Consider the following 1153433-nt stretch of genomic DNA (forward strand, 5'->3'; position numbering starts at 1 on the left):
GCTAATTTTTCTGTCCATGAGGAACTCGGCACACCACATTTAGGAGACAAAATTGCTGTAAATCCTCTGCTCTGCTGGTTGAACTGTTGGATGAATGACTCAATTCCATTAACCCATAATATCCTTCTTGAGGCCCTCACCTGGGAAGGGCAACTCAAGATACCCTGGCTGAAATATATTAGAAACTGCTTTAAAGATCTGGGCAGGTTGGACCTTTACTCAACACCTCAGCTTATATCCAAGAAAGACGCTAATTATGTAAACGATACTTTTTTATTAAATCGACAACTGGATAGGGAAGAAATCGAGTTGAAGAAGGGCAGTGTAGTGAGTCATATTTTAACCAAGACTTGTATACGCTCTGAACCATATCTATCCTGGCATTTATCAAGACATGAGCGTTTCCTGTTGAGCAGATTCCGTTTTGGTTTATATCACCTATTGTTAGCTGTGCCGAGCGGAGCCCACAGAGGTCAAGTGTTGCCACCTTGCGGCTGCGACAATAAGTCTCCGCAAGACCTGGCTCACTTTTTATTCATGTGCACTTTTTACTCGAGACCACGGAATATATTTTTAAAACCTCTGCTTAAAAAACTGAATTTTGTGCAAATCAAGCCAGCTCTACTATACCTTCAAATGCTGCACTATGATAGCACTTTTTTTATTTGTAACTTTTTTAAAAAAGCCCTGAAATTTAGACAAAGTATGGAAGGCTGACCCCCAGCTGAACTGTTTTTATCTTAATAATTAAGTCTCTAATAAGTATACTTACATTGGATCGTGTTATCATTTAATCTATTTGTGATTACCTGTTTATATCTTTCTCGCTGCACTTTTCTGATAATGAACTGTATATATATGTATTTTTACTCGCTTTCATGACTGCATTTTAGACAGTCGAATAAAGAATTTTGAAATTGAATTGACATTAAATCTAAAACAGTAAGTGTTAAGATATATACAGACATTAAAACATATAAGATCAATGTACAGATATAAGGACCAGCCATTAAACATACTAAAAATATCAGTATCATAGTTTGTGATTTTAACAATATGTCATAAATCCCCAAATAGAAAATGTCTCCTCTTATGCCAGACAATCCCCAGATATTTAGCTAGAGCAAAGACTATATGCCCAGATAAGTCGGTCTTAAGGACCCTATATGCTTGCAAACAGTGGGAGAACCCCAGGTTTTTACATACTGGGACAATCCATTTCCTCCGCACCTGCGCATAAGCATTGCAAAAAAACAGTATGTGCAAATCGGTTTCCTGTTCAGATTTACACCCTGGGCAATAAGACGGGGAAGGTTCGGCCCATTTGCTAGTGTAGGCCCGTAGTGGTAAGGAGACATACCGCCATTGGAGATACAGTTTCCTAATGGATGTTGGGGATATGACATCTAAAACTGTTTCAAACCTATAGCTGTCCTTAGTTATTAAAAATGATGACGTTAGGGTGCCTAGGCCTCTTCCTTGTAAATGAATAGCAAGTTTACTTTCCTGATACAGGGTAATGAGCTGCCTCCGTGTGACCCTAGGACATGATAGGAGTGGGTCAGACCATAGGGTGGGTAGCCCCAATTTCCCTAGTTCTATCTTAACATAATTTAGCCAAGGAATTTTCCCAACATTTGGGAGGGTAAGAATTTCCTGCAGTTCTAGCCTGTAATTAGCTAGCTCTGGTACAGACCAAATCCGGCGCCAGAATATTAGGGGTCGTAGGCCCATATCTTCATCAAGGGGTCTCAGGGCCAGATCGAGTCTAATGGTCAACAAGGGAGTGCTAGGGGGAACTGATTTGTTCTCAATTACTACTAGGTCGCGGTTGCACATGTAGCCCCAGAGTTCGCTTCCGTACATAACCGCTCCCCTAGCCTGTGCTCTGTAGATCTCTAAAGGGGGACCCACCGGCTTAGAAGAAGCTTTATTTTTAGAAACCAATTTAATGATTCCGCCTGCTATTTGAGCCAGCTTTAATTGTGATTTCTCCCGTTGGTGCGCCCACGACATCTTTTCATTTAGGGTGATTCCTAAGTAGTCGAAGGTTCGAACCCTCTCTAGCCTGTTAACTCCAATGTACAGATTAGGGCGAGTTCTAGGTGGAGGGTTGAAGACCATATATTTTGTCTTCAATGCATTGATCTCGAGGCCATGATCTTTACTGAATGCCTCGAAACCATTGAGGACTTGCTAAATCCCCATTGGGGACTTGGAGAGCAGCAGGGTGTCATCTGCGAACATAATCGCGGGCACCCTGCTGCCTCCAAGTTTGGGGGCGTCGCTGTTCTCGACCCCATTCAGGTGCGCAATTACTCCGTTGACATAAAGGCAGAACAGGGTCGGTGCAAGCACACAGCCCTACCTAACCCCCCTGTCAACGGGGAATTTATTGGACAATGTTCCCTCTCTGCCGCATCTGACCTGGGCGTAGTTATCAGTATGTAATCTGATAATCATATTTAAGAGATGTTGCAGCACCCCCAGACCAGAGAGCACGGACCAAAGTTTCCTACGAGGTACCAGATCGAAAGCCGCTCGTAGGTCAACGAATACAGTATAGAGGCTGCCACCCTCCAACTGTACCGTTTTCCAAAATATGATGGCCAGACGAAAGACTTGATCTATAATGGACACTTTATTCCTGAAGCCCGCTTGATATGGGCTCAGGACTGAATGGTCTAGCATCCATTCTGATAGGTGGTCCAGGATCAACCTGGCGAAGATCTTTTGGGGGACGTCTATTAAACTGATAGGCCTATAGTTGGCTGGGAGCAGAGAAGAACCCTTCTTGAAGATGGGGACAATCTCTGCCCTCAGCCAGGTAATAGGCACCGGCATTCCCCCTAGAATTGCATTAAATAGGACCTGTAGGTATGGAGCCCAGATCATGGGTTCGTTTTTAAATAAGTCACCGGGGAGTTTGTCCAACCCTGAGGCTTTTTCTGGGGCAAGTCTAGCAATAGCTGCCCCTACTTCTGCCAAAGTAAATTTATCCATATCCAGAAATGGTGTGGGGGTCAAGCCTGCCATCTGATCTTCTTGGACCCCGGAGAGGTCTACATTGGCCTGGGTGTACAGGGATCTAAAATGATCCTCCCACACACTGGGTGCGATATTGGCCTTTACTGCCGGAGTGGGATCGGCCGAGCCATTTTTGACAATCTGCCAGAATTTCCTGGCGTCTCGGAGCTTGAGAGCAACCGTCATATCTGCCCAGTTGTCATTATCCCATTCAGTCTTGGCATTAGAAATAAGATGTTTATACTCCTTCCTCTTGGTTCTAATCAAAGAGGTATTGTCCTGTTGCTTCATAGCCGCTAGTAGGTCGGCTTTAGCCTTTCTACAGGTGGCATTGTACCATGGGGCACGCGTCCCCCTGCCTTTCCCTTTGCTTCGCCTCTGCTCGGGGTTCAGCACATCAGCTAAGTTACTACACAACTCTAGGTGAAGTACACCGAGTTCTCTATAGGTCTCCTCAGACAAGATGGAATGGTGTATGAGATTATCAACTTCTTGCAGGACTAAGGCAGTCTTTGCATACAGCCTCTGGATGTACTTGGGGTTTCCTACAATTTTGGGCCAGCGAACTCTCCGCCGGTTAGTGGATAGGATCATTCTCGAGTCCGTATGATCATCACCACCCTGCATATGGAAAGTGACGCCCGGGACCGAAATTTTTAAAATCAGCGCATTGTGATCGCTGTCAACTCGAGGAATTACATTAAAATCTACAATTCTAGCCCATTTGGACATTTCCACAAGTATGTAATCCAATCGAGAATTATGCCCCGGTTTATTAAATGTCAGTTTGGGTGGGATATCTCCACTTACCCGGCCATTACAGGCCCTTAAAGAATTTGCTAAAGTCAGGCAAGTAATTTGCGTCGCTAATGGTGACCAGGACTTCACTGGTGGGCCAGCCAGTTTCGGAATTCCCCATTGTTCATCTTCCTCATTGGTCGCGCCTTCTAGGAATAGTGGGAGAGGCTCAAATTGGCAATTGAAGTCTCCGCCAACCACATACAGGGTACCTTGGGGGAAAGTGCTCAAAAACAGCGCTAGTTCCTCAATAGTACTAGAAGCTTTTGCTATGCCCACTGGTCTTGAGTAGACATTTATCAGTGCCAATTTTACGGCATTAGACCATTCCAAGAGTACGCATTGAATATCTAAAGAATTGGTTGCTAGAGCCCTTGCTTTACAGCCCAGATGGGAGGCCACCCAAATGAGTACTCCACCAGACGGGCGTCCCTTCCCCTTCCAATTTGCCCAGATTGAAAATGTATCAAACCCTGCGCGCCGGTGGTCCTCTCTTGCCCATGTCTCCTGAAAGAGGCAAACGTCCTGTAAATCTATAAATGCCCCCAAATCAGGGGAGTCAAGTTTGTTAACCAGACCCGCCAAGTTCCAGGAAACAATAGAGATGGAGCCCCTATCATAGAGATCTACATTAGAGCAGTTAATTAGCCCATTTGCTGCTGGATCCACCAGCATAGGCTGCAGATGGTTCCGGTTACACGGGATAGGACTTCTCTTGTCGGTATGGGGGGGGTGTTTCTTACTTGACCCGGATGCTACTGGCTCACAAGGCCCATTCATTCCCATCCCCTTGGGGCTTCAAGGTCCATCTTCCCACCCTCTGATAGGTTGCTAGAATTTGGCTGTCAATCAACCATCTCTAGGCAACTGAATCTGTTAGCAGTCGGGAGGCCACCCCAATTATCCCTATATGCTTGTTTTCACTAGAAAGTGCATATCCGTTTTTACAACTGGATTTTTATTCTTGCCCAAAATCAAGAAGATTCTTACCTGATTATTTTGCAAAGTCACGACGTAATTTCATTTCCTTCTAGGGCATGTCATCCTCCTCAACAGGAGAATCAGACTCTGGCCAACCAGTGGAAATCAAAATAGACAGGGACGTAATCAACAACAACAGCAATAACATTTTATAGGAAGAGCCAACAGTGGTCCAGAGGACACACGTGATTTGTCAATGAACCATGGGAAATGAGGACGAGACGCCAAAAATGATAAAACTTAGACGCCTCCCAATTTTTTATTTGTCTAGCAAACAACTATCTGAAATGGAAAACAAAGTCCTGAAGAAAAGATTTTGTCGTTTGTCCCAACTAGAACCACTGATTTTGTCAATGAAAACTGAAACAATGGAATTCTGTCGTAATGGAATTCTGTCATAAACTTAAACTCAGGACGAAAAACATCGACCAGGTCGCCCAATAGTTTTGGCATTTGATTTGTTCCTTGAACCGATCGCGAAATATGTTGATTTCTTCCTTAAGCCTTTCTTGGAACAAGTCCCATCGTATTTAAGAGACACCATGCATTTTTAAATGCAATTCAGGACATTGAGTTTACCGCAACAACACATAGATTGGTTACATTTAATGTTGTGTCTCTGTATACGGAAATTCCTTAAGAAGATGAATTAGAGGCAATAGGATCTTTCCTTGACTTAAGATCCAAACCAGAACAAATGGTGACTGATTTCATTATCGAGTTGGCTAAAATCTGTATGAAGCGGAATTATTTTAAGTTTGGTGAAGACTTTTATTACCAAGTCAAAGGAACCACGATGGGCTGTCCATTCACTCCAGAATTTGCTGTACTATACATGGCCAAATATGAAGATAGGTTTGTCTTCAATAAAAACCCATTTCATCACAAAATATCAGGGTGGGTAAGATATATCAACGACATTTTCGTTATATAGACTGGGTCAGAGGAAACACTTATGCAATTTTACAGGTGGCTCAACAGTTGGACACCAGATATTAAATTCAGTGTCCACCATAATGAGAATCACATCACATTCTTGGATGTAGAGGTATACGCATCAGAAGGACGTCTTAAAACAACACTTTACACAAAGTCAACGGAGAGAAATAAGGCCCTACACTACAACAGCCATCACCCTCGTAGTTTAAGAGATAATCTCCTGTAGGGCCAGTTTATAAGGATCCGTAGAAATTGCACAGGGAAGGACGAGTTTCACCTCCACGCCAACAATTTGATCTCCAAACTTAAAGATCGTGGCTACCAAAATGACTCTCAAAAAGATCAATGAAAAGAGCTTGGTGGACACCACAGGAAGAATTACTAACCAAAAAACCAAAATCACAATTGGAGCAATTGGTTTGTGTATCACGTTCTGCACAAATCAATTAAAAAAAATCCTCAACAAGAATTGCCATTTGATTTCCAACTGGGATAATTCTTTTGAGAAACCATTGTTTGCTTTCAGAAAGGAGAAAAGCCTGGGAAATCAACTAGTCTGTGCTTTCCTTCCGAAACCATCATCCAAGACGTACATGCACCAGTACTTTAATTTACCTCCAATTCAAGGACATCATAGATGTGGAACATGTGTCTGTTGCAGTTAGACATTGAAGGCAATTCGTTCTCCCATGAGTCGCAGAACTAGAAACAAAATACATTTACAAATTGCAAATCAAAAAAGGTTGTGTACGGAATAATCTGCCCATGTAACAAACTCTACATTGGGAAAACCAACCAAGTGATACGCCAGCACATTTCTCAACACAAATCGCGGATTTGGAAACGTATAATTACAGCAACTTTGGTGACATATTGGTTGGAAAATAATCACACAAAAACTGATTTGAAATGGACAGTGATTTCGTCCATTGAACCGAACGTCAGAGGAGGGCACTTGGACTTCTAATTGAGCCAGCATGAGGAGTTCCTTATTGTCAAATTTAACTCTGTAAATAATGACCTCAATAAACTGACAGAGGCACAGAACTGCTCGACATGATTCATATACCTGACCTCAAATATGGAGTCTATTATGCTTTACCATATTCGAGTTGGAAATATCCCCTGTGAGTAGACCAGTACAGACTCACTATAAAAACATTGACGACCGGATTGATCCCTAGTGATTCACCAACTATCTACTTTCCTTCTCCTAGTGCGTTTTGAATAGCTGGCTTTGGCTCACACATCACTCGAGTAACTATAGGAATCCCTCAGACAGGATGCAAGTTTTAAAAGTTTTACAAGGATTGCTTAGAGCACTTTCAATATGAAATGGCTTGAAACACCGTTCTTTGATGGACCTCAATTTATTCTGTACTCCTAGTGACTTCATTTTCACCCAAACCAGGTACAATATTTTATGTCCCAAACTCAGTCACATAGTACAAGTATTTCCTGTGGGTATACACTTAGGAAGACAAAGGCTACATTAAAATAATTATTGTTCCATTTGTTTGGAACGGTCTCATTCGTACTGACACATGGTAATTAAGTGTAAATTTTGAATAAATATGTGTTCATATAAGTGAGATGTAGTCCATAATATTAAAACAGTGGCGCCTTGTCCCAATCGATCACAACAAATGGAATGAATGTCAACAGGCTGCCAAAACTTGTCCCGATTTCAGTAGATGGCACAAGAAATTACTAGACCAAAGAGCTAGAAGGAATCCAGAACATAAATAAAGCTGTGCCTTGTTCGAAAAGTAAAATAAAACGTAAACCGAAAATAGCTTAAAATAAGCCGCCGATGAACCGGCCTTTACTGGCGACCTGGACTTCCTCTGAGAAATAGCACTGCATGCAAATACAGTGGATAGAAGTACGTGGCTCCTTCTTACCTCATAGCTGCCGTTTGCCTTTCTTTCGCGCTATATCGGTGTGACGTGAGAATACAACATGCTTTTAATTGCGGGCTTAAAGTGAACAGAGTTTTTCTTCTGATTCCTAAATTACTCCGCTTGAATTTGCAAGTATCTTTCCCAGATACTGGGCAACACAGTATATCCAATTTTGAAAAGGCATGTCTACGAACGAAGTGTTACAATGTAGCTACGTTCTCTTGTAAACGCAAGCCCGGACGCACAAGTTCAATCAAAAGCGTCAGTTTTAATTACTCATAAATCTGCTTCCTTCGATCGGCTGACCGTTTGTCATATCGCGCTCGAGACCGAGCCAGACACATTCTCTTTGTGACACTAGTTTCTTCTAAAAAAAAAAAAAGGCATGTTGATCACCATAAGAGGTAAATTGGTTTTTACTTGCAGAAAACTCATGTTTTAAGGCTTGTCCAACAGAGTGCTGCTGCCTATTACTTCCTGAAATCTTTTCTGGTGCTGTTTTAGACATAAAAGTCTCCTTTTGGAGACACTTAATCTTAAAAATAAGCTAGGTGCTCAAAATAGGAGAACACATGAAAGTTTTGATCTGATACTCTGGTCTTCTGGCTTACTCAACAGGGAGAAAGTGGAAAATCAGAACAAGAAAAGGAGAACCTGAGGTCGCATGTTCCATTATACAAGTAAGCATTCATTCAGCAAACACATTTTTTATTTGTCCTTTTGTTTTGACTTAGTTTGACTTGACGTGGTAGTCTAAACAGTTTGTTTTGGACATTGTTTTATAATGGTGCCCTCAGTGGCAAGTGCCACCGGATGGTGAGCAAGTTGATAGAAACAAGGAGATTGAAGCCTGGTTTAAAGAGATAGAGCTCAATGAATTGGGATGAATGGGGTCCAAGTGGACAAAGTGTGAATTTTCGGCTCTCTGTTTGTTCTGTGACCTGTGGAGAACCCGGCAAGTAATTTAAGTGGGTTCGAAACACGTCAACTGTTTTATTGTTGACCAAATAGGTGCTCTTGTGGATGTAATGCAACTCATGCTCACCAAAGACCGGGGCTTTGTAATTGATATATACACCAAGTGAGCAGAGTAGGATCACCATTTGGCCCTGGCCTCTGAAACAAACAGAAAAAAGATCAATATAGATAATTGTCAGAGACAATGTGATCTTATGAAACTGTGGATAAAAAAGTATCCAGAACCAGAGCGAAAAAAGTGTTCTTTATGTTTGTAATGTAATGTGATTTGTTTGTATATTGACAATATTTTATGTTATTTAATGATTTATGTTGTTGTGTTCTCAGTGTATGTTTAATATATTTAAAAGTCAATGTCAGAAAATTCAAAAAAATATCTTTTTCTAAAATACTATTTAAAAAGAATAATAGTTAATTAAAAGAGATCAAAATAAAATGTTTTTTCAGATCAAATTGATTAGGTCTTTTGGTCTTGGAACGAAAGGATGAATGAATGAGTATCAGTATTGGCATTCTTCTTGGTGGGTCTTGTTTATTGGCCCAGCCTTACTGATCAAGGCCAAACCCTTTTGTGATTTGCATATTTTGTGGCATACTCTTTATGGCCTTCAATAATTACTCCCTAGTGAGAACTGTGCCAGCAGCAGCCCCGCTCCATCCTGGAGATATCTGCCTGGGCCTTTGGTCTCTTGTAAAGAGTAGACAGATGATTATGCAATTGATTTCTTCCTGCATAATAAACAAGTATCCCTGGTGGCCTTCCATGACCATAATTGTGAATGGGGGCCTCTAATGCCACATACCCAGGCCAATAGCTTACTTGGTTTATCGCCTTCCAGTTGTAGCCCCTGCCTGTAGTCTCTCTGAGTGAACTAGTCAAGTGTGTCTCATATTTCCCCTTTGCTGTGTTGTACAGTCTGCACTTCCCCCTCGGAGGATGGGTTGTCATTAGTGGCCCTTTGTGGGCAAGCTTATTTCTGTTCTTTACCCATAAGGTCGGTTTTCAGTTGGCATTTACACTGTATTCAAAATTAATAAATCAAATATAATAGTCCATTTAAGTTCCTTTCTTCTTTCTTCTTCAATTTTGTAATCTTCAATATTCAAATGCAAGTAAAGTTCAGAAGGTTACAAGTTACAAAACTTGTAACCTCCTGAACTTTACCTGCATTTGAATATTGAAGATTATAACATTGAAGAATAAAGAGGAAAGAAACTTATATGTACTACTATGTTTGATTTATTAATTTTGAATACAGACGCCCCTTCCATTTGTTTTACTGGCATTAACGGTGGTCCATAGGAAGTGGAGCGCCGCATATTAAAGAAATATCTAATTGGACTACCATTAATAGCTCACTGGTGCATACTGAGTTTCTCTCATAGTTGACGATTTGTTTATGGCATTTTACACTGTATGTCTTTGTGAGACACTCCCTACCCAGGGCATCCTTATGCGGGTCACATTCCAGTATCGTCGTGGAGGCTGATCCCTAATTCTTAGCAAAATAACCAGTTAGCACTGTGCTAATGTCAGACTGGAAAGCAGTGTCTTTCTCGGTTTCTGCTTGAAGCTGCCAAGTAGGGATAGCTGGTGAGGTGCGAGTCCAAGTGTTCGTAAGGAGTACAGGAGATTGATCAGATAGGATTCTGCCCAGATCTTTAACCAACTGTAAACAGTCCCCCACCTCTCACAAAACCAATATCCTATCCTGCCTGCCTGCTCTACATATGATGAACTACCAAATAATAAGTGAACTCAACCTCGTAGGGGTTTCCTGTCAAGGTGACCATCCAGGATACAATTGAAATCACCCGCCCAGACCAGAGGGATGCTTGTATTTGGGGTCAAGAGATCTCAGACCCTAATTAGTATGGTTAGGGGCATGCACATTTAACAGGAACAAATTATTTTTTCCACTAACGAGCCCAAAAAATCAGGACATACCACCCCTCCACATCAACCTGGGTCTCCCTGTGCTGAAACTGTTGTGAATGTATCTAGGACCCTAATTAAATATTCCCGGTTCATGCCCTTATAACGGCATAAGAATCATGTCCATATTTAGTCATAGCCCATGCAGTTCAAATATGGCAAGGCTACTCCCATAGACTCCTAGAAAGTACAAAGCGTTCTTTAAACAAACCAAGCCTCCAGCAGCCCGAATATTCCCTCTGCTTTTGTTTTGATTTGTACAAGAACTCCTGGAGTCCAGAAAGAACTGTTAGTTCTTAGTGACGTCTTATGTTCAACCTTACGTCAAACGCGGCACCTTTCAGGTATAAAAATACCAACGTTGCCTTAAGCAAACACATGGTGGTTTGGAGCAGAGAGGATATCTACTTGCCCGACACCCAGCTGATGCGAGTGCTGAAGGAATCCGACCCTCCCATTGACGCACTGAGAGAGATGCTGTCTTTTCTCCTGCCGAGAAATCCAGCTCCGGTGTTTCCAGTCACCCTTGCGGGTTGCTGGGAGATCAAGTCCTGAGAGAGAGATACAAGATCTCCTTCATTCTATAAACCAAGGTACGAAGCTGACTAAAACCTTAAGAGAATTCTTGATTCAGATTCTTGGCAAAAAACCAACTTAACTTAAACTGCAACTTACTTACTGCTTCCCACGTATTAGGCTTAGGTTAGGTACACCGGGGTAGGCGTATCTTAGAAGCACCAGTTGAGTACGTTAGTCAATGTTTTTATGTATGGATATATTTTATCCGTTTTAAAGTATCATATGGCTAAGAAACCATATCAATGCTTTTACAGTATTATTTCATAATACTCCTTTTTGCTGTACGCACTTTACTTCATAATAAGTATTGCAATTGTGGCAATTCACTTCTCTTGCATGAGAAAGAAGACTGCTCAATAAATAACAACTTTTATTGAAAACGCCCGTCTCTATTTCTCTGCACTCCTGGTGAAATTAAGCCTGCACGATTGACTGAGTGAAATAGCTGTCTATTGTTTTCACTCGACTCTGGAGCTAATCCCTTCTAATCAGGAAAGTTAACTCCTTCCTGTTTACTCAAGGAAGTTTCTAGTGACCTCTGAGCTAGCTGGCAAACCTAATTAAGTCTAACATAGTCAGTAGAGACCTAGATGACCTCAGTCCTACGTCTAAACTGCTGTTTATGTTATTCCAATGCGCAGAGCCTATCGGGAAAATAGGAACTACACTACATGGCGCCCACGTGGGGCAAGGCGATAATCTAACGCAAGACTCTAGAGTAACTCAGTTGTGCTTTTCACACAGACCCCTTTCTCCTGTAAATACTCCAAAAGACGTCTGGAGTTGGCAAAAGGTTAATATCCGCCAGAAATTAGTAGGAAGAGATTCCTATGTATTAGTTTTTGGTTTATTCAACGTTGAAGGATACAGTGTTCCAAAATATTGTGCACCTAATCTTTGTTTCCCTTGAAACTTGCTCTGCAAACAAAACTTTCTGTCATTAAAATGGGAGAAAGTGAAGACGAAAGAGAGAGAGCTAGAATAGCAGCTCAACTCCTAGTGGATGACACAAGTCTCCGAGAAGAAGACCCGAATGCTATAATCCTTCCGGTAAATGTAAGAAGAACTATAACTCTTAAACTTATAGAAAATGGACTATCACCAAGAGGTGGCACAGTCATATTTGTGGTAGAGGCCCATGAATATCGGCAGACAGAGGTATTCTATTCATGGATACATTTTCCAGCAGCACACGCTGTGGCACAAGATTTCCACTATTACAAAATAAAGGAACCTCTGGATGAATACGTTCCTTTCGAGGACGTTGAAATTCCACTAACATACCAAGAGCACCTGCTCTGGTTTAATGGCGCCCGAAAACATCAAAATCACATCACCAGGCTCAGTCCACTAGGTAGACCAGGAGCCACGTGGCCGGTTCTAGCCAGCTACACACCGCATCCTGACATTGAAAAGATGTCAAGTGAAGAACTTTTAGTTAAACTAAAAGAATTAACAAAGGCATACAGAGAATTAGTTCAATTGGCAATGGACGACATAACATACCTCCAGAAATTGAAAGAAACAGATATAGCAGAACAACCTTTTGAACTTGCCAGAATCATAGAAAAATCCTATGAAGAACTAGGTAGAGATAGTTTGGGTGGGAAACCACTGGAACCCCAACTAACTGAAAATCCTGAAAAAATATTTATTAAAAATAATCTCAATACTTCAAAAAAGAGTTGGGAGGGTAATAAACAATCCATTCCCAGAGAAAAACAGTTTCAGTCCAGAGGAAGGTCTCCTCAACGGAGAGATTGATCTCCAGAACAAAGAGGCAAGTCTCCCCAGAGGGAGCCCTCTGAGAAAAGATACAATCTTAGAGATAGGGATAAATTAAGAAAACCTGACAGATATCAAGATATTGATACACGTCCCTCTCGATCTTTTCAGACTTCTTCACAGAAATCGGAAAGAAGAGGACGGTCAGAACACAAAGAAGAGCACGTCAAATCCAAAGACAAGGAACCTGCTCATCAAAATAAAAAATGTCAATTTCCAAAGAAGAAGGTAGCTAGTATTAAAATAAAACATGCCGAGGATTCTGAGGACACAACTGAAAAACAGAGAGTGGGCCAAGACAATGCTAGACAGCGCAGCAGAAGTAACCATAGCTCGCAAGATCCTGATGAATCTTCTGGAGACAGTGGACACGAATGAATACATTCAAGTGGAAACTGCAGACACCAGAGTTAGCAAACCCCATAAATTATATGAAATAACATTACGTATAGAGGGGGACAAGACTAGGAAAGTAAGGGGTCTCTTTTGGGATAACCTTTCGAAAGGCTATGACATCCTGTTAGCTGAGAAAGACTGGCCACCAGAGTTTGTCAGGGAGTGCCCACATGGTGAAGAAATGATTATGCCTGCCTTCTCAAATCACATTCCAATTCATAAAAAATACACATTTGCTAGAAAATGGGCAGTGGCCCAAGCCCCTGCATTATATAAAAATCATGTAGGATGGGATGAGGATTCTCCTCACCATAAAATTCAGTTAAAAAATCAACCTACTGCACAAAGGCAGTATCCTGTTAGGCAAGAAGCTAAAAAACAAGTCAGGGAGATCTTAGATCAACTTGAATATCAGGGAGTGATTGAAACATGCACCTCACAAATGAACAATCCTTTGTTTCCTGTCTCCAAGCCAGACGATTCATATCGTCTGGTTTTGGACTACAGACACCTAAACTCCTGCTGCAAAACATTTGCAGTGCAAAACTCATACAGTGCAGCACTAATGAATAACATCGGGCACAAAAATTATAAAACAACATTAGATATCTCAAATGGCTTCTTTTGTCAAAACATTGCACCTGAAAGCAGGTATTTGACTGCTTTCTCAACAATGGGAGCGCACACACAATTCTGTCGACTCCCACAGGGATTCAAGAATAGCCCTGGATTATTCTCAGCAAGGGTAACAGAGTTACTACAAATGTATGATGATGAGACATTATCATATGTTGATGACATCTATCTTACAGACGACGACCTGGAGACACACTTGAAAAGAGTGAACACCATAATACTTGGGTTCGAAGCTGAAGGGTATAAATTCAACTTTAAGAAGTCACGAATTACACCTCTAACTGTTCTGTTTTCAGGATATAAATTATCAAGTGAAGGCAAAAGCCTAGCAGACAATTTCTTAGAGAAATGTGCAGTACTCCAAGCTTCAAAAATGCTGAAGAACTTACAATCAATTCTAGGTTTCCTGAATTTCGGAGGAACATACATTCTAAATTATGCAGAGAGGGTTAAACCTCTCTATGAATTAATAAAACCTGATTTCAAACCAATTAATTGGACTTAGAAACACACATAGATTTTAAGATCATTACAAACAGACATGTTAACTAAAACAAAACTGCAAACACGCGCAAATGAACGCAACCTTGTAATCCGAGTGATCCCAGGAAGATGCGGATTCACATACCTGACCTATAATGAGGGAGAAACGGTACCAATAGCTTATAAATCACACTTGAACACACAAGCTGAAATTAAATTCAGTTCTACTGAAAAAATTCTAACTGCGGTACAAACTGCTGTAGCAAAAGAAAGAGCCCTAGTCCAAGGGAGAAACATATCTGTTTTGACAGCAGAATCATCCCTTGAGGCAGTAACAAGACCACGCATTCCAAATGCTGTGGCATTAGATCCAAAATGGATACAATGGGAAAAGTCTCTTGCTGCAGAAGACGTGAAACACACTTTTGATCCAAAAATGAAGATCTAGAATACAAACATGAATGTCCTCTGCCGACCGAAATCCTGCCTCTCGAACGATACAGCTACGTAATCTACACAGACAGATTTGCACAACACTACGTTGTGGATATAAAATCTTACAATGCAGCGTGCGTGATTGTTAAAGGTCGCTGGCGCTTAGGTAAATTCAGACCGTTAATCACCAAAACTGAATCACTCAGAAACTGTACAGCTCAGCGAGCTGAAATAAGATCTTTAAAGACGGCGCTTGAAAATGGCGATCGCGAATTCCCCACACTAATAGTGTGCGATTTGCATTTCTGCGTCCGGTCTTACAATAATGACATGCAGACTTGGGTCAAAAACGGTTACAAAGATGAGACAGGTGCCACAATAAAGCATAAAAAGCTCTGGGAACAAGTAGTTCTTTTACAGAAAGAACTACAAAAGACTCATGTGATGCATACACTGAGTCATCAACGTGATGGCGTTCACGTTGCAGGGAATTCATTGGCTAATAGAGCCACAGCGGCAGCAGTTCAACTGGCTTCCGTAACCACAAAAAAGCGTTCTAAAAACCATGTAGATGGAGAAACCATGCTGGCAGTAAAAGCCTCATTAAAAGGCGACTATGCAGCATTACCTCTCAATTATCCACTCAGTAATACACACATAATTGATGCAAACTCCGTTCCTTTTGCTCAAATCCCTGGAGTGGGGGACAAAGTAATTCCAAACACAAACCGGAGGGCTTACTTGATTCAAGAAGCACACATGGGAAAGGGTCTGAGGCACCAAGAGATCGTGAAATCTCTAAAAGAATTGCAATCAGAATACTGGTGGCTGGGGATGAGCCTGCAAATTTACAACTTTGCAATGGATTGTCAAGACTGCAACAGAGATCACAGTTGTGAAACGGACCAGCCTACTGCCAGGACACCTTTATTAGAAAGCATCAGGCTATCTATATGCAGAAATCCAGACGGAGAAATGCGTTCCCATAATTATTAAGACTAGATTCACTTAAAAATGTAGGCCCCAGCGCTCGGCTGACCCCAGAACTGTTATAAAAGATTTGCGAGTCTTTATCGGCACATACGCAATTGGCATGCTACATTCTGATCAGGGTCCTGCGTTTAGCTCTCGAGCTTACAAAGAGGCCATGACTAGCATGGGCATTGCATTGCGGTACTCTTCTTCCTTCCATCCTGACTGAAATGCGGTAGTGGAAAGAAAAAAACGTGACATAAAGCAATCTATAACGGCGAGGGTATTAGGTTCGGGTGATGGGTGGGTCAAACATCTAACAAGTGTCCAATGTAGTCTTAACAATCTGCCAAGAAATTCTCTAAAAGGTATCACTCCTTATGAACTATTGTTCGGCACTAGAATTAAAATCCAGGACTTAGATTGTCAGACTTCAGTGGTAAAAGAAAAAGCCTTTGATATCAAAGATCATTTGGCTGTTTTACAGGACTTAAATGAAACAAGAAGAAGTCTTAGTAACATAAAGTTAAAGCCAACAGCCACTGAAGAGAAACCACCTGTCCCAGCAAGACCTGTCTGGATTCCAAAAGTTTGGGGATATAGTCAGAGAAAAGATTGCGGTGAAGAAGGAATTTGGGCCTTCTTACAGAAAAGCAGTACCTGTCTTAGCTGTCAGCGGAACAAGATCAGTAGTACTACTGCCACTTGCTGGTAAAAAGGTATCCATCGACCTGGTAAAACCACAATCATGTGGCCAATAATAAGTAGTAGGCCCAGTGAACTCCCAAGAAATATCAGAAGACCAAATCTTGCTACAATCCAAGAGGTTCAAACTGAGAGACTAATCACATTTGCTAAACCTGCAGTGAATAAAAAAAGACTATGCAACAAAGCCATGGAACTTATGCCTCTTGAAACCCAAATTGCAACAGTTCATCAAGAAATGCCTGTCTACAACAATGTAGCCTCAGACTATGCTAATGAAACAAAGAAAAATGCAAAGACTAATGAGAATCTGGAAGCAATATCAACAATTCACAGAACTGCATCTGGCTACTTCATCAATTTTGATGACTTTTCTGATGATCCAAGTGAGCATGAAGAAATGCCAGCAACAAAAACTTTCAAAGAAAAAATGACTAACCTCTTTCATCAACTAAAAGAAACGTATCTGATTTCACCATGGATTGAATTTTGGATTGTGTTAGGTGTACTTTTCATCCTACTTTGGCTCATCATGGTTTTATGTTTGGGTAGATGTATTGATGGAAAATATGGTACAATGGACACAGCAAGTCAGAACATCAACTTGGTCCTAAAGCCTCACAGATCTTCACACATCGAAAAAAGAGAACTGTCATCAGTAAACATCACAGCCAATCCTATACCCGTGGGGTAGTGTGGGACAAAACGGATTATGAAATCTATGGCCCGATTGAGCTCTTGAAATATCCACATCAATTCCAGGTTTCCTTAAGTGACTTTGTGACACCAAGTACTTTCTCTGATGAATGGGACTTTGAAAATATTAAAAATATGATGTCAGATTTAGTAATGTCAGCAAAATTTACAGAGCATGATTATGTACAGGGTTAATCCAACTATGAAGAAATGTACTGTTTTAACCACAATGGTCATCACTATTTGCATAAATCTGCTCAACCTCGAAATGTTTTAACTTATAATCAATGGGAACATTGTCCAACACCGCCAAAAGGCAGCTCGAAAACATTTTATGAGAAATTCACATACTTCTCAGGGTTTAACAACAGTGATCCAGAAACGTTTTATTTTAAAATGTTAAATAAGACAGGAATGAAAACATGTTGACAAATACTAAATTGATTTATTCTACAAAGTTTTATGATAAAATGTCTACATTTGGTTTTGAATTTTGGAAAAACAACATTGAAACAAAAACCATCTGGGGTTCAAAAGACTGGCAGGTACAAGGTCTAGAAGCATTATTTAGAGCCTGTATGATCCCAGAATATATAATATTCCTGAATGACACCATTCAACAGACAACCTGTCTTGGTTTAGCCAAGATAAAAGACTTAAACAAACCGTCTATTCCAAAGCCCATACCTGATAGTAATAGCACTACAGATGTGGAGATAGACGTATCCCATATTTTACACCAAAACAGAACAAATCCTGATTGGAAAAAATGGTTGATCTGGCCCACAGACACAATTAACTGTCAATATAGATTCCTGAACAAAACACAGGGGTTCAAACAAAACAGGCCAGACCCAAGATATTCCCAGAGACAACATCCAGGGATAGTTACAACATATAGTGTAGGAAAACTCTGCCTTGAGTGGCTACAGAAATCCACACTGCCAGAAATTAAGCAACACTTAACTTTACTTAAAGAAGGTGCTGACTTGCGAGATTTCATATTGGGACCTCGCAAACAGCATCAAAAACATTTCATATACGCCGGTATATACGCAGCTTACAATGAAGCTTGGAAAGTAATGCAAATTGAAACTGCTGAAAAGATACGAGAAATTGATCGTATAAATTTGGAAAAATCCCTTTCTGTAGTGGACAATGGGTTAACGACTCTGTCCTCCAGAATTTATTCACTGGACAGTATTGTATTATCTGCTATTGATATAATAGAGCAGGACTTGCTAATGTTACAACATGGTTAGTCCCAATTACGTTCTATTGTACAGCTAGGCTGGACGTTGCAAAACCTGCGTTCAGGCTACTTGCCATGGCGTCTAATCAACACGTCATTATTTTCTATCTTAAACCTTACTGATAAACAAATCAGTTTGGCACAAAAAGAAGCAGAATATATGATTCTGAGCATTGAAAAACTTGAGAGATTACCATTGACAATGTCAGAGAGACCTGTTATTGAATGGAAAATACATGGAACAATTACAATCCCAATAACAACTTTCCAGTTTAAATATTGCCAAAAGTATATACCAGCAGGCCTGTATGAAAGGTTGGGTAAAGAATACATCAAATCAACCTGGAAATTACCTTATACACATAAATGTTATAGTGAAGGGAAAAAAGATGTATTCCTTAGTGGTAACAATTGTAAAAAATCACTAAGCGGTACACTTCTGTGTCAAGGTATTAACTTGCATGGAGCCTGCGAAGGATCATCAAATAACCTTTCATGTCACCTGCACGGCACTCCTGCAACACAGATTGAGCCTTCTTTCAGACAGCTTTCCAACGGCAGCTATGTTCTAATAAGTGACCACAGCTGTTGTGGCATGGTGCCAGGAAAAGCCTATCTCGTAACAGTTACTTCCAGGGTCATTTGCTGTATGCCAGTATTGTATCCAAACGGCAATACAGACATGAAGTCTGCAATATGGCCTTCTTTGAATATCTCTTCTATTCAAATTGATACTTTAAGCAGAATGAAGTCTATTCTTTTACAGACAACTGTGCCTTTAACCTCGTCCAAAGAGACGTATGATCTGCAAGTTGCAAGGACAGCGGCAGAGATACATTCCCTATTATCAACAAATTGCCCCGTGCATTTCGTAGAAATGTTAGGTCAAATTTTAAACATGTCTGATACCAGTGGCATCGCACATGTATTTAGGACAATTTTTTCGGGACTGTTAGCACCCTTTGAAACAGTTCTAGGCATTTTCCCGAATTTTGTGCATTCTGTCTTCGGCGGCCTGCCTCTTCTTTTGGGACTCATAGCAGGAATTTTATTTTTGATCCTTCTGCTCCGATATGGCAAGCCAAGCCACAGACAAAACTCCAGCTACAATGGAAGAAACGATCCTAGCAATACGCTACCGAGACCGAATCACTAGAGTCCTTGGATTGGTCCGGCTAAGAGATCTGAGTGCAACCTGGTTTCTTTCATTCAGACCAATCTGGCAAGATTGCATCTTACCTGTGCTTCGATGTCTGCTATGCGGAGAAGAATGCGTGTTGGACGTCTGTCTTACACTACCATCAGCAGTACCTATGGATATCGATACTTTGCTTGGTTCTTTAACGGCTCATGCAACGTGTTGTCCCCAGCGGCTACCTTTTCTGATGACGGCATTCGTTGAGACTTCACCATCACGATTAGGTGGCGGTGAAGTACGAGATGAAAGCAGCACCACACAAGAACAACCTTCTGTGAGCATTGCTGATCCAGACATCGTTGATAGCAATGATTCTCACATTTGCACAATTTCAGCTTTTTCGAACTTGGTCGAACTGTCACCTACTGTTGTAGATCAATTTTTCGCTAGCCTGTCTGATATGATGTTCTCTCCTAACAAGGAGAATAATTTTTAAAACAACGAGCACACAGCGTTCCCTGAACTCTGAATTCGGCCTTCAGTTTTTGATAAACAACACTACTGAAATCAATTGGAACTATTTTTCCCCTGAAAACGAAATTATTTTTTCCATTTCCAAAATATTTACCTTTTTTTTGGCACATTGTACTCTGCTTAAAGTAGAACTATTCTTAGAGAACAGAACTTCTATTTTTAGAGGCTCTAGAGACAATATTTTACCTCAGCCTCTAGCACATGTACAGTATTGTATAAATATGTGATGAAATGGTCTCGACCTTCTTTTCTGTATCAAGAGCCATTTCATCAATGTAATTTTCGCAATTCATTCAGCAAATATTTATGTATGCATTATCTGAATGATACCACTACTTGAAAGACGTAGAGTATAATACTCATTTTCGTGTATACACCATACACCATTTCTAATGCAATTTATGTATTTTGGGGTGGGTTGGAAAACACATGCATCGTTATATGTTTAGTATTGCTTAGTATTTAGTAATGATGGACATTAATACGTGGAGTGGGTGTTGTGAATGTATCTAGGACCCTAATTAAATATTCCCGATTCATGCCCTTATGTGGTTATAACAAAACATATCCTTATAAAGGCATAAGAATCATGTCCATATTTAGTCATAGCCCATGCAGTCCAAATACGGCAAGGCTACTCCCATAGACTCCAAGGAAGTACAACGCATTCTTTAAACAAACCAAGCCTCCAGCAGCCCGGGAATTCCCCCTGCTTTTGTTTTGATTTGCACAAGAACTCCTGGAGTCCAGAAAGAACTGTTAGTTCTTAGTGACGTTTTATGTCCAACCTTACGTCAAACACGGCACCTTTCATGTATAAATATACCAACGTTGCCTTAAGAAAACACATGGTGGTTTGGAGCAGAGCGGCTATCTACTTGCCCAACGCCCAGCTGATGCGAGTGCTGAAGGAAGCCGACCCTCCCATTGATGCACTGAGAGAGACGCTGTCTTTTCTCCTGCCGCGAAATCAAGCTCCAGTGTTTCCAGTCACCCTTGCGGGTTGCTGGGAGATCGAGTCCTGAGAGAGAGATACAAGACCTCCTTCATTCTATAAACCAAGGTACGGAGCTCACTAAAACCTTAAGAGAATTCTTGATTCAGATTCTTGGCAAAAAACCAACTTAACTTAAACTGCAACTTACTCACTCCTTCCCACGTATTAGGCTTAGGTTAGGTACACCGGGGTAGGCGTATCTTAGAAGCACCAGTTGAGTACGTTAGTCAATGTTTTTATTAAGCATGGGCGGATTTTGCGGATCCACGATTCGCGGATTAAGCGGATCCACGGATCGTGGATCCGCAAAATCCGCGGATTTAGCGGATTTGCGGATTTGGGGGCGGGGCTTCATCGAGTGTGTGGGCGGGGCCAAACGGACGGGGCTTCCACGCGAGCGCACATGCCTCTTGTGTGTCTAAAAGGTCAGAGACCGATCAGAGCAGCATCACAGCGGATTATCGATGGTATATTTGGGAAGAAGGCACATCTGCCCAGCCTCCCAACGCTCACGATTTTTTTTGGGCTGATGAATGAGTCACTGCATTTGCGCTTCAACTAGTTCCAGCGACCAAGTGTGTGTTACTATGCAATCGCGCCGAAGTGCGCAGGGGTCCCTTGAGTGAAATGTCCATCATAGTGGGTAAATGGCGGGAAGACGGTGCACACCTCGAGTGTGTGGGCGGGGCCAAACGGACGGGGCGTCCATGCGAGCATGCCTCTTGTGTGTATAAAAGGGCAGAGACCGATCAGAGCAGCAGATTAATTTTTGGGCTGATGAATGAGTCACTGAATTTAAGCTTCAACTAGGGCACATGCTTTATTGATATCTGCAAGTGTTTCCTGTTGAGGTTTATTTTTTTGTGCCAGGACCGTCGTGCCCGAATGAACCCTGCCCTTCATATTTATTCAAGAAGAGTAAAGACACCACCGTTGAAATAATTTACGATGGCGCCGGCAAGCTGCCAGCGCCATCCTGCAATAGTTACTTAATTAGCTTCAACAGGAAGCTCCAACTGTTAAAATAAAGCAGGCGCTCGAGCCCCTGCTGTATCTTATCTATTAGAGCTTCCTGTTGAAGCTAATTAAGTAACTATTGCAGGATGGCGCTGGCAGCTTGCCGGCGCCATCGTTAATTAGGCTCGCTTGAACTTTTGACCGCAAAATCCGCTCCGATCGCGGATTGCGGATTTTCGGTAAATCCGCGAGAGTTCGCGGATCGCGGATTCACCGAAAATCCGCAAAATCCGCGATCGGAGCGGATTTTGCGCTCATGCTTAGTTTTTATGTATGTATATATTTTATCCGTTTAAAGTATCATATGGCTAAGAAACCATATCAATGCTTTTACAGTATTATTTCATAATACTTCTTTTACTGTACGCACTTTACTTCATGATAAGTATTGCAATTGTGGCAATTAATTTCTCTTGCATGAGAAAGAAGACTGCTCAATAAATAACAACTTTTATTGAAAACGCCCGTCTCTCTGTTTCTCTGCACTCCTGGTGAAATTAAGCATGCACGATTGACTGAGTGAAATAGTTGTCTATTGTTTTCACACGACTCTGGAGATATACTCATTATTCTGAGGGAGCAAAGTTGTCATGTTTATGCGGTTGTCAGAAGCTAATCCCTTCTTGTCTAATCAGGAAAGTTAACTCCTTCCTGTTTACTCGAGAAAGTTTCTAGTGACCTCTGAGCTAGCTGGCAAACCTAATTAAGTCTAACATAGTCAGTAGAGACCTAGATGACCTCAGTCCTACGTCTAAATTGCTGTTTATGTTATTCCAATGCGCAAAGCCTATTGGGAAAATTGGAACTACAGTACAAAACGACACTCCCTGAGCTATCCATGTAGACACAATACTGGCGTATGTTGAGTAAGTAGAGGAGTACAACTGGCCCTCCATTTTTCCTTTTGGTTTGGCAGCTTCTTCTTCAACCAGATGGGTCTCCTGCAAAATTGCTATACTCACCCCATTTAGCCTTAAATAAGAACGCACTCTGTAATGCTTGGTGTAATCATACAGGCCTGTGGTGTTTCAGGAGTTGACCTTAAATGTTCCTGTCATGCGTGAGAGTGTTCCTGTCACCATCAGCACATCCCACCAGGGGCGATGGGTACTAGAGCCCCTCTTATGTCGGCACCATACTACATAATCCAAAAAAACACAATCCCAACCAAACCCAATTCCCTCCCCCGGGTAAACACCTAGGATGTTCAAACCATGATATTTCCCACACACATAGTAGTCAAACTCTTCCCCACTTCCTGCTCCCTTAATATCGGATTTGTAACCCCAACTGTGCGAACGAATAAAATTGGTAATGCAGGAATGAGGAATTAAGCACTGTGGCAGGGGCGACCTGGCACCCCCAACCCTCAGAGCTCTCCAGTGGGGTCACACATATGTAGGATGTGTGATCCACCCAGCAGTCCTTATAGTGTTACAATGATGGAGGCAAATGCTGTCAGTGATCGTGGATCTCATCTCTACAACTCCAGTGCTCACCCACAACAGGTCCTAGTAGATTCCTTGCCCCCAATAAACCAGGATATGCACAGAAGCAGTGGCTAGTATCCCCTCACAAACAGCAAAGACCACCCCCATTCCAGGGGACCCCCACTTTAGACTGTCATTTGTCAGTGGCTTGTGACAATGTCTGTAATAAGGCTGCTCCTGAGGCCGCCAAGGTTTTCCAATCAAAGTCTCCAGCTACATCTAGTGTGCCATCCATTTGCATTTCTATGCGCTGCATTTCCAAATCGTTGGTCATTCCCCATTTCTGCTGTTCAGCTGACACACTGGGTCTGCTCCTGGGGCTCATCCCACTGGGGGGGATCCACCTGAGACCAGTCAGACCCGGCGCCTCCCTCCAGTCCAGTCAGTCCCAGGTCTCCTCAAGGGAGCTAAAGAAGTATCAGTGGCCCCCCTCCATTACCTTAAATTTGGCCAGATACCGGAGCATTGTTGAACTTGCCCTTTGTGCAGGGTCATCCCAGAATTTTTTGCATTTTCTGACCTGTTGTTGGTGGATTTATGACTCTGGGCACTTTATCACTGCTGTTCAGTGCTAAGTGCATGTGCTCTCTATGCTAAACTTGGTAAGATTAGTCTACACCTGTTTGGCATATTTAATTTACCTGTCAGACCCTTGTACTATGGTATCTCATATACCCACAGCCAGTAAATTAAATGCTACTGGTGGGCTTACAGCGCTGCTTGCGCCACCCACCAAAGTAGCCTTTCAAACCTGTCTCAGGCCTGCGCGCCCAGTTTACTGCTGCTGTGACGTGACACATAAAATGGTGCCACGTCTGCGACTCCTCTTTTACTACATATCTGTCTCCCCTAAGGTAGGCCCTAGCTAGCCCTATGGTCAGGGTGCTGTATAGGTAAAAGGTGGGACTTGTGCCTTAACTGTGTGGCATGTCCTGGTAGTGACAATCAGCCTATTTGGTTTCTCACTACTGTGAGACTGCCCTCTGGTTAAACCTGGCACCATTAGCGTGGGTCTCCCCTGCAGTTTTGCCTTTACCTCCTGTGATTTTGCTGTCTGTTGGACTCCGTTTTGCTGGTCTAGATGCTTTGGTCTCTTTGCCACTGCGGTTCAGTGCAAAAGTGCAAGTGCTCCTTTTGTAAATTGTTGTTAGGGATTAGTGATTCCATGATTTGCATATTTGATTTACTTGCCAGACCCTAGTAAAGTGCACTGTGTGTGCCCAGTGCCTGTAAATCAAATGCTGCTAGTGGGCTGCAGCACTGGTTTTGCCACCCACAGAAGCAGCCTGTAAAATGTAACTCTGGCCTTCAACTGCAGAGCCTGTGTGCAGTCTGGGACTGCCATGTTGACTTGGCAAGTGCACACATTTGCCAGTCCCTACATCTTCCCTTTTCTACATATTAGTCACCCCTAAAGTAGGCCCAAGGTACCCCTGTGGGCAGGGTGCATTGTATGTGAAAGGTGGAACACACCCTAATGTGTGTGGCATGTCCTTGTAGTGAAATAGTGCCAATTTTATTTTTCAGTATTGCAAGGCTACCTGTTCTCATAGGACAAAATGGGAAGTTTGTTTATAACATCTTATAAACATAACGGGCCCTGGGAACAAGGTAGAAAAATAAGGTTTAGCATGCATGAACTCAGAATGTTAAAATGCTTCTTTTAGTGAGGGTGATTTTTACATTCTGTGTTTGAAAATACCACTTTTAGAAAGCAGGTATTTACTTGCCTACCCATCCAATGTGCCTCTGCTAGGTTTGTGTATTGCATATCTGGCTTTTGGATGACAGGAGCTGGAGAGGGGCAGCGGCTCCAGAAGTCTGATGATTTTTTTTTTTTTTTTTTGCAGAGTTTTATATAGCGCGAACTAGACCCGAACTGAATCAGGTATCAGAGCGCTTTACATAGCACCAGTTACGTTACATGAGGACACGCATTCTTTTAGGCACGGGGAGATTAAGTGATTTGCCCAGAATCACAGGAGGTTTTTGGCGTCGTTACTGAGACTCGAACCCAGATCCCCAGGTCCGAGGTCAAGGGCCCTAGCCGTTAGGCCAACCCCTCTCCCAGTTTAGGGCTGGGCTGAATAGAACTGGACTGCATTTAGAGTAGGGAGAGGAGATTTCCTTTCACCTGAATGGGCCTGGTTTGCCTTCAACAATGCTGTCTCCACCTTCTGTCAGGAAGCTGCACCAGTGAGGACAGAACTGGTTTTGGCTGGATGCAAATACTCTCTACCTTCAGAGAACAAAGGATGTTTGTGTATAAAAAGAGGGGCACAGACCTTAGACTTTTAGATCACTTCTGGGAATCAAGAAAAACCTTTGCCATGGAGAAGAGTCTGAGAAGCTGAGGAGGGATACTGCCCCTGTGCTGTTTGCTGCCTGGGGTTGGCCTGCAGTGGGTACTTGTTCCCAGGGAAATGAGAAAAAGATTTTGCTGTTTGCTTTGCCATCTTGAGGAAGATCTCCCAGGACTTGAAACTGAGCTTGCCTCCTGTTACGAAGTCTCAGGGACACAAAGACTTCATCACCAGCTCCACTGAACTTCCTTGCTGGGGGGTTCTAATCTGCAAGAGGTGCCTTCTGTTGTTTTTGACCTCTAGAGAACTGTTTTCCGTTGGGAGCTGGGAAATCGATGCAAAATCGAAGAAGCGTGACGCATCCGTATCTATTTCCGACTCATCGCCGAAGAAACCGTTGCAGCGCCTGCCGCAGCACAAAGAAATTGCTGCACCAAGTGCCACATCTTCTGAAGTCCGAGATCACCGCACCGAGCGTGACGCAAGCCCTGCTGTGCGGCTGTAAGTATCCATGCATCGTCCCGGATTGTTGCATCGAATTGAGGTGCCAAGTCTATTGCATCGTTAGGGGACGCAGTAAGAAACAGACACATCAACTCCTCATGCAGTAAGAAATTGACGCATCATCTCCTCTCTGGTAAGGAACAGACACCTCAACTCCCCCAGAGCAAGGAACCGACACATCATCTTCCCTCAGTGTAAGGAACTGACTGTCACGATTCGCTCCCTGTGCTTTCGTGCCCACCACCAGGGGGCCGAATTGTGGGGCGTTCCAGTGTTCTAATATGCCTCCAGACACTCACCTGTATGCATATCCTGACTTCCAGGCATTTGGACACTTATTGGGAATTGACATCTATGTCCAATCCATGCCGGGTTTTGTGAAAGCCAGCCTGCTTATACATCAAGCCAGCCTATTCATGCCTGAAACTCCATTACCCAGAATACCCTGCTCACTGCTTTGTCTCCACCCCTGCAGGCCAAGGATGGGTGGAGGAATTCAGCTCACCTGTGGCTGGCTGCTGCTAGCCTGCTCACACCAGCTGCATGTGATTACTGTGAGCTCTTTTAAGCCCCAGCTCCCTTCAGGCAAAGGTTGGCCATTGTAGCTGTTTACCGGTGAGACCAATCCTTGTTTCCAGAGTTCCCTGAGCTTTAATTATGCCTTGTTCCTGACCTGCTGCTGTTGTCCCTGTTATTGAACTAGCACTGCCTGCAGTGCTACCCTGACCCCATAGCATTAGTATTCCTTGTTCCTAAACTGCAGCAGTTTCCCTTCTCCTGAATTAGCACTGCTTGCAGTGCTACTTTGTTTCCTGAGTTCCTGAGCTATAGCTATTCCCTGTACCTGAATTAGCACTGCCTGCAGTGCTACCTTGTTTTCTGAGTTCCTGAGTTATAGTTATTCTTTGTTCCTGGGCTTGGCTATTTCTTGTTCCTGATTTGCACTGCTTACAGTGCTCTCTTGACTCCTTGTTTCCTGAGCTGTAACTATGTCCTGTTTCCTTGCACCAGTATTGCCTGCAGTGTTACCTTGACTCCTGAGCTCTAGTAATTTCCATGTTCCTGAACTAGCACTGTCTGCAGTGCTACCTTGACTCTTGAAGCTTTGGTAGTTCCCTGTTCCTGAACCAGCACTGTCTGCAGTGCTGCCTTGACTCCTGAGCCTTAGCTCACTTCTTGTTCCTGCCCCAGCACTGCCTTCTATGCTACTTCGTTTTCTTGATTCCTTAACCTGCACTCTTCTAGTATACCCTTGTAGCCTCCCCTTTTGTATATCCATTTCCAGTCCCTGCCTTGCTTCCAATTTCCTTGGTTCCAGTTCTAGTTTGCTGTCTTTCTATTCTGCTGTCTTACTTCTGTTACCTTGTATGTTTGTTACCTGCTTTCTGCCAAGTGTGCCCTCTCATTTCCTTCCTTTCCTGTTAAGCACTCCTCCTTGCTAGCTCCTTGTCTATTGTGCTTGTGTTTAGTTCTACTCCTTTGCTGTTACTTCCTTGCGTGTTCCTGTTTGATCGCCAGGATCCGTGGGCTCAGCTGACTACCTAGGTGGTGTTTCTTGTTTACTGTGAGTTTTGTCTTTGAGTTACATTTATAACATCACTATAGGTATAAGCTCCACAGACCCTGCCTTTGCATGCATATCCTACATGTGGGTATTTGCAGTCAGTATCTGTAACAGCAATTGTGGGTAAGAAACTTACTGAGCTTCAGTCTTACCATATGGAGCTCCTGAGTGCTTTACCCCACACCCCCCTTTATTGTTAATGTTGTATTATATATATGTCTTGCACGTCCGTCCTGGGTGTAGTTAGTCTGAATGCTAAATTGCCTTGTGAGTGCCCTTCCTTTCTGAGTCTTACCCTTCTTGTTCACTTGTACAGGCTTCCCCTTTGGATCCAATTTTCTCCTCTGACTCCCTGTATGATCCTGGGCAGCACTGTACTCCTCCTTTCTGTGTACGTCTTCTATCCAGTTCTCAGTCCTTGTCCAAGTCCCTGACTGTGTTCCCCACATAGTCCCGGACAGTCCCTGACACCGACACATTACCTTCCCTGTGGCCCGTTTTGTTTGTTTGCGTGACGGATCAAAGGTACTTGGTGCGAAAAGTGTTGCATTTGCAATTTGCTTTGAAATGAACTATTTCTACCATCTGAAAGTCACATTCCCCATTTGTGATTCGCTAATTGTGATTCGCAAATTGAGAATGTCTTCCCATTCATTCCAATGGGCCTCTAGGAGGTATTCCTTAATTGCGACTCTCAATTTGTGAGTCGCAATTAAGGAATATTTAGAAATCGCAAATTCTTCATGCATAGGCTTTTGCGATTTCTTAATTGCGATTCCTTTAAAATCGCAATTAAGAAATCGCAAAAGCCAACAATGATGCATGTGCCTGTTTGTGCACTATAAATATTGGGGCTGTGACCCCATATCTTTTGAGCTGGCTTGGGACTAAAACAGAAGAGGACAGCATGGACTGCTGTGTGCCAGGAGGAACCGCCACCTGGAACCACCAACTGCCGGCGGCTGGGTAGCTGAAAGGACTGCCCTCTGCCAAGGGGCCCTGAACGCTGACTGCCCTGTGCATCTTTTCTCTGCCGCCTGTGCTGGGGAAAATTGTAGCACTGGTGAGCACTCTTTAATCCTGCTGCCCAAAGAGTGGGCCTAGGAAGGGCTGATTTAAAGAGGAGCACTTTTTTGCCCTGCAGCGTGGGCAGCGTCACCCTCTCCTCTGTGGTTTGAGCCCAAGGTGTGGGCTCACACTGCCCTGAAGCTTGTGGAGCACTTTGTTGGTTTGTGCTCAAGAGCGCTGTGCCCTACATTCTGTTTTTTTAATCAAAGACTACCTGTGGAGTGGTTTTCATTCATCAGAAGGAAGCCGGTGCCAGGGAAGAAACTGTCTCTGTGTCTGATGCTGAGTGCGGCCCCCTGCGAGTTGCCATAGCAAGGAGGGAGCCACCAGAAAAGCTGCAGCAACCGGAAGCCAGGCAGACGCCTATCCTGGTTATAGGCGGGTCTCCCACGAGGGAAATGAGAGCCCTGTGTGTAGCCTTTTGCATGTTGAGGAAGTGGTGAGGAAATCCCTGATCGTCCACCATTATGCCCCAGTCAAATGGGGATGTTTTATGATTAACGCATTTTGATGACAAGTGCCTACTGGCACAAGGAACTTGTGCAATCTGTAAAGTCATGACAAGTGCCTGGTGGCACAGTGTATATATGTGATTGCATTTTAAAGTGTTTTTATGGATAATACAAAGGCTATTTTTATATACCTTTGTGTGGAGTTTCTTTTGTGGTGTGCCTAGTGTGTGAGTGTGTTGCGCAAACGCTTTACACAGTGAATCTTGGATAAGCCCGACTGATCTGCCAAGCTTCCAGGTGGGATTGTGGTGGTGAGCCTCAGCAAGACCTACCAGTGCTAGGGGCTCTCCCTTCTCTGCACAGAGTGCTCAGACCAATAATAAGTAGTTGGCACAGAAGCTGGAATAGAAAAGATAGAGTTTATTAAACCTCATGAGATGGAACTACATTCACACAGCATCCTTCGGTAATGTATGAAGTAGCTCACTGAATGGAAGGAGCTTAGTCCTTTTATACCCACACAGGGGCTCAAATGAAGGCGGTACAAGTACAGAATGCTGGTTTTAAATACATACAGGGTCTTACACAGAGTTTGCTCGCAACAAGTGGGAGGGGCTGACAGTTACAAGTTGGTGACAGCTGTAAGCTCAACTGAGCATGTGCGAAGCAGAAGAGGCTAGATATATCTTGTCTCTAGGCAGATTTCAAGAGCAGTTGACAGGAAGGTAGGACAGGGCACATGGCGAGCACATGGCAAACAAAATGGCTGACAGAAATGCAAAATGGATTCCACGAAACGGACAAGATAGTCTCTAAATACAAGATGTCTTCTGCTAATGCTTAACCTAATCGCTGCTAAATTACAACAGAAGACCCTTTCAGCATTAGCTGAAGACATTTATTTATCTGGGGTAATCTAGATATGCATCCTGTACAATGATGTTCATCCTCTCAGTAATTTAATTATTTAACATTTGTTGTGCTTTTATGTTTGCAATATTTCTTTTGGCAGGTGTACAAGCAGTGATGTACATGGAGCAAAGCATAGGACCACATTGTATACAAGTACAGCATGTAAATAGTATCACCAGTAGTATACATAGAATAGTCAGTAGCTTCCAGCCCCAAGTAGCAAAGAGTGTCCATATCCAGTTTGAAAATGTCCATGTACCAGTCTCTGTGTGAATTTCTGCAGCAATCTTATGCTGTTTTGAGATTGCATCATATACTGATGGTGAGTGATCCGGAATGAAAACACAACAACTACTACCGACGATGCGACATGCACCACCTCGATCAGCCAAAATCACGTCTAATACCATCCTATTTTGGGGTGCTACAATCCTTGCAATTTGCAGTTCCTCTGTAATGTTCCCAAGTGCCATAGCTGTTTGATTGGTGACTGCTTCCACAACACGAGTTAATCGCCTTATCTTTCTGCTATTCAATGCAGCACCCACAAAGAAGAACAAACCCACATTGAAATTGACATATTGTTGCAAAGTGGTATCTGTCTGGTCAACTTCATCTGCACTTATTGTTCGTTTATATCTATTCTTGGAAATGTCATTATAAAACTTTAAATTCAGGTGATATGATGGATGGGCCAAGAACACAGGTGGTAACAAAAATGATATGTAACATACCCCGGACCACCCAACAGGTAATTGATAGTATTATGCGAAGACCTAAAAACTACTGTTGTTAGCTCCTTCAATAATCAATGTCAAAATACATTCACTCCGTCCTACTGGAATTCTCCCAATACTACTTATACACAGTTCTGCTTTAGCTCTGGTCACAGAAATTACAAAAGGTCTATTGTCTTTAATGATCCTCATATTTGTGAAGACATATGGTGTTGAAATATTGTCCGGTTGGTACTCTTCCCATTCCCATTTAGTCCCTTAAGCTTGAGAATAACCATCTTTATCTTGATAGCATACTTTATTCAGACGAAAGATAATTCCTCCTACTGAGGGCTTTCCGAAAGCAACCAAAAGAGCATACCAAGCTTGACATGAACGATTATGGGAAAACGGTAGAGGAATAAAAGGTGTTCCTCCTTTCTTTTGGTGTGCAGGTATCATTCCACACACCCAACAGTTGGTAGAATTCGTGGCATTGTGTGTATGATGCAACATCTGGATGAATGTGTTATTTAAGTAGGACTGTTGATGCTTCTGCTCGTGATAGGGAAGTGTAAAATAATGATGGTCCACTGAAGCTGGAGTAGTGGCAACAAGAAGCTGTCGAGCAGGAGCCACTTTCTCAACAAACCAGGTGATTATCGCCATAACCACCAGAGCAACAACAAACCCTACAGCACAAATGATTCTTTTGTTATTCATTTAAGCAACAGCGATAAAATTGATCTTTCTAAAACTCGTTGAAAACAATCGTTGGAGCTCTTATCCCTTGGGCAGTCGCTGATTACTTCACCACGGGCCAAGACGGGTGTCACCACACTAACGCAGGGCTGATTCCCGCCCCCTTGCCACATCGGCTCTCCGTTTCACTAACCCAGGGCGGTAGCTCAACCAGTCTTTTTCAACACTGCAGATTCTTTCCTCGGTCTCAAGTGGTATCACGATGCTCCAGGAATTGTGTGGTCCGGGAAGACTTCCGCAGATTCGTCAGGTGAGATAGCTTGACCTTTCTCTGTCTCCAGAATCTCTCGATGGTCGGTCAGCACAGCAGGTGCCACCAAGGCAGGCGACACACTCTTACATGTGTGCTATGGACCCAGTTCTTCTTGTTTGTCACTCAAACTCCTGTCCTTGTTGCAAGGAGCACTTGCTCCGGACCTCGCCACCTCGGTTCCAGGCTGTTCGATCTGTTGAAGACCTTGACCATCACATAGTCACCAGGATGGAGTTCGTGGACCTAACCTGTAGATCTGTCAGGACGCGCTTCTGTTGATGAATAGAGATCAAACTGTCGGTTAACTGTGCTAAATAATCATTCATCAGAAAACAATGAACATCATGTATGGGGACGTGGCTTAGGAACTCCCCAAATATTTATCGGTCTCCCAAAGACCAACTCGTACGGGGTGAGACCAGATCGTGAATGTGGCACCTATCTTATGGACAACAATGCCAACTTCAATTTCAAAGTAGCATTGTATCTTTCCACTAATCCTGCTGATTGCGGGTGGAAGACTGTATGGAACTTCTGTTTGATCCCTAATCCTTTCAGCACATGCTCAACAACTTGTCCAATAAAATGAGGTCCGTTGTCACTCCACAAAAATTTACAAACACCATATCTAGGGAAAAACTCCTTCAGAAGCACCTTTGCTGTAGTGAGAGTAGTATTATCCTTTGTAGGGTATGCCTCTATCCATTTGCTGAATGCACATACCACCACTAAGACATATTTAAGATTATTGCAGGGTTCAAGTTGGATGTAATCCATCTGCAAAACATCAAAAGGTGCGGTTGGTGTAGCAAACCCTCCTGTAGGAGTCCGTGTCCCTTTTCCAGGAATATACTGCCAACAGATCAAACAGGACTGTACCACTCTTTTAGCTGTGCTGGCAATTTAAGGATGCTCCCAAACTTGCGTAAGCAATTTAGTTATTGCTAGAGCTCCAACATGTGCCAGCCCATGTGCCATTTGAACCATAGGTTGTAAATAGGCTGCAGGCAATTTCCATTTATTCATTTCTTTGTTACGCCAACAGCCCCCATAGTCTAACATTCCTTCTTTAAACCATTGCTCAAGCCCTTCCACAGAGGCAGATCTCTGTATATCCAATACTTCCTGTCTAGCGTCATGCCAACGCTCAGCTTGAGACTTCACTAAGTACATGGATATAGTGCTTCTTTGCATCGCAGTCTCACGTGCTACGCGATCTGCAAAGGCATTGCCTTGTCCTATTTTGTCAATGATTTTCTTGTATGCGCTACACTTTATAATAGCAACTTTCTTCGGATATGTAAGTGCAGTCAAGAGATTATGTAGTAATTCTCCGTGCATTATCTGCATCCCATGGGATGTAAGAAAGCCTCTTTCCTTCCAAAGTAGGCAAAAATCATGAACCACTCCAAAAATATAGCGGCTATCCGTGTAAATGTTCACACAAAAGTCAGTGCTAAGTTCACACGCTTGTGTCAAAGCTATTAGTTCAGCTGCTTGAGCCGACTTCTGAGGAATGCGAGCTGTTTCCACTACTGTCTCAAGCGTGGTGATTGCATAAGCAGCTGAAGTCGTGCCATCTGGTAACTTCAAACAGGACCCATCAACCCACAGTTCCCCATCCACATCTGGAAGGGGCATATCTTGCAAATCCATGCAACCCTTTGTCTGTTCCTCAGTAAGGAATATACAATCGTGAGGTTCCTTTGACTGGGACTGAGTCACAGGATATGGCAGCAAAGTGGATGGGTTCAATTCGTATCCTGTCAGGTGAGCACTAGTTAAGTGTTGTGTCTTGGTCTGATTCAAAAGGGCATCTACTGCATGGGGTACTAGCACCAACAGTTTGTGTGACAAAACTATCCCTTCACTCTGATGTATGGACACAGCTGTTGCTGCAACCGAACGGAAGCATCCAGGCTACGCACGAGCAACAGGATCAAGAACTGCAGAAAAATATGCACAGGGACGCTGCTTATCAACATGTGTCTGGACTAAAACTGACAATGCACACTCATCTTTCTCGTGTACATAGAGTGTAACACCCTTCATGTAATCTGGTGTGCCTAACACTGGTGCAGAACAAAGAGCTTGTCTCAAATGATGAAAAGCATTTTGGTATTCATCTGTCCATGGAAGGGGGATTGAAGTGTTTTTAGTCAGAAGCGCTAGCAGGTGTTTAACAATGTGTGAAAAGCCCAATATACATTGCCTACAAAACGAAGTCAGACCAATGAATGCACGGACATCTTTCTGTGTGGAAGGTACTGGGGTGTCTAAAATTGTTTGAATGCGATCTGGTGTCAGTGCACAGCCCTCCTTAGACAGAAAGTGACCTAAGTAGGTTACCTTCGGTCTACAATATTGCAATTTCTTTCATGACACTTTATGATGGTGTGTAGCAAGAAAAGAAAGCAAACACAATGTACACTCTTCACATAGTTCAGGCGTATCGGCTGCCAACAAGATGTCATCGACATATTGTATGAGAGCCACTCCTTCAGGCAAAGTAAAGAAATCAAGCTGTCTCTTCAATGCTTGACTGTATATACTAGGACTCTCAGTATAGCCTTGAGGAACTCTACAAAATCTATACGACTGATTATTCAAAGTGAACCCGAACAAACATCGGCTATCAGGATGAATAGGGATCTAAAAGAAAATGATCTTCAAGTCTATAACAGAGAATGTAGTTGCTGTCGGAGGAACCAAAATAAGTAGTGTTGTTATGTCAGAAACCACAGGGTACTGCGGTACTACAATCTTGTTTACTTCTCTCAAGTCAATGATAACTCTGTAAATCTTAGTGTCAGTATCTTTTTACAAAATGGGAAGAATCGGAGTATTGCAAACATTGTACGAAACTTCTTCTACGACTCCTACTTTGATCAAGTCATGTACAATGCGTGTGAGTGCTTCTTATCCTTCTCGAGAAATCTTATATTGAGGCAGTCTTGGCAATGAAGCACCCTCCTTGACACTAATATGCACTGGTGGAATAACCATTTGCCCTACATCGGTGTCTGAAGTAGCCCACAAAGTACTAGGGAATGTGGCTAGTGCAATGTCCTCTTTAACAATACAAGATCTCTCAATCACAGGGTAGTTGTCATTCAGAATAACCTGTACTCCTTCTGTATCGTAGCCCTGAAATATTTAAGCATATCAAGACCCACAATATTGTCTGGTGTGTTTGGAGAAAGCAAAAACGGACATGGAGCAGTAAACTTATCAACATGGAATGCGAGTGGTTGTGACAATGGGCTAAGGAAAGGTGTTCCTGCCAAAAGGTTTACGACATATTTATCGACAAACAGATGCCTACCCGTGTCATCTGTCAATGACTGGCCACTAAAATCGTGGAATGCCTTCAAAGCGTGTAAAGAAATCTGAAACCGATTCATCTGCCTTTTGCTTACACGATGCTTACACGATGCTAATACAGTCCAATCTATCTTTTTAATCGTCTTTAACTAAACTAATATAGCTGCCGGAAGGTCTAAAATTAACTGACACGGTTTCTGTGCAGGTTCTCTGTCTTCATCTAACTGCTCTAAATCTTTCCATAATGCTCCAAATGTCGCACGGTCATCAACTTTACGCACAGTTCTCCATATATCAGGCGGTAATATTAATCCAAAAAACAAATCAATATCAGGCAAAGTCATAGTACAAGAACTAATTGCACCCTCAACTTCCTCATAAAAGGCTGCTGGATTCTTTCGCGGATCAGGCATTGCATTTTTAAGGGCCATAACATCTGCTCTATTCCAAGGAGTGTAAAGCCAATTATAAAAAAATACCCTTTAACATCTACAGAAGTCTTATCATCATTTGTACCCGTTCCCTTAGGAGGAACATATAAAGGTGCGGCTTCCCGCATGGGTTTCACATTAATTACAACATTCTTATCTGTTTCAAGAGTAGAAGTTCGTGCCATGCTGACGTGAGATGTTTGTGCAGCTGCATCTGCTGCCTTTTTCTCCTCTCGCAAACGGGCTGCGTCAAAATGCACTTCAACCAAGAGTCTAATCGTGTCAGGCACCTGGGAGAAGGCAAAAATACCGTCACGTAATTGTTTACAATCAGCTGCTACATCATCAGGCTCCATTTTTACCGAATGTTTCCTAAATCGTTCAATAACCTCTGCGGCAAATGTATCAGTAAAATATATTTGCTCCCTTTCCTGCCAACCTTTTATACTATCTAAAAGTTCAAAAGCAGTGGCAGTACTACGAACGGCTTTACACGCAGCAGATCTAATGTCAGATGCACGCCCAGCAGATAAAATTTAACGAGTTTTTCGAGCTTTTTCCTGGTCTGTAGGAGAGTCCTCATCTGACTCATAAGGAGCAATAGGAAGAGTATACGGAGGTGGACAACGATCTAATAAGAGAGAATCATCTTGGGATTTATTAAGAATTGGATAAAGAGGTCTACGAACAGCGTATTGGCCATTTACCTATAAATGACTCTCCCTATGTTACCACTCTTTAATTTCTTTAATTTCACTATTTTTAATTTCCAATGCTTGCGCATGAATGCTCTTACGTTGTTCTTTTTCAATCAAGGCTTGCTCACGCTTCATTCGCTCACGCACTTCTTTCTCCCACATTCGTACACAGTCAAACATATCTTGCCTAGCCTGTCGCTTAAACATCCGTTGCGCCACATACTGAATGTTTCGCAAATCAAATGACCCATGCATAGGCCAACGCAAGTCAGGATCTTTACAAGTGTATTTATTCCATAACGTGCTGTACATTATGGAAGAAATACCATACTTAACATACATGTTCCCAATTAGGCGTCCCCTCCGGGGGGGGCGATTGTGCTTTGTCAAGTCTCAAATTGGTACCACTACAAAAGCAACACATCCTACAAAGTGGGCTGGAAACAGGCATGTCACAAATAATGCAGAATATGCAGTATTATGATCAAAGTAGCGCTTAACGTACTCTTTGTACATTGCGCCGTTCAAACAAATTCAAATGGAGAAAATTCTCCTCATTACCTGTCTATATGAATTGCAATACATATATAATTATCAAACAAATTCTAATATTGGCCAATCATACAAACAAAAAGCCGCAGTAAGTGTTACTAAACTACCTTACCAATCAAAGGCATCAAAACCAACTGCAAGTGCCGCAGAACCGCTCTTATCAATCAAATGGTGTCCAGGTTCCAACTGCCAAGTTCTCAAATCGACCAAATGGACATTGCACGGCGAATCAACAGAAGAGATCTCAGTCGAGGACCGGCACCACCTGGATTGTCAGATCAGAAAGAAAGTAAAAACGCAGTGGGTGCCAAGACTCGGGTCTCCTCAGGCAGCGATCGCGTCCAAAAGCGAGATTCCAATCCTTTGTCTCAACCAGTCCTTCGGGCATCCGAGTCGCCGATGAGCCCCACGTTGGAAGCGCCAATTTGTGGTGGTGAGCCTCAGCAAGGCCTACCAGTGCTAGGGGTTCTCCCTTCTCTGCACAGAGTCATCAGACCAGTAGAAAGAAGTTGGCACAGAAGCTGGAATAGAAAAGACAGAGTTTATTAAACCTCATGAGATGGAACTACATTCACACAGCACCCTTCGGTAATGTATGAAGTAGCACACTGAATGGAAGGAGCTTGGTCCTTTTATACCCACACAGGGGCTCAAATGAAGGCAGTACAAGTACAGAATGCTGGTTTTAAATACATATATGGTCATACAGAGAGTGTGCTGGCAACAAGTGGGAGAGGCTGACAGTTAGCTAATTCTGGTGGACACATCCTGACAGCTACAAGTTGGGGACAGCTGTAAGCTCAACTGAGCTTGTGCGAAGCAGAAGAGGCTAAATATATCTCGTCTCTAGGCAGATTTCAAGAGCAGTTGACAGGAATGTAAGACAGAGCACATGGCGAGCACATGGCAAACAAAATGGCTGACAGAAATGCAAAATGGATTCCACGAAACGGACAAGATAGTCTCTAAATACATGATGTCTTCTGCTAATGCTTAACCTAATCGCTGCTAAATTACAACTGGGTGAGCAGGGGTTATCTTCAGTGTGTAACTCCCTTGCCCTGACTAGAGTGGTGGTTTCTGCCTGGCTTAGGCGCATGCCCTAGCCAACCAGAAATCCCATTGCTAACAAGCATACTTCAGAGTCTAAGGGGCTGGTTACGATGGTGGGCGGACTGGTTCCACCCACTATCGTAGTGGTGTTTGGGACTGCCCGCCAGACAAGCGGCGGTCCCACCACTGCTATAAGGATGTGCCCGCCATACTGGCGGACGTATCAATGACTTCTAACATCGCAGGCAGTGCTACTAGCTGCAGCACCGTACGCAATGTTAAAACTGCTTGCACTGCATTTCCCTGCACTATGTGGCAGGCACCACTCGGTGCCTGACACTTGGTGCATGGAAATACAGGGGGGTACCATGGGTACCCCCAGTGCAGTGACACCCCCTCAGACAAGGGAGGCCCCCAAACCCAATCTCCACCAGCCTTTCCATGGCGGCATCGCCGCCTCAGAAAGGCCGTTCTAAATCCACATCCTGATTTGGTGGACGGTGCCTGCTAGGCACTGCCCCCATTTCAGGGGCACTGAACCGTCCGCCAGGCAATCAGGCGATTACCTTTGGCTGTGAAGCGGCAGACGGACATTGTGTCCACCGCAGTACCCACCGCCATCCCAATTTGGCTGTGGGTGATAGGCTTGGGGAAACCGCGAGCACCGGCACCGTAACTTTGCTGCTGTCCCTGGACCCATGAGCAAGTCTGCACTTTTTTACCGGCCCCTGGAGGGGTGGAGACGCCATAAGAAGCAGAACTAGGTCCAGCAGCACGGGAAACCGCAAGCACCAGCACCATAACGTTGCTGCTGTCCCTGGACCCCTAAGCACGGCTGCACTGTGTTCCCGGCCCCTGGATGGGCGGAGATGCCATAAGAAGCAGAATGCGGTCCCACAGCGTCGGAGACCGCGAGCACTGGCACCGTAACTTTGCTGCTGTCCTTGGACCCCTAAACACACATGCACTTCCTTCCCTTCCCCTAGAGGGGTGGAGGCGCCATAAGAAGCAGAACACGGTCCCACATCGCAGGACGCGTGCAGGGTGTGCCCGGGCTTGGCCAGGGCAAAGACTGGGCCAAGACGGGCCGATGATAATCCGGAAGAGGCTGGGCTGGACCATATCTCTTGGTGCTTTCCTCTCAGTAAGACAAGTATTTTTGAACGTTAAGTTGCTAAGTTGTGGTGTGTTCTGAAAACATTATACTGATCATATCTTGACTCCCCTTAGGGGAGTGGACTGTGGAACTGTGGAACTAAGTGGACGCTTGATATTCACCACTTTGTATATATATATATATATATATATATATATATATTCACGCTCCAAGGTTGTCCACCTTATGAGTAGCACGCGAGCAGCAGCTTTATTTATGTGTAGGTGAGGACGGGGATCCGCTCGTAGACGCCGCTCCGTAATGGATCTGCCCGACGCGTTTCGAAGCTCCATCTGCTTCTCTTCAGGGGCTTTAACGGAAGCGGTGTGCGCACCCGTTACACTTCTCCAATTTCATATAACTCACCCGCCAATGGGAGGCTCCAATCAAGTCCTGTATGGACTCCACGAGTGGGCCCGTCCTCGATCCCATGTACGGCTGCTACTTCACTGCCGTGACCCCCACGTTAACGGGGTGGTGCATACTCTGCGGCTGGACTGCCGCATATAGATTCACGCTCCAAGGTTGCGGAGCGGCGTCTACGAGCGGATCCCCGTCCTCACCTACACATAAATAAAGCTGCTGCTCGCGTGCTACTCATAAGGTGGACAACCTTGGAGCGTGAATCTATATGCGGCAGTCCAGCCGCAGAGTATGCACCACCCCGTTAACGTGGGGGTCACGGCAGTGAAGTAGCAGCCGTACATGGGATCGAGGACGGGCCCACTCGTGGAGTCCATACAGGACTTGATTGTGTGCTTTCCGCACTACACTTCCCAGAAGTCTCATTGGAGCCTCCCATTGGCGGGTGAGTTATATGAAATTGGAGAAGTGTAACGGGTGCGCACACCGCTTCCGTTAAAGCCCCTGAAGAGAAGCAGATGGAGCTTCGAAACGCGTCGGGCAGATCCATTACGGAGCGGCGTCTACGAGCGGATCCCCGTCCTCACCTACACATAAATAAAGCTGCTGCTCGCGTGCTACTCATAAGGTGGACAACCTTGGAGCGTGAATATATATATATATATATATATATATATATATATATATTTTAGCCTTGTAACGTTTATTGTTTCTAAAATTTCCTTTCTTGATACCAATTTTTGGGTTATTTACCTGGCAACAGTGTACTTATCTGTTTTCTTCTATCTATAATGGGGAAAAGGAAAATACAGGGCGTACCGAAGACAAACCGGGCAGCGGGTCCCCGGCAGACCCTATTAAACTATCTGACTGGGGCAATAGGGGCTATAGAACAACAAATGATCTCTGCCGAGGAAGTCATTAATACCGAGAAAGTATGTACAGAGTCTGTTACTCCCTTAGAGACAAATGAAGCAGGGCCATCGATTTCTGCCCCCCCAAACAAGTCTACCTAGAGAGGAAGCTAAACTAAATGGGTGTATATTAAATGTTTCTGAGCAAATCTCGATTAGTGACCAGGAGAGTGCCTCTCAACCACCAGGCAAGCGACCACGAAACGTAGATTTCCCGCATAATTCAACAATAGATTCTGTCCCAGAGGTGATTAACTTACTGCATAAATCCTCTAATGAAATAGTAAAGAAAGTTAAGCCCCAACCTAAACCCAAACATAGAAATAACAGAAAATCTGTAGTTGATAGTCAAAGCTGTATTGTGACCGAAATTTCATTTTTAAAACTTAAAATGGAGTCATTGGATATTTTTCTTAGAGATACCTTCACAACTATGTCCACTAGATTAAATGTAATTGAGGCTTCATTGTCAAAGCGTTTAGAGCTTTAGCAGACATCTGTACCGAACAAGATTGGAATGAATAACAGTAGTGTTGACACTGTGGGGCATATTCCTACTACACATTCTAGTCGTGGTGAATCGAGAATAAGTAGTCAATCGAGTACGAGGACTGACCAGGGAAAGAAAGATCAGAGTAGAAATTTAGCCCAGTTAGGTGGCCCATCTAATCCCCTTTCGCTAGTTCCTCCATATTTGTCTAATTTCAAATCATACCTTTATCTAAGAAACATAATTCAATCCCGTCATCAGAGGGGTTTGTTTCCGGCCCGCAACCATTAGTAGACCTAGAGGAGAGAAGTAAGGGAGCAAACCCTGTTCGGCAAAATCAGGAAGTCTTCCCTGAAGTGACTATACTGGGCCTTCCTCCAGCGGTCACTCCATATACTGTTGTATTAGCCAATGTCCTGAGATTGTCTCAAGGGGTTGAAGAGACCTGGCACTCGCTTAGAAAGAAAAGCCTCTGCTGGCCGGGAACAAAGATAGGTCAGGCTTAAAGGTTATTCTCCGAGTTTAAGATGGAAAGAAGGATACGTTGGGTTGGGAGAGGGCTAAAGAGGTTAAGTGGTGACTGTGTGATATTATCTTTTACTAATCCTCAGTTTTTGCAATTGATTCTGTCCAGGGTTGGTAACCAGGTTCTTTTAAGAAATGGTATAAACATTCTCCCCCTGGGATATTTTCATCAAACCACATTTGATATCTGCCCTACGGTCCACACAGATTTTCAACCAGTAAAAATACAAACATCAGTACAATGTCCAAGTCCATAATAGGTTTGACATTCTCCTGAATCTAGAAGAGGTGGACTGACTGAATTTAGAACAAATAAGTAAGCAGGCCTGTATACCCGATTTAAGTTGTTAACAAACCTGAGAGTACAACAGAGATCAAGCGGGGCAAAGACTTTAACATACAAATGAGTAAAGATTTTAGGTTATTAGAAGATCCTCTTAGGAGTTGTGTGGGCCACAATAATGAAACCATAGAGGGCGCTAAGGTGGTTGTGGAGGACTGTATCTTAAATGTTATTACATCTGTTACACACATTAGGTCGTCGACCCAGCAAGATCCCCAGTCCACCCCTTCGGTAGCCAAAGCAGGTGTACCAGCAGTAGCTGCTTGGGAAAATAGGAGGAACTGCTGTCAGTTTTTGTTTTGGAATGTTGCAGGGTTGAAAACCAAGGTGATAGATCATACTTGGTGCAACTTTGTGAAAGGGTTTGATGTAGTTAGTGTCCAGGAGACTTGGACCAAGGATTCCATACATATAAATGGTTTTAGAACCTTTCATACCTCAGCTATTCCATCAACCCAAGGCAGAGCAGAGGGGGGACTATGTCTCTTTGTGTCGAACCACCTGAATTTGATAAAAGTTATTTTGATTGGCGCTGATTCATATTATCAGGTTTTGCTGTTAGATATTGACACATTTCTAAGTTTGCTAGTAGTTAATTTCTATATTAATGTATCTCCCGACAGGTTTGAAGAAGTTGTGAGATCTATCAGTACCATTGTACAAAATACCCAATCATCGTTATTTAAAGATGTGTGTACTATTTGGGGCGTGGATTTCAATTGTAATATTTGTAATTATGTAGATAGTGCGTGTTGTGGCATTTCTTGCGACAGAAATCTGCCTTTTCAGCACTTTGTACATAATCAGCATGGGGATATCTTAAACGAAATCATGTTTGAAGCAGATCTAGGATTTGACATTAAGTCCCAAGCCAGTTGGGCGAGGTAAATCGTCAATAATTGATTTCATTTTAGTGTCATGTAAATACCCATCCAAAGTTGTGGATTTCCATACACATAAGATATCAGTGAGCGACCATTTTCCCCTGAGCATATCCGTACGGATGGAAAGGTGCCTGGATCGCACTAGAGATCTAATGATTCAAACTATAGGGAATATTACTTTATCTAGGCAAAACGTGTATGTTTTAAAATGGGATCAATTGAACCCGGATAAGTTCACAGGGAAGGTTATTACAAATTGTAACGAGGCGGTTATGGTCTGCTTAGGTGAAGAATCCTGGCAGAAAGATATTAAAGGTGGGTTTTCAGCTATCGCGTACTTCATTAGGCAGGACTTATTAAGGAAGTTCAATAAAAAGAAAAAATGCACCAAGGCCCACATTAAGCTGAAAAAGGTTTGCATAAAGTGCCTAGAATACTGGATGAGGTTAGGAAAGCTCGAAGTGAGTATAACATGGCATTAAAAATAAGAAAAATGGCACTCAAAAAAGAAGCTTGGCTGGAGTTACACTCAGCATCAAAGATAAGAGACTCCTCTGCCTTCTGGAAGGCAATTAATGCACCCTTTCTGGTGGAGAAGGATAGGGCATCTATTGAGATAGCTTTTAGTGAGGATGAGTGGGTGGAACACTTCACTAAGCTATACAGTACCCTGCCCCTATGTCAGTGGAAGAGAGAGTAACTGAAGAGCCCCCAGGAAATACACCACTTTTTAGCAATGAAATTAAATTAAGGTCTGACCTGAGTTAGGTCAACTTAGGTATTGAGTCAAACTTGGGAGGAATGGCCCCGGCCAGATGGTATTCCGGTTGATCTTTTTAAACCAAATATTCTATTGTGGGTCCCTTTATTAACCCAAGTATTAAATGCCTGCAGGACGACTGGCCTTTTACCATCCTGGTATGAATCAATCCTAGTCCCGATTTTTCAAAAAGGGGACAGGTCAGATCCAGCCTGCTACCGGCCTATATCTGTGCTTGACTCTACAGTGAAAGTTATCGGGAGAGTCTTGTTAACGAGACTGCAAGACTGGGCGGAAGACCATTCGATTGTCAGCGACCTACAGTTTGGCTTCCACAAGGGCCTTGGTACTGTTGATCAAGACTTAAATTTAAATATGCTATTTGGTAAATATACCAAGGCCAAAAGGGGCAGGTTATTTTTTACGTTTGTAGATTTAACTGCAGCGTTTGATTGTGTAATTCACGAAGAATTATGAAGAATTTTAAAATAGATGGGGGTGGACAGCTCTATAATATTGTTCTTAAGGCAATTATATGCAGGGGCAAATGCAAGGATCCAATTTGGGATGGGGGATTGCACTAATCACTTTAAGGTGAAGAGGGGCGTGATGCAAGGGTGTGTCCTGGCATCCTTCCTCTTTACGTTATATTTTAATGATTTAGGAAGAACTTTGGAGGAAGAGTGTCAGGACCTTTCATAAGTTGGCAAACGACCTAAACCTGCATTAATGTATGCTGATGATGCCGTCCTCATGTTTTGCACCCCGGTGGGTATCCAGAGGCTAGTGTGTAGATTTTCTAAATACATGTCTAACCTAGGCTTGAATGTTAATATTTCAAAAACGTTTGTGAAGAAATGCGGGGATAGTAGCAAGAAATGCAGAACAATATTACTAGGTACCAAACAAATTGCATGCTGCAATACTTTCTCCTACCTCGGGATTCTTTTTGATAGAAGGGGGACATGAACCCAGGCAATCAAGGCAAGGGGGATGCTGTTTTTAAAAGCTGTATCTGCCCTTTTGAATTTTAAAAGAAAGTTAGAAAAACGGGCACCAGAGGAATTACTACAGATTTATACGGCAAAGTGTATTTCCATAGCCACCAATAGGACAGGCATCTCAGGCCACAAGGATCTTAACCCACTACAAATAATCGAGAATAGGTTTTTAAGATATCTGTTGATTGACCCTGATAGTACTTCCACTTTTGTTTGTCACAATGAACTAGGTATGACGTATATCACAGACATATGCAAAATCCAACCTATACTCCTGTGGCATAGGATTTGGACATCGGAACAGTTGGAGTTAAACAGGCAGATACTAAGGGATTGTGGTAGTTTGGATGGGGCTGTGCATATCAGATGGTTTGAGTATATTAAAAATGTTGTCTATAATCTAGGTCATCCTGAGTATTTGCTGGATCCATTAAGTCTACGTGAAGTACAGAGGAAAGATTTGAAAGTTAATTGTTTGAACTATCTGGAAGAAAATAGAAGACATTTTGAATTAAAAAAATAACTGTACTAGCCCACCAGCTTACAGTGCCCACCGCTAGAATTCAGCCTTATTTAGGGTCGATAATATATCAGGAGATTATGATAGATTTTTGTTGACACGCTTGAGCCTGGGAAACTTTCATAGACTATCTACTTTCCTAGTCCAGAATGATTGGGCGAGCGCTTTGTGCAACTGCCCATGTGATGACGTTTCTGCTCAATTGACCGTACATGTTTTGCTGTTTGGTAAATTTTTATTCCTTGTATAGACTGAGGTGGATCCTGCCAATCCTAAGTAATAGTGGTTTAAGGCAATGCCACCCACACGTTACTTGTCGCGCCCCATGCGTAGGTTTGTCACGCAATGTGATGTGATGATGTCAGGGGCGGCCGATATAGGGGAATGCGACACCAGCCTCGCACAGTGTTTACATCGTGCAAGGCGGAGTAGCAGCGGAGAAGCAGCGGAGCCTTGTAGAAGAAGGAGGAAGAAATGGAGATGAGAGGGGTGTAAAGGGAGGGCGATTAAGGTACGGTAGTGCACTCCCGACAAAGGCAGAGCACAAGAGAGGTGAGAGGTGAACACATGAGAAAGGTGTGCAGCACAGCCCGGGCTAGAAAGAGGTGGGCGTGGAAAAGAAGGGAGCGGCATTGTAGACGTGCACAGGGGAATCATGAGTAAAGGAACAGTAGTGAGATCCGGGGGCTGGGGGGCTGAGGGCTGGGGGGGGGAGGGACAGTGCAAACAATTGGGCATACCCATGGCACTCATTTTTAATATGAAAGGCAGGGTCATCTACAACCTGTTTCAAGAAATGGAATTGTCTGTAACCGCAGCACGCGCTGCAACCCACCGATCTATAACACAAGACACTTCAGGGCCACAGAGTGCACTTTTGATAATGTAGCGGTACAATTATCACACTGAAATTAGAATTTCACAAAGATCTGGAAAGTTCTTAAGTAGCAGGTGAAAAATGTTGCTTTTTACGTTCTGCGTCTGCTGTAGAACAGAAAGGAAAACCTGTTGCACTACAGTGGGATTTTACGTAATAGATAATATAATAACTGTTCACAAATCCGCTCCGGCGTCCCACCCAGTGGAATGAAGCGCTATCTAAACACAAAAATACAACAAGCATTTTCAATGCAACGGTCTCGGCATTGCAAAAGTTAGAGCTATTAGCATTGTAAATTAACGCGAGTTTAAGGTCTTGACATTGTAAATGACAAGGTCATTTATTTATGTTGTAAAAACAAAAATATAAATAAAAGTCATTATCATTTACAATGCCAATAGCTCAAAGTCGCGTAATGTGTATGGCTAACTACAGTAGCCTCCTGACGAGTGCCCTTTCACTTAATTAACGCTTCCTTACAGGTAATATTTCTTGCTGTGGGGGATTAGATGATGGGAGACATCCCTCAGAAAACGGAACTCTTCAGATTAGGGAAAATTAGCGCACCACCTTGACCTAAAATACTAGCTTCCAAGGGTAATGGCAGAAAGTAGTATAGCAGGAGTGTCCAACATAGGTCCAGGAGGGCAAGATTCACACCGGATTTATAAGATAGCCATGGTTTAAGTAGGTGAGTTTCACTGGGTTACACTATATGTACATTTATTTTACATGGATACCCTGAACTTCTGGCAAAGAGGAGGCCTTTGTGGACCTTCACTGGGCACCAAGGGACTGGTGGAAAGGATTATGGAAAAAGGCAAAGCAGGGGAAACAAAGATCGCCGTCTCTTCACACCTATTACTCTACGATAAGTAGTTGCCCCTTCATAGTACGACATATTTTGTTGGTGCATAATTCCAAGAAAAAGTAGCCTTCGCCAAGCACTTAGTGATAGTCGTATGCAGTAACAACACTATAAATAAAATGTGTTACCATTACCAGTCTTTAAAACTGTCTCCTGACCTTGTAAGGATGAAAGGCAGTTTTGCACATGGCCACATTTCGCACACATACTTAGCAGGCTACATAGATGTCTGCAACATGTGCATTGACCACTAAGCTGTTACCACCTACAACGCTAAGGGCTGGTGTTGCATAAATAGATTCTACTCAATGGCAATACTGTTGTATAAACTTCATTAGGAATGTCTTTACATATACTAAATAACCTGCATTATACAGTGTTATTATGGTTTAAGTGATACGTAAAGTCTGCTTAAATTACCATCGCAACATAAAATATTAAATATATATATATATATATATATATATATATTTGTACAGCCTTCATTTTTTCCCGAATAGATTGTTCTAAGTAGCGCCTCCCAACCGCTTTCTGACCTCTTCGCAGCACGGAGGCCTGTTGGCATGCCAGCCTAGCAGACATGCGCAGTTAGCATTGTCCCTGTTCCAATCAATCCCATGGTCTAGAGTTGTGAGAGAGTGCCGTCGCACCTTCTGAACCTCGAAGTGACAGAAAAATAAAAACAAACGAGCAGCACTCGAACAACTCAGTGAGTATGTTAGTTCTGAAAACAATTGCACATTTATGAATGCGACATTAAATCAATACACACATTTGCACTTGCTGATTTTTATTGTAGTTTTCTGACTAAACATGTTTGGCATATGTTGTCACTAAAGATAGTTAGCAAAATTGCGGCAAATGATAGAGGCAACAATGCCATTAATCACACAGAGTAATGAACCTTTCCTTAGTGCCATATTATGTAAATGACGCCTCTCCACGAGGAGGGGGTCTCGAAGCGTTCTGCACAGGGCACCACAGATGAGCCGAGGTTAACGTTTTGCATTCCACTCTGGGCATGTAATGACATGAAGAACATACTTCAAGCTAGCATGTACCGGCCAGTGATTAGATGTAAAGGAAGTTACAACAGGAACCCCAGTCATGCACTCAAGGAATGTTCCATCTCACAGGACTGACGACAAGCACCCAGGGTGGGATTTAACAAAGAAGTACCTCCCTGCACTTGCAGAGATACATGATACAATGAAACCTTACATCAGATTTGTACAGCACCACAGCAGATCAGAAAATAAACTGTCGCAGAAATAATTCATCAAATGATTAAACTCACAATTTTTGGACTTACTTTTTAAACTATAGTTTAAACGTTTTTTTAAAACCACATAAACTCCATACAATACTAAATTACACATATTTATTGGAAACTCTAAAACCACCAATTATCTAAATACACATCAAGTTTGTACTAGAACTCGCAAGTATACACAGCCAGAGATCGCAAGAAATGAAACGTTCCCACCCGTCGGTGCCAACATGTGGAAAGTTTCTGTGACTTGACAGGAGTCTGGCCTTTAGCTTGCGACAAGGAGATTTGGGCGTGGGATTTGTCAGGCTGAGGCATTCTTGCTTGCTGAGTGCATCCCATGGCATCTACAGTACACACTTAGCAACAGCCACAAACTTTACCACCTCTATAAAACCTTGCCTTTCAGCCTCGCTGCCTGGCCCAGGACGTGCATAACCAAACGGGATCACATTCTTTCGTTCAACACACCACTGTCCCCATAGCTCGAGTCCGGTGCGAGTTGGCTCTTCACAATCTTCTTTCAAGATCAGTATTGCGCAATCTGCGGCATAGATTTCCGATCAGGATTTCAATAGTATACTACAGGCATAACAGATTTCGTCTTTGCTGAGACTACTGTTTATGCAGCCGAAGGCAGGTGGTGTAAGCCACACTGCGCCCATCAGATTTTTAAGGGAGTTGAACAGTGTCAGAGCTGACAGAAGACCTAAAATTGAAAACAGGTAGCTTCAAAGCCATAAATGCAACAGTAACAAGACCTGACCGATGTAAAAAGAATTGTTAGCGTTGACAAAGTCAATAATCTTGCTTGCATTATGAGTCCTGACGAAGATTGTGAAAGAACTTGCGCCAGTGAAAAACAAGAAGCGGAAAAACGGAAGTCAGGCAAGGTCGCCTGTGACGGAGGCGGGGCCGCGTCCGGACGGGAAGAGGAGGCAGGCAGAGTCCATGCGTCTCGCGCCCGGGGCTCCTGTGAGCGGTAGAGAGCCCCGGGTCCGCGCCAGCAGGAGGTTGTGCGCCGCGTGCGGAAAGCAGAGTCCCCCGAGATTGGCCAGGTAAGTTCAAAAGGGCTGGGGGGGCTTGGTGCACTCGTGTGTGTGTGTGTGTGTGTGTGTATGCTCGTGTGTGTATGTATGTGTGCGACGGTGAGGGGCGGCGGGGAGGGGGGGCCTTGGTGCACTTGTGTGTGTGTCTGTGTGTGTGTGTGCGGGGGTGGCTGTATGTATGTATGTGCGTGCGTGCATGGGCGCTTGTGTCTGTGTGTATGCGCATGCGTGTGTGGTGTTTCGTGTGGTGATTCGAGCTTCCCAGGAGACAGCGCCTGGCCACAGCGCGCGTTCGCGTGCGCGTGGCACTTTCAAATCGCCATGCGCGTGGCCAGGATTGTCTCCTGGGAAGCAGACACGGCCACAATAGGGTTCTCGGCGGAGACGCGCTTCCGCGCGTTCAGCCGAGCCCTAAAAATCACCGTGGACGTGGAAAGGACCCGTTGTCTTGTTTTTTTTCATTTTTTTAAGATATAAGAAACCTCTCCTGGTGTGTTTGTTGTTAACTAGCCGGTGGGACTGACTGTATGACTCATTCTGGCGACCAGGTTTACGTGGACACAAGTATACCATTATAGAGGGACGCAGGGGAATCAGAGGTGAGCGTGGGTGCAAGTGCACCAGGACAAAGGAAAACAGGACAATGGGGGGGAAAGGGGCAGTGCAGATGTTGCTAGAGTTGGGCGTGGGCACAAGTGCACAACAATAGAGGGACACGGGAATCATGGGTAAAGAAAAATTGGTGAGATCCGAGGGCTTGGGGGGCTGGGGGTGTTCAGTGCAGCCAGGTGTACGTGGACACAAGTGCACCATTGTAGAGGGACGCAGGGGAATCATGGGTAAAGGAAGTTTAGTGAGATTGGGGCAGGGTAGTACAGGGGGCAGTAAAGATGTGGCATGGGGGAAAGGAGGGGGTGCAGGACATGTGCCTTCTAGTCTTCGGGAGAGACAGGAGGTGGCCCTGGAGAGAGGTCCGCCTGAGTGAGAGCTGTAGTGCACCAGGAATGGAAAGGCACACATTCTAAGAGCAGCTTCCGGGAAGAGGCCCTGCACTGAAGGGTGAGATCTGGGGGCAGAGGTGTAGTAGGAAGGGGAGGGGGTGAAGGACAGGAGGAGAAATACAACAAGAGGAAGAGAGCTGGGTGATTAAAGTGAGAGAAAACCACGAGAGAAAGCATAAGAATGGGGAGAAGTGGTGGCTCTCACTGCAGTGAGGGCAGTGCCCACTGCGAGGTTAATCAGTGAATGAAAGCAGTATTTGTAAAGCGCAAACGAAATTACCAGCAATCCTCTGACTTCACAGCCTGAGAGTGGGGTGGGGGTAGATGGGAGAGGGAAACAGAAGACGCACTGAATTCTCCATGAACCTTTGCTTGACACGCGAGGAGGGGGAGTGAAGACGCCCTCATAATGCCTGTGCGCAGCCCAGCTCTCCTGAAGACTTTTTTATCAGCTTGCTAACTGATGCTACCCAATGGAAAGGAGGGGTGGGGCTTACAGTCCCTTTTAGAAATCTTGTATTTACAAGATCTCTCGGAAGGCGGGGCAGCTTTGTGGGGGTGGGGGTGCTGTGTGTGTGTGTTTGGGGGGGGAAAGGGTTGTGTGTGTGGGGTTGTGGGTGGTTCAGGCTAGCTCGCTGCGCTCGCTCGCGTTACCGTGTCCCTGAAATGTTTTTCACAAAAAGGCGTGTCACCAACATGAAAAGTTTGGAAAGCTTTGCTCTACCTGCTCCGAGAACCCCACAAATTGTAGATTACAGCATCTGGATCTCCCTTTTGTATCTTCCAGACACTCGTCGAAGCTGCTGACCTGTTCCGATAGTACATACAGTGGCAGGTAAGTACTTCACCACCTACGTAAGTGCCTGTATCTTCTCCTCAGTCTTGTTAGAGTGTTCTGATACACCTTGGAGGTCTGCATGCTGCAAATGTACCTCAATGATGATGGCGTTCATTTTGTGCTCCAGAACCTGCTTAGAGCTCACGATCACTGCCAGGATTTGCGAGCTTGAAGTTTCTGGGCCAGTCGATGAGGATGCACTCCTTCCATCCATCTGCGCTATTCCAGTCCTCCAAGTGCCGGTTAAGTGGTCCATGCACAACTGTTGTGAGTAGCGAATGGCCTTCCCGCATACCATACTGGTACTGAAAGGTTCAGCACCTCACAGGAGGAGATTTGCCAGCAAGGCCCCACCTGGGAGTTAGGTCCTCTAGCCCCCTTAGGGCCCCAGGGAGGCAGGCCGAGGGGACCCCCCAGGGCCAGTTTAGTCCACACTATGCTGTCCACTCAGGAAGTGTGGGGGAACCCTAGTCAATGTTCACCTTCCCGGTCGCACCACTGGGTAACCCAAGGGAGCCCCCTCAGCTTACCTGTGCCCCAAGCCCAAGGTTGCAGGGCAGGGTGCAGGAAGTCTTCAGCACTCCCAAGTGAGTGATTCATCAGCTCTGGGGTCCTACTTCAACCCCTCCCTCAGGAGCCCGATAACAAAGTGGAGCAGGGTGGGAAAGGGAGGCCTGCATTGACCCCCCGAGACCCGGCCCTGGCCGGTAGCCTCTGCCACCTCTCATAGATTTGCAGCAACTTGCAGAACCAGGCCCAAATCCAGGCCACTGTAGGCCCATTTGTATCTCTGCAGGCTGGTCCAATTCAGGCCCCACCAAGCACCCCACATCAATAGAGGACCATGAGGGGGACGCAGCTGCTCATGCCGTGCGCCTTTCCTCTACTCACCTCATGCAGGTTCTAGGCCTCCGGTCCATAATGCCAGATCAGCAGCCAAGGGCAGATCAACGAGAGGCTCCCCTCACTTGTAGTCAGGGCAGCCACCTGTTCAGGAAGTCGGGAGACCGGACTGACCTCCAACATGCAGGCCATCCCCTCAGGCTCACGGCGGCCCCCTGAACCAGGCCCACCCCCTGGCTGCCTCAGGGTTCTTTGAATCTCCTCGGGCAGCTCTAACTCAGACCCCATTAAGGTGTTCCACGCTAATAGAGGACCCCTTAGAGGGCCGAGACCGCCTGACCCCTACTCCTTTCACTTACAATCCCTATTCTGCCACCAGGCCCCGCTTCACAGCACCGGATTAGAGGCCCATGCCGACTCCACAAGAGGCTCCCTCCACTTGTACATAGGGTAGCTGTCCGGTCAGTGAAGCAGGAGTTTGTTCCTGCAGCGAACGGGGAGGATTAGGCAGTATTGTGGTGGGATGCTGAGGAACTCCTTGTTAACACATCTTGCCTACCATCCTGCTTGGCCATGCCCAGTAAATATATATTTTAAATAACATTTATTGTCTTTTATTGAGATATCAAAATTAGTAAAATAACTAATTGTGTTGTAGGCATAGCACCTTTCACCCCGTTAGCATCCAACATCTTCCCCAGAATAGTTTCCAATGGAGTAGGTAGAGTCTATTTTCATGATTTAGTATCCAACATCATGCTCAAAAAGGATTAGATTGTTGGGAGAACAGTAATCCTGACCTCTTTAGTGCCTAACATCTTCCCCAAAATAGGTTAAATTTAAGTGGTAAAAGTAAATAATACCCCTTTATCATCCAACGCCTTTCCCAAGATGGTTTAGATTGGAGTGGGAAGGGTTAATCTTACCCCTTTAGTGTTCAACATATTCCCCAAAATTTTGCTTGGAGGTTGAATAGTAAATTTGAAGATTTTTAGTGTTGAACACCTTCCCCAAAATGATTTCCCATTGTTAGTATTGCTAAGTGTTTGCTTTCTTGAAGTAATAACAATAGATGTCAATGTTGCTACATATATTTTATGTAAGTGCTTTACTTAATGTACATTTGTTTTTTTATCCATACTTTTTTTTCAAAGAACACATATATGTTGTTTACATGTTAGTGTTATAATATATTGATATTGTTTTGGGTGCATTATCACATGTACTGTATTTTGTTACACACCTAAAGGACATGTATTTTTAAACATTTATACACAAATATACATCAATATTTTCCATACATATATTTTTTAAACAGTACATTGATTTTTTACATTTTCATAATACATTTAATACTTTAGAAACACGTTTTGTTCAATACAATTGTTGAACATCTTGCCCATTTAACTAATTTTTGAACTCCTTTTAATACATTTTATAAAATGTCTGACTTATACAGGGAAATAGTCTTTTTTTATTTTTATTTAGCTGCCATTTTTGTCTACCTTTGTATGGGTCATGGTCCCCTGTTTTTGATTGATGGACAAGGTAAGAGCTTTTAAAATGTATTAATTTAGTGTTTTGGGGGCAGGAGGGGTATGCATAGGACTATTCTTTTTTTTTAATGGAGTTTTATATAGCGTAAACTTGGCCGGAGAACTTTACTTGAGCACCTGTTGCGTTACATGAGGACATATTCATTTTTATTTATTTTGTCAGGCACTGGGATATTAAGTGATTTGTCCAGAATCACAGGATGTTGCTCGTCCTTGCAAGACTCAAATCCGGGCCACCAGATTTGAGGTTGACAGCCCTAGCCGTTAGGCCAACTCCTCTCCCTTAGTTAGTGTGGGTTATTGTGTTACTCATTCTCGGTAAATTTGTTTGCAGTTTGTGTTTCCTTGGTATGTAGGGTAGTGTGGTGGAACTAGCTACACTTTGTTAGTAGCAGTATGTTATTGGAGATACAGGCCCTGATTATGAGTTTGGCGGTCCGACCGCCCAAGCGCTTTGTCCTCTATGACACCACTGTGCCAGCGATCTACTGCCTGCCATATTACGCGTTGTGCTGTCTGAAACACAACCTGTGGCCCTGGCAGTGTGACCGCAGGAACAGCGGTGATCTGCAATGTTGGCATTGCGTCCACCGGTGGTGTCAGGTCAACGCTCTACCTGCCAAGCGTATTACAACAACACAGTCTTACTTGCTGTCTCCCATCGGGGGTTCATAACTGATGGCTATCCAATGGCGGTTGACCACTATGGTACGCACGAAAAACCCAATAACAAATGTGATCATTGGATGGATTTAAAAACGACACAACTGATGTGCTTTGGCAAGTGGATACACCTGCAAATCACTCTATAAAAAACACCCCATCCCTGACCAGTAACCTCTGCTTCCCAACTGCAGTACAGGAAGACAGACAGCCCTTTTCACAGTTACCCATTTTCAACTTTCCATTTTGTACACTCCACTACCTGTAATGTTTGCTGTGCACCTTTTTACCTCTATCTCTTGTTTGTTTTTTATTCATATACTCACTCCCACTTTTTTGGTAAGTTGAGATTGAAGTGATTACAACTGTCATGAGGCCTTGTTACTGTAACTCTAACCAAGATGGAAGACTCCTTTTACCACTTCTCACTTGTATGCCATGTCACTACTAATGTTCACTTCTCATGCAACTTACCATTTCCCAAATGTTGCTAAAGTGAGACTGACATGACTACAATTACCATGAGGCCTAATGACTGCAAGTCTAACCAAGCTGCTAGAATCCTTTTAACCCTTCTCACTTGTCTGCCATGTTAGAACTGATATATCATGCAGGTTTCCATTTGTCAAGTATTGGTAAGTTGAGATAACAAACTACCACTACTACCGTGAGGCCCTGTGACTAGAACTCTAACCAAGATGCTAGACTCCTTTTGTCCCTTCTCACTTGTCTGCCATGTCACTACTGATCTTCACCTAGTCATGGACTGTGCAATGTTCAGACAATGCTCCAGTCAGATGGGGGGCAGAGCTAGCCGATCCTGCAAATGGCCACTCTGTGAGTGAGCTCCCGCGGTTGAGCAATCCTGCAATTATCCTGTGCATACAGCCGGATATCTGACACAACTTCGACGGAATCCTAAATCGGAAACTAGTGGTGACACGCTGTCCCAGCTTGCGTGAAATTATATCCCCCCCAACAAACAATAAACGGACTTCGACTCTGAGGGGAGAAGCGGCTATTGGTGCGCATGCACGTGGCCTGTGACCCCGTCGCTGAGATCCCGGGCTTCACGGTAATCATGAATGCAGAGACGCCGTGTCTGGTGTTGGGATCCCTGGGCGGACCTGGCTCTTCGACTTGCCCTGCAGTGTCTCCTGTTATCCGCCCTTGACGGAGGAGGTGGTGAGCTCTTACATCTCTCTTCGAATCGGGGGTGTGAGGGCCGCCTGACGAGCGACTCCGGATCAGTGCGGCTAAGGTGCCAGGGCCGTGATGGCGTAGGTTTGAAGCGGAGGCCCCACTGCGGCCCCCCTGTACCCGCGGCAGCCGCCGCACCTGAAGTTGGTTCGGGCCCGCCGTTGTGTGGGGCAGAAAAACTCAAGCCGACTTCTTACTTCCTGGAGGCCTCTTGGGCTGTGTGGCTGACAGTGTGCAATGGCAGACCCCCGCCCCTCAGGTACGACAATTTTTATGCACTGATAAGCGGACCCTTCGGTGACTGTCGTAAAAGGCTTGGAGGAAATGTTGCACGAATGCGAGGACACTGCACAGCTGAAATATTGGCGCTTCTCACTCCTGATCTGGACCTGATCCTGCCCCGGTGGGCCTCGCACAGTCTACGCTGATTGGGCCACCTGTACCAAACGTTCGCACAAGCATTATACCTGCGTGGGACACAGGGGCAGTGAACTGTGATGTGGGGACATTGGGGGAAGGCCCCGCCAGCGCACTGAAACACAGCGAAGGGCCGTCTCTTGTCAAGGAGGGGAGTAGTGTATTTGTTGCACTCCATCTGGCCAGACTACCATTGCCTTTCACTGCTCTTTTACAATTGCGAACTTGGATGCGAAATATCACTGTCTGCGCCACGCCGAGTGGTGAGGACCCCTGACCCATGTGCAGACATGAGCTGCCGCAACAGTCATTTCATCAAGACGCTGCCGTAATGGGGAAGCCTGACAGGAATCAGCCTAAAATCCCTTTTAAACAGGCGTGGAAGGTAGCAGATCATGGCGGAGTAGACCAGGCGACCGCCCAAATTCCGGCATCGGATGTGTGCTTCCCTGCCGTTGTGGACTTTCAATCCATGTTCACAACGATCCAAGCTACCCTGACAAACATAGATGGAAAAATTGACTCCTTGACCTACAGAGTTGATCGTAAGTCTGAAAGAATGGACCGACACACGGAGAGGATCGATATGGCAGAAAGGAGAATTTTGGACATGGAAGACGCGCAGGACCAAACGGAAATGAAACAAGAAAAATTCAACAAGTCACTCACAGTTCTCATGGCAAGATCCAAAAATTTAGAGGTGGGGTCACGCCGCAACAACCTGCACATTCTGGGAATAGCAAAATCGATGAACACAGGCAATATGGAGCACTACATTGAAACTCTACCAGTGACACTCTTTGGCGGCAGAATTTCTCGAAGGTCTTCATCATCAAAAGGGCGCACAGGTCCCTCGCTCCGCCACCACCTTCTGGTATAACACCACGCCCTATCATAGCTAAGCTATTGAACTATAGGGACCGGGACGCAGCCCTCAGGAAAGCCCGAGAATTGGGGAGCCTCACACACAATGGGATGACCATAGCCATTTACCCGGATTTCACCCAACAAGTACAGGAAGCATAGTGGTTTTTCCGGCCCACCTTCACGTCACGGATGGCAGGAAGATATTTGCCAATCCTAAAGACGTGCTCAAATTCATACAACACAAGGCTTCTCAGGCGCCGCACAGACGATCGGCCGGGGGGGAGCAGGAGGACCGAGGGAATACCTCGGATGTTGAATAATACGAGAGGCTACTATCATCTGCACGCTGTTGACACATTCCTCACAGGTCACCCTCATCTCGGGTTGGCATGGACATGGTGGAGTGCATTTCATAACTTCGTGGTTTAATTTTTTCTTTTTACTGAATATGTTTAGGGACAAACTACGTACTTATGGGGCACTTTTTTGCTGATTGTGTGGTCATCTACATCATGGATGGGGCACTGCCTCGTTACTGCAACTGGCAGACTGTATTGCATAAAAATTACTCTTTAAAGCGACCCCCCAGGTGACGGCATCCTTGTGGTTTCCGGCCGGCAGCTCCAGCCACTCTGTGAGACCCACAATTAAATTTTGTTTTCTTGTGGGTTTATTTTGGGGGTGGGATTGACAGACTGTTCGAGGTAATTTGGGATGGCTTAAGCGGTTGAGGTTTGCTGAAGTGGGTGGGGGTGGGAAGTAGGGGAAGCTCTGAGTTGGGGGTACGTTACTGCGATTGTACCGAAAAACCAAGCAATGTTTATGTCTGCAATACTTACTGACAGTTGTGACCGAGCAATGGAACCTACAGATCTAGTCAGTCTATCTTCAGATGAGTGAGAAATATAACTGCCTGACTTGGAATGTCAGGAGTTTAAACACTCCCAAAAAAATCAAGCAAATAGTTGCCTATCTTGACAGGCACGATATTCAAATCGTGCTCCTACAAGAGACGAGCCATAGAACAATATTTTGCCATTAACACAGGAACTGTGGAAAGTACAGCTATCTTATGGGAGACCTTTAAAGTGACCATATGTGGGGAATGCATCAGTACTACAGCTGACATTTTAAAAGACATCCGGGGTCAACTTGAGCAGGTTGAACACAAACTTGCAGAGCTAGAATGCCAATACACTACCACACCTTGCCCCGAAACCCTCACTCGCATTCACGACCTGCTGACTGAATACGACTCACTAGCGGAATCGGAGATAAAATACAGAAATCGCAAACATAAAGCGCGAGCATATGGCAAAGGTGGTCGTCCGGGCCGCAACCTAGCCTTTAAAATCAAAACTCAGGAAGACTACCACTACATAGCTAAGTTTACAGATTCCCAGGGTGTGGAACACTACACCTCTACGGCTATACTAGATCAGTTCCACAGTTTCTACTCGGAATTATATGCTTCCCGGGGCGGCACATCTGACAGAAACTTAGCAAAGTACCTGTCAGATATAGCAAGAGCTTGGTTGTCAGACAACCACCGAAAATACCTAGACCTACTAATAGATGAGACGGATATAAAAGCTGCAATTTGCGCACTGCCTAACCAGACAGCTCTAGGGCCGGATGAACTCACAGCTGAGTTCTATAAGGAATATATTGATTTGGTTGCACCCCCCCTGCTGGAAATGTATGCAGTGGCACACGAGACTGGTTAACTGCCACCGTCCCTTCGCGAAGCGCTAATCATCACTCTGTTGAAGAAACACAAAGCCCAGACACCTGCGAATCTTATCGCCCACTGTCCTTGATAAACTTGGATGCAAATATCTTAGCAAACATTTTAGCCACATGGATGCAACCCCTTATGCCCAACCTGGTCTTCCCAGACCAATCAGGCTTCATATCGGAGCGTTCTACGTCACACAACTTGAGGACTATATTCAATATATTTCATGTTTTAGATCCTGCTCTGCTTGCTGTTGCGGTGATGCTAGACGCAGCAAAGGTGTTTGACTCCATAGAATGGGAATACATGTTTCACATACTACTACGCATGGGGTTTCCATTGTTATTCATGGGCTGCGTTCAGCTTTTATACACAGACACATGCGTATTGGTACGCGTCGGGGGCTTTATGTCCAAACCATTTAAGATACACAGAGGCACACGGCAGGGGTGCCCGCTATCCCCCTTGCTGTTTGCATTGGCACTGGAGCCACTGGCATGCATAATTTGACAGCACCATAGGGAAACAGCACTTAACTTCCTACATAGACCGGTGGGCATATCACTCTACGCCGATGATATGGTCCTGTTCATAAAACATCCAACGCAACACTTAGCAAAAGATTTGAGGGAATACATCTGGTTTCGGACTTTTCTCTGGCTTTCAAATTAACTTGAAGAAGTCAATAATGATACCCCTAACAGTTAATACCTCACCACCCCATAGTGTGGACTACGGACCTGGTGAAATATTTGGGCGTCTGGGTGCACTGAGACCCCGAAGTAGTGATCAGGGAAAACTATGGCGAAGCCTGTGCCGCCCTGGACCAACACATTGATAGATGGAATCATCTGCCACTTTCTCTAGCTGACTGCATTGCTGTTATTAAAATGGCCATTCTACTACGCATTTTATATTTATTTTGTAATATCCCGATCAAGTTAACACTACACTTTTTCAAGGGAATGCGATCCTCACTACTTCGTTTGATATTGGGGGTAAGCAGGCCAGGATAAGCTGGTCCACACTGACACTCGATTACGCTCAAGGAGGTTTCAACGCTCAGGATATTTTTCTATATTATTTATGTGCCCAAGCACAATATGCATTCTATTGGTTCCGACCACATGCATACACACCACATGCTGCAGTAGACGATGGTGACACCCATCTTGTCCCACTACCGGGTGTGCTCACACACACAGAGGTACGCTCAAAACAGAAATAAACTCCATAGACACGACGGTTGCTGCATGGCAAATTATAGGTAACATCACTGACAGACTCCCGTTATATGCACCAGAAATGCCTACCGCACATAATACGGCACTCTCAGTTACACAGGAAGAGGGTTCACTCAGGGCACTGAGGGAAGCGGGCATAGTAACTATGCAAGATATATTTCCGGACTGACACTTTCTCATGGCAGATGACTTGGCTAACATTTCCAACCCCTCCCCACTGTTAAATTTTACTGTACATACATTGAGACAAGCAGCTAAAGCCCACTACATCACATACCCAACTGAACCACCCACATCGAGTGCCTTACAGATGATACTGGTTGCACCTTCACGGCTTAAACTTGTCACAAAACTGTATAAAGAGTTAAGAAAGGACAAGGTTCCTGACACAGACAGAAGCTTGGCTTGCTGGAATCAAAGCCTAGACCCACCATTAACAGCACTTGATTAGGAACACATATACAAACTGACTTGTGCCCTCACACGTAATGGTAACCTGCGCATTATCCATTTCAAATTCATACATCAGACTTACCACACCCCCGTTAAATTCCATAAGTGTGGCCTGAGGGAAACCAGCGCGTGGTGCAGACTTTCTACATCTTGCATGGGGATGTGGTAGAGGGAGAGTTTATTGTGATGTGGTACTAAAACATTCACGAAATGACAGAGATTATGCTTCACTGCACTCCAAAAATTTCTTTACTATGTAATTTGCCGCAATTGAAAGGGGCAATGGGGAAACTTGTGCTCATTGCGCTTCTGCTGGCCAAACGGTGAGTAGCTCTACACTGGGAGAGCAAACTAGCTCCAAAACCTGATCATTGGTTGAAAGACATGGTATATTGTACTGAGAACCTAGCACTGTATGTGAAAGAACTACCCACATCGTCAAGACCCAGAGACATTTGGGAACTTCAGCCAAAATATCTGATAAGACTGACTGTTACCAACTCGGACACTGATTGACACTAATGTTAGCCATATCACTGGATATCTGTTATTGCAACTGTATATACTAATATAGATGGGTGATTAGACATGTTGATATTGGATGTGAGGTAGATCGCAATGTTGTATTATGTTCTGTTGCTATTTTACTACCAAACATGGCAGGTGAATCACGTACGTTACTTGAAATGTCAATAAACAGATTTTTTTAAAAAAAAGCTCCAGTCAGATATACATACTTTGCTTGATTGTGTCCTGGGCTCATTAACGGAAACTTTTGATGGCATGAGTGACACCATAACAATAGTGCACCCCTAATATATTTGAGCTGTTAAGGAAACTCAACTCAAGAGCAGTGGAAGGTGGCCCCTTGACTCTGCACTTCTCACATGATGAACAATGCTAAATATACAACCAACTATTAGACACAACTAGGCATTAGAATAGACAAATACAAATGTTATGACTGCGCTGTGTATGCGGCAGAGATTTAGAAACCTCATGTCTATCCCTAAAGCCAAAATGCCACATATCTGCACATCTAATAAGCTGATGAAATCTACATCTATTGAATGTCTACAATTGTCTATTAAACAACTTCAACTCCACGCAAATAGATGATAATACTAATCCCCCGGGGAATGGCCACCTCGTTGGGGACAATGGGGGAGCCTCAAAGCCCCTGCTGTCCCTCTGGCTCCCGCCTCCGGTCGTAGCTTGCTTTGCTTTTTACACCCAGGGAACTACTGACATGCATCTTCCTGGGTGTAAAAAGCAAAGGGCGCTCCACTTTGAGCAAGCTAGAGCAAAATACTCTTGCTTGCTCAAAGCGGAGCACACTGTTTTCTATGGCATGGCGGGAGTGGTGCTCCCACCATGCCATAGCAAACTGCAATGTCCTGTGATGGGCACCCCGGGACATTGCTGGAGCCAGGCAAGTTCGTGGCGGTCCGCAGGGCCATCTAGGGCTCCTGGAGGGGGGCTGTGCGTTCCTCCTTTATTCAAATTTGCCCTGGGGAGGTGGTGGGCCTTAGGGCTGCGTAGAGGGCCTGGAACCCCCCCACACTTTGGTATTTATTTTATTCTTGGGGGACGTGGCGGTACCCTGGGCAGGGGGTCCATGAGACCCCCTCATATTATTGAAATTAACCCTAGGAGGTGGTGGTCCCCGGGGACAGGTGGGTCCACGAGGCCCCCCATATTGTTTTAATGAGTCCTGGGGAGGAAGTGGCCCCTGGGGCAGGTGGGGTCCATGAGCCTCCCCACGAAATAATTGGGCAATAGCCCCGTTGTGGTGGCAGTCTCAGGGGCTGCCGGCATGCCCAGTGGGCCCAGCCACATTAATATTAAAGAGTGCCATGGGGAGGTGGCAGTCTCCGAGGATTTGAGAAGCCCTATCAATGGGCCCTATGTGCCACCCCACTATGTTTATGACATGCCCCCAGGAACCTACCCACCTGGGGGCTATTTAAATGAAAGCACGGGAGCCTGGACCTACTTTAAAAAAAATGTTGCTGCAAATTCACAAATATTGCAATTGTACTGCAATTTACTGTTTTTTTTAATGCTTTTATGCCGTGGCAGGGTCCCAGGGGAAACGCAAGACCATGACTTGTAGTCAGGGTATTCCTACCTTGCCCCCTTTTCTTTATTTTCACTTTTCTTTTAAGCTGAGTCCCACAATGGCTGCCAACATTTCCTGGTTTAAGTGTTGGCAGTCAATCAGAGCAGCGCATTTTCCTGCATGAACTCGTCTTTGTTCACAATGGCTTCGCGGCCAGAGATATCACTATAATTTTCAGCTTGAATTTCTCTTACAACTACTGAATAGATTTACACCAAAGAGCCAAAATGCACTTCCTTGAACAAACATCTACATCCCTGCCAAATTTGGTGTAAGTCCATTCAGCAGCTCGGGCTGTAGCTGTGGCTAAAGTTTCCTATGGGAATTAACATTACAAACCCACCCGTATTTCACGCCCCAAATTCTCGGTTCCCAGTTGAAACCTTTTTGGGAAAATGTCTAATATATATATATATATATATAAATTGCCCATATTATTGCTTTTAAAATCCACAGCTCTTATTTTGATTAACGTAGAAATCATGATCACGAAATTTATTTATCACTGATTTTATATCGTAATATTTTCTGTGGAAAAACGATACAGATTCATGTAATATTTCTGCTTGTCATTTTACCTCCAGTATTTTGTCTATGTTTATTATCAGCCCGATCAGGTGACGTTGTTTTAATTAATTACTGGCACTTTAAATGAGCGTTCTCTACAACAGAATGTTGTCATGTGAGCAAGGCTCCTCGGAGCCGAAACGTCATGCGGCTGAGTTTACACAAATAAATAATCCTCAGCACTAACTTGGTCCGTGTCCGTGCAGTTTCTATCACGGTTGGAGACGCAGTTTACCGGATATATTGGCTGGTTTGTTCCCGGACCAGCAAACACACACGACCCTCTTTGAACATTGGACAAAGCCTGAACCGGGACGCTATCTTGGATTTGCCTGGATTTACGGTCTCCGGAAGGAGTAAGGTTTTTGACCCCACTAGCCGGAACAACAGTAGCAGGAGAGACTCCGGTCATTGAAACTGCGGTATACGAGCCCACGTGAAAACGCGGTGAACCGGGAGATCAAGGTACCGGCAAACATTTTCTCGTATACCACAGTAACTTAATCACGGCTTAGTGGGTTAAGAGCAAAGTGCACAGGCGCACTGTCTACCATTTATTACATCGGGGCAGATCAGACGCTAGATTGCGAACTTTAAAATTGCAAACATGTCGGCTGACAACGTTCGAGGTCGGGAAGCATTAGCAGCTACAATGTTTTCCGACAGCTCTCCTCTCCCAGTTAGCATTCGAGGGAGAGACTATGATGGCGCTAGTAACGGCAGCAACACGGAGCTTAAAGATCTCTTCAAAACCCTGGAAAAGAAATCCAGGAGCGAACTGTCCAAGTGGTGGGAATCAAAATCGCTGCAGCGATATATTGAAGTAAATAGGAACCCACGTGGTCTACGAGTCTTGACTGCTCCCACTTACGAGGACCCTAACCCAGATTTAATGAGGGAATCGGCGGAGTGTAACCTGGAGACATCGAGTCGACAAGTCCAGATACTCATTAAATATGCTGATATAGATCGCGCAAAATTACTTACTGAAATTGCAACCATTCAGGAACAATTGGAAACTATGGGGGAAGATGAGGAGAGAGCCAAACTAATGAAAGCAATGAATGAACGTTTGAAGAAGGAGGAAGCCAAAATTATAGAGAGAAAGACATACAAATCCCAGCGTGATCGTAGTGATTACGAATTGGGTCAGATCTTCACGTTCTCTAGAAAATATGATGCTATTCGCAGTGCTATGGCCAAACCTCAATCTAAACCCAAGCCCAGCAAACAAAATCAGGGGCAAAATGATTCAAGCAATTCCGCCCTCAGCTCTGATGTAGACACCGAATCAGATTCAGAACGCCGGAAACAAGCACAAGCTGGTGCAATCCCAAAACCATCATTGGGACAAGAGATTAGTTTTTTGTGCAAGGAAAGACTGTCAACCTTGAGGCCCCAGACATGGCAAAATTACGCAAACAGTGGGCAAACTACAGGAGACGCAAAAGGTGCAGGGCGTCCAAAAAGAAATTACCAGAGAAGAAAGAGGGGTTGCCAACCACCAGGAATAAGCGGCACTAAAAATCAAACTATAGTAAATCTGACCTCTGTTATTTTAACATCGAAGGAAGAGGAAATACTTAATCTGGGGTTAACATTTGCACCTGTGTGTAATTTCAATTATCCTACAGTAAGATGCGATCTATATAAAGCAGTAAGAAAACTCAAGCTACGAAAATTATACACACTGAAAGCAAAAGCCAAAGGATCTATACTGTCACAAAGTGGCAATGAGGAGATGTCGAGTAGTGCATCCCAAGAGATGGAGGCTATTACAGAGCTTTGGGAAACTGATGGCGCTGGATATGAGAGTGCTTCACCAGCCACAGATGATATGGGAAAAACAGATACAATGGGGAACAGGATTTCACCAAAAACCCCATTCAGACCCCTTTCAACCTTTACCCCTGTACTACCAAGAGATGCCATCGACATCTTTCATGAGAATGTTGTTACACAATTAAAGGACTTGCAAAGAAAAGTATCCAACACTAATAAGAAACATGATGCCCTATCACAACGATACACAGCCCTTACAACTCGGTTAACCAAAGAAAAAGACATTATAATTCGAGGAAGTGATAAGGGCGGGAACATTGTCTTGATGACTAGAGCTGACTATGATAAAGAGGCATAGTCGCAGCTAAATGACAGGAACTGCTACGAGCGTATTAACACCCAGGTCCTGAATACAATCAAAAAAGAATACCATCAACAACTGGTAAGATGGAAATCCACCAAGTTGATCAGTGAGTCGGAATATAAGTATGTAAAAAAAGACAACCCAGTGACACCCATAATGTATTTTATCCCTAAGGTACATAAAAACTTGACGCATCCTCCTGGCAGACCCATCATATCTGCCAGGAACAGCTTATTGGAACATACGTCTGTTTATATAGACTATTTTCTTCAGGGATATGTACAAAAATTGGAGTCCTATGTACAAGATACTGGGGATTTTTTACAAAAGATCAGACACATTGAGTGGGTGGAAGGGGACTGGCTGATTGCACTGGACATTACAGCCCTTTACACCAGCATTGCACACAGTGATGGGTTATCAGCGGTAAAATACTATTTATCAAGACGTGGACCCTTATTTCAGGAGCATAGTGCTATGTTAATGTGGATGTTGGAATTTTGTCTATGTAACAACATTTTCATGTATAACAAGTTACTGTACCGCCAATTACAAGGGGTGGCAATGGGGGCCAGCTTCTCCACAAGCTTCGCATGTTTACACATGGGAGCTTGGGAGGAGCTTGTTGTCAAAACCACATACCAGCAGGCATATTTGAACAATGTGGCAGGTTGGTATCGATTTATCGATGATTTGCTCATAGTGTGGAGAGGCAGCAAAGAGGATGCTATAAGATTCATCCATGATCTCAATCAAAATGAATTGAATTTAAAATGTACTGCTTCGCTCAGTCAGAAATCAGTAACATTTTTGGATACTGAACTGTATATAGCAAATGGACGATTGGAGACCAGAATACACCGCAAAACCACTGCGGGAAACAGCATTTTACATGCGGCCAGTGCACACCCCGCACACCTTGTTTCTAGTATCCCCTATGGGGAGATGCTGCGCGTGAGAAGGGTATGCAGCAATCCCATTGATCTTGAGAATGCTCAACAGAAAAGTAAAATTCGTTTTCTGGAAAGGGGCTATACAGAACAGACAATTGAGAGGGCCAGGATTAAATCATTGACAAAAACTAGAGAGGATTTGCTAACAAAAAGAGACAATAGGGTTCAGAATACTGTTGAGTCAGTGGAGGGTATTAGACAAATTGAAAAAGAAAAAACCTTCAGAATTATCACTGGCTACAACACAGAGATATTTACAAAATTGTAAATAGAAATTGGCCCATTGTAACTAGTGATCCAATCATTGGAACCAGTTTACCCAAGAGGGTGTCATTAACATACAGTAGGGCATCCTCTCTTAGAGACCAATTAGTTGATACCAATCCTGAGCCTATTGAAAAAACTACGTGCTGGCAAAATAATAAGGGATTCTACAGGTGCAAAACCAGCAAGGCTTGTAATCATGGCGTAAATGTCAAGTCATACACTGATGGGTTAAGTGGCTTATCACATACTATATCTCAGGTTTTACCATGCAAAACTGAGTTTGCAATATATGTAATGCAATGTCCCTGCTCACTTAAATGCGTGGGAAGTACTAAGCTACCGGTGCATAAACGTATCCTTCAACATCTGAGGGCCATTACCAATGGAGATAATACGTATCCGGTAGCTAGGCACTTCCGCGAGTTCCATCAAAGTGTGAACACTTCATTAAAATACTTTGTCATTGACGCGGTCAAAGCCACTAGACGTGGTGGAGACAGAGAAGCCAAATTACGGAGATTGGAAACCCGTTATATTCTCCTTCTAGACACAAAGACCCATGGAGGATTAAATGTCACTGAAGACATGTATACATGCCTCCCGTAACTACAATAATCCAAATATTCTGTATTGTCCCCTGTAATGTATTAATATCATGAGCCTATCTCTCAATATTGTTTCTCGGCTGGGAAACGGTAGTATTAGATGTTTATAGGGGACACAAAACTATATATTGATTTATTACATGCTTTCAATATTTTATGATAATTTGAAGTAGATCTGTTGTAAGGACTGATTGCTGCTGTCTATATGAATTATGTTTCCTAAAAGAAGGGCTAATATCATCTTTAAGACCAAATGGGTCCTTAAACCCGGCCAGTCTTTACATAGATGATTAAAATTCACAGTTTATTGTTTTTTATTAAGAAAGAATATCACTTACAGGACACTTAAGGAGGTAATTTATAATGAAATATGTGTGGAATTTATACATATGGGCTGTTTCAGAACATGTTATTGTGATAAAACTATGAATATGAGGTTTTATCAATAATCAGATAATGAATTGTGTCTGTTTTTAATGTAGAGTTTTAATTCATCTGAAAATGGGGAAATATATAGGCAGTAAACTTGCATTTTTGCACATATTCATTACTATATGCACTTTAAAATGTTCATATCATTAGGACTGTTTATTTGCACTACTGCGTATTTTGCACAAGAAATACAAAAAGATTATTATCTGGGGATAGGAAATGTGCACTATTGCGTAATTTGCACTAAGCCATATATGTAGCAATACTATTTTACTGCACTATTAACCCCAAAAGATGTTAAGACAGGAAGAACGTATGTTTAACAACTTGTAACTGATTGATGTAAATAATGGTATTCAACCTTAATTTTTTCTGCTTTTGAAAATTGCCCATATTATTGCTTTTAAAATCCACAGCTCTTATTTTGATTAACGCAGAAATCATGATCACGAAATTTATATATTACTGATTTTATATCGTAATATTTTCTGTGGAAAAACGATACAGATTCAAGTAATATTTCTGCTTGTCATTTTACCTCCAGTATTTTGTCTATGTTTATTATCAGCCCGGTGACGTTGTTTTAATTAATTACTGGCACTTTAAATGAGCGTTCTCTACATCAGAATGTTGTCATGTGAGCAAGGCTCCTCGGAGCCGAAACGTCATGCGGCTGAGTTTGCACAAACAAATAATCCTCAGCACTAACTTGGTCCGTGTCCGTGCAGTTTCTATCACGGTGGGAGAGTGTGCCACCGGTTGGAGACGCAGTTTACCGGATATATATATATATATATATATATATATATATATATATATATATATATATATATATATATATATATATATATATATATATATATATATATATATATATATATATATATATATATATATATATATATATATATATATATATATATATATATATATATATATATATATATATATATATATATATATATTACCTACTGGCGGTCGCCAGTAGGTATATATAGTTAGGATTTTTTCTCTATGGGATTTTTGAAAATTCTATGTCTAATAACTTTGGCATTTGTGGACGGAATTGGCTGAAATTTTAAGGAAAATGGAACATTTTGTTTCTGAGCAGCCCCTGAAAATTTGGGGGGGTTTCGTCAAGGGGGGGCCGAGAAAAAAGGGGGGTCCCAAAACGTGTTTTTAACATTGAGTTTTCCATAGGGCGGTTGGCCTCACTTTTAGCCCGAACGGCTGAATGGATTTGCACGAAACTTGGCAAAATTGTAGGGACTGGTAGCCCGATGTGCCTTTGCTAGGTCTCAATATATGTGCTCCAGTGGATTTTGAGAAATTAACGTTCAAAAAAAGATATATATCTGTAACAGCGGACCGGGCAGCGCTCCAGTTCGCGTACAATATATGTGCCCCGCGGGGCAAAAACAAAAAAAAATAATAATAATCGAACGGCTGAATGGATTTGCACGAAACTTGGCAAAATTGTAGGGACTGGTAGCCCGATGTGCCTTTGCTAGGTCTCAATATATGTGCTCCAGTGGATTTTGAGAAATTAACGTTCAAAAAAAGATATATATCTGTAACAGCGCTCCGGGCAGCGCTCCGCTTCGCGTACTTTTCGCGTTACGGAGCTTTGCGAAGCTGATTGGTTCTCCGGCGTCTGTAAACCTTCCAAACAGTCCGTAGCGGCCGCCATCTTGTCTCTCGGTAGGATCGAGAGACAAGAGGAGGCCAAAGCGAAGGGGCAAATGACCATAAGGGGGCATAGTAGATCCTCCCTGACCCCCTAGGTTTGATGTGGAGGCTTTAAAAGGGCCCCGCAGGGCAAAAAAAAAAAAAATGTTTTCGTTTTTTTGCGTGGGGAGCGTCCGGTTCGCGAACCGGGAAGCGTTCTGGGGAGTGTACTTTGTTGAAAAGTAGTGAAAAAAGTTAGAGTAAAATAATAATTGTGAGTGATCAGATGTAGGGTAGCTCTGAGAAGAGCTTTTGGGTTTATGGTACATTTAGGTACTTATAAGTAGGTACCAATGCACAGTCTTAAATTCAGAATGAAAATTCTGTTTCCCTCATCTGAGAAGTGAACTCCATCTCCTCTGTAGATATCTTGCATGTAGTAATGCAAGTTATTGTTGTACATGGAGCCCATTCCATGGTCTCTCAAGTTAGGATTTTTTCTCTATGGGATTTTTGAAAATTCTATGTCTAATAACGTTGGCGTTTGTGGACGGAATTGGCTGAAATTTTCAGGAAAATGGAACATTTTGTTTCTGAGCAGCCCCTGAAAATTTGGGGGGGTTTCGTCAAGGGGGGCCGAGAAAAAAGGGGGGTCCCAAAACGTGTTTTTAACATTGAGTTTTCCATAGGGCGGTTGGCCTCACTTTTAGCCCGAACGGTAGAATGGATTTGCACGAAACTTGGCAAAATTGTAGGGACTGGTAGCCCGATGTGCCTTTGCTAGGTCTCAATATATGTGCTCCAGTGGATTTTGAGAAATTAACGTTCAAAAAAAGATATATATCTGTAACAGCGGACCGGGCAGCGCTCCAGTTCGCGTACTTTTCGCGTTACGGAGCTTTGTGAAGCGAAGCTGATTGGTTCTCCGGCGTCTGTAAACATTCCAAACAGTCCGTAGCGGCCACCATCTTGTCTCTCGGTAGGATCGAGAGACAAGAGGAGGCCAAAGCGAAGGGGCAAATGACCATAAGGGGGCATAGTAGATCCTTCCTGACCCCCTAGGTTTGATGTGGAGGTTTTAAAAGGGCCCCGCGGGGCAAAAAAAAATAAATAATATTAATCGAACGGCTGAATGGATTTGCACGAAACTTGGCAAAATTGTAGGGACTGGTAGCCCGATGTGCCTTTGCTAGGTCTCAATATATGTGCTCCAGTGGATTTTGAGAAATTAACGTTCAAAAAAAGATATATATCTGTAACAGCGCTCCGGTTCGCATACTTTTCGCGTTACGGAGCTTTGCGAAGCTGATTGGTTCTCCGGTGTCTGTAAACATTCCAAACAGTCCGTAGCGGCCGCCATCTTGTCTCTCGGTAGGATCGAGAGACAAGAGGAGGCCAAAGCGAAGGGGCAAATGACCATAAGGGGGCATAGTAGATCCTCCCTGACCCCCTAGGTTTGATGTGGAGGCTTTAAAAGGGCCCCGCGGGGCAAAAAAAAAATAATAATATTAATCGAACTGCTGAATGGATTTGCACGAAACTTGGCAAAATTGTAGGGACTGGTAGCCCGATGTGCCTTTGCTAGGTCTCAATATATGTGCTCCAGTGGATTTTGAGAAATTAACGTTCAAAAAAAAAAATATATCTGTAACAGCGCTCCGGTTCGCGTACTTTTCGCGTTACGGAGCTTTGCGAAGCTGATTGGTTCTCCGGCGTCTGTAAACATTCCAAACAGTCCGTAGCGGCCGCCATCTTGTCTCTCGGTAGGATCGAGAGACAAGAGGAGGCCAAAGCGAAGGGGCAAATGACCATAAGGGGGCATAGTAGATCCTCCCTGACCCCCTAGGTTTGATGTGGAGGCTTTAAAAGGGCCCCGCAGGGCAAAACAAAAACAAAAATTTTTAGTTTTTTTGCGTGGGGAGCGTCCGGTTCGCGAACCGGGAAGCGTTCTGGGGAGTGTACTTTGTTGAAAAGTAGTGAAAAAAGTTAGAGTAAAATAATAATTGTGAGTGATCAGATGTAGGGTAGCCCTGAGAAGAGCTTTTGGGTTTATGGTACATTTAGGTACTTATAAGTAGGTACCAATGCACAGTCTTAAATTCAGAATGAAAATTCTGTTGCCCTCATCTGAGAAGTGAACTCCATCTCCTCTGTAGATATCTTGCATGTAGTAACGCAAGTTATTGTTGTACATGGAGCCCATTCCATGGTCTCTCAAGTTAGGATTTTTTCTCTATGGGATTTTTGAAAATTCTATGTCTAATAACTTTGGCGTTTGTGGACGGAATTGGCTGAAATTTTCAGGAAAATGGAACATTTCGTTCCTGACCAACCCCTGAAAATTTGGGAGGGTTTCGTCAAGGGGGGGCCGAGAAAAAAGGGGGGTCCCAAAACGTGTTTTTAACATTGAGTTTTCCATAGGGCGGTTGGCCTCACTTTTAGCCCGAACGGCTGAATGGATTTGCACGAAACTTGGCAAAATTGTAGGGACTGGTAGCCCGATGTGCCTTTGCTAGGTCTCAATATATGTGCTCCAGTGGATTTTGAGAAATTAACATTCAAAAAAAGATATATATCTGTAACAGCGGACCGGGCAGCGCTCCAGTTCGCGTACTTTTCGCGTTACGGAGCTTTGTGAAGCGAAGCTGATTGGTTCTCCGGCGTCTGTAAACATTCCAAACAGTCCGTAGCGGCCGCCATCTTGTCTCTCGGTAGGATCGAGAGACAAGAGGAGGCCAAAGCGAAGGGGCAAATGACCATAAGGGGGCATAGTAGATCCTCCCTGACCCCCTAGGTTTGATGTGGAGGCTTTAAAAGGGCCCCGCGGGGCAAAAAAAAAAAAATAATATTAATCGAACGGCTGAATGGATTTGCACGAAACTTGGCAAAATTGTAGGGACTGGTAGCCCGATGTGCCTTTGCTAGGTCTCAATATATGTGCTCCAGTGGATTTTGAGAAATTAACGTTCAAAAAAAGATATATATCTGTAACAGCGCTCCGGTTCGCGTACTTTTCGCGTTACGGAGCTTTGCGAAGCTGATTGGTTCTCCGGCGTCTGTAAACATTCCAAACAGTCCGTAGCGGCCGCCATCTTGTCTCTCGGTAGGATCGAGAGACAAGAGGAGGCCAAAACGAAGGGGCAAATGACCATAAGGGGGCATAGTAGATCCTCCCTGACCCCCTAGGTTTGATGTGGAGGCTTTAAAAGGGCCCCGCAGGGCAAAAAAAAAAAAAACATTTTTTAGTTTTTTTGCGTGGGGAGCGTCCGGTTCGCGAACCGGGAAGCGTTCTGGGGAGCGTACTTTGTTGAAAATTAGTGAAAAAAGTTAGAGTAAAATAATAATTGTGAGTGATCAGATGTAGGGTAGCTCTGAGAAGAGCTTTTGGGTTTATGGTACATTTAGGTACTTATAAGTAGGTACCAATGCACAGTCTTAAATTCAGAATGAAAATTCTGTTGCCCTCATCTGAGAAGTGAACTCCATCTCCTCTGTAGATATCTTGCATGTAGTAACGCAAGTTATTGTTGTACATGGAGCCCATTCCATGGTCTCTCATGTAAGCTGAAACAGATTTGTTTACATGCTTCCTCGACTTCTCAATTTGTGGACAAAATTGGTTTGACCACCTCCATTTCTGTCTTTGGCATATATTTGAATATACCAAGGCAGTTTGAGGAAAAAGTGCCATCAATTGCTCAAAGGTGTCCTTTAAAACCATTTCCAGACCTACCCCAGTCAAAGTGCCCAAATCATTACCTCCACAGTGCACAATTAACAGGTCAGGTTTTGGCAAATGCATAAAGGTTTTCACCAATGGTATCAATTGGTGACATTTTAATCCTCTGTGGCCAAACCACTTAATTTCCACATCTTGTAAATTGAGGTTAGGTAAATTTCTGTTATAAGCATACCTCTGAGCCCAGTAGATGTAACTATGTCCAACAATCCAGACAGAAAACATGGTGAGAGAAGGTTCTGCTGCAGTCAGATGAAGTGTGGCAATGAAATGGCAGTTGAAAAAATAAGAGTGTAAAATGAAAAAAACTGTGGAGTTTCTGTGTTAATGAAGCAGTAAGAGTGATTGGTGGATTTTGATTGCTGAAAACAGAAAGTTAGGGTGCATGGATGAGTTCTTTGAAAGATGTATTTTGAGTGGTCAAGAAAAAATCATTAAATGAAAGAATGCACTGGATATGCAGGTGCACTGAGAGTTCAGAGTTCAATTGCAACATTGTTGTGTGAACTTGCAAACACCAGAGGTCTTCCAAGAGGTGGTTGCTATGCAAAAAAAGCAGCGAGGGCAGAGGGGGGAAGGGTTTTGATTTGAAAAAAAGTGAGGGAAGAGTTTTGATTGGGTGACATGAGAGATATGTGTGAAGAATTACAGCATTTCTGTGCTTTTGATAGCTGCAGACTCTGGAGTGCATACCTTTTGCTCTGCTGAAGACAAATTGGTGTGTTTCTGAGACTGTTTTGAAACTCAAAGTATTTGCTAAGGTGAGAAAAGATTTCTTTAATTTAGATAGAGAATAGTGTGCTTTAAGGAGAAAATTATGAAGAAAGTTGTGTTTTTCAAATGTTGCTTTGTCTCAAGTGTTTTACAAATAGATTTTGTTTCTTTGAGAAATTGTAATTGGAGAAAATGTGAAGTATTAGTACTGACAGGGTTTTTATGTGCATAGGAGCTGTGGAGTGTTTTCAAATTATGACTTGTAAATCGTTTTTGAGGAAAAGAAATGGTTTTAATATTTATGACAAGGACATAATGGTGTATGCTTCTTTATAAGGCAATTGAGTGTCTCTGATGTTATTTTTCCCATTTTAATGTAAGACCTTTCCCTGTGGAGCAAATTGCTTGTAAATATGCTCCCACCTTTGCATGGCAAATTTAGATTTTGAATGTTTGCGTTACATAGCCATGTTAAAAGTGACCCAAACATGCTGCAAAGGCAATCAAAAAACGCTTTCATGTGTCTTAAGGACATTTTGAGTCATTTCCCCATGTGGAGTGTTTTTAAATTATGACTTGAAAATCGTTTTTGGGGAAAAGGAATGCTTTTAAAATTTATGACAAGGACATAATGGTGTATGCTTCTTTATAAGGCATTTCAGTGTCTCTGATGTTATTTTTCCAATATTAAATTTAAAGACCTTTCCCCGTGGAGCAAATTCCTTGTAAATATGCTCCCACCTGTGCATGGTAAATTTAGATTTTGACTGTTTGAGTTACATAGCCATGTTAAAAGTGACCCAAAAAAGTTGCAAAGGCTTTAAAAAAACACTTTCATGTGTCTTGAGGACATTTTAAGTCATTTCCCCGTGGGCAGTGTTTTCAAATTATGAGTTGAAAATCGTTTTTGAGGTAAAGGAATGTTTTTAAAATTTATGTGCGCCATATGCCCCCAAATTTCTTTTTCAGGGGTGCAGCAGGGTGTTCTTGAGACACCCCTGCACCCTCGGAAAAATTCCTAATTTGCGATGAGCTAATTGCTAATCGCAAATTGCACCTTCATTCCTATGGGCCTCCTGCTCCATGGAAATGAATGGGTAATTTGCAATTAGCAATTTGCTCATCGCAAATTAGGAATGGTAAAGAATCTCTATTTATTCCTTAAAGTTCGCTATTTAGGAAATGCAAAAAACTTTGATGATACATATGGCGGTTCATCTCTAACAAGATAAGAAGCTTAGGGATAGATTTATGATGACTGGAGCATCACCAGGGATGTGCCAGTCATCCTGCGCCGCTGTTCCGCCACCCATGGTGTGCTGCATTTACAATGCGGCGCACCATGGGGCAAAAACAGCACAGATGCGTGACGCATCTGTGCCGTAAAGGTGGCGCATTGCTGGAGTTGTATCGCAAGTGTGATGAAGCTCCAGCAAGGCTCAGGGGTGCCCCTGTCGCAGGGTTTCTGTTCTCACACAGAACTGTGCACAGAGGATTGGAACCTCGGCGAATTAGGGTGCCCCAAAACTCACCTTAGTACCCAAAAACCCCTTACCAAGCTAGCTACAGTGTCACATTGGATATAACAAACTCCCAATGGTTAGACAATCCAGAACATGAACTTACAGTACCTCAGGATACGTGGAACTCATGAACACTCGGTCGTTATATATTCATTACAAACCAGAACATGGAGTTAAGAAGAACACATGTGCATTTGAAATGTTTATTTACTAATGCCGTCTTCTCAGGCGTAGTATCTTAGATAATACAAGTACACATATTATCAGTAGCAAAATTACCAGCATAGTTACTAGTACATAAAAAGCGAATGGTGACAGCATGTTAACATGCTGTAAATGAATAAGAGTTAGCAACACTTATATCTCACCCTCCCTAATACACATATTATATTATTTGCTAAGAAGGTCTCTTTGGGTTGGTTTAGGGTGGGCCCATACCTTAGTGTCCTAGATTTGAAGGAATCACATCAGCATACACCAGCTCTCTCTTCATGTGAACCGCATCAAGTGTTGTGTATGTGTGTTCGGCAAAGCAATATAAAACCCGCCTCATGCCCAGAATTGGCAGAAGCTGCACTTATGTTATGACTATGAAGTTGTGGAGATCAGACCTCATAACAATTCTGTATCGTGTTGTTCTTGAAACTTCAGCACTCCCTGTACAGACATAGTTTAACAAGCAAAGCAGATAGTAGAGCAATAACATATTATTCTGGAGAAGCGTGGCTCAGTGGTGGAGAAGCGTGGCTCAGTGGTTAGAGGCGGCAGACCCGGAAGCTGAGATTGGCCGTGGACCAGGGTTCGATTCCCCGCTTCGGCGGGTCTCGGGCTCAAAAATTCCACGACTTGACAATTCTCGCTCTGGTGCCTACTCGACTCACGGGGTCACACTCTGCGACTCTGGGCAATAGCTTGCTTAATCTCCACTACGGCCCCTCGCGGCGGGATGCCTGGCTTTCACCTTGTGGATACCCTGCCGGGGTATCTCACAGGGGAATACCAGGACGGGTTCCCTAAGCAAGCGCCTTGATGCCTTCGGGTGATACGTGCGCTATATAAGTCGCAATACATTTACATTTACATTCTCATGTAAACCACGATGAACTACTAGGTTGAAAGCTAAAGCAACAACTAAGTGTTGTGTGCAGAAGTTACAAAAAAGGAAAAATGGCGTTTAAACCGGTAATGAGCCCATGCTAACTTAACACGGTGTAAAGATATCCAGGATCTACATGACACCCCCCCATTGATCCGGAAACAAACTGAATAAGATAATAGAAGTGCCATCTCATGAGAGCAGATTGCAACTTTATATGTGCACGGTCCGCAAGGTAAAACATTAAAAACTAGCAAAATTTAATGCTAAAAAAAAATAAAACAGCCAACTACTTTATCGAGGCTTAAGCCAATAGGCAAGCTAAATAATAAAAACTTGACAAATAAGTCAATGAATTGTCAATGAAATGCTAGTACTCAGCATGTCAAACATGAAAAAGGTCTATGACATAACTGTGTATGCAAAATAAGCTGCAACAGCCTCCAATAGGAAGTCACCGTCTTCATCCGAAAACAGTTCAGCCATCCAACTTAAAAGCGGAAAAGAACATACGTGCTCTCCCAGCACCGGATCCTCTATCACCATCAGAGGACAGCTCGGTGGGTTTTCAAGAAAGCTCTGTTCCAAGAAAGACTGTGCTGCCGCCAGTAAATTCCAGGGACCAATTAGTCCATGCATCAATGCCACAGCCATAATCCTTTCGCCAGGACAAACCAACTCGTGAGTAATGATAGGACTCATCAGCTGATTAAAGTCGACGTCAGGAGAAACCGGTCCGCAGAGACACAAATCAATGGCCCAATCGAAATCACAGGTCAGGCAGTGAAATACAGGCTGGACACAGGTGAAGTAGGAGAATCGAAAAGATAATCCATATGCCGTGCTTAATATCGCCAACGGCATTGTGCCATAATATTCAAGCATGCGATTGCGGAACAGCGTCAGCAGCTGCAGGGCGGGACCTTGCACAGGAAGGACATCCATATTTAAAAATGTAAAAAACCACAAGAGCGCCCGCTGCTAATGCAAGTAAAACTGGGAATCCACCAAACAAAGTGGAAAAAATAGAATGAAAGAAAGCAGGGATGACTCCAAAGATTTTCTCAAATGAAGTCACGAGACCACTGCTAACAACTTTAAAAAAATGCGCCAGGCCCTTTGTGGAGGACGCGTTAAAGATAGTCCGAACCATCTCGCTGAAATGCAAAGGCGAATCAGTATTTAAAAGGGCCTGCACCTCTGTACGGGTGTTCGCTATGTGAAGCACGAAAGTTTCACGGGCCAAACTCAAGGCCACCTCTCTCTGAGACAAAAGAGCCCTTATTCTTGCCATGCCGTTGAAATCTGCTCCCAAGGTTGGTATTTGTGGCCAGATTGAAAACTCACTATGTTCATGTGTGGGAGGAAATAGAACATTTCTGCAGCAAATAACCCGTTCACTTACTGTTACGATAAAAGGAATACTTCTAATTAACCCACAACAATCTTCATTATTGAGCATCAAATAACTACCATTTTCCAACAACTTGAACGTGGGGATGATAGCAGGAACTGGCGTGCCTTGCAACACGCAAGCCATATTTGGTCGGTCTTTGTTGCATGAACCGTGTAACTGTATGTGCCTACACATTAGTGAATGATCTGGCATCTCAGTGCATTCCTCTCCATTCAGATAAACTTTTTGATCATCTTTGAAACATCTGTATGTGTATGGAAGCGACCAGACCTCATGAAGAAAACCACTACCTAAAGGTTCATAACGACCTATTGGTACATATTTCATACAATTTGAAAACTTATATAAAGCAAAAGGCAGCGTTATTAAACCGTGGATAAGCCACGTTGCAGCATTGGCCTCTGCCACTGAAAAAGGCAAAGATTCTAACCTTTCAATATGTAACATAGAAAAGGAAGCATCACGCATTGACAGCAAGCGTTGTTTGTCAGTCAAATTGAATGGGGCAAATAAAGAAGAAACGTTCATGTATCCCCAGGGAACTTTACCATTTTTCAGAGTTTGAAGGGTCCAAGCAAATTGCATGATTGATCTTAATTGATTCTGACCATGGTATAACACTGACACTTCATCATGCACAATATCGACAACTGACGACACAATGTCATCTAGTGTGTAAATTCTAGATGAAAGAACGCTAATACTATTGTCAACAACTGCAAGCACTTTTTCAAGATTCGCTTGATCAATAGCCCTAAGGCGTGTAGCAGCCTCAATCTGAGTCAGTTTCCAAATTTCATTGTAAGCTGCATATATCCACCTTTTCGACCTGCCACTAGCCGGGCCTTTAATGAAATCATTCAAATCCACGTCTGCATTCAGTTTAGAAAGGTGACTTTTAACTGCAAGTAAAGTTGAATGCTTCAGCCAATTCTGACACATAGAGTAAGTCGTGACAGTGTGGACCAAGTCAAACCGGGATCAGATCTAACATTTTTAAAACCTTCTGTTAAACCCAAAAATCGATTCTGGCAAGAATCTGAACTACGTTGCCAAAACAGCCAACCTTTTGGATTTATACTGGAAATGTTAAAGGAAGAATTACGGAGTAGGGCCTGTAAATCACTAATGGACAACCGAGTAAAATTACTCCAACCATCATATTCCTCTAACTTCGGGATAGTAGGGGTGTTTAATTTTTTAGAAGTAGCCAATCCAAAGCATGTGGTCTGGGAAATTGTTTCATTCAGAAACAACATATGATTCGGGATGAGACATGCACGGTGCAAAGTCTCAGTGCCTTGTACCTGCTAGGTTTGTGAACCCCAAACTGATGTAGATCCTGGATATCTTTACACCATGTTAAGTTAGCATGGGCTCATTACCGGTTTAAACGCCATTTTTCCTTTCTTGCAACTTCTGCACACGACACTTAGTTCTTGCTTTAGCTTTCAGCCTACCTGCGTCAAGACCTATGCCTGCTTCAAGCAGGCGCAGGGTTTTGACGCAGCTTTGTCCTATCTGATTGTAAATGCGGCACACCATGGGTGGCAGAGCAGCGGTGCACGTTAACTGGTGCATCCCTGGGGATGTGCTAGTTAACATCAATCTGCCCCTTTACATTTAAGTATGTGCAGGGGACACAGAGTCGGTGAGGCTTATCCAAGGTTAAGAAGAGATGAGTCCTGTTCACTGAAAAATTGGACATAGGCTTCACCTCCTCAGCATCGCTGGACATGGCTAAATAATAGCTGCAAAATGTTACTCTTGTTAAACAATTTTACTATTATAATCTCTGAGATTCGTCTCTTACTCTGGAACATCTCATTGTTGTTATCTTTCTTTAAAGATAAAGACAACATCAACATGAGCGACAATCAGCAATCAGTTGATTTCGACCTCATCATTGAACTCGTAATTGAAACATCAGTGGATGTTGATCCCTTGGATGATTTAAATCCTGAGGATGAAGAAGAACGTGATGAGGATGCAGATTTGAATTTAAATTTGAATTTAATTTGAATTTAAAATTATTTTTAAAGCGCACGTTCGCCAGCGGCTTCATGGCGCTACAACTTACAGAAACAGGGTGAACTGGCCAATGTGAAATAGAGCAGTTCAGGCTGTGGGGGAAGCAGATTAATTAATTAAAGGCTTTAGAAAACAAAAGAGTCTTAAGTTGTTTCCTAAATTGGGAGTAATGAGTCATGGTCCTGAGCTCAAGGGGCAGGGAATTCCAGAGGAGTGGAGCAAGGGTCGCAAATTTCGAACCGCCCCATTTCTTCCTACGGAAGCGCGGGACCGTGAGAAGGGCCTGGGTAGAAGAACGGAGGTCTCTGGTGGGTACATAGGAAGTGATCTCAGAAGAGATGAAAACCGGTGCCGTGCCCAGTCTAGCTTGGAAGGTGATAGAGGCCAGTTTGAACTGGACACGTTCATGAACAGGGAGCCAATGTAAAGATTTAAGGAGGGGAGTGACATGGTGAAATTTTGGTAGTTTGAACACCAGGCGGGCCGCCTGGTTCTGGATCTGTTGCAACCGCCTAAGACTGTATGCAGGTATACTGGCATATAGGGCGTTGCCATAGTCCAGGCGGGAGATGACCATCGCCAAGGTGATCAGTTTAAGGGCGTGAAAAGAAAAAAAGCGGGACACCTTGCGTATAGTACGCAGTGAAAGAAAGGAAGAGGAAACGACAGAGCTAACCTGGGAGTGAAGAGTAAGTTGAGAATTGAGCTTGATACCTCAAGTTTTAACAGAGGAAGAGGGGACAGGAGGGGAACCAAGGGAAAGGGGCCAAAACAGAGAAGACCAGGGGCTGGATGAACCACCCGTCAACACCAGCTCGGTCTTATCTGGGTTGAGTTTTAGGTGGTTGTGGTTCATCCAGTCACGGATGTGGGTCATAATAGATTGAAAATTAGAGATAGAAGACAGAGAGGAGGACAGATCAAAAATTAGTTGGAGGTCGTCAGCATAGTTATATACTGCGACCTCCATCTGCTGTAAAGAAAAGATAAGTGGAGCAATGTAAAGGTTGAACAGGAGGGGGGAAAGAGAAGAGCCCTGGGGGACCCCGCACTGAACTTTCCGGAAATCCGCAGTAAAGTCACCCAGGCGAACAGCCTGGGTGCGGTCCCTCAGGAAGGAGGATAACCAGACCAGAGCCGTGCCTCCGATCCCCGCCGCCCTGACACGGGAGAGTAAGATGGTATGGTCGACCGTGTCAAAGGCGGCTGAGAGATCAAGCAGGACCAAGGCCTGGGTCTTGTTGGTATCCATTCCCTCCCTGAGGTTATCAAGGACCGAGAGTACCACGGACTCCGTAGAGTGTGCGGGGCGGAAACCGGCCTGGCGGGGGGCTAAGGCCCCATGCATCTCCACAAAAGTGCTCAAGGTACGAGTAACGTGACGCTCGAGCACCTTTGCCAAGAATGGCAAAAGGGAGATGGGACGGTAGTTGGCCGGGACCGAGGGGTCCGCACCAGGTTTCTTAGGATGGGGACAATGATTGCAGTTTTCAGCGGGGTGGGCACCACACCCTGAGAAAGTGAGCTATTAAGGAGGTGAAGAGGGGGATCAGAACATGAAGAAAAAATATGACGGAGGATGTGGGAGGGACAAGGGTCTAGAGGGGAACCGGATTTGACCAAGGGAATAATCGAAGTGAGACATTCCTTAGTCAACAGAGGAAAAACGTCTAGTTGGCCAGTAGGGGGGGGACACTGAGGGTCCACAAACGTGGGAGAGGGAAGAGGAATGTTGGCCTTGATGATAGAAATTTTCTGGATGAAGAAATTATTTAGGGAGTGACAGAGTTCAGGTGAAGGAGTGGGTTTCAGAGTAGTTCTGTCGGAGAATGCCAGGTTGTTCACAATCGAAAAGATTACTTTCGATTGGTTCTCTGCGGCGAGGATTTTGGAGGAGAAGTAAGCTGTTTTTGCCCCTAAGATGGCCTGCTTGTACTGGGCCAGTATATTAATAAACTCCAGTCTCAATAGGGGGCAATAATTTCTCCTCCAGGCCCGCTCAGCTCTGCGGACAGCTAACTTAGTAGACTTGAGATCCTCATTGAACCACAGGTTGGCATCCTTCTCCCGCTTGGTCGTAACCCGCTTGAGTGGGGCAATCGAGTCGCAACCAGAGATAAGCCACTGGTTGATGGAAGCGGCTTGGGAGAGAGTAGATAACCCCTGTAGTGAAGGGTAGGAGGCAGTAAGTAAATCGGAGAGGTTGCCTGGGTCTACTCGTCCCCAGGACCGGACCCAAACGTTTTTAGGAAGTGAGGGTTTAGCTGGGGAGTATATGGGAAGAGCAAAGGAGATTGAATAATGATCTGACCAAGTACAAGGTGTAATAGAAACAGAGTTTACAGGACAATTCAGGGACCAAATCTGGTCAAGCACATGCCCTTTAGCATGGGTGGGGGAGTGGATGTGGGGTATAAAATTAAAAGATCGGAGGGTTTCTGAGAATTCCTTAGAGGAAGAACACTCTGCAGGGTCTGACGGCCAAAAATTGAAGTCACCCAAGAGCAGGATGGAAGTATTATTAATAGCGATTGTAGCTAATACTTCTAGGAACGTAGGCAGAAACAATAAAGGTGATTGAGGGGGGCGGTAAATAAGTAAGCAGGTAAGAGGAGGGGAGATGGAAGTGGTGCGAATGGCCAGGTACTCGGTCGTAGCAATATCGGGCAGAGGGAGAATTTGAAAAGGCAAGTCTGCTCGGGCAATGAGCGCTACCCCTCCCCCCGCCCTGCCGTTAAGGCGGTCCGAGCGTAGGGCGTAGTATGGGGCTGGTAAGGTGGCCAAAAGAGCGGGGAGGGAATCATCACGAAACCAAGTTTCGGTGAGAAACAGGAAGTCTGGGGCATGAAGGTCCAACAGCACCGATAGCTCATGCGAATGAGCCACGGCGGACCGGGTATTAAGATAACAAGCTTTGAGAGTTTTAATGGGTACAGGATTGGTGTTACCCCTCAGAGGATTAGTGAGAACGTGGTCAGGAGGAGGGGGAACATGAGAGGGGGATAAGCCGAATAAGGAAATACGAGAACGGGTGGCAGTAGGTAAAGACCAAGGGCCTTGAAGGCTTAAAAGGTCTGCTGAGGAGTAGGTGAGCAAATGAGCAGAGTGATGTGCCCCCAGCCCCGGCCGGCCGCGGACGGGTGCAGACGTCAGATTTGTCAGAATTGTATGACATAGGATGGGAAGCTGACGTGCTTGAGCCTATGGAACTATAAACATTTATTTAAAAAATGTATAATAAATAAAAAGTAAAAATGTAAACCGTTTAATTTAAAAATAAAGACACCTTCAAAAACAGGTTATGTGTAGTGTCTTCAATAAAATATTAAAATATGCTCATAAAATTAGATCAGATTCACATATAAAACAGCACAGGTAAAATGAATATAAATTCCATTTCTTTTCTGCTATTTCTGTATTCTAAATTTGCCAAGCACTAAAAAATCTTCTATGTAAAAATGTTAAGTAGTGTGTTAAGTTTTTGATGACTGTTATTGATTTACTGTTGGGTAATAGTGGTTAATAACATTTTTTATTATATTTTACCACAGATTCAACTGCAGATCATTTCAAGATTTCAGCATGCCAACCAAAGAAAGACTGAGAAAGGCTGCAAAACGTCAAAGACAGCAGGTCAATGAAAAAAAGCAGCAGTCCTCTAACAAAAATATTTGTCAAGTCACCAAGAAAGCACCGGGTAAGAGTACAAAAACATTCATAAGAAATATCTGTAGTAAAAAAAATATTACTACAGAAAATGTTTCAGTCCAGAAAAGGAGAAGCAATTCAAACGGAAAGGAAAGGCCAATGAAAAATGTTACTGCTAGAGCAAGAGATAACTCTGTGCATGATAGTAGAAGGAAACAACAGTTTAGGGACATTCGTAAACGAATGTTCCGCAACAGGATAATTGGCAATTTGTTAAAAAATATTAAGAAAGGTCAACAGAAAGTGGTTGTTTATAAGAGAAAAAAAATTGTTGAGAAAGTTATTGATCAGGCATTTGAAATTAAACGTAAGTTATTTATTTTGATAATCAATAGAATTAGGAAGCTAAACAAGGCAATTTATGATTTCAAAAGAAATAGTAGATGGAAGAGAATAGTTAATCGTAGTAATTTTTGTGACATTTTTTCTGGAGAATGGATGCATAGTTCAAGCTCTGAGGCATTTTTTATTGAGGAGAGTTATTTCCAGGATAATGATTTGGTGCATGCAGTTGACACCAGTGGTCGAGCTTATGAAGTGAAAGATGGTTGTCCAGTTGAAAAAGAAAAACTTGTGACAACAGAGATAGAAGAGGTGTTAGGTAATGAGGTTTTAGGAAGACGTCCTAAGGGTCCTGTGTACACCTGGAAGTGTAGTAGTATTTGCAGTGTACGACAGGATTCCATCAATTTGCTTTGTGATTTTATACGGTCATTTAATAAGAAAAGTTTGAAGCAGAAAATGAAGTTGTTGCAAGAATTAGATCCTTGCAGAGTGAGAGAAGTGACAGGTTTGCATGGTCATTCACTGGCTTGTCTTTCCAGGAGAGTATGCCAGAGTGTTTTTCATCATTTCAGGATGCTAGCAGTGCATCATAATAAAGTGAGGAAATTAGTTAGAATGTTGTATTATGCTAAGAGTCAAGCAATTATGCTTAAACAATTATGCGCTGCTCTTTTGCATGGTTCTGAAATAGATGTGAAGAATATATGTGAAGAAATTGAGTTTTGTTACTTTGGAAGTAAAGAGGAGAATGTTGAAATTGACCAAGAAGAAGAGAGTAATGTGGAAGATAGTGTACAGGTTTCCAGTACAAATAATTTCCAGAGGGAAATTGCGACGTTTGAGGTGAAATCAAGTGAGAGGCCAAATTTCACTTGTGTGTGTTGTCGACGCACTTATTATAAGAATCAGACTAAGTTAGTGGATTTATATGCAAAAAGTGAAAGGGAAAATAATAGTGAATGGAAGGATTTTACAACATACTTGATGGTAGAAAATTGTTTTGATTTGGGATTGGATCAACGTGTGTGTACTTATTGTTGTAACAAATTAAATCAAAACCAGATGCCTGCTAGAGCAGTTCATAATAATCTGGAATTGGTTGACATTCCTTCTGAATTGAAGGATTTAAATACTTATGAATCTATTTTGATTCAAAGTATCCATCCCTTTCAGGCTATTGTAAGAATGGAGCCAAAGACAGGGAAATTGCCTCCATCAGATTTACAGAGAGGATTAAAGGGAAGAGTTGTTTATTTACCTCTAGATTTGAAGAAAAACATTAACACAATTGGAGTACAAAAAGTGGAAGAGGAACCTCTGGTTATCTTAGTTAATGGGGTTCCGACAAAGAATAAGAAAATATGGCAAGATTTAGTGGATGTTTGGAAAGTCAAAAAGGCAACATTGTATTTGAAAAAAAATAATAAATACTATAAAAATGTATATGTTGCAGAAGAGGAAGTAAGTGAGGAAGAGGATAGCGATTTGTGTGCTGGTCAAATTGAGAAAGTAGAACCCTTTACTAGTGAAGAAATATATGAACATTATAGCGTTCATCCTTTGCATTCCAAGGAAGTCATGGGGAATGCTATTGAGTTGTTTCAAATGAAACAAGCCAAAGGGAGTCCAATTAGTGTTTGGGAGGAAAGTTTGGAAGCTCGGTGTTTCCCACAGCTTTTTCCAACAGGTCAGGGAGGAAGATATGATGAGCGACCTCATCAAATTCCTGCTTCTGAATACCGGACTTTGCGATTGTATGCAGGAGATGCTAGGTTTCGACAATGCATTCCCTATTTGTTTCATCTTCTGTTTGAAAGTGATCTGTCTGGACTGTCATATGCAGTGAACCACATCTTGAAAAGTGGTATACACATGCAAAACATCTCGGCAAGTGACTTTATGGATAAAGTCAATGTCCAAGACAGTATTTTGGATTCTCACCTGATTAATCTCATGGCGTGTCAGCGTGGTACTAATGAGTACTGGTACCGTCGTCATGGTGATTTAAAATGTATGCTGAGGAACTTAGGAACTCCCACATGGTTCCTCACTCTGAGCTGTGCTGAGTATGGCTGGGAAGACTTACTTGAATTTCTACGAGAGGCAAATGCAAACATCGAAAACATCGAATTCAAGACACCCGGAGAACTGTGCTCTTTGGATCCAGTCAATGTATGCAGGTACTTCAATCATAGATTTGAAGCTATGATGTCTTTCATCATGAATAAGAAGAATCCACCTCTTGGAGAGGTGTTGGATTTCTTCTGGAGAAAGGAGTACCAAGCAAGAGGTGCTCCTCATATACATATGCTGCTGTGGATCAAGGATGCACCTAAATTTGGAACGGATCCAGAAGACTCAGTGATGAGTTTCATACAACAGTATTCTACGTGTGCTGTTCCAAACGCAAAGGAGAAGAAAAGCCTAAGAGAAAAAGTTCTACGTTTCCAAAGCCATCGATGCGGAAAGTACTGTCGTCGTAAATTCCGAAACAAGGACAAGTTCTACACCAAATGTCGTTTCGGCTTTCCACGACCGGTGATTTCTAAAGGAAGAGGAAACAGTTTGATGTCTTCGCTGCGACATAATGTGATGAAGAAATCACCTAAAAACACATACAATTTGAAGAGGAACGAAGAGTCCAAGTACATCAACGACTACAACCCGGTGATTTTGTCCATGTGGAATGCTAACATGGATATACAGTTTGTGGCTGATAACTGTATGGCTGTGGCTCGGTATGTGACATCTTACATCACCAAAAAAGAGAAGACAGAATTGAAGGATATGTGGGAGGACATTTCCCATGAAAAGAGCCTCAGCAAGAAGTTGTACAGTTTCAGTCTGAAGATGTTGTCGCATCGAGAAATCGGAGCTTACGAATGCTCTGACCGGTTGTCTTCAGCAAGTCTCTATTCCAAGTCCAGGAGTATCGTTTGGGCGAGTCTTGGTCTTGCTGCAACGCGTAATCGAGTTCTGAAACCTTTGCGGGAAATTGAGTATTTGGCGGAAAAGGAGCCAAACAGTACCGACATTTTGAAGACCAACATGTTGGATACATATTATCCAAATCGAAGCAAACACCTCGACAATGTTTGTCTGTATGAGGTTCTTCAAAATTACATATTCAAGAGGAACATCAAAGAAGATACTGAGAAAGGAGTGTATGCTGTAATAGGAAGTGAGGGATGTCTGGTCAAGCAAAGAAAATGCCACTTGGTAAACCATCGAAAATTGAGTGGCGAATCTCCTGAAAAAAAGGAGTTTTTCTATTTAGCACTTTTGCAACTTTTCAAGCCTTGGCGTGCAGAAGAGGAACTGCTTGGAGATTTCCTCTGTTACGAAGACTCTTTCAATGCTGCCAAGGAGACTATAGAATGTCCTGCTTTTCCCAAATATGTAGAAATGTTGAATGCGGAAATTGAGCAGGAAGCAACGATTGCAGCCGAGATTGCCAGAGACAGTTCTCAGGACAGTCAGAGTTCTGCTTCATTGAGTCAGGATCCACTAGGAGGACCTGTTATCGAAAATGAAGCTGCCACTGCTATGAATGAAGTGGAAAGAGCCATGGCACATGCTCAGGAGGATGCGGTTAACTTAGAAGAGTTGGAAAGACAACTCAACGTTGAGCAGAGGAAAATATATGACGAAGTTACCATGCAAATTGATCATGGATTAAGTCATGACAAGAAAGAGTGTTCATGTACGTCGTTGAAGCCTGTCCGACTGTACGTGAGTGGAGAAGCGGGAACTGGAAAAAGTTTCCTTATTAAAGCAATTTCATGCTATTTGCAGGAAAGGACAGAGTCATCGCTGTCTTGTGTTGTCACCGCTCCAACTGGACTGGCAGCACATAACATTAAAGGGATTACTTTACATCGTTTACTGATGCTGCCAGTGGAGCATGACAACAAATTACAATATCACAAGCTATCTGGAGATGCTTGTTTTGAAGTTTCAAGAATCTTGAGGAAAATGAAACTTCTTATCATTGACGAAGTAAGCATGGTTTCCAATGTCATGCTTGCGTTTGTGCATTTGAGAATGCAAGAAGTTCTCAAAACAGAGTATGATGTGTTATTTGGTGGCAAACACATTATTGTTTTCGGAGATCTTCTGCAGCTGACACCAGTGAAAGGGCAACCTGTGTTCAAAATGCTCACGCATGAAGATACCAGGAAGTGCCTAGGGAGCATTGGCAACGTCAATATATGGTTAAACTTCAATTATGCTGAACTGCATGAAAATATGCGTCAGGCGAAGGATGAAGTTTACAAGAGTATTCTACAAGATGTTAGAATTGGAAAAGTTACCGAGCATGGGAAAGAAGCTTTACATGCACGATTACTGTCAAATTTATATCCAGAACAAGATGTTGTGCCTGAGAATATTTTTCAGAAAATTACTGAGAAGAAATCTGGAATATGTTTGATGCCAACTCTTGCAGAATGTGCCAAATTCAACAATAAAATGTAGCATTTGGAAAAGCAGGAGATTGTGAAACTAGAAGCTATTGACAGAGTAGAGCATATGGGATCAACAATTATTTTGTCTGAGAATTTGAAATCAAAATTGGATTCATTAGAGAAGACTATATCTAAAACTGCAGGTTTTGAAAAGACTCTGAATGTGTGCTTGAACTGCCGTATAATTTTAAGAAGGAATTTACATGTTGAAAGAGGTCTGGTAAATGGATCAATGGGTAATGTTGTTGATTTTGTGAAATACAGAAATAGAGATGGAATTGAATTTTAAAAAATTAAATTTGATGGCATTGAGGAAGTACAGGTAATTGGTCATTGCTCTGCTAGATTTTTGCTTGTAAAAGACTTATATGTTCGCCGTAAGCAGTTTCCTGTTTGCTTGGCATATGCGGTGACAATCCATAAATCGCAAGGTTTAAGTGTAGACAGTGCATTGGTGAATATTGGCAGTTCTGTGTTCAAGGAGGGTATGGCATATGTGGCATTGTCACGAGTTAGAACTTTATCGGGATTGTACTTGATTGAGTGTGATGTCACAAACATTTGTGCGGATCTAGATTGTGTTAAGGAATACAATAGGTTGAGAAGAGAGTATGCGCCACATTTGCCTCAATATCCTTTGTTTGAGAAACGTGTGGTAGGCCGGAAACGAAGAAATGTGACAAATACTAGGGAGGTTGCAGCAAAAAGACGAAAAGTCGATGAACCTGAAATTATAAGCAGAAACAAAAAGGATTCTGTTGAAGATGTTGTTGGTTTTCAATTTGAAAACAGTTCTGGTGTCAACTGCTATGCTAATGTAGTGGTTAATGTTTTGTTTTCTCTAGAAAATGTAAAAGAAGAGATTGTGGTCAATTCTGATCAAAGATTTTGCAGTTTGTTAAATTCTGTGTTAGAGAAATGTAGCACAGATAGAACAAAAATAGAAAGTGTGTCTGAAATTCGAAATCTGTTAGACAGATGTTCAGGCCAAACACAATTCTCTCAAAATATTCAGCAAGATTGTCAGGAGTTTTTAATGTATATACTTGATGTATTGCATGCTGAAGGTGTAGATGTAGATCACCTGTTTGGGCTTTCTTATCAATGGCAGCATGACTGCGAGAACTGTAGGGTATCAAGTAGTACTAGTGTAGACTCAGAAAGATTTATATATTTAACTTTGCCAGACAGTAAATCAGTCTCTTTTAATAAACTAGTAAAAGCAGCTGATCACAACATGGAGTGTAGCCAATGTAAATCTGAAATGATGTCCACATTATTTATACGAACATATGGCCAGTATGTTATTTTAATGTTCCAACGATGTAGGCCTGATAGAACAAAATTGACAACTTTAATTAAAAATTTTGTGGCTTCACAGTTGTCAATATCAGGAAGGACTTTTGTAACTGCAGCAATTATATATCATGACGGTCCTTCAATAACATCAGGACATTACACAGCTTATTTAAAGTCTAGAAACGGCTGGTCATTCTGCAATGATTCTGTTTTAATTTTCAAAAAAAAAATTGCCGTATGACCTTAAAAACTCTTACCTGGTGTTTTTAAAACCAAAATTTTAGGGAAAGAATCTCGGGATGTGCTCTGAGGAATTTCAAGAAGTTCTAATGGCTCCTACACGATTTGGCCTTGAGGATAAGTGTAGTACAGAGACATAACTTCTTACCATAACACTGGACGTCATGTTGAAATAACTGCACTTTGAATGAATTCAGAAAAACTGTTTCTTTTTATAAGCAAATTCAAGCAGCCAATCAAAACATGGAGTAGAGGGAATGTAAGTCTGCAATGCTGTCTACTGTTTTATATTGCTTTGTGATTAAAAGTGATGTAGAGAATTTAATAATTGTAGTAGTCATAGAGATAGTGTAAGTCTGCTTCATAGTAAGCAGTATCAGTGTCATAAGAAATGTAGAACATGAGTGAGCAAGAAAGGTAAGATATTAGTAATCCAGGATTGTGAAAATGATCTTCAACATTTTAATTCTGAAAGTTGCGGAAATACAACATGACGGGATTGGCTTACAAGAATTCCAAGAGTTATAAATGGCTCTGACACGATTTGGCCTTGTGGAAACGTGTGGTAGAGAGCGAGAAGTCCTTTATTGTATGTAACATGTTTTTGAAAACGATGGAGGTTTTCTTTCAGAAAGTGGCGGGTTGAAAGTAATAACAGCACAACAGAGTGTAAGCTGTTCATAGGACATCCTTCGCCGTCATGGAAAGTAAGTTAACTTTAAGGAGTTCTGAATTCTGATTTGTTATGTTGTATGGGTTTTTTAAACACAATCATTTTGATTGTGTTTTTTTTCCCCCGCTGTTATATGATGAATACCTTCAAGTCACTGTTTTTAGTGAAATTTGATACATTCTGAGAACAGCAAAAATAAACCATTTAACATGTATAATTAATTCTGTTCTGTTTGCATTTATGATGTACATGTAGAACTGTGTAGGAGGCATGGAGAAGGTGAGGCTTCTGTAAGTGTCAAAGTTGTTGCATACAGTGCTCATATTCTACGTAGTCTTTCATATGATAGACTACATTTCCACAATGAGATACCTAAGCAAAGGAAACACAGGTGATATGATTGTGGAAAGAGCAAAAAAAATTGCACGTTTTTCAATTATATTACCTGTGTTTCCTAACATTACACATCACATTGTGTAGATGTTATGTTATGTTATATGGGACTTTTATAGCGCAACGGCTACTCCAAAGGAGTGTCCCGGCGCTTTATGCTCCAGACCTTAAGAGAGACTAGAGAACATAACAGTAAAAACAGAAACCAGAAAGGGAGAGGCACACTAACCAGAGAACAGCCAGGTCTTTAGACCCTTCCTAAAGACAAGCAAGTTAGATGTGGCCCGCAAAGACAGTGGTAGGGAGTTCCATAGCTGGGGGGCAAGGAATCTAAAGGACCGACCGCCCAGTCGGGCCCTCTTTATACGTGGCACCACCGCCAGAGCCAATGACTCCGATCTTAAGGATCGTGCAGGCCAGTAAAAGTCCAGCCTCTTCTGGAGGTATTTTGCACCATTGGCATGCAGGGCTTTATGGGCTAAGGTCATAGCCTTAAACATTATCCTCTTCCGTATAGGAAGCCAATGGAGGGATAGAAGTAGGTTTGAGGCACTAGTACGGCGATGCAGGCCAAAAATCGCTCGTGCTGCAGCGTTCTGCGTCACCTGCATGCGCTGTAACAAATATTCTGGCAGACCCAGATACAGAACATTTGCATAATCCAATCTGGATCCAATAAGTGCCTGAACAGTTATCCTGCGATGTTCCTCGGAAAGTAGGGGAAAGAACTTTCGAAGCATCCTGAGGATCCCGAAACACGTTCCTGTAAGAGTAGCCACCTGGGATTTGAGCGAAAGCTCATTGTCAATTTTAACTCCCAGGTTCTTAGCCCATTTAGATGACTGAGCTGGGGGGAACATGTCAGCGGGCCACCAACCATGCCAATCCGGTTCCGATGGGCATCCGAAGAAAAGTATCTCAGATTTATCCGAGTTGCACTTGAGGCTGTTAAATTGGAACCAATTAAAAACAGCCCCAAGGCACTCACGGATACTTTCCCCATCGAAATCTTGGCTCTTACGGCAGGTGAACAGAAGCTGGGTGTCGTCAGCATAAGAGACGATCCGGGCCCCATAGGATTCCGCCAATGTCGCCAGAGGGGTCATGAGGATGTTAAATAGAGTAGGGCTCAATACTGAGCCCTGAGGAACTCCGACTCCCAATGGCGGCATTTCGGCAGATCCAGACGGGACCCAGATCGTCTGTCGGCGGTTGGCTAGAAAGGAGCGAAACCAATTGAGCACCGTCCCCCCTAGACCGATGTCATGTAGCCTAGTGAGGAGATCCCCATGGGGGACGGTGTCAAACGCCGCCGACAGGTCTAACATGACTAACATCACCCTGCTTCCGGTGTCCAGCACCTCCTTCACAATCTCAGAGACTTCCAGGAGCGCCGTCTCGGTGCTTAGGTTCGATCGAAAGCCCGATTGGGACTCATGGAGCAGCTCGTTCGACTCCAAGAAGTTGGAGAGCACGCTGTGAACGTGTTTCTCTAAGATTTTGGTAAGTGCTGGAAGAAGCGAGATCGGCCTGTAATTGGATGGCACTTCTGGGTCCAGGTTGGGCTTCTTAATGAGAGGAATAACCATAGCCTGTTTCCAAGGAAGAGGCAAAGCTCCCTGACTCAGGGAGAGGTTAAGAATGGGATTGGCTAAGGGGTTGACAACATCTGCCATTCTCGCTAGAAATTTTGCTGGGCACGGATCACGCGGTGAGCCCGATTTAAGGTTCCTCATCAAAGCTAGGGATGCGGATACCGTAAGGGGCGGGAAGTCTAACAGGACTGGGCCCGAAGTCGACAAAGGAACTGTCTCGAACGGCAAAATCTGAGGATCGTCTATTGGTCTAGGAGGAAAGGAGTCCTGGAATTGCCTAATTTTGGTGGTGAAAAAATTAGCAATGGTGTTAGCCCAGGTCTCGGCCGGGGCATCCTGAGCTGAGGGTAAGCGCGGAGTGGTAAATTCTCGAACAATTGCAAAGATCTCCTTGCAGGAGTTTGCTGCTTCCTCAATTCTTTTGGCCAAGTAGCATTTCTTGCCCTGAAGGATTAAATCATGATAGGATTTCATCATGGATTTATAGATCTGTTTAGCCTCAGTATCATAATGGGCTCTCCATGCCCGTTCGGCGACTTTACATTGTCTACGGGAATGGGCCAGTTCCTCCGTAAACCAAGGGGCCGAGATCCGTTGGGTAGCAGATCTAGGTGGCTGTAATGGGGCAAGTTCATTTAATCTAGCTAGGAGCCAGGATTGCAGACTCTCAAGGTCATTATCCAGATCACCCATGTAGGACAGGGGATGATCCACCAGAGCCTGAGCTAGCAGATCTGGTGTCACCCGATGGAACGCCCTGTGGCTGCTGCCCTGTAGCCTTATAGCACTGACCGTTGGTTTCACAGTGGCAGATATTTCGAAATGGACGAGACAATGGTCAGACCATAATACCGGCAAAAGTGTAACAGCCATAATAGGTGAAGTGGAGAAGACCTGGTCAAGCGTATGACCTTTATCATGGGTCGGGCCGAAGAGATAGGGGAACAGGCCCAGAGTAGATGTAATATCCAACAGCTTGATAGCATCTTGGTCTTGAGGATCATCCATGTGGAAATTAAAATCTCCAGCCAATAGACACTGCTCAGATCTTAGAGCAAGGACAGACAAAGCCTGCTGGAGATCATCAAAAAATGATCCCACAGGGCCTGGAGGTCTGTAAACGACAAGACCCTTCACCGCTTGCTGGGGTGATAAGGAGAGGGTGAAGGCGAGAGAGTCAGCCCCTGCGATTGTGTTTGTGTGCGTGACTGTGCACGAGAAAGATTTTTTCACAACTAGGGCGACTCCTCCCCCTCTTCCCTTGTCTCTATCTCGTCGATGGATAATATAATCAGAGGGAATGGCTGCCATTATGTCCGGATGGGAGGACTCGTTGAGCCAAGTCTCAGTGAGCATCAGACAAGTTGGACTGGTCGTAGAAAGGAGATCAAAGATCTCCTGAGTGTGTCTATGCAGCGACCTCGTATTAAGGAGTAGGCAGAGATGTTTAATGCTACAATCCTTGATCGGACAGGTGGAACGGAGGTTGCTGGTAGGATGCCATTTACAAACAGGGCACTTATATTTACCCCTATAACGGCCTGGGAATACTGAGTGACAGGCAGCATCCACGGCTCGCAGGGAGTAGAGCTCCTGCGCGGAGTAGGAAAGCATAATGGCCAGAAGTCCCTGCCACGCCGAACGCCTCTGGGATGCTGACGGGCGCAGACGGGCAGGACTCTGGCGCGACTCCGGCGCAGGTCCGGCGCGTCCGCAGTACGCGTCCGCTGCGCGGAGGGAGAGGGGAGCTTTTTATAGCGCTACTAGAGCGCGAGGGCGGAGAGTCCTACCCCCAAGATGGCAGCCGGAATGAGATCCCAGCCCTCGGCGTCAACACTCAGCCGAGGGCGGTCTAAAATCCCAAGCAGGGGAGAGGGAGCAGGCGAAGCGCTTACAAGCGCTGGGAAGTCTAAGGCAAGGCAGCAGCATGCTTATAACTCAAGCGCGAACATAAGCTGCACAAAAGTAAAATAAAATTGACAAGCATGAAAGTCACAACACACTCGTTTAAAATTGCCAAAGAATAGAAAAGAGACCTCCCGGCATCCGCCTCAGGAGGGAAAGGTAAGGTAAGGTAGCAGTTGTTAATCACATGCACGATGTTACAGTTCCCTTTTATAGCGCTACTAGAGCGCGAGGGCGGAGAGTCCTACCCCCAAGATGGCAGCCGGAATGAGATCCCAGCCCTCGGCGTCAACACTCAGCCGAGGGCGGTCTAAAATCCCAAGCAGGGGAGAGGGAGCAGGCGAAGCGCTTACAAGCGCTGGGAAGTCTAAGGCAAGGCAGCAGCACGCTTATAACTCAAGCGCGAACATAAGCTGCACAAAAGTAAAATAAAATTGACAAGCATGAAAGTCACAACACACTCGTTTAAAATTGCCAAAGAATAGAAAAGAGACCTCCCGGCTTCCGCCTCAGGAGGGAAAGGTAAGGTAAGGTAGCAGTTGTTAGATGAGGTTTAGGCCTGTTCCTGGAGACAGAGGAGGTCTGACATTTGTTCAAGAGTGCAGTGGACATGACACACTTGGTTGGTAGGCCTGCACATGTATTTTCTTCTCTGTATTCTTCAACAAACCTAAATTTCATCTGCAACTCTGAGTAGGACTTACCTGAAACAAATCTGTGAATAGGTTACACCTTATCGGCATCTTGAAACAATGATTTAAAATGTTAGGGTCAGATTTATGATGACCGTGCGCCTCATTTGCTCCGCTGTGGGTCACTTTTGTGTAAAAGATGCACCATGTTGCAAGATAGGTTTCAGTTTATCTCCAGCAAGATACCATCACTTTGAAATGTATATAATTAGCACTGTGTAGGGGACATGCAGAAGCTGAAGCTTTTCTAAGTGTCAAAATTGTTGTATACACTGCTCAACTTCTGTGTACTGTTTGATATGCTAGACTCCATCTGCACTATGAGATACCTAAGCAAAGGCAACACAGGTGATGTGATTGTGAAATGAGGAAAATAAACTCCACATTTTTCAATTACATCACCTGTGTTTCCTACGTTTACGAATGACATTGTGCAGATGAAGTTTAGGTCTGTCCACGGACACAGAAGAGGTCTGGCCTTTGTTCAAGAGTGAAGTGGACATGACTTACTTCATTAGTAGGCCTTCACATGTATTATCTCCTCTGTATTCTTCAACAAGTGTAAATTTGATCTGCAACCCTGAGTAGGCCTCACCTTAAACAAACCTCTGGATAGGCCACACCTTATTGTCATCCTGAATCAATTATTTAACATGTTAGGGACAGATTTATGATAGGTGTATGCCTCTTTTGCGCCACTGTGCGTCACTTTTGTGACGCAGTCGCGGTTGAAAAGATTTGCTATGAGGCGACAAAATTATAAAATTATGCATCTAGGCAGATGTGTCATGCTGTAAAAAAACAATGCCACATGAAACCGATGCAGCAGTCATGCAAAAGATGCACAATGTTGCAAGATAGGACTCACTTCATCTGCATCAAGATACTGTTAGTTTAAAATGTATATTTTTAGGACTGTGTAGGGGCATGGAGAAGCAGAGGCTTCTGTAAGTGTCAAAGTTCTTGAAAAACTATTTGTCCTTCAATCTTTTCCCTTGTCTTTTCTAATTTATTAAAAACATGTTTTAATATTTTTCAAATGTTTGTTCTCTCTTTCACAGATTGAAAGTATAAAAAGAACAAATGACTAACTTAACGACAATTATAAGGTAAATGTTTTGTACTCTTTTCGTTATATTTCTATCACATTTAACTTCTATTAGTTCCACTGCTTCATTTCTTTAAGCATCACTTTCCTGCCTTTGCTACTTCCCTCATTCCTTTCTCTATTACTTAATTACTCTACTCCTTCACTATTTTTCTTAGTCCCTCTCTTCTCATACTTCTTCACTCTTGGTCACTCACTCTGTCTCTATTACTTTCACTGTTTCTGACTGATCTAAAAAATTTTTTAAAAAAAGAACAGTAAGTATAAGGGAAGGAAACAGACAGTTATGTTAAAAGAAAGACAGCTATAGGGAGTAAACTAGGGATACTGTTACCCGCAATCCTCTGCTGATGATGTCACTGACCATGTCATGAATGATGTAATATGTGACATCATCAGCAGTGGATTACGGGTAACAGTATCTCTAGTTTACTCCCCTATAGCTGTCTTTCTTTTAACATAACTGTCTGTTTCCTTCCCTTATACTTACTGTTCTTTTTTTAAAAAAAATTTTTTTGGTTCGCTCCCGGTTCGCGTACCGGCGAGCGAACTGGGAAGCGAACCAAGAGAAATAGAGGTTGGCAGAGTTCCAAATATTCTACCAATTTTTTTATAACGGGGAGGTAGTTCTGAAAAGAACTTTTTTTTTAATTGTTTTTGTTGTTTTATATTTTTTTTATTATTTTTCTGAACATTTTTTTACTTTTTTTGAATTTTTCTCAACGGTTTTATATATTTTTTTGGTTTTTTTTGGGGGGGAAACGAAAACGATTCATTGTAAAGGGCTCAACAGGAGCAACAAAAAAAAAAGAATTTATTGTTTGGGGCGTTTCGGACAAACATGAGCATGATTGTCAATAGCTCTGTTGATCAGAGTGATGCTACTTTCTCTGTAGCAAATGAATCCATCGCAAAGTCCGCAGACTTGTTTTACTTCCCCGAATCTCATTTGTATATTTGGCACCATCTCCCTGCCCTCTGGTCCCGTCACTTCCGGTACAACAGATCTTCTGGCCATAATAGGGGGATTATCTTGTTCGTTACGTAACTGTGCAGCACTGTAGTTGTTAGGATGCCACCTAGTCATATGGCGATGCATTGTGTAGTTTCCGTAACTGTATTTCTTCTCGGTCCCTCTGGACAGTCTATCTTGACATATAAGGCAAGTTACGTATCTTGCATTTACTTTTTTCTGGCCTTTGGGAAATTTAAAAAGTTGCCAAATAAAATTTTCTTTCAGGTGAAACGTCCTGGGCTCCTCAGGCAAAAACTGCCTCTCTTCCTGCTCTTCCTCCTCTTCCTCTTCTTCCTCTTCTTGCTGAATTATAACTTCAGCAGGTGGTCCTCTCTTCCTTGGATGTGGTGGAGGTGGTGGGGAAGCACCAGCTGAAGCTACTAAAGAAGCCATTGCTCACTGGTAACAAAGGGTCTTTCTCTCACAAAGATGAAAGTCAGAGTGAGGAAAGAAGGAGGGGTTTTCATCATTTGGGAAAAACAATAGTTCTCAACCAATGAAAAGTGTTAATTTTAGATTACATGACCTAGTCTTACATCATTAGGAAACCAAAAGTGAAATGAACCAATGAAAAGTGTTATTACCAAGTCACATGACCTGCTGTGTTTACGTTACGCGCTTTGCGCCGCCTCCCGGTTTGCTTCCGGGAACCTGCGCTTCGCGCCTCGCTTCGCGTACCAGTTCGCTTCCGGGTACGCTAACGTAGCACGTCATATGACGTATCACGCGACAACGCGAAACGTCATGCGGACGCGACGCGTCACGATGTTGTTTTCTAACGCGGCAGTTGCGCTAAAGGAACGTTTACCGGTTCGCGGACTATTTCGCGGCATCAAGGTGAGCTAACGGGAAGCTTCCCGATTCGCGAAGCGGGAGTGAAGAAAAAAAATATATAAAAAAAAAAATTATTAATAAACATATAAAATATATTTTTGGATTTAAAGAAGAATACATTTTACAGCTACAGATATTAGCTTTTAAAAAACCAATGAAATTCACTGAAAAAACCATAGGTTATAGACCATATATAGTTAGGAATTAGCATTTACAAAACCTTGAAAATTCACTGAAAAAACCATAGGTTATAGACCATATATAGTTAGGAATTAGCATTTACAAAACCTTATTTTACTCACACAAAACCATTGAAATTCCATATATAGTTAGTTGCACTAACTATATATCGCGCACCCGCAATCCACTGCTGATGATGTCACATATTACATCATTCATGACATGGTCAGTGACATCACTGATGACATCACTGATGACATCTCAAATGACATCACTGATGACATCACTGATGACATCTCAAATGACATCACTGATGACATCACTGATGACATCTCAAATGACATCACTGATAACATCTCAAATGACATCACTGATGACATCACTGATGACATCTCAAATGACATCACTGATGACATCACTGATGACATCTCATTTGACATCAATGGTCACATCACTGATGATATCATTCATGTGACAATACAATGCATCTCCTCACACTTTAATATAACCTCTGTTACACCCAGTGTTAAATACAGAATATAATTTTTTAAACCATTGACATACCAATACTAGTTACTACATACGCCCTCACTGATTCCTATGTCTACACACACATTCACTCATTCACCCATACAATCATTCATACATACAATCACTCATCTTTACAACACTATCATATGCACTCATACACCTATACAGACACTCACACTCTGCCACTCATCCATGGAGTTACTCACACACCTAGTCAGTCCTGTAAAGAATCAATCACACTTCCATTTTCTAATCTATACAGTTAAACATAGAGTACCTTACATTTTCAAACATATACTAACACATACTTACTCTCTTATACAATCATTGATACAAGAACACATTGATCTGCACAGAGTCACACATCTCCCAGCCAGCCACACACACACTCAGTCTCCCATACAAATACTTGGACAATCAATCAATAACCCATATAGTTACTCATATAGCTACTGATCAACACATGCAGCAGTTTACAGAACAACAGACATAATGATGCACAAATTAAGACAGTTTAGTCACTAACCCATGCACTCAGTGAGACACATTTAATCACTCACTCATACAGTCAGTCACGCACCTACTAAATCCTTCATCCAGACACTTCTACATCTACTCATTCTTCAATATGTAAAACATATTTAAACTTTACAGAAACACACAGTCACTGGATGATGTCATCAGTGATGTCATCAGTGATGCCATTTGAGATGTCATCAGTGATGTCATCAGTGATGTCACTGACCATGTCATGAATGATGTAATATGTGACATCATCAGCAGTGGATTGCGGGTGCGCGATATATAGTTAGTGCAACTAACTATATATGGAATTTCAATGGTTTTGTGTGAGTAAAATAAGGTTTTGTAAATGCTAATTCCTAACTATATATGGTCTATAACCTATGGTTTATTCAGTGAATTTTCAAGGTTTTGTAAATGCTAATTCCTAACTATATATGGTCTATAACCTATGGTTTTTTCAGTGAATATATATATATATATATATATATATATATATATATATATATATATATATATATATATATATATATATATATATATATATATTACCTACTGGCGGTCGCCAGTAGGTATATATAGTTAGGATTTTTTCCCTATGGGATTTTTGAAAATTCTATGTCTAATAACTTTGGCGTTTGTGGACGGAATTGGCTGAAATTTTCTGGAAAATGGAACATTTTGTTTCTGAGCAGCCCCTGGAAATTTGGGGGGGGTTCGTCAAGGGGGGGCCGAGAAAAAAGGGGGGTCCCAAAACGTGTTTTTAACATTGAGTTTTCCATAGGGCGGTCTGTCGCACTTTTAGCCCGAACGGCTGAATGGATTTGCACGAAACTTGGCAAAATTGTAGAGACTGGTAGCCCGATGTGCCTTTTGTAGGTCTCAATATATGTGCTCCAGTGGATTTTGAGAAATTAACGTTTAAAAAAAGATATATATCTGTAAGCGCGCTCCAGGCAGCGCTCCGGTCCGCGGACCTTAAGCGTACCGGAACTTCGCGTAGCGAAGCTGATTGGTTATCCGGCGTCTGTAAACATTCCAAACAGTCCGGAGCGGCCGCCATCTTGTCTCTCGGTAGGATTGAGAGACAAAAGGAGGCCAAAACAAAGGTGGAAATAACCATAAGGGGGCATAGTAGATCCTCCCTGACCCCTTAGGTTTAATGTGGAGGCTTTAAAAGGGCCCCGCGGGGCAAAAAAAAAAAAAATGTTTTTTTTGTTTTTTTGCGTGGGTAGCGCCCGGTCCGCGAACCGGGAAGCGTTCTGGGCAGCGTACTGCAATGAAAAATGAATGATAGACTTTTCAAATGCTGTATGTTAATTGATTGTTGGTTTTGTTGATTATTTTTTATTTTTTTTTATTTTTTAAGCATTTTTTATTGTGTTTCATAATTTATTAAACTTTCTAACATTTCATTGTCAGAAATTTCATAATTATCATGGAATATACATTGTAGTCTCTGAGGTTGTAAAATGTCCTCATTTGCAAGGAGGTTATCTACTGCTTGTACACATTGCAGTAGTTCTTGGTCCCAAGTTTCATCCATAAATTCAATCTCATTTGGATCAATGATTTCTGTGTTGGACTCTGGAAGGACAATTTCAAATGAAATTTTTTGTTCGCTTTCCATTTTCCCTGAAATTTGCATAAAAAAAATATATATTAGTAGAGGTAGGGCACTGTTGGGATTAATTTTAGATAGGCAGTTTTTAACAGTGAATTTATCTTTGGGCAGTGTATAGTATCAGAGTGGAAGTAGGAATATAAAAAATTGTATCTAAATTTATAAGTACTACAGAGGGATAGTATATAACTAACAGAAAAAGTTTACCATATTAACTTATAGTGCACAATATACTTCAGTTTTAAAAATAAAAACTTACCTTTAGAAAGAAGTTGAAGGAATTAGTGAAAATCATATTGAAATGTACACCAAGAAGTAGTAGTCAAAATGGCTGTGTTTCCTTCTCTTCCTTTATATATATTTGGGTACATAACCAATCAAATGTCAGGTAAAAAAAGTAGAAAATGAAAGTAACATTTTAATTGGTTGTCAATTCCAACACTTCAGATGTGTTTTGTGAAGTAATTTACCTCACGGTATTTAGAGAGGTCTACAGGCTAAATGGCTAAATGGAATTCCAATCAAATTTGTGAAAATGGTAGGGATTGGTATGTAGTATGAGCTAATCTATATTTGGTGAAATTGTCTCAAGTGGCTTTTGTGTGAACTACTTTCCCACCTTTTTTGATGGTGCGCTTCCCAGGGAGCGACCCGGTACGCGAACCGTTGAGCGCCCCGGTTCGCGGACCTTAAGCGTTCCGGGAGTCCACCATTTTGTGTTTCGGTCGAATTAAGATACAAGATGGAGGGCAAATAATGTTCAGAATGGGTAGAAGGGGGCACGGTAGAGTTATCTTGACCCCCTAGGTTTTCTGAGGGTGGCTGAGGAGGCTTATATGTGCGGAAAAAAAACATTTTTAAAAAAAATTTCGCGAGGTTAGCTCCCGGTTCGCGTACCGGGTAGCGGCCCCGGTAGCGTATTTTGTTGAAAATTTGTGAAAAATGTTAGAGTTAAATAATAATTGTGAGTGATCAGATGTAGGGTAGCTCTGAGAAGAGCTTTTGGGTTTATGGTACATTTAGGTACTTATAAGTAGGTACCAATGCACATTCTTAAATTCAGAGTGAAAGCTCTGTTGCCCTCATCTGAGAAGTGAACTCCATCTCCTCTGTAGATATCTTGCATGTAGTAACGCAAGTTATTGTTGTACAGGGAGCCCATTCCATGGTCTCTCATGTAAGCTGAAACAGATTTGTTTACATGCTTCCTCGACTTCTCAATTTGTGGACAAAATTGGTTTGACCACCTCCATTTCTGTCTTTGGCATATATTTGAATATACCAAGGCAGTCTGAGGAAAAAGTGCCATTAATTGCTCAAAGGTGTCCTTTAAAAGCATTTCCAGACCTACACCAGTCAAAGTGCCCAAGTCATTACCTCCACAGTGCACAATTAACAGGTCAGGTTTGGGCAAATGCATAAAGGTTTTCACCAATGGTATCAATTGGTGACATTTTAATCCTCTGTGGCCAAACCACTTAATTTCCACATCTTGTAAATTGAGGTTAGGTAAATTCCTGCTTTCAACGTACCTTTGAGCCCAGTGAATATAACTATGACCAACAATCCAGACAGAAAACATGGTGAGAGAAGGTTCTCCTGCAGTCAGATGAAGTGTGGCAATGAAATGGCAGTTGAAAAAATGAGAGTTTGAAATGAAAAAAACTGTGGAGTTTCTGTGTTCATGAAGCAGTAACAGTGATTGGTGGATTTTGATTGCTGAAAACAAAAAGTTAGGGTGCACGGATGTGTTCTTTGAAAGATGTATTTTGAGTGGTCAATAAAAAATCATTAAATGAAAGAATGCACTGGATATGCAGGTGCACTGAGAGTTCAGAGTTCAATTGCAACATTGTTGTGTGAACTTGCAAACAACAGAGTTCTTCCAGGAGGTGGTTGCCATGCAGATAAAGCAGAAAGGGCAGAGGGGGGATGGGTTTTCATTTGAAAAAAGTGAGGGAAGACTTTTGATTGGGTGACATGAGAGATATGTGTGAAGAATTACAGCATTTCTGTGCTTTTCATAGCTGCAGACTCTGGAGTGCATACCTTTTGCTCTGCTGCAGACAAATTGGTGTGTTTCTGAGACTGTTTTCAAACTCAAAGTATTTGCTAAGGTGAGAAAATATTTCTTTACTTTAGATAGAGAATAGTGTGCTTTAAGGAGAAAATTATGATTTATGTGGCGCAAATTGCTTGTAAATATGCTCTCACATGTGTATGGAAAATTTTGATTTTGAATGTTTGTGTTACATAGCCATGTTAAAAGTGACCCAACCATGCTGGAAAGGCAATCAAAAAATGCTTTCATGTGTTTTATTGACATTTTAAGTCATTTTCCCATGTGCAGTGTTTAGAAATTATGATTTGAAAATCGTTTTTGGGGAAAAGGAATTGTTTTTAAAATCATGACAAGGAGATAATGGTGTATACTTCTTTATAAGGCTATTGACTGTCCCTGATGTTATTTTTCTCATTTTAGTGTAAGACCTTTCTCTGTGGCGCAAATTGCTTGTAAATATGCTCCCACATGTGCATGGAAAATTTAGAGTTTGAATGTTTGTGTTACATAGCCATGTTAAAAGTGACCCTACCATGCAGGGAAGCCAATCAAAAAACGCATTTATGTGTCTTAAGGACATTTTAAGTCATTTTCCCATGTGCAGTTTTTAAAAATTATGATTTGAAAATCGTTTTTGGGGAAAAGGAATTGTTTTTAAAATCATGACAAGGACATAATGGTGTATGCTTCTTTATAAGGCAATTGACTGTCCCTGATGTTATTTTTCTCATTTTAGTGTAAGACCTTTCTCTGTGGCGCAAATTGCTTGTAAATATGCTTCCACGTGTGCATGGAAAATTTTGATTTTGAATGTTTGTGTTACATAGCCATGTTAAAAGTGACCCAACCATGCTCGAAAGGCAATCAAAAAACGCTTTCATGTGTTTTAATGACATTTTAAGTCATTTTCCCATGTGCAGTGTTTAGAAATTATGATTTGAAAATCGTTTTTGGGGAAAAGGAATTGTTTTTAAAATCATGACAAGGACATAATGGTGTATGCTTCTTTATAAGGCAATTGACTGTCCCTGATGTTATTTTTCTCATTTTAGTGTAAGACCTTTCTCTGTGGCGCAAATTGCTTGTAAATATGCTCCCACATGTGCATGGAAAATTTAGATTTTGAATGTTTGTGTTACATAGCCATGTTAAAAGTGACCCTACCATGCAGGAAAGCCAATCAAAAAACGCTTTTATGTGTCTTAAGGACAATTTAAGTAATTTTCCCATGTGTAGTGTTTTGAAGTTATGATTTGAAAATCGTTGTTGAGGTAAAGGAATGTTGTTAAAATTTATGTGCGCCATATGCCCCCAAATTTCTTTTTCAGGGGTGCAGCAGGGTGTTCTTGAGATACCCCTGCACGCTTGAAAAAAATCCTATTTTGTGATGAGCTAATTGCTAATCACAAATTGCAACCTTCATTCCTATGAGCCTCCTAGCCCATGGAAATGAATGGTTAATTTGCAATTAGCAATTTGCTCATTGCAAATTAGGAATAGTAAAGAATTGCTATTTATTCCTTAAAATTTGGTATTTAGGAAATGCAAAATAGTTTGATGGTACATATGGTGGTTCATCTGTAACAAGATAAGAAGCTTAGGGATACATTTATGATGACTAGCGCAATAAAGTGCACATTACTTACTTCATTGGTAGGCCTTTACATGTATTATCTCCTCTGTATTCTTCATCAAGCGTAACTTTAATCTGCAATCCTGAGTAGGCCTCACCTTAAACAAACCTCTGGATAGGACACACTTTATTGTCATCCTGGATTAATCATTTAAAATGGTAGGGACAGATTTATGATAGGTGTATGCCTCTTTTGTGCCACTGTGCGTCACTTTTATGATGCAGCGGTGGTGCAAAAGATTTGCTATGAGGCGACAACATTACAAATTGATGCATTTAGGCAGATATGTCATGGTGTAAAAAAAAAGTACCACATAAAACCCAAGCAGCAGTGATGCAAAAGATGCACCATGCCGCAAGACAGGCCTCACTTGGGGCCATATGTATGAAGGTAATTAGCATTTGCAAAGATCAAAATTCTACGAATTTCGGCCTTTGTGAATGTTAATTAGACAAATGGTATGTATCAAACAAGTTTGATGCAAAATAAGGAGTAGCAACATTTGCTATTCCTTATTTTGCAATTGCACTGAAGGATTTGCAAATTTTGTGACTACGTGAATGCAATGTATCAAACAAAAACTATGTAAAAAATGACATTAAGGATTTGGAAACTATTGTGGTAAATTGGTGGTAATTTGTGAATTCTTTTCAAAAAGCTTTTTTTCAAAAAAACAAAAGGTGCCATATGACGCCAACACATGCCCTTAGGGCATGTATGTGTGCCATATGCCCCCAAATTTCTTTTTCAGGGGTGCAGCAGGGTGTTCTTGAGACACCCCTGCACCCTTGGAAAAATTCCTAATTTGTGATGAGCAAATTGGTAATCGCAAATTAAACCTTCATTCCTATGAGCCTCCTAGCCCATGGAAATGAATGGGTAACTTGCAATTAGCAATTTGCTCATCGCAAATTAGGAATGGTAAAGAATCGCTATTTATTCCTTAAAATTCGCTATTTAGGAAATGTAAAATATTTTGATGATACATATGGCAGTTCATCTCTAACAAGATAAGAAGCTTAGGGATACATTTATGATGACTGGCGCATCACCAGGGATGTGACAGTCATCCTGCGCCGCTGTTCCGCCACCCATGGTGTGCTGCATTTACAATGCGGCGCAGCATGGGGCAAAAATGGCACAGATGCGTGACGCATATGTGCCGTAAAGGTGGCGCATTGCTGGAGTTGTATTGCAAGTGCGATGCAGCTCCAGCAAGGCTCAGGGGTGCCGCATCTCCACAATGCTGCGTCAAGACCTATGCCAGCTTCAAGCAGGCGCAGGGTTTTGACGCAGCTTTCTCCTATCTGATTGTAAATGCGGCACACCATGGGTGGCAGAGCAGTGGTGCACGTTAACTGGTGCATGCCTGGGGATGTGCCATTTAATATAAATCTGCCCCTTTACATTTAAGTATGTGCAGGGGACACAGAGTCGGTGAGGCTTATCCAAGGTTAAGAAGAGATGAGTCCTGTTCAGTGAATAATTAGACATAGGCTTCACCTGCTCAGCATTGCTGGACATGGCTAAATAATAGCTGCTAAATGTTAATCTTGTTAAACAATTTTACTATTATAATCTCTGAGATTTGTCTCTTACTCTGCAACATCTCATTGTTGTTATCTTTCTTTAAAGATAAAGACAACCTCAACATGAGCGACAATCTGCAATCAGTTGATTTTGACCTCATCATTGAACTTGTAATTGAAACATCAGTGGATGTTGATCCTTTGGATGATTTAAATCCTGAGGATGAAGAAGAGCGTGATGAGGATGCAGATTTGTCCGAACTATATGATATAGGATGGGAAGCTGACCTGCTTGAGCCTTTGGAAATATAAACATTTATTTTTAAATTTTATAATTAATAAAAAGTAAAAAGGTAAACCGTTTAATTTAAAAATAAAGACACCTTCAAAAACAGGTTATGTGTAGTGTCTTCAATAAAATATTAAAATATGTTCATAAAATTAGATCAGATTCACATATAAAATAGCATAGGTAACATAAATATAAATGTCATTTCTTTTCTGGTATTTTTGTATTGTAAGATTGCCAATGACTAAAAAATCTTCAAATTAAAATGTCAAGTAGTGTGTTAAGTTTTTGATCACTGTTACTGATTTACTGTTTGGTAATAATGTTTATTAACATTTTTTATTATATTTTTCCTCAGATTCAACTGCAGATCATTTCAAGATTTCACCATGCCTACAATACAAAGACAGATAAAGGCTGCAAAACGTCAAAGACAGCAGGTGAAAACAAAAACCCAGCAGTCCTCTAACAAAAAGATTTCTCAAGCCACGAAGAAAGCACCGGGTAAGAGCTCTAAATATTTCATAAGAAATATTTGTAATAAAAAAAATATTACTACAGAAAATGTTTCAGTCCATAACACGAGAAGGAAATCAAATGGAAAGAAAAGGACAATGAAAAATGTTACTGCTAGAGCAAGAGATAAATCTGTTCATGATAGTAGAAGGAAACAACAGTTTAGGGACATTCGTAAACGAATGTTCCGCAACAGGATAATTGGCAATTTGTTAAAAAATATTAAGAAAGGTCAACAGAAACTAGTTTTTTATAAGAGAAAAAAAAAAGTTGAGAAAGTTATTGATCAGGCATTTGAAATTAAACGTAAGTTATTTATTTTGATAATCAATAGAATTAGGAAGCTAAACAAGGCAATTTTTGATTTCAAAAGAAATAGTAGATGGAAGAGAATAGTTAATCGTAGTAATTTTTGTGAAGTTTTTTCTGGAGAATGGATGCATAGTTCAAGCTGTGAGGCATTTTTTAATGAGGAGAGTTATTTCCAGGATAATGATTTGGTGCATGCAGTTGACACCAGTGGTCGTGCTTATGAAGTGAAAGATGGTTGTCCAGTTGAAAAAGAAAAACTTGTGACAACAGAGGCAGAAGAGGTGTTAGGTAATGAGGTTTTAGGAAGACGTGCTAAGGGTCCTGTGTACACCTGGAAGTGTAGTAGTATTTGCAGTGTGCGACAGGATTCCATCAATTTGCTTTGTGATTTTGTACGGTCATTTAACAAAAAAAGTTTGAAGCAGAAAATGATGTTGTTGCAAGAATTAGATCCTTGCAGAGTAAGAGAAGTGACAGGTTTGCATGGTCATTCACTGGCTTGTCTTTCCAGGAGAGGATGCCAGAGTGTTTTTCATCATTTCAGGATGCTAGCAGTGCATCATAACAAAGTGAGGAAATTAGTTAGAATGTTGTATTATGCTAAGAGTCCAGCAATTATGCTGAAACAATTATGCGCTGCTCTTTTGCATGGTTCTGAAATAGATGTGAAGAATATGTGTGAAGAAATTGAGTTTTGTTACTTTGGAAGTAAAGAGGAGAATGTTGAAATTGAGCAAGAAGTAGAGGGTCATGTGGAAGATAGTGTACAGGTTTCCAGTACAGATAATTTCCAGAGGGAAATTGCGACGTTTGAGGTGAAATCAAGTGAGAGGCCTAATTTCACTTGTGTGTGTTGTCGACGCACTTATTATAAGAATCAGACTAAGTTAGTGGATTTATATGCAAAAAGTGAAAGGGAAAATAATAGTGAATGGAAGGATTTTGCAACATACTTGATGGTAGAAAATTGTTTTGATTTGGGATTGGATCAACGTGTGTGTACTTATTGTTGTAACAAATTAAAACAAAACCAGATGCCTGCTAGAGCAGTTCATAATAATCTGGAATTGGTTGAGATTCCTTCTGAATTGAAGGACTTAAATACTTATGAATCTATTTTGATTCAAAGTATCCATCCCTTTCAGGCTATTGTAAGAATGGAGCCAAAGACAGGGAAATTGCCTCCATCAGATTTACAGAGAGGATTAAAGGGAAGAGTTGTTTATTTGCCTCTAGATTTCAAGAAAAACATTAACACAATTGGAGTAGAAAAAGTGGAAGAGGAACCTCTGGTTATCTTAGTTAATGGGGTTCCGACAAAGAATAAGAAAATATGGCAAGATTTAGTAGATGTTAGGAAAGTTAAAAAGGCAACATTGTATTTGAAAAAAAATAATAAATACTATAAGAATGTATATGTTGCAGAAGAGGAAGTAAGTGAGGAAGAGGATAGCGATTTGTGTGCTGGTCAAATTGAGAAAGTAGAACCCTCTACTAGTGAAGAAATATATGAACATTATAGTGTTCATCCTTTGCATTCCAAGGAAGTCATGGGGAATGCTATTGAGTTGTTTCAAATGAAACAAGCCAAAGGGAGTCCCATTAGTGTTTGGGAGGAAAGTTTGGAAGCTCGGTGTTTCCCACAGCTTTTTCCAACAGGTCAGGGAGGAAGATATGATGAGCGACCTCATCAAATTCCTGCTTCTGAATACCGGACTTTGCGATTGTATGCAGGAGATGCTAGGTTTCGACAATGCATTCCTTATTTGTTTCATCTCCTGTTTGAAAGCGATCTGTCTGGACTGTCATATGCAGTGAACCACATCTTGAAAAGTGGTATACACATGCAAAACATCTCGGCAAGTGACTTTATGGATAAAGTCAATGTCCAAGATAGTATTTTGGATTCTCACCTGATTAATCTCATGGCGTGTCAGCGTGGTACTAATGAGTACTGGTACCGTCGTCATGGTGATTTAAAATGTATGCTGAGGAACTTAGGTACTCCCACATGGTTCCTCACTCTGAGCTGTGCCGAGTATGGCTGGGAAGACTTACTTGAATTTATACGAGAGGCAAATGCTAACGTAGATAACATCGAATTCAAGACACCCGGAGAACTGTGCTCTTTGGATCCAGTCAATGTATGTAGGTACTTCAATCATAGATTTGAAGCTATGATGTCTTTCATCATGAATAAGAAGAATCCACCTCTTGGAGATGTGTTGGATTTCTTCTGGAGAAAGGAGTACCAAGCAAGAGGTGCTCCTCATATACATATGTTGCTGTGGATCAAGGATGCACCTAAATTTGGAACGGATCCAGAAGACTCAGTGATGAGTTTCATCCAACAGTATTCTACGTGTGCTGTTCCAAACGCAAAGGAGAAGAAAAGCCTAAGAGAAAAAGTTCTGCGTTTCCAAAGCCATCGATGTGGAAAGTACTGCCGTCGTAAATTCCGAAACAAAGACAAGTTCTACACTAAATGTCGTTTCGGCTTTCCACGACCGGTGATTTCTAAAGGAAGAGTAAACAGTTTGATGTCTTCGTTGCGACACAATGTCATGAAGAAATTTACCTAAAAACACTTACAATTTGAAGAGGAACGAAGAGTCCAAGTACATCAACGACTACAACCCGGTGATTTTGTCCATGTGGAATGCTAACATGGATATACAGTTTGTGGCTGATAACTGTATGGCTGTGGCGCGGTATGTGACGTCTTACATCACCAAAAAAGAGAAGACAGAATTGAAGGATATGTGGGAGCAAGAAGTTGTACAGTTTCAGTCTGAAGATGTTGTCGCATCGAGAAATCGGAGCGTACGAATGTTCTGACCGGTTGTCTTCAGCAAGTCTCTATGCCAAGTCCAGGAGTATCGTTTGGGCGAGTCTTGGTCTTGCTGCAACGCGTAATCGAGTTCTCAAACCTGTGCGGGAAATTGAGTATTTGGCGGAAAAGGAGCCAAACAGTACCGACATTTTGAAGACAAACATGTTGGATACATATTATCCAAATCGAAGCAGTCACCTCGAGAATGTTTGTCTGTATGAGGTTCTGCAAAATTACATATTCAAGAGGAACATCAAAGAAGATACTGAGAAAGGAGTGTATGCTGTAATAGGAAGTGAGGGATGTCTGGTCAAGCAAAGAAAATGCCACTTGGTAAACCATCGAAAATTGAGTGGCGAATCTCCTGAAAAAAAGGAGTTTTTCTATTTAGCACTTTTGCAACTTTTCAAGCCTTGGCGTGCAGAAGAGGAACTGCTTGGAGATTTTCTCTGTTACGAAGACTCTTTCAATGTCGCCAAGGAGACCATAGAATGTCCTGCTTTTCCCAAATATGTAGAAATGTTGAATGCGGAAATTGAGCAGGAAGCAACGATTGCAGCCGAGATTGCCAGAGACAGTTCTCAGGACAGTCAGAGTTCTGCTTCATTGAGTCAGGATCCCCTAGGAGGACCTGTTATCGAAAATGAAGCTGCCACTGCTATGAATGAAGTGGAAAGAGCCATGGCACATGCTCAAGAGGATGCGGTTAACTTAGAAGAGTTGGAAAGGCAACTCAACGTTGAGCAGAGGAAAATATATGACGAAGTTACCATGCAAATTGATCATGGATTAAGTCATGATAAGAAAGAGTGCTCATGTACGTCGTTGAAGCCTGTCCGACTGTACGTGAGTGGAGAAGCGGGAACTGGAAAAAGTTTCCTCATTAAAGCAATTTCATGCTATTTGCAGGAAAGGACAGAGTCATCGCTGTCTTGTGTTGTCACTGCTCCAACTGGACTGGCAGCACATAATATTAAAGGGATTACTTTACATCATTTACTGATGCTGCCAGTGGAGCATGACAACAAATTAGAATATCATAAGCTATCTGGAGATGCTTGTTTTGAAGTTTCAAGAATCTTGAGGAAAATGAAACTTCTTATCATTGACGAAGTAAGCATGGTTTCCAATGTCATGCTTGCCTTTGTGCATTTGAGGATGCAAGAAGTTCTCAAAACAGAGTATGATGTGTTATTTGGTGGCAAACACATCATTGTTTTCGGAGATCTTTTGCAGCTGACACCAGTGAAAGGGCAACCTGTGTTCAAAATGCTCACGCATGAAGATACCAGGAAGTGCCTAGGCAGCATTGGCAACGTCAATATATGGTTAAACTTCAATTATGCTGAACTGCATGAAAATATGCGTCAGGCGAAGGATGAAGTTTACAAGACTATTCTACAAGATGTTAGAATTGGAAAAGTGACCGAGCATGGGAAAGAAGCTTTACATGCACGATTACTGTCAAATTTATATCCAGAACAAGATGTTGTGCCTGAGAATATTTTTCAGAAAATTACTGAAAAGAAATCTGGAATATGTTTGATGCCAACTCTTGCAGAATGTGCCAAATTTAACAACAAAATGTTGCATTTAGAAAAGCAAGAGATTGTGAAACTGGAAGCTATTGATAGAGTAGAGCATATGGGATCAACAATTATTTTGTCTGAGAATCTGAAAACAAAATTGGATTCATTAGAGAAGAGTATATCTAAAACTGCAGGTTTTGAAAAGACTCTGAATGTGTGCTTGAACTGCCGTATAATTTTAAGAAGGAATTTACATGTTGAAAGAGGTCTGGTAAATGGATCAATGGGTAATGTTGTTGATTTTGTGAAATACAGAAATAGAGATGGAATTGAATTTTTAAAAATTAAATTTGATGGCATTGAGGAAGTACAGCTAATTGCTCGTTGTTCTGCTAGATTTTTGCTTGTAAAAGACTTATATGTTCGCCGTAAGCAGTTTCCTGTTTGCTTGGCATATGCGGTGACAATCCATAAATCGCAAGGTTTAAGTGTAGACAGTGCATTGGTGAATATTGGCAGTTCTGTGTTCAAGGAGGGTATGGCATATGTGGCATTGTCACGAGTTAGAACTTTATCGGGATTGTACTTGATTGAGTGTGATGTCACAAACATTTGTGCAGATCTAGATTGTGTTAAGGAATACAATAGGTTAAGAAGAGAGTATGCGCCACATTTGCCTCAGTTTCCTTTGTTTGAGAAACGTCTGGTAGGCCGGAAACGAAGAAATGAGAACAATACTGGGGAGGTTATAGCAAAAAGACAAAAAGTGAATGAACCTAAAATTACAAGCAGAAACAAAAATGATTCTGTTGAAGATGTTGTTGGTTTTCAGTTTGAAAACAGTTCTGGTGTCAACTGCTATGCTAATGTAGTAATTAATGTTTTGTTTTCTCTAAAAAATGTAAAAGAAGAGATTGTGGTCAATTCTGATCAAAGATTTTGCAGTTTGTTAAATTCTGTGTTAGAGAAATGTACCACTGATAGAAGAAACATAGAAAGTGTGTCTGAAATTCGAAATCTGTTAGACAGATGTTCAGGCCAAACACAATTCTCTCAAAATATTCAGCAAGATTGTCAGGAGTTTTTAATGTATATGCTTGATGTATTACATGCTGAAGGTGTAGATGTAGATCAGCTGTTTGGGCTTTCTTATCAATGGCAGCATGACTGCGAGAACTGTATGATATCAAGTACTACTAGTGTAGACTCAGAAAGATTTATATATTTAACTTTGCCAGACAGTAAATCAGTCTCCTTTAATAAGCTAGTAAAAGCTGCTAATCACAACATGGAGTGTAGCCAATGTAAATCTGAAATGATGTCCACATTATTTATACGAACATATGGCCAGTACGTCATTTTAATGTTCCAACGATGTAGGCCTGATGGAACAAAATTGACAACTTTAATAAAAAAAATTGTAGCTTCGCAGTTGTCAATATCAGGAAGGACTTTTGTAACTACAGCAATTATATATCATGACGGCCCTTCAATATCATCAGGACATTACACAGCTTATTTAAAGTCTAGAAATGGCTGGTCATTCTGCAATGATTCTGTTTTAATTTTTAAAAAAAAATTGCCGTATGACCTTAAAAACTCTTACCTGGTGTTTTTAAAACCAAAATTTTAGGGAAATAATCTCGGGATGTGCTCTGTGGAATTTCAAGAAGTTCTAATGGCTCCTACACAATTTGGCCTTGAGGATAAGTGTAGTTCAGAGACATAACTTCTAATCATAGGACTGGACATCATGGAGATATATGTGCACTTTGAATGAGTTCAGAAAAACTGTTTCTTTTTATAAGCTAATTGAAGCAGCCAATCAAAACATGGAGTAGAGGGAATGTAAGTCTGCAATGCTGTCTACTGTTTTACATTGCTTTGTGATTAAAAGTGATGTAGAGAATTAAATAATTGTTGTAGTCATAGAGGTAGTGTAAGTCTGCTTCATATTAAGCAGTATCAGTGTCATAGGAAATGTAGAACATGACTGAGCAAGAAGGGGAAGATATTACTATTCCAGGATTGTGAAAATGATCTTCAACATTTTAATTCTGAAAGTTGCGGAAATGCCAAATGATGGGATTGGCTAACAAGAAATCCAAGAGTTAAACATGGCTCTGACAAGATTTGGCCTTGTGGAATCTTGTGGTAGAGAGCAAGAAGTCATTTATTGTATGTAACATGTTTTTAAAAACGATGGAGATTTTCTTTCAGAAAGTGGCGGGCTGAAAGTAATAACAGCACAAAAGAGTGTAAGCTATTCATAGGACATCCTTGGACGTCATGGAAAGTAAGTTAACTTTAAGGAGTTCTGATTTTTGATTTCTGATGTTGTATGGGTTTTTTAAACACAATCATTTTGATTGTGTTTTTTTTTCCCCGCTGTTACATGATGAATACCTTCAAGTCACTGTTTTTAGTGAATTTTGATACATTCTGAGAACAGCAAAAATAAACCATTTAACATGTATAATTAATTCTGTACTGTTTGCATTTATGATGTATATGTAGAACTGTGTAGGAGGCATGGAGAAGGTGAGGCTTCTGTAAGTGTCAAAGTTGTTGCATGCAGTGCTGCACTTCTGCGTATTCTTTCATATGCTAGACTACATCTGCACAATGAGATACCTAAGCAAAGGAAACACAAGTGATGTGATTGTGAAATGAGCAAAATAAATTGCATGTATTTCAATTACATCACCTGTGTTTCCTATCATTACGAATCACATTGTGCAGATCAAGTTTAGGTCTGTCCAGGGAAACATAGGAGGTTTGGACTTTGTTGAAGATTGCAGTGGACATGACTCACTTCATTGGTAGACCTTCACATGTATTATGTCCTCTATTCTCTTCAACAACTCGAAATTTCATCTGCAACCCTGAGTAGGCCTCACCTGAAACAAAACTCTGGATAGTAGACATCTTATTGGCATCCTGAAGCAATTATTTTAAATTTTAGTGTCTTGCGACACTTTTCTGAGACAACAGCAATGCAAAAGATGCACCATGTTTTAAGATAGGCCTCACTTCATCTGCATCAAGATAGTGTTAGTTTAAAATGTATATCTTTAGGACTGTGTAGCTTCTGTAAGTGTCAAAGTTATTGAAAAACTGTTTGTCCTTCAATCTTTGCCCTTGTCTTTTGTAATTTTTTAATACATGTTTTTATATTTTTCAAATGTTTGTTCTCTCTTTCACAGATTGAAAGTATAAAAATAAAAAGTGAGGAATTTAACGACAATTATAAGGTAAGTATTTTGTACTCTTTTCGTTACATTTCTATCACATTGAACTACTATTAGTTCCACTGCTTCATTTCTTTAATCCTCAGTTTCCTGCCTTTGCTACTTCCCTCATTCCTTTCTCTATTACCTACTTACTCAACTCCTTCCACTCTTTTTCTCAGTCCCTCTCTTCTCATAGTTCCTCACTCTTGTTCACTCACTCCGTCTCTATTACTCTTAGTGTCTTTGACTGATCACTGTATCACTATTTGTTCATAATGCTTTCTCTGTGTAGTTGAAGCACACTAAGGGGCATATTATGAATGCAGCCAATAAAATTATTGCTCTTTTTATTGGCAGAAAACTGGTGCAAAAGCGGCTTTAGCGGCAGTTTTCTGCCGCAAAAGCAGCTTTAGCGACACATTTCTGCCGATAAAAGCTGCAAAACTTTTATTGCCTATGTTGATAATATGCCCCTATGTTATTTACATTAGGGCTATATTGTCCAGTATAACAATCAAAATTGCTCTCCAAAGACACCAGGCAAAGCAGACGCTCCCTCAAACAGATCACCAAGCGCAATTTACCCTACTTACAATCTAGCCTGTTCTCTGTCGAGACTTTAGCAATCTTTAGAGCACAAGATAAGATCTTTTCACATGGAAGAGCCAGACGTATTGCAATTCTACTTAAGAAACAAGCATTGGCATAGACAATAGGTCTCGCCTTTGGGACCTTATACGTGTTTAGCCATGCAACAGTTGATGTTGCTGCACCAAGGATATTATGCTGCATAACTAAATACTTAGAAGGTCCCAAAGTCGATACCTATTGGCAATGCCAATGCTTGTTTTTCTTTCACTTCGTTATCTATTTTGTTTTTCACAATTATACCCTCTTCTGTCTGTTCTTTGGTAAATAGATCTATTAAACAGTATCTCTTCTTTACTCCCTATAGCTGTCTTTCTTGAAACATCACTCTCTGTTTACTTTCCTTATACTTACTCTTTTTTTTAAAAAAAAATTTTTTTTTTGGTTAGCTCCCGGTCCGCGTACCAAAAGAAAGAGAGCTTGCCAGAGTGCTAAACATTGTAGCAATTTTTTTGGAAAGGGAAGGTAGTTCTGAAAAGAACTTTTTTTTTATATTTTTGTTGTTTTATATTTTTTTTGTATTTTTTGAACATTTTTTGTTTTTTTTGTATTTTTTGAACGATTTTATATTTTTTTTGGTTTTTTTGGGGGGGGGGAAACAACAAAAAACAGGCGTTGAAAAGGGCTCAACAGGAGCAAAAAAAAATTACTGGGGGCGGTTAGGGCAATCATGGTGTTCATACGCCAGGTTCAGTGCATTGATGCTCATGTTGCCACAAGCTAATAATGCACGACAGCGCATACATAAGTGTATCATGTTCCCAAAATTAGGTTGGATATTTGGCACAGTTTCCCGTGCCTCCTCTGGTGATAAAGAAACCGATGTTGTTGGTCTCGCCACAGGAGTTGGTCGAGGATTGTCCATCATATCCCTTAATTCCGCCCGGCTGTAATTTAGGGGATGTTTCCTCATCATGTGCCTATGCATGGTATGATTACCGTAGCTGTATTTTTTGTCCGTCCCTCTGGACAATTGTTCCTTGCATATGAGGCATGTTGCGTACCTGGCATTGACCTTTTTTTGGCCACGAGGGATGGAAAAAAACTGCCAGATGAAACTGGGTTTCTTTCTTGAAACCCGGGGCAACTCTTCCAGGAATTGTGGTTGTTCTCCCTCCTCATCCATCTCTTCATCTTCCTCCTCAGTGTTGGTAACCACCTGGGGAGGTGGTCCTCTCTTCCCATGAGGAGGTGGAGGTGGTGGTGGGGGTGCACCAGCTGAAGCAATCAGTGAAGCCATTTTCATACAATCAAAATAGGTCTTCCAAGAAGCAAAATAGGTCTTCCTCTCACAATAATGAAAGTCAGAGTGAGGAAAGAAGGAGTGGTTTTCATCATTTGGAAAAAACAATACTTCTTAACCAATGAAAAGTGTTATTTTTAGGTCACATGACCTAGCCTTCCATAATTATGAAACTAAAAGTGAAATGAACCAATGAAAAGTTTTATTAACAAGTCACATGACCTCTCACGCTCATGTTACGCGCTGCGGAACGCTCCCCGGTTAGCTTCCGGGTCGCTCCCCTTCGCGCCCCGGTCCGCGCCCCGGGACACTTCCGGGTGCGCTAACGCGATACGTCACAAGACGCATTTCGCGGCAACGCGATACGTCGCGCTTTCGCGCCGGGGATCGCTTCCGGGGAGTTGCGTTTCGCGCCTCGGTCCGCGCCCCGGGGCACTTCCGGGTGCGCTAACGCAGTACGTCATAAGACGCATTACGCGGCAACGCGATACCGTCACTATGTTGATTTGTTACCGGTTCGCGGACCGGATCGCGGAATCGAATTGAGCTAACGGGAAGCTTCCCGGTTAGCGGACCGGGAGCGAAACAAAAAAAATATAAAAAAAAAAATTATTAATAAACATATAAAATATATTTTGGGATTTAAAGAAGAATACATTTTACAGCTGTAGATATTAGCTTTTAAAAAACCAATGAAATTCACTGAAAAAACCATAGGTTATAGACCATATATAGTTAGGAATTAGCATTTACAAAACCTTGAAAATTCACTGAAAAAACCATAGGTTATACACCATATATAGTTAGGAATTAGCATTTAAAAAACCTTATTTTACTCACACAAAACCATTGAAATTCCATATATAGTTAGTTGTACTAACTATATATCGCGCACCCGCAATCCACTGCTGATGATGTCACATATTACATCATTCATGACATGGTCAGTGACATCACTGATGACATCACTGATGACATCTCAAATGACATCACTGATGACATCACTGATGACATCTCAAATGACATCACTGATGACATCACTGATGACATCTCAAATGACATCACTGATGACATCATGACACACCAATACCAGTTACTACATACGCACTCACTGATTCCTACGTCTACACACACATTCACTCATTCACCCATACAATCACTCATACATACAGTCACTCATTATTACAACACTATCATATGCACTCATACACCTATGCAGACACTCACACACTGCCACTCATCCATGGAGTTACTCACACACCTAGTCAGTCCTGTAAAGAATCAATCACACTTCCATTTCCTCATCTATACAGTTAAACACAGAACACCATACTTCAGTGACATCACTGATGACATCACTGATGACATCTCAAATGACATCACTGATGACATCTCAAATGACATCACTGATGACATCATGACACACCAATACCAGTTACTACATACGCACTCACTGATTCCTACGTCTACACACACATTCACTCATTCACCCATACAATCACTCATACATACAGTCACTCATTATACAACACTATCATATGCACTCATACACCTAGTCAGTCCTGTGAAGAATCAATCACACTTCGATTTCCTCATCTATACAGTTAAACACAGAACACCATATTTTTTCACACATATACTAACACATACTTACTCTCTTTTACAATCACTGATACAAGTACACATTGATATGCACAGAGTCACACACCTCCCAGCCAACCACACACACACTCAGTCTTCCATACATCCACTCATTCTTCAATATGTAAAACATATTCAAACTTTACAAAAACACACAGACACTAGATGATGTCATCAGTGATGTCATCAGTGATGTCATCAGTGATGTTATTTGAGATGTCATCAGTGATGTCATCAGTGATGTCACTGACCATGTCATGAATGATGTAATATGTGACATCATCAGCAGTGGATTGCGGGTGCGCGATATAGTTAGTACAACTAACTATATATGGAATTTCAATGGTTTTGTGTGAGTAAAATAAGGTTTTTTAAATGCTAATTCCTAACTATATATGGTGTATAACCTATGGTTTTTTCAGTGAATATATATATATATATATATATATATATATATATATATATATATATATATATATATATATATATATATATATATATCTATTACCTACTGGCGGTCGCCAGTAGGTATATATAGTTAGGATTTTTTCTCTATGGGTTTTTTGAAAATTCTATGTCTAATAACTTTGGCGTTTGTGGACGGAATTGGCTGAGATTTTCAGGAAAATGGCACATTTTGTTTCTGAGCAGCCCTTGAAAATTTGGGGGGGGTTCGTCCAGTGGGGGCCGAGAAAAAAGGGGGGTCCCAAAACGTGTTTTTAACATTGAGTTTTCCATAGGGCGGTTGGCCTCACTTTTAGCCCGAACGGCTGAATGGATTTGCACGAAACTTGGCAAAATTGTAGGGACTGGTAGCCCGATGTGCCTTTTGTAGGTCTCAATATATGTGCTCCAGTGGATTTTGAGAAATTAACGTTTAAAAAAAGATATATATCTGTAACAGCGGACCGGTTAGCGCTCTGGTTCGCGGACTTTTCGCGCAACGGAGCTTTGTGAAGCGAAGCTGATTGGTTCTCCGGCGTCTGTCAACATTCCAAACAGTCCGTAGCGGCCGCCATCTTGTCTCTCGGTAGGATCGAGAGACAAGAGGAGGTCAAAACAAAGGGGGAAATAACTATAAGGGGGCATAGTAGATCCTCGCTGACCCCCTAGGTTTGATGTGGAGGTTTTAAAAGGGCCCCGCGGGGCAAAAAAAAAAAATAAAAATAATAATTGAACGGCTGAATGGATTTGCACGAAACTTGGCAAAATATTAGGGACTGGTAGCCCGATGTGCCTTTGCTAGGTCTCAATATATGTGCTCCAGTGGATTTTGAGAAATTAACGTTCAAAAAAAGATATATATCTGTAACAGCGCTCCGCTTCGCGTAACGGAGGTTTGCGAAGCTGATTGGTCATTCTGTCACTGGGCTATAGTTGGGCTACATCTGGCTGATATTTGGGCTACATTTGTTTTTTTGTGTGTCTGGCGGCCATCTTTGGGCTACATTGGGCTACATTGGGCTTCATTGGGCTACATTCGGCTAATTAGCAAATAGCTCATCGCAAACTAGGAATGGTAAAGAATCGCTATTTATTCCTTAAAGTTCGCTATTTAGGAAATGCAAATAACTTTGATGATACATATGGCGGTTCATCTCTAACAAGATAAGAAGCATAGGGATAGATTTATGATGACTGGCGCATCACCAGGGATGTGTTAGTCATTCTGTGCCGCTGTTCCGTCACCTATGGTGTGCTGCATTTACAATGCGGCGCATCATGGGGCAAAAACAGCACAGATGCGTGATGTATCTGTGCCGTAAAGGTGGCGCATTGCTGGAGTTGTATCGCAAGTGTGATGAAGCTCCAGCAAGGGTCGGGGGTGCCCCTGTCGCAGGGTTTCTGTTCTCACACAGAACTGTGGACAGAGGATTGGAACCTCGGCAAATTAGGGTGTCCCAAAACTCACGTTAGTAATCAAAAACTATTTAGCAAGCTAGGTACAGTGTCACATTGGATATAACAAACTCTCAATGTTTAGACAATCCAGAATATGAACTTATAGTACCTCAGGATACGTGGAACTCATGAACAGTCGGTCGTTATATATTTCTTAGAAACCAGAACATGGAGTTAAGAAGAACACATGTGTATTTGAAATGTTTATTTACTAATGCCGTCTTCTCAGGCGTAGTACCTTAGATAATAAAAGTACACATATTATCAGTAGCAAAATTACCAGCATAGTTACTAGTACATAAAAAGTGAATGGTGATAGTATGTTAACATGCTGTAAATGAATAAGAGTTAGCAACACTTATAAGCAGCCGCGGGCCGTGGAGGGAGTTACGGTGAGGCAGGGAGGCGGGGAGGGGGAGAAGCAGGGTGGAGAATACAAGTACACATATTATCAGTAGCAAAATTACCAGCATAGTTACTAGTACATAAAAAGCGAATGGTGACAGTATGTTAACATGCTGTAAATGAATAAGAGTTAGCAACACTTATAAGCAGCCGCGGGCCGTGGAGGGAGTTACGGTGGGGCAGGGAGGCGGGGAGGGGGAGGGGCAAGGTAGAGAGGGCTCCACCCTGCTTCTCCCCCTCCCCGCCTCCCTGCCCCATCGTAACTCCCTCCACGGCCCGCGGCTGCTTATATCTCACCCTCCCTAATACACATATTATATTATTTGCTAAGAAGGTCTCTTTGTGTTGGTTTAGGGCGTGTCCATACTTTAGTGTCTTAGATTTGAAGGAATCACATCAGCATACACCAGCTCTCTCTTCATGTGAACCGCATCAACTGTTGTGTATGTGTGTTCGGCAAAGCAATATAAAACCCGCCTCATGCCCAGAATTGGCAGAAGTTGCACTTATGTTATGAGTATGAAGTCGTGGAGATCAGACCTCATAACAATTCTGTATCGTGTTGTTCTTGAAACTTTAGCACTCGCTGTACAGATATAGTTTAACAAGTAAAGCAGATAGTAGACCAATAACATATTATTCTCATGTAAACCACGATGAACTACTAGGTGGAAAGCTAAAGCAACAACTAAGTGTCGTGTGCAGAAGTTGCAAAAAAGGAAAAATGGCGTTTAAACCGGTAATGAGCCCATGCTAACTTAACACGGTGTAAAGATATCCAGGACCTAGATGACACCTCCTCATGATCCGGAAACGAACTGAATAAGATAATAGAAGTGCCATCTCATGAGAGCAGATTGCAAGTTTATATGTGGACGGTCCGCAAGGTAAAGCATTAAAAACTAGGAAAATTCAATGCTAAAGAAAAATAAAACAGCCAAGTACTTTATCGAGTCTTAAGCCAATAGGCAAGGTAAATAATAAAAACTTGACAAATAAGTCAATGAATTGTCAATGAAATGCTAGTACTCAGCATATCAAACATGAAAAAGGTCTATGACATAACTGTGTATGCAAAATAAGCTGCAACAGCCTCCAATAGGAAGTCACCGTCTTCATCCGAAAACAGTTCAGCCATCCAATTTAAAAGCGGAAAAGAACATACGTGCTCTCCCAGCACCGGATCCTCTATCACCATCAGAGGACAGCTCGGTGGGTTTTCAAGAAAGCTGTGTTCCAAGAAAGACTGTGCTGCCGCCAGTAAATTCCAGGGACCAAGTAGTCCATGCATCAATGCCACAGCCATAATCCTTTCGCCAGGACAAATCAACTCGTGAGTAATGATAGGAGTCATCAGCTGATTAAAGTCGACGTCAGGAGAAACCGGTCCGCAGAGACACAAATCAATGGCCCAATCGAAATCACAGGTCAGGCAGTGAAATACAGGCTGGACACAGGTGAAGTAGGAGAACCGAAAAGATAATCCATATGCCGTGCTTAATATCGCCAACGGCATTGTGCCATAATATTCTAGCATGCGATTGCGGAACAGTGTCAGCAGCTGCAGGGTCGGAGGTTGCATAGGAGGGACATCCATATTTAAAAATGTAAAAAAGCACAAGAGCGTCCGCTGGTAATGCAAGTAAAAATGCAATCCACGAACCAGAGTGGAGAAAATGGAATGAAAGGGAGCAGGGATGACTCCAAAGATTTTCTCAAATGAAGTCACGAGACCACTGGTAACAACTTTAAAAAAGTGTGCCAGGGATTTTGTGGAGGATGCGTTAAAGATAGTCGGAAACATGTTGCTGAAATTGAAAGGCAAACCTGTGTACGGGTGTTCGCTATGTGAAGTACGAAAGTTTCACGGGCCGAACTCAAGGCCACCTCTCTCTGAGACAAAAGAGCTCTTATTCTTGTCATGCCGTTGAAACGTGTCCCAAGGTTGGTATTTGTGGCCAGATTGAAAACTCCCTATGTTCATGTGTGGGAGGAAATAGAACATTTCTGCAGCAAATAACCCGTTCACTTACTGTTACGATAAAAGGAATACTTTTAATTAACTCAGAACAATCTTCATTATTGAGCATCAAATAACTACCATTTTCCAACAACTTGAACGTGGGGATGATAGCAGGAACTGGCGTGCCTTGCAACACGCAAGCCATATTTGGTCGGTGTTTGTTGCATGAATCGTGTAACTGTATGTGCCTACACATTAGTGAATGATCTGGCGTCTCAGTGCATTCCTCTCCATTCAGATAAACTTCTTGATCATCTTTGAAACATCTGTATGTGTATGGAAGCGACCAGACCTCATGAACAAAAGCACTACCTAAAGGTTCATAAAGACCTATTGGTATATATTTCATACAATTTGAAAACTTATATAAAGCAAAAGGCAGCGTTATTAAACCGTGGATAAGGCATGTTGCCAAAAAACCCGCAATCCTCTGCTGATGATGTCACTGAGCATGTCATGAATGATGTAATATGTGACATCATCAGTAGTGGATTATGGGTAATAGTATCTCTAGTTTACTCCCCTATAGCTGTCTTTCTTTTAACATAAGTGTGTGTTTCCTTCCCTTATACTTACTGTTTTTGGTTCGCTTCCAGTTCGCGTACCAGCGAGCGAACTAGGAAGCGAACTAAGAGAAATAGAGGTTGGCACAGTTCCAAATATTGTACCAATTTTTTAATAACGGGGAGGTAGTTCTGAAAAGAACTTTTATTTTTATTTTTCTGAACATTTTTTTACTGTTTTTGAATTTTTCGGAACAGTTTTATATTTTTTTGGGTTTTTCTTGGAGGGGGCAATGAAAACGATTCATTGTAAAGGGCTCAACAGGAGCAACAAAACAAAAAAAAGAAGTATTTATTATTTTGGGCGTTTCGGACAAACTTGCATATGATAGTCAATAGCTCTGTTGATCAGAGTGATGCTTCTTTCTCCGTAGGAAATGAATCCATCGCAAAATACGCAGGTGTGTTTTACTTCACCAAATCTCATTTGTATATTTGGCACCATCTCCCTGCCCTCTGGTCCCGTTACTTCCGGTACAACAGATCTTCTGGCCATAATAGGGAGATTATCTAGGTCGTTCCGAAACTGTGCAGCACTGTAGTTGTTAGGATGCCACCTAGTCATATGGCGATGCATTGTGTAGTTTCCGAAACTGTATTTTTTGTCGGTCCCTCTGGACAGTCTATCTTGACATATAAGGCAAGTTACGTATCTTGCATTTACTTTTTTCTGACCTTTGGGAATTTTAAAAAATTGCCAAATGAAGTTTTCTTTCCGGTGAGACGTCTTGGGCTGCTCAGGCAAAAACTGCCTCTCTTCGTGCTCGTCCTCCTGTTCCTCTTCTTCTTCTTCTTGTTGAATTACAACTTGAGCAGGTGGTCCACTCTTCCTTGGATGTGGTGGAGGTGGTGGGGAAGCACCAGCTGAAGCTACTAAAGAAGCCATTGCTCAGTGATCACAAAGGGTCTTTCTCTCACAATGATGAAAGTCAGAGTGAGGAAAGAAGGAGGGATTTTCATCATTTGGGAAAAACAAGAGTTCTCAACCAATCAAAAGTGTTCATTTTAGATTATATGACCTAGTCTTACATCATTAGGAAACCAAAAGTGAAATGAACCAATGAAAAGTGTTATTACCAAGTCACATGACTTGCTGTGTTTACGTTAAGCGCTTTGCAGGGCCTCCCTGTTTGCTTCCAGAAACCTGCGCTTTGGCACTCGCTTCGCGTACCAGTTCGCTAACGTAGCACGTCATATGACGTATCAAGCGACAACGTGGAACGTCATGCGGACGGGAGGCGTCACGATGTTGTTTTCTAACGCGGCACTTGCGGTAAAGAAACGTTTACCGGCTCGCGGTCTATTTCGCGGCATCAAGGTCAGCTAACGGGAAGCTTCCCGATTCGCGAAGCGGGAACGAAGAAAAAAAAATATTTTAAAAAAAAATTATTCATAAACATATAAAATATATTTTTGGATTTAAAGAAGAATACATTTTACAGCTACAGATATTAGCTGTTAAAAAACCAATGAAATTCACAGAAAAAACCATAGGTTATAGGCCATATATAGTTAGGAATTAGCATTTACAAAACCTTGAAAATTCACTGAAAAACCCATAGGTTATAGACCATATATAGTTAGGAAATAGCATTTAGAAAACCTTATTTTACTCACACAAAACCATTGAAATTCCATATATAGTTAGTTGCACTAACTATATATCGCGCACCTGCAATCCACTGCTGATGATGTCACATATTACATCATTCATGACATGGTCAGTGACATCACTGATGACATCACTGATGACATCTCAAATGACATCACTGATGACATCACTGATGACAACATCCAGTGACTGTATGCTTCTGTAAAGTTAAAATATGTCTTACATATTGAAGAATGAGTGGATGTATAAGTGTCTGGATGAAGGATTTAGTAGGTGCATGACTGACTGTATAAGTGAGTGATTAAATGTGTCTCACTGAGTGCATGGGTTAGTGACTAAACTGTTTTAAATTGTGCATCATTGTGTCTGTTGTTTTGTAATCTGATGCATGTGTTGATCATTAGCTATATGACTAACTATATGGGTTATTGATTAGTTGCCCAAGTATTTGTATGGGAGACTGAGTGTGTGTGTGGGTGTCTGGGAGGTGTATGACTCTGTGCATAGATGTGTGAGCAGTTGATTCACTAGATGTATGGGTTCAAAAGTGCATGTGGAAACATCTGTATGGGCGGTTGACTGTGTGCATGAGTGTATTGGTGAGTGAATGGATATCTCAGTGCTACATGTCAAAGTAAGTACATATGTAAAACACAGTACATGTGATAGTTGACATATATAAATAACTGTGCATAAGAGCCAGTGAATGTGTGAGTGGCTGTATGGATTATTGTGAACTTGTATCAGGGATTGTATAACAGAGTAAATATGTGTTATTATATGTTCCAATAAGTAAGGTGTGTATAACTATATAGTTGAGGAAATCGAGGTGTGATTGATTCTTTGCAAGACTGACTAGGTGTGTGAGTAACTCCATGGATGAGTGACAGTCTGTGAGTGTCTGTTTACACTGAGTGTATCTAAGGTTATATTAGAGTCTGAAGAGGTTCATTGTATCATCACATGAATGATGTCATCAGTGATGTGATCAGTAATGTCAAATGAGATGTCATCAGTGATGTCATCAGTGATGTCATTTGAGATGTCATCAGTGATGTCATCAGTGATGTCACTGACCATGTCATGAATGATGTAATATGTGACATCATCAGCAGTGGATTGCAGGTGCGCGATATATAGTTAGTGCAACTAACTATATATGGAATTTCAATGGTTTTGTGTGAGTAAAATAAGGTTTTCTAAATGCTATTTCCTAACTATATATGGTCTATAACCTATGGTTTTTTCAGTGAATTTTCAAGGTTTTGTAAATGCTAATTCCTAACTATATATGGTCTATAACCTATGGTTTTTTCTGTGAATATATATATATATATATATATATATATATATATATATATATAAAAGCTCCTAGGTCCCCCTCTCGTTCCAGAAAGAGAGTTAAAGCACTCCAGGTTTAGGCAAAGTATCTTTATTCAGCACACAGCACAGATGACAGACGAGTTTCGAACTTTTAGTCCTTCTTCAGTGTCACCGACCTAAGGTCTATGACGCTTATTTGTACCGTGTACTACAGAAACAAAAAGCGGACTTGGCGAAAATGTGTGGATGCAAATTTAAACGCAGGGATTGGGTAGTTGTGGCAGCCATATTTACACAGGGGAAAACAAGATTTACTAGCAACGTATGTACAAATAATATACAATAAATCTATCATGATTGTATTCCTATACACAAAGTCTTTAGCTGTAATTCCCTGGTACTCGATTTTATACCTATGTGCCCATATTGCTTATGCCACTGCCAGAGAACATAAGATATTGCCGTGTATCGGCATTGATCTGGCATGTCTACCCCGTGATCGAAGGTCACAATTCTATTCAATGGCATCACGCTGTGTGGAAAACATAGAGACAAAACAAAATCTAGCCGTGGATCGGCATGGCTCCCATAGCATTCAACTTATTCTCAATTGAAAAGTACCCAGCGGAGATAGCAAGGCATAATATTTACAAGATTTACAAGAAATGATCTCAGAATTGCAAAACCACAATATTTTCAACATTACCTCAGGTCAATCAATTAAATTGACTAAGTTATCATATTCCATTTCTAAATACAACTTAAATGTCCTAAGTGCTGGCTCGCAAAAAGAAGAAAATGTCTCTATATATCTACTGAGAATAGAATGGTAGGGGAGAATATAAATTCCATGAGAAATAGGAGAACAAAGGATGGGAGGGAGGGAAAGACGCAAAAGGGGGAGGAAAAAGCATTTGAGAAGGAAAAAGAAACCTCAACCCAATTATGCGTGCATTTCAAAATGAAGATATTATAATTCATTACAATTTCATCATAGTTCTAGGAAGCTACGATGGCTGTCATAATTTATCTTCCGAGGTGTACTGTCATTTCTTCTCCTATATTCAGTCCCTGAGGCTGTTTGGTTTGCAGATCTATTATGAATCTAGATTCAAGTCTGCGGAGACGGAGTACTCTGTCTCCACCTCTGGGATTCTGAGGCACATGATCAATCCCGAAAAAACGGAGCAATTCCCTGTTGCTTCCGTGTTTCTCGGCAAAATGTCGTGCAACAGGGTAGTTTGGATCTTTATTCATAATTGCCCTTTGGTGTTCCAGTATCCGGAGTTTCACGTTGTTCATGGTACTCACAATATACTGGAGACCGCACGGGCAAACTAGACAGTACACCACAAAAGGGGTTGTACATGTGATGAATTTGTTTATACGTCTAGGTTGACTGAGTCCTGGAACCTTATAGGTTAATGTTCTTCTGCTACTTTCACAGGCTTTACATTTTCCACAAGGAAAAAATCCCTGCATTTCTTTGAGAGTTCTTGTGGATTTAGCTGGCAACGGCAATAGATGACTTTGCACTACCGTATCTTTAATTGACTTCGACCTTCTAAAGGTTATGAGTGGTTTGGTTGGAACATCACTCCCTATGATAGGGTCGGTTTGTAAGATGTGCCAGTTCCTCATAAGAATATGTCTCAGTTGAGGAACCTCATCCGAAAAAGTTGTTATCAGGCGGAATTTGGTTCTGGAATCCGTGTCTTCCACAGAGGGGGGCTTTGAGGAAAAAAGATTTTTTCTTGGGATCTTTAAAACTCTCTTGTAGGTGCTGTCAAGGAGAGATTGTGCATAGCCCCTAGCTCGAAATCTAGCAATGCTATCATGTGCAGCTCTGACGAATTCGGACTCCAGAGAACAATTCCGTCTTAATCTAAGTAGCTCCCCATAGGGGATGCTACGGATCAGGCTCGGAGGATGGCCGCTCTCGTAGTGCAAGATACTGTTGCCAGCTGTTGGCTTACGATAGAGACTGGTCTCTAGTTTGCCCTGGTGTACATAGACTCTTAAGTCAAGATAGTGCACTTCATTAATACTGATTTCTGATGTAAATCTCAGGTTTAGAGTGTTGGTATTGAGTGCTTCAACAAATTCCTCAGCTTGTGTGGTGGAGCCCCTCCACACCAAGAAGAGGTCATCGATATATCGACGCCAGACAACAATCTGGTTTGCCCATTTAAGGTTTTCACCTACTAGGGCAACCCGCTCCTCCCACCAGCCGACGAAGAGATTCGCGTAGCTGGGGGCGAAGCAGGTTCCCATCGCTGTACCATTAAGTTGTCTAAACAATTCATTCTGAAACAAAAAAATGTTATTAGTTAGACAAAAGCTTAGACATTCAATCAAAAATTGCCCGTGCAGGGCATATTTAGCTGGTCTCTTGTCGAGAAAGTACTTGACAGCCTCTATACCATGATCATGTAATATACATGTATAGAGACTGGATATGTCTAAAGTAATTAGTAGGTAAGATGGGTCCCATGCAATCTGGTCAATTTGTTGGATGAAGTCTTTGGTGTCTTTCACAAAGGATGGTAAGGAAACAACCAACGTTGAGAGGAATGAGTCTATATAAATGGATACGTTTTCGGTTAGACTCCCCTTGGAGGAGACGATAGGTCGTCCCGGAGGGTTCTTGGAGTCTTTATGAACCTTCGGTAATTGATAGAAGGTTGGCAGTATAGGTTCCGGATTTCGTAGGAACAAAAACTCATCTGTATCCAATATGGATTTATTCCGCCATTTGGTCAGCAAAGTATGGTATGAACGAATGCTTTCTTTATATTGTTCCATGGATGTTCTTTGATAGTCACCAGGTACCTCAAGTTGTCTTAGGGATTCCTTACAATATTGGTTACGAGTTAATAAAACTACATTCCCACCCTTATCTGAGGGTTTTACCACTACTTCCTTGTTGTCTTTAAATGTGGAAAGAATATTCTATTGTTCTTGCGGTAAATTGTTCTTTTTACAAGCTCTATTGGCACTCGACTGTCTATGTAATATGAGATCACGAGTTACAGCATCCGCAAAGGTGTCGATTGCGTCATATGGCATTTGCGGATTGAACTGTGGGGGTGCCTTAAAGTTAGTAATGGGAGATTGTTGTTCAATGTCCATGGCTGCTGAGCTGGTATTAGTGTCATTATTTACATCATGATGTTCAGCTTGCAAATCTTCCAGCACCCGTGTTGTTTGCAGATCTTTGATAGATAATATGTCAGTCGGATACATAGTGGTTTTCTTGCGTGTTTTCTTCAAACCCTCCGTATGAGGTTTAAGTTTGTGGAATTTGTGTAGTTTTATCTTTCTGGTCAGGTTGAACAGGTCAATACGAGTTTGTGTATATTCTAGTCTTTTGTTGGGACAGAAACTCAGCCGTAGTTTTAGAGTTTCTTCTTCAGCTGTTGTTAAGGGATAATCATGCTCGTCCCTTTCAAACTTCTCCTGTTTACGTTGACGTATTTTCATTTCATACCGGACCAGGCGTTTCTTCATCTCATCACGTAGTTGTTTCACAATTGCTTCATCCGTCTCCTTCGCAATTTCCACCTCAAGGGAGGATATCTAGTTAATTGCCTTAGTTCTGTCACTCCATGCGAACTTAACTAAAAGCTCGAGCATGGCTTTGCAGAATGCAGCTGTCAGTTCTGCCCATTGTTCTAGGAGCAGTGGATCGGGGCTTTCATAGGCAGGAACCGTGTATACACGAAGCCCTCTAGGTACACGGTTAACATCCATATAGTTTTGTAAAGAGGTGGCCTCCCACCACTTGCGTATCTCCCTCTCGCTCATTCGCTCCAATTTCAAGAAGAGTTGTTTAAGGGTGCTTGGAGGTGCATCCCTCTTGTCTCTAATGTTAGCCTCCGCGCTTGTGCCTGGTGCGCGTTTTTTGAATACATCTAGAGCCGCTTGGCGGCGTTCCTCCTCATCGCACATGTTGTATGCTGAAAAAACCACAGGGAAGCCTCCCTGGGTTATGGTGCCCAAAAACCTACTCGCCTTGCCGCAGAGATCATGTGATGGACCCTTGCAAATGCAAATAGAGACGGGAGTCAACTAGCGCGGGAATGGCGGCTTACCGGTTCTGCTTGGTCTTCGCCGTGCGCCCGACCGCTTTCTCCAGTCCCTTCCGGTCCGTGATCAATTTCGGCGGTGCTTCCGATCAACAACGTTTACGCTCCGTTCAACCAGATCCTTCGGAGCACTCAAGTGGCGGGTGCTTTCTTCGCGCCGGTTGCACGCGATAAATATAAAAGCTCCTAGGTCCCCCTCTCGTTCCAGAAAGAGAGTTAAAGCACTCCAGGTTTAGGCAAAGTATCTTTATTCAGCACACAGCACAGATGACATATATATATGTATATACATATGTATATATATATATATATATATATATATATATATATATATATATATATATGTGTGTATGTGTGTATATATATCACTGAAAAAACCATAGGTTTCACACCAGTTATAGTTAGGAATTAGCATTTAAAAAACCTATTAAATTCACTGAAAAAACCATAGGTTTCACACCAGTTATAGTTAGCTGGAAATTTTACTGGCATAAAACCATTGAAATTCCCACGTTATAGTTAGTTGGACTCACTATAACTTGCACGTGCAATGCACTACTGATGACGTCACATATTACATCACTCATGACATGGTCAGTGACATCATTCATGACATCACTGATGACACCATCCTTGTGACAGAGTGACAGACCTCCTTTCACTGTAATGTAACCCTTGAAACGCATATTCAAAAATAGAAACTAAAATTTTCAAAAAAATGGAGATACCCATATCAGTTACAACAACCAATTCAGTAATTCCACCATCTATAAACACATCCACTCATTCACAAACAGTTCTATATAGTCACTCATACATATACTCACTCATCATATGTAGTGATACACCTATACATCCTGTTACACACCGACAGTCATCCAAAAGTTACTCACACACATACTCACACATGCAAATAAACTATTGAACATCCATTTATTTGCATATAGAGCTATACACACACTACCACCTTATTTCTAAGGAAATTTACACATATTTATTCTCTTAAACAATCACTTATAGAAACACATACTTATTTAAACAGGAACTCTTACAATCTCTTACTCTCACATGTACTCACTTATATACATCAATATTCACATATACTAGATTAAAACATATGTAGTTACTGATAAAGACACTAGTGAGACAGTCATTCACTCACTAACATACACATATACACACTCATCCACCCATACAGTCCTGCACATATGCTGTCTTCAAAACACATACACACAGAGAGTCAGTCATTAATGCATCTATGTGCTAAGTAATACCCCCACCAAACCATATAGACACTCATACTGATATTAAAACAAACATCTAATAACCCATATACATACACATGTAGCTACTCACCAACCCATGCAGCCACTTATACACAAAGTGAAACACTAATCCTTATATTTAAATATTTAAACATTACTCACTAATATATGTATTGCCTAAGATACACTTAATAAGCCAGTTAACCAATCAATTTTTTTTTTAAAAACATCCATGTAAACACTTATTTAAACATTTATTCTTCCATCAACTTTTACATATACATATATAACACATATTTATTTTTCGGAAAGACACACATTCACTGGATGGTGTCATCAGTGATGTCAAGAGTGATGTCACTGACCATGTCATGAGTGATGTAATATGTGACGTCATCAGCAGTGCATTGCACGCGCAAGTTATAGTGAGTCCAACTAACTATAACGTGGGAATTTCAATGGTTTTATGTCAGTAAAATTTCCAGCTAACTATAACTGGTGTGAAACCTATGGTTTTTTCAGTGAATTTAATAGGTTTTTTAAATGCTAATTCCTAACTATAACTGGTGTGAAACCTATGGTTTTTCCAGTGAATTTCAAAGGTTTTTTAATAGCAAATCTCAAAGGTATGAAAAGTAATATTTTTTATAACGAATTTTATATTGTATAATTATGTAATAGTATTTTTTTTATGTTTATTTTTTTTTTGCTCCGGAGCGCTCGCGGGGCGCGTACCGATGCGCTCACCGGTAAGCGCAGTGCTACGGCACGCCTCGGGGCGCATACCGGTGAGCGTCCCGTTAGCGCTATTCCCGCGAACGAAAACAACATCGTGACGTATCGCGTAGCCGCGTCATATGACGCACTGCGTAAGCACACCCGAGCGCATACGATTGCGCAATGTAAGCGCCGCCGGGCGCGCCCCGGGGCGCGACCACGGGCGCAACCACGGGCGCGCCCCGGGGCTCGTAACGTAAGCGCGTCTGGTCATGTGACCTGAAAATAACACTTTTCATTGGTCCAGGACAGTTTTTTTTTCTTCCAAATGATGAAAGCCCCCACCTTTTTTCCTTATTCTGACTTTGTCCTTTGAGTGAGGAAGACCTGTTTGAAGATCTGTCACTAATCTTTTGTACTTTAAAATGGCTACAGTAGCAGCAGCAGGTGGAGCATCTGCACCACCACCACCAAGAGGACCACCACAACATCACATTGGTGGTCAAGAAGAAGAAGAGGAGGAAGAGGAGGAGGAGGGGAGAAGGACATTCCTGCCAGAAGACAATACCCCATATAGGCCAAAGGAGCACATTGAATGGGAGTTTTTTTCCATCCCAGAGGGCAAGAAGAAAGTGAATGCGCCAAAGGTGACTTGCCGAATCTGTGGCATGGAAATGTCAAGGGGGAACCCTAATAAGATATATTCATTTGGCAATTACACCATGATTCAGCCTATGCAGCGCAAGCATCCCAACAACTATGCTGCTGCAGAGGTGAGAGAACTGGCCAGTAACCCTCCCCAATCTTCACCCAGCACCTCCAAACAAAGCAACCCACTCCATCGGGACCAGAGACAAGGGAGATGATGCCAATCATACAACCACGGTTTGGTAAATTCAGGGTCACATGTATTTTTTGTGGTAAGACCATCAGCTATGGTGAGCAGAGCGTAAAGCTCATCAACCTTGCTGGTGACAACCACAATTGCCCCAAAAAACCCTAATTTTTTCCAGATTTTTTTTGCCCCAGTTGAGCCGTTTACAATTCCCTGTTTTTTGTTTCTCCCCATAAAAATACAAAAAAAATATAAAACTGTTCAGAAAAGCCAAAAAAAGTAAGAAATGTTCAAAAAAACAATTAAAAAAAATGTAAAATAACAAAAAGAATAAAAAAACAGGTATTTTTAGAACTACCTCCAATTTATAAAAAAATGCTATATTTTTTAAAAACTCTGTCATTCTTTTTTCCTTAGGGTACGCGCACCAGGGCGCGCACCAAAAAAAATGAAAAAAAAATAATGAAGGAGTGAGCATGAGGGAATGGGACAGAGAGAGTGATCTTAAGAGAAAGAGAGCTAGAGGGAGCAACACAGAGGGACTTTGTATTACATAGTAAGACAGAGAGAAGGTGTAATAGGGTGTAAGTGAGAAAAGGAAAATGAATAAGGGAGCGAAAGAAGGGAAGAGAGAGGAAGACAACTAAAGCAGAGGTACTGGGAGAATGTGAGTGGGTGTTGAAAGTGAAGGGAAGGACAGTAAAGGATGGGGCATGAGGGGTAGTGACGGAAACTGAGCTCTCAGGGTTAAAAGTTTATTCTACAATGTTGCAAATGAACTCAGCAAGGTTGTTTGACCTCCCAATACTCCAGCTTATCAGGTGCAATCTTTCTTTTAATGACTTTTTCTTAACCAATCAAATTACTTCTTTCACAGAACAGAACCATGCACCCTAACTTTCAGTTTTCAACTATCTGAATCCACCAATCATTGCTTGTGATTCAACAGCACTGAAACTCCACAGTTTTTTTGTGCAAACTCCTACTGTTCCAACTGCCGTTTCATTCCTACATTTCATCTGACTGCACCAGAACCTCCTCTCACCATGTATTCTGTCTGGATTATTGGACATAGCTACATCCACTGGGCTCAAAGGTATGCAGCTATCAGAAATTTTCACAACCTTGATTTACCAAATGTAGACATCAAGTGGATTGGCCAGAGAGGATTGAAATGTCATCAATTGATACCATTGGTGAAAACCTTTAACCATCTGCCACACCCTGACCTCATAATTGTGAACTTTGGTGGAAATGACCTAGGCACTTTGAATGGGGTAGGTCTGGAAATGGTTTTAAAGGACACCTTTGGGCAATTGATGACACTTTTTCCACAGACTGCCTTGGTATATTCCAATATATGCCAAAGACAGAAATGGAAGTGGTCCAAACAATTTTGTCCACAATTTGAGAAAGCACGGAAACAAGAATAAATCTGTTTCTGCTTACATGAGATACTATGGAATGGGTTCAATATACAACAACAACTTGCGTTACAACATGCAAGATATCTACAGAGGAGATGGTGTGCACTTCTCAGATGAGGGGAATAGAATATTCCTTCTGAATTTAAGACTGTGCATTGGAACCTACTTGTAGGTACCTAAATCATCCACAGAACCCAAAAGCTCTTTTCAGGGCTACCCTACCTCTGATCTCTCAAAATGATTACTTTACTCTAACTTTTTTCACTGTTTTTCACCAAAGTACGCTCCCCGGTACGCTCCCCGGTACGCGTACCGGGCGCTTCCCCCGCGAAAAATTAATTATTTTTTTTTTGGCCTATATGGGCCTCCTAAGCCCCCCTCAGAAAACCTAGGGGGTCAGGGAGTGTCTACCGTGCCCCCTTTTACCCATTCCCAACGTTGTTTGTCCTCCATCTTGTGTCTCAATTCTTCCGAAACACAAGATGGAGGACTTCCGTAGCGCTGCCGGTGCGCGTACCGGGCGCTCACCGGTAAGCGCTCCCAAACATTTTTAAAAGGTAATTTACATAAAAACCTCTGTAGAGATGTTCACCATATATAGAATAGGCCATACTACATACCAGTCCCTACCATTTTCCCAAATTTGGTGATATTCCATTCAGCCATTTAGGCTATAGCCCTGTCTAAATATCCTGAGGTAAATTACATGACAATACCACATATGAAAGTGTTAGAAATTACAACCAATTAAAATGTTACTTACATTTTGTACTTTTATGTGCTGACATTTGATTGGTTATGTACATGTTATGTACATGTTATGTTATGTTATGTTATGTTATGTTATGTTCATAACATTTCTATAGCGCACAGCTGCCCCAGCTTCTGGCAAGGTCATCAAACACAACACATCAGAGCAGTGGGCAAGGCACACAAAAAATAATTTTTAAGAGGGGTGAGGGAATAAATGTGTTTTAAGGGCCTTCCTAAAACTCAACAGCACATCAATTTCTCGAATGCGGGAAGGTAAATAATTCCACAGCTTAGCCGCCAGAATTCGAAAAGAGCGACCTCCCGCTCTGCTCAGTCTGAAACGAGGGATAACAGCCAAATTTTGGCCCTGAGATCTCAAAGCACGCGAAGGAACATAAAAATTCAAGAGATTGTCAAGAATCGGCGGGTATGCCATCCTGAGAATTTTATATGACAGACAGAGGGTCTTAAAATAGATCCTCTGTAATACTGGGAGCCAATGGAGCGAGCGGATGGTTCTCTCAGCAGAACAGAACCTCGGAAGCCCCACGAGGGCTCTGGCTGCAGCATTCTGAATACGTTGCATCCGCATAATTTCTGCCTGGTTGGCCCCCAGGAGCAATGAACTGGCATAATCAAGCCGTGATAATATAGATGCTTGAATAACCAGTTGCCTAGTCGAGGCGTCAAAGAACCTCAAGATAGGTCTTAACCCTCGAAGTATGCCGAAACATGTGGCCGCTACTTTCTTCGTGTGGCCACGAAAATTGAGGACAGGGTCGAGCCAAACCCCCAGGTTCTTCACCTCTGTCACTGGAATAGGGGTAGCACCCAGCTCAGGGGCCCACCACTCATCACCCCAAAGGTCCACTCGCTTACCCACAATCATAACCTCCGTTTTTTTGGCATAGAGCTGGAGACAGTTGGTATTCATCCAGCTAGCTACTGCCAGGAGTCCTTCCCGGAATCTGGGAGCATCAAGGCCTGAGTCCCCACTCAGTGTGACCGCCAGCTGTGTGTCGTCAGCATAGGAGGCCATAGTCAGACCCCATCGCCTGACGACATCAGCCAGCGGCCTCACATACATATTGAATAATGTGGGGCTCAATGATGAGCCCTGAGGCACACCCAGATCCAGGGGATGGAGTTTGGACTCAAACGGAGGGATGGCAACCTTAAAGGTTCGGTCAGATAGAAAGGAGCGGAACCAATCGAGTGCCATGCCCTCAACCCCTACCTCTCGCAGACGTTGAAGTAGGATTCTGTGCGAAACCGTGTCAAACGCGGCACTGAGATCGAGAAGTATCAGTGACGCAGTCTGACCGGAATCGAGCACAGTCCGAAGATGTTCCGTCATAGAGAGTAGGGCGGTTTCCGTGCTATGACCTGCACGGAAACCATTCTGGGTAGAATCCAGAATACACTCCCTCGCAAGATGTTCAGTCAATACTGCGTTCACATGGGCTTCCGCAATTTTCGCGGCCCATGGAAGGAGGGAGATGGGGCGATAACTCTCAAGTTTAAGGGGGTCTAGGGTGTCCTTCTTGAGAATCGGTGTCACAACAGCCTGTTTCAATTTTGATGGGACAGTACCCGTAGTGAGAGAGAGATTAATATGATGGCATAGTGGAGGGAGGCAAACAGCAGCAGAATCCCTAAACTGGACCGGCTTCAGAGATCTTCTGGAGAGCCGGATTTGATTTTAAAGACCAGTTTATAGAATACCTCCATCAAAAGACTAGGTAGAGAGGATAAAGCCTCACCTCTAATAGGAACAGAACAAGAGAGCTCATCTCCCTGATTAGTAATAGGAAAGGCACGATAGATTGCCAGGACTTTCTCCCTGAAGAAAGCAGCCAAAATTTCACAGTGGTCCACAGAGCGGACTTCTGCCTCAGTGACTCTTTTAGTCATCAGGTCCTTAAGGACTTTAAAAACTAGCTTGGAGGGATTGGGTCTGTTCCTGAATTCCTGGGCATAATATGCCGCACGAGCTCTGCATACCGCTCGATGATAAGATTTAATTTTAGCGAGATAGGCAGTTTTCTTCCCAGCCTCATAATATTTACGCCATTCCCTTTCAGCCTGTTTACAGATTTTTTTTAACTGAGCCAGGGAACTGTCGTACCATGGGCTGGGTGCTCTAGAGCGACATTTAGTCCAGGCAGCAGGGATCAGAGCATCCAACGCACCGGAGACCCAATCACAAAAGGCGTCATACCCAGCTTCAACACAAGAGTGAGAGCCTAGTGGGTTGACCTCCAGAAGATGATAAAAATCTTCCAGTTTGAGTTTCTTCCAGTCGCGTTTCATTACTACTTTATCTTGGGGTTTAAATGGATGCTCATTAATCACAAAAGAGATTCTCACCAAAAAAATGGTCAGTCCAAGCTATTGGACTAGGTCTAATTACATTGACCCCAATTAGATTAGTAAAAAAAGGGTCAAGAATATGTCCCCCCGAATGAGTGGGGGAGGTGACCAGTTGACTAAGCTGAAGGGCCTCCAAATCGGCCAGAATATTACCAATAGCGGGCATTTGGGTGCAGTCAAAATGGAAATTCAAGTCTCCAAGGATACAGAAGTTTGGGCATCCCAGTGCCAAAGAGCTGACATAATCAGGAAGAGCCAAACGAAAAGCAGCATCACATCCAGGAGGGCGATAGATTAAGAGACCAGATAGGGTGAACTGATGGCTAATAGAGATCTTAAAAGAAGCACATTCACACCCCACAAGGTCCACTACCTTCCATTCACAAGGATAGCAAGATTTTACTACTACAGCGATGCCACCGCCTCGAGAGGGCCGATTATGCGTAAAGATGGAGTAATCAGAAGGGAGAGCAAGATTAATAGCAGCCAGGTTTCTGTCATAAAAAATACATCTGGCCGTTCTTCACTAATGAGCTTGTTAAGTTCTGCACTATGCTTCGGAAGAGATATAATATTCAGATTCCAGACCAGTATATCTTGGGGACCTGTGAATCTTTTAACAGAGGACTGAGCCGAGGTAGGCTCTCTCATGGCATAAATCGGTGCGGGAACATTTAGGGACCATGTCCCACAACCGCAGGTATGTGGGCCACAGAGAGGACTAACCGGTACACAATGGTAGCAAGGGATAGAATGGCAGATGTCGAGCAGATCCGCCCGGGAGTACACATACCTTCGTGGCATTTACAGAAGAAACCCTCAGGCAGAGTGCTGACACGTCTTGCGCCGTCTTAGCGTCTTAGCGCGGACGGGCGCAGACGGGCAGGACTCTGGCACGACTCAGGCGCAGCAAAGGCGCGCCCGCTGCGCGGTACCGCTGCGCTGAGAGAACTGGCTTAAATAGGGCTGTCACGTGTAGTCAGCACAGCTAGACCGCACCAGATGGCGCGCTAAAGCGTCACCACCCCTCCCAAGATGGCGGCCGAATTACAGTGACTAACAGACCCCCAGAACCCCCCCTCTAAAGCAGCGGTGAAGCAACAATTATATGCAGGTAAGAGGGGAAGATGCTCCACAGTAAAACCAGGGAAAAATATAAAAGAAAATAACCAAGATACAAAACGGGTGTTTTAAAAATACGAAGCGCGTCTGCCACACCGCGCTCGCATGCGCAAGTCCGTAGTGCAATTTAAGTAAAATGTACCTTGTACATGAATATATATAAAAAAAGAGAGGGAAACACAGCCATTTTGACTAGTACTTCCTGAAGTACATTTGAAAAGGATTTTCACTAAAAACTTCAACTGCTTTCACAAAGGTAAGTTGTTAATTTGGAAAGGGAAGTATGTTGTGCACTTTAAGTTAATTTGGGAAAACATTTTCTGATAGTTATATACTATCCCTCTGTAATAGTTATAGATTGAGATAGGCTTCTCTGTAATAGTTATGGATTGAGTTAGGCTTCTCTGGTATAATTATGAATTTACTTAGGCTTCATCACATGCACTTTTTAATAGTTCTACTTCCTGCCTGAAACCATACACTGCCGAAAATTTACTTCACTGTTAAAAACTCAGAAATACCTGTCTGAACTTAAACCCAAAAGTACCCTAATTCAACTGATAGTTATTTTTTATGCAATTTACAGAAAGAAAATGGAAGAAAAACAACAATCCAATGTTATTTCTTTCGAAGTAAAGATTGAAAACAATCCAGATGAAAAAAAAGATGTCTTGGATTTCATGGATGACTCTATAGACCAACAATTAATTGACTGTTTGGAACAAATTGAATCATGCAATGATAATTATGAGAAAATTCCAGACAATATAATGTTAGAAGTTTTATTAAATTTTGAAAAAGAATCAGAAGAATAAATGTATATTTATTAATCAAAAATTGTTTGAGACATTATTCATTTTTATATGTAATTCATGAAGTACTACCAAAATGATTATAATATAAAGTGAGACTTATAGTATTCTGTGCAACTTTTTTGTCTTACATAGTAAGTTTACTCATTTTCATCATCATAAGGGAGCAGGATAGACTACACATGATCCCCTAGGCCTTCTCAGGGAGTGCTTAAAGTATCTATTTCTGCTTTCCTAAAAGACTATGATATGGATTCCATAAACCACAATAACTTCTGTAACAACAAAGGAAACGGTGTACATTAAATTTAAGACTCTGCATTGGTACCTACATGTTGGTACTTAAAACACCCAAACAACACAACAACTCTATTCAGAGCTACCCTACCTCTAAGCACTTTAAATTATTATTTTATAATTTCACTGGGTTTTCCCCATGGTACGCTCCACGGTACGCTCCCCGATGCGCGTACCGGGCGCTCCCCCCGCGAAAATCGAAAAAAAAATATTATTTTTTTGCCCCACGGGGCCCTTTTATGGCCCCCACATCAAACCTAGGGGGTCAAGGGGGGTCTACCCTGCCCCCTTTTGGTCATTTCCCCCTTTGTTTTTGCCACCTCTTCTTTCTCGATCCTACAGAGACACAAGATGGCTGCCGCTCCGGACTGTTTGGAATGTTGACAGACACCCGAGAGCAAATATAGCATTTTTTTTATAAATTGGAGGTAGTTCTAAAAAGAACTTTTTTTAAAAAAAATTTTGTTGTTTTATATGTTTTTTATTGTTTTTTTGAACATTTTTTACTTTTTTTGGCTTTTCTGAACAGTTTTATATTTTTTTTGTATTTTTTATGGGGAGAAACAAAAAACAGGGAATTGTAAACGGTTCAACTGGAGCAAAAAAAATCTGGAAACAATTAGGGTTTTTGGGGGCAATTGTGGTTGTCACCAGCAAGGACGATGAGCTTTACGCTCTGCTCACCATAGCTGATGGTCTTACCACAAAAAATACATGTGACCCTGAATTCACCAAACCGTGGTTGTATGATTGGCATCATCTCCCTTGTCTCTGGTCCCAATGGAGTGGGTTGCTTTCTTTTGGAGGTGCTGGGTGAAGATTGGGGAGGGTTACTGGCCAGTTCTCTCACCTCTGCAGCAGCATAGTTGTTGGGATGCTTGCGCTGCATATGCCGAATCATGGTGTAATTGCCAAATGAATATTTCTTATTAGGGTTCCCCCTTGAAAGTTCCATGCCACAGATTCGGCAAGTCACCTTTGGCGCATTCACTTTCTTCTTGCCCTCTGGGATGGAAAAAAACTCCCATACAATGTGCTCCTTTGGCCTTTATGGGGTATTGTCTTCTGGCAGGAATGTCCTTCTCCCCTCCTCCTCCTCTTCCTCCTTTTCTTCTTCTTGACCACCAATGTGATGTTGTGGTGGTCCTATTGGTGGTGGTGGTGGTGGTGCAGATGCTCCAGCTGCTGCTGCTACTGTAGCCATTGTAAAATACAAAAGATTAGTGACAGATATCCAAACAGGTCTTCCTCAGTCAAAGGACAAAGTCAGAATAAGGAAAAAAGGTGGGGGCTTAAATCATTTGGAGAAAAAAAAACTGTCCTGGACCAATGAAAAGTGTTATTTTCAGGTCACATGACCCGGACTTTCATCATTTGGAACCAAAACTGTTCTGCACCAATGAAAAGTGTTATTTTCAGGTCACATGACCCGACGCGCTTACGCTACGCGCCCCGGGGCGCGCCCGTGGTCGCGCCTGTGGTTGCGCCCCGGGGCACGCCCGGCGGCGCTTACGTTGTGCGATCGTATGCGCTCGGGTGCTTCTGGGTGCGCCTAACAAGTGCGTCATATGACGCATCACGCGGCTACGCGATACGTCACGATGTTGTTTTCGTTCGCGGGAATAGCGCTAACGGGACGCTCACCGGCACTGCGCTTACCGGTGAGCGCATCGGTACGCGCCCCGGGAGCGCTCCGGGGCAAAAAAAACCAAAAAAAATACTATTACATAATTATACAATATAAAATTCGTTATAAAAAATATTACTTTTCATACCTATAGAGATTTGCTATTAAAAAACCTTTGAAATTCACTGGAAAAACCATAGGTTTCACACCAGTTATAGTTAGCTGGAAATTTTACTGGCATAAAACCATTGAAATTCCCACGTTATAGTTAGTTGGACTCACTATAACTTGCGCGTGCAATGCACTGCTGATGACGTCACATATCACATCACTCATGACATGGTCAGTGACATCACTCATGACATCACTGATGACACCATCCAGTGAATGTGTGTCTTTCCGAAAAATAAATATGTGTTATATATGTATATGTAAAAGTTGATGGAAGAATAAATGTTTAAATAAGTGTTTACATGGATGTTTTTTAAAATAAAATTGATTGGTTAACTGTCTTATTACGTGTATCTTAGGCAATACATATATTAGTGAGTAATGTTTAAATATTTAAATATAAGGATTAGTGTTTCACTTTGTGTATAAGTCGCTGCATGGGTTGGTGAGTAGCTACATGTGTATGTATATGGGTTATTAGATGTTTGTTTTAATATCAGTATGAGTGTCTATATGGTTTGGTGGGGGTATTACTTAGCACATAGATGCATGAATGACTGACTCTCTGTTTGTATGTGTTTTGAAGACAGCAAATGTGCAGGACTGTATGGGTGGATGAGTGTGTATATGTGTATGTTAGTGAGTGAATGACTGTCTCACTAGTGTATTTATCAGTAACTACATATGTTTTAATCTAGTATATGTGAATATTGATGTATATAAGTGAGTATATGTGAGAGTAAGAGATTGTAAGAGTTCCTGTTTAAATAAGTATGTGTTTCTATAAGTGATTGTTTAAGAGAATAAATATGTGTAAATTTCCTTTGAAATAAGGTGGTAGTGTGTGTATAGCTCTATATGCAAATAAATGGATGTTCAATAGTTTATTTGCATGTGTGAGTATGTGTGTGAGTAACTTTTGGATGACTGTCGGTGTGTAACAGGATGTTTCGGTGTATCACTACATATGATGAGTGAGTATATGTATGAGTGACTATATAGAACTGTTTGTGAATGAGTGGATGTGTATATAGATGGTGGAATTACTGAATTGGTTATTGTAACTGATATGGGTATCTCCATTTTTTTGAAAATTTTAGTTTCTATTTTTGAATATGTGTTTCAAGGGTTACATTACAGTGAAAGGAGGTCTGTCACTCTGTCACAAGGATGGTGTCATCAGTGATGTCATGAGTGATGTCACTGACCATGTCATGAGTGATGTAATATGTGACGTCATCAGCAGTGCATTGCATGCGCAAGTTATAGTGAGTCCAACTAACTATAACGTGGGAATTTCAATGGTTTTATGCCAGTAAAATTTCCAGCTAACTATAACTGGTGTGAAACCTATGGTTTTTCCAGTGAATATATACATATATATATATATACATTCACTGAAAAAAACATTGGTTTCAGGGACGTTATTGTTAGTTGGACATTTCTCTCGTACAAAACCATAGAATCCCCCCCGTTATAGTTTGTTCAGCTAACTATAGCTTGCACCCCCGCAATGCACTACTGATGACGTCATATATTACATAATTCATGACATGGTCAATGATATCACTGATGACATCTCAAATGACATCACTGATGACATCATCCAGTGACTGTGTTTTTCTTTAAAGAGTAAATATGTATTATATATATAGCCAATGTGTATTGAAGAATGAGTGGGTGTATAGGTGTCTGAATGGAGGATTTAGTATGTGTCTTACTGAATGCATGGGTTAGTGACTAAACTGTGTGAATGTCTGTATTAGTCTGTCTGTTATTGCATAAGCTGCTGCATGGGTTGGTCAGTAGCTACATGAGTGTCTATATGGGTTATCGATTGGTTGCATGAGTATTTGTATGTGTGCCTGAGCGTGCGTGTGGGTGGGTGGGAGGTGTGTGGCTCTGTGCATAGATGTTTGAGTGGTTGATTCACTGTGTGAATGGGTTCAAGAGTGTATTAGGAAACAGCTGTATAGGTGGGTGAGTGTGTGTTTGGGTGTGTTGGTGAGTGAATGGATGTCTCGATGTTACATGTCAAAGTAACTACTTATGTAAAAGGCAGTGTATGTGAAAGTTGAAGTATGTAAATGACTATACGTGAGAGTCAATGATTGTGGGATTGGCTGTATGAATGAGTGTGTACTTGTATCAGTGATTGTATAAGAGAATAAGTATGCATTTGTTTCTGTTTGAATAGGTGATGGGGTGTGTGTACAACTATAGGTCAGTAAATGGAAGTATGATTGATTCTTTGCATGACTGACTAGGTGTTTGAGTAACTCTGGATGAGTGGTGGTGTGTGAGTGCTGATGATAGTGTTGTACTGATGAGTGACTGCATGTATGAGTGATTGTATGGGTGAATGTGTGGATGTGTGTATAGACTTAGGAATCAGTGAGTGCGTATGTTTTAACTGGTATTGGTGTGTCAATGGTTTCGAAAATGGTAGTCTGCATTTTACAGTGTGTGTATCAAAGGTTATATTAGTGTGTGAGGAGATGGATCAGATTTTCACGTGGATGATGTCATCAGTGATTTCATTTGAGATGTCATCAGTGATGTCAGCAGTGATGTCACTGACCATGTCATGACTGATGTTATATGTGACGTCATCAGCTGTGCATTGCGGGGGTGCGAGTAATAGTTAGCTGAACTAACTATAACAGGGGAATTTCTATGGTTTTGTATGAGAGAAATGTCCAACTAACTATAATGTGCCTGAAACCTATGGTTTTTTCAGTGAATTTCTAAAGTTTTTAAATGCTAATTTCTAACTATAACGTGCCTGAAACTAAGGTTTTTTCAATGAATTTCAAAGGTTTTTGAAATGCTAATTTTGAATTATAATGTTCATTAAAACTATGGTTTTTCCAGTAATTTAGAATTTTTTTGTGATATTTTGTGACTGCCGGCCTTCTCTACACAGGCCCCCTGCGAACCTAGCGGCACAGCACCACAGATTTATATCTCTACAGACTACTGCCATCGATGTACACTGTGGACACAGGGCTCACAATTCAGATAGAGTCACGATTGCAGATGACGCAGTCCAGTAGGCAACAGACATTGCTACCAGTGCGGCCCGCCCGGAGCACTCATCATCGCAGGCTGCGTTCACGCTGAATGCTTCTGGTGCTACTAATTGTGCAACTCAACACCATGTGGCTGTGGGCCCTTGCTGACCGCTGCCTCCGGCCTACACTGCAGTCAGCAGGGCTCACAATTCAAATTCAGTCTTGATTCATTAATTGCACAGTCCAGTAGGCAACAGACATTGCATCCAGTGCTGCCCAACCGGACAACGTATCATTGTTGGCTGCGCACACACTGAGTGCTTCAGGTGCCACTAACTCTGTGTAGCTCAAGTCAATGTCACATTGCTGTGCGCCCTTGCTGACCGCTGCCTCCGGCCTACACTGTGGTCGTCAGGGCTCACAATTGCAATTGAGTCTTGATTCATTAATTGGAGAGTCCAGTAGGCAACTTACTGTAACGTCCAGTGCGGCCAAGCCGGACAACGCTTCATTGCTGGCTGTGCACACATTGGGTGCTTCAGGTGCCACTAACTGTGCAGCTCAACTCAATGCCACGTGCCTGTGGGCCCTTGCTGACAGCTGTTTCCCGCCTACACTGTGGCCAGCAGGGCTCACAATTCAAATTCAGTCTTCATTCATTAATTTCAGAGTCCAGTAGTCAACTAACTAAAATGTCCCTGAAACCTATATATTTCGACAAATGTATTCCATACATATTTCATCCTGTGTTCCATATGCCTACACTGCGGTCAGTAGGGCTCACAATTCGAATTCAGTCTTGATTTATTAATTGCAGAGTGAATTGTACTCTATGTCCTCGGATTTTGTCAAGAGGAAGTGACAAAAAGCATTCCTTGATGTATGTGCTGACTGCTGCCTTCCATCTACACTGCAGACAGCAGAGCTCACAATTCAGATCGAGTTGCGATTGCAGATGACACGGTCCAGTAGGCAACAGACATTGCTCCCAGTGGAGCCCGCCCGCACCACGCATCATCGTTGGCTGCACACAATCTGAATGCCTCTGATGCCACTAACTCAGTGCAGTACAAGTCACTGCCTTGTGGCCCTATTGAGGCAGAATTCATTAGGCAAAATACTTTGCTCCCAGTGTGGCCCGCCCAAACCACATATCATCGCTGGCTGCACACACGCTGAGCGCCACTGTTGCCACTAACTCAGTGCACCACAAGTCAACACCACATGGTTGTGGGCCCTTGCTGACCACTGCCTCCAGCCTACACTGTGGTCAGCAGGTCTCACACATATCCAATCCAATCCTGTCCTGCAAGGACACGCCATCATCACTGACTGTGCACATGCTGAGCTCTTCAGGTGCCACTAACTCTGTGCATCACAACTCATGGACCCTTTATGATTGACTTTTGTGCTGTAGAAACCGGACGTAACAATGTCACCTCAGGCAGCAGGAATATGCCGAATAGACATTAACAATTTCTTCACATGAGCACGCTCATCTCTGGTGCCCCTACCTCAGTGCACCACGAGTCATGGACCCTTTAAGACACAATCTTTTGTGTGTGATTTAAGATCTGGTGCCCCTACCTTAGTGCACCACAAGTCATGGACCCTTTATGATTAAATCTCTGTGTGTGATCCGATGATCACTGTTGTAATTGTTGCTAGCACCAACCATTCTACATGCTTACACTCACCCTACATGCATCCAGCACGTACGTCACTAGACATGTGACCCTGATAATGAAAAGTGGCTGAGTGCACAGGCTGGTAGCCAGTTCCACTATCTATCTAACTGTGTCCGTGTGTTCATTATGTATGCATGATGGCCCTGGGCCCTACCACATTACATTGTGCACGTAACCATGTGACCTCTGGCAGTGGGGAAGGCCTCGGTTATGTAACTTTGTCTGGGTCATACAATGAGTACATGGGAAAAGACTGGATGATTAGATCACTGTAAGGAGAGTGTATGGTGAATGTATAAGTGCCTGGGGATTGACGGAGTGATTGGATAAGTACATATGTTGGCGGAGCCTAACCCCCGAGCACGAGCTTGGCTTTAAGTGGCTGGCAACCAGTGGCAACCCCAGCGGAGTGTCAGGATTGAGAACCAAGCCTCAGGAGATCCGACGCTACACATGGAGCGTGAGTCGGCACCGCACCTGTTCCTGAGGTATCCGCCTTCTTTGCTACAGGATCCCCACAGCCTTTGCTCTAGTACCCTGGGTTCCCACCCAATACAATCTGGGCACTGCATAGCGGGAATAACGAACGGATACCTGGAAAACTGAGTCCAGGAGCTTGGAATTCTCCTTGTGGTATACTGCATTCTCATTCAGTGGATATCCTTCCAGGTCGTTAATCTCTGGATCAAGGAATTCTGACTGTTGGATCCCTGGAGTCCCTTCCACTGGATCCCCTAAAGCAAGCTGCTGTGTCCGTGGAGCACAAGTAATAAAAGGCCCAGGATCCTATCTGGAAGATATTCCCAGCCCCACTGGTGGATCATTGACATACGGCGGATAGAATCTACGGAATTCTGTAAGGATAAGCGGAGGGGGCAGACCCGGCGTAGGTCAGTCAGGGGCGCAACTAGAGCCAAATTTCAGGGGAGGCTGATAAACATTTCGAGGAGGGGCTAATTCTTCCAGTCATAGGCAAAGTGGAGATGCAGGGGCTCTAGGCAGGGGTGAACACACAACAAAGCCTCATTTAAAGGTAAATGGTCTTTTAAAGACCTGTGAAGTACTCGGGTGCCATGCTGAGAGCTGCGCATCAAGCGTGTTCACACAAGGGGGCCATGCTGAGGGCCACATTAGGACTGCCACTCCAAACTTTTCTAAAAAAAAAAGTCCTAATTATTAATAAAAACATTCAAGAATTGGGCATGCCCCGAGGACCCCATCCCCCGGGGCATGCCCAATTCTTGAATGTTTTTATTAATAATTAGGACCCCTAATGTGGGGAGCTCCAAGGTCCCGTCGGCTCCCCGCCTCCTCGGGGCCTGGCATTGCTTTTAGGCCATAGAAAACAGCAATGTCCCAGGGGTGGGTACCCCAGGAGATTGCATGAGCTGGCCCTGTGGTGGCGGTCCCCAGAGCTATCAAGGGCTCTAGGTGGGGTGGGCTGCGCTGTGCCTCACCCTCTATTTTCAAAGCCCCATGGAGGTAGTGGTCCCGGGGCTTTGGGGGTCACATGATGCCCCCTCTGCATATTTAATTAAAGCCCTGGGGAGGTGGTGGTCTCCAGGGCTGCTAAAGGGCTGTGTGCCCTCCTGAACCTAATTTACATAGCCCTGGGGAGGTGGCAGTCCCCAGGGCAGCAGGGGCCCCACAGGACCCCTCAATATAATTATAGGATGGCCCCCGGGACCTGGCCCACCCTTTGGCTCATTTAAATGAAGTGGGGGAGCCCCGGCTTCATTAAAAAAAAAAAGTCATCCAGATTATCGCACCCAACCCTCATTTGGATGTTTTTAAAAAAAGTTATAATATTTTTTTGGGCCTGAGGTCCTTGTGGGATCCCCTGAGCCGGCATAGGGGGTCAGTGTGTTTCTACCCTGCCCCCTTTTCTTCTCTTTTTAATCTTTTTCTTTTGTTTTCTTGTGACTCAGTTCTACCGAGTCACAAGATGGCTGCCAACACTTCCTGGTTTGGAATGTAGGCAGCCAGACACAGTGAAGCTCCTGGTGGCGAGGGTGCGCGAACCCACCGCTGCCCCAGATATGGAAACCTTTATTTTTTACATTTCTCAGCAACTACTGAACGGATTTATACCATTTTAAATAAAAGTTGCTTTCTGAACCAAGCGCAACCTTTTTGCCAAAATTGGTGTAATTCCGTTCAGCAGTTCAGGCTGCAGCCTTGGCTAAAGTTTCCTATGGGAAATTAATTTTCAGACTTTTCTTTTTTTAATTTCTCAAGAACTACTGAATGGATTTACACCATTTTAAAAAAAAAATTCACTTTCTGAACCAAGCACTAACTTTTTGCCAAATTTGTTTAATTCCGTTTAGTAGTTCCGGCTGTAGCCTGTTATAAAAATTTCCATGGAAATTAACATGAGAAAACACTTTTGGGTACCTCCTTTTTTCCCATCCCCCGCTTGATGAATCACCCCAAAACCTTCAGGATAGGAGCTAACCTGGATAGAACTTCTTTTTAGAAAATTTCACAAACAACGCCAAAGTTATTAGCAAAATAAAAAACGCTTTTCCTATGGAAATTAGGTTCTAACTATAACTACCTACTAGCATTCCTGACTCTCCTGGCCCTTAAGCAGTCAAAGTGGTTGCATAGTTCAAAACTGAACGATCAGCATATCTGTCAACCTTTACTTGTCACCTATTTTAGTGTTTAGGGGCGTGATGTGTTTGCTGGGTCTCCTGCCAGGTTTTATTTTCCCGATTGTGGGGTGGACCATGCCAGGTATCTGCCTCTTTCATATTGTTGTGCCCACTTAGGCTTATAGTGTATATTTTGTAGCACAATTGAGTGTCTCTTTATTGCCATTCTTACCAAAATCCTTGGGATTGTTGTTTGTCCCTGGGGTTTGGTATCTTGCTGCCTTGTCACTGTAAAGGTACCATCCTGTTTTGACCTATTCTCTAAAGCCCACAGGGGATTGAAGTACACAGCACTACCAAGGTGGCAACTTGTGCAGTGCCAGTGCATTTTGGACTACTTAGGTTGCTCCGATACTGAGTTCGGCCTCAATTAGGGGTCAGCGAAAGGTTAAAAAATCTCTGCAAGCACGCAAAAGTTCTGCGAACACGCAGAATTGCTTGTTCCACCCGTTCAAGATGCTTTTTTCCTGTTTGCGATGGCTGTTTAGGTGCTCGGGGAGAAATATCTCACAAACACGCATTTTCAAAGTGCAAAAAATTCCGCCCAGGCCTTTACTCAATCACAGTACTTTTCCCACAACAGAACCTGGGTCTGGGGGTGAAGTGATGGTTTTTCACTGACTGAAATTTGTGTGACATTATGGAATTGCTAACCATTTATTTATTTTTTGCCTACCTGGGCGGGATCACTTTTGTTGCGTGTTTTGCAGCAGAAGCTGCACTATGCATCAGCCAAACGTTGGGTGGCAGGGAGATTCTCAGGCACTGACGAGGGTCATTTGATACTTTTTATGAATTGTTGGCACAGTAAGTGTTGGTGGTTATGGGACAATAAAGTTTTGAGTATTCAATTCAGTGGCAGTTTAGGTTGCAATCTTCCAACTTCCTTTTGCACTGCATTAATTAAATCAGAATTAAAACATGTGTAACAAGATAACACGTTTATGATTTAATGATAGGAACATATTGTTATGTTAAAAATTTTCGAGTACAGTAACTTGAAAAGTCTGTTCACTTTGTCCATTGTGTCAATGTCACATGTGATGCTTTTTTAAACAAGTAAAAAACTGACACAGTCACTCATGTTCAAGGGGTTTCCCCGAAACGCGCAGACTGTTGTCAAGCTAATCTGAATAAATCACCACTTTTGCAACCTTTGATGTCCACGGCTTGCTGGTTTTTCATTGGAATCCAGTGTTGGTTTGCTGTGTAGGTATTCGCCATCTCGCTGTGGAACGCTGTCCTCAGAGGCAGGGGTAAGGCGACTGTGTTGCCTTGCACGCTCATCAGTGGGATATATATATATATATATATATATATATATATATATATATATATATATATATATATATATATATATATATATATATATATATATATATATATATATATGGTATGTTAAGTTCCCAAAGCCGGCAAGCGCAGCGCATACAGCCACACGAACAAGCAGGAACCAGCGAGACCCAGGAAGGTGCAAGTTTTTCTTTTATTTAGATTTTAGCCCAGCACCAGTCCGCCATATATATATATATATATATATATATACTACCTTTATTTATTATAGTTAGGAGCTATTATCCATAGGAAAAGAGTTTTTTTATTTGCTAATATCTTTGGCTCCGTTTGATGAATCTTTGCAACATTTTCTAAACTAATGACCAGCTCTCGACTGGAAAGTTTGGGGTTGATTTGTCAAGCGGGGCCGTAGAACAAGGCCGAGAAAAAAGGGGGTTCCAAACACATTTCCTTCACATTACTTTCCATAGGAAATTTTGGAACAAGCTACAGACCAAACTGCAGAACGGAATTACACCAAATTTGGCAAAAAGGTAGTTCTTGGTTCAGAAACACCCTTTTTTAAAATGGTGTAAACCCGTTCTGTAGTTCCTGAGAAATTCAAAAAATAACAATATCGATATCTGAGCACCGAGGAGAATTCACAAAACCTCCCTGGCACGTGCTTCCCTCTCAAACCAGGAAGTGTTGGCAGCCATCTTGTTACAGCAATGCAGCTGGGTGGGGCTTACTGGAGGTACCTGGTGGGCTAGTTGGCCTCCAGGGACCCTCAGGAGGCAAAGGGACTTAATCACCCGACCCAGAACGCACCAGGGGGCACGTTTGCAGAGTGGTGGAGAAAGGGGGCATGGCCTGTCTCCACCTCTCATCAATCCCACTGTGTGGGGCTTATTGGAGGTAAGAGGTAGGCTAGTTGGCCCCTAGGGATCCCCAGCAGTGATGGGGACTTCAATCTCAATCCACCAGTATGCCAGGGAGCACGTTTGCAGAGTGGTGGGCAAAGGGGGCATGGCCTGCTATAAGAAATTAGCAATCCTGCTGTGTGGGGCTTATTGGAGGTAACAGGCGGGGTAGTTGGCCCCCAAGGATGTCTTTGGGGGCCAACTACCCCTCTTGTTACCTCCAGTAAGTCCCACACAGTGGTATTGCTAACACTTCTTTGGATGCCACGCCCCCTTTCTCCACCACTCTACAAAAGCACCTCCTGGCGGACTACAGGATGGGGGAGGAAGTCCACTTTACTCCTGAGAGACGTTGGGGGCCAAGAAACCCTCCTGGTTCCTTCTGTAAATCCTACAAAGTAGAACTCCTGAGCATTGGTCAGAGGCCCAGCCCCCTTTCTCAACCTCTCTGCAAATGCGACTTCCAGTTAAAGTAGCATTTGCAATGTAATAGGTTTCACATTTTCAAGAGTTGGAGCTATTGGCTTTGTAAATGTAAAAGTTTTTTACTAATGTTTTTTTGGAGTGGAATGGATGTACTTTGTGTGTAGTGGAATTATGTGGTATGTTGTGCAGTGAAATTATGAGGATAGAAAGTATGTGATATTTAATGTATAGGAATTATGTAGAGTGAGATTATGTGCTAAGGAGAGTAATTATGTGGCATGGTAGTCTGTGTTGTGGAGTGGTAACGTCAGGTTTAGTCTACCTCATTTCCATAGAAGCTCAACTATGAACTCAGTGATTCAAAAAAAGAAGGAATCACCGAGGAGCACTTGTGGACCTAGTCAGATGTATAAGCAGGGTCACTGGAATTATGCGACTGTTGGCTGCACCGACTTTCGCATAATTATACATTTTCCGTATTAGCCACATAATCCATCATCTGCTCCCTAATCTGCAGATATGGAAAACAAAATTGTTTCTAGCTCAAACGGCTCAAACCTTACCAAAAATGTAGCGACAAGTGTTACAGCGTGGTGGAAGGCCCTTTGCAAACCTACATGTGGGTGTTAAATTGGCACTAATGGTGTGCAAGCCACTCTTGCTACTTTCTGCAAATCTCTCGTCTCTTTCTTAATTTCTGTTGCTTCTTTCTGCACATGTCTTTCTTTTTCTATACTTCTCTTACCTCTTTATGCACATCTCTACTACTTTCTGTACCTCGCTTGCCTCATTCTACACCTCTATTGCCTCTTTCTGCACCTCACTTGCTTCTTTCTTGCCCCTCTTGCCTCTTTCTGCACCCTTCTTCCTTCTTTCTGCACCTCTCTTAGCTCTTTCTGTACCCCTCTTACCTCTTTCTGTAGCCCTTTTTCCTCTTTCTGTACTTCTTTTGCTTCTTTCTGCATCCTTCTTCCCTCTTTCTGCACCTCTTATGCCTCTTTCTACACTCCTTTTCTCTCTTTTTGCATTCTGCTTGCCTCTTTCTGCACCTCTGTTCCTTCGTACCGTACATCTTTTGTTTCTTTCTGCTCCTCTCTTGCTTCTTTCTGCCTCCCTCTTGCCTCTTTCTCTACCCCTCTTCCCCTTTCTGCATCTCTGTTGCTACTTTCCGCACTTTTCTTGCCTCCTTCTGCACCCCTCTTCCCGCTTTCTGTACCTCTGTTGCTTCTTTCTGCATTTCTCTTGTATCTTTCTGCACTCCTCTTGCCTCTTTCTGTACCTTTGCTCCTTCATTCTGCACTTCTTTTGTTTTTTCTGCAGCTCTCTTGCTTCTTTCTGCTCATCTCTTGCTTCTTTCACCACTCCTCTTCCCCCTTTCTGCATCCCTGTTGCTTCTTGCTGCACTTCTCTTGCCTCTTTCTGAACCCCTCTTTCCTCTTTTTGCACCTCTGTTATTCTTTATGCACTGCTCTTGCTTCTTTCTGCATCCCTCATGTCTCTTTATGCAGCCCTTTACCCTCTCCCTGCACCCTTCTTGCCTCTTTGTGTTCCTCTGTTCCTTCTTTATGCACTTCTCTGGCCCCTTTCTGCACCTCTGTTGGTTCTTTTGTAGTGCTCTTACTTCTTTCTGTACCTCTTTGTTAATGTTCTGTACCCCTAGTGACTCGTTTACACCCCTCTTCCCTCTTTCTGCACCCCTCTAGCCTCTTTATGCACCTTTGTACATTCTTTCTGCACTTCTTTTGTTTCTTTCTGCGCACATCTTGCTTTGTTCTGTACCCTCTTGCATTGCCTCTGAACCCCTCTTTCATTTTCCTGCACCCCATTGCCTCTTTATGCACCCGATGTCCTCTTTCTGCACCTATGTTCCTTATTTCTGCACCTCTTTTGCTTTTTTCTGTACCTCACACTTCTTTATGCACCCCTGATCCTTCTATCTTTGCCTCTTTTACCTGTTTCTGTAACTCTCCTGCCTCTTTCTGAACTCTTCTTGCCTTTTGCTCTACCTCTGTTGCATCCTTCTGCACTTCTCTTGCCTCTTTCTGTACCCCTCTTGCGTCTTTCTGTACTTCTCTTGCTTCTTTCTGTACCTCTGTTGCTTCTTTCTGCAGCCCACTTGCCTCTTTCTGCACCGTTTTTCCCTCTTTGTGCACCTCTCTTGCCTCTTTCGGTACCTCTTGCCTCTTTCTGCAAGGTGCGAGAGACTGACCAGAACAGAATAACAAGGGGCATTGTTTATCGACTTTGTACATTGCGTGCAGACTAAACCCCAGAGAACAGCAGAGAAAGCGAAAAGCAGACAGTTCTCATGTGAAAGGCACAAACAAAGTCTTGCAAAATAATGGCATGTAGTAATGTGCACAAAAGCAGCCTCATGGCAGCGAAGCTAAGGCTAACTTAGCAATGTCGACAATTAACCTACCATTCATATAACAGTGCCATGGGATGTAACAGATGTTGGCTGTGGGTGCTGCTGGGACCGCTGGAGGCATTTGGAAGGAAGTGAGTCCTTGAGCAATTAGGGGTACAATGGGCAGTACAGCAAACAGGAATATGAACCATCAGTCAGCTTGATTGAGTTTTAAGTGTTAGATACCAACATCCTGAACTAGTAATTGCACACTCGCGAGTGGGAACGTGCATGGAGATGCCAGCTTCCATCATTAGCTTCGCTCAAACTATTGCAACACAGGCAGAACCGATGTTGTATTAATTAATCAATACATATTTTTTAGCTGAAAAGAATGCCAAAAAAACCTAAAATTATTTAAACAATAAACTAAATGCTGCTGATCTTTTTGAACTTGAATTGTATTCCTAAATTTGACTTGGTCAAGAGCCTGTTATATTTTTTAAGGAGAACACCAAGGGGACTTTGTGAATCTCCAAAGTTGCTTGTATTTTGTGGTAGAAAAGAATGCCCATTTTTATTGATGGTGGTCAAAGAAATAGTCATAGCTCTCAAATTTTAAATACTTTCTTCTCTGACTGTTTAATTTCCCAGGAAATGCACCTAGCTGTTACCTGATCTACTATAGCAAGCCAAGCTACATGTAATGTTCTCTTTCTAAATGTCAACATACGTCCATGGAGGAACGAATGACAACCAATTACTATTCTACCTGCATCATAGGAAGGTTAAGCCATCAGCACAAGCATTTTGAATTTGAGTATGTATTCCACATTAATTAAAAAAACCCTATGCAAACACTAGCTGGTTGAAATGTACTGCATCCATTAAATACCTGAGGCTGTATTATACAAAGACAATGTGCACCGACATTTTGCACCCCAGGGCACATTAGTATTACAGAAGGGGAAGTAGATGCCAGTGCGGCTCCTTCTGTAATACTGATAGCACTGGTGCATGTGCAGCACTCTCTCTCTCTGTCTCTGTTGAGAGAGAGAGAGAGAGAGAGAGAGAGAGAGAGAGAGAGGGAGAGAGAGGGGGGGCGCATTCTCTCATTTGCATGGGGGCATGTTCTCAAGCAAAGGAAGGAATCTCTTTGCCTCGGCGGCCCCCAAGGGCAGACTTCTAGAGGGGACGGACGAAGTTCCATGGACCCCTCCCAGACATTTGCTTGCAAGTGGTTGCCCGGAGTCCGTGGCTGCCCTCAGGGCAGCAAATTAATTGTAATCCAGGGCACCGTTCATTTTAGTGCCAAGCGCACCTGTTTAGTGATGTGCTGTGGAGCAAACATCAACAGTGCACCTGATATTAAATACGGGCATTGCGTGATTAAGACTGCATCCCACAAATGCATTTCAAGAGACTTGAAATTAAATGAGGAACGGCACCATAAAATACCAGGTCATGCAGAATTTGTGCTGAAAGTACAAAAGTCTGCATGGTATGCCCCTTTTTGAGGGCTTAGCCTGTAATAAGCAATATGCATCGCATCTGTTAAATTTCAAACCATAGGTTATCGGATTTTAATGGTGCAATAAGTTTCGCATCTCCTGCTGGGTCACTTGCAATCAAGGTCTTTCATAATAAAGTCATACAGCATCGGTCTTCCTTCTTTCACTTGAAATATATTGTTCATGAACCAGGAAAATAGCAATTCAGTCTTTTAAAATGTATCTTCATGGTTGATACAATGTAGTTGTTGACTACTACGTATACATTGTTCAGATCTTTAAAAATAGCACCCTTTTCTCTGTTTCCCAAACGTAGTCTGAATTAGAGGTGGTTTATTAAACCTAATATTGTCAAACTTTTGTGCAACAGTCAATCTCTGTTTTTGTAAAGAAAAAAAAGATCAATTTTGATTTATCAGTAGGTTTTCTTCAGAAAACAAATTACCTTGCTACTCACATTAGGGAGGCATAAAGAAGAACACATTTCAGTGTGAATTAGGCACATATCCCTTGAGCACCTTCTTTCTACCAGGAGAGTTTGCAGTTCAAGAATTCCATATTGGTGGAAAGCTGAGAAAAATTCTAAGGCTTTTCATTCAGTGGTGATCTGTAGCCTCGAGAAAAACATATTTCTAGTCAGCTTTGTTTTTCCCTTGTCATCAGAGAATGCTATTTTCTTTACTTAGAACTCTGGCAAAATATTTTTGTATCCAACTTCTGAGATGTAGAGGGAATGTTTTATTAAATCCACTATAAAGACTTACTGCAGTACTAGTGATCTATAAAATCATAAAACAGTCCAAATTTCTATCAACTATTTTGTTAATTTAAAGACTTAACCCATTTTGTTCACAATTATTAGTATAATTAAAGCACAGTGTCAGACTAATAACACTTGTTTAAATATGCTTTGTTATAAAATACTTTTTATCTCCGTAATATTGGCAGTTCTGTTGACAGCTTAATTTTTTATACTTTGCTGAATACTGTAGCACAGCACCAGGGAAGGACCCATTGAATAAGAGCAACAAGCAATGGTACAGCCAAAAGGTATCAGCTTTTAAAGGATAAGTCAATGATTTTTGGGATTCACATCCAAATGCACATGGAAATGTATGTGGATCTAAGGTTGACAATCTTGAAATGTTAATGGAAGCCCATTCTGAAATCCCCAGCGATGACTAAACATGCATCTTGATACACAGCAGCAATGTTTAGGTCAAGCTAAGCAGTGCATGCACTGTCTCTTCGAGACCGGCTGTAATCGGTCTGTGAACTTCTAGTCCATCCCCTTTCTTGCAATTGATTTTCATTTGTGTATGTCAGTGTCCTTTAAAAATCCTTACTTGCCAGTAGTCAGTCCTGCCTCTTTGTCCCTCCTTTCTCTCTTCTGTTCCTCCCACAGAGAAGGGACTTAGTACTGTATCATTCTACTCTGCTTCTTGATCTGTCCTCTGGGAGACTATTATTAGCTTGATTTCCTGCTCTGTTACTGTTTGTGTATGTTCAGTGTCAGCACCCTAGTTGCTTACATTCAAATATAGGATTCTTCCTCCCATCTCCTCTTAATGCCACATTTGTGTTACTGCTGACTGTGTCTCTTGCTCCTTTAGGGGAACCTATGCAATATCTACTGTAACATTTATCATGTATTATTTAAAACTCTTGCATCTTTATAATTCCCTTAAAGAGCTGCTCTTTCTGGCCTAGAATTCCGGGGCGTGGTCTTGCCTCTTCTAATCACCAGTGCCTTCCCTCCTACTGATTTCATTTGTGTAAACTTAGTCAGCTGTAACAAGCTGAAGAGAGAAATTCCCAGTTTAAGTAAATGTTTTTGCTCTGAACTTAGGCCTTACTTTAACTGCTGCTTCGGCAGTGTTTCCCAGAAGAACAATTTAAAGCTGTGTTTTTAGCATTCTTTAAACAGACTGTCTGCCCATTTACTACAAGCAGTGGTACAAAGTGTGAGGCAAATTCCTTGCAGGCTAATTCTGCTCTCTAGCCGGCCCCCCACCCCCTTGTGGAGTTGTTTGATTGCAGCTCTATTTGCTCTCGTTCCTAGGAAAAATAAGAACAGAGGAAACCATTGACCCTACCAAAAAAAATAGTTCCCTTGTAAAAAGGAAACACAATTGCTGCTGTGCCAGAAAACACGTCAGGCTGGTTTACTTATGCTGTGCACTGTAACCTTCATCAAAAATGTTTACATTAAATGTATTATTAAAAGCTCTCCCTTTCTTGTAATTTCCTCAAATATCTGCTTGTTTCATGCAGACGTCACTGCCGGATAAATGTACAAGGAGTTGCCGGCGCTCACGTCCTGTTTAAATTCCTGTTTAAATTCCTGTTCACGTCCAGAAAATAGTAGGCAACCTGGCACAAGGCTCGATGATAATTTCGCAGGCATTCGAAAAAATGTGGGAGTTGACGGCAAGCACACACTCCAAGGTCTCTGATATCCAGAATCTAGTACTCGCCGCACAAAAAAGGAATGACGAGATGGCCCTGTCCCTAAAAAATAGTCCCAATAGACCAGATAGGATAAACCCTTTGTCAAACGAAGAAACTCAGGCCTTACTCTGAACTTTTGAACAACCGGCCCAGGAGAGGGAGGAGAGAATCAGAACAGTACCAATTGATTCCAATAGAACTTCCAGAAAGAATGACAGGAAAGCAAGTCACCTCAACCTACAACATATTCAGTTATCAGCATATGAATCCGAAAAAGGGAACATCCTTAACCCTGATAATCCCTTAAAATGCCTTCTACTCAATTGTCGTTCGGCATCCAAACATGCATCAGACATAGCAGCACTCATCATCAATAACGAAATCGACCTGGCAATCCTTACGGAAACGTGGCTAAAGGAATCATCCTCCCCCGCCATTGATCTCTTAGTACCACCTCATTATAACATTATGAGATTAGATAGGCCAAGGAAAACAGGAGGAGGTATAGCATGTATTCATCGATCAGAGATAGAGGTCAACATGATTCAAGCCAACCCCATAGAATCTTGTGAATACCTCGGTCTGAATATAAGATCTTCAAATAAACAAAAATGCAATTTACATGCATTCTACCATCCACCAGGAGATAACACAAAGTTCTCAGAGCAACTAATAGAGATTATAACTGCCAACTCCAATTCGGATGCCAACAACATATTCCTGGGGGACTTTAATCTACACTGGGACGACGACAATGACAAACTGGTTAATTCGTTAAAAGAGTTCCTCGCCGAAATAAACCTCATACAAGCATGCACCCAACCTACCCACGTGCAAGGAGCGACCTTAGATTGGATCATCTCCAGAAACAAAGAGACATTGATCTGCGCCATAGATCCATGCGACTGGTCTGACCATCACGCCATAACATTTATGATTCCCACAGTGAAAAAAGGGAGAACCGTACAACCCCCCAAGTCCACAAAATTGATCAGAGAAATAAAAGAGGCGAACATTGAGCTATTGGTTGAGAGCTGCGAGAGAGACTTAAAGCCACCTAACAGCATGCAGGATGTAAATGAGCTGACTGAGCACTACATAACCTCAATAGGAAATATCGTCAATGACACCATGCCTCTAAGAATGAAAAAAGTTACCGACAAGCCAAAGAATCCGTGGTTTAGTGGATCACTGAATGAGGACAGGCGCAAACTGAGAACAGCCGAAAGAAAATGGAGACAACACCCTTCCTCACCTGAGCTGAAAGCCCTCAGAAAAATCAGAAACGATTATAGCAAAAAGGTAATCAATTCCAAAAAAGAATTTATAAGAGCAGAACTAGACAATGCCAAAAATAGACCACGAAAACTCTTCGAGATACTAAAACAGCAATCAGATAAACTAGCCAAATCAACCCAAGAAAACTCAAAAACTCCCTTAAGCTGTGAGGAATTCTCTACATTCTTCTGCGAGAAAACAAAATCACTAGAGGTAGAGCTCTCTAACGCTGCGGTTATCCTCCCGACCCAAACTCTGCCGAGGAGCGAGGCCGATGTGACAACAGAGAGTAATAAAACAAAGAATGAAGCAATATGGGACACATTTGAATTATACGACCAGGTCAAGATCGTCAAAACACTGTCAGAAATCAGACCAAACAACTACTATCAAGACCCTTTACCTGCAAAATGTGTAAGAGAAATCAGCCACATTGTGGTTCCAATATGGACCGAAATCATAAACGCTTCACTTACACAAGGGATCCTCCCTGACTGCCTAAAAACAGGACAAGTAGTGCCAATAATCAAAAAACCGACAGCGGACGCATCAGATCCGAATAACTATCGACCAGTAACCAACATCCCTTTACTGGCCAAACTAATTGAGAAATGCGTGCAGAGCCAATTGAAGCAACACATCACCAAGTTCTCCCTACTAGACGAATGCCAATCAGGGTTCAGAGCAGGGCACAGCACAGAAACAGCGATCCTGCATATCGTTGATGACGCGCTTCAAGCCCTAGACCAAAATCAAGCATGCCTATTGATTCTCCTAGACCTGTCATCTGCTTTTGACACGGTAAACCACGAAACACTACTCTCCAGGCTACAGGACAGGATGGGATTGGCCGGTAATGTGCTGAGATGGTTCAATTCGTTCTTAAGCAACAGAACCCAACGATTCCGGGTTAACCAAGCAATTTCAACCCCTTGTCCTAATGCAATTGGGGTCCCGCAAGGCTCAACTCTATCCCCAGATCTATTCAACTTGTATGTCGAACCTCTTACAGACATTCTTCGGAAATGAACGATATCCTACCACATGTATGCTGACGACACGCAAATATACTTAAAGATCGCCTCCCTTGATGACATAGATCTAATGAATAAGACACTAAAGATGGCTATGCAATGGTTAACGACGAACCATCTGAAATTAAATGCCCAGAAAACAGAATTCATGCTAATTGCACCTCCAAGGAGCCACCCGGAAGTAAAGGAATGGGCCAAATTGGTGACTGCGCTTAACTGCACACCAACCCTTGTCAACTCAGCTAAATCATTGGGAATCATATTAGATGAGAACCTCGACATGAAAGCCCACATCAATTCAATGGCAAAAAGTGCCCGCTTCCATCTGAGCTACCTAAGAAAATTAAAACCATTCATCTCAAAGGCAGACTTAAAATTGGCTATACAGTCCCTAGTCATATCCAGGATCGAATATGGTTGCTCTACATTAACTGGTCTACCTAAAACATCTACAGCACCGCTAAAAGCCTGTCTCAATGCTGCGGCAAGACTTATCACTGGATCGAGGAAATTTGATCATATATCTCCTCACCTGAAAGCACTAAACTGGCTACCTTATGAGGCCAGAATTCAAATGAAGACAGCATGTATCACTCACAAAGCGGTGCACGATAACACGCCAGGATACCTAAGCAAGAAAATAAAGCTATCGGGAGGAAACAGACCAACGAGAAGCGCCAAGGAGCTGCTGTTGAGGCCGGCCTTTTTTCGAAAGAAAAAGACATATGATCGAGCATTCACTGGAGCTGCCCCCAGAGTTTGGAACTCACTCCCTCCTTGCATTAGGAAGATCCAAAATATCGCAACATTCAAACGGGAATTGAAAAGCCATATGATGAGTAAATACTTGGCATAGGGAAGCCGACGGATCGCCAGTATGAACTACTACATCAGCTGAAGAGTGGTCCCTCTTCATGAATACTATCTTTATCAAGAAACTGACTCCACTCACTAGCCTCGGCTGTACCCTTATCAATACCACAGTCCGGTGTGAACCAATTGCTGGTCTCTGAGCCAAACTATATAACCTCTACCTCACCTTAGCTACTGATATGGATGGTGTTATAAGCTAAGCCTCTCTCACCTTTATTACTAATTGAACATGTGTTTGGTATATACTTATTTATTTAGGCATCCGTTATAGCCACAACCTCTTCTACCTTATATCTGTTGGTTGTTAGAATGGATATATGACTGTCAATGCGTAACCTACCTCGATGTAATGTGATGTAGTGTGCGGAGATGGTTTAAGCCATTCCTATGCAATAGAACTCAACGAGTCCAAGTTACTAAGCAATCTCAACCCCTTGTCCTCATGCAATCGGGGTCTCGCAAGGCCCACCTTATCTACTGATATGGACCATGTTATGAACTAGGCCTTTCTCACCTTTTACTACTAATTGCACATATGTTTGTAATAGATTTATTTAGGCACCCCTTATAGCCACTGCGCCTTTTACCTTATATCTGTTTGTTTTTAGAATCTGATATTGGACTGTTAATGTGTAACCTACCTCGATGTTAAGCGCTCTGATACCCACGGGTCATGTTCGCGCTATACAAAACTCTATAATAAATAAATAAATAAATAAATAACCACGACTGAATGAGTAATGAGCACACGAGGCTGATCGTACAGGTATTCAGCCTGAATGATTAGCAGCCGGCGGAGGAGAATTGATCGCATCCCAGGGATCCTCTGAGAAGTTTTCCATCGCCACATTAGGGAGCTAACTTCAACACATGGGAACTAATTGTTGCAAACTGATCTGGACAAATATCTCTTCCTCCTTTGATCCCCAGCTGCATCACTGGTCTCCGAGTATTCCAAGACAAACTAATCATGAGACCCTGTCGCTGGGCTCACAGATGCTGAATTTAATTTATTTTTTGACACCCAGAAGAGCAGTGGATTCTGGCAACTTGGATTTCAGATGGGCTGTGACTATTACATGTTCTTATAACATAAGATTTTCATACAAAATTGGCAATTTTTTGCTAAACCGAGTGAAAACAATAACAATGTGATTTTGAAAGATACAAAAATGTTAAGTCTATGTTAAGGGTTTCTGAAGCCAAGAAAATTTGCTTCTTGACACATTGTGACAGTCACATTCATGTCTATGTGTGTTATGTATACTGAGTAACTCATACACATTCCTTACATTATTTGAGGAAATGGTTTATATATATAGTTGAACATTTGTTTACACATGTCACTTCCAGTTCTCTGTTTCTTAGCAAAAGTTGACCATTTTCTGATACCTTGGACACTTCTGCAAGATGACTTCCATGTTTAGGTAGTAGATTACTGTAATAAGCTGAACAATAGTATGTTATGTGCACTCACTATATGTGCAAATTGCAAAAATATTTATTTGATTTTCTCCAATATGTTTATCCTTAGGTAGGTTGTGTGGTGTCAGCATGTTGAGCAGTCACACATACACATGTCCTTATGAAACCTATGATGTTGTTATTTGCCACATGACATTGACGCAGCCTGTGAATTGTTCACTTACTTTAGAATGTAATTTAGCTCCGTACACATGTTGCATTTCCAACTTGTAAAATGGATTGTTGTACAATTTGTTGTCAGCAGTCAGCTAATGTTTTTTCTCCGACAAGTTGTCATGGTACACTTGGAATTGACATATAGGTCTTGCAATATGGGCCATCTTTATGTACGACACAGAGATATTGCTACAAGTAGCTTTTAGCTACATACCAGGACTCAATACTTTGGGTTTTCATATGTATGTGTATGACTCCAACTTGTTGGGGATTCTGCACTTTTATGCCTTGATTTTGTCATCATGTGGCCAGTGAAAGTTGGCATTGGTATCTGGAGTACACTGAGATACCTTGTCCTGATTCTATTTTATTCGGAGTTAATTACTGAAGTATGACATGTTTGACAACACTGTGTTTGAATTTGTGAGTTTAACATTGCTAGATTCATTTGCATAGAAATTGACTAACTTACATCACAACAACAATGATCTATCACATTGGTCACATATGTCAATGTGGCTTGATACCTATGTGTATGTGTGTACATAGATTGTCAGCATGACAGAGACATATGTGTATTTTGTACTGTTGACATTGTTTCTCAATATTGAAATTTGCAAGTGTACGGGACATACACTTACATGCATGCAACACATGGACTTTGCAAATACATCTTCCAGTGTTGGTCCTGAAACTTTGATCAATGTACAACTATACTACCATGTGTGACACACCTGCTCATTTACACTGACGGTATTATCCCACCATTGAAGTTGTGGCACTTTAACTGATGCCAAAACCTGGAATGCCATTGAGGAGACACTCATCTCACACTTATCTCTTTATACTCGTATTGACTTGAACTGGCGTGCCACATTGATTTTGTGGTGATTGGTTGACTAGTGCAGATGATATGGTTCTCTCCATTCACACAGTGTTGAATGGCACTTTACTACACAGATATTCGGCAGCTACTGCCATGGCAGGATTAGTGAGGGAATGCAAGAATGGAAAATCATTGTCTACACTTTGCAGTATGTTGTTAACACTATGTGCACATGACACTAGGTGCCAGATATTTGTCAAAGTGGCACAGTGCAGTGCAGCTAGTCACCTTGGTGCGCTGCACTGCATCACTGGGAATGGGCAGTAGGGCACCACATTTATGTCATATGGCACAGTCCTGTCCTTTCACCCTGAACTGGTACACAATGGGATGTCTAGCACCGACACAGGCACCCTTACAGCATGGTGCAAGTGTGCCTGCAATGCATGCATGATTTTTTTAGTGCAGGAAGGGGCACCTTCCTGCACATCAAGAATCCTTGGAGACATATTGCTCAATCTATGTGTTCCACAGAATGCAGCACACATAGGAAGAGGAAGTGAGTTGGATGACTTGTGTTACGTGTTCTTCTTACACATCAACTCAGGAGGCAAATTATGTTTGGGGTGAACGGAGTTCACAAAGTTTCGCTCTGCTGAATTAGTGGAGTTGTGGAAAAACAACACCAAGTTCCTCAGAGTTCCACGAGGGGGCAGAGTATTGCTTGGTTATCCTTAGAACTCCCTAGAACTCTTATAAAGCTTCCGCTCTATTGAACATTAGCCCTTGGGCTATCTTACGCAATACCTTCACCCCGTGCGGACGTTGATAGGGAATTTCGTATTGCATTCAGGGCTTGTATTTTTGCTTTTGGTATTGGTTATTTGTAAGCATGGGCTGAAAATTCGTTCCGCTCGCGGAATTTGTGGCTTTTCCGCGATTTCGCGATCGGCGAATCTCGCGAAATCGCTGTAAAATCCGCAAATCAGCGGGAATGAATTTTCAGCCAAGCACTTACAGGGTTACAGCAGCAGGTGCAAAAGTTGAAGCTAATTTTTTGTAACCTTTTACAAAAGGGTTACAAAGAAATTAACTTCAACTTGGGCACCTGCTGCTGTAAGCCTGTAAGTGCTTCCTGGCGCCTCGTTTCCTACTTGCAACTATTCTCTGACCCTGCTCTGACCCTTGAAGCAGGGTCAGAGAATAGTTTCAAGTAGGCAATGAGGCGCCTGTCACGAAAATTAAACCTCAACAGGAAGCACTGACAGATATAAAAACAAGCATTTGCAATGCAATAGGTCTCGCATTAGGAAAGTTTGAGCTATTGGTCTTGTAAATGACAATTTTTTAAAATTATGTGTTGGTTTTGAAAATAGCTAAATTAATAGCTTTGTCATTTACAATGCCAATAGTTATAACTTTCGCAAATGTGACACCTATAGCATTTGTAATGCAACATGTTTTGTATTTACGTGACTTAGCTGTATTGATATTACAAATTACAATGGCTTTTAATTTTTTTAAATAATTAATACTTAAATCAAAGTGATTTTAATTTATAATGGCAATAGCTTAAACTTTTGTAAATAACTTTTGTGAAGATTATGTTCAGCGTATTTTATTGTGACGAAAATCCAAGAACAGAAGTGAAATATTAACATCTTTTTGTGACATTTGCAATAAAGTTTGAAACATTGAGAGAACATATTTGAACCAGTTGTTGTTGAATGGTTGCGCAGATTAATGCTGGGGTGGCGCTGAATGGTGCTGTGGTGGTGCTGAGTGGTGCTGTGGTGATGCTGAGTGGTGCTGTGGTAGTGCTGAGTGATACTGGGATGGTGCTGAGTGATGCTGGGGTGGTGCTGAGTGGTGCTGTGGTGGTGCTGAGTGATGCTGTGGTGGTGCTGAGTGATGCTGTGGTGGTGCTGAGTGGTGCTGTGGTGGTGCTGAGTGATAATGTGGTGGTGCTGAGTGATGCTGTGGTGGTGCTGAGTGATGCTGTGGTGGCACTGTGTGGTGATGTGGTGGTGCTGATTGGTGCTGTGGTGGTGCTGAGTGATGCTGTGGTAGTGCTGAGTGATGCTGTGGTGGTGCCGAGTGATAATGTGGTGGTGCTGAATGATAATGATTTGTGAAGATTATGTTCAGCGTATTTTATTGTGACGAAAATCCAAGTACAGAAGTGAAATATTAACATATTTTTGTGACATTTGTAATAAAGTTTGAAACATTGTGAGAACATATTTGAACCAGTTGTTGTTGAATGGTTGCGCAGATTAATGCTGGGGTGGCGCTGAGTGGTGCTGTGGTGGTGCTGAGTGGTGCTGTGGTGATGCTGAGTGGTGCTGTGGTAGTGCTGAGTGATACTGGGATGGTGCTGAGTGATGCTGGGGTGGTGCTGAGTGGTGCTGTGGTGGTGCTGAGTTATGCTGTGGTGGTGCTGAGTGATGCTGTGGTGGTGCTGAGTGGTGCTGTGGTGGTGCTGAGTGATAATGTGGTGGTGCTGAGTGATGCTGTGGTGGTGCTGAGTGATGCTGTGGTGGCGCTGAGTGGTGCTGTGGTGGTGCTGATTGGTGCTGTGGTGGTGCTGAGTGATGCTGAGGTAGTGCTGAGTGATGCTGTGGCGGTGCTGAGTGGTGCTGTGGTGGTGCTGAGTGATAATGTGGTGGCGCTGAGTGATGCTGTGGTGGCGCTGAGTGATGCTGTGGTAGCGCTGAGTGGTGCTGTGGTGGTGTTGAGTGGTGCTGTGGTGGTGCTGAGTGATGCTATTGGGGTGCTGAGTGATGCCGTGGTGGTGCTGAGTAGTGCTGTGGGGGTGCTGAGTGATAATGTGGTGGTGCTGAGTCATGTTGTGGTGGTGCTGAGTGATGCTGTGGTGGCACTGAGTGGTGCTGTGGTGGTGCTGAGTGGTGCTGAGGTGGTGCTAAGTGATGCTGTGGTGGTGCTGAGTGATGCTGTTGTGGTGCTGAGTGGTGCTGTGGTTGTGCTGAGTGATAATGTGGTGGTGCTGAATGATAATGTGGTGGTGCTGAGTGATGCTAGGGTAGCGCTAAGTGATGATGTGGTGATGCAGAGGGCAGAAAGGCACAAAAAGCAGTCTAACAAAGGGCAGAAGGGCAGAAAAACAAGGGAAAAACGAGCCTAACAGAGGGCAGAAGGGCACAAAAAACGAGTCTAACAGGGGGCATAATGAATCCCGCCCTGCGTGTTTGTCCACGAAGATGCCACCTTTTTGTGCAATACCTCTACTCAACTGGAGTACTTTCTACTGTCTAATCAGTAAGTGCTCCCTCGTTGGCTAAATGTATAGGGGCAGATTTACAATAACTGGCGCATCCCCAGGGATGCCCCAGTTATTGTGTGCCGCAGCTCCGCCACCCATGGTGCGCCGCATTTACAATGCGGCGCACCATGTGGCAAAAACGGCACAGATGCGTCACGCAACTGTGCCGTAAAAGCAGCGCATTGCTGGAGCTGCGTCGCGCTTGCGACGCAGCTCCAGCAATGCTCTGGGGGGGCCTATCTCCCCAATGCTGCATCAAGCCTTGCGCCTGCTTCAAGCAGGCGCAGGGTTTTGACGCAGCATTGGCCTAAAAGTGACTGAGTGAAATCTTGTAGATTTCACTCAGCCACTTTAAGGAGGCGTTCCTGGGCAGGAACGCCCTCCCCTGCGCCGAAACGCCTCCTGATGGCACAGGGCTTTACAACGTGACGCATCTCTCAGATGCGTCACGTTGTTAATACCCAGCACCATGGCGCTTCATTTGTGCTGCCGCTGCGTCACAAAAGGTCTCGGTAGAGGGTGGCAGTGGTGAAACGGGGGGTGGCAGTGATGAACCAGAGGATGACAGTGATGAACCAGAGGGTGGCAGGGGTGAACCAGAGGGTGACAGTGCTGAACCAGAGGGTGGCAGTGCTGAACCAGAGGGTGGCAGGGGTGAGCCAGAGGGTGGCAGGGGTGAACCAGAGGGTTGCAGTGGTGAACCGGAGGGTGGCAGTGGTGAACCAGAGAGTGGCAGTGGTGAACCAGAGGGTGGCAGTGCTGAACCAGAGGTGCTGTGATGAACCAGAGGGTGGCAGTCGTGAACCAGAGGGTGGCAGTGGTGAACCAGAGGGTGACAGTGCTGAACCAGAGGGTGGCAGGGGTGAACCAGAGGGTGCTGTGATGAACCAGAGGGTGGCAGTGGTGAACCAGAGGGTGGCAGGGGTGAACCAGAGGGTGGCAGTGGTGAACCAGAGGGTGGCAGTGCTTAACCAGAGGGTGACAGTGGTTAACCAGAGGGTGGCAGTGGTGAACCAGAGGTGCTGTGATGAACCAGATGGTGGCAGTCGTGAACCAGAGGGTGGCAGTGGTGAGCCAGAGGGTGACAGTGCTGAACCAGAGGGTGGCAGGGGTGAACCAGAGAGTGGCAGTGCTGAACCAGAGGGTGGCAGTGGTGAACCAGAGGGTGGCAGGGGTGAACCAGAGGGTGGCAGTGGTGAACCAGAGGGTTGTAGTGATGAACCAGAGGATGGCAGTGATGAACCAAATGGTGCTGTGCCCATACACTACCGCATGGGTAACTTCGACATGCAAGCGGCCCACAAACATGCAAAAAGCCCCGTGAAAACGCAAAAAAACCCGCAAACACGCAAAAAAAACCCGCGAACACGCAAAAAACAAAAATCCGCAAATTCGCACAAATTCGCGGATTTTGCGGATTACGAATTCGATTTCATGCGAATTTGAGGAACGCGAATTCGCAAATTTCGCCCATACTTAGTTATTTGCTGCAAAGCCAGTATTGAAAATGTGCATAGACTAATAGCTTTAATGCTCTGTGAACGTGAGCTGTAGAGTATTATTTTTATTTATGATTTAAATGACGTGCATCTCTCTCATTTCACAGTGATGTTGCTGTGGTGTGGGATAAAAAAGGTTGTTTACTTTAAAGTTGGCGCAGGACACAGGAAAAGTGGATTAGTTTATTGGAGTGGTACTAATTTACCACATGTTTTTAAAATAACAAGAGGGGTAGCATTGACAGATTTCAATACATGGATTGCTTTGGGGACTTTACTAGATAGGTATGACTTGTAGCTGCTTACAAGACTCTCCTGTAAACAAGTCTTACATACCGCTCTGGCTGGCACATTATTCACTCTAGACTGCTATCTTCTTCATTTTGTATAAATCTTTTGCAATTAAGGCGTAAAGGATGGAATTCTGTCAGTTACCAGATGCTTTATTCAAGCATAATGTGAAGATACATGGCTCCACTATCAAGGTAGATGTGGACCACAGTCTGATCAATTTGAGACTGTTGACACAAGTGCTATTATACAGAGTTGTCTTCTTTTTAAAAGTGAGTGTACAGTTTCTGTGGCATATTTTATGTGTTAAAATAAGAACAGCAGTGTTGTGCATAGATGTTCCGCGATGAATGAAGGCTGCTCGATAGAGGACGCAAGTGCCACACACAGCTGGCCTGTCCTCTTAGCCGAGGCCTTATTAAATCTGCCTTGGTTATGTTTCCTGCCCCATTGTTCAGTATGGCGTGCCAGCAAATAATGAAAGCAAAAGACACACAATTGATGGACGGAATGCAGAACAAATCAAAACATTCCCCCCAAGTCAAGAGATCTGGGTTAAATTCATCCTTCTTTTACTCAACATGCCACCCCAGTTTAGTCCTGGCCATATGCAAATCACTCATGATGACCCTGTGCCTCATGGGAACAGTCCAGCCTGAACTGCCAAGCCAGGTCCTCCCTGGATCGGAAACAAGCATACTAGGACCGGTTTCGGGGTTTCACCCCTTTTCAGCCAGGATAGCTTGATTCCAGTGGCGCAGTGAGCCCGGACCCATGTCAAAAGTACAGAGATGAGTTAACCCATTCACTACACACACAAACACAGGGGTCAGCACTGCACTGCTGGTGCGTGAGCAAACACAGTCAACTGCCACTCACTCGCCTCGTCTGGGTGTGCAGTAAGGCAACTCCCAGAGTCCAATTCTTCAAAGAGGCACCCAGAGCTGTTGGAACCTTGCCAGTCCTTCCCTCATCTATGTTCATGAGGGCCTCTATTTCTTTCTGTGCCTTAATTGCAGCTTTAGTATCATGAATTGATATTTTCCATTTAGGGGTGAGAATAGAGGTACAATAGGAGCAACAGAAGGGGAGGCACTGAATAAGGGCACAACAAAGCACCAATATCACAATTATGTAAATCACCTTTTCAAGAATCCAGCCCCAACTACCGAAAAGAGACCAACTCCAATTTTCTCTTTCCGTTGCCTTGACATTCTCGAGGATATTGAGAATGCACTTGGTAATTTTCTTTCCATATTTTTGATCCCGACTACACACTGATCGCCCACTACCGCGCATACACCATCACTCTTAGCTAGAATAAAGTCCACTGCATATCTGGTCTGTTCTTAATATATTTGCATACTCTCCAATTGGGTGGTGATGCCATGCAAGGCTGCAACGGTAGTATTATTCAAAATGTGCAGCTTACATCCAAAATATTCTAGGGCTTTCTCACCCCTGGCCATAGCAGTACCACCAAATGTAAGTATGGAAGAAAGAATATATCCAAAAGTGATCCCATTACTATACCTATTGACCTCTACAAACCCTCACAAAATTCTTTGGTCAAAGTCCTTTTAACCCAATGCACATGAAGCTTTGAGTATTTACAGGGTACACCTAAGGGCAACACCATTCTAAGAGCTACATCGTCTGTACCATTATGCACATTAGTATAGGTACCATTAGACAAAAAGTAAAACCCTGGGTGTGCATAAATCGACCCTTCATAATCTACTGCGGCATATCTGGGATTCATTCCAAAAGTACTCGGGTCTTTATCATTCATCAAAGGCATTGGATTGTTCTACAGCACTATTCTGGAACAGTTGATATACAGGGAAGTGTCAGTACTATTCACAATGGGACAACAAGCAGGATAATAACCAGCCTCCCGGGTAGCTACCAGTTCTCTATAATGCCAACCCACCAATGTGACATTCTGATTCTGCATATAGATATTATCACAAAAAGTTTTACAACCTGGATAACCCATTCCCAATCGCTTTATATAATATAGACAAAGACCTGAATAGCCAAAAGCAAAAGCTCCCTTTACTTCAGTAAATTGCGGTGGACGAGTATATGTATAGTTTACTAGTGACAATGGGTATGCAGTCCATAAACTGGTGACAGATTCAGTGGGGTAACAAGCTGGTCCTTCTCCGAAAAATCTTTTATGTGTATCTAGGAATTCATTAATTGGGACTATTCTTTTATTTCTTTTCAGGGAAATAACTTTACCCATACTGCATAAGGGCACATTGTAATCATTTTCCAAAATCCATGACACCCCACACAATATTATGAGCAGTAGAAGCATCAAAACAACACATGATATTTTCCTCTTTCGGGTCCACACCATGCCACATTGGGCATCAATTACCATTGGCTGCTCTTCATCAGTGAAGGAGCCAAGATGCAAAATATACACAAGTTCCCAGTGTCCGGCAGAGCCTCAATATGTTGGCGCTCTTGAGCACCTGCAGTGGAGCTTGCTCTGTCCTGTGCTCTTTGGATGAATCCCACGTTGAACAAGATGGTATACCTTCACAGTATACTTGTTTTTCCTAACTAATGAACAAACAACTAAGATAAAGTGAGCAAAACGTTCTACCCTAGTTTCAGCTAATTCTGTTGCTACCACAACTCAGTACAATCTATCTTATGCAGTCCTTCCCTAATCTATTTTCTCCTTGGAATTCATATCCCTGAGCTGAGGGCGTAAATTGTACGTGGCAATCCCAGGCACTGTATGATCAGCGAACAAAGGCTCTTGAATAGCTTGTATTTCCAGGGGAACAGCCTCATACAGAGCCTCTTCATTCTCTCCTGACAGAGTCCACTTTAGTTGTGCATCGCTGAAAGGAACAAACCTGGGGACCAGTTGACACTCAACGTCCCCTACTCCATCCTTGACACATTGATTATAGGGCAATGGCAAAGGAATCCAGCGACAGTGCAAATCATGGACCCAGTTCTCACGGCCTGCAACTTTCACAGCAGTGCGCATCACCAATGAAACCTGTTCAGGACCTTTCCAGGGCGGCTCCAAACTTTTCTTCCTCTGAAAATTCTTTATCAAGATGTAGTCTCCAGGCTGAATGTCATGGCTGGCCCTCTCTGGTATAGGAGGTAGGGGCTCCCGCAACTGTTGGTGAATAGAATGCAAACTTTCTGTTAACTGGCCAAGGTAGTCAAGCAACACAGGGTACTCAATATCAGAACACGTATGAGGATGCGGGAAGCCCCAGACATTTGCCGGGCACCCAAACACAACCTTGTAAGGAGGCAATCCTGTCCTAGAATATGCTGTTGTTCTTGTCCACAAAAATGCTAACGGTAAAGCATCTGGCCATTTTAACCCTGTGGTCGCCTGAATTTTTGCCAGTTTCAGTTTGAGAGTACCATTGTACCACTCAACCAAACCCGCTGACTGCGGATTATTTGCAGCATGAAATTCTTGTTTCACATGGAGACCTTCACAAATCAACCTAATCATTCTTGCATTAAAATTACTTCTGCTGTCACTCCAGATGACTCGGGGCAAGCCAAAACAAGAAAATAACTCGTTCAGTACCTTTGCAGTCATAATGGCTGTGTTATCCTAAGAGGGGTAGTCCTCCACACATTTACTGAATGCACATACAACCACCAAAACATACTTAAGATTATTGCATCTTTCCAGCTCAATATAGTCCATTTGAAGGACTTCAAAAGGAAAAGTGGGTGGTGAAAAATTACCAGGTGGTTTCTGGGTACTCTTTCCTGGAATACTTTACTAGTTGCACAGCAATCTTAGCGATATTATCATTCTGCTATACAGGATCTAGCAACTTACAAAATCCATTTGCACTAATATGAGCTGGACCATGCGCCATAGTAACTATGGGGAGAACATATGATTTGTTAACATCCATCTCTGCTTCCCTGATTCATCAATTCAACATCCTTCATCATTCAACTGTGCTTTACTTTCCTGCCATTCTGCTAATTCCTCTATAATGGTTCACTCTGTATCTCCTTTACACTTTCAATGGTTTCTTCAAACATGACAACCTTAGAAACCTACCAAGCAGGACCTGCTACGAACATTCTTTTAATCTTTGTTCAAGCCGTTTCCTTCTCTTTATGATCAGCCAAAAGCATTTCCCCATCCCACATCATCAGTAACCTTCCTGTGGGTGCAACACTTAACTATAGCCATTTTCCTGGGGAGCGTTAGAGTGGACAAAAGCCTCAATATAGGGTGCATGTGTTGAATCTTGGTGCCATGAGAACTAAGGAACCCTCTCTCAGCCCAGAGTGGGCCAAGATTATGTGCCACCTCAAAAGTATATTGGCTGTCAGTATAAATGTTGACAACCAGCCCTTCACTCAATTTGCATGTTCAAATAAGGGCAGCAAGCTCAGCAGCTTGAGCTGACTGGTAGGGGACCCGCAATGTCTCTACCACTGAAACAAGAGCCATTGACTTGTAGTTCCTCTTCAGGGTCAAATATGGGGACATCAGTCAGGTGTACCCGTCATTTTGTCTCTTCTTCCGTCTGGAAGATACAATCATTCTGAGAAGGGAGGGGTAGTAACGTGGCTGGGTTCAAAGTTACACATCTTTTGATCGTAATATGTTTGCAAACAATGTCAATTCATAGCCAATATAACATGCACTGTTGTTGTGCCTTTGTCTTATTCAAAAGTGTGGCCACAGCATAGGGTACCATGACGGTGAGGTCAGTATTGAGTATGAGTCCAGCCGACTGTCTGATTGAGGTGGCCACAACCGCGACAACTCTCAAGCAGCTTGGAAGGGCTTTTGCGACAGGATCAAGCACAGCAGAACAATAAGCACAAGGTCTCTGTTTATCCCCAAATTTCTGTGTTGGAACAGAGAGTGCGCAACCAGCCTTCTCGTCCACATGGAGCACAAACGGCGTGTTGTAATTAGGGGTGCCAAATACGGGAGCCGTCAAAATACAGTTTTTAATTTCTCAAAAGAATGCTGACATTCAAGCTTCCAAGGCAAAGGCTCATGCACTTCTTTAGTTGTTATTGCAAGCAACTGTTTGATTAGTAATGAGTAGTTATGTATCCACTGGCAACAGTAGAAAGTAATATCTATAAAATCTATCACATCTTTTTAAGTTTGTGGAATGGGCATTTTAACAATGGTACTGATGCGCTAAGGGATCAACCTCCTGCCCTCCTTCGACAACAAGTGACCTAAATAGGTGACCTACTGTCAACAATACTAACATTTAGAAAGAGAAACTTTATGTCCGTGATGAGCGAAATGCAATAATGATTTAACTGCATTATCTCTACAACCTTATTTAGTGTCAGAAGCAATAAGTAAGTCATCAACACACTGCACTAATACATTACCTGGGGGAAGTGAGAGGGAATCCAACTGACCTTTTAATGCCTGGCTATAAATACTAGGACTTTCTGTATAGCCCTGAGTAGCTTGTCAGAATCTAAAAATCCTACCAGCTAGTGTGAACCCGAACAAATATCTATTGTCTGGATGAATAGGAATATTAAAGAATGCAATCAATAACAGAAAAGAATTTGGGAGTAGAATGAATCATTGTCAAAAGCGTAGGGATATCAGGAACCACCAGAAACTGGGGAATTACAATTTTAATAATCTTGCGCAGATCAATCATAAAACGATAAACATCCTCCTGATCATCGGAGGAGCCTGAAGGTGTCCTTTTAAGAATCAGAAGAATAGGTCTATTGCAAATATTAACAGATGTTTCTTCAACTACTCCCTTTCGTATCAAATCCTGAAAAATCTGGAGAAGGGCCCGTTCTCCCGCCTAAGTTATTTTATACAGAAGAATGCGAGGCAAAATGACATGATCTTTGCTCAGTATAGAAAATGGCGGTATATGAAACAGCTCTACGTCTTTGTCACCTGTCGCCCATAAAGTGGGTGACAATTAGGCAAATTCAGAGGGATGAAGCGCATCCTGAGACAAACAGTGTGTAGTACCTACATCTGAGTCCACGGCAAGATAAACATCCGTCAAAGAAAAATAAATAGTAGCATGCAATTTCTCCAGCAAATCCAAAGCCATCAAATTCTCGCTACAAGTAGATGTCAACAAGAACAGGGACTGAACAGTAAAAGGGCCAACAGTCAATGCAAGGGGACATGAAATGGGGCTTACAACTGGTAACCTGAAAAACCTACCGAAACATTATTTGGGCCAGACAGAGGGGATCATCATCAGGGATCATATGTCCAGAAACAGAACTCTTTGTTGCACCTGTGTCCACCAAAAATTCCTGAGTTGAGCCTTGCAAATCCACTGTGACATAAGGACCACACTGATCAACAGATATCTGGACTGGACCCTCACCCTGTCCCTGACTGTCCTAGCTATAAGACATCCCTGTCACCTCATCCGTATCATAATCATCATGATAATACTGTTCATCAAGAGGGTCATCAAAATAATTGTTATCAGAACAACCCTGTGGAACCTCAGAGTTCTAAACTCTTTCGGTCCCACGACCTCTTCCACGAGAACCTCGGCATCTAGAAGCTGCAACCTTCTGTAAAAGTACAGGACACTCGCTTTGCCAATGACCTTCCTCCTTACAGTACGGACACTGATTTCACCCTAGAGGTGGTGTTGACGACTGCTTACTAGTTCATGGAAGCTCCCTAGAGGGACCACCTCATCCTGGCTTCCCATACATATCAAAGTTAGGGCTGCCTTCTGGAGGCACCGGCTGAGCTTCTTCCAATCGAGCATCTGCAGAACAACAACAACACAAAGTCCAGATTTTGCTGAAGCCAGGCATTTCGAAAAGAAAAACAAATTTGTTATTTTTACCAGGCAAGGTAGTTTTAAGTACCTTTTAGCCCCTTAAGTGCTCCCGTCGTCCAACGGCCTTCGCGAGCACTTCCTCCGTGGTGTTGCGCATGTCCGTTGGCTGATGTGGCCCCGCCCACTCATTAAAACCGCTGCACTATGCTGTGAATTCGCGCCACCGTTAAGCGGATAACAAAGCACCCCTCAGGCCGAACCAAACTCAAAGCAACGGTACCATCACCACAAAGAACCAAAGCAGATTCACCTGAAATCAGTAGCACAGCACAAACTCATTCCCCACTGCTGACTCACATCAAATCATCAAATCCAAGAGTTTGCCATTCAGGACTCCAGTTGGCATGACCACAGGGCGAGACACCATCCTGCAGGACGGAAGGGGCAGCTGCAAGCAATTGATACTCCTCATGCAGGGATCCCTGAACTGTCATTCCGACCCAACGATGGCCTCAACCTCCCTCCGTCTGAGGAACGGGGATGGGTCAATCACCCGAAGGAGTCCCTGTGCGGGTGCCAACGGAAGGAAGTGACCAATTTAGGGTCACCTGGGCCCTGTGACCACCTCTTCGCCTTTCGTACCAAGTGAAGAGTCGGTCTGTCAGTAGAGAATACAAACCAATAACTGTTTATTTAGATGCACTTAGAGTAGAGCCTAGTCTGCCCAGTCACTGGGAGTGCTGCTGAGGGGACTGACATCAACAAGCATAAAGGTACATAATGTACGTTTCATGACCAAGCAAAGGTACGCCCACAGTGGAATTTTCCAAGCAGATGCAGCTGGACAGTGAAGTACAAAAATAAATTGTTTTGGTTCTCATATCTCACACCATCTAATACAACTCAAGGTTTTTTCACCATGTACCCATCACCAGACAAGTGGGTGAGGGCCTCTATCTAGGGAGAAAGGTATGCACTAATAAAAACAGTCTATTTAGTAGTGCAGCTAAACCCAACACTGCAGACATGTTATGTTATATTGTCTTATGTTATCTATACTTATAAAGCGCACTGTAACCCCAAGGGCATCCGGGCGCTGAGATATATATACACAACCACCAGGAGTGCTGCACTGAAATGCAATGCAATGTAACAGAGGCTTTTTCTCAGAAACAGCAAAAGGATTAGTTTTGATCATGATTCAAAATGGCGCCTGAATAGAAAATGGTGCCGCAAACACAAATTTGTTGCTTACGGGAAACTGGAGCTGGAGTTGTCTCAGGATCACTGGGATCAAGAGAGAAGGTATCAAAATCGATAAAGTAGCCAGATGCAGTGTATCGATCATTGATAGCAGGTTTGTTGAACTGGTAGTTGTCTGTTGTTGAGGCATATATATGTAGACTTTGGTGGTAGACCAAATTGAAATGTTTCTTTCCTTTGCATTTTGAAGTTCTGTTTCCAGTGGAACAAGTTCTACTTCATTGTTCGGAATTCCATTACTTTGTATTGGTGACTCTTCAAATATCTTTCTGTCTGAACTTCATGTGTAGTAGGGAGAGGAGAGCGTCGGTTACCCAGGAGCCCACAAGGCCTACTATTCAGTATCAGTCACATAGTGTGATTTGATCAGATCAATGGCGACAAATCTCTTTTCTTTTTTTCCGGCAAGGGGCAGAAGTACTGTTCTTATTCCTTCGACAGCCAGGAGGGGTACAGGCTTTCTGTATGATGCCCCAAATTCTTTCATGTCGATCTTTTCTTTGACCAAGATCCCCAATTTTTGAGATCCAGACAGGTCTTGCCGTGACTGATTTGACTTCCCCAGTGGTGGTATATTTTACTTTCACATTGCTTAGTAGTGCCCGGGATTCATTCAGATCCTGTAAAATAGCAAAACTTTTATTGATGTCAAATGGTTTTTAATCTACCACCATACTTTCATAATGGAGATCAGGCACCCACATTCTTGTCCCAAATAGGACCCTGTAAGGAGTGACACCTCCTAGGTAACTTCTTGGTATGATATTAAGGGCTCATTGGACCCCGAACCAGTGATTGACCCAACTACCACCAGGCCTAATACTCTTGTTGTTAAAGATTGCTTTAAGTCCCTGTTTTTCCTCTCCATGACCAAATTTCCCTCGTAATGGTACGGAGAGGAGTACTGCAATGCTACACCCAAACCATCCATGGCTTCCTTGTAAGCCCAAGAGCTTAACGTAGGGCCATGGTCAGAATGTAAATGCCAACGGCGTGTGTCCCTTTAAAGACTTGCAAACCTTCTATAACAATTCGAGCGTCAGCCGAGTGCTGAGACCATACCCATAGGAATCTAGAGCATGAATCCATTGGCACCAAGATATACTTGTAAGCCCCATCTGATTGTAGGGGGGCGCAGTGGTCCACACAGACACAAGCGAGTGGTCTGTCTGATATTAGTAAATGTGTCTGCATTGGACACACCATGGTGGAACCCTTCATCTGCTTGTAGATGTCGTAATTTAGGACAACATTTTTTTGTTTGTTTGGTTAACCCTGGCCACCAATAGCGCAGTTTCAATAATGAAACTGTTGCGGTAATCCCTGCGTGTGCAGAACCATGCCCATCTTTGCAGCTAGTATTAAGCCTAATCTGCAATCCATGTTCGGTATTACTTTATCCCCCACTCCTGGAATTTGAGCATTTGGAATATTATTTGCATCTAACTTGTAGAAGTACTTGAGTGGAAAACCTTTCTGTAAGGCTGTGCTGTTTTTGCGTGAAGCAATGACAGCTACCAGTATCTGTCCGTTTATTCTTGTTTTTGAACAAGTGATTGCAGCTACGGCAGCAGTTCGTATTGCTCCCTTCGCGGCTTCATCAGCCAATGAATTCCCTTCAACGTGAACGCCCTCACGTTGATGACTCAGCGTGTGTATCACGTTAGCTCTTAGTAGTTCCTTTTTCAACTCAGCTACCTGTTCCAATAGCATTTTATGCTTAATTGTGCCACCTTTTGATTCTTTAAACCCATTTTGACCCCAGTAGTGAAGATATTTGTTGTATGACTAGACACAATAAAAAGAATCGCACACAATCAGTGTGGGGAATTCTCGGTCCCTATTTATTAGTGCCAGCAGTAAGGCTTTTAGTTCTGCCAGCTGAGCCATGCAGTCTCCTTGGGACTGTGTCTTCGTATTGCTAGGATGGAACTTACCGTCCTGCCTATGACCTTTTATAATTGCACATGCATCGCTGTATCATTGTTTACTTCCTATGGCTGGCTGAGCTGATCCGTCAGTGTAAATAATGTTTTCAGACTGAGCCAGAGACATGATTTCATTTGGGAGAGAATATTCTTGTTCATATTGCAGGAATGCTTGTGTTTTTAGACATGGGTCATATTTGTATTCTACATCAGTTGCAGTGAGAGAATTAGCCCATTGTATCCATCTTGGATGTAAATCTTTAGCATTAGGAACACTTGCCTTTACAGCAGCCTCTAAGGCTGGTACGGGAGTTACACCAATTATTTGTTTCCCCTGAGCCAGTGCTCTTTCTCTTACTACAGCGGTCTGTACTGCTGTCAGGATTCTTTCTGTAAAAGCAAAGCTCATTTCAGCGTTTCTGTACAAGTGTGATTTGACACCCTATAACACAGTTCACCAGGTTGTGGACATTTATGCATGTCTGCAAGTGTTTGAAAGTTATCATGTCAGCTTTTAGGGAATAAAGGATGTCAGTGTCTTCTTGTGTCCAATGCCTAACTGAAAAATCAGGTCTTATTAAATCGTAGAAAGGTTTTACTTTTTCTGTGTAATCCCAAATGTATGTTCTGTCAAAATATAAAAATCCCAATATGGATTGTAGATTTTACAGCAAATTAAGTTTGTAGCCCTCAGAGGTGAACCCCCGAAATGATGTTGCACACTCTAGACAAGTGATCCTTTATGTCATCATCCGTCATCTACATAGGACAATGCCTCTTCATCCAAATTCTGAAGTAACTCTGTTACCCTAATGGAGAACAACCCAGGGTTATTCATATACCCTTGGGGGAGTCAACCAAAGTGATCTAGGACCCTCGCACTGAGAATGTTGTCAAATGTCTGCTTTCAGGCGCAATATTTTGGCAGAAAAACCCATTCGAGATATCTAGTGTTGTTTGGTATTTTTTCCGCACAATGTTATTCATTAATGCGCCCCTGTGTACATTCTGTACTGCAAACATTTTAGTGCGTGTGTTCAGATGTCAGTAGTCTACAACTAGACGGTAAGAATTATCGCATTTGATTACGGGAAACAAAGGATTGTTCATTGAAGAAGAACAGACTTCTATTACACCCTGGTATTCAAGATGATCCAAGATCTCCCTGGCCTGTTTTTTCACTTCTTGTTTTATTGGGTACTGTCTCTGTGGAGCTGGACTATTTTTTACTGGGATTACATGGTGAGGTGACTCAGCATCCCACCCAACATGGCTGTTATAGAATGCTGGAGCAAGGCCTGCCACCCACTTCTGCACTTATTTGTGTTTTAAGTGGTGAGCAGTCAAAATATCATTTTTTTGTATATAACTACACTAATATCGAGTTTTTAATTAATATCGTAGGGACAGAATATCGATGTCAAGAATATCGTTGACCAGAATATCGACCTTAGGGTAAGTAATATGTTTTTTTTATATCGAAGTAAGTAGTATCAAAGTTAGTAATATCAAAGTAAGTAATATCGTTAGCAAAAATATTGTTAATAATATAGATATTTGTATTAGTGGTATGTATTTTAGTATGTATTTTATATAATGTTTAACATTTTTTGTGATGTATTTTTATTATTTTTAAATATATGTATTACATGTTTAGAAATTAGTAATTTTTTTAAGTAAATTTTGCCTTTTAGTATCAGAGCGGGTTGTTGGTTTATAGGCGAATAGGGGGGGAAGTAATTTAATTATAATTAAGTAATTAATATGTGTTTATTTATTGGTATTGATTATTAATGTATTGATAATTAATTATTCATTGGTAATTAATTTGTATTAAATAATGAATGTATCATATTAATTATCATACATTTTTTTGTTGTTATTGTTAATTCATTCATTGTTAATTATTAATTGGTCATTCATTTTTATTAATTGATAATTATATTAATGATGTTAATTTTTATGTGTAGTGGGTTGTGGGTTTATAAGGGAATAGAGTGGGAATTAATGTAATTATAATTAAATAATTGATATTTCTTTTATTTATTGTTATTGATAATACATTTATTGTTAATTAATTATTAATTGGTAATTGAGTTGAATTCATTAGTGAATGTATAATTATATTAATTATAATTAATTTATTATAAGGTTTTATTTATTTTTATTGTCAATTACTTTATTGTTAATTAATTATTAATTGGCAATACATTTTTATTAATTGATTAATTGACAATTACATTATCTGTGTTCTTTTATGTGGTATGTGTAGTGGGTTGTGTTTTTATGGAGGAATAGGGTGGGAAGTCATTTCATGTTATTTAAGTAAATATTAATTTATTGTTATTTGTATTTATTATTATTTTGTAGTTAATTCATTTTTAATATATTACTTATTTTATAGAAATAATTTAATTAATATGTATGTTAATTTAACTCCCACGCTATCCTACATTTTCCACACTGTTGCACTCACTGGAGTGGGAATAGTCATTTTTATCCCTGCGCTATCTAACAATTTTCCTACGGTTGCACTCCCTGGAGTGGGAATAGTAATTTTCACCCCTACGCTATCCAACACTTTCCCTACTGTTGCACTCACTGGAGTGGGAAAAGTAATTTCTACCCCTACGCTATCCAACACTTTCCCCATTGTTGCACTCCATGGAGTGGGAATAGTAATTTTAACCCCTACTCTATCCAATAGTGCCCCTACTGTTGCAGTCATGGAGTGGGAATAGTAATTTTTACCCCTATGGTATCCAACAATTTCCCTACTGTTGCACTCCCTGGAGTGGGAATAGTAATTTTAACCCCTATGCTATCTAACACTTTCCCTGCTGTTGCACTCACTGGAGTGGGAATAGTAATTTCTACCCCTACGCTAGCCAACATTTTCCCTACTGTTGCACTATTTGGAGTTGGAATAGTAATTTTATTACCTCCGCTATTTAATATTTTTTTTTATTATTTTAGTTAATGTAGTATATAATTAATAATAAAAATATTAGAATGATTTTTTAAATGTGTTATATATACTTATTTAATTTTTATTTATATTTGTGTTTTATGTGTTTAGATGTATTTATAATTTTTATGATATTTTAAAAATAATTATAAGTTGTTAAAAAAATTATTTTAAATTATTAGTAAGTATAAGTTATATATTATATGTATATATTTAATTTATTTTTACATTATATACATATATTACATATAATTTTTAAACATTTTAAAATATTTTTAACTATGTTTCGTTTAATAATTTACTTTATTTTACATTATTTTATTAACTGAAATAAAAAACGATATTTTTAACAACTATATTTTTGACATCGATATTTTTTTTGATATTTTTGTACTTGACTTTGATATTCTTGCTTCGATATTTTTTTTGGTCGATATTCTGACCTTCGATATTTTGTCAGTGATTCGCTTTAAGTATATTGGAACAAGTTCGGAAAAAGCTCATAAAATGACAGTTTCTCTCTTTGGGCAATCTGTAACAATTTCAGGAAGCCAATCTTTTTCAGCTAAAAGGATGTCATAGCCAAAAGTCAGGTTCTCCCAAAAGATACCTTTGATTTTTCTGGGTTTGTCCCCTTCCATTTGAAGTGTTATCTCGTGTAACCGATGTGGCACACTTACCCTTGTATCAGGTGTTTCCACAGTGATATGCTCATTCAACTCCGCTTTCACCAGAAATTCTATAAGGTTCTGGCAAGCTATTGTTACTTCTGCAGTGCTGTATAGCATCATCAGAGCCCATTCCCCGTTCAGAAGTTAGGTCCTCATAATTCTGGGCTTGTCACCTCAATGCTGGACCAATCACTTTCTCATTCATTTTCTGATAGCTCTGCCCAGTACATCTAATAAATCTACTCAGCCTGGAAACTTCAGTCAAGGAAGGGAATGGGCCAAGCTACTACAAAATAAACATGTTTTGCTACTCTCCGGAACAGAATATATTTGTATCTAGTAAATCGGTGGAAGAAAACTATCAGACTTTCTGTGATCAACTTAACCACACTCTGGATCAGATTATTCCAGTAAAAAGGTTAAAGAAACTGCAAACAGGCTGAAAGAAAATGGAGGAAGCTCTATGCTGACTCAGACAAAAAAGCTCTGAAAATACAACTTGTCTCATATAAAAAAGCGAATGCTAGGTCAAAAACTGAACACTAGGCTAAAACCATCTTGCAGGCTCCTAATAGCGCAAGAACTCTCTTTAAGATAGTGAAGGACCTATCTAATCTGGTTTGGGTGAAAAAAAAGATTAGGGCGACACAAAAGCTTTTTGACAATCTTGCTGTCTATTTTGATAAGAATATCAACAACATTATTGACTGTCCTAATTCAAACAACAAAACTAACATGGATGCTGAAAATTATCTATTCATAACAACCGCAGTAGAGCAACAGGCAGAGGCAATAAACAGTGACCAACAAGCAGTGTTAGAGTGTTTCCAAATTCCCACTAAGGAAATGTTTATTATACTAGCCCTGAGTGTGTCCTCTGGCTCGCCACTGGATCCTCTTCCACAGAGGATATGGAAAGATTTAAACGTAGAACTATTTCCTTGGTTGTGGCATATATGCTGCCAATCACTGAACAAAGGAATCGTGCCAGAAGTCTGGAAGCACGCAATGCTGACTCCGTTGCTCAAGAAACCCACACTTGATCCTCTTTGCCCATCCAATTTTAGGCCTTTCTCTCTGCAGCCCTATCCTGTAAAAATTCTGGAGCAAGCAGTCAGTTAATCCCTCTTCCACTTTCTAGAAGAAAAATCATCTGCTTGATGAGACTCAATTTGGGTTTCGTCCTTGGCACAGAACAGAAACCGCCCCAGTGACAGTCCTTTATAATTTGAGAATGCGAGCCAATAAAGGCAACCCGGCCATATTTATACTATTAGATATGTCTGCTGCATTCAATAGGGTGAATCACAGTATTTTTAAAAGACTCGAGATTATCGGGGTGAATGGTCTAGCACTGAAATGGCTGCAGTCCTATCTGACGGGCAGGCAACAGGCGGTGACAATACCACCTTTCACATCTCCAAAGACTCCTTTTTGCCACGGGGTGTCACAGGGATTATTAATAAGTCCGAACCTATTTAATATTTATCTGCTCTCACTCATCCCCATTATTAAGTCGTTTGACATTCAATTAGTCAAAAATGCAGATGATACGCAACTGATGTTCTCACTAGAAGGAGACCAGGTAGTCTCTCTAGATAAATTCCAGGAGTGCATGCAAAGCACCCCAAACTGGCTAAAAAATAACTCTCTACAATTTAATGGGAACAAAACGGAAATTGTATATTGTTCTATGAATAAACTTGCTTGCCCCTTCCCTACTGATTTCCGATTCAGCCCCACAGACAAACCATTAACTCCAGCTACAACAGTACGTAATTTGGGGGTTATGCTGGATGATAATCTTCAGCTGGAATCACAAGTTAATAAAACAGTTGGCACTTGTTTCTCCCTGATTAGAGCCCTATGAAGATCTTTCCACTGCTGCCTCTTACCACCAGGTCACAAGTGGCGAGGAGCGTATTTCTGAGTAGATTGGATTATTGCAACTCATTTTACCTAGGTGCACCAAATTCAGTAATATTGAATATGCAACGGATTCAGACAATAGCAGCTAAACTAGCTTTAGACAGGCAGTGCAGATCCTGAACATATCTGGCCCAGAGGGACCTACATTTGCTACCAATTTGTCATAGATTACAAGTTAAATCCCTCTGTATTGTGTTTAGAGCAGTACATGGAATGGGTCCGAAACCCTTTCAGAAAAAATTTACTCGCCATGTTCCCATGAGAAACATCCGTTCATCAACTGCTTATTTGGTGAATATTAAGAGATTTAAAAAAAACTCGGACTTGTGGCAGAGCCTTTGGCGCAGCAGCCTCACGGTTATGGAATGGTCTTCCCTCAAATATTAGACAAACCCAAAACGTGTTTCAGTTTCAGGAAAAGGCTAAAGACTTGGGGCCATATTACGCCGCTTTTATCAGCAAGAAACTGCTGTTAAATCGGCGATAATGGGCTTGATAAAATATCCTTGTGAATTCCCATAGAATCCCAGGTTAACACCAGAACCTGGGCTTCGATGGGAACTCAAAAGAGCATATTATCAAGCCCATAATCGCTGCTTTATCTGCAGTTTCCTGCCGATAAAAGCGGCAATAATATATCGCCCATTCTTGATAATATGGCCCTCGGTTATTCCCGAGGAAGGAGTAAGACTAGTCTCCCAATATGCTCTCTGTGGTAGATCGCCTATAAGTACATTGACAATATGGTAACTCGCAGAGCCAGGATACCTTAGGGGTGACAGTCTGCGCTATAAAAGTTCAGCTATAACACAACTTTAAGACCTGCTACTTTCTTCTTTTAAAATTAAGGTTTTGATTTTGTCTTCTCTTCTTTTTTGGAAGTGCAATCTGAAATGCGTGGCTGTTGGAAATGGCCCTTTTTTATCCCCAAACTGTTTGCTTCTTCCTCCATTGTTTATACTGACCTGTGGTTGATGGCTATAGGACTCTGCGCACTTTACCACTGCTGATCAGTGCTAAAGTGCATATGCTCTCCCTGTAAATTGTTATTGTAATTGGTTATCCATGATTGGCATATTTGCTTTACTAGTAGGTCCCTAGTAATGTGCACTGAGTGTGCCAGGGCTGGTGATTCAAATGCTACTAGTGGGCCTGCAGCACTGATTGTGCCACCCACAGGAGTAGACCTAAAATGGTGTCTCAGGCCTGCCTTTGCAGTGTCTGCGCAGTCTGTGAACTGCCATGTTGTTCTGGCCAGTGTACCCTCTTGCCAAGCCTGACCCTTCCCTTTTCTTACACATTGGACAACCCTATAGTAGGCCCAAGGTACCCACCCCCCACCTGGGCAGGGTGCAGTGTGTGTGAAAGGTAGGGCATGTTCTAGTGTGGATAACATGTCCTGATAGTGAACTACTGTCAATTTTGTTTTTCACTATTGAAAGGCTATCTTGCCAATGGGCTAGAATGGGGAATGCAGTGTATCATGTTTACCTGCATATCTTCCCATAGGAGCAAGATGGAAAATTGGAGTTTGGTATCCCTGAACTCAGAATTTTATAACACATCTTTTAGGGAGGATATTTTTTTTAATTCTGTGTTTGAAAATAGCACTTTTAGAAAGTGGCTATATTCTTTATCGACCATTTTGTGTGCCTCTGCCTGTTTGTGGATTGACTGTCTGATTTGTGAGAGACAGGGGCTGGGGTTGGCTCAAGGAGACTGGATGAGTCAGCACTAGGCTGAACAGACCCATCTGCATGTAGAGTGGTGGGGAGGAGTAGCACGTGGTTCTGAATAGGGCTGTGCCTTCCTTCCACAATGCTGGCTCCACCTCCTGCGGTGTGTCTGATGGCCCTGACCCGCACTCACAAAGGAAGAAGATGTGCCCTGGCAGAATGGACCTAGAACTTGTTTGGACTGGGTCCAGGACCCCTCACACAGGAAGAACAAAGACGTTTGGGGTACAAAAATAGAGCTGAGATCCCTGTAAAATTAGATTAGGAAACGTTGTGCTCAAGAAGGAATCCCTGCCAAAGAAGAACAGTCAGGAAGACTGAGGAAAAGTGCTGCCATTGCTGAGTGTCTGGAAGTTGACCTACAGTTGCTGTTACTACTGAGGAGAAGGACTAAGGGACTCGCTGCTGTGTGCTTTGTCCCCCTTGCTTGAGGAGGAGCTGTGCTGTGTGCTTTGCCCCCTCTGAATCCCACCTAACTCCAAGGGCCTGGGAAGAGCTGGCCTCCTGTTAAAACTCAGGAACACAAACGTTTACCAAAGACCTCTACAATCAAGAGGAACCTCTGCCCAAGAAGATTACCTGAAGAACTAAGGAAAAGTACTGCCCTTGCTGTGTGTTCTGGGGTTGGCCTGCAGTTGCTGATTTTTCTGAGGGTGAGGCTAAATGACTTTGCTGTGTCCCGCCCTCTTTGAAGAAAAAGGACTTTGCTGTGTGCTGTGTCCCAAGAGTCTCCAAGGACCCAAGAAGAGTTGGCCTCCTGTTTATGAAACACAGGGTTATTAAAGTTTCCAGGAGAAAACTATCCTGCTAGCCCTGGGTGAGTGTCCCTGGGCCTGGGCTTTGGCCTTGTGAATCCTTTGTGCTGCTTGCCTGAAGTGTGCTGTAATTATTGTGCCAGCGTGAAGTTCGAACGTCTGGCACCTTGTTCTTGCCAGCCCCCGTCTTGCCTGTGGTATCATGACAAGGTTGTGGTCTCCGCCGCCAACCCGGGAGGCACAAGATCGCTGAATCCATTCTCACTTACGTCATTGTTTTGCCGTGCTGGGATCGGCCCCAGCGGGAGAGGCTGCTAGGCAAGGAAAGAAGCTTTGCTCAAATTCACTGCCACAGGGCCAGAAACCCCCCCTCGCCATCTCTAGGCCGCGCTGGGATTGGCCCAGCAAGAGAGAGAGTTGCCCGGCAACTGGAGACTCAGCGGACGGAGTCGCGCTGGGATTGGCCAAGTGTGCAAAGCTGTGACCGAAACCGGGGGCACTGTCCCACAGAGGAGCTGCACCGCCCGGAGGGACGACAAAGTGACGGCCTCCTTTCCCCGCACACTCAAGGTAACTGGCTCTGGTTTGGGGATCGAAGCCGATGTGGAGAGAGGGAGCAGCAGGAAGAACGAGTTGTGCAGCAGAGGAAAGTTTAACACGAGAACAGTGATTCCCTGAGTAGTTATGTATCGGCAAATAAGGCTCCCTGCCCATTGAGACTCCTAGTCCTCACTTCTGCCTTACATGGTGTGAGTTGAGCAGTGCTACAAGAGACTGTTATAGTAAGATCACAGTTTATACTGATCTGTTTTCGATAATCAAGGAAAAGAAACTCTACAGTAAACATTTGCCTTTTGACAACAGAAACCTACCAGTTTATTTTTTTTAGAAACCTCTCAAGAAAACATTTCTGAAGACAAAGCAACATTATGCATTTTTCTACCGTTTTGATCTGATCTAAGCTATATCAAGATATTGATATTTTTATAACAACCTGTGTGGTGTACATTTGTGGGACTTTACTGTGTTACTGTGAGTGTTGGTGCAAATTCTTTTCACATTGCCCTGGGGATAAGCCTGTCTGCTCACGCCAAGCTACCGAGGGGGTGAGCAGGGGTTATCAACAGTGTGTACCCCCTTAACTGACTAGAAGCAACGGTCCCTATTTGGACAAAGGTACTTACTCTGCCAACTAGAGACCCCCAGTACTAACAGTGGTATGTCTCTGGACTTTGTATGCTCTTCTTGTCTGTGTTCTGACTGTCCTTCCCTCTGAGAGTTTCTTTGTGAACCCTGAAAGGAATGAAAGAAACATGTATCAGTATCCTGATACCTGTCAGGTTTTTTAATGTTATTTTTATTCCTAAGGTTGTCCCTTCTTTTGGAGGGCTCCTGTTAAGGAGACCCAGCCCTGGATTGAGATCTATTCTTTTGCTTTATATTATTATCCCATTTCTTCTTAGAAGAATCGTGTACATGCTTGGTGTTATCCTTTTCAGGGCCACCCATAAGTTGAGGTTTTGTTGCTCTAGTTCCCAAACTATCTCTACCTAATTCAGCATAGGTGTCTTCAATATTTTCGGTAATTCACGTTCTTATCCTGCCTGTAACGCAGGAACCTTTGCTGCATGGCACAAGGGGGCCTGCATTGGTGCTAGGCTGCTGATTGTAGGCCAGTGCAGGCAGAGTACAGGAATGTACCATATGAAACTACTTTTACGTTCTGGCAACTAGTTTATAGCCTATTTACCACTTTATCACCATTCCAGAGGCTCTAAAGTATTATTCTGCAAATCTACTATTTAAAAACATACAAATGTGAAGCTTTTCTTCCCACACTAATGAGATCTGTGACTATACCTGACAGGGAACTTACTTGGAGTCAACCGACTGTGTGTGCACACGTTCGTGTTTTGGATTTTTTGGTAAGTGTCTGATGTTTTTGTGACTATGATCACTTTACATGCATACTACAGGGATTTTCTTCACCTACTCTTTCTCTATTATTAATGGTCATATAACAGTCTCTCTCTACAAGATACAATATTTGACATTACTCTTCTCAGAGTTATTCAGTGACCTTACATGAATGAGGCGATACTCTTTGGTTTTAGTGCAATTACATCACATATAGGTAAATAATGCATTGTAACAAATGTTTCTGTTTGTACCATTGTCAGTAGCTATGAGATGTTCTGAAAATGTACATTAGGGAAATATCTTGGCTGTGATGTATTGTATGTGTCTTTTAACCTTGTAATGGATGTATCTGTTGGTATATTGATCACACAATGTTTATGTTTCTATATATAATTATTTATGTGGTGTGTCTTTCTAAAGATTTGTTTATTATATGTTTCTAACAACCTTGAAGAAGTTCCAGTGCTTTAGGATGAAATGTGTTGGCTGTGTTTGCACTTATAATGACTGACACAAGAAAATAAAGAATGACTTTCATCTAAAAAACAAAAAAATAAAAAAATTATAATAATTTGCGTTCCTGTTGTAAAGGAGTGAAACCCCTCAGGCGTTGGCATATTGCCACTGCTGCTGCATCCCCTTTAACGTTGGCTAATATGATAGCTGATACCTGGGCAACAATTCCTAATAATTTCATCCCTAGGTTCAGAGCAGCTCCTGCTCCATAATCATTCTGTATTTGTCTTAATACATCTGGTATTACTGCTAATGACAGGATACCATAAGTTCTGGTATATATGGCAGCGAAAACTGTACCCCAAGTGGTACAATCCTCCATTTGGGGAGCTATCCCCATTGGCAAGCAGATTGTTAACATTCTGTGTTTTTCTTGAGGGCTTGTGTGTTGAAATACTGCCTCTAGCTGTGTTATTCTTTGAGCTATCCAGAATGGCATGTGCTCACATTTAGTGAGCATTTTACATATAATGGCGTGTAGCATTTGTTGTGTAATTTTAGTTGTAGATCCCTGAATTTGTCCTGTTTGTGTAGCTTTTGCTGGCTGAAGTGTGAGTGTTCTCATCACAAACTGTGTTAGGTTTCTGTAAGGTTTTATTATTTCTTTATGAAGTGGACGTAAGTCTGCCACTGGCATTGAGTCAATGTCTGGAAGCGGTGTGTAATCTGTAAATACCATCTCTTCCAAGCGGCCCTAGTCTTACTTTGTCTTTTGTGTGGGGGAGGATACCTTTAAACCAGTTTATGTGCTTCTGGTAGGTGAACGGAACTTCAATGTCCTCATATAGACAGTATTCATCTGGTGTTTCATCTTCAGTGTATGAATGAACTGTCGTTGAGAGTGCATCTGCTAGTGGGAATCTAACCTATGAATAGAATACCTCTGCTCTATATGATTAGTGTGCCTCAATCACAAATGTGGCTGTCCCACCCCTAGCTGAGACTCCATAGTCTGATAGTTTTAAAGTAAGGGCAGTTCTGACAATTTCTGAAATGTTAATTTATTTTCTCTTCTTCCATAACTGTAGCATGTTGTTTTCGCACATCGGCGTCTTCGTCAGCCATTGTTGACCAAGGTTTTCATGGAAGAGTTTCAAGGAAACCGAGATAAGGTTTTATGCACAATAGGAACAATTTATCCATCAAGCTTGATAAACCTACAGCCAATACATAGGATATGTCTACTCAGCTGTGGCGGATAGCTCCCTACCCACCCCAGATGTCTCTGGAGATATGTGAGTAGGGGTCTCTGAGAAAAGCACAACTGAACTACTCAGATTTGACTGTTAAATAAGTACCAAACCAACGTTGGTGGCACCATGCCATGTAGTTCCTATAAACCTATATCAGGCCTGCACGTTTAGACAGCATACACTGTAGGATTGGTGTTCGGACTGATTCTAGACACCCCCACCGGGTATGTTAGCCTGTATACCAGCTAGCTCACAGTGCAGCTAGAAACCCCTATTACCAAGGAGAGAATAGTTCTTGGCAACAATCAAACATGACAACCCTGATCCCTCAGGATCATGGAAACAGTTCAATACTTTTGGCTCAGTCACTCGTGCTCACTTTGTCTCAGAGAGATACACAGAATAAACAGTTGGGAGATTTTTCAATAAGAATTTATTGAACCAACATCATAGTGTAAAACAGGCGTGCTGAAACAACCATTAGACGGAAACAGATGTAAATGATTAGAAGCACTAGCAGAGTAAAAGGATGGTAGATTGCTATCATCGTGCTAAACCAATGAATACAGGCAAGTATACAAAATACATGACAGTAGTAAATGCGTACTCCTACGATGCAACCCTTACTAGATGTACCAAAGAGCTCCTAGCATGTATGTAGGTGTAAAGCCAAGAATCCCTCGAGGATAAAGTCAACCCCTTACCTGAAGTGAGACCTGTGGAACGCCATCTTTGTGTCGAGATGGACACCCCGCAAGGGATGTCAGACCACTGCAGGCTGGAGTGCTTGACGCAGGAGCCTCACCGTCTTGGGTCAGTGTGTCAGCATGGAAGTGCTTTTCTCCTCTGATTACCTTAGCAAGATATGGTGTTTATATACCCAAAGTGTTAATCTTAGGGGTTCTACCTTGCTGTGTCATGTTGGACTTAGGATGACGGAAGGAATGACCCTTATACATGGCTATTATGCAGGAGATGGTAGTCCTGCTGAATTTCCAAGAATCCTCATGCATTCTGGGCGAGGCTAGTTTTCAGGGAAAACCCCATGTACTTTTAGCAGTACCGTATCTAGGTAAAAGGTCAGTCCCAAGAACTGTTATGTAGTGTAATGGTAGGAGAGAATATAGGTTAAAGGTTAGGTGACTACCTGAGCCTATATTGGGGTACCTATATAAAACATTACAATTCTGTGCCACATGCATTACAATATCCCTTTTGTAAACAGTACTTATTCATGATTCTTATGCTGTCAACCCCGGAAACCCTCACCCTTTTCAGGTTACATAGATGCTGATAAGTATTTGCCAAATACTCAGAGTATGCAAAGTGAATAAAAAGCCAGGGTTGTTACACTCTCACTTCTCAGTAATGGTAGGCACAGTCTGATGCTGGCACAGAAGTCTGAGAGTCGATCAGAGGACAAAGGCTCTGAAACATAGCAGAGGGATCTAAAAGTGGATGAGTGAAAGCAAGTGTGGTCTATGAACAATGGCAGAAAGTGTTTGAGGGACACAGATGGTTGAAGTCAGCACAAATGGTTAATGGCTAAGAAAGGGGGCAAGGGGCTATGGACATCACCATAGGGGAGCTTAGGATCATTGGACATCTCAAATGAGCAGATGAGGCGGTGTAGGAGGCTTCAGATGGATCATCTCAAATGGCTGAAAGAGGGATGCCAAGTAATCAATGCCTCTGATTACCAGCTGTCTTAGCATTGGGAACCAAGGCCAGCAGTGATAGCTTCAGTGCCTGTGAGTGGTCTGAGAACATCTAATGGCTAGGTGAAGAGTGGCAGACTTACATACATGGCAGAAGAGTTAGAAATGGCATCAACGGGGCAATGAGTGTTAAAACCAGTGGAGTAGTCTGTGTGACTACTCAACTGTTGAAATGCCATGTCAGTGTATCTGTGAGGGATATGTCGTAAGTGTATAATGATGAGACTGTGATTGGTGAAAGTGTAAGCGCATGGACCAGTGGGATACATGTTTCATGACTTTGCGAAGAGTAGACACAGCTTCCCTAGACAGTGAAGTGTAATGACTGCATCCCTATGAAGTGTAGTGACTGCATCCTTAAGACAGTGACATGAGTGAGGATGGATAAAAGGCTTACCACATGAATTCTGTGAGACCCTTGTTAGCAAAGAGCTGCTGGTTACTTCTTCCTGAGTGATGATGAAGGGTAGATGTTCGTGATGGGTAGATCAGATGTTTCTCTTGTTAAAGGTGACAGACAGCCTGATTTAGAGTTTTTCTGACAGTGTACTCTGTTGTGAGAACTGAAAGTCAGCAGAAGGTCAGCCCCCTCATTTATTCAGGCAGAAGTTCAGTATGTCAGTGACAGACTACTCCATCTACACAACTGACATAGACCTCTGATGGCATGGTTGGAGTAAGGACTGTCAGAGGTTTGGCCATTTGTCCCCTCACCTGATTACAGTAGGCAGTCAAATGGCACGTTTTCACTGTCTATCACCTGGCTCTAAGGGGTAGTGAAAGCATGTAAATGACCCCCATGCCATGGAATAACACTACCATGGTGAGGGAAATCATGTTTTTTTTAATTGTCAAAAAGAAAATCCTGCTTAGAAAATTTTCTTTTTGAAAATAAAAAATTTAATTGAAAGCGTGCCGAATGTCTCCCTAGTGTTAACTGAATCGTATGCATACTTTCAATGCCAATGGTGTAATAAAGTCTGTCAAAACATTCAGAGATTTTGGACCTATAGACCTATAGGTAGGGGTGGGCAGTGAGGATAACTCATTTTCGTGATGTTTTCTTAGCGCAAAATGCACCCATGCATCCAAAATGGACCCATGGATGCATACTGCAAAAAATAGAGCTAAATGCAACAGAGCGGGAACAGCCACAGTAGCTCACACTTGCTTAGTTTGTTGTTCTGCAGTTGGGGTGGAGATCTCCAACAGAAAAAGATAGGCCTGTCCGATCTTTTTATTTGTAGAGTCTCGGCCACAAGTATGGAATCTCAGCAGTCTTAAAATTATTATAATATAATATAATATACATAAGGCCTTGTATTTGTAAACCAACTACGTTACTATGGTTATACTGATTTATAACCCCAGAACTTGTGGATACATGTGTATTCATCCCTGCTCCTTTGGGTTTTGTAACCTATCCATAAAAGATTAAAATGAGGGGACTATGCATGATAGTCCACTATGTCTGCAGATCTTTGCTGGTCTTGATGCTGTCAATCAGTGTCAGTGCACATCTACCCCAAGTTAATTTTTAAATGTATGATCCTCCTCATTTCGTGTGATGTTTTTCCTTGTCTCGCTGATACTGTGGTGAAGAATCCTTCAGCAGTGATGGAATGTCGTTCCATATGCCTTTTGGCTTGGGCTGAATGCCCTTCCTCTGAAATAATACGTAGGCCCTACTCTGTCTTAGACTGTAAACAATTGTTAACAACACTCAATTAAAGAAAGTTCATTTTAGCAATGCTGCAAAAGTGAGTGGCTGGCTGAGCATCCCCTTGAACTTTCTTTGCAGCGTGACCACAAGTGTCTAGAGTAAGCACAGTAGTTACCTTATTACTAAAACACAGATGACTTTGCACTTGTATTTGGCATGACAACCATTGCTCAAGTCTTGTACTAAAGTACACAATAAAGTGATTGCTAGAATGCTTAAATTAATATATTCTACTGGTAATTATTTATGCATGGTGAAGTCCCAGTCCACTGTTAGTTTTGCATTCCATGCCAAATCAGTTTGGACCCAGCCATATGCAAAAAAGTCTTGGACCTGCTCCAATAGGAACAGTCCAGCCCCAGATTCCAGGCCAGATCCTCTCTTTACTGGAACACAAGCAATTCAAGATTGTTTTTTCCCTGATTGGGGCTTGTCAGTCAAGTGCAACTTGGTTCCAGTGGCACAGTGAGCATGGCACTCACATCCTGGTATACCTATTGCAGTATGGGCATCACATTGAGGTATGCAAAATAAATGATGGATGGAATGATTGAATTAATCTGAGCAACTGGTAATTACTTGGTCCACATTCCAGTCTATGGTTACTTTGCACACCATGCCACTTCAGTTTGTACCCAGCCATATGCAAATTAGTCTTGACAAGTAAGCACAAACTGGTTTCTCAAAAGTAGGGAGAAACCAGTTTGGCTCTGATTATGGACCCTCTCAAGAGGGTCTCACCTGGTACTTCGGGATGGACTTTTTCCTAGACGAACAGGATCAATACTGGTTTGCATAAAGTGGGCCTTGGTCTAAAGTGGCATGTGGGTGAAAATTGATGGACTGGAATTCTGAGTGATTGCCAGTGGCTGAGATTAATTGAAACAGGTATGCCCACTGTGCTTGGCACTCATCTAGCATCTTCTGACGAGTCTCAATTTGGGTGAAACCAGTCTGGATTTGCTTGTAGTCCCTTCTTGAGGAGACCTCATTGGTCGTTTGTGAAGGCTGTTCCCATGACCAGCAGAGTTGGTACCGATTTGTATAAATTATCTAGAGTGGCATTAAGGGTGAGCAAAACCGGACTGGAATGTGGGCAGAGCAAATGGTATTGGCTGTGATTCATTCAAACATTGTATCCACCTTATTGCTGTTGCAGTTGACAACATTAGTGTGACGGCTATGCCCAGAAGTGAATCCTTTGCTCACTGTGCCACAGTACTCATACTACATTCTATACACGAGTCCCAAGTAGGAAAAACATTTTTTAGGTTGGTCTGCTGTCCCATCTGGTGGGGGCCTCAGCTGGTAGGTCTGGACAGACTGTTCCCGTAGCAGCTTCAGTCTGATTTCCAGAAGGCAAGACTTTGTTCAGAGTGGCACTGTGGGGGAAAATGTATGGACCAGTATGCAGCTGCAAACAATTGCCAATAGCTAAGATGAATTCAAGCATTCCATCCATCACGTTGTTGTTGTTGCATTTGAAGGCCCTAAGTGCAACTGGTATGTCCAGACGTGGGTCCCATGCCCAGTGTGCCATAGACCTCAGGCTACACTCTATAGCCGAGTCCCAAAAAAGAACAAACAAACTTGAGTTGCTTGTGTTCCATTCTGGCGGAGACCTTGCATGGCAGATCAGGAAAGATTCTTTCCATGAGGAGCAGGGTCAGTACTAACTTACTTTAAGGCAAGCCTTTTCTAGAGTGGTATGGCGGGTGAAAAACAAAAACAATGGACTGGAATGCTATCCAAGTAGTTGCCAGTAGCTAAGATTAATTTAACATTCCATCCACCACCTTGCTGTTGTTGATTTGATGCCTTAAGTGTGATGGGTATGTCTAGGTGTGGGTCCTGTGCTCAATTTGCCTTAGGACTCAACCTACACCTTACTGATGAGCTCAAGGTAGGTCTGAGGTAGGTTGTGGTCCCCCCTGAAAAGCTTTGGCTGTCAGTTTGGGACAGACTATTGCCATGAAGAGCAGGGTCACTACCTGTTTGCATACGGCAAATCTTTGTTTAGAAAGGCAGGGTGTGTGAAAAATGATGGACTTGAATGCGGCCGAAGTGATTGCGAGTAGCTGATACTCATGTAATCATTTAGAAAACAAGAGAGAGAGCAAGGGATGTTTTTTTCACAGGGTGTGAAAAAAGAGATTACTCCTATTCCCCTGGAAGGAACTTGGTACAACAAAAGAAGGAGTATCCCCTACTGAGATTTCAAAAAATCTCACTTGAGGGCGTACTTTCTGGCAAAAGGGAAAATTCAGCCTTTTGTTTAAAACCCCTCACTCACCCACCTAGTGGTGACATGCTTCATCATCGGGGTCCACCCCGGTGACCTAGCGTCACCAGGATGTGCTTCAACACCTGTACTACAGTGGAGCGGGTTGTGACTGTAGGTGTAAAAAAGTGTTAAAAATTGTCCTGGTTTTAACTCAAAATATACTTTTATTTTAGAGCAACTGAACAATGTTTAAAAATTAAAGGCGAGACCCTGGTAGAAGAGTTACGATCAGGGAGTCTCTATATGTGTTGGTGTGAGTTGGTCGCCATGTTTCTACCAATAGGGCGGATGCCCGGTATTCATCAGGACCAAAATCAGGTGGACGGAAGGTCTGCGCCCCCTAAAAGGCGCACCCTATCCAGTGCCCCTGAGTACCTAGTGGCTAATGGTATACAAGCTCAATCAAAATCGATGAGCTGAAAAAATGTAAAAAAGGGGAGACTTAATATTAGGCTCTAGCGTGCTTCAACGGGCAGGGGGTAGGTTCATCACGCCGTCAGAACATATTTTACAGTTAGCGGGCAGAGAGAAAGGCCATTCACCTACTTCTACCGGCCTCTGCTCGGCTAGTCGTAATCATTCCATCCATTCCCTTGTTGGTGTTAATGTCTCATTGCATCAACTGTGTCCCTCCTGTGTCCCTCCTGAGGATCCCTGCAGCAATGGAACAGCAGCACTGATACCTGCCAGGAAAGACTTACTGTGACAGTCATTAGGGAAGTAGACATAGTGGCAATGACATAACTATGTTAGACACACTGGTGAAAAAAAGAGAGGTAGGATAAACCCATCACTCAGAGTGAGATGAGGGAAAACAACTGCAATGTAATCATGCTGAGTGAAAGAGGAAAAAGTGAGCAGCACATACCTTTGCTAAAATATTTAGTGAGGTCAAATAGGAGAGAGAAGTGAAGTGGATAGTCTTTCAATGAACGAGTCATGGGAAATGATCCAGGGGAATATTGACTGTTGTGGGAGACTCCAAAAGGAAGCAGGTCAGAGGTTGAGGGACGTCATCCATGGCAAGGAAACGGGATGGGACACAGCAACAAGGATTAGGTAATAGTTAGTGTAGTTTAGGGAAAGGATTGTCGAGTGGGATAGGTCATATAGTAAGAGAAAATTAACAGCATGTTCACAGGTATCTTCCCTATGCATCCGTTCCTACTGTCTGACATGCCTAGGCACTCAGCCGTTTAGCTAGGATGGGGGTGGGGGAGGCAGTGGTCTTCCCCAGGCGGCACTAGTTTGGAGGCGGAGGCCACGCAGCACTGGTGGCCCATGGTGGCGGCCTTTATAATTTATTTGGGGACACCCACTGACACTACCGTCAATCACTGACAGTAGTGTCAGTGTCACACTCTCCACCACCACGCTCTATCGTGAGTGGAGTCGAGTCTGGGGCAGTGGTAGTAGTGGGCAATTTGGACAAGTTGATGAGACTACTTGTATGGATTGTAAAAAGACAAATATTCCATTCTTCTGTAAGCTGAAGCTATACTCTGGTGTTTTAGGTGTTCAGGTTTTTTGGTTAATTTACTTAAGACTGGTTTGAGACATAGTTTCTGTCTTTTCTTCCCACATCGTGGTTGGTCCTGAGAAGAATCCCACCAATTTAAGGGATTCGAAACACATAGACCATCGGGTCTGCCAAGTTGCCCTTATTGCCAATTATTTGTCTTGCAATTTTTGTGGCAACATTACACCATACCATTTAATCAATCCAAATTTGCATATGTTTGTGGATAAGGTGTATTTAAAACATTCAAAACAATCAATGGTTTAAATATTATTTGTTGGCAGACCCAGTGTTTTTCCAACTGGTGTATTCAATCCCTTTTTTTGTTTTAGCAGTGTGCAGGATGAATGTTTGAGGTGTGTTTGTGAACGACTGAATCAGTTTGAATGACAGTATAAGTGTGATTTCTATGCATTTTTTCTTGTGTCCACTTACATTGTTTGTATATATTGTCTTAAATGTTTTTGAAATTCTAAAGAATTTGTAAAACTAATTTTGCGAATAAAACAGCTATTAAATAGCACCAAATGCATTGTACAGTAGTCTATGCATTTTTTGTCAGATTGGGATTTTGAATGAGGTATCAGTATTGGCATTTCTCTTTGTTACTTAATCTGAGTAGGCTCAGCTTTATTGATTAGAGCCAAACCCTTTTCTGCTATTGGGCAATTTGCGGCAGCAGAACCAACCCCTAAAGTAAAGACCCTGCCACCACTGTGGAGTGACGAGTCTACACACAAGAGCCTGAGGTAAGAGCAGGGGTGGCTCGTGACATTTGAAAGTGGTGGGGCGTGAACTTTGTGGGAGAGCACCCTGGCGAGCGAGCGAGCTCAAACTTTTAAAGGAGGGTTTGGGGGGCGTATCTTTAATGAAATGCCATCACCTGTGTGTAGGACTGGCATACTTTTAATGAGACAATACCTTTACCTATGTGACAACTAATGCCCTTACCCCTGTGACATATTTTAAAGACACAGTACCTGCAACCACAGCTCTACCAGTGCACCTCAAGGGTTACTTTCAGCAGCCTCTGCCTTATCAGTGCCTATTCATCGCCAGGGTCACTCTATATGTATTTTAAAAGAGTGTTTGTTCACGGCGATGCACAGAAATGCCGTCCAATTTAGCGGGGCGCGGCTTGTAGCAGGATTATCTTGGCTGGAGCTAAATAACGGTGATGGATCAAGCCCTGATCTTTGGACTGGGTAAGAGTGGTCTGCTTAATTCAGACACTCTGTTCATCACCACCCCCTTTTCTGAATCGTTTTTGGCCACTATAGGTGTGGCAGGGTATACTCAGACATGAGTCCCTTGCTCACTGTTCCATCAGGATTCAAGCAAGCCGGGCCGACGAGGCTGAAATGCCAGAAACCGGTCCCCGGTAGCTTGTATCCTTTCTGGTGAAGAATTGGCTTGGTAGTTTGGTCTGCCCTGTTCCCATGATGCACTGGGCCAGGGACAGACTAATTTGCATATAGCCAGGTTCTGAGCTGGGATGGGGCAGTGAGCTAAATAACGGTGATGGATCAAGCCCTGATCTTTGGACTGGGTAAGAGTGGTCTGCTTAATTCAGACACTCTGTTCATCACCACCCCCTTTTCTGAATCCTTTATGTGGAAGGGCAGAGCCAGCAAGAGAAATTTCCCCTGTAGGCCTGTTTGCTGCCTCGCTTTATCATTCTTACCATGGGAAGGTTTGTTCTGGAATCAAATGCTGAGATGGTTTTTACTCAAAACCTAACCTGTTACCTGCCGCAGCAGGCCTATCTGCACCCAGGAAACAATGGAGGCCTTGCAGGAAATCAGGAGAGAACCGCACCCATGGCCCACGTCACTCGGACTCTCAAACCTGGAGCCCGGTTACACCATATACTGATTTTGTAGACTAAAGCTTCGGTCAGCAGAGCTGACCCTCAGTTTACACATGTTTAACATGGTCAGACCTTTACACTTTAGAGCTGTCTTTTTGTTTACACCAATCGTAATGTTGCCGGCATTAGACATCCCTCACTTAACTCACATTACACTTTAGAGCTGTTCTTCCTCAGACGTCACTTGCCTGCTTGGCTTTTAATACTTTTCATTCTGGCACTTTACTATTCAGTATAATGAAAGGTCTCCAGAGACCTAAGATTATCTCAACAAATAAAAAAATAAAGCTACAGATACCCCGTTTCAGGCTCTGCTTCTTCGGGTCACCAAGAGTACTTTCTGCACGAATCACCAAAGAGGAGATTCCTGTGTATGTGAACCCTGCTGAAGTAATGCGTTTATCTGCCAAGCTGCAAATTAAAGAGGCACATACAGACCACGTCCCACTGTAGCTGTCAAAGCGGGGGGAGTTAACGACCCCCCCTGATCTGTTGTTTGTGCTTAAGGCAAACATGAACATCCCACACCTCCTTTGCACTCCCCTTTAAACTTGCAACAAAAAGTCCATGTCCGGCTGCAGACATGATAAATGCCACATGGGCGCTCTTTTTATTTGGAAAGATGGGACATGTGCACTATAATGTTCACTGGATTTGTTAAGGACAAAATAAACAGAACTACTATTGGTTGTGAACCAGGGCGAGAAAAACACAACAGATCTGCGGTGCTCAGCTTGGAGGTATTGCTGCAGGCAGCAGTGCTGGAGAAAGAAGCAGATGTAGAGTGAGGCCTGGAAATAACTGTAGGGGGCAGGAGCTTAGTGAAACCGTTTGCGGCCTTTACACCTATACCTCAAAACCGCGCTGCCAGCGATGGGTTCTCTTTCTCAGGAAACAACCCTGTTCGTGCTTATATCTCCAATATAAACCGAATACACTGCCTTTGAAAATAAATGCAGGCAGTGGCGGCTCGCCAGGGGGGTCGCGCGGGGATGGGGGTGGGAGCTGGGAGAGAGAGGGTTATTAAAATAAATTTTAAAAATCCTACCTGAGGTCCTGAGCAGGTCCACTTTAGGGAAAAGTACATTTATAGCAAACATTCAATTAACACATGCCAACTCTCTCAACTAAAGAAATTAAAGCCATATCAAAGACAGCGACCTTGAATATACTGCTGAAAATATGGTAACACAATTATTATTGATATACATAGCTTTTTATTTGATATAAATAATAGAACCAAGTATTGTTATTTCATTAAATATTTTTTACCAGTTTAGATAGCCACTCGAGAACATATAAGCTAAATCTTAGAAACAAATCACATTAATACAAAAGAAAAAACACAGACATATATTGCAGTAAGTCACACTGGACCGGTCAATATTATATTGTAGTTGGCAAAGCGGTTGGATACCTGAGCAGGTCCACGCCGCCCCGAGTCCGTTGGCGCCTACAGCCCCTCTCAACCAATCCTGGCGCTGCCAGCAGCGCAAGGATCGGATTAGGGCACGGTTATTTTTCGCTCCTGGCCTGCCCATTAGGAGCCCAGGGCTCCTAATGGGCATGCACAAACAAGTCAAAACACATGTGCGCATGAGTGGGCACGGTGCGAAAATTCGCCCTCTGTCGCCACTCATGCGCACTTGTGTTGTGCTGCTGCCTGTTGCCCCCCACTGGTCTGACAATCATGTCAGTCAACATGACGCCAGACCATCCACCCCCTTTAGTCTCTGAAGGGGGTGGGCGGTCCAACGTCATGCTGACTGACATGATTGTCAGTTCTCCCTCGGCGTCTTAGAACTTAAGTAAACTGATTCAGTTTACCTAAGTTCAAAGACGCCGAGGGAGCTGTGGGCGGGGGGATACGTCCACACGCCCCAATGGACGCACCGCATCTGGGTAAGAGCTAAACAGTTTGGTTGTCATGAGGGGAGGAAAGGATCTTTGGTGACCATGGCGTGAGAGCCTCCTCATTTTGGGAGTTGAAGAGACTGTGTCTATCAAGAATAAATGAGCCATTACTCTGTTTAACCGGAGCCCTTAGTTGCTCGCCCCACACCTCATTCAGTGAATCAGTGAGCATCAGTAGCCTGGCAGCTTGTGCCTAAGTAACCCTTAGACACAAGGCAGAAGCTGATTATGAAACATGGAGGGTTTTACCAGATATCAAACGCCAAGGATTGCTGCCTTCCGCGGAGCAGCCCCCTCTCCTGCTGGGGAAGTGCTGCTGGGAAAGCCTGGACTTTAGTGTGGGGGATCCGAACCGCTAATTCAGGTGGAAGTAAGGGGTGGAAAGGAGCATCCATCTAACTATATTTTAAAAGATGAATGAGTTTTTTGTTCCCATATCCTTAAAAACCCAAGAACACGCTCATACGAGGAGCTCTTCTAGGGTGACATCCTTCGTCCAGGTCATTACTTAAAAACCTACAAATTTCTGGTGTCAGGTGTCCTTCTCTAAGTAGTTCAATGGAAGCATAACATCACTACAAATCCCAGACTGCATTAGGGTATTACAGAAAAATCCAGGCCTAGAAGCGGTGCCTGTAGTGGCCAGGAGTGAGCCAAACCATGGCAGGGACATGTTCTCAGCCCCTTAGTATCAGCAATTCAAAGGTTAGGCCCTGATTATGAGCTTTGACCAAAATTTATGCAAGCAAAAGTTACTGACAGGACTGGGATTTTAATCTGTGAGATACATATTGCATCTCTGCTGTTTTCCTGTGACGGTTTTTGGCAGGTCAAACTTGTGGAAATGTATTTGGCGGATAAAGCCTTTGAAAAATAGAAAACATGCTAAATTGGGTGAGTTAAATACTGATTCTGCACGTTATTCCTCCTTTCCAAGTGAAAAGCTTTGAGTTTGTTTTATTTCCCACAACCAGTAAACACCTCACTTGGATGCCAGTGTGTGTCTACTGCCATTCCGTACTAGACACATTATTAGGATTTTACTGTTTTTGCCGACTTCTAACACTGCTGGTTACCATGAAAGTAATGTGAAAACAAAATTGCAGAAACATTCAATGTTTTTTGTTTCTTCTGATTATTCACTGAGTGCGGCGGCGCGGGTCAGTTTGTCCCAGGCCTTAGATAGGATTGAACATGTTCCCATGGCCCCTACAACTGTGTTTAAGAATTGTGATGATAATGTGTTGTCCCTCCCTGTATTTTAGCTTTGTGTCCCCTTGGCAGGCTGTGCACTGTGTGTGTGCTGAGGCTGCTCTGAATGTGAGATGGTCAATTACAAGCTCACTATGGGTCCCAAGAGCACATGCCTTTTCATTCCCAGGGAGTTGGTTGCTGCTACTTAGAAGTAATGACAGGGTGCAAAACCTGGTTGTTGCCTTTGGGCCACCAGAGTGGGCTCTGAAAGCTGGTCTGTGTTGGCAAGGTTATGGAGCTGACTGACCCCTTTGTACCGAGTTTAGTTTTATGGGCACATAGTGAGTCATTGCCTGAGAATAATTAGTTTGCTGTTTTTGAAAGATAAAGTATCACAGGCTTCGACACTGTTAAGTTGGTTTAGGGTCCCCTGAGCACATCACCTTTGTGCACGCCCACACTGCTTCAATGGGGGGACCATGTTTGGTCATTTAATGTCAGCTGTAGATGATGGATCTGATGGAGCAAGGTGGAGAAACAAAATGTTGTGTACCCCTTGTAAAGTCACACTTCCATAACTATAACATGAACTAAAGGAATGATATGTGTAATTCAACTTAGAATAAGAGATTTACCTACACGAATACACGTGGGAACTAATTTTGCTTATGTTGCAATCATAATCTCTTAAATTTTCAAGCAGACGCTTATCGACATCACCAGCTGGATGACAACGAACCGTCTCCAGCTGAACGCCGGTAAAACGGAAGTGTTACTGGTGGGAAAAGAAACAACGACTTGGAGAAACAACTGGTGGCCAGAGACACTTGGCCAACCTCCCGAATGCAAAGACCATGTAAGAAACCTGGGAGTCTGGGTGGACACCGATCTGTCTTTTACCCATCATACCAAAAAGGTGGCAGCTACCTGTTTTGGTATTTTACGCAATCTTAGACCGATTTTAAAAAATTTTGACCACCAAACCCGCCAAATTGTGGTGCAGTCAGCAATCTTGTCAAGACTGGACTACGCCAGCTCTCTCTTGTTAGGGGCAAATGTAGCAAAGAAAGCTAGACTCCAGCGAGTCCAGAACGCCGCAGCTAGAGCGTTAACCTGTCTCCCACGCTATAAGTCAGTGTCCACTGTCCTCACGAAACTCCATTGGCTTCCCGTGGAAAAAAGGATCCACTATAAAACCCTCTGTCTTGCATTTAAAATCCTTAAAACTGCTTCCCCCCATGTTATGTCCTCTTCTCACATCGTACGTCCCCCGACGTGCGCTGCGTTCAGAAGGACAGAACTTGGCAGTAGTGCCCCGCTTCAAACTAGCAAGAATGGGCGGCGGTCATTCAGACACCTCGCCGCAAGACTCTGGAATGGACTCCCTATTCATATTCGAAGAATTGAGGAGCTACTACCCTTCAGGAAAGCTATAAAAACCCATCTCTTCTGTTAATGTACAATTGCTTCATTGTGACAGAACAAACACTCACTACTGGTACATCTTCCTACAGCAAGCGCCGGGACGCCCCTTGGCTGAGGCAGCCGTGCGCGTTAACAAATTCATTTAACATAACATAACATATCATAACATAACATAATTAATTATGTGATTTTGTCGTGTCCTAAACTAATAAGCAGCTTTGAAATAATAAAATGCAGCATAAATGTGCTTTTGTTTACGTATTTGTGGCAGAAACCAAAGGATAATAGTATCATGTATGTGCATGTTTGCATTGTGCTGAGGGGGTTACCAGGTAATTATTCACACTCTCTGATGGATGTCACATGCGGTTTTTCTGAGTCCCCAGATAGATCATGCAATCTATGTGCTCTCCTTTGTACTGCCGGTGTATTCAACTGTGTAGCTTTGGACCGTGTCCTGTATATGCATGTAACTTGCATTATCGAGGAAGCAACTATTAATGGCGAACTACTTGTCTCTCGGACCTCTTTCAAATGCTCCCCATCCTTTTTCCACAGCACCCCCGCTATCTGCCATGGGCGGCAATCTGAGGGATAGCCCAGGCACCAGAAGCTCTAGCTACTCCTCTGTAGGCCCTCATACGATGACGAAGGAATGGAGTGAAACTCACTCTGCAGGTGAAAATGATTAATATTTTTTTTTATTGCTTTTGAATTTGCGTGTATGCATTCCATCTCTTGTAACAACTTGCACACCCTCGTCTACATCATTTTGTGAAAAAAAACATGTAGTTATTGAGGTAAAAGCAAAATTACATCACAATCTAAAACCGAAAAGTATTTGAAAAGAAGATTGTGGGACGGGTTTTATCTTTATTTAACCCATTTTTATAATCTTTCCTACTTCTCTCATTATTTCTCAGCCGCTCTGGAATGCAACGAAGCACTATTCGTTCCCTGAGAGCGTCTTAAGGCTTTGTAGTCGCAAACTTTGCCATAAATGGCTGGTCCCCCTTAAATTCAATTGTATCGTTTTGTACAAGGACGGACGGTGAGTAAGAGAAGCCGGCAAACTCACCAGAATATTCCCTGTTTCTAGCTCCTCTTCATGTATCAGTATTCTTCTCAGCAGCTAAGCCTCCCGTCTGCAGCACCCAGAGTCTGTAATACGCAGCAATCCCAGACGCAAGCTATCTCATACATTTAATAAATTATTTTCGTCACGTAACACAGTGTGTCTAACTTTATGTACTTGACATTTAGCAATTACATGATCCTCCTGATTACATCTTTGGGTAAATCGCTGTGCTCAGAAGCTTTTAGCAGCCCTTTCAGGTGTGTAATAGAAGCGTCTGTACACATTCGGGGTTGTTGAGTGGTTGTAAGTAATGCTTCCCAATACATACATATCTTATCAGGTGCATTCACGGTGCCCCGGACCCAGAATACAGACCTTGTAATCTCATTAGCTCTCCAAAGGGGTTTTGTTATTCATAGCGCATTCTGTTAGTTGCTGTTTGTTCTTTTGGAATGAGTTCAAGAGGAAAGGTGCTAAGATCGAGAGCTGTTTTCCATCAATATTTTGAAGGACTGTAACAGCAATGCTCAAGCCTCCTCCTCTTCTTTTCAATATATTTCACAGCTTTGCAAAATTAAATAGGAAACATTAGCAAAACGGCGCATATCGCCTGCTCGCAGGTGCAGAATGGGGCCATGCCTCCGTTTATCAACAGATCCCACTATTTAGCTCACATAAACAAACTTAAAAGCTCCCTGAGTTATCTTAGGCCATGCAGATAGCATAGCTCAGAAGCATTGCATCGATGCTTCCAATAGGAGCTCCTATTTATTATTGTATAATGTGCACTGCACACATTTATCCATACCTAATTGCAGGGCCGGTCAGGGAACCCAAAGCAGCCCTGGGAAAGTTTGTCAGAATAGCCACCATAGGGTGGATAGCGAGCAAGCACAGCGAGCAAGCCTGACCCCTACAAGTGATGCCGGGGTGTTCTCCCTCGAAGAAAATGTAGGAAATAATGACTAAAAATGAAGCATTAAAGCATAGTAAATGATGTACCAGGATACCACAATCTTTATTGGGGCTCTTCAATTATTCCCTCACTTTAACCTTCCAACAGTGCCTTAAACTCTCCAAACTGGAATGGCATGGGGAGAAAAAAAAGATAGATTTAGGCCCAGATCTCTGTACTGGGGCGAATGTATAACATTGTTCTGTATTCTGTCCATCAAGTGTTCTTTTAGCATTTGTCACCCCGAGTGGGACGGGTATGCCCATATAGGGGTCCAGTGCTCTCCTTGCCACCGGAGCCAAGCTATGCTGGCCGATGTGGGGTGAAACCTCGAAACCGGTCCTAGGACTCTTGTTTTCAGTCCAAGGAGGACCTGTCCTGGCAGTTCGGGCTGGAATGTTCCCATTAGGTGCAGGGTCAAGACTGATTTGCATATGGCTGGGTCCTAACTGGAATGGCATGGGGAGCAAACAAACAATGTATTTAGGCCCAGATCTCTATACTGGGGTGAATGTATGACATTGTTCTGCATTCAGTTCATCAATTGTTCTTTTTGCATTTGTTACCCCAAGTGGCACGGGTATGCCCATATGTGGGTCCCGTGCTCTCCATGCCAATAGAGTCAAGCTATCTTGGCTGATGAGGGGTGAAACCCCAAAACTGGTCCTAGGATGCTTGTTTCCAGTCCAGGGAGGACCTGGCCTGGCAGTTCGGGCTGGACTGTTCCCATTGGGTGCAGGGTCAAGACTGATTTGCATAAGCCTTGGTCCAAACTGGAATGGCATGGGGAGAAGAAAACGATGGATTTAGGCCCAGATTTCTCTACTAGGGTGAATATATGACATTGTTCAGCATTCTGCCCATCAATTGTTCTTGTTGCATTTGTCACCCTGAGTGGGACGGGTATGCCCAGACGTGGGTCCAGTGCTCTCCTTGCCACCGGAGCCAAGCTATTCTGTCTGATGTGGGGTGAAACCCCGAAACCGGTCCTAGGCTTCTTGTTTCCAGTTCAAGGAGGACCTGTCCTGGCAGTTAGGGCTGGACTATTCCCATTGGGTGCAGGGTCAAGACTGATTTGCATATGGTTGAGTCCTAACTGGACTGGCATGGGGAGCAAAAAAACTATGTATTGAGGCCCAGATCTCAATACTGGGGTGAATGGACGCAACTAGTAAGGCATTTGCAGCTCTTAGAATTTTAACTGTAACTGCGGAGCATCTGGTAAAGGGCTTCACGGCTGGTCACGCTCTCCCTGCCAATAATTGCGCTTTTTAATTCACGCTCTTTTCTACAAATAACTGTGTTTTTTAAATGAAATAACCATCACTGCGCAGTACCGACTTTCACTCACCCCTTTTCCCCGGTCCACCGCTGAGCTTCTCTCAGATTGTTGTGGAGGGAACTGGGAATTCTTGGATCACAGGAAGTGACTAATACTTCCAGTGGTGGGACGGAGGTTAGCAGACTAGTGCTTTCCCCCAGACCACCTTAAAAACAGATGCATTTCCTCACGCGTAGCAGACGCGCGCAGCGGGCGCGCCGGTGGCGTGCCAAGGGCACGCCAAAGGCAAGCCCGTCTGCGCCCGTCTGCGCTTGACCCGCGGCTGAGGCCCGAAACGCTGTCTGTGCCATGCCAAAATACACTTACATCAGGGAAGAACTATATTCTTTCAACACACAGGCTAAGGGATGCAACATCATACCGCCCATGAAATTACACGGTAACACCCTCACCTGTGCCACATGCAGACGCGCCATAAACCCGGAAACTAAACCTAAAGGGGAGTATAATCTACCACACAAGACCGAGAACTCGCACAAACTGCTCCAGTGTGGTCTTTTAAACGTCAGATCACTATCAAAGCATGCCCTGCATATGTATGATCTGCTAACAGATCACGCCTTTGACTGCCTCTTCGTCACCGAAACATGGTTGTCAGACTGCTCTAACCCAGACATTGTGCAGGCACTTCCCCAACGATACACCATCGCTAGGCTAGATAGAATCGGGAAAAAGGGAGGAGGGATAGCCATTATCTACAGAGATCATCTAAAATGCTCCACATTGCACTCCACTGAACTAAGAGATGCAGAAAACCTCTGCTTCAAATTCAAATTAGATAACCATACAACTTTCGCCGGAGTACTCGTTTACAGACATCCTGGACCAACCGGTAATTTTCTGGACACCATTGGAGACTTTTTGAGCCCTTTGGTGGTGCGTTACTCCCATTTCACGATCTTGGGAGACTTCAACCTACACTTAGAGGTAGATGAATGCCCTAACGCTAACACTTTTAAGGAAATCACCAACTCCCTAGGCCTGGAAATCCAAAACAAAGGGTCCACACACACAGCAGCACATACCCTTGACGGGATATATACCAATGCCACTAACATAATAACGACCTCTCCAGACACTCTCACCTGGACTGACCACAAACTTATTGCCTTTACATTCATGTATGATAATGGGCATATTGCAGAAAAAGCCACCATCAAGATCCCTACACGTAATTGGAATAATATGCTTGCAAATCCCAACCTTCAGACCCTAGCAAACTCTACTAAACCTACCCTGACAGGCGACCCTGACACCGATAACGACCTCTTCAACAATTGGATGCTCTCCATAGCTAACACTCTAGCCCCTATGAAAAAAGCTAAGACCTTAAGACACAAATCAGCCCCGTGGTTCACCCCCCAACTGAAAGCCATGAAAGCCCAGTGCAGACAACTTGAAAAGCTATGGAGGAAACAATATGAGGTAGAAGATATGAAACGCTTTAGAACAGCCCTCAATATTTATAACCTACTGTAGGATAAACGATCACTCATAAATAAGTTATAAGATGGGTTTATTCGTATATAAAAGGAAGCACCACTAGTAACACATCCTGTGGCGCTGGTCAGCATACATCAACTGTTATAACTGTCAATACATGTAAAACGGCACGATAGCAGATCGTGCCACGGTATGAAGTACTATATTTGAACATAAACATAATGCGCGTGAAAAAGAGAATACGCGCGAGTACACGCGAGAGAAAAAGCACGTGAGGACACAACACACCTTCCTCCCTTATGAAACCAAAAAAAAATTGTAAATGAAAACAAAATTGGAGAACAATTCTTAAATTAATTATCAAATCTATCTTTGACAAAAGCAATAAAATCGGACATCCATTTTGGTTTTCTTGTCGTTCTTTTCTGTAAAACAACATTATTGTTATCAACAGGCTTAATGTTTATATCATTGTTAACATCAAGTTGAATATTTACATTTGGATCAGTATCATTTTCTACATTAGAACGATTGAGCGTTGAACCATTGTCTTCACAAATTGCATTTTCATATGAGTCATCATCCAGATAAGAATAATCTGAATGGTTTTGAGTACAAGTCCTTTTATAAATTGCTTTATCAGCTTTAAGAATAGCAATCCTGTTAAGATTCCAAACTTTGTTATCAGATAATCTTACTGAATTTTTTAAAAGTTCAATGACTTCAAAAGGACCCATAAACAAACTTTCCCCTTTTTTGACCTTCCAAGGTTTTTTAACTTTAACTACCATACCAACTTCAATTTTCGGATCAATTTTAGAACCAAACTTCCCATCAAAGTACTTTTTATTAACGCTGTGAGTGTGAGTAAGATTTTCTTTAACTTTTTCTAAATCTACATTTGAAGAGGTTGACTTAATTAACCATGACGGATTCACTTTAGTTCTGGGAAGTCTTCCTCTCATGATTTCAAAAGGAGAATATCCAGTCATGGAATTCACAGTGGTCCTATACATCCATACTTTCTTAAAAACTTCCACTTCCCACTTCTTGCCCTCATTACCAACTGATTGTATTGCACTCTTTAGAACTCTATTGAACCTTTCTATAACTCCATTTCCACTGGGATTATAAAGAGAAGTCGTGGAATGTACTATACCCAGCCTAGTGAAATAATCTTTAGCCTTGTTGGAATTAAATTGAACTCCATTGTCAGTTATGAGTCTTACTGGTAAACCTTCTTCAGTGAAAACTTTATCTAAAAAGAACAAAACAGACTCAGTATCTATTTTTTCAACAATCTTGATGGTAGGCCATTTCGAAAAAATATCAATAGCTGCAATGATGTACTTTGAATCACAACCAATAGGACCCATAATGTCCATAGCAATAGTTTCCCATGGATTGTCAGGAATAACATGTTCACTCATATTTGGTTTAAGTGTAGTTAAAGACTTGTCAGAATTTGCACAAATAACGCAATTTCTGACTAGACGTTCAATAAATAAATCCATGCCTGGCCACCAAAATAAATTCTTGACCTGCTGTTTAGTCCTGACAATACCGCTATGACCCTCATGACCTTGTAGAACTATGGTTTTTCTCACACCATCTGGTGGAACAATGCGTTCACCTCTTCTAACGATATTATCAACATATGAAAGTTCAGATCTAACTTCCCAAAAACTCTTAAGTTCTGAGTTGATATGCTTTCTATCAGGCCAAACACCAGTAATGGAATCTGCAACATTACTTAAAATCTCATCCTCTTCAAATTTCTTCTGCCACAGAGTTTGGTCAATGGAGATGGAGCCTTCATCATGAACCATGGCAATTTGAAAATCATCCCACTCATTATGCAGATCCTCCTGAATGGGCAAAGGCATTCTAGACAAAAAATCAGCGGAGACATTGTCCTTTCCTGGTACATATTGTATTTCATAAACAAAATCCTGCAATCGCATAGACATTCGTGCAATGCGTGCGGAAGCTCTCAACATTGCTTCAGTAGTAAGCAAACGTACCAAAGGTTTATGATCACTCCTCAATATACACTCCTTACCCCAGACAAACACTCTAAAGTGTTCTAAAGCCCAGACACATGCTAAAGTCTCCCTCTCAATCGTGGAATACTTCTCTTCAGAAGGAGTGAGGGCTCTGGAAGCATGTGCAATAATGATTTCTTTACTATCTTTTGTCCTTTGTGTAAAAACAGCACCTAACCCCTAAGAGCTAGCATCAGTAGTGATAATATTTCGTAAGGAAGGATCAAAACAAGAAAGTGCAGAGGCAGAACATATAGCATCCTTTACATCACTAAATTCTTTTTCACATTCTTCTGACCACACAAAAGTAACTCTGTTCTTAATCAGTTGTCTGATGTTAAATGTTCTGCAAGAAAAATTTGGTACATATTTGGCATAAAATTCTACTAACCCTAAGAATGACCTAACATCATCTTTAGATTGGGGATGTGGTGCAGATTTAATGGCTTCCAAAAGATCAGATTTAGGTTTGATTCCCTCCTCACACAACTCATGGCCTAGATAATTTACTGAATGAACACCAAATTTACACTTTTCATGTTTTATGGTGAGACCATGAAGATTAAGTTCATTCAAAACATTCTCTAATGCAGAAATGTGTTTTTCCTTACTGTCACTGAACACTAATATGTCATCCTGAAAACAGACCGCATCTTTGCAATCTTTTAAAATATCGTGCATCACTCTCTGAAAGATGGCAGCCGCTGATGCCAACCCAAAAGGCATTCTGTTAAATCTAAAGCATCCAAATGGGGTGATAAATGCCGTGAGATCCCTACTCTTTGCCTCAAGTTCTATCTGGTGGTAGGCAGATGATAAATCTATGGTTGAGAAAAACTTTGACCCACCTACAGATGATAATAATTCAGAAATGCGAGGAAGAGGAAATTGATCCACAACAATATTGTTGTTAAGGTGACGAAGATCAATGCAGAGCCTAACTTTGCCATTGGCTCGTCTGGCAACTACAATGGGAGAAACCCATTCTGATGACTCAATTCTTTCTATTATCCCCTCTTTGATTAATATGTCTAACTCATTTTTTACTTCTTCACGAATAGCAAAAGGAATATTACGTGCCTTATGTATTTTAGGACATGCATTTTCTTTCAAACGAATCTCATGTTTAAAACTGGTTAGTTTCCCAATGTTCTTTTGGAAAACATCTGGAAATTTGTCTAACATCAAAGAAGAAATACCATTCTGCTAATCTATTAACATTACAGGATTAGGACTATTAGGATTCAGAATGATATCAAGTTTTACCTGATCAAACCAGCTAAGAACTGAAGGGCCTTTCTTAGAGATATAAAGTTTAGCAATGCATTTTCTATTTTTAAACCTGAAAACAAGTGTCCTAAATCCCAAAATATCTATTCTCCTTCCTGAGTATCCTTCAGGGCTAATATCGCTCTTCTCTAAATGACTACCTAATCTATTTACAAACAATTTTTTCCATACGGATTCACATACAATAGAATATGGTGAACCAGAATCAGCATACATGTTAATTTTGACACCCCCAATAATCATATCACATAGTGGTTTCTTCTTAATCATAGAGTTGTCAATATTCAATATCATTATATTGGACTCTTTAACGTTTAAGACGAATGAACAATTATTTGAATCATTAGAGAAAGCATCGTCTTCACTGTTATCACTTTGTTCAATGCATTTAACTTTTTGGTTAATCTTGCTCCTCTTGCATGCAGAGGTAAAATATCCTATCAGACCACAATTGGAACACTTTTGCTTTAAACCAGGACAATTTTTGTTGTTCGCTAAATGTGATTTGCTATTACATCTATAACATTTCAAAGTACGTTCTTCAGATTTACCTTTTGAGTCAAAGATCTTATTTTTTTGTTGATAATCCTTATTCTTTTTGTCAGATTTCGAATTAATCTTTGAGACAATTTCTTTACTAACAGAAATATCTTTACCCTTAACCTGTTGAGCACTCCTACAAGAAAGTTCTGCTTTTCTTACAATAGCTATTACAAAATCCAAATCCTCATCACCATTTATCCACAATCTTTCCTGTATAGTCTCATTACTTGAATGCATCACCACTTGATCTCTAATTAGATCTTCTTGCAAATTTCCAAATTTACAATCTAAAGCTAAGGTTTTCAAAGCAGAAACAAAATTGTCTATAGATTCTTCACTCAGTTGTTTTCTTTGAAAAAACTTGTATCTTGAAATACCTATACACACTTTGGGAGAACAATATTTATCAAAGTCATACAAGGCTCTATCAAATACATTCATATTACCACCTGCCTGTGACACTGGTAACTGATTGAAAGCTTTCAAACCTTCCGGTCCTAAACTGTGTAGAAAAATACCTTTTTTTTCTGGAGGTTTCATTTTGCCATTTGCGTCTAAAGTTTCAATATAATTTATAAAAAAGGCTTTCCATTCAATCCAGGGCATGCATGGAGAACTACCTGCTGCCCAATAGCTTTGAGGTGGGGAGAGAGTATAGCCTTGTGCACACATAATAGCGAAATGTGTAAGCTATGGTTTAAAAAATAAACACTCTTTGTAATAAGAAAACTTAACTCACTATCAAATATGACAAAATAATAATTAAACGTTATTAAATTAAGTTCAAGTAGATATATGCAATGTGTAAGAATAGTTACAAATCCTTTGACAAGTTCAGTCGACGAAGAAATTAAATCCTGTCAAAAAATTAGAAGCAGTTGAAAACAAACGATGTAGCCAGCAGATGTTCAATTCTTGTTTGTATAACAAATGAAAACTCTTTTGTCGTTTTCACTAGTAAAGATTATTCGTGCTCCAATGAAGTCATTCGTTAGTTTCCACAAACCAATACAAGAGGATAGTGTCTTAAAAAAAAAACGATCCAATCACTTCTCTAGTCTTGAGGAGCAGGCACAGCGATCCAATCAGGGTTCATCACACGCAAGGACTGAGTGAAACGTGCGGAAAAGGAAGCGCTGGTAAATCTCACGCTCTCGCTCAGGATAAAGACCAGAAGCAGGAAAGGACGTATCCGAAGGAATAAACGGTAAGTTTAAAGATTTCCACTCAACTTCGGTAATCTTAATGATTCCTGCTTAATTTCGTGGAATTTGAATAATTGAAATGAAGTCTTCGGTGGTCGTTAAAGAACAAGTATTTTTTTTTTTTTTATAAAACCAGTAAGTGCCTCCTTGAAGACGATGACGATCCGTCCCCCGTCGCCAAATTGTAGGATAAACGATCACTCATAAATAAGTTATAAGATGGGTTTATTCGTATATAAAAGGAAGCACCACTAGTAACACATCCTGTGGCGCTGGTCAGCATACATCAACTGTTATAACTGTCAATACATGTAAAACGGCACGATAGCAGATCGTGCCACGGTATGAAGTACTATATTTGAACATAAACATAATGCGCGTGAAAAAGAGAATACGCGCGAGTACGCGCGAGAGAAAAAGCACGTGAGGACACAACACCTACAAATCAAAACCGAGAAGAAACTGCACTTTACTAATCTCATCAAGGTAGCTGAAGACAACCAGAAAACTATCTTTAAAATAGTTAAATCCTTCACTAACTCGGCCAGCCTAGAATGCAAATCCATCACAGAAACTGTGCGATGACATCGCAGTGTTCTTTGAAAACGAAATCATGGATCTCAAAAAGGACTTCCTCGACTATCCACCCCAACACCCCACACCCTCAGACTTAGGAACTAAAGAGGAACTCAAGGAGTTCAAAGAAATCAGCCTAGAAATATCCAGGAAGGCTATCCTCTCTTGCAAATCGGGCTCCCCTTTTGATCCTTGCCCGCCAAAAATCCTACATTCATTAGTTGACATAGTAAACCCCGTCATTAACCAAATTGTCAACACCACTTTCAAACTTGCAAAAATCCCTGACCTCTGGAAAACGGCCGCTGTCAAACCCCTCCAAAAATAGAAACTCTCGGACCCCACCACTCTCTCCAATCTGAGACCCATCTCCCTCCTCTCCTGCTTGAATAAAATTACAGAGAAAATAGTAAACACTCAACTGAATGGGTTTTTGAAAAGCTCAAACATCCTACACCCCAAACAATATGGTTTCAGGCCGGGACATTCAACAGAATCGATGCTACTCCATAACTTTTGACACCCTCAAGTTCGCACTGGATCGGGGAAGGGAGGCAGTGCTGATTCTGTTGAATTTGTCCGTGGCCTTCAATACTGTCTCCCATCACATTCTGTTGGACAGACTGAAGAACGTGGGTATAAACAGCAAAGCCCTCGCCTGGATAACATCTTTCTTGGAACACAGAAACCAGATTGTCACCTTCGGCAGCTACGAATCTGAGGGTAAACTGCTTTCTTCGGGGGTCACTCAGGGTTCCTCCCTGAGCCCTATGATCTATAGTCACAGGTTGGATAAGTGTACGGAAGGCTGGATGGGCACTTCCTTATTAGGAATAAGCATGGGCTGAAAATTCGTTCCGCTCGCGGAATTTGCGGATTTTCCGCGATTTTGCGATCCGCAAATCTCGCGAAATTGCGGTAAAATCTGCGAATCAGCGGGAACGAATTTTCAGCCAAGCACTTACAGGGTTACAGCAGCAGGTGTAAAAGTTGAAGCTAATTTTTTGTAACCTTTTACAAAAGGGTTACAAAGAAATTAACTTCAACTTGGACACCTGCTGCTGTAAGCCTGTAAGTGCTTCCTGGCGCCTCGTTGCCTACTTGCCACTATTCTCTGACCCTGCTCTGACCCTTGAAGCAGGGTCAGAGAATAGTTACAAGTAGGCAATGAGGCGCCTGTCACGAAAATTAAACCTCAACAGGAAGCACTGGCAGATATAAAAACAAGGATTTGCAATGCAATAGGCCTCGCATTAGGAAAGTTTGAGCTATTGGTCTTGTAAATGACCATTTTTTTTATTTATATGTTGGTTTTGAAAATAGCTAAATTAATAGCTTTGTCATTTACAATGCCAATAATTATAACTTTCGCAAATGTGACACCTATAGCATTGTAATGCAACATGTTTTGTATTTACGTGACTTAGCTGTATTGATATTACAAATTACAATGGCTTTTAATTTTTTTTAATAATTAATACTTAAATTAAAGTGATTTTAATTTATAATGGCAATAGCTTAAACTTTTGTAAATAACTTTTGTGAAGATTATGTTCAGTGTATTTTATTGTGACGAAAATCCAAGAACAGAAGTGAAATATTAACATCTTTTTGTGACATTTGTAATAAAGTTTGAAACATTGAGAGAACATATTTGAACCAGTTGTTGTTGAATGGTTGCGCAGATTGATGCTGGGGTGGCGCTGAGTAGTGCTGTGGTGGTGCTGAGTGGTGCTGTGGTGATGCTGAGTGGTGCTGTGGTGGTGCTGAGTGATACTGGGATGGTGCTGAGTGATGCTGGGGTGGTGCTGAGTTGTGCTGTGGTGGTGCTGAGTGATGCTGTGGTGGTGCTGAGTGATGCTGTGGTGGTGCTGAGTGGTGCTGTGGTGGTGCTGAGTGATAATGTGGTGGTGCTGAGTGATGCTGTGGTGGCGCTGAGTGATGCTGTGGTGGTGCTGAGTGATGCTGTAGTGGCGCTGTGTTGTGCTGTGGTGGTGCTGATTGGTGCTCTGTGGTGGTGCTGAGTGATGCTGTGGTGGTGCTGAGTGGTGCTGTGGTGGTGCTGAGTGATAATGTGGTGGTGCTGAGTGATGCTGTGGTGGCGCTGAGTGATGCTGTGGTGGCGCTGAGTGGTGCTGTGGTGGTGTTGAGTGGTGCTGTGGTGGTGCTGAGTGATGCTGTGGTGGTGCTGAGTGGTGCTGTGGTGGTGCTGAGTGATGCTGTGGTGGTGCTGAGTGATGCTGTGGTGGTGCTGAGTGGTGCTGTGGTGGTGCTGAGTGATAATGTGGTGGAGCTGAGTGTTTCTGTGGTGGTGCTGAGTGATGCTGTGGTGGCACTGAGTGGTGCTGTGGTGGTGCTGAGTGGTGCTGTGGTGGTGCTGAGTGATGCTGTGGTGGTGCTGAGTGGTGCTGTGGTGGTGCTGAGTGATAATGTGGTGGTGCTGAGTGATAATGTGGTGGTGCTGAGTGATGCTGGGGTAGCGCTGAGTGATGATGTGGTGATGCAGAGGGCAGAAAGGCACAAAAAGCAGTCTAACAAAGGGCAAAAGGGCAGAAAAACAAGGGAAAAACGAGTCTAACAGAGGGCAGGAGGGCACAAAAAAACAGTCTAACAGAGGACAGAAGGGCAGACAAACAAGGGAAAAACGAGTCTAACAGAGGGCAGAAGGGCACAAAACAAGGGAAAAACGAGTCTAACAGAGGGCAGAAGGGCACAAAAAACGAGTCTAACAGGGGGCAGAATGAATCCCGCCCTGCGTGTTTGTCCACGAAGATGCCACCTTTTTGTGCAATGCCTCTACTCAACTGGAGTACTTTCCACTGTCTAATCAGTAAGTGCTCCCTCGTTGGCTAAATGTATAGGGGCAGATTTACAATAACTGGCTCATCCCCAGGGATGTGCCAGTTATTGTGCGGTACAAAAGGGGGTGGTGATGGACGGAGCATCTGAACCAATCAAACACTCACACCCATTCAAAAGATCTGGGTTTGATCCATCACCGTTCTTTAGCCCACTCTGCCACCCCAGTTCAGACATGGCTATATGCAAATCAGTCTGACCCTGTGCCTCATGGGAACAGTCCAGCCCGAACTGCCAAGCCATGCCTTCCCTGGACCGGAATCAAGCTTCCGAGGACCGGTTTCTGGCATTACAGCCGTCTTCAGGCTGGCTTTACAATGCGGTGCACCATGTGGCAAAAACGGCACAGATGCGTCACGCATCTGTGCGGTAAAAGCAGCGCATTGCTGGAGCTGCGTCGCGCTTGCGACGCAGCTCCAGCAATGCTTTGGGGGGCCCTATCTCCCCAATGCTGCATCAAGCCTTGCGCCTGCTTCAAGCAGGCGCAGGGTTTTGACGCAGCATTGGCCTAAAAGTGACTAGGTGAAATCTTGTAGATTTCACTAAGCTACTTTTAGGAGGCATTCCTGCGCAGGAACGCCCTCCCCTGTGCCGGAACGCCTCCTGATGGCGCAGGGCTTTACAACGTGACGTATCTCTCAGATGCGTCATGTTGTTAATACCCAGCACCATGGCGCATCTTTTGTGCTGCCGCTGCGTCACAAAAGGTCTCAGTAGAGGGTGGCAGTGGTGAACCAGAGGGTGGCAGTGATGAACCAGAGGGTGACAGTGATGAACCAGAGGGTGGCAGGGGGGAACCAGAGGGTGACAGTGCTGAACCAGAGGGTGGCAGTGCTGAGCCTGAGGGTGGCAGGGGTGAACCAGAGGGTGGCATGGGTGAACCAGAGGGTGGCAGTGGTGGACCAGAGAGTGGCAGTGGTGAACCAGAGGGTGGCAGTGCTAACCAGAGGGTGACAGTGGTTAACCAGAGGGTTGGCAGTGGTGAACCAGAGGTGCTGTGATGAACCCGAGGGTGGCAGTCGTGAACCAGGTGGTGGCAGTGGTGAACCAGAGGGTGACAGTGCTGAACCAGAGGGTGGCAGGGGTGAACCAGAGGGTGGCAGTGGTGAACCAGAGGGTGGCAGTGATGAACCAGAGGGTGGCAGTGGTGAACCAGAGGGTGCTGTGCCCATACACGACCGCATGGGTAACTTCGCCATGCAAGCGGCCGCAAACACACAAAAAGCCCCACGAACACGCGAAACCCCCCGCAAACATGCAAAAAACCCCACGAACACGCAAAAAAAAAATCCTCAAATTTGGACAAATTCGCGGATTTTGCGGATTGCGAATTCGATTTCGAGTGAATTCGCGGAACGCAAATTCGCAAATTTCACCCATACTTAATTAGGAAGTGATGCCCTCACACACCCGTGGGGGTGTCTTGCTTCATCATCGCGCTCTGCTCCTAGTGGGATTGGCGCAGTAATACCCCCGGGCCCCATGAGAGGGCAATTTTGGCAGAGATCTTTTAATAATAAGCTGTGCTGGTGAGAGGGGGTGAGTGGGGAAGGGTGGGTTTTTGTGAATAAAAACTACATGTGGATCCGTCAATGTTATATCTTAATCTCCACAGGAGGATTAAAAATTGTGTGAGTAGATTGTGGATTTCTCGTAATCGAGAAGAACAATCTACTCATGTGTTTGGGATCTGGGTCGACATGTTTCATGCCTCAGCTGTCCAGACGGGATCCCTGGCTTTTCATCAGGATCATATTTGTGTGGTACTCACTGTTACCGCCAAATATTTGTTCACTGGTCACAAAGGTACCTAGTGGTCAGATAATCTAAGGGTGTCTGGATTCCCGACCTGCAAGAAAAGCATAAAATTAATAATAATTGAATAGTGCATGCCGAGATATTTGTCCCCGGGGGCATTTCACCAAGAACTATCAAACAAGCATACAAGCATACACAAAATAATCAAAGTGCAGCTCTGTTGGAACCCATCCACAACCCCACCTGTTTAGCGACGCTCACGTCGTGTTCAAACCAGATCTACTGTCCACATACTTGTCTGATTTTAATAATAAACTTCTAGACTTTCTAATATCTGCTGCTTTAGAATTAACTACTACTCATTGGAAAAATGCTTCATTACTATCAATTTATGTGTGGTGATCATGGATAATTTTAACTACAAGAGGAGCTAATTTGACTCTGTTGGGTATAGACCATAACACACCTATTTTCTGTTATTTTGGAAACCGATTGATGAATATATTGTTTTATATGTATAGATAAGTTATACATTATATAATTGATTATTATTTAAGAATTTTGAGGTTAAAGTAAGTAGCTTTATGAAGATTTTCTGTAAAGACAATTTTGTTTGTTTCTTTTTGTTGAAATTGTATTTTCCAAATGTCACTGTATAGGTATTTCTCATTTCCATACTATTTTGTATTCTTTTATGTACCTCTTTCTGTGCTCTTTTTTGTATAGTCTGATGTTTTATAAAAAGTTAATAAAATATTTTGAATACAAAAAATGTCCTTTGATCTTATGTGGTGAAAATGTTTTTCTCCATTGAGAATCTCGGTGCCTGACACTCTACACTCATTATTATTTTTGGCATTCATTCATGAAAATCCTACAGGGGTTGAAGTCATTATGTCCCACTTACTAGAGAAGTGTCTCCAGTCCTCAAAAGAGAAAATAATAGTTGAATTACTACTTCTGAAGAGGACTGCACAAGGACTATGCTTTTTCTTCCCTATAATTCTGAATCGAGGTGATACTGGGACACTCAAGCGGACTTAAAGGCCCAGGATACCACTGCCCTATAGCAGGGCCATACTCTCCATGCTCACAGGGTGCATAAAAATGAGCTTTCAGTATGTGGTGCAGGCCAAGAGCAGGTCTGTCTTCTGTCATCTCCCTTAGGACCCTGGGTTGGGCTACCACTCTTTGAAGTTCTTGCCAGAATGCTCCTGACTTTTTCAGTTTCTTTTTCTCCTGTCCATAATAGGTATTCCTGCAACAGATGTAGTCTATCTTTAGATTAACGTATTTCAACCACTAATCAAGAATTAAGGCTTCTACTTGTTGTGCTGTATTCAGCCAATATGGGGAAACTGAAACTGGGAACCAATAAATGAACCAAAAAGTGTGACCCTAAAAGGATTTTTTGTATGGACCATGGGGGTTATCAATAAAGAGATCGAGTTAGTGGATCAGTGACTTTCCCTCATGACTTCCCCATTGGATTCCATATCTTCTGCACCACCATCCTTTACTGGCCCTGTCCTTATTGATAGAAACCGGATGGTAGATCCAAATGTAGGTGGATAATGTGACCAAAGTCCGAATGTCGACATCATCCTCAATCATTCCAATCCTTCACCTGTAACTGATTTGTCATCTGCTCCTATGTCCTAGTTCTAGCAAACATGCCAAGGGCCTCTGGTAGCAATATAGAAACTACGGAGCAGCTCTTGAATAAAGTAACACATTTGCTACATATGAACACAAACAATTGGATGTGGGCGTTTGATGAAATCCTGCTTCCTTGCAGTGTGAGATGGGTATGCCCCATAGTTAGGAAGTATGAGAGGAATTACGTTATTGAGAGCTTCTGAAAGACATACCTAGTAGGGATATTGTTACAGGTGTTCTGCTTTGGGTTGGACGTCCCCGAGACTGTTAAAGTGCTTCCCTTGGGTTTTATCTATGACGGCCGAGGGACATAATGTCCTCATCTAAGCCAACAATATACACAGCACACTCCTATAATCTGCCACAGTAGGCTGTGCTGCTGGTAACACTTCATCATTATTCTGCACTTTTGAACAAGCAGAACTTGACTGTCTGGGGTCCTCCCCGGAGGGGAGTTCCGCACCCAACATGTCACACTCAATAACTCAGTAAAGTGATTGCCCTGAGGCGAAACCCACTGTGGAAGTCACCAAGATGTGACCTGAGGTCTCATTTGCCATCTTGGATAAATATATTTACTTTTCACTGGGGGACTAGGGGTACTACAAATACTGAGCTGTAATATTGCAGGGGTAGCCAATAAATTAACCAACAATAGTTTGTTGGGCTGCATTATAGGCTTTATGGGGTGAGACTCCCAAGAAACCTGATTTACAGCTAAGGTTTTTATGGTGGCTATACCTGATTTAGAATTTCTGCAGGGTGAACATGTGCAGGGCTAGCTGCCTCTTTTAGGACACATTTGTGCAGCCCTAAAAATGTGATTCCTACTGACTTAGATATGTTCCAGGTATTTCATCTGACTTGAGAAATTACATAGATTTTGTTCATTATTAACATTTATGATAATAACTTTAGGCCTATTATCAACCCAAATTTTACTCAGCATTTTGATTTTATTGACTATTTTACCAAAGGGCAATCGTTCAAGGAGAGGGAGCTAAAAGTGATACTAGTTAGAAACTTTAATTGGAAGCTAGGAAGTCAACCCACTATATCTGACAAAAGCTTGCTGAAGGTGGGACATGGGTACTTAGTGTTCAGGATCATCATGGAAGTTCTTGGTATTTGTATATTCATAGGTTTGATCTTTGTAACGCTATTGAGTTTTTGGATAATTTGCAATCTAAAACTCTACTATGTTTCTGTAGAATGTCAATCAGGAATTCACTATATATTTGTTTCTAAGCACTTTGCAAAGTGAGCACAATCCTTTAACAATTGCTGTGGCAATTCCTTAAGGGAAACAATTTCCATATGAAGATGGGCCTTGGAGAATTTGACACCAAAGACAATAGCCAGACACTAGTACACAGAGAGGCAGATTTGGCTGGAATCTCCTGAAGACTAAGCATGGCTCAATAGCTGCTATTAGAGCAGATTTCGAACTAAAAAGAATCTAGTGCTGGTTCTTAATTCATGCGCAGAATAAAAATGAAAAGTTTGATGAAATAACATGTTTAGAATGCATATAACTGTAACATGTCCGTTTACTCATGGTAGGCGTCAATAATGGCTAAAGCAATGCTGCTTGAAAAACAGGCTGGAATAGAAAATGAGGAATGTACATAAAAGGTTTGATTCTTGACCACACCATGACATTTTGTATAAATGAACAAGTAAGTTTTATATGTAGTTTCAAGTATTCACACAGAATGTTTATATATATGTGTATATATATATATATATATATATATATACACATATATATATATATTCACTGAAAAAACCATAGGTTATAGACCATATATAGTTAGGAATTAGCATTTATAAAACCTTATTTTACTCACACAAAACCATTGAAATTCGCATATATAGTTAGTTGCACTAACTATATATTTCGCGCACCCGCAATCCACTGCTGATGATGTCACATATTACATCATATGTGCGCGAAATATATAGTTAGTGCAACTAACTATATATGCAAATTTCAATGGTTTTGTGTGAGTAAAATAAGGTTTTATAAATGCTAATTCCTAACTATATATGGTCTATAACCTATGGTTTTTTCAGTGAATTTTCAAGGTTTTGTAAATGCTAATTCTAACTATATATGGTCTATAACCTATGGTTCTTTCAGTGAATTTCAATGGTTTTTAATAGCAAATATTAAAAGCTGTTAAATGTATTCTTCTTTTAAAAGAAAAATATATTTTATATGTATTTAATATAATTTTTTTATGTATATATTTTTTATATATATATATTTTTTTTTTGTTTCGCTACCGGTCCGCGCACCGGGTAGCTTCCCGTTAGCTTATTTTTATGCCGCGACCCGGTCCGCGTACCGGGAAACGTACCGTTTGCACAACTGGCGCGTTCAAGAACAACATTGTGACGCGTCGCGTAAGCGCGACGTATCGCGTTGCCGCGTAATGCGTCTTATGACGCGCCGCGTTTGCGCACTCGGAAGTGCTCCGGTGCGCGAACGAGGCGCGAAGGGCAGCACACCGGAAGCGCTCCGGGCGCGGAGCGGGACGCGTAACGTAAGCGTAACAGGTCATGTGACCTGTAAATAACACTTTTCATTGGTTTAGAACTTTTTTTTCCCAAATGATGAAAACCCCTCCTTCTTTCCTCACTCTGACTTTCATCTTTGTGAGAGGAAGACCTGTTTCTCCTTGTTGAAATAATGGCATCTGTAGTAACTGCAGCTGGTGGATCCCCACCCCCACCACAACCACCTAGGAAGGAAGGACCACCTGCGCAGTTCCTTCCAAACCCAGAGGAAGAGGAAGAAGAAGAGGAAGAGGAAGTAGAGCGGAGGCAGTTCTTGCCTGAAGAGCCCCGGAAATCCCACCACAAAGACAGTTTTATTTGGCAATTTTATTCATACCCTCAAGGCCAAAAAAAGGTCAATGCCCGACATGTGACATGCCTCATTTGTAAAGATGTTTTGTCTAGAGGTACAGATAAAAAGTATAGTTATGGTAACTATACTATGCACCGCCATATGCAGAGGTGGCATCCACTCAATTACAGCGTTGCAGAGATGCGTCACCTCCAAGATAATCCACCAACTCCTGTGGCCAGTACATCGGCACAGGTAACTCTATCGGGACCAGAGGCGAGGGAGACGGTCCCAAATATCCAACAGAATTTTGTGCACATGAAGATAGTGTGCCTTTATTGTGGTGACCTACTTTCATGTGCGAATATGAGTATCAATTTGATTAATAGAGCATTTGAAAACCAGAAGTGCTCAAAACGCCCCAAGAAATAATTATTTTTTTTTGCTCCTGTTGAGCCCTTTCTAATGCCTGTTTTTCGTTGTTCCCCCCCCAAAAAAAAACAAACATAAAATTGTTCAAAAAATACCCAAAAAAAAAATGTTCAGAAAAATAAAAAAATATATAAAACAACAAAAACATAAAAAAAGTTCTTTTCAGAACTACCTCCCATTTTTTAAAAATTACTAACATTTTTAGCACTCTTTACTTCATTTTTCTCATGGGTGCGCTTCCCAGTACGCGCACCGGTGAGCGCCCCGTTAGCGCAACAAAAAAAAACAAAGAAAAAAAAAACAAGAGAAGGAGAGCATAAGAGAAAGAGAAAGAGAGAGTAATGTTAAGAGACAGACAGCAAGAGAGAGCAACACAGATGTACTGTGTAATACATAGTAAAACAGTGTAAAAGATATAACAAAGTGTAAGAGAGAAAATGAAAAAAATATAAGGCTGTGAAACAAAGAAAGAGAGAAGAATAATACTAAAGCAGAGGCACATGAAGAATGTGAGTGGCTGTAGAGAGTAAAAGGAAAGAGAAAAAATGATGTACAAATAAAAGGTAATAACGGAACCAGATTTAAATAACACTGGTAAGGGAGAGAGAGAAAAAAGTAGTGTGCATAACTAAAGAGGGATGAAATAAGATGGATAACATCGAATAAAGTTAAAACATGTGGATTGACAGAGAGAAAAAACTAAAAGAAGAAAAGAAGAAGTAACAGAAAGGGAATAATTGAAGCAGCAAAGAAATGTAAATAATGTAGTGTGCTTGAACTTCAGGGAGAAAGCATAATGAACAAGTAGTGAAAGAGTGAAGAGACAGAGACAATTACAGTAAGATAGACGGACTGAGTGAACGGGAATGAAGAACTGTGAGAACAGAGGTACTGAGAAAAGGAGTGGAAGGAGTGCAGTAAGTAAATCACCCACACAACACAACAGCTACCCTACCTCAAAGCACTCTAAAATATTATTTTACTGTTTCTCTTTGTTTTCCCCTTGTTACGCTCCCCGGTGCGCTACCCATAGTAAAAGTAAAGAGGGGTGATAGAGGGAGAAATATTGAATTAGGATAACACATGGTGAGTGACAACGAGAGAGGACAAAGAGAGTAAAGGGAACAGTATCTGAATGGGCTTGAGTACAACAGCAAAAAAAGATAAGTAATGCAGTGTGTGTGACTTACAGGGAGTTAGTGGGTGTAGGTCAAAGTGTGGGTGTGTAAGGTGTGTCTGTGGGTGTGTGGAGTGTTTTGGTGTGGGTAGAGAAGAGGGTGTGTGAAATATGTGTGAGAAGTGTATGAGTGTGGGGTGAATATGTGTTCGATGTATCTGTGTGTGTATGGAATGTGTGTGGGTTTTTGAGGAGTGTGTGTGGGAGGTTTTTTTGTGTGTATGATGTGTAGGTGTGGTGTGTGTGTGGGGTGTATGTTACAGGTGTGTGTATGTGTTGGGAGGGGGATGAGGTATATGTGTAGGAGTAAGGTACATAATTAAGAAAAAGAGAATGAGTAAATAGGAAAAGGAAGGGAACAGAGGGTAAGTGAAGTAAAGAATAGGGATCAAAAGAAGTTGAATATGAGAGGGTAAATAATGAAAGGGGAGTAAACATGGAGAATAAAAATAAGTGAGAGAAGCAGAGTAAAAACACAGGAGTGAGGTAGATTGAGAAAATGTTAGTGACCTTAAAGCAAAGGGTGATAACAAACTACATTTTTTTAGTCATACTTACCATATAATAAATGTAACTATAATTTTTGTGACTACAGTTGGTATCTGTGAAAGAGAGAAAAAAAATATAAGTTATAATTAGTAAAATATGTATTTTAAATTAAAAGATACAAATGAAGAGCTAAAAACATCATAACACTCTATTTAGAAATAAAGTGAGAGTGAAGAACACAGAAAGGGAAATAAACTAAGGTAGAAGGACAAAAAAAGGGAAAAAGAAATAGGAGAGCAAATTACAATGAGTAAGGCATATAGATTCACTAAGAAAAAGAGAGAGAAGTACAGAGAAATGAACTGAAGGTAAGAAAGATACTAAAACAATGTGAGTTAGCAAAACTAAATCAGGAAACACAAGAAAGTAAAAAGATAATGACTGAGACAGAAAACAGTCTAATTAATGATGCTTTTAGAAGAATGAGGAATAGAAGATAACTGAGAGTAAGTGAAGAACAGTCATAGAGTGAAAGGATGAAGGGAGACAGAATAATATACAACAATTGAAGGAAATGGACTGAGAAAGTTATAAGGTAGACACACTAAGAGAAAAACAGAGTGAGGTGGAGTACAATGAGTGAGAAAAGAAAAAAAGTAAGTGAGCAAAAAAAAGGAAAGAGAGGAGAACACGACTAAAACGGTGCTACTGAGAAAAAATAATTTGGTGATGAAAGTAAAGAGAAGGACATTGAAAGAAAGGAAATGATGGATAGTAACGGAACCAGAGTAAATGAAATGGGATGAAGAACGACGAGAGAGGAGCAGTGAAGTTGTTGTAAAAGAAGTGATAGAAGGTAGATAAACACAAGTGAAAATAACACAAGTAGAGTGAGGCACTGAGCACAGAGAAGTAGTGAACGAAAAATAGAGAGAAGAGGTCAAAAGTAAGAAGCAAACAAAGATAAGCGAGGGAGAGTGGATGTCAGAGAATGGGAATACAATTTAATTTACACAATCCAAAGTATAGAATAATTTCTACAACATGTTACATAGTTTATTTTTGCTGTTCTCAGAATATATTGAATTTCACTTAAAGCAGTGAGTTCAAACTACTCATCATATGACAGCGGGAAAAATCTAAAAGATTGTGTTTTAAAAAAAAACTTACATACTGACAAACGACAAATGTACGCTAATCTTTGATTGACTTACTTTTCCTTGAGGCCAAATAGTATATCATGGAGGTCCTTTTCTCGTTACATAGTATTTTGCTGTTCACTTAGAAATCCATTTCATCGACTTTCTACAAGAAAAGCTCCAAGAACATCTGAAATATTTTCAAAATTTTAATATACTCCTTTTTTTCAGTCATGACTCTTTACTCATTCTTGCACCTTTCCATTTGGCCAAATAGTGTCAGATGTATGAGTATATATGAGTAATCCTCCCGTCTTCATAGGCCAATTACCTTTACCTAAATTTTGGCTGTAAAAACACTAGATATGAATTTATAAAGCCAAAAGGCAAACGTTGTTTGAAAGTCAAATGATTGTCGTTACATTGGGTCCAACCTTTAGAAGTTTTTAAATAGCATGTGTAATGCCCTGATGTTGTAGAAGGACCGTCATGAAAAATAATAGCTACAGTTGCAAAGGTTCTTCCTGATATCGATAACTGAGAAGCCACGAAATTTTTAATAGAAGTTGTCAATTTAGTTCCATCGGGTCTACATCGTTGGAACATTAAAATAACATAGTGACCATAATTTTGTAGAAATAATGTGGACAGCATTGCAGACTTACATTGGGTACCCACCATATTGTGATCCGCTGCTTTAACTAGATTATTGAAAGACACTGATTTGCAGTCTGGTAAAGTTAAATATATAAATCTTTCAGAGTCTATTCTAGTAGTACTTGATGAAGCACAGTTATCACAGTCATCTTGCCAATGATAAGAAAGGCCAAATAGATTTTTTTATATCTACTCCTTCATCTTGTAATACATCAAACATATACATTAAAAATTCCTGACAATCCTGCTGAATATTCTGTGAAAATTGATTTTGACCTGAACATATATCTAGAAGATTTCTAATTTCTGAAACACTTTCTATTTTAGCTCTATCACTACTACATTTCTCTAACACAGAATTCAATAAACAGCACAATGTTTGTTCCCGATTTTCAACAATCTGTCTTTGTAAATTTTGAAGAAAAAAAACAACATTAACTACTACATTAGCATAGCAGTTGACACCAGAACTGTTTTCAAACTGAAATCCAACAACATCTTCAACAGAATCCTTTTTGTTTCTCTTTACAATTACACTTTTATCTACTTTATGCCTTTTTGCTGATACCTCACTGCAATTACTCTCATTTCTTCTTTTTCGGCCTACCACACGTTTTTCAATCAGAGGATATTGAGGCAAATGTGGAGCATACTCTCTTCTTAACCTATTGTATTCTTTTACACAATCTAAATCTGCACAAATCTTTGTTTCATCACACTCAATCAAGTACAATCCTGCTAAAGTTCTGACTCGTGATAATGCCACATATGCCATACCCTCTTTAAACACAGAACTTCCAATGTTCACCAAAGCGCTATCTACACTTAAACCTTGAGACTTATGAATTGTCACCGCATATGCCAAACAAATAGGAAACTGTTTTCGGCGAACATATAAGTCTTTCACGAGCAAAAATCTAGCTGAACAACGACAAATTTGTTCTATTTCATCAATGTCATCAAATTAAATTTTTAACATTTCAATTCCATCTCTATTTTTGTAATTCAGAAAACCAACAACATAACCCAATAGCTTCCAGTTTCACTATCTCTTCATTTTCTAACTGTAAAATTTTGTTGTTGAACATGGAACATTCTTTCAGAGTTGGCAACAAACATATGCCAGGTTTCTTCTCGTTAATTTTCTTAAATATGTTCTCTGGAAGAATGTTTTCATTTGGGTACAAATTTGAAATTAATCGTGCATGTAAAGCTTCTTTCCCTTGCTGACTTACTTTTCCAATCCTTACATCTTGTAGAATATTTTTATAATCTTCATCATTTGCCTGCCGCATATTTTGAAGCAGTTCTGCATATTTAAAGTTTAACCATATATTAACGTTTCCGATGCTCCCTAAGCACTTCCTGGTATCTTCATGTGTGAGCATTTTGAACACAGGTTGTCCTTTCACTGGAGTCAACTGCAGAAGATCTCCAAAAACAATAATATGTTTTCCACCAAATAAGACATCATAGTCTGTTCTAAGAATTTCTTGCATTCTCAAATGCACAAAAGCAAGCATGATATTTGACACCATGCTTACTTCATCAATGATAAGAAGTTTTATTTTCTTCAGGACTCTCGAAACTTCGGAACACGCATCTCCTGATAGCTTGTGATACTCCAATTTGTTATCATGCTCCACTGGCAGCATCAATAAACGATGTAAAGTAATCCCTTTAATGTTATGTGCTGCCAGCCCAGTTGGAGCAGTAACAACACAAGACAGCGGTGATTCAGTCCTTTTCTGCAGATAAGTTGCAATGGCTTTAATCAGAAAACTTTTTCCAGTTCCCGCTTCTCCACTCACGTACAGTTGGAAAGGCTTAAATGATGTACATGAGCACTCTTTTTTCTCATGACTGAATCCGTGTTCAATCTGTTCTGTGACTTCGTCATATATCTGTTTCTGCTCAAGGTTTAGTTGTTTCACCAAATCTTCTAAGTTAACTTCATCATCTTGACCTTGTTCCATAGCTCTTTCCACCTCATCCATGGCAGTAGCAGCTTCATTTTGGATAATTGGTCCTCCTAGTGGATCCTGACTCAATGAAGCAGAACTCTGACTGCCTTGAGAACTGTCCCTCGCAATCTCTGCAGCAATTGTGGCTTCTTGCTCTATTTCTTCATTCAACATTTGCAGATAATTTGGAAAAACAGGACATTCTATGGTATCCTTCGTTGCATTAAAGGAGTCTTCATAACAGAGAAAATCTCCAAGAAGTTCCTCTTCTTCACGCCATGGTTTAAACAGTTGCAAAAGAGCCAAATAATAAAATTCTCTTTTATCTGGATTATCACAACTCAATTTGCGATGATTAATCAAATGACCTTTTTTCGGTTTCACTAGACATCCTTCACATCCAATGACTCCATATATTCCATTATTGATATCTTCTCTGATGTTCCTCTTCTAAATATATCTCTGCAGAACTTCATAGAGACAAGCATTCTCAAGGTGATGACTTCTATTTGGATAGTATGTATCCAACATGTTTGTCTTCAAAATATCTGTACTTTCTGGTTCTTTCTCCGCCAAACACTCTATCTCTTGTACAGATTTCAAAACTCGATTTCGTGTTGCAGCAAGACCTAGACTCGCCCAAATGATGGTTCTAGATTTGGCATAGAGACTTGCTGACGACAATCGATCAGAACATTCATACGCTCCAATTTCTCGATGCGACAACATCTTCAGACTGTAACTGTTTAATTTCTTGCTTAGACTCTTTTCATGTGAAATGTCCTCCCACATTTCCTTTAGTTCTGTCTTTTCTTTTTTTGTGATGTAAGACGTCACATATCGAGCCACAGCAATAGAGTTGTCAGCAACGAATTGAATATCCATGTTAGCATTCCACATGGACAAAATCACTGGGTTGTAGTCGTTGATGTACTTGGACTCTTCGTCTCTTTTTAAATTGTATGTATTTTTTGGTGATTTCCTCGTCACAGTATGTCGCAGAGAAGACAACAAATTATTTACTCTTCCTTTAGAAATCACTGGTCGTGGAAAGCTGAAACGACAATTTGTGTAGAACTTGTCCTTGTTTCTGAATTTTCGACGACAGTACTTTCCACAACGATGGGATTGAAAGCGTAAAACTTGTTGCCTTAAACTGTTTTCTTCCGTAGTTTTCGGAACAGCACATGTTGAATACTCTTCAATGAAACTCATCACTGTCTCATCCGAATCTGTTCCAAATTTGGATGCATCTTTAATCCACAACAACATATGTATGTGAGGAGCACCTCTCGCTTGATACTCCTTTCTCCAAAAGAAATCCAAAACCTCTCCAAGGGGAGGATTTTTTTTGTTGGTAATAAAAGACATCATAGCTTCAAATCTATGATTAAAATATCTGCTTACATTCACTGGATCCAAAGAGCACAGTTCTCCAGGTGTTTTGAATTCTATATTTTGTATATTAGCATTGGCCTCTCGTAGAAATTGAAGTAAGTCCTCCCATGCATACTCGGCACAGCTAAGAGTGAGGAACCATGTAGGAGTTCCTAAGTTTCTTAGCATACATTTCAATTCCCCATGGCGACGGTACCAATACTCATTTGTACCACGCTGACATGCCATGAGATTGATTAGATCAGATTCTAAAATATTATCTTGCAGATTCAATTTCTCCATAAAGTCCCTCGCCGAAACATTTTGTAGATGTGCTCCACTTTTCAGAATATGGTTTACTGCATAAGAAAGCCCAGCAAGTCACTTTCATACAGTAGATGAAACAAATAGGGAATGCATTGACGAAACCTTGCATCTTCAGCATATAATCTTACAGTTCGATATTCAGATGCAGGAATTTGAAGTGGTTGATCGTCATATCGTCCACCTCGACCTGTTGGAAATAGCTGTGGAAAACAACGAGCTTCCAAACTTTCTTCCCATACACTAATGGGACTTCCTTTTGCTGTTTTCAATTGCATTCCCCATTACTTCTTTGGAATGTAAAGGATGAACAGTATAATGTTCATATATTTCTTCACTTCTAGACACATCAACTTTTTCAATTTGGCCGCCTGAACAATCACTGTCTTCATCTGTAGCTGTTTCCTCTGCTGCAACACATACATCTTTGTAGTACTCATTGTTTTTGACTAAATACAACGTTGCCTTTTTGACTTTCCTAACATCCACTAAATCTTGCCAGATTTTTTTACTCTTTGTTGGAACCCCATTAACTAGAATAACTAAAGGTTCCTCTTCTACTTTTTCTATACCAATTGTATCAATATTTTTTTTCAAATCTAGGGGCTAATAAACAACTCTTCCCTTTAATCCTCTCTGCAAATCTGTAGGAGGCAATTTCCCTATCTTAGGCTCCATGCGAACAATTGCCTGAAAAGGATGGACACATTGAATCAAAATAGACTCATATGTATTTAAATCTATCAATTCACGGGGAATGTCTATCAACTCCAGATTATTATGAACAGCTCTAGCAGGCATTCTGTTTTGATTTAATTTGTCATAACAATATTTACAAATACGCTGATCAGAACTCAAATCAAAAGAATTCTCCACCCACAAATAAGTTGCTAAATCTTTCCACTCATAATTATCCATCTTTTCACTTTTTGCATATAAATCAACTAACCTAGTCTGAATCTTATAATGAGTCGTCGACAACACACACAAGTAAAATTCGGCCTTTCACTTGATTTCACCTTAAACCTGGTAATTTCCTTCTCAAACGTTTCTGTATTTAAAATCTGTACATTGTCTTCCACATTACCTTGAATTGCTGTCTCAATTTCTACACTGTCCTCTTGCTCACGAAAATAACAAATCTCAATTTCTTCACAAATCTTCTTCACATCTAATTCTGTTCCATGCAAAAGAGCACTGTTTCATTGTTTAAGCTTAAGTGCTGGACTTTTTGCATAATACAACATTCTCACTAATTTCCTCATTTTGGTATGATGCACTGCTAACATCCTAAAATGATGAAAAACACTCTGACAGACTTTTCTAGAAAGACAAGCCAGTGAATGGCCTTGCAAACCTGTGATTTCTCTCACTCTGCAAGGATCTAAGTCTTGCAACAACTTCATTTTCTGCTTTAGACTTTTCTTACTATATGTACGTAAGAAATTACAAAACAAATCAATTGATTCCTGTCGCACACTACAAATACTACTACACTTCCAAGTGTACACTAGACCCTTAGTACGTCTCCCTAAAACTCCATCAGATAACACCTCTTCTGGTTCTCTAGGCACAAGTTTCCCTTTTTCAATCAGACAACCGTCTTTCACTTCATACGCTCGACCACTGGTGTCAACTGCATGCACTAAATCATTCTCCTGGAAGTAACTCTCCTCATTAAAAAATGGCTCACAACTTGAACTGTGCATCCATTCTCCAGGAAAAACTTTACAAAAATGAGTCCGATTAATTACTCTTTTCCATCTACTGTTTGATTTGAAAACATCAATTGTCTTGTTAAGTGTCCTAATTCTATTGATTATTAAAATAAATAATTTTTTCTTAACTTCAAAAGCCTGATCAACAATCTTCTCTACACTTTTCTTTTTCTTATAAAAAGCAGCTCTCTGTTCACCTTTCCTAATGTTTTTTAACAAATTTAAAACCACCCTATTGCGAAACATTCATCTACGAATGTCTCTAAACTGATTCTGCCTTCTATTCCTATACATATTATTCTCTCCTGCTCCAGTTTTAGGATTCTTTGAAGTTCTCTCCTTCCTTTTCAATTTTACTCTCTCATTTTCTTTTTCTACATGGTGTCCATTATTTTTCCTGGATGTACATATGTTGCGTAAAAAAGACTTAGTTGTCTTACCAGGAGCTTTGTTCCTGTTTTTTGAAGTATCTGTTGTGGAAGAATGCTGTAATTCCGTTGCTGTTTTTGATTTTTCCCGGTTACGTTGTTTCTTTGTCCTTTCCTTTGTGGGCATCTTTGCTTTTTCTTCAAATAACGATTTCAATCTGTGTTAAAGAAAAACAGTAGCACATTATAGACCACTATTACCAAACAACAAAGCAATGACAAAAAGCAAACGATCAATACAGGGTTTCAGATCAGGTGAGAATTGTCCAGTGGTGCACAAACGGTGAGGACTGTATTGAAAAATATAGTGGAAGACAGCTCTGTCCACAACTACAAAGAAGATCAGACCTATGTCTAACTCCACTGCACTCTTATACACAGGCTTCACCACATATGCTTCCCAAGAAAATATTGAGTCATATAGTTATATAAAATTGTATTTTATAAAATTGTGAAGCTCCATGAGAAAGCGTTTGCCTCAGTCTTATTCCTGTTGTGAGGCACGTGCAAGATTTTGCCTCAGTCTTATCCCTGCTGTGAGGCAGATGATTGTAAATAGGATCTGTGCTGTGTTTCCTAAATGTGATGTCAAAAACGATTTTGGAGAAAATGATTGTTTTTTACATTTTTGATTATAATGTGGCGCAGAGGTTTAAAAAGTGACGCATCTACCTACATGCATCAATTTTTAAATATGGAGCAAAAAGGTACTTGTTTGGGTTTTCCTGGGGAGCGTAGTTGGTGAAGCTTGTGTCTAAGAGTGCAGTGGACTAGGCTTCATGAAGCATATACCTGTCTGCATTCTTAGATGCAGGTGTCAATTTGACTCTTTACAGTGATGTTAGCTGTGTTTTAAATCAGTGTAGGAATCATATTGAGTTTGTTTGCATAGAGGAATTGTATTTTGTAAAATTGTGAAGCTCCGTGTGAAAGCGTTTGCCTCAGTCTTATTCCTGTTGTGAGGCAGGTGCAAGATTTTGCCTCAGTCTTATCCCTGTTGTGAGGCAGATGATTGCAAATATGATTTGTGCTGTGTTTCCTGAATTTGATATCAAAAACGATTTTGGGGAAAATAAATGTATTTTACATTTTTGAGTATAATGTGTCACAAAGGTTTAAAAAATGACGCATACATGCGTCACTTTTTAAATATGGGGAAAAAAGGTACATGTTTGGGCTTTCCTGGGGAGCCTAGATGGTGAGGATTGTATCTAAGTGTGCAGTGGACTAGGCTTCATGAAGCATATCCCTGTCTGCATTCTTGGAGACAGGTGTCAATTTGACTCTTTACAATGATGTTACCTGTGTTTTAAATCAGTGTAGGAAGCATATTGAGTTTGTTTACATAGAGGAATTGTATTTTGTAAAATTGTGAAGCTCCATGAGAAAGCGTTTGCCTCAGTCTTATTCCTGTTGTGAGACAAGTGCAAGATTTTGCCTCAAAACACCTGTGTCTAAGAATGCAGCAGAGATAGGCTTCATAAAGCCTAATCCACTGCACTCTTAGACACAAGCCTCAACACCTATGCTCCCCAGGAAAGCCCAAACAAGTACCTTTTTTTGCCCCATATTTAAAAAATGACGCATGTAGGTAGATGTGTCACTTTTCAAACCTCTGTGCCACATTATACTCAAAAATGTAAAAACCATTTATTTTCCCCAAAATCGTTTTTGACATTACATTTAGGAAACACAGCACAGATCCTATTTACAATCATCTGCCTCACAGCAGGGATAAGACTGAGGCAAAATCTTGCACCTGCCTCACAACAGGAATAACAGTGAGGTAAACGCTTTCTCATGGAGCTTCACAATTTTACAAAATACAATTCCTCTATGCAAACAAACTCAATAAGCTTCCTACACTGTTTTAAAACACAGCTAACATCATTGTAAAGAGTCAAATTGACACCTGTGTCTAAGAATGCAGACAGGGATATGCTTCAGGAAGCCTAGTCCACTGCACACTTAGATACAATCCTCACCACCTAGGCTCCCCAGGAAAGCCCAAACATGTACCTTTTTTCCCCATATTTAAAAAGTGACGCATGTATGCGTAATTTTTTAAACCTTTGCGCCACATTATACTCAAAAATGTAAAATCCATTTATTTTACCCACAATCGTTTTTGACATCACATTTAGGAAACACAGCACAGATCATATTTACAACCATCTGCCTCACAGCAGGGATAAGACTGAGGCAAAATCTTGCACATGAAGCTTCACAATTTTACAAAATACAATTCATCTATGCAAACAAACTCAATATGCTTCCTACACTGAGTTAACAGAGCTAACATCATTCTAAAGAGTCAAATGTATTTCTATTGAACATGCACACATTCTTTATTCCTTTTAAAAAATGTAAAAACTATTTTTATGCTTCATGAAGCCTAGTCCACTGCACTTTTAGACACAAGCCTCACTACCTACGCTCCCCTGGAAAGCCCAAACATGTACCTTTTTGCACCATATTTAAAAAGTGAGACATGTAATTAGATGCGTCACGTCTTAAACCTCTGCGCCACAATATACTCAAATATGTAAAAAACATTCATTTCCCCAAAATCGTTTTTGACATCACATTTAGGAAACACAGCACAGATCCTATGTACAACCATCTGCCTCACAGCAGGGATAAGACTAAGGCAAAAGCTTTCATATGAAGCTTCACAATTTTACAAATTACATTCCTCTATGCAAACAAACTCAATATGCTTCCTACACTGAGTTAACACATGTAACATCATTGTAAAGAGTCAAATTCACACGTGTGTCTAACAGTGCAGTCAGGGATAGGCTTCATGAAGTCTAGTCCACTGCACTCTTAGACACAAGCCTCACCACCTACGCTCCCCAGGAAAGCCCAAACATGTACTTTTTTGCACTATATTTAAAAAGAGACACATGTAATTAGATGCGTCACGTTTTAAACCTCTGCGTCACAATATACTCAAATATGTAAAAAAACATTCATTTCCTCAAAATCGATTTTGAAATCACATTTAGGAAACACAGCACAGATCCTATGTACAACCATCTGCCTCACAGCAGGGATAAGACTAAGGCAAAAGCTTTCACATGAAGCTTCACAATTTTACAAAATACAATTCCTCTATGCAAACAAACTCAATATGCTTCCTACACTGAGTTAACACATGTAACATCATTGTAAAGAGTCAAATTCACACCTGTGTCTAACAGTGCAGTCAGGGATAGGCTTCATGAAGCCTAGTCCACTGCACTCTTAGACACAAGCCTCACCACCTACGCTCCCCAAGAAAGCCCAAACATGTACCTTTTTGCACCATATTTAAAAAGAGACACATGTAATTAGATGCGTCACTTTTTAAACCTCTGTGCCACAATATACTCAAATATGTAAAAAACATTCATTTCCCCAAAATCGTTTTTAACATCACATTTAGGAAACACAGCACAGATCCTATGTACAACCATCTGCCTCACAGCAGGGATAAGACTAAGGCAAAAGCTTTCACATGAAGCTTCACAATTTTACAAATTACAATTCCTCTATGCAAACAAACTCAATATGTTTCCTACACTGAGTTAACACAGGTAACATCATTGTAAAGAGTCAAATGTATTTCTATTAAACATGCACACATTCTTTATTCCTTTTAAAAAATTTAAAAACTATTTTTTCCCCAAAATCGTTTTTACATCACATTTACAAAACACAGCACAAGTCCTACATAGAAGCATTGCATGTCACGACTAAAAATTCACAATTTTACAAAATACAATTACTCTATCCAGTAAAAACTTTTTACCAAGCATTATCAAAAAGCATGACACAAAGCAACATGTAAAGACCACAATTTTCTTCCAAATCTTCTCCATATTTATTTATTTATTTATTTATTTATTTATAGAGTTTTGTATACCGCGGACAAGACCCGTGGGTATCAGAGCGCTTAACAAGGAAAGAGATTACATATAGACATTATAAAAGCATTGATAATAACAAATAGATATGAGGTAGAAGGCAATGTACTCTAAAGATGTGATTAGATATATATATTCCTATTGTCTGTGCAATTAGCAGTAGATGCTTAACACGGAAAGAAATTACATATAGACATTATAATAGCATTAATAATAACAAATAGATATGAGGTAGAAGGCAGTGTACTGTAAGGACGTGATTAGATATATATACTCCTATTGTCTGCGCAATTAGCATTAGATGTCGAGCAGGCTTGGCTCGGGTCGGAATAGCAAACCTAGCTCAGTGGGGTAGGGTTATAAGGCATTCCAGTGCATCTCAAGGATAAAATGGATAGATAAATACAGTGAGGTAGCGGTTATAAAGTTTGTCTGTGAGATATAGTTATAGGTGTCTGGCCTCAGCTTGAATATGGCAACAGTCATTTTTCATGACGAGGAACAACCCTCTATTATTGTAAGTGATCGTCCCAGTAATCTTAATTTTCTATGTAGGGTATTTACTCATCAAGTGGCTCTTCAGTTCTCGTTTGAATGTCATTGTATTTTGAATCGTCCTGATGTTTGGAGGGAGTGAGTTCCAGATTCTGGGGGCGGCTCCGGAGAATGCTCGGTTGTAGGTCTTTTTCTTGTGGAAAAAGGCTGGTCGTAGTAGTAACTCTTTTGCGCTTCTGGTTGTTCTGTTACCCCCTGATAGCTTAAGTTTCTTGGCTAGGTATCTAGGCATGTTGTAGTGAACCGCTTTATGTGTAATACAGGCCATCTTCATTTGAATTCTGGCCTCGTAAGGTAGCCAGTTTAGTGCTTTCAGGTGCGGGGATATGTGATCGAATTTTCTCGTTCCCGTAATGAGTCTAGCCGCTGCATTGAGGCAGGCTTTTAGTGGTGCAGTGGATGTTTTCGGTAGGCCCGCTAATGTGGTGCAGCCGTATTCGATCCTCGAGATGACTAGTGATTGGATAGCCAGTTTTAGATCCGACTCTGAGATAAAGGGTTTCACTTTTCTTAAGTAATTCAAGTGGAAGCGGGCGCTCTTGGCCATTGAGTTAATATGATCTTTCATGTCGAGGTTTTCATCTAGTGTAATTCCAAGTGATTTGACTGAGTTAACTAGGGTCGGGGTGCAATTTAGCGCCGTCACCAGTTTAGTCCATTCTTTAACTTCAGATTGGCTCCTTGTCGGTGAAATTAGCAGGAATTCTGTTTTCTGGGCATTTAGTTTCAGATGGTTTATTGTTAACCATCGCAAAGCTCTCTTTAGTGTTCTGTCCATTAGGTCAATGTCCTCAAGGGAGGCGATCTTTATGTATAGTTGCGTGTCGTCTGCATACATATGATAGGATACCTGTGATTTTTGAAGGATCTCCGTGAGAGGTTCTACATACAAGTTGAATAGATCTGGGGATAGCGTTGAGCCTTGTGGAACCCCGATTGCATTGGGGCTCGGGGAGGAGATTGCTTGGTTAACCAGGCATCGCTGCGTCCTGTTCTGTAGGAAAGAATTGAACCATTTCAGCACGTTTCCGGACAGACCCATCCTGTCTTGTAGTCTGGTCATTAGCAATTCGTGCTTTACCGTGTCAAATGCTGATGACAGGTCTAGGAGGATCAGTAAGCATGTTTGATTTCGGTCTAGGGCTTGTAGGGCGTCATCAACGATATGCAGGATCGCAGTTTCAGTGCTGTGCCCTGTTCTGAATCCTGATTGGCAATCGTCAAGTAGCGAAAATTTAGCGATGTGTTGACTTAGTTGGCCCTGCACGCATTTCTCAATGAGTTTGGCCAGTAGAGGGATGTTGGTCACTGGTCGATAGTTGTTCGGGTCTGTTACGTCAGCTGTCGGTTTTTTGAGGATGGGCATTACCTGCCCTGTTTTTAGGCAGTCAGGGAGGGTTCCTTGAGCAAGTGAGGCATTTATTATATCGGTCCAGATCGGAACTAGAGTGTGGCTGATTTCTCTTACACATTTTCCCGGTAGAGGGTCTTGGTAGTGGTTGTTCGGTCTAAGTTCCGCCAGCGTTTTGGCGATTTTTCCCTGGTCGTATAATTCAAATGTGTCTCATTTTGCCTTATTTTTTGTTTGGAGACCCTCTGCTGAGACATTGGCCTCATTTTTAGGTGGAGGAAGGGTCATAAGGTTAGTTGCTGCATTTGTGAGTTCAACTTCTAGCAATTTGGATTTTTCCGTGAAGAATGCAGAGAATTCCTCGCAGCTTATGGGTGTTTTTGTCTTCTCTTGAACCGTTTTGGCTAGTTTATTTGACTGTTGTTTTAAAATCTCGAAGAGCTTTCGTGGTCTGTTTACGGCACTGTCCAATTCAGATCTGATAAATTCTTTTTTGGAGTTGATTATCCTTTTGTTATATTCTTTTCTTGTTTTTCTGAGGGCTTTCAGTTCAGGGGAGGAGGGATGTTGTCTCCATTTCCTTTCGGCCATTCTCAGTTTGCACCTATCCTCATTCAATGACTCATTAAACCAAGGATTTTTTGGTTTCTCTGAGACTTTTTTCAGTTTTTGGGGCATGGTGTCATTGACGATATTACCAATCGAGGTTAAGTAGTGGTCCGTCAGCTCATTGACATTTTGCTTATTGTTGGGTGGCTTCAGGTCTGTCTCACTCCTTTCAACCAGTAGTTCAATATTAGCCTCTTTTGTGTCTCTGATCAGTTTCTTGAGATTGCGTGGTTGCACGGTCCTGCCCTTTTTCATTGTAGGTATCGCGAATGTTATGATGTGATGGTCAGACCAATCACATGGGTCTATAGCGAGGATTGATGCCTCATCCTTTCTTGAAATAATCCAGTCTAAGGTCGCTCCATGTGAGTGAGTGGGTTGGTTGCATGATTGTATAAGTTTTAGCTCACTGAGGAAGTCTTTAAGCGAGTTGACCAGTTTGTCATTGCCGTCATCCCAGTGGAGGTTAAAGTCGCCCAGGAATATGTTATAGGCCTCCGAATTAGAGTTGGTCGTTATGATCTCCATCAGTTGCTCTGTGAACTTTGCGTTCTCTCCTGGTGGGTGGTAGAATGCGTGCAAGTTGCAACTTTGATTATTTGGTGTTCTCACCTTAATACCAAGGTATTCGCAGGATTCTAGGGGGTCAGATTGGAATTGGCAGACCTCGATCTCTGAACGGTGAATGCAAGCTATGCCTCCTCCCACATTCCTTGGTCTATCTAACCTGACGATGTTAAATTGTGGGGGTATTAAGAGATCCATGGTAGGAGATGATGATTCATTGAGCCATGTTTCGGTGAGGATGGCCAGGTCAATTTCCTTATTAATGATGAGGGCAGCTATGTCTGATGCATGTTTAGTTGCCGAATGACAATTAAGTAGTAGGCAATTCAGGGGTTTCTGTGATTTAACGAGTTTTTCACTATCGGATTCGGATGCCGTTAGCTGAATATGTTGTAAATTTTGGTGAATTGCTTTCCTGTCATTCTTTCTGTACATTCTGTTAGAGTCAATAGGTACTGTTTTGATCTTCTCCTCCCTACTGCAGGCAGGTTGTTCATAAGATCTGAGTAAGGCCAGAGCTTCTTCATTTGACAAGGCCTTGGTCCTGATAGGTCTGTTGGGTCTGAGTACCAGATTCTGGATGTGTGAGACCTTGGTGTGCGTACTTATCGCCATCTCCCAGATTTTCCCAATTGTCTGTGAGATTTTCATCGAGTTTTGTGTCAGGTTGCCTACGAGCTTCTGGAGCTCATTGACTTCTTTCTGTGTTCGGGATGATTTCTTATGTGAGATAGACCTGGCAGGATGAGTATTGCAGTTTGCTCTCCGTGAATGGTCTGTTCTCACTGCCACACATCTTTTCTTAGTGTCCTTAGTTTGGTTATGATTTCTGGCTCTATTCGAGATGTCCCCATTAGTACTTATGTTATGGGATGTAAGGGGTCTTTTTGTGGATAGGGATCTATGGGACTCAGGTCTAGCATTCGGTGTAGGCTGGGGGAGGTCGAAATCATTTACCTTGTTCATTTCATTAACTTCAAAGAGGGACTCGCTTGGAGCTGGGGTACACTCTTCAGGCGCGGTGGAGTTGTGCGTTGGCGTCAGCGGTACTTTCCTTGGGGCCTGGTTCTTCACTTTGTTTCCAAGAATGGTGGACAGCGTTATCCTTTCTATCTCATTCTCTGGTATTACCATCTCGTTGTCGGTTAAATCTTCGGTGATAGCAGTTTGGTTGTTATGGCCGTCCGTTAGATTGTTGTCTCTAGTATTGGAGTCGTTATTTTCAAGTGTGATATCTGGTGGTGTCAAGTTATGTTGGTAGTTTGGTCTTTCAATGTATTCCTTCAAGTTTTGGAAAGTTATCTCAAATTTCTCGAGTTCTCTGTTGTTTGCTTGTATCAGCACTATTCCCGTTTTATACATAGTAATGCATAATTCTGTCTTACTTCTTTTGGTTAATGCGGTCGTTATCTTAGTGCCATATGGTATGTTATTTATAGATTTAGTGAACAGCATATTTGAAAGGGCGTTGCGCCATTTGGCTGTTTTGTCTGTGTAGAATATAAGATCATTCATCATGATGCCTTTGACTCTGTCAAAATATGGGTCAGAGAACAGTATGTCCGGGTTTTTTCTCAGAGTATTGTGTTTGAATTTTTTGGCAGCATTTTTGGATAGCGTTGCAGGGTATTCTATGCTCTTTGCATAGGACTCAGTCGATCCTTGGTGTCTTCCATCCATTTTCGCTTCACATTGGGGGTCTGCAGGGGCCAATTGATTGTTATGTACTGAGTAGTTCCCCGCTGGTGTATCCTGGAGGATGTATAAATGAAGTAACTAAGTCCTATGGTTTCGAGGAGGAGGTAATAGTTCCTTAGTGGAATAGTTTGCTCTTAATATTAAACCTTTATATACGTGGAAGATATAGTAAGTGCAAGTGACTTCCAAAATACAGTTTTAATCGGTTCTTTTGGTTAGTTGATCCTTATTAGTTATGCTGCTTTATTCTAATAAGTAATTTGTAAATATTATGGTCGATTAAGAGTAATTAATTAATTAATTGACTATCCCTGAATGTGATAGCTGGTTGTCAGGAGATCAGTAACCAGTGCAAGAAGTCAGCCAAGATTCTCACTGATGATTTCCTGAGATGGGGGAGGGTTTTCTCTCTTTTCTCTTGAAGTTGGTTAGTCCCTTTTTACTTTCCTTGGTCCTTTCTTTCTTTCTACTTTTCTTCTTGAAGTTGGTTGGTCCCTTTTACTTCCCTTGGTCCCTTCTTTCTTTCCACTCCTTAACTTGTTTGGTCATTTACCAGTATCTTTATCAATTGGGAGGATTCTGGGAAGTCTCCTTTCTCTTGCTTCTCTTAGTCCTTTATCAGTTTTCTTTACCGAGTTAGGTGGGTTCTGGGAAGTATCCTTTCCCTTGCCCAGGCGCCAGTCCTATTTCAATTCCAATTATAAAGTTAGTTGGTCCCTTTTCACTGTCTGTTCAGTAGGGTTAGGGAGGTCTTCTTTCCCTGGCTCAGGTCGCCAGTCCTTTCTCACTGTCTGTGCCTCCAGCGTGAGTATAGTGAGTGAAGTAGTCCTATGCGGCCGCCATTTTAAGGACAGGCGAGCCGCTTCTCGTTATTCCACTGTTGCAGTATCTCCCCGTATTTTTTCATATGCCTGTATTCGGCGAGTTGCGGTCTCGGGGAGTTCCCAACTGGTGGGGCCGCGCTGGGGATGCGGACGATCCTACCTTTCTTGTCCGTCTCCGAGGTCTCCCAGCTCCGCCTTCCGAGATGGACAGTCTGTGTTCACAGGCACCGGAGCCTACAGACCGCCGCCGATCATTCCTCAGAGTCCTCTGGCTCGCTTACATCCGTCGGGGTGTCCGTTGTGGGTGCAGCTGGTGGTCCGCATCATGAGGGTCGTCCGAGGAGTCCGTGGAGGGGAGTCAGCCTTGTCCATCGACCAGGTATCTGATTCTCTCCGGCGTCTTGCGTCTTTTATGTTCGTTTCGCTATAAATTGGCACAAATCATCCAGCAATGGTTCCGCTTGGTGTTGGGTCGTGATTAGGGGATGTTCAGGGATTTAATCCAGCTTTGGAGATCCCTAGCCCCGGAGCTCCTCACTAGGGCTCCCTTACAGCGGCCATCTTGCGCCCAGTCCATAGAGTATACAAGTCTCTATGTATATTAAATGAATCATAACTCACCTTTACAAATGCTTTAGGAGATTCACAACAGTGTCAGATACACACACCAATATTTCTTTAGCAGAGCAAAAGGTATGTTCTCCAGGCACTGCAAACCATAAAGGCACAGAAAACCTCTAATTCTACACAGATATCCCTTTTTGTTAACCAATTAAAACTCTTCCCTCTCTATTTTCAAACCAACACCCTTCCCCCCCTCAGCCCTTTCTACCTGTTACCATAGCAACTCCCTCCTCACTGAGCTCCCAGGGTTAAAAGTTTATTCTACAATGTTGCAAATCACCTCTGCAAGGATGTTTGACCTGCAAATACACCAGCTTATCTGGTGTAAGGTTTCTTTAAATAACTTTTTTTTAACCATTCAAATTACTTCTTACACAGAACACAACCATGCACCCTAACTTTCAGTTTTCACCTATCTCATTCTACCAATCATTGCTTGTGATTCAAGAGCACTGAAACTCCACAGGTTTTTTTTTGCAAACTCCTATTATTCCAACTGCCATTTCTTTTCCACACTTCATCTAACTGCACCAGAATCTCCTCTGACTATGTATTCTGTCTGGATTATTGGACATAGCTATATTCACTGGGCTCAAAGGTATGCTAGTACCAGAAATTTACACAACCTTGATTTATCAAACGTGAACATAAAATGGATTGGCCACAGAGGATTAAAATGTCACCAATTGATTCCATTGGTGAAAATCTTTTTGCATTTCCCACACCCTGACCTGTTAATTGTGCACTGTGGAGGAAATGACTTTGGCACTTTGACTGGGGTAGGTCTGGAAATGCTTTTAAAGGACACCTTTGAGCAATTGATGGCACTTTTTCCACAAACTGCCTTGGTATATTCCAATATATGCCAAAGGCAGAAATGGAAGTGGTCCAACCAATTTTGTCCACAATTTGAAAAAGCACGGACACATGTGAATAAATCTGTTTCTGCTTACATGAGAGACTATGGAATGGGTTCAATATACAACAACAACTTGCGTTACAACATGCAAGATATTTACAGAGAATATGGTGTGCACTTCTCAGATGAAGGGAATAGAATATTCCTCCTGAATTTAAGACTGTGCATTGGTACCTACTTGTAGGTACCTAAATCAGCCACAGAACCCAAAAGCCCTTTTCAGGGCTACCCTATCTCTGATCACTCCAAATGATTATCTTTTTCTAACTTTTTTCACTATAGTACGCTCCCCGGTACGCTTCCCAGTGCGCGTACCGGGCGCTCCCCCGCGAAAAATAAAAACTTTTTTTTTCTTGTTTGCCTATTTCGGCCTCCTAAGACCCCCTCAGAAAACCTAGAGGGTCAAGCAGTGCAGTGCCTACGATGCCCCCTTATACCCATTCCCAACGTTGTTTGTCCTCCATTTTCTGTCTGAAATCTACCGAAACACAAAATGGAGGACTCCCGTAGCGCTGCCGGTACGCGTACTGGGGCGCGCACCGGTGAGCGCTCCCAACATTTTTTTAAAGTAAATTTACATAAAAACCTCTGTAGAAAAGTTCACCAAATATAGAATAGGCAATACTACATACCAGTCCCTACCATTTTCCCAAATTTGGTGGAATTCCATTCAGCCATTTGGCCTGTAGCCCTGTCTAAATATCCTGAGGTAAATTACATAACAAAAACACATCTGAAGTGTTAGAATTGACAACCAATTAAAATGTTACTTTCATTTTTTTTTCCTGACATTTGATTGGTTATGTACATGAATATAAATGAAAAATGAGAGGGAAACACGGCCATTTTGACTACAACTACCTGAGGTACATCTTGAAATGATTTTCGCATTTTGTCTTCTTCACCTCTCTGTAAAGTAAGTTGATAATTTCTAAGGGGCACTCTAAGTTATTTTTTTAAAACATTTTCTGATAGTTATTTACTGTCCCTCTGCTATAGTTATAGATAGAGATAGGCTCCTCTGTTATATTTATAGATTGACTTAGGCTTCTCTGCTATAATTATGAATTTACTTACGCTTCTTCACATGCACTTTTTAATATTTCTACTTCCTGCCTGTTACCATACATTGCCCAAAGTTAACTTCACTATTAAAAAATCAAAACTACCTGTCTGAACTTAAACCCAACAGTGCCATATTTCTACTGATTTTTTTTTAATGCAAATTTCAGCACAAAAATGGAAGGAGAACAGAACGTTTCCTTTTAAATTGTCCTAGAGATGAACAATAAGGAAATCATTGAACCCATTGACTTGGAATTCATGGATGAATCACGGGACCATGAACTTCTACAATGCGTAGAATCTGTGGATTTGTTAATTCAATATGAGGACGTTTCTGACAGTCAAATGTTGGAAGTTATGTTCAGTCAAAAAGAAGACATTTCGGACAGTCAAATGTTAGACGTTCTATTAAATTTTGAAAAAGAATCAGAAAAATAAATGTATATTTAATAATCAAAAATTGTTCGAGACATTATTCATTATTATATGTAATTCATAAACTAGTACCAAATTGATTATAATATAAACTCAGACTTATAGTATACTGTGCAACGTATTTCTGTTACATAATATTTTTGCTCATAGTTACTTCCTTTCTCCCACTATATTATCTCCAATGTGTATTTGACATCTCTTTTTCATCTCCTGCCTCCATGTTGTTTCTGCTTCCCTGACAGACTATGGTATAGATTCCATATACCACAATAACTTCTGTAACAACATGCAAATTATCTACAGAGGAGACGGTGTACATTGACTTTAAGACTCAGCATTGGTACCTACATGTTGGTACTTAAAACACCCAAACAACACAACAACTCTATTCAGAGATACCCTACCTCTAAGAACTTTAAATTATTATTTTAGTGTTTCACTTAGTTTTCCCCATGTGTAGACGTGGGGGAGGTGTGTGTGGGGGATGTGAGGGGGTGTCTGTGAGGTGTGTATGTGTGTGTCTGTGTGTCTAGGGGGGATGAGGTGTATAGGTGTGTGGGGTATATGGATGTGGGTGAAGATATGGGTATGTAAGGTGTGTGTGTGGGTGTGACTGTGTGGGGTGTTTGAGTGTAGGTGGGAGTGTGGGTGTGTGAGGTGTGTGCAGGGTGTGTATGGGTGTGGGAGGTATATGTGTAGGATGTGTATGTATGTGTGAGATGTGTAGATGTGTCTGTGAGTTGTCTCTGTGTGTGTGGGGGGGGAGATGTGTGTGTGGGATGAGTCTGTGAGATATTTGTGTGTATGTGCATGTGTGTGTGTGTGTGGTGGAAGGGGGGTGAGGTGTGTGTTTGAGTGTGGGTGTGTGGGATGTGGGTGTGGATATGTAAGGTGTCGATGTGGGGGTGTAGGGTGTTTCAGTGTGGGTGGAAGTGTGCGTGTGTGAACTGTGTGTGGGGAGAAAATATTATTTTAGTATTTCACTTAGTTTTCCCCATGTGTAGACATGGGGGAGGTGTGTGTGGGGGATGTGCGGGGGGCGTCTGTGAGATGTGTATGTGTGTGTGTGTGTGTCTAGGGGGGATGAGGTGTATAGATGTGTGGGGTATATGGATGTGGGTGGGGATATTGGTATGTAAGGTGTGTGTGTGGTTGTGAGTGTGTGGGGTGTTTGAGTGTAGGTGGGAGTGTGGGTGTGTGAGGTGTGTGTGGGGTGTGTGTGGGTGTGGGAGGTATGTGTTTAGGATGTGTATGTATGTATGAGATGTGTGGATGTGTCTGTGAGTTGTCTGTGTGTGTGTGGGGGGGAGATGTGTGTGTGGGATGTGTGGGGTGTGTCTGTGAGATATTTGTGTGTATGTGCATGTGTGTGTGGGTGGTGGAAGGGGAGTGAGGTGTGTGTTTGAGTGTGGGTGTGTGGGATGTGGGTGTGGCTGTGGATGTGTAAGGTGTCGATGTGGGGGTGTGGGGTGTTTGACTGTGGGTGGAAGTGTGCATGTGTGAAGTGTGTGTGGGGAGTGTGTGGGTGGGTGGGTGTGGGGTTGTGTGCATGTGGGTGTGTGTGGGACACACTTGTAGGTACCTAAAACAGCCAGAGAACCCAAAAGCTCTTTTCAGAGCTACCCTACCTGTAATCACTCAAAATGATTATTTTACACTATTATTTTCACTATTTTTCACCTAAGTACGCTCCCTGGTACGCTCCCCGGTGCGCGTACCGGGCGCTCCCCCCGCGAAAATCGGAAAAAAAAATTTACAAAATGTTGTCCCACGGGACCCTTTTATGGCCCCCACATCAAACCTAGGGGGTCAGGGGGGGTGTACCCTGCCCCCTTTTGCTCATTTCCCCCTTTGATTTTTGCCACCTCTTGTATCTCAATCCTACCGGGACACAAGATGGCGGCCGCTGCTGACTGTTTCGAATGTTTACAGACACCCGAGAACCAATCAGCTTGCCGTGCGCAAGTCGCGTGGCGCGCCCGGAGCGCTCCCCGGTACGCGTACCGGGGTGCGCTTACAGATATATAAATTTTTTTAAACATAAATTACTCAAAATCCACTGGAGCACATATCTTGAGACATAGCAAAGGCACATCGGGCTACCAGTCCCTACAATTTTGCCAAGTTTGGTGCAAATCCATTCAGCCCTTCGAGCTAAAACTGCGACAGACCGCCCTATGGAAATTAACATGGGGAAAACACGTTTTGGGACCCCCTTTTATCTCAGCCCCCGCTTGACAAATCCCCCCCAAACTTTCAGGGTAGGTGCGGAGAGCCGCGAGGCAAAGTTGCTGAACATTTCAGCCTGATTGCTCAACCGGCGCCAAAGTTATTCCAAATAGAATGTTGCGATTTCCCTATGGAAATCGATCCTAACTATATATGTAGGTAATATATATATATATATATATATATATATGGTTCTCTACTAATATAACTAATTTTTTCAATGAATGAGGTAAATAATAGTTCAAGCATGTAATTGCCAAGTATAAAATGTGAACTTGACTTTCTAATCTACTTACTTTTTCCCTTCATGATGATCCTGCAGAAATATTTTATTTTTCTTTAATAGATGTTTCGATGTTTACATAGTTTACAGATTAGAAACTGATATTAGATAATTAAATAACATTGTGCATGTGTGAGAAAGCCAGCCTGAAGAAAGCAGACTCCATTTGAAAGCATATTGGTAACATGAGTACAGCAGCATTATCAAATAAGGACTATTGTATTTGTGAGAGAAGATAAGGGGGTATCCAGTTCCGAGGAGAGAATTGAACGCTGGTTGGGTGACTGAAAACGAGATATGGAACATGTTACGATTTTATAAAATATGAAGTTTATAATAGTGCATGTTCTTAGAGTAGGTTAACACTATTAATTCCTCAAGCTCGTACTTGTCTCCGTGTCTTTCCAGGCCCATTTACTCAAAGGAAGCCCTTACTGCATTGAGACCCTACCGAACTTGATTTGATATTTTTGATGTATTTGAGATGATTTAAATGCTGAATCTTTAATCTTATTCTATCTCACACTCTTGATTTAGAACCCTTTATGGGCTTTGACCAACTCCGTTTTCAACCTGATCCATAAATTAGGGATTCATTCCTTTATGGAAAGTGCTTTTTTTATGTTTGAAAGCTTTATTGAAATAAAATTGTCAATACAGTAAGGTGACATCAGCAGAACAAAATGAGAAGGGGGCAGGCATGGGAAAAATAGAACATAGTCAGCTGGTGGCACAATGAAAAATCAAAGCATTTTGCAAGAAATTTTTTGGGGGGGAGGAGAAGGGAAGGGAGGGGATTAGAAACAATGCTAATACAGTTAAGAATAAAATATAAATAAGCATGATAATTGGCGGCAATAAAGTACAGTAAATGCACAAATAACTAGAAGATATGTGGAATAAGAACGTTATCAAAACATGAGTTAAGAAAAGAAACTACATTAGTGAAATCTAAAACATGAAACTACAAGCAGGAGTACAACTGCTCAAGGAGGCTTAAAATTGTCAGAGGAGAGCGGAGTGTATGTCTTTTTGGCGGATTGATCTAAATATAGGGTAAGAGGCAACCAATAGAGTTCAACATTGCGAGAAGGTTTGCAGGTGGAAGCAAAGGCAACATCCAATCTATGAGAGTGACATAGTAGGTTCCACCAGCAAATTATGGAGAGCTTGGTCAAAGACTTCCAATTGGAGGCGATATGTTGGAGTGCAAGGGCTAGCATAAGGTCAAAAAGACCATGTGAATGCGGGGGGAGGTCAAAAGATTCTGAAAGGCTACCCAAAAACACCAAAGAAGTAGAAAAAGAAATAGAGAAATTAAAAATACGGGAAATGCGAGACCATACCTGTGTCCAGAAAAGTCAGACTGAAGGACAGAGAAAAAAAAGATGAAAGAGGTCAGCATTGGGAGCATTACAGGTCCAGCAATTAGCAGTAGAAGAAGAAAGAAAACGAGAAAGAGAAAGGGGAGAAAGGTAGAGTCTGTGATAGAAGAATAATAAGGATTGAGTGAGAGATGCAGTACGGGAAGTCTTCAAGGATTTAGCCCAGAGTTTGTCCGAGAGAGAGGTCGGCCACGAGCAACCGAAGTCTTTTTCCCAAGAGAGTTCTATTTTTGATTTGGGACGAGCAGGATCAGGAGCTGAAAAATATCGATGAATAAGAGAAGCTTTAGGAATAGTAGAGAGAATGGTAAGTAGAGAGGAAGGCGAGGTGGGTAATACATCCGATGTTAGAGAATAGTATCGATCAAGAACTGTTTCCATAAGGATGTAGTATTTCTTTGCGAACGAGAGAGGACATTGAAATTGGGATTGAAAGTGAGGAAAGGAACAAGGAGATGAACCGTCAAAAAGATGGTGAACCCAGATGATACCCTTCGATCTCCACGAAGCCCAAGCAATAGGTCTATTTCGTATTAGAATGAGTGAGTTATACCAAATGGGTGACAATAAAAAGGATTCGCGAGAGACAGAGACTGTGGATACCAAGGACCGCAAAAGAGAAGAAGTGTGTTTGAATAATGGGGGATTAAGACATGGAGCCTTAGCAGTGAAGCGAATTACATCCTGAAAAGAGTAAGGGAACAATAAGTCACGTTCAACAGAGAGCCAAAGGGGAGAAAAAGGGTCTACGTCCTGCGATAACCAGCGAGAAGCTTGACGAAGAGAGAAAGACTTATGATAAAGACGGAAATCTGGAAAATTAACCCCACCATTTGATTTAGATTTACGAAGGGCTGAAAGAGATATACGAGCCTTCTTCTGCTTCCAGAGAAACTTAGACAAAACAAAGTCAATACGACGGAAGTAGAGGGCTGGGATATGGATTGGGAGCATGGAAAGTAAATAAATCAAGATCGGAGCAATCATCATCTTGACCGAGTCAAGACGACCCCACCTGGAAAGGTATAGGGGGTTCCAAGAAGAGAGCAGAGAATCAATTCTAGAGAGGACTGCATTCATGTTAAGTTGGATAGAGGATGAAATAGAGTTAGAGAAGAGAACGCCAAGATATTTTATTTTCTTACTATTCCAAGCAAAGCCAGTGGAAGCAAAGAAATGTGGAAGGCAAAACTTAGTTATAGGAAGAATCTCCGTCTTATCCGAATTTATTTTATATCCTGAAACCAGGGAAAATTTCTCAAATTCATCTAATAAGGAAGGAACAGATGTAACTGGGTCTGAAATGAATAAAAGTATGTCATCCGCATAGGCAGATAGTTTGAGCTGATGAGCACCGTACGGAAAACCAGAAATGGAAGAATTGTTACGAATAGAGGATATGAAGGGTTCAAGTGCTAAAATAAAAAGAAGAGGGGAAAGAGGACAGCCCTGACGTACTCCACGTTTAAGTGTGAAAGGGGAGGTAAGTTGACCGTTGACGAGGACTGATGCTTTGGGCATAGAATATATTAAAGAAATGTAAGAAATACATTTCGGACCAAAGCCATGCCATTTCAATGAAGCTATCAAAAAGGACCAATCAACCCGATCAAAGGCTTTTTCAGCATCAACCGAGATAGCCGCAAGGGGAATAGAAAGAGAGGGGGCTTTATTTAGAACATTGAGGAGGAGTCTGAAGTTGTCTGAGGTAAGGCGGCCCTTAACAAAACCACATTGTTCTTTCCCAATGAGATGTGGCATGAGTGGATCAAGACAAAGAGCCAATAATTTTGCAAAATTTTTATAATCCACAATAACTAAAGATATTGGCCGAAAATTCTTACAGAATTTGGGATCCCGCCCCTCTTTAGGGATGAGGCATATGGTAGCATCTTGAAATGAGCCTTGAGCCAGACCAGCGGAACAAAAAGACTGAAAAAGAAAGAGAAGTTTGGGCAAGAGAAGATCGGAAAAGTGTAAATAAAATTCAACTGGAAATCCGTCAGGCCCTGGAGTCTTACCCTTGGTGAGAGAAGACAGAGCAGTGGATAACTCAGAAAGGGTAAGATCTGAGTCAATGGTCGAGAAATTAAGTTGGGAGGTGTCTGGTTTAGGTAAATTCTCAAAATATGTTTGGAGGAGGTCTGGGGTAGGGGGGTTCTCAGGAGAGTACAAAGACTCATAAAAGGATTGAAACTGCTCCAAAATTTCTTTATCTGTGTGTAAGAGGACATTAGAAGGGGAATAGATAGAGTCTATGAGAGTCCGCTCTTTACGCGATTTTAGATAGTTAGCAAGCAATTTGCCCGATCTGTTACGGCCTCCATAGTACCGTGCACTACTCCGAAGAAGGAAGGAAGAGGCTGAATCCGTAGTAAGTTTGTTAAATGCAATTTTCGCTTGAAGAAGTTCAGGAGACATATGGTTTGGAGAGGAGGTGTAAAATTGGTGTTCTAAGGACTTAATATGTGCAAGTGCAACCTTACGTTTTTGGAGAAACTTTTTCTTTTTTTTTAAACAAAGTCGATAATAAATCCGCGGGCTGTGGCCTTGAAAGAATCCCAAAGAACATGGGGTGGAGTATCAGGAGCAGAGTTAAGTTGGAAGAATTCAGAGGTGAAAGAGCGAAAAGAGGAAGAGAAAAGAGGATCTGTGAGGATAGAAGAGTTAAAGCGCCAGCGAGAGGATTTAGGAAGAGGAGGAAGAAGATCAAAATCAGTGATAATAGGGGCATGATCAGAGATGACAATAGGTTCAATAGAAAAAGATATAAGAGATTGAGATAAAGAGGAAGAAAGAAAGATATAGTCTAAACGAGAGAAAGAAGCATGTGGGGGAGAAAAAAAAGAAAAATCTACAGTGTCCGGGTGGGTAAGCCTCCATGAATCCACAAGATGAACCTGTGTAATAGTATCAAGAAACTGTTTATGGGGTTTGTGAGGGGTGAAACGAACAGAGGATTTACGATCTAAAAAAGGATTGATGATCTGATTACAATCTCCACCTAATAGGAAGGAATCATCTTTATGTTGGATACATTTTGCAGTAATCGAGGGCCAAAAAGAGGAATCAAAGCATGTAGGACCATAAACATTGAACAAGGTAATTGGGATGGCATTAATAAGCAACTTGGCTAGAATCCAACGACCCTCATCATCCTTTTCCTCAAGAATTACCTTACATTTGAGATGCTTGTGGATCAAAATAGCAACACCATTCTTTTTTTGAGATGCTGGAGAAAACAAAACAGTGCCAACCCATAGTCTTTTTAGTTTCAAAGATTCAATATCCGAAAGATGGGTTTCCTGAAGGAGAACAATATCAGGATTGTAAGAGGAGAGTTGGGAAAGTACTCTCTGCCGCTTAATCGAATGGTTAAATCCTTTCACATTCCATGAAACAACTTTGAAGATCAAAACATATTAAACTGTTCAAAATTGAAGAGTGCAAAAACATACTGTACAGGCAATAAGCCAAACATTAAAAAATTAGAAGAGAAGCCAACCATGAAAAGAATAGAAGGAAGAATAGGGGAAAATAGAAGAAGAAAGGGAGAAAGGAGAAGGAATAGGGAAAAGTGAAGGAAAAAGAATAAAGGAAAAGGAAAAGGATCTGCAAAGGGAAGAGAAGAAAGAAAAGAGATAATGCATAGAAGACAGTACAAATCCATAAGGATGACTGCAAGAAACATACCTGAAGGGGAAGATACACAAAGGGAGATGGGGAAGTGGTGATGTGTAACAAGACGGGTAGACTAGGATCAGAAGCACAACCGCACCGAAACCTCACAGAAATACAAAGGATGATACATGGTGAGGGGGATAACCGAGACACATCTGTATAAGGGAAGAAAGAAAACAATTAATTTAGAAACTTATGACATACATTCTATTTACTATAAGACAAGACATAAGTATTACAGGAATCAAATATTGAGAAGGTCAATTGAGAGCATGTTCCAATGACATAGAAGAAACAAAGAAAGAGAGAGAAAAGCCGAGTTGACAACGGAAAGCAGTGACAAAGAGCGAGAAAAAAATAAGAACAAATAGAACAATACATCAATACATACAGAAAATAAAAATAAAAGAAAAACATCTAAAGACCGTTTCGAGAGTAGAACAATAACATTTTCTCAAGAACTATAACAGTAATTATCAGCCACTATTTTTTTCCATAACCAATTTTATTATGAGTTCAAGCAAAGCTCAACACAGCCCTCCACAGTCAGGAGGAGACTGTCAACGACAGATAGAAAGAGACACATCATTAGTATAGCATCGAACCCAGCGTTATATAGTGAATGACAGCGAACAACCCCACCCACCCAACCCCAAAAACACCAACCAGCCCCGCCCGCAGCTACCCACCCCTTATCCCACCCTAACCCAGTGCACGTGATCACAGTCCAGCAACATGAGATAACCTACAAAGGTGGAGCCGGCCAGCAGCCTAGAGTGTGGGATCCACATCCAGCTGTAATGCATCATCAATGTCCACGGGGGGGTCAAGGAGCAGGCCCCGGTAATCCGCTCACCGTTTCCAGATTTTGTAATGTTTGCGGGGACATCCCCGGGCTTCAAAAACAGGCTGCTCTAGTCCCATGAGGAAGTCCAGGCCCGCCCTCCAGGCCCCGATTGGGGGGGCGCGCTCGCTCTTCCAGGCCTGCGCCAGGTCTCTCTTCGCCACCACCAGCCCCAGCAACAGCAAATGGCGTTTGTAAATATTGCCCCCAACGTTCTCCAGAACATGAAGAAGGCCCAGCCTGGGGGTACGGGGCAGGTCCCAACCCAACACCTCTGACAGGCAGTCCCAAACCCCAGCCCAGAATCGAGTCAGTCTCTCACAGGACCATACCGTATGAAACAGGGTGCCCTCTTCAGAACCACACCTCAGGCATTCCGGAGTCGCAATAAGGCCCGCCCGCCATAGGCGGTGTCTAGTATAATAAGCCCGGTGGAGGTATTTGAACTGGATGAAGCGAAGGCGGATGGCTATAGCAGCACCACGGGGAGATTCCAAGGCCTCACGCCAGTCGTCATCATCCAATGGACCAACATCACCCTCCCAAGAGGCCCTCAGCGCCGCGAGTGAAGGGGAACAGTGAGTGACCAGAGAGCGATATATCTGCGAGACCTTCTTGTCACCGAGGTCTCCCATAAACAGTTTAGCCTCGATAGGACTAAAATCAGGGAGCTGTTCCAGGCCCACCAGGCTAGGAGTAAGAGCGTGGCGAAATTGAAGATAGCGGAAAAACTGGGTCTTGGGCATGCTAAATTCGGAGCTAAGATCCCGAAAGGACTTTAGGGTAGTACCCGAGAGGACATGACCTAGGGACGAGATCCCAATCGCATCCCAGCCGTCAAATCCGGACAGAGAAGCCAGCGCCGGCAACAGGCCATTGCGCCACAACGGGGTTTCAGCTGTAAGCCGACCCCACCAGCCCACCCGGTGCAGGGCCCGCCGCCAGACAACGAAGACCACTTGGGTGACTTGCGGAAGCAGTCGCCTTCGCCTAGCCGAGTACAGCAGGGTGTGAAGGGAGGCGCCACCCATCAGTGAATGCTCAAGGGCATAAGCCGGATCACTACGGTCCCCATACCACCACTCGTTAAGCACAAGGAGATGGGAGGCCTGATAGTAAGATAAAATATCCGCGGCCGCCAAGCCGCCGCAGTAGGTAGAGAGGAAGCATGTGCGCAGCGCACCGCCAGCCCACAGAAACCGGCCCAGCACAGAATTAACAGTACGGAACCACTGCGGGGCAACCTGGAAGGGATGATTCTGCAGTTGATATAATAAACGGGGCAAAGCCACCATCTTGAAAATGGCCGACCGGCCGTAGATATTAAGAGGCATGCGCGTCCATGTCTTGACGTGCAGTTGGACCCGATCCCATACCGGCAGGATGTTCCGGTCCCACGCCACTGCAGGCGAGGCAGAGAGGAAGACACCCAGGTACTTCACACCCTCCACAGCCATCTGAAGGGATGCAGCCCAAGGGCAGGCCACTGCGGCACCCCCCAGCACCCACATGGTCGATTTGCGCGGGTTAAGGAAGAGCCCCGATGCCCGACCAAACTCCTGCATCAGTTCCAGGACACGAGGACCCGTACGCTGCAGGTCAGTCATGAAAAACAGCACATCATCCGCATATAGAGCTATGCGGTCTGAGTGATCCGCACCCCAGACGAAGCCACGGTAGAGCTCATCGCGGCGCACCCTGGCGGCCAGCGGCTCCATGGCCAGCGCGAAAAGGTAAGGGGAGAGCGGACACCCCTGACGCGTGCCTCTGGACACTGGAAAACGAGCCGACGCCGTCCCCGAGATACGCACCGAGGCCGTGATCTCAGTGTAGAGCAGCCTGACATAGGAGAGGAAGATCGGGCCGAGGTTCAGCAGCGGCAACAGAGCAAAAAGAAAGGTCCAGCTGACCGAATCAAAAGCACTATCAATATCAGCCAGCAGGAGCGCCGCCGGATCCTCCGAAGACTCAATCGCTTGTATCGCGGCCTGCGCCCGTCGTATATTGTGTCTCATTGCCCTGCGTGGCATAAAACCCGCCTGATCTGGGTGGACAAGGGCTGAAATATGTGGAAGTAAGCGGTTCGCCAGCGCCTTTGCCAGGAGCTTGGCCTCGAAGTTGATGAGGGATATGGGGCGATAAGAGTCATGACGATCAGGGGGCCTACCTGGCTTCAAAAACACCACTATTTCGGCATGACACCAGTCCGGTGGGAGGCGGCCATGCTCTCGCGCCTGTTCCAGGGCCCGCAAGTAGTGCGGCCCGAGCTGCAGATGGAACTTCTTATAAAATTCGCTGGGGAATCCGCTCGGCCCCGGCGCCTTGCCTACATTTAACTGACCCAGTGCGTCACCCAGCTCCTCAGCCGACAGGGGAAGGTCCAGGGCCTCGCGCACCTCATCAGAGACAGCAGATGGGGGAACCGATGCAATATAATCCGCGATAATGGCAGGGGAGAGAGTCTCCCGAGAGGCATACTGGTGCCCATAATAGCGCGCAAAATTCGTTGCAAGAGTTGCCGGATCCGTGATCGCCACTCCTGCACCATCAACAAGGCCCGGCAGTGTAAGAGGCTGTAGGTTCTGTTGGCACAGCCTATGGAGCATGGTGCAAGACTTGTCGCCCCACTGGTAAACCCTACTACGGGTGGCCAACCACGCCTGACGAGCCTCGTCCAACAGGACCGAGGAATAGGACTGTTGCGCCTGCAGGAGTAGCCGCAGTGCCATATCATCAGGTGCCTCGCTGTGCCGAGCCTCGAGCTCCTCCACCCGCTCTGCGGCCGCAGCAATGCCTCCCAGCCGAGTCCGGCGAGCAGACGCACACCAAGCAATATCTATGCCCCGCAGGGTGGGTTTCATAGCCTCCCAGACTGTCACCGCATCTATCCCTCCGGTAAGGTTGTCTTGCCAATAATGGGCGATCGCGCTACGCAGATGTTGGGAATAATCAGGGCGCTGCAGATGCCACGCGGACATTCGCCATCTGAAGGGGGAACGTGCTTTGCACAAGTCAATTTGTACTGCCACAGGGGAATGATCAGAGAGCCCGCGAGGCCGAATCGCTGCCCCCCTCACCCTGTCAAGGAAAGCCCTCGGGACAAACACACAATCCGAACGCGAAAGGGAGCCATGGACAGCCGAGACAAAGGTGTACTCTCGCCGCTCCGCATGCAGATGTCTCCACACATCCACCCAGCCCAGACCATCAACCATAGCCCCCAACCGCGTAGGGGAGGATACAAGTGCCACTCCAGGCCTCCTCTGCCGGTCCAAAGCCACATCCATCACATCATTCCAGTCTCCGCCAATCACAGCCATGGAGCGGGGGAGCTCAGCCCATAAGGCAAACAAACGTTCAGCTAAGGCCCATTGCAAGGGGGGGGGCATACACACATCCAAACACAACCGGCTCCACACCGACCTTCCCCCGTATAAAGACAAAACGTCCCTGGGGGTCGAGCCACTGACGCTCATGTACATATGCCAGCCGTCTATGAATAAGAATGGCCACACCCCTGGAGCCCCTGGTAAATCCGGCATGGAACACTTGATGGAAGCCAAAGCGCTGCAAACTCAGGGCTTTCGTACCTAGCATGTGCGTCTCTTGAAGAAGGAGCACATCTGCCAAGTCCCTCTTAGCCCAGCGAAGCACCGCTCCCCGTTTAATCTTGTCCAATAGTCCCCGTACATTCCAGCTAAGAACACGCATGGAAGCGCCATTGGGCGCCAAGTGAGGAACATCAACCATGATCACAATGCTCCCAGCCCCACACTCCCCGACCCCCGGCCCATGACCCAGACCCCACAGTTGCAAAATACACAGAGACCACGTGCACCCCCAGAACCAGAACCCCAAACCCCACAAACCCCGAAGCCCCAAACCCCACTACCCCTCCAATCCCGACCCAACCCACAAGCAACCAAACACCCCAGTTCCCCCCACCCCCACCCCCATACCTCAAGGAACAATGAAGTATCTGTCGCGGTATACAGTACTTCAGGCCAAAAACACAGCGCCCAAAGCCAGCCATACCAATGGATCCCAACTAGTCCCCCCCCGAACTAATCAGACACACTCCCAGAACCGCCCCCCAGTCCCAACAGGAGGAGGCAGCCCAAAGTACGTGCCCCGAACCCCAACAAACATACAGTAGAGTCATAAGCAAAGCACCACAAGAAAGTTACAGACCATGAAGGCCCCGGCAGTCGCCAAGAAGAGGTCAGCACTGCACCAGCCAATGTATGTCCCACCGACCACAGCTCAGCCTCCGCCAGATATAGTCATATATAGAAGGCAACCAGCAGACAGTCCCCATGAAGGGCGATCAGGAGCCTCTATCAGAGTGATCCGTATCAGGCTGTGTGTCCCCCAAAAGGGGGTCCCGGGACAGGGACCTCCGCCGGGAGCGGGACTTGCGATGACGTTTCCCTTTGCCAGGCGGGTTGCTCCTGTCCTGAGACGAGCCACGCGACGATCCAGAGTGCAGCCCCGGTTGGACGTGAGGTCGGATTCTGACTGTCTCATCGGTCCAGTTGAAGACGGCCTCCGGCGTATCAAAGAAGAGGGTCTTGGAGTTGAAGATCACCCGGAGGCGGGCCGGGTAGAGCAGCGAGTATTGAATTTTCAGGCCACGCAGCTTGGCCTTGGCATCCAGGAAGGAGTGCCTCTGTTGGTGGACCAGTTTGGTATAGTCCGGGAATATCATTATTTTATGATTGTCATACAGCAGGGTGTCCTTTAGCCGCGCTTCTCGGAGAATGACGTCCCTGTCGTGGAAGTTGAGGAGCCTGGCGATGATCGGGCGAGGCCGCTCCCCGGCCGGTGGCTTCTGTGTCAGGGCGCGGTGGGCACGCTCCACTATGAAGCATCGCGACAGGGAGTCCGGTGGTAGCCAGCTCTCCAGCCACCGGGTCAGAAAAGCGTCCATAGGCCCATTCTCGCAGTCCTCCGGAAAGCCAACGAAGCGCAGGTTGTTCCGCCTCGCCCGCCCCTCGGCATCCTCCACACGAAGCGCCAGGCCCCGTTGGGTCTGTTCCATGTCGGCAATCTTCTTCTTAAGGGCACCAACATCTCCCTCCACTGCCGTGACCCTGGTCTCAGTTTCAGTAATGCGGGCGACTGCATTGCGAAGATCTTGACGCAGCAGCATCACATCGGCCCCCACCGCGCCAATTTTCGCATCCAGCATGTCGCGGGACTGTGTAATGGCCGTCATCAACGCCGCGTTGTCTGGTCCAGCAGGATGGCCCCCACCAGCCGCCCCGGCTCCTCCACCATGGCCAGTGAACTTGTCAATGGGTCCTGTCTTAGTGGCGGCCGAGCCCCTCGTCATGGCGGCCGCTCAGACGGCAGAGCAGTGACACGCACCTGTATCAGGGCCGCTTCTCACGATAGTCCACCAACTAGGCCCCGGCCGAGGCGTCCCGAACACACCAGGCCGCTCGAGAGTCCCTCGCCACCAGCCCACAGATCGGGTACACCCCAGGCAATGCCGCCCCGCCAAGGTGTATGAAGTCGTCTTCGCGCCCACCGGCACTCCTGGCACGGCGCAGATATGGGCCACTCTAGTTCAAGCCACAAGTTCTCCAACCGCCGCCCCAGGTACCACAGGAGCAGGATAGGGCAATTATCCGGGCCAGACGCCTGTTTGACCCCTCAGTTCCCGGGGGGCCCCGCTGTGTCCACTCACTAGGGCAATGGATCCGGGCCGGTGACTCCGGGCGGGGACCACCAAACTAGAGGTCCCGGCTTCACCAAGGCCAGGTAGGCCGCTGATCTTCCGACACCCCCTCCAGTCGCAGGCCCCACCGCAAATACGGTGAGGAAAGGCAGGGGATCCCTCTGTAGGTCGTCAGGAGCAGGCAGCCCCGGATCGTGGCCAGCACAGGCTGCGAAAATCAAGGTCCCGGCTGCGCTTGGGCCACCAGGACGCCCCTGCTGCTCCGGTCCCTTCGCCGCGTCCACACCACCTGCAGGTCCAGCCAAGGCCTGGGAGGATAATCACTGGTCAAATGTCCAATGTCTGCAGCGTCCCCCTCCGGCACAGCTCCTCGCAACAGCCCCCACAGCACTAGTCAACAAGAATGGAGGATGCAGCTCTCACCGGCAGCGGAGCGCCGCCGCCAGTCCCAGTGGAGGGTAATGCGTCTGCCAGCGGTGGGGGGCGCCGCGCCCCCGGAAGGTGAAGGGTGCCGTTGACAGCAGCAGCAGAGTGTCTGAATACCAGCGTGGGTGACCTCAGGCGGGGGTCGCCAAACTCGAGGCCCCGGCTCCGGCAAGGCCAGGTAGGCCGCAGCCCCTCCGAGGCCCCCCACTGGCCCAGGCCCCCACCGCCGGCAATATGAGGATGGGCAGGGCACTCCGCTGTGGACCGCCGACAGCAGGCAGCCCCGGAACGCGGCCAGGGAGCGGCAGCGCCGGCTCCGGGTCAGGTCCTCCGGTCAGGGGTGCCAAAGTTGAGGCCCCGGCTCGTTCGGCGGGCACCAGGCCGCCCGCTGCACTCACTCGCCCCACAGCCGCAGATGGTCTCGGCGCGTTGTCTCCGGCACCGGACGATTCCCGGTGTCCTCCGCCACGACCACCTCGGACACGGTACACTTATCGGGGTTCAGGGGCCAGGATAATTCCAGGATAAACGGCGGGCCGGCGGGAGCTCTTAGGCAGCCACGTCCGCCATGATCGCCCGCTAAGCCACGCCCCCATCAGCCACTATTTGAAGGCGAAGAATCCATTCCATCGTTGTTGTGCAGAAGAAGGAAATTACAGAGTTCGCCAGGATCTTGAAAAGACCAAGACTTGTTTTGATGAGTGACTCTGAAGGTACATGGGTGGAACAAGCCATATCATGCCCCTAGAGAGCGCAAAGAGGGTCGAAGAGCCAGGAATTCCTTACGCCTAGAAGCGGTGGCATTAGAAACGCTGCCAAGATAATTGTCGTTTGGCTCTAGCTGCAGAAAGAATGGACAACAGATCTGTGAATTTCAAAAAAAGGCTGATAACACCACGGGGTTTCGTAGAAGTGGACGAACGTGACCCAAGTCTGTGTGCCCTTTGAATGCTGATGGACGTGGAAGGTGGCATGTCCAATAGTTTTGGAAGGAAAGAGGTCAAGAAAGTGACTGGGTCCTCACCCTCAAGAGTTTCCGGCAAACCATAAACACCAAGGTTGTTCCTTCTATTTCGATTTTCCAAATCCTCTGTGTGGCGTTGTAAAGATAGAACAGTCTTTTCTAAAGATTCAATGCGTTGCGTGTTGGAGTGGACCTCAGGAATCTGTTGTTCTATGGAGGAGATGCGAGTATCCATGACCTCCCACTTGTCCTTCAAAAGTTGCATATCCCTGCTCGTTTCTTCAATGAATGGACGCAACGCACGGATCTCTTCTAGAATTAAATCAATGGAAGGCGAAGGAGGAGAATCTGGTGTAGGAGAGTTCTGCTTCAGCCTTTTGCTAGACGACGCAGAAGGTGATGTTTTATTTGATGGCGGGGGACCTGAAGAGGAGCGTTGAGAGGAGGAGGTCGCCATCTTGACAGACCGTGAGGAGGCACCCAAGTTTGAGGAACTCACAGGAGTATTCGCAGAGGGGGTAAACACAAATTTGGGCTTGAGCAGATTCACCATAGAAGAAATCAGGTCAAGAAGAGCACATTTGGCAAAGGTACATATGTAGAACTCCACTCAGTGAAGATTAGAGAGCTCGAGCCACCTGTAACGTAGTGATTCTGGTGACACTGAATGTTCTACCTAGAATGTTCTGTACATAGCCGTTAAAAAGTCACTACAATTCATTGCAATTGAGACTGGTAATTGCTATACCGGTATCACGGTCGTGTGGTCACTTTATTCCTTTGTGGTTTTCTGGAGTAAACTACCGCTCTGACAATACCAGTCTGATGTTTGCTTTATCATGATACGAAACGGCAATATCACAAATTAGTACCAGGAATAGGGTCGTGTCGTTGGCTTCGAAAGCACTACCGTGCTGACAAGTCTATGTCAGAGCCCACAGACGAGTATACAATTACTGTAATTGAAAGTAGGGGCCCTTTGAGGAGAAGAAGTGCCATATCATGAAGTGACAGTACCACAGCTATGTCGCAGAGAAAACTTGCCCATGCTTCAGAAGCACACACCATAGAGAGTACCTTGTGTTAATAATGCATGGCAGAGGCAGTTATCAGAATGAGGCAGGAGGCTCTAGGCAGCATAGGAACATTGCAGGGGACAGCAAATTTGCGAAAAGCAGGAACCGCGGCTCGCAGATCGGCCGCAGTGTTCGTAAAATGGCGGCTGCATAACAACAAGTCGGAAATACGAGCTGAGGTGAAAGCAGGGCACAAACAATCGTGAAATAGCCCCCAAAGCTCACCTCCAAGGTCCGTTGGCGGAATATAGATGAAGGTATGAGGGAAGGGCCGCCAAAAAGCGGAAGGGCAAAAGTCCGTTGAAAAACCGCTAGTGCTGAGGCGAGTCACAAAATGGCGGGTCCCGGCAGCTCGATGTTCGCAACCCAGATAAAGTCTCCGAAAATGTCAGGAAAAAGCCGCAAAGACGCTCCCTCTGCTCACGGCATACTCCGGTTCTGAAATCCGATGCAGGAAAGCCATACGGAGGTGAGTCGGCACGGAGGAGCTCCTCGCCTAGCCGTCCATCTTGCGCGGCACCTAAGCCACGCCCCCCTATGGAAAGTGCTTTGATTCAATATTTTGCTCTTTTTATTGACCATTATTGATTTTATATTTCTGTCATATTTTGACTATTTAGATTAATTTGAATTTAACTCATTCATTCACTCATTAAAACTTTATTCGGTTATTGTAGGAGAAGAATAACCATAAAAGTACAAATATTATTACAAATTCACATAACACAGTAAAATCCAGGATACATCAATTAAAAACTTCATAGTGAGAAGACACATTAAATTTCATACTATAATAGTTTTCCTAAATCTAAAAACAGTTTTTAAAAAGGCGGAGATTGAAGCAACAGTAAAAACGGTGTCCGATTTCTGAATAGCTAGAAAAGCTGGGCGGCATTGTCTTAGTTCCAACCACATTAATAGTGGGACTATCCATCTTTTTCTAGGTATTGTATAAAATGTGCAAAAGAACAAAATATGAATACATGACTGAATTGATTGATCATCACATGGACATTTCGGAAGTGATCTAGTCCAGTCATTTATCTTCGGAAAGCTTAACAGTCTGTGCGCAATATTTAATCTAAAACGGGTAAGCAAAAACCTATCAAAGTCCGTCATAGGAAGTGTGGCATAGGGCTGAATTTTATCAGAGGTCAATATAAGATGATGTGCCACGACAGTTGTTTTTGTCATTTACCTACTTAATCTAAGGTCCTTCAAATGCTCCATACAACAAGTTTTTAGGGCCTTTCTGGGGACCTGACACAACAAAGGAGGATCATTAAAGTAATCTTGGTGGCCTATTGATGACAAAAACATTTTAAAATACTGAAGCCATCTTATTGTGTTTACCTTTTCAGCACTCATAGCTTCCTTTAGAACAGAGCAATTAAAAGTACACTCTTCAGTTGTCCAAACCCTATGCCACAAAAGAACAGGTTGGATTTTGATTATATCTTCTAGATATGATAGGCCAAGTTCGGAGTGACATATAAACGTGACATATAAATGTAGAAGTAGTTGATGGAACCGCTAGGAGGTATCTCAAAATGTGTTTTCTGCCAACTGTAATGTAGTTACATTCGAGCACCCCGAAATTCCTGCTCCATACGTTGCAATAGATACACAGGTTGCCCTGTATATACTTAGTAGTTCTCCGGGCGGCCTCCTGCCCACCTTCCTACGAAATTTTGTCAAAGCCATTAGCGATTTAGCAAATAATTGCTTTCAAATTTTTACATCTTTTCCCCAGGAGCCAGATTGATCAAATAATAGCCCCAGATAGGGGAAATGTCGGAACAATCTCCAAGGGCTTTGAAATAATGTAAATTGGTTTCTTCATTTTACTGGCCCCAGGGCCACAGTGCATGGTGAAGGTTTTTGTGCAATTTATGGTAAGGTCTAGATTTGTCATAAAAGATGAGAAGGACGTGATGACCTTTTGCATAGCTATGGGGGTCCTAGCCATTAACACTGCGTCATCTGCGTATAGGAGTGCAGGTACGGATCTTGTGGCCACCAATGGCAAGTCCCTGTACTCTTTTAACAGAATTTTTTCTAGGTCATTAATATAGAAGGTAAACAGAAAGGGAGCAAGTATGCAACCTTGCCTTACCCTTCTTGCAATGGGAAACGCCGTAATGCACTCTCCGTTTTTACCATATCTAACCTTAGCTCTAGCCCCAGAATAGAGTTGCCTAAGGAAATTGATTATATGCCCGTCTACTCCAAGTGTGTCCATAAACATCCAAAGCTTTGAATGTGTAACACAAACGAACGCCAAAGTCAAATCAATAAAAGTTAAAAACAGCATCCCCCCCTTGCTTTAGTATATTTATCTGTAATAATATGCAGATTTAGACCCTGATCTACAGTACCGAGACCCTTCCTGAATACATACTGAAGATCACTAATTATGGATTCTTCCTCCGCCCAAAGCTGTAATCTATCTAGGATTACCCGTCCAATTATCTTAATAGTGGAGTCTAGTAGGGATATCGGACGATAGCATTTGGGACTTGCTCTATCTCCCTTTTTGAATATAGGGACAATGATAGAATCATACCATGATGTTAACAGTCCTTCCGAACAGCAGGCGTTAAATAGTTGCAGAAGCAACGGTCCCTATAATACTACATTGTTTTTATACAGGTCGACGGGAACACCGTCCGGGTCTGGTGCCTTTCCCCCTCTACTAGTTTTAATGGCTCTACTAACTTCATTTAATGTGAAGCCCATTTCTATTTTTTGGGGAGGGGATAGGGTCTCAGTTACTAATACCATCTCCTCTAAAACAGGGCCTAGTTCGAATAGATCACTGTACTGCTGAGCAAAATGTGCTATCCATTCCTCTTCCGATATTGCAATCTCTATTCTAGCCTTAGTAGTATCACTAAAAAAGGGGGCGTTGACAGCTTTCCAAAAAGCAGTGGTATCCCGGCTCATGGAAGCCTCATGCAGAGAGTTCCATGCTTCCTGTTTTATTACGTCCTTCCTTTCCTTGAGTACCTTCTTATAATTCCTTCTTAATACCCTAATTAATTTCGGGTCCTTATCAGCAGTATTTAGTGCATGTTTAAGATTGGAATAGGCCTTGGTACAGGCCGAATCAAACCAGCCCTCAGCATTTTTACCCTGCCCTTTATTTTCCACCCATAAACATTTTTTGATGAATCCAGCGATGATGGTAACATTTTCTATAATGGCATGGTCAAAAGTGTGCTACTTTAGGCAGGTATTAAAATTAACCTCACATTTGTTAACTAGATTATGTAGGAAATCCTCCGGGATCACGCTCATCCATTTCAAAGCTTATCCATTTAATCTGTTTAGTTCAATACTATGCACGGTGTGCCTAGAAGTGGATTTCCTACTGGGGGCTGAATTCGGTAATATGATATCAACGCTTAACGGAAAATGATCACTCCGGGCAGTATCGAGTACATTGAAATTCTTAACAGCTGCGGAATATCCACAGGATGCTAATATATAATCAATAGTAGAAAAGGCACCTCTACCATTAAAGGTTGGATAAAAAGATTAATTTGAATTTAACTCAATAAAGATGATCTACTAAAAGGTTCAATCTAAAATAGCTCTCATTATTGACCAAAAATAAGAAATAATATTTATTTGAAATAGAGATGAACAGGCACATGCATCAACCTTTAAAAAATTGACAACATTTGCAAATCTCAAAATCAGGCCATTTACGAATGCAAAGTACCCGCCAGCAATGCATGAACAAAAATACTGCGAAAAAAGTTTTCGCTAAAATAAGGAATCGCAAAAAAATCGCAGAATAGGATTGCGATTTTGTATTTGCGTCTCCCAAATAGCGTTTCGCAATTAAAGAATCGCAAATCTATGCATGAAAAAATGCAAATTGCGATTGTCTTGAAAATCGCAAATTAGCAAGTACAAAATAAGAAGGATCACACCCAGTTGGAAATCATAGGTGCAAATTACATACAGCTGAAATCCAGTAGAAACTTACTTGAACACACCCAGAATGCCCCTGAGCATTTCAGAATGGCAGCGCTTTACCTGATGGCGAGGAGGATGAGGCTTCAGGCTGCAGCACACAGAAGGAGGAGAGTACAGGGGCGCATCTTCAGAGTCCGTATTACATTGCTAGGACAAACTGAGGAGGAGATATACGACAAGTATAGGCTCAATGCTGCAATGATCATTAATTTAATAACTGAATTGGATCCCATTTTGCAGCATCAGACATGTAGGACCAATGCAATACCCACACATGTGCAGGTCCTATGTTGCCTGCACCTACTGATGTCTGGCAGTTTTCAGGGGGTCATAGCAGTAGCTGGAGGTGTGTCTCAAAGCGCACTTTCACGTATCTTCAAAGCATTCCTTGATGCCATGCTGACCCGGATCAACTCCCACATCAGCTTCCCCACAAACCCACATGACCTGACCAAGACCAAACAGGAATTTTATCAGATAGCCCGCTTCCCACACGTCTTAGGTTGCATTGATTGCACCCATGTAGCAATATGTCCCCCTGCAGTTAACAAACACATTAATAGGAATAGGAATTGTTATCATTCCCTAAACATACAGGTGGTATGCAATGCAAAAAACATTATAAATGACATAGTGGCTCAATACCCAGGAAGCGCCCATGATTTCTACATATTCCACCAGAGTGGCATAAACACTCGTCTGTCCAGCGGTGAATTTGGTGAGGGGCATCTGCTTGGTAAACATGTGTTATTAATTCTACCCAACACTGCACATATGCCAATAAACTACCGCCACTGACCCTTTGCTTACTTCTATGTAGATGACAGTGCATACGCCTTGAGGAATTACATCATGACGCTGTACCTCAATCCTACAACCCCCAATGAGCAGAGGTAAAATGCTGCACATATCTCCACCAGGAACAAAATACAGCGCACGTTTGGGCTTTGGGCTTTTGAAGAGACTTCAAATGCCTACACAAAACAGGTGGAGCATTAAAATACAAATCAGAACAATGCTGCAGGATAGTGACTGCATGTGCCATATTGCATAACATTACTACAAGGAGAGGCATTCCTATAGAGGTGTCTGACAGCGAGTCAGAGGACGACGACCAACAAGGGCCACCACGATGTGCAGTACATGGGGCAAGCGCAGCAGAATGGTGCAGGAGATGCATGGAAATCACACAAAACTTTTTCTGAGGTGAGTAATGATAAGACAACACACGGCTATTGCTATCCAACTTTGTTTAAATCAAATGATGTATACTTTTGTGTTGATGCACACATATCATATGCCCAGTGGCACAGGAATAGCATTAATGAACAAACATAAAAGTTAATGATACCATGAATCAAAAGTCAGTCACAACAGTTGTCACCGTCAATGGTTACATCACCATGATGCAATGGCTGTGGCCATGCCATTCTATTTCTTCATCCCAGGCATACCCAGAAGTCTTTTGTATGGTGCATCCTCATCCCTCATGTTGGTAACGGAGGGTGTACTGCTGCTTGTGTTGCACCTACTTGCAGTGGTGACAGGCCTAGATAGACTGCTGAGGCTTGAGGCCTCCTCACTTCCCTCTTCCAGGGGGCAAGATTAGACCCAACTGTGGTAGCCTGCATTAGTTCCACTGAAGTCGTCATCTGACCCAGTGCCTTTGCACATCCCCACTCCAATGGGACAGCTCAGTCTGCATTGTCACAGACCTACGTGCCAGCAGTGCAGTTGTGGTGGCAAGCCTATTATTCATTTTGGCATCTTCTCTGTGACACATGTCCCTCCCTCATCCCCCCGATCAGTTCCTGCACGCAATCTGTCAGGGCTGCAATGTTGCCAGACATCTTTCCTATTTGAGCCTGAACTAAGCGCATGTTTTTCGCCTGCAGGCGCTGCACCCGGAGCATCTGGCCCTCGAGACGACCCAGACATCAGTTTGTTGTTCCTCCTGCCGTGTATTTTGTGACCTGGTTCCTCGCCGCGGGATGGGACTGTGCTGCTCAGGGACTGTACTTAGGGAGTTGGCATGGGTGCTACTTGAGCCTGGCTGAACACTGGTGTTGCATGTGCCTCATCCTCTGTTTCCATTGCCACAAGTAGTAGGACTGTTACCCTGCGTGCTGTAGGGGCATGTGATGATTGTTGTGGTACCACAGGTGTGTCCATCTCATCTACAGCGGTGTCTTCCAGTGTCTCCATGCAGTCACTGTCATCTGCCTCTTCACATACTGCATCTGTGATTTTAAACAGTGCAAATCTGCATTAGTTTCTGTCTCCTATGTGATGTCACATTAATCATTATTTTTCTGCTATTAAATAGGTTGCTGTTACACGATATCTGACTTTTTCATTTATATTTGTGTGTTTGCCAAAGTACCTGCCTGACCTTCCTGCATCTCCCATAATGCACTTTGATGTGATTGTAAGATGTGGACTGGATTTGCATTATGGACACTTGTGCTGCACTGAGCCGATGTGATACCTAACATATGTATACCGATGGTCACTTGCATGCATCCTACCTTCAGATGTGTTAGCCGCTCCGGAGGTGTCCAGTTGCGTCACCCCAACAACTACTTCAGGCTGGAGGGTTGACTCCACCATGTCCTCTATGGTTGTGTTCCCGGTCTGTGTCGATGTTCCCCCTCCTGTCTTCCTGGCTTCCTTCAACCTCTCGGCAATGCGTTCTTTAGCACAGATGCGCAGGTCGCACCACTTATTTTAAATCGTCAATGGTGCGGTGTGTAACCCCAACAGCATTAACTTTGCAATGAATCCGGATCCATATTTTCCGTTTCTCCTGCTCAGGAACTTTCAAAGACAATTTCCAAAACAGCTTATCATGGCTGGTTGCCACATCCTCTCCCAGTGTCTCAATGTCCTTTTCTGAGTACTTAATTTTCCTTTTCCTACCTGTTTGTCTGTCTCCTGCTGGTGTTTCATCCATTTTGGACAAGGGACAGGTGTTAATCCAAGTTTTGGTTTCAATCCTATTCAGCTCCTGCAGTCAGCTCCCTCCTTTCCCCATGACTGTGCACTGAATGGTGCATGGGCTGATGACTTCCTGGTTGTGAGGTTGCGACCTCGATATTTGCGATTTTTCTTTAAGCGATTTCGCTATTAGCGATCTAGCTATTTGCCATATCGCTAATAGAAGCTTCGCTTTTTGCGATATCACTAAATACTGCGTTTGCAATTATCTGCGAATCGCTAATAATTCGCAGATTTTTTCATGCATTGCTTATTGTGATTCATTATTTGCGATTCCTTTTTTCTTGCAAATAAGGAATTGCTATTTTTTGGGTTGACGCATGTGCCTGGAAATGTTTTAACCCTCCTATTCTCTAATATAATGTCCAAGATTCATTGTAAGGTAACAAAGTAACGGGGATTAGCCTTGTTGTTGGTTAATTGTGTCGTTCAATTTCAGTTTCCGCTTCGGCAAGTTTGTAGCAAAGGAAAAGTCTACATTATGAGAAGAAGAGTAAATACTTACCCTGAATTAGAGTATTGTCTGAATCCCATAGCCCTAATACCTGAATCTGAAGACTGACAGAGGTGTAGTTTTGAAGGTGGTTGCTGTATTGTGGGTGTGAGTATTAATAGTGGCAAGTGTTGCAGTTGTAATTGTTATTGTTGATATTGTCACATATTGCAAGTTGGATGAATTATTGATGTTTGTGTGTTCATTGTGAAGGAGTTGAAGATGTTATCAGGTTTGACATAGACTAAGATCACGGGACAAATAGAGATATTGATAAGGTGTAGAATACACCTTTTGATTTTTGTCTGCTAGAGATTTGTGGTGTAGGTCATGAGGTACAGTGGACTGCACAATTGGGTTAGGGGTTTAATGAATTGATCTGAATGTATTATTATTAATTGATTTTGGTAGAACCAGCTGTGCAAGTGAAGAAGCTACATCAATTAGGTGATTTCATGCTGGTTGAGATTTAATTTGTATGTGTGGAAATTCTTTTTGTGTGAAAAGTCGAAAGGCATAAAAACCATAATATTCTGATTGTTGATTTTCTCTTTGTTTTCTTCAGAAGATCAGACAAAGTTGTATATTTTTGTTTGCTGAGAGTTGCTTAAAGTTGTAGACGTGTGTGGAGGAGTGAACATTATAAAAACAGGTGAGCTGCTGCAAGGAGTGACTTCATACGTCCTTGTGTGTCATGCTGTGATTGGTTAGTTGGTGTACTGTCGCACTGTGACAACACAGAGTGCTGCGCTGTTATAGGTTACATTTTTGTATACGTCTCACATTGAGTTTGCATAAAGAATCTTCAAGAACTAAAACTTTTGTGGGTTGGAGAAAATAATTCTTACATTTACTGAATAGAATCAAAACACTTTGAAAGTGGAGTTGCATTGTTTAGCATTTGTTGAGTAAATCAAAACACGAAATGTGAAGGTTTTAAGAGTATTGTGAGGGTAGATGTGACAATTTTGCTATGGAAAGGTGCAGAGGCACCTCCCGAAGTTACACCTGGTTATTATATGACAATGAATGTGGGATTACATACATGCTTGTGGCTACGTCAATGGTGCAAGATCTCTGAGAAGGAAGTTCCTTTGAGCTTTCCAAGATATTGTACTTTTGAACTGAGAGTGATTGAAAGATTAAGGAAGAAAATATATGATATGAAGCCACCCCATAGACCTACACAATACAAAGCATTAAATATTTGAGAGAAAACAGTTCACACAAAAGAGAAAGAGAAGTACCAGAGTAGAATTAAAAGAGCAATGCGTAATTATTCAGATGCTCAATGGAATGAACAACGAAAGAGATGAAGAAAAGCTACGGTTGAAGGGACTAAGCTGTATCTAGCCATTACTACTGATAAGGCTGAAAAGCCAAAAAAGAACAGGGCACAGGGAAAAGATGAAGTGGGAGCAGCAAAGAAATAAGATTCTGAGAATGATTCAGAGGATGAAGTATTAGATGCATTGTTAGCTATGCATCAACCACGTGATGTGACCCCTGTTAATAATACTGAGAATACTTCCAACATCTACTGTATTAGTGGATACCACCCCTATTGGCCCAAATTTGGTTCAAATTGAAAGACCAATATAGAGATGATGCAACTTGTTGTCCAACCTGTTATAACAAATATAGTAGTAAAACAAATTGAGAGGGTTCCTTCAATAATGCCTCCAGGTGTTACTCATCAGTTGTAGCTGCACCCACACCATTTACTATGGTTGTAACAGCCCCGCCATTAGAAATTCATACAATGGCTGCTCTGAGAAATGTTGTTTCAAATGCAGTAGTTCTAGGAGCTACTGGAGGCTCACCTGTGACGGTGTTTGTCCTGACATCACAAAATTCACAGATTAATGCTTGGACACGACACTGCCGCAAACAGTTCAGTCCCTAAGAGAGGGGAATAGGATTATCTTCACAACTCCAATGGTGCAGGGTGAGGCAACACTATTTGAGGATGGGATTTTTCCCATTGGGTTTGAAGGAATGGCTGACAGTAACAAGATAGAGAATCAGATTATCGTTACACAACAGACAGAGAAGGAGAGACCATTGAATGTCCCGAGATTGAAAATAGAATTAGAAGAAATAATAAGAGGATGTTTAGAACTTGACCAGGTGAACCAGTACCAAGAAAATGAGTTTATATGTTTGTGTAAACACATTGCAAGACATGCAGCAGTTATTCATAATAAATTGACTAAATTCACAAGAAAAAATGATATCAATATTTAATTTCAGAAAGGTTTCATGGTACAAGTGGATGATGAAGCTATTGGGTATACAACCTTTACAACGCAACTTTTACCACGACCTACCATTACCACGCATTTTTTACAACGCAGGATCCATTACAACGCATACCATTACCACGCATGTATTTACAACGCTGGTACTTTTAAATTAAATTAAATTAAATTAAATTAAATTACATTATATTAATTTTAATTAAATTAAATATAAAAAAATATTATATACTTACCAATACTTACGTTGTAATTGTATGCGTTGTAAAGGTATATGCGTTGTAAATACATGCGTGGTAATGGTATGCGTTGTCATGGATCCTGCGTTGTAAAAAATGCGTGGTAATGGTAGGCGTGGTAAAAGTATGCGTTGTAACGTCATACATCCAGCTATTGAGACAATGCATTGTTCAGGAACACGATTGCACTTCAATGAATTAGTAAAATATGCCCCTAAATGGAATGAATTTGTTAAATTAGAAAACAAGTGGACGAAGAAAATGGAAAGAAAAGGGTACAGTCAGCAGCTGATGAAGCAAATATCAAACCACTGACAGGTCCCCAGTAGCTTCAGCTTTTCAATTGAGAGAAATTCCAGGAGGGGCCTATGTTCATGTGCCTTGGAGTAGGAGAGACATTATGGCATTTATAATACAATTTCCCAAAATTAGGAGACAAGCCTGTACAGTGGTACACACAATTTGACTGATTTGTTAAGATTTCCAAAATACTGTGAATTGATTTTAATACATTCTTTGGCGTTGTTGTGACAAATGATTTGTGGGCTAAGTGTAAAGTTGCTGTACAATGGCCATGTGCAGAGCCAGTGAGAGATCTTCGAATTGATGCACCGTCTTCTGTAGTCATGGAAAAATATCAGGCAGCTGTTACATTTCTGAAGAGAAAGGTTCGGCCAAAGGATATTGACTGAGGAATGGTTAAAAAAACTCACGAGAACCAAAAGAAACTTTACTAGGAGCAATTACAGAAGAAGCAGAGTCAAGCAATTTCAGTAACACAGAAGAAGATCAGCAAAAACCTAGGAAGTCAAAAACTGCAAGAGTTCCTCGTAGGAGGTATTCTGCACCTGAATTGACATATTACATTATTCAAGTTATATATGAGCCAGTGAATTATTTGCTCCCTGTTTGAGCTGTCATGACATCAATTTGTGCAAAAATTTAAGAAGAAAAGGTCATTGAAAAGTTTGAAAAACTCTGTTAATTAAGAAAGTGCAAAAGACTAAGATACATTTTTTGTATTTTAAAGAAGATAACCTAGGCCCAAGACTGCTGAATAAGAGTAGGAATAACATTTAGAAGAAGAATTTAGAAGTTGGTTAATGACGTCTAAACAAAGATAGCTGAAAAAAAATGTAACAACTAATTGCATTAGGAAAGACTGCTTAAAAAGAAACTAATTACAAGAAAAACTTGCTTGGAACAATCTGAACAGACCTTTAAATACTGTTGTTTAGTTTTCTGTGAATGATTTAGTTGCAGACAAACAAATTGTCATTTAAATCGAAATAGATTTAAGGCTATTATGGATATGACATTTTTAGTAACAAAATTAGAGATAATAAAAACGTTAATAGGGTTTTATTTGACACCTGAGGCAAAGAAGTCTGTAACTATGCCTCAGACTACAACCGACAAATTTAGAGTAGATGAGACAAAGTTAAAGGCATCATTTGTGAGTTACTAACAAGAAGAGCATTCTAATAATGTTTATTGAAGATTTGTGCAAGGATATACACAAGCATTAGATGCGAATGACTGTTATGTCTGTGCCCACTTACCTTCATCAGCTGCAGAAGAGGTGACCCATCACCACATGCTTTTACTATATGGAACAGCATGCATTATTTTGCTTTCTCTAGTGTATAGGTGAGCCCATTTTGAATAGTATTACTCAAATTATGATCTAATTCTTTATAGAGTTCCATTAGTTAAAGGCATGAATTTACACCTGTGTGCAAGAGAAATGGACACAATTTAAAGAATGTTTTGAAGAAAGAGGAAGATAAATTTAAGAAGAAAAATGATTTACCTAAAACTGAAATTAGACGGAAGACAAAAATGATAATTGTATGTTTACAAAAGAAGAACACAAAGTAGAACTTTTGAACTAATGAGAGGAACTTTGCAAGTTTTACAAAGAGAAAAGACAGTTATTCCTAGAGTTTATTGGATGCTTATTTCCAACTACCAGCTGTTTGGGAAGGTATTTGGTATTTAACTCTGTTTTTATAGATGTATCATATTTATAGTATAGATGCTTTGACAATGACACAATCCCACAGACAAACATACCACAAGTCGGAGTCATACCTAATGACGAAAAGATTGGAAAGCTTTTAACAATTGTTGACAAGTTGTCAACTAGCACTTCAAGAGTTTTGTTGGTTGGAAATACAGAAATAGTGGATATTAGATCCATGGTTTTGCAGAAATGCCTTTCATTTGACATTTTACTCACTGGCAAAATTGATGCCTGCAAGATGCTGATAGTTCAGCATTACTGTGTATACATACTGGATGAGAGTAAGAGAATTTTAGAAGTCACAAAGAACATATCTGACCTGAATGAGAACCATCAGCGACATCTAGTGTTTTAGAAAATGTAGGAAGAGGAGTTTATCTTATTGGAAATTGGCTTACAACATCTGGGTAAGAGATCATTAGAACAATATTTGTGCCATTATTAACTGTAACATTTTGTTTATTAACTTTATTTGCGATCATCAGGGGCAAGATGACGGATGCGCCCGCATCTGAGTGAGCAGCTGAACCGCACCTTGCTGGTGTCTCGCTTCCCACCACCTGGCGGATAGCTTTTTACTTTGTTTTTCTGCGGAAAAAGATTCCTGCTGCCTGGAATATGTTAGAGTGTTGGTTATGAGCCTGAATGCTCCTGGACCTACAGCGTCACTACCGCCGACTGCTGCTTGCTGGTTGGCGTTCTCCCGCCGGTAATACGGAGCGGCTTGCGGGCAGGTTTATGGGACTGTTTCGTGCAGATCTTTGCCTCCGGGAAGAGGAAGCGGTGCCGGAGCCGCGCAGATTGACCCTGCGTAAGAGCCGGGCTTGGAGGAGGCACAGTTCGGTGATGGCTCCAAAAAATCCGAATCCAAGCTCACAGCCGAAGGTATCGAAGCCAAAGACTCGAGCCACTTCCAATCAATCAGCAATTTGTATAGCGCGCTACTCACCCAGTAAGGTCTCAAGGCGCTGGGGGGGGGGGTCCGTTACTGTTCGAAAAGCCAGGTCTTGAGTTGTTTCCTGAAGGAGAGGTGGTCCTCGGCCAGCCGTAGGTGGATGGGGAGGGAGTTCCATGTCTTGGCCGCCAGGTAGGAGAAGTATCTTCCTCCAGCGGTGGCTCTGCGGATGCGTGGTACAGCGGTGAGGGCGAGGCTGGCCGATCGTAGCTGGCGGGTGGGTGTGTAGAAAGTGAGGCGGCTGTTGAGGTACTTCGGGCCCATGTCGTGGAGAGCCTTGTGTGCGTGGGTGAGGAGTCTGAACGTGATCCTCTTGTTGACGGGGAGCCAGTCCAGGTCTCTCAGGTGGGTCGAGATGTGGCTGTGGCGAGGGATGTCCAGGATGAGTCGTGCGGAGGCGTTCTGTATGCGCTGGAGTCTTTTCTGTAGTTTGGCAGTGGTTCCCGCGTAGAGGGTGTTCCCGTAGTCCAGTCGGCTGGTGACGAGTGCCTGGGTGACTGTCTTCCTGGTTTTGGTGGGGATCCATCGGAAGATCTTACGGAGCATGCGCAGGGTGTTGAAGCATGATGATGATACGGCGTTGACTTGTCTGGTCATCGAGAGGGAGGAGTCCTGGATGAAGCCCAGGTTTCGTGCGTGGTCCGTTGGCTTGGGGGTGGTGCCCAAGGCAGGTGGCCACCAGGAGTCGTCCCAGGCGGAGGGCGATGATCCCAGGATGAGGACTTCCATCTTGTCTGAGTTCAGTTTCAGACGGCTGTTCTTCATCCACTCGACAACATCTTTCATCCCTTCCTGGATGCTGGCTCTGGCGGTGGCGGGGTCGTTGGTGAGGGAGAGGACCAGTTGGGTGTCGTTGGCGTAGGAGATGATGTTGAGGTTGTGTTGGTGTGCGATGGCTGCGAGGGGGCTCATGTAGACGTTGAAGAGGGTGGGGCTGAGTGAGGATCCTTGTGGTACGCCGCAATTGACTTCGGTTGCCTTGGATCTGAACGGGGGGAGGCGGACTCTCTGGGTTATTCCGGCGAGGCACGAGATGATCCACTCCAGAGCCTTCCCTTGGATACCGATATTGCTGAGGCGCTGTACTAGAGTGCGGTGGCAGACAGTGTCGAATGCCGCAGAGAGGTCCAGGAGGATGAGGGCCGCTGTTTCACCGTTGTCGAGCAGGGATCTGATGTCGTTGGTGGCTGCGATGAGGGTGGTCTCGGTGCTGTGGTTGGCTCGGAAGCCGGACTGCGAAGGGTCGTGGGATCTGTTAGTCTCGAGAAGGCGGCGAGCTGTCTGTTGACGGTCTTCTTGATGACTTTGGCAGGAAAGGGGAGGAGCGAGATGGGGGGAAGTTCGTGAGGTCGGTGGGGTCCGCTGTTGGTTTCTTTAGGAGGGCGCTGAGCTCGGCATGTTTTCAGCTCTCCAGGAAGGTGGCTGTGTTGAAGGAGATGTTGATGATGTTCCAGAGTTGGGGTGCGATGATGGAGTAGGCCTTTTTGAAGACATGGTGGGGGCAGGGGTCGGTTGGTGATCCGGAGTGGATGGTGTTCATCGTGCGGGTGGTGTCTTCGGTGCTGACCGGGGCCCAGTTGCAGAGGGTGGTGGTGGGGGGGCGATGGTTCGGCAGTTGGGTGCGTGGTATGTGCGCCGAAGCTGTTGTGTATGTCGGCGATCCTGCGGTGGAAGAAGGTGGCGAGTGAGTCGCAGAGGTCTTGCGAGGGTGTGATGTTGCTGTTTCCGGCGTTGGGGTTGGAGAACTCTCTGACGATGCTGAAGAGTTCCTTGCTGTTGTGGGTGTTGTTGTCCAGTCGTTCTTTGAATGTTGTCCTTTGGTGGTGCGGATCAGCTGGTGGTGTTTGCGGGTGGCGTTCTTGAGTGCAGTCATGTTTTTTGTGGTCTGGTTGTGGCGCCAGGTTTTTTCAAGGGTGCGGCAGTTTTTCTTAGATGTTTTGAGTTCGTCGGTGTGCCAGGAGGCTTTCTTGCTGCCGGGTCTGCAGAGAGGATTCTTCAGTGGAGCGAGGTCGTCGGCGCAGTTGGTGAGCCACTGTGTGAAGGTGCGGGCTTCTTCGTTGGGGTCCGTTGCGCTGGCGGGAGGGTTCAGGCTGAGGGAGGTGGTGAGCTGGTCGGCAGTGATCTACGGCGGCGGCGATGGATGGAGCCGCAGACAATGCAGGCTCACATAGTGCTAACGGGATGCCGATCATTGAGGCTGAACCGGAGATGACTAACACTGGCAACAATGTAACACCAGCGCCTGCAACATTAACAGTGAATTCTGGGACTAGAAGGACTGGAGCCATCCCGAAGATACCGGGTATGTTTAAAAAAATATATATAAATGCAACGAACAATGAACAACGATCTCTTAATGATATGACTCCCCCACAGGGCTCTAATCATAATGGCATCCTGAGCACCGATAAAGGGGCTAAATTAACCGAGAATGTCCGCACAGTACCCCAGTCAGGTGCCGAAGTGGTAATGGCTGAGTCTCATATTGAGCAGGATTTGGGAGAACATACTCCTAGCATTGCTTTTACACACGAAGGTACAATGAATTATCCTAGCTCTGTTTCGAACCTAAACTTGGGTTTTCCTGAACCTATTGGAGATACAGATTCGATTGATTCAGCAGGAAAGTTCTACTCGATGTCTGATTTATCTAATGCTTTAGATTCAGAGAGTCTGGAGGGGGAATGGAGAGACGATATAAGCGTAATTAGCCTAACAAGCTCGGCTCAGCTAGAGGATGGAGAGAATGAAGAAGAGGGGGACAATGATGAGTCACCATCTAGGACAATAGAGTGGGGCGCAGAAGAAAACACAGTTCGTAAAACTGCTAAATCTGTAACGGCCCACGGCAGGCCCTCTCTGTTACAGACGGAAGCAGGTGGAATAAATACTGAAGGCTCCCCAGTCTTAACTCACTCTGCCGAACTTGGAATAGATCTGGGGGATAAGAATCAGGCTCCGGAAATTACATTAAGCACAATTTACCAAGTTATGCTTCAACATCGCGAAGAGACAAAAGCTGAGAACTTGCGCACACAAGGAGCAGTGCGAAGGCTTCAAAATAACGTCCGGCGAGTAGTTAAAACCTGCAATGAAATAGCAACCAGAGTAGGAGAGACAGAAGGAAGGATTTCTGTAATTGAAGATGAAATAAATCAACATAAAACCCAGATTTCTTACTTAGAGACATTAGGCGAAGACATAAATTGGAAGCTGGTTGATTTAGAAAATAGATCCAGGCGCAACAATCTACGTGTTTTGGGCATATCAGAAGGAAGTGAAGGGCCTAATATCAGGCAATATATTGTTGAGCCTTTTACAGAAGCTTTCCCTGAAGTAACCCAGTGGCAGTGGGATACAGAATTACAAAGAGCTCCCTGATTCCCTTTTCAGCAGAAAAATATTAAATGGGCCGCAAATGCAAAACCAAGAGCCATATTGATCTGCTTAAATAACTTTCTTGCTCGTGAAGTACTGTATGATTTGGCTAGGCCTGATAGAGAGCAAAAGGGGAAGGGGGTGGATTTCTTTGTCCGTCCGGACTATTGTCATGCTACGGTCCAACAACGCTTGCAATTTCATCAACTTATACCCCCTTTTCAAGGCCAAAGGAGCACAAGCATTTCTGCTTAACCCTTCAAAGCTGAGGATAATTCATAAAGGGAAAACTTACTTCTTGACTACGGAGAGTGCAGCGAAAGAACTCTTGGCGGCTATTTAATAGAAATGTACTGTAACATATGACTTGAGTAGATATCTTCGAGTAGATATCATTGATTTCATTGTGCAGATTTGTTGCCTGTTTTCATCTTTTCTCTTTCTTGTATGATAATCTGCTTACGGTGATATTCTATGGCGGTGGGAAGCGAACAGCGAGATGCATTATGCTTCTCTTTCCATCAATTGCAGGGACTTTTCAGTTCCTTTGCCCTTTTTGGGTGGGGCTCTCGGTGGGTGCGGGTGGGGAAAGGGGGGGCACTGGTGGCGGGTGGGGGTGGAATGGTGGTGGGGCAAGTAAGGACAGAACAATTTGTTTTAATATAGGTAAATGCTACAATGTGTTAAGTAAATATTTTGTTGCCATGAAGATTCCAGTTGTTAATGGAGAGAAAGCCGCATTTTTTGGTCTATTACTAACCAATCAGTTAAGGATTTCAAAATGGGTAAAATAAGGATATGTTCATGGAACATCTGTGGGCTGAATAATAGAAAGAAAAGAGGGATAGCATCACAAATACTTCAGAATATGAAGGTAGACATATTCTGTTTACAGGAAACGCATGTAACATGGAATGATAGACGATGCCTTAATGACTTAGGTATGAAAATGGTGGCCTGTACGGGCCAAGGTACTACTACAAGGGGAGTAGCAATTCTGATTAAAAGAGGAGGGGGGAGTTGCAAACGCATTAAAACTGATTTATATGGCAGATGGATAATATGTGAAATTTCCATGGCGGGCATTTCTTGGTCTATTTGTTCGATTTATGGTCCTAATTTGAATGATCCCGAAATGATGCATTTTCTTAGTCTAGAGCTTGCAGGGTGGCCAGATCCCCTAATATTAGGTGGAGATTTTAACATTCACCTTGAGCCAAACTTTGATATTAGGACAGATATGATTTACACAGGGAAAAAAAAGAGGATCTATAAAGCGATAAGAGGCCTCGCAAAGGAATTTGGGCTGGTCGATGTTGGATTCACTAAACGTACTGCTGCTCCAGGGTATACTTTTTTTTCTGCCCCTCATCAGAAATGTGTGCGCCTTCAATATTTTTTTGTTACTTCCCGGCTTATTAGAGATATACAGTATGAGATATTTCCAAAGATAATATCTTATCAATCCTATACTGATAGAAATTAATGTAGTCCTGAACGTTTCGTCTAAGGGGACCTCATGGACATTCGAGCGTAAACTGTTGGCAGATCCATCATATATTGAATATATGGGGAAGTGGATAACAGAATTCTTTGAATTTAATCGAGGCTCTGCTCCTACCAAAGTAATTTGGGATGCTTTTAAAGCCGGAATTCGTGGGGAGACTCTCTCCTACTCAATCAATAAGCAAAGAGAATCTCGGGATATACTAGCATCTTATTATACGAAATTACAGGAATGTGAAGCCAAATTAGTAACAGCTATCATGCTCATGCAAGACACTGAACAAATAGAATCAAACCTGGCTATACAAAAATCAATGTAAACAGTAAGATTCTATCAATGTGTAGAGGTGTAAAAAAAAAATTTTGAATTTGGTTCATGTGAAGTAGTGGGCCCTCTCTTAGAGATGGAAAGATGAGAGCGCATGTGCTTGTTAAAATACCCCTCACACACTAAAAAAATCCAATAGTGTCATGCTTCATCATAGGGGTCTTCCTGTCCCTATAACGGGGCGGGGCGTGCTACGACCAGACGGACTACGCGGGAGCACTATAGATGTGACAGGGCTATGTGTAGGTGTAAAGGTGTCGGTGAAGTGTAGGGACCTAACTAGTGAGTGCACAAAAAATTCAAAAAATTAAAAATTCCCTGGCTAGTAGAAAAATAAATTTTATTGAGATCTCTAGCTGGGAACGTTAAAAAGGGGGAAAGTGAGGTAGTGCAATTGCTAACTACCAAGTCGACATGTTTCATAGGCAGTCCCCAACTACCTAATCATCAGGACCATGTAGTGATCCCTACTACAAATAGCTCGGTTCTATAGTCATAAGCCTACTGTCCTATAGATAAAGCAGCAAAAATAGGCTGAATATCTAGGCTTCTGGGCATGAGCTGGCCCGTGTGAAGCAAGGCACTAATATTAAGTGCCAAAAAAGGAGGACCAATGGTCTCTGTAAATAAAGAAAGAAAAGAAAAAGGGGAGAAAAAGCACAAACAAGTTCATGTTTTACTTCTAATTATTGGATCTGTATCATCCAAATAATTACCAATTTAGGCAAGATTCTCGCCTTGTCACAAGTTATTGTCTATGCATTATATGTTGCAAGGTAATCGATAAATACCTCTCATGGCTGGTTATATAAACCAGACAATTCATCACGAATCAACCAATTTGACGCGATTCGCAGTTATCTCCTCACCCATACAATTGTGACTCAACACGTTCATACATCCACTCACACAAATAACGAGATAGACCCTTGTATCATAGTTGTTAAACTCGATATTCTAAGGAGATAGTGATGTTAAACACTCCTACATTATACATACTTTTTTCGTTAATTCTCAATGCCTCATGAGCTTGCAGGCGGAGATGGTTTTGCTCGGTTGACTGAAAGGAAATCAATAAATAGATGTTGCCGCCCTCGTTGTTAAATATAACTCATTCCAAAAAATGGCGACAGAAATCCCTATGACCCATTTATTAAAGACTCGAGGTCTGAGTCTATTACTTACATCACCGGCGTAAGAGTTTGCCTCTTGTCCCTACCTCCGTGCAGCTCCGAGGACTTGCGGTCTCTCGTCTGTGAGGGAGATATAGGTCACCGTTCTCTTGCGTGATGCTGGCCAATTCTGGTGAACGCCCTCGACCAAAAGGCTGGAGCGCTACATTTCAAAGATGGCCGCCATGTTTTGGCACCAAGTGAGGACTGTGATCAGTAGTCTTTTCACGCTTGCTCTTGTTTTTGTAAAGAAACGGGAAGGGCTTGGATGCGTACATTCTGTGGTGTGATGGTTGTGCTAAAAAACCTTATTAATCGTGCTCGGATCAGAGGTCTTTAACACAATGTCTCATTCATGAAAAAAGACAGATATCGTATGAAAGCACACGAGTGTGGTCTGAAGATTGTTTTAAAACATTTGCTCTTGACACTTTTCCATGTTGCTGCCAATCTATAGGTACTGATCATAGTTCACGGAGGGTGTATAGAACCACAATTTCATTCTGATGTACACACCAATCATAACTACCTAGATTCTCTTACTGTTAGCACCGCTACTGTGGGCAGTGTCAAGGGCATCGCTCACCAGAGTGTAGTGTCTATTTCCACTAGATCAATGTATGCGACCCTGATGTTGTCAAAACGGATCACAGATTATCTATAGGGACAGGTGGTGTCGCTGTGCATCAAAACAGTTGTCCCCTGATGTTTGTACTAGGAGTCGCAGCTGTCCTCATTGTACATTGGGCCATGTAGTTACATAGTGCATCATCCAATCGTCTCATGGTGATCGTCTGCTGGGAGTTAGGAGCAGGGGGGAGGGGGGTTGATTACAGTTGTCCCCACGGTATATCATCGTTCAAGCCCCTTTTATGGGATTGAATGCGAAACACCCATCTCTGTTCTTTCTCCAGAAGGAATCTTTCATTACTCAGTTGCTCTATCACAGTGCATGAAATTTCCTCAGGCTTGTGATTCATTTCCAGGAAATGACTGGTGAGTTTGGTACTTGTTTTTTTGCACTTTATCGTACTCTTGTGCTCACCTATCCGGATTTTAACTGGCCTGCTAGTCATTCCTACATATTCCAATCTGCAGGGACATGTGATCAAGTAAACAACGTTAGTGCTATTGCAATTACTAAAATTCCTTTGTTCCCAGATGGTCCCGTTGTTGAAGGTCAAGTTAGTACTTTTTCTTGTCAGACAGCAGACTTTGCAGCTCCCACAAGGATAGTGGCCATGTACAAAGTTTGGATTCTTTTGCCCAGTGTGGCTGTTAGTCTTGGGTCTTGTGTGGACTAGGACATCCCTTATGCTTCGTGCCTTCTTATGAGAGAACATTGGTTTCGGTATTTCCAAACCACCACTGTTCAAAATCTTCCAGTTCCTGTTAATGATCTTAGTCACTTGATTCGAACAGGTATTATAGGTAGTGACACAAATCGGTCTCTTGTCATCATCTTTCGGTATTTTCTCTTCCAAGAGGCTCTCCCGGCAATTGTTCCTGGCTCGTTTGTAGGCCTGATCGATGATCTTGTCAGGGTACATTCTGGCTTCCAACTTCTTTCTCAGATCCTTTGACTGGAGTTTGAAGTTGTTGATCTCAGTGCAGTTTCTGCAGAGGCGCAGGAACTGTCCGTAAGGGAGATTATCCCGCAAATGTCTCGGATGGAAACTATTGTACATGAACAGGCAGTTCTTTGAAGTACTTTTAAAATGGGTGGTGGTCATTAGTCTACCCTCCTTCGGAAAGATATTCAGATCCAAAAAGACCAAGTTGCTGTTGGAGGTGGTGCTGGTGAATTTTAAATAATCGTCTTGTTAATTCAACCAACTTAGGAATTGCTCGGAAGCCCTCTCATCTCCATCCCAGATGATCAGGATATCATCGATGTATCGTTTCCATATCTTGATGTTGTCTCTGAAGGGGTTGTTTGGATGCAATATTTTGGTCACTTCCAAGTGGTGCACATACAGACCAGCTATGCTGGGAGCAAATGTGCTTCCCATGCTACAGCCGTGTTTCTGAAGTTATAGGGTGCCATTGTACTCGAAGAAGTTCTCTCTTAACGCTAGGGAACAGCATTCCATCACCACATTGCGTGGTGTCTGGTACTCCCAAAAGTCTTCGAAAAGGACGTCTTCGACAATTTCCAACGTTGCGTGGTGCGGCAAGCTGGTGTACAAACTCTCTACATCACAGCTGATCAAAAGCTGGCTGCTGGGATCGAAGCGGACGTTTTCTAGTAGATTCAGGACGTCCTTCGTGTCCCGGAGATATGTAGAAGTTTTTTGGACTATAGGTCTCAGGAAGGCGTCTGCAAATCTTGACAGAGGTTCTAATATCGACCCAATGCCAGACACAATGGGTCGTAACGGAGGATTCTGTAAGTTCTTGTGTATCTTCGGGAGTGTGTACAGGTAGGGGGTCCTTGGATTCTTTTGACAAAGGAATTCACCCTCCTTTTTGGTTATCCAGCCGTGTGTTAAGGCCTCCTCTACCATAGTCTTGATCTTGATTGCTATCCTCTCCGTCGGATCTGTGTGGAGAATCTCATAATTTCTATCATCCTGGAGTAGTCTCATACATTCACAGTCATATTGATTGGCATTTTGTATCACAGTCGCACCACCCTTGTCCGCCGGTTTTATCATTATGCCATTGTTGCTGCTCAACTCTCGTAATGCTTGCCTTTCTTCGTTGTTAATGGTCTGAAAGGTGCTTCTTTCTCGTGAATTTATATCTTCCAGTTCCCTCATGACTGATTTCTCAAAAGCAAGCAGTTCGATTGGGAGGGTATTGTTCATAGGTGTAAACGTCGATTTTGGTCTTAGTTTCGTATCACCATGTTCAATGTCATCCTTCTTGTCTTTGAAGAAGACTTGCAACTTCAAACGTCGCATAAACTCCTGGACTTCCTTGCATAGATGAAATTTGTCCATATTCGACGTGGGCACATATCCCAAGCCTTTTTCCAAAATCTTGTTTTGTGCCTCTGTGAGCTCAAAATCAGAGAGGTTCACAACCAGACTCATTTCTGGTTCTTTTTGGCGCCTGTCATGCTCCTTGTGGCTACCCGAGCGGTCTCTTCCTCTGCTGTGTTCCAGTGTACCGAGCTGCCCCTCCGGTTCCTTCCCCTGGTCTGTCCTTGGCGCGCCCCTAAAAAAGGCGCCGATTGGTCAAAATAGCCATAGTCTTGTTGGTGGTATCCCCATACTGGAAATGGGCCCTGTGGGTGTTGGAAGGGGGGTTGTGGACCGTACTGCTGTTGTTGAGGATATATCATATGGGGTTGGAAATTGTTCCATCCTCTTGAACCCCGATAGTTCGGTCTACGGAAGTTTCTCCTCCCACCTTGGGACCTTGGGCTCTTGTTGCGACTGGAATTGGACCCATTAGACCCAGCGTCTGATGAATCATCGTCCGTGGTGTTTTCATTCGTTGATTTGAAGTCATCTTTAATGTAAGGGTACACTCTTTCTTTCGACCATCGACTGTTGTCTTTTTTTAACTTATCATATTTGTTGTTCTTCAGTGTAGTTTCAAACTCATTAAGAGATTTGTTCATTTCATCAAGGAATCTCTTTAGATCTGCTGGGGATTCATAGCTTTTTAGACGAACTTCTATGGTTTGTATCTCTACTTTGAGTTCGCTCGCCAGTCTGCTTGCAGTTTTAATAATGAGCACAATCCAGTCGCGGGTGCATCGCCATGAGATTTTGGACCAGTCAATTTTAAAGGTTTTGTCGTGCAGGAAAATGAAGGGTTCATTGCGAACCACAAGACCTGCGGGGGCAGTGTTAGCCTGGAGATATTCGGTCATCAGTAGGCCATGAATAGCAGTCTTTATTTGGGTTCTTCTAAGTTCTTCTAATTCATCCCAATCATTATTCCTGGTAGAGGGACCTGCAGTGCTCAGGCCTTCAAAGGTACCCAGGGTAGATATGAGGTTGGAGATTTCATCCTCAGTGAAAGCCAGGCCTAAATCCGCCATATTTCGTAGTGGTTATCAGAGAGTAGGGTCTATACGTATATCCGAGGATCAGATGCTGGATGCGGAATCACTGTAGTTATGTGGTGAGAACGACAATGTCGAGTATTTTTCAAGCTTCCACAGCTGTGCGCTGCCAATAACCACAACAAATCAAGAAGGGAAGCGTAGAGGTTGAGATAGAATCACCCTCCTAAACGATCCATGTAAACAGTAAGATTCTATCAATGTGTAGAGGTGTAAAAAAAAAATTTTGAATTTGGCTTATGTGAAGTAGTGGGCCCTCTCTTGGAGATGGAAAGATGAGAGCGCATGTGCTTTTTAAAATACCCCTCACACACTAAAAAAATCCAATAGTGTCATGCTTCATCATAGGGGTCTTCCCGTCCCTATAACGGGGCGGGGCGTGCCACGACCAGACGGACTACGCGGGAGCACTATAGATGTGACAGGGCTATGTGTAGGTGTAAAGGTGTCGGTGAAGTGTAGGGACCTAACTAGTGAGTGCACAAAAAATTCAAAAAATTAAAAATTCCCTGGCTAGTAGAAAAATAAATTTTATTGAGATCTCTAGCTGTGAACGTTAAAAAGGGGGAAAGTGAGGTAGTGCAATTGCTAACTACCAAGTCGACATGTTTCATAGGCAGTCCCCAACTACCTAATCATCAGGACCATGTAGTGATCCCTACTACAAATAGCTCGGTTCTATAGTCATAAGCCTACTGTCCTATAGATAAAGCAGCAAAAATAGGCTGAATATCTAGGCTTCTGGGCATGAGCTGGCCCGTGTGAAGCAAGGCACTAATATTAAGTGCCAAAAAAGGAGGACCAATGGTCTCTGTAAATAAAGAAAGAAAAGAAAAAGGGGAGAAAAAGCACAAACAAGTTCATGTTTTACTTCTAATTATTGGATCTGTATCATCCAAATAATTACCAATTTAGGCAAGATTCTCGCCTTGTCACAAGTTATTGTCTATGCATTATATGTTGCAAGGTAATCGATAAATACCTCTCATGGCTGGTTATATAAACCAGACAATTCATCACGAATCAACCAATTTGACGCGATTCGCAGTTATCTCCTCACCCATACAATTGTGACTCAACACGTTCATACATCCACTCACACAAATAACGAGATAGACCCTTGTATCATAGTTGTTAAACTCGATATTCTAAGGAGATATTCTAAGGAGATAGTGATGTTAAACACTCCTACATTATACATACTTTTTTCGTTAATTCTCAATGCCTATATCGAGTTTAACAACTATGATACAAGGGTCTATCTCGTTATTTGTGTGAGTGGATGTATGAACGTGTTGAGTCACAATTGTATGGGTGAGGAGATAACTGCGAATCGCGTCAAATTGGTTGATTCGTGATGAATTGTCTGGTTTATATAACCAGCCATGAGAGGTATTTATCGATTACCTTGCAACACATAATGCATAGACAATAACTTGTGACAAGGCGAGAATCTTGCCTAAATTGGTAATTATTTGGATGATACAGATCCAATAATTAGAAGTAAAACATGAACTTGTTTGTGCTTTTTCTCCCCTTTTTCTTTTCTTTCTTTATTTACAGAGACCATTGGTCCTCCTTTTTTGGCACTTAATATTAGTGCCTTGCTTCACACGGGCCAGCTCATGCCCAGAAGCCTAGATATTCAGCCTATTTTTGCTGCTTTATCTATAGGACAGTAGGCTTATGACTATAGAACCGAGCTATTTGTAGTTGGGATCACTACATGGTCCTGATGATTAGGTAGTTGGGGACTGCCTATGAAACATGTCGACTTGGTAGTTAGCAATTGCACTACCTCACTTTCCCCCTTTTTAACGTTCCCAGCTAGAGATCTCAATAAAATTTATTTTTCTACTAGCCAGGGAATTTTTAATTTTTTGAATTTTTTGTGCACTCACTAGTTAGGTCCCTACACTTCACCGACACCTTTACACCTACACATAGCCCTGTCACATCTATAGTGCTCCCGCGTAGTCCGTCTGGTCGTAGCACGCCCCGCCCCATTATAGGGACGGGAAGACCCCTATGATGAAGCATGACACTATTGGATTTTTTTAGTGTGTGAGGGGTATTTTAACAAGCACATGCGCTCTCATCTTTCCATCTCTAAGAGAGGGCCCACTACTTCACATAAACCAAATTCAAAAAATTTTTTTTACACCTCTACACATTGATAGAATCTTACTGTTTACATGGATCGTTTAGGAGGATGATTCTATCTCAACCTCTACGCTTCCCTTCTTGATTTGTTGTGGTTATTGGCAGCGCACAGCTGTGGAAGCTTGAAAAATACTCGACATTGTCGTTCTCACCACATAACTACAGTGATTCCGCATCCAGCATCTGATCCTCGGATATACGTATAGACCCTACTCTCTGATAACCACTACGAAATATGGCGGATTTAGGCCTGGCTTTCACTGAGGATGAAATCTCCAACCTCATATCTACCCTGGGTACCTTTGAAGGCCTGAGCACTGCAGGTCCCTCTACCAGGAATAATGATTGGGATGAATTAGAAGAACTTAGAAGAACCCAAATAAAGACTGCTGTTCATGGCCTACTGATGACCGAATATCTCCAGGCTAACACTGCCCCCGCAGGTCTTGTGGTTCGCAATGAACCCTTCATTTTCCTGCACGACAAAACCTTTAAAATTGACTGGTCCAAAATCTCATGGCGATGCACCCGCGACTGGATTGTGCTCATTATTAAAACTGCTAGCAGACTGGCGAGCGAACTCAAAGTAGAGATACAAACCATAGAAGTTCGTCTAAAAAGCTATGAATCCCCAGCATATCTAAAGAGATTCCTTGATGAAATGAACAAATCTCTTAATGAGTTTGAAACTACACTGAAGAACAACAAATATGATAAGTTAAAAAAAGACAACAGTCGATGGTCAAAAGAAAGAGTGTACCCTTACATTAAAGATGACTTCAAATCAACGAATGAAAACACCACGGACGATGATTCATCAGACGCTGGGTCTAATGGGTCCAATTCCAGTCGCAACAAGAGCCCAAGGTCCCAAGGTGGGAGGAGAAACTTCCGTAGACCGAACTATTGGGGTTCAAGAAGATTGAACAATTTCCAACCCCATATGATATATCCTCAACAACAGCAGTACGGTCCACAACCCCCCTTCCAACACCCACAGGGCCCATTTCCAGTATGGGGATACCACCAACAAGACTATGGCTATTTTGACCAATCGGCGCCTTTTTTAGGGGCGCGCCAAGGACAGACCAGGGGAAGGAACCGGAGGGGCAGCTCGGTACACTGGAACACAGCAGAGGAAGAGACCCCTCGGGTAGCCACAAGGAGCATGACAGGCGCCAAAAAGAACCAGAAATGAGTCTGGTTGTGAACCTCTCTGATTTTGAGCTCACAGAGGCACAAAACAAGATTTTGGAAAAAGGCTTGGGATATGTGCCCACGTCGAATATGGACAAATTTCATCTATGCAAGGAAGTCCAGGAGTTTATGCGACGTTTGAAGTTGCAAGTCTTCTTCAAAGACAAGAAGGATGACATTGAACATGGTGATACGAAACTAAGACCAAAATCGACGTTTACACCTATGAACAATACCCTCCCAATCGAACTGCTTGCTTTTGAGAAATCAGTCATGAGGGAACTGGAAGATATAAATTCACGAGAAAGAAGCACCTTTCAGAACATTAACAACGAAGAAAGGCAAGCATTACGAGAGTTGAGCAGCAACAATGGCATAATGATAAAACCGGCGGACAAGGGTGGTGCGACTGTGATACAAAATGCCAATCAATATGACCGTGAATGTATGAGACTACTCCAGGATGATAGAAATTATGAGATTCTCCACACAGATCCGACGGAGAGAATAGTAATCAAGATCAAGACTATGGTAGAGGAGGCCTTAACACACGGCTGGATTACCAAAAAGGAGGGTGAATTCCTTTGTCAAAAGAATCCAAGGACCCCCTACCTGTACACACTCCCGAAGATACACAAGAACTTACAGAATCCTCCGGGACGACCCATTGTGTCTGGCATTGGGTCGATATTAGAACCTCTGTCAAGATTTGCAGACGCCTTCCTGAGACCTATAGTCCCAATAACTTCTACATATCTCCGGGACACGAAGGACGTCCTGAATCTACTAGAAAACGTCCGCTTCGATCCCAGCAGCCAGCTTTTAAACAGCTGTGATGTAGAGAGTTTGTACACCAGCTTGCCGCACCACGCAACGTTGGAAATTGTCGAAGACGTCCTTTTTGAAGACTTTTGGGAGTACCAGACACCACGCAATGTGGTGATGGAATGCTGTTCCCTAGCGTTAAGAGAGAACTTCTTCGAGTACAATGACACCCTATATCTTCAGAAACACGGCTGTAGCATGGGAAGCACATTTGCTCCCAGCATAGCTGGTCGGTATGTGCACCACTTGGAAGTGACCAAAATATTGCATCCAAACAACCCCTTCAGAGACAACATCAAGATATGGAAACGATACATCGATGATATCCTGATCATCTGGGATGGAGATGAGAGGGCTTCCGAGCAATTCCTAAGTTGGTTGAATTAACAAGACGATTATTTAAAATTCACCAGCACCACCTCCAACAGCAACTTGGTCTTTTTGGATCTGAATATCTTTCCGAAGGAGGGTAGACTAATGACCACCACCCATTTTAAAAGTACTTCAAAGAACTGCCTGTTCATGTACAATAGTTTCCATCCGAGACATTTGCGGGATAATCTCCCTTACGGACAGTTCCTGCGCCTCCGCAGAAACTGCACTGAGATCAACAACTTCAAACTCCAGTCAAAGGATCTGAGAAAGAAGTTGGAAGCCAGAATGTACCCTGACAAGATCATCGATCAGGCCTACAAACGAGCCAGGAACAATTGCCGGGAGAGCCTCTTGGAAGAGAAAATACCGAAAGATGATGACAAGAGACCGATTTGTGTCACTACCTATAATACCTGTTCGAATCAAGTGACTAAGATCATTAACAGGAACTGGAAGATTTTGAACAGTGGTGGTTTGGAAATACCGAAACCAATGTTCTCTCATAAGAAGGCACGAAGCATAAGGGATGTCCTAGTCCACACAAGACCCAAGACTAACAGCCACACTGGGCAAAAGAATCCAAACTTTGTACATGGCCACTATCCTTGTGGGAGCTGCAAAGTCTGCTGTCTGACAAGAAAAAGTACTAACTTGACCTTCAACAACGGGACCATCTGGGAACAAAGGAATTTTAGTAATTGCAATAGCACTAACGTTGTTTACTTGATCACATGTCCCTGCAGATTGGAATATGTAGGAATGACTAGCAGGCCAGTTAAAATCCGGATAGGTGAGCACAAGAGTACGATAAAGTGCAAAAAAACAAGTACCAAACTCACCAGTCATTTCCTGGAAATGAATCACAAGCCTGAGGAAATTTCATGGACTGTGATTGAGCAACTGAGTAATGAAAGATTCCTTCTGGAGAAAGAACAGAGATGGGTGTTTCGCATTCAATCCCATAAAAGGGGCTTGAACGATGATATACCGAGGGGACAACTGTAATCAACCCCCCCCTTCCCCCTGCTCCTAACTCCCAGCAGACGATCACCATGAGACGATTGGATGATGCACTATGTAACTACATGGCCCAATGTACAATGAGGACAGCTGCGACTCCTAGTACAAACATCAGGGGACAACTGTTTTGATGCACAGCGACACCACCTGTCCCTATAGATAATCTGTGATCCGTTTTGACAACATCAGGGTCGCATACATTGATCTAGTGGAAATAGACACTACACTCTGGTGAGCAATGCCCTTGACACTGCCCACAGTAGCGGTGCTAACAGTAAGAGAATCTAGGTAGTTATGATTGGTGTGTACATCAGAATGAAATTGTGGTTCTATACACCCTCCGTGAACTATGATCAGTACCTATAGATTGGCAGCAACATGGAAAAGTGTCAAGAGCAAATGTTTTAAAACAATCTTCAGACCACACTCGTGTGCTTTCATATGATATCTGTCTTTTTTCGTGAATGAGACATTGTGTAAAAGACCTCTGATCCGAACACGATTAATAAGGTTTTTTAGCACAACCATCACACCACAGAATGTACGCATCCAAGCCCTTCCCGTTTCTTTACAAAAACAAGAGCAAGCGTGAAAAGACTACTGATCACAGTCCTCACTTGGTGCCAAAACACGGTGGCCATCTTTGAAATGTAGCGCTCCAGCCTTTTGGTCGAGGGCATTCACCAGAATTGGCCAGCATCACGCAAGAGAACGGTGACCTATATCTCCCTCACAGACGAGAGACCGCGAGTCCTCGGAGCTGCACGGAGGTAGGGACAAGAGGCAAACTCTTACGCCGGTGATGTAAGTAATAGACTCAGACCTCGAGTCTTTAATAAATGGGTCATAGGGATTTCTGTCGCCATTTTTTGGAATGAGTTATATTTAACAACGAGGGCGGCAACATCTATTTATTGATTTCCTTTCAGTCAACCGAGCAAAACCATCTCCGCCTGCAAGCTCATGAGGCATTGAGAATTAACGAAAAAAGTATGTATAATGTAGGAGTGTTTAACATCACTATCTCCTTAGAATATCGAGTTTAACAACTATGATACAAGGGTCTATCTCGTTATTTGTGTGAGTGGATGTATGAACGTGTTGAGTCACAATTGTATTGGTGAGGAGATAACTGCGAATCGCGTCAAATTGGTTGATTCGTGATGAATTGTCTGGTTTATATAACCAGCCATGAGAGGTATTTATCGATTACCTTGCAACATATAATGCATAGACAATAACTTGTGACAAGGCGAGAATCTTGCCTAAATTGGTAATTATTTGGATGATACAGATCCAATAATTAGAAGTAAAACATGAACTTGTTTATGCTTTTTCTCCCCTTTTTCTTTTCTTTCTTTATTTACAGAGACCATTGGTCCTCCTTTTTTGGCACTTAATATTAGTGCCTTGCTTCACACGGGCCAGCTCATGCCCAGAAGCCTAGATATTCAGCCTATTTTTGCTGCTTTATCTATAGGACAGTAGGCTTATGACTATAGAACCGAGCTATTTGTAGTAGGGATCACTACATGGTCCTGATGATTAGGTAGTTGGGGACTGCCTATGAAGCGATGAAGCATGACACTATTGGATTTTCCATCTCTAAGAGAGGGCCCACTACTTCACATAAACCAAATTAAAAATCTTTTTTTTACACCTCTACACATTGATAGAATCTTACTGTTTACATGGATCGTTTAGGAGGGTGATTCTATCTCAACCTCTACGCTTCCCTTCTTGATTTGTTGTGTATACAAAAATCAAGGCTGTACGAGCTTTTTGCTAAAAAACTAGCAGAAAAGATAGCAGTTTTCTGCTCACAAGTAAATGAGGTAGGCGAGAGCGCAGGTCGTATTCTAGCCAAAAAGATGAGGCAAAAAGAAGCTTTCAACTGCATTAATAGAATACAGGATGAGAATGGACACATTTTCGAAAAACCGGAAGAAGTGGTAGAGGTTTTTCGTCAATATTACACTAAATTGTATAATGAGGAAGTAACAACTTATTCGTCCGAGGATGTTTTGAATTTCTTTGGAAGCGGGAGCATTTCTAAAATACCCTTAGCATAGGCGGAAGCTTTATATACAGACATTACTTGGGAAGAGGCAGAAACTGCTATTTTGTCTCTTGCAATTGGGAAGGCTATGGGGCCAGATGGCATTCCGCTGGAATTCTTCAGAATATTTCGCCATCTGTTGAAGAAAGAATTGTACTTAATTTTCCAAGAAGCACAGAAAGGTAATGCACGAGTATCTTGGCGCCAAACAATTATTATGGCTTTTCTGAAAAAAGACAAGTCTCCTCTTTTACCAGCCTCTTATAGGCCCATATCCATAATTAATGCGGATAGCAAAATATATTCAAAGATTTTAGCTATCAGACACTCAGGTATAATTTCATCAATTGTTTCATATTTTCAACATGGTTTCATTATCAATCGGGATACTGCGGACCACATACGACGCTTTATTGCCCTAATGGATTGGGCTCAGGCAACTAAGACGTCACTCGGAATTACCCTGTTGGATGCCGAGAAGACATTCGACAGGGTAGCCTGGCCGTATCTGTGCGATCTGCTGAAATTGAAAGGCTTTGGCCCTCAGATGATATCAGCTATAAAAGCTCTCTATGTTTCTCCAACGTCATGCATTAGATTAGCAGGGCAGAAATCTACATCTTTATCAATTTTTCGTGGTACTCGACAGGGATGCCCGTGCTCACCTAAGTTGTTTGCTCTTTATATTGATATTTTTTAAAATAAATTAAATCAAACAGAAGATATTACACCTGTGCAAGTTTCACGTATGAACTATAGAGCCCTCGCTTACGCAGATGATATTGTGGTGGGGGCAACAGATATACAGAGGGCACTGCCAATAATTGAGGACTTAGCAATTCGGTTTGGATCTTTTTCTGGCTATAAGCTGAATATCTCGAAGACGCAAATATTATATATTGTACATAATCCGCCCGCTCAAATAAAAATTGTGTCAGAAACTACATATTTGGGTATCAAAATTACATCTCCTGTTTCTATTATCCCGGAATTAAACTTAAACACTGTTTTAAAAAAAGCAAATTCTTCGCTTGAGCGAATAGATCATCTTCATTTATCTTTATTTGGGAGAGCTATTGTTCTTAAAATGCTGATACTCCCTAAGTTCTTATATATGTTTCGTGCCATCCCTCTTGAATTCCCTCTTAGCTGTTTTCAACAATTGGAAAGGATGTCAGCTAGGTTTTTGTGGGGCTATAAACACCAGTGAAGGGATTATAAAAAAATTATCTTGCCGAAGGATAGGGGAGGGTGGGGTATACCTCACTTTTTGTATTATTATTTGGCATCCGTTATACAGTTTATTAGACCACGGGTAATTGGGGAAAAGGCACGGATACCATTGAGTCACTCACCGTCAATATATGAATTTGCATTAGGAGAAGAGTGTCGTGAATGTTTGATTAAGATTATAGAGCCCAGCTACTTTAAAAAAAACAAATGTAAGACCGTGAAAGCAGCTTATGTAGTCTGGAGAATAATAAAGCGTCAACTAGGCATTTCTAAGATTTCGCTTTTGTACGTCTCTTTTAGCACCTGGTACCCTTCCATTAATTTTTCAAGATTCGGTTATGAATAGGTGGCGTAACTGTGGAATTCATTATGTCGGTGATCTGTGGCAAAACGATCATTTGATTTTCTTTGATGAACTTCAAAATAAATACAATTTACCAGCTAATGATTTTTTTAAGTATCTACAGATTCATAGTTTTTTTAATTCCCTAGGAACACAAATGCAATCTCATTTACGGAGAATCCCCATTATTGACAGCATGTTTAGTAAGAAACCTATTGGATATTATTATAAAGTGATTATTTCGTCGTGTCCAGATGATATAGAAGTAATTCAAAATAAATGGGCTGTAAAGTTGGCTAGGGATATAATCCATATAGAGGAATCAATTGATATAGCGAATAGAATATTGATAACTGGCAGATCCCGGTCTCAACATTATATGGCTTTATATGATCTCTATTACACGCCTTCTAAGATTTCAAAATGGGGGACAACTGTGGGTACCGCGTGTAGTAGATGTGGGGAATTTGCTGCTGACGCACTACATATGTTTTTTCTTTGCCCACAATTAACCAAATTATTCTCATCAATTCAAAAAGTTTTGGCAGTTTTGTTTGGCTCGACAGTAATACTGTCACATGAACTAGTTCTGATAGGGGTAACTTCGGATATGCTTTCAGAAGAGAGGAAATGTTTATTATTAATCTGTATGGCACTCATTCGGGCGTGTATCACGCAAGATTGGATTAGTCCAGACCCCCCATCTTTTGATATATGGAGAGCCCGTCATATAGCCACATACAATACTGAAATTGCCATTCATAGAACTAAGGGCCGGAAAAAAAGAGCTTTAGGTATGAAGATCTGGGAGCCGGTAATGCATTGGATTCTAGGGGAGCTGGATTAAGTATTTGATTTTCTCTGCTGTATTTCCTTTTCTTTATCTGTTGATGTACAAGTGTGATTGCTTTCAAGAAATGATTTTTTCATGCTGACACCCCCTGAGTGGCTGTAAAGTGTATCTCTTCTGAATGTTTTTTTATTTGTTATGTTATGTTCTGTTCTTCTTGCATAAAACTGGGAAAAACTTCAATAAAGATATTTAAAAAAAATGTTTTTTTACTTTATTTGCAATTTCTAAACTCACAAGACTTTGGGGAAAATGAGAGAAAGGGACAGACGAAATGTTAGAAAAGGACTTCTAGTTGGCCAAGGCATACAACTTAGCCACGTAGAACCCACCACTCTAGTCAGCGTAAGCGAGATACACAAAGAAAATAATCACCCTCTGGTGCAACATACTCACACAGTAACACAATGAATACACCACAAAAAGACTCCACACAAGTTCATAAAAATCGATATGTGTATTATAGTCAAAACAAGAACAAAATGATAAAAATCACTTAAGTACTTTTGTAGGTATTTCAAATTCTCACATTAAATGCAGGATTTCCTCCCAGTATCACATTAACTGCCATCTAAGAGGAAAACTGTGCTCAAAGTGGCACTTGTTGAGCGTTCCAAAACAGATCTCTTGGGACCGGGGTAACTCACTAGAGATGAACCACCAGCCAACGTGTGGGTCGGCAACTCGGAACTTGGGGTTCCGTTCCACAGAAAACAATACCTCAAGTGGGCCCGACGTGGCTGTCTCCATTCAATGGGGTTAGTATTGTAAGTCGAATGCCAGGGAAGAGGCTGTGAGGCGGTCATCTTCTCTCCTCGTTGGGCTCCACCGTTTAGGATTGTAATGGAAGGTCGGACTGTCTCTGATTTCCACCACCATGATGGAGGCAGGGCTGATGTCATTACATCACTACACATCACCCAGGCAACATGTTGTCAGGGAATGCAGCTGTCCTCCAACACACAGCCCACAGCGCCACTCTTGTGGAATGCTTTGAACTAGAGCGATGATGGAAACGAGGGGCAATGAGCTCCAGCAAGTTGCCGAATGCCACCCTTGGCCTCTGTGGGCAGATTGCTTCCTCGGTGGCACAAGGAGAGCTGGTTCATTGTAGTTTGAACTGCCGGACTCAGAGTTCCATGGCAGCAACAATGTAGTGGAGTCTTTGATCAAATCAAAATCGGATTTGTAGAATTAATCACTCGTGGGGGTCACCAGACACTAGGTACGGCTGCTAGATGCATCAGTCGAAGAGGCAGATCTTGAACTCCTGGAGAGAGGTGGAACTTATGAGGTGGATGGGAAGGTTGTTCCATGCCCTGGCTGCGAGGTAGGAGAACAGCAGATGCAGGGGTGTCGGTGAGGGAAAGAGAGGCAGAGAGCAGGGGTCTGGAGGGCAGGTGGATTCTCAGGTGGTGGTTGAGGTATGTTGCCCACGGTTGTGAAGGGTCTTGTAGGTGTATGTCAGCATCTTAAATTGCAATCTTTTTGTACTGGGAGCCAGTGGAGTTTTCTCAGGTGGTGTGTGATGTGAGTCCGCCTGGGATGGCTTAGAGTGATTCTCTTCATAATGTCAGATGCCATTTCAGCATAAAGTGAATCATGACTTTTATTTTGTCTGTGTTGAGTCTGAGGCAGTTGTCTTGCATCCAGTTTGTAATGCAAATCATGCAGAGGTTGAAGTTGGCCTTCCCGTTTCGGGGGTCCTTAGATAGCAAGATGGTGACCTGGGTGTTGTCTGAGTAGGAGATGATATTGAGTTTGTGGTTTCTAATGATTCTGGCCATGGGGTCATGTAGGTTTTGGACAAGGTGGGACTGAGTGATGAGCCTTGAGAGACGTCACAGATGGTGTTCTTGGGCTTAGATGAGAAAGGTGGGAGAGTAAGGAGGCGATCCATTTGGGGTGTCGTCTTGCATGACTATCTGATGGAGCCTCTTGATTGGAGTGTGGTGGGACACTATGTCAAAGGCCGCTGAGAGATCTAGAAGAATGAGAGTAGCTGATACTCATTGGTCCAGGAGGCTTCTGATGTCATCCATGGCAGCAATAATGGTTGTTTCGGTGCTGAGGTTGGAGCTGAGTCCGGATACGGATGAGTTCAGGAAATCATTGTTTTCTAGGTAGTCTATGATTTGCTGGTTGATAACTTTCTCAAGGGCTTTGGGAGGGCAGGGGGGAAGAGGGAGATTGGTCAGCAGTTTTTGAGTTTGTTGGGGTCTGCAGAGGGTTTCTTGAGGAGGGTTAAATTCTGGTGTGTTTCCGGTCATCAAGGTAGGTGGCTGAGGTGATGAATGTGTTGAAGATGTCCCTGCGTTTGCTGCTGACGGCACTGTTACTAAGTTGTTAGTGTAAATGTCCCTGTGATTCCAAAACAGGAGGCAAGTCCACAAACCCTTGGAAAACATTTGTAGGCACCGTAAAAAGGTAGTAGGCCAGCGTACCAAAGCTGGTTGTAGTGTGGCTGTCCCTCCTGCAGCACAGCAATCAACAAGCAGCAGGGCAATACAGCAAAGTAGTTAGCAAAGTGGCAGTCCCTCCTGGCAGCACAGCAGTCCTTCTGGCAATACGCAGATGTTAAGCCAGCAGCTTCTGGTTTCAAGTCCCATTCGGTGTCTGATAAAAAGGGGTCAGAGACCCAGTACTTATACCGAAAAGCACCTTTGAGTTTGCTTCAAAACAAAGTCTTTACCAGTAAAGAGGATTTGTCATTAAAAATCCAAAGAGAACAGGAATAGAAGAGGGACAGTTAGCAAGATGGTGTTTAACTAGCCAGCCGCATCTCAAACCGTGCTCCCCAACGATGTGGCCAACCAGCATTTGATTACCTGGCCTGGGCTGCGCTGCATTGCTCTGCTAGTTCTAGTGTTCTGGATTGCTCCATCGCCACAGGGTTGAATAGCCTTACCGTCTATTGCCGTCTGCTGAGACAGAGATCTTGTTCCGCTCTGGCAATGACGGGCCAGGGGGCGAAATAGGCGAATGCATGGACTGCAGGTTTCCCGCCCACCAGCTCCTCTCTTGGTGGTATCACCGCCACAGCAGGGGTGCAGCAGGGAACCTGCCATCAATAGCATCCAAACCCGAGATGGAAAATAAGCAGTCCAAGGTTCTCAATATAGGAAGACGGGACCTTAATGGGGGAAAAAAGGTGACAACAAGGTCAATAAGAAATACTCATAGCACAGCACTTTTGGATGTTGGGTCTTTACAATCTTCCATTGCTACGATATTTGCAGTACCCCCTGTGATAAACCATCGAAATAATACACGGGAGACTGGGTGTGACGATATTGATGGTGCCAAAAGCCCTCTGTGATTAGCAGCAAATAGTGGTGGGGACAACATCCATGATGCAAGCCTGGTGCTGCAACTTCCCTTAATCATCCTCCTGATCCATGGGTCACAGGCTGTAGTGTTGGACACTGCTAAAGACAGCACAAATGTTACATCTATTGATACCCAGATTCAAGACCCCATGCAGGGTGCAATTGGGAGACCATGGGGGGGGGTAAGAACGCTGTGGATCAAACTTAAACTCTCCTAGCAGTTCCAACTCTTTAATTGGTGGCCGACAGCAAGGTGGGGCCCTTTCCCCTGAGGTACTTGGGGAACGATATTTCTCATTAACTGATGGATCGGACTCCTCCAGTCAAAGCAACACCTCATTAAGTAACAAAGACCTTTCAGATACCAATAGTAGTAATTCCATGGAGTCTCTACAGTTAACTCAACTAAAGAAATCTGTTTGAAGAAAAAGGAAGGGGAATACAGAAAGGAACAGTCAGCAGTTGAAATGGGATTATTCGGCTACCCAGCTAATGTTTCTTCATCATAATCACGTTTCAAATGATCCTAATACTCGGAATACTCCAGAAGCAGGAATAACCGGTAAGAAAAATGAACCTTCCTTTACAGCCATTTTTGTATCCATTAAACAAATGCAGCAGGAGACCCAACAAGGTAATCGCCGGTTAAGAGACCCTGCTAAAACAACTACAAGGGGGGGTATCCAGAAAGTAAATAAAGCCTGCACTGAGATTGTTGATTCATTAACAACAGTGAAATCCAGATCTGAGGTTTTCCAGACAAAAGTGGCCTCTTTGAATAAACAGGGTTCAACACAAGGGGCTCTTTTGTCAGATGTAATTACAAAATTGGAGGATCGAAAGAACCAACAGCAGAGGAACAACTTACACGACTTTGAAATTCCAGAGGGAGTGGAGTGGGATAACCCCAGGAACATTATGGTGATTTTGCTAAAAGGAGCATTATCAGACAAGAGTAAATGGGCCTTGGATATGGAAATTCAAAGAGAGCATCGATTCCCACTAATGCAAAAAAAACATCCAATGGTTAAAAGTAAAAGACCAAGAGCAATGGTGGTGTTCTCAAGTAATTTTTTGCTGCAGCAATTGCTCCATGATTAGGCTCGCCCAAACTCTAAGAAATAGCATGACGGAGTGTGATTTTTTTGTCTGACCCGATTTTGCGCATGCAACAGTAGATGGCGCCTCCAACAAATATTTGTCCCTCTTCAGTAACTAGGGGCAGTCGTTTTTTCTTAAAATCCTGCCAGATTGAAAGTTATTGTTAATGGGCAAATGTGCAGCTTCACCTCTGAGATCCTTGCTCAAGAATATCTAAAAGAACTTGGTCATGAAGGATGAAAATTAATAATGATGATTATTGTGATTGGTAGTTGGAGTTTATTCAGGTTGTTTGTTTGCATCACTGGCATGAGGAGCTTGGGTGGTGGGAAAGTGGTTCAAATGTCCATCACTCAGGCACTGCATGGTTGCGTAGTTATAGGGCATTGGGGGTGGTGGGGGTGTCCTGGGGGGGTGGTGTCTACACCTTAGGATTCGTCTTTGATTGAAGGATCACAGAATATAATATTGTCAATTCTACAGCTCTTCTCGCCTTTTTGTAAGCTGATCAATATGTCCCTGTCCACGGCAAGAGTCCCCAGGGCCTTGAAATGGGCCGTGGTGGTCCCCTTATTAAAGAAAACTAGATTGGATACATCTAAACCTGATAGTTTTCGCCCTATCTCTCTCCTGCCATGGGTGTCCAATATTGCCGAGGCTTATATCAACCCCATTCTGACAAGATTCTTAGAAAATATCAATCTGCTTGACCCTTCACAGATCACCATGGTCATAGCAAGGAGACTGCCCTCCTAGCGGTAACCGAACATCTGAGGGATGCTTTAGATGCCGGGCGAACGACAGCGCTGATATTATTAGATCTGAGCACTGCGTTTGACATGGTATCCCATCAGATTCTGTTGCAGCATTTGGAGGAGGCTGGCATTGAGGGCCCGGCCCTAGGCTGGTTCGCCTCTTTTATATCTGAGAGAACCTTCCAGGTGTCAGTCCCCCTTTCAGCTCCCAGGCACACGCGATCAAATAAGGGGTTTCACAGGGCTCAGCATTGAGCCCACCTCTATTCAACCTATACATTCAACCACTAGCAGCAGTACCCATGGGTTGAGGACATACTGTAGTATCTTATGCTGACAGTACCCAGGTGGTGATGGCATTATGTGATGACTCCACGCAGGACGTGCTCAAGTTCAGGAGATATCTAACAGCCATTGCAGAGTGGATGACTGCCAACTGCCTCCAGTTAACCCATTGCATGCGCGCGACGGCCAACGGCCGTCACGAGCACTACTTCAGTAATGCTGAGCACATCCGTTGGTTGGGGTGGCCCCACCCACGCAATAAAACTCCAGTACCGCGGCGGAATTTGCGCCACGGTTAAGGAGTTAAATGTGAGTAAATCAGAGATCCTGCGAGTGGGGAGAGAAACTGAGCTGTGGAGCGAGCAGTAGTAACCTTCGACTCAGAGCTGTTTACCGGCCCCTAAACAGGTGGTCAAAAACTTGGGAGTATGGGTCAACTCTGCGCTTAACTTTCAGGTCCAAACTAAAATGGTAGCTGGGACCTGTTTCGGACTCCTGCGCAGGCTCAAACCACTGTTGGGCTTCTTTGATCCCACAGTCCACCAAGTCATTAGCCGGGGCCTCCATTATATCAAGACTGGACTACACCTGTTCATTTTACCTAGTGGCAAATAAGGCTGAGATCCTACGTTTGCAAAGGGCACAAAATTCAGCTGCCAAGACCCTACTTGTCCTTCCCAGATCCTGTCCCACAACCAACGCCATCCGCAGACTACATTGGCTGCCGATGGCAAAACCCATTGAGTTTAAGTCTCTCTGCATCGCTAAAAAAATCCTGAATCTCTACTCTACTTATATTTTGGCAAATCTTCTCTCACTCTAAATACCCCCCATCAACTACAATGCATGGGCCAGTATTTTGCTGTTGTCCCCGGGGTGAGGAAAGTGCGAGCAGAAGGGTGCTCTTTCTGCGTCCTCGCTGCAAAACTTTGGAACTCTCTTACTGTCTGTATCCGAAGCATCAACAATCATACTTCATTTCATAAAGCCATTACAACTAATTTTTTTCCAACTGTATAGGCCCAGTGTTCCTTCTACCAGTTGCCTCTTTCAATTTCTGCAATAGCCAGTGCTGGGACGCTCCTTAGCTGGGGCAGCTGTGTGCTCTACAACTCATATAACATAACATAACATAACTGCTGAATTATAGATCTTTTCCCAATGAATGTTGCAGTGGCATTGAATTAAATGGACTATGGTGGGTAGGATAGTTGGAAGAGGGAAACTACTAATTGCCACATTAAATATCTGCAGGCTTAATGATTTTAAGAAGAGGCAAAAAGTCTCTGAAGGGCTCCAATTACTGCATGCAGACATCTTTTGTCTGCAAGAAACTCACAAAGAGGATGCCTGAAAGAGTCTGCTGAAGAATTTAAAATATAGATTAATTAGGGGCATCACTCAAGGGACCCGTACACGTGGGGAGGAAATTTTAACCCATCATAATAACCTCTAATTTGATGAAATTCGGGAGGATCCCTTAGGTTGATGGGTTATTGTTGGGTTTAAGTCATCAGACTCTTTTTCTTTTACATTATGCTCTGTGTATGGCACCATTGCTGATGACCGAGAAGTTTTTGATTGGCTATCTAATGAATTGGTACACTGGTCCTACCTACGATTCTCTGTGGAGACCTAAATATTATTCTACATATGGATTGAGATCGGAGCCAGAGATATATAGGGAGGAAAACGAAAGTCTTCAGGAGCTGGAGAATTTTTTTCATGTACTTGGCCTTATAGATGTTTCGTCCAACTTAAAATCTACAGACCATGGGTTTACTGTTCATTCAGCTCCACATAAAAAGCATGTTATATTGGATTTTTTTTTGTATCTTCACCTATAGTTCAGGATAGAACGATTGAGCACAATCCCAGATTTTTATCAGATCATAATCCGCTTGTTTTTTTAGTGCAAGGGTCGGTTGCCTTAAAAAAAAACACACCCTGGACTTTCGAGCGGGCATGATTGTATAATGATGAGTATTAGAAATATATGAAATTATGGATCCCTGAATTTTCTACAAGAACTATTGGAAGTGCTTTATTAGGTACTGTTTGGGACTCTCTGAAAGCCTGTATATGAGGGGAAACTATTCAGGTTTTTTTTTAAATAAGGGTAATGAAGACGAATGTATGTTGATTGATAGTCAGCTGAATGTGGTCCACTCAGAAGAAAAGGTAGTTACAGCGCTCCAAAGGAGTAGCGGGGTAGAGGAGGCTCAGTTGGATGTAACTCTCACTAGGTTGCAATTGAGGACATTTTTGCAAAAAAAGCGGCAGACCAATACGCTGCTCATCGGGAAAAAAAATTATGAGTGCAGTGAGAAAATGGGACATCAATTAGCAGTTAGAACCAAACAGAAACTTACTAGTAATGAAATGGCCACAATTAGAGATCCAGTATTTGGTCTGGTGTCAGACCCCTGTCTGATTCGGGCCGCTTTTTAGCACTTTTAACAAATATTATACTCTGAGGAAGCAGAGGACAAGAACAACTCAATTCAGAACCAGATCCATAGATACATAGAAATTAATATATTGGATGGAATGACTAGTGAAGATCAGGAACTGCTTGATGTTCCATTATTATGAAATTAGATCCTTATGGCTATGTCTAGTTTGCCCGAAGGGAAGGCAGCTGGCACCGATTTAATTCCCACTGAATTTTATAAAGTATTTGCAGATCAAATAAAGGAAGTTATCATTCCTTTGTTTGAACACCTTTCAAAGGTACAACCCCCCCCCCTAAATCATGGCCGTCTACTAAAATTTAATTTTTCCTAAAAAAAAATAATCTGTTCGAGAGCTTGGTTCATACCGTCTGATTACAATGATTAATGGGGACTCAAAGATGTATTAAAAATCTTAGCCACCTTGTTTTCCCCCCTCATTCACAGAATAGTATCCAAATGGCAACATGAAATCATTCCTAGGAGAGGCACGATAGATTGTGATAGGCAGATTATCTCCCTGTTTTCCATATGGCAAGTGTCAGGGGATTCTATGTCTGTGATTATGCTTGATGTCGAAAAAGCATTTGATAGGGTCTCCTGGCACTTCCTTTGGTCTGTGATGCACAAGAAGGGGATAGGTCCCGGTGACATCAGGGAAATCAAAGCACTTTATGTTGAGCCAGCCACTAGCATCTATATTAATGGGAAAATGACTGGTTCAATCAAAATCTCCAGGGGGAAAAGGCAGGGCTGTCCTTGCTTGCCGCTGTTCTACACATTGTATATAGATCCTTTTTGTTTTAGCCTGGATGTCAAATAGGAACATCTCCCCGATGACAGTGCAGGCACATTACAGAAAGGTTTCAGCCTACACTGATGATATTGCTGTGGTTACAGCAGACCCAGAATTGGCTATCAAAATATAGAAGATTAAGCCTGGATATTAGGGACTTTCTTAGGGTATCTCATAACCACAGCAAATACTCAAATTATCATTAATGAATATGTATTCCTGATAATGAATGGTAGAAGCTGCAGTTTATTTAGGGATAATTATAATGGCTAACCTAGATGAGATAATTAATGAGAACTTAACTCCTTTAGTGGAAAACACCAAAAAATCATTGGGTAGGTTAAATAATTTGCATTTGTTTCTGGTGGGCAGATGCAATGTGATTAAGATGAGTTTCTTTCCAAAAATGATGTACTTATTAAGGGCAATTCCACTTATGTTCTCTGATCAATGATTAAAGAAGTTTGATAATATTTATTCAAAATATCTTTGGGCCTACTCCCAATCTGGAAGATTAGTGAACTTTTTGTCTCTCCCCAGAGTGTTTGATTGGTTCAGATGCTCCGTCCATCACCACCCCCTTTTGTACCGCTTTGTTTGCCATAAGTTGGCAGGGTGTGCTCAGATGCGAGTCCCTTGCTCACTTTGCCACTGGATTCAAGCAAGCCAGGCTGAAGACGGCTGAAATGCCAGAAACCGGTCCTCGGAAGCTTGTTTCCGGTCCAGGGAAGGCATGGCTTGGCAGTTCGGGCTGGACTGTTCCCATGAGGCACAGGGTCAGACTGATTTGCATATGGCCATGTCTGAACTGGGATGGCCGAGTGGGCTAAAGAACGGTGATGGATTAAACCCAGATCTGTTGACTGGGTGTGAGTTTTTTATTGGTTCAAATGCTCCTTCCATCACCACCCCCTTTTGTACCACTTTGTTCGCCATAAGTTGGCAGGGTATGCTCAGACGCGAGTCCCTTGCTCACTTTGCCACTGGATTCAAGCAATCCGGGCTGAAGACGGCTGAAATGCCAGAAACCGGTCCTCGGAAGCTTGTTTCCGGTCCAGGGAAGGAATGGCTTGGCAGTTCGGGCTGGACTGTTCCCATGAGGCACATGGTCAGATTGATTTGCATATGGCCTTGTCTGAACTGGGGTGGCAGAGTGGGCTAAAGAACGGTGATGGATTAAACCCAGATCTGTTTACTGGGTGTGAGTGTTTGATTGGTTCAGATGCTCTATCCATCACCACCCCCTTTTGTACCGCTTTCTCCCCAGAGAGAAGGCGGATTAGCTTTACCCAATCTTAAACTATATTATTGGGCTACGTCCTTAGCACATTTTACAGTGCTCCTACAGGAGTGCCCTAGAGACATTAAGAGGAATCCCCCTCACCATACGAGTTAGTAATCAGAGGAGAGGCTTGGGGTTGCTTAGGGCCGCAGCTGGACTTTGGGCATTACAAAATGGTCCGGTTTAAGACCCTCTGGGCTGCCTACAAAGTTTGGGTATATGTGCACCGACTGTTGGGTAATGGTAGACTAAACATCTATACTCCTCCCCAATATAACCAGAACCTTACAGAGATCTTTTGTGATTTATGTATGATCAAGTCCATTATGGCTGGTTTGAATACATTGGGAAGGTATTTTAATCTTACTCATAAAGATTTTTTTAGGTTCCTTCAAATCAGTAATTTTTTGCAGCTAAAGGGGGGCGGACTAGCCGGGTTTCTTAAACACTACCTTGTTGAAAAACTGCTTCATTTAAAACCGCCTCGAATTGGTATGATCTATAATCATCTTAATATTCTTAGGAAAGACGATTTGAAGAAACATTCTTTAAAAGGGCAAATGAAGTTAGCAATCACGAATTTGGCTTTTCAACAAACCTTTTCAATGGTGCAAACTATTTTAATGCCTGCTAGCCTTCTGGTCCAGTTTTATAAGACCTGTTTCTCCATATATTATACTCTATATCGAATTGCGAAATGGGGGGAAGGGAACATTCTGTCCACGTTGGGAATTTTATTGTGTTGATGCGCTACATATGTTTGCTACATGTTGCTCCCTTTTCCCGTCCATTGTCAAAATGGACAACTTTCTTAATGACAAGTTGTCTCGAAATATAAACATAACCGCCCCCCTGTAATCATATTGGAAGTAGAAAATAATAGATTTATGGAGGGGGGAGGAGCCTTGTTAAGCATCTCTAAGGCCATTTTTAGGCTATGTCTCACCTCAGCATGGCTAGATACAAATCCACCATCTTTTCAACACTGGTTAAAACATTTGTTAGCTGTGTATAACTTGGAAAAAGCAATCTATGCAAGAAAATGCCATCGAGCTAGAAAGTAAGAATTTGGAAACACTTAACGCTGTGGGCTACTCAATAAAAAAATTTAATTTGCACATTTCACTTTAAGGGTGGATCCTAATCATGTGGTCAGTGTTCATCGCTGATATATTTAATAGGGATTTAATATGGGAGAAAGGAATACTTGCATGAAAAGAGCTATGTACTAGATGTAAGGGACTATAAAAATGGGAGTTGTAACGACGTCGGTGAATCAATCAAATATATCAATTTCACTTATCACTTTAGGGGGAACATAGACTATGCGAGCTGAGATGTTTACTGCTATATGATTTCCTGATTCTCCAGCAGGTGTTTATGTTTTATATTACTGGTTCTATGATGAAATATAGCAATTTAGTAGTGATTAGATTTAACCAGCATAAACTCTGTCACTGACTCATGTCAACTTGTTGTTGGATTTCTATATGTATTTGTGATGGATCTTTCTTTATGTAGCTTATTGTGTGGTGAAGGGTGGAGGTGGGGGCTGTTTAAATTTGCAAATCTAATACAAATATTCAAAAAGGAATTCAAAGAGATGAAACATAGAGCACCTACTCCTCTGCAATCAGGAATTACATCCTTAAAGATTTTTTTAGGAACTCCCAATTTTAACCGGTGAGAGAAGCAGTCCTCGCAATAGTGAAAAACCATGATATGTAAAGCACACCGGTACATGCCCTACATTTTACTTACATGGCACCCTGCCATTAGGGTCACTTAGGACCTATCTTAGGGGTTACTTATAGGTAATAAAAGGAGGGTTTGAGGATTGGCAATTAGTTTGAAATGATAAGTTGCAGTGGCAGTAAACTGTGCACACATGCCTTGCAATGGCAGGCCTGAGACATGTTTTAAAGGCTATTTATGTGGGTGGCACAGTCAGTACTACAGGCCCACTAGAAGCATTTGAAATATAGGCCCTGGACATATAGTATATCACTTTACAAGGGATGTACTGGTAAATCAAATATACCAATCAGGTATACACCAATGTCCTCATGTCTTAGGGAGAGTCACATGCACTTTAGCTCTGATCATCAGTGGTAAAGTGCTCGGAGTCCTAAGGCCAACAAAAACAGAATCAGTAAAACAGGAGTTAAAAGACAAAAAATCTGGTGAAACACCACCCTAAGGATGCCAGGTTTAACAATAGTTGAAAGAGCTTTGGCATTAAATTATTGTGAAGAATACAGGTAGACATAATATTATGAACGTTTGTAAAATAAAGAGGAAATACTTTGAAGCCTCATTGAAATGAGAAATGTGACAGTTAATAAACCCATCAGATGAGGGCATGGTAGAGTAGATTTAAAGCTACAAAAAAATAACACTGGTTCATAATGAATGCGCAAAATAAAATGCAACGTTTAATGAAATAATGTATTTAAAATGCATAAAACTGTCAAATATTTATTTACCCATGCTGGGCTTCAATAAAGTTTAAAGCAATTCTTATTGACCACGCCATGACCTTTTCCATAAACAAACAAATACGTTGCTTTTGTAGTTCAAGTATTCTCGCAGAATGTTTCCACATATATAATGAACCCTGCTACCTTGACCTAATTTTTTCGATTCATAAGGTAATGAATAGTTCAAGCATTAAATTGCAAGTGTAAAAAATCCAGTCTGAAGAAATTGGACTCCATGTGAAAACATAATTGATAGCTTAATATTGAGAGTTCAACATTATTGTCTAAGACCTATTGTTTTCAAGTGATCCTGTTCCAAAGAGAGCATTGACTGCTGATTAGCTGACAGAAAACGAGATGTGAAAAATGTAGCAGTTTTTTTAAATGTGAAGTCAATAATAGTGCGTGTTCCTAAACATTGTTAACACTATTCCATTTCACACATTCCTATTTATCTTTATGACTTTCCAGGTCAATTTAACCAGACTCAGACCTCATTGCATTTATACTCTACTGAGTTTCTTGAACTACTCTTTATAGGAAGTTCTGGCTTTGATATTTTTGATCTGTTTGAGTTGATTTAAATGCTGAAGCTTTATGCTTATTCACTTGCGCTTTCCTGATTTAGAACCATTTATGGGCTCTGACTAACTCCATTTTCAACGCAGTTCATAGAATAGGAATTCATTCCTTTATGGAATGTGCTTTGATTCAATGTTTTGCTGATTTGATTAACCATTATTGATTTTTTATTTGTCATATATTGACTATTGAGATTAACATAAATTTAACTTGCGATTTTTAAGCATGATTTACTAAAAGATTCTGTTAATAAAACCCTTTAAATCTTTAATAACTTTAATTATTGACTACAAATTTGAAATATTGTTTGTGTTTAATATAGATGAAACGTTTTAACCCTCTTCTTCTGTAATACAACGTCCAAGACTCATCTCAAGGTAAGAAAGCAGGGGGATTAGACCTGTTATTGGTAAACTGTGTCTTTTAATCCCTGTTTTCTCTTTGGCACTTCTTAACCCATATCTTAGAGTTCCAGCAGTCTGTTAATGTCTTTGTAAAGTTTATGAAGCCAACCAGGGTCGTGGTGCATGGGTCTGCTGTGGTTTGCCATAAGATGTAGAAAAGCCTATACCCACTTTCATAAAGCACTTCAAACAGATCCCAGGGACAGGGATTACATTGCTCGATGTAGGAAGGAGTACACGTTAACTTTGATGCTAGGGAAAATTTACTTTAGTGCTATTAAACTGATTGAGGTCAATCTATTTTTGTCACTCACACCATCAATAAATACAAACTATCTAAAGATGGACACAAATCCCTGGATGTCAACATAAGTCCCAATCAGTTGGTTAGCAATTTCACCAAGATTTATAGCCCTGGTGAGCCTGACAAGGATATTTGTGAGCAGCCTCTGCCCAGCTATTCCATGAACATTGAGTTCTCATTGGAAGAGGTGATTGAGGTCATCAATGTTATTCCTACTAATAAAGCTCCAGATGGGGTCCCAATGAACTTATATACATTTGATTTAAACATCCCCCAAACACTAATTATATTAGGATGGTCTGTAAAACCGGTTTACTTGAGTCCTTGGAAAAAGTTATTATCGTACAAGTTTTCAAGAAGGGTGATGCAAAATGATCTGAGCTGCTATCTCTGATATCCTTATTAGACTCTTTGGTCAGGATAGTAGGAATGATTGTTATGGAAAGACTGATTCCCTGGACTTCAAGCTGGTCTAGGAACATTGGAACAATGTCTTAACCTATGTCTTATGATCGGTAAATATCGCATTCAAGGGTCCATCTTTTTGTGCTTCATGGACCCCTCCTGCACATTTAATTGAGTAGTGAGGTCCACCATGTGGGTGACATTAGACACAATGGGGATTGATAAGGGGCTTCTGTGTTTCCTGATGGCCTTTAATTATGACCTCTCTACCAGTCAGGTATGGGGGAAAGTGGGAGTGCACTGACCTGTTTAGCACAGGTAGGGGGGTATGCCAAGGGTGTATGCTTGTCCTAATCCTCTTTCAGCTATATGTCACAGCGCTTGATGGGCATTGACGGCCAAGGACACAAGCAGATATCCCAGTAATAAAAAACAAGGCAATCCTAGCATTTACCTGTTCAGATGATGCTGTTTTTATTTCCAGTATGCTGAATGGGCGTCAAATTTTAATGGAGAGTTACACTGATTTTATGGCACTTCCATAGTTGGAAGGTAACCCTAACAAAACGAACATAATGACCTGTGGCCCAAGTTACCCTAAAACGTGCCCACTGTCCATAGGGGACAAAACCATATGAAGAAAAGGTGAATTTACATATTTGGGGGTCACCTTTGATTCACATTGCACCTGGTCCTCTTGAAAAGCTTGTGAAGACAGCATTTTAAGCATGGTGTTGAGTGCATGATCAGTTTAGCCTCTACTATTGGTAAAAGCCAATTGCCCTCTTTTTAGAAATCTATAGGAAGAAGTGTATTCTGGTTTTAACCTATGGTTTTGGCCTATGGAGCATACCGCACAGCTGTCCCCCTTTTATTTTACAGAAGGAACTAAGGCTTGATTATGTGGAAGGTCAATCTGCTCCCCTTGCTGTTGTAGTGTCAAGCCCTGTTTAATAGAGAACGTATTGAGGATAGTCTGTCTTCTGACTAAGGTAGTCAAATTCCCTGATTAGATTATTTTGAGAAGATTTACACCACCATGGGCAGAGGCCATATATTTCTTTCAAACCTGAGGGCCTCAAAGGTCTTGAATTTTAAAATATTTTATGGGCAGTATACAGTGGGATTCGGAGGTGGTTAAGTTTGTTAAAACACAGAACAAGGAATACACTTTGATCGAAACTGCACCAGGATTAGAAACATAGTTGGATTTTGGATTTTGCTCTTGAAAAGGATCCTTCCAACCAGATTCAGATTAGGGATTATCAGATAGCAGTTATACTTTCCTCTTGGGAATTTTGATCGCTCATCTATTCTTCTCTGCCCGTGTGATGAAAGCTCAACTAGGAGTTTGCTCCACTTTGTATTTTTCTGTACATTTTATTCATGTTGAACTAAGCGCTTTTTAATCCCAGCACTGAGGGTTTCTACACTAATTAAATGTAAACTGGCTTTACTGTTTTTGGAGAGGCTGATCACACTTGCGATTTGTGATTGTGTCAGTTCTTTTTTTTAAAATGTACTACATTTAAGACATTAAGTGTTTTTTTAATCAGAAGGGAAGATCGATGTATTGGTTTTATTGCTATTTACTTATATGTATGATCTATTTTTTATTCTATTACCAGGTGATCATTGTAATGTATTGCTTTTATGATCATTATATATGTTCCAATAGAGCTTATTATAGCGAGTAAATCTTCAAACAAATCCTAAACATATCCACACACTAACAAGTGTGCAGATGTTCTCCAAATTTACAAGGTATTTAGGACTTGATACACTCACTCCAGGCTCTAGCAAGTAGAATTCCTTACTTGTAATATTAGTCTACATGTTCTGAATGCAAACCATAAATTTGCATGTGATCACAAGATATTTGTATACTTAAGTCCAACTTATTTGTGCAAATTATTTTGTGACTTGGACATAATGCAACATTTCTATTTTGCAGCATGTGCTGTGAGGCAGTGGGTGACTCAATCAATCAATCAGAGCATTTATATAGCGCACTACTCACCCGGAGGGTCTCAAGGCGCTGGGGGGGGTCCGCTACTGCTCAAACAGCCAGGTCTTGAGCTGCTTCCTGAAGGCGAGGTGGTCCTGGGTCAGGCGGAGGTGGGTCGGAAGGGAGTTCCAAGTCTTGGCAGCCAGGTGGGAGAAGGACCTTACTCCTGTGGTGGCTCTTCGGATGCGGGGGACGGCGGCGAGGGCGTGGCTGGTCGATCGAAGCTGGCGTTTGGGAGCGTAGAAGTTGAGGCGGCTGTTGAGGTATCCTGGTCCTTGGTTGTGTAGGGCTTTGTGTGCGTGGGTGAGGAGCCGGAAGGTGATTCTCTTGTTGACCGGGAGCCAGTGCAGGTCTCTCAGGTGTCCGGAGATGTGGCTGCGGCGGGGGATGTCCAGGATGAGTCGTGCTGAGGTGTTCTGGATCCGCTGGAGTCTCTTCTGGAGTTTGGCGGTGGTTCCAGCGTAGAGGGAGTTGCCGTAGTCCAGACGGCTGGTGACGAGGGCCTGGGTGACCGTCTTCCTGGTCTCGGTGGGGATCCATCGGAAGATCTTACGTAGCATGCGCAGGATGTTGAAGCATGACGAGGAGACGGCGTTGACTTGTCTGGTCATGGAGAGGGAGGAGTCCAGGATGAAGCCCAGGTTGCGCGCGTGGTCTGTTGGTTTGGGTGCGCTGCCCAGGGCGGGGGGCCACCAGGAGTCGTCCCAGGCGGAGGGTGAGGATCCCAGGATGAGGACTTCCGTCTTGTCTGAGTTCAGTTTCAGGCGGCTGTTCGACATCCATTTGGCTACGGCTGTCATCCCTTCGTGCAGGTTGGCTCTGGCGGTGGCGGGGTCGTTGGTGAGGGAGAGGATCAGCTGGGTGTCGTCGGCGTAGGAGATGATGTTCAGGTTGTGCTGGCGTGCGATGGCTGTGAGGGGGCTCATGTAGACATTGAAGAGTGTTGGGCTGAGCGAGGAGCCTTGAGGAACGCCGCAGATGACTTCGGTGGCTTCCGATCTGAACGGGGGGAGGCGGACTCTCTGTGTCCTTCCGGCGAGGAAGGAGGTGATCCACTCCAGTGCCTTCTCCTGGATTCCGACGTTGCTGAGGCGCTGTACTAGGGTACGGTGGCAGACAGTGTCGAAGGCCGCGGAGAGGTCCAGTAGGATGAGGGCCGCTGTTTCTCCGTTGTCGAGCAGGGCTCGGATGTCATCGGTGGCTGCGATCAGGGAGGTCTCGGTGCTGTGGTTGGCCCGGAAGCCAGACTGCGAGAGGTCGAGGGAACCGTTCGTCTCGAGGAAGGCGGCCAGTTGCTTGTTGACGGTCTTCTCGATGACTTTGGCCGGAAACGGGAGCAGCGAGATGGGGCGGTAGTTCTTGAGGTCGGTTGGGTCTGCTGATGGTTTCTTGAGTAGAGCGTTGAGTTCGGCGTGCTTCCAGCTCTCCGGGAAGGTTGCGATGTCGAAGGAGGTGATGATGATGTCCCGCAGGTGGGGTGCGATGACAGCGTCGGCCTTGTTGAAGAGGTGGTGAGGGCAGGGGTCTGTCGGAGATCCGGAGTGGATGGAGTTCATCGTGCGGATGGTGTCTTCGGTGCTGATCGGGGTCCAGGCGCGGAGGGTGGTGGTGGGGGGCGGTGGTTCGGACGTGGCGTGAGTCGGTTGAGTGCTGAAGCTGTTGTGTATGTCCGCGATCTTGTTGTGGAAGTAGGAGGCGAGGGAGTTGCAGAGGTCTTGCGAAGGGGTGATGTCGTTGTTTCCGGCGTTGGGGTTGGAGAGCTCTTTCACAATGTTGAAGAGTTCCTTGCTGTTGTGTGCGTTGTTGTCCAGTCGTTCCTTGAATGCGGTTTTCTTGGTGGCGTGGATCAGCTGGTGGTGTTTTCGGGTGGCGAGCTTGGTGGCAGTCATGTTGTCCGGTGTTGGGTCTCTGCGCAAGGTTTTCTCGAGTGCTCTGCAGTTCTTCTTGGAGCTCTTGAGTTCGTCGTTAAACCATGGGGCTTTCTTGCTGCCGGGTCTGTTCGGCGGGGTCTTCAGCGGGGCGAGGTCGTCTGCGCAGTCGCTGATCCATTTCGTGAGGTTGGTGGCCGCTTGGCTGGGGTTCGTTGTGCTGGTGGGAGGGTTCTTGCTCAGGGAAGTAGCGAGCTGGTCTGCAGTGATTTTGTTCCAGCTTCTGCAGGGAGCTTGTTGCTGGTGATGGTGGCGCGTGGTCCTTCCGAAGCTGAAGTGTACGCAGCTGTGGTCCGTCCAGTGGAGTCCCGTGGCGTGGCTGAAGGCGATGTCCTTGCTGGAGGAGAAGACCGGGTCGAGCGTGTGTCCGGCGTAGTGGGTGGGGGTGTTGACCAGCTGCTTGAGTCCGAGGTTGGCAAGGTTGTCCAGCAGGGTGGTGGTGTGGCGGTCGTTGTTGTTCTCCAGGTGGAAGTTGAGGTCCCCGAGGAGGATGTAGTCAGCGGAGAGGAGGGCATGCGGGCTGATGAAGTCGGCGATGTCTTCGCTGAATTGAGTGCGTGGTCCCGGGGGTCTGTAGATGAGGGTGCCTCTGAGGGTAGTCTTGGGGTTGACGTGGATCTGGAAGTGCCGGTGTTCGGCGGGTGCGAGGGTGTCGTCGGTGTTGGTCGTGATGCGGATGGTGTTCCTGTGGATGATGGCGATGCCTCCTCCTGTCTGGATGGCGCGGTCTCTCCGGGTGATCTTGTAGCCCTCTGGGATGGCGATGTCGGGCGCTGAGGAGGCGTTCATCCAGGTTTCCGTGAGGAAGGCGACGTCTGGGTCTGTGGTGTCGAGCAGGTTCCAGAGCTCGACGGCGTGTCTGTGCACGGAGCGGGTGTTGAGCAGGATGCACTTCAGGTGGGTGTTGCTGGTGGTCGGCTTGGTGGGTGCTGGTGTGGTGTGGGTCCGGTTGCAGGTGAACTTGCAGGAGTGGCAGCTGAAGGGTCCGTGGGTGCGTCTCGGTGTGGCTCGGTAGCAGCCCGGGGTTCGACCGGTGTTGAGTGCGTTGAGTTCGGTGGCGTCGTAGGTCCGTCGGGTCGGCTTCCGGCGGTGGGGGCCAGGGGTCCTGGCACTGGGCGCGGGCCAGGCGCGGACGGGCGCAGACGGGCTTACCTTTGGCGCACCTTCGGCGCTCAATCGGTGCTCCCGCTGCGCGCGTCCGCTGCGCGGTCGCTCAGGGGGCATCATAAGTAAGGAGCCGGGTGGGCGGGTCCGCTGGGTGGCGGGAGCGGGGCGGCCAATGGGCTGGTGGTGGGCGGGGCCGCAGGGGGGCAGCGGCGGGAACCTCTGGGCATCCGGCGGCGGCGGGTCTGTCCCTGGGTCAAGCGACAAGAGTGGGAGGCAGGGGGAGATCCGGGCGGCCCAGCGGCGGCTGGGTCGTCCAGCAGCAAGCAGTAGGCAGGCAGCGGCAGCGGCAGGCGTGGGAGGCAAGGGGGTGACCCGGCCTAGTTAAAGGCGCAGTGGTCACTCCCTGGCTGACCCCGCAGGACCCCTTAAGTAAAGAGCCGGGTGAGCGGGTCCGCTGGGTGGCGGGAGCGGGGCGGCCAATGGGCTGGTGGTGGGCGGGGCCGCAGGGGGGCAGCGGCAGGAACCTCTGGGCGTCCGGCGGCGGCGGGTCTGTCCCTGGGTCAAGCGTCAAGCGTGGGAGGCAGGGGGAGATCCGGGCGGCAGCGGCAGCTGGGTCGTCCAGCAGCAAGCAGTAGGCAGGCAGCGGCAGCGGCAGGCGTGGGAGGCAAGGGGGTGACCCGGCCTAGTTAAAGGCGCAGTGGTCACTCCCTGGCTGACCCCGCAGGACCCCTTAAGTAAGGAGCCGGGTGAGCGGGTCCGCTGGGTGGCGGGAGCAGGGCGGCCAATGGGCTGGTGGTCGGCAGGGCCGCAGGGGGGCAGCGGCGGGAACCTCTGGGCGTCTGGCGGCGGCGGGTCTGTCCCTGGGTCAAGCGTCAAGCGTGGGAGGCAGGGGGAGATCCGGGCGGCCCAGCGGCGGCTGGGTCGTCCAGCAGCAAGCAGTAGGCAGGCAGCGGCAGGCGCGGGAGGCAAGGGGGTGACCCGGCCTAGTTAAAGGCGCAGTGGTCACTCCCTGGCTGACCCCGCAGGACCCCTTAAGTAAGGAGCCGGGTGGGCGGGTGCGCTGGGTGGCGGGAGCGGGGCGGCCAATGGGCTGGTGGTGGGCGGGGCCGCACGGGGGCAGCGGCGGGAACCTCTGGGCGTCCGGCGGCGGCGGGTCTGTGCCTGGGTCAAGCGTCAAGCGTGGGAGGCAGGGGGAGATCCGGGCGGCCCAGCGGCGGCTGGGTCGTCCAGCAGCAAGCAGTAGGCAGGCAGCGGCAGCGGCAGGCGTGGGAGGCAAGGGGGTGACCCGGTCTAGTTGAAGGTGACTGACAGCATTTCTTTAAAACAGCTCTTTCTACTTAAAGTATAAAGGATAACCATGGAAGTCTCATAAAGGCATAGTGTGCTCCATTGTTTTAAGAAAGTGGGCTATTAATTGCTGTCAATATGAGTCCAACAGAAGTAATCAGACCCTGTCAGACTATAAAATAGTTTTAATAATTTAAACCTGGGCTCAGCCCCCTCATAGCTATGGCACAGGGCAGACAGGCTTAATTTAGGAAAATGTGTAAAATATGTATATGGTAGAGACTTCTAGCTGCATATTCCTTACCTTTGAATTATCCCCAGGCATGAGTGGATCTGTAAATGGTTCTGAGAAGTCCCCTTCCGCGCTGATATGTGGCATCATTCGGCTCACATGGTGTCATCAGCATCATTGGAAGTGACATTTCTAGTGCCTATATTGACACTACCTAAGTGCACTGATCTCACTTTCTTATTTTCCACCCCATCAATGCAGATCTGGATCGAGCACCCCTTAATCACATTTTGACTGAATTTTTAAAATGGTTTGTTGAACAATTTCATCAGTGTACTTTTTCAAACTTTCTCGGATATGTATCCTAAACCACCAACTGGTTTTACACCTTGTTATGCCTGTCATAGGCAAATGTATATAACACAGCCGCACTTGGTGTACCTTTGATGCCTGGAGCAGGGCCACGACTCCAGGGCATGCTCGGAGTGTAAGACTATGGGCGATATTTATCAAGTTTTTTGCATCACCCTTGCACCACACATGGGCCTGAAAGGGAAATGAAAACCCTTAGTGAGATTTATGAAGCCTTGTAAGGCCACTTTGTGTGTCCCTTCATGGCTTTATAATTCTTGAAAAACGCAAAGCAGCACAAATGGTTCCATTAATGGAGCGTGTGTGTTCCCAAGCATCCAACCATGGATGTATGCACATTTCTTGATGTACCATTTGTGGTAGACCAGGGAATGTGTCAAAATAGTATGCTGCCCCAGGTGAGGCGTAATGAAGAGAAATATCCTTAATTCTCCTAGTTTTTTGCTCTTTCTACATGTGGTGGATTCCACAGCACACATAGAAAGAGGACAATGCCTCTAAGGATTGTTTTTGTGCAGGAATGTGTCCCTTCCTGAAAAAACAGTGCTGCCTACAATGCAGACACCCTTGCACAATGACTCTAGGGCACCTGTGTTGCCACTAAGCAGGCAAATGTACCATATAATTGTAAATACAGCACATTCCTGCTCTTTCCCTTTTGCACAGCAAGGTGGCTTGCTGCTTTGCACTGCATGAAAAAATGATAAAGCTTCCCCTATACACACAAAGTCAATTACTGAGTGAGCCATGGAAGCTCCGTACCAGTCCAGGTCCTGGTCACGAGGGAGGTCCTGTGACCGCTCTTGGAGTCAATTGCACTAGACATCATCGCGATCCAGGACTTTTTCAGGGTAGTCACACAAGAAGAAGCCCAAGAAGATGTAGCTATCTTCGACTTCTCAACACTGGTCCACATCATGAGGCAAGGTATAGGAACAATGGCATAAATCTAGGCCTCACCCCCACTTTGTCCCCATGTAGCCTTAGTCTGGGTCTACTCTGCTCTTCCTCGAGTTTCCCGGAGCAAAGACTGGCCAACTATGTGAGTTCTATGTGGCCCTGCACCTAATTTTTGACTGGCCAGACCCCTCTGGAGGATCTTCATTCCCCATGGGTTCAGGAGGGACAATTACTCGAATTTCACCAGCCGGTTCACCCTTCGTATCAGTCACTCCCTCAGGAACCATTAGTGAATACTGATAGGCTCCGGATGGAACTTTGCAGCCTCTTTCAGTGTCTGTTGCAGTGGTACCATTCCCAGCACTGCCGATGCCCATCAGCAGCAACAATCCTATTGTGATTCTTGCCGAACAAGCCTTGTACAATGCTGGCTCAAGCACCTACCAGACCTGGAAAGTCTGAATTGGAGACAAAGACTTATTTTCCTGAAAGGTCCTGTGTGGAACAAAAATGGAGGGTAGCAGATGATCCCTCCAGATATCCTGACCCTCTAGACGAGTACATGGCCAATGATAACTGGTATGAGGTTCTGGCTGATACCTGTGGTCTGAATACCTCACCAGATGCTGGTCTCCTCTCTCTTCCAACAGTGGCTATGGAGGAAGGGGCCTCCTTTGCAATGGGGGTCTGGAGGGAGCCTCAGGTCTTGGACCTGACACTGTCCATGGTGGAAGTCAAAACTAACTTTTTGACAGTGGTGCTTCAACTCAGGGCATACTCCTCAGAACTCCTACTCCCTTTAATGAAGCCCTCACTGATGTCTAGCTTGCGGCCTGGATCACTCCCTGCACAGGCACTCCTGCTCACAGGACCATTGTCCCCTCCTGAGAAAGCAGCCATACTTACACAGAACTCTACCCCTGAGAGTCTGGTGGTCCATGCCTCTACGTCAAAGATTAAGCCTGGCCCATTCACTGCCTCACCACCAAATAGGGATAAAAAGTGGTTGGATACCTTTGGCAAGAGTAAATGTTTTCTTCCACCACCCTTGCACCACAGTCTATTAACACTGTGTGCATATTGGGCCAAAATTCCCATATTGAATGGGATTCAGTTGCACAAGTGCTGCCTATGGTCTCAGAAGAGGCCCGAAGCACACTCTCCCAAGCTATTGCTGATGGTGAAGACACTGCAAAGTTCACTGTTCGCTGTGGATTGGACATCACTGACTTGCTCGGAAGAGCCATTGCTTCAACTTTGGCACTTAGACCTCACACCTGTCTGAATAAAACTGAGTATTCAGTGGATGTCCACGCATCCCTTCCTTGGCAATAAGGCAGATTTAGTGCTTGAGCACTTTAAGACTAGCAGGGCCACTGCTAGGTCATTGGCACTCACCGTGGCCCCACAACTACTGTAACCCGACTTCCGCTCCTTCCGTGGCTACAGTTGGGGCTATCAGCCATATCCTTTAATCCCTGGCCATCATGGCCAACAGGCACCTCAGTCCTTTGGTGTCCATGGGCATGGCTCTCTCAAACCTCATGGGAATGAAGTCCAATTCACTCCCCCATTGGCAGTCACAGCACCAAAGTCCCTTTAAGTTGTCCTCAAAATGCCATCGGAAACTAGTTGACAGCAATATACAGCACCGCTTGCCCCAACAGTGGATGATAACATCCGACAAATGGGTGCTTCAGATTATCCAGTGGGGTAAAGCCCTTCCTTTTCAAAAAACCCGCTCATCTTTCCCACATTCCTCTGATAAGATGATTGTAAACCACCTTTTGGTTTTGCAACAGAAAGTACAGGTTCTTCTTGCCAAAGGACCCATTAAACAGGCACCTCTACAAGAAGTATGTTGTGGTTGCTATTCCCGCTACTTTCTGTAGCCAACATTGATGGAGGCCTCCATCCTATTTGAGGCCTGAGCCCTCTCAACTACTTCCTGAAGAAGGAAGCCTTTAAAATGCTCACACTGGCTCAGGTTCTGCCTGCCGTGGATCTTGAAGACTATATGGTAGCACTGGATGCACACTTCCATATTCATGTGTTGCCAGCCCATAGAATTTACCTGTGATTCGTGGTAGGTCTGGAGCATTTCAAATTCACTTCACACATATCCGACTTTACCAGGCATTCACTGGGGCTTTCTATCAATGGACTAAAGTCACACGTGGCTCATTCTCAGATATTCCTTTCATCGCAGCTATTCTCCTTCTCCTTGGCAAAGGATTCCTCTTGATTTCCCAGAAATGATCTATAAGTCTGGGCCCCACTTTTTATACACACAGAGAGGTGTGGCGCCGCGGCCAGGGCGACTGACGCTGGAATCTGGGGACCACGGTTCGATCCCCGGCTCCGGCGGCAGGTTAGCCCAGCACCATGTGACTCTGGGCAATAGCTCGCTTAATCTTCCGACGGCCCCCAGCGCCTAGAGACCCTTACGGGTGATTGTGCGCTTTACAAATGTGGATTATTATTATTATTATTATTTTGTTCTCTGAAGGCAGAGAGTGTCTGTACCCAGCTAAAACCAGTTCTGTCCTCACTGGTGCAGCTTCCCGGCGGGAGGTGGAGACAGCATTGTTGAAGACAGACCATGCAAAGGCAGCTGAAATTAAATCTCCTCCCCCTACTGCAACTCAGGCCCATTCAGCAAAACCCTGATTCATCATACTTCTGGAGCCACAGCCCTTCTCCACTCCCTGTTATCCAAAAGCCAGATATGCAATACACAAACCTAGCAGAGACACACTGGATGGTTAGGCAAGAAAATACCTACTTTCTAAAAGTGATATTTTCAAACACAGAATGTAAAAATCACCCTCACTAAAAGATACATTTTAACATTCTGAGTTAAGGCATACTAAACTTTATTTTCCTATCTTGTTCCCAGAGTCACTTATCTTTATAAGATGTTATAAACAAACTCCCCATTCGTGCCTATGGAAACAGATAGCCTTGCAATAGTGAAAAATGAAATTGGCAGTATTTCACTATCAGGACATGCCACACACATCAGGCATGTCCTATCTTTCACATACAATGTACCCTGCCCACAGGGGTACCAAGGGCCTACCTTAGGGGTTACTAACATGCAGAAAAGGGAAGGTTTGGGGACTGGCAAGTGTGTAAACTAGCCAAGTCAACATTGTACAGGGCCTGGGCGCACATGGTGCACTGTACTAGGGTCTGACAAGTAAATCAAACAGCCAATCAAGGAATCACTAATTCATAACAGCAATTTACAAAGGTAGCACTTGCACTTTGGCACTGAACAGCAGTGGCAAAGTGCCCAAAGCATCTACAGCAGCAAAAACACAGGAGGCAACTCCAAAAAATGGAAGGGAGACCCACGCCAAAGTGGAAAAGCAAAAAAGTACTTAGCTGCTCGATGTTGCAATCTGAAGAACTCCTCCAAAGAATTCCTCCAGAGATGTTAAAAGAGAAACAAAAACAACAAAGTATTACTTCAACTGATCATGTACTCAATAACACAGCCTACGTCAATATACGAGGGGTGAACCCGCTCCAGCCACTGTCCATTTATTTTGGCATGAAACATGCAGGGAAATCATTTTAGGCAGGCGACAACTACAACAAAGTCATATCAGAGCCATACAGGGCCAAAAACTAGGTCGTGACATCACAAAGAAGTGTCCCGCCCTGGTACAGAACACGCCAATGCTGATGGTGTGTCCAGATGTTTCCGCCTTAGTGATGAGAACTCCCAGGAGGTAGGGCAAATCTCCCCACATTTCAGTTAGAGGGGACACGTGTTAGACTTGTCACCTGGGTGTGGGTTTCCCTTCCATATTTTGCTGTTGCCTCATGTGTTTTTGCTGGTGTTAGATGCTTTGGTCACTGTGCCACTGCTGTCCAGAGCCACAGTGCAAGTGCTCCCTATTGTAAATTGATGTTTGGATTAGTGATTCCATGATTGGCTGATTTGGTTTACCTGTCAGACCCTAGTGCAATTCACTGAGTGTGCCCCGAGCTTGTAAACTAAATACTGCTAGTGGGCTTGCAACACTGGTTGTGCCACCCATAGAAGCAGCCTGTAAACGTGTGTCTCAGGTCTGCCATTGCAGAGCCTGTGTGCAGTCTGGTATTGCGTGTAACAAAAGGGAGAGAGAGGACTAGATAGCTAGTCCGAGTCCCCAAGGGTTTATATGTGATTAATCAAAGAGGACTAGCTTAAGTTGACCAAAGTGTTGCAGTACTCTAATTAGTTCTGTCACGGGCACCTTGTTGGTGTATTCATGAAGCCCTCACCCACCAACCTAGTTGGTGGCATGCTTCATCATCGGGCCCACCCAGTGACACCTAGTATGTCCCGGGTGTGCTACGACGCCTGATTACAGCGGAGCTGGTATATTTCTGAGAGTGCAGTGAGTGAGGTTGAGTGAGTTGTGATTTAAAACGGCTTGGTGGTGGTCCCAGTACCCGAGGGTAAATTAAATTTTAATAACTGGGCCGTCACCAGCGGTTAAAAGTAAGGCTACAGGATGCGTAAGGGTGGCGAGTTACTGCCCCCTGCATCCTTCAGATGGTCGACATGTTTCAGCCAGTGCCTTAGAGTATTCTGGCTTTCCTCAGGACCGTTTTTTAAAAGGTGTGGTGAAATAAAACAGACTTAGTGTTGTGGTACAGACTATGTGATACACTCACTAAGGCGTTTTTCTATATGTGAGAGGGGGATTCCCTTCTCATGCATACCTGTACAAACAAACATTAAGGACAAGGACAAAACATTTATAGAGAGAGTCAGTAGTCAATTGAGACATATGGTCAACAATGCTTTGGTGGCCGGATCTATAGTGCAAGGTGAGAGGACTATAGTCGGCTAGGTGTGATGGTACTGGTGGTGCCATCAGAGTGAAAATACACCACTAATTAGGAGCGTGGTGTGGCTAAAACACGAAAATCACACTGTAAGGAGTTGACTTAGTGTGGCAGGGCGCAAGAAAATTGTTCTTACGCTTTGGGTTATTAGCCAAGGTTTCCTGGAGGGAAGCAGTAAGGGGATGACCCTATGGGAGAAAAAGAGATAGGCTGCAGTGGTTAGGGACCTGTAAGGAAAGAAGCACTTACCCAGTTTGTTGTTTGGAGGCTTGTCAGGTTTGTCATACTCACAGTCTTTCTGGTCAGTGCCTGCCTTGTACCTGTTGTCCCGCCGCCGTCCTCCGGTAGAATGAGCCTGTCGACGTGTGGGCTTTTTATACTATGGTTAACAAGGTAATGATGAGCACCTGTGGGAATAGTCAGGGTGGAAAGACTACCCCTTTGTGTTGTTGCTGCTCATGTTCGTGGTTTGCACACTAGTCTCTCGTGCATGCTCAGTATGATAGCGCGATTGTTATGTTACTGCTCATGCTCATGATTTGCACACTAGTCTCTCGCACATGCTCAGTATGATAGCGTGATTATAATGTTACTGCTCATGCTCATGATTTGCACACTAGTCTTTTGCGCATGCTCAGTATGATAGCGCGATAAAGTAATTAAGGTACATGTAGCAACTATTTAGCAGGTAATATATGCCGCCGTTGGTACGGGGAAAGTGGCAACACCCGTGTTAGGTGTGGCGTTGTCTATCTGCGCAGGCGCGAAGGGATCAGCGTTGGCCACGTATGCACTAATGTTGGGGAAACATGCCTGTGAGACGCGCCGCGTCCCAGAGTGGTTCGGCCAGTTAATCACTGCGTAATGCACATGCGCTGCTGGGCGCTGCGCGCTAAAGTTGACATGGCAATATTAAGGGGGGTTTAAGCATGTGCCCATGATTATGGCAGCCTAGTGGTGCACATAAAGGGTGCGCATGATCTATGTCTATGTACAGAGGGACTATGGCACGGGGGACTCACCACTGTACAAAGGCGAGGTAACTGTGACTAGTGTAGGTCTAGGGTGTGACTGAGTTCCACGGTATGGCGTCGTTGAGGACATTGGTTTGGGTGGATAGGCGATATATCCAGCGTTGTTCCTTACTGAGTAATTTCTTCTCATTATCCACTGCCAGTTCCGGTAGTTGTTCGATGATGGTCCAGGTCAGGTCATTGGGGGTGTGTCCCTGGGTGATGAAATGACTGGTCAATTTGCTAATGTTCTTCTTGCACCTGATTGTGCTCCTGTGTTCTGTGACTCTAGTCCTTATTTTGCGGGCGGTCATACCGATGTATCGGAGGCCGCATCTGCAGGTAAGTAGGTAGATCACGTTACGTGAATTACAGTTTGTGTGGCTGCGTTGAGTCCACACTTTGTCTGGTTCTAGTATCAATGTTTTCGTATGGCTGGTAAGATGGCACACGCTACAGTCATTGCATGGATAATGTCCAGAAATTTTAGGTAGGCCCCACGCATTCAGGATAGTGTTGGGTTCTCTATTGGTCAGGGGTCTGGGGCGGGTGCTCACGAGTTGGTCTTTCAGGTTGTTGCACCTTTTGTAGGCAAACCAATCCCTATACCGGGAATATCCTTACATGGCGTCGATATATTGACGACATCCTTATGATCTGGCAGGGATCAGAAATAACTCTACAACTCTTCCTCACTTGGCTCAATGAAAGAGACCCATACCTGAAATTCACAAGCACCTCAAGTGCAAGCCATTTGGTGTTCCTTGATCTGAACATATGGGCCAAAGATGGCCAATTGATCACTACCACCTATTATAAGCCTACCTCAAGGAACTCACTCCTCCACTACACAAGTTTCCATCCCCGCCCTTTAAGGGAAACCTTACCATTTGGGCAGTTTCTGCGTATATGCAGAAACTGCACTCAAGCAACCGACTACAAAAATCAATCGGCAGACCTGTCTAAGAAACTGGAGGAACGAGGCTACCCCCGGGCCATCATTAACAAAACCAAGAAAAGAGCCAGGAACCAAAATAGGGAGGCCCTTCTGGAAACTGTACCCAAGGACAAGAGTGACCAACTCATCACGTGTGTCACCACATTCAACACAGCCTCCAATGAGGTGGCGAAGCTCATACACAGAAACTGGAAGATCCTAAACTCTGGACAACAACAATGGGAAACCCCTAGGTTTGCCTACAAAAGGTGCAACAACCTGAAGGACCAACTCGTGAGCACCCGCCCCAGACCCCTGACCAATAGAGAACCCAACACTATCCTAAATGCGTGGGGCCTACCTAAAATTTCTGGACATTATCCATGCAATGACTGTAGCGTGTGCCATCTTACCAGCCATACGAAAACATTGATACTAGAACCAGACAAAGTGTGGACTCAACGCAGCCACACAAACTGTAATTCACGTAACGTGATCTACCTACTTACCTGCAGATGCGGCCTCCGATACATCGGTATGACCGCCCGCAAAATAAGGACTAGAGTCGCAGAACACAGGAGCACAATCAGGTGCAAGAAGAACATTAGCAAATTGACCAGTCATTTCATCACCCAGGGACACACCCCCAATGACCTGACCTGGACCATCACCGAACAACTACCGGAACTGGCAGTGGATAATGAGAAGAAATTACTCAGTAAGGAACAACGCTGGATATATCGCCTATCCACCCAAACCAATGGCCTCAACGACGCCATACCGTGGAACTCAGTCACACCCTAGACCTACACTAGTCACAGTTACCTCGCATTTGTACAGTGGTGAGTCCCCCGTGCCATAGTCCCTCTGTACATAGACATAGATCATGCTCCCCCTTTATGTGCACCACTAGGCTGCCATAATCATGGGCACATGCTTAAACCCCCCTTAATATTGCCATGTCAACTTTAGCGCGCAGCGCCCAGCAGCGCATGTGCATTACGCCGTGATTAACTGGCCGAACCACTCTGGGACACGGCGCGTCTGACAGGCATGTTTCCCCAACATTAGCGCATACGTGGCCAACGCTGATCCCTTCGCGCCTGCGCAGATAGACCACGCCACACCTAACACGGGTGTTGCCACTTTTCCCGTACCAACGGCGGCATATATTACCTGCTAAATAGTTGCTACATGTACCTTAATTACTTTATCGCGCTATCATACTGAGCATGCGCAAAAGACTAGTGTGCAAATCATGAGCATGAGCAGTAACATTATAATCACGCTATCATACTGAGCATGTGCGAGAGACTAGTGTGAAAATCATGAGCATGAGCAGTAACATAACAATCGCGCTATCATACTGAGCATGCACGAGAGACTAGTGTGCAAACCACGAACATGAGCAGCAACAACACAAAGGGGTAGTCTTTCCACCCTGATATTCCCACAGGTGCTCATCATTACCTTGTTAACCATAGTATAAAAAGCCCACACGTCAACAGGCTCATTCTACCGGAGGACGACGGCGGGACAACAGGTACAAGGCAGGCACTGACCAGAAAGACTGTGAGTATGACAAACCTGACAAGCCTCCAAACAACAAACTGGGTAAGCGCTTCTTTCCTTACAGGTCCCTAACCCCTGCAGCCTATCTCTTTTTCTCCCATAGGGTCATCCCCTTACCGCTTCCCTCCAGGAAGCCTTGGCTAATAACCCAAAGCGTAAGAACAATTTTCTTGCGCCCTGCCACACTAAGTCAACTCCTTACAGTGTGATTTTCGTGTTTTAGCCACACCACGCTCCTAATTAGTCGCGTATTTTCACTCTGATGGCACCACCAGCACCATCACACCTAGCCGACTATAGTCCTCTCACCTTGCACTATAGATCCGGCCACCAAAGCATTGTTGACCATATGTCTAAATTGACTACTGACTCTCTCTATAAATGTTTTGTCCTTGTCCTTAATGTTTGTTTGTACAGGTATGCATGAGAAGGGAATCCCCCTCTCACATATAGAAAAACGCCTTAGTGAGTGTATCACATAGTCTGTACCACAACACTAAGTCTGTTTTATTTCACCACACCTTTTAAAAAACGGTCCTGAGGAAAGCCAGAATACTCTAAGGCACTGGCTGAAACATGTCGACCATCTGAAGGACGCAGGGGGCAGTAACTCGCCACCCTTATGCGTCCTGTAGCCTTACTTTTAACCGCCGGTGACGGCCCAGTTATTAAAAATTAATTTACCCTCGGGTACTGGGACCACCACCAAGCCGTTTTAAATCACAACTCACTCAACCTCACTCACTGCACACTCAGCAATATACCAGCTCCGCTGTAATCAGGCGTCGTAGCACACCCGGGACATACTAGGTGTCACTGGGTGGGCCCAATAATGAAGCATGCCACCAACTAGGTTGGTGGGTGAGGGCTTCATGAATACACCAACAATGTGCCCGTGACAGAACTAATTAGAGTACTGCAACGCTGCAGTCTGGTATTGCCATGCTGACTGGGCAAGTCCACCCACTTGCCAGTCTCTAAACCTTCCCTTGTCTTTATATCAGACACCACTATGGTAGGCCCAAGGGCAGGGTGCATTGTAAGTGTAAGGTAGGACAAGCCCTGATGTGTGTGGCATGTCCTAATAGAGAATTATAGCCATTTTCGTTTTTCACTATTGCAAGGCTACCTATTCCCCATAGGCGAGAATGGGCAGATTGATTATTACATCTTATAATCCTAACTGACTAAGGGAACTAGGTAGAAATTCGAGTCTAGTATGCCTCAACTCAGAATGATAAAAGACATCTTTTAGTGAAGTTGGTTTTAACATTCTACGTTTGAAAATACCACTTTTAGAAAGTAGGTATTTTCTTGTCTAACTATCCTAGCCTGCCTCTGCTAGGTTGTGTATTACTTGTCTGGAGTTTGAGTGACAGGGGCTGGGGATTCCAGGAGACAGGGTGAGTCAGCCCAGTGCTGAATAGAGAGATCTGCGTCTAGATGGGAGGGAGGAGTTGCACCTGGGACCTGAATAGGACTGTGCCTTCCCTCCACAATGCTGGCTACACCTCCTGTGGTGCATCTGATGTTTCTGCCCTGCACTGTGAATGGAAAGAAGGAGTCATGTGGCCTCTCTGCCTTTAGAGAACAAAGAGAAACTGTGTATGAAAGAGGGGACCCCAACACCAGAATTTTAGATCACTTTGGGACAACAAGAAGAAACCTTTGCTGAGGAGTGGAACCAGAGAGACTGAGGAGAGACTATCCCTAAGCCGAAGCACTGCTTGGGTGATTGGCCTGCAGTGGTTGCCTAACTGCCAAAGAAAGGAGAGAGGAATGTTTTGTGTACTTTCATCAACTTGTGAAGGATCTCTAAGGGCTTGAGAAAAGAGCTTACCTACTGCTGAAGTCTCACCCACCAGCTCCCCAAGAATTCTTTGGAAGTGCCTGCAGTTGTGCTGGACTTTCTGAGGAACTGCGTGTTGCAAGGGGCAGGAAGCCCGACTCATGAGCAAAAAGTGTGATGCCGAACTGCCGCTGGCACTTCACAACATGAAAGTGCCTCGCATCACCGCAGAAGAAGATCAATGTCGCAGCAGACACAGCCGCATCACCGGGAAGCATGTTACAGGGCCTGTAAGAACCTTGGAGTGTTGAGTCATCGCAGGGTCCACAAAGCGCCTAGCATCGCCGGAGAAGAGGATCGACATTGCAGCAGACGCCACCCCATCACGGGGAACCGTGTCACAGGGCCTGTCGCGGCTCGCATCATTGTTGAAGCACCGTGCATCACAGGAGAAGAGGATCGACATCGCAGCAGATGCCACTGCATCACCGGGAAGCATGCCGCAGGGCCTGTTGCGGGCCGCATCGTATCGCACCAAGAAGAAGACAACATCTTTATTTCTTTGCACCAAAACTTCATTGCATCACGGCGTTGCTCGCTGCATACTACGGAAGCGCAGTAAGAAACTGACGCGTCATCTCCCCTCGCCGAGAAGAACAGACGCATCACCGTCCCCTATGCAGCAGTAGGGAACCGACGCATCACGTTCTTGCGTGTAAGGAACCGACGCATCACCTTCCCTGCAACCCTTTTGTTGTATTGTGTTACGCATTTTCAGGTATATTGACTCAAAGTGTCGCATTTTACATCCAAGAGAGAACTAAGCTAATTCTACCATTTTAAGTACAGTATTGTGGAGTTTTGTCGTTTGTGGTCTTATGTTAAGTCTATAAAAAAGATTATTTTTAATATACGACTTGTGTGGTGTCCATCTGTAGTGTTGTCACTTGATTACTGTATGTGTTCACAAATGCTTTACACACTGCCTCTGAGATAAGCCTGTCTGCTTGTGCCAAGCTACCAAGGGGGTGAACAGGGGTTATTTTAGGAGTGTAGCCCTTTACCCAGACTAGACGCAAGGGTCCCTATTTGTCCTAGGTACCTACCTATGCCAACTAGAGCCCCCCAAATCTAACAGTGTTTCTTTGTGTGTCGCTGTCTGCCCCTGTACACATCTCTGCAGCGTGTGTCACTGCATTCTGTGTTTCTGAAGAGCTGAACCTGCCTCTGAGTTATGAGACTAACTGGTGCATAATGAAACCACACAAGTGCCAATCCAAAAACTCGCAAATCCACTATGAAACTTTATTTTGCTTACTGAGAAAAAGTGCACTGCTATAGGGGAGAGTACTCCCACCACCTGGTGTTAACCGGCGTGTGCAATCAGCTCCATCTTGAAATGTCACATTTATTGCCACCACTTTATAATAGCATTAAGGATGGACAATATCTTACAAGGCTTGTGTGTGAATCTTTGTATAAAGAAAGTAAACATGGTGGCCCTTTTGAAACTACTGCAGACTCTATTGTATCATTATTGTTTGCAATATTATTATATTATCCCTGTATGCAGGCAAGACAAAACACATTTTCTAAACATATTTAAAACATGTTGGTAATATTTCCCATCCTAATCAGACTCATAATTTATAAATTTACAAGCCCAGGAAAGAAACACACAATACCTGTAAATGTCAGGTATATAAAAAGACAGTAAAGAGACTAGTCGTGTGTGAGACAACGCCAGTGAACTCTACTACGTGGAAGGTGAAGTTTCTTCCGAACTCCATGCTCCAAGCAGAGTGCAGTGTGGGGAAAACTTTGCAACTTTCACCAGCAGAGCGGAGTTCTCCGCCTACCCCTAGTCCTTACGCAGGGCAGAAATGAAAAATTTGAATATTGAAAGGGGGTGACTTTGGAAAGATTAAGGGGCATGTTATCAAAGAACTATTGCCAAGTTACCAGCACTTCATCGCAGCCAAAGTTGCAATAAATTTATCTTCCCATTCACAAGCTGGTGCTAATAGCCCATATCACCAGTTTACCTGCTATAGCAGCCGGAAAAACATCGCCAGAGATGACTCCGGCAACTATCGCTAATGAGGTGCAGAGTAGGCATTCCCGTGACAAAAGCCGGAACAACATCACTCCGCAACATTCTTAATGACCAGCCAGATTGGTGATAAGATCACAAAACAGGTAATAAGGTGCGTTAGCAGCAGGAAATTAACACCTGCTCTGACCTGGTGTAAAGTCGGACGACAGTCTGCACCAGAAAAGGGAGCCCAGCCAAGAGCCACACCTGAAGGGCAACATATGCTATAGAGCCACTGATCATGCAAGCCGGACACCCACGAGGGCCACATCATCCACTTCCTTCACCCCCAGGATGGCCCCGCTGGGCCCTACCCCGAGCAACCCCCTCCTCCCCCGGACCAAGATATTCATATCAACGTCACAAAATCAGGAACAAAAGCATTCGCCTGATGTCGCACTTTTACAACAATCAACATATATGTGAGTACAGAAAATCTGATTCAATCATTCACCATAGAAAGACCAAACAAAATATCACGTTCAAATTTGTCCCCAAACAACTATTTTGAAGAGTTATGGCGGGGCATCCATGGACAATCTGTGAGTCACAACCTGCAAGACAATATCCAAGATAAGAAGGTGTGTCAGGCACTCATCAAAGTACAGAAAGAGAGAGAAAGAGAGACTGAACAAGGAGCGCAAGGCCAATCGGGCCCTTGGCTCATTCATACATGCTAACTGCTGCGTGAGTTTCGCAAGTGGTGCACCCCAAATTCAAGGTCTGGTAACAAAGTCAGCGTGAGGGCCACATCACATTTAAGAAATGCAAACAGTAGTCAGACTAAAATTAGGTATTAAAGCTCCTTTGTCTTAATACACAAGGTGGAAGGACAACCGAACCTCGGACCTTGGTCCTGATTGCGGCTGGCACACCCTACATGAGATACCATACCAGCCTCCGACAGCACAGGTCCCCACACCTTGTTGCATCCTGGGGAATGCTCACATATCCCACCACAACAGTGGACATGTCTGCCTTTGACTGGACTCAGAAAACATGTGCGTACACACACTTGTGCAAGGTGATGCAGTCCCATGGCGGAGCAGCATAGCGTCGTTTTGGCAATGTTTCCAAATGTTTCCAAATTTCCATTGGGGGGAGTACACACATGGCAATGTAGTATGACATGTAACCTTGTAGGACCCTTTTACCTGCTCACTGTCAGCGGAGCAGACAGTCAGTGCAGTCCGTTGGTACAGCACTATGCAGATCCCATGGGCTGTGAGTCATGTCCCCTGACACCTGGCAATGAGCAGACGTCAAACATCACATCAAGGCAAGGTGGACTAAGCGCATTGCCATCGTAATGATTTGTGTAGATTTTTGCCTCCCCATTTCTTGCACCTCAACATGTTCCCATGCTTTGTGTAAGTGTCTGAAGCATTTCCCTGCATGTTTTTACCCTTGCCTATACTGACACGCATATGCTAATAAAGTTTACGCAACTTCACTAGTGTCCAACTGTGATGAGTGTTGATTAGTATGACAAATCGTGTACCTCAATGAGCATTGTCCATACACAGGGAGGGACAGACTGCATGTACATTGGGGGTGAGTCCCTTTTGACAGCTCCACCTCTGTGAGCCAGACATTGTGGTTGGTATAGTTGCTGGTAGACCCGTGCCCTTACGTGTGTTCCGCAATGTGTGTATGGTGTCCAACTCCTGGCCATGTAGAAAAATATTATACCTCAAAACAGACTGTGTCCACACATATGTGTGTGAGTAGATATGCAAGTGACGTTCTGTTGTCACATGTGATGGAGGACACCACTTCTGGCCTGCTACAGATTTTGTCATTTCTACTCACAGTCCTATTTAATACATGGACGTGTGCCTAAGCTGGGGGGGTTGCGAGATTGTTGTTCAAGTTCAATGAGGCCACAGCTAGTTCACACCTTCACAGTCATCAAATTGGCCATGTGGCTCAGGGTCAAACATTCACATTGATGTCATTTACCAGGGTGTACCTTATGCAATCAATGTTCCTCCATCCATCCATTCTTTCATACTTGAGTGAACATAGACATGACACATCTGTGTGATTTCAAATATTTTATTCAAATTCTGTTGAACATGGCCATGCCAAGTCAACATTAAATGGTAGCCCAGTGGTGGGCCAACCAGAGTCCTTTGGGGAATGAAAAGTTAATTGGAAGAGGGAGAGTGCAGTCTGCAGCCGGATTGCTGTGTAATTGGTAACCAGTGAAGTTATGGCAGTCTATGTCAGTGTTCAGGTGAATGTCGCAGAGTGTTCTGGGTGACAGTGGGAGGTGTTGTCTCAGGGCATGAGGCATAGGGCTGAACCAATCAATCAATCAATCAATCAATCATATCATTTGTAAAGCGCACTACTCACCCGTAAGGGTCTCAAGGCGCTGGGGTGGGGAATGCTGCCACTGCTCGAAAAGCCAGGTCTTGAGGAGTTTTCTGAAGGTCAGCAGGTCTTGCGTCTGCCGTAGGTGGATGGGGAGGGTGTTCTAGGTCTTGGCGGCAAGGTGGGAGAATGATCTGCCGCCAAAGGTCGCTCTTCAGAAGCAGGGGACTGTGGCAAGGGCAAGGTCGGCGGAGCGGAGCTGGCGGGTGGGGGTGTAGAACCTGAGTCGCCTGTTGAGATATGTTGGTCCGGTGTTGTGGAGTGCCTTGTGTGCGTGGGTGAGGAGCTTGAAGGTTATCCTCATGTTGACCGGGAGCCAGTGCAGGTCTCTCAGGTGGGGTGTGATGTGGCTGCGGTGAGGGATGTCGAGGATCAGGCGTGCAGAGGCGTTCTGGATGCGTTGGAGCCATCTCAGGAGTTTGGCAGAGGCTCCTGCGTAGAGGGCATTTCCGTAGTCCAACCTGCTGCTGATGAGGGCCTGGGTGACCGTTCTTCTTGTTTCAGTGAGGATCCACTTGTAGATCCTGCAGAGCATGCAAAGGGTATTGAAGCAGGAAGAGGAGATGGCGTTGACATGTTTAGTCATGGGGAGGGTGGAGTCGAGGATGACCTCTAGGCTGCGTGCGTGGTCAGTGGGTGTTGGGGTGGTTTCCCTTGTGGTCGGCCACCAGGAGTCATCCCAGGCCGAAGGGGTAGATCCGAGGATGAGGACCTCCCTCTTGTCCGAGTTCAGCTTCAGTCGGCTGTTTCTCATCCATTCAGCGACGGCCTTCATTCGTTTGTGAAGGTTGGTTTTAGCGGTGTGGGGTCCTTGGTGAGGGAGAGGATCAGCTGGGTGTCATCAGCATAGGAGATGATGTCGAGGTCGTGCCGACGGGCGCTGTGGGCGAGCGGTGCCATGTAGATGTTAAACAGAGTTGGGTTGAGGGATGATCCCTGGAGTACGCTGCAGATGATCTCGGTGGCTTCGGAGCGGAAGGGGGGAAGGTGGGAGCTATGTGTTCTGCCATAGGGAAGGAGGTGGTCCAGTCCAGGGCCTTCTCTTGGATCCCGGTGTTGTTGAGGTTTGTTCGTAGTGTGTGGTGGCAGACCGTGTCGAAGGCAGCTGACAGGTCCAGGAGGATGAGGGCTGCCGTTTCTCCATTGATGGCGGAAGTCCCTGGCTGTGAATAGACTGAGAGAGCATGCACATGTTGACCGGGAGCCAGTGCAGGTCTCTCAGGTGGGGTGTGATGTGGCTGCGGTGAGGGATGTCGAGGATCAGGCATGCAGAGGCGTTCTGGATGCGTTGGAGCCATCTCAGGAGTTTGGCCGAGGCTCCTGCGTAGAGGGCATTTCCGTAGTCCAACCTGCTGCTGATGAGGGCCTGGGTGACCGTTCTTCTTGTTTCAGTGAGGATCCACTTGTAGATCCTGCGGAGCATGCAAAGGGTATTGAAGCAGGAAGAGGAGATGGCGTTGACATGTTTAGTCATGGGGAGGGTGGAGTCGAGGATGACCTCTAGGCTGCGTGTGTGGTTAGTGGATGTTGGGGTGGTTTCCCTTGTGGTCGGCCAACAGGAGTCGTCCCAGGCCGAAGGGGTAGATCCGAGGATGAGGACCTCCGTCTTGTCCGAGTTCAGCTTCAGTCGGCTGTTTCTCATCCATTCAGCGACGGCCTTCATTCCTTTGTGAAGGTTGGTTTTAGCGGTGTGGGGGTCCTTGGTGAGGGAGAGGATCAGCTGGGTGTCATCAGCATAGGAAATGATGTTGAGGTTGTGCCGACGGGCGCTGTGGGCGAGCGGTGCCATGTAGATGTTAAACAGAGTTGGGTTGAGGGATGATCCCTGGGGTACGCTGCAGATGATCTCGGTGGCTTCGGAGCGGAAGGGGGGAAGGCGCAAAAACGGATCGTCTCCATAAATAAAGACACGCGCAGAAAATCGCTACTCCATGGAATTCAATTAAGAGCATACACAGGCGTTTCAATTATATCTGGAGGTCCGAAGGACCGCGCCCTGTATCATTCACAGTCCATCGTGTGGCAGTACAATCACCACGAGAGTGGGATTTCATCCCTACAAACAACATACAGCTGCCCCGTGATGACCCAAAGAACTACAGTGAAGGCCATCTTCCAGTCCATGTCCTGAGGAGAACCCTTAAACAGAACTTGGGTTTGAAACGCGTTGACCCTGTGCTGGAACAGGATTCATAAAGAGTGTTACAGGATTAGAATCAGGATAAAGTCCCCCTGTTATTAGCCCCTTGAAATTAATAGGTTCCAGTACAGTTAGACAAGCATGCCTATAGTTAAGAGTGGTTGGCCGCCTGTCTGTGTTTTTGTTATTAGGACTGGTGCCCCATGAATTGAATGACCAGAGGCATCTTTTCTTGTTTATCATTTTTGTATATGGTGTTTATATGAATGTTTTTTATTTACATGGTTCATGAAATGTGTTTATGTACTATGGTGTCATTTGTGAATGTCATTTTTTTGAGTATGCTTTACGTCTGGATATTTTGAAATGTTTTGCAAAGATATGGAATAAGTAAAAATTACTAAACAAAAAGGTTACCTGCTTAGGATTATTGACTAGGTGGGGTGATAAGGTATTGAATTAATCTATCTGGCCATCTTGTTGTTTTTTTAAATTTGAGTGGTCTAGGCCAGGTAGTAAATAGACCCAAGCCTTGTTTGGTCCCATTGTTTCTCCATTGTCCAGCAGGGGCTTGATGTCATCGGTGGCGGCAATGAAGGCAGTCTCGGTGCTGTGTTTGCAGTGGAAACCAGACTGGGAAGGGTCCAGGATGTTGTTCTCTTCGAGGTAGCGGGTCAGTTGTTCATTGAGGGTCTTCTCAATGACCTTTGTCGGTAACGGGAGCAGAGAAATGGGCCGGAAGTTCTTGAGGTCCTTGGGGTCTGCCTTGGGTTTTTTGAGTAAGGCATTGATCTCTGCGTGCTTCCAGCTCTCTGGGAAGGTTGTTGTCTTGAAGGAGGTGTTGATGACTTTCCGGAGATGGGGAGCGATGGCTGTGCTGGCTTTGTTGAAGATGTGGTGTGGGCATGGGTCTGAAGGAGATCCGGAGTGGATGGTGTTTATGATCTTGATGTTGTCATCATCGTCAATGTTGGTCTAGGAAAGCAGGCATTTGGTGCAGATGGTGGTCATGGGGCGGAGGTCTCAGTGGGTGTCGGGGAAGTCGTGGCGTTGAAGCTGTCGTGGATGTCAGCGATCTTGCGGTGGAAGAAGGTGGCCAGCGAGTCGCATAGGTCTTGCGAGGGTGGGAAGTCGTTGGTTTTGGAGCTGGGGTTGGAGAGTTCCTTCATGATGTTGAAGAGCTCTTTGCTGTTGTGGGCTTTGTTGTCTAAGCGGTCTTTGAAGGAGGCCCTTTTGACAGATCTGATGAGGTGATGGTGTCTGCGGGTGGCGTTCTTGTGGGCTGCAAGGCTGTCCAGTGTTCATTCACGGAGCCAGATTTTCTCCAGCTTTTGGCAGGTTTGCTTGGGGGCCCGGGGGTCTTCAGTGAACCAGCTGGCTTTCTTGTTGGTGTGACTGTTGGAGGGTTTCTTGATCGGGGCGAGGGTGTTGGCGCAGTCGTTGATCCACTGTCTGAGGTTGCGGTGGTGGTTAACTGGTCTTCGGTGACTTTGCTCCAGCAGCGGCGAGGCATCTGTTGGGTGCGGTGGTGCGTGGTTTCTTGAAGGTGAAGTGGATGCAGCGATGATCGGTCCAGTGGAGTTTGGTGGTGTGGTTGAAGGAGACATGGGGGTTTGCGGAGAAGATGGGGTCAAGCATGTGACCGGCGGAGTGGGTGGGTTTTGTGACGAGTTGTCTGAGTCTGAGGTTGGCTAGGTTGTTAATCAATCAGGGTGGTGGAGTTGGTGTCGTTGTTGTTCTCAAGGTGGAAAATACAGGTCCCCGAGGACGATGTAGTCTGTGGAGGCAAGGGCATGTTTTCTGATGAAGTCGGCGATGGAGTCGCTGAACTGTGGTCAGGGTCCGGGGGTCTGTAGATGAGGGTTCCTCTGAGGGTGGTGTTGGGGTCGGTGTGGATCTGGAAGTGCAGGTGTACGGCGGTGCTGAGGGTGTCATCGGTGTTGGTCGAGACTCTAAGAGTGTTCCTGTGGATGATGGCGATTCCTCCTCCTGCTCTGTTGGTGGGGTCCCTGTGGGTGATCTTGTAGCCTTCTGGGACGGCTATGGCTATGTCAGGGTGCCTTGGAGGGGTTTAGCCAGATCTCCGTCAGGAAGGCGATGTCTGGGGAGGTTGAGTCGAGTAGTTTCCATAGTTCAACGGCGTGTTTGCAGGCTGAGCGGGTGTTGAGAATGATGCATCTGAGGTGGTTGGGTTCTTTCCTGGTCGGCTGCATAGTGGGGCAGATGCTTGTGAAGCTGCAGTTCCGGCAGATGAAAGCTCTGTGGGTGCACTTCGGGGCAGCCAGGAAGCAGGTGTGTGATCGTCCGGTGTTGGGTGCATGGAGGGTTCTGGCATCGTAGCAGTGTCGGGCGTTGTGGCGTTCACGTTGTCCAGGGTCTTCTGGTGCTGGGCGGGGTTCAGGCGCAGACAGACGCAGTTGGGCTTGCCTTAGGCACACCCACGGCGTGCCACCGGCGCGCCCGCTGCGCGGCCTCGATATGAGGGTATGTGTGAGGGTTTAGTAGCTGGGAGGCTGGAGCGGGCGGTGAATGGGTTTGCAGGGGGGTGGGGCTGCTGGGACGCAGCAGCAGGAAAAACGGGTGGGCTGTGGGAGAACAGGGCACAGGAAGGAAAAAAAAGTTTAGACAAGAAAACAAGTACAGGCACAGATGAATAAAATTAAGTCTGGGCAAGAAGGCAAGTACAGGCACAGAGGAATAAAAACAAGTCTGGGCAAGAAAGCAGGTTAGGCACAGTGGAAAAATACAAGATTAGGCTAAAACAATGCAGGCAGAACCGTGCAGCAGCGTGGGGAGCGACCTGCCTGCAAGCAGAGTCAGAGGTCGCAGGGTCAGAGGACCAGGCAGGGACAGGCCATGTGGCGGGGATGGATGCTACTACCTCCATCCTCACACAGTCATTACCATCCACATCTTGCTCCTCTGATACGTCTTTTTTGTCCAGCGTGTCAGGTGTGTGTGGTGGTGTTATGGCTGCATCACAGTATTCCACTGACACATCAGGGAGTGAAGGTGATTGGGCTGCAACACTGTGTGACACTAACACATCAGGGTGCGAAAGTCATAGGACTGCATCACTGTGTGTCGAAGTTCCCGCTGCAGTTATCTGGATGGACTCAGTGGCAGCTATGGCAAGATGAGGAACTGCAAGGCATGGAAGATCCCAACTACATCTCGCTGGTGTTCAGCCGTGGCAGCCATACTTCCAGCCTGCATTGGCTCCATGGTCTCCATTGTCCTGCGCAACTGCGCCAACTCTGTGCTGTCTTCGCTGGTGGCTGTCTGACTAGACAGTTCTTGTATCCGAGTAATGGCCCCAGCGATGTCAGCCAAGGATTGTTATGGAGCATGGTGCGGACAGTGGGTATACGTTGGGGACTGTTAGTGGTCCCTGATGGGACTCAGACACCCACGTATGGCATTGAGTTTGGCTGCGATGAACTCGAAACCTACCCACAGCTGATCAGCCATCTCCTCCTGGCAACCCAACTCACAGCATTGGAATTCCATGTATTGGTCGGGGGTCCTGGGAGACAGCTGTGGTGGTATGTGTTTCCTGCTGTGTGGTCTGTGCAGGGGGTGGGGTCATCTTGAGGCAGCTGGGCTGCCCTGCTCCTGGGGGTAGGGTTCAGGAGCTGTCCATTAGCCGTTGGTGCAGGTTGTCCTCTTCATCATCACTGATGAAATGTGTGGTCTGCTCTGCAGTAGGCTAGTATTGTCCCTCTGCAATGTAAAGGGGAGATGCAGGTTAACAGAGTGTCCCATGTATGTTGATGCTTTGTAGATGTTTACATAGAGACTGCATGACAATGTACATTATGACTGTTTTGGTGGAGCTGGCTATCTGATGGCAGACAGTGGAAATTTCAAGTACATGATGGATGTGTGGTCGTACTCGTACATTATCATCTCATAGTGTCATGCAATGCCAGACATGAGTGGCCAGTTACTACACATAAGAGGAACCTATTGTATCCTCTGTCCTGTGGTGTAGGTGTTTTAATTTGTACCACATTGCCCTCAATGTTGATATGCTGTGATTGCTATGTGTATGTGGTGCATTGTGGAAGAGTCGCCCCTGCAGTTCTGATTTCACTGACCCTTATCCTTTTGAGGCGGTGTGCCTTTGACTTGTGTGGATTTCAGGGTCTGGGATGTTTGCGGCTTGGGTCATTTGTGTTTTTGGTCAGATTTGTGGTCTTGTGCATTGTTTATCTGCTGATGTGTTATTGCTGTCATGGGTTGTTGGTGCATTTGGAGGTGACAGAGTGTGACCTGCTCCTTTACGGATGTGATCCACACTGGGTCACCTCAATGTCGAATCGTGCACCATAATCTCACTATAAGGTCAAAAAAGGAGAATTAATTACCACCCAAGGTACCACTTCTAAACTATGATACTCACAAAAAATTACCGGATGGTTTTAGCAACTATACCCAATCATAAGTTGGCACACAAAAAGAAAGAAAGGGAGAGAAATGCGAAAGATCATGAATAAAAAGACAGTTATTGTCTTAAAGACGAGAACCCTCTCACCCAAAGGTGACATGCTTCATAAATGGTTTCCCCCTTGCACACTGTGACCGCAAGGTACACAGTGTCGGCTACGACTCTCCCTCCGGAAAGGAACATGAGGTGTTTTATTACATCCAATGTTACGATGAGTGAGGGGCAGAGTGAAAAAAATAGCGAGGTAAAACTATCTCTACAAAGGACACAAAACTTTACTAATTGTCCTAAGTGGATAGAAATAAAAAACACTGTGACAAATAGGGGTATAGATGTTCCCTATATGTCAGGTCAACATGTTTCTGCCTTGATGACTAGAAATTTGTGGCATTCGTCACGACCAACATATTGTCACTCTGCTACAAAGTGAAAAATAATAAAGTTACCAGTCTGGTCTGGTTTCTGTGAATAAAAAACATTCACAATCAATATTGCTAAATATCCACAATATCCACAAAACCCATACACCCTGTGTTAATAAGAACCAGTGTGATAACATATCAACACACACGTGTGAGATGGAAATATATCACCTCACCACTTTCTGAAGGATCATCTACTTCTTCCTTCTAAGGTCCTAAATGCACATGGCACAGGAATCTAGAATGTAGTGATCAAAAATTTAAAAACAAACCAATAAAACACACATTCTTCATGGCACTTAAGTAATACGCAAAAGCATATTCCATAACATACTCGTAATGTTCAATTCACTTTATTGAACATTCCTAATCAGCAGACCTAAAATCAAAGTCACCCAAATGTATTATATATCTTTTAGTGGAGGACTCAATATTTTAGGGTTTCTCACCCGCCCGCCTGCCTAATACAAGACTTGCTGCATTTGTAAATAACACTCAGAACATAGCGCTAGGCTAACCATACTCCATTCGAGATATGTGTGGAACTGTAAGAAACTGCAGTGCGAGTATATTTAAGGACTCAGTAAAACTACATTGTGGGTCTTAACGACTTTCTGGGAGCAAAAGGCACTGCATCCAGGCCAAAAGGGACCCCGCCAGGCTAAAGACATGTTTAAATATCCTGCCTTGCCGGTATCTCATGTCCCGTGTCCCGGAAGCATCCAAAATCATATCCGGTTGGAACGGGACCACACTTAGGCAATGACTCGATGTGCTATCGGTACATAGACCATACCATCGGTGACCTGACCGCAAGTTTTACATGCAATAAATATCAATAAAGTATGGTATTAAATAAGCCTTTTGCCACACACTTGTCATTATTGCCGAGTTTTTTGCGATCAGAACCACAAAGATATTGGGAATTGTAGTTCTAAATGAAGATGAAGTCACCAGAACTACAATCATGCTGGGAAATGTAGTTTAAAGCATCAAACCACAACCCTAAACAAAATTTGTAATCAAAAGAACGATGGACAAAACTAAACAGAGACTAGTCACTGATGCATTCACTCATTATGTGACTCTCTATAACATACATGGGTGTACAATACATATTAATAATAATAATAGAATAGACACCTCTGTGTCATTCCAGTCGCCACACCATGTAATATACCAAAATTGAAGTGTAGTCAAAATCTATAATGATCCACATGGTATTTCCTCATTCAGTCCTATCTCATGAATTTTTGTGCGGAAAACCCATCTCTGTTCACGCCTAAACAGTACCTTATCAAGGGGCCCCATGCTGGTATCATATCTAGGTTTATCCACAATGACCCATGAGAAATTGTTTTCAGAATGACCCATCTCTATGTAGTACCTAGTCATGCGTGTGTTGGATTTCTTGCATCTAAAAGCACTACGATGTTCAACCATTCTATGCTTAACCTTACGTGTAGTCATACCAATATATATTAATGAGCAAGGGCAGGTGATCATATAAATGACCCCGCTCGTATTACAATTAGTATGTATCCTGAGTTGCCAAGGTGTTTTTCGACCCATGTCCAATTGCTTCATATGTTTGGTAAGTGGGCACACAGAACAACATCCACACGGGAAAGGACCTATAACTGGTGGAGCACCCCATAAAGTATTCTGTACAGCCACTTGTTGTGGTAGTCTCGGTCTAGTATGAACTAGTAGATCCCGTAGAATATTACTCCTTTTCAAGGCAAATAAAGGTTTTTCTAAGGATTGGGAACCTGTATTCAAAATATGCCAAGATTTTATAATAGCCCTTTTGATATAGTCCGTCAAATCATTGTAAGTAGTCACACAAACCATTCTCTTGTTTTCTGGTTTATCATAAGATTCAAGCAACGCAATGATGGTTATTACGTGCTCTTTTCTTTGCTCTGTGCCCCAAGTTAGTGGGATATTTTCTTGCGAGTAGTTCTTCATTCAAATTCTTGGAATGTTCTTTGTATCTGGCCACCTCACTACAATTCCTACGTAGTCTTAAAAACTGGCCTATTGGAAGGTTTGTCAATAAGGCACGTGGATGGAAGCTATGATAGCTAAGCAAATAATTCCTAGCCATAGGCGTTTGATATAATTCTGGATTTTGCCATTTTTGGGGTATAACCTGAGATCCAAGTAAGATACTATCAAAGTTCTAGACTCACCAGTAAATTTAGGATTCACATCACAATCATGCACATGACAAGTATTTTGACTGCAGCCATGCTATTGGTCCTGCAGTGTCACTTGCATTGCCTGTGTGGCTCACAGGGCCATTGCTTTTCTGGATTCTGCACATCTGCATGGGTGCATTGTGGCATTGGTGATATGGAGGGGGCCCATTTGTGCACATTGTGGATGGGGGCCTACTTGGTATTTCTATGTGTGCTGCAGTGTGCAACTGGTATCAGGAACATGTTCCACTATCATTGTGTGTGTGCAGTGTGCTACACATGTTTGAGCAGGTGTGCCATTGTGCCCGTCTCCCCCCTTCCCCCAGTCCCTGGTCGTTACTCACCCTGTTGCTGTTGGGCCAGGTCATATCGAGCTGTGTCCATACCGCCAACTCCTTGCACTGACTCCACACTGGTGACTGTGGCCACCATTTCCACCAGCTCATTCAGCTCCTCCTGTGGTGCAGGACTCCCACCTCCAGTCGCCTTTTCTGCCTTCCTGTTGGCGGAAAGTTTCTGTTTGGTCCGGCTTTGCACATCATGCCAGCGCCTCTTGACCTCCTCCATTGACCTCCTTGAAACTCCCACTGCATTGACGTTGTTGATGATGGGTTGCCATATTTCCGTTTGTGTTGCCAATGACGCCGTGGAGGTGAAAAACAGTTGTTGGGAGTGTTCTGTCAACTCCTTGATGATGATCCGGTCTTCCTGCGGACTGAACCCTGCCTTCCTCTTCCTCTTCTCCTTTCCCTTCCCCGAACATGGGGTTTCTGGCTGGTCCTCCGTGAGGCTTGTGGGGTTCGGGTTGTCCACTGTAGTCGGTCTGGGTGCATCCATGGCGCTATGCAGTTTGCTTTGGTTTTGGTGTTTTTTTTTAGTTGCTTTCATTGTGCATTTTCCCGCATGACGCATGGTAATTGCAGCCCTATTACTGGTTGTCGCTGATTTTTGTATCATGATTTGGGGCATCGTAACTTTTTGGCCGTTCGTGTTTTGCATTTTTTGTGCGTCACGTTGATTTTTATGCGGTAATTTGGGGTGTTATCGTACTGCTATCACATGGTGCTGCCGGGTTGGGAATTGAACGTTAAGATGATGTTATATTTTTGCGATAGACTGTGATACGCAAAGTTGCAGTAAGCTAAATTTGCAGTAATTAACACACATTTTTGAGAATAATCCCTTGAGAATTTTGTGTGGGGTAAACTGTTCACAGTTTTTACTGACCACAAGCTGTTGGTAGAGGTTTTAACCAGGAAAGGAATTTACATGATAATAATAGGGATTGGTAAATGGATGCTGGTTTGAAGGAGTTCTGTTAGGAGGTATGTTATGCTCCAGGGTAGCAGAACCAAGTTGCAGGTTTTCTTCTAGGTTGTGTCATATAGATACACTATGCCTATATGCTGTCTTAAGTTAGCATGAGCTTATTAGAAGTCTAAATGCCATTTTTCCTTTCTGCTGCTTTTGCACACGACACATAAACTGTTGTTTAGCTTTGAGCCTAGTGGAGCGCTTTGATTCACACGAGAATAATATGTTATTACTCTGATATCAGCTTTGCTTAGTGAACTGTGTCTGTACACTGAGTGCTGAAGCCTTCAAGGATAACTCGACACAGTGGTTGTTGTGAGGTCTGATCTTCGCACCTTCCTAGACATAACATACATGCAGCGGCAGACAGGCTTTAGGCACGTTTTATATATTGCTTCACGCAGCGCACCCACACACACTTGATGGTGCTTCGCATGCAGAGAGCTGGTGGAAGATGATGTGATCAATTACCACTAGGATCTTGAGGTATGGGGCCGCCCTGCTAAAACCCAATGAGACCTTCTTAGAAATAATATAATATGCCAGTTAGGGAGGGTGAGAATTAGGTGTTGTTAAACCCGATTCATTTCAGCATTTTAGCATGTTGTCACCTTGTGTATTCTATGGACTAGTAACTATGCTGATTATTTTGCTTCTTATAATATGTTTGCTGGTATTATCTAAGATACTGCGTTTGAGAAACCTGCATTAGTGAATAAACATTTCAAATATGCTTGCGTCCTCATTTACTCCTTGTTTTGAATTGAAATGATTGTATAACGAAAGAGTGTTCATGTGTTCCACGTTACCTGAGGTAATCTAAGTCCATGTTCTGGTTTATCTAAGCATTGGGAGTTTGTAATGACCAATGAGACACTGTAGCTAGTCAGGTAAGGGGATTTTGGATACTAAGGTGAGTTTTGGCACACCCTAACTTACTGAGGTTCCAAGTCTCTATGCACAGTTCTGTAGGAGAACAGGATCCCTGCTACATGGCGCCCAACGTTTCAGTGGTCTTAGTACATGACACTTGAGTAGTACATCTTTCGATACTTAACCCCTTCACTGTCGTTTCCGGAAAACAATGGAGTCGGAAAAACCTACCTATTTTTGTAAATAGGTCTTTTCAAGCTTGAATCTTTCTAAACGGTTTCCTTGAATTACAACCCAGTTATGCTACAAAGTTTACTTTGTTCTTTTACCTCCCTGTGTCGTTATGGCCGTGGTGGACATTCCGCAGCATACTCGCATTGTGGTGCGCAACCATTTGCTGCAGTATAATGTTCCCGTGGATGGCATTGCGGTGATAATGGTGGTGAGTGCAGAGGTGGCTTACCCTTACAAGATATTTTACTCGTGGGTGACCTCCCAGCTGTGGACAAAACTTCAGGTGTGTTCCACACGTACACTCCCACTGCTGTGCCGAATGAATATAAACCGCATAGAACACAGGAAGTGCCTATAGATACTTGGCAGCATCACGTTTGGTTTGGTGGCGCCCTCCCCCACACTTTAGCAGCTCCGAGGTTAGGTCCTTTGTCCTATTCCGGGCGCAAATTGACCTGTTTTGGCTGGATTTACTCCTCATCCTCAACACGGCAATTGTACCGTTGTTGAGCTTCGAAAACTACATGTAGTCTCCATTAGCGTTATTCGGTCGTTGGTACAATGCATAACCCGTAATCTCCCGGGCGGGGCCCTGGGTGGTGCGGTGCTTCCTGCAGGAGAGGGCGGTATGAAGCTCAGTCCCGTAATGGTCAATGCAGTAATGGGCAAGCGACCCCCAGATAAGGAGGATTTTCCTTTCTGGCTTGCTGGAAGCAGTATTTCCTAACACGACTCCTGGTGAAAAACACAGGATTCTTACGATAAGCTTACCAAAAGACTTGGCCCCTGAAATCGGTGACTGTGAGACCTGGGGTAGAACATTTGCGGCGGTCTATGCGAGGTGTTAGGGCACTCCGTCCTGCCTGCGGTCCTTAAACGTGTTCAGGATTAGCACGGACCCGAGGCTGCGGTTGAGCCTATGTGGCACCTTTGATGTGGTTTGCGATCTCATACTTGCTAATATCAAGGGAGATGCAGTGAACTTTCAGGTGGCCAATGCTTTGCAGGCGCTCCCCGATGACGAAAAACCCCGTCAGTTAGCAAGGATTATTGTGGCGGCTTATAAAACCGTGGGCCGCAATAGTAGGGGTCTAAAGCCATTTTCTATTCAAGAGAAAAACCAACCCCAAGGACAGAAGGACTGATGTCCAGCCCATGTCCAAAAAACAAAATTGGCCTAAAAACCAAAAACAGAGAAAGCAACAGCAACAGAAACAGGAATCCCGTCCTGCGTCTCCATTGCCTGCCACCACAGAACGTGTTTATGACTTGCGCGATCGCGCGAAGATTAAATCACCTGATCGATTTCAGGTTTCTAATCAACGCTCTCCTCGTTCTTTTCAGGATTCATCGGCCTCGGCGACCGGTGGTGGAGGAGGCGGCAGGGGTCGGGTGGCCAACAAGGACGCGACCAGCCCCGCCCGAAAGACAGCGCAGGGAGGCAGGACGGCTCTACACCGAAGAGACCCCAGTTTCAAAAGAAGAAAGTCGCCGCTTTAACAGCGAGATATGCCACGATAGTGAGAACGCGGCTTCGGAATCTGACATGGGCTCTGATCTTGCTGGACAGCGCGGCGGAGATTACCATAGTGTGAGAGGCCCTGCGTCCACTACTGAAGGTGACAGCGACTGACCGTTATGTTGTAATAGAAACAGCTGACACTAGGGTTGCTCCCCCTGACAGACTTCATGAAATAGTTCTGTTAAAAGAAGGTGACATACAGCGTACCATAAAAGGGATATTTTGGAAAAATCTTATGACTACTTATGACATTTTGTTAGCGGAGGCTGAGTGGCCCCCACCTTTGGTTCGCGCAGCTCCGCGAGGGGAGGAGGTAATCCTCCACAGTTTCGCGCACACAGTCTCGAAGGAACATGCCCTGAATTTTGCAGAAGAGTGGGCTAAGGCTCTAGCGCCGGCTCTGTACCGTACACACTGTGGTTGGGATACATTTTCCCCACACCACGAGATTCCTTTGCGGTCTCAGCCACAGACACAACCTCAATATCCCATTAGACATGAAGCTAAGGCTTCCGTTGCGGAGATCCTCGAACAATTGGAATATCAAGGAGTGATTGAAACATGTGTGTCACCAATGAATAACCCTCTTTTTACTGTGACCAAGCCTGACGGTTCGTACCGTTTGGTATTGGATTACCGGCATTTAAACTCGCATTGCCGTACCTGTGCAGTACAAAATACTCACAGCTCTGCATTGGTGGATAGTCTTGTGCGTAAGTGGTTTAAGACCACGCTTGACATTTCCAACGGTTTTTATGCCCACCATTTGGATGGTCTGAGTTCCCAGTGGACCTCCTTTACTTGGGGCGGTGTCTAAAAACAATTTTGACGGTTACCTATGGGCTATAAGAATAGTCCTGGGATTTTTACTGCCCGCATTGTCTCTCTCTTGGAGAGAGTCGACCCTGATGCATGCTCATATGTGGATGACATTTATCTCACGAACGACGAACTTTGGGAGCATCTGTGTCGAGTTGACCGCTTAATTTGTAGCTTTGCAGATATGGGTTACAAATTCAACTTTGCAAAATCGCACATTGCGGAATTTCCAGTGTTGTTCTTGGGCTACGAGCTCAGCAATGAAGGTAGAGGATTGGCTCCTCACTTCTTGGAGAAATGCGCACAGCTGCGCGCTCCGACAAGGCTGAAAAAGTTACAGTCTTTGCTGGGATTTTTGAAATTCGGGAGAACATACATTCCTGAATATGCCCAGAGTATCAAGCCTTTGTATGCTTTGATACAACCAACTTTTACCAAATCAAACTGGCTGCCTGAACACTCAGCTATCCTGAAATCTTTGCAGGCTGATCTGCTCGCTTCTAAATTCTTACTGACACGTGACAACCACACCATCCTAGTGATAAGAATCATCCCTGGGACGATGGGTTTCACTTACCTGACTTTTAACGAAGGAGACATAGTACCTATTGCTTACAAGTCACACTTGTACACTTCAGCTGAAATGCGATTTTCCACTGTGGAGAAAGTTTTGACGGCTGTACAGATGGCGATTCTTAAGGAACGTGCTCTGTCACAAGGAAAACGCATGTTGGTTGTTACACCTTGTTCTGCGTTACAGGCAGTTACGAAAGCCAGTGTACCTAATTCAAAAGCTTTGCACCCTCGGTGGATACAATGGGCTGCTTCACTGACGTCCTTGGATGTCACGTTTATTTTTTATGCCTCCTTACGGTCTTAGGAGTTTTTACATTATGAATTTGTTCATCCCGCTCCTTTAGCAATGAGGCCTTTGGAGGATTTCCATTGCATCATTTACACTGATGGTTCGGCGCAGGTTGCGCATGGCTCTAAACACGCCTACGTTTCCGCGTGCGCCATTGTGGTTGGTGCCATGGTGAACGATGAGTTCAAGTCCAGTGAAGTGCACACGCAGACACTAGGGGACTGCACCGCACAATTGGCAGAGCTTCGTGCTCTGATGCTTGCATTAGAGTACGCTGATCCTGGTGTGACGACTCTTATTGTGAGTGATTCTTACTACTGTGTCCAGTCTTACAATGAGAACGTGTTCTTTTGGATTCAGAATGACTTTCGTGATTCCAAGGGTAGCACAATAAAACATAAAATGATCTGGGTCCGAGTGGCTGAGCTTAAAGAGTGGTTACCACTCGTGTCTGCAATTCATACTGTGGGTCATCAGCGTGTTGCAGTACACTCTGTTGGCAACTCGCTTGCTGATGAGACAGCGAAATCTGCAGTATCGACATATTTAGTTGCAGCGGTTACACGGTCCAAAAGTAAGATAGATGATTATATCTTGGCGGCTATTGCTGCCACTGAGAAGGGAGGTAAATATCCTGCGGGATTCCCTTCGAAGTACACATACCACTTAAGTCCCGATAAGGTTCCTTATGTGAAAATTCCTGAAGTTGGGGAGAGGTTGATTCCCAACTCGGACCGCAGGAATACATTGATCACAGCGGCACATGAAGGTGTTGCGTCTGCGCATGCGGGCGTTTCGGCCACTGTATCTCAGTTACAACAGCGTTTCTGGTGACGGGGACTGTACAAACAGACGCGTGATTATGTCCTTCAATGTGACATTTGCCAGCAGATTAAGCCTTCAACTGCTGCGCGTCCGCCACAGACTCAGTTGTACATATCTAATAAGCCTCTAGGATGTGTTTATTTAGATCACTGCAGTCCTTTTTCTTCTGATACCACATATAAGTACATCTTAGTAGCAGTTGATTCATGCACACGCTTTGTCTGGCTCTGGCCCCACCGCAGCGCTGATTCACGCACTGTCTCAGAAAAGGGGGTGGTGATGAACAGAGTGTCTGAATCAAGCAGACCACTCTTACCCAGTCCAAAGATCAGGGCTTGATCCATCACCGTTATTTAGCTCACTGCCCCATCCCAGCTCAGAACCTGGCTATATGCAAATTAGTCTGTCCCTGGCCCAGTGCATCATGGGAACAGGGCAGACCAAACTACCAAGCCAATTCTTCACCAGAAAGGAGACAAGCTTCCGGGGACCGGTTTCTGCCATTCCAGGCGTCGTCGGCCCGGCTTGCTTGAATCCTGATGGAGCAGTGAGCAAGGGACTCATGTCTGAGTATACCCTTCCACGCTTATGGTGGACAAAATGATTCAGAAAAGGGGGTGGTGATGAACAGAGTGTCTGAATCAAGCAGACCACTCTTACCCAGTCCAAAGATCAGGGCTTGATCCATCACCGTTATTTAGCTCACTGCCCCATCCCAGCTCAGAACCTGGCTATATGCAAATTAGTCTGTCCCTGGCCCAGTGCATCATGGGAACAGGGCAGACCAAACTACCAAGCCAATTCTTCACCAGAAAGGAGACAAGCTTCCGGGGACCGGTTTCTGCCATTCCAGGCGTCGTCGGCCCGGCTTGCTTGAATCCTGATGGAGCAGTGAGCAAGGGACTCATGTCTGAGTATACCCTTCCACGCTTATGGTGGACAAAATGATTCAGAAAAGGGGGTGGTGATGAACAGAGTGTCTGAATCAAGCAGACCACTCTTACCCAGTCCAAAGATCAGGGCTTGATCCATCACCGTTATTTAGCTCACTGCCCCATCCCAGCTCAGAACCTGGCTATATGCAAATTAGTCTGTCCCTGGCCCAGTGCATCATGGGAACAGGGCAGACCAAACTACCAAGCCAATTCTTCACCAGAAAGGAGACAAGCTTCCGGGGACCGGTTTCTGCCATTCCAGGCGTCGTCGGCCCGGCTTGCTTGAATCCTGATGGAGCAGTGAGCAAGGGACTCATGTCTGAGTATACCCTTCCACGCTTATGGTGGACAAAATGATTCAGAAAAGGGGGTGGTGATGAACAGAGTGTCTGAATCAAGCAGACCACTCTTACCCAGTCCAAAGATCAGGGCTTGGACTTTTCTGAATCATTTTGTCCACCATAAGCGTGGAAGGGTATACTCAGACATGAGTCCCTTGCTCACTGCTCCATCAGGATTCAAGCAAGCCGGGCCGACGACGCCTGGAATGGCAGAAACCGGTCCCCGGAAGCTTGTCTCCTTTCTGGTGAAGAATTGGCTTGGTAGTTTGGTCTGCCCTGTTCCCATGATGCACTGGGCCAGGGACAGACTAATTTTCATATAGCCAGGTTCTGAGCTGGGATGGGGCAGTGAGCTAAATAACGGTGATGGATCAAGCCCTGATCTTTGGACTGGGTAAGAGTGGTCTGCTTGATTCAGACACTCTGTTCATCACCACCCCCTTTTCTGAATGATTCACGGACTGTCATCAGAGATTTGCGCGTCTTTGTAGGGATTTTTGCGTGTGGTACCTTCCATTTGGATCAGGGTCCGGCTTTTGCCTCTAAGGCGTATAAGGATGCCATGATTTTGATCGGGGTCCAAGTCAAGTTTTCGTCTCCGTACAGACCTGAGGGTAATAGTGTAGTGGAACAAATGAACCGTGACTTAAAGCAATCTTTGACAGCCCGAGTTATAGGCACTGGCAGGCCCATCTCAATGGCGTGCAGCGTGCTCTTAATAATCTCCCTAGAAGGTCTCTGGGTGGGCGGACCCCATACGAAATGCTCTTTGGTATCAAGATGTATGTACCAGACCTTGATCGTCTAGACTCGGTGGCTAGAGCTGCCTCCTTTGACGTAGATGAACATTGTAATGTTTTACAGACTCTACAAAAGACAAGAGACAGTCTTGCAAAGGAACATTTGCCCTCCACTTCGGATGATGCGTTGCAGATCCCGGTAGTTGGCTGGCTACCCCAAGTTGGAGAACTGGTTCGGGAGAAGATCGAGAACAAGAAATAGTTTGGTCCCTCCTACCGAGCTCCGGTTCCTGTGCTTGGTGTGAAGGGCACAAGAACAGTCATTTTACCACCACTTCCAGGTCATAAGGAAAACAGGTATATCTCTATTGACGATCTCAAGATACACAGAGTGGCCGATTCTTCTTAGTATGACACCGGCAGTCTCCTGTTCTTCAATTGTGAGAAATTCTGTTTTGGCCACTGCTTCTAATCCTGAGCCAGAGGTGGTTAATCGAGATGCCTACAATTTCCAGTCCTTTATTAAGTACTTTGCCTGGTACTAACCTTGATGAAATTGACTACACTTACCCAACTGACTTATCGATGCCTGATTTGCCAACACGTTTGGCCACAGAATTCAGATTTTCATTTGACACTGTCTCGCACACATCAGGAAAGCTCTCTCGGATTGCAGAATATACAAGTTTATTTAAAAAACATTTTTGACTCCTCCTTGGACATATATTTGGCTGGTGCTTTTTTCAATTTACCTTTTTATGTCGATTGGTTTTGTGTTTTAATTTTTCCGGTTGGTCAACGGACACTATGTCGAAGAGAGAACATTCATTCGCCATCTAAAGGGAACATTGGCACCCCTTTCCTCCCCACATTCTGCCCACAGACTGAAAAGAGACTTGACATTTGTTAACATCACTGCCCTAGATGGGATTGTATGGGATCCTGTTAAATTTCAAATCCATGGCCCCACTGAAGTCATTAATGTCACTAATGTGCTTAGAGTTAACATGGGGGATGTGGTGAAACAAAACATACGTTCTGATGATTGGGATGTTCAGGCCGTGGGGGCATTGTTTTCTGAAATATTATGCTGCCTTTGATGCTGAAGATTTATATTTAGATTCTGCTAATTATGGTGCTTTATATTGCTTCCAACATTTTGGCAACCACTTTTTACACAAAACTAGTTCCAGAAGAAGTACTGTAAATTATACACAGTGGGAGCATTGCCCGGCTCCTTTACAAGGCAGTTTGAGTACATTTTTGAAAAAGTACACTTATTTTACCGAATTTAATCAGTCCAATCCCGCATCATTTTATTTTAAAATGACCGAAAAATCCGGGTCCAAGGTTAGACTTACCGATACTAAGTTATTGCATTCAAAGCCCTTCCTAGACCAGTTAGCTGTTGGAGGCTACGAATTGTGGAAGGAGACGATTGACCTTAAATTAATTTGGGGTTCTAAAAGTTGGCAGGTGCAAGGCACTGAGGCTTTGCACCGTGCATGTCTCATCCCGAATCATATGTTATTTTTGAACTCTACCATTTCTCAAACAACATGCTTTGGATTGGCTTCTACTAAAAAATTGAATACTCCTTCCATACCTGATCTAGAAGAATATTCAGGTTGGGGTAAACCTACAAAATTTTCCATTAGGGAATTGCAAACTCTGTTGCATAACTCGTCCTTTAATATATCAAATTTGGATCCCAATGGTTGGCTGTTGTGGCACAGAAGTGCTGATTCGTGCCAACATCGTTTTCTGGGTTTAGCTGATGGCTTCAAACAAATAAGGGCCGATCCCCGTTTTGAGAATGACCATTCTGTCACCACTTATTCAATTGGCAAATTATGTCAGAATTGGCTCCAACATTCTACCTTGGCATCAGTTAAACTGCATCTATCTAAACTAACGGGTGATGTCGATTTAAATGATTTTATAAAAGGCCCGGCTAGTGGTAGATCAAAACGATGGATATATGCTGTTTATAATGAGATTTGGAAAACATCACAGATTGAAGCGGCTACCCGCCTTAGGGCTATTGATCAAGCTAACATGGAAAAAGTGCTTGCAGTTGTAGATAATAGCATTAACACGCTTTCTTCCCGCATTTACACATTGGATAATATTGTATCGTCTGTTGTTGATATTGTGCAAGATGAAGTGTCTGTGTTATACCATGGTCAAAATCAATTGCGTTCCATTATGCAGTTTGCATGGCCCCTACAGACGCTTAAGGCCAGAAAAGTGCCTTGGACTTACATGAATGTCTCCTTTCTTTTTGACCCTTTTAATTTGAAGGAAAAGCAACGTTTGCTTTCAATGAGAGATGCATCTTTTTCCATGTTACACATTGAAAAGTTGGAGTCTTTACCATTCTCTGTGGCAGAGAACACTGCTGCGACATGGCTTATCCACGGTTTAATTACGTTACCGTTTGCTTTATTTAAATTTACAAACTGTTTGAAATATTTAGCCATTGGTAGATACGAGCCACTGGGTAGTTCATGCCTCCATGAAGCCTGGTCGCTTCCTTTTACTTACAGATGCCTTAGAGAAGGGAGGGAACTTTATCTCAAGGGCGAAGAGTGCGTAGAAACGCCTGATCACTCATTGATGTGTAGACATATCCAATTGCACGGTTCTTGCAACCAAGAACAGCCTAATTTAGCCTGTGGTTTGAAAGGTACTCCCGTTCCCGCAATAGTCCCGACTTTCACTTTACTGGCAAATGGCAGCTGTTTACTTTTAAATAATGAAGATTGTTGTGGGCTAGTAAAAGGCGTCGCTTATGTGGTTACAGTGTCTGAACGTGTGGTGTGCTGTAAAAATGTTTTGTATCCTCCTCCGCATGGGAACTCGGATGTTTCCATCTGGCCGCGAATTCCAACCTTGAGAGCAGAGTTCAATGGAATGAGTAGAATAAGAGCCCTATTGTCACAAAAAGAGGTTGCTCTGACTTCGGCTCGTGAAACATTTGTCCTTCACATTGCCAACACCCGCACAGAAGTGCAAGCCTTATTAAATACTTACCTACCATTGCATTTCAGTGAACTGATTCATACAATCTTTAACGCATCCTCCACTTCAGGTCTTGCACATTTTTTTTAAATAGTTAGCAGCGGTCTTGTGACTTCATTTGAAAAGATATTTGGAGTCATTCCTGCTTTCCTTCATTCAATCTTTTCAAGCCTGTTTGGTGGATTTCCTGTGTTACTAGCGTTGACTGCTGGCATTCTGGTGATATTTTGTTTTGTAAAAAATGAATGCCCGTCCTGCGTTTCAAGACGCTCAGTCCCGCCTGGCACTGTTTCGCAACAGAATGCTTGAATACTATGGCACGCTGCCGCTTGCCACCTTAAGTGCAGCGTATGGAGTATCGTTTCGATTTTCCTATTTTACATGTGTCCAGCCTGTCTTTCATTGCCTGAGCTGCGATTTCGATTGGGCCCTGGATTTGTGTCTCTGCAAGATGGTTTCTCCTGACGTGGATTTTAATCATCTCATGAGTCCCTTAGTTACTCACGAGTTGCTTTGTTCCGATGAAAGGATTATGGCCTTGGCTGCGATGCATGGAGTACTGGGTCGTTGGAATATATTTGCAGCGGCGCAAGATTTCTTGGCACACAGCTTCATTGAGAACCCACCGAGTTGTCCTCTGATGGTGCTAGAGGCTCCGGTAGTTGAGGAGCATGAATGTTCTTTCCCACTATTAGATTGGATGGTTGAATTGTTTTTGGATGATAACAGTGACTTCCTTTTGGAAGCTGTTGCTGCTTATTTTGCATATTCGATCCTGGGCTGAGATCAATCGAGGCCTTTTGTTAATATTGAACTTTTTTCAATTTTTTTTTTAATTAGGACTAAATTTACATGTCCCAGAACTATTGACTTAGACGACATTGAACTTTTTGTAATTTTTGAGGATTGCATCCAAATTGTTCTTGTCCCATAACTATTGACCATGCTCAAATTGTCGAAATGATGATATTTTTTATTTTTTTTTGAGTGACGAAAATGTTTTTTTCTCACTTACTCAAATTTGACCTGCCCATCATCCTTGAACTCTGCACTTCAAAATTTGACTTGTTATCTTATCTTATCTTGTCTTATCCGTGCTCGGATCAAGGGGGGATGTCATATAGATATGCTATGCCTATATGCTGTGTTAAGTTAGCATGAGCTTATTAGAAGTTTAAATGCCATTTTTCCTTTCTGCTGCTTTTGCACACGACACATAAACTATTGTTTAGCTTTGAGCCTAGTGGAGTGCTTTTATTCACACGAGAATAATATGTTATTACTCTGATATCAGCTTTGCTTAGTGAACTGTGTCTGTACACTGAGTGCTGAAGCCTTCAAGGATAACTTGACACAGTGGTTGTTGTGAGGTCTGATCTTCGCACCTTCCTAAACATAACATACATGCAGTGGCAGCCACATTCTGGCTTTAGACACGTTTTATATATTGCTTCACGCAGCGCACCCACACACACTTGATGGTGCTTCGCTTGCAGAGAGCTGGTGGAAGATGATGTGATCCATTACCACTAGGATCTTGAGGTATGGGGCCGCCCAGCTAAAACCCAATGAGACCTTCTTAGATATAATATAATATGCTAGTTAGGGAGGGTGAAAATTAGGTGTTGTTAAACCCGATCCATTTCAGCATTTTAGCATGTTGTCACCTTGTGTTTTCTATGGACTAGTAACTATGCTGATTATTTTGCTTCTTATAATATGTTTGCTGGTATTATCTAAGATACTGCGTTTGAGATGCCTGCATTAGTGAATAAACATTTCAAATATGCTTGCGTACTGATTTACTCCTTGTTTTGAACCGAAATGATTGTATAACGTAAGAGTGTTCATGTGTTCCACGTTACCTGAGGTAATCTAAGTCCATGTTCTGGTTTGTCTAAGCATTGGGAGTTTGTAATGACCAATGAAACACTGTAGCTAGTCATGTAAGGGGATTTTGGGTACTAAGGTGAGTTTTGGCACACCCTAACTTACTGAGGTTCCAAGTCTCTATGCACAGTTCTGTAGGAGAACAGGATCCCTGCTACAGTTGAGCTCTGTGACTGAGGAAGGGATTCCGGATGATGAATAACAGATGAAACTCTGTAGTGATACAGGGGTGAGTATATCTCAGGAAGAATGGGTTGTGCTGATGGAACTGATCCTATTTTGTAGCAGGTCACTTATGCATCATAATGTAGTGGTTTTTTAAACAATTTATTAAAAGGAGCCCAAAGGTGATCCAGCTAGTCATAGGATTATGATCTCTAAGAATATGACCAGAATAACCTTTGCTAAATTGCTCTTCACTAGAAGTGCTGAGTGTTAAAGGAAAATGTAATACCAATAGAACATGGGGATTTCCAAAAGAATTGTTCAACAGTGGATTAATAATTGTTCTATAGTGTTTTATTACCTGCGAGTACGCCAGTAGCTCTGTAATGAAAACAGGATTGTTATCTAGTTGCTGTGTTGACTTTAAAGTGGTATTTGACTTAGTGAACCATTCCATTATATGGGAGCAGATGAGAGCATTAAAAATTCATGTGGGGCTACTGTCAGTTTGCAAAAATTGCAAACTGAAGCCTGGATACAGGTGGAACTTTCGCGTAATGGGTGACTTTCAAAGACTATTTAGGCACAAACTAGCTAAAACAAGGCTGTGTCCTAGCTCCAATTTTATTTAGTTTGCTTATTGCAGATATCCGAGTACCAATTAATCAAGCTAATATCTACAGGCATATACCATAAAATTAGCTGGCTGGAGACATACTACCTTTTGAATATAATGTTACTGATTAACTTAGATAAAACCAAGACCTTGGTGTTTGGAAAAAAGTTGTAGTCATTTCAATGGTAATTAGGGAAAGCGGTGTGGGGGCCCGAGGGGGGTTAATGTGATGAATAGGTACGGACACCTAGGTATGATATTTACTATACAATTTACCTGGAATTCTCACTTTAAAACTTGGAAAGCTACATCTATCAGCACTTACAGGTTTTCATAAGATGAATGCATGTTAAATGGGGCTCATCATGAGGCAGTCCATTTAGGCTACTGCAAGCAAACGTGTTCCCATGATCCTTTATGTGGTCAGTTTCGTACGTTTGGATTTTAGGATTGAATATTCTGTACTGTAAAGATTTATCATGAACCAAGGTTATGTGTCCACCAGTCATAATCTATAAGGCAAGAGATGGATTGGTGTAGTTGGCACCTTGGTGGAATAGCAGTGTGTACATTTTGTAATAAATAATAAAAATTAATTTGTTGAAGATATCGATAAATATTATGTTGACACAGAGCTCTTATAAGGAGTCTTCTGATAAGATCCTTACAATCAAAAGGTTTCGTACCTTTTTAGAAAGGGTGATATACACTTAGGAGTAAAAGGAAGTAGGTTGGCATTAAGAGATAAATATTTTCGTCTCAGAAGTAAAGAAATGGATACAAATGATCTAGACTCAAAGGAATCCTTGGTTTTAACATGTAATACTTGAGTGATGGGTAGATGCTGGTTTCTTTGTTCACTATTTTTAGTATACAATGTATGAGGTCATTTCAGAACTACTCATTTTCTAAATTAATTCTAGGTGAATTGCCAAATCTTGTTGTTACAATCTTTAGGTAAATATATTGTCCGTGCTTTAAAAGTTTTTTAGAATGTACCTGGAATCATATTTATAGACATATTGCATATAGTATGCTAATGTACTATTGTAATTTTAATGATTCAGCATGTGAAAATACATTAAAAAAATACTAAGCGAGTGAGAACACATTAACTTTTCTGAGGGAAACATTTTTCTCAGTGGAGAAATCCCTTCCCCCAAAATTCCAAGTTTGAGGTTTGAACCATTGATTACTATCTCCCTTCACTTTGGAAATGGATTTACTCCTGTCTATTGACTGGAGTTAATACACAACATGTTTTCAGAAAATAATTTTACATAGTCAGTCATGCTACATTTTTCGATGTCCACAAACGCCCATGACATTTCCCACCTGGAATCCACACTCCCCACCTAAAGTATACATTTGATTCACAGAGAAAATTCTTTGTGGATAAATCCTCTTAGAAGATGTGTCTGTGAATTAAAACGTTTTGCGTTGCTGAAATGAGTTATATTTGCTTGCAAGTCAGACTTACACATGTCAAGATCTGTGTGCGTACGTCACGCACGATTTAAAAATTATTAGACCTACATGTAAACATTTATGCACGTGCCAGGTATGAATACTGATTTGTTGTTAAATAGTTTGTAAGTATGCACGGTAGTCAAAAGTGCACATAAATATTGCTTTGTGAATGAGACCCTAAGTATTAACATTTTAAAAAATGCACTGAGGAGTTTTTAGTCATGTATAGATGCGCCACAAATATACATTAATTTATTGGTAAATAGATCATGTCTAAAATGTATTTCTACAGTTGAACCTTGATAGCTGTACACATTGTTTGTTAGTGAGTTTTATTTACCTACATGCCTTTCAGAGATCCTATTTTTTGGCTTTTTGATGCACACAGTGATGGTGACTTGATAACGAACTGCAATATACTGAAATCCTGTTTCTACTGATGAAGTAACTGAAGAAGATAATGTGTAAACTCCCATTTTTTAACTCAGATGTTTTTCAGAAATATTTCCATTTCTTTTTCATCAAATGACTATATATTTCTGCAAATCCATTAAATGGCTTTCAAATACTCCAATGCTCAATTTGCGTTTTAGACTACTCAGTTTACATTACACTTATGTCAAATAACCATCAGCCACCTGCCAAAATTCCCTGTTCGCTAGAAGGAAAAATGATTTTTCATTGCAAAAGAAATAATGCAAAAAATATTGCTCAGAACATCAACAGCAAACCATAAAATGTGAATACGCATAACATGAATGCAGTATCAATATGGTAAATGGATCTCCTTTCACCGTTCACAAAAGTAGGCGTATATTTGCTGCCATATTTTAAAGTTATTGGTGATTACAAAGATTTCCATCAAAGAAAGCTGCACTGTATGACGTGTCAGAAGATTGCACTGAAGGCCTTTCATGTACATCTCCCACGCATGATCGACTGCGAAGTGTTTGTTCTGTGTGTTATTAAAAATGCAATGTTGCTGATGTCTATTTCTTTTATATTCATTTATATCTAAGGCAATAGGGTGCACTTAAAAGTTGAATCTATTGACGCGAAAAAGTGCTGACGGTATCCTGAAGTTTAGCAACAAGTATTCTTAAGGCATCAACACAAAACATAAAGCTGTGCTAGGAAGATAGGAGATCATATGCATTTACGGTATCTTAGAAATGAATGAAACTTAGCTATATCTACGTATGCACGGGTAAACATCGTTGCCTCTTTGCTCTTCCTCATCTCAGCACTTATGAAGTTGAGGCATGGCTTTAGCCTTTTAAACTGAGAAATTGCAGTAAGCACCCCTGCCTTGCTGGGGGACACAAATACCGTCGTAGGGAAGTGCAAAGGTTTTATTAGAGAATCAAAGCTTCATGGAGATCCCAATTATTTCCCTATCGGTAGTTGTGTATGCCCCGGTATGGTTTTTCTCAATTAATTGGCAATATGTCTTCACGAGTGCATTTTTTTGCATTCTTGGGTCTGAAGCCTGAGCTGTTATTCTTGGTCTCTCTTTACCAATCTAACAGGTCAACTCGTACCGTAATTCTTTTATCCTCACAATTCTTCAGACTGGAATTTGGTAACCCTCTTTATCCATTCTTTAACTTATTAATGTTGCGGTTGTATCATGCTTGCAATTGAATCCTTACTCCTTAGATGGGTGGCAAAAACAAAGCATTTATTTTGTTATTGTACTGGTGTATTTTTCAGATTATTTTCATGCACATTGTGCATATTTGTGACTTAGTGTAGTTCAGTAATGTTAGATGTGTGAGCCTTAGGGTGGTCTTCTTCCAAATATTTTTGCCTTACTACCTCCCTTTTCTTGCTGAAATTAATTTTCTTGGCCTCTGTATACTTTAGCTCTGCCAACCAGTATAAAACTGCTCGTGCTCACAGCCCTAAACATGGTTACACTGGTTTACTCCAGATTGGTATATTTTATGTACTTATAAGTCCCTTGTAAAGGTGTATACCATATGCCTAGGGTCTTTAAATAAATACCACTAGCGGACCTGCAGCACATATCATGCCACCCACTTAGGAAGTCCCTTACATTTAAGTGCTAACTTTGATGGGAACCAGGTAAGCGTTTCATGTTTGGTATCTGTGAAATTGCAATGAAAGTCCTTTTTAATGATAAAGTCAGATTTGTACTACAATTGTGAAAAGGACACATTTAGATAATTGGAATGTTCCTGCGCTTAGCCATGTAGTACTTGCAGCCTTCCCTGGGTCACATGACTCGTGGAATCTGATAGTTACAATGTGAATTCTTCCCAAGCAGTCACCCAATTGAGGGATTAAGTGCGCCTGAATGTGCCATCTGCTGGCAGGATGAGGTGGTAGATCTGGGTACACCCACTTACAACTAAATAGGCTGTGCTCTGCTTGCACACAAAGGTCTTGTCACCTCAATGACATTGTCTTAGGGGAATCAGGAAATTCCAAGTACTTCAAAGAGAAACCTCTAGAAACTTCTCCCAAATTCAAAGGAGGCACTAGGTATAAAAATAGGGCGCTCAGACCAAATCTTTAGCTCAGTCTCTGGATCTGTGGAAGGATTCTCAGAGGACTGCCTGCTGCTGTGGTCTGCTGTTTATGCCACAAGACCGCTTTGCTGCACCTGGAAGGACTGCTTTGCTGCCTTGACCCTCCCTTGAACCCACAGAGGCCAGCCCTGCTGTTCGAGCCCTGCATTTTCACCTGAACCGAGGCCTACCAAAGTGACTCCAAGGGCTAGTTTGCTAGTCTCCTTTTCAGAGCCACAAGGAAATAAACGGCTTCCACCATTTTGAACGTGAACCTGGGACCAACCTGTGAGAGTCCTGAACCTGTAAGTGGAGTCCCACCAGTTCAGGACCATTGGTTGAGGTGCTAAAGGTGCCTAACGAGCAAACATCCAAAATGTGGTTAAAGTTTCAGCTAAAAACTGCTCTGAGAAGCAAGGGAAGGCCGAGACCAATCTGCTTGTTAATCCACCCTTTCACTGGTCAGCCTCACTTCGTGTCTACTCACGCTACTGTCATCTCTTCAGCAACAAATCCTTTTCAACACTCCTTCGACAAAAGTATATCCAATTTGCTGAAACTGTCTTGGGGGACAGCCTCCTGCCTCATCCTGCTGGAGATATTTGACCATGATGCTCCTTCCTAGGAAACCGCCTACAGATTTGTCCTGCTGAACTTTACCTTCTCAGAATATTTTTGTAGAAAATTCTTCCAAGTCTGAGGGTAAGCACCAACTGGGCCCAATCCACTTCTTGTATCTGAACCATGCTTCATTGTGGTTGGCCATTTTTTTCGACTTTCTACTTGGTCTCGCATGATGAGATGTCTGTAGTGGCACTTTGATCCTTTAGGCCCTAGTTTGTACTAAAAACATTACAAAAATATAACTCGTATTCTATTGATATGATTTTTGAGGTTTTGTGTCAAATAATTTATAAAAATATACTCTTAATTCTAAATTGGTGTAGGATTTTTTTGTGCATTGTGTTTTCACTTAATTACTGTTTGTTTGCTGCATAAATAATTTAGACATTGCCTCTAACTCAAGCCTGACTGTTTTTTTGCCAGGCTACTCAGAGTTAAGTGCAGGTTAATTTAGTTATTTTTTGCGGTTCACCCTGCCAGGGATTGCGGTTTTGCTTGGCCAGAGCTCACACCTCAGTCAAGCAACAACCTAAATTCTCACAAGTAACTTTAGGAGTTGTGGTGTGAGCACCTTACAATTTAAAATTGTTTTCTGGTAGCATGCGTACCGGTATTTATGCTTCTTTGGGGATGTATGTATATATATTCTTATGTTCTTAGTGGTTCAAGTTCAAATTTGGTGTTCTTGCCTGCTCACCTACCACACTATGAAATTTCCTATTAGCACACCGTGTGTGCCCTGTCCCTAAAATGGTAACATTAAAATTGGTTCCATCATAAATAATTTAATTGGCTATCATATCAGTTCATGGTAGATCGTGTAGAAAATGTTTCAGCATGATGGAAGTTAAATATTTTTAGGCCTGGGCAGAATTCAAGGAAGTTCCAACAGCTGAATTCATGGAGTTCTACCTAAAGTGCCGTAAACACTTTGCTATGCTCTGCGGAGTTCTGCCTGCGGCAGAGTCTATTGAGTCACGCTGCTCGTACTGATTTTTAGCGGCAGAAGTTTATCGTGCATTATAAAATCTTTTTCAGTCCCTCCGGCGCTGCATCTTCTTAGCGTTTTATCTCCCCCTGAAAGGTGCCTATCCAAGCCCGGATCGGCGGTGCCCGTTGCCCTGGGGCTGCCCGACCGCGATTGGTGGCGCTGCTTTTTTGCATTGGAGCTGAGAGTGGGAGGAAAGCACGGTGCGGCCCGGCCGAGCTGAGAGCTGGGCGGGCCTCGTGGCAGGCGGAGTACGGCAGCCTGCACAGCCATGGAGCAGACCGAGCTGTCCTGCAGTGGCAGTGGAGACGTTGAGGCGCAGTGGCAGTAACGCAGGTGGAGCTCCTCGGCCGTCCTTAGCTGGGTGCCGCGAGTGTGATGGGCGAGTGAACAGTAGCGGTGGGGGCCTGCTGCGATGCGACGGCAGCGGTGCCCTAGTCTGAGGAGAGGCGAGTGAGGGCTCTGGAGCTGCCTGGAGCCCGTCGGAGGTGTTGTGCTTATCTGCGCCGGCCCCTGCACAGACTACAGAGTGAGGAGGGGGAGTGGAGACCCCGGGGAGCCTGAGAACCGGTCTGCAGATCGGCAGACGCCACCGGGCCCCAGGGGCCGGCTGCTGGCGAGCGTTAGCAACAGGTGGGCAGCGCGGCGGAACTTGTGGCTTGATCTCTCGCCTGTGGCCCTGGGGACCTCGGGAAGGGCGCCTGGAGGTGTGGTGCGGCCCCTTCCCCGCACCTGGCCTAGCTTCAGACGGCGCCCGGCGACAAATAGAGGGTCGGTGGGCCCTGAGCACCCTTGCCTCTTCCTACCTATGCAAGGAGCCCTTTCCCGCCTAGACTATACGGGTGGCGGTGCTACATTTGCCTGATGTGATAGGAATCATTTGTTTGGTTGGCAGCTCACTACAGCATCCAGCGTCGCGCGGCTAGCGCGCTGTGTTTTTATTTACCCATTTTGTATTTTTGTTCGTTTTCTGTTTATCTCCCCTGTTTTTATCTGGAAGTGTCCTCCTAGGGGTCCCCCTTACCTGCACAATAATTTGTGAATCACCGCTGCTTGAGCAGGCCCGGTTCCGGGTTGGTTGGGGTTCTGCCGAGTTTGATATTCGGGCGCCATCTTGGGAAGGGCATTGACGCTCTTTCAGCGCCATATTGAGTGTCCTGGTGGGGCGGTTTCACCTCACCTGAGGCACTATTTAAGGCGGTTTGCTGAGTGTTTCCGCCTTGATAGGAATCATTTGTTTGGTTGGCAGCTCACTACAGCATCCAGCGTCGCGTGGCTAGCGCGCTGTGTTTTTATTTACCCGTTTTGTTTTTTTGTTAGTTTTCTGTTTATCTCCCCTGTTTTTATCTGGAAGTGTCCTCCTAGGGGTCCCCCTTACCTGCACAATAATTTGTGAATCACCGCTGCTTGAGCGGGCCCGGTTCCGGGTTGGTTGGGGTTCTGCCGAGTTTGATATTCGGGCGCCACCTTGGGAAGGGCATTGACGCTCTTTCAGCGCCATATTGAGTGTCCTGGTGGGGCGGTTTCACCTCACCTGAGGCACTATTTAAACCAGTTCCCTGAGCGCAGCGGGATCGCGCAGCGGGGTTGCCTTCGCATGTGCCTGAGTCTTGCCAGAGTCCTGCCCGTCTGCGCCCGTCAGCGTTTCGGAGGCGGCGCAGCGGCGGGAGGGCCTGGCTTTACAAGGTTCCCTATCTTCGGGTAAGATGGTCTGTTATTCACCGAGGGAACTCCGCGCCTTGCAAAAAGTCTCCTGTGTGTGTCGATTCGTCTTTCCGGGACGCTACAGGGGTAAACGGTTCTGTCCTGGGTGTGGTTGGTCGCCTGGTTATGCCCCCGCTGCCTCACTGCAGAGAGGTGAGGATCGTGTGAAACATCTTTGCTTATTGCTCAACACGAGATCAGTATGTAAGCATGCCCTGGAGATCTTTGATCTCCTTGTTAGGGAAAAACCACTATGTCTTCTGCTGACCGAAACCTGGCTGGGGGAGATGTCCAATCCGGACATTATGGCGGCTATTCCACCGGACTATAACATCTTTCGGCAAGATAGAGCCAAGGGAAGGGGAGGTGGGGTGGCGGTTGTGGTGAAGAAGATAGCTTCCTGTTCTATTCTTCCCTTGAATACAATCTCTGGATCTGAATCCCTTGCCTTTACCATTAGGTTGACCCCGCAACAAGCTTTGAAAGGGTTGTTGATATATAGACCCCCTGGACCAGTGGGTTCTTTTTTCGATGACCTCCAGGTTGCCATCTCTGGACTGGCTTTGAATGCGCGGCACTGTCTGCTGGCGGGAGATTTTTATTTTCATATGGATGTGGGTGAGGACTCGGACTCGAACAAACTGTTTGATATTACGGCTCCTCTGGGCCTCGTCCCCTTTCTCGTGGGCCCCACACACGACAAGGGACACACCTTGGATCAGGTTTTTTCCTCGGTCCCTTTAGTCGACATTGAGCTTCTCCCGGTGCTCTGGACTGACCATAGGCTGGCCAGGTTCTCTGTACTGGTCAGCGAGAAACTACCCAGAAGCACCCCTACACAGTTTGGCCCTGCTTTGAGGGCTTTGCACAGAGTGACTCCTGAGTTGTTAGCTCAGGCTTCTATGGACCATCCGTGCCCCCTCTCAGGTGATTTAGAGCAGGACGTAGAGTCCTTGCAGGTGTGGTTGCTGGAGAGGCTAAACGATCTAGCCCCCGCAATGGCCCCTCGGGCCACGGCTAAGCGGGTCTCGGCACCGTGGTTCACTGAGGCATTGTGTGCTACTCGTCGCCAGTGCAAGGTGGCTGAGAGGGCATGGCGCCTCCAGTATGATTTGGAGGCTAGACTTGCTTACAAGACAGCGGTCAAAGCTTATCATCGCGATATTCTCCGCGAGAAAAAGGACTATCTTGCTAGGAGGATAGAGGCTGCCTCCAACTCATGCAAAGAGATCTTTATTGTGGTGAGGGAGTTTACGGCCCCCAGATCCAACATGCCCCAAAGAGCGCCATCCGAGTCGCGGGTCTGTGATCTTGCCAAGTTTTTTACGGACAAGATCAAATCTATCCAGGATTCTTTTACAGTGAGGTCTGCGGAAGTGTTTTCCAGCATGGTGGCCAGACTAGTTCCGTCGTCTGCGCGGGACGCGGTTCTGGCAGAGTTTCCCTCTGTCTCCACCGATGCCTCCCTCGCACTTCTGGCCAATCTTAAATCGGGTTCGCCATTAGACCCCTGTCCGGCCAAATTTTTGGCCAGGATGGCGGCTGTGGTTAACCCATTGGTCAACCCTCTCTTGAACTTGTCTTTGAGTGAGGGGAGGGTCCCGCAGTCTTGGAAAAGGGCAATGGTGATCCCCCTCCTCAAGAAGCCTGGGCTAGACTCAGAGGTTTTGGCCAACTACAGGCCGATTTCCCTCCTCCCGGCGCTGGCTAAAATCACGGAGAAACATGTGCATGGCGTTCTCTCAAGCTTTCTAGAATCCAATGACCTGCTGCACCCCTCGCAATCCGGTTTCCGTCCGAATTTAAGTACGGAGACGGCACTCCTGGAGGTGTCAGAGGTCATTAGGGAGACACTGGATTCTGGAGGCAAGGCCATGCTTGTCATGCTTGATCTGTCGGCGGCCTTTGACACCGTCCCCCATGAGGTGCTCCTCGCCAAACTCCATGACATCGGTCTGAGGGGGACGGTGTTCAACTGGTTTACATCTTTTCTTGAGGGCTGCCGACAAACGGTCTGGGCCTCCCCGAGCTCCGCTGAGATGTCGCCATTGGGAGTCGGAGTTCCGCAGGGATCTGTGTTGAGCCCGACTCTTTTTAACATCTTTATGACCCCTCTGGCGGCACTAGTGGAGTCTTTTGGGGCCCAGATCGTGTCCTACGTGGATGACACTCAATTGCTCTTCACGTGTGGGAAAAATCAGGCTTTTGATGGAGAGAGTATTCGGGGCTGCTTAGGGATGGTCTTTAACTGGTTTCAGCAGAATAGCCTCAAGGCCAATTCTAACAAATCGGAGGTGTTGTTTTTTGGTTGTTCCTTAGACCCCGACTGACTGGCCTGGTGGCCAATGGATATGTGTCCCCCTGCCCAGGCATCGCAGGTGGCAAAAAATCTGGGAGTGAAGATTGATAATAATCTGACGCTGAGATCACATATTCTTGGTTTGACGGGCACATGCTTCGGCATTCTTAAGATGCTCCGGAAGTTCCTGCCTTTGCTCACAGAAGAGCATAGAAAGATCACTGTGCAAGCCTTAATTGGCTCCAGACTGGACTATTCCAACGTCCTTTATTTAGGTCTTCCGGACTATCTTGTTCAGCGGCTGCAGGTCGTGCAGAACTCTGCGGCTCGCGCCATTTTTGGCCTCCATAGGCGAGTGAGAGCGTCCGGTTTGGTGCAGTCGCTTCATTGGCTGCCCATCCGGAAGCGGATCATGTTTAAAACATTGACCCTGGCGCACAAAGCGCTTTTCGGCTCCGGAGCTAAGTACTTACAGCGCAGGCTTGTCTTTTATCGCCCGGCCCGATCTCTGCACTCGGAATCTCTGTTTTTGGCTGCGAGTGAGGAAGGCCCGTACCGGGGGGCGCTCCTTTAGTCTGAGGGCCCCTCAGCTGTGGAACACCTTGCCTCTGGCCTTGCGGCGCTCATCCAATCTGCTCCTGTTCAGGAAGAGCCTTAAGACCTGGCTTTTTAACCTTTAGGATGTCTTTTTTGTCCTTTCCCTGTTAGTGTCTGTTTTATGGTGTTATGTTTTTTATACTGAGCTGCCTAAATAAAGCGTCGGGGCACTCTTTTTGAGTAGCCGTGCGCTATAGAAATAAAATTTAACATAACATAACATAACATAACATGTGGCCCAGTGCCTCGCTTGCTGATGGCGCTTTGGGACGGTCCCAGCTGCCTCGTGTGCCCGACGGTGGGATTGGCCTGTCCTGGGTGTGGAGATAAGGAGCGTTGAGGAGACCTGTTGGGCACGGCGGGGCCTTATTCCCTAGGCCTCTCGCTACTCGCAGCGGTGTGGAGGAGCCCGGGAGGGGGTCGGCGGGCCTTCGCACCACCCCTACAATCTGCACTGCATGCGATGAGGTGTTGGCGTGAGACTGCCTGTGTAGCCGGTAGATCGGTCCGCAGGTCGGAGGACAGCGTCAAAGGTTGGTGGTCGATAGGCACTGCGGAGTGGTGCGGTGAGCCTGGCCTGGAGGTGAGCTGTGCTGCTTAGTTTGGCGTGTGCGCCCGTACCTACAGCCTGGGGGCCTCAGTGGGCCTGCACCCTGAGGAGCTCTGCGGTAGCATGGTGGGCACGACAAGGCCCTGATCCCTGCACTAGAGCCAAACGCAGCGATAGACGGAGGCGATTGACCGGGAGTGGCGCGAACATGCTAGCTGCTGTGTGTGGACCGAAGTAGTGCGCCCTCGGTGTCTGCGGACTGGACAGGGGTGTGTGAACATTGGCTGCCGCCATTATTGCCCTGCCTGTGTGCCCCCTCGAGTGACAAGATGGCGGCGAACAGGATCAAGAAGGACAAGCTGCCAAAGGAGAGCGCCCAGAAAGCCGCCCTACAGCCTGTCTCGCCGACTGTCATCAAGTCCCCATGGCGGGATTACACTGAGACGAAGGCAATGAAAGCTTTCATGTTAGAACTCTTTGCCGCGATTAAGGAGGACATATCTGAACTGCGCACCCAGCTGGCGTCTGACCTGAGAGAGATACGGCGGGATGTGGATGGCGTGGGGGAGCGAGTCGCGACATGGGAGGAACATGATCTGGGGACGGCGGAAGACATCCATCAGCTTCAGCAGGAGGTAATACGTCTTACGGAGCAGAACCTGGACTTGCAAGCCCATACCGAGGACTTAGAGAACAGATTTAGGCGGAATAACATCCGGATTAGGGAGGTCCCATGGAAGGGTGAGGGAGCGGACCTGCGGGAATATGTTGAGGCCCTCTTTCGGCACATCTTGAATGAGGACGACCTGCAGGAGCTTCAAATGGACCGAGTGCACCGCGTTGGCCTGCCGTGGGGTCCCAAGGCCCCTCCACCGGATATCTTGGTGTGTGTGTGCACGATTTTCAGCTCAAAGAACGGATCCTCGGAAAAGCACACAATCTCATCCCCGTTCAATTTCGTGATCACCACCCCCTGCTGTTTCAGGACCTTGTGGCCTCCACTGTGGTCAAACAGAGAGATTTCAAGCCTTCACTAATCTCTCAGGGAGCAGGGTGTCCCCTACTCGTGGGGGGCATCCCTTCAGGCATATTTTCAAATGGAAGGCCAAGTTGATTCAAGTCCGGTCCCTGGAGGCGGCCCTCGACATCTTGGGTCTGGATCGGCCCGCTACCCCGAACGAGCCCAGCGGCTCCCCCAACAGGCAACGGCGGCGTTCCACGGAGTGGCAAAGGGTCGGCAAGCCGGCAGCAATGGCAACAAAACCTGAACTGTCTGCGGGAGAGAGGAGCGGCGGTGGCTTCTGTGGCGTTGGTGACAGACACTCCAGGGAGCTCGTGAAACTCGAACCTTGCACTTGGCTCTTAGAGGGCCTATAGCTGGTGCTGGAGGAGACTACTCACAGGATCCAGATGAGTAGTATGTTTGTGACCTTATGTGGGGAGGTGTCCTGTATCAGGAACTGGGTGGACGGTGGGTGGGTGCCATGTTCCCTTGCTGTTGGGGCCTGTTTAACGGACGGTCGTTTACTCCTTTTGCTTCCATTGTTGGGTCATGTTTTGCTGGTTTTTTTTTGTTTTGGGGTGGGGGGGTTTTGTGGGCAGGGGGGTCCGAGGCTGGGTTGGGGGGCTCCACATCAGCTAAGGGGAGATCTGAGTAGCCCTCTGAGTGGCCGACATCCATGTCCAGGGGGTCTGAAGGGGGTTCTTTGGAGGATTGTAATGTTTTTGCTATGTAGTGTTGGTCTAGGTACGGTATTAGGGGTTAACGCTGTGCCTCTGATGAATGTAGGATGACCAGGACTTTGAAGGTAGTGAGTCTCAATGTTCGGGGACTCAATAATCCTGTGAAGCGAGCTGCGATCCTGTCCCTGTTAGAGGGCACGGATAGTGATGTGTGCCTCTTACAAGAAACGCATCTTCTTTCTAAGGATGTTCGGTGCATGCGAGATAAGCGTTTCCCTCTGCAGCTTTGGTCCTCTGGCCCGAACAAGAAACATGGCGTTGCATTATTGTTTAGTGCCCGTATGCATTGTAAAGTACTTTCCCAGGTAGTTGACATCAGAGGGAGGTTCCTGGCTGTGTGGGTACAGTGGGGGGGGAACGATCTTTACGATAGGGTCAATTTATGCCCCTAATGTCCAACAAGAAGCCTTCCTGCGTTCAGCCCTCGCTCAGGTACTGGCGTCCCCATATGCGCTGATTTTGGTGGGTGGTGACCACAACCTTGTGATGGAGGGGGGAATGGATAGATCGGAGCAGCAGTCCCGTCAAACAGGCGCTTGGTTGCAGGACGGGAAGCAGTGGCTTTCAGATGGGGACTGCATGATGTGTGGCGCACCCAGCACCCCCAAGAGCGCGATTACACCTACTACTCTGCTGCTCACAAGACCTATGCGCGCCTAGATCACTTCTTAGCCTCATCCCCCTTATTGCCCCACTTGTCCGCTGCAGATATTACGCCGTGTTCCCTCTCCGATCATGAGCTCATATCCGTGGACGTATGGATTAACGGCGCCCGGCCGCCTTCGGCTGGCTGGCGACTCCGAGACTTCATGCTACATTCTGACTCCGTAGTGACGAAGATTCGTGACACTATTACTCACTATCTGGCGGAAAATAGGGTGGAGGACACTCTGCTGGGCTCGATCTAGGAAGCACTAAAATTGGTGGTAAGGGGAGATTTGATAGCGCTCTCGGCAACGTACGCTAAGCTGCGCAGGGAGAAGCGAGCAGAGCTAGAGGGGGACGTGCGCGGCCTGGAGGCAATACACGAGAGAACTGGGGCGCCTCGGGTCTGGAGAGAGCTCAAGAGGAAAAGACGTATGCTCAAACACCTAGACCTTGACAGAGCGGCACATGCATTACTGCACTTGCGACACAAGTTCTTCCTCTGCGGAGATAATAAAGGGGGTAGGATGCTCGCACATAGGCTCCGAGCGTGAGCGCAGGCACACACAATTTACGCAATCAAGGATCATCAGGCACAGACCCACACCGCGGACGCTGACATTCTTGGCACCCTTCGTCACTTTTATCAAACGCTCTACCAGAAGGAGGGAACTGCCCCTGAAAGCATACGGGAGTATCTTGCATCCTCGGGTATTACACCTTTGTACCGAGACTCGGCTGAGCGTAGGACGCTGAGATACGAGTGGAGGAGGTTATTTCGGCCATTGCGCGGCTGAAGCTGGCCAAATCGCCCGGGCCGAACCGGTTTTCAGATATTTTTTACAAAACATTTTGCAAGGAGCTGGCTCCTATCCTAACTCGCCTCTTCAATTCTTTCCTCGACACCGGGGTGGTCACTCCCTCCATGACTGAGGCGGCCATAACGATCATTCCCAAACCAGGGAAGGATCCTACGGAATGCGGCTCTTATAGGCCGATCTCACTCCTCAGCATTGATGCCAAATTATTTGTGGGGGTGTTGGCTGCAAGGCTCAGCCCTTTGATGGATGGAGTGATTGACCCTGATCAAGCGGGGTTCATACCAACTAGACAGGGGGGTGATAACACTAAGAGGTTGCTCCACCTACTGGACCTAGTACACCGCTCGAGGGTCGCAAGCCTTCCTGCTTTCTATTGATGCGGAGAAAGCATTCGATCGCGTCGACTGGGGCTACATGTTCGAGGTACTACGTGCTTTTGGGATAGGCGATAACTTCCGGAGGTGGATACAGTGCCTCTATGCGGCTCCTACAGCAGTGGTGCAGGTAAATGGGTGTCGGCCCAGCGCCTTCTCTATCACTATGGGGACGCGGCAGGGGTGCCCCCTATCCCTGTTGCTCTTTGCGCTCTATATGGAGCCTTTCGCCCAGCGCGTCCGCTCCCATGCTGATATTTCGGGGATCCGTTTCGGGGCTGATATCCATAAAGTCAGTCTGTATGCGGACAACATCATCTTGGCCCTAACTAAGCCCACCCTTCTCTGCGTTGTCTGTCCACGGAACTTTTGGCCTTCCAAAACGCATCAGGATTTAAAGTAAATTTTCTAAATCACAAATTCCAAATATCTCGGTTCTGGACGCCGACGTGGTGGACTTGCAGAGGGACTTCCCTTTTCAGTGGCTCCAATCGGATATCACTTATTTGGGTGTACGGCTGCCCCGACCCTTCCTAAGACTCTCTCCTTGAATTATTCAATTTTGGCTGTACATGTCGCTAAGACCTTGGCCGACTGGTCCCGCCTTAAGTTGGCCTGATTCGGGAGGTTGGCCCCTATGAAAAAGGCGGTGCTGCCCCACATTCTTTATCTTTTTCAGATGTTGCCTCTGAGCCCACCGCCGGGCATGCTGCTGAGACTCCAGGGCCTCCTCAACAAGTTCTTAGGGAACCACAAGAGGCCTCGGTTTGCCTTTACCGTGACTACTACTCCGAAGGCCGCGGGGGGGGTTCCGCTACTTGCTGAATACTTCCAGGCATCCTGTCTTAGATACATAGTCGAATGGAATAGGCCTTTGTCCAGTAAACACTGGAACTTTATGGACCAGTCGGTGGCTGGATGTAATATTTTGCGGGACCTTTGGCTGCCGTGCAAACATAGAGCTTGGGGTTTGGGTTCCTCCCCGGTGACTCCGCTGACACTCAAAGCCTGGGATCAGTTGGCGCTGCGTAGGGGATGGACGTCCTTCCCTTCTCCAATGACACCCATAGTGGATAATCCTGACTTTCCGCCGGGCTGTGCATCACCGATCTTCCATCGCTGGCGAGAGGAGGGCTGCAAGCGGGTGGGTTTGCTCTTTGACCTGGAAGGGCTGATTCCGTTCCCCACATTGTGCTCGGAATACTTTCAGCTGCACAAGGAGGATGAGTTCTATCATGCACAAGTAGCACATTGGGTGACCCAACCGGCCAATGTCGCACTCATGTCGCGGCCCCTCAATACCTTTAAACGTTGGCTGGCCTGCAAAAGAGATGACCGGAGTCTTATCTCAGAGCTTTATACAATGATTCTATGCTGCCCGCGGAAGCTACGTATCAAAGCTCAGGTCCGCTGGGAGGTGGAGTTAGGGCATCCTCTGTCGACCAAAGAATGGGAGCATGTGTTCTATAGGGCGCACCACACGACATCTAACACTGCTGGGACCGAATCGGCCTACAAAACAGCAACCTATTGGTACTACACGCCCGCGCGCATTAAGTTATGGGACAAAGCGAAGTCAGGCCTCTGCTGGAGGGGTTGTGGGATGGCCGCGACTTTGACCCATTTGTTATGGCGATGTCCGAAGCTGGAACGCTATTGGGCTACAGTCCTTGATGAGCTAGATTCTGCTTTTCAGATTACACATCCTTGGCTACCTGAACACGCGCTGCTGGGGTTACCACATTCTAAATCTTTTCCTTTGTGTTCTCTCAGGGGCAGACAGATTGCATTGGCTTTGTTAGCTGCGCGACAGGTCCTTTTGGCTCAGTGGGGTTACCCGGCGATACCTGATTCCCGAGATTGGATCCAACGATTGTGGCATACCCTTGCCATGGAGCGTCTTTCCTTGGGTATAGACGGAAAGGGCTCGGAGTATGCTAGGTTCTGGGGTCCGTTTCTTCATCTCCTGTCCAAAGATCTACGGGAAGTGACATGCCCGAAGTACCTGCAAATCTTACAACTTATACCACTGGAACACGTGGGGGCCTCGCCAGGCTCCTAAAAGACCATTGCATGCGGTCAGACTGATGGGTTGTATCAGTAGGATACTTGAGGCGTAGAATAGCTGATACAGAGTGTGGTGAGTCTGGGAGGTGGGGAGGGTGGTTTCGGACGGGTTCAGAGTTAGGGAGGGGGGGACCGTTTTTTGTTGTTTTCCTATTTTCTGCTGTTTTTCCGTATAAAATGGTGGCTATGATTCAGGTGGGGCGGTGGAGTTTCTCCATTTACGCGGGGTCGACCTCTGGGGTGTAGACTCAAAAGCTGCGTCTCTGATCTGTATATCCGCCCTGCCGGCAGGTTGATGTAGGCAGCTGGGCTGTGTTCTGAGATGTCCTTGCCGCATAATAAAAAGGATTGAGTCTAAAATCAGTGTGCCTGAGGGCACTGCTGCTTTATGCCACTTGAGTAGATTCTGCTCGAGAGGCAGGTTCTTCAATGGCAGAGGCAGATTTCTCAATGCGAGCAGTTGTGACCTGCTGTGACCGCCCGCTTTGAGAAATCTCACCTGGAGGTCTAGTGCATATTTGTATCACACGAGAGATCACCAACTTAACAGTGGAAAGCCACTCGAGAGAAAAAACTCCACTTCACTTGTGGAGTTCTTTGGAACTCGGTGTGGAGCACAGAGTGGGCAGAACTCTGCGAACTCTGCCGGCGGATCGGAATTCTTCACCCACCCCTACATATTAAATATGAACTTCAGTATCTTTTACACCATCTACACACATGACAAAATTACATGGCTATTCAGGCTGGGCTTCAGTTTAAAAAACACTGTAGTGATTTGAGAAAGGAAAGGTGCCTTTGCAATTTAAGAAAACCTATTTTATATATTATAACGTTACCCCTAAAGGATCCCTTGTAAGCAAATTCAACTGGGTGCCCAAAGAATGTCCAAATGTAAATATCTTCACCTCTAAAAAAAAAGTAGTCAACTACATATAGGGAATACTGTGCACTTGCATAAAAAATACCCAAATACCGCTTGTCCCAGTGAAGAAGGGAAGCAGTCAAAGAATGGGAGCTCAACAGGGATTAGCCAACTGGGAGGGTGGCAGGGGCAGTTGGCAAAATAAAGGACAGCCTTCACACTTTTTCTTTGGCTTGGGGACGCCAATAGGGGCTGGCAGGTATAGGATCCTAGCCAGGCCGGTTACTCGCCAATGACTACACCATAAACAGAGTATTTATAAACAGCTTTATTCTTTAGCGTGTTAGCAAGAAATCAACATTTTAAACCTTCATTCACTTCATTACCCTCCAATACTTACATCACAGGTCTACGAAGCCCATCAGGAACCAACAAAGTTCTATCATTCTTTATTTACACTACACTACAGCAGGATAGGCTTCCATTCATTCCTATGGAGTCCTGGACCTTTTGAATCCTACACCAGCTGGAGAAAAAGGAGGTTTTTGACCCTGACAGAGGGGAGATAAACTCTTCTAAACAGAGGCGTGTCTAATTGAGAGCCTGAACCCCACGAGAGGGAAGTAGTAGTTAGTCATCCTAGAGTTAGGTCATCTTGAAAATTTTAAACAGGAAAGAAGAGAAATAGCTATAGAAGGTACGCTGAGAATGTAGGATAGTACAGCTCTGGAGCAGGCAAATGACTCCACACACGGAGCTCTGTAACACACGCCTTTATTTTTTGACATTCAACCATTTACTGAACGTACTGCAACATAGATTTTATTGACCACACCTAGACACACTCAAGTTACCTCCCAACTTATTATGTAACTTTGTAAAGAGTCTGTCTAGAACCACAAGGGTCGTACTGCATCTGATCATGCAACATTACATCTCCCATTGTTAAATAAAAAATGCAGATAACATATATACATTAAAGTGCCTCAATGAATCATGGAGGTGCTTGCACCAGTCTTCCAGATATAGTTGTATGAGGCGAAGGAGTTGCATTGTCATATGACATCATAGCTGTAGATCCAGATGCTTGACTTGGGTGCTCAGGTAGACTTGTTTCCCTTGTTGTGTCTGGAGTCGCCGAACATTGATGAAGATATTTGAAATGGAACAAGTCTCTCATAATGGACTTTCTTGGACATTGAGCGGTCACCATATGTCCTTGTCAAGGCTCTCAATGGATCAGCATTAAATAGAGCATCAGTCTTGCATTTCCATTTTTGCTTGACTATGACTTAGTCTCCTTCTTCAAAAACCTTGTCCCTAGTGCATAAGCAGTTATCCGCACATGCCTTCATATCTCTTTTGCGAGAAGCGTCCATTTCACATTTCTCTTCAGAGTCTAGTACTCTGCTCATGGTCCATTGTGGTAGCTTTGTCCCAGTGACTCTCCCAAAGAGCAAGGTGCCAGGGATTTTACCTGTTGTAGAATGGGGAGTTTACCGATAAGCTCAAAAGGCTGGACACAAAGCTGACTTGAGATCAATTCCTTTAAACTCAGCACATTGAACCACTTTCTTCAGGGTGCCCATAAATCGTTTGATGATGCCATTAGACTGTGGCCAGAGAGGTATGCTTTTCTGGTCCTTTACATTCAAACAACTAAGAAACAAAAAAATTCCATGCTATTGAAGGGTAGACCATTGTAAGATTTGAGCATTGAAGGAATACCTCACACTGCAAAAATATCCTCCATCTTCTCGATTACTTTGTCATGTGTGGTCAATGATAAAAACTCCACTAAGGTAAAACGTGAGTACTCATCAGTAACTTCCAGGAGATGATGACCATTGTTCAAAGGCCACCTGGAATGAATGCTTGATCCCACCTTTGGGAGCTGCTTCCAGTCTGGAGACTGATCTCCAGGCGGCTCGGGCCCAGGTATCACAAACCTTTTGCAGCAGCGTTTGGGGTTGTGAAGACTGTCCGGTCACTAGGTAGGTGCCTTCCTTGTTCTGTCAGGAACGTGCTGGGCCCCCCTTTCCCCCTGAATGGATATTGTCTTTACCTATGTCAACACAATGTATTTGTTTCTACCTACTCCACCACTTTGTGCAGTCCCCCCTCAAAGTCTCCCTACCTCAGGGTAGCCATCTTCCCTTCCTCTCACCTCATTGCTTTCATACTCCCGAGTCATAAAACCCTGATCCATGTCTAAGCCTGGTGCTTCACCCTGTGGCCTAAACAACAACCTTATCACTTCACTTCTTACTGCACTCCACTCTTCGTTTCACACCCTCACCACTCAGGGTTCTTGCCTTTAATGCACCCCCATACTTCACTCCACTAACTGTTACCCTTACACAAGAATGCCGCTTAATATGCTACCCCACGTACTTCTTGACATGACTTTGGTTAGATATGGCCCTAACTCATGGACTATCAACTACCCTACGAATATCTCCAAGAATGAAAAAAAGAATCTCAAACACAATTTACTGAAAAAACACCTTGAGACTCTAATTGCAGATACCATAGTTTGACAAATGGCACCAAGAAAACTAATTTTGTCTTCTATTCTGAACGACCAGCTAAATGGAAAAACATCTTCCTTCTCCATCTTCAGGTGACCAAGTCTACCAAGATACCCTACGGAACAAAACTAACAACTTAACCCCCTCTCTATCTTTTAGAGGTGATGTGGATATTTCCATTTTCAAGATCGGAAACATTCGTATACAAGTACCCAACCCTCACCTCTCCCTGTTCGATCAACACTTTATGTGATTTTTCAATCCTCTCACTATTCAAAGCGATCTGTCCCTAACACAAACATACCCCGACCTCTGACACTCACCTCAGAACTGACCCGCCCTCTCTCCCCTCTAATTCACCTTCCTGCTTAGAGTCACTCCCTGTCCTCAGTTGCAACCTTACCTCCTCCTCCATCACACACAATAATCGAGCAATCACCGGTGAGACCTCTCCTGTGCCCACCATGATCTTCTGTCCCTTAGTCCCAAATTGCATCTGAGGTCATCACAATCCTATCTACTTGAGCCCCATTGTTAGTTCGGCTTCACTGGAACCCTCTGTAGACACACCCTCCCCTATAATTAATGGCCACATTCAACCCCCTCGGACAATCCACAAACTTGGTCCAAATGATAAAAAACATGCTCTTGTCCGCTATTCCTTGGACTGGAATCACATCCACCCGCTCACAATGCGGAAAGAGACAATACCTCTCTCCTTCAGTTCTTGTCTCGGGTGGAACATAAACTTGACTCCCTGACTAATGAAATAACACTCCTTCACATCTCAAGACAGGATAAGATTTCCAGCTTTCTCACACCCAAAAGTGAGAAGCTACCTCCACATTCAGGCTCTCCTTCCATAGTCTCTAATCACATCTCCTGGCCCTAAACACCCGTATGTCGTTAACCCCACAGACCCCATTGTGCCCTCCGCACCCTATCTGATCTCAAAGTCGCTTCTCTCAGCGAATCCTACCTTACTAAGTCCCAAACTAGGTTGTTCAAACCTCCCTCCACAACCCCAGTTACCATGAGCTCAACTAGAATCCCAGTGGCCATCAACGAACCCAGGCCGCCAGCTAAATTCACCACCATCCAAACACTTACTTCCTCTAAAAAGAAGCACGGTCCTCTCTCTTGCATGCTCCTAAACTGTAGATCAGCTGTCAGGCATGCTACAGATATAGCAGAATCTATTTTTAGATAAGTAAGCTTTCCTAACGGAGTCTTGGCTTAATGACCATGCCTCTCCTATACTTGACCTGCTAACCCCACCCGGGTACACCATCATTAGACAAATCAGACCTAAAAGATCTGGTGGAGGCCTAGCCATAATTCACAAATTACGATTAGGACCCACCACTTTTAATAAGGCAGATTACTCAGCCTTCAAATACCTTGGGGCTGAACTTCTAACCAAAGACTCTCCTTCTATCAAACTCCCCACCATCTATCACCCCCCGGGTGATCAAGCACTATTCATAGAAGAGTTATCTGACCTAATTACCAGGTTCTCCCTAACTGACAGGAAAGATGTGTTCCTGGGTGCTCTAACATCCTTTGGAACAACCCAAATAACACCTCTGTCCGACTTCTTACGAACCTTCTTGAAATTCAAGATCTAAATCAACTCTACTATAAATCAACACACTCCAAAGACTCCACTCTAGATGCGATTATCACTAAAAATGGCCATCAGCTTGATCTCTCCTATTGACTGGTCTGAATACCATCAAATCCTTTTCAAAATCAATACCCTAGTTGAACCCCTACTTGAGGTGATTAAGAAACTGAAGCAGCAATTCAGAAATATAAAAAAGCCCCAATTCTTGAACTTGAATCTAAGATTAATAAAAAACGACAACGCCCCACACTCTTGTAGACTGCTGAATACCTCACTACACACTACAACACAGCAATCTTGGAAGTCCTTGATCCATTGGCCCTACCTAAACTAAAACAACTGAGATCAACTAAATCTAAATCGTGGTTTAATGCAGATTTAAACTGTGAAAGAAGAATGTCTAGACTAGCAGAAAGGACATGGTGACAAAACCCCTTGGCAAAACACCTAGCATTTCTTAGAACAACCAGGCTGTTATACAAGAAACACATCTTTAGAGAAAAAGCCTCCTTCTTTCATGACCAAGTGGACCTTGCAAAGAATTGGCGGAGGGAGCTCTTTAACATCGTCAAATAACAAACCTCGCCTTCACCCCCTCAAGCTATAATCAACACTAATGAATGCTGTGAAAAAATCGCTAGCTTTTTTCTGATAAAGTTGCCAAATTTGAGCAATCCTTCATACAAGTCTCCACTCTTTCCTACACCCTCACCACTGGCAGCAACCCACCTCCACCCTCAGCATCTCTTTATACCATTTATGACTGAACAACCACTAAAGATATTAAAGGCTACCTTAGTCACTTCAAGGCAAAATATAACGCAAACTGGGCTGATTTCAAACCCTTGACTGAATCGGAAGTCTTCCATATAATTGGGTCTTTAAAACCTATGGCCCACACCATAGACCCACTCCCATTCATGAAGGTCCAAAAATCTCAGACACATCATTGCCCCATTCTTGCATGTAATCTATTAACTCTTCGCTCTCCACGGGCTGTGTACCAAGCTCTCTTCAACTAGGTCAAATCACAACCATCCCAAAAAGGTTAACCCTAATGATCTCAACAACCTCAGACTTATCTCCAACCACCTGTTCTTAGCCAAAACGTCAGAAAAATGTGTCTTGCACCAACTGAATCATCACATCTGTAAATTCTCCCTCCTTGATACCTTACAATCCGGTTTCAGGAAAGGCTTTAGTACTGAAACTGCCATACTCAATATATCGGATGACATTCTCAGATCCTTAGACAAGGGATATGCTTGCCTTCTAATACTGCTTGACCTATCTGCTCTTTTGATACCGTTAGTCACCCAGCCCTACTTGAATCTCTGAGGTGTCGCTTTGGTGTTAATGGTACTGTACTCAAATGGTTCATATCCTTCCTACAACACTGTGCGCAACAAATCAAAATCAACTCATGTCTATCAACACCCACACGGCTCACTCTGGAAGTGCCACAGGGCTCTATTTTCTCCCCCTCCCTGTTCAATCTCTTCATGGAACCCTGTACAGTCATCTTGAAGCAAGCAGGGATCATATATCACCTTTTTGTGGATGACACTCAAATTTACTACAAAATCAAATCACCCAGTGACATGTGTCGTCTAAATGTCACTCTGAACAAGATTAATTCATGGTTTCACTATAATCACCTTAAGCTAAACCCCAACAAAACAGAAAGAATCTTATTCTCCAACAAATGCAACCATCTCCCTATTCACAAATGGATCAATGACATGAACACCTTAAATTGCTCTCTCACTCTATCCAATTACACTAAATCCCATTGGCTTCTGCTTGGACACCAACATGTCAATGGAAGAACACATTAAAAACTCGGCCACAGGAGCGCTTTACGCACTTAAACACCTCAAGAAGCTCAATTCATTCATCCCCACACATGATTTCAAGATTGTGGTGCAATCTATGGTTCTCTCCAAACTACATTACGGAAATGCCATTCTCACTGGGATGCCAAAATCTCACCTCACACCACTGAGATCAGTTCTAAACATGGCAGCCTGGCTCATTACTGATGTCAAACGGTTTGAACACATCAGTACTGCTCCCAAGCACTTCAACTGGCTTACTATTGAAAGTAGATGTACTTACAAGACTGCTTGTATCATCCACAAACCCCTCCACTCACATTCCCCAAACTACCTAGAAAACAAGCTTACAAAAGCAGAGACTTCTAGATCGTTGAGAAGCTCCAACACACTTTTGCTTCTACATCCCTCTCTAAAAAAATCATATACCAAGTTTCGCTCTTTTTCTGGAAATGCTCTGAGCATATGGTACTCTCTACTGAGCAATCTGTGATACAAGCCCTCCTTCTCTGGCTTCAAAAGAGACTTGAAACTCCTCCTCCTCAACAAATACTTTCAATCTTAGACTACTGTTCTTGGTCCATTATCTCGTGCGCAGGACTGAAATTTATGTCATAGTTGGCAATTTGCTTGTTTGTTATTGTGCTGTGTGGTGTACTGTTATCTACTGTATCTCTCCTCATATGTTTATTGTGATCCTGTTTCACCGGATTCGCTTCCGACCATATAAAGCGATCTGACACCTTCGGGTCTAGCAAGCGCTATATAATAAATAAAGGTCCAGAGAAATCAACTGCAATGTTCTCCTGCAATTGTTTAGGAAGATCAGACATATTTCGCGAATGTTGTGTTGTCTTGGGAGACATGCAGTCACACAGTTAACATGCTTTCAGTTCTTTATTGACTCATTCGTTAAGGCGAGATAACCACACTTAGGGGTCTATTATGATGTCGGGCGGATCGCCACTGCCATGCGGGCGGTGGCGATCCGACCAACATTATCACCCACCCTCCTCCCATTTCCTGCTCCACATTATGGTGGTGAGGGTACTGCAGCAGACAGGAAGACTGTCCGACACTTTTCCGCCCGGTCGACGAGTCGACCGGGTGGAAAAGGGTTGAATAGACACCGCCATCCATATTACAATGCGTGCCGGTAGCAGCCCTTCCATGGCGGCGTATCTGCCATGGAAAGGCATGCGGTCTTGGCAGGTGGGGGCCCGTTGCGGGCACCCAGGATGTTGGGGGTGGGAGGGGCACTTGGGGGGTATCTTTGGTACCTGCTGTATTTTCATGCACAACGTGGCAGGCACTGCATGGTGCCTGCCATGTTGTGCATGCAAATGCTCAACGTGATCCACAGCATTGTGGCAGGTGGTGCTGTGTGCACCGCCCACCACAATGTTGTGCATGGGTGATGCCACCATGGTGGTGGCATCGTAATTGCCAGGGCAGGACCGCCACAACACTGGCGGCGGTCCCATCACCACTAGGGTGGCGGGCAGACTTCCGTCCACCCACCATCCTAATAGGCCCCTATGTTTCTGAGGGCTCTCTGGGTGGCTACAATGCCATAACATCTATTGTGTGCCAGTTCAATAACGTGTTGTTTCAAGCGCTCTTGTATGATAGTTCTCAAACCTCTTAGTATGGTACCTTCTTGAGAGACAGAGAGTTCTTCCTCCACATTATTGAATTTTTGATATTCAACGTCATCTGTGAGAGTGTGTTTTCTCCATTAATTTGCTGCAATTATATCAATGAGTGTGAGCATGTCTCAGTCTGTATTGGTAGCAGCAAGGATCTGATCAAGAGATAGAGCTGCAGGGGTGCTGGACTTTACTGTGATATTAATGTATGCTTCTGCTACTTTAGACATTGCACTGTGATGCTGTAATGGCGCTCGTGAGAAGACGTTTGCATGGTTTTGATCTTTCCCTGGCTTATGCACAATAGTGTAATCATACTCTTGCAATCTCAACCCCCACCTCTCGATTTGAGGGGGCATCTTGGCTTTTGAACTTCAGAAAATGGTGAACAAATCCTGGTGGTCAGTGGCAAGGGGGAAATGCTTACCGTGAAGAAACGCATGAAAATATTCACCAGCCCACACTACAGCCAGGCTTTCATTTTCCGACTGACTGTAGGCATGTTCAGGCCTAGATACACTTCAGCAGGCATAAGCTACCATGTACCGCTGAACATTTGGATGTCCAATGCGCTGAGCAAAGATTGCACCCAAACCTATCGGCCTTGTGACTAAAACAATTTCATTATGTAATTGTGGATCAAAGTAAGCCATTTTAGATGCATTTTCAATCGCATGTTTGATTTCCTTGAAACTTCGATCACATTCAGAGAACCAATGGAAGGGAACAATCTTCTTCATTAACTCTCTTTAATGGGGTGCTCAGCGTGGTAAAGTCTTGATGTATCTGGAGCAATAGCTGGTGTTGCCTAAGAAAGATCGCAGCATGCTTACGTAATATGGAGGATAGGTGGATGACAATGCTTGTACTTTTTCAGGGTCAGGAGTCTTCCTCCTTCAAAGAAAATATGCCCAAAGAATTTTAGTTTGGTTATGTGAAACTCATACTTTTCTGCATTTAACGTAAGACCTGCCTCAGCGAGCAAACAATATACTTGCGCCAGAGCTTTGGCATGTTTCTTTCATGTGTCCTCAAACACTAATATATTTTCGCTGTAGTTAAAAGCATATGTGACAGGTTGAATTACTCAGCGAATGACATCCTGAAAGTTTCCGTAGCTGACGACACAACACAACTGAGTCTTTCATCCTGAAAGTTTCCGTAGCTGACGACACAACAAAACTGAGTCTTTTGTATCTGAACAAACCAATATGAGTTGCAAAAGTAGTAATGAAGCTACAGTTCTCTTATTGGTCAAGTTGATGGTATTATTTGTTCATATCAAGATGGGAGAAGGATTTGGAACTATTCAGCTGTGTAATCATATCTGCTATGTGCGGACCTGGATGTCTTTCTCTCTTCATTGCCTTGTTGGCTTGGCGCATATTAGCGCATATGCAAACTGCACATCCACTGTCCTTTTTTGGCACTACCATTATCGGACCAGGAGATCGTCGATTCTGTCATGCTTTAATAATGCTCCTATCTTTTTCTAACGGTCTTCTGTAAATGAAAAGCAATTTGGTAGTGTTGCTCAGCAAGGCAACTAGTCACAATATTGAAAAAAAAATATTGACTTGACAGAATATCGAGTTTTTTTATATCGAATGGACAAAGGGTCGGCAAGCCGGCAGCAATGGCAACAAAACCTGAACTGTCTGTGGGAGAGAGGAGCGGCGGTGGCTTCTGTGGCGTTGGTGACAGACACTCCAGGGAGCTCGTGAAACTCGAACCTTGCACTTGGCTCTTACAGGGCCTATAGCTGGCGCTGGAGGAGACTACTCACAGGATCCAGATGAGTAGTATGTTTGTGACCTTATGTGGGGAGGTGTCCTGTATCAGGAACTGGGTGGACGGTGGGTGGGTGCCATGTTCCCTTGCTGTTGGGGCCTGTTTAACGGACGGTCGTTTAATCCTTTTGCTTCCATTGTTGGGTCTTGTTTTGCTGGGGTTTTTTTTGTTTTGGGGTGGGGGGGTTTTGTGGGCAGGGGGGTCCGAGGCTTGGTTGGGGGGCTCCACATCAGCTAAGGGGAGATCTGAGTAGCCCTCTGAGTCGCCGACATCCATGTGCAGGGGGTCTGAAGGGGGTTCTTTGGAGGATTGTAATGTTTTTGCTATGTAGTGTTGGTCTAGGTACGGTATTAGGGGTTAACGCTGTGCCTCTGATGAATGTAGGATGACCAGGACTTTGAAGGTAGTGAGTCTCAATGTCCGGGGACTCAATAATCCTATGAAGCGAGCTGCGATCCTGTCCCTGCTAGAGGGCACGGATAGTGATGTGTGCCTCTTACAAGAAACGCATCTTCTTTCTAAGGATGTTCGGTGCATGTGAAATAAGCGTTTCCCTCTGCAGCTTTGGTCCTCTGGCCCGAACAAGAAACATGGCGTTGCATTATTGTTTAGTGCCCGTATGCATTGTAAAGTACTTTCCCAGGTAGTTGACATCAGAGGGAGGTTCCTGGCTGTGTGGGTACAGTGGGGGGGGGGATCTTTACGATAGGGTCAATTTATGCCCCTAATGTCCAACAAGAAGCCTTCCTGCATTCAGCCCTCGCTCAGGTACTGGCGTCCCCATATGCGCTGATTTTGGTGGGTGGTGACCACAACCTTGTGATGGTGGGGGGAATGGATAGATCGGAGCAGCAGTCCCGTCAAACAGGCGCTTGGTTGCAGGATGGGAAGCAGTGGCTTTCAGATGGGGACTGCATGATGTGTGGCGCACCCAGCACCCCCAAGAGCGTGATTACACCTACTACTCTGCTGCTCACAAGACCTATGCGCGCCTAGATCACTTCTTAGCCTCATCCCCCTTATTGCCCCACTTATCCGCTGCAGATATTACGCCGTGTTCCCTCTCAGATCATGAGCTCATATCCGTGGACGTATCGATTACCGGCGCCCGGCCGCCTTCGGCTGGCTGGCGACTCCGAGACTTCATGCTACATTCTGACTCAGTAGTGACGAAGATTCGTGACACTATTACTCACTATCTGGCGGAAAATAGGGTGGAGGACACTCTGCTGGGCTCGATCTAGGAAGCACTAAAATTGGTGGTAAGGGGAGATTTGATAGCGCTCTCGGCAACGTACGCTAAGCTGCGCAGGGAGAAGCGAGCAGAGCTAGAGGGGGACGTGCGCGGCCTGGAGGCAATACACGAGAGAACTGGGGCGCCTCGGGTCTGGAGAGAGCTCAAGAGGAAAAGACGTATGCTCAAACACCTAGACCTTGACAGAGCGGCACATGCATTACTGCACTTGCGACACAAGTTCTTCCTCTGCGGAGATAATAAAGGGGGTAGGAGGCTCGCACATAGGCTCCGAGCGTGAGCGCAGGCACACACAATTTACGCAATCAAGGATCATCAGGCACAGACCCACACCGCAGACGCTGACATTCTTGGCACCCTTCGTCACTTTTATCAAACGCTCTACCAGAAGGAGGGAACTGCCCCTGAAAGCATACGGGAGTATCTTGCATCCTCGGGTATTACACCTTTGTACCGAGACTCGGCTGAGCGTAGGACGCTGAGATACGAGTGGAGGAGGTTATTCCGGCCATTGCGCGGCTGAAGCAGGCCAAATCGCCCGGGCCGAACCGGTTTTCAGATATTTTTTACAAAACATTTTGCAAGGAGCTGGCTCCTATCCTAACTCGCCTCTTCAATTCTTTCCTCGACACCGGGGTGGTCACTCCCTCCATGACTGAGGCGGCCATAACGATCATTCCCAAACCAGGGAAGAATCCTACGGAATGCGGCTCTTATGGGCCGATCTCACTCCTCAGCATTGATGCCAAATTATTTGCGGGGGTGTTGGCTGCAAGGCTCAGCCCTTTGATGGATGGAGTGATTGACCCTGATCAAGCGGGGTTCATATCAACTAGACAGGGGGGTGATAACACTAAGAGGTTGCTCCACCTACTGGACCTAGTACACCGCTCGAGGGTCGCAAGCCTTCCTGCTTTCTATTGATGCGGAGAAAGCATTCGATCGCGTCGACTGGGGCTACATGTTCGAGGTACTACGTGCTTTTGGGGTAGGCGATAACTTCCGGAGGTGGATACAGTGCCTCTATGCGGCTCCTACAGCAGTGGTGCAGGTAAATGGGTGTCGGCCCAGCGCCTTCTCTATCACTATGGGGACGCGGCAGGGGTGCCCCCTATCCCTGTTGCTCTTTGCGCTCTATATGAAGCCTTTCGCCCAGCGCGTCCACTCCCATGCTGATATTTCGGGGATCCGTTTCGGGTCTGATATCCATAAAGTCAGTCTGTATGCGGACGACATCATCTTGGCCCTAACTAAGCCCACCCTTCTCTACGTTGTCTGTCCACGGAACTTTTGGCCTTCCAAAACGCAGCAGGATTTAAAGTAAATTTTCTAAATCACAAATTCCAAATATCTCGGTCCTGGACGCCGACGTGGTGGACTTGCAGAGGGACTTCCCTTTTCAGTGGCTCCAATCGGATATCACTTATTTGGGTGTACGGCTGCCCCGACCCTTCCTAAGACTCTCTCCTTGAATTATTCAATTTTGGCTGTACAGGTCGCTAAGACATTGGCCGACTGGTCCCGCCTTAAGTTGGCCTGATTCGGGAGGTTGGCCCCTATCAAAAAGGCGGTGCTGCCCCACATTCTTTATCTTTTTCAGATGTTGCCTCTGAGCCCACCGCCGGGCATGCTGCTGAGACTCCAGGGCCTCCTCAACAAGTTCTTAGGGAACCACAAGAGGCCTCGGTTTGCCTTTACCGTGACTACTACTCCGAAGGCCGCGGGGGGGGGGGTTTCCGCTACTTGCTGAATACTTCCAGGCATCCTGTCTTAGATACATAGTCGAATGGAATAGGCCTTTGTCCAGTAAACACTGGAACTTTATGGACCAGTCGGTGGCTGGATGTAATATTTGGCGGGACCTTTGGCTGCCGTGCAAACATAGAGCTTGGGGTTTGGGTTCCTCCCCGGTAACTCCGCTGACACTCAAAGCCTGGGATCAGTTGGCGCTGCGTAGGGGATGGACGTCCTTCCCTTCTCCAATGACACCCATAGTGTATAATCTTGACTTTCCGCTGGGCTGTGCATCACCGATCTTCCATCTCTGGCGAGAGGAGGGCTGCAAGTGGGTGGGTTTGCTCTTTGACCTGGAAGGGCTGATTCCGTTCCCCACATTGTGCTCGGAATACTTTCAGCTGCACAAGGAGGATGAGTTCTATCATGCACAAGTAGCACATTGGGTGACCCAACCGGCCAATGTCGCACTCATGTCGCGGCACCTCAATACCTTTAAACGTTGGCTGGCCTGCAAAAGAGATGACCGGAGTCTTATCTCAGAGCTTTATACAATGATTCTATGCTGCCCGCGGAAGCTACGTATCAAAGCTCAGGTCCGCTGGGAGGTGGAGTTAGGGCATCCTCTGTCGACCAAAGAATGGGAGCATGTGTTCTATAGGGCGCACCACACGACATCTAACACTGCTGGGACCGAATCGGCCTACAAAACAGCAACTTATTGGTACTACACGCCCGCGCGCATTAATTTATGGGACAAAGCGAAGTCAGGCCTCTGCTGGAGGGGTTGTGGGATGGCCGCGACTTTGACCCATTTGTTATGGCGATGTCCGAAGCTGGAACGCTATTGGGCTACAGTCCTTGATGAGCTAGATTCTGCTTTTCAGATTACACATCCTCGGCTACCTGAACACGCGCTGCTGGGGTTACCACATTCTAAATCTTTTCCTTTGTGTTCTCTCAGGGGCAGACAGATTGCATTGGCTTTGTTAGCTGCGAGACAGGTCCTTTTGGCTCAGTGGGGTTACCCGGCGATACCTGATTCCCGAGATTGGATCCAACGATTGTGGCATACCCTTGCCATGGAGCGTCTTTCCTTGGGTATAGACGGAAAGGGCTCGGAGTATGCTAGGTTCTGGGGTCCGTTTCTTCAACTCCTGTCCAAAGATCTACGGGAAGTGACATGCCCGAAGTACCTGCAAATCTTACAACTTATACCACTGGAACGCGTGGGGGCCTCGCCAGGCTCCTAAAAGACCATTGCATGCGGTCAGACTGATGGGTTGGATCAGTAGGATACTTGAGGCGTAGAATAGCTGATGCGGAGTGTGGTGGGTCTGGGAGGTGGGGAGGGTGGTTTCGGACGGGTTCAGAGTTAGGGAGGGGGGGACCGTTTTTTGTTGTTTTCCTATTTTCTGCTGTTTTTCTGTATAAAATGGTGGCTATGATTCAGGTGGGGCGGTGGAGTTTCTCCATATACGCGGGGTTGACCTCTGGGGTGTAGACCCAAAAGCTGTGTCTCTGATCTGTATATCCGCCCTGCCGGCAGGTTGATGTAGGCAGCTGGGCTGTGTTCTGAGATGTCCTTGCCGCATAATAAAAAGGATTGAGTCTAAAATCAGTGTGCCTGAGGGCACTGCTGCTTTATGCTACTTGAGTAGATTCTGCTCGAGAGGCAGGTTCTTCAATGGCAGAGGCAGATTTCTCAATGCGAGCGGTTGTGACCTGCTGTGACCGCCCGCTTTGAGAAATCTCACCTGGAGGTCTAGTGCATATTTGTATCACACGAGAGATCACCAACTTAACAGTGGAAAGCCACTCGAGAGAAAAAACTCCACTTCACTTTTGGAGTTCTTTGGAACTCGGTGTGGAGCACAGAGTGGGCAGAACTCTGCGAACTCTGCCGGCGGATCGGAATTCTTCACCCACCCCTACATATTAAATATGAACTTCAGTATCTTTTACACCATCTACACACATGACAAAATTACATGGCTATTCAGGCTGGGCTTCAGTTTAAAAAACACTGTAGTGATTTGAGAAAGGAAAGGTGCCTTTGCAATTTAAGAAAACCTATTTTATATATTATAACGTTACCCCTAAAGGATCCCTTGTAAGCAAATTCAACTGGGTGCCCAAAGAATGTCCAAATGTAAATATCTTCACCTCTAAAAAAAAAGTAGTCAACTACATATAGGGAATACTGTGCACTTGCAGTAAAAAATACCCAAATACCGCTTGTCCCAGTGAAGAAGGGAAGCAGTCAAAAAATGGGAGCTCAACAGGGATTAGCCAACTGGGAGGGTGGCAGGGGCAGTTGGCAAAATAAAGGACAGCCTTCACACTTTTTCTTTAGGCTTGGGGACGCCAAAAGGGGCTGGCAGGTATAGGATCCTAGCCAGGCCGGTTACTCGCCAATGACTACACCATAAACAGAGTATTTATAAACAGCTTTATTCTTTAGCGTGTTAGCAAGAAATCAACATTTTAAACCTTCATTCACTTCATTACCCTCCAATACTTACATCACAGGTCTACGAAGCCCATCAGGAACCAACAAAGTTCTATCCTTCTTTATTTACACTACACTACAGCAGGATAGGCTTCCATTCATTCCTATGGAGTCCTGGACCTTTTGAATCCTACACCAGCTGGAGGAAAAGGAGGTTTTTGACCCTGACAGATGGGAGATAAACTCTTCTAAACAGAGGCGTGTCTAATTGAGAGCCTGAACCCCACGAGAGGGAAGTAGTAGTTAGTTATTCTAGAGTTAGGTCATCTTGAAAATTTTAAACAGGAAAGAAGAGAAATAGCTATAGAAGGTACGCTGAGAATGTAGGATAGTACAGCATCCACTCCAGCTCTGGAGCAGGCAAATGACTCCACACACGGAGCTCTGTAACACACGCCTTTATTTTTTGACATTCAACCATTTACTGAACGTACTGCAACATAGATTTTATTGACCACACCTAGACACACTCCAGTTACCTCCCAACTTATTATGTAACTTTGTAAAGAGTCTGTCTAGAACCACAAGGGTCGTACTGCATCTGATCATGCAACATTACATCTCCCATTGTTCAATAAAAAATTGCAGATAACATATATACATTAAAGTACCTCAATGAATCATGGAGGTGCTTGCACCAGTCTTCCAGATATAGTTGTATAAGGTGAAGGAGTTGCACTGTCATATGACATCATAGCTGTAGATCCAGATGCTTGACTTGGGTGCTCAGGTAGACTTGTTTCCCTTGTTGTGTCTGGAGTCGCCGAACATTGATGAAGATATTTGAAATGGAACAAGTCTCTCATAATGGACTTTCTTGGACATTGAGCGGTCACCATATGTCCTTGTCAAGGCTCTCAATGGATCAGCATTAAATGGAGCATCAGTCTTGCATTTCCATTTTTGCTTGACTATGACTTAGTCTCCTTCTTCAAAAACCTTGTCCCTAGTGCATCAGCAGTTATCCGCACAGGCCTTCATATCTCTTTTGCGAGAAGCGTCCATTTCACATTTCTCTTCAGAGTCTAGTACTCTGCTCATGGTCCATTGTGGTAGCTTTGTCCCAGTGACTCTCCCAAAGAGCAAGGTGCCAGGGATTTTACCTGTTGTAGAATGGGGAGTTTACCGATAAGCTCAAAAGGCTGGACACAAAGCTGACTTGAGATCAATTCCTTTAAACTCAGCACATTGAACCACTTTCTTCAGGGTACCCATAAATCGTTTGATGATGCCATTTGACTGTGGCCAGAGAGGTATGCTTTTCTGGTGCTTTACATTCAAACAACTAAGAAACAAAAAAATTCCATGCTATTGAAGGGTAGACCATTGTCAGATTTGAGCATTGAAGGAATACCTCACACTGCAAAAATATCCTCCATCTTCTCGATTACTTTGTCATGTGTGGTCAATGATAAAAACTCCACTAAGGTAAAACGTGAGTACTCATCAGTAACTTCCAGGAGATGATGACCATTGTTCAAAGGCCACCTGGAATGAATGCTTGATCCCACCTTTGGGAGCTGCTTCCAGTCTGGAGGCTGATCTCCAGGCGGCTCGGGCCCAGGTATCACAAACCTTTTGCAGCAGAGTTTGGGGTTGTGAAGACTGTCCGGTCACTAGGTAGGTGCCTTCCTTGTTCTGTCAGGCACTTGCTGGGCCCCCCTTTCCCCCTGAATGGATATTGTCTTTACCTATGTCAACACAATGTATTTGTTTCTACCTACTCCACCACTTTGTGCAGTCCCCCCCTCAAAGTCTCCCTACCTCAGGGTAGCCATCTTCCCTTCCTCTCACCTCATTGCTTTCATACTCCCGAGTCATAAAACCCTGATCCATGTCTAAGCCTGGTGCTCCACCCTGTGGCCTAAACAACAACCTTATCACTCCACTTCTTACTGCACTAAACTCTTCGTTTCACACCCTCACCACTCAGGGTTCTTGCCTTTAATGCACCCCCATACTTCACTCCACTAACTGTTACCCTTACACAAGAATGCCGCTTAATATGCTACCCCACGTACTTCTTGACATGACTTTGGTTAGATATGGCCCTAACTCATGGACTATCAACTACCCTACGAATATCTCTAAGATCGAAAAAAAGAATCTCAAACACAATTTACTGAAAAAACACCTTGAGACTCTAATTGCAGATACCATAGTTTGACAAATGGCACCAAGAAAACTAATTTTGTCTTCTATTCTGAACGACCAGCTAAATGGAAAAACATCTTCCTTCTCCATCTTCAGGTGACCAAGTCTACCAAGATACCCTACGGAACAAAACTAACAACTTAACCCCCTCTCTATCCTTTAGAGGTGATGTGGATATTTCCATTTTCAAGATCGGAAACATTCGTATACAAGTACCCAACCCTCACCTCTCCCTGTTCGATCAACACTTTATGTAATTTTTTAATCCTCTCACTATTCAAAGCAATCTGTCCCTAACACAAACATACCCCGACCTCTGACACTCACCTCAGAACTGACCCGCCCTCTCTCCCCTCTAATTCCCCTTCCTGCTTAGAGTCACTCCCTGTCCTCAGTTGCAACCTTACCTCCTCCTCCATCACACACAATAATCGAGCAATCACCGGTGAGACCTCTCCTGTGCCCACCATGATCTTCTGTCCCTTAGTCCCAAATTGCATCTGAGGTCATCACAATCCTATCTACTTGAGCCCCATTGTTAGTTCGGCTTCACTGGAACCCTCTGTAGACACACCCTCCCCTATAATTAATGGCCACATTCAACCCCCTCGGACAATCCACAAACTTGGTCCAAATGATAAAAAACCTGCTCTTGTCCGCTATTCCTTGGACTGGAATCACATCCACCCGCTCACAATGCGGAAAGAGACAATTCCTCTCTCCTTCAGTTCTTGTCTCGGGCGGGACATAAACTTGACTCCCTGACTAATGAAATAACACTCCTTAGACTTCACATCTCAAGACAGGCTAAGATTTCCAGCTTTCTCACACCCAAAAGTGAGAAGCTACCTCCACATTCAGGCTCTCCTTCCATAGTCTCTAATCACATCCCCTGGCCCTACACACCCGTATGTCGTTAACCCCACAGACCCCATTGTGCCCTCCGCACCCTATCTGATCTCAAAGTCGCTCCTCTCAGCGAATCCTACCTTACTAAGTCCCAAACTAGGTTGTTCAAACCTCCCTCCACAACTCCAGTTACCATGAGCTCAACTAGAATCCCAGTGGCCATCAACGAACCCAGGCCGCCAGCTAAATTCACCACCATCCAAACACTTACTTCCTCTAAAAAGAAGCACGGTCCTCTCTCTTGCATGCTCCTAAACTGTAGATCAGCTGTCAGGCATGCTACAGATATAGCAGAATCTATTTTTAGATAAGTAAGCTTTCCTTACGGAGTCTTGGCTTAATGACCATGCCTCTCCTATACTTGACCTGCTAACCCCTCCCGGGTACACCATCATTAGACAAATCAGACCTAAAAGATCTGGTGGAGGCCTAGCCATAATTCACAAATTACGATTAGGACCCACCACTTTTAATAAGGCAGATTACTCAGCCTTCAAATACCTTGGGGCTGAACTTCTAACCAAAGACTCTCCTTCTATCAAACTCCCCACCATCTATCACCCCCCGGGTGATCAAGCACTATTCATAGAAGAGTTATCTGACCTAATTACCAGGTTCTTCCTAACTGACAGGAAAGATGTGTTCCTGGGCGCTCTAACATCCTTTGGAACAACCCAAATGACACCTCTGTCCGACTTCTTACGAACCTTCTTGAAAATCAAGATCTAAATCAACTCTACTATAAATCAACACACTCCAAAGACTCCACTCTAGATGCGATTATCACTAAAAATGGCCATCAGCTTGATCTCTCCTATTGACTGGTCTGAATACCATCAAATCCTTTTCAAAATCAATACCCTAGTTGAACCCCTACTTGAGGTGATTAAGAAACTGAAGCAGCAATTCAGAAATATAAAAAAGCCCCAATTCTTGAACTTGAATCTAAGATTAATAAAAAACGACAACGCCCCACACTCTTGTAGACTGCTGAATACCTCACTACACACTACAACATAGCAATCTTGGAAGTCCTTGATCCATTGGCCCCACCTAAACTAAAACAACTGAGATCAACTAAATCTAAATCGTGGTTTAATGCAGATTTAAACTGTGAAAGAAGAATGTCCAGACTAGCGGAAAGGACATGATGACAAAACCCCTTGGCAAAACACCTAGCATTTCTTAGAACAACCAGGCTGTTATACAAGAAACACATCTTTAGAGAAAAAGCCTCCTTCTTTCATGACCAAGTGGACCTTGCAAAGAATTGGCTGAGGGAGCTCTTTAACATCGTCAAATAACAAACCTCGCCTTCACCCCCTCAAGCTATAATCAACACTAATGAATGCTGTGAAAAAATCGCTAGATTTTTTCTGATAAAGTTGCCAAATTTGAGCAATCATTCATACAAGTCTCCACTCTTTCCTACACCCTCACCACTGGCAGCAACCCACCTCCACCCTCAGCATCTCTTTATACCATTTATGACTGAACAACCACTAAAGATATTAAAGGCTACCTTAGTCACTTCAAGGCGAAAAATAACGCGAACTGGGCTGATTTCAAACCCTTGACTGAATCGGAAGTCTTCCATATAATTGGGTCTTTAAAACCTATGGCCCACACCATAGACCCACTCCCATTCATGAAGGTCAAAAATCTCAGACACATCATTGCCCCATTCTTGCATGTAATCTATTAACTCTTCCCTCTCCACAGGCTGTGTACCAAGTTCTCTTCAACTAGGTCAAATCACAACCATCCCAAAAAATCCCAAGGTTAACCCTAATGATCTCAACAACCTCAGACTTATCTCAAACCACCTGTTCTTAGCCAAAACGTCAGAAAAATGTGTCTTGCACCAACTGAATCATCACATCTGTAAATTCTCCCTCCTTGACACCTTACAATCCGGTTTCAGGAAAGGCTTTAGTACTGAAACTGCCATACTCAATATATCGGATGACATTCTCAGATCCTTAGACAAGGGATATGCTTGCCTTCTAATACTGCTTGACCTATCTGCTCTTTTGATACCGTTAGTCACCCAGCCCTACTTGAATCTCTGAAGTGTCGCTTTGGTGTTAATGGTACTGTACTCAAATGGTTCATATCCTTCCTACAACACTGTGCGCAACAAATCAAAATCAACTCATGTCTATCAACACCCACACGGCTCACTCTGGAAGTGCCACAGGGCTCTATTTTCTCCCCCTCCCTGTTCAATCTCTTCATGGAACCCTGTACAGTCATCTTGAAGCAAGCAGGGATCATATATCACCTTTTTGTGGATGACACTCAAATTTACTACAAAATCAAATCACCCAGTGACATGTGTCGTCTAAATGTCACTCTGAACAAGATTAATTCATGGTTTCACTATATTCACCTTAAGCTAAACCCCAACAAAACAGAAAGAATCTTATTCTCCAACAAATGCAACCATCTCCCTATTCACAAATGGATCAATGACATGAACACCTTAAATTGCTCTCTCACTCTATCCAATTGCACTAAATCCCATTGGCTTCTGCTTGGACACCAACATGTCAATGGAAGAACACATTAAAAACTCGGCCACAGGAGCGCTTTACGCACTAAAACACCTCAAGAAGCTCAATTCATTCATCCCCACACATGATTTCAAGATTGTGGTGCAATCTATGGTTCTCTCCAAACTACATTACGGAAATGCCATTCTCACTGGGATGCCAAAATCTCACATCACACCACTGAGATCAGTTCTAATCATGGCAGCCTGGCTCATTACTGATGTCAAACGGTTTGAACACATCAGTCCTGCTCTCAAGCACTTCAACTGGCTTACTATTGAAAGTAGATGTACTTACAAGACTGCTTGTATCATCCACAAACCCCTCCACTCACATTCCCCAAACTACCTAGAAAACAAGCTTACAAAAGCAGAGACTTCTAGATCGTTGAGAAGCTCCAACACACTTCAGCTGGCATAAGCTACCATGTAACGCTGAGCATTTGGATGTCCAATGCGCTGAGCAAAGATTGCACCCAAACCTATCGGCCTTGTGACTACAACAATTTCATTATGTAATTGTGGATCAAAGTAAGCCATTTCAGATGCATTTTCAATCGCATGTTTGATTTCCTTGAAACTTCGATCCCATTCAGTGAACCAAATGGAAGGGAACAATCTTCTTCATTAACTCTCTTTAATGGGGTGCTCAGCGTGGTAAAGTCTTGATGTATCTGGAGCAATAGCTGGTGTTGCCTAAGAAAGATCGCAGCATGCTTACGTAATATGGAGGATAGGTGGATGACAATGCTTGTACTTTTTCAGGGTCAGGAGTCTTCCTCCTTCAAAGAAAATATGCCCAAAGAATTTTAGTTTGGTTATGTGAAACTCATACTTTTCTGCATTTAACGTGAGACCTGCCTCAGCGAGCAAACAACATACTTGCGCAGAGCTTTGGCATGTTTCTTTCATGTGTCCTCAAACACTAATATATTTTCGCTGTAGTTAAAAGCATATGTGACAGGTTGAATTACTCAGCGAATGACATCCTGAAAGTTTCCGTAGCTGACGACACAACACAACTGAGTCTTTCATCCTGAAAGTTTCCGTAGCTGATGACACAACAAAACTGAGTCTTTTGTATCTGAACAAACCAATATGAGTTGCAAAAGTAGTAATGAAGCTACAGTTCTCTTATTGGTCAAGTTGATGGTATTATTTGTTCAAATCAAGATGGGAGAAGGATTTGGAACTATTCAGCTGTGTAATCATATCTGCTATGTGCGGACCTGGATGTCTTTCTCTCTTCATTGCCTTGTTGGCTTGGCGCATATTAGCGCATATGCAAACTGCACATCCACTGTCCTTTTTTGGCACCACCACTATCGGACCAGGAGATCGCTCGATTCTGTCATGCTTTAATAATGCTCCTATCTTTTTCTAACGGTCTTCTGTAAATGAAAAGCAATTTGGTAGTGTTGCTCAGCAAGGCAACTAGTCACAATATTGAAAAAAAAATATTGACTTGACAGAATATCGAGTTTTTTTATATCGAATGGACAGAATATCGAAGTGCAAAAATATAGTAGTGCAGAATATCGAAATTCAGATAAGAAATATCGAATTCCACAATATCGAAGTTAGTATTGTCGATTTTTTTTACGTTTTAAGTGTTGGTATATGTGTTAAAAGTATGTATTTTTTTAAATGTAAGTTTGAATATTGTAAAAATAATGAATTTTTACCCTCCCGCTATCCAACGCGTTCCCTACTGTTGCACTCCCTGGAGTGGAAATAGTAATCTTTACCCTCTCGCTATCCAACGCTTTCCCTACTGTTGCACTCCCTGGAGTGGGAATAGTAATGTTTTCCCTCCTGCTATCCAACACTTTCCCTACTGTTGCACTCATTGGATTGGGAATAGTACATTTTACCCTCCTGCTATCCTACGCTTTCCCTACTGTTGCACTCACTGGATTGGGAATAGAACATTTTACCCTCCCGTTATCCCACGCGTTCCCTACTGTTCCACTCGCTGGAGTGGGAATAGTAATTTTTATTTACCCGCTATCCAACACTTTTCCTACTGTACCACTTGTTGGAGTGGAATTAGAAATTTTAACTTTCACACTATGCAATATTTTAGTATTGTTATATTTAATGTAGTGTAACATGTATATTTTTTTTATTAATTTTAATGTTTTCATTTATTATATATAATTTATTTGTATATTTATATTATAGGTTTACGTGTGTATATATATATATATATATATATATATATATATATATATTCACTGAAAAAAACCATAGGTTATAGACCATATATAGTTAGGAATTAGCATTTAAAAAACCTTATTTTACTCACACAAAACCATTGAAATTCCATATATAGTTAGTTGCACTAACTATATATTGCGCACCCGCAATCCACTGCTGATCATGTCACATATTACATCATTCATGACATGGTCAGTGACATCACTGATGACATCACTGATGACATCTCAAATGACATCACTGATGACATCACTGATGACAACATCCAGTGACTGTATGTTTCTGTAAAGTTAAAATATGTCTTACATATTGAAGAATGAGTGGATGTATAAGTGTCTGGATGAAGGATTTAGTAGGTGCGTGACTGACTGTATGAGTGAGTGATTAAATGTGTCTCACTGAATGCATGGGTTAGTGACTAAACTGTCTTAATTTGTGCATCATTATGTCTGTTGTTCTGTAAACTGCTGCATGTGTTGATCATTAGCTATACGAGAGGCTATATGTGTTATTAATTGGTTGCCCAAGTATTTCTATGGGAGATTGAGTTTGTGTGGGGGTGGCTGGAAGGTGTGTGACTCTATGCATAGATGTGTGAGCAGTTTATTCACTAGGTGTATGAGTTCAAGAGTGCATGTGGAAACAGCTACATGGGCAGTTGACTGTGTGCATGAGTGTATTGATGAGTGAATGGATATCTCAATGCTACATGTCATAGTAAGTACATATGTAAAACACAGTACATGTGAGAGTTGGCATATATAAATAACTGTGCATGAGAGCCACTGAATGAGTGAGTGGTTGTATCGATCATTGTGAACTTGTATCAGGGATTGTATAAGAGAGTAAATATGTGTTAGTATATGTTTCAATAAGTAAGGTGTGTTTAACTGTATAGTTGAAGAAATGGAGGTGAGATTGTTTCTTTGCATGACTGACTGGGTGTGTGAGTAACTCCATGGATGAGTGGCAGTGTGTGAGTGTCTGTATACACTGAGTGTATCTAAGGTTATATTAGAGTCTGAAGAGGTTTATCGTATTAGCACAAGAATGATGTCAAATGAGATGTCATCAGTGATGTCATCAGTGATGTCATTTGAGATGTCATCAGTGATGTCATCAGTGATGTCACTGACCATGTCATGAATGATGTAATATGTGACATGATCAGCAGTGGATTGCGGGTGCGCAATATATAGTTAGTGCAACTAACTATATATGGATTTTCAATGGTTTTGTGTGAGTAAAATAAGGTTTTTTAAATGCTAATTCCTAACTATATATGGTCTATAACCTATGGTTTTTTCAGTGAATTTTCAAGGTTTTGTAAATGCTAATTCCTAACTATATATGGTCTATAACCTATGGTTTTTTCAGTGAATTTCAATGGTTTTTTAATAGCAAATATCATAAGCTGTCGAATGTCAAGTACGTGGTAAGTGAAAACATTTTCGTGTTTATGCACACTGATCTGCTTTGAATGGTGCCCCCCCCCCCTCATTTCTATTAGGAGTACTCTCTCTTTGCAGATAGTGAAAGGTAGTTAACGCAGGCCTTTGCCCCCGTTGTAATCCGTCGTGCCTGCTTCTCTCTCCATTTGATTGATTGTTATCCAAGTATTTACTGTTTTAGAATTAGTTCTCTTTGGTTCATTCTCTATTTACAAACAAACACAGAGTCGCAATACTCTGTTTAGTCTTTGCAGATAACGAAAAATCGTGTAAAAAAAAAGAAAAGGAATCGAGCAAAATCAGTAGGCCACTAATGGGATCTCTTTTTGACCTCGCTAAAATAGAAACATTAGGAACAACCCCTCATGACAAATACAAAACTAGTGAGATGAACTGAACTCCACACAATGATGGCTGCAAAACAGCTCGGCTCCGCCACCCACCCCGCCCAAAATAACGATAAAGAACGGCTGCCATGATTGGTTGCGGAATGACCACGACGGAGCTACGAAATGGTGCTGCTCTCATGCTAACCCCAGCTTCAGTCTGAAACATCCAGAAACACTGTAGACTACCAATTCGATCAGTTCCGGTAGCGCCCCAATGTAACCCGGTAGAGAAGAACTAGCCCTCCCCTCTTTGACTGATGGTTCTTGTTGCCTGTCCCTTCTGTTGTCATTTAACAGAACTATTTAGCCTGCTGAAAGGGGTTGTGTTCCGACCGCTGGTTGGTGGAGACATTTTGACTATATTCTGGACCTGCGTTGTCGCGTAATGCGTCATATGACGCGCCGCGTTAGCGCATCCGGAAGTCATCCGGGGCGCGCAGCGCGTAACGTAAGCATAACAAGTCATGTGACTTGTTAATAAAACTTTTCATTGGTTCATTTTACTTTTCTTATTGTAATGATGAAAGGCTTGGTCATATGACCTAAAAATTACGCTTTTCATTACTTCCGAACATTATTTTTTCTTAAATATATGTTATAATGTTCCAGGCTAATGTACTTTCCCGGAAATTTTACAACTGTCCTGCAAGTAAAATATATTCTTTTTTCGAGAAAAAGAGTGTTTCTTCGTCCCATGACGGAGCCGTTGAGCAAAAGAGGGTCGACCTGCTGTCTTAGTCGCCGATACGCCTGAATATGAGATTCTTATCGATCACTTTATGTTGCAGGAATAGAAAACACAACAGCCCTTGACCATTTATCTTTACTGCGTTCCTTCGTATTATACCTTTTACCCTTCATGTAATTGGTCTGCTTTATTTCACTTGCCTTTTAATGATTCTAAAACAGTCACTATTATTAAAAACTTTACCAATGTATATACTACTACCATGTTTTCTTTTAAAAACCTTTATTGTGAAAATTTCATTATACAAATACGAGCCTATAATCACGTGGGCCTGCCACAGAGCAAACTGTAATCGTATATGATGAATAGACATTTACACTGTAGAGGAACGTAACGGGCGGGCCATTAGGTTGCAGGAACTAAGGTGTCTAACAGTTACGGAATCGGTGGACGTACATTTTATAATTAAAATACGACAGGGCCAGTTACAATAAAATTATCTAGATATACATTTGCGGGCAAGTACCATGGGTGACGTTAATTCGAACTTTCAACAGTACAGTAATCAATAACACATCAGAACTTAATATCAATAGGGATGTCGAAATAGTCAATCAATTCTCGTCCCCGCCCGCCATGTGCTTCAAAACTGCATACGTATCTCGTGATTTCAAGGTTCTGCAACCAGTACACAACAAGGAGTTACGAGTCCCATTTATTCCGGCGCCATTTTGGGCGAGGACGGGCAGGTCCAGGATATAGTCAAAATGTCTCTACCAACCATCGACTATGATGATGTTTATATGCTGTATTTATTAGAGTAACACTCATCTGTCCACATGAAATTAATTTGCCACAATCTAAACATGTCATTTTAATCTTTCCAAAGTTCTTCTAAATATTTGGGACCGTTTCCCTTGCCTCTGAAGCTCTCAGTGCCACTTCTTTGATGAATGTACTAGCAGGTCAGGGGTTCTCCTCCAAATCTCTCTTTTATGCCGCACTATAATTAATTGGTGCCACCTCTCCATATGACGATGCATGGTATAGTTACCACAACTATATTTTTTTTCGGTTCCTCTGGAGAGTTCATCGTGGCAGATGAAGCGTGTAACGTACCGGGCATTTACCTTTTTTTGCATGTACAGGAAAGGAAAAAAAAATCGAGCGTCCGAGTTCTAAGGTGTCCCAGGGCCATTTTAGTGGACCAGGCCCAAATCCAAAGAACAGGCCGCCATTTTGAGAGTCCTCTTGCAGCCGCCTGTCGCTGTAGCATCAAGAGCAGCCGAAACTCAGCTGAATGGCAACTGAAACGGTAAAGGGGCCCCCTACTACAGCAGACGAGCCTCCACCTAGGAAGGCCCATTCACGCCGGCTCCCCCCCCCTTCGGGCACCCCACGCCGTTATTCGGAGCAGTATTGTAGGATGGCCACACCAGTGCGGCAACTTGCTAGACATCACCTCGGTGGTAACCGAATCTCAACGCCTTGTGGTGTCTTCTATTCAAAAAACATTGTTATGCTGCCTTCGACCTATTCGCCGCAAGTGAGCACACAACTCAACTGCATAGCTTGCTAGACACCACCTCGGTGCCATCCGGATCTTGGAATCTCAGCACCTTTTGGTGTCTTCTCTTCAGAAAATATTGTTGCGCTGCCTTTGGCCCCATTCGCACATCAGTCCGCTACTGACGCCATCTCACAGGCTAATGGGGCGCCCCACGCCGACTTTCAGCATTGTAGAATGACCACACCAGTACAGCAACTTGCTAGACATCACCTCGGTGCCATCCGGATCTCGGCGCCCCACTGCAGATGAAGTGCCTCTCAACTATGAAACCACCACGGTGACATCCGGATCTTGGCGCGTTGTGCTGCCTTCGGCCTATTCGCACATCGGTCCGCTACTGACGCCATCTCACAGGCTAATGGGGCGACCCACGCCGAGTTTCAGCATTGTAGGATGACCACACCATTACAGCAACTTGCTAGACATCCCCTCGGTGCCATCCGAATCTTGGCATCTCAACGCCTAGTGGTATCTTCCATACAAAAAATATTGTTACGCTGCCTTTGGCCCCATTCGCACATCAGTCCGCAACTTAGACATCACCTCGGTGCCATCCGGATCTTGGCATCTCAGCGCCTTGTGGTGTCAGTCAGAAAATATTGTTGCGCTGCCTTTGGCCCCATTCGCACATCGGTCCGCTACTGACGCCATCTCACAGGCCAACGGGGCGCCCCACGCCGACTTTCAACATTGTAGGATGGCCACAGAAGTGCGACAACTTACTAGACACCACCTCGGTGCCATCCGGATCTTGGCGCGTTGTGCTGCCTTCGGCCTATTCGCACATCGGTCCGCTACTGACGCCATCTCACAGGCCAACGGGGCGCCCCACGCCGACTTTCAGCATTGTTGGATGGCCACACCAGTGCGGCAACTTACTAGACACCACCTCGGTGCCATCCGGATCTTGGCGCGTTGTGCTGCCTTCGGCCTATTCGCACATCGGTCCGCTACTGACGCAAACTCACAGGCCAACGGGGCGCCCCACGCCGACTTTCAGCATTGTAGGATGGCCACACCAGTGCTGCAACTTGCTGGACACCACCTCGGTGCCATCCGGATCTTGGCGCGTTGTATTGCCTTCTGCCTATTCGCACATCGGTCCGCTACTGACGCCGCCTCACGTGCCAACGTATTTTCTCCGCATTTTATACCCTATGCCGCATAACAGGTCATGTGACTTGTTTATAAAACTTTTCATTGGTTCATTTTACTTTTGGTTTCCTAATGATGGAAGGCTTGATCATATGACCTAAAAACAACACTTTTCATTGGATGAAAACTTTTTTTTTTTCCCAAACGATGAAAGCCCCACCTTGTTTCTGGATGTTTCAGACTAAACTGGCGTCAGCATGAGAGCACCACCATCTCGTAGCTCCGTCGTGGTCATTCCGCGAGCAATCATGGCAGCCGCTCCCCACCAGAAGCCTGCAGGAGTCGGGGCCCCCAAAACTTTTGATGAATTCTCAAGGCGGAGGGGACGCTTTCGAGAATGGGGTCCAAGACCTAGCAGACAAGCGTCCGATTTCCAAGGTGTCCCAGGGCCATTTCAGTGGACCAGGCCCAAAAAGGAAAGAGCCTGCCGCCATTTTGAGAGTCCTGTGACAGCCGCCTATCGCTGCACCGCAAGAGTGGGCGCAACTCAGCTGAATTGCGGATTTTGACACAGTGGACCAAAAACGGACGGAATGGCAACTGAAACGGTAAAGGGGCGCCCCACTACAACAGATGACACTCCACCTGGAGAGGCCCGTTCACGCCGCCTCCCCCGGGGCGCCCCACGCCGTTATTCGGAGCAGCATTGTAGGATACCAAAACCAGTGCGGCAACTTACTGGACATCACCTTGGTGCCATCGTTCTGCTGCCTTGGAACTATTCGCACAACAGTTTGCTACTGATGACCCACCCCCCGCGACGCCCCACGCCGTTATTTGCTGGGTGGCAACTTACTAGACATCACTTTCGTGTCATCTAGATTTCGGCGCGTTCTGCTGCCTTGGAACTATTCGCACAACAGTTTGCTACTGATGACCCATCCCCCGCGACGCCCCACGCCGGAAATCTGGACGTTGTGCTGCATTGGGACTATTCGCACAGCCGACCGCTACTTCGTTGTTTTTCCCTAAAAATGTTTATATGTTATTACTATTTTTGTTTTCTTGTATATATTTATAAATTATTAAAGTTTTATAATCTTACTACTTTGTCGGAGTGCTATATATTTTTAATGTGACACATAATTGTAAAAACTTTGATGTACAAAGAGTCATCCCTGGAATCTTCCGCTTCACGCTCGGTCCCCTCCCCAATCACAATACAGGATGGTTTTCAGATAATAGCAACGCTTCTGCTGTGACGGATCTCATCGAGTGTGGGCCTTGATCTACTATAACTCCTTTGAAGAGGGGTGATTCTTTACAGCTGTGGCCATAAACTACATCTGCAGGGCTAGCTGATAGCCTAGGACCGGCCTGGACAATCGGACACAGAGGAAAAGGAGTGTCAGAGGGTGCGGTAGTGAATAGGGCGAAAGGGAGGTGTCGGGCGGGCACAGGGTGTGATTCTCAGGGAAGAGCAGCGCAGATGGGGGGAGGTTTATTACCCATGCATAAGACAGAGAGCGGGGGTGACCACTGCCTGGGTGAGATGCTTGCGAGGGTGGGGAGCCATGCTAAGGATCGACAGCGTGCACAGAGTGGGTCTGGTCAAGGCATCTAAAATGGCTGCCGTGCACGACAAAAGTGTGGCATTTGAAAAAAGACAAGATGGCGCAGACAATGTTTTTCAACACTTCCTGATCTCCTTCGAATCGAACGTTAACAGACGTTGGGGCATATTACCAAATTTAAGCGATATTTATCCCTAACGATGCATTGCAAAGATTTTTTTACCGTCAGAAATTATCGCAGATAAACCTTGCTATTATCAAGGTTTATCGCAAATACGATAAAAAACGACCGCAATGCATTAATATCGCTGAAAACTCAGCGATATTCATGCATTACCGAGCTAATGCTCTTAGCCATGTTATCCACCTCCCATTGCATAACATGGCTAAGAACTGCTCAGGGCAGCTGTTACTTTTTGGAGATATTCGCGCTTATCTCGAATATTTCCAAAAGTTGATAATAGGAGATAGCGATGTTAGCGACTGTTTCCAGTCGCTAACATCTTGGCATGCCCACTTTGCATGTCATTAGTGATAAATATCACTCACATGCAAAGTGGGGCCCAAGATGGTCGCTATCTCCTACTAGCCGTCGCTAACTGGTGTTAGCAACAGCTAGGTAATACAGATATAATTTTATCTCCGCGAAGCGGAGCGCTGTTACAGATATATATCTTGTTTTTGAACGTTAATTTCTCAAAATGCACTGAAGCACATATATTGAGACCTAGCAAAGGCACATCGGGCTACCAGTCCCTAATATTTTACCAAGTTTCGTGCAAATCCATTCAGCCGTTCGATTATTATAATTATTTTTGGTTTTTTTGCCCCACAGGGCCCTTTTTAAATCTCCACATCAAACCTAGGGGGTCAGCGAGGATCTACTATGCCCCCTTATGGTCATTTGCCCCTTCGCTTTGGCCTCCTCTTGTCTCTCGATCCTACCGAGAGACAAGATGGCGGCCGCTACGTACTGTTTGGAATGTTTACAGACACCGGAGAGCCAATCAGCTTCGCTTCGCAAAGCTCCGTAACGCGAAAAGTACGCAAAGCGGTGCGCTGTTACAGATATATATCTTTTTTTGAACGTTAATTTCTCAAAATCCACTGAAGCACATATATTGAGACCTAGCAAAGGCACATCGGGCTACCAGTCCCTACAATTTTGCCAAGTTTCGTGCAAATCCATTCAGCCGTTCGATTATTATTATTATTTTTTTTTTTTGCCCCGCGGGGCCCTTTTAAAACCTCCACATCAAACCTAGGGGGTCAGCGAGGATCTACTATTCCCCCTTATGGTCATTTGCCCCTTCGCTTTGGCCTCCTCTTGTCTCTCGATCCTACCGAGAGACAAGATGGCGGCCGCTACGGACTGTTTGGAATGTTGACAGACGCCGGAGAACCAATCAGCTTCGCTTCACAAAGCTCCGTTGCGCGAAAAGTACGCGTCCTGGAGCGCTGCCCGGTCCGCTGTTACAGATATATATCTTTTTTTAAACGTTAATTTCTCAAAATCCACTGTAGCACATATATTGAGACCTACAAAAGGCACATCGGGCTACCAGTCCCTACAATTTTGCCAAGTTTCGTGCAAATCCATTCAGCCGTTCGGGCTAAAAGTGAGGCCAACCGCCCTATGGAAAACTCAATGTTAAAAACACGTTTTGGGACCCCCCTTTTTTCTCGACCCCCCCTGGACGAACCCCCCCCCAATTTTCAGGGGCTGCTCAGAAACAAAATGTGCCATTTTCCTGAAAATTTCAGCCAATTCCGTCCACAAACGCCAAAGTTATTAGACATAGAATTTTCAAAAAACCCATAGAGAAAAAATCCTAACTATATATACCTACTGGCGACCGCCAGTAGGTAATATATATATCTATATATATATATATAGATATATATATTACGCTCCATGGGGTTGTCCAAGTAGCGGGTAGCACCCGAGCCTGCGTGCGCCTTCCCCAAAGCGTTAGTTGGTATGGGCAGTTGCGTGTTTGAAATAGGCCCGACGCGTTTCGGAAATCTATTTTCCTCATCAGGGGCCAGCAGTAAAGTGCACGACGTCTACCATCTCCCTATATGAAAACACACATTGTGCTTGTGAGAGATGTAGTCCATATATCCTGGATGGATGCACTTTCAAATTACTGCTCGTTCCAAAGGCTCTTCCATGAGCCTCAAACATCACTCCTGTCCTCATCCATCACGCAGCTCCACATACGAGACTCCTTGGATAGCGAGTCTCGTGGCCCCCGTTTCTTCGGGGTGGTGCAACCCAGCGGCGGACCGCCGCTAATGTATTACGCTCCATGGGGTTGTCCAAGTAGCGGGTAGCACCCGAGCCTGCGTGCGCCTTCCCCAAAGCATTAGTTGGTATGGGCAGTTGCGTGTTTGAAATAGGCCCGACGCGTTTCGGAAATCTATTTTCCTCATCAGGGGCCAGCAGTAAAGTGCACGACGTCTACCATCTCCCTATATGAAAACACACATTGTGCTTGTGAGAGATGTAGTCCATACATCCTGGATGGATGCACTTTCAAATTACTGCTCGTTCCAAAGGCTCTTCCATGAACCTCAAACATCACTCCTGTCCTCATCCATCACGCAGCTCCACATACAAGACTCCTTGGATAGCGAGTCTCGTGCCCCCCGTTTCTTCGGGGTGGTGCAACCCAGCGGCGGACCACCGCTAATGTATTACGCTCCATGGGGTTGTCCAAGTAGCGGGTAGCACCCGAGCCTGCGTGCGCCTTCCCCAAAACGTTAGTTGGTATGGGCAGTTGCGTGTTTGAAATAGGCCCGACGCGTTTCGGAAATCTATTTTCCTCATCAGGGGCCAGCAGTAAAGTGCACGACGTCTACCATCTCCCTATATGAAAACACACATTGTGCTTGTGAGAGATGTAGTCCATATGTCCTGGATGGATAAAATGGGGAAGTGGGTTGGCGGTTGCGCACACCGCTTCCGTTAAAGCCCCTGAAGAGAAGCATATGGAGCTTCGAAACGCGTCGGGCAGATCCCGTACGGAGCGGCGTCTACGAGTGGATCCCCGTCCTCACCTATACATAAACCAAGCTGCTGTTCGCGTGCTACTCAAAGGTGGACACCTTCGAGCATTGATTTATAGGCGGCCGTCCAGCCGCGGAGTATGCACCACCCCGGTACCCTGGGGGTCACGAAAGTGAAGCAGCAGTCGTTCTTAGAATCGAGGACGGGCCCACTTGTGGAGTCCATACAGGACTTGATTGTGTGCTTCCCGGACCACACTTCCCAGAATGCACAGTCTCGTTTGAGCCTCCCATCGGTGGGTGTGTTATATATAAAATGGGGAAGTGGGTTGGCGGTTGCGCACACCGCTTCCGTTAAAGCCCCTGAAGAGAAGCATATGGAGCTTCGAAACGCGTCGGGCAGATCCCGTACGGAGCGGCGTCTACGAGTGGATCCCCGTCCTCACCTATACATAAACCAAGCTGCTGTTCGCGTGCTACTCAAAGGTGGACACCTTCGAGCATTGATTTATACGCGGCCGTCCAGCCGCGGAGTATGCACCACCCCGGTACCCTGGGGGTCACGAAAGTGAAGCAGCAGTCGTACTTGGAATCGAGGACGGGCCCACTTGTGGAGTCCATACAGGACTTGATTGTGTGCTTCCCAGACCACACTTCCCAGAATGCACAGTCTCATTTGAGCCTCCCATCGGTGGGTGTGTTATATATAAAATGGGGAAGTGGGTTGGCGGTTGCGCACACCGCTTCCGTTAAAGCCCCTGAAGAGAAGCATATGGAGCTTCGAAACGCGTCGGGCAGATCCCGTACGGAGCGGCGTCTACGAGTGGATCCCCGTCCTCACCTATACATAAACCAAGCTGCTGTTCGCGTGCTACTCAAAGGTGGACACCTTCGAGCATTGATATATATATATATATATATATGTAATTATATTTAAGATTATGTTTTTAACATGTAATTATTAAAAATAATAATTACTTTTTAATAATATAAAGTTAATATATATGTAATAAAAATAAAAATGCATGTTTTTGTTCTTTTACTTATATTTATTATTTATTAATTTTAAGGTTATTTAAGTATTTTTACGTATGTTTTACCTAAATATAGTTATTATTTCATTAATTTTACATTACTTTTAGAACATTTAAAAAAGTCGATATTTTAGCAAACTATTTTATTTACAATGATATTTAGGATTCAATATTTTTGTACTTACCTGCTTGTAGATAGGAATTCAATATTCTGGTAGTCGATATTTTGTCAGCGATATTCTGTCAGGTCCATATTTAGATCGTTGATATTCTTTCAGTGATCCACTCAGCAATGGGACGAATTTCCCTATTAATGTGAAGTTGCACCTCCATTGTCTTGAGTTTCCCTAGTCCATGAAATAACAATGCAACGGGAATTGACCTACTATTTCAGAATGTGCATTAAGGTTGTAGTTGTAGATATCAGTCCCATGTCCGCATCAGTGCTAAAACAGTAGACATGCACTCCATAAAGTACCTTGGAGAACATTAATTAGTGCTGTTCTGTCATTTTCTCATGCTTCATGGTCGCTATAAATAACACTTGACTTTGCAAAGGAATAGAACCAGACCATGTGTACACCTTTGTTTTAAATGGCGTCAAATGTGGTATTGGAGACAGTTCGTTCTATTTTTCTGCCCTCATAATATTGATTGATGGCCCCCTGTCTATAAGGAAAGTTCTAGAGCAGCCATTCACCTTTAGTGTGATTTTGGGGCATTTGCAAAATGAGTTGGGCCACCTTCACGTGGGTATCTCTCTTTGACTTGCGTTCTTCTTTGCAAGCAGCCAATCCTACATGTGCATGTTTTTCTGTGGTCGACATTACCATTGCACACCTTTGGTTTTCACTGTCACTAGACAATGACACTGAAGAACATTTGGAAAACGACTTTCATTGTGATCAACTTAATTTAGTCTCTACCTGCCTCAATTGATGTTGCTACTTTGCCTTTGGAGTGAGGCTAGAAAGCTTCTGGAACTTTCTGACACATTTTCTCATCTCGTCCTGACACACTTAGTTTCTCTTTTGCTTTGCAGACTGTTACAAAATGGTTTTCGCTCCCACAGCCATAGAATATCTGTCCAATGGCTGGACATTTACCTTTGTGTTGAAATGAGAATCCACATTGGAAACACCACCTATTTTTCTTCTGCAACATAATCTTCTTGGTCTGCACTTGTGTTTCTGCTTACTCTTTATTATCAATGCTAATTTATTCTGGGTTGCTACAGCTTCCATATCAGCAACTTGTCAATCTGCACACTCCCCAGCTCTCACAGCCATGAGTCCCTTTTCTAGACTGTCACTGAGCATCTCTCTCAGCATATGTCATCTGAATGAATCGGAGAGGCATCCATTGATTACTCTAAGTTGCGTGGCTTCTTTGTCTTTCGATAAACCCATCCATCATTTAATCAACTTCCTGTCTTGCCTGGTTGAGAATGTATCTTTCATAGTTGACATTTGCATTGGATTGAACTTGGCTTCCAAAGTTTCTTTGATTTTGCGGTACAATCTTTAATCACCTTGTGATATTTCCTTTATTCTTTATTACTTCTTCACACCAGCACCTGCAAGGTTATTTAAGTACTTGATGATCTTTTAGTCATCTACTTCTTGTAGAGCATGTATGAATTCATTGAATGTTTCAATCCATGTAGCCAATCTGGCACCAATATTCTGCGTTTTTGTAGTATCGAATGGCGGCAGTGGCTTCAGGAATGCTTCAATATATTAACTTGTGTTTGGACTTACTGACGTTGAGCGCATATGCTGTCCCATCAATGGTTGCTACTCATTTGGACCTGCACCTTCTGCAAGCATCAACGGTGTGCTTACATCTGGGTTGTTGCACCCAGGCTGATGTTGAGTGGCAACATCTTCTTTCTTGAACGTGAATGACAGTTTTGTTTCTTGCACATTCATCACCGCTCTCACAATTGTGCATCATGTCTTGTCACTGCCTTTAGTGTTTCTGCTTTGTACTGATGAGGACTCTGCATTACTCTGTGGTGCAGTATCTCTTCTTTCTGCCTTACCAGTAGGCTTCTGGTGGGCTTACTGACGATGCTCCTTTGTAGGGCCGTCATCTCCTTCGATTGCTTTGTTTGAGCTAGAGCAGCACTTTGACTCACTTTTGCCAATCATAGTTTTCTTTTTGAGGCGCACGTGGTATACACAAGCAGTTTTCTGGAATTGGCAAACTCTCAGGGACAGCAGTTTCTTTAGGGCAGGTATCCCCAACTTGTGGCTAGTTGTATTCCCCACATCAAATTTGGAGCAAATAACTACACCACACATGGAGCTCTGTAATACACATCTTTATTTTTTAACATGTAGCCAATAACTGAACGCACTACATCATAGACTTTATAGCTCACACCCACTCACCCAAAATACCTCCCAACTGATTATGCAACATTGTAAGGAGTTTGCCTAGGACCATAAGTGTCCTACTGCCCATGATTACACAACCCTATAGAGACAGAACTGGATATAGGAAATTCTTCAATCACTGAATTGAGCACTGGATATGTTAGGCATCTCAACACCATATGAAGAAAGATCACCCTGATGAAAGAAAAGGATCAAAGGACCTCTGATAGTTGCTAGCACTCCTGGCCTAGAACTGCTCTTTGGTGGTCAAGTTGCTAACCTGCCTGCGACCTCAAGGGGCACAAAACTGAGTTTGACTCAGGACTCAAGCCCCAGCTGACTACTGAGGACTGGACCCTGTAGGTAAACAGGAAATCCAGTTTTTGCCTACTCAAAGCTTTTTAACACTCTCAAATTAGATCTTTGTAGGATGTCATGATAAAGGTGTCTGATCTCATGGAATACTGCCTAGCTACAGCATTTAGATTTAATCAACTAGAGGAAATGACAGTCAAACAAGAGATCAAGTCCAAAGTTAAAACCTTGGACAGGGTAAATTGGCAAATCTAGCCCAGCTATGAAATTACCTTAGTGGTTACAAAATCCAGCTTTATCTTATGCCACCAAAACCATCATCTGCAATGGGAACTCATGGACAGCATGTTCAAATTCAAGAGACGCACACCGCCTTCCTCCTTGGACATTGCCCTATTGGAAGAATTTGAGTTCTAAAATAGTGATTAAATTCCAATATAAAAATTACCCCTTTGGTGTTTGGTGCTGCAACATGCTTGCCTGAAATCATGTCTAGGTCCTGGTCAACCATTAAATCATATTTTTCAATAGTGTATTTTGTTTACTAGAACACTTTTTTTCGTCTTAAAAATATAACAATTCATAGCTGCAGTTGTCATTATCCGATTTTGAGCAATTCGGTGTTCTGTATTTTTCTAGATTAGTTTGGGAGTTTTACTGTGCCTGTTTAGTTCTATTTAAAATGGTAGTGCTTGAATTTCACAAGCATTTCTTTGGAGAATTGCTTGCTGCTTGTCCAAAACCCATCAGGATTGAGCAGAGTTTCATTAAAAAGTGCATTGAGACCTAACCATGATGCATTTAGGATAGCAAGAGTCCCACCTTTTCAAACTAATAATCTCTTTTCTATTCACTCTGTTTTTGTGATTTTTTTATGGTTGGTCAGTATAATTCGGGAAGCTCTGTGGCTTGTCAAAAAGAAGGATAAAGTTTGCATCCTAGGATTTCATGGTGTTTCCAGTTACCCATAGCATGTGAAGATGGGGGTTCTTGACCTTGCCTCTTACCTTTGTGATTTTCTACTGGCCCACATATCAACGATTTTTTCTCTGTCATTTGCATTTTTTACCTTTAGGAGGCATACATTTTCTTTGGGAGGAATTACACCATGAACAAAAAGCACTTATGTTCTTAACTGACACAAACTATTTGTGAACAAAGCTAAGTGAATAAGATACCCGATATGCTTACAACACAGCCATACATAGAAAAACACACACACATTTGTTTTCGAACGATTCCCCAAACAAAGATGTGCCCTATGTAAAGAAAACAATAGAAAAATAATAGTTTATTAAACCAACAGAAATGTCGCCTCTGTTTCTCATGCAAACAGAAAGCACAACTTGAGAGCATACATGGGGGAAAATAAATACGAATTACAGACATACCGAAACTTCCCAATTCACAAAATATTTTGCTCACCTAAGTCAGATGTATGCACTTCATTTCCATGCGTTGAAACACAGCCTTGCCACATATCAGTAAAGATATATTTTTATGGCTAGAAGGAAGCCTCTAAGTGGGACAGTTTCAAGTCCCCGGAAAGCATACACAAACAAATAGATGACTTTCCAATCTGGATTTGTGAGAATCAGATCCAGAGAGTTTAACTTAAACACACGGACTCCCTTAGCACTCCTGCAAACATCTGCCAGTGATCACACGCGATATCTCCCATGCAATCACACGGAAAGGCGTGTACAGATGGTTTCGTATATTCAGAGGCTCAGAAACACATAAATCCCTCAACCAATTATCATGTATTTTTATAGACATGCACACAAACAGAGATGTGCACACATTGAAACCCAAATATCCAGCTACTCTCGTACCATGCAAACAAATAAACACACATTTATAAGTTTTTGACGCAGGGCAGCGCAGCAAGTCACTTTGCTGCACTGCCCTGCGTCAAAAGTAAAGGGCATGAAGGCGCCGTATTTATGATATACGCCGCATTCCTTTTTTTCGCACTGCGCTGATGCTGTTTTGGCCAATGCATTTACAACAAAGGGTGGTGATGGACAGAGTCTCTGAATTAAGCAGAGTACTCTCACCCAGTCAAGAGATCAGGGCTAGATCCAACACCGTTTTTTAGCTCATTGCACCATCCCAGTTTCAGAACCTGGCTGTATGCAAATTAGTCTGTCCCTGGCCCAGTGCATCATGGGAACAGGGCAGACCAGACTACAAAAGCCAATTCTTACACTGGGAAGGAAACAAGCTTCCGGGGACCGGTTTCTGCCATTTCAGGCGTCTTCGGCCCGGCTTGCTTGAATCCTGATGGTGCAATGAGCAAGGGACTCACATCTGAGTATACCCTTCCACGCTTAGGGTGGACAAAATTATTTACAACAAGGGGTGGTGATGGACAGAGTCTCTGAATTAAGCAGAGTACTCTCACCCAGTCAAGAGATCAGGGCTAGATCCAACACCGTTTTTTAGCTCATTGCACCATCCCAGTTTCAGAACCTGGCTGTATGCAAATTAGTCTGTCCCTGGCCCAGTGCATCATGGGAACAGGGCAGACCAGACTACAAAAGCCAATTCTTACACTGGGAAGGAAACAAGCTTCCGGGGACCGGTTTCTGCCATTTCAGGCGTCTTCGGCCCGGCTTGCTTGAATCCTGATGGTGCAATGAGCAAGGGACTCACATCTGAGTATACCCTTCCACGCTTAGGGTGGACAAAATTATTTACAACAAGGGGTGGTGATGGACAGAGTCTCTGAATTAAGCAGAGTACTCTCACCCAGTCAAGAGATCAGGGCTAGATCCAACACCGTTTTTTAGCTCATTGCACCATCCCAGTTTCAGAACCTGGCTGTATGCAAATTAGTCTGTCCCTGGCCCAGTGCATCATGGGAACAGGGCAGACCAGACTACAAAAGCCAATTCTTACACTGGGAAGGAAACAAGCTTCCGGGGACCGGTTTCTGCCATTTCAGGCGTCTTCGGCCCGGCTTGCTTGAATCCTGATGGTGCAATGAGCAAGGGACTCACATCTGAGTATACCCTTCCACGCTTAGGGTGGACAAAATTATTTACAACAAGGGGTGGTGATGGACAGAGTCTCTGAATTAAGCAGAGTACTCTCACCCAGTCAAGAGATCAGGGCTAGATCCAACACCGTTTTTTAGCTCATTGCACCATCCCAGTTTCAGAACCTGGCTGTATGCAAATTAGTCTGTCCCTGGCCCAGTGCATCATGGGAACAGGGCAGACCAGACTACAAAAGCCAATTCTTACACTGGGAAGGAAACAAGCTTCCGGGGACCGGTTTCTGCCATTTCAGGCGTCTTCGGCCCGGCTTGCTTGAATCCTGATGGTGCAATGAGCAAGGGACTCACATCTGAGTATACCCTTCCACGCTTAGGGTGGACAAAATTATTTACAACAAGGGGTGGTGATGGACAGAGTCTCTGAATTGAGCAGAGTACTCTCACCCAGTCAAGAGATCAGGGCTAGATCCAACACCGTTTTTTAGCTCATTGCACCATCCCAGTTTCAGAACCTGGCTGTATGCAAATTAGTCTGTCCCTGGCCCAGTGCATCATGGGAACAGGGCAGACCAGACTACAAAAGCCAATTCTTACACTGGGAAGGAAACAAGCTTCCGGGGACCGGTTTCTGCCATTTCAGGCGTCTTCGGCCCGGCTTGCTTGAATCCTGATGGTGCACTGAGCAAGGGACTCACATCTGAGTATACCCTTCCACGCTTAGGGTGGACAAAATTATTTACAACAAGGGGTGGTGATGGACAGAGTCTCTGAATTGAGCAGAGTACTCTCACCCAGTCAAGAGATCAGGGCTAGATCCAACACCGTTTTTTAGCTCATTGCACCATCCCAGTTTCAGAACCTGGCTGTATGCAAATTAGTCTGTCCCTGGCCCAGTGCATCATGGGAACAGGGCAGACCAGACTACAAAAGCCAATTCTTACACTGGGAAGGAAACAAGCTTCCGGGGACCGGTTTCTGCCATTTCAGGCGTCTTCGGCCCGGCTTGCTTGAATCCTGATGGTGCAATGAGCAAGGGACTCACATCTGAGTATACCCTTCCACGCTTAGGGTGGACAAAATTATTTACAACAAGGGGTGGTGATGGACAGAGTCTCTGAATTAAGCAGAGTACTCTCACCCAGTCAAGAGATCAGGGCTAGATCCAACACCGTTTTTTAGCTCATTGCACCATCCCAGTTTCAGAACCTGGCTGTATGCAAATTAGTCTGTCCCTGGCCCAGTGCATCATGGGAACAGGGCAGACCAGACTACAAAAGCCAATTCTTACACTGGGAAGGAAACAAGCTTCCGGGGACCGGTTTCTGCCATTTCAGGCGTCTTCGGCCCGGCTTGCTTGAATCCTGATGGTGCAATGAGCAAGGGACTCACATCTGAGTATACCCTTCCACGCTTAGGGTGGACAAAATTATTTACAACAAGGGGTGGTGATGGACAGAGTCTCTGAATTAAGCAGAGTACTCTCACCCAGTCAAGAGATCAGGGCTAGATCCAACACCGTTTTTTAGCTCATTGCACCATCCCAGTTTCAGAACCTGGCTGTATGCAAATTAGTCTGTCCCTGGCCCAGTGCATCATGGGAACAGGGCAGACCAGACTACAAAAGCCAATTCTTACACTGGGAAGGAAACAAGCTTCCGGGGACCGGTTTCTGCCATTTCAGGCGTCTTCGGCCCGGCTTGCTTGAATCCTGATGGTGCAATGAGCAAGGGACTCACATCTGAGTATACCCTTCCACGCTTAGGGTGGACAAAATTATTTACAACAAGGGGTGGTGATGGACAGAGTCTCTGAATTAAGCAGAGTACTCTCACCCAGTCAAGAGATCAGGGCTAGATCCAACACCGTTTTTTAGCTCATTGCACCATCCCAGTTTCAGAACCTGACTGTATGCAAATTAGTCTGTCCCTGGCCCAGTGCATCATGGGAACAGGGCAGACCAGACTACAAAAGCCAATTCTTACACTGGGAAGGAAACAAGCTTCCGGGGACCGGTTTCTGCCATTTCAGGCGTCTTCGGCCCGGCTTGCTTGAATCCTGATGGTGCAATGAGCAAGGGACTCACATCTGAGTATACCCTTCCACGCTTAGGGTGGACAAAATTATTTACAACAAGGGGTGGTGATGGACAGAGTCTCTGAATTAAGCAGAGTACTCTCACCCAGTCAAGAGATCAGGGCTAGATCCAACACCGTTTTTTAGCTCATTGCACCATCCCAGTTTCAGAACCTGGCTGTATGCAAATTAGTCTGTCCCTGGCCCAGTGCATCATGGGAACAGGGCAGACCAGACTACAAAAGCCAATTCTTACACTGGGAAGGAAACAAGCTTCCGGGGACCGGTTTCTGCCATTTCAGGCGTCTTCGGCCCGGCTTGCTTGAATCCTGAGGGTGCAATGAGCAAGGGACTCACATCTGAGTATACCCTTCCACGCTTAGGGTGGACACAATTATTTACAACAAGGGGTGGTGATGGACAGAGTCTCTGAATTAAGCAGAGTACTCTCACCCAGTCAAGAGATCAGGGCTAGATCCAACACCGTTTTTTAGCTCATTGCACCATCCCAGTTTCAGAACCTGGCTGAGATTCTCAGGGGGCATTGTATTTGTTTAGGGCCACAAGGCTCCAGCGTTGGCCCCAGTGTCTCCACAGCTGCCCAGCACTTTGTGGGCAGCTGCTACGTTTCCAGTGACTGTATGTTTCTGTAAAGTTAAAATATGTCTTACATATTGAAGAATGAGTGGATGTATAAGTGTCTGGATGAAGGATTTAGTAGGTGCGTGACTGACTGTATGAGTGAGTGATTAAATGTGTCTCACTGAATGCATGGGTTAGTGACTAAACTGTCTTAATTTGTGCATCATTATGTCTGTTGTTCTGTAAACTGCTGCATGTGTTGATCATTAGCTATACGAGAGGCTATATGTGTTATTAATTGGTTGCCCAAGTATTTCTATGGGAGATTGAGTTTGTGTGGGGGTGGCTGGAAGGTGTGTGACTCTATGCATAGATGTGTGAGCAGTTTATTCACTAGGTGTATGAGTTCAAGAGTGCATGTGGAAACAGCTACATGGGCAGTTGACTGTGTGCATGAGTGTATTGATGAGTGAATGGATATCTCAATGCTACATGTCATAGTAAGTACATATGTAAAACACAGTACATGTGAGAGTTGGCATATATAAATAACTGTGCATGAGAGCCACTGAATGAGTGAGTGGTTGTATCGATCATTGTGAACTTGTATCAGGGATTGTATAAGAGAGTAAATATGTGTTAGTATATGTTTCAATAAGTAAGGTGTGTTTAACTGTATAGTTGAAGAAATGGAGGTGAGATTGTTTCTTTGCATGACTGACTGGGTGTGTGAGTAACTCCATGGATGAGTGGCAGTGTGTGAGTGTCTGTATACACTGAGTGTATCTAAGGTTATATTAGAGTCTGAAGAGGTTTATCGTATTAGCACAAGAATGATGTCAAATGAGATGTCATCAGTGATGTCATCAGTGATGTCATTTGAGATGTCATCAGTGATGTCATCAGTGATGTCACTGACCATGTCATGAATGATGTAATATGTGACATGATCAGCAGTGGATTGCGGGTGCGCAATATATAGTTAGTGCAACTAACTATATATGGAATTTCAATGGTTTTGTGTGAGTAAAATAAGGTTTTTTAAATGCTAATTCCTAACTATATATGGTCTATAACCTATGGTTTTTTCAGTGAATTTTCAAGGTTTTGTAAATGCTAATTCCTAACTATATATGGTCTATAACCTATGGTTTTTTCAGTGAATTTCAATGGTTTTTTAATAGCAAATATCATAAGCTGTCGAATGTCAAGTACGTGGTAAGTGAAAACATTTTCGTGTTTATGCACACTGATCTGCTTTGAATGGTGCCCCCCCCCCCTCATTTCTATTAGGAGTACTCTCTCTTTGCAGATAGTGAAAGGTAGTTAACGCAGGCCTTTGCCCCCGTTGTAATCCGTCGTGCCTGCTTCTCTCTCCATTTGATTGATTGTTATCCAAGTATTTACTGTTTTAGAATTAGTTCTCTTTGGTTCATTCTCTATTTACAAACAAACACAGAGTCGCAATACTCTGTTTAGTCTTTGCAGATAACGAAAAATCGTGTAAAAAAAAAGAAAAGGAATCGAGCAAAATCAGTAGGCCACTAATGGGATCTCTTTTTGACCTCGCTAAAATAGAAACATTAGGAACAACCCCTCATGACAAATACAAAACTAGTGAGATGAACTGAACTCCACACAATGATGGCTGCAAAACAGCTCGGCTCCGCCACCCACCCCGCCCAAAATAACGATAAAGAACGGCTGCCATGATTGGTTGCGGAATGACCACGACGGAGCTACGAAATGATGCTGCTCTCATGCTAACCCCAGCTTCAGTCTGAAACATCCAGAAACACTGTAGACTACCAATTCGATCAGTTCCGGTAGCGCCCCAATGTAACCCGGTAGAGAAGAACTAGCCCTCCCCTCTTTGACTGATGGTTCTTGTTGCCTGTCCCTTCTGTTGTCATTTAACAGAACTATTTAGCCTGCTGAAAGGGGTTGTGTTCCGACCGCTGGTTGGTGGAGACATTTTGACTATATTCTGGACCTGCGTTGTCGCGTAATGCGTCATATGACGCGCCGCGTTAGCGCATCCGGAAGTCATCCGGGGCGCGCAGCGCGTAACGTAAGCATAACAAGTCATGTGACTTGTTAATAAAACTTTTCATTGGTTCATTTTACTTTTCTTATTGTAATGATGAAAGGCTTGGTCATATGACCTAAAAATTACGCTTTTCATTACTTCCGAACATTATTTTTTCTTAAATATATGTTATAATGTTCCAGGCTAATGTACTTTCCCGGAAATTTTACAACTGTCCTGCAAGTAAAATATATTCTTTTTTCGAGAAAAAGAGTGTTTCTTCGTCCCATGACGGAGCCGTTGAGCAAAAGAGGGTCGACCTGCTGTCTTAGTCGCCGATACGCCTGAATATGAGATTCTTATCGATCACTTTATGTTGCAGGAATAGAAAACACAACAGCCCTTGACCATTTATCTTTACTGCGTTCCTTCGTATTATACCTTTTACCCTTCATGTAATTGGTCTGCTTTATTTCACTTGCCTTTTAATGATTCTAAAACAGTCACTATTATTAAAAACTTTACCAATGTATATACTACTACCATGTTTTCTTTTAAAAACCTTTATTGTGAAAATTTCATTATACAAATACGAGCCTATAATCACTTGGGCCTGCCACAGAGCAAACTGTAATCGTATATGATGAATAGACATTTACACTGTAGAGGAACGTAACGGGCGGGCCATTAGGTTGCAGGAACTAAGGTGTCTAACAGTTACGGAATCGGTGGACGTACATTTTATAATTAAAATACGACAGGGCCAGTTACAATAAAATTATCTAGATATACATTTGCGGGCAAGTACCATGGGTGACGTTAATTCGAACTTTCAACAGTACAGTAATCAATAACACATCAGAACTTAATATCAATAGGGATGTCGAAATAGTCAATCAATTCTCGTCCCCGCCCGCCATGTGCTTCAAAACTGCATACGTATCTCGTGATTTCAAGGTTCTGCAACCAGTACACAACAAGGAGTTACGAGTCCCATTTATTCCGGCGCCATTTTGGGCGAGGACGGGCAGGTCCAGGATATAGTCAAAATGTCTCTACCAACCATCGACTATGATGATGTTTATATGCTGTATTTATTAGAGTAACACTCATCTGTCCACATGAAATTAATTTGCCACAATCTAAACATGTCATTTTAATCTTTCCAAAGTTCTTCTAAATATTTGGGACCGTTTCCCTTGCCTCTGAAGCTCTCAGTGCCACTTCTTTGATAAATGTACTAGCAGGTCAGGGGTTCTCCTCCAAATCTCTCTTTTATGCCGCACTATAATTAATTGGTGCCACCTCTCCATATGACGATGCATGGTATAGTTACCACAACTATATTTTTTTTCGGTTCCTCTGGAGAGTTCATCGTGGCAGATGAAGCGTGTAACGTACCGGGCATTTACCTTTTTTTGCATGTACAGGAAAGGAAAAAAAAATCGAGCGTCCGAGTTCTAAGGTGTCCCAGGGCCATTTTAGTGGACCAGGCCCAAATCCAAAGAACAGGCCGCCATTTTGAGAGTCCTCTTGCAGCCGCCTGTCGCTGTAGCATCAAGAGCAGCCGAAACTCAGCTGAATGGCAACTGAAACGGTAAAGGGGCCCCCTACTACAGCAGACGAGCCTCCACCTAGGAAGGCCCATTCACGCCGGCTCCCCCCCCCTTCGGGCACCCCACGCCGTTATTCGGAGCAGTATTGTAGGATGGCCACACCAGTGCGGCAACTTGCTAGACATCACCTCGGTGGTAACCGAATCTCAACGCCTTGTGGTGTCTTCTATTCAAAAAACATTGTTATGCTGCCTTCGACCTATTCGCCGCAAGTGCGCACACAACTCAACTGCATAGCTTGCTAGACACCACCTCGGTGCCATCCGGATCTTGGAATCTCAGCACCTTTTGGTGTCTTCTCTTCAGAAAATATTGTTGCGCTGCCTTTGGCCCCATTCGCACATCAGTCCGCTACTGACGCCATCTCACAGGCTAATGGGGCGCCCCACGCCGACTTTCAGCATTGTAGAATGACCACACCAGTACAGCAACTTGCTAGACATCACCTCGGTGCCATCCGGATCTCGGCGCCCCACTGCAGATGAAGTGCCTCTCAACTATGAAACCACCACGGTGACATCCGGATCTTGGCGCGTTGTGCTGCCTTCGGCCTATTCGCACATCGGTCCGCTACTGACGCCATCTCACAGGCTAATGGGGCGACCCACGCCGAGTTTCAGCATTGTAGGATGACCACACCATTACAGCAACTTGCTAGACATCCCCTCGGTGCCATCCGAATCTTGGCATCTCAACGCCTAGTGGTATCTTCCATACAAAAAATATTGTTACGCTGCCTTTGGCCCCATTCGCACATCAGTCCGCAACTTAGACATCACCTCGGTGCCATCCGGATCTTGGCATCTCAGCGCCTTGTGGTGTCAGTCAGAAAATATTGTTGCGCTGCCTTTGGCCCCATTCGCACATCGGTCCGCTACTGACGCCATCTCACAGGCCAACGGGGCGCCCCACGCCGACTTTCAACATTGTAGGATGGCCACAGAAGTGCGACAACTTACTAGACACCACCTCGGTGCCATCCGGATCTTGGCGCGTTGTGCTGCCTTCGGCCTATTCGCACATCGGTCCGCTACTGACGCCATCTCACAGGCCAACGGGGCGCCCCACGCCGACTTTCAGCATTGTTGGATGGCCACACCAGTGCGGCAACTTACTAGACACCACCTCGGTGCCATCCGGATCTTGGCGCGTTGTGCTGCCTTCGGCCTATTCGCACATCGGTCCGCTACTGACGCAAACTCACAGGCCAACGGGGCGCCCCACGCCGACTTTCAGCATTGTAGGATGGCCACACCAGTGCTGCAACTTGCTGGACACCACCTCGGTGCCATCCGGATCTTGGCGCGTTGTATTGCCTTCTGCCTATTCGCACATCGGTCCGCTACTGACGCCGCCTCACGTGCCAACGTATTTTCTCCGCATTTTATACCCTATGCCGCATAACAGGTCATGTGACTTGTTTATAAAACTTTTCATTGGTTCATTTTACTTTTGGTTTTCTAATGATGGAAGGCTTGATCATATGACCTAAAAACAACACTTTTCATTGGATGAAAACTTTTTTTTTTTCCCAAACGATGAAAGCCCCACCTTGTTTCTGGATGTTTCAGACTAAACTGGCGTCAGCATGAGAGCACCACCATCTCGTAGCTCCGTCGTGGTCATTCCGCGAGCAATCATGGCAGCCGCTCCCCACCAGAAGCCTGCAGGAGTCGGGGCCCCCAAAACTTTTGATGAATTCTCAAGGCGGAGGGGACGCTTTCGAGAATGGGGTCCAAGACCTAGCAGACAAGCGTCCGATTTCCAAGGTGTCCCAGGGCCATTTCAGTGGACCAGGCCCAAAAAGGAAAGAGCCTGCCGCCATTTTGAGAGTCCTGTGACAGCCGCCTATCGCTGCACCGCAAGAGTGGGCGCAACTCAGCTGAATTGCGGCTTTTGACACAGTGGACCAAAAACGGACGGAATGGCAACTGAAACGGTAAAGGGGCGCCCCACTACAACAGATGACACTCCACCTGGAGAGGCCCGTTCACGCCGCCTCCCCCGGGGCGCCCCACGCCGTTATTCGGAGCAGCATTGTAGGATACCAAAACCAGTGCGGCAACTTACTGGACATCACCTTGGTGCCATCGTTCTGCTGCCTTGGAACTATTCGCACAACAGTTTGCTACTGATGACCCACCCCCCGCAACGCCCCACGCCGTTATTTGCTGGGTGGCAACTTACTAGACATCACTTTCGTGTCATCTAGATTTCGGCGCGTTCTGCTGCCTTGGAACTATTCGCACAACAGTTTGCTACTGATGACCCATCCCCCGCGACACCCCACGCCGGAAATCTGGACGTTGTGCTGCATTGGGACTATTCGCACAGCCGACCGCTACTTCGTTGTTTTTCCCTAAAAATGTTTATATGTTATTACTATTTTTGTTTTCTTGTATATATTTATAAATTATTAAAGTTTTATAATCTTACTACTTTGTCGGAGTGCTATATATTTTTAATGTGACACATAATTGTAAAAACTTTGATGTACAAAGAGTCATCCCTGGAATCTTCCGCTTCACGCTCGGTCCCCTCCCCAATCACAATACAGGATGGTTTTCAGATAATAGCAACGCTTCTGCTGTGACGGATCTCATCGAGTGTGGGCCTTGATCTACTATAACTCCTTTGAAGAGGGGTGATTCTTTACAGCTGTGGCCATAAACTACATCTGCAGGGCTAGCTGATAGCCTAGGACCGGCCTGGACAATCGGACACAGAGGAAAAGGAGTGTCAGAGGGTGCGGTAGTGAATAGGGCGAAAGGGAGGTGTCGGGCGGGCACAGGGTGTGATTCTCAGGGAAGAGCAGCGCAGATGGGGGGAGGTTTATTACCCATGCATAAGACAGAGAGCGGGGGTGACCACTGCCTGGGTGAGATGCTTGCGAGGGTGGGGAGCCATGCTAAGGATCGACAGCGTGCACAGAGTGGGTCTGGTCAAGGCATCTAAAATGGCTGCCGTGCACGACAAAAGTGTGGCATTTGAAAAAAGACAAGATGGCGCAGACAATGTTTTTCAACACTTCCTGATCTCCTTCGAATCGAACGTTAACAGACGTTGGGGCATATTACCAAATTTAAGCGATATTTATCCCTAACGATGCATTGCAAAGATTTTTTTACCGTCAGAAATTATCGCAGATAAACCTTGCTATTATCAAGGTTTATCGCAAATACGATAAAAAACGACCGCAATGCATTAATATCGCTGAAAACTCAGCGATATTCATGCATTACCGAGCTAATGCTCTTAGCCATGTTATCCACCTCCCATTGCATAACATGGCTAAGAACTGCTCAGGGCAGCTGTTACTTTTTGGAGATATTCGCGCTTATCTCGAATATTTCCAAAAGTTGATAATAGGAGATAGCGATGTTAGCGACTGTTTCCAGTCGCTAACATCTTGGCATGCCCACTTTGCATGTCATTAGTGATAAATATCACTCACATGCAAAGTGGGGCCCAAGATGGTCGCTATCTCCTACTAGCCGTCGCTAACTGGTGTTAGCAACAGCTAGGTAATACAGATATAATTTTATCTCCGCGAAGCGGAGCGCTGTTACAGATATATATCTTGTTTTTGAACGTTAATTTCTCAAAATGCACTGAAGCACATATATTGAGACCTAGCAAAGGCACATCGGGCTACCAGTCCCTAATATTTTACCAAGTTTCGTGCAAATCCATTCAGCCGTTCGATTATTATAATTATTTTTGGTTTTTTTGCCCCACAGGGCCCTTTTTAAATCTTCACATCAAACCTAGGGGGTCAGCGAGGATCTACTATGCCCCCTTATGGTCATTTGCCCCTTCGCTTTGGCCTCCTCTTGTCTCTCGATCCTACCGAGAGACAAGATGGCGGCCGCTACGTACTGTTTGGAATGTTTACAGACACCGGAGAGCCAATCAGCTTCGCTTCGCAAAGCTCCGTAACGCGAAAAGTACGCAAAGCGGTGCGCTGTTACAGATATATATCTTTTTTTGAACGTTAATTTCTCAAAATCCACTGAAGCACATATATTGAGACCTAGCAAAGGCACATCGGGCTACCAGTCCCTACAATTTTGCCAAGTTTCGTGCAAATCCATTCAGCCGTTCGATTATTATTATTATTTTTTTTTTTTGCCCCGCGGGGCCCTTTTAAAACCTCCACATCAAACCTAGGGGGTCAGCGAGGATCTACTATTCCCCCTTATGGTCATTTGCCCCTTCGCTTTGGCCTCCTCTTGTCTCTCGATCCTACCGAGAGACAAGATGGCGGCCGCTACGGACTGTTTGGAATGTTGACAGACGCCGGAGAACCAATCAGCTTCGCTTCACAAAGCTCCGTTGCGCGAAAAGTACGCGTCCTGGAGCGCTGCCCGGTCCGCTGTTACAGATATATATCTTTTTTTAAACGTTAATTTCTCAAAATCCACTGTAGCACATATATTGAGACCTACAAAAGGCACATCGGGCTACCAGTCCCTACAATTTTGCCAAGTTTCGTGCAAATCCATTCAGCCGTTCGGGCTAAAAGTGAGGCCAACCGCCCTATGGAAAACTCAATGTTAAAAACACGTTTTGGGACCCCCCTTTTTTCTCGACCCCCCCTGGACGAACCCCCCCCCAATTTTCAGGGGCTGCTCAGAAACAAAATGTGCCATTTTCCTGAAAATTTCAGCCAATTCCGTCCACAAACGCCAAAGTTATTAGACATAGAATTTTCAAAAAACCCATAGAGAAAAAATCCTAACTATATATACCTACTGGCGACCGCCAGTAGGTAATATATATATCTATATATATATATATAGATATATATATTACGCTCCATGGGGTTGTCCAAGTAGCGGGTAGCACCCGAGCCTGCGTGCGCCTTCCCCAAAGCGTTAGTTGGTATGGGCAGTTGCGTGTTTGAAATAGGCCCGACGCGTTTCGGAAATCTATTTTCCTCATCAGGGGCCAGCAGTAAAGTGCACGACGTCTACCATCTCCCTATATGAAAACACACATTGTGCTTGTGAGAGATGTAGTCCATATATCCTGGATGGATGCACTTTCAAATTACTGCTCGTTCCAAAGGCTCTTCCATGAGCCTCAAACATCACTCCTGTCCTCATCCATCACGCAGCTCCACATACGAGACTCCTTGGATAGCGAGTCTCGTGGCCCCCGTTTCTTCGGGGTGGTGCAACCCAGCGGCGGACCGCCGCTAATGTATTACGCTCCATGGGGTTGTCCAAGTAGCGGGTAGCACCCGAGCCTGCGTGCGCCTTCCCCAAAGCATTAGTTGGTATGGGCAGTTGCGTGTTTGAAATAGGCCCGACGCGTTTCGGAAATCTATTTTCCTCATCAGGGGCCAGCAGTAAAGTGCACGACGTCTACCATCTCCCTATATGAAAACACACATTGTGCTTGTGAGAGATGTAGTCCATACATCCTGGATGGATGCACTTTCAAATTACTGCTCGTTCCAAAGGCTCTTCCATGAACCTCAAACATCACTCCTGTCCTCATCCATCACGCAGCTCCACATACAAGACTCCTTGGATAGCGAGTCTCGTGCCCCCCGTTTCTTCGGGGTGGTGCAACCCAGCGGCGGACCACCGCTAATGTATTACGCTCCATGGGGTTGTCCAAGTAGCGGGTAGCACCCGAGCCTGCGTGCGCCTTCCCCAAAACGTTAGTTGGTATGGGCAGTTGCGTGTTTGAAATAGGCCCGACGCGTTTCGGAAATCTATTTTCCTCATCAGGGGCCAGCAGTAAAGTGCACGACGTCTACCATCTCCCTATATGAAAACACACATTGTGCTTGTGAGAGATGTAGTCCATATGTCCTGGATGGATAAAATGGGGAAGTGGGTTGGCGGTTGCGCACACCGCTTCCGTTAAAGCCCCTGAAGAGAAGCATATGGAGCTTCGAAACGCGTCGGGCAGATCCCGTACGGAGCGGCGTCTACGAGTGGATCCCCGTCCTCACCTATACATAAACCAAGCTGCTGTTCGCGTGCTACTCAAAGGTGGACACCTTCGAGCATTGATTTATAGGCGGCCGTCCAGCCGCGGAGTATGCACCACCCCGGTACCCTGGGGGTCACGAAAGTGAAGCAGCAGTCGTTCTTAGAATCGAGGACGGGCCCACTTGTGGAGTCCATACAGGACTTGATTGTGTGCTTCCCGGACCACACTTCCCAGAATGCACAGTCTCGTTTGAGCCTCCCATCGGTGGGTGTGTTATATATAAAATGGGGAAGTGGGTTGGCGGTTGCGCACACCGCTTCCGTTAAAGCCCCTGAAGAGAAGCATATGGAGCTTCGAAACGCGTCGGGCAGATCCCGTACGGAGCGGCGTCTACGAGTGGATCCCCGTCCTCACCTATACATAAACCAAGCTGCTGTTCGCGTGCTACTCAAAGGTGGACACCTTCGAGCATTGATTTATACGCGGCCGTCCAGCCGCGGAGTATGCACCACCCCGGTACCCTGGGGGTCACGAAAGTGAAGCAGCAGTCGTACTTGGAATCGAGGACGGGCCCACTTGTGGAGTCCATACAGGACTTGATTGTGTGCTTCCCAGACCACACTTCCCAGAATGCACAGTCTCATTTGAGCCTCCCATCGGTGGGTGTGTTATATATAAAATGGGGAAGTGGGTTGGCGGTTGCGCACACCGCTTCCGTTAAAGCCCCTGAAGAGAAGCATATGGAGCTTCGAAACGCGTCGGGCAGATCCCGTACGGAGCGGCGTCTACGAGTGGATCCCCGTCCTCACCTATACATAAACCAAGCTGCTGTTCGCGTGCTACTCAAAGGTGGACACCTTCGAGCATTGATATATATATATATATATATATGTAATTATATTTAAGATTATGTTTTTAACATGTAATTATTAAAAATAATAATTACTTTTTAATAATATAAAGTTAATATATATGTAATAAAAATAAAAATGCATGTTTTTGTTCTTTTACTTATATTTATTATTTATTAATTTTAAGGTTATTTAAGTATTTTTACGTATGTTTTACCTAAATATAGTTATTATTTCATTAATTTTACATTACTTTTAGAACATTTAAAAAAGTCGATATTTTAGCAAACTATTTTATTTACAATGATATTTAGGATTCAATATTTTTGTACTTACCTGCTTGTAGATAGGAATTCAATATTCTGGTAGTCGATATTTTGTCAGCGATATTCTGTCAGGTCCATATTTAGATCGTTGATATTCTTTCAGTGATCCACTCAGCAATGGGACGAATTTCCCTATTAATGTGAAGTTGCACCTCCATTGTCTTGAGTTTCCCTAGTCCATGAAATAACAATGCAACGGGAATTGACCTACTATTTCAGAATGTGCATTAAGGTTGTAGTTGTAGATATCAGTCCCATGTCCGCATCAGTGCTAAAACAGTAGACATGCACTCCATAAAGTACCTTGGAGAACATTAATTAGTGCTGTTCTGTCATTTTCTCATGCTTCATGGTCGCTATAAATAACACTTGACTTTGCAAAGGAATAGAACCAGACCATGTGTACACCTTTGTTTTAAATGGCGTCAAATGTGGTATTGGAGACAGTTCGTTCTATTTTTCTGCCCTCATAATATTGATTGATGGCCCCCTGTCTATAAGGAAAGTTCTAGAGCAGCCATTCACCTTTAGTGTGATTTTGGGGCATTTGCAAAATGAGTTGGGCCACCTTCACGTGGGTATCTCTCTTTGACTTGCGTTCTTCTTTGCAAGCAGCCAATCCTACATGTGCATGTTTTTCTGTGGTCGACATTACCATTGCACACCTTTGGTTTTCACTGTCACTAGACAATGACACTGAAGAACATTTGGAAAACGACTTTCATTGTGATCAACTTAATTTAGTCTCTACCTGCCTCAATTGATGTTGCTACTTTGCCTTTGGAGTGAGGCTAGAAAGCTTCTGGAACTTTCTGACACATTTTCTCATCTCGTCCTGACACACTTAGTTTCTCTTTTGCTTTGCAGACTGTTACAAAATGGTTTTCGCTCCCACAGCCATAGAATATCTGTCCAATGGCTGGACATTTACCTTTGTGTTGAAATGAGAATCCACATTGGAAACACCACCTATTTTTCTTCTGCAACATAATCTTCTTGGTCTGCACTTGTGTTTCTGCTTACTCTTTATTATCAATGCTAATTTATTCTGGGTTGCTACAGCTTCCATATCAGCAACTTGTCAATCTGCACACTCCCCAGCTCTCACAGCCATGAGTCCCTTTTCTAGACTGTCACTGAGCATCTCTCTCAGCATATGTCATCTGAATGAATCGGAGAGGCATCCATTGATTACTCTAAGTTGCGTGGCTTCTTTGTCTTTCGATAAACCCATCCATCATTTAATCAACTTCCTGTCTTGCCTGGTTGAGAATGTATCTTTCATAGTTGACATTTGCATTGGATTGAACTTGGCTTCCAAAGTTTCTTTGATTTTGCGGTACAATCTTTAATCACCTTGTGATATTTCCTTTATTCTTTATTACTTCTTCACACCAGCACCTGCAAGGTTATTTAAGTACTTGATGATCTTTTAGTCATCTACTTCTTGTAGAGCATGTATGAATTCATTGAATGTTTCAATCCATGTAGCCAATCTGGCACCAATATTCTGCGTTTTTGTAGTATCGAATGGCGGCAGTGGCTTCAGGAATGCTTCAATATATTAACTTGTGTTTGGACTTACTGACGTTGAGCGCATATGCTGTCCCATCAATGGTTGCTACTCATTTGGACCTGCACCTTCTGCAAGCATCAACGGTGTGCTTACATCTGGGTTGTTGCACCCAGGCTGATGTTGAGTGGCAACATCTTCTTTCTTGAACGTGAATGACAGTTTTGTTTCTTGCACATTCATCACCGCTCTCACAATTGTGCATCATGTCTTGTCACTGCCTTTAGTGTTTCTGCTTTGTACTGATGAGGACTCTGCATTACTCTGTGGTGCAGTATCTCTTCTTTCTGCCTTACCAGTAGGCTTCTGGTGGGCTTACTGACGATGCTCCTTTGTAGGGCCGTCATCTCCTTCGATTGCTTTGTTTGAGCTAGAGCAGCACTTTGACTCACTTTTGCCAATCATAGTTTTCTTTTTGAGGCGCACGTGGTATACACAAGCAGTTTTCTGGAATTGGCAAACTCTCAGGGACAGCAGTTTCTTTAGGGCAGGTATCCCCAACTTGTGGCTAGTTGTATTCCCCACATCAAATTTGGAGCAAATAACTACACCACACATGGAGCTCTGTAATACACATCTTTATTTTTTAACATGTAGCCAATAACTGAACGCACTACATCATAGACTTTATAGCTCACACCCACTCACCCAAAATACCTCCCAACTGATTATGCAACATTGTAAGGAGTTTGCCTAGGACCATAAGTGTCCTACTGCCCATGATTACACAACCCTATAGAGACAGAACTGGATATAGGAAATTCTTCAATCACTGAATTGAGCACTGGATATGTTAGGCATCTCAACACCATATGAAGAAAGATCACCCTGATGAAAGAAAAGGATCAAAGGACCTCTGATAGTTGCTAGCACTCCTGGCCTAGAACTGCTCTTTGGTGGTCAAGTTGCTAACCTGCCTGCGACCTCAAGGGGCACAAAACTGAGTTTGACTCAGGACTCAAGCCCCAGCTGACTACTGAGGACTGGACCCTGTAGGTAAACAGGAAATCCAGTTTTTGCCTACTCAAAGCTTTTTAACACTCTCAAATTAGATCTTTGTAGGATGTCATGATAAAGGTGTCTGATCTCATGGAATACTGCCTAGCTACAGCATTTAGATTTAATCAACTAGAGGAAATGACAGTCAAACAAGAGATCAAGTCCAAAGTTAAAACCTTGGACAGGGTAAATTGGCAAATCTAGCCCAGCTATGAAATTACCTTAGTGGTTACAAAATCCAGCTTTATCTTATGCCACCAAAACCATCATCTGCAATGGGAACTCATGGACAGCATGTTCAAATTCAAGAGACGCACACCGCCTTCCTCCTTGGACATTGCCCTATTGGAAGAATTTGAGTTCTAAAATAGTGATTAAATTCCAATATAAAAATTACCCCTTTGGTGTTTGGTGCTGCAACATGCTTGCCTGAAATCATGTCTAGGTCCTGGTCAACCATTAAATCATATTTTTCAATAGTGTATTTTGTTTACTAGAACACTTTTTTTCGTCTTAAAAATATAACAATTCATAGCTGCAGTTGTCATTATCCGATTTTGAGCAATTCGGTGTTCTGTATTTTTCTAGATTAGTTTGGGAGTTTTACTGTGCCTGTTTAGTTCTATTTAAAATGGTAGTGCTTGAATTTCACAAGCATTTCTTTGGAGAATTGCTTGCTGCTTGTCCAAAACCCATCAGGATTGAGCAGAGTTTCATTAAAAAGTGCATTGAGACCTAACCATGATGCATTTAGGATAGCAAGAGTCCCACCTTTTCAAACTAATAATCTCTTTTCTATTCACTCTGTTTTTGTGATTTTTTTATGGTTGGTCAGTATAATTCGGGAAGCTCTGTGGCTTGTCAAAAAGAAGGATAAAGTTTGCATCCTAGGATTTCATGGTGTTTCCAGTTACCCATAGCATGTGAAGATGGGGGTTCTTGACCTTGCCTCTTACCTTTGTGATTTTCTACTGGCCCACATATCAACGATTTTTTCTCTGTCATTTGCATTTTTTACCTTTAGGAGGCATACATTTTCTTTGGGAGGAATTACACCATGAACAAAAAGCACTTATGTTCTTAACTGACACAAACTATTTGTGAACAAAGCTAAGTGAATAAGATACCCGATATGCTTACAACACAGCCATACATAGAAAAACACACACACATTTGTTTTCGAACGATTCCCCAAACAAAGATGTGCCCTATGTAAAGAAAACAATAGAAAAATAATAGTTTATTAAACCAACAGAAATGTCGCCTCTGTTTCTCATGCAAACAGAAAGCACAACTTGAGAGCATACATGGGGGAAAATAAATACGAATTACAGACATACCGAAACTTCCCAATTCACAAAATATTTTGCTCACCTAAGTCAGATGTATGCACTTCATTTCCATGCGTTGAAACACAGCCTTGCCACATATCAGTAAAGATATATTTTTATGGCTAGAAGGAAGCCTCTAAGTGGGACAGTTTCAAGTCCCCGGAAAGCATACACAAACAAATAGATGACTTTCCAATCTGGATTTGTGAGAATCAGATCCAGAGAGTTTAACTTAAACACACGGACTCCCTTAGCACTCCTGCAAACATCTGCCAGTGATCACACGCGATATCTCCCATGCAATCACACGGAAAGGCGTGTACAGATGGTTTCGTATATTCAGAGGCTCAGAAACACATAAATCCCTCAACCAATTATCATGTATTTTTATAGACATGCACACAAACAGAGATGTGCACACATTGAAACCCAAATATCCAGCTACTCTCGTACCATTCAAACAAATAAACACACATTTATAAGTTTTTGACGCAGGGCAGCGCAGCAAGTCACTTTGCTGCACTGCCCTGCGTCAAAAGTAAAGGGCATGAAGGCGCCGTATTTATGATATACGCCGCATTCCTTTTTTTCGCACTGCGCTGATGCTGTTTTGGCCAATGCATTTACAACAAAGGGTGGTGATGGACAGAGTCTCTGAATTAAGCAGAGTACTCTCACCCAGTCAAGAGATCAGGGCTAGATCCAACACCGTTTTTTAGCTCATTGCACCATCCCAGTTTCAGAACCTGGCTGTATGCAAATTAGTCTGTCCCTGGCCCAGTGCATCATGGGAACAGGGCAGACCAGACTACAAAAGCCAATTCTTACACTGGGAAGGAAACAAGCTTCCGGGGACCGGTTTCTGCCATTTCAGGCGTCTTCGGCCCGGCTTGCTTGAATCCTGATGGTGCAATGAGCAAGGGACTCACATCTGAGTATACCCTTCCACGCTTAGGGTGGACAAAATTATTTACAACAAGGGGTGGTGATGGACAGAGTCTCTGAATTAAGCAGAGTACTCTCACCCAGTCAAGAGATCAGGGCTAGATCCAACACCGTTTTTTAGCTCATTGCACCATCCCAGTTTCATAACCTGGCTGTATGCAAATTAGTCTGTCCCTGGCCCAGTGCATCATGGGAACAGGGCAGACCAGACTACAAAAGCCAATTCTTACACTGGGAAGGAAACAAGCTTCCGGGGACCGGTTTCTGCCATTTCAGGCGTCTTCGGCCCGGCTTGCTTGAATCCTGATGGTGCAATGAGCAAGGGACTCACATCTGAGTATACCCTTCCACGCTTAGGGTGGACAAAATTATTTACAACAAGGGGTGGTGATGGACAGAGTCTCTGAATTAAGCAGAGTACTCTCACCCAGTCAAGAGATCAGGGCTAGATCCAACACCGTTTTTTAGCTCATTGCACCATCCCAGTTTCAGAACCTGGCTGTATGCAAATTAGTCTGTCCCTGGCCCAGTGCATCATGGGAACAGGGCAGACCAGACTACAAAAGCCAATTCTTACACTGGGAAGGAAACAAGCTTCCGGGGACCGGTTTCTGCCATTTCAGGCGTCTTCGGCCCGGCTTGCTTGAATCCTGATGGTGCAATGAGCAAGGGACTCACATCTGAGTATACCCTTCCACGCTTAGGGTGGACAAAATTATTTACAACAAGGGGTGGTGATGGACAGAGTCTCTGAATTAAGCAGAGTACTCTCACCCAGTCAAGAGATCAGGGCTAGATCCAACACCGTTTTTTAGCTCATTGCACCATCCCAGTTTCAGAACCTGGCTGTATGCAAATTAGTCTGTCCCTGGCCCAGTGCATCATGGGAACAGGGCAGACCAGACTACAAAAGCCAATTCTTACACTGGGAAGGAAACAAGCTTCCGGGGACCGGTTTCTGCCATTTCAGGCGTCTTCGGCCCGGCTTGCTTGAATCCTGATGGTGCAATGAGCAAGGGACTCACATCTGAGTATACCCTTCCACGCTTAGGGTGGACAAAATTATTTACAACAAGGGGTGGTGATGGACAGAGTCTCTGAATTGAGCAGAGTACTCTCACCCAGTCAAGAGATCAGGGCTAGATCCAACACCGTTTTTTAGCTCATTGCACCATCCCAGTTTCAGAACCTGGCTGTATGCAAATTAGTCTGTCCCTGGCCCAGTGCATCATGGGAACAGGGCAGACCAGACTACAAAAGCCAATTCTTACACTGGGAAGGAAACAAGCTTCCGGGGACCGGTTTCTGCCATTTCAGGCGTCTTCGGCCCGGCTTGCTTGAATCCTGATGGTGCACTGAGCAAGGGACTCACATCTGAGTATACCCTTCCACGCTTAGGGTGGACAAAATTATTTACAACAAGGGGTGGTGATGGACAGAGTCTCTGAATTGAGCAGAGTACTCTCACCCAGTCAAGAGATCAGGGCTAGATCCAACACCGTTTTTTAGCTCATTGCACCATCCCAGTTTCAGAACCTGGCTGTATGCAAATTAGTCTGTCCCTGGCCCAGTGCATCATGGGAACAGGGCAGACCAGACTACAAAAGCCAATTCTTACACTGGGAAGGAAACAAGCTTCCGGGGACCGGTTTCTGCCATTTCAGGCGTCTTCGGCCCGGCTTGCTTGAATCCTGATGGTGCAATGAGCAAGGGACTCACATCTGAGTATACCCTTCCACGCTTAGGGTGGACAAAATTATTTACAACAAGGGGTGGTGATGGACAGAGTCTCTGAATTAAGCAGAGTACTCTCACCCAGTCAAGAGATCAGGGCTAGATCCAACACCGTTTTTTAGCTCATTGCACCATCCCAGTTTCAGAACCTGGCTGTATGCAAATTAGTCTGTCCCTGGCCCAGTGCATCATGGGAACAGGGCAGACCAGACTACAAAAGCCAATTCTTACACTGGGAAGGAAACAAGCTTCCGGGGACCGGTTTCTGCCATTTCAGGCGTCTTCGGCCCGGCTTGCTTGAATCCTGATGGTGCAATGAGCAAGGGACTCACATCTGAGTATACCCTTCCACGCTTAGGGTGGACAAAATTATTTACAACAAGGGGTGGTGATGGACAGAGTCTCTGAATTAAGCAGAGTACTCTCACCCAGTCAAGAGATCAGGGCTAGATCCAACACCGTTTTTTAGCTCATTGCACCATCCCAGTTTCAGAACCTGGCTGTATGCAAATTAGTCTGTCCCTGGCCCAGTGCATCATGGGAACAGGGCAGACCAGACTACAAAAGCCAATTCTTACACTGGGAAGGAAACAAGCTTCCGGGGACCGGTTTCTGCCATTTCAGGCGTCTTCGGCCCGGCTTGCTTGAATCCTGATGGTGCAATGAGCAAGGGACTCACATCTGAGTATACCCTTCCACGCTTAGGGTGGACAAAATTATTTACAACAAGGGGTGGTGATGGACAGAGTCTCTGAATTAAGCAGAGTACTCTCACCCAGTCAAGAGATCAGGGCTAGATCCAACACCGTTTTTTAGCTCATTGCACCATCCCAGTTTCAGAACCTGGCTGTATGCAAATTAGTCTGTCCCTGGCCCAGTGCATCATGGGAACAGGGCAGACCAGACTACAAAAGCCAATTCTTACACTGGGAAGGAAACAAGCTTCCGGGGACCGGTTTCTGCCATTTCAGGCGTCTTCGGCCCGGCTTGCTTGAATCCTGATGGTGCAATGAGCAAGGGACTCACATCTGAGTATACCCTTCCACGCTTAGGGTGGACAAAATTATTTACAACAAGGGGTGGTGATGGACAGAGTCTCTGAATTAAGCAGAGTACTCTCACCCAGTCAAGAGATCAGGGCTAGATCCAACACCGTTTTTTAGCTCATTGCACCATCCCAGTTTCAGAACCTGGCTGTATGCAAATTAGTCTGTCCCTGGCCCAGTGCATCATGGGAACAGGGCAGACCAGACTACAAAAGCCAATTCTTACACTGGGAAGGAAACAAGCTTCCGGGGACCGGTTTCTGCCATTTCAGGCGTCTTCGGCCCGGCTTGCTTGAATCCTGATGGTGCAATGAGCAAGGGACTCACATCTGAGTATACCCTTCCATGCTTAGGGTGGACAAAATTATTTACAACAAGGGGTGGTGATGGACAGAGTCTCTGAATTGAGCAGAGTACTCTCACCCAGTCAAGAGATCAGGGCTAGATCCAACACCGTTTTTTAGCTCATTGCACCATCCCAGTTTCAGAACCTGGCTGTATGCAAATTAGTCTGTCCCTGGCCCAGTGCATCATGGGAACAGGGCAGACCAGACTACAAAAGCCAATTCTTACACTGGGAAGGAAACAAGCTTCCGGGGACCGGTTTCTGCCATTTCAGGCGTCTTCGGCCCGGCTTGCTTGAATCCTGAGGGTGCAATGAGCAAGGGACTCACATCTGAGTATACCCTTCCACGCTTAGGGTGGACACAATTATTTACAACAAGGGGTGGTGATGGACAGAGTCTCTGAATTAAGCAGAGTACTCTCACCCAGTCAAGAGATCAGGGCTAGATCCAACACCGTTTTTTAGCTCATTGCACCATCCCAGTTTCAGAACCTGGCTGTATGCAAATTAGTCTGTCCCTGGCCCAGTGCATCATGGGAACAGGGCAGACCAGACTACAAAAGCCAATTCTTACACTGGGAAGGAAACAAGCTTCCGGGGACCGGTTTCTGCCATTTCAGGCGTCTTCGGCCCGGGATGGTGCAGTGAGCTAAAAAACGGTGATGGATCGAGCCCTGATCTCTTGACTGGGTAGGAGTGTTCTGCTTAATTCAGATGCTCTGTCCATCACCACCCCCTTTATGAATCGTTTTGGCCAATGCAGGCACGCTTGCACAGTGGTGCAAGAGTGTCTCGTTTTAGGAATGATTATTTCTTTTGTGCTCAAAGAGACACCTTCCTTTAAAAAAACAAAAAACAATGGAGCCTTTTTCCTCCTATGTGTGCTGCAGAATGTCAAGTCAAGTCAATAAATTTATATAGCGCACTACATACCCAGAGGGTCTCAAGGCGCTTGAGGAAGGGTGGGGAATTACTTGTCGAATAACCAGGTTTTAAGTTGCTTTCTGAAGGCTAGGTGGTTTTGAGTAAGGCGGAGGGGAATGGGAAGGGAGTTCCAGGTTTTAGCCGCTAAATAGGAGAAGGATCTTCCTCCCATGGTGGTTTTGTTGATGCGTGGAACAGCAGCGAGTGCCTGGTTGGAAGAGCGTAATTGGCGGGAGGGGGTGTAGAAGGATAGTCGCGTGTTGAGGCACTCGGGTCCAAGTTCGTAGAGTGCTTTGTGTGCGTGGGTGAGGAGGCGGAACGTTATCCTCTGATTGACGGGGAGCCAGTGGAGGTCTTTCAGGTGACCGGAAATGTGGTCTCTACGCGGGATGTCTAGTATGAGTCTGGCTGAGGCGTTTTGGATGCGTTGGAGTTTTTTCTGAAGTTTTGCGGTGTTACCGGCGTAAAGGGTGTTTCCGTAGTCCAGGCGGCTGGTGACCAGTGCGTGGGTGACCGTTTTTCTGGTTTCGGAGGGGATCCAGCGAAATGTTTTTTTGAGCATGCGGAGAATGTTGAAGCAAGAAGATGAAACGGCGTTGACTTGTCTGGTCATCGAGAGTGAGGAGTCCAGGATGACGCCCAGGTTCCGTGCGTGGTCTGTTGGGATGGGTGCTTTTCCTAGGGCCGTTGGACACCAGGAGTCGTCCCATGCGGAAGGGGAAGTACCTAAGATGAGGACTTCTGTTTTGTCTGAGTTCAGTTTAAGACGGCTGTGCTTCATCCACTCGGCTACTTCTTTCATTCCTTCGTGTAGGTTGGTTTTGGCGGTGTTCGGGTCTTTGGTGAGTGAGAGGATTAGTTGAGTGTCATCAGCGTAGGAGATGATGTTGAGGTTGTGTTGGCGTGCGATGCTCGCGAGGGGACTCATGTATACGTTGAAGAGGGTGGGGCTGAGTGAAGATCCTTGTGGTACGCCGCAGATGACTTTGGTGGCTTTTGACTTAAACGGTGGGAGGCGGACTCTCTGAGTTCTTCCGGCAAGGAACGAGGTGATCCAGTCCAGTGCTTTTCCTTGTATTCCGACGTTGTTGAGGCGTTGTATAAGGGTGCTGTGACAGACTGTGTCGAAGGCTGCAGAGAGGTCAAGGAGGATGAGGGCGACTGTGTCTCCGTTGTCCAGTAGTGTTCGAATGTCATCTGTTGCTGCGATGAGAGCGGTTTCGGTGCTGTGTTTGGCTCGGAAGCCGGACTGTGAGGAGTCGAGGGATTTGTTTGTTTCGAGGAAGGCGGCAAGCTGGTTGTTGACGGCTTTCTCGATGACTTTGGCCGGGAATGGTAGGAGCGAGATGGGGCGGTAGTTTTTGAGTTCGGTGGGGTCGGCTGTGGGTTTTTTCAGAAGTGCGCTGAGTTCGGCGTGTTTCCAGCTTTCCGGGAAGGTGGCGGAGTTGAGGGAGCAGTTGATGACGTCTCGGAGGTGAGGTGCGATGATGGAGTCTGCTTTGTTGAAGATGTGGTGGGGACATGGATCTGTGGGGGATCCTGAGTGGATGGAGTTCATCAGGCGAATGGTGTCCTCAGTGGAGATTGGGTTCCAGTCAGAAAGGGTGTTCGAGGGGGGTTTGCCTTTGGGGGTAGGTTGGGAGGGTTGGTCTTCGGGATGGTTGTTGAAGCTGTTATGGATGTCGGCGATTTTGTCGTGGAAGAATGAAGCTAGGGAGTCGCAAAGGATTTGAGAGGGAGTGATGTCGTTGGAGTTGGCGGTGGGGTTGGTAAACTCTTTGACGATGTTGAATAGTTCCTTGCTGTTGTGGGCGTTGTTGTCTAGTCGGTCTTTGAGTGCGGATTTCATGGCTGTCCGGATCAATTGGTGGTGTCTGCGGGTGGCTTTTTTGAAGTCGTCTCTGGTGATGGAGTTAGAGTCTTTTTTCCAGGCTTTTTCCAAGGAGCGACAGAGTTTCTTGGAGCTCTTGAGGTCATCGTTGAACCAGGGGGCGTTTTTACTGCCTATCTTGATTTGACGTTTTTTCAGGGGAGCTAGGTTGTCGGCACTGTGGGTTAGCCATTGAGTGAGGTTACTGGCTGCTTGGTTAGGGTTCGACGAATAGGCAGGGGTGTTTTGGAGAAGCGATGTGGAGATCTGGTCGATGGAGATTTTGTTCCAATTTCTTCGCAGAGTAGGTTGAGGGTGGATGTGGATTGTGGTCTTTTTGTAGTTAAAGTGAACGCAGCTGTGGTCCGTCCAGTGGAGGGCTGTGGTGTGATTGAAGGAGATGTGCTTGCTGGAGGTGAAGATAGGGTCGAGTGTGTGTCCTGCGTAGTGGGTGGGGGCGTTTACTAGTTGTTTGAGTCCGAGGTTGGCTAGATTGTCCAGAAGGGTGGTGGTGTTGCTGTCGTTGCTCTTTTCCAGGTGAAAATTGAAGTCTCCCAGTAGAATGTAGTCCTCGGAGGGGAGGGCGTGTGGGGTGATGAAGTCAGTGATGTCTTCACTGAATTGTGTACGGGGTCCTGGAGGCCTGTAGAGGAGGGTGCCTCTGAGCGTTGTGTTGGGGTCGGTGTGGATCTGGAAGTGAAGGTGTTCGGCGATAGTGAAGTTGGCGTCGGAGTTGGTTGAGATGCGGTTGGAGTTCTTATGGACGATGGCGATGCCTCCTCCTGTTTGGATGGGGCGGTCCTTTCGGATGATCTTGTAGCCGTCCGGGATGGCTATGGTGATGTCTGGAGCAGATGAGGCGTTCATCCATGTTTCTGTTAGGAAGGCGACATCCGGAGAAATGGTGTCCAGTAGATTCCAAAGGTCGATGGCGTGTCTGTGGACCGAGCGGGTGTTGAGCAGGATGCATTTTAGGTGGTTAGTGTCGGATGTCCGTTTGGTGTTTGTCGGTTTGGTGTGGCTCTTGGTGCAGTCAAACTTGCAGGAGTAGCATGTGAAGGGTCCATGGGTGCGTCCCGGTGTGGCTTGGTGGCAGTTTGGTGGCCGGCCGGGGTTGAGGGCAGTGAGGGTGGCGGCGTCAAACGTTATGCGGACGGGGTGGGTTTTGCGAGGACCAGGGGGTCTGGCGCTGGGCGTGGTCCAGGCGCGGGCGTAGACAGGCTTACCTTTGGCGCACCTTCGGCGCGCATGGGGCGTGACCGCTGCGCGTAGTTCTATCTGTCATAAATGGAGGGTAGAGGGGGGCGGAGCGTGGGAGGGTCAGCTGGGAGGCGGGAGCGAGGTGGAGGGAGGGTCTGGGATGGGTCAACAAGCTAAACAAAATGGCAGTAACAACAACAAATACTGCGAGGGTGAAGAAATAATGTTGGCCGAGGAGCGCTATGTGGAAAATGAATCACAATGCAGCAGTGGAGAGGCGCTAAGCGCTCGGCAGCAGGCAGGCACAGTTAAACATACAATTTAAATATTCCCAATGCAGAGTAATGCCCAGCAATGGCGAGCGCTTCCAAGCGCTACACAAAGTTTAAAGCAGATAGCTCAGATACACAAATGCGGCAGACAATCTAAATAAGCAGTAATGAGGCAGGCAGGCAGGCGCAATGAGCATGATACCGGAGGTGAGGAGCTGAGGTGAGCGACCGTTTCTGTTGAAAACAGGACGGTCACAGCTTTCACGAGGGCGAGGGCAGCTCCTAGTCTCTGTGGGTGGGAGGGTCAGCTGGGAGGCGGGAGCGAGGTGGAGGGAGGGTCTAGGACGGGTCAACAAGCTAAACAAAATGGCAGTAACAACAACAAATACTGCGAGGGTGAAGAAATAATGTTGGCCGAGGAGCGCTATGTGGAAAATGAATCACAATGCAGCAGTGGAGAGGCGCTAAGCGCTCGGCAGCAGGCAGGCACAGTTAAACATACAATTTAAATATTCCCAATGCAGAGTAATGCCCAGCAATGGCGAGCGCTTCCAAGCGCTACACAAAGTTTAAGGCAGATAGCTCAGATACACAAATGCGGCAGACAATCTAAATAAGCAGTAATGAGGCAGGCAGGCAGGCGCAATGAGCACGATACCGGAGGTGAGGAGCTGAGGTGAGCGACCGTTTCTGTTGAAAACAGGACGGTCACAGCTTCCACGAGGGCGAGGGCAGCTCCTAGTCTCTGTGGGTGGGAGGGTCAGCTGGGAGGCGGGAGCGAGGTGGAGGGAGGGTCTGGGACGGGTCAACAAGCTAAACAAAATGGCAGTAACAACAACAAATACTGCGAGGGTGAAGAAATAATGTTGGCCGAGGAGCGCTATGTGGAAAATGAATCACAATGCAGCAGTGGAGAGGCGCTAAGCGCTCGGCAGCAGGCAGGCACAGTTAAACATACAATTTAAATATTCCCAATGCAGAGTAATGCCCAGCAATGGCGAGCGCTTCCAAGCGCTACACAAAGTTTAAAGCAGATAGCTCAGATACACAAATGCGGCAGACAATCTAAATAAGCAGTAATGAGGCAGGCAGGCAGGCGCAATGAGCACGATACCGGAGGTGAGGAGCTGAGGTGAGCGACCGTTTCTGTTGAAAACAGGACGGTCACAGCTTCCACGAGGGCGAGGGCAGCTCCTAGTCTCTGTGGGTGGGAGGGTCAGCTGGGAGGCGGGAGCGAGGTGGAGGGAGGGTCTGGGACGGGTCAACAAGCTAAACAAAATGGCAGTAACAACAACAAATACTGCGAGGGTGAAGAAATAATGTTGGCCGAGGAGCGCTATGTGGAAAATGAATCACAATGCAGCAGTGGAGAGGCGCTAAGCGCTCGGCAGCAGGCAGGCACAGTTAAACATACAATTTAAATATTCCCAATGCAGAGTAATGCCCAGCAATGGCGAGCGCTTCCAAGCGCTACACAAAGTTTAAGGCAGATAGCTCAGATACACAAATGCGGCAGACAATCTAAATAAGCAGTAATGAGGCAGGCAGGCAGGCGCAATGAGCACGATACCGGAGGTGAGGAGCTGAGGTGAGCGACCGTTTCTGTTGAAAACAGGACGGTCACAGGAATGCCTCTGTCTTCCTACCACAGTGGGATGATTGGTGCAGAGAGAGAATATCGAGTTGAAAATGTTGACATACACAAATAAGTTTTAAATATTGTGATACAGAAATATCGACAGGAAGAATATCGTGGTCAAGAATATCGACTTGCAGGTATGAAATATTGTTTTTGGAAATATCGAAGTTGTTAATATCGTTTGCAAAAGTATAGTTGGTTAAAATATCCATGTTTTAATTAGTGTTATGTATTTTTTTTTATTTTTTTTGGTGTAAGACATTTATTTCGTAATAAAGAGACAAATGATGCACACTGCGTCACGCCAACAACCCGGAGGCAGGCCGCTATCAGGTATACAATGCACAAGTCCAGCCGGAGCTAGTACTCCCAGTGATATATATAAAACAGCAGGAACGTGTTTGTGAGCAGTGCAACACCTGCGCATAAGTGGTCTTACTTTTCTCTCAGTGTCGCAGACATGCAGATGTATCAGGAAGCAACCAGGTCGCCTTGGAGCGAATAGCGGTCAACAACCCGCCGCGGCGGCCAGTTGAAAGGATACGTCCAACAGCACTGTTTTCTCCCAACGTACCCCCCCCAACAATCAGAAAAACGAAAACAGCAAACTGCGGTGCAAGTACATAGAATTGCTGTGCAACATATCATCCATCCTTAGGGCTGCGCGGACCTGTGCTGGAGTGCCATGAGTATAGGCGGGTCGCGGTAAGGGTGAGGGCGTGGCGACTGCCACACCCTCCACATGTAGGCGGGAGAAATAAAGGAGGGGGGGGGAGGAAGGGGGGAGGGGGGGGAGAGGAGGAGGACAAGTGGGGCCATCCACCGAGGTCTGGGGTCACAGGAGGGTCTGCGGGGATAGGGTCAGCGGCATATGCAGGACCAGCGGGGCCGCCTGTCTAGGGCGTGTGACAATACAGGGCAGGTCCGCACTACCTCAGGGCCATCAAGCAACAAGCGCTCAATCACGTAATGAACACAGTCAGCCCATATCATCTGAAACACCTGAATCCGGTGACCTCCCCAGGGTGTCTGAGCCCTCACGTTCTCCAGCCCACTGTATGAATGGGTCCCAGATATCAATAGGTCTGGAGGCGGTGGGCATAGTCTCCCAGTAGTGTGTCAATTGTGTATGGCCATATGTTACATCTCTAATCCACCCCGTGAATGAGGGGAGAGCCCTCCCACCCCAGTGTAGCGCGATCTGTCGTTTGGCATAGAGAAGGAGTAGGGCATGTAGCTTCCTGTCGCAGGGTTCAGTGTCTTTAACATAACCTAACAATCCCCGGAGAGGAGTCGGTGTATCATTCCTATGCGTAATTTGATTTATGGCTGTGAAAACCTCCGACCAGTATGAATCCAGTTTGGGGCAGCTCCACGCTACGTGGAGAAAGGACGCATCTTCCCCTCCGCATTTCCAGCAGGAGGCATCTGCGCGGATGCCCATTCGGTGTAACAATGTCGGCGTGCGGTAGTAGCGGTGTAGGAACTTGAAATGTATGAGCCGCAGCCGATAGTTCGGAGAAAGTGCCGTGAGCTGCTTACAGCAGTACTCCCAGGTGTCATCCGTTAGTGGGTCAGCCAGATCCGCGGCCCATGCCTGTTTGGCCGTGGCCACAGTGATCGGGGCCTGCTCCTGCATTCAGTTATATAGTCTCGATACCAGTTTTTTGGGGGAAGGCCGTGAAAGCAGATTCTGGAGGGCGTCTAGTGTGCGTGGCTCCTCTGGGAATTGGGGTCCTATCTTTTTGCAGGATTCCCGAAGGGAATGGTACAGTAACGTGTCCGCGAAAGAGTCAGGCAGAACATCCTCGTTCGTGCCCATCTCAACGAAGGTGCCATCCGGATATAAATCAGCGAATGTGCGCAGCCTTTTCCCCCGGATCGTGAGGACATCTCCCCTGGCGGTCAGACAAGGCAGCATCGGGTTACCCCGAAGGGGGATGGCCGGAGCATAAAGCAAAGAGAGACCCGCTCTCTTCTGAAGTTCACGCCAAGCCCAGCGGATCATCTCCACGGTATCCACTTCTCGCGACGGGCAGGAGACCTTGCCGTATAGAGCCACACGCAGCGGCAAAGGGGCGACCCCAGTCAGTTCAACCTCCACATGCGGTTGATAGGGAGTAGGGAAGGCCCAGAAGTGCAGAAATTGCGCTTGGGCGCAGAGGGAGTAAAGCTTCAGATCAGGAGCACCGAGACCCCCTTGTCGGAGCGGTAGTGTGAGTAGGTCCCAGGAGACTCTCGCTTGTCCACCAGCCCACACCAATTTCAGCAATAGTGAGCGAACACGAGCGTGAAAGTGTGCTGTCATTGGCAGCGGTACGTTCACGAACAAATACAAGAATTTGGGGAGAACCACCATTTTTGCTAAGGCTATCCTTGCGACTAGGGAAAGGGGCAGTTTGTTCCAGACCTCGACTTTCCCCTCCAGCCAGTCTACCGCCCTCCCGAAATTGAGTGTCCACAACTCCTGCACGTCCCGACTGACCCAGACTCCCAAATATTTAACAGCGTCCGTCTCCCACCTCAAAGGGTAGTCCGGAGCCGGGCAACTAGTCTCGTCCGTCAAGGGGAAGGCAACCGATTTAGACCAGTTAATGGACACTCCCGCTAGGCCCTCAAATCTCACGAATTCCCGGAGTAGTGGATTCATGTTGTCTTTGGGATTGAGGATGTATAGGGTGACATCATCCGCGTATAACGAGATTAGTAAGCTCCGAGAGCTAAATCCGATGCCCCTTGCAGTGTGGTGCTGTCTTATCCGAGCCGCAAGCGGCTCCATTGCAATGGCAAAGAGGAGGGGGGACAGAGGGCATCCCTGCCTAGTCCCCCTGGAGACTCGGAAGGGCTCAGACACGAGACCGTTGACACTCACCCTAGCTCTAGGTTCCGTGTACAGTAGTTTGATCAAGGTCATGAAGTTTTGGCTAAAGCCCATCCGTCCCAAAACTTTAAACAGATAAGGCCACTCTAAGGAGTCAAATGCCTTGGTGGCGTCTAGGAACACCACCGCCGCCTGTACAGATGGATGCAAGTAGTGGAGAACAGAGAAAATGGTTCTGAGGTTATGTGATGTTGCGCGGCCCGGGATAAACCCTGACTGGTCAGGGAGTGCAATCATAGGCAGCATAGGTTGCAATCGATCTGCAATTACCTTTGCGTAGATTTTAGCATCGACGTTTATCAGAGAGAGGGGCCTATAGGAATCCAGGTGTAGCTCGTCTTTATCAGGTTTAAGGAGTGTAATTATTAGGGCTTCCCACATGGAGTCTGGTAGGGAATTTAATTCGAGGGCCTCAACAAACACGGTATGCAGTTTCGGCGCCAACTCATCCACATAAGTTTTATAGAAGGCTGTTGTCAGGCCATCCGGGCCAGGGGCTTTGTCTGCCGGCATGCTTTTAATCACCTGGGCTATGTCCTGGACAGTGACAGTGAGGTCTATGTATTGTCTGTGGTTATTGTTAAACCATACGAGGGCTATGGAATCCAAAAAGGCTTGCAAATTGGGCGGTGTCGTGGGCTGCCTGGAGGTGTAAAGGGAGGCATAGAAATCCGCGAAGGCGCCTAGCACTGCCTCTTGGCCTACCGCGAGGTTCCCGGCCTTGTCATATATGGTGTGGATGTAATTGGATTGTGTGCGAGGAGCTATCAACCTAGCTAGTGTTCTGCTCGGCCTGTCCCCCTCCCCATACCTGCGTGCTTCTGCCTGTTTTCCCAGGAACCGTACTTCCCTCTCCGCTTCTTCATTAAAAGCTAGCAGCTTGGTTTTCAGAGCCCCAGCAATCTCCAATGATGGGTCAGCACTAAAGGCAGCGTCCAGGTCTCTCAGTTCCCCCTCCAGCTTAGATAACGTGTCCCTTATGGCACGCAGGACTCCCGCTTTCCGTGCTATGCACTGACCTCTGATCACAGCCTTAAAGGCGTCCCATTCGATGGCTTCAGATGAGACTGATCCAGCATTTTCAGCAAAATATTGGACTATGTCTTCTCTAATTTCTTCTACAAATACTGGGTCCGTAAGCGCGTGTGGTGGGAGGCGCCATGTGAATGCCCTGTGAATAGTGTTTGGGGGGTGCAACTCCAAACCGCATGGGGCGTGATCCGACAGCGACCTGGCCAGTATATCAACCTTTGTCACCCACGTTGCAACCTCAGGAGACACCAGCCAGAAGTCTAATCTGGACCAGGCAGCCTTGTGGCAAGTGTAGCAAGTACCCACTTTGGCATCTGGGTGTCTGGCTCTCCACACATCAGAAAGCATACCCTCCTTCATTACATCTAAGACTGCCTGTCGCGCTCTAATATGTGTCGGCCTGCTTACGCCTCTACGGTCCATTCCATCATTCAGTACAATATTGAAATCACCTCCCAACACAATTGACTGACAGTCCAGTAAAGCAATTTCCGCCCAAACCCTCCTGAAGAAATCTGGATCGTCCACATTTGGACCATATACTGCAGCTAGTACAATAGGCCGCCCCTGCAAGGAACCGTGTAGTAAGACATATCTCCCCTCCACATCAAGCACGCGAGAACGTTCCCGCCAATCCAACCCCCTACGTATGAGGACAGCAACACCCCTCGCATAATTTGAGTAGATGGCAGAGTAAACATGAGCCCATCGGGAATTCTTCAATCTGGGCGAAGGGGTCGAATTAAGATGAGTTTCCTGTAGGAAGCAAATGTCTACATTATGCCTTGACAATATACCATGCATTAAACGAGCTTTCTTGTAATCTCCTAGGCCTCTAATGTTCCAAGACCAAAGTTTAATCCCTCCCATCGAGCAGGTGTAGTAGAGTCTGTTCTATCTCCAATCGCCCCCACCCCCCATAGCAAGAAGGTCGCCCACACATCATGACAATCAACACAGCGCGCAAACAGGTAGTCCAAAGTAGCCGTACATTGCACCAGATAATAACTAGAACTTGCAACTTCAAAAACCCCCCCCACCACCCACCACCCTCATCAACCCCCCAATCAGGTTGTGACATAACCCAAAAGAAAGCACGCAGGGCGTGCGAAACCCCCAACATCGGCGACAATGGGAAGCACCCCATGAGGCGTGGTGCGCCCAGCGTACACCCCCGTATGGACGGGGTGGCTACAATCAAATGTTAGATCTCCTGGTGACCAGCGGAACCCCCATCCCAGGGTCCACGAAACACTTCAGTTAACCACAGCCACAAAGAGAGCATGGAGTCAGCAGCCTCAGCTCGACGCCCAAGGGCGCCTCAGCGACTTACCACCACGTACTCAGTTCAGACGTAATAACTGCGTGCCCAAGGGAACCCAGGTGTCCCCTCGAGACTCGAAGGGGGGCGAAGGTGCAGTTGTGCAGTTCCACAGTATTAGCCCCTTCAGTCATTGTCACTCAGGTTTTCCGCATCATCCTCCAATCTTGGCGATTTTCTCCTGGCCCCAGCGCAAATATGTTTAGCGAACTTTAGCGCAGATTTAGCGTCCGTGAAGAAGTGCGAGGTGTTTTCGTGTTGTACCTTCAGCTTCGCCGGGTATAGTAGAGAGTATGGCACACCAGCCTGCAGCAGAACTTTCTTCGCCGGCAGAAATTCCTTACGGGCCGCTTGCACAAGAGGGGTGAAGTCCGGGTAGAAGGAGATGGTATTACCTTGGTGCGTGATCTTACCCTTCTCTCTCGCCAAGCGTAGGATGAGGTCTCTATCCTGGTAGTTGATCAATTTAGCAAGGATGGGTCGAGGTGTGGCTCCAGGCGGAGGTTTTTTCCCAAGCGATCTGTGCGCTCTCTCGACCGTGAAGACTGGGGACAGATTAGGGTCGAATAGTTCATGTAGGAGGTCTGTCACAAACGTCTCCATCCTGCCAATGTTTGTTGTCTCCGGAATACCCGTAATTCGGATATTGGACCTCCTGGAGCGCGCTTCCAAATCGTCTGTCTTGGCGCGTAGATTATCTATTTCCCGCTCCAGGGACGTGATAAGTTGTTTGGCCTGAGTCTGGAACTCGCAGCATTCAGTCTGCCTGTTTTCTAGGCAGTCCAGTCTGGTCTCGTGGGCATCCACTTTAGTTTTCACAGACTCCAGCTGCGAAGCCATGTTGTCGAGTTTAGCGTCAATGCTCTTCAAGCTGGACCTCACCTCCATAATAAGTGCCCCGAAGTCTATGTCTGGCGGTGGTCCTTGCGACGACGGTGCGCCGCCCTCCAACTCCGACGTTTGTGTCTTTTGGGGTCTCTTGTTGTCAAAGCTAATTTTGGGTTGCTTTGCCTCGTTTTTCCCCATCCTCGAGGCTCGGAGGTGTCCGCTAGCGTCGCGAGGGAGCAGCGCCTTTCCGCGCCTCTCCTAGTAATGTGCGTGTGATGGAACTCTTGGCGTCAAGGTGCACCTGCCCGACCCAAATGACAGCAAGTCTCCGGCCAAGTGTAGAGCTCAAATGGTGAGACTGCCCAGTTTTGCTGTGAAGCTGCAGCGGTGAAGGCAAGACAGCACCAAGTCACAAAATGGCGGGCCCCGGAGTTCAAGTAGTGAGGCAGTGCGGTAGTGCGCCGGCTAATTAGGTTGCAGGTCCAGCAGTTCAATGGAGACCCGGGGACCCGAGTAGCAGGGCGCAGCAGCGTTCGACCGGCACTCAGTTCACAACAACGGTCGGCAGCCGATATGTCAGGAGTACTGGCTCGGCGGGAGGGTTCAGACCGGTCTCCGCCTCTCCTCAGCTTCGCGCTGCTTCTGCCCCGTCCCTCGTGTGCCGTTCACCAATTGTGTCCCTGTCCCCCAGTGAAGCCCCTGGTTCCCGGATCGCTTACCGCGGCTCCGGGTGTAAGCTCACGTTCAGCGCGGCGCCTTTTCTGGAGTCACGGTCGGAGCAGGGGCGGTCCTCTTTCACCGCGGTGCTCAGGATCACAGCAGTCAGTCCCCAACAACTGCGCGATCGGGACTCACCGGTGCCTCGGACGGTCACAGCTTACTCTCCGACACAGATACCGGCTACAGCACGGCGGGTCCCCGGAGGCCCACGCAGCCGCGGTCTGCAGTTCTCCGCAACGCCCAGAGGCCGGCACTTCCGGCCGGGAGCAGAGCGGGCGCGCAGGTCGGTCAGTGACTGGAACGCCGCCGCTCCTCAGGATCGTTGACGATGCGCCTCAAACTCGAGCCGAGTGCTCCCCCAGGTTAAAGACATCGATCCCGTGGATATCCAGGGTCCGCAGTCACCAGAAGTAGGATTAATGAAGGATTAGTCAGAGTAGCCGGCGGAGCTCACTCAGAGAGCGGCCATCTCGCTGCTCAGCTAGCCACGCCCCCCAGTGTTATGTATTTTAGTATGTATTTTAAAAGTATGTAATCTATTTTTATGTATAAGAATTTGTTTTGTTTTTTAATCTATGTGTTAAATGTTTAGTAGTTATTAATTTTTTCTTAATGACATTTTGCGTTTTTGAGTTATGTAGCAGGTTGTGGGTTTATAGGGGAATAGGGTGGGACGTTATTTAATTATAATACATTATTGATTATCTTTTATCATTAAGTAGTTATTTAATTTAGATTTTATAGTGTTAATTGTGGGAATTAATGAATTATTAATTATTTACTAATTAGTTGTTAATTATTTTTTATTAATTATTTGGCAATTATGGTAAGTGTGTCATTTTTTAGGAGTGGGTTGTGGGTTTATAGGGGAATAGGGTGGGAAGTAATTTAATTATAATAAATTAATTAATATTTTAAATGTATTTATATTTATTTAATTGATATGTTATAGTGTTAATTGTAGGAGTTATTTTATTATTAAATAGTTATTAATTGGTTGTTAATTGTTATTAATTATTACATTTGTTATTAAGTATGTTAATTATGTCATTTGTTTTAGGAATGGGTCACGGGGTTTATAGGAGAATAGGGTGGGAAGTAATTTATGTATAATTAATTAATAATTGTTTATTAATCAATTAAAATTAAAATATGGCAATTGTGTAATTAATTTTTGATGTAAGTTGTGGGGTTTACAGTGGTAAAGGGTGGCAAGGAAATTCTTTAAAATTAATTCATAAGTTCGTAATTGATAATAATGTATCAATGTAAAATTAGTTATGGAAATTGTGTAATGATTTTTAGGTGTGGGTTGTGGTGTTTATTGGGGTCGAGGGAGGAAAGTAATTTATGTGTATTTGATAAATAATTAGTTGATTATTATTATTAATTTATTAATTGATTAATATATATATAGATGGGAAGTTTATTATGTGCGTGTGTTTTGTTTTTATAGGGGTACCGTAATTCATAATTGACTATGTTAATTATAGAGGTACATTATTTTTAAATTTTAAATGTGGGTTCTGAATTGTGTGGTGGTATCGGATAGGAAATAAAAAATATTACATTTATGTAATAAATAACGATTTTGTTTATAAAACTTCTTTATTAAAAATATATTTGTTTTTAAATTATTTTTTAAATAATCTTTCTAGGTATTTGTTAGATCTTTTTAATATTCTAATCTGTTTCTATCTTTTGTACATCTGTAAAACTTTTATTTTAAATCTTTTGTATTTTTGTTGTTAATTTGTTTGTTTTTAATTTTTAACTGAGTCCAGTGGAAATATACATTTTACCACTCCTCTATCCAACACTTTACCTACTGTTACACAAACTAGAGTGGGAAAAGTAATTTTTACTCCTCCGCTATCAAACACTTTCCCTACGGTTGCACTCACTGGAGTGGGAATAGTAATTTTTACCCTTCCGCTATCCAACACTTTCCCTACTGTTGCACTCACTGGAGTGGGAATAGTCATTGTTACCTCTCCGCTATCTAACACTTTCCCTACTATTGCACTCACTGAAGTGGGAATAGTAATTTTAAGCCCTTCGTTATCAAACACTTTCCCTACTGTTGCACTCTCTGGAGTGGGATTAGTAATTTTTACCCATAAGCTAGCCAGTAATGATTTTGTTCAATCAATCAATCAATTACATTTATAGACCGCGCTACTCACCCGTGAGGGTCTTAAGGCACTAAAGGGTGGGGGGGGGGGGTAGATACTGCTCGAATAGCCAGGTCTTGAGGTGTTTTCTGAAGGTGAGATGGTCCTGGGTCAGTCGTAGGTGCGCGCGGAGGGAGTTCCATGTTTTGGCTGCCAGGTAGGAGAAGGATCTTCCTCCGGTGGTGGTTCTGCGAATTCGTGGGACGGTGGCGAGGCTGGCGGAGTGGAGCTGACGGGTGGGGATGTAGAACGAGAGGCGGTTGTTGAGGTATTTGGGGCCCTTGTCGTGTAGCGCTTTGTGTGCATGGGTGAGGAGCCTGAACGTGATTCTCTTGCAGATGGGGAGCCAGTGCAGGTTTCTCAGGTGGGCGGATAAGTGGCTGTGGCGAGGGATGTCGAGGATGAGTCGTGCGGAGGCATTCTGTATGCGTTGAAGCCGTGTCTGAAGTTTGGCTGTGGTTTCTGCGTATAGGGCGTTTCCGTAGTCTAGTCGGCTGGTGAGGAGGGCCTGGGTGACGGTTTTTCTGGTTTTGGTGGAGATCCATCGGAAGATTTTTCAGAGCATGCGCAGGGTGTTGAAGCAATGACGGGGTTGACTTGCTTGGTCATCGTGAGGGAAGAGTCCAGGATGAATCCCAGGTTGCGTGTGTGGTCTGTGGATGTTGGCGCGGAGCCCAGTGCTGTGGGCCACCAGGAGTCGTCCCAGGTGGATGGGGATTTTCCGAGGATGAGGACCTCCGTTTTGTCTGAGTTCAGCTTCAGGCGACTGAGCTTCATCCAATCTGTGACGTCTTTCATTCCTTCCTTGAGGTTGGTTTTGGCGGTGTCTGGGTCTTTGGTGAGGGAGAGTATCAGTTGGGTGTCGTCGGCGTAGGAGATGATGTTGATGTTGTGTTTGCGTGCGATGGCGGCGAGGGGGCTCATGTAGATATTGAAGAGGGTGGGGCTGAGCGGGGATCCTTGGGGTACTCCGCAGATGATCTCGGTGGCCACTGAGTGGAAGGGAGGGAGGCGGACTCTCTGAGTTCTGTCAGAGAGGAACATGGTGATCCAGTCCAGCGCCTTTCCTTGGATCCCAGTGTTGAGGAGGCGGGTTGTTAGGGTGCGGTAGCATACAGTGTCAAAGGCTGCCGAGAGGTCTAGGAGTATGAGGGCAGTTGTTTCTCCGTTGTCCATCAGGGTCCTGATGTCATCGGGGCTACGATTAGGGCGGTCTCGGTACTGTGGTTGGCTCGAAATGCGGACTGGGATGGGTCGAGCGAGTTGTTTGCCTCGAGGAAAGCAGTCAGCTGTTTATTGATGGTCTTCTCGATTACTTTAGGGTAGAAGAGAGATGGGGCGGAAGTTCTTGAGATCTTTGGGTTCCGCTGTGGGTTTCTTCAGAAGGGCGTTGATTTCTGCGTGCTTCCAGCTCTCAGGGAAGGTGGCTGACGTGAGGGAGTTGTTTATGACGTTCCGGAGGTGGGCTGCGATGAAGATATGATGGGGGCAAGGGTCAGAGTGGATGGTGTTCATGACGTGGATCGTGTCTTCCGTGCTGATGGGGGTCCAGGCGCTGAGGGTGGTGGTAGGGGTCGATGCTTTGGTGGCTGGAGGCAGCGTCTGGGGTCCGAAGCTGTCGTGTATATCTGCGATCTTGCAGTGGAAGAACGTGGCGAGGGAGTTGCAGAGGTCTTGCGATGGGTTGATTTACCCATTTATTCTTCCATCGAGCTTGAGATACATATATAAAACATATTTAATTTTCAGAAAAACACTTTCACTGGATGATGTCATCAGTGATGTCATCAGTGATGTCATTTGAGACGTCATCAGTGATGTAATGAGTGATGTCACTGACCATGTCATGAGTGATGTAATATGTGACGTCATCAGCAGTGCATTGCGGGCGCGCGAGTTATAATTAGCTGAACTAACTATAACAGGGAAATTTCAATGGTTTTGTACGAGTGAAATGTCCAGCTCAAAGTAACACCCCTGTAACCTATGGTTTTTACAAATGTTTTTTAAATGCTAATTCCTAACTATATACTCCTTAGCACATGTTTCGTAAGATTCTGACAGTTTACATGTGTTTCCACCATACAGCAGTCATACATTCATAAAGAATTTCAGTTCCTTGTATTCAGGTTTGTCGATGATGTAGTTGTATTTCTGGAGACGTCACAGCCGACACGTGTTTCGTCGTTGAGGGAATATAACCCACGACTTTCTCAAGGCTGTTAGATAAAGACATGTGATGTTGTGACACACTGTTTATGGTATTTGCATAATGTACAGTACATTTTAGATACATAATGTGTTCTTAATTTTAGCAAGATTAGGTGGTGGTTATGGTTATACATCTTCTGAGTTATTATGTTACCATTCGTTATTTATCCGTACAAAGTTAGTTGATGCTTGTCCTTTAGGTGTACATTGAGTGCTTCTGACAGATCAGAAAGTCTATGGACCCATTAGGAGAAATATGGAGAAGCCAGTGGTTTTATTCGTCATCATGCATCAAATTATTGGTGTGCAAAGTGATTCATTCTTTGGGCAAGTGTGGCTCTAGTTTGCACCCAACAACCAAGTACTTCGTCAGGACAAGGAGGCCAACCTCCTAAACAAGAGGGTCTAAAAGAAAAATTTGTAAAATTAGAGAAACTAAAAATCAGTGAAACATCCAGGTGGTGGGATGCAGCTACTTTAAAACAATATATCAAGGTAAAACGAGTTCCAAGAGGCCTCAGATCACAAATCATCCCAACATACGAGGACCTCAAACCCTGATCTATTATTAGCCTGGGAAAAGGAACTAACGAATAACTCCAATAATTTAATGATGATACTAATAGAAAACTGTGAAAGGAAAGTGGCCAAACTACAACTAGACATAGACAAACTGGAGTTAGAGATTAAAGAACTCAACCAACCAGATGTGACCAGCAAAAACTACCAGATACTAAACGACATATTACAACGACATGTCACTGACATAAAAATACGAAAAAGTAGGAAGCTCAAGAGAGATGAACGAGACTACTTGGGCGGCAGGGTGTTCACCTTTGCCAAAAAATATGATCACCTGGTTCCTAAAACCAAATCCCACACCCAATCCCACACCCAAAGTGAAACCATCTCGGTTGGTTCTAGCACAACATCCCTAGTCACAATTAACTCTAGTGAGAATGAGAACGAAGTACTGATGGGAGCAACCAGTACAATTGACCCCAATAATAGTTTTTTATTAGAGATCCACAGAATAAAGAAGGGGAACAGAGAGAGCAGAAAAACAGGACAATCAGGAAAACAAGGAGAGGCAAAAGAGGCGGCAGTAGGTCAGGACAGACAGGGAGTCAGAACCAGGTCCTGGAACCAGAATCATAAAAAATAAAAAATGTATCAGTTATGAATTTGAGTGACTGTGATCTTACAAAAGATATGATAACAGTACTTGAGAAAGGCATGAGTTTTTGCCCTAATGATGTTGGTGATATTTGTACGACTAAGATTGATCTGTTTAAATTCACGAGACGTTTGAAATTGAAAAAACTACTTTGATTTGAATAAACCAACAAATAAACAAATGCAGCAAAATTTGGGAATGTTGACATGTGGTGATATTTGTATACAAGACATAGTTGATACCAGACTGTTATTATCGATAACTGAATGCGAAGATGAAGTGTTATTATGAGAGATCTAGATATTAATATGGACTATAACATCACAAGCAGTCTAAAAGAGAAATCCAAATGGACACCAACACTCACAGCGGGCAACAACATTGATCAGTTCTTCGAAGCAGTGACAGCTGATCTAGACAAACACAACTCAAAAGATAGTGCAACACACATACACCGAGATAACCTAACCAAAGGAGAAAGAAAAGCACTCATTGAGCTAAGTAGAAACGAAGAACTGACAATTAGGGAGGCAGATAAAAGGGGTAACATGGTGATAATGCAAAGTGATGATTATGACCATGAGATCCTCACTCAATTACATAACACCGAATGCTACGAACAAATCGGATCCAACCCTATATGGAGACTGACTGAGTACATAAACACACTCCTAAAACGGTGGCATGGGATGGGTCTAATTGATGAAAACGAACACACATATCTAAGAGTAGACAAACCCAGATACCCGTGTATTTACACAGTACCTAAGGTACACAAACCTCACACTTTCCCCCCAGGTAGACCGATAATATCTGGAATTGGGGGACCAACGGAGAGACTATCAGAGTATGTTGACGTATTTCTGAAACCTCTAGTAGTAAACCTCCCATCCTACATCAGAGATACCAAGCATATTCTAGGGACCATGGCAGACCTGCCGTGGGAAGACAATATGCTTATGGTCACACTTGACGTTGTCTCTTTATATACATGTATCAAAAGAGACACCGGATTAACTGCTGTCAAAATAATGCTAAGCAAACGACCTGCAAGTACAGGGTCACATACCGAAATGCTCCTGGAAATGGTAGAAACTATTCTGGACAATAACGTATTTCTATACAAAAAGGATTGGTACAGGCAAAAACAAGGAGTGGCTATGGGCTCCAGATTCTCTCCCTCATATGCCAATCTAGTAATAGGAAGGTTTGAGGAGACGAGAATCTGGGGCCCACCAGCCTCAGAATGGAATAATGAGATACTCTATTGGGGCAGGTATATAGATGATTGTATCATGATTTGGACAGGAACACCAGAAAAACTACACAAATTTCATAAATACCTAAATGACAATGACCAAAACATCAGATTTACTATGGAATATAGTAATACCAAACTCCCATTCTTGTATGTGGAATTCTATATTGAAAACCAAACAATCCATAGCAGACTATACAGGAAAACCACAGCATGCAACTCCTTACTGCATGCAACCAGTGCCCACCCAGAACACCAAAAAAGAGCAATCCCTTATGGGGAACTAGTCAGAACACGCCGCAATTGCAGCGATGACAAGGAATTTGAAACCCAAAAGAGAGGGGTGATCACAAGATTTGTTAACAGAGGATATAACCAAAAACAATTACAGAAAGCAGCTAGCAGAATTGATGCAGTGGTCAGAGCAGATACCCTAAAAGAAAAACCTAAACGTATAAACAAAGAGGAAAAGATCAGGCTAGTAACAGGTTACAATAACTGGGCCACTATTCTAAGAAAAAGTCTTAACAGACATTGGCATCTACTCAGGACTGACACAACACTTAACAAATATCTAACAGAAAGACCCACACTAACGTTTAGAAAGGGGAAGACGCTTAGGAACATACTGAGTCCGAGCTACCCACAAAAGACCAGTAAAACCACATGGCTAACGGAACCTGGATTCTACAGCTGTGGGATGTGTGTAGCCTGCAAATGGGTTTACAAAAAGAAAAAAGATTTCGAGGGACCGAACAATAAGAGATACCGTATCAACACTACTATAAACTGCCTCAGCAAGTTTGTAGTATACGTTCTGGACTGCAAAGGCGGGAAAAGATATGTAGGAAGTACTAAGAGACCACTGAGGGACAGGATCAATGAGCACATTAGGGCTATAAAACAATGCGACATGCGCTACCCAGTGGCAGCACACATGTCCATCTGTCCAGCACAAACATTGAACCACTCTTTCCAATTTTTTTGATTTGAACACATAACCACCCATCCAAGTGGGGGCAACAGGGAACTAGCATTACGAAGGAGGGAGGCAATCTGGATAATGACACTTAATAGTGTAGAACAGGGCTTAAACATTGACCATGAGTTACACTACTTTCTAGGCACATAAACACTTTGGAACGGCCAACTGAACAAAACCAGGACTGTAATTAACTGCCCTTGGACAAATGTTGAAATAAATGTGCCACGAACGTCGTAAACAATGTTAACTACTTTTGTAATGTATCTACGCCTGTATTAATTTTCCCTAAATATGTTTAGCCACATATTGGCACATAAATGTACTGAACCCATTTTGAATGGAGAAACCACAGATTCACTGGCCCACTGAGATCGTTATTATCACCATCACTAAGAAATAGACTCCTTCACAAAACATAGTGAAACATCCACAATAGTGATCACATTCACGTACACGATCGCACTTTAAGGTCCAGAAAATTAACCTTAAATAAGTATACACAAACACGCGAATATAGAGATATAACTGCCAGACAAACCTCAATAATGAGCGCCTGTTAATTGGGACACATTTTAATGTTATACAAATCACTATATACAAAATAAATGGAGGTCGATACAAAATAACTAAGATAACAAACTAATTTTAAATTGTAATTAGAAATCACGACCAACTCCATTAGCATGTCAACAAACTAATAATAATGCACACAGGATAGAATAACAAGGCACTGCTACTAACTAACGCCCTGGGCCATAGATAATATTATAATACAACTGGCAGGTCAAAATGGCTGCCATTTTCGCAAAAAGAAACCCACTCTAAGTATGTTTACGCAAACACCGGCTAAACCGGAAGTGAAAGAGGTTAGGATGCGCGGGACCTTTTTCGACTCAAAATATAAGGCACAAAAACAGAGAAGCAGACACTGCACGATAAAGATTGCAGCGGGACCGAATTTTGAACACGAGATAAGCAGCGAACAGGTAAGAACGAAGGGTTCACCATGTACGGGAGTAGTGTTTATTTTATAATATCACAGCGACTAAGAGGTTATCTCCATGAAAGTCGTCTTTATGTGTGAATTAGAGTGACCAAAATAGAAGAGACAGAAATGGCTTGAGTTGCCCATATTTATATGACTAAATGACACACAGAATTTGCCGCAATTCGAAGCGTGACTTTAAGGCTAGTACTGTGTAAATGCTAACCAATAGTATTTTTCTCAATAATTGCTGCCCAACACCAAAGGGCTCACAAGCTCCATAACGAGCAGTGACTTTACCAAATGTGATAAAGCATAATTAAAACCGCTGGATCACAGCCACTCCAGTATCCAAAACTGGGGTATGTAATAAGTACTTAACCAATAAGTAGCTGAGGTAATATAGAGTCTTTTAAACCTGCTGACCAACGATCTTGTCATGACTAGCAGGACAACGTTCAATCAGATAGATGGAATTATCAAGCTAATACAACTAAGCCGCATTTCTAGACAAGATAGAATAAACGCAAGTCAAGTTCGAATAATTTAAAAAATACAGTGAGATAATAAACGTTTAAATTAATTCACAGCTGTCCGAAACATCGAGCCACACTCCGGTCACAACGAATGTGATAACCAGAAATAAAGTCCCCAAGCAGAACCCCACTGAGGGTTGGAATTATCACCTCAACAAATGTAAGTAAACAGACTAAGAACAGTGCGAATAAACAAAAATGTTAATAACAAATGTAACTTACAAAGATCGGGACTCAAACTAAATTTCAGTCTGCATTTCTTCCCCACAGAAATAACTACATTTTGGAGAATAGGTATTTAAGCATGATTCACAGTTATGCATGCTATCACCAATCATAGCAAACTAGAGCCACACTTGCCCAAAGAATGAATCACTTTGCACACCAATAATTTGATGCATGATGACGAATAAAACCACTGGCTTCTCCATATTTTTCTTAATGGGTCCATAAACTTTCTGATCTGTCAGAAGCACTCAATGTACACCTAAAGGACAAGCATCAACTAACTTTGTACAGATAAATAACGAATGGTAACATAATAACTCAGAAGATGTATAACCATAACCACCACCTAATCTTGCTAAAATTAAGAACACATTATGTATCTAAAATGTACTGTACATTATGCAAATACCATGAACAGTGTGTCACAACATCACATGTCTTTATCTAACAGCCTTGAGAAAGTCGTGGGTTAAATTCCCTCAACGACGAAACACGTGTCGGCTGTGACGTCTCCAGAAATAAAACTACATCATCGACAAACCTGAATACAAGGAACTGAAATTCTTTATGAATGTATGACTGCTGTATGGTGGAAACACATGTAAACTGTCAGAATCTTACGAAACGTGTGCTAAGGAGTATTAAGTGATCTTGTGGCATTAGCCAAACTAGAAGAGTGAAAGTGGTTCTCTTCTCCTTGTAGCACCGTATTTCACTTTAAAAATTGTTCTAGAAATAAACAAGGTGGACATTCCTTTGAGGCACCACAACCTAGTCTAATACCACTAGTCAAGTACAGATAATTCCTAACTATAACGTGCCTGAAACCTATGTTTTTTCAGTGAATTTCAGAGTTTTTTTTAAATGCTAATTTCTGACTTTAATGTAACTGAAACCTATGTTTTTTTTAGTCAATTTCAAAGTTTTTTTAAATGCTAGTTTCTAACTATGCCACACAGATGTAGGACATGTGAAGAAAGAAGAAAAACACACAGAAAGAAGAAAAAGAAATGCAGAAAGAAGCAACAGAAGTCCTCAAAGACAAAGAAAAGTGCAGCAGGAAGGAAGACGTGCAGAAAGAAAAAACAGAGGAGCTGAAAGAGGCCTTTGTTGCAAAATCATCCTGTACCCTCAACTTTTTCAGATGGGTACTGGTGGTAACTGACTCTGACTAACCAGTCCAAGAGCCAGTGCTAAGCTAAAAGACACTTAGAATACAGTTTAAACACCTACATACACTAGGGAACACTATGCTTTGGGGTACCCCTGTTATTAGCATGACCTCCTCTATAAGTCCCTAGTATATAGTAGAGCAGGGGGATTAAAACTACCTCTTAAAATGCGCCACAGGGTGCATTTGCGCACACCGGTGAAGGGAGGGGGAGCTGAGCTGATGTGTGCAAACATGCCCTGTGGCCGTTTTAATTTAGGGGATAAAGTCCCATTGAATAATGAGTGTCCCTTGTGTACAACTAGCCCATCAGGTATCTCTAGTTAGCACCACAGAGCTGCATTGATGAAAAAATGGGCACAGCCTGGAACACCTCTCTGCAACGCAGCGCAGTAGCACTTACCGGAAGAACCTGCTGGACTAGTTAGCCCCCATGGGCTCTCAGTATTGAATGGGAATTATTTCCCCAACTTAAAACGTGCCATAGGGCGTGTTTGCACACGTCACCTCAGGCCCCGTCTCCTCCCTTCCCCAGCCGTTTTAAGTTGGGGAATTAAATCCCCTTGAATATTGAGGGTCCCTGGGGTGCAACTAGCCCACCAGTTACCTCCAGTAAGCGGAGAGGTATAAAAAGGGGCATGGCCTCAGAACACCTCTCTGCAACGCAGCCTCCTGGTGCATACTGGAGGTTCCTGGTGGGCTAGTTGGCCACCAGGGATCCCCAGTATTCAAGCGGAATTCTTTCCCCATCTGCAAACGTGCCATGGGGAACGTTTGCAGAGTACTCAAAGTAGGGTGTGTGTCCTCCGGCGCGATGCCGGGCCTTTTTTTAAAAACAAATTTAGGAAGGGGGCTATGTGGCCCGCCTTCTTTCCCTAATATTCTTGGCCCCGGGGACCCCATCCCCCAGGGCCTGCCCCCAATTTTTTTATTTTTTTTTTAATTTGGGGAGGGGGGCCCCCCTCCTGAGGCCAAAATCTGCCTGGGGACCCCATCCCCCGGGGCATGGCCATATTGTTATGGGCTGGCGTTGGTCCTTTTTTTATATATATTTTTCTAATTTTGGGGAGGGGGTCGTGTGGCCCCCCTCCTGGGCCACTTGTAGCCCTGGGGCTGGCCCCCTTCATTGGGGACCGTTGGGGGTTCCCCAATCCCCCCATGGTCCCACTGGCTCCCCGCATCCCACCCGCTTTTAAGTGTACTTTCGCTCTTTCACAGACATTTGAAAATATTTTTCTGCACAGTTACTAATATCAAGTCTTCTTACATCAGATCCAAGTTTAAATTCTTTCAGAAAAAACCCATGAAACCTAGATCCTTCTGCATAAATTAGCTCTGAACCTGAGCCACGAGGCTCCTGCCCTGCCATAGCAAACTACTGTGTCCCGGGGTGGGCACCCCGGGACACTGCAGGAGCTGGAGGGGGGCCAGGAGGGGGGCCGCACGGCCCCCTTCCCACAATCTCCAGATCCCCAGCAGGTGGTATTCCCCGGGGCTGGGGGGTCCATCACAGACCCCCGATTAAAATTTTTAGAGCCCTGGAGAGGTGGCGGTCCCCGGGGCGTGTGGGGGGCTTGAGCCCCCCAAACAGGGTATTTTAAAAAAAAATCTAAAGCCCCCGGGGTTGCGTACCCCGGAGCCGCGGGGGCCGTGAGCCCCCCGCCATTAATTTCTTAAAGCCCCGGGTGGCAGTCCCCAAGGCTGGGGGGCCTTGAGAGCCTCCCGTAACTAATTTAAAGAAGCCATGGGTGTGGTGGTCCCCAGGGCTGGGGGGCCTGAGAGCCCCCCCCACCTAATTGAAAGAAGTCCCGGGGTGGCGGTCCCCAGGGCTGGGGGAGCCTGAGAGCCCCCCAACTAATTTAAAGAAGCCCCCGGGGGTGGTGGTCCCCGGGGCTGTGGGGGGCCATGAGCCCCCCTACCTATATTATGATGAAGCCCTGGGGTTGGCAGTCCCCAGGGCTGGGGGGCCCTTTTGGGCCCCCCAGCCAAATCTGTCATTACCCTCGGGGGCTAATTACCAATTATGCATGTTTTATTTTATCGGTAAGATCCGAGCACCCTGCGTGGATCTTGCCGTTTAAAAAAAAAATGTTTTTGGCCTTGGGGGTCCTTGGGGGACCCCCTGAGCAGACCTAGGGGGTCAGGGTGTTTCTACCCTGCTCCCTTTTTGCGGTTTGCGTGTTTTTCCTTCTGTTTTCTTGAGGCACAAAATGGTTGTCAACCCTTCCTGGTTTGGAGTGTTGACAGCCAATTGGCATGCAGCTCATGCTCGCCAAGGTGCGCTTAGGGTGCGTGGATCCTCCACTGCCATGGATATATATGTGATTTTACTTTTGTTTTTCGCAGGAACTACTGAACGGATTCACACCATTTAACCAAAGGCACGACTCTGAACCAAGGGCTACCTTTTTGTCAAATTTGGTGGAATTCCGTTCAGCAGTTCGGGCTGTAGTTGCGACTAAAGGTTCCTAAGGAAAATTGCAGGGGGAAAACACGTTTTGGGATCCCCCCTTTTTCCTCGGCCCCCGTTTGACGAATCACCCCAAGACTTTCAGGATAGGAGCGGACCAGAGCTGGACAAAAGTTTTGAGAATTTTGCGAAAATTCGTCAACCAGCGCCAAAGTTATTGAGAATAGAATGTTGCAAATTTCCTATGGAAAATAGACCCTAACTATAACTACCTACTGGCGACTGCCAGTAGGTAATATATATATATATATATATATATATATATATATATATATATATATATATATATATATATATATTTATAAAATGATAAGATAAATTCAAATTAATAGTTTATTAATTGTTTTAAAAGAAATAGATATATATTACATTTTATATATGTATGTTTAAATATTTTTTAAATTAAATGTATTTCATTATATTTGTCAAATGAATATTAAATCTAAATAATGTTTTTAAAGTTAATTTTATTCTTTGGTATTAATTTTTATTTAAATAAAAAAAACAATATTTTGTACATCTATATTTTAGACAATGATATTTTTGTTTCGATATTTTTGTACTTTCAATTTTAAATATTGGACGTTGATATTTTTGACATAGATTTTTTTGCGTCGATATTTGTGTATGGGGATTTTTGGGAATCGATATTCTATCAGTGAACCAGGGTGATTAAGGACATAGTTCTGTATAGGAATCAGATCCGATTCAGCTTGAAATAAATTGTTGATTTAAAAATCACAACAATAAAAACTGTAAACTTGATTGAATTTAAAAGAAGGTTAAACCCCATCACAGCTAACCCAAACTAGAATTAAAGCAAAAGTCATAGCTTTCCTATAAAAGGCACATATCAATTTACAGATACCATAAAAGACTATTCACCTTCATATCTAGGCCAAGCTCTCAAATGCTCAATAGACTGGCCACATAATGTTTCTTAACGTGGTCAATAGACACCTGTCTGTTTCTTCTTGATCGAGGTAGAGGAGTCATAATAAAAGTTCTGTTGCCTTTCAGCCATGCACAGTGATGTGTGGTCTGTAGGATAGCTCAAAAGCTTGCTTGTCATGAATTGTCCCCAAAAGTAGGACCCCAACTTTGGAAACTCATCCATCAGCAGCCGTAATAACCTTATCTTCACAGTTGACAGCGTCAGAGTAGTTTGTGTTAGACAGCCTGTCTTTGACTTCTTGGATACTCTGTAAAACATTCAGATATTTCTCCAAGTAAAAGTTTTCTTCATCTGCCACATTTCCAGGATAATCTAAGTCAGGCTTATACGTAGGCACTCCGAAGAGAATTTCATATGAGGTGAGTCCTCCCAATAATCATCCAGGCAAGTTATTCGATGTTCTCTAAACTCTGTACAGTTTATGGTACCAACTATGACTTGAATTTAACACCCTAGCAGTCAAAGCTTGTTTAATCATTGGCTCTCTCTCTACAATGATGTTTTATTCAACTCCCACAGCAGACACTGAATCCCAGTAAGCCTTGTAGACAAACACAGGATCATTACCTGAATGAAATGAATGAACTGCCTCCATCGACACTTGGCACGGATAAACGTTGATGACTGTTATGCCATGTGCATTTGACTATAGCCAAACCCATAGGAACACCTTTCCTTTACCATTAAATCTTGCTCATAAATACCTGTTATCAACTAAGCTGCAGGCTCAATTTTATAAGTCGGGATTTTTTCTCTATATTACCCCGACTAAAATAGCAATGTGGGGAACCGGGGGAGCATCCGTTTGCACCAGATGCGCTGAGTATTCTGCAGACCAGATTCACATGTTTGCAACATGTCCTAATCTAAAATCTTTTTTAAAAGATCGCCAACAATTTTTAGGAGTAGTATTGGCTCAAGATATTCAACTTACTCCTACGATTATCATGCTAGGTCTAGCTGAAAATATTAGCATCAGGGCAGGCGGTGCCTTGATATTTGTTTCCATGACCATTTATAGGATTTGTCTGGCCTCACACTGGAAAGATCCGAACCCCCCATCGTTCGCACAATGGCAGGCCAGGTTACTGGCCACTTGCAAACTAGAGAGTGCCATTTATGCTAAAAAGGGAAGATGTTCAAAGAAAAGAGGTCTAGAGATCTGGGAACCTCTAATGAATTGGTTAGAAGGGGTAAACATATAGATTGTTTAAGATTTCTCTTTATCTACTAAATATTTTGTTACAGAGAAACACTTAGTACGCTGATATTGCTTTGTTCTTTATCGCTCCCTTTCTGTTTTTTTTCTTTTTTTGGCTGATGGCTTTTTCTGTATGAATGACATAATAATCATCATCTTTCTGTTCCTTTCGGACTTTACCTTGAGAATGTACATATTGGTGTCGGGTTGGGGGGAGGGTGGGGCACTGTAATGAACTTTTGATTATTTGTAATGTTTTTCATGTATTGGATATTGAAAAAAAAATGGAAAAAAAAGGAATCACAAACATAAATCAATAACTACCAATATGTACTTATAATGTCTAGCTGATTGTTAAGGAACCAAAGATGTTCAAATAAGTCACCTGGAAGAGGATATTTATCTTGAGAGTGGAGAATTTAATCTGATGACAAAAGTCACATTGTCTAACACAGTTCCTAGTTTGTTTATCTTAGGGTAGGGTGCAACGTTCCATTCCACCAATGGAATTGGCTACATTTTGCCATTCTGCATTACTCATTAATGCAGAGTTCTGGGCAAATTCTGCCAATTGCTGCTTGCTGGAATTTTTCCCCTGTGTGGCTCTAGAATATGTGAGCCGGTGCACATGATTTGGCATCCCCTTGAGTGATTTTCAAATGTGTGTAGTTTCCCGCATTTGTGAGCTGTTGCGGTCAGATGGCTGCCGTTCTAATACATTTTCTACCACTTGAATGGATTTTCTACTCGTGCTGTAGCAAAATCAACACGAAAGGAAGTGCGCCCTTGTGCAACGCATTGTGTTTTTTAGCTGATTTTCAGCGCTGCCCAAACTACCGCTGCTAAAGTACATCGTGAGCAGTGCAAGCTGCATATATTTCTGATGATTGCCAGAATTCCACTGTATCTTGCAGGGTTTTTCCGTAACTCTGCAGAATTCTGCAGAGTGAAACTCCATAAGTTCTGCCCACCTCTGGTTTGTATAAACTAGGCTACCGGTAGCATTGCTAGGGCTTGTATGTATTCATGCATGTGCAGAGGCAAATCCTTATTGAGCTTCTTTTATTAATTCTAGTCTGGACAGATTAATAAGTATTATTCTATCTTCCACTCCAGGCATCGTAATTACCGGACTGTCCTTTTAATAATTAAGGGTGTAGGAGTATTTGGGAGGAAAACCTGCAGGACGTTTCCCAGCATGTTTGATTGCATTCATAACTGTTAACATATCTGTGTTGAACTTAATTTGAGATCTGGTTTGGTCTGCTACTTGGACAGTGTGAATTGCAGCTCTTGATGCTAGGTCAGCTGTAAAGGTTTTCACTTTGAATCCTTGGATCAATTTAAACACCAATGTTGCAAATCAACATTGTAGCCTTGCCCACAGAATGCTAAGTTAGGCACAATGAATGTGGGAACTGATGAGTCAGCCTATGGTAAAGCAACTAGAAAGGCATGTAGTTCTGCAAGTTGTGCAGTACCAGTACTGTCACATAAGAGTTTGGTGTGGGTGCTTTGTAGGATGAACTCACCATCCTTCACTACACCTTGCACTGCGGTGTAGGCTGAGGAGTACTTACATTTGGTTCTTTCCTCAGGCTGGGGAGAGCCATCTGTGAAGAGTTGCTCTAGTAAAACTCAACAGGTAAAGTGTCTGAAGTCAGAGCAGTATCCTGTTCATATTGTAGAAAAGCTTGTGTATGAAGAGTGGGATCATCCCCAAACTTTACAACCATTGCATTCAAAGAAGAGGCCCACTGTACCCATCCTGGGGGTTGGACACGAGCAGTAAGAATGCTTTCCGTTGTGGATGCTTCTAGTTCTGTTATGGGAGAAACAATAATGATATGTGTTACCTGCACCAATGGGTGCTCTTTTACAATAGCTGTTTGTACAGCCATCAGGATTTTTTAAATGGAAGGAAATTCTGTGGGAATGGGATGGTCTGTCCTTAATTGTAGGTCATATAGGAGTAACCATAGTGACTGGGTATTATTATTATTAAGGGCATTTTGTAAAGCGCTTGGTTACGCTAAAAGCGTGTCCCCGCGCTAACTGAAGCACTCATAAGACATAAAAGGGGAAGGGCCTACTGTTTTGAGAAGAGGTGTGTTTTCAATTTCCTCCGGAAACTTGATTCAGAGGGGTCCAGACGTAAATTGAGAGGTAGAGCATTCCAGCTCTTAGCCCCCAGGTATCGGAAGGATCTTCCTCCCATGCGAGCTCTCTTTACCCTCGGGACCTTAATTAGGCCTCCCTGAGAGGAGCGCAAAGCGCGGGATGGAATGTACCTGGTGACTGAGGGCCCGATGTAGGTAAAATAGATTTACCGATTTTTAATTACCGAATCATACCGATTCGGTAATTAAAAATCGGTAAATCTAAGGGGTGGAGATGTAGGAACATCCAGATGTTCCTTTTACCGAATCGGTAAATATCTGTATTTACTGAATCGGTAAATACCGACCGGTAATGCCCCATTCATTATGCCCCATTCATTCCTATGGGCTTTGAAGCCCATAGGAATGAATGGGGCATTACCGGTCGGTATTTACCGATTCGGTAAATACAGATTTTGACAAGGGTGCAGGGGGTGTCACTTTGATACCCTCTAGCACCCCCAAAAAAGATTCGGGGGCCATGTGGCAGGCATACCTGCCCTAAGGGCAGGTCTGCCTGTCATATGGCACAGGTGTGCATGCACACATGTGCATGCACACCTGAATCGGTATTTTACCATCAAATATATTTGATGGTAAAATACCGAATCGGTAAGGGTTGTGGGACTCAGAAGAGTCCCACCTACATATCAAAAATACCGAATAGGTATGAATACCGATTCGGTATTTTACAGAATCGGTAAATTTACCGATCGGTAAATTTACAGATTCTGTAAAATACTCGGCCCTACATACCAAATCAGATTTACCGGTCGGTAACGGCCGAAAATACAGATTTTTGGCCGTTACCGACCGACCTACATCTAGCCCTAGGTTCTGGAGTGGTGCTGGTGCCTTGTTAGCAAGGATACGGTGGCAGGTACAGAGAGCTTTGAATTCAACTCTGCTCTTTATAGGTAACCAATGAAGGGACTCGAGGGCAGCTTTGGAGTCTGATCTGTTAGGTAGTTTTAATATAAGACGAGCTGCCGCATTCTCTAGCACCTGTAGTCGATTTATTGCCTTACAGGTAGCTCCCAGATAGAGTAGGTTGCCAAAGTCCATGCGTGAAGTAATCAGAGCGTGTACCAGTGTTCTGCGTGCGGCCATAGGGAGGAGAACTAGGACCTTTCGCAGAATTTTTAAAACGCTGAAGCAAGTGCCCGTGACCCTGTCTATCTGGGGTCCGAGAGACAGGTCAGCATCGAGCCAGATCCCCAGGTTTCTGACTTCCTGCCGGGGTGTAGGTACCTCACCCAGGCACGAAGGCCACCATGCCGACGACCAGATGGAGGGATTTCCTCCCACCACGAGCACCTCGGTCTTGTTGCCATTTAATTTCAGGCAATTTGTGGACATCCAGGTAGCAAGGTCCTGCATGCAGGCCCTGAAGCTGTCCATGGCAAGGCCGGGTGCACGCGAGAGGGAGACAACCAGCTGCGTGTCGTCGGCATAGGATACAATTTGCAAACCATGTCCCACGGCAATCGGCGCCACTGGGGAGACATAAAGATTGAAAAGGGTTGGGCTCAAGGACGATCCCTGAGGGAGTAGTGGTCTCCTTGACGAATCTGGAAATTTCTCCCAGTCAGGAAGGATTGGATCCATTGGAGTGCGGCTCCTGATATGCCTCCGTTATTCAGACACTGTAGCAAGGTGGAATGCGCTACAGTGTCAAATGCTGCACTTAGGTCCAATAGGATAAGGGCCATAGTATGCCCCTCATCCACCCCCTGCCTTAGGGACTCCACAGCCATCAGAAGTGCCGATTCCGTTGAGTTGCGGGGGCGGAAGCCAAACTGGGTGTCGTGCAGTAAGGCAGCTTTATCCACGAAATCCATAAGCTGGAGATTAACCGTTTTTTCGGCCACCTTAGCCAAGTAAGGTAAGAGAGAGATAGGCCGTAGGTTGTCTAATTTATCGAAGCTAATGTTAGGTTTTTTCCTAAGAGGAAGGACTACCGCTTTTTTCCATTCTTTGGGCACTGTCTTTGTGTTAAAAGACACATCTAGTAGATGCCTGATGTAAGGCTCCAGAACCGCTAGGCTGTCCTCTAGGCGTCTAGGAGTAGTAGGGTCCCGTGGAGAGCCTGACTTCACGGACCTACAGATTTTAACAAGATCTTCCGAGGGTGGGGTGACAAAATTCGTCAGTGTGGGTGCGTCTCCCCATTCTCTTGGGTTTTCCACAAAGTCAATCCCATTCATGGGAGGAGTTGGAAATGCCGAATAAATTTTGGATATTTTTTCGGCAAAAAAGTCTGCGATTCTGTCGCAAGACTCGGGTGAGCAGTCATCGGGGGTAATGGCAGATTTTCCATTTGAGAGAGTTTTATAGAGTAGGAACAGCTCCTTCGTTGAGTTACCGGCTTCGCTGATCCTAGCCGCATAATATGTGGCTTTCGACTTTCTAATTAAGCCGTGGTAAAGTCTTCTCTCTGACAGGTAGGCTTCTCTAGTATCTTTTGAGAGAGCTCTCCGCCATAGCCTTTCAGTTCTCTTCAATGCGATTTTTACGTCCCGCAAGTTATTACTGAACCAAGGGGCTGTTTTATTAACACGACCACCAGGTTTGGCTTTTGACAGGGGGGCTGTAAGATCGAGAGCATCATTGATGCGCTTGCAGAGAAGAAAGTTAGCCGTGTCTGCATCGTCTCCCCCAGGATCCCCTCCTTTGGTAAGGGCCTGACAGAACTTAGACTGAGTGAAGGTGGCCCATTTTCGCTTAAGATGGTACCGTGCAATGGGTCGCAGAGATTTGCCTTCAGGAATTCGGATGGCGAAAGGTACAAAATAGTGATCTGACCATGGGATGGGGGTGGGAGTTGTCGCTTCTACTTCCCCCCAGTTAACGAATATAGGATCTAAGAGGTTACCTAACTGATGGGTGGGGCCGCTTACAATTTGATTCAGTTGTAAGGCTCCTAATACTTTACAAAAATTCATACTGGTGGTGTCAGAGGGGTCATTGAAATGTAGATTAAGGTCACCAAGTACCATAAATTTGTCTTTGGATAGCGAGCTCTCTATAATGCTTTCAACCAGGCTCTCCTCAAACCTGGCTGAGGGGCCAGGAGGTCTGTAGATCAACATACCTCTCAGTGTGCAGTTGTTATTCACTTTGATCGTAAAACTCCCTGTCTCACTGTCCAGAATGGGCGCGTGGTCTAATTGGCATCGTAAACTTTCCTGGGCAACAATAGCAATGCCCCCTCCTCTACCTGTTTGCCTATCCAGCCTGTGTATTATATAGCCCTCTGGAAGTGCCTCTAGGGCATCAGGCGTGGACTCATCATCCAGCCAAGTTTCGGTTAAGAATGCCAGTTCCCATTTTTTTTCCAGGAGCAGATCATATAGATCTAACTTGTGTTTACGTAATGAGCGGACATTTATCAGACCGCATCGTATGGTGTATTCCAAAGTGACCCTGCTCTTACCGAGGTCATAGGAGAAGTGGCAATGTTCGCAACCTGTGTTATCCTCTACTCGTAAATTGTGCCTACACGGCTCAGCAATGTCATAGCGGAAGGCTAGTAGTTCTTGCTTACTCCACCGTATATGGTTCTCCCGAGGGACAGGGGGTATGGCCCTGGACCGCGTACGATCGCGGACGGGCGCAGACGGGCTTGCCTTAGGCGCGCCTTTGGGGCGCAAACGGCGCTCCCGCTGCGCTCGTCCGCTGCGCTTGCGTGAAAGACACATTTGTAGTAGGGAAAGTGGGCGTGGCCTCCAAAGTGGGCGTGTCCTAGCGTTTGAGCCGCGATGGCGGCCGAGCAATCCTACCCTGTCTCAGCGCTAAGATCCGCTGGATCAGGGTCACTGACAGGCGAAGTTCAAGCAAGTAATCAGGGTGAGTACACAATAGTTTTAAAATCAAGTTCAACACAGTAATACAGTTTTAAAAGAAATGCGGGCAAAACACCTCCGGCTTTCCGCCTCAGAGGACAACAGTGATAGTTTTGGCGCGCTCGCAGTCAGCGCTTTAATAGGTCGGGGTGGGCGTGGCCTCCAAAGTGGGCGTGTCCTAGCGTTTGAGCCGCGATGGCGGCCGAGCAATCCTACCCTGTCTCAGCGCTAAGATACGCTGGATCAGGGTCACTGACAGGCGAAGTTCAAGCAAGTAATCAGGGTGAGTACCCAATAGTTTTAAAATCAAGTTCAACACAGTAATACAGTTTTAAAAGAAATGCGGGCAAAACACCTCCGGCTTTCCGCCTCAGAGGACAACAGTGATAGTTTTGGCGCGCTCGCAGTCAGCGCTTTAATAGGTCGGGGTGGGCGTGGCCTCCAAAGTGGGCGTGTCCTAGCGGTTGAGCCGCGATGGCGGCCGAGCAATCCTACCCTGTCTCAGCGCTAAGATCTGCTGGATCAGGGTCACTGACAGGCGAAGTTCAAGCAAGTAATCAGGGTGAGTACCCAATAGTTTTAAAATCAAGTTTTAAAATCAAGTTCAACACAGTAATACAGTTTTAAAAGAAATGCGGGCAAAACACCTCCGGCTTTCCGCCTCAGAGGACAACAGTGATAGTTTTGGCGCGCTCGCAGTCAGCGCTTTAATAGGTCGGGGTGGGCGTGGCCTCCAAAGTGGGCGTGTCCTAGCGTTTGAGCCGCGATGGCGGCCGAGCAATCCTACCCTGTCTCAGCGCTAAGATCCGCTGGATCAGGGTCACTGACAGGCGAAGTTCAAGCAAGTAATCAGGGTGAGTACCCAATAGTTTTAAAATCAAGTTCAACACAGTAATACAGTTTTAAAAGAAATGCGGGCAAAACACCTCCGGCTTTCCGCCTCAGAGGACAACAGTGATAGTTTTGGCCCGCTCGCAGTCAGCGCTTTAATAGGTCGGGGTGGGCGTGGCCTCCAAAGTGGGCGTGTCCTAGCGTTTGAGCCGCGATGGCGGCCGAGCAATCCTACCCTGTCTCAGCGCTAAGATCCGCTGGATCAGGGTCACTGACAGGCGAAGTTCAAGCAAGTAATCAGGGTGAGTACCCAATAGTTTTAAAATCAAGTTCAACACAGTAATACAGTTTTAAAAGAAATGCGGGCAAAACACCTCCGGCTTTCCGCCTCAGAGGACAACAAGGTATGACTTGATAACTAGGTCGGTCTAATTGTGCGTAATTTGTACATCTTTTGTTTCAAGCATGTAAGCTTGTAGAGCATGTAAGACATCAGTAAATACATTCAACTACTATTTAGAGGAAATCGAGAGAGAAATAAGTTCATACAGAGACTTCACTCTCTCTTGTAGTGAGGCAAATAAGTACGTACAAAGTTTCAAAACCCAAACTTTTTCAGTGTGTCGGGAGATTACAACATAGTGCAGTTCTGGAGGAAGTCTGGAGATTGGCCCGTGCTCCTGCTGGATAATACATATCCAAGGAAAGCCACCGTCAGGCAGGTGATCTTCGATTTTTTTCAAAGTTAATCTTATAACCATTGTGAAATTCATATAGTCACTACTCTGTCTACCCTAGTGAGGTGTGAATTCAAGTCATGGTTAGTAGATGTCATCAATGTAGTACAGTATCTCAGGATATGGTTGTTAGATTTCCAGAATTCACCCTCAAAATAAGCCAGAACTGTTCTTATAGCCCTTGGGCAAATGTTAGACTGTAAACTGAACTCCATTGAAACTGAAAGTGGTTAGATACTCACTTTCAGGCACTGTATTTTCACTGATCAACCCATTGGAAATATTCCGGGTAATTTTGTATTTTCTCTGCACCAGGTTTGTCATTAAACTTGTGCCACGTGCATTTTGTACTTCATATGTTCAGATTTCTGTTGTTTAGGACTATTCTATCGGATCCGTCTGGTTTAGAGATGGGAAAAGGAGGGACGCTAATAAATGAAAGGCAAGTTGCAATTATGCCTCAATGCTGAAATTAGTCTAATATTGGTTTGATGCCACTTTTTGTTTCTGGTTTTATACAGTATGGTGCTTGTGGTTCATTATGCGGAGGAATGACATGTGGACTAGGGTGTTCATCCCACCATGCTTGGTTTCTATAGAAAGCTGTAACTCTCAGAGCCCATTCACTGGTATACATTTCTCTGATATCTTCAGACAGCCACGGCCCGTGGAGGGAGTTTCGGTGGGGTGGAGAGGTGGGGCGGGGGAGGGGCAGGGTGTGGGGTGCTAAAATTATTTAATAAATTAATAAATAAAAAGAATTTCGTAACGCACCCTGCATCACATTTTGCAATGCAGGGCGCGCTACGAAATTCGTTTTATTTATTAAATTGTTTACTTACCTTCAATTATCCATACTCCAGTTTTTAGCAATCCCCACCCTGCCCCTCCTCGCCCCGCCTCACCGCCCCACCGAACCTCCCTCCACGGACCGTGGCTCTCTTTAGATACTATGGGAAAGAAGGCTACCCTTATGATTTCCTACCCCTCTGGGTGCTTCCCTAATAAAGACTGGGGCCCAGTCTCCTTTGGCTAAGATGATATCATAATCATCGGATAAGTAGGTCTGAAGACTGCTTTGATAATGCTTGGTATGTCCCCTTCAGTTTGTATTCTGGGATTGTAAACCCTATAAAGAGGATATACATTATAAACTGTAATCTCAATCTGTATGAAGTCATCAGTTGGATTTGCATCCAGAAAACTTCTGAAGTATCTCATGTACTATTGTGACTTCTGCGGCTCTGTCTAACCGCAATCTTGCCCAAGTGCTGTTTCTCAGAAGGACTCAAAGCTGGATCAGCAAGTGTTTTGAAAGTCTTGCCACTTTCTTTTTTTTACAGATATTTTAGAGTCCAATCCTTTCTCTTCCCTTTCTACACTGACATCAGTCTTGCGATTCTCGTTCCCTTTTCTTAATATAGTCCTCTTTTCTTCACTATTCAGATTGGCCTCACCTTTTGGTTCTTTTACCTTTGTCCTGAAAAGAGCATGAAGAGCTGCTATCAGAATACTGATATAGTTCAGGCTTTTTAATTTTGTTCATGGTCTCTCAAGTTATAATCATCCCAGATTCCCGCAAAATGGGTGATCCAGTCTGTCTTTTATCTTTGTTCCTTCAGTCGCAGATTTCTCCTTGATGGAACACTCATTGTCTTTAGGTTTTATGTATGGCTTAATGGATCAAGTACCTAAGATATCTCTATCTAAAGAGGTGTAAACTTTCACAATTGTTTTTGGTTGTTTCCCTTACTGGTCCTAAACTGAAACTGCTTCCAATATCTGACGTATAGCCAGAACTAAAGCCTCTACCTTAATTTGCTTAGGATGGGAGAGGAAACGGTAGAGAACTTTGCCAATATCTTCATTCCTAAATTCAGAGCTGATGCAACTCCTTGCTTGTTTTGTACTTGTCTAAGTACCTCAGGGAAAACTGCCTATGAAGGAGTACCATGCATCAAAGTATAAATTCATGCAAAGATGCTCGCCCAGGAGTTACACTCCTCTACCGGAGGCATCATCCTAAGAGGAAGGCTCATAGTTTGAATTCTGTGCTTGTCTTGGAGAATAGTGTACGGATACTTTGCTTCTAACTGGTTGGTCTTGCAAGCAATCCAGAAAGCCTTTTCATGATGCTTCTAGGGTGCTTTTCTGATGATAGCGTTGATAGTGTGTGTGGACTAATGGTTTGAATTTGTGCCTGAGTGACAGGTCCTGCTGTGACAGCATGTCTAGAGCTGAAAGTATGTTGTACAAACTGCACATTTCTCCTGTATAAGGTGACTGTGTAATTTAATACCCCTACTAACTCCGCATAGGATTGAGTTCTAGGGTGATGAACAGGAGTGTAATCCGCCATGACTGCGCACCCGATGTTCTCTCGCTGAAAGATGTTGTGAGCTGTGAACACAATGTGATCGGAGGAGTCCCCACATCTATTGCGATCCACCAGACTCTAGATTGGGACCTCTGAAGTTATCCGGCACCAAAAGACCTGGAGAGGAGGCATCCCAGTGGTGAGTAGTCAATCTAAAAGGCAGCAAATGAGTACGGTGTGCAGCCCCGGAACCCAGCAGCACGCCGAGGAGAATCTGAGTCCGGACAGGGGCACGTGCTTAGGCGAGGATTCTGATTTATCTGGCTGCCTATGGGAACGCCTGTACTAACGACGGCCGCTGCTGGGCACAAAATGGGAACGGACCCTCGCGTACCTGTTCACTGGAGGCCAGGAGCATTGAGGGAGCTTGCCTGCTTTAGCTGGACCTGAGCCTTAAAGCGAGGAGCTGGCTCTCCCGATCGAATCAGGTGAGAGGTGAGAGGATACAGACAGTGAGGGGGGCACTTTAATTTGTTGATAACTTCCTGCCTGACCTTAGTATGGTGGACTAACTAGGAAATCACGTTGAAACCCTTTGAGGCTCGCATAACTTACGGTTAAGCCCTCCCTACATAACAAAATAAAATAGAAAGAGGACTGACCCAGCACTGCCCTGAGAAGAAGAAGGGCCCATGCTGGAAGCTAAAAGGGGAAATAGGACTTCCAGCACATAAGCAGAAGCTTACTAAGCTAAGAGTCGGCCATCTTGGAACTGTAGTAACTGCTCTCTTTTTCACAACCACATCAAAACTGCAAGAAAGATGAGGATGTTTACCTCCTCCTGAAAACCCTGCCTGACCTTCAAATGACGGAGCTTTGATCCTTCTTATCAAGATCTTGACGTGCTCATTTTCCCAGCGCTGAGTCACAACCATATGGAGATTTGGGTAGGGAGCCCTCTGATATACCACAGCTGTTAAAGTCAACGACCAGTCCTAGCTCAACAGCACAAAATCTCTCTACTACGCACACTTTCCTCTCTAGGAACGGCTCTGGAAACTCTAGCCCACCCTTCCTTATAGGGTGCCTGCCCCATCCCACTTAGTCAATATGCCATACGCCACATCAGCCTATTCCAACCCCGCCTCTGCAAACCACTTAAAACCGCATGGCCTGAACTCCTTCTTGATCAGTTCCCCCCTAACCTCTCACCCAAAGCGAAAAAAAATTAAAACAAAAACTGATCTGACAACATCCTGAATCATTATTCGTGGACATCTATCACTGTGCCTTCAAAGGACAAGTAAAAATATATCTCATCTTTCACACTGAAAGACCCGAAACATTGAACTCCATCCTCAGATCGCAACTCAAAATCTCCAAAATGACTAACACGTCCCATAGCTGCAAACTGACTTTCTCAGCCCGTAGCCACACTAGGCAAAATGGGAACACCACTGCGACCATCTACTCCAATGGCACAGTCCTGATACAAGCCAACAATGACAACCTAGAAATCTTTGATGCTCTCTTCCCATCCCTCTGGACTTCCCCCTCCCACGCACTCCTCCCTTTCCCACCCATCCTCCTCTCCCTGAAGAACCCAACCCACCAACAGAACTCACCCACCATTCCGGTGCACCTTAGTAATAACACCTGCCTCCTGCCGCAAGATACCACTTCCAACACTACCAGAGAGAACAAAACCCCTCTACCCCCCTCCGGCAACAACCCTCACCCGACCCCGCCCTCATTCACTCCCAACCCACTTAGAAGACCTCAACGCACAGTACGTGACTCTGAACCCCCTCCCCAGTCCCTCATGCAATTTAACATCTATGCACCAACAAGGCCCCCGCCTCCCCGCACCACCGACCCGCCTAGATCCCACACGGACACCTCACCCACTAAAGGGCAACTTAACAATGTTAGGCTCTCCCCCCAGGTTAAATTTTCCCACACAGAAAATCTACACCAACATAAAGATTGGGCAGCGGCTCACCCTGCTTGAAAGCCAAATAACCACCATAATCCAGGGTCTTAGTCAAATCCTTCCTTACCAACCTCGCCGTACCCCTAAAGCCACACTATTACCCTTCCTTCCCCTCTCCCTCTCTCAATAAAGGCTTCCCAATGCTCCCTAACCTGAAGGGATCGCTACGCCCCTCTCTCATCAGACACAGAGACCGAAAAGAACTAGAGATGACACATCTGCGAGGGAAGCGGCAGCTCTTGCTTCCTCGTACGACAATCTTATTATTGCCAGGACTCTGGTACTACCTCAATGCTGCTCAGTACACTTAGACTGTCGAACCAATATGTAGAAAACTGCTTCTTGTATGAATCTTGCTAAAAAAACTGTTGTGAAGCGCTCCGATACACTCGGGTCAGGCTAGCACTGTATAAAACTCCTTAATAAATAAATAAATGTTTGGCCACATAGTCCTGTCATTGCTCAGAGGCCCCAAACGAACACTTTGTGCATGTACAGATCTACCACTGTATATACATAAATTTGCCCTATGGCAGCATCAGTGGGTTTAAACTCCTCCAAGGAGTAAAAAGTCTCAAAGGTATATGCTGACAGTGCACCCAATATGAAAGTAATTGCCACACCCTCATCAGGGACACCTCAAGTTTTAAGGTATTGAGTAACAGCTTCCCTGCAATTTCCCCCTATAACAATAAATGTTGCCTTCAGGAATGAATATAATTTGTAATTGGAATCAAAGAATTAGAAAATGCACAGAATGGGGAACAGCCTTTTATGAGTCAAGCTTGACAAACCTACAGAAATAGGTGCTCTCTTATTCCCAATAGGACTTAGCCATGATTACTACAGACATCTCTGTTGAGTCGTAATAATGGTTCAGATGTGTTGATAAGTGTAAACTAATCAAGGGGTAGCCATAAGATACGTACCCCATGTGGGTGCCAACTGTTACTTAAATTACAACTTTGCATAACTCTGCAAGATGTGCTTTCCCACCCACAGGTGACCTGAGTGAACTTGGTTTAATGCACCAGCATTGAATGTGACAGACTAGTTATTGTAGCCCCACAAAACACTATTCAATGTGTAATTGACAGAGGAGTACTGCTTTTTGGTTACTAATGATCCCATAAAGTGATCACACTGTGGAAACAACAACAAACCTTATTTCATCATTCGCAGTACCACACACACTGTGTTAAGAAGAATGAACACATTTATGTTAAAAGTACTGCAGGAATAATCTTTTTGATGTTACTGATTTAATTGTGGGTGAAGAGTGATTGTCTGTCTTGGACCAGGCAATTTGGGTAAAAATATCTTCATAATAATTTCCCTGCAATTCTGCAAAAATGTATTTTTGGGAGTGGCTTGCTCCAGGCAGGACATGTTACCCATGCCTCTTTCTTTGCTGGCCATGCAGCAGTGGTCATTTTGTGTAGTTGAGGTGTTTGTTTTAGCCCACTATTTTTTCTTTGTTCATTATGCCTCATTGTTTGGTGGTGATGATGTGACCAACATTCTGGGGTGCCAGTAACATGTGTGTTTGGTGGCCATTTTGTCCTTCTTTTCTATGCCTTCATACACTACCTACCACTAGTATTTGGAGCTAAAGGGTACTGTTACATTATAAGAAACTATGCTAGACATCACACACATAGCTTTACACTATGGTGAAAACGTGTCTGCATGGCACTAGGCACCCTGTTCTTGTGTCAGAGAGAGCTGCAGTGCCATTTCTATGTCAATATGGTTTGCACTTCTACCCACCTAGCCAGTCAGTTCCTTGCCACTAGAGAGTGCCAGAGAGTGCCAGAGAGCCGCAAGAACGCCAGAGCCAGAGTCAGAGATGCCACACCAAACGGGGCTAACGGACCGCCGCTGCTGCTGCTCCGGTATCGCCGGAACCGCCAGTACTGCCATCGGCTTGCAGATTGCAGACCGCCACAGCCGCGCCATAACCGTGTCCTGTCTTCGCAGTCCTTGCCGTGGAAACATCTTGGAACCCTGTGGGACCGCAAGACTTCACTAAAGCTTTACTAAAGCCCCAGCGGTAGCCCGAGAAGCCCGGGCCCCCTGCCCGCCCCTGTTCGCCTGCCCGCGCCTGCCTGCTTGCCTGGCTGAACTTCCCCGAGCGGAGCGGCGTGCACGGTGAAGTCCGCAGCTGGCTTGGCTCGTCTTGCTCGTTGCACCGAGGGCACCGAGGGCTGTGAGAGAGACCCGACTTGATCCGCTTCAAGCTGCCCTACCTGTGGAGCGCTGTAAAAACAACACCGCTGAAGCAGCAGCAGGAGCTTCTTTCCGATTACTGTTACCCTCGGCGAGCCACTTTCAGATCCGGCACTTAAGGTAGGGCCCATAAGACTAACAAATGACAAGTACAGGGTGGACTTAGACTACCGTATTACACAGTAGGATAGTAATTGAGGTAGTCTTCCTTTAAAAAAAAAAAAAAAAAAGGGAGCCCTGTGACGCATCTTTTTAGCCAGAGAGCGTTCCAAGAGAAAACACATCAATTTGCCATAAAGCACTGTTTTTTTCAGTTCAAAAGCCTTTTTTTCCCTTGAATAAACCTCTCAGGCATTGGGTTGCGAAAAACATATCCGACTACGCTAAAAAGGGCTTAAGTGTATACCATTCCAGGCATTTTTAACACAATACTCGATTATTGGAGTACATCTGAGGAGTTCTGTTCAGCACAGACACGAGAAAGTGATTCAAACTTGCCGGGATACCAGACTGTTGGTGGCGCTTGCTAGAAGAATCAAAGCATCGTAGTGGCCACCTACAGTTGACGACTTTCCATAAAGTAATAGCTCACAGCCCAGGCCAGTAACCAAATCCCACTGTTTCTTACTGCCAGAGAGTGCCAGAGAGCTGCACGAACGCTAGAGCCAGAGCTGTGAGCGCAGCAATCTAAGGCAGAGCAGCCGCTAAAGACTGTCTTAAGACTCATTCAAGACCCATTCAAGACCCATCTAAGCCGCAACCGGCACTTCCTTCTGCGCAGTAGCTTCAGAGGCCTGTGCAGGGGGAGCTGGGAACCGGTGCAGCGCAGAGCGGCAACTAAATCCATCTCTAGCTCTCGGACAGTTATGAGGTCAGGAAAAGTGAGAAGGTCTCTCACAAAACCAGCATCCAGACGGAAAAGGGGGGCAACAAAAGATGCTGGAACCTCCCCATCACCCACAGACGACAATCTCTGTACAACAATAAACGCAAAAGAAAAAGACAACTCCAATGAAACCAAAACCAGTAAAGAAATTACTGACGACATGGGCCGCTTTTGGTTCACAGGCTTGGAACTCACCAAAGACAATAATCCTGCACCCACAATGGGCCAAAAAATGCATCAACACCAAGCAAATCATTGAAAGTACTAAAAAGAGCCAGAACTGAAGATCTCATAACTATAGATGGAGAACCAGTTACTAAACCCTCATACACTTACCAACCAAAAATGTACACGAAATTTGCGTTCCTAAAACATCCTGGAGCAGCAATCTTTACAAAAAACGGGAACTTGGAACAACTACCCACTCCCTTGGAGCCTGGGAAGATAAAAAATTTCCCACCACAAGTACAACAACAACCGGAAGCAGAAAGATCCTTAAAACTTGTAACGGTGGACATCCACACCAACAGTTACCAGAGGGTACAAACTGAAATCAGGCCAACAACTAACAAGGAAAAAGACGAAACAGCCTGCACGACAATAGATCGGCCAGTGGAGCTTAGCAGTCCACCAAATATTGTATTAAAGAGTGCTCAAAACACACAGACTCCCCCCAGAAGGATAAAAGCAGAAAGCTCCCCGGTCAAGGACACCTCTCCAAGCGGGCCAAGATTAAACGGAGCACTAGACGCCTCGATCATTTTCGGATTTCAAGACCCACACGAATGGGGCGACCTTTCATCCTGATCACCGCAGAAAAAAGCCCTGAGCGAGCAGGAAGGAATGGGAGCAACATCTCAACCGATCAGCACCCCTCCATCGATGCTCACGAGCTCACGAGACGCTCACCTAAAGAGCAGAGTGACACAGGCAGTTTTAACATATCAAACACACCTAAAAATCTGAAAAAAGAGAACATCTACGCCACAGCCAACGATATGACCTTTCTTGCGTCACAGGAGTGGCAAGACCTAGTGGCGGCCTACAACTTAAAACCCAGTAAAACCTCTAGTGCCATTAGACCGGAGAACGAGAGCAAAGGCTTGCTCACCACGTTCTGGGCAAATCTACTAAACACAATACAACTATCTGCAACAGCTTTACAATATCAATCAGAGAAATTAGATATGCAACTAACAGTACTACAAATACTCGCGGAGTTTACCTCAGGAATCGAGAGGAAACTAGGCAACTTAAACGGTCTCATAAAAAGGTGACAGGAAGCAGCAGAACTTTCAGCGCTAGCAAAAACAGAATGCGACTGCTTCCCAATAATAAATAAGCTATTGACGCTACCAACTATGCTAGAGAACCTCCTGGACGATCTAAAACCTCTCAAGGCACCGGCCCCAACAGACACAGTCACTAAGGGAAACGAGACTAGGGACCCACAACCGAACGGAAAACAATCTCAAGTGGAGAAGAAGCGACTCCAAAACGGGAAGAACGGCTCTCCTCAAGCGACTCAATCGCCAAAAAATCTAACCCCAACTCTCCCGTCTCCCGAAATAGAAAGCATAGCAGCACCTACAAACTCACGAACTCGCCGGAAACAAAAAAGGAAAGGTAGGAACAGGAGAATGATAGCCATAACTCAAGGACAGGAAAGCCAGTCACAGGAGTCCTACCACCAAGAGGAAAAAGAAGAGACCGCACCTTCCCACAATGAGACCGAGCAGACCTCGACCACAGGCAAAGAAATTATCCCAGGGAAAAAATTGTCCGCCGCAAGGACCTCCGACAAACTCAAAAAACCAAACACAATAGACACAATTGCAACAACAACCGATCATTCGGGACACAAGGAGGAGTTAAACACACAAAGTATACAACAGCGAAAAATTCTTGAGCAAGAGCCCTACGAATGTGTCGTAGCTAGGAGCCATAACTCCGTGCCTCAAAGCGAGAGCCTGCTGGCCCTGAAGTAGGATCAGGAAAACTCCTCCGACAAACTCAAAAAAACGATTATAATAGAAGCATTTGTAACAACAACTGATCACCCTGGACATAAGGAAGAGCTAATCACACAAAGCATAAAACAGCGGACAAGACCTGAGCGAGAGACCTACGAACGCGGTGTAGTTAGGAGCCACAGCATCATGCCTCAAAGCGAGAGCCTGCCGACTCTGAAGTGGGACCATGAAAATCTCAAACCAAGGGAAATCACAGTCACTGAAGACTACAACTGCGACCAATCCTCCAACAGGGTAATGACCCTGGCCACATTGCAGTCGAAGAACCACATGCCAACAAGACAGACATACTAATATTCATCCCAGAATACAAAACCAGAGGCCGAGTGGACGTTCTGAACAGAGGGAACATTATAAAATGGATAAACTCAATCGAAGGCCTGGAGGGCATCGCCTCAACTGACCTACTTCAAATCGAATTCCAACCTGCACCAGTACAGAATAAATCAGAAGCAACTAAGATGACATGGTCATCAAACAACCTGGTCGATCGCATCTTAGGAAAGCTGACCAAATTCTCACTGTGGGGAATAAAACTTGAACCAGGCAAAAGGCCTTGCTACCCAACACCCTTTCTAAATGAAGGCGGAACAGAACATCGCCCCAAAGCTACATCAATACTAAAAGGAGCACTCAGCCAGTCACCAGGCTACCAAGGGAGGCATTCCTATACCGAAGTGGCAACAATAAAATTTCCAACTTCGAACTCTGACATAATACTGCGAACAATAACAAACAGAGGTGGGCATTGACAAGAGCATCCAGCAGAGCCCCCGGGACTCGCAAATTTGATTACCCTCAGAATATGCATCTGGAACATCAACGGCTTGACCGACAAACTAGACGACCAGGACACATTAAAATACTTAAGGTCATTTGACCTAATACTACTCCAAGAAACTTGGGAAGTAGACGAAATATCCCTGGAACGATATATGATGCAAACTTCCCCTGCGACCAGGACATCAACCTTTGGTCACAGTTCAGGATGATTTTTGCCTCAATATTATCAATTAGATCGATGAGGGAAATAAAAACCAAAACCATAACTCCTAATGTGTTACAGGCGGCAGTCATTACACTTAACACTAGGAAGCCGGATCGCCCTCTTGTAATAATCAATTCCTATATACACCCGAAGCACAAGCAGAAGGGCGCAACAGAGCTGGCCTAGGAAACAGCAAGAATCTTGGACGAGGGGGAAGCTGAGGACTTAATTCTGGCAGGAGACTTCAACCTTTTTCTCCTTGGAACCGCGGCGGACGACGAACTATCATGAGAACTCGATAGAGCATGGGGAATCCCAGCGCAAGTACAAGTGCCGGCAACTAAACAAACAAGGTGCTCAACACAATTGCTAAAAGATCTAGAGCAATTAAACTTAAGGGCGCTGAATGGCCGGTTTAAAGAAGACACCCCCCCCCAGCATCAACCTACCACTCCGCCACAACCTCCTCCTATCTAGACTACGCATTTGTAACGCTCCCTCTATTTGACGTCATCAGCTCATATCAATTGGGTGCCAGTGACCAAAGTGATCATCTGCCGCAAGAAATAGTCTTAAAGCCTTTTAGTGGGAACCCCAAGGAAGTCAGGGCAACCGCAGGCTCTGAACATACAACAGACTTCAAACGCATCAGATTCAAACAAGAAAATATCGAGGCGCTGTCTACTGACGCGAAGGAACTGATACATCACAGGACCTCGGCCGGAAACCAAATTGAGGTCTGGGAAGGGTTCACGAAGGCCCTCGGGACCAAATATTCAACTAAACCAATGGCATCTAAAGGCAAACCCTCGAAGGCTACATCAAGAAAGACAAGCACCATGGAAATAAAAAGCCTCAAAAAGGACATCAAGCAAACTTTGAAGCAATTGCGTACACAGCCTACAAAAGAACCTCTACACCACATCCTACGCGGTTTAAAAGCAAGTCTGAAAAAGGCAACCTGGGAAAACAAAAGGCAGATGAATGATGAACTCTGGGCAAAAATAAAGCACGATTCAAAACAAAAAAACAGCGCCAACTTTTGGAAAATAATTCATAGCCTGCAGCGGCCAGGGCATCATGGGATAAGCTCATATATATCAGAGCCAGTTTGGGCAGACTACCTGCACAATCACTTTAACCAACCCAACGAAGACAACTCCACAGGTCCGACAACACAAGGAAACGAGCTTATTACGGAGACCAGTGAAATAAGGAAGGTAGAAAAAGGCCTCAGAAACGCAGGAGAAAACATCAGAGTACAACATGACCAACAGAAGGCAGGGGGGGGTAAAGAATAACAGCATATCAACATTCAAGACTGAAAACGACATCAAAATAACCATTATTCGGATAAAAACTCAAATAAAGAAGGGGAAAACGGAAGGAGCCCCGGGCCCAAACGGGATACCACCGTCAATATTCAAGCATGACATCGAATTCTGGAGCGATATTTTAGTGCCACTCTTTTCGAGCACACTGGAATTAGAAACATGCCCGGAATCCTGGAAAGGATCTATCGTAAGCCCTATCTATAAGCAAGGAGACAGGAGCAATCCTGCCAATTACCGGCTGATAGCCCTATTAGACATAGAGGCCAAGTATTATGCTGGCATACTATTAGAAGAACTGACTTCGTGGGCAGAGGCAATGCACATAATTCCACCGACCCAAACAGGATTCTGCAGAGGACAGGGTACTTCCACAAACATTATGGCTCTATCCTTACTTACAGATGCGGCAAAACTAGGAAAAAACTCGCTGTTCTTGTCCTTCATAGACTACAGCTCAGCCTTTGACCATGGCAAAAGCTCGAAAAATGGGGGATACCCAACACCCTCTTGAGGCAACTCATCCTACTCCACACCAACACGTGGGTCAAGATCAAGCTGGGAGACGGGACGCACCTTTCAAGGCGAATCAACACCTCCAAAGGCCTGAAACAGGGGTACGTCCTAGCTCCGACCCTGTTCAACCTTTACCTGGCAGATCTACCAGGGGAACTGGACAGTACCAAATCGCACGCCCCGCGGCTAGGGGACATTACGCTGACCAATCTCCTTTATGCCGACGATCTTGTCCTAATAAGCCGCACTCCAACAGGCCTTCAACATCTTTTGAACACTACCAGCTCATTCTCGCATCGCAACGGCTTAACCATCAACTTGAAAAAAACAAGAATCATGGCTGTGAACTACAAGAAGGCCAGGAAGAACAATTGGTTCCTGGACGGTCACAAATTGGACCAAGTGACGTGCTACAAGTACCTGGGTGTCTTATTGGATAGCAGAGGGTCGTTTAAACCTCAATTAGAGACGCTACACCGAAAAGGAACCATGAGCTTCCTCTCGATGAAACCCTTGAAGAAGCTTCTGCCTGACCACAAGCTCGACCCTTTTCTGCAGGTACTGAGAGCTCGTCTCCAACCGACATTAACATATGGGAGTGAACCAACTTTTGAAAAAGACGCTCTGACACTCGACAAAGTAATCGCCAGAACCTACAGGTCAATCTTCCAGCTTCCTAGTTATGTCTCATCAGCATAAATCCGTCTGGAGTTCGGGGTTCAAAAGCAAACAGTGGAAAGAAGGGGCAGCTTCATAAAATGCTGGCACAAGATCAGAAACGCTGAGCCAGGCACCCTAAATTCCCACCTCTGGACTGAACTGCAAAGACGAGAGCGATCACACGCTAGAGAGTATCTGACGGAATCTCGAGAAAATCTCGAGCTGACTGGCCTTTCAAACAGCCCAGTAGACCACAAAAACTTTAAAAAGCTAGTAACAAAAGCAACTAAAATACCATCGCTGCTGGAAGACAAAGAAACTCTGGCAAAAAGGGCACACGGATGGATAGTCTTAAACGACTATAAAACTCTAAAGCCCCAAGTGTGTTTAGATCAAGGATTTAAACAGAAGATCAAGGAAAAATTCCTAAAGCTGCGGTTAGGCATACTCCCAATTCTCCCTCATCTGGCTCCATGGAAGAGGATTCAGGACGACCAAACTTGCCGACTCTGCAACACAGGTCCTGAAGATCTAGTCCACACAATATGTATCTGTCCCAGTTTAACGGACCTAAGGAGAACACTACTACGTGTAATATGGAATCAGAAGGGGATTAGATCCTGCCAACAGGCAGTCAAACTGTGTTTCAACCCGCAAGAGACCCAACTAAACTGCAGAACTACAAAATACCTTGACACAGTGGGAAAAAGAATTAAGGAAGCACATAAAGACGTAAATGTGCAATAGCCAGACAGTGCCCTGAGCATTTTTGGGTTCGCGACCCATACGAAGTACATTAATTGACTAATCAACAACACGTACTACACAAATAATTTTTAAATGTTTGATAACCAATTTTTATGTATTTTAAATTGTGAGTTTTAATTACCTGTGCAATAAATGTACTTACTTACTTACACCTAGCTCTCTACAATGCAGCAAAGACCAGAAGCAAGGAAGGACACATGTATTTGGTCAATGTACCTGGCAGGAGCTCATATCGGAAAGGAAGGGAAGCCCATGGAAGCCAGGCAATCCAAAGATTGCAAATGAGAGTGACAACGAAAACAACTAATGGTATGCTGTGGGCAGATTGAAAGGCCACTAAATTGTAAACAAAATGTCTTACAGCACAGTGCATGCACTTTACAGGCAAGATCTAAAAATTAGTGAAATAACCTGAAGCCCGTGGTTTTCCTCATAACAGTACAAACTTCGAATATCAACTATACGAAAAAAGACCTGTGTTAATGATCCCTGACCATTAACTACAAAAGACAAAGACAGGAAAATCATTGGAAAGGTGGCATCCTGCCCTTCAATGGGAATCGAGAAGATAAAAGCACACCAGTTATAAGAGAAGGAGACAGTTTACACAAAGGTTTGCCATATTTCCAATGGGAACATACAGGTCTTTCGTGTACAAATCATAGGACAATACTAAAATAGGACTGTATATAAAATTCAGTTAAAATTGCATGTATTTAGTGAGGCATTGAAGAGCTTTGCATTGCTTTACAGAGCTTCACAGCAAGTAGCAAGCTACTCGGAAGTCCCCGAGTTAGTGGTTAGTCCATTGGTTACTGTAGTTAGTCTTGGATGCCAAAGTAAACCATTCACTGGTGCTGGAACTATTTTCCGAGTGGGGTTGCTGCCATCAATGTTACAACACTGAAATTATAGGGACTTTGAAAAAATCCAAGTGTTTCACAAAGAACAAGTACAGCAGATGAGCTACGCCCATGCCACACCCAGGAGAGTGGTAAAAGTGTGGATTGTAGCCATTGGTACATTTTGAAGTACACTGTTTTAAATTTATTTCTAAAGCATGGTGGTGTAGAACATTTTCATTTTCACTGACATGCAGTTTTACTGATACAACTGTATATTGCACAAACAGAAAAATGTGGACGTTACATTTTTTTGTGTGTTAGAAAAAAACTGACAATCTACAGCTTATCTTGACACACTCCCTAATTTAGAAATATTGTCAAAGAGTTCACTTTACAAAGTTCTCTACCTTTGCAGTCAGGATGAGAAAACAAACACCAATCACCATGTTGAAGGGATAAGCAGCAATTTTCAGTCAAAAGACAAAGAATGACATTTGGTATTAAACGCACAGCAAACGTGACAAAAAGAAAACTTAAAGGTATTCTATTGTTTGTTTACCTTCTGAACTCCAGCAGGGTTATTACTGCTGCACCCACACTTCCAGCGCCTATGGCTGCACACCCTTTCCTTCAAAATCATGCACACGCAAACCCAGCTGTAGTAAGGCGCCCAAGAGCCTCTCTCAAAGCACTAAGTGCAGAGGAAGTTACGAGAGCTGCTACATATCAATCATGTGCCCTGCCTTTGTAACGGACGTGTAAATGAGCCATGGTAATTTCATTCATTCATTAGATCTTTATTTCGGCTACCAAAGCCATAAAAGATTTACAGATTAAAGCATACAATAATAGAAGAAACATTTCAAAACATAATTACAATCAGTAAATGTTGAAACGATTTTACACCATTGCTTACTATCTATCAATTTTGTCTTATAAAATATCAAATATCAAATAAGGTATGAGTCCTTTGTACACAATTTACGCTCCCTTCCCTATTACAGCTTTAATCCTTTCTTCCTTCGAATGAAATAAATGGAATGTAAAAATCTACTAGCACTGAATACTATTGTTTGCGTTGTATCTGTTTTGATTATTCTAAGTGCATTAGTACAAGACCTTATTCCTAGGAAATTACACAATGGTTTAATCCACCTCATTCTCGCCAGCCTATAGGCAGGACAGAAGAAGAGGATGTGCATATCATCTTCCTTCAGGTTTCCATCACACATAGTACAAATATCATTGACAATAACGTTATCACAATTGTTTTTCCTGGACCAACGTGCCACAGTTGAATTGGTCGTAAGATTGCCATATCTTAACTTCATAAATAAAATTTTGGCAAGTGGTGGCTCTAGCTCATCAAGAAAAACCTCGAATAAGGGCAGGTCCTTGAAGCTTAAGAAATTACGAACTAAGGACCCACCACTCTTTCCGCTAGTCAATGAATCCCATATGAAGCCCCAAAATGCCTTTTTTACCAGGGTTTTTGAGTTTGGAGGCAACCTTTCTGGGTTCTCCCATAAATGGACCAAACCTATATTAGTGAGCCATACTTTGATGTGTCTAAGCCATAGATTGGATTTCGACACATCCAAGCACTGAATTTCTTTCAGTCCATCCCTGTAGTGGCACAGTTCTGGTGTCTGCCAAAGTCTTACCCAGAACATTAAAGACCGGACAATAGTATAATTATCTGTCCTTTTAAAATTCATGTCCAACTGAAGGGGCACCAAAGGGGTGCCTTTCGGGACCCTTACCAAACTACGCATAAAGTTATTATCCATAGTTGAAAAAACATCTTTTGACATGGGACCCCAAATCTCAGCGCCATAAAGAGCTGCTGGTTGGACTTTGAATTTAAATCATTTGACTGCGGGTGTCACTGCTTTACTAGTACCTAGGCTATGTTTATTAAGAATTGGCTTGGAATTCTGTGCAAATATTATCTTACTTTTCTCAATTTGAGGCCTCCATGTAAAATTAGAGTCCAATGAGACCCCCAAATAAGAAAAGTGATCAACGAATTCCAGTTTTTGGCCATGTAGTGTAAGGGTTCCTTTATCAGGTTTAGTTGGATTTAGGGCCATGCACTTTGTTTTTATAGCATTAATTTCCAATCCTTTATTGGTGCAATAGTCACTGAAAGAACATAAAAGTGCCCGTAAACCTTTTTTAGTCTGCGAAATCAGAATGGTATCATCCGCAAAAAGTAATGCGGGAACCCTTTTACCGTTCAATTTAGGTGAATCATTCTGGCATCCCTCTAGGTGCGTGGGAATATCATTTACAAAGAGGGAAAACAAAGTAGGTGCCAAAACACAACCTTGGCGAACGCCACGCTCAATGGGTATATTTTCTGTTAGTTCGCCATTTGGGCCCCACCTCACTCTAGCATAGTTCCCAGCATGAAGCTCAATTATTTGAACCAACAAACAGCTAGGTAACCCTAACTGATAGAGGGATCTCCAGAGCAGCTCACGTGGCACTAAATCAAACAAAGGCGATGTATAAGTGGCCCTTTTTAATACGGACATATTTCCAATATAGGCAGCAGAATCTAAATACTTGGTCGATGGTACTCACTTTGCTTCTGAACCCTGATTGAAGGTTCGTGAGGACCATCTTCTCTTCTAGCCACTCATTTACTCGAGATAAAATATGTCTTGAGTACATTTTTTGGAGAATGTCCATCAGGCTAATAGGCCGGTAATTGGATGGCACCGACCGATGGCCTTTTTTAAAGATTAAAACTATTTCGGCTCCTCGCCAACTATCAGGAAAGTCTAAGCTGCAGGCGAGCGAATTGCATAGATAATTTATGTACGGAACCCATACCAAAAGGTCGTGCTTATACAAGTCCCCCGGTATTTTGTCTAAGCCTGGCGCTTTCCCCCGTTTCACAGCATTAATTGCCACCTCTGTTTCCTTAAAACTGAAAACTCTAGCTTGGTCCTAGGATGCCTTTGCCATGGTACTTCATCAGTTATATTGATAGCATTCCCTTCATACTTTTTATATAGGGTCGTGAAGTGGTTCACCCAAGTGAGTTCATCCAGATATACATCCTTAACGACCCTCCCTGCACGAGTTCCATTGGCAACCAAACTCCAAAATCCTACGGTATCTCTAGTTTTTGCAGCTGCCAACATATCTGCCCAACTAATCTCTTCCCACTCCTTCTTTGCGATTAACTGAGCCTGCTTATAAGCTACTCTTGCTGCTTTTACTTCAAATGGGCCTTTAATTTTTTATTGCCAGCAAGAGATTCAACTTTGATTCCCTGCATGACTTCCCATACCAAGATTTACTATGGGACTGGTTAAATGAATTTTGTGCCTTATTTTTTGGCATTTTAGTCAATAAGGTTTTTATTTTTTGAAAAAGCTCGTTATGGAGGGCCAAAAAATCTGAGCAGTTATTAGTCTCAGACGGGAACTCTATAAGAGCTCCAATGGAACTCCCAAATTGGGAATAGATTTCTGTAAGAGTTTCCTCATGCTCCAGGATACAGGGCCACTTGAGTGCTCGTCTATTGTTGCTTACCAGCAGATCATCTCCTAGGGACACCCCTAAATTAGATGTAGTTTTATTCACTTGCCCGACAAACAAGTGCTCTTCTATTACCAGGTTCAGCGGATAATGGTCATTCTCAGTCCTATTTCCCACATCCAAATCAACCATATACTGCCAGAGGGAGATTGAAACAATTACAAAATCTAGGTTGCTTTTACTATTATGTCTAAAAAAGGTAGGTTTTTTCTTAATATCCAAAGGGAGGCGCCCATTACAGGCCCTAAGACCATGCTCGGCTGTTAACCTTAAAAATTGGACTGCCAAAAGTGAACAATTGGCAGGTTTCACAAGGGTATAATATTAGCTTGATCTTCTTCCTCGAATACCTCGCTCAGTCCTATAACAGGTTCGTAATTGCAATTTAGGTCACCTGCTATGATGACCGCCTCTTTGCAAATTATCTTATTTAGAAGAGAATCTAATTTAACCATAGTAGGTGATTCCTTAGTTGAAGGTCCTGGTCTATTATATATATTAATAAGATATACCAACTTCTCATTGGTAGTTGTAATTTTCAGAGCTAGAATGTCTGGTGTACCAGTATCTATTGTGTCAACCCGGATCCTTAAGGTTACCTTGACCCAAGTAATTAATCCACCTGATGGTCTCCCCCGTGGGGAAGGGACAGCTCCAATACCAAGTGACTTATACCCTACCCTGTGTGGGGTATCAACCAGCCACGTTTTTTGAAGGAGACAAAAGTCGTTGGAATCTATATATTTTGCCCTTTCTGTATCCCTCAAGTTCTTGGCCACACCAGCTATATTCCATGAGACTAGGTTCAGAGTTTTGCATTACTACCAACTGCTGGTGATGACTCAAGGCATGGAGACCTCACCTTTAAAGCTACTGACCCTGTAAGTTGTTCATCCGGAGAGATCGCATTATCATTGATGTTGTTAATATAAGTATTAATATAGGCAGTCCCCCCATCTATGGGAGCATTGCCTAGGATCTGCGACCTAGTTGCTAATGGACCGTACTCCTTTACCAATTCTACTTGATCAGCTACTGTGAGTAATACTTCTCCATTATTCTCCACACTTGATTCCCTTGTATCGGTGCTACCCGTATTGGTCAATAGTCAGTCTACTGACTCTAAGCAACTAAATCTATGGTATGTCGGTGCCCCCATCCATTGTCTTGGGGTAACTGGCCTTGAGTTGACTGACCTTGAGTTAACTGGCCCCCAACCACTGAATTCACGCTGTGACATTTGGCCAAACATTGACCAATCTCCCCCCCCCTCTGGTCGAATTCTGGGTGGGTAAAAAAAAGAAAGAGGTCTCGTTTCAATGGAAGATTTCCCCCCGTATGAGTTCCATGTGCAGATATGAACAGTACGTGGGTCCTCAAACGTGACAACCACGCTGTCACCAGTTATAGATTTCGTTGTCGGACCTATCCATGGTACTCTAAGAACCATTAAAATAGGACTCTTTATCCAATTTGGTAGTGGCCTTTTTTCGTTTAACCATTGGGAAACCTTATTTTTAAGTGAAAAAAAGGTTTCCACATGGGGGTTACTTAGCTCGGGGACCCCAGTCATTACAACTACATAAGGGCTAGCATCTGGTGGAAGGTTAATATAGCCTCCTATGGGTTTCCTCTTTAATTGAAATCCAGCACGTTGCCGGTTTGTCTTAGTACCGCTACTAACATGATTGGTGTTTCTTTTAACTGATTGAACAGTGATCTGAGCTGGAGTTTCTTTTACCGCAGCATTGGCGACTACTGGAATTGGCTTATTTGCTTTAGCGTTGGTGCTAGTGACATTTTTATTACTACTAGTGTTACTTTTCTGTGGTAGAGGAGCCAGGGGTTGGTTACTACTAGATACTGTGATTGGCATTGATACTTGGGGAGCTGCTGCAGTGTGATTACACAAGGAGCCCACTACACCAAGACTTGTCAGTGTTAGGAGGCTTTTCTCAACTTCGATCAATTGATTTTCCATGGACATTAACCTAATTTCAAGGGGACGTAAAGAAAATGTTAATGATTCCCCCAATGTTTTTTAACAAGATCTCACTTCCTTCCAGCACACATTCTACCCCCAATTCACCCAAATTACAAGAGGCAGATGTGCAAGAGGCAGATATATCTCGCTGATTCTCTTGTACCTCTGCATCAACATTACTTGTAGTCTCTCCTTGTACACTCTGTAATTCTTGTGGAGCCACCTCATTCCCATTACATACTAAGTTAGTATTATCACTTGCTCTCTCATTTCTTGCTAAATTAATATTTTCCCTACTACCCTTTGCTTTACTAGCTATGAACTTTTTCCTTGCTTGTGCAGTGGTATTGGTACGTTTCCTTTTTGAGACTGCACCCTCCCACCTGCCTCGAAGTTGTCTTTGGGTGGTCTCATCCCCATTAACCTCCTGATCGACAGTTACAGCAGTGCTTAACCCAGCTTCAACTAGTATACTAGTATTTGTAATGTCAATGACATGTTCAGGTGGCACTTGGGTACTAGACATTGCATGTGCATTTCGGTCTATATCCTCATGAACATCAACCTGTAGTATAATGGGAATAGGACCATTTGTTCGTTCTGGAGTTTTGGCTGATGCAATATTACCCAGAGACGATGTTTTACTCATTGCAGGGTCTTGGGACATTCTCCTTGCAGCTGCTAAATCCAGAGATACTCTCTGTTCCATTAAACTTATTCCCATATCTATTACGGAATTAGACCTGATAATAAAATCGTCCAGAGTACCTGTTAGCTGCTTGGCCCCTTTCGCAGTTTTACTTTTACTCTCCCTTTCAGCCATCTTCACGGTTACTCACACTGTGTGCCCCACAAATCTAAAACACAATATATTTATATAAGTTAACAAAAGCTAAAAATGTATGTAAAATGACAAACTTGAAAGAGAATGGGCCCAGCCTAGCCTAGTTCGGCCTTGGACGGCCGTAGACGGCCCGCCCTTTGCCCGAGCTTCGACCCGGACTCCGACCCGCGCGCGCGTTCTGAGAAATATTTAAATAATGAGGGTCGGGGTCAGGAAGAGGACCAGCTGCGGCTTGTCAGCGCCGCTGTGGATGCTGGTCCTCGCAGTCCCGAGTTGGCTCAGGGGCTCAGTGTCCAGCGAGTGATAGGTCCTCCCTCGTTGTCCTCAGGGCGAACGGCTCCCGCGCAGCGGGGGCCGTGAGAGGTCGATGTTATTTGCAGCAAGGTGGCGTTCTCCTCAGCAAGGTCCGTGACGGGCAGCAACACCAGGGAAATAAAACAACAGAAACCGGAGGATGTGAAATCCCACTCCGATTTAACCAGGTGAGGGGCGGGGTCGGGAAGAGGACCAGCTGCGGCTTGTCAGCGCTGCTGTGGATGCTGGTCCTTGCAGTCCCGAGTTGGCTCAGGGGCTCAGTGTCCAGCGAGTGATAAGTCCTCCCTCGTTGTCCTCAGGGCGAACGGCGCCCGCGCAGCAGGGGCCGTGAGAGGTCGATGTTATTTGCAGCAAGGTGGCGTTTTCCTCAGCAAGGTCCGTGACGGGCAGCAACACCAGGGAAATAAAACAACAGGTAATTTAAATAATGGCAGCTGCTCTGGAGAGCCTTTATATAGCGCGGTGTCCAAACCTAGGGGTCTATTGTGATGTCGGGTGGATCGCCACCTCCCACATGGCGGTGGCGATCCGCCCGACATCATCCCCCGCCCGTCTCCCATTTCCCCCCGCCATATTCTGATGGCGGGGGGACCCCGGTGGACGGGAAGACTGTCCGCCACTTTTCCATCCGGTCAATGAGTCGACCGGGCAGAAAAGGGTTGAATATGGTGGCGGTGTCTGCTAGACACCGCCAACCATATTATGATGGCAGCGGGAAGCAGTCTTTCCGTGGTGGCTTTGCCGCCACAGAAAGGCATGCGGTTTCCTCAGTTGGGGACCCATTGCAGGCCCCCAGGATGTTGGTAAGGTGGGGAGGGCAGGGGTGGCACCATAGGTACACCCCTGCATTAGCATGGGTGAAACGGCAGACACCGCGTGGTGCCTGCCACATTTTGCATGCAAATGCACACATGCTTTTTTTTGTATTGTGGCGGGTGCTGCTGACAGCACCGCTAGCCACAATGCAAAATATGCGAGATGCACCCGCCAGTGTGGCGGGTGCATCCTAATTGCCGATGCGGCACCACCGCACCTTCAGTGAGCGGCCCCTTTTCCCGGGGCGATGGCGGGCGGACAAAGTCTGTCCGCCATCATCATAGACCCCTTAATGTCGTTTTAAAGTGTGAATTGCAGGGCAAAATAGTTAGAAAAACAGGGCTAGCGAAGTAAAGTGATAATTACAGGGCACAGAATGAACTAAATTAAGTTCTGGAGGAAAGAATCGAGAGAAAGGGTCATTCCCTAAAAACAAAAGTAAAGACAACAAAGTATGCATAATGTAGCCTTGCAATATAAAATTAAAGGATACTAGACATTATTTAAAAGTTAATTATTGAATTTCTTTGAGCTCCTAAATGCACAGATAGTTTTTGGTGGTTGACAATTTATTTGTAATTTGGAAATCGGGATAAGTCTGGGTTATATACTGCCCCAAGTTCTATGTAGCTATTCAGAAATACAGATCTGTGATAAGAAATGCAAGCTACAACTTAGCCCTGTACAGTAAACGTGACACAAAATAGGAGTATAATTGAACAAAAATTATAGAAACGTCAAAAGTGCTGGCTTGGAATCAGCCTGAAGGATCTATCAATGGGGACTACCTTATACTGTAGCTGTTGCAGCATCCAAAATTCACCTGTTGGATTGCCCTCTGCTGCTCCTGCACTCAGAGGCTGTTAGAAATGGGGGGCTCTAGTTGGCAGAGGTAGGTCCCTTTGTTCAAATAGAGACCCTTGCTTCTAGTTAGGGTAAGGGGGATATACTCCTAAAACAACCCCTGCTCACCCCCTCAGTAGCTTGGCACGAGCAGACAGACTCATCTCAGAGGAAGTGTGTAAAGCATTGGTGAACACATAGAGTAATACATTGAAAACACTACAAGTGGACTCCACACCAGTTTAGAAAAATAAGTATTCTTTATCTAAACCAAAAACAAGACCAAACAACAAAAATCCGCAATACAGTACTAGAAACATGACTTTCGAAAGGTAGAAAAAGTTCAGTTCCAAGAATATGTCAGATGCAACACTTTAACACAAAGTACCTTGGATGTGTCGAAAAATGCAAGCAAAAAGGGTCGCAGGGACGGTGATGTGTTGGTTCCTTACACTAAGGGAAGGTGATGCATCGGTTCCGTGCTGCTGCGCAGGGGAGGTGATGCGTTGGTTCCTTACCAAAATCCTTTCTCCTTTTCTTGGCATCAAGTAGCCACTACAGGCCAACCCTAGGCAGCAAACAGCACAGGGGCAGTATTCCTCCTCAGCTTCTTCAGCTCTTCTCCTTGGCAGAGGTTCCTCTTGATTCACAGACTGATCTAAAGTTCTGGGTTCTGGGTCTCAATATTTATACAGCAAAATCCTTTGTTCTCTGGTGGCAAAGAAGCCCTGTGCTTAGTCAAAAGTAGTTCTGTCCTCTCTGGTGCAGCTTCCTGGCAGCATGTAGAGACGGCATTGTCATTGGCAGGCCAGGCCCATTCAGGAGAAAGGAAATCTCCTCCCCTTCTCTAAATGCAGCCCAGGACTTTTCAATCCCAGCACAGACTCATCAAGACTCTCTGGAGCCACTGCACATCCCCAGCCCCTGTCACTCCAACGCCAAACAGTTAATACACATCCTAGCAGAGGCACACTGGATGGCTAAGCAAGAAAATAACTACTTTCTAAAAGTGGTATTTTCAAACACAGAATGTAAAATTCACCCTCACTAAAAGATGAATGTTAACATTCTGAGTTCAGGCATACTAAACTTTATTTTTTATCCTTGTTAACAGGGGTTGTTATGCTTATAAGATGTTATAAGCAAACTCCCCATTCGATCCTATGGAAACAGGTAGCTTTGCAATAGTGAAAAACGAAATTGGCAGTATTTCAGGAGATGCCACCCACAGCCATAGCATGTCCTACCTTTCACATACACTGCACCCTGCCCTCAGTTGTACCATGGGCCTACCTTAGAGGTGACTAACATGTAAGAAGAGGGAAGGTTAGGGCCTGGCAAATGGGGGCACTTGCCAAGTCGACATGGCAGTACTAGACTGTACACAGGCACTTCAATGGCAGGCCTGAGTTACATTTACAGCCTGTGTATGTGGGTGGCACAACCAGTGCTGCAGGCCCACTAGCAGTGTTTGATTTGCAGACCCTGGACACACACAGTGTACTGTATTAGGGTCTGGCTAGTAAATTAAATAAGCCAATTATGTAAACAACAATCCATAACAACAATTTACAAAAGGAGCACTTGCACATTGGCTCTGACGAGCAGTGACAAAGTGCCCAAAGCATCTAGACCAGCAAAACGAAGTCCAATACAGAGTTAAAATACAGGAAAAATAGAGGGGAAACCCAAGCAATGATCTCAGGTCTAACAGATGCCATCTCCCTCATTACGGACTGACCTAGCTCTATAGTGCAGCGCCCTCAGGCCTCTCAATTTTTTATAATTATTTGTAGCATGAGCTTTCCGATTTTTGTTTACTTTAACTACCAATCAATGATCACCAACATTTGCCTAGAACAATGTGGGAAGAATTATTAGAAAAAAGCATATTTAAATATGTTCTAGAGCTGTGTTAATCATCCCTGACTAATAGTTACATTAAACAATTGAATTCCAAGGCATGGACAGCACATGGGGCTGTATATCCCAAATGAAATCACCCCGAGTAATGGAAATTATTCCAGCCAGCGAGTATTTGCTTTTAAGCAGTGATTGATTGTAAAACAGGCTCTCTCCTGCAAAATGCCGCCGAATGCCACCCCCTACCTTGATAACAACAGAGCAAGTGGCATATGTAGGAGCCGCCTGCCCTGAACTCTGTGACCCTGCTGGAATCCAAAGCCCTGTGGAAGAAGGACACTAACCTTTTGCAACTGCGTACGGTGTCCCAATTCCGCGGTGATCTGCTCCTCTCCACTGGCCTTGCGTTAAACTGTTGGGGCATGTCCTCTTCTGCTGCAAAGAGAGAGACAATTTTTTTTGCATAGCTTATTTTTTTAAACACAGCACTGATGAACTGTTTCACACTCTATATGGCCCATTACTGCTCTCTTTCTTTGACGCAATGCAGCAACTTCCCTTGCTGCTTTGCCTGTCAAAGTTAAGTAAATCCCAGTTTGAGGATTGTTATATTGAAGTGCCAGTCCTAGTTACAATATACGCAAACTTTTCCTCCGAAGCTGTACTTGAAAATTATTCAAAGATGGTCACCTATGTGTGGTAATGCTGATGTATCATATTGCATGTGCAGGGAACTGGGCAGAGGGTAGCCATTGGGTAATGTTTTTTTGTTTTTGAGAAAATATATACTTTGATGCCCGCCATTGTGTGCATATGTGTGTGCCATGCACATGCAAGCATCGTGACATACCGACAGCTATGATGTCATTTTGAATTGACTATTCCAATATGGTGAATGTCCATTTTACAATATTAAATAAAAACATTAAATAAAGTTGCGAGAGTGCCAAAAATGAGAAGCAAGTTGGCTTATCGCACTTTGAAGCTGCTTGGTTCTCAGAAAAAAAAGTTAAAATAAAACATTTGTAAATGGAGAGTGAGGCAGCAAGGAGTCAAGCAGCACTGTGGAGCAAGTGTCGAGCGTGGTGGTTGGGAATAAGCAGACAGAACAAGAATGCAGAAATAACGATCTCATGGATCAGGGATGTAAGGAGGAGGATTTGGGCAAGAACAAAAGCAAATAAAAAGATAACACTGCTATGAAGTGCTATTAGAAAAGTTAAAAATCAGCAATAAAACATAGGACTCATCTGATGAAAAGACAGTGAGACAGAAATGCTTGTTAGGTGGCACCAATGAAAGCCTTTATTTATCTTTTAGTACCAACACTCCTGCAATGCAAATAAACCCCACCTGTGGTGATTCATCTCCTTTCCTCCAGTCTCCTTCTAATTTTCAAGTTGTCAGTTTATGATTCGTAGTTGGTTCGGAGAGGTGTTGAAGCACACATTGCTCCTGGTGGATCTTCAAATTAAGCAACAGAGAGGATAGATAATGTATGCAATTTGATTATTTATTGGGGTGGGTGACTACCCACCTCAAAGAATAATCACCACCTTTGCCGAGTGAACCCATGAAGTCACTAAATTAACTTAAGCTCATCCCCTGGTAGCTGTGGTATAGAGCAAGCAGGCTTAACTTAGGACAGTGTATACAGTATTTATGCAGTACCCAGACTGTAATAAATCCGAAATGTGAAACAATAATAATCCCCAAACAAATGAGAAGAATAGAGCAACATTTTATAAACAAAAGGACACCAACATTGCAAAAAAACGATAAGGGGATCTAGAGATGGATTTTAAAGGTTTTAAGTAAGAGTAGCACCAAGAAGCACAGTTTGTCAATGATAGCCAATGGTCGTGATAGACTGGAACCTGGGCACAATTTTACAATGACCGTCATGGAGTGAGGTCAGGTACACAAACTAGGTTTGTCCTGGTTAAAACTATCTTATGACTTTAGTCTGTTAAGACCCAATCCTTCATAGAAGTACATTTCTAAAGTTCCCCAGGACGTTAGGGAAGGTACTTAGAACCTCAAAGGGGGTCATGCAGATGCTAAAATCAGTAGCCCATCCAGTCCATTAAGTGTTACTTATTAGCTGGGCAGTTGCAGGAAAGGTGTCTTGTAGTTTGTTCTATCCCTGTAGTGTAAACAGTAGAATAGCTTTATGATCCTTGGAGTGCACTTCTTCATCTTAAGTACAAGAGGGATGGGGGCGTGGCTAGCAGCTGATCATGGCGGCCGCTTAACGGGGGAGCTCTGGGAGTGAGGCGGCGTCCCACGTAAATCCTGCATAATTTTCAGGTAAAAGTTAACTCCAAAGGGGCGACCCGGGTCGAGGACCGAGCGTGGCCCCACTGAGCGAGTCTGGGAGCCGTAGGACACCGGGAACAGTGAAAGTGGAGCTATGCTAGGAGAGGCCTGCCAGCAGCCGCAGACACCGGACTCTATTACAGGAGCAGACCGGGCGGAAGTAGCGGTGCAGCGGGACGCCAGCGCCGGAAGTCAGCGCGGAAAGTGAAACCGCAAATTAAACCAGTGTCGGAGGGGAGTGAGCACAGCGAACGTACGGGCGGCAGATCACCGGTGGAGGCAGACATTGGTGGGGGTCCAGTAGGCAGCAGAGAGGCGGCGGAGTGGCACAAAGGTGCGGGGACCGCAAAAGGGGAGCTGCGCAACGCACGCCGAGTGCAGAAGAGAGCCCAGCGGGAGATCGAAAACCCATAAGATGGAGCAGGAACGCTGTTACTTCCCCCCCGCAAGATACCCCCGGCGGACAGAAACGAGGAAGAACTCGAGGAGACCGCCGATGTCCTGGCAGCGGTGGACAGAGGGAAACCGCTGCACATAAGGTACCGGCGAACTCTGAGAGGGATGCCCCACACCCGACTTGCCAGCGCAGGGGGACAATCCTGTAACCGACCCCAGTCATACCTGTATTAGCCTGGAGCGCAAAGGTGTCGAATTTGCGGAGGCACACGTTCGCACCCGACAACAGTGTGGCAAATGGGGAGGCAAGAGCAAAGTACTAGCGAAGGCCAGCATTGTGGACCTAAAGCCCGGCGAACACACGTTTGAAGCTACAACACACTGTGAGGAGGTGGGAGATAAGACACAGGCAGAGGAGGGTGTCGAGCGCAACACATGAGGCCGCTGACGGCGATATAACGGGAGAATAATCCTGGTCACCTCACATTGCAAGGTCTTAAGAACTCTAGTGCCGCATCTCACCCCCGCCACCCCCATATCTCTCCCCCGCACAAGACTCCGAAAGGGGGAACAGTGGATTGAACGTCACCACCGCATGCACGCAAATCGTCCCGTGGAACGATCCCTGTATGGCCTGACAAGGTCGCACAGAGACTGAACGCACCACATCTAGTACTGGCTACAGGGGGATATCAGACGACCCGGAGGTTGCGGTCAGAGAGGAGACTAGGTGGGCCGCAAGGAGACCCCCGGGAAACGGTAAACGCACAGCACAAGATCGAGGCAGGCCCAGGGGGAACCATGACGGGCAAGGGCTCTAAACACAACTCGACGCAGGCCAAGCTCGACAAGTTTGCCTACGATAGAAACAACCATCCACAAACGGAACCTCGAACTCCGCCGGGGAGGACGCCAGAAGGAGAGGGAGCGCAAAAGGCGACACTGGAAGATGTCATGCGTGCCCTGGCTCAAGTTCAAGCTACAGTGGGAACCACAGCCACGGAGGTCACGCTGATCAGAGCAGACCTTCAGAAAATGAATGAGCGAGTGAAGCAAGTGGAAGTGGTAACGAAATCCCTGGTGGGAGACGTGTCGGATCTGCAGGTGACGATGGAGAAGATGGTAGCTGAAAACAAATCCTTAAGAGACAAGTTGGACGATCATGAAGGACGCTCGAGGAGGAACAACGTCCGAATATTGGGAGTTCCGGAGTCAGAAGGTAATGGTGCCATGGACCTCTACGTAGAAGACCTGATTAAGACGCACCTCAAACCCAAGGGACTATCAACCTTTTTTTCGGTGGAACGGGCCCAGAGGGTGCCCGGAGGACAACCAAAACCAAGAGCCCCACCGAGACCGATCCTTGCGAGACTCTTTAATTTCCATGACCGTGACGCAATTCTACAGGCGGCGAGGGTGTCTCCAGCCGTCCAAATCCAAAATTCCACGCTTGCCTTCTTCCCGGACTACATGGCAGAAGTAGTGCGCCGGAGGAGAACTTTCCTGGAAGTTAAAAAGGCGCTACGAGCAAAAGAACTGTCCTACTCTATGCTGTTCCCGGCGCGGCTCAGGGTGGTGGCGGAAAACAAGGTCTGGTTCTTTGACACACCGGAGGCAGCACAAGACTGGCTGGAGGGCTGGAGAACTGCGGGGCAATCCTGCCGCCCACGCGACAACACACGAGACCATCGGGAGAACAGCCAAGCGATATCGCAGAGGTCAGAAAGAAGCGGACTGCCTAGGTCACCAACGCAGGGCTCCATGTGAGTGGAAGGGGGTGTAGAATCCTGAGATCCCGGTGCTACTAGAAGTGTTATCCGCTGCAGGACTACTACTGGATGGGCACTCTTGGACACTGGCCTGGGGAGCACAGAGGAGAGCAGGGTGGCCACCTGCTCCGGAGGACACTCCACCCCAGCGTGCAAGTAAACTGTTGAAGGGATGGGTTAAGCGCTCTGCTAAGTTGGGGAGGCGGGCGGTTGAAAGCCCGATAAGCAGGGAGGCAGGGTGGGGGGCAGTGGGGGGGTTTGTTTGAAAGTTTTTGAAGCTACACATGTAAGGTCGTATAACGAAATGTTGAAAATGTACTACATGGGACATACTGAAGGCAGGTACACCCTGAGATTAAGACCCAGTTTTCTATACTCTCAACGCAGGTTCGACGATGCACGACTGTCATACATATACACCTGAGGAGAGTTTGGGGAGCTCGCGGGTAGGCTCTCTCCGGCTTATGACGTGGAATGTAAGGGGATTGGGAGATAAGATAAAGAGGGGATTGGTGATAAACGCGGTAAAAAGGCAGGGACAGGCATTGGTGCTTCTCCAGGAAACACACCTCACAGGGGGGACGACCAAGGCCCTAGACAGGAAAGGGTATAGAATTGGTGGTACATTCGGAATTTACCACGGGTTCAAGGGGCACGGGAATATTAGTTAAGAAGTCTACACAGTTTATTATACTAAGCACTAACATAGACACACAGGGATGCTTCTCAGCGTTTCATGGGCAATGGGAAGGGAGGCTCCTGAATGTGGTATCAGTATACATCCCCCCGGCGCTACACTCGGTAATGTGACCTGGCGCCGCTGCCAGGGCGACTGACGCTGGAATCTGGGGATCACGGTTCGATCCCCGGCTCCGGCGGCAGATTAGCCCAGCACCATGTGACTCTGGGCAATAGCTCGCTTAATCTTCCCGACGGCCCCCAGCGCCTAGAGACCCTTACGGGTGATTGTGCGCTTTACAAATGTGGACTTTACCTGCACTTGGAGAATTTTTATTAGGACTACCCGAAGGAGACATAATAATGGGAGGGGATTTCAATGCCACGGTGGACACCCGGTTAGATAGGTTCCCGGAGATGCCTCAGAATGGAGGTCCCTCCCGGTTTCAGAGATTTCTGACTGTGATGGGCTTAGTTGACATTTGGAGACATGCTCATCCTACCGCGAGACAATACACGTACCACTCCACGGTGCACAGTAGCTTATCACGGATCGATTACTTCTTGGCGCTGGGTGGCGGGTTGCAACATGTAGATACCGTTGACATACACCCCAGGGGAATATCAGATCACTCACCGGTCACGCTCACGATCTCCACACAAGAAAAATCACGCAAAAGAATTTACCTGATACACGCCACATACCTTAAAATTCCCAAGGTGCGAAAAGCACTCAAACTGGCTACTTCACATTACTTTGCGGAGAACTCTGAATCAAGGCAATCCTCCGCTCTCTTGTGGGAGGCATACAAGACGATGTTAAGGGGACAGGCGATAGCGTCCATAACGAGGCACAAAAGAGAGCGACAGAGCGAAATGGCGGGGTTGGAGCTGGCCCTACATGCAGCAACGATGGCACACAAGATGAATCCTACACCTGACACATCCCACGACATGATCCTGAGGCAACAACAGTATAGGGAACACGTGAGGCAGCAGTCAGTCAATCAGATAACAGAGAGGACACATCGAATCTACGACATAGGAGACAAGGCAGGGAAAATTTTGGCCTGGCTAGACAGGGGGGGAGGTAGTGCCAGGGGTATACAGCGGATTTGTGATGGGCGAGGGATAGAACGCACAAGCCCTGAGGAGATAGTTGAGATCTTAGCAGAATATATTATTTTCAGAGAGTGTACACTCCGACTAATGAAGTATCGGCGGATATGGCACGTGCATCACTGGGTCACAGCCCCATTCAGACACTGACACCGGATGCGGCAGCGGAACTAGAGGTGGACCTCACGGAGGAGGAAATACAAAGAGCAATACACGCACTGAAACCGGGTAAGGCCTCTGGACCAAATGGTATTCCGATGGAGTGGTATCAGGCAGCGTCGGAGGGACTTAGTGGGCCCTTGCTGGCTATGTATGCGGACAGTCTGGAAAGGGCTGAACTCCCGTTAGACCAGCGAACGGCAACTATTGCTGCGATCCCTAAGCCCGGAAAACCACCGGAGGAATGCACATCATATCGCCCCATCTCACTTCTAAACGCCGAGGTTAAAATCTTGGCTAAGCTTCTTGCCATCCGGCTGATAGCGCACCTTCCACAACTTATACACCCCGATCAATCAGGGTTCATGCAGCACAGAAATACTGCTCTCAACCTGCGCAGGGCACACGGAGTGTTGGCTAGGGCAACCTCATTAAAGGACCCGGCGGTTATACTGGCCCTTGACGCGAAGATGGCATTCGATATGGTGGAGTGGCAATACCTATTTGAGGTCCTGACACACATGGGATTTGGCCCAAAGTTCATCGCATGGGTCCGGCTACTGTACACCAAGCCTGTAGCACAGGTGGTGGCAAACGGAAATCTTTCTCGAACATTCCAGCTAGAACGAGGGACCCGACAGGGTTGTCCGCTATCGCCACTGCTCTTTGCGATTGCATTGGAACCGTTGGCGACTCTGATACGCTCCACCCCGTTACTGAAAGGGATCACCTGGGTGGAGGGATGGGAGGACCGCTTGTTGCTGTACGCAGACGATATGCTGGTGTACCTGTCGGAACCAGAGAGCAGTATACCGGCGCTATTGGCGTTGTGCGACGAACAGGGTAGAATATCAGGATACACTCTCAACTGGGCGCAGTCAGAGCTATATGTCCTGCAAGGCCCGGCTCCCACACTATGCGAGGACTCTGCCCCCTCGGGATGGCAGGGTCCTCATTTCGCTACCTGGGGGTTCATGTCACTAAAGATGCAAACAAATTCTTTCAGAAAAACCTGGCACCGCCACTGGAACGACTGATGCAGGATGTTAAATTTTGGGCAGCGCTGCCGTTGACATTGTTAGAGAGGGCAGCACTTTATAAGATGATGTCCTTGCCCCGGTTTTTATATATCCTGGAAAATACACCGTACCCTGTAACACCGGGATATTTTAGGCGAGTATCTGCGCTGATGGCCGGCCTCATGTGGAACAATCGCCCGGCACGCATTGCGCAAGCAAAACTACACAGGGGATGGTATGATGGAGGGATCGCGCTGCCGAACCTGCAACTGTATTATTGGGCCGCCCAACTGAAACCCATTAATCAATGGCTTCATACCCCGCAGGAAGACCCTGCTTACAGGGCAGACAGGGCGCAACTGGGCACAAATAACATGCTGGCGCCCCTTTATGACAGGCGGAAAGTGTGCACACTCACGGGACCAACGAGACTTACCGTATCATTATGGCACACAGCGCAGACAAAACTGGGGTGGAAAGGGAGACTCACTAAACTCACCCCATTATGGGACACGAGGGCATTGGGCAATCTGAGGCGCAGTAAGGGGTTCACGCTCTGGGATAACATTGGAATATCCACAATAGGAGACCTATGAGAAAAAGACACAGTAATACCCTTCGACCAACTGAGACAACGGTACGAAATGAGGCAAACAGAACTGTACCGTTATGTACAAGTGCGGCACGCTCTATTAACAGCCATTCCGCGTGACACATCGCTCCCAGAGGCATCTCCCCTGGAAGATCGTCTTCTTATAGATTACATGCCAGACAGGGCCACGTCACTCACTTATCGTAAATTACTGAATAATCTACCGGACCCGACAGTAAATCTAAGAGACAAGTGGGCGGAGGACATAGGAGAAATGGACGAGTCCGAATAGAATGAAGCGTTAGCATCACCCAAAGAGGTGGGCATATCGTCCAAAATGAGGCTTGTTCAGCTTAAAATTTTACACAGGGTGTATTACACGAGGACGATGCTCCACATAATACAGAGGGCACAACATCCGTATTGCCTTCGTGGATGCGGAGAGGAGGGAACACTGTTTCACACGACCTGGGAATGCCCTCGAATAAAGGAATTTTGGAGGCAAATAATGCGTACTATGTCACAAACATTGGGGGTATCCTTGGTCCCTGAACCTCGGAAATGCTTGTTAAATATATGGGGACTCAACGATCTTTCCAGGTACCTTCAGCAGTGGTCCACGATAGGCATGATAATAGCAAAACGTGATATAGCACAAAAATGGGGAGTGGTAGACAGCCCCACACTGACACAATGGTGCACGAATATGGACAGGGTCATGATAATAGAGAGGACAGTCTACACCACTAGAGCATGCCCACGAAAATGAAATAAGTTATGGACCCAGTGGAACGTATACAGGTGAGACATTTGCGAACCACTGGAGGAAGATGACGCATTGACATCAGATGAAGAGGGGGACGAAGACGTAGGAACATGATAGTGAGGGGAATGTAGGAGGAACCAGGGATTTACCAGGGGCAGGATAAGAAGGGGAGAGGAGGGTGGGCAGGGGGACTGATAATTTATGGATCCTGATTGCTAAACTGACCTGCAAGATTGTCAAGGAGTATGGTAATGACAAATTAGAAGGACTCGGCACTACTCTCATATGTTAGTCGCTCGAACAATGTAAACTGGAACGGGGGAAATACACCTGTCACTTTTAAGACCAATGACCGAATGTGGTAAATTCTTGTTAAACTTGTTCACGTTATAAAATACAAAACCAGACCTATGCAACTCCGTATAAGAAATACGAACTGATTACACATAATGACATATGACGCCGCCGTACCCCCGGGATGTCGGCGTATGGGCTGTGTACTTCTGACCATGAATACATATATGAAAAGGATGCGGCCGGCCCCACGGGTTGTAGGCCTGAAGCTGTGTAAGAGTTCTATGGTGAAATAAAGGTCTTTAAAAAAAAACAAAGTACAAGAGGGATCTGGTCCAGTCCTTCAGGGATCCTCTTAGGTCATAGACAGCACATTCAGACCTCTTCTGTTCTTTCTCAGGTCCAGTAGTGTTCCGACATGGGTGCCTGATGTACCTGAATTATGTCTGGCATTGGCTAGTGTGTGGGAATCACTCCAGGTCATTCATTAACCCGTAGGGTTCAAAGTCCTGGGGTCAACCCTACCAAGTTTAGGCATTTTCAAGATTGTTAAAGATATCAGTCACACTAAACTTGGGCAGGGAGGGCTAAGGGTTAGTTTGGGGAGAACACTATGGAAATCCTAGTGGCCATCCACATTTAATACTTACATCCAGTTTGAAGCAGCAGTTCTATCCACAATGAGCCCAGAGATAGAGGTATGGTAGGACTAAAAGTAGGATTCTTCAACAACCAGACAGTGGATAGGCAAGAATTGTCCTGGCATCTTGTCCCCTTCCTTTCAAGTGTTATCTGTGAACCCAGCAGATCCGTCAAGCAGAATTTTACACTCAAGCAGCATTTTACACTGTAATGTCAAAAGCATGCTCACAGTCCCCATTGTTCTGTCGAGCTCAAAAGAGTTGTACCTGCCTATTCAGGTCAAATGCAAATCACAGGAGTCAATTGTAAAGCTCTAGGGAGGAATGTCAATTTTTTTTAACACCTATTCATGTGATATTCACTGGCTGGGAGATGTTGGCGACCCAATACAAATTAGCCTTCAGGAACTTCAGACAGGGAAAAGGTAACCTTCTACACGTAACCTTTCCCTAATGTTTATGAAAAATCTGACTACAATTGAGTTGGACATTTAATAGCTATTTAAAATAGCTGTTTACGGTGTTTTCTAGGTAGTGACTTCCATTGAAATGGACTTTTAATAACTATTTAAAATTGTTGTTTAAATATTTTTTATGCTAGTCCCATTCCTGAGATACAGTATTAGGATTTTAATCTATACTCTGTTTTTCTACATAGGATAGCTTTACCTGCAGCAGTGAAAAATTGCTTTTGAGTGCTAGTCACTATAAGGACATGTTAACTTTAAATTTCTACATGTTGTGGGGCGCTAGAGTGCCCACAGCAAGATGGCCAAACTTTAGTGCAGCTCTGCCGGCTGGGTAGTCAGGCTTCCCAATATCTATACCAATAATGTGCCATCCAAGATCCTGAGCCAGGGGCAGATACTCGACAAACCTGTCCCTGTGATCGTGTGCAGAATCGGGCTGCAAGCAAAGGAAAGAGCGTAGGACCAATCCCTCCACCCAACATGGAGCCGCAGCCCATAACAGTGTGGAAGGAAATAGGGCGCCCGAGCATGAGACAGCAAACATGCTGACTGGGGTACACCTAATGCCTCAGAGCCCACTAGGCAATGACCGTGCTGGTCAGACGTGTCCACGCTGCCGCTACACGGGGCTAAGATTTTGCTGAATTGAGGCACTGTGGAGGTACTACACCGGATTGGATGTGGAGCAGACGGCACACAAATGCTTGCACGCTGCAGCGTGGACACTGCCAACACCCCCTAGCCATATCTCTTTCTGCTTACGACATGGTGGTGTATCTGAGGGAACATAGGGTAAATCTATCTATCGGTGCGAGAGTACGTCAAATACGAATGACACTCTGGACTAAGTATCAACTGGAATAAATCGGTTGTCTTTCTATTGACCTCTGTCATGGTGCCTCACGCACTAGAGTACCCTCTAAAATGGTGCACAGAGACCCTAGAACACCTCAGGTCTGGATACATCACGACCGAGAGGTTGTAATTCGCCAAAACTACGGCACAGCTGTGTCGCAGCTATGAGATCAGATAACTCGATGGATTTGTGTTCACCTCTCACTAGCGGATTGGCTAGCAACCATGAAGATGGCTGCGCTACCTACGTTTTTATATTTCTTTGTTAACATCCCCATTTCCCTAACAGAAGAGTTCTTCAAGACACTAAAATCTTGCATGATGTCACTTACATGGGCCGGTAAACAGCTTACAATAAGATCTATTGCTGCTCCGGATTTCGATTACTTGTGCACCGAGGTTCACTTGGCACACTTCTGGTATCATCCCCAGCGCTACATGGCACACACCGCTGTTGAGTGTAGTGAAGCCTGTCCTGTCCCCCTTAACATGATACTGCCACATGTGCAGCCGACAAGAACCCTCAAGTCTTTCAGTCCAATAATGAGTACAACCACAGCATGGCAGGTACTTGTTATACATGCACACAAGACTCCATTATATGCCATGACACTACAACTAATACATCACCATTCCCCATCATTTACAAGGGACACAGGAGCATTATTCATATTACAGGAGGCGGTGGTAAGAAGCATGGGTTGCGCTTTCCCTGCCGGATTTTTTCTAACACTTGCAGAGTTTGGGGGAAACCAGGACTGTACCCCGTTGCAGAGCTTTGTATACTATAGGCAGCAATGAAAGTGCTCTATTGCTGCTACCCCCAAGGACAACCTGCGCTGCATTCCCACCCACGACTTGTAAGCTAGTAGCAGTGTCACTAATAATGGCCAAATGCAGAGTGTCAATATGTTGGGGAGGGAGGAGGACACCAAGGCATGCCCACTGGCTACATGATCTGCAATGACCATTTTTATATTTTTACTCATGTGCGAGGATGCTATGCTGGAGTCTCCTGTTTTCATCTGTTCTTTGACTTACTGTACAGGTGTATGCCTGAACTATGAATAAAACTTCATAAAACAAAGGACCCAAGGCCTACAAAAGAGTTACATTATTATTTAAAAGCAAGGTTTAGACCTGACAAAATGGTTTGCTTTCACAGACCGAATTGCAGTTTTTATCCTGCAGCAGTCAAGCTACACAGAGTAGGTCTGGCACCATGCTTGCACTGCCACTGTAGTGGATGGCACAATAGGAGCTGTAACCCATTGGCAGAATTTAACTTCCAGGCCCTGGGTACACTTTTTACCATATAACAGGGACTTAAATGGAAGTTAAATATGGTAATTCAACCATGTCAAAAAAGGAGCTTACCCAGAGCTTATTTAGAGCTAGTGGTTGCTAGTGGGGGCCCAGCACTTATTTACCTTGTCTGAGAGCAAAGGAGGGAAAAACACAAACTGGAAAGGAGGAGGAGGAAAGGAACAGAAAAATTGTCACGAAAGGAGAAAGCAGGAACCTGCAAGTGTGAGATAAAGGGACAGGCAGTTGAAGATAGTGTTATAAAGAGACTTGAGCTAAATGAGCTAACCACCTTGGCATTCAGCACACTGACATTTAAACACGCAGGCCAGACATCTGAGTAGTGCTTTGGGAACTGGCACTGTTTCTTTTTCGAATTAAGCACTGTCGCTCACCATCGGTTAGCAGTGTTACATTGCACAGAGTGTTAAAGCCAGGAAAATATAGGGTGCAGAAAATTGTGAAAAATCTGCTGTGACAATGCAGAGAAAGTGGATTTCCTACAGATAGTCTGAGGGAGCTGATGTGGAAAGGGGATCTGGAACTTAGGTAGAGATCCCACTCATTAACTTTTTATCCTTTTAAACATATAGTATGTCATGTATGACTAAAAACCCACACTTCCATTCACAGGCTGTGATGCAGGCAAGTCTCATATTTGCATTAACCCCTCAATGCTATTTTTTTCAGTCTACCGCAATGAATTCAACAGTTCTATTACAGCAATATAGCATCCTATAATTCGCATAGCACTGTCAGTAAGTGATTTATATTCTGACCAAAATTCTCTTCACACGTCCTATATGTTTATTTTGTGTCTGTCAAAACCGAACATGTACTCTAGGCATTTCAATGGAACAAACATTGTGGTGCCTTATCTACAAAGAAAAATCCAATAGGTATTCCTCTTTTACCCTAAATATATCTATAAAAATCCCTCATCTAATAAACACTTTTGTGAAATCACACTAAATTTTAAGGATCTGATTTTCTATAGCAATAATGTCTAAGTGGGGACACTCCTAGTTAGTTGCAGAGTATGGCTTCCTGTACCCAGAATCCACTGTGTCAGTAACTGCCCAGGATTGTTTTCTGCCTTAGATAATATTGCGTAAACAGCATCTGGGTGGGCCATGAGGTGAGTGTAAGTGTGGCATGCGGAAGTATGCCTCTTGGTCCCAGCAAAAACTGTACTTAAACGTTGTAAATGCCAACCATGCACCCCTGCAGTCGTGGCTCGTAAAAGCCATTTCAGGTAACTTGTCTGAGTGTGCATACATCGTGCGAATCGCCCCATTGAGATAACATCTTTACCCTCCCCATCATCTAGCACCACAGAGAGACATCAGGCAGATAGTTGGTCATCACACCGTAGTCTTTTATTACACCTTAAAGTATTATTCTTTAATTTGTTATTGACAAAACACTGAAACATTTTATGCAGGCATACGTAAACCAAACCACAGATATTGTAGCCCCGATTTTAATTACATTCCAGACATGGCCTTAGTCATCAGGATATCAATACACCCCCTCCAGTCATGAATCAATCCCCCTGTGCTTGCTGTGCCTGCAGGCCTCAACCTGCACTGTTTTATCAGCAGTAACTTTCCAGTCCTCCATCCCGGTGGCACTTACCACCAGGGCACCGCTTCCTTGCCCCCACCGGGGTTCCTGAACACCGGATACCCCCCCAATGTCTTACTACACACACAGGCATGTCAGGTAGCGCAGGAGAGTCCAGGACCACCAGCAAGTCAGTCCAGCCTCCCGCCAGCCTGGAGCCCCCATTAAATGCTCGCCCTGTTCCAAGGTCAGACAGTCCATGCCAAAAAAGCAGTCCACTCCATTTTCTTGCCCGAGACACCGACAATCCTGTCCGTAGCCTTAGGGATGGGTGGGTGGGTGGGTAATTTGCCACTGGTCTGACGCCTTGGGAGCTGTTGGAAGGGAAACGAGGGTTTCCCGGCCTCACCCGCTGCTTTTGCAGTTGCCATGGCGTGTGAGGGACTACTTGCGCTCTTGTATGACGGCAGTGGGGCCCAGCCCCCTTACTTCCGTCCACCTACCGGAAAGAGAGAACAGACCTGCTCCCGCCAGAGATGCCACTAAGGGCACCATGCACCTAGGTGCGGGTGGCGCCAGTCATTGTATTGATGTCCTATGTCCAATCCTTGTAATCTATTCTGAATTGTTTTACCTTATGTTTCTGCGCGTTGCCCTCGCTCACCGTTACACACAGGCACAATTTCCTTTGAGAATGTGCCCAATTATGTTCTATCCTTTAATCAACCATCTTACGTTTAAGTCATTTTCGCTTTGGTCGATGGAAGATAATTACATCTTAAACGCATTTGAGCTTCTCTGTGTCTTTCATTATTGAAACTGTTTAAGATCACAGCAAGCCGAGTATGTGAGTCTGAGACTGCTAAATAAATAGTTGTTTGTTTTCTCTACCTAAGTACAGTGACTTCCTCTGCTTGTTTTTTCTATGTGTGTTTTTGCACTGGTTCTCTATTTAGACGCTAGAAACTATCGAGGGTAAGTGCCCAGTTTCCGAGTTTATATCATGTTCAGCATTTCTACGGCTTGCTTAACACAATCTTTTACCCGGAACGTTTTCCTTTTCAAGTCAAAATTATGCATATATTAGAAAAGAATATGTTAGACAAAGACCCAGAGCTCCCATATAAAACGTGTACCTGATATTAAACATCACATCTTATAAGCCTCTACAGACGGAAAAAAGAAAGGAAAATTGTTCACATTATCATGTCTGTAAAATTCCAGACCACTAGGGAAATATTTCCCAACACGACCTTTTTTACACTGAAACTGCAATTATTCCTGCCTGCATTTCCCAGAAAAAAAGAATTGCATTTTCAGGATGGGAAACTATATGCAAAATCTACAAACCTTTGAATTTGTGGGCGTTTTACGTGGCCCACGAGGGTGCCTTCACCACAAATTCCTTCACTCATACTGGTAGATTTTAATTAACAAAATGGATAAATATGCATTTTCCTAATTGTGGTAGATTTTTGCATATTTGTATGCACTCTCTTTGAATTTTACCTCCATCAATCCTGACTATGTGATTCAAAGTGTAGAATTTATATTAGTACGTTTTTTCAAACACCACGAAAAAAGACGTTTTTTGTATTTAGCAAAACATTGACTTTTGAGCAATGTAACCAAAGATTTGCAGAAACCTGAATAAAGCGGTCTAAATGGAGCTTTGTATGTGATAGCGTTTTGCAGTTGCAAAAATTATGATGTGTAAAATCACAGGCTTTGTAGCCCTAAAACCCTAGGTTACAATTTACAAAATGTACTTTAGGAGCCACAAATATCTATGTGACTCATAATGCACACATTGCAAATCCTTGTTTGACCTGACAGAATTAGGGAGGTCTTCACTTTTTACCTACTTTCTTTTGGACTCTGTGCACTTTACCACTGCTAACCAATACTAGGGTTCTTGTGTTCTCTCCCCTACACATGGTAATATTGGCTCATCCCCAATTAGCATTTTTAATTTACTTATAAGTCACCAGTAAGTGCACTATGGGCCAGATGTATCAAGCAAAATTGCGATCTCAAAATTGTAGTGTGCAATGTAGGGAAGAAAAAACCCACTTGCAAAATATGGAATCGCAAAATTTGCGACTCCCTCTTTTGCACATGCATTTAACGAATCACACTCTCATCACCACACTCTCACCACCACACTCTCACCACCACGCACTCACCACCACACACTCACCACCACACACACTCACCACCACACACTCTCACCACCACACACGCAACCACACACCACCAGCCGTCAGTGCACGCTTTCACCGGGCACAAACACCATCAGCCGCCAGTGCACGCTTTCACCAGGCACACACCACCAGACGTTAGTCCACGCTTTCACCAAACACACACACCACCAGCCATCAGTGCACACTTTCACCAGGCACACACACCAACAGCCGTCTGTGCACGCTTTTACCAGGCACACACACCACCAGCCGTCAGTGCACGCTTCCACCAGGCACACACACCTCCAGCCGGCAGTGCACGCTTCCACCAGGCACACACACCACCAGCCATCAGTGCACAATTTCTACAGGCACACACACCACCAGTCATCAGTGCACACATCAATTGTTAACGCATCCACAATAAACTATTGTGGGCAATCGCAGTATGGTGCACTTTATTTTTAAACATATTCATCTAAACCGCAGCATGCCACCATTGATACAATTCCAATACAACCCACATATTTCTAATACACACAACATGCATACACTCCATAACACATGGATAAAAGACATTGCCATTTACAATGCCATTACCTCTAACTCAAATAAATCCGAGACCTATTGCATTTTTAATGCTTGTTATACATATGTCACCCCTAAGGTAGGTCTGGACAAACCAAAGGGTAGGATTCAGCGCATTTTAAAGGCAACACATATTTTTTAATTTTTCATGTCCTGGTTGTGAAAAACTCCCTAAGTCATTTTTCACTACTGCAGGGCCTATTTTCCCCATAGGATAACGTTGTGATTACCTTATTACATCTTATAAGTGTAATTTCCAATCTGGAAGAGTTGAACTTTTTAAGTATGGTGTCTCTGGAATCACAATTTAAAATCATGACTTATGGTGGAGTCTGATTTTAAATTGTAATTCTGAAAATGCTACTTTTTGAAAGTTGGTATTTTCTTACTTCAGCCATTTGGTGGCTTGTGCTTGTCTCTGTTCACTTGTCTGGTGTGGGTGACAGCTGGGCTTAGTGTATTCCTCCTAGACTGCCACATACAATGGGCGCCTAGGTGTGACTTGATGGGCCATCCTGGGAGGATGGTAGGGAGGAGTTGGACACAGCACCACTTACACATAGATAAGCTATGTCCTGCCCCTACACAAAGGTCTGCCTACCCCTCTGTAGTGAGTCTGGAGCCAAGGGAGGAATGGAGAACCTCTGTGTACTTCAAAGACTTATCTTTGAAGTCTCCCTCACTTCAAAGATCTAACTGGTTATAAGGTACTGGACCTCTGACACCACCACTTCGTTACACTTCTGGACCTGTGACTTTTATGCACGGATGAAGGAATGCTGTGCTGCTTAAGGATGGCCACTCTGCTAGACTGCTGCTTCACTGGACCCCACCTCGCTTTGCTGCCCTGCTGCCTGCTGTTCCCCTACCTGGATGAGAAGGACTGGACCTACATCACTTGAACCCAGAGTGACTCCAAGGGCTAGCTGACGGGCCTCCTGATCTGAAGGCTCAGGGAAATACAATTTCCAACTACGCTGCCTATGTACCTGGACTCTGCCATCTGTGAGTATGCCATGCCAAGTGGTACCACTCCAGTCACCCTGAACCCTTGGAAGTGGGCCTAAGGTGTTTGCTCTAGTGGAACTGTCACATCCTCTGTGAAACCGATGCATCACCGCTACATCAAGGATCAGAACCAGTGCATCACTGCTGCGTGGATCCGTACCAATGCATTGCCCCTACTGTGTGGATCAGACTTGACACATTGCCTTCAGAAATGCCAAAACCCTGCACCGCTGCTTCCTCACTCATTGGAGTTGGCGCATCAACTCAACTGCACTGCGCATCCCCGACACAGGTCTTTGTGTTGCAAGCTCCGTCGATAGGATCCTCAATGTTGACACATCAGAGTCTAACACTGCTGCCTCGCCGCATTTCAGAACCCGTTCATCACATCTGCTGCACTATGCATCCTCGACCCGAACCGATGCAACGCTCCACAACCTCGGATTAAGCTAGTTTTATTCACCAGCCTAACTGGGTCCTTGTATCCAGCCCGCATTCCATCGCAGAGGACCTGAACTTTTGACTTTGTCCCACTCTGGCACGACAGGATATACAATTTTTTAGCTTTACTCTTTTATAAGCCATTTTTACTTCAAATCTTTAAACATGTATATCTCAAGTTCTACTAACTGGAATTTTGTCATTTTGGTCTTGTTTTATTTATTAAAGTCACAAATGTTAGAAAGTCACCCTTTTTACCTGTTCGCCCCACATTGTTTTGTACTGACTGATATTGGTGGTAGCTGACTCTGACTGTGCCCTGGGCTCTGCTAGTAAGTCCCAGGGCCGGTGTTATGTTAAACACAAATTCATGCACTGAGGTACACTTATAATTGGCATGACCAACCCTATAAGTCCATTGTATATAATGGGGCAGGAGGATATAAACTACCTATAAGTCCCTAGTATATAATAGGGCATAACAGCTTATGTGCCAAAAGCCTTTGTTGCACCTCCATGTATCCACTACTGAGAGATTGAGGCCATTTTAAAAGCAGCAAGAGGGGTTACTGTTCCTAAAGTGACACAGATCATGCCTGAGAAAAGGAGGGTAGAGAGAAACAGGTGTCTATGTACTGCAACAAACATAAAAGGACAGTCAACAAGAATGTCTCTGGTTGCCCTCACACATCCCTAGGGACGTCATGCTTCATCATTGGGCCATGCCCCTCTTAGGGCTGGTGCTGCAATGCCCTAAGGGTCCCCCAAAGAGTCAATTTAGCTGAGATCTTTTATTTCGCCATTTGATCAGTGTGAGAGTGTGTCCTAAGTGGGGTCGTGAGAGGTGGGTGTGAGACTAAATTTTAATATTGGCTAGAAGATATCTGAAACTTTTTAATATGCTGATTAAAAAACTGTAAAGTTAATATTACTTGTGGGGTGGTAGTGACCCCGAGTAACTGAGCAAGGTTGACATGTTTTTCACCTAAAGTTGTTCAAACTGATCCATGGCGCTTTATCAAGACCATAGAAAGCAAAAAATGTCAGTGAGTCAACCCCAATCTTACATTTTTGATTGAGTGGTCACCCTTGCTATTTTTAGGGTGGCACCTGCTTGTGATAAAAATCACTGTTGGTTCGACCTAAGAGAGAGAAAAGAAAAACATGTGGTACATAGACACAAAACATAAAATTATGTCCAACTGTAGAGCTCTAGTTGGTAAATGTAAGATTGTGGTTGACTCACCAACACTTTTTGCTTTCTATGGTCTTTATAAAGCACAATGGATCAATTTGACCAACTTTGGGTGCAAAACATGTCGACCATGTTCAGTTACTAGGGGACACAACCACCCCACAAGTAACACTAACCTTACAGTTTTTTACTCTAGCAGGGGAATGAGCATAATAAATAGTTTGGGATGGGGCATCCTACAGGGGCCCATCACACAGCCTCTCATTGCTGCGGGGCACCTGTGTCCATGCTTGAGGGCTTCCGGCACACACCCTCGAGGGCTTCTGGTGACATCTGACACCTGGTGGTGGGCACTGGGCCCCCGCGGACAGAGCAGCCAGGGTTAGCACAGTGGAGACCCCGGGGACAGGGGCTGCCATCTGCCACTGAAGGCTGCCACATTCCTGAGGCTTGGGGCAGCGTGTAGACTCCTGCCGTGACTCACCTGGTCCCTGTGGGCAGAGTCTGAGGCCCCGATGGGGCAGATCCAGAATAAGCTTGTGGAATCTGCTGCACCGGGATCCCAGATCCAGAGACAGCGAGCGGAGGCTGACAGTTTGTCAATGGGGGCCGCCGCATTCCTGAAGCCCAAAACAATACTAAGGTGCCTGCTGGGATTCGCTGGGCAACTGGGGGGGATCTGAGGCCCCACTGGAACCGCAGTGGCAGAATCAGATGAAATCTGGCATACCACAGCTCCTGAGCCTTGGACGTCGAGCGGTGGCGGACATTTTGCCCTGAGTGGCTGCATACCTGAGTAGAGGGACGGCGGGGTGCTGTGTGCACTGCTTTTTGAGCTCCTTGCCCTGGAACACCTTTGGGAGAAGCACGGGCAGCTGAGAATCCCTGGGGCCACTCAACGCTGGAGGACCAGTTTGTGAGAGGCACTGCGCAACACCTTGGGGGGAGACTGCCCCACAGCACAACAGTGAGGGACATGCAGGCCCACTTACACCACAGGTTTCACCCTCCACTGAGGCTGCTGCATCTCTGCTGAGACAGACCGGACTATCTAAAGCCTCGATGGACTTCACTCGCACTGAGGATTAAGGGGTAATGGAAATGGCCTGGTCTTGGCTTGCATCGGGCCGGACGAATTGCCTCAGACCTGACGCCGCCTAGAGCCCACTGGCATGTCAGCACTGCGGATGGGCGTGGGGACAGCAGCTGAGACAAGACACGGATCAGGAGGCAATACAAGCCACTCCTGCCTGTGGACTTCCCCACCTAGCTCTCACTGGGAGGGGGCCCTATCCAAAACTCCTGTGGAGCGAATCTTATTCGCATTGTGATGCAAGGAGTGTGCCGGAGGACAAGGCAGGGGCACACTGACTCCCTGGAGAATGTACAGTGGGGTGTCACGGAACCCCTGGATTGAGAGATACCATGTCCTGGACAGACCTGGATCAGCGGGCCTACACGCCCAGATATCAGGTCACGAATCAAGTGCTGAGGTGTGGAACCCAACGGGCATTCCCCATCGCTCACGACACAGGAAGGGAGTACACCATCGCCTCCTTCAACCACTCTGAACTGGCGGTGTCTGGTGGTTCCCAGGATCAAACCCAAAGACGCACAGCATCTATGTGTACTCATGCCTGTGGGCAGCCTGCTGAAGATGGAAGCACTTCCCCTGACAGACCTTTGGTAGTGGGCCCCAACTGATTGGAGTTGATGGTGACAAAATACAGCGGGGTTCCTAGGTGAAATCTACTGGGCGGCGGCCCGATGGGTGAGTGACTGCATAGAGGAGAACTGCAACGAGGGACCGCATTCTTTAGCACCTCTGGCCCCCTGCTATGTCATGTTCTAAAGCGATACAAAAGGGGATGATGGACGGACCGTTTGAGAAAATCAAACACTCACCCCCAGTCAACTGATCTGGGTTTAATCCATCACCATTCTTTAGTTCACTCTGCCACCCCAGTTCAGACATGGCCATATGCAAATCAGTCTGACCCTGTGCCTCATGGGAACAGTCCAGCCCGAACTGCCAAGCATGTCTTCCCTGGACAGGAAACAAGCATCCTGGGACCGGTTTCGGGTTCATAACCCTCATCAGCCAGGCTATCTTGAATCCAGTGGCTAAGTGAGCAAGGGACCGCATCTGAGCATACCCTGCCAACTTAGGGCGAACAAAGCGATAAAAAAGGGGATGATGGACGAAGCATTTGAGCAAATCAAACACTCACCCCCAGTCAACTTATCTGGGTTTAATCCATCACCATGCTTTAGCTCTCTCTGCCACCCCAGTTCAGACATGGCCATTTGCAAATCAGTCTGACCCTGTGCCTCATGGGAACAGTCCAGCCCGAACTGCCAAGCCATGTCTTCCCTGGACCGGAAACAAGCATCCTAGGGCCGGTTTCTGTTTCATAACCCTCATGTTCTAAGGCAACCAAAGACATTCTGGTGACATCACTGTGGAATAAGACCCAACAGCCAGAAGTGATAATGCCTCCCTCAACTCTGAAACCAGTGGCAGCGTGTGGGGAGCCCTCGGCGCTGATCACCCAGGGATATATGGATCGCTTCCTACAGGAGATATGGACAGACATCTCCTCACTTAAAGAGGAGTTCAAGTCGGTCCTCCGTGACATCTGGAGAGAGATGTCCAAAATTGGTGACAGAGTGGATGACCTAGAGCGGACAATCGACAAGAGATCAGAGGACCAGGAGATGTTGCTGAGGCACATCAATGCGATGGAGGACGAACACATTGAGCTCCAGATCAGGCTAGAATAGAGAAGCCACTGCAATAACATCCACATACCGGGGGTCCAGGCAGGCGCAGAAGGCACAGACATCATGGCGTTCACAGCAGAACTCATGCAGGTGGTTCAAGGTGATAAGGACGCATCCGCCCTAGATCGGGCCCACAGAGTTGGCGCGAGGGTGACCCACATGGACAGCAGACCAGATATCCTAACCAGGGTGAATTTTTTTTACAGAAAAAGAGGCAATAATGCTGGTGGTGAGGGGCAAGTCAGAGATTAAATATCAAGGACACATGATCCAGCTTTATCAGGACCCCTCCACTGTCACTTTCCAGAAACGCTGAGACTTCAAGCCTATCACTGATAAGCTGCATGCCCAGGGTGTTCAGTACCAGTGGGGCCACCCCTTTGCACTCCTGTTTTAGTGGGAGGGCAGGAGCCACTCTCTACACTCGCTGGCAGCAGCCAAAGCAATACTGGGATTACCGGACGAGCCCCCGAAAGAAGAAAAGCCACCTCCCCCAGATCCCTATGGAGGGAATCTTAAGCCCAGGTGGGCCACGGTCCGTCAGCGCCATTCAAACAGACAACGCATAGAACTCTCTTCCCAAGAGGTGAAAAAGGACATCATCGACCATCTGCGCACTCTTAGCAGGGGCACCTTCCCTGCTCACTCGACTGCTGGCTCTTGCTGAACACACTGTACTCTAAAAATGGCCACGTGTGAAACACACAAAGATTGTTGGAGCTAGATAGACATTTAGACGAACGCAGGGGTGACGGTGGGCCTCTGCCCCTGGAACTATCAATGCAGAGGATGGGCCCTGGGAGCTATTGGGGCCTACCTTGGTTGTGACCTGATACTTCTGTTGCGCTCTTGATGCCCAGCCTCCCCAGACCTTCTCCCCTAGAGGGTGACTCCTGCAGCAGGATTAAGAGCACTTCAGCGCCGATCTCTGGCTGGCTGAGAAGTCCTCATTGGGCCCTTTTGGCCCTTTTTTGTTTCTTGTGTTAGCTTGGTTTCTCTTACAGGTCACCTATGACATTACATGCAGCAATAAAGATGGGGCACCTGCTGCTCTGTGCTAGAGGGAGGCTTCACATGAGGTGGCTCTCTCCAGCCTTCACAATGGAACTGCTAATGAATGGTGGTCTGGTTGAGTGGGGGCCGCCTGGCCTGGTCGGGGTGGTGATGGGAGACTCAGACAAAGGGGACAATGACCCTCACACGGAATTCAACATGCACTAGCATTACAATCCTGGACCCTACTCACGATACCAGGGCGATGCTCCGTACCCCTCACTTTCCATGGGGGACCCTTGAGCTACTCTCATTAAATGTGCGGGGCTCAAACTCCCCGAACAAGCGGAATCAAATATGGCATTACATCTTACATCACGACCTAATCATAATACTCCAAGAGACTCACCTAATGAAGCCAGACTTGCACCGCATGATGCATCCGAAGTATGCCCAATGCCATTGGGCTTACGCAACCTCTAAAACCTTGGAAATGGGAGTGCTTTGTAAGGTTAACTTTTACAACTCTGTAGTTCAGGCAACCTGTGATAGGGAGAGCTGATGTTTGTGCTTACAACTGCTTCGAGGGAAACATCAGCTGACACTCTTAATATTTATGCTCCCAATGATACCCATGACGCGTCTATCCGATGCATCCTATGAGAACAGCTTAACGGAGTAGCCGGGACATAGTAGTATGTGGGGACTTGGTCTGGGACCCCTCCCTAGATAGAAGCAGTGCGACATTTCAGTACACTGGGGCTATGTCGGCACACCTATAAAGGGACATTGAGGATTATGGGCTGGTAGATGCATGGTGATACAAGCAAATGTGCATACACCTTACTAGCGCATTAACTACGCATTTTTCACCCCCCTCTCCTTAAATGCCTGTGCACAGCGGAGCTCTCCAATATCTCTATCTCCGACCATGCCCACCTCTAACTTACATGGGAGGACTGGGCCTCTCGGCCGGAATGCCCACCCGACTGGCATGTGCCCCCCCATCTTCTATGGGACCCGGTGGAGTGGAGGAGATACGTAAGGGAATTACTGATTACTTTCAGCTCAACACATCACCTGAGATCTCCTTTTACACGCTATGGGATGGGTTTGAAGTTACAATACGGGGCACAATAATGTCTATTGCCATTGCCAGGGGAAGGGAGGCGAAACTGTTAGAAGGAAAACTCGCAGCAGAGATCAACAAGCAGGAGTGCTCGGACAAAGCGGCCCCAGCTCATCAAACTAAAAGACAATTAGCCCTATTGTGTGGCCAGTTGTGTGCCCATTGCATGGTCAAGGCGGAGCACGCGCTTCTGTCCTTATAGCAGAAATAATATGAGGGGAGGGAGCAAAGTGGGTAAGCTATTGGCCTGGAAGCTGCATCAACAGCAGGCTAAGGCACAAATTGCTAAGATTAAGACAGGCGCAATTAAATGGGTAACAGCAAAAAAGGACAAACCTGAGGCCTTTCGGGACTACTACCAGTAACTTTACTCTCGTGACAACCCCCCCTCCGCGAGACTCCATTCCTACCTTGCCGACTGGGAACCTCTCTCCTAGATAGTCCCATTACAGCCTAAGAACTATGCATGATGTCGGAGCCTACACCTAGGTAATGAATCAGACCCAGATGTAATTCCTGTTCTCTTTACCGTTTCTCTCTTCCTCAGATACAGGAACATCTCCTGCACCTTTTTAACTCCTTTTCTGGAGACTCCGGCCTCACACCACAATGGCGATGGTCGACATTCCCCTTATTCCTAAGGCAGGCAGAGACACGTGCAATGTTCCTCATACCGCCCAATAGCCTTAATTAACATGAAGGCTAATGATTTTACTAAAATATTAGCCACTCAACTTGACCTGTATCTCCCTGGCCGTATAGCCCACTTAGTTGAAAACAACCCCGCCTGCCTACTCTTGCTTGATGCGGAGAAGGCAATCGATAGGGTAGACTGGTCTTATCTCCGAGCAGTGTTGAGTAAAATAGGGGTTGGGTGGGAATTGACCTCGAATGTCATAGTGTCATATGTTACCCCAACGACTTGCATTCAAGTGAAGGGGCGGGTCACAAGACCTATATCGCTACATCATGGCACACGACAGAGGTGCCCACTTTCCCCCTTCTATTTGCGTTGGCGGTGGAACCTTTGGCCATATGAGTGCGTGAGCTGGAGGGGATTAATGGCATACCCTTTGGTGGCCAAATCCATAAAATCAACTTGTTTGTGGATGACCTCCTGCTCATCCTGACTCAGCCTGAACTCTCGCTCCACTGTGTAGTTGAAAGCCTGCAGCCTTTGGAAGCTGTGCCCTGCTTCAAGATCAACATGTACAAGTTGTCTGTCCTAAACTTCAAAATCCCAACCCCAGAGGTAAAGTGCTGCAGAGTCTGACCCCCTTTCAATTGTCATCAGCCTCCATCAAGTATCTGGGTCTCCATGTTACCCCCACGCTCTCTTCCTGGTCCCATGTTAACTGGACTGCTCTCCACATCTCCTGGTTGGGGCATATCAACATTATTAAAATTAATATCTTACAGCGGGTCTTGTATCTATTTCAGACGCTGCCAACACCGATACCACAGGTGGACATACAGTATCCCCAGGGGGATCTGCGCGATTTTGGGTGGCATGGGAAGCAACTTCGCATAGCGCATTCACTGTTGATGCAACCACAAGATAGAGGGGTCCTGGTATGCCCAAATATATTGAAATGCTACTAGGTGACACACAAGAGGTATATATCTGAATGGGTGCAAAAGCGAGAAGTACTGATTCCATACGGACCGTGCGGTGACATGCTGGCCACTGCGGGATCTGACCTGCCTAAGAATGCCAGCCCCCAGAGCGCATATGTTGTGACCCCAACTAAAATAGTATTCTGTGACAGAATAGCAGTGAAAAAAAGGCATTAACCACGTTTCCATCCCCAAACACCCCTATCACATGTAATCCGGAGTTCCCACTGGGTCTGCCAGCACTCGCATATAGTAGAGGGAGTGATGGAGACTGCTGGATGATACAAGACTTATTCGCAGGGGTGTCATAAAGACCTTTGAGGCCTGCAGGAGCAAAATTGCGCTCTCTCCCGCGGCACGGCTTCAATATCTCCAACTAAGGCACTGGCTTTCACACCATGAAATTAGTGTGGCAGCTGCTCACCCTCTTACTCTCTTTGAGAAACTAGTGTGGGCCTTTACTGGCCTAGGGGGCTGGTCTCTAAAACCTATCAGGTGCTATAGCACTCGATCCCGAACCACACTGTCCGGGCCTTTGCTGGCACTAGGGGGCTGGTCTCTAAAATCTATCAGGTGCTACAGCACTCAACACTGAACCACACTCATAAATATCAAACTGCCAGGCAAGACGCGACTCCGGAAGGAATTATGCCCAGGCAGTGGGAAACATCATGGCGGGATATTCCCAAAACCCACCGCAGCCCCATCCACCGTGAGACAGCATAAACGCTGATGCTGCAGTGGTACTATACACCCTCTCACCCACTTATATATTGCATGGTCCCCAACCCCTGCTAGCACTGTGGGAATGCTGAAGGTACCTGTATCACACATGGTGGTCCTGCCAGGTGATAACAACTTTTTGGAAGGAAGTCTTGGGACACATCAAGGGCGTCATTGGGTTCCCGCTCCCGCACCTGCAACACATAGTAATCTTAGGTATATGCCCCCAAAACCTAGCCATGATGACCCGTGCTGACTGGCCCCTCATAAGCCATTTACTCCTGGCAGCGCGTCAACTTATAGCTGTGCATAGAAACAAACCCCGCCTCCCGCTGTGGCTCAATGGTTCGCACATCCTAGCGATGGAGATACTCTCCCACAGCTTAGCGAACACCGAAAGGAAATTCCAGCTCATATGGCAGCCATTGATATCTTATTTAATGCGCATCAAATTTACTTGTTTTAACCCCCCAAAACTTAGAACTCTCCAGCTCTTCCCATGCAATGGAAGCGCGTGCCCTCTTAGCCTCCAAAGAATACGCCAGGCGCTGTTGGTGCTTGCGTCCCATCCCTACATGCCAGAATCTAGAGTGTGCTGGACACCTCACACCACTTATGCTGCAATCTGTATAGACTGTGTTTGATTGATGTTGCCAGTTTCTTTCTTTTCTTTCTTTTTTCTTCCTTCTTTCGATGCTACTCAGACCATAGGAACCAACAAATATTAAGCCGCTTGACGCCTTTGACATAAAGAGTTAGCAGCCACAACATGGGCTACACAGGAACAGGCCCTCCTTTAAGGTGATGACCATGCTTCATGGATTTATCCAATCCAGCTGTATTTCATTTGGGGCACCTATGCATCGAGTCCAACGCTGTATGTTATGACAAACAGCCCTGTGCTCTAAACATATTGATGACCTAATGCAGCTTGTTCACAACATTTGTAATCATTATCCTAACGCGGCTTGCCCAAAGTGGTAGTAGGTGACTTGCTGTGTATCTGCCTGTTTGACACCCAGGTGTCATTGTAAGTGTTCAAGCTGCCCGCCTGGTCAGGTTTGAAGGCACAATGCCGTGTTCAACAATGATTGTTTCTAATATAGGTTTTGAAAAAGGAAAAAAAATGGTCAGGCATATTCTCTAGCCAGTTTTAAAATTTAGTCTCACACCCACCTCTCAAGACCCCACTTAGGACACACTCTCACACTCGTCAAATGGCGAAATAAAAAAGATCTCCTCTAAAGGGATCCTTCGGGGAACCCGTAGGTCATTGCAGCGCCGGCCCTACTCGGAGCACCGCCCAATGATGAAGCAGGACATCCCTAGGGATGTGTGAGGCCAACAAGAGACACTCTTGTTGACTGTCCTTTTATGTTTGGTGCAGTACCTAGACACTTGTTTCTCTCTACCCTCCATTCCTCAGACCTTATCTGTGTCACTTAATGAACAGTAACCTCCATTTGTTAGTTTATTATCATCCTTGGGGCACAGGTACTTGACCTTTTATTAGCTCCTAGTCCCCCCCTCTTCTTTTTGATAGACATTTTAAAAGCAGCCCTGTGTTGCAGCACTCCTTTTACAAGTAAAATTCACTGCAAACTCGACTTAGGTAGTATGGGCACTTTAAAAATGACAATCTATCAATCAATCAATCAATCATGCCATTTGTATAGCGCACTACTCACCCGAGAGGGTCTCAAGGTGCTTGGGGGGAGGGGTATGCTACTGCTCGAACAGCCAGGTCTTGAGTTGTTTCCTGAAGGCGAGATGGTCCTGGGTCAGCCGAAGGTGGATGGGGAGGGAGTTCCAAGTCTTGGCAGCCAGGTAAGAGAAGGATCTTCCTCCGGCGGTGGCTCTTCGGATGCGTGGTACGGCTGCGAGGGTGAGGCTGGTGGACCGCAGCTGGCGGGTGGGCATGTAGAAGGTCAGGCGGTCATTGAGGTACTTGGGGCCCAGGTCGTGGAGAGACTTGTGTGCGTGGGTGAGGAGCCGGAACGTGATCCTCTTGTCGACGGGGAGCCAGTGCAGGTTCCTCAGGTGGCTGGAGATGTGGCTGCGTCGGGGGATATCCAGGATGAGTCGGGCGGAGGCGTTCTGGATGCGCTGGAGTCTTTTCTGTAGCTTGGCTGTGGTTCCGGCGTAGAGGGCGCTTCCGTAGTCCAGTCGGCTGGTGACGAGTGCCTGGGTGACAGTCTTCCTGGTCTCGGTCGGGATCCAGCGGAAGATCTTGCGAAGCATACGCAGGGTGTTGAACCACGATGAGGAGACAGCGTTGACTTGTCTGGTCATCGAGAGGGAGGGGTCCAGGATGAAGCCCAGGTTGCGTGCGTGGTCGGTTGGCTTGGGTGCGGTGCCCAGGGCTGGGGGCCACCAGGAGTCGTCCCAGGCGGAGGGCGAAGATCCCAGGATGAGGACTTCCATCTTGTCCAAGTTCAGTTTCAGGCGGCTGTCCTTCATCCACTCGGCGACGTCTTTCATCCCTTCGTGTAGGCAGGTTCTGGCGGTGTCGGGGTCTCTGGTGAGGGAGAGGATCAGCTGGGTGTCGTCGGCGTAAGAGATGATGTTGAGGTTGTGCTGGCGTGCGATGGCTGCGAGAGGTTTCTACCTTATTTTTACATTGTGGGTACTCCCATTGTTTCCGCTAGGAGTTTCAGGGGTGGGGGGACAAATAACTATAAGAAGGGTCCCTAAAAGAAGATTCTATAAAACCTGGTGAGAGAAAGCTGCCCATTTCATTTTTCACCATTGTAGGAAATTCACTATGGAAGTTGACCTTGGTGCTGTGGGCACTGTGAATCGTTCTTGCATATTAGCAACCCCCTAGGTCTCCCCTGAGTGTTTTAGGTGTGGAGGGTCCTGCAGTTATGAGCAGTGGCTTTAAAATAGAGGTTTTATAAACCCCGGTGAGGAAGAAAGTTCATATTTCATTTTTTCCCCTTGAAGTTACTTAGCCTCATAGGCTAACATGGCAATATGCTATGGACGCACAACTATTGCTAGGAGAGTGTGCAAAATATAAATCAAAGACTAAACAGAATGGTATTGACAAATCCAGCAACTTGTCATTGTTGAATTTATTATAACATTTACAGAAAGGAATAGGCCTGGGCGGTAAATTCCGTTCCGCTCGCGGAATTTGCGTAATTTGGGTAATTTAGCGTTTCGCAGAGAATGCGAAATTGGCCAAAATTCAGCGTTCTGCGATTTCACGAAATTTTTCGCTTGTTCGCGTTCTCAAAATGCGTGTTCACAAGATATTTCCCCTCAAACACGCAAACAGCAATTGCGAAGAGAAAAAAAACATTGCGAACAAGCAATTCCTTGTGTTTTTGGAATTTCTGCGTTTTCGCAGAAATTTTTTACCGTTTCGCGGAGATTTAATTCCGCTCACCCCTAGAAAGGAAGCTATAAGACTTTCTTTTCTGTGAGCCAAAATCCAGTCTCTTGCACTCTCCCCTTAGGTGAAGAGTCACAATATCGAATTTTTAATATTCAATTGCCAAAATATCAAGTTTCAAATATCGAGTGGACATAATATCGAGTCACAAAAATATAGTGGTGCAATATCGAAATTCAGGTAAGAAATATCGAATTTTCACAATATCGAAGTTAGTAATATTGACAGTCATAATATAGTTGTTAAAAATATCGATTTTTTAATAGTGTTTTAAATGTTAGTATATGTGTTAAAAGTATGTATTATTTTTGTAATGTACATTTTCATTTATTTAAAGTAATGAATTTTATGTTATTTAATTTTTCCGTAATTTAATTCCGTAGTGGGTTGTGGGTTTATAGGGGAATAGGGTTGGAAGTAATTTAATTTTAGTAAATGAAATATTAATTGTTAGGAATTATTAATTAGTTTTAATTTTATTTTGCGTTTTAGTTCTGTAGTGGGTTGTGGGTTTATAGGGGAATAGGGTGGGAAGTAATTGTAATAAAAAAGTATTTATTTTTATTTATTGTTATTGATAAATAATGTATTGGTATTGATTATTAATTGGTAATTAATTTTTAATAATTGGTAATGAATTTGTATTAATTGATTAATTGGTAAGTGTGTTAATTTATTATTTGGAGCGGGTTGTGGGTTTATAGGGAAATAGGGTGGAAAGTAATTTAATTGTAATTAAGTATTTATTTATTTTTGTTCATTAGTATTGATAATTAATTTATTGTTAATTAATTGATAAATATTTTTTATAAATTGGTAATGAATTTGTATTAAATGATTAATAGATAATTATATTAATTGTAATAATGTATTATATTTGTAGTGCGTTGTGGGTTTATAGGGGAATAGGGTGGGTAGTAATTTAATTGTAATTAAGTAGGTATTGAAATTATTTTTGTGTATTAATAATAAATTTACTGGTGATGAATTATTAAACTGTAATTTGTGTACTACTTATTAATTTTTGGTATTGAAAATTAATGAATTATTAATAGCTAATTAATTTTAATAATTAATATCTATTGTTATTTATAATTAATTAATTATTATTGGGCATATGCATCAAAAATCGGTAAAACAAGTCCTTATTTGCGATAAATAAGGAATCGCAAATAAGGATTCGTTTTCCACGATGCATCAACTGATTCGTTTTTTTTACCGAATCGCTAAAAATCATTAAAATATACCGAAACCACGATAGCAAGAGTCCAAAATAAAGAATAGCAAATACCGAATTAGCAAATACCGAATCGGTATTTGTGAGTTCGGTATTAGCGAATTTGCAAAAAATAGTCGCATCGAAAGCAGGTAGATGACATCTCAACCAGAAAGTCTTCCAGCCCATGCTTCATTCAGTGCCCTGAGGAGCTCAGAGGAGGAGGCAGAGCACAGGATCTGAGGAGAAAAACACTGATCCCACAAACCAGAAATACCACTGCATTCCAGGATGGAGAAGGATGCACCCCAAAAAACAGACACGCCCAGAAAGAGGATGAGGAAGTTTTCTGACAAAGAACTGGAACTTCTGATCGAGGGGGTGAGCAGCAAGCATGACAATCTGTTTGGTAAGCTGTCACTTAAGGTGCCTGAGGCGGAGAAGCGCAAGATTTGACTGCGCATCAAGGAGAGGGTAAATGCTGTTGGAGTGACGCGCCACAGCATAGAAGACCTAAAGAAGAGGAGGTATGACCTCAGAAAAAGGGCGAAGGAGAGGATTGCTGAAAGGGTAAAGGATGCAGCTGGCACAGGAGGGGGCATCCACAGTAACACCCAACACAGCCCTTGAGGACCTCGTTGAGGGTACCATTGAGCCTGAGGCAGTCGTGGGGGTCACCCAATTGGACACTTCCGGCACTGCACCAGGAGAACAAGGTAAGATGCATGCCAGTGCTGATACGCAGCGTGTTGTCTACCCATGCCCATTCCCCCAGGCCAATCACAGTGCACAGGTAGAAGTGCCTAACGCATATGCCCTCACTGAAGTGTTGCATCATGGGAGTTGTAGTCATGTCATCCAAGTGTGCATGTATGATCCCCAATTTTTAACAAATGAGACCAGCAGCACAGGGCCAACAGACTTTCCAAATATGTCATTTATGATGTAGAAAGAATGCAAAACATATACATTTAGACAAAATTATAACAATGCACAGTTTCACACACAGATGCATCACCCCTGGACTCTGATGACAGTGGACGCCTCATCATAGCAGAAACACTGGCAGGGACCAATGTAGAAACTCCGCAGGGACGTCATGCCACATCACCACCAACACCACCACCACCACCACCATCACCACCACCGCGGACAACAACACCAAGCCGCAGGGCAATTGTCCCCTCCCTGCAGGTGATGGAGATGGAGCAGAGGCCAGCAGCCACACATATCCCACAACAGTCAATTGTCACTCCGCCAGCTCAAACACCAGCACGTGTCCGAGTGAGACAGCGGGGCAGGCCCCTGGGAAGACTTGCAGAGGGATCTGAAGAGCCTACACATGGCTACGGTGTGGTTGAGTCACGGATGTTGCGTGTTCAGCGCCTGCAGGGGATACACATGGGAGAAATTACATGGCAAAATTGGCTAGCAAAATGGGCACGATGACAGACGCTGTGCGTGAAATGACCACAGCCGTTGCTGAGGGTAACAGAGACATCAAACTGTGCCTACAGGACCTAACCCGTGCTGTCCTAGCAGGGCAACACAGCGAGCACAGGATGCATCGCCAGAACTCGCTCCATTCCAATGCATCCATTAGGGCCATCACAAAGCTCTGCAACAGCACAGCTGTACTTTCACGGAGATCTGTGTCACTGCAGGTCGACCTGGGCCATTGCTGTGGTGATGTGGCCAAGGCCTTGGGCCAAGTGACCTCTGCAGTGGAGCATCTGCAGGCTGGGACTTTTAGTGCGAGCAATTTGGGAGTGGAGGAGGGGAGTGAGGCGGCATCAAGTGTCAGCAGAGTCTCTGTGCCGGATCCCAGTGATAGGAGGTGCTGTTCGCGCAGCTCCACAGCCACTGACACACATCGTGGTGATGTGGAGGAATCACGCGACAGGAGGCTGGGGGTACGTGGAAGGCACAAATAGCCATGTATTACCGGGTATTTGGCCATGGTGATGTAACCATGGGCCACTTACATTACTTCAAGATACTCCCGTGATGATAACGGATATGTATCTTTAACAATGTTTTGAGTCTGCGTCATGTAGACGTATCATTCATATTCACCTGACAAGTGCTCATGTGTATTAAATATTTGCACACCAGGTTATGTAGTGATGGCTCATTCTTACTTGTCTCTGAAGTGATGTTGTGTGATGTATGTCCGCCTCCTTTGACCTTCAGCTGTGTTAGTCACGTGTGCCTGTTGGTGTTGTGGGGGGGTTGCTGTGCACCAAAGTTGTCATCTCCGTCCACCTCTATTGGTATCCCCCTTCTTGTGGCAATGTTGTGCAGCATGGCACACACCGCTATTATCTGGCAGCAGGTTACCGGGTCATACTGCAATGCACCTCCTGTCTTGTGTAGGATCCGGAAGCAACTCTTGAGGATGCCAAAGGTTCGCTCTACCACATTCCTGGTACTGATATGTGCTCGTTGTAGCGCTGCTCCTGAGGTGTTGCTGGGTTGAGGTAGGGAGTAAGAAGATATTCACGCAAGGTGTATGCGCTGTCACCTACAGGGTGGTGAGCAAAGGGTTAGCGGCATGAATACAATTACATATGTGAGGGTAGAGTTAATGATTAGGCGTAAGTATGTACCTAGTAGGTGTCCCTCTCCAAATTCACCATTGAGCAGACGCCTGTGGATGCCACTCTGTCGGAATATATATGCGTTGTGCGTGCTTCCAGGAAATTGTGCTACAATGTCCGTTATGATGTGCTTGGCATTGCACACAACCTGCACGTTAATGGAGTTATAGGACTTCCGGTTGCGGAATATGTATTCGTTGGCTGAGGGAGGACAGATGGGGACATGCGTGCAGTCAACGCATCTTATGACATGGGGACATTGTGCCACCTGGTAAAAGTCCTGTTTGGTGCGGTTCAACTGCTGTGGGGTTGTGGGGAAGGTGATGTGGGTATGAATCAATGTCAGCATGCATCTAGGAATTTGCAGAAGAAGGGCGAAAGTGCGCTTTGCGACACGCCTCCGGCTATTGCTACAACCCCCTGGAAACTTCCAGACGCCAGCAGGTGCAGGCAGCATAGGACCTGGACGTGGGCAGGGATGGCATTGGTCCTACGGGTCTGGTGCTTCAGTAGTGGTTCCAGGTCAGCAATGAGGCGCATGATCATTGCACGATTCAGTTTGTACTTGTCATAGATTAGTTCCTCAGTCTGGGCCAGCAATGTGATGCGAACCCTGAATACTCTCTCCTGGATCCTCCTCCTGCGCTGTGCTGCAGCATTGATTCTCATCCTCCTAGCAAGCACGTAGAGGGCAGCCATTCTGGAAGACATACAGGGCCTCCAGGGCATATTTGAAGGGTTTCTTATTGTACACACCTGTCTGAATTTTTTTTATCTTTTTTTTTCCTTCAACCAACTTTACCTCCTGGTTGAGATTCCCCTTATTTTGCTCATGCTAAATAGCGATTTTGTGCATTTTCGTTATTTGCGATTTTTGATGCATTTCGTAGCGACTTTTTAATAGCGATTCGGTATTTCAGGGAGCTAATGTTTTTCTCGGTATTACCGAATCGCTATTTTGCGATTCGGTAATTTACCGCGGGAGTTTTTTTGCGATTCTTTAATTTTTTCGGTATTGGGGTTGATGCATTGGGATTTCAGGTTTTGTGCTCGGTAACGGCCTGTTTTACCGATTCGCTATTTTACCGGGAGCTATTTTAGTTGATGCATCTGCCAGTATATAATTAGTAATTGGTAATTACTTTTTAAATTTGTTATTGATATTGATAATTTATTTATTAGATGTAATTATTAAATCATTACTTTCCCTACTGTTGCAGTCACTGAAGTGGAAATAGTAATTTTTACCCCTACACTATCCAACAGTTTACCTTCTGTTGCACTCTCTGGAGTGAGGTTAGTAATTTTTACCCTCCCGCTATCCAACACTTTCTCTACTGTTACATATGGTGGAGTGGGAATAGTAAATTATTCCTACCCGCTATCCAACACTTTCCCGACTGTTGCACTCACTGGAGTGGGAACAGTAATTTTTACCCCTACGCTATCCAACACTTTCAATACTGTTGCACTCTCTGGAGTGGAAATAGTCATTTTTTACCCTTACGCTATCAAACACTTTCGCTACTGTTGCACTCTCTAGAGTGGGAGTAGTAATTTTTATCCCTACGCTATCCAACACTTTCCCTACTGTTGCACTCACTGGAGTGGGAATGGTAATTTTTACCCCTACACTATCCAACACTTTCCCTACTGTTGCACTCTCTGGAGGGGGAATAGTAATTGTTACCTACCCGCTATCCAACGCTTTCCCTACTGTTGCACTCACTGGAGTGGGAATAGTAATTTTTACCCTCACGCTATCCAACACTTTTCCTACTGTTGCACTCTCTACGTTGGGAACAATAATTTTGACCTACCCCCTATCCATCACTTTCACTACTGTTGCACTCTCTGGAGTGGGAATAGTAATTTTTATCCTCCTGCTATCCAACATTTTCTCTACTGTTGCATTTGGTAGAGAGGGAATAGTAAATTATTCCTACCCACTATCCAACACTTTCCCTACTGTTGCACTCACTGGAGTGGGAATAGTCATTTTTACCCCTACGCTATCCAACACTTTCCCTACTGTTGCACTCTCTGGAGTGGGAATAGTACGTTTTTACCCCTACGGTATCCAACACTTTCCCTACTGTTACACTCTCTGGAGTGGGGGTAGTAATTTTTACCACTACACTATCCAACACTTTCCCTACTGGTGCACTCTCTGGAGGGGGAATAGTAATTTTTACCTACCCGCTATCCAACGCTTTCACTACTGTTGCACTCACTGGAGTGGGAATAGTAAGTTTTACCCTCAAGCTATCCAACACTTTCCCTACTGTTGCACTCTCTGGAGTGGGAACAATAATTTTGACCTACCCCCTATCCAACACTTTCCCTACTGTTGCACTCTCTGGAGTGGGAATAGTAATTTTTACCCTCCTGCTATCCCACATTTTCTCTACTGTTGCATTTGGCAGAGAGGAAATAGTAAATTATTCCTACCCACTATCCAACACTTTCCCTACTGTTGCACTCACTGGAGTGGGAATAGTACGTTTTTACCCCTACGCTATCCAACACTTTCCCTACTGTTGCACTCACTAGAGTGGGAATAGTAATTTGTACGCCTACGCTATCCAACAGTTTCCCTACTGTTGCACTCTCTGGAGTGGGAATAGTAATTTTTACTTACCCGCTATCCAACGCTTTCCCTACTTTTGCACTCACTGGAGTGGGAATAGTAATTTTTACCCTCCCGCTATCCAACGCTTTCCTTACTGTTGCACTCACTGGAGTGGGAATAGTAATTTTTACCCTCCCGCTATCCAACGCTTTCCCTACTGTTGCACTCACTGGAGTGGGAATAGCACATTTTACCCTCACGCTATCCAACATTAAAAATTATTTAATATTTTTTATATTATTCAGTTAACATGTATATGTAATAAAAAATAATAATGCATGTTTATTTTTTTTACTACATTATTTATTAATTGTAAGGTCATTTAAGTATTTTTAAGTATGTTTTACTTAATTATATTCATTATTTCATTATTTGACATTACTTTTAAGACATTTTAAAAATTCAATATTTTTAGAAACCATAATATTCACAACAATATTTTAGATTCGATATTTTTGTACTTACTTGTTTGTAGATAGGAACTCGATTTTCTGTCATTCTATATTTTTTAATTGATATTTAGGCAGGTCGATACTTTGCTCCTCGATATTCTGTCAGTGATCCCTTTCCTGATTAGTCAGTCTTGAGTGGATTACCCACTCTGACTTGATTAGGTGATAAGTGGCATGGCCAGACAGAGGCGATCTGATGGAGAGAGCTCTGTGGGGCAAAGGAAGGCCAGAGCAGGGGGTTGGGCCATAGAGCATCAGTTTCAAAGGTAAAGCAAGTCAAGCAAACCTGTCAGCCAGGGCCAACCCCTCAACCTGCCAGACGGGAGGCTTAAGGACAGAATTCACAGTTGTGAGTGGGGGGAAGTCATGGAAAGAAGCCATACTCTGAGTTTGGTTTAGTTAGCTCTTACTGCTTTGCTGAAATTTCAGCCATGATGGATTTGGAGAGACTAGTATTTTCTGGGACATTACTATGTCACACTTTGGAGGAAGTTGTCAAGCTTTGGGGTATTGCCCTGTACCTCACTGGACAAAGGAGCTCCCCTGCTTGTTGCCAGAGAACACCGGATAAATATGAGAGACGTGCAGAGCCTCTCAATTATGCTGCCTGAAACTACAAGAAGGGCCTGCTGGATGAAGACTACGCCTGTGGCACTATCTGGTACTACTGCCCTGAGAACTTTGCCTTGCTTCAAGAAGGAGTAAGGAGTGGACTCCCTGCAGCTAAATATCAAAAGAGCTCAATTCACCAATCTCCAGCCAGAGTCCTCCTCCTGGAGTGGGTCTAGTGGTATTTTAATGGCTTGACCAAGTGCATTATGGGAAATGTAGTCCAGACCTGCCACGGACCATCTAGGAAATTCCAGACCCTTGGATTGGTGTTTTTGACACTTTGAACCCACCAAGAGACCTTCTGGAAGGACCTACAGAAGTCTCAGAAAGTTTGGGAAACTTTTTGGGAAAAGCTTCAGGAGGTGACCGACCCGACAGCGAGAGCCATGCTGGCCACCTTCAACACAGATTCCAGGTTTGTCCTATTGAAGAGCTCTGGAGGTTGGACTTCCAGAGTTTGACCAGGAGCGCCCTGAATGTCAAGCTGGCAAACCCTCACATAATCCAGACTGATCGAGATAAGCAAGGGCCCTCAGCAGAAAAAGCTCCAGAAAAGTTTCTAATTCCAAAGGTATCATTTTGATTGAGGCCTACCCCTAGGGGTATGCGAGCAGGGCTCCATCGCGGTTGGCCTCAAACTTTGAGTTTGACCCGGTCAAGCGCAACCAGATGTTCAGAAGTGGCACTGTTGGTTTCTAAGAACTAGAAAGTGTTAATTCTTTAGAAATTCATATCTCCAGTTCCCTACATTGGAGTTTCATGGTTTTGGTGCCTTTGAAACGATGAAAATATTTCCTATTTTTAGACATTGCTATGGGATTTTTATTTTGTGTTGTTTCTTACTTATTTACTTTATTAGTGTTTAAAATGCTTTGCACGCTTGTCTTCTAAGATAAGTCTTATTGCTCAGTGTCAGCTACCAATGGTTGAGCTAGGGTTTAATTTATACAGACCCTATTTAGGACTCAGTACCGTGTTCTTGGCCATGTTGTTAGTGTTAAGTGCCTACCTACCCCTCCCGATAATCCACCTTCCAACATTTGGTGTCCAGCAGTGTGGGTGAGGACTTGTGTTTAAATGACACCTTACAGTAAAGGGAGTGAGATCTTTAAAAATCCTCTAAATTGTCTTAGAACAAAACTATTGACTTTTGGATTGTTAACACTTTTTTCTAAAGTTGTTCATAGTCTGACTGGTAGTTGTTGTGACCCAAAACTAGGGATACATGGAGCTGGATCTGACTAATTTGACTAAACTAAGAGTGGCTGAGTTTAAGGTTCTGTGAATGGCCAGGGAGCTACCTGCTACTAACAAGATTAGGAAGGCAGCATTGATTAAATTCCCTATGGCCTGGGGAAGGCCAGCTCCAGAAACTGTTGGGGAGGGTGACCCATCCAACCACTTTAAGGAGGTGGACGATGATCTCCTTTCCCCTAGCACCAGGTTCATTCTTCCCGAGGACAGGCTGCCCTGTGCATGGCTCTCTGTGGTCCCTTAAAGAATGGGAGCAAGCCCTAAGAGACAGGGAGTTGCTACTAGCTGAGAAGAAGTGGGAGAGGGAAGAGAGAGAGACAAAAGAAATAGTGGCAGTGAAAAAGATGACAAGATTGAGGTGTTCCAGGGATGGGTTTAACCCCAAGCTCCCCAATGGAATAGTGTCCAATTACACAGCGAGGAATGACATTGACCAATGGCTCACAGCATTTTAGAGGGCCCTTGATATTTGGGGGGTCCACCCCAAGCAATAGGGTTCACGCTTGTGGGAACTGATTCCAGTAGCAGGGAGGGATATGCTCTGAACCTGCAGTGGGATGAAGTGAAATCCTACTCTGACATGAGGCAATGCTTAGTTGAAAAAATTGGTTTGACCCAGAACAGTACAGTGTGAAATTCAGGGACACCCAGAAAATAGACACGTAGTCCTGGGTGGACTATGTGAATCTCTTGGGAGAAGGCACAATGAGGCTGGATTTATGGTAACCAAGTAGACACATATGAGGGGTTGTGTAATTTGTTTATGATATAGCATATTTTGACACATTGTATGCAAGAGAAGTTGCGCCAGTACCTAGTCAACTTTAAGGTGTCTAATCCTAGGGAACTGGCCAGGATAGCTGATGAGTGGGTGAGAACCCAGGTTTCCAGTCAGCACCAAGCGGGTGATGAAAAGAAGGGAAGACAGGTCCCCCCATTGGAAAGCCCTGGGGAACGAAGGTCAATACAAAAGGCATTCTCCAAAGATCCACAAAACCTTGAGCAAGGAGGGGGCCTAAGTCAACCCAAATTCAAAGGGAGGGGGTACCAAGAAAAGAATGTAAGTGATTTGACTCCTCAAAGGTTGGATAGTTCTTTGACTGTAACCAGCCAGGTCACAAGAGGGAGAGGGTGTCTGCACCAAGAAGCCACCCACTGGTTGACAACCCAAAGGGGTTGCTAGTGTAAGTGTGGGGGTGGAGAGTACCCACGAGAGGGATTGGGAAGGGGAAGAGGCATTCTTAGTGTCCCTGGAAGGGGTGATATTGCAACCCTGGTTACCTTACCTTCAAGCATGGATAAGTACAGGCAGAGGCCCAAGATCAGTGGGGCTGAGGAAGAGGCTCTGAGAGACACAGGGGCACGTGTGACTAGGGTCATGGACACACTGGTGTCTCAAGAATGCATCCTTGAGAATGCATCCAGAGACCCCGACACCGCCAGGACCTGCCTACACGAAGGGATGAAAGACGTCGCCGAGTGGATGAAGGACAGCCGCCTGAAACTGAACTCGGACAAGACGGAAGTCCTCATCCTGGGATCTTCGCCCTCCGCCTGGGACGACTCCTGGTGGCCCCCAGCCCTGGGCACCGCACCCAAGCCAACCGACCATGCACGCAACCTGGGCTTCATCCTGGACCCCTCCCGCTCGATGACCAGACAAGTCAACGCCGTCTCCTCATCGTGCTTCAACACCCTGCGTATGCTTCGCAAGATCTTCCGCTGGATCCCGACCGAGACCAGGAAGACTGTCACCCAGGCACTCGTCACCAGCCGACTGGACTACGGAAACGCCCTCTACGCCGGAACCACAGCCAAGCTACAGAAAAGACTCCAGCGCATCCAGAACGCCTCCGCCCGACTCATCCTGGATGTCCCCCGACGCAGCCACATCTCCAGCCACCTGAGGAACCTGCACTTGCTCCCCGTCGACAAGAGGATCACGTTCCGGCTCCTCACCCACGCACACAAGTCTCTCCACGACCTGGGCCCCAAGTACCTCAACGACCGCCTGACCTTCTACACGCCCACCTGCCAGCTACGGTCCACCAGCCTCGCCCTCGCAGCCGTACCACGCATCCGAAGAGCCACCGCCGGAGGAAGATCCTTCTCTTACTTGGCTGCCAAGACTTGGAACTCCCTCCCCATCCACATTCGGCTGACCCAGGACCATCTCGCCTTCAGGAAACAACTCAAGACCTGGCTGTTCGAGCAGTAGCATACCCCTTCCCCCAAGCGCCTTGAGACCCTCCCGGGTGAGTAGTGCGCTATACAAATGGCATGATTGATTGATTGATTGATTGATTACCTGGTGAGTTTCACCAGGTGGCTTACAAAGACAGCAGCACCAAGCTCCAGACCCTGGCTAGAGTGGATTTGGAATGGTGAGGTGTCACAGGCCCTAAGAAGGTAGCTGTGTCTCCTGTGCTCCCAGTAAGTCTTTACTGGGAAATGATCTTGAAGCTTCTGAGTGTCCAGAGGTGGTGAGAGGGCTCATTATTGGAATATTGAAGCCCCTGTGCTGTGACCAGGTCACAGACTATCCAAAAGGGAAATGGGGATGTTTGAACTCTGGAACAAGGGGCCACATATCCCAGGACAAGGGCGATGGGTCTATTGAGCCAGCTCAGGGAACTCTGGAGGTGCAACAGAAAATTGAGAGCTTGAAGCAGATTGCCTTGAAACAAGAGTAGGGGAATGACAGTGGATTTCACAGAATCTACTGGGGGGATGGACTGCTCCATACTGAGGCCAGATCCCTCAAGGGAGGGGCCAACAGTAGAGTGGCAGTGCCCCAGAAGTATAGAGAATGCATTCTGACTTTAAGTCATGATATCCCCTTGTCAGGACATTTGGAGCAGACTAAGACTTTTCTACTGGCCCGAATGTCTGATAAGGTAAAGGAGTTTTGTAGCACATCTATCACCTGTCAGGCAAGTTGCAAGGCAGGGGCCAAGACAAAGGCTCCCTTGATACCACGGCCAGTGGTTGGGACCCCCTTTGAGAGTGTGGGGATGGACATTGATGGTCACCTAGAGTCACCCACTGAATCAGGGAATACGTATATTTTGGTGGTGGTGGACCATGCTACAAGATACTCCGAAGCAATACCCCTTAGAACAGTCACTGCTACTGCAGTGGCTAGGGCCCTACTGGGTGTGTTCACCGGAGTGAGGTTCCCAAGAGAGGTTTTTGCAGATATTGGCACAAACCTCCTGTCCAGCTATCTGACAGCGAAGTGGGATGAATGTGGTGTTACCTACAAGTTCACCACCTGTAACACCCCAGACTAATGGTCTGGTGGAGAGAATAAATAAGACCCCGAAGGGCAAGGTCAATGGGTTGTCTGACAAACTCAGGAGGAGATGGGATGTTCTCCTCTCATATGAACTGTTTGCCTATAGTGAGGTGCCACAAAATGGTGTTAGTTGCAGTTCCTTTGAGTTGTTTGGGCACCATGTGAAGGGTCCATTGAGCCTGCTGGGAAAGTCTTTGGAGAAGCCTCTCAATGAAGCTAAGGACAATGTGATTGACTATGTACTAGGCCTGAGATCTTGCATGGCAAAGTACATATGCAAGGCAAACAGGAAGCTGGAGGTCAGCAAGGAGCTCAGGAAGCACTGGTATGATAAGAAGGCTGCAATGCAATGAGTATGCTCCCGATCAATAGGTATGGGGGTTAGAGACAGTAGCTCCTAAGGCCCTCCACGCAAAGAAGGGTGCGGTTACATCCCCAGGCACCCTCACAGGGTCCTGTATGTCAGTAGATTGAAACCCGATTTTGACAGGGCAGACATGACCATGTCGGTAGTCACCGATGAGGGTGGAGAGGAGGAGACTGTGCCCGACCTCCTCTCCAACAGTCTGTTAGGTGGGTCAGTGGAGGGAGCTGTACTCTCTCCCAAACTGACAGACCAGCAGCACAGAGACTGCAAGCAGATGAGGGGGCAGGTTGCTGGCCTGTTCTTTTTGACCCCAGGTGTCACTGATTGGTGTGTGCACCACATTGACACTGGTGACTGGCTAATTGTCAAAAATAAACTACGGATTGTCTGACCATATCAGAAACAGCATCAAGTCTGTGGTAACTAAGATAATGGAACTGGGTATAACAGCCCTCTGACAGTCCATGGGCCAGCCCAGTGGTGCTGGCGCCCACACCTAATCACCAGAGAGGACATAAGGAAATAAGGTTCTGTGTGGGCTACAGAGGACTAACTGCAGTCACTAAGACTGATGCTCACCCTATACCTAGAGCTGATGAGCTAATTGATAGGTTAGGGGTGCTAAGTATCTGAGTATATTTAATTTGATTGCCCTCACTGAAGAAGCAAAGGAGAGCAGCAAAGCAGAAAGAGAGGTACATAATCAGTTCAAAGTTATGCCATTTGGCTTAAAGAATGCCCTGCCACCTTCTAAAGGTGGGTGAATAGGGTACTGTCTGGATTGGAAGATATGGCTGTGTACAGTTCCACCTGAGAGGATCATTTAAACCACCAGAGAGAAGGGTTTCAGGCCTTGCAGCAGGAAGATGCGACCATTAGGGCCAGCAAGTGCGAAATAAAGCAGAGTTCTGTAGTATATCTGGGCTACCTGGTAGGTGGAGACCATGTACAGCCTTTCCTCGTCAAAATCCAAACAATTTTTGATTGGACAGCCCCTACTACCCAGAGACAGGTCAGGGCATTCCTTGCTCTAACTGGGTACTACAGAAGATGTGTACAGAATTATGGGGCCATTGTGGCTCCCCTAACAGAACTTTCTTGTAAGAAAAGGCCAAAGAAAGCATTGTGAACCCCAAAGTGCCAGAGGACCTTTGACACTCTGCTATATGTTCAGCCCCTATGCTGCTGGCCCCTGACTACACAAAGGAGTTTGTTTTTCAGACAGATGCTTCAGAACAAGGAATTGGTTCGCACAGGTGAATGAGGAGGGCCTTGATAAGCCAGTTGCCTTCATTAGCAGGCAACTTCTCCTCAGAGAGCAAAGATGGAGTGCAGTTGAGAGGGAAGGCTTTGCTGTGGTTTGGTACCTGAAAAAGCTGAGACCATACCTGTTTGATATTCACTTTCATGTTCAAACTGACTACAGACCTTTCAGATGGGTTATGCAGATGAGGGAGAGAATCCAAAGCTATTGAGGTGGTCCATTTCTCTACTGGAAATTGACTTCACAGAGGATCACAGACTTGGGGTTGTCTATGCCAATGAGAATGGACTTTCCAGGTTTTTCCACTTAACTGATAAGGAATACCTGGGTGTAGATTAGTGACCCCCACCTTTCATTTGGGGTGAATGTTCAAAAGTCACCCTTTTTGCCTGATGACCCCCCGCCCCATTTTTCTGTACTGACTGGCACTGGTGTAGTGGACTCTGACTGTGCCCTGGGCTCTGCTACCGCCCAAGGACAGTGCTATATTAAACACAAACACATGCATTGAGGTACATGTATCTTTGGCATGACCTACCCAACATGTCCTAGTAGATAATAGGGCATGAGGATACAAACTACCTATAAGTTACTAGAATATAATAGGGCATGGCAGCTTATAGGCCAACAATCTTAGTTGCACTTTCATGTGTGCATTCCTGAGGTCATTTTAAAAGCATGCCTGTGTTACAGAACGTCTTTTAAAGTACAATTCACTGCAAACTCAATGTTGCTGGTTTGGACACTCTAAAAGTGATAATCTAACTTAGTTGTACATTGTGGGCACCCACAAGGTCTCCGCTAGGTGTTCTAGGGGTTGCAGGCATGCAGCTATAAGCAGGGCCCCTATAAAAGATGTTTTATAAATGCTGGTAAGTGAAAGGTGTCCATTTTATTTTTCCCCAGTGTAGGAAATTCACTGTAAAGCCAACTTTGGTGCTGTGAGCATTGTGATGTAATAACCAAAATTGTATTTTCATATTAGGAACCCTCCAGGTCTGTACTAGGAATTCCAGTGGTGGGGGGGGGGCTATAATAATAAGCAGGGGCATTATAAAATAGGTTTTTCCCTTTGAAGAAAGTTGGCCTCATTGCATAAGTGGCAATATGTTATGAATGCATACCTGTTGCTAGGAGGTTGCAGAAAATATAATTCAAAGCCTGAACACATTGGTAATGATAAATCCTGTGACTTTGCAATGTTGAATTTATCATAGCTTGTACAGAAAGGAAGTTAAAAGACTTTCCTATCTCTAAACCAAATGCCAGCCTATAGCACTCTTCCCCGATTGGTCAGCCCTGAGGAGATTAGCCAAGATGCCTTGATGAGGTGATAAGTGGCATGACCGGGCTGAGGCTATCTGATGGAGAGAGCTCTGTGGGGCACAGGAATGCCAGAGAAGGGGTTTGGGCCATATAGCATCACTTCAAAGGAAGAACTGTTCAAGCAAGCCTGTCAGCTAGGGCAAATCTCTCTCCATGCCAGACAGGAGGCTTAAGCAAGGAATTCACATTTATGAGTGGGGGGAGGTTATGGAAATAAGTCATACTCAGCGTTTGATTTAGTTAGCTCTTGCTGCTCTGCTGAAATTTGAGCCATGATGTGTTTGGAGAGAATAAGGCTTTCTGGGACAAGACTATGCCATACTTTGTTGGAAGCTGTCATGCTTTGGGGTGCTTCCCAGCACCTCATTGATTGCGGGTGCTCCTCTGATTGATGCCAAAGAACACTGCATAAATATGTGAGAGATGCAGAACCTCTCAGGTCTGCTGCGTGAAACTACAAGAATCCTGATCTGCACCCAAAGGCCTGCCTAGTGAAGACTGCACATGCTGCACTATCTGGGACTATAGCTCTGAGGACTCTGCCTTGACTTAAGAAGGAGTAAGTACCATCTAGATGATTCCAGACCCTCGTATCTGTGTTTTGGACACTTGGAACTCACCATGAGACCTTCTCGAAGGACCACCAGTAATTTGGTAAAGTTTGGGAAACTTTGGGGAAAAAGCTCCAGGAGGTGACTCACCTGACCGAGAGAATCAAGCCAGCTACCTTCAACTGCAACATGGCCTGTATTCCAGGTTCATCAATGCTGAAGAGCTTCGGAAGTCCTGTTTCCAGAGTTTGATGGGGAGCTCCCTGTAAGTCAAGCCAGCAAAGTATTCTGAATTCGGACTGGTGGAGAGCAGTGAGAACTCTCTGCAGAAAAAGCTCCAGAAAAGTCAGAAGGTAACATTTTCACTGACACCTACTGTAAGGGGTATCCGAGCAGGGCTCAATCACGGTCGACCTGAAACATTTCTTTGTCCCCATCAAGCATGACCACATGTCCAAAAGTGGTGCTATTGTTTTCTAAGCATTAGAAAGTGTTTATTATTTAAAATTCATATCTCCGGTCACCTACATTGAATTTTCATGGCTTTGGGGTCATTTCATAATAGAAATATTTCCTATTTTTATAGAGTGATGTGGAATTTTTATTGTGAGTTGTTTCTTACTTATTTACTGTTGGTGTTTTAAATGTTTTAAGTGCCTGTCTTCTAAGTTAAGCCATATTGTTCTGTGTCAGCTACCAAGGGTTGAGTAAGGAACTAATTTAAAGAGACCCCATTTAGGACCCGTTAGCATGTTGGTGGCTTTGTTACTGGTATTTGGTGCCTACCTATTCCTCCCAAAAACCCACCTTCCAACAGCAACTATTTTTCTAACTTGGTGTGGTATCTTTTTGTGTGGTGTTTTATTGTTTGAAGTGTTACACACATACTTCATACACTGCCACTAATTTACCACACCTGACTGCTCTGTGCCAAGCTACCAGAGGGTGAGTAAAGGTTAATTTAGGGTTGCCTGGCTCTTACCCTAACTAGGATTGTGATTGCTGTTTGACTAAGGTTTATACCTTAGTCAACGAAAAATCCAATTTGTAAGAATTGTGATTATGAAGGAGGAGGGGGTCTGAAGGGGGGCTTCCCCTCTTTAGGCTTCATAATAGAATGTAACAATGCTTTGCAACCATGGTTGATTTGTAAACCACTGGTGGCAAAGTGGAAAGCTTGCCATCAGAGGACATTATGTGCTCCCTACGATGCCCTTCGCACTATTCTTTGGGGCTAACATAAAAACTGCATTTTGCGAATGTGGAAGCAGGAATGCACGTCAGCTGTCCTTCGGAGGCCTCCAGCTGTGCATTCCTACCCACTAAGTTAGGATTCGCAAACAGATTCATGCCTCCTTGTTCTTGAAATTCTGGTCATTTTTGCAGTCTGGTGTATATACATGACAATGCAAATATAGTCTGGCATCACAAACCAGTCGCTGTGCAAAAACATTGACTGCTTTGCCACCTATATTAATCAGCGTCTGGCCGTTCGTGTTTATCATGAATTAAATGCATTTAGAGAAACTGCAAGATACACATTTAGAGAATTACAGCAAGTAGTATTGATATATTTGTAGATATGTTTTCTCTACTTTTCTGGAAAAATCTCCATCCTAGACAGTGAAGATTATTAAAGTGTAATTTGGAGGTATTTTCTGTTCGAGTAAAAACTGTCTGCTTACATTTCTATTGCCTTCTCTTAGTTGAACAATTAGTAATGCATAACTCGACTTAGTTGAGGACATATAGGAAGAGGTCTGTTGAAGCTTAAGTACCGATGTTCACTTTAACAAAAGGGACCCTCCCAGCTTCACTGGATTTTCTATTTTTAAAAAAAGTATACAGGCCTGCATTATTCGAGTGGAATATAAATGTTTGAAGTCTAATCCTTATTAAAAAGACAGATAAGAAAATAAGTCTTCTCAATTAAATAGGTGCTCCCAGTGACTTCCACGCGTATTATAAATGACGAACTTGACATTGTCAAATTATGCTAACACTTCCAAAAACCTGAAAGCATCTGTACCTTTCTTCATTTTCTGCTAAGCGTGTACATAATGAGAGATTTCGTTATTAACCAGAAAACCGTTTTTATGAATGGTTGTTAGACCTCTCAGGCCAATTTATTTCGCAGAAGCTTCACAGAAACCTCTTCAAGTCGGAAAAAACTTTGTCAAAAGCTGATGAAGTGAAATGGAGTTTTAGTGCATCTCCCATTGTGAAGACTTCAAGAAGTACTTCCAGTGTTCAGCTCTGTGAGTCTCATCAATGGCCTGTGCCGAGACAGACTGCCTCAGACTCCACGCTGATATCTGCTCACATTTTTGAATCGTGGAGCTTGTTTTTTATGATCATGGCGCGCGCCTTCAGAGTAATAATGAGGGCCCAATCACACATTCTCCATAGGAATGCCTGCACCATGGAGCAGAAAGGAGGGGAAATGATACAGGGGAGAAGGTAGAATTAACAAAGAACGAATCTGCACTTAAAATGGAGTATGGTATAAGAAAATGAAATTAGATTCCTTGCGATAGTCTTGAGAAACGATTACGCCAATATATAATAAAGTACTGTTATTTTTCAAATGCGTTTCAGGCATTTAAGTCATTTTAGGAGTACCCCAAAGAACTTTAAATTAACAATTCTATTCCGTGACATGACAAACCAAGAGGAACAATCAAATCGCTCTTGCAATGCACGTTCCTGCTGGAAAACACTAACTAGTTTTAGCATCAGCGACCAATGATGTGTCTTAACTGTGGAATGAACAGCCTTTATCAAGGGTCGAGGGCAGCAGTGAGATAATTAACTTTAATTGGGAGGGCACTTATTTGGTTACTATCCCTTAGAAATGATGGAGGGTGGGTAGCAGGTGGACACGCCTCATGAAGAATACTGAAATTAGTACCGTAACAATCTCTAAAACCTGGGCCTGCTATTTAATAGCCAGTTTCATAATTACAGAACAAAACAAACAAAAAACAGAAAAAAGTCATTTAAAAATTTAGAAGGAAAATGAAAAAGGGTGTCATGATTTATTGTATACGTATAATCATTAGCTGCGCATCTTTATGCAATTTATTGCTACTACATGTAGGATCCGATATTCATATGTTTTTTAGGTCTCGCCAGCGATTGCAGCGCATGCGCTGCTTTGGTTGGCAAGCCTCTATTGTTGTCATTTTGGTGCAGGAAGGGAGACAAACCATGTGCGCGCACGGACAGGCGATGTGCGCGTGCATGGTGTCTCCTCTCTGCCTCACACCATAGATGGACTTGATGGTTCACTGACTCACGCCCCCCCCCACACACACACCCACAGCTGACCAGGACTAATAGCCAAGGCAAGTGGTGTCGCGAGTATATTAACCTTAACAATGCAGCCCCCTGAGCCCCAGTAGAGGAGTGCCGAGCGCAGCAGCCACGCACCAACCTTAATTTTCATTTTACTGTAAAAAGCATACTGTGCAAAGAGAGTTACTATGAGTAAAAGTTTAATAGCACTATTGTGTAGAACTTACCATATTTAAGGCGTAGTAGATAGCGATGTGTCAGGCTCCCAAAATGTATAGCAACAGCTCCGTACGTAATGAAGTTTCGAAATGCTTTTGTTGCAGAGTTTAAATAGAGGAGCAGGAACACAAGATAGCTATCTTTTAGGAGTAATAAAACGTCAACACGTAATGTAAAGGGAATGCAAGGAGATGGTGTGGAGATGGCTAGGTGTCATTAAAGAGCGTGTAAAAGTCGTAAAATGCAGATAAAAGGAGCCTGGAAATGCAAATTGTCTACTACCCGAAAAAGATAACAAGCATTTGGAATGCAATAGGTCTTGCATTTACGCGAGTTTGAGCTATTGGCATTGCAGATAATAATGCCTTTTATTTTTGTTTTAAAAACATAAATAAAAGGCATTGTTATTTACAATGCCAATAGCTGAAACTCTCGTAACTGCGAGACCTATTGTATTGCAAATGCTTGTTTATTTTATTTAACCTACCTCTTTGACAGCCAAGGGTGTAGACAATACTGCCCGAGCAGGACGTCAAATAATAGAAACTGTCCAGGTGCTCCCAAAATATATGAGAGCTAATTCACACAGGGCTGTGCATTTTAACACTTTCAGGATAATAGAATAAAGATATCATTAAGCACTGCAGATTGACTTCTCCTTAACCATGCCATGAGAATATAAGAGAGAATGTGCCATACATGGCAGTAAATTGCAAAATGGGTCTGTTGCTTTTGTTATAAATAGGGGTCTCTCAAATAGGTTGCTTTTATTGGTTCCTTTTGGAATTTATTAGCTCAAGAATTAGTTTGAAGAAAACAGTTGTACAGAAAGTCATAGCACAGTGCAGCTGCGGTCGTTAGTAGGTGTACCTGCAGGGTGGTGACGTGGGGAGGGGGAGGGGGAGGGGCATGGTGGGGGTAGTAATGTATGGATTACGGAGCTTTACAGGTAAGTAAACATATAAATAAATAAATTGAATTTCGTTGTGTGCACTGCATCCCCAAATGCGATGCCGTGCACGCAACAATATTTATTTATTTATTTATATGTTTACTTACCTGTCAAGCTCTGTAATCAATACATTACTACCCCCCACCTTTCCCCTCCCCCCATGTCACCACCCTGCAGGTACACCCACTACCGACTGCGGCTGGCACAGTGTAAAGTGGGATCTATAGTTCAGGTTCAACTTCATCAATTTGTAGGGCTTTTTTTAAGGTGTTACAGCAATTATATTAACGTGTATAGTATGTTTGTGGTTAAAAACATAACTATATACATTTTAAACCATCCATAAAAATACATTTACAGCTAACCAAAAGATGTCAATAGCCTCCTATATATTGAGAATAATCCAACAATATTTGCAATTCATTAATTTACACTCACTCTTGTCTGAAAAAGTATCAGTATTTCTTTCTGGACAACACCAGAATTTGCTATTTGCATGTGTCCAACGGTGCCTTCCTACAACACACAGGGGCCTATTACGATCTCAGTCGTAAAGCTTCCTACCTTAGGTCAGAGGCTTTACGACCCAGAACATTGGTTTCAATTTGGACCAGCAGATTACAATATAACCGTTCATAATTGAAACCGGCCGGTCATTCCGGCTGGCTTCCGAAGGGTCCCAGGAGCCTGAAGGCCAGTCGGAGACCGGCCCATAATCCCATATGAGGGTGTTTCTGCCTTCAGGATTATGATGCTTGGTTTCCAACAGGCTTTCCATGTTGGGTGTTCCAAAATGGAAAGCCTGTCAGAAAGCGAATTTGAATGAATTTTCTAATGAATGTGACTTCTCACCAATAAGCCACACCCAAACCCTGCACTCCCACTTTGGAGGCAAATATACTACTGCACTTTAAATAATACACTTTGAGTAACACTCCCTTCAGACGAGGCAAAGACCCAGCACTCCCTTAAGGCGAGGTAAGAAAACAAATCCATGTGCATGTAAATTAACACACAAGTTTATTAATGCAACATTTTTGAACGGTAGGCCAAATATATCAGTAAATGCAGATTCCCAAGTATCATGTGAATAAAATGAACAATTAGACTAAAATGCAGTATATACAAGTAGCAAAAGAGTAGAATACATATATATATATATATATATATATATATATATATATATATATATATATATATATATTACCTACTGGCGGTCGCCAGTAGGTATATATAGTTAGGATTTTTTCTCTATGGGTTTTTTGAAAATTCTATGTCTAATAACTTTGGCGTTTGTGGACGGAATTGGCTGAAATTTTCAGGAAAATGGCACATTTTGTTTCTGAGCAGCCCCTGAAAATTGGGGGGGGGGGGTTCGTCCAGGGGGGGTCGAGAAAAAAGGGGGGTCCCAAAACGTGTTTTTAACATTGAGTTTTCCATAGGGCGGTTGGCCTCACTTTTAGCCCGAACGGCTGAATGGATTTGCACGAAACTTGGCAAAATTGTAGGGACTGGTAGCCCGATGTCCCTTTTGTAGGTCTCAATATATGTGCTCCAGTGGATTTTGAGAAATTAACGTTTAAAAAAGATATATATCTGTAACAGCGGACCGGGCAGCGCTCCAGTTCGCGTACTTTTCGCGCAACGGAGCTTTGTGAAGCGAAGCTGATTGGTTCTCCGGCGTCTGTCAACATTCCAAACAGTCCGTAGCGGCCGCCATCTTGTCTCTCGGTAGGATCGAGAGACAAGAGGAGGCGAAAGGGAAGGGGCAAATGACGATAAGGGGGCATAGTAGATCCTCCCTGACCTCTTAGGTTTGATGTGCCATTTTGCCAAGTTTGGTGTAATTCCGTTCAGCCATTCAGGCTGTAGACGTATCTAAATGTCAATAATCGAACGGCTGAATGGATTTGCACGAAACTTGGCAAAATATTAGGGACTGGTAGCCCGATGTGCCTTTGCTAGGTCTCAATATATGTGCTCCAGTGGATTTTGAGAAATTAACGTTCAAAAAAAGATATATATCTGTAACAGCGCTCCGCTTCGCGTACTTTTCGCGTTACGGAGCTTTGCGAAGCTGATTGGTTCTCCGGCGTCTGTCAACATTCCAAACAGTCCGTAGCGGCCGCCATCTTGTCTCTCGGTAGGATCGAGAGACAAGAGGAGGCCAAAGCGAAGGGGGAAATGACCATAAGGGGGCATAGTAGATCCTTCCTGACCTCTTAGGTTTGATGTACCATTTTGCCAAGTTTGGTGTAATTCCGTTCAGCCATTCAGGCTGTAGACGTATGTAAATGTCCTATGGAAAATTGCATGGGGAAAACACATTTGAAAGTGTTGAAATTTAGAACCAATTAAAATGTTACTTTGGTTTTGTATTTGTGTGTGATGAAAGTTAATTGGTTATGTATATATGTCAAATGAGAGGAAACCACAGCCATTTTGTGATACTACTGTCTGAGGTACATTTGTGAGGAATTTTTGGTGGTGAATTTCTGGTGTTTGATTTACACAGTACTAACACTTCTCCTACTTTTAAAAAGGTGAGTTGTTAATTTGTAAGGGGAACTATGTTGTACACTTGAAGATAATTTGAAAAATGTTTTCTGTTATTTATTTGCAGTCCTTTCTGTTATACTAAATACTTGATAAAGTTAGTTTTATATTATGTATTACTAAAAACGATAAATGAAAGTGATTATTTTTTTCTGCAATTTACAGCAAGCAATTTCAAAATATAATGGCTCACAATGAAGAGACCGTGGCAATTTCTTTTGAATTGTCCACTACATTGATTGAAATTGAGAGCACCAATAATGAAATATTGTCACATGGAGGAGATGACTTGTATGATTCCATTAGATTGATTGAAATGGACAGCACCAATAATGAAATATTGTCACAAGGAGGAGATGACTTGAATGATTCCACTACATTGATTGAAATTTAGAGCACCAATAATGAAATATTGTCACAAGGAGGAGATGACTTGTATGATTCCATTAGATTGATTGAAATGGACAGCACCAATAATGAAATATTGTCACAAGGAGGAGATGACTTGAATGATTCCACTACATTGATTGAAATTGAGAGCACCAATAATGAAATATTGTCACGAGGAGATGACTTGAATGATTCCACTACATTGATTGAAATTGAGAGCACCAATAATGAAATATTGTCACAAGGAGGAGATGACTTGAATGATTCCACTACATTGATTGAAATTGACAGCACCAATAATGAAATATTGTCACAAGGAGGAGATGACTTGAATGATTTTTTTGATCAATCTGTTGATGGCGAATTTATCGAATGTTTGGAGACCATAGAGTTACAAGAATCATCATTGCAGACTTTTCATGAGGAAATTGCTGATGAGGACATGTTACTAGTTCTTTCAAATTTAGAAAATTCTGAAGAATAAATTTGTATTTAGAAATCAAAAATTGTTTGAGACATTATTCATTTTTATTTTTAATTTATGAGGTTGTAGCGAAGTGATTGTAGTATAAAATGAGACTTATAGTATAGAGTGCAACATTTTTATGTTACATGGTAAGTTTACTCATATTTACTTCCCTTCTGCCACTATATTATCTCCAATGTGTATTTGACATCTCTTCTTCATCTCCGGCCTCCTTTCTCTCACTGTGTGTCTCCGATGCATCTTATCGCTGCTATTTTGTGTAATTACAGAAGAGAGTAAAATAAAATAGTTCGGAATGTGAAAAGGGGGCAAAGTAGAGTACCCCTCACCCCGTAGGCCTTTTCAGGCGGTCCCAAAAGGATCAGTTTCTGCTTTCCTGAGAGATTATGGTATGAGTTCCATATACCACAATAATTTGCATTACAACATGCAAGATATCTATCTCCTATTACCAACTTTTGGAGATATTCGCGCTAAGCGCGAATATCTCCAAAAAGTTATACCTACCCTGAGCAGTTCTTAGCCATGTTATCCAATGGGAGGTGGATAACATGGCTAAGAGCATTAGCTCGGTAATGCATGAATATCGCTGACTTTTTAGCGATATTCATGCATTGCGGCCGTTTTTTATCGCATTTGCGATAAACCTTGATAATAGCAAGGTTTATCTTCGATAATTTCTGACGATGCTTAGCGGTAAAAAATTCGTTGGTAAGCATCGTTAGCGATAAATATCGCTTAACTTTGGTAATATGCACCAACGTCTGTTAACGTTCGATTCGAAGGAAATGAGGAAGTGTTGAAAAACATTGTTTGCGCCATCTTGCCTTTTTTGAAATGCCACACTTTTGTCGTGCACGGCAGCCATTTTAGATGCCTTGACCAGACCCACTCTCTGCACGCTGTCGATTCGTAGCATGGCTCCCCACCCTCGCAAGCATCTTCCCCAGGCACTGGTCACCCCTGCTCTCTGTCTTATGCATGGGCAATAAACCTCCCCCCATCTGCGCTGCTCTTCCCTGAGAATCACACTCTGTGCCCGCCCGACACCTCCCTTTCGCCCTATTCACTACCGCACCCTCTGACACTCCTCTTCCTCTGTGTCCGATTGTCCAGGCTATCAGCTAGCCCTGCAGATGTAGTTTATGGCTCCAGCTGTAAAGAATCACCCCTCTTTAAAGGAGTTATAGTAGATCAAGGCCCACACCCGATGAGATCCGTCACACCACACGTGTTCCTACTATCTGAAAACCATCCTGTATTGTGATTGGGGAGGGGACCGAGCCTGAAGCGTAAGATTCCAGGAATGACTCTTTGTACATCAAAGTTTTTACAATTATGTGTCACATTAAAAATATATAGCACTCCAACAAAGTAGTAGGAATATAAAACTTTAATAACATATAAATATATACAACAAAACAAAAACAGTAAAAACATTTAAACAACGAAGAGACCGTGGCAATTTCTTTTGAATTCCTGATGAGGACATGTTACTAGTTCTTTCAAATTATGAAAATTCAGAAGATGTTGCCTGGGGGTGGGTCGTCAGTAGCAGTCTGTTGTGCGAATAGTTCCAAGGCAGCAGAACGCGCTGAAATCTAGATGGCACGAAAGTGATGTCTAGTAAGTTGCCGCCCAGCAAATAACGGCGTGGGGCGCCGCGGGGGGTGGATTGTCAGTAGCGGTCTGTTGTGCGAATAGTTCCAAGGCAGCAGAAAGCGCTGAAATCTGGATGTCACGAAGGTGATGTCTAGTAAGTTGCCGCCCAGCAAATAACGGCGTGGGGCGCCGCGGGGGTGAGTGAGTCCAGTAGGCACCACAGCTATTCTTACCGGCATTGCAGAATTACTGCTGGGGACAATGCCTGTGCTGTAGCAGGGTCACAGCAGAAACAAAAAGGATTCTGTTGAAGATGTTGTTGGTTTTCAATTTGAAAACAGTTCTGGTCAATTGCTATGCTAATGTAGTGGTTAATGTTTTGTTTTCTCTAGAAAATGTAAAAGAGGGGGAGGCAGTCCAAAGTTCCGTTAAAAGGGCAAAGGAAAGGATCGGTGGTTTGAACTATCAGTCAAAAAGGGGAGGGGGTGCAACAATTTTTCCTACCGGGTCACACTGTGCTTTCACCGGAACTGAGGTCTGCAGGATTCTAGTAATTCAAAGTGAGGCTGGCGCCAGCATGGGAGTGCCGACGTCCCGCGGATACAGTTTCGTCACTCCACGGGCGATCATGGCAGTCATTCCCCATCGGGGGTGTCTGCGGGGGTCGGAGACTCCCGCGGCTCCTGTAGAATCTTCAAGGTCGTGGAGGACTACGGTGGTGGAGTCAACCAGTGACCGGGCCATTTCTTTATGCTGGGCCCGCTCTTGCCAGGTCGACCGCCATTTTGAGAGTTCGGTAGCTACTGGCGATCGCGGGGTCAAATGAGCGGGCGGGCTCCACCCTGCCGGGCGAGACGTTGCAGCATCGCCACAGTGGAAGAACCCTTTTCCGGGCGCTTGGAGCGCCGAGGGTGCAGGTGGGAAGCCTCCACTGGGGAGGCGGGAGAGGCCTGTTCGCATCGTCTCTCCCTCCCAGTGCACCCCACGGCGTCTCGCTTGAGATTTGTTATGGCCGGACCAGGCGATGAGGATGAGGGGGGGGGGGGTCGGAGGCATGTGCAAGACATCCCCCCCCAGTGTTGTCGCAGCCATTATTCAAGAGAGAAGAAGTGTCCCGTCCGTCTTCGGGCCGGGCTTCGGTGGATGTCGGCCGGACGCCCCTGGCTCTGGCCCCATGAACGGGTTTCTTGGTTTATCGGCTGCAGCCGGATCCCGTCGGCCTCGGCCCCTCGACCGTTGGTGGCCGGACCGGAAGAGCATGTGGCGGGACTACCTGCAACTCTCAAGGGCCACCGCGGCCGGACTGGGAGAGAGAGGGGAGGGTCGAGGAGACATTCCCCCCCCTGAAACTCTTCAGCGTTGTAAAGGCAATCCCCTGGCCGGGTCCCGCTGGCCTGGGCTTCTCCTCCGGCTACACCCTACGTTAGGATCTCCTGGCCGAGGCGTGGCAGCAGGATCCGCCTTATATGGGCTGCTCCCGGCTGGGCGTAGCCGCAACCCTTCCCCACCTTGGAAGTTTCCAGAGTGGGGGCGGATGTTCTACTGACTTGCATTTTCCCTAGTCTATCGATTTTTTGGGCGTGGCAGGCGGTGGGACAGCGAGGGGTGATTTGGTTTCTCTTACTGTTTTTCTGGTCTCTCACCACTGGCATATTTCTAACGTTTTCTTGTTTCTAGGACATTAATAGGTTTTATCATTACGTTATGTTATCGTTTCTTTGTTCGTTGTTTAATAAAAGTTTATGTTCATCAGTGGCCTACTGATTTTCGTTTTCCTATTCTTTTCTTTCCAGGTTGTTTCATGCTAAAGTTTCTGTTACAGGATACAGTGATCACTTCGTTATTATTGCATATGGTGCTCTCTGGTCGGGCCAGATGACGTATCTCTAGTAAATGGTCCGGGTGAAACAGGTGCATCAATCAGTGGGGAGTAGATAGGCATGACAGATTACAACGGGGGAGAAAGGTCCGCATTACGTACCCTTTCACTATTTGCAAAGATTTTCCTACGTATATTTGCAAACAGGGAATACCTCCAAAAAGAACCAATTCCCAAACAGTCAATGTTTGGGGAAACAATCAATCAATGAGGAACGAAATAGGCACGACGTGTTAAAGGTTTGCGTTACCTACCCTTCACTATCTGCAAAGGGAGAGAGAATATTCCTATTCTTCCTCGTTTGCAGGCAGAGAAGATTCTTAAGAGAACCAACTTCGAACAATTCAATGCTCGATTCAAACAATCAAGAAGGGGTACTGTGAACACAAATGAACGCCGCTTATGTACATACACATTGGTATTATCAACAGGTTGTTCCTAATGTTTCTATTTTAGGGAGGTCAAAAAGAGATCCCATTAGTGGCCTACTGATTTTGCTCGATTCCTTTTCTTTTTTTACACGATTTTTCGCTATCTGCAAAGACTAAACAGAGTATTGCGACTCTGTGCTTGTTTGTAAATAGAGAATGAACCAAAAAGAACAATCAATCAAATGGAGAGAGAAGCAGGCACGACGGATTACAACGGGGGCAAAGGCCTGCGTTAACTACCCTTCACTATCTGCAAAGAGAGAGTACTCCTAATAGAAATGAGGGGTGGGGGGCAGCATTCAAAGCAGATCAGTGTGCATAAACACGAAAATGTTTTTACTTACCACGTACTTGACATTCGACAGCTTATGATATTTGTTATTAAAAAACCATTGAAATTCACTGAAAAAACCATAGGTTATAGACCATATATAGTTAGGAATTAGCATTTAAAAAACCTTATTTTACTCACACAAAACCATTGAAATTCCATATATAGTTAGTTGCACTAACTATATATCGCGCACCCGCAATCCACTGCTGATCATGTCACATATTACATCATTCATGACATGGTCAGTGACATCACTGATGACATCACTGATGACATCTCAAATGACATCACTGATGACATCACTGATGACATCTCATTTGACATCATTCTTGTGCTAATACGATAAACCTCTTCAGACTCTAATATAACCTTAGATACACTCAGTGTATACAGACACTCACACACTGCCACTCATCCATGGAGTTACTCACACACCCAGTCAGTCATGCAAAGAAACAATCTCACCTCCATTTCTTCAACTATACAGTTAAACACACCTTACTTATTGAAACATATACTAACACATATTTACTCTCTTATACAATCCCTGATACAAGTTCACAATGATCGATACAACCACTCACTCATTCAGTGGCTCTCATGCACAGTTATTTATATATGCCAACTCTCACATGTACTGTGTTTTACATATGTATTTAGTATGACATGTAGCATTGAGATATCCATTCACTCATCAATACACTCATGCACACAGTCAACTGCCCATGTAGCTGTTTCCACATGCACTCTTGAACTCATACACCTAGTGAATAAACTGCTCACACATCTATGCACAGAGTCACACACCTTACAGCCACCCCCACACAAACTCAATCTCCCATAGAAATACTTGGGCAACCAATTAATAACACATATAGCCTCTCGTATAGCTAATGATCAACACATGCAGCAGTTTACATCACAACAGACATAATGATGCACAAATTAAGACAGTTTAGTCACTAACCCATGCATTCAGTGAGACATATTTAATCACTCACTCATACAGTCAGTCACGCACCTACTAAATCCTTCATCCAGACACTTATACATCCACTCATTCTTCAATATGTAAGACATATTTTAACTTTACAGAAACATACAGTCACTGGATGTTGTCATCAGTGATGTCATCAGTGATGTCATTTGAGATGTCATCAGTGATGTCATCAGTGATGTCACTGACCATGTCATGAATGATGTAATATGTGACATGATCAGCAGTGGATTGCGGGTGCGCGATATATAGTTAGTGCAACTAACTATATATGGAATTTCAATGGTTTTGTGTGAGTAAAATAAGGTTTTTTAAATGCTAATTCCTAACTATATATGGTCTATAACCTATGGTTTTTTCAGTGAATATATATATATATATATCAAAGAAAACCCGACCGCCGATGACTGCGGTCAAAGTCGGGCACGGACCTCCTTCTCCTCAACAACTTCTCTCACTTTCCAAATCAAGTAAGAGACGCCAAACACCATGGAGTGTAGCAGTGCAGAAGAATTTATTGCAGAGTAGTTGAGCAAGTGCTCTCCCTGACGCGTTTCGCTCCGCGAACGGAGCTTGGTCACATGACGCGATAGGAGCAAATGGATACAATATGTACAAAATAAAAGCCAATGCGCCTAAAGAAACAGGTCGCAAAGGTACACAACGATACAGACCTCATATATACAACCAGGAAATGTTATTGCAGTAAAATACCACAACAGGGAAAAAGAAAGAAAAATTGCAGCATAGTGCTCTAAGTAAGTGATAAACTTAAAATATAAGTATAACACAATCACATCATATTGGCAAATTAATCATTGCAGTCAAATGAAAAGAGAATTTTTCAGACTTGATGTAACTTAGCACAAAAGGAGAGCATAGTGCTCCACCAACATAACAGTAATGTTGCTCAGTTGAAAAAACTATATAGTATTCAATATCATGCTTAGAAAAATGCAAGTGCATTGAAAAAAGAGATTACATAATTGCCAATAGATTGCGAATTCCATAGTCCCATATTTCCAATGATTGATTCAATGTTATGGTCAAAGGTTGTGGTCAATATGAGTGCTGACTTAAGTGAAACTTAAAAATAAAAACAACAATCAGCGGCATGAAAGCCCAAAGAGAAAACCCAAACCAAAAACTTAGTTCATCATGAACATCTAATCTTACATGTAGCTTCATCATTGATAGAGATCATTTTATCAGTAAACTTTACGGATAGAATCAAAGAAAATAAAACTAGGCCAAAGCAATCAAATACATCAGTAATAATCAGATAATATATTACAGGAAATGATGCAGTTCATCAAACGCATTCAACCCATTAGGGGATCTAGTATCCAGTAGCATGATAAAGTAGGCCTCTTTTTGTCTAAGTGATCTTTCACGATCCCCACCTCTTCCAGTGTTTGGTACAGAGCACAGCAACGTATATTTCAGATCTTTAAGTTTTTTATCATGAACTGCTTTAAAATGGCGGGCCACAGGATAGTTCATGTCCGAATTTACTATAGCTCTTATATGTTGCAGAATGCGCTGATTGGCAGGTAGCTTTGTACTCCCTATGTAGGAGAGTGAACAAGTGCAGGTAAGCTTGTAAACAACAAAGTCACTGCGGCAGGTGAGATGCTCAGTTATTTGTATGGGTGACTCACTAAAAGCTGATTTGTATTGGGTGCTGTTCTCAGCAAAATTGCAGGCCCGGCATGATGCACATCTAAAGAAACCTGTTTTAGTACATAAAGGGGTTTTGATGGAAAGTTCAGGTTGACTTTTAACCAGGGCATCCTTCATAGAAGGAGCCCTCCTAAATGTAATGGCTGGTGTTGAAGGTAACAAAGGGCTCAGGATGACATCTGTTAGTACAATCGGCCACTCTGTTTTAATGATTTGCCGTAGTTTCTGTACTTGAGAACAGTAGGTAGTAATGAATCTTACTGAGCTGGTGGATTCTGGGGAAGATCTGATGCTTGGGGCCAATAATTGCTCCCTTGGACGATCTGAAACTTTTGAAAGAGCACGGTTCAATGTATCTTGATTATACCCACGTTCCAGGAATCTTTGCATAGACTCAGCTAAGCATTGATTGCTCATCACAGGATCACTACAAATTCTTTTGATGCGAATAAATTCGCCCAATGGAATACTTTGGATGGTGTGGGGCGGGTGTGAGCTGCGGGCATGAAGAATGGCATTGCCCGCAGTGCTCTTTCTGAATAGTTTAGTATGGATCTGTCCCTGTTCTATATAGACTTGAACATCCAGAAATTCTGCACAGGTGGATGTTATGGTGGCAGTGAACTTTAAATTTCTGTTGTTGTCATTGATGTTATTGACAAAAAGAGCAGCTTGTTCTGGTGTGCCCTTCCAGACGATAAAAATGTCGTCTATAAATCTCCAGTAGTGTACAAGGTTCTCAAGCCATTTGCTATGTGCTTCCTGAAGAACGTGCTTCTCCCACCAGCCAACATGTAAACATGAATAGCTGGGGGAGAAGCACGAACCCATAGCCACACCTTGTTCTTGGTGAAACATTTCCCTGTCAAATTGAAAATAGTTGTTGAATAAACAAATGCGAATCATTTCCAACAACATTGAATTATGTTCTCTGAAAGTGGCCTCCCTAGTATCCAAAAAATGTTTTGTTGCTTCCAAACCTTGAACATGATTTATGCTTGTATAAAGTGATTCTATGTCCATAACCAGAAAACAAAAGTCAGTACACCAAGTGACCTCACCAATTTTAACTAAAAAATCAGTGGTGTCTTTCAGATAAGAGGGAAGTGAAATCATATGTGTTTGGAGAAAAAAGTCAACATATTTGGAAATGTTCTCATTCATACTCCCTTGTGCAGAAATAATAGGACGACCTGGAACCGGGGAAATACACTTGTGAATTTTGGGCAAAAGATAGAAAAGGGGAGTGGTGGGATGTGGTACATGAAGAAATGTAGCTTCCTCCTTTGTGAGAAGACCAAGTCTTTGCCATTGATTGATCTTTTTACTGGTACTGTCATAAGTTTTCAACATCACAAACTTATTGGATTTGGTGTAACACAAAGGGTCACCCAATTGGCGTGTTGCCTCTTGAAGATAATCAGGTTTAGCCCACAGTACGGTATTCCCACCCTTATCTGCACTCTTCACTATCACATTTGTATTTCCTTGAATTTTCTTGATCAATGCGTTGTACTTCAGATTGTTGAAGTCTGTTTGTCTTTTCCCTTTTCCAAGAATAGTTCGGTTCAATGTTTTTAATTCAGTGATTACTCTGTCACTAAATATGTCCAAGGCGTCTTTAGGCATAAGGGGTAGGAAAGTGGATTTTCCACGAAATGGAGTAGATGGTGATTTGTTCACAGGAATAGTTTGACTGACTGTAGGGGTATCTTGAGAACTGTCTTCACAAGCCAAAGAAATTAAAGTTTGTAGACCTGTAAGGTTGCTAACACTTAAGGGCTGTTTAATCGATGTTCCATCAGTGGAATCAGTATTTTTGTCTTTATTGTCTGGATGAATTAAAAAGTATTTCATAAGTTTGATCTTCCTGATAAATTTGAAAACATCAATCCGTGCCTGAGTGTAGGAGAAGTTATTGGGAGGGCAGTAAGACAGACCCAGAGATAGAAGTTGCTCCTCTGCCTTTGAAAGTACTAGATCAGTCAGATTGATTACTGTATTTTCCTGTGCCATAGTTATTTTTTCCAATTCCTTCGTGTGTTGCCTCTCCCTCCACCTCGCTTTGGTATTGCGCCTTCTAGAGCGTCGCTTTTGGCTGCTGGTTTGCCTGCTGGTTGAGGAATGTTCCGTGAGCGCAGAGCATATCTCCGGTCCTCGTTGACAAAATTTAGTTCATCCACCAATGTGAAACTTGTAAGATCAGTAGTGCCCATTGCGGTTGAAATTAGACTGCCTTCAGAGCTACTATATGATGATACAGATAGGTTATCCACATTCAAAGGAGCGGAACTACTATTTGCTATTGCTGTTTGGTCAGATGTTGCGCCAGTTTTATTTTGTACTGACATTGCTTTTCGTTTATATGTGTCGTATTTTCTGGCGAATGTAAAGATACGGCCAGTCGCGTAGTCATTTTTATCGCGTGCAAATTTTTGTATTTTCCGTTCCTGAATGGTCTTTTCCAATTTTGCCAATCTCTGGTCTATGTCTTTGCGACCCTTATTGATTAAATCAGTCTCTCCAGTCGCTTCTAAAAGTCCATTGACACGGTCAATTTCAACCAGTAAAGCATCCCTGTCTGATTGGGCATATTTAATTAGAATATGGATCATGTTTTTAGATGATTGTAAATTATTCTCTGCCCATTCTTGTAGCATCTTAGGGTCGGGTTTTCATAGGTGGGAACAATCAAAACCCTCAGCCCTCGTGGCACACGGTTGGCATCAAGGTATTTTTCCAAAGATTTCTTTTCCCACCATTTGGAAAGTTCACTGCGAAGTAGTTTTTCTAATGTTTTTAGCAAGTCCCTCGCATTACTGTTGCTTGGCGTGATGCTATTATCCTGGGCTATTGTGGCGATGTTTTCAGGTAGGTTTTCATAGAGGGCTTCCGCCGCTGATTCCCTACTCCTGAGCGCGTCGCTGGAGATCATTGTCAAAAAATGGTGTACAGCTTTGTAATGCCGTATATATATATATGGTTAGGAACACTTCACCAATTAAATGTGCATCATCCTTGCCAACTCAAGCTGGGGAAGCCCGTCAACAGCCCAGGAAGGAGTTCAATCAGGACTCAAGTTCCGTCAACTCCACAGCAATACGTCTATTCCTTGTTGAACTTCCGCCTGGCCCTTGAAGGTTCCCATCTTAAATACCATTACTAAAAGTGAGGCGAAGCTTCTAGAAATCCTCACCCCCTTCTCATTAGAAAAGACCGAGCTGGCTGTACCAGTCTGCATCAAGGCCAAGACGAAGGCTGGGCAAGCTCCCCTATTTTGACTCCTAGGCAGAGTTGTATATCTCACAGATACTATCTAGTTCACTCTGGTCAGTGAAGAGCGAAAAACAAGTGAGGAGGAGAAACGTGCCCTCCCACTTTGCAGCTACATGCGAGCACAGAAAAGATTGTCGGTTCAGAAAATGGAGTCAGTAAAAAGGAGGACATGAGGCCATGTCAAAGGCAATAGTAAGCATAATTCTCATAACCCAAACAACTTGCAAGCACTGCTGTGCACGCAGAAAAACTGCATCAAGGTAAAGTCAGAAAACAAGATGACATGAGGCCCATATTTCTCATAACTGTACAATATTTCTGCACAACTGCTTATAGCATCACATACTTTATCTCTCAATGTCCTATAGCATCAAGTACTTCATTTCTCAATGTACAACACTGAGCACATGTGTGCACCACCTCTCACAACACTGCACTTCGACATTCCACACCTCTCTCTCCCTCTCACTCCCTCTCACGCCTTCAAATGCACATCTCACAAGCTCTGCTCTTGGCAAGGCTGTCCACTCCGGGACAGCTCCCAATGAAAGATAGCAAGAGAACAAGAAAAAAGAGAAGCAGGTAAAAGCAGGGCTGTCTCATATATCCAGGCTAGGGTAAAATAACACACTAAAGTCAATTAAAATGATGATAGTTGGTCATCATAGGGTTCCAAACCACAAGTGTGCCTCTTTCACTACAGACCCATTTTCCTTGCTCCCTCCAGTTTGGGGCAGAGGGGGCACTTATGGTAATGCCAGAAACCGGTCCTGTGAAGCTTGATTCCGGTCCAGGGAGGACATGGCTTGGCTGTTCGGGCTGGACTGTTCCCATGAGGCACAGGGTCAGACTGATTTGCATATGGCCATGTCTGAACTGGGGTGACGGAGTGAGCTAAAGAACGGTGATGGATTAAACCCAGATCAGTTGACTGGGGGTGAGTGTTTGCATTGTCAACGCTCCGTCCATCACCACCTTTGGTTTTTCTTTGTTCGCCGTAAGTTGGCAGGGTATGCTCAGACGTTAGTCCCTTGCTCACTTTGCCACTGGAGTCAAGCAAGTCCGGCTGAAGACGGCTGTAATGCCAGAAACCGGTCCTGGCAAGCTTGATTCCGGTCCAGGGAAGACATGGCTTGGCAGTTCGGGCTGGACTGTTCGCATGAGGCAAAGGGTCAGACTGATTTGCATATGGCCATGTCTGAACTGGGGTGGCGGAGTGAGCTAAAGAACGGTGATGGATTAAACCCAGATCAGTTGACTGGGGGTGAGTGTTTGCATTGTCAACGCTCCGTCCATCACCACCTTTGGTTTTTCTTTGTTCGCCCTAAGTTGGCAGGGTATGCTCAGATGTGAGTCCCTTGCTCACTTTGCCACTGGAGTCAAGCAAGTCTGGCTGAAGACGGCTGTAATGACAGAAAACGGCCAGGGGAAGCTTGATTCCGGTCCAGGGAAGACATGGCTTGGCAGTTCGGGCTGGACTGTTCCCATGAGGCACAGGGTCAGACTGATTTGCATATGGCCATGTCTGAACTGGGGTGGCGGAGTGAGCTAAAGAATGGTGATGGATTAAACCCAGATCAGTTGACTGGGTGTGAGTGTTTGCATTGTCAACGCTCCGTCCAACACCACCTTTGGGTTTTCTTTGTTCGCCCTAAGTTGGCAGGGTATGCTCAGACATGAGTCCCTTGCTCACTTTGCCACTGGAGTCAAGCAAGTCCGGCTGAAGACGGCTGTAATGCCAGAAACCGTTCCTGGGAAGCTTGATTCCGTTACAGGGAAGACATGGCTTGGCAGTTCGGGCTTGACTGTTCCCATGAGGCACAGGGTCAGACTGATTTGCATATGGCCATGTCTGAACTGGGGTGGCGGAGTGAGCTAAAGAACGGTGATGGATTAAACCCAGATCAGTTGACTGGGGGTGAGTGTTTGCATTGTCAACGCTCCGTCCATCACCACCTTTGGTTTTTCTTTGTTCGCCCTAAGTTGGCAGGGTATGCTCAGATGTGAGTCCCTTGCTCACTTTGCCACTGGAGTCAAGCAAGTCCGGCTGAAGACGGCTGTAATGCCAGAAACCGGTCCTGGGAAGTTTGATTCCGGTCCAGGGAAGACATGGCTAGGCAGTTCGGGCTGAACTGTTCCCATGAGGCACAGGGTCAGACTGATTTGCATATGGCCATTTCTGAACTGGGGTGGCGGAGTGAGCTAAAGAACGGTGATGGATTAAACCCAGATCAGTTGACTGGGGGTGAGTGTTTGCATTGTCAATGCTCCGTCCATCACCACCTTTGGTGTTTCTTTGTTTGCCCCTGTTAATCCCTGCACCTTGTGGCAGGCACCTCGAGGTGCCTGCCACAGGGTGCAGGGATCAACACAACCTCCTATTCCCCTATAGGAGCTTGTGCTAACACATGGCCGTTTATGGCCGTAACACATGCTCCCATGGGGAAATGTGGTAATGTGATCACACCATGTACAGTCGCAACCGGAGGTCGGTCGGTCCCATTTCTGCCATGGTGTCGGTTGGAGGAAACTCTGGCCGACATTGTAATAAGCCACATTGTATGAATGCAGGGATGATCTGATGTTTGCTTGCACTATCTAAATCCATTGCTTTCACTATTATTGTGTTATTATTCTTACATGGTTTGTCAAATGTTTTCAAATACCTCTTGGCTTGCTCACTTTGAGCAGAACACTTGTTTTGTTAGATAGGTCTCTCTGATCTTTCTTATACTACAACTGGTGTATGGCTTCTCTAATTAAGCTTCAAACCAGTCTGGGTTAAAATACAGAATTCTTGCATCCTTTCTATTTAACACCCTTCATAATATGGTTAATGTACCTGTGTGAAGCTAACGTATATCTCCAAACTATGGGCCCCATTAGGAAGGCGGGCAGACTTTTTTCGCCCGCCATCCCGACGTAAAACGGGACTGCCCGCCATAGGGGCGGCGGTCCCGTGGGGGTCATAAGGATGCTTTTTTAACATTGCGCACTTGAATGCACAACGTGACAGGCACCGTGCGGTACCTGCCACGTTATACAGTGAAGTGCAGGAGGGTACCATAGGTACTCCCCATGTGCACCCCCCACCCCTGGAGTCCCTGGGGGCCCTCAACGGACCCCACAAGGCATTCCCGCATGCCTTTCCGAAAAGCATGTTCCCGCCCATATCCTAATATGGATAGTGGTGTCTAACAGACACCGCCACCATATGAAACGCTTTTCCGCACGGTCAACTCGTTGACCGGGCGGAAAAGCGGCAGATGGTATTTCCGTCCGCTGCGGTCCCCCTGCCATAGTAATATGGGTGGCGGGCATGGAAGGATGTTGGGCGGATTGCCACCGCCTGCATGGCGGTGGCGATCCGCCATACATCCTAATGGGGTCCTATAACTCTAAAGAGTTCTATTAAAGTCAGGAAAAATATTTTATTTCTTAAACCATGGCAAATTCTGTGCAATCCTTATCATTTTTAAGGCCAGCTGAAAATCAAGAAAATAGAAAAAAATAACATTTAGGATAGTCAAATACATATTCTGACTTTCTGTTTACATTAAAACGTGTTGTAGCAGGGAAAGTGGTAATCATGGAGTTCATGACCCATTGAAGAGATCCACCAAGAAGACATTAGTTGGAAGATAAGATGTTGAGGATAAGTGCAATAGCTGATGTGACTTGGAAACAATAAATGTCATTTCTGTGTCATGCGTGGTAATAGGGTTTGTTGAACATCGCCCTTTTTGCAGGGTTATCCACAAAATATTTGCCTTTCTCCGCCTATTTTTCTGACCTTCTTTTTGTTGGGTTTAGGACTCTGGGCACTCAAAAACTGCTGACCAGTGCTGAAGTGCCTGTGCTCTGTGTCTACAATATAATGGCATCTGGTTTTTCCAGTTCTGCAGTGCAATACATGTGCCTAGGGCCTGTAAATCAAATGCTACTGGAGGGCCTGCACCACTGATTGTGCCACCTATATGTGTAGCTCTTCAAACATGTCTCTGTAGTGCCCGTTTATGCAGTTTAAAAACTGACTGGATGACCTGGCATGTTCACCTACTTGCCAGGCCCAAACCTTCCCTACCTTACATGTCAGGCATCCCTACGATAGGCCCTAGGTAGCCACATGGGCTGGGTGCAGTGTATTTAAAAGGTGGAACATGTGCGTTTAAGTTTTACATGTTCTGGTAGTGAAAAACTGCTAAATTAGTTTTTCACTACATCAAGGCCTAGCTCTCCCATAGATTATCAATGGAGCAGCCGTGTAACACTTTACAAGTGTAACTTTCAATTGGGAGCAGAAAGACAATTGAAGTTAGGTATCTCTGGACTCACAATTTAAAAACACACTTTTTAGTGAAGTTTGTTTTTAAATTGCAGGTCTGAAAATGCTATATTTAGAAAGTAGGCATTGTCTTACTTTTACCATTCTGTGACTGGTTCTAGAATACCTGTCTGGTAATGGGGACAGCTGGGCTTTCTGAATTTACTCTAGACAGTCACTCACAAAGGCAGCTGAGTTGTGCCCTGCATATTCTAATGACCCATTACCAGGCTGATGGGTGTTCCTGAGCTAGAGTGGTGAAAGGAGTTGCCACTGCCACCTGAATAGGGCTTTGCCTGTCCCCTCATGAAGAGCTACATACCCCCTGTAAAGTGTCTGGAGCCTTTATTTGAAGTCTCCCTACTTGAGCTACTTGAGAGGCTTAACTGAGTATATGTACTGGACCTCTGACACCATATACTCAGAATGCTTCTGGACTGAGGACATTGTGAGAGGAAGAATAGCTGTGGTGCTGCCAGGAGGGACTGCCATTTTGCTGCTTGCTTTGCTGTGTTGTCCTGCTGCCTGCTGCTTCCTGGCTGGGGGTGAGAGGACTGGACTTTACTCGGTGTGTCCTGCTTTCTAAGGTTCTCCAAGGGCTTGACTGAGCTTGCCTGGTGTTGCTGGAGTCTCAGGGACATCAATGACTTCACCTGCATCTTGCCACAAGCACCTGGGCTGCACTGTTGTGAGTTCTACCCTGCCAAGTGATGCCAAATCCCATACTGGGCCCTTGAAGGAGAATTTGGTGATGCAACCAAGAAATCAATTAATCGACTCTAAAGCATCAGTTCAGAACTGGTGCTTCCCTGTGAAATCATAGCATCACTGCTGACTGCACCAAAGTTGTGGCCCCCGTTGGCTGAATGTGTGAGGCATTGACCATGACTTACTATGCAGCCACACTTTGCTGCAGCACCTCTGAAGAACCATCACTATGTGAGACGCGAGCACCACCTTACTGAAATCTGCGACGCACTACTCCCAGTCCTGCGCGGCTTTCAAGTGACGCATCACCTTCAGTCCATTGCTTCGACTTTGACACCCACGGATCGACGCATCGTACTGTTGACATTGAAGTGTCATCGAAGCTGTGTCGTGTTCGGGAACTGAGGCCTCTCGCCATTAACCAATGCATCACCTCCTCTGCGCAATGCATCATCCCCGGCCATGAAAGCTTCAATTACCTTGCACCACCTTTAGCAACCGATGCATCACCTGCATCTGCAATGCTTCGTTTCCTCTGCACCATGCATAGTCTTCGATTTCCAATGCATCCAAGGTACTGTAAGGGGGTCTGCATGACACCTATATTTGCCTGGCGCAAGGTCAGACTGAATGTTTGGATTTGTCCCGGTCAAGCGTGATGTGACAGCCCCAGTTGGAGCTATTGACTTCTAAGCACTGCATTTTGATTTAATCTTGTGTATGTTGGATTTCTGTCATTTTGGTCTTGTTTTACTCATAAATATTGGCTTTTTTTCTAAACTGGTGTGGAGTACTTTTGTGGTGTTGTGTTACTGTGTGTGTGTGGGTGCACCATACTTTACACATTGCCTCTTTAGTCTAGCCTGATTGCTCTGTGCAAAGTTATCAGAGGGTGAGCTCAGGTAAACTTTTAGTATGTACTATACTTACCCTGAATAGAATGTGGGTCCCTACTTGGACAGGGTGCATATCTCTGCCAACTGGAGACTCCATTTCTAACAGAGACAATGAAAAGGGATGCCGTTCAGAGTAGGGAAGGAGTACAAAGACATGAAAGCCGAGGAGAAGTACTTGGAAAGACAACCAGCAGAGAGACTTGAAAAGGACCCAGCCAGGATGGATCTGGTGAGATAAGTCAGAAAGGACAAAGGAGCACTGATTCAGGATAAAAAAACAAATGGAGACACCAGTCTTACACTCTTGGAACTCAGCTGTGTGTGTGTTGGAAATTCACTACATTCCCCAATGTCATGGCCCAGGAGAATGACTGTGGCCTCAAGAAAGTTCCCCAGTCATTCATATTTAATTGACACTATTGGTGGCACACAGAGTGGGGAGAATATTTGACTCTTAAGGGATGATGGAGATCTGTAGGTGGTAAAAGCAAATTAGAAACCGTTCTGGCACTACTATGGACACATTCTTGAAAGGAATCCCTAATCCAAAGCTGAGGAGCTGACGGCCTCTAGAGAGATGGGAAAAAGAGGAAACAAAGTGGTTCAATGGCACTTGGAGTGTATAAAGCCCGAACCAGAATTTATTTTGAAGAAATAGGTACCTAGAGGTTGATAGGGTGCGGGGTTTCTGTGTAATTGAACTAATATTGTAAAAAATACTTCAGTCATTTTAAAATATTGTTGCTTGCATTGCACCACTATTTCATAGGTAGGGGTGGGAATTGGTGGAATTTTGCTCTCTCTGCATTACTCTTTAACCTAGAAAATACCACCAATCACCGCATGGAATAATTTTTCTATTGTGAGGCCCCAACATATGCCAGCACAAGTAAAATTTGGCTTCTACTAGTGCCATTTTCTAAGGCGGGAGTCACCGGAGTTCGAGGTCAGGTGGCAGCCATTCGAATAAATTTGCTGCCGCTCTAGTAGATTTTCTATTTGAGGGCAGCAAAATCGACCCAGATGGCTGCATGTTCTTGCACATTGCATGGAGGCATTTGTGCTGATTTTCAGCACTGCTCAAGCTACTGGTGCTAAGTTACAACACAAACTGCACATTTTCCACACATTGGTGGAATTCCGTGGAATCCCACTGAGTTCTTCTGAAACTTCACCGAATTCCATTGAATCAAACTCTGTGAGTTTTACTCACCCCTAGTCATAGGCTGTTCTAATGGAGGAACTGATTAAACAACTGGCTGAGAGACAGAGACTTTCACAACTCATAGTTGAGCAAGAGGCACAGGTAGCCCATCAGGACTGAGAGTTATTACAGACTGTGCTTAAATACCAGGCTGCTCTAAGTACTATTAATCAACACATTCAAAAGAAGAAGAAGAAGAAGTATCTGTGCTGCTCCACGACTCCCAGCAGTCATCTGCACAAAACCAACATATGGACTGCACATTCTCCATGAATCCCTAAGAGTCGCCAAAGTCATAGAGACAAAGTCCTGTGCTACTCCATCCTGCCACACAGGAACAATGTGGAAAAAACAGGAGATCAAGATGATGCCAGGAGGGAGGACACTACCAACTAATCTGAACTGCAAAGAGCAGACTGGAGAGACCAAACATCACTAGTGTTCGATAAACATGATCTGCAGAGGTGAGTGATTTCTCAGGCCAGGCCAGGCCAGGCCAGGCAGGTGAGTCAAGAAGGCACAGAACACAAAGAAGTATGGAAGGGGTGAAGACAAAACCAAGAAGATGGATAATGTAGCTGTAGAGTCATCTGCAGAGCACTCTGTGTCTTAACTTGCATACCAGTGATGCTATGTAGAGAAAATGATATGGAGTTACTATAGTTGTTGATCCTCTTCCCCTACGCTGCCTGTCCATTCTTCATAATTAAGCAAGAATGACAAGTGCAAACAGGCTATTTAGGGGAAAGAAGATTTGTACAAGAAAAAGGCATATAAGACACTGGATCAACACCTTGAACATGGACATCAAAAAGACTGGATAAGGCGTCTCATTATTAATATGCTCACTCCTAATTTCAACCAAACATGCACATATGTTAACAGGCAGACAATAGAAGTTCACATTCTAATTGCTGATATTTAGATTTAAATGATGCTATGGTTGAGGTTTCCTGTGTGGATAATTCAATTGAACTCCTGAAAAAGAAGAAAAGACTGTACAGCAAGCCTACCTCAAATAGAGCAACTCATTATTGGTTTGCTGGTTTGTGGGGGGTGAAACAACTCAAGCAAAAGCCACAACCCTTACAAGGTTGAACGACAAAATGTCACTAGATTAACCTGTGACCAAACCTCTGGTAGCTTGGCACACAAACAGTAATAAAGTCAAAATACAGCACAAGAAAAATCCCACCCCAATTTCGAAACATAGAGTACAATGTAATGAATTAATTGACTCAAAAATAACAAAAAACAAATGAGTACAACAGAAGTTATGCAACATTAAAGATGTTAGGTAAAATAGTGATAAAAAGCACAAATCACCAACTGTGGTTATCTAGTCACAAAGTCACATGTTCATGTTGACGGCTGATCTTAGGGATCAGGTTAGGCTTCTGAAAACTGTACCTTATGTCCTTGATGTGCGGCATTGCGCTGTGCAGCAGCAGTTCTGATGAGCAATGCAGGGTCCTGCATTGCGATGCAAAAGCGGATGATGGACGGAGCATTTGAACAAATCAAACACTCACCCCCAGTCAACTGATCTGGGTTTAATCCATCACCATTCTTTAGTTCACTCAGCCACCCCAGTTCAGACATGGCTATATGTCAAATCAGTCTGACCCTGTGCCTTATGGGAACAGTCCAGCCCGAACTGCCAAGCCATGTCTTCCCTGGACCGGAAACAAGCATCCTGGGACCGGTTTCGGATTCATAATCCTCATCAGCCAGGCTATCTTGAATCCAGTGGCCAAGTGAACAAGGGACTCACGTCTGAGTATACCCTGCCACACTTAGGGCGAACAAAGCACACTGCATCTGTCCTCACGTCCAAGAGTCCAGGACTAGGGATGCACCACTTGGGTGGGTAGGACTTACAGCAGGGAGGGTCCAGGTGAAGAGTTCAAGGTTGTTATGTCACTGTAGCACAGACCAGGAGATCAGCCAGTTAGCCCTTGGAGCCACTCTGGTGGTCCTGGGTGCAAGATGCAGGTCAAGTCCTTCTTCCTCAGGTAGCAGGACTACAGATCAGTTCTTCTTGCAGGCAGGACCGCAGGGCAGTAGAGCAGCAGAAACGCCAAGCAGTCTTTCTTGTGGTGGAGCCATAGGGGAGAAGATCAGACCTCCTTCTGAGTCTTCCACAGGTCCAGAAGTGATCTGAAGAGAGGGTCTAAGGGTCTCATTGTTGACACCTGGTGCCCACTTTAAAGTGGAAGAAACTTCTGGAGTTTCCCTCAAATAGATATCTGGAATAATGTCATGCCTCCTTGTCCTGGTCCCAGTCTGTCCATAATAGGCTAGTGTGAAGTCCTTTTTATATGAAAGTGCAAGTGTGGTAGGTCACAGGTCTGCTCCATCCTGCCAGAGATGGACCATCCTGCCAACACCGAGACCCTCTATTGTGATATTGTCTGGGAGGACTACACATAGGCCAACTGCCAATTACTCCTAGTCATGTGTCTCAGGGACAGGCTGCAGGCACTAAATAGTTACGGTTCTTGACCTTAGATCAGATGAATTATTAGGCCTGGAGGTATGTTTCCCTAATGGGAAAACTCCTTTGAAGATCTTTAATATTTATAATCGGTTTAGTAGCCCCCATAGACCTTCAAACACAATAATAATGCTGTTAAACCATCTAGAAGCTTCCACAGGGGACTACTATCTGATGGTGGCCGGTGATTTTAATATTTCCTTTGAACCGGTAAACTACACACAGGATCTGACAGCATCTGAAGATGAAGCAAGAGGGATAGCGAGACTAAATATTCCCTGTCTAAAAAAAGCTCCAACGCGGTAGAACAGATTTCATCATTTGTTTGTAATTATGGGTTGCGCGCATGCAATGGCAGAACAGAATCAGATAGAGAGGCAACTAACACCTTTAATAGAGGGCTATTCAAATCTAGACTGGATTATATTTTGGTAGATCTAGATCTCTGGACAAATGTCAAAGATATGAAAGTCCTAGAAAGAAGCAATAGCGATCTTAACGCACTAGCTTTTTCTATGTGTGATATGATTGATTGGTTGGGCTTCTCCAAGTATAAATGCCCCCCGTAATAGCAAGTGAGGACGGAAGAAGATTGAAGTGGGCAAAAGTTCTGGCTGAACAGGATGTGTTATCCAAGGTATATACAAAGGTGTCAGAAGCTATAATTAAATTAGACCCAGATAATGGTAATAAAAATTACTCCTTAAGGGTCTTTGAGAACTTGAAAAATGATATTCAGGGGTATTTTTGTAAGCCGCTTTGTAATGTGCAGTCGAATAGATTCTCAGCCCCTTGGTTTAATAATGCCTGCAAAATAGCCAGGACAACCCTGATTACAGCAGTTAAGGGAAGTTCTTCTTCTACCATAAGAGAGTGTAGGAAAAGCTATCAAAAAATTCAAAGGGAGGAGGAGCCTAGCCAGCAACCGAGATGGCCGCCTAGCTCCTCGGCTCCGCCGACCTTTGTGCCTTTCATCAATATCCTGCTTTTAATCCTGCACCTCCGTGCGCCACACTTACCTAGGAGACGCTCCTGCTCCTGCTGTTGCAAACCCCGGTGACAGCGGCGCGATCCCGGTGGTGAAGAGCCTCTGTTTCTATCCCGGCCTTTCGAGTGACCGCAGCCGGGTCCTTGGTTTACGGAGACGGCCGGCGGCGACAACAACAGCAGCGGCCGCTGCGGAGGGGGAGGAGCCGGTGGGCTGTGTCGGCGGACTGGCGCTGGGTTTTTTCATCGTAGCTTTCCTCGGCCCGGCTTCCCAGCGCGCCCTGCCTGCCACACTGTATCGGCTCCCGCGCAGTGTATCCCGGCCTTGCTGGAAGAGGGCCGGGATTGTTTCTTTGTTGCACTCCCCCGTGGCGGACGCCATTTTCCGCGTCTGCAACCCAGTGCCTGCCAAAGGGGTTCCCTGCTCTGCCGGCTTCTTCTTTATAAAAGCTTCCCTACTACCGGCTGCCTTCCTATCGCTGTCCCAGCAGTGCCCTGCAGCCATTTCACACACTTATCGAGGGCGGCTGGCTGACGAGTGAAACTTGCTTTTCGTGGCGCTTTATAGCTGTGCGCACAAGATGGTGGCCAATGCTGCATCCCCAATTCCGGATCCACCGCTGGGGCTTCGGGATATCCTGGATGCACTCGAGGACCTGCGTATGGCCTTTCACCACTTTGCTAACGGTTTGGGGGCCCGGCTCATTGAGGTCCTTCCAGCTGGTCACGATGGCCCCTCAGCGCTGCACACTACGCCACATCCTCCATTGTTCGACGGTGGATCATCCGCTCTGGAGTGTACGGAGGCGATGGATGAGCACGCCTCAGTGTCGGCTGCAGTATTCTTCTGCTTTGACTTGGGGAAGCTCGGTGACACTGCTCCTTCGCGAGGACCGGTGATTAAGGCTCAGACGCCATGTTGCCCTTCTCCTTTGTTCTCTGGAGACTTGCTTCTTCGCGTCCTTTTGGACTTACTGTTTGTGCATCGTTTGACTGCTATGCTGGAACTCTCATCTGGTCTTGCTCCCCATTGTGCTGTTTTCGGATTGGCAGTGAAAATTTCTTGTGCCCTATGCTACCGACCTCCAAGCCAGTTTGCCTCGTCGCAGGCACCTCGACTTCTGCATTGGATTCCGCGGTGGCCCTTTCCGTCCATGTTAGCTTTTCTGGAACTGGACTCTGTTGTCACGCTGGTTCGAAGGGGACAGGGCTGATGACGCTTTTTCTTATGCTGCAACTTCCTACGTGCATGGCCAGGACTGTAAATGACAATTGTTGGAGGTACAGGTTGATTAGGTACTAGGTCGGGGCCTGGGGTTGGGCGGCCTTGGGTAACGTTATTGTCTGCTTTGTTAATATCCTGGGCCCTCCTCCGATCAAACGTGAATTTTTTCGTTCTCTTTCTTCTTTTTCTTCTCTCTTCTGCATTTCGGGCACTCCTTTGGGGCGACAGACACACTGCTAGGGGGGGGTAGGCCGTAGCCTCTGCATGCGTGTAGGGTGGGGGGGGAATTTTGTCGATCGTTTTAGTTTCTATGGGCCTCTTTTCTTCCTTTTTCTCTTTTTATCACTTTTTCTATATTTCGGGTTAATCTGGGCGACAGGCACGCTGTTAGTGGGGTAGACCGTAGCCATTACAGTGATGTAGGGTGGGGGGGGTGTTTGTTGTTTTAGTTTGTTTTATTCTATGGTCCCTTTTTGCCTTCTTCAGGGGGTGGGCTGTGTCCCTTGGTGTTTACTCCTCTGTTTCGTTAGCGTCTGCACTTTCTCCTTTTTCGGGGCGGGTGGGCTGTACGTATGGCGTCCACTTTATTTGTTTGTTGGTATTCTTTGTCTATTTTGTACCTGATGTGGGCGTGTGTGGTCTTTGGGCTCTGCCCTACTGTGTCATCTGCTTGCGTGGGGGGCTGTTCCCGCCCGCCCCCCCCCGTTTTTCTTTTCGGTATATGTTGCATGACGCGCTGGTAGATATGGTTACTGCCTCCTTTATATAATGTAAAATGAAACCTCTTTATCCTGGCGCTGGCGATGTTATGTTTGTTGCATCCATCCTGTATTCATCCTGTCGTATACATTGCTATGTTTTTTTTTTTTTTTTTGACTCTCCTGACTTTGCGGCCGGCCCCTGTGGTTGTAGGCCAGCGCTTGTACTTATACCTGTTTTTCAATAAAGGTTTTAAAAAAAAAAAAAAAAAAAAAAAAAAAAAAATTCAAAGGGCGGCCAAGAAAGATTGGGAAATTGAAAAATGGAGGCTCCTGGTAGAGCCCTCCCATCAAAAAAACAGCACAATTTTTTGGCACCTTTTAGCTAGAGATAAATCTGGGGAGGTGGCTCAATCTGACTCCCACCTACAGCCCCATGTTTGGGAAGATTACTATCGTCAGCTTTTTGCAAATTCTGAGGGAACAATAAGCCACGCTCTATGCCCATCGTTCACCGAAGACCGGGAAAAGGATTTTTATGAGATTGATGTTGGTGAAACCATTTTGGCTTTAAAAAATGTAAAGAAGGGGAAGGCCCCTGGCCTTGATAGACTTCCAGGTGACCTTTTCAGTGCGGAGCCGGCTGTATGGGGCTCTGTCCTGACTGTAGTTTTTAATGCTATCCTTAAGGGTGGTATGCTCCCGCCCACATGGTTGGGCGCAGAAATTATTCCTATCCATAAGAAGGGGGACAAAGGTTTACCAGAGAACTACAGGCCTATTAGTTTAATTGACGTCCTCCCAAAAATCTTTGGTAAAGTAATCCTAAATCGAATTCAAGATTGGATGGATGAAGTAAATATTTTGTCAGACCTCCAGGTAGGTTTTAGGGAATCTACGAGCACGACAGACCAGGTCCTCAGGTTTATGATGGTGATCTGGAAGGAGGTCACCATCAACAGGGGCCACCTGTATGTTGTGTTCGTGGACCTGAAGACAGCCTTTGATTCCATAAAACGGTAACAGCTGTGGGCCACCCTGAGGGATATGGGGATGCCGGTTTACTTGGTCAACATCTTGATACGTATGCCCTTTGAAACCTATGCAAAGGTGAGATGGAGCAGTGACGCTGCTCTTTCCGGGAAAATATTTATACAGAAAGGAGTACGCCAGGGGTGCTTTACCCTTTTTTATCAATGGCATTATAGGGGAGTTTTTTAATTGTGGTGGGGACCCCCCAAAATTGGCTGGTCAACTGATCCCATGTTTATTATTCGCTGATGACGCGCTACTTATTGCAAAAACTCCAAGTGGCATCCAAAATTTGTTAAATAGATTTGAAAAGGCCTGCCAGAGTAGGAGTTTAATGATAAACTGTGGCAAAACAAAATATATGGTTTTCAACCCTTATAAGAAAAGGACAGGGCCCTTCTTTTTGGACACCCAGGCTCTAGAGAAGGTTAAAGCCTTTGATTATTTGGGAATCATGATAAGTGAAGATGTATCCTGGTCAAACCAGATTAGAAAGAGTACTTTGACCCTTCAACATTTTGATAGAGCACTACTGTGCAAGATCAGAACCTCCCCTTATAGACCACTAGCCCCTATATTAGAAATTCACAAGGCAAAGTGCTTAGGAGCCGCCCTCTATGGGACTGAGCTGTGGGGTCTGGATAATGTAAAAGAGTTGACCTGGGCCGAATATAAGTTTATAAGGGCAATCGTGAACCTCCCAGCATGCACACCCTTAATACCCCTCAGATCTGATTTAGGGTTAAGATGCATAGGATACTATGCTATCCTAAGGGCGCTCACCTTTTGGTTGAGAATCTGGGTGAGTAGAACGAAGGTACCCCTAAGGTGTGCTATGGGCGAACTCCTTGATTTACATTAAAAAACGGGGCGGGTAAATGGCTCAAACAATTGAGGGATTGGTTCACCAAGCTTAGTATGAGTTATCTATGGGATGAACCAGGGTGTATTCAGAAGGCGACTATTCCGTTTTTTTAAAAAAGGTTCTGGGCTTTTATGGACCATGAATTCTTGATAAATATTTTTAATGGCCTGCTTACAATACATTTTCTTAACTTTAAATGCGAGCTTACCTTTGAACAATTTTTGGATGACATTGAGCCCCTTCAGGCCAGAGCTATATATTTGTAGATATGGGATTTTACCATTGCACACTAGAAAAAGTAACTGGGCCAATGCACTTGTTTCATCTATATGCCCTGTGTGTTTGGATAAACCAGAGACCAAAGAACATTTTCTCTTTTTCTGTACTGCATATAATGATTATCGGAAACAATTGATCATCCTTGTGTGTCGCATTTTATCTTGCATTCGCCCCTCTGATGCTATTAAGATATTTACGTCTGATAATACCAGATGGCTTGTATTTGCACTAACTAGGTATCTTCTGTATGCGCGGCGGGAACGTATGAAGTTTTAATTAACTTAATTTTAGTATATGGATAACATTATTTATGGAAATGAACTGTTATTACTTCTTAACTGTTTCTGTTCTCATTTGGAACATGACGTTCTTATCAAATTTTACTTAATTGTTTTTGATACTGTATTATGATGGTTTTTATTCGTGTAAAATGATTATTTTTTTCTTGATCGAATAAATTACTACTACTGGTTAGGACAAGAAAATGCCCACTGTCCAGGAGGGTTTTCTAGAAGGTCTTGAATTAATATTCTTCAGACAATTACAATTCCTCAGACACCAAACATGACTTTCCTACTTGCTCTTAATCAAAAGATATCACTTATTAAAAGTAATAGGATAACCCAATGTTATCCTATGTGAGAGGTAAGTCTTGCAATAGTGCAAAATTAATTTGAGGGGTTTTCACTACCAAGACACGTACAACCTAAAAGTACATGTGCAACTTTTTGAAAATATTGCACCCTGCCATATGGGCTCTTTGGGGACTACCTTAGGCTGACTTATACATATTAAGAGAAAAAAATGGGTTAGGTCTTGCCAATGGGGTCGAATTAGCAGTTTAATACTGCCAACAGGCTGCAATTGCAGACCTGAGACATGTTTAAAAAGTCTCCTTAAGTAGGTTGAACAATATGTGCTGTAGGTCCACTAGTAGCATTCACATTTTAGACCCTGGGTTCATGTAGAGCCACTTGACGATTCACTTAAAACTGAATTAAATGTGTCAATAGGGTGTACACCAATATTACCATGTTTTAGGGAGTGAGCACACTTACTTTAGTAATGGATATCAGTGGTAAAGTGCACAGAGACCTCTAGCCAACAAAAAACGAATTCAGAAAAATAGGAGGGATGAACGCTAAAAGTTTGGGAGTGACTCTGCAGAGAGAGCCAAGTCCAACACACCCTGAATGTCAACCTCAGTATATTTGTGGGACACAATAGTGATGACAAATTACAGAAAAAGAAATATTGACAAGTCTAGATTTTCCATACCACCTCTAGGTACATACGCTGTAAATATATGTCCAAGGTACATAAAAGTAGAGTTAGAAAAGGTAAAGCTATACTTCCCAATATGCGTTTATCTTTCAATTTTGTGTCCCTCAATATTCTTTCCTCACTGTGCAGAAAGAGGCAAGAGGGTTGCTGAAGAGAAGTCCTGAAAGAAGCAAGCGAGGTACATAAAGAGTCAAGAGCGGTCAGAAAACGGGAAGAGGGGTGCAGAAAGAGGCAAGAGGGGTGCAAAAAGAAGCAAGAAAGGTGCAGAAAGAAAGAGAGGTGCTGCAAGATGCCAGAGAAGCACAGACAAAAGCAACAGTGGTGCATAAGGAGGCAAGAAAAGTGCAGAAACAGGCAAAAGAGGTGCAGAAAGAATCAAGAGCAGTGCAGAAAGAACCAACAGAGGCGCAGAAGGAGATGAAAGGGGTGCAGAAAGAGGCAAGAGGGATACATAAGGAGACAAGAGAACTGCAGAAAAAGGCAAGAGAATTGCAGAAACAGGCAAGAGAGGCGCAGAAAAAAGGAAGAGGGATGCAGAAAGAGGCAAGAGAGGTGCAGAATAGGGAAGAAGGGTATAGAAAGATACGGTGCAAGAGGGGTGCAGAAAGAAGTAACAGATGTGCAGAAATATGCAAGAGGGGTACAAAAAAAGACAAGAGAAATGCAGAAAGATGCAACTTCAGTGCAGAAAGAAGCAACAATATTCTGGGGGTCTATATTCAGTAGTACAATCATATCAGTATAAATACATGAAAGATTCTAAATTATCTACCTCACACCTTTTCTAGTTAAAACATTAATGAGACTCTGTGGATTGGCTAAAGGTATACAATGATATATGGAGATGCAAAAAAGAATTAGCAGTATTCCATTAAATCACACAATAATAACAGTTATTGTCTTGTTTCTGAGAGTCATAATTACAAGCTACAGAATCCTGTATTAGTTCACACATTAATGATGTCTATTGGCTTCTCAATTCCTCTTCCACTATTGAATTATTAAATACATTACCACAGCTTTACCCTGGAAATCTAAAAAGAAGCAAAATCGATGTATCTTACTTGAAGGCATGTCTCAAAAGTTCAGCTCCCCTGTGTCCAACGAGTCACCAACCAAAGGGCATTTGAAGGCTTATCCAGAATTCAGCCCAAATAAAAAATAAATACATTGAAAACAGAGACTAAAAATACCTATTGCAGAGCCAGTCACTCTCTAAACAGTAGAGCCTGAATATGAAAACTGCAAATGGAGGCCTCAGCTTGCAACACTTTAGAAAGAACCATTGAGTTCTGTCCACCATGCCTGCATGCTGAGGCCCAGGCCTTTTCATGGTGTCTGACTTCCAGTAAAGGCTCAGCATCCATTTCCATGACTTCCATGGATTTTATACTCAGCTTATCACTCATGCGGGTAAGTATTTTATCGTTAGCAGTCTAATTGTCACAATACATCCCTCCCAAGTGTCCCCAATTAGTTTAGGGTTGAGTGGATATCACAAATGGAATTGACATATTAATAGAGGGTGAATGAATACTCCCAGCAGGCTTCCACTATTGCTCCTGAGGACTATAACCCTTACAATTAATTAAATACATCAATTTACCTTTATTGGCTTCACTTCATAGTCAATTTGTCAGGCAACAAAGGAGGTGATGCTGGAGTATTATGTATATCCTGAGTGGCAGGTTTTATTAATGACATGTGAAAAAGTGGATGAATATATAAACTAGATGAAAGTTCAAATTTCACAGCAACTCGATGTATACTTTTATCAATTGCTTAATGTCCAATATATGGTATGGTGTTGGCGTAGGTCAAGATCGTGATTCTGTTAGAAAGCCGGTATCTCATCTCTGCGATCTTTCTTTTTTTTTTGTTCCAGGACCGCAGAGACGAGATACCGGCTTTCTAACAGAATCATGATCTTGCCCTATGCCAACACCAGACCCTTGCCTTGAAAAAGCCCACGGCCTTTAGACCACCAGGGCGAAACACGTGTTGGCTGTTCTTTATCCACAGATGTAGCATGAAATAAAAACTACGCACATAAAACTTTCAAAGAACGTCTGTATTTCATTTTCGGATTATTGCGGACAAAACGTGAGGGCACAGTCCTCCACTTTTCCTCTATACTTACCCTTACAATGGCTCTTGGGTGAAGCCGTTTGCGAGGAATGTGCCACAACACAATTGGGCCCTGACAATTGTAGCACCGAGGCCCAGAATTTTCCACCCAAACATTGATCCATAATGTCCAATATATGTAGGATGAAGCTTAGTACTACCTTACAGCTAAGTATGTTATGTTGAAAGGCAAACTAGATCTCCCGCCTTATATTTCCAAGCTTATTTTTTACTATCTCTTCACAAATGTAAAATTTCATAGTGCATTTGTTTGCAATTTCTTGGATTGTAGGAATGTTTTGAGTTAGGAGGTCAATTTCCACATTTATTCTTATTACAAATCCTGTTGAACAGAAAAAAGAGAATACTACAGAAATGAATGTGAACAGTTATTATATGCAAAGTTTGACAGCCAGCGAGAGTTTACCTATTCTTCTGCATCTCATGTTAACTGGCACCGTGTTTCAATGTCTGATTGAAATCTCAGTCTGGCCATCTGTTTGAAAATGATATCCAGACAACAATCTGACCTCATTTCCCAATACAGTTCAAAGGACCCTCCAAAAAATAAAAGAAAACGGAGTTCCCCTCTTAAAAGCCACAACACCAGTGGAAGCCCATGAAGTTAGACAATAGTCTGCAAAAAATGCCCTGCTGAGGGTATCTCATTGTATGACACTAAGTAAGCCATTTGGTAAACTGATCCACCACTACTAATACAGTATCAAATCATTCTTACTTTTCGCTAATTCCACATTGAAATCCAAGAAAACAGTGTTCTACTGCCCATGAGTGCAACATCCAACTGAACATTGATATGAACTCTTATTTTGAGAACATATCACAATGGGCAACAAACACAGTTCATATAGATAGTAACAAAAGAATTGTTGCAATAACTGACTGGTTTCCCCAGGGTGACCAGCTAACATTGATTAATGCTGTCAATTTAAGGTTTCTCTTAAGTTCAGGAGCATACAGTTTCCCTTGTACTAACCACATTGTATTGATTAGCTGACCACCCTTTGTTTGTACCCACTCTTCATCCATTGTACAATATACATTCAATACATTCTCACAAAATATAATGTTAAAATCCCAACAATCTCTTTTAAAGATTTTAGGTCAGAAAAGGAGGTGGTTCTTCACTGCAAAACCATAACTTGATAATGTATCTGCTTTGACACTCCTGTGTTCTCACTGAAACTGGATTAGAAAAGTCATAGGGGCACATGATTCAAACCATTTTGCGATTGCAAATAGTGTGAATCACAAAATGTGGCTGTTTGCGATCGAAAAATGGCCTTTTGAGACGCATGTACCTTTTTGCAATTCAAAATTAAGGAAATCGCAATTTTTTCGATTCCCTTAATTGCGAATGCAGTTTCGGAATCGCAAATTGCGATCCCCTAAATGCGATGCATTATGCAATCGCAAATTGCGTTTTCGCCGGTTAGAATGGTAAATTACCTTCAATTTCAAGATGATGGTACTTTGCAATTCCTTTGAAAAATGCAAATAAATCCATTCTTCAAAGTGCATTGTGATGCACACACATGCCCTTAGGGCATGTGGCGCACCACAAGTGCATACCTACCTTTTTTGGGGGTGCATCAAGGTGGTCCTTTGGCCCCCTTGTACCCTCCAAATTACGCATTCACTCCAATTCATTCCTATGGGCCTTTAGGCCCATAGGAATGAATGGGATGCCATTCCTTAATTGTGAATCGCAATTTGTGAGTAACAATTAACGAATGTGTTGGAATTGCAATTATTTTCTTATTCCTACATGCATAAGGACTTGAGATTCCTAAATTGCGATTCTTTAAAAATTGCAATTTAGGAATCGTAATTCCTTACTTTGATGCATGTGGCCCATAGTCACTATGTCAAACATCCAATATGTAGACCCAGTGGTTAGAATTTTTTAATTGGAATTAAAATTCATGTCAAAAAGCACAAAGCTCCAACGTGGTTATTTAGTTGCATTGAACAGGTCAAAGTCAAAAGTTAAGGAGGACCACGATGGAGCTTGGGTCAGTTGCAGGGGCCAGGTTAATTCCTGTGGAAATTTTAAGCTTGGACTTCTTAACGTTTATGGAGAAAAAGAGGCCTTTAACAAATTGTTGGCAGGGAAATCTGCAAGTTGCATCAGAAACAGGACATGACAGGTGGAAAAGCTCGGAGCGGGTAACGTTCAAAAGCTGTACCCAGGAAGGCCTTGACATCAATAGTTTGCTGTCTGACATCATGACTGACGACCCACTCTACATTCAGACTTGAAAACATTTCTTGAAGTTTGTAAATCACAGCTCTTACAGTTTGGGGAAGATCCAGTTGGTACTTGTCACCCGTGCAGTTGCAGGGACAGGGCCTCTGAAAGCTTTGTGTTTAGCTGTAGCTCGAACAGGTCAGTTAACTGACTTTTAGGATCCTTGGTTCAAGGCAAACAGATCTAGTCATTCTTCATGTTCTTCAGACAGCATGGCAGTGCTTCTTCTGTTTCTTCACAGGTGCAGGAGTTTGCTGAGGAGATGTCTGTGCGGTCTACTTTTATGTTCAGTGCCAGTATATGGGAGGAGGGCAAGCATTTTCCACACCTAAACCAGTTCTGGTCAATTCCTCTATGACTCACTGGGTTTGGTAACATCCTGACTAAAGATATAATGGGAAGACAGGGCTAGGTGGGAGCTTCATCTGCCAGTGACAAGGTAGGAATCCTTTGGCGTTTGAGATGGGGCTGGGCACAGCCCGCCAGGCCATCCTGTCTACGGAGAAGGCCCCGCCACCACTCTCCAGGTCCTTGGTAAACTGTCTGGAAGAAATACATATCTCACCACAGTGGAGTCATCAGGGGTCATGTGACATCTGGACAATGGCAGGCAAACCTTTTGGCTTTAGGCAGGAAAATTACCACTTTCTAAAAGTGTAATTTACAAAATAGCAATATAAAACCTGACTCGACCGTTACGTTGCATTTTAAATTACTATGAAGATGAGTTCTTGAATCTTTTTTCTAGCTACTCCCAAACTAAATTTAGCATTGCCACAGTGAAAAATAACTTTGTAGGTTTTTCACTGCCAGGGCTTGCAAAAAATAACTTATACATGTCCTACTTTTTAGATGCAATGTACCCTGCCCTATGAGCGTTTAGTGCCTATCTTAGAGGTGACTTATATGTATAAAAAAAAGGAAGGTTAAGACTCAGCAAAAGGTTTGTTTTGCCATGTCCAAATGGCAGATTTAAGACTGCACACTCTGGCAGGATTTCCCTTGACATGTTTAACAGTGCTACTTTAGTGTGTGTCACAATGAGTGCTGCAGCCCATTAGTAGCATTTAATTTATAGGTTTCATGTAATACCATATACCGGTGACATATAAGTAACTTGAAAGTGCCAATTAGGTACTTGCCATGTTTCATCATTTTTAAAAGGGAGAGCTCAAGCACTTTGCTACAGGTTACCCGAAGTACAGTTCTCAGAGTCCTAGGGCCAACAAATACTAGTTCAGCAAAAGAAGTCGAAAATAAAAGGGTATGCCGAGCAAAAGGTAGTCATTTCCAACAAGCACTTTACAGTAATATATCACTTATCACCTGGCAAAGTGTGTTTAGAACTTTTTCAGAGTTTACCTAGTCTTAGAATAGAAACAATACCCCCATGACAGGAAAGGATGTAAACTGTAACCCTCTAGTGGAATACATGGAAGTCACATGGCCCTGGATTCTCCTGGGTGTCAAGTTTTAAGAAATGTCTAGGTTTAATAGGTGTCTCTGGATGGAGGCTGAGCCTGAACCCAAATACTGTTGCTACATAAGTCGCCAAAATGGGTCATTTTGATGTTGGAAATTTGGTGTCTACACATTGCGTCTTGAATCATTTCCGTTCCTTGGCAGCCCACAAATAAGGTACCGTTTTTATTGGCAACAGCATTGGAATGCTTGCTTGCAAGTATTCTGTGGACACCCACAGATGCCAGAACATTTAAAGAAAATGCAAGATTTTAGCCAAAAAAAGGAGGTTTGGATGGCATTTTAAGTTTAAAACGTTGTGGGATCCACACGTCTTGCCATCCTGGATAACAGTCTATGTCTAGTTTTCAGAAATGTCAAGGCTTAGTAGGATTCACTGGATGCCAGCCAAGTCTGAGCCCAAATACTGCTGATACCACATCGCCAAAATAGGTCCATGTTGATAGCAAAAATTTAATAGCTCAATGTTCTGTTTCATGGACTTTCCTCTAGCAGATAATAGGCCCACCCATATGAGTGGAGTGGAGTACCATTTTTATCAAGAGATGTGTTGGGATACAGAAGAGCAGTATATTTGCTATTATCAATTTAATATTTTTCCATTTTGTGATTCTAAATGTAGGTTACTGTGCAAGAAAAATACAATTTGCAAAATGTCCTCTGATTAGCATAATAATATAGGCAACCCTAAATACAGAATTATACGAATCATCAGTATTCCTAAACTCTGCATGTTGGGCATATTGCATAGATTCATCAGTAGAACATGTTTTTGGAAAACAGACAAACACTACCTCATGACGAGTTTTTGGCAGAGTGGTGGCACAGCCTTGCAAACCAATGCGCCACTGCTCTGACAAAGCTTGCGCCACCCGCCTGCCAGACTACAACTTTTTCCTAGTGGTCCCATGACGGTACCTCTTTTAAAGGTGACGGTGTCATTAAAATAGGCAACACAATGGGACCGCATTACAAGGTTCCTCACGGTATGGGCTTGAAAGTCCATGCAGTGCAGAAACCTATCTGCGTACACACGGGGGTCACATTTTATGCCCCCCTGTGTGCATCCACATATGTTTGAGGTACTAGGGGATGTTTCCTCTCAGTCAGGCTTTTCATGGCAGTCCTGACAAGCATATTGCGGGCTCTGACTGCTGCTCCTGTGCCAGGGAACAGCGGTTCCCGGGCAGAGCCGGCAGTCCTTGGGTGGTCCGACTGCCCGAGACGTAAATCGGGTGATCAGAATGCTGGTGTGGTGGCGGCTGGATCACCCCTTGCTGAATGTGAAATTGTGTCTAGCTTTCATTACATTTTAATTCTCTTATATTGATTTTTCATTGACGTGAGCGCTCAAGGTATTTGTGATATCACTTTGTTTTTGCATTCTTTCCTCCTCTTTTGTTACTATTTCTTTTGGTTAATAATGTCACTGTTTGCATTTAAATATTGCATAATTAGTTGTTCCTTCTCTGTTTTCATTAAGATATATATTTGTTGATTATTGTATGTTTGAATATGAAAACATTTAATAAAGAAATGCAATACAAAAAAGAAATATATTGCTGTCTCTGTATACCATTGACTTTCACACCTGTTTCCACCACAAACCATAGGTAATTAGAAATAAAAAAAATAGAAAAAATGGGCTAATACGATGGTAAAACATTTATTTCACAACTCAGTTTTATTCTGAAAGCTTTTTGTAAAATAGGGGAAACACACTTTCTTACACAAAACTTGTTCCCATTTAATTACAGCAAACATTTTTTGATGCAATGTGAAAAACAAGCTTTCTTACACACTTTCTCCCCATTTTAACAAAAAATCAAAGATTTGCTATATTTTGACTTTTTTCTTGGTCACTTCTTGGGAAATACATACAACCATTCGGCACTCCAATATGTGGGTAAAAAAGTATGCAAATATGGCCTGGATACTTAGTTGTGAATATTTTGGTGCAGATCGCCCTAAGCATTAAAAAAAAGCTCAGCACGGCAGCTGGAATGCCTCCAGCTAAGCAATTAAATACATTTAAAAGCAATGATGGTCACCGAGGTTGAAAAAGACACAAGGGTAGTTTTACACACCCCTTGCGCCCCTTTTACGCCGCAGTTGCATCACTATTGTGACGCAGCGGCGACGCAAGAGATGCGCCATGGCGCGGGTACTTACAACGTGACGCATCTGGGAGATAAATCACGTTGTAAAGCCAGAAGGAGGTGTTCCTGCACGGGGGACGTTCCAGCACAGGAACGCCTCATAAAAGTGGCTGAGTGAAATCTAGAAGATTTCACTCAGTCACTTCTGGTCCCATGCTGCGTCAAAACCCTGCGCCTGCTTGAAGCAGGCGTCAGGATTGATGCAGCATTAACAAGATAGGGCCTCCCAGAGCATTGCTGGAGCTGTGTCACGCTTGTGACGCAACTCCAGCAATGCGCCGCTTTTACAGCACAGATGCATCACGCATCTGTGTTGTTTTTGCCCCATGGTGTGCCGCATTGTAAATGCGGCGCACAAATGGTGGCGGAGGCATGGTGCACAATAACTGGCGCATCCCTGAAGATATGCAAGGATGCGCCAGTTATTGTAAATCTGCCCCACAGTATTTCCATACCAACCCGTGAGACCTTCACAAGCTCTCATGAGTTTTTGCGATTCCTGGCTGAGTTCTCACACTATTTACAGAACATTGTCCCATTAATGAGCCCACTCCCAAAAGAACAGAATTTTGCTTAGGGTTTCATAGCTTGTCCTGGCAAGGTAAGTTTGTGAAAATTTGCCTGTATTTCAAATAATACCACAGACCAAGAACATATTTTAATACAAAAAGCACAACTCTTAATATGTTTTGCACAGGTTATGAGTACTACCTTTGACAGGGTGTCAACATTTAGGTTGCCCTCACCCCAAGGATAAGAGTGGAAATATCCATTGGAAAAAAGTATCCTGTGTATACTGCATTGGTTGCTCTCTCCAAACAGTGAAATAAGAGAGATATCCCCTGCTGCCACCTCTCTATTTATAGTCTGTGTAGAAGCAGTGTGATTTGCCTCACATAATGCTCTCATGAGCTCATCGTGCACTTAGTAATTATAGTACTGAACCTTCTTTGGCATAGGACTGATTGTAAACTTCTGAAACAGGGCATAAATAAGTGATTCACCTTGCCTCGAGGAGATTAACTCCTGGGCAAATACCAGGGGACCCCTTGTTCCATTGTTCTGTGACTCGCAGCTTTAACTTATGCTCTTTCAGACTCCATGAAAGTAGAAGGCAAGGTTTTTATTTCTTATCGGTAAATTAATTTTAGTAGAGTTGTTTCTTGTTGTTGGTGTTACAGGTCAAGGGTGAGGCAGCAATAAAATCAGCAGCATTCCACCTCAGCCAGCCCTTAAGGGATACAGCGGTGCATTCGGCCTTGCCACCAGTTCTTCTTTCTTAAGTTCACATAAAACCCAATTTAAACAGAAAAGTGTTACGAGCATTGGTATAGCCAATAAGTCTCATCTTTAGGACTTTATAATTTTTTAGGGCCTCATTATGACATTGGCGGCCCATCCGCCTTACCGCTGATGTTGCAGTTGGGTGAACACAGCAATGCTTGTGGTGTTCAGACCTCCTCATTACAAGTGGACTGCCGGATCGGCGGTCGAGATCAGCTGTCCCACTGTGGCGGCATGGCTCAGCCATTAAGAAGGGCCTCAGCAGATGTCAGTGCAGCAGCTTCTGCATGTCCGTGCATAGTGTGCCATGCACCATGTCATGCATGGCACACAGTGCATGCACAAAGGTGAATGGAGAGGGTGGTATGACATGTGCCTCCATGCACTACCCCAGGAGCCTTGTTTGGGGCGTCTTCCTTCCCTCTATGCCATAGTTTTCATGGCGGGGTTACCGCCATGAAAAGGCTGCGCAAAAGGGAAGTCGAACTCCAGACAACAGTGCCTTCCTTGGCACTGCCACAATTCAGCACCGCGTTTGCCTCTGCGTCACAGTCGGGATACTAGATCCTGGCATTTTGGAGGTGTTGTGTCGAGCTGGTGGCGGTCCGACCGCCAAACTTGTAGTCAGGCATACAGCCCGCCTAGGTTGCAGTGGTCGGACCTCCACCATGGGTATGCCAGTCTCAAGACCGCGCACTCATAATAAGGGCCTTAGCCATGCATTAGATAATCCTGGGTGCTGTGCTGCTAGGGATTGAAGAACTATACAGTTATTACACACTGGGTCATGCAATACTGGAATGGTCATGAAATCTGATCGTTGTTCTAAAGGTGTAACATAGAATGGAACCGAACATGAACAACAGGCACTGGCAGTTATGAGAGCTTCGAAACTGAGGAGAAGAGGTATGGACTCAATATGGGAGGAATTTGTTGGATAGAAGAATGTTTACTTCCTTTCTGAAGATAGATGAGAATTGATTACATCTGGTCTCCGTAGGGAGAGAGTTCCAGATTTCGGGGGCAATTCCAGAAATGGATGCTTTTTGTTGAACTCTTGTGGCTCAAGTAGTAGGGAGCTTGTGCTACTTGCACATCTGGTTCCGCCTGATAAAGTCAGTTTTTGGGTCAGATAGTAGGGGGTATTGTGGTACAGTGCATTGAGTAACACAAGCAATTTTAAGATGGATCCTAGCCTCATAGGGGAGCCATTTCAGTGACAGTCAGGGGTGATGTGATCACTTTTTCAGAGGAAGTAATGAGCCTAGCTGTAGTGTTCAAAGTTGCCTTCAGTGGTGCAAGTGTAATTTTAGGGAGGCCCACAAGGGTAGCACTACCATAGTCTAATTTTGGTATCACAAGTGCTTGAACTGCTGTTCTGAGATCTGCTGTGGAGAGAAAAGATTTTAGTTTTGCTAAAACATATAGTTGATGGTTTGCTCCTCTGGTGGTGGCACTTACATGCTTTTACATGGAGATGGCATTGTCCAATATTATTCTTAGGGACTTAGCTGGATCAATAATATATGGGGTACAGTTCAAGGCAGTAAGATAAGGGAGCCAGTCTTTGAAACTAGGGGCGATCAAGGGCAGTGAGATCAATAAGAATTCTATTATAAGGGCATTACGTTTGAGGTGGTTATGAGCCAGCCAATGATGCATTTTTGTCAAGCTGTTATTGAGTATGCAGACGTCATCAGGAGAGTGATTATCAGGTAGAGCATACATGTGGTAGAAGTTATGAGCCAGATTGAGGATTTTGGTTAGAGGCTCCATGTAAAGGCTAAAAAGCTTCGGGGAGAGAGAAGAACCTTGTGGGACGTCAAGCAACACAGAGGACTGATTGGATAGATCATGGTTGATTAGAACGCACTGGGATCTTTTTTGAAGGTGTGATGAGAACCATTTTAACACTGTACCAGAGAGGCCCATCTCGTATTCTAGTATGCCCCTAGTATGAAGAGGCGTTTTCATGTCCTGGGTGCTGCCTTTCTTCTCAGAAAAACATAATAGAATGTTTTTAGGGAGGAAGCTAAGAGAAGCTTCCTCCCTAAAACCAATGCCCACATATAAAACTTTCCGATGCACACTAATTAATACACAATGCTTAGTCAAACATGCTCTTGAGTATGCAGACTCTCTGCAGTCTCAGGAGATTGACATTGCCTTTATAACTGAGTCATGGACAGACAATATCTTGGACCCAGAAATGGCCATTGCAGGTCCCACAGAGTACTCTACACACAGACAAGATCATGCTAACAAAAAAGCTGGTGGCTTAGTCATCATTTACCACAGCACAATGAAAAGTAAGTTTATAAATCACAATTGTTTTACTGATCTTGCAGCAATATTCTACAGAATTCACTTACTAACAATCATTCGTTTGATGGTTTACCCTTTTATCGACCCCCCCAGCCACAAAACACCTTCTTTACATGACTTGAGCAAACTTCTGAACACTGTGGTTCAGTCGTCATTCATTTAGATGACGCAAACGACAAGGATGCTATGCACCTGATTGACATAATGGAGAGTATGGGTCTCGCCCAACATGTCACAGGTGCTACTCACTTAGCAGGTCATCTACTAGATGGAATCTTTTCAGACAAAAATTTCCTTTGTATGTCGCCGTCACTCCCTTTGGTCTGGTCAGACCATTATGCGGTTATATTTACAATTCAAACACAGATCTCATGCATCACGATATCATTACCTTCCTCACTCAAGACAACCATAAGCCTCCATTCCGGGCACACTATTACATCTGAAGCCTTAAAGTTGTCACTAAAATCCAATTGTCCCTCCTCTTTTAAAGACCCCAATTAGGCAGCATTGTCTTTCCATTTAACCAGGCAACCCGGCCAGATGAGTGCTGCACACCGGATCGTAAGAGCGCTGCAGCAGCGACAGGACAAAGAACTGTTCAGCGGGCCCGTGGAGGAGTTATATGCACTAGCCTGAGGGTCTATGCCAGGAGGAAGCCTTAACCCTAAAATAGCAGTCAAGGGAGTCCATGCATTGCAGGAACCAATGAGGGATGACACCACCCCTATCTCCACACTGTATTCAGAAGGCCTCTTGGGACAGAATTAGAAACTGAGGGAGTAACAACCTGCTAATGGTGACTGTTTCTCCCTCTGGTGGTTGTCACTCGACATCACAGGCTCCCCTTAAAAACATGCAGACCCTGGCTCTGTTCATCATACCGATCCTCTGCTTAGTTTGCACCCCTTTCATCCAGATTGTAGAATATTGTGGGGATCCTCTGAATTCATACATCAATGACTCATCTCCCCCTGCCTGACCTCAAGATGGTCGCCTCAGTCATTGACTCTGTGAACTCTCCATCGACAGCTGAGACACAGCCTTTTTGGCTGATGCCCGTTGGAGCTACCTCACGAGCTAAATAGATGGGCTATGGATTCCCTCCTTGGCCACCACCTACCCACCCGGTCATTGGGCAAACTCTCCTGCATCTCTCCTGACCTTATCTCCCTCCTCCCCCTTCACCCTAACCCCTACCGCTCTACTCTTCTCTTCATTCCAGCTATTGACCCCTGCCCTCACCCGTCCTTGCTCATAGTTCCCACCCTGTTTATCTACTGGACTCACTTATGTAAAGTTTCCCTTGTCATTTGAGACCTAGCTATTTCACTGATGCCCGATGGAGCTACCCTGATTAGCTAAAGGGGAGAAAAGGCTGTGGATTCCCTCCTCGATCGTCACCTACTCAGTCGGTCTTTGGGCAGACATCCCTTTGTCTCTCCTGTTGTCTTTTCCCTCATCTCCCCCTTCCTCCCTACTTCTCTCACCTTTCCTCTTTTAATGTGTTGTTTATTTTTTACGTAATGTGTAATAGTTATCATTTTCCGTAACATTGTGTAACCGAATGTAAAGCGCTCTGATACCTACGGGTCTAGCCAGCACTATACAAAACTCATTAAATAAATAAATAAATACTTCCTCCGGATCACATTGCTCCGGGAAACAATAATAGAAAAAAGGCAAGAACCACACCCTCACAACCATGGTTCACAGAGGGTCTTAGACGCCAGAAACAGTCCTGCCACAGGATGGAATGAAAGTAGCGGACTAATTATAGCCCTACCTGTAAAGAGCTGTAAAAACAATCCCTAGCAATATATAAGACATTAGTTTGATCTGAGAAAGTTTATTTCTATACTAAGAGAATTAAAGCTTAATAAAATTCAACAACAAACTATTTGCGACAGTAAAAAATCTTGTAAAGACGCCTGAAATAATAATAACCAATTGTGAGTCAATCGTTCTGTGATTCCATTGAAATGCGCTGTCAAGATAAGATAAAAACAGTCCATAATAATTTTTTAGCAGAACACAATAGCTGCCGCAACGCCTGCTGAGGTTCAATTGAGCAATGCTGACTTGAGACCTATTGCCTTTCCTTCTGACTGTATGTTCAGCAATGAAAGTGAGTTAACACGTGTCCTCTCTTTTGTTTTTTTCCCATCAGGTATAGTAGCAGAAGTCATAAAATTAATCCATCAAACCAAGTCGGGGTTGCCACTTGACCCGTCCCCCCGAAACTGATACACTTAGCTCCAGACCCTATCAGAAAATGTCTTGTGGATATTTTTAACCAAATGTTTACCACAGGTATATTTCCTACCAAATGGAAATTGGCATTTGTTCTCCTGACTCATTTTCCAGCTAAAGCTGTCAAGAGGGCAATGAATGCGGATATTTTAGGTTTTATGGAAACCCATGGATTTCTCGACTAAAAGCAGTTGGGCTTCAGAAGCCAACATAATACCAAACTTGCTTTGATAACAGTTTCAGAACAAGTGAGAGGAATGGCCAATGCAAGAGGCAGTACGGCATTATCCCTATAGGACATGTCTACAGCGTTCGATAAGGTAATTCACAGCACACTTTTGGACCATCTAGCACCTATTGGAATAAAAGGACTTGCACTATCTCTAATCAAATCCTTTCTTGATAACCGTCAGCAGTTTGTGGCTTTGGAAGGTTTTCGCTCTCCTATTTTTTCCTTACCATGCAGAATGCCACAGTGGTCATCACTAAATCACACTCTGTTTATTATTTATGTGGCCCCGCTGAGTAAATTGATCAAGTCTTATGGACTCTCAGTGGTGTCTTATGCCGATGACACCCAAATTGATCAGTAGCCAACAACCCTGATGTAACTGCCCTTCGCATTCAGAATTTCATGCTCAAGGTAGGAAAATGGATGGCCTCAAGTTGCTTAAAGCTTAATTCCAGAAAAACTGAAGTCATACTCTTTGGAAGAAACACTAACTTTTGGTCCCCTACCTGGTGATCACAGGGACTAAGATCTTTACGCACGCCGGTTGACAAAGTAAGGAATCTTGGAGCAGTTCTTGATAGTAACCAATCTTTAGAGGGACATGTTATTGTTGTCACAATAGCCTCTTTTTTCACCCTAAAACTCCTTAGGAAAATATTTCCTTTTATTATTCCTGAGCTTCAAAAAACTGTGACGTCTGCCTTGGTACTTTCAAGGGTTGACTATTGCAATGTCCTGTTTGTCAACATCAGGAAGAAATTATTGATAAAAACTCAACTTGTGCAGAATGCGGCTGCACTTTTTCTCTTAGGTATTCCAAAATACAACTACATTTCTTCTGCATTTAGACATCTACACTGGCTCCCAGTTAAGAAGCGTGTACATTTTAAAGCACTGTGCATTGCTTGTAAATCTCTTAATGGTAATGGCCCTGAATATTATAGGAATTGTTTCCAATGGTACGTTCCATCCAGACCACTAGAGTCCACAGCAGAGCACAATCTTATGATACCAAAATTCAGGAATGCCAACTGGGGCAGCAGAGGCTTTGTGGTGGGCACGACCAGACTCTGGAACTCTCTCTGCCACAATCCTGAAGGGAGTACCAATCTGCTAGCTTCAGGAATGCACTTAAAACATGGATATTTAATTTCTAATATTAATCTCCTTCTTTTATGCAGTTTAACTATCTGAGACTAGCCCCTAGACGCACCAAGGTAAGTACCTGTACTTCAGAAATTGTAATGAGAATCATTTTACATGGTACCAAAGAGGCCTATCTTGTGTTCTAGTATGCTGACAGATCAAGTAAGATAAGTACTGTAATTCAGCGAAAGAACTATTTAAAATAGTGAAGGAGCTCAGCAAACCATCTAGCACCTCACAAACACTAACCCCCTCGACCGAGGCCTGTGAGCGTATTAGCATGTTCTTCTCTGAAAAAATCAAGAAAATATATTCGACCTTCACTCCCCAAAATATCAGCTACTCAGAAAATCCATCCAAAACTACCACAACACCAGAAGTGCCTACTGATCCACCAGACCTAGGAACTGGACCTCGCCTAACCAGCTTCGAACCATTCTCTGTAGATGAGGTCCTAGCAGCTTTGAACAGTTAAATCTGGATCCCCCTCAGACCCTTGCCCACACTTCGTGTTCTCAAAAATTGCACCCACGCTCTGTCCCCTAATCACCCAACTTTTTAATAAATCGTTAGTCACTGCCACCTTCCCTGATGCTTGGAAACATGCCTCGGTGACCCCCCTCCTGAAGAAAGCGGGATCTGATATTCTCAATCCAGAGAATTACAGACCCATCTCCCAGCTTCCCTACCTCTCTAAAGCCCTGGAGAAACTGATCAATACACAGCTGACCAGGTATCTCGAAAGCAACTCCCTTCTGGATCCCTCTCAGACTGGTTTTAGAGCCAACAACAGTACCGAAGCAACGTTGCTGGCAGTATCGGACAGTATCAGATCCTCCACCGATCAAGGTGGAGCGGGGGTACTGATACTGCTCGACCTGTCAGTGGCGTTTGACACGGTATCCCACGACTGCCTGCTAAACATACTCCGGAGTAAGGGAGTTCAATCCATAGCATTGAACTGGATACACTCTTTCCAGAGTAATCGTACCCAGGCAGTACACATGGGCCAGTTCCACTCAAGACCTAACCCCATCGGCTGCGGGGTGCCACAGGGCGCCTCTCTGAGCCCCACCCTTTTCAATGTCTACATTTCATCTCTGGCCGACATTGGAAGGAAGTGGGGCATTGGCATCTGCTCCTACGCAGACGATACGCAGCTGATGGTGGCCATGGACGAAGGACCTGATGTAACGAAAACCAAGCTACACAACTGCCTGTCCGAAATGGCACAATGGATGCACTAGCATTGCCTGAAACTGAATGCAGGCAAATCGGAGATTCTTCTGTTCGGTGGAGCCAAACGTGTGTGGGACGCCACAAGGTGGCCACCTTCACTGGGAGTGGCCCCCACCCCTAAACAACATGCCAAGAATTTGGGAATCATCATGGATGACGCCCTGTCCATGAAGGACCACGTCCGATCTCTTTGTGGAAAGGGCTTTGCCATACTAAAACTTCTCGCCAAAATATTCCCCTGGATACCCCTGGACTGCAGACAATCTGTCACACAGGCCCTATTGGTCAGCCGCCTAGACTACGGCAATGCACTATTTGAAGGGATGAACGAGCAGTTATTCTCCTGCTTACAGATTCTGCAAAACCAGGCGGCCAAACTCATCCTCAACAAAGGTAAACAAGACTCGGCATCGGAGTGCTTAAGGAAACTTCACTGGCTCCCGATGCGCCAGAGGGCTGCCTTCAAACTGCTTAGCCATGCCCACAGAACCTTACATAGAACTGGCCCCATGATACTCCAAGGGAAGATTGCATTTTACGTGCCCAATAGGAACTTACGCTCAGGCCAATCATCTCTGGCCAAAACCAAACGCATCTACAAAGCCAGAACAGGCGGCCGCTCCTTTTCCTACCTTGCAGCAAAAAGGTGGAATGAGCTCCCTTCTGACCTGAGACATTCCACAAATTATCTCCAGTTCCGAAGACAATTAAAAACGCATCTCTTCCCCAATCCTTAATTTCCCAGCACATGCCTCAGCAGTCCTCTTGGTATATAGCGCCGTGATATCCCATGGGATGAGTGTTGCGCTTTACAAAAAAACGCAAATAAATAAATAAATAAATAGTAGGCAAGATTTATTCTGATGCAATGTGTGCAGAGCATCGTCCGTACTGTGGACCAAGGCCGTTTCGATGTTATAGCCTCGTTGGAAACCAGTTTGACATTGGTTGAGGACATGGAGTCTCTTGCTGTGACGGCGAAGCTGTAGGTGCACACATTTCTAAAAAGTTTGGCCAAGACTGACATGTAGGAGACAGGGCTGTAGTTATTGGGGTTAGACTGGTCAGAGGTGCTTTGTTAGCATAGGGGTAACCGGCTCACCTTTTAGGCAATCCGGTATGGAGCCTTGGGTAAGTGAGGCATTGCTGATACTAGTTCATAATGGAAGTAGGTGGTGAATGAACTTGTTCAGAAGTTTGGAGGAGAGAATTCAAAGCTCTTTGAGCTTGAAGTTGCAGTCTCATGTCTACCATAGGTGCTTTGAGAGTTTCCACAAAGTGGTTTGTAGTGACAGTGAGGTCTTCTTTAGGTTTGAGAGACAGACTCTCAAGGCTGGCGTGGGTCTCAAGCTCTGAGAAGTTTGGGCCTGAGCTGAGAGTATGAGAGGGTCACCTCTGTGCTTTTGAAGGCAAGCTTATGCTTTGTAAAGAATCAGTAAGGAATGTTGGAGCCAGTAAAGGTCTTCTAAGGGAAAAATAATTTACCATGCAGCTTTTACCAGACTGGGCCTTTTATCATCAAGTCTTTACCATGTAGGTAATCACCACACATGAATTTATACCTTTACCACATGGGATTTTTTTTAAACTTAAAATACTCTTTATTAATTTACTTTGAGTAGCTATAGTTGGAACCATGTTACTATAGGAAATGAATTATTTTGGCTTGCTAATAACGTTGGCACTGTTTGATGAATCCTCATGAAACTTTACAAGAAAAGATCTCATCCTTCTCAACTCCTTCCTCAAAAGTTTTAGGTGATTCGTCAAGTGGGAGCTAAGAAAAGGTAGGCAGGGGATATATTTTCCCTATGCAATTTTTCATAGGAAAATTGAACAGCGATACAGCAAAAACTGCTGAATGGAATTACACCATGTTAGAAAGTGGATTTTTAGTAGGGGTAAATGCATATCTGCCACTGGCAATAAGGCCACTAACACAGTTTAAGCCCAGAATAGGTCTAAGAAAATTATTCTTATGCTCAACCCTTGTAGATTGGCTGCAAGCAGGCATGCTTAACTTCAAAGACCGTATGTAAAGCATTTAAAACCACAAATTCATTAAATAATTAGGACACAATGCACAATAAAAATCCAACACGAATTTATACAAATTGGAAATGTTTGTATCTTTAAAATAACACCAAAGTAAAACAACTCCAATGTAGGGAACCGGAGATATGAATTTTCAAAGATTTAGCATTATCTCGCACTTAGAAACCTATAGCGCCTTATCGGGACATCTGGTCAGGATCGAATGGGTCAAAGTCAAAGTTTCAGGCCAAACGCGATGGAGCCCTGGGCGGCTAATCCTTATGGTAGGTCTCGGTCAAGGTTTTTACCTCTGACTAAGAAACTTTTCTGGAGCTTTTCTTCCTGGGGCTCTCAAAGCTCTCGGCAAGTCTGTATTCGATGAGGGTTCGCCAGATTGCCTTGCGATGAGCTCCCACTCAAACTCATGGAAGTCTGACCACTGGAGCATCCCAGCAGGATGAACCTGGATCGGAGGCCAACTCGTGGTTGAAGGCAGGCACTTATGGAGCTTTTTCCCAAAGTTGCTCCAAACTTTTCCAAACTTCTCGAATTTCTTCCTGAAGTTCTCCGAAGGGTCCCAAAGTGTCCCAAACTCACTCCAAGGGTCTGGAAGCTCACAGAAGGCCCTGGAAAGTAGAGGACTTCAGTTCCCACAATCCACTTGGACAAAACCCTTACAAATCCACTGTCAATGCTCCCGGATTAAGATTCTTGGTGGTGATGGTCCAGGTGAGCTCTGTTAACCTGTGGCTTGCAGCAAATCCACTCGTTATTCCTTTTACAGCAAGGTAGTGCACAGGGCTGTAGTTCTAGATGGTGCAGAAGGAGCAATCTTCAGAGTGCAGCCCTTAGTGATTGCACATCAAATGTCTCACCCTGGCCATTCTTGCTCTCTTAGGTTTCAAGCAGCAGAAACAAGAGGCTCTGCCCCTCTCAGATACCTATTCCAAGTTCTATGGGTAAAGCAGGAGGTCACTCCTGTCTAATAGGGGGGCAGGGTACCATCCAAAGGTCTGAGCACATCCTGCCAAATGTGACTCTGTTTTGTCCCAGAGTGCACCAATTCTTCTAAATTCATAATGGCTGATTTTCCAGCAGGGAGAGAAAAGCTGGCTAATCCCACCCCTAGGATGACTAATCTCCATAGTCCCCTGTGCATCTGCTCATTCCTTCCTTAAGCCTAGCATCTGGCTGGGTTCAAAAGAGTAGAGTTGTGAATGACACTGGTTTCTTCCCCTTCCCTTGACGTCCATTGTTTACAACTCCTCCCCCTGCTGTGGCATTTCTGTATAACAGAACACTGCCCTCCCTCTTCAAAGGAGCCTGGCTAATCCACTTTACTCTGACCAATCAGGACAGACCACTGGAAGGCTGAATCTGAGTTTACAGACAAGATAGTCTTATAACTTCTTGTTAATCTATGTGGCAGGGGATTTGCAATGGAAAAAATGACGTAGGCCATTTTTCCAGCACCAGGGCTTATAAAAGCATATTTTATCAGTACTCTGCCTTCATCTCCAGGATCCCAACCCCTGGAACACCTAGGGGAGACTGTAGGCGAGCTGAATATATCAAAATAGTGCAGATCCTCCACTGTGCTCCTAGCACCAAAGTTGGCGTTTGGGCCGCACTTTATCACAATGTTTAGGAGTGACATGTGCAATTTCACTTAACCCAGGGCATATAAAACTAATTTTATAAGGGTCGCCCTCATAAATACCTGACCCCTCAACCCTGAGACACCTAGGGGAGACCCTGGGGGTACCTAATATGCCCAAACATTAGGTTATATATTATTAAGTGCCCCAAACATCTAAGTTGAGTTTGGGCACAATTTAATTTTTAAAAGCAATCCTGCAACACAGAGCCACTTTTAAACTGACCTCAGGCTTCAACAGCGCGTTCATGCATGCAAGTGCAGAGAGGGCTGTTGGCCTCTAAACTGCTATGCCCTACCATATACTGGAAACTTAGAGGTAGTTTCAATCCCCTGCTCTAATATGTACTAGGGCCATATATGGTAGGTCATGCCAATCACAGGGGTACCTGTACCCATAGTGTACCCTAGTGCATGTAGGTGTTTTCACTGTTTTTTAAGTGTGTATTCAGCATAGCACTGGCCCTGGGCTTGGTTAGATAGAGCCCAGGGCCAGTCAGAGTTAGTTACACCAGTACCAGTCAGCAAAAAGTTGGGGTGTGTCCAGGGCACAGGATAACTTTGCAACACACCAAATTTGGCAAAAGGCTATATCTCAGTCCAGATAGCATATATTTCATGATTTGCTGTAAATCAATTAAGTAGTTTTTAAGTAATTAAGATTCAAAATGTAGGTATATATCATACCCCAGAGGATCCACGGAGCCGATAGAATAAAAGATAAGATCTGATTGGATACCACCATATCAACAAAGATGTGCTAATAACCATTTCAGGATGTAGGAACTCAGTACCCTGTCCTGAAAAATGCTAACAAAATATAGGGGGCAAGGTTGGAACACCATCCCTGGGGATTTTTCTAAGCCAAAGTCCCATAGACCCTAACTTCAAGGACACTGTTATCTCCCTGCATATCAGAACACGGTCAGGGAGACTAAAATGATCCCACCGATGACCGCAGAATTATTTGTTTCCTTGCCTGTGCTCTTGAGGGCAAAGAACTGAGTTCTGCTCAAGACAAGCCAGATCCTGCCAGTGTTGTGTAGTTCCTAGAAGTCCCCAAGGCCCTGCACGCCTTGGATGACCTAAAATGAGGGCTTGGTGTCCCAACCGCTTCCAGACACCCCCACAGGATATCTCAGCCATTAGAATAGCTAGCTCTACAGTGCCGCTACCAGCCCCCTGTATTCTACAGTGGTGTAGTTAGCTTCTGGCAACCACTGATCAGGACAACCCTGATTCTTCAGGGATTGGGGAAAATAGTTCAGTATTTTTCGCTCAGACACTCGTGCTTGCTTACTCTCATAAAATACACAGGATGGTGATTAGGATGTTTCAAAGAGTATTTATTGGTACGCGAAAGCTGTGTGTAAAACATATGTGCTGCGATGATCAGGAGACAGAAGCATACGAAAAAGATTGCTAGTACCAATGTCATAACAGTAGATACATTTCTACCATAGTGCTAATAGGATGAACAGAAACAGTTCAGATAAAAACAGTAGCACTTGCATATTCCTAGAATGCACGCCCTAAGTATTTTTGCTAAAACATACCTTGTTCACCAATTTGGGTGTAGAGGGTATACAGGCGCTCGTATAGTATTTACACTTATATTTCAAACATTTCAATAAAGTATGGTGCGTCCAAAAAGAGGGGAAAAACACCCTCCCCAATACTCAATCAAAGATTGATCAAACTAGTCACAATTTTTTGAAGCACTCGTATCTTATACAATAGATAGTACAGTGATTATACAAAAAAACCACAAAATAATTGAATGGGCTCTTGTTTTTTTTTTCTTTAATTTCCACAGATCCTCCAAGCCCTTATGCCAACGCATTTTGTCGTAATAGGGGGTGACCCAACGACTTCCTCAGGGCTTATTTTTTCATCTGATATGATTCTCAATTAAGGTAATCCACTACGCAATAATCTTAATCACTTCATGAAAGCATAATTTGCCATTCTTTAAAAACTATTCCAATGCCCTCCAAATTTGAAATGTCTCCAAAATGAAATAAATGTCCACAATAATTCGCCAATCTATTGATAAATCCTATTAGTTCTTTATGGTTCCTGTATCAAGAATACTGTACTTACTGCACTATAAGGCTCTGCATACTAACTTTGCTGTGTTAACTCCTTTTGTACGTCGTAATTTCCTTTGTGGTTGTATTCAAAACCGTTAGGTCTCTCCAGTATCGGGCACCTTTGCCTGCCGTCACTGCACCCGAATGCAGGTGACTTTGCTGTGGGAGCAGTGCAAGTGCATCAAACAGAATATAGTATGGATGATCATTGAAGTTAGAAACGCTACAACCCTCATATGTATATGTATTTGCAAATTAAATAAAATGTGTGAATATTTGTTTGAAGTCTTTTTCTGTATTTGTGTGTATTGTATTGTATTTCAAATCGTCAACAATGCTTAGGCGGGGGTCCTCAGCTAGCAGGCATGACTCAGTGGGGGGGTCCCCGGATTCCAATAATGATAGGGGTGCTCCTCAGGTTCCAGTAATGATAGATTGGGGTACCCAGAATTTAAAAGTGTAAGAATCACTGTGTTATGGCATAGAAGTGAATTTCAAATGAGCAGAGTAGCGCTCATTTCATATTCACTGCTTTCGCTAGGAAAGCACACTGTTGTATGGCGTTTTAGGATCTTGAGCGAAATTTCCCGATTCATGCCCTTATATAGGTACAATTAACATTGCCCTAGTATAGGCATAGAAATCATACCCATATTTAGACATAGCCCATGTTGTCCAAATGCAGGCATGGCTACTTCCACCTGTACCAAAAAGCCACAATGATTTCTTGGAAAATCGGCTTAAGCAGTCAGGGACATCCCCTTGCTTGAACATTGATTTGTCCAAGAACTCATGGAGTTTACAAAGAACTACCATTCCTTTGGGGTTCTTTACTGACGTTATTATGCCCGACTTTACGTCAAACTAGGCACCTTCAAGGTATAAATATGCCTTCACTTGCTCTAGTAGGACACGGTGGTTTGGAGCAGTTTGACTATCTACTTGCCCGACGCAGCTCACTACAGCAAGTGCCGAATGAAGCCGACCCTCCAGCTGACGCACTGATCGAGAAGCTGTCCTTTTTCTCGCTGAGAATCCAGCTCCAGTGTTTCCAAGCTCTCCTCGCGGGGTGTTAGGAAATCGAGTCCCGAGACAGAGATACCAGACCTCCTTCATTCTAAACTAAGGTATGGAGCTGAAAAGACCCTAAAGAAAAATCTTGGATAGATTCTTGGCAAAGAAACTAAACCTATGCTACACCACAGTTACTTCTTCCCTCGTACTAGACTTAGGTTAGGTACATCGGGGTAGGCGTATTTTAGAAGCACCAGTTGAGTACTTTTCCCTTTTGTTATTTATGTATGTATTTATCTATGGTCTAGGAACCACACAATGCTTTTACAGTATTATTTTATAATACTCTTCACGCTGTACGCATTATACTTTGCAGCCTGTATTACGATTGTAGCAGTTCACTTTACTTGCATGAGAAAGAAGACTGTTCAATAAATCCCTTTTATTGAAAACGCCCGTCTCTCTATTTTTTCAGCACCTCTGATGAAACAAAGCATGTACGATTGACTGAGTAAAATATCTATCTATTGTTTCCACGACTCTGAAGATACATTTATTCTTGGGGAAACAAAGTTGTCATGTTTATGCAGTTGTCAGAAAGTAATCCCTTCTTGTTTATTCGAGTAAGTTTCTAGTGACCTCTGAGCTAGCTGGCACTCACAATTAAGTCTAATATATTCGATAGAGACCTAGTCGACATAAGTCCTACTTCAAATCTGTAGGATATATTATTCCAAAGCGCAGAGCCTATTGGGAATATAGGAACTACACTACAACATCATAATGCCCTGTAAGACAATCATTTTTTTTAAATATTGAAATGTGTCAATTTATAACATATACATTTAAATACAGTTATCAAGTGAATTTTGTAACAAAAGCAATAGGACTGCTTTAATTATGTTTCATTGAACACGGTCCTGTGAGGTGGGGTCGCGGGGGATTTTTAGGGTCTGGGAAGGGGGCTGTGTGGCCCTCTCCCCTTGTTTATGAATTTGTCCCTGAGTGATAAAGTCCCCTGGCCTGACCAGTCTTGGTGGTGGGAATGAGTGCCTCCTACCCTTAATATATTGATTCCCGGGGGTGGAGTCTCAGGTGTCACAATCAGCTCAGGAAGGAGGACCATGCACCAACTTCCCATACTAAAGTTACCTGGTCTGGGAGATGGGGATCCCCAGGTGCACAAAAAACTCTCAGAGAGTGGGGCCCCTTCACACCCCACTACCTAAATGTCAGCTTCCATTTTTTTTTTTTTGCCGTGATCTCACAGGAGTTTTGCAGGATCATGGCAATTATGCTTTTTATTTTGGGCCCAGTGCGGGGGTGTTCCCTTTGGGTCATTTCCTCATAGTGGCTTTGGCACAGAGTATCCTTACCTTGCCCTGTTATATATATATATTTTTGTTTTAAACTTCAGGACAGAAGACTTAGGGTCTTAGTATGAGTTTGGCGGTCGACTGCTGTAGAACCGCGTCCATCCCCACCAGCAGCCTACAGTGCTGGTGGTTCAAAGATCATCATATTGCGAGTTGCCACGGGGCCGGCAGTGTGGATGCAGTGATCTTGCGGTGGTGGTGAGTAATTTCTCCAAATATATCGATGCCTGTGTGTGCATTTTGACTGCATATGTGTCAAATGCACACATATGCATGATGTATAGGAAAAAATACCATTTACCTATTACCAGGGTTAGCCTATAAGTGGGCAGTCCCTGCAATGGGTATATGGTACGAAAATGGCTCACCTGTATATCGATGGACACAGGGTCATAATCCTCAGAGTGAAGAACCTTCTGTGAAAGGCGGACCTGGAGACAGAGATTCACATCAGACTATGCCTGGAAAAAGAAGAAAAGGGTGAGTACGTACCCCGAATCCCTTGTTATTGCCACCTTGAAGCAGGTGGTCAGACCACCGCAGTCTGCTCGTGGCTCAGGCAACTTGTAATATGCGCAGTGGTACAGCTTCCCATTACCGCCCTCTGGCGCTTCCTTTCCCTGATCGTAAACCTGGCAGTTGTGGGTCTCGGCTTTCCAGTGGCAGACTTCCCTAAGATAATCTGCCCAACTCATATTACGGCGGACCACCACCGCCGACACGGCGGTCCATGGGACCATCAAACTCCTGATAGGGCCCTTAACCTCTGAGTCCTGTAGTGGCTGCCAGTAACACTTTTTTCATGTAGCTGGCAGCCAATCAGAGTAACAACAAACACACAAGGGGGTGCTACTGGTCTAGATAGGCTAGAAAGTGTCTGCTTTCTCATGAGGAGTGTGTGTACAGACTGAAGAGTGAGAGGTAAGAAAACCCATCAGACCACCCATTGGCGGAACTTCCTCATCTGGGGTTTGAAAGTACGAACTTGTATCCACTACAGCACTCACTCTCAATATTGTGAGTAAACCTTAGAATCGGATCCACCAGTGATGAGAAGCCAGAGAGCAGTTGTAGTAAGAGCTGTGGGAAGAAAATTTGCAGAGCTAATCAGAGTACTCACTCCTGTGGAAGTGTGACTCCCGAGGTCGTGAACTGGCTTGAGGGGAATAAAGCTTCCTGAGCCAATCAGAATTGTATTTGTTTTTAATTGTGTTGTTCTTGGAACCCAGCCATCTAGATACACAAATATTTTTTAACCATAATTTCATTAAAAAGAATTTGGGGCCCCCGTTTGATGAAGCACCCTGAATCTTTCCATTCATAAACTAGGCAAAAAGAGCACTTTTTAAATAGGTTTGTGGAGATTTGTCAAACAGTGCCAAAGTTATTAGCTACACAAAAACGCATTTCCTATGTAAACGCTGACCTACCTATAACAACCCAGTGGTGACTGCCACTGGGAAATATATACCATGTCAAAGGCCTCAGGCTGAAATGTATTGGTCTTTCTCCCCAATTTGCACCCGCACTTAGCTTGAAATTGAAAAACTCTTTAAACAATAAAAACCGTTCTCAAAGGAAAAACAGATCCTGCTGCCTTATGGAGGCCTGCCTTATGGAGGCCTCCCACCTGCTCGGTGCTGTCTTCCTGTGCCCCTCGTTAAACAGTGTGTGATGTGAAGTAGGGTTACTGCAGGATATGAGCATATATATATATATATATATATATATATATATATATATATACATCCTCTAACAAAATTTAAACCTAAGTCCTCCTTTGGTCCGATCATGTTAAAGGACTCCATTGATCTTTTCCATGACCAAGTGAAGGAACAAGGCGGACTACATCACCCTAATATCTAAACTGGAGAAGAACAATAAAGTCATAATCAGAGCTTTGGATAATGGTGGAAACATTGTGTTAATGACTAAAGAGATGTATACCAAAGAAGCCTACAGCCAATTAAATGATAGATTATTCTATATGAGATGCAACAGAACTGATTTAAAACAAATGTATACAACCTTTCAGAAACAGCTTTCTAATTTGAAATCGGAGAGTTTAATTACTGGACATGAATTCCAATTTCTCAAGAACTATTTCCCGGTGGTACCAGCCATTTATTCCTACCAAAGATACATAAAGACCCGAAGAATCCACCTGACAGGCCCATTATCTCAGCGAGAAATAGATGCCTGGAACACACTTCAAAGTATGTGGATTTTTTTCTTCAGATTCATGTGAAAGCCCTATCATCTTATGTGAGTGACACAAGTGACTTTTTACGTAAAATCAAGGACTTTGATTGGTAACCAGGGTTCTTACTGATGGCCCCTGATGTCAGTTCACTGTATACTAGTATTATGCATTCAGATGGTTTAAGGGCACTTGATTACTTTTTAGAAAGATCTTTGGTTAACATGAGACAACATAAAATGATATTATTGGAAATGGTTGAGTTTTTTTTAAACAATAATATTTTTATGTTTAACAATCTCCTTTACAGGCAGTTGAGAGGTGTTGGCATGGGGGCCAGCTTCTCCCCAAGCTATGCGTGCTTCCACATGGGCTGGTGGGAGGAGCTGGTCCTCATGACTGAACACAAGGAGGCCATGACTACCCATGTCAAAACATGGTTGCGCTTTATAGACAATCTGTTTATTGTATAGGATGGCAGTTTGGATACAGCTCAGGAGTTTGTGCAGATAATCAATGTAAATACTCTTAACCTGCACTTTACTGCCAACATAAGTGCCACTTAAGTGACCTTCCTAGATACAGAGGTTTTTATTGAAAACAACAAATTGTCATTTACTCTGTTCCGGCTAGTAGGTGAGGTGGGAACAGAGAAGAAAACCACGACAACTTGATACCAGATATATTCTGGAATTAAACACTAAGCAACCGTCTGGTCTCAACATTACTGAAGATTTGTTTACATGCCTTTAATTCATTTAACTATGATGTGTTGACAGCTCACAAAATTTGATCTTACAGTAGAACGGTTTTTACCTGCAATGTATTTTATATATTCTGAGGTTTTACACTATATTTATTGAATATTAATGAGTATTTAAGAAACCTCCTTTTTTATATATACACATTTTAAAGAATTATTTATGCAAAAAATATTTTAAGCTAATTTTAATCTATTTTGGATCGTAATTTATATGCTTATGAAATATTTATTGTGCATTATTTAAGTTGTATAGTTGTGTATATGGGAAGGCTCCCTAGGATCTACTCAAGGCTAACAGTAGGACAATCTGCTAAGCCCAACTATCTCTAACAAACAACAATGTTTGATTTTATAGTGTCTACTTCTTATTCAGTCACAAGGTATTTATACAGTTATTTCGACCTAATTCCATCATTTATTAATTTCTGTCATGCAGTAGCACTTTATAAAAGCTACATGGTAATCCATCTGAGTGGTTCCAAACCAATACTGGGGCTCCAGTATTGTGCTTCCACTCAATGTCCCCTTTAAAACAACAATGACCAAAATGTATTCATACAGAGATAACAGGTCATGTTGACATTGAATATATTTTGTTCGTGTTGTTATATTTGCTACCCATGAGCATTTCTACAAATATGTTTTAAATTATTTTCTTGCACTTATTTGCACCAGTTTTGCACTTTAATCACGTTATTTGCACATTGGTTTTAACATTGACTTTTTTTGATAATTTTCATATTTGAGGTCTCCTAAATGATTTTAGAAACCGTGATACAATCTAATTTCTTCAATACCTAATCAAGTCTTTTGTAGAGTACATTTATGCAATTTTGCACATGAAATGTTGTGAAGATGCAAAAGTAGAAAGACAGACTTGCTACTCATTAGATGTATGAACCGTTTCGGGCCACCGCCCTCATCAGAGGCATCATGTGGAGATAACAATTGCACTAACAAAAATGATCCCTTCTTTTATTTCCATACCTCGGAAAAAATCTGAATGGCAAATACTGTGATTTCTGGGAATTGTAGTGCAAGCCAATTAGACCCATGTGGGTTGTCATCACCATGTTTTCAGCATACAATCCAATGGCGAGGACTCCAACATCGCAGCTTCCTCTTCATGCGAGTCCCGCTGTGCCACGTAGAGTCCGCCCAAATAGGCAGCCTATGGCCCCACTACAATCATGCAGTGGTGCATTCCGCGACCGGGCAGGTCTCTATTATGTTAACAAAAGAGTTGCCCCAGGAGAAATGCACTGCTCAAGCGGGGTTATCCTTAAAGAAAGCAGCTTCAAGGAATCAAATTTCCTGCCATACCATGCCTGACGCGTGTTTCGGGCCACCGCCCTCATCAGAGGCATCAAGTGGAGATAACAATTGCACTAACAAAAATTATCCCTTTTTTATGTCCATACCTTGGAAAAAATCCAAACGGCAAATTCTGTGATTTCTGGGAATTGTAGTGCAACCCAATTAGACCCATGTGGGCTGTCATCGCCACATTTTCACCATACAATCCAATGGCGAGGACTCCACCATCGTAGCTTCCTCTTCATCTGAGTCCCGCTGTGACACGTAGTGTCCTCCCAAATAAGCAGACTGTGGCCCTGCTACAATCATGCAGTGGTACATTCCGCGACTGGGCCAGTCGCTATTATGTTTACAAAAGAGTTGCCCCAGGAGAAATGCACTGCTCAAGCGGGGTTATCCTCAAAGAAAGCGGCTTGAAGGAATCCAATTCCCTGACATACCATGCCTGGCGCGCGTTTCGGTCCACCGCCCTAATCAGAGGCATCATGTGGAGATAACAATTACACTAACAAAAATTATCCCTTCTTTTTTGTCCATACCTCGGAAAAAATCAGAAAAGCAAATGCCGTAATTTCTGGGAATTGTAGTGCAACCTAATTGTTTCCCATATGGGCTGTCATTGCCACGTTTTCACCATACAATCCAATGGCGAGGACTCTACCATCGCAGCTTCCTCTTCATCCGAGTCACGCTGTGCCACGTTGTGTCCGCCCTAATAAGTAGGCTGGGGCCCCTCTACAATCATGCAGTGGTGCATTCCGCGACTAGGACGGTCGCTATTATGTTTACTAAAGAGTTGCCCCAGGAGAAATGCACTGCTCAAGCGGGGTTATCCTCAAAGAAATATACACATATATGTTAAACACAGTTCAAGATAACTCTGTGCACTCTGGCCTAATTGTGATGATTATTTATTTAAATAAATGCAACTTCTGGCATACTGACAAACGTGTTTCAGCCTCCTGGCCTTCGTCAATGTCAGTGAGTTTGTACAAAAAAACGGCTAATACCACAACAATTCATTTAATTGGTTAGCAGCTGAAAAAGAAACATCAAAGAGGGGAATTCATGATTAATCAACACTCCAAAGATAAAAAATGTGTCGGCCATTTTAACACTGTCGCAATTCCATGGCATAAATTATGCGCAATGATACCGACACGGAACAAGATGTTAACAGTGACGCACTGAAGAGGTAAACATTATTTCAGCAGAATGGAATTCGTCTTTTTGAAAATACTGCGCATAATTCATATAGAATAGATTTTTCGCCCATAAATATTAGGTCATTGCAACAAATATTGAGCAAATGTTCGGGCATGATCAAACAGACGAATTCCATGATTTAATACACCATTACCTCATACAGCATAAAGAGTACAATCTAGCTCTGAATGATCCTAGTTTACCATTCATAATTAGGCATACATTAATTCTGTTGCCGTCTTACTCTCTATATACATTGCGTCAGTGTGGGAATTCATTGTGTAATGTATTACATTTCTTTTGTTAAAGGGGATGGATCAGAGACTTTATCGGCCTAGCCAATATAAGACCACAATTCTTCTTCGCTGTTCAACCCCCAAGGTCCAAGTCTGCGTAGATCCACTATGTATTTGGCCTCCAACTGCCTCAGGCGCTTTACCCTGTCTCCTCCTCTTTTGTTTATGGGAGTTTGGTTGATGCAATAGTTGAGCAATGTATCACTTCTGGCCCATGCATCACGGAGAAATGTCTCACCACGGGGTAGGACTTATCCTGGTTAGTTAGTGCCCTTTTATGCTCAAGGATTTGCTTTTAGTGCTGACTTGACATCCTGAAATTCCCTTTAGTTAAGGAAGAGGCAGTGATGGAATAGGTAACCAAATAACTCAGGAATGGGTGAAACTCAAAAAAGGGGTGAGTGAAGGAGGTTTGAGATTTTGGAATATAAAGGATGAGCTATGTGAGAGTGATGGGATGTTGTGGAGGGGCACTCAATTGGTTACTCCCAGCAAAATCAGAAAGAGACTCATTGGACTATGTCACCAAGGACATTTAGGAATTTCAAAAACCTAGGCAAGGGCTTAGATTACATTTTTGTGGCCTAGAATAGACACTCATATTGAAAGAATTATCTGCAAATGAATGGAGTGTTGCTCTAGCGATAAAACCTACAAAACAAGAGTTTAATCCATGCTGATATGTGATATCCCGAAGACACCATGGTAAAAAGTAGCTCTGGACATATTGGGGCCAGTCACAGGTAGGGCTGGTCAATTTTATTTTTTGGTGTTGATGGATAAGTTCTCACGGTGGCCAGAAGTATGCCTCACACAAAGCATAGATAAAGGGAAGATAATTTCATTTCTCAGTGAGGTGTTTATGTTCAGCAGAGACAGTACAGCAGATCAAATACTAACTGACAATGGAGTCAGTTTGTGTACAAGGAGATGGATGAATTTTTGACAAGCAAGGGTGTAAATCACAAGAGGTGCTCTCTATCATGCCGAAACTAACAGGATGGTAGAAAGATTTAATGAAGTGTTGAAATAATGTATACAAGTCTTCAAGGGGCAAAACAAGACTGGAGAAAAGACATAAAAGAGAGGGTCGAAATGTATAGATTAAGTCCTCATTCAGTCACAGGTGTAATGCCATTTCAATTGTTCAGGGGCAGAGTACCAAATACCTTGGTTAACCGATCTTGGATGTTGCATAAACCTCTCATGAGAGACCTCCCCTGCTTGGATGGGTGGGAGGAGAAGCAGTGAGAGAGGGTTGCGAGAGGGTTGATACTAGAAACGCAATGAAGTACTCTACAGTATGAGTAAGTGAAAGTTCTGCAAAGGTGTGGAGTATCAAAGTTTTCCCCTTGCTTCTCTGTGACTAAACTGTTTGCTAACTCAGTCAAACTCAGAGATAACAAGGTCCGTTGGACAGTATTGTAAAAAAGGGTGAGGATGTGGTAGAAGAACAAAAATGTTATAGACGGGTTGTGGCTCATCCTGCATACCTGAAAGATTATATTTCTAAGTGAGCATTCAAGATTTTTGTCTTAAAATGTTTTTTACCTGCTTTACACTTTTGGGTGTTTATTCTGCTCTTATCAACTTTGTTAATGGTCAAGCTATTCTGAAATTGTCGATTCTCTTTATAATATTATATTTCTTGGTTTTCACTGTCCTGTAACTTGTATGCATGGGTTTGCTATGTGTGTTTTTGTTATAATATTTATCTTTATGGTTAAGTGGCAACAAATTTTAAGGAAGGAAAATGTTTTAAAAAATAGGAGTGGAAAAAGTGTAGTATCTGCTAAGGCTTGTCAACAAGGAATGTAGAATGTTTATGATAGCAGGTTTCCCCAGTTACTCTCCTGCTGGAGTGGTGGCATGAGCTCTTCTACTACAATAAACTTCACCCTTTCTATCTATGCTTGACAAGATATAATTGATAACAGATTGCCTCATCACAATAAGCTTCTATTATACTGTTGTGAAGTGCATAAATATTGTGAGGGGAAATTATTCCTACAGCATGTAGTCTCCGTCTCAGGAGACAAGGCCTACCTGGCTTCCGTGTTGGGTAGTCATCGGATAAGATCACTGTGGTCCTGGATACCTCGCACCCAGTTCCTTCTTCAGCATCCATTTCGTCATTCTGCATTAGCACCGTTTTAAGTGGGTGATTTGATTGAGCAGTCCTTTTTCCATTTCCATGTTTGTTGAGACCAGGACTCCAGCTCCTTGGCCTATAATCCCGAACCATCTTCGAGTGGCCTATTTAACATTTATGCTGACAGTAGCCATTTTAAGTTTCACATTGATCTTAGGACTAGGATCTATAAACGGGACCTCCGGTGAATGTTTATTGTTTTCAATTTAGAGCGTTAGGTCAAGGAACTCTTCTTCCTCTTTAGAACTGGAAGATGTTACTTGTATTCCCCATTTGTTTGGAAGAAGTTTAGATATATATTCCTTTAGAGTATTCTGTGGGCTTTGCCACATCATCAGAATTTCATCAATAAATCTCTTCCAGAAGATGACGTTGTTACTGAATCTCTCATACTTGGCATGCCATATCCCATGTTTTTCTATTTCTCCTACAAATATACAGGCATATGGGGGAGCAAATTTGGCCTTGTTGTGGTCCCTTGGGTTTGTAAAAAAACAGAACAATTAGATTTAAAGAAGTTGTTTCTAGGCCAAAATCCAGAAATTCCAGAGGGGGGCATATTTGCTCCCCCATATGCCTGCATCTTTGTAGAGAGAAATAGAAAATATTGGATATGGCACAACAAGAGAAATTGGACAGGTGGACAGAAACCAACTCGTTATAGAAACATTCAAAACCAAATCTGCACACTCAAACATACAATTCATTACGGATTGCCACAATGGCCATCACCACATCAGAAAGGTGTTGAGTAAACACCTGAAGCTACTCTTACATAACACACAACTACAGGAGGAAATGAAAACTTTCCGATTTTTTTTTTTTTTTTAAAGCACCTAATTTGAAAAAAAAGCTTTGTCTTTATTTCTTTAAACAAAACATATTGAAACTGGAGGTTTGCTAATCAAAACCTACTAGTTTCTACACCTGCAGAAGTTGTATGATTTGCAAGTTAGGGAAAATAAAGACCAAGATCTGCGCATAAATAATCAGAAACATCCTATTAGACAATGGATCAACTTTCAAAGCACATATGTATTACACAACATAATTTGTCCTTGTGGAAAAAATGACATAGGCAACACAATCAGATTTTTGAAATACCGGATCTAGGAATATTACAATAATAAACAGAAGTCAGACCTAAAACTGCCTCTTGTTGACCACTTTGAAAGACACCATCCGCACCAAACAAAACTTCTTATTACAGGATTGAAAAACTTAACAAAAATCCACTAAGAGGTGACCTGGAAATCACTCTACGGAAAAGAGAAATCAGATTGATTTTGAAAAACAATGTGGTAAACAATGGACTGAATAAAGATGTTGAACTTCTCTACTGGCTACATGTAATATTCTGTATCTTACCCTGTTCTTTCTATAATACCTTCTTCCTAATTTTCAACTTTAAATGATGCTTGTCTAATGATGGGTACATAGCAGATGACTAATAGTATGAACCTAAACAATGTCACCTAATCAGTCTATGATTTTGGAATGTATAATGCTCAAATGTAAATAAGAGGATTATGATTGTACATGTAACAGTGATCTTATCTAAAGAATCAGTAACATTGCGATAAGGGCTTCTGTAACACACAGGGATACACAGCCACTTAGGCACACATACAAACTACTCAGAAAGACTCATAACCATAGGATATGACGGAACCAAATGATCTAGGGCTTTTTGATACAACAAAGATCATTAACAAATATATAATGGAGATTTTTTAATACCTTTTGTATGGTCAAATACAAATATTTATTTTCGATAATAAATTTTTATTTAACAAATGGCGCAGGATTAAAATATTCTTAAGTTAGTGAGCTTGAACAAAAATGGATAAAGGACTTCCAGGAATTGCTAATGACCACGGTTAAACAACTCTCAAAGAGCTACCCTAATGCTGGGTATGAGACATATAACAGTGTAACATCCACTGGAGGCCCCGTTTATAGATCACGGTCCTAAGATCAATCTAAAACTTAAAGCAGCTACTGCTGGCTTCCTGTTAATGATAATAAGACACTCTTAGAAGGCGTTGGTTTATAGGCCAAGAAGCAGGAGTCCTATATATGTGACATATATTGATATGGAGAAAGGACTTCCCCATCACATCACCCACTTAAAAATGGTGCTCATGCAGAACGCCAATACGGACACGGAAGAAGGAACCGGGCACGAGGTATTCAGGACCGCAGTGATCTTATCTGATGACTTCCCCTCACGGAAGCCCAGTAGGAATAATTTTCCCTCACAATATTTAAGCACTTTATGGCAGTATAATAGAAGCTTATTTATGTCTTTGCATATGTTTGGAATTAGGCACCATAACATTCCCTAATGGGGAATCTAGTACCACGGGTTGCCTCGTCTCTAGCTAACAGCTGTAATTTGCAGCAATACATTTATGAAACATATGGGAAACAGAAGCTTGCCTATGCTTCCCCTAGTACTTGGAACCGCCCGCAAGCTTACTTTGCAAAATTGAAGGTTGGTACTGTACCTTAAAGAGACATTGAGAACCACGGGGCTCATCAATTTACCTTTCTAAGTACCTATATCTTTCTGCTTCAAATTTGAGAGGTGCATTCATCTTAACCTGTCACTTTTGACAGTTTTCTCACTGGGAACAGATTACAGAAGACGATATTTCTGACCAATAACTAAAGATTTACTAGAATGCACAGGACTTCAAAGAGGTAAAAGTCCTCATTTCAGTGACAATGCATGCATGCTCACTTGGTTAAAAAAGAACTGCACTACTTGTATTACCCTCTTTTCAAATATGTCAGAAATTCCTTTCTATGGCATATTCTATTTCTTTCCTTTTTTCATTCTTCAGCTTAGCGTACACTACAATTACCCACATGTTTGGTTCTTTGGGTCTTCTACAACTTTGGAGTTCACTCTTTTCACATAATTAAGTGGAAGGGAAAACCCATCCCTTGTGCAACTACTTGGTAGAAATAGACTTTTATTGCAAAAAAAGAAAAAACATGCATGTGCGAAGATCACGTGTCAGTAGAGGTGTGGTATAAATTGTAAATAAAAAATAAAATAAATAAGAATCATTTATTGAACTATGTTTTAAAATTGGATTTTCAGGCTTGAGAGAGCCCCAGCCACATCGGCATTGTGAGGGGGAAAGACTGTAGGCTGGCAACAAGTGCTAAGTATGCAGAAATGCAGGATAACCTGTAAATACCATGTATATAAAAATAAAAGGATATAATCAACAATGTTCGTTGTCAATTGACTTTTCTTTCTATTGTTGAACCTCTAAAATTCAATATTGAGAACCAGGAAACATTAATCAGGAAAACAGGAAACTCACTAGCAATACATTTTTCTGCATGTCTTGATGCAGGCATGTACATTTTGACTGCACCAGTGTTAATTGTACACATATGCTTGACACATGTAAAAATACCTAGTACGTGTACTTTGCCTCTGCACGGGTCTAGACCATGTGTGCCCTGTCCAGTCAATGGGGACAAGTGCTAAACAGACTTACCTGGATTTTGGCGCTGACAGGGCTGTTTTCTTTGGGATCAAGTTGCTTTTGTGTCGAGGGGGCCTGGAGGAAGGAATCCAAGTGGAAGACTGAAGGGAAAAAAGGAAACGGGTGAGTTTGCACCCCATTTCCTATTATTCCGTCGACTCAAAGCAGGTGGTCTCATTGTCACGGTCGGCTCCATGGAAAGGCAACTCATAATCCAGACAGTGGTAACCTTGTCTGTACCGCCCTCCGACAGCTGCTTTCTCATTGCCGCCATAGCAGTGGTCTGCAAATGGCTGCCAGCGTTAGCGGTACTCTGCCAGTCTTCCCTCCAGCAACCCGCCAACATCCTAATTCAGTGGGTGTAACACCAGCTAGGTGGGTAGTGATTTCAACACCGCCCTGATGGTGAGACCATCACTGCCAAACTCTTAATCAGGCCCTAAATTTTAGGTGCGGGTTGTGGGGGTTGGAAGGGTTTAGGGTGGGAAGTCAATTATTTATAATGAAATAATAATAAATGTTTGATTATTTGAAAATATTTAATTGATAATTAAATATTTAAATTGCTGGAACAGCAGTAGAAAAGACACTTTTCAAACATCCATGCACTGTGTGCCAGCAGCACTGTGTGCCAGGCACCATGCAGTGCCTGGCACATGGAGCATGGATGTTTAGGGGGGCACCTCATGTGCCCCCCTGGCCTCTTAGCAGTGGCCCACGGGGGACGGGGCCCTGAGTGTGGTCCCAAAGTCCCTTTCTGACAGCCTTTTACTGGTGATGGGACCACCATGAAAAAGCTGTGGGAAATGACCATCCTAATCCCTACACCATTGCATGGATTAGTGTCTGACCATCGCCCAATGGGCTCCTTGAGACTGTTGGAGGCTGTGGTATGTCCCACAGATCACTGCATTCTGACCCTCTACATCATAATATGCAGGTCCGACCGAAGGTCTGGATGTCGGTGAGACTGCCACTGACCTCCTGTCGTGGTGGTCCCACCAACATCAAAATGAGGCCCATAGTGTGGAATTTAATCATATTAATATTCTTTGTTTTAATTGATAATACCTATTAAACATACAATAATTATGTAATTTGTTTGATTTTTGTTAACATTTAGACATTTCCTTTTTATATTTAAGTATTTATATTTCTTGTTGTTAATAGAGTTGTTAAAATATATTATTTGTTTGAAGAGAACTACTCTCTCTATACTGTTGTAGGTATAGTACATTTTACCCTTCTAGAGTCCAACACTTTGCCTACTGATGCATCAACAGGGAAGGGAATAGTAAATTGTATCCCTCCTGAGTCCCAAAACGCGTTTTTCCCATGTTAATTTCCATAGGGCGGTTGGCCTCACTTTTAGCCCGAATGGCTGAATGGATTTGCACGAAACTTGGCAAAATTGTAGGGACTGTTAGCCCGATGTGCCTTTGCTAGGTCTCAAGATATGTGCTCCAGTGGATTTTGAGAAATTAACGTTCAAAAAAATATATATATCTGTAAGCGCGCTCCGGGCAGCGCCCCGGTTCGCGTACTTGACGCGTAACGGAACTTCGCGAAGCGAAGCTGATTGGCTCTCCGGTGTCTGTCAACATTCTAAACAGTCCGGAGCAGCCGCCATCTTGTCTCTCGGTAGGATCGAGAGACAAGAGGAGGCCAAAACAAAGGGGGAAATGACCATAAGTGGGCATAGTAGATCCTTCCTGACCCCCTAGGTTTGATGTGGAGGCTTTAAAAGGGCCCCGCGTGGCAAAAAAAAAATTCTTTTTTTTTTGTTTTTTTTGCGTGGGTAGCGCCCGGTACACGCACCGGGAAGCGGTCCGGGGAGCGTACTATAAGGAAAAAAGAATGATAGACTATGATATTTTGAAATATGGTATGTTTATTGATTGTTCTTTTTGTTGTTTTTTTTTTTTTTATTTAAGTAGCAGTATTAATGATTATTAAATATAAATGTATTTTTGAAATTGTGCACAGTATACTATAAGTCTGACTTTACTTTATAATCAATTTGGTACTAGTTTATGAATTACATATAAAAATTATTAAAGTCTCAAACAATTTTTAAATATTAAATATAATTTTATTTTTCTGATTCTTTTTCAAAATTTAATAGAACGTCTAACATTTGACTGTCCGATATGTCCTCTGGTTGAGTGAACAGAACTTCCCACATTTGACCGTCATCATAATGAAGTAAATGATCCACAGATTCTACACATTGTAGAAGTTCATGGTCTCGTGATTCATCCATGAATTCCAAGTCAATGGGTTCAATTATTTCCTCATTATTCATGTCTAGGACAATTTCAAAGGAAACGTTCTGTTCTCCTTGCATTTTTGTGCTGAAATTTGAATAAAAAATAAATATATCAGTAGAGATAGGGCACTGTTGGGTTTAAGTTCAGACAGGTAGTTTTGAGGCATGAAGTAGTACTATTAAAAAGTGCCTGTGAGAAAGCCTATGTAAATTCATAATAATACCACAGAAACCTAAATCAATCCATAATTATAATAAACAAGCCTTTCTCAATGTCTAACTCTTACAGAGGGATAGTATATAACTATCTGAAAATGTTTTCAAATTTATAAAATAATATCTTACCTTTTAAAAACAAGTTTAAGTTGTGAGTGAAAATGATCTTGCAATGTAGTTCAGGAAGTAGTAGTCAAAATGGCCGTGTTTCTCTCTCTTTTTTTATATATATTCAGGTACATAACCAATCAAATGTCAGGTAAAAAAAGTAGAAAATGAAAGTAACATTTTAATTGGTTGTCAATTCCAACACTTCAGATGTGTTTTGTGAAGTAATTTACCTCAGGGTATTTAGAGAGGTCTACAGGCTAAATGGCTAAATGGAATTCCAACCAAATGTGTGAAAATGGTAGGGATTGATATGTAGTATGAGCTAATCTATATTTGGTGAAAGTGTCTCCAGGGTTTCTTCTGTAAATTACTTTCCCACATTTTTTAATGGAGCGCTTCCCGGTGAGCGCCCCGGTACGCGAACCGGCAGCGTTACGGGAGTCCACCATTTTGTGTTTCGGTCGAATAAAGATACAAGATGGAGGGCAAATAATGTTCAGAATGGGTAGAAGGGGGCACGGTAGACGTATTTTGACCCCTAGGTTTTCTGAGAGTGGCTGAGGAGGCCCATATGTGTGAAAAAAAATCATTTTTAAAAAAAAATTCGCGCGGTTAGCTTTCAGTTCGCGTACCGGGTAGCGCTCCGGGGAGCGTACTTTGTTGAAAATTAGTGAAAAAAGTTAGAGTAAAATAATAATTGTGAGTGATCAGATGTAGGGTAGCTCTGAGAAGAGCTTTTGAGTTTATGGTACATTTAGGTACTTATAAGTAGGTACCAATGCACATTTTTAAATTCAGAATGAAAACTCTGTTCCCTTCATCTGAGAAGTGAACTCCATCTCCTCTGTAGATATCTTGCATGTAGTAACGTAAGTTATTGTTGTAGATGGAGCCCATTCCATGGTCTCTCATGTAAGCTGAAACAGATTTGTTTACATGCTTCCTCGATTTCTCAATTTGTGGACAAAATTGGTTCGACCACCTCCATTTCTGTCTTTGGCATATATTTGAATATACCAAGGCAGTTTGAGGAAAAAGTGCAATCAATTGCTCAAAGGTGTCCTTTAAAAGCATTTCCAGACCTACCCCAGTCAAAGTGCCCAAGTCATTTCCTCCACAGTGCACAATTAACAGGTCAGGTTTAGGCAAATGCATAAAGGTTTTCACCAATGGTATCAATTGGTGACATTTTAATCCTCTGTGGCCAAACCACTTAATTTCCACATCTTGTAAATTGAGGTTAGGTAAATTTCTGTTATCAGCATACCTCTGAGTCCAGTAGATGTAACTATGTCCAACAATCCAGACAGAAAACATGGTGAGAGGAGGTTCTGCTGCAGTCAGATGAAGTGTGGCAATGAAATGGGAGTTGAAAAAATAAGAGTTTAAAATGAAAAAAAACTGTGGAGTTTCTGTGTTAATGAAGCAGTAGCAGTGATTGGTGGATTTTGATTGCTGAAAACAGAAAGTTAGGGTGCATGGATGAGTTCTTTGAAAGATGTAATTTGAATGGTCAAAAAAAAATCATTTTATGAAAGATTGCACTGGATACGCAGGTGTACTGAGAGTTCAGAAACATTGTTGTGTGAACTTGCAAACATGAGAGGTCTTTCAGGAGGTGGTTGCTATGCAAAAAAGGCAGAAAGGGCAGAGGGGGGAAGGGTGTTGATTTGAAAAAAGTGAGGGAAGAGTTTTGATTGGGTGACATGAGAGATATGTGTGATGAATTGCAGGTTTTCTGTGCTTTTTATGGCTGCAGACTCTGGAGTGCATACCTTTTGCTCTGCTAAAGACAATTTGGTGTGTTTCTGAGACTGTTTTGAAACTCATAAAGTATTTGCTAAGGTGAGAAAAGATTCATTTAATTTAGATAGAGAATAGTATGGTTTAGGGAGAACATTATGAAGAAAGTTGTGTATTTAAAATTTTGATTTGTGTCAAGTGTTTTACAAATAGATTTTGTTTCTTTGTGTTGCATAGCCATGTTAAAAGTGACGCTAAAATAGTGCAAGGGTCTTACAAAAATGCTTTCATGTGTCTTAGGGTATTTTAACTCACTTCCCCATGAATGTATGAATATAATTGGTTTACAAGTTGTGTTTAAAAACGTTTTTTGAAATCATTTAGGTTTCTTGATATGTACTGCTAGAGCTTCATAGGTTGCTTGGGGCATATTTATAAGGCCTTTGTGTCTCTCTGATGTTATTTTTCCCATTTTAATTTAAGACCTTTCCCTGTGGTGCAAGGTCCTTGTAAATACGCCCCCATCTGTGCTTGGCAAATTTAGATCTTGATTATTTGACTTACATAGCCATGTTAAAAGTGATCTAAAAATGGAGCAAGGGCTTAAAAAAAACGATTTCATGTGTCTTAGGGCATTTTAAGTCACTTCCCCTTGAATGTAGGTATATAATTTATTTAGATGATGTGTTTAAAAACGATTTTTGAAATCAATTAGGTTTCTTGATATGTACTGCTAGAGCTTCATAGGTTGCTTGGGGCATATTTATAAGGCCTTTGTGTCTCTCTGATGTTATTTTTCCCATTTTAATTTAAGACCTTTCCCTGTGGTGCAAGGTCCTTGTAAATACGCCCCCATCTGTGCTTGGCAAATTTAGATCTTGATTATTTGACTTACATAGCCATGTTAAAAGTGATCTAAAAATGGAGCAAGGGCTTAAAAAAACGCTTTCATGTGTCTTAGGGTATTTTAAGTAACATCCCCATGAATGTATGAATATAATTGCTTTACAAGTTGTGTTTAAAAACGTTTTTTGAAATCAATTAGGTTTCTTGATATGTAATGCTAGAGGTTCATAGGTTGCTTGGGGCATATTTATAAGGCCTTTGAGTCTCTCTGATGTTATTTTTCCCATTTTAATTTAAGACCTTTCCCTGTGGTGCAAGGTCCTTGTAAATACGCCCCCATCTGTGCTTGGCAAATTTAGATCTTGATTATTTGACTTACATAGCCATGTTAAAAGTGATCTAAAAATGGAGCAAGGGCTTAAAAAAAAACGCTTTCATGTGTCTTAGGGCATTTTAAGTCACTTCCCGATGAATGTAGGTATATAATTTATTTAGATGATGTGTTTAAAAACGATTTTTGAAATCAATTAGGTTTCTTGATATGTACTGCTAGAGCTTCATAGGTTGCTTGGGGCATATTTATAAGGCCTTTGTGTCTCTCTGATGTTATTTTTCCCATTTTAATTTAAGACCTTTCCCTGTGGTGCAAGGTCCTTGTAAATACGCCCCCATCTGTGCTTGGCAAATTTAGATCTTGATTATTTGACTTACATAGCCATGTTAAAAGTGATCTAAAAATGGAGCAAGGGCTTAAAAAAACGATTTCATGTGTCTTAGGGCATTTTAAGTCACTTCCCCTTGAATGTAGGTATATAATTTATTTAGATGATGTGTTTAAAAACGATTTTTGAAATCAATTAGGTTTCTTGATATGTACTGCTAGAGCTTCATAGGTTGCTTGGGGCATATTTATAAGGCCTTTGTGTCTCTCTGATGTTATTTTTCCCATTTTAATTTAAGACCTTTCCCTGTGGTGCAAGGTCCTTGTAAATACGCCCCCATCTGTGCTTGGCAAATTTAGATCTTGATTATTTGACTTACATAGCCATGTTAAAAGTGATCTAAAAATGGAGCAAGGGCTTAAAAAAACGCTTTCATGTGTCTTAGGGTATTTTAAGTAACTTCCCCATGAATGTATGAATATAATTGGTTTACAAGTTGTGTTTAAAAACGTTTTTTGAAATCATTTAGGTTTCTTGATATGTACTGCTAGAGCTTCATAGGTTGCTTGGGGCATATTTATAAGGCCTTTGTGTCTCTCTGATGTTATTTTTCCCATTTTAATTTAAGACCTTTCCCTGTGGTGCAAGGTCCTTGTAAATACGCCCCCATCTGTGCTTGGCAAATTTAGATCTTGATTATTTGACTTACATAGCCATGTTAAAAGTGATCTAAAAATGGAGCAAGGGCTTAAAAAAAACGATTTCATGTGTCTTAGGGCATTTTAAGTCACTTCCCCTTGAATGTAGGTATATAATTTATTTAGATGATGTGTTTAAAAACGATTTTTGAAATCAATTAGGTTTCTTGATATGTACTGCTAGAGCTTCATAGGTTGCTTGGGGCATATTTATAAGGCCTTTGTGTCTCTCTGATGTTATTTTTCCCATTTTAATTTAAGACCTTTCCCTGTGGTGCAAGGTCCTTGTAAATACGCCCCCATCTGTGCTTGGCAAATTTAGATCTTGATTATTTGACTTACATAGCCATGTTAAAAGTGATCTAAAAATGGAGCAAGGGCTTAAAAAAACGCTTTCATGTGTCTTAGGGTATTTTAAGTAACTTCCCCATGAATGTATGAATATAATTGCTTTACAAGTTGTGTTTAAAAACGTTTTTTGAAATCAATTAGGTTTCTTGATATGTAATGCTAGAGGTTCATAGGTTGCTTGGGGCATATTTATAAGGCCTTTGAGTCTCTCTGATGTTATTTTTCCCATTTTAATTTAAGACCTTTTCCTGTGGTGCAAGGTCCTTGTAAATACGCCCCCATCTGTGCTTGGCAAATTTAGATCTTGATTATTTGACTTACATAGCCATGTTAAAAGTGATCTAAAAATGGAGCAAGGGCTTAAAAAAAAACGCTTTCATGTGTCTTAGGGCATTTTAAGTCACTTCCCGATGAATGTAGGTATATAATTTATTTAGATGATGTGTTTAAAAACGATTTTTGAAATCAATTAGGTTTCTTGATATGTACTGCTAGAGCTTCATAGGTTGCTTGGGGCATATTTATAAGGCCTTTGTGTCTCTCTGATGTTATTTTTCCCATTTTAATTTAAGACCTTTCCCTGTGGTGCAAGGTCCTTGTAAATACGCCCCCATCTGTGCTTGGCAAATTTAGATCTTGATTATTTGACTTACATAGCCATGTTAAAAGTGATCTAAAAATGGAGCAAGGGCTTAAAAAAACGATTTCATGTGTCTTAGGGCATTTTAAGTCACTTCCCCTTGAATGTAGGTATATAATTTATTTAGATGATGTGTTTAAAAACGATTTTTGAAATCAATTAGGTTTCTTGATATGTACTGCTAGAGCTTCATAGGTTGCTTGGGGCATATTTATAAGGCCTTTGTGTCTCTCTGATGTTATTTTTCCCATTTTAATTTAAGACCTTTCCCTGTGGTGCAAGGTCCTTGTAAATACGCCCCCATCTGTGCTTGGCAAATTTAGATCTTGATTATTTGACTTACATAGCCATGTTAAAAGTGATCTAAAAATGGAGCAAGGGCTTAAAAACGCTTTCATGTGTCTTAGGGTATTTTAAGTAACTTCCCCATGAATGTATGAATATAATTGCTTTACAAGTTGTGTTTAAAAACGTTTTTTGAAATCAATTAGGTTTCTTGATATGTAATGCTAGAGGTTCATAGGTTGCTTGGGGCATATTTATAAGGCCTTTGAGTCTCTCTGATGTTATTTTTCCCATTTTAATTTAAGACCTTTCCCTGTGGTGCAAGGTCCTTGTAAATACGCCCCCATCTGTGCTTGGCAAATTTAGATCTTGATTATTTGACTTACATAGCCATGTTAAAAGTGATCTAAAAATGGAGCAAGGGCTTAAAAAAAAACGCTTTCATGTGTCTTAGGGCATTTTAAGTCACTTCCCAATGAATGTAGGTATATAATTTATTTAGATGATGTGTTTAAAAACGATTTTTGAAATCAATTAGGTTTCTTGATATGTAATGCTAGAGCTTCATAGGTTGCTTGGGGCATATTTATAAGGCCTTTGAGTCTCTCTGATGTTATTTTTCCCATTTTAATTTAAGACCTTTCCCTGTGGTGCAAGGTCCTTGTAAATACGCCCCCATGTGTGCTTGGCAAATTTAGATTTTGATTATTTGACTTACATAGCCATGTTCCATACAGTTCTAACCTTCTGCGTAGTCTTTGATATGCTAGACTCCATCTGCACTATGAGATAGCTAAGCAAAGGAAACACAGGTGATGTGATTGTGAAATGAGGAAAAGAAACTACACATTTTTCAATTACATCACATGTGTTTCCTAAGTTTACGAATGACATTGTGCAGATGAGGTTTAGGTCTGCCCACGGACACAGAAAAGGTCTGGCCTTTGTTCAAGAGTGAAGTGGACATGACTTACTTCATTGGTAGGCCTTCACATGTATTATCTCCTCTGTACTCTTCAAAAAGCGTTTCATCTGCAACCCTGAGTAGGCCTCACCTCAAACAAACCTCTGGATAGGCCACACTTTATCGTCATCCTGAATCAATCATTTAAAATGTTAGGGACAGATTTATGATAGGTGTAAGCTTATTTTGCGTCACTGTGCGTGACTTTTGTGACGCAGCGGCGGTGCAAAAGATTTGCTATGTGGCGACATATTTACAACTTGATGCATCTAGGCAGATGTGTCATGCTGTAAAGTCCCGTGCCACATGAAACCGATGCAGCAGTGATGCAAAAGATGCACCATGTTGCAAGACAGGCCTCATTTCATCTCCAACAAGATAAGAAGCTGAATCTTCTGTAAATGTCAAAATTGTTGTATACACTGCTCAACTTATGTGTACTCTTTGATATGCTAGAGTCCATCTGCACTATGAGATACCTAAGCAAAGGAAACACAGGTGATGTGATTGTGAAATGAGGAAAAGAAACTCCACATTTTTCAATTACATCACCTGTGTTTCCTAAGTTTACGAATGACATTGTGCAGATGAAGTTTAGGTCTGTCCGCGGACACAGAAAAGGTCTGGCCTTTGTTCAAGAGTGAAGTGGACATGACTTACTTCATTGGTAGGCCTTCACATGTATTATCTCCTCTGTACTCTTCAAAAAGCGTAAATTTCATCTGCAACCCTGAGTAGGCCTCACCTCAAACAAACCTCTGGATAGGCCACACTTTATCGTCATCCTGAATCAATCATTTAAAATGTTAGGGACAGATTTATGATAGGTGTAAGCTTATTTTGCGTCACTGTGCGTGACTTTTGTGACGCAGCGGCGGTGCAAAAGATTTGCTATGTGGCGACATATTTACAACTTGATGCATCTAGGCAGATGTGTCATGCTGTAAAGTCCCGTGCCACATGAAACCGATGCAGCAGTGATGCAAAACATGCACCATGTTGCAAGACAGGCCTCATTTCATCTCCAACAAGATAAGAAGCTGAATCGTCTGTAAATGTGAAAATTGTTGTATACACTGCTCAACTTATGTGTACTCTTTGATATGCTAGAGTCCATCTGCACTATGAGATACCTAAGCAAAGGAAACACAGGTGATGTGATTGTGAAATGAGGAAAAGAAACACCACATTTTTCAATTACATCACCTGTGTTTCCTAAGTTTACGAATGACATTGTGCAGATGAGGTTTAGGCCTGTCCACGGACACAGAAGAGGTCTGGCCTTTGTTCAAGAGTGAAGTGGACATGACTTACTTCATTGGTAGGCTTTCACATGTATTATCTCCTCTGTACTCTTCAACAAGCGTAAATTTCATCTGCAACCCTGAGTAGGCCTCACCTTAAACAAATCTCTGGATAGGCCACACCTTATCGTCATCCTGAATCAATCATTTAAAATGTTAGGGACAGATTTATGATAGGTGTATGCCTCTTTTGCGTCACTGTGCGTCACTTTTGTGACGCAGCGGCGGTGCAAAAGATTTGCTATGTGGTGACATATTTACAACTTGATGCATCTAGGCAGATGTGTCATGCTGTAAAGTCCCATGCCACATGAAACCGATGCAGCAGTGATGCAAAAGATGCACCATGTTGCAAGACAGGCCTCATTTCATCTCCAACAAGATAAGAAGCTGAATCTTCTGTAAATGTCAAAATTGTTGTATACACTGCTCAACTTATGTGTACTCTTTGATATGCTAGAGTCCATCTGCACTATGAGATACCTAAGCAAAGGAAACACAGGTGATGTGATTGTGAAATGAGGAAAAGAAACTCCACATTTTTCAATTACATCACCTGTGTTTCCTAAGTTTACGAATGACATTGTGCAGATGAAGTTTAGGTCTGTCCACGGACACAGAAAAGGTCTGGCCTTTGTTCAAGAGTGAAGTGGACATGACTTACTTCATTGGTAGGCCTTCACATGTATTATCTCCTCTGTACTCTTCAACAAGCGTAAATTTCATCTGCAACCCTGAGTAGGCCTCACCTCAAACAAACCTCTGGATAGGCCACACCTTATCGTCATCCTGAATCAATCATTTAAAATGTTAGGGACAGATTTATGATAGGTGTATGCCTCTTTTGCGTCACTGTGCGTCACTTTTGTGACGCAGCGGCGGTGCAAAAGATTTGCTATGTGGTGACATATTTACAACTTGATGCATCTAGGCAGATGTGTCATGCTGTAAAGTCCCATGCCACATGAAACCGATGCAGCAGTGATGCAAAAGATGCACCATGTTGCAAGACAGGCCTCATTTCATCTCCAACAAGATAAGAAGCTGAATCTTCTGTAAATGTGAAAATTGTTGTATACACTGCTCAACTTATGTGTACTCTTTGATATGCTAGAGTCCATCTGCACTATGAGATACCTAAGCAAAGGAAACACAGGTGATGTGATTGTGAAATGAGGAAAAGAATCTCCACATTTTTCAATTACATCACCTGTGTTTCCTAAGTTTACGAATGACATTGTGCAGATGAGGTTTAGGCCTGTCCACGGACACAAAAGAGGTCTGGCCTTTGTTCAAGAGTGAAGTGGACATGACTTACTTCATTGGTAGGCTTTCACACGTATTATCTCCTCTGTACTCTTCAACAAGCGTAAATTTCATCTGCAACCCTGAGTAGGCCTCACCTTAAACAAACCTCTGAATAGGCCACACCTTATCGTCATCCTGAATCAATCATTTAAAATGTTAGGGACAGATTTATGATAGGTGTATGCCTCTTTTGCGTCACTGTGCGTCACTTTTGTGACGCAGCGGCGGTGCAAAAGATTTGCTATGTGGTGACATATTTACAACTTGATGCATCTAGGCAGATGTGTCATGCTGTAAAGTCCCGTGCCACATGAAACCGATGCAGCAGTGATGCAAAAGATGCACCATGTTGCAAGACAGGCCTCATTTCATCTCCAACAAGATAAGAAGCTGAATCTTCTGTAAATGTCAAAATTGTTGTATACACTGCTCAACTTATGTGTACTCTTTGATATGCTAGAGTCCATCTGCACTATGAGATACCTAAGCAAAGGAAACACAGGTGATGTGATTGTGAAATGAGGAAAAGAAACTCCACATTTTTCAATTACATCACCTGTGTTTCCTAAGTTTACGAATGACATTGTGCAGATGAAGTTTAGGTCTGTCCACGGACACAGAAAAGGTCTGGCCTTTGTTCAAGAGTGAAGTGGACATGACTTACTTCATTGGTAGGCCTTCACATGTATTATCTCCTCTGTACTCTTCAACAAGCGTAAATTTCATCTGCAACCCTGAGTAGGCCTCACCTCAAACAAACCTCTGGATAGGCCACACTTTATCGTAATCTTGAATCAATCATTTAAAATGTTAGGGACAGATTTATGATAGGTGTATGTCTCTTTTGCGTCACTGTGCGTCACTTTTGTGACGCAGCGGCGGTGCAAAAGATTTGCTATGTGGCGACATATTTACAACTTGATGCATCTAGGCAGATGTGTCATGCTGTAAAGTCCTGTGCCACATGAAACCTGCGTCAGTTTTCATATAGGTGTTTTGTTGCAAGGTATGCATTCATTTGCATGAAAGCCCTGTAAAACTAACACAGTGAAATTTAGAAGATTTCACTGAGTCAGCTTTATAGCATTGCTGAATCAAATCCTTACGCCTGTTTGAAACAGGCATAAGAAGTGATGCACCATGCAATGTGAGGCTTCCTCCTGTGCATTGCAGTAGACATGTCACGCTTATGACGTGATTCCTGCAATGTGCTGCTTTTGCGGCACAGATGCGTGACGCATCTGTGCTGTTTTTGCTCAATGGTGCTCCACATTGTAAATGCGGCACACTATGGGTGGCAGAGCAGCGGTGCACATTAACTGGTGCATCCGTGGGGATGCGCCACTTAGCATAAATCTGCCCCTGTACATTTAAGTATGAGCAGGGGACACAGAGTCGGTGAGGCTTATCCAAGGTTAAGAAGAGATGAGTCCTATTCACTGAAAACTTGGACATAGGCCTCACCTCCTCAGCATCGCTGGACATGGCTAAATAATAGCTGCAAAATGTTACTCTTGTTAAACAATTTTACTATTATAATCTCTGAGATTTGTCTCTTACTCTGCAACATCTCATTGTTGTTCTCTTTCTTTAAAGATAACAACAACATCAACCATGAGTGACAATCAGCAATCAGTTGATCTCGACCTTATCATTGAACTTGTAATTGAAACGTCAGTGGAAGTAGATCCCTTGGATGATTTAAATCCTGAGGATGATGAAGAACATGATGAGGATGCCGATTTGTCAGAATTGTATGACATAGGGTGGGAAGCTGACCTGCTTGAGCCTATGGAACTATAAACATTTATTTTTAAAATTTACAATAAATGAAAAGTAAAAATGTAAACCGTTTCATTTAAAATTAAACACACCTTCAAAAACAGGTTATGTGTAGTGTCTTCAATAAAATATTAAAATATGCTCATAAAATTAGATCAGATTCACATATAAAACAGGACAGGTAAAATGAAGAAGAATTCCATTTCTTTTCTGCTATTTGTGTATTCTAAATTTGCCAAAGCACTAAAAAATATTCTATGTAAAAATGTCAAGTAGTGTGTTAAGTTTTTGACGACTGTTATTGATTTACTGTTTGGTAATAGTGGTTAATAAAATTTTTTATTATATTTTACCACAGATTCAACTGCAGATCATTTCAAATTTTGAGAATGCCGTCTAAGGATAGAATCAGAAAGGCTACAAAACGTCAAAGACAGCAGGTTCATCAATTAATGCAGCAGTCCTCTACAATAAAAAATCGTCAAGTCACTAAGAAAGCACCGGGTAAGACCACGAAATCATTCATAAGAAACATTTGTAAAAAAAAAGTACTACTACAGAAAATGTTTTAGACCAGAAAAAGAGAAGCAATTTAAACGGAAAGGAAAGGCCAATCCAAAATGTTACTGCTAGAGCAAGAGATAACTCTGTGCATGATAGTAGAAGGAAACAACAGTTTAGGGACATTCGTAAACGAATGTTCCGCAACAGGATAATTGGCAATTTGTTAAAAAATATTAAGAAAGGTCAACAGAAAGTGGTTTTTTATAAGAGAAAAAAAAAGTTGAGAAAGTTATTGATCAGGCATTTGAAATTAAACGAAAGTTATTTATTTTGATAATCAATAGAATTAGTAAGTTAAACAAGGCAATTTATGATTTCAAAAGAAATAGTAGATGGAAGAGAATAGTTAATCGTAGTAATTTTTGTGAAGTTTTTTCCGGAGAATGGATGCATAGTTCAAGTTGTGAGCCATTTTTTAATGAGGAGAGTTATTTCCAGGATAATGATTTGGTGCATGCAGTTGACACCAATGGTCGAGCTTATGAGGTGAAAGATGGTTGTCCAGTTGAAAAAGAAAAACTTGTGACAACAGAGACAGAAGAGGTGTTAGGTAATGAGGTTTTAGGAAGACGTCCTAAGGGTCCTGTGTACACCTGGAAGTGTAGTAGTATTTGCAGTGTGCGACAGGATTCTATCAATTTGCTTTGTGATTTTGTACGGACATTTAATAAGAAAAGTTTGAAGCAGAAAATGAAGTTGTTGCAAGAATTAGATCCTTGCAGAGTGAGAGAAGTGACAGGTTTGCATGGTCATTCACTGGCTTGTCTTTCCAGGAGAGTATGCCAGAGTGTTTTTCATCATTTCAGGATGCTAGCAGTGCATCATAATAAAGTGAGGAAATTAGGTAGAATGTTGTATTATGCTAAGAGTCCAGCAGTTATGCTTAAACAATTATGCGCTGCTCTTTTGCATGGTTCTGAAATAGATGTGAAGAATATGTGTGAAGAAATTGAGTTTTGTTACTTTGGAAGTAAAGAGGAGAATGTTGAAATTGACCCACAAGAAGAGGGTAATGTGGAAGATAGTGTACAGGTTTCCAGTACAGATAATTTTCAGAAGGAAATTGCCACGTTTCAGGTGAAATCAAGTGAGAGGCCTAATTTCACTTGTGTGTGTTGTCGACGCACTTATTATAAGAATCAGACTAAGTTAGTGGATTTATATGCAAAAAGTGAAAGGGAAAATAATAGTGAATGGAAGGATTTTGCAACATACTTGATGGTAGAAAATTGTTTTGATTTGGGATTGGATCAACGTGTGTGTACTTATTGTTGTAATAAATTAAATCAAAACCAGATGCCTGCTAGAGCGGTTCATAATAATCTGGAATTGGTTGAGATTCCTTCTGAATTGAAGGATTTAAATACTTATGAATTTATTTTGAATCAAAGTATCCATCCCTTTCAGGCTATTGTAAGAATGGAGCCAAAGACAGGGAAATTGCCTCCATCAGATTTACAGAGAGGATTAAAGGGAAGAGTTGTTTATTTGCCTCTAGATTTGAAGAAAAACATTAACACAATTGGAGTAGAAAAAGTGGAAGAGGAACCTCTGGTTATCTTAGTTAATGGGGTTCCGACAAAGAATAAGAAAATATGGCAAGATTTAGTGGATGTTAGGAAAGTCAAAAAGGCAACATTGTATTTGAAAAAAAATAATAAGTACTATAAGAATGTATATGTTGCAGAAGAGGAAGTAAGTGAGGAAGAGGATAGCGATTTGTGTGCTGGTCAAATTGAGAAAGTAGAACCCTCTAAAAGTGAAGAAATATATGAACATTATAGTGTTCATCCTTTGCATTCCAAGGAAGTCATGGGGAATGCTATTGAGTTGTTTCAAATGAAACAAGCCAAAGGGAGTCCCATTAGTGTTTGGGAGGAAAGTTTGGAAGCTCGGTGTTTCCCACAGCTATTTCCAACAGGTCAGGGAGGAAGATATGATGAGCGACCTCATCAAATTCCTGCTTCTGAATACCGGACTTTACGATTGTATGCAGAAGATGCTAGGTTTCGACAATGCATTCCCTATTTGTTTCATCTCCTGTTTGAAAGCGATCTGTCTGGACTGTCATATGCAGTGAACCACATCTTGAAAAGTGGTATACACATGCAAAACATCTCTGCAAGTGACTTTATGGATAAAGTCAATGTGCAAGACAGTATTTTGGATTCTCACCTGATTAATCTCATGGCGTGTCAGCGTGGTACTAATGAGTACTGGTACCGTCGTCATGGTGATTTAAAATGTATGCTGAGGAACTTAGGAACTCCCACATGGTTCCTCACTCTGAGCTGTGCCGAGTATGGCTGGGAAGACTTACTTGAATTTCTACGAGAGGCAAATGGAAACATTGAAAATATCGAATTCAAGACACCCGGAGAACTGTGCTCTTTGGATCCAGTGAATGTATGCAGGTACTTCAATCATAGATTTGAAGCTATGATGTCCTTCATCATGAACAAGAGAAATCCACCTCTTGGAGAGGTGTTGGATTTCTTCTGGAGAAAGGAGTACCAAGCAAGAGGTGCTCCTCATATACATATGCTGCTGTGGATCAAGGATGCACCTAAATTTGGAACAGATCCAGAAGACTTAGTGATGAGTTTCATAGAACAGTATTCTACATGTGCTGTTCCAAACGCAAAGGAGGACAAAAGCCTAAGAGAACAAGTTCTACGCTTCCAAAGCCATCGTTGCGGAAAGTACTGTCGTCGTAAATTCAGAAACAAGGACAAGTTCTACACCAAATGTCGTTTCGCCTTTCCACGACCGGTGATTTCTAAAGGAAGAGTAAACAGTTTGATGTCTTCGCTGCGACATAATGTGATGAAGAAATCACCTAAAAACACATACAATTTGAAAAGGAAATAAGAGTCCAAGTACGTCAACGACTACAACCCAGTGATTTTGTCCATGTGGAATGCTAACATGGATATACAGTTTGTGGCTGATAACTGTATGGCTGTGGCTCGGTATGTGACATCTTACATCACCAAAAAAGAAAAGACAGAATTGAAGGATATGTGGGAGGACATTTCCCATGAAAAGAGCCTCAGTAAGAAGTTGTACAGCTTCAGTCTGAAGATGTTGTCAAATCGAGAAATCGGAGCTTACGAATGTTCTGACCGGTTGTCTTCAGCAAGTCTCTATGCCAAATCCAGGAGTATCGTTTGGGCGAGTCTTGGTCTTGCTGCAACGCGTAATCGAGTTCTGAAACCTGTGCGGGAAATTGAGTATTTGGCGGAAAAGGAGCCAAACAGTACCGATATTTTGAAGACCAACATGTTGGATACATATTATCCAAATCGAAGCAGTCACCTCGAGAATGTTTGCCTGTATGAGGTTCTACAAAATTACATATTCAAGAGGAACATCAAAGAAGATATTGATAAAGGAGTGTATGCTGTAATTGAAAGTGAGGGATGTCTCGTCAAGCAAAGAAAATGCCACTTGGTAAACCATCGAAAATTGAGTGGCGAATCTCCTGAAAAAAAGGAGTTTTTCTATTTAGCACTTTTGCAACTTTTTAATTTAAGCCTTGGCGTGCAGAAGAGGAACTGCTTGGAGATTTCCTCTGTTACGAAGACTCTTTCACTGCCGCCAAGGAGACCATATAATGTCCTGCTTTTCCCAAATATCTTGAAATGTTGAATGCGGAAATCGAGCAGGAAGCAACGATTGCAGCCGAGATTGCCAGAGACAGTTCTCAGGACAGTCAGAGTTCTGTTTAATTGAGTCAGGATCCACTAGGAGGACCTGTTATCGAAAATGAAGCTGCCACTGCCATGAATGAAGTGGAAAGAGCCATGGCACATGCTCAGGAGGATGTGGTTAACTTAGAAGACTTGGAAAGACAACTCAACGTTGAGCAGAGGAAAATATATGACGAAGTTACCAAGCAAATTGATCATGGATTAAGTCATGAGAAGAAAGAGTGCTCATGTACGTCGTTGAAGCCTGTCCGACTGTACGTGAGTGGAGAAGCGGGAACTGGAAAAAGTTTCCTCATTAAAGCAATTTCATGATATTTGTAGGAAAGGACTGAGTCATCGCTGTCTTGTGTTGTCACCGCTCCAACTGGACTGGCAGCACATAACATTAAAGGTATTACTTTGCATCGTCTATTGATGCTGCCAGTGGAGCATGATAACAAATTACAATACCACAAGTTATCTGGAGATGCTTGTTGTGAAGTTTCAAGAGTCTTGAGGAAAATGAAACTTCTTATCATTGACGAAGTAAGCATGGTTTCTAATGTCATGCTTGCCTTTGTGCATTTGAGAATGCAAGAAGTTCTTAAAACAGAGTATGATGTGTTATTTGGTGGCAAACACATCATTGTTTTCGGAGATCTTCTGCAGCTGACACCAGTGAAAGGACAACCTGTGTTCAAAATGCTCACGCATGAAGATACCAGGAAGTGCCTAGGGAGCATTGGCAACGTCAATATATGGTTAAACTTCAATTATGCTGAACTGCATGAAAATATGCGTCAGGCGAAGGATGAAGTTTACAAGAATATTCTACAAGATGTTAGAATTGGAAAAGTGACCGAGCATGGGAAAGAAGCTTTACATGCACGATTACTGTCAAATTTATATGCAGAACAAGACGTTGTGCCTGAGAATATTTTTCAGAAAATTACTGAGAAGAAATCTGGAATATGTTTGATGCCAACTCTTGCAGAATGTGCCATCTTCAACAACAAAATGTTGCATTTAGAAAATCAAGAGATTGTGAAACTGGAAGCTATTGACAGAGTAGAGCATATGGGATCAACAATTATTTTGTCTGAGAATTTGAAAACAAAATTGGATTCATTAGAGAAGACTATATCTAAAACAGCGGGTTTTGAAAAGACTCTGAATGTGTGCTTAAATTGCCGTATAATTTTAAGAAGGAATTTACATGTTGAAAGAGGTCTGGTAAATGGATCAATGGGTAATGTTGTTGATTTTGTGAAATACAGAAATAGAGATGGAATTGAATTTTTAAAAATTAAATTTGATGGCATTGAGGAAGTACAGCTAATTGGTCGTTGTTCTGCTAGATTTTTGCTTGTAAAAGACTTATATGTTCGCCGTAAGCAGTTTCCTGTTTGCTTGGCATATGCGGTGACAATCCATAAATCGCAAGGTTTAAGTGTAGACAGTGCATTGGTGAATATTGGCAGTTCTGTGTTCAAGGAGGGTATGGCATATGTGGCATTGTCACGAGTTAGAACTTTATTGGGATTGTACTTGATTGAGTGTGATGTCACAAACATTTGTGCGGATCTAGATTGTGTTAAGGAATACAATAGGTTAAGAAGAGAGTATGCGCCACATTTGCCTCAATATCCTTTGTTTGAGAAACGTGTGGTAGGCCGGAACGAAGAAATGTGACCAATAGTAGGGAGGTTGTAGCAAAAAGACGAAAAGTCGATGAACCTGAAATTATAAGCAGAAAGAAAAAGGATTCTGTTGAAGATGTTGTTGGTTTTCAATTTGAAAACAGTTCTGGTGTCAACTGCTATGCTAATGTAGTGGTTAATGTTTTGTTTTCTCTAGAAAATGTAAAAGAAGAGATTGTGGTCAATTCTGATCAAAGATTTTGCAGTTTGTTAAATTCTGTGTTAGAGAAATGTAGCACTGATAGAACAAAAATAGAAAGTGTGTCTGAAATTCGAAATCTGTTAGACAGATGTTCAGGTCAAACACAATTCTCTCAAAATATTCAGCAAGATTGTCAGGAGTTTTTAATGTATATGCTTGATGTATTGCATGCTGAAGGTGTAGATGTAGATCACCTGTTTGGGCTTTCTTATCAATGGCAGCATGACTGCGAGAACTGTAGGGTATCAAGTACTACTAGTGTAGACTCAGAAAGATTTATATATTTAACTTTGCCAGAGAGTAAATCAGTGTCCTTTAATAAGCTAGTAAAAGCAGCTGATCACAACATGTCAACATTATTTATACGAACATATGGCCAGTATGTCATTTTAATGTTCCAACGATGTAGGCCTGATGGAACAAAATTGACAACTTTAATTAAAAATGTTGTGGCTTCACAGTTGTCAATATCAGGAAGGACTTTTGTAACTGCAGCAATTATATATCATGACGGTCCTTCAATAACATCAGGACATTACACTGCTTATTTAAAGTCTAGAAATGGCTGGTCATTCTGCAATGATTCTGTTTTAACTTAAAAAAAAAATTGCCTTTTGACCTTAAAAATTCTTACCTGGTGTTTTTAAAACCAAAATTTTAGGGAAGGAATCTCAGGATTTGCTCTGAGGAATTTCAAGAGGTTCTAATGGCTCCTACACGATTTGGCCTTGAGGATAAGTGTAGTACAGAGTCAAAAGTTATTTTTGAGTTTTAAATAGTTCCTGGAAAAAAAGAAGATTTTCTTACAGAAAGTGGTGGGCAGAGATTAGTTGAAGGACAACAGAGTATTTCCCAAAGCAAACGGTGTTCTTACCATAACACTTGACGTCATGGAAAAATAACTGCACTTTGTATGAGTTCAGAAAAACTGTTTCTTTTTATAAGCTAATTCAAGCAGCCAATCAAAACATGGAGTAGAGGGAATGTAAGTCTGCAATGCTGTCTAGATTATTGGTCCAAACTTTTGATTATGATGTCATTTTGAAAATCCAACTATATAAACATGATGAAAGTAAGTCTTCAACTTTAATTACAAATGTTGTGGCTACACAGTCGTTGATTCTAGGAAGAACATTTGTAACTGCAGCTATTATATGGCATGATGGTCATTTGACAGATCCGCTTATTACACAGCTTAAAATGTAAAAAAATTAGCTGTTTCGGAAATTATTCCCATTTGACTACGATACAATGTTGCCTTTTTATTTAAAAATATTCTTACTTTCTGTTTTCAGAAAAGAGAATTTAGGGTAGGTAACTGGCATATAATGATTCTAGGGGTTGATATAATTTTATCTACTGTTTTATATTGCTTTGTGATTAAAAGTGATGTAGACAATTAAATAATTGTAGTAGTCATAGAGGTAGTGTAAGTCTGCTTCATAGTAAGCAGTATCAGTGTCATAGGAAATGTAGAACATGAGTGAGCAAGAAGGGTAAGATATTACTAGTCCAGGATTGTGAAAGTGATCTTGAACGTTTTCTTTCTGAAAGTTGCGGAAATTCAAAATGACGGGATTTGCTTACAAGAATTCCAAGAGTTATAAATGGCTCTTACATGATTTGGCTTTGTGGAAACATGTGGTAGAGAGCGAGAAGTCATTTATTGTATGTAACATATTTTTCAAAACGATGGAGGTTTTCTTTCAGAAAGTGGCGGGCTGAAAATAAAAACAGCACAACCGAGTGTAAGCTGTTCATAGGACATCCTTCGACGTCATGGAAAGTAAGTTACTTTTGAGGAGTTCTGATTTCTGATTGGTTATGTTATATGGGTTTTTTAAACACAATCATTTTGATTGTGTTTTTTTCCCCCCGCTGTTATATGATGAATACCTTCAAGTCACTGTTTTTAGTGAAATTTGATAAATTCTGAGAACAGCAAAAATAAACCATTTAACATGTATAATTAATTCTGTACTTTTTGTACTTATGATCTACATTTAGAAATGTGTAGTAGACATGGAGAAGCTGAGGCTTCTGTAAGTGTCAAAGTTGTTGCATACAGTGCTCACATTCTACATAGTCTTTCATATGAATGACTACATTTCCACAATGAGATACCTAAGCTAAGGAAACACAGGTGATGTGATTGTGGAATGAGCAAAAAAAATTGCACGTTATTCAATTAAATTACCTGTGTTTCCTAACATTACACATCACATTGTGTAGATGAGGTTTAGGCCTGTTCCAGGAGACAGAGGAGGTCTGACATTTGTTCAAGAGTGCAGTGGGCATGACTCACTTCGTTAGTAGGCCTGCACATGTATTATCTCCTCTATACTCTTCAACAAGCCTAAATTTCATCTGCAACCCTGAGTAGGACTTACCTGAAACTAATCTGTGGATAGGTTACACCTTATCAGCATCTAGAAACAATCATTTAAAATGTTAAGGGCAGTTTTATGAAGGCTGTGTGCCTCTTTTACGCCGCTGTTCCGTCACTTTTGTGTAAAAGATGCACCATGTTGCAAGATAGGCCTCAGTTCTTTTCCAGCAAGATATCGTCAGTTTAAAATGTATATAATTAGGACTGTGTAGGGGGTATGGAGAAGCTGAGGCTTCAGTAAGTGTCAAAGTTGTTGCATGCAGTGCGTACTCTTTCATATGCTGGACTACATCTGCACAATGAGATACCTAACCAAAGGAAACACAAGTGATGTGATTGTGAAATGAGCAAAAGAAATTTCACATTTTTCAAATACATTACCTGTGTTTCGTAACATTACGAATCAAATTGTGCAGATGAAGTTTAGGCCTGTCCAGGGAAACAGAGGAAGTCTGAACTTTATTGGTTGGCCTGCACATGTATTATCTCCTCTGTACTCTTCAACAAGGCTAAATTTGATCTGCAATCCTGAGTAGGCCTCACCTTGCAGGTCAAACGGCGGCGCTTGTTCTGTTAGATCTAAGCGCCACCTTTGACACGGTCTCCCATGAAATTCTCCTGCAGCGTCTTGAGGAGATAGGGGTGACCGGCACTGCACACCAGTGGTTTCGTTCGTTTCTCATGGACCGTTCCTTCTGTGTGGCTGCCCCGCCCTATCAGTCCAAACGGCATCCTCTGTCTCTTGGGGTCCCACAGGGTTCCTCGCTGAGTCCCACGTTGTTTAACATCTACGTGAGGCCGCTGGCTGAGGTTGTGAAGCTCTGCGGTATGACCATGGTGTCGTACGCAGATGATACCCAGCTAGCGGTCACGATCAGCGGGGACTCCGGGGTGGATGCCCCAAGATTCAGAGAAGGACTTCGGGCGGTGGCTGGTTGGATGACGTCCAACTGTCTCCAACTAAATGCCAAAAAAACGGAGGTGATGGTCTTTGGTAAGCGGACGGAACTATGGGGAGACTCCTGGTGGCCTCCTGAGCTGGGTCCCACCCCCACTCCGGCTGCGGAGATCAAAAATCTGGGGGTTTGGTTGGACCCCTCCCTCAATTTTGTTGGCCACACCAAAAGGACGGCGGCGTGCTGCTTCGGCATCTTGCGCAATTTGAGACCTGCTCTTAAGTACTTCGATGCCGCAACCCGTCAACTCGTGGTTCAAGCGACGGTTCTGGCTCGGCTGGACTATGCCAGCTCCCTTTTTATAGGGTTAAACCAGGCCGAGCTGACCCGTCTCCAAAGAGTGCAGAACGCAGCGGCCAGAGCAATCGTAGGTCTTCCTAGGTTTTGCTCGGCCACTCCAACTCTGCGAGCTTTGCACTAGTTACCCGTTAGGCACCGGATCCATTTTAAAGTGCTGTGCATGTCTTTTAAGATTCTGAAGGATTTGTCGCCTCCCTTATTGCATCAACTTTTGTGCCCCTACATTCCGGGCCGCTTTCTGCGTTCTTTGGACCAAGAATTAGCAGTAGCCCCTCGATTCAAACTCAGTCGGGCGGGGGGTCACTCCTTTAGGGTGCGGGCAGCCGCACTTTGGAACGCTCTCCCCTTGAAAATCCGGACTCTTGGCGACTTGCTCTCTTTCCGCAAGGCCGCTAAAACCTTTTTGTTTCTCCAGTTATGTTAAATTTTTAAACCCCTTTTTTTAATATTTTCTGCCTCCTTGTTGTGTTGTGTCGCCACCTTGTCGGTGCGCCGGGACGCTCCTTCGCTGGAGCAGCTGTGCGCAGTACAAATATCACTAACATAACATAACATAACATAACCTGAAACAAACGTCTGGATAGGACACACCTTATTGCCATCCTGAAACAATCATTTAAAATGTTAGGAACAGTTTTATGATGATTGTGCACCTCTTTTGCGCTGCCATTGCGTCACTTTTGTGAGACAACAGCAGTGCAAAAGATGCACCATGTTCCAAGATAGGCCTCACTTCATCTGCAACAAGATACTGTTAGTTTAAAATGTATATCTTTAGGACTGTGTAGGGGGCCTGGAGAAGCAGAAGCTTCTGTAAGTGTCAAAGTTGTTGAAAAACTGTTTGTCCTTCAATCTTTTCCCTTGTCTTTTCTAATTTTTAAATACATGTTTTAATATTTTTCAAATGTTTGTTCTCTCTTTCACAGATTGAAAGTATAAAAATAACAAGTGACTAAGTTAACGACAATTATAAGGTAAATGTTTTGTACTCTTTTCATTACATTTCTATCACATTTAACTACTATTAGTTCCCATGCTTCATTTCTTTAACCCTCACTTTCCTGCCTTTGCTACTTCCCTCATTCCTTTCTCTATTACTTACTTACTCTACTCCTTCCACTCCTTTTCTCAGTCCCTCTCTTCTCATAGTTCCTCACTCTTGTTCACTCACTCCGTCTCTATTACTCCTAGTGTCTTTGACTGATCACTCTTTCACTACTTGTTCATTATGCTTTCTCTGTGTAGTTGAAGCACACTAAGGGGCATATTATGAACAGAGCCAATAAAATTATTGCTGTTTTTATCGGCAGAAAACTGCTGCAAAAGCGGTTTTAGCGGCAGTTTTCTGCCGCAAAAGCGGCTTTAGCGACACATTTCTGCCGATAAAAGCTGCAAAACTTTTATTGCCTATGTTGATAATATGGGCCTATGTTATTTACATTTCTTTGCTGTTTCAATTATTCTTTTTCTGTTACTTCTTCTTTTCTGCTTTCTGTTTTTTCTCTCTGTTATTCCACATGTTTTAATCTTATTTTGAACATTCACTCACATTCTCTAAGAATCTCTTCTGTGTTATTCTTCTACTCTCCTTTTTTTCTTTCATTTCCTTATCTATTTTGTTTTTCACAATTATATCCTCTTCCATCTTTTCTAGGGTAAATAAATCTATTAAACAGTATCTCTGGTTTAGTCCCTATAGCTGTCTTTCTTTTAACATTACTCTCTGTTTACTTCCCTTATACTTACTCTTCTTTTTTTTTTTTTTTTTTTTTTTGGTTCGCTCCCGGTTTGCGTACCGGCGAGCGAACCGGGAAGCGAACCAAAAGAAATAGAGCTTGCCAGAGTGCTAAACATTCTAGCAATTTTTTTATAAAGGGGAGGTAGTTCTGAAAAGAACTTTTTTTATGTTTTTGTTGTTTTATATTTTTTTTATTTTTCTGAACATTTTTTGTTTTTTTTGTATTTTTTGAACAATTTTATGGTTTTTTTGGTTTTTTGGGGGGGAAACAACAAAAAACAGGCATTGGAAAGGGCTCAACAGGAGCATTTTTTTTTATTTTTTGGGGCGTTTAGAGCACTTGTGGTTTTCAAATGCTCTGTTTATTAAGTTAATGCTCATATTGGCACATGAGAGTAAGGTACCGCAATATAAACAGACAATCTTCATGTGGATAAAGTTATCCTGAATGTTTGGCACTGTTTCCCGTGCCTCTGGCCCCGACAGAGATACCTGTGCCGATGTCCTGGCCACAGGAGTTGGTGGGTTGTCCTGGAGGTCACGCATCTGTGCCCGGCTGTAATTTAGTGGATGCCACCTCAGCATGGACTGTGCATAGTATAGTTGCCGTAACTATACTTCTTATCTGTGCCTCTAGATAAGTCCTCTTTGCATATGAGGCACGTCACATACCGAGCATTAACTTTTTTCTGTCCTTCAGGAAAAGAAAAAAACTGCCAAATGAAACTATTTTTATGATGAGATACCCGGGGCTCCGCTTGTAAAAAATGTGTTCCCTGTATTTCCTCTTCCTCTTCTTGATCCTCTTCCTCCTCTGTGTTGGGAAGGAACTGTGGAGGTGGTCCTCTCTTCCTATGAGGAGGTGGTGGTGGTGGTGGGGGTGCACCAGCTGCAGCTACTAGTGAAGCCATTTTCCACTGAGCAAAATAGGTCTTCCTTTCACAAAGTTGAAAGTCAGAGTGAGAAAAAAGGTGGGGGCTTTCATCATTTGGGAAAAAAATAGTTCTAAACCAATGAAAAGTGTTATTTTTAGGTCACCTGACCTAGCCTTACATCATTAGGAAACCAAAAGTGAAATGAACCAATGAAAAGTTGTATTAACAAGTCACATGACCTGTTACGCTTATGTTACGCGCTGCGGAACGTGCCCCGGATCGCTTCCGGGGAGCTGCGCTTCGCGCCTCGGTTCGCGCTCCGGAGCACTTCCGGGTGCGCTAACGCGGCGCATCATAAGACGCATTACGCGGCAACGCGATATGTCGCGCTTTCGCGACGCGCCCCGGATCGCTTCCGGGGAGCTGCGCTTCGCGTCTCAGTTCGCGTACTGGAGCACTTCCGGGTGCGCTAACGCGGCGCGTCATAAGACGCATTACGCGACAACGTGATACATCGCGCTTCCACGACGCGTCACGATGTTGATTTCTAACGCGGCAGTTGCGCAAACGGAACGTTTACCGGTTCGCGGACCGGGTCGCGGCACCAAATTGAGCTAACGGGAAGTTTCCCGGTTCGCGAACCGGGAGCGAACAAAAAAAAATAATAATAAAAAAAATTATTAATAAACATATAAAATATATTTTTTGATTTAAAGAAGAATACATTTTACAGCTATAGATATTAGCTTTTAAAAAACCAATGAAATTCACTGAAAAAACCATAGGTTATAGACCATATATAGTTAGGAATTAGCATTTACAAAACCTTGAAAATTCACTGAAAAAACCATAGGTTATAGACCATATATAGTTAGGAATTAGCATTTAAAAAACCTTTTTTTACTCACACAAAACCATTGAAATTCCATATATAGTTAGTTGTACTAACTATATATCGCGCACCCGCAATCCACTGCTGATCATGTCACATATTACATCATTCATGACATGGTCAGTGACATCACTGATGACATCACTGATGACATCTCAAATGACATCACTGATGACATCACTGATGACATCTCAAATGACATCACTGATGACATCACTGATGACAACATCCAGTGACTGTATGTTTCTGTAAATTTAAAATATGTCTTACATATTGAAGAATGAGTGGATGTATAAGTGTCTGAATGAAGGATTTAGTAGGTGCATGACTGACTGTATGAGTGAGTGAATAAATGTGTGTCACTGAGTGCATGGGTTAGTGACTAAACTGTCTTAATTTGTGCATCATTATGTCTGTTGTTCTGTAAACTGCTGCATGTGTTGATCAGTAGCTATATGAGTAAGTATATGGGTTATTGATTGGTTGCCCAAGTATTTGTATGGGAGACTGAGTGTGTGTGTGTGGGTGGCTGGGAGGTGTATGACTCTGTGCATAGATGTGTGAGCAGTTGATTCACTAGATGTATGGGTTCAAAAGTGCATGTAGAAACACCTGTATGGGCGGTTGACTGAGTGCATTGGTGAGTGAATGGATATCTCAGTGCTACATGTCAAAGTAAGTACATATGTAAAACACAGTACATGTGACAGTTGACATATATAAATAACTGTGCATAAGAGCCAGTGAATGTGTGAGTGGCTGTATTGATCATTGTGAACTTGTATCAGGCATTGTAAAAGAGAGTAAATATGTGTTAGTATATGTTTGAATAAGTAAGGTGTGTATAACTGTATAGTTGAGGAAATGGAGGTGTGATTGATTCTTTGCATGACTGACTAGGTGTGTGAGTAACTCCATGGATGAGTGACAGTCTGTGAGTGTCTGTTTACACTGAGTGTATCTAAGGTTATATTAGAGTCTGAAGAGGTTCATCGTATTATCACATGAATGATGTCATCAGTGATGTGATCAGTAATGTCAAATGAGATGTCATCAGTGATGTCATCAGTAATGTCAAATGAGATGGCATCAGTGATGTCATCAGTGATGTCATTTGAGATGTTATCAGTGATGTCATTTGAGATGTCATCAGTGATGGCATCAGTGATGTCATTTGAGATGTCATCAGTGATGTCATCAGTGATGTCACTGACCATGTCATGAATGATGTAATATGTGACATGATCAGCAGTGGATTGCGGGTGCGCGATATATAGTTAGTACAACTAACTATATATGGAATTTCAATGGTTTTGTGTGAGTAAAAAAAGGTTTTTTAAATGCTAATTCCTAACTATATATGGTCTATAACCTATGGTTTTTTCAGTGAATTTTCAAGGTTTTGTAAATGCTAATTCCTAACTATATATGGTCTATAACCTATGTTTTTTTCAGTGAATATATATATATATATATATATATATATATATATATTTATATGTATATAAATATATTTATATAAACATATATATGTAGTTGTTTTATTGGTAATGTAAATATAATATAAGTTAAAATTAATATATTTTTTAACATTTTATAATATATATATGTGTGTATGAACACACACACTTTCATATATGAGTGTGTGTAAGTAGGTCCAATATAGTAAATATTTATATATATTTTGAATATAATGTTTAAACATATTTGATTTGCATTATATTAAGGGTACACGTTAAAATATTTGAGTTTCACTTATTTAAACAACAGATATGGTAAAAAAAACGATATTTCTGTATATATTTTTCGATATTAGTGTAAATCAATATTTTTGTCAGTATTTTTGTACTTGCCATTCATTAAATGTATAGTAAAACAATATTTTTATGATCGATATTTTTGACACAGTACTTTGGTATTACGATATTATTGGTGTCCATACTGTGTCAGTGAACAGGGAAGTCCATGATTTCCCAGAAGTAATCTAAAATTCTGAGGTCAGGGCCCCTCTTTTTATAATACAAAATCTTTTGTTCACTGGAAGCAGAGAGTGTCTTTACCAAGCCAAAACCAGTTCTGTCCTCACTGGTGGAGAGGAATCAAGAGGAACCTTTGCCAAGGAGAAGAGCCGGAGATGAGGAGGAATACTGCCCCGGTGCAGTTTGCTGTCTGGGTTGGCCTGCAGTGGCTACTTGCTGCCAAGGAAAGGAGGAGGACTTTGCTCTGTCCGCTGATTGAGGAAGATCACAAAGGGCTTTAATTGAGCTTGCCTCCTGTTCTGAAGTCTCAGGAACACTAAGCCTTCACCCCCAGTACCCCCCAAACTCCTTTGCTGGGAGTTCTGACCTGCTGAGAGGTGCCTGTAAGTGTTCAAGGCCTCTGGATGTTGTTTTGGGATGGGAAACTGCAAGAACTGTGAAAATGGACGCATCGCCTATTTTTTACACATCGCAGAGGTGTGGGAAGAATTTACCACCTCATCGGCGTTGCCGAAGAATCAATGCAGCGCCTGCTCGCGGCTGAAGTGTCTGCTGTGCGAAGAATCCTGTACACCCATCTCTGACGATCCGAGATCACTGCACCAATTCTGACACAGTCCCAATTGGAGAAAAACTGACGCATCATACCGGATCATCATGCATTCCAACGAAGCGTCAAGTCTGTTGCATCACTGGGGAATGCCTTACAGAACCGACGCATAACCTCCGCATGCAGTAAGAAACCGACGCATCACCTCCTCTCTGGTAAGGAACCGATGCATCACCTCCCCTGCGGTGCAATAAGGAACCAACACATCACCTACCCCAGAGCAAGGAACCGACGCATCACCTTCCCTGGGTGCAAGTAACCATTGCATTACCTGCCCTTTGACCCTTTTTGCTGCCATTTTTCAACGCATACAAAGTACTGTGTGTAAAAGTGTCGCATCTCACATCATCTTGGAACAGAACTGTTTCCTACCATTTGAAAGTCATTTTTCATTACTGTATTGTGGATTGTTTATGTCTGGTCTTGTTTTGGTTTAGATAAAGATTAGCTCTTTTTCTAACCTGGTGTGGTGTCTATTTGTAGTATTTTCACCATATTAATGTATGTGTTCACAAATGCTTTACACACTGCCTCTGAGATAAGCCTGTCTGCTCCTGCCAAGTTACTAATGCAGTGAGCAGGGGTTATTTTAGGAGTGCATCCCCCTTACCCTGACTAGAAGCAAGGGTCACTATTTGGACAAAGGTACCTACGTCTGCCAACTAGAGACCCCCATTTCTAACACTAAGTTAGCTTACCATACTGCTGCTGCTGACCTCGCCCTTGTCGAGGCCCACAATTTACCCAATTAGGCTAGAGACATGCCACAAAGTGCACATAAAATCTCACCCTCATTCTCAGAGATTGCAAAGGGACCATTCAATATCCAAATACGATTGCAGATAAGTGTTGGTTGGTTCTTTATGACAATCACAGTTCCTACCTTTGACAATATTTGTTTGAATATCAGCCCTTTTCAAGTTTTCCAGTACATACTAGTCTATGTTGCACATGGACAAGTCTACCACCAGTCTCATAAGCCTCATCGATCCTTAGGGACCCCCTGACCATGCTCCCATAAGAGACAAACACCATGTACAATCTCTTCTGCACAAAATCTGTTTCCCCACCTGGAATTTGAGCCACAGCCCAGGTATTATTAGCATCTGTGTTTGGTGTGATATCCAGGTTTAGAGGTAATGTCAAACCCAACCCCTTATTTGGGAGACCAAGTAGAGTTTTGCACCTCATAACACCATACGGTGCAAATTGACACATAGCACCATTTACTGCTATGAATCATGTTTTTTTTACCACGCAGGTTGCATCCTTTGTACAGTATTTTAGAGACATATTCCTAAATTTAGAAGTTAGATAAAATATCTGAAGCTCGTACTAGGAAATGGTATTTTTGTGTAGAGGACCCCAATGCTCTATGCTACTAGAATATTCATGAACAGAACAATGTTTGAGGTCATTTTATCCTCAAAGGTAGCATGTACTGTGCTTAACCTGAGTGCCCAGTGTTTCAACAGTGTTGCCTTTGTGCTGTTTTGTTGCATTTTTTGGTTTATGTGATTACTGTTGCATATCTCTGCTTACTCTAAATATATGTATATCTCTAATGTTTTACCGTAATGTTCATTTGTTTCGAAATAGAAAAACTAGATACACCTTATTCCAACTGTAATATCTGTGTTACACTCCATCTAGTCTACATATATCACACAATATCTTTTTTGAATTGTACCTTGACCACTTGAAGTATCTACGCTGGAGAGATGAGCGATTTTGGGAGGACAACTCTACCTTTGAGGCAAATTATTTCAGTCAATCAGTCAAACATCTTTATTCGGCTGAGTGCTAGCCATTAAAGAATACATCTTAAAACAACATTTCAAGGAACTGACAGTTTAAAATGTAACCAACATAATCAGTGCACAAAGAATCATTTTCCAACGATATTTCGAAACCGTACAGCAGTAGAGATGTACTTATAAATCATCAGACAAGTAAATTCATTGTTTAGCAGAAGTAAGTAATGTAATGCAGGCCTACGCTTTCTTATATTTAAAATTCTTAACAATGGCATTAAAAAAACACGTCTTGGAATAGTATAAAGTTTGCAAAAAAAACATAAAGTGCTCTGTGTGGACTCTGAGTCACATGGGCACAAATCTAATTTTGCATCACAGTGTGCATCACAAGGGTAGGGAACCAATAAATGAGAAATACCCATCCTAAACCAAATAAGATAAAACATGTTGGCATGAATGAAGTAAAAGGAGAGGTAGCGCACAATGCCTACATAGCTGATTAAGAGCGAGTGCTCGACAATCCTCTTTTTTACCAGCTCTTGACTATCTCCGACTTGGTACATATAGGGAGAACATCTTTTTTCAGCTTTGCTCTTGGGATTTTGGCTATATTTCCAGGGGTAGCAATACAATCAGACAGTCCCAGCTTCCCCAATTGGTCATGTGTTTGGATGATCCGAGGGATTTTTCTCACACAGTCCAACTGCAAACAGTCTGAAATCATAGCACGGTTCAGAACTGATTCCTCTTTCACCCAAATATTGTACCATAGCATAAAGGGTGCTAATTCAATGTGAAAAGACAATGGGGTTACACCCAATTCATTGTGACAAATAGTAGCAGCAGTACTTTTAGGGACTGTCAAGACTTGTTTCAAAAATAAATTCTCAGCTCTCTGTAGGCCCAGAAAATTTGAGCAACCCCATACTCCGGCACCATACAAGGCACTCCTTGGCAGAGGTCATGACCTTTTCATATAAAAGGCCTCTCAACAAGCAGGCTGTATCAGGAAAATACACAAATGATCCTCTGCACTAATGTACGATCAAGAGCCCTGGCCCAGCCACAGCCAAGCATAGCCTCGTCCAGTTGCGGTCTCCCGCTGGGTCTGCTGGGCAACGTAGTCCTTATTGCAGCGACCCCCTGCGGGCTGCCCCGGTAAAGCACACGTGCTCTACGATGCAATGTAAGGTGCTATGTGCTCTGTGCTTGCTCCTCTCCTCTGCTCTCGACACAAACGGCTTCATATATCACACACTATCTTTTTTAAATTGTGGTTTGACCGCTTGAGGTATCTACGCTGGAGAGATGAGAGATTTTGGGAGGCCAATTCTCCCTTTCAGGCAAATTATTTATGGCAAAGACTCGCAATCCTATTTGATATTACTAACTGGCCGCCAAGATTGTACAGACGAGGAAAGGCCTAGCTCCTGGGTTGAAATGACGTATTACTTCTTGTCCTTATAACACACTTAAAATATGTTATAATATCAGTAAATGTGCGTTCCTATATGCGCTTTCCTATATGTCAAGACACGTCCTTCATTCCTTTGCTGGCCTTCCTGCTGCTGAGTTTTTTTGTTTAGGTAGCGGGCACGGGCTCGCGAGGTCTATCGTTGGACATTTAATTAAGTCCACATATAGGTAGGTTATTTGACACATTTAGTCACAGTAGAGGTGTATATGTTTTTTCTTTTGGTTTTTGGTTAGACTTTGACACAATTTAGGTCCTTGTTTGAAGCATCGAATGAAACACCCTGAAATATAAAATACAAGCGGGGAGTGTCCAACCTAGTAGGAATACCAACACGCCTGCACAATCTTTCCACTATTATGACGGAAAACTATACTTTTGCCTATTGTGAGGAACTTATCAAAAAACTCCTCAGCAACCCTCCTCTATTCGGATCAGCGTCACTCAGCAATACAGCTAAAATCACCAATGAATCAGAGAAACTAACTCGATTAAAAAAGAAACAAATCCGTACTGACCTCCATGGTCATTTCCTCCTTCAACATCTGAGGGCGGGGACAATCCCTGGAGGAATGATCATCAGGAACATCCCAGTAGTATTCACAGAGGATCCAATCTATAAAAAAGGAGAAAAAAAAAAGACAGCACAACGTTTATCCAAAGTCCAGTTGGATGAAATAGAGGCCTTAGAAACAAAAATTAAAAATAATCAATTAATATCAGATTCAAAAGCTCTGTTGGACAAGGTCGACAAGGACATCATTGTGTTCAAAGACTACACAATCAGTCAAAAAGAAAGCAATTTTGAAAGGGACAAGAGGAATTTCTCATTGGAGAAAGCATATCCATACTTGCAAAAGATTTCTACACCAGACCAGTGGCACAACGCTTTCTCCCAGATTATCAAGGGAGATCCAGGAACAACTTCATAACGTTCTCTGATACATCCTCATCTGGTAGTAGTGAGGCAGACAATACAAATTATAGACCTGGAAATACAAGGAGAGGATCTTTTCAACCTAATTTTCAACAACAAAATTACCAACAAGGAGGACAACAACAACAACAGCAACCTTTTTTAGGACGCGGCCAATCAAAACCGCGCGCCAAAACCAGGTTTCTTCAACCATGGGAAATGTCCACGCGACGGCAGAATTACAGCAATTACAAGAACTAAAGTCTCCAATTTACAACCTGTCGAACAAAGTCCTAACAGAAATGGAGACAGGTGTGTTGGAAAAAGGATTAGCATTTGTGCCCACTAGAAACACAGACTTCATCAGATTGAAGTCGGAATTTATTCAATTCTGCCAAAAAATAAGGTTGACGACTTTTTTTGCACATCAAATACAGCCATACAGCAACGAAAATACAGGTCTCAAGAAAAAAAAATCAAAATTCTGCCCCCCAGCAAGTAAGGTACCTAAAGAGGTCCTCACGTTTGAGAAAACAATTCTATCTGCTATTTCAGCACAAGAGAAGAAAAAGTCGGGTTTTATTAAACCAAACTTATCAAAAGCGCAACAGGATGCTTTAAAAACTCTTGCCAATGACAAAGATATAATAGTCAAACAAGCCGATAAGGGCGGTTCCATTGTCATCTGGGGAGCCGAGGCCTATACCGCGGAGATTAACAAACAATTATCGGATAAGGGCTGTTATAAAAAGTTAGATAAGGATCCCACTCAGGAATAACAGAGAGAGCTATTTGCGATCATTAATCAAGGTTTTGAACAAGGTTTCCTTGGTAAAAAAGAATCGGAATATCTACAAAATAGACACCCGCGTACACTTTTGTTTTACGCATTACCCAAAATTCACAAAGACGGGAAATATCCGCCCGGGAGACCCATCATCTCGGGTTGTGACTCTTTGTTTGAGCCTGTTTCAAAGTTTATAGACTTTTTCCTGAAACCTTTTATGACGGAAGTCAAATCTTTTTTTACAAGATACAACTGACTTTATTAACAAGTTAATGGATTTACCATTCGAAGAAAACAAAGACTATCTAGTGAGTATGGATATTACATCGCTATACACACAGATCCCCCAAGAAGAAGGACTGGAGATATTAAAGTTGTTTCTGGATAAAAGAGAAAAACCGATGAAGGTGCCCACTGAATTTATTTTAGATCTGGCAAAATTAGCCCTTAAGAGAAATTTCTTCAAATTCAAGGACGATTTCTTTTTTCAGATCCGTGGTGTAGCCCTGAGTTGCCCTTTCGCTCCGGAATTGGCAATATTATTCATGAGTCAATTTGAGGAGAAGTTTATCTATGAGAATAATCCCTATGCAGAATGGATCGGAGGATGGCTCCGATACATAGATGACATTTTTCTCATTTGGTCAGGAACTGAGGAGGAATTAATTTTGTTCCACCAGTGGGTTAACAACCGGACTGAATACTTGAAATTCAGCATACAACACTCAAAATATAAATTACCATTCCTGGATGTTGAAGTGTATTGTACAGATGGGACTTTGGTCACTACTTTGTACAAAAAGGAGACTGATTGTAACAAAGCCTTACACTTCACAAGTTATCACCCGAGAAGCCTTAAGGAAAATTTACCACTGGGCCAATTCTTGCGCATTCGCAGGAATTGCACCTTCAAGGACGAATATATGTTCCATGCAAATGCCCTAAGAGAGAGGTTACTAGCCCGTGGCTACCCAGCAAAACTATTGAAACGTGCGCTTAAAAGAGCATGGTGGACACCCAGAGACACTCTCCTAACTAAAACATCTAAAACTGAACAAAATAGGATAGTCTGTGTATCAACTTTCTGCCCTACAACAAATTGGTTGAAGAAAGAGATATGTAAAAATTCGCACTTGGTTAAAGATTTGGATGGACAACTAATCGAGCTGCCACTTTTTGCCTTCAAAAAGGACAAAAGTGTGGCAAATCATATAGTCAGAGCAGCAATGCCAAAGCAAAAGCTCCCATCCTTAAGAGAATATATGAATCTACCGCCTATTACTGGCCACCATCAATGTGGAACATGTGTTTGCTGCCCACTGACCATGGAAGGAGATGTATTCCAACATAATGGCATCTCATGGAAACATCTAAAATTCACGAACTGTAAGACTAAGTTTGTTATCTACGGCATTATAATGTAGTAATAAAGCACTACAAATTGTAAGTTCCAACATTAAGTTTAATTGTCATAAGTACAACAGGTGCTCCCGGCTTGGCGGCTTCATCAATCCCAAACATTCTATCCCGCACTCCAGGATGGAGCGCGGGTCATACCAATAGAGCAGAGCGAGAGAGGGGGGAAAAGGGAAGTGGGAAGTAAGGAAAGTTACAACACACCTCCCTCCTTAGTGGAGATCCTTTTAGGTCTCTCGGCTTTATATTATTCTCCCTCTCCATCATTCCATACTCGATCCCTTGTATGTATACATCTTTGTTCCCTCCTTTTGGCTCGATGTAACTTGCACCTCTCACTCTTTCTAGATCGCAATTGTCCATATGCTCCTCTGACCACTTGGGTCGGAACCCATCCGGCTTCATTCTGTGCCGCAACTCATTGCAAACGGACTGGTTGATTTCATTCATCTGCCATCCTCGTTCTTTGGTTGTGGTATTTACACTCACCACCACCCTTCCCACTTTTCCATCCGTCTTCACTTTTTGTTTCCTACTGTCCATTCTCTCTGGTTTCTTACGTATTTCTCTTTCCTCCACCTGGCTTTGATATGTGTTTTTTTTCTGGTTGTGTTCATCCATAAAAACTTCTCTTCCCCACTCTTTTTCCTTTGCAGCTCTTACAAATGCTGCATTACTCTTAGGTGGTTGCATGCGAACATTAACAGTTTCACCTCTGGTATCTTGTTTGCTTTGATACCCTGCCAGCTCATTCCTGTGTTTTTTTATTTTTTTCTCCCATGAAATCCTCAACTTCTGTTGATCTCTCCACCCTAGCATGTTGATAACACCTCTCGTTATGTATATAGTACTCATCGTATTGTTTTCTTTATAAACTACATCCATGACTTTGTAACCAATAATCTGTATATCCTCCCCTGCATATGTTTTCAGGACGGTGTTGGCCTCTTTTAGTTCATTACCATATTTTTTTGCAAATTTTCTGTCCCAATCTCTTTTGCTTACCATGCTATATCTCGCACCAGAGTCAGTAATCATTTCTGTCTCAACTTCATCTATTTTAACAGTGCATCTCTGAGATATCTTGCTGGCTCTGACATCCTCTTTGCCATCCATTCTTTCTTTGAGCCTTTCATCCCTATGTGCCTTTCCACTTGTGGCTTGTATATAATATTCCTCCCACACGTTCAGAATATTCTCATACATGTTTCTGTCAGTACCTGTCATGAAAACCTTCTCCATATTGTGATACATTTTCCTTCCACCCTTACCTAAGCTGTGGAGTAGAATTTCCGCTTTTGCTTCCGGTGACAGAGATGCTACCTCTTCCTCCAGGACTGACAAATAGTTTTCAAAATACACTTTCCACTCCCTCCACTCTGCAATGTTTTTATTAACCTCCTCCATGAACGGCTCAGGTGGAGGGAGATTGTACATTCGGCCCCACTCCATGTTTGGTGTGCTGCAATACCTCTTCACTTCCCCGGAAGGTGCCACCACTCCAATAATGCAGCACAACAGTACCCACACTGATCACTGCGAAGCACTGTTATCTATTGGCCACGTTGCCCCTAGGGCCCTTAAGGATATAAAGCATTTGCGTTAGATCAATATGAATATTGCGGCAGGGCTTCTAGAAGGACTGTTCGGATAACCCTTCCGAAAGATGGCAAGGAAAAATAAACTCTGACTGGATTACCGAAATGAGATGATCAGGTTATTGGCAACTAAACACAGAAGGGTGAATATTGATGGCAAATACTGGACTGTTTTGACTGAGTGCGTATTGAAAAGAGGCTTGAGAAATGTAAAGAGACGTGACTGTAATGCGCACTGCCTCGCAATGGGATACTCGCAGGGTGTTGGGTACTTCTCACACTTACACACTGCAAACCCCACGTTCCTTAGAAGATTCCCTTAGATTATCGTTGCGCAACCTGAGTCCTGGTGCTTCACTAAATCAACCGCCTGTCCTTAAGGCGATCGCCTCCAAACGTCGTCCTCGCCTTCACGCTCTCCACCTCAGCGCCAACAGTGCCCAGACAGTCCTGCGAGCTTGGTATGAAGCGCGCCTCCTTAGGATAGAACCACAACGCCCTTAAAAACTGAAGGCTGGTCGGAAGCGTGGTGCCCGGCACGACACCCGAAATTCAATTCCTAAACTCCTAGACAGTTTTCCCTGTTGCAAATGCACGAGGATAGAGACAGGGATCCTGCGTCTGAACTCTAATGGGGTGCTTACCACTGATAGGTGGTCACTTATTATGTCACCTCACCTCCTTTGCTCCCCTAATATTATTTTCATTACTATCTATTTGACTTCAATGAATTCACCTCGGGGAGACGACCCCCACTGTCCCTTGTACAGTTTTCCTTTTCTCCCTTCCTCAATAATCACCGACGATTACGTCACTCAAGGTATTGCCACGGTTAAATTTCGATCACTGGAACCCAAGCTCGCTAAACTTTATGTTCCTGACATGTTTTCTCAATGCAGCTACCATACACTGCCCCAGTACAGCTTCATACGTTTTCCGCACCGTACCTTCCGTTGAACGCTCCTCCTAGCGTTTCGATGACTCCATGCAATTATGTAGTACGGCTGAGGTTACTCCTCCTCACAACTTAATGAAATGTTTTCTCAATGCAGCTACCATACACTGCCCCCAGTACAGCTTCATACGTTTTCCACACCGTACATTCCGTTGAACGCTCCTCCTAGCGTTTCGATGACTCCATGCAATTATGTAGTACGGCTGAGGTTACTCCTCCTCACAACTTAATGTAAAATTACTTCAAATTCACTGAGGCTGATAATTGCTCGCCTCTATGCTTCTGGGAGTTAGGGGTTAGCGGCTCCCAAATGCTGTCACTCACTCATGACTCGCAGTCTTAGCGCTCACCTCACAGCCGTTTCTTTCACCTTTTTTTGTAAAATGGACTACGTTCCTTTCTCCGCTCCCTTCTCCTCACGCAGCTCCAATGGCTCTCCTCACAGACCTGTGCGACTCGCTCTGGAACCACATGGAGTGCCTTCAGTTCCACCTGCCCTCTCCACCTTCACACCGGAAGAGTGTAAATTACAAGATCCTCCTTCCAAAACGCGTCCCCTGAACCGGAACTTCCCGTCGACGACTCTGCGCTAAGTCTGAACAAGACCTGCTCCGTCTTCTTCACACAAAGGCTTAACGCTTTTCACCACAGCGTGACAGTCCACACAAACCACGGAGGGGACTCATCATGGTATCAAGTAACGCCTCCTCACCCGGAACGGAACACTGCCGCCAAGAGTCCTCCACTTCACATCGACTGCTTAATTTCACGTCCTCCGCTTTCAACCGGCAATTCGTTGAGCCGATTTCCCGTTCATCAACCGGGTGAGTTTTCCTTGACACTTCACTCCGCTCAAGCTTCAAATATGTCCAGGGGGGAGGCACCACACTGACCCTGGCTCAGCATCCCATCCTCGTCGCCACAAATGTAGTAATAAAGCACTACAAATTGTAAGTTCCAACATTAAGTTTAATTGTCATAAGTACAACAGGTGCTCCCGGCTTGGCGGCTTCATCAATCCCAAACATTCTATCCCGCACTCCAGGATGGAGCGCGGGTCATACCAATAGAGCAGAGCGAGAGAGGGGGGAAAAGGGAAGTGGGAAGTAAGGAAAGTTACAACAATGCCCTTGCAACAGGCTCTACGTAGGAAAAACTAGTCAAGAGGTAAGACAGCGGATTAACCAACATAAATCGCAGATTAAGAAAAATATTGTGACTGCACCGCTGGTACAACACTGGAGTGATCATTCTCACACAGAGAATGATCTTAAATGGACAGTTATCTGCAAGGTGGATCCCGACCCAAGAGGAGGTGACCTGGAAGAAAAACTATCTTTATGAGAAGCGACTCTGATTCTGAAATACAATTCTGCTGTAACAGGATTGAATGAGATGTCAGAACTATACCACTTGTGACATATGTAATCCTTGACACCCTTAAAGGCTTGCCACAACTACTAAGGAATATGTTCACTAATACCCTTATTCACTACCAAAGCATGGACCCGGAATAAAAATGAAGGTTATCCCATAGGCGATCTATTTTCATCTCATTGCTTCGAGCGATTTAGGAGAACCCTTATTCCCCCTTTTTTTCAAAAAGATCATAATTATGACCTATTTTATGAAGCTAAACATGGATGAATATTATCCTTCCACTCAAACTCATGCTCAAACTCTAGCCGCATCTGCGAGCGTCATAATATACACGAATAAACTACAATTCCCAGAAGACCGAGCGCCAATGACGTTATTCATTAAGCGGGGGCATACGAGAATCCCATAGTGCGACGGCGGACAGAGAGACGCCACGCAAGGAAGCGGACATCGAAACCGAAAATAAGGTATGCATTTGGGCAACAGCCCTTCACACTAAGTCAGTGCGAGTAGTATTATTAAGCATCCAGCCGCTTTTGCGAGCGACGTAATTTAGACGAATAAACTGCAATGTTTAGAAGGCCCCCCCCTTTGTCTGAGAGAGTGACATTCATGGCGCTTCATGACCGGAGAGGTTAGTGATCCCTTTTCTCCGTCCCTTGTAGGAAACGGGTTACAAAGGATACTAGTGAACCAAGGCGTAGCCTACTTTGGAATCAGCAAGAATTGACGAGGTAATTACTGTTACTATTTCGATCTGTTTAAATCGTGTTCTGCGCTCTATTGACCTGCAAAAGACTACATAGTTGTCTTATGATTTTTACACAGCACATGATGGGTATCCTACTTCATCTGAATTTGTGATATTAGATTCTGGACATTGGACACACGATCCGGTTTGGATTAGTAAGAAGATAAGGTAATAACGCTGGTTATACCTGACCGTTGAGAGTTGAAGGTTGTTTTTAGGAGAGAGGGTGGTAAGTGTTGTCATTCTATCTTTTACAGGACTGAACCCTCGAGGTCCTGAGGAGAACCCCCACCAATAAGGGGCTTCGAAACGCGTCGACCCTCTGTTTGTTTTTAGGCCATTCTTGAGATAACATTGTTATAAAAAAATATTGAGATAGAAAAAGGTGTTTGATGGCCTTTCTAGACGACTAATGTTTTGTTGTTAGAAATGATTTAAAAATAAAAATAGTACCCCACCATTGATAAGAATAGGTTCTGTTGAACCCCCCGGTGAGGCTACTTCACGCTTTCCCTGTTTTTCAATAAACTCTTTTCACTTTTTTTGTTTAGTTTTATGATTTATCGTTCATCAAAAATTGCTTTGAATGCTGGACGAATGTGTATGACTGGTTCTTTGAGTAAATGAAAGATATTAAAAGGACTGGATGAAGTTGACGGTCCTATTGGTTGAATAGGGTGTCTGTATTTTTGTTTGCACTTCTTTTCACACACTATGGATTAACGTATATTCACTCTCTCTTCCGCCCATGTGTATATAATTGTCAAACTTTTTAGACATAATGTGCTAAGAAAATATTTATGAATCCTAAAAAATAAACAGATTAAGTCAGTCACAATTTGTCTTGTGGTTATGCGACAATTGTTTAATGTCATTGTGCATTTAAAAATTTGGTGAATGAACTGGCAGTACTGGCATTGTTCTTGTTGAGAGTCTTAACAGCCTGGCACTCAGTCCTCAGGATGAAAGCACGAACGGGCACATGCATCAACGTTTGAAATTGCGATTCCTTATTTGCAATTTTTAAGGAATCGCAAATAAAGAATCGCAATTTCCAATGCATCAATTTTTTTGCATTTTTTTTGCGATTGGGTAAAAATCGCAATTTTTACCGAATCGCATAATTTTTGTGAATTCTTATTTGCGAATTCGCTATTTGCGAATTCGCAAATTGCGAGAAAGCACACATGATGAATATGATTGAGTTAACAGCCAGGAAGCCAGGAGAGTAATTACACACTCTAAACGCTCTAGCCTTAGCGCTATACCTACAGCAGCGCTTTCATTTGTAGCTCTCACTGGCGAATTTCAGCTCGTGATTTTAATATTTCCGTTTTTTGCCTTCTAATTTGTAATTTTGTTTTGGGCACTTTCCCCTTGTTTTTAAAAAGCCTGGCCACGCATTGCTGCCACCTTACCTGCATCTTAAATTGGAAAGTTCACCGCATTTGGCGGGTCCTCGGCCCTTGTCTTGACGGCGGCCATCTTAGGTGAGGGGCACAGATTGCGCGCTATAGTCTGCTCTCTATTTCTCCAGGCGAGCATAAAGGCAGGCAAATTGATCGGCTCGCATTCTCTAGCCTTAGTGCTATACCTACAGCAGCGCTTTCATTTGTAGCTCTCACTGGTGAATTTCAGCTTGTGATTTTAATATTCCCGTTTTTTGCCTTCTAATTTGTAATTTTGTTTTGGGCAGTTTCCCCTTGTTTTTAAAAAGCCTGGCCACGCATACCCCCATTGCTGCCACCTTACCTGCATCTTAAATTGGAAAGTTCACCGCATTTGGCGGGTCCTCGGCCCTTGTCTTGATGGCGGCCATCTTAGGTGAGGGGCACAGATCGCGCGCTATAGTCTGCTCTCTATTTCTCCAGGCGAACATAAAAGCAGCCATGCCGGCGCGCAGCGGTAACACGCAGCGGGGACGACGGACTGACGCCGGAGTTACGCCAGAGTTCAGCCCGTCTGCGCCCGTCCGCGCTGAGCACGGGCTGCAGGGCGGGCTGGACTCTGCTCCTACTCCTTTTGACGGAATAACCAGGTTATACTCTAGGTCTGATTTCCTCTCACTTAGACCTGTAGTTCAGCCCTGTCATCATCGCTATTCGCCTGAGGGGATACTTCACTATCATAGCTGTTCGGCCTGTATGGCCCCTTTTGATTTCTCCTGTAATGGCCTTGTAACATCTCCTCTCCCTTCTATACAACCTGATACGCTTGTGAGATCTGGCTTCTTGATTAATGCTCGTTCGCTTATTAAGCATAACGTCGCCTTTCACGATTTCGTGGATGAGCGACAGCCGGATTGAATGTTTATTACGGAGACTTGGGCCTCAGACTCCTCAGGACATGACCTGATCTTGGCCATCCCTGATGGTTATTTTCTCTATAGACAGGATAGACCTGTGCGTAGAGGAGGAGGTATAGCCATTCTTCTTAAATCCTCCCTCTCTTGCACAACTAAATCTTTATCGATGCCTTCAGATCGGTTCGAGGCGCTGTTCTTTTGTATTACCCTTTCTCCCTCTGTTTCTTTCACTGGGATTCTGATATACAGGCCCCCTGGTCCCAGGGCCAGCTTCCCTTCAGAACTACTGACACTCTTGGAACCTTATTTTGGAAAAGCGGCTTTTACCATTTTGGGTGATTTTAATTTTCATTTTGATGAGGTCAACTCAAATGACACTATTTCGCTGGTCGATTCACTTGGCGCGTGTGATCTCGTCCAGCTTGTAAATAGCCCCACCCATAAGGCTGGGCATATACTCGATGGAGTATTCTCTAACGACATTAGGATCTCCAATGGCCTTCCGTGCCGCTAGTTTGGACTGACCACTATGCCGTGCCACTGGAATTCTCCTTTCCTGTTTCAGGTACTATTAACATGGGAACCACTCCATTTATTCTTAGGAGAAATCTTAGGAAGATATCGGATGAGGCTCTTGTCCCTCTTGTTTCCACTCCTGAATCTTTATTATCTAAAGACGTAGCTGTGGCAGCTCAAGACCTGATGGATTCCATCGCCAGGGCAGTGGAACAACTTGCCCCCTCATCTCTGCGTTATGTAGCACGTCGAAAGCCTACGGCACCCTGGTTTTCTGACCAGCTGCGACTCTTGAGGCAGAGATGTAGGAGTAGTGAGAGAAACTGGAGGAAATCTTGGTACTCCAATGATCGAGAGGCTCACAAGTCCGCACTGCGGGAATATAAACGGAGAGTGGTGACAGTGAAGCAGGAGTACTTCTCCAACCTCACTAGTTCCCTCTCCTCTGCTAGGGAGCTTTTTAAAATCGCTGACACCTTATGCTCCCTGCAACTTCCAGATCCCGTAGTCAGTTCGCAGGAACTCTGCAATAATATCTCTGACTTCTTTCACAATAAAATCCTTGATATACATGTCTCCTTGGAAGCTCAGTGCCATGCTTTGGATCAAAGCTTATTGCCTGTCATTTCCAGTCTTGACTCTCTAGGTACAGATCCTTCCTGTTCTCTTGTGGAATTTCCACCTTTATCCTTGGAAGGACTGAATCTGTTGCTTGACAGGACCAAATCTGCTTCCCCCCTCGACCCCCTAACTCTGCAACAACTGAAAGAGTGTAGAAATAGCCTTCTTCCTCCTATGTTTGAGGTAATGAACAAGGCTATTACTCAGGGTTCTTTTCCTTCTGTGTGGAAGAAGGCGATTGTGAAACCACTCCCTTGATCCGGCCTTGCTTAAAAATTTCAGGCCGATTTCCCTCCTCCCTGCCCCCGCTAAGATGCTTGAGGCACATCTGAATTTTCATCTTTCCTCTTTCCTTGAGTCATCTGAATACCTTGACAGCACGCAACATGGTTTTAGAAAGTACCATAGCACTGAGTCCGCTCTCACTTATGTGGTCAATAACATTCGACGCAAAGTGGACTCGGGCCAAACCACGGTTCTGGTTCTGTTGGACCTCACGGCCGCATTCGACACCCTTTCCCCGGCCATTCTTACATCGCGGCTCGGGGAAGTTGGTGTCAAGGGACCAGCCTTGAGTCTCCTCAATTCCTTTCTGTTGGAAAGGGAGCAGAGAGTGTTGCTCGGGAACCACCTCTCCCCTCCCAAGTCATTGCAGTGTGGGGTGCCACAAGGGTCGGCTTTAAGTCCGACCCTATTTAACATCTATGTGGCTCCCCTGGCAAGACTAGTAAGATCGCAGGGGATGGAGGTGGTGTCCTATGCAGATGACACCCGGATTATGGTTTCACTGGCTCACTCCTCTGTCAGGACCTCTGCCGCCGGTTTCAGGGTATGCATGCAGTATGTGGCAGACTGGATGACTATAAATTCCCTGAAACTGAACGGCAAAAAGACGGAGGTGTTGATCTTTGGGAAGGACCAAGATGCTTGGTCAAGTGAGTGGTGGCCATCTTCTCTTGGCATCTGCCCCACCCCTTCCCAATCCGCCAGAAACCTGGGTGTCATTTTCGACACCTCGCTCTCTTTCTCCCTGCAAGCCAACAGGACCGTGGCTACCTGCTGGGGTGTGATCAGGATACTCAATAAGATCCATGGGTATCTTTCCCCCCAGGCACGTAAACAGGTTGCAGTTGCTCTGGTAGGATCGAGGTAAGATTACTGTAATTCTCTATATATGGAAGCCAATAAAAGCCTCCTCCATCGACTGCAGGTTGTGCAGAATGCTGCAGCCCGATTTGTCCTGGCTCTTCCTAAAACCTCTTCTGCTACGGCAGCCAGGAAAGAACTCCACTGGCTTCCTGTCCAGCACCGAATTTGTTTTAAAGTTCTGTGTCTGGCCTACAGAGCTGTGACAGGAGGCTCCTCTAGTGCTATTAGCTCTCTCCTTATGCGCTATGTTCCTGCAAGAGGCCTTTGTTCTGCGGGACTCTGCCAACTTGTTGTTCCGCGTTTCAACCTAGCCAGGTGGGGAGCCAGAGCCTTCTCTGTGGTGGCCCCTCAGCTCTGGAATTCGATTCCCATCGAAATAAAAACCCTTCCTACAATTGAGTCATTTAAAAAGGCTCTTAAAACTTTCCTTTTTCATAGGGCCTATCAATGAGAGAATGCTGTAGAGTGTACTGTAGGGGGGCTTAGCTGCCTATTGGACTTAGGCGCCTTGACGCCCACTGTGGCTAAGTTGCGCAAGATAAGATCTGTTTCATTCATTCATTCACACACAGCTGCTCCGTGGTTTGAGGTGAAGGTTTGGCAGTTGGTTTTTTGAGCTTTGCCCGGAGGAAGTGCTGCAGTCGGGGTGTCTGAATCCTTTGGAGAAATGGCTAATGAAAATGCAGTTGAAGAGGGGCAAGCAGGGAAAAGAAAAATTAAATTCAGTGACCAGGAACTGGAAATTCTTATTGAGGAGGTCACTGAGAGGCAGGAACAACTTTTTGGAAAACAATCTTTGAAGGTTCCTGAAGCAGTGAAAAGGAATCTCTGGCTTGCTGTCCAAGCAAAGGTGAATGCTGTGGGTGTTGCACACCGTGACATAAATAACTTACAAAAACGCTGGTATGACCTGCGCAGTCATGCTAAAGAGAGGATTGCAACCAGGATTAAAACAGCAAAAAGAACTGGTGGTGGTCCCTCCAGGGATAGGCCCAATACACCCCTGGAAGACATGGTGGAAGGCACACTTTTAACTGAGGCTGTTGTTGGAGTGATTGACATTGATACGTCAGAGCTTCCTAACCCCTTCTGAAGGTAAGTTTACTTGTCTTTTTTATTTTAAATGTGCATTGAGAGTGCATGAGGGCTGTGATTGTTGTTGTACCTGCTGAAATATCATTTCAGTTTTGCAGTAGTTCATTTTCCTTTTTCAAATCAGTATATTAACAGTTGTAAGTCAGAAAGGGGTGCATCATGGGAGATGTAGTTTGTTAAAAAAATCAAATATGAAATAACACAGCAAGTGAATATAAATGAATGATAGTCATTAATGAGACAAAAGTAGACAGGCAACATGTGAATTTTATTAAACAAAACCTTCTGTTGAAACTTTTTACAACAGTGCAAACTTTAAAGTAACATACTGTTTGCACTTTCTTAATTTTAGAAACACTTCAAGAAATTATAAAACATGTTTTGAGATATTACAACAATCAAAAAGGACAAGACACAGAAGAAACAAATGTTGCAACAACATCAACATCCTTTTTTCCAAGAAGGGAAAGCACAGATTGCGCCAACTGCAGCAGTCAGATATAGAAGATGATCAAAATGTAAATGTCTCAGAAATGCAGACTGTTCAAACTCCAGCAAGCACTAACACAAGGCAGAGCAGGCGAATGAGAATTCAGCAATTTTATAGGCGCCGGTCACAACCATCAGATAGTGGCAGAGCTTTAGAGGGTAGCAGCACCGGCAGTGTTGTGGAAGATAAAATCCTCAAAGTTCAGCGCCTACAAGGCAAAGACATTAGAATTATAAAAGGAAAACTAGGACATATCAATAAAGAGATTGGTGCCATGCACAACAGTATGAAAAGAATGACAAATGTCATTGAGAAAGGGCATACATCAATCTCTGAAAAGCTAGACTGCATTGCAACCTCTTTGGAGAAACTGTGCACAGTGATACAGACTCAGCAAGTGAGAAGTGGTAAAAGGCACCTTGGATTAATGACCTGCATGCAGGGTCATACCAGGGGAATTTTTCACTTTTCAAACTCAAATGCTCAACTTTGCAAGCAGATAGTTTCCATGCAATTGGATATGAAGCAAATTTGTGTAGAGATTGCCAGGGGAATGGGCACACTCTATGATGCTGTTGACAAAATACATAGTGATGCAGCACCTGATAACCAGACACAAATGGGGGGTAGTGAAGTTGCCAGTAGTGTCAGTGGCATAGATGACCATGGCTTTTCTGGGGCACGCCGTAGCAACAGGAAACAAAATAATTCCAGCAAAATGGCCATGGGCAATTTGATTAATAAGGGGAAGGCATTAGGTGTGCGTGGACGTAAGAAATAATATTGTTTCTGTGATGTTACATGTTTGTACAAAATTTACCAAAGTCATTTACTTCTTCAAAAAGCATTTAAAGTTCATGAAGAAAATGCATATAATTTTACTTTATGAAATAAATAATTTCCAGTCATGCACCATATTGTCTTGTGTGATTCTTACCTTTTTCAGAAATAATGTTGTGTTATCTCTGCCCTTCTCCTTCGTCCCTCTGCTGCTTCAGGTCCATGTAACCTTGGTTGGGGTTGTTGAGGCTGATTGTCATTTTGAGGTAGTACATCTTCCACATCAAGTTCTATGCCTCTCTCAGTTGCTAAGTAGTGCAGCATTGCACATGCAGCTACTATTTTGCAGCAATTATCTGGCCGATATTTTAATGCTCCACCAGTCTTATGCAGTATGCGAAAACGAGATTTCATCACACCAAAGGTTCTCTCTATCACATTGCGGGTTGTTATGTGAGCATGGTTAAACTGCTGCTCTTTCCTGGTTGCTGGATTGAGATATGGTGTTAATATATAAGACCTCACTGCATAGGCACTATCCCCTAGAGAAAATTATAATGACAGATAAAATGGACAAATGACATGTGTCTAGCTTAAAGATGGATGTGTTACAAATTAAAAAATTAAATGTACCAAGCAAATATCCATCTCCAAATTCGCCAGCAAGCAGTCGTGCATGGATGGCACTGTGTCTAAAAATGTAGGAGTGATGGGCACTTCCAGGATAACTTGCCACTAAGTCTGTGATGATAGTTTTAGAATTGCAAATTGCTTGAATGTTGAGAGAATGGAAGCATTTCCTATTGCAAAAAATGTACTCATTTTCAGAGGGTGGACAAATGGGCACATGTGTGCCATCTACACAGCCAATGACATGTGGGAAATGAGCCATGTTATAAAAATCTAACTTGGTTTTCACCAAATCCTGCTGTGTACTAAGAAACTTTATGTGATGCCTTATCCTTTGCAACATGGCATTTAGAAAGGCATTAAAAAATCTGGAAAGTGAACTCTGGGAGACACCACCAGCAATGGCTATTACACCCTGAAATGACCCAGAAGCAAGGAGGTGCAGTGAACACAATACCTGAACATGGGTAGGTATAGCTTGTGTCCTGCGTGTTTGCCTTTGCAAGATTGGGTCAAATTCTTCAATTAAATCTAAAATTAAGTGAGCATTAAGCCTATACCTATCATAGATTTCTGCTTCAGTTTGCCCTAGTAAAGTAATGCGCACTCTGAATATTCTCTCTTTGATCAACCTTCTCCTCCATCCTGCTGCTGCTCTCAACCTCTGCCTACGTGCCAAAAAGAAAAGTGCTGCCATTCTGAAAAACAGTTGGATGCTTTCTGAGGTCCCTTATATGCAGTCCTGATGAATGTCACATGTTGTGACCAAAGTTAGAAATATTACCACCAGGTTTGACTTCTTCTAATTTTAAGAATTCCAATTTGCGATTTCTTATGAAATCCCAAATTGCAAATTTTCATGCATCGTACTTTTTCGCAAAAAAATGTGATTCGCGATTCCTAAAATTGCAAAAATACACTTCAAAGTTGATGCATCCAAAATCAAGAAATTGCATTTGCAAACGGCCGAATTTTGCGATTCGCACCATTTGCGAATGCAATTTAGTTTGATGCATGTGGGCATAAGTCTCCAGATGACTGCCATGCACGAGTTAGCTCACACCTACCCTTTCAGAGAAGGACATCTAGAGACTCAGGTGAGTTACTCACAATGTCAGATGGGCCCAGTCACAAAAATTATCTCATCTCTCAGGATTTTAGGTCATTCAGAAACCCAGCAGTTTCCATGGAGACAGCAGCTGTTCAAGGCAGCCGAATTATGTGGTTGAAAATGTGGCTGGCAATGAGGTATAACTAGGGGAGTCAAACGTGGTAAGTCTGATTTCCCTGCTTATTGCACCTTTCTCCGACGATTTTTAATGGCATGGTCGATTCGATTCAATAAGCTTTATTTGGTTAACAAAGCAACCATAAAAGCAGAATATATTATCAAAATACATCATCCGAAATCGATAAAAAACGGTCAGCAATCAATTAAAACTTCCTAATTTCATTAAAATATAATACAATTCCCAGCAAAATAAACTTAAAAAAGATGGCACCACATCAATTCTCTTAATGTAAACAATAAACTCAAAGTAGCATTACATAAACAGTTGTTTGGCATAGACAGTTTTTACTTGCAAGATCAGAACACATGGGCTTAGAAAGTGCAAAGTGCTCTATTTATTTATTTATTTATTTATTTATTTATGTAGCTTATACAGCGCGCAGCTACCCCCGAGGGGGTGTCCCGGCGCTAGAACCAGAGCCTCAAGGGAGAAGGGGGGGAAAAAGGTTGTCATCAAGAAGGGATCACAGTCCGGAAAACAGCCAGGTTTTTAGTCTAGCCCGGAAGATGGGTTCAGACGGGCAGAACCTGAGGTCGGTTGGGAGGCAGTTCCACAGTTTAGCAGTGATAACGCTGAACCCTCTGCCGCCCATTCTGGCGCGGCGAAAGCGAGGAGAGATCAGGAGGCGTAAGTTGTTAGATCTTAGTGATCTAGCGGAATGAGATATTGACACTCGCTTTTTAAGGTAGCTAGGACCAAGGCCGTTGATAGCGCGGAAGGCGAGGGTGAGGATCTTGAACTGGATACGGCTTGCAACAGGAAGCCAGTGGAGTTCTTTGCGGTAGGCGGCAACAGACTGACGGTAGGGGATGTTTCCAATTAGTCTGGCCGCCGCGTTCTGAACGATCTGGAGCCAATCGATCAGATATTGAGGAGCGCCAGCGTAAAGGCTGTTCGCGTAATCCAGGTGAGAAGTGATGAGGGCCTGAGTGACTGTTCGGCGGGCGCCCAAGGGGAGGTAGGGGAGGATCTTCTTAATCATGCGCAGCTTCATGAAGCAGGCAGAAGTGACCTTATTGACTTGTGCTTTGCATGAAAGTGAGTCGTCGAACTGGTAACCCAGGTTGCGTACTGAATGGACAGGGGTGGGTGCGGGGTCAAGTGCAGTGGGCCACCAGAGGGAAGGGGAAATAGGGTTTTTCTGGTTAAAAAACAGAACTTCTGTTTTATCAGCATTGAGTCTTAGGTGATTGTTTGTCATCCAGACCTGGATGTTGCCTAGACATTGGCGGAAGTTGGCAAACGTGGAGTCCGAGTGGTCCGCAAAGGAGAATATCAAGTGAGTGTCATCAGCGTACGAGACCACTCTGACTCCACAAGACTCCACCACGGCGGCCAAGGGTGCAAGATAAACGTTAAAAAACAAAGGGCTGAGGGCAGAACCCTGCGGAACACCACACGGCATGGGTTTACCCTCTGATTTAAAAGGCCTAAGCATCACCCTTTGACTTCTGCCAGTGAGGAAGGATTCTATCCAGGTGAGAGCGATGCCACCGATTCCGACGTGCTTGAGACGGTTTAGAAGGATTTTGTGGGAGACCGTATCAAAAGCGGCAGACAGGTCGAGGAGGACTAGCATGGCCTCCTCGCCCCTATCTACACACTCTCGAATAGTCTCAGCCATTAGAGTAACCATCCCCAATTTTAGGGAGACTGGTCAATTTCATTAGAACATACTTTTCCTAGCATTAAATGAACTTAAAATAAATGTTACGGCTTAAAAACAAATCTCAGGTTCTCTTAGCAAAAGCAGTAGGCTCATAGCAGCATTAGTGGATTTAGCATCATATTTTTAAAACAGTGGTTTAAGATAAGCAATTCTAAAAGTCAAATACAAATCACATAAAAGTAAAAATTGCAAGGTGCTCTGCTTAGTATGCCGTCACAGGGGCATGGGGAGACAGGGTGCTGTTTCATTGTGGGGAACGCTACTAATTGGTGGCCAGGCCTAATCTCATTCTTGTTAAGACATAGCGGTGGGAAGGTCTTGTTACAAGTGATAAATAAGTTTTGAATTCATCAGTATCTATATGCAGATGGTAGAGCTGGTACGTGGCTTTGCTTCCCTACTGTTTTCAGCCTGCAACCCTTATGACACAGGAAGGTGCTCTTTAACTCCTGTTTGGAAAATCCTGATACTTCATTTGGATTTTCCAGGATTGTTTGATTGAATAAGTCTCTATATGTATTGGCTAAATATTTGAGCCAGGGGATCTTTAGACAATTATCCAATCGCAGGCAGTCGTTAATAATAGATTTAGTTAAAATGGTCTCGTCCTTTGACCATATAGATCTCCATAACAGAAGGGGTCTCAATGCAGTTAAATCTGTCAAATAGTTAAGGCCCACTTCACAGTGAATAAGTTCAGAGGAAGACGGAGCCGTCAGACATAGAAGCTTTTAAAAAAAAAAAATTTCTTCCATTTGCAGGTCATTACTTGGGTGGTGTCCCCATACACCAGCCCCATAAAGTGCGACAGAGGTACATCTTGCTTTATAAATATAGACCATGTCTTTGATGCGGCGATTCCCCAATCTAGATACAAACTTAAAAACACCATAAGCACTTTTGGTAATTTTGGCCCGAACATTAGACAATTCACGATTCCATTTCCCATCACAGGAGAAAGATAACCCTAGATAGCAAAAATGATCTACATTTTGCACTTTGTTGCCATCGATAAAAAAGGGTTTCATACTCCTGAGTTTCTGGCCGCATACCATTGTGAAGGTTTTGTCCTTAATGGCATGGTCATTTCTGCCCCTGGAGTTCATGCCCCGACTGGTAAGAATAACTCAGTGATCTAGATTTATCAGGACTATTACTGGCGATCTTGGAATGAGATTCTTGGTGGAGCCAGGCTCCACAAGACACATGGACCAAGTGGTAGCTCTGGAAAGTGAGATTATACCAAGATAAGTTAGCACTCAGTGAAAGTAGCACCCTGGTTGACCATTTGAAGTAGCCATCATGATTAACTCCAAGGAGAGAGGATGCCAGGAACTAAAAAGGAAAGAAGCTTTCCTGGCAGGTGCACTGAAGACATTTTCCCTTTTTAGGCATCAGGGTGCATTGTCTCAGCCTTCTGTTGATGCTCTGTTTAAGATTGTTTCTCCAAGACTCCTGGCGCTTGTCTCCTGCTCACCAGCAGTGGCTGCTAAAGACCCCTGATTCTACCTGTGCTGCTTGGCTGTTGGAGGGTACAAATGTCTTGAGAAAGAGGAGGACTGCCTGCCTGAATTCATTTCAAAAGACCAGTCGTAATTGAGCATTTCCAATGTACCTGAAGGAAGGGTTGTGATAACATTTAGGAAAATAGCAAAACAACAATTAGGTCTAAGGTGCAGGGGCTGAATATCTGAGGATTTATGTTCAATGTAACACTATTCTCATAGTTTTTCCAAAAAGTTAGGATTTAAACACTGTTTTGCTTCAGGAAGATCAGGACAATCAGTAGCCTTACATGAAAAACACAATATCTTTGGCCTCACCTTCATGCTGTTTCTACACTCGAGGCTCTTGGGGCCATATCTATCAAGCTAATTTTTGGTCGCAAACGCATCGAATCTCAAAAAATAGCGTTTGCGACCAAAAATTCGCTATTCCGAATGTATGAAGCACAATCGCATCGCAAAATGAAAAATCGCTAAAATAGCGGTTCCTTACGTTGCGAGACCCTGAATTCTGCGATTTCCCTAGCGATTCCTTATTTTGCAATTACCTCAGTTAGCGAAAATCGCAAATGGGGTAATCGCAAAATAACGAATCGCTATTGAATGTATGAAAATATCGCAATTAGCGATTTTACAAAATTTGCATTTTAGAGATTCGCAATTAACACCAAGTAGGAGCAGGTGGTAACCAGGTGAAAACTATATAGGGAGTCCCACAATGCAACAGAGTTTTTTCCACAATGGCTGGGCTTTACGTGATAGCCAGGAGGCTGCGACTCAGAGCTGCTGCACAGAGGAGGAGACGCCAGGAGAGGATATGCCGTGCGCGCATTACCATCTTCCAGCGCACTGAGGAGGACATCCATACAGACTACAGGCTGGAAGAAGAGAGCATCCTTGATTTAATTGATGAACTCAAACCCTTCCTTAAACATCCCACAATCAGGACACACTCCATCCCCACCCACATCCAGGTCCTGTTCTCACTCCACCTCTTGGCATCTGGTAGTTTCCAGGGAGTGTTTGCCTCTGTAGGAGGGGTGTCACAGAGTGCACTTTCGCATTTTTTTCATGCGTTCCTTGATGCCATGGTACAGAGGCGGCATCACCACATTCACTTCCCAAGCACCCTACAGGCACTAGACTAGACGAAACAGGACTTCTATCAAATAGCCCAATTTCCCCACGTCATCGGACGCATAGATGGGACACACGTTGCAATATCCCCCCCCCTCCCAGAATGAGTATGTGTTCAGGAATCGCAAATCCTACCATTCCCTGAACATACAGGTGGTGTGTGATGTCAAACACATCATCACGGACATTGTTGCCAAATTCCCTGGCAGCACGCATAACTCTTTTATCTTCCATCACAGTGGGATACACCGTAGACTCACAAGTGGGGAGTGTGGCGAGGGAGATCTACTACGTAAATGCATTTGAACAAAAGCAACACTTGTTAAGGATAGCATGTGCAGGACAATGTTTAACCATATTCCTCCCACCCCACAGGTGACCGTACGTATGCGGTCCGTGACTTCATACTGACGCCCTACCTGAATCCAGCCAACGCAGCGGAGCAGTGTTACCACAGCGCTCACCTAGCAACTAGAGGCACCATTGGGAGGACATTTGGGATACTCAAGATCAGATTCAGATTCCTACACAAGAGTGGAGGGGCACTACAATCCAGCCCACAGGCCTGTTGCAAGATAGTGGTAGCATGTGCCATGCTGCACACCATCGCCACCAGGAAAGGCACACCGGTGGAGCTCAGTGAATCAGACTCATCTGATGTGGAGGGGCCAGCTCCAGGACGCATGCCAGCTGGTGTAGTTGGTGCAGCTGCTGGGTGCCAGAGGCGAGATGAGATTACACACAACTATTTCTAGGTAAGAAAAAATGACACAATGCTAGATATCAATTGTCAGACTGTGTTTTATTCCTTAACATCAGGATTATTAACGTCACACAGCCTGAGTGACACACAATGCCCATCCAAATGTCCAGCACATGTTCCTGCACAGTGCAAGTCTCCCATCAGGAGCAGGTGTCCATGTGAAGTGGGTAGCTGCACCAATCCTGTGGTCCCATTTACTACACTTCAAAAGCGGCGCTGTCGGGAGGAAGCCCCTGTTTGGGGTTGCACAGAGCCCTCCTCACTTGGGCCACAAGGCTTACTGGTACGGCCACTACGGCGTCTATCCATGGTGGGTGGGGGGTGTGGCGCTGCTCCTTCCTGATAGGGCATCCTATTCAGTGGTAGTCAGGACTCCTGGCCCAGTAGTGCGAATTGGCCGCAGCTCATCCACAGCCGAAGTAATTTGGAGCAGGGCCCTTGCGACGTCCTAGCTGTTGTGCGCCACCTCGTGCTGCATGCAGATGCTGCGCCTTGATAAAACATTGGTGGCAGAGGACAGGCGGTTCACCACCCATGTGTACAAGTCTAGGTGCAGCATCGCCCTGCGCCAAGCTGCACGGTTGGGCTTAAGTCCTGCACAGAGTGCCTCCAAGGCACATGTCATGCCCCTGAAGCCTGCCCTGACTTCCCTTTGTAGTGACTATTTTTTGCTTGCAGGCGCTGTACCTGCAACCTGTGCAGCTCCAGTCCTCCAAACACAGACTCATCCCCTGGGTCTGCAGCACTGCTGGAAGCATGAGACCTGCCCCTGGTTGGGACTACTGGTATCGTATCTGCACATGGACGGTGTTGTGGTTCTGGCTGTGTAGTGTCAGTTTGGACATCGCCATCAGTGTCCTGGCCCTCGTCCTCCAATGGGGGTAGTGGTGGCACAACATTCCTCTTGCGGCGCTTCGGAGGGTTCACTGGGCTAGCCTCCTCCTCTGATTCATCCTCCTGCCCTGCTGCTTGTCTAGTAGGGGAATCGCCCTGTCTCCCACTGCCTGTTGCCTGTGTTTCAGTTGGTGCTGTAGATGTAAAAGCACACATTTATTTACTGTTCTGACTTGCATTTGACAATTAATAAATATCACTTGTTGGGATTACATGTATCTTGTTTTTGCCTTTCCTGATGTGCACATGCTATTGGGGATTGGCTGGGTGTAAAAGCACCACTGTAATGTGCATGTGATTACATCTTCCATAATGCATTGCACTGTGTGCTTGTGTACCTGTACTGGACTTCTAGTTTTGTCCTGCCCCTGGGTCGCTGCTGGGTGTGTGGGGGTAGTTTGGGGGGGGCAAGGGGTGTAATGGCATGCTTCTTATCTAGTCCTGGTCCTGGGGGGTCGGAGCTATCCAGGTCGGCCACGCCCATGACACTTTCAGGAAGTAGGGTTCCCTCCACCAGTTCCTCTAAAGGTGTTGAGTCAGTGGCAATGGAAGTCCCTCCACCAGTCTTCCTGGCTTGCTCCAACCTGGCAGCCACCTTCTCCTTGGAGCGCTGGCGCATGTCGTACCAGCGCTTCCTTAAGTCTTCCAAGCTCCTGTGTGTTACCCCAACAGCATTCACTTTCTGCTGGATGTCTGCCCATATGCGCCGCTTGCGTGTCTCAAGCACCCTGAGTGATTTTTTTCCAAAAAGCTGCTCATGGCTTGTAGCCATTTCTTGAATGAGCACCTCCAGCTCAGCTTCTGAAAACTTTTGCTTCCTCTTCCTCTGGTTTTCACCCTGCTGCTGCTGGGGGTGTCCTGGCTGGGCATGTCTCCTGTCCACCACTTCTTCTCTCTGTCTGTGCTTCAGAAACTCCGGTGGCGCATGGGTAGTCACACTTCCTGGTTGTGATGTCATCAAGCTACACCTGAGTTTCCGATTCTCAGATTTGCGAAAATCGCTAATTTGTGGGTTTTTTCCATTAAGGAATCGCTATTTCGGATATCGCAATGAAAATAGCGATTTTTTGAGAATCGCTATTTTTTGCGATTTCTTCCATACATACCATTTTGCGATTCTGATTTTGCGATTCGCGAAAAATTGCTAATTCAGAATCTCAAAACGGGACCTTGATACATATGGCCCTTGGTTCGAACTTTTAAAATGCAGTTCTCTTGCTTCCTCGATGCATCAATCCTCAGGGAGCCCTTTTCATGCATGGCATACAGGCTACCTTCCCGATAACCTTCAAAAACATTTACCTGAAATGACTGCTGACTCCTACCCAAAAGTCACAAAGAGTGCTTGGCTCCACACATTCCAACTTTAAATGCCTTTATCCAGTACTTATCTTTTGGGAGGTTGGGTGTTCTATTGCTAACATTTGGTCATTGTATCTGCTGTCTTGTATTGTTGGGTTTCTATGCCACACGGAATTTCTATGAGGACAGCATTTGTGTTTGTGGTAAACAGCCAACTATGAGACAGGGATTCATCAAGGAAGCCAGTTCACTTAACTTCTCAATTATTTGGGCTTCGAGGGAACTTTGGCACAGTTAACATTATTAACAGTGGTCTCTCTCTCTCTCTCTCTCTCTCCAATACAAAAACACTCGGATTCCCTACTTTTCCAAATTCCAATGTATATTCTTAGCTGGACCATAATCTATGTGTTCATTTACAGCACAAGTAGTATGGTACGGAGTTGCAACTACATGTAGGGCGCTTAACCCCCAATTCTGACTCCCAGAAATGCTACCCAGATCTACGTTCAGCCGTGGGTGGCATCAGGGAAATTCCTCCCTCTAAACACCCTGTATACTGCAGCTTAAAGTACTTTTGAGAGTCGTGGTAGGGAAATGTTAAACTTTGCCTTGGACTAATTTAGCTGAGGTTATCAAACTTTCCCGGGTTTCTGAAGGGTGAAGTTTCCAAGATTTTCGCAGTTCACTGTGACCTTTTAACTTCATCTGCCCATGCTAAAAAGTACATATAGGTAGATAGGCAGCAATTGTCAGATTAATTGAAACTATGTAGTTCGAAATCAGCATGGAAAAAAGAAAAATGTACATAACATGACAAAGTAACAAACAATGATAATATAAAATAAAGTGATTAGAAGTTAAAGAAAATGTAAGAGAAATCAATCTTTAAAACTATAGATTTTTAGAGAAACTAAGTTTGAACGTCTTTGGCAGCTATAGGCACAATTACACAGTGGGGAAGTGATATAGAAGCAAAAGCACTGTTGAAATCATAACAAAATACCAAAAACAACAGTGGGGATTAGAGAAAGCCTCTGAGCGTCAAATCAATGCATTGTTACTCTGGGAGGCGGTGTCCATGGTTCTTTTTTTTCAAAAAGAAAAAAGAAATCCAGGTTTGCTGTTTGGAAAATAGACTTAAAGCCCTATGCTTTTTGATGAAAGCTCCTCTGATATTTATTGAAGCTTCTGTTTTTAGAGAAAACGCTGCTTCCAGAGTGAAGTTTGCTAAAATATGTTCCGGACATTTAAGTCATTTCAACAATTTATTCTATGACATTTGTACCCATCACCATGACTAATCCCTTGTTGTCCCCTGCATTTTCTGTGGCAGAATTGCAGGCCTATCTATAATTCATGCGCGTCCCCTTTTCAAGTTACTATGTGACTGCCTGGTTTATCTCAAACGGGGAGAAGACAATGGATGCTGACAACAGCACACCAGCCAGAGAGGAAACAGATGGGGAGCCAGCATTAAAACTTAAGATTTCTGCATATATTAAGCAGTAACTCCCCACCTGGGACTCGCTTTGCCTTTCTGCTTCATAAAATACCTCATCAGGGTGGAATAACCAAGTCAAGCTTTTCGTTTTTGTGAGGACACTCCTTTTGGCTACAACCTTTCAACCTCATACGTTCCAGAACTACCTCTATCCATTCAGGTGATTAGCGAACACATTCGTAGCCTGAACACAACACTAAACGTGAGCGTAAAGCAGCAGGACTGATTGCCTTTGGGAACACAGGTGCGCCTGAATCGGGAAACAGAGCCCGACATTCTAGATTAGCAAATAGTTAAAGACCTGTGTTGTTTGTGCATATTGCATCCAATTAAAAAGTTTTAATACAAGCAAGTACAGTTTTTTGATAATCCCTTTGGAACTTTCCATTGAAGCGACGCTTTTCTTTTGAAAATATGAACATCTGCTTTAGCACAGGCTGCTCATTAATTGTATCGAGTACCTGCTAACAGTGATTGGCACATCGCAGGCACTGGCTCTACAAGTGCTGTTAAGCAAGCCCTCGATGACTTATGTGTTCCATGTGTTTGCTCTTTTTTGTCAATTACAGTAGAGTACAGCAGGAAACAGAAGCATTTCTCTGTCAGTGATTCCAGCTCCAGACGCCAGGCATTATACCCTAGCTATGACGATCCATCTGTGATCCAGTCACAGTTATTGCCCCACTGCTACTGCCTATTTCTGTATTGAACCTGCACCCACCCAAAACAAAACAAGCATTTGCAATGCAATAGGTCTCTCATTTACGAAATGTTAAGCTATTGGCATTGTAAATGACAATGCCTTTTATTTATATGTTTTCAAAACCAACACATAGATAAAGATTTGTCATTTACAATGCCATTAGCTCAAAATCTCGCAAATGCGAGACCTATTGCATTGCAAATGCTTGTTCTCGTCCAATGACTGTGCACAGTTTCAGTCCCATGCTTGTGGTGCCATGTGGCAGGTTACAAAGGGGGCTATGCACAGTCTGCATAATTGGGCACACGTGTTTGCATGTAGTAGGATACCAAGGCCAGACTTACTGTCTGAGTTTTTGAAGTACTAGATAATAATAAGAATATGGCAGCAGTAAGCACTATAAAACAACATATTAAAAAACTATTTATCCACAACCCCGAATGATGTGGGGGGCGACTAGCGCACTCACTCCTTGTGAGAAATACCTATTAACATGTGGAGATGAAAAACACGCCCCCTCTCATACTTATAAGCTTTTAACTACAACAGGGTTGGGAGGGAAACTCCATTTTCTAAAGTCCGAGTTACAGATATCTCAAGACGACAAACAATGCAGACATACTAACCACAACAATGTTGTCACACACCTGGGAGGGAGACGAGGATACAGTGTTTGCATGAAACTCTTTATTTCTTGAAACAATACATTGTCACTCTGTTGCATTGATTACACATCTATTTATGTCATTGGGGTACTGGCAATATTGTTATGCGTTTTTTTTGTATTGTCTAGATTGTGGTCTTTGATCATATTTCTTATTGTATATTTGGTTGTTTTCTGTTTATATGAAGGTATTTGATTGTGATCATTATTTGTTTCATTTTTTTAAATGTAATAAAAGAATTGAGGTACAAACTACTGTACAGATCGCACTGCACCCCCACACGACTGGTAGCGATGGCACATCAGGGGAGAGAGGTGCGGGAGACTAAGTGGTGAAAGGAGGACCGTCTTGCATTATCATCTGATCCTGCCCCCAGGTAAAACCTTTTTTGAAGAAGGTGCAAGCAAATGACTGAAGAGACTGCAGGTTCTCAGCTGGTGGGCTGCCCGGAAGTGGCCATCCTGGGCACACTGTCGACTCAAATATACCCCTTATATGGGAGAAAAAGGCAAGAACATTTTTCCATCAGCTCCTGGCAGAAAAGCAGGCTATTTTCGCCCTATGGGGACAGACGATGGCGCCCACTGAGAACAAATGGTTTGACAGACTGCGGTGGGTGTTGCGAGCATTGTTCTGACAGTCCTGGAACACTGACAAAGCCCCCGGGCTCCCCTACCTCAGTGCCTCCTGTACAGTTAGAGCTGCGCGCGATCTGTACCCAGTGGGAGCTCGCCCTGCCTTCAGCTGTTGTTGCTGGCACGTACCCTCTAGTGGCCCGGTGTGGGAAAGGAGCTCGCGCGCGGCTGTTGTCAGTGGTGCAGCCACCTGGGCTTGGAGGCTGCTGGAATGAGAGATGGGCGCGCAGGCAAAGAGTTGCTGGCGGAGCAAGGAGTTATGCATGGGGCACGCGGGCAGCCGAGAGGGTGCCGGAGTCTCAGGAGGACGCGCGGGTGGAACGACGGGTGCAGGGATGCCTCCCGCTGCCGCCAGCAGCCACGGCGCGGGCGCTAGGTGAGATCCACGGGACTTTACTTGGACTTGTAGCTGCGGTGTGGGAAGGCGAGACCTAAACAGGTAAGGAGAGCTGAGACCCCTGCGGATGGGACAGATCTGGGTGCTGGGGGGCGGTGGGGTGGGTGATCCCTTCTTAATCAGTGCATGACAAAAGGAAAATGCAATTGTGCTGGTGTGCTGTGATAGCGGAAGGGAGCACTTCGGGGTGCGTTGACGGGCCGTGGTGCCGACGGTGGAGGGGGAGGGAAAGTGAAAATAACTGCAGGAGGTTTGCAAGAGAGACAGGAGATAGGCACAGCACATAACTGTACGTGGTGAACGCGCGCATCCACATATCTGATCCGGCCTGCAGCCTGCGCGTGCTCATCTCCTGTCTCCCTTGCAAGCTCTTGAAAGCATAGTCGACAACTATAGGTCTTGAAGCAGGAGTCCATCGAACACAACTTGCAGTAGTGCAGTTCTGAAAGTACTATGAACAAAGCAACACTTCAGTTTTTCTTGATGGATTTTTGTGTTCATTTCACTGTAGGAAATCTGCCTTTTCGGCATGGTCATCCTGGATTTTTCACCTTTTGCTGAACCCTATGTTTTTTCAGACTGTAGAACGTGGTGCACTTTACCCATGCTAGCCATTAATCAAGCGGTACAAAAGGGGGTGGTGATGGATGGAGAATCTGAATCAATCAAACACTCACACCCAGTCAAAAGATCTGGGTTTAATCCATCACCGTTCTTTAGCCCACTCTGCCACCCCAGTTCAGACATGGCTATATGCAAATCAGTCTGACCCTGTGCCTCAGGGGAACAGTCCAGCCCGAACTGCCAAGCCATGTCTTCCCTGGACCGAAAACAAGCTTCCGAGGACCGGTTTCTGACATTCCAGCCGTCTTCAGCCCGGCTTGCTTGAATCCAGTGGCAAAGTGAGCAAGGGACTCACGTCTGAGCATACCCTGCCACACTTATGGCGGCCAAAAGCGGTACAAAAGGGGGTGGTGATGGATGGAGAATCTGAATCAATCAAACTCACACCCAGTCAAAAGATCTGGGTTTAATCCATCACCGTTCTTTAGCCCACTCTGCCACCCCAGTTCAGACATGGCTATATGCCAAACAGTCTGACCCTGTGCCTCATGGAAACAGTCCAGCCCGAACTGCCAAGCCATGTCATCCATGGACCGGAAATAAGCTTCCGAGGACCGGTTTCTGGCATTCCAGCCGTCTTCAGCCCGGCTTGCTTGAATCTAGTGGCAAAGTGAGCAAGAGACTAACGTCTGAGCATACCCCGCCACACTTATGGCGGCCAAAAGCGGTACAAAAGGGGGTGGTGATGAACGGAGAATCTGAATCAATTAAACACTCACACCCAGTCAAAAGATCTGGGTTTAATCCATCACCGTTCTTTAGCCCACTCTGCCACCCCAGTTCAGACATGGCTATATGCAAATCAGTCTGACCCTGTGCCTCATGGGAACAGTCCAGCCCGAACTTGCAAGCCATGTCTTCCCTGGACCGAAAACAAGCTTCCGAGGACCGGTTTCTGACATTCCAGCCGTCTTCAGCCCGGCTTGCTTGAATCCAGTGGCAAAGTGAGCAAGGGACTCACGTCTGAGCATACCCTGCCACACTTATGGCGGCCAGAATAAAAGGTTTGATTTTTTTGAGATGCCGGAGTGTGAAAAGTGAATTTTTTGCAGAGTTCTATACATGGGAGTTAAGTGTGAGATTATTGGTAACGGTGATGCCGGGTGATTTGACAAATTCGGCGAGGGAGAGAGAGCAGTTTAGGGCATTAACCCCTTCCATGCTGGGCCGATTCTGCTCCTGTGCTGTAGATTTCAGCGCGGGTGCGGTCATGACGGCCCCCAGCCATCATCAGCACACGAGCACGGCTGGGGGCCGTCATCAGCATGCAAGTTTGGATCAGGAGAGGGTTGTTTTTGGGAGAGAAGAGGATGATCTCAGTTTTGTTAGGGTTGAGTTTAAGATGGTTGTAATGGAACCAGGTTTGGATCTTGGTTAGTGCAGAGTTAAGGTGTAGGATATTGGCATGGGGTTTTATTTTATAGTACAGGTGGTCTGGATAGGCAGTTTTGAATTTTGATTTGTTGGCTTCTATGTTGGATGTAGGAGGTGAACCAGTTAAGGACAGTGTCATTAAGACCGAAGCAATCTTTCAGTGTATTGAGTAGAGTTGGGTGGTAAAGTGTGTGTCAAATGCAGCAGTGAGGTCGAGGAGGACGAGTAGGTAGGACTCGCCCTTGTCCAGGGCTAGGTGAATATGGTCGACTATGTTGAGCAGTGCAGTTTCAGTGCTGCAGCCTTTGCGGAAACCAGATTGAAGGGGGTCGAGAAGGTTGAATGTGTCGATGTGTTTGTCCAATTGGAGAAGGGCGCATTTTTTGAGGGCTTTGGAGAGGAGAGGGAGGTTGGAGATAGGGCGGAGGTTGTTCGGGTCATTGGGGTCAGTCTTGGGATTTTTTTAGGATGGGAGTGATTTGACCGAGTTGAAGGGAGATGGGAACACTCCCTGTTAGGAGGGAGGTATTATTGATGTTGATCCAGTAGGAGACAATGATGTGTTTGAGATCTTGGATGAGTGTGGATGGGAGAGGGTCATTAGTGTGGGGTTGAGGTTGGTTAGGATGTTGAAGACTTCCCCTTCCGAATCGGAGTGGACATTATGCCATGAGGGGTTATTTTTGAGTGGTAAGGTGGTGGGGAGGGGTTCAGGGGGAGTGTGCAATGGGAAGAGGAGTGAGGGATTCGGGGGTGTTTTCAAGGGGAGGGGTGGATAGTGTGTAGTATCTAGGGGATGTTGAGGGCTGAGCGAGGGATGGGTGTCAAGGAAGGCACGGTCAATTTTAGCAATTGTTTCATAGAAAAAGTTGGCAATTTCTTCACATTTTTTAGTGGAAGCCACTGGGTTAAGGGGTGCAGGTGATGTTTGATTTCTGATAATGATGAACAGTTCTTTAGGTCTGTTTTTGGCACAAGAGAGTTGTAGATGAAAGAATGAAGTTTTTTCCGAAAAGATGTGTTTTTTGTAAGAGGATCTTGCAGATCTGAGGAGAGCCACATGGGATGGGGAAGGGTGTTGTCTCCAGGTTCTGTCTGCCAGTCTCAGTGAGTGTCTTTCTTTGTTAAGGTCTAGGGGGAACCATGATTTAGAGGGGGCATTTTTTAGTGTTTTACTTTTCAGAGGGGCAAGTTGGTCTAGAACTTCAGAGACAGTTTTGTTGAAGTGCTCAGTGAGTTCATTTGCATTAGAAGAGGGGGGGTGAGGCTGAGTCGGCATTGGAGTTTATGTTCCAGTGCGCCGGGTGGGATTTGCTTAAGATTTCTAGTCACAATTGTAGTTTTATTGTTTATTATAGGGGCGGGTGGGGCTGGGGGGGGGAGATCGTGAACAAAATGAGATGGTGGTCTGACCAGTCGATTGGACTGATGTTGGCTAAGGATGTCAGATCAGGGTTGGAGATGATGGCGTCTAGACTAGCACCTTTGGTGTGGGTTGGGGAGTGGCAGAGTTGTTTGAGATAGGTGATCTCAAGAAGGTTATTAAGAAGGTTGATTGCAGGGTCATCGGGTTTTTTCCAGTGTAGGTTAAGATCTCCAAGGAAGTTATTTTTAGAGTTGGAAAGTAGCGATTTAATTAGGAGGTCCGATAGTTCTTCGGCAAAGGGAAGGGGTTCACCAGGAGGGTGGTAGATGTTATGAAGTCGAATTAGGGGGGAGCTTTTCATTGTAATTTCGGCTCCTAAGTATTCAAAAGTTGTGTAGTCAGTATTAGTAATTGGGGAGAGTTGTAGCTCTTCTTTAAAAATGAATGCAAGACCTCCCTCAATTTTTTCAGGTCTGTCTTTCCTGAGAACAGAGTAGCCAGGGGGTTAGAAGGTCAAGGATGGGTGTAGAGTGGTCTTTGAGCCAGGTTTCAGTGAGGAAGGTGATGTCGATATCTTCGTCAAGAATGGTTTCTGAGATTTCGGTTGCATGTCGGACAGCCGAGCGGCAGTTCACGAGCATGCAGGTAAGGAGTTTGGGAATGGTGATAGGGGCAGGGAGAAGTTGAATGCTGGTGAGTTGAGGGGGGGTCTAGGGGATTTAGGAGATTCGGTGATTCTGCTAGTCCCCCAAATCACAGGAATATTGGAGTGAGAAGGGGAAGGATCTTTAGGTGAGGCAATATTGCGGTGTGCGTTGCAGAGGGCAGAGAGGTTGTGGGCGGAGTAGGTATTCGCGGTTCGGAGGGGTCTGTGGGAGCGGGGGAGGAGAGGCGTTGTTGCCCAAAGCTTGGCATATGGGGGTTTTCGAGAGCTGGCACATGGAGCCGAGGGCCAAGAGGGGCACGCTATGGGTTTGTAGAATTTGAATCGATTGAAATCTTTTCTCTGAGTAGGGTAAGTTCAGTAGCCAGGGTAGAGAGATTGTAGTCCAAGTTACAAAGTGTCAGGCTGAGGTTGGAGAGGAGGGAAGTGGGAGTGGCTGGGGTGGAGAAGGAGTTTGGGTGGGGTGGTAGGGGAGAAAGGGTTGGTAGCTTGGAGAGGGCGATTCATCAGGGGGGGTAATGTGGGCGGTTCTGAGTTTGAAGGAGGCATGTGAAAGGCCAGGGGAGGGGAGGGGTGTGTGGGCCAGTGTTGGGGGGGCATGGGCGTGGTGTGTGGCAGTCTGGTGGGAAGTAGGGAGGTAGGGGGGGAGAGGTGGGGGAGAGACTGAGGGACGAGAGGGGATGTGGAGGCGACGCAATGGGTGGCAGTGAGGTTTGTGGAGGAAGGGGCAGGGGAATGAGGGGTTAAGGTCATTATGGGATGGTTTAGAGGGGGAGGAGGAGTACTAGGGGGGTGAAAGGGTGTTGAAGGTGGACGGTTATTAGGGGCATGGGGGTTTGCCGGAGTGTATTAGAAGAGCGGGGGTTAGTATTGGAGTTAGGGAGAGGGATGTTTCATTATGGGTAGGAGTGTTAGGGGGGTGGAATTTGTCTCTGGGAGGTGGAGAAGAGTTGGGAGGGGGTGGACGATTGCAACAGGGGAGAGTTCAGGTGAGGGTAACAGAATGGGAGTTGTTGTATGGGGATTGTCGTTAGGGAGAGGGGGAGAGTTAGGAGTTTTGGCGGCTGTGGGGAGACCGGAGGGGATTTGGGGCTGAGGGGGTGTTGGGGGAGGAGTAGGTAGTGAAAGTTGGTCAGAAAGGGTGTTGAAGAAGAGTTCAAAAATTGTGAGGTACTGCTCTGAGGCTTGAATCAAGATGTTTCCAGTTTTGTGGATAGAAATAGTTATTTCACCAGGAAAAATAGAGGTAGGAGAAAGTTACTGTTAAACAGGTTCTTACAGTTACTAGCTCCTAAACATTGGAATGCACAATTACAATTAGGAATGCTATCTTTGGCCAGGAACCACATAGAAACAGCCTTCTTGGACTCTTTGTACTATTCATTAAAATCTAAATTAAGTGGTGCAATTGGATTTTTCATAAATATTAAGGAAAATGTTCTTTTAGAATGTTACCTTTTCCCTGCCTTAAGCCTCTAGAGCCAACTTTTGCATTAGCTTCCTGCTACAGCCCTCTGAGTTCTAAAGCTCTGAAAGAGGTGTGAAAATTACTCTCAGAGCAGACAATGGCCTGGATGTGGGCAGGTATTTCTGTCCCTCTTGCATGATGACCATTTGTGCAGTACCAAGGAAAATAATTTCCTTCAAAGAGGCCTCCCTGTCACAGGCTGTGTTCAGATGACAGCTGAACAGGGCCATTATTTTGTTTCCCATTGCAGACAAGCACCAATTCCAGTGAGGAGAGAGCTGCCCCGAGAATTGATTTGAAATGACTACAGAGGAGGAGTTGCCCATTTCCCAAGCCACACCTCTGAGGTGGGCATACAGGCTCTGCATAAAGGGAGGTGGTTTAACCATATTAGATGAAGGCTGAGACAGACACTATGAGATTGTTTTCAGTAGGGCATAGATGAACAGCTGCCAAAGCGGGTAGAATAACCCTTGGAATGTTTACCTCATTGGTTAGTGAGGAGCCAGGGGCCACCCCATCCACAAACTGGTACCAGGCACAAATGTGCCTTCCCCATTAATCTTAAAGCTAGAATTAGGGGACCCCCCTGCAGTGAATCTGGGTCAGGGAAAAGAGGGGTTTGAAAAAAACACAATACTATATATTTCCCTCACAGACCTTCATATTTTTATCTTTTGACATAGTTCATATGCATCTCTTTAAACATTAAACGTCAAAAACGCAACAGTGACAACTCAACTCTTCTCATTACTTTTTAATATTTCATATTCTTTTTTCATCTCCTTTATTGGGTTTTTTGGATTATCAAACTTTTTCTCACAGGTACATTTCTTTTACAACCGTGATTATTCACAATCCAAAAACAAATTTTATAAGAAACACTTCCTAAGAAAAGATATATCTACAAAATGCCCCTGGAAGAGAATAAATACATACAATCATACATCAATCACACTAATTCAAACAATCTCACCACCACTGCACTCATACAATATCTATACACAGTTGAGTAAGTTCTGGCAAGACAATGCTCCTGCCAGCATGAGTCTCAGGTAAACCAGGAGACTCCGCACTAGGTCGATGCGCGTTTCGGTGGACAGTAGTGCTCCTTTTCACAGTAGGATTGTGCTGTAGCCCAGGAAAAGGGCTGCAGCACAAGCTGCTATAAAAAGTAGCCTTCCTGCATGTCCATGGACTGGGCACCATGTTGGGTTGCATCCAGTCCCTGTTTAAGACCCATACCCCATAGGGGTCATCCCCAAATCCCATCTAGGTCCTGGACTACCGCAAACAGTTGGCCAAGGTTGACCCTTTACTTTTTTAGTGCTATTTTTATTTAAAACATTACAAATTCATATGATCAGTTCCCATTATTGAATTTTTGTCATTTTAATGCTATTTTGTTTATTAAAATATTTTACATTTTTCTAATTTAGGAATTTTATTGTGTTGTGTTTTGAATTACTATGATAGCCTGCATTAATGTTCTTCACATTGCCTCTAATGTAACCCTGTTTTCTCTTTGCTACCAGGGGGTTGATCTTGGTAATTTAGCGACTTTAACGGGTCACCATGAAAAGGACTGTATTTGTTCATTGATGTAGGTAGTCACCCCCCTCAACTAACAACTAGTTTCTTACATTGGTGGCAGCGGTGGGATCCTAAAAGTATGTTTTGTAGTACCGCTCAGTGTTTTAAGTTGAAATTTAAAATCCTTTTTTAAATTGTTAGCAGAAATTGACTCTTTGGATTTTTATTTAACTTTTGATTAATATTGGCCCATTTTTTATTTTTTCTAAGTTCACTGCCTTTTGCACTTGTTTTTTAACCACATGCGTGCGGGGGGAATTCCGCTCGTACGCTGAGATTTTTTAAAGCGCATGTTACGTGACGAGCTGGGCTCGTCATCAGCGTGCCAGGAGGCTACCTCATGACGAGCCCAGCTCGTCATCAGCGTGGAAGGGGTTAAGGAGTTGGATCTGATTAGTATGGCAAGCCTCAACATGTCAGAGCTGAGGAATATGTGCATGTAAAAAGGGGCTAAGGTTCAGCGGAGAGTGCAAGAAGGAGGAGTACCATGCTCTCAGAACTTGGGAAGAAGTCTGACTGCTACAATCCACCCCACAGGTGCATGAGGTTGAGATGGAAGAGGGAACGTAGGATAAGATTGAGGAAGCTGAATAGCAGAGGAGTATGTAATCTCCGGAACAGCCTCACCTGCATTGTCCAGGGCAGGGAGTAATGTAACAGCCCGCAGTGAGCCTTCATAAACGATTGGAGGACAGACAGCCATGGAGGGCTTAGAAATTCAAGTTGGCTAGCCTAACCTTTGAGCTGACCATGGCTGCTGAAGAAAAGGATCTGACCATGTCTGTTGAGGAGAAAAAAGATGACCTTGGCCTTGGAGGAAAAGAAGGAACTGCTGGCACAATACTGGAACCAATGAGAGTTGAACCTAATATCAAAAAGAGCATTAGAATCTAGTGAGGATGGTGGAAGTGATAATAAAATGCAGAGAAGAAGACATAGGGGCTAATTATGAGTCTAGCATGCCCCGGACCACCAGATTCGCACGGATGCGTCAGCAGCAGTCTTCTGACCACCCTATTACAAATAACTGTCTAAGTGCCACATACCCCCCATAAAACTATTTTGGAAAATACAGCCTCAAGAGAAGCACTCTAAACCTACCTAACTTTATTTTTCTTAACAATAAATCAGCAAAAAATGCCCTCTGTATTTATGCTTATAGCAGAATAATTCAGGTGATAGCATTCAAATCATTGCACCAATGATCATCCAAAGAATAATGGCTTCAATCTTCAGATGTAGAAGTGAATCTTTCTTAGTAAATCTTATATCTCATTATTATTAATGATACACCAGCCCAGCCAACACATTTCATCCAATACTGGGAAAACATCAGAGCTGCATATAAATATATATATATATATGTGTACAACAGCAACTCCCACCACTTCCACTCGTGGCGGCGAGGAAGGAGAGACGAACCACAAATTCCAGGCAAGTTGTATCTTATTAGAACCTTCACATCCAACAGCTACGACAGACGACGCGTTTCGGGCTGGCAACAGCCCTTGATCACATAAATACTGTTTGTGAATTAGCCATTTTAAATGCTGCTGCATTTCTGTTTCCAGTCACATGGTAAAATCACATGTTCACAGAAATAAAAGGCAGACTGATATTTCAAATTTTCAAGTTGCGACAAAAGAAACAATATTATCTCCATTTTATACTAAAATGTCACCTATGTGTTATGCCACAAAACTATTTTTGCCATATAAAACTGCACATATAATATGTTAAAGTGCAAAATTTATGTTATAACCGCATAAATGCGTTTTTCTAATACACCAACCATGATTGTTTTATAGGCGTTTCGTATTCCTGGTTAAATTCATGGAAATAGTTTTGCTGTACACTATGTATATATTTCTGTGAAATTACAACGATATATAACCAATGTGCAAAAAGCAATGGATAGCAGCAATTTATAATATGTGCAAAACTGTGATAAATAGAATCTCTAAAATTTAGAGAAATAAATAACATGTTTTTAGTACGAAACAAATATGACTGAATAAATACAGGTTATCTAAAAAACACTGCAATTTATAGATTTCATATTAGACAAATTCTATGGTATTAAAAACCCATTCATTCATACTAAAAACAATGTGCAAATGGTGTTATGTGTATAAAAACAACATCATAAAAAAAGAATTTACAACATTTATCAAATAGCCAGCTGACGAGGAATTACATTTTTAACTTCCAACAAATGCAACATGGAATCTACAGTGGAGGGCTAGTGTCATCTATACAAATCTTATTATACAGCCTATTGTCAAATGCAATGGTATATAACGGTAAATTAATTCAGTTCAGTTAACTCAAAGTGATGTCAACCTGTGCTTTACTATGTATAATAGCATTTAATTAAGTGCAAGATCCTCAAACAGATCATCTTGGACATTTACTATCGAATTCAAGTATAAACCTAGTCTCCAGTTGTCTTAGTAATAGTTCTCTATTGCCGCCTCTGCGTTGTTTAGGTACAAAGGCTATAACAAAGTACTGCAAACAATTTACATTGTTGTTATGGACCTGTTTAAAGTGACGAGCCACTGGATAAGTAGGGTCACTATGGAGGATTGCACAAAGATGCTGTAAAATCCTCACATGCACCTGCATCTTGGTACTTCCAATGTAGTTCAAGCCACAGGTGCACGTGAGAACATACACCGCAAACTCGGTTTTACAATTGAAACTCCCAGCTATTTTACTTGCAGTGGCGCTAAAAGGGGTATAGTATTCACTTTGATTGATTCCAAATTTGCATGCTCTGCAAGAAGTGCACTTGCGAAAGCCTGGAGTTGGTTGTAACCAAATAGGACTGGTTCTAATCTCCGGACTTGGTTGGTCCAGAATAGAACCCATCTTCCTGGCTCTGCTAAATGTAATCGTGGGACTTGGTGGTAAGCTAGTGCGCAGGACCGGGTCAGTAAGTACAATAGCCCTGTTTTTGTTAACAATAGATCTAATCTTCCGTTCATTTTCACTATCGGCTGTAATTAGTCTTAGACATTTATTGTCTTGAATGTCCAAGTTCGGTGCATCAGATTCTAGGGGATGTTCTACATATCCTGATGTCATAGGTAATAGGCTTTCTCTAGATCTTAGTCTGGCTTTAGACATGGCATCATTTAACATCTTATCTGTATATCCACGGGCTTTCAGTCTTTGAAAAAGTTGATTAGCGCAACTTTCAAAGTCACTATCTACGCTGCAAATTCTTTTTAGGCGTAGTAGCTCCCCGAAGGGGATGCTAGCAATCAGATGCCGAGGGTGGGAGCTGGTCGCATGGAGTGTGACATTGCCAGCTGTTGGCTTCCTAAATAGTGTGCTTTCAACCTTGTTGTCTTTAATGTACAATTTGACGTCTAAAAATTCTATCATTGTTTTGTGTATGTGGGAGGTAAAGTGGAGATTCAAGTTTTTTATAATAATAGAATAAATACATTTCTGTGCTTCCTCTTCACTACCTTTCCATGCAATAAAAACATCGTCAATGTACCTAAGAAAGCACACTATATTCTTGTCAAAGAAAGCCCTGTGTTCTTTTTGCAAAACCTGTTCCTCCCACCAGCCCACGTGCAAGCACGCGTAACTGGGGGAGAAACAGGCTCCCATAGCCACACCTCTAAGCTGTCTAAAGAGCTCTTTGCCAAACAAGAAATAGTTGTTGTTCAAGCACCAATTAATAAGGCTAATGATGGCTTTATTATGTTGAAAGAATTCGCTGGGTCTTTTTTCCCCAAAAATTTTTACCGCTTTAAGACCCTCACTATGATCAATACTAGTGTAAAGCGATTCTATGTCCAGCGTCATCAATAGCATTTCATCAGACCAAACTAAGGGGCTTATTACCAACAACTAGCGATAATTATCGCTATGTCGGCTTAGCGGCAATAATTTTATCGCCGTGTTGCGGCGATTTTTATCACTTAGGAGCCTTGCTATTATCAAGGTTTATCTCCTAAGTGATAAAAATTGGCCAAAATGCATGAATAGTGCTGTAAAGTCAGCGATATTCATGCATTACCGAGCGAATGCTCTTAGCCATGTTATCCACGTCCCATTGGATAACATGGCTAAGAACTGCTCAGGGCAGGTGTTAGCTTTTGGAGATATTCGCGCTTAGCGCGAATATCTCCAAAAGTTGGTAATAGGAGATAGCGATGTTAGCGACTGTTTCCAGTCGCTAACATCTTGGCACGCCCACTTTGCATGTCATTAGTGATATCTCTGACATGCAAAGAGGGGCCCAAGATGGTCGCTATCTCCTACTAGCTGTCGCTAACTGGTGTTAGCGACAGCTAGGTAATAGGGAGATAATTTTATCTCCGCTTTCTTGGCTTTTAAAGCCAAAAAAGCGGAGATAAATCCCTTGATAATATGCCCCGAAATTCTTTGTCTTAGATAAGAAGTCCCCAGTGTCTTTCACATAGGTAGGTAAAGAGAAGCACTCTAAACCTACCTAACTTTATTTTTCTTAACAATAAATCAGCAAAAAATGCCCACTGTATTTATGCTTATAGCAGAATAATTCAGGTGATAGCATTCAAATCATTGCACCAATGATCATCCAAAGAATAATGGCTTCAATCTTCAGATGTAGAAGTGAATCTTTCTTAGTAAATCTCATATCTTATTATTATTAATGATACACCAGCCCAGCCAACACATTTCATCCGATACTGGGACATCATCAGAGCTGCGTATAAATATATTGGTCACTTCCTGTGTTTTGTGCTGATGCATTATGGTTAGTGTAGTATCCCCTGCACTTTCATCACCAGAATGTGTGCATTCTGTGTCCTGTGATTAAATAACAATAGAAAAGTTTTTTTGTGAGTTGCAGATGTGCTTCTCATTTCTCTTTGGTGAGAATATTTACAGCTTAAATCTCTCTAGTGAGATTTAATGGGATGAATTTCTGTACGTGAGTCCGGTTAATAATTCAAACTCCGTACTTGATTCTTGCGGATGCACACATTCTGGTGATGAAAGTGCAGTGGATACTACACTAACCACAATGCATCAGCAAAAAACACAGGAAGTGACCAACACCTAAGTGTTGAAAGAAGAACTTGTAATTTAGCTCAACATCCCGTGAGCAAGCTTCTTGAGAAGCGAAACGCGTTGGGTTAAGGGAGAAAATAAACCCCTGTAATTTACTATCCAGACGAGTGTGTGCGTTTTCATTTCCCTAGTGGAACAGCTTTAATAATTGAACGACTGACCCAGTCGTAGAAATCACGCACCACGCCGAGAATTGAGCGCCGGCACCACCCATGGGTCAAAACTGCAGCCATATATATATATATATATATATATATAGATAGCCCCACGTTTTTTGTCTTGTAAATATCTGGATTTACGTTGACATTATGTATTATCCTCTACTAATGGAAACATGCTGACGAAGGCTATCGCCGAAATGTTTCTATTGCTGTTATAATAAATCGCTGTGATCCTGTACCTTCCATATGTGAGAGGGATTTTTCTGAGAGTTTGATTTTGCGGGGGTCCACGTCCCGCCATCAGCACCCGCTCCATAGTGCCCGAGGCCTTTCTGTGGAAAACGAGCGTTTTTTGAAAAAACTACACTTCTCGAGCACCGCCGCAACTACATGAAAGGACGCTAGAGGACCGAACGGAGCAACACGGTGAAAACCCCTCTACACGTCTGCTGAGACCAGCGCTGCGAGTCTCGCCGGTGAGTCCTTTTCCTTATCGCATGAGTGAGAGGATCATAGTAGATAAGCGGCAGAGCGTCCAGGCAACAGGCAGACGCAGCGAAGCTCAACCCAAGTGGGGTTACGAGCACAGCAACTGGCGACAAGTTACCAACACCTAAGAACAAGTATGGATTTGTTTGGTGAAGAAGAGCGCCGTGCTCTTGCACAGGACGTGTTCAAAAAGCGGGCAAGCCATTGGCAGCGACAGTCTCGTCTTCTGGCATGGGAGCAGTGGGCAACAAACTGAATGAGGCAATGCTTAAGCTTGAAAGGCTGCATGAACGCGAGATCTGGAAGTGGTGGGAGGCCACTAGTCTGAGTAGTTACATCGACGTAAAACGGGTACCGAGGGGATTGAGGGTGTATACTGTTCCCTCATATGAACATCCAGACCCCCAACTACTGACAGACTTGCATGAACAGATGGAGGCATACTGTGAGGGCATACTCAAGTTACTGGTTAAATATGCATGGAGGGATCGTGATAGGGCATTGGCTGAAATCAAAATCCTGGAAGAGGATATTGATAAAGAGGAAGACATCGCCAAAGTACAAGAACTAAAAGAGGCTATGAAAAAACGTCTGAAAAAAATAATGTTGCGTAAACAAGAAAAATTTGAACGCGACAAAAACGACTATTGCCAGGGGCGTGTCTTAACATTCGCCAAAAAATATGATGCCCCGAGAAAAGCCATGAACCAGGGAACCTTGGTCACTCCAAGCTCCAGTATAGCAACCTCAGAATCTGAAATAACAGCAGATGAATCAGGTGAGGAACAGCGAGATCGTGCCACGGAACGCAGAAGGGTGGCTGTCCCTTTTCATACCGAGTTTCAACTAATTTGACAGAACTGGTTGAGAGGGGGGAAGAACAAGCCCCCAGAACAACAAGAAGAAGGACCAGGAGATCGGGAGGTGGAGGTAAAAGGAAGAGGAAAGGGCAGAGCCAAGCCCCAGAACCGATCCTACCGCAACAAAAAGAAGCAAGGGATAAAACACAGACTACGGCAACCAACCTGACCGTAGTCAACCTTACTGATCGATCCCTCACCAATGAACAACACAAACTCTTGGCTTTAGGACTCACCTTCTGCCCAACCACCAATCTAGAATTCACGCAGACCAAGATCGACCTTTTTCGGTTCACCATAAAATTGAAAATGCATAAACATTTCAAGCTAAGACCGCACATCAAGGGACCACCGAAACATGGGACTAGATTGACAGCTACAGATGCCTTGGTAGCTAATGACATGTCTTGCATTGAAGCCTTGGATGTCCTTAGAGGTGATTTGGAACCTGAGGATGTCATAGGAATAGACATGGTGCAGCGGGCTGCATTACAGGGGATTGAACAAGAGAGGGATGAAAGCCATTTTAAACCCCTGTCTACCTTCATTCCCCAGTCACCTTGGGATGCCATTGATGCCTTCTCGGAGGCTATAACTAGGGAACTTGTGAAGCAGAGGAAAAGTACCAATATAAAACAATGCAACATTACTGAACCCCAGAAAAAAGCCTTACAAGAGCTTATTAACGACAAGAAAACCATCATTAAACCCTCAGATAAGGGGGGGGGGGGATGTCGTTCTTATGACAAGAGACTATTATCATGGTGAAGCTATGAGGCAACTCTCTGATACAAAGTATTACATGATTACCACCAGGAATGCTTATGATTCTAGCATCAGGGAATATGATGCCTTGGTTCAGAAATGGTATGAATGCTCAATGCTGGGAAAAGATTAACACATTTTTCTGCGGAGCAATAACCCCATAATACCGACTTTTTACCATCTGCCCAAGCTGCATATAAACAGTGTCACTCCACCAGGCCATCCTATTGTGGCTTCCATTGATGCGCTGACAGAAAATATGTCCAAATTTGTGGATAATTACATCTTTCCTCTCGTCTTAGACTTGAAGTCATACATTCAAGACACCAAAGACTTTCTGAGTAAAGTGTCCACGATAGAGTGGAAACCAGACTATCTATTTCTGGTGATGGATATCACCAGCCTCTACACTATCATTGATCACAATCATGGACTGGCTGCCATTGAACACTATCTGGGCAAACGCCAAATTCGTTTTGCTCAACACAACATCATGCTAATTGAATTTGTGCATTTTTGCCTAACTCACAACATTTTTTTTGTTTGAGGATAGATTCTATAGGCAAATCTCTGGGACAGCGATGGGCACCTGCTTAGCCCCCAGCTATGCAAATTTATTCGTTGGCTGGTGGGAGGAGCGGGTGCCCAGGAGCTGGAAGGAAGGCCAGGAGAGCGGGAAGGTGGTATACTGGTACCTCTACATTGATGACTTGTTCATCGTGTGGCAGGGTACCAGGGACATGGCAGAGAAGTACATCGATTCTCTGAACGATAACATCTACAACGTGCACCTGTCAGGGACAATTAGCGGGGTGGCAGCCAACTACTTGGACCTCCGGGTGTACGTTGAAAATGGCCATGTCCATACCGCACTGTATCGCAAGGAAACAGCGGGTAATTCTATCCTCTTTGCAAATAGTGAACATCCACCCAAACTTATCAAGAGTATACCCTATGGGGAACTCTTGAGAATAAAGAGGAATAGTACCCAAGACCGGGAATTCGAGGGGGCCGCCTCGGATTGCCTAGACCGCTTCCGAATGAAAGGGTATGAGGAATCACTCCTAAAAAATGCACTAAATAAAGTCAAAAAGATCTCAAGGGAGGATCTACTCAAAAAGGAACAGAAAGGGTTGAATACCACCACTAAGGACACTTTCAGGATGATAACTCCTTATTCTTCAGGCGCTAATAAACTTAAATCAATAATGCGCGAGAACTGGCATATATTGCTCACAGATGAGGTTCTAAAAGAAGACCTACCACCATATCCCTTAGTGACCTTTAGAAAGGCTAAGTCCTTGGGAGACAAGTTGGTGCACAGCCACTTAGAAGCTCCTATTACGCAACCCAACACCCTTAGGGAAATGAGCGGTTTCTTTCCTTGTGGAAAATGCAAGGCGTGTGCCAACAGCCGTAGGGTGCTACACTATAACATCCCGGATGCTGGCAGGACCAACAAAATTCACAAGTTCATTACGTGTAGTACTGTGTATGCAGTGTACTGTCTAATATGCCCGTGCGGCCTACGCTACGTCGGAAGCACTATTAATCAGTTGAAGCTGAGAGTGCTGGAGCACTTAAGGGCAATCGATAGAGTAGATCCCTCGTACCCAGTGGCCCGGCATTTTGCGGAATATCACAACAAAGACAGAAGCAAACTGTAGTGTAGCTCCTATTTTCCCAATAGGCTCTGCGCATTGGAATAGTACCTACAGCAGTAAAGGCCTAGGCCAGACGTTAACTAGGTCTACTACTGTCGATACTAGACTTAATTTTTGGGTTTGCCAGCTAAGCTCAGAGTTCGCTAGAAACTTTCTCGAATGTTCAAGGAAGGATTAACTTCCCTGATTAGACAAGAAGGGATTTAGTTTCTGACAACCATAGAACATGACAACTTTGCTCTCCCCTAATCAAGAGTCAATCTCAAGAGTCGTGTGAGCACAAGGCAATTATTTTACTCAGTCAGTACGTGCATTCTTAGTCTCATCAGAATGTAGAGAAAAGGAAGAGACGGGCGTGTTCAATAAAAGATGTTATTTATTGATCAGTCTCTTTTCTCGTACAAGAGAAATGGATCGATATTATTGCAATACTTATAGTTAAGTAAAGTGCATACGTTAAAAGCAATAGTACAAAATAATACTGTAAAAACATTGATATGGTTTCTGAGCCATATGATGTTTAAAATGATTAAAATATATTTACATACACATATACATTTGACTAAACGCACTCAACTGGTGTTTCTAAATACGCCTACCCCGTGTACCTGACCTAAGTCTAATGCGTGGGCGGGAATAGAAAGTTACAGTTTAAGTTAAGTTTGTTTTTGCCAAGTGAATAACTAAAGAATTCTCTAGGAGGGGTTATTCAGTTCTGTACCTGGAATTTAGGATGAATGAGGAATGGTATCTCTTTCTCTGCTCTCGATATTCCAGGCTGCCTGCGAGGGCTACCCGGAAGCGCCGGTGCTGGGTCTCTCGGCTTGAGATAGCAGCGCGTCTCTCAGCGCGTCAGGAAGGCGGGGCTGCTGCCTGCGGGGTCTGCTTCTGCTCTCTGCTTCGGCAAGTATGGCTGCTCCGTCTTGTCACCACGCGTGTGTTTGCATAGGGCAAGGTCGGCAATATTTATACCTTAAAGGTGCCGAGATTGACGTAAGGATGGACATAGGTACGTCAATAAAGATGTCATACGACTTGCTCGTTAGCACATTCTTTACTAAAGTTCTCTGTGAAATCAAAACAATGGCCGCACGGATTATCCAGGTTGTCATAGGTTTGATTTGTTATGAGAACGTCGTATGCCTTATCAGGGGCTGGAGGAATGTCGCTTGTCTAATTAGATCTCAAGCGTTATGACCTAATCAGATAACACGTTCCTGTGCCGTAGTGTGACTGCGTCAGATAACGGTATCTGCATCATGGGGGTTTTCTTGCCTCATGGGCTGACTGTTAGTTAACTAGCTAGTAAGTTTAACCAGAATAGGGTCAGGAATAGGGGGATCGATTCAGAACCTATAGAAATACACGACACCCACTCCACGCTAACTATGGTCATATCTACTAATCTATGCATAGTATAACATAGTACAACATACTATAGAGTATAGTGTATACCTTACCACCCCAAAATACATAAATGCATTTTGAATATATATTGTCATATATATTGTATGCACTTAAGCTATGAATTAAATGCAAAAGTAAACACGCATTTTATGCATTATTGCTTGTTGGTATATGAGAAATACACATGAAATGGCTCTTAATATGGCTATACAGAAAAAAAAGTCGAAACCATTTCATCACATAAAATATATTGTGAACAAACCAGCGGGCAGCTAAAGTCTATATAAAGTCTATAAAGTATCTAAAAAAATAGAAATCTTAGTTCTCTAGGAATAGTTTCTTACTTTAAGCAGAAGATCAGTGTCCCGGGAAAAAATATATAGAAAAATATTTTAGGGGCTTGCTGAAAAAAGTTGCTGTCCGTGAACTGGATTGTAATTGTTCATGTGACTTTATTTTTAAAGTTGAAGGCCGAATTCAGGGAAATAGGGGTAACCATGCATTCGTGCGCATGATTGTCTCCATTGACATTCTGATTTGCATTGCTGACAGAAGGTCGTACCTGTTCGATGCTGCTTTCATCTTGAACTTCACTACTCTTCAATCACAGTGGTGAAGATTCCAGGAATGCCGTCATCAGAATTGGCAGCCTTTGAGGGCAGCACAGTGCGTGAACCTTGGTAGGAACCAACAGTGTATCTGCATCCACCGGCGCATCCGATTGTAGCGTCAGACAGGTGTCTAACACGCATTCTTCTCCGCATAGCAGACACCTTAGTACAGGTAAAACACACCTTTGCCACATTGGTCGAAATGATAGAAACCAAGTCATGTTTAGGTCTCTAAGCCGGGAGAGTCCCAGGATTTTTGATATCCGGTCCCGGTATCCAATGGCTAGGATCGTATCTTCCATTGTCGCGAGATTTTGTTCTGTGACATGGGTTGCCATAACGAAAAATAAGGACTAGGAATAGGATTCCTGCAATTAGTCCCAGGATCAGGGGAAGTCCGCCAAAAATCGAATGGACGAAATCTGGAAAAATACCCAGTATGGCTTTGAATGGTGTTAATGCCATCGAAAATACTGTCTTAAATACCTTTGAGACCCCAGTGGTATCAGAAATATTTAAGATTTCGCTCAGGATTTCCGCGAAATGTACGGGGGAATTAGTTGATAATAATGTATGTATCTCTGCAGTCGTCCTTGCGACTTGTAGATCATACGTTTCTTTTGATGACGTGAGCCTTGTAGGCGTCTGAAGAAGCACTGTTTTCATTCTGCTTAAAGTGTCTATTCGAATAGAAGTAATTTTCAGACCGGGCCATGCCCTTGCCTCCCTGTCTGGAAAGGAGCTGGGGAACAAAGAACGTCCACAGCACTTGACCTTCGCCGTCGTAGTGACGAGATAAGGAGTCCCGGGCATAAGACTACAACATCTGCGGTCTACAATAAGAATGTAACTCCCATTATAGAGTCTTTGAAAGAATGGTTCTATTTCAGTTGCAGGTGCGCCTTGCTGGTGACATGAAAGGTTGTATGAATTCCCTTCACAGGCTCCGTGCAAACTAATACCGTTACACAGAAGCGTGCCGCTTAGTGACATAGCACAATTGTTGCCACTAAGAAACACTTTCTGTCCTTTGTTACTGACACATGCATGTGAATAGGGCAGGTTCCAAGTTGTTTTAAGGTACCCCTTTCCCAATTTCTCGTACATGCCAGCCTGTATATATTTTTGGCAGTATTGAAACCTGAAGGTTGAGATTGGAATTTTTATGATTCCGTGGATTATCCATTCACTGACAGGTCGTTCTGACATTGTCATTGGTAATCTTTCTAGTTTTTCAATGCTCAAGATTGTATAATCAGCACCCTTCTGCGCCATACCGATTTGTCTATCAGTAAGGTTAAAGATTTGGAATAGTGACGTTGTGTTGATTAAACGCCAAGGCACGTAGCCTGAACGCAGATTTTGTAACGTCCAGCCAAGCTGTACAATAGAACGCAATTGTGACTGACCATGTTGTAATAACAGTAAGTCTTGCGATAATATATCGATTGCTGAAGACACAATGCTGTCCAATGAAAAAATTCTGGAGGACAGAGTCATTAACCCATTGTCCACTACAGAAAGTGATTTTTCCAAATTAATACGGTCAATTTCCCGTATTCTTTCTGCTGTCTCAATTTGAGTAACCTTCCAGGCCTCATTGTATGCTGCATATACAGAGGCTGCTATGAAACGCTTATGACGCTGTTTGCGTGGTCCCAGTATGAAATCACGCAAGTCAGCACCATCAGTAAGTAAAGTTAGGTGTTGCTTAATTTCAGGCAGTGTGGAAGTTTGTAGCCATTGAATGCATAATTTGCCCACACTGTAGGTTGTTATTATCCCTGGGTGATGTCTTTGGGGATATCTAGGGTCTGGCCTGGTCATTTTGAAACCCTGTGTTTTATTCAGGAATCTATCTTGACAGTTATTTGTATCTGTGGGCCAGATCAACCATTGTTTCCAATCAGGATGTGTTCTGTTTTGGTTAAGTATATAGTTTATGTCTATTTCTTCATCTGTATCAGAGTTATTGCTAAACATTGTTGGCTTTGGAATAGACAGGTTATTTAAATCTTTGATTTTGGCTAAGCCAAGACAGGTAGTTTGTTGAACAGTGTCATTTAAAAATATCATTTGTTCTGGGATCATGCAGGCTCTAAACAAAGCTTCTATACCCTGTACTTGCCATTCTTTTGTACCCCAAACACTTTTCAAATCAACATTTTTGTCCCAATAATTAAATCCAAAAGTATTCATTTGTTCAAAGAATAAGTCAGAATAAATCAATTTTGTGTTGGTTATCATGGTTTTGGTCCCTGTCTTGTTTGACAATTTAAAATAAAATGTTTCCGCATTACTTGTGTTAAAACCTGAAAAATATGAATATTTGCCATACACGGTTCTTGAGCTCCCTTTTGGAGGTGTAGCACAATGTTCCCATTGATTAAAATTTAAAACATTTCTAGGTTGTGCAGATTTATGCAAGAAATGGTTACCATAATGGTTATAGCAGTACATGCTGTCATAATTTGTAGAACCCTGCAAATAATCATGTTTTGTAAATTTAGCAGACATTACTAAGTCAGACATCATATTGTTAATACTTTCAAAGTCCCAATCATCAGCAAATGAGTTTGGTTTTGCAAAGTCACTCAAGGAGATCTTGATTTGGTGTGGATATTTCAGGATCTCGACCGGACCATAAATTTCATAGTCAGTGTTGTCCCAGGCTACCCCACCAGGTATTGGAATTGCTGTGAAGTTGGCTGAAGAAAGTTCTGAAGAAAGTTCTCGTTTCTCGACGTGTGAAGATGTGTGTGGTTTGAGGACCAAGTTGATGTTCTGACTTGCTGTGTCCATTTTAGCATATTTTCCCTCAATGAAGCGTCCCAAGGTAAATACCATGATGAGCCAAAGTATGAGGATAAATGCACCAAAACCCACCCAAAATTCAATCCATGGAGAAATCAGATATGTTTCTTTTAGTTGTTTCAAAAGTTCCTTCGCTTTGTCTTTAAAGGATTTTGATGATGGCTGTGTCTTTTGTTCGCTGAAACCGTCAGAGGAATCATCGAAGTTGATGAAGTAACCGGATGCAGTTCTGTCAATTGTTCCAATTGGTTCAGGATTTTTGTTTCTTGCATTTTCACTTGGTACTTCTGTATAGATTGGTGTGTCTCTGCTAAATGTCTTTATTTGGGTTTTCAGAGGTCTTAGTTCTATTGCATTGTTGCATAGTCCTTGTTGTTCTTCTGTAGGCGTTTCGAATGTGATGAGCCTCTTTGATAGGACCTCTGTACTGGTAGCAAACCTTGGTGTTCTGCTACTTATTGGGAGTCCACTTGGCCTACCGTTGGTTATCGGCCACATGTTGTGGTTTTACCAGGTCGATGGATACAACTCGGTTCTCCTTTTTTCCAGCAAGTGGCGGTAGTACAACTGATCTTGTCCCGTTGACAGACAAGACAGGAACTGCTTTTCTGTAAGAAGGCCCAAATTCCTTCTTTACCGCGATCTTCTCCCTGACTAGATCCCCGACTTTTGGAATCCAGACAGGTCTTGCTGGGACAGGTGGTGAATCTTCAGTGGTCGTTGGCTGTTCTTTCAACTGTATGTTGCTCAGGTCTTTTCTTGTTTTGTTTAAGTCCTGCAAAATAGCCAAACGGTCTTTGACATCAAAGCTTTTTTCTGTTACCACTGAAGTCTGACTATCAAGGTCAGAGATCAACATCCTAGTTCCGAATAATAATTCGTACGGACTGAATCCCTTCAGAGAATTTCTTGGCAAGTTATTTAGACTACGTTGGACACTTATTAGATGTTTGACCCACCCAGCTCCCGAACCTAATACCTTTGCCGTTATAGATTGCTTTATGTCACGGTTTTTTCTTTCAACAATTCCGTTCCCCTCAGGGTGAAATGGACAAGAGTACCGCAATTGCACGCCCATGCTGACCATGGCCTCCTTATAAGCCCGAGAGCTAAAAGCAGGACCATTGTCCGAATGCAGAATGCCAATTGCGTATGTGCCGATAAAGACCCGCAAATCTTTTATAACAGTTCTGGCGTCAGCCGTTCGCTGGGGCCACATCCATATGAATCTCGTGCATGAGTCCACTGCGACCAAGATATATTTATAGTTACCGTCCCTTTGTAAGGGACCACATTGGTCTAGATAAACACAGGCTAATGGTTTATCCGAGATTAGAAGGGGCGTCTGTGCTGGACGTCTCACAGTTGATACTTTCATTTTTTGACATATTTCACATGCTAGAACATAGTTCCTTGTTTGTCTTCTCATTTGCGGCCACCAGTATCTCTGTTTTAATAATGATACTGTGGCTGAGACGCCAGCATGGGTAGAAGCAAGCCCTTCGTGTGCCGCTATTATTAGTCCTAATCTGTGTTCCATGTTTGGAATTGCCCTATCCCCCACTCCAGGGATTTGAGCAAAAGGTACATTGTTTTCATCTGTTATGTATGAGTACTTTAATGGAAAGCCTTTGGGGAGTGGTTCTATCGAATCCTTTTCAGAAGCGCTGACAGCTTGTAATATTTCGCTGTCTATTTTTGTTTTTGACCGGGTGATGGCAGCTACGGAAGCCGTTTGCACAGCTGCCTTCGCGGCCTCATCAGCCAATGAATTCCCTGCAACGTGAACGCCATCACGTTGATGACTCAGTGTATGTATCACGTGAGTCTTTGGTAGTTCTTTTTGTAAAAGAGCTACTTGTTCCCATAGCATTTTATGCTTGATTGTGCCTCCTTTCGCATCCTTGAAACCATTTTGAAGCCAGATCTGCAAGTATTCATTGTAAGACTGAACGCAATAATACGAATCGCACACTATGAGTGTGGGGAATTCTCGATCGGTATTTTCAAGCGCCATCTTGAATGCTAGTAATTCAGCTCGCTGAGCTGTGCAATCTCCTAGAGATTGGGTCTTAGTTAGGGTTGGTTTAAATTTCCCTTCGTGCCAACGACCTTTAACAATCGCGCACGCAGCACTGTAAGCTTGTTTACCCCCTACTGCGGGTTGTGCTGATCCGTCTGTATATATTATACAGCCGTATTGGTCTAGAGGCAGAATTTCGGTTGGCAGAGGACATTTGAATTCATATTGTAGAAATTCTTGTGTTTTTAAGTAAGGATCAAATTCGTACACCACGTCTGTTGCAGCAAGAGAGTTAGCCCATTGTATCCATCTCGGATGGAGTGCTTTCGCATTTGGAATGCTTGCCTTTGTTACCGCCTCTAAGGCTGGTATTGGTGTCACGATTATTATTCGTTTACCTTGTGCCAGGGCTCGTTCTTTTGCTATAGCTGTCTGTGTTGCTGTAAGAATTTTTTCCGTTGGGCTAAATTTCATTTCAGCCTTAGTGTACAAGTGCGATTTAAATGCAATTGGTACCTTATCTCCCTCATTAGAGGTTAGGTATGTGAATCCGCATCTCCCTGGGATGACTCAGATCACAAGGTTGCGTGTATTATCACGGGTTTCTAATTTTGTTTTAATTAGCATGTCTGTTTGTAAGGATCTCAAAATTTCTGTGTGTGCTTGAGTCCAACTGGATCTTTTAAAGTCTGGTTTAATTAGATCATAAAGGGGTTTGACCCTTTCTGCGTAATTTGCAATATATGTTCTTCCAAAATTTAGGAAGCCTAGGATTGACTGTAGGTTTTTTAGTGTTTTAGGAGCTTGGATTACGGCACATTTCTCTAGGAAATTGTCTGCCAGGCTTTTGCCTTCACTTGATAACTCATATCCTAAGAATAGGACCGTCAGATGGGCAATTCTGGACTTTTTGAAGTTGAATTTGTAACCCTCTGCAGCGAAACCAAGTATTATGGTGTTCACTCTTTTCAAGTGAGTCTCCAAGTCATCATCTGTTAAGTAAATGTCATCGACATAAGATAATGCTTCATCATCATATAGTTGTAGTAATTCTGTTACTCTCGCTGAGAATACCCCCGGGCTGTTCTTGTACCCCTGGGCTAACCGACAGAATTGTTTTTGAGTGCCATTTACTGAGAATGCAGTTAAATATCTGCTCTCTGGTGCTATGTTTTGACAAAAGAATCCATTGGAGATGTCCAAGGTTGTTTTGTATTTTTTGCGCACTATGTTATTCATTAGTGCAGCACTGTGTGAGTTTTGCACTGCAAAGGTTTTGCAACATGTGTTAAGGTGTCGGTAATCCAAAACTAGACGATATGAGTTGTCTGGTTTGGAGACCGGAAACAAAGGATTGTTCATTTGTGAGGTGCAAGTTTCAATCACCCCCTGGTATTCTAGCTGATCTAGTATTTCATTTACTTGTTTTTTAGCTTCTTGCTTAATTGGGTACTGCCTTTGTGCAGTAGGTTGTGATTTTAACTGGATTTTGTGAGGAGGAGAATCCTCATCCCATCCTACATGATTTTTATATAAAGCAGGTGCTAAGGCCACTGCCCACTTTCTAGCAAGTGTATATTTTTTATGAATCGGTATTTGATTCGAGAAGGCAGGCATAATTACTTCTTCGCCATGAGGGCACTCCCTGACAAACTCTGGTGGCCAGTCTTTTTCAGCTAGAAGGATGTCATAGCCTTTGGATAGGTTATCCCAAAATAGTCCCCTTATTTTCCTAGTCTTATCTCCCTCTATACGTAATGTTATCTCGTATATTTTGTGGGGCTTGCTAACTCTGGTATCTGCAGTTTCCACTTGAAGGTATTCATTCGTGTCCACTGTCTCCAGATGATCCATAAGGACTTTGCGAGCTATGCTCACCTCTGCTGCGCTGTCTAGCATTGTCTGAGCCCATTCTCCGTTTTTCAGTTGTGTCCTCAGTATTCTCGGCATTGTTAACTACCTTGATACTGGCTACCTTCTTTTTTGGAAATTGTGATTTCTTTTTCAGTTGAGCAGGTTCCTTGTCTTTGGACTTGGCGTGCTCTTCTGATCGTCCTCTTCTTTCCGATTTCTGCGAGGAATTCTGAAAAGATTGAGAGGGACGTGTATCAATGTCTTGATATCTATCAGGTTTTTTAATATTATCCCTATTTCTAAGGTTATATCTATTCCCAGAGGGTTCACTCTGAGGTGACCTTTGTCTCGGGTTTGGAGATTTCTCTCTTCGCCTAGGAGACCTTCCTCTGGACTGGAATTTCTTTTCTTTTGGATTGGATTGTTTGTTTCCATCCCAGTTCTTTTTTGGTGAATTATTATTATTATTAAAAAACATTTTTTCTGGACTTGTAGTCAGTTGCGGTTTTACTGGTATTCCACCTAGACTATCTCTGCCTAGTTCTTCATAGGATTTTTCTATGATTCTGGCAATTTCAGCTGGTTGGTCTGCTATATCTGTCTCTTTTAACCTCTGGCGGATCGCCACGTTTGCTGCTTCACCCTTTATGTTGGCTAGTAATATAGCCGAGACCTGCTTGAAGTCTTTTAGTAATTTCATACCAAGAGTTAAAGCAGGTTCTGGACCATATTCATCTTGAATTTGTTTTAGCACATCTGGTATTACCGAAATGGATGGAACACCGTGCGTTTTTGTGTAGATGGAAGCAAAGACTGTACCCCAAGTGTCACAGTCCTCAATGTGTGGTGCGATTCCCATTGGGAGACATATAGTCAGAATTCTGTGTTTTTCTAATGGGGTGGTGTCAGGAAACACCGCCTCTATTTGGGTAATTTTCTGTGCCAACCAGAATGGTATCTGTTCCCGTTTAGCTGGAACTTTACCTAGGCAGGATTGGATGTTCTGTGGTGTAATTTTATTTGTGTTCCCCTGGTGAGGGGTCAGCTGTGGAAGTTTAATCGCTGGCTGAATTGTTGAAGTCCGCATTACATACTGAACTAATTGTCTGTGAATTTTTAGTAGTTGTTTTAGCTGTATTAACAGCTCTGCTGCAGGCATTCTTTCGATGTCTGGATATGGTGTGTATCCGGCTAAGACCGGCCACGTTGCTCCTGGTCTTCCTAAAGGACCGAGCCTTGTAATGTGATTATTATGTTTTAGGGCGCCATCAAATAAGAGCAAATGCTCTTGGAATTTGAGTGGTACTTCCACTTCCTCGAAAGGAGTGTACTCATTAGGAGGTTCCTCTACTCTGTAATAGTGGAAGTACTTTGTTATAGTATTAGCTGCTGGAAAATGTATCCATGTATAGTATACCTCTGTCTGCCGATATTCGTGTGCCTCGATTACGAATATGACTGTGCCACCTCTAGGTGTCAGTCCATTTTCTATAAGTTTTAAGGTTATAGATCTCCTTTTGGCGACCGGAATGAGTATTATATCCGCGTCTGCTGCTTGCATGGTAGCATCAGCATCTGCTATTTCAGTAGCTAATCTAGTAACCTCTCGTTCTTCATCGCTGTCCATTTTGCTGACAGGATGGTATTATGTTTATTTGCAGATCAGGTTTCTTTATGGAAACAGAGATTAGATGCACAATATTTTGGGACTGTTTTATCCTTCAACGTTGACTAGACCAAGAACCATACATAGGAGTTCCCTCCTGCGAGGTTTTGGAGGATATTATAACCTTTCACCCACTCCAGACGTCTTTGGAGTATTTGGGAAAAGGGGTCTGAGTGAGAAAGCACGACTGAGTTACTCTAAATGTCTTACGTTAGTTTTATCGCCCTTTCCAAACGCGTTGGGCGCCATGTAGTGTAGCTCCTATTTTCCCAATAGGCTCTGCGCATTGGAATAGTACCTACAGCAGTAAAGGCCTAGGCCAGACGTTAACTAGGTCTACTACTGTCGATACTAGACTTAATTTTTGGGTTTGCCAGCTAAGCTCAGAGTTCGCTAGAAACTTTCTCGAATGTTCAAGGAAGGATTAACTTCCCTGATTAGACAAGAAGGGATTTAGTTTCTGACAACCATAGAACATGACAACTTTGCTCTCCCCTAATCAAGAGTCAATCTCAAGAGTCGTGTGAGCACAAGGCAATTATTTTACTCAGTCAGTACGTGCATTCTTAGTCTCATCAGAATGTAGAGAAAAGGAAGAGACGGGCGTGTTCAATAAAAGATGTTATTTATTGATCAGTCTCTTTTCTCGTACAAGAGAAATGGATCGATATTATTGCAATACTTATAGTTAAGTAAAGTGCATACGTTAAAAGCAATAGTACAAAATAATACTGTAAAAACATTGATATGGTTTCTGAGCCATATGATGTTTAAAATGATTAAAATATATTTACATACACATATACATTTGACTAAACGCACTCAACTGGTGTTTCTAAATACGCCTACCCCGTGTACCTGACCTAAGTCTAATGCGTGGGCGGGAATAGAAAGTTACAGTTTAAGTTAAGTTTGTTTTTGCCAAGTGAATAACTAAAGAATTCTCTAGGAGGGGTTATTCAGTTCTGTACCTGGAATTTAGGATGAATGAGGAATGGTATCTCTTTCTCTGCTCTCGATATTCCAGGCTGCCTGCGAGGGCTACCCGGAAGCGCCGGTGCTGGGTCTCTCGGCTTGAGATAGCAGCGCGTCTCTCAGCGCGTCAGGAAGGCGGGGCTGCTGCCTGCGGGGTCTGCTTCTGCTCTCTGCTTCGGCAAGTATGGCTGCTCCGTCTTGTCACCACGCGTGTGTTTGCATAGGGCAAGGTCTGCAATATTTATACCTTAAAGGTGCCGAGATTGACGTAAGGATGGACATAGGTACGTCAATAAAGATGTCATACGACTTGCTCGTTAGCACATTCTTTACTAAAGTTCTCTGTGAAATCAAAACAATGGCCGCACGGATTATCCAGGTTGTCATAGGTTTGATTTGCTATGAGAACGTCGTATGCCTTATCAGGGGCTGGAGGAATGTCGCTTGTCTAATTAGATCTCAAGCGTTATGACCTAATCAGATAACACGTTCCTGTGCCATAGTGTGACTGCGTCAGATAACGGTATCTGCATCATGGGGGTTTTCTTGCCTCATGGGCTGACTGTTAGTTAACTAGCTAGTAAGTTTAACCAGAATAGGGTCAGGAATAGGGGGATCGATTCAGAACCTATAGAAATACACGACAAAACTGAGATTCTTTGGATTAGATCACGTTCCGCAAAACCCACGAGGAGGAGACAGACTTAGGAGGCTACGACGCCTCGAATCAAGATACATAATTGATCTGTCTACTAAGTATCCTAAAGGCATGAATGGTGGAGAGGAAATGACAGTACACCTTGGAAAATAGAGGGGTTATAAATAGGGATGAGGTTACAATCTGAAAAGTAGAAGTGAGTAACAGCATTGCCTCTCCCTAGTACCCTCTGTTATTTGCAATTATCTGACTACAGTTATGAATTTGAATATGTGCTTTTTGCTTTTTCCTTATATCATGATATATATATATATGAGATCTGTGACAATAGCCTTAATTTCTCGAAAGCTTACTAAAAGTATCAATTTGGTTTTTCTGATGTTCCAATGGATTGAATAGTGATTATGCGTTATTGCCCTTCAGGATCTAGCTGCTAAATAAGTATGATGATATCTTTATAAAATTCAACATGTATGAAGGTAAACATGAATTGCCCCTCAGGTGGGTTGAATCTCACTACCCAACACAGGAGACCTGGTAGTTTCTGCCACCTAATGGCTATACTGCTATGTATAACGATTTGTTTGACACATAATAACTTGAACATTTCTCTTCTTTTCTGTATTTCCGATTAACACACCATTTGTAGACAATGATTGTTTGGTATACATCTGTATAGGGACATTAGCCGATCCACGGCGTTATTGTTTAAAGCCCCGCATTTTTTGTTTTTGTAAATATCTGGATTTACGTTGACATTATGTATTATCCTCTACTAATGGAAACATGCTTAAAGATGGCGCCCATTTTGGCGTCTGTGGGGTTAGTCCCTTCTTGGTGTTTACCTTAATCTACTTGATGTGTATTTAAATCGGAATCGTTAGGTTTTGGTAACAACACTGACGAAGGCTATCGCCGAAACGTTTGTTTTGCTGTTATACTAAATCGTTGTGATCCTGTACCTTCCGGAGTGCTGTTTCCTTCCATATGTGAGAGGGATTTTTCTGAGCGTTATATATATATATATATATATATATATATATTCACAGAAAAAAACATAGGTTATAGACCATATATAGTTAGGAATTAGCATTTACAAAACCTTGAAAATTCACTGAAAAAACCATAGGTTATAGACCATATATAGTTAGGAATTAGCATTTAGAAAACCTTATTTTACTCACACAAAACCATTGAAATTCCATATATAGTTAGTTGCACTAACTATATATCGCGCACCCGCAATCCACTGCTGATGATGTCACATATTACATCATTCATGACATGGTCAGTGACATCACTGATGACATCACTGATGACATCTCAAATGACATCACTGATGACATCATCTAGTGTCTGTGTGTTTTTGTAAAGTTTAAATACGTTTTACATATTGAAGAATGACTGGATGTATGGAAGACTGAGTGTGTGTGTGGCTGGCTGGGAGGTGTGTGACTCTGTGCATATCAATGTGTACTTGTATCAGTGATTGTATAAGAGAGTAAGTATGTGTTAGTATATGTGTGAAAAGTATGGTGTTCTGTGTTTAACTATAGATGAGGAAATCGAAGTGTGATTGATTCTTCACAGGACTGACTAGGTGTATGAGTGCAAATGATAGTGTTCTAATAATAAGTGACTGTATGTATGAGTAATTGTATGGGTGAATGAGTGAATGTGTGTGTAGACGTACGAATCAGTGAGTGTGTATGTAGTAACTGGTATTGGTGTGTCATGATGTCATCAGTGATGTCATTTGAGATGTCATCAGTGATGTCATTTCAGATGTCATTAGTGATGTCATCAGTGATGTCACTGAAGTATGGTGTTCTGTGTTTAACTGTATAGATGAAGAAATGGAAGTGTGATTGATTCTTTACAGGACTGGCTTGGTGTGTGAGTAACTCCATGGATGAGTGGCAGTGTGTGACTGTCTGCATAGGTGTATGAGTGCATATGATAGTGTTGTAATAATAAGTGACTGTATGTATGAGTGATTGTATGGGTGAATGAGTGAATGTGTGTGTAGACGTAGGAATCAGTGAGTGCTTATGTAGTAACTGGTATTGGTGTGTCATGATGTCATCAGTGATGTCATTTGAGATGTCATCAGTGATGTCATCAGTGATGTCATTTGAGATGTCATCAGTGATGTCATCAGTGATGTCACTGACCATGTCATGAATGATGTAATATGTGACATCATCAGCAGTGGATTGCGGGTGCGCGATATATAGTTAGTGCAACTAACTATATATGGAATTTCAATGGTTTTGTGTGAGTAAAATAAGGTTTTCTAAATGCTAATTCCTAACTATATATGGTCTATAACCTATGGTTTTTTCAGTGAATTTTCAAGGTTTTGTAAATGCTAATTCCTAACTATATATGGTCTATAACCTATGGTTTTTTCTGTGAATTTCATTGGTTTTTTAACAGCTAATATCTGTAGCTGTAAAATGTATTCTTCTTTAAATCCAAAAATATATTTTATATGTTTATGAATAATTTTTTTTTAAAATATTTGTCGCGTGACGTACAACGTTAGCGAACTGGTACGCGAAGCGAGTCGCAAAGCGCAGGTTTCTGGAAGCAAACCGGGAGGCCCTGCAAAGCGCTTAACGTAAACACAGCAAGTCATGTGACTTGGTAATAACACTTTTCATTGGTTCATTTCACTTTTGGTTTCCTAATGATGTAAGACTAGGTCATATAATCTAAAATGAACACTTTTGATTGGTTGAGAACTCTTGTTTTTCCCAAATGATGAAAATCCCTCCTTCTTTCCTCACTCTGACTTTCATCATTGTGAGAGAAAGACCCTTTGTGATCACTGAGCAATGGCTTCTTTAGTAGCTTCAGCTGGTGCTTCCCCACCACCTCCACCACATCCAAGGAAGAGTGGACCACCTGCTCAAGTTATAATTCAACAAGGAGAGGAAGAAGAGGAACAGGAGGACGAGCACGAAGAGAGGCAGTTTTTGCCTGAGCAGCCCAGGACGTCTCACCGGAAAGAAAACTTCATTTGGCAATTTTTTAAAATTCCCAAAGGTCAGAAAAAAGTAAATGCAAGATACGTAACTTGCCTTATATGTCAAGATAGACTGTCCAGAGGGACCGACAAAAAATACAGTTTCGGAAACTACACAATGCATCGCCATATGACTAGGTGGCATCCTAACAACTACAGTGCTGCACAGTTTCGGAACGACCTAGATAATCTCCCTATTATGGCCAGAAGATCTGTTGTACCGGAAGTAACGGGACCAGAGGGCAGGGAGATGGTGCCAAATATACAAATGAGATTTGGTGATGTAAAACACATCTGCGTATTTTGCGATGGATTCATTTCCTACGGAGAAAAAAGCATCACTCTGATCAACAGAGCTATTGACTATCATATGCAAGTTTGTACGAAACGCCCAAAATAATAAATACTTCTTTTTTTTGTTTTGTTGCTCCTGTTGAGCCCTTTACAATGAATCGTTTTCATTGCCCCCTCCAAGAAAAACCCCAAAAAATATAAAACTGTTCAGAAAAATTCAAAAAAAGTAAAAAAATGTTCTGAAAAATAAAAAAAAAAGTTCTTTTCAGAACTACCTCCCCGTTATTAAAAAATTGGTACAATATTTGGAACTGTGCCAACCTCTATTTCTCTTAGTTCGCTTCCCAGTTCGCTCCCCGGTACGCGAACCGGAAGCGAACCAAAAACAGTAAGTATAAGGGAAGGAAACAGACACTTATGTTAAAAGAAAGACAGCTATAGGGGAGTAAACTAGAGATACTATTACCCGTAATCCACTGCTGATGATGTCACATATTACATCATTCATGACATGCTCAGTGACATCATCAGCAGAGGATTGCGGGTTTTTTGGCAACGTGCCTTATCCACGGTTTAATAACGCTGCCTTTTGCTTTATATAAGTTTTCAAATTGTATGAAATATATACCAATAGGTCGTTATGAACCTTTAGGTAGTGCTTTTCTTCATGAGGTCTGGTCGCTTCCATACACATACAGATGTTTCAAAGATGATCAAGAAGTTTATCTGAATGGAGAGGAATGCACTGAGACGCCAGATCATTCACTAATGTGTAGGCACATACAGTTACACGGTTCATGCAACAAACACCGACCAAATATGGCTTGCGTGTTGCAAGGCACGCCAGTTCCTGCTATCATCCCCACGTTCAAGTTGTTGGAAAATGGTAGTTATTTGATGCTCAATAATGAAGATTGTTCTGAGTTAATTAAAAGTATTCCTTTTATCGTAACAGTAAGTGAACGGGTTATTTGCTGCAGAAATGTTCTATTTCCTCCCACACATGAACATAGGGAGTTTTCAATCTGGCCACAAATACCAACCTTGGGACAGATTTCAACGGCATGGCAAGAATAAGAGCGCTTTTGTCTCAGAGAGAGGTGGCCTTGAGTTCGGCCCGTGAAACTTTCGTGCTTCACATAGCGAACACCCGTACAGAGGTGCACACACTTTTCAATTCAGATTTGCCTTTCAAATTCAGCAAGATGGTTCCGACTATCTTTAACGCATCCTCCGCAAAGTCCCTGGCGCACTTTTTTAAAGTTGTTACCAGTGGTCTCGTGACTTCATTTGAGAAAATCTTTGGACTCATCCCTGCTTCCTTTCATTCTATTTTCTCCACTCTGGTTCGTGGATTGGCATTTTTACTTGCATTACCAGCGGACGCTCTTGTGCTTTTTTACATTTTTAAATATGGATGTCCCTCCTATGCAACCTCCCACCCTGCAGCTGCTGACACTGTTCCGCAATCGCATGCTAGAATATTATGGCACAATGCCGTTGGCGATATTAAGCACGGCATATGGATTATCTTTTCGATTCTCCTACTTCACCTGTGTCCAGCCTGTATTTCACTGCCTGACCTGTGATTTCGATTGGGCCATTGATTTGTGTCTCTGCGGACCGGTTTCTCCTGACGTCGACTTTAATCAGCTGATGACTCCTATCATTACTCACGAGTTGGTTTGTCCTGGCGAAAGGATTATGGCTGTGGCATTGATGCATGGACTACTTGGTCCCTGGAATTTACTGGCGGCAGCACAGTCTTTCTTGGAACAGAGCTTTCTTGAAAACCCACCGAGCTGTCCTCTGATGGTGATAGAGGATCCGGTGCTCGGAGAGCACGTATGTTCTTTTCCGCTTTTAAATTGGATGGCTGAACTGTTTTCGGATGAAGACGGTGACTTCCTATTGGAGGCTGTTGCAGCTTATTTTGCATACACAGTTATGTCATAGACCTTTTTCATGTTTGATATGCTGAGTACTAGCATTTCATTGACAATTCATTGACTTATTTGTCAAGTTTTTATTATTTACCTTGCCTATTGGCTTAAGACTCGATAAAGTACTTGGCTGTTTTATTTTTCTTTAGCATTAAATTTTCCTAGTTTTTAATGCTTTACCTTGCGGACCGTCCACATATAAACTTGCAATCTGCTCTCATGAGATGGCACTTCTATTATCTTATTCAGTTTGTTTCCGGATCATGGGGAGGTGTCATCTAGGTCCTGGATATCTTTACACCGTGTTAAGTTAGCATGGGCTCATTACCGGTTTAAACGCCATTTTTCCTTTTTTGCAACTTCTGCACACGACACTTAGTTGTTGCTTTAGCTTTCCACCTAGTAGTTCATCGTGGTTTACATGAGAATAATATGTTATTGCTCTACTATCTGCTTTGCTTGTTAAACTATATCTGTACAGCGAGTGCTAAAGTTTCAAGAACAACACGATACAGAATTGTTATGAGGTCTGATCTCCACGACTTCATACTCATAACATAAGTGCAACTTCTGCCAATTCTGGGCATGAGGCGGGTTTTATATTGCTTTGCCGAACACACATACACAACAGTTGATGCGGCTCACATGAAGAGAAAGCTGGTGTATGCTGATGTGATTCCTTCAAATCTAAGACACTAAAGTATGGGCACGCCCTAAACCAACACAAAGAGACCTTCTTAGCAAATAATATAATATGTGTATTAGGGAGGGTGAGATATAAGCAGCCGCGGGCCGTGGAGGGAGTTACGGTGAGGCAGGGAGGCGGGGAGGGGGAGAAGCAGGGTGGAGCCCTCTCTACCTTGCCCCTCCCCCTCCCCGCCTCCCTGCCCCACCGTAACTCCCTCCACGGCCCGCGGCTGCTTATAAGTGTTGCTAACTCTTATTCATTTACAGCATGTTAACATACTATCACCATTCGCTTTTTATGTACTAGTAACTATGCTGGTAATTTTGCTACTGATAATATGTGTACTTGTATTATCTAAGATACTACGCCTGTGAAGACGGCATTAGTAAATAAACATTTCAAATACACATGTGTTCTTCTTAACTCCATGTTCTGGTTTCTAAGAAATATATAACGACCGACTGTTCATGAGTTCCACGTATCCTGAGGTACTATAAGTTCATATTCTGGATTGTCTAAACATTGAGAGTTTGTTATATCCAATGTGACACTGTACCTAGCTTGCTAAGGAGTTTTTGATTACTAACGTGAGTTTTGGGACACCCTAATTCGCCGAGGTTCCAATCCTCTGTCCACAGTTCTGTGTGAGAACAGAAACCCTGCGACAGGGGCACCCCCGACCCTTGCTGGAGCTTCATCACACTTGCGATACAACTCCAGCAATGCGCCACCTTTACGGCACAGATACATCACGCATCTGTGCTGTTTTTGCCCCATGATGCGCCGCATTGTAAATGCAGCACACCATAGGTGACGGAACAGCGGCACAGAATGACTAACACATCCCTGGTGATGCGCCAGTCATCATAAATGTATCCCTATGCTTCTTATCTTGTTAGAGATGAACCGCCATATGTATCATCAAAGTTTTTTGCATTTCCTAAATAGCGAACTTTAAGGAATAAATAGCGATTCTTTACCATTCCTAGTTTGCGATGAGCTATTTGCTAATTACAAATTACCCGTTCATTTCCTTCATTTCCATAGGGCGGTTGGACTCACTTTTAGCTCGAACGGCTGAATGGATTTCCACGAAACTTGGCAAAATTGTAGGGACTGGTAGCCCGATGTGCCTTTGCTATGTCTCAAGATATATGCTCCAGTGGTTTTTACGAAAATGAACTTTGAAAAATATATATTGGGCTACATTGGCCTATATATATGTTGGAGCCCAAATGTAGCCCAATGTAGCCCAATGTAGCCCAAAGATGGCCGCCAGACACACAAAAAAACAAATGTAGCCCAAATATCAGCCAGATGTAGCCCAACTATAGCCCAGTGACAGAATGACCAATCAGCTTCGCAAACCTCCGTTACGCGAAGCGGAGCGCTGTTACAGATATATATCTTTTTTTGAACGTTAATTTCTTAAAATCCACTGGAGCACATATATTGAGACCTAGCAAAGGCACATCGGGCTACCAGTCCCTAATATTTTGCCAAGTTTCGTGCAAATCCATTCAGCCGTTCGATTATTATTATTATTATTTTTTTTTGCCCCGCGGGGCCCTTTTAAAACCTCCACATCAAACCTAGGGGGTCAGCGAGGATCTACTATGCCCCCTTATAGTTATTTCCCCCTTTGTTTTGACCTCCTCTTGTCTCTCGATCCTACCGAGAGACAAGATGGCGGCCGCTACGGACTGTTCGGAATGTTGACAGACGCCGGAGAACCAATCAGCTTCGCTTCACAAAGCTCCGTTGCGCGACAAGTACGCGTCCTGGGCCGCTGCCCAGTCCGCTGTTACAGATATATATCTTTTTTTAAACGTTAATTTCTCAAAATCCACTGGAGCACATATATTGAGACCTACAAAAGGCACATCGGGCTACCAGTCCCTACAATTTTGCCAAGTTTCGTGCAAATCCATTCAGCCGTTCGGGCTAAAAGTGAGGCCAACCGCCCTATGGAAATTAACATGGGAAAAACGCGTTTTGGGACCCCCCTTTTTTCTCGGCCCCCCCTTGACGAACCCCCCCAAAATTTTCAGGGGCTGCTCAGAAACAAAATGTGCCATTTTCCTGAAAATTTCAGCCAATTCCGTCCACAAACGCCAAAGTTATTAGACATAGAATTTTCAAAAATCCCATAGAGAAAAAATCCTAACTATATATACCTACTGGCGACCGCCAGTAGGTAATATTACCTAGGTAGTTATAGTTAGGACCTAGTTTCCATAGGAAATCCACAACATTCTATTTAGAATAACTTTGGCGCTGGTAGACGAATCTTTGTGAATTTCTACAAGAAAATTGCCTGCTCCGCTACGCTCCTTCCCTGAAAGTTTGGGGGTGATTCGTCAAGCGGGGGCCGAGAAAAAGGGGGGTCCAAAAGGTGTTTTCCCCATACAATTTTCCATAGGGATCTTTAGCCAGGCCTACAGCCCGAACGGCTGAACGGAATTACACCAAATTTGGCAGAGAGGTAGAGTTCAGTTAGCAGATTGTGCTTTTTTGTTCAATAATGTAAATTCGTTCTGTAGTTCCTGAGAAAATAAAAAGAAAAAATCATAGCGATATCTAGAGACGAAGTACAGCACGCGTACGGAAATACGTACAATTACGAGCACGAGCTGCATGCTGATTGGATGTCAACTGTCTGTCAACACTCCAAACCAGGTAGTGTTGGCAGCCATCTTGTGCCTCGGTAGCACTGAGTCACAAGAAAACAGTAAAACAAAGTTGAAAAATAAGGACAGGGGGTAGGGTAGAAACATGTTGACCCTCTAGGCCTGCTCAGGGCGTCTCACATGGATGTTTTGGCGCAATTTTTTATTTATTTTTTTAAATAAAAAAAACCATTGTTCAGTTTACTGGAAACGTGAGTTATTTAATTTGAAATAATGCAGATTGTTGTGCAATAGTACCAGGCATCAGTTACATGATTACGGTAACTGAGCGTGTGGTTTGCTAAAAAAAAGTTGTGTTTACTCCTCTGCATGGGAAGCTGGATGTTTCCATCTGGCCGTTGATTCCGACCTTGAAAGCAGAGTCAACCAAGTGAGCCGTATAAGAGCGCTATTGTCTCAAAAAGAGGTCGCTCTTACATCTGCTAGGGAAACATTTGTCCTTCATGTAGTAAACACCCGCACAGAAGTGTATGATTTATTAAATACAGATGTGCCTTTGTATTTTGGAGAGTTAATTCAGAGTATTTTTAATGCGTCCTTGACTACGGGGTTCTTACTTTTTTAAAGTTAGAAGCAGTGGTCTTGTGCGTTCTTTTCGAACTATAATTGGTGTCTTTTCGGCATTTTTTCATTCGATGTTTTCCAGTATCTTTGGTGGATTCCCCTTAATAGTCGCATTAGTTGCCGGTGTGCTTCTATTAATTTGTTTACTTAAATATGGATGCACATCCTCCAGCACCCGACAATATGTCCCGGCTGTTGCTGCTGCACAACCGAATGCTTCGTTATTACGGGGCGCTGCCTCTGGCTACATTGATTGCAGTTTATGGATTATCGTGTTGATTCTCCTTTTTCACATGCGTTCAACCTGTCTTCCATTGCCTGAGCTGCGATTTCGACTGGGCCCTGGATTTGTGTCTCTGCAGTCCGGTGTCTCCCAACGCGGATTTTGACCAGCTGATGAGCCCCTTAGTGGTTCATGACTTGCTCTGTTCTGGCGGTGGGATTATGGCCTTAGCAGCGATACATGGAATAATGGGACGTTGGAATGTTTTAGCAGCGGCGCATTACTTTTTGGCACGCAGTTACATTGAAGATGATCCAAGTTTTCCTCCGATGGTGAGAGAGGCTCCGGTCATTGAGGAACATGCATGTTCATTCCCACTATTGAATTGGATGGCTGAAATGTTTTCAGATGAGAACAATGACTTCCTCTTGGAGGCTGTTGCTACATACTGTGCTTATACGCTGTTGAATTAAGACTCTCTGATTTTTCTACCTATTCTTTAATATTTAGTTACTGTTTTCTATCAAACAGCAAATAATGTTTTATGCAAATTTGAACTTGACTCTGCTTTTCAGGCTTGGACTCTGCCTTCCTAGTTCGCCCATGTTTATATCACGTGCTTCTATCGAGGGAGGGTGTTGTGGGCTGAGCCTTGCACTCACACCATATTAAGTTAGCATGGGTTCATTAGAAGCTTAAACACCATTTTTCTGCTCTGCTTTGCACACGACACACAATTTTGATATTGTTTAGAGAAGGCTGAGTATTTTGTTTCACATGAGAATAATTTGTCATGCTACATTTCTAGACTGCCTCGCTAGTTTATTGTGTATAGTGAGAGCATGGAACATCAAGGTTATCTTGGATACTGTGTCTGTTATTTGGAAAGATACTCGCACGTTCGACCTATAACACATAAGCAGGTGTGGCCACGTCTGATACTGGCGCGTTTAATAATCCATTGTGGAGGCATAATTAGACACAGTTGGAGAACATTGGTATACTGACAGTTTGTGCAGAACTCAATGTGATCCACTACTGCTGAGTACCTGAGGTATGGGACCGTCCATGTAATCATATGACACCTTCTGTAGTTATAAACTAACCTGGTAGGTAGGGAGGGTGAAATGTAGATATATTTTAAACCTGTTTCCTGTTAGCAATATAAAATGATCTCTCACTTTGTATTTTATGGAATAGTAACAATGCTGACAACCTTGTTTTTGATAATATGTTTGGTTGTATTATCTAAGGTACTTTGCATGAAATTACGGCGTTAGAAATAAACATTTCAAACTTGCACGTGTCTTTATTTACTCCTTGTTTTGGACATGTGTAAGATTATAACGAAAGAGTGCTCTAGTCATTGGTGTTTTTGCTATAGGACGAAAAACCAATGAGTCACTCATTGCTAGTCTGGTAGGGGGTTTGGGTACTAAGGTGGGTTTTGGTACACCGTAATTCACTGAGGTCCTAAGTCTTTATGCATAGTTCTGTATAGGAGCAGAATTCCAGAAAACAGTAGTTACAACAAAAAGACTCAATAAAGGGCCTTGAGTTTGAATCAGAATATGAAATTGAAGAATAATTGATAACCGCATTTTTGTAAAGCAGAGGACCCCTATAAATTACTCTGTTTGCTAATCATAGGGACAAAAAATGGCAAATAGAGAAAAGGACATGTAGCAAACTAACATATATATATGGCCCTTATATTTGGTTATAGGTATTCAACACTTAAACAGCGACATATTTTTGATACGAAACAATATATGACCACACATTCAGAGAAAGTTTTTATATAAACCTTGTTGTTTTTATTTTATCATTGTTTGAAATATTTTTGGTTATTTTTCAATTGAATTTTGTTGATAAAAATCTTTTGGTGTATTCTTCACAGGTAATTTCTTACAAAGAAATATACAAACATATGCAAAATATAAAAAAGTGACAGGAAAAGGTGTGCTACGAAATATTCGGTCGATGTATTTTTGAGATAGGCAAAAGCGGAGGAATAGAACTGTTCTTTTAAATGGAGATACCAATACCAGTTACAACAACCTATTTGGTAATTCCAACATCTACATACACATCCACTCATTCACCAACAGTTCTATATAGTCACTCATACATGTACTCACTCATCATATGTACTCATACACCTATACATCCTGTTACACACCGATACTCATCCATAGAGTTACTCACACACATACTCGCGCATGCAAATAAACTATCAAACATCCATTTATTTGCATATACAGCTATACACACACCACTACACTTACGTTTACAGAAACGTACACATACTTACTCTTTTAAACAATCACTTATAGAAACACATACTTATTTATACAGGAACTCTTCCAACCTCTCACTCTTACATATACTCACTTATATACATCAACACTCACATATACTAGTTTAAAACAGATGTAGTTACTCATAAAGATACTATTGAGACAGTTATTCACTCACTAACATACCCATACCCACACTCATCCACCCATAGAGTCCTGCACACATGCTGTCTTCAAAACACATACAAACAGTGAGTCAGTCATTCATGTAACTGTAATACCCCCCACCAAACCATACAGACACTCATTCTGATACTCAAAAAACAACTAATAACCCATATAGACACTCATGTAGCTACTCACCAACCCATGCAGCCACTTATACACAAAGTGAGACACTGATACAGATATTTACATATTTAACTTATTAACTTTAGAAAAGTCAGAATCAATATGTGGGAGTGGACTGCTTGCTGAAAATGCTGTTGCCGCAGTTGATGTGCTTGGTGTAGCAGCAGGTGGGTTCTCGTGCAACCTCCGTCTTGCAGCTCAAGCAAAGTTCTTGGGGTGCAAGTTCTTCACGTGTCGCACCATATTTGCTGTGCCAAAGGAGTATTTTTTAGATGAATCACCCCTTGAAAGAGTTGTTTGGCAAATTTTACTGGTTACTTTTGGAGCATTAACCTTTTTTGGTCCTTCTGGAAAAGTAAAAAACTTCCAAATTGGAGCTTCTTTCCTCTTCTTTGGATGTTCTTCAGGAATGAAATCTCCCTCTGAATAACTGCTGGAAGATGACTCCATTGTTCTTATTATTGTGATCTTCCCTCTATTTGAGAAGATTCTCAGAAGAATTGGTGTATATCAAGGCCCTTTCCGTATACCAATAAGTAATAGAATATGTAATCGTCTTTATTCGTGAACAGTAGTACCGCATTTAACTACCATCATATTGAAAATAGGCATGTGGGGAAATGCTGGTGTGCCGATCGCTTGCCCTACAGTAATAGGAAGGCCTTCCTTGAATTTAAAACTCCCGTTGGAGTTTAGATATTTATATGTTGTATTCGGTATGCGGCATGGGCTAGAATCAATATAGATACACTAAGAGAGATGTGTGCTTCGTACAAATATATTACCGCGAAGGTGATGAGCGATAGGGAAGCGGTTAGACGTTTTGTTAATCTAACTACTCCGTACAAGGGTTTAGAGTGTTTGGCGATATGCGTCTAGTTGTTTTTAAAAAAAAAACTTAATATGAACTGATTTGAATAAACCTCTTGCTGTAAAGACGCGTAAAATTGCACGTTTCTAGCAGATGTATACAGTAGTACTGTTGAATGGAATTAACGGTATTCCTTTTTTCCGATGTAGAAACTACTGGGGAGTATATTGAATCACTTCCCTCTGTCTCAATAAATCTTGTTATACACAGGATTGTCATCTCCAATACAGGTGTGCAAGCTATATGAAATATTGAATAACTTTTTTATAGCATACTTTGAGGAAATATGGCACAGCATAATACAATCCCTATTCCTTTTTCCATCTGTTTAGATAACCATTATATGGTATCGCTGAAAAAAACAGAAGGTCTGTGGCCTATAGGTATCTTGCGAAAAGGTAAAAATACCCTTGTTGATTTATGTACATACCACCCTTATATATAGAATACCACATAGCTGGCTGTTGAGTGAGAACTTAGTTAAATTTAACAAGTATCAAAGTCAGACCACTAAAGGTATTAATGGGAATCCTTAGTGAGTATATATCTTCTTGTTGTATGCTATTACACAGAAAGGTGAGGAACAAGATGCTATGTTATTGTGTTCTCTAGTTAAATTGCTATGCAATTGGGGATACACCGATAAATGAACTGGTAACAAAAATGTGATGTATGGCAGAATTGTCTTAGTTTTTGAGCATTTAATGTAGAAAATAACATTGTGTAGAGTGATGTAATATGTTCTTTATAAAAAAAGATTTCTTTGATGCACTTCCTCTTTTGTGTGTTATATATTTTTGTGTTTCAGATGTATTTTTATTACTAGTGGGAATTGATTTTTAATCCTGAAGAAGGTATTGGCCTTTGGAATAAGTGCCAAAACCGAAACGCGTCAATGCAAATTGGAGATTGTGATACATTAAGTCGTTGGAAATAATTACTCCAATTGTGATATTGAACATATGAGTTGGAGTTTGAATATGTTTTGTGACTAAAGTATTCACTTTTTTTGATTGGAACCATTTTCCATACTTTTTTGTCCCACTTTTGTGTGTTTTTCAGTATTATGTGTTTAACTGTATTTTACCAGTATAATATTGTATATTATGCTTTTTAATTCATACTGGAATAAATTGTATACTTTTTATGAACGTATTATTATCACTTCTATTATTTTTGTTTTCTACCTGTTGCTCAAATTAATTGTGGATACAATGATGTGGATATAAGTGTTAGCTGTTTGTTAGTCCATCCAAGGGGGAAACTTCTTTTGACAATTTGTCTTTTGGCACCCTACCCCTTTGGTTTTTGGGTCCCTCTCTTTTGTTAGAGAATTCCCATAGTAGCCCAGGTTAACACCCGTACCCGGGCTGCTATGGGAATTCACAAGAGCATATTATCAAGCCCATTATCGCCGCTTTAGCTGCAGTTTCCTACTGCTAAAACGCCGATAATTTTATCGCCGTTCTTGATAATATGCCCCTCATTTACTCACATCTACATAATTCTAAACTCTAATTTTCTTTTTTCTTTTGCAGATTACCAATCGGACACCTTTTGGAATCCATTTCACAATTTGTTTATAACATTGTTTGTTAAAGTTATTTTTCTAGTTCTAATATAGTCATAATTGGGTTTCGTTTATATTTTTTGTTTAATAAAAGTTAATAAAAAAACAACATACTTCTTTTATTTTGTGGGGGAGGGGTATGACAATCCACAATAAAAATAATGTTGAAATACTATAGTAAGATATTCAAGACTAGGATTGAAAACTACTGAGTTTTAACTAACAGATATAATAAAAACAACGGTGAAAAACTACTAAAATGGCGGTGGACGGAGTACGTAATCAACGTTTGCGCCTCGGCACTACCTTTCAAATAAATATAGAAAAAATATGATTATTAATACTGTACAAAACTACAGCAGGGGATGACACACACGAACTGGGAAAAGAAAGCGACAGATTTACTACCTGATATAAAGAAAGGTTTGCTTGTTGAACTTGAAGAAAAAGAAAACGTGGGCTTCGAAACGACGCTGCGCATGCGCAGAGAGTACAACTGCTACACAAAAAAAAGGAAAGCTTTACATACTATCTTAGAAATGAAGGAGCATATCAACAAAAGGCGATACATTATCGCAGCTTTTATCGACAGGAAACTGCAGATAAAGCGGCGATAATGTGCTTGATAATAGGCCCTTGTAACTTCCCCTAGCAGCCCAGGTTCTGGTGTTAACCTGGGCTGCTATGGTTATTCATAAGGGCATATTATCAAGCCCATTATCGCTGCTTTATCTGCAATTTCCTGTCGATAAAGGCGACGGTAATGTATCGCCTTTTGTTGATAATATTGCCTAGTGCTCTTTTTTTGACCAGTAAACTTAGGTGCACATTATCAAGGACCGGTGTTAAAATTATCACAGTTTTATTGGCAGGAAACTGCCCATAAAACGGTGATAAGGAGCTTGATAATACGGCCTTGTTATTTCCCATAGAAGCCCATGTTAACACCAGAACATAGACTTCTATGGGAATTAACAAGGACGTATTATCAAGCCCACCCTCCCAAACATTATTAAAAATACATAGGCCCTTGTAAATTCCCATAGCAGCCCAGGTTCTGATGTTAACCTGGGCTGCTGTGGTTATCCACAAGGGCATATTATCAAGCCCATTATCGCCCCTTTATCGGCAGTTTCCTGCCGATAAAAGCGACAATAATGAAACGCCTTTTGTTGATAATATGGCCCATTGCTCTTTTTTTGACCAGTAAACTTAGGTGTATATTATCAAGGACCGGTGTTAAAATTATCACCGTTTTATTGGCAGGAAACTGCCAATAAAACGGCAATAATGAGCTTGATAATACGGCCTTGTTATTTCCCATAGAAGCCCATGTTAACACCAGAACACAGGCTTCTATGGGAATTAACAAGGACGTATTATCAAGCCCACCCTCCCAACATTAATAAAAAACTCCCGACAATGCAGGTACCCAGAGCTGGAAGGTCATTTTAAAAATCACTGCCCCCGAAAGGTGGCGTTCCCTGTGACGTGTACGGGGATAGAGAGAGAGAGAGAGAGCTCAAAACATATATATTTTTTAAAAAGACCCGAGGGGTGCCGCTCACCGAGACAGCGGGGAGTAGGACCGTAACCCCCCCGCATACTAAAAAATAAAACCAGAGGATTGCCGCTCCCCAGTGCTCAGGGCACCCTACAAGCCCCCATTATGCAAAAAAATTGCCCCCGTAATTTGCCCCCCCCGGAACCTAATGAATAAAACGGACTACTAGTTTGTTTCCACCATGTACAAGAACTGCACGAGTGCCCTGCCATTTAAAAAAATCGAGCCTAAAGATCCATGTACCACCCCCTGATCAAGACTATAGGGTCAGAATGTTTCTACCTGCCCCCTTTCCTTATTTCTCAATTTTGTTTTACTGTTTTCTTGTGACTCTGCTCTCCTGACAAACAAGATGGCTGCCAACACTTCCTGGTTTGGAATATTGACAGCCAATCAGCATGCAGCTCTTGCTCGTAATTGTACGTATTTCCATACGCGTACGCCGCGATTTTCCTTTAAAAATATAAAAATAAAAATAGAGCCTAAACATCCATGTACATCCCCCTGAGCAAGCCTAGAGAATGTTTCTAGCCTACCCCCTTCCCTTATTTCTCAACTTTGTTTTACTGTTTTCTTGTGACTCGGTTCTAGCGAGGCAAAAGATGGCTGCCAACACTTCCTGGTTTTGAGTGTTGACAGACAGTTCACAGCCAATCAGCATGCAGCTCGCGCTCGTAATTGAACAGGTTTACGTACGCCTGCTGAACTCCGTCTCTGGATATCGCTATGATTTTACTTGCAATTTTCTCAGAAACTACAGAACGGATTTACACCATTTAACAAAAAGCACAATCTACGCACAGAACTCTACCTCTCTGCCAAATTTGGTGTAATTCCGTTCAGCCATTCGGGCTGTAGCCCTGGCTAAATGTCCCTATGGAAAATTGCATAGGGAAAACACGTTTTGGGGCCCCCCTTTTTTCTCAACCCCCACTTGACGAATCACCCCCAGCCGGCTCCCAAAGGACGTGGGGAGCCGGCTGGGACTGTGGGGGCATTGGGGCTCCCCCCACGGTCTCAAAAGTTTTTTTTAGCCCCGGGGGATGGGGTCCCCGGGGCTTATGAAAAATTTGTAATAGACGCTATTTTTTTTTTGAGATAGTTGCACCGTACGCGTACGGTGCAAATTTCGTAAGTCGTCCCGGAAGCACACCCTACCATGAAAACAATCTTTTTAAAAAGCATATTTTACAAATATCTTTCAAGTTTAAGTGTTTATGTGTTGGTTGGTTGTAATTAGAGTTTTTCTGTTTGTTGGTAATTATAAGAAAGTACTTATGCATAGTCTAAACTTGATGAGGACTAGTGTTTTACAGTGTGCTGAACTTTTGACCTCTGTTTACAGTAGACTTTTACATGATGTGTGGGGGTAGGGTGGAAACATATGTCAGTTGGAAAGGTTTGAAATATTGAACCAATAGAAATGTGTGTTTGGTTTTGAATTATTGTGTAAAGGAATTTGATTTGTTAGTAATGTTTATATATGTGTAAATTGAGAGGGAAAATGTGCCATTTCTTTGGTTCTGCTGCAAGCACTGGAGCAAAGAGGATATCTGCTGTGTGAGTGGCATTCTTCTTAATCTACTAATCTGTTTGACAGGTGAGTTGAAAAGGGAATGTATATGGTGCATTTAATTTTTTTAAAGTAAAGTGTTTTATCTTAAAAAGTTTGCTGAATCATATTTGCAGTTTGTTTGGTTTTGGATAACGTTTGTGGTAAATCATTTGGTAAGTTAATGTATTTAGTTAGTCAGCTTTGTTGAATAAAGTGCAGTACTAAAAAATGTAGAATATGTACAGTCACTTATCCAATGCTGCAGTTTTTATAGATAGAGTGCTGCATACACTCTTGGGCAGATTTACAAGCAGCTTGGGACTATTTCTTGTATTCTGTCTCATGTTTGGATGTAATGCTGGCAAAAAAGTAATGCTGCAAATTGGAAATGTATTTTGAAAATTAGTCAGGTTTCTGCACTGTAATGTAGTGCTCATATACATGGGCTGTGTTCTGTCACTTAAACCTTTTACTGAGGTAAATGTGTTTTGGTAAAATGTATGGTTTTAAAATGTCTGTCCAGAATCACATTGAGTGTCTGTGTAAATGAAAGAATTATATTTGCACCTTTTTCTATATTCTCACCTGTCTCTCATCACTGTCTACCTCTCTCTGCTTATACTGTCCTCTCTCTTCTGATATTTCCACTCTTTCCATATTTTCACTTGTCTTTCTTGATAGTGCTGCTTCTTTTTAAACTGCCTTCTGTTTTTTTAGTCTCCCTCTATCGTCATTGTCTTTCCTGTCCCCTAATGTTCCCCCTTCTTTTTATACTCCCTCTTCTTCCCTCTTAATCCTCCCTGTTTTATCATACCTCCTCTTAACAATACCCCGGTCAATATAGATAGAGTGCTGCATACACTAGTGGGCAGATTTACAAGCAGCTTGGGCCTCTTTCTGGCTTGTATTCTATCTCATGTTTGGATGTAATGCTGGCAAAAAAGTAATGCTGCAAATTGGAAATGTATTTTGAAAATGAGTCAGGTTTCTGCACTGTAATGTAGTGCTCATATACATGGGCTGTGTTCTGTCACTTAAACCTTTTACTGAGGTAAATGTGTTTTGGTAAAATGTATGGTTTTAAAATTTCTGTCCAGAATCACACTGAGTGTCTGTTTAAATGAAAGAATTATATTTGCACCTTTTTATATAATCTCACCTGTCTCTCCTCACTGTCCACCTCTCTCTGCTTATACTGTCCTCTCTCTTCTGATCGTTCCACTCTTTCCATATTTTCACTTGTCTTTCTTGATAGTGCTGCTTCTTTTCAAACTGCCTTCTGTTTTTTTTTAGTATCCCTCTATCATCATTGTCTTTCCTGTACCCTAATGTACCCCCTTCTTTTTATACTCCCTCTTCTGCTCCCTTAATCATCTCTGTGTTATCATACCTCCTCTTAACAATGCCCCAGTCAATATAGATAGAGTGCTGCATACACTCTTGGGCAGATTTACAAGTAGCTTGGGCCTCTTTCTTGTTGTATTCTGTCTCATGTTTGGATGTAATGCTGGCAAAAAAGTAATGCTGCAAATTGGAAATGTATTTTGAAAATGAGTCAGGTTTCTGCACTGTAATGTAGTGCTCAGATACATGGGCTGTGTTCTGTCACTTAAACCTTTTACAAGCAAAATGTGTTGTGGTAAAATGTATGGTTTTAACATTTCTGTCCAGAATCACACTGAGTGTCTGTGTAAATGAAAGAATTATATTTGAACCTTTTTCTATAATCTCACCTGTCTCTCCTCACTGTCTACCTCTCTCTACTTATACTGTCCTCTCTCTTCTGATATTTCCACTCTTTCCTTATTTTCACTTGCCTTTCTTGATAGTGCTGCTTCTTTTCAAACTGCCTCCTATCTTCTTAGAGTAATCTCTGCTCTCTTTTTAACAGTAATATAATAGTGTGTTTTATACATTTATTTTTCAAAGGTGATATATTTTTTTTAATACATTTTTTGATCAATACTGAAAAAAAGTCATCATGCCCAGTAAGGCTAAGAAAACGAAACAACGAAAGAAAGCAGGTTATTTAAAGAGAAGTCATCAACAAGATTTACCACAAGAAAAATGTGTTAAAAAGGCGCTAAAATGTCCTGGTAAGAAAACTAAAAGTTTTCTACGAAGATTGGTAAACAGTAAGAGTAGTGTGCAGAAAGAAAAAAAATATATCAGTGTTTCTGCAAGCAAGTGAAAAGAGAAGAACCTTGTAGTATTATGTTCTGAAAAAATTGAGTATAGTACAAGGAGAAAAAACTAATACAAGGAGATATGGAAGAAGATGTACTATAATTGAGTTGTTTTAAATTTCACTAATATTGTAAAGAATTGTAAAAAAAAAAAAGCATTTTACAAAAAAAAGAAATATTTTGAACATGTTGTTGATAAAGCTTTTGAATTGAAAAAAAAAGTTTTTGTTTTAGTAATCAATAGAATTCGATCATTGGATAAGACAATCCATTTAATGAAGGCCAAAAGTAAGTGGAAAAGAGTAATTAACAAAAGTTATTTTTCAGAGGTTTTTTTGGGTGAATGGAAACATAGTTCAAGTTCTGAGCCTTTTTTTAAGAGGAGAGTTATTTTCAGAGTAATGAGTTGTTGCATGCAGTTGACACAACAGGTCGTGCTTATGAGGTTAAAAATGGTTGTCTTATTGAGAAAGAGAAAATTGTTCCTAGAAATGAGGAACAGTTGTTAGCTGATGAAGTTTTAGGGATACGTCCTAAAGCTCCAGTGTACACTTGGAATTGCAGTAGTATTTGTAGTGTACGACAGGAATCTATTGATTTTTTACGCAATTTCTTCAGTAACTATACTAAGATAAGTGTTAAACAAAAAATTAAGATGTTGCACGGATTAGACCCTTGCAGAGTGAGACAAATTACTGGATTGCAAGGACATTCTTTAGCTTGTCTTTCTAAAATAGTATGTAGAAGTATTTTTCACCATTTCAGGATGTTAGCAGTTCATCATACTCAAATGAGGAAATTAGTGAGAAGGTTGTATTATGCAAAAAGTCCAGCACTAATGTTAAAAAAGTTGAACAGTGCTCTTTTGCATGGATCTGTATCAGATGTAATAAAGGTTTGTGATGAAATTCAGGTTAGTTACTTTGGTCCTGAGGAAGACAGTGTAAAAATTGATACATTAATAGAAGGAACTATAGAAGAGAATGTACAAGATTGTAGTACAAAAAATTTTGAGCAAGAAATTACAAAGTTTGAGGTGATTTCTGGTGAAAGGCCAAATTATTCTTGTATCTGTTGTCGGCGTACTCATTATAAAAATCAGACCAGGACTGTCGATCAGTTTTTAAAAAGTGAAAAGGAAAATAATAATGAGTGGAAGGATTTTGCAACTTATTTGTTGGTAGAGAATTCTTTTGATTTGGGTTCTGATCAGCGTATTTGTAAATATTGTTATAATAAATTAGATGAGAATAAAATGCCCGCTAGAGCTGTGCATAATAATCTTGAGTTGGAAAATATTCCTTCTGAATTGATGGATTTAAATAACTATGAGTCGATTCTTGTTCAATGTGTTCATCCATTTCAAGCTATTGTTCGTATGGAGCCAAATACGGGGAAATTACCTCCTTTAGATTTACAGAGAGTGTTAAAGGGAAGAGTTGTATATTTGCCTCTAGATTTAAATAAAAATATTGAAACAATTGGTGTAGAAAATGTAGAAGATGAACCTTTAGTTATTTTAGTTAATGGTGTTCCTACTAAGAGTAAGAAAACCTGGCAGGAATTAGTGGATGTTAGGAAAGTTAAAAAGGCAACTTTGTATCTGATAAGAAACAATCAATATTATGAATATGTGTTTCTGAGAGAAGAAGAAATAAATGTAGAAGAAGACAGTGACTTGCCATCTGGACAAATTGAAAAAGTGGATGTGTCCAGAACAGAAGAAATCTACGAACATTATAGTGTTCATCCACTTCATTCTAAAGAAGTGATGGGGGATACTATAGAATTGTTCCAAATGAAAGAAGCAAAGGAAAGTCCCATTAGTGTATGGGAAAAAAGCATGGAAGCTCGCTGCTTTCCTTATTTGTTTCCCACAGGAAAAGGTGGATGATATGATGACCGACCTGTGCAGATTTCTGCATCTGAATACCGGACATCTAGATTGTATGCTGAAGATACAAGATTTCGACAATGTATTTCCTATTTGTTTCACCTGTTGTTTGAGCGTGATTTGTCTGGACTTTCTTATGCAGTAAATCATATATTGAAAACAGGTGTACATCTGCAAAATGTTTTAGCAAAGGAATTTATGGATAAAGTACACTTGAAAGATAATATTTTGGAATCCCATCTGATTAATCTCATGGCATGTCAGCGTGGTACTAATGAGTACTGGTACCATCGTCATGGCGAACTTAAATGTATGCTAAGGAACTTAGGAACTCCTACACGGTTCCTTACTCTAAGCAGTGCTGAATATGCTTGGGATGATTTACTTCAATTTCTTCAGGAGGCAAATGCAAACATAGAAAATATTGAATGCCAGACACCTGGAGAATTGTGTTCTTTGGATCCAGTTAATGTATGCAGGTATTTCAATCATAGATTTGAAGCTATGATGTCTTTTATCACCAATAAAAAAAATCCACCTCTTGGAGAGGTTTTGTATTTCTTTTGGAGAAAGGAGTATCAAGCAAGAGGTGCTCCTCACATACATATGTTAATATGGATTAAAGATGCTCCCAAATTTGGAACAGACTGTTTTGTCTTTCATCGAAGAACATGAAACATGTGATATACCGAAAAAGTACAAAAGATAAGGACTTAAGAGAAAAAGTATTACAATTTCAAAGCCATCGTTGCAGCAAATACTGTCGATGAAAGTACAAATCAAAGGATAAATTCTATATCAAATGTCGTTTTGGATTCCCACGTCCTGTAATATCGAAAGGAAGAGTGAACAATTTTATGTCATCTCTGCGACATAGTATCAGAAGAAAGTCTCCAAAAAAAACCTACAACTTAAGATGAAATGAAGAGTCAAAATATATAAATGATTACAACCCAGTAATTTTGTCTACGTGGAATGCTAATATGGATATTCAACACGTTACGGACAATTCCATAGCTGTTGCTTGATATGTGACATCTTACATAACCAAATCAGAAAAGACTGAATTGTAGGAAATGTGGGAAGAGTTTTCTCACGAGAAGAGTCTAAGTAAGAAATTATATACTTAGAGTTTGAAGATGTTATCTCATCGAGAAATTGGAGCATATGAATGCTCGGATCGCTTATCATCTGCAAGTCTTTACTCCAAATCTAGAAGAATCATTTGGGTGAGTCTTAGTCTTTCTGCAACGGGAAACCGAGTACTTAAATCTCAGCAAGAAATTGAATATTTAGCTGAAAAGGAGTCAGAAAGTACAGATATTGTGAAAACAAATATGTTGGATACATATTATCTAAATAGAAGTCATCATCTTGAGAACATTTGTCTCCATGAAGTGTTGCAAAACTATATTTTTAAACGGAATATTACAGAAAACATCAATAATAGTATACATGCCGTGATTGGTTCTGAAGGATGTCTGGTGAAACAAAGAAAAGGACATTTGAATAATCATCGTAAATTGAGTTGTAAAACACCGCACAAAAGGGAATTTTACTATTTTGCTCTTTTGCAACTTTTCAAGCCATGGCGTTCAGAATTATAATTACTTGGAGATTTTGAGAGCTATGAAGATTCCTTCAATGCTACTAAAGACACTATAGAATATCCTGTTTTTGCTAATTACGTGAAGATGTTGAATGATGAAATTGAGCAAGAAGCTGCAATTGCAGCTGAGATTGCTAGAGACAGTTCTCATGATAGTCAAAGTTCTGCTTCATTAAGTCAGCATCCATTAGGAGAAGCAATTATTCAAAATGAAGCAGCAACTGCTAAGAAAGAGGTGGAAACAGCAATCTATCAAGCTCTAGAAGATGTAATAAACTTAGGAACTTTGGAAGAACAACTAAATGTTGAGCAGAAAGAAATATATGAGCAAGTGAAAGAGCAGATTAATCATGGATTACTTCATGAAAACAAAGAGTGCTCTTGCTCATCCTTTAAACCTATCCAATTGTACGTGAGTGGACAAGCTGGAACAGGAAAAAGTTTTTAAAAAAAAGTAATTTCAACTTATCTATACAAAAGAACTGACATAATAATAATAATAATCCACATTTGTATAGCGCACAATCACCCGTTAGGGTCTCTAGGCCCTGGGGGCCGTCGGGAAGATTAAGCAAGCTATTGCCCAGAGTCGCATGGTGCTGGGCTAACCTGCCGCCGGAGCCGGGGATCGAACCGTGATCCCCAGATTCCAGCGTCAGTCACCCTGGCCGCTGCGCCACACCTCTCCCAACTGACTCGTATTTGTCTTGTGTTGTCACTGCTCCAACTGGGTTTGCGGCACACATTATTACAGGAATTACTTTACATCATTTATTAGTGCTACCAGTAGAGCATAAAAACAAATTGGAATACCACAAGCTATCTGGAGAAGCTTGTTTTGAAGTTTCAAGAGTCTTGAAGAAAATGAAACTTCTCATTATTGATGAGGTTAGCATGGTATCAAACGTAATGCTTGCCTTTGTGCATTTAAGAATGCAGCAAGTTCTTAAAACAGAATATGACGTATTATTTGGAGGAAAACACGTCATAGTTTTTGGAGATCTACTACGACTTACTCCTGTGAAAGGACAACCAGTGTTTAAAACACTGGCACATGAAGATACCCGAAAATCTTTGGGGAGTATTGGAAACGTTAATATTTGGTCATATTTTCAATATAAGGAAATAATTACAAATATGCGTCAGGCAAATGATGTAGATTATGAAAAAAATCTTCAAGATATAAGGATTGAAAAACTGACAGAACATGGCAAACAAGTTTTACAGAGACGATTACTTCCCAATTTGTTTCCAAATGAAAATATTTTTCCTGAGAAAATATATATGGAAATTTCAGAAAACAACTCTGTAATCTGTTTAATGCCAACACTACGTGAATGTTCGATATTCATTGAAGAAATGTTAAAATTGGAAAATGAAGAAATTATAAAATTGGAAGCAATTGATAAAATAGAACATGAAAGGATCACTATTATTTTGACTGAGAAGTTGAAGAAGAAATTGGATTCTTTAGAGAAATCGATAAGTAAAACTGCTGGGTTAGAAAAGAATCTATATGCATGTAAAAACTGTAGGATAATTTTACGCCGTAATTTGAATGTGGAAAACGGTTTAGTAAATGGAGCAATGGGTAAAATTGTTGATTTTGTTAATTATGTAAAAAGTGATGGAATTGAAGTTTTGAAAATCAAATTTGATGAAATTGCTGAAGTACAACAACTTAGTCATTGAGCATCCCGTTTTTTGCTTGTAAAAGATTTGTATGTACGCAGAAAACAGTTTCCAATTTGTTTGGCATATGCGGTGACCATTCATAAATCTCAAGGTTTAAGTGTAGATAGTGCTTTAGTTAATATTGGAAGTACCGTGTTTAAAGAGGGTATGGCATATGTTGCTTTGTTCCGAGTGAGAACTTTATCTGGATTGTATTTGATTCATTTTGATGAGTCAAAGGTTAGTGCAGATGTAAATTGTGTGAAAGAGTATAATAGATTAAGAAGAGAATAAACACCTAATTTAGATCAATATCCAGTGTTTGAAAACCGTGTAGTAGGTAGAAAAAGAAGATTTGAGAATATCTGTAATGAAACTGTAGAGAAAGGAAAAAAAACAGATGAAGCTACACCTGCAAGCAAAAAGAAAAAGGATAGTGTTAAAGAAAATGTTGGATATCAGTTTGAAAATAGTTGTGGTGTCAACTGCTATGCTAATGTAGTTAATGTTGTTTTTCTTCTTCAAAGTTTGCAACAGCAAATTGCTAAAATCGGGAGAAAAGATTCTCTTCATTGTTGTATTCTGTTTATGAGAAATGTAGTAGTGATAGAACTAAAATACAAAGTGTATCTGATATTCGAAATGTTTTGGACATATGTTCTGGTTCTACTCAATGTACGCAAAATATACAGCAAGATTGTCAGGAATTTTTAATGTTTATGCTTGGTGTATTGGAAGATGAAGGTATAGATATTGAAACCCTTTTTGGCTTTTCTTATAAATGGGAACATGAGTGTCAAAATTGTTTGTTTACATGTACCACTAACATAGACACTGAAAGATTTATATATTTGACTTTACCAGACTGTGAATCAGTGTCCTTTAATAATTTAGTTAAAGGAGCTACTCAAAACATGGAGTATAGGCAATGTAAGTCAGAAATGTTATCAACATTATCTATACAAAGCTATGGACAGTATGTATTTTTAATGCTGCAACGTTGTAGAGCTGATGGAAGAAAATTGGAAACTTTAATTAAAAATTTTGTAGCTACTCAAGTATCAATATCAGGAAGAACTGTTGTAGCTGTTGCAATTATTTTTCATGATGGACCTTCCACCACATCTGGACACTACACTGTTTTTTTAAGATGTCTGAAAGGTTGGATACATTGTAATGATAGTGAATTAGTTATTAAGCAACGTTTGCCTAAAGCGTTACCAAATTCTTACCTAATATTTTTAAAGCCTAAATTTTAAGAGGGGATATTGAAGATCAGTCAGTTGGAGGTGTTTTGGATTTGTAATACTCGTTGTAGGTGTTTGCTTGAAATTCCTGTGTAGAGTGTTTCAAGTGTGTAGTCTGTTGTTAATGAGGGCCTGTGTCACTGTTCTTCTTCTCTTGGTTAGACTCCATTTCTAAATGTTGCAGAGCATGTCTAGGGTGTTATAGCAATAAGAGGAGATGCTGTAGACTTGCTTTCACATGCAGAGCGAGCGGTTTAGGATGAATCACAAGTTGTGTACATGGTTAGTAGGTGTTGGTACTGTTTACAGTGTAGTTGGCCAGCAGAAGTCATCTGAAGGTGAATAGGTGGGTTTGAGGATGAGTATCTTCATGTTGTGCAAGTTCAGATTTACAGAGCTGCTCCTGATCCACTTGGTGACATCTTTAATTATGTTGTGGAGGTTATTTGTTATGTTATGTGGTTCCGTGGTGAGGAACAAGATGAGCTGGGTATCGTCGATGTAAGAGATGATGTTGTGGTTGAGATGGCGAGCCACTTGTGTAAGGGTGGCTATGAAGATGTTGAATAGCGTTGGGTTGACGGATCAGCACTGGTGGATGGTGCAAATGATATCAATGGTTTTGGATCAGAATACTGGAAGGCAAATGTTCAGAGTTATTTTTGATCATCTTTCAAAGTAATAATTACAGACATTCTATTTGGCCATGAGGAAAAGGTTGTGAAACCTTTAACAACTTTTTTTCAAATTTTATCGTGGAATAAAAGTAATGATGGTGTTTTGTTATTTCTAGATTGTTTGACATACCTCATAGTTACGTAAGAAATTGGTGTTAGAAAAAAACATTTAAGATATATTATATTTCTATTTTTGAAATATTTATTGATATTGTTGTTTGGGTTTTTTAAGATAATCTTTTTGATTGTCTGTTTTTTTGCCCGCTGTTATGTAATGAGTACTATTGAACTCACTGTTTGTAGTGAAATTCAATATATTCTGAGAACAGGAAGAAAGGCAAATTAAATGCTTTAGAAATGATTTTGTGTTGTATAAGATAAATTGTAACTGTATATTTTTGCCTTCTACAGATGGTAAATTTGCATTAATTTTTTTTTATTTATTATTTTGAAGGTAAGTATAACTAACTATCAAAAATGATTGATGGGATGTACTGAAGTAACACGACGTCTATGGTGTACAAGAGTTTGTAAAGATGGTTTGTATCTTTGAAACACATTTGAAGAAATTTAAAAAACATATATAGTGAGTGTACTTGTCTTCTTTGTATTTAACTACAGCACATAAACTGCTTTGGAATTGGAAAGCTGAATAGATATTTTTTATTTTTTTTAGTACTGCATTTTATTATAATATCCTTAGTTTATTTCTAAAATGATGAACAATGATTGGTTTAAAAATGTAAGGAAATGTTATAAGTACAAATTATTATAAACAAATTTAATTGATATAATCATATAAAGTACTTGAGAAAGGTTTCTGCATAATAGTTTTAAGGGGCAAAATAGTTGATAAAGCTAGTTTTGTATTATCTATTAGGGAAAATGTTAAAATGAAGTGTTTATATTTTCCTGCAAGGTACAGCAACATAATAAAATGTATTATGGATCAACTTGAGAAGAACATCGAAGACACTTTTGAAATTTCTAACAGCCTGATAGAGGACTTAAATGTTCATTTTGTGGACAGTAGCAATGAAGAACAACCTATTGGTGCAGAAGATATAACCTGTGATTTTTTGGATGAAAGTTTGGACAATGACTTCATTGAAGCATTAGACGATATTGAGTTTAATTTCACAAGTTTTGAAATTGATGAAGAAGCAAATTAAATTCCTGATGAAATCATGCTAGATGTTCTATTACATTATGAAATGTTACAAGAATAAATTTATGATTAAAAATTAAAAATGGTTTGAGAGAGTCTTCTTGTACAAATGTAATCTCTGAGCTACTAGCGAAGTTATTATGGTATAAACTGAGTCTTACAGCATGTGTTTTATAGTTTTTATTTTCAGGTGTATATCCTTTGACTTCTGGCAAAGTCTCTGTGATTGCTGATTTCGTATTGTACAGAGCTATTCAACAAAATGTCTTTTTGTATGCACTGTGGTAAAAATGGAGCTATTTAAAATTCAGTAGGCACTCTCCTTGCAGTACTTTAATCATTCAGTCAGTACCGAAGTAGTCATGCTGTGACCCAGGCCTTAACACATAGACTGGTACAAACCCCATTCCAATATGCATGCAGTCCTCTAACCACCTACACACTTTTCTTTAACACCTTCAATTCTCCAGTCAGTATCCATACACTACAGCAAATACCCTGTCACTACCCTTGCACTCCTCTAGTGACCCATTCAGCACCATGTACTAATCCATTCACTGTTCAAAACCCAACCACTTATAAATTCACTGAGGTACTCTTCTTGCAGTACTCTAATCATTCAGTCAGTACCCAAGTACTCATGCAGTGACCTATGCCTTAGTACTTAGACTGCTTCAAACCCCTACACACTATGCATGCAGTCCTCTAACCACCTACACACTTGTGTTTCACACCTTTGATTCCCCAGTTAATATCCATACACTCCAGCAAACACTAACCACCTACACACTTGTGTTTCACACCTTTGATTCCCCAGTTAATATCCATACACTCCAGCAAACACCCTGTCACTTTTGCAATCCTCAAGTGACCCATTCAGCACCATGTACTGTTCCATTCACTGCGCCAAAACCCATCCACTTATAAATTCAACCAGGCAGTCTCCTTGCAGTACTTTAATCACTCAGTCAGTATCCAAGTACTAATGCAGTGACCCAGGCCTTAATACAAAGACTGCTACAAACCCCTCTCCAATACCCATGCAGTCCTCTAAGCACCTACACATTTGTCTTTCACATCTTCAATTCCCCAGTCAGTATCCAAACACTCCAGCAAACAACCTGTCACTCCTCTGGCACTCCTCTAGAGACCCATTCAGCACCATGTACTAATCCATTCACTGCGTCACAACCCAACCACTTATAAATTCACTCAGGCACTCTCCTTGCAGTACTCTAATAATTCAGTCAGTACCCAAGTACTCATGCAGTGACCCACGCCTTAGCACTTTGACTGCTTCAAACCCCTATCCACTACACATACAGTCCTCTAACCACCTACACAATTATATGTCACACCTTCAATTCCCCAGTCAGCATCCAATCTCAATTCCCTTCTCGCTCCCAAAAGGCTTTGTTTTTTTGTTAGAACATTCTGTCCTTTAGTGACAGAATGTTCTAATAGCCTTATAGCCCTTTGTAGATGGGAATACCCCTATTAAAGTCTCTCTCCCTTGTTAAAGGCCCTCACCTTCGGCTCGTGGCCTACAAAGGTGGAGTGAGCCTTTAATAGCCGGTATAGTCCTCTATGGTGGACTATAAGGTTATATTCTAAAGGTAAAGCTGCTATACATTCAACTAGATAGTTTCCTTGCAGGTTTCTAATAATTGAGGCAGTACCAAAGTACTTATGAGGTAAAGGGGACTTAGGGCATGGACTGTTTCAAACCCTTTTGGACAGTCTCCTTGCAGAATTGTAATCATTCACGGCCTCATTTATGAGATTTCTTGTGCCATTAGAACGTCACTTTTTGTGATGTTCTGTGGCACAGCTGTCAGCATAATATTTTTAAGGTAGCTCTATGGCACTTTTTTTGGTGTGCTGTTGCCTGATAAATATGAGACCCTTTAATACAGTGTTATGCGTTAAAGGGGTGTGCTATGGTTGTTGGGGGGGGTGTTTCTAGCATCAACCATGGCCTTTTGACGCTGTCCTACATTTACAGTACAGAAAATTTTGGGCCCTATGCTTATTATGCTGTGTCAATCCTTACACCTGTTTCAAACAGGTGCAGGGGTTTGACGCAGTATAAGCCGAAAAGTGACTGAATGAAATATTATAAATTTCACTTAGTCACTTTTAGGAGAAGTTACTGCACCAGAGCATTCCCCATGCATGCAAGAAAGCCTCCTTTTGGTGCACGGCTTTACAATATGACACACTTTCCAAGTATGTCAGATTGTAAATAGCATACATCATGGTGCATCTTTTGCACCACTGCTGCATCACAAAGGTGATGCAATGGTTGTGTAAAAGAGACACAAGGGGGTTGTAAAACTGCCCTTAATACATACAAATACATTCATGCAGTTTCACTGATAGTGCAAATTGAAGCATAGACTTGTAATATATTTATATACATATGTTACATTTCAGTGCTTCTGAGGTAGTACAGTATACTATAGGTAAACACTCTATAGATTTATGCTGTACCATATCCTTATAGTTTTGCACTTTCATATTCATTCATTCATTTATGAACTAGACATTCACTCTGAAAAACGTTTACAAACAAACATAGAAATATAGTTCTTTTTTTGACCAGTAGAGGTAGTTGTGAAAAGAACTGTTTTTTTTCTTTTTTTTTAACAATATATATATTTTTTTGTAGCAACAAAAACTAGAAAAATAGAACTTTTAACAAAAAAAACAGTAGACCTGGAACACAAAATAAAAAAAATTATCATTTTTTGGGGCATTTGTGCTGCTCCTCCCTCCTAACAATAAGGTCCACTGACTGCTCCCCATAACATAAAAGTGTATTGCAAAACTTGCAGAGGAACATGATGTTGGCAAATTGAGGAAGTATCATTTTAGTAGGAGTGCTTCCTGATGGTGGTGGCGGTGCACTTGAGGTGCTTGGAACTGCAGGTGGTGGAAAATCCTGCAGACTGCGAGTCTTCTCTCTTGCGTAGTTGTGAGGATGTACATTTTTGACGTGTCAGTCCATACTGGCCGTCCCAAAAGAATATTTTTTATTTGGGTCCCCGAAAGACAGAGTTGTACTGCAAATTTTGCAGGTCACCACTGGTGCATTCACTTTTTTTGGGTGTTCAGGAAATCTGAAAAATTTCCAAATAATTGCCTGCCTTCTTTTTCTTGGGAGGAGGTTCTGCCAGAAAGGTGTTGTCATCTGAAGAATCTTCAGAAGAATGTGGAGATTGTGCAGTCATAATACTCAAATAAACTTTCAGATTAGTTGAGCTACAGAGAAAGGGTCCTACTCCTCCAAAAGTCAAAGTAGAATGAACAAAATGGGAGAGATCCTTCAACAATTGTCATCAGTGATGTCATTTGAGATGTCATCAGTGATGTCACTGACCATGTCATGAATGATCTAATATGTGACATCATCAGCAGTGGATTGCGGGTGCGTGAAATATAGTTAGTACAACTAACTATATAGGAGCAATTTCATTGGTTTTGTATGAGTAAAATGTCCAGCTAACTATAACACCACTAAAACGTATAGTTTTTTTAGTGAATTTCAAAGGTTTTTTAAAAACTAATTCCTAACTATATAACTCCTGAAACCTATGGTTTTTTCAGTGAATTTCTAAGGTTTTTTTAAATGCTAATTCCTAACTATATAAGGCCTGAAACCTATGGTTTTTTCAGTGAATTTCAGTGAATTTCAAAGGTTTTTTAAATGCTTATTCCTAACTATATAAGGCCTGAAACCTATGGTTTTTTCAGTGAATTTCAAAGGTTTTTTAAATGCTAATTCCTAACTATATAAGGCCTGAAACCTATGGTTTTTTCAGTGAATTTCAAAGGTTTTTTAAATGCTAATTCCTAACTATATAAGGCCTGAAACCTATGGTTTTTTCAGTGTTTTTTAGAAAAAAATTGATTGGTTAACTGGCTTATTAAGTGTATCTTAGTGAATACATATATTAGCGAGTAATGTTTAAATATTTAAATATATGCATGAGTGATGTAATATGTGACATCATCAGCAGTGCATTGCAGACGTGCAAGTTATAGTGAGTCCAACTAACTATAACGTGGGAATTTCAATGGTTTTATGAGAGTAAAATTTCCAGCTAACTATAACTGGTGTGAAACCTATGTTTTTTTCAGTGAATTTCAAAGGTTTTTTAAATGCTAATTCCTAACTATAACTGGTGTGTAACCTATGGTTTTTTCAGTGAATATATATATATATATAACATTTCTATGGCAAAATGAAACCCCTCATTTTGTTCCTTTTCAAATTAAATGTATTAAGTGTTACCACTTTATTCCAATTAAAGATGACTTCAGGTGTGCCATACTTTTGTCATAAGTAAGACTGTTAGCGTTCTAGTTGTTCTTTAGAACACTCTGGGACATTCTGTCATTGGGCTATAGTTGGGCTACATCTGGCTGATATTTGGGCTACATTTGGGCTCTTTTGTCTCTGGTGGCCATCTTGGGAGACTGCATATCAGAATCTTTTTAATGAAATATAAGAGGATTTGAGAAGTCACTCAAAATGTGCCCTAATTTTTCTTTCTTCAGTACTAATCATAATTTCTATGGCAAAATGAACCCCCTCATTTTGTTCCTTTGGAAATTAAATGTTTTAAGTGTTAACACTTTATTCCAATCAAGATGACTTAAGGTGTGCCATACTCTTGTCATAAGTAAGACTGTTAGCGCTCTAGTTGTTCTTTAGAACACTCTGGGACATTCTGTCATTGGGCTATAGTTGGGCTACATCTGGCTGATATTTGGGCTACATTTGTTTTTTTTTGTCTCTGGTGGCCATCTTTGGGCTATATTGGGCTACATTGGGCTACATGGGGCTACATGGGGCTACATTTGGGCTCTAACATATATATATAGCCCAATGTAGCACAATATATATTTTTTCATAGTTAATTTTCGTAAAAACCACTGGAGCACATATCTTGAGACATAGCAAAGGCACATCGGGCTACCAGTCCCTACAATTTTGCCAAGTTTGTTGGAAAACCATTCAGCCGTTCGGGCTAAAAGTGAGTCCAACCGCCCTATGGAAATTAACATGGGTAAAACACGTTTTGGGACCCCCCTTTTATCTCGGCCCCCGCTTGACGAATCCCCCCAAAACTTCCAGGGAAGGAGCGGAGCGTCGCGAGGCAAAGTTAAGGAAAATTTCAGGAAGATTCCTCAACCGGCGCCAAAGTTATTCCCAATAGAATGTTGCGATTTCCCTATGGAAAACAATCCTAACTATATATACCTACTGGCTATCGCCAGTAGGTAATATAAAATTTCTATGGCAAAATGAAACCCCTCATTTTGTTCCTTTTCAAATTAAATGTATTAAGTGTTACCACTTTATTCCAATCAAGATGACTTCAGGTGTGCCATACTTTTGTCATAAGTAAGACTGTTAGCGTTCTAGTTGTTCTTTAGAACACTCTGGGACATTCTGTCATTGGGCTATAGTTGGGCTACATCTGGCTGATATTTGGGCTACATTTGGGCTCTTTTGTCTCTGGTGGCCATCTTGGGAGACTGCATATCAGAATTTTTTTAATGAAATATAAGAGGATTTGAGAAGTCACTCAAAATGTGCCCTAATTTTTCTTTCTTCAGCACTAATCATAATTTCTATGGCAAAATGAACCCCCTCATTTTGTTCCTTTGCAAATTAAATGTTTTAAGTGTTAACACTTTATTCCAATCAAGATGACTTAAGGTGTGCCATACTTTTGTCATAAGTAAGACTGTTAGCGCTCTAGTTGTTCTTTAGAACACTCTGGGACATTCTGTCATTGGGCTATAGTTGGGCTACATCTGGCTGATATTTGGGCTACATTTGTTTTTTTGTCTCTGGTGGCCATCTTTGGGCTACATTGGGCTACATTGGGCTACATGGGGCTACATTTGGGCTCTAACATATATATAGCCCAATGTAGCCCAATATATATTTTTTCAAAGTTAATTTTCGTAAAAACCACTGGAGCACATATCTTGAGACATAGCAAAGGCACATCGGGCTACCAGTCCCTACAATTTTGCCAAGTTTGGTGGAAAACCATTTAGCCGTTCGGGCTAAAAGTGAGTCCAACCGCCCTATGGAAATTAACATGGGGAAAACACCTTTTGGGACCCCCCTTTTATCTCGGCCCCCGCTTGACGAATCCCCCCCAAACATTCAGGGAAGGAGCGGAGCGCCGCGAGGCAAAGTTAAGGAAAATTTCAGGAAGATTCCTCAACCGGCGCCAAAGTTATTCCCAATAGAATGTTGCGATTTCCCTATGGAAAACAATCCTAACTATATATACCTACTGGCTATCGCCAGTAGGTAATATATATATATATATATATATATATATAAAGCGAAACAATTCTGCACCAACAGCATGCAAGAAAACCCAGTGGGAATGCTAACAAGGGGAAGACAAGCCAAGAAATGAAAGAACAGATGACAGTGGTAAATCTTTCTAATTATTCTTTTACTAAAACTGAAATGGAGGTATTATCTAAGGGATTGTCTTTTTGTCCTTCAGCTCGTTTTAACTATATGGAGACAAGAATTGACCTTTTTAATTTTACTAGGAAGTTAAAATTGAAAAAATGGTTTAGATCCAGTAAAGGATCTAGGACGCAAAATGTCTCGAGTAATCCCACATCTTTAACAACACATGATATTGACACACTACATGTGGTTCAGGAATTAGGAAATGTAGAATCATTAATTAATGATCCATTTTTAAATGTAATCAATACTGACAATGACATTGGAATGAGCAGTGGGAGCAAGTTTAAGCCATAATCTATTTTTATTTCCCAAATAAAAAATGACGCAATCAATTGCTTTGAAAGAGGGATGATTAAAGAGCTGAAAGACATTGAAAAAAAAGAATCTAGAGGAAAGCAAAATCTGATGAAAACCCAAACGATGCTCTTAAGAGTCTGGAGGAACGCAGAGACATTGTGATTAAAAGAGCGGACAAGGGGGGGAATGTGGTTATTTGGCCACTACAGATATATTAAGATGGAGGACAAAAACACTTGACAGATCAATAAAAGTATTGTCCAGTGTCTAGGAATGTTTATGAGATTGCGAAAAAGGAAGTGTCTGACAAATTAGTTGATTGGCGTGATCAAGGCATACTTGAGTGGGATGACTATTTGTTTTTATTATGCAAAGACCCAAAAATTCCAATTTTGTATTTTATGCCAAAAATACATAAAAATGCCACTACCCCACCAGGAAGACCGAGGAAGTGTTCTCAAGAGGGAGTTCTCTTGAGAACATGTCTAAGTATGTAGAGCATTTATTGCAGCCCCTAGTGCAGGGTTTACCTTCATATATTACGGACACCAGTGATTTTTTAAGAACTATTAGAGATGTCACTTAGAAGGAGGGATACCTGCTCATGAGTATGGATGTATGCAGCCTTTATACTAGCATTCCCCAAAATGCAGGAGTAGATGCATGTAGCTACTTCCAAAGGAAGGTCATTATCATTCCTACTGCACACAGAAAGGATTCTTGAAATGATTGCAATTTGTTTGATTTTTTTTTTTTTATTATTCAATAAAGTTTTGTACAAACAGACCCAGGGGAAGGCGATGGGAACCTGCTTCGCCCCCAGCTTTGCAGGCTAGTACCTCGGCTGGTGGGAGGAGCAGGTTGTCAGAAATTTCAGACAGTACCATGACCACGTCGTCCTCTGGGCAAGGTACATTGATGATATTTTCTGCACATGGGACGGGAATGCAGTTCAGGCAGAAGAGTTTGTGTGCAAATTGAATGAAAATTCCTTCAACTTGCAATTCACCAGTGAGACCAGTAAGGACATGATAGAGTTCTGAGATCTTAAATTGGAGATTGTGAATAACAAGTTTTGCACTAAGTTATTTAGGAAGACAACGGCTGGCAACAGCCTGCTACAAGCCCAGCGTTGCCATCCTAGAAACCTTATTAAGAGCTGTTTGCGCGCCAAGCGAAATTGCAGCACAGAAGAAGCCTATCTTAAAGAAGAACAATTCATGACCCAGAGATTTATTGATCACGGTTACAGTAAGGCCATCATTACTTCAGCTATTGACAAGGTATCTAAAGTGCAAAGAGATAAGTTGTTCGACAGCAATAGAAAAGAACAAAATCAAATTGATAATCAACTAAGGTTTATAACAACGTACCATAATCAGGCATGGGAGGTACGAAAGAGTTTAAATACATTCTGGGAAATTTTGAGTACAGATGAGGATCTGAAGGAGCACATTACTCACTATCCTTCAATTAAATTCAGTAAAGCTAAATCGCTTAAAGATCCATTAATGACTAGTACTATTAAAGAGGCCAAGAAACCCATCCCATACAAGGATTTTTTACTTGCAACAAATGCAAGGCCTACAAGAACAGTCATAATTGCAAGTCAGTCAAATTATGTAGTGAGAAACCTGCATTTAAGATTTTAAAACATCTGACCTGTGACACTGAATATGCGGCTTGCGCATTAAAATGTCCCTGCAATCAGTTTTACATTGGCAGTACCATTCATAAAGCTAAAAAAAGAATTCTAGAACATCTACGATCTATTACCAAAAATGATAAGCAGTATCCGTTAGAATGCGAATCGTCTCAAATTCTGTGTGTTGGATTCCATTCCGCAAAGAGAAAGGGGAGGAAACCGCACATTAGAGTTGAGAAAGTTAGAATCAAAAATGATCATCAAATACAACACATGTGTCCCACAAGTTTGAATCTTGATGAAGAGATGTTGATACATTTAAGATGAAATGAACAGTCCATAATTGCACCCATCCGCATTTGTTTTTAAATAACGTTTTTAATAAGTTTATTTTTTGATTTGCCACACAATAGTTCTAAGTTTGTTAATATGAAAATATCCTATTTTGTTGCAGGAGGGAAGCTGATAATCAGATGTCTCTGTTTATTCCGTTTTGAGGTTATGGAATATTGTGATCAGGTGCTCACTTGAGCTTCACCGACAGTATATGCAACATGTAATTTAAAATTCATGGACTGATATGCCCAAATTCATTGTTACCCACTTGGGTAGAATTAAATATAATTTTATATTAGTTATCATGCATTTTTTATGTTTTAACATACCTCAAGTATGGAATTGCTATGAAATTAATAATGAGCTTGATGCTGCAACTTATTGTGCTGTATAGTGTGTTTACCATGTCTATTACAACAGGAAATGAATGCTGTACCTTTAAATGTAAAAAATTTACAACAAGGGGTGGTGAGGGACAGAGTCTCTGAATTAAGCAGAATACTCTCACCCAGTCAAGAGATCAGGGCTAGATCCAACACCGTTTTTTAGCTCACTGCACCATCCCAGTTTCAGAACCTGGCTGTATGCAAATTAGTCTGTTCCTGTCCCAGTGCATGATGGGAACAGGGCAAACCAAACTACAAAAGCCAATTCTTACACTGGGAAGGAAACAAGCTTCCGGGGACCTTTAAATGTAATCATTGCACTTGAAACCTTGCCTGTGAACAAGGAGTGAGGTGAACTCCAAAACACGTAGGGAACATCAGTTTGCTTTAATAAATACGTCTATTTGCATTGCGGCCACGGCATCAGTGACTTTTATTTCTCGTGTAACTGGATTGACCGCTACCCCCGGGCGAACAGAATTAAATGTGGGGGTCTCAAAGGCCCCCCAAGCCACGAGAACCACCACCCCTGGGCTTTATTTATATATTTGCGGGGGGCCCGCCCCCCCCCGCAGCCCCAGGGACTACCACCCCCAGGGATGGTTATTGTATAAAAAAAATCAGAGTGGGGGCTCAAGCCCCCCCACACACCCCGGGGACCGCCAGCTCCCTGGGGCACTAGAAAGCTTTTAAAATTGTGGGCAGGGGGCCCTTGATGGCCCTGGGGACTGCCACCCCCCCAGGGCCGGCTCCTGCAGTGTCCCAGGGTGCCCACACCCGGGACACTGAAGTTTGCAATGACAGGGCGGTAGCCTCGTGCTTCCCGCCCTGTCATTGCAAACTGCTTTGCTTCATAAAGCAAAGCAGATTGCTTTTCCGTATGGGGAGCAGCATGTTTGGTGCTCCCCATGTGGAAAAGCAAAGCTGGCTCCCGCAGGAGGCAGTGAGCCGGCTGGGACCGTGGGGCGATTGGGGACCCCCCACGGCCCCCAACAGAGAAGGCCAGCCCCCGGGGATGGTGTCCCCGGGGCCATTAGTGGCCCGGGAGGGGGGCAGGGCAGCCCCCTCCAAAAAACGAATAAAAAAAGGAAAATGCCCTGGGAGTTGGGGTCCGCGGGGCAGATTATGGCCTCAGGAGGGGGTCCACCCTGCCCCCTTCCCGATTTTTACTTTTTTTTAAAAGAAAAATTGCAATGTAGCTCTGTGGCGCTTACTGGAGGTACTGAGTGGGCTACTTTGACCCTTGGGACCTTAGGGATTCAAGGGGACTAAATCTCCCAACTTAAAAAGGCAACCTGGCGTGTTTACACAGTGGCGAAGGGAAGGGATGGTGCCCGAGGTGAAATGTAAAAACACGCCCTGTGGTGCGTTTTAAGTTAGGGAAATAATTTTCCATCAATCCTGAGGGTCCCTGGGGGCCAACTAGCCCACCAGGTGCTTCCAGTAAGCTCCTCTGTGCTGTGTTTCAGAGAGGTGGCCCAGGCTGTGCCCCTTTTTACACCTCACTACAACGCAGCTCTGTGGCGCTTACTGGAGGTACCTAGTGGGCTACTTGGAACCTAGGGACAGTAAGGATTCAAGGGGACTTAATCTCCCAATTTAAAACGGACACAGGGCGCGTTTACACAGTTTTGAAGGGAGGGGATGGTGTAGGAAAGTGGCTCTATATATAGTGGACCAAAGTAAAATCAGCCAAACTACGAATTCTGAATTACTCACCTGTTATCAGGAGAGACCTCAGTGTTGCATCTTTGAGCCCAGAACTGATCCTGAAAAGTAATTCTAACCGCACTTACCGCACTTACCAGTAACTTGAATTTCCTTCCATAGGATATCATTGCCTGCTTTTTGCTGAAAAAGTTTCTAAGTGTCGATTTTTGAAACTTACAAATATTCCTCTAAAATAAGCCGAACTATGAATTCCAATTTACTCACCTGTTATCAGGAGAGACATCAGTGCTGTATCTTTGAGCCTTGTACTGATCCTGAAAAGTAATTCTAAGCGTACTTACCAGTAACTACAATTTCCGCTCATAGGCTAACATTGACTGGTTTCACTTGGAAATTCTTGGAAATTCTTCTAGTGTGGAGTTTTGGAACTTACAAATATTCCTCTAAAATCAGCCGAACTACGAATTCCGATTTACTCACCTGTTATCAGGAGAGACCTCAGTGCTGCATCTTTGAGCCTATTACTGATATATTTAGTGAGACACTTTAAATTAGTCACTTAGACAGTCAATCACAGTGCTTCTAAATCCTCCATCCAGACACTTATACATCCACTCAGTCTTCAATGGAGATTGCTATATATATAATACTTATTTAAATATCGAACCAAACCACATTCACTGGATGATGTAATCAGTGATGTCATTTGAGATGTCATTAGTGATGTCATAAATGATGTAATATGTGACATCATCAGCAGTGGATTGCGGGCGCGCGAGTTATAGCTAGTACAACGAACTATAACGGAGGAATTTCAATGGTTTTGTACGAGTAAAATGTCCAGCTATATATATCAATCAATCAATCAATCATTTGCAGAGTGCGCTACATACCCGAGAGGGTCTCAAGGCGCTGGGGGCATGGGAGGGGGGCTGCTTCTGATCAAAAAGCCATGTCTTGAGAAGTCTTCTGAAGGCCAGCAGGTCCTGGGTCTGTCGTAGGCCGGTAGGGGGTTTCCAGCTCTTGGTGGCAAGGTAGGAGAAGGATCTGCCGCTGGCGGTGGTTTTGCTGATGCGTGGAAGTGTAGCGAGGGCGAGGTTGGCTGAGCGGAGGCTGCGGGTGGGGGTGTAGAAGCTGAGTCGACCGTTGAGGTATGCTGGTTCGGCGTTGTGTAGGGGTTTGTGTGCATGGATGAGGAGTTTGAAGGTGATCCTCTTGTTTACGGGGAACCAGTGCAGGTCTCTCAGGTGGGGTGTGATGTGGCTGCATCGGGGGACGTCGAGGATCAGTTGTGCCGAGGCGTTCTGGATGCGTTGCAGCCATCTCAGGAGCTTGGTTGTTGTTCCTGCGTAGAGGGCGTTCCTGTAGTCCAGTCTGCTGGTGACGAGGGCCTGGGTGACGGTTTTTCTCGTGTCGGAGATCATCCACTTGAAGAACCTGCAGATCATTCAGAGGGTGTTGAAGCGGAGACGGCGTTGACCTGCTTGGCCATGGAGAGGATGACCCCCAGGCGTGCGAGGTCGGTGGGTTCTGGGGCTGTTACTAGTGATGTTGATTCAAAAAAGAATTCTAATATTTAACAGTGTTAATAGAGTAGGACAATTGAATGGTCCTAAGAGAGTTTAGTTCAGTTAATCATATGTCTTCAATAAAAATTTAAATCATCATACATACATACATAAAACATTTAGCAACAAGTAACAAAAGACTACAAAAAGGTGTATATGCAAAATATTGAATTTTATCAAAAAAGTGAGCAGGGATTAAAATACAAATATATAAACAGAGATACAGGAAGGGTACAATCAGTTTCAGTTAGCTTCTCTGTAAGACTGTATACACCTATCCAAAGTCTAATGTCAATAATTTCAGAGGATAAGGGTAGAGGTCGACGTTTCGGTCTCCTATGGGCAAATCCTTGAGACCATCATCAGGACTGATCAAATAATATTTGTAAGACCCTATTGTAAAGTGAAACAAGAAATATTTACAATTACAATAAAATAATTTGGTTGTATAACGCATGATACACCTACATTAAACATAAACAAAAACAATCATACATTCTACATGATATCCTTAGATTAGCAAAAACAGATTGACCTTTCCACTAAACAATGTATGACATGTACAGATATCGAAACATCAAGACAGTTAAAAAAGGTATCAGATACTTTCTCATATATCATTGCATCCTATTTAATTTGACACAATTAAGTCACCAAAAGTTTGCATTCTGAGAATGTCCAGATGTGCATAAAGCACTTTAGTATTTCTGATATGACAGGAAAAATACACTATACAAAAAAATAGTCTTTTATAATGGACGCCTATCGATATGGCCATTTGTTTTATGAAAAAGATTTTTTGTGCTAGCTACATTGAAGCCATGTTATCATGGTTTGTTATATTATGCTGCTATGTATCTTCGGATGTTTAAACAAATCTTGTATGAATATCAAAAGAACTTCACAACATCAAGTTGAGGAGAAGTTGGGGAAGCAGAAGGTTTTGACTCAAAGTGTTCTGTAAAATTGGTGTCTTCGTCGCTGACGTTGGACCAGGCGGTCAGGCGACTGCTGCGGGAGGTGGTTGCAGGGGTGGTGGTCTCGGCGGTGGATGTGGGGGTGGCTGTGTTGAAGCTGTCGTGGATGTCTGTGATCTTGCGGTGAAAGAAGGTGGCCAGTGAGTCGCACAGGTCTTGTTATGGGGGAATATCATTGGTGTTGGAGGTGGGGTTGGAGAGTTCTTTCAAGATGTTGAAGAGCTCTTTGCTGTTCTGTGCATTGCTGTCTAGGCGGTCCTCTTGGCGGTCCTCTTGGCGGTCCTGATGAGTTGGTGGTGTCTACGGGTGGCATTCTTGTGGGCTATGTAGCTGTCTGGTGTTCGGTCACGGAGCCAGCTCTTCTCCAGCTTTCGACAGGTGTGCTTGGAGGTCCGGAGGTCTTCGGTGAACCATGTGGCTTTCTTGTTGGTGTGATTGCTGATTGTTGGTGGGGCTCCTGAGTGGGGCGAGGATGTTGGCGCAGTCGTTGACCCACTGTTTGATGTTGATGGCAGCGGTGTCGGGGTCGGTGGGGTCGACGGGTGGCCCCAAGGTGAGGGTGGTGGTCAGTTGGTCCTCGGTGAACTTGCCCCAGCTGCAGCGTGGCATCTGTTGGGTGCGGTGCGGTGGTGTGTGGTGGGTTTCCTGAAGGTGAAGGGGACGCATCTGTGGTCGGTCCAGTGGCGTTTAGTGGTGTGGTTGAAGGAGATGCGGGGACTTGTGGAGAAGATGGGGCCAGTGTGTGTCCAGCAGCGTGGGTGGGTGTTGTCACAAGCTGTTTGAGTCTGAGGTTCGCGAGGTTGTCGGTCAGGGCGGTGGAGTTGGTGTCGTTGTTGTTCTCGAGGTGGAAGTTCAGGTCCCCAAGGATGATGTAGTCCATGGAGACAAGGGCGTGGGTGCTGATGAGGTCGGCGATGGTGTCGCTGAACTGTGGTTGGGGTCCGGGTGGTCTGTAGACGTACCTCTGAGGGTGGTGGTGTTGGGGTCGGTGTGGATCTGGAAGTGCATGTGCTCGACGGTGGTGAGAGTGTCTTCGGTGTTGGTCGAGACTCGGAGGGTGTTCTTGTGGATGATGGCGATTCCCCCTCTCACTCCATTGGTGCGGTCTCTGCGGGAGATCTTGTAGCCTCCTGGGATGGCTATGGCGATGTCTGGTGCCGAGGTGGTGTTCAGCCAGGTCTCCGTCAGGAAGGCGACGTCAGGGGTGGTTGAGTCTAGGAGGTCCCAGAGTTCGATGGCGTGCTTGTGAGTTGAGCGGGTGTTGAGGAGGATGCATCAGAGGTGATTGGGTTCTCTGGTTGATGGTTTGGCGGGCCGGGTGCTGGTGAAGCTGCAGTTCCGGCAGGTGAAGGGCCCTTGGGTGTGCTTCAAGGTGGCCCAGTAGCAGGTGTGTTCTTGTCCTGGGTTGAGTGCGTGGAGGGTGCTGGAGTCGCAGTGCAGTCTGGTGTTGTGGCGGATCCAGGGGTTCTGGCGCTGGGAACGGTCCAGGCATGGACAGGCGCGGATGGGCGCAGATGGGCTTGCCTTTGGCGTGCCCGCTGCGTGCGTCCGCTGTGCGGCTGCCCGGCGGCCACCATAAGAAGGGGAGGTGGGAGGGAGGAGCAGCTGGGAGGGGGAAGGGAGCCAATGGGGCGTAAGGGCGGGGCCGCAGGTGATGCAGTGGCGGAAAGTGGGAACGGGAAGAACAGGAAGGGAAACAAGCCAAAGCTAAGGCAAAGCAGCAATAAGCACTGAAATACAGTGAAGCAAAAACGGTCACAGAAGCAAGCGGTCAAAAAAACTGGGGGCACAAATACAGACGGTTACAAATGAGTACTGGGGGCACAAGTACAGGAGGCAACTTCATACCTAAGGCCCACTGGCCACCAGGGATGAGGTGCAGGTGGTAGCCTGCGGGTGGAGGCGGGCCTTGAACACCCACAGAACAAAGTCAGCAGCAGAAGCAGGAGCACAGGAGCACGGGTGCAGTCAGGTGGAGCTCGGGCCGTGGGGAGTGACCTGCCTGGAGACAGGGTCTCCACATGCATAACTATCAGCTGGAGGATGATGTGGATATATATATATATATAAAACACAATTCCAACTAAAAATTCAATCACAAGAGAGACCCATTTTTAAATTCCTGCAATGATCCTATAAATTAATTCATAATAAACATTAATGTTGCACTTTCCAATTGATTTGTGGCTCACTGGTTAGAGGCAGCAGACCCGGGAGCAGAAGTCGGCCCGGGACCAGGGTTCAATTCCCGACGCGGCAGGGTCGTGGACCAGGGTCAGCGGACTCGACAATTCTCGCCTCGGTGCCTATTCTAACCTGGGGTCCCACTCGGCAACTCTGGCCATTAGCTTGCCTAATCTCCACCACGGCCCCATCAACGCCGGGGATGCCTGGCTCCACCTTGGGGATTCCCAATAGGGACCATCCCACAGGGAAAGCCAGGACGGGTTCCCCAGCGGTATACAGCGCCGGGACGCCCCTTTGCTGGGGCAGCTGTGCGCTTTACAAGTATATAACATTTAACATTACAATAGATACACATTACAAACAATCCCTAATCAAAGTGTCAAAAAGAGCAAAGGACCTATATGTGTTGTACTTCAAAACATCTGTTAACATAAGTCCAAGTATAGTAATATTGTTAACCAGTTTGAAGATTATTGCATAAGGCAGAAACAAACCAAAACATAAACATGTTTGCATGATTTACTATGTAGAAGATCCTTCACACAAAGTTATACATATTTAGTTCTATAGTGACGAATAATAATAATGCTTGTAATGTACTAAGATTTGTCTCTTGTCTAAGCAAAGTCTACAGCTTTATGTAAATGTAAATGTAAATGTAAATGTAAATGTTTATGTGTTAATGACATAATCATATTCCACTTTTTTTTGTTAATAATTATTAGATAAAAACTACTTAGACCAATAGTGTCATCAAGTTCTTTATTCAGCCAATCTGGCCATAAAAGTGCTTATAAAACATACATCTAACACAGATAAATATCCTTTCACACTCTTTACATATAAATATGCAAGCGTTTCATGACAATAGATATAAATTACAATTTTTACAACAGACTTAACAGAGTAATTAGATTATACAACATAAGGGCTAGTTCAGTATATACTTAGGAGAAAAACCTCAAGTGTGGCTCCACTATGTCAAATGGGAAACATTTAATGTCACCTAGAAACATCGATCAATTCAATTCAATGTGTATTTATTCAGCTCATCTATGCCATCAAAAATAACATTCACATGAAATAAAAATGTATTAAAAAGGCAAGATGGATACTTAGACCAAAATACTATAACCTTACTTAAACAACATCTTTGCAGATAGTTTTCTGGCATCTAATGTACCTAATGTATTCCAAAGGTATATGCAAAAGGAACATTTTATCATTCTACTTACTCTAGGGAATCATGATTGCAATATGGAGACTATGAATATATTCAAGTTCAATACTGACATATCTGCAGCAATCATTCAAGTTGTGGCACATTTCTGTCATGCAGCACATTCCATTGCTCACTGTCATCTACATTTTAGATGATATTTTGCATCTAAAAAAGATCAATATCAAATATTGTTACCCATTCATTCAAATGACCCAAAAAAAGGGAGGAAAGAGCAACTTGTTCTTGAAAAATGCGTACATCTTGCAATACTTTGGTATAACAATGGATATGTGTGTAGCCCACACTAAATTGAGGACATAATAGAGCATTTATCTCCTTCATATAAGTGCAACATAGTTATTATACCCTCTTTGAGTCTTGGGCCTACATTTTTATAGATTCAGGGATTGTTTTATGGGGTGTCATCTTGTTATTGACAGAATGGTCCTTGTTCACAGCCACCTGGAACATTGCTAAATAATAATATAAAGCAATACAAGTTGCAGGGCAACTAGAAAGATGTTCTTGTCTTTTCTCATGTAAAACCTCACCCTCCAAAAATGATACCTTCAGACTACCTGCTCAAGCCTACAGTAGTCACCCAACTTGAGTGCCTTCATACAATGTGTAGTACAAAAAAAATGTCCTGTATATTCTATGCTCATATGTATCCTCAATACTATCAGAAAACAACATCCCTTATTGGAATAATAAAGGTATACTTGGTGCCATAATAAGGACAATTGGAGGATGTAGATAGAGAAAGCAACACAAAGTAGTCAAACATTGGTTTTCAGCAAAAAGAACAGTAAACTGTGTTTAACAATATCGACACGTAAGATGCATAGTGTCCCACGTGGAAAAGGGACCAGAAAAACAAGGTATTTATAAATGTCATATTTACACTCTCTTCAGGATGCCTCACAATATCACAGTCTGTTTTTTTATCATCTAAAGAAAAAAGCCCAATAGCAAACTACTTTACTTGACTGTAAGAAACAACCTGAAGGTTTACTTTGGCTACCATTTTGGATCAACAGTAAAGAAAACAGCCCAATAGAATCTACTTCAGTGTACAGAAGAAAACAGTCTAAATGTTGACTTTGGTGACCATTTTGAATGCAAAAAAAGCATATTTACAGTGAGATGCACACCACTGTAGAATATTATGAATATTTACTTTAAGAGAAAGAGCAGCATATTCACGAGAACACAAACCATCATCGCACAAAAGGAGCATCTGCAGGTTGTGTTGGATGGATATATGCACTTTTTACAGTGATATAGACACACCTCTGATTTTATTAAGTTGTGATTCAAATGCACTGACAACAGTGTATGTACAGTGATGCACACTGGGGGTTGAACCAAATACAGTATTTGATGCATAGATTGAAAAGACGTATATCACAGTAGTTTAAGCATATTTGGCAAACTTGCAAATTTCTTGCAAGACACCATGAAATGGAGGACAAGGTTATCTACAGTCAATGCTTATTAAAGGATAGCAATTTAAACTGGAGAAGAATACATTGTTAACATTCTTCTATCTGTGCATCAAAAGGCAAAATATATTAGACAGTTTATGAGTGTAAGGACAAAAAATGAAGAAGGGAAATACATGAATTCTAAGTGTTATATAGACAAATGAAGCTGAATTCTGAAGAAGAGGAAACACATAAATTCCAAGTGCCATGCAGACAACTGGATCTGTATTCTACTGTACACAAGAATATTGCAGTTTATAAACATAAGCGTATTTCATAAGATCGCAGGCCTCTGGAGAGTAAGTGGATATTCATAAAAAGAATTGGCCAATGAATGTGAGTATGAGGGTTTTAAGAACCAGTTGAAAAGAGGTGTGTGCAAAATTCACATAACCTGCTCTCACTTCATTATGAGAAATTTCAGAAAAAACAGATGAAATTATGCAAAATGTAAATATTGCACTTGATACTATATTCTAGCATTAAATGTGTCAGAGAATACATTTCACACAAACAAATAGTACCCAAAATGCAAGTATTGCAATCTACAATCTTTCAAGTTCTGGGTTATTTCAGCACTCTCATGCCATAAATGCATGTAATTACATTAACATAGTGTAATGATTTAATTTTGGGTGTTTTGTGTAAAACGCTTAGTGCAAATATCCTGATATTATGCAAACTATGCTGACGTAATTAACATTTTGCCAGGCCTGTAAGAAACTGGCTAGTTGCTAGGGGAAATTATAAAAAGCTTCAAGAGCAATTATTTAGTTCCAAAACCATACATTTGTAAAAAGCTTTGTAATAGCAAAGATTGTTGAATACCCTTGGGGTTATAGACAAATTAGTAAATGGCAGAAACTACAAATATAGTGGGAAATATAGGAAAGATGGGAATATCAAATGGCCGTAAAATATTATAGTAGAAGTGATAGGAGAAAGCATGTTAAACCGAGGATATCTTGGTATAAATGTGGGTTGTGGTACCATATGTCTACGTCAGAGGATTTTCATAGTAGAAGACTGTCAGAGTGTGGGAAATTAGGGCACTTTAGTCATGCATGCAGATCCTGCATGAGATTAGGAGTAGTACAAGTTGAGGAGGAGATTATTTAATAAGGAGAATGAGGAAGATATAGTAGCAAGAATGAATAATGTCAAGGTGATTATGGCTGGGAATGGTTGATTTGATGCTAGTCTTTGCCTGAGAGTAACTATTGTTTCCAAGGGTCTTATGGAGAAACTATGGGGAAGATGACACATTTACCCAGCTGACATTTATGTGTGTGTGGCGCATGAAGGGAAAGTATTAATTTAATAGGGTTTTTCAATGAACATCACACTTGAACCAGGAATGATACGTGCAAATATGTATTTTGCAATAAAGGGGTTGAATATATTTGGTCTGATAGACTAGGGAATGCCACAAGTGTCTTAGCCAAGTGAGGCAGACAAGGGTTAGGAGGATATGGGGCTCTATTTACGAACAGACATGGAGGGATAAAGGGTGTTGTACATCATATCAAATTGATGGAAGGAATATAACTGACAAAACACAGATTACCCAACGTTCCATATAGTATGCAAGAAGAATTAAGCAGATTCATAATGAAAATGTTTGCTTGGGCATTAATGAATCAGTTAATGCCACTTTGAGTTTGTTTCCAATAATAATGTCTGGAAAAGCCATGGGTAAGATACGATTAGGCATAGACCTAAGAATTTAAGAAAAGCAATATTGTTCGGATTGGCTGTATGGCAAAGTTATTTTTTAAGTTTAACTTAAGGTCAGAGTGCCATTAGCTGTTGCTCAATAAGAGTTCAAGATTTTAACTGTTTTCATAACTCTGATGATAGATATACATTCAAGAGTATGCTGTCCAGCCTTGCTCTGCAGCATCTGTGTCAAAACAGATTTTGAGTTTCTTATTTAAAATGAATAAAACTGTGCAACATTCAACAGCAATATATTGGTGTGAGGTTATCAACAAGAATAAACACGAAGGAAGTGTGAGAGTGGTTTGACAAAAGTTGTGTATGGCAGTAATGATATTGAGGAAGAAGAGTATATTTGTGGTTGAAGAAGTTATGTAATTGGGGCATGTTGTGTTTGACAAAGGTGTTGAGCCTAAAACACATTTGATGACAGGAGTTCAGGAATTTGCTACACATCAAAACAAAGAACAATTGTCTTCTATTTTAGGGGATTAGTGAATTTTATTCTGGATTCCTAAAAAATCTGTTATTAACATAGCATTTTATTTTAGATCACTATTTGAGAAGGAAAGGAATTTGTATATATGGAGGAATGGCAGTGCTGTTTTGACAAAACAGGAGAACATCTAAGATAGAGCCCAATACTGTAACTGTCAGACTCAAGTTACCACTAACCTGTATATTTGAATGTTGCTGCAGGAATGATGTGGAATCCTCCAGTCTTCTCCCCTGTCGATAATGCTGAACATGTTCAAGACTGTGCACAATGAAGATGGTAAAGGGGATAAAAAGGGATATATAGATTTGACAGAAAGCACATAAGAGATATTGTCGAGAGAAAACTCTCTTATATGTTCTGCAATCACTCATCAGTGACAGCTCTTTTGCACTAAACCGAACACACAACAACTGTTACTCCCTACTATTATATCTGTTTCAATTGCAAGCAGTTTTTCTTTTACATAGGTTTCATATGAATGGTACAATTCCACAGAAACTGAAAAAATCCAAGATTCACTCTAGCAATGGGTGCATTATAGTATACACTGAACATATCAATGGCAAAGAAAAAAATGTATATTGCCACAATAAAGGAAGTCGCTGTGATACTGGTCCTGTTCCAATGTCCTATACACAGTTGTTAAAGTTCCACAACTTGAGGCACTAAATAGAAACAAAGGTTTGCTCAGCATTTGCAACTAAGTCTGTACCTGAACAATAGACAGTTGTTACAGTACAATTTAGACATTTCATTTTTCAGAATGTAGGTGCAAGGAGCAGTTAATGAATCCGACATTAGCTTCACAGCTTCAACAAATGAATTTGACTCCCTTTAGATAATCAGTAACCTTAGGAATCTAAAGACAGCTCTAAACCAGGGAAAATGGTCCCAAAGATGCATGGAAATTCTGAAGAGTCTCCAAGATGTGGCACAAGAATAAAACTTCTAAGAAGAAAAGAACTTGGCATCTGCCTTGAAGATTGTCTCACTCTAACGTATTTAATTGTGACCTTGTTTTCCACATAACCTGGGTTTTAGAACTGTATGGATGAATAATGATTATGTCAGACCAATTACTGTAAATTAAAAAAATGTTTAGCGGAGGTCTGCAACATCTCTTCATGATCAATCACAGCAACCACACGTAAACGTTTTATAAATTCCAAATAGATTTTTATTGAACAAAGAATATACTGTCATCATGTAACAACATGTGTCCCACATAAAAGTGCTCATGGATATACAGATTTATGCCAGATCTTTAAAAAGTTTTAAAAAGGACAATTGCAACTTTGTATACTTGTCCAATTACAACAAAGTATGGTATTTGTTACACAGACCAAAAATATATATATATACACAGCGCATCTGCGTTTCAAACCATAAGCGTGATTATTTGTTAAACTGGATATTCATCAGGAAAAAAAGAATGATGGACCCTGTTATCTAAACAGAAACTACTCCATGAGTTGTGTGGAATTACTTACGCACAACTACAAAATATGTCAGTGTGTCAAAACTGGAGGGAAGGGTTAATAATTTCACCTCCACTTTATGTAAAGAAATGTCACTCTTGAGACTCACAGACAAAGTGCAATCAGTCACCTCTAAAAAATAAATGAATGACAACATTTGTAAATCTATGAGGCAAAAAGGCACCCAATACACTTGGGGCCAGGTGTACAACCCTTATATATTGCGTCTCGCAAATTGCGTCGTTTGTGTGACTCGCAATTTGGGTCTCGCAAAATGCAATTTACAACAGTGTCTCAGACACTGTTAGTGATTCCTAATGGGGTCGCAAATTGCCTGCCTCATTAATATTCATTAGGCAGGTGCTATTTGCGACCCTATTAGGAATGGCTAGCACGATAATGGATCGTGGCCTGCTGGGTTCAGCAGACCATCATGTCTGTGACTGCTTTTTAAATAAAGCAGTTTGTTTTCTTAAATGTAGCCCGTTTTCCTTAAAGGAAAAGAGGATGCATTTAAAAAAGAAAAACTGAAACGGTTCTGTTTCATTTTTTAAGATCAGGCAGTGGTCCCTGGGAACACTGTCTGCTCTTAAAAAATATTTTCGCACACACTCACAAAGGGGACGGGGTCCCCTAGAGCACACCCCTAGGGACCCCTTCCCCTTTGTGAGTGGCTTACCACCTACTTGAAGTAGGTGGTAAACTGCAAATGATTTGCGCTTGCAAATGCGGTTGCAAATTAATCATACAGTGTAGTGCGAGTCACTATTAGAAAGGGACGGCCTTGGCACGCCCCTTCATAATAGTGAGTCACAAATGCTATTTTGCGAGTAACCAACTCGCAAAATAGCATTTGGATATGCAAGGACTTTTTTTGCGGTCGCAAATCGGCCGATTTCCCGTTTGCAATCGCTAAGAGCGGTCGTACATCTGGCCCTTGGTGATTAATGCATAAATAATTTCAAACTCACCACAGTTGGAACTGGACAAAAGGGTTTCCCAGTTGATCCATGAAGTGTAACGTGTGAAAGATCATGACTAAATTGTATGGAATTGGTTATATTCTGCTTATTTACTTCTGTTTATCTCAGTTTACCTAGCTCCTAGCCTCTCCACCAGTATGAGTGTTCTGAGTGGAATGTTGGTGTGACAGAGATGCATGGAATGTTCGGGTGCCTGTGTGGGTGAGGTGTGACAGTTGAAGAAGGGCTGAGCAGCAGGCAGGCTGCTCCTGGTGGGGCTGTTGTACTGAGATACCACCCTGCAGTACATGGATTACCAGGCTGATGTACATCAATGCATGGAACTATTAAAGGAACTACAAAGACACAACTTGGCTACGTCTGGTAAGATACAACATATATTTTTGGTGATGATTTGGGGACAGACTCTTACGCTCTACTGATATTTAGAAAGATCTAGTGAAAATGAAATGAAGATTGGGCTACTGAAGAAGTTTAAAGAGTTTACAGAAACCTACATTTCAAAGGAACATTAAAGAAAATAAAGCAATTCTAGCAACTAAAGACTGTGTGCCCGGCAGCCTTTCATCCACACCAGTGACCTCTACATCGGTGGGCCAATGATAGGGCATTCGTTTGTTTACATCGTTGTAACTTGCTTCTGTCATCATGCTCTGAGTTCAGCCAGATTGTGTTATGTTGAGCACATTCTTATTCTGGAAAATAGACTGCCTCTTTCACCGTACAACTATATACCTGCATGTTAAGAAATTAAAGATCTAGAAGCTGTCTGGCACATGAACCAGCAGGTGTTGGCCTTGGGTATGTGTGCAATTTTCCAGAGGCTAGTTGGATTTACACTACACTGTATCACTTTGCCCTTACACGACATGGAGCAATCTTGTGGGCCCAGGTAACAGTGCGTACTTTGCTTTATTTTTAAGTATTTCCATTAGGCGATTGGTTTAAGTTCAAATAGTGCAGTTTCTACCGCCCAAGTCAAGCGTTTGTTTAACACGCTTCAAACCAGCCGCAAGCCGACATCGAGGGAGTTATCCCACTTTTCAGTTAAGACAGCACATCATCCAAAAGGGCCGCAAGGCATATGTTTGAATTGTTCGGCCGCCACTTACCATTTCCTTGTGGTCGCGTGAAGGGCCTGCGGGTAGAGCTGCTGTCTTGTCATACTGGAAAGGAACTTTTGCAAGGACGTTTTGGAGCACGTACGCTCTTTCAGCCATCCGGTGCTATGTCATTCGCGATCCGCCATCTTTGTCGGGGGAAGCATGTAGATATTGACAATACAATTGAAGCCATGGAGTAGTCCTGCGTTTCAGCCATGACTCCGGCTGTGCGTGGTGTATTTTGAATAATGTAGGTGCTGTTCAAGTTTTGGCCTCGCTCCTATGCTGCAAATGCAAATGTCACGGTCCACCTACAGCGAACGCTTCAAGTTCTTGTGGGTAAGGCAGTCGTGTCCAGTATCCAGGCAGACGTCATTACTTCATAATGCTCAGTTAATGGATGCCGGTTTTCACCTGAAAAAAAGTGAACTGTCTAGTTACCTTGCATTCAGTGCCCTAGTTTTGATGTGCTTTTTGGGGCTCATTCTTGTTTCCACCACATTTAAGGGTTGATGATTTTTCTCCATTTAGCTGGTCTGCAGTTTCTCAACTGATAACAGTGCAAAAATGAAAATCCCTTGTGGTAATATTTGTCTTATTTACACTTGGGAAAAGTTTTTTACACAAGATTTTTTTTTAATGTATTTTGTGCTACTGTGGCCTCAAACAGGTGAGAGGTGGCTCACCGGAGGAGGGCTACGTTGTTCTTGGCCATTGTTTTTATTTTTTATTTGCTGTGTACTCTATTTATCTCCTTCTGCTTTGACAAATGTAGTAGTTGTCTGCTGTGTGGTTTTTAGTGTTCAGGTTTTTCCCCGTGTTAGAGTCCACGGAACCTTGTATTACTCATTCTACACTTTAGGTCTATATTTCATTGTTTGATTTTGGTCACAGGTTTATGGTTCCATGTTCACAATCCCTGTGACGTTGTTACTCTTACATTAGATATCACATGGCTACGTGGTACACCACATATACAACATGAGATTGTTTTATGGGTTTTAGCTGCCCATTTACTGTGGATGCATAGGTACCCTTACATAAGGGATGTCATAGGGTTTTAGAAGGTGGTTGTCACCCATCTCTTGGTTTGTGCTTACACTCCCTTACATGAGGGACGGATATGGATTTTAGTTCCATTTTTACATGTTACACTCCCTTGCATGAGGGACGGGTATGGATTTTTAGTTCCATTTTTACATGTTACACTCCCTAACATGAGGGATGGGTATGGGTATTAGTCCCAATTCTACATAGTATATTACGGGACCTCTAGATGGGGATTGTCCAAATGGGTGTAGTTCCCATTTACACGAGTTTACGTTGTTAACCCTTACCCATGGTATGTCTTTGTGAGCTATTTCCCTTTTACATTAGTTCTCACCCTTAAGTGAGGGCTAGGTTATGCGTGTTAGTCCCATTTACACACAGTACATTGAAACTCCTGACACAGGGTGTGTCTTTATGGGTTACAGTCCCAAGTCTTTGCCACTTACATGATGGGTGTCAAGATGGGTTTTTAGTCCCATCTTCACAGCGTACATTTTTTTCCTTACGTGAGGAATCCTGTCTACACTTTTTGTTACCTTGTAGTAGGGATCGAATTCTCGGGGTGCGTGTCACCCTTTGCTTCACATTACAAATTGTTTTTAAATTGTTGTTTATGGGGAGGATGGTTGATATTGATTGTTAATGTATGTGACGTTGCTTGACAATTTATTTATTCATCATTTCTGGTTTCTTAATTGTTCAAACTCTCTCGAGATGTTGTATTTTACTTTGCATCCCTGAGTTTTGAACTATTTTCTCCATTTGTACTTTCTTATGTATAGTTCCTCCATGTAGTATGGTTATTTTCATTTTTGATTTAAGAGGAGAGGCATGTTATATCCTGCTTAATTACTTATGTTTATCCCAGTTAACTTAGCTTCTAGCTGCTGAGTGAGTGTGAGTGTTCTGAGTGGAATGTTAGTGTGACAGAGATATATGGAATGTTTGGGTGCCCTTGTGGGTGAGGTGTGACAGTTGAAGATGGGCTGAGCAGCAGGCAGGCTGCTTCTGGTGGGGCTGTTGTACTGAGATACCATCCTGCAGTACATGGATTACCAGGCTGATGTACATCAATACATCAAATTAAAAAAAATAATAAGCAAGCTTGTAAAGCGTATGGTTACACTAACTAGTGTAACAATAGAACATGGAACGAATAAAGGAACTACAAAGACACAACACGGCTACATCTGGTATGATACAATAGAATTGTTAAACTAGATTAATGCAAAATGGTGAAAGAAAGGGTGATGGGCTTTCATCTCTGCTAATCACTGCTCTTCAAAAAAGGGACAACAGGGTCAACATTTTGGATTAATTGGAAGTGAGTAAATAGATGTTACAACAGTTATAATAATCAATAGGTATTTTACATGCTGGTGGTTCAGTAGGCATATGTCAGAACCCCTGTAGTCGTCGCAGAAGCGGAACAGACGTGAATCCCAATGCCCGCCCAAGGTTGACGCAGCTCTTTTAATTGAGCACCGTAACCAACAGGGGGGAAAGGGGAATGGGATAGAGAGAGAGACACTCCGTCAACAGCTACCACTCTTGACTCTTCTCCAGGAATCTTCTATGCTGATTCTCCTGAATGGTCGGTGAGTGCCTAATACACAGAAGGCTAATAAATACATAAATACCACACTCTTCACAATAATTGGTCTATGGCAATGATAACTCTAAACAGACTTCTTCCTACCAGTTGTTGTCAGAGTATGAGCCCCTCTCCAAATTTGGTTATTGTGTCAATAATTTTCCATGAGAATGGTTCTAACTATCTGCATGGGAGAGAAAGAGAATAGGTCAAAGAAAGAATTCACTTTCAATCACTTGACTGAATATAACTAGCCTGACTAGTACCTTCTATTCCCAATGGAACAGTGTTCATGCAATCTTTGCTTTTTCTGTCACTATTGATGAGATTCTCTTGAATGTCTTTAGTCTTTCAATAGCGATATTTTCCTCAATCAAGATGCGCGCAAAAAGGAACCAGGAAGGGACAATGGGAAGGAAAGGTTAGGGTAAGCGCAAGGAGGAAGCAGCTGATTAACTGTACGCTTGTAAGAGTTTGCAGCGACAGCTTAAGTTGTAGTTGCGTTCATGGAAAGGTCTTAATTGGAAGTTGCATGACTGACTCCCTATGTGCTTCGTAGGGAACTTGAAACTCTAGGAACCCTCTGGACCTGAAGGTAATTTTTCCTCAAGTAATTGTTGAATAGCGCTAACTCCCTCTGCTGAGAGGTAACGCCACTCTCTGGAACTTGTTCGATATTTCAGTGAAGAAATAGTCTCAGAAAACGAGTTGAAATAGCTTCTCCAATATAACCTGTCATTATCTATGATACTGAACACTCCTGCTCTGAAACTATGATACTTGGCGAAAACCGTTAACTCCCGCTCCTCACGGAACGCGGAGAAACGTTTTCTTGATGCTTTCTCTAACGAATCCTCGTTGAAGTGCGCAGTTGATATTGCGCGCACTCCACTCAATCACTAGACTGCTAATGTGTTCAAATGATGAAAGAGAACCGCTATCAAGGCGTTGGCCATCTTGAAATGTCTAGCTACCTATATAATGTCATATCACAGATTCACCATACAGGGTTTGACAATGGTACGGTTGTTTTTCCTGATGTGGCATGGGTTGGGAAGTGTAACAGTGCTAATCCTGTGTTTCCTGACACCATATAGTAAATATAAGGGGTGCAATTGCCTCAGTGTGAGGAATTGGGACACTTTGTGATCTTTTCTTTGCTATGTTTCATATTTTCAAACAGATGGATATAAGTACACATGCTGTAAGTGACTTGCCACACAAACACATATTTGTGCTGATGAGGTAGACTTTTCATAATATAAAGTTATGAAACGTCAACATAGAAGTCATGAACGGTTAGTGATAGTCATTAAATTGATGATAAATGGAGAATATTGGCTAAATACCGCATGAGGTTTAGAAAGGAACTAGATTGTACAAGTTATAAACTTAAGGTGTTTAATTGCCCTCAGAAGAATTATGATTTTTGTTGTTATGAGTAAAGTGTAATATATATGAAGAATTTTGCATTCTATAAATAATGGATATGTGCTTTTTATGGAGATGTTAAAGAGAAATGTAAATATAAGCGACTACAAATACATGTTCTCATGTAACATGGTTAGAGAGTTACTATTGATGACTTATGATATTCTCATATACTCTGGCAATTGATTCAATCTGGATAATTGATGCACAAGTATCTGTTTGAGGGACAGTTATGTTGCACTTAATGAGTATTTTGTGCAAAATCTGTTCAGGACATGACCAGTGTACAAAAGACAGCGCCATAAGGGTTTCTCCATTTGGAAGGATGGATAGTAGGTAGAAAGGATGATAACTGTGTATGTGATGTGCAGGATGTTTAAAGTAAGGTGAGTAGCGATTTTGGAAGGTCACAGTGTGATGATGAAGTAGAATTCTGACTTACATGGGGTGAGCATGAAGACAAAGAACACTGGGGCTTATTAGCAAGAACCTTGTTAAAATTATCGCCGTTGTAGCGGCAGGAAACTGCCGCTACAACGGCAATAATGGGCTTGCTTATAGAATTCCATTAGAAGCCTAGGTTAGATGTGCAGGACATCTAACCAGGGCTTCTATTGGAATCCTCTAACGCATATTAGCAAGCCCTTTATCGCCTTTTTAGCAGAAGTTTCCTGCCGCTAAAACGGCGATAATTTTAACAAGGTTCTTGCTAACATGCCCAACTGTGACATGGGACTGGGTAAGTATGAAGAATTCCCTTCATGTACATGATGGAATGTGCAGATACAGTGAGCCAGTATGAATTATTTGGAGGTTAAGGGTAATTCTGGTGAAAGGATTATCCACTGCATCATGTACAGTCAAGTTCCTTGCCCTTAATGCCCAACTGCTTGCAGCCGCTATCCTGGTTCTAGATTTTCCCTCTACCCTCACAGTGATCTAGTTTGTGTGCAAAGACCTGTCCATTGACATAAGTGAGGTCCTCGACAGGATCTCATTGCACAATCAGTGGAAAACTGTCCCTATCATGAGTTTAATACATAGAGCATTGGTAGCAGTGTACCATGTTTTGTGAATCCATAGTTGAGTTATGATCACACCTATTAAACGTGTCACTAGGCTGAAGGTCTACTGTCCTACTAATTGACAGTTGAGCTGTTGATCCTTGTGGTAACATCCTATGCGTATGTTGTAGATGTTTGTGTATTTGGTCTGCTTGGTATATGCATGGTTTGCATAAGCAAACCAGAGTAATCGAGGTCTATAGGATCCATTTTCAATACCCTACGCCTGGCTTTAAGCACAAGATGGAAAAGAGGTAGTTCTCCAAATCAGTGACAGAGTATGAAGCGACGAAAGATGAAACAAGCTCCTTTAGAACTGTGATCAGCACTTTTTCAGAAAGTAGATGCTGAAGCTTCGCCATTTGGTAGATGGCATTGGTAAAAGGAGGCACTGTAGTCTTTGGTTATCTGAGTTTTCTCTGTTGTGGTTGCTCCATGCTGGACTCTACCTTTCTGTACGGCTCATCACTCTACACAAAGACTGTGTCTTGTAGGCAGCCTGGAGCAGTCACTTGGAAGGAGAACCACCCTAAACTGATTCTGAAAGTACAGACAGTAGATTCACATCTCCTCTCTTCTTTGACTGCATAAACGTGTGTCCCACTTACCCACTTATTATTTAATTTTAGATTTCTCAATGATCAAGCAGGCAATGTTCCACAGAGTATCCAGATGACTCCTGTTGCTATCAGAATGTATGCCTGCCTGAGCCTCCACACCAAAATGTTTAAATTTTGTGAGGCTGAAAGGCACTAAAGCTGTACTCAGTCGCAGCATGATTCAGAGCTGCTGGGCAACTTAAGAACTTGGCATACCTGAACCCATCATCCAAAATCCAAACAGCAAGGCCTCTCTATCTGCTTGAGCCCAACTCTTCACTGATCCGAACCTGAACTACTGCTCGACCAGCTGTGAGGCGATCCAGCATTCACCAGGAAGGTGTCACTGAATGCAGACACAGCACTCACACATGACCACTGAGGACTGAGCCTCATGTTCAGCCTGGAGTAGTCAGGTAGTTGCCCCATAAATGCCAGCCCTTTCAAGGACAGAAGAAACTTGTTGGATGTGAACTAGTGACCTGAGTTAAAACAACAGTGTTCTAACATGTGAGTGGAGAGGTAATCTAATCAGGCTAGAGTCAGACCTAGGGAGACTACCTTCTGGACCATAAGTGGGGGCGGGGGTCTATTGTGGGAAGCAGCACTGATCTATTCAACACACTACATTGTCTTGTGTACACTTTTCTAGGTGTAGTATTTATTTTTAGTGTGCATTAAAGTGTTTTTCTTCACAAAGTCAAGCACTGGGTTGGAATATCGTTTTTTATACTAATATGTGTTTGCTGAGTGCTGAGCTTGGTCACTCCCACTCTACCTCCCTGAGAAGCTGGTGGCTGCTCACCATCACTGGCACTGGGAATCAAAGTGTTGAAGGTGCTGTACTAGGCCAACCCTGCAGACCCTTACTAGGGCAGACCCTGAGATAGCAGAGGCAAAGGACCCCAACCCCATGGTTGTGGCCTCGGTGCCCCTGTTTGCCTTTGTCCCCTACACACGAGTCTGGCAATAATTATATACAGATTTTGGATATTCATTGATGGAATGTAGAAAAGGTGACCAACGCTGCAAGTGAATGAGTGGACAGAGCGGTAATTGCATTTGAGAATGATGTGGTGTGCCTTACTGACTTCATTATAGGAATATGAAATGTATGTGATGTAATAAATTGTTATTTTTTTAACTATTTTAATCTTTATCACTGTTTTTAACGATTTTAATAAAAAGACATGTATAATTTCTACTACTGACACATCTTTGGTGTACTGGTTTGAGTTGGCATCTAGACTCCCTTGTGCTGAATTAGATTTGGCACTATATGGTCTGGTGATTGAATGAGAGTGGTGCGGAGTATTAAGGTGCCCAAAGCAAGACTTGTTTTTTATGGGCATTACTAACGGACAACATAGCAGGTGCTCTAGCACTTTGTTTACTTATGCAAGGAAGGGTGTTGAAGTGGAAGGTGCAAATAAACATCTCAAATGGACAGTAAGAGGAAAAAGAATTTCTGTGAGATTCGGAGTCTCTCAGTCGTATGTTGATTAGTTGTGTTTGTTGTCTGTTGTGTCATTGAGTATTTTCATGTTATTGGTAACTTTGGGCTAGTCAAAGATATTCCCAGTCAGTTGTATAATATTTCTGAGATCAAATTATGTATCCATATGTCCATTGTTATGTTGGATTTTGTCTTGGGAATGTGTCTGCAGGATCACGTTGTTTTGTTTGGTATGACTTCCTAATATTTTGCACAGCAGAAGTTGTGTTTCTCTATTTATTTCTACTATTTATCTCTGTTTGATGCTTAGTTCTAAGTAAAAATAGAAAGATGTTGTAATATCCTGCTGTGCTGAGACGTTTCTGTGTGGGTTCTGGAGCCCTGTATTGTAGGAGTTCAATGGACGGCAGTGTTTGGGGCAGTTGTCAGTCTTATGGTATTAATAAATACATCATCTATGACCTGAATTGTCAGTGCATTTGTTGACTTTAGCAGAAATGTAACTAATTTAACAACAGAAATTAATTATCCAAATCTCAATCCTTGGATGCATTCCCCTTCGACTGCTTAAATCCTGAAGTTGTGTCTCTTGCTAGTATGAAACTGCACTCAATAATTACATCTTCAGTAATCTTTTGTATCCATAAGACTTCTACAAGCACATTGTGCCAATTACACAGTCTTCTATCCATTTCAGAGGAGAACACGCAAGCCGACCCTCAAGAGCTCTTCTCTGGGATGGGTATGCTATGTGCATTGAAACAATGTAGATTGTCTGTCCTCTAATTCTTCACAGGTGGAATCCTGGGATACTTTTCAGTTCTTCTGATACACACTGTTGCATAGGGCCTTAGGAGCAACACAACATCGCCTCTGAAAGGGGCATCCATTCAATGATATAAGAAACCTCAAAACCCAAGCTGACACAGGCAAACAAACCGACATTCTGTCATACCTTTTGTTGGTGTTTGTTAGAGGAGAAGGACTGTGTAAAGTAAACTTTTTTATTGTACACTGGATGGCCCCATTACAATGTTAATGTGTTTAAGCTAAGAGTGAACTATGGTAATATTGTCAGTGCATGCAGGGGGTTTAAAAGATTTAGGCCCAAACCTGCCCAAGCTCATCTTTCATAGGTTAACTGAATGTCTTATATGTTTCCTTTATATATTGTTCCTCTTATGTTTTTCTATGACATTTAAGTCCCGGGCCTAGATCTACAAAAATGTCATGCAAAGCATTGCAGCAATTGAAGTTGCTGCACTGCATTGTGAAGGGGAGAAAGCAGAACTGCTCCATATGTTCAAAGACATGGTGCATTCTGCTCTCACCATGCGCTGGCGCAGTTGTGGCTGCCTAGCGCCAATGCAGGCACGTTTTCAGCATAGTGCAAGGCTGTCTGGCTTAAGTTCTGAAAACTACCCTTTGAGGCTAATCCCTCTTTATATGTGTGATGCAGTGAGAGGAAACAACGAGGAGAAATACAGATCTTTCTCTACGTACACCGGCTTCAGACAGCTGTACCACTTAGGGGCAAGCCCATGGCTGATAGTCTTTGTAGATATGGGTATGCATTGAAAACATGAAGGGATGCACGGAAATGCCCTTGAACCACCTTTGCAATGCCTTCCTAACAGAAAGTAGTGCAAGGCAGAGCAATTTGCTGCCTTGAGTTAGTTAGACTTTTTTTGTCAACATTTGCGTTGCTTTATCAGTATCAATCAAAAAATTGATTCAAACCTGATGCAAAATCTTAGTAAATGTGGGCTTTACTTTGCAAGAAAAAGCAAAAAAAGAAAAATGCTAAGTTCCACATTTAGGGCCATATGTATCATACTACCGTTTTGCGAATTCCAAATAGCGAATTTTAAGGAATCGCTATTCGGTATGTATGTACAAAATCGCTATTAAATGGCGATTCTTTACCATTCCAAATTACCCATTCATTTCTATGGGCCAGGAGGCCCATAGGAATGAAGGTGCAATTTGCGATTAGCAATTAGCTAATCGCAAATTAGGAATTTCTTCAAGGGTGCAGGGGTGTCTCAAGAACACCCTGCTGCACCCCTGAAAAAGACATTTGGGGCATATGGCGCACATACATGCCCTAAGGGCATGTATGGGCGTCATAAGGCACCTTTTGTTTTTGGGAAAAAAGCTTTTTGAAAAGAATTCGCAAATTACCACTAATTAGAAGTTGGTGGTAATTTGCGAATCCTTAATGGCATTTTTTGAATATTTTTTGTTTGATAAATTGCATTTAAGGAATCGCAAAATTTACGATTCCTTAAGTACAATCGCAAAATAAGGAATTGCAAATTTTGCTATTCCTTATTTTGCATCAAACATGTTTGATACATACCATTTGTCAAATTAGCATTCGCAAAGGCCGAAATTCGCAGAATTTCGGCCTTTGCGAATGCTAATTAGCTTGATACATATGGCCCATAGTCTTTCACACTTAGGTTGCATATCAATGAATGCTTTCTAATTTCATTCTATTGGCTCTGCATGATCACCTAAGCAGGCCACACACAGGCCAAGCATTTCTACATTTGTCAAAACGAAGGAAATATTCATAGGTAGTGCATAGTTGGTTGCTGATGTAGAACAGAGAGTTGATTATTATAAGTAAAAACTATCCCTGTACTCTTCTGTGCGTATTTTTACTCATGCAATGAAATGATTACACACCTGTATAGGGCACGACTACCCGTAGGCATCTCGGCGCTTGAACGAATACCGCCAAGGAACCCTTCATGGCCTTTCCCTCTGAGGAGCCCACTCCTGGGCACTCCCAAGGTGATGTCAGGCAACCTCAGCGTTGTTGGGGCCGTAGTAGAGATTAAGCAAGCTATTGCCCAGAGGTGCAGAGTGGGACTCATGATTAGAATAGGCACCGAGGCGAGAATTATCAGGTCTGAGGAAATTGAGCCCGAGACGGGAATTGAACCCTGGTCCCGGCCAGACCACTGCATCAGGGTCTGCCGCTCTAACCATTGAGCCACACTTCTCTACTCATGAAGTTACCAACAGAGAAAGGACAGATACATGAAGAAACTAAAGCTCTGTAGGCAAGCCTCTTTTTATTACTTTCGCTATTTCTCCATTCTGGTAAGATATTTGTTTAGAGCTACCCATTCGTTCCATTTTATTTATTTCCTATGTACTCTTTTCTGTCTTAGCTCAACTTCTATTATGGTCTGTTACTTTAGCTAGTTTACTCATATAGCTAACCAAGTGTACCAAACAAGGAATTGTCTCTGCCTCATTTCAAGGAACAAATGTAATTCCATTGCCTTCTAGTCGAAAATATTGTGCTTATTATTGTCAGGCCACTACCGTATTTATAAACAAAAAGGTTCTAATTTAACAAATGACACAAATGCAGTTGTTAGTCAGTGAGGTATGGTAGCACACAATATATTGCAACATTCATAGGCTTGACTCCTAGTCATCGAGCTTCTACACACAGTTTCTATCACCTTTCTAAAGGAAAAGGAAAATAACTCTAAGATAGCTATTTTATGTCACTTCTTCAGTTGTTTCCATAATCAATAGTAGTGGTTCTTTATTGTTATTCGGTTCTTCTAGAAAAACAAATCAAATACATTTGGATTTGAAGGAGGAAACTGGCAGGTAATCTGGGACTCTGGGGAAAAACAATTGGAATAGTCACATGAGTGGCTGGGGGGACGTGAGGGGGCTGTTATTCAAGAAACTGACGCATTGTATAGATGCTTCAGTTTCCCTGTGCCTGCGTGAAGAACACTTGCGCCACCATAGATGCACCATATTACAATATAGCGCACTATGGCGTAAGGATTGACCGATACGTCAGAAATCCTGACGCATCTGTTGGTAGAAAAGTCACGCATTGCTGGAGTTGTGTCACAAGCATGACGCAACTCCAGCAATGCGTGTTGCGGCCTATTCCCAGTACACTGTTTCACTCCTTACGTCTGCTTCAAGCGGGCGTAAGGTTTTGACCCAGTGGCGTCCTAAATGTCATGCAGTGAAATCTTGTGGATTTCACTCCGTGGCTTTTACAAGGCTTTACTGCATTGGAACTGCTACCCTACATACATTATACCTGACGCAGGTATAATGTCACGCAGGACTTCACAACGTGACGCATCTCCCTAGATGCTTCACATTGTAAATTTGCTGCATTTTTTACGTCGCCGTTACGTCACAAAAGTGAACCAACAGAAGTGCAAAAGTGTATAAAGGGCTTGTAAATATGCCCCTATGTTCGCCTGGTGTTTGTAGTGCAGTGATGCACAAAGAGAATGCAAATTGACACTGCATTTTACAAAAATGTGATATGAGCAGTGTGCACCACTCCTAGTTTGCGAATTAAGGATATAAACATTGAACTGAAAACTCCAAAAGTACTTTTAAAAGCACACAATTCATTATCCACTGGATGTTACAAGACGTTTCCTTATTGTTTCTCCACACTGACATCCCTCAGTCCTTACTTTTACATAAAACAACTTATTACCGTGCAATTGTGCCAGCCCGCAGCCGCAGCAACTTTCTGCTTTCTACAGACAGATATTGTAGGGAATGCCTGGATTGCCCCAAAGCGAGTAGGCGATATGTTCCATTGATGCAGGCCTCACTTATGCTCATTATTTCGTTACGTTGGCACCCCACCAGATTGACTGTCATAAAGACGTGGTTACACCCCGTTTGTCTTAACATCCTATTCGCTACGGAGCCACGCAGAATGACAACATAAGGGTATTTCAGTATTCTGCTGCGTGGAATTTCATAGGCAATCTCTTTCACTATTGCATAATGCAATACAGTTTTGTACATCACTACCCAACATGAGAGAAACCAACCCATGATTTGCCTCTGTTTCTTTATCACTTCTAAGAGATCTCTGGGTATATTTCCGTCTTTTGACGACCTCATTCTGTGGGCTCGTGAAAGCCGAATGGAGTAGTACATGGGATTTACTGACGTCATCAGAATTACATGCCCAACGGATTTGCTATAATTAGGTTTATGTGGGTGAGCGAGGTTAACCCCATCAAGAGTACAGTTGCTGATATAATATTATTGATATTTGTCAGTTGCCTCATTGTTCTCGTTTAGCTTTTTTGGTTAAGAACTCGAAGCCTTTCAATGTAAATAATGTATTTTTCCCCACAGGCAGCGTGTAATTACCTTTACTCTCCCCGAAAATGTTAAATTTGCTATTACTTAAATAGGTCACCCATCATCCTGCACCCTCGCCGTATCTCTTCAGCAGTCCCTATCAACTGCTGCAGTAAAGTTCATGTTTATCAATATCAGCAGGAAAGTTGTGCAGAATTTGTTCAAACTGTAGCCTGATCTATTTTGTCCTAGGATTTTAAGACCAGTGGTTCAGAATTATTGAAGAGCAATGTTTCTCTTTAGTGTTTACGCACCATCCATAGAGTTCTCCGGAGCAGTTGTACCCTCAGCCACTTAATTGAGAAATACCCACTGTTTTCCATATATCATAATACATAATAATAATAATACATTTGGTGTGTAAAGCTCACGGCTACCTCTAACGGAGGTGTCCCAGCTCTAGGTATCATCGAGATCTAATTCTTTACTACTTGAATCATGAAAGACTGGTCCCCAATGTTCAGGGCTACGAGGTTCATCATATTAACTGTAACCTGTCTACATACCTTAGGTGAAATAAAAACAATTGTTGTGAATGTGGCCACATTATTTCTAGATGCCTCCAGTGGTAGCACCTGCAAAGAAATTCAGCAACGTTGGTTGCATTAACTGTGCAAGATGCGAGTCATGTGCATATGATAGGTCCACAATTGTCTCCTTACTGGGAACTAAGCATTCCATTGCAGCACTTGACTCTTTAAGGGTATCGAAGCAAAGCAGTCCAAGGCAAAATCAGGGGAGATGGTGTGGGCCAGTAATCTCCATTCGCTGAAATCAACAGCACCATTCAATAAATCATTGTCCAGTCAATGCTTTGTAAACCAAAGGAAAAGTACATTTATTTCACACTGACTACAAAATACTACACATTCATTTACAACTATGTACAAAAGGTAGAGGGTAATAGCTTTGATGACATTCTTGAACAACATTTGAGCCCTAGTGTGTTATTTATTATTTATATATTTATTTTTTAAACATATAAAGCGTGCAAATGCCCATGGTCGTCTCGGCGCTGCGGACAGTGGCAGAGTGATGAGCAGGTTATTTGTTAAACAGCCAAGTCTTTATTTTTCTTCTGAAAGCTAACAAAGATTGACAAGATCTGATCTCCAACGGGAGAGAGTTCCAGAGTTTTGCGACCGTGACAACAAAACACGATCACCCCAAGAGACAGTTTTAGTACGAGGTACTGTCAGAAGAAAAGCATTGGAGGATCGAAGTGGCCTGTTGGGAATGTGGATGGCTAGGCATTTTATTAGGAACTGGGGACCTAGATTACGGGAGGCTTTATAGGCAATGCATAATGCCTTGAATTTAATTTGGTTCCTCACCGGGAGCCAGTGGTATCTCTTGATGACATCTGAAATAGGCTTACATTTAGGGGTTCCTGACAGCATTCTAGTGGCTGCATTCTGAACTGATTGCAGTTTTTGAATAACCCTGTTCTGTGCATTGGAAAATAGTCTATTACAGTAATCCAAAGATGACATCACTAGTGCACCGACCAAGGTCCTTCCTGCATTAAGAGCGAGAAACGGTAAGATCTTTTTAATTATTCGAAGTTTATGGAACCAGGCTGAGACGACTGCATTAGCATGTGGTGCAAAAGTCAGTTTGTCGTCAAATATTATGCCTAGGTTCTTGACCTTGGTAACAGTGTTCGGTGGGGGACCGAGGGCGGATGGCCACCAGGAGCTGGACCAGATGGGAGACAGCTTACCAAAGATCATAACCTCCATTTTGTCGCAGTTTAATTTGAGACAGTTGCTGGCCATCCAACTACTGATGGCCAGCATGCCTTTTTGAAAGCTGGCTGCAACCCTTTCTCAGTTGTTGTTTATAGCGAGCACCAGCTATGTGTCATCAGCGTACGATGTTAGGCTCATCCCATATGCCTTGATAACTCTGACTAAGTCTGACACATAGATGTTAAAAAGCGTCGGACTTAGGGATGAGCCCTGCGGAACGCCGCACGGTAATGTCATCTGAGCAGAGTGAAAGTTGCCCAGCGTTACCGTCTGGGTCCGATTAGTGATAAAGGATGACAGCAGGTCTCTTGCTTTGTCCTGAATGCCCATCGCAGTGACACATCGTTTCAGAGTGTTATGATTGACCGTGTCAAATACAGCGGAAAGTCAGCAAAATGAGAACTGCCGTCCCTCCCTGATCCAGGATGAATCTTATATCCTCTGATGCCTTGATTAGCACAGTCTTGGTGCTATGACTCTTACGAAATCCAAAATGCGTGTCATCTAGCCGATGGTGATCCTCTATAAATTTGGAAATTTGGTGGTTCGTCACTTTTTCAACCACATTGGCCGGGAAAGGCAGATTAGCTATAGGCCTATAGTTTTTGGTGTCATTCGGATCCAAATGAGATTTTTTCAATAGAGGTTTTAGTATGGTGTTTTTCCATGCGGTCGGATATATCCCAGAGTAGAACATTGCGTTGCAGATCTCTGTAAATACAGGAGCTATTATTTCAGTGACAGGTACAAGAACAGCTGATGGACAGGGATCATTAGCTGAACCGGATTTGATAGTAGCCATGGTATTACTGATTTGGGCTACATTGACTTTTTGAAATTGCACTAGGAAGTGAGCTGGAGCATTTGTGGATATAAGTTGATCAGATGGATTTCTTTGGGCAGAGATATTGGCATAAATATTATTTATTTTGTCATAAAAATAGTCCGCTAAGGAATTACACAATAATTATGAAGGTGCAGGGATTGCTTCTGACACTTGATGTGATATCTTAGTGATTACTTGGTAAAGTTTTTTATTTGAGTTCTTTGCCAGTTCAATCTGTGCTGTATAATATATGCTTTTTTCTTGCATAATCATTGATTTATATTTTGGTAATTCGTTGTTATATCAAAGTTTTTCTTTGTTGGCATAAAACTTACGCCAGTGTCTTTCCTGATTTCTACATTTTTGCTTTTGTTCTCTAAGTGCGCTCGTGAACCAGGGAGCTGATGGGGAGCTACGATTTTTTGATATAGTTTTAGTTGGCACTAACACGTTCATTGCATTAAGCAGCCAGTTGGTATATGCTGTTGAAGGTATGTTTGGATTATCCAACACATCAGGTTGAGTAGAGGACAAGTGTGTCGTCAGCTGTTGATTGTCCAATTTTTTTCAAGCCTTAAATGCAACCGTCCCATTCACAGGCGCGTTAGTGGGCGAGTTGTTGTCAAGTAGTATGTTAAATATAACAGCATGGTGATCGGACCAGGCTAAAGGCAGGATTTCTTTTATAAAGATGTTTTTAGAGTTGGAAAAAAGGCCATCTAATATCTGACCAGCGACATGAGTACTCTCCGGGACTAGCTGTAATATGCCGACCGACTCAAGATCTGCTAATAGGGTCCTGGTGTCCTTGTCATATAAATTTTCAAGGTGTAAATTAAAGTCACCTAGAATTGTAAAGGTGCATTCAACTGCTATGGATTCCTCCACATCTCTAAAAGTAGTCAGAAATTCCATCCTAGTTCCCGGAGGTCGATAGAGTTGAATACCTTTAAAGATTTGGGAGGGGGTCAGTGAGATGGAAAAGTATAATGCTTTGCATGTTGTCAAAGGAGCGTGGAGTATCTTAGTTGTAAACTTACTGCGCAAAATTATTGCTAGCCCACCCCCTTTTTGTCTACTCTGTCCTGTCTCAAAGTGTTATAGCCTTCAGGGGTGGCCACTACCAGATCTGGTTCAGGATGCCAAATTGGTCCATGTTTCTGTAATAAACAGAAGATCAATTTTGTGATCAATGATAAAGTCTGCAATCTCTTCTTTATGTTTGCCCAATGAGCGGGCACTGATAAGGGCGGCTACTACATTAATTCCTTTTTTGTTGCTAGTGCATTGGGTGGTATTGATGGGTTTAAAATGACAGTGAGTGCAGGCTTTTGTTTGCAATTTAATCGGGCCGTCTAGTATAAGCTAAGTGCAGGTTCTATTAAATTTTGGACGTAGTTGTAAGAGTTCCGTACCTGAATATGATTTCATAGGAGTTACAACCAAATCACAATACCCCCCTCCAATACCAAATATAGCATCATAATACAAGGCAAGCCTGTCCGCTATGTCACGATTGCAACATATTAATATATAAGGAAAACCTATTGGCTTTGTCAAGGGGTATACGCATTGGAATATAAGACAAGCCATCTTGGCTTTGTCAAAGGATCATCACATTAAAATAACAGTAATCATGTTAGAAATAACCATGGTACTAATTAAATCACGAACCATCGTTCAAATATAGTAATCGTTTGATGCATTGCAATGTTTCTCAATAGGTAGTAGGTATTTGTTAGAACTGGGGGTCTCTAGTTGGCAGAGGTAGGTACCACTGTCCAAATAGGGACCCTTGCTTCTAGTCAGGGCAAGGAGATAACACTCTGAGATAACCCCTGCTCACCCTCTAGGTAGCTTGGCACGAGCAGTCTAGGCAAACCAGAAGCAATGCGTAAAGTATTTGTGCCAACACTCACAGTAACACAGTGAAAACACCACAAACTGACTCCACAACAGTTTAGAAAAATAAAGGTATTTAATCTAAACTACACAAGACCAAAACGACAAAACTCCAACATACACAGTTCAAGAATATGGTTTCAAAAAGAGTTCTTAAGGTTGCGTTAAAATTCTTTAGGTTGCGATAGAATTCTCTACGTTGCGATAGAATTCTCTACTGATGCGTGAAAAGTTCACAGTTGCGTCACGTTTACTCACAGTACCTTTTAGTTGCAGTAAAGTTCCAAAAGCAGAAGCTGGTGCGGTGGAAACAAGCGATGCGTTGCTCCTGAGACCCTGGGGCGGCGATGCGACAGACCCGCTGCAGCAGCGGGCGTGATGCGACGAATCCGGTCTGTATGGGGAGGAAGGCCACTTGTATGGATTCCGCTGCGTAGGTTCCGTAGGAAGTTTGTTCTCGCAAAGGCACGATGCGACGATCTCGTAGGGGCTGCGACGATCTCCGGGGCGACGATGCGCGATCCAGCGGTGATCCTTTCTCTCGCAGCTCCTCGATGCGATGGTTCTCCGACGATGCTCGCAGCGACGTGATGCGGTCCGCAAGCAAGCGGTGCGGCGATCTCACCCAGCGACGACAGGCTCTGCGACGACACTCGCAGCGATGTTCGACTTTCCTGCACCAGTCTGGTGCATCCCGCAAACAAAGGATGCGACGTCTCTGACAGCGGCGTCAGGCGCTGCGACGATCTCGACCTCCGTAGCGGCGGGAAACTTCTTGCACTGTCGGGGATGCGCTCCGCAAGCGAGCGACACTTTTCAGTTTCAAAAGTCTCTCAAGCTTAGTTTCAAGCTTCCCAGCACAGGTACTACTTCCAGAGGCCCCACAACTGGATCAAGCACTCTAGGAAGGACAAAACTCTCTCAGCAGAGTTCAGGGAAGCTGGGAGTGAAGTCCTTTTGTTCCTGGGACTTCAGAACAGGGAGCCAGCTCTTCTCAGGCCCTTGGAGATTCCTTCAAGACAGGGGACACAGCTCAACAGCAACGTCCTTCCCCTCTCCTTGGCAGCAAAGCAACAGGTCAGTCCAGCAGAGCAACAGCAGGACAGTCTTCCTTCTTCAGTTCAACTTTATCCTTGGCAGAGGTTCCTTCTTGATTCCAGGATGATCTGATTTTCTGTTGTCAGGGGTCCTGTACTTATACCCCTAAAGTCTTTGTTCTCTCTGTGCATGTGGGCCCTGAGCCCGGTCTAAACCAGTTCTGGGTGTTTCCTGAGTACTTTGTTTTGCTGTCTTCTTCCTTCCTTTCAGAGTGAGGGGCAGGGTCGTCAGCCGCCCAGCAGGAGGTGGAGCCAGCATTGTGGAAGGCAGGCACAGCCCTATTCAGGCCCAGGTGCTAACTCCTCCCACCACTCCAGTTGCAAATGCAGTCATTCAGCCTAGGGCTGACTCAGCCAGCCTCCTGGGGAATCCCCAGCCCCTGTCACTCTCAAACCAGACAGTAATACACAAACAGGCCCAGGCACACAGAAGGGTCAGACAAGAGAACAGCAACTTTCTAAAAGTGCTGTTCTCAAACACAGGATTTAAAAACAACCTTTCCTAAAAGATGTGTTATTAAATTCTGAGTTCAGGGATACTAGATACTTATGTCCTATCTTGTTCCTATGGGAAGAAATGCTGTTAACCACTGTAGCCAGCATCCCCCATGTTAATCTATGGAACAAGATAGCCTTACAGTAGTGAAAAACGAAAATGGCTGCCATTCACTACCAGAGCATGTCACCTGCACTAGTACATGCTCCACCTTTTACATACACTGCACCCTGCCCAGGGGGGTACCTTGGGCCTTCCATAGGGCTGACTGATGTGCACAAAAAGGGAAGGGTTAGGCCTGGTCAGTGGGGACACTGACCAGGAGGACATGGCAGTTCTAAACTGCACACAGGCACTGCAGTGGCAGGCCTTAGACACTATTTTAGAGCTACTCCTGTGGGTGGCACAATCAGTGCTGCAGGCCCACTAGTAGCATTTGTCATCACCAGCCCTGGCACACCCAGTGCACTTTACTAGGGACTTCATGGTGATACAAATATCCCAAACATGTATATCCAATCAGAATAACAATTTACACAGAGAGCATATGCACTTTAGCACTGATCAGCAGTGGTAAAGTGCGCAGAGTCCTATTGCGAACAGCCACGGGTCAGGAAAAATAAGGGAGAAAGAAGCAAAAAGTTTGGGGATGACCCTGCAAGAAGGGCCAGTTCCAACACAACCCCCTTCCAGCCTAAAGCCAGGGTAGACCAAATGATACCTCGATGGGATTCCTTGCTTAAGGCGATAGAACACGGAAACTGGCCCACAAAGCAGGGCAGTCCTGTTCTACGCCGTCCTAAACTCAGTTGGATCACTCTATCCATACTCTCAGAGTCCACCATGCCAATCCATGTGGAAACCTTCTCTTCACCTGTGGACACCACCTGTGCAGCACCTAACCTTAATTTACTCACAGGTGAGTCCCAACAGACCGACAGCAAGCCACAGTGACCACAAACAGTGATCAGGGATGAGACCCAGGCATCATGCCTCTCATGGCTCTCAACCCCCTGTGGCATTAGACGGTGGGGGGCAGTAGCCCCAGGTGCTTGGCACCCTTTGTCCACTCCCTCTCTTGTCAGGTCAGGTCTGACATCCTGGCACTGACCCACCAGTCCCGGACCAGTATCCAGCGGCTGGGCAGGAGGCTGGGGTGGGCTTCCCCACACCAGGTCCTCCTCTTCCTTGGGGCTCTGTACCCTCCCACCTGGAGCGGTACCCCCTTCTAGAATAGCCAGGGCACTTGTGGCAGGTGTCCCGCACCATTCACCCACCAGTTCAGGGGTTCTATCCTGCAACTGGTATTGCAGGTCAGGGGGGACACCCCGGACCTGGCCCTCAAACCCAGGCTCCAAAGCCTCCAGGTCAGACAACACCTGACAACAACTAACCCCTGCAGTGGAACACTTGCCTGGCGCACCAGGACTTCACTCACTGAGGTGCCTATACTGGTATACAGTACCCACCTGGCCAACACAACGGTGTGGCCCAGTCCACCCCCAGGGTGAGACTCCTGCCCTCCTTCCAGGGGCAACCCTGTCCACCAAGACAACCAAGAACACAACTTTCCTACCAGTTCAGGACCTCCCTCCAGCAACTGGTCTCCCAACCTAGGGTTTAACCCCTCAGGTTGTACCGGGGTCAGGGGCAAGGACTCCCTCCCTCTGCACCCCCTTCCAGAGCGCTGCACCCTCCCTACTGGAGGCGTACCCCTGGAAACCATATTGGTCAGGACACTGGTTACAGTTGTCCTTCCTTCCAAGTCAGGCAAATCCTGAACCTGGTCTCCCAACCCAGGGACCAAAACCTGCGGTTGTGCATTTGCCTGGCATGCCAGGGCTTCTGGGGACTCACATAGTACCCCCTTGAGGGTGACACACAACTCATGTGTCCTGTGACAGTCTGCCTGGCGCAGATCTCCTGACCCCTGTCCACCTGACAGAGCGGGAAGATCCCCCAGGACAGAAGTGAGGTCACCATGGTCAATCACTGGGGACTCAGCCCTTCCGACTGGTCCCTGACCCACTGGTTCTCCCACAGGGGACTCATTCCCCCTCTCACCCCTCAGTCTGGACTTCCGTACCCTCCCAAATGGAGCGGCATTGCCAGACACCAGAACTGATGGAGGCCTGGTTACAGGCACTCCCCGTTCCCCAGACACTAGGAGATCCTCCTCAAATGGCCTACAAGTACAGTCTAGGTCCCCAACCTGGTGTTCCCTTAAGGAACCCTCCAGGCCCTGAAACTGGGTTTCAGGCACCATGAGACACACCGTCCCACACTCATTCCTTCTCCACTGAGACCGGACATGAGCCCCTACACCCCTCCCACTTCACTGGGACCTAACTGGGCTACACTGAACTGCTTCCACCTCACAGGTCTGGAAGATACCTAAGCCACTCCTTTTGGGATCACTCCCCAATGCCTCCTCAGATTCTCTGGAATCCACCAAGAGGTCTGCCTCCAACGCAAGCTCTCTGGGCTCAGAGAACTCACACTCCACCGGGTGTTGGCATAGCTCTGGAAAACAGGGACTTAAAATATGCTCTCCAACAAATGAATCACACAGCCCCCCACAGTTGTTAACCAAGCTACCCTTTGCCTCACCCTCCAGTGCCTCACACAAGTACCCCACACCACTTTCCTGAGACTGGCAAGACAGTATCGGACTGTCTCTGTCTCACAACCCACACTCTTCTGGCTGATCTTCACACACACACACCAAGGTTTCTACCATGGGGGAACCCCTCTCCCTGTACCTCTTTTCTAGAGTCAGTCGAGTGTCCCTCCCAGCACTAGGAATATGGTCCCCTGTGCCAGTCCCCCAATCTACTTCAGGGACACTGCACTCCACTGGAACTACATCATAAACCTGAACCCCCTGGTGTATGTCGACCCCCTCCCTCAAGTCAGGTGCCACATCTCTGGGTGTTTGTACCTCTCTCTCCGAACTAGATATCATAATCATGCTGCCACCATCTGAGCTGGACTCCACCTCCAACTCAGCAAAGCTCCTTCCTTGAGCATCCCATTTTTCTTTCTGGGCTAAGGCCCACCGGATCATACCTTCCTTGTTTAGCCGGTCTAATTCTCTGCACCTTTGCTCAGCAGAAAGGAGCCACTCATCTTTCTCTTCCTCACTATCAGAGAAGTCCTCCTCCTCAGAATCATCTGCTAATGTTGCTTCCCAAATTCTGACTTCATGGGAATACAGGCATGCCTCACGATCCCTCCTTGTGGAACCTTACTACACAGGCAGGCCCCTCTTCTTGCAAAAGGCTTTTATCTCCTCTTCTGTGTAGATGCACAGGTGGAAAAAGTTGACTTCCATTTTGGCAGGATTTTACAGGTGCAACACTAGCCAGAGTCTCAATATCCCAAAAATACTTTCAGGAGGACACCGGAAAAAAACAAACAGTATGTGGTGGCGTAGTGGTCTGCACTCACTAGTGATGTACACCAATTACTGTGGGTCTAGTACAAATACAAGTTCAAATCCCACCGCCTGACCACCAATGTTAGAACTGGGGGTTTCTAGTTGGCAGAGGTAGGTACCACTGTCCAAATAGGGACCCTTGCTTCTAGTCAGGGCAAGGAGATAACACTCTGAGATAACCCCTACTCACCCTCTAGGAAGCTTGGCACGAGCAGTCTAGGCTAACCAGAGGCAATGCGTAAAGTATTTGTACCAACACTCACAGTAACACAGTGAAAACACCACAAACTGACTCCACAACAGTTTAGAAAAATAAAGGTATTTAATCTAAACTACACAAGACCAAAACGACAAAACTCCAACATACACAGTTCAAGACTATGGTTTCAAAAAGAGTTCTTAAGGTTGCGTTAAAATTCTTTAGGTTACGATAGAATTCTCTACGTTGCGATAGAATTCTCTTCTGATGCGTGAAAAGTTCACAGTTGCGCCAAGTTTACTCACTGTACCTTTTAGTTGCAACAAAGTTCCAAAAGCAGAAGCTGGTGCGGTGGAAAACAAGCGATGTGTTGCTCCTGAGACCCTGGGGAGGCGATGCGACAGTCCCGCTGCAGCAGCGGGTGTGATGCGACGAATCCGGTCTGTATGGGGAGGAAGTCCACTTGTATGGATTCCGGTGCGTAGGTTCCGTAGGAAGTTTGCTCTCGCAAAGGCACAATGCGACGATCTTGTAGGGGCTGCGACGATCACGGGGCGACGATGCGCGATCCAGCAGTGATCCTTTCTCTCACAGCTCCTCGATGCGATGGTTCTGAGACGATGCTCGCAGCGACGTGAAGCGGTCAGCAAGCAAGCGGTGCGGCGATCTCACCCAGCGACGACAGGCTCTGCGACGACACTCGCAGCGATGTTCGACTTTCCCGCACCGGTCTGGTGCGTCCCGCAAACGAAGGATGCAACGTCTCTGGCAGCGGCATCAGGCGCTGCGATGATCTCAACCTCCGTAGCGGCGGGAAACTTCTCGCACTGTCAGGGATGCGCTCCGCAAGCGAGCGATGCGACACTTTTCAGTTTCAAAAGTCTCTCAAGCTTAGTTTCAATCTTCCCAGCACAGGTACAACTTCCAGAGGCCCCACAACTGGATCAAGCACTCTAGGAAGGACAGAACTCTCTCACCAGAGTTCAGGGAAGCTGGGGGTGAAGTCCTTTTGTTCCTGGGACTTCAGAACAGGGAGCCAGCTCTTCTCAGGCCCTTGGAGATTCCTTCAAGACAGGGGACACAGCTCAACAGCAAAGTCCTTCCCCTCTCCTTGGCAGAAAAGCAACAGGTCAGTCCAGCAGAGCAACAGTAGGACAGTCTTCCTTCTTCAGTTCAGCTTTCTCCTTGGCAGAGGTTCCTTCTTGATTCCAGGATGATCTGATTTTCTGTTGTCAGGGGTCCTGTACTTATACCCCTAAAGTCTTTGTTCTCTCTGTGCATGTGGGCCCTGAGCCCGGTCTAAACCAGTTCTGGGTGTTTCCTGAGTACTTTGTTTTGCTGTCTTCTTCCTTCCTTTCAGAGTGAGGGGCAGGGTCGTCAGCCGCCCAGCAGGAGGTGGAGCCAGAATTGTGGAAGGCAGGCACAGCCCTATTCAGGCCCAGGTGCTAACTCCTCCCACCACTCCAGTTGCAAATGCAGTCATTCAGCCTAGGGCTGACTCAGCCAGCCTCCTGGGGAATCCCCAGCCCCTGTCACTCTCAAACCAGACTGTAATACACAAACAGGCCCAGGCACACAGAAGGGTCAGACAAGAGAACAGCAACTTTCTAAAAGTGCTGTGTTTTGTGAGGGGAGAGCTTGCCCTTACCTCGCCCGGAGCTGCTAGAGGTCCTGCTGCTGCCCTGTCTCCCTCCCGCCGCTGCAACTACCAACGCGGCCACCGAGCGGAGGGAGACTACGTTTTCCAGGTGCCCCAGGACCAGGAAGTGAAGGCGGAGCACCCAGAGGCGCATATAAAAATCACCGGCTGTGTCGGTGGAGCGGGGGCTGTGTTTTGTGAGGGGAGAGCTTGCCCTTACCTCGCCCGGAGCTGCTAGAGGTCCTGCTGCTGTCCTGTCTCCCTCCCGCCGCCGCAACTACCAACGCGGCCGCCGAGCGGAGGGAGACTACGTTTCCCAGGTGCCCCAGGACCAGGAAGTGAAGGCGGAGCACCCAGAGGCGCATATAAAAATCACCGGCTGTGCCGGTGGAGCGGGGGCTGTGTTTTGTGAGGGGAGAGCTTGCCCTTACCTCGCCCGGAGCTGCTAGAGGTCCTGCTGCTGCCCTGTCTCCCTCCCGCCGCCGCAACTACCAACGCGGCCGCCGAGCGGAGGGAGACTACGTTTCCCAGGTGCCCCAGGACCAGGAAGTGAAGGCGGAGCACCCAGAGGCGCATATAAAAATCACCGGCTGTGTCGGTGGAGCGGGGGCTGTGTTTTGTGAGGGGAGAGCTTGCCCTTACCTCGCCCGGAGCTGCTAGAGGTCCTGCTGCTGCCCTGTCTCCCTCCGGCCGCCGCAACTACCAACGCGGCCGCCGAGCGGAGGGAGACTATGTTTCCCAGGTGCCCCAGGACCAGGAAGTGAAGGCGGAGCACCCAGAGGCGCATATAAAAATCACCGGCTGTGCCCGCGTCGCGGGAGCGCGCGGGGCAGCGCCGGGCTAAGCCCGGGCAAAGGGCGGGCCCTCTGTGGCCCTCAGAGGCCCGAGAAGGACGGGACGGGCCACCCCCTTGGCTCCTACTGAACAAGGTATAGCGAAACTTTGACCTACATCTCTGCATACACTGCAGAGACATCAGGTCTTCTATTGACTTATTGCAGGACTCTGTTTGCTGCACCATCGCAATGTCTCTTAAGGGGGCTTCCCAAGTCATTCTAGTAGGGGGAGGTTAGACTGCTATGTAGACAGGGTCGACAGGGCATTATTACCCGCTATTCATGACCTGGAAGATTTAGAATCTCGTTTGCCCTCACATAGCGTAGCCTGCAAACATCCTGAGGCGCTGCTAGTCGACACAGCATCAAGTTTGTCCTGGTTGGAGGATTTGAACGCCCTTTGTCACATTCGATATGCACCAGTTGAATCCAGAGCAGACCCACCCCAAGTCCTATCCAGTCCAACACTCCCCGCTCATTTTCTGCCCAACTCTATATTTGACGCAAATGATCACACTCTGGCTGCCCCACTCTTGTCCCCGTTAGTAATAGTAAACACTAAACAACTAGGGAACCCTAAAACTCCTATGGTCACAAGAAAGCACCCCGGGGATAACAGCATGGGTAGGGAAGTTAAACTGCTTAAACCTTGCACAAGTTCCTTACCGTCCGTCAGCACCTCTCCTACAGCTTCCCAGGCCCACGATAATATTGAATCCTTTGCACCCCTCTACCAGGCAGCTCTCCTGGACCTCGTCGAACGCCTGGTCACCTCTCTAATATCCCCTTTGACTGCAAGAATCAACTCCCTAGGGGATAGGTTAAGGGATATAGAGACCTCTTTTAGGGCACCGACTCAACCTAACAAGAACCTGGCAGGATCGAGCCAACCACTGCCCTTACCCGCTACCGTGGTTTCTAAGTTAGCTCCTCAAAGAAGTAGCATCCCTCTTAACAGACCCACGGCCCCACAGAACCGCCCATGTATCTCCTCGTCATCCGACAACGTGCCCATTACCATCAAGAGTATCTTCGCTGATGTAGGGGTGCCAAACGTTCCCCCACCCTATGAGGAGAAAACTACTAATCTAGACTATACCAAACATATACATCTTCCCCCAATGGCCGCCCCCTTTGTCTGTGTTCTCACTGGTGTCTTACCAATTACAAAGGGAAAAACCAAGAGATCAGAGGATCTAAAATACAAGGTCATCTATTGGCTGTCCAAGAATCGACCCTTACCAGCGAACATCGATGGTGCCATTCGAAGTGTTAGAAGAGTGGGATGGCTCGGCCCCCTTCCAAAATATCTCCCAGGTGACCTGGTGTTAGTTAGATTCTGGAGCGATCGGGTGGTGCCTTATTTACAAACTTGGTACTCACAATTAGGGGATGGCCCGATCTCTGTCTGGGGACTCCATGATTTCTACCCTAGGACCCGCTACCCTCGGCCCTTAACCCTTTCCATGCTGATGACGAGCTCAGCTCGTCATCAGCTTTACCTGCCCTGTGCGGATGACAAGGTGAACTCGTCATGGAACAAAGAGATTTGAGAAATCTCAGCACAGGACGGGAAAAGCCATAGCATTGAAGGTGTTAAAGACAAGACTAGAGAGAAAACACCAGAAAGAACAAACTTAGAGATTAATTATCGGCCGGATCTGAGTGTGTATGTACAGAATGGCTTCAATAACCCCATCCCTAACAGTGTTTTTTAGTAGTGGTATCCAGTGATTAGCAATTCGTTTGAATTGATTTAATAATGTCTTAACCTATCATCAATTATTGTAATGAAATGGTACTTAATGATGTGTATATAATGAATGTTGCTTTTATGTATTATGTTGGTTTTAATGTTATATTGTGTTTTATTCTGTGTGGTCTTTTATGGTATATTTTACCGAAATAAAGGCTTATGAAACTGGAACTGGCTGTTCTCAAACACAGGATTTAAAAACAACCTTTTTTAAAAGATGTGTTATTAAATTCTGAGTTCGGGGATACTAGATACTTATGTCCTATCTTGTTCCTATGGGAAGAAATGCTGTTAACCACTGTAGCCAGCATCCCCCATGTTAATCTATGGAGCAAGATAGCCTTACAGTATTGAAAAACGAAAATGGCTGCCATTCACTACCAGAGCATGTCACCTGCACTAGTACATGCTCTACCTTTTACATACACTGCACCCTGCCCAGGGGGGTACCTTGGGCCTTCCATAGGGGTGACTGATGTGCACAAAAAGGGAAGGGTTAGGCCTGGTCAGTGGGGACACTGACCAGGAGGACATGGCAGTTCTAAACTGCACACAGCCACTGCAGTGGCAGGCCTTAGACACTATTTTAGAGCTACTCCTGTGGGTGGCACAATCAGTGTTGCAGGCCCACTAGTAGCATTTGTCATCACCAGCCCTGGCACACCCAGTGCACTTTACTAGGGACTTCATGGTGATACAAATATGCCAAATATCCTCGCTCAATAGACCGCTCAGCGCAGGCGCGGAATTCGCGCCGCGCATGAGCGGCGAGCGGGCCATGACGGAACCGCTCCGTCATCAGCACAGCGCACCCGCAGCTGATGACGGAGCGGTTCCGTCATCAGCGCGCAAGGGGTTAAGAAAATAGAATTTGTTTTATAAATAAATCAAGGCCAAACAGACAAATATCCAATCACTAGAAGTGTAGATGTGCAAGTTTAAAGAGTTCACTAAATATAGCAGCAAAAAGCATAAAGTGCCAACTGTGGATACATGGTTGCACCAGTCAGGGAACAAAGTCACAAGTTCAGGCCAACTGCAATGGAGCACGGCCCAACTACAGGGACCAAGCTAGGCCTGCTGAACAAGAATATCTTAAATCTTGGTTGCAGAGCTTTGCGAGGAGCCACATCTAGGATGCATCTCACAGCTGACGCGTCAGTTCTGAGGAGCTGCATTGCTGAGATAAGAGGTCCTCCATCATTGTCGAGGATCCTGTTGAGGACTTGCAATGCGAAGTTCAGCGTAGAAGATGCGCTGCGCAGTCGAGACAATGTGTTGGTTCCAAAGAGCTGGGAGCCTGCAATGCAAAAACCTGCTGCATCATCGAGGCTACCCTCAACAAGAGATTTGCGATGCCAGGTCATGTGTCAGTGAAGCTTCGCCTAGCTGCGGTTTGAATGATGGCTGCGAGGCCAATATGAAACTCTTCCACTGGGAGAACCCGTGCAGCAAGGGAGATGCATCGGTTCTGTTCGGGATTGTGTGTCAGGACTCCTAATTTACAAGCCGCAACCACTATCAGTGTTAGGGATAACCGGATAAAGGAGAAGTCTGAAGTGGGTTCCTGGTCAGCGTTGTGGAGCGCCCGGAATCTCAAGATGGCTGCTGGTTGGTGCCACGGTCAGCGGTCTAGTGTCTGAAGCCCTAACGACCGAGTCCAGGTGAGGCGCGAGAGAATGAAGAACTGCGCACTTCACCAACGGACTTTCATGGAGAGGAAGCATATTTGAAGTTCTGCGATAGTTAGTTCAGGGAAAGCTTAGTTAGGTATTCAGAGGTTTTCGGAGTATTTAGAATTACTTGTGCCCTACATCTATTTAGAGTTGAAGCACGAAACTCAGAATAAACGAAGCGTTTACCAGAGAGTCACCAGAACTCGGCAAGGTAATCAGCGCGTCAGCATTGAAGAAAGCTCGGCGGCGGCAGTACCAGAACAGAAACTCGGCGAAGTGATTCTGGAAAAGAAGAGAGAGATAAGTGACGTTAAAGCAATAATAGACTTGAGTAAATCATATAACGAAGAAATATATCTTGTTTGAAGTGGTGCATACAGTACTGTGTTTCCCTTAGTGTTCAGGACAGTTGAAAAGGGACCTAAGAAAGAACACTAGAAAACGAAATCTGTGAAGCCAGGAGTTGCTTAAAAAGAGAAGAGATAAGGAAACGATAGTAAGTCAAGAGCCATATATTAAGAAACACAGAGGAATGTTAGAGATTAGAGACAGCAGTAAACAGTCTAGCATTTAATGTGTTTTTCAGTTAACAAGAACAGAAATACAAAGGAATAGGAAAAGACTTACAGAATAGCGGAAACAGAGTACGAATAAAAAGTGAGTAAAGAACAGAAATTAGATAATAGATAAACCAATCAGAGAGGAAATGTGTAATGTAGTGTTATTGTGAATTACAGGACGAAAATACAAAAGAGAAGGTCAGAAGAAATCTAGAGTCTTATCCAATAGAAGAGGGGTCAAAACTCTTGGTAGAAATGGTAGGTAATAGTCATTAAGCGAGAGTAGAAAGAGTAGAGTAGAATAACAGGTGTATTTAGACTGTTGTGATATTTCCCTTACAGGTTTCTAAAAAGACAGAGGCGGTCTGCAGGTCGGACTGACGAGGGAGCCATCCAAGAGGATCTCTTCTTTGTTGTTTATTATTTTATCCAATTTCCCCTTCCCTCTGAGGTAAACGTCTGGAGTCTCAGTATACTGTGTTGAGCTCTGGGCGGTTGCCTTGGAAGGATTCGGAAGTCAGCATCTCTGTTCCTATGCAGTTATCAAGAGTATCCTTTTATAAGATCTGACATTGTGCCAAACAGCATTGGTTCTGCTGGGTCCACAGATTAGCTGGCAGAGCATATGTTGGCCCACTTGCATGGGTCCAGGACTGGGTGGGCACCACTTGGCAGAGAAGGACTCCCAGATAGCAGAGTTGAGGTGCTGAGTTCCAGGTAGCTGGAACCCTCTCTCCATGAGGCTCTAGCCAGGAGATCAGCCAATTAGCCCTTGGAGTCACTCTGGGTTTCTGGGTTTAACAGCTGCAGGTCCAGTCCTTCTCACCTAGGCAATAGGAAAGCAGGCAGCAGGTCATCACAGTAGGTCAGCAGTCTTTCATAGCAGCAGTTGAGTACAGTAGTAGTCCTTTCAGAAGTGCAGCAGTCCTTCTTCCTCATAGAGTATCCACAGTCCAGAATTGTACTGAAGACTTGGTGTCTGTGGTCCAATATTTGTGCAATGGCTTTACTTAGAAGTGGGAGAATCTTCTATAGATTTCTCTTTGAAGTCCACAGGCATTTTGACTTCCCTGTCCTGGCTGCAGACTAACTACGGGGAGTATGCTGCCCTTTGTGTAGAGGTAAGACACAGCCTATTTGAGTTTAAGTGGGTCTGTTCCCAGCTCTGCCCTTCCATCCTACTAGGGATGAACCATCCAGAGACACTAAAGCTCTCTATTGTGTGGATGCCTTGAGGAATACACAAAGCCCATCTGTCAGCTACACCTAGTCATGTGACCTAGTGGCAGCCTGTAGGCACTACATCTTTTAAGGTAGGAAAATGGCAACTTTCTAAAATCGTCATTTTCAAATTTGCAATTTAAAATCCAACATCACCATGAGCGAGGATTTTTCATTACAATTCTGAAGCCACCAAACATGAACTGGTTACCTGCTCCCATTTGCAAGTTATACATTATAAAGTGTAATAATAATGCAACTCCACGCCATGCGGTAATGAAAAACAAATTTCTGAGTTTGTCACTACCAGGACATATAAACCTACATGTCAAACTTCTTTAATAGAATGCATCTGGGCAGTCCAGGGTCTACCCTAGGAGTGACATAAACATAATAAATTGGAAGGTGTGGACATGGCAAAAGGTTTATTTGACTTTGAATATGATAGAGTGTACTCCAATTTTTATCCATTTAAGCAATGTTTTATTGAAAGCTAAAGGGCAAAGTCTTGGTGTGTGAATTGGCTTGTGCTTCATCCCAGCAGCACTATTTGTAATCCCAAACATAATAGGTGCACCGCCGTGCACCAAACCCAAGGTACACAGCTGTGTAGGAAATAACCAGACGATCAATAAGCAAGAATCCAATGTAATGCATGTTGTCCATTGTAATTAACTTTATTCCAATTTCGTCAATAATTTCGGAGTCTAAACAGAAGCAGCATGGTTCCAATCTTTCAAAGTAGAAGAAATGTCCATCCAGACTTTTTTCTAAAACATGGCAGAGTTCACTTTGCATCCTAGTAAATCATATTGATGTTTACCCAATACATTTTGGGCAAAGAAGACCTTTGTCAGGGGTCCCTCCAGCCAAACCCATTGTGGCTAATCAATACCTTGAATGTCTTCCATGCTTATGCAATATGACATGGATGAAGACCCTGTTTATACAGGAGCACTTTTCTGTTATATTAATTTAGTTGGATCCCTCTGTCTACAGTCTTCTGAACAACGGACGTAAGCCACTGACCTGACACATGGAGAACCATTCTCCTCACTTGTGGAGCCCATCTGTGAAGCACTTCACCTTAACTTACTCATAAATGCATACGGGCAAGTAGACAGTACCACCATGGCCAACAAAGTGATGGGACACATTTCACCCCTTGGATCACACTTCTATCCCAAACCCAAGGAAAACTCTGCCAATAAGGACATTAACCAACAGAGGCCATTGACTTCTGTCAGAGTCAAGAGACAAGCCCCATGCCATCCATGATTCTCTCAATCAATCAATACATCCGGGGGTTTTAAGCACGCTAATCACCCATGAGGGTCCCATGGCTCTGGAGGGGCAGCTCCGGTCAGTCGAAGAGCCAGGTTTTGAGGGTCTTCATGAAGATGTGTAGAGTGGGGGAGCATCTGATGTCTATCGGGAGCTCGTTCCAGGTCTTGGCTGAGATGTAGGAGAAGGATCTTCCACCCATTCTTGATCTGCGGATGTGCAGGGTTTCAGCGAGTGCGAGGTTGGCGGATCAGAGTTTCTTCTTGGGTACGTGGAAGGAGATTCTGTCGTTCAGGTATTGGGGTCTGGTGTTGTGTAGGTATTTGTAGGCTTGGATGAGTATCCTGAATGTTACTCTCTTTCCAACGAGGAGCCAGTGGAGGCTGTGCAAGTGTTGGGAGATATGTTTGGGTTGAGGGTTGCTGAGGAAAGGTCTAGCTGGGGTGTTCTGTATGATCTGGAGTTTGTGGAGCTCAGACTTTTTGATCCCAGCGTAGAGGGTGTTTCCATAGTCCAGTCTGCTGGTTATGAGTGTGTGGGTGATGGTCTTTCTTGATTAGGGCGATGCGGAGGGTGTTGAAGCAGGTGGAGGTGACGGAGTTGACCTGGCGGATCATGGAGAGAGAGGAGTAGAGTACGATACCGAGGTTTTGGGCGTGGTCAGTGGGGTAGGAGGCTGAAGAGGGCGGAAGGCCGTCAGGTGTTATTCCATGCAGAGGTGGAGGGTCCGAGGACGGGGAATTTGTAACTTGGTTAACTTGCCAGGACAGGGAAATACAATTTGTTTGAAAGAATGACTAGGTAAAATGGATCACAACATAACACAGGCACATTTCATAATAATTTAACGTATCTTAAGCATGTTCTATATTATACACTTGCTATGGGTGACCATATATATATATATTATTTCCATCACAAGACAACCTTAAATCAAAAATATATTTTTATTTCTTTAGATATTTATATTTAAAAAAATGTTCATTATATATACTTCAGTTGATTTTATGAATCAAAACAAACAATACACAATTTTCCTACAGACAGATATCTGTTCTGCTTAACAACATTTTTCCTTGTATATAAAAAACAGATTGTTTTCATACACATACTTTAGGCACATACATTGGACAATACATTCCCATATGTATTTTATCCTAACAGATCTCTCTTCATATTAATACATATTCTTTTTATTCCTTTAAAATTATGTGTTCTGGCTACGCACGTTTCATCTTGCGCCTTCCTCAGGACTCCGTCATAACATTTCTTTAAAGGAAAGATTAAAAAAAAATTAACACCAATTCTCTTGAGGAGAGATTTTCAATATTATAATAGAACATTGTAGTGCCTACTTGATAAATGTATTTACATGCGATTATTCATTTATTCAAAAGATAGTGTAGTTTGGGAGACTCAGTGCTTCAAGTTGACTCTGCCATCTTAAAAACAGAAATTATTATATAGTAGACACCCATGTGAAAAGATGAATTGAGACAATACGTGCATAGTTGGAGCCTGATCCGAGAAAAGTGTACAGGTTCCCGAAAGCCTCCATAAAGATAGATTGCTGTCATGCTTGGAAATCTCTATTTATTGTTTTCTTTGTACCTGTTCGCTATGGTTCTGGTTGCCCAGCCTTATTTTTCTTGTATATTTGGAATCTATTTGTCTTTTTTTTGTATTTCTGCTAAAAGCAAATGAACAATTTAAATGGTATAAATTAGTTTACAATTATAACAGTTTACTGATATATGATTGCACTAATTAGTAGTAATAATACCTTTTCTGAGATCTATTCTTATTATTATTTTTCTGTACTTAGTGGGGACAGAGTTTCCTTTCCCTTTGGAGCAGTTTCTTTTGTTAATTCTGCAGTGTTGTTATATTCTCTAATTGATTAAATAAAATTGTCGAAATACCATATCGCCAGTATAATCTCATTTTATAAATTATACAGTTTCTCTCATATATTACCTTGCCAATAAGTTGGCTTGGTGTCATGTTCTTTTTACTATGCAGAGATTGCCTTTTAATCGGCTTAGATAGTGTCTAGGTCTTAAACATGTAACAAGTTACATTAAAGCCATGACTGAACTATTTTGATTAATTTTCTTGTTAGGGAATATATCCCTTATCTCTTCCACGGATATAAAAATGATGACAGCAGAATATTTTTTCTCCTCATTCAGAAGGAAAATTCCCCAGGTATTCGTTTCTTTCAGGCTGAAACAATAACATAAATTTGAAAGTTCCTTCTTGGTAATATATAGGTGTTTTTTGTATCCCTCAATATCTTTTTCTCTTTTTATATCAATTCTTATAGTACCTCCATTTTTAAAATATGTAGGTCTCACATTACTTAGTTATTTGTTATATATAGATAGAAGGCCATAAAAGTCACTTTATGCGTCTTTGAATCTCTTTATTTATCTGTTTTCCCTCCATTATCATGGTAGAGTAAACTGGAATTCTAAAGCTCTATTTGGGTAGATTATATTAATACATTTCTCTAGAGCAAACTCACAGTTTTATTTGGATTGTCTAATTATCTTGTGATCTGTTTATATAGTTATTGGCGCTGACTGCTATCATGGTTAATGCTCCTTCATTATAAGTGCTTTAATTGTGGCACCTGGCCACCCTCGTCTAGAATAACTATGTATTCTGTCTTTTACTCCATATGCCGCAACATACTATATTTACGTGCTTTAAATGTCCCTCTCTCTCCTATGTGTTACACAAAGGAGGGCCCTGTGGAGCACTCAGGATGTCCCTAGGCGGCCCGTGACCCGATCATGCCCACTAAAAACAGAACTTGGCTGACCGAGGCAGGACAAGCCCCCTTCCCCGGATACAAATCGCCTCGGCCGACCGCATCCTGCTTCGTCGGTATACAACCTTTACCACGCAACTTTTACAACGACCTACCATTACCACGCATTTTTTACAACGCAGGATCCATTACAACGCATACCATTACCACGCATATATTTACAACGCATGTACCTTTACAACGCATACCATTACAACGTAAGTATTGGTAAGTATATCATTTTATTACAAATATTATAAGTTTACGTTTTTGGGTAAAGGGGTATTTTTAGGGTTCAGGGTCAGTTTTGGGTTTTTGGGTAAAGGGGTATTTTTAGGGTTCAGGCTCAGTTTTGGGTTTTTGGGTAAAGGGTATTTTTAGGGTTCAGGCTCAGTTTTCAGTTTTTGGGTAAAGGGGTATTTTTAGGGTTCAGGGTCAGTTTTCAGTTTTTGGTTAAAGGGGTATTTTTAGGGTTCAGGGTCAGTTTTCAGTTTTTGGGTAAAGGGGTATTTTTAGGGTTTAGGGTCAGTTTTCAGTTTTTGGGTAAAGGGGTATTTTTAGGGTTCAGGGTCAGTTTTCAGTTTTTGGGTAAGGGGTATTTTTAGGGTTCAGGGTCAGTTTTGGGTTTTTGGGTAAAGGGGTATTTTTAGGGTTCAGGGTCAGTTTTGGGTTTTTGGGTAAAAGGGTATTTTTAGGGTTCAGGGTCAGTTTTGGGTTTTTGGGTAAAGGGGTATTTTTAGGGTTCAGGGTCAGTTTTGGGTTTTTGGGTAAAGGGGTATTTTTAGGGTTCAGGGTCAGTTTTCAGTTTTTGGGTAAAGGGGTATTTTTAGGGTTCAGGGTCAGTTTTGGGTTTTTGGGTAAAGGGGTATTTTTAGGGTTCAGGGTCAGTTTGGGGTTTTTGGGTAAAAGGGTACAGGGTAAAAATTAAATATAAATAAATTTAAATTACATTAAATTAAATTGATTAAATTAAATTAAATTAAATTAAATTAATTAAATTAAATTAAATTAATTAAATTAAATTAAATTAAATTAAATTAAATTACATTATATTAATTTTAATTAAATTAAATTAAAAAAAATATTATATACTTACCAATACTTACGTTGTAATTGTATGCGTTGTAAAGGTATATGCGTTGTAAATACATGCGTGGTAATGGTACTTCGTTGTAATGGATCCTGCGTTGTAAAAATTGCGTGGTAATGGTAGGCGTGGTAAAAGTATGCGTTGTAACGTCATACATCCTGCTTCGTCCCACTGAGAGCGCCACAAGCCTCCCTCAGACCCCGGTCTGCTCCTTCATGCCTCCTCATATCTCCACGCCCCATATATTCTGTTGTTAAACCTTTACTTCTTAGACGCTGTAAGTTAGCATGCTATTTTACATCAAGCCCGGAGGCCAATATTATGCATATCCTTTATTACCACTCAGGCAGCAGCTACAAAAAATTAGAATCAGAACACATATACACTTCTAGAATACTGAACATGCATATCCTCTAAGAACCTGCAGCCGTCTTCCTCTTTTGTTGCTGCTCAGGCTACAGAAAAGTCACTTTTCATAACTGTAATTTTGTTCTGTGACTGTTAATATTATTATGAGATAAATATATGATTTGATCATTTTATAATATAATGTTAAAAGGTTTTAATGAATTTAGATCAACATTGAATATGGATAGAATTTTAAAAGAATTTTAAAATAATTGCTATTTTCGATAATTTTTCAAGGAAATGTATTTTGAGTAGGAATTTATGAAAGAGGAAAAGATCGGTATTTGAAGATAGGTTTGAGTTAAGATTGGATGGGAAATTAGTCTATGTAAGGTTTCTCTTTAGTTATGCTGGTTTTTTAAATGTGGATATATGACAAATTTCTTTGCACTGATGGATAATTTAGAAGGAATTTTTATTTTAATGTTGGGAATTAAGGCGGACGATAGTTTATTTTATAAGAAACCATTTTTTTAATGATCTTTATGGCGAGTAGCGTGTGGTTAACGTTTTTTTCAATGCGCGAGCTTCAGGCGTGCGGCAAGTTTCTTTCCAAGTAGGCGCGAGACAATCCTTTGCCCCGTGAACAGGGAGCTTCGGAGATGAATCGCGAGTCAGGTTCGGAGTGTAACTGACTCGTGAGTGATTTTTGTAAATTTCAGGCCGCCGTACGCACGCAACTTGCGGTGGCCATTTTGTGAAGTTGGGATACTAGTATATGCTTGGTATTGGAAGAGTGAAGCCATGTTTTGGGCAGTTTATTGTGGCGTCTGTCACCTTAGATGCTGGCTTATGACAGACTTCGGTTATAGTTCAGAGAGAGGTCACATTTTAGCTGTAGTCAAGGAAGGTATTGTTTTTAAGAAGGATTAGTAAGGTTTTGGTGTTTTGAGGAGTTTAAAATTGGTGTATAGGTTTAAGTGGTTATTTTGTTTAGTTATATTTTATAGTATTTTGGTGTAATATTTTATAATGGAGGGTGCTGAGGGAAATTCCTATATGGACAAGATGTTTGGTGAAATGGCAGCAGCCATTGATAAAAAAATAGAGAATACACTGGAAAAAGGTGTTTATAAAAAAACAAAGATTAAATGATGACGAGAGTTTCTGGACCACAGAAGAGGTGGATACTATGGCTGGTACCTCAAATATTGGTGGTAAAAAGGGTAAAAAAAGAAAGCATTTGGATACGAATAAGAAACAGAAAGAACGTAAGGTTCACAGAGATGTCGCTATAAAGGCGAGAGGAGTCCCAAAAAAGGCGCAAAAGGTCAAACATACCACTGTGGCATGTGATACAAGTTCTAGTGGGGATGTAGAACTTACATGTAGTTCTAGTCTGGAGGATTCAGACATGGAGGAGATTCCTCTAAAGAAGTCAAAGTTGATAGAAAAAGAGGAGAACAAAATCTTTGATCCTCAAGGCGAGGACCCTCTTTTAATACTGCACCCTCTGTTGCCACAATGGGCTCCGGTGGAGCACGTGGCGAAGTATGTTTGTTTCTTGTCTCCTGAAGACTCTTCATTGGCTCCCCATCCGAAAACGAATCATTTTTAAGGCACTTACTCTGGCCTTCGAGGCTCTCCATGACACTGGCGCCAAATACATCCAACGGCGGTTGGCCTTCTATCAGCCTTCTAGATCTCTGAGGTCAGCATCGTTGGCTTTGGCCTCAGTCCCTGTTATCAGGAGAGCACGGAACGGAGGTCGGTCGTTTAGATGTCTGGCGTCCCAATTGTGGAACACCCTGTCTGTGTCTTTGAGAAGGAGTACCAACTCGTTAGCCTTCAGGAAGGATTTAAAATCTTGGCTGTTTGTTCAGTAGTGCCTGCCTCCCTTCTGTCTGTCCCGTGTCTGTTTTAGGTCAGAAGTGCCGGGACACTCCTCGAAGTAGCTGAGCGCTATACAAAACATCCCCTAACATAACATAACATAAGAAGGGAAATACCAAAGGAAGTTAGAACGAGAATGAGGAGAGAGTGCCCGAGGCCTAGCCTTGATAGTGAAGTAGCTTATACACCAGAGTTGGATCTAAGGATGCTAACTTTTATAAATAAGACTGAGAAGGATCCTAGGAGGGGCCTGGAGAAGGGACTAAAAGGGTGTCAGGACAGGCTCTTAGACATCCTGGGTCCTCTAACGAAAATCTTTGACATGTGCGAGGAATCACATTCTAATAATGTTGGAGTTGATGTGACGGAGATGCGCCAGTGGGTTCAGAGGGCTATATGCCTTCTGGAAAATGCTAATACAGCATTATGTATTGAAAGGAGGAAATAAGATTGATCCTAATTTAGTAGATCTGGCTGGCAAAGACCCAGGGGAACATTCAGAGGGTTTGTTATTTGGGGATGACTTGGTTAAAGACATGTCCCGATATGTCAATCCCTTCAGTTCCCTAGAGAAAGCGCAGAAAGACATTAGACGTGTTTTTGGAGTGGCCTGGCGAATGCGGGGCCGGTTCCCTGGCCTAGGGCAAGGAATTTCGCGTGGATTTTTCAGCAGGGGCAGGCCCTATAATTCAGGATATGGATCAAACTTTTACAATTCAAGAGGAGGACAAGGACATTTTTTCCCTCAAAGGCAGACAAGCAGAGGAAGAGGCATGCGCTCTGAGCGGAGAACAAAAGGGGCCTCAGGTAAGGAGTTTACAAGACCATTCTTCTATCCGAATAAATGTGGGCGTCAGACTAGCCCTATTTGTTTCGAGATGGAAGAAGATTACACAAGATCCATGGGTCTTGCAAACTGTTGTTGGTTACAGAATAGATTTTGTAGAAAATCCAGCTCAGGAAAAAGTTCCAAATATTTTGAGGTTTTCAAAAGAGATGGAGGATATGGTAACGGAGGAGATAGATGCTCTAGAAGAGAAGGGGGCAATAGATAAAGCAAAGTATGTAAGAGGAAGTTTCATAAGCAACATATTTTTAGTGGAAAAGAAGGAAAAGGAAATGCGTCCTGTGATAAATTTGAAGGAATTGAACAATTGGGTTGTATACAATCATTTCAAAATGGAAGGCATCCATTTGTTGAGAGATCTCTTGAGGAAGGGAGATTGGTAAACAAGGTAAGATTTGAAAGATGCCTATTTAACTATTCCGATGTGCGAAGAGCCAGAGATTTTCTCCAGTTCAGGTGGAATGGGAAGTTGTGGAGGTTCAAGAGTCTCCCATTCGGATTGACTTCAGCCCCTTGGTGTTTCACTATGGTGATGCGTCCAGTAGCAGCTTGGTTAAGATCACGGGGGATTCGTTTGATTTTGTACCTGGACGCTTTTTTGATCATGGCAGAAGAGATGATTGTAGCGAAAGAGCAGACGGAGTTTGCAATCAGAGTGATAGAGGATTTGGGATTTGTGGTGAACAGAGAGAAATCTTGTGTAGTTCCTCAACAGGAGATTCAGTTTTTAGGTTTTCAGATTCAGACATTGGATTGTGTTTTGAGGTTGCCAATGTTGAAAGTGAAGACAATCAAGAAGGAGGTGAAGAGGGCAATGGTTTCAGAGTGGATCACATTGAGACAGTTAGCTCGGTTGTTGGTTCTATTGTCTGCATCGATTCAGGCGATTTTTCCAGTACCTCTTCATTACAGAACGTTACAGAGATTAAAGGGTTTTCACTTGAGGAAAGGAGCAAAATATTCTCAAAGGTTATGGTTGAATCAGGATTCAAGGGAGGAATTGAAGTGGTGGATGATGAATTTGGAGGCATGGGCAGGGCAATATTTGGAGAAGTGCCAGAGATAGAAATAGAGCCGGATGCGAGTCTTCAAGGTTGGGGAGCAAGGTGCGGAAAGGTCCAAGGAGGAGACGCAGATGCATATAAATTGTCTGAAACTATTGGCAGGGTTTTTTACTGTGCTGTGCTGTGTTTCATGAAGGATCAGATAAAGTGTTGTGTGCTCTTGAAAATGGACAATCTGTCTGCAGTAAGATATGTAAACAAGTTAGGAGGTCCACGGTTGAAAGGTCTAGCGAATTTAGCAAGGGATTTTTGGAATTTTTGCTTGGAAAAGGAGATTGTGGTTCAAGCTCAGTATATTCCGGGTCTGAGCAACGTAGAAGCTGACTGATTTTCAAGATATCTGAAAGATGTGAGCAGTTGGAAATTGAACAAGGAAGTTTTCAGAAGTTTGGAAATGAGATGGGGTCCTTTTCAGGTGGATTTTTTTGCGGACAGGTTGAATTGTCAGATTCGAGATTTTTACAGTTGGAGACCAGATCCGGAGGCAAGGGGGATAGATGCATTTCTACAGGATTGGAGTGCAGGAAGGAATTATGCTTTTCCCCCATTCTCTTTGATTCAGAGAGCCTTGATGAAGGTCAGGAGAGAGAAGGCAGAGATTGTAATGATAACTCCATTTTGGAAATACCAGGTGTGGTTTCCAGACATGATGGAACTGTTGATGGAGGATCCGGTGTTATTACCGAATTTGAGAGAGATTATTCTGGACCCGCAGGGGAATGTTCACGATTTAGTAGAAACAGGGCAGTTAAGGCTGGTAGCGTGGCTGATTTCAGGAGAATTTGGCAGGTGCATGGATTATCGGAGTAAGCTGAGGCTCTTATCACAGGTTCATGGTCTAAGGGAACGACAAAAATGTATAGATCAGCATGGAGAAGATGGTCTGGTTGGTGTTGTGAGAGAGATTTGGATCCCCTATTAGCTCCTGTGGTAGAAGTGGTGAATTTCCTGTCTGAGTTGTTTGATAAAGGTTTAGCTTGCAATTCAGTGAATATTAGCAGGTCGGCTATTTCTGCAGGGCATGTTTTGGTGGAAGTTCTTCTGGTTGGACAGCATGTTTTGGTAAGAAGATTGGTTAAGAGTGTAAGGATGATTCTACCTCCAAGGCCAAAATATGGTGTTCTTTGGGACTTTTCTGTGGTTTTGAGAGAATTAGATAGTTGGGGTGAGAATGTGTCATTGGATATGAAATCTTTATTATGGAAACCAGCCATGCTTTTATGTTTGGTGTCTTGTGGAAGGGTATCTGATATCAAGACTTTGGAGGTGGATTCTAGGTTTTTTCAACCAGAAGGAGTTTGTTTTGAATTGAGGAAAATAACTAAGACTATGTCTAGGACTATGTTTTATCCGCAGTTTGTTGAGCATAGAAATGTATGTGTTGTTCATTTTTTAAAGGAATATGAAAAAAGAACATTTGGTTTGAGACCAAGTGGATGTTCTCAGTTGTTGGTTTCTTTAAGGAAGCCTTGTAAGGCAGTTTCATCTGCTACCTTGGCTAGATGGGTGAAGGAGGTGATGTTGAAGGCAGGGATGGATACAAGTGTATTTGGAGATCATTCTGTGAGAGGAGCTATGGCTACTAAAGCTTATATGAGGGGTTTTAGCTTAAGTGGGATTATGAAGGCTGCAGATTGGAGTTGCGAGTCAACTTTTAAGAGATGTTATTTTAAACCAGTGGAGAGTTTGTTAGCTAGTGTTGTTGGTGAACTTTGAACATGCATAATATTGGTCTCCAGGCCTTGATGTAAAATGCAGATTTTCAACATTTAGAAATGAGTAGAAAATCATGATTTAAATAAAGGCACGGAGGTTAATATTATCCCTCCGCTTTTCCCGCCCAGTAATTAATGTTTTAAAATTTTCTTATTCAAGATAAAGAAGATTTATTTACATGGAGTTGGAGATTTGAAGAGTTGGTGTCCGGGAGAGGAAGAAGATTTGGAATTGTTTGGAAGAGACTTTGGTTTACGTTATCTAATGTTTGCAGCACCCAGAAGAGGAAGATGGCTGCAGGTTCTTAGAGGATATGCATGTTCAGTATTCTAGAAGTTTATATGTGTTCTGATTCTAATTTTTTGTTGCTGCTGCCTGAGTGGTAATAAAGGATATGCATAATATTAACCTCTGTGCCCTTATTAAAATCATGATTTTCTACTCATTTCTAAATGTTGAAAATCTGCATTTTAACTACGAATCTGGTTTCTACACAACAATGGTAACATGGCCGACATGCTTCTCTTACCTGTCATGTTGATAGTATAACCGCCCCTTATCTTTTGCGCCAGTAACTCTTCAGTATCATTCCCACTGTTTAAATGTTTCTCGTGACTTTTCACGTATATGTAAGGTGAATACTTCCGGAGATAGACGTTTGTTAATTACTTCCGGAGATAAGCATACTGTGTTTTTGCTATAAGTTTAACTAGGCGCAACCTTAGTATAGTCAGTCTATTTACGTATTGTGTAATAAAGCACTGCTTTCACGAATTTATATAACCTTTTTAAACAACCAGAAATTTATTTTTAAATAATTTCAGGCCTTATACCAGATAATAGGTATAATCTTATATCTAGCCAAGTCCTTACTTACTAAACGACGCCGTACAGTCTGTATTCTGTAGATTGTACTTTTGCGTGACAGGACTTGTTATATTGCAGTGGCGGATGTGTAATCACTGGACACCATCTTTGTCTAGTCATTCCTACTTATATTTTATTTTATTTTTTATTATCTAACAGGGCTCTGCCATTAATGTTATTTTGTTATTTACAATGCATGCTCCTTACTGTTATTTTGAATTATGTTTTTAAATCTATTATTGATTTCGGCTAGATGTTACATTTTACCTTTCAATGGTTATATTCAAGACGTGTTACGATACCATAGTTGGTTCTTTATTATAGTACCGAGGAGCCTTTTCAGATTACAACTTTTCTATTCTATCAAACTTGATTCAAAGGGGACCTCTCATTCAAATAGAACAATACATCATTCCTATTGAATCCATGTATATTATGAACAATAATTTCGTCTTGGAATTAGATCTATTTTTCCATTGTGAAAGACACAATGATTGCCTGATATTTTAAAAAATTCTATAATAATAGACATAACCTCACAATATATTTGAATTCTGGGCAATATATATAGACTCTGGGCAATAGCTTGCTTAATCTTCCGGACGGCCCCCAGCGTAAGGACACCTCAGTTGGAGGTAGCTTTGGGCTTTACAAATGCTGGCATAATTAGATGTTCCTAAATGCCACATGACTGGATTTAGTCACACAGTGTGTTATTGTTGTTGTTCATTGAATTTTTCTTTAAGAAGATGGGTATTAGGATTTTTTACAATCACTTCATTCATTACAGTTTCTTATTTGTTAAATATAATTGCATCATTTAGCAATTATATTTGATAACCTGATGCCAGGGTATCTCCTGATGTAATGCTTTTGTAGCTGTCTCCAAGGTATAGATCCAGAAGACCTCTCTAAGGGGCATATTATCAAGGGGGTTTATCTCCGCTTTTTTGGCTTTAAAAGCCAAGAAAACGGAGATAAAATTATCTCCCTATTACCTAGCTGTCGCTAACACCAGTTAGCGACAGCTAGTAGGAGATAGCGACCATCTTGGGCCCCACTTTGCATGTCAGTGATATTTATCACTAATGACATGCAAAGTGGGCGTATTTCTAAAAAACAAGGGGACCCAGCGGGTAGCTAAGGACCATGGGTAGTAGTTACTTTAAAGGGGACAAAGGTCCTAAGCACAATTTGGATAGTGAATCAATGAAGTATAGACCACAATAGGCTCTATATAACACTTTTCCTTGTCCAGCCGGACAGGAAGCTTTAATAGTTGACTTGATCACAATCTTATTTACAATACAAATATACAGCAACAAATCATTGCAGTATAGCACACTCCTGTGCCATACCATGGAGAAACAGAAGGAAGGATAAGATAATAGGAAAGGGTGTATCAGGCAAAAGAAGAGCGGACAGGACACTATTTTAGATCAGAACAATTTGTTAGTGTAACCTGAAGCGGCGCATACAACAATAAATGTACAATACATCAAATGTATGCCCACTCAAAGGAGTCGACGTTTCGATCCCGCACTCAAATTAACAAGGGATCATCATCAGGACTTAAATGATTGTTTGCCTGGTTAGAACATTATTATTGGCCTGTTGGGAGTAAAACAGGGAGAAAGGAAAAATAAAAAAATTGAAGGGAGAGATTAACAATGTGCAACTCGGGAGAAATGTCATTACCAGCGGCCTGCTGAACTTGCAGCACTCGGATTCGCAGTGGGTGAGACGTGCTCGTGAACGTGAACATGAATTCATACAGATCAATGGAGGAAACTCAATAATAATTGCATAACAATTTCATGATTCGGAATGGGTGAGACGTGCTTGTGAAAGTGAACATGAATTCATACAGATCACTGGAGGAAACTAAATAATAATTGCATAACAATTTCATAATTCGGAATCGCAGTGATGGGACAGTGGTGGGCTGAAGACTTGATCGTCTGAAAGTAAAGCTCAAACCCAGTGTGTGAGCAGGCATGGGTAGAGCTACATGCACTTAACTCTAGATGGGAGGAAGTGGCCAATGGCATCCTACCTTTGGAAACAGTGTACCAAGGAAGGATGTAGCGCACGGACGCGTAAAGTTGGTGCTGATGGTCACAGCAGGGCTCAGCATACGTGGTGCTGGGAGGGGAAGAACGGGGGTAAACAGGAGGGGGAGATCGTCGGTTAAGTCAACCTGGCGCATGAGGCAGATCGTACAGTTGAGGCGGTAGTAACATACCTATGGCTCAGTTTTAGAGCACACAGTGTGCCTCGATGAGGTGTGAGCCCGTGTGCCCTTTGTGATTATCGGTGCAGTGCGTGGGGCCGGTGGGGTGATGTCCTCCGGAACTAGAGGAAGAGTAAGTGGTGAGCATTAAACAGTGGTCACACCGGGACAATGGAAATTGCGGATAATTGGCGCGAGCCTACCCTATTGTTGTTTTGGGAACCCTTAGTTGAAGGTTACGAAATTAGTGGAAGTGGTGAGGCTTGGTGGCCAAATCCGGCAGCGGTCATAAAATACGGTGATCCGCTAGGGAAAGAAAGAGACATACTTAGTCCCTGTGGCTGGAACGCTCGGGTGTCCATTAGCAATGCGGGGAGGTTCGAGCTTACCTGATGCGGTCAGTGCCTCAGCGTGCAGAGGTTCAGCCGTCTGTTCAATGGGAAGGCTGGCTGGCAATTGAAAACCGCAAGCCGAGTCACGTGATCGTGTGACCTGCGGTCGCCATCTTGGGTTGGGAGGTTACTTACTACAAGTGAGATTTACAGGTGAAGAAGAACTACTGTCTACCAGTTCACCTACGGCCGCCATCTTGGAAGGGTGTCAAAGTGCCGAAATTGGTGTGGGGAGGGAAGTGAATTAGGGTGACAGTGAAATAACGCGAAAGCATGCGGGGCTTCATGCGAAGAACACTCGCAATACATTGTTACATGAAAAATCTGCATGCATATAGCTAAGAAATGTGTGGGGTGCATTAAAAGCATATTGTCAGACATCAGTTCAAGGAATGTTATAGCAGATTGGTCCAATCCTCGCTCCTGTTGAGTCCTGTATGGAGGGTGTTGAATTGGATTATTGATTTCAGTTCCTCTCGATTCAACAGTTGGTTGAGATTGCCCCCTCTCAGAGGTAGTTTCACTACTTTCAAGATTGTCCATTTGAGATCATCCGCAGTGCAAAGTGGGCGTGCCAAGATGTTAGCGACTGGAAACAGTCGCTAACATCGCTATCTCCTATTACCAACGTATGGAGATATTCGCGCTAAGCGCGAATATCTCCAAAAGCTAACACCTGCCCTGAGCAGTTCTTAGCCATGTTATCCAATGGGAGGTGGATAACATGGCTAAGAGCATTAGCTCGGTAATGCATGAATATCGCTGACTTTGCAGCGATATTCATGCATTGCGGCCGATTTGTATCGCATTTGCGATAAACCTTGGTAATACCAAGGTTTATTTGCAATAAAAATCGCCGCAGCTCAGCGGTAAATTTTTGTCTCTAACCAAGCAATAGCGATAATTATCGCTATTGCTTGGTTACATTTCCTAATGGATTCAGTTGTTCTGCCAGGTTTTGCTTTAATTTTCTCAACAACATACAGCTGCATGTCTTCTGGGGTATGATTGTGTACGATGTAATGTTTCACTAACGGAGCTGTCATTTTCTGATTTCTAATAGCCGATCTATGTTCCGTCATTCTGGTATTAACTGCCCTTCCTGTTTCACCTATGTATCATAGTTTGCACGGGCAGATTAAGAGATAAATCACATCTCTTGTTTTACAAGTGTGGCGTCGCGGCCAGGGCGACTGACGCTGGAATCTGGGGATCACGGTTCGATCCCCAGCGCCGGCGGCAGGTTAGCCCAGCACCATGTGACTCTGGGCAATAGCTTGCTTAATCTTCCCGACGGCCCCCAGCGCCTAGAGACCCTAACGGGTGATTGTGCGCTTTACAAATGTGGATATTATTATTATTATTATTATTATTATTATTATTATTATTATTATTACAGTTTGTTAGATTGGTCGATACTATCTGATGACCATTCAGGTTTACAGTTGCAGATTCAATTGCTGTTGCACAGGATTTACGAGAAGGACGAGGACCATTGTATTCTCTGAGTTTAGCTTCAAAAAGCTGCTGCTCATCCAGGTTGCAAAAACAATTGATGGACAGAATGCAGAACAATGTCATACATTCACCCCAGTACAGAGATCTGGGCCTAAATACATCGTTTTTTTGCACTCCACACCACCCCAGTTCAGACATGGCCATATGCAAATCTGCCTTGACCCTGTGCCTTAGGGAACAGTCCAGCCCGAACTGCCAAGCCATGTCTTCCCCGGACCGGAATCAAGCATCCTAGGACCGGTTTCTGGCTATCAGCCATCTTCAGCCAGGGTAGCTTGACTCCAGTGGTGTGGAGAGCACGGGACTCTCGGGCAGTTCGGGCTGGACTGTACCCATGAGGCACAGGGTCAGACTGATTTGCATATAGCCATGTCTGAACTGGGGTGGCAGAGTGGGCTAAAGAACGGTGATGGATCAAACCCTGATCTTTTGACTGGGTGTGATTGTTTGATTGGTTCAGATCCTCCGTTCATCACCACCCCCCTTTTGTACCGCTATGGCCGCCTTAAGTGTGGCAGGGTATGCTCAGACATGAGTCCCTTGCTCACTTTGCCACTGGATTCAAGCAAGCCGTGCTGAAGACGGCTGGAATGCCAGAAACCGGTCCTCGGAAGCTTGTTTCCGGTCCAGGGAAGGCATGGTTTGGCAGTTCGGGCTGGACTGTACCCATGAGGCACAGGGTCAGACTGATTTGCATATAGCCATGTCTGAACTGGGGTGGCAGAGTGGGCTAAAGAACGGTGATGGATCAAACCCAGATCTTTTGACTGGGTGTGAGTGTTTGATTGGTTCAGATCCTCCGTCCATCACCACCCCCTTTTGTACCACTCATCCAGGTTGCAGCGTCCTTCGTTCCTTCCTGGAAGCTGAGACTGGTGGTGAGGGGGTCATTGTTGAGGGAGAGGATGAACTGGGTGTCGTTGGTATAGGATACGATACTGAGTCTGTGTTGTCTGACAATGGCAGCGAACGGGGCCATGCAGATGTTGAAGAGCGTAGGGCTGTGCGACAATCCTAGGGGTTCTCCTTAGTTGATCTCTTTTGGTTCGGAGAGGAAGGGTGAGTGTCTGATTTTTTAGGTTCTGGTGGTGAGGAAGGAGTGGAGCCAGTCGAGTGTGTTTCCCTTTATGCCGGCTTTGTGGAGTCTGGCAGTGAGTGTGTGGTGGGAGATCGTGTTGAAGGCTGCAGAGAGGTGAGAAGGATCAGCGTTGTGGCGTGTCCTTGGGCAAGGAGGGTGCGGATGTCATCTTTGGCGGCGAGTAGAGCAGTCTCAGTGCTGTTGTTGCTGTGGAATCTGGATTGGGAGGGGTCGAGGATGGAGTTGTCTTCGATGAATTTGGTTAGTTTGAAATTGACAGTCTTCTCTGTGACCTTGGCTGTGAAGGGCAGGAGGGAGATGGCTTGGCAGTTCTTGAGGTCCATGGGATCTGCTGAGGGCATTTTGAGTATGGGTCTGACTTCCGCACGTTTCCAGTCATTGGTAAAGATGCCGGTCCCGAAGGGGGCATTGATGTTGTGTTGTAGTTCCAGGTCAATGGCAGCAGCGGCTCTGTGGAAGATGTGCAGGGGCAGGGGTCCCTGAGGGCTCTTGAGTGGATGCCTTTAATGGTCGATGTGGTGTCTTCAGTAGTGACTGGGGTTGAGGAGGAGATGGTGGGCAGGCTGGTGTAGCTGGAGGCAGGAGTGGTGTTGGCGTCTGGTGTCTGGTTGTTGAAGTTGTTGTAGGAGGCCTTGATTTTCAGATGGAAGTAGGGGACAGCTTGTTGCATAGGTCCTGGGAGGGGGTGATGTCTTTGTTTTTGCTGGAGGGTTTGGTGAATTCCTGGATGACGCAGAAAAGTTCCTTGCTGGAAATGGCTAGGATCTTTTTCTGGATGAATGTCCTTTTGGGGGATCTGATGCATTGGTGGTATTCCGTCATGTGTTCTTGTAGGTGGTGCGGTCTTCTGGCGATTTGCTGTTTCTCCAGTTCTTCTCGAGAAGTCTGCAGGTGCGTCTGGATTCTTGGAGGTCGGCGGTGAACCAGGTGGCCTTTCTGAGGCGCGGTCTGTCAGAGTTACGTAGGGGTGTGAGATTGTCTGCGCAATTGGTGATCCATCTGTAGAGTTCTTTGGCTGCGAGGTTGGTGTCTGCTGAGGTGGCTGGGTCCATGCTGTTGACGGTAGAGGTGAGCTGCTCCTCAGTGACCTTGCTCCAGTTCCTTCATGGAGGACGGGGTTTGGGTGCGGTGGGTTTGTCGACGTGGAAGTGTAAGCAGTAGTGGTACATTCAGAGGGGTTATGAGGGGTGGCTGAAGTGGGTCCTGTTACCTTCTGCGAACATGGGGCCGAGGTTGTATTCTGCCTTGTGGGTGGGGGTAGTGATGAATTGTTTCAGTTCAAGGTCGGCGAGGATGTCCAGGAGGGTGGCGGAGTTGGGGTGGTTAGGTTGTCGAGGTGGAAGTTGAGGTCTCCGAAGAGCATGCCGTCCATGGAGGCGTTGGTGTGGGGTGTGATGAGGTCAGCGATGGTAGTGGTGAATGTATTTTGAGGTCCAGGAGGTCGGTAGACGAGGGTGCCTTATAGGGTAATTCTGGGCTGGTCTGGATCTGGAAGTGGAGGTGTTTGGTGGCAGGCTGTCACTCGAGCTGGAGGTCGTGAGTCGGAGGGAGCTCTTGTGTGCGATGGCGAGTCCTTTTTCTGGGCAGGTGAGGCAATACTTCCTCCGGTTCTTGTATCCGTCGAGGATGGCGGTGACGATGTCAGGGTGGAGGTGGAATTGGTCCCAGTTTCTGTGAAGAAGTGGCTGTCTGGCGAGAGGCCCCAGATTTCGACAGTGTGCCTGTGCAGGGAGCGCACATTGAGGAGGATGCGCCTCAGGGCTTCGGTGGTGTTGACATCTGGTGTGGGGGCGGTGGCTGTGGTTGTGTGGAGGGTGGTGAAGGTTAGGCAGCAGTGGCAGCAGGAGAACTGGCCGTAGGTGATTTTGGGCATGGACAGCTGGCAGTTGTTCCTTCTGGGGTTGAGTACGAGGAGGGCAGCTGAGTCATACCAGTGGGTGGTCAGAGATCCATGGTCCCTGGCTCTGGTTCTAGTCAAGTTGCAGATGGGCACAGACGGGCTTGCCTTTGGCGCACCTTCGCTGCCCCAGAGGTGCGCCCACTGTGCACAGCTGCCATTAAGGAGGGAACGGGGAGAGTTGCACAGCTGGGAGACAGGAAGCAGCAGGGGGGAGGGGCCATGGGGGCAGCAGTGGCAGGAGAGGGAAAAGGACAGAAAACAGAGAGAGAAAATGCAAAAGGAATAAAAGACAGGAAAACAGGCACAATGATACAGACAGAAAACAGAGCAAAAGACATGAAAATTACAGAAAAACTGACAGAAGTGGAACCAGCCAAAGGGCAAGGCTCTCCAACTATACCACCAGGGTTAAGGTGCAGGCAGGAGCCTGTGGGTGAAGGAGGGCCTCAAACACACACCTGACCAAGCAGTGCACAGTGCATGGAACAGCAGTACATGACAGCGGAGCTACAGTGGGAGAGAGCAGGTCCCTGACCAGGAGGTCAGAGGCCTTGCTGACCTATGTGGTTTCACTGAGTGGGGGCAATAGCCCTGGGTATTAGGCACCATTCTTTCACTCTCCCCACCAACTCGGGGTGGTATCATGAAACTCAACACTTAGCCCATGGTCTCTACCCTGCGTGGAACAGGGGACAGAGGTCAGTCGTCCCTCTCTCTGCACCTTTATCTGGGTCCCAGACCCTTCTCTTGGGAGTGGTACACCAGATGACTGTACGGCCAGGGCACCCTGTGCGGATGCCGCTCCCAGTTCTCCCAACACCGGAGGCAACAATATCCCCAGAATGCAGTCCATAGGCATCTGTTGAATAACTATAACCCTCCTCTGGGTCACCTCTCCACCCCATTCCAGGAATAACAGGGCCATTTTGTAGAAAAACTCCTGCCCCTCTACCAGAGGCACCCTACACACCTGGCTGGTGTTTTGCTCAGGGGAAACCCGCCTTTCCACCAAGGCCTGGATGCCCTCGGTGTCCCTCAGAATAGAGAAAGGGAAGTGACAACACCCACTGTCAGCATCACCAGTCTACCTTAAAACTGTCCCTCTCAACTAATAGGGATTAGGGCATGATCTACTTTCTGCCCCTGTGGACTACTTACCCCTAAGGCCATGTGGGTCACCCATGCAAAGGATCCACCAATCGGCAATTTCTTTGAACAGACAGAGTCTGCTTGTGTCCTAGCTGACAATAAAGCAGTAGAGTTGGAGATGGGGCAACCTGGGCCACCACCTACCAGAACCTGCTCCCTGTTTCTCAGAAGGGGAATAGGAACAATTTCCTCTCCTCTTACTCGGGGACTTGTCTTGGCCACTGTTATTCTCCGCCTCACTCTGCTGGGAGAATTTGAACCACCCTTCTTGGAGGTCACTCCCTGGTACCTTCTTGTGGACCTTGGTACTGAGCCTGTGGTCCACCTCCTTTGCAAGCTCCCTGAGACCAGTGAGCTTGCTATCAATAAGGTGTTGGTGCACATCTGCAAAGCAAAGAATGAACATGTGCTCCCTTGCAAACAAGGTATACATCTCTTGTTAACCCTTCACTTCACTTTCCTTCACTGAACCAATCATTGTCATGAAAAAGGAATCCACAAAATTCACCCAGGACTGCTGGGGCAGGTTCTAGCTGTCCATAAACCTCTGCTTGTTCTTCTCAGGGTGAGGCCATATTTCTTTACAACTATAACCTTCTTGGGGGATAGCCCATCCTATCCCCTTCTCTTGGGCAAGTAGGATGGCCCTACTATCGCTAGGAATATGCTTACAGAGACTAGTCCCCCAATCCTCCTTCGGGATCCTATGCATCTGTAAAGCAACCTCACAAGCTTCAAACCATATGTCAATGTCATCCCCCACAACAAATTCAGGCGCCAGACCTTTTGAAATATGGACCCTCTAGTCTCCAGAGGGCACTGTAGACATGCTGCGACCATCACTGCTAGACCTGTCCTTGAAGTCCACATATTTCAGATTTAGTTCAGGAGCCAGTAACAATTTTGTCTCCTCCAAGATTCTCTCATCCTCCATAGGCAGTTTATTTTCCTCCATGGGCAATTTCTTTACCTTCTATGCCAGTTTATTTTTCTCTGCTTACATTTTTAATTGGGTTATCAGCAGTTTGAACACCTTTTCTACCTTCCTGTCTGCCAGGTCCTCTGGATAAATGACAAATAAGGAAAATACTTACTAAAAGACTTTAAACACATACCCAAATCTCATCATTGACAATAATTGATATTTAATTGTAATGTATAGTTTGAATGTTGATTTGCAGCTACTGATTAATTCTTTACCTACGGCAAAGATCTGTTGCCCTTGGGCCCTTAGTGGACTTTATTTCCAGGTGTACTCAGACACAAATTCTGAATCGTAAACCAAATATTTATTGAGGTCCCATGTGCCATGAAAGCTGGTAGCCAATGATGGTTTATACAGTGAGAAAGAGGAGCTGTAAAATTGTAAAAGTGCCAAAGGTAGATAAAAGCCCAATACGCATAAGCGCGTATGGCCAAAGCCTGAGCTTGAAGATTGACATTTGTGTGCGTTTCTGAGGCGGTTGCAGATGTTGAATTGAAGGTGTGATTATTAATAGAGTTATGTGTTGCAATTGTGTTGGCTATAGTATGATTTATGATTTGCATAAGCATTGATGTTGAATTGAATTAATCAACTTGCAATTTGGTGATAGTCATCTGCTTATGTCAAAGAAGGTAGAGAGGTTGTTAGATTAAGAAGTAGTCTAAGATCCCAGGATAGAAAATTAAAAACAAAATTGATTTTGGTATTTTTGTCTGCTACTCATTTGAAGTACAGGTTGTGTGATGTCGTCAGCTGCACAATTGAGATACGGACAATAACAATATTGTTGTGACTGACCTAACATCAATGAATGGTAGTGAAACCTGATGCATAAAGGTGACACTGAATTGATTAGGTAATTTCTAGCTGGTAGAGATATCATCTATGTGCGTTGAACTCTTTTGATTGAGAAAAGTTGGATGGTGTCAAAACTTGACATTTCCAGTTTTTGAATTGTTTATTTATTAATTTAAAAGAAGCAGACACAAACTGGTATTTTACGTCACATAGAATTGTAGAATTTCCATTTTTATGTGTGTAGGAAGAAATTGTAAAGAAGGGCAAGTCGTTGCATGGAGCAAGTTGCTGTGCCATTGTCTGCCACACTGGTGCTGATCAGTGGGTGTGAAATACCACACTGAGATTGATTGAAACTGTGTCACACCACTTTGGGTTGGTTGACTTACAAAGCCACAATGAGATTGGGAAAAGAGTTATTGAAATCTGATGTATATGGAACAGAATCAAAACAGCGAATGTAATATTTTGTGCTTTTACATCTGCTGGATTGAAATCATGAAATTATTCAAAGCAATTAAAGACATAAAGAGAGGTGATGTGGCTATTGATGATCGGGAAGGTAAAGGCTAGAGGTACCTCCTGATGGTACGCCCGCTTTCCACATGATGATTAAGGAAGGGTTACACCCATGCGTATGGATTCACCAATGGTGCAAGATCACTGAGAAAGAGGGTCCTATGAGATTTCCTAGATGGTTTTTTTTTATTCAAGAAATATTGACAAATTAATTGAGCAATACTTTTTGATATGAAGACACCTCTTGGACTTACACAATTTGAAGCCTTAAGTGCTTGGGAGAAGATTGTTTGAGATAGAGAGAGAGGAATATACCAAAAACGAGCAAATGGAGCTGGGAACATTTCTGCAGATGCTGTACGGGAAGAAAGACAGCAAAGGTGAAGAGAAGCGGTAGTTGAAGGAATTAGATTATATCCAGCTATTAGAATTGAGAAACCAGAAAAACCTGAGAAGCACAAAAGGATTACAACCAAAGGGGAAAAAGACACTAAAGAGGAAACAAAATCTGATAGTGATAGGAGAAGTGTGGCTCACTGGTTAGAGGCGGCAGACCCTGGAGCAGAGGTCAGACCCGGGACCAGGGTTCAATTCCCGACGCGGCAGGGTCTTGAGCCCAAATATCCACGGACTCGATAATTCTCGTTTCGGTGCCTACTCGAATCACGGGTTCACACTCAGCAGCTCTGGGCATTAGTCTGCTTAATCTCCACTACGGCCCCCCCGCGGCGGGATGCCTGGCTTTCACCTTGGGGAAGCCAGGACGGGTTCCCAAGGCCAGCGCCTAGATGCCTACGGGTAATCGAGCGCTATATAAGAACGCATAATAATAATAATAATAATAATTCATGGGTTGATATTTTGGATGAATTATTGGCTATACATCCACCACCTTATGTGGGTCCTGTGACTGAAACTGAAAGACCAACAACTAGTGATGTGAAAGTGGCTACAGCCCCTGTTGATACAAATGCATATCAAATTGATAGATCATTGCCGAAGACCCAATCTGCTGTATCACAACCTGTAATGACACAGCCTGTTATGAAAACGCCTGTTACACAACAGTCATAACAAATAATGTAGCTGCTCAAGGTGAGAGGGTTCAGGTGGTAATGTCTACAAGTGCTGCTGCTGCTGCAATGCCAACTGCACCATCACCCATTGCTAGGGTGAATACAGCACGCTCAGTAGGAATGTGCTTGCCAAATGACCCGATTAATATTAATCCAAATACTTCAGCTCAAGGAGCTGTAGGATGAGCATTGTTGCAGAATATAACCTAGCTTCACTGAATTCACTAGGTAAAGGACAGAGATTAGTCTTTACAGCACAAGTGCCACAGGGTGAGAAAAACTTGTTTGAGGATGGGATTTTTTCCCCATGGTTTGAGGAAACTGGTAGAGTTAGCACCAAACGGAATGTGTGGGAGATTAGTCAGAATGCGGAAAGAGAGAGACCATTAAATGTACCGAAATTAAAAATAGATTTAGAGGTAATCATCAGAGGATGTTTGATCCTGGATCACATCAACCAGTGTCAATAATAGAACTGATATTTATTTGCAAAGAAATCACTAGCAGAGCAGTTGCAGTACATGAACAACTGACTGAATTGGAACTAAATATGAAGAGGATCTTTCAAAGAGTGCTCCCTTACAGGAAGTTTTAGAGTGTAGATAGAAGATGAATTGATTTACACCATGCATTCTTCAGGAATGCATTTGCACATTGTTGAATTAATAAACAATGTTCGTTAATGGAGTGAATTTGAAAGATTTGAACAAAAATTGGGCAAGGAAACATGAAAAGGAAAAGAGTCAGATAGAAAGAGCTGGGGCTAAGCGAACACCACTTCCGGGTCCTCCGGATGACGAAAGCACTCCAGCTTTTCCATTAAGAGAGATAACAGGTGGAAGGTACGTACATGTGCCTTTGAGTAAAGGAGACCTTGCATCATTTACAAACAATTGTCCCAAATTAGGGGTAGTCCAATGCAATGGCATACACAAATTGAAAAGTTATTTAAGATTTCAGAGATGCAGTGGAATAATTTTAACCCTTTCTTTGACATTGTTGTCCTTAATGATTTGTGAGCTGAATGCTAAATGTCTGTTCACTGGCCAGATGGAGAGTTGCTATGAGAATCTCATACAAATGCACTATCTTCTGTTGTGATGGACAAATACAATTAGGTAAATACTTTCTGGAAGGGCAGGGTACCTCACAAATATTTGGAATATGTGACATTGAACAGAATCCAGCAGGAAGTGAAAGAATCAGTGCATGCATATTATGAAAGATTGTTAAAGGCATTTCAGCAGCATATAGGTCAGACGTATCTAGAACCTACTGATATGGGATTCTGTATTTCGCAGTGGATGTATGACGGTACAACGCGTACCGGCACAACGCATCCCTTTACCACGCATCCCTTACAACGCAAGTCGTTACCACGACTTGCGTTGGGGGTGCGGATTTCGAATAGTATAATTTACTATTCTATAACCCGTCCCCGTGGACCCTAGGGAAGGTGTTGGGATAGTAAATTTACTATTTTTAATCCTTTAGCGCCCTCCAGCGCAAGTTGTGGTAACGACTTGCGTTGTAAGGGATGCGTGCTAAAGGTACCGCGTTGTAAAAACTTCGTGGTAAGCGATGTTTACCTTTCGCAGTTCATGATTGGGTTGAGATCGGACAAAAGTCAGCACATGCAGCAGAGTGTGATTTGTTGGTAGACTAAGTCATTAGACCAGACCTTGAAATATGCAAAGTATTGAAGTGCTCAGCAAGAGATGCAGCAGAAACAAATAAAAGAGGAATTCATGCTTTTGTACAGAATTTCTAAAAAAATAAGCTTTTGTATGAAATGTTGGTGCAATTTAGAAAGACAATTTGCAGAATAAGTGGCAGGCAGTGGCTCACCAAGATGTACAAGGATGTATAGTCAGTAAGGGTAGAGTTTGAGGAGTTACTATTGATCCAGGTACAGATGTAGATATTGCAACATTGAAGAAAATGACTGCAAGTCATCCTTATAACAAAATTGAGGATTGGTAACATAGGTGTAGACTTAATCCGGATAGAATGACTGTTGTTAATCAAATGCAGGGACAAAATCAGGTCCAAATGCAAAACGCTTCTGTCAAGGAAATGAAAGTGCCCATGTAGACACAGATTCCAAGGATACCATTCCCACAACTCCCTATGGTTCAACAGAACATGAGAAATACAAAAATGTATCTTAATCAAATGCCCAGAGTGAACAGAATTACGTTTCAGACTCAGAACCAGAAAGCATGCCAGCAATTCCCTAAGATTGGGAATGAGGATTTTGAATCACATTTGGCACGATGACAGTGCCTGAGGGGGTGGCATATCTTGTGCTTGGTGGTAGTCCAGAGGGAGTCCTGAGTGGACCATTTGTAGAAGGTAAGGTAAATTCCACTAACTTGTTTTTTATTGACATTGGTGCTACCCATCCCACTGTTAGCTGGCGCAGACCTGCCCCTCTCAGGAAAGAAGATTCAAGTTGCAGGAGTCACATACAAACAAGCTACAAGCCCTATTTCAAGAGATGGCCTGTAAAATGAGGTTCCTTTGAAGAAAATCATCCGTTTGTGTATGTAATGCGAGTCCTGAAAATCTATTTGGATGTGATTTATTGTGCAAGTTAAATTGCACAATTCACTGTACCACTAGAGGAGTTGAGCTCCAGACACCAGATGAAGACAGAGAGTTTAAACTGATTCAACAAATTGCTGTAAAGCTTTACCCATTGAGAACAGTTGAAGACTTGCCCCAGATTTAAATGAGACAATAAATCCAGAAGTGTGGGATTGAATGAATGATGTCACAACGCATACATTTAAATTGCGGTACATTACAATGCAATTCTTTACAACGACTTGCGTTGGAGGGTGCTGGACTTAGGAGTAGTATAATTTACTATTCCAACTCCAGTCTACGTACAGTAGGGAAGGTGTTAGTTAGTAAATTATACTATTCCTTGTCCTAGAGCTCCATCCAGCGCAAGTCGTAGTAACGACTTGCATTGTAAAAATCACGATGTAATGGTATTGCAATGTAATCCCCGCGTTGTAAACCATGTTTCCCATGGGATTTTACAGGGAAAGACATCTGACTAACTAAAGGTGTAGAACCAGTCCAAATCACAGTAAAACCCAATGCAATTTTTTCGAGAACACCATACTATAACATGGCAGCAGAGATAGTTGCAGGAATAACATATTTAATTAAAAACATGTTCCAGAAAGGGATTTTGATAGAAATAACCGTGTGTTCATGCAACTCACCGATTATGGGATTACTGAAACCAAATGGAACATTCACAATAGTGTAGGATTTGAGAAAGATTAACGGAATGGTAATCCCATGTTGTCCAGTGGTACCGAATCCAGTAACCATATTATACTTAGATTCCGTGCCCAGCAGAATGGTTCTCTGTAGTGGGCCTTTGCCAGGAGTTCTTCCCAATTGCCTTACATGAAGACAGCTAGTTTCTGTACTCACTCAAGCTTTGAGAGAGAGGTTTGGCATGGTGTTGAGTCCCACAAGGTTATACAGACAATCCCTCAGTTTTTAACCAGATATTGAAGAAAAATCAGAAGACATTGCAATTCCTGTGTGCTTAGGTTCTTGTTTAGTATATTGATGACCTCTGTGTGGTGTGAGAGACAAAAGAAACCTGTAAGCAAGATACAATTACACTTTTAAATCATTTGGCTGGAAATGGAAATAAGTTGTCTCCGCCTAGATGACAAGACTGCCAAAAAGAAGTCCAATATCTGGGAAATATGATTGAAAATTGAACTGGAAAAGTGTCACAAGAGAGAGTGGAGGTAATTTAAGAAATAGATCCTTCTGTAACCCAGAAAGATGTCAGAATGTGTTTTGGCAATGGCTGGCTATTGTAGACAGTGGATCCAAACTTTGTTAATGCTGATACACAGAGATGTTCCTGATCCACTTCCATGGGATGACTAATGCATGAAAGCTTTCCTAGAGCTGAGAGAAAGTATCTGTAATGCCCAGGCACTAGCAATACCAGATCATACTAAGAGTTTACTTTGTTTTGCAGTGAGAGGGAGGGCTGGGCCTATTTTAGTGCTCACACAAATGCACAATGAAGCAAGAAGGACTGTGAATTACTTCGTAACTACCCTTGACCCCCATATCTGCAGTGCTGCCTGATTGGCTCAAATTTGTTGCTGCCAAGAGCCCCAGTCTTGGGAGGCATAAAAGCATAGTGATGAGGTATCCATTATTTTGTATGGTTCCCCATTCAGTGGAAAGCTTGCATACATAACTAAAAACTCAATACATAACCAACTCAAGGCTTACTAGATGTGAGCAACAAATTCTAGCATCTAAAAATGTACAGTTGAAAAGGTGTTAGATTTTGAGCCCCAGTACAATTTGAACATAACTGTCTAGATGTCACAGAATTATGCACCAAGACCCAACATAAAGGATGAGCCTTTAATAAGACCTGGTTATGTACTGTTTGTGGATGGGTCATGCTTGAGAATAATGATGGCTTTGTGAGAGAAGCTTAAGATGCCTGCACAATCCAAGATATTATTGAAGCTTATTGGCTTCAAAGTATAAACTCAGCCCAGGTTGCAGAACTGACTGCCCTTACCAGAGCATGGCATTTAACAGTCTAAATGAGAGGGACTATATTTTCAGGTAGTTGGTAAGGCTTTGGTGTTCTCCATGACTTTGGGCAGTTATGGTCTGTTAGACCTGGAATCCTTGCCATTGTTTACCCTGATATTTTGCCTTCTGAAGTGCTTTTTTGCTGACTTCATTTTTGCTGGCTTTAAGATTCTGAGCACTTCACCACTGCTAACTAGTGCTACAGTGAATATGCTCTGTACTCATGAAAGCATTGGCTTATGCACCATTGGCATATTTCATTTACTTATGTCCTTAATAAAATGCACTACATGTGCCCAGGGCCTGCAAATTAAATGCTACCAGTGGGGCTGTAGCACTGATTATGCCACTCATTTCAGTAGCCCTTTATACATGGCTCAGGCCTGCCTTTGAAGAGCCTCTGTGTGCAATTTAAACTGCCATTTTGACCTGGCAAGTTAACCTACTTGCTAGGCTCAAACCTTTCCTTTTATTACATGTAAGTCCAACCCTAAATGTACGCTCTAGGCAGCCCTATAGGCAAGGTGCTGTGTATTTAAAAGGTAGGACATGTACTTTAGAGTTGTACGTGTCCTGATAGTGAAACACTATCAAACTGGTTTTTCACTACTGCATGGCATATCTTTCCCAATGGTTAACAATTTGGGATTGGTTTAAAACATCTTTTAAGTTTAATTTCTAACTGGGAAAAGATAGAGATTGGAAGTTTTCTGTCACTGGACTCACAATTTCAAATCACATCTTATGGTGAAGTTGAATTTTAAATTGTAAGTAACACTGGGTTTAAAACTCTGCTCCGCTTGAGGAGTTTGCGGAGTTTTGACAACTCCGCGTTCCGCGTAGAACGCAGAGTTGCCAAATATCTCTGCACTCTGCAATGGAGCAGAGTTTTTTGTGTTGGTGGGCCAAAATGCATTTTTGGGAGGGACTTACTGGGTCCCTGCAGTCGCCGACGAGGTATCCGAGCAGTTCACAAACACCATGAGAATTGCTAAGGCAGCCGCATGGTCCCACAAGAGTTTGCGGTCATGGACAAGTCATTCGACTGCGAAATTGGACTATCGGCAGAGGTTTTGTGCAGAACCCGATCCCGAATGCACAGAATCTACTGCGACTGCAATCTGGAGAAGATTCTCTCCCTGACTAGCATCAAAACCTTCTAAAATTGACGATCTGGAGTAAAAAAAACTCCTCAAATTGACATTTGTTAATACTATTTTGTGCAAGGAATCCTTTTTCTTTTTGTACTTTTTTTTCAAGAGGAAGGAAGTGCCCCAGATTCTCCAACTTCCTGTTCCTGTCATGCAGGCTCACCCCAGTGTTTTGTGCATCTCCTGGTCACTTTTCATTTGGATTTGGAGCTGAAAGGATCACCCTTTGTGTTTGCTGCATAATATATAATTGGATTTGAGGACTTTGAATTCGAGATTGCATAGGTTAGTTGGAAAGCTGGTGCTGTTAGATTGGGGCCATGCACCTAGATTTTTTTGTACTGTCCATTGATTTTTTTAAATGTATTGTGTTGGGTGGCCTGTAGTTTCAGTAGGGGCCTAGTTGTTTCTTTGAAAGTAATTTTTCTTCTTTTATAAAGGAAACATGTTTCACAGTTCATTACATTTTCCCCATGTTTTACTTTTGAAATCAATTTGCAATATTTATTCAATTCACTATGTAGCCCAGTAGTTTGTCAATAGGCCTTTCTCAGCCAGTAGGCCCAGAGCTACTGGGCCTACTGACTGAGAACAAACACCACAGAAACAACTGTTTCTGTGTTGTTTGTTGAATTAAAACAAGATTTCGGGCATGGATGGCATCCGACTAAAATACAAAATGTTTTGTTAGTGGTTTCTCACTTTTTTCATGAGATGTGTTGCTTAGCATGCCTCGTTTATCTGGCCAGTGTGTGTGTGTTTGTAATAGTAGGCCCCAGCATTTGCCGTGGCTCCCCATGTGGCCAGAGGCCATAGGCCTGCTTGTGGTCATAGTTTTCCAGGCCTCCTGCTTGTTGTTGTTAGTAACCATGTGGCTGGTGGCCATTTTGTGGAGGCAGTCAGTGCGCTTTTGTCATATGCCTGTATGTCTTCCCTTTTTTCCTCTTGGCTTATTGCTTCTTGTTTTGGTGGCCTGGCCATGTGGCTGGTGGCCATTTTGTGAAGGCAGCCAGTGTGCTTTTGCCATAGGCCTGCATACTCTTCCCTTTGTAGGCTTATTGCTTCTTGTTGTGGCCTTGCCATGTGGTTGGCAGCTATTTTTTCAAGTATTGATTTGAATTGATTGACTATGTGGCCTAGTCTGCCAATAGGTTTTCCAGCCAATAGGCTAAGAGCCACTCATGGGTACATGAAACAACTGTTTCTATGGTGTCTGTGTAGAATTTAAACATCATTTAGGGCATGGATTGCATTGGATTGAAATACAAAATGTGTTTTTAGGGGTATTTCAATTTTTTCTTGTGCCTTTGTTGTTTTAGCCCTATGGATTTTCGTTTTTGGCATTGTTGCACTAAAGATGTGTTTTTAGCATGCATCATTTGTCTGGCCAGTTTGTGAGTGTGTTTGTTTGTAATATCGTACCATAATTTGCTTTGGCTGACTCTCCCTATGTGGCCTGGGGCCATTTTGTAAAGTCTGCATCCATATAGGCCTGCTTTAGCTCATTGTTTACCCAGGCCCCCTGCTTCTTGTTGTTATGACTTGTGGCCATGTAACTGGTGGCCATTTTGTGGAGGCAGTCGGTGTGCTTTTGCCATAGCCCTGAATATCTTCCCTTTGTTCTTCTTGGCTTATTGCTTCTTGTTGTGGTGGCCTGGCCATGTTGCCGGTGGTCTTTTTGTGGAGGCATTCAGTGTGCTTTTGCCATAGGCCTGCATGTCTTACTCTTCTCTTTGTTCTCAAATGCCTTCTTCTTGCTTATTTTTGTTGATGATGACCAAGTGGCATACTAGTAGCTTAATAAATTAATAATTGATGCTTGAAGCTTATTTGTATTTTTTCTTTACAATTATTTATTTATTTATTTATATTATTTTGTGTTTTTCTCATTTGTTATATTTCATTTCAAATTTTTATTTTTCCTTTTTGTTTAATTTTTTTCTTTTTTTATATTATGTTTAGATATTTTTTCCATTTTTCAAAGGTTGTTTACAAAAAGAAATTCAAGTTCTTTTTCAATTGTTTTCCAGTTTCAAAGTAACATGGTTTGCATCAGTTATAACCACAGTAAACCCATGTCTGCTATATGACATGCCATTGCACAACAGTATTCATTGTCTAGGGATTGTCCAATTGTCATTTGTCAGCTGCAGGTCCCTGAGTGCCACATCCCACGTGATGCACAATGCAATTGTGAAACTGTTTTTTTGTATTTTTGTTGTTGTTCTTCTTCTTTTCTAACCTTCCTGAGCATACTGTACACTACAGTACACCATGAAATCCCTTGTCAAAGTTTTACAAATGGTTACACTGTAGTATTCATTTTTTTGTTACCACACACTAAATTATATATTTGTTTGTACTAGTATCTGAACTACAACAATGCCACATTTCACTGATTTTATTCTTGCTTCTTTGCTTTTAGGTGCACAAGAGAGGAGACAACATCACCCAATGTACTGCCAGACAGAAGGCCTGCGTCCTGCACACAGCGTTACGTGATATGTGACCATAGACATCTCTTCAACTTGTGAATCTAAGACAAGTGTAAATGAGAGCCTCAAGATGGCCCCAAAGTAAGGTGCCCATACCAAGAAAGGCAAAGCTGCCCGTGAGAAGAAGGCACAGCCACTTATCACCACTGGTATATCACACAAGATCTTTTTTAGGAAACCAAAGTTTGCGCCTGCTGCAGCAGTGTCCGGGGAGCAAGCTGCGAGCAGCATTCCAGCATCAGTGGACCCACCCCACGAACCTAGGCCCAAGCCTGTCTCAGAGGCAGCCAGTCTAATCACAGCAACGCCGGCGAGCAGTGATGTTGAAATTGACCTATTGTTATTGCAAAGTAGTACCAAAGCAATGCAGGAAACTCAGATAAGTGGGCAACAACAGCTGCAACCACCACCAATAGTAGTTCCTCCCGAAGTAAGGGCAGTTCAGGAGATCGAGCTTCCTGCTGAGGAAGAGGAAGAGCAAGCAGCTCTTTCAGAAGATCAATTGGCATACAGATCCTCAGCAAGGAAAAGGAGGGTTAGTCCATCAACTTCTTCTTCCAGCCCCAGCAAAGGAATTTTTTCTACTGCGAGGGCTTAAGTCCAGTGTTGGGGCAAAGGCAAAAGAGGCCAAGCAAAGTGGAGCACCCACGACCATTGAATTAACCATGATCAAAATGAATCAGCACTTTATTCCACCTTATTACACCATACCTGAAGTACCACAGCAGGAAGATGATGACAGCAACTCAGGTCATGGAAGTAGTGTGTTAGGTGACCTACTTTTAGGTAAACAACCAGAGTGTGAGGACGAGCTCTACTTACCTAACTAGGGTTTACTTTCTTTCTTTCTTTGACTCCCAAAAAGATATAGCTAATGAACATTATTTACTTTATTATTTGTGTGTGTGTCTGGTTGACCAATCGATCCCCACCGTCCTATTCTTTGACACATTTTATTGCCAGATTAGATTTGCAACTGTGTGCATTAAAGGAGTTGCGACTCGCCCTAAGCTATTTTCCTCAAGGCAGACATTTGATGGAGAAATTAACACAAAAAAATGTGTGCCTGCCACTGCCTCCAACCCTGGGCCCTGACTATCTATCTATCCTTTCCACCTAGTACAGATGGACTGCCCTACCCATATGTGAGATTATTAATAATAATTCGATTTACAGCGAAGCAATGGGTGATCTGCATTTGGCAACATACCACCACCAATCGATCAAGGTGAGTATACCGGAAGAACAGGTAAATGATGGCATGCATTGCATGTTGAGTGCTTGTTGTTTGTTGTGATGCCAACTTGTGAATGATGGTATATCATCATCATAAATTATCTATCTGTCAACCTGAGTTGAGAAGAAGAAAGATGATTCATGTGATGGCAGCAGGCAGTGTGAGACTGGGCGATTGTTTGCTATGCCTAATGTTTTAGTGATGATTTGATTGAGATTCACAATGTTGCGGTGGCCTACCGACGGCTGATCAGTAATTTTCCCCTAAAGGTTATTTTTTTTCCTTCCCCTTTGACAGGTGGGATAGTGAGATTCCTTCACCGGGTCCACTCCACACTTTCCACTTTGCTTTTTTAATGTTTTGTGCTTACTTATACTCCTCAAAGACTCAGACCTGACCAGTCACTTAGTTAATGCAAAGCTTTCAAACACCAATCTAGTCTACTCTACAGTGAGTCCGTCAAGTCAATCTTTCCATTCTTACTCTTCAATAACAAAATTCTACTACTACAGGCCGATCCATTACATTGAGTTGGGACTCACTCGGGACACTGTTGGTACAGAGTTGAACGCCATACTCGGAGTTGTAGTCAGACTCAGGAGGATCAGAGCTGATGGAATGACTCAGGGTGTGGGCATGAGCGTGAATACTTCAAGAACTGCCACCAGAAGTAGATGGACATTTTCAAATTCACTGAAACCAACCGATTTGGATGATGATGACTTTGAAGTGGCTTAAAGGTAAACAACAACAATACCAAACCTACTCATAACCCTGGGTGAAGTACTACTCTACGCTCGCGTAGTTTGCAAAGTTTGTGCTAGTTCGCACTACGTGAATTGCACGTAGTACAGTGTAAACACGGGTAGCGTAGCGGTCATTTTTTACTTGCTCGCGGTCCTCAATGTCAAGTTGGCGACCGGGAGCAAGCAAAATGACTTCTCGGCGAGACTTTTACCTCATTCGCGATTAGCAACATCAAGTTGCCGATCGCGAGCGTGTAAAATAAACATCCCAGCAAGATTTTTAACGCAGGGAGGTCAGGTTTCTCATTGCGAGTGGTCGCGTATGCTCGCGACCGCTCGCGATGAGAAACTACCAGTCCGCATTCAGAAAGCTGCCGCTCGAGTAGAAATCTACTCGAGCGGTAAATGACCGCTTGCATTGATTTTTTACTTAATTAGGAAAAAGTCATGCTATGTTGTTGTGTGTGTCTGTGCTCAGTGATGTCTAGATCAAATTCAAAGGTAAGTAGAGGTTAGGTGGGGGCCTTTTCTAAGAGGTAACTGCTGCAAACAGACATTTAGCCATGCTGCCTTTAAAACAAAGTCCTCTTGTTTCACTTCTTTATGCAGTTTAACTTTTCCTCTTGATTCTTAAATATATATATTTTTTATCTACAGGCCCTTACATTGCACCATACTGGAAATATAACTCACACTTACCTTACTGAACTGCATCCACCAGGCACACAAGATTAACAGACAGTCCAAGAGGAATCATTACAACTGTATGTGTTGTTTATCTTTGTTTAGTATGCTTGACTCCCATAGATATTTAAATTTTATTTGCTATGTTTCAAAGCCCGCTACAAGAACATTAATATAACTTGGGTCTCTCTGGGGGCAGACAGAAAATGAATTTACCTGTACTACTCTAGTACTCATCATGCATGCATTTCCTTTTCCTCCTATAACAGATTGATGATGTCATCATGTATTGTAGTGTTTGTCTTTGTCAAACCTTTACCTCAAATCCCCCTTCCTATCCATTCATGTGTGATTTATTGGTGTAACTAAATTAAATTTACACCATTAATTGGTTATACACTTGGTGGGGCGAATGTGGTGAAAGCCGTACCAACTCAAGGGCAGGAAGGGCGTGGATCTTAAGTTCTGCTCTAAGTATAAATATAGCCCACACCTGCATATATTAGATTGCCCACCCATGCACTGACAGTATTCAATGTTCAGTTCTTTTTCTGAGGAACAAAATCAATCATAATTCATTGCCAGCATCATGATCCTTCCAGCACAAAAACGTACGCGTGTCCAATTCAAAGGTTCATACCTCGAGTCGACTTCAGTTTGTAAATTGTACTAGGCTAGCCCACCATTCTGTTTTTTTTTTTTAGTTTGGCATTGCTTATGGTTTCTCGTTTGGAAGTATGCTTGTGTACTTTACTTCTACTAGTTGGTCTCTAGTCTCCTTCAGATAACTGTCTCTTTTTTTTTTTTTGCAACTGCTACTGCAGTGTCTACTACTACCAACACCATGGCACTTTGGAAGACCAAACCATCACCATGCAGCATTCGCTTCACCTAATGATCAATCACAAGATAAGAGAAGAAGGGTGGGAGATGCAATAATGTACATACTATAGAAATTAATTAATTCACACACCTACACCCTTCCGAGTCCATAGGGGTTTTAGTTGAAGACTGCATAGGCTAAGAGGAGAGACTGACAGTAGTAGGACAAGTGAGGGTACCACATCTATCTGTTGGTGTGTTACACTATTGGCAGATTTTTAAAAAAAGGCTGCACTCCTGCAGCAAAGGAAACAGCGCAAAATAATAGAGTAACCCAGAGAAAAAGATTTACTTCATTTGTAAAACTATTCATTTTCCCCCTAACAATAAACTTGAATGAAAGAAACCCACAACACCTGACCTACTCCTCTCCCTAACCCCAACCAATGTCCAGTAAAAAGTCCAATTCTCCATAAATCCAAAAGTTCATTAAAAAACAAAGGTTTTCCCCAACTCCCACATTCCCACCCTCTCCCCAACAAGTCCCACCCACCCAACAAAAGATTTAAATAGCGGCAAGAGACTGAGGTCTCTGATTATCTAGCAGCGGGCTAGGTGCTGGAATTTGCTCTCAAGATGGACGAAGTGCTCCTCTATCCTGGCCTCTAGGTGCGCCATCCGGAGGAGCATGCAGAGCTGAAAAGTTTTTACATGAATAACAGGGGTGGGCAGCAGTGGTTGACTTGTAGTGGGCAGCTGCCAGACCAAGGCGCCAAACCACTGGAGGCACTGGGGGGCCTGGCTGGGGCCCGGGGCATTAGATGCTGCAGCTGCTGCCTCCTCTTCCAGAGCCATCAGCCACCGATATTCATCCCTGATGGCCTCCAGCTTCCGTTGCCGGGTCTTGGCTGCTAATTCCTGCCTGGTTGGTTGGGAAGGAATAGCTATATCAAGAAAGAAAAAAGACAATTGTAACCAATACTCTTAGCAAAACAGTAACAGATAAAATTATACACATAAAATTAAAGTGGCACAGTAGCACTAGCAGTACATAACATTTGTGGTATCCTTGATTTCTCGGCCCCTACGATTTGGATGCGATTAGAATTTTAGGCATTATGGACAAGCATTCTTCTTCACTTTATTGTTAAGCTAAATTAATCTTGTAGGTATGCCAGCTTAGCTTGCGGCCTAGACGGACATATCCGCGTCGTGGACTCACGTTACTTTACTACTGTCTGCAGGTGTGACAGTAATACAACACAATTGTCTCTGTTTCTAATATGGCCATACTCTGTTAAATCAATGGCAAATGCTCATTTTCACTTTCACCCTGTAACCATGCAGCTGACACGCCACCCATTGTTGACACTGTTGAAATGACACAGGCAGGGAGGGAGTGGGCCTCAGAGTCGGATGGAGGCAATTGATGGTGAGTGGGTACATACATACATAATATATATATGCTTGCAAACTACTGTGAGTTAAGGGAATAGTATGAAATACAACCTCAAAGTAAACCTTTGAATCAAAATCCTTGAAAGAAAACATTCCTTTTATTCTTCTTCCCAGTATTTCTTTCATTTATCATTGCATTGTACTTCTAGTATTATTTTTTATTCTTCACCCTTTGCTTTGCTACTTTGTCATGGTTTAGTTTTCTTTTACATCATCTTCATCCAGTCTTCACCTATGTTTGAATAGCATCCAAGCATCCATCCAAACATGGATATTATATTATATTATTCCGAACAAACTTTTCACCAATATATATTTGATTTTTGTCCTTTTAACCACCCATGCGTCCTCCTTGCTTTCCTTTTGAGTTTGACCCATCAAACCCCTGGGAGGATTCCTTTAACCCATTCCGTTTCACTGAGACAGACAGGCAGGCAGCCTTTATTTCAGCTTTCACCCATTGTTCTTCAACCACTAATGCATTCTATCAGCCACCTATAAGCATTGACGGGTTTCCTTCACCCATGCATCCTTCTCTGCCAGTAATATAATACATTTCATCATCAACTGTCCTTCCTCCTTCTATCCTTCTTTCGCTTTTCCATCAACCCATCAAGTTCTGACTCTTAGGGGGATATGTACAAGGAAGTGGCGGAGTGAGGCGTTAGCCGTCATGGCTTAACATCTCACTTCGCCACTTCTGAAAAGCAAGGCTGCACCATATTTACAACTATATGGTGCAGCCTTGCATTTCACCCTGCGATGGCGCTACACTTAGCAGTGTAGCGCCAATGCAGACACCCTTGCACTGTGGTGCAAGGGTGTCTGTGTGCAAGGGAGGATTGTTTATGTGTAGGAAGGTGTCCCTTCCTGCACATAAACAATCCTGAAATGCCATTCTGTCACTTTCATGTGTGCTGCTTAATGCAGCACACATGAAAATCACAATATTGTATTTTTTTAAATGATTGTTTATGTATAGGAAGGGGGACCTTTCTATACATAAACAATCCATGCCTTTTTGGAAAAAGCAAAAACGAGGAGAAATAATGCTTTTCTCCTTGTTTCACCAACTTAAGACCAGGTTTTCCCTGGTCTTAATTTTGGTGCTACCTCCTATGTACGCTGCCCCACATAAGGGGCAGCGTCAAAATCAATGGGTGTTGCGATGGAACGCCCACTGCAGCACCCACTTGCTACCCCTTTCACGCTAACCATAGCGTGAAATGGGTAGCACCATAAGCGGGGCCTTATTTACAAGGCACATAAATAAGGCTGTGCCCCTATTGCCACCGCAACTTCGATAAAAGTGACATTTTGGTGGTGATAGGGGCTTGTACATATGCCCCTTAGTCTTCTTCATAAAACTTTCTCTGCTGAGTTGAAGACGAGAAGAGGCCATTTTTTACTCAACTCCTGCTAATGCTAAGTAAAGGGCGTCTTCTTCAACTGTTCAGAACTTGGTCTCTACAGTACAGTGTATAGTGTACACCCATACAGCGAGTGTATATACTATATAAATTTGATTGGCAATAAAAAAGGAATATAACTTACCACCGCCCGCCACAGCTGATGGCTCACTCCCTGCAGCTACCACATCTGTTCCTTCCTGGCTGGTGTCACCTTCCCCGCTGGCACTGGTGGTCTGTAATCCTGGAAAAAATACTATACATTTTTTAAATACCATACATTCCTCCCCCTATTAATTTTTTTTTCACAGGTAAGATTGAATACAATACATACACCACAAACATCAGTACAATTCGGGTACCCAGGCCAGAGTAGATACTATGTCCTATCGAAAAGAATAAAATATCCAGTTGGCATTTTGTTGGTGGCAATTTTTGAAAAACCTCGCAAAAAGGGGGCAGTCTGAAGGAGTGGACTCAGTGGCTAGAGCTATTGGTGAATCTGAGTCTTTGAAAAGAAAAAGAGTGGCCAACCGGGCGGAAAAAGTAATGGTGCTGTTCTCCTCCTCCTCATACTTACTTCCGGTCATGGTACACGGTAATCATTTAATCAACAGTTTTTGTAATATAATAATACTAGGCCTAGACGAGAAGAAGACACAACTTTAGGGTGTCCAGCATGACCATCATTTACTGATTGGGCATGAGAGAGTGAAAGAAAGCCTTCTCATCTCAACAAACATGGATAGAATACCTTACTTGGTCATGCAATCTGTACAGCAGAGTAGTAGGACCAGTAGTAGTTAGGACCATTTGGTTCTCTGAGTCTTTACAGTACCACCACTAGACAGTCCACACAATATATAAGGGGATAGGGAAAGCTGACTGAAAAACCAGAAGAAAGCAAGCTCTTGACAGACTATCACAGAGTCAGAGGCAGTTTGAGTTAAAAAAAACACTAGAAATATAAATGATTAAGTCATGGTAATGCAGGGATAACAAGAATTTAGAAACAGATAGATTGAAGAGGATTTGGAAAATAATAAAATTCGGAAACGGAAATAATATATCTCCAAAAAATAGGGAGCAGTAAAAGTTAGGGAACTATATATTAATATTAACAACAGGAGGACCTACTGGGGCTAGCAGAGCCATCTGATGAGCCACCTCCTGCTCAGGCACTCACCTCGGACGACCTTATCTTGTTGCCCTAGGATGCTGATGATCATGATCACTTAAGACATAATTAAAGAGATTAAAAAAATGATTGGTGTTGAATAAATATTAAATAATCCTTCCAAAAAGACATTTTGACAGGAAATGGCAATTGCCATAACAACGACCTTTCCTAAATCAGATCGGCTAATAGTAGACTACTATCGCGGTTGTGGAACTTCCTGTCATTATTATTCCACAGTTCCATTCTGATTCCTGAATCCTAAACCCTACCTAGACTTTGGACTGAATTGCAAAAAAGTTTGCATTTAGTCTTAGATGCATAGATGGACACATGCATATTGCATACACTAAATTGGTTTGATGCTATTCACTCACTATACGAACTGCAAAAAAGGTCTACTAAGGAGTCAAGGACTGAAGTGAAAGGACGTGGGCCACTAAATTACTAACTAATACTTAGTAACTAACTACTACCCCTATCTTAGTGACAGGACAAAGGAAAGGAGTTTCTCTAGTCTGCATTGCCTGACTTAGGTTCTCATTAATAATCAGCCTAAACGAGTGCAAAGTTGCAAACACGCATGATTATTAGGTAGTGCCAAGCACCTGTCTAGAATAATGATCACATTATAAAAGATTTTTAAACGTAACTTACCTGCATGTGAGCAGAAACATTCTTGCTATTTGGGAAAAAATAATATTCATAATAACATAGAGAACACACACAATAATATTTATAATTAGCTACTCACCAAGCCCCATGACCTCACCACCTAGCAGGTCCAGCAAGTCCTACTCTCGGTCCAGGATATCGGACCACTGGTGTGTCACTTGGTTATGGGCGCGCCGGACCCTAGAGCAGTGATATATTGCCCGACACACCCTCGCCCATTACTACTGGTGCTCCCGGAGCCCGAACCCAGGCCTAGTGCCTGTTGCCAGGGTGGAGGAGAGGTGGTGCTGCACAAAAAAAAACAAGAGCTGCCACCTCCATAAACAAGGCCTGGGGCTGCACCCCTTCCAGCCACAGGGAGGAAGGCGGCTCTTCTTTCGATGGGTCACACTCTCAGCATAATGCTGGGGAAGGCGGGGGCAAAAAGAAAATGTACAAAGTAAAAAAGTAAGGGATGGGAAGAAAAAATGAAGTAAGAAAATGAGAAAGCAAGTAATATTGAAAAACAGTACAAAATACAGTGAAAAATGCACAAAAAGTAGAAAACAGCACAAAATAAACACAGGGAAAGATAATCAATAAAAAATGATCAGAACAAAAGTAGGCCCCAGTACCATTACAAAGAAGAAAAACAAGATAGCCGCACCCATGCGTGACCGCATGGTGCAGTTCGCGCAATATATCCCACCGAACACGCAATCTGCATTACCATATGGCAGAAACATCAAGTTAATGGACAGAACAAGCAATTCAGTCCACTCACAGAACTCCATATAGCGCAGCAGAGATTTTTTTACAGCTTTGCAGAGTTCCGCGTAGCATGGCTACGGGAATTACACCCATTAAGTCTGAAATTTTAGAAAGTTGGCATTTCCTTACTTTAACTGTTCTGAGCCTCTTCCTATCTCTAAATAAACATCTGGGTTGGGTGACAGCTGGGATTTGTGCATTCCCTCTAGACAGTAACACACAAAGGGAGCTGGGGTGTGACATTTGCATCCTGATGGCCCTCCACCAGGCTGATGGGCCTTACTGAAGTAGATTGGGTGGGAGAAGCTGACACCTGCACCTGAATAGGGCTGTGCCTGTCCCCACACAAAGAGCTGCATACCCCCCTGTAGCGAGTCTGGAGTCAGGGCAGAAAAGGTAGGGACCTTGTGATCTTCAAAGTCTCCCCCACTTCAAATGTACAACTGGGTATAAGTAATGTACCCCTAACACCACCAAATCAGAACTTTGCTGGAACTAAGGGCATTCTGCCGGGAAGAAGAGCTTCTGTGCTGCATTAGGGAATGGCACTTTGCTATCTGCTTTGTGTGTTGATCGGCTGCCTGCTGCTTCTTGCCTGTGATTGAGAAGGATCTGCTCTCTACATCCTTGAACCCAAGTTTCTCCAATGGCTGCTGGCTTGCCCCATGTTCTTGAAGCCTCATGGCCATCAAAGACTTCCTTCAACTCTACATCAGCTGCTGGACTCTGACAACGTTGACTTTGTACAGATCGAAACCGATGCAGTGCCCCTGACGTATTGTCCTCCAGCGCAGTGCCAATTCGACAACGATGCAGGTCCCGACTGTGAGGCTAAACGGTGATGCGGCACAGATCTGAATACACTGCTGAGAGGGGTGGCAATGATGCAGCACCTGCATCATAAGGGGTTTGGCGATGACGCAGGCCCGATTGCGAGACTCGACTTCGACTCATCTATCCAACTGTGTGAACCAGAACCAACACATCGAGTCTTCTAGGCCGACACTTGCTCCATCCAAGGTGCTGTTTTGAAGATTCTGAGTGGGTTCTGTTGCTGGCCTGCCCTCCTTCGCAGCCAACCTAAACTTTGATTTTACCCCGGTCTAGCACAGCCTCAAGTAACCTTTTAATGCTATTGAGTTCTAAGCACTGCTTTGGGATTTAATCATAACAAATTTGTATCTGAAGTTCTACTCATTTGATTTATGTTAATTTGGTCTTGATGTTTCCAGATAAACATTCACTATTTTTCTAAACTTTTGTGGAATTTTTTTTTGTGGTATTGAAGGGAAATGTCACTCAGACAGAATGGCAGTGTTGGATCAGGGCAGGATGTGGAAAGAATGCATATGACAATTGGAATTCTGCAGACGGAAGACCTGTGTTACCGGACACTTTGTTACCACACATGACGCAACACTTCTATGGTCCTACTCATGTAGGCAGGGACAATATGGTTAGAATATTTAGGCAGAAGAGGTTTAATACCAGATTCAGGATGCTTGCTGAGAATCTGTGTCACCATTATGTAAATGCCCTCAGATGAATGTAGGAAAATGAACACAGGTGATACTGAGTCACATAGGGAGAATGGGCCATCCCCTCAAGAGGAGGCAAGTAGGTGTTTTATTGAGAAGTCTGTTCATAATGGGCTGAGATATATAGTAGTTATAGCTGTTCACTTCAGCTACAAAACAACCCTGACCCACAACCGTCTACAACCCATTCCCCGAAGAAAATGGAACAAAATCACCACCGAACAACTCCTCACATCACTCAGCCAAAACTCTCCCACCCTGGCAACGGACCCAGACCTAGCGGCCACCAACCTCAGGCAATGGATTACCCACAGTGCGGACGAACTAGCACCCCTGAAAAAACACCAGTCGAAACCATCCAGCAAAAAAGCTCCCTGGTTCAATGATGACCTTAAAAAATCCAAGAAGACATGCCGCACCCTGGAGAAGAATTGGAGAAAAGAACCAACTTCAGACAGCATGGCCTCCCTCAAGACAGCCACCCGCAAACACCACCAACTGATCCGTTCCGCCAAGAAATCAGCACTTAAGGACCGTCTCGACAACAATTCTCATAACAGCAAGGAACTCTTCAATATCGTCAAAGAATTCACCAACCCTCCCGCAGCATCCAACGACATCACTAACTCCCAAGACCTCTGCGATGCGCTTTCCTCCTTCTTCTACAACAAAATTGCCGACATCCACAACAGCTTCAAGAATACTCCCAATGACCAACTCACCCCACCCACTTCAGATCCCACCCCTCCAACTAACTACCTCAACTCCTGGAACCCAATCACCATTGAAGACACCATTCACCTCATGAACTCAATCCACTCTGGCTCACCTTCTGACCCCTGCCCCCACTTCATCTTCAACAAAGCTAACTCCATCATCGCTCCCCAACTCCGCGATGTCATCAACTGCTCCTTCGACTCCGCCACCTTTCCAGAAATATGGAAACACGCCGAACTCAGCGCCCTTCTGAAAAAACCAACAGCAGACCCCTCAGATCTGAAAAACTACCGACCCATTTCCCTCCTCCCTTTCCCGGCCAAAGTCATCGAGAAAGCCGTCAATAACCAACTAGCAGCCTTCCTTGAATCCAAGAACTCCCTGGATCCCTCACAGAACGGCTTTCGAGACAAACACAGCACCGAAACCGCCCTCATTGCGGCGACCGACGACATCCGAGCACTCCTGGACAACGGTGAAACAGTGGCCCTCATTCTACTCGACCTCTCCGCCGCCTTCGACACTGTCTGTCACAACACCCTCATACAACGCCTCAACAACATCGGCATACAAGGAAAAGCCTTGGACTGGATCATCTCATTCCTAGCCGGGAGAACACAGAGAGTCCGACTCCCCCCATTCTACTCAGAGCCCACCGAAGTCATCTGCGGCGTACCTCAAGGTTCCTCACTCAGTCCCACCCTCTTCAACGTCTACATGAGTCCCCTCGCCTCCATCGCACGTCAACACAACCTCAACATCATCTCCTACGCCGATGACACCCAGCTAATCCTTTCCCTCACCAAAGACCCCAACACCGCCAAAAACAACCTTCATGAAGGTATGAAAGAAGTAGCCGAATGGATGAAACAGAGCCGCTTAAAACTCAACTCAGACAAGACGGAGGTGCTCATCCTAGGATCCTCCCCCTCAGCTTGGGACGACTCCTGGTGGCCTTCCGCCTTGGGATCTGCGCCCACACCCACAGACCATGCACGTAACCTTGGCTTCATTCTAGACTCCTCCCTCTCAATGTCCAGACAAGTCAACGCCGTATCGTCCTCCTGCTTCAACGTCCTTCGCATTGTCAAAAAGATCTTCCGCTGGATCCCCCTCGAAACAAGAAAGACTGTCACCCATGCACTGGTCACGAGTCGACTGGACTATGGCAACACACTCTACGCCGGAATTACAACAAAATTGCAGAAAAAACTCCAGCGCATCCAAAACGCATCAGCGAGACTCATATTAGACATTCCGCGCCAAGAGCACATCACCGGTCACTTAAAAAACCTCCACTGGCTTCCCGTCAACAAAAGAATCACTTTCCGCCTTCTTACCCACGCACACAAGGCCCTTTATAATCTAGGACCCGAATGCCTCAACAACCGACTGTCCTTCTACTATCCCACCCGCCAACTAAGATCATCCTATCAAGCCCTCGCCGCAGTCCCGCGCATCCGAAAAACCACCATGGGCGGCAGATCCTTCTCCTTCCTGGCTGCCAAGACCTGGAACTCACTCCCCACCCACCTCCGCCTTACTCAGAATCACATCTCCTTCAGAAAAGAACTGAAAACATGGCTATTCGATAAAAAGTAAACCCCTCCCTCCAGCGCCTTGAGACCCTCTGGGTGAGTAGTGCGCTCTATAAATACATGAACTTGAACATAGTGTGCATGTTCTCCCGATGGGTGAAAGCCTACCAAACACAGAGAAAAGACAGTCTCACTGTGGTTGAAATGTTGAGAGAATTAGTTCCATGGTACAGAATGCCAGTTTCTTTTGTGTCAGATCAAAGAACTCTTTTTAATAATGACATTCTCAAGATGTTGTGTGCAGCACTGCAGTTGGAACAGAAGTTGCTTATAGCTATCGACCACAAACATCTGTTATTCAGTGCCAAGATACTCTTCTGGGTCAACATGCACTTTCAAAATACACATGCTATGTTATGTGAAGCTTCTAGATTTGTAGAGCAGTTGAACAGGACCATAAAGACTCAATTGATAAAGGTCTGTGCATCTGCTTCACTGAAATGACCTGATGCTTTGCCTTTGGTGTTGATGAGATTTCAAAGTACACCTGACAGGAAGGCAGGTTTATCCCCCACATATTGCTTTAATGTAAAAAGCAATGAGACTGGTTGGTGTATCTGCAAATACACTTGTGAACATAATATATGACATGGTACGCATTCTGTTTCTCGAGAAGTTGAAGCTGTGAAAGCAAATTTGCATCAAGAGCACTGCCACAATTTGAACCTAGGGGACTGGGTACTCAAAAAGAATCATATGAGAACGTCTTGTCAGGAGCCAAGGTGGAAATGCCCCTACCAGGTGACATTAATCACGAATAATGCTGTCAAGTACACCAGAGTACTAAGTTGGGTGCAGGCCTCACATACCCAGTGAACAAGACCCCTTCACGAAGAAATAGTGTTCCATTAGCCAGAACCGAGAACCCTAGTGAATTCAAGGCCGCATTTTGCACACCAGCAAGGAAAAAGGGGCAAAGAACAGCAGACAGGTGAAGAAAATCAGTTTCTGATATCTCTCAGAATGGCAATGGAGCTCATGTAGGAGGAAAAGGAGTAAATAGCACAGCAACAGTGACAGTCGAGATACTCCCAGAGCAACAAGAAGATTGAGGTTAAGGTACTAGCACTACAGCGAGACCAGTAAGGACTCTCAATGCTGAATGACCAAGAATCTATGAGCAAAAGAAGCTGAAATCAAGCGTGTCAATTGGATCAATACCCCCCAAAATACTGAAGAAACAGAGTCAAGCGACACCAAAAGTGACTAAGTACTAAGTAAATTTAAGAGTACCTTGTCAAAGGTTTTTTGCATCTTAATCGACTCATTACCTGAGCCTATTGCTAAATGTTCCAATTTCAGATTTACTTGACTACAGCAGAGAAGTGCCTGAAACCCTTGAAATTGTCTGACTTTGAATTTGAAAAAGCCCTCAGAAACAAAATCAGTTGTTTACAAACTCATTTTACTAACTGTGCAAATTAATTAAAAGTAAAGACTGATAACGATGTGAAGAAGACTTAAGATGATTACCTATGCACGGGGCTTCAGTAAAATAGTAGGGATAACATTTTAGAAGAACATACAGGTAGAGTTAAGAAAGAATAAAGAAAAACTGCTGTAATCTCTATATCGTTTTTGTTGATTTCTTATCTCCTTCCTTCCATTCTCTCAGCAACCTCTTTCTCTGCTTATCTCCTTTTGCCCCTTTCACTTTCTTGTCCTTATCACCTTTCCTCCTTGCTTTTAAAATCTTTGATACCTTTTATACTTCTCTTTTTTCTCTGTGTCCTTTCCTCTTAACTTGTCCCTTATTCTTTTCTAACTCCTAGTTCTGCCATATCTTCTGCTCCCTGCTCCAGCTTTCTATCGCACCTCTATAGATCATCTTTTTTTCTATTTGTTTTTGGTTGGACTTTATTTCTGTTCTTCCTTTATTGCCTACACATATTCCTCCTCTCTCGCTTCCCATTTCTCCTTCTACTCTTTCACTTTCCATTTTTTTCTTTTCAGTATTTCTGCCCTTTCTATATTTTCTTCTTTCTCTTTTCTTTCCTTCCTATCCCTCTTAGCTCTTCCTTTTTATTCTGTCTTTATTGTCTACTTTGTCCTATTTTTCTTATTGTATTTAATCTTCCTTTATGCACTCTTTTCTAAAGCCTATCATCTTCATTCTTTTTTCTCTCACTTCCTTATGTCCACCCTTACATTTCTACCGCATCCCTAGCTAATCATGTCATCATATATCACCTACTGACTTCTTTACTTGTGCTTTTATCGCCAACCCTGTGGTTTCATTCCTCCTTTTGCCTACCCCTATTGCCTAGTAAAAATTGTACTCTCTTTTGCCTTCATCTTGTTGTTGTTCACTTTTCGTTGCCTTCCTTTTCTCTATTTCTGTCATCTATGCCTTGAACAGACCCTTGAATACTGTTTTTTATTGTTTGGCCGCCGGTCAGCTGAAGGTCCCTTTCTGATTTAGTCAGTAGACACCTGATGCCTTATCGCTCTCTGTAACAGGTTTTCCCTAAGTTCCCTGGAGAAGTAATAACACTGAACCAGGCTCCAATGCGATCATGGCAAAAGAACATTCTGAACGGGAGATACAGACTAACAAATTAAATGCAGCTTGCGCAGAGAACAATGCTGAGCCATCTCACTACTGGGCCTGGTAACACTGCACCTGCTGCACCACTGAGAGCTGCACCTTCTGCACCACTGAAAGCTACGCCCCTGTATTTAAAGAACTCTTTAAATCACTGTATAACATTTTGAGGTTCTTTGCCTGACATATCCATGGACTTAACAATACTTATTATTATTAATTTCGGCAGAATTCCCCTTGGGATACACAAGATGGACTGGGCACCAGTGTCTTAAAAGGGTAATTTGGCGCTCAGTGTACATAATTGAACTGAATCCCCAAGAGCCTGTTTCTTAATTATAAGAATGACATAAATGGCAAATCATTCAACTCTAATCTACAAGACTGTGATACTAAAATATACGGGACTTATAATTGAACAGGGAAATTGTAATAAAATAGGATTTGCATACAAGTGACACATCTGTTTAAGAAGTCAAATGACTTGCTTAAAACATTTTACAAAGGTGAAAAAGTTTGCAAAATACACTGAATTTCATATTAAAATTTCAACAGGATGAATGGCTTATTAAATGAGAAAAATAAATAGAGGTGTCAGAGTAATTGAAGCTTTGGTATATTTGAAATATAAATTGTCTACCTTGACCCATGTGAGAAACTCAGACTTCATTTTCCCTCTAAGGTTCAGTATTACTTCAATTGAGCAAAAATATCTCAATGTTCAAATCCCTCCTCTAGAAGTGTGGCACACAGCACTGTAACCAAATGAATAAACAAGTCCTCTTTGAGTTACTGTACCTGTAAAACTCTGGAGCATGCAGCCCCTCCGCTATGAATAAATATGCTAAAATCCAGGACATAAAAGCACACTTAGTCCCACAAACAGATAACATATGTGTTAAACTATTCTAGTAAGTCTGTCAATGTGGGGAGCAAAGTGTAACACCTCTTCTGTTTTCAAACATACCCTAATCATTCTGGTACATTTTATGCAAAGTTGAACAGTTTTATGAAAGCACAAAAAGGGAATAGGTTTATGAAATAATAAAAAGCAACGTAAAAGCTCACATCTTAGAATATTTTATAAAGCTTCATATTTGGGTGCGTTAGAGAATAGGTTGTATATTTATATTTATGTATATTTGTATATTACTGAAGTAACATCCAGGGCAAAATAAGTTGCAAAAAATGGCACAGTCTCTAATGAAATGAATTAACAGAGGTTTACAGATACAACGGGGCAGATTTACAAGGACTGGCGCATCCCTGCATATTAGCAGGGATGTACCAGTAAAAATGCGACGCGCAGGAATACCCGTGCACCACCATAGAGGCGTCACATTTACAATGTGACGCACCATGGCGCAAGAATAGTCAGATGCATGTCACATTGCTGGAGTCGTGTCGCAAGCACAAAGCAACCCCAGCAATGCTCAGGGGCGCCCTATGCCTAACATGCTGCATCACTTCTTATGCCTGCTTCAAGCAGGCTGAAGGTTTTGACGCATAATGGATGTAAAAGTGACTCAGTGAAATCTCGTAACTGTATCACTTTTACGGGACTTCCTTGCGAGTGAACGCCCACCGGACATACATTATACCTGACAGAGGTATAATGTAGCGCAGGGCTTTACAACGTGACGCATCTCACTAGATGCGCCACTTTGTGAATCTTTCGCATGGTTACACAACGGTGTTGTCAACATGTTGCAAGGGGCTTGTAAATCTGCCCCAATGTAATTCATATGCAGTGTTTAAGCTTTCTCTATAAGAGCACTGTAGACTGAGTTGGTATCTGTAGTATTCTCATGTTATGCTGTATTGTTCCCTTTCACCTTGTCCCTAGCTGCTCAGCCAGTGTTCTGTGTAGAATGTTGGTGTGATTGACATGAGTGGATTTCATGGGTCTCTGGTGTGAGTGTTGTCAGTTGGAAGATGGGCTGAGCAAATAGCAGGCTGGTCCTGGTAGCGCTCTGTATCTATTCTTCTTATGGTCTTATTAAACTACCTGAAACTCAGCTCGGCTACGTCTACTATGTCTTCTGAACACGTGGGGCCAGCCCACTACATTTTGGCAATGAGCGACCTTACTCAAGCATCTTTTAAGATGGCACAGATACCAATAAAAACGAAATGAGACTACATAAAACAAGAAAATACAAGAAACAAGAGAACTAAGACAAAAGAAATGAACAAATTTAAGGGCGTCTTATTTGGAGCATCAGACAAGCCAGCCCCACCAGTGTCCTTGAAAACGGACGGCCCCAACTACTTTTGCCCAGCCTCGACATGCTTCATTCACCTCATGGAAAAGGTACTTTATGTTTGTGTGTAAGTGTTGTTCAACACACAAATGCGACATGGGTGTTTTCTGGCCACATCCCGTAGCCAGTTTTACAAAGATTGAATGACTGGAAACCACAACTCATAGTTCGAATGGCACTCTTTATGCTTTCTATCGAGGTGCGCATTCAGTGTTTTGGCACTGTTGCAGGGATTCTATAGTGTCTCATTCATTCTCCGTACTACAGCGAAGCTACCAATGATTATACATCCTAGAACACGTCACTCCATCCCTCTCAGGAATCGCGGGAAGAAGAACACTCTTTCATTTAAACACTCATACTTGTCCTCAACGTGAGTAGAGACACAATATAGTTTAAAATGTTTATTTTAACTAACATGCTCTTGCAAAATGCATAAGAACAACATAATTAGCATGGTTACAATTCCATAAAGCACAAAAGGGGAAATCATATTATAATGACAGCGGAAACAGGACTACTTCGCCTTACCACCTTCCCCGTGCTATAAACTAGTTTATTATAAGTTTAGAAGACCTCTAGGCTTTATTAGGGGGTCCCAGACCTCTAAGTTAAGATGCAAGGAATTACATCTCAGTACAAGCACAGCTCTTTTTCGTTGGAATGAAACTCTCCAAGTTCCTTTTCATTCATGCAAAGCCATACGAAAAGCACTTGACTTTCAGTAGAGCAGCTGTGTTCAATGTTATGTCTATGGACGTGTGACCGACCAAAGTGAATCAACATCATACATTGTTTTTCAACCTTGAACACGCTGTGCAGACGAGGAGCATCGTGTACAGTTAAATGTGTGAAAAGCAGACAGTTCTCATGTGAGAATGCACCAGCAGTCTATCCACGTAAATAAAGCCATGTAGTAACGTGCGCAAAAGCGACAAGATGGCTGCCTTGCATATTCTAACTAATGCTAACTTAGCAATGTCTGCAGTTTTTTCTATGACCTCACTACAGCACGTATTCTGCATTAAGATGTGAGGAGGAGTGTCTTTTCAGAAGGAAAAAAAAGAATTTGTGTTTTACTTTACCTCGTGGCAGTGGGAATCTATTCTGAAAACCCTCAATTTTCAAATCCTCGAGTAACTGCGCATAACATTTGCTAGGATGTACTAAGTGCAACACAGTATCAACATGGCACAGCGCAAGTTTTCATTCTGGCAACCACAACCATTTCAACATGTCACTGTGCCCGCTGCACTGTTCCAGCTCTGTACCGTAGCAGTGGTGACAATTTGTTTTGGCAGCGTATGGAACTCATGAACTGTATGGCAGCTGTTGTGTTTTGTGAGCCAAGAGGGGTTCAACACCTTTTTGTCTCTCATTGGTGGTCTCCCCTGAGACATCCAGACTGTGGGCGTTAGTTAACTGCTGTGCTGCATTTCAAAAGACTGAGGCACGAGTCACAAACAGCATGTGCAACCTTACCTGAGGTTTCTTCCTGGAATCTTCTACGACGGCATGGCTTCTTCCAAGTCTTTAGTTGCATCTGCACGCCTGAACATGTGGATGCGCCGTGAGCCATCCGGCTTAGCGTCACTTACGTGCGGCTATCTTGGGGTTGGCTGTCTCATTCTAGAGTACTGTTATGTTGGACTCTGTTTTTGTTTTTGCCAACCACGAGTTCAACTCGTTTATGGAGGTGTCCTGAAATGTTGCTGCTTCTGCTACACAATTTAGTGCACTATCTTCTATGTATTGGACTGCAGCGGAGTGGTCTCATCTTTCTGCTTGCAGCACTTTCACACGTCACGTCTGCTAGTGTGAGGGTATCCTTTTACATTTTATTCTTATAGTTGTGAAGCGACTCGAAAACTCGCCCTCTGGCACACCTGGTAATCTTTGTTTTAATCTTAGTTCCATTTCCAAATTCAGTCAGTGCTTCCTTGCGTGAAGAGTACACAACGTTCTCTAGTTATTTGAAAAACAGTCTGCCTCCATATCGTCTCTGAAATCTTAAAACTCCACTTAAGTCAGTTTCATGCAGAGAGTCTTGAAGTCTTTACAGCTAGTCATTTCACAGTTGTAGTGCTTGTATGGTTTACATCTAGTTGATAATTATTCCTGGAAAGGGCCATGTTCACCTTCAACTTTTTGAGTTATGTTTTTATGTCTAGCACAACTCGGGTGGAAGATCATCCACCGGCTTGGTTTTACAGGTTTTGTTATCATTAGCTCTCTTACGTTCTTCTTTCTGACATTGTATCCCTGCCTAAGGGATAGGAGTGAGTCTCTGTCCCATGTCCCCTCTTTACATTCTTGCTACAGTTTTGCTAAGCCTTTGTACCTTGACTCTAGGTTTTGGCTTAAGGGATTTATTCCCTTGCTACGTTTGGTATGGGCTTTAGCCCAATTTCCATGTCATTTGTCTCTCTGCATTTTTGATTTTAATCCTTACGCTGTTTGGGTTATGGGGTGTTTTTCCCCATTTGCGCATGTTGGATACTTCTTTACTTTTTGTGTGTGTATTTGGGTGTTAGTCCCACCACCTCATTTTGTGTCATGTTGTGTGTAGGCCGCCACGTGCCTCACCTTGCCGTTTTGTGTAAGTCGCACTGTGCCTCATGTTGTCAAGTCGTGTGTAAGTCACCTCACGCTTCACTTTGTCATGTTGTCTGTAAGTCGCCCTGCGCTTCACTTAGTCCTGTTGTGTGTAAGTCACCCTGTGCCTCACATTGTCGTGTTGTGTGTAAGTCACCATGCGCCTCATCCTGCTTTTACGTCATCATGTGTGTGTGTAAGTCACCATGTGCTTCACGTTAACATATTGTGCACATTTGCCACACTGTGCTGCACCTGTGTTGTTTTCTCGAGCTGCATTTGAAATTGGGTGTTAGTACCACACTACACTAGTTGTTACACTGCTTTTAGCATGTGTCCCTCACATGAGGGGTGGCGTGTAGGCTCATGGTTCCCTTCCCCACAGTCTCCTTACATGAAGAGAACTCCACCCACAGTATTTTAGTCTTGGGGTACGTTTCCCCCTTTACTTTCTATGTGGTTGCTGCTCACTTGGTATCTGTGAGCTGTTCTTACGCTTCTTTCTTTTTCACTTTTTGTTCTCCATTAAAGGAGGAGGATGGTGTTAGTGTTTTCCTTTGATTCTTCTTTCCTCCTTTGTTTGTCTGTTTTTCCTCTTGTGATGTGATTTTACCATTCATTCCAGGGTTTATAGACTGTTTTCATCATTTGTACATTGCTGTGTATAGTTGTTTTCATTTTATTGGGGTTCCATTTATTTTTCAATATAAAAGAAAGAGGATATGTAGTATTCTCATGTTATGCTGTAATGTCCCTTTCACCTCGTCCCTAGCTGCTCGGCCAGTGTGAGTGTTCTATGTAGAATGTTGGTGTGATTGACATGATTGGAGTGCTTGGGCATCTGGTGTGAGTGTTGTCAGTTGGAAGATGGGCGGAGCAGCCTTCTGCTCCTGGTGGGGCCCTGTATCTATTCTCCTTTTGGACTTAATAAACGACCTGAAACTCAGCTCGGCTACGTCTACTACGTCTTCTGAACACCTGGAGCCAGCCCACTACAGTCTCACCAGCTACAATTACACCAATAAATAGTAGAATAAATCAGGATTGCTCTAAAAACTGTAGCCTGAGTATTCACTCATACTTTGCCGGTACTCTCATCATGTGTCATCATCATTAGTGACTGTAGTGCAAAGCTGCTACACTGAATCACAACAGAAGAGTTAAACCATTTAGCATAACCCCATTTTGTGAATCACTACCTTATTGTCTGCCTTGCAACATATTTTAATTAAACAAACCATCACCAGCTCCTCAATTCTCCATCTTGCTCATAGGATGTATTTCTCTTTCAGCTTTCCTGAATTCACCAGGAGGCAAAGTACCACCAGCAAAGCATGTTTCTTACAAACATGTGGTAAGGTGGAAAGGCACCCCAGTAGCAGGACGATGACCTCATTGCAGAAGTTAGTCCTCTATAATACGAAAATCTGCCACAATTGTTGTCTGCAAAGACCTCCTCATCCAGAAATAAAGTCCAGCCAAAGGAGGTCGGTTTCACACTGGCTACCTACATTTCAGATGCCAACCTTTGGCCCACCTATCTAAATACACTAAGTGGGAGGATTTATGTTGCTCTATAGCCATTCTTCATAAAAAAGTGTCCCATAGTAAAAGTAAAAGTGTTCAATGTACGAAGACATAGAATTCCCACCTAATTAACTGTTCATACCTAAAGTTGTGCCCATAATATTAAAGAACCTCATAAGTAAAGTAATAAATAAAACAGCTTCCATTGCCTTGAAAATATCCTTGCACAACAATTAATCTGATCAATCATGCAGCCTCTTATGAGACATTAGCGATCACATACTTCTGGGACTAGGAGCAGTCTAAGCTCCTGCCCAAGATCAATCGTTGTTTGAGCTTCTAAAACCCAGGCAATGTATTACAGTTGCAGGTCATGAGGGGAGTGCCCAAACATCCTAACGTTTTACCACTGTGCCTCACTTGTGTAAGACACTCACAGAACAGTCAATACATAGCATAGACCAATAGTCAGCAGGCGGCGTAAGACAGAGTCTCTGTTAGAACACATATGAACCCGTAAGAGAAGAGATCAGTATACATACAGCTTCATCATAACATCTGTTCCAACCGTGCCAGCCAAGACCAAACCCAGCCTCGAAATTCTGGACTTTATCAGTGAGCCCAAACTAAAAGTAAGCCTCGGTAGCTCACATCGGTAACTGGGGGTACCTCCAAAATCCTGGACACAATAGACAAAGCTTCCTTTCAAGGGCGCATACGCCAGAAATTATTGCTAAGTCTACTTGGTTATGGTGCAGTGTGAGATAATCAGTTTTAGGGAGACAGTCAAAAAGGCATAAGGTACAGCAATTGGAAAACACAAATCTCTTGCCAAGGTGGAGCTGGTTTCGTAGGAGCAGGCAGACCCCAAGCTATCACTTTGTAGAAAGAAGATGAGAAGGCAAAGAAAAGTGACAGCAATCCAAACCTCGAAGTTCAGATACCACCACCCTTACTACACCAGTTTGTTCAACAATATTACATACTATAGTGGCGTACACCAAAATCATAAACCAGCCGAAGCCTGCTCACTCATTGTCAATGTAGGAACAGCAGCATGATTAACATCCGATCCCGATCCACATGTAGGGCAGTGGCCATCCAACAGTTCCATTATCCCAAGGCTGCATCAAGTATTGTGACAATATAACATTTTTAGTAAGATTCGACCACTTGCTCTACTTTTTGTGAAAGGTACAACACACAAAAGTCCCTACTCTTCCAGCAGCATGTTTGCATACCAGCAAAAACACAGTTCACTCATCCCTTGTATGTAAAGGTACCTCTGCCCAAAATGAGAGATAGGGTTAAAATAAATGAGTAAACTATAGCCTATCAATATATGAATATTAGAGCTTATGGGGGGGAAATACGCCTCTTTGGTCTTTTAGAAAAGCAACACTTTCAGTTCCTTCGCCATCAAGCTAAATATAGTGAATAGCTTGATTAACACCTGATTATAATTTTTGTACAAGAATTTGCTCGCTCATCTACAAGCGGATTCACATCTCCACATGTGTTTGTTTTGCAATACCGTTGCATTAAATGCATTGGAGTGCCTGATGAAAGTCTAGGGCTTAACCCCTTCAATGCTGATGACGGAGCGGTTCCGTCATCAGCATCGTTTGAGCTGTGCTGATGAGGGAACCGCTCCGTCATCAGCACAGCCCCCAGGGGGAGCGCTGGTGCCCCCCCCGGGCATCGATCGTGCCCACAGCAACAGGGATGGCAGCAGAAGAGTTTCCGCTGCCACCTCCGAGCCCCCCCACGCATCCTGATGATGTCAGCACGCACAGAGCGCGCCGACGTCTTCAGCAAGCGCTGGACGCGTGGAAACCATTTGTTTCCAGCGCGTCCAGCGATCGGAGGTAGGTTTTGGCCTCTGGTGGGGCGGGGCATTTTGTTGGGCCTTGAGGCATCTGGGGGGAGGAAACAGTGTTTCCTCTCCCCTGATGTCCTAATGCAGGGCATTCCTGGTGCACGATCGCGCACAGCGTCGGAATCGTGCACCAGGAATGCCCCCACTAGACACCAGGGATTTTTTTGGGCAAAAAGGAAGCGACCCCTTGGGCAAGGGTTGCTTCCTAGGGGGCACATATAAAATCAGACTTCTCTGCCCCCCCCCCCCCGGGGGACAGATTTGGCCGATTCTGGACCCAGGTGGGGCAGAAAAGCCCACTAGAGCCAGGGAATTTGTTTTTTTTTTTAAATTGGAAGCGACCCCTTGGGCAAGGGTCGCTTCCTTGGGCCCAAAATATTTTTAAAGTATATTCTGCCCCATCTGGGGGCAGATTGTTTTTTTACTTGGCCTTTCTACCCCGGGGGGGGGGCAGAAAACCCCACTAGACACCAGGGAATTCATTTTTTTTAAATGGAAGCAATCCCTTGGGCAAGGGTCGCTTCCAAGGGGCCCAATTTTTTAAAAATTATATTCTGCCCCCCTCCTGGGACCGATAGCCTCATTTTTTGGTGTTTCTGACCCCAGGGGGAGGGTAGGTTTCCCTAGTTGCCGGCAGAGCTAGGGTTCGCAAACTACAGCTAGGCATTTTGCCAGAAAAGGGGCATTTTTCACTGTGAAATTGAGGTATGACCACGTTGCGTTTTGCGCCATTTCCTGTCGCAGGCACTACGCTGACCCTCATTTTTCTCAGAAGACTTTGGGGAATGTGGGGTGGAATGAAATTTGTGGATCCACGCAGATTCCTGAACTTTCCACCACAGAAATGTGGAGAAAATGTGTTTTTTTGTCAATTGTTTAGGGTTGCAAGGGATTCTGGGTAACAGATCCTGGTGGGAGGCAGTAAAGTCACCCCATCCTGGATTCCCCTGGGTGTCTAGTGTTAAAAAATGTACAGGTTTGCTAGGTTTCCCTATGTGCCGGCAGAGCTAGGGTTAAAAAACTACAGCTAGGCGCTTTGCCAAAAAAGGGTCCTTTTTCACTGCAAAATTGAGGTGTGACCACGTTGCGGTTTGCGCCGTTTCCTGTCGCAGGCACTTGGCTGACCCACACAAATGGGGTACCATTTTTCTCGGACGACTTTGGTGAATGCAGGGTGGAAGGAAATCTGTGGATACACGCAGATTCCAGAACTTTCCACCACAGAAATATGGAGAAAATTTGTTTTTTTGTCAATGTTTTATGTTTGCAAGGGATTCTGGGTAACAGAACCTGGTGGAAGGCAGTGAAGTAACCCCATCCTGGATTCCCCGGAGTGTCTAGTTTTAAAAAATGTATAGGTTTGCTAGGTTTCCCTAGGTGCCGGCAGAGCTAGGGTTAAAAAACTACAGCTAGTCACTTTGCCAAAAAAAGGGTCATTTTTCACTGCGAAATCGAGGTGTGACCATGTTGCGTTTTGCGCCGTTTCCTGTCGCAGGCACTAGGCTGACCCACATAAGTGGGGTACCTTTTTTCTCAGAATACTTTGGGGAACACGGGGTGAAAGTAAATGTGTGGATACACACAAATTCCAGAACTTTCCACCACAGAAATGTGGAGAAAATGTGTTTTTTTTGTCAATTGTTTAGGGTTGCAAGGGATTCTGGGTAACAGATCCTGGTGGGAGGCAGTAAAGTCACCCCATCCTGGATTCCCCTGGGTGTCTAGTGTTAAAAAATGTACAGGTTTGCTAGGTTTCCCTATGTGCCAGCAGAGCTAAGGTTAAAAAACTACAGCTAGGCGCTTTGCCAAAAAAGGGTTCTTTTTCGCTGCAAAATTGAGGTGTGACCACGTTGCGGTTTGCGCCGTTTCCTGTCGCAGGCACTTGGTTGACCCACACAAATGGGGTACCATTTTTCTCGGACGACTTTGGTGAATGCAAGGTGTAAGGAAATCTGTGGATACACGCAGATTCCAGAACTTTCCACCACAGAAATATGGAGAAAATTTGTTTTTTTGTCAATGTTTTATGTTTGCAAGGGATTCTGGGTAACAGAACCTGGTGGAAGGCAGTGAAGTAACCCCATCCTGGATTCCCCGGAGTGTCTAGTTTTAAAAAATGTATAGGTTTGCTAGGTTTCCCTAGGTGCCGGCAGAGCTAGGGTTAAAAAACTACAGCTAGTCACTTTGCCAAAAAAAGGGTCATTTTTCACTGCGAAATCGAGGTGTGACCATGTTGCGTTTTGCGCCGTTTCCTGTCGCAGGCATTAGGCTGACCCACATAAGTGGGGTACCTTTTTTCTCAGAATACTTTGGGGAACACGGGGTGAAAGTAAATGTGTGGATACACACAAATTCCAGAACTTTCCACCACAGAAATGTGGAGAAAATGTGTTTTTTTAAATACTTTTTTAAGTTTGCAAAGGGTTTCTGGGTAACAGAACCTGGTGCAAGGCAGTCAAATCACCCCATCCTGGATTCCCCTGGGTGTCTAATTTTCAAAAATGTATAGGTTTGCTAAGTTTCCCTAGGTGCCGACAGAGCGAGGGTTCAAAAACTACAACTAGGCACTTTGCCAAATACGGGTCATTTTTCACTGCGAAATTGAGGTGTGACCACCTTGTGTTTTGCTCGGTTTCCTGTCGCAGGCATTAGGCCGACCCACACAAGTGAGGTACCATTTTTCTCAGAAGACTTTGGGGAACACGGGGTGCATGGAAATTTGTGGATCCACGCAGATTCCAGAACTTTCCACCACAGAAATGTGGGGCCAATGTGTTTTTTTGTCAATTTTTTAAGTTTGCAAGGGATTCTCGGTAACAGAACCTGGGGGGGCAGTCACATCACCCCATCCTGGATATTTCCTGGGTGTCTAATTTTAAAAAATGTATAGGTTTGCTAGGTGCCGGCAGATCTAAGGTTAGAAAACTACAGCCAGGCACTTTGCAAAACTGCGAAATTGAGGTGCGACCACGTTGCGTTTTGCGCCGTTTCCTGTCGCAGGCACTAGGCTGACCCACACAAGTGGGGTACCATTTCTTTGGTAAGACTTTGGTGAACGCAGGGTGGAAGGAAACTTGTGGATACACGCAGATTCCAGAACTTTTCACCACAGAAATGTGGAGAAAATGAGTCTTTTTTGTCAATGTTTTAGGTTTGCAAGGGATTCTGGGTAACAGAACCTGGCGGGAGGCAGTCAAGTCACCCCATCCTGGACTTCCCTGGGTGCCTAATTTTCAAAAAGGTATAGGTTTGCTAGGTTTCCTTAGGTGCCGGCAGAGCTAAGGATAAAAAATTACAGCTAGGCACTTTGCAAAACAAGGGTCATTTTTCACTGCGAAATTGAGGTGCGACCATGTTGCGTTTTGCGCCGTTTTTTGTTGCAGGCAGTAGGTCAACCCACACAAGTGAGGTAACATTTTTCTCAACAGACTGTGAGGAACGCGGGGTGGGTGAAAATTTGTGGATCCACGCAGATTCCCGAACTTTCCACCACAGAAATGTAGGTGAAATGTGTTTTTTTGTACATTTGTTTAGGTTTGCAAGGGATTCTTGGTAACAGAACCTGGTGGAAGGCAGTCAAGTCACCCCATCCTGGATTCCCCAGGGTGTCTAGCTTTCCAAAATGTATAGGCTTGCTAGGTTTCCCTAGGTGCCGGCAGAGCTAAGGTACAAAAACTACAGCCAGGCAATCTGCTAAAAAAAAATTCATTTTTCACTGCGAGATTGAGGTGTGACCACGTTGCGTTTTGCGCCGGTTCCTGTCGCGGGCACAAGGCTGACCCACACAAGTAAGGTACCGTTTGTATTGGGAGACTTAGGGTAATTCAGATTTGTAAATCAACTGTTATTACCTATTGAGTTTTCATGCATTTCTCCCTTCCAAATGAAAGACATTGTGTAAAAAAAGAAGTCATTTTGAAACATGACCAATAATTCTCATGCTAGTATGAGTATTCCCAATTTTGAAAATGTGCAAATATGTACTGTTTCTAAACTCTATAGTTTGTACCCATTTCAGAAATACATAGGTGTCTTTTATACTAATTTTTCCATGTATACATTTTCCAAGAATAATTGCTCTATAGCCGGTACATAATAAAATACCATTGCAAGTTGCTGCTCAGTTTTTGGCTCTAGGTTTGTCGGGTTCTTGGTGAACCTACAAGTCCTATATATCCCCACAACCAGGAAGGTCCAGAAGGTTCAGGTGAAAACGTTGACACAAAAGGCTGGTTTTTTCAACTATTTTTCCAATATTTAACTGTTAGTTTCTATAAAGAAACCTTCATGGATTTAGACAAATGACCCCTTTCTGAATTCAGAATTATGTCTACTTTTCCGAAATGTATAGCTTTCCAGGATCCATTATTGATTTTATACTCATTTGTACCGTTAACTGGAAGGAGGTTGAAAGCACTAAAGATAGCAAAAAGAGGCTATGTTCCAGAAAAATGCCAAAACTGTGTGAAAAATGTTGGTTCTCCGACAAAAGACTGTCATTCCCTAAAAGCTGGGAAAATGGTGATTTCAGCCCCACAAACCCTTTTTTGATAGCATTTGCAGGAAAAGCCCAGAGGCTTTCATTTGTAGCCTGTTTTTCCCATTTTTCTGAAAAAAACAAAAATTTTACTGTGTTTTGCTTAATTTCTGGGACCCCTCCAAGGGAATCTACAAACCCTGGGTACCTTTAATATCCCCATGATGTTGGAGAAAAAGGACGCAAAATTGGCGTGGATACCTTATGTGGTCAAAAAGTTACAGGGGCCTAAGCGCACACTACCCCAAATAGCCTAAAAAAGGCTTAGCACAGAAGGGGAAAAGGCCTAGCAGCGAAGGGGTTAAAAGCAGGCGAACAAGAGCTATTAAGCTAATTAATTGAGGCTGCAGCACAACAGCATTGAGCAGATCTCAGACCAGCACGACCACGTGCCATCCTCATCTGTGTGGTCGTCTTTTTGCTACTCCTTCTTTTTGCTTTTTCGCCACTTCTTGTTATTGTTCTCTTTTTGCCACATGCCTGATTATCCTTTCCTCTTGCTCTCTTGCCACTTCTCCTGATTCCTCTCTCTCTCTTTGTTTTAACCAATTTGTGTTTGCCATTTATTTCTCCTCGCTCTCTGGCCACCTCTTGTTCTGTTCACGGGCCGCTTGCCTGTTCTTTTGCCACTTTTCCTGATTACCCCCTCTCTTGTTTTTCTGATTCTGCCTCAAGCCCGTTTCCCACCTCCTGCCTGTTTTCCACCTCTTACCAAACTCCCCTCTCTGCCACTGCCTGCCTTGTTCCTACCCACTGTTTCCCAGTGCCCCAGCCTCCACCCAGTACCTACTTAATAGAGATTGCAGCACAGCCACACAGCTGGGGTACCAAAGGCCAATCTGCCTGTGACCATGCGGGCCTGGACCTCCCCACTGCCAGGACCCCGGGTACGCGTCCATCACAAATGTACAGTGCCACCTTCATCTGTGCCCTGAACCCTAGACCCCCCAGCAAACAGTGCTGCAGCACCACTCTGCACTCTACTGTTCTTATGAGCCTAATGCACCTTCTCCTGCACCAGCACATCTTCACCCAAACCACCTCAAAACATTGTACTGACCCCGCCCCTCAACACATGAAAAAAGCCACTGACTTCATGATGTGCTCCTCAACACACGCTCTATGGGTTAGCACTCCACCAAATAATGGGACCTCATCAATACCCACTCACCCGACATCACCTTCCTTACCAAGATCTGGTTCAATCCAGCGTCCGCCCCTGACATCATGACAGCAGTCCCCGACAGAAATAAAATAACTCCCTGTGACTGGACCAACAAACCGGAGGAGGTATATCCATCATCCACGGAGAAGGCATACAGTGCAACACCACCACCGGTGAGGACACCTCACATGAAGCACCTACATTTTAAACTCCACATGGATGGCAAAATAATCACCAGAGGCACCCTCGTACCCAACCCATGGGCCCTCACGCCAGATTCTGCAACTCCATTGCAGACTTTATCACTAAGGCTGGGCGTAGTTCGCGAAGTAGCACTACGCGAAGCTACGCAAAGTGCACTTCGCACTACGCGAGCTATGCATAGCACTATGCGAACTGAGTAGCATGTTTGCACTGTACAAGATGTCGTTTTCAATGACTGCACAGTGCGGACAAGCATCCGGCACTGTGCAATCATTGAAAATGGCATCTTGCACAGTGCGAACTGTACTTTTCTGCCGCTCGAGTAGATTTTTACTCAAGCTGCAGCTTTCTCAACGCAGACTGGTAGTTTCTCATCGCGAGGGGTCACGGGCATGCGCAACCACTCGCAATGAGAAACCTGACCTCCTCGCTTTGAGAATCTCGCCGGGAGGTTTATTTTCCATGCTCGCAATCGGCAACTTGATGTTGCTGATCGCAAACAAGGAAAAAGTCTCGCGAGGATGTCATTTTGCTTGCTCGCGGTCGCCACCTTGACGTTGAGGACCTCGAGCAAGCAAAAAATGCACTACGCTACGCATGTTTGCACTGTGCTACGTGCAGTTCGCATAGTGCGAAGTTGCGCAAACTTCGCAAACTACGCGAGCGTAACGTAGTGCTTTGCCCAGGGTTATTTATCACTCCCATAGCCCTGGACTCCAAGTACTATAACTTCCTAAGTGAATTCAACATCTACATTGGTGACCCCAGCGACCACAACTCCATCCACCTTCTCACTAGCATGAACAGCCCAGACAATTCTCGACCCCACACTCACTGCAGGACACACACTTGACCCCATTTTCACATTCACAACCATGTCAGCTACAGCCACACCACAGAACTCACATGGACTGACCACTCCATTGTCAATTTCACAATCTCCAGCTCCTGCACCACCACCCCTAGAAGCTCAGCAGGCCCCACCAGAATTGGAGAAACACATCAGAGATCAATTGAACAAACACCCTCAACACCTCCACCCCAGGCGCTGCCACCAATCTGGAACAGGTAGTTAATAGCTTCAACGATCGGATCACCACCTACTTCAACAGCATTGCCCCAATCAACAGCAACAAGCAGGGAAGAACCATCAAAAAGGCCTGCTGGTACACACAAAAACTAGTAACAGCAACACCAAACAGCTAACAGCTTGAGAGAAGATGGTCGCTAAAATAAGAACACCTCTGATGGGCAGCGTTCAAAATCTCCCTCAACATCTACTGCCACCTGTTAAGGACCACAAAGAAGACTGCCATAGCCACATGCTTCAAAACCAGCACCAATAAGAGCAAGGACTATTCAGGACCACTGAATGGTTCTCCAACCTAGCCACCAGCAAGAACACCATCACACCCTCATAGGAGCTGTGTGACAACATTACCAACTTCTTCCATGACAGCAACCGTTTACAGAAACGTCAAAATCCAGCAGTCACCCACTGAGCTCCTCAACAAACTTACCCTGACAACAACCGATGCAAGTCACAGACTGGCCACATGAAACCACCTTCCCTCCTAGGCCACTACTGCCATCATGAAGTACACCTGGGGTGCGGGGATGGGGGCCACCATAAGAAAAAAAAAATAATAAATATATATATTTTTTTTTCAAGTACATCCACTTGGGAAAGCCCAGAGATCTATGCCCGCACCATATCTTCAATCTCAGGCACCAAATGATTGGGCAAGAGCTCACCACCCTGATCAACACTTCAATCACCACTGCACCCTGTCCGGATGCCTGGAAAAATGCAGAGCCAACCTCCACAGATGCATGGCAGACATCGCCAGCTGAAGGAGGAACAGCTGCCTAGAGCTGAACACAGACAAAACAGAAATACTGATCTTCGACAATAACAACAACAACCCTTTGAGCAACATATGGTGGCTTTCAGACCTGGGTCCCGCACTCATTCCCACTGTCCATACCAGTAACTTCAGAATTTTAATATATAACAAGCACGCCATGAAAATCACAGATCAACGCCATCTCCTCTGCCTGCTTCCTCGCTCCGTGCATACTAAGAAAGTTCTGCAAGTGGCTACCACCACACACTGTGACACAGGCCCTCATCAGAAGCAGACTGGACTATGGCAATACTCTCTATGTGGGAATTGCTAAATACTTTTGCCAAAGACTTCAAACAATGCAGAAAACGACTCGGCCTCCCATGACAAACCCACATCACACCCCACCTCAAACAACTCTACTGGTTTCCGGCACAGAAGATATGCCAATTCAAGATGTTGCCCCACGCACACAAGGCCTTCCATCAGCCATCTGCATTCTGCCTCCCTTGAACTTGCCTTGACTTGACACTCGTTCTCTTGCATCACAGAAAAAGACCTGGAACAGCCTCCTCATGCAGCTCTGCACTATCTCCCCTCTCCCTGACTTGAGAACACTCAAGACCCAGCTGTTCGAATGAGCCCCTGAAACCTGCAAATGCCTGGATACCCTATCTGGTGATTAGGAGCACTTATAAATCCTGTTTGATTAATTGACTGACTAAATATGTGGAAAATTGCCCCATTTTCAGAGGTACACATTAATTGGCTCTAAAACATTAAGGGCCATATGTAGGTAAACTATGAATACCGAATCCTTAATACCGAATATTACTGATTTAGTATTAAGGAATCGGAAAATACGATGTATGTAAAAAATAGGTAAATTTTACCAATTCGCAAAAATTCAGTAAAAAATACCGATTCGGAAGGAATCGTTAAAAAAAATTACGAAACACCAATACCGAATCGGATTTACCGAATCCATTACCGATTCGGTAAATACCGATTCTGTAATTCAAAAGTCCGTAATTTGATGAATCAGTCAATTCTGTCTCATCCAATTACCTCCCAAACAGGAAGTGGCCACATCCAGGCAGCTGCACTGAACCTGGAGCTGACTGTGAGGCAGGCAGGTGAGCTGAGGATCCAGGAGCAACAGAGCCTCACAGCTACAACCCAAATAAAATAAAATTCTGGAAATGGCAGGCCAGGAGAGAGAGAAGGAGGCAACTGAAAGGAAAATGAAGCTGAAGTTCAGCGAGACGAAGCTGGAGGTGCTAATTCAGGATGTGAGTCAGGACCATGACAACCTCTTTGGGAAGCAGTCCCTCCACATGCCCGAGTCTCAGAAGAGACAGATCTGGAGTGGGATACAGAGCAATATTCATGCAATTGGTGTCACCCAGCGTACCATTGAGGACATCAAGAAGAGGTGGTACGACCTCAGGAAGATGGCGGAGGCAAGGATGGCTGAGGCAGAGGCAGGCTGCCTAAACTGGTGGAGGGAAGAAAGTAGCACCTGCACCAACACCACTGGAACTGATGGTGGAGTCCACCCTCCATCCGGAGAGTGTGAGTGGCGTGGGAGACGCAGACAGCTCTGCCAGAGCTGCAAGGAAACAAGGTAAGATGCATGCCCAGCATGCTGTGCTACCCCCTCCCCAACCCCAAACCCCATAGTGGCATAGGGGCTCCCACTCCACTCCATGTCTTACTCATTACCTGTTATGCATTGTGGGAGATGTAGTCCTAGGGAACTGATGTATAGGACAGTCATCCCAGCAAACACAATAGCATGTGAAAGTAATTACCAAGCTCAGGGCAGTCACTGTGATCTGTAGGCATGATGTTTAATGCAATGCAAATGCAGCCAGAGAAGTGAGTATATCTACATTCTGTCATTACAGGCGAGACATCTCGCAGTGCTGCTGAGGGGAGCAGACAAAAGACAGCCAGGCCAGAGGGGAGGCAACATGATGAAGAGGGTTTCCCTGTAGGGCACACAAGCTCCGCACAACCACTACCAACTACTCCTTCACAGACATCACCACAGCGCCAGGGAATGCCACCATCTCATCATACGCAATCCCCACTGCAATAATCACCAACACCACCACAGTGAGGCAGGAGGCATGCCGTGGCCACCCTCCAGCAGATGGAGGAGTCGGAGGAGGAGGGCACAGGGGGCCAACAGTCTCCAGTCCATGAGGAGGGCAACATAGTGAGGGCTGGTACTCCATCTGAGGGCGCCCGCACTTCATCAAGACGCCGCAGGTCAAGGCCAGCCAGTCCTGAAGGCTCCGATCATGGCAAAAGTGTCTTTGCTGGACTGTAAGGCAACATGTTTAAGGTCCAGCGCCTGCATTGGAGGGAGATGAGATCATTGCACAGAGAGGTGGCCCACATGAACAAACACATGTACAGGATTTAAAAGGGCATAAGTTCAATGGGCGACAACATGTCTGAGGGAATGAGGGGATTTGCAAACTCTGTGGACAACCTCTGCAGCCAGTTGGAGCAGGACCGTCATTGTAGGCGCAGGGAGAGGTAGAGACTCCAGGCCTATACCAAGGCAGTGAACCGGCTGGCCACTGCTACCTCCCTAATATGTTGTAGGTCTATCGCCATGCAGGAGGAGATGGCGCATTGTAGCAGGGATGTGGCCAGGGGCATGGTCTCAATGAACTCTGCATTGGAACTGCTGCAGAACGTGAAGGCGGCCACAATGGAAAGGGGGGGCAGTGAGGAGGCTACCAGCTATGGTAGTATTACGCCCTCTCCCACCGAGACCAGGAGGTGCAGCGAATGCCACAGCGCTGCCCCGGAACAATCTGACACTACAGACAGTTTGGCCAGGGATTGTGGACATGCAGCGTGTGGGCGCAGAAAATCGGTCCTACTGCTATTTTGCAATCATTAGATGGGTGATGTAACCCATGTCTTTATGGACACTGCTTTCAATCCTGGGGGAGTGCTGATTAAACACCATTACACAACAACTGTTACTGGCTCTGTCTCGTTACTCACTCAGAAATAGTTGGGCGTTATCTCTGTCTGTCTGTGTCTCCCATCCGGTTCTACTGCAACACCAGCTGCGCAGGGCTCTGGCTGGGGATTGTCCTCGCCCTCGTCCTCAGAGTCAGTTAGTTCCACGGCTGTTCCTTTTTTTGGGGCTAGATTATGTAGCATTGCACATGTTGCAATTATTTTGCAACACTTGATGGGAGTGTACTGACGTGCACCTCCACTTTTGTGGAGGCACCGAAATCTGCTTTTAAACAGTCCGAAGGTGCGCTCCACCAAGTTGCGTGTGCTATTATGTGCCACATTGTATCTCCTCTCCCTTGGGGTGGATGGGTTGAGATATGGTGTGAGTAGGTAAGACCGGAGGGCGTATGCGCTGTCACCTAAATGCATATGAAAATTCCATTAATTTGTGTCACCAATAGGTTGAGCCAAGGTATACATCACGGTGTGTCACATTGATTTACCTAGTAGGTATCCTTCTCCGAATTCACCAGCAGCCAGACGTGTATGGATACCACTGTTCCTGAATATGTACGCGTCGTGGGTACTCCCTGGGAATTTGGCCACAATGTCAGTTATGATGAACTTAGCATCACATATCACCTGCACATTCATGGAGTAGGTGGATTTGAGGTTGCGGTAAATGTATTCTGTTGCTGCAGGGGGGCAGATTGGTATGTGTGTCCCATCGATGCAGCCAAGGACGTGTGGGAACTGCGCCAGTTGGTAGAAATCCACCTTTGCCCTCTGCAGCTCCGCCTGTGTACTGGGGAAGGTTATGTAATGGTGCATTCGGTCCATCATGGCATCCAGGAAGGTGTCGAGAAAACGGGATAGACAGCTCTGTGACACACCACCTGCTATGGCTATCACACCCTGGTAACTTCCTGATGCCAGAAGGTGCAGGCAAGAGAGCACCTGTACATGGGTGGGTATTGCGTGCGCCCTTGGTGTCTGATGCTCAAGATATGGTTTTAGGTCCCGTATAAGGTCAAGGATGGTGTGTGGGTGCAGCCTGTACCTCTCATGGATTTCTGGTTCAGTCAATTGGAACAATGTGACACGCAGTCTGTACACACACTCTTCCCGTCTCCAAATCCTCACTCCTGCTGCTCTCATACGTAGCCGCCTTGCTATGAGGTAGAGGCCCGCCATTGTGTTCACACTGTTGCATTTTGGGGCTGTTTTTGAGCAGTGCACCTGATTACCACCTGCTCAGGATTAGTGGTAAATACTGAATCGTTAATACCGAATTAGGTTAAATTCGGTATTACCGATTTTTCCTACATCGCATTTTGGGATTTTTACCGATTCGTTATTTACCGATTCGGTATTGTTTGTTTCGGTGTTCACCGGTCGGTAAATAAGGAATCGGTGATGATTTACCGATTCGTTATTACCGATGGCATTCGGTAATACGTACATCGCACAGGGCTAAAGACCAGTCGGTAAAGCCGAAATTTACAGATTTTCGGCTTTACCGACCAGTATTTGGCTACCAACATATGGCCCTAAAAGAAGAAACTGTAAAAATTCCATCTTGAAGGAAAGACAGGTAAGGTGATATTATACACAGAAATCTTTCATGCTCTTCCTTTAGTCTGAAATAAAGTTGGTTTCAATGTTCTGTGTAGCAAAACAGAAGCCAGGTGCAGGCTGAACACCATATACCTCAAAGGTATTTAAGGTACCAGGCAGGATCACGCAGATAAACTGGTAGCTCGGAGGATGCTTGTATATAAGGGTCCCTTATAGCATGAATACACGCATTGTGCTTTACATGGATCAGTTTAAAAGAACAACTATACTCATTATGATGTTCCATGGTCGTCTTACGGGTTGCTAGAGTGCGTGGTCAGTAGGAGTGTGCTCTTGTGGATGATGACAATTCCTCCTCCCGGGCAGTTGGGGCGGTGCTTGTGGGTGATTTTGTAGCCGTTGGGGATGGCAATATCCGGTCTGGAGCAGGGGCTAGTCCATTTTTCCACAAAGAAAGCAATGTCAGTAGAGGAGGCGTCGAGGAAGCGCCAGATTTCTGCGGTGTGTTTGTGGAGGGAGCTCATGTTAGGGAAGTTGAAGTTTGGGCCGGAAGGGTGCTCTTTTGATTGGCTGGGTGGCGAGAGGAGCTGGAATGTTGACATGGGTGAAGGTGCAATTGCAGTTACGGCAGGCGAAGGGTCTATGGATCTTCTTTGGTGATGCTAGATGGCTGGTAGTGTGGCGTCAATGGTTGGGTGCAAGGAGGGTGCTGGTGTCATAGTGGTGGAATGTCTGAGAAGCAGAGTCCCTTATTCTGTGCGTGGTCCAGGCATGGACAGACACAGATGGGCTTTCCTTTGGGGTACCTTTGGCACTCCAGCAGCGCGCCCACTACACGGGGCTGCCATTAAGTAGTCCTGCAGGGGGGTGGACAGGTGGGAGGTGGGAAAACACAGGGGCAGGAAGGGACGCTGGAGGGAGTTGGGCCGTGGGAAATCACAGCTGCAAGGGCAACAAGGGAGATAAAACAGGAGGAAAAGGAACAGGAAGGAAAATAAGCTAAAGTCCGAGGCAAAAATAGAAGGAGAGAGAGAAAAGCAGAAAGAGAGACAGAAAAAGCAGAAAGAAAGATAAAAAGGCAGTCGAACAACAGAGCGGAAATGCTCTAATACTGTATCACCCGGGACGAGGCGTAGGACTGAGCCTGCAGGTGGAGGATGGCGTTGGACTGCTGACCCCATGTCAGCAGCAGCAGCAGTTGGGGACAGCAGCAGCTACCAGACCGTGCTGCGCTGTGGAAGGAGCACGTCCACTAAAGATAGTGAATTCTCCAACTTTTATCCACCCACCTTATCATCCCTATTCCATGTTGCACAATATGTTCACTTCAACAACAAATGGGCCAATGTAACTGAATAACCAATCTTCTCAGTAGACTTCTGGCGGCCAACATTTCACCTAGATTTTGGGTGAAATTGCTGTCAAGTAACTACCATACTCTTGAAAATAGTTTTTTCTGGTGGTGATAACCCCCCTCAAGCAACAGCCACAATGCATGTCAGAGTAAATCACAAAAAAGTCACTAAGTTAACCTCTGCTTAACCCTGTGGTAGCTTGGCAAAAAAAAGCAGTCAGGCTTAAATTAGAGGCAATGAGTAAAGTATTTATGCAGCACACAATAAGTAATAAAATGAAAGCACAACACACACAAAATTTCACACCAACTTAGAAAAATAAAATACATTTTTAATAAATAAAATACTACCAGAATGACAAAAATCTAATCAGTAGAGCCGAACATATCGATTTTGGACGTATTAAATGAAAATAACACCAAGAAGTCGAAAGTGCCAACGGTGGTCAAAATGTTAATACATAAAATTACACCAAAATTAATTCTATCTGATCTGTCAAAATAGAGTTCTGAATTTTTTACAGTTCCTAAAAATCAAAAGGCCAATCGCAGACATCAAGACTGGGGCAAAGTCAAAAGTTATAGCGACTGCAATGGATTAGGGTCTGAAATACACCAGGCGGATTGGGTCCTGCCTCAGCTTACCTTCAAACTTGGAAGAAATTTCAAAGAAAGTGCATGAGAAAATAAAGTTCGTAGGGGTAAGGCAGCCGTGGGCCTGAGGAAGAGGTATCGTCATCAGGGAACCCTTCCATGAAGTTGCAGTGAAGATTTCTAGGTTCAGACTTAGTAACTCTTTTGGAAGTTGAAAATCTACAGCAGCAAGAAGCTGCAAGGGTCCAGGACTGGTGAGGAATGACGTCATGCAGAGTCAAGGTGGGGGTCCAAAGTTGTCTCTGCAGGTCAGAGCAGAGTGCCAGCCAACTTGCCTTGGAGTCACTCTGGTACTCCTGGGATCAAGCAGCAAGGCAGATCTCAAGCAGTCGGGTAGATATCTGAGGGTACAAGGCAAACTTCAAGCAGCAGTTCAGTCCGCTGAGGTACAAAGCAGCCCTCAAGTAGCAGGGCAGTCATCTGAAGAACAAGGGCAACCCTTTGGTGCATCCTCTGCAGGTCCAGGAGTGAACAGAAGAGTTGGTCTGACGGTACAATATTTATAGCTAGTGCCAGCATTTGAAGTGGTAGAAGCTTCTAGACTTTGCCCTACATCTGGTTCTGAAACCTTCTTTCCTTGTGTCAAGTACTTTGTGATCGTGATGAAGGCAGCCCCTTTGAAATGTATGTGGGGCACAAAAAAGCTCTGCCCTTCCTATCCTGGCAGGGTGGCTCACCCTGATAACATCTATTCTCCCTTTTTCTCTCTGTCTGGAAGGAATACACAAAGGCCAAAGTGCAAATGCCAATGCTATTCACAATCATGGGATCCAGATTACATGCCGCAGGAACCAAATGATTAGAAAAAGAAAATGGCAGCTTTCCGAAAGTACAACAGGTAATAGTGCTGACTAGGAATCTATTTGTTACCATTGGTTTGGCTTATATTCACTGCTTAATAATGTCTAATGTTGGAGGGCGCTAGGTAGCGCGCGGCCAAGATGGCTGCAAACCAGTGAGGCTTGCGCCATCCGGGTACAAAATATACATATAAAACATCCTTCGTCGTACTTTTCATGCCTAAATAGTAGAAATCAAGACCGGAGCGCTCAATGGAGCACAGGAGGTTCTTTTTCTGGCCAAAATTGCCCCATGTGCAGCCGAGAAAGTGCAACATTTGAGGCAGCTGGAGCAGCAGCAATAAGCGGTGGATGCGAGGCCGGTGTAGCACTGGCGCCAAGAGTGCAGCTTGTCTCTGGCAGGCAGGCAGCACCAGATAGAAGACCCGACGCATCCACAGAGAGGTTGCCCTTCTCCCAGAGCCGTTTATGTTATGCTACACCACAACACCAACTGTGACTGTGAGGAGGCTCGTGGGGGGCCCGGTGGGAGCAATCGGGGCAGAGGGCCGGACCGCTCCCCGGACCAACGTGCCTCGTAAGAGCAGCCATTGCTTGCATCTGGGCTCTCACTCGACAGTGCACCAAGAACTCCAACTGCCCGGGAGCCACAGACACCCCCAGCCTGCATCCACAAAAGCAGACCCCGCACGCCTCAGCTGCTGATCTTGAGGACAGAGCGGATACTGGTGGCTTGTGGACCACGTGGCAGCTCCCTCCTCCCTTCCATTTTATAAAAAATTTGCCACAGACCTGAAACGAGTCCCCCGCAGATAGACAAAAAAAGAAAGAAAATCCGGGCTTGGGACAGCGCTGCATCTCCGGAGGTTGTTGGGAGAGGTGTGCGTCCCAGAGTGCTGCGGAGATGACATCACAGCAATGGCCGCAACGGTGAGGAGGTCGGCGGGGGGACCCTGGTAGGAGCATTTAAGGTGCAGGGTCAGGCCCGCTCCCGGGGACACTGCACCTAGCGTGGGGTGGGAAATCAGTGGGCACACCCGACCTCTTGCTTAACCGCACTTGAGCAGAACCTGAGATCCGGGTGTAGTAGGGGACATAATCGGAGGCCGGGACACCACCCATTGACCCAAAGCGGATCTCAAACCTATTGCCTGCTTACCTGGGATTTGGGATAGACCTCCCTTGTTTGTTGACCACGAGACAGGAGTAAAGCGGAGAGCCTGTGTCCCTCCCGCCCTAACCCCATTATAAACACTTGTCGCATAACAGACACTTACCTACCACAGACAGAAGGCACAGATGCTAGTTCACAAGAAGTTTAAGATGCCTACCCACTATTTATGCTTACACAGTACAACTCACCAAACCACACGTGGAGACCGTACCATCCCAAAGCAGGTATTCTACAATAGCCCCTGCATCGCACTAACTAAAACCACCTCCTGATAAATAGCGCTGCCTGGCACGCTACCTCCTGTCCCTCCTGTCTCACCAAATCTTCATACTACTCATCTCTGGCAAAAGACTCAACTCCCTCCCTGACCATCATGGGCAGAATGGATGGGAAACCAACCAAGATCCCATTTGAGGCACGCAAAACGTCCCGGATCCAATCTGATGTCCATCCGCAGTCGGAGACACCTGATGGCCTAGATGAGGACTGGAAAACCATAATGCTTAACATGAAAAACAGTCTCACAACTATTGATGCAAAAATGGATGCCATGAACTCTCATACGGACTCAATAGTACACAAAATAGAAAAGAATGATCATAGGATTATAGAGGCAGAAAATAGAATCTCTGAGCTCGAGGATGGGGCCTTAAGAAGTACAGATGCAAAAACAACAGTTGATGGACAGAATGCAGAACAATGTCATACATTCACCCCAGTACAGAGATCTGGGCCTAAATCCATTGTTTTTTTACTCGCCACACCACCCTAGTTCAGACATGGCCATATGCAAATTAGCCTTGACCATGTGCCTCATGGGAACAGTCCAGCCCGAACTGCCAAGTCATGTCTTCCCTGGCCCGGAATCAATCATCCTAGGTACCGGTTTCTGGCTATCAACTGTCATCAGCCAGGATATCTTGACTCCAGTGGCATGGAGAGCACAGGATTCACGTCTGAGCATACCCGTCCCACTCGGGGTGACAAATGCAAAAACAACAGTTGATGGACAGAATGCCGAACAATGTCATACATTCACCCCAGTACAGAGATCTGGGCCTAAACCCATCGTTTTTTTGCTCACCACACCACCCCAGTTCAGACACGGCCATATTCAAATCAGCTTGACCCTCTGCCTCATGGCAACAGTCCAGCCCGAACTGCCAAGCCATGTCTTCCCTGGACCGGAATCAAGCATCCTAGGACCGGTTTCTGGCGATCAGCCGTCATCAGCCAGGATAGCTTGACTCCAGTGGCGTGGAGAGCACAGGACTCACGTCTGAGCATACCTGTCCCACTCGGGGTGACAAATGCAAAAACAACAGTTGATGGACAGAATGCAGAACAATTTCGTACATTTACCCCAGGACAGAGAGCTGGGCCTAAATTCATCATTTTGTTGCTCACCACACCACCCCAGTTCAGACATGGCCATATGCAAATCAGCCTTGACCCTGTGCCTCATGGGAACAGTCCAGCCCAAACTGCCAAGCCATGTCTTCCCTGGACCTGAATCAAGCATCCTAGGACCGGTTTCTGGCTATCAGCTGTCATCAGCTAGGATAGCTTGACTCCTGTGGCATGGAGAGCAGGGGACCTACGTCTGAGCATACCTGTCCCACTCCGGGTGACAAATGCAAAAACAACAGTTGATGGACAGATTGCAGAACAATGTCATACATTCACCCCAGTACTGAGATCTGGGCCTAAATCCATTGTTTTTTTACTCACCACACCACCCAAGTTCAGACACGGCCATATGCAAATCAGCCTTGACCCTGTGCCTCATGGGAACAGTCAAGACCGAACTGCCAAGCCATGTCTTCCCTGGACCGGAATCAAGCATCGTAGGAACGGTTTCTTGCTAGGAGCCATCATCAGCCAGGTTAGCTTTACTCCAGTGGTGTGGAGAGCACGGGACTCATGTCGGAGCATACCCGTCCCACTCGGGGTGACAAATGCAAAAACAACAGTTGATGGACAGAATGCATAACAATGTCATACATTCACCCCAGTACAGAGATCTGGGCCTAAACTCATCGTTTTTTTGCTCACCACACCACCCCAGTTCAGACATGGCCATATGAAAATCAGCCTTGACCCTGTGCCTCATGGGAACAGTCCAGCCCGAACTGCCAAGCCATGTCTTCCCTGGACCGGAATCAAGCATCCTAGGACCGGTTTCTGGCTATCAGCTGTCATCAGCCAGGATAGCTTGACTCCAGTGGCGTGGAGAGCACATGACTCACGTCTGAGCATACCCATCCCACTCGGGGTGACAAATGCAAAAACAACAGTTGATGGACAGAATGCAGAGCAATGTCATACATTCACCCCAGTACAGAGACCTTGGCCTAAGTCCATCGTTTTTTTTGCTCACCACTCCACCCCAGTTCAAACATGGTCAAATGCAAATCAGCCTTGACTCTGTGCCTCATGGGAACAGTCCAGCCCGAACTGCCAAGTCATGTCTTCCCTGGACCGGAATCAAGCATCCTAGGACCGGTTTCTGGCTATCAGCTGTCATCAGCCAGGATAGCTTGACTCCTGTGGCATGGAGAGCACGGGACCCACCTCTGAGCATACCTGTCCCACTCCGGGTGACAAATGCAAAAACAACAGTTGATGGACAGATTGCAGAACAATGTCATACATTCACCCTCTCCATCCAAGTTCGAGACAATAGACCGCACAATACGGCACGCCACTATTCCAGTTCACACAGATAGCCGGTGATCTGTAGCTGAGTAAATCTCCATTGTCATCGCACCACGTGACACCGGCTCGTTCGTAACTCCCTCAATATAGATAGCTGGTAATCTGGAGTCGAGTGAATCTCTGCTGGCGACGCACCACGTGACACCGGCCTGTCCTTAATTTACTTAAAACAGATAGTGACCAAATTGTAGTCGAGCGACCCCCTATCATCCTCGTATCAGATAACACCGACTAGTTTGAATTAAACACAGATAGCCGGCAGTCTGTACTCGACAAAACTATACCCGTTTTTCATCACGCATGTCCGGTACAACATTATTCTAACCTATGGAGCCGGCTTTTTGAGCCCGACCCCACCCTATTCAGCTGTGAAGATAACCGGGTGAACGAGGGCACGTTTTTCTAGCTTCAATCCACCAAAAATCCCTTTAGATTAACAGTGAACCTAAATAGACTGTGTCAGAACAGATATTAAAAACCACGCGATTCCAGCTCAAAAGAAAGATCTCTAAACAGTATCATGATTGTAGTGTCCTCAGGAAGACACCTTCAACGTGTCGAAACGCGTAGACAGGGCAGATGCTTTACCAACACCGCAGCCAGACTCTGGAACACGCTTCCTTTGGTGATCAGAACTACACCCACACTGTTTCAATTTAGGAAACTGTTGAAAACCTGGCTATTTGACCAGTAGCGCTTCCCTCACCTCATCATCCTTTAAAAATTCCACACCGCTCTTCCTGAGGCATTAGTTGAGTCATAGCGCCAAGACGCCTACGGGCATACGCTGCGCTTTACAAATCGCAAAAATAAATAAATAAATATGTGTTTGCCTGGGTATGCTACTTTACATACAATAGATTCATCCCAGTACAGAGATCTGGGCCTAAATCCATTGTTGTTTTGCTCAACACACCACCCCAGTTCAGACATGGTCATATGCAAATCAGCATTGACCCTGTGCCTCTTGGGAACAGTCCAGCCCGAACTGCCAAGCCATGTCTTTCCTAGGCCGGAATCAAGCATCCTAGGACCAGTTTCTGGCTATCAGCCATCATCAGCCAGGATAGCTTGACTCCAGTGGCGTGGAGAGCACAGGACTCACGTCTGAGCATACCCGTCCCACTCGGGGTGACAAAAGCAAAAACAACAGTTGATGGACAGAATGCAGAAAAATGTCATACATTCACCCCAGTACAGATATCTGGGCCTAAATCCATCATTTTTTTGCTCACCACACCACCCCGGTTCAGAAATGGCCATATGAAAATCAGCCATGATCCTGTGACTCATGGGAACAGTCCAGCCCAAACTGCCAAGCCATGTCTTCCCTGGACATGAATCAAGCATCCTAGGACCGGTTTCTGGCTATCAGCTGTCATCAGCCAGGATAGCTTGACTCCAGTGACGTGGAGAGCACAGGACTCACGTCTGAGCATACCCATCCCACTCGGGGTGACAAATGCAAAAACAACAGTTGATGGACAGAATGCAGAGCAACGTCATACATTCACCCCAGTACAGAGACCTGGGCCTAAATCCATCGTTTTTTTTGCTACCACACCACCCCAGTTCAAACATGGTCACATGCAAATCAGCCTTGACTCTGTGCCTCATGGGTACAGTCCAGCCCGAACTGCCAAGCCATGTCTTCCCTGGACCGGAATCAAGCATCCTAGGACCGGTTTCTGGCTATCAGCTGTCATCAGCCAGGATAGCTTGACTCCTGTGGCATGGAGAGCACGGGACCCACCTCTGAGCATACCTGTCCCACTCCGGGGGACAAATGCAAAAACAACAGTTGATGGACAGATTGCAGAACAATGTCATACATTCACCCCCTCCATCCAAGTTCAAGACGATAGACCGCGCAATACGGCACGCCACTATTCCAGTTCACACAGATAGCCGGTGATCTGTAGCTGAGTAAATCTCCATTGTCATCGCACCACGTGACACCGGCTCGTTCGTAACTCCTTTAATATAGATAGCTGGTAATCTGGAGTCGAGTGAATCTCTGCTGGCGACGCACCACGTGACACCGGCCTGTCCTTAATTTACTTAACACAGATAGTCAGCAAATTGTAGTCGAGCGACCCCCTATCATCCTCGTATCACGTAACACCGACTAGTTTGAATTAAACACAGATAGCCGGCAGTCTGTACTCGACAAAACCATACCTATTTTTCATCACGCATGTCCGGTACAACATTATTCTAACCTATGGAGCCGGATTTTTGAGCCCGACCACACCCTATTCAGCTGTGAAGATAACCGGGTGAACGAGGGCCCGTTTTTCTAGCTTCAATCCACCAAAAACCCCTTTAGATTAACAGTGAACTTAAATAGACTGTGTCAGAAGAGATATTAAAAACCACGCGATTCCAGCTCAACAGAAAGATCTCTAAACAGTATCATGATGGTAGTGTCCTGAGGAAGACACCTTCAACGTGTCGAAACTCGTAGACAGGACAGATGCTTTACCAACACCGCAGCCAGACTCTGGAACACGCTTCCTTTGGTGATCAGAACTACACCCACACTGTTTAAATTTAGGAAACTGTTGAAAACCTGGCTATTTGACCAGTAGCGCTTCCCTCACCTCATCATCCTTTAAAAATTCCACACCGCTCTTCCTGAGGCATTAGTTGAGTCATAGCGCCAAGACGCCTACGGGCATACGCTGCGCTTTACAAATCGCAAAAATAAATAAATAAATATGTGTTTGCCTGGGTATGCTACTTTACATACAATACATTCATCCCAGTACAGAGAACTGGGCCTAAATTCATTGTTTTTTTGCTCAACACACCACCCCAGTTCAGACATGGTCATATGCAAATCAGCATTGACCCGTTGCCTCATGGGAACAGTCCAGCCCGAACTGCCAAGCCATGTCTTCCCTGGACCGGAAACAAGCACCCTAGGACCGGTTTCTGGCTATCAGCTGTCATCAGCCAGGATAGCTTGACTCCTGTGCCGTGGAGAGCACAGGACTCACGTCTGAGCATACCCGTCCCACTCGGGGTGACAAAGGCAAAAACAACAGTTGATGGACAGAATGCCGAACAATGTCATACATTCACCCCAGTACAGAGATCTGGGCCTAAATCTATTGTTTTTTTGCTCACCACACCCCCCCATTTCAGACATGGTCATATGCAAATCAGCCTTGACCCTGTGCCTCATGGGAACAGTCCAGCCCGAACTGCAAATGCCATGTCTTCCCTGGACCAGAATCAAGCATCCTAGGACCGGTTTCTGGCTATCAGCCGTCATCAGACAGGATAGCTTGACTCCAGTGGCTTGGAGAGCACGGGTCTCACGTCTGATCATACCCGTCCCACTCGGGGTGACAAAGGCAAAAACAACAGTTGATGGACAGAATGCCGAACAATGTCATACATTCACCCCAGTACAGAGATCTGGGCCTAAATCCATTGTCTTTTTGCTCACCACACCACCCCAGTTTAGACATGGCCATATGCAAATCAGCCTTGACCCTGTGCATCATGGGAACAGTCCAGCCCGAACTGCCAAGCCATGTCTACCCTGGACCGGAATCAAGCATCCTAGGACCGGTTTCTGGCTATCAGCCCTCATCAGCCAGGATAGCTTGACTCCGGTGGCGTGGCGAGCACAGGACTCACGTCTGAGCATACCGTCCCACTCGGGGTGACAAATGCAAAAACAACAGTTGATGGACAGAATGCTGAACAATGTCATGCAGAGCAGTACAGAGCAGTTATCACAGATGGATAGATTACTCAAAGTCATTGAAGATTAAAGGAGGATGAGGGGCTAGCGGTGTGCGCTCCATTGCGGTGGTTTCTACTCACGTCTGAGCATACCCGTCCCACTCGGGGTGACAAATGCAAAATAACAACAGTTGATGGACAGAATGCAGAACAATGTCATACATTCACCCCAGTACAGATATCTGGGCCTAAATCCATCGTTTTTTAGCTCACCACAACACCCCAGTTCAGACATGGCCATATGCAAATCAGCCTTGACCCTGTGCCTCATGGGAACAGTCCAGCCCGAACTGCCAAGCCATATCTTCCCTGGACCAGAATCAAGCATCGTAGGAACGGATCTTGCTATCAGCCATCATCAGCCAGGTTAGCTTGACTCCAGTGGTGTGGAGAGCACAGGACTCATGCCGGAGCATACCCGTCCCACTCGGGGTGACGAATGCAAAAACAACAGTTGATGGACAGAATGCTGAACAATGTCATATATTCACCCAAGTACAGAGATCTGGGCCTAAACGCATCGTTTTTTTGCTCACCACCCTAGCTCAGACATGGCCATATACAAATCAGCCTTGACCCTGTGCCTCATGGGAACAGTCCAGCCTCAACTGCCAAGCCATGTCTTCCCTGGACCGGAATCAAGCATCCTAGGACCGGTTTCTGGCTATCAGCCGTCATCAGCCAGAACAGCTTGACTCCAGTGGCGTGGAGAGCACAGGACACACGTCTGAGCATACCCGTCCCACTCGGGGTGACAAATGCAATAACAACAGTTGATGGGCAGAATGTAGAGCAATGGCATACATTCACCCCAGTACAGGGACCTGGGCCTAAATCCAACGTTTTTTTGCTCACCACACCACCCCAGTTCAGACATGGCCATATGAAAATCAGCCTTGACCCTGTGCCTCATTGGAACTGTCCGGCCCGAACTGCCAAGCCATGTCTTCCCTGGACCGGAATCAAGCATTCTAGGACCGGTTTCTAGCTATCAGCCATCATCAGCCAGAATAGCTTGACTCCAGTGGCGTGGAGAGCACAGGACTCACGTCTGAGCATACCCGTCCCGTACAGAGATCTGGGCCTAAACCCATAATTTTTTTGCTCACCACGCCACCACAGCTCAAACATGGCCATATGCAAATCAGCCTTGACCATGTGCCTCATGCGAACAGTCTAGCCTGAACTGCCAAGCCATGCCTTCCATGGACCGGAATCAAGCATCCTAGGACCGGTTTCTGGCTATCAGCTGTCATCAGCCAGGAAAGCTTGACTCCTGTGGCGTATAGAGCACGGGACCCACGTCTGAGCATACCCATCCCACTCGGGGTGACAAATGCAAAAACGACAGTTGATGGACAGAATGCAGAACAATGTCATACATTCACCCCAGTACAAAGATCTGGGCCTACATCCATAGTTTTGTTACTCATCACACCACCCCAGTTCAGACATGGCCATATGCGAATCAGCCTTGACCCTGTGCCCCATGGGAACAGTCCTGCCCAAACTGCCAAGCCATGTCTTCCCTGGACAGGAATCAAGCATCCTAGGACCAGTTTCTGGCTATCAGCTGTCATCAGCCAGGATAGCTTGACTTCAGTGGCGTGGAGAGCACACGACTCACGTCTGAGCATACCCGTCCCACTCGGGGTGACAAAAGCAAAAACAACAGTTGATGGACAAAATGCAGAACAATATCATACATTCACCCCAGTACAGAGATCTGGGCCTAAACCCATGGTTTGATTGCTCACCACACCACCCCAGTTCAGACATGGTCATATGCAAATCAGCCTTGACCCTTTGCCTCATGGGAACAGTCCAGCCCGAACTGCAAATGCCATGTCTTCCCTGGACCAGAATCAAGCATCCTAGGACCGGTTTCTGGCTATCAGCCGTAATCAGCCAGGATAGCTTGACTCCAGTGACTTGGAGAGCACGGGTCTCACGTCTGACCATACCCGTCCCACTCGGGGTGACAAATGCAAAAACAACAGTTGATTGGTAGAATGCAGAACAATGTCATACATTCACCTCAGTACAGAGATCTGGGCCTAAATCCATTGTCTTTTTGCTCACCACACCACCCCAGTTTAGACATGGCCATATGCAAATCAGCCTTGACCCTGTGCCTCATGGGAATAGTCCAGCCCGAACTGCCAAGCCATGTCTACCCTGGACCGGAATCAAGCATCCTAGGACCGGTTTCTGGCTATCAGCCCTCATCAGCCAGGATAGCTTGACTCCGGTGGCGTGGAGAGCACAGGACTCACGTCTGAGCATACCCGTCCCACTCGGGGTGACAAATGCAAAAACAACAGGTGATGGACAGAATGCAGAACAATGTCATACATTCACCCCAGTACAGAGACCTGGGCCTAAATCCATCGTTGTTTTGCTCACCACACCACCCCAGTTCAGACATGGCCATATGCAAATCAGCCTTGGACCGGAATCAAGCATCCTAGGACCGGTTTCTGGCTATCAGCCGTCATCAGCCAGGATATCTTTACTCCAGCGGCGTGGAGAGCACGGGACTCACTTCTGAGCATACCGTCCCACTCGGGGTGACAAATGCAAAAACAACAGTTGATGGACAGAATGCTGAACAATGTCATACAGAGCAGTACAGAGCAGTTATCACAGATGGATAGATTACTCAAAGTCATTGAAGATTAAAGGAGGACCTAAAGGCGCATTTCTGAGGGAACAATATGCGCGTGCTGGTCCTTGCAAAGACACTCAACACCGGTCGCATAGAAGATTTCATCAAAAAGCTGCCCCATGAGACGTTCGCGGTGGACGCTTTTCCCAGCACCTTGTCATCGAGACAGAACACAGGTCCTTGAGCACTAGGCCCCCTCCTGGGGAGCCACCACGCCCGGTAATAGTCAGATTCCTCAATTACCATGACAGGTATACGCTGTTGCACCTAACATGAGAAAAAAAGGTTGTAGAGTACGAGAACATCTCCTTTGCATTTTACCCTGACTTTACCCAAAACTTGCAAGACACGCGAAGAAAATTCACCACTGTAAAAAATAAGCTGCAAACCCTGAACATACCCTATGCTATGTTATATCCTGCATGACTCCGTATCACATACCAGGGAAAGCAGTATGTTCTCTACAACCCCCAATAGGTTGGTGATTTCCTAAAGAAGATACAGGGCTCATCACCTGTGGCTGACTCATCCAACTCCAGATCGTGATCCATGTCCCCCCATCAAAACTGGACTAACTATGGTATTTAATTTGCTCCGTAGGACTGGGATTCATCACTTAGCTTTTGTCAACATTGTTTGATATTGTGTAAAATGGCAAGGGAATGGAGGGCCAGAGGACATTAGGGATACACGGCCCGGAGCTAAAGGACACACTTTTTTAAACCAAATGCTTGGTGTTAATGCAATGGGTAAAAACCCCTACTGCTAATCTGTAGACGAACAGAGACAAAAAAGCTACTGTAGCCCAGACACTCACCCCCCCAGTCCGCTACAGCACTTAGCCATCCAGTGAAGAACTGTGGTTGGGAAGGGCGTTAAGGGGTGACAGACACACGCGGGAAACCTAGCTTTATCCACATGGGGGATCCCCTTCTTATACCTCTGGATATGTTACAATTCCGTGATAATGGACGCCCTTTACTGTATTGGATGTGCTGATGTGTTTATCAGCTGATGTTAAGTTGCGATGGGAATGGATGACTGCCAAGTTGGGAATGTCGGTCTGTGTGATGGGAGGGGGGACTTGCCTGGCACAGTGTCCACCATTTATAGATAGGCAACATCATCCGATACATGCCTACCATTCAGATACTCTAACCATGATACCTGGTTCCATGGTCTCTAGTTGCTTGTACACTTCCATATTTCTCAATACAGGCTAAACTCCATCGCATAACATGGAAAGCCCAGGGGCTGAACAATCCACGTAAAAAGCGACAGGTTCTGGGGTACCTAGATAGCACCAAGTGCAGATTGCTATACTGCAAGATACTCACCTAGACCCGGCCACTGACCCCAGTTTTTCTCCTAAATGGGCATCACATTGTTGTTTCTCATTCTACTCCAAATACTCTAGGGGTGTAGCCATTCCTATTAAAAGACACACACCATTTGTATTAGGGGCTGACTAATAGACCCCCAAGGTCATTATTGTCTAATGTTGGGACGTCTGGCATCCCATGAAGTAACCATCGCCAATTGTTACAGCTCCAAAGTTGATTACCCCATTTTCGTCCCTACCCTATGGGGTAAAATACTTTCTGTGGGCTCCGCATATCTACTCTGGGGAGGGGACTTTAACACAACAGTATCCCCAGCAATGGATAGGCCCCACTCAAGTATGCAACACAATATCACCATACATAAACACTCAGCAGGTAAAATAACTGACAATTAGCTCCTAGATACATGGCAATACTTACATTATGTGGCCAAGGAAGGCGCACATTATTCTGCAGTACATTTCTCCATTGGTTCGTATCTTTTTTTTTTTTCCAATCTTTATTTCGACCATTTGGTCATAAAAGATACACAGTACAGAAAGAAAAAACACATGTAACTCCATCATAACAGATATAGCATAGAATACATATATTAAAAAGTCTCCTGTACAGGCTTAAACATTTTAAAAAAGAGAAGAATTTCTAAGCACTACCCAACATCTTTAAAAAGCGATTACGCGTATACCAGACATTAGTAAAAAACTTGGAGAGTGCAAAGACAGTTGGGCCGGTAACATCAGATTTTAAAATCCTGTACATTGGTGCATATTCCCTGCCACCCATATTCCTTATCAAAGGAAGGAGCCAGTACTTTCTAGCTGCCTTGTAGGCTGGGCAAAAAAAGACCACATGCAGGTCGTTTTCCTCCTTATCGGCACATACAGGACAGTGCTTTGCGGGGGAAGCCGATGACCACGAGCTTGTAAAGGACCGGAAGGGCAATGTGCCGTACCTCCACTGGAGGAACAGCTTTCTGGCAAGTATGGGGTAGATAGGATCCAGTGCCTTCTCAAACCTATAAACATCCTTACTTTGCAAGAACACAGACGATAGAGACCCGTCTGGCTGGGTAGCTTTGGTCCCTGCCCATTTGTGTTCGTGGTACAAATTCGACAGGGACCTCTTAGATATGTTTGATGCTACCATCGCCGGCTCAGTCCATAAATCAGGGAGCCCTAATTCCATACAGGTAGCTTGAATATTTTTGACCCAGGGGATACTAAGCACCTTGGGGTGATTCAGTAATTCGACCAGTTCCGCCCTATAATCTGCGAGATCATCGCTACTCCATAGCCTACGCCAAAAGGCTATGGGTCTCAGGCTTATCTCGTCAGCTAGTGGTCGTAACCCTAAGTCAAGCCTCAAGGGAAGGAGCGGGGTACTCGGGGGGAGTGCGGCTATCTGTCTTATGAACTTATTTTCTGTTAATGACAGGCTCCGGCAGGGCATATGACCCCACAATTCAGCCCCGTACATAGTCGCTCCCCTAGCCTGGGCCTTATATATCTGGATTAGAGCCCCCAATGGACGGTACGACGAGCCAGTCATCATCCGGGCGATGCCCCCAGTGGTTTGTATAAGTTTAAGGTTTGCCCTACTCTGGTGGGATCCCCAGGTCATGGTTTCGTTAAGAGTCACACCAAGATATTCAAAGGTGGCTACTCTCTCGAGCCGCACGGCTCCCAGTTGTGGATTCGGGCGCAGTTTCTGGCTCGGGTTCAAAACCATGAATTTGGTTTTTGTGGCATTAATTTCTAGCCCTCTATCAAGGCAGAAGGCCATGAAGGAGTCGAGTATCCTTTGTATACCCATAGGGGTTTTAGATAGCAACAGGGTGTCGTCCGCAAACATAATTGCGGGCACCCTGCTGCCATTTAGTTTGGGGGCGTCAGTATAGTCAGTGGCATTGAGATGGGCGATTACCCCGTTGACAAAAAGGCAAAACAGGGTCGGCGCCAACACACAGCCCTGTCTTACCCCTCGGCCAACGGGGAATCTATCAGTCAGTTCCCCCGACCTCCCACACCTCACGCGGGCGTAGTTACTGTGGTACAGCCTCTGTAAGATTGACAGGATATCTGGGGGGACACCCATCTCTGCCAAGACGCTCCAAAGTTTCCCCCTGGGCACCAGGTCGAAGGCGGCCCGTAAGTCCACAAAAATTGTGTACAAACTGCCGCCGTCGAACTTTGCTGTCTTCCAATAGATTAGATTCAATCTAAAAACCTGGTCCACTGTGGATACCCCCTTCCTAAATCCCGCCTGGTAGGGACTAAGGGCTCCCACCTCCTCCATCCAATCCTGAAGCCTGTTCAGCAAAACCCTACCGAACAGCTTCTGCGGTACGTCTATCAGACTAATCGGTCTGTAGTTGGCTGGGAGGAGAGGGGAGCCCTTTTTAAAGATGGGGACCACCTCTGCCCCCAGCCAAGTACTAGGGATTCCAGTTTTTCTCCTAAATGGGCATCACATTGTTGTTTCTCATTCTACTCCAAATACTCTAGGGGTGTAGCCATTCCTATTAAAAGACACACACCATTTGTATTAGGGGCTGACTAATAGACCCCCAAGGTCATTATTGTCTAATGTTGGGACGTCTGGCATCCCATGAAGTAACCATCGCCAATTGTTACAGCTCCAAAGTTGATTTCCCCATTTTCGTCCCTACCCTATGGGGTAAAATACTTTCTGTGGGCTCCGCATATCTACTCTGGGGAGGGGACTTTAACACAACAGTATCCCCAGCAATGGATAGGCCCCACTCAAGTATGCAACACAATATCACCATACATAAACACTCAGCAGGTAAAATAACTGACAATTAGCTCCTAGATACATGGCAATACTTACATTATGTGGCCAAGGAAGGCGCACATTATTCTGCAGTACATTTCTCCATTGGTTCGTATCTACAGACATGGGTGGACACAGTGACGCACTTAGCGAGGACATATTCAAACAATTCCACGGTGAAGTTGGTGCTATTGCCACCACTAAGTCAACCACCTTATGCAAGGGCAAGGCTAAATCCATTGCACCTACTGGACGCAGTATTCCAATCCAAACTTGAGCAAGAGATCCAGGATTTTGTTGGACGCAACACAGGCTGTCTCTCTAGTCTTTCCACCTTATGGGAGGCATTCAAAGCCACCATCAGGGGATCATGTATTGCTAAAGGAGGAGGTATTTTAAAAAATATTCGTAATTATCTAAGCCAATTAGAGGTAGATATTAAAACATTAGAGCAGGAGCTCTGGGACACAACAGATGAAGGCTCTGTAGCAAATGCACTAAGGGAAAAATTGACAGAATATAAAGAAACTGCTGGCCAGGAGAGTAACTTCCGTAGCAAAGTACCACGTGCTGTGTCAATACGGGGAGGGAAATTGTCCAGGGAAGGTGATTGCAGACTATATACGACAACCTAAATTCTCCACTTTTGTAGCAGGAATCCAGGACCCAGAGGACGAAACATGAAAGAACCTCTCTGGCCAGCTACACATATTTACGACATACTATAAAAAAATGTATACTAAACACGTAGACAACAACCACTTGATCTCCGCGCCGACTTTGAAGATACTGCCTTAGCCTGGTTGGGCGATTCCCAGAGGGAATTCTTGGGAGTGGAATTGGAGGTTTATGAGATCACGGCGGCGATCATGCAAATGAAATTTGACCAGACGCCGTGGTCTGATGGACTGCCAATCGAATTTTATGAAACATATATAACACAATTGGTCCCCATTCTAAAAGAAGTTTTCTATGAGGCTAAAGAGGAGGGACAACTCCCGACCACGATGAGAGAGGTTATGATCACGTCCCTGTTGAAATCAGGTGAGCCATGTAATCAATGTGAATCATATCGCCCGCTTTCACTGATCAACTGCGACACCAAAATCCTTGCTAAGGTCTTATCTAACAGGTTAAACTGGTTGATGGGCAGACTGGTACTACCGGACCAGTCTGGTTTTATCCCAGGCCAAGCAACATCCCACAATCTTAGGACCTTCTTTGCAGTTCTGCAAAATATAGACCCTGACTGTGCCGCAGTGGCGGTGTTCCTTGATTCCACTAAGGCATTCAATTCTGTAGAATGGGACTATCTCTTGGGAACTTTGAGGTACATAGGCATGTCCCCAGAATTTCTTGGATGAATAGACAACCCACCGCCATGGTTTTTCTCAACGGGGCACGCTCCCCCCCTTCCCCATCAGCAGAGGTACACGCCATGGTTATCCCCTATCCCCCATATTATTTGCTCCGGCAATAGAGCCGCTGGCGACAAAAATACGGCAACACCACAAAGAATGAGCACTGATATACCCGTCCAGGCAACTTTTAATTTCGCTTTACGCAGACAACGTCACACTTTATCTCAGGGATCCACAGGATAACTTAAATCCATTGCTGAGGGAAATTAAAACATTTGGGGAATACTCGGGCATATACATTAATTGGACATAATCATCCATCTTTCCACTGACTGAGGCGACAGCATCATATGCACTCGATTACCCTTTGACATGGAAAAGTGAGGGGGTCAAATATTTAGGGGTTAAGGTCACTAGGGACAGGGACAAACTAATACACTCCAATTATGGAGCTACACTGGAGACAGTCACAGACTTCAGCATACGTTGAATAGCTATGCCTCTATTCATGGTAGGGCGGATCTGGTAAAAATTGTATTGCTACCTAAGTTTCTCTACCTATTCACTAACATACACTATAACCCAGGGAAACCCTGTTTTAGTGCACTTAAAACACAGACATCCATCTTGTGTGCGGTGGCAAACAAGCCAGGCTTCTCTGGGATAGGGTGGTTAGGAGGTTCCGGATTTTGAACTTTATTACCACTGTGCACAAGCGCACTATGCTGCATACTGGTTCCACCCATCCCCCTTTATGCCGCACTTGGCAGTCGAGATGAGCTACATGGCTCCTGTCCCACTCCCTGGCTTTCTATCAGCCCCCACTAATTAGCAGGAACGGGTCCCTAACACAATTGCATGCACCAATATAGCTTGGAGAAAGATTGCTAATAAACTGGACAAAAAAACTATACTCTCCCAAGCTACCACTAATTTACCATCCAGAGCTCCAGATAACTTATAAACAGCAATGTAGATCAATGTTGGAAAAAGCCCTGATAAGCACATGGGGGACCTATACGTAGAGGTACTCTTTCGTACCAGGGAGAAATTCTTTGCTGCCACCACACCCACCACCATGGACTTATTCATATTTGTCCAACTCCAACAAAGCGTAAGGGTCGCCCCACCGACATTTCAACTCGAACCACCCATTCTCCCACCGGTTCATGCGCTCCTACAAGCTCAACTGCCTCAGCACATTACCTCACTCATATATCATCACACACGAAAGGCAGTCACTATACACGTACTGAAAGCCCATTCGGATTGGGAGGCTGAACTGGAAGTACAACTGACGGACAAACAATGGGAGTTCTGCTGCATGCAGACAGAGTCTATCACAGCAAATAGTAGACTAAGATTCATTAATTATACGTTTTACACAGATTATACTATACCTCGGCCAAACTCTATAAATTTAAACTCAGAAAGGACGCTAGGTGAGCCAGGTGTGACTGTGAAGGGGCCGGATTACTCAACGTGGTTTGGCAATACCCAGCTATTCTCGATTATTGGCAACAGGTATTTACGGGCATGGCACGGATGATTGATATGCCGTTACAATTATACCCAGTTATGGATTTACTGGGGTGCACGTATGAAGTGGATACTATATATAAGAAATACCTAGTGCTGAGGCTCTTGATTGCTAAGTGAAAAATCGCCTGCAGGCGGGGACAGGGTTGTGCCCCTAATTCAAGGACTGGCTGTAAGGTCTCACCTTTTAGCAGTAACAATCATTCAACTGTGCAGAACTCCTACCATCGACCTCCAGACCAAGGGACATATGGGGCCCCCTGAAATCATATCTCCTCTCCACAACGGAAGAGGTGGAAGATACCCCAGATGACTCTGAGAGGGTTGAGGTGGGAGGTGGTGAGAGTGGTGCAGTAATCTCTACCCCTAATATGGACCAAAAGACTCTCGGACTCTTGGGCAGAGAAACACACGCCGTGAGGGGAACGGCAGCCCGTGGTGCAATCCTCACCTTCCAAGCGCCGTGAGGGCAACGGCTGGTCTAGCGAGGCTCCCTGAAGCTCCCCGAGGGACTGCACATCCCAGGTGCCCCGGAGGCAAGCGGCGCACCTGGAGCGTCATCACCAGCGCCCGGAGGCGCGATTTAACTGCGGAGCGCCGAGCGCTCAGTGGGGGCAGACTCTCGGACTCTTGGGCAGAGAAACACACGCCGTGAGGGGAACGGCAGCCCGTGGTGCAATCCTCACCTTCCAAGCGCCGTGAGGGCAACGGCTGGTCTAGCGAGGCTCCCTGAAGCTCCCCGAGGGACTGCACATTCCAGGTGCCCCGGAGGCAAGCGGCGCACCTGGAGCGTCATCACCAGCGCCCGGAGGCGCGATTTAACTGCGGAGCGCCGAGCGCTCAGTGGGGGCAGACTCTCGGACTCTTGGGCAGAGAAACACACGCCGTGAGGGGAACGCAGCCCGTGGTGCAATCCTCACCTTCCAAGCGCCGTGAGGGCAACGGCTGGTCTAGCGAGGCTCCCTGAAGCTCCCCGAGGGACTGCACATCCCAGGTGCCCCGGAGGCAAGCGGCGCACCTGGAGCGTCATCACCAGCGCCCGGAGGCGCGATTTAACTGCGGAGCGCCGAGCGCTCAGTGGGGGCAGACTCTCGGACTCTTGGGCAGAGAAACACACGCCGCGAGGGGAACGGCAGCCCGTGGTGCAATCCTCACCTTCCAAGCGCCGTGAGGGCAACGGCTGGTCTAGCGAGGCTCCCTGAAGCTCCCCGAGGGACTGCACATCCCAGGTGCCCCGGAGGCAAGCGGCGCACCTGGAGCGTCATCACCAGCGCCCGGAGGCGCGATTTAACTGCGGAGCGCCGAGCGCTCAGTGGGGGCAGACTCTCGGACTCTTGGGCAGAGAAACACACGCCGTGAGGGGAACGGCAGCCCGTGGTGCAATCCTCACCTTCCAAGCGCCGTGAGGGCAACGGCTGGTCTAGCGAGGCTCCCTGAAGCTCCCCGAGGGACTGCACATTCCAGGTGCCCCGGAGGCAAGCGGCGCACCTGGAGCGTCATCACCAGCGCCCGGAGGCGCGATTTAACTGCGGAGCGCCGAGCGCTCAGTGGGGGCAGACTCTCGGACTCTTGGGCAGAGAAACACACGCCGTGAGGGGAACGGCAGCCCGTGGTGCAATCCTCACCTTCCAAGCGCCGTGAGGGCAACGGCTGGTCTAGCGAGGCTCCCTGAAGCTCCCCGAGGGACTGCACATCCCAGGTGCCCCGGAGGCAAGCGGCGCACCTGGAGCGTCATCACCAGCGCCCGGAGGCGCGATTTAACTGCGGAGTGCCTCTCGCCCCGCGAGTCGCGCGCGGGAGCGCCCGAGCGAAGCCCGGGCAAAGGGCGGGCCCTCTGTGGCCCTCAGAGGCCTGAGGAGTCTGGGCTGGGCACCACCCCCTGGCCAATTTCCCTGCGAACTTCAAGGTAACAACGCTTTGTGATTAATATATTGCTAATGGCTCCAACTGCATCTAAACCCATCACCAAGAACATGGTTAAAAAAAACCCTATTACTACACGCTCTGTTGCAAGGACCGCTGTCCAAACTAAGACACCATTACCAACGTTAACTGCCATTGACCTCATGCTCCAACAGACAATTGTAGTGGTAGCAAATGCCATCGAAAACACTGAGAAACGTTTGTCTCTACCTCCTAGTGCCTGCCTAATCCACCGCACTCCACAACCTGTTGATAGCACTGTATATAATATCAATATGACAGCATTATCCAACGATTCCATGCTTATGCAATCTTATACAGGTCTCCCGGGTACTGTGCCTCCACCCACAGTAGACTTCCCTACATCTCCCATACAACTCCAAGATAGGGACAGCCGTCTATCCATAACTCCTAACTTACAGATTGATGTTCCACCACCTGAGGAATCGGGTCCCAGTGCTGCCCTTAGCGCATCATTGATTACCTGCGATACTGCAGATACTATGCCTACAATAGACCTAGTCAACAATAGCAGCGACAGTAGTATGATCAACCAGGGTATCGCCCATCGCAGAACCAGACGCATTTACACCAGGAAACCACATGCTTTCTTAAGGGGATGTATGAAACTAAAGGGCAAAAGAAAGAAGACCATCTTACCCACACCCCCCATAGATCCATCTAATGGAATTGCAAGATTGATGCCTAATACAGGACCGGAAGTTAATATGGAGTCAATACTGGTCCAAATTACGGATGCCATGAAGCACCTTATTGCTCCCCTAAATGATAAACTCGAGCAAATAGGTAAAAAGGTGGAAAACCTAGAAAAATTGGGCCTAGCCAAATTAGACATCCTTGAACACTTAGGCCCACAAACTATACAAACTACACAAACCACTCAACCCATCTCCAATGTATCTATCAGGAATAAGGCTATAACAACTGCCCATATTGTATCTAAACCACAGGTTCCATCAGTGAGTAATACAAATCCACCAGCACCTACCTCTAAAACCGTAATCTTACAAAGTAACACCCATAACGGCCCATCTCCTTCCACCTCTCACAGAGCAACTGGGGTGGTGCTTAAGGACTACACCCCAGCAAGCAGGAACCCACCGGCGCGTAGTTATTATAACAATATCATCCCCGCTGTGATCAATCTTCCACCAGAAAGTAGGCCTCTGGTAGCAATCCTTGCTAATGTACCGAAACTCAAACCCTCCCAATTTGAAAACAGTGAAACTCTTAAAAATAAAATTTTTCACTGGCTGGTCCACAACTGTGGCTTCCCCTTAAGTGGTGCAGGCCAGATTATTTCAACCCAAAGGGTAGGGTGGGTGGGTCCAAGCAAAAAGGACATAAACGGGGACTGCGTAATTATAAATTACAAAACCACTGAATGGGCACGTGACTCCATCTTGAACGCACCCATCCCCTCTGATAAAGAATATAACACAACCCTGTTCCCTTTGGATTATTTTTATAGAAACCTGGTGGGGTTCAAGACACCCGTGCAGAATTTTAAACATCCTAGAGCAACTAATACACCTTACCCATCTGCATTGCAGGCACCTGTACAATTAGCCGGGCATTTTTCCCATTCTTTGTACCCCACGACCACTCATGTATTTAATAATCAGCATGTTCCACAACCACCTATGGAATTGTACAGAATGCCTAATCCCAATTATCTTAATTATCACAATACAATTGGGTCTGGAAGTAACATCTATGAACAATTCGCTGTTCCAACATCTAATAGATTCGAGATGTTCAATTCTCTTGATGAAAACGATTGACTGCCAGATATACCTACTGGAGAAAGTGTAATACATATAAACACCTCTGCTCTAAGTTTAAATAATCCAACCACGATAGCCGACCACAACCGTACATGCCCGCCTAAAATCCCCCCTGCAAATGAACCCTCCATAGAGAACCCGACAATCATCCCTAACGACATGGCAACGATAGATAACAGCACCTGCACGGTGGTAAACCATCTAGGCAATCAAATGCCATCTATAGCAACAACAGAAATGATTCCATCCCATGTATCCAGGGAAAGTTCACTGAGGGTTATCACATGGAATGTAGCGGGCCTAGCTTCCAAGGTAAATACACCTGTATGGGATGGCTTTCTTAAGCAAGGCTATGACATCATATGCCTCCAAGAAACGTGGGATAGAGCAGAAGTCCATGTTGAGGGATATTCCTCCTTTAGCGTGCTGGCCGTGGCTTCGCAGGCTGGCCGCGCCAAGGGGGGGTTAGTGACCCTGCTATCTACAACATTGACTGAGTTTTGGGTCAGTAGCCATGTAGTCTTGGGAGATCATGCATCCGTTTTGCGCGTGACCCACAGTGGTTCTAAAGATCTAATAATTGTGAACTTTTACAATAACATCGCTAGCCACAGCCAGGGGTTGTTCATCTCTGACATCGACCAGGCTGTCGATGCAATGTTATCAAGCTCCCCTAAACCAGCGGTAATCTTGTGGGCCGGAGATTTTAATATCAAAACGTGCTCTTATGCACTCAAGGGGGCTTGTGGCCACAGGGAAGAATATTCTGGAAGGGAAACTACCAGCATCTTCAACCACTTCCCGCATAACATCCTAGGAAGTGCCTTGAATAACCTACTGGCTAAATATGATTTAGAACTTCTTGAATGCAATACGAATGCCAACAATGTTAGATGCCCGACATTCCACGGAAGGAATAGCCATTCATTTATAGATCACATTATTGTCTCCAGCTCTGCAATGTATATAAATGTGTGGGTAATCGAACAAACGGTCAGTGACCACAACAGTGTATCTGTCGAATTACTGGACTGGCCGTCAAAAAGGAACTCTCACGGCCAACCTATCCAGGACATTTCCGTAGGAAGACCAAATGGGATGAGGGTGAAATGGATAAAAGTCGACCCTACCAAAATTGTCACCAACATAATCACTAATTGCTACGGAGAATTGGAATACTGTTTATCCCCAACACCATGCCCAGAAATCTTGCTGTCTAAATTTCTAATCATCACACAAACTGTTGAGAAATTATTGACAAGCAAATCAAGGGAGCGCAGAAAAGTTAAGACGGCGTGGTTTGATGATAACTGTGCCCAGTCACTAAAAAGGCTAAAAACCTCATTAGATATAAAACCGAGAGACCACTGCAAGATAAGGGAAGACCGTCATAACTACAAAATCGCCCTGGCTACTCGGAAGAGTGAACTACAGGATGAGGCATGGGTTAAATTAGATCGGGCAGCGGAAACAAAAGATCACAAACTCTTCTGGGACACTGTAAACAGTCCGTACTTAAAGAATGACAACATCCCCGAACTTACCTCGCATGTCAGCTGTCAAGATTGGATTATACATTTTACTGGGATTTTTAACTCTGATTGTTCAGATCCTAATGTTTTAACTGGAATGCCAATTAATTTTAAATGGGAGAAATTATTGTTTACAGTATCTTTAAATGAGGTGCAGGATGCTATAGAGAAAAGTAAGGGGGGGAAAGCCCCGGGCCCAGATGGGGTCCCTGTGGACTTTTTTTAAATTTAAGATTGACATTTGGGCGCCTATTTTAACACGTTACTTCAATGCTGCTATTGTGAATGAACTACCTACCTCATGGGGTCAATCCATTTTGGTGCCTCTTTTTAAAAAAGGTTCAAGGGCTGAAGCACGTAATTATCGTCCAATTTCTCTTTTGGACTCGTCATTAAAAATATTGAGTCGCGTGCTTCTGGGAAGATTAGAGTCCTGGGTTGAGGACAATAAGGTCCTATCACCCATCCAGTACGGGTTCCGTAGGGGTATAGGAACCATGGAGCAGTGTGTGAACCTTGAGCTTATTATCGGCAAGTACACGAGAGCAAAGGAAGGGCATTTGTTCATGTGTTTTGCCGATCTAAGCTCGGCGTTCGACCTTGTGGAACACACACTGCTCTGGCCAACACTACTCGCTATGGGCGCACCCCCCGAAATAATTCACCTGCTGGCTAGAATGTACAGTAGCCTATCAAGCAAAGTTAGATTTGGACCAAATGGAGAGTGTACCCCCTTTTTTAAAATAGGTAGAGGGATTAGGCAAGGGTGCGTTCTCGCACCCTTGCTGTTTTCCCTTTTTATAAACCAGGTCGATCAGTCCCTACAAGAGTCCCATGCAGATGCCCCTATGATAAATGGCAAACAAGTACCCGTCCTCTTATACGCGGACGACGCGGTCCTGATTTCCAGGACCGCGAATGGGCTCCAAAAGTTAATTGACAAATTTAATGTTTTTATTAAAGGCAGAATGCTTAAAATTAATAAGGGTAAGACTATGACTATGACCTGTGGGAAGAAATTGAAGAAAAGTAAGTCATTTTTCCTTGATGGGGATAAACTTGAGGCTGTGCAACATTTCTGTTATTTAGGCATTACATTCTCTGGGGACGGGAGATGGGCAAACGAGCAATCTTGTATAGGTATGAAGATGATTAGAAACACAAACTGCATCTTCAGATTCGCCTCCAAATTAGGGGGGCGTAGAATAAGGGAGATGATTACCATTTATAACTCCAGGTGCATGTCCTCTGCCCTTTATGGAGCAGGGATATGGGGATATAATTCCCAGATTGCCCTCTCCATTCAGCAGGAAGAAAATAGGTATCTTAAACGCCTATTATGTCTTCCTGCTTCAGCTTCCAACGAAATTACACATAGGGAGCTGGGCATACACCATGCTACAGACTTGATTGCACTACGTCCCCTCTCCCTTTGGCGTTCTATCTGGGCCAAAGATGAAACCAAGTTTACCCAGGAATTAATTCTAGACTGTTTTAAACTGGACCAGCACTTAAAAATCCCCTGGCTAAAACATATTTTTCACTGGTATAATTCCCTTTTTGGCCAGGATATTTTTAAGGATACCCCAACAGAATTAGTTTTAACGAAGCGTGACCTTAAAACCACCTATATGGATCATGCTGAAGGGATTAGAATGAAGGGGTGCGCTACACAAAGTACCCTCAAACTGTACCTGGAATACAATTTAAATACAGGATTCCCATTATACCTTACATTTGTCAGTATTAACTCCCATCGTTTTGTTTTGGCACGCCTGAGGCTGGGTATAGTCCACCATTTGGTGGCCTTCCCTACTATAAAGAAGCCGGGGTCCTGCCCGTGCCCATGCGATGGAAAATCGAAACAGAGTATCTGCCACTTTTTACTTTTTTGCAATTTTTATACCGGTTTTAGAAAATTTTATCTAAAACAATTATTTTTAGAATACAGTACGTATGATATAAGAGCTGCAATGCAATTATTGTTTGACCTGTCGTCCCCTAACATATGGTATCGTGTAGCCACTTATGTTCTTAAATGTATTAGGCACAGGAAATCAATTATCATATGATCTCCGTTGGAAAAGACACCTATGATCAATTGTGAGCTACTGTCAAACCTTATGCATTTCTCTTATACGTGACCTCTGGGTTTTATCATGATTTTAGACCTGTATTGACTGCTCTTCTGGCCTGTACCCCCCTGGACTCATACCTTTTAAATTTTTTTTGTATATAATTGTTGATGAATATGTAATAGACTTTTACAGTTAATGCACTTTAGTTACTCTGGCATATTTTTGCACATACTATTGCACTTTATGCCCAGTTCAGGTCCTTCTTTGTTTGTATACAATTGCTGCTTAAATACGTGAGAAAAGTTGTAGACATTGCACTTTAGTTATCCCTTGCACAATTTGCACACACTACTGCACTTTATGATCAGTCTAAGCCTTCTCCTGACTGGTACTACCTTATCCAGCAAGTTTTGCACTACACTTTAATAATTGCTGCTAAATATAAACGTCCCCCTTTTCTTTGCATATTTTGCACATGTTATTGCACTTTAGGCCTGGAATAGGTCTCTTGTTTAAAGTACCACCTATCTGCATGTTGTACTAAATGTAAAAAAAGGGCTGCTATTTACAAGTGATTACTCTATGGTATATTGATGTGATATGTTTTGCATTAATTTGCTGATTGTCGTTAAGTGCTATGTCCAATCCTTGCCTATTTTGCACACATTACTGCACTTTTCGCCCTGTGTAGGTCTCTTATTTAGTATTATCCCCCCCGGCATGCCTTGCATAAAACGTGTAAACTGACGCTATATTTAGTGATTATTTTCTCTTTTAGATTTTATTTTTGCCTGTATTAATGCAATTGTTTTAGTAGTTTCATCATTCTTTATAAAAGTGACTTCAATTGTATTTATGAATGTTGCTATATGGTTGTATCTATACAAACCGAATAAAGCATTTTGAAACTGAAACTGGACCAAAAGACAACCGTGTAGCCCCATGCGATGGTGGTAATAGGCAGGGGAAGCTTGCTGTAGTAACTAAAATGTCAATATTCGCATTCTCCAGAACTTGTACAGCTAAGGTATGCAACCTAACTAGACCTGGGCGCTTATTAAACTTCATAGCTTATAACATGCAAACTGGTGTTCCAAAATGTACTATTGGTGTGGGGGTTGTTTATTTTGTTCTTCTCTATGTATCAACCTATAAACTCAATAAAAAACTTAAAAAAAAATAATATTGTCTAATCGTGTCATCACAAATTAATTAGCAAAATCCATATGCAGATTCTTCTGTGTAAATGAATTTTAAGAAATGGGTGCATATTTGTTTGTTGTATTTATATTAAGACCAATCAATATGTATACAATTAGGGAATCACAACACAAATCTTTAAGTACATTGATAACAGACATTATAATTATCATCCATGAAGGTTCTCTAGCTGTCAATGCCTGTCTACCCACTTCCTAACATAACAAATGCAGAATATGTCCTACACATAGGAACTAAAACGCTGTAATCAAAGTTAACAATAGTTAAAGAGAAAGTTGGTGTCAACGTTTCGCTCTGCATTGCAATAAATCAGTAGACCATGTTCAGGACTGAAAATTAGTATGAAGATCCACGACCCCCTGTAAACACTTTGTGAAATAACAAAAATCAAATTAACTCATAAACCAATTGAAATTACTTTAAAACATACACCATAGATGAAATGACCAAAGTCTATGGAGAAAATCGTGTAAATGGTCACCATCTCCTAGTGTCTATTCGCACGGCATTGAATACAGTGAAATTTCATGTTAAAAATAAGTAGAAAAGCTTGCAAAGTCAAAGATTTGGAGTAAAGACGAAATAATTCCTTTACCTATTTATATAGAGAGTTTAGATTGTTAAAGATTGTATGAGCTTACTGGTAGGTAGGTCAATCAAAGATGCAAGGAACTGAATGTCTTCAGAATTGTAGATTGAAATCTGTAATTGTCACAAAACAAGCTTAGTTTCTACCTAGGTTCGCCATTTTTTTAAGGTAACAAAGCTTTATTGAATACAATATGAATGTACAGCATTAGACATTTCATAGAACAAAGAATCAAACCATAAATATAATGTAAACAAGAAAGGCAAAAATTATTAACACTCAATGTAATGGGAGGAATACATTATATAGTTGATAAATGAAATCCTTCTGTACTGAAGACATCACATTTTTTGATATTTTGGGTATAAAAAGAAAAGAAGAAAGAAGGAAGAAGAAAACAGAGAGAGAAGAAAAGAAAACAAAAATGAGCAAGGGCGTATCTTACGCATATATCACTTAATAAACCTCTATCCTATAGATTAATAATTCATATAATAGGAAACATGTTATTAACATATTATTTCTCATAGTATCAACACTAAATAGTTGGAGGAGTTATTATACAAATTTGAGAAAGAAATCATTATGGGGGAACCCTAGTGGAATCACGGGGTTTGTATGCTTATTATTTAAGTAGTTAGTAAGCAGAGAGCAAAAAAGGTCCTTGTTGATCATTTGTAATACAGATATAGCTGCTGTATCACATTTGTGATGAGAACAAAGACGATCCCACCAGCTGGTGACATTAATATCTTTGGCATTTTCCAATTGGACATAATGACTTGAAAAGCAGTTGCAAGTGACAAATCTAAAAACTTGCCTAGTTTAAAATGTGCTGGCTAAAAGTGTGCCAACCTTCTCAAAATAATAAGTTTAACATCAAAGGGAAAATCAATGGAACAATTTGTGAAAATAGTCTTGCAAGCCTGTATCCAAAAAGCAGCGGTAGGTGGACAATGAGAAAAAATATGTAAATATGTACCAGGAAGAGTTTTACAAGACGAGCACATGATTATATTTTTGCAAAGAATGTGGAGTTATATATAGCCTGTTATAAAAATAATAAAGGGTGTGTGTAGTGCTAGCATTAAGAGATGTGTGATATATGTTATTCCAAATGAATCACCAGGCCCTTAAAGACAATGACTGTTGAAGGTCAGATTCCCACAATGTCTCAATCTTCGGATGAGCAGGAACAGTGTAATGCAAATATTTATTTATATATATGACGCTTTGAGAGATGACGATATTACAAGTAGAGCAGGAGACAGTGAGTTGACATGAGACTGGGACGGAGTGAGAGTGGGGATGGCTTGCACGATGGCACCTCTGAGAGTCTCCTATTTAACGGCATAGGTAGAAGGAAAAGGAAATTTGTTCTGAACTTCAAAATAGGTAAGAGGAATCGTATCACACATCAGTTGTTTTATTTGAATCACACTTTTCAGTATCCAATTTTTCCCAAAATAGTTTGATTCAAATTTTTAAAGGCTTTGTTATTCCATGCAGAAGATTCTAGACATGTTTGTACCGGGGATAAGGGTCGTGTAAGGATAAGGGAAGACAGCTGGCTAGATAGGTGGAGCAGAAAAGGTTCGAGAAGGTTTTGAGAAAAACTGTAGCTAATAAAAAGGAAATGGTGACACAGGTGAATCTTCCAATCTGCGCCATATATTAGCAGGCAAAGAACCAGTGCCATCCATATAAGGTAGTACCTATTTTAAAACAAAGGCATTGTGATATTTTTTGAAAATTTGGATTTGTACACCTCCTAAGTCCTTGGGTTTACAAAGTGACATTAAAGAGATACGCGCTTTTTTACCATACCATAAGAACACAATAATTGATGTCTTTAACAACTTAACATTTTTAACATGTAGTTTAATGGGTAACATGGACAGGTACAAATTAATAACAGGTAAACACATCATCTTGATAGTGGATAACCTTCCCCATCAAGGGAGATATAATGGGGACCATTTCTCTGTCATTTGAAGAATCTTACTATGAAGTTCTTCTAAATCAATCTTTATTGTCCTAACCATGGAGGTAGAATATTTAATTTCCAAACACTTAATATGGTGTGGAGACCATTTAAACCCAGTGCCATCAAATATTCCTTTCTGACAGTATTTGTTGAGAGGGAGTACTTCAGATTTTGAAAACTTCTATTTATATCCAGACAAATCGGAATATACTGATACATGATTAGCAAAGGCAGGAGTTGATGTGTCCAGATGGGAGACATAAAGGATTACATCATCAGCATATGCTGAGAACTTAATCTCAGTGTCTTTATGTTGAAAACCTTGAAACAATGCTGAATTACGTAATGTATGCAAAAAGGATTCTAGGGATAAAATAAAAAGCAATGGAGATAGAGGACATCCCTGTCTAGTACCACGTATCAGGGGAAAATATGAAGACTGGGAACCATTTAGAAGGACAGACATCATCGGTGAGGAATACAATACACTGACATATTTAAGGAAAGTCGGACTAAAGCCATGCCATTAAAAGGCCTGCGTCATGAACCTCCAATTGACACGGTCAAAAGCCGTTCTAAAGAGACTGCTGCCATAGGAATGTTAGTAGAAGAGGCCATATGTAAAATATCAAGAAAAAATCTACAGTCAAGTGCCTGCCGTTCACAAAACCGGTCTGCTCAAGTCCAACCATATCAGGAATTAAATGGGAAATTCTATTTGATAATATTTTGGCAAAAAGCTTAAAGTCTAAAATGATAAGGGATATGGGTCTATGATTAGCACATTTTTGGGGATCAAACAAATCATAGCATCTAGAAAAGTTCCTTTAGCCTTGTCCTGCGAGATAAAAGACTGATATAAAGTAAGAAGGTGGGGAAGTAAAATACACAAAAAACAGGAATAAAACTGAGCAGTAAAGCCATCCGGGCCTGGAGCTTTATCTTTGTGTAAAGTATTAAGAGCAGACTTTAGTTGAGACATAAAATTTGGCTCATCATGAGAAGAAAGATCCTGTGTCTGTTGTGGTCTTGGCAGAAGTGAATGAAAATATAAGTCCAGTGCCTCATCTGTTGGAAAGTGATCTGGCGTATAAAGATTGGTATAAAAATCAGTAAAGCATTTCAAAATGTCCTTATCTTTAAAAAAATAATTTCCACTTTCATCTAAGATCTTAACTATATTAGATTTTTGAGATTTAATTTTTAAATAATTGGCAAGTAATTTGCAAGCCTTATTGCGTCCCCCCAAACATTTTGAATTTGTTTTTAGTAGTGTACAGGCAGCCTCTTCAGTTGACTTTTTATTAAACTCAAATTTAGCACTCATCAATCTCTGTAACGCAGTATCATTCTTGGTAGTGAAAAATTCATGTTCTAGCTGTTTGATAATGTGAAGTAAAGTTGAGGACTCCTTACTAGCTTTCTTTTTTTTTAACTGAAACAAAATTAGTAATATCACCTCAGGCAGAGGCATTGAAAGCATCCCAAGCAATATGGAATGGGATTTCCGGCGTAGTATTTAGCAGAAAAAACTCTTTAATAAAACATTCAAAATCCTGTAAAAACTCTTCATCCTTCAGTAGATTATTATTAAACCGCCATCTGTGAGGCTTAGAGGTTTCAGGGAATAAATCTAAATCTATGATAACCGGTGCATGGTCTGATATTAAAATTGCCCCAATTTCAGCATGCGTAAGTGAGGCGACTAGAGGAGGTGAAATTTGTAATCAATCCTGGACTGAGATTTATGCATGGGTGAGAAAATGTTTTCTGCATTTTATTAGTAACATATTTAACCTGAGATTTCATATCTAAGAAGGGGTTAACAATTTGATTAAGGTGTCGACCAATAGTAAAATTTGCATTAGAACAGGAGCGCAAAACATCTGACATTTGATTCCAAAAGTGTACATCTATACCTGTAGGACCATAAGTATTTAATACAGAAACAAGCATACGGTGTAGGGTAGCATGCAGTAGAATCCATCACCCCTCGTCATCACTTTCCACTTTCACAATTGCCAAAGGAAGAGATTTATGAACTAGGATAATATACCCATTTTTATGGTCAATGGTTGGAGAGCAGAAAATTTGACCAACCCAATTTTTCAATTCAACTCTGTGTAGAGCAATACTACATTTGAGGCATGCTAGATGGGTCAAGACTCTTTGCTTCTTAATAGGATTATGTAAGCCCTTAACATTCCAGGAAATAATCTTAAGAGAATTCACTATTGTACTATGTCAATAGATGTAACAAACAAATACAACCAAAGAGTAACTAAAACCAGCATCAAACTCTTTAGAATTGTAGAACACCTAAAGGTATCTAAGCAAGAAAATCGATGAAAACTGTGACACATACAGAAGCAAAAAAGAAAAAAGAGAAAGCACAAAAAGGAAAGGAGTAGAAAAAGAAAGAAAAGTAGACAGGAAAAAAAGAAGAACTTTGATAGCAAGAAAGAAGATGACAGAGAGCGGGAAGGTTTTGGTCACAAGGAGAATGAAACACATGTAGTGCGAAGAAATAAAGTGAGGAAATGAAGAAAGGCAAAAACTGAAGACGGACAACAGGCAAACATTCATTAAAAATAAAAGAAAACAGTATCAGAGACAATCATTATTTTACAGAAAGCGGAGAGCGTGTAGAGAAGGAAATATCTTTCAGTCAATCACAAGACGAAAAACAAAAAACAACAAGATAAAAAGACAACAATTGAATATATTATACAAAAATTATCAAAGGGAACAACTTACCAGACATGAGGAAAATATGAAACAATAGGAGTAGAAACGGAAGTAAGCAGTGGGCAGTGCATTAAATCAGGGGAGGAAGTCCAGGGTAGACAACATCTAACTAAAAAAGGAATAATACATATTAATATTAACAAAAAACTGATGCATTAATAAAAAAGTACTACCATATACACAACATTAACGTTGTTTATATGATTATTCTTGTAACAAAATATTTAAATAGTAGACATAAAATATATATTGAGTGAAATCTCAGAGACATAGAAAGAAGATCAAAACTCCGCCCAGAAGAAGTAACTTGAATATACAAAGCTCAAACTTTTCCCTGGTCCTTTGCTTCACCCTTATGCTGAAAAATTAATTTTCTCAGATCTTGTGGACTTTCAAAGGATTAAGTTTGGTCTTTATAAGTTACTTTAAAGAAGCATTAGAGTATAAGACCATATCTTGCATTCCTGGATCGTAAAGTTGATCGAAATGACAAAAACTCCTTCCGACGAGCCGCAGTTGCTTTGGGCACATCTTGAGCTATATATACTCTCTGACCAGACCATAGTTTTTGTTTTCTTTACTTGGCTGCAGATAACACCATCAGAAGCTCAGTATATTCCAGAAAAAGAACAATTATACCTCTAGATTGGCCAGAGCTTGACATATCAAAAGATTTAGGATCAAGACGATGAGCACGCTGTAGATTAAGATGGAGCCTCTCTTTAAGACCCACCAATTTAGGAATATAGACTCCAAGAAAGGCAAGCATGTCTGATCCCTCTGCTCCCTCCGGAATACCATCAATTTGGACATTATTAAGTCTGTTCCGATTTTCCAAATCCTCAGTCAACTGCTTCAAAAGCGTTGTTTCTTTAGACAAACTGTTGATTTTGGTGGAAGCATCCTGTACCTCACTAATCTGTTGTTCAACCTCAGATACCCTGGACTCCAGCGTAGACCACTTTTCCTCAATACATTGAAGTGTGACGTTAGTCTCCATGACAAAAGGCTTCAAGTGCTTGATTTCCTCCATAAGATCTTCCGAAGTGAGAGTTAGAGGAGACTTTGTAGGAGAATCAGGGGGCATATTATCAAGACAGGCAATACAATTATCGCTGTTTAAGCTGCAGAAAACTGTCGCTAAAACGGCAAAATTGGGCTTGATAATATGCTCTATGGAATTCCAATTGAAGCCCATGTTAAATGTGAAGGACATCTAACATGGGCTTCAATTGGAATTCCATAAAGCATGTTATCAAGCCCATTATCGCCGTTTTAGCAGCAGCTTTCTGCCGCTAAAACAGCGATAATTGTATCGCCTGTCTTGATAATATGCCCACAGATTCTTTTTTCTGCCTTTTAGTGGAAGCAATTATATCCTTCTGAGCAACAGCCATAGCTGTAGATGTGGTAGCAGCCTTCAAAGTAGTAGCAGTGGAGGGCTCCATATATTAGCACAGCACAATAAGCAATATCCAAAATATGTGCTCAGTTCAATAGCGACACTAAGGCCCAAAAATCTGAAGAGTGCACAAATAAATAGTAACAAGAATTACTTTGTAAAAATCAGAATAAGAGACTGTTAGCAAAAATGCTGCTGCTTTTATAGATAACCTGAGCTAGGCGTCAGGCATAACCACTTAACAATGTCCAAGGTATGCTGCAAATATCTCCTCATACAAATTAAATATTTAAGCCATTGACAAGCCCAGTATATGGACCATCAGTTAAAACAGTAACTGAGAGAGTTCAGCAGCGGAAGAGCAGTAGAAGAAATTTCCGGACTTTCCACTTCCACTTGACCTTGGAAATGTCTCACAAAGATGAGATTCATCTGGGAGGAAAATCAACTCCGACGCACTCCGGTAGGACAAAATGGTGTCCGCGACCGCCAGCACTGAGGTGCGTGATGCAGAAGGAAGAACGAGGTGAGCAGCTTAAAAAAAGCCAGAAAGTAAGAATGACCTCTTCTCCCCACATTCGCGCACCTTATCCTTCAAACCGCGCATATTTTCAGCCACCGCCGTAAGCAAAATAAAGCCACACCGAGCGGAGCCTCAGCGACCTGCGGCAATCTTGCGCCCGTTAAGCCATGCAAGCCCAAGGTTCCTCAATGAGTTACGATAGAAACTGTCATCAGGAGTGTACTCACTTTAATTATATTCTGGATTATCACACTTCAGATCATTGAAACCATGTCCAAAATTATCCTGTAAAAAAGCAAACTGTGTGCATCAACAAATCGGTTAATGGTAAACAAGTTTATTCAAGGATGACTCATTCTATGGCATCAATCTAAAATGGGGGGATTTAAGAATGTTATTGTGTAACATCCTGGAGCTGTTGGCTCATGACCTCTTCAAGAAGCAAATCCTGTTGGACCTATAAATAAGTCCTGTGTTTTAAGGAGGGACTTGTCCATTAATAATGTCAGCTGTATGTGGCCTTATAAGATAAAAACAACGGTAAATGAATCATTCTTATTTTTGTTCCAAATAATGAAACTGCAAGCATGTGGATATCATATTATTTCCCTAAAAATGCAAGCACTGTCTGTGAAGCACAAGCAAATATGATTGTGGACTTGTGCTAAGATACTCTGTCAAATAATGTAACGCATACTGTTGAACATAAATAGTGACACACCAGATAAAATCATATTGTGAGGTATTCAGAGGCCACGTCCCCTTTCTCCACCTCTTTGCAAATGCACCTCCTGGTGCACTACTGGTTTGGGAAGAAGCCCCCTTGGATGCTGAAGGTCCTTGAGGGCCAAGAACCCCACCTATAACCTCCGGGAGGTCCAAAACAGATGGATTGTGGTGAGCTTGTCAGAGGCTCCACCTCCTTTCTCCACCAGTCTGCAAACACAAACACGCCTCCTGGCACACTACTGGTTCAGGGATTAAGTCCCCTCGGATGCTGAGTGTCTTTGGGGCCACAAACTCTTCCTGTTACCTTTAGAAGGTCCCACACACCATAATTCCTGAGATCTGGTAGGAAGCCCCACCCCCTTTCTCCACCACTCTGCAAAAGCAACTTTTAGTTAATAAACCACAGAAATTCACTTAAGAAAACAAAGGATTAGGAAATATTATTTGAAAAACCGTAGAAATGTACTGAAAAAAAACAAAGGTTACAGGGTCATTATAGTTAGGCTCTGATTTAATTCAGACAAAACCACACAAATTCAACAGTCACTGACCATGCCATGAGTGATGTAATATGTGAGGTCATAAGCAGTGCATTGCAGAACCATAAATTACAGTTACCTTAGGTAACTTTAACGGCTGAATTTCTATGGTTCTGTACAAGTGAAATCTGAGCCTAACTAGATTTTTTTCCAGTGAATTTCTAAGGTCCTTTAAATTCTATATCCCAACTATAATGTCCCTGTGACCTTTGCTTTTTAGGAAGAAAAACAAATATATATATATATATATATATATATATATATATATATATATTCACTGAAAAAACCATAGGTTATACACCATATATAGTTAGGAATTAGCATTTAAAAAACCTTATTTTACTCACACAAAACCATTGAAATTCCATATATAGTTAGTTGTACTAACTATATATCGCGCACCCGCAATCCACTGCTGATGATGTCACATATTACATCATTCATGACATGGTCAGTGACATCACTGATGACATCACTGATGACATCTCAAATGACATCACTGATGACATCACTGATGACATCATCCAGTGATTATGTGTTTCTGTAAAGTTTAAATATGTTTTACTTATTGAAGAATGAGTGGATGTATAAGTGTCTGAATGAAGGTTTTAGTAGGTGCGTGATTGACTGTATGAGTGAGTGATTAAATGCGTCTTACTGAATGCACAGGTTAGTGACTAAACTGTCTGAAAGTGTGCATCAGTATGTCTGTTGTTGTGCAAGCTGCTGCATGTGTTGATCAGTAGCTATATGATTAACTATATGGGTCATTAATTGGTTGCCCAAGTAATTGTATGGGAGACTGAGAGTGTTTATGGGTGGCTGGGAGGTGTATGACTCTCTGCATAGATGTGTGAGCAGTTGATTCACTAGGTGTATGGGTTCAAAAGTGCATGTGGAAACATCTGTATGGGCGGTTGACTGTGTGCATGAGTGCATTGGTGAGTGAATGGATATCTCAGTGCTACATGTCAAAGTAAGTACATATGTAAAACACAGTACATGTGAGAGTTGACATATATAAATAACTGTGCATAAGAGCCAGTGAATGTGTGAGTGGCTGTATGGATCATTGTGAACTTGTATCCAGGATTGTATAAGTGAGTAAATATGTGTTAGTATATGTTTCAATAAGTAAGGTGTGTATAACTGTATAGTTGAGGAAATGGAGGTGTGATTGATTCTTTGCATGACTGACTAGGTGTGTGAGTAACTCCATGGATGAGTGACAGTCTGTGAGTGTCTGTTTTCACTGAGTGTATATAAGGTTATATTAGAGTCTGAAGAGGTTCATCGTATTATCACATGAATGATGTCATCAGTGATGTGATCAGTAATGTCAAATGAGATGTCATCAGTGATGTCATCAGTGATGTCATTTGAGATGTCATCAGTGATGTTATTTGAGATATCATCAGTGATGTCATCAGTGATGTCATCAGTGATGTCATTTGAGATGTCATCAGTGATGTCATCAGTGATGTCATTTGAGATGTCATCAGTGATGTCCTCAGTGATGTCACTGACCATGTCATGAATGATGTAATATGTGACATCATCAGCAGTGGATTGCGGGTGCGCGATATATAGTTAGTACAACTAACTATATATGGAATTTCAATGGTTTTGTGTGAGTAAAATAAGGTTTTTTAAATGCTAATTCCTAACTATATATGGTGTATAACCTATGGTTTTTTCAGTGAATTTTCAAGGTTTTGTAAATGCTAATTCCTAACTATATATGGTCTATAACCTATGGTTTTTTCAGTGAATTTCATTGGTTTTTTAAAAGCTAATATCTACAGCTGTAAAATGTATTCTTCTTTAAATCCAAAAATATATTTTATATGTTCATTAATAATTTTTTTTTTTATATTTTTTTTGTTTCGCTCCCGGTCCGCTAACCGGGAAGCTTCCCGTTAGCTCAATTCGATTCCGCGATCCGGTCCGCGAACCGGTAACAAATCAACATAGTGACGGTATCGCGTTGCCGCGTAATGCGTCTTATGACGTACTGCGTTAGCGCACCCGGAAGTGCCCCGGGGCGCGGACCGAGGCGCGAAACGCAACTCCCCGGAAGCGATCCCCGGCGCGAAAGCGCGACGTATCGCGTTGCCGCGAAATGCGTCTTGTGACGTATCGCGTTAGCGCACCCGGAAGTGTCCCGGGGCGCGGACCGGGGCGCGAAGGGGAGCGACCCGGAAGCTAACCGGGGAGCGTTCCGCAGCGCGTAACATGAGCGTGAGAGGTCATGTGACTTGTTAATAAAACTTTTCATTGGTTCATTTCACTTTTAGTTTCATAATTATGGAAGGCTAGGTCATGTGACCTAAAAATAACACTTTTCATTGGTTAAGAAGTATTGTTTTTTCCAAATGATGAAAACCACTCCTTCTTTCCTCACTCTGACTTTCATTATTGTGAGAGGAAGACCTATTTTGCTTCTTGGAAGACCTATTTTGATTGTATGAAAATGGCTTCACTGATTGCTTCAGCTGGTGCACCCCCACCACCACCTCCACCTCCTCATGGGAAGAGAGGACCACCTCCCCAGGTGGTTACCAACACTGAGGAGGAAGATGAAGAGATGGATGAGGAGGGAGAACAACCACAATTCCTGGAAGAGTTGCCCCGGGTTTCAAGAAAGAAACCCAGTTTCATCTGGCAGTTTTTTTCCATCCCTCGTGGCCAAAAAAAGGTCAATGCCAGGTACGCAACATGCCTCATATGCAAGGAACAATTGTCCAGAGGGACGGACAAAAAATACAGCTATGGTAATCATACCATGCATAGGCACATGACGAGGAAACATCCCCTAAATTACAGCCGGGCGGAATTAAGGGATATGATGGACAATCCTCGACCAACTCCTGTGGCGAGACCAACAACATCGGTTTCTTTATCACCAGAGGAGGCACGGAAAACTGTGCCAAATATCCAACCAAATTTTGGGAATATGATACATTTATGTATGCGCTGTCGTGCATTATTAGCTTGTGGCAACATGAGCATCAATGCACTGAACCTGGCGTATGAACACCATGATTGCCCTAACCGCCCCCAGTAATTTTTTTTTGCTCCTGTTGAGCCCTTTTCAACGCCTGTTTTTTGTTGTTCCCCCCCCCCACAAAAAAAACAAAAAAATTTATAAAATCGTTCAAAAAATACAAAAAAACAAAAAATAAAAAAATAAAAAAAAAATATATAAAACAACAAAAATATAAAAAAAAAAGTTCTTTTCAGAACTACCTTCCCTTTCCAAAAAAATTGCTACAATGTTTAGCACTCTGGCAAGCTCTATTTCTTTTGGTTCGCTCCCGGGTTAGCTTCCCGGTACGCGGACCGGGAGCTAACCAAAAAAAAAATTATTTTTTTTTAAAAAGTGTAAGTATAAGGAAAGTAAACAGAGAGTGATGTTTCAAGAAAGACAGCTATAGGGAGTAAAGAAGAGATACTGTTTAATAGAACCTTCTCTCACCATGTTTTCTGTCTGGATTGTTGGTCATAGTTATATACACTGGGCTCAAAGGTACGTTGAAAGCAGGAATTTACCTAACCTCAATTTACAAGATGTGGAAATTAAGTGGTTTGGCCACAGAGGATTAAAATGTCACCAATTGATACCATTGGTGAAAACCTTTATGCATTTGCCAAAACCTGACCTGTTAATTGTGCACTGTGGAGGTAATGACTTGGGCACTTTGACTGGTGTAGGTCTGGAAATGCTTTTAAAGGACACCTTTGAGCAATTAATGGCACTTTTTCCTCAGACTGCCTTGGTATATTCAAATATATGCCAAAGACAGAAATGGAGGTGGTCAAACCAATTTTGTCCACAAATTGAGAAGTCGAGGAAGCATGTAAACAAATCTGTTTCAGCTTACATGAGAGACCATGGAATGGGCTCCCTGTACAACAATAACTTGCGTTACTACATGCAAGATATCTACAGAGGAGATGGAGTTCACTTCTCAGATGAGGGCAACAGAGTTTTCACTCTGAATTTAAGAATGTGCATTGGTACCTACTTATAAGTACCTAAATGTACCATAAACCCAAAAGCTCTTCTCAGAGCTACCCTACATCTAATCACTCACAATTATTATTTTACTCTAACTTTTTTCACTAATTTTCAACAAAGTACGCTCCCTGGGGCGCTACCCGGTACGCGTACCGGGAGCTAACCTCGCGAAATTTTTTTTAAAAAATGTTTTTTTTTCACACATATAAACCTCCTCAGCCACCCTCAGAAAACCTAGGGGGTCAAGATAACTCTACCGTGCCCCCTTCTACCCATTCCGAACATTATTTGCCCTCCATCTTGTATCTTAATTCGACCGAAACACAAAATGGTGGACTCCCGGAACGCTTAAGGTCCGCGAACCGAGGCGCTCAACGGTTCGCGTACCGGGTCGCTCCCTGGGAAGATAAAGGAAATAAAAAATAATCAAAAAATCCAACAATCAATTAACATACAGCATTTGAAAAGACTATCATTCATTTTTCATTGTAGTACGCTCCCCAGAACGCTTCCCGGTTCGCGGACCGGGCGCTAACCACGAAAAAAAACAAAAAAAAAATTTTTTTTTTTTTGCCCCGCGGGGCCCCTTTAAAACCTCCACATTAAACCTAGGGGGTCAGCGAGGATCTACTATGCCCCCTTATAGTTATTTCCCCCTTTGTTTTGGCCTCCTCTTGTCTCTCGATCCTACCGAGAGACAAGATGGCGGACGCTCCGGACTGTTTAGAATGTTGACAGACACCGGAGAGCCAATCAGCTTCGCTACGCGAAGTTCCGGTACGCTTAAGGTCCGCGAACCGGGGCGCTGCCCGGTCCGCGCTTACAGATATATATCTTTTTTTGAACGTTAATTTCTCAAAATCCACTGCAGCACATATATTGAGACCTACACAAGGCACATCGGGCTACCAGTCCCTACAATTTAGCCAAGTTTCGTGCAAATCCATTCAGCCGTTCGGGCTAAAAGTGAGGCTAACCGCCCTATGGAAAACTCAATGTTAAAAACACGTTTTGGGACCCCCCTTTTTTCTCGGCTCCCCCTGGACGAACCCCCCCCAAATTTTCAAGGGCTGCTCAGAAACAAAATGTTCCATTTTCCAGAAAATTTCAGCCAATTCCATCCACAAACGCCAAAGTTATTAGACATAGAATTTTCAAAAATCCCATAGGGAAAAAATCCTAACTATATATACCTACTGGCGACCGCCAGTAGGTAATACATATATATATATATATATATATATATATATATATATCAATATCAAAGAAAAGATTGCCCATGTGAGGAGCCTCTCACGTCAGGATTACACACCAAACCGCAGGAAGCAGTGTAGGCAGCATGTATCACGCGTTTCAAAAGCCATACGCGTTTCGAGCAATTAGGATGCTCCTGATTACTGGCAGACACAGGCAGGAAGCGGATCTGTGAAGAACATTATTTTTATTGAAATTAGAGAGCCCCACCCATGTGGGCGTACCTATTAGCATGCTGGTAGTTGTAGTCCAAAAATTACTAATAAAAGACTCCATCAGTTCTCTTGCCAAGTGGCCACAAATCCTGCCTTGTGTAAAAATAAAGTTCCTAGTTGGGTGAAATGTGCGAATTACACCACTGCACCTCACCGCCCAATGTCACTGCGGGCGAGGCTCCTGTCGTCCCAGGAGCGCTGGTTGTTTCCAGCTCTCGGGGTCCGCCTGCAAGCGTCGGGGTTCCTCGCGGCCGATCGAGCCGCTATTCCATCAAATAAAAGATTGCCCATGTGAGGAGCCTCTCATGTCAGGATTGCACACCAAACCGCAGGCAGCAGTGTAGGCAGCATGTATCACGCGCTTCAAAAGCCATACGCGTTTCGAGCAATTAGGATGCTCTTGATCACTGGCAGACACAGGCAGGAAGCGGATCTGTGAAGAACATTGCTTTTATTGAAATTAGAGTGCCCCACCCATGTGGGCGTACCTATTAGCATGCTGGTAATTGTAGTCCAAAAATTGCTAATGTAAGACTCCATCAGTTCTCTTGCCAAATGGCCACAAATCCTGCCTTGTGTAAAAATAAAGTTCCCAGTTGGGTGAAATGCGCGAATTACACCACTGCACCTCACTGCCCAATGTCACTGCGGGCGAGGCTCCTGTCGTCCCAGGAGCGCTGGTTGTTCCCAGCTCTCGGGGTCCGCCTGCAAGCGTCCGGTTTCCTCGTGGCCGAGCAAGCTGCTATTCCATCAAAGAAAAGATTGCCCATGTGAGGAGCCTCTCACGTCAGGATTACACACCAAACCGCTGGCAGCAGTGTAGGCAGCATGTATCACACGTTTCAAAAGCCATACGCGTTTCGAGCAATTAGGATGCTCTTGATCACTGGCAGACACAGGCAGGAAGCGGATTTATGAAGAACATTGCTTTTATTGAAATTAGAGAGCCCCACCCATGTGGGCATACCTATTAGCATGCTGGTAATTGTAGTCCAAAAATTGCTAATGTAAGACTCCATCAGTTCTCTTGCCAAGTGGCCACAAATCCTGCCTTGTGTAAAAATAAAGTTCTCAGTTGGGTGAAATGCGCGAATTACACCACTGCACCTCACCGCCCAATGTCACTGCGGGCGAGGCTCCTGTCGTCCCAGGAGCGCTGGTTGTTCCCAGCTCTCGGGGTCGGCCTGCAAGCGTCGGGGTTCCTCGTGGCCGAGCGAGCCGCTATTCCATCAAAGAAAAGATTGCCCATGTGAGGAGCCTCTCACGTCAGGATTACACACCTCGGCCACGAGGAACCCCGACGCTTGCAGGCGGACCCCGAGAGCTGGGAACAACCAGCGCTCCTGGGACGACAGGATCCTCGCCCGCAGTGACAATGGGCGGTGAGGTGCAGTGGTGTAATTCGCGCATTTCACCCAACTGGGAACTTTATTTTTACACAAGGCAGGATTTGTGGCCACTTGGCAAGAGAACTGATGGAGTCTTACATTAGCAATTTTTGGACTACAATTACCAGCATGCTAATAGGTATGCCCACATGGGTGGGGCTCTCTAATTTCAATAAAAGCAATGTTCTTCAAAGATCCGCTTCCTGCCTGTGTCTGCCAGTGATCAAGAGCATCCTTATTGCTAGAAACGCATATGGCTTTTGAAACGCGTGATACATGCTGCCTACACTGCTGCCTGCGGTTTGGTGTGTAATCCTGACGTGAGAGGCTCCTCACATGGGCAATCTTTTCTTTGATATATATGTAAATATATATATATATATATATATATATATATATATATATATATATATATATATATATTCACTGAAAAAACCATAGGTTATAGACCATATATAGTTAGGAATTAGCATTTACAAAACCTTGAAAATTCACTGAAAAAACCATGTGTTATAGACCATATATAGTTAGGAATTAGCATTTACAAAACCTTATTTTACTCACACAAAACCATTGAAATTCCATATATAGTTAGTTGCACTAACTATATATCGCGCACCCGCAATCCACTGCTGATGATGTCACATATTACATCATTCATGACATGGTCAGTGACATCACTGATGACATCACTGATGACATCTCAAATGACATCACTGATGACATCACTGATGACATCTCAAATGACATCACTGATGACATCTCAAATGACATCACTGATAACATCTCAAATTACATCACTGATAACATCACTGATGACATCTCAAGTGACATCACTGATGACATCTCATTTGACATCAATGGTCACATCACTGATGATATCATTCATGTGACAATACAATGCATCTCCTCACACTTTAATATAACCTCTGTTACACCCAGTGTTAAATACAGAATATAATTTTTTAAACCATTGACACACCAATACTAGTTACTACATACGCCCTCTCTGATTCCTACGTCTACACACACATTCACTCATTCACCCATACAATCATTCATACATACAATCACTCATCTTTACAACACTATCATATGCACTCATACACCTATACAGACACTCACACTCTGCCACTCATCCATGGAGTTACTCACACACCTAGTCAGTCCTGTAAAGAATCAATCACACTTCCATGTTCTAATCTATACAGTTAAACATAGAGTATCTTACATTTTCAAACATATACTAACACATACTTACTCTCTTATACAATCATTGATACAAGAACACATTGATCTGCACAGAGTCACACATCTCCCAACCAGCCACACACACACTCAGTCTCCCATACAAATACTTGGACAATCAATCAATAACCCATATAGTTACTCATATAGCTACTGATCAACACATGCAGCAGTTTACAGAACAACAGACATAATGATGCACAAATTAAGACAGTTTAGTCACTAACCCATGCATTCAGTGAGACACATTTAATCACTCACTCATACAGTCAGTCACGCACCTACTAAATCCTTCATCCAGACACTTCTACATCTACTCATTCTTCAATATGTAAAACATATTTAAACTTTACAGAAACACACAGTCACTGGATGATGTCATCAGTGATGTCATCAGTGATGTCATTTGAGATGTCATCAGTGATGTCATCAGTGATGTCATTTGAGATGTCATCAGTGATGTCATCAGTGATGTCACTGACCATGTCATGAATGATGTAATATGTGACATCATCAGCAGTGGATTGCGGGTGCGCGATATATAGTTAGTGCAACTAACTATATATGGAATTTCAATGGTTTTGTGTGAGTAAAATAAGGTTTTGTAAATGCTAATTCCTAACTATATATGGTCTATAACCCATGGTTTTTTCAGTGAATTTTCAAGGTTTTGTAAATGCTAATTCCTAACTATATATGGTCTATAACCTATGGTTTTTTCAGTGAATTTCAATGGTTTTTTAATAGCAAATATCAAAAGCTTTAAAATGTATTCTTCTTTAAATCAAAAAATATATTTTATATGTTTTTAATACAATTTTTTTATGTATATATATTTTTTTTATTTTTTTTTGTTTCGCTACCGGTCCGCGCACCGGGTAGCTTCCCGTTAGCTCAATTTGGTGCCGCAACCCGGTCCGCGAACCGGTATACGTTCCGTTTGCGCAACTGCCGCGTTAGAACACAACATCGTGACGCGTCACGTAAGCGTGATGTATCGCGTTGTTGCGTGATACGTCATATGACGCGCCGCGTTAGCGTACCCGGAAGTGAACCGGTACGCGAAGTGAGGCACGAAGCGCAGCTTCCCGGAAGCGATCTGGGACGCGGCGCGAAGCGCGTAACGTAAGCATAACAGGTCCCCACATAAATATCCCCGGGGCCAAAAAAAAGTGAATGCCCGGTATGTAACTTGCCTTATCTGTAAGACAGTCTTGTCCAGAGGGACAGATAAAAAATATAGTTATGGCAATTATACAATGCATCGCCATATGGAGAGGTGGCACCCTATCAACTACAGTGCTGCGCAGTTACGTGACCAGCAAGATAATCCCCCTTCTGTGGCCAGAAGATCAGTTGTAGAGGAAGTGACGGGACCAGAGGCGAGGGAGACGGTCCCAAATATACAGATGAGGTTCGGGGAAGTCAAACAAGTGTGCGTGCGTTGCGGTCAGTTGATTTGCTACAGAGAAAGTAGCATCAATTTAATCAACAGAGCTATCGACAATCATGATTGTCGAAAACGCCCCAGAAAATAAATTATCTTTTTTTTTCGTTGCTCCTGTTGAGCCCTTTACAATGAATCGTTTTCGTTTCACCCCCCAAAAAAACTAAAAAAATATAAAACTGTTCAAAAAATACAAAAAAAGTAAAAAAATGTTCAGAAAAATAATAAAAAAATATAAAACAACAAAAATAATTTAAAAAAAAGTTCTTTTCAGAACTACCTCCCCTTTATAAAAAAATTGCTAGAATGTTTAGCACTCTGGCAACCTCTATTTCTTTTGGTTCGCTTCCCGGTTCGCTCGCCGGTACGCGAACCGGGAGCGAACCCAACATTTTTTTTTTTTTAAAAAGAAGAGTAAGTATAAGGGAAGGAAACAGAGAGTAATGTTAAAAGAAAGACAGCTATAGGGAGTAACACAGAGATACTGTTTAATAGATCTATTTACCGAAGAAAAGATGGAAGAGGGTATAATTGTGAAAAACAAAATAGATAAGGAAGTGGAAGAAACCGGTATACGTTCCGTTTGCGCAACTGCCGCGTTAGAACACAACATCGTGACGCGTCACGTAAGCGTGATGTATCGCGTTGTTGCGTGATACGTCATATGACGCGCCGCGTTAGCGTACCCGGAAGTGAACCGGTACGCGAAGCGAGGGACGAAGCGCAGCTTCCCGGAAGCGATCTGGGACGCGGCGCGAAGCGCGTAACGTAAGCATAACAGGTCATGTGACTTGTTAATAACACTTTTCATTGGTTCATTTCACTTTTGGTTTCCTAATGATGTAAGGCTAGGTCAAGTGACCTAAAAGTAACACTTTTCATTGGTTTAGAACTATTGTTTTTCCCAAATGATGAAAACCCCTCCTTGTTTCCTCACTCTGACTTTCATCTTTGTGAGAGGAAGACCTTTTTTCTTCACTTAGCAATGGCAAGTGTTGTAGCTTCAGCTGGTGCATCCCCACCACCACCACCACCTCCTAGGAAGAGAGGACCACCTCCTCAGGTAATCCTCAATCAAGAGGAGGAAGAAGAGGAAGAAGAGGAAGAGGAGGAAGAGCAGCAACAGAGGGAGATTTTGCCTGAGGAGCCCAGGAGGTCTCATGTCAAAGAAAATTATATTTGGCAATTTTTTAAATATCCCCGGGGCCAAAAAAAAGTGAATGCCCGGTATGTAACTTGCCTTATCTGTAAGACAGTCTTGTCCAGAGGGACAGATAAAAAATATAGTTATGGCAATTATACAATGCATCGCCATATGGAGAGGTGGCACCCTATCAACTACAGTGCTGCGCAGTTACGTGACCAGCAAGATAATCCCCCTTCTGTGGCCAGAAGATCAGTTGTAGAGGAAGTGACGGGACCAGAGGCGAGGGAGACGGTCCCAAATATACAGATGAGGTTCGGGGAAGTCAAACAAGTGTGCGTGCGTTGCGGTCAGTTGATTTGCTACAGAGAAAGTAGCATCAATTTAATCAACAGAGCTATCGACAATCATGATTGTCGAAAACGCCCCAGAAAATAAATTATCTTTTTTTTTCGTTGCTCCTGTTGAGCCCTTTACAATGAATCGTTTTCGTTTCCCCCCCCAAAAAAAACTAAAAAAATATAAAACTGTTCAAAAAATACAAAAAAAGTAAAAAAATGTTCAGAAAAATAATAAAAAAATATAAAACAACAAAAATAATTTAAAAAAAAGTTCTTTTCAGCACTACCTCCCCTTTATAAAAAAATTGCTAGAATGTTTAGCACTCTGGCAACCTCTATTTCTTTTGGTTCGCTTCCCGGTTCGCTCGCCGGTACGCGAACCGGGAGCGAACCCAACATTTTTTTTTTTTAAAAAGAAGAGTAAGTATAAGGGAAGGAAACAGAGAGTAATGTTAAAAGAAAGACAGCTATAGGGAGTAACACAGAGATACTGTTTAATAGATCTATTTACCGAAGAAAAGATGGAAGAGGGTATAATTGTGAAAAACAAAATAGATAAGGAAGTGGAAGAAAAAAAGTAGAGTAGAAGAATAATAAACAAGAGTTTCTTAGAGAATGTGAGTGAATGTTCAAAATAAGAATAAAACATGTGGAATAACAGAGAGACAAAACAGAAAGCAGAAAAGAAGAAGTAACAGAAAAGGAATGATTGAAACAGCAAAGAAATGTAAATAACATAGGGGCATATTATCAACATAGGTGATAAAATTATCGCTGCTTTTATCGGCAGAAATCTGCCACTAAAGCCGCTTTTGCGGAAGAAAACTGCCGCTAAAGCCACTTTTGCGGCAGTTTTCTGCCGATAAAAGCAGCGATAATTTTATTGGCTGTGTTGATAATATGCCCCTTAGTGTGCTTGAACTACAGAGAGAAAGCATAATGAACAAGTAGTGAAAGAGTGATCAGTCAGAGACAGTGAGAGTAATAGAGACGGAGTGAGTGAACAAGAGTGAGGAAGTATGAGAAGAGAGGGACTGAGAAAAAGAGTGGAAGGAGTAGAGTAAGTAAGTAATAGATAAAGGAATGAGGGAAGAGAACAAACATTTGAAAAATATTAAAACATGTACCTAAAAATTAGAAAAGACAAGGGAAAAGATTGAAGGACAAACAGTTTTTCAACAACTTTGACACTTACAGAAGCCTCTGCTTCTCCATGCCCCTACACAGTCCTAAAAATATACATTTTAAACTAACAGTATCTTGATGCAGATGAAGTGAGGCCTATCTTGCAACATGGTGCATCTTTTGCGCTGCTGCTGTGTCACAAAAGTGACGCAACGGCAGCACAAAAGAGGTGCACAGCCATCATAAAACTGTCCCTAACATTTTAAATGATTGTTTCAGGATGCCAATAAGGTGTGTCCTATCCAGAGGTTTGTTTGAGGTGAGGCCTACTCAGGGTTGCAGATGAAATTTAGAGTTGTTGAACAGTACAGAGGAGATAATACATGTCCATGCCTACCAATGAAGTGAGTCATGTCCACTTCACTCTTGAACAAAGGCCAGACCTCCTCTGTTTCCCTGGACAGGCCTAAACTTGATCTGCACAATGTGATTCATAATATTAGGAAACACAGGTGATGTAATTGAAAAACCTGCAATTTCTTTTGCTCATTTCACAATCACATCACTTGTGTTTCCTTTGCTTAGGTATCTCATTGTGCAGATGTAGTCCAGCATATGAAAGAGTACGCAGAAGTGCAGCACTGCATGCAACAACTTTGACACTTACTGAAGCCTCAGCTTCTGCATGCCCCCTACACAGTCCTAATTATATACATTTTAAACTGACGGTATCTTGCTGGAGATGAACTGAGGCCTATCTTGCAACATGGTGCATCTTTTACACTGCTGCTGCGTCACAAAAGTGACGGAACAGCGGCGCAAAAGAGGCGCACGGCCATCATAAATCTGCCCTTAACATTTTAAATGATTGTTTCTAGATGCTGATAAGGTGTGGCCTATCCACAGATTTGTTTCAGGTAAGTCCTACTCAGGGTTGCAGATGAAATTTAGGCTTGTTGAAGAGTACAGAGGAGATAATACATGTGCAGGCCTACCAACGAAGTGAGTCATGTCCACTGCACTCTTGAACAAATGTCAGACCTCCTCTGTCTCCTGGAACAGGCCTAAACCTCATCTACACAATGTGATGTGTAATGTTAGGAAACACAGGTAATGTAATTGAAAAGTGTGCAATTTTTTTTGCTCATTCCACAATCACATCACCTGTGTTTCCTTTGCTTAGGTATCTCATTATGCAGATGTAGTCTATCATATGAAAGACTACGTAGAATGTGAGCACTGTATGCAACAACTTTGCCACTTACAGAAGCCTCAGCTTCTCCATGCCTACTACACAGTTCTAAATGTATATCATAAATACAAAAAGTACAGAATTAATTATACATGTTAAATGGTTTATTTTTGCAGTTCTCAGAATTTATCAAATTTCACTAAAAACAGTGACTTGAAGGTATTCATCATATAACAGCGGGGAAAAAAAACACAATCAAAATGATTGTGTTTAAAAAACCCATATAACATAACCAATCAGAAATCAGAACTCCTGAAAAGTAACTTACTCTCCATGACGTCGAAGGATATCCTATGAACAGCTTACACTCTGTTGTGCTGTTATTATTTTCAGCCCGCCACTTTCTGAAAGAAAAGCTCCATCGTTTTGACAAATATGTTACATACAATAAATGACTTCTCGCTCTCTACCGCACTTTTCCACAAGGCCAAATCGTGTAAGAGCCATTTATAACTCTTGGAATTCTTCTAAGCAAATCCCGTCATTTTGTATTTCCGCAACTTTCAGAAAGAAAACGTTCAAGATCACTTTCACAATCCTGTACTAGTAATATCTTACCCTTCTTGCTCACTCATGTTCTACATTTCCTATGACACTGATACTGCTTACTATGAAGCAGACTTACACTACCTCTATGACTACTACAATTATTTAATTCTCTACATCACTTTTAATCACAAAGCAATTTAAAACAGTTGATAAAATTATATCAACCCCTAGAATCATTATAGGCCAGTTACCTACCCTAAATTCTCTTTTCTGAAAACAGAAAGTAAGAATATTTTTAAGTAAAAAAGCAACATTGTATCGTAGTCAAATGGGAATCATTTACGAAACAGCAGCTTTTTTTACATTTTCAATAAGCTGTGTAATAAGCGGATCTTGTCAAAGGACCATCATGTCATATAATAGCTGCAGTTACAAATGTTCTTCCTAAAATCAACAACTGTTTAGCCACAACATTTGTAATTAAAGTTGAAGACTTACTTTCATCAGGTTTATATAGTTGGAATTTTAAAATGACATTATAACCAAAAGTTTGGTCAAATAATCTAGACAGCATTGCAGACTTACATTACCTCTACTCCATGTTTTGATTGGCTGCTTGAATTAGCTTATAAAAAGAAACAGTTTTTCTGAACTCATTCAAAGTGCAGTTATTTTTCCATGACGTTAAGTGTTATGGTAAGAACACCGTTTGCTTTGGGAAATACTCTGTTGTCCTTTAACTAATCCGTGCCCACCACTTTCTGTAAGAAAACCTTCTTTTTTTCCAGGAACTATTTAAAACTCAAAAATAACTTTTGACTCTGTACTACACTTATCCTCAAGGCCAAATAGTGTAGGAGCCATTACAACCTCTTGAAATTCCTCAGAGCAAATCCCGAGATTCCTTCCCTAAAATGTTGGTTTTAAAAACACCAGGTAAGAATTTTTAAGGTCAAAAGGCAATTTGTTTTTGAAAGTTAAAACAGAATCATTGCAGAATGACCAGCCGTTTCTAGACTTTAAATAAGCTGTGTAATGTCCTGATGTTGTTGAAGGACCGTCATGATATATAATTGCTGCAGTTACAAAAGTCCTTCCTGATATTGACAACTGCGAAGCCACAACATTTTTAATTAAAGTTGTCAATTTTGTTCCATCAGGCCTACATCGTTGGAACATTAAAATGACATACTGGCCATATGTTCGTATAAATAATGTTGACAACATTTCAGACTTACATTGGCTACACTCCATGTTGTGATCAGCTGCTTTTACTAGCTTATTAAAGGACACTGATTTACTGTCTGGCAAAGTTAAATATATAAATTTTTCTGAGTCTACACTAGTAGTACTTGATACCCTACAGTTCTCGCAGTCATGCTGCCATTGATAAGAAAGCCCAAACAGGTGATCTACATCTACACCTTCATCATGCAATACATCAAGCATATACATGAAAAACTCCTGACAATCTTGCTGAATATTTTGAGAGAATTGTGTTTGACCTGAACATCTGTCTAACAGATTTCGAATTTCAGACACACTTTCTATTTTTGTTCTATCAGTGCTACATTTCTCTAACACAGAATTCAACAAACTGCAAAATCTTTGATACGAATTGACCACAATCTCTTCTTTTACATTTTCTAGAGAAAACAAAACATTAACTACTACATTAGCATAGCAGTTGACACCAGAACTGTTTTCAAATTGAAAACCAACAACATCTTCAACAGAATCCTTTTTCTTTCTGCTTATAATTTCTGGTTCATCGACTTTTTGTCTTTTTGCTACAACCTCCCTACTATTGGTCACATTTCTTCGTTTCCGGCCTACCACACGTTTCTCAAACAAAGGATATTGAGGCAAATGTGGCGCATACTCTCTTCTTAACCTATTGTATTCCTTAACACAATCTAGATCCACACAAATGTTTGTGACATCACACTCAATCAAGTACAATCCCGATAAAGTTCTAACTCGTGACAATGCCACATATGCCATACCCTCCTTGAACACAGAACTGCCAATATTCACCAATGCACTGTCTACACTTAAACCTTGCGATTTATGGATTGTCACCGCATATGCCAAGCAAACAGTAAACTGCTAACGGCGAACATATAAGTCTTTTACAACAAGAACCTAGCAGAGCAACGACCAATTAGCTGTACTTCCTCAATGCCATCAAATTTAATTTTTAAAAATTCAATTCCATCTCTATTTCTGTATTTCACAAAATCAACAACATTACCCATTGATCCATTTACCAGACCTCTTTCAACATGTAAATTCCTTCTTAAAATTATACGGCAATTTAAGCACACATTCAGAGTCTTTTCAAAACCTGCAGTTTTAGATATAGTCTTCTCGAATGAATCCAATTTTGATTTCAAATTCTCAGACAAAATAATTGTTGATCCCATATGCTCTACTCTGTCAATAGCTTCCAGTTTCACAATCTCTTGGTTTTCTAAATACAACATTTTGTTGTTGAAGATGGCACATTGTGCAAGAGTTGGCATCAAACATATTCCAGATTTCTTCTCAGTAATTTTCTGAAAAATATTCCCAGGCAGAACGTCTTGTTCTGGATACAAATTTGACAGTAATCGTGCATGTAAAGCTTCTTTCCCATGCTTGGTCACTTTTCCGATTCTAACATCTTGTAGAATATTCTTGTAATCTTCATCCTTCGCCTGACGCATATTTTCACGCAGTTCAGCATAATTGAAGTTTAACCATATATTAACGTTGCCAATGCTCCCTAGGCACTTCCTGGTATCTTCATGCGTGAGCATTTTGAACACAGGTTGTCCTTTCACTGGTGTCAGCTGCAGAAGATCACCGAAAACAATGATGTGTTTGCCACCAAATAACACATCATACTCTGTTTTGAGAACTTCTTGCATTCTCAAATGCACAAAGGCAAGCATGACATTGGAAACCATGCTTACTTCGTCAATGATAAGAAGTTTCATTTTCTTCAAGACTCTTGAAACTTCACAACAAGCATCTCCAGATAACTTGTGGTATTGTAATTTGTTATCATGCTCCACTGGCAGCATCAGTAGACGATGCAAAGTAATACCTTTAATGTTATGTGCTGCCAGTCCAGTTGGAGCGGTGACAACACAAGACAGCGATGACTCAGTCCTTTTCTGCAAATAACATGAAATTGCTTTAATGAGGAAACTTTTTCCAGTTCCCGCTTCTCCACTCACGTACAGTCGGACAGGCTTCAACGACGTACATGAGCACTCTTTCTTCTCATGACTTAATCCATGATCAATTTGGTTGGTAACTTCGTCATATATATTCCTCTGCTCAACGTTGAGTTGTCTTTCCAAGTCTTCTAAGTTAACCGCATCCTCCTGAGCATGTGCCATGGCTCTTTCCACTTCAATCATGGCAGTGGCAGCTTCATTTTCGATAACTGGTCCTCCTAGTGGATCCTGACTCAATGAAACAGAACTCTGACTGTCCTGAGAACTGTCTCTAGCAATCTCGGCTGCAATCGTTGCTTCCTGCTCGATTTCCGCATTCAACATTTCTAGATATTTGGGAAAACCGGACATTCTATGGTCTCCTTGGCGGCATTGAAAGAGTCTTCGTAACAGAGGAAATCTCCAAGCAGTTCCTCTTCTGCACGCCAAGGCTTGAAAAGTTGCAAAAGTGCTAAATAGAAAAACTCTTTTTTTTCAGGAGATTCGCCACTCAATTTTCGATGGTTTACCAAGTGGCATTTTCTTTGCTTGACCAGACATCCCTCACTTCCAATTACAGCATACACTCCTTTATCAATATCTTCTTTGATGTTCCTCTTGAATATGTAATTTTGTAAAACCTCATACAGACAAACATTCTCGAGGTGACTGCTTCTATTTGGATAATATGTATCCAACATGTTGGTCTTCAAAATATCGGTACTGTTTGGCTCCTTTTCCGCCAAATACTCAATTTCCCGCACAGGTTTCAGAACTCGATTACGCGTTGCAGCAAGACCAAGACTCGCCCAAACGATACTCCTGGATTTGGCATAGAGACTTGCTGAAGACAACCGGTCAGAACCTTCGTAAGCTCCGATTTCTCGATGTGACAACATCTTCAGACTGAAACTGTACAACTTCTTACTGAGGCTCTTTTCATGGGAAATGTCCTCCCACATATCCTTCAATTCTGTCTTTTCTTTTTTGGTGATGTAAGATGTCACACACCGAGCCACAGCCATACAGTTATCAGCCACAAACTGTATATCCATGTTAGCATTCCACATGGACAAAATCACTGGATTGTAGTCGTTGATGTACTTGGACTCTTCGTTCCTTTTCAAATTGTATGTGTTTTTAGGTGATTTCTTCATCAAATTATGTCGCAGCGAAGACATCAAACTGTTCACTCTTCCTTTAGAAATCACCGGTCGTGGAAAGGCGAAACGACATTTGGTGTAGAACTTGTCCTTGTTTCTGAATTTACGACGACAGTACTTTCCACAACGATGGCTTTGGAAGCGTAAAACTTGTTCTCTTAGGCTTTTGTCTTCCTTTGCGTTTGGAACAGCACATGTAGAATACTGTTCTATGAAACTCATCACTAAGTCTTCTGGATCTGTTCCAAATTTAGGTGCATCCTTGATCCACAGCAGCATATGTATATGAGGAGCACCTCTTGCTTGGTACTCCTTTCTCCAGAAGAAATCCAACACCTCTCCAAGAGGTGGATTTTTCTTGTTCATGATGAAAGACATCATAGCTTCAAATCTATGATTGAAGTACCTGCATACATTCACTGGATCCAAAGAGCACAGTTCTCCGGGTGTCTTGAATTCGATATTTTCAATGTTTTCATTTGCCTCTCGTAGAAATTCAAGTAAGTCTTCCCAGCCATACTCGGCACAGCTGAGAGTGAGGAACCATGTGGGAGTTCCTAGGTTCCTCAGCATACATTTTAAATCACCATGACGACGGTACCAGTACTCATTAGTACCACGCTGACACGCCATGAGATTAATCAGGTGAGAATCCAAAATACTGTCTTGCACATTGACTTTATCCATAAAGTCACTTGCCGAGATGCTTTGCATCTGTATACCACTTTTCAAGATGTGGTTCACTGCATATGACAGTCCAGACAGATCGCTTTCAAACAGGAGATGAAACAAATACGGAATGCATTGTCGAAACCTAGGATCTTCTGCATACAATCGTAAAGTCCGGAATTCAGAAGCAGGAATTTGATGAGGTCGCTCATCATATCTTCCTCCTTCACCTGTTGGAAATAGCTGTGGGAAACACCGAGCTTCCAAACTTTCCTCCCAAACACTAATGGGACTCCCTTTGGCTTATTTCATTTGAAACAACTCAATAGCATTCCCCATGACTTCCTTGGAATGCAAAGGATGAACACTATAATGTTCATATATTTCTTCACTTTTAGAGGGTTCTACTTTCTCAATTTGACCAGCACACAAATCACTATCCTCTTCTTCACTTACTTCCTCTTCTGCAACATATACATTCTTATAGTACTTATTGCTTTTTTTCAAATGCAATGTTGCCTTTTTGACTTTCCTAACATCCACTAAATCTTGCCATATTTTCTTACTCTTTGTCGGAACCCCATTAACTAAGATAACCAGAGGTTCCTCTTCCACTTTTTCTACTCCAATTGTATTTATGTTTTTCTTCAAATCTAGAGGCAAATAAACAACTCTTCCCTTTAATCCTCTCTGTAAATCTGATGGAGGCAATTTCCCTGTCTTTGGCTCCATTCTTACAATAGCCTGAAAGGGATGGATACTTTGAATCAAAATAGATTCATAAGTATTTAAATCCTTCAATTCAGAAGGAATCTCAACTAATTCCAGATTATTATGAACCGCTCTAGCAGGCATCCGGTTTTGATTTAATTTGTTACAACAATAAGTACACACACAATGATCCAATCCCAAATCAAAACAATTTTCTACCATCAAGTATGTTGCGAAATACTTCCATTCACTATTATTTTCCCTTTCACTTTTCGCATATAAATCCACTAACTTAGTCTGATTCTTATAATAAGTGCGTCGACAACACACACAAGTGAAATTAGGCCTCTCACTTGATTTCACCTGAAACGTGGCAATTTCCTTCTGAAAATTATCTGTACTGGAAACCTGTACACTATCTTCCACATTACCCTCTTCTTCTGGGTCAATTTCAACATTCTCCTCTTTACTTCCAAAATAACAAAACTCAATTTCTTCACAAATATTCTTCACATCTATTTCAGAACCATGCAAAAGAGCAGTGCATAATTGTTTAAGCATAACTGCTGGACTCTTAGCATAATACAACATTCTAACTAATTTCCTCACTTTATTATGATGCACTGCTAGCATCCTGAAATGATGAAAAACACTCTGGCATACTCTCCTGGAAAGACAAGCCAGTGAATGACCATGCAAACCTGTCACTTCTCTCACTCTGCAAGGATCTAATTCTTGCAACAACATCATTTTCTGCTTCAAACTTTTCTTATTAAATGTCCGTACAAAATCACAAAGCAAATTGATGGAATCCTGTCGCACACTGCAAATACTACTACACTTCCAGGTGTACACAGGTCCCTTAGGACGTCTTCCTAAAACCTCATTACCTAACACCTCTTCTGCCTCTGTTGTCACAATTTTTTCTTTTTCAACTGGACAACCATCTTTCACCTCATAAGCTCGACCACTGGTGTCAACTGCATGCACCAAATCATTATCCTGGAAATAACTCTCCTCATTAAAAAATGCCTCACAACTTGAACTATGCATCCATTCTCCTGAAAAAACTTCACAAAAATTACTATGATTAACTGTTCTCTTCCATCTACTATTTCTTTTGAAATCATAAATTGCCTTGTTTAGCTTCCTAATTCTATTGATTATCAAAATAAATAACTTTCGCTTAATTTCAAATGCCTGATCAATAACTTTCTCAAATTTTTTTTTCTCTTATAAAAAACCACTTTCTGCTGACCTTTCTTAATATTTTTTAACAAATTGCCAATTATCCTGTTGCGGAACATTCGTCTACGAATGTCCCTAAACTGATTTTTCCTTTTACTACCATGCACAGAGTTAACTCCTGCTCTAGCAGTAACATTTTTGATTGGCCTTCCCTTTCCGTTTAAATTGCTTCTCTTTTTCTGGACTAAAACATTTTCTGTAGTACTACTTTTTTTTCTACAAATGTTTCTTATGAATGATTTTGTTGTCTTACCCGGAGCTTTCTTGGTGACTTGACAAGTTTTTATTGTAGAGGACTGCTGCAAGAATTTATTAAGCTGCTGTCTTTGACGTTTTGTAGCCTTTCGGTTTCGTTCTTTAGATGGCATTCTCTCCTTTTGAAATGATCTGCAGTTGAATCTGTGGTAAAATATAATTAAAAATGTTATTAACCACTATTAGCAAACAGTAAATCAATAACAGTCGTCAAAAATTTAACACACTACTTGTCATTTTTACATAGAATAATTTTTAGTGCATTGGCAAATTTAGTATTCACAAATAGTAGCAAAGAAATGGAATGCTTCTACATTTGACCTGTGCTGTTTTATATGTGAATCTGAACTAATTTTATGAGCATATTTGACTATTTTATTAAAGACACTACACACAACCTGTTTTTGAAGTTTTGTGTAATTTTTAAATGAAACGGTTTACATTTTTACTTTTCATTTCCAGTAACTTTTAAAAATAAATGTTTATAGTTCCATAGGCTCAAGCAGGTCAGCTTTCCACCCTATGTCATACAATTCTGACAAATCGGCATCCTCATCATGTTCTTCATCATCCTCAGGATTTAAATCATCCAAGGGATCTACTTCCACTGACGTTTCAATGACAAGTTCAATGATAAGATCGAGATCAACTGATTGCTCATTATCACTCATGGCTGATGTTGACGTTATCTTTAAAGAAAGAGAACAACAATGAGATGTTGCAGAGTAAGAGACAAATCTCAGAGACTATAATATTAAAATTGTTTAACAAGAGTAACATTTTGCAATTATTATTTAGCCATGTCCAGCGATGCTGAGGAGGTGAGGCCTATGTCCAGGTTTTCAGTGAACAGGACTCATCTGTTCTTAACCTTGGATAAGCCTCACCGACTCTGTGTACCCTGCTCATACTTAAATGTAAAGGGGCAGATTTATGTTAACTGGCGCATCCCCAGGGATGCACCAGTTAACGTGCACCGCTGCTCTGCCACCCATGGTGTGCCGCATTTACAATGTGGAGCACCATTGAGCATAAACAGCACAGATGCGTCACGCATCTGTGCCGCAAAAGCAGCACATTGCAGGAATCACGTCGTAAACGCGACATGTCTACTGCAATGCACAGGAACAAGCCACACATTGCATGGTGTATCACTCCTTATGCCTGTTTCAAACAGGCGTAAGGATTTGATTCAGCAATGCTATAAAGCTGACTCAGTGAAATCTTCTGAAATTTCACTGTGTTAGTTTTACAGGGCTTTCATGCAAATGAATGCCCACCCTGCAACAAAACGCCTATATGAAACCTGACGCAGGTTTCATGTGGCACAGGACTTTACAGCATGACACATCTGCCTAGATGCATCAAGTTGTAAATATGTCGCAACATAGTGCATCTTTTGCGCCGCCGCTACGTCACAAAAGTGACGCACGGTGCGCAAAAGAGGCACACACCTATCATAAATCTGTCCCTAACATTTTAAATGATTGATTCAGGATGACGATAAGGTGTGGCCTATCCAGAGGTTTGTTTGAGGTGAGGCCTACTCAGGGTTGCAGATGAAATTTAGGCTTGTTGAAGAATACAGAGGAGATAATACATGTGCAGACCTACCAATGAAGTGAGTCATGTCCACTGCACTCTTGAACAAAGGTCAGACCTCTTCTGTGTCCGTGAACAGGCCTAAACCTCATCTGCACAATGTGATTCGTAAAATTAGGAAACACAGGTGATGTAATTGTAAATGTGGAATTTCTTTTCCTCATTTCACAATCACATCACCTGTGTTTCCTTTGCTTAGGTATCTCATTGTGCAGATGGAGTCTAGCATATCAAAGAGTACACAGAAGTTCAGCACTGTATACAACAATTTTGACATTTACAGAAGATTCAGCTTCTCCATGCCCCCTACACATTCCTAAATGTTTACAGTTTAAACGGACGGTATGTTGTTGGAGATGAAGTGAGGCCTGTCTTGCAACATGGTGCATCTTTTGCATCACTGCTGCATTGGTTTCATGTGGCACAGGACTTTACAGCATGACACATCTGCCTAGATGCATCAAGTTGTAAATATGTCGCAACATAGCAAATCTTTTGCACCGCCGCTGCGTCACAAAAGTGACGCACAGCGGCGCAAAAGAGGCACACACCTATCATAAATCTGTCCCTAACATTTTAAATGATTGATTCAGGATGACGATAAGGTGTGGCCTATGCAGAGGTTTGTTTGAGGTGAGGCCTACTCGGGGTTGCAGATGAAATTTAGGCTTGTTGAAGAATAGAGAGGAGATAATACATGTGCAGGCCTACCAATGAAGTGAGTCATGTCCACTGCACTCTTGAACAAAGGTCAGACCTCTTCTGTGTCCGTGAACAGGCCTAAACCTCATCTGCACAATGTGATTCGTAAAGTTAGGAAACACAGGTGATGTAATTGAAAAATGTGGAATTTCTTTTCCTCATTTCACAATCACATCACCTGTGTTTCCTTTGCTTAGGTATCTCATTTTGCAGATGGAGTCTAGCATATCAAAGAGTACACAGAAGTTGAGCACTGTATACAACAATTTTGACATTTACAGAAGATTCAGCTTCTCCATGCCCCCTACACATTCCTAAATGTTTACAGTTTAAACGGACGGTATGTTGTTGGAGATGAAGTGAGGCCTGTCTTGCAACATGGTGCATCTTTTGCATCACTGCTGCATTGGTTTCATGTGGCACAGGACTTTACAGCATGACACATCTGCCTAGATGCATCAAGTTGTAAATATGTCGCAACATAGCAAATCTTTTGCACCGCCGCTGCGTCACAAAAGTGACGCACAGCGGCGCAAAAGAGGCACACACCTATCATAAATCTGTCCCTAACATTTTAAATGATTGATTCAGGATGACGATAAGGTGTGCCCTATCCAGAGGTTTGTTTGAGGTGAGGCCTACTCAGGGTTGCAGATGAAATTTACGCTTGTTGAAGAGTACAGAGGAGATAATACATGTGCAGGCCTACCAATGAAGTGAGTCATGTCCACTTCACTCTTGAACAAAGGCCAGACCTCTTCTGTGTCCGTGGACAGGCCTAAACCTCATCTGCACAATGTCATTCGTAAAGTTAGGAAGCACAGGTGATGTAATTGAAAAATGTGGAATTTCTTTTCCTCATTTCACAATCACATCACCTGTGTTTCCTTTGCTTAGGTATCTCATAGTGCAGATGGAGTCTAGCATATCAAAGAGTACACAGAAGTTGAGCACTGTATACAACAATTTTGACATTTACAGAAGATTCAGCTTCTTATCTTGTTGGAGATGAAGTGAGGCCTGTCTTGCAACATGGTGCATCTTTTGCATCACTGCTGCATCGGTTTCATGTGGCACGGGACTTTAAAGCATGACACATCTGCCTAGATGCATCAAGTTGTAAATATGTCGCCACATAGCAAATCTTTTGCACCGCCGCTGCGTCACAAAAGTGACGCACAGTGGCGCAAAAGAGGCACACACCTATCATAAATCTGTCCCTAACATTTTAAATGATTGATTCAGGATGACGATAAGGTGTGCCCTATCCATAGGTTTGTTTGAGGTGAGGCCTACTCAGGGTTGCAGATGAAATTTACGCTTGTTGAAGAGTACAGAGGAGATAATACATGTGCAGGCCTACCAATGAAGTGAGTCATGTCCACTTCACTCTTGAACAAAGGCCAGACCTCTTCTGTGTCCGTGGACAGGCCTAAACCTCATCTGCACAATGTCATTCGTAAAGTTAGGAAACACAGGTGATGTAATTGAAAAATGTGGAATTTCTTTTCCTCATTTCACAATCACATCAACTGTGTTTCCTTTGCTTAGGTATCTCATAGTGCAGATGGAGTCTAGCATATCAAAGAGTACACAGAAGTTGAGCACTGTATACAACAATTTTGACATTTACAGAAGATTCAGCTTCTTATCTTGTTGGAGATGAAGTGAGGCCTGTCTTGCAACATGGTGCATCTTTTGCATCACTGCTGCATCGGTTTTATGTGGCACGGGACTTTACAGCATGACACATCTGCCTAGATGCATCAAGTTGTCAATATGTCGCCACATAGCAAATCTTTTGCACCGCCGCTGCGTCACAAAAGTGACGCACAGTGGCGCAAAAGAGGCATACACCTATCATAAATCTGTCCCTAACATTTTAAATGATTGATTCAGGATGACGATAAGGTGTGCCCTATCCAGAGGTTTGTTTGAGGTGAGGCCTACTCAGGGTTGCAGATGAAATTTACGCTTGTTGAAGAGTACAGAGGAGATAATACATGTGCAGGCCTACCAATGAAGTGAGTCATGTCCACTTCACTCTTGAACAAAGGCCAGACCTCTTCTGTGTCCGTGGACAGGCCTAAACCTCATCTGCACAATGTCATTCGTAAAGTTAGGAAACACAGGTGATGTAATTGAAAAATGTGGAATTTCTTTTCCTCATTTCACAATCACATCACCTGTGTTTCCTTTGCTTAGGTATCTCATTGTGCAGATGGAGTCTAGCATATCAAAGACAACGCAGAAGGTGAGCACTGTATGGAACATGGCTATGTAACTCAAAGAATCAAAATCTAAATTTGCCAAGCACACACGGGGGTGTATTTACAAGGACCTTCCACCACGGGGAAATGTCTTTATTTAAAATGGGAAAAATAACATCAAAGGGACTCAAATGCCTTTTAAATATACCCCAAGCAACCTATGAAACTCTAGCACTACATATCAAGAAACCTAATTGATTTCAAAAATCGTTTTTAAACACATCATCTAAATTAATTATATACCTACATTCAAGGGGAAATCACTTAAAATGCCCTAAGACACATGAAAGCGTTTTTTTAAGGCCCTTGCACCATTTTTGGGTCACTTTTAACATGGCTATGTAACTCAAAGAATCAAAATCTAAATTTGCCAAGCACAGATGGAGGCATATTTACAAAGACCTTGCACCACGGGGAAAGGTCTTAAATTAAAATGGGAAAAATAACATCAGAGAGACTCAAAGGCCTTATAAATATGCCCCAAGCAACCTATGAAACTCTAGCACTACATATCCAGACACCTAATTGATTTAAAAAAACGTTTTTAAACACATCAACGAAATCAATTATATACCTACATTCATCGGGAAATGACTTAAAATGCCCTAAGACACATGAAAGCGTTTTTTTAAGGCCCTTGCACCATTTTTGGGTCACTTTTAACATGGCTATGTAACTCAAAGAATCAAAATCTAAATTTGCCAAGCACAGATGGGGGCGTATTTACAAGGACCTTGCACCACAGGGAAACGTCTTAAATTAAAATGGGAAAAATAACATCAGAGAGACTCAAAGGCCTTATAAATATGCCCCAAGCAACCTAGGAAACTCTAGCAGTACATATCCACAAATCTAATTGATTTCAAAAAACGTTTTTAAACACATCATGTAAAGCAATTATATACCTACATTCATCGGGAAGTGACTTAAAATGCCCTAAGACACATGAAATCGTTTTTTTAAGGCCCTTGCATCATTTTTGCGTTACTTTTAACATGGCTATGTGACTCAAAGAATCAAAATCTAAATTTGCCAAGCACACATGGGGGCGTATTTACAAGGACCTTGCACCACAAGGAAATGTCTTAAAATAAAAAGGGAAAAATTACATCAAATTAACTCAAAAGCCTTGTAAATATGCCCCAATCAACCTATGAAACTCTACCAGTACATATCAAGAAACCTAATTGATTTCAAAAAACGTTTTTAAACACATCTTGTAAAGCAATTATATTCCTACATTCATGGGGAAGTGAGTTAAAATGCCCTAAGACACATGAAAGCATTTTTGTAAGACCCTTGCACTATTTTTGCATCACTTTTAACATGGCTATGTAACTCAAAGAAACAAAATCTATTTCTAAAACACTTGACACAAAGCAACATTTTAAATACACAACTTTCTTCATAATTTTCTCCTTAAAGCATACTATTCTCTATTTAAATTAAATGAATCTTTTCTCACCTCAGCAAATACTTTTTGAGTTTCAAAACAGTCTCAGACACACACCAATTTGTCTTCAGCAGAACAAAGGGTATGCACTCCAGAGGCTGCAGCCAAAAAAAGCACAGAAATGCTGTAATTCATCACACATATCTCTCATGTCACCCAATCAAAACTCTTCCCTCACTTTTTTCAAATCAACACCCTTCCCCCCTCTGCCCTTTCTGCCTTTTTTGCATAGCAACCACCTCCTGAAAGACCTCTTATGTTTGCAACTTCACACAACAATGTTTCAATTGAACTCTGAACTCTCAGTACACCTGCGTATCCAGTGCAATCTTTCATAAAATGATTTTTTCTTGACCATTCAAATTACATCTTTCAAAGAACTCATCCATGCACCCTAACTTTCTGTTTTCAGCAATCAAAATCCACCAATCACTGCTACTGATTAATCACCACAGAAACTCCACAGTTTTTTTCATTATAAACTCTTATTTTTTCAACTGCCATTTCATTGCCACACTTCATCTGACTGCAGCAGAACCTTCTCTCACCATGTTTTCTGTCTGGATTGTTGGACATAGTTATATCCACTGGGCTCAAAGGTTTGCTGATAACAGAAATTTACACAACCTCAATTTACAAAATGTGGAAATCAAGTGGATTGGCCACAGAGGATTAAAATGTCACCAATTGATACCATTGGTGAAAACCTTTTTGCATTTGCCAAAACCTGACCTGTTAATTGTGCACTGTGGAGGAAATGACTTGGGCACTTTGACTGGGGTAGGTCTGGAAATGCTTTTAAAGGACACCTTTGAGCAATTGATGGCACTATTTCCTCAAACTGCCTTGGTATATTCAAATATATGCCAAAGACAGAAATGGAAGTGGTCCAACCAATTTTGTCCACAAATTGAGAAATCGAGGAAGCATGTAAATAAGTCTGTTTCAGCTTACATGAGAGACCATGGAATGGGCTCCATCTACAACAATAACTTGCGTTACTACATGCAAGATATCTACAGAGCAGATGGAGTTCACTTCTCAGATGAGGGGAACAGAATTTTCATCCTCAATTTAAGACTGTGCATTGGTACCTACTTGTAGGTACCTACATCAGCCACAGGACCCAAAAGCTCTTTTCAGAGCTACCCTACATCTTATGACTCACAATTATTATTTTACTCTAACTTTTTTCACTAATTTTCACCAAAGTACGCTCCCCGGAGCGCTACCCGGTACGCGCACCGGACGCTAACCGCGCGAAAATTTGATTTTTTTTTTTTCGCACATATGGTCCTCCTCAGCCACCCTCAGAAAACCTAGGGGGTCAGGATACGTCTACCGTGACCCCTTCTACCCATTCTGAACATTAGTTGCCCTCCATCTTGTATCTCAATTCTACCGAAACACAAAATGGAGGACTCCCGTAACGCTGCCGGTTCGCGTACCGGGGCGCGCACCGGGAAGCGCTCGCTCAAAAAAAGGTGGGAAAGTAATTCACAGAAAAACCACTGGAGACACTTTCACCAAATATAGATTAGCTCATACTACATACCAATCCCTACCATTTTCACAAATTTGATTGGAATTCCATTTAGCCATTTAGCCTGTAGACCTCTCTAAATACCCTGAGGTAAATTACTTCACAAAACACATCTGAAGTGTTGGAATTGACAACCAATTAAAATGTTACTTTCATTTTCTACTTTTTTTACCTGACATTTGATTGGTTATGTACCTGAATATATATAAAGAAAGAGAGAGAAACACAGCCATTTTGACTACCACCTCCTGAAGTAGATTTCAAGAAAATTTTCACTGAGAACTTAAACTGCTTTTTGAAAGGTAAGTTGTTATTTTGAAAACTGAAGTATATTGTGCACTTAAAGTTAATTTGGAAAACTTTTTCTGATAGTTTTATACTATCACTCTGTAATAGTTATAGATTTAGATAGACTTCTCTGTTATAGTTATGGATGGATTTAGGCTTCTCTTGTATAATTATGAATTTACTTAGGCTTCATCACATACACTTTTTTATATTTCTACTTCCAGTCTGATACCATACACTACCCAAAGATAAATTCACTGTTAAAAAATCCAAACTACCTGTCTGAACTTAAACCCAACAGTGCCCTAACTCTTCTGATATAGTTATTTTTTATGCAATTTACAGCAAAAAAATGGAAGGGGAGCAAGAAAATATCAATGTTTCCTTCGACATTACATCTGAGGAGATTTTAAATGAAGAATTTTTAGATGAAAATGTTATGGATCAGTCTTTGGATGAACAATTTATTGAATGCTTACAAGACATAGAAACATGCATGTTTGAGGAGATTCCAGATGATGTAATGCTGGAAGTTTTATTGAACTATGAAAATTCTGACCAATACATTTTTATTTAATAATTAAAAATAGTTTGAGACAATATTCATTTTTATATCTAATTCATGAAGTACAACCAAAATAAATAAATAAATTAAAAAAACTAAAAAAAACACAACAAAAAGAACAATCAATAAACATACAATATTTCAAAATATCATAGTCTATCATTCTTTTTTCCTTATAGTACGCTCCCCAGACCGCTTCCCGGTGCGCGTACCGAGCGCTCCCCCCAAAAAAAAAAAAAACATTTTTTTTTTTGCCCCGCGGGGCCCTTTTAAAGCCTCCACATCAAACCTAGAGGGTCAGGGAGGATCTTCTATGCCCCCTTATGGTAATTTCCCCCTTTGTTTTGGCCTCCTCTTGTCTCTCGATCCTACAGAGAGACAAGATGACGGCCGCTCCAGACTGTTTAGAATGTTGACAGACACCGGAGAGCCAATCAGCTTCGCTTCGCGAAGTTCCGTTACACGTCAGGTACGCGAACCGGGGCGCTGCCCGGAGCGCGCTTACAGATATATATATTTTTTTGAACGTTAATTTCTCAAAATCCACTGGAGCACATATATTGAGACCTAGCAAAGGCACATCGGGCTACCAGTCCCTACAATTTTGCCAAGTTTCGTGCAAATCCATTCAGCCGTTCGGGCTAAAAGTGAGGCCAACCGCCCTATGGAAATTAACATGGGAAAAACGCGTTTTGGGACCCCCATTTTTTCTCGGCCCCCCCTTGACGAACCCCCCCCCAAATTTTCAGGGGCTGCTCGGAAACAAAATGTTCCATTTTCCTGAAAATTTCAGCCAATTCCGTCCACAAACGCCAAAGTTATTAGACATAGAATTTTCAAAAATCCCATAGACAAAAAATCCTAACTATATATACCTACTGGCGACCGCCAGTAGGTAATATATTCCCATAGAGAAAAAATCCTAACTATATATACCTACTGGCGACCGCCAGTAGGTAATATATTACCTACTGGCGGTCGCCAGTAGGTATATATAGTTAGGATTTTTTGTCTATGGGATTTTTGAAAATCTTTCTCTGTGGTGCAAGGTCCTTGTAAATATGCCCCCATCTGTGCTTGGCAAATTTAGATTTTAATTCTTTGACTAACATAGCCATGTTAAAAGTGACCCAAAAATGTTGCAAGGGCGTTAAAAAAACGCTTTCATGCGTCTTAGGCCATTTTAAGTCATTTCCCCTTGAATGTAGGTATATAATTGATTTAGATGATGTGTTTAAAAACGATTTTTGAAATCAATTAGGTTTCTTGATATGTAATGCTAGAGCTTCATAGGTTGCTTGGGGCTTATTTATAAGGCCTTTGTGTCTCTCTGATGTTATTTTTCCCATTTTAATTTAAGACCTTTCCCTGTGGTGCAAGGTCCTTGTAAATACGCCCCCCATCTGTGTTTGGCAAATTTAGATCTTGATTATTTGACTTACATAGCCATGTTAAAAGTGATCTAAAAATGGAGCAAGGGCTTAAAAAAAACGCTTTCATGTGTCTTAGGGCATTTTAAGTCACTTCCCGATGAATGTAGGTATATAATTGATTTAGATGATGTGTTTAAAAACGATTTTTGAAATCAATTAGGTTTCTTGATATGTAATGCTAGAGCTTCATAGGTTGCTTGGGGCATATTTATAAGGCCTTTGAGTCTCTCTGATGTTATTTTTCCCATTTTAATTTAAGACCTTTCCCTGTGGTGCAAGGTCCTTGTAAATACGCCCCCATGTGTGCTTGGCAAATTTAGATTTTGATTATTTGACTTACATAGCCATGTTCCATACAGTTCTCACCTTCTGCGTAGTCTTTGATATGCTAGACTCCATCTGCACTGTGAGATACCTAAGCAAAGGAAACATAGGTGATGTGATTGTGAAATGAGGAAAAGAAACTCCACATTTTTCAATTACATCACCTGTGTTTCCTAAGTTTACGAATGACATTGTGCAGATGAGGTTTAGGTCTGTCCACGGACACAGAAGAGGTCTGGCCTTTGTTCAAGAGTGAAGTGGACATGACTTACTTCATTGGTAGGCCTTCACATATATTATCTCCTCTGTACTCTTCAACAAGCGTAAATTTCATCTGCAACCCTGAGTAGGCCTCACCTCAAACAAACCTCTGGATAGGCCACACCTTATCGTCATCCTGAATCAATCATTTAAAATGTTAGGGACAGATTTATGATAGGTGTATGCCTCTTTTGCGTCACTGTGCGTGACTTTTGTGACGCAGCGGCGGTGCAAAAGATTTGCTATGTGGCGACATTTTTACAACTTGATGCATCTAGGCAGATGTGTCATGCTGTAAAGTCCCGTGCCACATGAAACCTATGCAGCAGTGATGCAAAAGATGCACCATGTTGCAAGACAGGCCTCATTTCATCTCCAACAAGATAAGAAGCTGAATCTTCTGTAAATGTGAAAATTGTTGTATACACTGCTCAACTTCTGTGTACTCTTTGATATGCTAGAGTCCATCTGCACTGTGAGATACCTAAGCAAAGGAAACACAGGTGATGTGATTGTGAAATGAGGAAAAGAAACTCCACATTTTTCAATTACATCACCTGTGTTTCCTAAGTTTACGAATGACATTGTGCAGATGAGGTTTAGGTCTGTCCACGGACACAGAAGAGGTCTGGCCTTTGTTCAAGAGTGAAGTGGATATGACTTACTTCATTGGTAGGCCTTCACATGTATTATCTCCTCTGTACTCTTCAACAAGCGTAAATTTCATCTGCAACCCTGAGTAGGCCTCACCTCAAACAAACCTCTGGATAGGCCACACTGTATCGTCATCTTGAATCAATCATTTAAAATGTTAGGGACAGATTTATGATAGGTGTATGCCTCTTTTGCGTCACTGTGCGTCACTATTGTGACGCAGCGGCGGTGCAAAAGATTTGCTATGTGGCGACATATTTACAACTTGATGCATCTAGGCAGATGTGTCATGCTGTAAAGTCCTGTGCCACATGAAACCTGCGTCAGTTTTCATATAGGTGTTTTGTTGCAGGGTATGCATTTATTTGCATGAAAGCCCTGTAAAACTAACACAGTGAAATTTAGAAGATTTCACTGAGTCAGCTTTATAGCATTGCTGAATCAAATCCTTACGCCTGTTTGAAACAGGCGTAAGAAGTGATGCACCATGCAATGTGAGGCTAACTCCTGTGCATTGCAGTAGACATGTCGCGCTTACGACGTGATTCCTGCAATGTGCTGCTTTTGCGGCACAGATGCGTGACGCATCTGTGCTATTTTTGCTCAATGGTGCTCCACATTGTAAATGCGGTACACCATGGGTGGCAGAGCAGCGGTGCACATTAACTGGTGCATCCGTGGGGATGCGCCAGTTAACATAAATCTGCCCCTTTACATTTAAGTATGAGCAGGGGACACAGAGTCGGTGAGGCTTATCCAAGGTTAAGAAGAGATGAGTCCTGTTCACTGAAAACTTGGACATAGGCCTCACCTCCTCAGCATCGCTGGACATGGCTAAATAATAGCTGCAAAATGTTACTCTTGTTAAACAATTTTACTATTATAATCTCTGAGATTTGTCTCTTACTCTGCAACATCTCATTGTTGTTCAGTTTCTTTAAAGATAACGACAACATCAACCATGAGTGATAATGAGCAATCAGTTGATCTCGACCTTATCATTGAACTTGTAATTGAAACGTCAGTGGAAGTAGATCCCTTGGATGATTTAAATCCTGAGGATGATGAAGAACATGATGAGGATGCCGATTTGTCAGAATTGTATGACATAGGGTGGGAAGCTGACCTGCTTGAGCGTATGGAACTATAAACATTTATTTTTAAAATTTACAATAAATGAAAAGTAAAAATGTAAACCGTTTCATTTAAAATTAAACACACCTTCAAAAACAGGTTATGTGTAGTGTCTTCAATAAAATATTAAAATATGCTCATAAAATTAGATCAGATTCACATATAAAACAGCACAGGTAAAATGTAGAAGCATTCCATTTCTTTTCTGCTATTTGTGTATTCTAAATTTGCCAAATCACTAAAAATTATTCTATGTAAAAATGTCAAGTAGTGTGTTAAGTTTTTGATGACTGTTATTGATTTACTGTTTGGTAATAGTGGTTAATAACATTTTTTATTATATTTTACCACAGATTCAACTGCAGATCATTTCAAATTTTGAGAATGCCGTCTAAGGATAGAATCAGAAAGGCTACAAAACGTCAAAGACAGCAGGTTCATCAATTGTTGCAGCAGTCCTCTACAATAAAAAATCGTCAAGTCACCAAGAAAGCACCGGGTAAGACCACGAAATCATTCATAAGAAACATTTGTAAAAAAAAAAGTAGTACTACAGAAAATGTTTTAGTCCAGAAAAAGAGAAGCAATTTAAACGGAAAGGAAAGGCCAATCAAAAATGTTACTGCTAGAGCAAGAGATAACTCTGTGCATGATAGTAGAAGGAAACAACAGTTTAGGGACATTCGTAAACGAATGTTCCGCAACAGGATAATTGGCAATTTGTTAAAAAATATTAAGAAAGGTCAACAGAAAGTGGTTTTTTATAAGAGAAAAAAAAAAGTTGAGAAAGTTATTGATCAGGCATTTGAAATTAAACGAAAGTTATTTATTTTGATAATCAATAGAATTAGGAAGCTAAACAACGCAATTTATGATTTCAAAAGAAATAGTAGATGGAAGAGAATAGTTAATCGTAGTAATTTTTGTGAAGTTTTTTCCGGAGAATGGATGCATAGTTCAAGTTGTGAGGCAATTTTTAATGAGGAGAGTTATTTCCAGGATAATGATTTGGTGCATGCAGTTGACACCAGTGGTCGAGCTTATGAGGTGAAAGATGGTTGTCCAGTTGAAAAAGAAAAACTTGTGACAACAGAGACAGAAGAGATGTTAGGTAATGAGGTTTTAGGAAGACGTCCTAAGGGTCCTGTGTACACCTGGAAGTGTAGTAGTATTTGCAGTGTACGACAGGATTCCATCAATTTGCTTTGTGATTTTGTACGGACATTTAATAAGAAAAGTTTGAAGCAGAAAATGATGTTGTTGCAAGAATTAGATCATTGCAGAGTGAGAGAAGTGACAGGTTTGCATGGTCATTCACTGGCTTGTCTTTCCAGGAGAGTATGCCAGAGTGTTTTTCATCATTTCAGGATGCAAGCAGTGCCTCATAATAAAGTGAGGAAATTAGTTAGAATGTTGTATTATGCTAAGAGTCCAGCAATTATGCTTAAACAATTATGCGCTGCTCTTTTGCATGGTTCTGAAATAGATGTGAAAAATATTTTTGAAGAAATTGAGTTTTGTTACTTTGGAAGTAAAGAGGAGAATGTTGAAATTGACCCAGAAGAAGAGGGTAATGTGGAAGATAGTGTACAGGTTTCCAGTACAGATAATTTTCAGAAGGAAATTGCCACGTTTCAGGTGAAATCAAGTGAGAGGCCTAATTTCACTTGTGTGTGTTGTCGACGCACTTATTATAAGAATCAGACTAAGTTAGTGGATTTATATGCAAAAAGTGAAAGGGAAAATAATAGTGAATGGAAGGATTTCGCAACATACTTGATGGTAGAAAATTGTTTTGATTTGGGATCGGATCAACGTGTGTGTACTTATTGTTGTAACAAATTAAATCAAAACCAGATGCCTGCTAGAGCGGTTCATAATAATCTGGAATTGGTTGAGATTCCTTCTGAATTGAAGGATTTAAATACTTATGAATCTATTTTGATTCAAAGTATCCATCCCTTTCAGGCTATTTATAAGAATGGAGCCAAAGACAGGGAAATTGCCTCCATCAGATTTACAGAGAGGATTAAAGGGAAGAGTTGTTTATTTGCCTCTAGATTTGAAGAAAAACATTAACACAATTGGAGTAGAAAAAGTGGAAGAGGAACCTCTGGTTATCTTAGTTAATGGGGTTCCGACAAAGAATAAGAAAATATGGCAAGATTTAGTGGATGTTAGGAAAGTCAAAAAGGCAACATTGTATTTGAAAAAAAATAATAAGTACTATAAGAATGTATATGTTGCAGAAGAGGAAGTAAATGAGGAAGAGGATAGCGATTTGTGTGCTGGTCAAATTGAGAAAGTAGAACCCTCTAAAAGTGAAGAAATATATGAACATTATAGTGTTCATCCTTTGCATTCCAAGGAAGTCATGGGGAATGCTATTGAGTTGTTTCAAATGAAACAAGCCAAAGGGAGTCCCATTAGTGTTTGGGAGGAAAGTTTGGAAGCTCGGTGTTTCCCACAGCTATTTCCAACAGGTGAAGGAGGAAGATATGATGAGCGACCTCATCAAATTCCTGCTTCTGAATACCGGACTTTACGATTGTATGCAGAAGATGCTAGGTTTCGACAATGCATTCCCTATTTGTTTCATCTACTGTTTGAAAGCGATCTGTCTGGACTGTCATATGCAGTGAACCACATCTTGAAAAGTGGTATACAGATGCAAAACATCTCGGCAAGTGACTTTATGGATAAAGTCAATGTCCAAGACAGTATTTTGGATTGTCACCTGATTAATCTCATGGCGTGTCAGCGTGGTACTAATGAGTACTGGTACCGTCGTCATGGTGATTTAAAATGTATGCTGAGGAACTTAGGAACTCCCACATGGTTCCTCACTCTGAGCTGTGCGGAGTATGGCTGGGAAGACTTACTTGAATTTCTACGAGAGGCAAATGGAAACATTGAAAATATCGAATTCAAGACACCCGGAGAACTGTGCTCTTTGGATCCAGTGAATGTATGCAGGTACTTCAATCATAGATTTGAAGCTATGATGTCTTTCATCATGAATAAGAAGAATCCACCTCTTGGAGAGGTGTTGGATTTCTTCTGGAGAAAGGAGTACCAAGCAAGAGGTGCTCCTCATATACATATGCTGCTGTGGATCAAGGATGCACCTAAATTTGGAACAGATCCAGAAGACTTAGTGATGAGTTTCATACAACAGTATTCTACGTGTGCTGTTCCAAACGCAAAGGAGAAGAAAAGCCTAAGAGAACAAGTTCTACGTTTCCAAAGCCATAGTTGTGGAAAGTACTGTCGTCGTAAATTCAGAAACAAGGACAAGTTCTACACCAAATGTCGTTTCGCCTTTCCACGACCGGTGATTTCTAAAGGAAGAGTAAACAGTTTGATGTCTTCGCTGCGACATAATGTGATGAAGAAATCACCTAAAAACACATACAATTTGAAAAGGAACGAAGAGTCCAAGTACATCAACGACTACAACCCAGTGATTTTGTCCATGTGGAATGCTAACATGGATATACAGTTTGTAGCTGATAACTGTATGGCTGTGGCTCGGTATGTGACATCTTACATCACCAAAAAAGAAAAGACAGAATTGAAGGATATGTGGGAGGACATTTCCCATGAAAAGAGCCTCAGTAAGAAGTTGTACAGTTTCAGTCTGAAGATGTTGTCGCATCGAGAAATCGGAGCTTACGAATGTTCTGACCGGTTGTCTTCATCAAGTCTCTATGCCAAATCTAGGAGTATCGTTTGGGCGAGTCTTGGTCTTGCTGCAACGCGTAATCGAGTTCTGAAACCTGTGCGGGAAATTGAGCATTTGGCGGAAAAGGAGCCAAACAGTACCGATATTTTGAAGACCAACATGTTGGATACATATTATCCAAATCGAAGCAGTCACCTCGAGAATGTTTGTCTGTATGAGGTTCTACAAAATTACATATTCAAGAGGAACATCAAAGAAGATATTGATAAAGGAGTGTATGCTGTAATTGGAAGTGAGGCATGTCTGGTCAAGCAAAGAAAATGGCACTTGGTAAACCATCAAAAATTGAGTGGCGAATCTCCTCAAAAAAAGGAGTTTTTTTATTTAGCACTTTTGCAACTTTTCAAGCCTTGGCGTGCAGAAGAGGAACTGCTTGGAGATTTCCTCTGTTACGAAGACTCTTTCACTGCCGCCAAGGAGACCATAGAATGTCCTGCTTTTCCCAAATATCTAGAAATGTTGAATGCGGAAATCGAGCAGGAAGCAACGATTGCAGCCGAGATTGCCAGAGACAGTTCTCAGGACAGTCAGAGTTCTGTTTCCTTGAGTCAGGATCCACTAGGAGGACCTGTTATTGAAAATGAAGCTGCCACTGCCATGAATGAAGTGGAAAGAGCCATGGCACATGCTCAGGAGGATGTGGTTAACTTAGAAGACTTGGAAAGACAACTCAACGTTGAGCAGAGGAAAATATATGACGAAGTTACCAAGCAAATTGATCATGGATTAAGTCATGAGAAGAAAGAGTGCTCATGTACGTCGTTGAAGCCTGTCCGACTGTACGTGAGTGGAGAAGCGGGAACTGGAAAAAGTTTCCTCATTAAAGCAATTTCATGTTATTTGCAGGAAAGGACTGAGTCATCGCTGTCTTGTGTTGTCACCGCTCCAACTGGACTGGCAGCACATAACATTAAAGGTATTACTTTGCATCGTCTACTGATGCTGCCAGTGGAGCATGATAACAAATTACAATACCACAAGTTATCTGGAGATGCTTGTTGTGAAATTTCAAGAGTCTTGAGGAAAATGAAACTTCTTATCATTGACGAAGTAAGCATGGTTTCTAATGTCATGCTTGCCTTTGTGCATTTGAGAATGCAAGAAGTTCTTAAAACAGAGTATGATGTGTTATTTGGTGGCAAACACATCATTGTTTTCGGAGATCTTCTGCAGCTGACACCAGTGAAAGGACAACCTGTGTTCAAAATGCTCACGCATGAAGATACCAGGAAGTGCCTAGGGAGCATTGGCAATGTCAATATATGGTTAAACTTCAATTATGCTGAACTGCATGAAAATATGCGTCAGGCAAAGGATGAAGATTACAAGAATATTCTACAAGATGTTAGAATTGGAAAAGTGACCGAGCATGGGAAAGAAGCTTTACATGCACGATTACTGTCAAATTTATATCCAGAACAAGACGTTGTGCCTGAGAATATTTTTCAGAAAATTACTGAGAAGAAATCTGGAATATGTTTGATGCCAACTCTTGCAGAATGTGCCATCTTCAATAACAAAATGTTGCATTTAGAAAACCAAGAGATTGTGAAACTGGAAGCTATTGACAGAGTAGAGCATATGGGATCAACAATTATGTTGTCTGAGAATTTGAAAACAAAATTGGATTCATTAGAGAAGACTATATCTAAAACTGCAGGTTTTGAAAAGACTCTGAATGTGTGCTTAAACTGCCGTATAATTTTAAGAAGGAATTTACATGTTGAAAGAGGTCTGGTAAATGGATCAATGGGTAATGTTGTTGATTTTGTGAAATACAGAAATAGAGATGGAATTGAATTTTTAAAAATTAAATTTGATGGCATTGAGGAAGTACAGCTAATTGGTCGTTGTTCTGCTAGATTTTTGCTTGTAAAAGACTTATATGTTCGCCGTAAGCAGTTTCCTGTTTGCTTGGCATATGCGGTGACAATCCATAAATCGCAAGGTTTAAGTGTAGACAGTGCATTGGTGAATATTGGCAGTTCTGTGTTCAAGGAGGGTATGGCATATGTGGCATTGTCACGAGTTAGAACTTTATCGGGATTGTACTTGATTGAGTGTGATGTCACAAACATTTGTGCGGATCTAGATTGTGTTAAGGAATACAATAGGTTAAGAAGAGAGTATGCGCCACATTTGCCTCAATATCCTTTGTTTGAGAAACGTGTGGTAGGCCGGAAACGAAGAAATGTGACCAATAGTAGGGAGGTTGTAGCAAAAAGACGAAAAGTCGATGAACCTGAAATTATAAGCAGAAAGAAAAAGGATTCTGTTGAAGATGTTGTTGGTTTTCAATTTGAAAACAGTTCTGGTGTCAACTGCTATGCTAATGTAGTGGTTAATGTTTTGTTTTCTCTAGAAAATGTAAAAGAAGAGATTGTGGTCAATTCTGATCAAAGATTTTGCAGTTTGTTAAATTCTGTGTTAGAGAAATGTAGCACTGATAGAACAAAAATAGAAAGTGTGTCTGAAATTCGAAATCTGTTAGACAGATGTTCAGGTCAAACACAATTCTCTCAAAATATTCAGCAAGATTTTCAGGAGTTTTTAATGTATATGCTTGATGTATTGCATGCTGAAGGTGTAGATGTAGAACACCTGTTTGGGCTTTCTTATCAATGGCAGCATGACTGCGAGAACTGTAGGGTATCAAGTACTACTAGTGTAGACTCAGAAAGATTTATATATTCAACTTTGCCAGACAGTAAATCAGTGTCCTTTAATAAGCTAGTAAAAGCAGCTGATCACAACATGGAGTGTAGCCAATGTAAGTCTGAAATGTTGTCAACATTATTTATACGAACATATGGCCAGTATGTCATTTTAATGTTCCAACGATGTAGGCCTGATGGAACAAAATTGACAACTTTAATTAAAAATGTTGTGGCTTCACAGTTGTCAATATCAGGAAGGACTTTTGTAACTGCAGCAATTATATATCATGACGGTCCTTCAATAACATCAGGACATTACACAGCTTATTTAAAGTCTAGAAATGGCTGGTCATTCTGCAATGATTCTGTTTTAACTTTAAAAAAAAAATTGCCTTTTGACCTTAAAAATTCTTACCTGGTGTTTTTAAAACCAAAATTTTAGGGAAGGAATCTCATGATTTGCTCTGAGGAATTTCAAGAGGTTCTAATGGCTCCTACACTATTTGGCCTTGAGGATAAGTGTAGTACAGAGTCAAAAGTTATTTTTGAGTTTTAAATAGTTCCTGGAAAAAAAGAAGATTTTCTTACAGAAAGTGGTGGGCAGAGATTAGTTGAAGTACAACAGAGTATTTCCCAAAGCAAACGGTGTTCTTACCATAACACTTGACGTCATGGAAAAATAACTGCACTTTGTATGAGTTCAGAAAAACTGTTTCTTTTTATAAGCTAATTCAAGCAGCCAATCAAAACATGGAGTAGAGGGAATGTAAGTCTGCAATGCTGTCTAGATTATTGGTCCAAACTTTTGATTATAATGTCATTTTGAAAATCCAACTATATAAACCTGATGAAAGTAAGTCTTCAACTTTAATTACAAATGTTGTGGCTACACAGTCGTTGATTTTAGGAAGAACATTTGTAACTGCAGCTATTATATGGCATGATGGTCATTTGACAGATCCGCTTATTACACAGCTTATTGAAAATGTAAAAAAATTTGCTGTTTCGGAAATTATTCCCATTTGACTACGATACAATGTTGCCTTTTTATTTAAAAATATTCTTACTTTCTGTTTTCAGAAAAGAGAATTTAGGGTAGGTAACTGGCGTATAATGATTCTAGGGGTTGATATAATTTTATCTACTGTTTTATATTGCTTTGTGATTAAAAGTGATGTAGAGAATTAAATAATTGTAGTAGTCATAGAGGTAGTGTAAGTCTGCTTCATAGTAAGCAGTATCAGTGTCATAGGAAATGTAGAACATGAGTGAGCAAGAAGGGTAAGATATTACTAGTCCAGGATTGTGAAAGTGATCTTCAACGTTTTCTTTCTGAAAGTTGCGGAAATACAAAATGACGGGATTTGCTTAGAAGAATTCCAAGAGTTATAAATGGCTCTTACACGATTTGGCCTTGTGGAAACGTGCGGTAGAGAGCGAGAAGTCATTTATTGTATGTAACATATTTTTCAAAACGATGGAGCTTTTCTTTCAGAAAGTGGCGGGCTGAAAATAATAGCAGCACAACAGAGTATAAGCTGTTCATAGGATATCCTTCGACGTCATGGAAAGTAAGTTACTTTTCAGGAGTTCTGATTTCTGTTTGGGTATGTTATATGGGTTTTTTAAACACAATCATTTTGATTGTGTTTTTTTTCCCCGCTGTTATATGATGAATACCTTCAAGTCACTATTTTTAGTGAAATTTGATAAATTCTGAGAACAGCAAAAATAAACCATTTAACATGTATAATTAATTCTGTACTTTTTGTATTTATGATATACATTTAGAACTGTGTAGTAGGCATTGAAAAGCTGAGGCTTCTATAAGTGTCAAAGTTGTTGCATACAGTGCTCACATTCTACGTAGTCTTTCATATGATAGACTACATCTAAACAATGAGATACCTAAGCAAAGGAAACACAGGTGATGTGACTGTGGAATGAGCAAAAAAAATTGCACGTTTTTCAATTAAATTACCTGTGTTTCCTAACATTACACATCACATTGTGTAGATGAGGTTTAGGCCTGTTCCAGGAGACAGAGGAGGTCTCACATTTGTTCAAGAGTGCAGTGGACATGACTCACTCCGTTGGTAGGCCTGCACATGTATTATCTCGTCTATACTCTTCAACAAGTCTAAATTTCATCTGCAACCCTGAGTAGGACTTACCTGAAACAAATCTCTGGATAGGCCACACCTTATCAGCATCTAGAAACAATCATTTAAAATGTTAAGTGCAGATTTATGATGGCTATACGCCTCTTTTGCGTCGCTGTTCCGTCACTTTTGTGACGCAGCAGCAGTGTAAAAGATGCACCATGTTGCAAGATAGGCCTCAGTTCATCTCCAGCAAGATACCGTCAGTTTAAAATGTATATAATTAGGACTGTGTAAGGGGCATGCAGAAGCTGAGGCTTCAGTAAGTGTCAAAGTTGTTGCATGCAGTGCTGCACTTCTGGGTACTCTTTCATATGCTGGACTACATCTGCACAATGAGATACCTAAGCAAAGGAAACACAATTGATGTGATTGTGAAATGAGCAAAAGAAATTGCACGTTTTTCAATTACATCACCTGTGTTTCCTAACATTACACATCACATTGTGCAAATCAAGTTTAGGCCTGTCCAAGGAAACAGAGGAGGTCTGGCCTTTGTTCAAGAGTGAAGTGGACATGACTCACTTCATTGGTAGACATGGATATGTATTATCTCCTCTGTACTCTTCAACAAGCGTAAATTTCATCTGCAACCCTGAGTAGGCCTCACCTCAAACAAACCTCTGGATAGGACACACCTTATTGGCATCCTGAAACAATCATTTAAAATGTTAGGGACAGTTTTATGATGGCTGTGCACCTCTTTTGCGCTGCCGTTGCATCACTTTTGTGAGACAGCAGCAGTGCAAAAGATGCTCCATGTTGCAAGATAGGCCTCACTTCATCTGCATCAAGATACTGTTAGTTTAAAATGTATATTTTTAGGACTGTGTAGGGGCATGGAGAAGCAGAGGCTTCTGTAAGTGTCAAAGTTGTTGAAAAACTGTTTGTCCTTCAATCTTTTCCCTTGTCTTTTCTCATTTTTAAATACATGTTTTAATATTTTTCAAATGTTTGTTCTCTCTTTCACAGATTGAAAGTATAAAAATAACAAGTGACTAAGTTAACGACAATTATAAGGTAAATGTTTTGTACTCTTTTCGTTACATTTCTATCACATTTAACTTCTATTAGTTTCACTACTTCATTTCTTTAACCCTCACTTTCCTGCCTTTGCTACTTCCCTCATTCCTTTATCTATTACTTACTTACTCTACTCCTTCCACTATTTTTCTCAGTCCCTCTCTTCTCATACTTCCTCACTCTTGTTCACTCACTCCGTCTCTATTACTCTCACTGTCTCTGACTGATCACTCTTTCACTACTTGTTCATTATGCTTTCTCTCTGTAGTTCAAGCACACTAAGGGGCATATTATCAACACAGGCAATAAAATTATCGCTGCTTTTATCGGCAGAAAACTGCCGCAAAAGTGGCTTTAGCGGCAGTTTTCTTCAGCAAAAGCGGCTTTAGCAGCAGTTTTCTGCCGATAAAAGCAGTCATTATCGGCAGAAAACTGCCGCAAAAGTGTCTTTAGTGTCAGATTTCTGCCGATAAAAGCAGCAAAACTTTTATCGCCTATGTTGATAATATGCCCCTATGTTATTTACATTTCTTTGCTGTTTCAATCATTCCTTTTCTGTTACTTCTTCTTTTCTGCATTGTGTTTTTTCTCTCTGTTATTCCAATGTTTTAATCTTAATTTGATCATTCAGTCACATTCTCTAAGAAACTCTTGTTTGTTATTCTTCTACTCTCCTTTTTTTCTTTCACTTCCTTATCTATTTTGTTTTTCACAATTATACCCTCTTCCATCTTTTCTTCGGTAAATAGATCTATTAAACAGTATCTTTGGTTTAGTCCCTATAGCTGTCTTTCTTTTAACATTACTCTCTGTTTCCTTCCCTTATACTTACTCTTCTTTTTTAAAAAATGTTTTTTTTGGTTCGCTCCCGGTTCGCGTACCGGCGAGCGAACCGGGAAGCGAACCAAAAGAAATAGAGGTTGGCAGAGTGCTAAATATTCTACCAATTTTTTTATAAAGGGGAGGTAGTTCTGATAAGAACTTTTTTTTTTATTGTTTTTGTTTTTTTATATTTTTTTATTATTTTTCTGAACATTTTTTTACTGTTTTTTGTATTTTTTGAACGGTTTTATATTTTTGTTGGTTTTTTGGGGGGGGAACGAAAACGATTCATTGTAAAGGGCTCAACAGGAGCAACAAAAAAAAAAGAATTTATTCTCTTGGGCGTTTCGGACAAACATGATTGTCGATAGCTCTGTTGATCAGATTGATGCTACTTTCTCTGTAGCAAATGAATTGATTACAACGCACGCACACTTGTTTCACTTCCCCGAACCTCATCTGTATATTTGGGACCATCTCCCTCGCCTCTGGTCCCAACACTTCCTGTACAACTGATCTTCTGGCCACAATAGGGGGATTATCTTGCTGGTCACGTAACTGTGCAGCACTGTAGTTGATAGGGTGCCACCTCTCCATATGGCGATGCATAGTATAATTCCCGTAACTGTACTTCTTATCTGTCCCTCTGGACAAATCCTTCTTACAGATAAGGCAAGTTACGTACCGTGCATTGACTTTTTTTTGGCCCCGAGGATATTAAAAAAATTGCCAAATAAAGTTTTCTTTCAGATGAGACCTCCAGGGCTCCTCAGGCAAAAAATGCCTCTCTTCCTGCTATTCCTCTTCTTCCTCTTCTTCCTCCTCTTGCTGAATGAGAACTTCAGCAGGTGGTCCTCTCTTCCTTGGAGGTGGTGGAGGTGGTGGGGAAGCACCAGCTGAAGCTACTAATGAAGCCATTGCTCAGTGATCACAAAGGGTCTTCCTCTCACAAAGATGAAAGTCAGAGTGAGGAAAGAAGGAGGGGTTTTCATAATTTGGGAAAAACAATAGTTCTTAACCAATGAAAAGTGTTACTTTTAGGTCACATGACCTAGTCTTACATCATTAGGAAACCAAAAGTGAAATGAACCAATGAAAAGTGTTATTAACAAGTCACATGACCTGTTGTGTTTACGTTACGCGCTTTGCGCCGCGTCCCGGATCGCTTCCGGGAAGCTGCGCTTCGCGCCTTGCTTCGCGTACCGGTTCACTTCCATATGACGTTTCATGCGACAACGTGATACGTCACGCTGACGCGACGCGTCACGATGTTGTTTTCTAACGCGGCAGTTGCGCAAACGGAACATTTACCGGTTCGCGGACCGGGTCGCGGCACCATTTTGAGCTAACGGGAAGCGACCCGGTTCGCGGACCGGGAGCGAAACAAAAAAAAATAATAAAAAAAATACATAATTTTTTTTATTAATAAACATATAAAATATATTTTTTGATTTAAAGAAGAATACATTTTAAAGCTTTTGATATTTGCTATTAAAAAACCATTGAAATTCACAGAAAAAACATAGGTTATAGACCATATATAGTTAGGAATTAGCATTTACAAAACCTTGAAAATTCACTTAAAAAACCATAGGTTATAGACCATATATAGTTAGGAATTAGCATTTAAGAAACCTTTTTTTTACTCACACAAAACCATTGAAATTCCATATATAGTTAGTTGTACTAACTATATATCGCGCACCCGCAATCCACTGCTGATCATGTCACATATTACATCATTCATGACATGGTCAGTGACATCACTGATGACATCTCAAATGACATCACTGATGACATCTCAAATGACATCACTGATGACATCTCAAATGACATCATTGATGATATCACTGATGACATCACTGATGACATCATTGATGACATCTCAAATGACATCACCAATGACATCACTGATGACATCACTGATCACATCTCAAAAGACATCACTGATGACATCACTGATGACATTATTCATGTGATAATACGATGAATCTCTTCAGACTCTAATAAAAACTTAGATACACTCAGTGTAAACAGACACTCACAGACTGTCACTCATCCATGGAGTTACTCACACACCTAGTCAGTCATGTAAAGAATCAATCACACCTCCATTTCCTCAACTATACAGTTATACACACCTTACTTATTCAAACATATACTAACACATATTTACTCTCTTATACAATCCCTGATACAAGTTCACAATGATCCATACAGCCACTCACACATTCACTGGCTCTTATGCATAGTTATTTATATATGTCAACTCTCACATGTACTGTGTTTTACATATGTACTTACTTTGACATGTAGCACTTAGATATCCATTCACTCACCAATACACTCATGCACACAGTCAACTGCCCATACAGATGTTTCCACATGCACTTTTGAACCCATACATCTAGTGAATCAACTGCTCACACATCTATGCACAGAGTTATACACCTCCCAGCCACCCACACACACACTCAGTCTCCCATACAAATACTTAGGCAATCAACCAATAACCCATATAGTTACTCATATAGCTACTGATCAACACATGCCGCATTTTACAGAACAACAGACATAATGATGCACAAATTAAGTCAGTTTAGTCACTAACCCATGCACTCAGTGAGACACATTTAATCAGTCACTCATACAGTCAGTCATGCACCTAATAAATCCTTCATCCAGACACTTATAAATCCACTCATTCTTCAATATGTAAGACATATTTTAACTTTATAGAAACATACAGTCACTGGATGTTGTCATCAGTGATGTCATCAGTGATGTCATTTGAGATGTCATCAGTGATGTCATCAGTGATGTCATTTGAGATGTCATCAGTGATGTCATCAGTGATGTCACTGACCATGTCATGAATGATGTAATATGTGACATGATCAGCAGTGGATTGCGGGTGCGCGATATATAGTTAGTACAACTAACTATATATGGAATTTCAATGGTTTTGTGTGAGTAAAAAAAAGGTTTCTTAAATGCTAATTCCTAACTATATATGGTCTATAACCTATGGTTTTTTCAGTGAATTTTCAAGGTTTTGTAAATGCTAATTCCTAACTATATATGGTCTATAACCTATGGTTTTTTCTGTGAATATATATATATATATATATATATATATTTATATTCACTGAAAAAACCATAGGTTATAGACCATATATAGTTAGGAATTAGCATTTAAAAAACCTTATTTTACTCACACAAAACCATTGAAATTCCATATATAGTTAGTTGCACTAACTGTATATCGCGCACCCGCAATCCACTGCTGATGATGTCACATATTACATCATTCATGACATGGTCAGTGACATCACTGATGACATCACTGATGACCTCTCAAATGACATCACTGATGACATCACTGATGACATCTCATTTGACATCTCAAATGACATCACTGATAACATCATCCACTGACTGTGTGTTTCTGTAAAGTTTAAATATGTTTGATATATTGAAGAATGAGTGGATGTATAAGTGTCTGGATGAAGGATTTAGTAGGTGCGTGACTGACTGTATGAGTGAGTGAATAAATGTGTCGTACTAAATGCATGGGTTAGTGACTAAACTGTCTGAATGTGTGCATCAGTATGTCTGTTGTGATGTAAACTGCTGCATGTGTTGATCATTAGCTATACGAGAGGCTATATGTGTTATTGATTGGTTGCCCAAGTATTTGTATGGGAGATTGAGTTTGTGTGGGGGTGGCTGGGAGGTGTGTGACTCTGTGCATAGATGTGTGAGCAGTTGATTCACTAGGTGTATGAGTTCAAGAGTGCATGTGGAAACACCTGTATGGGCGGTTGACTGTGTGCATGAGTGTATTGGTGAGTGAATGGATATCTCAGTGCTACATGTCAAAGTAAGTACATATGTAAAACAAAGTACATGTGAGAGTTGGCATATATAAATAACTGTGCATGAGAGCTAGTGAATGTGTGAGTGGCTGTATGGATCATTGTGAACTTGTATCAGGGATTGTATAAGAGAGTAAATATGTGTTAGTATATGTTTGAATAAGTAAGGTGTGTATAACTGTATAGTTGAGGAAATGGAGGTGAGATTGTTTCTTTGCATGACTGACTAGGTGTGTGAGTAACTCCATGGATGAGTGACAGTGTGTGAGTGTCTGTATACACTGAGTGTATCTAAGGTTATATTAGAGTCTGAAGAGGTTTATCGTATTAGCACAAGAATGATGTCAAATGAGATGTCATCAGTGATGTCATCAGTGATGTCATTTGAGATGTCATCAGTGATGTCATCAGTGATGTCACTGACCATGTCATGAATGATGTAATATGTGACATCATCAGCAGTGGATTGGGGGTGCGCGATATATAGTTAGTGCAACTAACTATATATGGAATTTCAATGGTTTTGTGTGAGTAAAATAAGGTTTTTTAAATGCTAATTCCTAACTATATATGGTGTATAACCTATGGTTTTTTCAGTGAATTTTCAAGGTTTTTTAAATGCTAATTCCTACCTATAAATGGTCTCTAACCTATGGTTTTTTCAGTGAATTTCAATGTTTTTTTAATAGCAAATATCATAAGCTGTCGAATGTCAAGTACGTGGTAAGTAAAAACATTTTCGTGTTTATGCACACTGATCTGCTTTGAATGCTGCCCCCCCTCATTTCTATTAGGAGTACTCTCTCTTTGCAGATAGTGAAGGGTAGTTAACGCAGGCCTTTGCCCCCGTTGTAATCCGTCGTGCCTGCTTCCCTCTCCATTTGATTGATTGTTATCCAAGCATTTACTGTTTTAGAATTGGTTCTCTTTGGTTCATTCTCTATTTACAAACAAGCACAGAGTCGCAATACTCTGTTTAGTCTTTGCAGATAGTGAAAAAACGTGTAAAAAAACAAAAGGGATCGAGCAAAATCAGTAGGCCACTAATGGGATCTCTTTTTGACCTCGCTAAAATAGAAACATTAGGAACAACCCCTCATGAGAAATACGAAACTAGTGAGATGAACTGAACTCCACACCATGATGGCTGCAAGACAGCTCGGCTCCGCCACCCACCCCGCCCAAAATAACGATAAACTCTATGCAAATATTACAAATATATACAACACACCAGCAAAGTAACAGGGTAAAACATTTTATTAAATAACTATTTACATAACTATTTTATACTTTTTGTTGCCCGATCCGGCTAGCTCAATCGATCGAGCATGAAACTCATGCACTCTGATAGTTCAAAGTTTTGAGGAGTGCTTGTTAGACTGTCTGAAGCTTATTTGCACCTGCTACAGCTTCACTATTCTCAATGTAAGTGGGGGCTGTTTGAGGACGTGACTGCATTTGAAAACAATGTGATGCGGTGCCTCCCTGAAACGCTTGACGGAGGCCCCCGAGGGACGGTGTGATGGTGCGGACTCGGAGGGGGCGCTTGGCTCCGGCCCCCTCCCCAAGTCGTGTTGCCCTGGTGTGGCCTGAGATCGCCCCCGACATAGGTGGCCGGCTCCCGGGGTTAAGCGGAACTTTTTGCCTTTTGGTGACTCTTCCATTCTGGACCTTGTCCCACAATCCGTTTGACCTGAAGACACGCTGTAGTGGGGCGCCCCTTTACCGTTTCAGTTGGCATTCCGCCCGCTTTTGCTACACTGTGCCTCTTCCGCTATTCAGCTGTTTACCGCCCGCTCTTGCGACTACAGCGTTTCGCTCACCATGTAGTTGAGTTGCTCCCGCTCTTGCGGTGCAGCGATAGGAGGCTGCCACAGGACTCTCAAAATGGCGGCCGGCACTTCAGATTTGGGCGTGGTCCACTAAAATGGCCCTGCGACACCTTGGAACTCGGAGGCTTGTCTGCTAGGGCTTGAGCTCCATTCTCGAAAGCGTCCCCTCAGCCTTGAAGATTCTACAAAAGTCTTGGGGGCCCCCGACTCCCGCAGGCTTCTGGTGGGGACCGGCTGCCATGATTGCTCGTGGAATGGCCACGACGGAGCTACGAGATGGTGGTGCTCTCATGCTGACGCCAGCTTCAGTCTGAAACATCCAGAAACACTGTAGACTACCAATTCGATCAGTTCCGGTAGCGCCCCAACGTGACCCGGTAGAGAAGAACTTGCCCTCCCCTCTTTGACTGATGGTTCTTGTTGCCTGTCCCTTCTGTTGTCATTTAACAGAACTATTTAGCCTGCTGAAAGGGGTTGTGTTCCGACCGCTGGTTGGTGGAGACATTTTGACTATATTCTGGACCTGCGTTGTCGCGTAATGCGTCATATGACGCGCCTCATGAGCGCATCCGGAAGTGCTCCGATGCGCGAAGCGCAGCTTCCCGGAAGCGATCCGGGGCGCGGTGCGCAGCGCGTAACGTAAGCATAACAGGTCATGTGACTTGTTAATAAAACTTTTCATTGGTTCATTTTACTTTTCTTATTCTAATAATGAAAGGCTTGGTCATATGACCTAAAAATTACACTTTTTACTTTCAAACATTATTTTTTCTTAAACATATATGTTATAATGTTCCAGGCTAATGTACTTTCCCGGAAAATTTACAACTGTCCTGCAAGTAAAATATATTCCTTTTTCGAAAAAAAGGGCGTTTCTTCGTCCCATGACGGAGCCGTTGATCAAAAGAGGCTCAGCCTGCTGTCTTAGTCGCCGATACGCCTGAATATCAGATTCTTATCGATCACTTTATGTTGCAGGAGTAGAAAACACAACAGCCCTTGACCATTTATTTTTACTGCGTTCCTGCGTATTATACCTTTTACCCTTCATGTAATTGGACTGCTTTATTTCACTTGCCTTTTACTGATTCGAAAACAGTGACTATTATTAAAAACTTTACCAATGTAAATACTACTACCATGTTTTCTTTTAAAAACCTTTATTGTGAAAATGTCAGTATACAAATACGGGCCTATAACCACGTGGGCCGGCCACGGAGCAAACTGTAATCGTATATGATGAGGAGACATTTACACTGTAGAGGAACGTAACGGGCGGGCCATTAGGTTGCAAGAACTAAGGTGTCTAACAGTTGCGGAATCGGTGGACGTACATTTTATAATTAAAAAACGACAGGGCCAGTTACAATAAAATTATCTAGATATACATTTGCGGGCAAGTACCATGGGTGACGTTAATTCGAACTTTCAATAGTACAGTAATCAATAACACATCAGAACTTAATATCAATAGGGATGTCGAAATATTCAATCAATTCTCGTCCCCGCCCGCCATGTGCTTCAAAACTGCATACGTATCTCGTGATATCAAGGTTGTGCAACCAGTACACAACAAGGAGTTACGAGTCCCATTTATTCCGGCGCCATTTTGGGCGAGGACGGGCAGGTCCAGGATATAGTCAAAATGTCTCCACCAACCATCGACTATGATGATGTTCATATGTTGTATTTATTAGAGTAACACTCATCTGTCCACATGAAATTAATTTGCCACAATCTAAACATGTCATTTTAATCTTTCCAAAGTTCTTCTGAATATTTGGGACCGTTTCCCTTGCCTCTGATGCTGTCAGTGCCATTTCTTTGGTGAATGTACTGGCAGGTCGGGGGTTGTCCTCCAAATCTCTCTTTTGTGCAGCACTATAATTAATCGGTGCCACCTCTCCATATGACGATGCATGGTATAATTACCATAACTATATTTTTTTTCGGTTCCTCTGGAGAGTACATTGTGGCAGATGAGGCAGGTAACGTACCGGGCATTTACCTTTTTTGCACGTAGAGGAAAGGAAAAAAAGTTCGAGCGTCCGAGTTCTAAGGTGTCCCAGGGCCATTTTAGTGGACCAGGCCCAAATCCAAAGACCAGGCCGCCATTTTGAGAGTCCTGTTGCAGCCGCCTGTCGCTGTAGCAGCAAGAGTGGGCGAAACTCAGCTAGACGGCGCTCCACTGCAGATGAAGTGCCTCAACCTGGAGAGGCGGGAAAGGCTCGTTTTTGCCGCCCCCCCCCCCCCCCCCCCCCTTCGGGCACCCCACGCCGACTTTCGGCGCAGCATTGTAGGATGGCCACACCAGTGCGGCAACTTGCTGGACACCACCTCGGTGCCAACCGAATCTCAGCGCCTTGTGGTGTCTTCCATTCCGAAAATATTGTTGGCAGCATTTTGAAAGGAAAGATAAACAGCCGTTTGTGGCCCTCACTACACTGTTCTCCTAGTGAGTCTCACATTGTTACATTTAGGAAGAATGTTGAAGAGTAGTATGTTGAAAATCTGAAGCCATTGTTCTACAAACTCTCAACCAGCCTTGGATGGAAAAATCCTGAAGAATGTACAAACTGAAAACCAGTTTTTGTCTGTATAGCATCAGCAGCAACGCTTGAGTCAGCTTTGTGTGAAGCCGCCATTTTGATTCAATCAATAGCGTCCCCCTGCACACATTCAGGGACCTGGTCGTGTCTTCAGGTCAAACGGATTGTGGGACAAGATGCACAAAGGAAAAGGAAAAAAGTTCCGCCGGACCCCGGGAGGCGGACGCCTATGTCATGGGCGATCTTAGGCCACACCAGGGCAATAGTGAAGCTGCAGCAGGTACAAATAAGCTTCAGACAGTGTTACAAGCACTGCTCAGAACTCTCAACTATGACACCACCTCGGTGCCATCCGGAGCTTGACGCCTTGTGCTGGTTCCGGCCTATTCACACATCGGTCCGCTACTGACGCCACCTCACAGGCCAACGGGGCGCCCCACGCAGACTTTCGGCGCAGCATTGTAGGATGGCCACACCAGTGCGGCAACTTGCTGGACACCACCTCGGTGCCATCCAGATCTCGGTGCGTTGTGCTGCCTTCGGCCTATTCGCCGCAAGTGCGCACGCAACTCAGCTGCATAGCAAGTGAAACACCAAGGGGCGCCCCACTGCAGCCGAGGAACCTCCATCTTGGGGGCGACGCACAGCATCACATTGCTTTCCAATGCAGTCAGATCCTCAAACAGCCCCCACTGACTGATGCGAACTCACAGGCCAACGGGGCGCCCCACGCCGACTTTCGGCGCAGCATTGTAGGATGGCCACACCAGTGCGGCAACTTGCTGGACACCACCTCGGTGCCATCCGGATCTTGGCGCGTTGTGCTGCCTTCGGCCTATTCGCACATCGGTCCGCTACTGACGCAGCCTCATCTTGGGGGCGACGCACAGCCTCACATTGCTTTCCAATGCAGTCAGATCCTCAAACAGCCCCCACTGACTGACGCGAACTCACAGGCCAACGGGGCGCCCCACGCCGACTTTCGGCGCAGCATTGTAGGATGGCCACACCAGTGCGGCAACTTGCTGGACACCACCTCGGTGCCATCCGGATCTTGGCGCGTTGTGCTGCCTTCGGCCTATTCGCACATCGGTCCGCTACTGATGCCGCCTCATCTTGGGGGCGACGCACAGCATCACATTGCTTTCCAATGCAGTCAGATCCTCAAACAGCCCCCACTGACTGACGCGAACTCACAGGCCAACGGGGCGCCCCACGCCGACTTTCGGCGCAGCATTGTAGGATGGCCACACCAGTGCGGCAACTTGCTGGACACCACCTCGGTGCCATCCGGATCTTGGCGCGTTGTGCTGCCTTCGGCCTATTCGCACATCGGTCCACTACTGACGCCGCCTCACGTTCCAACGTATTTTCTACGCTTTTTATAGCCCTATGCCGCATAACAGGTCATGTGACTTGTTTATAAAACTTTTCATTGGTTCATTTTACTTTTGGTTTCCTAATGATGGAAGGCTTGATCATATGACCTAAAAATACACTTTTCAATGGATTAAAACATTTTTTTTTCCCAAACGATGAAAGCCCCACCTTGTTTCTGGATGTTTCAGACTGAAGCTGGCGTCAGCATGAAAGCACCACCATCTCGTAGCTCCGTCGTGGTCATTCCGCGAGCAATCATGGCAGCCGCTCCCCACCGGAAGCCTGCAGGAGTCGGTGGCCCCCATGACTTTTGTAGAATCTTCAAGGCTGAGGGGACGCTTTCGAGAATGGGGTCCAAGACCTAGCAGACAAGCGTCCGAGTTCCAAGGTGTCCCAGGGCCAGTTCAGTGGACCAGGCCCAAAAAGGAAAGAGCCTGCCGCCATTTTGAGAGTCCTGTGGCAGCCGCCTATCGCTGCACCGCAAGAGTGGGCGCAACTCAGCTGAATGGCGGATTTTGGCACAGTGTACCAAAAGCGGACGGAATGGCAACTGAAACGGTAAAGGGGCGCCCCACTACAGCAGACGAGCCTCCACCTGGGGAGGCCCGTTCACGCCGCCTCACTCCCCCCCCCCCCCGGGCGCCCCACGGCGTTATTCTGAGCAGCATTGTAGGATACCAAAACCAGTGCGGCAACTTACTGGACATCACCTGGGTGCCATCCACATCTCAGCGCGTTCTGCTGCCTTGGGACTATTCGCACAACAGACCGCTACTGACGAGGCCTCCCCCCGCACCCCCCGGGACGCACCACGGAATGGCAACTGAAACGGTAAAGGGGCGCCCCACTACAACAGACGAGCCTCCACCTGGGGAGGCCCGTTCACGCCGCCTCCCCCCCCCCGGGGCGCCCCACGCCGTTATTCGGAGCAGCATTGTAGGATACCAAAACCAGTGCGGCAACTTACTGGACATCACCTGGGTGCCATCCACATCTCAGCGCGTTCTGCTGCCTTGGGACTATTCGCACAACAGACCGCTACTGACGAGGTCTCCCCCCGGGACGCCCCACGCCGTTTTTCGGAGCTGCATTGTAGGATACCAAAAACCAGTGCGGCACCCAGGTAACATCACCTGGGTGCCGTCCAGAACTCAGCACGTTGTGCTGCCTTGGGACTATTCGCACAAAACTCAGCTACTGACCATTGTTGCTTCTTTTTTCTAAAAAATGTTTAAATGTATTTACTGTTTTTGTTGCGTTGTATATATTTATAAGTTATTAAAGTTTTATAATCCTACTACTTTGTTGGAGTGCTATATATTTTTAATGTGACACATAATTGTAAAAACTTTGATGTACAAAGAGGCATCCCTGGAATCTTCCGCTTCAGGCTCGGTCCCCTCCCCAATCACAATACAAGATGGTTTTCAGATAGTAGGAACGCGTGTGGTGTGACAGATCTCATCGGGTGGGGGCCTTGATCTACTGTAACTTCTTTGAAGAGGGGTGATTCTTTACAGCTGGGGCCATAAACTACATCTGCATGGCTAGGTGATAGCCTGGGACCGGCCTGGACAATCGGACACAGAGGAAGAGGAGTGTCAGAGGGTGCGGTAGTGAATAGGGCGAAAGGGAGGTATCGGGCGGGCACAGGGTGTGATTCTCAAGGAAGAGCAGCGCAGATGGGGGAGGTTTATTGCCCATGCATAAGACAGAGAGCGGGGGTGACCAGTGCCTGGGGGAGATGCTTGCGAGGGTGGGGAGCCATGCTAAGGATCGACAGCGTGCAGAGAGTGGGTCTGGTCAAGGCATCTAAAATGGCTGCCGTGCACGACAAAAGTGTGGCATTTGAAAAAAGGCAAGATGGCGCAGACAATGTTTATCAACACTTCCTGATTTCCTTCGAATCGAACGTTAACAGACGTTATCTCTCCCACACTACCGGTCCCCCTGGGCTTAAACGCCGAGATGGTAGGGACTGCATCCCGTGGAGATAGGCCGAGACGTCACTCAGCCAAAAAAAAAGAAAAAAAAAAAAGTCTATAAACATACAATAATTTAAAAGTCAATCATTCTTGTTTCCTTGTAGTACGCTCCCCAGTCCGCTTTCCGTTACGCGTACCGGGCGCACCCCACAAAAAAAACGATTTTAAAAAAAAACAAATTTTGCCCCGCGGGGCCCTTTTAAAGCCTCCACATCAAACCTAGGGGGTCAGGGAGGATCTACTATGCCCCCTTATGGTCATTTGCCCATTCGCTTTGGCCTCCTCTTGTCTCTCGATCCTACCGAGAGACAAGATGGCGGCCGCTACGGACTGTTTGGAATGTTTACAGACACCGGAGAGCCAATCAGCTTCGCATCGCAATGCTCCGTAACGCGAAAAGTACGCTATATATACCTACTGGCGGTCGCCAGTAGGTATATATAGTTAGGATTTTTTCTCTATGGGTTTTTTGAAAATTCTATGTCTAATAACTTTGGCGTTTGTGGACGGAATTGGCTGCAATTTTCAGGAAAATGGCACATTTTGTTTCTGAGCAGCCCATGAAAATTTGGGGGGGGTTCGTCCAGTGGGGGCCGAGAAAAAAGGGGGGTCCCAAAACGTGTTTTTAACATTGAGTTTTCCATAGGGCGGTTGGCCTCACTTTTAGCCCGAACGGCTGAATGGATTTGCACGAAACTTGGCAAAATTGTAGGGACTGGTAGCCCGATGTGCCTTTTGTAGGTCTCAATATATGTGCTCCAGTGGATTTTGAGAAATTAACGTTTAAAAAAAGATATATATCTGTAACAGCGGACCGGTTAGCGCTCTGGTTCGCGGACTTTTCGCTTTGTGAAGCGAAGCTGATTGGTTCTCCGGCGTCTGTCAACATTCCAAACAGTCCGTAGCGGCCGCCATCTTGTCTCTCGGTAGGATCGAGAGACAAGAGGAGGTCAAAACAAAGGGGGAAATAACTATAAGGGGGCATAGTAGATCCTCGCTGACCCCCTAGGTTTGATGTGGAGGTTTTAAAAGGGCCCCGCGGGGCAAAAAAAAATAATAAAAATAATAATTGAACGGCTGAATGGATTTGCACGAAACTTGGCAAAATATTAGGGACTGGTAGCCCGATGTGCCTTTGCTAGGTCTCAATATATGTGCTCCGGTGGATTTTGAGAAATTAACGTTCAAAAAAAGATATATATCTGTAACAGCGCTCCGCTTCGCGTAACGGAGGTTTGCGAAGCTGATTGGTCATTCTGTCACTGGGCTATAGTTGGGCTACATCTGGCTGATATTTGGGCTACATTTGTTTTTTTGTGTGTCTGGCGGCCATCTTTGGGCTACATTGGGCTACATTGGGCTTCATTGGGCTACATTCGGCTAATTAGCAAATAGCTCATCGCAAACTAGGAATGGTAAAGAATCGCTATTTATTCCTTAAAGTTCGCTATTTAGGAAATGCAAATAACTTTGATGATACATATGGCGGTTCATCTCTAACAAGATAAGAAGCATAGGGATAGATTTATGATGACTGGCGCATCACCAGGGATGTGTTAGTCATTCTGTGCCGCTGTTCCGTCACCTATGGTGTGCTGCATTTACAATGCGGCGCATCATGGGGCAAAAACAGCACAGATGCGTGATGTATCTGTGCCGTAAAGGTGGCGCATTGCTGGAGTTGTATCGCAAGTGTGATGAAGCTCCAGCAAGGGTCGGGGGTGCCCCTGTCGCAGGGTTTCTGTTCTCACACAGAACTGTGGACAGAGGATTGGAACCTCGGCGAATTAGGGTGTCCCAAAACTCACGTTAGTAATCAAAAACTATTTAGCAAGCTAGGTACAGTGTCACATTGGATATAACAAACTCTCAATGTTTAGACAATCCAGAATATGAACTTATAGTACCTCAGGATACGTGGAACTCATGAACAGTCGGTCGTTATATATTTCTTAGAAACCAGAACATGGAGTTAAGAAGAACACATGTGTATTTGAAATGTTTATTTACTAATGCCGTCTTCTCAGGCGTAGTACCTTAGATAATAAAAGTACACATATTATCAGTAGCAAAATTACCAGCATAGTTACTAGTACATAAAAAGTGAATGGTGATAGTATGTTAACATGCTGTAAATGAATAACAGTTAGCAACACTTATAAGCAGCCGCGGGCCGTGGAGGGAGTTACGGTGAGGCAGGGAGGCGGGGAGGGGGAGAAGCAGGGTGGAGAATACAAGTACACATATTATCAGTAGCAAAATTACCAGCATAGTTACTAGTACATAAAAAGCGAATGGTGACAGTATGTTAACGTGCTGTAAATGAATAAGAGTTAGCAACACTTATAAGCAGCCGCGGGCCGTGGAGGGAGTTACGGTGGGGCAGGGAGGCGGGGAGGGGGAGGGGCAAGGTAGAGAGGGATCCACCCTGCTTCTCCCCCTCCCCGCCTCCCTGCCCCATCGTAACTCCCTCCACGGCCCGCGGCTGCTTATATCTCACCCTCCCTAATACACATATTATATTATTTGCTAAGAAGGTCTCTTTGTGTTGGTTTAGGGCGTGTCCATACTTTAGTGTCTTAGATTTGAAGGAATCACATCAGCATACACCAGCTCTCTCTTCATGTGAACCGCATCAACTGTTGTGTATGTGTGTTCGGCAAAGCAATATAAAACCCGCCTCATGCCCAGAATTGGCAGAAGTTGCACTTATGTTATGAGTATGAAGTCGTGGAGATCAGACCTCATAACAATTCTGTATCGTGTTGTTCTTGAAACTTTAGCACTCGCTGTACAGATATAGTTTAACAAGTAAAGCAGATAGTAGACCAATAACATATTATTCTCATGTAAACCACGATGAACTACTAGGTGGAAAGCTAAAGCAACAACTAAGTGTCGTGTGCAGAAGTTGCAAAAAAGGAAAAATGGCGTTTAAACCGGTAATGAGCCCATGCTAACTTAACACGGTGTAAAGATATCCAGGACCTAGATGACACCTCCTCATGATCCGGAAACGAACTGAATAAGATAATAGAAGTGCCATCTCATGAGAGCAGATTGCAAGTTTATATGTGGACGGTCCGCAAGGTAAAGCATTAAAAACTAGGAAAATTCAATGCTAAAGAAAAATAAAACAGCCAAGTACTTTATCGAGTCTTAAGCCAATAGGCAAGGTAAATAATAAAAACTTGACAAATAAGTCAATGAATTGTCAATGAAATGCTAGTACTCAGCATATCAAACATGAAAAAGGTCTATGACATAACTGTGTATGCAAAATAAGCTGCAACAGCCTCCAATAGGAAGTCACCGTCTTCATCCGAAAACAGTTCAGCCATCCAATTTAAAAGCGGAAAAGAACATACGTGCTCTCCCAGCACCGGATCCTCTATCACCATCAGAGGACAGCTCGGTGGGTTTTCAAGAAAGCTGTGTTCCAAGAAAGACTGTGCTGCCGCCAGTAAATTCCAGGGACCAAGTAGTCCATGCATCAATGCCACAGCCATAATCCTTTCGCCAGGACAAATCAACTCGTGAGTAATGATAGGAGTCATCAGCTGATTAAAGTCGACGTCAGGAGAAACCGGTCCGCAGAGACACAAATCAATGGCCCAATCGAAATCACAGGTCAGGCAGTGAAATACAGGCTGGACACAGGTGAAGTAGGAGAACCGAAAAGATAATCCATATGCCGTGCTTAATATCGCCAACGGCATTGTGCCATAATATTCTAGCATGCGATTGCGGAACAGTGTCAGCAGCTGCAGGGTCGGAGGTTGCATAGGAGGGACATCCATATTTAAAAATGTAAAAAAGCACAAGAGCGTCCGCTGGTAATGCAAGTAAAAATGCAATCCACGAACCAGAGTGGAGAAAATGGAATGAAAGGGAGCAGGGATGACTCCAAAGATTTTCTCAAATGAAGTCACGAGACCACTGGTAACAACTTTAAAAAAGTGTGCCAGGGATTTTGTGGAGGATGCGTTAAAGATAGTCGGAAACATGTTGCTGAAATTGAAAGGCAAACCTGTGTACGGGTGTTCGCTATGTGAAGTACGAAAGTTTCACGGGCCGAACTCAAGGCCACCTCTCTCTGAGACAAAAGAGCTCTTATTCTTGTCATGCCGTTGAAACGTGTCCCAAGGTTGGTATTTGTGGCCAGATTGAAAACTCCCTATGTTCATGTGTGGGAGGAAATAGAACATTTCTGCAGCAAATAACCCGTTCACTTACTGTTATTTGCTGCAGAAATGTTCTATTTCCTCCCACACATGAACATAGGGAGTTTTCAATCTGGCCACAAATACCAACCTTGGGACAGATTTCAACGGCATGGCAAGAATAAGAGCTCTTTTGTCTCAGAGAGAGGTGGCCTTGAGTTCGGCCCGTGAAACTTTCGTGCTTCACATAGCGAACACCCGTACAGAGGTGCAGACCCTTTTCAATTAACTCAGAACAATCTTCATTATTGAGCATCAAATAACTACCATTTTCCAACAACTTGAACGTGGGGATGATAGCAGGAACTGGCGTGCCTTGCAACACGCAAGCCATATTTGGTCGGTGTTTGTTGCATGAATCGTGTAACTGTATGTGCCTACACATTAGTGAATGATCTGGCGTCTCAGTGCATTCCTCTCCATTCAGATAAACTTCTTGATCATCTTTGAAACATCTGTATGTGTATGGAAGCGACCAGACCTCATGAACAAAAGCACTACCTAAAGGTTCATAAAGACCTATTGGTATATATTTCATACAATTTGAAAACTTATATAAAGCAAAAGGCAGCGTTATTAAACCGTGGATAAGGCATGTTGCCAAAAAACCCGCAATCCTCTGCTGATGATGTCACTGAGCATGTCATGAATGATGTAATATGTGACATCATCAGTAGTGGATTATGGGTAATAGTATCTCTAGTTTACTCCCCTATAGCTGTCTTTCTTTTAACATAAGTGTGTGTTTCCTTCCCTTATACTTACTGTTTTTGGTTCGCTTCCAGTTCGCGTACCAGCGAGCAAACTAGGAAGCGAACTAAGAGAAATAGAGGTTGGCACAGTTCCAAATATTGTACCAATTTTTTAATAACGGGGAGGTAGTTCTGAAAAGAACTTTTTTTTTTATTTTTCTGAACATTTTTTTACTGTTTTTGAATTTTTCGGAACAGTTTTATATTTTTTTGGGTTTTTCTTGGAGGGGGCAATGAAAACGATTCATTGTAAAGGGCTCAACAGGAGCAACAAAACAAAAAAAAGAAGTATTTATTATTTTGGGCGTTTCGGACAAACTTGCATATGATAGTCAATAGCTCTGTTGATCAGAGTGATGCTTCTTTCTCCGTAGGAAATGAATCCATCGCAAAATACGCAGGTGTGTTTTACTTCACCAAATCTCATTTGTATATTTGGCACCATCTCCCTGCCCTCTGGTCCCGTTACTTCCGGTACAACAGATCTTCTGGCCATAATAGGGAGATTATCTAGGTCGTTCCGAAACTGTGCAGCACTGTAGTTGTTAGGATGCCACCTAGTCATATGGCGATGCATTGTGTAGTTTCCGAAACTGTATTTTTTGTCGGTCCCTCTGGACAGTCTATCTTGACATATAAGGCAAGTTACGTATCTTGCATTTACTTTTTTCTGACCTTTGGGAATTTTAAAAAATTGCCAAATGAAGTTTTCTTTCCGGTGAGACGTCTTGGGCTGCTCAGGCAAAAACTGCCTCTCTTCGTGCTCGTCCTCCTGTTCCTCTTCTTCTTCTTCTTGTTGAATTACAACTTGAGCAGGTGGTCCACTCTTCCTTGGATGTGGTGGAGGTGGTGGGGAAGCACCAGCTGAAGCTACTAAAGAAGCCATTGCTCAGTGATCACAAAGGGTCTTTCTCTCACAATGATGAAAGTCAGAGTGAGGAAAGAAGGAGGGATTTTCATCATTTGGGAAAAACAAGAGTTCTCAACCAATCAAAAGTGTTCATTTTAGATTATATGACCTAGTCTTACATCATTAGGAAACCAAAAGTGAAATGAACCAATGAAAAGTGTTATTACCAAGTCACATGACTTGCTGTGTTTACGTTAAGCGCTTTGCAGGGCCTCCCGGTTTGCTTCCAGAAACCTGCGCTTTGGCACTCGCTTCGCGTACCAGTTCGCTAACGTAGCACGTCATATGACGTATCAAGCGACAACGTGGAACGTCATGCGGACGGGAGGCGTCACGATGTTGTTTTCTAACGCGGCACTTGCGGTAAAGAAACGTTTACCGGCTCGCGGTCTATTTCGCGGCATCAAGGTCAGCTAACGGGAAGCTTCCCGATTCGCGAAGCGGGAACGAAGAAAAAAAAATATTTTAAAAAAAAATTATTCATAAACATATAAAATATATTTTTGGATTTAAAGAAGAATACATTTTACAGCTACAGATATTAGCTGTTAAAAAACCAATGAAATTCACAGAAAAAACCATAGGTTATAGACCATATATAGTTAGGAATTAGCATTTACAAAACCTTGAAAATTCACTGAAAAAACCATAGGTTATAGACCATATATAGTTAGGAAATAGCATTTAGAAAACCTTATTTTACTCACACAAAACCATTGAAATTCCATATATAGTTAGTTGCACTAACTATATATCGCGCACCTGCAATCCACTGCTGATGATGTCACATATTACATCATTCATGACATGGTCAGTGACATCACTGATGACATCACTGATGACATCTCAAATGACATCACTGATGACATCACTGATGACAACATCCAGTGACTGTATGCTTCTGTAAAGTTAAAATATGTCTTACATATTGAAGAATGAGTGGATGTATAAGTGTCTGGATGAAGGATTTAGTAGGTGCATGACTGACTGTATAAGTGAGTGATTAAATGTGTCTCACTGAGTGCATGGGTTAGTGACTAAACTGTTTTAAATTGTGCATCATTGTGTCTGTTGTTTTGTAATCTGATGCATGTGTTGATCATTAGCTATATGACTAACTATATGGGTTATTGATTAGTTGCCCAAGTATTTGTATGGGAGACTGAGTGTGTGTGTGGGTGTCTGGGAGGTGTATGACTCTGTGCATAGATGTGTGAGCAGTTGATTCACTAGATGTATGGGTTCAAAAGTGCATGTGGAAACATCTGTATGGGCGGTTGACTGTGTGCATGAGTGTATTGGTGAGTGAATGGATATCTCAGTGCTACATGTCAAAGTAAGTACATATGTAAAACACAGTACATGTGATAGTTGACATATATAAATAACTGTGCATAAGAGCCAGTGAATGTGTGAGTGGCTGTATGGATTCTTGTGAACTTGTATCAGGGATTGTATAACAGAGTAAATATGTGTTATTATATGTTCCAATAAGTAAGGTGTGTATAACTATATAGTTGAGGAAATCGAGGTGTGATTGATTCTTTGCAAGACTGACTAGGTGTGTGAGTAACTCCATGGATGAGTGACAGTCTGTGAGTGTCTGTTTACACTGAGTGTATCTAAGGTTATATTAGAGTCTGAAGAGGTTCATTGTATCATCACATGAATGATGTCATCAGTGATGTGATCAGTAATGTCAAATGAGATGTCATCAGTGATGTCATCAGTGATGTCATTTGAGATGTCATCAGTGATGTCATCAGTGATGTCACTGACCATGTCATGAATGATGTAATATGTGACATCATCAGCAGTGGATTGCAGGTGCGCGATATATAGTTAGTGCAACTAACTATATATGGAATTTCAATGGTTTTGTGTGAGTAAAATAAGGTTTTCTAAATGCTATTTACTAACTATATATGGTCTATAACCTATGGTTTTTTCTGTGAATATATATATATATATATATATATGTATATATATATATATATATATATGCATATTACCTACTGGCGGTCGCCAGTAGGTATATATAGTTAGGATTTTTTCTCTATGGGATTTTTGAAAATTCTATGTCTAATAACTTTGGCGTTTGTGGACGGAATTGGCTGAAATTTTCAGGAAAATGGCACATTTTGTTTCTGAGCAGCCCTTGAAAATTTGGGGGGGGTTCGTCAAGGGGGGGCCGAGAAAAAAGGGGGGTCCCAAAACGTGTTTTTAACATTGAGTTTTCCATAGGGCGGTTGGCCTCACTTTTAGCCCGAACGGCTGAATGGATTTGCACGAAACTTGGCAAAATTGTAGGGACTGGTAGCCCGATGTGCCTTTTGTAGGTCTCAATATATGTGCTCCAGTGGATTTTGAGAAATTAACGTTTAAAAAAAGATATATATCTGTAACAGCGGACCTGGCAGCGTCCCAGGACGCGTACTTTACGCGCAACGGAGCTTTGTGAAGCGAAGCTGATTGGTTCTCCGGCGTCTGTCAACATTCCAAAAAGTCCGTAGCGGCCGCCATCTTGTCTCTCGGTAGGATCGAGAGACAAGAGGAGGTCAAAACAAAGGGGGAAATAACTATAAGGGGGCATAGTAGATCCTCGCTGACCCCCTAGGTTTGATGTGGAGGTTTTAAAAGGGCCCCGCGGGGCAAAAAAAAATAATAATAATAATAATCGAACGGCTGAATGGATTTGCACGAAACTTGGCAAAATATTAGGGACTGGTAGCCCGATGTGCCTTTGCTAGGTCTCAATATATGTGCTCCAGTGGATTTTGAGAAATTAACGTTCAAAAAAAGATATATATCTGTAACAGCGCTCCGCTTCGCGTAACGGAGGTTTGCGAAGCTGATTGGTCATTCTGTCACTGGGCTATAGTTGGGCTACATCTGGCTGATATTTGGGCTACATTTGTTTTTTTGTGTGTCTGGCGGCCATCTTTGGGCTACATTGGGCTACATTGGGCTTCATTGGGCTACATTGGGCTACATTTGGGCTCCAACATATATATAGGCCAATGTAGCCCAATATATATTTTTCAAAGTTAATTTTCGTAATAACCACTGGAGCATATATCTTGAGACATAGCAAAGGCACATCGGGCTACCAGTCCCTACAATTTTGCCAAGTTTCGTGGAAATCTATTCAGCCGTTCGAGCTAAAAGTGAGTCCAACCGCCCTATGGAAATGAAGGAAATGAATGGGTAATTTGTAATTAGCAAATAGCTCATCGCAAACTAGGAATGGTAAAGAATCGCTATTTATTCCTTAAAGTTCGCTATTTAGGAAATGCAAAAAACTTTGATGATACATATGGCGGTTCATCTCTAACAAGATAAGAAGCATAGGGATACATTTATGATGACTGGCGCATCACCAGGGATGTGTTAGTCATTCTGTGCCGCTGTTCCGTCACCTATGGTGTGCTGCATTTACAATGCGGCGCATCATGGGGCAAAAACAGCACAGATGCGTGATGTATCTGTGCCGTAAAGGTGGCGCATTGCTGGAGTTGTATCGCAAGTGTGATGAAGCTCCAGCAAGGGTCGGGGGTGCCCCTGTCGCAGGGTTTCTGTTCTCACACAGAACTGTGGACAGAGGATTGGAACCTCGGCGAATTAGGGTGTCCCAAAACTCACGTTAGTAATCAAAAACTCCTTAGCAAGCTAGGTACAGTGTCACATTGGATATAACAAACTCTCAATGTTTAGACAATCCAGAATATGAACTTATAGTACCTCAGGATACGTGGAACTCATGAACAGTCGGTCGTTATATATTTCTTAGAAACCAGAACATGGAGTTAAGAAGAACACATGTGTATTTGAAATGTTTATTTACTAATGCCGTCTTCTCAGGCGTAGTATCTTAGATAATAGAAGTACACATATTATCAGTAGCAAAATTACCAGCATAGTTACTAGTACATAAAAAGCGAATGGTGATAGTATGTTAACATGCTGTAAATGAATAAGAGTTAGCAACACTTATAAGCAGCCGCGGGCCGTGGAGGGAGTTACGGTGAGGCAGGGAGGCGGGGAGGGGGAGAAGCAGGGTGGAGAATACAAGTACACATATTATCAGTAGCAAAATTACCAGCATAGTTACTAGTACATAAAAAGCAAATGGTGACAGTATGTTAACATGCTGTAAATGAATAAGAGTTAGCAACACTTATAAGCAGCCGCGGGCCGTGGAGGGAGTTACGGTGGGGCAGGGAGGCGGGGAGGGGGAGGGGCAAGGTAGAGAGGGCTCCACCCTGCTTCTCCCCCTCCCCGCCTCCCTGCCTCACCGTAACTCCCTCCACGGCCCGCGGCTGCTTATATCTCACCCTCCCTAATACACATATTATATTATTTGCTAAGAAGGTCTCTTTGTGTTGGTTTAGGGCGTGCCCATACTTTAGTGTCTTAGATTTGAAGGAATCACATCAGCATACACCAGCTCTCTCTTCATGTGAACCGCATCAACTGTTGTGTATGTGTGTTCGGCAAAGCAATATAAAACCCGCCTCATGCCCAGAATTGGCAGAAGTTGCACTTATGTTATGAGTATGAAGTCGTGGAGATCAGACCTCATAACAATTCTGTATCGTGTTGTTCTTGAAACTTTAGCACTCGCTGTACAGATATAGTTTAACAAGCAAAGCAGATATTAGAGCAATAACATATTATTCTCATGTAAACCACGATGAACTACTAGGTGGAAAGCTAAAGCAACAACTAAGTGTCGTGTGCAGAAGTTGCAAAAAAGGAAAAATGGCGTTTAAACCGGTAATGAGCCCATGCTAACTTAACACGGTGTAAAGATATCCAGGACCTAGATGACACCTCCCCATGATCCGGAAACGAACTGAATAAGATAATAGAAGTGCCATCTCATGAGAGCAGATTGCAAGTTTATATGTGGACGGTCCGCAAGGTAAAGCATTAAAAACTAGGAAAATTTGATGCTAAAGAAAAATAAAACAGCCAAGTACTTTATCGAGTCTTAAGCCAATAGGCAAGGTAAATAATAAAAACTTGACAAATAAGTCAATGAATTGTCAATGAAATGCTAGTACTCAGCATATCAAACATGAAAAAGGTCTATGACATAACTGTGTATGCAAAATAAGCTGCAACAGCCTCCAATAGGAAGTCACCGTCTTCATCCGAAAACAGTTCAGCCATCCAATTTAAAAGCGGAAAAGAACATACGTGCTCTCCCAGCACCGGATCCTCTATCACCATCAGAGGACAGCTCGGTGGGTTTTCAAGAAAGCTCTGTTCCAAGAAAGACTGTGCTGCCGCCAGTAAATTCCAGGGACCAAGTAGTCCATGCATCAATGCCACAGCCATAATCCTTTCGCCAGGACAAACCAACTCGTGAGTAATGATAGGAGTCATCAGCTGATTAAAGTCGACGTCAGGAGAAACCGGTCCGCAGAGACACAAATCAATGGCCCAATCGAAATCACAGGTCAGGCAGTGAAATACAGGCTGGACACAGGTGAAGTAGGAGAATCGAAAAGATAATCCATATGCCGTGCTTAATATCGCCAACGGCATTGTGCCATAATATTCTAGCATGCGATTGCGGAACAGTGTCAGCAGCTGCAGGGTGGGAGGTTGCATAGGAGGGACATCCATATTTAAAAATGTAAAAAAGCACAAGAGCGTCCGCTGGTAATGCAAGTAAAAATGCCAATCCACGAACCAGAGTGGAGAAAATAGAATGAAAGGAAGCAGGGATGACTCCAAAGATTTTCTCAAATGAAGTCACGAGACCACTGGTAACAACTTTAAAAAAGTGCGCCAGGGTCTTTGTGGAGGATGCGTTAAAGATAGTCGGAACCATCTTGCTGAAATTGAAAGGCAAATCTGAATTAAAAGTATTCCTTTTATCGTAACAGTAAGTGAACGGGTTATTTGCTGCAGAAATGTTCTATTTCCTCCCACACATGAACATAGGGAGTTTTCAATCTGGCCACAAATACCAACCTTGGGACAGATTTCAACGGCATGGCAAGAATAAGAGCTCTTTTGTCTCAGAGAGAGGTGGCCTTGAGTTCGGCCCGTGAAACTTTCGTGCTTCACATAGCGAACACCCGTACAGAGGTGCAGACCCTTTTCAATTAACTCAGAACAATCTTCATTATTGAGCATCAAATAACTACCATTTTCCAACAACTTGAACGTGGGGATGATAGCAGGAACTGGCGTGCCTTGCAACACGCAAGCCATATTTGGTCGGTGTTTGTTGCATGAACCGTGTAACTGTATGTGCCTACACATTAGTGAATGATCTGGCGTCTCAGTGCATTCCTCTCCATTCAGATAAACTTCTTGATCATCTTTGAAACATCTGTATGTGTATGGAAGCGACCAGACCTCATGAAGAAAAGCACTACCTAAAGGTTCATAACGACCTATTGGTATATATTTCATACAATTTGAAAACTTATATAAAGCAAAAGGCAGCGTTATTAAACCGTGGATAAGGCACGTTGCCAAAAAACCCGCAATCCTCTGCTGATGATGTCACTGAGCATGTCATGAATGATGTAATATGTGACATCATCAGCAGTGGATTACGGGTAATAGTATCTCTAGTTTACTCCCCTATAGCTGTCTTTCTTTTAACATAAGTGTCTGTTTCCTTCCCTTATACTTACTGTTTTTGGTTCGCTTCTAGTTCGTGTACCGGCGAGCGAACTGGGAAGCGAACTAAGAGAAATAGAGGTTGGCACAGTTCCAAATATTGTACCAATTTTTTAATAACGGGGAGGTAGTTCTGAAAAGAACTTTTTTTTTTATTGTTTTTGTTGTTTTATATTTTTTTTATTATTTTTCGGAACATTTTTTTACTTTTTTTGAATTTTTCTGAAGTTTTATATTTTTTGGGGTTTTTCTTGGAGGGGGCAATGAAAACGATTCATTGTAAAGGGCTCAACAGGAGCAACAAAACAAAAAAAGAAGTATTTATTATTTTGGGCGTTTCGTACAAACTTGCATATGATAGTCAATAGCTCTGTTGATCAGAGTGATGCTTTTTTCTCCGTAGGAAATGAATCCATCGCAAAATACGCAGGTGTGTTTTACTTCACCAAATTTCATTTGTATATTTGGCACCATCTCCCTGCCCTCTGGTCCCGTTACTTCCGGTACAACAGATCTTCTGGCCATAATAGGGAGATTATCTAGGTCGTTCCGAAACTGTGCAGCACTGTAGTTGTTAGGATGCCACCTAGTCATATGGCGATGCATTGTGTAGTTTCCGAAACTGTATTTTTTCTCGGTTCCTCTGGACAGTCTATCTTGACATATAAGGCAAGTTACGTATCTTGCATTTACTTTTTTCTGACCTTTGGGAATTTTAAAAAATTGCCAAATGAAGTTTTCTTTCCGGTGAGACGTCCTGGGCTGCTCAGGCAAAAACTGCCTCTCTTCGTGCTCGTCGTCCTGTTCCTCTTCTTCTTCTTCTTGTTGAATTATAACTTGAGCAGGTGGTCCACTCTTCCTTGGATGTGGTGGAGGTGGTGGGGAAGCACCAGCTGAAGCTACTAAAGAAGCCATTGCTCAGTGATCACAAAGGGTCTTTCTCTCACAATGATGAAAGTCAGAGTGAGGAAAGAAGGAGGGATTTTCATCATTTGGGAAAAACAAGAGTTCTCAACCAATCAAAAGTGTTCATTTTAGATTATATGACCTAGTCTTACATCATTAGGAAACCAAAAGTGAAATGAACCAATGAAAAGTGTTATTACCAAGTCACATGACTTGCTGTGTTTACGTTAAGCGCTTTGCAGGGCCTCCCGGTTTGCTTCCAGAAACCTGCGCTTTGCGACTCGCTTCGCGTACCAGTTCGCTAACGTAGCACGTCATATGACGTATCACGCGACAACGTGAAACGTCATGCGGACGGGAGGCGTCACGATGTTGTTTTCTAACGCGGCACTTGCGCTAAAGAAACGTTTACCGGCTCGCGGTCTATTTCGCGGCATCAAGGTCAGCTAATGGGAAGCTTCCCGATTCGCGAAGCGGGAACGAAGAAAAAAAAATATTTTTAAAAAAAATTATTCATAAACATATAAAATATATTTTTGGATTTAAAGAAGAATACATTTTACAGCTACAGATATTAGCTGTTAAAAAACCAATGAAATTCACAGAAAAAACCATAGGTTATAGACCATATATAGTTAGGAATTAGCATTTACAAAACCTTGAAAATTCACTGAAAAAACCATAGGTTATAGACCATATATAGTTAGGAATTAGCATTTAGAAAACCTTATTTTACTCACACAAAACCATTGAAATTCCATATATAGTTAGTTGCACTAACTATATATCGCGCACCCGCAATCCACTTCTGATGATGTCACATATTACATCATTCATGACATGGTCAGTGACATCACTGATAACAACATCCAGTGATTTTTTGTTTCTATAAAGTTTAAATATGTCTTACATATTGAAGAATGAGTGGATGTGTAAGTGTCTGGACGAAGGATTTAGTAGGTGCATGACTGACTGTATGAGTGAGTGATTAAATGTGTCTCACTGACTGCATGGGTTAGTGACTAAACTGTCTTAATTTGTGCATCATTATGTCTGTTGTTCTGTAAACTGCTGCATGTGTTGATCAGTAGCTATATGAGTAACTAGCGAAGGGGCAAATGACCATAAGGGGGCATAGTAGATCGTCCCTGACCCCCTAGGTTTGATGTGGAGGCTTTGAAGGGGTCTCGCAGGGCAAAAAAAAATATACAGTTTTTTTAGTTTTTTTGCGTGGAGTGCGCCCGGTTCGCGAACCGGGAAGCGTTCTGGGGAGCGTACTTTCTTGAAAATTAGTGAAAAAAGTTAGAGTAAAATAATAATTGTGAGTGATCAGATGTAGGGTAGCTCTGAGAAGAGCTTTTGGGTTTATGGTACATTTAGGTACTTATAAGTAGGTACCAATGCACATTCTTAAATTCAGAGTGAAAACTCTGTTGCCCTCATCTGAGAAGTGAACTCCATCTCCTCTGTAGATATCTTGCATGTAGTAACGCAAGTTATTGTTGCACAGGGAGCCCATTCCATGGTCTCTCATGTAAGCTGAAACAGATTTGTTTACATGCTTCCTCGACTTCTCAATTTGTGGACAAAATTGGTTCGCCCACCTCCATTTCTGTCTTTGGCATATATTTGAATATACCAAGGCAGTCTGAGGAAAAAGTGCCATCAATTGCTCAAAGGTGTCCTTTAAAAGCATTTCCAGACCTACCCCAGTCAAAGTGCCCAAATCATTACCTCCACAGTGCACAATTAACAGGTCAGGTTTTGGCAAATGCATAAAGGTTTTCACCAATGGTATCAATTGGTGACATTTTAATCCTCTGTGGCCAAACCACTTAATTTCCACATCTTGTAAATTGAGGTTAGGTAAATTCCTGTTTTCAGCGTACCTTTGAGCCCAATATATGTAACTATGTCCAACAATCCAGACAGAAAACATGGTGAGAGAAGGTTCTGCTGCAGTCAGATAAAGTGTGGCAATGAAATGGCAGTTGAAAAAATGAGAGTGTAAAATGAAAAAAACTGAGGAGTTTCTGTGTTAATGAAGCAGTAAGAGTGATTGGTGGATTTTGATTGCTGAAAACAGAAAGTTAGTGTGCATGGATGAGTTCGTTGAAAGATGTATTTTGAGTGGCGAAGAAAAAATCATTAAATGAAAGAATGCTCTGGATATGCAGGTGCACTGAGAGTTCAGAGTTCAATTGCAACATTGTTGTGTGAGAGGTCTTGCAAGAGGTGGTTGCTATGCAGAAAAAGCAGAGAGGGGGCAGAGGGGGGAAGGGTTTTGCTTTGAAAAAAAGTGAGGGAAGGGTTTTGATTGGGTGACATGAGAGATATGTGTGAGGAATTACAGCATTTCTGTGCTTTTGATAGCTGCAGACTCTGGAGTGCATACCTTTTGCTCTGCTGAAGACAAATTGGTGTGTTTCTGAGACTGTTTTGAAACTCAAAGTATTTGCTAAGGTGAGAAAAGATTTCTTTAATTTAGATAGAAAATAGTGTGCTTTAAGGAGAAAATTATGAAGAAAGTTGTGTTTTTCAAATGTTGCTTTGTCTCAAGTGTTTCACAAATAGATTTTGTTTCTTTGAGAAATTGTAATTGGAGAAAATGTGAAGTATTAGTACTGACAGGGCTTTTATGTGCATAGGAGCTGTGGAGTGTTTTCAAATTATGACTTGTAAATCGTTTTTGAGAAAAAGCAATGGTTTTAATATTGATGAGAAGGACATAATGGTGTCTGCTTCTTTATAAGGTAATTGAGAGTCTCTGATGTTATTTTTCCCATTTCAATGTAATAAGTTTGTCTGTGGAGCAAATTGCTTGTAAATATGCTCCCACCTGTGCATGGCAAATTTAGATTTTGAATGTTTCCGTTACATAGGCATGTTAAAGGTGACTGAAACATGCTGCAAAGGCAATCAAAAAATGCTTTTATGTGTCTTAAGGACATTTTAAGTAATTTCCCCATGTGCAGTGTTTTCAAATTATGAGTTGGAATGTTTTCAAAATTTATGTGCGCCATATGACCCCAAATTTCTTTTTCAGGGGTGCAGCAGGGTGTTCTTGAGACACCCCTGCACCGTCGGAAAAATTCGTAATTTGCGATGAGGTAATTGCTAATCGCAAATTGCACCTTCATTCCTATGGGCCTCCTGCTGCATGGAAATGAATGGGTAATTTGTAATTAGCAAATAGGTCATCGCAAACTAGGAATCGTAAAGAATCGCTATTTATTCCTTAAAGTTCGCTATTTAGGAAATGCAAAAAACTTTGATGATACATATGGCGGTTTATCTCTAACAAGATAAGAAGCATAGGGATAGATTTATGATGACTGGCGCATCACCAGGGATGTGTTAGTCATTCTGTGCCGCTGTTCCGTCACCTATGGTGTGCTGCATTTACAATGCGGCGCATCATGGGGCAAAAACAGCACAGATGCGTGACGTATTTGTGCCGTAAAGTTGGCGCATTGCTGGAGTTGTATCGCAAGTGTGATGAAGCTCCAGTAAGGTTGAGGGGTGCCCCTGTCGCAGGGTTTCTGTTCTGACACAGAACTGTGGACAGAGGATTGGAACCTCGGCGAATTAGGGTGTCCCAAAACTCACGTTAGTAATCAAAAACTCCTTAGTAAGCTAGGAACAGTGTCACATTGGATATAACAAACTCTCAATGTTTAGACAATCCAGAATATGAACTTATAGTACCTCAGGATACGTGGAACTCATGAACAGTCGGTCGTTATATATTTCTTAGAAACGAGAACATGGAGTTAAGAAGAACACATGTGTATTTGAAATGTTTATTTACTAATGCCGTCTTCTCAGGCGTAGTATCTTAGATTATACAAGTACACATATTATCAGTAGCAAAATTACCAGCATAGTCAATAGTACATAAAAAGCGAATGGTGACAGTATGTTAACATGCTGTAAATGAATAAGAGTTAGCAACACTTATAAGCAGCCGCGGGCCGTGGAGGGAGTTACGGTGGGCAGGGAGGCGGGGAGGGGGAGGGGCAGGGTGGAGAGGGCTCCACCCTGCCCCTCCCCCTCCCCGCATCCCTGCCCCACCGTAACTCCCTCCACGGCCCGCGGCTGCTTATATCTCACCCTCCCTAATACACATAATATATTATTTGCTAAGAAGGTCTCTTTGTGTTGGTTTAGGGCGTGCCGATACTTTAGTGTCTTAGATTTGAAGGAATCACATCAGCATAGAAAAGATAATCCATATGCCGTGCTTAATATCGCCAACGGCATTGTGCCATAATATTCTAGCATGCGATTGCGGAACAGTGTCAGCAGCTGCAGGGCGGGAACTTGCACAGGAGGGACATCCATATTTAAAAATGTAAAAAAGCACAAGAGCGTCCGCTGGTAATGCAAGTAAAAATGGGAATCCACGAAGCAGAGTGGAAAAAATAGAATGTAAGAAAGCAGGGATGACTCCAAAGATTTTCTCAAATTAAGTCACGAGACCACTGGTAACAATTTTAAAAAAGTGCGCCAGGCCCTTTGTGGAGGACGCGTTAGAGATAGTCCGAACCATCTTGCTGAAATGGAAAGGCGAATCTGTATTTAAAAGGGTCTGCACCTCTGTACGGGTGTTCGCTGTGTGAAGCACGAAAGTTTCACGGGCCGAACTCAAGGCCACCTCTCTCTGAGACAAAATAGCTCTTATTCTTGCCATGCCGTTGAAATGTGCTGCCATGGTTGGTATTTGTGGCCAGATTGAAAACTCCCTATGTTTATGTGTGGGAGGAAATAGAACATTTCTGCAGCAAATAACCCGTTCATTTACTGTTACGATAAAATGAATACTTTTAATTAACCCAGAACAATCTTCATTATTGAGCATCAAATAACTACCATTTTCCAAGAACTTGAACGTGGGGATGATAGCAGGAACTGGTGTGCCTTGCAACACGCAAGCCATATTTGGTCGGTGTTTGTTGCATGAACCGTGTAACTGTATGTGCCTACACATTAGTGAATGATCTGGCGTCTCAGTGCATTCCTCTCCATTCAGATAAAGTTCTTGATCATCTTTGAAAATCTGTATGTGTATGGAAGCGACCAGACTTCATGAAGAAAACCACTACCTAAAGGTTAATAACGACCTATTGGTATATATTTCATACAATTTGAAAACTTATATAAAGCAAAAGGCAGCGTTATTAAACCGTGGATAAGGCACGTTGCCAAAGCAGTCAACCTTTTGGATTTATACTGGAAATGTTAAAGGAAGAATTACGGAGTAGGGCCTGTAAATCTTTAATAGACAACGAGTAAAATTACTCCAACCATCATATTCCTCTAACTCCGGGATAGTAGGGGTGTTTAATTTTTTAGAAGTAGCCAATCCAAAGCATTTGGTCTGGGAAATTGTTTCATTCACAAACCACATATGTTTTGGGATGAGACATGCACGGTGGAAAGCCTCAGTGCCTTGTACCTGCCAGGTTCGTGAACCCCAAACTGATGTAGATCCTGGATATTTTTACTCTGTATTACGTTAGCATGGTCTCATTACTGGTTTAAACGCCATTTTTCCTTTTTTGTAACTTCTGCACACGACACTTAGTTGTTGCTTTAGCTTTCAGCCTACCTGCGTCAAGATCTATGCCTGCATCAAGCAGGCGCAGGGTTTTGATGTAGCTTTGCCCTATCTGATTGTAAATGCGGCACACCGTGGGTGGCAGAGCAGCGGTGCACGTTAACTGGTGCATCCCTGGGGATGTGCTAGTTAATATAAATCTGCCCCTTTACATTTAATTATGTGCAGGGGACACAGAGTAGGTGAGGTTTATCCAAGGTTAAGAAGAGATGAGTCCTGTTCAGTGAAAAATTGGAGATAGGCTTCAGTATATTATATACTTAAGTAGTGTGTTAAGTTTTTGATGACTGTTATTAATTTACTGTTGGGTAATAGTGGTTAATAACATTTTTTATTATATTTTACCACAGATTCAACTGCAGATTATTTCAAGATTTTAGGATGCCTAGCAAAGAAAGAGTAAGAAAGGCTGCAAAACGTCAAAGACAGCAGGACCATGGAATAATGCAGCAGTCCTCTAACAAAAAGATTTGTCAAGTCACCAAGAAAGCACCGGGTAAGAGTCGAAAAACAGTCATAAGAAATATGTGTAGTAAAAAAAATATTACTACAGAAAATGTTTCAGTCCAGAAAAGGAGAAAAAATTCAAATGGTAAGGAAAGGCCAATGAGAAATGTTACTGCTAGAGTAAGAGATAACTCTATGCATGAAAGTAGAAGGAAACAACAGTTTAGGGATATTCGTAAACGAATGTTCCGCCACAGGATAATTTGGAATTTGTTAAAAAATATTAAGAAAGGTCAGCAGAAAGTGGTTTTTTATAAGAGAAAAAAAATAGTTGAGAAAGTTATTGATCAGGCATTTGAAATTAAACGTAAGTTATTTATTTTGACAATCAATAGAATTAGGAAGCTAGACAAGGTAATTTATGATTTCAAAAGAAATAGTAGATGGAAGAGAATAGTTAATCGTAGTAATTTTTGTGAAGTTTTTTCTGGAGAATGGATGCATAGTTCAAGCTCTGAGGCATTTTTTAATGAGGAGAGTTATTTCCAGGATAATGATTTGGTGCATGCAGTTGACACCAGTGGTCGAGCTTATGAAGTGAAAGATGGTTGTCCAGTTGAAAAAGAAAAACTTGTGAGAACAGAGATAGAAGAGGTGTTAGGTAATGAGGTTTTAGGGAGACGTCCTAAGGGTCCTGTGTACACCTGGAAGTGTAGTAGTATTTGCAGTGTACGACAGGATTCCATCAATTTGCTTTGTGATTTTATACGGTCATTTAGTAAGAAAAGTTTGAAGCAGAAAATGAAGTTGTTGCAAGAATTAGATCCTTGCAGAGTGAGAGAAGTGATAGGTTTGCATGGTCATTCACTGGCTTGTCTTTCCAGGAGAGTATGCCAGAGTGTTTTTCATCATTTCAGGATGCTAGCAGTGCATCATAATAAAGTGAGGAAATTAGTTAGAATGTTGTATTATGCTAAGAGTCCAGCAATTATGCTTAAACAATTATGCGCTGCTCTTTTGCATGGTTCTGAAATAGATGTGAAGAATATATGTGAAGAAATTGAGTTTTGTTACTTTGGAAGTAAAGAGGAGAATGTTGAAATTGACCAAGAAGAAGAGAGTAATGTGGAAGATAGTGTACAGGTTTCCAGTACAGATAATTTCCAGAGGGAAATTGCGACGTTTGAGGTGAAATCAAGTGAGAGGCCAAATTTCACTTGTGTGTGTTGTCGACGCACTTATTATAAGAATCAGACTAAGTTAGTGGATTTATATGGAAAAAGTGAAAGGGAAAATAATAGTGAATGGAAGGATTTTACAACATACTTGATGGTAGAAAATTGTTTTGATTTGGGATTGGATCAACGTGTGTGTACTTATTGTTGTAACAAATTAAATCAAAACCAGATGCCTGCTAGAGCAGTTCATAATAATCTGGAATTGGTTGAGATTCCTTCTGAATTGAAGGATTTAAATACTTATGAATCTATTTTGATTCAAAGTATCCATCCCTTTCAGGCTATTGTAAGAATGGAGCCAAAGACAGGGAAATTGCCTCCATCAGATTTACAGAGAGGATTAAAGGGAAGAGTTGTTTATTTGCCTCTAGATTTGAAGAAAAACATTAACACAATTGGAGTAGAAAAAGTGGAAGAGGAACCTCTTGTTATCTTAGTTAATGGGGTTCCGACGAAGAATAAGAAAATATGGCAAGATTTAGTAGATGTTAGGAAAGTCAAAAGGGCAACATTGTATTTGAAAAAATATAATAAATACTATAAAAATGTATATGTTGCAGAAGAGGAAGTAAGTGAGGAAGAGGATAGCGATTTGTGTGCTGGTCAAATTGAGAAAGTAGAACCCTGTACTAGTGAAGAAATATATGAACATTATAGTGTTCATCCTTTGCATTCCAAGGAAGTCATGGGGAATGCTATTGAGTTGTTTCAAATGAAACAAGCGAAAGGGAGTCCCATTAGTGTTTGGGAGGAAAGTTTGGAAGCTCGGTGTTTCCCACAGCTTTTTCCAACAGGTCAGGGAGGAAGATATGATGAGCGACCTCATCAAATTCCTGCTTCTGAATACCGGACTTTGCGATTGTATGCAGGAGATCCTAGGTTTCGACAATGCATTCCTTATTTGTTTCATCTCCTGTTTGAAAGCGATCTGTCTGGACTGTCATATGCAGTGAACCACATCTTGAAAAGTGGTATACACATGCAAAACATCTCGGCAAGTGACTTTATGGATAAAGTCAATGTCCAAGACAGTATTTTGGATTCTCACCTGATTAATCTCATGGCGTGTCAGCGTGGTACTAATGAGTACTGGTACCGTCGTCATGGTGATTTAAAATGTATGCTGAGGAACTTAGGAACTCCCACATGGTTCCTCACTTTGAGCTGTGCTGAGTATGGCTGGGAAGACTTACTTGAATTTCTACGAGAGGCAAATGCTAACGTAGAAAACATCGAATTCAAGACACCCGGAGAACTGTGCTCTTTGGATCCAGTCAATGTATGTAGGTACTTCAATCATAGATTTGAAGGTATGATGTCTTTCATCATGAATAAGAAGAATCCACCTCTTGGAGAGGTGTTGGATTTCTTCTGGAGGAAGGAGTACCAAGCAAGAGGTGCTCCTCATATACATATGTTGCTGTGGATCAAGGATGCACCTAAATTTGGAACGGATGCAGACGACTCAGTGATGAGTTTCATAGAACAGTATTCTACGTGTGCTGTTCCAAACGCAAAGGAGAAAAAAAGCCTAAGAGAAAAAGTTCTACGTTTCCAAAGCCATCGATGTGGAAAGTACTGTCGTCGTAAATTCCGGAACAAAGACAAGTTCTACACCAAATGTCGTTTCGGCTTTCCACGATCGGTGATTTCTAAAGGAAGAGTGAACAGTTTGATGTCTTCGCTGCGACATAATGTGATGAAGAAATCACCTAAAAACACATACAATTTGAAGAGGAACGAAGAGTCTAAGTACATTAACGACTACAACCCGGTGATTTTGTCCATGTGGAATGCTAACATGGATATACAGTTTGTGGCTGATAACTGTATGGCTGTGGCTCGGTATGTGACATCTTACATCACCAAAAAAGAGAAGACAGAATTGAAGGATATGTGGGAGGACATTTCCCATGAAAAGAGCCTCAGCAAGAAGTTGTACAGTTTCAGTCTGAAGATGTTGTCGCATCGAGAAATCGGAGCTTACGAATGTTCTGACCGGTTGTCTTCAGCAAGTCTCTATGCCAAGTCCAGGAGTATCGTTTGGGCGAGTGTTGGTCTTGCTGCAACGCGTAATCGAGTTCTGAAACCTGTGCGGGAAATTGAGTATTTGGCGGAAAAGGAGCCAAACAGTACCGACATTTTGAAGAGCAACATGTTGGATACATATTATCCAAATCGAAGCAGTCACCTCGAGAATGTTTGTCTGTATGAGGTTCTGCAAAATTACATATTCAAGAGGAACATCAAAGAAGATACTGAGAAAGGAGTGTATGCTGTAATAGGAAGTGAGGGATGTCTGGTCAAGCAAAGAAAATGCCACTTGATAAACCATCGAAAATTGAGTGGCGAATCTCCTGAAAAAAAGGAGTTTTTCTATTTAGCACTTTTGCAACTTTTTAAGCCTTGGCGTGCAGAAGAGGAACTGCTTGGAGATTTCCTTTGTTACGAAGACTCATTCAATGCTGCCAAGGAGACCATAGAATGTCCTGCTTTTCCCAAATATGTAGAAATGTTGAATGTGGAAATTGAGCAGGAAGCAACGATTGCAGCCGAGATTGCCAGAGACAGTTCTCAGGACAGTCAGAGTTCTGCTTCATTGAGTCAGGATCCACTAGGAGGACCTCTTATCGAAAATGAAGCTGCCACTGCTATGAATGAAGTGGAAAGAGCCATGGCACATGCTCAGGAGGATGCGGTTAACTTAGAAGAGTTGGAAAGACAACTCAACGTTGAGCAGAGGAAAATATATGACGAACTTACCATGCAAATTGATCATGGATTAAGTCATGACAAGAAAGAGTGCTCATGTACGTCGTTGAAGCCTGTCCGACTGTACGTGAGTGGAGAAGCGGGAACTGGAAAAAGTTTCCTTATTAAAGCAATTTCATGTTATTTGCAGGAAAGGACAGAGTCATCGCTGTCTTGTGTTGTCACCGCTCCAACTGGACTGGCAGCACATAACATTAAAGGGATTACTTTACATCGTTTACTGATGCTGCCAGTGGAGCATGACAACAAATTAGAATATCACAAGCTATCTGGAGATGCTTGTTTTGAAGTTTCAAGAGTCTTGAGGAAAATGAAACTTCTTATCATTGACGAAGTAAGCATGGTTTCCAATGTCATGCTTGCCTTTGTGCATTTGAGAATGCAAGAAGTTCTCAAAACAGAGTATGATGTGTTATTTGGTGGCAAACACATCATTGTTTTCGGAGATCTTCTGCAGCTGACACCAGTGAAAGGGCAACCTGTGTTCAAAATGCTCACGCATGAAGATACCAGGAAGTGCTTAGGGAGTATTGGCAACGTCAATATATGGTTAAACTTCAATTATGCTGAACTGCATGAAAATATGCGTCAGGCAAAGGATGAAGTTTACAAGACTATTCTACAAGATGTTAGAATTGGAAAAGTGACCGAGCATGGGAAAGAAGCTTTACATGCACGATTACTGACAAATTTATATCCAGACGAAGATGTTGTGCCTGAGAATATTTTTCAGAAAGTTACTGAGAAAAAATCTGGAATATGTTTGATGCCAACTCTTGCAGAATGTGCCAAATTCAACAACAAAATGTTGCATTTAGAAAAGCAAGAGATTGTGAAATTGGAAGCTATTGACAGAGTAGAGCATATGGGATCAACAATTATTTTGTCTGAGAATCTGAAAACAAAATTGGATTCATTAGAGAAGAGTATATCTAAAACTGCGGGTTTTGAAAAGACTCTGAATGTGTGCTTGAACTGCCGTATAATTTTAAGAAGGAATTTACATGTTGAAAGAGGTCTGGTAAATGGATCAATGGGTAATGTTGTTGATTTTGTGAAATACAGAAATAGAGATGGAATTGAATTTTTTAAAATTAAATTTGATGGCATTGAGGAAGTACAGCTAATTGCTCGTTGTTCTGCTAGATTTTTGCTTGTAAAAGACTTATATGTTCGTCGTAAGCAGTTTCCTGTTTGCTTGGCATATGCGGTGACAATCCATAAATCGCAAGGTTTAAGTGTAGACTGTGCATTGGTGAATATTGGCAGTTCTGTGTTCAAGGAGGGTATGGCATATGTGGCATTGTCACGAGTTAGGACTTTATCGGGATTGTACTTGATTGAGTGTGATGTCACAAACATTTGTGCGGATCTAGATTGTGTTAAGGAATACAATAGGTTGAGAAGAGAGTATGCGCCACATTTGCCTCAGTATCCTTTGTTTGAGAAACGTGTGGTAGGCCGGAAACGAAGAAATGTGACCAATACTGGGGAGGTTGTAGCAAAAAGACGAAAAGTCGATGAACCTGAAATTATAAGCAGAAACAAAAAGGATTCTGTTGAAGATGTTGTTGGTTTTCAATTTGAAAACAGTTCTGGTGTCAACTGCTATGCTAATGTAGTGATTAATGTTTTGTTTTCTCTACAAAATGTAAAAGAAGAGATTGTGGTCAATTCTGATCAAAGATTTTGCAGTTTGTTAAATTCTGTGTTAGAGAAATGTAGCACTGATAGAACAAACATAGAAAGTGTGTCTGAAATTCGAAATCTGTTAGACAGATGTTCAGGCCAAACACAATTCTCTCAAAATAGTCAGCAAGATTGTCAGGAGTTTTTAATGTATATGCTTGATGTATTGTATGCTGAAGGTGTAGATGTAGATCATCTGTTTGGGCTTTCTTATCAATGGCAGCATGACTGCGAGAACTGTAGGGTATCAAGTAGTACTAGTGTAGACTCAGAAAGATTTATATATTTAACTTTGCCAGACAGTAAATCAGTCTCTTTTAATAAGCTAGTAAAAGCAGCTGATCACAATATGGAGTGTAGGCAATGTAAATCTGAAATGATGTCCACATTATTTATACGAACATATGGCCAGTATGTCATTTTAATGTTCCAACGATGTAGGCCTGATGGAACAAAATTGACAACTTTAATTAAAAATTTTGTGGCTTCACAGTTGTCAATATCAGGAAGGACTTTTGTAACTGTAGCAATTATATATCATGATGGTTCTTCAATAACATCAGGACATTATACAGCTTATTTAAAGTGTAGAAATGGCTGGTCATTCTGCAATGATTCTGTTTTAATTTTCAAAAAAAAATTGCCATATGACCTTAAAAACTCTTACCTGGTGTTTTTAAAACCAAAATTTTAGGGAAAGAATCTCGGGATGTGCTCTGAGGAATTTCAAGAAGTTCTCATGGCTCCTACACTATTTGGCCTTGAAGATAAGTGTAGTACAGAGACATAACTTTTTACCATAACACTGGACGTTATTGAGAAATATGTGCACTTTGAATGAGTTCAGAAAAACTATTTCTTTTTATAAGCTAATTGAAGCAGCAAATCAAAACATGGAGTAGAGGGAATGTAAGTCTGCAATGCTGTCTACTGTTTTACATTGCTTTGTGATTAAAAGTGATGTAGAGAATTAAATAATTGTACTAGTCATAAAGGTAGTGTAAGTCTGCTTCATAGTAAGCAGTATCAGTGTGATAGGAAATGTAGAACATGATTGAGCAAGAAGGGGAAGATATTACTAGTCCAGGATTGTGTAAATGATCTTCAACATTTTAATTCTGAAAGTTGTGGAAATGCGAAAAGACGGGATTGGCTAACAAGAAATCCAAGAGTTATACATGGCTCTGACAAGATTTGGCCTTGTGGAATCTTGTGGTAGAGAGCAAGAAGTCATTTATTGTATGTAACATGTTTTTGAAAACGATGGAGGTTTTCTTTCAGAAAGTGGCGGGTTGAAAGTAATAACAGCACAACAGAGTGTAAGCTGTTCATAGGACATCCTTGGCCGTCATGGAAAGTAAGTTAACTTTAAGGAGTTCTGAATTCTGATTTCTAATGTTGTATGGGTTTTTTAAACACAATCATTTTGATTGTGTTTTTTTTTCCCCGCTGTTATATGATGAATACCTTCAAGTCACTGTTTTAGTGAAATTTGATACATTCTGAGAACAGCAAAAATAAACCATTTAACATGTATAAGTAATTCTGTTCTGTTTGCATTTATGATGTACATGTAGAACTGTGTAGGAGGCATGGAGAAGGTGAGGCTTCTGTAAGTGTCAAAGTTGTTGCATACAGTGCTCATATTCTACGTAGTCTTTTATATTTCATTACTTTCACTGTTTCTGACTGATCTAAAAATTTTTTTTTAAAAAGAACAGTAAGTATAAGGGAAGGAAACAGACAGTTATGTTAAAAGAAACACAGCTATAGGGAATAAACTAGGGATACTGTTACCCGCAATCCTCTGCTGATGATGTCACTGAGCATGTCATGAATGATGTAATATGTGACATCATCAGCAGTGGATTACGGGTAATAGTATCTCTAGTTTACTCCCTTATAGCTGTCTTTCTTTTAACATAAGTGTCTGTTTCCTTCCCTTATACTTACTGTTCTTTTTAAAAAAAAAAAATTTTGGGTTCGCTTCCGGTTCGCGTACCGGGAGCGAACTGGGAAGCGAACTAAGAGAAATAGAGGTTGGCACAGTTGCAAATATTGTACCAATTTTTTAATAACGGGGAGGTAGTTCTGAAAAGAACTTTTTTTTAAATTGTTTTTGTTGTTTTATATTTTTTTTATTATTTTTCTGAACATTTTTTTACTTTTTTTGAATTTTTCTGAACAGTTTTATATTTTTTTTGGTTTTTTTTCGGAGGGGGCAACGAAAACGATTCATTGTAAAGGGCTCAACAGGAGCAAGAAAACAAAAAAAAAGAATTTATTGTTTGGGGAGTTTCGGACAAACATGAGCATGATTGTCAATAGCTCTGTTGATCAGAGTGATGCTACTTTCTGCGTAGCAAATGAATCCACTGCAATGTACGCAGACTTGTTTTACTTCACGAAATCTCGTTTGTATATTTGGCACCATCTCCCTGCCCTCTGGTCCCGTTACTTCCGGTACAACAGATCTTCTGGCCATAATAGGGAGATTATCTAGGTCGTCCTGTTCCTCTTCTTCCTCTTCTTGCTGAATTATAACTTTAGCAGGTGGTCCACTCTTCCTTGGATGTGGTGGAGGTGGTGGGGAAGCACCAGCTGAAGCTAGTAAAGAAGCCATTGCTCACTGGTAACAAAGGGTCTTTCTCTCACAATGATGAAAGTCAGAGTGAGGAAAGAAGGAGGGATTTTCACCATTTGGGAAAAAAAATAGTTCTCAACCAATGAAAAGTGTTCATTTTAGATCATATGACCTAGTCTTACATCATTAGGAAACCGAAAGTGAAATGAACCAATGAAAAGTGTTATTACCAAGTCACATGACCTGCTGTGTGTATGTTACGCGCTTTGCAGGGCCTCCCGGTTTGCTTCCAGAAACCTGTGCTTTGCGACTCGGTAAGCGTACGAGTTCGCTAACGTAGCACGTCATATGACGTATCACGCGACAACGCGAAACGTCATGCGGACGGGAGGCGTCACGATGTTGTTTTCTAACGCGGCAGTTGCGGTAAAGAAACGTTTACCGGCTCGCGGTCTATTTCGCGGCATCAAGGTCAGCTAACGGGAAGCTTCCCGATTCGCGAAGCGGGAACGAAGAAAAAAAAATATTTAAAAAAAAAGTTATTAATAAATATATAAAATATATTTTTGGATTTAAAGAAGAATACATTTTACAGCTACAGATATTAGCTGTTAAAAAACCAATGAAATTCACTGAAAAAACCATAGGTTATAGACCATATATAGTTAGGAATTAGCATTTACAAAACCTTGAAAATTCACTGAAAAAACCATAGGTTATAGACCATATATAGTTAGGAATTAGCATTTAAAAAACCTTATTTTACTCACACAAAACCATTGAAATTCCATATATAGTTAGTTGCACTAACTATATATCGCGCACCCGCAATCCACTGCTGATCATGTCACATATTACATCATTCATGACATGGTCAGTGACATCACTGATGACATCACTGATGACATCTCAAATGACATCACTGATGACATCTCACTTGACATCAATGATCACATCACTGATGATATCATTCATGTGATAATACAATGCATCTCCTCACACTCTAATATAACCTCCGTTACACCCAGTGTTAAATAGAGAGTATCATTTTTTAAACCATTGACACACCAATACTAGTTACTACATACGCACTCACTGATTCCTATGTCTACACACACATTCACTCATACAATCATTCATACATACAATCACTCATCTTTACAACACTATCATATGCATTCATACACCTATACAGACACTCACACTCTGCCACTCATCCATGGAGTTACTCACACACCTAGTCAGTCCTGAAAAGAATCAATCACACTTCCATTTTCTCATCTATACAGTTAAACACAGAACACCTTACATTTTTGAAACATATACTAACACATAGTTACTCTCTTATAGAATCACTGATACAAGTACACATTGATCTGCACAGAGTCACACACCTCCCAGCCAGCCATACACACACTCAGTCTCCCATACAAATACTTGTGCAACCAATCAATAACCCATATAGCTACTTATATAGCTACTGATTAACACGTGCAGCAGCTTGCACAACAACAGACATACTGATGCACACTTTTAGACAGTTTAGTCACTAACCCGTGCATTCAGTAAGACGCATTTAATCACTCACTCATACAGTCAATCACGCACCTACTAAAACCTTTATTCAGACACTTATACATCCACTCATTCTTCAATATGTAAAACATATTTAAACTTTACAGAAACACATAATCACTGGATGTTGTCATCAGTGATGTCATCAGTGATGTCACTGACCATGTCATGAATGATGTAATATGTGACATGATCAGCAGTGGATTGCGGGTGCGCGATATATAGTTAGTGCAACTAACTATATATGGAATTTCAATGGTTTTGTGTGAGTAAAATAAGGTTTTTTAAATGCTAATTCCTAACTATATATGGTCTATAACCTATGGTTTTTTCAGTGAATATATATATATATACATATATATTACCTACTGGCGGTCGCCAGTAGGTAGTTATAGTTAGGACCTAGTTTCCATAGGAAATCCGCAACATTCTATTGGGAATAACTTTGGCCCTGGTGGACGAATGTTTGCGAATTTCTCAAAGAAGATGGCTCCGTCCGCTGCGCTCATTCTTTGAAAGTTTTGGGGGGATTGGTGAAGTGGGGGCTGAGATAAAAGGGGGTCCCAAAACGTGTTTTTCCCATGTTATTTTCCATAGGACGTTTAGACACGGCTACAGCTCGAACGGCTGAATGGATTTATAAGAAATTTGGTAGAAAGGTAGAGTGTGGGTCGCAGATCACGCTTTTGTTTAAATGGTGTAAATCCGTTCAGTAGTTGCTGAGAAAATTAAAGTTGAAATCAGTTATATATCTATAAGCGCGCATGGGTGCGCGCACCTATGCGGGTGTGCGCGAGCGGTATTGTGATTTGCTGTTTAACGTCTGTCAACATTCGATTCGGAGGAAATCAGGAAGTGTTGTCCGCCATTTTGTTAGTGCGAGTGAATATATAATACAGAACAAAGGGTTAGTACATGGAAAGGGGAGAAGGTAGAGAGTGTCTGGCTGGGTAGGTTTTCTAAGGGGGTACAGTATGGACCCTGAACGCGAAAAGACCATTTTTTTTGGGAGAAAACATTTGCGGGGTGCATGCATTCGGTCGCGCACCCCTATTTACAAGACTGTGAAAAACTATAGTGGTGAGAATGGAAAGGGAGCAGGGTGGAGAGTGTTTGATTTCGTAGGTTTCTTGAGGGGTTTATTAAGGATGACAAAAGTCTAAAAGTAGCTTTTTTTCGCAAATAAGTTACGAGGTGCGCGCACTCGGTCGCGCACGGCGATCAAAAAACATAAAGAAAGATGGAGATAAATTACAAGTTTGAGTGTTTAGATCTAAGGTGGCTCTTAAAAGAGCCCTTGTGTTAATTGAGTTTTTGCTGAACTTATAAGTAAGTTCCGATGCAGAGTCTCATGTTACAGAGGAAAATTCTATTTCCCTCATCCGTGAAATGAACACCATCTCTCCGATAGATGCCTTCCATGTTGAAACGTAGGTTGTTGTTGTATATAGAACCCATGTTATATTCTCTGAGGACAGCAGAAACAGATTTATTTACATGTTTCCTTGCTTTCTCAATCTGTGGACAACGTTCATTGGACCAATTCCATTTTTGTCTTTGGCATATATTTGAATACACCAAGACAGTTCGAGGAAAAAGTGACATCAATTGACGAAAGGTGTCTTTTAGAAGCATTTCTAGACCTACACCTGTTAATGTGCCTAGATCATTCCCACCACAGTGCACAATTATCAGGTTAGGTTCAGGGAGATGCGTAAAAGTTTTCACCAATGGTATCAATTGGTGACATCTTAATCCTCTTTGGCCAATCCACGTAATCTGCACATTTGGTAAGTCAAGGTTAGAAATTCGTCTGTTTGCAGCATATTTTTCACTCCAGTGAATATAACTGTGTCCTACAAGCCAAACCTTCATTTTCAAGGTAGATGCAGTAGTACTCCGATGGGTTCTGGAAGTGGAATGGCAAGTAGATGGTGAAAGTCACGAAAAAAAATGTGTGTGAGGATTGGTGTTAATGAAAAACTGAACATGATTGGTTAATTGATATACTTCAAGATTGAAGACTACGCTGTATGTTATAGTTTTATTACAAACAAATCTTCTATTGGTCGTGGAAAAGAAAGAAATGTAAAACAAGAGTGGATAGGCAGGTGTGTTTGGAGGGAAATTATCCTTTTTGCTTGGATTTAGAACGTTGAGATATGAACTTTTGACCTGTGCCTTCAGCCAGGTGCAGATTGAGCTGTTACCATGGTAACAGCCAGAGAAGGCAGAGGGTGAAGGGTGACCGTTATGTGACTTTGAAAATATTGAAAGGATAACCAACTGAAATGTTAATTTAAATATGAAATTGTGCGGGAACAAATATGATTGGTTGAAGAGACATATATGAGTGTGTATTGACAGAAAATCTATGCCATTATTCTTTGGTTGCAGTGATAGAAGTATTATTGAGAGCTCCGTCAAACGGCTATCGTTTTACAACTATCATTGTTCTACATCTGATAAAGCATTGGTAAAGGTGAGTGTATAACTGTTTGTTTTATGATGTACCGTTAACTGTGGTTTGATCACTATATTTGATTATGTGAGTTACTGTGTCTAAGGAAGCACAGTTTTGACTTTGATACAGTTTGATATGTTTTCAACTAATGTTCCATTTTATTACATCAATGTTTTGGAACATTGTTTCTTTGTAATTATTAGTTTAAAATTACGATTAATTAATTTGATTAAGGATAGTGGAGTTCAGTCATGTTTTTAAGTTATGAGCTACTGTTAGGTCTATGAATTAAATGTTACTTAGAGACGGATCTGCAACGAAATTTGGGGGGGTAAGGACGAAAAAAAATGATTTTTTTGTAGGGGGACATGAACGTGTAATCAGTAGATAGAGTAAAGGTGGAGGGGCTTTTACAATGGGTAAAACAAGTGCAAGGCCTAAATAATATTGAAATGGTTCTTTATAGAGATGTGAAACGTTCAGGTGCGGCTCTGTGTGTATCTGGGATGTGTGTTATCTTGGGCTTCCACAGCAGACGTGAGAGGGGGAGGGGCTGAAGTTCTGTTAAGTTAATGGGGGTTGTGCGCCGTTTCTTCACTTTCTTTCAAGTCTGAATTATAGTTTTGAATGTATTTGTGGAAAACTGAATAAATAGAAAATAAAATGTAATGAAATAGACAGAAGTTAATAAACATTTGGGAGCGTTTGCACATAATTTGTAAAGTTGGTTACAGATAAAAAAAAAGGAATTGGTAGAGTACAGATAATGCAGGTAGAGAGAAAAATAGTTGATTAAATGTGATATTGTCGAAAAAAAGTGGTCATGCTTTAGGTATTTTAAACTTTAAGTTTGAGGAAAAAATTACAGTGTGGTTTGCAGCCGAGGGATGCAGTGGTGGGGGTGGGGTGAGAAGGAGAGGTGTCCCAGTACAATCAAATGAAAAATTGTGACCATGAGGTTGTAGACAGGTTCGTGGAGTATATGCCTTTTATACATTTATGTAGAAGAGCAAATATATATAGAGGTTTCTGTGTACCACAGTGTGACTCCATTTTCATCTCACTCCTGCTTTCTATATTAGTTGCTTTGTGTTATGTTAGTGTGTGTATGTGTGTGTGTGTGCGTTCAGTCTGAGCTAAGGAAGTTTGTTCTGCAGGCAGACACAGTTGTTATAGTGGAGATGAAAGGGTGATAAGTACTGAAATAGGATATAGCGTGTGCTCTGTGGAAGCGAGGGAGCAGTGATTAATACTCTGAGTGAAGCACAACTGCGGCGGAGTTTTGTTACAGTAATAAATATATTTTTTGCCAGAGGTACGATTGATGCTATGGTTCACAACTCGTAAAGAAAGGGTTGACTGACCGTCGCAGGCCAGCGGGTTGAAGTATGAAAAATTCAGGTTGACATAAGAAAACATGAATTGAGTGCAGCTGAGATTACGTGAAACACATGAATACAGTTTTAGTATAAATTATTTCAGTTGTGAATATGGGTTAAAAGAGGGAACGTATATATTTCAAATTTTTATTCAATGATGCAGTGTTTTGAGAGAAAGTTTTTTATTTAATACAAGTAAACATAGTGGGTATAGTTACTAGTTCATAGAACACAAATGATGGAAATGTAGTATGAAGCAAAATGAATATCATTTAAAAAACATTGTACAGCCCCGCAATGAAATATATTTAATTATATTGCATGCAAGAAGGTGTGTTTTGATTTTAAGTTCAGTAATCATATATGAAAATAGTAATGGTTAAACATCACTTCATTAACAGTTAGTTTTCAGCATATGAAGCAGTAACAAGCTTGTTGTATGGTATTGTGAAAGAAAATGAAAAACGCGCCAAAAGGGAGAATTTGGCTCGAGGTGCATGTATGTTATGTGCAGGGACATTCGAAAATCAGTACTCAGAACAACTATTGTATTGATATAATTTTTTGAAAGGTTTCAGTACACAATGTCTCATACAGGTTGATAAGCAAGGGTAATATCAGGGTAATCATAAACTTTTTAGTTATGAATCAAAAATCTTTCAATAGGCATAAATTAAAAGCAGCACATGTGTGTGAGGCGGAAATAAGGAGTAGAAAGGGAGAATGGTGATAAACCATATAAAATCATATAAAAAGTCATTGTAACTATACACATTTATCAGGGCACATTTAACCATATTTTACGCAGCCTTGGTTCGAGAATATTTTAAATCAGATAAGAGAACATAAGGTAGTGATTTGTTGAAATTAGAGCATCATGAAATGTTTTGAACAAAATCGAGGAGGTGTGGAAAAAAATATTAACTCCACATAACTTAAAAAATTCACACCAGCAGGAAATTACAATGTCCAATGTTAGTAAAGCCAATAGGTGAGTTTATACAAAATATAATAAGAAAAAAAAAAGGAAAAATTAGGAAGGGAAAAAACAGTCAAGATGTCAATGGTTTGCAGAACAGCTATCCTTCCATTGAATAGGCAAAGTAAGTGGCAACTGCTTCTAAAAGAAAGTCATTGTTATCATCCGAAAACAAGTCAGCCATCCAATTGAAAAGAGGAAATGAACATACATGGTCATTAATCACCGGAGCCTCTAGTAGCATCAGAGGAGAACTCGGTGAATTTTCAATGTAGCTGTGTGCCAAGAAATCTTGCACCGCTGCGAATATATTCCAATGACCCAGAACTCCATGTATCGCTGCAAAGGCCATAATCCCTCCGTCGGAACAAAGTTGTTCATGATCAAGTAACGGATTCATGAGATGATTGTAATTCACTTCAGGAGGTACTGAGTTGCAGAGACATAAGTCCAGGGCCCACATGAAATCACAGCTCAGGCAATGAAATACAGGCTGCACAAAGGTGAAATAGGTAAATCGAAACGATAATCCATATGATGCACTCAAAGTCGCGAGTGGCAGAATGCCATACTGGTCAAGCATCCTGTGGCGAAATAGTTCTAAGTGTTCCAGCTCGTTTCCCAAGGCGGGACGGACTTCCATTTTGTAATAACGAAAATAGGAATACAAAGGTTGCAGCTGCTGGTAATAGATGAGGATGTCCAGAAACATAGATCAGAGAGTATGGAGTGAGAGTAGCAGAATGCCTTTAAATGATTTGGTGCAAAAAAAGCACCAAACCATTGGTTAGTAGTTGCAAAAAAATAGTGCAGCTGGGAAGTGGAGGAGCATTAAAGATTATGAGAGTCACCTTAGAAAATTGTAAAGGAAGGTCACTATTTAATAAGATATGCAGTTTTCTGCGAGTGTTAGCTAAGTGAATGAGATATGTTTGTGAACAGATGCTCGGGTAGCTTGATTTTGGGACAATAAGGCTGTTGTTCAAGTCTTGGGATGGAACTTTGAGTTCAAGGCCGTGTTTTGCGGCCAGATGCAAACATGAAGGTTCCCATGCGTGGGTGGGTGAAGTTCATTTTTACAGAGAAACATTTGCAGAGTGACTATTTCAGACTAAAGCTTGTCGTTTATTAAAAAGCCATAGTAATTAACATTGCTTGAAAATAAATAATTACTGCTGAGTGTTATGGTAAAATTAGGCATTATAGGAGATACCGGTGTACCTTTGAAGACACATGCAACATTACAGCGCTTCATGTTAAACAAGTTATGCAATTGGTAGTGCCTGATTGTGAACGATTATGTGCGGCATTGATATTTTTGACACTGTGGGCCTCATTTATGAAAATTTTGCACCATAGATGTGTTACTTTTTCCTATGTTAAAAGTGACACACTGGCGGCGCAAGGGCTTCATAAATAAGGCTCCGTGTACTTATGACTAATGGAGAAGTGACGCAATGAAATTATGTTAGGTGAGTGTAGTGTAGTTACGGAACGGAAAACCTTTAAAGAGAGTTACATTTAGTATGGAATAGTTTTTATTTTTTTCACAAACTAAGGTATGAGAATATTGTTACAGTGTTAGCGGAACTGTTAGTTGAAGTTTGATAAAGATTAGTGAAATAAGTAAATTATGGTGTATTTAATATGTGCAGCTAATAATCTGTGAGAAAAGGTAATAGTCCACAGTCTTGTAAATAGGGGTGCGCGATCCAATGCGCGCACCACGTAACTTTTTACGGAGAAAAAAAAAAGTTTCATTCACGTTCAGGGTCTATACTGGACTTCCTGAGAAAACGTACTGGGTTACATAATCTGTACCTTTTGTCCTTTTCATGTTCTAACCCTTTGATCAGTACAATATATTCACTCGCAATTACAAAATGGCGGCCAATACTGATTTGCACTGATTCTAATGTTAACAGATGTTAAACAGCAAATGAGAATTCTATAAACTGTATATTTTTGTAATTTTAAATAATAGGCAAAATAAGTAAACTTAAAGATCTGAAACGATCTTCAAGTGTCGTCTGCATTTCCAGCATTACATTTTACTTATAAAGCATGTGAATCACAGTCTTGTAAATAGGGTTGCGCGATCGAGTGCGCGGACCCCGTAACTTTTTTCAGAAAAAAAAAATGTTGTTCTGGCGTTCAGGGTCTATAGTGCACTCCCTGAGAAAACGTACTCGCTTAGATAATCTGTACCTTTTTCTCTTTCCATGTTCTCACCGTTTGTTCGGTAGAATATATGCAGTCGTATTAACAAAATGGCGGCAACACTTCCTTATTTCCTTCGAATGGAATGTTGAGAGACGTTCAGCAGCTAATTATAATAAATGGTATAAAAAACGGCTGCAATGCATGCATATTGTTAAAAAGTTAGCGATATTCATGCTATACCGAGCTAATTCTCTTAGCTATGTTATCTAGGTCCCATTGGATAACATGACTAAAAACTGCTCAGGGCAGATGTTAGCTTTTGGAGATATTCATGCTTAGCGCGAATATCTTCAAAATTGGTAATAGGCGATAGTGATGTTAGTGACTGTTTCCAGTTGCTATCATCTTGCCACGCCCACTTTAGGATATCATTAGTGATAATTATTACTGACATGCAAAGTGGCGCACTAGATGGTTGCTATCTGCTACTAGCTGTCGCTAACTGGTGTTAGCGACAGCTACGTAATAGGGAGATAATTTTATCTTCGCTTTGTTGGCACTTGAAGGCAAAAAAGTGGAGATAAACTCCCTTGATAATATGCCCAATTTGGGGGAATTCAGAAAGTGTTGAGCGCCATTATGTTAAAAAACTCCCTGCACATAATGTATATGTATTTACATAAAAAATATAGAAAGTAAGGTTGTGTAGTAGTGCATATCAAAAATATTACATGTAGTATCCCGGTAATGTATGGTAGATTATATTGTATATAATGATTGATTTAAAAAAAATTGTAGGGGGAAAAATTTGATAAATAAACGTGGTTCACAAAGACATCTTGGGCCTCATTTATGAAGACCTTGCGCCGCTGTTGCGTCACTTTTAACATGGGAAAAAGTGACGCACCGGTGGCGCAAGGATTTCATAAATAAGGCCCCTTAAACTTAGGCTTTACGATATATATTGGATAGAAAATTAGGGAATGTATATGGTAGGCATGATATTTGGTAAAATGGGTGTATGTTGTGTAATACATATGTGTGTATTATGTTAACTAAAATTCAGTTGTGTATTCTTTTTAAAGAGTGTTTGGTGCTGAATAGCAACAATCCAGAGGTTGAACGTGAGAGTATAGAAACAGAAAATCCTTTTTTACAGGTGAGTTGATAAATTTAAAATGATAACTTATTTTGGAAAAGATTATCATAATATGCATGTTTTAAAAAAAAAAAATTAACACTGCTTCTCTTATACATGAGGGTTTTAATTTGTACTTTCAACATGTCTGAACATGCTTGTAGTACATATGTATTTTGAAATACGGTTTTATTGTTAATTGTTACAATCTTTTGATGGGCCGGGTTCATGTGTTATTTTGTATACAGTTTGGGTTCATCTATTCTTTGACTGTAAGAGTTCGCTGTTTACCTTGGTTAATTTTTGCTAAGTCATCAATATCTTTCAACTTTATGCTGTATCATTTGTGTACAGTAATTTTTGAGAAATTATAGAGGTATATTATGACATGGCTGTTGGCGTGATGGACATTTCGGATGCATTTTTGTGACAGTACTATGTATTTGCATTCTATTATATGCATTTGCACAGGTGTATTATGATGAGGTCAGTCGGACGCCATCGAGGGAGTAATGGTAGGGCAGGGAGGGAGGGAGGGGGAGGTGTAGGGTAGAGAGATCTAAAATATGGTATATAGATAAATGTAGGAAAGTATATATTTTAATTAATAAAAAAAATTCAGTGTACACAGCATCGCATTTTGGAATGTAGTGCACACTGTAAAATTCATTTAAATATTTAAATTATGTATTTACTACAAATTATCTGTATCCTGTTTTTTAGGTCCCTCCAGCAAAGATCTTCCCCTCCTCGTCTCCCTGTCGCACCATAATTGCCTCCACGAGTTGCGGCTCATTGTGGTTTTATATGACTATGATGAAATGTTTTACATTAGATGAAATGTACATGATGAGTATGCTGTTAAAGGTAAAAGCAACTGCCTCTGTGGGAAGTAGCAATCGGTTTAGTGAATGTTTAATTGGTATGTTGTGAGTTATTCCTTCAGTTTGCATACAGTTTGAATCACAGTTTATAGTGGTGAAGTTAGAAAATAGATCTCTACAATAAAATTAGAAAGTGTATAAATAGTTCTACAGCACGAAATGCAGAAAGCAAATTTCACAGTGAAATGTGTTTTTATAGCACAATTTTAATTAAAAAAATTAAATAGGAAACTGTTAATGTCTAGGATGAAAGTATCTGTTTTTTAGAAAAATAAAGAGGAAGGTCTTATAATAATCAATGTAGTTAATGTCTTTAAAAGTATGAAAGTATATGTAGTTAAAAGATTACTCAAGGTAATCATTTGTTAACTAATAATAAAAAATATATAAATTAGTCTTTGTATTTTTTTTAAAGGAGAAAGAAGATAGAAAATTAATAAAAACATGGGAGATTACTGTAAAAATGAGAATATCAATTTTGAAATGGCAAAAGACGTCCTAGAAGAATTAATTGAAGGAGTATTTGAGGATGAAATTTCAACTGAAAATGAGGACTTTTTGGACAGCACTTTTGATAGTGCATACTTAGATATGGTGGAAGAAGAGAATTTGGAAGAGCAAAATAGTAATGAAATATCAGATGAAATTATGCTAAATGTGATTCTGGAATATGAATTATTAAATGAATAAACTTATGTTTGATTAAATAAAAAAAAATTGAAAATATTATTGTTGTACCGTTAATCAGTATTCTCTTTTTTAAGAATGACAGTAAAAGTTGTGATAAGGTGGATAAAAGATTAAAGTTATAAAAAATAAAAAGCATTAGGAACATCGACAATGCTTGAAAGTTAGAATAGTACTTATATGTCTCAAAAATTACATTCATAGAATACATGTGTAAGGATAATATAGATATGGAGTGTCACAAATTTAGAAACAATATTCACTATAGGATTTCCTACTCTGACCAGAGACTGTTTCTTTGTCTTTATTCAAGTTATAAAATCAAGCATTGGTTATAATTTGTATGGTATATGGTAGTAGGGGTCTATAATATTTTTTAACTTTTTTCCAAACAGGTTATCATTAATATCAGAAACATCAATCAGTATGCCGACGAGAAATGAAAAAAGAAAGCTGTATAAAAAGACATACCATTTGAAGAGAAAAGAGGGACAAGATTTACGTAATCAACAAAGGACGGAGAAAAACAAGAGTGCTCCTGGTAAGAGCAGTAAGGAATTTTAAAAAAAATTGTGTCAGAGGAAAAGTCAATTGGATGATGTTGCAAAGGAAAAACAGTTTTCAGGATCTACAAGGAGAAATGGACGAAAAAAGAAAACTGTGTTGGAAAAGAGTGGTGAGGAAAATATGTACAGTAAAAGACGTACAAATCAGTTTGCGGAAATAAGGAAACGTATGTTTCATAAGAGAGTTGTTATGAATTTATTACAAAAGGAAAAAGTTTCAAAAAGGAAATCTGCTTTTTATAAGAAAAAAATATATATAGAGGAAGTTGTGGATGATGCGTTCGGGACGAAAATAAAATTGTTTATTTTAGTGCTTAAAAGAATAAATACACTAAATAAGGCAATCAGAGTTTTAAAAGCTAAGACTAAATGGAAGAGACACATAAATAGAACTAATTTTTGTAAAATCTTTTCTGGTAAATGGATGCATACTTCAAATTCTGAGCCATTTTTTAATGAAGAGAGATACTTTCAAAGTAACGATTTGTTGCATGCAGTTGACACCAGTGGTCGAGCGTATGAAGTGAAGGATGGCTGTCCTATTGAGAAAGAGAAAATTGAGGTCAGAAATACAGAAGGGGAAATAGGTGGAGAAGTTTTACAGGGACGTGTTCATGCTCCTGTTTATAGTTGGAATTGTAGCAGTATTTGCAGTGTGCGACAGGATTCAATTGATTTCTTTCGCAATTTCTTACGTAAGTACACTAAGGAAAGTTTTTAAAAAAAATTGTACTGTTGCAAGAATTAGATCGTTGCAGAGTGAGAGAAAAAATGGGTTTGCAAGGACATGCTTTGGCTTGTCTTTCAAAAAAAATATGCCAAAGTGTCTTTCATCACTTTAGGATGTTAGCAGTGCATCATACCAAAATGAGAAAATTAGTCAGAAATATGTATTATGCAAAAAGTCCAGCACTTAAACTTAAAGAGTTAAATAGTGCTCTTTTGCATGGGTGTGTATTAGATGTGAAGAGTATTTGTGCAGAAATTGAGGTAAGTTATTTTGGTTGAGATGAAGAGAATGTAGAAACTGATATAGTTATAGAAGGAAATGTGTTAGAAAATGTTGGACACTTTAATACTGAAGAATTTGAACAGGAAATAACAAAATTTAACGTCATTGCAGGTGAAAAACCAAATTTAACTTGTGTGTGTTGTCGACGCATTCATTACAAAAGTCAAACTAGGTTAGTTGATTTATATTTAAAAAGTGAAGATGAAGATAATACTCAGTGGAGAGAGTTTGCGACTTATTTGCTGGTAGAAAACTATTTTGATTTGGGTTTTGAACAACGTATTTGTAAATATTGTTATAATAAATTGAATGAAAATAAAATGCCTGCTAGAGCTGTTCATAATAATCTTGAGTTGATAAATATTCCATCGGAACTGAAGGATTTAAATACTTATGAGACTATTTTGATTCAATGTGTACATCCTTTTCAGGCTATTGTTCGTATGGAGCCTAAGACTGGGAAATTAAATCCTACAGATTTACAAAGAGGATTAAAGGGTAGAGTTGTATATTTGCCACTTGATTTAAAAAAAAAATATAGAGACAATTGGTATTGAAAATGTAGAAGAGGAACCTCTTGTTATTCTAGTTAATGGTGTACCTACAAAGAGTAAGAAAATCTGGCAAGATTTAGTGGATGTTAGGAAAGTGAAGAAGGCAACGTTGTATTTAGTTAAAAATAATAAATACTATAAAAATGTGTATGTAGAACAAGAAGATGTAAGTGATGAAGAGAATAATGATTTCTCTATTGGACAAATTGAAAAAGTTGACATGTCCAGAAGTGAAGAAATTTATGAACATTACAGTGTTCATCCACGGCATTCCAAAGAAGCAATGGGGAATGCAATTGAGTTATTTCAGATGAAAAAAGCAGAAGGAAGTCCTATTAGTGTGTGGGAAAAAAGTTTGGAAGGTCGTTGTTTCCCACACTTATTCCCAACAGGTGAAGGTGCGCGATATGATGATCGACCTATGCAGATTCCTGCTTCTGAGTACCGGACTACAAGGTTATATGCAGAAGATCCCAGATTTTGTCAATGTATTCCATATTTGTTTCATCTTCTCTTTGAGAGTGACTTATCTGGTCTTTCTTATGCAGTAAACTATGTCTTAAAAAGTGAAGTGCATCTGCATAATGTTTCAGCAAAGGATTTCATGGATAAAGTGCAACAGAAAGATAGTGTTTTGGATTCTCATCTAATTAATTTAATGGCATGTCAGCGTGGTACTAATGAATATTGGTACCATCGTCATGGAGATTTAAAATGCATGCTACGAAACTTGGGAGCACCAACATGGTTTGTAACTCTAAGCTGTGCAGAGTACGCCTGGGAAGATTTCGATTTATATAGCGCACTAATCACCCAGGGGTCTCAAGGCGCTTGCTTAGGGAACCCGTCCTGGTATTCCCCTGTGAGATACCCCGGCAGGGTATTCACAAGGTGAAAGCCAGGCATCCCGCCGCGAGGGGCCGTAGTGGAGATTAAGCAAGCTATTGCCCAGAGTCGCAGAGTGTGACCCCGTGAGTCGAGTAGGCACCGGAGCGAGAATTGTCGAGTCCGTGGAATTTTTGAGCCCGAGACCCGCCGAGGCGGGGAATCGAACCCTGGTCCACGGCTGATCTCAGCTTCCGGGTCTGCCACCTCTAACCACTGAGCCACGCAATGATGTCGTTTCTTACAAACAAGAAGAATCCACCGCTTGGTGAAGTTTTGGATTTCTTCTGGAGAAAAGAGTATCAAGCTAGAGGTGCTCCACATATTCATATGTTACTATGGATCAAAGATGCTCCCAAATTTGGAAAAGACTCCGATGAAACTGTACTGTCTTTTATTGAGGAATATGCCACTTGTGACATACCTAACAGTACAAGTGATAAAGACTTAAGAGGAAAAGTGTCACGGTTTCAAAGACATCGTTGTGGGAAATATTGTCTGCGAAAATTCAAAACAAAGGATAAGTTCTATACAAAATGTCGTTTTGGATTTGCACGACCAGTGCTTTCAAAAGGAAGAGTGAATAATTTGATGTCATCTTTGCGACATAACATCACTAGAAGATCACCCAAAAATACTTATAATTTAAGAAGAGGAGAAGAGTCCAAATATATAAATGACTACAACCCTGTCATTTTGTCCATGTGGAATGCTAACATGGATATACAATATGTTGCGGACAACTCTATTGCTGTGGCTCGATATGTAACGTCTTACATCACAAAATCTGAAAAGACGGAACTGAAGGAGATGTGGGAAGATATTTCTCATGAAAAGAGCCTAAGCAAGAAATTGTATACATACAGTTTGAAGATGTTATCACATCGAGAAATTGGAGCATATGAATGCTGTGATCGATTATCATCAGCAAGTCTTTATGCGAAATCTCGAAGTATCCTGTGGGTGAGTTTAGGTCTAGCAGGAACACAAAACCGTGTTTTGAAAACTGTGCAAGAAATTGAATATTTAGCACAGAAAGAACCAAACAGTACAGACATTTTGAAAACAAATATGTTGGATACATACTATCCAAATAGAAGTACTCTGCTAGAAAATATTTGTCTGTATGAAGTTCTTGGAAAATACACTTTTAAAAGGAATGTTAGAGAGAATGTTGAAAAAGGTATGTACGCTGTAATTGGACAGGAAGGATGTCTGGTGAAACAAACAAAAGGACATTTGATTAATCACCGAAAACTGAGTTGCGAAAATCCAGACAAAAGAGAATTTTACTATTTAGCTCTTTTGCAACTCTTTAAACCATGGCGTACCGAAGAGGAACTACTTGGAGAGTTTATAAGTTATGAAGATTCTTTTAACGCATCTAAAAGTAGTATAGAATGTCCTGCTTTTAGTAATTATCTGAAAATGTTGAACGACGAAATAGAGCAAGAAGCAACAATTGCAGCGGAGATTGCTAGAGAAAGTTCACAAGATACACAAAGTTCAGCATCGTTGAGTCAGGATCCACTGGGAGAACCAATTATCCGAAATGAAGCAGCCACTGCCATGGATGAGGTGGAAAGAGCAATGGAGCAAGCTCAAGAGGATATAATAAACTTAGAAGAATTGGAGAAGGAATTTAATCTTGAGCAAAGACAAATATATGTGGAAGTGACAGAGCACATTGAGCATGGTTTTCGTCATGAGAAAAAAGAATGCTCATGTATGTCATTTCAACCTATTCGACTATATGTAAGTGGAGAAGCTGGTACATGGAAAAGTTTTCTTATAAAAGGAATTACTGCATATCTACAGCAAAAAACTCAGTGACCATTGTCTTGTGTTGTGACAGCTCCAACTGGATTGGCAGCACATAATATTAAAGGTATTACTTTACATCGTTTATTAATGCTGCCAGTTGAACATGAAAACAAATTACAATATCACAAGCTATCTGGAGATGCTTGTTATGAAGTTTCAAGAGTTCTTAAAGAAATGAAACTTCTTATTATTGATGAGGTAAGCATGGTATCCAATTTAATGCTTGCATTTGTACATTTAAGAATGCAGCAGATACTTAAAACTGACAATGATGTTTTATTTGGAGGGAAACATGTCATAGTTTTTGGAGATCTACTGCAACTAACTCCTGTAAAAGGACAATCTGTATTTGAAACTGTGACACATGAAGACACCAGAAAGTGCCTTGGCAGTATTGGAAATGTAAATATGTGGTCACATTTCAAATATACTGAACTGATTCAAAATATGCGACAGGCAAAGGATACTAAATATGGAGAGATTCTTCAAGACATAAGGATTGGAAGACTAACTGAAGATGCAAAAGAAGCTCTACAAACTCGATTAATATGTAAGTTGTTTCCCAATGAAGATAATGTACCTGAGAAAATATATAGTAAAGAGGTAAAAGATAAGTCAGTTATATGCTTGATGCCAACTCTAAAAGAATGCTCAGTTTTCAATGAGAAAATGTTGAAGTTGGAAAATCAAGAAAATAAGAAACTGGAAGCAAAAGATAAAATAGAGTATGAAGGAAGTACTATTGTTTTGTCTGATAAATTAAAGTTAAAATTGGATAGTCTACAGACATCTATATCTAAAACTGCTGGTTTAGAGAAGAATCTGTATGTATGTTTAAATTGTCGGATTATTTTACGGAGAAATTTACTTGTAGAAAGAGGTCTGGTGAATGGAGCAATGGGTAATGTTGTTAGTTTTGTAAATTACCCAAATAGAGATGAGATTGAATTTTTACGAATAAAATTTGATGAAATAGAGGAAGTTCAACTAATCAGTCGCTGCTCAAGTCGTTTTTTACTTGTAAAAGACTTGTATGTCCGTCGGAAACAATTTCCAATTTGTTTGGCATATGCAGTGACTATTCACAAATCGCAAGGTTTAAGTGTAGATTGTGCTTTGGTAAATATTGGAAATAGTGTATTCAAAGAGGGTATGGGATATGTTGCTTTATCACGAGTTAGAACTTTATCTGGGCTTTATCTAATTGATTTTGATGAGACAAAGATCAGTGCAGATTTAAAATGTGTACAGGAGTATAATAGGTTAAGAAGAGAATACGCTCCACATTTGCCTCAATATCCTTTAATTAAAAAGAGTATAGTTGGTCAGAAAAGGAGAAATGAGAAACAATGTAGTGAAGTATTAGAGAAATGAAGAAAAAAAGATGAGACTGTCATTGATAAGAGTCAGAAAAACGTTAGTTCTACAGAGATTGTTGGATTTAAATTTGAAAATAGGTCTGGTGTCAACTGCTATGCAAATGTAGTGGTTAATGTGGTTTTTTTTCTAAAAAGGTTACAGGAACAGATTAGAGAAAATCAGGAGCAAACATTTGGTTGTTCTTTAAATTCTGTGTTTGAAAACTGTACTAGTGGTAATAGTGAAGTAGCAAGTGTTTCAGAAGTAAGGAATGTTTTAGACATGTGTGCAGAACTAAATCAATTTTCTCAGAATATTCAGCAAGATTGTCAGGAATTTATTATGTATATGCTTACAGTTTTGGAAGAAGAAGGTGTAGGTATTGATAGTCTATTTGTCCTTTCTTATAAATGGGAACATATTTGCAATAATTGCTCTTTTACAAGTAGTACAGACATACACACAGAAAGATTTATATATTTAACATTACCAGATTGTAAAACAGTGTCCTTTAATAAACTAGTTTAAGATGCATATCAGAACATGGTCTGTTCTCAATGTAATTCAGAAATGTTATCTACCTTATTTATCCATAGATATGGACAGTATGTTATTTTAATGCTTCAACGATGCAGCGCTGCTGGAAGTAAATTGTCAACTTTAATTAAAAATTATGTGGCTTCTCAAATATCTATTTCTAGAAGAACATTTGTAACTGTAGCAATTATTTTTCATGAAGGGTCATCTATATCATCAGGACATTACATAGCTTATTTGAAGAGTCCAACTGGTTGGACGCTGTGCAATGATAGTCAATTAAGTTTTAAGAAACGTTTGCCTTCTGAGTTAAGAAATTCTTATTTGATATTTTTGCAACCAAAATTTCAGTGAAATTACTTGGTCGAGTCAGAGTAATACTGTAAAGATATGAAAATGTGTTCTTTAGAAATATGATGTGATTAAGGGTGTTCAAATATGGAAATGAGACTATTATGTGCCAAAGTGATCGCATCAGGTAAGGTTTCCTTAATGTTTCTGGTACAGGACATGTTGGAATTAACTTATACTATTTGGCAACACGGAAAACAATGGGATATGGAAATGTTGACTTACGACAAATGTTTTTAGAGTATACTTACTTGGAAGTTTGGGGAGAGGTACTCAAAAAAAATGAATTAACTCATACCATTTGGCCTTGCGGAAATGTATGAGATATCTAAATGTGGAATACAGATAAATGTTTCTAGAACATAGTTACTCGCGAGTTTGTTGAGAGGTACTCAAAAAAATAAGGACTTATCTCATAGTATTTGGCCATGTGGAAAAAAATGAGATATCAAAATGTTGATTTGAGATAAATGTTTTAAGACCATAGTTGCACGGTTATTTGTGGAGCGGTATTTAAAAGTAACTGGTATACTTTAGTTAGTTTATAATTGTGGAATATGTGGTGTGCTTACTCAAGAAATTGCGAATTAGAGAAAAACATTTAAGACATGTTTTTTCTAGGTATTTATAGTATGTATAGAGATCTTTTATGGGTTTTTTAAATACAATCATTTTGATTGTGTTTTTTGTCCCCGCTGTTACATGATGATTACTATTGAAATCACTGTTTATAGTGAAAATCAATTTATCTGAAGACAGCAAAAATAAACCAGTAAATATGTTGTTTAAGATATTTTGTTATATTGGATTTAGAAGTATGTATTATAACAGATTTCTTTATTGTCTTCCACAGATATTATATTTTTAAGGTAAGAACAACTAATCATATCTGAAAGTTTCGTGTACCTATCTCTTACTCTAATTTTCTTCATCCTCTTCCTTTGATAATGGTGTTTAGATATGGTTATTTTCTTTAACTCATGCTTTTACTTTTACATCTTTTTTGTTAGTATTCTATTCAGTCTTTCTTAGTCTTCAGTTTCTTACTTACGTTGCTTTACAGAGAGTTACCTTCATTGATCTTTTATTGGCTTTGTTTCCTGAATCTTAATTTGTTTGTCTTACTGTACCTTACAATTTGTTCCCTTACTCTGCTTTCTTTATTTATGAACAATTTCCAATCTAAAATCTATAGTTTAGTTTTCTCACCCTACTTTATTTTTGTTTATATGTCTCTCTTATACTCCATGTCTGTTTGTATTTTATTTATCTTCTGTTTTCTACCTTTTTGACTCTTTTTCTCTTAGTGTTGGTTCTTTATTTTATCTATCTCTTTAAGATATTTAGGTACTCTTAGTCTGTTTATTTCAGAGACTATTTGTTTTGTGTATTATCACTGATCACACTCTCATTTTGGCTGTCACTTTAGTTTCCTTTAAACTGTCATTGTTTGAGTGCTTTTATTTCTTTCAAAATATTCTGTCTTGGTCTCTTTCTGTCCCTCAGTCTTCTTTTCTTTCACTTTCTGCTTCAATCACTTCTACTTTGTTTTGTTTAATGAAATAACACTATAACCATATTTTTACTTTTCTTTCACAGATACCATGTTTTTCAAATTTTTCAATATTTTCTTTATTACTATTTCTTAGGTAAGTATAAATAATAAAAATACTTTTTACACCCTGTGTTATTTCTTTGAGTATCATGGTGATATTAGTGTTGTGTTTTATATAAGCATTTCCATGGAGGATTGGCTGCACGGTCACAAGGAGCGTCTAAAAAATTAATTTAAGAAATCAACAACATTTCAGTCAGTCAGTTCACTAATGCGGATGTGTGAAAATATTGCAGGTAAATGATATGTGTTACAGAACTTTTCAGGAAATTATCAAAGGAATTTTTTTCTGCATTTTTGATTTTAAAAGGCAAGATAGTGCAGATAAAATTGTCTTATTAGTATGTAGCTGATGCTAACAGCAGTTAGTGACAACTAATGATAGATAATGAGTATATTGGGATTTGCTTTGTTTGTCTGTGAAATTTAATATAATTGACATACAAAGTTAACATTGCAAGATGTAAGTGACTGCAAACAGTTGCTAACATTACTATCAGTTTTTACCCACTTTGGAACATATTTGTGCTATATTTGAAAATGATCAAAATCAAATAGTTGCCCCTGAGCAAAAAAAGTGATCCACATTCAAGAGGCGTGGTCCATATTTAATGGGTGTGGTCCATATTCAAGGGGCGTGCCCTTTCATGAAACATCATTTGCACATACAAAGCATGAAAGTGGGAGGACACTGTTCTTCTATAGGACACAGGACCAAGGTGCTAATGGGAACATGCTGAGCAACTAAAAAAAATAGCGAGGCCCCTTTCTGTCACAAAATTATTTCAGCCGTTCAGCACAGGAGCACCTGAAAAGCAGAATAGCCGCTGCTATTACTAACCTACTTAGTCCTTCCCAGGCCTTCAGCTTAGGAGCACTTGAAGAGAGGTAAGGCCCCTGCAATTAGGTAATTAATCAGTCCTACAGGCCTCGGGAAAATGTCCTAGCAGGGGAGCACAAAACACAGCCAGGTAGGCAGGGGGAGGTTGAGGTGAAGCTGGTGCATGGGAAGTGCCATCCCAGTGTGTTCTGGCAGATTAAGTCTTTACCATTTACTGTAGTATTATCCTTGTACTTGTGTATGGTACTCTTTTGTAACTTGCACACTTCAGTTTTTGTTGGTATCACACTGTATGCTACCTTTTACTTTCGTTTACTTTAGATACTTGCTGCATGGGCTGCATGGGCCCCAGGGGGGCTGAGGTGAAAATGGCTCAAAGGCCTGAGAAACACCTAGCCCCCAGGGAGGTCGATTCTTGGAAACAATCACCCCTCCCCAGCCCAGCCTTAGCTTTATTGCTTGGTAGGGCAGGGGTGTTCAGCCGCACAGAGAGGCTGCTTTTATTTTCGCTGTCTGTCTCCGTGTACTCTGTGGGTCGGCTTTTTTTTTCTCCCCTTTCCAAGTGCACTCTGTGTGGACTGGGGCAGGGGAGAAAAAAACGGCCCACAGAGGGCACTGAGACACTGGCCTTTCGGGCCATGCCCGAATGTCCGCCTTGGTAATCCGCCCCTGACTTTCAGCACTGTTTTAAAAAATGAAGGAGTGTTTTCAAAGGAGGTGTTGGATGTTATTCTGTAGGCAGATTAAAGCACCTAAACTACAAATATGGGTGTAGTAAAGTGTGGTGCTCGACTGGAGGTATGTTGTATGTCTTACTGCATGCAGATATGTAGTTTAGCAAATACCTTCACACAAATAACAAGCAAACACTATTGCCTTTGAGATTAGGTCCTACTTCCTTTATGTACATAAGCAGTAACCATGGTATTGTTGAATATGTTAATAAAAAGACTGCTGTTTAAAATTCATGAGATAATGAAAGAACGTTATTCTGATTTAATAATTTTCTTTTACAAACTTTTTTAAAGAAACTGTTTCATAATAAGCCTTGATGGTAGTTTTACTTTTTTTATCTAAAACAATGTCTTCTGTTTATTGAGGCAGAAAGCTCCTTTGAGAATTCCAATGCGTGGGACGGGTGCTCCTGCTGCAGTATAATTCAAGGCCGTTTCAGGATGGACTGTCAGCGTTATCACAGGGGAGGAGCGCGCAGCTTTCTGAGATGGATACAGTTACACATAACAGAGTAGTGACGTCTGTGGAATTTACAGACGGTTAGGCATCCTAGTGTGCTGTTTTAGAATTAAACTTTGATAATTGTATCTCTCCTAAGCATTAAAGATCGCCGCTGGTCTACGAAAAATTATTGGAAGTAAGCCAACATAGTGATAATTTTTGCTATTTGTATACGGTAAGTAGATTGCTAAAGGCAAAAAACAGGACATAAAATGAAAATAGAAGAAGGACTGTGATTTAACTTCTAGTGATGAGAGTGCATGTTAGCAGAGAATTACAAAAGAGGCAGTCTTAACGTAATTTGAATACATATGTGATAGTACCCCTGTAACAGTCAGCGGCACTTAATATTGCCGAGTGAAAACAAGCGTTGCTTTTATGCACTAATGTGTGCTTTGTAAATACGAGAGGGGGTTGATTTAGTTTTATTTTCCACACCTCCACGTTAACGCTGCCAAACGCTTCATCACAGCTGCCCGTGGCACTCGTACGATATACAAGTTTATTTAAACAGTTTTCCTAACAGGAGCCGTGTACGAGATAGTATTTTCGCCTTTAAACAGGTTTGCTTGTAGTTTAACATACCCCTACTATGCATGTCATTAACTGTCTGTGCGGCACAAATGCAAAGTGCTTTTACCGCAGGCGGTGTTATCACGTTCTCATAAAGATGTTGAAGAATATTTACAAAGATTCAAAAGAGTTTAACGCTGCCTTGAACGGCAGGAAGTTGCCGATATAGGGACGAAAACGGCGTCCATAACATGCTTCATAAATTGCAGTTGAACGTCATGTTAGATATAAAGGCATATAACATACGTTTTAATTTGAATTTTGAAAAACATAGGGGCATATTATAATGGACAGTCGATACATTTTCGCCGCTTTTATCGACAGGAAATTGGCGATAAAGCGGCGATAATGGGTTTCATAATTTGCCCTATGGAAATCCTATCAAAGCCCATGTAAGATGCGAAAACATGTAATATGGGCTACGCTTGGAATTTCATACAGCATATTATCAAGTCCATTATCACCGGTTTATCGTCAGTTTCCTGTCGATAGAAGCAACGATATTGTATCGTCCATCCTTGATAATATGGCTCATATTATGAAGGCGATTATCGGCGCTTTTTTAACAGCGTTATGCCGATTAAAGCGAAGTGAAATTATCACGTCTGCATAATATGTCCCAAGTATTGCCGCATTCTTTAATTATTGTTCCTAAAATGCGGCAATAATTTAGCTTATGAATATAGCTCTTTTTGGTACAATGAGGTAGTTCTGAAAAGAAATGTTTTTTTTTTTTTTTTTAAGTTTTTCATTCTTTAAAATTTGTGAAACAGGAACCAAATTTTTGAACTGTAAAACAGGAACATTTGAAGTTGTTAAAAAATTAGATGCATTCGAACATTTTATGCTGATTAAATCTTCTTTGAATAAGAATGAGGCTTTGCTCCCCGTACACAATTAATCCTTTGCACTTGTTGCGTTTTATATGCACTTTCTTTAAAAATGGTTTCAACTCCATCTGTTCAGTCGATGGAGATGTAGGTCATCTGGTCGATGAAGTGCTGGCCTCAGCTGGTGGTAGTTCTGTAGCCAGAGCTCTTGTCGCTGCATATTGCACAGGGTGGACTTGGCTCATATGTCTCTTCATGGTATGAATTGAAAAAGAATATTTTTTGGTTGGATTTCCTCTGGAAAGTACTGAGCTACAAATTGTGCACGTTACTTTTGGAGCATTTACTTTTTTTTGACCTTGTGGAAAGGTAAAACATTGCCAAATAAAAGATTCCTTTTTTTTTTAAAAGGAAGATAAACATTTCCTTCAGATTCCGAAGAAGAATTGCCTGCGGCCGCCATTTCAGCAAAGTGTCCGGAAATATGAAAAAGGTTGTTCTCCCTTCAGCGCCAAATAGATAGTGAGGGAAGGTGGTGGTTTCTGGAAAATTGCGGAATAGAATCTACTATGAACCAATAGGAAGTGTTCTTTTCAAGTCACATGATTTGACATGCGCGTATTAGGACGTATACGCGGTGACGGAATCCGGATACGTATGTGAATTAGAAGTATCGGTCTAATTTAATGAAGTTTTAAAATGTGAAAAGGAGGAAAGGTATACATTCTCAAATATTAAATACCTTCATATGGGGTCACAAGAACAATGCCGATAAAGTATCAAACTTTTTTTATTGTTTCAAAACACCGGGGTGCGCGCACTCTGTCGCGCACCTCGGTACGTTTTTTAACATCTGACAAGTCTGTAAACGGTGAAATGAACGTAAGGTAAAGACTTTGTAAAGCTTTTGAGACTTGCAACGAGTTCCTAAGCAATTCTGACAGTGAAGAAAACTTTGTAATACTATGAAAGCATTTCTCGAAAATCTATAATAAAACTATAGAATACATTAAAAAAATATTTTATATTTCGCAATTAATAAAAGCTAAGAAATATAATGAAAAAAATATAACTTATAAACAGTTTATAGTTAAGGAGTAGCCTTTAAAAAACCTATGAAAATCACTGAAAAAAACATAGGTTTTACACATGTTATAGTTAGGAAGTAGCATTTAAAAAACCTATGAAATTCACTGAAAAAACCATAGGTTTTACACACGTTATAGTTAGGAAGTAGCATTTAAAAAACCTATGAAATTCACCGAAAAAACCATAGGTTTTACACCAGTTATAGTTAGCTGAAAGTTTTACTCGCATAAAACCATTGAAATTCCCACGTTATAGTTAGTTGGACTCACTATAACTTGCGCGTGCAATGCACTGCTGATGACGTCACATATTACATCACTCATGACATGGTCAGTGACATCACTCATGACATCACTGATGACACCATTCAGTGAATGTGTGTCTTTTTGAAAAATAAATATTAGTGAGTAATGTTTAAATATTTAAATATATGTATTAGTGTTTCACTTTGTGTATAAGTGGCTGCATGGGTTGGTGAGTAGCTACATGTGTATGTATATGGGTTATTAGATGTTTTTCTTAGTATCAGTATAAGTGTTTGTATAGTTTGGTGGGGGTATTACTTAGCACATAGATGCATGAATGACTGAGTCTCTCTTTGTATCTGTTTTGAAGACACCATATGTGCAGGACTGTATGGGTGGATGACTGTGTATATGTGTATGTTACTGAGTGAATGAGTGTCTCACTAGTTTCTTTATCAGTAACTACATAAGTTTAAATCTAGTATATGTGAATATTATTGTATATAAGTGAGTATATATGAGAGTAAGAGATTGTAAGAGTTCCTATTTAAATTTGTGTGTTTCTATAAGTGATTGTTTAAGAGAGTAAGTATGTGTAAGTTTCCTTAGAAGTAAGGTGGTAGTGTGTGTATAGCTGTATATCCAAATAAATAGATGTTCAATAGTTTATTTGCATGTGTGAGTATGTGTGAGAGTATCTTTTGGATGACTGTCGGTGTGTAACAGGATGTATAGGTGTATCACTACATATAATGAGTGAGTATATGTATGAGTGTCTATATAGAACTGTTGGTCAATGAGTGGATGTGTATATAGATGGTGGAATTATTGAATTGGTTGTTGTAACTGGTATGGGTATCTCCATTTTTTTGAAAATGTAAGTTTCTATTTTTGAATATGTGTTTCAAGGGTTACATTACAGTGAAAGGAGGTCTGTCACTCTGTCACAAGGATGGTCACATCAGTGATGTCATGAGTGATGTCACTGACCATGTCATGAGTGATGTAATATGTGACGTCATCAGCAGTGCATTGCACGCGCAAGTTATAGTGAGTCCAACTAACTATAACGTGGGAATTTCAATGGTTTTATGCGAGTAAAACTTCCAGCTAACTATAACTCGTGTAAAACCTATGGTTTTTTCAGTGAATTTCATAGATTTTTTAAATGCTACTTCCTAACTATAACGTGTGTAAAACCTATGGTTTTTTCAGTGAATTTCATAGGTTTTTTAAATGCTACTTCCTAACTATAACGTTTGTAAAACCTATGTTTTTTTCAGTGAATATGTATATATATATATATATATATATATATATATATATTACCTACTGGCGGTCGCCAGTAGGTATATATAGTTAGGATTTTTTCTCTATGGGTTTTTTGAAAATTCTATGTCTAATAACTTTGGCGTTTGTGGACGGAATTGGCTGAAATTTTCAGGAAAATGGCACATTTTGTTTCTGAGCAGCCCTTGAAAATTTGAGGGGGGGTTCGTCAAGGGGGGGCCGAGAAAAAAGGGGGGTCCCAAAACGTGTTTTTAACATTTAGTTTTCCATAGGGCGGTTGGCCTCACTTTTAGCCCGAACGGCTGAATGGATTTGCACGAAACTTGGCAAAATTGTAGGGACTGGTAGCCCGATGTGCCTTTTGTAGGTCTCAATATATGTGCTCCAGTGGATTTTGAGAAATTAACGTTTAAAAAAAGATATATATCTGTAACAGCGGACCTGGCAGCGTCCCAGGACGCGTACTTTACGCGCAACGGAGCTTTGTGAAGCGAAGCTGATTGGTTCTCCGGCGTCTGTCAACATTCCAAACAGTCCGTAGCGGCCGCCATCTTGTCTCTCGGTAGGATCGAGAGACAAGAGGAGGCCAAAGCGAAGGGGCAAATGACCATAAGGGGGCATAGTACATTGTCGCTCACCCCCTAGGTTTGATGTGGAGGTTTTAAAAGGGCCCCGCGGGGCAAAAAAAAATAAAAATAATAATAATCGAACAGCTGAATGGATTTGCACGAAACTTGGCAAAATTGTAGGGACTGGTAGCCCGATGTGCCTTTGCTAGATCTCAATATATGTGCTCCAGTGGATTTTGAGAAATTAACGTTCAAAAAAAGATATATATCTGTAACAGCGCACCGCTTCGCGTACTTTTCGCGTTACGGAGCTTTGCGAAGCGAAGCTGATTGGCTCTCCGGTGTCTGTAAACATTCCAAACAGTCCGTAGCGGCCGCCATCTTGTCTCTCGGTAGGATCGAACAGCTGAATGGATTTGCACGAAACTTGGCAAAATTGTAGGGACTGGTAGCCCGATGTGCCTTTGCTAGGTCTCAATATATGTGCTTCAGTGCATTTTGAGAAATTAACGTTCAGAAACAAGATATATATCTGTAACAGCGCTCCGCTTCGCGGAGATAAAATTATATGTGTATTACCTAGCTGTTGCTAACACCAGTTAGCGACGGCTAGTAGAATATAGCGACCATCTTGGGCCCCACTTTGCATGTGAATGATATTTATCACTAATGACATGCAAAGTGGGCATGCCAAGATGTTAGCGACTGGAAACAGTCGCTAACATCGCTATCTCCTATTATCAACTTTTGGAAATATTCGAGATAAGCGCGAATATCTCCAAAAGCTACCACCTGCCCTGAGCAGTTCTTAGCCATGTTATCCAATGGGAGGTGGATAACATGGCTAAGAGCATTAGCTCGGTAATGCATGAATATCGCTGAGTTTTCAGCGATATTAATGCATTGCGGTCGTTTTTTATCGTATTTCCGATAAACCTTGATAATAGCAAGGTTTATCTGCGATAATTTCTGACGGTAAAAAAATCGTTGCTAAGCATCGTTAGGGATAAATATCGCTTAACTTTGGTAATATGCCCCAACGTCTGTTAACGTTCGATTCGAAGGAAATCAGGAAGTGTTGAAAAACATTGTCTGCGCCATCTTGTCTTTTTTCAAATGCCACACTTTTGTCGTGCACGGCAGCCATTTTAGATGCCTTGACCAGACCCACTCTGTGCACGCTGTCGATCCTTAGCATGGCTCCCCACCCTCGCAAGCATCTCCCCCAGGCAGTGGTCACCCCCGCTCTCTGTCTTATGCATGGGTAATAAACCTCCCCCCATCTGCGCTGCTCTTCCCTGAGAATCACACCCTGTGCCCGCCCGACACCTCCCTTTCGCCCTATTCACTACCGCACCCTCTGACACTCCTTTTCCTCTGTGTCCGATTGTCCAGGCTGGTCCTAGGGTATCAGCTAGCCCTGCAGATGTAGTTTATGGCCACAGCTGTAAAGAATCACCCCTCTTCAAAGGAGTTATAGTAGATCAAGGCCCACACTCGATGAGATCCGTCACAGCAGAAGCGTTGCTATTATCTGAAAACCATCCTGTATTGTGATTGGGGAGGGGACTGAGCCTGAAGCGGAAGATTCCAGGGATGACTCTTTGTACATCAAAGTTTTTACAATTATGTGTCACATTAAAAATATATAGCACTCCGACAAAGTAGTAAGATTATAAAACTTTAATAATTTATAAATATATACAAGAAAACAAAAATAGTAATAACATATAAACATTTTTAGGGAAAAACAACGAAGTAGCGGTCGGCTGTGCGAATAGTCCCAACGCAGCACAACGTCCAGATTTCCGGCGTGGGGCGTCGCGGGGGGTGGGTCATCAGTAGCAAACTGTTGTGCGAATAGTTCCAAGGCAGCAGAACGCGCTGAAATCTAGATGACACTAAAGTGATGTCTAGTAAGTTGCCACCCAGCAAATAACGGCATGGGGCGTCGCGGGGGGTGGGTCATCAGTAGCAAACTGTTGCGCGAATAGTTCCAAGGCAGCAGAACGATGGCACCAAGGTGATGTCCAGTAAGTTGCCGCACTGGTTTTGGTATTCTACAATGCTGCTCCGAATAACGGCGCGGGCGCCCCGGGGGAGGCGGTGAACGGGCCTCTCCAGGTGGAGTGTCATCTGTTGTAGTGGGGCGCCCCTTTACCGTTTCAGTTGCCATTCCGTCCGTTTTTGGTCCACTGTGTCAAAAGCCGCAATTCAGCTGAGTTGCGCCCACTCTTGCGGTGCAGCGATAGGCGGCTGTCACAGGACTCTCAAAATGGCGGCAGGCTGTTTCCTTTTTGGGCCTGGTCCACTGAAATGGCCCTGGGACACCTTGGAAATCGGACGCTTGTCTGCTAGGTCTTGGACCCCATTCTCGAAAGCGTCCCCTCCGCCTTGAGAATTCATCAAAAGTTTTGGGGGCTCCGACTCCTGCAGGCTTCTGGTGGGGAGCGGCTGCCATGATTGCTCGCGGAATGACCACGACTGAGCTACGAGATGGTGGTGCTCTCATGCTGACGCCAGCTTCAGTCTGAAACATCCAGAAACAAGGTGGGGCTTTCATCGTTTGGAAAAAAAAAAAAGTTTTCATCCAATGAAAAGTGTTGTTTTTAGGTCACATGATCAAGCCTTCCATCATTAGGAAACCAAAAGTAAAATGAACCAATGAAAAGTTTTATAAACAAGTCACATGACCTGTTATGCGGCATAGGGTGTAAAATGCGGAGAAAATACGTTGGCACGTGAGGCGGCGTCAGTAGCGGACCGATGTGCGAATAGGCCGAAGGCAATACAACGCGCCAAGATCCGGATGGCACCGAGGTGGTGTCCAGCAAGTTGCAGCACTGGTGTGGCCATCCTACAATGCTGAAAGTCGGCGTGGGGCGCCCCGTTGGCACGTGAGGCAGCGTCAGTAGCGGACCGATGTGCGAATAGGCCGAAGGCAACACAACGCGCCAAGATCCGGATGGCACCGAGGTGGTGTCCAGCAAGTTGCAGCACTGGTGTGGCCATCCTACAATGCTGAAAGTCGGCGTGGGGCGCCCCGTTGGCACGTGAGGCGGCGTCAGTAGCGGACCGATGTGCGAATAGGCCGAAGGCAACACAACGCGCCAAGATCCGGATGGCACCGAGGTGGTGTCCAGCAAGTTGCAGCACTGGTGTGGCCATCCTACAATGCTGAAAGTCGGCGTGGGGCGCCCCGTTGGCACGTGAGGCGGCGTCAGTAGCGGACCGATGTGCGAATAGGCCTAAGGCAACACAATGCGCCAAGATCCGGATGGCACCGAGGTGGTGTCCAGCAAGTTGCAGCACTGGTGTGGCCATCCTACAATGCTGAAAGTCGGCGTGGGGCGCCCCGTTGGCCTGTGAGTTTGCGTCAGTAGCGGACCGATGTGCGAATAGGCCGAAGGCAGCACAACGCGCCAAGATCCGGATGGCACCGAGGTGGTGTCTAGTAAGTTGCCGCACTGGTGTGGCCATCCAACAATGCTGAAAGTCGGCGTGGGGCGCCCCGTTGGCCTGTGAGTTTGCGTCAGTAGCGGACCGATGTGCGAATAGGCCGAAGGCAGCACAACGCGCCAAGATCCGGATGGCACCGAGGTGGTGTCTAGTAAGTTGCCGCACTGGTGTGGCCATCCAACAATGCTGAAAGTCGGCGTGGGGCGCCCCGTTGGCCTGTGAGTTTGCGTCAGTAGCGGACCGATGTGCGAATAGGCCGAAGGCAGCACAACGCGCCAAGATCCGGATGGCACCGAGGTGGTGTCCAGCAAGTTGCAGCACTGGTGTGGCCATCCTACAATGCTGAAAGTCGGCGTGGGGCACCCCGTTGGCACGTGAGGCGGCGTCAGTAGCGGACCGATGTGCGAATAGGCCGAAGGCAACACAACGCGCCAAGATCCGGATGGCACCGAGGTGGTGTCCAGCAAGTTGCAGCACTGGTGTGGCCATCCTACAATGCTGAAAGTCGGCGTGGGGCGCCCCGTTGGCACGTGAGGCGGCGTCAGTAGCGGACCGATGTGCGAATAGGCCGAAGGCAGCACAACGCGCCAAGATCCGGATGGCACCGAGGTGGTGTCTAGTAAGTTGCCGCACTGGTGTGGCCATCCAACAATGCTGAAAGTCGGCGTGGGGCGCCCCGTTGGCCTGTGAGTTTGCGTCAGTAGCGGACCGATGTGCGAATAGGCCGAAGGCAGCACAACGCGCCAAGATCCGGATGGCACCGAGGTGGTGTCTAGTAAGTTGCCGCACTGGTGTGGCCATCCAACAATGCTGAAAGTCGGCGTGGGGCGCCCCGTTGGCCTGTGAGTTTGCGTCAGTAGCGGACCGATGTGCGAATAGGCCGAAGGCAGCACAACGCGCCAAGATCCGGATGGCACCGAGGTGGTGTCTAGTAAGTTGCCGCACTGGTGTGGCCATCCTACAATGCTGAAAGTCGGCGTGGGGCGCCCCGTTGGACTGTGAGATGGTGTCAGTAGCGGATCGATGTGTGAATGGGGCCGAAGGCAGCGCAACAATATTTTCGGAATAGAAGACACCACTAGGCGCTGAGATTCCAAGATCCGGATGGCACCGAGGTGGTGTGTAGCAAGTTGCCGCACTGGTGTGGCCATCCTACAATGCTGAAAGTCGGCGTGGGGCGCCCCGTTGGCCTGTGAGTTTGCGTCAGTAGCGGACCGATGTGCGAATAGGCCGAAGGCAGCACAACGCGCCAAGATCCGGATGGCACCGAGGTGGTGTCTAGTAAGTTGTCGCACTTCTGTGGCCATCCTACAATGTTGAAAGTCGGCGTGGGGCGCCCCGTTGGCCTGTGAGATGGCGTCAGTAGCGGACCGATGTGCGAATGGGGCCAAAGGCAGCGCAACAATATTTTCTGATTTGAAGACACCACAAGGCGCTGAGATGCCAAGATCCGGATGGCACCGAGGTGGTGTCTAGCAAGTTGTGGCACTGGTGTGGCCATCGTACAATGGTAAAAGTCGGCGTGGGGCGCCCTGTTGGCCTGTGAGATGGTGTCAGTAGCGGACTGATGTGTGAATGGGGCCAAAGGCAGCGCAACAATATTTTCTACAATATTTTCGGAGTAGAAGACACCACAAGGCGCTGAGATGCCAAGATCCGGATGGCACCGAGGTGATGTCTAAGTTGCGGACCGATGTGCGAATGGGGCCAAAGGTAGCGTAACAAGATTTTCTGTATGGAAGATACCACTAGGCGTTGAGATGCCAAGATTCGGATGGCACCGAGGTGATGTCTAGCAAGTTGTGCCACTGGTGTGGCCATCGTACAATGGTAAAAGTCGGCGTGGGGCGCCCTATTGGCCTGTGAGATGGTGTCAGTAGCGGACTGATGTGCGAATGGGGCCAAAGGCAGCGCAACAATATTTTCTGACTGACACCACAAGGCGCTGAGATGCCAAGATCCGGATGGCACCGAGGTGATGTCTAAGTTGCGGACTGATGTGCGAATGGGGCCAAAGGCAGCGTAACAATATTTTCTGTATGGAAGATACCACTAGGCGTTGAGATGCCAAGATTCGGATGGCACCGAGGTGATGTCTAGCAAGTTGGTGTGGTCATCCTACAATGCTGAAACTCGGCGTGGGTCACCCCATTAGCCTGTGAGATGGCGTCAGTAGCGGACCGATGTGCGAATAGGCCGAAGGCAGCACAACGCGGCAAGATCCGGATGTCACCGTGGTGGTTTCATAGTTGAGAGGCTCTTCATCTGCAGTGGGGCGCCGAGATCCGGATGGCACCGAGGTGATGTCTAGCAAGTTGCTGTACTGGTGTGGTCATCCTACAATGCTGAAATGTAGTGGGGCGCCCATTTACCGTTTCAGTTGCCATTCAGCTGAGTTTCGGCTGCTCTTGATGCTACAGCGACAGGCGGCTGCAAGAGGACTCTCAAAATGGCGGCCTGTTCTTTGGATTTGGGCCTGGTCCACTAAAATGGCCCTGGGACACCTTAGAACTTGGACGCTCGATTTTTTTTTCCTTTCCTGTACATGCAAAAAAAGGTAAATGCCCGGTACGTTACACGCTTCATCTGCCACGATGAACTCTCCAGAGGAACCGAAAAAAAATATAGTTGTGGTAACTATACCATGCATCGTCATATGGAGAGGTGGCACCAATTAATTATAGTGCTGCATAAAAGAGAGATTTGGAGGAGAACCCCTGACCTGCTAGTACATTCATCAAAGAAGTGGCACTGAGAGCTTCAGAGGCAAGGGAAACGGTCCCAAATATTTAGAAGAACTTTGGAAAGATTAAAATGACATGTTTAGATTGTGGTAAATTAATTTCATGTGGACAGATGAGTGTTACTCTAATAAATACAGCATATGAACATCATCATAGTCGATGGTTGGTAGAGACATTTTGACTATATCCTGGACCTGCCCGTCCTCGCCCAAAATGGCGCCGGAATAAATGGGACTCGTAACTCCTTGTTGTGTACTGGTTGCAGAACCTTGAAATCACGAGATACGTATGCAGTTTTGAAGCACATGGCGGGCGGGGACGAGAATTGATTGAATATTTCGACATCCCTATTGATATTAAGTTCTGATGTGTTATTGATTACTGTACTGTTGAAAGTTCGAATTAACGTCACCCATGGTACTTGCCCGCAAATGTATATCTAGATAATTTTATTGTAACTGGCCCTGTCGTATTTTAATTATAAAATGTACGTCCACCGATTCCGTAACTGTTAGACACCTTAGTTCTTGCAACCTAATGGCCCGCCCGTTACGTTCCTCTACAGTGTAAATGTCTATTCATCATATACGATTACAGTTTGCTCCGTGGCAGGCCCACGTGGTTATAGGCTCGTTTTTGTATAATTTCAAATCGGAGGGGGACCCCACATCAATTTAGGCAGGTCGATGGGGAAAGTAACAATCAAACACTGAAAGGGGACCTGCCCGCAATAATTTTTGTCAATGGCCTAGGAGAGGTCCTTTGTATTATAAAAATTGTCCTGAACCCAAGCAACTCATATAACAAGTTAGATTTTATCAAAATATATTTTTTATTTTCATGAATTCATTATCATTGTATATAGATATAAATAGTTATACATCCAAATAAATAAACATCTTGACAACAATTAAATGGTGGTTCTGACTTCATACTAACATACCCTTCACATTCTTACAAAAAACATTCACACATCATGCATCCTACAACACTAGGCAGAGATGATTTTTAGATGACAGGGGGACCGATGATCGGATGTCCGGGTTGGTTCAGAAGGTTCCTAAATAGGAACAGACGCCAACGCGCGTTTCGGTGTATGGCCCCGTCCGGGGCAACACCTTCATCAGGGCAAAGTGGGGTAGAGAAGAAGGAACCACACATGTACAGAAGATCTGTATGAAGAAACATATTAAAAACATATATTTTAGAACACATGCTTGCGTGGGTTCAGGGTACAATAAGGCAGAAATATATAAATACTCATACAAATAATGACTAACAGTTTGTACCGTCCAGACTAGGCCCTGAGACAACAATTATACAATAGAGGAACCACACCAGTGTATAGACATTTTTAGAAAAAGAGAAGAAAAAAACACACTTAGGTGCCTAGATGGAAATATTAACGAAGGACATCTCCTTTAGCCTGATATAATGTTAGTGCTGTTCAAGATTTTTACCTACTGGTAGCGGAAGGAGCTGGCGTATGGTTAACCACAGTTGAAGGCAATTTGCTTATGCCTGGAAAAGATCGTGTTGCCGTGGGTGAATGGCTGGGATAGAGGGGATCACGTCCCCAGTTGTATGTGGCGGAGTCAACCCCAAGGGGGGTAACGCAAGGATAAGTAAGATTGTGAGTCCCTGGGGTGGAACAAAAGGCACATCAGTATGCTTGTCTTGCCCTAAGTTAGTTTTTGCCTAAAAGTGAAATGGTAAGGTACAGTGTCACGGTTTGTAAACACATACCTTCACATCAAAAGGGAGATACCGTGGAGGACAGTTGGAGGATGCTGACCTTGTCTGCTACCCATATAGAATAAATATACCTGAAAACATCAGAAATGGCAGTTTAGTTTAGACGCTAACTATTAGTATCGTCCTGACACCAAGAGAGACACACGTTAAAACAACATAGGGAATTATTTCAGGGGTACCTTTTCTAGGTTGGGGCGAAAACCACAGTTGGATTCTGGTCAGAGCTGGGGCCGCCGGCTGAGTATGTAGGTTAGACTTATCTACAACAAAGGGAAGAGAGGGGAGGTGGGATGAGTGAAGATTAGGCTGCAAGGAGCATCGGCTGAAGGTAAACGTTAAGATAGGGGCTAGCCTACCACAAAGGATGTCTTGGGCGTATTCGTCGGTACTGCCGTCAGGTTGGTTTCGGGTTTAGTCTGATCCCGTCTAGATGGAACCTGGGGGGTAACAATCGAATATTACCGAAATGCAGGGATTATACAAAGAAGGCGGTTATGGGTTAAAGCTGTGACTGCTCAATTTAGTCAGCAGACTTACCTGACGCATGGGCAAGGGGCAGTCTCCAGTCGGCGGTCCGGGTCGCTCACACGAGGATAGGCAAAACGTACGGCGTTTGAGTGTGACTATATATACTGAATATGGGTGCCGGTATTGGGTTCAGGTGTAGGGACGCGAGGGAATCCTAGCGTTTACGCGACATAGAGGACGGGTTTAGAAAGGTATACATTCCTGCGGTGAAACCGCGGCGGCCATCTTGTAATGGGGACTCATCATTACAGAACAGAGGTTAAGATTTAGAGTACTTTAAGACGATCGACAGACCAGAGGAATACTCTAGGCAGATAGCGAGGTATAATTAAATCAAAATTTACAGTAGGGCATTCGCCCATGGGCATTCCTCGTTCAGGCCCTTCTCCATGCTGTTGAGAAAAAAGATCCAAAAGACCTCACGTTTTTTTCTCAGCGATGTGGGGTTAGTGCCTGCAGGAGTTTGAATTTTTTCCAGTATGGACCATCTGAGGTCGTTTTCGGAATGTCCCTTGGATATCCAGTGTTCAACTAGAGGAGCTCCTCTTTTGCCAGTGCGTATGTTGGATTTGTGCTCTCCAATGCGCAACCTGATCTCCCTTCCTGTTTCACCAACATATGGTGTTTTGCATGGACATATGATGATGTAAATACAATTGGAGGACCTGCAATTGCTCATTTTAGAGAGGTGAATGGTACGGGTGGGAGTCACTATTTCATTTCCCACTAGAGCATTTGGGCATGCATGGCATTTACCACATTTATGGTTTCCCGTCACAGGACCGGTCCCAGTGATGGAACTCTGTGTTAAGGGTTCCGGTCCTCGTATTTTACCTTTTACTAAGTGATTTTTGAGGTTTTTATTGCGTTTAAATGCAAAAATGGGTTTCGGTAGCGCACTTTGGTCTTGGTTTAGATTGAGCAAAAACCAACTAGAGTTAATTGCTTGTCTTAGTTGGTTGTTTATGGTCGAGTGTCGGGTGATACAGACAATAGATTCCCTGGGGTTAGGGTCCCTAGGTTCGAACATGGCTTCTCGGTTATAATACCGAGCCCGTTTGAAGCTGTCCTTAACCAGCCGGTAAGGATACCCCCGTTGCAACAACTTCTCCTTGAGTACATCTCCCTCAGTTAAGAAGTCTTTGATGTCTGTACAATTCCTTCTGATGCGAAGGAATTGACTGAAGGGGATGTTGTCACGTTGGCAACGGGGGTGGTAACTTCCATATTGCAGTATGGTGTTTCGGGCGGTGGGTTTGGTAAAAAGAGACACTGTGATCTCCTCGTTGCCATGTTCGACCCATAGGTCCAAGAATTCAATCTTGTCTTGACTGAAATGGCTCGTGAACCTTAAATTGGGGTCTGCTGAATTGAGCCATGCAATATATTCAGTTAGGGTGATGTCATCCCCTTCCCAAATGAAAAAAACGTCGTCGATAAAGCGAGACCAGGCTCGCACGTTCTCGTAGAAAGGCGACATCTCGTTGTAGACATGCATGCGCTCGAATTCGCCCATGTATAGGCAGGCAATGCTGGGGGCGCAAGCAGCGCCCATGCTGACTCCGCCTACCTGATGGTAAAAGTTGTTATTGAACTCGAAATAGTTCTCCTTTAGTACTATTTTAAGGCAGTCCATAATGAAGTTGGAATTTTGTATCTGGGGGTTGGATGTTAGAATGTCTTGTACTACCAATAGGGCACCTTCCTGGGGGATGTTGGAGTAAAGAGACTCCACATCCAAGGTTACCAGGAGTTCCCTGTTGGGATGATAGGGGGTTCCCTCTACCTTAGAGATAAAGTGGCCAGTATCTTTGATGAAAGAGTCTAGAGCTCCGACCAGAGGTTGGAGGAATTGGTCAATGTATTTTGATAGGGGCTCTAGGGCAGATCCTATCATAGATACAATGGGCCTTAAGGGTGGGTCAAGTTGGTTTTTGTGGGTTTTAGGAACCCCGTAGATAATCGGTATCCTGGTGAATGAAGGGGTGAGAAACTCAGCTTCTTGTTCACAGATATCACCGTTCATGACTCCTCTTTCGGTCATTTGCAGGATACGACGCTTGAGGGCTGGTTCCGGGTTTCTGGTGATTTTTACGTAATATTCAGGGGCAGATAGAAGGATGTTCATCTTATCTATGTAGGTGGGTGTGTCAAAGATGACAATGCCCCCTCCCTTGTCACAGGGTTTTATGGTGAGTGAATCGTTAGTTTCTAGGGACTTTAGGGTTAGTTCCTCAGTGCTACTTAGGTTTTTGGGTCCTGTGGGAACAAATTTCAAAATTCTGTTAATTTTCAGAGTTACCGTTTTTTCAAATGTTCCTACCTCATGACCGATTTCTTCCAAACTCGGGGTAAAAGTTGATGGAGGTTTGAGACCTGATTTGTTATCAGAATCCACTAAGGTCGGACGGTTAGAAAAGAATTTTTTGAGACGTATTTTTCTGAAAAAAGAATGTAGATCCCTCAGAAATTCAAATTTGTTGAAGTGGGTGGTGGGCACAAAGGATAGGCCCCTGGTGAGTAGTCCTACTGTCTCAGGGGTCATATGCTTATTGGACAGGTTAAATACTGGAATGGTTTTCACCTTGTCCAATATTGTTGATGTCGGGTTTGTACATATGGCTGGGGAGGACCCTGATGGTAATTCCCTCTGGGAGGATTCCGATTTCTCGGTCTGAAATTCCCCCGGCGGTTCCCTAAAAAACGGTTGGGTCGTGGGGTTCGATCTGTGTTATCCTGTCTGCCTGTCTGAGGGTAGTTGGTGTCGTAGTTGGGGTCATAGTTGGAGTTGTGTCCATCGTCGCCCTCGGAGTCCGTGGTATCGGAGAACGTGGTTATACGTTGATGGCCCCATCTTTGATAACCACTTTGCTGGTCAGTACTGTTTTGAGTGTTATAAAAATTGCTGGTAAGGAACGGATAGGCTCTCTCTTGAGTAAACAAGCGGATGTCCTTGCGGAACTTATCCGTTTTCCTTTTTAATAAATACTCGGAGAATGAGTCCAATTCTGCTTCAATCTCCTCAAGTTTCTTTTTTCCTAGGTCTACGGCATCTTCAGATTTTAATTTGGCTTCCAATGTCTCGATTTCTTTGGCTAGGAGATCTAAAACCTGCCGGGCGGTCTCAATGATGAGCATCATCCAGTCCCTGGAGCAACGGTTCGCAATGAGAGCCCATTTCTCCAGGAACTGTCTGATCTCAACAAAGAGACCCGGGATGTTCCTTACTCGGAGGCCAATGGGGATGGTGCCTGCCTTGAGGTAGTCTAGGATAAACTTTGCATGTAATTCTGTGCGTTTGGATTTTTTGCGGAGATTGAGGAGTTTAGACCACTCCCCTTGTAATCCTTTAGGTAGGGAGAAGGTCGATTCATTACTCGATGTAGCTCCGACCATTTTAGCAAATTCATCGTCAGAAAAGCCAAACGATTTAATACTTTCCATCTTAGGGAGTCCAAGAAAGAGTGACTGGACGGTGAAACAGCAAAGATACAAAAGTTTGGAAAAAGAGAAAGTTGAATTAAATGTGGTTAAGGCAACTGCCTGTTAGAATAAATGAGACAAAATCAGGACAAAAAATATTCAGAGGGCCTAGACCGGGTTACGGAAACAATACTGAAGTCATACGAGTATAATAGAACACACAAACCCCCACAGCATAGGCTGTGAAGAAACTTCAAATCGGAGGGGGACCCCACATCAATTTAGGCAGGTCGATGGGGAAAGTAACAATCAAACACTGAAAGGGGACCTGCCCGCAATAATTTTTGTCAATGGCCTAGGAGAGGTCCTTTGTATTATAAAAATTGTCCTGAACCCAAGCAACTCATATAACAAGTTAGATTTTATCAAAATATATTTTTTATTTTCATGAATTCATTATCATTGTATATAGATATAAATAGTTATACATCCAAATAAATAAACATCTTGACAACAATTAAATGGTGGTTCTGACTTCATACTAACATACCCTTCACATTCTTACAAAAAACATTCACACATCATGCATCCTACAACACTAGGCAGAGATGATTTTTAGATGACAGGGGGACCGATGATCGGATGTCCGGGTTGGTTCAGAAGGTTCCTAAATAGGAACAGACGCCAACGCGCGTTTCGGTGTATGGCCCCGTCCGGGGCAACACCTTCATCAGGGCAAAGTGGGGTAGAGAAGAAGGAACCACACATGTACAGAAGATCTGTATGAAGAAACATATTAAAAACATATATTTTAGAACACATGCTTGCGTGGGTTCAGGGTACAATAAGGCAGAAATATATAAATACTCATACAAATAATGACTAACAGTTTGTACCGTCCAGACTAGGCCCTGAGACAACAATTATACAATAGAGGAACCACACCAGTGTATAGACATTTTTAGAAAAAGAGAAGAAAAAAACACACTTAGGTGCCTAGATGGAAATATTAACGAAGGACATCTCCTTTAGCCTGATATAATGTTAGTGCTGTTCAAGATTTTTACCTACTGGTAGCGGAAGGAGCTGGCGTATGGTTAACCACAGTTGAAGGCAATTTGCTTATGCCTGGAAAAGATCGTGTTGCCGTGGGTGAATGGCTGGGATAGAGGGGATCACGTCCCCAGTTGTATGTGGCGGAGTCAACCCCAAGGGGGGTAACGCAAGGATAAGTAAGATTGTGAGTCCCTGGGGTGGAACAAAAGGCACATCAGTATGCTTGTCTTGCCCTAAGTTAGTTTTTGCCTAAAAGTGAAATGGTAAGGTACAGTGTCACGGTTTGTAAACACATACCTTCACATCAAAAGGGAGATACCGTGGAGGACAGTTGGAGGATGCTGACCTTGTCTGCTACCCATATAGAATAAATATACCTGAAAACATCAGAAATGGCAGTTTAGTTTAGACGCTAACTATTAGTATCGTCCTGACACCAAGAGAGACACACGTTAAAACAACATAGGGAATTATTTCAGGGGTACCTTTTCTAGGTTGGGGCGAAAACCACAGTTGGATTCTGGTCAGAGCTGGGGCCGCCGGCTGAGTATGTAGGTTAGACTTATCTACAACAAAGGGAAGAGAGGGGAGGTGGGATGAGTGAAGATTAGGCTGCAAGGAGCATCGGCTGAAGGTAAACGTTAAGATAGGGGCTAGCCTACCACAAAGGATGTCTTGGGCGTATTCGTCGGTACTGCCGTCAGGTTGGTTTCGGGTTTAGTCTGATCCCGTCTAGATGGAACCTGGGGGGTAACAATCGAATATTACCGAAATGCAGGGATTATACAAAGAAGGCGGTTATGGGTTAAAGCTGTGACTGCTCAATTTAGTCAGCAGACTTACCTGACGCATGGGCAAGGGGCAGTCTCCAGTCGGCGGTCCGGGTCGCTCACACGAGGATAGGCAAAACGTACGGCGTTTGAGTGTGACTATATATACTGAATATGGGTGCCGGTATTGGGTTCAGGTGTAGGGACGCGAGGGAATCCTAGCGTTTACGCGACATAGAGGACGGGTTTAGAAAGGTATACATTCCTGCGGTGAAACCGCGGCGGCCATCTTGTAATGGGGACTCATCATTACAGAACAGAGGTTAAGATTTAGAGTACTTTAAGACGATCGACAGACCAGAGGAATACTCTAGGCAGATAGCGAGGTATAATTAAATCAAAATTTACAGTAGGGCATTCGCCCATGGGCATTCCTCGTTCAGGCCCTTCTCCATGCTGTTGAGAAAAAAGATCCAAAAGACCTCACGTTTTTTTCTCAGCGATGTGGGGTTAGTGCCTGCAGGAGTTTGAATTTTTTCCAGTATGGACCATCTGAGGTCGTTTTCGGAATGTCCCTTGGATATCCAGTGTTCAACTAGAGGAGCTCCTCTTTTGCCAGTGCGTATGTTGGATTTGTGCTCTCCAATGCGCAACCTGATCTCCCTTCCTGTTTCACCAACATATGGTGTTTTGCATGGACATATGATGATGTAAATACAATTGGAGGACCTGCAATTGCTCATTTTAGAGAGGTGAATGGTACGGGTGGGAGTCACTATTTCATTTCCCACTAGAGCATTTGGGCATGCATGGCATTTACCACATTTATGGTTTCCCGTCACAGGACCGGTCCCAGTGATGGAACTCTGTGTTAAGGGTTCCGGTCCTCGCATTTTACCTTTTACTAAGTGATTTTTGAGGTTAATATGTTTCTTCATACAGATCTTCTGTACATGTGTGGTTCCTTCTTCTCTACCCCACTTTGCCCTGATGAAGGTGTTGCCCCGGACGGGGCCATACACCGAAACGCGCGTTGGCGTCTGTTCCTATTTAGGAACCTTCTGAACCAACCCGGACATCCGATCATCGGTCCCCCTGTCATCTAAAAATCATCTCTGCCTAGTGTTGTAGGATGCATGATGTGTGAATGTTTTTTGTAAGAATGTGAAGGGTATGTTAGTATGAAGTCAGAACCACCATTTAATTGTTGTCAAGATGTTTATTTATTTGGATGTATAACTATTTATATCTATATACAATGATAATGAATTCATGAAAATAAAAAATATATTTTGATAAAATCTAACTTGTTATATGAGTTGCTTGGGTTCAGGACAATTTTTATAATACAAAGGACCTCTCCTAGGCCATTGACAAAAATTATTGCGGGCAGGTCCCCTTTCAGTGTTTGATCGTTTTTGTATAATGACATTTTCACAATAAAGGTTTTTAAAAGAAAACATGGTAGTAGTACATACATTGGTAAAGTTTTTAATAATAGTCACTGTTTTAGAATCATTAAAAGGCAAGTGAAATAAAGCAGACCAATTACATGAAGGGTAAAAGGTATAATACGAAGGAACGCAGTAAAGATAATTGGTCAAGGGCTGTTGTGTTTTCTATTCCTGCAACATAAAGTGATCGATAAGAATCTCATATTCAGGCGTATCGGCGACTAAGACAGCAGGTCGACCCTCTTTTGCTCAACGGCTCCGTCATGGGACGAAGAAACGCTCTTTTTCTCGAAAAAAGAATATATTTTACTTGCAGGACAGTTGTAAAATTTCCGGGAAAGTACATTAGCCTGGAACATTATAACATATATTTAAGAAAAAATAATGTTCGGAAGTAATTAAAAGCGTAATTTTTAGGTGATATGACCAAGGCTTTCATCATTAGAATAAGAAAAGTAAAATGAACCAATGAAAAGTTTTATTAACAAGTCACATGACTTGTTATGCTTACGTTACGCGCTGCGCGCCCCGGATGACTTCCGGATGCGCTAACGCGGCGCGTCATATGACGCATTACGCGACAACGCAGGTCCAGAATATAGTCAAAATGTCTCCACCAACCAGCGGTCGAAACACAACCCCTTTCAGCAGGCTAAATAGTTCTGTTAAATGACAACAGAAGGGACAGGCAACAAGAACCATCAGTCAAAGAGGGGAGGGCTAGTTCTTCTCTACCGGGTTACATTGGGGCGCTACCGGAACTGATCGAATTGGTAGTCTACAGTGTTTCTGGATGTTTCAGACTGAAGCTGGGGTTAGCATGAGAGCAGCACCATTTCGTAGCTCCGTCGTGGCCATTCCGCAACCAATCATGGCAGCCGCTCTTTATCGTTATTTTGGGCGGGGTGGGTGGCGGAGCCGAGCTGTTTTGCAGCCATCATTGTGTGGAGTTCAGTTCATCTCACTAGTTTTGTATTTGTCATGAGGGGTTGTTCCTAATGTTTCTATTTTAGCGAGGTCAAAAAGAGATCCCATTAGTGGCCTACTGATTTTGCTCGATTCCTTTTCTTTTTTTTTACACGATTTTTCGTTATCTGCAAAGACTAAACAGAGTATTGCGACTCTGTGTTTGTTTGTAAATAGAGAATGAACCAAAGAGAACTAATTCTAAAATAGTAAATACTTGGATAACAATCAATCAAATGGAGAGAGAAGCAGGCACGACGGATTACAACGGGGGCAAAGGCCTGCGTTAACTACCTTTCACTATCTGCAAAGAGAGAGTACTCCTAATAGAAATGAGGGGGGGGCACCATTCAAAGCAGATCAGTGTGCATAAACACGAAAATGTTTTCACTTACCACGTACTTGACATTCGACAGCTTATGATATTTGCTATTAAAAAACCATTGAAATTCACTGAAAAAACCATAGGTTATAGACCATATATAGTTAGGAATTAGCATTTACAAAACCTTGAAAATTCACTGAAAAAACCATAGGTTATAGACCATATATAGTTAGGAATTAGCATTTAAAAAACCTTATTTTACTCACACAAAACCATTGAAATTCCATATATAGTTAGTTGCACTAACTATATATCGCGCACCCGCAATCCACTGCTGATCATGTCACATATTACATCATTCATGACATGGTCAGTGACATCACTGATGACATCACTGATGACATCTCAAATGACATCACTGATGACATCACTGATGACATCTCATTTGACATCATTCTTGTGCTAATACGATAAACCTCTTCAGACTCTAATATAACCTTAGATACACTCAGTGTATACAGACACTCACACACTGCCACTCATCCATGGAGTTACTCACACACCCAGTCAGTCATGCAAAGAAACAATCTCACCTCCATTTCTTCAACTATACAGTTAAACACACCTTACTTATTGAAACATATACTAACACATATTTACTCTCTTATACAATCCCTGATACAAGTTCACAATGATCGATACAACCACTCACTCATTCAGTGGCTCTCGTGCACAGTTATTTATATATGCCAACTCTCACATGTACTGTGTTTAACATATGTACTTACTATGACATGTAGCATTGAGATATCCATTCACTCATCAATACACTCATGCACACAGTCAACTGCCCATGTAGCTGTTTCCACATGCAGTCTTGAACTCATACACCTAGTGAATAAACTGCTCACACATCTATGCATAGAGTCACACACCTTCCAGCCACCCCCACACAAACTCAATCTGCCATAGAAATACTTGGGCAACCAATTAATAACACATATAGCCTCTCGTATAGCTAATGATCAACACATGCAGCAGTTTACAGAACAACAGACATAATGATGCACAAATTAAGACAGTTTAGTCACTAACCCATGCACTCAGTGAGACACATTTAATCACTCACTCATACATTCAGTCATGCACCTACTAAATCCTTCGTCCAGACACTTATACATCTACTCATTCTTCAATATGTAAAACATATTTAAACTTCACAGAAACACACAGTCACTGGATGACGTCATCAGTGATCTCATCAGTGATGTCATTTGAGATGTCATCAGTGATGTCATCAGTGATGTCACTGACCATGTCATGAATGATGTAATATGTGACATGATCAGCAGTGGATTGCGGGTGCGCGATATATAGTTAGTGCAACTAACTATATATGGAATTTCAATGGTTTTGTGTGAGTAAAATAAGGTTTTTTAAATGCTAATTCCTAACTATATATGGTCTATAACCTATGGTTTTTTCAGTGAATTTTCAAGGTTTTGTAAATGCTAATTCCTAACAATATATGGTCTATAACCTATGGTTTTTTCAGTGAATATATATATATATAAATATAGCACCTGAGCAAAGGCAATAGGACACCCATCTCATCATCCCACAGGGTTTCAATAATTTTGTTTTATTTACTGCTACATTGATGAACTCACTTGAGATTATTTTGGCTCATGCACTACAAGATCCAGAATGCCGTGCTTTGCGGACACTCCCACAGGGGCAGGCTCTTTAAATTCAAGTGCATGTCGAACCATCACTGTTTGCAGATGCCATTGAGAAAGGGAAAGGATTCCCGAAACTGGTTTGGCCACGAAAATGACGATGACTGTTTCCTCTGCGTCTCCTGTTGCAGCTGCTCCCTGAATAAAATGGATGCAATTTTGCCGATCGTGTGGCTTCTTCCATCGGGGCTAAACTTTACGTTGGTATGTTTGCGGTGAGAGCCCAGACGCAGGAAAAAAGCCAGCCGCTTGAGTGCGGACCCGTGATGGCGCCCAATGGTGCTATCCTTACACGGGAGACCGGTGTCCAGGAGCAGCTGAGCAAAGACAATAGGACACCCTGCACCACATCTCATCAGCCCAAAGGGGTTCAATAATTTTGTTTTATTTACTGCTACATTGATGAACTCACTTGAGATTATTTTGGCTCATGCACTACAAGATCCAGAATGCCGTGAATGCGGACACGCCCACAGGGGCAGACTCTTTAAATTCGAGTGCATGTCGAACCATCACTGTTTGCAGATGCCATTGAAAAAGGGAAAGGATTCCCGAAACCGGTTTGACCATGAAAATGACGATGACTGTTTCCTATGCGTCTCCTGTTGCAGCTGCTCCCTGAATAAAATGGATGCAATTTTGCCGATCGTGTGGCTTCTTCCATCGGGGCTAAACTTTACGTTGGTATGTTTGCGGTGAGAGCCCAGACGCAGGAAAAAAGCCAGCCGCTTGAGTGCGGACCCGTGATGGCGCCCAATGGTGCTATCCTTACACGGGAGACCGGTGTCCAGGAGCAGCTGAGCAAAGACAATAGGACACCCTGCACCACATCTCATCAGCCCAAAGGGGTTCAATAATTTTGTTTTTTTTACTGCTACATTGATGAACTCACTTGAGATTATTTTGGCTCATGCACTACAAGATCCAGAATGCCGTGAATGCGGACACGCCCACAGGGGCAGACTCTTTAAATTCGAGTGCATGTCGAACCATCACTGTTTGCAGATGCCATTGAAAAAGGGAAAGGATTCCCGAAACCGGTTTGACCATGAAAATGACGATGACTGTTTCCTATGCGTCTCCTGTTGCAGCTGCTCCCGGAATAAAATGGATGCAATTTTGCCGATCGTGTGGCTTCTTCCATCGGGGCTAAACTTTACGTTGGTATGTTTGCGGCGAGAGCCCAGCCGCAGGAAGAAAGCCAGCCGCTTGAGTGAGGACCCGTGATGGCGCCCAATGGTGCTATCCTTACACAGGAGACCGGTGTCCAGGAGCAGCTGAGCAAAGACAATAGGACACCCTGCGCCACATCTCATCAGCCCACAGGGGTTCAATAATTTTGTTTTATTTACTGCTACATTGATGAACTCACTTGAGATTATTTTGGCTCATGCACTACAAGATCCAGAATGCCGTGAATGCGGACACGCCCACAGGGGCAGACTCTTTAAATTCGAGTGCATGTCGAACCATCACTGTTTGCAGATGCCATTAAGAAAGGGAAAGGATTCCCGAAACCGGTTTGACCATGAAAATGACGATGACTGTTTCCTCTGCGTCTCATGTTGCAGCTGCTCCCGGAATAAAATAGATGCAATTTTGCCGATCGTGTGGCTTCTTCCATCGGGGCTAAACTTTACGTTGGTATGTTTGCGGCGAGAGCCCAGCCGCAGGACGAAAGCCAGCCGCTTGAGTGCAGACCCGTGTTGGTGCTCAATGGTGCTATCCTTACACGGAAGACAGGTGTCCAGGAGCAGCTGAGCAAAGACAAAAGGACACCTAGCGCCACATCTCATCAGCCCACAGGGGTTCAATAATTTTGTTTTATTTACTGTGATGGAGCGAGATAGAGAATAACTTTTTATTCCAACTCGTGAAGTTATACTTCCATAAAATAAAATAATCTTATTAATGATTTGTGATGTATTCGTACTAAATCAACTTAGATTAAACTTTTACACGTGGGAAAACTAACACATGTGCTCATAAATGTGCATAACTGTTGCATCTTTTTTTTCGTGAAAAATAATAAATTAATTTTGTCGTTCTGTCATGTCATAACTAACTGCAGCTGAATTTAAAAAGTGGCATGGGCTTATTTTGCTTTCCTTGTCTATGTGATGTCATTCTACTCTCTAAAGGTGCATAAAGGATTTTGTGGAATAATGAAGACTGGTAGATATAAAATGCTGCTTTATTTGTTTGCTTTGTGCTAGGTAATATTATACTAACGGGTGGGTTAAATAATTAGCAAACAAAGGGTGGAAACAGAATGAATAATATTTCTTTCATTAATTATTTTCTTGTGTTTGTTCATACATTAGAGAAATTAAGTTGACTGCTTTGGGCCTAGTTCACTCGAGTTTACTAAAAAGATGAATTTAATTTCTGCACGAAGCCTGAGATGTCCTTTCTAAAGTTTTCCATCGAAGTAACATTTGTTGAACTGTGATGAGGCTCTGACATTATTCTGGTCGGACGTGGCCAAGGCCAGGAACCGGCAGAAAGAACATTTGATAACTTGGCATCCGAGGAAGTGAAATGAAACTAGTGAAAAACTATGGCAAAATTGTTGCAAGCAAAGGAAGCCTCGGATCATGTAAAGTAGAGACAATGGAGTCTAAGAAAGTGACGGAACTGGTGTTTTGAAATTATGGGGTGACTTGTCACTTGTCACTCATGAGCCAATGGGACATCGACTTTTGCGGAAAGTTTTACTTTTACTTAGATTAGCTTAGCGCAGAAAGGTATAAAGATCCATGCCCCGTGGATGGGTCACGCTGCTGCTTTCTAACCTTTGGATGAGGGTGTCGTGCTGTCGGACTTTGCTTGGAGCACGTAAGAAACCCAAAAGACTTTACTTTATTTCCATTTATTTAGCTTATTTAGGGACTTAGGTTCTAGAAAATGCTAAACTTATAATTCTTTGCAAATAATCTGAATTCTATATGATGCTTACAAATATGCTTATGACAATTCTAATAAAATGCTTAAATAAAACTATATTCTTACAATTCAAATAAATAGCTAATAAAATCTTACTTTTGAAAACAAGCTGGTCTTGTCATTTCGGGAGTGCAGGTTATCATTAGCTAGATGCCATCGCCAATGGTGGCCAATTAAATAGTTAGGATTTGTTTAAATAATGTCATTTATTTACCGCGGATGTATATAAATGTATATAAGTTGTATATAAGTTTAATTAGGCCACATGATTCAGTTGGTCAAAATATGTCAGGTTTTGTTAATGGGTCCATGTTTTTAAGTGGTGATTTTTAAAGTGTGTGGTGAAGTGGACTCAGGCCAAACCTCGGTCCTTGTGTTGCTGGACCTCACGGCCGCGTTCGACACCCTTTCCCCGGCCATTCTTTCATCTCGGCTTAGGGAAGCTGGAGTCAGTGGACCGCCCTTGAGTCTCCTAAATTCCTTTCTGTTGGAAAGGGAGCAGAGAGTGATGCTGGGGAACCACCTCTCCCCTGCTAAGTCATTGCAGTGTGGGGTGCCACAAGGGTCGGCCTTAAGTCCGACCCTGTTCAACATCTATGTGGCTCCCCTGGCAAGACTAGTAAGATCGCAGGGGATGGAGGTGGTGTCCTATGCAGATGACACCCAGATCATGGTGTCACTGGCCCACTCTTCTGTTAGGTCATCTGCCGCCTCTTTCAGGGTATGCATGCAGTACGTGGCAGACTGGATGACTATAAATTCCCTGAAACTGAACGGCGAAAAAACAGAGGTGATGATTTTTGGGAAGGACCAAGATGCTTGGTCAAATGAGTGGTGGCCTTCTTCTCTTGGCATCTGCCCCACCCCCTCCCAATCTGCCAGAAATCTTGGCGTCATCTTCGACACCTCGCTCTCCCTTTCCATCCAAGTTAACAGGACCGTGGCCACCTGCTGGGGTGTGATCAGGATACTCAATAAAATACGTGGGTATCTCTCCCTCCAGGCTCGTAAGCAGGTTGCGGTTGCCTTGGTAGGATCGAGACTTGACTATTGTAATTCCCTTTACACGGAAATCAATAAAAGCCTCTTGCACCGACTGCAGGTTGTGCAGAATGCTGCAGCTCGGTTCGTCTTAGCCCTTCCTAAAACCTGTTCTGCTACTGCAGCTAGGAAGGAACTTCACTGGCTACCTGTGCAGCACAGAATTTCTTTCAAAATTCTGTGCTTAGCGTACAGAGCGGTGATAGAAGGCTCTTCTAGTGCCATGGGCTCTCTTCTCACGCGCTATGTCCCTACAAGAGGCCTTCGTTCTGCGGGACTTTGTCAATTGGTTGTTCCACGATTTAAACTAGCCAGATGGGGAGCCAGAGCGTTCTCTGTGGTTGCCCCTCAGCTCTGGAACTCCACCCCTCTGGATATAAAAACCCTCCCCACAATTGAGCTATTTAAAAATGCTCTTAAAACCTTTTTCTTTAAGAAGGCCTATCAATGAGAGTGTGCTGTTTAGTGTACTGCAGGGAGCTTAGCTGATATATTTTACTTAGGCGCCTTGACGCCCGTTGGGCTAAGTTTTCTGCGCATAACAAGACCCGCTTCATTCATTCATTCAAGTTATGTAGCGTAGTTTATGACATATTTTCTATATGCCGCTGGATCAATTCTTCTGGTAGCAGATTTTGATGGTTGCTATGGTAATCAATGTATTATGGTATGAAAATAGGATCGATGTTTAACACATGTTGAGTTTGTTTTCCGTGCTATATGTGAGTTGTACCGGTACAGATAGTGTGATGAGAAGGTAGTCACACAGTACATTTGATCTGTTTCAGTGTAGTGGTATCGCCGTGTATCACTAGTGTTGTGGCCGTGCAACACTTGTTAGGGCTAGGTGTGAATGTTGTATAGTGAGGATTATCTAAGAAATTTGAACAGCATGAGTATAGGGACAATGTGCCCGTTCTAAAACTCACTGAGATAAGAGTAATAGTATATATTCGAACTTAAATGTAGGGTAGGATAACGTCGGTACATGATTATCTATAAACAGGTGAAAGTCCTGTAGGGGTACATGTTTTATATCTAGAAACAGGTGAGAGTCCTGTACGGATAACGTAGTTTATTTTATTAACGGTGCATGATATCTATAAACAGGTGAGAGTCCTGTACAGATTTCATGTGTGTTTGATTTTAGGGTCTTTCCGTTTGAAAGTGCGTGAATGTTTTGTAATTGTGTTCAAGTCGAACCTTCGAATTAAGTCACTTAATTGTGCATTCTAGAGGGAAAACGAGTTCATTAATTACTTGCTTGAAGGGTAGAGTAAGAGTTGCTCTACTGGCAATTGAAAATTATTCTATGAGAATAGGGCCGACTATTCCAAGCTGAGAATACTTGAATGAATGTAATTCTATCACTTATTAGAGAAACAGACAGATGAGTCTTTCTTGTCGTTGTTAAAAATTTATTTTCACCGAAAGAGCGTTCTTAAAATGGCGCTGTGAAAAGATTTTGTGAAGGAGGGGTGAGCGCTGGGAGTGAGACGCGAGAAACTGCAGCTGCTGTGTACGTCACAGAGCCGCGCTATGATTGGGTGACATACGTCACAAGCTGTGTTCTGGTTGGCTCTTGAATCTCAGACGAGCTAATAGCTGATTGGCTCTTCAGTAAAATTCTATTTCTATTGGGTGAGCAAAGTGGTGACGTAGCTCAATCCTGATTGGCTTGTTGGTGTGTTTCGCGCACGGATTGGCTGACTTTGCGGAACATCCCGGAAATATTTTACGAACAATTTTATTAATTGAATTTGACTTTTAAAAATTAGTTATCATTTTAAACATGTTGAGAAAAAGCCTACGTTATTTCAGAAACTTAAAAATGTTATTTCACTGGACAAGAAAATAGAAACGCGAGGTGGTAAATTACTTCATAAATATAAAACACCTGCAGCGTATATGGAAGGTGAATATGGTTATCATACTGTTTTGTGGTTTGATATTTGGAAACACAACACAAAAGATGATGGTGTTTTGACTTGGCCGGACGATGGTTCTTTTAATGTAAAAGTTTTAAGAAATTTAAGAGAAAAGATGAATGCTCTTGTACCAAAGCCGAGACCTACTCAATTTGAAGCTTTAGTTGAATGGGAGGATGAAATGTTTCAACTACAAAGAGAAGCGAGTGGTATTAAAAGATCTCCTAAAATACCAAGCTATAGAAGAGAAACTCATGAAGATAGAATGTGAATGTGGAGACAGGGAAGCATGAGCGATGGACTTTATTTAATTAAAGAAATGGTTTTAGGATCTCCTAGTGAAAAAAGAACTGAAAAGAAAAATAATGCTCCATTAGAAAGTGAGACTGAAGATGCAGTTTTAGAAGAAATTTTCACTTCTAAAAAAAGAAATGAGCCTTTGAGACCTCCGCAATCATGGTCTACTCCGATGGTTTCTACAGAAACTACACCGAGTGCACCTCCGATTAGTGAATCTTCTAAATTATATCCAAATAATTCTGAATCTTTTGAAACCCCAGAAAAATTAGAAATTAGGACAAATGCTGATGTCTGTATTGGAGGTAAACATTTTTCGTTAATTCCAAGAGAAAGGGAAGCTCCAAAAAATTATATGAGAGAAATAAAAAATGAAGAAGTTGAAAATTCTTCTGAATATTTCCGATCAAAAGAAGAATTAATTCGACAAATGACAAAAAGCTTGGAAGCTGTGACAGTTCCAGTAACGATTGGTCCTGTTCAGCCTGTTTTTGAACGAAATGAAATTAACAAAACAGGTTTAACAATTCCTCTAAATGCTGAAATTCAAAGGGTTGCTGAAAAACTTTACTCAGATATATCTGAAGTTAATTTGGGAAAAACAGGAATGCCTGATCTGACTTTTAATGAAGGTTCTTTTTCCAAAACACCGATGGGTGCAGAATCTGATGCTGAATCTTCTGATGCTAGAAAACAAAATTCTAAACTTGATGTTGCAAAATTAAAAGCTAATCTGGAGGAATTAATTATTGGTACAATTGGTCCTGACAGTTTAAAATGTTATCGTGATGATGAACTCCTGTTCATCTGCAAGAGTATTCAGTGGAAAACAAAAAATAAGTACGATCAATTGGAAGAACTGGCGACAGAACTTGAAATTGATTTGAACAGGCAAAAGAATTTTGGAAAACATTATAGATTAGATTTTTCAGAAAAGGATATTGAACACTTGAATTCAATGGGAAGAATAATGCATATAAAAGAATTAATTGTTTACATCAAAAAATTAGGTGAGTTGAGTAAGTGGAGAGTTAAATGGACAAGAAAGAAGGAAGATGAGAAATTAGAAAAATTGTCAAAACAGTTTCCAATGAGAGAGATTGCAGGTGGAGGGTATGTTCATGTCCCTTGGTCAAGACAAGACATTCTGTTGTTTACAAATGACTTTCCTAGATTAAGAGAGAAACCTGTCGAGTGGTATCGTCAGGTAGACAGATTTATAAAAGTCTCAAAAGTTCTGTGGATTGATCTGGATGGATTCTTTGACATTGTTGTTCCATCAGATCTTTGGACAGAATGTAAAATTTCTATAAGTTGGCCAAAGGAGGAACCTGAACGAATTAAAGAAACAGGTGCTCCAGCTCCGATAGTAATGGATTTTTATGAAAAAGTGATTTTATGGTTAAAACAAAAAATTCCACCAAAAGAGGTTGATTGGGTCAAAATAGATAGAACTAATCAAGAACCGAAAGAATCAGTTCATTCATTTTATGAGAGGTTATTGTTAGTTTTTAAACAATACAGTGGCTATGAGAAATTGGATGAAAAGGATATGAGTCATTTTATATATAGATTTGTTTATGGTCTCAGACCAGAGGTTGGAGAAATGATCAGAAATAATATTGTGGGTTGGCAATCACTTTCAGTTGATGACATTTTAAGAAAAGCTAAATACTGCAGTGATGAGTTAGAAGTGAAACAGAAAAAGCTTAAGGAGAAAGCAATGTGGGCTCAAGTGAAAGTGGCTGAGCAACAAATTGCTAGTCTTGGAAATAAAAATACTAATTTTATTCAAACTCAAAATTCAAATCAAGGTCAAGGAAAATTTAAATTTAATATTAACAGAAAAATTAATCCTAAAGTTGAAGAATTAAAACATAAATTACCTAGTTTCAATTGTGGAGAAATTGGACATTGGAGAGACGAGTGTAATAAACCACCTAGAAATTTAAAGAGTCCATTGTTAAATCCACAGATGCAGAGTGATGTTGATCTGCAGCGACAGCTACAGTTGCAACAAAATCTAAATGATTTGAGTCTTCAGCGACAGCTGCAAAACCAATTGAATCACCAGCAAAATCAAATTCCGCAACCTCCTTTCCCTAATTGTGGGGGAAGTCAAAAATATAATCCAAGTGTGGGATTTCAAGGAGATGATCAGGTAATAAGAAACCATAGGCAAATTGTGCAAAATGCTTCAGGACAGTTTTTATTAACAGAGCAACAAGAAAGTGATTCGGATGATTACTTCTGACGGTGCCCGAGAGAGGGGGAAGAGTGTGTTATTGGAGCCACTCTTGAGGTTGACCAGTCTGGTCCATTTGTAAATGGGAAAGTTAATGATGTAGACATCACTTTCTTAGTGGACACTGGTGCTACCCGTTCTACTGTTAGATCAGTGGAAATTGAAAACCTACCTCTCTCTGGGGAAACCATCCAAGTAGTCGGTGTAAGTAATCAACAAATCAGAACGGATCTAACTGATCCAGTACCAGTTGAAATTGGTAATTTCAAAGACAAACACAGATTTGTGGTTTGTAACAGCAGTCCTGTGAATTTGTTGGGGAGGGATATATTGTGCAAAATGAATTGTAGAATATATTGTTCTCCTGAGGGAGTTGAACTACAAACAATGGAGGAAGATGGTTTGTATCGAATGACTATGATGTTAGTAGAAACAGAAGAATCAAAATTGTTTCCTACTTTTGAAAAAGATAATTTACCAGAAGAGCTCAAAGAAACAGTAAAAGCTGAAATTTGGGATTTGACTGGAAATGAGATGGGTCTAATGAAACATGTCGATCCAGTCAAAATATCTTTAAAACAAGGAATAGCATTTCCAAATATCCCTCAGTATAAAATGAAAGCAGAGACAGTTGAAGAGTTATTCCTGTGATTGAAAAATTCATTAAACAAGGTGTTTTAAAAGAAATTGAGAGTAGTCCTTGTAATTCACCGATTATGGGAATCAAGAAATCAAATGGAACATATAGGATTGTTCAGGATTTGAGAAAAATTAATCAGATTGTTGTTCCATGCTGTCCTGTGGTTCCAAATCCTGCAGTTATTTTGTACCAGATTCCACATGATGCAGAATGGTATACTGTTATTGATCTCTGCAATGCGTTCTTCACTGTACCATTACATCCTGAGAGTCAAGAAATTTTCGCTTTCAGATTTCAGAGTAGGACCCTCGCATGGTGTAGAATTCCTCAAGGGTATACAGAGAGTCCTTCTATCTATCTTTAATGAGCTGTTAAAAAGATCTTTGGAAGATCTAGATTTACCTGGCAGGCCAATGTTGGTGCAGTATATTGACGATTTGTTGATAGCTGCTAAAACAAGAGAAGATTGTGTGACAGACACAATTATACTGTTAAATCATCTAGCAGATGAGGGGCATAAGGTATCTCCAGCTAAGTTGCAGTTTTGTAAACAGGAGGTAAAATATCTAGGTCACAGAATTGCAAAGGGAAAGAGACAAGTGACAGTTGAGAGAATTAAAATGATTCAAGCAATGCAACCTCAAAGAACACAAAGACAAGTCAGAATGTTTCTAGGAATGGTTGGTTACTGTCGACAATGGATAAGTGGATTTTCTGTAATTGCGAAACCACTACAGAGATTGACAAAATCAGATGTAAAAGACCCAATTGTTTTAAATGAAGCTGAATTTGAGTCTTTTGAAAATCTAAAAAGAAGCTTGTGTGAAGCTCCAGCTTTAGGCATGCCAAATTATGAAAAAGGTTTTGAATTATATTGCAGTGAGAGAGAGGGATGTGCTTTGTCTGTGTTAATACAAAGACATGGGAATTTAAAGAAGCCCATTGCATATTTCTCTGCAGTTCTTGATCCAGTTGCTAAAGCTTTACCAGGTTGTTTAAAAGCAGTTGCTGCAACAAGTGTCAGTCTTGAACAAAGTGAAGGAATCATAATGGGATTTCCTGTGAAAGTTTTCGTGCCTCATTCAGTTGAAATATTACTGACAAGAGGTAAAACATGTTCCCATGATGCACTGGGCCAGGGACAGACTAATTTGCAAACAGCCGGGTTCTGAAACTGGGATGGTGCAATGAGCTAAAAAACGGTGTTGGATCTAGCCCTGATCTCTTGACTGGGTGAGAGTATTCTGCTTAATTCAGAGACTCTGTCCATCACCACCCCTTGTTGTAAATATTTTTGTCCACCCTAAGCGTGGAAGGGTATACTCAGATGTGAGTCCCTTGCTCATTGCACCATCAGGATTCAAGCAAGCCGGGCCGGAAACGGCTGAAATGCCAGAAACCGGTCACCGGAAGCTTGTTTCCTTCCCAGTGTAAGAATTGGCTTTTGTAGTCTGGTCTGCCCTGTTCCCATGATGCACTGGGCCAGGGACAGACTAATTTGCATACAGCCGGGTTCTGAAACTGGGATGGTGCAATGAGCTAAAAAACGGTGTTGGATCTAGCCCAGATCTCTTGACTGGGTGAGAGTATTCTGCTTAATTCAGAGACTCTGTCCATCACCACCCCTTGTTGTAAATATTTTTGTCCACCCTAAGCGTGGAAGGGTATACTCAGATGTGAGTCCCTTGCTCATTGCACCATCAGGATTCAAGCAAGCCGGGCCGAAGACGGCTGAAATGCCAGAAACCGGTCCCCGGAAGCTTGTTTCCTTCCCAGTGTAAGAATTGGCTTTTGTAGTCTGGTCTGCCCTGTTCCCATGATGCACTGGGCCAGGGACAGACTAATTTGCATACAGCCGGGTTCTGAAACTGGGATGGTGCAATGAGCTAAAAAACGGTGTTGGATCTATCCCTGATCTCTTGACTGGGTGAGAGTATTCTGCTTAATTCAGAGACTCTGTCCATCACCACCCCTTGTTGTAAATAAGAGGTACAACTCAGCATTTAACTAGTAGTAGGTTAACTAAATATGAAAAAATTATTCTGGGAGCAGATAATGTTTCTATTGTAAGATGCGTGAATCTTAATCCTTCCACATTGTTACCTGATTCTGAAATTATTGATGAAAATGATGTGGAACATGAGTGCTTGGATGTTATGGAATATTGCACCAAGCCTAGGCAGGACATTAAGGATGTTCCTTTGCCTGAATCAGATTTTGTTTACTTTGTAGATGGTTCTTGTTTGAGGTCAGAAGGAGGTATTTTAAAAGCAGCCTATTCAGTTTGTACAGTTGCTGATGTTGAAGAAGCATCATGTCTTGAAGGAATTCGTTCAGCACAGGTGGCTGAATTAATTGCTTTAATTTGTGCCTGCGAAATTTCAAAGGATTTGAGAGTTACCATAATAACTGACAGCCAGTATGGGTACGGAGTTGTGCATGATTATGGACAGCTTTGGTCTCAGAGGGGCTATTTAACTTCAGCAGGGTCACCAATTAAAAATGCAGTGTTTATTAAAAGATTAATTGACGCAATAAAGTTACCTAAAGAAATTGCTGTAGTTAAGTGTGCAGCACATACAAAAGGTGTAGATTGTATCTCTAAAGGCAATGCTTATGCAGACGAAATTGCAAAGTATTGTGCCAAAAATTGTCGTGCATACAATCGGGAAAAAAGCAAAGAATGTGATTCAAATTCATTGATGCTAACATCAGTAGTGGAAACATGGCAGGAAATCAGGGATTTGCAAAATGAAGCTGATGATGAGGAAAAAGATTCGTGGTTAAGAGCAGAATGTAGACCACGTGATGAGGATGGAGTATGGACTTACAAAGATGGCAGAGTAGTTTTACCAAATTGTTTAATTGCTGACACGGCCAGATTATATCATGGTCCTGGCCATATTGGAAGAGATTCCATGATCAGACTTTTTAAAGAAACTTGGTTTAATACCAAATTTAGAACTATTGCTGAATCTTTTTGTCAGAGGTGTTTATCTTGCCAGCAAATGAACCCAAACAGAAAGTCAATAGTGGGTACAGGAATTATAGGTCGAGAAGGTGGTCCTTTCACCAGATTGCAAATGGATTTCATTGAGATGCCCTTACACAACTGTTTGAAATATGTTCTTGTGATTGTTTGTTTATTTTCAAGATGGGTAGAAGCTTTTCCTACTCGACATTGTGATTCAATTACAGTTGCAAAACTGTTACTTAGAGAAATCATTCCAAGGTACGGTTTTCCTGTCACTATTGAAAGTGATGGAGGGAGCCATTTTGATAACAAACTTATGAAGTTAATTTGTGAAGCATTAAATATTGAGCGGAAAATACACTGTGCATACAGACCAGAGGCATCTGGAGTTGTTGAGCAAATTAATGGAACAATTAAGAACAGGATTGGAAAAATGTGTCTAGATACAGGTGTAAAGTGGACAGATGCTCTTCCACTAGTTCTAATGTCATTAAGAAGTACACCTGATAAGAAGACAGGTCTGAGTCCTCATGAAATTTTAATGGGCAGGGTCATGAGACAAGCTTTTGTTCCAGTTGGCAAATTGTTGAGCATTAATGACAGTGCTATTTTAAAATATTGCAAGAGACTGTCTGACGTAGTGACTTCTGTGTCTAATCAGGTGGGAACTGAAGCACAATCTGATGAAAAAGTACAGACTAATGATTTGAAACCTGGAGATTGGGTCAGGACAAAAGTTCATCGAAGAAGAAATTGTTTGGTCCCTAGGTGGCAGAAGCCTAGGCAGATAATTTTAGTCACTACGAATGCAGTAAAATGTAAAGGATTGAAAAGGTGGATTCATCCCAGCCACACTATTCCAATTCCTACTCCTGAAAACTCTGATGAAGAGAGTGATTCTACAGATGATTCTGATTCCGAAATAGAAGGTGAAAGAAATCCAGATTCTGAAGATCGACAGAGAGGTCGACATCTGGAAAATCTGCAAGTGAATAAAGACTTGAATAAAGAAGATTTGGGAATCATTGAAATAGACTCTGAAAGTGATGAAGATCTGATTAAAAGAAATTCAGCAGAAGAGTCTGCCAAGAAAGTGAATGGAGTAAAGACTATTGAAAATTTTGAAGACAGAGAAGCTGAATCAATTGAAATGTCTGACCAGGAGAGTATTGAAAAGTGTTGTACATTGGATTATCTCCTTGTAGCTGCTCAGCCTGTATGAATGTGATGTCAGTGTAGAATGTTGAATGTTGGATGACAGAGTGAATAGAATGATAGTGTGCCTGGTGTGTATGTGGAATGACAGTTGAAGAGAGTGGGCTGAGCAGTGACCATCCTGTTCCTGGTGGGGTTTTCTTCATTATATGTTATTACTATATTACATGAATAAAGGAACATCAAGAAACTACATGACTATCCATCATTTTATATCCACGACATTTTGGCGACGTTTGGAGAACTTAAAGCGTGCAAGAAACTACCTACAAACAAACTAAGGTAACTACAAGGAATAAAACCTCAAGAGACTGAACTGAATCAAGGTAAAAGACTTTCACATTTTAAGAATTATATTTAAATTACCTGGCACTATTAAACCCCACCAGTGACCCCGAAATCGGTCGCCCTAAACTCTAAACCTGTGCCATGGTAAGTTTATATATTCAAAGTAACTAACCTTATAAGCAGAGAGCTGTAACATTTAATGAGGTGTGTAAATCCAAGCTGTAAATGAGAACAATCCTCTCATAATACGTGTAACCAGCAGAAGAAACACACTGAAGAGTGTCAGAACTCGTGGCACTTCAAGCGAATATTAATACAATTGACTGTTTACAGTTTTGACTCCGTAATTATACTGAACTTGCTCCTGCCAATTTCCTGAGTAATGAGTCATCTCTCACACAAGTCCAAGAGCGGTACGAGAGATATTTGAGGAGAAGAAATACTCAACTGTCAAAACGGACAGACAAGCTAAAAAAAAAAAAAAAAAACGATCTCCATGTACTTTATTTAGATCAGAGGATAGCTACTGCCATCTACTGGATTTAAAAGGAACTTTTATTTCATGGCAATTAAATCCCGAGTACGAATAAAATACATCTGCTCTAAATTGTTTCCTTCCCTATGATCAAACACCCGAGTGAGCAATTCGCATGTATGCAGATTTAAATTTTTAATTTATGTTTTATATATACATCGCTTGAAGCACCCAAAGGCAGATTGACCGTTGTCATATTAATTTAAACACGAACCATGCACTCGAGCTCACCTGCATCTCCTCGTGAAGCAAAACAATTTCCATGACGACCAGGACTGCTTTTAGTTGACAATGCGCACAAAAGCACCGTGAACCACCCGGATCGACGTCAAGTAACGTGCCGCCATCTTAGATTCATTTCTGAGAACTGCAGCAAATTACCGATGGTGAAGTTCGTGTGACGTGACTTAGTGAAAATGTAGTAATCGATTGAAAATACCTACACTTAACTGGTAACCTGTTTAAATTTCTAATATCAAGAACATGGGATTTTAAGACAAGTGATGATTTCGCTACAAATCAATTGCTGGAACTATAATCTGCAGTGCCATTATTTTAAACATTGATTTTCTACAAAAATTTTGTCAACGTGAACTCTACCCAAATTTTATTTAGTTAGCACTGTTTATATTACATTACATGCATCCTTAAATGTAATTGTGATTCCAATTTATTACGTTAAATTTACTAGTACTAAATTTATAATTGCCTGTGATATATTTAACAATAGTTATGTATAAAGAAGTAGGAACACGCGCATTTCATAAGTCGCGAGATGCTTTCTGCACACTGATATTAAGACACATTATATGGAAATTTAATTAACACGCGCATATTATAAGTCGCGATATGCTTCCTGAATACACTAGTATTATTACATGTTACGTGACTCACATACATAATATGAATCTTGAAGTTAGCAGAGCTCAAGATTTAGTCACATATATTATAAGTCGCAAAATGCTTCATGCGCACTGGTATCAAGACATATTGTCATTTTCAGAATTGTATTTATTATACGTTATATTTGGCTGATCTTGATATATGTACAGCCCTAATTTTGTTCACACATGTTATACGTCACGAAACTATTCCTGCGCACTGATGTTAAGACGTAGTTGAAGTTTCCTGTATTTTTATTATTAATGATTATATGCTATATGCACAGTATTTTACTTGATTCTATAATTAGAATTTAAAGAAGTAGAATTTGTTTATATGAATGATATTTACTGTTGTAGAACTCTAGTATTGATGTTGAGTAGTGTAGTTATGTATAGGAGCAGGCCTCTTTACATTTATTCTATACTTCAATGAGGGTGGTGCGCACACCTTTTTCATTGGTCCTACACTACAAATTGCTATGTTGAGTTCACACTACAGTTTATAAAATACATGGGTCATGTACCTATACATTTATGCCAATATACAATAGGCTATGTACTTATATTTATATAACCCATACATTGTACCTTTATGCATTATTATGTCTTTGAGCATTTGTGCCTTAGGCAGTACGTTATATACATACACATAGTTTTAGGACCTCTATGCAAGTTTTCCTTCTCTCTCAGTCCTGTACTAATTCACTTTCACTAAACAACATTTCTTTCTCAATTTAAAAAAAAAAAATAATTTGTTCCAAAGGAAGGAGATGTGTGTTATTGTTTAAACTGTTTTATCCTTTCCTCATTCTTGTCACTTTCAGCTACCATTCATTCTTTTCTGCTATTACGAACCATATGATATTTTACAAGTTTTCTCTTTTCAATTTAAATAGCTATATAACATTTTTAATTTAAATAGCTATGTAACATAATATTGTGCTTATTGTTATTGAAGAAAAGGGGATATGTTGTACATTGGATTATCTCCTTGTAGCTGCTCAGCTTGTATGAATGTGATGTCAGTGTAGAATGTTGAATGTTGGATGACAGAGTGAATAGAATGATAGTGTGCCTGGTGTGTATGTGGAATGACAGTTGAAGAGAGTGGGCTGAGCAATGACCATCCTGTTCCTGGTGGGGTTTTCTTTATTATATCTTATTACTATATTACATGAATAAAGGAACATCAAGAAACTACATGACTATCCATCATTTATATCCACGACAAAAAGCAAAGGATAAGCTCTGGAAGAAGGAACAAGAAACCAGAAAAATGGGAAGTTGAAGGTAATTGAAGAGGAGGAGGAGAACGAATTACCAAGTACCAGTGATGGAAGACAAAGTATAGTTCCTAACGGAGTGAAACTGCCGAGTAGAAAAGTTCCTGTGTCAAGAATCGAAATTTCTGATAGTGACTCTGGAGAAAGTGACGTGAATGATGAAGATGGAAAAGTAAAGAAAAGATCTTGGAAGTCAGAAACAAATGTTTCAGAACCGAAAAGAAAGATCTTGAAAAAAGGTGATTTGTGGCCAAGCGGAAGTGGAAAATTGAGAGTCAGGCTAATTAAAAATTCTAAGGAGCAGGTGGATGAAATCACTAGTCAAAAAGAGCCTGAAAAGAAAGCTGAAAAAGGGAGGAAAATAGAAGTAGTGTCTAGAAAAACTAAGAGAGTTGTGAAGCCTAATCAGAAATATAGGTCTCCTGAATGGACTTATCTGATAATTCCTCCTGTTATTGAGATTAATAGTAGCAGCCAGGAAGATGAAATTGAAGAAATTAGTGACAATGATTGAAGTACTGATTTATTAAATTGGGTTTTTTCTTTTTATTATTTGGCAAAAGGCCGAAGAAATTTTGTTAGGTGACACAAGGTCGAAGAAAACTTGTTTAGCTGTGAAATCTTTTAAAAGGGGGGTGTACAATTTAGAAATTAATATTTTAAAATAATTTTTGTTTCTTTTTATCTTCTAAAAAAAAAAAAAAAAAATGCCTTACGTTATGGAACGGAGTACTTCAAAGTGTTCTATATTCAAGAGATGCTGTAAGATGACTCTGGTATGTGTGCTTGTGTTAATTCTGCTCTGGTTAGTTTTAGCTGTTGTTATTCCTTTTGAAATCAACAAAAATTTACACAAAGTCAATATGACAAGCAAAGCTTCAATTAGTCAAAACAAACATAGTGCAACAAGCAAAGTTATTGATCACAAACCTGAAATTCATCAGGACAAATCTATTAGTGATTTTTCAAGCAATACATTCACAAGGCTTTTAGGAGAATATGTTAAAGTAATGGATGCTAAAGATTGCTATGTTTGTGTAAAATTACCTGCTTCTGTTTCTGAGGGAGTAACATATAATATGCTTCCTCTTACATATGGTATAACATGTAGTGTGTTAGCTAGTTTGTTCTATCAGACTGGACGTTTAGAATACTATTATTCAAATTTTGACGAAATTTTTGCGAATTTAAAAATTGAGAGTGTTTTGAATAAACATAAGAAAGCCAAACAGATGACGGAATTTTTCTTAGTAACTAATGAACTCACTTATGAGTATGCTTATAAGAATAATCTAACTTGTAAACTAAGTACTGAAGGCAAGAAATTCCTGAACCTTGTTGAGGAGAGGAGAGCAATTTATAAAAGAAACGAATTAGTTAAGCAGACTAAATCTAGGTTCTGGCAAAAAGAAGACGAGAAGCTTAATGGTAATACTTTTGATAATGTTGCAATTCACATAGATAAACCAGTTAGTGGTAAGCTTTGTATTAGAAGAGATAATACACTTTTTGATAATTATTTTGTGGGTGCTAGTAATTGTGAAGACACTTATCAGATTATGGGAGGTTGGGAATTCAAAGGTGGCAAGGATCCAATTTTTCCAGGGATTTATTTTATTTGTGGTGACAAAGCTTACTATAATCTCCCAGACCACTGGTATGGGACTTGTTTTGTTGGAATTGTTTTTCCAAAAATATTTCATGTTGACAGAAATACAGAAGGATTGTTCAAAATTAATAATCATGTAAATAGATATAGAAGAGAAAGTTTCACAGAAATTTTGGGAGATATTTTTGAAGCAGTGATACCCATAGTGGGTATAACCTTGAATGCAGGGAAAATTAGAAAATTATCCACAATTGTTGATAGATTATCCACTGATACAGCAGATGGTTTCCAATTGGTGAATGTTGAAGTCATTGCAATTAGAACTATGGAGATGCAAGATCGCCTTGCTTTGGATATACTATTAGCAAAAGAGGGAGGAGTTTGTGGCATTTTACATGTACAACATTGTTGTACCTACATACCAGACGAAAGTAAGAATATTGATATGTACATTAAGAATATTACAGAAATACATTCAGAGATAGTTCTATTAGAAGAGGATGATTTCTCAGAGCGACTTTCAAAAAGGTTTCAAGCTATAAAAACATGGTTTCAAGAAATAGGTGGTTCAGTTCTTGGCAAGATTTTAACACCTTTGATTGTGATAATATTTATAATAGTTCTATCGAAAATTGGTTGTTTATTACACAAGAGAAAGAAACAAATGAAGGAAAAGAAGAGAATTTATAAAATAAAAAAGGAAGAAGAAAATGAAATAGAATTACAAGAATTACATAGAGCTCGTTATGATAATTGCAGAGATTTTGCAGAAACACATTTTTAGAATACTAACTCAAGTGAATTTGAATCATTTTCTATTATAGTTAAAATTTTCTAAATTTTGGGTGTGGTGTGGTGATTTGTTAATCACCAGATGAGGGAGTTGATGGAGCGAGATAGAGAATAACTTTTTATTCCAACTCGTGAAGTTATACTTCCATAAAATAAAATAATCTTATTAATGATTTGTGATGTATTCGTACTAAATCAACTTAGATTAAACTTTTACACGTGGGAAAACTACCACATGTGCTCATAAATGTGCATAACTGATGCATCTTTTTGTTCGTGAAAAATAATAAATTCATTTTGTCGTTCTGTCATGTCACAACTAACTGCAGCTGAATTTAAAAAGTGGCATGTGCTTATTTTGCTTTCCTTGTCTATGTGATGTCATTCTACTCTCTAAAGGTGCATAAAGGATTTTGTGGAATAATGAAGACTGGTAGATATAAAATGCTGCTTTATTTGTTTGCTTTGTGCTAGGTAATATTATACTAACGGGTGGGTTAAATAATTAGCAAACAAAGGGTGGAAACAGAATGAATAATATTTCTTTCATTAATTATTTTCTTGTGTTTGTTTATACATTAGAGAAATTAAGTTGACTGCTTTGGGCCTAGTTCACTCGAGTTTACTAAAAAGATGAATTTAATTTCTGCACGAAGCCTGAGATGTCCTTTCTAAAGTTTTCCATCGAAGTAACATTTGTTGAACTGTGATGAGGCTCTGACATTATTCTGGTCAGACGTGGCCAAGGCCAGGAATCGGCAGAAAGAACATTTGATAACTTGGCATCCGAGGAAGTGAAATGAAACTAGTGAAAAACTATGGCAAAATTGTTGCAAGCAAAGGAAGCCTCGGATCACGTACAGTAGAGACAATGGAGTCTAAGAAAGTGACGGAACTGGTGTTTTTAAATTATGGGGTGACTTGTCACTTGTCACTCATGAGCCAATGGGACATCGCCTTTGGTGGAAAGTTTTACTTTTACTTAGATTAGCTTAGCGCAGAAAGGTATAAAGATCCATGCCCCGTGGATGGGTCACGCTGCTGCTTTCTAACCTTTGGATGAGGGTGTCGTGCTGTCGGACTTTGCTTGGAGCACGTAAGAAACCCAAAAGACTTTACTTTATTTCCATTTATTTAGCTTATTTAGGGACTTAGGTTCTAGAAAATGCTAAACTTATAATTCTTTGCAAATAATCTGAATTCTATATGATGCTTACAAATATGCTTATGACAATTCTAATAAAATGCTTAAATAAAACTATATTCATACAATTCAAATAAATAGCTAATAAAATCTTACTTTTGAAAACAAGCTGGTCTTGTCATTTCGGGAGTGCAGGTTATCATTAGCTAGATGCCATCGCCAATGGTGGCCAATTAAATAGTTAGGATTTGTTTAAATAATGTCATTTATTTACCGCGGATGTATATAAATGTATATAAGTTGTATATAAGTTTAATTAGGCCACATGATTCAGTTGGTCAAAATATGTCAGGTTTTGTTAATGGGTCCATGTTTTTAAGTGGTGATTTTTAAAGTGTGTGGTGAAGTTATGTAGCGTAGTTTATGACATATTTTCTATAGGCCGCTGGATCAACTGCTACATTGATGAACTCACTTGAGATTATTTTGGCTCATGCACTACAAGATCCAGAATGCCGTGCTTTGCAGACACGCCCACAGGGACAGGCTCTTTAAAATCGAGTGCATGTCAAACCATCACTGTTTGCAGATGCCATTGAGAAAGGGAAAAGATTCCCGAAACCGGGTTGGCCATGACAATGACGATGACTGTTTCCTCTGCGTCTCCTGTTGCAGCTGCTCCATGAATAAAATGGATGCAATCTTGCCGATCGTGTGGCTTCTTCCATCGGGGCTAAACTTTACGTTGGTATGTCTGCGGCGAGAGACCGGCCGCAGGAAGAAAGCCAGCCGCGTGAGTGCGGACCCTTAATGGCGCCCAATGGTGCTATCCTTACACGGAAGACCGGTGTCCAGGAGCAGCTGAGCATAGAAAATAGGACACCTAGCGCCACATCTCATCAGCCCACAGGGGTTCAATAATTTTGTTATATTTACTGCTACATTGATGAACTCACTTGAGATTATTTTGGCTCATGCACTACAAGATCCAGAATGCCGTGCTTGGCAGACACGCCCACAGGGGCAGGCTCTTTAAATTCGAGTGCATGTCGAACCATCACTGTTTGCTGATGCCTTTGAGAAAGGGGAAGGATTCCCGAAACCGGTTTGGCCATGAAAATGATGATGACTGTTTCCACTGCGTCTCCTGTTGCAGCTGCTCCCTGAATAAAATGGATGCAATTTTGCCGATCATGTGGCTTCTTCCATCGGGGCTAAACTTTACGTTGGTAAGTTTGCGGCGAGAGCCCAGCTGCAGGAAGAAAGCCAGCCGCTTAAGTGCAGTCCCGTGATGGCGCCCAATGGTGCTATCCTTACACGGGAGTCCGGTGTCCAGGAGCAGCTGAGCAAAGACAATAGGACACCCAGCGTCACATCTCATCAGCCCACAGGGGTTCAATAATTTTTTTTATTTACTGCTACATTGATGAACTCACTTGAGATTATTTTGGCTCATGCACTACAAGATCCAGAATGCCGTGCTTTGCGTACACGCCCACAGGGGCAGGCTCTTTAAATTTCGAGTGCATGTCGAACCATCACTGTCTGCAGATGCCATTGAGAAAGGGAAAGGATTCCCAAATCCGGTTTGGTCATGAAATTGACGATGACTGTTTCCTCTGCGTCTCCTGTTGCAGTTGCTCCCTGAATAAAATGGATGCTATTTTGCCGATCGTTTGGCTTCTTCCATCGGGGCTAAACTTTACGTTGGTATGTTTGCGGCGAGAGCCCAGCCGCAGGAAGAAAGCCAGCCGCTTGAGTGCGGACCCATGATGGCGCCCAACTGTGCTATCCTTACACAGGAGACTGGTGTCCAGGAGCAGCTGAGCAAAGACAATAGGACTCCCAGCGCCACATCTCATCAGCCCACAGGGGTTCAATAATTTTGTTTTATTTACTGCTACATTGATGAACTCACTTGAGATTATTTTGGCTCATGCACTACAAGATCCAGAATGCCGTGCTTTGCGTACACGCCCACAGGGGCAGGCTCTTTAAATTCGAGTGCATGTCGAACCATCACTGTTTGCAGATGCCACTGAGAAAGGGAAAGGATTCCCGAAACCGGTTTGACCATGAAAATGACGATGACTGTTTCCTCTGCGTCTCCTGTTGCAGCTGCTACCTGAATAAAATGGATGCAATTTTGCCGATCGTGTGGCTTCTTCCATCGGGGCTAAACTTTACGTTGGTATGTATGCGGCGAGAGCCCAGCCGCAGGAAGAAAGCCAGCCGCTTGAGTGCGGACCCGTGATGGTGCTCAATGGTGCTATCCTTACACGGAAGACAGGTGTCCAGGAGCAGCTGAGCAAAGACAAAAGGACACCCAGCGCCACCTCTCATCAGCCCACAGGAGCTCTATAATTTTGTTATATTTACTGCTACATTGAGGAACTCACTTGAGATTATTTTGGCTCATGCACTACAAGATCCAGAATGCCATGCTTTGCGGACACGCCCACAGGGGCAGGCTCTTTAAAATCGAGTGCATGTCAAATCATCACTGTTTGCAGTTGCCATTGAGAAAGGGAAAGGATTCCCGAAACCGGGTTGGCCATGACAATGACGATGACTGTTTCCTCTGCTTCTCCTGTTGCAGCTGCTCCCTGAATAAAATGGATGCAATTTTGCCGATCGTGTGGCTTCTTCCATTGGGGCTGAACTTTACGTTGGTATGTTTGCGGCGAGAGCCCAGCTGCAGGAAGAAAGCCAGCCGCTTGAGTGCGGACCCTTGATGGCGCCCAATAGTGCTATCCTCACACGGAAGACCTATGTCCAGGAGCAGCTAAGCAAAGACAATAGGACACCTAACGCCACATCTCATCAGCCCACAAGGGTTCAATAATTTTGTTTTATTTACTGCTACATTGATGAACTCACTTGAGATTATTTTGGCTCATGCACTACAAGATCCAGAATGCCGTGCTTTGCGGACACGCCCACAGGGTCAGGCTCTTTAAATTCAAGTGCATGTCAAACCATCACTGTTTGCAGATGCCATTGAGAAAGGGAAAGGATTCCCAAAACAGGTTTGACCATGAAAATGACGATGACTGTTTCCTCTTCGTCTCCTGTTGCAGCTGCTCCCTGAATAAAATGAATGCAATTTTGCCGATCGTGTGGCTTCTTCCATCGGGGCTAAACTTTACGTTGGTATGTTTGCGGCGAGAGCCCAGCCGCAGGAAGAAAGCCAGCCGCTTGAGTGCGGACCCGTGATGGCGCCCAATGGTGCTATCCTTACACGGGAGACCGGTGTCCAGGAGCAGCTGAGCAAAGACAATAGGACACCCAGCGCCACATCTCATCAGCCCACAGGGGTTCAATAATTTTGTTTTATTTACTGCTACATTGATGAACTCACTTGAGATTATTTTCGCTCATGCACTACAAGAACCAGAATGCCGTGCTTTGGGGACACGCCCACAGGGTCAGGCTCTTTAAATTCAAGTGCATGTCGAACCATCACTGTTTGCAGATGCCATTGAGAAAGGGAAAGGATTCCCGAAAACGGTTTGACCATGAAAATGACGATGACTGTTTCCTCTGCGTCTCCTGTTGCAGCTGCTCCCGGAATAAAATAGATGCAATTTTGCCGATCGTGTGGCTTCTTCCATCGGGGCTAAACTTTACGTTGGTATGTTTGCGGCGAGAGCCCAGCCGCAGGAAGAAAGCCAGCCGCTTGAGTGCGGACCCGTGTTGGTGCTCAATGGTGCTATCCTTACACGGAAGACAGGTGTCCAGGAGCAGCTGAGCAAAGACAAAAGGAAACCCAGCGCCACCTCTCTTCAGCCCACAGGAGCTCAATAATTTTGTTATATATACTGCTACATTGATGAACTCACTTGAGATTATTTTGGCTCATGCCCTACAAGATCCAGAATGCCGTGCTTTGCAGACAGGCCCACAGGGGCAGGCTCTTTAAAATCGAGTGCATGTCAAACCATCACTGTTTGCAGATGCCATTGAGAAAGGGAAAAGATTCCCGAAACCGGTTTGGCCATGAAATAGACGATGACTGTTTCCACTGCGTCTCCTGTTGCAGCTGCTCCCTGAATAAAATGGATGCAATTTTGCCGATCGTGTGGCTTCTTCCATCGGGGCTAAACTTTACGTTGGTATGTTTGTGGCGAGAGCCCAGCTGCAGGAAAAAAGCCAGACGCTTGAGTGCGGACCTGTGATGGGGCCCAATGGTGCTACCCTTACACGGAAGATCGGTGTCCAAGAGCAGCTGAGCAAAGACAATAGGACACCCAGCGCCACATCTCATCAGCCCACAGGGGTTCAATAATTTTGTTTTATTTACTGCAACATTGATGTACTCACTTGCGAATATTTTGGCTCATGCACTACAAGATCCAGAATTCTCTGCTTTGCGGACACGCCCACAGGGGCAGGCTCTTTAAATTCGAGTGCATGTCGAACCATCACTGTTTGCAGATGCCATTGAGAAAAGGGAAAGGATTCCCGAAACCGGTTTGGCCATGAAAATAACGATGACTGTTTCCTCTACGTCTCCTGTTGCAGCTGCTCCCTGAATAAAATGGATGCAATTTTGCCGATCGTGTGGCTTCTTCCTTCGGGGCTAAACTTTACGTTGGTAAGTTTGCGGCGAGAGCCCAGCCGCAGGAAGAAAGCCAGCCGCTTGAGTGCGGACCCGTGATGGCGCCCAATGGTGCTATCCTTACACGGGAGACCGGTGTCCAGGAGCAGCTGAGCAAAGACAATAGGACACCCAGCGTCACATCTCATCAGCCCACAGGGGTTCAATAATTTTGTTTTATTTACTGCTACATTGATGAACTCACTTGAGATTATTTTGGCTCATGCACTACAAGATCCAGAATGCCATGCTTTGCGGACACGCCCACAGGGGCAGGCTCTTTAAAATCGAGTGCATGTCAAATCATCAATGTTTGTAGATGCCATTGAGAAAGGGAAAGGATTCCCGAAACCGGGGTGGCCATGAAATTGACGATGACTGTTTCCTCTGCGTCTCCTGTTGCAGTTGCTCCCTGAATAAAATGGATGCTATTTTGCCAATTGTGTGGCTTCTTCCATCGGGGCTAAACTTTACGTTGGTATGTTTGCGAGAGAGCCCAGCCGCAGGAAGAAAGCCAGCCGCTTGAGTGCGGACCCATGATGGCGCCCAATTGTGCTATCCTTACACAGGAGACTGGTGTCCAGGAGCAGCTGAGGAAAGACAAAAGGAAACCCAGCGCCACCTCTCATCAGCCCACAGGGGTTCAATAATTTTGTTATATTTACTGCTACATTGATTAACTCACTTGAGATTATTTTGGCTCATGCACTACAAGATCCAGAATGCCGTGCTTTGCGGACACGCCCACAGGGGCAGGCTCTTTAAAATCGAGTGCATGTCAAATCATCACTGTTTGCAGATGCCATTGAGAAAGGGAAAGGATTCCCGAAACCGGGTTGGCCATGACAATGACGATGACTGTTTCCTCTGCGTCTCCTGTTGCAGCTGCTCCCTGAATAAAATGGATGCAATTTTGCCGATCGTGTGGCTTCTTCCATTGTGGCTGAACTTTACGTTGGTATGTTTGCGGCGAGAGCCCAGCCGCAGGAAGAAAGCCATCCGCTTGAGTGCGGACCCTTGATAGCACCCAATAGTGCTATCCTCACACGGAAGACCGATGTCCAGGAGCAGCTGAGCAAAGACAATAGGACACCTAACGCCACATCTCATCAGCCCACAAGGGTTCAATAATTTTGTTTTATTTACTGCCACATTGATTAACTCACTTGAGATTATTTTGGCTCATGCACTACAAGATCCAGAATGCCGTGCTTTGCGGACACGCCCACAGGGGCAGGCTCTTTAAATTCGAGTGCATGTCAAACCATCACTGTTTGCAGATGCCATTGAGAAAGGGAAAGGATTCCCGAAACCGGTTTGGCCATGAAAATTACAATGACTGTTTCCTCTGCGTCTCCTGTGGCAGCTACTCCCTGAATAAAATGGATGCAATTTTGCCGATCGTGTGGCTTCTTCCATCGGGGCTAAACTTTACGTTGGTATGTTTGCGGCGAGAGCCCAGCCGCAGGAAGAAAGCCAGCCGCTTGAGTGCGGACCAGTAATGGCGCCCAATGGTACTATCCTTACACGGAAGACCGGTGTTCAGGAGAAGCTGAGCAAAGACAATAGGACACCCAGTGCCACATCTCATCAGCCCACAGGGGTTCAATAATTGTGTTTTATTTACTGCTACATTGATGAACTCACTTGAGATTTTTTTGGCTCATGCACTACAAGATCCAGGATGCCGTGCTTTGTGGACACGCCCACAGGGGCAGGCTCTTTAAATTCGAGTGCATGTCGAACCATCACTATTTGCAGATGCCATAGAGAAAGGGAAAGGATTCCCGAAACCGGTTTGGCCATGAAAATTACGATGACTGTTTCCTCTGCGTCTCCTGTGGCAGCTGCTCCCTGAATAAAATGGATGCAATTTTGCCGATCGTGTGGCTTCTTCCATCGGGGCTAAACTTTATGTTGGTATGTTTGCGGCGAGAGCCCAGCCGCAGGAAGAAAGCCAGCAGCTTGAGTGCGGACCAGTGATGGCGCCCAATGGTGCTATCCTTACACAGAAGACCGGTGTTCAGGAGCAGCTGAGCAAAGACAATAGGACACCCAGTGCCACATCTCATCAGCCCACAGGGGTTCAATAATTGTGTTTTATTTACTGCTACATTGATGAACTCACTTGAGATTTTTTTGGCTCATGCACTACAAGATCCAGGATGCCGTGCTTTGTGGACACGCCCACAGGGGCAGGCTCTTTAAATTCGAGTGCATGTCGAACCATCACTGTTTGCAGATGCCATTGAGAAAGGGAAAGGATTCCCGAAACTAGTTTGGCCATGAAAATGACGATGACTGTTTCCTCTGCGTCTCCTGTGGCAGCTGCTCCCTGAATAAAATGGATGCAATTTTGCCGACCGTGTGGCTTCTTCCATCGGGGCTAAACTTTACGTTGGTATGTTTGTGGCGAGAGCCCAGCCGCAGGAAGAAAGCCAGACGCTTGAGTGCGGACCCGTGATGGGGCCCAATGGTGCTACCCTTACACGGAAGATCGGTGTCCAAGAGCAGCTGAGCAAAGACAATAGGACACCCAGCGCCACATCTCATCAGCCCACAGGGGTTCAATAATTTAGTTTTATTTACTGCTACATTGATGAACTCACTTGAGATTATTTTGGCTCATGCACTACAAGATCCAGAATGCCGTGCTTTGCGTATACGCCCACAGGGGCAGGCTCTTTAAATTCGAGTGCATGTCGAACCATCACTGTTTGCAGATGCCATTGAGAAAGGGAAAGGATTCCCGAAACCGGTTTGACCATGAAAATGACGATGACTCTTTCCTCTGCGTCTCCTGTTGCAGCTGCTACCTGAATAAAATGGATGCAATCTTGCGGATAGTGTGGCTTCTTCCATCGGGGCTAAACTTTACGTTGGTATGTATGCGGTGAGAGCCCAGCCGCAGGAAGAAAGCCAGCCGCTTGAGTGCGGACCCTTGATGGCGCCCAATAGTGCTATCCTCACACGGAAGACCTATGTCCAGGAGCAGCTAAGCAAAGACAATAGGACACCTAACGCCACATCTCATCAGCCCACAAGGGTTCAATAATTTTGTTTTATTTACTGCTACATTGATGAACTCACTTGAGATTATTTTGGCTCATGCACTACAAGATCCAGAATGCCGTGCTTTGCGGACACGCCCACAGGGTCAGGCTCTTTAAATTCAAGTGCATGTCAAACCATCACTGTTTGCAGATGCCATTGAGAAAGGGAAAGGATTCCCAAAACAGGTTTGACCATGAAAATGACGATGACTGTTTCCTCTTCGTCTCCTGTTGCAGCTGCTCCCTGAATAAAATGAATGCAATTTTGCCGATCGTGTGGCTTCTTCCATCGGGGCTAAACTTTACGTTGGTATGTTTGCGGCGAGAGCCCAGCCGCAGGAAGAAAGCCAGCCGCTTGAGTGCGGACCCGTGATGGCGCCCAATGGTGCTATCCTTACACGGGAGACCGGTGTCCAGGAGCAGCTGAGCAAAGACAATAGGACACCCAGCGCCACATCTCATCAGCCCACAGGGGTTCAATAATTTTGTTTTATTTACTGCTACATTGATGAACTCACTTGAGATTATTTTCGCTCATGCACTACAAGAACCAGAATGCCGTGCTTTGGGGACACGCCCACAGGGTCAGGCTCTTTAAATTCAAGTGCATGTCGAACCATCACTGTTTGCAGATGCCATTGAGAAAGGGAAAGGATTCCCGAAAACGGTTTGACCATGAAAATGACGATGACTGTTTCCTCTGCGTCTCCTGTTGCAGCTGCTCCCGGAATAAAATAGATGCAATTTTGCCGATCGTGTGGCTTCTTCCATCGGGGCTAAACTTTACGTTGGTATGTTTGCGGCGAGAGCCCAGCCGCAGGAAGAAAGCCAGCCGCTTGAGTGCGGACCCGTGTTGGTGCTCAATGGTGCTATCCTTACACGGAAGACAGGTGTCCAGGAGCAGCTGAGCAAAGACAAAAGGAAACCCAGCGCCACCTCTCTTCAGCCCACAGGAGCTCAATAATTTTGTTATATATACTGCTACATTGATGAACTCACTTGAGATTATTTTGGCTCATGCCCTACAAGATCCAGAATGCCGTGCTTTGCAGACAGGCCCACAGGGGCAGGCTCTTTAAAATCGAGTGCATGTCAAACCATCACTGTTTGCAGATGCCATTGAGAAAGGGAAAAGATTCCCGAAACCGGTTTGGCCATGAAATAGACGATGACTGTTTCCACTGCGTCTCCTGTTGCAGCTGCTCCCTGAATAAAATGGATGCAATTTTGCCGATCGTGTGGCTTCTTCCATCGGGGCTAAACTTTACGTTGGTATGTTTGTGGCGAGAGCCCAGCTGCAGGAAAAAAGCCAGACGCTTGAGTGCGGACCTGTGATGGGGCCCAATGGTGCTACCCTTACACGGAAGATCGGTGTCCAAGAGCAGCTGAGCAAAGACAATAGGACACCCAGCGCCACATCTCATCAGCCCACAGGGGTTCAATAATTTTGTTTTATTTACTGCAACATTGATGTACTCACTTGCGAATATTTTGGCTCATGCACTACAAGATCCAGAATTCTCTGCTTTGCGGACACGCCCACAGGGGCAGGCTCTTTAAATTCGAGTGCATGTCGAACCATCACTGTTTGCAGATGCCATTGAGAAAAGGGAAAGGATTCCCGAAACCGGTTTGGCCATGAAAATAACGATGACTGTTTCCTCTACGTCTCCTGTTGCAGCTGCTCCCTGAATAAAATGGATGCAATTTTGCCGATCGTGTGGCTTCTTCCTTCGGGGCTAAACTTTACGTTGGTAAGTTTGCGGCGAGAGCCCAGCCGCAGGAAGAAAGCCAGCCGCTTGAGTGCGGACCCGTGATGGCGCCCAATGGTGCTATCCTTACACGGGAGACCGGTGTCCAGGAGCAGCTGAGCAAAGACAATAGGACACCCAGCGTCACATCTCATCAGCCCACAGGGGTTCAATAATTTTGTTTTATTTACTGCTACATTGATGAACTCACTTGAGATTATTTTGGCTCATGCACTACAAGATCCAGAATGCCATGCTTTGCGGACACGCCCACAGGGGCAGGCTCTTTAAAATCGAGTGCATGTCAAATCATCAATGTTTGTAGATGCCATTGAGAAAGGGAAAGGATTCCCGAAACCGGGGTGGCCATGAAATTGACGATGACTGTTTCCTCTGCGTCTCCTGTTGCAGTTGCTCCCTGAATAAAATGGATGCTATTTTGCCAATTGTGTGGCTTCTTCCATCGGGGCTAAACTTTACGTTGGTATGTTTGCGAGAGAGCCCAGCCGCAGGAAGAAAGCCAGCCGCTTGAGTGCGGACCCATGATGGCGCCCAATTGTGCTATCCTTACACAGGAGACTGGTGTCCAGGAGCAGCTGAGGAAAGACAAAAGGAAACCCAGCGCCACCTCTCATCAGCCCACAGGGGTTCAATAATTTTGTTATATTTACTGCTACATTGATTAACTCACTTGAGATTATTTTGGCTCATGCACTACAAGATCCAGAATGCCGTGCTTTGCGGACACGCCCACAGGGGCAGGCTCTTTAAAATCGAGTGCATGTCAAATCATCACTGTTTGCAGATGCCATTGAGAAAGGGAAAGGATTCCCGAAACCGGGTTGGCCATGACAATGACGATGACTGTTTCCTCTGCGTCTCCTGTTGCAGCTGCTCCCTGAATAAAATGGATGCAATTTTGCCGATCGTGTGGCTTCTTCCATTGTGGCTGAACTTTACGTTGGTATGTTTGCGGCGAGAGCCCAGCCGCAGGAAGAAAGCCATCCGCTTGAGTGCGGACCCTTGATAGCACCCAATAGTGCTATCCTCACACGGAAGACCGATGTCCAGGAGCAGCTGAGCAAAGACAATAGGACACCTAACGCCACATCTCATCAGCCCACAAGGGTTCAATAATTTTGTTTTATTTACTGCCACATTGATTAACTCACTTGAGATTATTTTGGCTCATGCACTACAAGATCCAGAATGCCGTGCTTTGCGGACACGCCCACAGGGGCAGGCTCTTTAAATTCGAGTGCATGTCAAACCATCACTGTTTGCAGATGCCATTGAGAAAGGGAAAGGATTCCCGAAACCGGTTTGGCCATGAAAATTACAATGACTGTTTCCTCTGCGTCTCCTGTGGCAGCTACTCCCTGAATAAAATGGATGCAATTTTGCCGATCGTGTGGCTTCTTCCATCGGGGCTAAACTTTACGTTGGTATGTTTGCGGCGAGAGCCCAGCCGCAGGAAGAAAGCCAGCCGCTTGAGTGCGGACCAGTAATGGCGCCCAATGGTACTATCCTTACACGGAAGACCGGTGTTCAGGAGAAGCTGAGCAAAGACAATAGGACACCCAGTGCCACATCTCATCAGCCCACAGGGGTTCAATAATTGTGTTTTATTTACTGCTACATTGATGAACTCACTTGAGATTTTTTTGGCTCATGCACTACAAGATCCAGGATGCCGTGCTTTGTGGACACGCCCACAGGGGCAGGCTCTTTAAATTCGAGTGCATGTCGAACCATCACTATTTGCAGATGCCATAGAGAAAGGGAAAGGATTCCCGAAACCGGTTTGGCCATGAAAATTACGATGACTGTTTCCTCTGCGTCTCCTGTGGCAGCTGCTCCCTGAATAAAATGGATGCAATTTTGCCGATCGTGTGGCTTCTTCCATCGGGGCTAAACTTTATGTTGGTATGTTTGCGGCGAGAGCCCAGCCGCAGGAAGAAAGCCAGCAGCTTGAGTGCGGACCAGTGATGGCGCCCAATGGTGCTATCCTTACACAGAAGACCGGTGTTCAGGAGCAGCTGAGCAAAGACAATAGGACACCCAGTGCCACATCTCATCAGCCCACAGGGGTTCAATAATTGTGTTTTATTTACTGCTACATTGATGAACTCACTTGAGATTTTTTTGGCTCATGCACTACAAGATCCAGGATGCCGTGCTTTGTGGACACGCCCACAGGGGCAGGCTCTTTAAATTCGAGTGCATGTCGAACCATCACTGTTTGCAGATGCCATTGAGAAAGGGAAAGGATTCCCGAAACTAGTTTGGCCATGAAAATGACGATGACTGTTTCCTCTGCGTCTCCTGTGGCAGCTGCTCCCTGAATAAAATGGATGCAATTTTGCCGACCGTGTGGCTTCTTCCATCGGGGCTAAACTTTACGTTGGTATGTTTGTGGCGAGAGCCCAGCCGCAGGAAGAAAGCCAGACGCTTGAGTGCGGACCCGTGATGGGGCCCAATGGTGCTACCCTTACACGGAAGATCGGTGTCCAAGAGCAGCTGAGCAAAGACAATAGGACACCCAGCGCCACATCTCATCAGCCCACAGGGGTTCAATAATTTAGTTTTATTTACTGCTACATTGATGAACTCACTTGAGATTATTTTGGCTCATGCACTACAAGATCCAGAATGCCGTGCTTTGCGTATACGCCCACAGGGGCAGGCTCTTTAAATTCGAGTGCATGTCGAACCATCACTGTTTGCAGATGCCATTGAGAAAGGGAAAGGATTCCCGAAACCGGTTTGACCATGAAAATGACGATGACTCTTTCCTCTGCGTCTCCTGTTGCAGCTGCTACCTGAATAAAATGGATGCAATCTTGCGGATAGTGTGGCTTCTTCCATCGGGGCTAAACTTTACGTTGGTATGTATGCGGTGAGAGCCCAGCCGCAGGAAGAAAGCCAGCCGCTTGAGTGCGGACCCGTGATGGTGCTCAATGGTGCTATCCTTACACGGAAGACAGGTGTCCAGGAGCAGCTGAGCAAAGACAAAAGGACACCCAGCGCCACCTCTCATCAGCCCACAGGAGCTCTATAATTTTGTTATATTTACTGCTACATTGATGAACTCACTTGAGATTATTTTGGCTCATGCACTACAAGATCCAGAATGCCATGCTTTGCGGACACGCCCACAGGGGCAGGGTCTTTAAAATCGAGTGCATGTCAAATCATCAATGTTTGCAGATGTCATTTAGAAAGGGAAAGGATTCCCGAAACCGGGTTGGCCATGAAATTGACCATGACTGTTTCCTCTGCGTCTCCTGTTGCAGTTGCTCCCTGAATAAAATGGAGGCTATTTTGCCGATCGTGTGGCTTCTTTCATCGGGGCTAAACTTTACGTTGGTATGTTTGCGGCAAGAGCCCAGCCGCAGGAAGAAAGCCAGCCGCTTGAGTGCGGACCCATGATGGCGCCCAACTGTGCTATCCTTACACAGGAGACTGGTGTCCAGGAGCAGCTGAGCAACGACAATAGGACACCCAGCGTCAGATCTCATCAGCCCACAGGGGTTCAATAATTTTGCTTTATTTACTGCTACATTGATGAACTCACTTGAGATTATTTTGGCTCATGCACTACAAGATCCAGAATGCCGTGCTTTGCGGACACGCCCACAGGGGCAGGCTCTTTAAATTCAAGTGCATGTCGAACCATCACTGTTTGCAGATGCCATTAAGAGAGGGAAAGGATTCCCAAAACCGGTTTGGCCATGAAAATGATGATGACTGGTTCCTCTACGTCTCCTGTGGCAGCTGCTCCCTGAATAAAATGGATGCAATTTTGCCGATCGTGTGGCTTCTTCCATCGGGGCTAAACTTTACGTTGGTATGTTTGCGGCGAGAGCCCAGCCGCAGGAAGAAAGCCAGTAGCTTGAGTGCGGACCCGTGATGGCGCCCAATGGTGCTATCCTTACACGGAAGACCGGTGTTCAGGAGCAGCTGAGCAAAGACAATAGGACACCCAGTGCCACATCTCATCAGCCCACAGGGGTTCAATAATTTTGTTTTATTTACTGCTACATTGATGAACTCACTTGAGATTATTTTGGCTCATGCACTACAAGATCCTTGATGCCGTGCTTTGTGGACACGCCTACAGGGGCAGGCTCTTTAAATTCAAGTGCATGTCGAACCATCACTGTTTGCAGATGCCATTGAGAAAGGGAAAGGATTCCTGAAACCGGTTTGGCCTTGAAAATTGTGATGACTGTTTCCTCTGCATCTCCTGTTGCAGTTACTCCCTGAATAAAATGAATGCTATTTTGCCGATCGTGTGTCTTCTTCAATCGGGGCTAAACTTTACGTTGGTATGTTTGTGGCGAGAGCCCAGCCGCAGGAAGAAAGCCAGCCGCTTGAGTGTGGACCCGTGATGGCGTCCAATGGTGCTATCCTTACACGGGAGACAGGTGTCCAGGGGCTGCTTACCAAAGACAAAAGGTCACCCAGCGCCACCTCTCATCAGCCCACAGGGGTTCAATAATTTTGTTATATTTACTTCTACATTGATGAACTCACTTGAGATTATTTTGGCTCATGCACTACAAGATCCAGAATGCCATGCTTTGCAGACACGCCCACAGGGACAGGCTCTTTAAATTCGAGTGCATGTCGAACCATCACTGTTTGCAGATGCCATTGAGAAAGGGGAAGGATTCCCGAAACCGGTTTGGCCATGAATTTGACGATGACTGTTTCCCCTGCTTCTCCTGTTGCAGCTGCTCCCTGAATAAAATGGATGCAATTTTGCCGATCGTGTGGCTTCTTCCATCGGGGCTAAACTTTACGTTGGTATGTTTGTGGCGAGAGCCCAGCCGCAGGAAGAAAGCCAGGCGCTTGAGTGCGGACCCATGATGGGGCCCAATGGTGCTACCCTTACACGGAAGATCGGTGTCCAAGAGCAGCTGAGCAAAGACAATAGGACACCCAGCGCAACATCTCATCAGCCCACAGGGGTTCAATAATTTTGTTTTATTTACTGCAACATTGATGTACTCACTTGAGATTATTTTGGCTCAAGCACTACAAGATCCAGAATGCTGTGCTTTGCGGACACGCCCACAGGGGTAGGCTCTTTAAATTCAAGTGCATGTCGAACCATCACTGTTTGCAGATGCCATTGAGAAAGGGAAAGTATTCCTGAAACCGGTTTGGCCTTGAAAATTGTGATGACTGTTTCCTCTGCATCTCCTGTTGCAGTTACTCCCTGAATAAAATGAATGCTATTTTGTCGATCGTGTGGCTTCTTCAATCGGGGCTAAACTTTACGTTGGTATGTTTGTGGCGAGAGCCCAGCCGCAGGAAGAAAGCCAGCCACTTGAGTGCGGACCCGTGATGGCGTCCAATGGTGCTATCCTTACACGGGAGACAGGTGTCCAGGGGCTGCTGACCAAAGACAAAAGGTCATCCAGCGCCACCTCTCATCAGCCCACAGGGGTTCAATAATTTTGTTATATTTACTGCTACATTGATGAACTCACTTGAGATTATTTTGGCTCATGCACTACAAGATCCAGGATGCCGTGCTTTGTGGACACGCCCACAGGGGCAGGCTCTTTAAAATCGAGTGCATGTCAAATCATCAATGTTTGTAGATGCCATTGAGAAAGGGAAAGGATTCCCGAAACCGGGGTGGCCATGAAATTGACGATGACTGTTTCCTCTGCGTCTCCTGTTGCAGTTGCTCCCTGAATAAAATGGATGCTATTTTGCCAATCGTGTGGCTTCTTCCATCGGGGCTAAACTTTACGTTGGTATGTTTTCGGCGAGAGCCCAGCCGCAGGAAGAAAGCCAGCCGCTTGAGTGCGGACCCATGATGGCGCCCAATTGTGCTATCCTTACACAAGAGACTGGTGTCCAGGAGCAGCTGAGCAAAGACAAAAGGAAACCCAGCGCCACCTCTCATCAGCCCACAGGGGTTCAATAATTTTGTTATATTTACTGCTACATTGATGAACTCACTTGAGATTATTTTGGCTCATGCACTACAAGATCCAGAATGCCGTGCTTTGCGGACACGCCCGCAGGGGCAGGCTCTTTAAAATCGAGTGCATGTCAAATCATCACTGTTTGCAGATGCCATTGAGAAAGGGAAAGGATTCCCGAAACCGGGTTGGCCATGACAATGACGATGACTGTTTCCTCTGCGTCTCCTGTTGCAGCTGCTCCCTGAATAAAATGGATGCAATTTTGCCGATCGTGTGGCTTCTTCCATTGTGGCTGAACTTTACGTTGGTATGTTTGCGGCGAGAACCCAGCCGCAGGAAGAAAGCCAGCCGCTTGAGTGCGGACCCTTGATAGCGCCCAATAGTGCTATCCTCACACGGAAGACCGATGTCCAGGAGCAGCTGAGCAAAGACAATAGGACACCCAGTGCCACATCTCATCAGCCCACAGGGGTTCAATAATTGTGTTTTATTTACTGCTACATTGATGAACTCACTTGAGATTTTTTTGGCTCATGCACTACAAGATCCAGGATGCCGTGCTTTGTGGACACTCCCACAGGGGCAGGCTCTTTAAATTCGAGTGCATGTCGAACCATCACTATTTGCAGATGCCATCGAGAAAGGGAAAGGATTCCCGAAACCGGTTTGGCCATGAAATTTACGATGACTGTTTCCTCTGCATCTCCTGTGGCAGCTGCTCCCTGAATAAAATGGATGCAATTTTGCCGATCGTGTGGCTTCTTCCATCGGGGCTAAACTTTACGTTGGTATGTTTGCGGCGAGAGCCCAGCCGCAGGAAGAAAGCCAGCAGCTTGAGTGCGGACCAGTGATGGCGCCCAATAGTGCTATCCTTACACAGAAGACCGGTGTTCAGGAGCAGCTGAGCAAAGACAATAGGACACCCAGTGCCACATCTCATCAGCCCACAGGGGTTCAATAATTGTGTTTTATTTACTGCTACATTGATGAACTCACTTGAGATTTTTTTGGCTCATGCACTACAAGATCCAGGAAGCCGTGCTTTGTGGACACGCCCACAGGGGCAGGCTCTTTAAATTCGAGTGCATGTCGAACCATCACTGTTTGCAGATGCCATTGAGAAAGGGAAAGGATTCCCGAAACTAGTTTGGCCATGAAAATGACGATGACTGTTTCCTCTGCGTCTCCTGTGGCAGCTGCTCCCTGAATAAAATGGATGCAATTTTGCCGATCGTGTGGCTTCTTCCATCGGGGCTAAACTTTACGTTGGTATGTTTGTGGCGAGAGCCCAGCCGCAGGAACAAAAGCCAGACGCTTGAGTGCGGACCCGTGATGGGGCACAATGGTGCTACCCTTACACGGAAGATCGGTGTCCAAGAGCAGCTGAGCAACGACAATAGGACACCCAGCGTCAAATCTCATCAGCCCACAGGGGTTCAATAATTTTGCTTTATTTACTGCTACATTGATGAACTTACTTGAGATTATTTTGGCTCATGCACTACAAGATCCAGAATGCCGTGCTTTGCGGACACGCCCACAGGGGCAGGCTCTTTAAATTCGAGTGCATGTCGAACCATCACTGTTTGCAGATGTCATTAAGAGAGGGAAAGGATTCCCAAAACCGGTTTGGCCATGAAAATGATGATGACTGGTTCCTCTACGTCTCCTGTGGCAGCTGCTCCCTGAATAAAATGGATGCAATTTTGCCGATCGTGTGGCTTCTTCCATCGGGGCTAAACTTTACGTTGGTATGTTTGCGGCGAGAGCCCAGCCGCAGGAAGAAAGCCAGTAGCTTGAGTGCGGACCCGTGATGGCGCCCAATGGTGCTATCCTTACACGGAAGACCGGTGTTCAGGAGCAGCTGAGCAAAGACAATAGGACACCCAGTGCCACATCTCATCAGCACACAGGGGTTCAATAATTTTGTTTTATTTACTGCTACATTGATGAACTCACTTGAGATTATTTTGGCTCATGCACTACAAGATCCTTGATGCCGTGCTTTGTGGACACTCCTACAGGGGCAGGCTCTTTAAATTCAAGTGCATGTCGAACCATCACTGTTTGCAGATGCCATTGAGAAAGGGAAAGGATTCCTGAAACCGGTTTGGCCTTGAAAATTGTGATGACTGTTTCCTCTGCATCTCCTGTTGCAGTTACTCCCTGAATAAAATGAATGCTATTTTGCCGATCGTGTGGCTTCTTCAATCGGGGCTAAACTTTACGTTGGTATGTTTGTGGCGAGAGCCCAGCCGCAGGAAGAAAGCCAGCCGCTTGAGTGCGGACCCGTGATGGCGTCCAATGGTGCTATCCTTACACGGGAGACAGGTGTCCAGGGGCTGCTTACCAAAGACAAAAGGTCACCCAGCGCCACCTCTCATCAGCCCACAGGGGTTCAATAATTTTGTTATATTTACTGCTACATTGATGAACTCACTTGAGATTATTTTGGCTCATGCACTACAAGATCCAGAATGCCATGCTTTGCAGACACGCCCACAGGGGCAGGCTATTTAAATTCGAGTGCATGTCGAACCATCACTGTTTGCAGATGCCATTGCGAAAGGGGAAGGATTCCCGAAACCGGTTTGGCAATGAATTTGACGATGACTGTTTCCCCTGCTTCTCCTGTTGCAGCTGCTCGCTGAATAAAATGGATGCAATTTTGCCGATCGTGTGGCTTCTTCCATCGGGGCTAAACTTTACGTTGGTATGTTTGTGGCGAGAGCCCAGCTGCAGGAAGAAAGCCAGACGCTTGAGTGCGGACCCGTGATGGGGCCCAATGGTGCTACCCTTACACGGAAGATCGGTGTCCAAGAGCAGCTGAGCAAAGACAATAGGACACCCAGCGCAACATCTCATCAGCCCACAGGGGTTCAATAATTTTGTTTTATTTACTGCAACATTGATGTACTCACTTGAGATTATTTTGGCTCAAGCACTACAAGATCCAGAATGCTGTGCTTTGCGGACACGCCCACAGGGGCAGGCTCTTTGAATTCAAGTGCATGTCAAACCATCACTGTTTGCAGATGCCATTGAGAAAGGGAAAGGATTCCCGAAACCGGTTTGGCCATGAAAATTACGATGACTGTTTCCTCTGCGTCTCCTGTGGCAGCTGCTCCCTGAATAAAATGGATGCAATTTTGCTGATCGTGTGGCTTCTTCCATCGGGGCTAAACTTTACGTTGGTATGTTTGCGGCGAGAGCCCAGCCGCAGGAAGAAAGCCAGCAGCTTGAGTGCGGACCAGTGATGGCGCCCAATGGTGCTATCCTTACACGGAAGACCGGTGTTCAGGAGCAGCTGAGCAAAGACAATAGGACACCCAGTGCCACATCTCATCAGCCCACAGGGGTTCAATAATTGTGTTTTATTTACTGCTACATTGATGAACTCACTTGAGATTTTTTTGGCTCATGCACTACAAGATCCAGGATGCCGTGCTTTGTGGACACGCCCACAGGGGCAGGCTCTTTAAATTCGAGTGCATGTCGAACCATCACTGTTTGCAGATGCCATTGAGAAAGGGAAAGGATTCCCGAAACCGGTTTGGCAATGAATTTGACGATGACTGTTTCCCCTGCTTCTCTTGTTGCAGCTGCTCCCTGAATAAAATGGATGCAATTTTGCCGATCGTGTGGCTTCTTCCATCGGGGCTAAACTTTACGTTGGTATGTTTGTGGCGAGAGCCCAGCCGCAGGAAGAAAGCCAGATGCTTGAGTGCGGACCCGTGATGGGGCCCAATGGTGCTACCCTTACACGGAAGATCGGTGTCCAAGAGCAGCTGAGCAAAGACAATAGGACACCCAGCGCCACATCTCATCAGCCCACAGGGGTTCAATAATTTTGTTTTATTTAATGCAACATTGATGTACTCACTTGAGAATATTTTGGCTCAAGCACTACAAGATCCAGAATGCTGTGCTTTGCGGACACGCCCACAGGGGCAGGCTCTCTAAATTCAAGTACATGTCGAACCATCACTGTTTGCAGATGCCATTGAGAAAGGGAAAGGATTCCCGAAACCGGTTTGGCCATGAAAATAACGATGACTGTTTCCTCTACGTCTCCTGTTGCAGCTGCTCCCTGAATAAAATGGATGCATTTTTGCCGATCGTGTGGCTTCTTCCATCGGGGCTAAACTTTACGTTGGTAAGTTTGCGGCGAGAGCCCAGCCGCAGGAAGAAAGCCATCCGCTTGAGTGCAGACCCGTGATGGCGCCCAATGGTGCTATCCTTACATGGGAGACCGGTGTCCAGGAGCAGCTGAGCAAAGACAATAGGAAACCTGGCGCCACATCTCATCAGCCCACAGGGGTTCAATAATTTTGTTTTATTTACTGCAACATTGATGAACTCACTTGAGATTATTTTGGCTCATGCACTACAAGATCCAGAATGCTGTGCTTTGCGGACACGCCCACAGGGGCAGGCTCTTTAAATTCGAGTGCATGTCGAACCATCACGGTTTGCAGATGCCTTTGAGAAAGGGAAAGGATTCCCGAAACCGGTATGGCCATGAAAATGACGATGACTGTTTCCTCTGCGTCTCCTGTTGCAGCTGCTCCCTGAATAAAATGGATGCAATTTTACAGATCGTGTGGCTACTTCCATTCTGCCTAAACTTTACGTTGGTAAGTTTGCGGCGAGAGCCCAGCTGCAGGAAGAAAGCTAGCTGCTTGAGTGCGGACCCGTGATGGCACCCAATGGTGCTATCCTTACACGGAAGACCGGTGTCCAGGAGCAGCTGAGCAAAGACAATAGAAAACCTAGCGCCACATCTCATCAGCCCATATGGGTTCAATAATTTTGTTTTATTTACTGCTACATTGATGTACTCTCTTGAGATTATTTTGGCTCATGCACTACAAGATCCAGAATGCCGTGCTTTGCGGACACGCCCACAGGGGCAGGCTCTTTAAATTCGAGTGCATGTCGAACCATCACTGTTTGCAGATGCCATTAAGAGAGGGAAAGGATTCCCGAAACCGGATTGGCCATGAAAATGACGATGACTGTTTCCTCTACGTCTCCTGTTGCAGCTGCTCCCTAAATAAAATGGATGCAATTTTGCCGATCGTGTGGCTTCTTCCATCGGGGATAAACTTTATGTGGTGTGTTTGCGGCGAGAACCCAGCCGCAGGAAGAAAGCCAGCCGCTTGAGTGCGGACCCGTGATGGCGCCCAATGGTGCTATCCTTACACAGGAGACTGGTGTCCAGGAGCAGCTGAGCAAAGACAATAGGACACCCAGCGCCACATCTCATCAGCCTACAGGGGTTCAATAATTTTGTTTTATTTACGACTACATTGATGAACTCACTTGAGATTATTTTGGCTCATGCACTACAGGATCCAAAATGCCGTGCTTTGTGGACACGCCCACAGGGGCAGGCTCTTTAAATTCGAGTGCATGTCGAACCATCACTGTTTGCAGATGCCATTGAGAAAGGGAAATGATTCCCGAAACCGGTTTGACCATGAAAATGACGATGACTGTTTCCTATGCCTCTCCTGTTGCAGCTGCTCCCTGAATAAAATGGATGCAATTTTGCAGATCGTGTGGCTTCTTCCATCGGGGCTAAACTTTAAGTAGGTATGTTTGCGGCGAGAGCCCAGCTGCAGGAAGAAAGCCAGCCGCTTGAGTGCGGACCTGTGATGGCGCCCAATGGTGCTATCCTTACACGGAAGACCGGTGTCCAAGAGCAGCTGAGCAAAGACAATAGGACACCCAGCGCTACATCTCATCAGCCCACAGGGGTTCAATAATTTTGTTTTATTTACTGCAACATTGATGAACTCACTTGAGATTATTTTGGCTCATGCACTACAAGATCCAGAATGCTGTGCTTTGCGGACACGCCCACAGGGGCAGGCTCTTTAAATTTGAGTGCATGTCGAACCATCACGGTTTGCAGATGCCTTTGAGAAAGGGAAAGGATTCCCGAAACCGGTATGGCCATGAAAATGACGATGACTGTTTCCTCTGCGTCTCCTGCTGCAGCTGCTCCCTGAATAAAATGGATGCAATTTTACAGATCGTGTGGCTTCTTCCATTCTGGCTAAACTTTACGTTGGTAAGTTTGTGGCGAGAGCCCAGCCGCAGGAAGAAAGCTAGCTGCTTGAGTGCGGACCCGTGATGGCGCCCAATGGTGCTATCCTTACACGGGAGACCGGTGTCCAGGAGCAGCTGAGCAAAGACAATAGGACACCCAGCGTCACATCTCATCAGCCCACAGGGGTTCAATAATTTTGTTTTATTTACTGCTACATTGATGAACTCACTTGAGATTATTTTGGCTCATGCACTACAAGATCCAGAATGCCGTGCTTTGCGTACACGCCCACAGGGGCAGGCTCTTTAAATTCGAGTGCATGTCAAACCATCACTGTTTGCAGATGCCATTGAGAAAGGGAAAGGATTCCCGAAACCGGTTTGACCATGAAAATGACGATGACTGTTTCCTCTGCGTCTCCTGTTGCAGCTGCTACCTGAATAAAATGGATGCAATTTTGCCGATCGTGTGTCTTCTTCCATCGGGGCTAAACTTTACGTTGGTATGTATGCATCGAGAGCCCAGCCGCAGGAAGAAAGCCAGCCGCTTGAGTGCGGACCCGTGATGGTGCTCAATGGTGCTATCCTTACACGGAAGACAGGTGTCCAGGAGCAGCTGAGCAAAGACAAAAGGACACCCAGCGCCACCTCTGATCATCCCACAGGAGCTCTATAATTTTGTTATATTTACTGCTACATTGATGAACTCACTTGAGATTATTTTGGCTCATGCACTACAAGATCCAGAATGCCGTGCTTTGCGTACACGCCAACAGGGGCAGGCTCTTTAAATTCGAATGCATGTCGAACCATCACTGTTTGCAGATGCCATTGAGAAAGGGAAAGGATTCCCGAAACCGGGTTGGCCATGACAATGACGATGACTGTTTCCTCTGCGTCTCCTGTTGCAGCTGCTCCCTGAATAAAATGGATGCAATTTTGCCGATCGTGTGGCTTCTTCCATTGGGGCTGAACTTTACGTTGGTATGTTTGCGGCGAGAGCCCAGCCGCAGGAAGAAAGCCAGCCGCTCGAGTGCGGACCCTTGATGGCGCCCAATAGTGCTATCCTCACACGGAAGACCGATGTCCAGGAACAGATGAGCAAAGACAATAGGACACCTAACGCCACATCTCATCAGCCCACAAGTGTTCAATAATTTTGTTTTATTTACTGCTACATTGATGAACTCACTTGAGATTATTTTGGCTCATGCACTACAAGATCCAGAATGCCGTGCTTTGCGGACACGCCCACAGGGGTAGGCTCTTTAATTTCGAGTGCATGTCGAACCATCACTGTTTGCAGATGCCATTGAGAAAGGGAAAGAATTCCCGATACCGGTATGGCCATGAAAATGACGATGACTGTTTCCTCTGCGTCTCCTGTTGCAGCTGCTCCCTGAATAAAATGGATGCAATTTTGCCGATCGTGTGGCTTCTTCCATCGGGGCTAAACTTTACGTTGGTAAGTTTGCGTCGAGAGCCCAGCCGCAGGAAGAAAGCCAGCCGCTTGAGTGCAGACCCGTGATGGCGCCCAATGGTGCTATCCTTACACGGGAGACCGGTGTCCAGGAGCAGCTGAGCAAAGACAATAGGACACCTAGCGTCACATCTCATCAGCCCACAGGGGTTCAATAATTTTGTTTTATAAACTGCTACAATGATGAACTCACTTGACATTATTTTGGCTCATGCACTACAAGATCCAGAATGCCGTGCTTTGCGGACACGCTCACAGGGGCAGGCTTTTTAAATTCGAGTGCATGTCGAACCATCACTGTTTGCAGATGCCATTAAGAGAGGGAAATAATTCCCGAAATCGGTTTGGCCATGAAAATGACGATGACTGTTTCCTCTACGTCTCCTGTTGCAGCTGCTCCCTGAAGAAAATGGATGCAATGTTGCCGATCGTGTGGCTTCTTCCATTAGGGATAAACTTTACATTGGTATGTTTGTGGCGAGAACCCAGCCGCAGGAAGAAAGCCAGCTGCTTGAGTGCAAACCTGTGATTGCGCCCAATGGTGCTATCCTTACACGGGAGACCGGTGACCAGGAGCAGCTGAGCAAAGACAATTGGACATCCAGCGCCACATCTCATCAGCCCACAGGGGTTCAATTATTTTGTTTTATAAACTGCTACAATGATGAACTCACTTAACTTTATTTTGGCTCATGCACTACAAGATCCAGGATGCCGTGCTTTGCGGACACGCCCACAGGGGCAGGCTCTTGAAATTCGAGTACATGTCGAACCATCACTGTTTGCAGATGCCATTGAGAAAGGGAAAGGATTCCCGAAACAGGTTTGGCCATGACAATGACGATGACTGTTTCCTCTGCGTCTCCTGTTGCAGCTGCTCCCTGAATAAAATGGATGCAATTTTGCCGATCGTGTGGCTTCTTCCATCTGGGCTAAACTTTACGTTGGTATGTTTGCTGCAAAAGCCCAGCCGCAGGAAGAAAGCCAGCCGCTTGAGTGCGTACTCTTGATGGCGCCCAATGGTGCTATCCTTACACGGAAGACCGGTGTCCAGGAGCAGCTGAGCAAAGACAATAGGACACCTAGCGTCACATCTCATCAGCCAACAGGGGTTCAATAATTTTGTTTTTTTTACTGCTACATTGATGAACTCACTTGAGATTATTTTGGCTCATGCACTACAAGATCCAGGATGCCGTGCTTTGCGTACACGCCCACAGGGGCAGGCTCTATAAATTCGAGTGCATGTCGAACCATCACTGTTGGCAGATGCCATTGAGAAAGGGAAAGGATTCATGAAACCGGTTTGACCATGAAAATGACGATGACTGTTTCCTCTGCGTCTCCTGTTGCAGCTGCTACCTGAATAAAATGGATGCAATTTTGCCGATCGTGTGGCTTCTTCCATCGGGGCTAAACTTTACGTTGGTATGTATGCGGCGAGAGCCCAGCCGCAGGAAGAAAGCCAGCCGCCTGAGTGTGGACCCATGATGGCGCCCAACTGTGCTATCCTTACACAGGAGACTGGTGTCCAGGAGCAGCTGAGCAAAGACAATAGGACACCCAGCGCCACATCTCATCAGCCCACAGGGGTTCAATAGTTTTGTTTTATTTACTGCTACATTGATGAACTCACTAGAGATTATTTTGGCTCATGCACTACACGATCCAGAATGCCGTGCTTTGCGTACACGCCCACAGGGGCAGGCTCTTTAAATTCGAATGCATGTCGAACCATCACTGTTTGCAGATGCCATTGAGAAAGGGAAAGGATTCCCGAAACCGGGTTGGCCATGACAATGACGATGACTGTTTCCTCTGCGTCTCCTGTTGCAGCTGCTCCCTGAATAAAATGGATGCAATTTTGCCGATCGTGTGGCTTCTTCCATTGGGGCTGAACTTTACGTTGGTATGTTTGCGGCGAGAGCCCAGCCGCAGGAAGAAAGCCAGCCGCTTGAGTGCGAACCCTTGATGGCGCCCAATAGTGCTATCCTCACACGGAAGACCGATGTCCAGGAGCAGATGAGCAAAGACAATAGGACACCTAACTCCACATCTCATCAGCCCACAAGTGTTCAATAATTTTGTTTTATTTACTGCTACATTGATGAACTCACTTGAGATTATTTTGGCTCATGCACTACAACATCCAGAATGCCGTGCTTTGCGGACACGCCCACAGGGGTAGGCTCTTTAATTTCGAGTGCATGTCGAACCATCACTGTTTGCAGATGCCATTGAGAAAGGGAAAGAATTCCCGATACCGGTATGGCCATGAAAATGATGATGACTGTTTCCTCTGCGTCTCCTGTTGCAGCTGCTCCCTGAATAAAATGGATGCAATTTTGCCGATCGTGTGGCTTCTTCCATCGGGGCTAAACTTTACGTTGGTAAGTTTGCGTCGAGAGCCCAGCCGCAGGAAGAAAGCCAGCCGCTTGAGTGCAGACCCGTGATGGCGCCCAATGGTGCTATCCTTACACGGGAGACCGGTGTCCAGGAGCAGCTGAGCAAAGACAATAGGACACCCAGCGTCACATCTCATCAGCCCACAGGGGTTCAATAATTTTGTTTTATAAACTGCTACAATGATGAACTCACTTGACATTATTTTGGCTCATGCACTACAAGATCCAGAATGCCGTGCTTTGCGGACACGCTCACAGGGGCAGGCTCTTTAAATTCGAGTGCATGTCGAACCATCACTGTTTGCAGATGCCATTAAGAGAGGGAAATAATTCCCGAAATTGGTTTGGCCATGAAAATGACGATGACTGTTTCCTCTACGTCTCCTGTTGCAGCTGCTCCCTGAAGAAAATGGATGCAATTTTGCCGATCGTGTGGCTTCTTCCATTAGGGATACACTTTACATTGGTATGTTTGTGGCGAGAACCCAGCCGCAGGAAGAAAGCCAGCTGCTTGAGTGCAGACCTGTGATTGCGCCCAATGGTGCTATCCTTACACGGGAGACCGGTGACCAGGAGCAGCTGAGCAAAGACAATTGGACATCCAGCGCCACATCTCATCAGCCCACAGGGGTTCAATTATTTTGTTTTATAAACTGCTACAATGATGAACTCACTTAACTTTATTTTGGCTCATGCACTACAAGATCCAGGATGCCGTGCTTTGCGGACAGGCCCACAGGGGCAGGCTCTTCAAATTCGAGTGCATGTCGAACCATCACTGTTTGCAGATGCCATTGAGAAAGGGAAAGGATTCCCGAAACAGGTTTGGCCATGACAATGACGATGACTGTTTCCTCTGCGTCTCCTGTTGCAGCTGCTCCCTGAATAAAATGGATGCAATATTGCCGATCGTGTGGCTTCTTCCATCTGGGCTAAACTTTACGTTGGTATGTTTGCTGCAAAAGCCCAGCCGCAGGAAGAAAGCCAGCCGCTTGAGTGCAGACTCTTGATGGCGCCCAATGGTGCTATCCTTACACGGAAGACCGGTGTCCAGGAGCAGCTGAGCAAAGACAATAGGACACCTAGCGCCACATCTCATCAGCCCACAGGGGTTCAATAGTTTTGTTTTATTTACTGCTACATTGATGAACTCACTTGAGAATATTTTGGATCATGCAATACAAGATCCAGAATGCCGTGCTTTGTGGACACGCCCACAGGGGCAGGCTCTTTAAATCCGAGTGCATGTCGAACCATCACTGTTTGCAGATGCCATTGAGAAAGGGAAAGGATTCATGAAACCGGTTTGACCATGAAAATGACGATGACTGTTTCCTCTGCGTCTCCTGTTGCAGCTGCTACCTGAATAAAATGGATGCAATTTTGCCGATCGTGTGGCTTCTTCCATCGGGGCTAAACTTTACGTTGGTATGTATGCGGCGAGAGCCCAGCCGCAGGAAGAAAGCCAGCCCCTTGAGTGCGGACCCATGATGGTGCTCAATGGTGCTATCCTTACACGGAAGACAGGTGTCCAGGAGCAGCTGAGCAAAGACAAAAGGACACCCAGCGCCACCTCTCATCATCCCACAGGAGCTCTATAATTTTGTTATATTTACTGCTACATTGATGAACTCACTTGAGATTATTTTGGCTCATGCACTACAAGATCCAGAATGCCATGCTTTGCGGACACGCCCACAGGGGCAGGCTCTTTAAAATCGAGTGCATGTCAAATCATCAATGTTTGCAGATGCCATTGAGAAAGGGAAAGGATTCCCGAAACCGGGTTGGCCATGACAATGACGATGACTGTATCCTCTGCGTCTCCTGTTGCAGCTGCTCCCTGAATAAAATGGATGCAATTTTACCGATCGTGTGGCTTCTTCCATTGGGGCTGAACTTTACGTTGGTTTGTTTGCGTCGAGAGCCCAGCCGCAGGAAGAAAGCCAGCCACTTGAGTGCGGACCCTTGATGGCGCCCAATAGTGCTATCCTCACACGGAAGACCGATGTCCAGGAGCAGCTGAGCAAAGACAATAGGACACCTAACGCCACATCTCATCAGCCCACAAGGGTTCAATAATTTTGTTTTATTTACTGCTACATTGATGAACTCACTTGAGATTATTTTCGCTCATGCACTAGAAGATCCAGAATGCCGTGCTTTGCGGACACGCTCACAAGGGCAGGCTCTTTAAATTCGAGTGCATGTCGAATCATCACTGTTTGCAGATGCCATTAAGAGAGGGAAAGGATTCCCGAAATCGGTTTGGCCATGAAAATGACGATGACTGTTTCCTCTACGTCTCCTGTTGCAGCTGCTTCCTGAATAAAATGGATGCAATTTTACCGATGGTGTGGCTTCTTCCATTAGGGATAAACTTTACGTTGGTATGTTTGCGGCGAGAACCCAGCCGCAGGAAGAAAGCCAGCTGCTTGAGTGCGGACCCGTGATGGCGCCCAATGGTGCTATCCTTACACGGGAGACCGGTGACCAGGAGCAGCTGGGCAAAGACAATTGGACATCCAGCGCCACATCTCATCAGCCCACAGGGGTTCAATAATTTTGTTTTACAAACTGCTACAATGATGAACTCACTTGACATTATTTTGGCTCATGCACTACAAGATCCAGGATGCCGTGCTTTGCGGACACGCCCACAGGGGCAGGATCTTCAAATTCGAGTGTATGTCGAACCATCACTGTTTGCAGATGCCATTGAGAAAGGGAAAGGATTCCCGAAACAGGTTTGGCCATGACAATGACGATGACTGTTTCTTCTGCGTCTCCTGTTGCAGCTGCTCCCTGAATAAAATGGATGCAATTTTGCCGATCGTGTGGCTTCTTCCATCTGGGCTAAACTTTACGTTGGTATATTTGCTGCGAGAGCCCAGCCGCAGGAAGAAAGCCAGCCGCTTGAGTGCAGACTCTTGATGGCGCCCAATGGTGCTATCCTTACACGGAAGACCGGTGTCCAGGAGCAGCTGAGCAAAGACAATAGGACACCTAGCGCCACATCTCATCAGCCCACAGGGGTTCAATAGTTTTGTTTTATTTACTGCTACATTGATGAACTCACTTGAGAATATTTTGGATCATGCACTACAAGATCCAGAATGCTGTGCTTTGCGGACACGCCCACAGGTGCAGGCTCTTTAAATTCGAGTGCATGTCAAACCATCACTGTTTGCAGATGCCATAGAGAAAGGGAAAGGATTCCCGAAACCGGTATGGCCATGAAAATGACGATGACTGTTTCCTCTGCGTCTCCTGTTGCAGCTGCTCCCTGAATAAAATGGATGCAATTTTGCCGATCGTGTGGCTTCTTCCATCGGGGCTAAACTTTACGTTGGTAAGTTTGCGGCGAGAGCCCAGCCGAAGGAAGAAAGCTAGCCGCTTGAGTGCGGAAATGTGATGGCGCCCAATGGTGCTATCCTTACAAGGGAGACCGGTGTCCAGGAGCAGCTGAGCAAAGACAATAGGACACCCAGCGTCACATCTCATCAGCCCACAGGGTTCAATAATTTTGTTTTATTTACTGCTACATTGATGAACTCACTTGAGATTATTTGGGCACATGCACTACTGTTCAAAAAGGTCAGGCTACCAACCAGAATAAGAGATCCTGAAGTATTGCCCGGCGGTGTCGCCTCTTATACCCATAAGATATTAACTAATGAAGAGGCAGGCGCTGGAGACTGGAAGGCAGGAAACAAAGGTTTTATTCTCTCAGGAGGAGAACACATCAGTTCGGACAGCAAGTATCGTCACGAGGTGCTCTCCCCGCATCTCAGAGGCCTGGCCTCTTATACACAGTTAAATGAATTTTATTGCAGGTAACACAGTCTTGTAATGCTTTGAAGTATGAAAGGACATCCTCTGAATCTCCCCTACAGGCCCGTTCCCACACACATTTACAGTTGAAGTCCCCACCCCGGTCACAACAGGTGATGATTATCGCGCAGCTGGACATTCCGCCGATTCACGGAATGTGGGGGGTTTGATCGGATCTCTTAGGGTGGGGGCTTTGATCAACTCGGGGGTCCTTTGATGAGGGAAGCTTTCTACTGTACGGGGAGGGGCAATAAACAGTATCGGCAGAGCTAGGTGTCGGCCTGGGAAAGAGGAAGACAAACAGGCACACAGGAAAGGGGTTTGTATCAAAGGGCCTGGGACCATGAAAGGAATGAAGGGAGGTGTCGCGCTGGGAACAGGATGGGGTTCTGAGGCAGAGTCGCGCTGAAGAGGGGTTTATGACTCAGGGCATGTGAGAGCGGGGGGGTTGTCAGCGTGCGGGGGAATGCTTGCGAGGTTGAGAGAGAGAGAGACGCGCTGGCTATCAGCGAGGGGCAAGGAGGCCATGGTGCTCAAAATGGCTGCCGCTTACGTGCACGAATGGGTTCAAGGAGAGCAAGATGGCGCCGATAATGTTGATGTTTGCAGCTTAACTTTTAACAGTCCTCCCTTTTCAACATATCTAGCCAACTTGTCTATTCAATGTCAATCTTCATCAAATTCCTAACCTCGACATCATATAATGCTCCCATGCGTTCGTTTCCAAAGTCCACAGTCTTAGGGCAAATACATTGTGCACATAATGAACACAGGGGTGGCAGACATTGGATTCCTAAGCATAGACCGCATATTACAACTATAGGAATCAGGATAATGGTGAACAGTCTCTAGCCCCAGTTCTTAACAGTGTTCCAGAACCAACCACCAAGCGACCATTCTTCCTGTTCCTGGTGGACTTCTGAAGAGAGTCTGTGAAGATGTTCGATGGCTTTGTACACTGAGGGCGAGTTGTCCGGTATGTATGTACAGCAGCTGGACCCAATAATGCGGCATGCTCCACCACGGTCCGCAAGAACCACATCTAGGACAAGGCGGTTTTGGAGGGCCACCAAGCGGACCGCTTGAAGTTCGGCGGTGTTGTTAGCAAAGATACCAGCTGTGATGTTCATTGTCGTCTCAACTGCCTGAGTCAGATGTCGGATGGCACGGCTGTTCGCCATCGGGCCCCAGAGGGGAACCAGTCCCTTCATAGCATCGAGGAACTGTGCTCCTGTCGAGTCGGCTTGCTCAATGTCCTTGGCTCGTTTTTGTCTATGATGATTCGCCGGGGCCACATAAGTTGGAGGAAGGATGAAAGAGATGAAACAAGTGCCCCCCCAGCCTTTGGGGAGCCAGGTGTAGGCCTTTGTGCCGCAGACGAAATACATGTTCGGGGACGACACAAAGGAAGGTGAATCCGTAGAGTCCAAAGTTCTGGTAAAACGGCAAGCACTGCGGCCCACCAGCTGTGTCCCATGTCCTTCTATGCACATGTGGCCGGTAACGTTGATGACTGACAGGGCCACAGTCAGAGTGGCAGCCGTGCGTTTCCGCAGGTAGGAGAAGGTGGGTCTGGTTGGATTGTTGAACACCTGCATTTCAATTCGTTCTTTAGCAGGGATGTCCATGTGGATTGAGTCGTTGGAAGTCTGCGGGCAGAAGTGTGTCTTTGTTTTGTTTCGCCAGACCCCGTGGTAGAAATGCGCTACGGTTTTGCCGGAGGTGGCATTGTCCTTATAGCTTTCTTGTAGGAGGATCAGCCAAGCAAGGCAGGAGCCATGAACTGAGAAGGGTGAGGGGATGAATGGTATCGAGTGTCCAGCGGCGTGGGGTAGCAACCCACAGATCCAACAGTTGGTGGCATTGGTGGCGAGATTGTGTTGGTGAAGGAGCTGTACGAAAGAGTTATTCCAAAACTCCTTTCGTCTCTCTCTGAGTTGAGGAGAGAGCGAAATCAGATAATGTTCCTTCATGGTGGTAGGCTGAGCAGTGGTCAGGAATGTTTCGTGAGCAGGTGCATTTTCTTCCACAATCCAGAGTGTGGTCATGAGGAGAAGGCAGAAAAGGATTGCGATGAAGAGTGCAATTGTCTTTGAGCTATGGAGTCTGTCTGTCCTTGGGTTTCTGTAGTGGGTATTTCCTGTTGCCTCCATCATCTTCTTATTTGGCGCTTCCATCATCTTCTTATCTGGCGCTTCCATCATCTTCATTTTCAAGGTGCTCGGTAGTGGGCAGAACCACAGACTTAGTTTAGCTTCTCTCCAGGTAACCCTTGGTTGCTCTGGGTCACTGTTCTGAGATTCAACTTAGTTCGTGGTCTACTTAGCCGAAGCTCCCTCCTTTCGACGCAGGAAATACCCTTCTCTGGATGGCACAGTGGGATCAGAGAATTTTGAAAGTTCAAGCGCTTCGGTGTCAGGATAGCAGGTTAGCGATGGTCGGTCTTTGTTCAGGAGCTCTTCCTGGTTGTCGATGTTTTCCGTCGTGGCCAGGGTCGAGGAGACCTTCTTACAGTGGTGTGCATGCAGCCAGTGCCGTTTCCCCTCCACACGAAGAGCCGTCCGGGTGGTGATTAACACTTGCCAGGGGCCCGTCCACCGGGGTTCCAAGCTCTTTGACCGCTGAAAGTTCCGGATCAGCACGAAATCCCCAGGTTGGATGGCGTGACCCGGACCCCTGGAAGCATCGGGGATGGCCTGCTGCACCTGCTGATGAATGACAGACAGAGTTTCAGTCAATTTATACAGATAATCAGACATTAAGACGTCCGGGACGTCATGAATGGAAGTTGGTTTCGGTGCAGACCAGATACTCATGGGTCGACCGAAAACAACTTCATAGGGTGTTAAGTGATGTCTGGTGGGGGTGGAGCGCATTTATAGCAATGCCAATGGGAGGGCGTCTGGCCATTTCAGACCCGTGGTAGCCACTATCTTGGCCAGTTTAAGCTTTAGAGTGGCATTGTGTCGCTCAACTAGTCCAGCAGACTGGGGGTGGAAGACTGCGTGAAATTTCTGCTTGATGCCCAACCCCTTTAAGATGAACTGGATGACTTCGGCTATGAAGTGGGGGCGTTATCGCTCCATAAAATACGACAAAGGCCGTAACGGGGAAAAAATTCCTTTAACAGTACTTTTGCAGTGGCCATAGCAGTGTTGTCACGGGTTGGATAGGCTTCCACCCATTTGCTAAATGCGCACACCACGACAAGTACATATTTCAGGCCTTGGCACCTGTCCAGCTGGATGTAGTCCATCTGCAGGACTTCAAATGGGTGATTTGGGACCCCAAATCCTCCCCGGGGTACTACAGTTCCTTTCCCGGGGTTGTGTTGCAGGCATATCAAGCATTGTTGGAGTAGACGTTTGGCGGAATCTGTGATTTTATCATTGTGCCAAACTCTGGAGACAAGTTCAATCATGGGGGCTGATCCTATGTGGGCAGGGGAGTGTGCCATAGCCAGTATGGGAATCAGGTACGAGTCAGGTAGCAACCATTTGTTTGTGTCTTTTGTCCGCCAGCAGCCTTCATCATCTTTTAATCCCACCCGTGTCCATTCAGTCAGCTCGTGTTGTGTGCTAGCCGTTTGAATGTCTCTAATAGTGTCCCTAGCGTCAGTCCATTTTTCTGCTTGTGACCTGGTCACGTACATATGTGTTGTCGTTCTATTTTCAGCTGTCGTTCGGGCCGTGATGTCGGCTAATGCATTTCCCTGCCCAATGATGTCTGTCACCCTTTTGTGTGCCTGGCATTTGACGACTGCAAGCTTTTTGGGGAGAAGGACGGCTTCGATCAAGGCGGAGACTAGATCCCCGTGTAAAATGGGGGTGCCATGTGAGGTCAAGAATCCCCTTTCCCTCCAAAGGAGCCCAAAATGGTGGACCACCCCGAAGGCATACTGGCTGTCGGTGTAAATGTTCGCTGTGGTTCCTGCTGCCAGAATGCAGGCTCGTGTCAGGGTGATCAGTTCTGCTGCCTGGGCAGATCGTTGCGCGATGCGGGCCGTCTCGACTACAGTTCGAGCCGTGGTGACCGCATAGGCAGCGGAAGTGGTGCCATCGGGGAGTTTGATGCAAGAACCGTCCACCCACAGCTCCCCGTCAGGGTCAGGGAAAGCCGTGTCTCTGAGGTCAACCCTACTTCTAGTCTGTTCGTCCGTAAGAGTCACGCAGTCATGTACAGGGTGCACATTGGGATCGTTCTCTGGCAAGGGTAACAGAGTTGCCGGGTTCAGTGTGGTGCATCTTTTCAGGGTGATATGGGGTGCAAGCAAAGTCAGTTCGTATCCAGTCAGTCGTGCACTCGTTAGGTGTTGTGTCTTGGTTTGGTTCAGGAGGGTGTCAACTGCATGGGGTACCAGTACCGTGAGGGAATTCGAGAGTACGATCCCCTCACTCTGTCGGATAGAGATTGCAGCAGCAGCTACAGCTCGAAGGCAGGCAGGCAAGGCTCTGGCTACAGGGTCAAGAGTGGCAGAGAAATAAGCGCACAGTCGTTGCTTTGGGCCGATGGCCTGGGTCAGGACAGATAAAGCGCGCCCCTCCCTTTCGTGAGTGTAAAGGGAGAAGGGCTTCTTGTAATCGGGGGTACCTAGGACAGGGGCTGAACAAAGGGCATCTCGTAGTTCCGTGAAGGAGGTTTGACACTCAGGGGTCCAAGGGAGTGGAATGGGGACGTCTTTACCTAGCAGAGAAAGCAGCGGTTTCACAACGAGGCTAAAGTTCGGTAACCACTGTCGGCAGAAGGAGGTGAGGCCTAGTAGGGAGCGAACCTGTTTCTGGGTCTTCGGGACAGGAGTTTCGAGAATGGTTTGGATTCGATCAGGAGTGAGTTTCCTTCCCTCTTTGGACAAAAGGTGGCCGAGGTAAGTGACCTGGGGTTGGCAGAATTGCAACTTCTTCTTGGAGACCTTGTGGCCGTTTTCCGCAAGGAAGCGCAGGAGTTGAATGGTGGCTGTAACTGCCAGTGGAGTGGTGTCGGCTGCCAAGAGGATGTCATCGACATATTGCACTAACACCACTCCATCGGGTAACTGGACTTGATCCAGTTGTCTCTTGAGGGCCTGGCTGTAGATGCTAGGGCTTTCTGTGTAGCCCTGGGGTGCTCGACAGAACCTATATGAGCGGGCTTTTAGGGTGAAGCCAAAGAGATATCGGCTGTCCGGGTGGATGGGGATGGAAAAGAATGCGTTTTTGAGGTCAATGACAGTGAAGGTGGTGGCTGTGGAAGGAATCAAAGTCAGGATGGTGGTGATGTCCGAGACCACAGGGTACTGGGGTATCACCACTTTGTTAATCTCTCGAAGGTCAATGATAAAACGGTATGCCTTCTCATCTCCCTCTCCCTGTTTCTTGATGATGGGCAAGATAGGGCTGTTGCAAACGTTGCTTACCACTTCCTCTACCACTCCTGCATCTATCAGTGACTGAATAATCTTTACCAATGCCTTCTCGCCCTCGGGCGATATCCGATATTGTGGAAGTTTTGGGAGTGTTGCGTCTGGTCGGACAGTAATGTGCACTGGGTCAATCAACATGCGCCCTACGTCCGAATCCGCCTTGGCCCACAGATACGGAGGCAGAGTGTCAAGCAGGGATGTGTCAACGTCGGTGATGGAAAACATGCGTCGGGGAGGGCAATGTCTAAGCAGAACGGGGTTGTCGTAAAGGAAAACTCGTACTCCATCTTGAGAACATCTGATCGTTGCTCGGAAGTGTTTCAATAAGTCAAGTCCCATAATGGCGTCAGGGCTATTGGAGGAAAGTAAGAACGTGGTGTCAGTGGTGTTGTTTTCTACGTCAAAGAGGATCGGGGCGGACAAAGGGCTAGTGGAGGGCGTTCCATCGAAACCTGTCGATGTTATAAGTGAGCCAGACAAGGGTGCCCCCGGAATCAGTCGTTTAGATAACGCACTACGTGTTGCGCCAGTGTCTACCAGAAATGGAGACTTGGTACCCAGGACCTTAGCAGTGACGTAAGGGCCTTGCTGGTCAACATAGAGCTCGACTGGATCCCTCCCTTGCCCTTGGCAGTCCTATGCAAAGTTGTGGGCGTCATCGTAGTCAGATTGCTGGTATTGGTTCTGCCTGGGTCGATCAAATGTATTTGGTCTGCCTGATCTATCGTTAGTCGTGTCGTTTGGGGGCCCTCGCTGCTGTCCCTTATTTCTCGGTCCACTTACTATGTCCTTGGGGTCTTTGTTTCTGATTATTTCCAGAAGAACTGGGCACTGGGATTTCCAGTGGCCAGTTCCTTTGCAAAAAGCGCACTGGTCCTCTCTAAGGTCTGTACGTCCACTGTGGGGAGTCAAAGTGCGGTCCTGGGGAAATGCAGCCTTAGGGGCGTTCGTCTGGTAGTTTCCCCGGTATTGGTCTCGTCCTATAGTCACCCCTTGCAGTTGGGCCATCATCACCCTCTCTTTCAAGTCCTTCTTCTTTTTCTCTGTTGCCCTATCGTTTTCATTTTTCTGATGCTCATAATATTGGGCCATCTGGAGGATAGCCGTAGGTTTGGAGGCTGCCCAACTACTCTCGCTAGCCTGCAGTTTCTGGGAGACCTATGCTGACAGACCCTTAACATAATTCTGGACAAACAGATGGTGTCCGGTTGCAGTAGTCATGTCCTGGCCACTGTAATCGGAGAACACCGTTTCAAACCGGGAGAAGTATTCCGATACATCCTCCTGGGGTTTCTGGCGACAGGCCGTTACTATCGACCAGTCCACTTTCTTTTCTGGAATCAAGGTTTTTAATTTCTGTACGATTTTGTCTGGAAGGTCTAGAATGGATTTCAAAGGCTTTTGTCCAGGTCCTCGTTGTTTATCGATGTCATCGAGTTGTGACCAGGTATGTCCAAACAGCTCAAGGTGGTCGACTTTCCGGATTTGTTTCCACACGTCAGCTGGTAGACATAACCCGAAAAACAAGTCGATGTCAGCCAGGGTCATAATCGTTGATCCTAGGGCTGTACCCAATTCTGTGTAGAAGGCCGTGGGGTTTTTACGTATGTCAGGCAGAGATTTCCGGAATGTCAGAATCTCTTGCCGGTCCCATGGCTGGTAGACCCAGTTGTACACTACCCTTCCCTTTGCATCTGGGTGGTTTGTATCATCGTTAGTCCCTGCACCTCGTGGAGGGACCCAATAAGGGGCAGCCACTCGTATCGGCATCATGGTGTTAGATTGCTCAGTTTGCGGCTCGGTCACTACGGAGGTCGTAGGTTTTGTTCCCGATTCTCGTTCAGTGAGGTGGCGGAAAACCTCAAGCGTACGCGTAAGGAGGTCCGTCACATCACACTCGCCCTCATCCCCGATATCGACTTTCCGGTACAGAGTCGTTAGGCTCTCGGGACCTTTGTCTCGATATCGGTCTTCGTATGTGTTCAAGACATGGTAACACAGTCGTACGGTAAAATGTCGCCTGTGACTCCCGGTATACGAGTTAAACATATCCGTGATGTACTCTTCATCTTCCTTCCTTTCTACCAGTGTCCTTGCTATCTTGTCGATCCCTGTTCGCTCATCTTTGCTTAGTCTGTTTGTTCTAGCAGAACCAGCCCTTGGGGTCTCGGGGTCGTCTAACGTTGTCGTTTGTGCAGTATTTGGTACAAGGGGTTCGGCCGGCACAGAGGCCATGGGGGCCGAAGCTGTGATGCTACCTTCGTTTGTACCTGGGGGTGGGAGGTGCTGTGCTAAGGGTTGGGAGGGGGCGTATGGAGGGGGCATGTGGATGGTCGGAGGACCTAACAGCAGATCATCGTTGGCTCGTTGTCTCGAGGGTAAATCGGGGTAGAGCATGGAGGACGTTCTAACCGGACAATGACTTGATGTTTCCATTTCTAGTTTCTGTCTGGCTTTCTCTCTTTCCTTAATCTCTCCTTCCAGTTTCTGAGCAGCTAGGTGGGCTGCTTTTCGCAGCTCTTTTCCCAACCTACTCTCAGTTTTCTTTTTACGCTGTTCAGTTTCTTTGCGCCACATGCCGAAACTATCAAGCATAGTGGGCGTTGTCTTGTTTTTACCAAGGGCTGTTTCTAGCGCATTTATTTTGTCATCATCGAAGGATCCTACCAGTGGCCACTGACTTTCGATCCTTTTTCGTATATTTATGCCACAGTTTGTTATAGGCTATAGCGATCAATCCATGCTTCATGAACATGTCCTTATTAGGGGTGCCTTCCAGTGGAGCCGGATGGTTCACCTCTAATAAGCGGTCCGGGCTAAACAGGCTACCAATCAGTGGGGAGAAGACAGACATGACGGAGCACAACTGGGACAAAGAGTCAGCACTGCCTATCTTATCACTGCGTGCAAAGACTAGACAGAATATTTCTATTCTACGTTGTTTGCAGGCAGTGAACACCTCATGAACCAATATTGAATAGTCAACGTTCGGTCAAAACAATTCAGTGGGGAGAATAAGTAGGCCCGCAAAGGTCTGCGTTACCTACCCTTTCACTATCTGTAAAAAGGGGGGAGAGGGGCTCTTTCCTGTTTGCAGACAGAGAATCTCCAGAAAACAGTCTGCGAACAATAGTTCAGTTTCAAATAATTAATCAGTGGGGGAGAAAGATAGGTGCAACGGTTGTATTACCTATCCTCCACTGTTTGCAAAGAGAGAGCCTGTTGTTTCTCCGTTTGCGGACAGTGGTTCTCCAAATAAATTAACAAAGAGTAATACTAGTATTTTCTAAACAATTCAAATAATTATTTCGCAATTCGTCGTGTTTACACGACCTTACCCGGACCGCATGGACAGTTTCCTGTCTTCCGAATCCAGCGCCCGATCGTCCTCTTTTCTTCGTAATCCTCGCGGCACTCCTGATGGTTCCCAGTCAGGACCGTAGATCACTCGAGAGAGGTCTGTTCGGAACCAGTGAAGTTCGGATGATCGGCTGTCAGACGAGGGTCTATCGGACAGGTGCACTCCCCGATCGTTGCAGTCGTTCACTCTGTCGTCAGGACCTCTCCCACTGGATCCACGAGTCACTGATGAGCCCACCCAGGGACGCCAATTGTTAAAAAAGGTCAGGCTACCAACCAGAATAAGAGATCCTGAAGTATTGCCCGGCGGTGTCGCCTCTTATACCCATAAGATATTAACTAATGAAGAGGCAGGCGCTGGAGACTGGAAGGCAGGAAACAAAGGTTTTATTCTCTCCGGAGGAGAACGCATCAGTTCGGACAGCAAGTATCGTCACAAGGTGCTCTCCCCGCATCTCAGAGGCCTGGCCTCTTATACACAGTTAAATGAATTTTATTGCAGGTAACACAGTCTTGTAATGCTTTGAAGTATGAAAGGACATCCTCTGAATCTCCCCTACAGGCCCGTTCCCACACACATTTACAGTTGAAGTCCCCACCCCGGTCACAACAGGTGATGATTATCGCGCAGCTGGACATTCCGCCGATTCACGGAATGTGGGGGGTTTGATCGGATCTCTTAGGGTGGGGGCTTTGATCAACTCGGGGGTCCTTTGATGAGGGAAGCTTTCTACTGTACGGGGAGGGGCAATAAACAGTATCGGCAGAGCTAGGTGTCGGCCTGGGAAAGAGGAAGACAAACAGGCACACAGGAAAGGGGTTTGTATCAAAGGGCCTGGGACCATGAAAGGAATGAAGGGAGGTGTCGCGCTGGGAACAGGATGGGGTTCTGAGGCAGAGTCGCGCTGAAGAGGGGTTTATGACTCAGGGCATGTGAGAGCGGGGGGGTTGTCAGCGTGCGGGGGAATGCTTGCGAGGTTGAGAGAGAGAGAGAGAGAGACGCGCTGGCTATCAGCGAGGGGCAAGGAGGCCATGGTGCTCAAAATGGCTGCCACTTACGTGCACGAATGGGTTCAAGGAGAGCAAGATGGCGCCGATAATGTTGACGTTTGCAGCTTAACTTTTAACACTACAAGATCCAGAATGCCGTGCTTTGTGGACACGCCCACAGGGGCAGGCTCTTTAAATTCGAGTGCATATCGAACCATCACTGTTTGCAGATGCCATTGAGAAAGAGAAAGGATTCCCGAAACAGGTGTGGCCACGAAAATGACGAAGACTGTTTCCACTGCGTCTCCTGTTGCAGCTGCTCCCTGAATAAAATGGATGCAATTTTGCCGATCGTGTGGCTTCTTCTATCTCGGCTAAACCTTACGTTTGTATGTTTGTGGCGAGAGCCCAGCCGCAGGAAGAAAGCCAGACGCTTGAGTGCGGACCCGTGATGGGGCCCAATGGTGCTACCCTTACACGGAAGATCGGTGTCCAAGAGCAGCTGAGCAAAGACTAGAGGACACCCAGCGCCACATCTCATCAGCCCACAGGGGTTCAATAATTTTGTTTTATTTACTGCATTATTGATGAACTCACTTGAGATTATTTTGGCTCATGCACTACAAGATCCAGAATGCTGTGCTTTGCGGGCACGCCCACAGGGGCAGGCTCTTTAAATTCGAGTGCATGTCGAACCATCACTGTTTGCAGATGCCATTGAGAAAGGGAAAGGATTCCCGTAACAGGTTTGGCCATGACAATGACGATGACTGTTTCCTCTGCGTCTCCTGTTGTAGCTGCTCCCTGAATAAAATAGATGCAATTTTGCCGATCGTGTGGCTTCTTCCATCTGGGCTAAACTTTACGTTGGTATATTTGGTGCGAGAGCCCAGCCGCAGGAAGAAAGCCAGCCGCTTGAGTGCAGACTCTTGATGGCGCCCAATGGTGCTATCCTTACACGGAAGACCGGTGTCCAGGAGCAGCTGAGCAAAGACAATAGGACACCTAGCGCCACATCTCATCAGCCCACAGGGGTTCAATAGTTTTGTTTTATTTACTGCTACATTGATGAACTCACTTGAGAATATTTTGGATCATGCACTACAAGATCCAGAATGCCGTGCTTTGTGGACACGCCCACAGGGGCAGGCTCTTTAAATCCGACTGCATGTCGAACCATCACTGTTTGCAGATGCCATTGAGAAAGGGAAAGGATTCCCGAAACCAGTTTGACCATGAAAATGACAATGACTGTTTCCTCTGCGTCTCCTGTTGCAGCTGCTCCCTGAATAAAATGGATGCAATTTTGCCGATCGTGTGGCTTCTTCCATCGGGGCTAAACATTACGTTGGTATGTTTGCGGCGAGAGCCCAGCAGCAGGAAGAAAGCCAGCCGCTTGAGTGCGGACCCGTGATGGTGCCCAATGGTGCTATCCTTACACGGAAGACCGGTGTCCAAGAGCAGCTGAGCAAAGACAATAGGACACCCAGCGCCACATCTCATCAGCCCACAGGGGTTCAATAATTTTGTTTTATTTACTGCAACATTGATGAACAAACTTGAGATTATTTTGGCTCATGCACTACAAGATCCAGAATGCTGTGCTTTGCGGACACGCCCACAGGTGCAGGCTCTTTAAATTCGAGTGCATGTCGAACCATCACTGTTTGCAGATGCCATAGAGAAAGGGAAAGGATTCCCGAAACCGGTATGGCCATGAAAATGACGATGACTGTTTCCTCTGCGTCTCCTGTTGCAGCTGCTCCCTGAATAAAATGGATGCAATTTTGCCGATCGTGTGGCTTCTTCCATCGGGGCTAAACTTTACGTTGGTAAGTTTGCGGCGAGAGCCCAGCCGAAGGAAGAAAGCTAGCCGCTTGAGTGCGGAAACGTGATGGCGCCCAATGGTGCTATCCTTACAAGGGAGACCGGTGTCCAGGAGCAGCTGAGCAAAGACAATAGGACACCCAGCATCACATCTCATCAGCCCACAGGGTTCAATAATTTTGTTTTATTTACTGCTACATTGATGAACTCACTTGAGATTATTTGGGCACATGCACTTCAAGATCCAGAATGCCGTGCTTTGTGGACACGCCCACAGGGGCAGGCTCTTTAAATTCGAGTGCATATCGAACCATCACTGTTTGCAGATGCCATTGAGAAAGAGAAAGGATTCCCGAAACAGGTTTGGCCACGAAAATGACGAAGACTGTTTCCACTGCGTCTCCTGTTGCAGCTGCTCCCTGAATAAAATGGATGCAATTTTGCCGATCGTGTGGCTTCTTCTATCGGGGCTAAACCCTACGTTTGTATGTTTGTGGCGAGAGCCCAGCTGCAGGAAGAAAGCCAGACGCTTGAGTGCGGACCCGTGATGGGGCCCAATGGTGCTACCCTTACACGGAAGATCGGTGTCCAAGAGCAGCTGAGCAAAGACTAGAGGACACCCAGCGCCACATCTCATCAGCCCACAGGGGTTCAATAATTTTGTTTTATTTACTGCATTATTGATGAACTCACTTGAGATTATTTTGGCTCATGCACTACAAGATCCAGAATGCTGTGCTTTGTGGGCACGCCCACAGGGGCAGGCTCTTTAAATTCGAGTGCATGTCGAAACATCACTGTTTGCAGATGCCATTGAGAAAGGGAAAGGATTCCCGAAACAGGTTTGGCCATGACAATGACGATGACTGTTTCCTCTGCGTCTCCTGTTGCAGCTGCTCCCTGAATAAAATGGATGCAATTTTGCCAATCGTGTGGCTTCTTCCATTAGGGATAAACTTTACGTTGGTATGTTTGCTGCGAGAGCCCAGTCGCAGGAAGAAAGCCAGCCGCTTGAGTGCGGACCCTTGATGGCGCCCAGTGGTGCTATACTTACACGGAAGACCGGTGTCCAGGAGCAGCTGAGCAAAGACAATAGAAAACCTAGCGCCACATCTCATCAGCCCACAGGGGTTCAATAATTTTGTTTTATTTACTGCTACATTGATGAACTCTCTTGAGATTATTTTGGCTCATGCACTACAAGATCCAGAATGCCGTGCTTTGTGGACACGCCCACAGGGGTAGGCTCTTTAAATTCGAGTGCATGTCGAACCATCACTGTTTGCAGATGCCATTGAGAAAGGGAAAGGATTCCCGAAACCGGTTTGGCCATGAAAATGACGATGACTGTTTCCACTGCGTCTTCTGTTGCAGCTGCTCCCTGAATAAAATGGATGCAATTTTGCCGATCGTGTGGCTTCTTCCATCGGGGCTAAACTTTATGTTGGTATGTTTGTGGCGAGAGCCAAGCCGCAGGAAGAAAGCCAGCCGCTTGAGTGCGGACCCATGATGGCTCCCAATGGTGCTATCCTTACACGGAAGATCGGTGTCCAAGAGCAGCTGAGCAAAGACAATAGGACACCCAGCGCCACATCTCATCAGCCCACAGGGGTTCAATAATTTTGTTTTATTTACTGCAACATTAATGAACTCACTTGAGATTATTTTGGCTCATGCACTACAAGATCCAGAATGCTGTGCTTTGCGGACACGCACACAGGGGCAGGCTCTTTTAATTCGAGTGCATGTTGAACCATTACGGTTTGCAGATGCCTTTGAGAAAGGGAAAGGATTCCCGAAACCGGTATGGCCATGAAAATGACGATGACTGTTTCCTCTGCGTCTCCTGTTGCAGCTGCTCCCTGAATAAAATGGATGCAATTTTACAGATCGTGTGGCTTCTTCCATTCTGGCTAAACTTTACGTTGGTAAGTTTGCGGCGAGAGCCCAGCCGCAGGAAGAAAGCTAGCTGCTTGAGTGCGGACCCGTGATGGCGCCCAATGGTGCTATCCTTACACGGGAGACCGGTGTCCAGGAGCAGCTGAGCAAACACAATTGGACATCCAACGCCACATCTCATCAGCCCACAGGGGTTCAATAATTTTGTTTTATTTACTGCTACAATGATGAACTCACTTGAGATTATTTTGGCTCATGCACTACAAGATCCAGGATGCCGTGCTTTGCGGACACGCCCACAGGGGCAGGCTCTTTAAATTCGAGTGCATGTCATACCATCACTGTTTGCAGATGCCATTTAGAAAGGGAAAGGATTCCCGAAACCGGTTTGGCCATGAAATTGACGATGACTGTTTCCTCTGCATCTCCTGTTGCAGTTGCTCCCTGAATAAAATGAATGCTATTTTGCCGATCGTGTGGCTTCTTCCATCGGGGCTAAACTTTACGTTGGTATGTTTGCGGCGAGAGCCCAGCCGCAGGAAGAAAGCCCGCTGCTTGAGTGCGGACCCATGATGGCGCCCAATTGTGCTATCCTTACACAGGAGACTGGTGTCCAGGAGCAGCTGAGCAAAGACAATAGGACACCCAGCTCCACATCTCATCAGCCCACAGGGGTTCAATCATTTTGTTTTTTTTACTACTACATTGATGAACTCACTTGAGATTATTTTGGCTCATGCACTACGAGATCCAGAATGCCGTGCTTTGCGTACACGCCCACAGGGGCAGGCTCTTTAAATTCGAGTGCATGTCGAACCATCACTGTTTGCAGATGCCATTGAGAAAGGGAAAGGATTCCCAAAACCGGTTTGACCATGAAAATGACGATGACTGTTTCCTCTGCGTCTCCTGTTGCAGCTGCTACCTGAATAAAATGAATGCAATTTTGCCAATCGTGTGGCTTCTTCCATCGGGGCTAAACTTTACGTTGGTATGTATGTGGCGAGAGCCCAGCCGCAGGAAGAAAGCCAGCCGCTCGAGTGCGGACCCGTGATGGTGCTCAATGGTGCTATCCTTACACGGAAGACAGGTGTCCAGGAGCAGCTGAGCAAAGACAAAAGGACACCCAGCGCCACCTCTCTTCAGCCCACAGGAGCTCTATAATTTTGTTATATTTACTGCTACATTGATGAACTCACTTGAGAGTATCTTGGCTCATGCACTACAAGATCCAGAATGCCATGCTTTGCGGACACGCCCACAGGGGCAGGCTCTTTAAAATCGAGTGCATGTCAAATCATCAATGTTTGCAGATGCCATTGAGAAAGGGAAAGGATTCCCGAAACCGGGTTGGCCATGAAATTGACGATGACTGTTTCCTCTGCATCTCCTGTTGCAGTTGCTCCCTGAATAAAATGGATGCTATTTTGCAGATCGTGTGGCTTCTTCCATCTGGGCTAAACTTTACGTTGGTATGTTTGCGGCGAGAGCCCAGCCGCAGGAAGAAAGCCAACCGCTTGAGTGCGGACCCATGATGGCGCCCAATTGTGCTATCCTTACACAGGAGACTGGTGTCCAGGATCAGCAGAGCAAAGACAATAGGACACCCAGCGCCACATCTCATCAGCCCACAGGGGTTCATTAATTTTGTTTTATTTACTGCTACAATGATGAACTCACTTGAGATTATTTTGGCTCATGCACTACAAGATCCAGAATGCCGTGCTTTGCGTACACGCCCACAGGGGCAGGCTCTTTAAATTCGAGTGCATGTCGAACCATCACTGTTTGCAGATGCCATTGAGAAAGGGAAAGGATTCCCGAAACCGGTTTGACCATGAAAATGACGATGACTGTTTCCTCTGCGTCTCCTGTTGCAGCTGCTACCTGAATAAAATGGATGCAATTTTGCCGATCGTGTGGCTTCTTCCATCGAGGCTAAACTTTACGTTGGTATGTATGCGGCGAGAGCCCAGCCGCAGGAAGAAAGCCAGCCGCTTGAGTGCGGACCCGTGATGGTGCTCAATGGTGCTATCCTTACACGGTAGACAGGTGTCCAGGAGCAGCTGAGCAAAGACAAAAGGACACCCAGCGCCACCTCTCATCAGCCCACAGGAGCTCTATAATTTTGTTATATTTACTGCTACATTGAGAAACTCACTTGAGATTATTTTGGCTCATGCACTACAAGATCCAGAATGCCATGCTTTGCGGACACGCCCACAGGGGCAGGCTCTTTAAAATCGAGTTCATGTCAAATCATCACTGTTTGCAGATGCCATTGAGAAAGGGAAAGGATTCCCGAAACCGGGTTGGCCATGACAATGACGATGACTGTTTCCTCTGCGTCTCCTGTTGCAGCTGCTCCCTGAATAAAATGGATGCAATTTTGCCGATTGTGTGGCTTCTTCCATTGGGGCTGAACTTTACGTTGGTATGTATGCGGCGAGAGCCCAGCCGCAGGAAGAAAGCCAGCCGCTTGAGTGCTGACCCTTGATGGCGCCCAATAGTGCTATCCTTACACGGTAGACCGATGTCCAGGAGCAGCTGAGCAAAGACAATAGGACACCTAATGCCACATCTCATCAGCCCACAAGGGTTCAATAATTTTGTTTTATTTACTGCTACATTGATGAACTCACTTGAGATTATTTTGACTCATGCACTACAAGATCCAGAATGCCGTGCTTTGCGGACACGCCCACAGGGTCAGGCTCTTTAAATTCGAGTGCATGTCGAACCATCACTGTTTGCAGATGCCATTGAGAAAGGGAAAGGATTCCCGAAACCGGTTTGACCATGAAAATGACGATGACTGTTTTCTCTGCGTCTCCTGTTGCAGCTGCTACCTGAATAAAATGGATGCAATTTTGCCGATCGTGTGGCTTCTTCCATCGGGGCTAAACTTTACATTGGTATGTATGCGGCGAGAGCCCAGCCGCAGGAAGAAATCCAGCCGCTTGAGTGTGGACCAGTGATGGTGCTCAATGGTGCTATCCTTACACGGAAGACAGGTGTCCAGGAGCAGCTGAGCAAAGACAAAAGGACACCCAGCGCCACCTCTCATCAGCCCACAGGAGCTCTATAATTTTGTTATATTTACTGCTACATTGATAAACTCACTTGAGAGTATCTTGGCTCAGGCACTACAAGATCCAGAATGCCATGCTTTGCGGACACGCCCACAGGGGCAGGCTCTTTAAAATCGAGTGCATGTCAAATCATCAATGTTTGCAGATGCCATTGAGAAAGGGAAAGGATTCCCGAAACCGGATTGGCCATGAAATTGACGATGACTGTTTCCTCTGTGTCTCCTGTTGCAGTTGCTCCCTGAATAAAACGGATGCTATTTTGCCGATCGTGTGGCTTCTTCCATCGGGGCTAAACTTTACGTTGGTATGTTTGCGGCGAGAGCCCAGCCGCAGGAAGAAAGCCAGCCGCATGAGTGCGGACCCATGATGGCGCCCAATTGTGCTATCCTTACACAGGAGACTGGTTGGTGTCCAGTAGCAGCTGAGCAAAGACAACAGGACACCCAGCGCCACATCTCATCAGCCCACAGGGGTTCAATAATTTTGTTTTATTTACTGCTACAATGATGAACTCACTTGAGATTATTTTGGCTCATGCACTACAAGATCCAGAATGCAGTGCTTTGCGTACACGCCCACAGGGGCAGGCTCTTTAAATTCGAGTGCATGTCGAACCATCACTGTTTGCAGATGCCACTGAGAAAGGAAAAGGATTCCCGAAACCGGTTTGACCATGAAAATGACGATGACTGTTTCCTCTGCGTCTCCTGTTGCAGCTGCTCCCTGAAAAAAATGGATGCAATTTTGCCGATCGTGTGGCTTCTCCCATCGGGGCTAAACTTCACGTTGGTAAGTTTGCGGCGAGAGCCCAGCCGCAGAAAGAAAGCCAGCCGCTTGAGTGCAGACCCGTGATGGCGCCCAATGGTGCTATCCTTACACGGGAGACCGGTGTCCAGGAGCAGCTGAGCAAAGACAATAGGACACCCAGCGTCACATCTCATCAGCGCACAGGGTTCAATAATTTTGTTTTATTTACTGCTACATTGATGAACTCACTTGAGATTATTTGGGCACATGCACTACAAGATCCAGAATGTCGTGCTTTGTGGACACGTCCACGGGGGCAGGCTCTTTAAATTCGAGTGCATGTCGAACCATCACTGTTTGCAGATGCAATTAAGAGAGGGAAAGGATTCCCGAAATCGGTTTGGCCATGAAAATGACGATGACTGTTTCCTCTATATCTCCTGTTGCAGCTGCTCCCCTTAATAAAATGGATGCAATTTTGCAGATCGTGTGGCTTCTTCCATCGGGGCTAAACTTTACGTTGGTATGTTTGCGGCGAGAGCCCAGCCGCAGGAAGAAAGCCAGCCGCTTGAGTACGGACCAGTGATGGCGCCCAATGGTGCTATCCTTACACGGAAGACCGGTGTTCAGGAGCAGCTGAGCAAAGTCAATAGGACACCCAGTGCCACATCTCATCATCCCACAGGGGTTCAATAATTTTGTTTTATTTACTGCTACATTGATGAACTCACTTGAGATTTTTTTGGCTCATGCACTACAAGATCCAGGATGCCGTGCTTTGTGGACACGCCCATAGGGGCAGGCTCTTTAAATTTGAGTGCATGTTGCATCCATCACTGTTTGCAGATGCCATTGAGAAAGGGAAAGGATTCCCGAAACTAGTTTGGCCATGAACATGATGATGACTGTTTCCTCTGCGTCTCCTGTTGCAGCTGCTCCCTGAATGAAATGGATGCAATTTTGCCGATCGTGTGGCTTCTTCCATCGGGGCTAAACTTTACGTTGGTATGTTTTCAGAGAGAGCCCAGCCACAGGAAGAAAGCCAGCCGATTGAGTGCGGACCCGCTATGGCACCCAATGGTGCTATCCTTACACGGGAGACCGGTGTCCAGGAGCAGCTGAGCAAAGACAATAGGACACCCAGCGCCACATCTCATCAGCCCAAAGGGGTTCAATAATTTTGTTTTATTTACTGGTACATTGATGAACTCACTTGAGATTATTTTGGCTCATGCACTACAAGATCCAGAATGCCATGCTTTGCGGACATGCCCACAGGGGCAGGCTCTTTTAATTCGAGTGCATGTCGAACCATCACTGTTTGCAGATGCCATTGAGAAAGGGAAAGGATTCCCAAAACCGGTTTGGCCATGAAAATTACGATGACTGTTTCCTCTGCGTCTCCTATGGCAGCTGCTCCCTGAATAAAATGGATGCAATTTTGCCGATCGCGTGGCTTCTTCCATCGGGGCTAAACTTTACGTTGGTATGTTTGCGGCGAGAGCCCAGCCGCATGAAGAAAGCCAGCCGCTTGAGTGCGGACCCGTGATGGCGCCCAATGGTGCTATCCTTACACGGAAGACCGGTGTTCAGGAGCAGCTGAGCAAAGACAATAGGACACCCAGTGCCACATCTCATCAGCCCATAGGGGTTCAATAATTTTGTTTTATTTACTGCTACATTGATGAACTCACTTGAGATTAATTTGGCTCATGCACTACAAGATCCTGGATGCCGTGCTTTGTGGACACGCCTACAGGGGCAGGCTCTTTAAATTCGAGTGCATGTCGAACCATCACTGTTTGCAGATGCCATTGAGAAAGGGAAAGGATTCCCGAAACCGGTTTGGCCTTGAAAATGGTGATGACTGTTTCCTCTGCGTCTCCTGTTGCAGTTGCTCCCTGAATAAAATGAATGCTATTTTGCCGATCGTGTGGCTACTTCCATCGGGGCTAAACTTTACGTTGGTATGTTTGCGGCGAGAGCCCAGCCGCAGGAAGAAAGCCAGCCAATTGAGTGCGGACCCTTGATGGCGCCCAATGGTGCTATCATTACACGGGAGACTGGTGTCCAGGAGCAGCTGAGCAAAGACAATAGGACACCCAGCGCCACATCTCATCGGCCCACAGCGGTTCAATAATTTTGTTTTATTCACTGCTACATTGATGAACTCACTTGAGACTATTTTGGCTCATGCACTACAAGATCCAGAATGCCGTGCTTTGTGGACACGCCCACAGGGGCAGGCTCTTTAAATTCGAGTGCATGTCGAACCATCACTGTTTGCAGATGCCACTGAGAAAGGGAAAGGATTCCCGAAACAGGTTTGGCCACGAAAATGACGAAGACTGTTTCCTCTGCGTCTCCTATAGCAGCTGCTCCCTGAATAAAATGGATGCAACGTTGCCGATCGTGTGGCTTCTTCCATCCGGACTAAACTTTACGTTGGTAAGTTTGCGGCGAGAGCCCAGCCGCAGGAAGAAAGCCAGCCGCTCGAGTGCGGACCCGTGATGGCGCCCAATGGTGCTATCCTTACACGGGAGACAGATGTCCAGGGGCTGCTGAGCAAAGACAAAAGGTCACCCAGCGCCACCTCTCATCAGCTCACAGGGGTTCAATAATTTTGTTATATTTACTGCTACATTGATGAACTCACTTGAGAATATTTTGGCTCATGCACTACAAGATCCAGAATGCTGTGCTTTGCAGACACGCCCACAGGGGCAGGCTCTTTAAATTCGAGTGCATATCGAACCATCACTGTTTGCAGATGCCATTGAGAAAGGGGAAGGATTCCCGAAACCGGTTTGGCCATGAAAATGACGATGACTGTTTCCACTGCGTCTCCTGTTGCAGCTGCTCCCTGAATAAAATGGATGCAATTTTGCCAATCGTGTGGCTTCTTCCATTAGGGATAAACTTTACGTTGGTATGTTTGCGGCGAGAACCCAGCCGCAGGAAGAAAGCCAGCTGCTTGAGTGCGGACCCGTGATAGCGCCCAATGGTGCTATCCTTACACAGGAGACCGGTGTCCAGGAGTAGCTGTGCAAAGACAATTGGACATCCAGCGCCACATCTCATCAGCCCATATGGGTTCAATAATTTTGTTTTATTTACTGCTACATTGATGAACTCACTTGAGATTATTTTGGCTCATGCACTACAAGATCCAGGATGCCATGCTTTGCGGACACGCCCACAGGGGCAGGCTCTTTAAATTCGAGTGCATGTCGAACCATCACTGTTTGCAGATGCCATTGAGAAAGGGAAAGCATTCCCGAAACAGGTTTGGCCATGACAATGACGATGACTGTTTCCTCTGCGTCTCCTGTTGCAGCTGCTCCCTGAATAAAATGGATGCAATTTTGCCGATCGTGTGGCTTCTTCCATCGGGGCTAATTTTTACTTTGGTATGTTTGCTGCGAGAGCCCAGCCGCAGGAAGAAAGCCAGCTGTTTGAGTGCGGACCCTTGATGGCGCCCAGTGGTGCTGTACTTACACGGAAGACCGGTGTCCAGGAGCAGCTGAGCAAAGACAATAGAAAACCTAGCGCCACATCTCATCAGCCTATATGGGTTCAATAATTTTGTTTTATTTACTGCTACATTGATGTACTCTCTTGAGATTATTTTGGCTCATGCACTACAAGATCCAGAATGCCGTGCTTTGCGGACACGCCCACAGGGGCAGGCTCTTTAAATTCCAGTGCATGTCGAACCATCACTGTTTGCAGATGCCATTGAGAAAGGGAAAGGATTCCCGAAACCGGTTTGGCCATGAAAATGACGATGACTGTTTCCACTGCGTCTCCTGTTGCAGCTGCTCCCTGAATAAAATGGATGCAATTTTGCCGATCGTGTGGCTTCTTCCATCGGGGCTAAACTTTATGTTGGTATGTTTGCGGCGAGAGCCCAGCCGCAGGAAGAAAGCCAACCGCTTGAGTGCGGACCCATGATGGCGCCCAATTGTGCTATCCTTACACAGGAGACTGGTGTCCAGGAGCAGCTGAGCAAAGACAATAGGACACCCAGCGCCACATCTCATCAGCCCACAGGGGTTCAATAATTTTGTTTTATTTACTGCTACATTGATGAACTCACTTGAGATTATTTTGGCTCATGCACTACAAGATCCAGAATGCCGTGCTTTGCGTACACGCCCACAGGGGCAGGCTCTTTAAATTCGAGTGCATGTCGAACCATCACTGTTTGCAGATGCCATTGAGAAAGGGAAAGGATTCCCGAAACCGGTTTGACCATGAAAATGACGATGACTGTTTCCTCTGCGTCTCCTGTTGCAGCTGCTACCTGAATAAAATGGATGCAATTTTGCCGATCGTGTGGCTTCTTCCATCGAGGTTAAACTTTACGTTGGTATGTATGCGGCGAGAGCCCAGCCGCAGGAAGAAAGCCAGCCGCTTGAGTGCGGACCCGTAATGGTGCTCAATGGTGCTATCCTTACACGGTAGACAGGTGTCCAGGAGCAGCTGAGCAAAGACAAAAGGACACCCAGCGCCACCTCTCATCAGCCCACAGGAGCTCTATAATTTTGTTATATTTACTGCTACATTGAGGAACTCACTTGAGATTATTTTGGCTCATGCACTACAAGATCCAGAATGCCATGCTTTGCGGACACGCCCACAGGGGCAGGCTCTTTAAAATCGAGTGCATGTCAAATCATCAATGTTTGCAGATGCCATTGAGAAAGGGAAAGGATTCCCGAAACCGGGTTGGCCATGAAATTGACGATGACTGTTTCCTCTGCGTCTCCTGTTGCAGTTGCTCCCTGAATAAAATGGATGCTATTTTGCCGATCGTGTGGCTTCTTCCATCGGGGCTAAACTTTACGTTGGTATGTTTGCGGCGAGAGCCCAGCCGCAGGAAGAAAGCCAGCTGCTTGAGTGCGGACCCATGATGGCGCCCAATAGTGCTATCCTTACACGGAAGACCGATGTCCAGGAGAAGCTGAGCAAAGACAATAGGACACCAAACGCCACATCTCATCAGCCCACAATGGTTCAATAATTTTGTTTTATTTACTGCTACATTGATGAACTCACTTGAGATTATTTTGACTCATGCACTACAAGATCCAGAATGCCGTGCTTTGCGGACATACCCACAGGGTCAGGCTCTTTAAATTCGAGTGCATGTCGAACCATCACTGTTTGCAGATGCCAGTGAGAAAGGGAAAGGATTCCCGAAACCGGTTTGACCATGAAAATGACGATGACTGTTTTCTCAGCGTCTCCTGTTGCAGCTGCTACCTGAATAAAATGGATGCAATTTTGCCGATCGTGTGCCTTCTTCCATCGGGGCTAAACTTTACGTTGGTATGTATGCGACGAGAGCCCAGCCGCAGGAAGAAAGCCAGCCGCTTGAGTGCGGACCCGTGATGGTGCTCAATGGTGCTATCCCTACACGGAAGACAGGTGTCCAGGAGCAGCTGAGCAAAGACAAAAGGACACCCAGCGCCACCTCTAATCAGCCCACAGGAGCTCTATAATTTTGTTATATTTACTGCTACATTGATGACCTCACTTGAGAGTATATTGGCTCATGCACTACAAGATCCAGAATGCCATGCTTTGCGGACACGCCCACAGGGGCAGGCTCTTTAAAATCGAGTGCATGTCAAATGATCAATGTTTGCAGATGCCATTGAGAAAGGGAAAGGATTCCCGAAACCGGGTTGGCCATGAAATTGACGATGACTGTTTCCTCTGCGTCTCCTGTTGCAGTTGCTCCCTGAATAAAATGGATGCTATTTTGCCGATCGTGTGGCTTCTTCCATCGGGGCTAAACTTTACGTTGGTATGTTTGCGGCGAGAGCCCAGCCGCAGGAAGAAAGCCAGCCGCTTGAGTGCGGACCCATGATGGCGCCCAATTGTGGTATCCTTACACAGGAGACTGGTGTCCAGGAGCAGCTGAGCAAAGACAACAGGACACCCAGCGCCACATCTCATCAGCCCACAGGGATTCAATAATTTTGTTTTATTTACTGCTACAATGATGAACTCACTTGAGATTATTTTGGCTCAGGCACTACAAGATCAAGAATGCCGTGCTTTGTGTACACGCCCACAGGGGCAGGCTCTATAAATTCGAGTGCATGTCGAACCATCACTGTTTGCAGATGCCATTGAGGAAGGGAAAGTATTCCCGAAACCGGTTTGACCATGAAAATGACGATGACTGTTTCCTCTGCGTCTCCTGTTGCAGCTGCTACCTGAATAAAATGGATGCAATTTTGCCGATCGTGTGGCTTCTTCCATCGAGGCTAAACTTTAAGATGGTATGTACGCGGCGAGAGCCCAGCCGCAGGAAGAAAGCCAGCCGCTTGAGTGCGGACCCGTGATGGTGCTCAATGGTGCTATCCTTACATGGTAGACAGGTGTCCAGGAGCAGCTGAGCAAAGACAAAAGGACACCCAGCGCCACCTCTCATCAGCCCACAGGAGCTCTATAATTTTGTTATATTTACTGGTACATTGAGGAACTCACTTGAGATTATTTTGCCTCATGCACTACAAGATCCAGAATGCCATGCTTTGCGGACATGCCCACAGGGGCAGGCTCTTTAAAATCGAGTGCATGTCTAATCATCACTGTTTGCAGATGCCATTGAGAAAGGGAAAGGATTCCCGAAACCGGGTTGGCCATGAAATTGACGATGACTGTTTCCTCTGCGTCTCCTGTTGCAGTTGCTCTCTGAATAAAATGGATGTTATTTTGCCGATCGTGTGGCTTCTTCCATCGGGGCTAAACTTTACGTTGGTATGTTTGCGGCGAGAACCCAGCCGCAGGAAGAAAGCCAACCGCTTGAGTGTGGACCCATGATGGCGCCCAATTGTGCTATCCTTACACAGGAGACTGGTGTCCAGGAGCAGCTGAGCAAAGACAATAGGACACCCAGCGCCATATCTCATCAGCCCACAGGGGTTCAATAATTTTGTTTTATTTACTGCTACAATGATGAACTCACTTGAGATTATTTTGGCTCATGCACTACAAGATCCAGAATGCCATGCTTTGCGTACACGCCCACAGGGGCAGGCTCTTTAAATTCGAGTGCATGTCGAACCATCACTGTTTGCAGATGCCATTGAGAAAGGGAAAGGATTCCCGAAACCGGTTTGACCATGAAAATGACGATGACTGTTTCCTCTGCGTCTCCTGTTGCAGCTGCTACCTGAATAAAATGGATGCAATTTTGCCGATCGTGTGGCTTCTTCCATCGAGGTTAAACTTTACGTTGGTATGTATGCGGCGAGAGCCCAGCCGCAGGAAGAAAGCCAGCCGCTTGAGTGCGGACCCGTAATGGTGCTCAATGGTGCTATCCTTACACGGTAGACAGGTGTCCAGGAGCAGCTGAGCAAAGACAAAAGGACACCCAGCGCCACCTCTCATCAGCCCACAGGAGCTCTATAATTTTGTTATATTTACTGCTACATTGAGGAACTCACTTGAGATTATTTTGGCTCATGCACTACAAGATCCAGAATGCCATGCTTTGCGGACACGCCCACAGGGGCAGGCTCTTTAAAATCGAGTGCATGTCAAATCATCAATGTTTGCAGATGCCATTGAGAAAGGGAAAGGATTCCCGAAACCGGGTTGGCCATGAAATTGACGATGACTGTTTCCTCTGCGTCTCCTGTTGCAGTTGCTCCCTGAATAAAATGGATGCTATTTTGCCGATCGTGTGGCTTCTTCCATCGGGGCTAAACTTTACGTTGGTATGTTTGCGGCGAGAGCCCAGCCGCAGGAAGAAAGCCAGCTGCTTGAGTGCGGACCCATGATGGCGCCCAATAGTGCTATCCTTACACGGAAGACCGATGTCCAGGAGAAGCTGAGCAAAGACAATAGGACACCAAACGCCACATCTCATCAGCCCACAATGGTTCAATAATTTTGTTTTATTTACTGCTACATTGATGAACTCACTTGAGATTATTTTGACTCATGCACTACAAGATCCAGAATGCCGTGCTTTGCGGACATACCCACAGGGTCAGGCTCTTTAAATTCGAGTGCATGTCGAACCATCACTGTTTGCAGATGCCAGTGAGAAAGGGAAAGGATTCCCGAAACCGGTTTGACCATGAAAATGACGATGACTGTTTTCTCAGCGTCTCCTGTTGCAGCTGCTACCTGAATAAAATGGATGCAATTTTGCCGATCGTGTGCCTTCTTCCATCGGGGCTAAACTTTACGTTGGTATGTATGCGACGAGAGCCCAGCCGCAGGAAGAAAGCCAGCCGCTTGAGTGCGGACCCGTGATGGTGCTCAATGGTGCTATCCCTACACGGAAGACAGGTGTCCAGGAGCAGCTGAGCAAAGACAAAAGGACACCCAGCGCCACCTCTAATCAGCCCACAGGAGCTCTATAATTTTGTTATATTTACTGCTACATTGATGACCTCACTTGAGAGTATATTGGCTCATGCACTACAAGATCCAGAATGCCATGCTTTGCGGACACGCCCACAGGGGCAGGCTCTTTAAAATCGAGTGCATGTCAAATGATCAATGTTTGCAGATGCCATTGAGAAAGGGAAAGGATTCCCGAAACCGGGTTGGCCATGAAATTGACGATGACTGTTTCCTCTGCGTCTCCTGTTGCAGTTGCTCCCTGAATAAAATGGATGCTATTTTGCCGATCGTGTGGCTTCTTCCATCGGGGCTAAACTTTACGTTGGTATGTTTGCGGCGAGAGCCCAGCCGCAGGAAGAAAGCCAGCCGCTTGAGTGCGGACCCATGATGGCGCCCAATTGTGGTATCCTTACACAGGAGACTGGTGTCCAGGAGCAGCTGAGCAAAGACAACAGGACACCCAGCGCCACATCTCATCAGCCCACAGGGATTCAATAATTTTGTTTTATTTACTGCTACAATGATGAACTCACTTGAGATTATTTTGGCTCAGGCACTACAAGATCAAGAATGCCGTGCTTTGTGTACACGCCCACAGGGGCAGGCTCTATAAATTCGAGTGCATGTCGAACCATCACTGTTTGCAGATGCCATTGAGGAAGGGAAAGTATTCCCGAAACCGGTTTGACCATGAAAATGACGATGACTGTTTCCTCTGCGTCTCCTGTTGCAGCTGCTACCTGAATAAAATGGATGCAATTTTGCCGATCGTGTGGCTTCTTCCATCGAGGCTAAACTTTAAGATGGTATGTACGCGGCGAGAGCCCAGCCGCAGGAAGAAAGCCAGCCGCTTGAGTGCGGACCCGTGATGGTGCTCAATGGTGCTATCCTTACATGGTAGACAGGTGTCCAGGAGCAGCTGAGCAAAGACAAAAGGACACCCAGCGCCACCTCTCATCAGCCCACAGGAGCTCTATAATTTTGTTATATTTACTGGTACATTGAGGAACTCACTTGAGATTATTTTGCCTCATGCACTACAAGATCCAGAATGCCATGCTTTGCGGACATGCCCACAGGGGCAGGCTCTTTAAAATCGAGTGCATGTCTAATCATCACTGTTTGCAGATGCCATTGAGAAAGGGAAAGGATTCCCGAAACCGGGTTGGCCATGAAATTGACGATGACTGTTTCCTCTGCGTCTCCTGTTGCAGTTGCTCTCTGAATAAAATGGATGTTATTTTGCCGATCGTGTGGCTTCTTCCATCGGGGCTAAACTTTACGTTGGTATGTTTGCGGCGAGAACCCAGCCGCAGGAAGAAAGCCAACCGCTTGAGTGTGGACCCATGATGGCGCCCAATTGTGCTATCCTTACACAGGAGACTGGTGTCCAGGAGCAGCTGAGCAAAGACAATAGGACACCCAGCGCCATATCTCATCAGCCCACAGGGGTTCAATAATTTTGTTTTATTTACTGCTACAATGATGAACTCACTTGAGATTATTTTGGCTCATGCACTACAAGATCCAGAATGCCATGCTTTGCGTACACGCCCACAGGGGCAGGCTCTTTAAATTCGAGTGCATGTCGAACCATCACTGTTTGCAGATGCCATTGAGAAAGGGAAAGGATTCCCGAAACCGGTTTGACCATGAAAATGACGATGACTGTTTCCTCTGCGTCTCCTGTTGCATCTGCTACCTGAATAAAATGGATGCAATTTTGCCGATCGTGTTGCTTCTTCCATCTGGCTAAACTTTACGTTGGTATGTATGCGGCGAGAGTCCAGCCGCAGGAAGAAAGCCAGCCGCTTGAGTGCGGACCCGTAATGGTGCTATCCTTACACGGTAGACAGGTGTCCAGGAGCAGCTGAGCAAAGACAAAAGGACACCCAGCGCCACCTCTCATCAGCCCACAGGAGCTCTATAATTTTGTTATATTTACTGCTACATTGAGGAACTCACTTGAGATTATTTTGGCTCATGCACTACAAGATCCAGAATGCCATGCTTTGCGGACACGCCCACAGGGGCAGGCTCTTTAAAATCGAGTGCATGTCAAATCATCACTGTTTGCAGATGCCATTGAGAAAGGGAAAGGATTCCCGAAACCGGGTTGGCCATGACAATCACGATGACTGTTTCCTCTGCGTCTCCTGTTGCAGCTGCTCCCTGAATAAAATGGATGCAATTTTGCCGATCGTGTGGCTTCTTCCATTGGGGCTGAACTTTACGTTGGTATGTTTGCGGCGAGATCCCAGCCGCCGGAAGAAAGCCAGCCGCTTGAGTGCGGACTCTTGATGGCGCCCAATAGTGCTATCCTTACACGGAAGACCGATGTCCAGGAGCAGCTGAGCAAAGACAATAGGACACCTAACGCCACATCTCATCAGCCCACAAGGGTTCAATAATTTTGTTTTATTTACTGCTACATTGATGAACTCACTTGAGATTATTTTGACTCATGCACTACAAGATCCAGAATGCCGTGCTTTGCGGACATGCCCACAGGGTCAGGCTCTTTAAATTCGAGTGCATGTCGAACCATCACTGTTTGCAGATGCCATTGAGAAAGGGAAAGGATTCCCGAAACCGGTTTGACCATGAAAATGACGATGACTGTTTTCTTAGCGTCTCCTGTTGCAGCTGCTACCTGAATAAAATGGATGCAATTTTGCCGATCGCGTGGCTTCTTCCATCGGGGCTAAACTTTACGTTGGTATGTATGCGACGAGAGCCCAGCCGCAGGAAGAAAGCCAGCCGCTTGAGTGCGGACCCGTGATGGTGCTCAATGGTGCTATCCTTACACGGAAGACAGGTGTCCAGGAGCAGCTGAGCAAAGACAAAAGGACACCCAGCGCCACCTCTCATCAGCCCACATGAGCTCTATAATTTTGTTATATTTACTGCTACATTGATGACCTCACTTGAGAGTATCTTGGCTCATGCACTACAAGATCCAGAATGCCATGCTTTGCGGACACGCCCACAGGGGCAGGCTCTTTAAAATCGAGTGCATGTCAAATCATCAATGTTTGCAGATGCCATTGAGAAAGGGAAAGGATTCCCGAAACCGGGTTGGCCATGAAATTGACGATGACTGTTTCCTCTGCGTCTCCTGTTGCAGTTGCTCCCTGAATAAAATGGATGCTCTTTTGCCGATCGTGTGGCTTCTTCTATCGGGGCTAAACTTTACGTTGGTATGTTTGCGGCGAGAGCCCAGCCGCAGGAAGAAAGCCAGCCGCTTGAGTGCGGACCCATGATGGCGCCCAATTGTGGTATCCTTACACAGGAGACTGGTGTCCAGGAGCAGCTGAGCAAAGACAACAGGACACCCAGCGCCACATCTCATCAGCCCACAGGGATTCAATAATTTTGTTTTATTTACTGCTACAATGATGAACTCACTTGAGATTATTTTGGCTCAGGCACTACAAGATCAAGAATGCCGTGCTTTGCATACACGCCCACAGGGGCAGGCTCTTTAAATTCGAGTGCATGTCGAACCATCACTGTTTGCAGATGCCATTGAGAAAGGGAAAGTATTCCCGAAACCGGTTTGACCATGAAAATGACGATGACTGTTTCCTCTGCGTCTCCTGTTGCAGCTGCTACCTGAATAAAATGGATGCAATTTTGCCGATCGTGTGGCTTCTTCCATCGAGGCTAAACTTTAAGTTGGTATGTACGCGGCGAGAGCCCAGCTGCAGGAAGAAAGCCAGCCGCTTGAGTGCGGACCCGTGATGGTGCTCAATGGTGCTATCCTTACACGGTAGACAGGTGTCCAGGAGCAGCTGAGCAAAGACAAAAGGACACCCAGCGCCACCTCTCATCAGCCCACAGGAGCTCTATAATTTTGTTATATTTACTGCTACATTGAGGAACTCACTTGAGATTATTTTGCCTCATGCACTACAAGATCCAGAATGCCATGCTTTGCGGACATGCCCACAGGGGCAGGCTCTTTAAAATCGAGTGCATGTCTAATCATCACTGTTTGCAGATGCCATTGAGAAAGGGAAAGGATTCCCGAAACCGGGTTGGCCATGAAATTGACGATGACTGTTTCCTCTGCGTCTCCTGTTGCAGTTGCTCCCTGAATAAAATGGATGCTATTTTGCCGATCGTGTGGCTTCTTCCATCGGGGCTAAACTTTACGTTGGTATGTTTGCGGCGAGAACCCAGCCGCAGGAAGAAAGCCAGCCGCTTGAGTGCGGACCCGTGATGGTGCTCAATGGTGCTATCCTTACACGGAAGACAGGTGTCCAGGAGCAGCTGAGCAAAGACAAAAGGACACCCAGCGCCACCTCTCATCAGCCCACAGGAGCTCTATAATTTTGTTATATTTACTGCTACATTGATGACTTCACTTGAGATTATTTTGGCTCAGGCACTACAAGATCAAGAATGCCGTGCTTTGCATAGACGCCCACAGGGGCAGGCTCTTTAAATTCGAGTGCATGTCGAACCATCACTGTTTGCAGATGCCATTGAGAAAGGGAAAGTATTCCCGAAACCGGTTTGACCATGAAAATGACAATGACTGTTTCCTCTGCGTCTCCTGTTGCAGCTGCTACCTGAATAAAATGGATGCAATTTTGCCGATCGTGTGGCTTCTTCCATCGAGGCTAAACTTTAAGTTGGTATGTACGCGGCGAGAGCCCAGCCGCAGGAAGAAAGCCAGCCGCTTGAGTGCGGACCCGTGATGGTGCTCAATGGTGCTATCCTTACACGGTAGACAGGTGTCCAGGAGCAGCTGAGCAAAGACAAAAGGACACCCAGCGCCACCTCTCATCAGCCCACAGGAGCTCTATAATTTTGTTATATTTACTGCTACATTGAGGAACTCACTTGAGATTATTTTGCCTCATGCACTACAAGATCCAGAATGCCATGCTTTGCGGACATGCCCACAGGGGCAGGCCCTTTAAAATCGAGTGCATGTCTAATCATCACTGTTTGCAGATGCCATTGAGAAAGGGAAAGGATTCCCGAAACCGGGTTGGCCATGAAATTGACAATGACTGTTTCCTCTGCGTCTCCTGTTGCAGTTGCTCCCTGAATAAAATGGATGCTATTTTGCCGATCGTGTGGCTTCTTCCATCGGGGCTAAACTTTACGTTGGTATGTTTGCGGCGAGAACCCAGCCGCAGGAAGAAAGCCAACCGCTTGAGTGCGGACCCATGATGGCGCCCAATTGTGCTATCCTTACACAGGAGACTGGTGTCCAGGAGCAGCTGAGCAAAGACAATAGGACACCCAGCGCCATATCTCATCAGCCCACAGGGGTTCAATAATTTTGTTTTATTTACTGCTACAATGATGAACTCACTTGAGATTATTTTGGCTCATGCACTACAAGATCCAGAATGCCGTGCTTTGCGTACACGCCCACAGGGGCAGGCTCTTTAAATTCGAGTGCATGTCGAACCATCACTGTTTGCAGATGCCATTGAGAAAGGGAAAGGATTCCCGAAACCGGTTTGACCATGAAAATGACGATGACTGTTTCCTCTGCGTCTCCTGTTGCAGCTGCTACCTGAATAAAATGGATGCAATTTTGCCGATCGTGTGGCTTCTTCCATCGAGGCTAAACTTTACGTTGGTATGTATGCGGCGAGAGCCCAGCCGCAGGAAGAAAGCCAGCCGCTTGAGTGCGGACCCGTAATGGTGCTCAATGGTGCTATCCTTACACGGTAGACAGGTGTCCAGGAGCAGCTGAGCAAAGACAAAAGGACACCCAGCGCCACCTCTCATCAGCCCACAGGAGCTCTATAATTTTGTTATATTTACTGCTACATTGAGGAACTCACTTGAGATTATTTTGGCTCATGCACTACAAGATCCAGAATGCCATGCTTTGCGGACACGCCCACAGGGGCAGGCTCTTTAAAATCGAGTGCATGTCTAATCATCACTGTTTGCAGATGCCATTGAGAAAGGGAAAGGATTCCCGAAACCGGGTTGGCCATGACAATCACGATGACTGTTTCCTCTGCGTCTCCTGTTGCAGCTGCTCCCTGAATAAAATGGATGCAATTTTGCCGATCGTGTGGCTTCTTCCATTGGGGCTGAACTTTACGTTGGTATGTTTGCGGCGAGATCCCAGCCGCCGGAAGAAAGCCAGCCGCTTGAGTGCGGACTCTTGATGGCGCCCAATAGTGCTATCCTTACACGGAAGACCGATGTCCAGGAGCAGCTGAGCAAAGACAATAGGACACCTAACGCCACATCTCATCAGCCCACAAGGGTTCAATAATTTTGTTTTATTTACTGCTACATTGATGAACTCACTTGAGATTATTTTGACTCATGCACTACAAGATCCAGAATGCCGTGCTTTGCGGACATGCCCACAGGGTCAGGCTCTTTAAATTCGAGTGCATGTCGAACCATCACTGTTTGCAGATGCCATTGAGAAAGGGAAAGGATTCCCGAAACCGGTTTGACCATGAAAATGACGATGACTGTTTTCTTAGTGTCTCCTGTTGCAGCTGCTACCTGAATAAAATGGATGCAATTTTGCCGATCGCGTGGCTTCTTCCATCGGGGCTAAACTTTACGTTGGTATGTATGCGACGAGAGCCCAGCCGCAGGAAGAAAGCCAGCCGCTTGAGTGCGGACCCGTGATGGTGCTCAATGGTGCTATCCTTACACGGAAGACAGGTGTCCAGGAGCAGCTGAGCAAAGACAAAAGGACACCCAGCGCCACCTCTCATCAGCCCACAGGAGCTCTATAATTTTGTTATATTTACTGCTACATTGATGACCTCACTTGAGAGTATCTTGGCTCATGCACTACAAGATCCAGAATGCCATGCTTTGCGGACACGCCCACAGGGGCAGGCTCTTTAAAATCGAGTGCATGTCAAATCATCAATGTTTGCAGATGCCATTGAGAAAGGGAAAGGATTCCCGAAACCGGGTTGGCCATGAAATTGACGATGACTGCTTCCTCTGCGTCTCCTGTTGCAGTTGCTCCCTGAATAAAATGGATGCTCTTTTGCCGATCGTGTGGCTTCTTCCATCGGGGCTAAACTTTACGTTGGTATGTTTGAGGCGAGAGCCCAGCCGCAGGAAGAAAGCCAGCCGCTTGAGTGCGGACCCATGATGGCGCCCAATTGTGGTATCCTTACACAGGAGACTGGTGTCCAGGAGCAGCTGAGCAAAGACAACAGGACACCCAGCGCCACATCTCATCAGCCCACAGGGATTCAATAATTTTGTTTTATTTACTGCTACAATAATGAACTCACTTGAGATTATTTTGGCTCAGGCACTACAAGATCAAGAATGCCGTGCTTTGCATACACGCCCACAGGGGCAGGCTCTTTAAATTCGAGTGCATGTCGAACCATCACTGTTTGCAGATGCCATTGAGAAAGGGAAAGTATTCCCGAAACCGGTTTGACCATGAAAATGACGATGACTGTTTCCTCTGCGTCTCCTGTTGCAGCTGCTACCTGAATAAAATGGATGCAATTTTGCAGATCGTGTGGCTTCTTCCATCGAGGCTAAACTTTAAGTTGGTATGTACGCGGCGAGAGCCCAGCCGCAGGAAGAAAGCCAGCCGCTTGAGTGCGGACCCGTGATGGTGCTCAATGGTGCTATCCTTACACGGTAGACAGGTGTCCAGGAGCAGCTGAGCAAAGACAAAAGGACACCCAGCGCCACCTCTCATCAGCCCACAGGAGCTCTATAATTTTGTTATATTTACTGCTACATTGAGGAACTCACTTGAGATTATTTTGCCTCATGCACTACAAGATCCAGAATGCCATGCTTTGCGGACATGCCCACAGGGGCAGGCTCTTTAAAATCGAGTGCATGTCTAATCATCACTGTTTGCAGATGCCATTGAGAAAGGGAAAGGATTCCCGAAAGCGGGTTGGCCATGAAATTGACGATGACTGTTTCCTCTGCGTCTCCTGTTGCAGTTGCTCCCTGAATAAAATGGATGCTATTTTGCCGATCGTGTGGTTTCTTCCATCGGGGCTAAACTTTACGTTGGTATGTTTGCGGCGAGAACCCAGCCGCAGGAAGAAAGCCAACCGCTTGAGTGCGGACCCATGATGGCGCCCAATTGTGCTATCCTTACACAGGAGACTGGTGTCCAGGAGCAGCTGAGCAAAGACAATAGGACACCCAGCGCCATATCTCATCAGCCCACAGGGGTTCAATAATTTTGTTTTATTTACTGCTACAATGATGAACTCACTTGAGATTATTTTGGCTCATGCACTACAAGATCCAGAATGCCGTGCTTTGCGTACACGCCCACAGGGGCAGGCTCTTTAAATTCGAGTGCATGTCGAACCATCACTGTTTGCAGATGCCATTGAGAAAGGGAAAGGATTCCCGAAACCGGTTTGACCATGAAAATGATGATGACTGTTTCCTCTGCGTCTCCTGTTGCAGCTGCTACCTGAATAAAATGGATGCAATTTTGCCGATCGTGTGGCTTCTTCCATCGAGGCTAAACTTTATGTTGGTATGTATGCGGCGAGAGCCCAGCCGCAGGAAGAAAGCCAGCCGCTTGAGTGCGGACCCGTAATGGTGCTCAATGGTGCTATCCTTACACGGTAGACAGGTGTCCAGGAGCAGCTGAGCAAAGACAAAAGGACACCCAGCGCCACCTCTCATCAGCCCACAGGAGCTCTATAATTTTGTTATATTTACTGCTACATTGAGGAACTCACTTGAGATTATTTTGGCTCATGCACTACAAGATCCAGAATGCCATGCTTTGCGGACACGCCCACAGGGGCAGGCTCTTTAAAATCGAGTGCATGTCAAATCATCACTGTTTGCAGATGCCATTGAGAAAGGGAAAGGATTCCCGAAACCGGGTTGGCCATGACAATCACGATGACTGTTTCCTCTGCGTCTCCTGTTGCAGCTGCTCCCTGAATAAAATGGATGCAATTTTGCCGATCGTGTGGCTTCTTCCATTGGGGCTGAACTTTACGTTGGTACGTTTGCGGCGAGATCCCAGCCGCCGGAAGAAAGCCAGCCGCTTGAGTGCGAACTCTTGATGGCGCCCAATATTGCTATCCTTACACGGAAGACCGATGTCCAGGAGCAGCTGAGCAAAGACAATAGGACACCTAACGCCACATCGCATCAGCCCACGAGGGTTCAATAATTTTGTTTTATTTACTGCTACATTGAAGAACTCACTTGAGATTATTTTGACTCATGCACTACAAGATCCAGAATGCCATGCTTTGCGGACATGCCCACAGGGGCAGGCCCTTTAAAATCGAGTGCATGTCTAATCATCACTGTTTGCAGATGACATTGAGAAAGGGAAAGGATTCCCGAAACCGGGTTGGCCATGAAATTGACGATGACTGTTTCCTCTGCGTCTCCTGTTGCAGTTGCTCCCTGAATAAAATGGATGCTATTTTGCCGATCGTGTGGCTTCTTCCATCGGGGCTAAACTTTACGTTGGTATGTTTGCGGTGAGAACGCAGCCGCAGGAAGAAAGCCAACCGCTTGAGTGCGGACCCATGATGGCGCCCAATTGTGCTATCCTTACACAGGAGACTGGTGTCCAGGAGCAGCTGAGCAAAGCCAATAAGACACCCAGCGCCATATCTCATCAGCCCACAGGGGTTCAATAATTTTGTTTTATTTACTGCTACAATGATGAACTCACTTGAGATTATTTTGGCTCATGCACTACAAGATCCAGAATGCCGTGCTTTGCGTACACGCCCACAGGGGCAGGCTCTTTAAATTCGAGTGCATGTCGAACCATCACTGTTTGCAGATGCCATTGAGAAAGGGAAAGGATTCCCGAAACCGGTTTGACCATGAAAATGACGATGACTGTTTCCTCTGCGTCTCCTGTTGCAGCTGCTACCTGAATAAAATGGATGCAATTTTGCCGATCGTGTGGCTTCTTCCATCGAGGCTAAACTTTACGTTGGTATGTATGCGGCGAGAGCCCAGCCGCAGGAAGAAAGCCAGCCGCTTGAGTGCAGACCCGTAATGGTGCTCAATGGTGCTATCCTTACACGGTAGACAGGTGTCCAGGAGCAGCTGAGCAAAGACAAAAGGACACCCAGCGCCACCTCTCATCAGCCCACAGGAGCTCTATAATTTTGTTATATTTACTGCTACATTGAGGAACTCACTTGAGATTATTTTGGCTCATGCACTACAAGATCCAGAATGCCATGCTTTGCGGACACGCCCACAGGGGCAGGCTCTTTAAAATCGAGTGCATGTCAAATCATCACTGTTTGCAGATGCCATTGAGAAAGGGAAAGGATTCCCGAAACCGGGTTGGCCATGACAATCACGATGACTGTTTCCTCTGCGTCTCCTGTTGCAGCTGCTCCCTGAATAAAATGGATGCAATTTTGCCGATCGTGTGGCTTCTTCCATTGGGGCTGAACTTTACGTTGGTATGTTTGCGGCGAGATCCCAGCCGCCGGAAGAAAGCCAGCCGCTTGAGTGCGGACTCTTGATGGCGCCCAATAGTGCTATCCTTACACGGAAGACCGATGTCCAGGAGCAGCTGAGCAAAGACAATAGGACACCTAACGCCACATCTCATCAGCCCACAAGGGTTCAATAATTTTGTTTTATTTACTGCTACATTGATGAACTCACTTGAGATTATTTTGACTCATGCACTACAAGATCCAGAATGCCGTGCTTTGCGGACATGCCCACAGGGTCAGGCTCTTTAAATTCGAGTGCATGTCGAACCATCACTGTTTGCAGATGCCATTGAGAAAGGGAAAGGATTCCCGAAACCGGTTTGACGATGACTGTTTTCTTAGCGTCTCCTGTTGCAGCTGCTACCTGAATAAAATGGATGCAATTTTGCCGATCGTGTGGCTTCTTCCATCGGGGCTAAACTTTACGTTGGTATGTATGCAACGAGAGCCCAGCCGCAGGAAGAAAGCCAGCCGCTTGAGTGCGGACCCGTGATGGTGCTCAATGGTGCTATCCTTACACGGAAGACAGGTGTCCAGGAGCAGCTGAGCAAAGACAAAAGGACACCCAGCGCCACCTCTCATCAGCCCACAGGAGCTCTATAATTTTGTTATATTTACTGCTACATTGATGACCTCACTTGAGAGTATCTTGGCTCATGCACTACAAGATCCAGAATGCCATGCTTTGCGGACACGCCCACAGGGGCAGGCTCTTTAAAATCGAGTGCATGTCAAATCATCAATGTTTGCAGATGCCATTGAGAAAGGGAAAGGATTCCCGAAACCGGGTTGGCCATGAAATTGACGATGACTGTTTCCTCTGCGTCTCCTGTTGCAGTTGCTCCCTGAATAAAATGGATGCTATTTTGCCGATCGTGTGGCTTCTTCCATCGGGGCTAAACTTTACGTTGGTATGTTTGCGGCGAGAGCCCAGCCGCAGGAAGAAAGCCAGCCGCTTGAGTGCGGACCCATGATGGCGCCCAATTGTGGTATCCTTACACAGGAGACTGGTGTCCAGGAGCAGCTGAGCAAAGACAACAGGACACCCAGCGCCACATCTCATCAGCCCACAGGGATTCAATAATTTTGTTTTATTTACTGCTACAATGATGAACTCACTTGAGATTATTTTGGCTCAGGCACTACAAGATCAAGAATGCCGTGCTTTGCATACACGCCCACAGGGGCAGGCTCTTTAAATTCGAGTGCATGTCGAACCATCACTGTTTGCAGATGCCATTGAGAAAGGGAAAGGATTCCCGAAACCGGTTTGACCATGAAAATGACGATGACTGTTTCCTCTGCGTCTCCTGTTGCAGCTGCTACCTGAATAAAATGGATGCAATTTTGCCGATCGTGTGGCTTCTTCCATCGAGGCTAAACTTTAAGTTGGTATGTACGTGGCGAGAGCCCAGCCGCAGGAAGAAAGCCAGCCGCTTGAGTGCGGACCCGTGATGGTGCTCAATGGTGCTATCCTTACACGGTAGACAGGTGTCCAGGAGCAGCTGAGCAAAGACAAAAGGACACCCAGCGCCACCTCTCATCAGCCCACAGGAGCTCTATAATTTTGTTATATTTACTGCTACATTGAGGAACTCACTTGAGATTATTTTGACTCATGCACTACAAGATCCAGAATGCTGTGCTTTGGGGACACGCCCACAGGGGCAGGCTCTTTAAATTCGAGTGCATGTCGAACCATCACTGTTTGCAGATGCCATTGAGAAAGGGAAAGGATTCCCGAAACCGGGTTGGCCATGACAATGACGATGACTGTTTCCTCTGCGTCTCCTGTTGCAGCTGCTCCCTGAATAAAATGGATGCAATTTTGCCGATCGTGTGGCTTCTTCCATCGGGGCTAAACTTTACGTTGGTATGTACGCGGCGAGAGCCCAGCCGCAGGAAGAAAGCCAGCCGCTTGAGTGCAGACCCGTGATGGCGCCCAATAGTGCTATCCTTACACGGGAGACCGGTGTCCAGGAGCAGCTGAGCAAAGACAATAGGACACCCAGCGTCACATCTCATCAGCCCACAGGGGTTCAATAATTTTGTTTTATAAACTGCTACAATGATGAACTCACTTGACATTATTTTGGCTCATGCACTACAAGATCCAGAATGCCGTGCTTTGCGGACACGCTCACACGGGCAGGCTCTTTAAATTCGAGTGCATGTCGAACCATCACTGTTTGCAGATGCCATTAAGAGAGGGAAAGGATTCCCGAAATCGGTTTGGCCATGAAAATGACGATGACTGTTTCCTCTACGTCTCCCGTTGCAGCTGCTCCCTGAATAAAATGGATGCAATTTTGCCGATCGTGTGGCTTCTTCCATTAGGGATAAACTTTACGTAGGTATGTTTGCGGCGAGAACCCAGCCGCAGGAAGAAAGCCAGCTGCTTGAGTGCGGACCCGTGATGGCGCCCAATGGTGCTATCCTTACACGGGAGACCGGTGACCCGGAGCAGCTGAGCAAAGACAATAGGACACCTAGCGCCACATCTCATCAGCCCACAGGGGTACAATAAGTTTGTTTTATTTACTGCTACATTGATGAACTCACTTGAGATTATTTTGCCTCATGCACTACAAGATCCAGAATGCCGTGCTTTGTGGACACGCCCACAGGGGCAGGCTCTTTAAATCCGAGTGCATGTCGAACCATCACTGTTTGCAGATGCCATTGAGAAAGGGAAAGGATTCCCAAAACCGGTTTGACCATGAAAATGACAATGACTGTTTCCTCTGCGTCTCCTGTTGCAGCTGCTCCCTGAATAAAATGGATGCAATTTTGCCGATCGTGTGGCTTCTTCCATCGGGGCTAAACTTTACGTTGGTATGTTTGCGGCGAGAGCCCAGCAGCAGGAAGAAAGCAAGCCGCTTGAGTGCGGACCGGTGATGGTGCCCAATGGTGCTATCCTTACACGGAAGACCGGTGTCCAAGAGCATCTGAGCAAAGACAATAGGACACCCAGCGCCACATCTCATCAGCCCACAGGGGTTGAATAATTTTGTTTTATTTACTGCAACATTGATGAACTCACTTGAGATTATTTTGGCTCATGCACTAAAAGATCCAGAATGCCGTGCTTTGCGGACACGCCCACCGGGGCAGGCTCTTTAAATTAAATTGTGGGAGGGGGGTCGCATGGCCCTAATCTGGAGCAGTCGAGGCCCTGGAAACACCACTCCCCAGGATCGGCTCCTGCTGTGTCTCGGGGTGCCTATACCTGGGACACTGCTGTTTGGTATGGCAGGGAAGGAGTCGACGTTCCCGCTCTGTCATAGCAAACTTGAGGGCATATTAACAAGGGCTATTTCGCCGCATTTTTAAAAAAAGGCAAAAATGTGGTGAAAATTGTATCGCCCTGTTTACTGTTTAGGCGTATATACAACGTTAGGGACCGTGGGTGGAGCCCCAATGTCTCTATTGTCCTAGCCAGCTCCCCGCTTCCTTCTGAAGCCGCCATTAATTTTCCACATGAGGACCTGCTAATATGCAGCTCCCTGTTGGAAAAAAGCAATCTGCTTTGTATTTTGAAAGAGTGAGCAGGTTTCCTTGTTCTCTCTTTCAAAATCCAAACCAAGTTTGCTATGGCAGGGCGGGAGCTTCGGCTCACACCCTGCCATAGCACACAGCAGTGTAGAAAAAATCTTCCGGTAAGACAACAAAGGATTTTCAAGTCCATGATCGCCGTTTTAGTGGCAGTTTGCTGCCGCTAAAGAAACGATAATTTTAATGCGGTCCTTGTAATGCCCCTAAGTTTTGGAATATCGACAATCCCTTCTTCCATTTAAATATCCACAAAGTATTTAGTGAAGTGCACACTGTGAAACGTAAAACAGCAGTATCTGATTGGGATTGATAAAGAATTGCCTATTGTTGAGTACATAGTAGGCAAATTGTACATTGGGTTTTGTAACACCAGTGGCTATTGCTTGCGCCCTCTCTTGAGGTTAATTCGAAGAGTTGTGTACTTCTTTTTCTCCTAATGTACACAGTGTTCTGTCGTCTCTGTTTGCTTTCTCCTCTGTCATGTAGAGGACTTTGGGTAAATATGACTGTTTCTGTACAGCCAATAACATTGAACCCTACCTCTAAACTGCTTACTGCCTGTTACCATAGTAACAATTCATGGAACACTTAATTGAGCACGCAGGTCACAAGTTCAGCACACAATGTTGCTAATTCAAACAGCAAATGTGCTTGACTTTGAAATTTTTTCCGTAGGAACCATTAATCGCAGCCTGTGGTAAAGAGCTAGTAAAGAGTTAGCCCGGTATTACACTTCTAGTTATAAACATCATTCTTTTCTTAGGAAAACTTTGAGCCCCGTCAGTTATTCTTTTACAAATTAAGGGGTATCATTTTAACGGCTTCCTTGTAAATATGCCCTCAAGTACTGTGTTAATGTCACATCTGAATTGGGCACGGAAGGGTACAAAGACGTGTTGTAGTCTAGGAGACGGCCACTTTCCCGAGAATTATTTACTAATTGTTCGAGGAGTTCGAGTCAACTTAAGTCCGGGGATTGTCATACTCAGGATCTTTATTTTAATATGCAGGGTGTGCCTCGGTAGTCTCTGACGCCTCTGTGATGCTAGGCAATGCCTTATTTGTTTTGTAATCACACGGACAGTACTTATGGTGTTATAAAGTGATACACTCATAGAACTCTTGTAGTTGTATAATTACTCAGGATTTATGTGCCTAAGAGTTACTTACATTATTTTTTGTAGGTGCACTGTAATGTTAAATCGTTTTGATTTTAAAATCTTCTCTAAACAGATGATTATCATACTAAATAATAGTCGAATGTTGTCAGAAAAAGAAGTTATTTTTTTATTATCCTTTATTAAAGCAGAAATAAATAAATAGAAACATAACTTTAATAGAACAGTATAATAAACAAAACGTGAGATGGACTCCAGTGGTAGCAGCGTAGGTAACCTGCAAAGCAAAAATTAAACATTAGTCCATAAAATTAGATCGATGTGAATGAATGAGGTGAAAGATTACATCATTATGGAAGGCAAGATTGTTTTTTCTCACATGCACACTCAGGGTAGTGCAACCCACCCCTCCCGCAGAATCACCCTCAACAGGAGTCTGTAGGGCAGCGCTGCTCGTAGGCTTAGGCCTATCTTATGGTATGGATGGTATTTAAAATGAGACAGAGATGTGACTAAATGAGGTCAAAGATCACAAATTGACATAACACTTGGCAATATTGCTTATTTGCACGTGTGCAGTGTGCCTGAAGCATCCCACACCTCTCGTAGGCCCGTGCTGAAGAGGTGCCTGTAAGGAAGTGCCCGTTGGCTCAGATCTACAGTATGGTCCAGCAGGTCTTTAAAATGATTCAATGATGAGACAGAATGAGGTGAGAGATCATGTCATTATGTCGTTTGTTCGCACAGTGTTTAATTAGAGGCCTTGTGTAGCTAGGCCACTCTGCTTACCTTTTGCAAACACTGCATTTAGCAAAGGTCACAACTTGAATTCTGCTTTGGATCTATACTGCATACAGTATTAAATTCAGCCTTGATTTATTTATCTGCAGTGTGGACAGCAGGGTTCATAACTTGAAAATAGAAAGAGAAACAGTGTGAGCAAGAGGAAGAGAGAGAAAGAGAGAAGGTGTGAGAGAGAGAAAGTAATAGATGGAGCAGGAGAGGTAGTGCTGACACTGGAGAAAATCTTTGCAGCTCACCTTTTTGCCACCGGTGTGTGTCCAACCGCATGCCGGGTTATAGTGCACCCTCAAGTTTAGTGATCTGAAAGATAGTATACAATTAGTATTTGCAATTTACATACAACTGCACACATATACTTCTGTGTTATGCCTTTGCACACCCAGCTACTGTATTACACCAACTCCCACTGCAACTAGGTGTCTGTGCGCTCTTTCCTCCCAGGGTGCTATACCCTATGCACTCCCACTGCATAGTAGTGAGTTCTCATTACTGGGCAACCAAACTGCTGCACCCCATCCACTCCCAGTGTCCAGAGGTGAGTGCCCTTTCCTGCACACCCAGACTGTTGCAACCTATCCACTCCCACTGTCCGGAGGTGATTCTACATTCCTACTCACTCAAGTTGCTGCACACTATCCACTCTCTCTGCCCAGAGGTGACTTCTTGTTGCTTCGGAAACAAGCTTCTCTGCTCACCTTGTGCCACCGTCGTGTTTCAAAGAGGGTCCACCACGTGTCGAAGCAACCTTCCTATGCGTTGTTACGATGGCCACGCATCATCACAGATTCCTCAAATGTTGAGCTTTGGAGGTGTTGGAGGGGGACGCCAGTATGTGAAATACAACTTGCTAGAAAAAAAGGAAGATAAGATTGTGCGTCATTTGTTCATCAAAGGAGAGAGGAAGAGAGAGAGTGAGAGAGTGACTCTGAAAAGAATATTTGCAGCTCACCTTTCTGTCACCGGTGTGTTTTCCACCACGTGCCGGGAAGCACCCTGAAGCTCCACATCTAAAAGATAGTAAAAGAAAGATGTTTCGATTGGTAATTGCCACTATCGTAATGTGGAGTAGAATGACATCGCCCTTTCACACACCTTCCCTCCCCCACTAAAAATACAACCATTTGTACGGTTCCAACTTGTTTAATGGGCTTTGATTTATGAACAATTAGTAGAGTAGTAATGTTTTCCATCCGGTTATAGAAAACAAGTGGAGCGCAGTCATACACGTGGTTTCAATCATCACACCCGTGTCTGGGCACGATAATTGAAACCTCATGTGCTATTTGAGTCTATTACACGCAGCAAGCGCGTAATAGATACCAATAGGCCATGGTCGGAGCAATGCTCCCGCCTCTGGCCAATTGCGTGCAGTCTTTTAGAATAAGTCGCATGCAAAGGCTAATGGTTTAGCACAGTAGGAAACAGACACGAACGAGCGTGTACGATTTGTAGGTTAGGTTCATATCCCCATTTTTTCACATAGAAATGTGCTATGCACTCCAACGAAACACAAAAGATGATGGACAGAATGTTGCACAATGGCAAAACATTCGCCCCCAGTCACAGATCTGGGTTTAATCCATTGTTATTTTGGTCACCAAGCCACCCCAGTTCAGACATGGCCATATGCAAATCAGTCTTGGCCCTGTGCCTCATGGGAACAGTCCTGCCCGAACTGCCAAGCCATGTCTTCCCTGGACCGGAACCAAGCATCCTAGGACCAGTTTCTGGCTATCAGTCATCGTCAGCCAGGATAGCTTGACTCCAGTGGCTTAGTGAGCACGGGACCCACGTCTGGGCATACCCTTCCCACATAGGGTGAACATTAAAACACACAAGATGATGGACGGAATGTTGCACAATGGCAAAACATTTGCTCACAGTCACAGATCTGGGTTTAATCCATCGTTATTTTGCTCACCAAGCCACCCCAGTTCAGACATGGCTAAATGCAAATCAGTCTTGGCCCTGTGCCTCGTGGGAACAGTCCAGTCCAAACTGCCAAGCCATGTCTTCCCTGGACCGGAATCAAGCATCCTAGGACCGGTTTCTGGCTATCAGCCGCCTTCAGCCAGGATAGCTTGACTCCAGTGGCTTAGCGAACACGGGACCCACGTCTGGGCATACCCTTCCCACATAGGGTGAACAGCAAAACACACAAGATGATGGACGGAATGTTGCACAATGGGAAAACATTCACCCCCAGTCACAGATCAGGGTTTAATCCATTGTTATTTTGCTCAGCAAGCCACCCCAGTTCAGACATGGCCAGGGAGAACCTGGCTTGGCAGTTCGGGCTGGACTGTTACCATGGGGAACAGGGTCAAGACTGATTTGCATATGGCTGGGTTCAAACTGAATGGCATGGTGAGCAAAAAATCAATGGATTTAGGCCCAGATCTCTGTACTGGGGTGAATGTATAACATTGTTCTGCATTGTGTCCATCAACTGTTGTTTTCACATTTGTCACCCCGAGTGGGACGGGTATGCTGAGACGTGAGTCCCGTGCTCTACATGCCACTGGAATCAAGCTATCCAGGCTGATGAGGGCTGAAAGCCCAAAACTGGTCCTTGGATGCTTGTTTCCAGTCCAGGGAGGACCTGGCTTGGCAGTTCAGGCTGGACTGTTACCATGGAACAGGGTCAAGACTGATTTGCATATGGCTGGGTTTAAACTGGAATGGCATGGTGATCAAAAAAACGATGGATTTAGGCCCACATCTCTGTACTGGGGTGAAAGTATGGCATTGTTCTGCATTGTGTCCATCAACTGTTGTTTTCACAATTGTCACCCCGAGTGGGACGGGTATGCCGAGACGTGAGTCCCGTGCTCTACATGCCACTGGAATCAAGCTATCCAGGCTGATGAGGGCTAAAGCCCAAAACCGGTCCTTGGATGCTTGTTTCCAGTCCAGGGAGGACCTGGCTTGGCAGTTCGGGCTGGACTGTTACCATGGAACAGGGTCAAGACTGATTTGCTTATGGCTGGGTTCAAACTGGAATGGCATGGTGAGCAAAAAACCGATGGATTTAGGCCCAGATCTCTGTACTGGGGTGAATGTATGGCATTGTTCTGCATTGTGTCCATCAACTGTTGTTTTCACAATTGTCACCCCAAGTGGGACGGGTATGCTGAGACGTGAGTCCCGTGCTCTACATGCCACTGGAATCAAGCTATCCAGGCTGATGAGGGCTAAAGCCCGAAACTGGTCCTTGGATGCTTGTTTCCAGTCCAGGGAGGACCTGGCTTGGCAGTTCGGGGTGGACTGTTACCATGGAACAGGGTCAAGACTGATTTGCATATGGCTGGGTTTAAACTGGAATGGCATGGTGATCAAAAAAACGATGGATTTAGGCCCACATCTCTGTACTGGGGTGAATGTATGGCATTGTTCTGCATTGTGTCCATCAACTGTTGTTTTCACAATTGTCACCCCGAGTGGGACGGGTATGCTGAGACGTGAGTCCCGTGCTCTACATGCCACTGGAATCAAGCTATCCAGGCTGATGAGGGCTAAAGCCCGAAACCGGTCCTTGAATGCTTGTTTCCAGTCCAGGGAGGACCTGGCTTGGCAGTTCGGGCTGGACTGTTACCATGGAACAGGGTCAAGACTGATTTGCTTATGGCTGGGTTCAAACTGGAATGGCATGGTGAGCAAAAAACCGATGGATTTAGGCCCAGATCTCTGTACTGGGGTGAATGTATGATATTGTTCTGCATTCTGTCTATCAACTGTTGTTTTTGCATTTGTCACCCCGGGTGGGATGGGTATGCTCAGACGTGAGTCCCGTGCTCTCCATGCCACTGGAATCAAGCTATCCAGGCTGATGAGGGCTGAAAGCCCCAAACCGGTCCTTGGATGCTTGTTTCCAGTCCAGGGAGGACCTGGCTTGGCAGTTCGGGCTGGACTGTTACCATGGAACAGGGTCAAGACTGATTTGCATATGGCTGGGTTTAAACTGGAATGGCATGGTGAGCAAAAAAACGATGGATTTAGGCCCACATCTCTGTACTGGGGTGAATGTATGACAATGTTCTGCATTGTGTCCATCAACTGTTGTTTTCACAATTGTCACCCCGAGTGGGACGGGTATGCTGAGACGTGAGTCCCGTGCTCTACATGCCACTGGAATCAAGCTATCCAGGCTGATGAGGGCTGAAAGCCCGAAACCGGTCCTTGGATGCTTGTTTCCAGTCCAGGGAGGACCTGGCTTGGCAGTTAGGGATGGACTGTTACCATGGAACAGGGTCAAGACTGATTTGCTTATGGCTGGGTTCAAACTGGAATGGCATGGTGAGCAAAAAACCGATGGATTTAGGCCCATATCTCTGTACTGGGGTGAATGTATGATATTGTTCTGCATTCTGTCTATCAACTGTTGTTTTTGCATTTGTCACCCCGGGTGGGATGGGTATGCTCAGACGTGAGTCCCGTGCTCTCCATGCCACTGGAATCAAGCTATCCAGGCTGATGAGGGCTGAAAGCCCCAAACCGGTCCTTGGATGCTTGTTTCCAGTCCAGGGAGGACCTGGCTTGGCAGTTCGGCCTGGACTGTTCCCATGGGGCACATGGTCAAGACTGATTTGAATATGGCTGGGTTCAAACTGGAATGGCATGGTGAGAAAAAAAACGATGGATTTAGGCCCAGATCTCTGCACTGGGGTGAATGTATGACATTGTTCTGCATTCTGTCCATAAACTGTTGTTTGTGCACTCCAACGAAGGCACAACCTGTACTGCGCACAGCAACGGAGGCGTGAGTCCTAAATGAATTGAGAAAGGAAAGGTTGTCAAAATAAGATGGTAAATTTAAGTGTACATAGTATAAAAAAATAAATACACATCTACTTTGCTACGCATGTTGGAGCGACGGACATTTGATCGACGGCGACTATAAAAACTTTCCTGCTATCGCAAACAAAAAATACAAATGCAATAAGATAGGGTATGTAGGAATCCATATACCTAAATCGCTGCGTCGCTTTCTTGTATTCAGTCTACTGTATCGCATCTACTCCCTCTGGTGCGCACCCAGGCCTCACTGCTCACCTTTTTGCGGACAGAGCACCTTCTACATAATGCAGTCCCGTTCTGCCACCAAGAAGTCTCACATTTGGTGCTGAGTCTTGATATCGCTATGGCAAATGACATACTCGTGCACCCATCATCATCACAGGTTCCTCACCCGCTCAGTCCTTGGTCCTTACTTTTTGCCGCTTTTTGGTTGTTTGGTATGAGCTTTAGCCACTGTATTGAAATAAACTTTGGTGGCTTCTAGGACTTGTGTTGTGTTGTTTGTTTGAAAGCAGCGTGAGTGTGGAATGAAAAATAGAGTGAGTATGAGGGATTGTTTGTAGGAATTTAATGTGATTTGTTTTTGTTGTATATTATTCTCAAAACTGTTTTTTTTCCGTGATCTGCTTGTACATAACAATCTAAATTCATTTTTGATATAGTAATAAAGGCAATTGATGAGCCTAAAGGTGCATTGTTTCATATTCCTTGCAGACTTTCTTACGTAAGACAGTAAGTAATCATCAGTATTGGCATTTTTTTGTTGGTTGGTACAAAGGTAGGAGCACTACATGTGAAATAATATACAGAAGATTCTATCGTAAAGGCTTCATGAGTTGTGGTGCACTGAGGTAGGGGCGGTTTGTGTGGAGAATTCGATGATGTGTGGTCCAGGCAGACCGCACTGGTAAGAATGTCTTTTGACTACTTAATTTTGCCTTAATAACGTCAAGTGGCAATTATTTATTTATGGTGTATTAAGTTAGTGGTACGTCTGGTGCTCATTGTGTGCTCACCTTGCGATGATGCGTGGTCTGTATGGGCTGCACTGGAAGCATTGCCTGTTGCCTACTGGACTGCATCATCTGTAATCATGATTCAAATAAAAGATGAAACATATATGGAATACGTTGTCAAAATATGTATGCCAGGAGGCATGTTTGCAGAGTGGTGGAGAAAGAGGCCATGGCCTTCAAGTCCTCTCAGCAATCCCACTCTCTGGGACTTACTGGAGGTAACAAGAGGGCTTGCTGGCCCCGGAAGACCTTCAGCATTCAAGGGGATTTTATTTCCAACCACCATTGCCAATGGAGATTTGTTTGCAGAGTGGTGATGAAGCGGGTGTGGCCTCTGGAGACTTGCCAGAGTTGTTGTGTTATGTAAAAAAATCTTTTTAGTGTAGGGGGCTGCGTCGCCCCCTACCCTTGGCCAATTTCGACTCCTGGGATACTATCCCCTGGGACAAGACATTTCATTATTTTTATCATAAAAGAAGAGGGGCACATGGCCCCCCTTCCCTGGGCCAATTTTGCCCTTGACACCTCATCTGCTGGGGCCAGGCCTTTATTGAATTTTTTTTTAAAAAGTGGATGGAGGCCCCAGGCCTATTTCGGCACCGGGGACCCATAACTCAGTGCAAGGCATTCATCTTTAAAAAAAAAAAATAGGTATAGGGCCAGCGCGGGCTCCACTCCCTGAGCCAATGTTGCCCCAGCGACCCCATCCCCCAGAGCATGGCCAACATGTTGTGAACTGCCTTGCTCCATGCGGCTACCTGCATCCCGCGGGAGCCGGCATTCATTTTAGACAAAGGGAGCTGCAAACATGCAGCTCCGTCTGTTCAAAAGCAGTTCTGCTCTGCTTCGTGGAAGCAGGAGCATTTTCAATGCTCTTGCTCCCATGAAGTGGAGCAGTGTTTGCTATGGCTTGGCAGGAGTAGCGCCCCTTCCAAGCCATAGCAAACTGCAATGTCCGGGGATGGGTAACTTGAGAAACTTGCTGGAGCCAGCCCTGGGGGTTGGTAGTACCCAGGGCCATTTATGGCTCAATGAGAGGGGCAGCGTGGCCCCCCGCCAGCAAAAATCAAGCCCCATGTAGGTAGTGCACCCAGGGCTGTGATAATTCAGTATACAGCTACCCCAGGGAGGAGGCTATCCCTTGGGCATTGTGAGGGGTCCAGAGCCTGATTATTTTAAAATATAGCATTAGGGAGGTGGCAGTCTCCTCACGTTTCAGTGAATTAGCTCCGGGGAGGTGGCAGTCCCTGGGGCTGCATGGCGGGGCTGGATCCCCCCCAGGCAATATTTTGTTATATAGCCCCGGGGAGGTGGCGGTCCCTGGGGCAGAAGGGGGTGCGGAGGCCCCCATCCTTATTTTAATTGCCCCCATGGACCTGGCCCACCCAGAGGCCTAAATAAAACAATGCAGAGGAGCCCACGCTATGCTTTTTAAAAAAAAGAAATTGGCAAGATTCGCTGATCCCCTATTAACTCCCGCCAAACATTCCAAATAAATGCTTTTTTTTGGCCCTGGGGTCCCTCTGGGACTCCCTGAAAAGGCATAGGGGGTCAGGGTATTTCTACCCTGCCCCCTTTTCTTTTTTTTATCTTCTTGTGACTCGGTTGAACCAAGTCACTAGATGGCTGCCAACACTTCCTGGCCTGAAGTGTTGGAAGCCAATCAGATCTCAGGCACGAGATCGGCATGGGTTCCGGATCCACCAGGGCCACAGTGTCATATCTGAGAAACAGATTTACACCATTTAACAGACGAAGTGCTTTCTGGACCAAGATCTACCATTCTGCCAAATTTGATGTAATTCTGTTCAGCATTTCTGGCTGTAGCTGTGTCTAAAGGTTCCTAGGGAAATTCACATGGAGAAAAGGCATTTTGGGACCCTCTTTTCCTTGGCCCGTGCTTGACAATTCACCCCAAAATTTTCAAGACAGCAGCTGAAGTGACTGCACTGATAGTTTTGAAACTTTTGCGAACATTTGTCAAACTATGTCAAAGTTATTGGCAAATGAAAAACAGCTTTTTAATAGAAATCAGGTCCTAACCATAACTAGTTACTGGTGACCACCTACTTGCCCTCTTTTATAAACCTTACAATGTTTACTGGTGAAGGAAAAGATCATATTTAAAACATTGACTCTTTCACAAAACACTTTCATGCAAAATATTGCATTATTAACAATACATACCTAGGCACTATTTTTCATTGATAGTAATTAGGGCCAAAGATAAGAGTGTATTTTCTGTTCCTGGAGAAACGTGTCTGCAGAGCTGTTCACGTGCATCGAGTGACAAGCTGTACCTTCCCAGCATCTACATATCTAAGTACAAATATTATCCTGTTATCAGAAAAGTTTAATTATGGATATTTTTAGACACCTTACTGACAGTGCACATATTTTTTAGATTTGAAACAGGATTAGAAATCTGACTTCCCCTGCCAAAGGTTATGATTAGATAAAGTGCCTATTACAGTGTCCATATATGAGTTATTCATGGTTCCTCACAGGTAAGTGTTTGAGTACCATCAAAAATTCCTATTAAGCATTACTCAATTGTTCTCTGGTTGTTTGGGTACCTGCAAAGTATAGAACCATCTAAAATTCTGCGAGTTCACTCACGCTCAGTCAGAAAACAATCTACTATCATTGCTTGTGCTTGCATTGGGGCAAAACAATAGATAGTAAAGATGATGTTCATGTTTTCTACTACATGCTAAAAATGTCTATGTACACGCCTATTGGAAACTGCCAGCCTATCTAGCTTTGATGCATCATAAGAGCATCATAAATAAACATAACCAAAATATTGGGGTTCATATGTACTCAAATTTGCTGTAACGCAATGCAGCAAGACAGCTTGCTGTGCTGAGTCAAATGGAGAGAGCAGCATTGTGCCATTTTACTCAAATCTGGTGCACTATGTTCTGCCTAGTGCCAATGCAAGTAACCTTGTGACATTTTGCCTGCATTTAACCCTTCCATGCTCATGACGAGCTCAGCTCGTCATGCAGTACACTGCTCGTGTGCTCATGACGAGCTGAGCTCATCATGAACAATGGGAATCAATGAGTTCCAGCGCTGAGGGAGAATTGCTGTAGCATTGATGTGGTGAAGGCAGGATTGTTTTTGTGCAGGAAAGAAACCTTTCGGCACAAAAAGATTCTTCATATAAAGTGGATATAACGAGAAGAAATAAACTAATTTCTCCTCATTACACCTCTATTGGAAGGACAAACTATTTTGAACCATTCCCACGCTTACTAGTCTTAATAAATCTGAGAATGAATCAAATCTATGGGTGGATGCGTGAGTAAACTCATGCTACACCTTCCCAAAGCAGAGTACCTCAAAGTAGAGACTTGCACTGCCTTGCTTTATTCTAGGGACCATATTTATCAAAGGGTTACATTACTTTAGCACCATGTAATGAAGTGCAAGCACGATGCAACTCCTAAGTGCAATTTATCAAGCCAAGCAAGGCCACCTTGCATGGCCCTGAGTGGCTTGATAAATGCAAAGTAATGCACAAATCTCTGTTTTGCATTACTCTGCCCCAGAGAGGCGTTCCATGGGTGGTGCATGGGTGTTCCCAAGCAGGAACCATTGAAAATCCTGTATTCCCAGATTAACCACAAGTAGCAGACCTGGGAATGCGCCAAAACTGCTACACCTACTCAGGTGAGGTGTAAAAGGAAAAATATGTTTGTTGCTTCTCGTTTTTTTCTCTTTCTATGTGCGCTGCATTTTGGAGCACACATAGATAGAGAAAAATGCAGCATGGGATTGTTTAGTGCAGGAAGGGGTCCTTCCTGCACAGAATCAATTCTGTTTACAGCACAGACACCCTTGTACTAAGATTAAAAAAAGCCTGCATTGGGGCTAGGTAGCTCATTGTGCGCCAGTGCTGGGAAAAGGCAGGAATGTGCAGTATTAAGTTAAATAGATTGCTTCTCTGCCATGTCCCTATCACACAGCACACCACAGTGGAGGGCTTGCTGTGGTGCATCACATAATCATAAATATGACCTCAGATTTACATTGCCATGCAGAGCTGCACAAGGTGGCTTTGCATGGCTTAGTCAATCTGACTTAAGGGCTTGTGTTGCCTTGTATGTCTCAACAGCGGTGTTAGCCTTAGTTTTTGTAGGCCCAGCTGTTTATCCTTGCCTCAAACACTTCTAGGTTTAAGTTCAAATCAAAGTTTAAGTTTCAATCAAGGTTTATTTAGTGTGGAGTAGCTCTGCTAATTGGCCAGTTATAATGCTTTGCAAATAGGACTGCCGGAAGATTCACCCTCCTGTTTGCAACCTACCTTAAATCGTGAGGACGTAGGCAGACCCCTTGGTTCTTTAATATCGTTCCTTGACAGAACAAGTGGAATCTATCAAATATATTAAGGGAGATAAACCCACATTTTCTAGCTCACATGCTATTTTGTCCTGCCTCTTCTGAGTCCTTACAAACTCACAAGCCTCCTTAGCTACATTTTCATCATATCTTGTCAAGTTATATTCTAAGGAGGTCCTTGTTACTTACTGGAAGGAATTAATTATTTCGACAGGGGATTTCCCCTCTGCACTGTCCAATTACAAGTTATTCTGGCTGTAATGGAGAATAACAAGTAGCCCATATTTTACTGAGTAAAAATCGATAGGTGGAATGCTATTCCACCTGGAATAACAGACCCTTCCCCACTCCCATTTGCCTCCTGCTTTGAGTTTGGGATTTCTGCATGTCACGGGCAGGAAGACCACCCATCGGGGCAACAAAGGCTTGTTTCATCTAGGGGCGACCCTTCGATGTTATGGGAGGGGTCAGGCACTTGTGCCTGCATCGCCAGCCTGACTCACACTCAATTTTCTGACCAAGGAGTTGATTTACAAGCCCTTTGCACTGCCGGTACATCACTTTTTCCCATATTAACCTGTTAACCGCTGCACGAATACGGAAACAGTGTGGGCATTTTAATCAGTGGTTGGGGTTTGGACGGCTCCTGGCCATCCCCTGCACACGGTCACCGTCATGTGGGATGGTGGCGGTCCGTCCTCAGCATGGAACTGGTTAGAAGTGATTAATCATGGGCAAATGGCTTGTAAATAAGCCCCCCAGCAGTCTCAGATTGGCAAGGCGGGCAATGGGCCATTGACGATGGGTCTGTGGTGGAGGCCTGTTAATTGGCTGTTTTTTTGGTGGCTGTTACAGCTTCCACCACAAAGGCAAAACATCAAAGGCCGTAGTTAAAGCCTTTGCATACATATAAAGAAGCTGACCTGATGCACATGAAGGTCAGGCTGCCACATTGTGGGAGGCAGAATGGCTATGGGCAACTCTGGCTTTCACAGCATGAGGTGTGTCTGCCCTCTAGCTCCCTCCAGGTATGACAGTGGCCACAAGAAGTTGCCGATGAGAAGTCTTTAGCACTTGCTTTGCAGGGAACTCTGGCAGGGGAGTGGAATAGAGCAAATGGTGAGGGGTTGGTGAGGGTCAGTATAGGAGCTCGTTAGTTATTTTTGTCTACCTCCTCTGCATGGAAATGGGATTTCCACGCAAATGAGTCTCGCTGTTCTCCTTTGTCTGCCATAAAATTGGCTTGGAGTCCCAGGGTCAGCTCATCATCCTGTGATTTTGGTCATATCATTTTTTAAGCAAGACAAAAAAACATGAGCCTGATGGTCTGTAATGTTATCTGATTGTAATGTTATCTGATGCTCGTGTAAAACTCTGCAATGGCTCTGGACCGATTTTGTGCTTTATAAAACTGCATGTGTTTGAGGAAAGTAATATTATTATTATTATTATTATTATTATTAATATTATTATTATTATTATTATTATTATTGCATTTACACACTAGCACCCTTCTCTAGATTTGAATGTCCAAGTGATGTTTGCAGCAAAACCCAAAAACACATAACACCGTTCATCAGCATCTGAATATTGGAGGGTCTCTCTTTTTTTTTTTTAAGTTCAAGTTTATTGAAACCAAGCACATAAATAAATATAGTAACAGTGCATCGAAACAATATAATTCATACATGAATATTAAAAATACATAATAAATGTGAGAGACGCTGCTATCCTGCCTAGGGGACTGTCGGATCACTCCCCAGTGGTGGCCACTATAGACCTTCTTACGCACCGACAACCGTTTCGTTGGCGGATGTCTTCGTGGCATCTACAGCACCCTGAATACGTGCATCACTTGCGTGAAGCGATCGATAATTATTGGCGCGAAAATCCGGAAGGGGATGTTGGCACAGTTACGGTGTGGGAAGCATTGAAACCCACGATACGGGGTGTAGATATCGCCTGGTGTGCAGCTGCCCGACGGAAGCGCCGGGAGGCCATTACGGCCGCTGCGGCTCGTGTAGAGATCTTGGAGCGGCGTGGCCGGGAGAGTGGAGAAGAGACTGTGGTACGGCAGCTCTTGCAGGCGCAGCAATCCTATGCCTCGGTCTTGCATGATAAAGCCAGACAGGCGTGGCTCGCCACGCGTAGCAGGGTTTATCAGTGGGGAGACAAGTCCTGCACAATGCTCCACCGACTGTGTCAGGCTACCTTCCAGCCCCTCACGCTGCCGGGCCTCACGGCGGAGGATGGCTCGGTGGTAACAGATCCGGCCCGTCTCGCGGCTAGCTTTGCCCATTACTTTGAGGCACAATACGCCCCTCAGGACTCCCTGGCTTTGGGGGAGCTTTCCGAGTTTCTTGATGACCTACCGCCATTGGCCGTCTCTGACGCCACTAGAACGGCGCTCGAGGTCCCGCTCACGGCTGAGGAACTCGGGGACGCGCTGGGGCAACTCAATACTGGGAAGGCGCCGGGCCCGAGTGGATACCCGTGCGAGTTCTACAAAAAGTTCCACCTTCAGCTGGGACCCCAGTACAGACGTACGCTCGAGGCAGCACGGGAGGTGGGGGAAATGCCACCGGATTGGCGCCATGCCGAGATCGTGGTATTTCTGAAACCCGGCAGGGCCCCAGACAGGCATGACTCGTATCGGCCCATCTCGCTACGGAATGTAGAGGCCAAGATCTTGGCTAAGGCCTTGGCGAACCGCCTGCTGCCCCATATTACCGCCCTGGTCCATCTTGATCAGGCCGGGTTCATGCCTCGTAGAGCAACTCGACATAATATCCGACGGGTGCAGGCGGCGATAGATGCCATGGGGGCTCGAGATGAACAGTCAGCGCTTCTACTAGCGGATGTCGACAGGGCCTTTGACTCGGTGAGTTGGGCCTACCTATTTACGCTCTTGCCCCGCCTCAACCTCGGCCCGGTGTTCCTGTCATATTTGAAATTACTGTACACCAACGTCACGGGCTCAGTCCGAGTGGCTGGAGCCACGTCTGGGCGCTTTCGGATTGGACGGGGTACCCGACAGGGCTGCCCGCTGTCCCCATACCTGTTTGCCCTGGCAATGGAGCCTTTGGCATCCCGGGTGCGTGCAGATGCCCAGATACGCGGGTTTGAATGGGGTGGGGACCTAGTGGATAAGATCGCACTTTATGCCGACGATCTCCTCTTTTTCATTACTGACCTACAGCGTTCGGGTCCCCGGGTACTGGAGGTCATGCGCATCTTTGGTGAGATCTCCGGCCTTCGGCTCAACCTACGCAAGTCCACTCTATGGGTGCTAGGTGGCGGGGTCGTGACGGACCCCTGGGCCGCGGGACTGCGTGTTGCGACGGATGGGCTGAAATACCTTGGCGTCTATCTCTCGGGATCGCGCACCATAGCGTGGGATCGAGGCGTTTTGCCGGTCTGGGAACGGGTCCAGGCCGATGTCAAGACTTGGTCCAGAATGCCCCTTACTATTTTTGGGAGGTCTGCCATCTTTAAAATGGTGGCACTTCCTCGACTGCTATATCAGCTGCAAAACTTCCCGCACCCTATCGGGCTGCACTGGTTTCGCCAAGTCAATTCGACGTTGGGTCGCTTCTTGTGGGCCGGTGGGGCGGCCAGGGTGGCGTTGAAAACGTGCTTCCTATCCATTTATTGCGGGGGCCTGGCCACCTCTGACCTCCTCTCGTACTACCAGGCTTCCCATCTACTTGTTCTCAACGAGTGGTGGTATGGTGACAGGGGGGACCCGGCGTATGCATTGGAGCGGTCGCTCATGGGCGACCACACGCTGCACACCCTTTTATACTCGGCTCGTTTGCGTCGTGCGCTGCCGTCGGTTACCAGAGTGGTCTTTGCGGTGTGGAGGCAGACCCTCCGTCGCATGGGCTGGTGGGGCAGGCTGACGGCTGAGACGCCTCTCTGGCATAACGGCCGGCTCCCGGAGCTCGCGGCCCTGGCAGGCTTTGAGGGCTGGGAGGCGATAGGTATCTCGCTACTGGGCCAGGTCATGTCCGGCACTACCCTCAAGTCCTTCGAGGAACTGCGTACGGAGTTCCACATGCCTCAGTCTCAGTTTTTCCGTTATTTGCAACTGCGCCATGCCCTCACCCCGAGTATTGCTAGCCTGGACTCCTTGCCTGAATTCAGTCCAGTCGAGGCGAAGGTCTTCATGGGTGACCTGGGAGATAAGAAGGTATCCCGGATATACCAGACACTAGTTGTTCATTGCTCCTCTACCCTACTTTCTCTTCGGGCTGCTTGGGAGGTGGACGTGGGGCCCCTGGATGATGATGACTGGAGAGAAGCTTTAGAATCCCCTCGTGGGGCCGCCATTGCTATACGGCTCCGGCTCATCCAATTTAAGTACTTGCACCGGGCCTACTGCACCCGCGAACGACTGTGGAAAGCTGGGCTGATTGCGTCCCCGGAATGTCTGCGTTGCGGGATGGTGCCTGGATCCCTGTTGCATACTGTGTGGTTGTGTGGTAGACTGTCTGGCTTTTGGAGAGGTGTGTGGGGCTGTCTATCTGAAGTCCTCGGCTGGGACCTCCCTCGCACCCATCGGTTGGGGTTACTGCATATTATGGAGGGAGTTGGTGGGAACATCTATAAGCGGCATTTGTTGTTTCTGGGGCTTGTTGTGGCCAAGCGAGACCTGGCGCAGGCGTGGAAGAGTGTGAGGGCCCCCCCCTGTCGGCATGGAAGGCGGGCCTGGACTATTTCATGGGCCTTGAGAGGCCGATCTTTGAGGCGCGGGGCTGCCCTCGCAAACACTACAAAATTTGGAAGCGATGGGCCGAATACCGGGGCCTGTCTCTGGATCCCCCCGTGGAACGGGAGGAGGATGTCTGATTGAATGGATGTAATAGGCCTGACTCTGTGACACTCTTGTAGCACTACACCTATGTCCTTAATCCGCTGCTGTATGTACACGTGCTTGGGGGGGTGGGGTGGGGGGGTTGCGGGGAGTTGGGGAGGGCCGGGGGTTGTGGGATTTGGTGGGCTTGGGAGTTTATTAATGTCGAGCTTACTTTCAATGCATATTTGGATACCTGCTTCTTATCTGGTATCTTGTGCCTATGATGTTGGTGGTGACCTCCGATTGGTGGGGTGCCACCCCCTTCTTGCCTGCTTGCTCAATAAAATTGGTTTTGAGAAGAAAAAAAAAATACATAATAAAGATGCTGAGATAAATGGTTACAATAAACAGTAATATCTAAACTGAAGGGAGGGAGAAAGGGGAAATAGGGGAGAATAGCATAACGGGTATTGCAGAAAAGCAAAGCAAAATTATATAACATTGTATGTAGGTAAGTGTCTATAAAAATAAGAGTATGGGTAAGTATAAGTATACGTTTATCAACAATATTGAGAATTATTAAAAGAAAAGACAACAAGGTATGATCATGGCGGTTTACAAACATCGTCTGACATATTTGCATGAGTAACAGTTGAGGTATTTGGGGAAGAGAGTACGGATAAATAAGTAGTAAGAGGGATCCATAATAAATCTCTTTTAATTGCTAGGGAGATAGGAGTGACATAATTGGTATCAAGTCTATGATGGAAACATATGGCATTCCACCAAGCCGTATAAGTAACTTTTATCGCTTCTTTCCAATTGGAGGTTATCAAATGGAATGCTACAGCTATTAGTAAATCTAGCAATTTAAAATAGGAAGGGGTTTGAGGCCAAGATGGGGATAAGGAACCCAGGAAAATGTTAGAAGGGGAGAAGGGAACATTGTTGTTAAAAATGATATTTATACAAGACCAAATTGATTGCCAAAAGGTATAGATATTATGGCAGTCAAATAGCATGTGTTTTAAATCGCATTTGGGTATGGGCAAGACCAAGATTTAGACAAAATATCTGGGGAAAAAGACGGCAATCTTGCTAGAGAGTATAGTAAACGTTGAGAAATTAAATAAAGGGTTTGGGTAGTGTTAGCAGCTCTTGAAGTTTTATGAATCTTTAATTATTATTGTTTCTTAAAAGTGTTAGGAAGAAGGAATTGAGATTGAAGATCTGGAAAGGAGAGAGGCACATTGTCAAGCAGAAGTTGAGAAATCCATAGTAAGCCCCTGGATCTCCAAGATCTCCAATAAAAAGTATAATTCTTAATGCGCAATAATTTGTTATGCCAAATAGGCTACTGAGGTAATGAAGTAAGGCAAGGGTATGAGGAAGGTAAAAGGGGAGTTAAAAGTTTATGCGTATGAGAAATAACAGAAGGGTGCAGAAAAGGAGTATTAGCAGTAAAAGCAAGAGTTTCAGGAAAATCAAAAGGCAAAGTAAGGGATTTTTCAATGGACAGCGATACTGGTGGATGTGTGGAGATTTCGTTAGAGAGCCATCGAGAAGCTTGTTTGAGAGAAAATGCATAGTGATAGGATTTAAAGTCAGGGAACTTAAGACCTCCATTAATTTTATCTTTCTTAAGACAAGATAAGGCTATCCGAGGGGCTTATTGTTCCAGAGGAACTTTAATAAGATTGAATCTATCCTTTTAAAGTAATAACCTGGGATATTGACTGGTATCATAGAAAGAGAATATAGAATTAGAGGAGTTAGCATCATTTTAATTGAGTCTAGTCCGCCCCACTACGAGAGAAAGAGAGGATGCCGTCTGGTAATTGAGTCAGTCAATTTTTTGGTGATATAATCGAAATTTAATTTTAAGGTGTCTGAAATATTAGAGGAGAACCATAACCCTAAGTATTTTAATTTAGCCGGTTGCCAGGAAAAGCCGGTTTGATCGAAGTAGTGGCAAAGACATAAAACATTAAGGGGTAAAACTTCACATTTATATCGATTAAGGCGATAACCTGAAATTTGCAAAAAGATGTCAACTTGATGGAGAAAGGAATGAAAGGGAAGTGTTCAGATAAGAACAGTATAATAGGATATTGTCAGCGTAAACAGACAATTTAACTTGATTGGGGCTGAGGTGAAAACCAGTGATTTGAGTGTCCTGTCTTATTTTCTTTAAAAAGGGCAATAATGCTACTATAAACAACAAAGGGGACAAGGGACATCCTTGGCGAACACCTCTAGAAAGAGAAAAGTAGTTTGGGACTTTACAATTGGCACAAATAGACGCTTTAGGGTCAGAATACAATACGGAAATAAGAGAGATTAATTTGGGGGAAAAACCTATCCGTTTAAGAGCATGGAACATAAAATCCCAACCAATCTGATCAAATGCCTTTTCTGCATCTAGAGTTATGGCGGCAAGTGGGTAGTTCAAGGAAGATGCTCTGCTAAGAACATTAAAGAAAACCCTTGAGTTGTCAGAGGATAAGCATCCCTTGAGAAAACCGGATTGGTCTGGTCCAATAAGTTCAGGTAAAATGGTGTCAATACGTAATGCGAGTATTTTTGCAAAAATGTTATAATCCGTGTTTACAAGAGAAATGGGACGATAGTTTTTACAAAAAAATGGATCGTTATTGTCTTTGGGGATTAAACAAATCATAGCTTCTTGAAAAGTTCCTTGGGAAGCTCCATTCGCAATAAAAGAATTAAATAGGAGAAGAAGGTGCGGAAGAAGAAGCTTCGAAAAATGCTCATAAAATTCAATGGTGAAACCATTGGGTCCGGGGGATTTACCGCGTCTTAAGACCAACACAGCATGAGAAATTTCTTTCAAAGTTATATCTGGTTCAAGCAAATCAAAGTTAATATGGTTAGAAGGAGGAGAATTGAGTGATTGAAAGTCATAGGATATGTCAGATTGAAGTGGTTGCGTTTCAAGGGTGTAAAGCTGTTTATAAAATGTGACAAACTCTTGTAAAATATCTTCATCCTTAAAAAGAGAATCACCATTAGAATTTGTTATGGAAGAAGTTCTAGTTCTGTCACGGTGGGTTTTTAAGTAAGTAGCTAGGAGCTTCCCCCATTCTATTCTGGCCTCCATAATATTGGGCGCTACTCTTAAAGAGATAAGAGGCTGCAGCCTCCGTGGATAATTTATTAAAAGTGATTTTGGCGGAAATGAGATCTTTTAAAGAAGCTTCTGTAAATGAATGGTAATAGGCATACTCTAGTTGTTTAATTTTAGTAAGAAGTTAGGTAGATTGTTTTTCAAAACTCTTTTTCTTCTGAGAGACATAGTTGATTATGAAGCCTCTTGCAGTTGCCTTAAAAGAATCCCACATCATAGTTGGTGAAGAATCAGAAGGGTGATTAGTAGTAAAAAAGTACAAAGCAAAAGAGCTGAATTGGCTAGAGAACTTAGGGTCCATAAGAAGGGAGTTGTTAAAACGCCATCTACCAGTGGATGGTGAAAAGGGAATTAAATCAAAATCTACAAAACCCGGGGCATGATCTGAAATTAAGATAGAGCCTGTCTCTCAATGGAGAACATGTTGAGCAAGGGATCTACTTAAAAAGAGATAGTCAATGCGAGATTGTGTTTTATGCGGGGGGAAGAAATAAATATATTCATGTGGAGGTCTGGATGACAAAGTCTCCAAATATCAATTTAAGATTTACGATGAATGGTGTAGGTAAATTGGGTGTGCATTTTAGAGTGCAGATATTTAACTGGGGAGCGTCTATCTAATATGGGGACATGAATTTGATTACAATCACCGCCAAAAATAATATATTCATCATCAAATGAGATCAATTTGCCTGAAATGAGTTGCCAAAAATTGTTAGCAACAGAAACTGGAGCGTAAACGTTATAAGGAACTAATGGTTCTAACAATTTGACAATCACCCAGCGACCATCTGAATCGAATTCCTGATGAACGATAGAAACATTAAACTTTTTGGGACATAGGATTACAACACCATTCTTTTTGCCTAAAGCTGGAGAAGAGAATACATTGCCTACCCAAAATCTCTTTAACCCCTTCCCTGCGGGGGTTAATTTCCCGCTGTGCTGGGGGGGAGTGGGGCGCGCACAGCGCCCGCATGCTCATGACGAGCTGAGCTCGTCATGAGGCACGGCGCTCCTGTGCTCATGACGAGCTCAGCTCATCACAGGTGCATTACCTGCCGTGGAACGCTCAGCACAGCAGGGGAATAATCCCCGCGTGCGAGCGTTCCACGGCTCATGACGAGCTGAGCTCGTCATGAGCACCGGAGCGCCGAGGCTCATGGCGAGCTCAGCTCGTCATGAGCATGGAAGAGGTTAATTTAGAGGCTTCAGTGTCTGATAAATGGGTTTCTTGTAACATGGCAATGTCAGTTTTTAATCTAGCCAAATGGGATAGTACTCGCTGTCTTTTAATAGGATTAATTGGACCTTTAACATTCCATGTAGTAACTCTGAATGTATCTGAGATAAGGTATCATCAGAAGAAGCATACAATGTAATGAACAGTCCGAGGAATTACTCGAAAAACGAGCGGCGCGGCGCGAACAGGGAAACAAAATGTCGGTCACGATAATGCGACGTTATTGAGAAGACGCACGGCATCAATAACAGCAGCAGTCTGCCGCAAAAGGTGACCGCAGGTGTCCCAAAACGTTCAGTAGGCCTTCTGACGCCCTGGTCGTGTTGTGGAGCGCATCGAGAAGCGTTCAGCTACCAGAAGTCCCCGGAGAGCTTCACCCGGGCGCCGCCATTCCTGTCGGGCGCCAAGCCATTACCCCCCCCCCCCGGAGGGTCTCTCTTTTGAGTACTGAAAAAAATAAATTTCTAAAAGCACGGGGTGAGTGTAAAAGGCAATCTAAGTCTATGATGCGATCTGCAAATGTGGCCCGCGTCTTTTCAGCTGACCGGGCCAAATTGGTTCCCCATTCCAACCCTGTCCCCCAATATTTCAGTTCTGGGTATAGCCAGGTAGCATTAGATTTCTGGTAAACAGAAAACCATTACTCCACTGCTTGAAAGTGGTGTTCATTTGTTTTTCAGTACATTCCTAGCCAAATATTAATCCGAGTCCATCACAGACAAAATGGGGCCTGCTCTTTCTTGATGAACTTTTCTCGACCACGAATTTTAATGGGGTTCTATGGCTGCTTTCGCACAATATTGAGTAGAGAGGCTAGGGTGCACTTTCTTCTCAAACTCCTTATCTCCCAGGACCTAACAATCAGAAAACTAGATGTTGCATGCTTTTCAGCCACGTGTAAACATCACAGCAAAAAAGGCTATGCAAATCGTTTATCAGTGAGAGTTAAAGCATGAGTCAGATCTAAGAATGTTACAATTGTTGGACCGAAATTGCTCAAATAAAATCACTGCGGTATTCATCTCAAATTTACAACACTTGCAGAATAGATAGGCATTCATGGGCAGTTTTAAAGCAACATGGGCGTGATTCTGTCTCAGCGTGACAACCCTTTAGGAACTTTCTTTTCTGTCATCTGGGAAATCCACGAGGTAAAGTTCAGATGGCAGCTATTTTCACTGTCTTACCATTTACAAATTAGACTTATGGTGCTCGATGGAGCTGAAATCAAAATAGCTTACAAGAGCATGCGAGGTGAAGAGGCTCATATTTTGTAAAACAGAGTGCTCCCCTCAGAGCTCCTGCTATGCTACTCGCTGCTTTACAATCAATTATTTTTCAGCTCGATAAATAGTTGCCATCACGTCTTGTATTGTTAAAAATGATAAATACTTTCAGAACTTGATAAATATAGTTTGAATTTATACGATTGTTATCAATACCAGCGTTTAACATTTTGCATGCAACCAACCGAAAAAAAGGTAACAATAATAGGAAAAGGAAACTGAATAACTAGATGGAGAAACATAAGTGGTGCTGTTTGCACAAACAAGCAACCATGAATAAATTATTGTTTAGTTAGTTAAAACCATAACATTTTTACAATAAAACAATTATTAAAAAGATACGAAAGAGCAACATTATTGTCCATGTGCAAAGATGAGATTGTATAAAAGCCATAGTCGCTGTCTGTATATAAGTGTCTAAAATCCTGAGCAATCTGCTTGAAAGTGAGTAAAACGATTAAACTGAAAAGTGCAAATTTGATGCCCCAAGGGCCATTAGGGGTTGAAAATACGTCAAGCTGGGCCTATGCGGGATGCATTCTGGGGGTGAGAGTAGTGGCGGGCCGGCTAGGAGGACTACTTTCCCTATAAGTGTGTTGTACTTAACGAGGGAGACCCTTGCCGCGCCATTACCTAATTCTGGTTTTCACCATGAAGTAGTCCATAATCAGTCTTTGAGAGAAGGTAACAGAGTGAGGATCTGCATGATGGGTTAGGACCTCAAGTATGTCTTCATTGTGGAAGAAGCACAGTTGCAACTCATACCAAGAGCAAATTTTTTCTTTAGGTAAATTGGTTTTACGAGAGATCTCTTGGGGGCGTCGAGAATGGAACAACAGCACAGAAAGTGTAACCTAGACTGCTTCTTAGAATTGCAGAATCTGCAGTACCCCATCTTGCACAGTTGGGCCCATGGGTTAAAGTCAGCCACTGGATGAATTTCAACCACCTTAAGCTCAATTCTGACAACACTGAGCTAGTGCTTACTGGCAGTGTCCCCAGTCCCTGGTCCTCATCTTTCTGGCCCTCCTCCCTTGGCCTCTCCCCCTCTCCCTCAACCTCCGTTAAAAGTCTTGGTATTAGAGTCAGCAGCGACCTCTCTATGCACTCTCAAGTCAGTGCGGTGGTCTCATCCTGCTTTCTCAATTTACGTATTATACAAAACGTTTCTCCTTTCTTTTCTAACGCGGCACTTAAACTGATCTTGCTAGCCATGGTCGTCTCACGTCTGGACTACGGAAATGCTCTGTACTTTGGTATCCCAGCGTACGAGCTTCGCCGTCTCCAACTGATCCAGAACCCGGCTGCGAGGTTAGTTTACAAACTCCCCAAACACTACCAGGTTACTCAGCTTCTAAAAGCATTACATTGGTTACCTCTCTCTGAACGATCTCTTTTCAAACTCGGCTGTCTGATCTTTAAGGCATTAGCTGGCACAGCTCCTGCCTTTACAGCCGCCAAACTTAAGGTCTACATCCCCACCCGTGACCTTCGGTCTTCTTCCAAACATCTTCTGTGCATCCCTCGTTGTAGAAGGAAGAAACATGGAGGCATGAGCTTTTCCTTCTTGGCCCCCTCCTTTTGGAATTCTTTAGCTCTTAGTATCAGGACTATTGCCTCTTACATGGACTTTCGCAGAGATCTGAAGACCTGGCTTTTCTCGCGAGCTTTTGCCGAGTAGGCTGTCTCCCTACCCTCCACCTACTTCCGTCCTCAGCGCCAAGAAACCAACTGGTCAACGAGCACTTTATAAAACTTTTAACTTTACTTTACTTTACTGGTAGGCCTAACAAGCGCATAAATAAAATGTCTCTGTGACCTGTCTGTTTATGCCTTCTGAGAGGTATGGCTGTGGCTTCCCAGTTAGGTAGGAATTGTTCAAGGGGATAACATTTTTGAGGACTTTAAGGAGCAGGTGTCCAGGAAGTGTGAGGTTGATTTCAGCTGCCTGTTGATAACCCTTTTCCAGGCTGTGTAAGGGATAATGCCTGAGTTCAAAGCTGGACGTTCAATTTGTAGAGAGGCTATTGCTTTTTTCACTTGCTGGTGCCATGGGTTCCCAGGGCTCTCACATGTCTCTTTTAGATGAGATTTAAGTGTGTTTGCAGTTGGATTTAGGACCTTTATATAAAAGTTCAGGGTATCAGCCTCTGAGGTGAGGGACTGAATTGGAAGGCTCAGTTCAAATCGTATTCTAGTCCTCCGTATGTATCTGGGCAGTTGAAATACACCTTGTAGGCCATGCATTGAGCATATTCTAGGCTAGGGGTACAGGCCTCAGGAAAAGCCTGTTGACAATAGTGTAGTGCGAGGAGAAGGGATGCATTCATGACCTTCAGTTTGGGTATAGATGAGGTGCTGTTTAAGTTCTTATTTAGAACAGTCAAGCTCTATATGATGGCTCCGCCTTTTTGTATCAGGGTGTCTAGGTGGGCCGTTGGTCTGGAGGTTTCAATGAACCATACCCCCACATAGTTGTATTTCGTGGTTGTTTTAATGGTTGCAGCCCTCATGCACCATGTTAGAAGTTTCTTCTTTTTGTAGTGACAATAAATAAGGACTTTGGTTTTGTCCTGGTTAATCAAGAGAAAGTTGGCTTAGTTGTATTTCTGGAGTGTGCTCAGATCTCGTTAGATTCCAGCTTTGGTGTGGTCCATTATGACAAAGTCATTAGCGTATTGTAAGATGTGTAGTTTTGATTGGTTAAGTTGTGTAGGTATCAGGCAACAGCTTTCCAAAAATGTGTTCAGGTCGGCTGTGTATAGGTTGAAAAGGAGTGGACAAGGTTACACACCAATGCTTCAGCCCATTATCAGTTGTGATTTTAGAGGTTACAGTGTTGGGGCCTATTCTCACACGAGCCCAGGTGTACAGAGTATAGGGAGACGATGGCTGCAAGTAACTGCAGGGGTAACCCCCATATGTGTAGTTTCCTCCAGGACATGTTATGTTCTACCTTGTCATATGTGGTGCAGTAGTCAATGAAACAGCTGAAGCATAGTGGTTGACTTTTCTGGGTTGCTCAATGAGTCAAAATGGCAAGTGCAGTGATGTTATCAATTGTTGAGGCAGCGGCATGAAACCCAGCTTGAGGGAAAGGCAAGATGTGGTCTTTCATGACCCAATCCTCTAGCTGTTTGAGGAGAGAGCAGGCATAGGATTTGGCCTCTAGGTCCAGGAGTGCTAGGAGTTAATAATTGGATGTAATTGTCAGGTCTCCATTTAAAGAGCAGGCATGTGATGGAGCCCTTCCAAGAGCCTGTGGTCTGTGGAGCAGTGTAAGCTTGGTTGAAAAGAGAAGTTAACCAATGGCGGCTCTTGCGCTAAGGCAGAGGAGCGTCACCCCACTGAAAAAAAGGAAAATTAAAATGATAAAAAACATAATGTTAGTATCATTTTAGTTTTCCTATTGCAGTCAGTGGCTCTGAGTGCGGGGCAGGGCTGGCCAGAGCAGGGGGAGGAATGTTTTGCATTCCTTAATGTGCATGACTGCTTGGCTGACCTTGGGCCGGCCAAACATTCTTCTGCACTTTTCATCTTCCCCACCAGACTGTATTACACAGCCTGGTGAGGAACATGCCCAGCCTCCCATTCCACATCTGAGCACCGATCCACGGCGCTCAGACCAATCACAATGATGCATTGCATCATTGCGATTGGCTCAGGGGATTGCAAGACCATGGACAGGAGGGAGAGGATGAAGGAGAGTCAGCGGCTGGCTGTTTTCAGGTAAGTGTTTTTTTTTCTCATCTCCTCCGCCCCCACCACCGGGTTGGGTAGCATCCACTGTTGGGGTTAGCACCATTGTTCCCGGTAACCTGTGCGCGCGTGCTCAAACTGCATTCCTTCAGTGTGCACATACTCATACAAAGCGTGTTCCTTGTGAGACGAAGTGACCGACCATTTGTGAGCAGAGCGGAAAAATGGTCACTTTCAGTTTCTTGCAGCCTGATTCATCAATCTCCCGTTTTGCGAGCCCCTAATAGCGATTCATAAGGAATCGCTATTAAGGACTTGCAAAATGGGATTCATGTAGAAATTGCATAAAGAAATGCGATTTCTACACATTCCTTATTTGCGATTAGCAAATTGCTAATCGCAAATAAGGAATAACTCCCCATTCATTCCTATGGGCCAAAAGGCCCATAGGAATGAATGGGGAGTATTCCTTATTTGCGATTAGCAATTAGCTAATCGCAAATAAGATAGCGATTTAAAGGGTGCCAGGGGTGTCCAAAGGACACCCTGTAGCACCCCTTAAATGCAAATTGACACAGGTGTTGCGCACACACATGTCCAAAGGACATGTGTGTGTGCAATATGCAACTTAGAAAAATGCTTTTAAAAGCATTTTTCTAAGTTTTCGCTATTTACCACGAGGTTTGACCTCGCGGTAAATAGCGGGCCGAAATTGCGAATTCGCAATATTTAAATGGATGATGAATTGCATTTATGGAATCTCAAATAGAGATTCCTTAAATGTAATTGCTCGCAAAATAGCGAAATCGCTATTACCGATTTTTGCATTTGGGATGATGAATCCCAAATGCAAAAATAGCGCTCGCAAAGGGCCAGATTCTCAGAATCTGGCCCTTTGCGAGCCGATTTCGGCTTGATGAATCAGGCTGTTGATGCTTAAGTGAATTAGCAGGGATAGGTCGGGTGGAGGTACAGAATGCGTGTGAAAGGCAGAGTCTTCCTTTTAGCTGCACGTGTTTTGCCACAGATGAGAAAACTCGGAGCAGTCAGCTCTTACATATGCTGCTTGCTCTATTAGTGTGGGAGTCCCGTCAGGATTTAGCAGCTGCAGAGTTCAGAAATGATGATTTGTGACAATGACACGAAGAAAACTAAATATATGGAGTATTTTGCAATGCGCAGGATAAAACTGCCCAAAGTTTGTGCTGTATAAAATAGCACAAATTGAAATGAGGATTCTGTCTGTCACCAAAATGATCTATCCACATTCGTTAAGTAAGCACAAACCATTAACCTTTGATTGCGTAAATAAATACCTTTCTAAAGGCTAAATTGTATAGTGTGAAAGGAGAAAGTCCCTTTTTGGCCAAATTGTGTGATCCTAGGCAAATACTTTATTTTACTGTTACTGAGCATTCCTTTTGTTCGTTATCACTTATAAGAACACATCAATAAACAGTTGAAAAACTTATCTTGCGCTAAAATAATTAGCTTAAAAAGTTGTTCCATTTATAGTAAGAATCTAGATCATGTATTCTGCATGCATGAAAACTGATGTGTCCCTTTGTACATTTAAAGCATTCTCACCAGGTACGGGGCAGGAATGTTTCTCAGTTCATGTTAAAAAATTCCCACTTTTAATAAATACTTTTGAAATAAACTGATATGCCAATGTGTTCGGGAGCAGTCACACGTCATGGTGGGCGAATGCGGAGGACAGCCCCTGGCCATTTGAATCCTGCCGACCTATTTAAATCCCTGCACAGCGTGAAAACCTGCGCCACACGCAAGGGGTTAGAGGTAGTTGCATATGTGATATGCACCTGTTTTTGCTGTTTTTGTAAATAAACGTTTTTAGTGGTGATGGCCCCAGAATTAGATAACTGAGCACAATGCACCCATGTATGATCATATCCTTGGTGCACTTAGACTTGTCTGTAGCGCACAGCGATCTTACACCGCCGCACACAGAAGAAAGAAATTAGAGGGAACATTGGTTAGCACCTTTACCCAGTCCTCCAGAGCACATTTAAATATGCAGGCTCAAAGGCCATTGGTGCCTGCAGCACAGCCGTTTTTCATGGCTTTTATGTGTTTACAGACCTGGGCCTGTATGGTCTGCAGACCCCAGCAAAGGGCGTCGCTTGGTCCTCTTGGCAGGCTGTTGTAGAGTGCTTTTACTTGTCACAACCAGGATTCTTCAGGAACTGCATTGTACCTGGTACTGTTGGGAGATTGGAGTTTGTTGATGTGATTCCAGAAATGGGCATGGCTACATTTCTAGCAGCATTTCATGTATTTTTTACCCATTCTTTTTGTTCAAAATGTTTCTGTGGCTTCTAAGTAAATTTTTTGTAAGTTGCTCAGATTCACAATGTTCTTTGGGGAGTTTAAGGTGGGATTTAGCTTGTGAGCACATGCTTCACTTCTAAATGCTCTTCATTCAGTACTGATGGCCCTGTTATGCAGCTTTCACGAAGGTATTAGTGTATTGTTGAGAGTTGCCGGATCCCAGCAGATGGTCCCTTAGCTTATTTATTAGGCCATCCGATCTGTGGTATGAGTCTCCCAGGGAATTGATGTTCGGCTCTGAAAGCATGTCTTCCAGCCACTTACCCTTCTTGGAGGTATCTGACGCCCGCCATTTAATTCTCCTGACTATCTTGATTGCTTCGGCCCACGTAGATAGGCTCACTTCTGGGAAACTAGTGACTGTTGCGTCAGTTAGGCCGAGGGTTACGGTCAGGGGGTGTGTGATCACTTGCAGGGCTGTCGGAGATCTCCAATTTGGTTGGCTTAAGGGCCGAACATAAACGTAGTCAATGGTTGGGATTCCCCTGAATGTAGTGGGGAACTGAATGTGAGGGTCTTAGCCTGAAAAATGTGTTTGGCAGAAATGTGAGTATAGTTAGATGAGATGTTGTTCATTTTTGCCTGTTCTTTGGTTTTACATGCAGAATTATCAGTGCTCCTTAGTGCCCGGATGGTAAAGTCTCCTGCTAACAGAATTTCATGCATGGCAAACTCCAAGAAGAGATCTCCAGGCTGGTGTATAAGCATTTGGTAGCAGGTAGTTTGAATGTCTAAATTGCATTGTTGTAGCAGTGTATTAGAAGAAGTGGAGTATCTTGGTTGTTACCTGATGTGCCAGAAATTAATACTGTCTGTCAGGCTAGGGAGTTTCAGTTTAGGGGCATGGTCAAAAAGATTGGTGCCTTTTAAGGCTTCAGAGTGTCTTGCTGTAGCAACACATGGGGATATTTGGGTGGATATTGCTTCAGGGGCTCAATGCCCCAATCCTCAAAAGTTCATGCTTTGCTCAGGATGGTGTCCCTTAGACTCGGTCCTGACCATGTGGTCTCCAAGGTTCCCTTTTTGGGGATTTGTATCAACTTTACAGATGTTAAGTCAGTGGAATTCAGCTCCCGGAGAGCTGGAATGTGTTTAAATAGGCATAGAAGATTACTCCTGTTGAGTGTATCATATGTGCCATTTGGGGTGAAACGAAAGTCAGTTCATCCTGTTCCAAAGTGCTTGCATGGTCCCGGGGGTAGAAACTGCGGAGCTCTTAAACGTTGGGAGAGTTGAGTCTTGAGTTCACCAGAGAGGTGGCTTGTCGGGTCGAATGAGGTCTTACTCGTAGCCCGATCCATCTTTGTCTATTGGGCGTCTGATTGTGATGGTGACTGAGGAAGGTTGGTTGGGCCAATTGTAGCTTTTCATTTGGGTTGGAGTAAAATACCCCCTGGACCTGATTGTTGAGCAGTAGAGGGTTGAACCAAAGTGTTTTTGGGTGCTGCTAACATGAATGAGAGGGCCTTTGTTAGGTGTTTTGTTGGTTAGTTTGATATGTGGTGGTTCTGTGTTAGTACTTATATCTGCTGTGTGTTTTACTGGTACCACTCTATAAGTAAGACCCCGAGAGGGCTGTGAATTGGTGTTGGGTTGGTAGGCCCCATTAGTGTTCTGTGTGGGCATTTTAGTGTGTGTTACACTTGGTAGAGAGCATGGGGGGACAACCTCTGAGCTATGTCCGACCTGAGTGGGGCCGGGGGGAGGAGGATTACCCTCTACTTCTGCCATCCCTCTTGGTGTGAGGATCCCTGCCGCTCACTCTTTGTTTGTGTTTGTTGTCCCAGTGGTAGATGTAGGAGCTTTTGCAGCATGATATTACTGGGCGATTGACTCATGTCACGCTTGTGCAGCTTCGGTTGTTTTCCTGATGCAGACTGAAACGTGCACATACAACACCAGCAGCAGACTGACATTTAACTGCCTTGTGACCAGCAGCTTTACAAAGTGTTCTAATGAATGAGCAACTAGAGTGCTAAGATTCTGAATTTATGCCAAAAGGTGTGGCACATCTGTACACCATCTTGATGGAATTGAAGTAGAAAACTGAAAGTATTTTTTACTGAGGATACTGCAGTAAATAGGGAAATTCGGGAGCTTCGTAACAAATAAGTCTCTCAAGATGGGCACCAGAGAAAAAAGAGCACAACAATCACCCAAATTTAGCCCAAGTATAGCCCAATAACAGAAGGGTGCAAAACACTTAATTTTCTTGTTTCTTTGCAGTTTTATATAGCACAGACCTGACCTGAAGTACATGAGTGCTTTACATGAGCATCAGATACATTACACAAGGACAAATTCATTTTGGTTTTAGGCATGGGAAGAGTAAGTGATTTAGCCAGTATTACAGGATGGTGAGCTGACACCAAAACTCGAACCTGGTTCCTCAGTTGCAAAGTCTGCAGCTCTGGTCATAACACCACATTATCTCCCTTCAGTGTAACATATAATCAAGTGATCAGCTGGTTAAAAAAACCTATAAGGATAACAAACTATTTAAAAGTGCTTTGTTGCTCAGAAAATATGTCCTCATTTTAGTTGTTTAGAGCACTAATGATGTCTATGGGAATAAGACCCTCCAGTCCTTGGAGGAGGGGGCAGAGGCAACAAGTTGACATGCAGGTGGGAGGGACAGTGCTACGCAAACAAATGATGGATGGAATGCTGAAGAAATCATGCATTCACCCCCAGTCAAGAGATCTTGGTTAAATCCATTGTTCTTTTGCTCACCATGCCACCCCAGTTTAGACCCAGCCATATGCAAATCATTCTTGACACTGTACCTCATGGGAACAGTCCAGACTGAACTGCCAAGCCAGGTCCTCCCTGGACTGGAAACACGCATCCTGGGACCGGTTTCTGGGTATTACCCTTCATCAGCTAGGCTAGCTTGAATACAGTGGCACAGTGAGCAAGGGACCCATGTCTGGGCATACCCATATCACTTAGTGTGAAAAGTGCTACGCAAACAAATGATGGACTGTTCCCATTGGGCAGTGTCAATACTGATTTGCAAATGGCTGGGTCCAAACTGGAACGGCATAGTGGGCAAAAACCAATCGAGTTAGGCCTAGATCTCGGTACTAGGGCGAATGTATGGCATTGTTCTGCATTCTGCATATTGGAAAAATGGGGACCCCTACGAACGATATATTCACTACCGGTAGGGACTGACAACAATTATTTTAAAAAGAACAGTAGTGAAAACTTATGAATCAAGTGCCAACAAACCTAGGTAATACAATTAAATTTACATGCAGAGTGACATAAGACCGTGATTAACTGAGACCAAACATGATTTATGTATCAAACAAGCTTTTATGAATTTATTTGTCTTTTTATATTTTTGTTTTGTGTGGATAATGTTAAATAGTTAAAAATGCAATTCAAAGATTGAATACATAAAGAACATAAATACATAAAGAACATATAATTTCACAATACAGAGTTATACACAAGAACAGAAAAGGAACCCAAATGACTTTGATTATAATTGGTGGGCTGATGAAGTTAGCAAAGCGGTGGATGTAAACTCAACGCGCGTTTCGGCTATTGCCTTCTTCAAGAGTCCGTCATTTGCAACAGGACAAAAATAATAAATACTCAATAATGGCTGGCCGCTATATTTCTATTATTTCTTGAGCGAGATAACAGATCCTCGTAATAGTCGATTTGTGGTCACTCTGGATGGAAATGATGAACAATTCGGACCTCAAAGTTAAAGGGCAGATATATTTTGCTGAACTGGTTAAATAAGGTTGACCTTTTTGGCAGCTGTAGCTCCGATAAAAAGTTGTCAAAATATCATCCTTATAGGAGGTCTTTATGAAGGATATTCGGTCATACGATTTGCAGCAAAAGAATTTTTGTTTGACTTAGAATTTTCTATCTTCCATTGTCTGACGGGTGACTTGTTTTTAAAACTGTCTAAGCTCCATACCTCCTGGTGCGTTCTGATAGCCAAGTCCCCTTTGAACTGCCCCCTGGGGAGTGACATCCCGAAGAGCATTCGAACCTACGGGTGTAGGATGCTCTATCCTGGGGACAGAGAACTCTGGCCCTGTTGGCCACACTTCTATGGTTCATGTTTCCAGCCGGTCCGGCTGATGAGTGTTCGTTCTATGTTCCTAGCTACTTCTCTCTTCCTTTCTCTCTCTCTTTTACTTCTCTTCCCCTCTGTGCGGGACCTGGGAGGGTGCGAGGGGTGGTGGGTGGGGTGAGGAGGGGGGATCCTTGCCTGGGGTGTATGGATGATGTGTGGATTGAGGAGGGTGGTTCTGATAGCGAACTCTGGAGCTCCCTGCCATGGCTAGTAGTGTGAATAGCCCCCTAAAGATCCTGTCCCTTAATGTTAAGGGCCTTAACTCGCCCAATAAGCGCAAGCAGATCTGGCACTACCTTCTGCCGAATAACCCGGACATCGTTTTCATGCAGGAGACCCACCTTCTTCAGGCTGACATTGGGCGCATGGCCCACCCTAGATACCCTCTCCAGTACTGGGCGGCAGCGGATACAAAGACAGCAGGGGTGGCGATTCTGTTCAAAGCTGGCATCAGGCGGGGGGAGGATAGGCCCTTCCGAAGTGGTGATGGCCGTTTTCTTAAGGTGACTGTTGAGGTGGGACGTCTACGTCTAACACTGTGCAATGTGTATGCCCCCAATCTGGCGCAGGATCGTTTCCTCCGAGACCTCTTGCGCGCTCAGGTACTTCAGGGTAGCCCCTCTCTAATTCTTGGGGGAGATTTTAATATGGTATGGTGTCCAACGATCGACCGGAGTGAGGCCTCCTTTAACGGGGCTGGGGCCATGTCTCTGGCGCTTCGCAAACAGATTGGCGACCTAGGTTTGTTTGACGCGTGGCGGTATTTTTCCCCGGATAAGAGAAAGTACTCTTTTTATTCGAGCGCCCACCGCTCTTATTCTCGCATCGATTATATGTTCCTATCCCATGACCTCCTCAGGGATGTGGTGGAAGTGGAGATGTCGGACATATCTATCTCGGACCATGCGCACGTGGAACTGCTCCTTCGGGATTCGCGGGACTGCCCCCCCCGAGAGCGGAAATGGTATCTACCACCGCACATCCTTCGAGATGCGGCGTCTGTTGAGGACATTCGCACAGCCATTACCTCCTACTTTGAGACCAACGACCTGCCCGAGACGCCCTTTTTGGTGGTCTGGGACGCCTTTAAGGCCACGATACGGGGCCACATTACATCCCTTGCGATCGCGAGGGCACGAGAGGGGAGGGCGGTGGAAGACGGCTTGGTGAGGGACCTGAAAGTAGCGGAGGCGCAGGATCAGGAGGGATCTACCTTGAAGACGAGACGCCACCTGGTGAATCTTCGGGGCCAACTGTGACTGCTGCGTACGAACAGGGCTGAGGGCTCCCTTCTGGCTCTGAAACAGCTGCACTTTGATGCAGGGGATAAGGTTGGAAAACTCTTAGCAAGACGGCTGAGGGTCCAGGCGGCCAGATCCCATATAGCGAATGTGGTGCTCCCTAATGGGTCTCGTGCGACGGCGGCGGGGGACAAACTGCGGGCGTTCCGGGATTATTACGCTTCACTTTCCTCTGCGGAACCGCCAACCCCTGCCCTGACGGAAGAAGTCTTGGAGCAGTATAGCGGGACGACGTTGCACCCCCTTACGGCTGAGCTTCTGGAGGAGTCGATAACGCGGGACGAGATAGCCTCGGCTCTTAAAGAGCTCAATCTGGGGAAGACGCCAGGCCTTCTATCGCCTGTTCCAGTCTCAGCTGAGTCCCTACCTCCTTCGGCTCTTCGCCTCTTTTGACGATGGCCAGGGCCCTTCTCCAGACATGGGAATGGCGGAAATACCCTTAATTCCGAAGCCTGGAAAAGACCCCACACTTTGCTCGTCGTACCGCCCGATAGCGCTACTCAATACCGACTTTAAAATATATACCAAGGTGCTGGCTAAACGGCTGGACCCCCAAATGCCTGACCTCGTCGACCCGGATCAGGTGGGCTTTATCCGTGGCCGCCAATGGGCAGATAACGTACGGAAAATTGCGCATTTGGTGGGGAAGGCTCACCACTGGCAGATCCCGGCCTGCCTCCTCTCGTTGGACGCTGAGAAAGCGTTCGACGGGGTGGACTGGTCGTTCCTCCGGGCGGTCCTTTGCAAACTGGGGCTTGGTCCAAAGATGATCGCCAGGATCATGGCGCCTTACGTTGCGCCAAAGGCTAGGATCCGCGTGAATGGGCGGTTAACGGACCCGATCAACATCGGAAGAGGGACTAGACAGGGCTGTCCTCTCTCGCCCTTACTGTTTGCCTTGGCAATAGAGCCTCTGGCGGATATGATCCGTCGCGACTCGGGCATTCACGGCATTCCGATGGGTGGACAAACCCATAAAGTGGCGCTTTACGCAGACGACCTCATCCTTCCCCTTACGGAGCCCCGACAGTCTTTACCAGCGCTCCATGCTGCGCTCTGCGCCTTCGAAGGCGCCTCTGGTCTGAAAATCAATCACAATAAGTCCTGGGTGCTTAACCTTACGATCCCTCCATCTGATGTCCCCCCGCTGTGATTGATTTTCAGACCAGAGGCGCCTTCGAAGGGGGTCAGGAGTAGGCCGAGGTATCTAATGTGGCGAGCGGTCCTCGGCCTACTCCTGACCCCCTCACTAGATGGTTGGTCGTCACTTAACTGGAAAGATTGTAATACCACTGTGTCATTACTTTGTACGCGTTTTCTTGCTGTGGTATGCTGCGGTACACTTTGGGGATATCTCTCCATAAGCGAGTCCACTGTGTCGGCGTGTTATCGGCTCCCAGCGTCGTATGCCATCTTTGTTGGTACGGCTGCGAGGGCGGAGTCTGAGGGTGTTGCAATATCTGATATATCTGGGAGATCAGGTCACTGGCCGTACCGTCTGGGATTTGGCCTGGACTCATAAAGCGGGGCGGTCCCCGAGCGCGTATCTGGCGGTGCCCACAAAGACAGTTCTAGACGTGTGGGATAGGATAGCGGTACGGAGGGGTCTCACGACTTTTCCCTCCCCGCATACCCCTATTGAGGGCAACCCGTGGTTCCCACCGGCTTATCGCACCAGAGCCTTTTGTAGATGGACACAGGGCGACTGCAGAGTCCTTACGGATCTCTTTGATGGGGGCACCTTTAAATCTTTTGCCCATTGTAAGGAGGAATTTCGGCTTCCGCCTGAAGCTGAGCTGCAATATCTCCAACTGCGCCATTGGGCCTTGACGGACGCGATATACCCTGGGGCCACCCGGGACTTTACTCCGTTCGAGCGCCTGGCCCGCTCCTGCACTGACACGAAGGGCCTGATCTCCCAGATATATCAGATATTGCAACACCCTCAGACTCCGCCCTCGCAGCCGTACCAACAAAGATGGCATACGACGCTGGGAGCCGATAACACGCCGACACAGTGGACTCGCTTATGGAGAGATATCCCCAAAGTGTACCGCAGCATACCACAGCAAGAAAACGCGTACAAAGTAATGACACAGTGGTATTACATGCCTCAGCGCTTGCATAAAATGTTTTCTTCTTCCTCTCCCGGCTGCTGGAGGTGCCATCATGTGCCTGGGGATTTCCTACACATCTGGTGGACCTGCCCCTTGATCGCTATCTTTTGGAAAGAGGTCTTGAGCCACATAAGAGGGGTCCTGGGGTTTCCTTTTCCTGATGCCGCTAGTACAGTGTTGCTGGGAATCAAACCTGCCAATCTGCTCGCTCTGACCCAAAGTGATTGGAATATATTGTTACAAATGCTGGGTGCTGCCAGACAACTTATTGCCCTGTATTGGAAGAAGGCGGAGGTGCCCCCCCCCTTGCTGCATGGTTTGGGAGACTCTGGCAGGTCATCATTATGGAACTGCTATCCGCGAGACTACAGTCTTGCACTACACGCTTTGAGAAAGTGTGGCAGCCCCTGGTGACCTATCTGTGCAAAACTGAACATGCGAGAAACATGCCTCCTAGGCTGAGGGCGCTGCGTTTAGTAGATGATGCTGTGATCCCCTTTACCCCACGCAGACCCATGAGGTGATGGCTCTAGAGACCGAAATGTGCTTAATGATGTGTGCCCCGACAGCTGCTCCTCTCCGGGTCCTCCCACTCCCCCTTTCCCGACTTTCTCTTTTCTGCCCTTCTCTCTACTCTCTCTTTGCATTGTCCTTATTATTCTGTTGCCTCCCTCTAGGCTCCTGGTTGTATGTTGGACCGCTATGGTCCGATAGTTGTCTTGGTTTTGACCTCTGGTTGGCGCCCGATCCTAAGGACCCGACACTATGCGTGGTGACATTTAGGCGTGGTGGACAGCAAACTTTACTCTTTGACGCGGCCGGCCCGATTGGGTTGTAGGCGGAACGTTGTGTATGAGATTGAAGAGATTACAGACCATGTAAACATAGTATGTTATTGCAAATTTTTTCATGACGCGGCCGGCCCCTTGGGGGTTGTGGGCTTATCGCTGTGTACCTGTCACCTTTTCCTCTGCGTACTCCCTTTTGGGGGTAAAATAAAAACAGACGTTGAAATAAAACTGTCTAAGCTCTGGGTGCTGCCTGTGTCCCAGGTGGGCCAGCCCGTTCTTAGAAAGGTTTTGACAGGGTCCGTAATGGGGAGTCTGATGAACCGGAAAACGCTGATCGTAAACGCGGTGATGTTAAAAAAAAAAAAGAATTGTTCTGCATTCTGTCCATCCATTGTTCTTTTTGCAGGTGGGAGGGGCAGTGGGAACACAACAGACCATGGAGGGCAGGGGAAAGATGGGCAGGGCCAATAAACCAACCATGCAGTACAGGCAAGAGAGGCTGTGACAATATAAAAGAAACGACCGTTGACAGCAGAAGGAAGAGGCAGTGGCAGTACAACCAAACATGCCAACAAAACTGATTCAGGCAGGAGACTACCAATGTTTTAAGCCCAAAAGAGCTTTATTTTATTTGTCTCCTGATTAAAATATTCTCTTTTTCACTGAAAGTCAATAGGGAAAATCAATTCCCCAGGTTTTCTTCTCAAAATCTCCATCTTACCAAGGTGAAATTCTTGGAAAATAAGGTACATTGGATCACAGAGGGTAGGAGCAATGGAGTAGGTTTATGGACTTGGATATGAGAGGGCAGGCAAGACATGGGCTAGGGGCAGGGGCACAAACGGACCCTACAGGGAAGGAATCAGGGGTTGCAGCAGCACAATACACCACACAGGGCAAGCGGGATAGCAGGAACATGAAGCTAAATGGAATGTAGTGGCAGCACATTGGATCATGCAGGGCAGGTGAGAGGGGGCTGGTGCATGGACTCGGACAACAGAGGGTAGGGAGGATATGGATGGGGCAGGTGGGAATGGTAGTGGAAGAACAACAGCCACACATGGCTATAATGAGGGTACAGGATCATGTACTTGGACAAAGAATGGCAAGCGGGGGCAGGAGCAGCTAGCTAGGGTGGGGGCAGCACAATGTCAGGCAAGCCCTGTGTTCACCCCCCAAACTGTGCATTGTGATAAACATCTCATTTAATGTTTAAAAAACTTAGAAATTCACTGAAAAAAACAGAGGCCAGGGACATTACAGTTAAGAAATAGAATTGAAAAAGCCTTAGAAATTCACTGAAAAAAACAAAGTTTACAGGGACGCTATAGTTAGGCTCAAATTTCAGTGGTACAAAACCTTTGAAATTCAGCAGTTTTAGTTGCCTAAGCTAATTACTAATTACACCCGCAATGCACTGCTTATGACCTCTCATATTACACCACTTATGATGTAGTCAATGACATCACTGATTAAATTTTTGATGACATCACAAAATACATCACTGATGACATCATTAAGTGAGGGCAAATGTTTTTTAAGAGTTTATGGGCCTGATTGGGCATGTATATTGGTAAACTAATATATGCTAATGTTTATATTTTTAAAATATTAGGCTCTATGTTGTGCAAGGTTGACCGCAGTCAGATGGAAGACTTTGATAAGTTCTATATCAGCTCGTATTCATTAGGCTCTAATATCTTGCCTTTATTGCTGACAGAGTAGCCATATATCTTTATTCACACATAAGTGCTGTCAACATGCTCAATATGCCAAACTATTATTTCATATATTATTGAGTTGTAGCTTTTGCAGAGTTTGATGTGAGGGTATGAGTATAATTTGTGTTAAGACTTGTTCAATATAGCTTAATATCATTTGATGTGTCTCTCAAAAAGAGTAGTAAAAGCATGTACGTAGCATCTTCTTGTTTGACTTACAATGACTTATTCCACTTTTACATCCATCTCTCCTGTCAGCTTCTGTCATAAAACAGCCACTGCCGTCAACCTTGAAGAAAAAAATAACTAGGACATCAGGGACATCCCGGCAACAGCAATTAGGCCTTCTCCCATCCTTCCAGCAGGTCAGTAATATGGTTTGTAGGGAATCCACGGGTGGTGTGGCTCTCCAAACTCTGTCTTCCATGGGGTTTCTTCAGGGTCCAATTGGATGTTTCCTTAATCTTTAAAAATCTAACCGCGACAAACAAGTTGACTTGTTCGGAGCACGCAGTTATGTTCCCACACTGCACATGCTCTCTGTGGGGTTCCTAGTTACTCATCTTGGGTGGTTCCTTGGGACCCCAGCACTTCTATGTCCTCTCGACACTGTCTTGATCCGAGTCGTGGTTTTTATACCACTTCTTTAGTATATGTTTTGCTCCCCCCTGGGGTCCACTATGTCTTACATGCTATTTAATGTGTTTCTTTGCAAAGTATTGTGTGCATTGTGCATATCTCTGGGTAGAATGCATTTGTATGTGTTAGAGAGTATTATATAATAAATACATATTTTTATAAATACCTTGTGTTGTTATTTTTCACTTAATCTATAGTATAAGATTGCATTCTGGTCAAACAACCTGCTTCACACTCCTTCTGGACTAAGCCTGAAGGCTGCTCTCCACAGCTACCACATATAGAGCTTTCTAAGATTGTTTAAGACCTCGTAAATCACCATAAGGGTTGTCTGGACTGGTGCAAGATGTCCACATAGGTGTACATCATATACCAGGCCAGCTCTCACACTATTCCTCTTGTATGTTTTCTCTTAAAAATGTGTTACATATGTGAAATTAAGTGGTGGTCTATTGATGTGGATTGGTGTAAAAAGGTTGGTGAACAAGAACGATCACCTTTTTTTATCCTTGAGCATAACATGTTAGCTAACAACATTATAAAATGTAAACATAGTTGTCACAGGATGGCATTTATAAATAGTGTTTTAGTTTTCCAGCATTTCGGCATGGACAAGAAACTGTTTAACCACATACATACAGTAAGCACACTAGCAACTCAAGAAACAAATTAGTTGTGCAGCTGATTTGTATAGCTGCAGACCATGCGCACTGTTTTGCACCCCACCTCAGTTCCCTGGATGTGGGTGTTGTTGGAAATGGTCCTTTTTGCAAGGTCATCTCAAACCTTCTGCCTTCCTTCTCCTCTTGCTGAGCTCTTTATGTTGGCCTTATGACACCTCACCACTGCCGAACAGTTCTATGCAGCATATGCTTTTCCCTTTAACCTCTGTGTACTTGGTGTATACCTGACTGGCATATTTAGTTAGCTGTAAGTCTCTTGTAAAGTGGTATACCATAAACACAGGGCCTGTAAACTAAATGCTACTGGTGGTCCGGCAGCACTGATTGTGCTACCCACACAAGTAGCCTTTCAAACCTATCTCAGTTCTGCCAGTGCAGGACCTGTGCGCCACTTCGATTCACATTTAGAACCACTTGCCAAGCATTGAATTCTGCTTTTATGACACATAGGTCACTCCTAAGGTAGGCCCTAGGTAGCCCTACAAGAAGAGTGATGTGTAAATAAAAGGTAGAACATGTACTTTTAAGTTTTACATGTCCTGGTAGTGACAAACGGCTGCATTTGTTTTTCACAACTGTGAGGCCTACTCCACTCATAGGCTAGTATTAGGAATTCCTAAAAGCACTTTCTAAGCTGCAATTTGTGATCAGAAAGGAGAAGCTACATCATGTGTTATATCTTTGAATGGTGGTGATAATTCCTCTTTTGTGGTAAAGTTGGATTTGACTTTACTATTTTTGAAATTCCATTTCTGCACTTTGTGCCTGCAGCCTGTATACACTACACGTCTGAGCTGGGTAAAAGCTACACCTTGTGCGTTATCTCTGGACAGCCACAAACACAGGAAAGGCTGGGTGTTACAGTGGACTCATCTGCATTCATCCGCATTCTGATAGCCTTCCTGGGCAAGAAGGGGGAGAGGTAGGTCACACTTATTTATATCTGAACAAGCTTTGTCCTGTTCTCACACAAAGGGCTGATTGCCCCACTGATAGCCTGACAGATAGGTCTGGTTTGAAAGGGATCCTTGTGCACTTTAGAGAACTCCTTCGAAGTCACCCCCATACATCAAAGACACTTTGGGGTATAAATACCAGGGCTCAGACCCTACCAAATCAGTACTCTACTGGACCTGGGAAGAACTCTGCTTGAGTAAAGACTGCTGTGCTGTAAGGATTGCCACATTCCTGTGACTGATTGTTCTGAGGAAGTGCTTCTCTGCTTTGCTGAGCTGCCCTGCTACCTAATGATCTCTGCCCTGCGGAGGACAAGGACTGGACCCATCTCACTTGAACCCAGAGTGACTTCTAGGGCTTGTAGGTTTGCAACCTGTTTTCTGAAGTTGCAGGGACACAAAATACTTCCTGCAATTCTGCTAGTGCTGCTGTACGTTGCCATCTATACGGCCTACACTTGCTTCAGGTGCCTCTCCAGTCCAGGGCTCAGAAGAGGGTTCTGCAGCTAATTTCTGCAAAAAATGAAGCATTTTCCTTAACTGCATGAAAATCACTGCTGTATTGCCCTTAGATGCCTTTGCAGAGGCTATTTAATGACATCAAATCCACAGCCTGCGTAGCTTGAGGATGGCACTCTGCATAGCTTGAAGACAGGGCATTGCATTCTCTTCAGCAGAGCTGGACAATGACACAGGACTCCCTATGCGTGGCTCGACGATGACGCAATAGGCTGCCGACATTGACAAAAGCTCCTTCCAAGGTAGTTCTTCAGCGGGACTTGCCTGGGTCTTTTAGCCGGTCTGCCCCCCATTGCGTCGGCCTGATATTTGAATATGCACCATTCACTCATGACCTTACGAAACCTACTGACCGCTAGTGACTTTTCAGCAGTTTTCACATTTAACCTTTAAAATTCATATCTCGACTTCTATTTATTGGATCTTTGTTGTTTTACTAAGATACATTCTCTCTGTTTTTCTAAACTGGTGTGAAGTCTTTTTGTGGGGGTTTCATTATTTTACTGTGTGTATGTGCTGCACAAATACTTTATACACTGCCTCTGAAGCATGATTATTCTGTGTCAAGCTACTAGAGTGTGAGCACAGGTTAGTTTAGGGTGTGTATCTGACATATCCTGAGTGGTGGTCCCTATTTGGACAGGGTGCAAACCCCTGCCCTCTAGGTACCTCATTTAAAGCAGGTATTGATCAGGGTCAAGACATATGTGTAAGCTTCATCATATAGGGACAGATCATGAAAGTGGGCAGTCGGAACTCAACCCGCTACTGCAGTGGTAGGAGATTGTCTGACAAGCAGGCAGCAGTCTAACTGCTGCATTAGGATTTGACCGCCGTGCTGACAGTAATAGAAAACACTTCTTATCATGGTGGCATGTGCTGCAGCCAAATAAAAAGGGACGCAGCACATGCCTCTATGATTAGGAGCACCTCCTGCATGTCCAAGGACCTTATGCCATGCACCATGTTGGGCATAGCACACAGTGCATGAAGGTGAGTGGGGCACTACATGTGCTACCAGGGCCTCTTTACAGTGGCCACAATGGACAGGGCCCTGTTTGGGCCCCCCCTTATTTTGTTTCCGTCAGCCTTTTCATGTCCGTCTATCTGGCATGAAAAGGCTGTCGGAAAGGGATATTGTTGTCCCAATGGTGGTACATGCCTCTGTACCACATTTATCCTGGAATACGATTCCAACTGCCACCCCATCGGGATCACTGATCCTGTCGGATGCTGCAGGCTTCCCCCGACCAATGTGGCTCTAACCACCAGGATTGTTACCTGGCAGTGGGACTAAAGGGCTGTTGGCGGTCGGACCACCACCAATGGCCTGTCAGTGTGTGGTCTGACTGCTATCATAATCAGCCCCATAGGGATGTTGTGCAATGCACAACAGGCTACAACAATCTTGCGCACACCTTCGGCCAAGTATAGCATCACCCCTGTACAGTTAAGATATCAGAATCATAATCTGAAGGAGGCAGCCTAGAGTGTTTTCAAGGATGGTTTGTGTATGTAGATGTGAGTTATTGTACCTCCACTGAGATATTTTGGTAAGACGTCTGGAGGGGGTGAGAAGATGGGGAGAGAGCACAAACGGTACATTCTAAAAATAGGTTTTATTATATGCCCTGTATTCTTATAGAACATTGTGCATGCTTACCTACATGTAGTGTGTATCAGGGTTTTGTGTGTGTTGATTGTGTTGTACTCAATATTGATTGGTGTTGAGATAGCACCCACCTGATACAAAAGCAAGGGCACTATGAAGTGCTGTTACTACCCAAGAAGCTACATGTCTCTGAAATCCTCTGCAACCAAGCAAAGTGCAAGAGGTGACTAGCAGAAAATGAAGCTGGTGTGTTCTTCTAGGAAAGGCAGTCTATACATCTGTGAAACAGTGTCTGGCATCACAGACAGCCTGCACATTGATGGCGTGCCAGCTGTTTCTGTAGCAGAAAAATACCGCTGTGAGGAGAGGTGGATGAAGTGCCTCATGGGTGCAGTCATTGGTGTTTAGCACAGGAGGGAAGAGGGCAAAGGTATCAATTCCCTTGTCACCTTTGGCTTTCCATCAGTGACTGTGGCGGGTGATAAACTGATACATTCATCTTTCGATTCATCTCTTTCCCTTATTCAAGCATTGGGACTGGGGTACCTGTGAGGTGCCAAACTGGTTGGAGACAACCCTCATGAGAAATCTAGTGGCCATAAAATTGAGTGCAGGTAGTGTTTTGATATAGGCTGGAGTCGCTTGAAAACAGTCTGCTGTTGGATCCAGCTTCCGGTCAGCAATTATATCCTGGATCCCATCAAGAGAGAATTGGTATCTGGAAATAACAGCCTCCCTGGATATACTAAATATCCCAAAAAGTGCCTGTAAACCATGTCTAGCAACATCCTCAAATAATTCATCAACAAAAGAAGGGGACACACACATCAAACGTTCAACAACATATTGAAAGCAAGGAAATCATTTTGTGTTCCTTTTTTAGGTGATCAGCCTAACTGTGACTGGTTGTTGTTGTGATGAGTTTCTGTTGAAGATTGGTGGTGGAGCAGAGAAAACTCTTCATTACCAGATGTGTTGCAAGTGTCTAAATCACTGTGGTAAGAAATTGGGTTATTGGTTCAGAGAGGTGGAAGCCCACTCTTGATATACCCATAATTATTGTAATGCAACAAAAAGGGGGGAACCTTCAGTGGACAATATTTAGTGGGGTCCAGTGTACTAGTCCAACAAACTGATAGTAACACAGGGTACAAAGTTCCCCAGGAGAAACGAAAAAACAGCAAAGTGTGTGTTAGGAGTGGAGGGTAGCTGCACAGGGAACCGGGGGGTTCCCTTATTGGAACTAGAAAGCCTCACACACCCAGCAAGCTAGATGTCATGCTTCATCACTGGCCTCCTGCTCCTCGTCAGACTGGCGCTGCAATGTCTGACGGGCACCTTATAGGTGCTCTTTGTCGGAGTTCTTCTGTTCCGGCCAGTTGGCGAGTGCGTGTGAGGGGTTCAAAAAATAGTGTAGTCGTGCGGGAGTGGTGAATTTAAAACAAGGTGAAACAGTCCACAGTGACCTTTATTGATGTGGCTGGGTCCCTTAGTTAAAAAAGTGGGAGGGGAGATAGAGAGACAGGAAAGGTAATGGCTAGCTATCTCAACCCTCTGGTCAGGTCGACATGTTTCTTGCCTATCGGGCAATTCTTCAGGACCTATAGTGACAGTACTACACAGTGAACAAATGTGAGAAAGGAAAGAAAAAATTACAACCTCACTAGGTCGGTAATTGGTAGGTTAAAGGTCCTACTCTGGTATGATGACCCCTAGGAAAACCCTATCGGGCCCCGCAGACTGTTCCTGTGGGACCTGCACGGTCTGGTTAGGTACCTTAGCGGCGTGCAGTCATCGCCTCTCACACCTACCCCCACAACAAACGTGAAATCCGGTGTATGGAAAAGATGGTAACTTAACTAAGGGAACCAGCCACATCAATAAAGGTCACTGTGGACTGTTTCACCTTGTTTTAAATTCACCACTCCCGCACGACTACACTATTTTTTTAACCCCTCACACGCACTCACCAACTGGCCGGAACAGAAGAACTCCGACAAAGAGCACCTATAAGGTGCCCGTCAGACATTGCAGCGCCAGTCTGACGAGGAGCAGGAGGCCAGTGATGAAGCATGACATCTAGCTTGCTGGGTGTGTGAGGCTTTCTAGTTCCAATAAGGGAACCCCCCGGTTCCCTGTGCAGATACCCTCCACTCCTAACACACACTTTGCTGTTTTTTCGTTTCTCCTGGGGAACTTTGTACCCTGTGTTGCTATCATACCCATAATTATTATCAGGGTGAACCACAAAGTCACTAAATTAAATTGTGCTTAACCTTGCTCTGACTGGCTATTATTGTAATGAGCTTCTACTGGAGATGGGTGGTGGAGTTGAGAACTTTTTTCATTACCAGGTGCGTTGCAAGTGTTTACATCCGTACTGTAAGAAATTGGGTTATTGTTTCGGAGGGGTGGAAGCCCCACTCAGGAAACAGCAATAGTACTTGTTATGGTAAAAAACAACGTCAATAAATACATTTGTGTTTAACCCTCTGGTAGCTTGGCACAAAGCAGTTAGGCTTAAGTTATAGGCAATGTGAAAGCATTTATGGGGCACACAAACAGTAAAATAGTGGAAAAACAAAAAAAGAAAAATCCAAAACCAATTTATACAAATGGGGCACATTTTAAGGGCAAATTTTAATGCATAAAATGATAAAAGAACAATAAAAATTCGTACAGCCAGATATAATCAATTTTAAAGCTTTTGTGAAAATAGTGCCTAAAAATACAAAGGGCCACTTTGGGTCATCTCGTCTTGCTAGACCAGGGGAAAGTCCCAAGTTTAGGACAATCACAATGGAGCATTTTTCGGTTATAGGGACAACGTTACTCCTGCTGAAGAGTTTCCTTCTCAAGTTTAGCACAAAGAGTTCTGTTTGTGTTGGAGGAGGCCCTGTGAGGAGGCTTTCATCACAAAAAGCAGGTTGAGTATTGCGGATGGTTCTCACTGTAGCAAGAAGGAATGCTCATCGCTGGAACTCCGAGTTGGTGAATCATCGTAGACGGTAACTGTCGGTGGGAAGTGCAATAATCATCCTGTCGGCTGTCACTCTTGGGGATCAGGACTTACTCTAGCAGAGGCCAGTAGCAGGCAACAGGCAGGTACTGGCAGGTCCAGCTGCAGCTGGTCAGCTGGGTAGTTTCAGGGAGGCCTCTGGAAGCTTGTGCGCCTGTAGCTCATATAAGAGGTAAGCCAATTTATTTATTTATACAGCTTATAGAGCACCTGGTTACTCCAAACGGAGTGTCCCCGCCCTAAAACACCAATTAGTACATAGTAACTGCTCCCGAGACCACCCCCCACCCTGCAGCCGGGGCCCCCCTATGGAACAACTACCTATGGTCTATTTCTGGCCATCCGGGGGGAAAGCAGAATAGCCACATCTTAAGTTTTTTCTGAAACAAAGTCTCCAATGGGCACTTCCTTAGGTCAGCAGGGAGGTTATTTCAGGCTTTAGCCGCAAGGAATCCGAAGGTGCTCCTACCTGCCCGTACCTTCCGAACCCTAGGCACAATCAACTTTGCCGTGCCCAGGGACTTTAGGCAACGTGCAGGTCTGTAGGCGGTGAGAAGGGGGTGCAAGAAGCTAGGACCTTGCTTATTGAAGATCCTGTAAGTGAAACACAAGGTCTTAAAAGTAACTCTGGCCTGTATGGGAACCCAATGTAATTTCCTCAGAGCCTCTCCAATGAGGCACGCCTAGGAATGCTAAGAATTAGGCCGGCTGAAACATTCTGAACCTTCTGTAAGATGTACAATTTTTTTGGGGTCACGCCTAGGTACAAGATGTTACAGTAGTCTAAACGCAACGTAACAAGAGCCTGTAAAATCGTCCGTCTAGCCTCTACTGGGAGAAGATCCAAGATTGACCCTTGAAGTCACAGTGGGTAGCCTGAGATCATGGCAAGCATGTTCAAACATCCTTCTTCAGACAGCATTTCAGGCCTTCAAGCAGCAGGAAAGTATTTCTGGCAGCAGGGCATTTTTTCTTCTGAGTCTTCCACCTGCACAAGTGTATTCTACTGTGTAAATGCCATGAACCTTCCCATTTGAGTCTTTAGGGCATTCTTTGGGGGTGCCATATAAATATTAGAAAGGGAGGTCTAGGCCGGGCAAAAGGTTTATTTTGCCCGGTCGAAATGGCAGTTTACCATAGGGGGGCCTCTAACATGCCTTGATGTGCTACTTTAATGGGTAGCACAATAAGTGCTACTGTCCACTAGAAGCACTTAATTTACAGGCCCTGCGTATATGTAAGACATATTACTAGTGGCTTACAAGTTGACAATTAGGTGTAAGCCAATTTTACAATGTTTAGACAGCCTAGCACAAGCATTTTACTGGCTAGGAGGGAAGGAGTCCTAAAAGCCAGCAAAAATGGGTTCATCAAATGAGTGCAGATGAAGACAAAAAATCTGACTGGGGTCCTGGCCCAATAATTGCTATATATATCCCCAGCATTTGCTTGTATATTGTTCATGAGCTTACATTAAAAATAGGTTGGAAATAAAATATAATTAAGTTATACATAAATATTTTTTACAGTAATGTATTCATTTTAATTAGCATATTTAATTGAAATTATTTTTCTGAATTAAATTATATTTTACGTTCCATTTCGGTTATTGAATTATGTTAAAATGTGTTCTAATAAAATTAATTAATAATGGATGCAGTATTCTAAAATCAGTATATTTGTAAAATAATCAAAATACATTTAATCTAACAGTATTTGCTGTGTTTTTTAAGTTCCTGCCCCCATTATTTTCTATAAGAGGGAGTTTCAGTACCAGTGGATGGCCATGTGTGGTGATTAACTTACTACTGTTTTTTCCAGTAGTAACTTTAGAAGTGCAGGTTGTGGATATCAATGGGCATACTCTTTGAGGGGATTGACGTTCCGCTATAATGACATTTTTGATCCTTCCTTAAAACTCCTGATTCTCCTCCCCTTTAGTTGTAATTGTGCCACTTTTTCTATCCATACCCTCCAGTTCCTCCCACATGTACTGCTAACATGTATACTTACCTGTATGTAGACTCCGCAGTTGGTGTGGAGAACTTTACACACAAAAAGATAGGAAAGGTAGAGGCTTACATTTTGCATGTAGTTTGTAAATAACATTTTCCAGTACATATTGTAGTACTAAAAAACGTATGACAAAGTTCTGTGTGTGAATCTGCCCCTTGGTGTTTTAATTGTGGAACCTAAACTATGTTCCATTTATTTTATTTTATCCAAAGTTTAAATCTCAATTAGGGCACCTTTCAAATTAGGGGAAAATGATCAAAATGTAAGTTTTGGATGTTCACTTCAGTTGTAAGGACACGGATAATACAGAGTCTCCTGCAGGCACACACTGTTAGTTTGATTGGTCATATATAGTACATTGATCACCCAGCAATTGTCTGTTGTTATGCAATCACATTTCCTCTCTGTGAACAACATTGTTAGTAAAAGAACAAGTCTTTGCAATCAGCCTGAAATGAGGTGGGTGTTGATTTATAGTATCCTGTTGAAAATGTCTAGCTGTTTCCCGCCAACGCAGTTTGTACGAACATTCAAGCACTATCAAAATCACATAAAACTACATGCACTATTGAAAGTGAGAATGATGGTGTTCCCCACTGAGTCATAACATGGGCACTTGTTCAGCAATGGTAAATTACCTTCCTAAGCTTTTAAGTCTACAAATGGAGGTCGACGAGCAGTCAAGGCCTAGCTCAAGGAAAGTGTATTGGGCTGAGTCAAGCTAGAGAACAATACAATTATCAGTCACAATAAAGATCCAACCAGAGATGTACAAATTAAACACTTTAATGTTTGAAAATATTTCAGTTTATTCAGGGTACAAATATGAATTATTGTGTCATGCACACAATATATTGCTCATCATTAAAATATGCCCCGACTGCAATTCCTGAACTTATAGCAGATGTTTACATTTAAACAATTATTTGTAAATCCTCTCCACAAATAAATCCAAATAAATCATATCCTGACCTTTGCTAAAATTTCAAAGTGGCCTACCCTCCTTATGATTTCTTTGTGGTACCAGAATTAATAAAAAGTTATTTTCCTTTTTATTTTATTCCTGCACATTTGCATCAATTCTGAATAATTGATCTATTTATGGAGGAACTGCTTGGTTTATTACAGCTGGTATTTCAAGTAATGAGTTTCCACCCTGACTTGTTACTAAGACGGCTGAAATTCTGTAATTTGTTCTACCAAAATGTCAGAAAATTCTTCCGCAGCAAAATACGTTTTATTGTTATCTCACGTCACTTTGTTACCTGTGTGTGCATTTCACATTAGAAAGTGTCATGAGATGCGTGAAGGACGGTGGTCTGAATAGAAAAACTTCTCTTTGCAAGGCATTTTCTACTTGAACTGGTCTCCCACTGATAGCTCATGGATTTTTTTGGGGTAAAATGGATAGTTAGGCAAAACTACTTATGTGAAGAGGCATGATGCGTGATTTTGAGAAATTTCACCTATTGCGCATAATGTGAAATTTTAGAATTTTGTGAATTTCGCCTGCGTAACAAAAACATTTTCAGGCCTTCTTGTTACTGCCTGACTCTTGGGTGAACGGGATAACAGTGATACACGTGCACTCAAATACTCTAATTTAAACAAAGTAACTCTTTTACACAGCATTCCTTCAATATACTGTGTGATCCCTGTGAGAGGCTCTGTCTACCTCCTAATATACTAGAAAGAATGCACTACTACAACCTCACTTCATCCTAAGTGTACAAAAAATTAACAGCACATTTATTGTGTAGTTATGCAAATACCCGTCAAGGACATCAATGAAAACGTAGGTTACTCCAAGTAATTTCAACGGTGTATTAACAATAAACCAAAGGAAAAGTTCAGAATCAGAAACTGCTCTTTAATCAGTCCGTAGCAGAATCTTTTCAGCAGAAGCAAAATAAAGCTTGACTCAGCGACATCATCAGGATAACAGAAAGATATCCCTTTCCCAATGCATTTCGGGCAAAACGTTGCCCTTCATCAGGGAATCTAAAACAGCAATATTGAACATGAATGTTGAGAAATATACTATACCACATAATGACATTTCTTGCATTTTTCATATTAACAACGTGCAAACATAGAAGCAGAGGAATAGAAAATTATCAAAAGGATCACGTGAAATTAAGATACGAAATGACCATGAGAAAACACAAAAGACGCAAACAAATCAAGCAATAGTGTGAAAACTCCTTGAAGTGGGATCCCTCATGCAGTGCGAGTGGCTATGCCCTTCTCTTAAGAGGGCCTCTCCACTCAGCAAAGTGAAGAATGAACAGCCCAGAACCTTGCTGCCTAAGTGTTGTGACCCGAGTGGATGAGGTTAGGTGGCACTAGTTACAAATGCCACCTGATGCCACATTGTTGCCCTTTCTTCACACAATGATTTTCTGCAACAGCTTTGAACAACTGTTCCGTGAAGTATCAATCCAGCCATGCACATCAACGAATCCATGGGGCAAGCAGTGAGGCCAGTACCGTGCATCTCTCTTAGGCTATGACCTAGTCTGCCTCTTCCTTGCATTGTTGGAGAGCAGGTTGGGCTGCAGGTGCCTACTTTCTCCACCTAGGCAGGAGGTACCCACAGGCTAACAATGGGTGTGAAGGTCCGTCCAGAATTGGCAGTAATACACACCACACTTTCCTCCAGCAGGTACAGTTACCTGTTTGATGCTGCCAGTAGCATATGCTTCTCTAAGATTATTCCATGCACATGTACACTTACCCATACAGTGGACCTGTGAACGGCTCATTAAATCACTGATGTTTTCTTTGATCACTCTATCTGTTATTTGGATAACAGTGTTAACTGTTGAGCTAATACATGCGTTGAGTGCTGTTGTTCTAGGATGTGTGCAGCTCTCAGACCAAGGATAATTTGGGCTTGCTCGGGTGCTTTGGAGACTAGATAACATGTGCCTGATCAAACATTCTGTGACAAAATATTTGGATACATGCACTGGGAAACAACCTTTACTATGCTTTTTTTACCCCGCAATAGAATCATAACGCAGTCGTCACAACGACCACGTTGTTAGCACGCAGTACCATTACAACGCAAGTTGGCTTTCACTAGATGGCGCTCTAGACTAAGGAATAGTATGATTTACTATCCCTACACCTTCCTTACTGTTGCACACACTGGAGTGGAATAGTAAATCCTACTATTCCTAAGTCTAGCGCACCATCTAGCGCAAGTCTTTGTAACAACTTGTATTGTAATGGCACTGTGTGGTAACAATGCGTTTGTTGTAACAACCGTGTTGTGGTTGTATTACGGTGTAAAAACCGCGTAGTAAATGTATATATTAATCTGCACTTTCAACTTCCAATTGTATTTTCGGTAGGCGGGGTGCAATTTCAATTTCCTACATTTGAAAATTTTGTGTAACAAAATTAATGGGTAATTATGGAGAATATGCATTTTAACCACAGTGTTCAACACAATTCCCATTAAGGAAAAATCCTAATGTGAGAAGCACTGAAACAGTATGATCAGCACCCATGCAAGCTGCATCTCCGAGAGCTAGCAGCAGTTCTTTAATGCAGGCTAGTCAATAAAGATTTTAGGTTGATTAAAAAAAAAATACATTTAAATACATTTTCAAGTAGAATGTTACCCCTATTCAAGGTTTCGGTATTTTTTGTTTCAGAGTGAAACACATTTTTCTTTTTTGTTTAACTAAAGGAAAGTGCCCTGGAGACT

This window comes from Lissotriton helveticus, chromosome 2_2 (genome assembly GCF_964261635.1).
Source record: "Lissotriton helveticus chromosome 2_2, aLisHel1.1, whole genome shotgun sequence".
NCBI classification, from domain to species: Eukaryota; Metazoa; Chordata; class Amphibia; order Caudata; family Salamandridae; genus Lissotriton; species Lissotriton helveticus.